Genomic DNA, 1,068,810 nt, shown 5'->3' on the forward strand with positions numbered 1-1,068,810 from the left:
TGCCCATTGCACACCAAGTCTCCACTTGGTTTTAATAATGAAGATAAGTTCTTAGAGCTGTATACTTCAGAGACGCTAGGATGATAGAATTCTAACATTTGTCATCAGCAAAACTCTACTTTTCTCTTAAGTCAATAAGAGTATTTATTCAGTTGTGCTTAGTAAGACTTGGAGCTTAGAAGTTGTAGTAGATACCTACTTTATTCTTTAGGATGTAGAAAGAAATGAAAAGTGGTCTTTTTTTTTTTTTTGAGCATCTATTCAATAACACTAGGCACTGTTTTCTGTACATTATTCCATTTAAACTTCTCAACAATTTTCCAAGGTAAGCACTATCAACCTCATTTACAGATGAGGAAGAATGAAGCTTTTATTCCATTTAAACATCTCAACAATTTTCCAAGGTAAGTACTATCAACCTCATTTACAGATGAGGAAGAATGAAGCTCAGAGAGGTTAAGTAATTGTCTCAAGTTCACAGATTTAAACCCAGGTGCCGTGACTTGAAAACCCATGCACTTTCTTATGAGGCTTTGAGGTCCCACTGATCTATCACCTAACTGCCATTTGACCTTAGGCCCGGAACATTCATTTCATCTCCTAGGCCTCAATTATTGCATCTGTAAAATGGGAATGATGCTACCTTTTTTTGGACAAATGGCAGCCTAATATTTTAAGAAACTCTTGTAACCCTATCAGGTCTGTCATATTAAATCCATTAGAGGAAAAAAAAAAAATCCATTAGAGGACATGTGACTATCATGAAACAAGTATTGTGTAACATAAGAAAGAATGTATCAAAGTGCTAAAATCTACCATACACACAAGGAATAATGCAGGAATTCACAGGAAGATCATGTGCATGTAACCTAATGTTTCCCGAGAATGCCTCTTGGAACAGAAGTGCGATAAACTGAAACTAAAAGGATGAATGAGATTTGCAAAGACAAAGGAGAGAGCAGAATGAACAAAGGAAAAATGAATTTGAAATGAGCATGATAGGGAAAAGAGCACTCCACATAATGATGAAAAAAACTTCCATTTATTGTGTGCTTATTATTAATATATAGCGAGAAGTGCGCCAAGCACTTTGTAAGCATTACTTTATTTAATCCTCACGCTAATCTTTTGAAGTTAGCTGTTTGAGAAACCCCATTTTACTGATGGGAAAACAAAGGATCAGAGAGGTGAAGTGATTTTCTCAGGGTGACACAGTTTCTAAGTGGTAGAACCAGAAGTCTGATTCCATGCTCTTGACTAACCAGGAAAGATGACAATGTGTTAAAGAGAGGTTATTCAGAAGACTCTGGAATATCATATGGCTTCTGTAGTCACTGAGATTATCAGTCTATATGGATTAATTTTCCCCACAAAATATTAATAAATGTGACACCCTAAAGATATCTTCCCTAAATTCCTATAATTTGTCCTACCCTTTGATGGACCAACAAATTCAACTTATTTGATTTGGGCTTTTCTGGATATTCATTGCATCATTGTATTTTTGTCATGTCAATAGATTTTGTTTTTGTTTGTTATATTCTGATGTCATAAAATCAAGGTGGTTTCTGTTACTTACTTTTCTTCCCTTTTGAAAGTTAGCCTTTCTTCCTCTTTTCAAAGTTAATATCTAGTAACTTTTTTACTTAGTAACTGGTCTGTTATCCCATGTCGAAAAACAACAGGGAGAGGTTGGCAGTGAATAAGCAGATTTATTTCTTTAATTCCATCTGATAGATGGTAACCAGATGAAACTCTTTACAGAGACACATTTCCCAAGGGTTCTTTAGGAGAAAATAGTTCTTTGAGATCTTTGTAGTCCAAATTTCTTTTAATTTCATTTAAGAGTGCCAAGTGTTGTTGTTATTGTTATAATTTCTAGATTTGTTCTTCATGTGTCTGTTGATATTTTTTTCTTTCTCTTTCTCCTAGGCTTTTAACTCTCAGTTCTTCTCTTTGAGCTCTTTGACTAATAGTTTTTTCTACACGTTAGTGTATCAGAGAATTTGGCTCTCTAGAGGCTTTGGTTCTATCATATATTTAGTCCTTGTGTTCTAAGATATTCAAGAATTTAACACTAGACCTCTAATATAGAAGTGATATCATATAAGAAGTCACTTTCTCACTGCACTGCACAAAACAGGACAATCAGATACAATGACTATGTGACTTCAAGGGTCAAGAAGTGATGGGCTTCAAATTAAGCCACCTTTAACCACTGGCCCTTTTGGGTTCAGAGAGAACTACTCTAGAGGACCACCATGCTTTCAAGCATCCACATCTGTTTTCACTCATCTGCAATGGCAAAAGCTCAGTCAACCTATCGGCCAACTTCAAGGCACAAATGTTCAAGGCATAACCTATCTCCCAGGCTTCAATGCTGGGGCCCCCAACACTTGGTGGGAATTTGTGCCCAGAATGTGCGGCAGTCTTGAAGATTTAATGGCCATCAACTGAAGTTGCTGTTACACGTTGCATTGACTTTCTCAGGACACCAATTATTAAAGACTAAAATGAATACCCAGCAAAGGATAAAGTCTTTCCAGAAGGGAAAACTCCGGATGTCGTGGCACTAGATGTGAAGATTACCATGCGGAAAGGAAGTAAGTTATGTTGAAGCGAAGAAGTGTTAGTTGCTCAGTCTTGTCTGACTCTTTGTGACCCCATGGACAGTAGCCCACCAGGCTCCTCTGTCCACCGAATTCTCCAAGCAAGAATACTGGAGTGGGTTGCCATTCCCTTCTCCAGGGAAGGTGTGTGTGTGTTGAAAGCTGGCTTTTAATAATAACCACCCTTGTCACTCTGAGGAGCATAAATGGACAGAGGAAGAAGGTGTGGTGAGGTGGTGGGGAAGTCTACTCCTATACCCTGTCCTTGTGTTCCCAACTCCCCATGGTGTCTCATGTGAAAATTCAGCCATGCAGCGCCCCTAACAGTGAGTCTTGATTAGGTGGGGGCAGCATAGAGCAAGCTTAGCCATATCCTGTCAACCTACCGGGTCTTGGAGAGGAACTCATATTGAAATACTTAGCCAAAGTATCTTAATATAACATAAATTCTTTGGAAAACCACATGGAGAATTATGCAGATAGTACTTTCTTTAAAAAATGACTGGCAGGTGGAGAGGAATTGTGCAGTGGTTTCCCATATGTGAACTGCTTCTCATTTCAGGTTGGAAATAAGACCAAACTTAACCATTGCAGCAGGGCTGAATAACAGTATGTCTATGTGCTCAGTCCTTTTGTCGATTTTTACCCAGATTCGCATTTGTCCAAAGAAATAGAAAGCTACACTTAAAACTGAAATTGCATAGTTCAAAGCAAGTTTGTAGATGTGTATTGAAAACCTAGTATGTGCAAGACAACCTGAAGATATAAGATTAGATGAAATATAGCTCTTGTTTCTATTGCCTCCCCAGGCATTGAAAATTGTCACAGTGAACATGTGACGGCCAACACATGGGATGAAGATTTGAAAATATAAATCAAGGTCAAGGTGGAAATCCCTTCCTGACCCCAAATCAATGACCAGCCCCAGCCTGAAAGTGGGAATGGTGGTGGCGGTGGTTTAGTCACTAATTCGTGTCTGACTCTTGTGACCCCAAGGACTGTAGCCCACCAAGCTCCTCAGTCCATGGGATTTCCTAGGCAAGACTACTGGAGTAGGTTGCCACTTCCTTCTCCAGGGCATCTTCCCAACCCAGGGATTGAACTCGTGTATCCTACTTGGCAGGCAGATTCTTTACTGTTGAGTCACCTGGGAAGCCCGAAAGTGAGAATAATATCCAGTATTAAATTCTCCGTGGTCTTAGTAAATTCTCCAGATTTCCACTCCTGGTTACTTGGCAGCCAATTTGTATCTGTTTAAGAAAAAGCCACTGGTTCAACAAATATTTCCAGCACCTTTTATGTTCCAGGGACTATTCAAGGTACCAGAGCTGTAGCAATAAATCCAAAAATGTTGCTTTAGAAATTGGTGTCACTATGTTCTCTCCCTGAAGATTATCAATCTGTTAATATCTACATTTTTAAACTGTTGGAACTGGTCTAAGTATGGAATAAATACCATAGTGACTCAGACTCAAGGAAATGTTTTCTAAAATCAGTTTCATCAAATTACTTCCTACTTCCATTTCTGGATCTGGTATCTCCTAAAATGTAAGAAAGTAGTTACTATTCATGATAAATCCTCTGCTTGTTATAAATGTGAAGTTTCACAAATAAGTAATACATGCTATATTTATCGAGGTGTCTACTGCTTAATTGCTCATTGTGACCAGATTTTTAAAGATTACTCTATTTTCTGCAGTTTATTAGACAGTAAGTCTTTGAGTAAGTTGAAGTTTAAGCGTGCAGCAAATTTATATTAGAATATAATTTATTTCTTTTAACACTTAAAAAAAATTTTTTTTTATTTTAAAATAAAGATCTACCGAAATTGAAAAAATAGTACTGGGAGTTCCTGTGTAGGTTTTCACTTAGTTTCTTTTAGTGAACTTTTTAACTTTTTTAATTTTTTATTTTGGGGAAGGATATAGCTGACTGAAAAACAATGTTATGATAGTTTCAGGCGAGCAGCGAAGGATCTCAGCCGTACGTGGATCCATTCTCTCCCAAACTCCCTCCCCATCCAGGCTGCCACATAACATTGAGCAGAGTTCCATGTGCTCTACAGTCGGTCCTTGTTAGTTATTATAGAATACGAGTGAAAGTGTTTTTCCCTATAGACTTTTTGACTGGGGAAGCAAAAGACAATGTTGATTAGTACATTTTTAGTACATAGCTGTGTTTCTGTAAGACATGTTTCTGCATGTCCCAGAGAGCCAGAAAACTTTGTTCTTTGCTTCCATTTGTGGGTTCTGTTTTTGTGGGGGTTTTTTTTTTTTGGAAAAATGCATAAAGGAATAAAATGTTCCTTGTTTAAAAAAAAAGCAGCAAAGTCACTGCTTTCATTGACCCTGCATTTTGGTAAAAACATCACCTCCAACATAGAAATTATAATAATGGATGTGTTTTCTATACAAAATTGACAGAGAGTATGTATTTTCTGCCAATATTTTTTAGGAAGAATTTTTGTTGAGTGACATCTAAACTGAACATAAAATTTCCTGATTTTCCCTCTGTGTGTCCCATGGACAACACCTGAGGTATACAAGTTAATAAGCTTCTGTTTGTTTTTCTCTTGTTAAAAAAATAAGCTCTTCTAAATAACATGGTTGCTGAAATATTAATCAGATGATCTAAGAAAAAATGGAAAATTTTACTTGAGCCAAATTTGAGGATTATAACCTGAGAAGAGCATCTCAAAAAACTCTGAGGATTGTTCCACCTGTTAGAAGTCAAGGCACAGTTATATAAGTATTTTGAGACTGAGGGCTATACGTTAAATGACATATCATTGATAGTTTACACAATCCAGATCTAAGTGGCATCATGGCCCCCTTACAAGCTCAAGAAGAAATGTTACCTTTTAAGGAGTTGCTTACTGATGCTGGGAGAAAGTTGCTCTTCTTGGTTGAGAGAGGGTGTTTCTGCCAACGGGGAGATCTAATTGTTGCATAATGCAGATACACAATGCACAGTGGCAGGGAGAGAGGAGGCCAAAGAGCAGAGAAAAATTTTTACATCTAAATCTTTCTTGTCTTGCCATAAAATATGAATTTCATTTCACAATATGTAAACTGGTTACTATTTAATTATACCATTATTTGAAAAATAAGGTACTTTAAAATTTAAGTGTAACTGTGCTATTAATTAATAGGCATATTTTAACTGACTATTTAAACATTTAAATACACTTAACATGCTGACAGTATCAAAACACTTTCATTAATTTGCTGTTATTTCTAAGATCCTGGGTCTTGCTGGAATGTGGTTTCTTGGCTTTCCCCTCCCGGCAAATGTAATCTCTTTAATAACTTTGTTTTGTCCTAAGAAGTAACAATCCCACATGTGTACCCTTGAAAAGGCCTCAAATATTTTTCACTTCATAATTTTGCTTCATTTGCAAGGTAGTTGGAACAGATCAGACATTTCCTAGCAACATCTTTTAGATATAAAAAATCTGGAATTTAACATTCCAATGAGAAAGTGCACCATTTGGAAAAGCAAGAAATTGATTAAGAACTTGCAGAGGTCTGCATTTACCAAAAGAATTAAAAAGAGAGTAATGTCAACAGTGCATTTGACGGTGGGGTTCCCAAGGTGGTGTGGTGTTGGTGGACAGCAAAATATTTGGGTACAGTCTGACCTTCACCATGACTCACTGTGCAAACTTAGATGAGTGACAAGTTCTCTACGTCCCCAATGCTCTCCAGTTTAAACCCACACCTGGCCTCCAAATAGTCTTCCCTCCTGAACAATGTGATGGAGTAGATTGGGTCTCTATGAGCAATCCTGTTTAGTTTAAAATAGAACCAGGTGGAACAATCCATCTTAGTGATAGCATTTTGACTGATGTTGACACTAATCTCAGGAATTTAGAACTGCCTGTTTACTTTGCAGTGCCAGAGGGCACTGGAATGATTTCCTTCCGAGTACCAAATGATTTTAACAGAAATTTAAAAATCACATTACCTCCCCTAGATCTATTCTGGATAATCAGAATTGGAATCTTGGCTAAATTGAAAATGATAATGCTGGGAAATTCACGGGACTGTAATCCTCTAGATGAAACAAGTGTGAGAGAATGAGCTAGTGGGTTATTTTCAAATAATTTCAAGATCACATCTCCCTAGTTTTGTAACTCATCTTTTCAGCCATGAAAACAAATAATTGCACAATATTTTCAGAACTTTAATTAGGCAATAAGACTAAAATCAAATGAATTTACTCTGCCTCCCTTTCATGTGTCCTTATATTTTGTAAGGCTGTATTTATTGGAAATCTTTTAAGTTCAGTGAAATTTTCAGATCCATCTTGTTAAATAATGGGTTATACGCTATTACAAAATGTTTTGCGTAAAAATTGCACTTGAGACTAACACTGGCAATTCTCCCCCATCAGACAGAAAGCACTTAACAAGACTGAATTTTTTGTGTGTTTATAAAATTTTTGAAGCTAAGGAAAGGCCTAAAGGTCAAAAGATACCAGATGAGGTTTTTTGTTGTTACTTGTGGGGGTTCGGTTTGGGGTTTGGCTTTTTTCTAGAAAGCTCACACAGTTAAAGGAAAATGCCCCAGCTGTAGTTTCCTAAACGCCATGAAGGCCAGCAGGTCAGAGTGTCAGGGTCTCACAGGCACAGGTGATGGATAGATTCTGACATTCTGTCCTGACAAGATACAAAGTCTCCCAACAATAATGAGGATGTGTAGGATAAGCAGTCTGATGCGGCTTTCTCAATTCATCCCACCCTCTCCTTCTCCCACTGTGTCTACAAGTCCGTTTTCTACAAGTAGCACTGACATATACTTTGCTGTGGTGTGTGTCCTTAGTCACTCAGCCATGTCCAACTCTTTGTGACTCCATCGACTGTAGCCCATCAGGCTCCTCTGTCCATGGGGTTCTCCAGGCAAGAATACCGGAGTGGGTTGCCATGCCCTTCTCCAGGGGATCTTCCCAACCCAGGGATCCAACCCAGGTCTCCCCCATTGCCAGTGGATTCTTTACTGTCTGAAACCACAAAATACTGGAGTGGGTAATCTATCCCTTCCTGAGGGCATCTTCCCAATCCAGGAATCAAACTGGGGTCTCCTGCATTGCAGGCGGATTCTTTACCAGCTGAGCTACCAGGGAAGCCCATGTGTGAAATAGATGGCCAGTGGGAAATTGCTATATGACACAGGAAGTTCAGACCAGTGCTCTGTGATGACCTAGAAGGGTGAGATGCAGTGTGGAGTGGGAGGGATGCTCAAGAAGGAGGGGATGTATGTATACATATAGCTGATTCACGTTGTTGCATGGAAGAAACCAACATAGTATTGTAAAGCAATTATCCTCCAATTAAAACTAAACTTTTAAGAAAAGGATAAACTTGCCATGTTTTCCTTTGGGCTGTTTGAGACTCGAATTGCCTAGGGTGTAAAAATGCTTCCTGACCTGCAGCCGACACAATACCTCCTGGGAACACAAGATTAACATTTATTTATTCTAATAGATGTTCTTTGGATCATCTGTCAAATTCACTTCCAAGGAAATTAAACCCCTTTTCCCATCCATTTGTAATTTGTGAAAATATATAAGATTTATACATGATGCAAGGTAGGTGTGTGTGTGTGTGTGTGTGTAAAGCTTATATTATTTTCTCCTTTTGAAATGTTCCGTTTTCCTCATGACCGGATAGAAATTCAATCTCGAATAAATTGCCTTTTTAATATGCCTGCTTATAATAGTAAGAAAGCCTCTGACTTAGTTTAACATTGACTCATGTGTTAAAAGAATGCCAAGCTTACAGGAACATTAAAATGAAGCGCAAGCCACCTCTTTCTGAATTATACATTATCATAACTTTTAATAAGAAATGCAGTAAAATAATAAAGCTAATTTATTTTAGGCTGCATTCCTGTTTAGTCATGAGGAAAATCCTAAAAGTTTACAGAGAAAATAATTGATTTCTATTTTTTGAATCCATAAAAATCACCTAGAGTCAAAGTGAGTTGTGTTAATGGTATGAAATAAACTGGGGTACTGGTCTAGATGTAACAAAATTGAATGCATATTTTTCACAGTTGCATTACCCTTCTTATTATCCGTACTAGTGAGATTTGATCGATTTAGGTTGGTGTCTCTCAATCCTGGCTACAATTTAGAATTCTCTGGTGAGCTTTCCAAAAAAATCAATGCATGGGGTCCTCCCCAGACAGAATTGAATCAGAATCTCTAGGGGTGAGGCTTGGGTATCAATACTCACAGCAGCTTCTTTTTTTTGTGGGAGCGCAGAGTGTGGCATGCAAGATCTCAGTTCCCTGACCAGGGATCAAACCTGCAGTAGAAGCACCGAATGCTAACCACTGGGCCACCAGGGAAGCCCCTGGTATCAGCACTCTTGAAAACATCCCATGTGGCTCTGACATGCAGATGAAGTTGAGAATCATTGATTTACAGAGAATCTGACCCTGGAAACAAATAATCGCATGGTCTATGGCCCAGAAGGTGCCATTGCAGATTCACTACCAGCAGGTAGCACTAGAGGAAAATAAAAACCCAGGCCAATGCCAGCCCTGGTTAATAAGCCTGACCCAGTGGGCCCCAAAAGGAATCTTTAAAGACTGGAGGACTTCTTGAAAGTTATTCTCAAGGTTGTGGTTTTCTTGTTTCTAAAACTTGTATTTCGGTCTGATATTTGGAAAGTTCAACACATTTATCCAAGGCAAAGATGTATGGAAGCCTAGAAAATGGAACAGGGAAGAAAAGAAATCACAGAATAAAAGATGTTTCTTTCTCAAGGACTTCTTCGCTTCCAAATAATGCAAAGTTATTGAGAGAAAGAGCTGTATCTGTCTATATTTATGTCTGTATTTATGTCCTACATGTTCGGGATTTGGAAAGAATCATGGAATTTAAAATTAAAGGTAGAGGAATCCTGATGCTATGACAATGAGGTCTTGAGCAAATTAACCTCTATAACCCCCAGTTTTCTCATTTGAAAAATATAACTTAGATGGAAAAACAACTGAAATGCAAACCACATACAAAATTTTCAAGTGTGCAAGTACTAATTGTTTTCTTTAAAGTTGGCTTTCAGGTATATTGGAATTTCAAGGTCAATCCCTCAGCAACCATTCTTTGAGAGTCTCCCATGTACAGAGCTCTATACTAGAGGCTTTACCTAATGATGACCCTGACTTGTTACCAAGTATGGTTAAGAATACTCATCATAGGAACTTCCCTGGTGGTCCAGTGGCTGAGACTCTGTGTTCCCAATGCAGGGGGCCTGGGTTCAATCCCCAGTCAGGGAGTTAGATCCCACACGCCACAACTAAGATTTTGCATGCCACAGCTAAAGATCATGTATGCTGCAACTAAAAGATCTTGGCGTGCCACAACTAAGACTCAGTGCAGTCAAATAAATAAATACTCTTTTTTTTTTTTTTTTTAAAGAGAAGACTTCCCTGATGATACAGTGGATAGGAATCCACCTGCCAATGCAGGGGACACAGGTCTGACCCTTGGTCCAGTAAGATTCCACATGTCACGCACAACTAAAGCCCAGGGAGCCACAACTACTGAACTTGCACTCTAGCACTTTAGAACCCTCAAGATGCAACTAATGAGCCCACATGCCACAACCACTGAGCCCATGCGCCTGGAGCCCCCAAAATAAGAAACCTATGCCCTGAAAAGAAGAATAGCCCAGCTCCCTGAAACGAGACAAAGCCAGTGTGCTGCAACAAAGACCAGTGTAACCAAAAAATAATGAATGAATTAAAGTATTTTTTAAAAAAGGATACTCATCACAAAAGTAGCCATTGTTCTAAATACTTGTACATGCCTTGACTTTTTCTTGTTGTCTCAAACTAGCTAATAAGGAGTTAAAAATTCAATTAAAGTTACTTAAGTGTGACTAAAATAGGGCATTCTCTTCTCAGCAACTGGAAAAGAGTGCTGGCTTCTGGAGAACAGCCGAGTTTTAAAATGTTTATATCCACATGTCCTCCTGCCCCAAAAGGCTTAATAAAGATTCTGGTTGGAATTAAATTTACAATATGGTGACTAGACATTTCATTTTTTACTGAGATGCAGTCTAATCCCCTCAGAGTATTGCATTTCATCTATGTAAATATCTACAATTTGCAGATGCCTGTCCCTCCTCTAATAAATTGCAAAAGACTGTTGATGATATTTGGCCTCCCAAGAGCTCACAGATTTGTTTACAAACTGTATCCAGTATTATTTTCAAGCTTTGCAATCAGAATTGTGAGCCTCAGCAGTCAGCTGCTTGGGCATTTCATAACACATAGCCTTGGACTGATAATTCAACACTTGTTTGAAGGCCTTAACCCATCAACTGCACTGTAGTTACTGAAGGTCAGATACCAAGATCTCGGTTTCTTATCCCTTCTCACCATCTCCTATACTTCTCATTCACAGTTTCTCCATAATACAGAAAGTGCTGGAATTGGATGGAGTATGGGAGGCCATTTGATATAACAGTTTCATCTTCTGAGTAAGGTTGAAACACTCCAGAAACTCCAAAGACATGTCCATAGTAACTCAGCAGCAAAATGAGAACTTGAACCTAGCACTCCTAACCTCTAGATTCATTGGATGAATTGGTAAGAAACATTAAATATCACACAGAAGATCGGGTGGTTTGAAAGGCTGCCAGAAATAAAAAAGCAATAAAAAGTGTGGAGTCATTCTATTCCCCTTAGCTCCCTGCAGGTCCCCTGAGATGGAATGACACTAGGTTGCCAGTCTTAGTGGAACACATGAAAGCAGAAATAGTGGCATTTGGAGGGATGTAAGGATGGACAGGGAGGCCTGGCGTGCTGTGGTTCATGGGGTCGCAAAGAGCAAAGACACGACTGAGCAACTGAACTGAACTGAACTGAAGGATGTGGAACAAAAGTGGAAGGAGTCTTCTATTCCAACCTATCTCCAGGAACTTTCCCAGCTTGTCCAGACCTGGTTCTTGAAAGAGCACAAACTGATAACCGAAGCTCTAAGTAAGGACTTTCAGGACATCTGCTTATATTGGTCTGGATTTAAGTAGGTGAGATGAGTGGGAAAGAGGTTTGTAAATAACAAAGCACCAGACAAGCAAAAAGGAGATTATTGTCCATCATTTATTTTAATCCAAAAAAGACATGACTTTCATTTGTACTGTCAACATATGGAATCACAAGAAAAAATACCAAGAATGTTACAAAACTCAGACTCAGCTTTTACAATGCAGAGTGGCCATACTTGTTCGCTTCATCACAGAAAAGCCTCAACTTGCTACAAGTGAAGTTCTCTGATGATACTCTCATTCTAAGTACAGAAGAAGCACATATCTTTTGTTGGATTCAATTCCACACATGCCTAATATTTCTAAGGCTGACAAAACACAAGAACATAAGGACAGCTTTTGTGAGTAACCTTGTGTAATATAATGATTTCAGGCATTCCAGGATCTGATGGTTACAAAATTAAATGTCAGTTTCAGCTCTTGTTACTTGATTCATGACAACAAATCAATGACACATTGTTACAACTCAGCCAATGAAAAGTCACCATACTTAGAACTTCCAGGTTTTCCCAATGGACTTTCTGTTTATAAACAGTCCCTTCCAACTTCCTCTTCTCCGCTATAAAAGAGTTTTCTCTCTTTTGTTTTACTAGACTTGCATGTGGTTCAAGATAGTTGCATGCCCTGAATTGCAAGTCTTTGCTGCTCCCAATAAACTTGTTTTGTTGATCAGATAAATAGCTGTTCTATTGTTTGAGGTTAACAAGAGTCAGTAGGGAAACAGTATTTGTTAAAACCTCTAAGGATTGTATAAAGATGGAAAACTTCATAATTTAGCAATATAAGCCTTTATAAATACAAAACAGAGAATTTTTTTCTATCTTATTCATCATTCCACAAAATGTTCATTTAATCTACACAGAGTGGATTACTGACAACCAAAAAACTTTAATTATTGACTTTTCTTCTTTTTTTATATATTTTTTTTCTGGCTTTTTTTTTGGACTGTTTTCTCCTTGGAATGTTCCATTTTTCAATCCCACTGTTGATTTTAAATGATCCTATTTTTGACAGAGTGACTTTGCTTTAAGTGTTTATAAAAATTTCTTTCTTCTATTCCTATCCATGAAAAACAGTTTAAGAGGTGGGTCATAACAGAACTGGGGCTCCCCTTGTGCTCAGGACAAAGAATCTGCCTGCCAAGCAGGAGACATGGTGCCTCCCTGGCTTGGGAAGATCTCCTGGAGAAGGAAGGGAATGGCCACCCACTCCAGTATTCTTGCCTGGACCATCCCATGGACAGAGGAGCCTAGCAGGCTACAGTCTATGGGATCGGGAAAGAGTCAGAGGCGACTTAGCAACTGAACAACAACAACAGCATTACAGAACACAACATGGAAAGCGTAGGCGCTTTTCTGGTTGTTGGTTGCTTGCTTGTGTCTTGGCTTATTCTCAGACAGCAGGTTTCCAGGGGTACCTGATGTTTTATCTAACACCATGAGGTGGGCTGTCTTCCCTCCCCTCCGTGTATCATTTCTGAGTATCTTCGGGAAGCTCCTGCGCACTGAGTTCACAGCAGAGAAAACCCAGAAACATGGGTTTGCATTTCAGGGATAAGCCAGCCACCTGGCCAGGCACTGGATCTCAATGTTTTTCTGCCTCAGATTATAGTACTATTCAGTCAGCTGCATTTCCTGGCTCTATAACATGCAGACTGTGGGTAATGAGCCATTGTGCCTGCCACGAAACAGGGAAGAATGCCTCCAGCATGGACAGTTGGCAGTAAATTGTGCTGGAAATTCACTGCAGGACAGTGTGCTGAGATCCCTAAAAAAAGCCACTTCCTCACTGAAACTTTGTTTTCGGGTGTGTCATCTTATTCCGTATACATAGTACGCATTATTCTTAAGCCCCCTGCAGATGAGCTTCCTAATTCGCTTTCTTTTTGAGACTTATGATGTTGGTATCTTTTATGATATCTGACTGTGTGTCATAGCAATGCAGCAAATGTTTTCTCTTTCAATATTTGTACACACATCTTTCTTTAGTGTTTCAGGACGCTTAGAGCTATGCAACACCCACATTTCTTGGCTGGTGATGCAAGTTCTAGACACTGTCAAATTTTATCCTTCACAGGGAGAAAAACAGAGCCCTGAGTCCTATGGATTAAGGCAGTGATTCACGAAATTTTGGTGACATTAAGAATCATCTGAGTCCTTCCTCCTTAACTATAAAAAAAAAAACAACCCTGCATATTATAAATTCCCAGGTCAACCCTGCTAGCCCCCTTGGAGATACAGATATTGGTCCAGAAATTTGTCTTTTTTTAAAATTAGGGCCCCAGGTGATTTTAAGAAATGCTCTGAGAAACCCTGGAATGGAGGAGAGCTGTCTTAGGTTTACTCACCTCCTTATTAAGCTCTTATCTGAGGGTTCTCTAAGCTCAGAAAGAAACCCATGAGGAGTGAAAAAGTCCTTCTGGGAGTGAACTGCACATTCTACAGTGGGAAGCTTCTGGAGGCCTCGGAAGAGATACAGGCAAATGCTTTGTTTCAAAAAATGGTCTCATTTCATCACCTGGTTGCCTTCTTCTTCTTCCTGTTCTCCCCTCCCCCTTCCTCCTCCCATTACCCTTCTTCCTCTTCTGTCTCCTCCTTCTCCCCCACCCTCCTCCCTTTCCTCATCTCCCCCGTCTCTCCTCTCCCTCCTCCTCCTCTCCTTCCTTCTTTTTTGGTGCATTTAGGCACTATATTCTTTTCTCCTTTCACTCTCCAACCCCTTTTTGCACAAGCTGTTGCTCAGTCTGTCAGGTGACTATTTTTAAGAAGATGGAGTAGGTAGAAATTATCAAATGCTAGCAGAACTGAAAGACTTCTGGGAAGCTAAAGAGCTGCTCTCCGCAGAATCTTGGCATTGGTTGGGAAAAAATTACCTTTCTTATTTTTAGGGTGAATCAGATAGGTGTGTAAAGTGGTGGAGAAATTCAGCAGCACTCCACTGCTCAGATCCTAGCAAGGGAGAATTCGCCACCCCACCCCACTTCACACAAACACACCCATTACCAGGAACAGGCAAACTCAGAGTCCAAGTTCCTACCAAATTCAAAGCCATCACACACAGGCGCTAAGACTGCCACAAAGAAAACCTCCAGGAACTGATTATCAAGATTAGTCACCAGGGTGACTCACAGCCTAAGAATGGGCAGAGCATTTGAAGTAGCCCTTGGGGAATTCGAGGGTAGCAAGGCTAATTTAAGAGGTTGCTAACACAGACAAAGCTATTTACAAGCAAGGCCTTTCATTCTTTTATCGGTGAAGCAAACCAGCTGCCTGGTTTGTCTTGACACTGTAATCTGACCAGTAAAAGGCAGTTGGTGAGCAACATCCTCTCTCATCAGGCCAGGATGTGGCAAAAATAAATTGTCTCCATGGACCCCTTTAGGGATAAACAACAGATAATGCTTAGTATCTTTTGATCATGTCACTGTTGGGAAGATAGGCATTGCCAAAATGGGTGAACAATTATGAGTGGGGTTTGAATCCTGGTGGGTTTGTATCTGTTTTACTTATGGTTGAAGAGCTGGCTCCGGAGACTGAGAGAAAGAGAGAGACAGAGACAGTGGAACTTTAAAAAGCTAGTCTTTTTTTTTTTCAAAAGCAGAATAGCTCTGTCCTCTAGTGCTCCAACTAGGGGCCAGGCCTCTCTCTTGGCTCGCCTCAAAGAGAATTAAGCCATCTTCCATCTGGGAAGAGAAAGGGGTAGAGAAGGGAATGGCTGCTCACTCCAGTATTCTTGCCTGGGAAATTTCACAGACACAGGAGCCTGGCAGGGTATAGTCCATGGGGTTGCAAAGGGTTGGACATGACTGAGCATTAGCTCATTAGTCATTATAGGTCTTACCAACTGCTTGTATGACACCTTGCTTATCAAAATGAATAATCCAAGTTTGCAGATTTGTGCTGCTCCCGTGTGCTCACTATTCCCTGAGAATGCAGAAGAATAAACACGCTCTTCTTACTCACTCTTTCATTTATTTACCGATGGACTGGTCTGTTGATATTGACTCCTGGTCTCATCTCATTTTTAAAGTGAACACAACCATTTTGGTTAATAACACTATAAGGGATCAGTTCTTCCATTGCTTTACCTCCAAGGTGGCAAATCTAAGTGGCAGGAAGTTCTGCTTTAATATACATTAAACAAAATAAATTGGTTGAAACCCTTTTCTCATCTGACAGACATATTTTAATATTATAGAATGTATATATTGTGATAAGCAGCTTGACCAAAACCATCATATCCAAGTCCTGGAAAAGCATGAAACACTGAACAAAACAACAACTGAGCTAACAGGACTTAGAATTATAGAGTCATGATCTAGAGATCTGTCAGCTCTCCCATTATAGTGGGGGAAACAGACCTCATTTCAGTAATTCAGGGAAGCGAATTAATTTGCCCAAGGTTACAAAGTTAGTGGCAGCTGCTGCTGCTAACTTGCTTCAGTTGTGTCCGACTCTGTGCAACCCCATAGAGGGCAGCCCACCAGGCTCCGCCATCCCTGGGATTCTCCAGGCAAGAACACGAGTGGGTAGTTAGTGGCAGAGCCAGGCGTAAATTATAGTCTCTGGACACTAAGCCAAAAGTTTTCATTACTATACCTCCTACAACAGCAATGTCTCTTCTCAAAAAAATTTGTAAATTGATTACATGTTGTATATGATGATAGGGGCTTCCCTGGGGGCTCAGATGGTAAAGAATCAGTCTGCAATGTAGGAGACCCAGGTTTGATCCCTGGGTTGGGAAGGTCTCCTGGAAAAGTGAATGCTACCCACTCTATTATTGCCTAGAAAATTTCAAGGACAGAGGAGCCTGGCAGGCTACAGTCCATGGGGTCACAAAGAGTAGGACATGACTAAGCAACTAATACTTCTACATGATGATGATACTGACTGTCTTTTTTGCAGAGCTAACACCTGAACCCTTTGAGAAACATGAAATGAAGATAGCATTCCTAGCTCACTTGGCTAATTCCACCATGTTTAATTAGAGATAGAAAAATTTCCCTCCTCCTTTGGTTGGTGGTCATGCCAGCCAAAAGGTTTTCATCATCTAAGAGCCATGAGGAATGAGGTTGCCTTACCCATTCACATTCATCTCTTAAAGGGACTCAAGACTTGCCATCCGTCTCTTGATCTGGGCTTCCCTGGTGGCTCAGATGGTAAAGCGTCTGCCTGCAGTGTGGGAGACCTGGGTTCGATCCCTGGGTTGGGAAGATCCCCTGGAGAAGAAAATGGCAACCCACTCCAGTACTCTTGCCTGGAAAATTCCATGGACTGAGGAGCCTGGTGGGCTACAGTCCATGGGGTTGCAAAGACTCGGACACAACTGAGCGACTTCACTTTCTTTCACTTTCACAGCAAGGACGACCATAGCTGTCAAGACCTTATTTACAGAGTTTTCCAAGTGTGAGGTCTAATCTCATCTCATACTCCCCCCACAAACTCCTGGATGTATCATTCTGAGGTTTCTCATTCATTCACAGACTTATTGAATAGCTGCTAAGGCCCGTATTTACCACTGAAGTTTACAGCACATACGTGGAGTCTGCCACCAATAACGTGCTGAGAAGTACCTGAGTAAATGTTTTGATGATAAAACAAGTGGCTTATAATTAGAGACATTTTGTTTGAACAGAGTACAAGCTACCACAAAACAATCAGGCCCTTAATATTCTTGTGTAATTTGCCAAATCACTTATTGCCTCCAAGAGTTATTATAAAGGGAAAATCACGAAATACAATGGAGGAAAGAGAGATTTCATATTGGTTAAGCAGAGGCAAGAAGTGTGGCTGGTTAATTATAAAGGAAAAGTAATACTATGACGGAGCTGTGTTAAAAGAGAAATAATGGCTTGAGGGAAGAAAGAAGAGGGTGGGGGAATGCCATATTAAGGAAATATCCATGTGCTGAGAATATCCTAGTAGACAAAATTTGGAAAAATACACAATCCAAACTTCAATCAATAATCAAAAACACAGCAGCAGCAGCATAATTTGTAATTTGTAAAGTTATAAGATCTATTATCTTTTTTTGAATCTTGAGTGTGTGTGTGTGTGTGTGTGTGTGTGTGTAGTTATACCAAGAAAGGTGAAAAGACACGCAGAAACTGTGAACGTGATCATAACGCAGGAAAAGCCAAGCATCTGGAGGACCGGTTTTGTAGGGTCACGTTCTGAACCAGCACAAACAAGGCGCTGTCAGCTCGCTGATAATGCACTGATTACAAATGTGACCAAGTGGAAAAACCTTCCTGCTGCCAAATTAGTCATTGGAAACTTGATAAGAAAGTGACAATTTAGCAGTGGGTGCAAGTTCAGTGAAGCATGAATGTTAAAAGGGGAAAACCCTAAAAAGGAGGAAAAGGTGGTAGCTCTGTCAGCCTCCTTAACACAAAAAAATGGTCCCCAGTCCCTATTTCCTCATATGTTTCTAAGCTCCCCAAGCAAACATCACTCACGGCCTCTTGGTTCTAAATACAACGGCCATTTTTCAGATCTGAACTGAATGCTCTATTGGCAGCACTCTTCACTTTATGTTGGTGACTCTCAAACCTATTTCTAGCCAAGATCTTCTAGCCCTGGAAAGTCAAATATTCCCCGACTGCCTTTATGTCCATCAACACCAGGAATCTTCAAGTTGCTCGCTGGTCGCCCTCTGCCCATGTTGCCCCTCACGAGACTGCTCAGCAAACAGCCCATCATTCACCGAGGTCATCTTGTCAGACTTCTGAGTTCATCCTTGATTCTTCCCTCTTCTTTGCATGCATGCATGCTCAGTGGCTTCAGTTGTGTCCGACTCTTTGCAACCCCAAGGGCTATAGCCTTCCAGGATCCTCTGTCCATGGGATTCTCCAGGTGAGAATACTGGAATGGGTTGTCATGCCCTCCTCCAGGAGATCTTCCAAACCCCAGGGATCAAACTCATCTCCCCTTTGTCTCCTGCACTGGCAAGCAGATTATTTACCACTGAGCCACTGCGGAAGTTCTCCACTTCTTTAGATCACAAATATTCACTGAGCATCAACATGTACCAGGAACCATGCTAGGTGGTCCCTGGAAAGGAGTAGTAACAAAGGTCCTTGACCTCACAGAGCTTATAGTCATGAACATGCTTCATTCTCACTGATGCTGCTAACCCTGTCCTGTTGTTCTTGAGTCAGCCCCCTTCTCTCTAACCCAACCATCCTTTTCCCACTTCAGGGATCCATCATTTCTTGCCTTGATTGCTTCAACTGCTTTCTAAATCGTTTCTCTGATTCTAGGCTTGCCTCTTCAAATCATTTCCACAGTACAGAGCGACGAACCTGCCTGAAGCCAATTTTATCCCACCATCTCTGCTTAACACACCCCAGTGGATCCTCACTGCTCTTCAGTTCAGTTCAGTTCAGTCGCTCAATCGTGTTCGACTCTTTGTGACCCCGAATCGCAGCATGCCAGGCCTCCCTGTCCAGCACCAACTCCTGGAGTTTACTCAAACTCACTGCTCTTAGGTAAGGGTAAAACTTCTCAAGAAATGGCTCATTAAGTGGCCTGTAGGACTCATAGGAAGGAAGATAACACGGTGTCTTTCAAACCTAAAGTCTTTAAATATTCATTCAACATTGTTAATCAGGAAAAGGTGGATTCTATTAATAAAACTTGACTACCCATTTTTATCTAAAGTTAGGAATTCGCCATATGCATTGACTATAACACAGCATCTTTTTTATGCATATGTGCCTCATATATATATACAGAAATAGATCTAGCTCTACATATTGATGTGTTATGCAACCTACTCTTTTTATTTTCATATTTTCATGTTATTAAACATTCTTCTACCACTGTGATGACCATACAGTATTTTATTGATTTGTTTATTTTTAAACTTGATCTTTTCCAAAGTGATAAGTGCACAAGTTAAAAAAATTAAATAGTATTAAAGGGTTTATAATAATAATTTTAAAAACCCAATAGCACCCTGTGCCAACAGTCCACCCTCCAGATCTGGTACCAAGAAGGAGCCACTTAAGAATGTTTCAGCTGTTGTTTTTCCTAACTGATCTCTATATTTCCAAATAATATGGGTATGCCACTTTGTATTGATTTATTTTATCTGTTGTGATCAAGTCAATAATTCAGCTCAAACATGTTACTCACTACTATGTGCCGGACACTGTTGCAGGCAATAAGCAAAACAGACAAGATTATTATATTCGTGAAACTTAATTCTAGGAGAAAGGCAATCAAAAAGCAAATAAGCAGGACTTCCCTGATGATCCAGTGGTTAAGAATCTGCCTGCCAATGCAGGGGACATGGGTTCCATCCCTGGTCCAGGAATATCCCATGCATGTTCCACAGGCCGTGGGGCAACTGAACCCATGCACCGCTGAGGCCTGCACCAGTGCTCTGCAACAAGAGAAGCCACTGCAATGAGAAGCCCTTTCTCTGCAACAAGTAGCCCCTGTTCACCACAACTAGAGAAAGCCCTAGTACAGCAACAGAGACTCAGTGCAGCAACAAATAAAAAATTAAAAATTTTTAAAAAAGGAAATGCTCCTCTAAAATGACATCTGAGGTGAGCCTGTATTCTGAAGATCTAGAGTAAGAAAGACTGGTATTAATTAGGATCTGGGTAAGGTGCGTGTAACAGACCCTATAACAACAGCTTAAACAAGTGAAGATTAGTTTTTGCCTTATATCGTAGCCTGAGGGTAGGCCAGCCGGTGGTCCAGGCTCCTTCTGTTTTCTTGCTTTTCATCTGTAAGGTCCAAGATATTTTCACTACATTCGTGTTCCACACCGCAAGGTGGAAGAAAGAGCAGGGTACATCCTTTCTCTGTAAGGACACAACTCAGAAATTTCCCATCTCTTCTGCTCACATTCTTTTAGCCAGAACTTAGTCACAGAGACACAGCTAGCTGCAAGAGAAACTTGAAATGTGGTTTCTATTCTGGGCAGCCATGTGCTGAGCTAAAATTCTATTCCTGTGGGAGAAGAGAATGGGTAACAGGGATCAACTTATTCTCCAACAAAAGAATATTTTACACACAGGAAAGATCAAGGGCAAAGGTTCTGAGGAGGGAAAGACCCTGACTTGTTTAAGGAAGAGAAAGAAGGCCAGTGTCACTAAACGATGGTTCAAGAGCTGGGGAGAGAGGCTGTGGGTTCCAGGGAGGCAGACAGGGACCAGAGGATGTGAGGATTTTTAAACCATGGTGAGGATTTCACTCTAAGTGCAATTGGAACCCATGGGAGGCTTTTCAGCAGGGAACTGATTTAACCATTCTCTCTCACATCCTCCTCTGTTCCATTCCTTAATAGTGTTATAAAACTGACTTTGATGAAATCATCATCACTGTTAACATCATCGTGCCTTTGTGCTTAGTTGCTTGGTCATGTCCGACTCTTTGCCACCCTCTGGACTATAGCCCACCAGGCTCTTCTGTCCATGGGATTCTTCAGACAAGAATACTGGAGGGGCTGCCATTTCCTCCTCCAGGGGATCTTCCTGACCCAGGGATTGAACCCACAACTCCTGTGTCTTCTGCATTGCAGGTGGATTCTTTACCCACTGAGCCATTGGTGAAGCCCATCATCATAATACGTAAATATTGTTCACTGCAGAACCAAGTAGTGTAACTGGGCTTCCATTTGATCTCTTGTATAGCTTTTGGTTTGCCTCATGCTAATAATATAATTTGGTTTTCACTTACTTAATTATACACATATGCACGCAAATACACAGTTTTAACTCATTCCAAAGTATCTATCATACCATCTGTCATCTATTCTGTCCAGCTGACTTTTTTCTGTCTTCCAGAAATTTCTTGTTGAAATCTTTCACCCACTGGTGGGATTATTCATTTTTTTGTTTTGTTTTGCTTTGTTTTTGTTGTTGTTTTAATTGGAATGTGGTTGTACAATGCTGTGTTAGTTTCTGCTGTAGAGCAAAGTGAATCAGCTACATGTATACATAGTATACATACAGCCCCACTGTTTTGGATTTAATTCCCATTTAGGTCACCAAGTGAGTAGAGTTCCCTGAACTATACAGCTGATTCTCCTTGGTTATATATTTTTTACAGAGTACTGTATATATGTCAATCCCAATCTTCCAATTGACCCCCACCATGGGATTATTCTTATGTAACCATTTCTTTCTAATACATTTACTACCATGTTAATGAATCTTGGGGTAGAGAGGAGGAAAATATCCATCAGTTTAACTGACATTCCACTCACATTTTAGCTCAAGAATTCTCTCCTTTTACAATAACTATTAACTAGGAAATATACCTTAAAAATAAGACTCCTCTTTTGACACTTTTGTGAGACTACAGAAAAGATTCTAAGTCTTCCAGTGTGTCTTTGTTTAATTGTTCCCTTGCATGTGTCTAGATGCTAGGGCCTCAGCTTTAATGGGGCCATACTCCTCCTCTGTCAACCTCCGACTTGGACACTATCTCTGCCCATACCATCTTATTTCCCAGATAATGTATTTTTACCTCTTAAAAGGCAGGTATCTCTCTTTTTGACTGCTTTTGAACTGCTCTGTTTATTGCCTGAACTTTTGTGGACATTTAAATATTTCTTGGATGTATGAATGCTGTTCACCTCTTCTTTGAGTGGAAACCTTTACTCACAACCAACTTTTTTTTTTTTTAATGGAACGCTTCACGAATTTGCATGTCATCCTTGCGCAGGGGCCATGCTAATCTTCTCTGTATCATTCCAATTTTTTTAGTATATGTGCTGCCAAAGCGAGCACTCACAACCAACTTTGATTTTTTTTTTCTTAAGGTATAATTGTCAGGCTGAGCTTTTATCTATTATCAGTATCCCAATTGTTGTTCAGTTGCTAAGTCATGTCTGGCTCCGAGATCCCATGGACCGTAGCACACCAGGCTTCTCGGTCCTCCACTATCTCCCAGAGTTTGCTCAAATTCATGTCCATTAAGTCAGTGAGCTATCTAACCATCTCATCCTCTGCTGCCCCCTTCTCCTTTTGCCTTCAATCTTTCCAGCATTAGGGTCTTTATCAATGAGCTGGCTGTTCACATTAGGTGGCCAAAGTATTGGAACTTCAGCTTCAGCATCAGTCCCTCCAATGAATATTCAAAGTTGATTTTCTTTAAGATTGATTGGTTTGGTCTTCTTGCCATTCAAGGGACTCTTAAGAGTCTCCTGTAGCACAACAATTCAAAAGCATCAATTCTTTGGCACTCAGTCTTCTTTATGGTCCAACTCTCACATCTGTACATGACTACTAGAAAAAACATAGCTGTTTAAAATCTACTTTAAATGCTACCTGGTCCCCGAAGACCTCCCTAAGGAATCCAAGCCCCTTCCCTTGCCCAACACAGTGTCTTACATATAATTAACATCCAGTAAATGTCTCCTGAATGAATAAACTAAGTCAACCAATGAGGATTCAAATGAACTTTTTCATGCTATGTGTTAAAAAATTTTCAAGTTTCTGCCATTAAATATTGAACAGCTGGAAAAGCCAGCATTGTTAACGTCAAGCACCATTCCTAGCCTAGACACAGACATGTAGCAAAAGGATATTTAACATTTTCCTCAATTGTTTATTTGGCACAGCAAGGGTAATGTAACCAAACCCATCTGTTTCCTCTTGTCTAGGGATTTCATATGGTGACAAAAAGAACTTTATGCTGACCTTCTCATGACTCCTGACTCATCTCACCTGTTCTTTGTCACAAACTTGTTAAAAATTTTAATACATATGAATAAATTACTAAGACATAACCTGGGATAAGTAAAGAGTTCTTATATAAATGTCAACAGCTTCAAAACGAAAAGATAAGTTTCTTGGCTGATTATCTATTCTCATGACAAGTGAATAGCTGAACTGTTTAAAACACTGTGCTTTTATTATGTCCTTAAAAAAAAACCTGGATGTTAACCAGGAATTATATAATTAGAGGGTTTAAGACTAAACAGGACCCAAGTAAGTTGTTTATTTCATTATCTAGCCTTCACAAAATATCTTAAATAGCATGCTGCAGTTTTAGAGTTTAAAAACTAGATAAAGATTTACATTTATGTATTCACATCAAGTTTTTGGCCACTTTTATAAACTGCATTGCTTATTCAATATGATCTGCTATTATCGACCACATATTTGAAAACTTCCTGTCTTCCTATCTCAAGTCTTCCTTTCCAACGTATAATTACGAAGATCATTTTGCTTCCTTTTCGCAAACTGAGGCAGGAAGTCTGTGTTACCTGCGTTGCATATAACCACTTTATGGTACTTGGAATGCTTTTATGCATTTTAAATTTATCTTGTTATTAATTCAAGTAATTCTCATTGGACCAACATTTTACACCTGTCTTTACTAAACATCATCTTCTTCTAGCAAGTCAAAGCCACAGTCTATAAAACTGACTATTTTACTTAGGCTTTACTAACACATTTTACAACAACCAGTTAAGTAAGCTTTCTGAACAGTGTACTCTTTCAAGATAGAGAAAAATTGCTCAACATCATTAGCCATTAGGGAAATAAAAAGCACAACCAGATACCACTTCATATCCACTGGTAGTAATCAAAAAGGCAGACAATAATAAGTGTTGGTGAGAATGTTGGAGAGGTTGGAATCCTCATAGATTCCCGGTGGGAATGTAAAATGGTGAAGCACTTTGAAAAACAATTTGGAGTTCCTCAAGAAATGTAAACGGAGTTGCCATATGACCCAGCAATTCCCTTCCAGTTACACACCCAAGAAAAAGATATAAAACCTTTCCCACAAAAACTTGGACAAAATGTTGGCTGCAGTTTGTTCATAATAGTCAAAAAGTAGATAACCCATATAGCCACTAGCTGATGATTGGATGAACAAAATGTATTTTCAAACACTGGAATATTATTTGGCCCTAAAAAGGAATGGCATACTAATACATGCTATAATATGGATGAACCTTGAAAATATTAAATAAAAAAGTCAAAAACAAAAGACCATGTATTATATTTCATTTATATGAAATGTCCAGAATAGGTAAATCTACAGAGACAGAAATATTAGTTGTTGCCTAGGAAGAGAGAATGGTGGTAGTGATTGGGTGGGGGGAGGGGAGCAGAGGCCTAGGGAGTTATTGCTAACAGGCATGGGAGTTCTTTGGGGGGTGATAATATAAAATTCATTGTGGCAATGGTTGAACAACTCTGTAAGTATACCAAAATCCATTGAATTGTACACTTTAAATGGGTAAATGATATGGTATGTGAATTATGACTCAATAAGGCTATTTAAAAAAAAAACAGAATTTAGCACTCTTCCCATGGATAAAAGATACTAATAAAAAAATTGGCTGATTTAACAAAACAAGGGTATTTGGCCTTTAATCCCCTTCCAGACACTGTTGCTTTTAGTTCATTTACAGTTTTATCTGCTTATCCTGTGTGATATGTAATCAGAGCCTGGAGCCTCGGAAGGAAGTCCACAACAGTTTTTCAAACAAACTTAAAAAAACAGTTTAATAACATTATCTGATAGTGTATTAAAGCATTGCTTTGAGCATTGCTTTATGATTTTAAGCTCCTTGCTTTCCACTTTGAAATAGCAGAAGGACTTATACAGATAATATAATTTGACTTTATGAAATTTCTTTTTTCATTGGAAAAGATCTATCATATTTAGGACAAAGTAAACAGTGTTCTTAGCTGTTTTTAAATCCCTATGTAATCTACAATAGCTTGATAAGGATTTTAAACCACAAAATGCAGCCCAAATAGAAGAACAGCACTTATATAAACCAAATTTGATTTAAATAAGCTTGTTAAAGACCTGTTCAATTGATCACTCATAAACTGTTTACATATTGTTTCTAAATTAGTTTCACGTGTATTCTATTTCATCAGCTAGCTCATATAACTCCAACCTACTCCAATCTCCTTTCTCAAGATATAAAGCCACATAAATTTATCTCTTAATAATTTTACATATATTAGCTTTCTTTTCCAGCCCCCTAAGGACATGCTAAGCTCCTCAAAGGCAAGGATTTTGTCTTAAATGTCAACATCTCTGATACCCCATAATTATAATGCTTCTCAAGGTTCAACGCTTAGCCCAGTTCTCCTGTCAAGCTGTATATATTGTTCATATATGTATTAATATATGTGTGTAGATATATCAATATCTATCTTTTACTTAATTTTCTATACATTAGTATATGCTGGTGACACCCAAACCCTCAAAAACTTTCAATTTTCTTCAGAATAACCTCCAAACTCCTTATTAGGGTTATCAGAGTTGTTTACCATCTTCCCCACCTATTATTTCTAGCCTGAGCTTCACATGCCAGCACACCAATTGCTCAAAGCTAATCTTCCACACCTGACATCTGCAGTTCCCACCTTTTTGGCACCAGGGTCTGGTTTTGTGGAAGAAAATTTTTCCACAGACTGAGGCAGGGGGAATGGTTTCAGGATGATTCAAGGGCATTACATTTATTGTGTGCTTTATTTCTATTATTATTATATCAGCTTCACCTTGGATCACTGGGTATTTGATCTGGGAGGTTGAGGACCTCTGCCTTACATTGTCATACTTCCAGGACCCACTGTCTCTTAGTTTTCTCTCCAGCCTATGAAAAGTCTGTTGATCTTTTAAGGGCTGTGTAAAAAGTCATCTTCTCTATGGACTCTTTCTTATCAGAATTAAGTTCTCCCTTTGAAGTGTTTGGTATTATATCAGTTATCATGACTGAACTTACCTGGTGCCTGAAGACATGTCTTTCTCTCCTAATACTACTTTTTGACATTGAAGACTATTTTATTTATATGTGAATTTATGGACAAAGAACATATTTGTATGCCTTTCACCTTATACAGTATAATCACTCAATAAATCTTTATTCAATTGAATTAGTCTCACTTTTCCCACGACACCAAAAACAGTGTGGGCACACAGCAGTTATCAATCAACAACAAATAATGTTGATTGATAGAATATAAGTTCTGAGAGGGAGGATTCAAATACTCAATGACTGATCTTAGTGACAAACTAAAGTGATAAAACTTGATAAAAAAAAAGTTTATTCTTTAAATTGATCATGTACTGAAGTAATAGACATTTTAATATACCAAAACAATCAACTGAATAGTTTCAATATATTTTTATTTTTAGTGGTTCTTCTGGAATCAAACTATTTTCACCTGAGGAAAGCACATAAAAGAGTTTTAGAAGTCAAATTCTTATAATATAGATGGATTTTTTTCACTGTTTATTCAAGATTCATTCAAGCATTTACCATGTGTTAGAACTATCTCTGGACCAGACTAGACACTGAAAAAGGTACTAGATTATAAAATGAGTAAGATATGAGCCCTGCCCTGAAAGTATTTATAATATCCCAGGTGAAGAATCACAAAGGAATCTGGGTTTTGGTGCTGGTATAATTACCTCTATATCAATGAATCTGGAAATTCTTAAAAATATACTCTTCTAAATTCAGATTACAGTATTTACAGATATTAAAAACAGTGTATATAAAAGTATATATATATAAATATTATATATTAAAAACAAAGCTACAGTGATATTCTATTTAGAAAGCCATTTTGGATTTATCAAAATAGCAAAAAAAAAAAAAAAAACACAATTAGGGGCTAGCAATCAGGGCTTAGAACTAGTGTGAGGCAAGAGAGATTTCCTAGTGTTGAGTTTAAGAAGATACTCTCAGGGTCATGCGAGCATGGGGTCAGCTTTAAAATTAAGACTTTCAACTTTTGCCTTTTAAAATCTTGTACTCTAGGCATCTCTGCTGCCTCACCCTAGCTCTGGCCCAGCTATGACTGTTCAACAAAAGAATAATTCTGTTATACTCGGTGTTGTATATTTGGTCTACTCCATAACAAGACTTTTATAAATTATTTGTGGCTTACCAAAAATAGAAATGTGAAATCATGAAGGACTGAGTTCCTAAGCAAAGACAGTATGTCTACTTTCTGGAGAAGGGGTAGATACTAATGGAAAGATGAAATGTAATTAGCATATGAAATGATTACCAAGCTAAAAGCTTCTATCTAGTCATGTTAGAATGAATTCTCTTACTAGATCATTCTATTATTATCTATAACCATTAACTTATAATTCTGCTGATTTCAAATAACTGCTTATTTGGAGTTTTTCTAGTATCAACTCCAAATGAACTGAATGAACAGGAATAAAACCACCAGAAAAGTTACAAGGCAATATCAATAGTCTTTCAAGACAGATAATTTTGGATATTAGCACTTGAAGCTCTCTGGTCCAGTACAGATGGTTGTCGTTGCTGTTGTTCAGTTGCTAAGTCGTGTCCCACTCTCTGCAACCCCATGAACAGCAGCACGCCAGGCCTCCCTGTCCCTCACTATCTCCCAGAGTACAGACGGTTATTCAGGATCAAATAAGTAAATTCTTGATGTATTTGGTTCACAGGAATATAACTCCATAACTGAAGAGAGCCAATAATTTAGTTTTTCTGAAAACCAGTTTCATATTTAAGGGACATGAAAAAATGCAGGGAAAGTGATAAATAACTTAGAAATAAAAGGCACTGACATCAAGTAGAAAAGGTTTTCCCATTAAATCAAAGTCATGAGAACTTGAAAACAACCTGTCACGTATCATTGTATCTGGTAACTGAATATTCAGCGTCAGATTAAGAGTATAAAGGAGCTTTCTGAAAAGTTCCAAATACATGTAATGTGTAGTAAAGCATTTTCCCCTGCATTGGCTTAATTCTATTTCTCCCTCTCTACTCCTGTTAAGGCTGTTCAAGAGCTGCTATCCATTTATGTTTTTTCTTTTGTTTTACTTTAAAACTGAAAATTTTAACCTACCAAATTAGGTTGTTGGGCTATTAGAACTAAGAATTTCATATACAGTTCTCAACAGAGCCTTGAAAAGTTTGGTTGTTGTGACTTATTTATAAAATAAATCCCATTTTTGGAATGGTCTCTAAATGAGGTTGTGCATATTCTGCAATAACAATAGCAAAACAAAATAATTCTAAGCTGCCATAAATGGACTATTGTGTAGAAAGATGTTTCTGCACTAGAAAATGAGACAGCTGAGGCTGCTCTTAAATAACATGCCTGGATTTCCAAAGTAAAACATTCAAAATCATGAAAAATCTTTTTGCCAATGAAAAATACAATTCTAGGAAAAAAATATTACTCAAATAATAAGTAATAACCTTAAATGACTATACTGTCTCTCCCATGTTAAAAATTCTTTATAGACTATAGTCTTTCTAATTATTAACTCTTAATAACTTATAAAAAGTTTAAAACACCAAGCCCAAACAAGTCAAAATATTTTAAATATGTAATTGAAGTCAACTGAGAACATACTTACACTGGATTTATTGCTACTGGGCCCTCAAAGCTTTTCCTCCCTTATTGTGATCTCTGTTAACAATTACCTCCATAACAAAGTAAAATTCAAGCTTATGAAAACAAACTTCATTGACAGTACCATCCTTCTGGTGACTAAAACTGTTAGGAAAATAATTTTCTATTAAAACATTCATTAAGAAATCCCTAAATTAATTTCATTGTTAGAGGCAATGCAAGAATTGTTGTTGTTGAGTCACTAATTCGTGTAGGACTCTTCTGACCCCATGGACTGTAGCATGCCAGGCTCCTCTATCCATGGGATTTCCCAGGCAGGAATACTGAAGTGGGTTGCCATTTCCTCTTCCAGAGGATATTCCCAATCCAGGGACTGAACCCACGTTTCCTGCATTGGCAGGTGGATTCTTTACTGCTGAGCCACCAGGGAAGCCCAGTGCAAAAAATGTATTTCCTTATTTAAACTCCATTAAAACATTTAAAACACGCATTACCCCAAATTTTCATTTTGGTTCGGCTACTTAATCTCTGTTGGAGCGATCAAGATTCATAAATAAATTACATAATCTCACTTAAAAAATTGCAGTCTAAATTTTTAGTTATCTGATGTCTTGAGCAAACAATCCAGATAAACATTATTCATGCAAGCTTTTCTCCATCCTTTATTGGGTAACTGTCTAGGCTCTCTGAGTCATCTTCAGAGTCAAACGTTTAATTACTGTCCCTGAAATTTTATAAAATTACATGAACATCCATTATAAATCCTAAAAAACAAATGACACTATAGCATATTTAAGATTAATTTATTTAAGTATGCATATTATATAAACTTTTTATCTCATAAAAATATGCCCCATATTAAATAATTTTAAAGATACATAATTACTTATATATAATGCTTTCAATCTAGTGCATTATCATGAATTCTTTGGCTTCTGAATCTGCCTTTGTTTCGCCTCCTACTGCTGGATGCAGAATACAATAGACTCCGTAAGAAGGGACAAAAAACAAAGATACTAGGCTGACCAGTTATCATGGATGATGCGAAGATGCTCTCCATAGTCAGCACCATGAACATACTACTCAAATGTAAATGAGAACGTAAGCAGAATGAGTGACCTTCATGAGGTTTTTCATATAAAGTGTACTTCATTATCACTCAAGATTTAACTACTAACAAGCGAGGTCTAAGTTATTTAACTATTTCTGAGCCCTTTGAGGTAATGTCAATATCCAGCTTCCAGTTTCCACTCTTGAAAATATTTCTCCATTGTGCGTCTAGATTTCAAGGTGCCCACATTCACAGTAGGTATGATTTTCTGAGGCCTCAGCCACTGAACAAAACGTTTCATCTCTAGGTAGCTGCTGTGTTCACTGTAAGGAATCCCTGCAACACAAAAGATAGTGCCTATTAAACATCAAACTAATAAAGAAAATTGCACACACCCAAAATAAAAGAGAAAAAGAAAGCAATCCGAGTATTTCTGCCAAAAACTCCTTGGTGCTTTTTTTTTCTGATAACAAAATTTGCTAGTATTTTTTACAAATTGTTTTTCCTTTGTTCAGTCGTTAAGTCGCACTCAACTCTGTGCGACTCCATGGACTGTAGCATGCCAGGATCCTCCATTCATGGGATTCTCCAGGCAAGAATACTGCAGTGGTTGCCATGCCCTGCTCCAGGGTATTTTCCCAGGTGAGGCATTGAACCCGTCTCCTGCCTTGGCAGGCTGATTCTTTACCACTGAGCTACCAGGGAAGCTGTCTTTTACAAATAATAAAGATTAAAATTATATAAACACTTTTGAACATTAAAAAATGCTCTTACTAAAAAAAAAAAAAATGCTATTACTTTTCTACGTGGGCTTCCCTGGTGTCTCAGATGGTAAAGAATCTGCCTGCCAATGCAGGAGACCTGGGTTCAATCCCTGGGTCTTTTCTACTTTTCTATGTAGATACTTAATAATATGCATTTCTATAGATTCTTATTTGTAAATAGATTTTTTCTTTTTAAACAATTCTTCCCCTAAGCACTTTGCCCAGCTACTGATTTCACAAAAATTCTGGAAGAAATATGAGTAAAACCTGAAGGGTAACAAGCAAAAGATTCTTGATTTCCAGAGCAAGCAAGCAGATTCCATCCCCAAACTTTGTACACATAAAAAGGAAAAAAAAAGATTAAGTATTCAAAATCTCATTATCTTCTTTACTGAAGATCAAATACCATAGAGAAAGGGTCCTGGTTACAGTAAACTAGGGTCCAAAAATGTCTTCATCGGCCATTATAGTCATAAGCCCATTTCTGAGGACAGAAATGGTTAACGTACTCCAAAGATGAAAAAACTAAAGTCAAGTCTGTAACTCTTGCTGTCACCGCATCCGTCACTGTCTTCCCATTCTCAGTGCCACCGCATCATTTAACCTTCCACAGCACAGTGGTACTACCCATCTCTCCTTTCTAGTATACTGGGTTGGCCAGAAAGTTCTACAATCTCCCCGACATGTCACTGATAACACACATGGACTCCTCTGTATCAGTCATTGTCTACTAGCTGTACTCCTTTATATGAGTTTACAATGTACTAAAGATACAGGTTTAGAAAGTGAGGAGCAATTTTCACCTGTTAAATTCTTAAAGATACTTTGGTGCCTCTTTTTTGTTGGATCTTAATTTTACTGCTTTTTTTTTTTTTTAAATGTAACTACAAATATTAAGAGTAAAAGCAAAATGAATATACCATATATTGAAATGTTTCCTTTGGTCTGGGGAATAATATCTGTTAGTCTAGCTAACTTGTTAGAATGCGTCCAACCTGTAGGCCGAAAAGCCAAAATCTGATTGTATTTCCCACCACACTTCTTCAAGTGATTCTGTAAACCCTGTTAAAAAAAAAACAAGATATTTATTTAACGGTCAGTGAAGATGGGTAATGTAGAATAAAACAGAATGATTAAAATGTTACATCGGCACAGTTTTAGGGAGTTTTCAGTTGGTGAGCATTGGAAAACCTAGTGCTGTGTTCCTCACCAGAAAATAAAAAACTGAAAAAAAAAAAAAAAATTTTTCCCCTTTACTTTTCTGAAGTTGTGTGTGTGTGTGTGAGAGAGTAGCTCAGTCGTTTCTGACTTTTTGCAACCCCTATTAGAGGTATGATACTAACACTGATACATGTGAGTCCATACTCTCCAAGCATTTACACCCATAGAGGACTGACGGATGGCTATAAAGACGGAAATAACTTCATAACCGCATTATGCTCAGCACAGACACACATTTGAAGACGCACAGTAGCTCTTTTCAAATGTTTACTCCTTTTCACCCTTTATACATGAACTAGAATAATTGCAAAACTTCTCATGCTGCTGTAATTAGAAATAAAATGCTAATACATTTTGAGTAGAATAGAACTTTCCAAGCTAAGGTTGTCAGTAATGAGGACATTAGGTAAGCTTCTTAGAAAATCAATGACCAAGGTTCAACCTTCGAAAGATAAGAAAACCCAGATAAAGGCAAAATGTCATGAGGGATATTAAAAAAAAAAAAGTCTAATACTTTTTGGCTAAAGACTAAAGCCAGAGTGTCAAAGGCTTAGTGTAAATTTATAATAACATCCTAGTTTTATTTAAAACAATAGAAAACCTAAACAGTATATAGTGTCATCTTGGATTTCCAAAAGTCTCCTGTTTCTTTTTTAACCATATATATAAACTACTGAATTTTAAAAAGATGCTGGCAGGAAGTTCTGAAAAAATCTTAAAGACAAGATCACTCATCTACCTATTCATTCCTTCAATAAGTATCTGTTCCAGGTGCTGAAGTTTGAGTGGTCAGTGAGACAGAGCCTTCACCTTCTGGAAGCCTACAGCATAAGGGGAAGACTTCAATGAACACCACTTTCTGAATCCTTTTCTTTTTTTTAATGGAAACAATGTGCTCTTTCTTTTAAAAACTCTTACCATCTATTACACCATCAGCACCTAGGAACCTTATATTGATCTCTTCAGAAAGGACTTACTTTTTAGTATAAACTCTTAGAAATGGAATAGCTAAGGATTTACCCATAATATCTCCTATAAGTGGATGAAGAGTGCGCTTTCTCTGAATCTCAGCATAGGAATACTACCTTCTTTAAAAGTATGCCTATTTGGTAGAAGATAAACATATCATTGTGTTTCATTAAAAAAAAATTTTTCTTCTTATTATCTAGAGGCTGATGATTTTATTGTGTTTATCAGACATTAATATTTCACTGGTGAATTAATAATAATCCTTTGATTTCTCTTTTATATCAAATAATGATCTTTTACTAATTTGTACACCTACCATTAAACAGTCACATATCTTACCAACTACTATCCCTCCTCCAAAAAAAGGTTTCAGTTATAGATATATAAGTTTTCATTACCATATCCCTGGCTCTGAAAATTTTCAGGTTTTTGTCTTGCTTAGTCTAGGATCTAGCTAATATAATACTGTTTGCTTAATTACTAATCCTCTTCTCTTCCTGGCCTCACAAAGAAAAGAAAATTACAGGAACCAGGTTTAGAGCAATTATACATGTAATATCATAAACTAAGAGTCCAACTTTCAAAAATAGGTTATCAAATTTATCCATTCTTATGTTTCTCTATAAAAACACTCGGGAGAACTGAATCAGAAGTAATTTCTGCTTTTCATGAGACAAATTAGAGTTACCACAAAAACATTATTAACCTGTGCCACAAACAAAAACATAGGACATCATCATCTAAGCCAAGCACATAGAAAAGACTACAACCACCACTAGGCATTCATTAACCACAACTGGAGGATTACTCTCAAGAGGAATTTTATTATGATTTAGTCGACATAAAGTCCCTGATCTATGACTTGTCTCTCTGTTTATTGGCAATTAGTTTGTGATAAAAATGCTACTAAAGTTATTTTTCAGTATGTAAATTAATCATCTATAACTAACGTTTTACCACATCCTATCAATCAGGTTAAAATCAGTGGTGGCAGTCAATTACGTTCTTACATATGAACCTGGGATGTTGAACTAGGTAACATGAGTGCTATTATTTATAGCAAGAGTCTCCAGCCTCTGGGAGCTAATGCTGGATGATCTGAGGTAGAGCTGATGTAGTAATAACAGAGATAAAAGTGCACAAGAAATGCAATGTGCTTGAATCATCCCCAAACCATTCCCCTCCCACCTCCCAGTCTGTGGAAAAACTGCCTTCCAGGAAACCAGTCTCTGGTGTCAAAAAGGTTGGGGATCCCTGATTTACAGTGTTTCTGAGTCTTTCAAGCCTGCCTCAGAAATGCTGACAATTGTATCATGTTTACATTTCCACAAAAATGTCATTATCTCTGATGCAATAAAACGATTTTGCCTAGTTTAAAAAATTGGCTTTAAGTACTAACTAAAATGTAGCTTTATGGTAACCATCTGCTTCCACTCCATCTGCGTTTTGAAGATATGAAATTGTAAAAAGAATGTCATCAATATCTGGTCACTTTAATGGAAGAAAGGAAAGGGCTACAGAAAAATACCAACATACAACAAATAATGGAAATAAGACAAAGATTTCAGATGTTCTTTTTTTTTTTTTTTCCTTCAAAGCAGGTAACGGCCAGTTTTGTTTTTTTTTTAAAGCATACAGTTCAGTGGTTGTTGGTATAGTCACAAAGTTACGTGACTATCACGCTGTCTAATTCTAGAACATTTTCATCAATACCTCCGCCCAGCCTCCAAAGAAAACACAGTTCTCATTAGCAGTTGCTCCCTATCCCCCCTCCCTCAAGCCCTGGAAACCACTAACCTACTTACTCTCTCCAGATTTACCTATTCCAGACATTACATATAAATGAAACCACAAAATATATAGCCTTTTGTGTCTGACTTCTTTCACTTGGCATGTTATTCATACAGTAGCATGAAACAGTAATTTATTCCTTTTTACAGCTGAATATTTCTGTTTTATGTACATATCACTTTTTTTTTTCTTTTTATCCATTCATCATTTAATGGACACTGGAGCTGTTTCCAGCTTTATGGCTACTATGAACTATGCTGCCATGAACATCTGTGTAGAAGTTTTTGTGTGGACATAATGTTTTAATTCTCCCAGGCATATACCTAGGACTGGAATTACTGATCATATACTCACTCCATGTTTAACTTTTAAAGACATTAACAAATTGTTTTCTAAAGTGGCTATACCACTTAACGGTCTTATTAGCAATACATGAGGTTCCAGTTTCTCCGTATCCTCATCAACAATTGGCACTATCTTTCTTACTACAGCTATCCCTGTGAGTGTAAAATGGTATCTCACTGTGGTTTTGATTTACAGCTCCCTGATGGCTAACAGTGCTGATCCTCCTTTTTCATGTGCTTCTTGGCTATCTGTATACCTTCTCATTCATTCCTTAGCCCTCTGCTGCCTCTGGCTTCCTCCAACATTACTTCACTGAAATGGTCCTTGTGAACGTCATCCTTTCCTTATATGACCTCTGCATAGCACATGGTACTCTTGAACATTCTTTCCTGAGAACTCTAGCCCCTTCACTTCCATAATATTCTGACTCCCCCACCTGTTTTGTCCCCTTAAATGGATCATTTGTTCAAATGAAACAAACTAAGCAAGAGATGAGACTAGGATAAAAATCATAAACATATGTTATACCCTCCTCAGGATATCAGTGTTTGTTTTTTGATTAAGCAACATGCTCATTAGCCTCCATGCAAACTGGATACCTCTCAAATTTAACATATGTCTGCAAAGCTGGCTTAACCACTAATGGACGACACTGTGACTTGATTATCCTTGACATTTTGATGAATTACAAACTCACGGAAACAGGTGCCAAAAGGGTTTTATCATAATCTCGTGAAAAGAAGAGCATTTCCTTACTCAAAGGACAGCACTAAAATACTAATTTTCCTTATACTATATCAGTGTTCTTATTAATGATAAAGTAATCAATACCTACTAAGCTATTTCAAAAGGCTCCATAAAATTGTTTCATAAATATTATAACAAAATTAAAAATATATTTTTTTGGTGTACATCATGTTCTTTATTGCTTTTAATACACAGGTTTGATGTATTCCTTTGCAAGGTGTCAAAATGTTAGTAAAAGGAATCAATCTTAGTATCTGAATAAATCTGACAAACAAACCCCCATAAATTACAGGGAGGTCACATCATATGTATCTTAATTTATACCTCAGAACTAACACTAGAACTTTCTTTTAAAATACACTTCTACTATTTCATTTAATCCTCACATATATATTTTCAACATATATCAATGGTATAGTGGCTTAATATTATACAGAATAGACCTGAAGAAAAGTAAGAATGCCTTAGAATTCTTCACTCATTTCCCCACTCATCCAGGAAGAAATGGAAAATAATCTTACAAACAGAAGGTTTGAACGACCAGAGAGATGCATATTTTTTTCTACTTTTGTTTCTTCGTTTCTTTCTTCCTTCCCTAGCTCCTAAACTCCTGGTGAGCGTGTGAATCATGCTATACAGCTGCACCAAAAAAACTTAAAAACATTTCAAATTCCACTTAAAAGATTTCCTAGGGCAAACTTTACTTTGACTCCATTGTAATTGAATTCCTCTAATGCAAGTAAAATGGGATTCTAGTTTACAATCATCATATTGCCTTTTCTAGTTCATCCTAAAGATGTATCTCTTGAATGCTTACCTTAAAATTAATTTGCATCATTGGAAGAAGGTGAACCAGTGAATTGCACATATCTGTAGTGATGAGGGAATTGACTTCTCGTATATTGAAGCACCGTAATGTGTTATATTTTTCTTTGGACATGCCTACTTTTGAACCTAGAACATCGGCAATGGCTACAGGAAAAGTTCAAAAATAGTAAGTTATAGTTCATGAAAAGATTAAATAACAACTTAATCAACTTTAAAACAAGAATTTACTAAACAGAAAGAAATTCAAAACATTCACACTTTTGCAATGATGTCTCAAAAAGGCTGAATAATTTTCTTGGTTAACCACGAGGAATAAACTGTGAGAAATTCAAGAACTTATTTTTAAAGAACTAGTCTTTCAAAATTGCAAAAGATAGATGGAAAGGGGTTGAGGGAGGGGGAAAAAATAAGTTTGCAGGAGTTAAAACCCTGACTTTATCATTTTACATCTTAATATTTGACATTATGGGACCATAGTTAAGAAGAAATAGAAAATACTTTGCAAAATAGTACCATACTATCTAGAAAAATTATAGTTGCATTTCCAGAAATCATTTAGGAACAAAATCTAAACCTGTTATCTAAAATAATTGACAGTTATCCAAAAATGCAGTGAAACAACTATGCACTAGTCATCTCTCAGTCTGCTAAAAAATTAATGTAGCATGGATTTTTGCTCTATAAACACTTTGCAGATATAAAGGCTACCATAAACACACTTATCAAATGTTTCCATTAAGTCTTTCAAAGTTTAAAGGAATTAAACTCTATCAAATTTTTCTTTGACTTCAAAGGTAATACTGAACTGTTTCAGGAAATAAACATCGAGCACAAGAACGATGCCTGCAAGGGCTTTATGCAAAAAGAATCTGATCCTTGTAATACAGTAATGTAAATTAGCTATAGCTATCACCCACCTAGGAAGATTTTCTCTTTTCCAATAGAGTAAGTGCCACAGACAACAAGAGCCCGTGGGTTTAGAGTTACAGTCTCAAAGGCGGTGTTGATGGCAAACTGGATAACCTCTTGCTGAGACGGAAAAGAGTATTCTGGGCTGCAATATCTGTAATATGTAAATACAGTCTTATTAAAAGAACAACAAGAAAGCCATAGCATTAAGTCAGATGCTATTTTAGAAAAGAAGCTTTATCAAAATTATATACAACAGCAGTATAGTATATTAACACCACTGCAGTTACCTCACCAGTGCCTGTGGTTAAAATATTTGTTAACAGCTATTGATTATTTATGATGGAATTACACATTTTCAATATACCTTTCTCATTATATTTCTTTTATCACTCTCAAATAAAGAAACTGCATTTTCTTCCTTCAAGAATATTTCTAGCTAGCTCTTTTAGCTATGAATTGTAAACCTTAATATCCTCTTTTTTTAACCCCAACCCATATCAAAGAAAATACTATTGATAGGGATTATCTTTATGGACTAAAGAATTCTGCTTTATCAAAAATATATATTTTTAACAATTGAAACTGAAAATGAATTTGATGAAGTAGCATTAAATCAAATAGTTAATATTCACATGGTTGTTATTCTTTCTTGAGCGATTCAGAAATATATATACTATTATAGGAATATAGCAGATCTAGTTGTGTCTACCTCAATATAATAACACCCAATGAAAAATACTACTATTAGTATTAACCCTAACACTACTAGTTATAGATATTTGACATGAAAGTTCAGCACTTTTCCACTAAAAAACTCATAAAGTATAAACATCAAAGAAATATACTCTTTGCTGGTCAGCTATGAGAGTAGACAAAAAACTCAGCCTTCTCTCCTGTAAGAACCCACAAAGAAATTCAGAATGGTATGTAGACTAAAGTAACAATAAAAACGTTTCTTTTAAAACATTATTTTCTTAATTCACCAGGTATTTAAGTACATATAAAAGGATGGAAAAATTAGCTATAGTGTTAGAAAACTGGATATGGAAAGATCATCTCTTACTAAAATATGCCATCCAAACTCAGGTCTTCTTGAGACAGACTGAAATAGTTAACATCATCTCTGAAAAACCAATAAGAGATATTTTAAGAATAATAAAAAGACAAGGGATTAGATCTGATAGAGTGCCTGAAGAACTATGGACAGAGGTTCATGACACTGTACAGGAGATAGGGATCAAGACCATCCCCAAGAAAAAGAAATGCAAAAACAGCAAAATGGCTGTCTGAGGAGGCCTTACAAATAGCTGTGAAAAGAAGAGAAGCGAAAAGCAAAGAGGAAAAGGAAAGGTATACCCATTTGAATGCAGAGTTCCAAAAAACAGCAAGGAGAGATAAAAACACTTCTCAGCGATCAATGCAAAGGAATAGAGGAAAACAATAGAATGGGAAAGACTAGAGATCTCTTCAAGAAGATAAGCGATACCAAGGGAATATTTCATGCAAAGATGGGCACAATAAAGGACAGAAATGGTATGGACCTAACAGAAGCAGAAAATATTAAGAAGTGGTGGCAAGAATACACAGAAGAACTATACAAAAAATATCTTCATGACCCAGATAACCACGATGGTATGATCACTCACCCAGAGCCAGACATCCTGGGAATGTGAAGTCAAGTAAGCCTTAGGAAGCATCACTATGAACAAAGCTAGTGGAGGTGATGGAATTCCAGTTGAGTTATTTCAAATCCTAAAAGATGATGCTGTGAAAGTGCTACACTCAATATGCCAGCAAATTTAGAAAACTCAGCAGTGGCCACAGGACTGGAAAAGGTCCATTTTCATTCTAATCCCAGAGAAAGGCAATGCCAAAGAATGCTCAAACTACCACACAATTGCACTCATCTCACACGCTAGTAAAGTAATGCTCAAAATTCTCCAAGCCAGGCTTCAGCAATATGTGAACCGTGAACTTCCAGATGTTCAAGCTGGTTTTAGAAAAGGCAGAGGAACCAGAGACCAAATTGCCAACATCTGTTGGATCATCGAAAAAGCACAAGAGTTCCAGAAAAACATCTATGTCTGCTTTATTGACTATGCCAAAGCCTTTGACTGTGTGGATCACAACAAACTGGAAAATTCTTCAAGAGATGGGAATACCAGACCACCTGACCTGCCTCTTGAGAAATCTCTATGCAGGTCAGGAAGCAAGTTAGAACTGGACATGGAACAACAGACTGGTTCCAAATAGGAAAAGGAGTACGTCAAGGTTATATATTGTCACCCTGCTTATTTAACTTATATGCAGAGTACATCATGAGAAATGCTGGGCTGGAGGAAGCACAAGCTGGAATCAAGGTTGCCGGGAAACATCAATAACCTCTGACATGCAGATGACACCACCTGTATGGCAGAAAGCGAAGAACTAAAGTGCCTCTTGATGAAAGTGAAAGAGGAGAGTGAAAAAGTTGGCTGAAAACTCAAAATTCAGAAAACTAAGATCATGCTATCTAGTCCCATCACGTTATGGCAACAGATGGGGAAACGATGGAAACAGTGAGAGACTTTATTTTTTTTGGCTCCAAAATCACTGCAGGTGGTGACTTCAGCCACAAAATTAAAAGACAGTTATTCCTTGGAAGAAAAGTTATGACCAACCTAGACAGCATATTAAGAAGCAGAGACAGAAACAAAACAAAACAAAACTAAACTAAAAAAGCAGAGACATTGCTTTGCCAACATAGGTCCGTCTAGTCAAAGCTATGGTTTTCCTAGTAGTCATGTATAGATGTGAGAGTTGAACTATAAAGAAATCTGAGCGCAGAAGAATTGATGCTTTTGAACTGTGGTGTTGGAGAAGACACTTGAGAGTCCCTTGGACAGCAAGGCGATCCAACCAGTGCATCCTAAAGGAAATCAGTCCTGAATGTTCATTGGAAGGACTGATGCTGAAATTCCAATATTTTGGCCACCTGATGCAAAGAACTGACTCATCTGAAAAGACCCTGATGCTGGGAAAGACTGAGGGTGGGAGGAGAAGGGGACGACAGAGGATGAGATGGTTGGATGGCCTCACCGACTCAATGGACATGAATTTGAGCAAGCTCCGGGAGTTGGTGATGGACAAGAAGGCCTGGCGTGCTGCAGTCCATGGGGTCGCAAAGAGTCAGACACGACTGAGTGACTGAACTGAAGTGAAAAAGACAATGGGGCTTCCCAGGTGGTGCTAGTAGTCAATAACCCCCATCCAAGGCAGGAGACATAAGAGATGTGGGTTCTATCCTGGTTCGGGAAGATCCCCCTGGAGGAGGAAATGGCAACCCACTCCAGCATTCTTGCCTGGAGAATCCTACTAGTCAGAGGAGGCTGGTGGGCTACTGTCCATGGAGTCACCAAGAGATAGACACAGCTGAAGCAACTTAGCATGCATGCAGTCAAAAAGACAATGGCTTTTACTATTATGTTGATAGCACTTAGTAATTCAAGACTCTTGCTTATAGATTACCTTTTGGAGAAAGGAAGAACGTAATTCTGAATATTCAGACACAGACCTCATTCTCTGTTTTCTTTTCTTCATAATCACACTTAATTGTTACACAGATACTTTAAAAGGATAACCTTAAAGGATGTTTTCCTAAAGTTTGCTCCCAAATTTCAAATTTTCCTTCCTTGTTTCAGCAACAAGATTCTCATATAAACCATATTTTCAAAGGGATATTACCAAAACCAAAAAAAAAATTGAGCTGGAGTCAATTAAGACATGCAATCCCAGATTTGTCCTTAGTAAGTGTATGTTTTTTCAACCATTTTTCTGATAAATACTTAAAATGATAATTGACAATAAGTCATCACTTTGATTACCTAAGCACAAGCTCAAATTACTCATAATACACAGGGAAATACTGTCAGTGGGAAAAAGAGGCAAACAAACAAAGCTCATCTTACGTTGTATCTAGGTAAAGCGTGTGGACTTTCTGGCCTGCAAGTAGAGAACGTTCCATGCTGGGGTCTGCCCTGAAGTCTCCCGTGTGTAGCATGACATGACCGTTAGGAAGATAAAAAAGGATCATGACAGCACCTGGACAGCTGAAGACAAACATTTCAGGGGAATATTATTTACACAGATCAAAGCATCTAAAGAAAGAGTTTTCATTTCAATATCAACAAGCTAACATACTTTATCAACTGACCATAATGATATAGCACTGTACTACAGAGAAGTGTAGCATTTTAACTTCAGGGAATTTATGTCACACACACAAAAAATTGGTGTGCAGGAAAAGGTTAATTCAGCAGACCAAGGCTGGTAAAACTCCACACATCCTCAAGAAAAGCCTGTCTTTAGGACTAGTCCTTGGCTGGCCCTTGGGAGATGAGTTTTGAGTCCTTGGAGCATTCTGCCTGCTAAGAGTGTTTTGGATGCCTCACCCATTGGGCCATGTGTTACTAGTTTGATCAGATAGTTACTAGCAGTGGTGAATACTTGTTTCTTGCGTTAGCTGACTGGAGGTCAGTCATATGGGTGCTAGAATTATATACCACTGACTTTCAATAAAGTCCCTGGATACTAAGGCTCAGTTGAGCTTCCCTGGTCAGTCACAGGTCCCGTGTGTTGTCAAGGGCTTCCCTGGTGGCTCAGATGGTAAAAAATCTGCCTGCAATGAAGGAGACCCTGGTTTGATCCCTGGGTCAGGAAGATCCCCTGGAGAAGGGAATGGCAACCCACTCCAGTATTCTTGCCTGGAAAATCCTATGGACAGAGGAGCCTGGCGGGCTACAGACCATGGGGTTGTAAACAGTCAGACACAGCTGAGCGATTAAACAACAGCAAGAATGCCGCTTTTCTAGAAGAGGGCACCTGGAAGCTTGGACCTGGTTTCTCCTAAGTTCACCCTCATTTGCCTTTTTCCTTCTGCTGATTTTAATGTGTCCGTTCACTGTGATCAGCTGTCACCACAAATAAAACAGCTTTTCCATGTCCTGTTAGTCCTTCCAGTGAACCGAGAGGTGGTCTTGTGGACCCCTGACACAAAGGGGTTTGGAAATTACCGCCAAAACACAGAGAACTTTTAAATTCTAGGAAAACACAGGAAATAATTACAAACTTCCCCTTCCTTCCCTGAACCCAAAATCCACACCTCAATGACTTCACTGGGCAATTCTATGAAACATTTAGGGAAGAAATAATAACAATTACTACATGACATATTTCAGAAAATAGAGGAGGAGGGAATACTTCATGAGGTCAGTATTACTCTGATATCAAAGTAAGATAAAAGTATTATTTAAAAAAACCTGTAGACCAATAGACATTGTAAAAAAGACAAAACTCCTTAACAAAATATTAGTATATCAAATCCACCTATGAATTTTCAAAAAGGGTAATACATGAAGACTAAGTGGGTTTATCTCAGTAATGTAAGGCTGGTTTAAATCCATCTTTGTCATTTACCACATTAACATTATAGAGGAGAAAAATTATATTATAATCTCAATAGATGCCAAAGAAACACATTCGACAAAATTCAACACCCATTCATCATCACAAACTTCCAGCAGAGGGGATTTTCCTCAAAACTGATAAAAGGCTATGAAATACCTATTGCTAACATCATACTTAATGAAGAAAGACTGAATACTTTCTTCTTAAGATCAAGAACATGGGAACATGTCTAGTCTCACCACTTACATTTGACAGTATCTGAAGGTCTAATCCAGTACAATAAATAAAAGAAAAAGTGCCACTCTAAATGGAAAGAAAGAAGTAAAATGAAATCATCTTTATTTGTAGACATATATGGAAAATTTTCAAGAATCTATTAATACAAAAAAACCTAAAACAACTAATGATCAGGTTTAGCAAGATCTCAGGATGCAAAGTCAAGAACAAAAATCAGTTGTCCATCAAGAACTGAATGGATAAAATAATTGTATTATGTCATTCAGCAGATACTACGCAGTAATAAAAAGGAACATGTAACAGCATGGATGAATCTCAAAAATAAAACATGTGACAGAAGTCAGATACAAAACAGGAGTTACTATATGATTTCATTCAGATGAATCCTTAGTAAAGACAAATCTAATCCACAGTCACAGAAAACAAGGTTTTCTGAATCCAAATTGGGATTTGGGATTGACTGGGAAGGAACACAAGGAAAACTCCTGTGGTAGGGAATATTTTCCATATTTTTATTGTGGTGGGAATTACATGGGTGTGTACTTTTGTCAAATTTCAACAAAGACTTAAAATAGGTCCATTTTATTTATGTAAATTATACCTCAACAAAGATCACCAAAAAAAAAAAAAATTCAGAACGGAGTTGTTATAATTGGTGATTAAATAAATAATCAGCAGCAAAGTTAGCAGATAAAATCTCACAGGCGATCTGAAAAAAAAAAAAAAAAAAAAAAGCACTGGCCTGGAATTTAGGAGACCTTGGTTTAGTCCTAGTTTTAATTCTCTAGGTATCTATGATCTCTAAGGTACATAAGGATAACATTCCACGGAAAGTGTAAAGACGCGTAGCTGACTGACAGTTGTATTTTGGCACTGTGAATCCTGACAGTACTTAACATTAAAAAAATGAGGCGAAAAAGAAAAATTTCTTTCAAGAAAAAAATCTTCCCAGTCTTTAGTATCAAAAACCTAAAGGATTTCTTAAAGGAAAAAGAAAAATCCTCTAGAATCTGAATGGAGTACCAGCTGTTAATTTATATAAGTGATATTAAAGAAAATGGCAAAAGGTTATCTCTTAAGGAACAGCAGCAATATGTTAAAAGATTAACAAAAAATAAGAGTCTCATATGTAAAGCACAGTAATTTAAACTGTATTAAAAAAGGGTTAGAAAACACTTAGATTAAACTCTACATTTAATCTTTGTTTCTGTATTGGGTACATTTTGTTTTTTCAAAAGAAGAAACACATTTTACTTGTTTTAAGAAATATCAAGCATAATAGTTTCAATAAAAAGTTCTTAAATAACCATGCAATATGTTTCCCTTTTGAATATTTAAAAACAGGTTGTCAGTAAGGTAACTTTAATACTTACTGATTGGCATCTAGCAAAATAACCTTGATACCATTCACTATACATTCAGTGTCTATTGGCAATGGATGGATATATTGTTCTTGTACGTGAAGTTTGCTCTTCAACAAATTGCCAGTTATCTGCAAAACAGGATGAGCTTATTGCTAATACATTAAAACACTAAATAAGTCTTTTATTTCATATCTACTTAAGAACTCAAGCATCTTAATAATTTCCTTGTTCTCTCACTTATATAAACTTACCAGAATGCCAGGAAGAACTTTCTAAAATGACTGCATCACAACTTTGCTTAAACACTATCACCGACTTCTCCCTCACCTATAAAAAGTCTATTACCCCATCACGAGACACAGAATCCTTCATGATTTGGCCCCTACCCAATTCTGCGGGTTTATCTACTGTTATTCCTTAGCTTGCTTTTAGCAACTGGAGTTCTTGGAATGGCTATACTTCTCAGTGTCTGTTCCTTTACACAAACTCTTCTCTACCTGGAAGGCTCTCTTCTCTTTCTTTTGCCTGGATCTGGAGTCAGACAGACCTGTGTTCAAATTCTGCATCTGTCATTACTAGCTCTGTGACTTGGAACATGCTATTTAACTGCTCCAAGCCTCAGTTGCTTCACTAATAAAAAGAGGATTATTCAAGAATACTTGAGGATTAAATCAAATTCTAGACAAAGTCCTTAGTAGTACACATTAAAATGCTCACCTTTTTATAATTAGCTCAAGGTGTCTCTTTCACCATGAAACTGTTTCTAACCTTAGCCTAGGACACAGTAAAGCCCCCGACTTCTCCCCACTTCTAGGCATTCTGTTCACTTTTCTACTACAAATAGAGAGCCCACGGGAGTACTGGTGAATGTGAATACTGTAAGCTCCCTGAAGTTAGGCATTTTGCATGAGTCTCTTTTTAGGCATTCAGTAAATATTTACTGAATGAACCGTATTTCAGTACATCATGAACTAGCTTATCTTTTGTCTCCATAAAATAAAGCATATTTTAAAACATCTACTGTAACTATGACAGTAACTCATTTGATTTTAGAGTCTCAATGTGGAGTCTGCTTTTTCATATATTTTCTAGAAAAATGATCTTACAATTTTAATTATTTTTTAACCAGACTGCTTAGAAATTCACTGCATTCCACAAATTCAGAATTTAGAATACTAGAACTTACCTCACTACAATAAATGGGAAACATGAAGTTTTTAGACAATCCAGCGTAATGATCAGAATGGAAATGAGTGAGAAAATAGGCAGTGCAACCTTCAACCCATCCATACTGAAAGGCATCGACTGTAAAGCCAGTTCCTACAATGAAAACACCGAAGCAGCTGCTTTAGCAAGAGTGATGTAAAAGTTACCCAATTTGCTTATATAGCAAACCCTCTTACACCTTTACATCTCATGTCCAACTTAACTTTACAATTTAATTTAAAAATCTATATCACATAAATTCACCAAAGGATGATCCTAGAGATGAAAATGAGTCTTGTAAGTCTACGCTTAATATACCCAGTATAGTCTTTTTTAAGAATAACTCCCCCCCCCCAAAAAAAATGCACTAAGCTACAAACCAGTTATTTGGCTAGCTGAATATTTTCATGATACTTACTAGGCACCTAAAAATCCTTTACTTCTGTGAAACAGCAAAAGGAGAATGCTATCTTTCTTCTAAAACATGAAATCTCAATGGGGGTGACACTGACCTGCTTCTGGCAGGAGAAAAATGGTTGATGACCCAAATGATCTCACTGGCCCTCCAAAGAGTCACAGAACAACAGGTAATAGATATCTGTAGTATTTGAATTTCATTGTGGGAGGTGGGGAGGAGAAAGGGAAATGAGGGGGAAAAAAGCCTAAAAAGGCTCCCTAGAGCAGCAATTACGAAAAAAAAAAGCTGTTCTAAAATATGCAGGTAAATAAGCATACCTCCTATATATATATAAATAAGCATATTTCCACAATTCTACAGAGGCCTATCCACACATGGCCCACTAGTTCTGGGCTCACTTTAAATATATAAATTTAATCAAAATAATTAATAAAAACAGAACTGGTGCTATGATGTGCATAAATACTTTTCTTTACACAAATATTTTGAGCAAATTATACATTTATAGTACCAAAAAAGCACATTAAAGAATCTTCCTGAAACCAAGTGCATTTTGGTTTCTTTTCAGAAGGGTACCTGGTTTCTTCAATAATAAAATTCATTTTACTACACATTTTTCTATTAGCTCTTCTATGAAGGCACAAGAAATTAAAAAATATGAAAAGATTATGAAACTAAGTTATGATATGGTTTTAAAATGTTTAGCATTTTTATGAAAATTTTATGAACATTTAAAATGTTTAGCATTATTATGACCTGTGTAATCCATGACATTTTCCTTCTTTGAACTTTTTACTTTGAACTTTTACTTTTACTTTGAACTCTGAACTTCTTTTGAACTTTGAACTTCCTTTTTTAGAACTTTGCATTTTTCTTAAGTTCTTAGAGGATGTCTGTTACTATGGTTACTTACAGAAATCCTTTCCTTCCTCTGTATTAAACTGGTCTATATTCATTTTTGTCAAATCTGTAATATCTTATCTAACTAGTACAGTATCTTGTATATGGTGGTGGTGGTAGTCACTCAGTTGTGTCCAACTCTTTGCGACTCCATGGACTGTAACCCACCATGCTCCTCCGTCCATGGAATTCTCCAGGCAAGAATACTGGAGTAGGTTGCCATTCCCTTCTCCAGGGGATCTTCCCAACCCAGGGATTCAACCTGGGTCTCCCACACTGAAAGCAGATTCTTTACTGTCTGAACCACCAGGAAAGCCCCATTTTGTATATAGAAAATGTTTAGTAGAAGTTTGCTGAACTAAATGGACCAAAAAAGATTAAATAGGCACACACACACAAAAAATCTCCTACAGGTTAATGAGGTATAAAAAATAAGGAAAATGCAAAAAATTGTTTCACAGGCACACAACATGAGCAATGAACATGAAGTTTAAAGAAGTTGCGTCTTTGTAGATACACTGAGCATTAATACTTCGACTTACCAGGTATTTTCTTATAGAATGGACATGTCCTTTTCCTTAATTCTCCTGCATTAGATGACTCTGAGATTTTCGTGTTCTCCCTCTGCACCCTGCGATGAGCTGATTTCATGAAGGCTTTGTCTTTACTTAAATTGACTGTTCCAGGCACTGTCTTTTTAAGGTGACCTGGATTCTTCTGATGTTCTCCTTCCTGCAATGAATCTGACTTTTTAAGTCTCTTTCTTTGGTGCTGTGACCTCTTATCAGAAAGCTCCACAGAGGGCTGACTTTCACTTAAATTCTTTGCCTCTAATTCTAAATCACTTAAAGATTTTTCTGCTTTCCTCTTGCGCTGCTGGGACCTCTTTTCATTAGGACTTACAGCTGTATTGAAGTTCATCCCTTCTAATGAACTTTCCTCCAGCAATTTCTCATCTTTCCTTTTGGGTGGCAGTCCAAAATACACACCTATATCCATCTGCTTCATTACCTTAGTAGAAGGCTGTGTTGCATTACACTTAGGGCCAGAGGGCAACATTTTCGAAGGCTTAGCAACAGTAGGTGCACTAGAAAATGTTTCTGAATTTAAAACTGGAACTTGATTGTCCAGCATACCATCTAATGTCTTTCTGCAGAAACATGCTGAGTTTGCGTTGTTCTTAGCATTGGAATTCTTATTTGATAACTCTCTGATTTTACTTTGGGTTGGGTGGACAGAATGACACCCTCCTCTCTGGTTTTCAAAAGGTTTTGGCATTTTACTCTTAAGTAATGGAAGACAGTTTTGATTGTAAACAGCTGATTCTTCAATCACCTGTTTCTCTTTATTTGATTGAGATGAATGAAATTCTGGCTCATTAGGTTTTGCTTTAGAGGCTTGGTAACTAGAAGAAGTAAACCTCTCTGCTAATGCAGGTGGAAGCAACATAAAATCATCATCAGTATATGCTGGATGACCACCTGAAACAATTCTCTTATTTTGGAAAGTAAGTTGAGACGAATCATTAAGAGAGTTGCATTCATACAATTCTTCATTGTATTTATCCTGTGTTAAGAAGCTATCCACTTCGGGGCAGGCCTCCGGGTCCTTCAGTAAGGGGTCATATAGTTTTTTAGACAAAGTGGAGCTGTTGTCATCTTCTTCTAGGCTGCCATCTTTAGAGCTTTCCATGAATAATAGTTCCTGTTGTGAATCATCCAGCTTATCATATGTATCGTAAGTTTCTTCATCACTTTGAAGTGGAGAATAGGAGATTTCACAGTTGCTAAAGTCATTTTCTGGCAATGGCAAATTTCTTTGTTCTGGGTTGTTTTGGTCTAATTCTTCAACAAGAGGCAAACCAACTCCTACCAGTTTGTCACTATTAACATGTCCTGTAAATTGTGCGACTTGTTGGGAAGTTTGGATATTTGTCAAAGAGGAAATCTTTTTATGGGTTTCAGTTGGAGACTGAGAACTTTTTAGACATTGTGTCACTAGCAAGGGATCAGTTGAAACATTTTTTAAGTTTTCTGTTTGTTTCTGATGTGAAGACCATCTTTTCTCAAGGCTACAAAGAAAGTCTGAATTAGTCTCACTGAAACTCCAACCTGATCCATGGGAAGGATCCTTGAGAGGACTATTACCAGCCCTGCTTTGAGCTAGCAGAAGGTGAGTGTATCTCTGGTAATGAGAAGGAATTGTTGAGGAACACTGAAGGCCATCAGGACACTCTGAAAATTTTAATAAAGAAAAAAGTATTACTGGATCAAAGCACAGACTAAGCTTTGACAGTATTAGCAATATAAATTAACAGGTAAGTGGTTTAACAGGTAAGTAATCAGCCCTACTTTGCAGCCTTAGGACAATAGCTATCTTTATACCAACAAAAAAAATCAACACACAATTATCAGTAATCAAGTATGGTTTTATAAGGTGCTAGTTACTATTTTTAAATCAAATATTCTTTTAAGTTTCTTTTCAAATACTCTTTTCTTGGAAAAAAAAAAGTTAAGACTAACACCTTTTTCTCCCCACTAAAAACTTTCACAAAGATGAGCTCCTCCAAAATGCATATCATGCTTGCACGAGAAATCGATCCCATCAGTTTCACTACCTCCCTATTGCTCAGGCAAAAAAAGAGTAGAGAAAGCTGGTATGTCTGTATCATAAGTTTAAAATTCCACAGACTAAAATTCTACTCCAATTTTTGTCTTATCAGGCAACACAGATGTATGACAATTGCAGTACCAAATTAGGTTCCATTACTTAGTATTCACACTGTATACAAAAACAATAATAGCAATCTTAATCAGAGCTGTCCATACACTAAACATTTTCGATTCTGTTGTAAGATTTGCAATTTAATTTGATAAATTGGTTAATAATAAGGCTTAAGTAATCTGGAAACTCCCCTGTCATACTATTATGATTGAGAAACAGTATGGAAACCATCTTGGCACAACCTCCCCCTTGTATGTCACTTTCCAGGCCTATCAAAAAATGACTCCCTCCACCTCCAAAGGGCCTGCCTTGTGGCTCAGCTGGTAAAGAATCCACCTGCAATGCAGGAGACCTGGGTCCCATCCCTGGGTTGGGAAGATTCCCTGGAGAAGGGAAAAGCTACCCACTCCAGTATTCTGGCCTGCAGAATTCCATGGACTGTATAGTCCAAGGGGTCGCAAAGAGTCAGACACGACTGAGCGACCTTCACTTTCACCTCCAAAAAGGATGTTACATTAAACTGGAAGACTTCACTGCTTAAAACTTAAAACTACCTCATAAAAGTATATGTTATAGAACTCAAGAACAATCCACCTGAGATTCTATTCAAAGGAGTTTATCAGTGAAAAGCAAAGAGAAAAATCTCTTTGAGGTAGCTTCATCTGTAAGACATTTCACCCTGAGGGGCTCATTATGGAACTTCGATTTCTGATTTTCAAGCCATTGAAAACCAAATTACTAGCATTTGTTGAGGCTTTCACTTATACAGGAAAGGCTAGTGCCAGTTTTGTTGTTGTTGTTATTTTGCATCTTTGCAGTACTTTAAAATGAGAACTAGGGGTTAATAATAAAATGTCTTTTGAATCATAGTTAACATGAAAGCCATATTGACTATTACTTTTATTTTACTGAATTTCAGTCCTTTGAGATTTAAAATTTTATATATGGTATATAACTTTATACAAAACAAATCAATAACAACTCATTCTCCATATACTATAAGTAGGATTTTCTACATTTTAAACATGACATTTACTATATAGTTTAAAAGATAACAAAAACGTAATATTACTTCAGTTCTCATTTGGCACAATTTTATTTACTAGAATCTTAATAACCTAACACTCTTTCCTAGTTCTTCTTTCTGTATATTAAGAAGAATGTACAGCATTCTTGACTTCAAGAATCCTGTGGACTACACTCATGATTCTCTAAAAGTCTGTTTCATAAAAGATAAAATGGGCAAATTGTTCAACTTTTAAGAACACTAAGTGCTCAGATGGTAAAGAATCTGCCTGCAATGAGGAAGAACCAGGTTCTATGCCTGGGTCAGGAAGATCTCCTGGCCAAGGAAATGGCAACCCACTCCAGTATTCTTGCCTGGGAAATCCCATGGACAGAGGAGCCTGGCAGGCTACATCCATGGGGTCACAGAGTTGGACATGACTGAGCCACTTCACTTCACCTCTATTGGATATCAATTGCTGTTGTTTAGTCACTAAGTTGAGAAGGGCATGGCAACCCACTCCAGTATTCTTGCCTGGAGAATCCCTATGGACAGAGGAGCCTGGAGGGCTGCAGTGTCTGGAGTCGCAAAGGTTCAGACATGACTGAGCGACTAAAAACACAATCGCTAAGTCATGTCTGACTCTTTGCGACCCCAGCGACTGTAGCCCCCCAGGCTCCTCTGTCCTTGGGATTTCCCAGGCAAGAATACCGGAGCAGATTGCCATTTCCTTCTCCAGATCTTTCCAACTCAGGGATTGAACCCATGTCTTCTGCACTGACAGGTGGATTTTTTACCACTATGCCACCTGGAAAGCCCATTAGATGTCAACACTACCTACCTTATGCAGGTGAAAGTAGCTTAATATGTGCTCAATTAACATTTACGAAAAATCACAGATGTTTTGGAACTCTTATGAAATAATAAAATGCATTAAAACTTTCTTTTTGGCCATGTGGCTTATAGGATCTTAGTTCTTGAACCAGGGATTGAACCCATTCCACCTGCAGTGGAAGAAAGGAGCCCAAACCACTTAGCGCCAGGGAATTCCCCATTCAAATGGTTTTTCAGGTTTGCAACACTCTCTACAGTTATACCAATGACTAGTATCTTTTTACCCTCACAAGAAGGGTAACAATGCATTATCTTGTTTCCTTCAAAGGTGAGTCATTCTTAGAGAATCTCATCTCACTTCCGGTTTACTATTTATCTTGTTTCCTTCTTTCCTTCCAGATTGGTAAGTCTGGCCTCATGCAGGTCTTGTTGACTATTTCGAGTCCACTGTCTTTTTTGGCATCTTACCTGTTCCGGAGACTGGTGTGGAATCCAAACACTCAAAAACATGCCATCGAGGTGTCTGACCTAGCAAGGAGGAAAAAGGCATCTGGCAGTTGGGACAGTACCCATCATAAACCGGTCGTGTCTTTGGAGACACGTGTTTGTCTTTGTGAGTCCTACAGCGCTTTTCTGGAGTGGCCTCCTTGTCTTGGCACTGTTGAATACCATCTCCGCAAGTGGAGTTCTGACTGGAAGCTACAGAAGTCTGACTGTCTGTTTCTCTAAGGCATGTTTCCGGGGTTTTGACCTTCTTTTTAGTTTCTACAGTCCTTTTTTTATTTCTGTTTCGTTTTAACTGGTGTTGTCCATCTGTTGCTTCTTCAACAGATTCTGGAATATTCTCAGAGCAATCATTTGGATATACTCGTTTTGGTTTTCTTCTGGATTTGTATTCCCAGATGTCTTCTTCCGAAAAAGCATCTTCTAACATGGCAAAATTATTCTGATCATTAAAAAAGCACTAATCTTAAGCAAACTGACAGTCTGTTTCTTGCTACAAAATTATTAAAGGGAATTATTCTGCTGAGGGAAAAAAAAGTAACAAAAAACTTACTAACTTGATGGGACTCTAAAGCTCTGGTAATGAATATATTGGCAAACTACAAGCCTTATACCTAAGAACACTTGCTGTTCCATTTACAGCACAGTAAAATTAACAGAGGTAGCATCTGAGTTTTCCATTGTGTATACTTCATTCAGGTCTCTTGGCTTTTTCCAGGACTTGATTCATAAAAATAAGAATCAGTAATACTTTGAATACCAAGCCCTAATGGAAATCATAGGTTTAACAGACTAATTTTAGAAGGAGCTTTGTAAAATCGTTATAAAGCTCCTGTCAATTCTTTTTCAGCTGGACAACTGTCCAAATCACAAATCCAACCACAGTCCCTAGGCAACTGACTCAGCAGGTGTTCCAAACACTTAAAGGCTACTTCAGCTTGCTAGTAACTCTAGTCACATCATAATTAAATGTGTGTGATTGGCAAAAAAAAAGTAATTGCCCTCATCGGTGACTCCAGGACATTCAACAACTTCAGTTTCCTAGGTCAGTCCAGTATCTTCCTCCAGCGGCAATGAATAAAGGCTGCACAATGAATAAACAAAATTCAAGTATGTGAAGTTGAACCTGCACCGAGGCCACCCACAAGCCTAACTTCAGAACACAGGGGTGATCTGCCTCCAAGTGATCAGCTTTCTTTCCCACCAGCCTCACCTGCCTGATGACACCCACCGGCTCGACCTCCAGTTTGGGCATTAGAGGCGGCAAGGCCAGTGGAGGGGGCCCTCATTCCTCTCCCCACCCCCAGGGTTGGGAGTGAGGGAGCTGCCCACACAGCCCGCTCCGCTAAAGCCATCGGTGCCCCCACCCCTCTTCTGAGGGCAGACGCCGGGCCCGCAGGGATCCCCGCAGGCGCCCACCTGTCACCCTCACCACCCCCACCCCGCCGCGAGTAGCTCCAGCTGCGTCCGCTCCCCCCGACACCCCTCGCCCGCCGGGTCACCGTGTTCGCTCCTGCGCTTTCATTGCACTGCCTGGTAATAAAACGCGGCCTTGGTGTGTAAGCCAAGCCATTGGCTAGTCCCTCCCAACTTAAAAAAGCCTACTCCTTTACCTTTCATGTCGTGGCGGGAACAGCTTCCCGCGACCAACGCTGTGTCGAATCGGCTGCTCCCGGTCTAAAAGGAGAACTTTGAAAAGAAAAAAAAAAAAGTTTGGGCCCTTTAAGTTCTACAGACTTATTTTGTTTTATTTTAGTTCTAAAAGCTGCTAATTTCCAAACTGAAGGTTGAGGAATTGTTCTCTCGGAGCCTCTAGAACGCCGGCCCAGGGGCCTTTCCCTTGTTGAATCTGGCGTTCTGAATGTCCAGGCTCCCCTAGGGCGGGAAGACTTAGGACGGGCGGGGTAGCTTGGGAAGGTAGTTTAATTACGTGCCTGGGAATTGCGCCGATTTACACTTTAGCTTTTGAACAAAGTGCCGTTAGCGTGGAGTGGGGCTGGTGGAAAGGGAGGCGAATGTGCGGTTTGGAAACGAAAGAACAATAAGCGCTTCCTCTCTCTTCACACGAAACCGTCCCGCGGGCTGGGCGGCCGCCCCTGGACCATCCGGAGAGAACATGGCGGCGCCCGGAGTCCGGAGCTGCAACCTCTCGGGCCTACTCCCGGCTCAGACCTCGCTGGAGTACGCCCTGCTCGACGCCGTGACCCAGGAGGAGAAGGACAGCCTGGTCTACCAGTATCTGCAGAAGGTGGACGGCTGGGAGCAGGACTTGTCGGTGCCGGAGTTTCCGGAAGGTGAGGGGCTGGCTTCGGGGTGGGGACCCCTCCGGAACCTCCCCTTTCTCGCGGAACGCGCCCTCCCCTGAAGCGGTGGGCGAGGCGGTTGTGCAGCCGCGCGGCGGAGAGACGCCTCGCCCAGCCGAGCCTCTGTCCCCAGGCGGCAGCGAACGAGGGTTTGTGAAGGGCGGGAACCTGCCTCTTCGTCTCTCTCCTCCGTCTCAGCCCGGGCCTTGGGTTAACTCAGTATACTGAGTTAAAATGTCGTGGCCCCCGTTGGCAGTGATTCCAGTGTCCACGCCACCCTGTCCTGTCATTCTGGTTGCCCATCATCATCATTATCTTTGTGCATCATCCAAGCTAACGGTTACGGATCACTTGTGGGCCACACAGAGTCCTAAACACAAAGTATTTGTTATTTAATCCTCTTTGGAAACCATCGAGGTGGTCTTACTGCGTGGGTGCTTAGTCGCTTTGCCCGTGTTCAACTCTTTGCAACCCCATGGACTGCAGCCTGCCAGGCTCCTCTGTCCATGGGGATTCTCCCGGCAAGAATACTGGAGTGGGCTGTCATGTCCTCCTCCAGGGGGTCTTCCCAATACAGGGATCTCCTGCATTGCAGGAGGATTCTGAGCCACCAGAGAATCCTCAGGTGGTCTTGTTAGCTGTTTTACAGTTGGGAAACTGAAGCACGGCAACAGAAACGTTTGCTTAGGGCCTCTCAACTAAGAAATGCCGAAGTTGGATTATACAGGCACTGCCTCCCACATCGGCTGGTTTCTTAACTGGGCCACCCTCCTCCTTTCAAAGTTGTGAAACTTGCAATTTTGAAAATCGGAATCAATTATGGCCTGTCTCCAGGTTTGAATCCTGTTGGCATCAATGTTGGGAGGGTGAGAGAACTGATATTCCCAGCAGTGCTATTTGTGAAGCTCATCTTGCTATGATCAAGGAAACTGAACTTTACCTTCTTTGGTTGGGCCTGGCATTGTTTTGCCTGGTGGTGTTGGCATGTCTCCTGTCATGACCCTGAAACCACATGTATAGTTAATTGGTTGGCTGAGGCAGGGTTCAGTGTCTCATGGGAGGCCTGTTGGAACCCTGCCTCTGACGACAGCCTCATGTCTTTCCCAGCCTTTTGCTCTGGCCTTCAGAAGTGCTTATTTTTTTCTGTTGTTAATCCTATACTGGACTTGAAGTATTGTAGAATTCTGTCAAAAGAATTTGGTGCAATAGTGCTTATCCTGTCCGAGAAACTTCAAAAGTTTATATACGTGTTGTTGCTGTTTGGTTGCTAATTCTTGGCCAACTCTTTGTGACCTTATGAACTGCAGCATGCCCGGCTTCCCTGTCCTTCACTATCTCCCAGAGTTTGCTCAGACTCATATCCGTTGAGTTGGTGATGCTGTCTAACCATCTCATCCTCTACCACCTGCTTCTCCTTTTGCCTTCACTCTTTCCCAGCATCAGGGTCTTTTCTAATATGAGTTGGCTTTTCGCATCAGATGGCCAAAGTATTGGAGCTTCAGCTTCAGTATCAGTCCTTTCAATGAATATTCAGGGTTGATTTCCTTTAAGACTGACTGACTGGTTTGATCTCTTTGCAGTCTAAGGGCCTCTCAAGAGTCTTCTACAGCCCCACAGTTCTGAAGCATCATTTCTCTCAGCCTTCTTTATGGTTCAACTCTCACATCCATACTTGAGTACTGGAAAAACCGTAGCTTTGACTGTACTGACCTTTGTTGACAAAGTGATGTCTTTGCTTTTAACACACTGTCTAGGTTTGTCATAGCGTTCCTTCCAGGGAGCCAGCATCTTTTAATTTCATGGCTTCAGTCACTCTCTGCAGTGATTTTGGAGCCCAAGAAAAGAAAATCTGTCACTGCTTTCACTTTCCCCCCTTCTATTTGCCATGAAGTGATGGGCCTGGATGCCATGATGTTAGTTTTCTGAATGTTGAGTTTTAGGCCAACTCTTTCACTCTCTTCTTTTACCCACATCAAGAGACTCTTTGGTTCCTCTTCATTTTCTGCCTTTAGAGTGGTATCATCTGCATGTCTGAGGTTGTTGGTACTTCTCTGAGCAATCTTGATTCCAGCTTGTGCTTCATCCAGCCCAGCATTTCAAAAGATGTACTCTGCATTTAAGATACGTAAACAGGATGAAAATATACAGTCTTGTCATACTCTTTTACCAATTTTGAACTCATAAGTTGTTCCATATGAAGTTCTAACTGTTGCTTCTTGACCTGCATACAGGTTTCTCAGGAGACAGGTAAGGTGGTCTAGTATTCCCATCTCTTTAAAAATTTTCCACAGTTTGTTTTGATCCATATAGTCAAAGACTTTCACATAGTCAGCGAAGCAGAAGTAAATGTTTTTCTGGAATTCCCTTGCTTTCTCTACAATCTAACAAATATTGGCAATTTGAACTCTGGTTCCTCTGCCTTTTCTAAACCGTGTTTATACATGTAGAAGTTCTTGGTTCATGTACGATTGTATGGTAGTTTGAACATTCTTTAGCACTGCTCTCCTTTGGAATTGGAATGAAAACTGATCTTTTCCAGTCCTATCGCCCCTACTGAGTTCCCAAATTTGCTGGCATATTGAGTGCAGCACTTTAACAGCATCATCGTTTAGAATTTTAAGAGGCTCAGCTGGAATTCTATCACCTCCACTGGCTTTGTTTGTAGTAATGCTTCCTAAGGCCCACTTGACTTCAGATTCCAAGATGTCTGGCTCTAGGTGAGTGACCACATCATCATGGTTTTCCCAATGAACATGAACAGTATAAAAAGCAAAAAAATTTGACACTGGAAGATGACCCCTCTGCCCCCCGTCAGAAGGTGTCCACTATGCTACTGGGAAAGAGCAGAAGGCAATTACTATTAGTTCCAGAAAGAATAAAGCAGCTGAGCCAAAGCAAAAACAGCACTCAGTTGTGGACCTGTCTGGTGGTGGAAGTAAAGTCCAGTGCTGTAAAGAACAATATCGCATAGGAACCTGGAATGTTAAGCCCATGAATCAAGGTAAATTGGAAGTGGTCAAACTCCAGGAGATGGCAAGAGTGAATGAACATCAACATTTTAGGAATCAGTGAACTAAAATGGACCGGAATGGGTGAATTTAATTCAGATGACCATTATATCTGCCACTGTGGGCAAGAATCCCTTAGAAGAAATGGGGTAGCCTTCATAGTCAACAAGAGAGTCCAAAATGCAGTACTTGAGTGCAGTCTCAAAAACGACAGAATGATCTTGGCTTGTTTCAAAGGCAAACCATTCAACATCACAGTAATACAAGTCTAGGCCCCAAACACTTACGCCAAAGATGAAGTTGACCGATTCTGTGAAGACCTACAAGACTAAAATTTAAAAAAGATGTCTTTTTCATCGTAGGGGATTGGAATGCAAAAGTAGGAAGTCAAGAGATACCTGGAGTAACAGATAAGTTTGGCTTTGAAATACAAAGTGAATCAGGGCAAAGGCTAATAGACTTTTGTCAAGAGAACACAGCAATCCTAGCAAACACCCTTTTCCAACAACAGAAGAGATGACTCTGCACAGACATCACCAAGTTGTTAGTACCAAAATCAGTTATATATAGTACAGTCATAAACCAGCATGCCAGCAACTAGGACTTTGCTCAGTGCTTTTATTTTCTTGTTGGTATTTACAATGAGTGTATTTTATTACCATGAGATTTGATCTCCATGACTCATACGTAATAAAAAAATACTCAGTCTTTGTTTTTAGCATAATTACTGAAGACAGATTACTGGATATGAGTTTTTTCTTGGTTTATCAATTATGGTAATGAAGAAGTCATGAACATAACTCTCTCAAAAACACTTCACTTTGTTCATTTCTTAAAAGAAACATGTTTTATGGGAAGCAGCATGGTATAAATGAAGGATTCAGACAGACCTGGAATTAAATCCCAGTTATTCCATTTGTTAGTTATATGATCTTGAGCAAGTTACTTAACTTCTCCAAGCCTTAATTTTCTCTCACTTACTTATAAAATGGAACCAGTATTTACTTTTCAGGTTTATTATGCAGTTTGGAAGTAATCTATCTAAAGTTCTTATTTCATATGAGAGCTCAGTAAATGTTAGCAGCTTTTAAAATTATATTCATTATTATTTTTATTATAAAATGCATTATTATTATTAAGTCTGCTAAGCACCTAGCACAATAACTGACATATATAATAATACTTTCCCTCCTTCCCTAATCTAAATTGCTTGATTATTTATAAAAAATATATTTGAGACTCAGATATTTTAAAATTAGGGGATGTGAAATACACATTAATTAGTTTGAAGTTTTATATGGTCATTTGATCAGGTATATAATTAACACTTGATTAAACTGGATAATTAAGACCTTACTGTACTCTGAAACCTCACTGTTGTGCTTAGTCTTTCGGTCATGTTTGACTCTTTGTGACCCTGTGGACTGTAGCCCACCAGGCTTCTCTGTCCATGGGGATTCTCCAGACAAGTATATTGCGGTGGGTTGCCATGCCCTGCTCTAGGGGATCTTCTCAACCCAGGAATCAAACCCAGGTCTCCCACATTGCAGGCAGATTATTTACTGTCTGAGCCACCAGGGAAGCCAAAACCCTCACTAGGCTGGACTATTGACAGAAATACTAGTTTGATTTGCAGGGTTTTTTTTTTTAGATTTTGTTTTGAGTAACTCCAGTTGCCGTTATTAGTTGTTAACTGTTATTATTCACTGGTTCCACCCGACTTTCGTTTTCAGTTTCTATAAACTATTTCCAAGCTTCAAGGTATAATTAATGGTTTTAGTAGGTACATTTATTTACTTAGATGCAACAAACTCATTATCTTTATTTCTTAAATTGGTAACAGAGATGCTGCTCTTTTAATCTACTTTTGTTTGACAAAATTTTTCTTCATAGTGTGTAAAGTTGTAAATCATGGTCTAGTAATTATAAATTCTGATTTATGAAAGCACAGATTAATGAGATTTTATTTTTCTTTCCTTTGGAGAGAAGGGAACATGCTCTTCATCAATATTAATATTGCTTTCATGAAATCTTTAACTGTGCTTTGCTTAACTTTTCATTTAAAATATTTTGTATTTAAGGTCTCATTTAAATCCAGAGCATTTTAGCTCTTTCTCTTATGAAATTGGCTTAGGTATTTTGTATGTTATCCTTTGCCGACAAAGGTCCATATAGTCAAAGCTATGGTTTTTCCAGTAGTCATATACAGATATGATAACTGAACCATAAAGAAGGCTGAGTGCTGAAGGATTGATGCTTTTAAACTGTGGTGTTGGAGAAGACTCTTGAGAGTCCCTGGACAACAAGGAGATCAAACCAGTCAATCCTAAAGGAAATCAACCCTGAATATTCATTGGAAGGACTGATGCTGAAGCTCACGCTCCAATACTTTGGTCACCTGATGCGAAGAGCTGACTCATTGGAAAAGATGCTGATATTAGGAGAAATAGAAGGCAGGAGAAGAAGGGTACAACAAAGGATGAGATGTTTGGATGGCATCAGGGACTCAAAGAACATGAGTTTGAGCAAGCTCTGGGAGATGGTGAAGGACAGAGAAGCCTTATGTACCGCAGTCCGTGGGGTTGCAAAGAGTCGGCCATGACTGAGATTGCACAACAGCGTGTTTATCCTTAAAGTTTAACACTGTTCCTTTTTGATATTTATTCTGTTCTTAAGGTTGACTTTCATTTTCAATAGCTCATTTGTACCTAATCATGTACTTAAGTCCTTTTAATATTGATTCTTCCTCCCATTCTTACCTAAATATGTTGATCTTCCTTTCACACACAGACTAATATGCTATTTCTGAGAGAATTTAGTAGCTTTTTCTTACTATATTTGCAGACTGCCTCATAATAGTAGCTTTCTATGTATTAACTCCCCTCTCCCTTCCTGTCCCCTATCTTTTCTTAAAAATAATAATGGTTCACATTTTAATGGAAAGTTTTAGATAAATCATCTTCATTGTTTCCTTTAATCATTACTTATTTTCTGTAAATTTCAGGATTAGAATGGCTGAATACAGAAGAACCTATTTCAGTCTACAAGGATCTATGTGGAAAAGTGGTCGTCCTTGATTTCTTCACCTACTGCTGCATAAACTGTATTCACCTGTTGCCTGATCTTCATGCATTAGAACACACATACTCTGATAAAGGTATCTGCTCTTTTTAATTGGTTTCTAACGGACTGTCCTGGCATAGTCGCTGGAGAGTGGCTGACTCATTTTGCTCATAGAAGAATGAACATTTGGCAAGACTTCAGGGATTCTGAAAGTAATTTCTAATCTGTGAATTAAGGACTCCGTGTACCTTTCTGTGAAGAGTTAAGTTTAATGATAATGGTTTGCCTTCCTAAAGAACCAGCATTTAGTATATAATTTTTCTTTAAAAATAAGGATATAGTTTACTTTTTTCATGATCAGGTATTTTAAAAATGTCTTTTTGTACATCTGGACTTACCTAAATTTGTTCTGTGAAAAAAAGAGAAAATAAAATGCATGACTAATTTTATACTCTTCTCACTGTGATAAAAAGGTTTAAAGTTCTTTTTAGGAAATATAACTAGGCTTCCTTTGATTTCAAATGACCTAAAACTACTACTGATATTTTAGAAGGCAGAATATTATAACAGATACTTTTTCTTTGACCCTGCTTTATTTATTTATAAAGGTTAAGGCTTTCCAGAGCACACTAGGAAATCCTTTTTTATGATATTACAAATTTTGAAATTTTAACAAGAGATTATGCTTAGTATTTTCTTTAAAACTTTGACATTTTTCAGATTTTGTTTTTTGTTTACTTCTTTCTATAAAAAGAACATGTGGAGTAAATGAAATAAAGGCTTCATTTGATTAGGCTTAAATTAATTGAAGCTGTCCTCTTTGCAGTGACTAAAAAGTGTTCACTGATCTTGTGAGAGTAAAAACGAGAGTAGAGTATGCATGTACAAAAATGAAGGGTATCTTGAAACTTAGTTATTTTAAAAAAAAGAAATATTGAATAAAATTTTCAGTGCAAGTGAAACTTCTGATGCCTGTTAATGACTGTTAATGAGATTTATAAAAAACTCAATTATTCCCAGTAATTAAATCATGTTTTTAAAAATTCATCCGTATTTAAGAAATAAGAGTATTTCATTGTCTCCTAGGTTTTAGATGCTTGTGTGTCTTGTTCAAGTCCATGTAATAAATGCATTTGTTGAGTATGTATCATGTGCAGTATACTCTAACTGCTAAGGAAATATGTAACAAAGTTGGATTAAACCAGTGGGGAAAGGAGTGACTCACTTTGCCTAAAAGCTTTGGAAGATGTTTCTCAGAGGAGACAATTAGGTTGAAACTTAAAAAATGAGCAGAAGTGTAGCTGAAAATGAAAATGGGGCAGGAGGGACACTCCTGGCTGAGGAAGTGACAGGTAAACAAGCAGGGAAGCAAAGAAGCACTAAAGTTGAAGGAGGAATGCTTGGTTTACATTTTATATTTCTGTTTGAGTTTTTCCCATATTAATGTATTACCTTTATGTAAAATGCTTTTATAAAAATTTTAAAAGAAAAAGATTAAGCATCTTAAAAATTATTTAAGTTAGATTTATAGCTAATATGAGAGGCAGTTAATTCCCCTGATCCATTTAATCAAATTAGGAAATTTTACAATAAAACAATTAAACAGTGATACTCTATTCATATAGTCAAAGATTAGAAATGTCCATGAAATGCTTTACTTACAATCCTCCTTCTAGGAAATTGCAAACATTTTCATCTCTCTTAGGTACCAAATGGAATGAGTAGATTTGGGGAGTGGAAAATAGTTTACTGTGGCAAGACTGTAGGGGCTCCTCGGAAAAGTGAAAGGAGAGGAAGGTAGATTAGGTTCAGACTCACTATGAAGAGCTTTGTATAACATTCTTAATAGTTAAGTTTATATAGACTTTTTCATCCATTGAAAATACAGAGATGTTTCAGGTTTTTATTTGCATAATAGGAGAATGACAATATGCTTTGTGTTTCAGGATGGCATTTACAGACTGGGCTAAAAATCCCAAAGTTAACCGTTTCCTACTTGAGATCACTGCTAATAAACTGTTCGGTTAACTCAGTTGTTTAACCTCTATCTGAAGCAAATTCAGTGGCTTCTTAGAATGGATCCTTATAATTTCTTTTCCAGTTTACTGAAAATATTTTACAACACTTTGTGACAAAAAATAATAACAATTTTTACATATAAATACACTTCTGAAAAGTAAAATACTTTGTAAGTGGTTTCAACATTGTAATTTCAAAGAAACATTACTTCAGTAATATGCTACTATATTAAAATTCTGGTAACTTAGAAATAAAATATTTTTATATTGATTAGAAGATAAGCTCAGTTCATATTCACAAAAGCAGGCATAATCAGAATTATCATATGAAAGTTCAATAAGATGGCACTAAATTAATTTGCTTTCTTGCTGCTAAGAGTCTTTTTAAAAATTTTTTTATTGGAATATAGTTCATTTACAATGTTGTGTTAGTTTCAGTTTTAGCAAAGTGAATCAGTTGTACACACACACACACACATATATATCCTTTTTCAGATTCTTTTCTCATAATAGATTGTTATTACAGAATATTGAGTAGAATTTACTGTGTTTTATAGTAGGTTCTTGTTATTTATTTTACATATATTAGTGTGTATATGTTGATTCTAGTCTCCTAATTTATCACGCTGCTGTGTCTTATCTCAGTACTGTCTGATATATTTATGAATGTATCTGCAGCCGTGTTATTTATGTCCTTGAAGAGGCATTCAGCAGCCTGTTTTTATTTCATGGAATTTCAGTTCATTTATCAGTAAGCCAGAAATGCTCAGCTGAGTAAGTAAGTGGATCTTAATTTAAAAACACTCTGAAAGAGGGCTGATTTCATACTCAGTCTCCTTCCTCTTAAACAGCTTTTAGAATCAGGTTTGTAATGGTGACCAGTATCACTTTCACAATAGCATACAAGAAATTATATATGTCAAAGATCTAAAGCAAAAGTAAAAAGATACTTAATAGTAGTGAATGGTTCTGATGTTCAAACAGTTTTTAAGAATGTAGCTGGGCCCTAAGCTTGTTATTAATTCATAATGAGTTAGCATATATTTGTATTAAATTGACAGGTACCTCTGGTTTTTTTTTCCCTTTTGTCCTTGAGGGTTTCTAATTTTTTTTTAATCTCTTTATACTGGATATGTTAATGGTATATTTTTATATAACATGCAAAATTAGCACAGTGGCTATCTAAGGAAAAGCACTGATTTTATAAGAAAACATCTAATAGGAAAATTTGGCATACTTTTAAATGTGCTTGCTAGGTGAATGTTAATATATAATTAAATCAGACTCTAGAAATCTAAATTCCATAATACTTCTGAGTAACCACTGGTATTCTCATTATGTAGTAGATGCTATTTTTCCATTTCATACTTTGTTAAAAATTAGAAGAATATATTTCTGATTTTACAGTGAAAGTAAACTTTTTTAAAAAAATTTATTTTTAGTTGAAGGATAATTGCTTTACAATATTGTGTTGGTTTCTGCCATATATCAACATGAATCAGCCATAGTTATACATATGTCCCCTCCCTCTTAAACCTCCTTCCCACCTCCCACCCCACCCTTCTCGGTTATCACAGAGCACCAGTTTGAGCTCCCCGAGTCACAGAACGAATTCCCAATGACTGTCTATTTTACATATGGTAATACATGTATTTCCATGCTACTCTCTCCATTCGTTCCACCCTCTCCTTCCCCCACTTTGTCCACAAGCCTGTTTTCTATATCTGCATCTCCACTGTTGGCCTGCAAACAGGTTCATCAGTACCATCATTCTAGATTCCACATATATGTGTTAATATACAATATTTGCTTTTTTCTTTCTGACTTCATTTTGTATAATAGGCTCTAGGTTCAGCCACCTCATTTGAACTGACTTAAATGCATTCCTTTTTATAGCTGAGTAATATTCCAATGTGTATATGTACCATACGTACCTCTTTATCCATTCATCTGTCAATCAACAGCTAGGTTGCTTTCATGTCCTAGCATTGTAAATAGTATTGCAGTGAACATTGGGGTACATGTGTCTTTTTCAATTAAGTTCCCTCAGGGTATATACCCAGTAGTGGGATTGCTGGGTCATATGGCAGTTTTATTCCTAGTTTTTAAAGGAATCTCCATACTCTTCTCCGTAGTGGCTGTATCAATTTGCTTTCCTACCAACAGTGCAAGAGGGTTCCCTTTTCTCCACACTCTCTCCAGCATTTATTGTTTGTAGACTTTTTGATGATGGCTATTCTGACTGGTGTGAGGTGATACTTCATTGTAGTTTTGATATGCATTTCTCTAATAATGAGCGATGTTGAACATCTTTTCATGTGTTTGTTAGCCATCTTGAGAATCCCTTGGACTGCAAGGAGATCAAACCAGTCAATCCTAAAGGAAATCAATCCTGAATATTCTTTGGAAGGACTGATGCTAAAGCTCCAATACTTTGGCCAACTGATGCGAAAAGCTGACTCGTTAGAAAAGACCCTGATGCTGGGCAGGTGGGGGGGGGGGGGCGGGGAATAGAAGGCAGGAGGAAGAGGGGGTGACAGAGGATGAGATGGATGGCATCACCAACTCAATGGACATGAGTTTGAGCTAACTCCAGGAGATGGTGAAGGGCAGGGAAGCCTGGTGTGCTGCAGTCCATGGGGTCACAAGGAGTCGGTGGAAATACCACTGAATACTGAACAACACAAAGTAGCCATCTGTATGTCTCCTTTGGGAAATGAAACCTTTTAATGAGTCATTATCTGATGATTTTACTCTGTCAGGGTTCCCAGAACCACCCCTAGGTCAATTCTTTAGGAGGACTCACAGGACTCAGCATGTAGTTGTACTCCTGGTGGCTACAATTTTTTACAACAAAAGGATACAAAGCAAAATCAGCCAAGGGAAAAGACACATAGGGCTGAATCCAGGGGAGACCAGGAGCAAGCTTCCAGAGTCCCCTCTTGGTGGAATCACATAGTGAAAGTGAAAGTTAAAGTCGCTCAAGTCGTGTCCCCATTGTGACCCAATGGACTGTAGCCTACCAGGCTCCTCCGTCCATGGGATTCTCCAGGCAATAATACTGGAGTGGGTTGCCATTTCCTTCTCCAGGAGATCTTCCCAACCCAGGGACTGAACCTGGGTCTCCCGCATTGCAGGCAGACGCTTTACCATCTGAGCCACCAGGGAAGCATAAGATGTGCTTAATTCCCCCAGCAAGGAGTTGTTAGGATAAGCTTGAGATGTTGCCAACCAGGAAAGGTCATTAGAGACAGCACCCGAGGTTTTTGTTGGGGGCTGGCCACAGAGGCATCTTCTGCCTGGCGCCATGTACCAAAATTCCAGACTCCCAGAAGGAAAGCAAGTGTTCAGCATAAACCATAGTGTTTGTACAAACAGTTTAGGTCTTGTGTGCTACTCTTATCAGTTCTGGAAATGATGGAACCCTCCCAAAATCCAGGCAAGGACCAGCCCTGTAGGCAGACCTTTGAAAGAATAGCACTGGGGCCTGCTGTGTTAACTCTTTTTTGTACACACTTCATATTTTCTTTTTACAGCAGCCCATATGTTTATTATTCTTTGTTCCTAAAGTATGATGAAAATATTGGTCAATTTATGGTAAACTTTCAGAGTGTTTAATGTGGACACAGGGAAATGTCAGTTTTTGAAATTTAAAAAACATTCAAATTTGCTTCTGGCCTCTGCTTTAATTTAGTATTCAGTGATTGTGATTTTTTTTCACCTCATGTTTTTAGTGCTCTTGGTATAAAACCTAAAATCCTCTCTCTCCATACCTTTCTTGCTTTCCCTCGGTCTTCTAACCTCCCGTGTCTGCCTTCATCCTTTCTTGTGTATGGATTCTCAGGCGCTAAGTTGTGTCCGACTTTTTGCGACCTCATGGACTGGAGCCTGCCAGGCTCCTCTGCATGGAATTTCCCAGGCAAGAATACTGGAGTGGGTTGCTACTTCCTACTCCATTGGATCCTTTCTTGCCTAGTACTAAAGTCACACTTATCTTTTAGACTTCAAGATGTGTCAGTTTACAGTTTTTGTAACATCTAAAACCCCTCAATTATTTTTAGTTTTTGCATTGAACTAAGTTATTATACTGCCTGTGATCAAACTATACTGTCTTTTGTATACTATATATACATAATATATGAGGCTTTTCGGTGCAGTGGTAAAGAATCTGCCCGCCAATACAGGAGGCACAAGTAATACGGGTTTGACCCCTTGGTCAGGAAGATCCCCTGGAATAGGAAACGGCAACCCACTCCAGTATTCTTGCCTGGAAAATTCCATGGATGGGGGAACCTTGTGGAGTACAGTTCATGGGGTGGCAAAGAGACGGACATAGCTGAGCAACTGAACACACACACACATTATATATATACTACTATATATAATTGTATCTATATGTCTATACATTTCACAAAAATAAGACCTTTAAAGTTTTTTAAATGATTTTAACACATTATTGACTGCTTCTGCAAAAATCCCCCAGTCACTGATGTGTTAAAAAACTTAACTTTATTACTAACATTTTAGAAGCTGTTACTTGTTATTTGGTTTCACCTTCCCCTTTTCCCTTTCTTCTTCCTCTCCCTCTCTTCTCACTTTCTTCCTTTTCCCTCTCTTTTCTTCCTTCCATATTTTAAATGCAGTAGTTTTGATCCATGTGTTGGCAAAAGATCTAAAAGGAAAGAGTCTTTTACATCCTGTTTTATTTTTGTGTATGATTAACAGAACAAGCAAACTATTTTAAGAAAAATCTCATAAAAATAAGAAAAAAAGAAAAGAAAAATCTCTGTATGCATACTTTAAGGTTGCTGACACTGAAAAACATGAGATGCAATTGTTTGGCAATTGTTCTTGTATATAGATCAGTATAGATACCCTATTTTGTCAATATAGTATGGCTTATTGCACACATAAAAGTTTCTTTAGCATTTATATCCTGCCCATTCATTACCTTCTTTGTACTAGGCACTGTGCTGGTAAATAATAAAACTGTGTATGGTCCCTAAATAATTAATAGGAATTATAGTCTAACAAGGGGAAAAGTTAAATAACCACATAGATATTTTTATAATTTCTGATCAGTGCTAAGAAGGAAATTACAGTCACCTGGAAGAATAGAAAGCTTTTTCTGTTTTATTGGATGTTGTGTTAGCTTCTTCTGTACAGTGAAGTGAATGAGCCACGTATCCCCACCCTCTTGGATCTCCTTTCCCCAACTCCCAAGCCCACCCATCTAGGTCATCACAGAATACCCAGCTGAGCTCCTGTGCTATCTATAGTAGCTAGATATCTAGCTACTAGTTCCTTTGCTGGATCTGGAGTTACCTGGGTGGGTAACTTAATTAGTGGAGAAGAATGGATCTGTGACAAGGCTGTTGTGTTCCCTGTGAGACATGATGATAGCTTGAAGTCGGTTTTAGGTAATAAGATCAATGGGACTTGATCATGGATTAACTATGGGTGATGATAGAGGGCTGGTTGGTTATGACAGAGATATCCTAGGTAGTTTTCTGGCTTGTATAATTGGACAGATGGTGGTGCCGTTCTGTGACAGGAAATGCTGTAGAAAGGACAAGTTTGGAGGGGAAGTTCATGAGTTTAGTTTGAAGTATCTCTGAGACTTGCACTTCATTCTTCATCTGACTTCCATTGTTTTTAAGAATGAAGATCTCAGTCCTTAATATGACTCACGAGCCTGTCTCTGTCTGTAGTTTTATTCTCATTTTGTCCAGTGCTCCCATTTATTCTGTGTGTTTAGTCACTGACCTTCTTCAGTCTCTTTTGCGTGTGTTACTTTCTCTCCCTGCAATCTCCTTCATTACTCTCTTCACATAGTTAACATCTTCTCATCTTTCAAATCTCATCTTACTCATCACTTCTTTGAAGAAGTATTGGGGTATATTGACCAGAAGGAAAAAAAGTAAACATTTTTTAAAGTAATATGGTATCAGTTCAGTTGCTCAGTCGTGTCCAGCTCTTTGCGACCCCATGGACTACAGCATGCCAGGCTTCCCTGTCCTTCACCCTCTCCCCAAGCTTGTTCAGACTCATGTCCTTTGAGTTGGTGATGCCATTCAACCATCTCATATATACATATATATATGATATACATTCAGTTCAGTTCAGTCGCTCAGTCGTGTCCGACTCTTTGCGACCCCGTGAACCGCAGCACGCCAATCCTCCCTGTCCATCACCAACTCCTGGAGTCTACCCAAACCCATGTCCATCGAATCAGCGATGCCATCCAACCATCTCATCCTCTGTCATCCCCTTCTCCTCCTGCCCTCAATCTTTCCCAGCATCAGGGTCTTTTCAAATGAGTCAGCTCTTCACATCAGGTGGCCAAAGGATTGCAATTTCAGCTTCAGCGTCAGTCCTTCCAATGAACACCCAGGACTGATCTCCTTTAGGATGGACTGGTTGGATCTCCTTGCAGTCCAAGGGACTCTCAAGAGTCTTCTCCAACACCACAGTTCAAAAGCATCAATTCTTCAGTGCTCAGCTTTCTTTATAGTCCAACTCTCACATCCACACATGACCACTGGAAAAAACCATAGCCTTGACTAGACGGACCTTTGTTGGCAAACTAATGTCTCTGGTTTTTAATACGCTATCTAGGTTGGTCACAACTTTTCTTCTAAGGAGTAAGCATCTTTTAATTTCATGGCAGCAATCACCATCTGCAGTGGTTTTGGAGCCCAGAAAAATAAAACCAGCCACTGTTTCCACTGTTTCCCCATCTATTTGCCATGAGGTGATGGGACCAGATGCCATGATCTTAGTTTTCCAAATGTTGAGCTTTAAGCCAACTTTTTCACTCTCCTCTTTAACTTTCATCAAGAGGCTTTTTACTTCCTTTTCATTTTCTGCCATAAGGGTGGTATCATCTGCATATCTGAGGTTATTGATATTTCTCCTGGCAATCTTGATTCCAGCTTGTGCTTGCTCCAGCCCAGCGTTTCTCATGATGTACTCTGCATAGAAGTTAAATATATTTGAACTCAACTCATGAGTTCTTATTTGTTTCTGTAAATCACCACTGTCATTATTTATTTTGATTTTCAGAGTTTTCCTATTTGACTAATAGGATCACCTTCAAGCTATTCTATCACCTGTGTCCTTTTGTCCTTATCATTCTCTGAGCACTTCTTGTCAATAACAAAATATTTCCAGGTTCGTCTTGTACTTTACCAGCTCCATGTCTAAATCAGCCATTTTCCCAAGAAGCCTCTGATTCCTTTTAGTATTGAATATTGAGAATGGTTTTGAGAAAATAAGATCTGGACACTAGATGTGCTTGTTGCTACTGGGGTGTCTTTCCTTCCAGTCCCTCTCACTAAATTTAAAAATTGTTTAAATTAGTTCCTCCCACTCCCCACCCCCCATGAGATTATGTTATTCATTTGAAGTGCAGCAAGATTCTTTTGTTTTTATTTGTATCTTTAGCCCCCCCCCCCCCATTTTTATTTGATATTGTTTGTTTTTCAGTATGCACAACTATGGGCTTCCCTGGTGGCTTAGACAGTAAAGAAACTGCCTGCAATGCAGGAGACCCAAGTCAGGAAGATTCCTTGGAAAAGGGAATGGCTACCCACTCCAGTATTCTTGCTTGGAGAACCCCATGGACAGAGGAGCCTGGGAGGCTACAGTCCATGGCATCACAAAGAGTTGGACACAACTGAGTGACTAACACATTCACTACTTCATGAAGAATTATAACTTGGTCTAAAAGTCAGAACCACACAGAAAATATAGTTCCATCTACCCATCTCTTCTGCTTATTCTTACCGTCTCATTCTTTTTGTCCTGCTCTTTTTATTTAAATTTTTTTAAAAAAATATTTTGTATTATTTTAAGTGACATACCACTGACATTTTTGTGCACTTTACTTTTTATCATGTAAGTTTTCCTGGCAGTCACTCCATATAAATTTATAGAAAACTCCCCAGTTATTTTTAATAGCTGCGTAGTAGTGTGTGCGCGTGTATATGTGTGTGCATGAGCACGTGCCATAACTTAGTCAGCTACTCTGCTGTCCTGTGTATTGACCCTTCGTGTTGTTCACTTGCTAAGTTGTGTCTGATTCTTTGCGACCCCAGGGGCTGCAGCGCACCAGGCTCTTAACATTGTTTCTAATAGAAACAGTGAATAATCTCGTGGATACATTTTTGTGCTGGTTAGTTAGTCTACCTATAGCTGTTGCCTGTATGTCTGATGGCTCAACCCGAAGTCATGAGGTCAGGCAGTTGAAAAGGAAAAATGGATATGAAGTAGGGGAGAACAAGGGCAAACTACAACCTACATGCCTGAACTGGAATCCCTTAAGGATGAGCTGCAGCCCACGTCAGCTTCCAACTTAAGTAATGAGGTGACCAGCAGAATATGTTTGTTCACTTCATCATGGAGCTAGCAGCTCAACCTGGCCCAGGAGTTGGACATGCTGAGGGAGGAGATTTGGCCGAGCTAGTGCAGCTGCCGGGGGCCCAGCCGCTCCCCCACAGCCCTCCAGGTGAGCCCGCGGATGAGGAGCGTGTGTAGACTGCAGCAGCGCCTGTGCCCTGCACCAGTCTTCCCACAGGAGAGGATCAGGCTGCGGCTGCTTCACACCTTCCAGTTCTCTCTCAAAGTATCTCGTGGTCCAGGACAACCCAGAACTAGACAGGGAATTAGACTACTGGACAACAGTTCCAACCTAGCTAAATCAGCAGAATACAACCCAAGAGTTGAAGAGTAATATAAAATCATATATTCTGACAGAATTAGAAAGAATGCAACTAAAGAAAAATGGAAATAAAAGGGAAAGTGGGAAACAGACTATTGATAATTGTATAGGTAATAAGTGGCAGTTAAAGGATACCATTTAAAAATGGTAGACCAGATCATAAAAGATTATAAAAATGGGAATTAATACTTTTATAATATGATAAAAAACATTAATAGAAAATAACCACTGGAACAAAAAAACCTTCCTAAAACCCCCAAAAAGTCTTTTAAAAAAAGGAAAATGGGCATACCAAATAGAGAAACACACTGTAACATAATATGCAGTAATTACAGTATAGAGAAATACAAAAGGTTTGATCAACAAACGATCACCTCAATAAATGTGATTAAGGTTAACTTTCCTACTGAAAGAAAATACCCATCAATTCCTATTTCCCGTCTTTCAGTTTTTTATATTTTTTTGTCAGGAGTGAATGCTGAATTAAATTTTTTTTTTAATCTCATGAATTTTTTGTTTATTACTTGCTTTCTTTTGATTTATTCTCTTTTCCTGGCCATGATTAGAAGCTTGATTATTTCAGACCCCTACCACCCCCACCTCCCATCCCTCTTCTCCAGAGAGGGGAAGGAGGCTGGAAATGGAGTTAATGATGGACCATGCCTCTGTGATGAAGCCTTTATAAAATTTCCAAGGGTATAGAGCTCAAAGAACTTAAGTTGGTGAACACAGGAGGAGCTGGGATAGTGGCAGACTGGGAGAGCACGTAGAAGCTCTGTACCCCTTCCCACATACCTAGCCTTATGTTCTCTCTTCCATCTGGATGTTTGGCTGTATGTTCTATCATACTCTTGTACAATAAACCAGTAAACCATAAGTGTTCCTCTGAGTTCTGTGAGTTCTTCTAGCAAATAATCTAATCCAAGGGAACGGTCATGGAAATCTGATTTGTAGCCAATTTGAACAGAAGTGTGGGTATCTTGGGGACCTGTGACTTGCTGTTGGCATCAGAAGTGGGAGGGCAGTCTTGTGAGTGACTGCCCCCATGTTAGAATTGAGAACACCCAAAAGTTGTTGCAAACAGTTGCCTAGTGTGGGGGGGGAAAACCCACCCATCTGGTGTCAGCAGTTTTTAAGTGGTGGTAGTGTAGGAGTAAAGGAGAAACATGCAAGAATAGTGGAGTTTTTCTGAAACAAAAGATAATTTTTTTGTTAATAATACCAGTTTTACTGTATTTTGGTTTAGAATGTAATCTCTATAATCCTTTCTTTGTGATCAGTATTTATAAATATCCCATGTACACTTGAGAGGAAGGTGTATTTTTTATTACTGGAGTGTGTCTGCTTTATCAAGTTGCTTCCTTTATTCCTTGGGGGTATTCCTAGTTGTTTTATCTTTGTTGTAAATGCTTTCACATTAAAAAATTTCTTCCTTTGTTTAATGCTGTGAGGATTGACATCTGCCTTGTCAGATATATCCCACTGCTGCTGCTGCTGCTAAGTCGTTTCAGTTGTGTCCGACTCTGTGCGCAATGGACAGTAGCCCACCAGGCTCCTCTGTCCACGGGATTCTCTAGGCAAGAATACTGGAGTGGGTTGCCATTTCCTTCTCCCAGATATATCCTACTTACCAGAATTACACCCTTCTGTTCCTATCCTTTCGTTTGCCCACATCTTTTCCCATATCTTTATTTTTTGCTTTTCTGGTTCACTATGTTTTTGATGTGTCTCTGATGTACAGAATGTGTCAGAATCTTTTTAATAGATGAATTAAACCCATTCACATTTATTTTTAAGTATTATGTATAGTTATGTGTTATTTTGTATATTAGGTTTTATTTGTTGTTTCTCAACATGATATGCTTTTTTTCTATTTTACATTACTAATTTCTTTTGATACATAGAAAATGTTATATTTCTCTTTTATTGGTTATTTTGTACTTATAACTTAATAATAATAATGAACATTTGTTGAGGTTTTACAGTTTTACAGTGTACTAGGTACTATGCTAAATATCTTATACAGATTATCTCTATATCCTCAAAGCTGACCTGTGAGGCAATTACTATTATTTTCCCATTCTAAAAATAAGAAAACTGATAACACAGAGAGATTTAGTGCCATGCCCCAGGTAACTCAGCAAGTAGTAAAGCCAGAATTTGAATTCAGGGAGCTTATTCTATTTTTTTAAGAACTTTATTGCTGCATATTTGACGTACAGTGTATTTTAAGTGTACAGGCCTTCCCACTCCTCCCCACTGCCCTTCTGCCTCGTTCTCCAAGGTGCCACTCTTCACTGTGTCTTTTTTTCTGCAGCTGCTTTCAAGACGTTTGTGGGTTTTTTTTTTAATCTTTGGTTTTCAGAACTTGATGATGTAGGTAGGCATGGTTTTCTTTCAGTTTATCTTCTTTAAGGTGTACTAACCTTCTTGAATTCTGTGCATTTATATCTTTAATCAAATTTTGGAAGCTCTGGTGTTATGTATTTTTTCTGCCCCAGTCTCTTGCTCCTCTCCTTCCAAGATTGCTGTGGCATGAATAGTAGATAGATCTTCTGAAACTGCTCCACAGGCTCGCTGGGGCCCATTCTCAATGCAAAGCTGTGAAAGGGGAAACAAAATACAGCTGGAAATGCGCCCTCCTGTAATTTGCTTTTCCAAGTTCTGACCCCTCTCTCAGTCTCCCTGCTTTTGTTTGCTGTTCTCAGCCATCAGACATATGTGTGTGTGTGTGTTTTGATTTGGAGTTGCTAGTTGTAATGGAAGGATGGGCTGTCTGGTACTTAGACCTCCCAATTTGTGTGGTTTTATTTTTTCTTCATACTGGTTTGTATAGTTTTTAATGAATATGTTGGGAGATTCTAATTTACATGGCTATTATTACCTCTATCACCTTGGTAGTCAATACTGAGTTTTTCTGTGAATCCAGCCTAACACTTCATACTTTTTTTTTTTCCGTGTTATTTTCTTGACATGCTGTATTGATTAGGTAAAAGAAATATTTTGTTTTTAGTTTTCAGCAGTTCTGCTGTCTATAATATGATCTGTTCTAAGAGCTATACAGTAGGAATTTTAAATAAATTAAGGACCTTATGGAAACATCTTGCTCCTATTCATTCTGTTAATCTATGATATAGTTAGATCAGAAAAATTTAAGAGGATAATGTGACAGTCAATACCAGAAGAAAGCAATCATAGTCTTTGTGAATTTTAAAGGAGCTTAAAATAGGTGGGAAAAGGTTACAAAATTTCAACATCTTTTTAATAAAATAAAAAATTATTTTAAAGCTTTATCTAGATAAAGGACACAGGGTTTTAGACTTAAAGTTGCTACGTGATTTTGATCATATGTGGTTTTTATGTAGTCATCAAGATTGAGTTTAGATTTAAATGTTAATTTTTTATTCTTGAGCTTAAATACAGTTGAAGATACTAATTTAGTCCTATCTTTTCTCTTTTTATCTGTTTATACGTATTAATGACCCCAACCCTAATATATGGATAGTGATAGTCAAATATTAATACTTAATATGTTCAACTTTTAATTTTTCTCATTTAGATGGTCTTCTGATTGTTGGTGTTCACTCGGCTAAGTTTCCAAATGAGAAAGTCCTGGATAACATTAGGAGTGCTGTTCTTCGATACAACATCACCCACCCTGTGGTTAATGATGCAGATGCCAGCCTTTGGCAAGAACTAGAAGTTTCCTGCTGGCCGACTCTGATCATACTTGGACCCCGTGGAAACATGTTGTTTTCTTTGATTGGAGAAGGACATAAAGAGAAATTATTTTTATATACTTCAATAGCTTTAAAGTATTACAAAGACAGGGGACAGATCAGAGCTAATGAAATTGGAATAAAACTCTATAAAGATTCCTTGCCGCCGTCACCATTGCTGTTTCCTGGCAAAATAACAGTGGACCATGTTTCTAATAGATTGGTAATAGCAGACACTGGACATCACAGAATTTTGGTCGTCTGGAAGAATGGACAAACTCAGTACAGCATTGGAGGTAAAGTTTGCTGATTATGATATATAATGTATTTTACATTATATATGTAAAAATTATTCAGAGAAATGTATTAAAATGGAAATTTATAAATAACTACAGAAGGGCAATATACATTGACTGTTAACTTCATCAGAAATTATTTTGTTAATTAATGTGGGGTATCTGAATTAATGTCTTCTCAGTTCCTCAAAAACAACCAAAACTACCCAAAAAAATTCCATTAAGATCAAAAGGAGAAAATCTTTTGTATAATTTTCAAGTATATCTGTATATCCCATCTTGTTTGTTCAAAAAACTGCCACTTTATCTTATGAAAATACTGTATACATTTTAGATTTGGGGCATTTTATATGGAAGTATTATGTTTCCCTTTCCATCAAAATATAGCCATATCTTTTTTAAGACCAAGATTATACCCTAAGCACTTGAGACTTAGGTTATAAAATAAATAACCTAGAACTTGTATAACATTATACTTTTCTCTCCTTCCATAAGAACTTAAGGATGCTTTTGAATCCATTGCCTTTGGTTGTAGCAAAATAAAAGTATCATATAGGCGTAGGTCATTTTCTTCCATATCTCCTTGGTCTGTATCTAAAAAGAGCTCTTATTGACATCTTACCTGATTAATAAAATCTACTAAGTACACTATTAATCCTGCTCATCCAGGCTGAAATGACATCCGACAACATATTAGTCAAAGAGAAAAGTAATTCATCTCTTTGCAGTCTTGATTTAGTCACACATGCACTGTTAGTACATAAAGAAGGATGCAAATAAACTAATCATACCCTAAGCCCTGGGGCTGTTATTATGCCAAGATAATATTCCCTTAGCTCTTGAATGCATTTGTTTGTTGTTTCTGTTGTGTGTGTTCTGTGTTGTTTATTTTGCTTTGGCAACTTTGTATCTTAATTTGTAACAGGCAGAGAATTGTTACTCAAAAACATGTGTTATAGCAAGTTACATTTAAATAATTAAAAGTTTTTTAATAGCTTCTCAAATTTTCAAAATAGTTTAGATGGATATTCTCCTTTGTTAAACAGAGAAACCAGCAGCAAACTACCTTTTCTATACATGTTTCTAGAAGTACTGTTATCTTGTGATAAATTTATAGTTATTCTGCAAGTTTTAAAAGAGCATTTTGTGGTCAGATGCACTCAGGAGATACTGATCAGATGTGCTTTAAAAGATTCTTGGTGGTGGTGGTCTCATTCTACTAGATCTTTTACTCTGCTAATGTGGCTCAAGAATATATGCGAAGGGGTTATGTAGTACATAGTACTCTCCAATCTGAAGTGACCACAGTACTCTCCCTTTTTTTCCCCCTCAGAGAGCTCTCATCATCAACAATAATAGTGTTATTAATAATAACAAACAACCAAAATATACCTGGCATTATTCTGAGCACTTTACCTGTATTAATGTACACAGTGCTATAAGTTAGATATATTATTAGTTCCATTTTACAAAAGAGAAACTTTTGTCACACAGAACTTGCCTAGATCAACAGCTAAGTAGAGCTGGGGTTTAAACCAAGTCTGTTAAGTTGGGATTCATGGGCTATTAAGGAATGCTTAAATGATCCTCATGACCTGTGAACCCCTTGAAATTGTTTGTGACATTTAATGCTGCTGCTGCTAAGGTGCTTCAGTCGTGTCTGACTCTGTACGACCCCATAGACAGCAGCCCACCAGGGTCCTCTGTCCCTGGGATTCTCCAGGCAAGAACACTAGAGTGGGTTGTCATTTCCTTCTGAAAGTGAAAAGTGAAAGTGAAGTCACTCAGTCATGTCCAACTCTTAGTGACCCCACGGACTGTAACCTACCAGGCTTCTCCATCCATGGGATTCTCCAGGCAAGAGTACTGGAGTGGGTTGCCATTTCCTTCTCCAGACATTTAATGGGCATGTATATTTTTGTAAGGGAAGGGCTCATAATTTTCACTGTTACTATCGAAGGAGTTTATGTTCCAAAATTGTTAAAAATCATTCATCTAGATGCTGAAAGATTTAAATTATTTTTAATTCTTTCTAGTCTAGGTAATAGATGCCTTTTGAATTAATTTCTTCTGATACACACTACTAAAGTATTTCAGTAACCATTATCTAGTAAGTCCTGTCACTTGCAAAACTTATTCCTGAGAAAAACAGGTATCTTGGGAAACAGTTGTTATTGTTCAGTGGCTCAGTCATGTCTGACTCTTTGTGACCCCATGGACTGCAGAAGTATCATTTATATTAAAATCCCAGCTTTAAATACAAGTTTTTATTTTGGGGTTTTTGTTTGCTTGTTTTACTTTGAGATAAGAAAAATTTTCTCTTGTGGTTGCTTTGTCTTTTAGGACCCAACCCTGGAAGAAAAGATGGAATCTTTTCAGAGTCAAGCTTTAACTCACCACAAGGTGTAGCCATAATGAATAATATCATATATGTGGCAGATACAGAAAATCACCTTATAAGAAAGGTAATTTTCCATTTTAAATAAAGTTTTAATACTTCTAATCAGAAAAACTTATATATACTTGCTACATATTTGACATGAGAGGGTGTTGCTTAAATATTTTAGATCATCCTCATTCAGTTTTTCTCAGAGGTACTTGCTTTAACCTTATTCTTATGTAACTTGTTTTTCTGTGGGTCAGCCTATTGTCACAGAGGGCAAATCCATCAAGTCCTTTTTTTAATCCTTTATTTCAAAGTCATGTGCCTAATCACCCTAAGGCTCCTCAATTTGAGGTATCTTCCTAATCAGTTTGTAAAGTGATGCTTTGTCCCTTTTCAGTTAAATTTTCTCAAATCTAGGAAAAAAACAAACACACATTTCTGCCTCCCTTCAGCCCTTATGTTTTCTCTGAGAATACTTATGTGTTAATTAGACTTAAATATTTTTTTAGTCTCATTATAGTAGCAATATATGATCTTTTTTTTTTTAAATGATGTAATACTTAAAGAGTTCAAAAGTCCCGAGTGATCTGTTTGGGCTCCCTAGTGGTAACCAACCATGGTTAAAATTTGTGTCTTCAGAAGTTTTCTACTCATACACAAATTAATTTTGTCTTTAGAGAATCTTCCTTTTTAAACAAATGGAATCATAATGTATATACATAATTTTTGCATTCTCCTTTAACTTTTTTCCCCATATTAGTCATATGAATATGACTGCATAGTATTACCTAGTTATTTTAAGCATTTCTTACAGATGAGTATTTTGGCTGTAATTTATCGTTCTTTAACGTGCCATCTATTTGGAAAATAAGTTCATCTAATCCATTCTGTCTGAACATACTATTTCAGGCACTTCCCTTGCTTTTCTATTTCTCTCTCTTGATATTTTTGCCTATTTATATTGACAAAATTGTCAACTAATATACTTAGTTGATAATTATACATAAAATAGGAAAAAACATGTAGAACATATAATGATAATAATCACTGTAATGTAAATCCCCACACAGGCATGAAATTTATTTTCTTTACTACTGAAATTCTAAGCACCTAAAACAGAGCCTGGCCCACAGTAGGTATATTTAATAGATATTTATTGAATGAATTTATGAGCAAGTAACATCTGTTGACTGAAGCATTTTCTAAAGTGTGTTTATCCTAATATGAAAAGATGTTACATGAGAAAGAGATTTTGTGGCTTTTTAAATTTAAAGCAGATTTGTTTTTTAAACATCTTAGAGAATTTCTTAGATTTTAATATGCCAATATATTGTGCATACATTAGTGGGGGTATAGATACGTGTGCAGTATTTCTAAACTTACTTGACCAAGAAGCCCTATTTGGCAGAACTTTTCATAGGACTGATAACTTAACATTGTGTACTTCGGGCAAACGTGGTTTTCTGTTGCTCCTTAAAGGTCAGTATTTCTTTATCATTATCTTTTTGGGTTCTGTGCTTCTAAAATTCATCAGAGTATCGTAGATATCGAAGAGAATAATGAGGTAATAAGGTATTTAGCCCACAAGGTAGAGGGAATACTTGTTCTTTTTTGACTACACGTTAATTTCTCTTGCTTTAGAACTTAGTGGGTTCTAAAGTATTGATAGCATAATCATCATAACAAATATAGGTTACTTGGAGTCATTTTTATATTATATGACAGTTTAATATCTTCAGAAAAAGGAAATGATGTAGAATTATTTCTCCCTCTCTTTTTAAATCTATAAAAATGTTTATTTTACGTTTTTAAGATCTCATTTGCGGAGGGTGGATCATACTCCTATGTTTATACCTCACGAACATCATTGTTCCATGTCAGCCTGTTTCTTGTTAGAAATAACTTACTTATTTGTAAACTCCTCCTCATCTACATTTCCATTTCCCCTGCCGTTCCCTGTGCATAACTATACCTATAGGCAGCCTTTTTGATGTGTTTAATGCACATCTTTTTATTTGTTTGTGACCTTATAAAACCTGTAGTATTTTATTTGTATGTAACCTTTATTTTTGGGGGCTCCAAAATCACTGCGGATGGTGACTGCAGCCATGAAATTAAAAGATGCTTACTCCTTGGAAGGAAAGTTATGACCAACCTAGATAGCGTATTAAAAAGCAGAGACATTACTTTGCCAACCAAGGTCCATCTGGTCAAGGCTATGGTTTTTCCAGTGGTCATGTATGGATGTGAGAGTTGGACTGTGAAGAAAGCTGAGCGCCGAAAAATTGATGCTTTTGAACTGTGGTGTTGGAGAAGACTCTTGAGAGTCCCTTGGACTGCAAGGAGATCAAACCAGTCCTTCCTAAAGGAGATCAGTCCTGGGTGTTCATTGGAAGGACTGATGCTGAAGCTGAAACTCCGATACTTTGGCCACCTCATGCGAAGAGTTGACTCATTGGAAAAGACCCTGATGCTGGGAGGGATTGGGGGCAGGAGGAGAAGGGGACGACAGAGGATGAGATGGCTGGATGGCATCACTGACATGATGGACATGGGTTTGGGTGGACTCCGGGAGTTGGTGATAGACAGGGAGGCCTGGTGTGCTGCAATTCATGGGGTCACAAAGAGTCGGACATGACTGAGCGACTGAACTGAACTGAACTGACCTTATAAAATCTGTAGTATTTTAAGAACTTTATTGTGATACATTTTCCATAGGATAAAGGTCACCCATTTCAAGTATATAATTTAGGAATTTTTAGTAAATTTAACAAGTTGTAAAACCATTATCATAAATCAGTTTTAGAACATTTTCATCTTCCTAGTAAGAACCCTCATACCTAGTTATAATTAATCCCCAATTTCCATCCCCCAGTTTCTATCTCTATAAATTTGCCTCTTTTGAGCATTTATGTAAATAGAATCATATAATGGATGGCTTCTTCTGTGTGTCTGGCTTCTTTCATTCTGTGTAATGTTTTTGAGGTTCACTGATGATGTAACATATCAGGAGTTCCTTTATACTGCTGAAGAGCATTCCATTGTGTGCATAAACCACATTTTATCCAGTAACCAGTTGTTGACATTTAGGGTGTTTCCAATTTTTGGCTATTACAGATAATTCACATAGAAGTTTTGTGTGGGCATACATTTTTATCTCTTTTGGGTGGTTGTTGTTGTTCAGTCATTCACTCTGACTCTTTGTGACCCCATGGACTGCAGCGCGCCAGGCTTCCCTGTCCTTCACCATCTCCTGGAGCTCACTCAAACTCATGTCCATTGAGTTGGTGATGCCATCCAACCATCTTGTCCTCTGTTGTCCCCTTCTCCTCCTGCCTTCAATCTTTCCCAGCATCAGGGCCTTTTCAAATGAGTCAGTTCTTTGCATCAGGTGGCCAAAGGATTGGAGCTTCAGCTTCAGCATCAGTCCTTCCAATGAATATTTAGGACTGATTTCCTTCAGGATGGACTGGTTGGATCTCCTTGCAGTCCAAGGGACTCTCAGTAGTCTTCTCCACTACCACAGTTCAAAAGCATCAGTTCTTCAACGCTCAGCCTTCTTCATGGTCCAACTGTCATATCCATACATGACTACTGGAAAAATCATACCTTCGACTAGATGGACCTTTGTCTCTGCTTTTTAATATGCTGTCTAGGTTGGTCATAGCTAAGGGTTCAACTTCATTCTTTTACATGTGGACATCTAGTTATCCCAGAACCGTTTATGGAAGAGACTGTTCTTTTTCCTTTGAATAGTCTTGGCAGCCTTTAGAAAATCAATTATTCATACTTGCATGGGTTTATATCCAGACTTTCACGTCTATTCCATTGGTCTGTTTATCTGTCTTTATGGTAATATCACACTGTTTTGATTGCCATAACTTAATAAGTTGTGAAATCAGAAAGTATGAGTCTTCCTGCTTACTTCTTTGTCAACATTTTTTGACTGTTTCTGAATCCCTCGCAATTCTCTAAGAATTTTAGGATCACCTTATCCATTTCTGCAAAAACTTCTGTTTCTTTCTCATGTGAATATATTGTTTGAAAAAAACACACAACAGTTTTATCTTTTCCCTTTTCATTTTTATACTTCATTACCTTTTATTATTATTGCCTTTAAGCATTATGGTAATAGTAGATATCTTGTCATGCTCATAGTCTTAAATAGAATGCATGTAATCTTTCTCCAGAAGTTTACATGCATTTTCTGTATCTTTGGGAGATAAAATATTTATGAACTTAAGAAATTTTTTCTTAGTTACTAAGAATTATTATATGATTTTATTAAATGCATTTTCCGTATTTATGGAAATAATTGTATAGCTTTTTGCCCTTAGTATATTGATGTGATGAATTATATTATTAGGTGTATTTGATGTTGAATCATCTTTTTATCCCTGGAGTAAAACTTACCTAATCATGATTTTTTAAAAGCCAAATTAGATTTGATTATCCAAAATTACATTCAGTGTTGTAAAATTCATATTCATAAATTCTGTATTTTCTTGTACTGTTCTCACCTGATTTTGGAATCAAGGTTATACTGATCTCATCAAAGGGAGTCTTTTTTTTTTTTCCTGTTTTTTTGGAATAATTTGTCTCACATAGGAATTAATGGTTTTTGAATATTTATTAAAACTCCTATAACATTACCTAGGCCCAGGCTTTCTCCAAAAGGAATTTTTAAACTATCCTATCAGTTTCTGTGAAAGGAAAGTGAAAGTGAAGTTGCTCAGTCGTGTCCGACTCTTTTCAACCCCATGGACTGTAGCCTACCACGCTCCTCCGTCCATGGGATTTTCCAGGCAAGAGTACTAGAGTGGGTTGCCATTTCCTTCTCCAGGGGATCTTCCCAACCCAGGGATCGAACCCAGGTCTCCCACATTGCAGGCAGACGCTTTACCGTCTGAGCCACTAGGGAAGTCTTAAATCAAGATCAATTTCGAGAACTCATCCCTGGCTACCTATTGTATTTTTACAGATTATATGTTGCAATAAAAATATAAAGTTACATTGATGAACATTATTTATAATTTCAGAAGATTATAGAGCAGCTACTAAAAATAATGCAAGAGGATATCACCAAAATAAATCAATGTAATTTACCATAATAACAGAATGAAATAGCCATCTGATGCTTTACTAGATTCAGAAAAACAGCGGAAAACATTTAATCATGTTAAAATTAATAAACTTGAAATGTAAATGAATGTCCGCAATAGGATAAATACCATCTACAAAAAGCCTACAGCTACAGTTAATGCAAAGTATTGTATACTTTCGCCTCATGGTTGGGAACAAGACAAGGCATGATCATGTTCATCATGCCTGTTAGACATTGTACTGAAAGTACTAGCCATTATAATGAGGCAAAAAAGGGGAATAGAAGGCATATAGGATAAAAAGGAAGAATAACAACTATTTGCCAGAGACATGTCATATACATAGAAGATTCTGAGAAATCTATGCAAAGTTACTGGAACTAGTAAGTGAATTTGGAAATGTTACAAACTACAAAGTCAATGTAAAAAGATCTATATTTTTATATACTAGTAACAAAGGTCCATCTGGTCAAGGCTATGGTTTTTCCAGTGGTCATGTATGGATGTGAGAGTTGGACTGTGAAGAAAGCTGAGCGCCAAAAAATTGATGCTTTTGAACTATGGTGTTGGAGAAGACTCTTGAGAGTCCCTTGGACTGCAAGGAGATCCAACCAGTCCATCCTAAAGGAGATCAGTCCTGGGTGTTCATTGGAAGGACTGATGCTGAAGCTGAAACTCCAGTTTCCTCGGTGTGTATGCCCAGCAGTGGGATTGCTGGCTCATATCGCAGTTCTATTTCCAGTTTTTTAAGGAATCTCCACACTGTTCTCCATAGTGGCTGTACTAGTTTGCATTCCCACCAACAGTGTAAGAGGGTTCCCTTTTCTCCACACCCTCTCCAGCATTTATTGCTTGTAGACTTTTGGACAGCAGCCATCCTGACTGGTGTGAAATGGTACCTCATTGTGGTTTTGATTTGCATTACTCTGATAATGAGTGATGTTGAGCATCTTTTCATGTGTTTGTTAGCCATCTGTATGTCTTCTTTGGAGAAATGTCTGTTTAGTTCTTTGGCCCATTTTTTGATTGGGTCTTTTATTTTCCTGGAATTGAGCTGCAGGAGTTGCTTGTATATTTTTGAGATTAATTCTTTGTCAGTTGCTTTGTTTGCTATTATTTTCTCCCATTCTGAAGGTTGTCTTTTCACCTTGCTTATGGTTTCCTTCGTTGTGCAAAAGCTTTTAAGTTTAATTAGGTCCCATTTGTTTATTTTTGCTTTTATTTCCAATACTCTGGGAGGAGGGTCATAGAGAATCCTGCTGTGATTTATGTCAGAGAGTGTTTTGCCTATGTTTTCCTCTGGGAGTTTTATAGTTTCTGGTCTTATGTTTAGATCTTTAATCCATTTTGAGTTTATTTTTGTGTATGGTGTTAGAAAGTGTTCTAGTTTCATTCTTTTATAAGTGGATGACCAGTTTTCCCAGCACCACTTGTTAAAAGAGATTGTCTTTTCTCCACTGTATATTCTTGCCTCCTTTGTCGAAGGTAAGGTGTCCATAGGTGCGTGGATTTATCTCTGGGCTTTCTGTTTTGTTCCATTGATCTATATTTCTGTCTTTGGAGTAAACTCTTGAGAGTCCCTTGGACTTCAAGGAGATCAAACCAGTCAATCCTAAAGAAAATCAGTCCTGAATATTCATTGGAAGGACTGATGCTGAAGCTGAAGCTCCAATCCTTTGGCCACCTGATGCAAAGAACTGACTCATTTGAAAAGACCCTAATGCTGGGAAAGATCGAAGGCAGGAGGAGAAGGGGACGGCCAAGGATGAGATGGTTTGTTGGTATCACTGACTCAAAGGACATGAGTTTGAGCAAGTTCCAGGAGGTGATGCTGGAGAGGGAGGCCTGGCGTGCTGCAGTCCGTGAGGTCACAAAGAGTCCAACATGACTGAGTAACTGAACTGAACTGAGAAAAATTAACTCAGTATTGGACTGCAAAACTCAGTATTAGTTTTTTATTTTATTTTATTTTATTTTATTTATTTATTTTTTTCAGTGGGTTTTGTCATACATTGATATGAATCAGCCATAGATTTACACGTATTCCCCATCCCGATCCCCCCTCCCACCTCCCTCTCCACCCGATTCCTCTGGGTCTTCCCAGTGCACCAGGCCCGAGCACTTGTCTCATGCATCCCACCTAGGCTGGTGATCCGTTTCACCATAGATAATATACATGCTGTTCTTTCGAAACATTCCACCCTCACCTTCCCCCACAGAGTTCAAAAGTCTGTTCTGTACTTCTGTGTCTCTTTTTCTGTTTTGCACATAGGGTTGTCGTTACCATCTTTCTAAATTCCATATATATGTGCTAGTATGCTGTAATGTTCTTTATCTTTCTGGCTTACTTCACTCTGTATAATGGGCTCTAGTTTCATCCATCTCATTAGAACTGGTTCAAATGAATTCTTTTTAACGGCTGAGTAATATTCCATGGTGTATATGTACCACAGCTTCCTTATCCATTCATCTGCTGATGGGCATCTAGGTTGCTTCCATGTCCTGGCTATTATAAACAGTGCTGCGATGAACATTGGGGTGCACGTGTCTCTTTCAGATCTGGTTTCCTCAGTGTGTATGCCCAGAAGTGGTATTGCTGGGTCATATGGCAGTTCTATTTCCAAAAACTCAGTATTAGAATTCATTTTGTCCTAAATTGATCTATAGACTTAATGCAGTCCCAATCTAAACACCCTCAGACTTTTTGGGTAGATATTAACAAAAGGGTTCTAAAATTTATGTGGAAATGTAAGCCAAGGATTATTACATCTAAAACAGTGTTGAAAAAGAACAAAGTTAAAAGACTCATACTACCTGATTTCAAGACCCTGTAATGCTATGCAGTATACTAATGCTATACTATATACTAATCAAGATAAGTGATAGTTTCATAAGGATAGATATGTAGATCAGTTAAAAAAAAAAAACAAAAACCAGCACCTAGGGGTAACCATACACCTATGTAATTACTTGATCTTCTAAAAAGCATCAAAGCAGTCAGTCGGAAGAAAGGAGAGTCATTTCTGCACATTGTACTTGAACAACTAAATACCCACATGGGGAAAAGATAAACATGACCCCTGCTTCACACACCATGTGCAAGCATCAGTTCAAGATGCATCACAGACCTAAATGTAAATGCTAAAACTATGAAGCTTTTAGAAGAAAATGTACAGGAATATCCTTGTGACTTGCATGTAGGCAAAGGTCTCTCAAAGACAGGACACAGTAACAAAGATCACAAAAGAAGAAAACCTGTAGATTCACATTTATCTAACTATAAAACTTCTGCTTATTATTAAAATTTACTGTTAAAGTGAAAAGCCGTGGGAATTCCCTGGCGGTCCAGTGGTTAGGACTCTGTGCTTTCACTTCTGAGGGCCCACTTCAGCTCCTAGTTGGGGAACTAAGACCCCACAAACCACATGGTGTGGCCACAAAATACTTAAAATAAGGTGAAAGGCCACAGTCTATCACAAAATAGTCACAAAAATTTACAAAAATACATCTATGAAGAGGATCAGTATCCGTGTAATATAAAGGTATCTATGACTGAAAAATGGGATGACAACCCAATAAAAAATGAGCCAAAGATTTTAACATTTTTAAAAAGAAGATATGACAGTAACCACAAGTACGTAGGAAAATGATCAACATTGTAAGTTGAGAAGGAAATGTGAGTTCCAACCACAATAAATATCACTGTATAGCCACTGTAATGATTAAAATTAAAAAGACTGGGAGATGGGAGGGAAGTTCAAAAGGGAGGGAATATATGTATATCTATGGCTGATTCATGTTGAGGTTTGACAGAAAACAACAAAATTCTGTAAAGTAATTATCCTTCAATAAAAAAATAAATTAAAGAAAAAACAAAACCCAGTGATACCAGAGGTTGGCGAGGATGTGGAGCAATTTGAACTCTCATACATTATTGGTAGCAATAGGAAATGATAGACCATTGGAGAAAACCTTCTGGAAGTTTTTATATCAAGCTGCTAATATACCTGCCCTATAACATAGCAGTTATTGTCCTGTGTACATACCCAAGAAAAGTGAAAGCATGTCCACAAAAAGGCTTATATAAGAACACTAATAGCATCCCTCCTTAAAGGCCCCCACGCTGGAAATAGTCCAGGTGTCCATCAATAAGAAAATGTATAAATGAGGGACTTGGTAGTCCAGTGGCTAAGACCCTGAGCTCCCAAGGCGGGCCCAGGTTCAATCCCTGGTCAGAAAGCTAGTTATCACATGCTGCAACTAAAGATCCCACATGCCTCAACTAAGACCCAGTGCAGCCAAATAAATAATAATACATTTTTTAAAAATATGTAAATAAGCTGTGATATATTCCTTTGATGGAATACTATTCAGCAATCAGAAGTAACATGATAAATTTCAAACACGTTAAATGAAAGAAGCCTTAGAAAAAGAGTTCATTACTGTATCATTTCATTTATCTGAAATCCTAGAATAGTTACAGCTAATCTATGATGGAAAAAAAAATTAATACTGTTTGCCCATGGGTTTGGGGATGGCTGGAAAGAGGTGTGAGGGAACTTTCTGGAGTGATGGTAACATTCTCTGTCTTTATGTACATTGGGACCACACAAGTTTATGTATCTATGAGAATTTATCAGGTGATACACTTAAGATTTGTACATTTTATTGTAAGTTTTGCCTCAAAAAAAGGAAAACGGAGCTCTGGAAAAATGAAGCGCTCAAGTTAAATTCTTTCAGCTTTTCTCTGTGTTTGAAAATTTTCCTAAGATGTTGAAAAGTCTCAGATGAAACCAGAGCATCTTTTTTTTCAGTAGAATGCGTTAGTTTTTTGGTTTTTTTTTTTTTCTTTTTTTTTTTTATTATTATTTTTTTTTCCAGTGGGTTTTGTCATACATTGATATGAATCAGCCATGGATTTACATGTATTCCCAATCCCGATCCCCCCTCCCACCTCCCTCTCCACCCGATTCCTCTGGATCTTCCCAGTGTTTTGAAGCAGAGACATGTAGTAGAGCTAGAAGTGGTTCAGATCCAAGATCCTGGACTTACTGGCTGTAGGGTATTGGGATCTTACTTAATGATCTGTGCCTCGGTTTCCTCTGAAATAATCAAAAGCACAGTTGTAGGGGTATATGAGTTTGGATGGATAGATGAGGTCAGTGCTTGCCACATGTTAAACTCTAAATGTGTCAATTACTAACCAAGCACAATTTAAATATGCATTTAATTTTAAGAAGTGTTTTTCTTGATGCTGCTTTACATTTTCAAATATCACCTTTTTAAAAAATATTTTATAGTTGAGTTCAATTCCAGTTTTGGTAGAGGCATGATGAAGGCGAGTGGGTAAGAGGAAAGTTGGGGAATGGATGGATAGAGAAATGAAGAGGACTAAGTTTTGTGCATTTTAATAACAAGATCACCATGTACTTGATAAGCTTTTTTTCTTAAGCTTTTTTTTAAAGTATTTATGTTGTACATGTTTCCTTTTTTATTTTACATACTAAAACCACTCAGTTTTTTAATATATAAGCTCACACATAGTATAAATAAAGCACATGTTTTCTATATGTTCTGTTGGAAATAGATGCATTGTATAAAACCTGTATTAATTTCTATAGATTGACCTAGAAGCTGAGATGGTGAGCACTGTGGCTGGCATTGGAATTCAAGGTACAGATAAAGAAGGTGGAGCTAAAGGAGATGAACAGCCCATTAGTTCCCCTTGGGATGTAGTTTTTGGAAGGTCAGGTATGTAAACTTGATATTAAATAAGTAAATTTTGCTGAGTTAAAATAAGATTTTTAAAATATTATAGGAACATTCATTTGGATTAATTGTTACTAGTTATTTTATGCTTTTATATCCATGACTTGGGATTTGTTAATTGCATAAAAGCAGAGCTACCAATAATATATAGAAGGTAGGATAACTATATCATTATATATAACATGTGACATTACATGCATATTTTATATACAAGATAGATTATATATTTCTCTAATGTTAAAGAATTTCATCTTAGTTGCAGTTTTCAATTAAGATAGTTCTGAATATTCTTAAATTGGAAGGATTATAGTTTCAAAATTTCAAAAGATTATTCATGCCGTATACTGTTTAACAGTGTCCTTTTTATTTACTGCCATGTGAAGAAACAAATCAAGAAATGACTGGGTTTTTTTTTAGATTATTAAAATTTTAATTTAATAATTATAGCTTATTTTGAGTAGTTAAAAAAATAATAATACTTATATATACTGGAATATTACTCAATCATAGAAAATAATGAAATCTTGTCATCTGGGACACCGTGGATGGATGTAGAAGGTGTTATACTATGTGAAGTATATCAGAGAAAGACAAACACTGTCTAATCTTGCCTATAATCAGAATTTATATTGTTTAAAAACTGGGTGTACTTTATCAGATGCTTTATTATGTTGGATTCATTTAGTAGAGTACTTATATATTTTTCTAGGCTAGAAATTTTTCGGTCCTACTTTATGGCATGGAATTTCTGGTTGTTTATCTCATATTGAGAGTGTACCCAAATTGCTTTCCAAGGAAAATATTGGCTCTGTTGACAAGTACTCCCTCAGCTTCCAACTGGAGTGATGTGCTGAGGCTTATATCTTTATTAGGCTCAGTTTTTAGAAAGGAAATGAGTGCTGCCTTAGCTCAGTAGATCATTAAAAGCATGCGTGCGTGCTAAGTTGCTTCAGTCATGTCCAACTCTGTACAACCCTATGAACTGCAGCCTGCCAGGCTCCTCTGTCCATGGGATTCTCCACACAAGAATACTAGTGAGGTTTGCTGTGCCCTCCTCCAGGGGATCTTCCTGACCAAGGGATTGAACCCACATCTCTTGTATTCCTGCATTGGCAGGCAGTTTCTTTACCAGTAGCGCCACCTGGGAAGCATCATTAAAAGCATATGACTCTGCATTTAACTTAACAGTTTAAAGAGATGGGAGCACGAGACCACCTTTTACCTGTCTCCTGAGAAATATGTATGCAGGTCAAGAAGCAACAGTTAGAACTGGACATGGAAGAACAGACTGGTTCCAAATTGGGAAAGGAGTACATCAAGGCTGTATATTGTCACCCTGCTTATTTAACATATGTGCAGGGTACATCATGCAAAATGCCGAACTGGAATCAAGATTGCCAGGAGAAACATCAGTAACCTCAGATACACAGATGACACTATCCTTATGGCAGAAAACGAAGAAGAACTAAAGAGCCTATTGATGAAACTGATGAAAGTGAAAGAGGAGAGTGAAAAAGTTCGCTTAAAACTCAACATCCAGTCCCATCACTTCATGGCAAATAGGTGGAGAAACAATGGAAACAGCGAAAGGCTTTATATGTTTGGGTTCCAAAATCACTGCAGATGGTGACTGCAGCCATGAAATTCAAAGACACTTGCTCCTTGGAAGAGAAGCTATGACCAACCTGGGCAGCATATTAAAAAGCAGAGACGTTACTTTGCCAACAAATGTCAAAGCTATGGTTTTTCCAGTGGTCATGTATGGATGTGAGAGTTGGACCATAAAGAAGGCTGAGTGCTGAAGAATTGATGCTTTTGAACTGTGGTGTTGGAGAAGACTCTTGAGAGTCCCTTGGACTGCAAGGAGATCCAACCAGTCCATCCTAATGGAAAGCAGTCCTGAGTATTCGTTGGAAGGACTGATGGCTGAAGCTAACGCTCCAATCCTTTGCCCACCTGATGCGAAGAACTGACTCATTTGAAAAGACCCTGATGCTGGGAAAGATCAAAGGCAGGAGGAGAAGGGGACAACAGAGGGTGAGATGGTTGGATGGCATCACTGACTCGATGGACATGAGTTTGAGCAAGCTCCAGGGGCTGATTATGGACGGGAAAGCCTGGCGTGCTGCGGTCCATGGTGTCACAAAGAGTCAGACACAATTGAGTGACTGAACTGAGCTGAACTTAAAGTGACCTCACTTCCAGATACTTGGCAAGAGGAATAATCTTGAATTTAAATAAGCTTAAATAAGCTCAACACCTTTCAAATGCTAAGAGTAAATGGTTTTCAAACACTGTAGGAATGTCCTGTAATCACAATGACTACAAGAGTTTTCTTTTTTTTTTTTAACCCCAAGAGTTTTTAACCCTGACTTAATATACCCAAGGCATTCGTGATTAGACTTTGTGAAGTACTTAAATTTCCCAGAAATTCTATTTAAGGTTTGGGGGAATTGGTCAGATTCTCATCAGAGTTCCAAAGTGGTATGTTACCCAAAATCATTTTTAGAACCACTGCTTTAAATCACTCTGAAATATAATCCTAGATTAATGTATTTTGTCAGGGTATGGGGAAATTGGATCATAGACTACTTCCTCTCCTTACAGTTGTTTTTACTAAACTATATTTTGGCATCATATCATATCATTCATTTAAAAATATTTTAACATATCAATGTATCTTACATTCATTTTTATTTATATGTTTCATATTTATATTTCATCAAAACACAGTCCTATGGGACTGTTAACTGTTTTTACTGTAAGGGCTTGCTGCTCATTTTAGTTATTATCTTAACCTCTCTGAATATCTACTAGAGAATTTCTTTTCTGTGTTATAAACAATTATACTTTTTTCTCAGTATCAAGTTTATTTTTAAGCTCCGGGATAATTTAAATATCTTAACTGATTATGTTTGCATTGTTATATTGATTTGTAGGAAACTTAGAGACAGATTTGTCTTTAACAAAGTATAATGGAAACATGACATTCATATTTTAATATTAGTATGGCTACATCTTTTTCTTCTTCTCTCTTTATTGCTTCAATTTTATTATTTTAGATTTATTTATCTTATTAGGGTTTCTTTCTTTGTGAACTACCTAAATACTTTGTAAAATAAAAGTAGAGGTGAATAAATCCAGTAGAATCCTTTATTGAAGTGATTGGCTATAAGTGATCCATAGAGAAAAAAAAAATTGTTAAATCTGAGAATCATAAAACTAAAAATGCTTTGTTTTAAGAACTATAAATATACATTGTGTCCCCTGACAGTCTTATGCCACTCAAAATGTATTATTTTGGTTTCCTTAAACCATGATGAGAGTTTTTGAAACACCTGCAAAATAAACTGAAGGCTGAAATTTTTAAAAGCTATTCTTCCCAGTTATCTTTCCACATCTGGTTCACTAATAATTTGACTTAGCTACTTGCCTTTATTGAGTCTTTCCAAAGTATTAACTTTGTTTTCAGAGAAATAGCTTCTCTTTTGCATTCAGTTGAATTGATTCATATATATTTAAGTTATATCATTGTAGAACTGGTTTAAGCAGATGTGGAATTAAATGTAATTTGACAGGGATTGTGGTTAAGAAAAATTGTTTTTGTAAACACTTAAGTTCTTTAGTACTTTAAAAATTATATAGAATATTTCTGAAATTCTACCATAGTTAGGAATATGAAAGAGGGTGGAATTACCAGAAGGAAAACATGAAAAATTGGTTGTATTTATTGTAATATCTTCATATATTAGCTGTTGTGCAGTACAAACAAGAGCCCACAGCTATACCTAGTAGCTTGGATGAATATCAGGAAATCTGTTGAGCAGAAAAATGTTCAGTTTTTGTAGAATGTTCAGTAGCAAGCAAGACTAATTATACAATGAGAGAGCCATTCAAACATGGTGATTTTTAAAAACTGAAGAATATAATAAAAAAACAAAGTTTTAGACTGATAGAGAGGAGGAGGATATATTCATAAAGGGATGCAGGAGGTTTTCAAATAATACTGCCTTTTGTTGAGCTGGTGGTATGCACATGGATATTTACTTACTATTAAACTTTATAATGAACACTTATCTATTCATATGCATATTTAAAGAAAAAGTAAATCTTAAAAGGAAATAAAATAGGTCAGGTAAAGAGAATGGAAAATAAAAGATAAATATACAGTTGTGTATATACTCCCCCAAGAGACTCAGATAATGAACAGCGTACTTAAAGAAGACATTAAGGAAAGGGATTTGAAATACCTCTGATTATTTTAAATATATATGTAGTATGTAAATGTGTGTGTTTGTATTTTTAATAGTACCTGAATATTTAATCCAATTATGCTGTTACAGTGATAGAAGCATGAAAATAATTAACGTTTATGCCAAAGTTTTTTCATCTTTATTTTTGATTATCACTCTAAATATGGTCAGAACTTTGTCATCCACTAAAAATAATTAAAAATAACTCCAAAAAAATCATTTTTCAGCAGAAACATTGCCATGTTTCTAATGTGCATATTAAGTCTGTACTGACTCTTACTCATACAAGACAATAACCCAAGAATTATTTTTTATCATAAAGAATTTTTTTTCAGTAACCCCTGCTAGTCTCTAAATAATTCAGACTTCACCTGATTTAAAATCACTTAAGGAAAGATAGTATGCCTGAATCCCATTAACCTTCCTTGGCCCTTTAATCAGCATTTCCCTAGATAGAAATTTAGCTGTACTTATTTGACCCTTAATGATTGAAATCCAACTATTTAGTATGCTTGTCTGGTAATTTACAGCTTAGATAATATGCTTCTCTGACTTCCATTAATATGCTCTAAAATAACATTTATCTTCTAATCAGGTGAAACAGAGTTTTTTTTGAGGAATAAATCTTATATAATGTGACTAGTGTGTTTTTATTTTAATAAAATAAAACAGTTGTATTTTTGTGTCTGAATATTATCACATTGACTTGGTGTTTATAAAGCACAAGCTCACTTCTGTAGTTCCTTCGTTCTGATCACAACACTAATCTGGATTTGGCCTCACTGCTGTGTGCTGCAGTGTTAGTCACTCAGTCCTGTCCAACCCTTTGTGACCCCAAGGGTTGTAGCCTGCCAGGCTCCTCTGTCAATAGGATTCTACAGGCAAGAATACTGGCTGCTGCTGCTGCTAAGTCACTCCAGTCATGTCCAACTCTGTGTGACCCCAGAGACGGCAGCCCACCAGGCTCCGCCGTCCCTGGGATTCTCCAGGCAAGAACACTGGAGTGGGTTGCCATTTCCTTCTCCAACGCATGAAAGCGAAAAGTGAAAGTGAAGTCACTCAGTCGTGTCCAACTCTTAGCGACCCTATGGACCGCAGCCTACCAGGCTTCTCCGTCCATGGGATTTTCCAGGCAAGAATACTGAAGTTGGGTGCCATTGCCTTCTTCAAGAATACTGGAGTGTGTAGCCGTTTTCTTCTCCAGGGGATCTTCCCAGTCCAGTCATCGAACCTGGGTCTTCTGCATTACAGGCAGATTCTTTACCTCCTGAGCCACCATGGAGTTGAACTCACTAAGGTATTAGTATTCCAGGTTTAGCTGTGTGAATACCAACAAATTATTTAACCCATTTCAATTTCAGTTTCTTTATAAAATAGAGATGATAATAGCAGGACTTGCTAATGTTGTCAAACGAAATAATCCATGTAAAGGGCTTATTATTAGCTCAGTGCCTTAAACTAGGAAGTGTTCTGAATGGTTATCCTTTTTACCACCACACCCCCCATCATTATCCTTATCAGTTGGTGTGTAGAATCATAAACTCCTGAAACCCAACCTGATACAGCCTCTGCTTCTGCGCTCTTTTTCATACCTCCAACTTCTAAAGGAAATAAGGACACAGAGACCAATAACAAACAGAGGCTCACACTAACATTACTTTGAAGCTTTGGCCTCTTACAGTCAAGCCTAGTTGAACTAGACTGGCCTGTTTGGAGAAGTTGGACACCTGATTTGATCTTTTACTCATGTATAAACCAGACAGTTCTTTGGCCAAGTTAGAGAGGCTTAAACTCATGTCGTCTTCTAATGATTACAGTTTTATTTCCAATCTTTACGCTTTTTGCTTCTTTTTCTTACTTGTATGAATAAGGACCTTCATATGATGCTAAATAAGTGTTGATAGCAGATCTCCTTGTCTCATTTCTATTCTCAGGGGGAATATCTTAGCTCGGGCTGCCATAACAAAATGCCACAGACTGGGTGGCTTAAAGAACAGAATTTTATTTTCTCACAGTTGTGGAGGCTAGAAGTCCAAGGTCAAGGTGCCAGCATGATTGGTTTCTGGTGAGAGCTCTCTTCTGGCTTTTAGAAGGTCATCTTCAAGTTTTGTCTTCACATGGCAGGGATAAAATAAGAATAATGAAGAGCTTTTGATCTAGTTTTAAAGTGATTAAGCAGAGACTGAGTCCCCAGAGCATATGGATGCCATTGTCACTCTTAATACAGTTTTTGTTTATAAAAGTATTTGACTATGAAAAATTAAATTGAAATAAACTATCTTCCTTTAGATTTCTATGATAGCAATTAACAGAGAAGGGGCAATATGTTAAATAGAGTTTTCTGTTGGATTGCCTGGGTTCAGATTCCAGTTCCTTCATTTACTAGCTCTGTGATCCTGGCAAGTTACATGACCTCTCTGAGCCTCAGTTTCTTCTGTAAAGGGCCTGTAAAAATGACCTAATAACACCACCTGTCTCCTGGGGCTTTGAGAAGATTTAGGTAATATTCTCTTAACATGCTTAGCATATAGCACCACAATTTGTTGATCATCATCATTATTTTTGTTGCTGTGAAAGACACTTGAAAATAATGCAAGTTAATGAAGAAAAATTTCTTCTGGACGTAACTAAAGTTAAAGAATGAAAAAATAAAATAATCTTACCAAGATATTTCTTTTAGCACAAGATATGTCTGAACAAATTATTTTAGTGAAAATGTCTCAACTACATGTAAAAGTAGCCTCAGAATTCAGTTTAAGTTAAAATAATTAAATATTTTAACAGTAGAATTAATTTGAGAAATGGAGCCTTGTCACATTGTAATAAGTTGTAATATCAGTTTTAAAAAACAAAATTACTTATTCATTTTAGAAAATAGGTATAATATATTGTACTCAGCTTTATTGCATGTCAGCTATATCTTTTTGAGAAAAGTTCATAGCAGTTAAACAGTAGGTTTTTAAATAGCAGTAGTGATGTGAGTCTAAGCCTAAAAGCTAATATATGGTGGAAATATACATTTCTTAAACTATTAAAAGGTACAATTCTTCCATGAGAAATTGTTCAGAGAACTATTCCTGTATTCCTGAAGAATGTAATTTAGGTTCTTGACTGCCAAAGTTTCTTTGGAGCATGTGCATCAAGCGATTTCTTGTCACATAAAATAAGAAATCAAATGTTTAAAAACATCATGCCCAGAGATGCAGAGGGACATTTTGCTACTGAGAATACTTTGGATTTCTGTGAATGTATATTTTTAAGTCTAAAGAAGTAAACCTTTCACGAGGAAAATGGAAAAATTTCCAAAACGACTTAAAACATTGCAAATGTTTTTGCTTCCTTCTATCAGCTGATTTATAAACATGCTATTGTCTCCCTTAATTTAAATTTCTGAAACAACTGGGGGTGTTTGTTAACCAGACACATATATGATAATTACTGTTTCTTTTCATAAAGGTTCAGAGGTCCAAAGAGATAACATTCTGTGGATAGCCATGGCAGGGACTCATCAGATATGGGCACTCTTGTTGGACTGTGGCAGATTACCAAAGAAAAAGTAAGTGGTAACATCTCTTTGGGTAAACATGGAGTTCACAGAGTTCCTTTTCTGAAAGTCTCCGTCCTTGTAACACCCTCTGTACTAGACAGGATATGCGGGGCTATGCTGCCATAATGAATAGCTCTGGTTTTCGGAGGCTTAAGACAAGGTTTGCTTGCAGGGGAAGCACTACTCTGCCACCCAAGCTGATGCAGCAGCCACCATCTGGAGCTTTGCCAGTTGTCCTGGCAGAGAGAGAGAGGTGGTGAGGTGTTCACCAGCTCCTAAAACTTCTCAGAAGTGACATATCACTTCTACTCACATTTCATCAGCCCAAGTATGTCTTAGGACCACACCCAAACTTGAGTAGCTTAGGAAGAGCAGTCTCACCAAGCATTCACAAAGAGAACTGGAAACATCTTTTAACACTTATTTCTAATCTCCCTGATCAGTTCAGATATTTGAAGACTGCATGGAAGAATGATTAATAGCTCCGGTTTTGTCGTCAGGCCTGATATTGAGCCTGGCTCTGCCACTTCTTATCTACATGAGCTTAGGAGAGTCACTTTAAGTTTCTAAGCCTCAGTTTTCCTTACTTATATCTACCTCATAGGTTTTGTTTTGAGAATTAATATATGTGAAAAGCTCAGCCTAGTGCCTGGCCTGTACAGTGAATGTAGGTAGCATTGCTGCCACTGTTAGGGGTATGAAGATGGAAAAGTAGTGTCTCTACAGAGTTTCTTGTATTTCTCCTGTAAAGCCTTTCCTCTTCCTCTAATACCCCAACCTTTCTCTTCCCCTCCCCTCCCATATCTCCCTTCTTCCCTCCCTCTCACCCTTCACCCCACCACCCTCCCCTCTTCTCTCTCTCACCTTCTGTATTTTTGTTTGCACTTATTTGTTTACATAGCTATTTTCTCCTACTAGTCTGCCTCTTTAAGGAAAGGACCTTTTCTCATTCACTTCTTGTCCTCTGCACCTAGCACAGTATCTGATACATGACAGGAGCTCAGTGAAGGTCTGCGGAAGTAAATGAATGAAATTCATAGACCATAAAGACTGTCAAATCACCGTAGAAAGTACATGCCAGTCACCTCAGTTACCTTTATCAGTAGAGAGGAGCAGTTGTATAGATAATCCAGAATATCGGATATCCTAAATTGTGTATGTGTTGCTTTGTAAGATGTTTAGCAGCATTTAATCATCTATTGAAAAATATTTATTAAGCGAACAAGGCACTATGCTTTGTAGTAGAGATGAAATGGCATATCTTTTACATAAATAAGAGGAACATCTGATATAAATAAAATTTAAGGTATCAAAGGAAGGCTTCCTGGAAGAAGCTACTAACTAAGAGCTTTTTAGCTACTAACTAAACCTGACAGAAGGGTAGGAAGGAGTTCAGAAGGGTGAAGGTTTTCTAGGCAAGAAATGACCCTTGTGATGTCAGTGGAAGCCAGATCCTGAAGTTCCTTGTGAATCTTTCTAAGAGATTTGAAAGTTATTCTGCATGACTTTATAGGGAGTTTTAAGTTGGGAAGTGATATGATAAGATTTGTGTTTTTGAAAACACTGGTAGCATTTGGAGTGTGGCAATACTACAGACCGGTACAAGGAGGAGGCCACTGCTGTTATCCAGGCCAGAGCTGACAGAAGCTGAATAAGTGAGGTAACCAACAGCATATAAGATGAGGAAAGAAGAAGTAGCAGAGATGACCAGACTGTGTTGTTCTAAATGATGACTGTTTTGGACCTAGACAGTCAAGAGTGGTCTAAATTTCACTAAGTAGAGTTGTCACTCTTTCACAATAGAAAAGTGTCCAGTCTGATCACACTGACTTGTATTATAATTTCAAGAATGCATTATTTGTCACTGACCTTAAAGTGGTAATAATTCCTGAGCTTTTAGAAGTTACTGTTTCTCCCCACTATTTCTAGCTTTTATTAAGAGAGCTCCTTTGTAAAATTGTTATAACTCCTTTGTTTGACATATTTGTTATTACATATAAATAGGCCTTGAATAAATGGCTGTATTTATACATTTTCTATCCCTTTGCTTCCACTCCTTGTTCCCTACCTACGTTAGCATTGGGATGATATTAACCAGTAAGTGACTGATGGTCATTTTAGACTTTTTTTGCATGTATTACAGTATTAGAAAATGATACAGTCTCTCTCATTGTTTTGTATCCCAAGTCAGCTTCTTCCCTCCCCTCAATACAGGACACTAGCATGTCTTCCTTACAGTTCCTCTGACATAAACTTAGAAAGCAAGGTATAAAACTTTCTCCACATTACAAAGAAATCATTACAATAGTCCTTTATATAGAATTTTCCCTAGTATACATAGGAAATGGATTTGTACAATTGATTAAAGCAGCCAAATCATATTATTACTTTAAAATGAGCACCCATCTTTCACAAATGATTCTTTTAATTCTTTTTGCTAGTCTCTTCTTATATTTTTTGTTGTTTAGTCACAAAGTCATGTACAACTCTTTTGCAACCCCATAGACTGTAGCCTGCCAGGCTCCTCTGTCCATGGAATTTTCTAGGCAAGAATACTGGAGTGGGTTGCCATTTCCTACTCCAGGGGATCTTCCCAGCCCAAGGATTGAATCCACGTCTCCTGGATGGCAGGTGGATTCTTTACCACTTCGCCACCAGGGAAGCCTGGTCTCTACTTATGTACAAGAAAATAAAACATTTTTAATGAAAATTTAAGCTCAGAACTATCAAGAGCTAGAAGAGATTACCTAGATCTTTTTAATTTCCTTTCAAAATCTAACATTGCATGAAGCTAAGAAGACACCAGCATATAAAGGTGGGATCTAGCTGTACCTACCTCTGATCATCTGGAGGAAAACTATCTCATCAGTGATGTGATCTTAATTCATGTATTTTTAACTTTGTCAGGGATCTGTTTAATCATTGAGAATATTTCACTTTTGTGTATGTTTTAAAAAAAAAGGTAGAAAGATCCCTATACAGTGGGTAAATAAGTTAATGATTAGAAAAACTACAATGAAAGCTTATTTGCACAATTTAACTAGGTCAAGATCAGCAAATTTTTTTTTAAATATATAATGCTATCACCATTGGCTTCATTATTTACATTCATTTGTTTAATAATTGGGCACAGTGTAACAGTGTTGACATTTCACCTGTGAATTTGTCTTCTTTAGCGAGTTAAAAGAAGGAACCTGCCTTCGGTTTGCTGGAAGTGGAAATGAAGAGAATCGAAATAATGCATACCCTCACAAGGCAGGCTTTGCCCAGCCCTCAGGTCTGTCTCTGGCCTCAGAGGATCCCTGGAGCTGCCTGTTTGTGGCAGATAGTGAGAGCAGCACAGTGAGAACCGTCTCGCTGAAAGATGGAGCAGTGAAGCACCTCGTGGGAGGAGAGAGAGATCCCATGGTAATGAAAAGCACTTTTTCACGGCGTGCCTGCTTAGCGAGCTTGCGATTTTCTGAATTGTAAAGTTAATAAGACGTAGGAAGGAGAAAATGCTTGAACTTATCCTTGTTAAAATGGAAGTCAAACCAAAGGAAATGTGACTATAAAGAAGCACAAGTAACAAAACCACCTAAGAAAAGTTAACCGATCTGATTCGATTCTGTATGAATGTCAAGGCTTCCGAGAGAAAGGAAGGATAAAATTGTGATTACTGAGCAAGGGGAAAATGAAGAGTAGATGTTTGGCAGGAGGGTGGAAAGAGCACCAGAGTAGTAGACCTGACCTGTCCAGATCAGGTGTGTCATTTTTGTGAATAAGATTCCTTAGAACCACAAATTAAGTCAGGTTCAGAATTCTGTCATTTTTTTTTTCTAGTTTCAGTCAAATGCCCAACCCTATTTATATGAAATCAGACTTTTCCCCCTTTAAGTAGCATGTACAGCCATCTGAATTTTCACTTTATACCCTAACAAAGTTCTGTGAAAATTTTAATACATGCTGCTTCTTTTCTTTTCAAAAAAAAGAATTTATTTGCTTTTGGTGATGTTGATGGAGTAGGAATCAATGCAAGGCTTCAGCACCCACTTGGAGTAACTTGGGACAAGAAAAGGAATTTACTGTACGTGGCAGACTCTTACAATCACAAGGTGAGTCTTGACAGAATTATATAATACCCTGCTTTTTACTTGTGGTATTTAAAATGCTGAAAGATCTGTGAGCCTCCTACAACTGCCACTCTAAAATGTAGAGAGAAATAACAGTCTTTGACAACTGTACATAAGCCTTTCTGTTCCTTTTTTGGTCCTTTCTTTGCAGAAATGATGTGATAGTACTCTGAGCTGGGGAAAGGACTAAACAAATTCCCAATGACAATAACCAAAAATTGGGAATTGCAAGCCACTAAAGCTGTTTAGTAACATCTTCAGTAAATAAGGAGAAGGCAGGTAACAGGGAGATTAATATGTCAGTTAACAAATGAACATTTTTGAGCCTTTGCATAGTTGCCGTGCCTGTTAGCAAATAATTCGTTTTCATCAACATTTCTGTTTTCTTTGTCTATTTTATTTTTACTATGCATTTTTAAAATAAAATCATTGGAACATAAATATTAGTATTGTGTGGTGAGAAGCTTATGAATTTAATGTAATTGAAACACAGGAATCACAGCGTCTAACGTAAGTAGCAAATCCTTAGCCGGTATTAGATGTTCCTAAGAAGGAAGTCAGTTCAACTGTGTCCCATTGTGAGGGAAAAGAATAACATTAAATAATTTTTTCAAAGGTTTCTTCTAGAAGACAGGATGTAACTGGGGATTTTATAGTGTTTAACTCTCAGGATGAAATATCTCCCCTTAGACTAATTTGAATGTTTGGCTGTTCAAGAAAATATGGAAGTGTCTGTTCTTTCTCTGATGTTTATTAAGAATACTAATGGCAATCAGGAATTCTTTGCCTTGCTTATTAATATGTTACTCTTCCACACCACAAATGTGAAACTGAGCTTCAGATAAATAAATTTTTGTTCTGTCCTTTTTAGATTAAAGTTGTGGATCCAAAAACAAAAAACTGTACAACATTAGCAGGAACTGGTAATGCAAGTAATATTATTGGTTCCAATTTTACCGACTCAACTTTTAATGAACCAGGAGGCTTGTGTGTTGGAGAGAATGGTCAATTATTATATGTGGCAGACACCAATAACCATCAAATTAAAGTGTTGGATTTAGAAACCAAAACAGTTTCCGTGGTAAGTTATCTTTAAGTTAAGGGGCATCATTTTAAGAAAGATTCTGAAATCCCTAGCAACAACAGAGGCACTTTTGGTTAGACCAACACTAGTGGTGAAAGTGAAACATATAGACAGAGTAGTGAGTGGGTGCCTCTTCCAAGGATATCCTGTTATTTTTAAAGTGAAAATTCCATCTGTGCCAAGAATGTTTGAGAAAAACACTAGAAGTTGGAGAGAATTTGATGAACTTTCAGAAAAGGGAAAAAAAAGGCGCATCTGTTTTTAAATGTATGGACATACTGATACACACAAACTATGTGGGTTGGATTGTTTAATCGAGTGTTTTTGTTTTTTTAATTTTTAAACAATCCTCAGACTAATGTGTAATCTTTGTTTCCTATGGTGAATCCATTACCAAATAATCTTTAAAGAAAGATCTTTAAAGGTCAGGACTTAAAAATAAGATGAGAGGAAACTTAAATAAGTTCTAATTTTAAAGATATGGACATGGTCTCTAATAAAATTTCAAGTTATCCCTTTCTATGTCACATTTGTCCAGAAAATGCAGGAGTTCTTTGTCTAAAATTCTAGCAATTTCCAAGATTTAAAATAAAAACACAGATTGCCATTATAAGTTCATTTCTCTTGACATAGATCTCTGATATGAGATGATTGACATCTTATAGTTGGCAGTGAAAATTATAAGAGGGTGTGTATTACATCCACTGCCTTTAAATTGATAAAGTTTTATTTTAATTTCCTGCTATCAATAAACATATTGAACAATTAATTCCATTCCATTTCATTCATAAATGTTGACAGTCTTTTGGCTAGGATGAAGTATTTTTTGAACCTACAAAATAATCATGAGGAAGTCTAAGTAAATGCATTCTGATTCAGAAGAAAATGACAATTAAGTTTCCTTGACATTGAACCTCACTTTTGTAATGAAGTCTGAAAATAAGCTCTCTCAGTCTACAGTACTAAAAAGTACTTGTGCTTTAGAAAACAGATTTTCTTGTTTTTAGTTCCCAGTCTTCACATCTGAAAATGCTGTGGTGGATGGTCCATGTCTAGCAGAAAAACCAAAGACCTTACCCAAACTACCTAAATCTGCTCCGGGCGTTAGACTTTCCCCCGTGGCTGCGTGTCCCGGACAGACTCTTCAGTTCAAGCTGAGACTAGACCTCCCATCAGGAACAAAGCTGACGGAGGGAGCGTCCAGTTGCTGGTTTCTGTCAGCTGAAGGTATGACAGTAACCTTTGCAAATGGAAATATTTCATGAATTTTTGATGTTTGATCTAGAAATTTTTCTCGTTTGTTACGTGATACTTTAACTGTACAGTTAGGCAGGATTTGAAGGGGGTCTTATAACACAAAAAGATCCAGATCTAACCCCACTTTAGCAGTTTTCTTTAGTCTTTGAGATTGATTCTCTCTCTTTATTAAGTAACTGTGTAACTCACCCAAAGTTAATCATAATTGCTGCCATTTGCTCCTAGGCAAGTTCATCACATGAGGCGGACTGTTGGGTCTTAGAATGATAGGTCCTTGAATATTAGAACTGAAAGGCATCAAAATACACCCTTTGTCCTAAGCCTCTTATAGATGAGGAGACTAGTGGCTCAGAGGGGTAAAATTATTTGCTTGAGGGCATATATTTAATTAGGTCAAAGGATGGAACTTGAACCCAGCTCTGCTAGTCCTTAGTTTAGTATCTTTTCCTTTGTGCTGTGTGTGTGCTCAGTCGCTCAATCCTGTTCGACCCTTTGCAGCCGCATGGACTATGGCCAGCCAGGCTCCTCTGTCCCTGGAATTTTCCAAGCAAGACTTTTGGAATGGGGTGCCATTTTCTCCTCTAGGGAATCTTCCCAACCCAGGGATCAAACTTGCATCTCTTGCATCTCCTTCATTGACAGGCAGATTCTTTACTGCTAACACCACTTGGGAAGCCCTTCCATTGTGCCCCTCCATCTCAAACTAGCTCTAGAGTTACTAGTGCTTGAAATGAACTTAATTTTCTAAAGACATAAAATTCAAGGCCACCAGTTACACATTTGGATGTTACAGAAGTTTCCAAATCTTACTCTTGGTTTCTGCACTTAACTCATCATTGTGTTGAGTTAACACATTGTGTTGTGGACCAACACCCATCCATAGGTTATACTTTGGTGGCTCTGTTCTGGCACATTGCAGCATAGAGATCAAGGAGGGGAAGAGGGACCCTCACAGGAGACTGAAGAATGAATAAGCAAGTACAGGCAAAACTCAGAGAGGGTAGTTTTCTAGAGCAGGTGTTTTAAGGAAAGAGTGATCAGCTGTGTCAAGTGCTGTTGATAGATGAGCTAAGATAAGGGCCAAGAATTGATCTTTGATTCAACATTATAGTTAATTTATATCCTCGACCAGAGCTATTTCAGAATGATGAAGGAGGTGCCTGATGAGAGCAGATTAGAAAAGAAGAAAGGAACTGGAGAAATCAAATGTAGATAGCTCTTTGAGGAATTTAGTTAAAAAGATAACGAGAAAGAGAGCAGTTGCTTGAAGGGGAAAGCAGAGTTGGGAGAGCAGTGTGTTTGCTGTTATTGATGGCAAAGATCAGTAGAGAAAAGATGATGTGTGGTAGCCGTGGATATCCTTTAGGAAGATTTGAGAGAGGATGGGCTCGAGTGCACAGGTGGAAAACTGGTCTTTGCCAGGAAAGTGGGCAGCATTTCCATGGTAAGGAGGGAAGGCTCCAGGTGTGACCCAGAGATCTGGATAGGAAGCTGTGGAGATGAATGCTTGCAGAAGTGTTTTTCTGCATGCTTGTTTTCTTAGTATTAATATGTTGGGAAATATCACTGTCAGCTGAGCGTGAGAAGGGGATGGGGAGAAAGTTTTGGAGGTTTGAAGAAAGAGGGTCCGAAGGGTGAAAGGGTGACTACATGAGGGAAATACAGTATGACTGCTGAACAGCTGAAAGGTTGCATTTGAGGCTTGCTGTCATGGATTGAAAGTTAGTCTGGTCCACATGGAAGTGGTTTTTCTCCAGCCAAGGTTATGCATGAGGGAGCAGCTCTGTGACAACCTAGCGGGTGGGGTGGGGGACTTGGGAGGGAGGTTCAAGAGGGAGGAAATACATGGGTACGGCTGATTCACATTGCACAGCACAGACCAACACATTGTGAAGCAGTTGTCCTCCAATTAAAATTAATTTTAAAAAGTGTAGTTACTAAGTAGTTTAATCAGAAGTTCTCTGAAGGCCTGATCCAGTATTAATTGTGATTACCACTATACCATTAAATCTCACAGATTCTAAAGAACTAGATTTCCCCCTTGAGTATGATTTTTTTTTTAATTTTTTATTCTTGTTTTTAATTGAAATAGCTTGACATATTCTAATTCAGTTCTTTGGATGTTTTATTATCTTTCACTTTTCCAGATAGTTTCTTGTCAAATACTTTAGAGCTTTCAATTGCTGTTCATTTTATTTCAGTAGTATCATTAAGAACTGACTTGTTCAGTTGCTTAGTCATGTCCAACTCTTTGTGACCTCATGGACTATAGCACACCAGGCTTCTCTGTCCTTCACTGTCTCCCAGAGTTTGCTCAGATTCATGTCCATTGAGACCAGTTATTAAGCCTGAATCTGTGTTTTCTTCTCTAGAGATTCCCAAAGTAGAACTTGAGCCCCATTAACTTGCTTGCTACAAGAAAATGAATGCCAAAGCCTTTGCTTAAAAGTATGCCATTCGAGTAGAAGAAAAAACATTGTTGGAGGAGGATGTGTAACTGAATACAAACAAATTACTATGATTAGAATTCAGGCAGAGCCTTTGTCCTCACTCTCTAATTTGCGATCTTTTAGCCTAAGAACAACACTTCTTGTTTGAGCCTATTCTCAAAGTATTCAGTTACTGTAAATTATGTTAAGACTTGGGTGTGTATCTGAATCAGTGTGAACTTATTTCATGAATTAACAAGTAATCAGTATACTACTTGTCTTATAGCAGTGCTTTCTAGCATCTCTAACAGAGTAGACAGTAATTTCAAAGTGAAATAGTTGTAGTCCATAAATGAATTCTGACTTCTTGTCTCTAGTGATCTTCCTCTGTCCTAGTCTCCCACGCTCTTTCACATGTTCTCACTCAGCTTTCAGTTTCCTGCCCTACTCCGCCTCTCTCATGCCCTCTCACACACTTTTCTTTTGTACATTACCCAGATCCAGGCTTTATGCCTTCTTACCTTGGTACATTCTCAGGGCAGCAGCTATTGTCCTGCAGCTGCCCGCTTGGAATCCACAGCAAGAGAGCAGAGAGCTCTTGGTAGGCTAGCCAGAAGACAATGTGTGTTGGCTCCGGAGGGACCAACTGAGCCTGTGAGAAGATCACCACCATCCACTCCATGCAGAGGAGAGTTCTGAGCCATGCAGCACTAGAGGATGTTTGGAGCTAGCCTTGTGGGCAGAAGAGAACTCAGACCCTGGCCATTCATTCCTCAGTTAGTTTAGAGCAAGTCCTCGACTGCCAGTTCAGCTGTTCGGCCTAGGTCCATTAGTCTGAAAGCATTGCATCACTGGGAGATCATGTTAATTTAATTTCTCTCTGTGAAATTAAACATTATTTTTAAGCAGGATATTGGTAAATTAACATGCTTATTTTAATTCTACTTTGTCAATTACACAAGTTAATGATATTAATATTGAGTTATTAGAATACAAAATATAGATAGTGTTAAAGGAAAATTAAATAATCTAGAGAGAAAATTCTTAATTACCTTAACACTTAGCCAAGGCATGGGTTCCATTTTTTTTTTTTTTTCTTTTTTTTTTTTTTTTTAAAACTTATTTAGCTGCACCAGGTCTTAGCCGTAGCACACAGATCTGTCCTTTCAGTACATGGGCTCTCTAGTTGTGGCATGTGGGATCTTTGTTCCCCTACCAGGGAATGAACCTGTGTCCCCTGCATTGCAGGGCAAATTCTCAACCACTGAACCACCAGGGAAGTCCCATGGGTTCCATTTTTATTGTATTGTTGTGCATTAGTTGCCAACTCATATCCAACTCTTTGTGACCCTATGGACGGTAGCCCGCCAGCCTCCTCTGTCCATGGGATTTTCCAAGCAATGGAAAATGGATTGCCATGACTGGAATGGGTTGCCATTTCCTTCTTCAGGGGATCTTCCTCACCCAAGGATCAAACCCGCATCTCCTGCACTGCAGGCAGAATCTTTACCTCTGAGCCACCAGAGAAACTTTTTTTTTTTTTTGTATAGGGACAAATAAACTTTCAAGCAAGAATTCTAATAATTTAAGTCTTTGAATATTATTTTGTAGGGTACATTTGTAAACCTGTGATTAAAGGACATTTTTTTCTTCTTGGCCTGTTACTTAGAGACCATAACACTGATTTTTAACTAAATTTTGGTGGGTCTAATCTTAAAGCTGCCAGCATTTATGGGAAGGTTTTAAGCCAATAAATTAATAAATAAATGGCAGTATAAAAGTCCCAAGGGCATGTTGTGCTTCACAAATCCTTCATGTGAAGTATCTGAAAATTGTCTACAGAAACACTTTTATTTCTAAACCTGGACATTAAAATAGCATAATTTATTATTTTCCTGTTTTCATTTAAAATATAAGAAGTTCCCCTACTAATCTGCTGTATAACAAAATCAAACATACTCCTCAGTCCAGAAATAAGCAAAGAAGGCCAGAGACTTTAAAAGGAATTATATTTAAAAGCTCTGCATTTAACTCTTTAGAGTCTCACCTTTCACATTTTCCTTACTCTTGATATATTTTTCTCAAATTTAATTTTTCAATCAACAGAATATTAGAAGCAATAAACTAAAGGAGAGATGAAGAGGACAGGTAGAGACAGGTGCTGTAGTCTGTCGACTCATCCTGAAGTCAAAACAGAAAGAGAAGCTAAAAAATAGACATAGAATTTCATCACTGCTCAGTAGATGGTCCAGTTTTTGTACAGATAGCCCTGAGTTGTTGGTAAGTCGTTAGATTATGTTCAGTGTATTCTATTTCAGATGGCAGGAAAGCATGCCCTGCATTTCCCAAATACTGGCTCTTAATAGCTAAGCCCCTCTAACGCTGTCAGCCTAGGTACGTGCTTCCTCAGGGTGACACACACGTTCCTTTGGGGAGAAGACACTGGGTGAATGAAGACATTTTAAAAACTTTAATACTAGAAGACAGATTTTTAGTGATTTTTAGATGTTTGTTGTATAGATGATTTATATATTTAAGTCTCAGAGGAGTCTTATGTATTAACATGAAGTAAACAAAGATCTGTTTTTTACATTGAGTCCATTGGAATAATGTATGCAGTGTTACTTGTTTCTGAAAAAAAAAATCAATTTTTTTTTTTATTACCCTTGGATAGTCAATAATTCATCACTGTCTTTACTGGAAAGTCATTGCAGAGTTGTACATATGTTTGTATTCCCTAGCTTGTTTTGTAGTTTGCATATTATATTTCTAGACACTTTTATCTGGTAAAAATTAACTATTTTCTGAAGTGTCTTATGTTTATTTCTAGGACTTACTAACAGGTTTCAGTTTTACATTTTCATTTTAATTTTACCACATTTTAAATCTATAACCATACTTGTAATATTCATCTTGATTTCAATAAAAATTAATTTATATTTATGTTTGCAGTGTTCAAAGAAAGAATTTTAATTTGATATCAGGATAACTAGACTAGGACTTCTTATATCTTGTGTCCCTCACACAGAGCACAATGCCTGGCATTTAGAGGCTTTCAGTAAATATTGTTAGTTGAGTAAATCTAGTGTTTGTAAAGTCTGTCTGATTTCCTACTCAACTTCTTATGCAGTCTTAATAATTTATCTCTTTATTTTCTAGGCAATGAATGGCTTCTTCAAGGACAGATACCATCTGGAGAGATAGAGAGCATTTCCAATCAACCAACAATCTCACTGCAGATTCCTGGAGATTGTTTATCACTTGAGGCCATTCTGTCTATCAGCGTGTTTCTCTATTACTGTAGCGCAGACAGTAGTGCCTGTATGATGAAGGGAATTTTGTTCAGCCAGCCTTTGCAAATAACTGAGACACAGCAAGACTGCATACCTCCAGTAGAACTCAAGTATATATTTTAGCAAGCTGACTAGCAACCCAGTGCTGCCTCTTCTTGATATCCCCACCATCACTGTAATTTATGAAAAGAAACTTTATTTCTGCCTCTGGGTACCCAGAAACCCATTGTTCAGTTCTAGCAACTGATATTAAAATAAAGCATGCTGCTTATTTAATTATTATAGACAAATTCCTTCATTCTGGCTGTGTACCAGCAAAGTCACTGACCATGATTCGAAACATGATTCTGTAATCTGGGCTGTTACTTGGCACAAGACTTAAGGCCGTGTTACAGGAAAGATAATTTTCAGTGAATACTGATAACAATAATGATACCAAATATTTTAACTAACTTTTTTACCTTTTATGAAGCAGCACATCAGAATGTGTAGATTTCACAGTAACTTTAAACAGTGCTTAAGATCCAGTCTGTGTGTTGGTATAAGGACACTTGCCATTCAAGGTGTAAGGTCTGTTTTAGGTCAAGAAAAAAAAATGTCTTTTCATCACAGTAGTAGCTTAAAGAGCATCTAGGTGGTAAAAATGTTCCTTGTTCTCTTCTGTGATTTTCTCATTTGAGATATATTTATGGTTATAAATTATTTGCTATTTTAGCATACCATTATTAATGGTATGTTAAATATTCTGTATATTTCTATATACAGAAAATATATTTCTATATTTCTGAAAGTTAGAGTCTCTAAGGACATATACAGACTCCTTTTAACGTTTTTCTGAATGAATAGTTTTAGTAATGAATGAACAGTCTTAGCAATGAATGACTCCTTAGAAATATTATGACTTTCAAGGAGAGAGGGACTTCAGAACACATTACTGCATGTGACACCACTTAATGGTAAAGAATTAATTGTTACCGCTAAGTCCGATGCAAATGGGTATGTATGTTGTATTAGAAATTTACATTTCAGTTGAAGCATTAAATGCAGATTTGCTAGGTTTGGGGTTTTTTTGGTTCCCATATTGAGAATTTAAATGATCATTGTTGTGATGTTTTTAAAAATAGCTGTTAAGCCTTCAAGGTGAAAATTTCAATATGAAGCACTTTTATGCTTTCATTATGTATAGTATATCTTAATATATTACTTTAAAATATTAAGGCTGAAACATACACTGACTTGATGATCCTGTTTTTGGTATGTTTTTTTCTAACCTTAAAAGAAATAGTCACCAGAAGATTTTGGAAAGGTTATTTTTTTCAATGATGCTTTCTCTTTATAACTATTTTAAAAGACTCTGCTTGTTTTTACTAAAACTGATTCCACATGTTTGTGGTTTAATCAGCTTACAAGATTTTAAAAACAACAGGTGAATCATACTTATTCAGTAAATATTTATAGACAATAATATAACATAATACACCTTCTCGCTTCAAAACCAGTGCACAATTTGAATTGTAATTTTTTAAGCATAATCATCTGCCCATATCTTTATATTCTTTTGAAATACAGTTTTGAACATACTATTTCAGATTACCTAAATATGAAGTAAGGGAATGCATAGATCATGACTAATTTGTAGCCTCCTAAAGCTATTTTTAAAGAGAAGAATAAATGTAAAGTTAAAAGAAATTCTGTTTAAAATTATTTATGTATATGCATATATATATATATATATATATAAGTACCTCATAAACCTTTCCTCTCCATAAAAAAAAATGTTCTGTAATAAAAGAATGTATAATATTGACATTCTCTTTTATGGAGAATAGGCCATAGTCATTTTTAAAATCTCATTTTATTATTATACTTCTCATTTCCAGCTGGACAGAATGAAAATAGTTTGGCTTAATTTTTTCCTATTTAAGGACATAAACAATTTCACTCTCTGAAGAAAACATATACACTTTTAACTCACTAATGCAGGAATGCTTGATAATTATTTTTGCAGTATTATGCATGAACTTACACACAGTATATATTTTCATGTACATTAAAATCCAAAAATATTTCTAGAATATATTAATGTTCATTTTGGCTGTATAGAGTTTTCTGTTTGTATTAAGCTTATACTCTTCTTGATTTTTAACTACAGTTCTATTGAACATTCTTATTCTTACCCATCCAGTAATCTACATTGTTTTTCACATTTAAAATATTATGTATACAGATTACATGATTTTTTGTAAATCATGTTAAGCAATATAGATAGGTTCTTAGAATTTATGACTAACATAATAAACCTCTTACATAAGAGAGAGCACTAGAAAGTGCATTTTTAAAAACTTTTGTGATTCCTGAGTCTGTTTTTAAATTTATGGCATGAAGAAAAGCAAAAGTTATGTTCAGTGATAGTTTGAAAAACGATTTTAGTGTTAGTCACCATAATCAAAATGCCAGTAATGTGGCATTACATACACTCAGACACAATACCTGGATCTTTGCCCTAAATTATTCTGCTTCTTTGTCACTGTTTTTTTCCAACATTCTTTACATCACTTCACAAATGGTAAAATTCTCTTTTCTGAACTTATACTCAGGATTGATATCTCTGAAAATAATTTTGGTTATCTTGGAAATGCTCAAGCAAATATTTAACCTGTCCACAAGGGAAGACTTTACAGTTTAATCACCCGTAAGTGTAACTTCGACAAAATTCAATGACTAAGCAACTTTCTCCTAAGCTATTGTAATAATATATTTACCTATAGTATTATCAGGCCTGCAGAAAGCTATAAATCTTAACACAGCCCCCCAAAAGCTTAGTATATGTAGATAAATGTACATGTCTATATACTTACACAGATACAAAGATCAACTAAATTTCTCGCATAGCCAGTATAGTCTGGAGATAGTACCACTGAGATAAGTTGCTCTCTGCTTGCTTTTTCATAGTTGGAAAATTTGGGAAGACATTAACATTACATACCTCTGTAATATAGTAATTTTCTACTTGCCTAACATTTAGTATTAGTTTATATCTGTCGATTAGAAACAGTCTAACCATTATATTTGACATAGGAACAGTCATCAAAAACTAAATTTCTTAACTCATGAATTGCATGAAAATATATGCAGAGGGACTGTGTCATGTGGTGGACTGTGAATGGTGGAATTGTGAATATTTTCAGCTTTTTCTGTTTTTTTTTAATTGTGGAGTTGTGAATATTTTCTACTTTTTCATTTTTTTTAATTGAGCAATGGGTTATTTAAAAAAAAAACAACTGGGAATATGCTTTTAAAGACTTAAAATGAACTGAACAGTAAGCACTATTTACATAATAACTTTTTCTGAAGTCACTTTTATCAAGAAAGATCAGAACTCAGTTTAGAGCTCTTTGATCTACCAGTTCTCTTCAGTTTGTGATTTGGTGGAGACAAAAATAATTGTGGCTTTTGCTGCTAGTATTTTTATTGTGTGATGTAGTATAGTGTTTATAAACACAGACTCTGCAGTCACTTGGATTCTGCCCTATAAAATGGGGTCACTATACCTGCCTTATGGGGTTGCTGTAAGGGCTCAGTGAAATAGTATTTGTATAGCAGTTAGTAGATAATGAAACTGCCAGTTATTGGTCATTAATAATAATGATAATAATTTATGACCATGAAACACATGGCTTCACACTTTCTTTGCAACTGCAGTTTCTAAAGGAAACTATTCCTCTACCAACTGTGTGGTATGTTAATACTCTCCGCAGTGCTGGGATTCAAGAAGAGAAATAGTTTTATAATAAATATATTACTGTTTTATAAACGATGTTATAAAGAAACAAACCTACAGTTTTAAGAAGTTTTTTAAGACCTGTAATGATGACTAATGAACTTCCTTTGAGAAAGTCCAGACATACCCTAAACCATGTTCCTGGAATATCCACTGATGGTGCTCTTCCAAGTGCCTTCATGCATTTTGCCTCACAAATCAGACAGGTAGATCTTCTGTCCATTTTACAGATGAGGAAGCAACTTAAAATGTTGGCTTCACGTCTCAAGTTCAGCACTCCCCGAATAATTGCCTGATGCTGGAGAGGTGCCCGGTGTAGGCAGTTGCTCAGCCAGTTTTGTTGAATGATTAAGAGTGACTAGTGGGTGATGGATCTTTTATTTGAACACAGATCTCCTAATTTCTAGCTCTACTCCTAGGCATAGAGTGAAAACAAACTGGGATTAAGAGTATTTATTTTTGTGAATGCTTTCTTAAGCCTTTGCAGTATTTGAATAAAGTTATAAGAATAATAGCTAAATCTATTCAGTGCTAACTATGTGCCCGGCACTTTTCTAAGTGCTTTCTGTGCATTAACTAGTTTAATCCTCACAACCACCTTAGGAGAGAGGTTCTAGTTTTCCTTATTTCTCTGATGAGGAAACTGAGACACAAAGAAGTGGTAAGCAATTAGACCAGCGTAATTGAGATCAGACATTTAGGACTGGCCCAACCTGGGTGCATCTACTCAACTACCATGCTTTTATGCCTGCCTTTAAAAGTGTTTGTTTGGTTTTTTTTAAAGCATAAATCTTCCATAGTTATATATAGTAACTAATCAACCCAAAGAACTTATAAAAGTCCTAGTAGTGATTGTTTTTGAAGTTTAAAGTAAATCCATTTAATTATATCAGCTTTTTGGACTTTTCATTATACATAGTTATCCTTCAGGGTTTGGAACAGTCTGTATCATTGTTTCTCTCAGAAGATTTTATGTACCATTCTTTCTGAAATTCAGATATTATCAAGAGTTTTTCTTGGCAGATGGATGTATTAAAGAATTAACTAGCCATTCAGTATTAGTTCCAACAATGCTATTTTAATTGGTCTTCAGAAGGTAATTATAAGACCTTGTCACAAGTATAACCGTATTCTTAGTACAGGACTGTCTCAAACCTTTGAAAGCTTGTTCATATTTAAGAAGATAACTGTTTTAGTGACCAAAGTGAGCTATAGAAACATAATACTCGGCCCGTCTGTTAACACACAGAATCATCAGCCTACTTGCTTAATAACTACTGCAGTATATAGACCTTACCCCACTCTGCCCCCCAGGACTCAAGATATATGCAATTCCATTCTAGTAAAGTTTTCACCAGGTCAACCTATTATTCCAGGTTTAGGTACTATTAAAAGGTCTGAAGTAGAATGCTGCCTACCACGGATTATGATTCATGAGCATCCAGTTACAAGAATGGAAATGTTTTTCATTTATCATCTGCTAATTTAAATATTACTAGAATTTGTTAATATTGTTATAAAATTCCAAATCAGAAATCTATAAGGAAATGTGCATCAACTTTAAGACATGGGAGTGTTATACTTTACAAGTAGAATTAACTGTTAATCACCAAGATTTCCTCCTTTTCTCTTCCAGTGGCACACAGTTTATTTAAATGAATTCACAGTAACCATAAATCATGATTTTGTTCTGAATATTTAAAAGTGTGTCCCCACCCCCCTCTTTTCCTTGCAGTAGGATAATAGAAAGCATGGCATTAAGAGCTAGAGGCTGGACTAGCCTCCTGTGTGTATTCCGTGCCCTGCACGCCTTGGCCCTTTTACTATTAGACTGCGGTCAGCCTGGCTGGTTTGGGCCAGGGCTGCCGGTCTGACCGCAGCCTGGGAAGAGCAGAGCAGGAGGCGGTGCGGCCGGCTTCTCTGACTGCATCCCCTGTGTTTCGCGGTGTGCGGATTCGGTTTAGTTTCTGTCAGAAGTTGGAGTTGGAAAGTGAGAACCCCAGATACCTGTGGACTGTCAGCCTGGCTGTAGTTATTCCTTGTTTGGGACGTCCCTTTTCCACACTGGCATGTCACTCTCAAGTGGACCAAAGGACATTTTATTCTGTTGAAAGCCCCGTGATCAAAAGGAAAGAATTGTAAGTACTTCCAAATCTACTTCCTGCCCTGTACCAACCATATCCTGAAAAGCCCTGAACAAGCTTGGTGAAGCACTAAACAGCCACATACTCGCAAGCATTTTTGGAACATGTCAGGGCATGGTATGAATTCCTTCCTCTTAAAGGAGCAACTTTCAGAGCTGGTGTTTTTCAGTAGTACAGAATTAAGCAAAATTGTCAGATTTTTTTATGAGTTAAAGGGACAGTGGAATTTATTACCTTTTGCTTTTAATATACTGGGTTACATATTTATGTTTGAAATGAGGCCTCATAATAGAGGGGGAAAAAAGCAATCCTCAAATTTGAATAGAACCAGTTTAAATAGTATTTTTGATTATCTAGTGTGCTATGCTCATAAAAACTATGTGTTAAGGTATATAGGGTAAAACAGTTGATAAATTATGGTAATGAAAGGTAAAAATAGACACATTAATTTCTGAAAATGAAGATGGGCTCAGTCTTGGAACTATCTTCTATTTTTAGATTTTTGTCATCATTATTCTTAGTCCCACCAGAAATGTGTTAACTCTGTGAGCATGTGCAGAATGGGCTACCTGTTGTGTTCATTACATGTTCAGATGCTAACAAGTGTGTGTGTGGAGTTGGAATGTACTTTCTCTGTGTGCCTCTGATGTTCATCACCCAAATTTACCTGTAGAAATACACAACCACATCCACTCCACACCTTAGGCTTCCCTGTCTTTGAAAACAGTGTCTGTAGAAGTTGCAATGAGGAACTATATAGTTCCACAAATGACAGATATAGTAGATTGGTTTTGTTGTGGTAAATTTTTTTTTCTAAAATTCTTCATATGTCCATTTCTAAAGAAGGAGAACAGTGTGCTACATGACTTTAAAATCAATTTTACTCTACTTGGAGGTATATGTTTCTAATTATGTTATACATAGGTTAATATTTTTTAAAGGTTTAAGTTTTCACTGTTAGGATGCATTGAGAGTCAGTTTAGAAATGCTTTAATTGCTGTCATCACTTTACATGTGGGTTATGGATTAATCAAAGTTTGCTGTGATACATATATATCACATACATACACATATACATACATATATACACACAATCACTTTCAAATTGTAACATTTCATAAATTTGTCAAGTTTTAAAAACTCAGACTCTTCCCCTCTTGTGTGTGTACTAAGTTGTGGTTTTATCTTTGAGAATAGTGTTGGTCTGCTGTGCTGACTTCACTTCTATCATTCCAAGAGTTTGATTATATCTAATTTTTCTTCAAAGATAAAGAATGCGATTGAAATCCAATTTACAGGATCATGTATTAGACTTAGTTGAGTTCTAAAAGAATTGACTTGGTCTGCATTTGTGAGCATTTCATGTAGATAGAGTAATATATTTTTGTACAACACTGTATTTCTACATTTATTTCAAGTCTGTTTTCAGTGACTTTTTCAAGTACATGTGTTAAGAGAAGATGGTTTGGAATGAGAGCACAGTGGCCTTCATTTCCAACTCAAAAGAAGTGTATAATACATGTGATTATAGAAAACCAGAATGTGTTTATACTGTACACTGAAACCTAATGCCTCTTTTCTAAAGCTTTGTACATTTTTTTTTCATGAAATAGATTAAATATTTTCCCTCTAAAGCTATGTTTCTCTTTTTTATGCTGTTTTAAGTATACCATGAGATCATTTTACTGCTTGGAATCCTATCATCCAGATTAAAAATGGTGCATAGTTTGGGTTGGAGGAGTCCGGGAGGTGAGATGAGGGTGACCAATAGATGTGAGTCTTATGATCCTAGCTTTTGTGTTAAGTGATTCAGGAGTTTTAGGGAGAGGGGTTAAAACCAGGGGTTATGGATAATACAACTGCATGTACTTCATTCCATTAAAAAAGAGAAGGCAGTGAGGCTGGTACAAACTTGCTGCACTGGAAGGGGGTCGGGAGGATGGGGATAATGTCAAGAGGGTAGGCAGCAGCCAAAATTGAGTGATGTGCATCCTCTAGCATTTCAAAGTTAAGCTAGAAGCCATTAAGGAATTTTTAACAGGGATTGTGATCTAGTTTGTTTTTAAAGATCTCTGTGCCTGCTGTGTGAAAAATGGATTATGAGAGATAAGGCCAAGAGAGAGGAAGCAGTTAGAAAGCTATTAGTCCAAGCAATAAAGAGTTAATTATGCAAGACAATATGGTCCTGGCGCAAAAACAAAAATACAGATCAGTGGAACAGAAGAGAAAACCCAGAGATAAATCCACACACCTGTGATCACCTAATCTATGACAAAGGAGGCCAGAATATACAATGGAGCAAAGATTGCTTCCTTCAATAAGTAGTGCTGGAAAAACTGGACAGCTATGTGTAAAAGAATGAAATTAGGACACTCCCTAACACCATACATAAAAATAAATTCAAAGTAGATTAAAGACCTATATATAAGGCCAGACACTATAAAATTCTTAGAGGAAAGCATAGAACACTCCTTGGACATAAATTGCAGCAAGATCTTTCTCTGACCCACCACCTAGAGTAATGAGAATAAAATAAATGGACATAATTAAACTTAAAAACTTCTGTACAGCAAAGGAAACCATACACAAGGCAAAAAGACAATCCTCAGAATGGGAGGAAATATTTGCAAACGAAACAACTGACAAAAGATGAGTTTCCGAAATATACAAACATCTCATGCAGCTTAATATCACAAAAACAATAAAAAAGAGTGGAAAGTCTAAATAGACATTTCTCCAAAAAAGATGTGCAGATGGCCAAGAAACACATGAAAAGATGCTCAATATCGCTTAAATGCAAATCAAAACTACAATGAGGTATCACCTCAAATCTGTCAGAACGACCATCAAAAATTCTACAAACATTAAATGTTGGAGAGAGTGTGGAGAAGAGGGAACTCTCTTGCACTGTTGGTGGGAATGTAAATTGATATACAGTCACTATGGAAAACAGTCTAAAGTTTCCTTTCAAAACTAAAAATAGAACTACCATGTGACCCAGCAATCACACTACTGGACATGTACCCAAGAGAAAACCATAATTCGAAAAGACATGCACCCCAGTGTTCATTACAGCACTAGTTTACAATAGCCAGGACATGGGAACAACCTAAATGTCCATCAACAGGGGTGGATGGATAAGATATGGTACATAAATACAAGGGCTTCCCCAGCAGCTCAGCAGTAAAGAATCTGCCTGCAACACAAGAGATGTGGGTTCTATCCCTGGGTGGGGAAGATACCCTGGAGAGGAAAATGGCAACCCACTCCAGTATTCTTGCTTGGGAAATTCCAAGGACAGAGGAGCCTGGTGGGCTATAGTCCATTGGGTTGCAAAAATCAAACACGACTCAGCAACTAATCAACAACAACATATATACAGTGGAATAGTAATATTAAACATAAAAAGGAATGAAATTGGGTCATTTGTAGAGATGTGGGTAGAGTTAGAGACTCAAAGTAAAGTCAGAGAAAAATATTGTATATTAACAGATATATGTGGAATCTGGACAGATTGGTATAGACAATCTTATTAACAAAGCAGAAATAGACATGCAGACGTCGAGAACAAACTTACGGATACAAAGTGGGGAAAGGGGGAATGGGATGAATTGGGAGGTTGGGACTGATGTATATACACTACTATGTATAAATAGACAGCTGAGAGCCTACTGTACCGCACGGGGAAGTCAGTGCTCTGCGGTGACCTAAATGGGAAGGAAATCCAGAAAAGCGGGGCTGTATGTATACGTAGAGCTGATCCTCTTTGTTATGCAGTAGAAACTAAAGCAACTATACCCCAATAGATATTTTAAAACTTTTTTAAAAAGCTAATTATGAATTGGCTTAGTATGGGAGAACTGGATAGTACTGACACTTGGAGGTAAACCCATGAGATTTGCTGGTAGACTTGACTTTTTTGCCCATGAAATTGGCAAGATTTAAGAAGACTTGGTGAGGTCACATGGAATTGGACACTTTTATAATGGCTTAAAGGAATATAAATTATACATCTCTTTCAAGGGCTATTTGGCAATGTCTATCAAAGTTTTAAATGCATAAATGTCTTGACCCAGTAGTTGCACTTACAGAAATTCATTCATTAGAGTACTTGCCTACATGGACAAAAGAATGTCAGCAACCATAATAGTGAAAAGCTTAAAACAACTTAAATGTCCATCAGCAGAATGTGGTAATGTAAATATCCTATTATGTTTTTTAACTACATATATTACCAAAAAGACAAAAACAAAAAACTATTGGTGAGGATGTAGAGAAAGGGAACCCCTGTGTGTGTCCTGTTGGTGAGGATGTAAACTGGTGCAGCCATCGTGAATCTTGGAAAACACTGTGTGCTGCCCTTAGTCGCTCAGTCATGTCTGACTCTTTGTGACCCCACGGACTGGAGCCCACCAGGCTCCTCTGTCCATGGGGATTCTCCAGGCAAGAATCCTGGAGTGGGTTGCCATGCCCTCCCAGGGGATCTTCCCAACCCAGGGATCAAACCCAGGTCTCCCGGCAGATTCTTAACTGTCTGAGCCACCAGGGAAGCCAAGAATATTGGAGTGGGTAGCCTACCCTTTCTCCAGGAGAACTTCCAGACCCAGGAATCAAACTGGTGTCTCCTGCATTGCAGGCAGATTCTTTACCAGCTGAGCTACCTGGGAAGCCCTGGAAAACAGTATGGAGGTTCCTAAAAAAAATAAAAATAGACCTATCATATGACATAGTAATTCCATTTCTGGGTATTTATCCAAAGAAATTTAAGTTCATTGCAGCATTATTTACAAGAGCCAAGATATGAGGGGAAAAAAAACCCCTGTGTCCATTTATGGATGAGTGGATTAAAAAATGTGATACATGTATGTGTGCATAGTATATGTATATATGTGTGTATGTATGAATATATACAATAGAATATTATTTAGCCATAAAAAAGGAGATCTTGCCATTTGCACCAACTTGAATGGACCTTGAGGGCATTATAATAAGCAAAATTAAACCAGACAGACAAATACCATATGATCTCACTTTCTTGTGAATCTAAGAACAACATAAAACACAAACCAAAAAACTGAGCTCATAGATGTAGAGAACGGATGGGTGGTTGGGAGGTGAGGAACAGGCAAAATGGGTAAAGAGTCAAAAGGTACTAAGTTCTACTTAAAAATAAACAACTATCTCCATAGAGGTACACATTTGTTTACACACACACAAATTACATAAATGGCCATTGCTATGTACAGTAATGCAAGATTATAAAAATGACCATGCATACAAGCTGAAACTGCAAAGCAATCTTGATAATCAATGGGAGAAAGTATTATTTTTCCATGATCTTTAAAACTATTTGTTAATTAAAATATTAAATATTTTCATGATTATAAATGTATGGGGGAAATTTAAAAATAAAGCTAATATTTATTTAGCACACTGTAATTTAAAACATTACAAATATTGAGAGTTAAAATTTTTATTTCTTCATTAAGAAAATTTACCAAGACTATTTGAACAGTGTTTGCTTTCTTCTCATCACAAATTTATGAGACAAAGCAGGTGTCCTTTCTCTGCCCTGGCAAATTGTCATGCTCCTTTCTAAGTTTGGATCAGTTACCAGCATTTTAATCTTTGTGCTTTAAGCGCTGTGTTATCTCTAAGAGTTCATTTAACGTGGTTTTTTTTTTTTTTTTGGCCAGTGTCACGTCCCCTGAGACAGCGAATTCTTTTCATTACATTCACTTTCCTCATTTATGTTAATAAGTTCACCCTCACTAAGTTTCTCTGTTTGTGTACCTAGAGTCCATCAAACATTCTCCTGGGCAGATATTTCCTCTGAAACTGTATTTACATTCCATTCAAATTTCACTTCCACTGTTTTCACTTTTCATTCCCTCACTGTACATTTTGTCTTTTAGGCCAATTCCCTCTTTTGATTTTCCACTTTTGTAAAATGTCACATGGCTCTGTGACTAGAAAACAAGAAGGCAACACAACTACATTATTTGCTGTCTGTACATGAACTAAAAACATGAACAGTGACCAGTCACTAATAGACTTTGAAGGTGACATTATGAATCACTGGTCACGGGATGCATCCGTTCATAGGTAAGTTACTCACAGTTAATATACCATGATACCTGAAGCTGAAAGTTGTGTTGTTGGGCAACTGGTGCTGTACCTGAAGCTGAAAGTTGTGTTGTTGGGCAACTGGTGCTATTTAAACTGTAGTCCCTAAAACTGCACACCAGAATTGTTCAAAGCAAGGGCTGCCTTGAATATAGAGAGAAACAAGAAATAGATAATAGAAGGGACACAATAATTTCCTAATAACTATACAGAGTTAAGACCCTGATGTTGGGAAAGATTGAAGGCAGGAGGAGAAGGGGACGACAGAGGATGAGATGGTTGGATGGTATCACCAAATCCATGCACATAAGTTTGAGCAAACTCGGAGATGGTGAAGGACAGGGAAGCCTGGCATTCTGCAGCCCATGGGGTCACAAAGAGTTGGACAGGACTGAGCGACTTAACATCAGCAACAAAATATAGAGTTAAATACAGGGGATAGGTAAGGACTGGTATTTACTGACCTGATATATTTTTCTATTGTTTGATCTTTTACAAATTAATATTTATAGCTTTGAGGGCAAACGAAAGTGGGAAAAAGATGATTTCTGTCTCCCAAAATCACATTCTGTCTCCCACAATCAGCATCCTGGTAAAGGTAACCAGAAGGACATTGAGAAGTATTAATAATATGAGAAACAGTGCTGAATAAGAAACTCTTTGTTGGGGTGTAGGGGTCAGGAAAGCCTGTGATGGTTATCTTGGAATATGTGAAGAGAAATCACGTAAAGTGAGAATGAATTTGTCACACAGCATAGTGGCATGTCTAAAACACTGAATTTGTGTCAACTGACCTGACACAATCACTGAATAACAGAATGGCCTTGAGCAAGTAACTTCACCTCTGGCATTGCTTCTTCATCTGTTAAACTGATTATTAATACCTCACAGAATTATTTTATGATAACATTAGAAAAGAACTTAGCCCAGTGACTAACAACTAGCCCATGCTCCAACATTGAGTCATTCATGTGCCAAGAGCACTGAGTTCTCTGCCCATGAATGTCTTCAGATAGAGGTTGTAAGATAGTTGGATCCAGTATTTATCACAGTGGGTGGTAAATGAGACCAGAAGACCTCAAATTCTGAATCACTCTAAAAGTCTGATTTGGAATACATATGGAAAATTCTGTTAACTTTTACTTCAAAATAATAACAATTCGTTATTTATGACTTAGGGCTTTATAACATTTTTTCGAATGAAATACACACACTACAAACCAACTCAAATACTAGTACATTTAAAGATATACAGATTTTTAATAGGATTCAGAAAATTATCTAAAACACTTATAGATAACACAATGCTATGTTGTTAGTATAAGTAATTTTGTATAACTTCCCTTTTGCTTTATGAATATGCCACAATAAATATTTTAAGTATTCTTTATGTACATAAAATCTTACTTAGAGTATTTTTAAAATCCATTAAAATGAAGGTTTACAGAAAGTCATGGGCTATACAATATACAGTAATTGTGCTTTAACAGATTTGTGACCTTGATCTTAACTGCTTTACAAAAAATATATTGCTTTTTATTTTGTGATTATTTTTTTTTTCATGACACATGGGATACATCGAGACATTGATGATGTTTTGTGCTCAATTCTTATCTAGTCAGCTGTTTAGGAGCAGACATAATCAAGGAACTTGGATACTGAAATGACAGGCAAATGGATTTCCAAGCTCCTGAAATCTGAAATTTGCCTTTCAGTAGGAGAAAAGTAAAGGCAAAGAAAAAGGAAAGATATACTCATTTGAATGCAGAGTTCCAAAGAACAGCGAGGAGAGATAAGAAAGCCTTCCTCAGTGATCAGTGCAAAGAAATAGAGGAAAACAATAGAATAGGAAAGACTAGAGATTTCTTCAAGAAAATGAGAGATACCAAGGGAACGTTTCATGCAAAGATGGGCACAATAAAGGACAGAAATGGTATGGACCTAACAGAAGCAGAAGATATTAAGAAGAGGTGGCAAGAATATACAGAAGAACTATACAAAAAAGATCTTCATGACCCAGATAATCACGATGGTGTGATCACTCACCTAGAGCCAGGCATCCTGGAATGCGAAGTCAAGTGGGCCTTAGGAAGCATCACTACGAACAAAGCTAGTGGAAGTGATGGAATTCCAGTTGAGCTATTTCAAATCCTAAAAGATGATGCTGTGAAAGTGCTACACTCAATATGCCAGCAAACCTGGAAAACTCAGCAGTGGCCAAAGGACTGGAAAAGATCAGTTTTCATTCCAATCCCAAAGAAAGGCAATGCCAAAGAATGCTCAAACTACCTCACAATTGTGCTCATCTCAAACTAGCACAGTAAAGCTCAAAATTCTCCAAGCCAGGCTTCAACAGTACGAGAACTGAGAACTTCCAGATGTACAAGCCGGATTTAGAAAAGGCAGAGGAACCAGAGATCAAATTGCCAACATCCACTGGATCATCAAAAAAGCACAAGCGTTCCAGAAAAACATCTACTTCTGCTTTATTGACTACACCCAAGCCTTTGACTGTGTGGATCACAACAAAATGTGGAAAATTCTTAAAGAGATGGGAATACCAGACCACCTGACCTGCCTCCTGAGAAATCTGTAGGCAGGTCAAGAAGCAATAGTTAGACCTGGACAAGGAACAACAGACTGGTTCCAAATCGGGAAAGGAGTACATCAAGGCTGTATATTGTCACCCTGCTTATTTAACTTATATGCAGAGAACATCATATGAAATGTTGGGCTGGATGAAGCACAAGCTGGAATCAAGATTGCTGGGAGAAATATCAATAACCTCAGATATGCAGATGACACCACCCTTATGGCAGAAAGTGAAGAAGAACTAAAGAGCCTCTTGATGAAAGTGAAAGAGCAGAGTGAAAAGTTGGCTTAAAACTCAACATTCAGAAAACTAAGATCATGGCACCTGGTCCCATCACTTCATGGCAAATAGATGAGGAAACGATGGAAACAGTGACAGACTATTTTGGGGGGCTCCCAAATCACTGCAGATGGTGACTGCAGCCATGAAATTAAAAAACGCTTGCTCCTTGGAAGAAAAGCTATGACCAACCTAGACAGCATATTAAAATGCAGAGACATTACTTTGCCAACAAAGGTCCATCTAGTCAAAGCTATGGTTTTTCCAGTAGTCATGGATGGATGTGAGAGTTGGACTAGAAAGAAAGCTGAGCACCAAAGAATTGATGCTTTTGAACTGTGGTGTTGGAGAAGACTCTTGAGAGTCCCTTGGACTGCAAGGAGATCCAATCAGTCCATCCTATAGGAAATCAGTCCTGAATATTCACTGGAAGAACTGATGCTGAAGCTGAAGCTCCAATACTTTGGCTACTTTGGCCACATGATGCAAGGAACGGACTCATTGGAAAAGACCCTGATGCTGGGAAAGATTGAAGGCGGGAGGAGAAGGGAACAACAGAGGATGAGATGGTTGGATGGCATCACTGACACGATGGACATGAGTTTGAGTAGGCTCCAGGAGTTGGTGATGGATGGGGAGGCCTGGCATGCTGCACTCTATGGGGTCTCAAAGAGTCAGACACAACTGAGCAACTGAACTAAACTGAACTGAGGTGAACAACACTCTGTCAGTATCCACGGGTGTGTCAGTGCAGCTATTTTCTAAGAGGGGATAAATCCCTCAAACTAAACAAACAGGATTGCTTCAAATCAGGTTTTAAATGGTTTGTTTCTCTTGTTTAGTTGCTAAATCATGTCTGACTCTTTTGCAACCCCATGGACTCAGCCTACCAGGCTTCTCTATCCATGGGATTTCCCAGACAATAATACTGAAGTGGGTTGCCATTTCCTTCTACAGGGGATCTTCCCGATTCAGGGTGGGAACCTGTGTCTCCTGCATTGCAGGCGATTCTTTGCCACTGAACCACCAAGGGAAGCCCTTTTAAATAATTAGGTTTTAGTGAACTAGGATGAGAATTTTTTTCACATTAATGAGTATTGTACTTCATTTTGCTATTCATCAAAGCACTTTAAGTTGACTTTCTTTTAGCTCAGATAGAATTTAGCTTTTTAGCTCTATGTGTTGAAAGTGAAATGGTTACTTGCTCAGTGTCCAGCTCTTTGCAACCCCATGGACTGCTGTAGCCTACCAGACTCCTCTGTCCATGGAATTCTCCAGGCAAGAATAGTGAAGTGGGTTGCCATTTCCTTCTCCAGGGGATCTTACCGACCCAGGGAGAGAACCCTGATCACCTGCATTTCAGACAAATTCTTTACCATCTGAGCCACCAGGGAGCTATAATACTCAGTATAAATATATATTGATTACTATATCTATCTATATATCTATATGAATATAATCATAACATACATATGAAATTACATATGTAATTCATAGTTTACATATAATTTTCGTGTATTTCACCAACTGTAGTTCCTAGTTTTTCCTTTTTGACTCAACAGTCAAATTCTAGTACCCTAGAACACAACTTTAATAAGTAGTCATTTTAACCATACTTTGCAAATGATCATTTAAATATATGTTCAGTATACTTTGTATTGCTAAGAGAAGTTGTCTAGCATCACTGTATCTGCTACTTCTTCCTCGTATTGAAGAAATTGCTGAACTGCCACTGGAAGAGTGGGAGGATCCCAAAGAAAGACCAAGTTCTATAAACTTGCCAACACGTGAGAACATGCATTTACCCTAAGATTTTTAGATTTTAACTTGCAAAGAGGCATCTCGTTAAATAATATCTATCTTTTTAACTTGAAATCATTCTATATTTGGCACTTCATTTGAAATGACACCACAACCAAGTGCCTTACTAGAGTAAGCAAGATATGGCTGATAAATATTTGAAGTATGATTTATCTCCTCATCCTGGAAAGGGAAAAACAATAGCTTACCCATGTTCCGGAAGCTGACATGCCCTAACAACCCAAGCACGGCTGGGGATCTCACAAGGCCGTTTACCCTGTGCTTCGGTCTGGGCAGCAACACAGCTAACAGCCTTGCCAGAAGTCAAGAAGGAAAGATAGCTGCTTTTATTTGTTTAACTTCCTGGTGAAGTGAAGTTGCTCAGTCATGTCTGACTCTTTGCGACCCCATGGACTGTAGCCTACCATGCTCCTCCGTCTGTGGGATTTTCCAGGCAAGAGTACTGGAGTGGGTTGCCATTTCCTTCTCCAGAGGATCTTACTGACCCAGGGATTGAACCCAGGTCTCCTGCATTGTAGGCAGACACTTTACCATCTGAGCCACCAGGGCAATCCTTAACTTCCTGGAGGAAGAACAAAATACTCATCTGTCTGGCCCAGAACATCATTTGGTTTAACTGCACTTTGTTATTAAAAACTTCGGTGACTCAAGTGGTAAAGAATCTGCCTGCAATGCAGGAGACCCAGGTTTGATCCCTGGGTCGGGAAGATTCCCAGGAGTAGGGAGTGGCTACGCACTCCAGTATTCTTGCCTGGAGAATCCCATGGACAAAGGAGCGTGGTGGGCTGTAATCCTGGGGTCTCAAAGAGTCAGACACAACTGAGCGCACACACATATTAAAAATTTTAAAATATTTGTATTTTGCTCTGACTGAATGTTGTAGGTAAAATGTACAACACTGATGCTATTTTAATAATTTATGTTAATAAAGTACCTCTGTCAAATTCTTCCATAATGAATGTGGTGATAGGGAAGCTGCATTTTACTTACTCAGGAGATCAATCATCTAAAGTTGAGGATCCAGTTTGTTTTAAAGTGCTATTCTACAAGCTTTATGGGCAGCACACTGTGCTTTTAACAACCTTATAAAGAGATTATTTGTGTCTAAGTTATGTGTCTTGCTCTCCATTGCAAGCATTCCACTTTTTTGTTAGTCAATGAACATGTCCTAAGCTCTTCACAACTTTAAACTTTACTTTTCAAAGGTAATTATTTCATATTTTAACATTTTCTCCAATTCAATGTTAATTCCCCACATATACATCTCCTATGAGGTCTTTGTATTCTATTTTCTGTCAGTCCTCCATAAACTGTTCACAGCCACCTAAAGTTACAAAGCCAAGACTTGAAGTGCATTGTGGCAAGGTTGGAGATTGGGCATACTTCTAGAATTTCATGTGAGGAGTCCTAAAGACCCTCTTTCCAGTGAACAACCTTAACTGGTGGAATTATCTATAAATAACCATCTCTGTAAATTGTCTAATTGCATACAGCAAAGGAAGAAATACTGAACCAAGAAAATCTACTTAAATGTCAAGAATCTCTGGCACTAGAGCTATGACCCATACTCTTGCAGCCTCTGCCCCAGATCAGTGTGATAGAAGGCTCAATCTGGCAGTCCAAGAAGACTGAACTGCCTCTCCCCAGTTCCCATAAAGAGCTGCAGTGGTTCTGCAGGTAGGCAGGCCGCCTGCATGTTTATCTCGCCTACCCCACTGGCCTCTGTTGAAATTCCAGGTGAGTGTAGCCAAGAGATCATGGACTCCCTTCCTTTACCCAGCCTCGTTTATACCGTGATGGCTCTATTCCAGGTATAGCAAGCCAAGAACCCTGGGGCCTGAGCACCTCATCCTACCTCACTCATTTGGCAGAGGTTCCACAGCATAATTCTCAAGCCAAGAAGACCAGAGGCTACCACCCCTGCCCACTGCCATGCTCATGAACCATGAGTGCCACTCCAAATACATAGGGCAGTATCCTTATTACCATCTCCAGAACAGTGGTACAAAGAAGCAGAAATGAAAGAGAGGTGTTACTACTGACCTTACAAATATAAAAATTAAAAAACAGGATTATGAATGAAAAATACAAACAATTCAACTTAGATAAAATGGACACATTTCCATAAATACAAAAATGACTGAAACTGACTCAAGAAGAAATAGAAAGTCTTAAAAGACTTAAGAAAATCAATAGATTGAATTATTAATTGCAAAACTGCTCACAAAAATTTCTCCAAGAATAGATGACTTCACTGGTAAATTCTCCCAAATGTTGAAAGAGGAATTAACATTAATTCTTCACAAACTCTTCCAAAAAATACCAGAATACTCCCCAGTTCATCCTATGAGCCTGATACCAAAAACAGAACAAAGACATCTATAAAGGAAATCTATAAACCAATATCTCTTTTGAATACAGATGCAAACATTCTCAATTAAAAATACAGACAAATTGAATGTAGCAAACAGGAATGGCACACGATGATTGTTGTATAATAAATGATCTGTCTGTTCTTTGCCCAGGGTTCCTGGCATGGAATTTCCAAAATCCTTGGAATTTCCTGAGTGATGAAGTACCTTTGTTATTTGTGAGCCCCTTGGATTACACCTAAGTTTGTGCCAATGAGTTGACTCACAGTGAACCCCTGCTTAGCATCAGGATGGAGACTGGTCATGCTGGAAAGAACCCTGTGATTAGAGAGTTGGAACTTTGAGCCACGTGATATCAACCTGACCTCCTGATCTCCAGGGGAGAGAGGGGAGGAAAGAGCTAGAGACAGGAGTTCACACGGCCAATGTTCAGTGCAGTGGTAACCTAATAAAAACTCTAGGCAGGACTGGTAGAGCTTCCTGGTTAGCAAAAGCATCAGTGTGCCTGAAGGGGGACATACACTGATTCCCTGGGGAGAAGGCATTGAAGCTCTGTGTTTGGGATCCTCCCAGACTCCACACTACCTGTATCTTCTTTTGCATGTTAACTATGGTGTTGTCCTGAGTTCTGTGGCTTATTCTGGTAAGTTACTGAACCCCTCTGGCTTGTAGTTGGTTGATCTGACATAGGGTCAATCTTGTTGTGGACCATACCCTTCAACTTGGGGTCTATATTAACTCTGTCTGGTTGACACATTTTATCTTTGAGCACTTTAAATATATTATTCCCCAACCTCAGGCCTCTATTGTTTCTGCTGAGAAGTCAGATGTTAATCTTATTGAGATGCCCTTGAATGTAACGAATTTGGTTTTTTTCTTGTTTTCAAGATTCTTTCTCTTGTCTTTCACCATTTTTACCATGATATGTCTATTTGTGAATCTCTCTGTATTTATCCTACTTGAAGTTCATTGAATTTCCTGAGTTGTGTACGTTATTCTTCATTTACTGTTTGTTCTTAGGATCATTTCCAGAAGTTTTAATGGCTGCTTTCTTATAATTTTAACTGGTTTCACCAGAGAGTGAGTCAGCTCTACACACCATCACTCCACAGGGTGACCTCCTCTCCCATCTTCTTGGGTTGTACTCCAGACAAGGACCATCTTTCCCTGCCTTGCACTCATGAGACTGTCAAACAGCAGCCATCTCCAAAGTCATCGTGAATCTTTTAAAAGATCAAAAAAGAAGGCCTTTACACAGAAGTTCATGAAGATGTTATATAGCACTTGTAGAAATTCCAAAACAGTCTCCTAAAGCCAAAAGCTCAAAGTGGCATTCAGTGGTTCAATGTGTGTGTGTGTGTGTGTGTGTGTGTGTGTGTGTGTAAGATTAGGACTTGAAGATAAGGATTTTACTTACTCTCTTAGTCTGTTTAATCTGCTTATAACAAAATATCATATACTGGGTAGCTTGTAAACAATATCAATTTCTCCAAGTTATGGAGTCTGGAAGTCCAAGGTTAGGGTCAACATGGTTGGGTTCCAGTGAAAGCCCTCTCCTAGTTTTCGGGTTGTCAATGTCTCACATGTCCTCATATGGTGCAATGGAGGGGCTAATTCTCTGGGTCTCTTTTATTAAAGCATTAATCCCTTTCACCAGGGCTCCACCATCATGACCTCAGCAACTTTCAACAGCTCCACCTCCTAATACTATCACCTTGGAGGTTAGTATTTCAACATTATGAATGGGGAGTGGTGGGAAAGACATAAACATGAAGACCACATCCCTACATCTCTAGTTTTATTCCTTTTACTGGATAAAATTCCTAAATTGATTGTCCTGAAGGTGTGTTCTAGGAAATCCAAGTCTGAAGAGTTTACATGTGAAAAGATTCCTTGCTTAATAATTTTCACTTTCCACGAAAATAATTCCACAGGAAGTTTGGCTTCCCATCTTGTCAGACCTCAGGAGTAAGACTCAAAGAATATATCTTATTGGAGAATGGTTAATAATACATCCATTACCCTAAAACCAAACATGAACCAGAAATATGATCCCACTATATGGATGGAAACTTGGAGATAGTGAAATGGTAACTGTCAGAATGTGACCTTATTTGATAAAGAAGTCTTTCCTAATGTTGTTAGTTAAGATGCAGTTATAATGTATTCAGTTCAGTTCAGTTCAGTCGCTCAGTCGTGTCCAACTCTGCGACCCCATGAATCGCAGCACGCCAGGCCTCCCTGTCCATCACCAACTCCTGGAGCTTACTCAAACTCATGTCCATTGAGTTGCTGATGCCATCCAGCCATCTCATCCTCTGTCATCCCCTTCTCCTCCTGCCCCCAATCCCTCCCAGCATCAGGGTCTTTTCCAATGAGTCAACTCTTCACATAAGGTGGCCAAAGTATTGGAGTTTCAGCTTCAGCATCAGTCCTTCCAATGAATACCCAGGACTGATCTCCTTCAGGATGGACTGGTTGGATCTCCTTGGAGTCCAAGGGACTCTCAAGAGTCTTCTTCAACACCATAGTTCAAAAGCATCAATTTTTTGGCACTCAGCTTTCTTCACAGTCCAACTCTCACATCCATACATGACCACTGGAAAAACCATAGCCTTGACTAGACGGACCTTTGTTAGCAAAGTAATGTCTCTGCTTTTTAATATGCTATCTAGGTTGGTCATAACTTTTAGGATGGCCCTAATCCAACAACCAGGGCTTCTCTCATAGCTCAGCTGGTAAAGAATCTGCCTGCAATGCAGGAGATACCGGTTTGATTCCTGGGTTGGGAAGATCCCCTGGAGAAGGGATAGGCTGACCACTCCAGTATTCTTGGGCTTCCCTGGTGGCTCAGATGGTAAAGAATCTGCCTGCAATGCCGGAGACCTGGGTTCGATTCCTGGGTTGGGAAGATCCCCTGGAAGAGGGCATGGGAATCCACTCCAGTATTCTTGCCTGGCTAGTCCCCATGGACAGAGGAGGCTGGTGGGGTATGGGCCATGAGGTCACAAAGAATCAATCACGACTGAGCAAGCAGGCAAGCACAGCACAATCCAACAACCAGTGTCCTTTTAGAAAGAAGGAGATTTGGACCCAGATGCATGAGAGAGACAGTGCGAAGACATAGAGATCCAGACTCATGCAGAGATAAGGCTACACAAAGACAGAGACTGGAGTGCTGTACCTACCAACTAAAGACCACGAAGAGCTGCCAGAAGCCCTCAGAGGCTAGGGAGGGAAGAATGAGGTAGATCATCCCCTGAACTCAGAGGAAGCATGGTCCTGTCAATACCTTGGACTGTCCGCACCTTGTCAACACCTGTCAACACCTTGAGTTTGGACTTACAGCCTCCAGAACTGGGAGAGAAAATTTTCTCTTGTTTTACACCACCAAGTTTGTGGGACTTTGCTATAGCAGCCTTAGGAAACTGATACAAATTAATTCTATACAAATATTTACTATTGTATAAAAAAATAACAACAAAGCAATATTGAATTCTAACAAGGTAGAATTCTTACTGGTTTAAATGTTACCTCAGAAATATAGTTAATCTAGAGGTGTCTCTACCCCATGGGCACTGTCAAATTACTATTACCAGTTGACGTTTAATTGTGTTCTCTAAAAGAATTGTGGGCATTTGTTTCTTGTGAGTTAAAAGCTCAAGAATTTGGAATAAAATCTATGGTCTCTGTCCAGGCCAGCTTAAGTTTTCAAAAATTTTATTAATAAAAGAAATCATTAAGCATTTTTGCAGACATTTCTGAAATTTTTTTCTTTTTTTCCAGCATATTGCCACTGCCAATTCAGCTTGTCCTCAAAATAAGGTCTTTTAATTAACTAATCCTTCAGAAACAACATATGGTGACCAGATTAAAGATTAACGTAAGGGCATAAAATTGGTTTTTGTTAAAGAATGATTAGCTCGCCTGATGTACCAGCATCAGTCTGGGTAGAAAACCTTCACTGATTTGTGGATGGTTTCTCAAGTTCATCGCTTTCTTTATTCACCAACATCCTACCCTTTGCTTCACCCAGTATATCAGCGTGCCCCTCATAACCACACATTCAACCCTGAGTCTCAGTACCAGTCTTTGCTTTTAAAATGCGATTGATTAAATAAGCCCTCTTTCTTTAAATTTGACTCACTCATTTATGTCATGAATGAAAATAAAAATAATTAAGAAAACAGTGAGAGTGTTACTCACTTCGTGGAAAGCAAGCCCACCCATCATGACAGCAAAGCCTGCATCGTGACACCCTTACTACGGATGTCACTGTAGCTGATCAGTTGATGGAAGGAAAGCAACTTACTCGGGGACTGATATAGGAAACAATATAGGAAACAATGTGTAAATTCTGCTTTTATGATGATTATGTAGCACTTGAAAAGGATATCTATACTTTGACAAGTTATGAGCAATTAAACCAGACGCATGACCAAACTAGTGGCCCATTGTCCAGCAAAAGGCTGCTCCCCGCATCTAGGAACCACAGAGATCTGTGTTGGATTTTCCAGTTCTTCTGGTTAGGGCCAGTGGACTCTGCTTTCAAACGGAGCGAGCACGACAGTGTCAAGCAAGCCCACGTCAGGAGGAAACAGCAGCACGTACTCCCACTGAGAGACAGCTGGCCGGCTTGCAGCATGGTGACAAGGACGTGCAGTTTGGAACTAAATATGGAAAGTCCTAAAACTCGCTGTGAAGACCTTCCATCACGCTGATGGAGACTGGCTAGGTTTTTTTGGCCATCTGGTTAATCGCTGCCAGCTTCAGTTAAAGGTGTTCCTTCTCCAAATGGAGATGCCTCCGTTTAACTATAGCTCCCACCAGCCTCATATAGGGGGGTGACCCTGAAAGTATCCCCCCAAGGAGACCCCCATGAGAGGTGGTGGCTGGGCTGCCTTGTGTCACCCTAGAGCATAGCAAGGCTGGGGGAGGGGTCTTTTTCCCTGGACTCATTTATCTGGGAAGAAAAACATGTCTTGCTTTGAGCCTTTTTCTAGGGCTCTATAGAGTGCCTTTATTGACCCCCAGAGTGGGAAGTGACACCCTGGGAGACCTGACGAGGATTCAGAAGTTCACAGGGCCATGGAGACCCACTAGCTGAGTCATCATATTCTCAGGGAAAATCAGACCCACGGAGCTTGTGACTTAACACAGTCCTACTGTTAGCGGCAGAACTGAGCTTAGAACCTAGGCATCTAGCAAGGCCATCACACTTAACACCATCATGGTCTTATTTACCATACTCCAGATGCCCCAAAGGCTGCTGAGACTCTCATAGTGGTATTTTCTCACTCTATACATCAGAAAACTTGGAAAAAATGATGCCCTTTCATCTCCTGTTTACTTTGTCTGAAGGGTGATAAAATATTTCCGTACCCGTAACAAAATGCTCTTGCTCCCCGTGAGATTATATCTGATATTTACTTAGGGTTTAAACCTGGGCACAACCAGGAGGTTCTGGCTGTCTGGCTTGGTCCTAGGAAGGGTAGCAGAGAGCAGAGACGTTTACAGATGCAAGTGTTTGCCTGATGAGTCATAAACTCTCAGTCCCATTCTCCTCTGAAATCCCTGGATACAAATTAATGTTCTTGACATCAGGTGCCCAGCCCTGGTATCAGTGACTATTTACAGTATGTCATCCTACCCTTCACAGCACCTCCAGGAAGTGAGGCTGTTATTATCCCCCATTTGCTGTCTGGAGCCTTGGAGTCACGCCCCCAACATCACCTGGGCAACACTGCCAAGCCAGGACTCAAACCTAGGTCTGTGCAACTCTGCAGCTGCTGATACAGATTCATAGTGGGCAACAAAACCCTTTTTGTTAAAACACTGTCAATTTAGCATCTGACACACTTTAGATAGGTAAATGAAAGTATAAAAAGATCTTAGGAGGTAGGTTAAATTTACATCCAAGAATAAACTCCAAAACACAAAGTCCATAAAAAGAACAAATGACATTAATTACAATTTTTTTTTTTGGCTGCACCACATGGCATGTTCCCCAACCAGGGATCAAGCCCCTGCCCCCTGCAGTGGAAGCACAGAGTGTAAACCATTGGGCCCCTAGGGAAGTCCCTAATTACAAATATTTATTACTCTTTCATTTGAGCAATTCTCCTAAAGACCTCCCTCTCCCAAGTGATTTTCTGTTTCTCTAGGTTGAGAATAAGGAAGCTGCATTTCCTTGATAATTACCTAATCCTGACTTTGTATGCATTCTTCAGGAGGACCTACACTTCTCACCTGAAAGATTGCTTTTCCTTGTTCAGGTACAAGAATAAGTTTTAAAGAGTAACAAATACGACAATTTATACATTCTTGGTGCCCAGAAATGAGAAGGTTTCAGAAAGAGGCTTACAGTAAAATTAGAGGATATTACAAAGCCACACCCAGCTCTCACAAAAAGTCCCTAATTGTCTTCACTGGTGCCTCAGATGGTAAAGAATCTGCCTGCAATGCAGGATACCCAGGTTCAATTCCTGGGTTGGGAAGATCACCTGGAGAAGGGACTGGCTACCCACTTGAATATTCTTGCCCACTCGAGTATTCTTGCCTGGAGAATTCCATGGATAGAGGAGCCTGGTGGGCTACAGTCCATGGGGTCCCAAAGAGTCAGACACGACTGAGCGACTAACAATGTTACCTTCAAGAAATAAACATCAGGATCCAGAAAAGCCCGATGTCTTCAGCGTCTATACCCGGCATATGTTTCTTTCTGTTTCCCATCCAAATCCGTTCTTTCTTTGATGTCCGTTTCCTTTGCATGTGCAGATATAATATAACTTAACTCCAGGCATCATCAGCCTGGCTTTGAAAACCACCGCCAATAATACTGCTCTAGTCTACCCTTAGCGGAGAAGGCAATGGCACCCCACTCCAGTACTCTTGCCTGGAAAATCCCATGGATGGAGGAGCCTGGTGGGCTGCAGTCCATGGGGTCGCTAAGAGTCGGACACAACTGAGCGACTTCACTTTCATGCATTGGAGAAGGAAATGGCAACCCACTCCAGTGTTCTTGCCTGGAGAATCCCAGGGATGGGGGAGCCTGGTGGGCTGCCGTCTATGGGGTCGCACAGAGTCGGACACGACTGAAGCGACTTAGCAGCAGCAGCGGCAGCAGTCTACCCTTAGGGTTATCCTTAGGGTTAGGGTTCTGGAAAGCGTTCTTACATATGAAATTGGTATCTGCAGCGCTTGTTCATAATCCTCATTACAATCACTCCTGGGAGCTTAAAAGGGTGGGATTGCTTTCTTTGGAGGAAAGGGTAAGCTGATTTTCATGATGCTGTTTTGGGGTCAGGGCATTCAAGCCATGTCTGAATGAGATGCCCTCATTTAACCTGGCTGCTTGAAGAAGGAAGGGGAAGTTCTCTGGAGAACTAGATAGAAATATGCCACTGGAGCAGTCTGAGAACTGCGCGGTTTCCTGCTGATGTACTTCTCATTCAGGGCAAGGCATGTCAGAGCCGTGGGCTAGTGAGAAAGTGGAAAGCACATGTTAAACCGGCAGAGTCCTGAAATCTTATTTCTGTTGAGGCATTGTCAAATAGAGTGCCTGGGAGATTCAGCTTTGGAAGCTGAAGGGAGGATGCAGGAATGTCCATGGGAAAGCCTGACAGCCACAGAGGAGCCCATGCACCAGTTCAATCACATGCCCCTCTTCATTGGGCATTGTTTCTGCAACAAATGTACAAGGTGGCGCTGTGTCCACCCCAGCCCTCGAAGCAACTAGATGCACAGGCCAGAGAGGAATCCATTTGGGATTTAGAGGCCCTGGCCAATGCCCACAGGACCTCAAAGAGGCAGCCCCCCAAAATGTGGAAAATTAGAACAGCTTCTGTTGATCGCTTCATGGCATATATAAAGGGAAAGGTAGAAACAGGGACAGATTTTATTTTCTTGAACTCTAAAATCACTGCAGATGGCGACTACAGCCATTTAATTAAAAGATGTTGGCTCCTTGGGAAAAAAGCTATGACAAACCTATGCAGCATATTAGAAAGCAAAGACATCACTTTGCCAACAAGGATTTATAAAGTCAAAGCTATGGTTTACCCAGTAGTCATGCACGGATGTGACAGCTGGACAATTAAGAAGGCTGAGTGCTGGAAAACTGATCCTTTTGAATTATGGTGCTGGATTTTGAATTATGGTGCTAGAGAAGACTCTTGAGAGTCCCTTGGACAGCAAGGAGAACAAGTCAGTTAATCCTAAAGGAAATCAACCCTAAATATGCATTGGAAGGACTGACGCTGAAGCTCCAATACTTTGGCCACCTGATGCGAAGAGCCAACTCATTGGAAAAGATCCTGATGCTGGGAAAGATTGAAAACAAAAGAAGGAGGTGACAGAAGATGAGATGGTTAGATAGCATCATCGACTCAATGGACACAAGTTTGAGCAAACTCCAAGAGATAGCGGAGGATAGAGAATCTTGGTGTGCTGAGGTCCAGAGGAGCCTCGAAGAGTCAGACATGACTTAGTGACTGAACAACAATTGCTGATCCCATCTACAGAACCCAGAAAGATCTGAATTGTTCTCCTTCATGTTGTGATGCAAATCCAAATGACCTAACAAGGAAAGCTTTAAATCTTTTTAAAGAAATCCTTAGAGCCCATCACCCTCTGGCATCATGATGTGAAATGAGACTAATAATAAGAATCATTTTAACAGGGCAGTACTTAAAGAAACCCAAGTGTGTATTCAGTGGCTGCCCTCTGGTCTATTCCAGGCAGTACCACAGGTTTGCATCTGAATGAGTGAAATTGATCACTTGATTCTTTTACCTTACCTGTTTCCTCCCTAGGTTAAAAGAACAGAGATGTCAAGACCGATTATCTATACAACACAGAACTTTCATTTTTTTTCTCTTCTAGGAATCCTCTGCAATATCATGAATCCTGGTGAAGCTTGCTACATTGCAGCTATGCAAAACTGTCATAAAATTATTTGGTCCTTGATTTGTTCCTCTTCAGTTAACTTAAAAAAAATCCCCACCCCCTAACATCTCCCACTTCAGCAAAGACTTTGACAACCCCTCATAAGCCTGCACATTTGGTGACAGATCTATGATTATATTTAAGCAGGCTTGTCAGGGGAAGCACATGCAAGGTTTTAGTTGTTGTTGCCGGATTTTGAAGAGTGCAGTGAACTCATTCATGTTCTAATGAGAGCCTTCTGCACTTCAGAAAGGAATGGAAAATGGGTGGGACTTTTCGAAGGTGATGGTTGTCATTAATACATAAAAACAAAATAAATAAACATACTAAGCTACACTAAAGGAAGTCTGTCTGGACCTAACCCTCATTGGAAACTAAGGCAGGGCAAGCTTAGCAGTCAAATCAGTAAGGGATTCATTGGGAGGTGGGGTTGGAGAGGGGGCTTGGAGGCAGGCAGTGAGGGTAACTGTCCTGGGACAGAAGGCTCCGGGTTTTGTTCTGGTGGCTCTGGAAGCAGTTGTCAGCAGACACAGCAGGAAAGTAGATGCCCTCTGATTACAGAGAAGGGCGAGACAACAATTAGACATGTCTGTGAATGGAACGGACAGGAAAAATCGTGTCGCCCCACAGCCGGAAGTGTTAAAGCAGAGGCTGAGTGATCACCTGGCTTGGCGAAGAGTGTGTGGAAAGTGTTTCTCCTTTGGGTGAGAGATGAAGCTAGATCACAAAAGACCAAAGGTGTCTTCCATCGCTAAAAGCATATGATTCCACGGAGACACAGACATAGAGAATGGGCTTATGGACGCAGCGGGGGAAGGAGAGGGTGGGATGAATTGAGAAAGTAGCTTTGACATATATACACTACCATGTGTGAAATAGACAGTTAGTGGGAAGCTGGTCTATAACGCAGGAAGTCCAGCCTGGCCCTCTGTGACAACCTAAAGGGGCAGCATGGTGGGGGGTAGGGTAGGAGGGAGGCTTAATAGGCAGGATAGTGGGGGTGGGTGGGAGGGAGGCTTACTAGGGAGGCTCAGTTATGACTGATTCATGATGCTATATGGCAGAAACCAACCCAACATTATAAAGCAATTATCCTCCAATTAAAAACAATGAAAGTGAATGAAAGCATAAGGTTCCACAGCTTTGGACAATACGTAATCCACTCTGGTCTCAGTTTCCATATCTGAAAAGTGAGAGCTTTGACACATAGTGAGAGCTTTTGACCACATAGCTATGACCACAACGTCCAAGGTCCTTCCCAGCCAGAGGTGAGATAAACGGATGGCCTGGTAGACTGGTTTATGTGGGAGGCCATGCCTGGCAGCCTCACTCTGTCTAACCCAGACGAGGTCCCTGAGCTTCTCTGAGATTTGCTCCGAGGTCTTTCTTGTAATCTCCAGTCAAACGGCAGATTGGGCAGACACAAGCTCACCACCGAGGGGGAAAGCAACAGGTCAGATGACCAAAGTCAAAACATTGTAAAGCAGGGAGTAAGAGGAAGGCCCAAGAGGGAGGGGATACATGTATACATATGGCTGATTCACGTTGTTGTAGAGCAGAAACCAACTCAACATTATAAAGCAATTTTACTCCAATAATCAAATAAAATTTAAGTTTAAAAAATCATTGATAAAACAGAGGTTTTCTGAACTTTGTTTCAGACAATATCAATGGCGAGGAACATTGGGACAACACCTTAGATTCCTTGTCATGGATTTAAGGGAGTCTCTCGGGCGGCCTGCGTTGATGGCGTATCTTATAGGGCAGTTTGTGGTCTGAAGAAGGAACGCCCCCAGCCCCAGCAGGTACAAGTCACCAGTCCTGTTTGTTCCCAGAAGGCACAACTCACCTACACCGGCGACTCTTGCCTTCTCAGCCACATTCGTGTTTGGTAAACAGTTGGTGCCCAAAAGATATTTAAATGAACAAAATAGGTTTTCTCAAGGGAAAATGTTTATAACAAGCCTATTCTAAGCTTGTGCATCCACTTCAGCTATGCATGCTATAGAGTGTATTTGAAAATTACCTTGACAACTGGAGTTGGATTCCAAGTAAGCAAAGTCTCTGGGGGGTGAGGGGGCCACTGTGACATCATAAGGACATGTGTCAGGGCTGCCAGGCTGGAGGAAGCTCTGATGCCTTGAGGCCATTCCCTGGCATGCTCCCTGGTTTCTGCTTACATTTTTCCATAATTGAGTGAATTTTTGCCTCTCAGGGAGCTATTTGTCCCTATACAAAGAGAAAAGGTGTTTGCACGCACCTAAAAAGCAATGCTGATGTATTTTTCTTTCTAAACTGTTAGGGAAAGAGAGAACTTATGTTGTGCTTAGTCACTCAGTTGTGTCCAACTCTTTGCAACCCCAGGGACTGTAGCCCTCCCGGCTCCTTTGTCCATGGGAATTCTTCAGGCAAGAATACTGGAGTGGGTTGCCATGCCCTCCTCCAGGACATCTTCCCAACCCAGGGATCGAATTCAGATCTCCCACATAGCAGGTGGATTCTTTACCAGCTGAGCCACCAAGGAAACCCTAGAGAGCAGGGTGCACTTTATCTATAAAACTGAAATGCAAAGACTTGGAAGACCCTTGCTTATAACAGTTCATCTCCATGCCCCGAGCCTGTGAGCGATCCAACAGAGCTGATGCCGGGCAAAGTGATGAAATGGCCAAAAGAATCTCTCCGATTCTCTTTCACTTCCTACAGTCTTCTCTCAGGACCTTCCCAGTCATCCCCAACACTTGTTCCAAGTCCCAGGGATAATATTCCACAAGCGTTCAGTTGGTGCCTATTTCTTGATATTTATAAGATTCTGTCCTATTCAACCCAATAGCCCAGTACTCCTGGACACACTTAAGCACCTTAAGCTCCATCCAGAGCAAGGCTTCAGGTGACTGATGCACATGTTCCTGATATTAACATATGGTGTAGGGTGTTACCCTTCCAGGGACATACACGTTGTAACAAGATTGAAGTTCAAAGATAGATAGAGAAAACTCTAGACTACATGACATGCGGCTTTTCCTAACCAATAGTTAAGAAACATGAACTGAAAAGATAATAATATACTTAAAATCAGAGCTACTTTGAAAAATTGAAATATCCATTCCACTAATTTTTCAAATTATATAGGTTAATAGAAGACCTTGTTGTCTAGTCATCATATCCTCTATTTCTTCTCCACTTCTTCAAATGATTTGATATATGGGGAGCTAGTCTGTATTTCATTGTAGGAGTCTTGCTGGAGGTCTAGCTACTTGCATACAAGTTTCCTCTCTCTGATGAGACTATAAGCTTGTTAGGCAAGATTCTTGCCCTAATAACCTCCACATCCATGGTTCATAGTGGAAGACTTATAGCAGTTTGCTCAACTGTTACATGATGGGTGGATGAATGGATGAAGGAAGACTGGTTACACCCACTGGAGCCCACAGCTTAAACTGCAGGTGCTATAGGAATGGAGACTGGATTTAAAAAGGGGACAGCAGAGAGGCAAGTACCACAAGAAACAGAACAGAGCCCTTGGTGCATCTGGTTCAGGGGTGGGACAGGAAAGGTTCTGAGAAGACTGAAGAGGGTCTCTGGGCCTTCACTACTCTGCCTGCCAAGTGAGTAGGTTTAGATCACTGTAAGGTCCCTTGCAGCCTGAGAACCTTTTGGATAACAGATTGTGAATTACTAGCCACTGGGCCCTGGTGGATGCAAATGGCCCAGCTTCTCTCACCAGAGGATGCACTGGAGAGTGGCAATCATTTCTGAGCATTATTTTAAGGACAACCTTTAAGCCTTAATCATAATTCTCATGATTATCTATTCGTCCTCCTTTGAAATTCTTGCAGTTCAAAGACTCTGCAAACATGAGCATGAGCCCCTCACGTGGCACTGAATCTGAAGAACATCCTCTCAGCCTCCCTCTCCTTTGCACAATGCTGCCGATTCCTCCGTGTGAACCTGCCAACGTGGATGCACAGAACGTGACCCACAGCCACTACCCCCCTCACAGCCACCTCTATTCCTGCTGAACCCTGCCCTCTGCTTCTTATTTTAAACTGGCATGATTACGAGGCAGCTGAGACAACCAAAAACTCTACACTCACATATACAATAGCTGCTGTGAACAAACTGCTCCAAGTACAACCAAGTTCAAGAACATGATGGGGACAAGGGCAGAGGGATTTTAATCTTTGGCCTATTACATGGAAGAAAGGAGACAATCTCATGTACCCATGCTTGGGTCCTGTGATGTTCACCATCTGAGATCACAGGCAATGAATCTATTCACTGTGTCCCCTCTCCTCCCCCAACCCTGGGCAAGGGCTGCTGGCCTGGAGTTAGAGAGGACAGGATGCCCCTCCCCAGAGAGGAACCAGGAGACTGAACTCTAGATGGAGCCTCCAGGGGCTTGATAAATCTTGACTCACTATCAGAAACCCCTTGGACTTACTGCAGACACTGGGGAGGTTTGGCTGGAATCTTTTTCCAAGGAGATAATACATGTACTGCTTCTAGGGTCTGCGGTATGAGAGGTACGTTGTTGCAATAGCAGCCTCCAAGGCCACCACCAGGCTGGCTAAACCAGAAGCCACAGAACTTTAGGTGATAGGTAGCTTCTAGGTCGGTCCCCAGTAATTCCTGCCTCCTGAAATTCAGATCCTGGTGTAATCCCCTCCCCTTGTGTAGTGGCTGGACCTGTGACTTCCTTCTAATGGATCTTGCAAGAGATGGGATGTGAATCCTGAGATTAGGTTATGAAGAGGCTCTGGTTTCTGTCTTGCTTACTCTCTTTTGCTTTCTTACGCCATCCCTGTGATGGAAGGCAGATCCACATTGTACGCTGCCCTACAAAGAGGCCCACATGGCAAGAAACTGAGGGTGGCCTCTCTCCAGCCTGTGAGAAATTGGAGCATCCTGCCAATACCACTTAGGAGGCCTTAGAAATAAATTCTCCCCAGTTAGCCTTGGGAGGGCTGCAACCAGGCCAACAGCTTGATTACAGCCTATGAGAGACCCTGAGCAGAGGACTATATCCAGATTCCTGACCTACAGAAATTATGAAATAAAAAATATTTATTTAAAGGCACTAATGTGGGGGTAACTTGTTATACACCCATAGATAACAAACTGCTGTGGACTGAATGTTCTTGTCTCCTCCCAAAATTCATGTTGAAACCTAAACCCCAATGAGATATATTTAGGAAGTGGCGCCTTTGGAGGTGATTAGGTCATAAGGGTGAAGCCCTCATGAATGAGATTAGTGCCTTTTTAAAAGAGACCCCATGTTACTCCTTCATCCCTCTACCACATGAGGACATAACCAAGAAGACTGTCATCTATGAACCAGAAGGCAGGCCTTCATCAGACATTGAATCTGCCAGTATTTTGTTCCTGGAATTCTAAAGCTCTAGAATTGTGAGAAATCTTTGTTTATAAGCCACCCAACCTATGATATTATGTTATAGCAGCCAGAACAGACTGAGTCATTAATGCAGCTTATTAAAGCAATTAAAAAAATGAGAAACAAGAGGAATGAGGTGGGGTAGTGTCCAAGTGAAATGAAAGACCACATAACTGAAACCCTCCCCAATGAAAGATCCATTTTTGCATATTAATTTTTTAAAATATAATTAAAAACTCTTTAAAAGGTGAATATAGAGGGAACATACCTCAATATAATAAAGGTCAGATATGACAAGTCCACAACTAATGTACTCAACAATGAAAAACTGAAAGCTCTTCCTTGAAGATCAAGAACAAGACAAAGATGCCCACTCTTGCCACTTTTATTCAACAAAGTATTGAAAGCCCTAGCCAGGGCAATTAGATAAGAAAAAGAAAGAAAATGCACCCAAATTGAAAAGGAAGAAGTAAAATTGTCTCTATTTTCAGATGGCATGTTACATACAGAAAACCATAAAAACTCTACAAAAAAAAAAGCTGGTTATAATAAATAAATAAGGTAAAATTGTAGTATACAAAATCAATTTTACAAAAATATAACCAGTCAATATACAAAAATCAGTTGCATTTCTATACACTATACAAAGAAATAAATTAAGAAACCAATCCCATTTAGAACTGCATCAAAAGAATAAAGCTCCCAGGAATAAATTTAACTAAGGAGGTGATCACTCTAGTATTGGGTTTTCCTGTGGCTTAGCTGATAAAAAATCTTCCTGCAATATGGGAGACCTGGGTTCAATACCTGGGTTTGGAAGATCCCCTGAAGAAGTGAAAGGCTACCCATTCCAGTATTTTGGCCTAAAGAATTCCATGGGCTGTATAGTCCATGGGGTTGCAAAGAGTAAACACAACTGAGTGACTGTCACTTCACTTCACTTCAAGGAGGTGAAACTATAAGACACTGGTGAAAGAAATCAAAGAAGACACAGATAAACAAATATATTCCATGCTCACAGATTGTAAGAATATTGTTAAAATGTCCATACTCCCCAAAGAAATCTACAGATTCAATACAATCCCTACCAAAATCCCAATGACACTTTTCACAGAAATAGAACAAACAATCTTAAAATTTGTATGGAACCACAAAAGGCTCCAAATAACCAAAGCAATCTTGAGAAAGAAGAACAAAGCTGGTGATATCATGTGTCCTGATTTCAAACTGTATTATAAAACTATAGACATCAAAACAGTATGATATTGGCATAAAAGACACATACACCAATGGAGCAGCATACAGAGAGCCCAGAAATAAACATACATACCTACACACACACACACACACACACACACACACACACACGATAGATTTATGACAAAGGACCCAAGAATATACAATGGGGGAAAGGACAGGACAGTGTCGTCAATAAAAAGTGCTGGGAAAACTGGACAGCCACATGCAGAAGAATGAAACTGGACCACGATCTTCCACCATACACAAAAATTAACTCAAAATCAGTTAAAGACTTTAATATAATACCTGAAACCATAAGGAAGAAAACATAGACTGTAAACTCTTTGGCATTGGTCTTGGAAATGGTTTTGCTTTTGGATTTGACACAAAAAGCAAAGGCAACAAAAGCAAAAGTAAACAAGTGGGACTATATCAAACTGAAAACAGATGAATGGATAAAGAAGATGCAATACTTAGATACAATGGAATGTTAATCAGCTATTAAAAAGAATGATGCTTTTAAACTGTGGTGTTGGAGAAGACTCTTGAGAGTCCCTTGGACTGCAAGGAGATCCAACCAGTCCATCCTAAAGGAAATCAGTCCTGAATATTCTTTGGAAGGACTGATGCTGAAGCTGAAATTCTAATACTTCGGCCACTTGATGCAAAGAACTGACTCATTGGAAAAGACCCTGATGCTGGGAAGGATTGAAGGCAGGAGGAAAAGGGGATGACAGAGGATGAGATGGTTGAATGGCATCACCAACTCTATGGACATGAGTTTGAGTAAGGTCCGGGAGCTGGTGATGGACAGGGAGGCCTGGCGTACTGCAGTTCATGGGGTCGCAAAGAGTCGGACACGACTGAGAGACTGAACTGAACTGAAAAAGAATGAGATAATGCCATTTGCAGGAACAAGGAAGTATCTAGAGATTGTCATGTTAAGCAAAGTCAGATAAAGACAAATATATATTGCTAACGTGGAATCTAAAAACAGGTTACAAATGAACTTATGTTTCTACAAAACAGAAATAGAATAACACATGTTGACTACAAACTTATGGTTGTAAGCGGGTAAGGTGAGAGGGATAAATTGAGAGATTGGGATTGATATACACACCACTATATACAAAGCAGGTAACTAATGATGACCCACAGGGAGCTCTACTCAATGCTCTGTAATGACCTGTATGGGAAAATGATCTAAAAAAGAGTGAATACATGTATATGTATAAATGATTCAGTTTGCAGGACACATGAAACTAATACAACACTGTAAATCAACTATAGTCCAATAACATTTTTTTTAAGAAGAAAAACGTTTTTTACTTCATTCCCTCCTCACCCAGCCCCTTTTTTTTGAAGGAGAGCAGCAAATGTTTGATGTGGAGTCAGATGCTGCTGCCAGAAACCAGTTTTTCCACAAGACAGTTCCCACATGGGAGTTGTCCTGCTTCTCCCCAGAGTCTCCAAAGCCAGGTTTCAGAGGCTGTTCTGACAGTCCGGACCTGGGCTGATGCCAGGAGTTCCAGGTCTGAAGCACCCCTTGGAGGAGTTTTAATGTTCTTGACAGACTATTAAAATACTCATGTCTTCATTTGGAGTTTCCATCTCTGTGTTTTAACTGAGTTCCATCCAGCTAAAAACGGAAAGAAAATACTTGATGTGTTCTTTACTGCAGGGTCCAGCCAGATACCAACCAAACTTTATTTTCAGTGGCACCAAATTCTGCACCATCTGTCCAACCTGGAGACTCTAAATGGCTCCCCAAGGCCATGAGACTCGTGTGGACTTGGGGTTTGGAAGAGGGCAGTTTGGTTCTGGCAAGTGCATGGCAGGCCACCTCCCAAGCCTGAAAACACCCATCGGAATGATTTTAAGTTCAAATGAACATCAGCTGGCTTTAGCCACAGTGCCCCATTTATATTATAAAATCATGCATTCTTAGAGCTAGAAAGAATCCTGGAGATCTTCTAGGACAACATCCTCATCCTAGGGCAGTAAGTTGAAGTGGGTCATCAAAGGAAACCTTCTGGTTGGTAACAGAGATGGGACTGGAACTCAGCCAGGCTCCTGACCCCCTAGCCCCAATCCAAAGTTGTATCTGCTCACTACAATTCGGCAGGGTTTCCAGGTAACCAAAACATGGAATAGACCCTGCCAGAGGCCCACCAATTTCAGTCTATATTTGCTATCACAGTGTTCCAACAGAACCTAGAGATTTTGACATTTCTTTCACGGGGTTGGATGTGTCTAGTAGGAGAAAGATGCTCTTTGACTTTTCCATATAAGTGATCTGTTTATTGAGTTTGCCCAGTTGAGTGTTCTATACTCCTTTACCAGATTCATGCCCGGTAAACGTTTCACAAACATCTAGCCTATTTCTGCTGCTTCTGTAGCCCCCAGAAAAGAGTCACAAGACAAACACCTTCCGGTCCCCTAAGGCAGGCCGAGGTTGAGTAGCAGATGAGAATTAGAATTTTCTGCTATTTGGTTCTGGTGGCTTCACTTAATGGAGCCATTGAACCAGAAATCAGGGGGACCTGGGGTTGAGTGTGGATCTGGTTCATCCCTGCATGGCTCCCTTGGAAAGCCTGTCTTAGCCTGGCTTGTAGAAGCCAGGAGGGATGTAAGCAGCTCTGCCCTGGGCTCTCAGTTTTGACTTGTGCCAACTGCCTGTTTCCTAGGTTGGCATCTGCGCTTTGCTCTTCTGTGCCCACGGTGTTGTCTACCAGGCTCCTTGCTCCGCTCTACCCTGCACACGCACTCATTCTTCCCCACAACCCTGTCCGTGACAGATGTCCTAAGAGCTGGTTCTGGACCCCCTGCCCTTATGTCCTGCCAACCTCTCGGAACGAGGAACAATCTTAGACTAGACCTTTCTGGTGCCAGAGCCTCACCTGGCTGGGTTAGAATGAAGCACGTGGTGGTTCAGAGTCTGTACATGTGTGTACATGCAGGTTCCCAACCTGATGTCCCACCAGGATTGGGAACCTCTAGGCTCATCCTCTTTCTGGCTTCCCTCCTGGTCTCAGCTAGCTTTGCCTAGCCCCCTCTACCCCTCCCATTCCTCCTTCAGCCCTTTGGATGGGTCTAATTCCAGATTAATCCCACCCTGTCTTATGGAAGCCAAGGGAGCCAGGCTGGACACCATGACTTAAAGAAATGCTGACGTACACAAATACGCAAGCACATGTATGATTTCTCTGGTTATTGGCGTGAGAGGCATGTAAGACAGGGCATGCAAAACTTGGCCACTAGAAAAACAAGGCTGCTGGGTCTCCTGAGGAGAGTTTGATTATTTATTAATGTCTTTAAAGTGATCTGAGTTTATATGGGAGTAGAAATGTACCCACTTAATGAAGGTGAAAACTGAGGATCTGAACATGGTGATGGGTCAGTCCTGTCTGCTGACTCAAGTGGATGTCACCGACGTGTGGAAACTCAGCCACAGGAAAGATACCAAAACAAGACTTTGAATTCTGAGGACATGTTTTTTAAGCCTGTGTGTATGTGCTCCAAGTTGCTTGCTCTTTGCAAGGAAAGTTATGACAAACCTAAACAGCATATTAGAAAGCAGAGACAAATGTCTGTATAGTCAAAGCTATGGTTTCTCCAGTATTCATGTACGGATATGAGAGTTGGAACATAAAGAAGGCTGAGTGTTGAAGAATCGATGCTTTTGAATTGTGGTGCTGGAGAAAACTCTTGACTCCCTTGGACAGCAAGGAGAGCAAACCAGTCAATTCTAAAGGAAATCAACCCTGAATATTCACTGGAATGGCTGAAGCCAAAGGTTCAATACTTCAGCCACTTAATGCGAAGAGCCAACTGGTTGGAAAAGACCCTGATTCTGGGAAAGATTGAATGTAAGAGAAGAGCACAGAAGAAGATGAGACGGTTAGACGGCATTACCGACTCAATAGACGTGAATCTGAGCAAACTCCGGGAGGTAGTGGAAGACAGGGGAGCCTGGCATGCTGAGTCCATGGGGCCACAAAGAGGCAGACATGACTTAGTGACTGAACAACAACAAATGTGATCCTTGTGAAAAGCACTAAATCTGGTGATATAACAAAATGGCCTTCGTTTCTATTTACATTTTGTTGATCAAAAATCTGGGTTAACCACTTGCCCCCCTGACAGTTTCCAAAAGTAAGTGCCTTCCTGATACAGCTCTCAAACGTGAATCTAGTCTGGGCGCTTGTCCTAAGCTCAGGACTTTGCCTTTCTTCTGTAGCCCTGAGAAAGGTCACACAGGGAGTGGAGTGGGAACATGCTGATGATCCTTGGGTGGAAAACGGTGCCGACTTAGCAGACAGAGCAGTGCACTGCCCCCCGAGACCCAGGAAGATGAAAGCTCCTAGTTGTTGGGACAGCACCCGGAGGCCGACTGTGCTGAGTATGTTATGCAACAATTAGCTTCAGGTCACCTTTTGAACTTTTGTTCTGTCCTGACCCCAATACTTCAGAGATGGAAGATTTGCAGTCAGTTCTGCAGTTATTTCAAAGGCAATTTCTCACATTATGTTTCACTAGTAAATTTTCACAATGATCATAAATTGTCTTCAGTGGGATCCCTCAGATGTGGACTCAGGAGAAGGTTCACGGGCAAGTGATTTACAATGGAGATGCTCCCAGGAGAAACTGGCCAGGGGCTGGGAGAAGCAGCTCCAGCAGCCCAGCGACCATCCTCCAAAGGCGGTCTCAGCCTGGAGCCTTTGGAAGGAAAACGCTAAGAAACTGGGGGATAGGCACACAGAACCAGTCAAAGGGTTCTAAGGAGGCCTGGGTACAGCACTGACAGTGTCTGCTACACCTGGTCTACCTTGCTTAGTCCTTAAACAACTCTAGGAGACAAGAGAAAATACAACCTCCATTTACGTCTGGAGTCCCCAACCTCAGATCTAATGCCTGATGATCTGAGGTGGAGCTGCAAATGTAATGCACTTGAATCATCCTGAAACCATCCTTCTGCCCCGGCCCTATGGAAAAAAATTGTCTTCCACAGGACAGGGCCCTGGTGCCATAAAGTTTAGGGACCACTGATTTACAGAATGTGGGCGCTAAGATAAAGAGAAGCTATGCCCAAGGTCACACAGTGTAGATAACTAGGCATATAGGACTCACCTGTCTGCGCTCTGCCTACCAGGCTCTTCCTTTTCTGCCACATGAGTGCTTGCCTTCCACAATGGTTTCCCACCTGGTCAAGATGATGCACGTCAATGTGATTAGGAAGTCAAAACAGCTGGAGACTACTTTTGGGTTTGTTGATGTTGATTATTCAGCTTTCTAGCCCCCTAAACTAGAAGAGATAATCAGAAATTGGAAGAAATTTTGTACTTATTAATCTCAACCTCCTCTGGGAAACAGACATCAGAATAGTGTTTCAATTTGCCACTCTCCTGGCATGCCTTGCTGCATCTCACTTTGTACCTATGCTCTTCTCATCTGTGAACCGTACCCACCCCCTCCCACCACTACTGAAGGCCCCACCTAAGCCAGTGAACAAGTCTTGCCAGATCCCCTAAACTCCCCCAGGGGCCTGACCTCCTTGGAATTTGGTTGTGTAGCCTGTTGGTGGCATCTTGTCCTGCTTACCTTGTAAAACGGGTTTGCTTCTTTTTGCCCAAAGAGAAGAGCTGCTTTTTAGGACTGGCCTCACATACAGTGTGGACTCCCAGGTGGTGCAGTGGTAAAGAATCCACCTGCCAAGGCAGGAGATGCAAGAGACGTGGGTTTGATCCTTGGGTCAGGACGATCCCCTGGAGTAGGAAAGGGCAGGCTGCTCCAGTATTCTTGTCTGGAGAATTTCATGGACAGAGGAGCCTGGTAGGCTACAGTCCAAGGGGTCACAAGGAGTCACACATGACTGAGCGCACACATACACTCTCACATCTGATGCCACTCTATATTCTCTGCTAAGTACAGCATGATGCTTCAGAAACAAATGTTTGAAGAGCTTTCAGTCATTCAACAATGCAAGCAGCAAGAGCAGCCTACCCAAATGAATCACAAGCCACAGGCTTGCAGACACTTCCTCTTGGTTTTCCTCATTGAAACCGAGAAGGACTGGAGAGAGTTTGGTTCAAGACCACTCCTTTTAGCGCTGACAAGAAAGGGGCAGGCTCTGAAGTCTACCTGCCTTCCTAAGTGGTTAACTGTGTGGCCTCAGGCAAACCCACTTCACTTTCCTCTGCCTCTGTTTCCCACTCTGTAAAATGGGGTTATTAATAGCACCTTTTTCATAGAATTATGGAGCTTGAGTTTCATGCATATAAAGACCTTTAAAGGGTACAGAGGAAGCACTTTAAATAGATTTATCTGTTATTATTACTATTACTGCTGTTATTTTATGAGTACAAAAGAATAAGGAGTTTGCCTAAACATTTCATATCTAGGAAGATTGCACTCAATCGTCAGCTCCTCACTGAAGCCTTCCCTGACCACCCTGTTTAAATAGGAATTTTTCTTCTTTGTATTCTTTGTCGCCCTTCCCTACTTATCACCTTTTAACCTACCCTGTAATTTACTCACTTTGCACATTAGCTGTTCTCCTCACTAGTGGAGAGGCCAAGGCTGGTTTTCTGCCCATTTTGCTCACAGCTGTGTCCTACCCCAGCCCTCCACCCCCTGAGCCTGGAACAGTGCCTAGCACACAGGAGGGGCACAATAAATATCTACTGAAAGATGAAGTGGCAAATCTGGGATTCAGTGTCCCCTTTGGTGGCTGTGGATACCTCCATATGCTGGTCTGGGTGGTGTGGCTTCTGGCAGACAGACCTCCCTCTGCAAACCCCCACCCCCAGCACCCACACATACAGTGACTCTTCAGAGGTAAAGCACAGAAAAGGTTCCATGTCTCTGCCCAGGTGCTACATGAATTAGAAGGCAGGACAGTTGGGCTGCCAGTCAGAACCATATCCCGGGCCCAGGTTGGCCTCTCTCTAGGCATGTGTACCTTGGGGAAGGGCCTTCTGTCTCTTGGGACCCTCCTCTGGGCATGGTAGTCTCCAGGCCTCTCTCAGTTTCCTCGATCTCAGTTTTAAGTCTTGCTTACTTGCAAAACGAAGAACACTTACATCTCCCTGACCTTCCTCGTTACACCTGGTTTTAAAATCAGCAAGGGCCACTCTGGGCACTGTTGTTCTCCATGCAGCCAGCCCTGGCGCCAGGGAGAGTGAAGAAGGAATTCATAGGGCCTGGACTCCATCTTAGGCCTGTTCATGCTGATCCTGCTCGGCCACCTCTCCAGTGGACTCAGCTCTGTGTTTGGTGCCTATGGAAACGACAATAGGATAAGACCCCCTCCAGACAGGGGAACCTTGAAGATCATATCCAGGTTACTCCTCACCTAAGAGAACACATACACTAATCACCCCTTCCTCCAGACCGGCCATAAGTTTTATGTACCGATTGGAGTGTAACCTCGGGCTTATTGATTATTGGCTAATTGTTTAACTGTCTAAGCACATGGCACATGAATGATGGGGTTATTGGGATTGTATTTACCCTTCCTTTGTTTATGTAAGTCTCAAGAAATTTGGGGTGGTGGGTTTGGACACATACACATGGGGTATAAAAGATTTTCACAAATGCTGGTCGGGGTCCTTGGCTAAGAGGAGACTCTGCCTTGGGCCCGGCAGTGTAATAAACTGCACTCCACTATCTGCATTGTCCTTCTGAGTGAGTTTGTTTCCCGGAAAGTGTGGCTACAACAAGAGGAAGGGAAATGAGTAGGCTACACTGGCTGCCCCGGCCAGCTCTCCCAGGACTGGCTCTTGTGCTACCCCAAGCAGCAGAGCCTGGACGCTTGCTGAATCCTTTGAAGCTGGGACTGTCGCTTGGGGCTGGGGCTGGGAGGTGGCAGCAGGCAAGTGTCTGCCTGGGCAAGCTTTTTGCTTTTTTTTTTTTTACCTTATTGCAGAGAATTTCCGCTTCCAATGGCATTCATCTTCCCCCGGAACTCCCTTCAGCTAAAAGAGAAAAGAAAAAGCAAACAAAAGAAACTCTCCCTGGACAAGGAGATTTTCTTTCTCTGACTGTGAGTCCCTGATAAGAAAAACCCTCTGCCAACTGCGGCATCCTGTTCTAGATCTGCCTTCTACTTCTCTCCTTGGCAAGGCCATTGTGTCTCTCTGTCTCCCAGACCCACTTTTTAATAACAACTTATACACATTGCCTGCTAGACAATGTGTTTTAAAAAGATAAAAATGACCACATTATCTTTTCTAATCTGAAACGCCTCTTTCACTTTAACAATGAAACCCGCAGGCCTGAACCCACCAGAGACTGAATTCTCCTGTATAGGGCAGAATCGCCATCCAATATGGAAGCTACCTGTCACATATGGCTTCCTAGGCACTGGAGATGTAGTGACTCCAAACGAAGATCGGTTGTAATTGTAGATATGTGCCAGATTCCAAAGGCTTAATATGACCACTATGTACAATATAGCAATAGTAAGTTTTATACTGATTACCTGTGGACACGATAATGGTAGGGATATATCGGGTTAAATAGATGACTGAAATTAATTTTTACTTTTTTAATGTGACCACTAGGAAATTTAAAATTATGTATACGGCTCACATTACATTTTATGGATTGTGCTTTTTCTTTTCTCTTTCAGCTGAAGGAAGTTCCTGGGGAAGATGAATGTCATTGGGAATGGAAATTTCTTATTTTCTTAGAATTACTTCTAGTCTCTACATTCTAGCAAAGAAGACTAATATTTTGCCCTGCGCATCTTCCTTGGATATTCAAATCCACATTTCCCAGACTGCAAGATGAAAAAGAACAATCCTTTATTTCTTGCTAGTTATTGGCTCCAAAAATCCCGAGAAGGGAGGTAAGCACAGGACTCCGCTCAGTTAGTCAAGTTAAAGGAGGATAAGTTCCCATTTTCCTCCATAAAGAAACTACGTAGTTTCTGCTGTGGACGACCATCATTTCCAACTGTACCTTTTACTCAGAAGAAAAACTTGTTATTTCAGAATCTTCTTTGTAAAACCACTGTTTTCCTAATTAATCAATTAGCAGAAAGTGCTTGGAAGGGCATTTGTGAGCAGCTGAGTTAGGGATAGCTCTGCTGGAAATCTTTAAGAATAAGTCATATGCTTGTTGCTGTGCCCTGCCTTAACCTGCATGTTGTAAGAGCAATTATAAGACTAGTGCTCAGGAGACACGAACGCCGACCCCAGCTCTTAGACTGGTAACTGCATGACTTTCAGAAAGCCGCTTCTCTAGCCTGCAGTTCTGTCATCCCTAAAGCTGGCAGGCGGCTTCTAAAGTTCCTTCTTCCTTTTGGACTAGATTTAAAATTCTAGACTTGAAAATAAAACACTTGATTTTTCAATATGCATCTTGAGTATGACAAGCTTAATGATAATGTCATATTCAAGATGCAATAACAAAAAATTGAATTTTTATAGTCATTTTTACATTATGCAGATGTGTCTGATTATCTTATCAAGATTCTTCCTCTTTTAAGTTTGGGATTATCAAATCTAAGGAGTAGAAGGACCTATAGCATGTTCATAATTATTTTATAGTAAAAACCACATCTGGTTTGTGCAAATCACCCCATTGTAGCAGTTTGGTAATAAATATTAAGAATGGCAAAACTCATCTCCTGTGATCCTTTCTTGGAATCCATCATAAGGAAATGATCAGGAATTTGAACAGAGATTTGTATGGGGACACAACACTGTGAATCAACTATACTCCAATATAAAATAAAAATGAATTTGAATTTAAAAAGAGAGTTAATGGAGAGTTAATAAGCAAGGCTACTTAACATATAACAGCAATAATAATAAAATCCGTACGTCCAGTAACAGGTGAACAGTAAAACTAGACAAAGTAAATCCATACAGTAGAATATTATTACAGCATTAAAAATTGGTTTACAGAGCTATTTCACAACATAAGAAAGTATTTTTTCTATTTTTAAAATTTGAAGAAAATTCTTCATCCTAACAATAGTTTTCTCCAAGTAGTGAAATTTATGAGTGACTTTTATTTTACATTTTTTTTCCAAATTCTTTAATAATTCTAATTACCATGATAATCAGAAAAATGATGACTTGAAAAAAAGAAGGCCATTGTATTTTCTAAGCCCAACAATGTCCTAGGCTTTATTTGATTCTGTGATGGATTTGCGGCTAAGCCAGAGTGCGTGGCAATCTACATGCTTTAGAACAAGACATAGAAGTGTTCAGCAAAGGCTTGGTTAATGACTGAATGAAGAACTGGAGAGAAAATATAAATCATGACGAGTTAAATAAAATAACTAACTTTTCAGGATTAATTTTTAAATGTATGGTATAAAAAACTGAGTTGAGAGGGAGAACAATCACAACGAACTTCAGCTGAAAAACAAGACCTTATGGAGGAAACCTGCATTAACTTACCGGGGCTGCCATACAAAAATACCACAGACCAGGTGGCTTACACAGTAGAAATGTATTTCTCACAGTTTGGGAGGCTAGAAGTCCAAGGTCAAGGTGTGGGCCGGTGTGGTCTCTCCACAGGCCTCGCTCCTTGGCTTGCATGGGGCTGCCTTCAGGCTGTGTCCTCACATGGCCTTTCCCGTGTGTGTGCATCCCTCCGGTCTGGGTCTAAATCTTCTCTTCTTATCAGGACCCCATTCATATTAGAATAGGCCCCACCCGAAGGGCCTCATTTTAACCTAATCATCTCTTTGAAGACTTTGTTTACAAACGCAGGTACTTTCTGAGGTCCTGGGGCTTAGGGTTCCTAAGAATTTGGGAGGACACAATTCTGCCCATGCAATCCCAATCCAAAGTGATTCCATGAACCTAAAACCTCCCAAGTGGTCCTAACTGGTCCCATTGGAGGAGCAGGGAATGGACTTAATTCTCTGGCACTTTCTGCCAACACTGTCCCGCTCCCCACCTGCCAGAGACGTGTCAGAATCTGAATCCGAGACACCAGTCAGAGACTTCAGTGGAGCCGAAGGTCCCTTTGGGAATGTTTTTGGAGGAAAAGTAAGGAACCGCATTAGAAGAGTAAGAATGCAGTAAATCCTTTTGTCCTTGGCCAAGAAATTAGATGTAACTCTGTAGATATCAGGGGATCACTGCTGCCCTGTGCTTAGCCAGTCATGTCCAGCTCTGCGACCCCATGGACTATAGCCTGCCAGGCTCCTCTGCCCATAGGATTCTCTAGGCAAGAACACTGAAGTGGGTTGCCATGCCCTCCTCCAGGGGAATCTTCCCAACCCAGGGATCAAACCTGGTTTCCCACGTTGCAGGCGGATTCTTTACCATCTGTGCTACCAGAGGATCACTAGACAAATATTAATAAAATAAACTTGTGTAACTTCCTTCTTTTTATTTGTTGTTTTTTTTTTTAATTCTAAAAATGACCATTCCACATGAGATTTCAGAGGTGTTGCTGGTTAATACGCAGCATTTAAATAGAGATAATCTTGGCAAACAAGTCTTGGGGTTAAAAGAAAAGATAGCCTTTGTTCCATTAAATAAAAATATCACACAATTGAACAAACACGACTCTGTTTCATTGTGCCCCCACAGCCAAAGCAGAACGTCAAGTCAATTATCTAGATAATCCTGTTTCATTTATGAAGCTTTTACTTCTGTTGGAGGATGCTTACCTAGTCCTATTACATTTTAGAAAATAATTAAATCCTGAGTCCTCTAAGTGCTAGAGGTAAAGTGGATATTCCTTCCAGAATTTTGTTTTCCGAGTTCCTGTATTGTGCAGGCTGTCTGATTTTTCCTTAACCTTTGACTTCCTCTGCTACCCTCTTGAGTTGCCAAATTCCCCACCAAGAGATCCCTAGAGGAAGGCAGTTACAAGAAAACTGTCAACTGGCTGTGATGGAGCCTGCTTTTCTTATTGAAATGGAGATTTAAGGTCAGGGAACCAAACAAAAACCAAAACAGAACAAGCTCATCAAAATGCAGTCCCCTAAATTGAGACTAACAGCATTTAATTCTTTATTTAAAAGAGAGATGGAAGAGAATGCTGCTGGCTTTCCAGAAAACAGGGCAGTTTCCCCTCCTGAGACAACATAGATTTCGTCATCTTCTATTATAAGATTCAGCCATATATTTCATTCCTACCCTTGTTGTCTTTTACCTTGTACTCTCTTAGTGACTTCTAATTTTTTTTTTTTTTTTATCTTTGCAAGCCACCTTAAATTGCTTTTAGAACAAGACACACATAGAGACACACTTATCCTAACAAATAATACTTGAAAGCGCTCATTGATCATGCCGCTGCTCAGGCTTTTTTCTTCTCTCCACTTTGTCTCCTGAAAGCCTGGCATGTGCAAAAGGAAACAGCCTGGGTCTTATCCTTCTATTCAAGTCTCTCCATATCCACTTCGGTTTGGTTCTAGGATCTTTGCCCCTTTCCCCATCCTCCTCAGATACCAAATCCAAGGATGCTAAAGTCCCTTATGTTAAATGGTGTGGTATTTGCATATAACTTCCATACATTCTTCTGTATATTTTAAATCATCTTTAAGTTACTTAGAATAACTAACAATGTAAGTGTTATGTAAATAGGTGTAAATATAATGGAAATGGAAATACAAGGTAAATAGTTGCTGTGCTGTGCTTAGTCGCTCAGCTCAGTCGTGTCCAACTCTTTGTGACCCCATTAACTGTAGTCTGCTAAGCTCCTCTGTCCATGGGCATTCTCCAGGCAAGAATACTGGAGTGGGTTACCATGCCCTCCTCCAGGGGAACTTCCAGACCCAGGAATCAAACTGGTGTCTCCTGCATTGCAGGCGGATTCTTTACCAGCTGAACTACCAGGGAAGCCCAAATTTCCTGCTGCTTGGCAAATTCAAGTTTTGCTTTTTGAACTTTCTGGAATTTTTTTTTTTTTTTGGCCACCTAGCAGCCTGTGGGATCTTATTCTGCAACCTGGGATCGAACGCATGGCTCCTGCAGTAGGAGCTCAGAGTCTTAAACACTGGCCTGCCAGGAAAGTTCCCATTTTTCTGAGTGTTTTTGATCCAAGGTTGGTTGACTCCACAGATGCAGAACCTGTGGATGTAGAACTCACAGACACAGAGGTGCAACTGCCTTCTCAACTGAGTGTTGGCAGAACTGAAGGACAGAGAACATCCCACAGAGGGTCCTTTACTGTGCCCCAAGATTGTCACCATGTGTTATGGAATGAGGGCTTCCCAGGTGGTGCTAGTGGTAAAAAATCCACCTGCCAGTGCAGGAGACAAGAGATGCGGGTTCAATTTCTGGGTTGGGAAGATCCCCTGGAGGAGGACACAGCAACCCACTCCAGTATTCTTGCCTGGAGAATCCCATGGACAGAGGAGCCTGGTAGGCTATAGTTCATGGAATCACAAAGAGTTGGACATGACTGAGCAACTTCACTTTCACTTTCCTGTCAACAAAAGAATGTCCCTTGTCATCTGGTTCTTCAAGAATTAAGTCATTAGCCACTGCCGTCACTGACCTTCAACACATCCTAAAAGGAATTCAGGGTGGAGATCAGGAATGAAGCACTCTGTGCTCTCGGAAAACTGGCAAAACAAGTATTCAAGGAGTTAGTTATTTCCAGGAGAAAATTTATGAATCCCAGTTCTTGCATCTTCCCATACATAAAAAGCACTAAAGCCATTAACTAAGATGTTGGTTTCTTATGACTAGCAGCAGCATCTACTAAGATGTATGCTTGATTGCACATCTTCCTTCTCCAAAGTCACATATATGCTGACCTCCCCCCTACCCCACCTCTTTGGAGAAGTTTCTCAGAGCTACCTGAGAGACTGTCTCCCAGGCTATAGTCCTCAGTAAGTCCCCCAACTAAAATGGAAACTGACACCTCTCACATTGAGTGTTTTTATTTCAGTCAATACTCCTTTGGGAGGAAAATAAGTTTAGATGATATCCTGAGAGTACAGTCCCCAAGGTGGATCAGTGCCCTTATAACCCTGGTGGTCCAGTGGTAAGAACTCCACATTTCATTGCAGGTGGCCCACGTCTGATTCCTGGTCAGGGATCTAAGATCCCACAAGCTGTGTGGCACTGCCAAGAAAAATGGAAGAAGAAGAGAAAGAGATAGCAGAGCTTCCTCTCTCCACCACAACAAGACACATCAAGAAGTGGGCAGTCTGCCAGTCAGGAGGAGGGCCCTCACTAAGAACTGAATCTGCTGGCACCTTGATCTTGGGCTTCCCAGCTTCCAGAACTGAGAGAAATAAGTGTGTATTGCTTAAGCCACCCAGTCTGTGGTCTTTTGTTATAGCAGCTGGAGCCCTGGCCAGACAATGAAAGTAAAGCAACAAACCTCCCAGCAGTCCTGCCATCAAGCCGCCTGGCAAGTCATGCCCATGGACCACAGTTGGCTCTGATGGGTTTCCATTACCTCCTAGGGAAGAGCCTAGGACTGGTGAAGACTTTTTGAGCCCTGAGGATCTCAGAGGCTTCATATCATTTCTTTCTCTCTTAGAAAAATTGGAAGCACCTGTCCTTAAACATCTGAGGCTCAAACTAGCATTTTTTATGCTCATAGGATTTGGTGGAGCTTCACAGGAAGTAAAATTTTCCTCTCGTGTGTTCCTGGGAACTGACCTTTTCTTTGACTGCTAATGTTGCAGTTTCCATAAAGTTTCACCATGTGCCATCTCTCTAAATTTACGGCTAATTTACTTTTTTTCTCCCCATCCCATTCAATGAAAGCCAGTTACAAAAAATTACACATTGCATTTTTCAGTCCAGGCGGGCGGTCCAGTTGACGACAATATGTTAATTACAGAACTTTGCGCTGTTCATCTAAATGAAGACTGATATGGTCTAATTGTCTGAATTGGTTGGAGGGTGGGTGCAATTCTAAAACCTGTGTCATTGCCAAAATAATCTGCTGCCTAATAAGCAAGCTGATTATGTTTCTCTGAAGCTATTTTGCATAGAGCACTATGGGGAGCCAGGGGTCCCACTCAACCACCTCTGACACTCTTAGTCCTCTCTGGCCTTCAGATTTCCGGCAGAACTTAGACTCTAGCTCATGGAGTCACAGGCCAGCCCCTTGGGTCCCCACTGCATCAAACCATTGTCAAAGTTCTCAAGGGCTCCTCTGGAAATCCCACAGGCTTAGTTAGGCTTAGATGAGGGGTCTGGGGGATTCACAGCCAACCCCACTGCTCCCTGAGTACTCATTCCAGTGCATTGGATCCCCTCTTTCTCACTTTTGTTCTGGCCTTGGTCAGTTCCCAGGGTCATGTCTTTTGGAAAGCTGTGTATGGGAAGGGCTCTATATCCACACATGGGCCCAGTGGTTCTCAATCTGGCAACACTGTACCCTCAGGAAGCTCATGGAAATGCATGAAGACCTTTCTGAGGATTGTTGAAACAATGGGTTGGAAGATTCTTCTAGCATTTTAGCACCTGGATCAGGGATGCTAAGTGTTCTGAAATGCATGGGGCATCCCTACATGCTGCCCCAAATGTTAGGAGTGACTCTCCTCCTAGAGAAACACTGCTCATCAAAACTAGGGCACAAGAACCCCATTCTAACAAAATGATATATTCTGGAGCCCCCTTTCTGCTTAAGTGAGAGCCTCTGTGGAGCCTGAGTGACTTGGGAAGAATCCTCCATTTGCCATCTGTGTCCTTCTGCCCAGACCATAAGCATCTTGACGGCTGATGCTATTTCTGATCCTTTGAATGGCATCTGCGACATAGTAGATTCCAATTAGGTCTGTTGAACTCCACGAACTGAATTGCATTTCACTATTTCATGAGAATATGAACAAGCATCCAAACACAGAAAGTCTGAGAAGGATAAAAACCCTGATTGGACAGGACAAAAATACTTTGCAAGGGACAGTGAATAGGAAGTATATTTACTGTTAGAAAGTGGGTTCACTATACCTTCCCCATGGCTTCTGTTTGTACCCCATCCCTGCCCCACCCTGGCCTGGCCAGGAAAAATTCAGTAAATATCCCAGACTCAACCTCTGGGTTTTATGCTAATCAAGTAGTGAATCAGAGCAAAGAGCAAGGTGACAAAGAAACAGCTGAGCTTTGGAAATGGGCAGAAGTTAACACCCCAGAAGGTAAAGGGGGATCTGAAAGGAGGGAAGGGTCAGGAGAGCCAGACTGTGGGCAGAGCCATGGTGGGAAGAGTTTGGACAGGGGAGGGGAGGGGATGGGACCAGCTCAACAAGGAGAATTTGGAAGCATGGTCATAGGGTCTTTAGGTTCTTCACACCAGTTTTATTTGTTTGTTGAGCTTTCTCTTACATGTGGGAAATCACAAAGTCAATAAATAGTTGACCATTATATAAGCATCTAGGGCTTCCCTGGTGGCTCAGTGGTAAAGAACCCTCCTGCCAAAATGCAGAAGATGCAAGTTCAATCTCTGGGTTGGGAAGATCCCCTGGAGGAGGAAATGGCAACCCACTCCAGTATTCTTGCCTGGGAAATCCCAAGGACAGAGGAGGCTTGCGGGCTACAGTCCATGGGGTTGCAAAGAGTTGGACATGACTGAAGTGACTTAGCAAAGATAGGTTACGAGGGTGGAGCACTACTGGTTTAGTTAAGGTTCCAGAAACAGAGCTTGAGACAGGAGTTTGAGGCAAGTGATTTATGGAGAGAGCGCCTCTCAGGAAAACCTCCGTGGGAGGGCAAGGAGGAGAACAGAGCAAGGATGGGTTTGATAAAGGTGAGCTGTGACCACAGCATTTCCATATGGCAGTCACGCTGTCCTGGGAGGCAAGGGGGCTGGCCCTGTGCCTCCTGCTGTGTTGGGGGGCAAACAGCTTGGAGATGAGGGCCCTGGTCTGGTGAAAGGATATGGCTGATTCTTTTGGAGGAATACCATACCTTCATGACTCATGTATGCAAACCACCCACAGGCTAGAGAGCTGAGATGGTTGTTCCCGGAAACAGGAGTAAACTATGGTCCAGTTATGAAGTGATTCCTCTAGCTAAGAGATGACCATGGTCCAGAACTTTCCAGTGTGAGAACTGAGGCTGAGAGGGTGAAGGCAACTGACATGGAGGGAACGTAGCTATTACCTGCTATATGGCAAAATATGGACACAGCAATTTTTGAAAAATGTTTATGTTTTAATTGGAAGATAATTGGTTTATAATGTTGTGTTGGTTTCTGCCATACAACAGTGTGAATCAGCCATAATTATATATACATATATCCCCTGCTTCTTAAGCCTCCTTCCCCCGCTCCCATCCCATTGCTCTAGGTTATCACAGAGCACCAGGCTGGGCTCCCTGTGTTATATAGCAGCTTCCCACTAGTTATCTATTTTATACGTGATAGTATATATATACGTCAATACTAGTTTCTCAATCCATCCTACCCATACCTTTCCCTACTGTGGACACAGCACTGTTTTGAGAAGAGAGGAAAAAAAAATCACTCAACACACAAGTTTACTGCTTGTAAAACCCAACATCACAAAATACCCTGATAAGAATTGACGCCAGAGAGGCATTTAAATAGTTAGCATCTTCTTCTGCAGTGGATGTAATTACCACTCTGCTTCGTACATCTGTGTTTGCTGTACCCTCCAAATGGAACAGGATGCCATTTCACTGATTTGGCAGATTCATCCACATGGCTTTTGAGCAGTTGGTCACTTTTCAGTCTGGTGGTGAATGCTTCCCCCACCCACTTGGGCATGCAGGCTGGCCCCTCCCACCCCAAGCTCCCAAATCCAAGAGAAAAAGAAGAGAAGTCAAGGAGAACTCAACACAGAATGGTTGGTTTTTCCATTGATTGTCTGCTTTCTGATCCTTCCAGAAAATGCAACTGGCTAGTTCAGTGGGCACTGGGGGAGCAGGGGCAGCTTAGCAACCCAGAAATGACAAATGCCAGTGACATACCCAGAGGGATAATATCTGCTCTTTGACCAGAGGGTAGGTCCCAGTGAGGTGTGGAAGGACACAGCTGAGTCCAGTGGCTGGATGGCACAGTCACTGCCATCCCAGGGAGATTGAATCTGATCTTCTGACCCAAAGAGTCATGTCATCTGGGTTTCCTCCTGGTTTCTTACACCATTTGTAATCATCAAGATAGCACTGATTTCAAGGAAGAAACTTTCTTATGGCTAGGCACTGTGTCAACTCATGATTTGCCCAGCTCAGAAATTCTAGAGTGATGAGACTGTCCTTCAGGGTGGGGTGCAGCCTTCCACCTCCTCCAGCCTGTGTACAGAGGAGACTTGCTCCCCAGAAATCAGCCTCTATGGGTGAGTTTGCATGGCTCAGGGCTGGCCAGGAAGATTCTAGAGCCCTTAATCACATGAATAAAGTGAAGTAAAGTCACTCAGTCATGTCCGACTCCTTTGCAACCCCATGGACTGTAGCCTACCAGGCTCCTCCGTCCATGGGATTCTCCAGGCAAGAATACTGGAGTAGGTTACCATTTCCTAAACAAGGCTTATCCTCTGCCAGAATTAACTGCCAACTCTATCCTAGAGCCCCAGTGAGTTTCTCCCCTCAACCTCCCTCCTGCCCCCTAAGCCTCCATCTGGAGTAGGAAGGTGAGTTATGAAGTATTGGATCTGTCAGGGATGCTGACATCGTCCAGTTTAGGGGGCCCACTTTCACGTTGTAGTCAACAAAGAAAAGTAACCCGTGAACACGAGTTGGCTCAGGTCAGAGCAGAGGGGACACTGACTCCAGGCTTACTGGCCTACCCCCATCCACCGACCCTGGAGCCCCCTGGAGTTCCCAGGGCCATTTGGAAACCACTGATCCCCAGCAACTCCTTTTGATGTGCATAAAGACAACCCTGGCTACCATGGACAATTATTTAGTCGCTAAGTCTTGTCCGACTCTTGCAACCTATGAACTATAGCCCTCCAGGCTCCTCTGTCCATGGGATTTCCCAGGCAAGAAAATTGGATTGGGTTGCGATTTCCTTCTCTAGAGGATCCTCCTGAACCAGGGATCAAACCTGGGTCTTCTGCATTGGCAGAAAGATTCTTTACCACTGAGCCACTAGGAGCCCAGTGAACTATTACATAGCCACAAAACAAGAAAATAAATGAAACGTTGCCATTTGCAACAACATGGATGGACCTGAAGGTTATCATGCTCTGTGAAATAAGTCAGAGAAAGACAATTACTGTATGTTATCACATATGTGGAATCTAAAAAAATAAAACAAACCAGTGAATATATTAATAATAAAACAGAAACAGACTCACAGATATAGAGAATTAGTGGTTACCAGTGGGGAGAAGGAAGAGGGGAAGGGTGAGATAGGGGTAGGGAACTAAGAGACAAAAACTGCAGTATATAAAATGAATAAGCTATAAGAATATATTGTACAGCACAGGAAATAGTATCAATATTTTATAATAACTTTAAATGGAGTATAAAGTATAAAAATTTTGAATCACTCTATTGTATACCTAAAACTAATGTAATATCATAAATCAACCATACATCAGTAACAATTTTTTAAAAGCACATCTAATTTTACACTTCGGGGGAAAAAAGAAAGAAAAGCAAATGCTGGCCTTAAAGGGAAACCTGTGTTTCCAAGTCTCAGGAGGTCTGCGGGGGAGATGGGCCTGGGTCCCTCCTGTGTCCCGACGCCTGTGGCGTGTCCCACGGGCCTGACCAGGCTCCTGCTGGGACTGTGTCCCTTCCCAGGTCAACCCCGCTCCTTGGTCGAGGCTCCACATGAAAAACCAGACTTGGTCTTCGTGGTTCACGTGCTCAGGCCCCTGACTCTCCAGCACCACAACCCCAATGCCGCCTGCCCCACACCCACTGTGTGTGTCCTGGGAGGGTGACACCCAGGCTGGGGCAGCCACTGTTTGCCTCGCCCAAGCAGAGGACGAGCGTGACTCTGTTTGATGTTGTTAAGGAAATAAAAAAAAATAAAACCGCAGGCTCCACAGTGAGGTTTTGGGTAAGACGGTGCAGCACCGTCTCCCAGGGTGGTGGGGCTTGGAGCCAGGGCCGGGCTGGGTGATGAGAACCGCGACTTGGGAGAGGGTGTGGTGGGGAGGAGGGGACAGGAAGACAGCAGCCATGTGATGAGGAGACAGAAAAGTGACAAAGGAATGACACTACTCTTCAGGGAGTCTGCGTGGCGCCCCAAAGGGCATTTCTCTTTTTTGAAAAATATTTATTTTTATTTACTTATATATCTGGCTGGGCTTCCCAGGTGGTTTAACTAGTAAAGAATCTGCCTGCAATGGGGGAGACCTGGGTTCAATCCCTGGGTTGAGAAGATCCCCTGGGAATATCCTCTGGAGAAGGGACCGGCTACCCATCCCAGTATTCTGGCCTGAAGAAATTCCAGGACTGTATAGTCCATGGGGTTGCACGGACGACTGAGCGACTTTCACTCTCATATATTTGGCTGCACTGGGTCTTAGCTGTCCCACAGAGGGTCTTGGATCGTCACTGCGGCATGCGGGATCTAGTTCCCCAATCAGGGGTTGAATCTGGGCCCCCTGCATTGGGAATGAACCACCAGGAAGCCCCCAAAGGGCCCTTCTTAACACCAGAAAGGATGCAGACTTAGCACCTCTGAGTCTCCTTTTGTCTCACTTCTCTTTCTGCTCTTGCTCTCTGTCTTTGCCCTCGGTCACTTGTTTCCATCTCCTGGCTTCTTTCACTCCCTCACTCTCTTTATCTGTGTTTACAGAAGCCCATTGCTCTGTGGGTTTCTTTTCCTTCTGTGCTTCCATTTCTCCATCTCTCTGCTTTCCCTTTGGCCATTTGCATGAACACACACACACACACACACGATACACACATGAACACGTACACAATCCCACACAGCTCACACTCTCCCAGACTCACACTCTCATGTCAATGCACACCCACACTCCCACCTCCCTGTCTAGGCTAAAGTGAGTAAACTCAGGAGAAGACCAACTGGATACTCACAGGCTTGTTGACACCTCTTCATATTAAGAGCGATTAGTAACAATAGGGGCGTCTTGGTTAATCAAATATCTGAGGTTCAGGACCAATAAGCTGGGAGGCCTTGTATATGAAACTTGTTCCAGCCACATCACCCCCTGGAAGGGAGCCTCTTGTCTCAGTCATTGGAGCAGGTGGTGACTCTATCAGCTGTAGACAGAGTGCTAAGAACTGGAACGTCTCATTTGCCTTTTGAAGATAGTTGTGGTTAGAGTTTGGAGGCCTGTGTTGGTTTAGATTTTCTGAGACTGACTTTAGAAAGGAAGTATTACTTTGAGGAAGGAGATCATAATCACGCTAGTTTGTCTGATTTGGCAGTTCTCCTCTTTTATATAAGACTCCTCAGGAGAGATGCAGGTTTTGCTATGTAAGTCAAAAGGAAGACAGTAGCTTCACCAGGTCAAAGAAAAGAGAGAGACCTAAGGAAATCTAAGTTTTCACCAGCCTTGCTACAGATCAAGAGGTTGATACCACTGCCAGTTCACCTCCTCTGGCCTCAGTTACCTATTCTCACCATGCCAACAGACCCCTAGGGATGGTACTACCAATGAAAGCATTTGTGCAGAAAATTATTTATCAGGGTTGAAGGGTAACAAACAGGAAACTGCAAAATATTTTTATTTCATTTTAATTCATGCAAGGCAAGCACATGATTTATGATTCCCTGTTGCATTGTAGTTTGGAGCCGATTATCATAAAGACAAGTAGCCTTTCAGATAGTGACTGTTGTACCTGAACAGAAAACCAGGAAATGTAATCTGATAAGAATAAAGAAAGTAGGATAGAATCTTTAAAACTGGGATCATTCCAGAAAATCCGCAACACATGGTAGCTTTCCAATACTGAGTGATCCTCAAGGGTGATGCCATTACATGGGATAATAGTTTATGTTCAAAGTAAGAAATCCCCCCACACATCACCAAAATGTTAAATAAAGTTTAACGCATTCTGTTTAAGTAGAAAAGAATATATATATGAATTCATATTTATATGAAGAAATATATATGATATATATGACTCATATGTATGATTCACAAAGGACTTAATCTTCCCAAAGATTAAAATGTTAAACTTGAACGTTTAACTCAAAATGTTAAAAATGAAACTTCCTAAAGGTTAAAAATGTTCATCTTACAAAATGTTTAAACTAAAAGATGTTTCAGGTCTTAAATGAGTAAACCCTCAGCTTTTTTAGAAAAACTCAATTGTCATCAGAACATATTTAGTAAGAGTCCAGATAGCTGAGACTTCTCTACACATAATTTATAATTGTCCAGCATCTAGTAGTTATGAAGAAGAGGTTGCTTTTCTATCTCTTGGGGGCATGCCAGCTGGAACTAGGGCATTAGGGTATTAGTTGTCTAGTATTAGTATAACAAGTTACAGCAAGCTTAGTCATTGAAAACCAGACACGCTTATTCTCTTACAGTTCTGTAGGTTATAGTGAGCTAAATTAAAGGTGTTGGCAGGACTGCTCTCATAGAGACTCTAGGGGAGAAAGTTTTTCTATGCCTTTTCCAGCTTCTAGAAACTGCCCACATCCCTTGTCTTATGACCCCCTTCCTCACTCTTCAAAGCCAGCAATGATGGAAAATTGAGTCCTTCTTGTGCTACGCTATGTCGCTTCAGTCATGTCCGACTCTTTGTGACCCTACGGACTTTAGCCCTCCAGGCTCCTCTGTCCATGGGATTCTCTAGGCAAGAATACTGGAGTGGGTTGCCGTGTCTCCCTCCAGGGGATCTTCCTGACCCAGGGATCAAACCCACAAGTAACCTGCATTGGCAGGATTCTTTACCACTAGCACTACCAGGGAAGCCCCTTGAGTCCTTCTTATATTACATCAATCTGACCCCTTCCTTCTGCAGTCACATCTCCCACGCCCCCCACCCCCCATAGCCAGGAGAGGGTCTCTGTTTTTGAGGATTCAGATGATTAGATTGGACTTGCTTGGATAATCCAGGAAAACCTCCCCAACTCAAAGTCTTAAACCTTAATTACATCAGGAAGTCCCTTTTGCCTAGTAAGATGACATGTTCACAAGTTCTGGGGATTTAGAAGTAAATATCCCTTGGGGGTGGGGGTAGTGGTGGGAGATAGAGACCAAGATTCTAGATGTGAAGTTAACAGGCCGGTTCAAGCTTAAGCAGTATCAGCAAATGATTGCAGGACTAGAGCGAGGCACGGAATTGCTCTGCAATTTTGCTTTCCCCTCCAGCCAAATAAGAAAAATAGGAGTTCTCCACCTCATGGGCCATTTCAGACAGCAATCTGAGTTTGTCCCACTTCGGAAGCATTATTCGAAATCCTGGGAAGAGGCTGCTTCCTGCAGACCCCAATGTGTGTTCGTGCCTATGCCTACATCTGCATCGTGTTTGACTCTTTGCGACCCCATAGACCCACCAGGCTCCTCTGTCCATGGGATTTTCCAGGTGAGAATACTACAATGGGTTGCTATTTCCTACTCCACAGGATCTTCCCGACCCAGGGGTCAAACCCACGTCTCCTGTATCTCCTGCTTTGGCAGGCAGATTCTTTACCACTGCAAAACCTAGGAAGCCTATTACATATTGGAGCAGAACATCAACAACCTGCTTCCAAGAAAATAGCTACTGGATCCAACGGTTGGATTTCAAGCACAGTTGTAAAGTGAACTGGTTTGCAGTTTAGGAGACTTGGGCTCCAGTGCAGTGACAATAAGGGGATGATGCTGGGGGGTGAGGAGAAAACAAAGATGATTGATTCCTTGAGTCCCTGGATTAAAGTGATCTATAATTTAGTGACAGGGTCAAGCACACCCATCACTCAGATGCAGGACAGGATGAAATAGGGGCTGCGACTCAGGAGGGATGTGCCACAGGGCCATGCGCATGGTCCATCCACAACATTCTGTGTCTCTGTTAAAGACGTAAAGAAACAGTTTTGTGGACAGTTCAGCCAAACTGAGAAGACCAAAGTCATTCCCTAAATTTTCTTGATTTCCTTCTAACAGTGCATTTTGGTTCTATCTTGCTTTAATTTATTTAATTGTAGAGACCTTTCGGAACTCTGAAAGGGTGCAGAGTAAATGTGGTGCTTCTTTTTTTTAATAACAGAGAGGTTTGTGAAATACCTTTTGTCTTTTTTCCCACTTTGGATTTTGACAGACTTTTTCTCTGCCTCCCAAGGATAAAGAGGCTACGGTGAGGCCTCCGTTGCTTGAGCTTTATGTTGGCAAACATGACTAATACCCAGCTATCCAGGTGTCTCCAAGTGCCTACTATGTTCTTAGCAGTGTTTGCGCATTCCACCATGTTGGAACAGGACTTTCAACATGGCACTGTGACAGGGATTTTGGTTTGGTTTTGACATATTCAAATTGATGTAATGATATAAAAGCAAAGGTATGGTGAACAGCCCATGGGCTGGAAGATGAGTGGGGGGAGAAGTAGGGGGAGGATGGGAATATCAACATCCCACCTTACAACAGAGACTCCAGAGGTGATGGGGATGACGCAAAAGGTGGAGATCTAGGAGGAGGAACTGAAGGTGGAGTGTTTGCCAGGGAGGGGAGGTGGTGACGAGGGGATGGTGGTCAAGATCGTATCGGGGAGCCACATCTGTACCCATCAGGGCAGGAAGTCAGCAGACAACGTCGAAAGCTGATAAACTAAGAAATTGTGGTATAAGCATTTTAGTTAAAGATAGGGAAGTCACCACCAGAAACAGAGAAATGAAAAGGAGGAAATGCAGTTAGCTCTGGGGAGCAGGACTGGGGTTGCAGAGGGTTGAGCAGAGGTCAGTTTTTACTCACCCTAAGAGCCCTTCTACCCCAGTTGATTTTCTAAAAGACGATGTGTATGTCTTGTCTGATAGGAACAAATTTGTTGAGCGGATTAATGCAGTGAAGAGCTCCCATTCAACTTCTACAATATTCTACTCTTTCGGGGAAGTTTAATTCTTTCTAAAAGAAACATATCACATATGTATTAGCTGCATATGTATAATATAGATATCAAAGGTCAAGTGCATCTATGTAAATCTTAATTACTACATTCATTTTTTTTTTACTCTTTGCCAACATTTTGTTATAAAAAAGTTTCAAGCATATGAAAAACTTCAGGAAATGTTTATGGTAAATATCCATATACCCACCACATACCCACAATTAGCATTTTATTATACTTGCCTTATCAGGTATCTGTCATCTATCCATTCTTCCATCTGTCAATGTATCTTAGTTTTTTGAGGCATCTATTATGCTGATATTTTATTGTGGTTAAAAAAAACACATGATAAAACTGATTGTCTTTAAGTGAACAGTTCAGTACTGTTAAGTATATTCACACTACTGTGGAATCGATCTCCAGAACTTTTTACATCTTGCAAAACTGGAATCCTATATTCATTGAACAACAGCTCTTCTTTCCCCTCTGCCCTGGCCCCGGGGAATCACCTTTTAATTTCTGTCTCTGGAACTTTGGCTACTCAACACATCTCATACAAGTAGAATCATACAATATTTGTCTTTTTGTGACTGGTTTATTTCATTTAACACAATGTCCTCAAGGTTCCTCCATGTTGTAGCATGTATCAGGAATTCCTTCCTCTTTAAGGCTGAATAATATTCCATTGTATGCATATGTAACACTTTGCTTATTCATTCATCTGCTGATGAATGGGTTACTCCCACCTCATGGCTGTTGTGAATACTGCTACTATGAACGTATGTGTGCAAATGTCTTTATGAGACCCTGCTTTCAACTGGGATATACCCAGAAGTAGCTTACTGGACATCTACCAACCTGGGGTGTTCATCTTTCAGTGTCATATCTTTTCACCTTTTCATACTGTTCATGGGGTTCTCAAAACAAGAATGCTGAAGTGTTTTGCCATTCACTTCTCCAGTGGACCACATTTTGTCAGAACTCTCCACCATGACCAGTCCATCTTGGGTGGCCCTACATGGCATGGCTCATAGTTTCATTGAGCTAGGCAAGGCTGTGGTCCATGTGATCAGTTTGATTAGTTAGCTGTGATTGTAGTTTTCATTCTGTCTGCCATCTAATGGATGAGGATTAAGAGGCTTGTGCAAGCTTCCTGATGGCAGGGACTGGCTGTGGGGAAAACTGGGTATTGTTCTGGTGGCAAGGCCATGATCAGTAAGTCTTTAATCCAATTTTCTGCTGGTGGATGGGGCTGTGTTCCCTTCCTGTAGTTTGGCCTGAGGCCAAACTATGGTAGGGGTAATGGCACCTCCTTCAGAAGAACTTATGTCAGCATAAGCCTCCTAGGAGTGTTGTAGACAGTGCCCTTGACCCCGCAGCAGGCCATTGTCAACACATGCCCCCACCAGAGACTCCCAAGAACACACAGGCAAGTCTGGCTCAGTCTCTTATGGGGTCACTTATCCTTTCTCCTGGGTCCTGGTGCACACAAGGTTTTGTTTGTGTTCTCCAAGAGTCGCTCTTTCCCCAGTGTTATGGAAGTTCTCTAATCAAATCCTGCTGACCTTCAAAGTCAGATTCCCTGGGGATAATCAGTCCCTTTGTCAGATTCCCAGGTTGGGAAGTCTCTTGTGGGACCTATAAATTTTGCAGCAGTGTGAGAACTTTGGTATAATTGTTCTCCAGTTTGTGAGTTGCCTGCCCGGCGGCTCTATGGTGGAGGTAATGGTGACCTCCTTCAAGAGGACTTATACACGCTGCACCTCCTAGGACTATTGTTGCCAGAGCCTCTGTCTTCACGGCGGGTCACTGCTGACTCATTCCTCCACAGGAGACCATCAAGCACTCAAAGGCAGGTATGGTTCAGTATTTTTGTGGGGGTCATTGCTCCTTCCCCTCAGTCCTGGTCCACACAAGGACTGTGGCTCAGATAATGAACTCCTTATTGCAAAATATGAACTTAAATTGAAGAAAGTAGGGAAAACCATTAGGCCATTCAGGTATGACATAAATCAAAACCTTTATGACTATACAGTGGAAGTGACAAATAGATTCAAGGAATTAGATCAGATAGAGTGCCTGAAGAACTATGGACAGAGGTTCATCACATTGTACAGGAGGCAGTGATCAAAACCATACCCAAGAAAAAGAAATGCGAAAAGCAAAATGGTTGTTTGACGAGGCCTTACAAAAAGCCGAGAGGAGAAAAGAAGAGAAAGGCAAGGGAGAAAAGGAAAAATATACCCATTTGAAAGCAGAGTTCCAAAGAATAGTAAGGAGAGATAAGAAAGTCTTCTTAAGTGATCAGTGCAAAGAAATAGAGGAAAATAAATGAATGGGAAAGACTAGAGGTCTCTTCAAGAAAATTAGAGATAGCAGGGGAACATTTCATGCAAAGATGGGCACAATAAAGGACAGAAATGGTATGTACCTAACAGAAGCAGAAGATATTAAGAGGTGGCAAGAATACACAGAAGAACTATACAAAAAAGATCTTAAAGACTTAGATAATCATGATGGTGTGATCACCCATCTAGAGCCAGATTTCCTGGAATGTGAAGTCATGTGGGCCTTAGGAAGCATCACTACAAACAAAGCTTGTAGAGGTCATAGAATTCCAGTTGAGCTATTTCAAACCCTAAAAGATGGTGCTTTGAAAGTGCTGCACTCAATATGCCAGAAAATTTGGCCACAGGACTGGAAAAAGTCAGTTTTCATTCCAATCCCATAGAAAAGCAATGCCAAAGAATGTTCAAACTGCCGCACAATTGCACTCATCTCACATGCAAGTAAAGTAATGTTTAAAATTCTCCAAGCTAGGCTTCAATAGTATGTGAATGAAGAATTTCCAGATGTACAAACTGGATTTAGAAAAAGCAAAGGAACCAGAGATCAAATTGCCAACATCTGTTGGATCATAGAAAAGCAAGAGAATTCCAGAAAAACATCTACTTCTGCTTTATTGATTACACCAAAGTCTTTGACTGTGTAGATCAAAACAAACTGTGGAAAATTCTTCAAGAGATGGGAATACCAGACCACCATATCTGTTTCCTGAAAAACCTGTATGCAGGTCAAGAAGCAACAGTTAGAACCAGACATGGAACAATGGACTGGTTACAAATTGGGAAAGGAGTACATCAAGGCTGTATATTGTCACTCTGCTTATTTAACTTCTGTGCAAAGTACATCATGCAAATGTCAGGCTGGATGAAGCACAAACTGGAATCAAGATTGTGGGGAGAAATATCAATAACCTCAGATATACAGAGGATACCACACCTTATGATAGAAGGAGAAGAGAAATTAAAGAGCCTCTTGATGAAGGTGAAAGAGGAGAGTGAAAAATCTGGCTTAAAACTCAACATTCAAGAAGCAAAGATCAAGGCATCTGGTCCCATCACTTCATGGCAAATAGATGGGGAAACAATGGAAACAGTGACAGACTTTATTTTCTTGGGCTCCAAAATCACTGTAGACAGTGACTCCAGTCATGAAATTAAAAGACATTTGCTCCTTGGAAGAAAAGTTATGACCAACATAGACAGCATATTAAACAACAGAGACATTACTTTGTCTACAAAGATCTGTATAGTCAAAGCTATGGTTTTTCCAGTAGTCATGTACAAATATAAGAGCTGGACAATAAAAAAGGCTGAGCACCGAAGAACTGATGCCTTCAAACAGGTGCTGGAGAAGACTCTTAAGAGTCCCTTGGACAGCAAGGAAATCAAACCAGTCAATCCTAAAGGAAATCAACTCTAAATATTCATTGGAAGGACTGAGGCTGAAGCTGAAGTTCCAATACTTTGGCCACCTGATGCGAAGAGCTGATTCATTGGAAAGGACCCTGATGCTGGGAAAGATTGAAGGCAGGAGTAGAAGGGGATGACAGAGGATGAGATGGTTGGATGGCATCACCGACTCAGTGGAAATGAATCTGAGCAAGCCTCAGGAGATGGTGAAGGGCAGGGAAGCCTGGCATGCTGCAATCCATGGGGTCACAAAGAGTCAGACACAACTGAACAATCCAGAAGTAGAATTGCTGGATCATGTGGTAGTTTTATTTTTAGTTTTTTTGAGGAACCTCTGTACTATTTCCATAGCAGCTGCCCCATTTTACAATCTCACCAAGGGTTCTGTTGATAATATCCTCACATCTTCATAGACACTTGTCATCCTCTGGGTGTTTTATGCTTATTTGTTTTGGATGTTAGCCATCCTAATGGATGTGAAGTGGTTACTACAATTAAAAGTTAACTTTTTCTAAGTAACTGAGAAAATAGTATCCTTAAAAGAAACTGCAATGCTAATGACAAGACAACGTTCAATAAATCTAAGTAAAAAATTTTCCTTAGAAATGGATGGTAAGTCAGGAAACTCGGAATTTTTTCATAGTAAGTTTTTTTTTCTAGTTGCTTCCTTGAGTCAGTGCATAGGCTGAGTTAAAAGGTTACAGGTTTGTCACTACCAGGGGTACTAAAGAAGAGTAAATACTATGTATTAACAGTTAAGATTATGGACCTAACTAAACCGAGGTTGTTTCATATCCTGAATTTTCCCATTTATTCTGATCCATGGGACTTCTTGAAGTTTCTACACCAGATTTAGGCTTTTTTCTTTGGTGAAAACATCTCTCAATTTGGAACTATGTTGGCTTTTGAGCCAGAGTTACCTTTGGGAACTGTTGACCCCTTAAAATTTCCTTCTATGGAAATGTCTAGCCCTCAGCTAGACAAACACGGTTCTCTCCTAGTTTCCTTTGTGTAGGTAGCTTGGTGATCATCTTTTTAATTAACTGCTGATGAGAGTGCAGTCTGGCCTTCATGATATTATCATCCTGGAGTTGCATTACAAAAGACTGATCTGGGACTAAACGTGATCTGGGTACCTGTGAAGCTGGTAAGAAGATTAGCAAACAGAAACCTTAAGAACAATTAATCCATTTCTACATAGCTGCATGGCTGTTGCTCTGCAAAACAATTCTGAAAATAGGTTTCTTGATCCGTTCTAGTTCTGTGCTTGCATTCGTGGCGGATTGAAAGGCTGAAGATGAGGAAGAGCATAGGAAAGCAGGTGGTTGACTGTGTGTTCAGTCTCAGTTATGTCCAACTCTTGAAACCCCATGGACTGTAGCCCACCAGGCTCCTCTGTCCATGGGCTTTTCCAGGCAAGAATCCTGGCGTGTGTTGCCATGTCCTCCTCCAGGGGATCTTCCTGGCCCAGGGATCAAACTTGCATCTCTTACATTGTAGGTAGATTCTTTACCACTGAGCCACCGGAGAAGTCTAAAAGCAGGTGGTTACTGGTTCCCAAATACTGTGTGAGACAGTCAACCCTGACACAGCCACAGCCAAGTAATCCCACTATAATTGCTCAGCCCTTGGCTAATCCCATTTGTAGATCCTGTTTACTTGGCAGGATGGTTCAGCCATCTAATTGGCATTTTCCAAGGATACTCCACCTCCTGAAGAGCCTCCTTTGGAATACCATATGCACTGTGATGCTTGATCAAGAAAGGTGTAGGTTTGATTACTAAATAAATTAACTAATTAATATTAGTCTGACATTAGAGCATTTGCCATGTTGTCCAGCTCTATGGACAGCATTTTAGCAGGCAAGATCTTATTAATGAATCCATTATTTAATTAATCAACAAATTAACCAGTAAAGGAATTAATTAATAAGGGAAATAATTAGTAAATAAGGGGTTAATTAATCCCATAATACAGGCACTCATTATTCTCATGTAGAAAAAGTGCAGCTCAGAAGGGTAAAATAACTTACCTAACGGAACTAGGATTTGAACCAGGTTTGTCTGAGTCTTGAGCAGACCTTTAATTACCACCTGAGTTACCTTTCTCTGTGTTCCTGCATTCTTAGAACTAGAGCTATCCCACTTCAGGGATCTAGTTCATTGCCAGTTTTGTGTTAGTCATAGCCCCCAGCCAGATAGTGAACTCTCCCTCCTATGGCCCACTGGGCACAGTTCTGGGCAAGTAGTAACTGCTAGGTGAATGCTCGGTGATTGATGAATGTGCTTCCATATGATCCCTGCATTTAAACTTCCTATAGCAGCTTCCCTGAACTGTCAGCTCGGCTGCACATATGGGGAGGAACCTGGGGTACAAACGAGAGTGTCTCCAGACAAGTGGTTCATTCTCCCCGGGGTTCTTTTTCCTCTTCTGCAATTTGCCTGTGTTAGCCCTATGATCTGGGGTTTCCTGTGCAGAGACATTACATTTGTAAATACAAATTATAATAAGATGTGGATGTCAGTTGGGGCCCTAAACTAGTAATAAGGGCCCAGAAATGAAAACAGAGTTACTATGTACCATCCTCTGAAAAGAATCATCAGCTATGGGGCCATTCACCCCCTCCAGCACAAGAAATGGCAAACCTTTCCTCCGTCCTCTTCACTCAGGGCACAAAAGGTCTTCGGTCTTTGGGGAGGCTGAGTGTTTGGGGAAGGTGATTCCTGTCCCTCTGATTGGGGAGAAGAGAAGAGTGCTTCTCTCTACTGTGGTCTGATCTAAGCTAGGTGATGGTTGACAATTATTGAGTTATTTTTTCCTTATATTGGTAGTTTTTAATAGTTTTACAATAGGGAGGAGCTAACAGTCTCTCACTCTACAATCCAGAAGTCTCAGCCAAATTCTAACATACATACCGTAATTTTATAAACAAGCCAGCATAGCAAAACAAAACAAAACACCATCCTCCAACCTGCGTGTGAACTTGATAAAGTCCCTACAATCTGTCCTTGGATTCTCTAGAGGCAAATGCAAGAATGTTCTACGGGCATGTTTCAACCAACTGTCTAGTCATCATCAAGATTCCTAAGGAGCTAGAAAATGAAGTGATCTTAGGCACAAAATGGCAACCTGGAAAGAACAGGCAGTTGAACTCTCTAGGTTTTTATACTCTATTTATGGCAACCATGTTTGTACACCATTCCTGTTGATTAATTCACATATCTTGAACATCACTCATTTCACAAGTATAAAAGTCATTTCTAAAAATCCCTCCACTAATTAATAAACCCTCTGGTGTTGACTAGAGATAAAAATATTTCTATCTGATAAAGTCCTGGCAGAAAGCAGCACATTCCAATGAGGTAATGGAGGAAAATTTAATGAAGGGACTATTGCAAAGGTGTGGTCAGGGTTAGGAAAAGCTAACAAAGGATGGAGAAGCACCCCAGGGCTTGCAATTGTGAGAGCCTTTGTTCCTCTTCTCCTAAGCCTGAAGGGACACAAGAAGAGGTTCCTGGAACCTGGAAGGAGTTTTATGTGGAGCAGAGGGTTACCAACAGCAACTGCAGAGTTCAGTAGAGGAACGTAACCATTGCCAATCTGTAGCCCAAAAGGACTTGTTTGGATTGTGGGTGAGGAGGAGGGGTAAGCACCCTAGTCTTTCCTTTCCAGCCTCCAATCTCCTGCTTATGCCTCCCACTAGCTGAACCCAACCAGAAGCCAAAGACCAGGGCACTGGGTTGATGAAGTTCTGAAAGGTCAGATCTTAGGACCCACTCACAGCAGTGCGGAGGACAGGAAGTGGATCTAGAGGTCATCGGGCATCTAGTGGAAGGCTTGCAGTAAACTTTAGAGTTTTCAAATGCAGACAACATCCCTAGAGTATGGGTTCTTCATTTCAGTTCAGTTCAGTCGCTCAGTCGTGTCTGACTCTTTGTGACCCCATGAATCGCAGCACGCCAGGCCTCCCTGTCCATCACCAACTCTCATAGATTACTCAAACTCATGTCCATCAAGTTGGTGATGCCATCCAGCCATCTCATCCTCTGTCGTCCCCTTCTCCTCCTGCCTCCAATCCCTCCCAGCATCAGGGTCTTTTCCAATGAGTCAGCTCTTCACATGAGGTAGCCAAAGTATTGGAGTTTCAAGTTCAGCGTCAGTCCTTCCAATGAACACCCAGGACTGATCTCCTTCAGGATAGACTGGTTGGATCTCCTTGCAGTCCAAGGGACTCTCAAGAGTCTTCTCTAACATCACAGTTCAAAAGCATCAATTCTTCAGTGCTCAGCTTTCTTCATAGTCCAATCCTCACATCCATCCATGACCACTGGAAAAACCATAGCCTTGACTAGATGGACCTTTGTTGGCAAAGTAATGTCTCTGCTTTTTAATATGCTATCTAGGTTGGTCATAACTTTCCTTCCAAGGAGTAAGTGTCTTTTAATTTCATGGCTGCAATCACCATCTGCAGTGATTTTGGAGCCCAGAAGAATAAACTCAACCACTGTTTCTCTATCTATTTCCCATGAAGAGATGGGACCAAATGCCATGATCTTAGTTTTCCAAATGTTGAGCTTTAAGCCAACTTTTTCACTCTCCTCTTTCACTTTCATCAAGAGGCTTTTTAGTTCCTCTTCACTTTCTGCCATAAGGGTGGTGTCATCTGCATATCTGAGGTTATTAATATTTCTCCCAGCAATCTTGATTCCAGCTTGTGCTTCCTCCAGCCCAGCGTTTCTCATGATGTACTCTGCATATAAGTTAAATAAGCAGGGTGACAATATACAGCCTTGACATACTCCTTTCCCTATTTGGAACCAGTCTGTTGTTCTCTTAGTGTACTCCAAATATCCACTAAGTTCCCTGAATTTAACACCAACACCCATGCATAGATCATACTGTGAATGGTATTTTAAAGTAAATTTTAGGGCTTCTCTGATGGCTTAAGGGTAAAGAATATGCCTGTCAATGTAGAAGACATGGGTTTGATCCCTGGTTCAGGAAGATCCCACATGTCAAGGGGCAGCTAAGCCTGTGTGCCATAACTATTGAGCCTGTGCTCTAGAGCCTGGAAACTGCAACTACTAAACCCATGTTCTGTAACTACTAAACCCACGTGCTGTAACTACTAAATCCACGTGCTGTAACTACTGAAGTCTGAGTGCCCTAGAACCTGTGCTTCGCAACAAGAGAAGTCACGCCCGTGAGAAACCCACACACCACAACTAGAGAGTAGCCCCCACTTGCTGCAACTAAAGAAAAGCCTGCAAAGCAACAAAGACCCAGCACAGCCAAAAATAAAGAAAAAATTTTAAACAAAGTAAATTACAGATAATTTAACACCTTCTCTGAACTCAAGGAAATCACTCTAGAGAACTGGAGATAACTGCAAAAGGGAAACCCTGGTGTTTCATCCTGTAATTGGATATCGGCGTAGGCTGCTGACTTGGTGACCTGTACAAGAACAGCCTACCTCCTAAATGCTGGAACCGTCTTCTAAAGGCTGGAACCATCTTCTAAAGGCATAGCTGAAGTGCCAGCTCAAAGGAAACCTTCAGAAAAGGGGAGGGGGCGTGCACCCTGCAGGACACAGTATGTTTATTAAATGACAGATTCCTGTGTGACACTGTGTCTCCAGTAGGAAGGATACATTTCAGAAACCATGGGCAAGAAGGAGCATGGCTCCCTCTACCAGCTCTCCCAGTGACTCAGGAAGCTTGTGGTTCTTGTCCCTGCAACTCTGGACTCTGCTTACTTGAATGTTCTAGTCTCCCAAAAGGGCCCACTCTTGGCAGGGCACACAGCTAGGGTCCCATTGAACTCTAGCTCATTACTGCCACCAGTGTATTTTGAACTCCTTGTGTCCAAGGATCGGCGGGTGAGGAGAGAAATCATTATACTGCAGGGGCTATTGACTTTGATAATCAGAAGGATGGAGGGACACGTTTGCATGTTTGTTGTTGTTGTTCAGTCACTAAGTCACATCCGACTCTGCAACCCCATGGACTGCAGCACACCAGGCTTCCCTGTCCTGCATTGTCTCTCAGAATTTGCTCAAACTCATGTCCACTGAGTTGATGATGCCATCCAAGCATCTCATCCCCTGTCTCCCCTTTCTCCTCCAGCCTTCAATCTTTCCCAGCATCAAGGTCTTTTCCAGTGAGTCTGTTCTTCGCATCAGGCGGCCAAAGGATTGGAACTTCAGCTTCAGCATCAGTCCTTCCAATGAATATTCAGGGTTGATTTCCTTTAGGACTGACTAGTTTGATGTCCTTGCAGTCCAAGGGGACTCTCAAGAGTCTTCTCCAGCACCACAGTTTGAAAGCATCAATTTTTCCACATTCAGCCTTCTTTATTGTCCAACTCTCGCATCCGTACAGTGTGAAAAGGGCAGGTTACCAAAACTTCGGATTCCTCTAGGAGTGCAGATTTGGCTCATACCACCAAATATGCCACCAGTACCTGTCAAGGTGAGAGCTGAGGGTGAGAGGAATTTAGAGTGGATAGTGGAAGAGGAAGAGGATGAGTGAAGCTGTGACTCCTAGCCCAATTGCACTGAGGTGGCTGCGAGAACACATGAGTAGACCTCCAAATACCAGGAGTGTAATTAACCAAGAGCCGCAGGTGCTGCCCCTGAAACCTGCTGCTGGCCTTGCCCAGAGATCACACATCCCTCGGCTGCTCCTGGATTCTCCTGGAATGATGTGATCAGGTTTCTGAGGCACTCCCCTTCCTAGGAGACACCAGACTGTTCTCTCAGCTGACTTCGGGAGGGGAGACCCCCACACAGACACACACAGCCTTGCTCACCCTTCCTTGGACTACATGGGCATCTAAGATGTTCCATTCAACCTTCCGCTCAGATCAGACCTGTGTGGTGGTCTTCCCTCATTCCCACCTCATCTTCCCACACTCATGTTTCCACTAATGAGGCCCTGACCTCTTTAATCCTGTCTTGGAATCCACTTACTGGATGACTGGAGTAACACAAAGCCTTGGGTAAAACACTTCTCCTTTCCACGTCTCCCTGTCCCTGTTGTGGAATGAGGATGGTGGCTCAGTGTTCCTGGAGTTCCGTCCTGCTTCTGGTTTAGCTGGTCTGGAGGCTGGTCCAGACTGACTTTCCAGCTGAGGCTGGGTGCTGCCCTCTGGACTGGCTCACTTTCTCAGGCCTCCTTCTGAAGATCCCAGACCCTGATCCAGAGCAGGGCTGTAACTTCAGACGTGTCCTATTCTTTGTGACCCTGTGAACTGTAGCCCACCAGGCTCCTCTGTCCATGAGATTCTCCAGACAAGAATGCTGGAGTGGGTTGCCATGCCCTTCTCCAGAGGATATTCCCAACCCAGGAATCGAACCCGTGCCTGTTATGTCTCCTGCACTGACAGGTGGGTTGTTTACCACTAGTGCCACCTGGGAAACTCTGATCCAGAGTGGAGTAAGTGCCTAAAAGCTCTTTTGTCTTGTTACAGGATCTGTGCAGAGATGGTGATCAGGCTCTTTTCTATCTCGCCTGCTTCAGTATTTGGCATGTGACTGCTCACAATGCCCTTGGACCACAAGTTAACCCACAGGTGTCAAGGATTATCCTGCATTATTAGAAAACTCTAAGTAGAACCTGTAAGTTTCATCCCTGGAGACACTTTCACCCTTATAAATGGACCTTCCAGTTCAAGGATTAATGTCCCCCCTGCCCCGAGATAAAGAACCAAAATAACTCTTGGGAAAATTGTGATTTTTGCTCAATTGGAGCCTTATTTTTTTTTCACCCTGGGAAATATAGACTATCCCCTTTTGCTGCCAGAACAAAGGGTAACTGGTTCTTTGGAGGAGAAAAGAGTTATGTTCAGCTCTATATCAAAATGTCTCCTAATCTTGAGATTCTATCTAGGACAGTCTATATTTTCAAGCTTCAGTTCAAGTTCATGTCCTTTGGTTGCCTCAAACTCAGCATTTGCCCTGCTTGCTGACGCAGGGGGAAACATGTGCTTTGCTCTCAAAAATAAAAAGGAAAAACAGAAGAAGAAAAAGAAAGTTCCCATCTCAAGGGTTGGGTTTATTCTGGATTAGTTACTGAATTCGGAAATGTTTTACCTCAGTTAACAAAAGGCAATCTGGATGTTCTTTCTCTGTGTGGCTCTGTCTGTCCGTATCTCTCTGTGTGTGTCTCACTCTATCTCTCTCTCCTCCTTCTGATTCAGTCCGTTGACTATACCTCCACTTGATCTGATTCTGCTTTAGTGGCTTTCTGCCTCAGCAGAGTTTGGTCTCATACCAATACAATCAGTGGCACTGGTAGAAAGCAGGCATTTCTCTTCAACTAAGGTGTAACTGATCAATGTGGCGGCGTGGGGCTTCCCAGGTGATGTTAGTGGTAAACAACTCACCTGCCAATGCAGGAGATGTAAGAAATGTGGGTTTGATCCCTGGATCAGGAAGATCCCCTGTAGTAGGAAATAGCAACCCCCTCCAGTATTCTTGCCTGGAAAATCCCATGGACAGAGGAGCTAGGCGGGTTATAGTCCTTGGGGTTGCAAAGAGTCGGACACAACCGAGCGACTAAGCACAACGACAAGGTGTAACTTCATCTTGGCTTTAGCACTGCCATCCACCAAACAGCTGTGAAGGAGCTGGGTAAGTTGTCGGTGATAAGATACCCAACAAAGGCAGAGGGGTGGAAGAGCAGCCCACCCCAGTGAGCGCTGCAAATATAGAAACAACAAAAACAAGTGGCAGGGACCTTGGTAGGTTTTCCAAATTCTAGCTCCTTCTGTTTTCTACTTAAGCCTTGAGCAAGATGCTGAAAACTGAGACCCTCTAGGTGGGGTGGACCCTTTCCATCTGAGGCAAGGAGAGGTCTCTAAAGCAGCTGGCATTCTCTTACTTTATCCCTTGTCTGTGTTTCTGCCTGCCTCCCCACTTCACACATGCCCACTACTGGTGGACTCTCAGTCAATAAGAGGGAGAATTATAAACCAGTGAGCTTTCTGTTTTGCTGTATAATGATCACGCTGAACCCTGTATCCAAATAAGCGAGGCTTGATTCAAAGCAGTCACCCTGGGGAACCCTCCATCCTGTATTTAAACAAAGCTATGGCTGCTCATGGGCTTCCCGGGTGGTATGGGAAGAATCCACCTGCCAAGCAGGAGACGCAGTTTCGATCCCTGGGTCAGGAAGATCCCCTGGAGAAGGAAATAGCAGCCCACTCCAGTATTCCTGCCTGGGAAATCCCATGGACAGAGGAACCTGTTGTGCTACAGTCTGTGGGGTCACAAAGAGTTGAACACAACTGAGGAACCATCAACAACAACAACAACAACATATGGCTCCTTACATTGCCTTACAAGGCAGTGGGCTATAATAACTTAAAGTTAAATCTCTTAGTAGTTTGCAAAGCTCAGATGGTCTCATGCTTTGAAGCTGGCACTGTTCTCATTGCTGTTTCATGTAAGGAATCATCCAATCCTGAGGTTACAATTTGAGTTACCATCAGGCAGTTATATACAAGCTGCCCTAATCCATTTCTGGTGAGAGAACAAATGTGTGTGGGCCGGGGAGGGGGGGGGAGTTGCGGGGGGGAGGGGAGGTGGCAGTAATTCGCTTCAATTGTGTCTGACTCTTTGCAACCCTATGGACTGTAGCCTGCCAGTTTCCTCTGTCCATGGAATTTCCAGGCAAGAATACCAGAGTGGGTTGCCATTTTCTTCTCCAGGGGATCTTCCTGACTCAGGGATCGAAAACGGCATCTCTTTAAGTCTCCGACATTGGCAGTTGGGTTCTTTACCACTAGCACCACCTGGGAAGCCAGAACAAGAACAACTGGAAGAAAATCCAGCCTGCCACTTCCTGCCTCTTTGCTGGGAGACAATTCTCCATGGATCTCTTCCATTTCTACATACCTTGCGAGCAGAAGCACTGCCTACCTTCATTCTGGATTTTTTTTTTCAAGGACTTAGAAGTGTAGTTTCTCCCTACAGAGCAAACAACATGTGGACTTACCACCTTGTATAAGGATGATAGCTCCTTGTCATACAAAAGACAAGAATGTTTACTGCCCAGTATAAAACTTTCCTAACTCAAAATTTTCCCTAAACTCAAAGTTTCTTTTCTAATACAACCCACTGTGTGTTCACATCGCTTATGGGAACTGGGGTGCAGGAAACTAACACAAAGTTGATACTCTGGCTACTGCCATTGTGGTGAGTAATAAAATGTCCTTTTCCTCTGACCCAGGAATCTTGTATCTTCTGCCAACATTCATGGAATTGTGACAAGCTAATTTATAGGTAAGACACCCTTCACAATTTTGGACATCCTCTACTCCCAGGAGATGGAAAATGCCAAACAGTGTAGGAAGAGGTGGGGAGTCCCAGAAGAGATGAAATAATGGGTCAATCCTTGTGTGGATTTAGAGGTTGGGTTGGTTTCCAGCAGCTACTGTGGCAAATACCACCAACTGATGGCTTTAAGCAACAGAAATTTGTTCTCTCAGTTCTGGAGGCCAGAAGTCTGAAATCAAGGTGTCAGCAGGGCTGTGCTCCTTCCAGCCGCTGTGGCTGTTGGCATTTCCTAGCTTGTGACTGCATCACTCTAATCTGGGACTCTTCTACTCTGTGTAGCTCTCCTCCTCCTGACCCTTACAAGAACACTTGTCATTGGGTTTAGAACCCACGTAGATAATCCAGGATGATCTCATCTTAAGATCCTGAGCTTAATTACATTTGCAAAATACCCTTTTCCCAAATAAGGTAATCTTCCTAGGTTCTGGAGATTAAAAAGTGGGCATATCTGTTGGGGATCCTCATTCAGCCCACCACAGGAGACCAAATTCCTATCACTTGGATGGTAAAAAAAAAAATCATAAGCCATTAATATAACTGAAAGTCCTGAACTGATATAGTTTTCTAAATACCTGGCAGAAGCAAACACAAATCTTCCTGGATAAAATGCATCCCTAGTATAGGGGGAGTCTTACAAATAATTTCCCAAGGAAAATGAGCAGATCATGGTTAAAAAAAAAAGTAAATAAATAACCAAGCACCACAAGAAAACAAGATAAAAAATTGCCTGCCACACTCATACTCCGTTCTTTGATAAATTGCCTTGCTCACAGACCCTGCTTCCTAGGAACCTATGTTTTGAACCTGTTGACACTGACTCCTAACCTTCACCTCCACTGATAACCTAAGTGGGCATCAGTACCAAGGACAGTCAGTCTTCTGGTTGGCTTATGACCTGCCTTAGTGTTAGTCACTCAGTCGTGTCCCACTCTTTGTGACCCCATGGACTGTAGCCTGCCAGGCTCCTCGGCCCATGGGATTCTCCAGGTAAGAATACTGGAGTGGGTTGTCATTCCCTTCTCCAGGGGATCTTCCCAACCCAGGGACTGAACATGTCTCCTGCATTGGCAGGCAGATTCTTAACCATCTGAGCCACCAGGAAAGCCCCAAATGACCTGGTACAAATAGATGACCTGGCTAATTGGTTTTCTCTTTCTTCCTCCCTTCCTCCTTCTCACAAATTTGAGCCAATAAATTAGGATAGAATTGGTAGGTTAGTGGTGAAAGCTAAAACCAAAAGGTTATGATGTAGAAGTTGAGAAGACCATGATGGGTCAGGTACAAAGTATTATGGGAGGTACAAAGAGTTATGGGAGAAAACACTGGGTCATCAGAGGAACCAGAGGAAACAATTGAAACCAGATCTGATACAAACAGATCCATTGAGTTAGCTGGTCATTGAAATAGTGGAACATACAATGAAGGTTCATTAACTCATTGAACAAAAATGCAAGATATACTTCCTTATTTTTTTTTTCAACTCTAGGCTGGTTTGAGAGAACGTAGCTCTGAATGAGAAGAAAAACTTCCTTATAGCCTAGCAAGAGTTCAGAGCTAAAAACAGAACAAAACAAAACAAAAAACCTCACACATTTCCAGTGAGTGGTATGAAAAGGAAGAAGCCCCCTATTGACATGCCTTGCAAGAATCTAGAATCACCTCCCATCTCCATTTTCTATGATGTCCAGCGCTCAGACATCCCTGTTCTTGGATCTCTGTGAAACTGAATCATAGGAATCCTTATATCTGAGCTCATCTAAGCAGGTCTCTGATGTGTGTGGTCAGGAATGACACCATGCCACAATCTCCTCTTCCATCCCTTAGCTCAGGAAGTAGTCAATAATTATTGACTTTGGGATCATTTTGCAGCAGTGCAAATTAACTACAGTCAAAAGCCCCCTCCTTGGAATCTTGGGAGCGGGTGATTTTACTGAGATGGGAAGGGAAGAACTCTGAGTTCCATCTGCTTGATTCACCAACTTCAACCCTGTTGCAAGATTCTAATGCTGCAGCGTCCCATCCATTCAGGACTCAGGTTACTACAAGTCCAAAGCTATCCTGTAGACTTTGGTATTCCTAGAAGATGCATTAAAAATGAGGATTTTCAGTGGCATGTTTGCCTTGTGCTCAAAGAGGGGGATGATGGGTTGAGAAGCGCTCCCAAGTAGAACATACCCAGTAACCACAGACAAGCAGTAGCATCTTGGAATGCAAGAGTGGAGGAGGCTTTTGGTGTCCCCTTTGGGTGCTAAGGCAGAGGCTGTGGTAGGACTGAGGCTGTTATTTCTAATCACATTTCTGCCCTTCTCTTTCTTCTGGAAACAAAAATTAGGGGAAAGGGATTGCCTCTTACCAGATACATGACCTAATTACCTTCAACCCCTACTCCTTCCCATCCTGTTTATGTGATTATGTCATTTAAAAAAACAATAATTGTATTATTTATTTATTTTTGGCTGTGCTGGGTCTTCAAGGGATTTTTTTTTTAACTGCAGCCAGCAGGGGCTACTCTTCATCGTAGGGCACAGGCTTCTCACTGAGGTGGCCTCTCTTGTTGCGGAGCATGCGCTCTAGGGCCCTTGGGCTTCAGTAGCTGCCGCACGAGGGCTCCGTGGTTGCGGTTCCCCGGCTCTAGAGCACAGGCTCAATAGCTGTGGTGCATGGGCTTAGTTGCTCCAGGGTATGTGGGATCTTCCAGACCAGGAATCAAATCCTTGTTTCCGGTATTGGCAGGCGGACTGTTTACCACTGAGCCACCAGGGAAGCCGCTATGATGTCGCTTCAATTTGACTTCAAAGAGTCAGGAAGGCTCTACTTGGTTCTGTCTATGGCTTCAGGAACACAGCACAGGGGAAGCCAAGGAGCCCTCTAAGTGGAGGGGCCCCGGAGTTCCTGGAAACTGACTTCCTCCTGGAGAGGTTTTTCCCCAAACACCTGTGTCCTCCCTGTGAGCCAGGAGCCCTGCAGGCACCCCAGGCTGCATGTTGACATAAGAGATTAGGTTACACTGGAATACCCTACTTAAGAATATTTTGATTGAAAGAACAAACTAAAAATTAATAATGATAATTACACTTCATTTCCTTCACCAAGTTCTATCATTTTTTTTGAAGGCGACTTGAGAACAAGAATCTCCCCTTTGTTTGCAAATGGAAATGAGATCTGAGGAGAGAGCACAAACCACGGGTCACAGCTTCTGGCATTTCCCTGTTTGCTGCCTTTATTGCTCTCAGAACAGAGTGCTCACATTTTTCTTTGTTTATGTCACAACTCCTTTATCAGTGGTTTCCTTTCAAAAAAAAAAAAATCACGTGATTTTTCTTTATCTATTTTTAAAGAGACCAGTAAATTTCTCCCCCCCACCCCCGAAATGTAGATGTCTTTTAAAAAAATTATTTTTATTTATATTAGCCATACTGTGCAGCATAGAGGATCTTAGTTCCCTGACCAGGGAACGAACCCACACCCCCTGCAGTGGAAGCCTGGAGTCTTAACCACTGGACCACCAGGGAAGCCCCGAGACCAGTAAATTTCTAAACCAGCTTGCAACTCGGCTGACTGTGGAACTTCCATTCTTGCTAGCCTGGCCCAAACTCAGGCTGGCTTCCAGGCCTCGCTCTTCCTCCCGTCACGCTGGGCGTTTCCACGTGGACAGGGGGCGAAGGGCCAGGCCCACAGGAAGCCACACAAACATTCTGACGCACCATCTTGTAAAATCTCCCAGTGACCCAGGTGGAATGAAAAGTCCAACCTTCATTCCAGCCTGTATGAAAGAGCCCCGTAGTCAGGGATGATGGCCCGCTGTGCCCTGGGCAGCCCCGCCGATGACCGGAAAAGATCCCCTCCTAGAAGAACAGCAGGAGTGGCCAGGGGAAGTGATGGTCTAGCCTCCTGGGTAATCACGGCTGGTGTCCCTCGCCTGCTGCCGGAAGTCCAAGAGGGAACCTTTTCCAACTCTGGCCACCAGGCCACATGGGGCCTGCAAAATCATTCCAACCCTCCCTGAAAGAACATAGAGCAGCCATTGTCATGTACAATTAGCCTGGGCAAAGCCCCAGAGAACGTGTCATTGGATGCCTTCCTGCTGTTCCTGCACAACAGCATGTGACAGAAATGGTTCCAGCTCCTGCCTTGGTCATCAGCATTTTCCCAGTTTTCACTATCCATCTCCTCCTTTTTAAAAGCTATTTGTTTGGGGGTGTGCTGGGTCTTTGTTGCTGTGCAGGCTACTCTTCGTTGTGGTGCACAGGCTTTTCATTGTGGCGGCTCCTCTTGTTGTAGAACCCAGGCTCTAGGGAGCATGGGCTTCAGTAGGTTGCAGCACATAGGCTGAGTAGTCGCAGCTCCAAGGCTCTGGAGTGCAGGGTCAGTAGTTGTGGTGCATGGGCTTAGTGGCCCCGAGGCATGTCAGATCTTCCTGAACCAGGGATCGAACCCATGACTCCTGCATTGGCAGGCCAATTCTTTACCACTGAGCCTCCAGGAATGCCCCATCTCCTGCTTTTAATTTCCTTCCTGTCCCAGATTCCTTGGTCACTGAATTTCCTCCCAGAGGCTGCCCAGGAGAGAGTTGTAGTCTCCTGGTGGCCATAGAGGGCAGAGAGAAGCCGAGGAAAGCATCCAATGGTCTTGTATCTGCCAAGGCTCCATGGAAACCACATCTCAGCTTCGGGTGAGCAAACTAATTTGGCTCCCCTTCCAGGCTTGGCCCTCTTCATCAAATGTCTACTTTGCCCAAGATCACCCTTCAGCCTGATAACACGGAATAAGGCCACTGTTTGATTGTCCCTGAGGCCTTTCATTCAAAGCCAAGTCTACTGACATTCTGCCTAACACCTCCCCCAAGGAAGACCGCAGCTTTCTCTTCGTGCCTCTGCAAAACACGGAGCTCCCTCATAGTCAATAGTTCTGATCTGTGAGAGCCTGCTAAAGTCGGGACATTTTTGTGGGCTTCTCATCAATTACTTCTTATTTTCCAGGCTGGATACTCCCTGTGGAGCAAAATTGAAAGCTGAATTGTGCTCAGAGACTCTCCTGGCAGTGAAAACACCAAAGTGCGAAGTGAAAAATCTATAATCTCCCCACCACCTTCTCCGATGAGTGGGCCTCACTGGCCACAGCAAGGATTCATTTGAATGCTGTCATCTCTTGGCATCTTGGGTTGAGTTTTCCAGGACACAAAGGCATGAGATGTTCCAGCATCTCGATCATTTTTATGGCCGGTGGGGAGGTAGACGAGAATAAATAATTGGATCCACTGTGCTGTGGAACAAATGAAATAGGAAAATGCTCACGGTCAAGTCCTGGTTCAAAGTGATTGGCTCTTAGATATGCAAGAAATTTGGCCTCCCTTAAAATATGCAATGAGGATGGAGCCTTCAGCAATGAGTCTTAAGAGTGAGTCTTTCACAGGCTTCAGGAAGCATTCAGTGCTTCCCACTACCACCTAGCACTCAAGAGACAGTGTCATCTGAAAATCTAAGTTACAAACTAGGGGCTGAGATTGGAAATAAAATATGTACACAAGTTATGCTATGATGAGGGGATTCCTGGGTATTTTTTTCCTTTTCTCTATTTTCTTAGGTTCCTGTATGCCATAAAAAAAAGACACAACCCCCTTTCCTTTTTAGAATGTCAGCCATGCAAACACCGAGTTAAAATTTGGGCATTCATTCTTGAGGCCTTTCTTTTCTTCTCCTTAAACTTCTCAATTCGTGCATCCTCTCTTCTCCATCTCCAACTTCTGGCCCTTAGCGCAGGCAGTTGGGGCCATCTCAGTGCTCTTTTGAGCACTGACATCCTCCCCTACTTGGCTTCCCCATGGCTGGACTCTCTCTTCATGCAGTCTACCCTCCAACGGCAGCCAGAGTGACTTTCTAAAATAGAAACCCTGTCATGTCACATTCCTGCTCAACCTCTTCCATAGCTCTTCGTTGCCTCCAGGAGACAATTTAAATTCCTTTCCATAACACCGGGGGCTCTTCAGAACCAAACCTGCCAAGCTCTTCCTTGCTCCTTCCCCAGCAGCTCTTCCCCCAGCCACTGCTTCTTCAGGCCCCGGGGTCACTCATTCCAGCCAAAAGCCTTTATTCCAGCCATTCCCTCTGCCTGAAATGCCCCCACCTCCCACCAACACAGCCTCCCAGGCTCCACAAAGCCCCAAGCATCCCACGCTTCCCCACCCAAGGAAACACTGCTCACCATGCCCATGGCCTTGACACTGACCCTGTCCATGTCATAGCACTGCACACGGGGCTTTGGAGCTGTGCCCCCTGCATTTGTCTCTCACTAGACTGTGGGCTCCAGAAGGGCAGGGACCTGGTTTGATTTATTTCTGGATCTTCAGCACGTGGCTTCTGCAGCGCCCAGAGCAGGGGAGATGTTCAGTAAATATGTTGATTTCAGAAAAGGAGGATTAAGTCAAGGAATTAAAATGTGGCTTCCTGCCATACTTGTCATATTATTTAGAACTGTATCATCTACTTCAGCGCAATGAAAAATAAAATTTAAAAGAAGGATCATCTAAAACTTCAAGGAGAGCCAAAATCCATCCAATGCCTATTGGCTCCCAGATTCTAGGCTTTTTCTCTTTCCCCCCTGGTCACCCCCTACAGCCCCCTTCCTGCCTTCCAACAAGTGTTTTTGTAAGGAAAACACAAAGAGGTACCTAGAGGAATTTTACTGTTTGAGTTTTAGTGTATTTTTGCTCAGGACCTCTGTGGCAAAATATTATGGGTGTCAACGCTGCCATATAGGAGAGTTCCTGTTTTGAAGAGTCTTCTGTTAGAGATTCTATTGCAATTACAGAAGCCCTAACCCAATCTCCTCTTCAGGCAACTACAGATCATTAACTACTTGATAGGAGGTAAGGAAAAACCCAAGCCAAAGTGGTAGAAGCCACTGTCCAATGAAGAGTAGCTAGACATGGAGATAAAATATCCCTGAAATTACAACACAAATCAGAAATAGAGTTTGTGTACATACCACTGTGTGGACCTGGGGCTTGTGTGTATATTAGTCCCTCAGTCATGTCTGACTCTTTGCGACCCTATGGACTGTAGCCCACCAGGCTACTCTGTCGAAGGGATTCTTCAGGCAGGAATACTGGAGTAGGTAGCTATTCCCTTCTCTTCTCAGGAGATCTTCCTGACCCAGGGGTTGAACACTGGTTTTCCGAATTGCAGGCAAATTCATCACCATCTGAGCCACCAGTGGACCTGGGGCAAGTCACACAAACGTTGAACATCTTAGTTCCCGCAGCGTAAAATGAGGAGGGATCAGAGTAGGTGTCCTATGAGGGTCTGTGCAATCGTTTCAGAGAACAGAAGCCTGGCACAGTATAAAGGTCAGAATCGGGCCACAGAGGGAGAAGACTAGGTTCAGCCTGGCACCGTCATGTTCAACTCTATGTCCTTGGTTGTCCTTGAGCAGATTCCTTAAGTTTTTTGAGCTTCAGTTTCCCCACCAGAAAAATGGGGCTTATAAAATGAAACATTCAGAGCTGTTCTGGAGGAATAGAAAGTAGCCCATGTGTAGGAAAGGATAGCTCAGATTATTATTGAGGTTTGAGACCGTAGGGCATAGTAATCAGGAACGCAAACCCATCTGGTTCAAATTCCAGTTCTGCTGGGTCACTCTGGACCTTGAGCAAGCTCCTCACTTTCTCTGGGCCTCGTTTCATCCTTCTACAAATGGAGACAACAGTTGTACGGACCTCAAACCGTTGTTGGGAGGGTTGTTTTTTTTTTTTTTTTTTTTTAAAAAAGCAATGTACATCCATAAATGTAGGGTAATCACTCAGGATCTGGCCGACAATACTTTCTTCACCCATCTCAGGGTCTGAGGTGTGCCCGTCCCCACCCCTCCACCCCTTCTCAGCTCATTTGCCCTGAGTTCAGAAGGGTTCTTCCTTCCCATCCCTCCAGGGAGAAGAGGGGAGAGGAAAACAAGATCACAGGTGACAGGGGAAGGGCCCAAGGTGACCTTGGAGGCATGGAGAAAGCTGGCCTGAAACTCATCTGCCCTTTGAGCCTGCCGCTCACCCCACCTCACCTCCCACCTCACCGCCCTTGTTTCCGAAGCTGAAAATAGACCGAACCGGTATGGCCACATTTCAGTGCCACTCAGAGAGCACCCCTAGGGTGTTTTCAAGCCAGCTCTGAGCTCCTCACTAGCCAGGCACTGGTCAGGAGTTATTCATTCACAACCGGGCTTCAGCAGGTGTGTGGGGAAATGCTTGCCTGCTCAGGCCTGGGAACTCTGCATGTTCCAAGGGGTCGGGCCAGTCAGAGTCTTTAACCAGGGCCTGTGGGACCCTGCCAGCTGTGGGGGGAGGGCTGTGGGGAGGGGCGAGGGATGGCAGGATCACATGGTGGGGTAAAATCTGCACTGGAAGTCAGGTGGTGGGTGGTCTAGATCCAATGCCACCCTTCATTCAAGGTGGTGACCTTTTGAATCGCCTCTCCTCTCTGGGCCTTTAACTGGCATCTGATCTTTCTCCATCTGTCAAACTGGCCGTTCTCCACTTCCCAGCGGCTTCATTCTCAGACCTTCCATGATGTCAAGATGGCTCCCAGGAGCTCCTAACCAGGAAACAGAGAAAGCTTCTCTTCCCCATTGCTGGCCAAACCAAAGTGCTGACTTTTTCCTAAAGATGCTTTGGTGCTCCCCATTTGTGGGGTCACGGCGAACCAGTCTCTGTTCAGGATCCCTTCAGGATGCCTCCCTCTGCCACAAAGCCTGCAAAGAGGAAACCTACATCCCCAGCCCCTCTCAGCTAGGGTTCTGCATGCAAATTAGGTGCCACTCATCAGATGTCCCAGCGTGAGATTCAGAAGGCAACAGTGAGATGGGTACCATTCTCTTGCTGCTTCAGCTGTGGCTCCTGGCCAAGTCCTAGGTAGAGTCTCCAGCTTTGTGGATGTCCAGACGTTTCTGAAGCCTGACTGCTGCCTCTGGGTGTATTTTTGAGTGGGATGGCAGGGTGGAAGTGGTGTTCCTCTCTCTCCACCTTGATCCCTAGTGGGCAAAAACCATCTTTCCCAGCCAGAGCTTTTCCAGTGATTTCTTGAGTGTCTATTTCCCAGCATTAAATATCTTTCTGTTTAAAACCTGCTGAGTCATCCCTGTTCCCTGTGTCTGACTCTTGACCAAGGCCCCATCCCCGGCCCAATCCCTGGACCAGAGGGAAAGGAACTTGCTGACGGTCTGAGCCTTGGGCACATTCCCACCCACAGAGTCTGGTTTAGTCATCTCTGCCAAGAGATACAAACTAAGAGGAATAATTTCCTGAAATTGCTATTATTTTAATACTGCTAAATTACTCTAATGATAATTAAATTATAATTATCAAGGGAAAGGGGGGATGGAGATGGGGCAACCAAAAACCACAAATGCCCATGATGCCTCCCAATCTAGATGTCAGGGGAAGGAGCCCTGGCAGACAAAAATGGAGTAGTGGAAGATGTCAAGATTCTGTCCAGGCCAAAATTGTGATGAGGAAGCCCAAGGTCCCCTCATCCCCCTTCCCATTCCCTGTGTCCAGCCCCTGACCCTCTGTGGTCCGCTTCTCGTCTGCAACAGAAGACCACCCTGGGTGCCTACACTCACCAAGAGCCAGGCTACCTGGGAGCTCACCCGGGACAGGTTGGCCCTCTATTGATGACTGGCAGGTGGAGGGAGATGAAAGACCAGTTCTCTTGCCTCAGGTGTGGACTGACTCTGCAGTATTGACACTGCAGGGCTCCCCCAGGGGACCTGGCTAAGGCTAGAACTTGACCTGAGAGCGCACCTGTACTTGACATTTCCTCTTTCTTGTCTTGCTCCCCCAGCCCCTGGGAAGATTTTTAATAAATCATTTGCATACATAGCCTTCTCTGGGCCTGCTTCTGGAGAAATCTGGATATATCAAAATAGCCAGAGGTGTACACAGCCAATGAGAACCCTGCCCTCTGCTCTGACCCACCTGGACGGTGACATCGTTAATAGCGGTGAGCCCCACCTCTGAGCTGGGACTCTGGATGCAAACTGGTTTCCTCTTTTTTAAAAAGGAAATCATTACATGGGGAAGTTTTATAATTCCTGCTTTGTCCTTAGATTAAAGCCATGCAAATCTAAGAGAGTATCAGTTAATCTTGGTTTTATTTTCACTGCTCCTTGATAACAAAAATTACTAAAGGTTACCAGAGGTGTTTACTTAAACCCCAAGTTCCTAAATAAATATTTGAGGAAAGAACTATTTTAAAGCTATTTTATTAGCTTAAAAAAAAAAAAAAGGAAAAAAACCACTGTGGTGGAAAGGGGCAAGCCATGGGGAGTAGCAGATGGCAGGATTACTGGGTGGAGGGGACACAGTGAGAGTCCTTTTCACTCTGCGGCTGCTAGACAAACTGAACCATCATGGGATCATGGGACCTCTCTGAATCCACTTACTCATCTGTTGAAATGACTGCCTCTTGGGTCCTGTCCAGTTCCAAAGTTCTATCTCTTCTAGGAAGGATGTCCACACCGATACAGAATTTTTAATACTGAATTTTATTTTTTCCTAGAAACCCAGAGGGCAGTAGAAGCAATTTATTTTATTAAGTGTCCTTTTACTTTTCTGAGAAGTAAGCAAATGCACTGTACTACAAGCAGATCTATAAAGACTAAAAGCTGACCTCACAGCTTCCAAGAACCATTCCTGATCTCGGCCAAGATGAACATTGGGAATTTCCTCCTAGAGCAAGTAGTTCAAGTATCCAAATCAGCAACATCTTTGTCTTGGGCTCCTGCGACCCACAGTCTTGGTACCTCCCAACGGGAGGGACCATTACTGGGGAGACAGACATATTGTAAGAAAGCCTCTGTTTGCCAAAAGAGAGAGGTGGGTAATTACAGTTCTAAGTCTTCATGTAGGTGGTCTCTTCAAATGACTTCATTTATTTGCTGCTTGATGTAAAAGAAGCCTCATTTATGTCAGTTCTTTTTCTCCCAGAGAGGTTAAGAGCTCAGTGCAATTAATGGACTACATATGTCACTGACTTTGATACAGTTCCAGGCAACTTAATGCTAAAGCAATGTGATGATTTTGTATCATAAAAAGCATTCATTTTTATTGAGAATGGAAGATCAACTAATCAGGTGTCCATTCAGAAAATAATGTAGCTGCTGAAAGGCATTTGTTGAGAAAGGGAGGAAGGAAGGAAGGATAGGAGGAAGGGAAAAAGGATGAGAAAGAGGGAGGAAAGAGTGAGAAGGAAAGATAGAAAGGCAGAAAACCAAATTGATAAATACTGTTCAATTTTTAACCCCAGCAGACTAGCCAGCTGTGTCCAATAGAAATACAACGGCAGAGACTATCTTCATGGATCACCAAATATCCCTCAGTTACAGTGTCTGGCATGAGGTGATTGTTCTATGAATATTAATGCAACAACACATGCATGAATAAACTCAAGTCATATTTATTATCTACAACATTATATTAAGCACTACATTAAATATTAAAGAAATGTAAATACTTTTTGAGTAAATGAATGAGCAAATGAAGGAATGAGATCATATCCAACATGCCCTTCTAATATATAATGGGAGGGGTGGTTCATAATTAGGAATTAGTATTTTCAGTATGCTGGAACAAAACCACTCTCACTAAAATATTTATTTAAAATCAACTAAACAGCCTGTTTTTTTGCCTAGAAAATTTTCATATTATTTTTTTTGTCATGGTTCTTTATAACTAGAGCTTAGGATCATTCTCTTTTACTGAGCATAGAGATGCTTATATAACAACAGATGGAGTCTTTGTTGACACATTTCATCATCCCTTCAGAATATCTGATAATCTGAAGAAGAAAAAGAGATAGCAACAAACATACACAAAATCATAAGAAATGCTTGTGTTCAAAATAATACTGTTCAGGAAAAAAAGAGAAATATAATGTAAGTCACATGTGTAATTTGAAAGTATCTAGTAATCATCTTAAAAAAGTAAAAACTCAAAAGAGCCCTCCAGTAAACTCATTTGTTGTCATCTCTATTTGGACAGCTTCTGCACCCAGGCTCCTAGGCAAGACCTGGCTCCTCCATTCAAAACACATATTCCCAGCTGCCAGAAAGACTTCTCCACCTAGCATCCCTCAGCACCTAAGACTAAATGTTCAAGACCAGCCCTAATCTCTCCTCTTACCCAAGCTAGCTTTCTTTCCTGACATCCCAGTTTTTGTCCATGTCAGCGTCACTAATGAACAAATATTTAATGAGCATTTACTCTGTGCCAGCTGCGGGGATACAGCAGTGGACAAGCCAGATGAAGATAAACAATCGAACATAATCAATAAGTAAAGTACATACTGTGTCAGAAAGCAATATTTGGTATGGAGAAGAACATAGTAAAATAAGGGGAACGGGGGGCCCAACAAGGAGGTGACATTGGGACAAAGCCTCAGAGGAGGAGAGAGAGTGAACCATGCACATATCCAGGGAGGAGTTTCCAAGCGAAGAGAGAAGTCCTCATGACTGAGTGTGTCCAGTATTTGATGTTTAGAGAAACCACAAAGGCTAGATCAGAGTGAATAAGGCAGGAGATAAGAAGGAAATAAAATCAGAAGGAGAGGAGAGTCTAGAGTGACAGGCTGCCTAGGCCATGGTGAGGGCTTTGGTCACCCAGGCTTGGAATGTAGGTCTGGTCTCTCTCCTCTGTCTCTCCATTCACCCAGTCTCCGGGGCTGACCCTCTTTTTTGTTGTTGTTTCATGTTTTATTTTGTGTGTGTGTGTGTGTGTTTAATTAACTTTTTAAGATTTTTATTGGAGTACAGTTGATTTACAATGTTGGGGAGGTGGACTCTCTTGATCCACCCCACTCTACATTTAATCCAGTCCCCACCACCCTACCCTTGGTAGGTTACTCTCCCTAAAGCACAGCTATGGTCATGTCCACCTGCACAGCCTTGCCCAAGCACCTCTGAAATAAGGTGCTTTAAAGCCTCAGGTGAATCATTTAGGGTCCCCTCCACAGTCAGCCATTCCCTGCTCACCCACACATGGCCACCCCTTGTTCCAGCTACACTGGATTCCTTGCAATTCCCTTTTTATGCTATGTGAATTCCCTAGCCCCTGTCATTCCCTCCATCTGAAACACACCGAGTTGCTCCTCAGTTCAGTGAGTAAACACAGTATCTTCCATGAAAGTGAAAGTCAAAGTCACTCAGTCATGTCTGACTCTTTGCAACCCCATGGACTATACAGTCCATGGAATTCTCCAGGCCAGCATACTGGAGTGGGTAGCCTTTGCCTTCTCCAGGGGATCTTCCCAACCCAGGGATCAAACCCAGGTCTCCCACATTGCAGTTGGATTCTTTACCAGCTGAGCCACAAAGGAAACCCATCTTCCTTAAACAGACTCACTCCCACCTGGTAATTTCTTTTTTGGATTCTTGTACCATTTTGCATTTGTCCTTGCTAGCATGTCTGCCACCTCTGCACTCGGGTCATAGCTATGCTTGGCTTATTTCCTCTCCTAAATTTGTCCAGGGAACTTGCCTTTTATCCTTGTGCAGATTTCCTAATTCCTAGGGCTATGCCTTCCACAGATGGGATACCATGCATCTGTTGACTATCCTAGTGGATGGATGAACAAATGAATTGCAGTAATATAGCTAGCTGCCAGGTTATATTGTTGAGTGAGGTTGGTAGAATTAAACATTGTCTTCCTTTCCTCTAATCTATGGGAACTTGAATAGGATTTGTACCCTGCTGTTGTGTGAAAATGTATAAATTTTAATTATGCTGAATTGGTTCAAAGTGCTTTTCAGGTCTACTACATCCTTTGACTTTTCTGTCTATCCATTCTATTAATTTTTGAGAGTTTGTTATTAAAACTCCAACTAAAAATCTTAAAGTATCTACTTAAAAAGATAATTGTTCATGATGATGTGTGGCAGAAACCAACACAATACCATAAAGCAATTATTCTTCAACTAGGAATGAATTTTTAAAAATAATTGTAATATATAGTGAACTACCAGTAAATTTGTTTTGTTTTTTCCAAGTCACCTGTAAATGTGTTATCATATTTCATGATTTAAAAAATAAAAAGAGAAATCTTTGTAATATCTATTTTATTATTCAAGTAAAATATTTATGTAATTTTTAAAAATCACTATAGTTCATGCTGGGTGGATCATGAATGATCAGGTAAGCAACTTAACTACTCTGAGCCTGTTTCCTCAGCTATAAGGAGGGGACAGGATTCTTACTTTATAGAGTATCAATGAGAATTCATATTCATATGAGATTATGTATGTAACATATCAGGTATCTAGCCTGGCACACAGTAGGTGCTCAGTTAAAGAAAGGATAATGATGATGGTGATGATGGTAACAATGGTGATGGTGATGGTGTAGTAGTGGTAACAATGATGGCAAAAATTATGACTTTCAACCAGCTAAAAGGTTCTGCCTGGGTGGTTGAGGGACCACAGCTCTCAAGGTCAGATAACTGACTTTTCCCTTCATCGGATGCTGTTTACAAAAGCAAAGGTCATCTAATATATTCAAAGAAGGCTTTAAGCATATCAGTTATGTATTCCCATATTTGAGACTTTGAAACAGATAAATTCCATATTGGGACTATAAATGATTAAAAAGAGAAAAACCCAGTTCATGTGGTGGTTAGCCATGATGAGCTGTGTAAAAATGGTTTATTGGATACACGTACAGTTTTTTTTTTTAAAGGAGCAAATCTTTCTTATAATAATTTTGTAGCTTTCATCTTTATATTATAAAATTATTCATGTTTATCATAGGAAATTTGCAAAAAAATCCAATAAGACAATAAAATAACTCAGAATTCCACTGTTCTATTTACAGACAAAAGCTGTGTACATTTTGACGTATATTTCTCTGATCTGCCTTATTTTTTCCTTTTAGAACTGAAGATTTGGGTGGCTTCTTTATCACTAACCAGTGATTTTATTTTCATGCCTTTTAAAAATAGAAATGAAAGGCTAGCAGACAGTTTTAGAAGAAATGAAAGTAAGGTATATAGAAGTTTTAAATGTAAAATAAAGACCAGTGGTTTCCCATGCAGCTAATTCCACGGGAGCCAGGCAAGGGCTTGATTCTCACTGAGGCCATCTCAACCTGCTTCTAATTTGGCTAATACCTAAATTCCTCGTCAGACCTTTATAGGAGAGCCCCCCCAGTCCACTGTACTGTCCAGATAACTGACTTTTCTCTTCATCGGATGCTGTTTAAAAAAGCAAAGGTCATCTAATATATTCATAGAAGGCTCTAAGCATATCAGTTATTTATTCCCATATTTGAGGCTTTGAAACATACAAATTTCATACTGGAACTACAAATGATTAAAAAGAGAAAAGCCCTCATGGGTGTGGCAGGCCTTTGGTCATGGGAGGAGGGCCCCCCCCCCGCCCCCGCCCCAGGCATAGTCTTCCTGGAAAGGGGGAGCTTAGAAAGCACTGAGGCAAAATGAAGTGGGTGCGACAGAAGATTTCAGGGCAGCCTAAGGAGGAAGAAGGCGGGCTGGGAGCAAGAGTCGTGGGAGAGAAGCTGGGAGCGATAAGACCAGTTCTGGGGAACAAAAGAGGATCCAGCAGCAGAGCGGGAGACCAAGAGCCTGAAAAGGAAAGTTGGGCATAGGTCAAGACTGTGAAATATTCTATCAGAACTCCACCCCGCCGCTCTTCAGCCTGCAGGAAAGTCGGCCAAGTGCCAGAATCTTGTGATAGCGTGTCTCACGGGAAGGGAGCTGCAGTCAGCTTTTTGGGTGGGTGAGGGAGAGAGGCCGAGACGAGAGACGGTCCAGGAGGGTGGCTGCTGAGTTAGGCAGGTCTGCACCGGGGAGGTCTCTGAGGCAGGAGCTGGTGAGCAGATTGCAAGGCTCCACCAGAGACCTACAGCAACCTTGGCGTGGATGCAAAATGGTTCCTGAATGTGTGGTGGGACTGAGAGCATCATATAATGAAAAGTTGGAAGGACGGACCCCAGAGGCTGGAAGATTTCAGAGACAACTTGTTGCCATCCCCTGGCTTGCGTAAGACTCATCTCCATTGACAGAGCCACCTCTGGCTTTCGGATAAGTGAAATTTTTAGCTTGTGGCAGCTACCAGCACATGACTGAGTTTTAGTTACAATGTTGTCAAACACCCCTGGAGATTCCTGGCCGAAAAGTGAAAACCGTCACTAGAAAATGACAAATGAACCGGAATAACCAGGGTTGGATGACCTCCACCAGCCGCCCAGGCTGCTTCCCATGATAACGAAGTCCTCCTCACGTAAGAGACAGAGGTCCCGGTTACCCCACTAGCCTTCTGTTCCGGAACCCACCCACTCCGGGGAGGACGGGTTCTTTTCAAAGAAACTTACCTGGGTTGGACTCTGGGTCCTCTGGTTCACTGCAGACTGGTGCGGTGAGGGAAAATAAATGACCCAAGTATTTGGAGAGAACTATTTCAGAGAAAAATTATACTTGAAAAAACAGATGGTTCCTTTGTTTCCAATAGTTGCCTATAAATTCTCTATTTTTCTGTTCTGCGGAATTGAAATTGATTGAAAAGGACATTCTTTTATCATGAGTCAGTTGACAAGAAAATTGAGAAAACAAAACAATGAATGCCAGCTTTTTTTTTTTTTTTCCTCTTTCTTTTCAGACAAGTCAGTCCAGAGGTTCAGATAAGAAAAGAGAAAGAAGGTCGTCAGCAGTGGTTTCTAGCACCTGTTGGTGGTCGCCTTTCTGAAGCTGCTGTGCAGATGCCTGGACACGCACTTCCATCCAGCTGCCGCACATCTGGAATTCTGGAGTTGTCCCTCTGGTGCTCCACAAAAAACAGCAAAAAACCAACTTTGGTTTTCGGACCCAATGTGGTTTCACAGACTTTTCCAGACTTGGGCTGTGGAAAATTGCCACTCTTGGCTTGAAATTCAGTTTAGCAAGTGGTGTGTTTCAGGGGAACTGGTGGATCTGAAGATTAATTTGTCTCTGCTGCCTCCTGGGGCTCCCCCATCAGCTGCTTGGCTCCCAGAACCACCAGCCTGAGTGTCGCAATGCACTCCAGGGGCGAGAAGGAATGCAGCACAAATGTCGTCAGGGAGGACAGCCCACTGTCTGGATATCTTCTGGTCTGTGCGTTTTCTCCTGTTTCCACCATCACGTATACAAAGAAGGTGATGGGAGACACTTGTGTCTTCCACTGGTCACAAAATGCCTCCTTGTCCTATAGACGTGGACGGGGTGTCTCTTTGGGGTAGCTGTGTCTTCCTTCGTCTCCCAGCCACGTGACCCCCCTGAGACGCTTCACACCAGGTCTGCAGATGAGCATGCAACAGGAGGTTGCAGAGAGGTAGGGAACCAGCTGACCAGCTACCTGAGCTTGAATCATTTCTCCAAATAACAGGCATATGAGAGAAACGGCGCTGGGCTCTAAATGTGGTGAACTGGCTGAGTAAAGAGCCCTCTTCCTGCTTTTAAGTAGTGCTGAGTCCCAGAGGATGTTCAGCTGTCCACACATGACTTTTAGAAATGGGATGGAATTTTGGGTGGGGGCAAGGAGAGCAGTGCATAGAATTAAATTATTGAATTTGGGGTTTCCCTGGTAGCTCAGATGGTAAAGAATCCACCAGAAATGTGGGAGACCTGGGTTCAACCCCTGGGTTGGGAAGAACCCCTGGAGGAGAGCATGGTAACCCACTCTAGTATTCTTGCCTGGAGAATCCCCATGGACAGAGAAGCCTGGAGGGCTGCAGTTCATGGGGTCAAAAAGCGTCGGACACGACTGAAGCGACTAAGCGCAGCACATATACGATGGTTGGCACATACACAATGGTTGTCTTTGTTCCAATGGACAATCCTGAGATCCAATCTTTGGCTGATCATTAAGGTGCTCTGGGGAAACAATAATAATAATATATATAATAATAATGTTATTAATATTAAATAATATATATTATTATAGAGTTAGCAAATGTTCCATGCAAAATGAGGGCTACAGATGGTGGATGTTCACTGTAGGCAAATTCAGGCAAGCTTTCATGGGGGTTATGGGTTTCCCAGTTGGCACAGCAGTAAAGAATCTGGGTGCCAGTGCAGGAGATATAAGAGGTGTGGGTTTGATCCCTGGGTGGGGAGGAGTCTCTGGAGAAGGGCATGGCAACCCACTCCAGTACTCTTGTCTGGAAAATCCCTTGGGCAGAGGACCCTGGCGGGCTACAGTCCACGCTCTCTCAAACAGACACAACTGAAGCAACTTAGCATATGCCCAGCACATGTAATAATACTAATAACCTTCCCAGGTATTCTTTCCATTTTTCTCAATTCTCCAATAAGACTCTGGACAGGAATAGTGGTGCATACTGTGTGGACATGACAGGAGGGAGGATGAGATGAACTGGGAGATTGGGACTGACATACTGCACTGCCGTGTGTAAAATGGATATCTAGTGGGACGCTGCTGGTAGCACAGGGAGCTCAGCTTGGTGCTCTGTGATGACCTAGGGGGTGGGGTGGGGGACGGGGTGGGAGGGGGTTCAAGAGCGAGGGGATATATGTATACATATGGCTGATTAATTTCATTGTACAGTAGAAACTAACACATTATAAGGCAATTATATTCTGATTTAAAAAAAAAAAAATAAGGGCAGATATGTGCCTATTGTAACCCCAGCATCAAGTTCAGGGTCCGCCCTGCAGAAGATCTCAAAATAACAATAATGTAGAAAGTTCCATTTATGTAAGGAACTGAGGACAAGTATCTTGCAGTAGGAAATGACAAGGACAGCGGTTCAGTTCAGAAAACACTTGCTGATGTCTTCCTGGGGTCATGGCTAAAAGCGACTGTCACAGAAAAGTGAAAGTCACTCAGTCGTTTTTGACTCTTTGCAACCCCATGGACTGTAGCCTGCCAGGCTCCTCTGTCCATGGAATTCTCCAGGCAAGAATACTGGAGTGGAGTGCCTTCTCCAGGGGATCTTCCCAATTCAGGGATCAAATCTGGGCCTCTTGCACTGCAGGCAGATTCTTTACCATCTAAGCCACCAGGGAACCCTCCTAAAAGGAATTCCTAATTCCAGAGGTAAAGGCCATTGTACTGGCCACTTGACTGTCTTCAGTGTGACCCATAGGCATGGATACAGGGAGTGGAGAAAATCTGAGAAGCCACAGGAATTGGGGCTGCAGAAGTATAGCCTATCCACGGGTTATGGAAAAGAAAATGTTGGTACACCAGAGCCAGCTGTTATATACCCAGCAAAATTGCAGGAATTTTGAGGGTTAGTTGTTAAAAGACTGGTACCTTGAGACTGGCTGTGATAAGAGTATTTACATCATGCAAATCAGCAAACACAACAAATCAGGTTCCTCCCATCCCATCCCATCCCATGCAGAAGAGCTGCTTTACCAGAACACGGCTGCAAACCTGACCATTTGTGCACATGCAAGAGCAAGTTCTTAGAAAAAGCTCCAAACTGACTGTGACCTTGACAGGACTTATTATACAAAACACCAACCTCTGCCAAAAGCAGCCCCTATGGTTCTTAGAGCAAAGGTTGGAAATTACCTGTAGCTGAGAATCCTGCTCACTTCTGGGTTCTTGTTACCTACATCTGCCTACCTGAAACCACTTAGAGTCACAGCATATAGGCACACATGTATAATCTGAATGTTGAATTTATAAACTTCTTTTATTATGAACCCACAGAGCACTGCATATGAATTAGATCAGCCATGGTTGCTACCGGTGATGGTGTTAAGTCACTTCCAGTCACGTCCTGTGACCCCATGGACTGTAGCCCGCCAGGCTCCTCTATCCATGGGATTCTCCAGGCAGGAATACTGGTGTGGGTTGCCATGTCCTCCTCCAAGGGATCTTCCCGACCCAGGGATCAAACTCTCATCTCTAACAGTCTCCTGCATTGGCAGGTGGGTTCTTTACAACTAGCACCACCTGGGAAGCCTTGTGGTTCCTATTAGTGGTTCCCCAACTTGAAACAAGCAGAACCAGAGTAACTACAGGTGGCCTAAGTCTCCTCACATGACACTCTTCTTGGACATTTGCTGCCGTTATTTGCTCTCCTCTGTAATTAATGTTTCTCTGGCTGGCATCCCTGGCATTCAATACTGTTGTACTCTGATCACACCCAAATCCAGCTACGATCTCTTCTCTGAGCTCCAGACACATCCAACTCTCTCCTTGACATCTCCACTGGGAAGTCCAATGGGCGTCTCAAACCTTAGGTTAGAGGTTAGATTGACTCATGTCACTTCTCTGCTCTGGCGGCTTCTCATCTCATGCCAAGTAGACATCCCCAAAGTGGTCTGATCTATGTGCCCAGCCAATCACTTTCCTGTTCTCTTTCCCTGCTCTCCCCACTGCCATGCTGGTCTCTTTGCTGTTTCTGAAACATGGCAGACAGGCTCAACCTTAGGAGAACTTGCTACTCCATCTGCCTGGAAAGTTCTTTCACCGGATGTCCACATGACTCTCCCTCACTTCCTCAAGTCTTTACCAAAGGCCCCATGTTAAACAAGACTCCTTATTTTAAATCACATCTTCACACTCCCTATCCCCTCACCAATCCCTATTTCCCACCGCTTCTCAACACACTATATCTTACTGACTTGCCTGTTTGCTGTTTTTTCTCTCCCACTAGGATGTAAGCTCCCTGAGGGCAAGGATTTTAGTCCAGTTTGTTCAGTGCTGTATTCCTAAGACTCAACACAGTGCCCAGCACATGGTAGGGGCTCAGTAAACACTTGCTGAATGAATAAATGAAAATCTTGGCCTCTCTCTTCAAACCTGCTCCTCTCCCAGTCTCCACTCTGCCAATGGGCCCCCACCATTTCACTCCATATTTCAGGTTAAAACCCTGAGCCACCCTCGTCTTCCACATCCAACCCACTAAAAAGTGCTGACAGCTTGACCCTCAAAATACATCTTGAGTCTGACAACTCACCCCCCCTTCTTTGCAAACATCATAGCCCAAACTATCCCCAGCTAGACAACAGTGATCACTTTCTACCTGGGCTTCCCACCTCCAGGCTTCCCACCTCCCATAGTCCTCATGCCCACCCCTTCACACACACATACTTTGCCAGCGTGATCTTTAAAAAATGTCCAATAGAACACCTGATTCCTCCACTGAGAACTCCCAAAGGCTTCTCACCACATTTAAAACACAATCCATTCTACCTGACCTAGCCACCGCTGACTTTTCCAGGCTCATCTCTGACACTCTCCCAATTATTCTCTTTCCTTCAACAGCAGGTCCTAAGGGCCTGCTCAGGTGTTTGGGACACATCGTGGTTGGAAAAATGCTCTCGTGTACCTTCTGTTCTACTGATGGGAAATAAACAGCAAGCAATAAGCATGGTAATAATAATAATAATAATAATTGAGTAGGGGTTTCCCTGATAGCCCAGTTGGTAAAGAATCTGCCTGCAATGCAGGAGACTCTGGTTCAATTCCTGGGTCAGGAAGATCTGCTGGAGAAGGGATAGGCTACCCACTCCAGTATTCTTGGGCTCCCCCTGTGGCTCAGCTGGTAAAGAATCTGCCCGCAATGCGGGAGACCTGGGTTTGATCCCTGGGTTGGGAAGATTCCCTGGAGAAGGGAAGGCTACCCACTCCAGTATTCTGGCCTGGAGAATTTCACAGACTGTATATTCCATGGGGTCGCAAAGAATCGGACATGACTGAGCGACTTTCACTTTCACTTTCATATAATAAGGCGGGCCTTCTCTGGTGGTTCAAATGGGAAAGAATCTGCCTGCAATGCAGGAGACCCAGGTTTGACCCCTGGGTCAGGAAGATCCCCCGAAGAAGGGAATGACTACCCACTCCAGTAGTCATGCCTGAAGAATCCCATGGACAGAGGATCCTGGCAGGCGTGTGGCAAAGAGTCAGACACAATTGAGCAACTGAACACACACACATATAAGGAGGTGATGAGTGGGAATTCCCTAGTAGTCCAGTAGTTGGGACTCTGCGCTTCCACTTCAAGGGCATGGGTTCAATCCCTGGTCAGGGAACTAAGATCCTGCATGCTGTAGAGTGAGGCAAAAGAAAAAAAAAAAAAAAAGAAGGTGATGAGTGCTATGGAAAGTAAAGAGACAGTAGAGAGGATTTAGAAGGGTTGTGTCTGGCCCAGCAGCAACTGGCTGCAGTGTTAGGTAGGTCTTCACTGATGGGACAGGACCTAAACAAAGATGAGGAAGACAAGCCATCCTGGTCATCTTGTGTTCCCAGCATGAGCTGGAGGTGGGTTGGTATTGTGTCAGCTCAGTTAAGCCGAATGTCTATTTCAGAAGAGCATAGTTGCATGCGTAGTTCCAGGTTAGCACGGCCCACAGTCATATGTGAGGTTCGGAAGGCAGAGATGAGGCTGTAGCGCTCTTCTTTTTCGCTAGGAAAGTAGTGCAGCCTACCAGATGCAGGTGCAGCTCGCTCCAGACGATGCTTCTCTGCCGGCTCCGCTTTGTTAGCCAGCGGCTAACAGTTACTACAGGATCTCTTCCTTCAGCAGCTCCAGCTCCTGGCCAGGGATGCACCTAGCCCTGTGACCAAGGGCGCTGAGGATGGAGGCTTAAAGGCGTTGAGACAACAGTCAGATTCCACCCCATCCTTCACTCCCTGCTGGTCCGCCCTTCCTTCACATCACATCATGCCATTCCCAACTGCCTGCCCCAATGACTTTAGGATGGGTCACAGGATATAGGAACAACCACCTCACATCAGCTAGTTACCCGCTGCCAGGATTCTGTGAGGCTAAATCCCTCAATAACAAATGAATGAACTAAAGAAGTTTTTATAGGATTTATTACAAGGATAATACACTTTATTATACTTATTGTTAATTTATACACAATGGCTGGCTCCTTATCTTTTAATCTATGCTCTTATGTTACCACCTTATAAAAATCTTACCTAAGTATCTAAGATAGAAGTTTCTGTACTCACTCCATATCCTCTCACCCATTCTTTTATGGCATGTATAACTCTGAACTTTTTCTTAGAAATTTATTAGATTACTTACTTACCATGGCTCACCCTATTCATCACTCTGTCTCCAGTGCCTAGAACCCAGACTGCATATGGTAGGAATTTTTTAAAAAATGATTGAATAAATGTGTCTGATGTCTTTTATTTTTGGTGTCTATCAACAAATTTCTGAATACCAAATTAAGCTGTAATGGTTTCACTGATAGGAGTTTTGGGGCTTTTCAGGTGGTTTTAGCAGTAAAGAACCTGCCTGCCAATGCGGGAGACATAAGAGACCCGGGTTTGATCCCGGGGTTGGAAAGATCCCCTGAAGGAGGGCATGGCAAACAACTGCAGTATTCTTGCCTGGAGAATCCCATGGACAGAGGAGCCTGGAAGACCATAGTCCATGGGGTCGCAAAGTGTCAGACATGACTGAAACGACTAAGCCCTCACGCACATAAACCTGAGGATTTGATACCTCTCTAGCAAGAAATTGAACTCAAAAGTGTCTCCCTAGCAAGAAAATACAGAATTAGAAGATTTTTAAAATTACAGTATACTAAAACAGGAAAATATTTTAAAACAAATATCTGTGTTTAGAATTTTAACCTCTAAAGCCAAAAATACTTCTGAATCAAAACTTCTTTTGCCAGTTCTTCAGTGGAATGCCATGCTGTGCTGTGCTGTGCTTAATTGCTCGGTCATATCCAACTCTTCGCGACCGCATGGACTGTAGCCCCCCAGGTTCCTCTCTCCATGGGGATTCTCCAGGCAAGAATACTGGAGTGGGTTGCCATGCCCTCCTCCAGGGGATCTTCCCAACCCAGGAATCAAACCCAGATCTCTGGCATTGCAGGCGGATTCTTAACTATCTGAGCCACCAGAGAAACCCTTCAATGGAACAGTGGTCCTAATTTTTGGCAAGTAACTCATTTTAATTGTTATTAATTATTCATTGTAGGCATTAGACTGATGTTTGCTCATCTTACTTTTCTCTCCTTTAGAGTCCCTACTCTTAGCATCCCACCTGGCTGTAGATCTTCTGCACCGAAGCTCCATGTAACAGAATTTGGTGCTTTCTTCCTGGGGTCAGTTGTGGCATAACTTCTCATTCCTTCTAAACATATTTGCATGTTCATTCATGCGTTAAACCAATATGAATTGATCATCTCCTATTTCTCAGAGGTTGTCTTAGTTTCAAGGTGACTGTCTTGCAGGAGTCCCTTCTTTTTCTGACCCAGAAATGTCATGCCATTGACCTGCAGCAGCAAGTGTTACCCTGCCTTGTTTTCCCAAACATTCTCCCTGAAATCATTTGGGGTGTAACACTTCCTGCTGCTATTCCTACAATTCTCCGCCACTGATTCTTATTTGTCCTTGGCTAAGTGCTCTTCCTTCCCATTTTTGTTCCAACCCTTTAAAGTCTGAGAGCATCAGAGGATGTCCTGTGCAGCCTCTGGTTTTACTAGCTCCCTTCCCTTTCCTTCTGAAAGAGGAGCACTTGCAATCGCAGATTCAGAGTGACATTTCTCAGAGTGTCCCAACCCTCTTGAGACAAGATTCATCTAAAAATCTCTGACTGTGATATCTGGGCTATCTCTCTTCTGACCTTTGGGAAGTCTGTTTCCCTGAAGTCTGGATTGTGTGTTTTTACTGCAAAACTTCCCCTGTCCTTGACTATCATGAGCTCAAAAATGGATATTGAACCAGGCAGTCAAAAATTTGAATCATGGGTTTACCCCTTATTGGCAATGTCACCTAACCAAGTCATGGAATTTGCCTGAACCAAAGTTTCCTAATCTGGACAAAAGATGACTACTCTAAGGATGGGATTTTCCAATAATATATATATATGTGCCCCATCCCGTGTGTTTTTCTTACATGTGCTGTTGACATCCCCTCATCTGGGCAGGCAAGAGAACACTATGCAACTTCTGAGACAAAGTCAAAACAGGTCAAAGAGCTGCTGCCTGGCTCTCCCAATCTCAGACCATGTGCTTTGGGAATAGGGTTGCCAAATTTAGCAAGTCTAAATATACAGGTATCCACTTAAATTTGAATTTTGGAAAAACAAAAAGTAATTTTTTAGTGTAAGTATATCCCAAATATTACAAAGGGCATATACTAAAAAGTTATTAATTGTTTCTATAAATTAAAAGTTTAACTGAATGTCCTATATTTTATACAGGAACCCCACTTTGGAGCCCAGAGGGGTCATGTAAGACGTTTGGCTGCCCGGAAGCTACAGCTCTCCCAGTTTCTTGGTGTTTGAGTGTTCCCAGTTCAGGCATCAGACATGTGTACAAAGAAGACTTCAGGATCATTCCTGCCACAGTTACAGTTTACCTGCAAACATGCAGATACCCCAAGACAAACCCCTAGATGAACCCAGCCAACCTTCAGAACAATAGGGATGATAATAATAGATGATTGTTATTGTTTAAAGCCACTAAATTTGGAGGTAGTTTGGTATACAGAAATAAATAAATGCCAAGACATAAAAGCAACCTAAATGTTCATCCATTGACAGAGGAATAGATAAAGAAGATCTGGTACATCTATACAACGGAATATGACCAAGCCATTAAAAAGGACAAAATAATTCCATTTGCAGCAAAAATGGATAGATCTAGAGAGACTGTCATGCTGAATGAAGTCAGATAGAGAAAAACAAATATCATATCACTTATATGTGGAGTCTAAAATAAAGGTACAAATGAACTTATTTACAAAACAGAAATAGAGTCACAGATGTAAAAAACAAGCTATGGTTACTGGGGGGAATGGGGAGGGGAGATAAATTGTAAGATCTGGATTGACATATACACACAACTGCATACAAAATAGATAGTAAGGACCTATTGTACAGCACAGGGAACTCAATACTAAGCAGAGACGTCACTTTGATGACAAAGGTTTGTACAGTCAAAGCTATGGTTCCAGTAGTCATGTATGGATGTGAGAGTTGGACAATAAAAAAGGCAGATAGCTGAAGAACTGATGCTTTTGAATTGTAGTGCTGGAGAAGACTCTTGAGAGTCACTTGGACTGCAAGGAGATCAGACCAGTTAATCCTGAAGGAAGTCAATCCTGACTATTCATTGGAAGGACTGATGCTGAAGTTCTAATACTTTGGCCACCTGATGCAAAGAACTGACTCTTTTGAAAAGACCCTGATGCTGGGAAAGATTGAAGGCAAAAAGAGAAGGGGGCAGCAGAGTTTGAGATGGTTAGAGAGTATCACTGAGTCAATGGACGTGAATTTGTGCAAACTCCAGGAGATAATGAAGGGCAGAGAAGCCTGGCATACTACAGTCCATGGGGGGGTCACAAAAAGTCAGACACAACTTAGCAACTAAACAACAAAACTTACCTCTATGGGAAAAGAATCCAAAAACGAATGGATGTATATACATGTGTAACTGATTCACATTACTATACACGTGAAACTAATACAACATCATAAATGAACTATACTCCAATAAAATTTTTTTTAAACCTTTTTTCACTTTATCCCCCCCCTCCTTTTTTACAGGAGAGCAGCAAATGTTTCATGTGAGGTCAGATGCTGCTAGAGACCAGTTTTTCCACAAGACAGTTCCCTTGTGGGAGTTCCTGGTCACTAGCTAGATAGCATTCCCCAAACCACTCTTGAAGCTGGGTGTGGCCTGTGACTGAGGTCTAGCCAACAGGATACAAGTGGATGATAAGTGTCACATCCAAGCTTGCCCTCCTCCAACAACACCCTGCCATGCATGTTATCATATGTTCTTCACCCTTCCACTGGCTTGATGCAGATAATTATGACAACCTTGGAAGCCATGCTGTATATACCATACAACGGATGGAGACTGGGTCTCTGAATCACCCCCTGGAGGAGAATTACCAGCCAATCAGGAACATTTGTCTTGGACTTTATGTAAATGAGAAATTCGCTTTTATTGCACTGAGTAATTATACACTTGGGGGATGTTTATCATAGCAGCTAGCAAAACTGTAAGGAAATACAATGCAAATCTCAAATATTTTAGGTAAGCACAGTCTATTTTGCAGACAGGCACACCAAGGGATCAAGAAGCTGATTGGGGCTTATGTGTCACTATGAACACAGAAGGTTTTATAAACATGCCTTGAAGAATAGTTCTTTTCAGGTTCTCCTGGCTCAGCCCAATTAAAGCCACTGCTGATGCAACAAACCCTTCTCTTAATTCATTACATAACTAGTATTAACAAAAACAACATGGTTTTAATATTTTCACTGTAGTCTAAACCTGAATAAGGAAATCACTTAATACCCTTTGACTTTGTCAAAACACAACTTTCTGGACACAACCATTCTTGTCATTAAACACTCTTTAATGTCCAAGAGAATCATGACCCTACGAGTGTATGCTCATCTCTGGACCTAAGATTAGAGTGACCAACCACTCCAGTTTACCTGAGACAGAGAGAATTCCTATTATATGGAACTTTCAGTTTTAAAATCAGGACAGTCTTAAACTAACTAAGAAGAGTTAATAACCCTACAGGATACTATTCTGCTAGAAGCAAGTCTACACATATGACTGGAAATCCAGATAGAAGAACAAAGAAAAGGGACTTTTTCCCTCCTTCTACCAGGAAGGGCATACTTTCAACTGAGGAAAAGATGTTTTCCTTTTAGGTACCACTGACTGGGAAAATTCCAGAAACTCTGACTCATCCAATGGTCATGCCCATGCCCTCACAAAGGCCAAGGGCCAATGCTGAAATGAGATCATTTGGGAATAACGTGTCCTCGACTTAGCTTGTGTTCTTTCTTACGCAGCAGGGCGGGTAGCTGACACTAAACGCTGGGAGAACAGTCCTGAAGCAGAATGCTAACACAGAGGGGAGGTGGGTGCTGAGGGCAGCAAGGAGGGGCTGGGAGAAGGAGGGGGACAGCACAGCGCTTGGCGGTGCAACCCAGCTCATCTGCTCCTCTGCCCTGGGGTTCCCACCACTCTGCTAACTCACAAACACTTGAGTCACGGTTCCCGGGATGTTGGGCTACTAACTCATTTGAGTGGTTCCCGTCACACAGTGCTGCCCACCTCCCCTGCAGGATCTTGAGACACATCTCTTTGACATGACCTTACAGGAGTGGATGAAGCTAACTCTCACCTGATTGCAGGTCAGGCCACATGAGAGGACGTGATGTGTCTCGCTTCTGTCTTTCCTATGCCACTCTCGCTATTTTGGTTACACCCCATACTTCCTATGCTATTATTTACCACAGGTTTTCCTTGATATGGCCTCCCTTTTTAAACTCAATTCTATCTTCAAAGGAAAGTGCATAATCACCAACATAAATAGCAATACTTTGGCCACCTGATGCGAAGAACTGACTCATTGGAAAAGACCCTGATGCTGGGAAAGATTGAAGGCAGGAGGAGAAGGAGACGACAGAGGATGAGATGGTTGGATGGCATCATCAGCTCGATGGATGTGAATTTGAGCAAGCTCAGAAGTTGGTGATGGATGGGGAAGTCTGGTGTGCTGCAGCCCATGGGGTCACAAAGAGTCAGACATGACTGAGTGACTAGACTGAACTGAACTGAACTGAACTGAACATAAACGGAAAACTGATATCACTTGACATAACTATAACATAAAAATTAAATACAATGAAAGCAAAGCAGTGTGGTTCAATTCCTACTTGATGTAATTTCTGATGGAAAGCTCCAGATCTCAAGCCTGCTCTCTCTGGATTAAAAAGGGACATCAACAGAAGTTAAGAGAAGTGCCTTAGATGGACTGGCATCACACTGAGGCTTTCTTCTTGGTTAACTGGAAGAGAATCCCTTTGAGTGAATAATTATACTCACATCTCTAATCTTAAAGGAAACCTCCCTGCTCATCCACCTCCAGCTGTTTCCCCATTTCACTGTTCTTTCTTGCATCTCAAATTCTCAAAGGAATGGTCCACACACCCACTGGATCCACCTTCTTTTCACTCCTTAACCCATCATAATCCAACTCTAACATTCGTCTCCCTGTCATCCCACTAAAATTGCATGAGTCAAGACCTCCACTTCTTACTCTGTCCCTCCCTCCCAAGGCATTCTTCTTGGCTTCCATGACACCCACATTCTTGGCTTACCTTCTACTCTGTGTCTGCCTCTTCTGAGTCTCCTTTGCAAGACCTTCTTCTATCCAACCTCTCACCATCTGCCAGGGCCTGGCCTCCAGCTCTCCTCTCCTCCCTCCACACGCTCTCCCAAGGGGCCTTAGTAATCCCACAGCTGTATCATTCACAGGCTCTAAACGCCTGAAATTGTCTCTCAGGCCTGAGACACACCTTTATCCTCTCCCTGGCATCCACAGATGCTCATTTGCAACCTCCATTTGGATGTCTTACAAGCATCTTCAACCTTATATATTTAAAATGAACTTGTGATTCCTCCCATTCCCTAGCCTTTTTCTTTTCAAAGGGCCCCACCATCTACCCTATGGCCTGAACTAGAAACCTGGAAGTAATTCTTGATTCTCTCTCTCCCTTTCTCACCCCTCTCAATTCTAGGCCTATGGCTACTCCCCAAATATATCCCACATCCTCTTCTCCCCATCAGCACTGTCACCTTCCTAACCCAAGCCAACATCATCTCATTTCCAGATTGTTGCAATGGCCTTCCATTTCCAATACTCCAGAGGCATCTTTAAACACATCACATCACTTCCTCCCTTGAAATCCATCTGTGCCTTCCCACTGAACATAGAATGAAACTCATACTCTTACTATCAAACCTACAGAGCTCTGCTAGACCCACCTCCACCCACCTCTCCAATCCTATCATATGTCTCTCTCTGGATTTCTCTCCTGCTCCTGCTGCTAAGTCGCTTCAGTCGTGTCTGACTCTGTGCAACCCCACAGACAGCAGCCCACCAGGCTCCTTCATCCCTGGGATTCTCCAGACAAGAACACTGGAGTGGGTTGCCATTTCCTTCTCCAATGCATCAAACTGAAAAGTGAAAGTAAAGTCGCTCAGTCGCGTCCGACTCTTAGCCACCCCATGGACTGCAGCCTATCAGGTTCCTCCGTCCATGGGATTTTCCAGGCAAGAGTACTGGAGTGGGTTGCCATTGTCTTCTCTGGATTTCTCTCCTACTACCTTGAAACTCCCACTGGCTTTCAATAAATGAACAACTTTGAATGAATGAATGGATGGATGGATGGATGGATGAATAAAACCAAGACTTACAGAAAAGTAAAGCTTGATACAAGGTTTACAGATAAAAAGTCGTTAGAAGAATTAAGGCTTTTTCAAAGAAATACATATAAAAATAAGAGTGTAAAAAAAAAAAAGAGTGTAATCCCAGAATTCATGAAAAGTATTTGTTTAAAGTTTCCTTAAAGGTGCCTGGGTGACACACATACCCATTTCTGAAAATTGCAGAACTCCTTATTTGAAAAAGTATTCACACTGCCCTACCTAAGGCGAGAATTCACACCTATCTTCAGTTTGTTCACAGACACACACACATAAACACACATACCTGAAAACATTGCCAAACTTCTTAGGAAGGAAAAATGAGAGGGATTTATGCCCATAAAGAGAAAGCTCTTTCTCATAAGTTATAAGGTAATCATGTATTGCATCTTTTAGGCATAGGCATAGTAAACAGGTGGTCCAAGACCTTACTTCAGACCACCACAAACTTACTCTAATTTTTCAAAAGCAGCTCAATATCTCATTGCCTCTAACTTTGTTTCTCCTTCCCTCAGACTGTTATTACAATTAGCAAGATAATTTCCAAGATGTATTATGTTATTTTGAAGAGAGGTATCACATAAGTAAATCCAAATTTTGCTGAAGTAGAGAAAACTTCAGTACTGCATTCATTTGGAGCAATGAGAGATTTGCATGTCCTAGGAGTGTCTGGATCAATTGCCTTAATAAGGTGAACCATGGATATAGTGAGATTCTAAAAGTTATCTACTTGAGTTATAAAAAAATATATGCTGGATCAAATATTTCAGAAAATATAATGTCATAATGGTAAGTTACTATAACTCAAAAGATTAAATATAGAGTTAGCTTATGACCTAGCACTTTTCCCTCCTAGATGTATACCAAGAGAACTGAAAACAAAACTTCAAAGATTTGTATGCCAATGTCCATAGCGGCATTATTCATAATAGTCAAAAAGTGGAAACATGTCAAAAGGCCCACATGTCCACCAACTAACAAATGGATAAACAAAATGTGATATATTCATATAATGGAATGTTTTGGCATAAAAAGAAATCAAATATTGATACATGCTATAAAATGGATGACTCTTGAAAACATTATGCCAAGTGCAAGAAGCCAAAAACAAAGGATCACATGATGTATTATTCCTATTTATATAAAACATATAGAATAAGTAAATCTATAAACATGGAAATAGACTGGTGGCTGCTTAAGGCTGAAGCTGTTGAGGGTGAGGGAAATTAAGGACTGATGGCTAAGGGATAAAGTGTTTCTTTTGGGAGTGATGAAAATATTCTATAATTGACTGTAGTGATGGTTGCATAACTGAATATGCTAAAAGACAAATGTGAATGTGTGAATGTGAAAGTCGCTCAGTCATGTCCAACTCTTTGCAATCCCATGGACTGTCCATGGAATTCTCTAGGCCAGAATACTGGAGTGGGTAGCCTTTCCCTTCTACAGGGGATCTTCCCAGCCCAGGAATCAAACCCAGGTCTCCAAACCAGGGATCGAACCCAGGTCTTCCGCATTGCAGGCAGATTCTTTACCAGCTGAGCTACAAGGGAAGCCCATAGAATAAAAACTAATTCAAAAAGACATTGGATAGCACACTTTGGATGAACCAGATGATACATGAATTATATCTCAAGAGTTATTAAAAGCAATAATCATATGCCATTTTCCCTAAATCATTTCTTCATCCCATTTTTAGAGGAGTATTGAGCTTGCTAATTTAGACTCAATAAATCAATATTGTCTCATTAAATGCTGTCATCTTTTTAGACATTTTTAATAGCATGAAAATCAGTTAACAAAAGCTGACTAAATAGTTGATGTTTATAACCTGACAGATTACACTCCAGAGACTTTCATTCATGTGTTCATTTGTAAATACCTTCATTGGCCAGCTTCTAGAATGGACTTTTTAATATTAGTCAAGGGGTTTGCCATTTCAAAGCTACACATTTTCTGTGCCTTTGGACTTTTCCCTGGTTGTGCCCTTCAGAAGACAGAGCACTACTTGTTACAGGAATTTCACAGCCTTTCCCCATTGTGTATCCTTTTAAGTTTTTTAACATTTAGATTTATTCCTCACTTATGGATAAAAATGTCACTTCGATTAAAAATAACGTTCTCATTACGGTGGTGTCCAATCACCATAGAAAGTGGTCTTGCTCTTGAACTTGCCTCTTGTCACCCTCTCAGTTACGGCTCTAAGACTGCTGATATGGTCTGAACTTGACCTTGAGACAATGACAGTCGCAGCATGCTGTTAGCTTAATGTCATGCCAGAGTTGTGACCAACAATAGCCATAATTGTGTCCAAACAGTCTTAATATTCAACAATGTCAAACAAGATTCTCAAGGGTGCATTGTGCTGGTGTAACTGAATTTGATGACTTTGGCTGCTCTTTTTAGCAAGTGTTCTAGATTAGTTTTTCTTCTAAGGTTTTGCTCTTTTTAAGTGTCGGAGTATCTTCTACAATCTTCTAGAGTCTCTGTTTTCAAAGTAGATAATCATTTTAATGGCCTGATTGCTTCCATTTTGGCTAAGGAAAGTGATTTGATTTCAAAGGCTTCAAAGAATATGGTGCTTTTGCCTAGACACGGTGGCTTTTTAAAAGGATGCCAAAGAATATACTGCTGCTGTTATTTTAAAATAAAACAAAACAAAACCACAATGTTCCTTAAAGGGTGTATTTCACTTCACGGTTATAAATTTTATTAACTTTGAGTAAACTTATTATCATTACACAATCCCACATTGACCCAGTAGTAAAAAAGGCACACATCTCACTAACTGTTTTAAATATTCCAAAAGAGAAGACGCTTAGGCCAGGGACAGGGCTTACAGGACTTATGAAACACAAAAGTATTAATTCCCACAGAACCATAAATACTGGGCTCATCAAAAATGCCAATAATAAGTGGTATAAAATGCCCCTTAGATTAAATTGCTGATTTAATTTTTCCTTTCCTTAATTGCAGTAATGCCTATGATGCTAACACCAGGAAGTATGTCATTAGCTTTGTTTTGTTTGTAGTTTACTTATTCCATAAATAGCCAGCTGGGAACATATTTTATTGGGGAAGAAGAGTAATCTATTCTTTTCCGCAAAACTCAAATCAAGATGAATTCAAAATTCCCCCAAATAACTGTTCGGTAGGTTATAAACAAGCACTGGAATTCCAAGCATGAATCGCTCATCTCTCTGGGTAAGCAAGCAGGAATTCAAGAGCCCTGGAGAACGGGGTCCACGTGGAACCCTGGAGCAGAAGGCAGCGCTGTAGCTCTAGGGGCCGAGCAGTGGACAGGTAGTGATAGCTTCAGAAATAGGAAAAGTGTCCACAGGACAGTGAGTGGTTAAACTCAGTCACAGATTCTAGCAGAATAAGCCAATGGCCATGCTTCCACCTCCAATCATTGACAAACACAACAAATGATGCACTGAGCTAAGGTCTCCGGGAGGAATACTGGGTAAGAAACCATTGCTCATCAATGCTCTTAATACACACAACAGCTGCAGACCCAAGCCAGAGTTCAAAGGCCAAGGGTCAATGGCCTGAGGGCCTTCAAAACTGTCCTGAGAGGACTATGTTGGTCTCCTCCTATGCACTAAAAGGAGCCCACCTCATTTTCTTTAAAAAAAAAAAAAAAAAAAAACTAACAAAGTTTAATTTTCCTAATACCAGGGTCGTTTAGTCACTAAGTCAAGTTCGACTCTTTTGCAACCCCATGGACTGTAGCCTGCCAGGCTCCTCTGTCCATGGTATTTCCCAGATAAGAATACCGGAGTGGATTGCCATTCCCTTTTCCAGGGGATCTTCCAGACTCAGGGATTGAACATGAGTCTCTTGCTTGCCAGGGAGATTTTTTACCACTGCACCACCTGGGAAGCCCTAAAAAATAATTTAAATTATGCCTTATAGAAAACCAAACCCTGAAAAGTATAAAGAAAAAGAAAACAAATAATCTATAATCTTTCTGCCCTGATCACTTTTAACATTTTAGTGTTTTTCTTTAAAATGGTTTTCTATACAGATATGGTCATAGGTTATAACAAAATACCATGATGAATATCCAGTTTTATATCCTGCTTTTTCACTTAGCATTATACTGTGAGCATTTTCTCACATCATTCAATAGCCTTAGAAATGTGATTTTTAATGGCTGCATATTATTCTATCATATGGATACACAAGAACTATTTCCCTACCTTAGACATTTAGATAGCTTTCAACTTTTCATTATTATCAATCACTCTGTGATGAACACTTCTCCTAACTTATTTTTAACAACCTAGGGAGAATCTTTATGTTCTGTGCAGGTAAAATTACTAACACGGTAAGGAAAAAATGACACCACATAGCTTGGAAGAAGTTTCAAAGATGGTCCATTAAAGACATTGACATGTGTGCTCCTGATGGAATAGTTCCACAAAACATGCACAAAATCAGACTTCAATTGCTCTCCAGTTTAGGACCTGAGCCTCCAACTGTTCTTGAAAAACACTTTGGTTTGCAACACAAGTCAGTCAACAACTATCTCCCTCCTATCAGGTGGCCAAGTCTCACCCACATGCAGCACCAAGAACTTTCTGATGAGGGAGAACCAGGTAGCATTTGCCGAACGCCCAGTGACCATAACAAAATGACGAAGGAGGGAAAGGAGACTGCTCTCCACTGCCCTTTACCTATTTACTCATTTGTTTGCTTTTATTGTGGCAAAACATATATAACATAAAGGACTTCCCCGATAGCTCAGTTGGTAAAGAATCTGTCTGCAATGCAGGAGACTCTGGTTGAATTCCTGGGTCAGGACGATCCGCTGGAGAAGGGATAGGCTACCCACTCCAGTATTCTTGGGCTTCCCTTGTGGCTCAGCTGGTAAAGAATCTGCCTGCAATGCGGGAGACCTGGGTTTGATCCCTGGGCTGGGAAGATCCCCTGGAGAAGGGAAAGGCCACCCTCTCCAGTATTCTGGCCTAGAGAATTCCATGGTTCCATGGGGTTGCAAAGAGTCGGACACGACTGAGCAACTTTCACTTTCACACATAACATAAAATTTACCATTTAATCATTTTTAATTCCAGGGGCATTAAGTACATTCACGTTGTCACACAACCATCATCATGATCCTCTTACAGATCAATTTCATCTTGCAAAACTTAAACTCTACTCTCATTAAACAGTAGCTTCCTATTCCCTTCTCCTCCAAGTCCTGGGCACCTGCTCTAGGCACCTCATATCAATGGAATCAGACAGTACTTTTCCTTTGGAGTCTGGCTCCTTTCACTTGACATAAGGTTTTCAAGGCTCACCCGCGTTGTCGGAATCTTATTCCACTGTATGGATAGATTGCATTTTGTTGATTTACCCCAAAATGCTGATGGACATCTAGATTGTTTTTACCTTTTGAGGATTATAAACAATGCTGCGATGATTCACATAATTGAATGTTTGTGTGTGAGCGTCTGCTTGAAACTCTGCTTTTGATTCTTTTGGGTACATAATTTGGAATGGAATTTCTGGGTCATATTGGTAATTCTATATTGACTTTTTCAGGAACCACCAAACTGTTTTCCACCACAATGCACCATTTCACATTCCTACCAAGAGCACACAAGTGTTCCCATTTCTTCACGTCTTCATCAACATTTGTTATTTTTTTCTTTCTTTTCCCAGTAGCCATTCTAATGGATGTAATGTGGGTTTCATGTGCATTTCCCTAATGAATAGTGACATTGAGCATCTTATCATGTGCTCATTGGTCATTGGTATATCTTCTTTGGAGAAATGCCTGTTCAAGTCTTTTGCCTATTTTTGAAAAGAGTTACTGGAAGAATCTGTAAAAAGCTGGGACAGGCAGACACCCAGCATCAGAGTGCTTTCCACATAGAGCATTTGATGGCAAGGAACAGATACAGATTCCCCAAAAGTCACCATTTAGCAGGGAGTTATTATGAGGCAAAGGGGACCCCTCTTGGGATCCTGGTACAGGAAGTTCAGTGGACCTCCTGGGCTGGGAAAGGCGTCAGACAACTACCCTGTTCCTCTGTCTCTCTGGGGATGCTGCAGTCCCGTCTCTGCCTCTGCCTGCTCATCCGCTTGTCCCTGTGTGAGGCACTTACCCTCTGCTTCCCACCCCCAGCCTACGTGGCTGACTTCCCAGGATACACGCCCAAGCTTCATCTTCACATGACCTTAGAGCTCCAGGGGCCCCCAGTCAACTCCAACTTCTCTATCCCCTCATTCAGCATTTCTCCTCTGGGGTCAGGAGCCCCTGCGGCCCAGTCAGCTTTGGCAAACACTGTCAGCTCAGCTCCTGCCTTCATGGAGGACTGTGGATGGAAAGTAACTCCAAGGAAGGGCACTTGGGGGTTGTGGCAATGGCCACACTTAGTACCCAGAGGAAAGTTTCAAAGTTTTTCAACAACTTGTATCACATCATTTATTTTGCCCATTTCTTAATCACCCAAGAGTATTCTACACTCGATATTATTTGCCTTCGCCTGATATACAGGTCTTTCAGGGAACGCAGCTATAATATTCCAAAGGCACACTTCAGGGTTGGTGTGATAGCATCACGTCCGATGCTGAGAACAATTAATAAGCCCGTGATGGCATTTCAGTTCCAGAGGCTGAATATTGATCTCAGCAAGGCAAACTTGCTCAGTCCAGAATATTTCTATATGAATGTGCTGTCAGCTGATCTCCCTGGTGTTAAATGCAAGCTATATTCTCTCTCCATCTTTTCATTTGCTTCAAAAGGGAAAATGGCAATTGTGTGTTACTTGAGAGTAGTTAGAACATGCAGAATTCAAGTAGGACAGGCTGTCAGAGCAGCTCCAGAGTCAGCCCAGGTGGGACCCAAATACTCTGGTGAAACAGGAGGTCTTAACATTACTTACAGGTTACCACCGACTAGTAGCAGCTAATAAGAGATGAGGTCTTGTAATTAGGACAAGATCCTATTACAGATGACTTCATCTGTTTGAAATGTAAACCAAAGGTAAGTTTGTGAGTGTTCTCACTGCTCATTCCTGCCCCTCCATCTTTGGATGGAGCCTCTGCTTAAAGGACTTCGCTGGTGGCTCAGATGGTAAAAGCTTCTGCCTACAGTGTGGAAGACCCGGGTTTAATCCCTGGGTCAGGAAAATCCTCTGGAGAAGGAAATAGCAGCCCACTCCAGTATTCTTGCCTGGAAAATGGACAGAGGAGCCTGGTAGGCTACAGTCAATGGGGTCGCAAAGAGTCGGACATGACTGAAGGACTAAACTTTCTTTCTGCTTAAAGGCTGTCCTTATTTGTCCCTGTGAAACCAGATACTTCCCGAAGGAGTGCTATGTGAGCTCAGTCATTCAGATTCAGTCATGTCTGACTCTGTGTAACCCCCTGGACTGGGGCCTACCAGGCTCCTTTCTCCGTGGTACTTTCCAGGCAAGAATACTAGAATAGGTTGCCATTTTCTTTTCCAGGGGATCTTCCTGATCCGGGGATTGAACCCATGTATCCTGCATTGATAGGCAGGTTCTTTACCACTGAGCCACCAGGGAAGGCCCTCCCCAAAGGAAAGGCCAGTCCTGTCTTTCTTTGTTAGATGAAGTCAGATCCAATCAAAACCCTTTTCCCGTTAGATAGCACCTTAGGAGGGAAAACTTGTGAAGGATAAAATGGAGGAGGTGGACAATCAGAGGATGAAAGCAATGCAGGACAGTACGTCTTGGCAGGTAACTTTGAAGGATGTTTCCCCGGCATCAGGGAGGAATAAGGTGGGAGGGCATACTGTATTTTTTATTAGCATGTGTTTAAAAAATGTAATAGACTTTATTTTTTTAGAGCAGTTTCAGGTTGGTAGAAAAATGGAGCAGACAGCTCAACACCACGAATCAGCAAAGAAATGCAAATCAAAACCACAATGAGATATCACCTCACACCCATTAGGATGGCTACTATCAAAAAATAAAAAAAAATAACAATTGTTGTCAAGAATGTTGAGAAATAGGAACACCTGTGCACTAATGGTAGGATTTCAAAATGGTGCAGCTGCTGTGGAAAATAATATGAAATCTCTCAAAAAATTAAAAACAGAACCACTATACTGCTAAGTCACTTCAGTCGTGTCCAACTCTGTGCGACCCCATAGACAGCAGCCCACCAGGCTCCCTGTCCCTGGGATTCTCTAGGCAATAACACTGGAGTGGGCTGCCATTTCCTTCTCCAATGCGTGAAAGTGAAGTTGCTCAGTAGCGTCCGACTCTAAGCAACCGCATGGACTGCAGCCTACCAGGCTCCTCCACCCATGGGATTTTCCAGGCAAGAGTACTGGAGTGGGGTGCCATTGTCTTCTCCAGAACTGGGATCATAGTAGAACCACTATATGATCCAGCAATTCTATTTATGGGTATATACCTAAATGGATTGAAAGCAAGGTCTCAAAAAGATATTTTCATACCTGTGTTCATAGCAGCATTATGCACAATAGCCAAGATGTGGAAGCAACCCAAATATCCATCAACAGATGAGTAGATAAACAAAATGTGGCAAGTACGTACAATGGAATATTATACAGCCTTGAAAAGGAAGGAAATCCTATCACAGGCTACAACATGGATGAACCTTGAGGGCATTATTATATGTGAAATAAGTTAGTCACAAAAAGACTACTATTGTATGATTCCACTTACATGAGGTAACTAAGGTAGACATTCATAGAAATAGAAAGTTGGGAAGAGGAAAAGGAGAATTATTATTTAGTAGGTATAAAACTACAGATATGCAAGATGAAAAAGTCCTGGAACTGTTTCAGAGCAATTTGAATATACTTACCACTACTGAACTATATACTTAAAAATGGTTAAGACAACGCATTTTTATTCCACATACATGTGTTAATATATAGGAGCCTAATGTATAGCATAAAGAGCTTAGCTTGGTGCTCTGTGATGATCTAGATGGATAGGATGGAGTTGAAGAGGGATGTTCAACAGGGAGGGAATAAGTGTGCACATATAGTTGATTAACTTTGTTGTACAGCAGAAACTAACACAACATTGAAAAGCAATTATTCTCCAATGAAAATATAAAAGAGGTGAAAAAAGATAATACATTTTTAATTTTTTTACCATAATTTTTAAATGAAGTTACCTAAGTAACTCAAACAGGTATATGTATACTAGTGTTCATAGCAGTATTATTCATAATAGCCAAGAGGTGAAAACAGCCCAAACGACCATCAGCTCATAAAAAGATAGAGAAAATGTGGTATAGCTATGCAATGGCATATTTATTAAGTCTTAAAAAGGAATGAAATTCTGACACATGCTGTAAAATGGATGAACCTTAAAAAATGAAGCTTAGTGAAAGAAACTAGACACAAAAGGACAGGTACTATCTGCTTTCACTTATATGAGGTGCCTAAAGTAGGGACAGAAAATAGATGGTGACTGCCAGGGGTTGGGGGCTGGGGGGAGCGGTAGTTGTGTTTAATGGGGACAGAGTTTCAGTTAAGCAGGATGACAAAGCTCTGGAGATGGATGGCGGTGATGGTTGCACAAAATTGTGAGTGTACTTAATGTCCTTGAACTGCCCATTTATAATAAATACAGTTAAAATGGCAAAATCTGTTATGCATGCTTGCATGCTTAGTCACTCAGTCATGTCTGACTCTTTGCAACTGCATGGACTGTAGCCCATGCTCCTCTGTCCATGGGATTTTCCAGGCAAGAACACGAGTGGGTTGCCATTTCCTCCTCCAGGGGATTGTCCCAACTCAGGGATCGAACCTGCATCTCCTGTGTCTGCTGCATTGGCAGACAGATTCTTTTGCCCACTGAGCCACTGGGGAATATATATATTGCCACAATTCTTTTAAATAGGAAAAGAAAAAAAAAATAGGAAAAGAATGAAGTTGCCTAACTTTTCTTCTTTTTTTCAGAAAGCTTAGCTGCCATAGGAAATGTGTCCCGGAGGAAAGCAGCTTAAGCTGGAGACTGTTGCCCTGTGGCTTTCTTAGAAATCATATGTAGAATCCAAGACTGATGGCAGATCTCACTGTCATTAAATTCCAGGTTGTGTGAGACATTTCATCAGAGAGAAGGAATAAGCAACTGGAAGCAAAGGGAAGATAAGCAAAGGCCTGCTTCCTTGACCAACTGGTAGCTCCCAGGATTCAAAGAGTCATAAAGATCACCTCACTTGATGCTCACAACAGCCCCATTTTACCTACTGGCAGATTGAGGCACAGGCACTTTGAAGTCAATTGCCCCAAGTCACACATATCTGAGAAGCAGGGTTAGGATCCAAACCCAGATGATCTGACGACAGAGGCTACATTCTTGACCACTTACTATTCTGCCCCAGAGGAGGTTAGGGGCCAAGAAAACAAAGACATGAATGCAAATAAGATACAAGAACATGAGGGTTTGCCCAGCCTTACCAGGGGCGAAGTTTAGCTCATTCAACTATGGTACCCAACTCTAGGACACGGTCACCATCTCTATTCCCAATCAAGATTCCTGGCGGGCGTGGGGGGTGGGTGGGCAGAGATTTAGACCAGTTTCCCCAAATCCCCCAGCCAGTGAACCCCATTCAGACTCACCAGTCCCAGTTATTGCTGTGGTTGGAAAATAGAGGTTTCCCCATATTTTGTCATTTCTCAGAGGCAGAATTGGTCCAGGTTGCTAGAGTTGTTTTCTAATTTTTTTTTTTTTTTTTTTTTAAATTTTAGATCCTGGTGGTTTAGTCACTAAGTCATGTCCATCTCTTGCTACCCCACGGACTGTAGCCTGCCAGGCTTCTCTGTCCATGGGATTCTCTAGGCAGGAATACTGGAGTAGGTTGTCATTTCCTTATCCAAGGTATCCTCCCAACCCAGGTACTGAACCCCGGTCTCCTGCATTGCAGGCAGATTCTTTACCAACTGAGCTATAGATTCTGACACTTCCTAACTGTGAGGTGCTTTGACCATTTCACCTCTTTCCCCCAAACCAAGAGACTAGTAAGCAACTAGGGCTGGAAGGGCTCAGCAGCTAGACTCAGGGAGAGATCGAAACGACCAGGGTCAAAAGTGACGGGCAGTTCCAGTCTGAGCCCTGAGTTCCTGAAACATGAGATTCTGCCTGGGGTGGAGGAAACTATGAAGCTGGAGGAAAATGTTGAAAATGGGAATCCACCAACGTGGAAGGAAATCTTTACTCAAGATTTTTAAACTTAAACACTGTGGGAAGCAGCGGCAGATGGGGGAACATATTGCAGGAATGGGGCTGTGTTAACTGCTGACACCGGGGAACTTGGACCAAGGAGAGGAAAATCATAGGCTCCAAAATCGCTCGAATGTGACTGGGGAAAATGTGAACTAATTTGTTGTGGTCAAGAGCAGTTAAACTTGTCACACACGCTAATGAGTTCAGGATACCCAAGGAAATGGACCACTAGCCAAACCCGATAGCAGCCAGAGTGGAGGGGCAACAGGGCTTCTCCCGAAGGCAGAACTCAGGAGCAGCAGCGCTCAGGGCTCTTTCCGGAGGGGTTATCTTGGATGGCTCTGGAAGGAGGTCACTCTGGTCAGCCCCGGTGGCTGGTGACGCTTCGATGCCTGGACAGAATCAGCCGTCAAGTCTGCTCCTGTCCCTTCCACACTCTTGATGCTCTCCTCTGCCTCCCACGGCCACCTTCCTGAGCCAGATGCCCATCCCCTCTCGCCTGCTGCCAGATGGAGTTCACACCTGGCACATGACTCCCCTACTTGGAAACCTCCAGAAGCTCCTCACCTGCTGTACAGAAAACCTCCAACTCCTCAGCTTACTCGCCCCTGCACTGATCCACCCAACCACCCGCCCACAGCCGCCAGGTCATTCTGTTTCCAGGTCGTGACTACGTTGTCATGACTTCCTCAGGACTGGGATTATGTCTGTACCAGACAGATTCTCCACTATGTTTGTTGCATCAGCACTGTCAATTTCACATGCTTTCAAGTCAGAAGATGTGAGCTGGAATTTTGGTTCTACCACTCAATGGCTTGGGTAAGTGAACTAACCTCACTGAGCCTCAGTTTCTATGTCAGAAAATGGGGGTCAGGGTGTCTACGTCATTGGCTCATTTTGAGAACCAAATGGGGCAAAATATGTAAAATGCTTAGTCAGTAATAAACAACCCACAATTTTTTTTATTTAGTCAACAATAAGCTCTCAACAGATGCTTTAAATTTTTTTCATTAATAACAAACTCTTCGTAAATGCTTTTTAGATAATTAGGTCTCCCCTGCATCTCTGACAGTCACCTGTGCTGCAGTGCTTGCCCCCCTCCAGCCTCAGGAAAGCAGAGAAGGACCACCGGATAACGGATTCAGGTGGCATTTATTAAAGGAGATGTTCTGTTACAGTGCCCAGTTTTAGTTAGCTCATAAGACAGACAGCTGAGAGAAAACAGGCTGGAGAAGGAATTTTTAAAGGATTGGACCAAGAGGAAAGACAAACAAGCCAAAGATAATTATTGATTCCGCAAAGAGAGAGAAATACAGCCGAAGTGTTCCATCTTCCAGGAAGGTCATCAAGTCTGTTCCATTCTTGTGAGTTCTAGCTTCCCTAAGAGAAGGATTATCAAATCCAAGGGCAGTAAATTTAGAATAAATGAGGGCACATGTGCTTTGTGAAGCTGGGCTGGTTCTACTAGCTGGGAAGGAAGCTGATCTTCTCCCCGCTGACCTCTGCTAAGCCCACAGAGGCTGGGCTTCTCCATTACCCAGGATGCACAGCTGGTATGGTTGTGGTCCAGGCTGTGGTGGAAACTAGAGTGACTAATGCTCTGAGCAGTGTTATGGCGCTGAGAAGGCCCTCGGTCCCTCCCTCTATATTCTCTCCACCCTCCCGCAACCATCCATCAGCTTCCACACAATTCTCCCCTTGCCTCTTCTACGTGGCAAGCAGTGTCCTCTCCTTCTTCATCCAAAAGTGTTAATATCTCACTGCAGCTTCTTAAAACTTGCAAGATGCAACCCATTAGTGTTGCTAAGATCAGTTCTGTGCATCGCCATCAACTACTTTTAAAAAATTAGACAGAAAGTGACACAGTGCATCACACATGCTAAAGTATTCTTTTATGACACTTTTATCTCAGATATGTATATAGGAGTTAGATGTACTTCATACTGTGGGTCCCAATCAAAAATGTTCAAAAATCGGACTTGGGCATCTGTTTTAGAACTGGCTATAATCTTCATGTTTGATTCCCGTTTTTATCTAGTTTAGCACCGAGCACCATGCCCTAACACAAAGGGGATGTCTACTAAACATTTGTGGAATAGGTAGGGATGAAAGAATCAGTTGTTGCTCAGTCACGAAGTCGTGTCCGACTCTTTGTGACTGCAGCACACTAGGCTATCCTGTCCTTCACTATCTCCCGGAGTTTGCTCAAATTCATGTCCATCAAGTTGGTGAGACTATCTAACCATCTCATCCTCTGCTGCCCTCTTCTCCTCTTGCCCTCTATCTTTCCCACCACCAGGGTCTTTTCCAATGAGTCGGCACCTTGATGTCATCAGGTGACCATAGCATTGGAGCTTCAGCATCAGTCCTTCCAATGAATATTCAGGGTTGATTTCCTTTAGGATTGACTGGTTTGATCTCCTTGCTGTCCAAAGAATGAATCAGAGCATGCATGAATAATGAAGTGCAAGTAGCTAGGACGAGGAAGTACTTGAAGGGTAAGAAAATAGGCAAGAGAAAAAAATGCAAGAGGGTTTTAGGGAAGTTTTTTCTTCCTTTTGGGGAAGAACTGGCTTATTTAAAGCTGCTAGGAGCTGGTTCATGAGGCATAACTTAAGGCTTTTTTCCTTTAAACTGGAGTCTTCATTGGACAAAATATTCATCTGATAACTTCCTACTTTCCAATGTGCCTGATGCTGTGTGGATGTACTACAAGAACACTTCAGAACAGATGCTGTGTTATGAATGACTCAAAATCAGGACTGGATCAAACTGCCATTTCAACATTAGTGTCATGTCCCATGTAAAGTGATCAGTGACCAAGTGATATCACAGCAAAACTTGAAAAAGATCCTAAAGTCCATCAGCAGATGGAGACTTCTAACAAACCGATCTCTCCATACAGTGGGATACTACTCAGAAATAAAAAAGAATAAATCACAGATACATGAAATAAGGCACAGTGTTATAAAGAATCTGCCTGCCAATGCAGGAGACATAGGAAATGAGGGTTTGATCCCTGGGTCAGGAAGATCCCTTGGAGTAGGAAATGACAACCTGCTTCAGTATTCTTGCCTGGAAAATTCCATGGACAGAGGAGCCTGGTAAGCTACAGTCCATGAGGTTGCAAAGAGTTGGACACGACTGAGTGACTGATCACCTACACGCACGCACACGAAACAAGACGAACCAACCTTAAAAGCATTATGATAACTGAAAGCAGCCAGACACAAAAGACAGCATATGGGATGATTCCATTTATCTGAAATTTCTAGACAAAAAGCAGATAAGAGATTGCCTGGGCCTAGGGTGCTGGTAGGGGAGCATGGGTTGACTGCAAATGGGCCCAAGGGGACCTTAGGGGCTGTTGGAAGTCTAAAACTGGATTCTATTATGGTTGCACAACTGTATACATTTATAAAGACTCATTGGATTGTGCACTTACAACAGGCAAATTATGCTATGTAAATTATACCTCCTGAAGCTGTTAGAAAAATCACAGGTGTTTTGAAAAGCCTCCCCAGCTGGGCCTAGTACAGGAGAAATTTTCCCTTATATTTCTCAGTTGTGGCTTTCTTTATTGGAAAAGGGCGTGGATGTCTCTTAAAGTCAGACTGTTACATAACCTGGCCACTTCCCCCTCTTCAGGGACTATGGACAGAATATCAGTGTCTGTCTGTCTGCCTGCTGGTCAGTTCTGTGGGACTTCAAGACAGCCCGACACCAACTGACAAATAGGGCCCCCCTGGTCCCATGCACTCAACAATGAGGATGCCAGGGAGGAAAGCAGGCCCCCGAAGCCCTCTCTGTACGGTGGAGCTTGACAGCAGACAGGATGTAGGGTTCTTTCTATGCTGTCCAAATCAGCAGCAATTGTAAAGAGAGAGGGGAAAAAAAAAACCACAACAGACCAATATAATGAAAGTACAGGCTTTTTCTTCCCCAGATATAACTCAACTCACATAGAAAGTACAAAGCAATTATAATATTTTCAACCTTATAACCTAAAATCATACAGCTATTCAAAGCTAATGATCAAAGCAGACAGCATTTTGAGGAATCAATTGCCATTTTCCTCCTCCCCTGTTCACAGAATGAAGGAATGTGTTTTTTACTCATCTTTCACGTCTTCCTGCTCTTCTTGCAAATGGTACCCTGGAACTGTGCTACGTGTATAACAAGTCCCAGATAAATACTTGTTGGTTTGATTGATTCTTTGTCTTCCTCGGTGACAATGGCTAGATTAGAATTGATGGGATGATTTTCCCCAGGGTGGAATGGAACACCATGTACACTGTGGTCTCAGTAATTTGATTGATGATCACATGTTCTACAATGATTACTTTCAAATCTCAAACCTCCAGAATCTTTCAAATCCAAACCAGAAGCTTTTTTTTTTTAAAGCTTAACATTATTTTAGCTCTCACCAGTGCTTGCCAAAACTGCAAACCAAATCCAACTAGGTGAAAGTTATTATAACTCACAATTATATGAAAATCAATTTCAGCTTTGCTAATGTTTAAAACAGACAAGCATGGCACTCAAGTTGTGTTTGTTTGTTTAAAACCGGAGTTTCCATGTGGTGGGAAATTCTAATTCAGAAAAGCCAAAGTCTACATGGCTAAGTCCTTGGCAAAACACACAAAACACAAACTAAAATGAACACTCAATCACAATTTGATATTGAACTAAGGATGGCATTTTGGGCCATTTCTTAACTTTTCCAAGTATTTCTTATAAAAAATACATTCCTAGCTGCCCCATACACACAGATAAAGGGAGATGGCTCCCATCCAGCCCACTCAGCGCTGAAAGTGACTCTGATTCTGAATCCTCTCCACTGGGATCGTCAGTGATGAAGCATGCAGTAAATAGCCCTGCCTCGCCTGAAGTGCCGACAGCCGGTGGGGGAGAGCTGGCTCTGTTAAAGACTTCAAGCCTCGGCGGTCACTCTCTGGAGGGGAAAACATGGACTCGAAAGACAAGGAAGAGCCACCTACCTGGTTCAGTCACTCCACCCAAATTGCCAACATTCAGGCTCAGAGTCCCTTGTTCTCAAATTAAACATGGCCAAGAGAACCTGTGGTTCATTTCCATTGTTTTCATTCAGTATTTACTGAAAGTCTACACTGGGCCCAGCCCATGGGTAACTCACTGAATTTTGAACATTTCTGCTTTTTGACTGTGCCTGACTCTCAATGCTTTGAAAGATTTTTGAGGAGTAGGACTGAGTCTTTCTGTCTTTGTAGCCTTGGCCTCTAGCCCAGGACCTGACAAAGAGTGTGCATTCAATTAATGCTGGTTGAATAGATGGATGGGTGATGGGTAGACGGACATGGACGGATGGGTGGGTAGGTAGGTAGGCGGGTAGGCGGATGGATGCTTTGATGGATGGATGATGGGTTGATGGATGGAAGGATGGATGGATGAACAGACAGACCAATCAGTCAATAAGCTTCCCCACTTTCAAGGTCCTACAGGTCAGGGTGTCCTGTATTTTAGCTGTTAAATAAATGCATGGTATTATCATTAAGTTCCAGACATTCATCTGTTTTGATGATAAGAAGGGTGAGAATAGACAGAAAAAGAGTTCTGTGATTCACTGATGCCACATGTGGAAAGCTCTTTGCCAAATGCACTGTTTATCACCTGAAAACTACTCTTCCTCATATCTTATTCCATTTATAGATTCTGACTCTAAAGCGTAAGATTTTATTTTTTGAATTAAAATGTGACAAGTGACCTTTCAGTTCCCAGAGTCTCTTCTCTGTAGGTCAGAAGTTACTGGCTGGAGTCCCGGCATCTCCCTTGAGCTTCTGCAGCCTCCTGCTGACCAAACCTCCTCATCCATCAAGCCAAATGACATCATATTCTTTATCACACATTTTTCTAACAGTGGACTTACATCAACATATGCACCCATTACCTTTGGTTTCCCACTATTTACAGGAATTTCAAGCAGTTAAGCAAGTTTTAATTCTACATAGTGAGTACTTTACAGGGGGTCTGATGATAAAGCAAATGAAAAATGTGTTGTTATTTGTTCAATGCACTGTCGATGATGGTATGGTTTTGTGGCATATTATATAATGTGACATTTAATCATTGATGAAAAGATATCTCTTAGAGGTACTGTATTCTGACTCAAAAATTATGAAAATAAATAATAAATACTATTTATTAAGTACTATACAGGGCTCTCACCCCTATTTGCTTGGTCATTTCACACCAGGGTTCTAGGGAATAAGGGATATTATTCTGATTCTGTTGGTGGAATAACTCAACTTCAGAAAAAATGAAAGGTACTGCTCAAAGACATATAGCCCCTGGCAAAGTAAGACTTACTCCTAGATCAGCCTGTGTTCTTTCTACTCCATCACCTGGCTTAGATACTATAGTTCTAAGAAAAACACATCTCTTTTGCTTGTTACACAGGACACCATGGTACTGCTCATATACTAAAACCATGTTCAGAGTTATTGTAGTTTTGAGTTATTAAAAAAAAGAAAAAACAAGATCAGATGTGTAGATTTCCTTTGACTTCAGTACAGTGTGACCTCAAAAAAAAAAAAAAAAAACCCCAAACCAAAAACCTTAATCTTTCAAGTACCGGTTTCCACAATATGCATATTCTCATGTACTCTGCAATGACTGGGTAGAATGAGTCTGGTTGATTACCTCCAGAGCGATAAGCCTTGGCCCAAATTACAAGGCTGGAGGGCCAGAGAGAGAGGACATTGCAAGCTTTGATAATCTTTGCCTATATGTGACTGCTCATACTGAGACTCTAGGACACAATGGCAGCACCTCCACTTGGTTTTTGCTTTACAGAATTTTTAACAACAGTGGCAAATTGGAGGTGACTGCCAGCTGGCTGAAATCTACAGCTAATCCGAAAGGTCATAAAAGCCCTTGTTTCACATATGCCATCCCTCCCCACTCGTTTGTAGGTGATTCAGCAGTGGTGACCCTGCCGGTCATGCCTGCTCTTGTCCCCAGTGTGTTGTGGTGATGCAGAGGGTGCTGAGATGGCTTTGGGGCTCAGTCTAAGGTCAGCCTTTCCCATGTGTCACTTCATGGCCCAATAGGCACCAAGCTTGTGGTTCAACCTCTGTCTTTGGCAGCACTCAAGGCCAAGGCAAACTGCCCAAGACAGACAACAAAAGGACACCTGGCTGCCCAACAGTTCAAGACACCGTGGCCAGCCACCAACCCCAGGGCTCACGTGCCCCCCACCCCCCTCCATACACAAACATAGAAACCCTTCCCAAGCCACCTTCTGCCCCTGCTCCATCACAGTCCCTAACCGCTCAGCCCCACACTTCTTTAGCCATTCACAAACTTTCATCTTAAGATGCAGCAAATAATTTCTTCCCTGATGAACTACCCCTTCTCTCCCTCACCCTCTAAAGCACGCTCTGAGGTAACTTCCTAATTCTCTTTGACAAGACAGTTTACTCCTGGTGAGGATTAAAGGTTATTTTTAACCTGAACCACACACAAGGAAATGATGCAAGAATTTCTTTGAGCTGGCTGAATGGTTCCTCTTTTTTTGGTCTTTGAATTAATATGATTTTGAGCTTTGTTTCTGGCTTTCATGAATTTATTTCATAATCCCAAGATAAAGTCCACGTCTTACAACTTAAAGAGTTGATGAGCAGGGATCCTTTGCCTAACGGACTGGCATTTTTCTTAGATGTAGACCTCGGTATTAATACTCAGAATGATTTCAAGTCATCACACACTCTCAGGAAGATCTCTCGGCTCCCCCAGAGATGTCTGACATCCTCTTTAATCCCTTTCCCAAAACCTCTCCAGTAGAAAGATAGTTAACTCTGTCACTGGGGCTATTTCCACATGTGTGTGTGCGTGCTCAGTCGTGTCCTACTCTTTGCAATCCCATGCACTGTAGCACGCCAGGCTCCTCTGTCCACGGAATTTTCCCAGCAAGAATACAGTAGTGGGTTGCCATTTCCTTCTCCTGGGAAGCCCATAGGCATTTCTTAATCCATTTTAAAATTAATTGTGCCTTTCAGTCCATACATTTATATCAAGGCTTCAGAAACTCAGCACTATTGAAATTTGGGGCCAGATCATTCTTTGTTGTAGGGCTGTTTAAACAAAACGGGATGGTTAACAACATCCCTGGCCAACACACTCCATGCCAGTAGTACTCCCTCCGAAGTGACGACACCCAAAACTATCTCTAGACATCGCCAAATGTCCTCCAGGGAGGCAAAAATGTCCCCAGTTGAGAAACACTGGCCTTCATGCTGTTTTAAATTACAAGCTCCTCTTGGACCGGAACTAACCTAATTTGTACAGACTTCACAACAGGAAGGTGCTCAGAGAGGCTGTTTAATGATGATCACTATCACTAAAAATGTAACAAGAATTTTTGGCTCACATCTAAAGAAAACGGAACATTTAAACAGATGATCAAGTAAACACTGGATGATTTGTCTTATTCAGCCTTCCGTTCAAATCAATAAGATTAAAACAATTAGCTCTCATGTATTAACCACACAGAGGAACTGAAAATCTGTAAGAAAAGGGTCCATCACCTCAGAGTGAAATTGCTCCCACAAGATAAGGTAAGAGGCAGGTAAACTGAAATCCCCCGCAACAGTAAATGACTGCAACCCTCAGAGTGAAGCCTGTGAGCCAGGACAAACATTCCTTTGCAATTACTGTTCTGTGAGGCAGGCAATGAGGGTGGCCCCCATTCCCTCAGCGGGATTGATCTGGCCATTGTAAAGTACTTCGAGTATCTTTCATGGGTGAGAAAGCAAAAGATAGATATGAACTGATATGTCATTATAACTGCTGCTGTTAGTCATCCATTCAAGGGGCATGAAACTGCTGGATTTGTAAAAGAAACGCTTCTAAATGATCTTTTAAGAGCCCTCTCTCTAGGCGAAAGAACAAAACCTTTATCAGTTAATCTGATGAATTACATCGGTTATTTTTAACTTCTATTCATAAGAGACAAAGCATGGAGGTCCTGCTTGTTCTCACATGCATTAGTTAACAATTCAATTAAACAAATATTTATTGAAACCACGAACAAGGCAATCTGATAGTCACCAGTCACTGCAGTGGAAATACTCAATGAGTTAAAAAACAAGGTTCTGCCCTCAGAGTGTTTACGATTTTGATGTCTATAACAATTGGTTGTATATTTGTATAATATCTCCGTACACACTTGACTTTGTATACTTTAAGTTCCAATACTATGAACTCTAGGAAAGGTTTAAAATATCCAGTGATGATTCAAAGGCCCAAGCAACCACAGATGATGAGCAATCAGGGCAAAAGTTTACAGAAACAAGGGTTTTGAAATTAGGGTGAGTGCTCCAAAGAACATTAATGGTGAGATTTTGTTCCTGATTATAAAATTAATGCATTTTTTTGTTTGTTTTTTTAAATACAGAAAACAAAGAAAAATCCAAGAAGAAAATGGTCTCGCATAAGCAGCAGCAGGTGTGGGACCTGGCATGAGGAAGGATAGCGGGAAATGTTGGGGAGCCTGAGAAATAATGGAGGAAGGTGGGGTGGGGACTTGAGTGCCAGACCTAATTAGGAGGGTAATGGGGAGCCATTGATGGTTGAATGTTCTGGGCATGGACTCCTTCTGTCCTCACCACAGTCCTCACCACAGTGAGATTGCAATGGTTCTGCTCAATTTTCAGATGGCGAGCAGGAGGATTTAAGACGTGCGGTTAACTTGCCCAAGGTTATACAGCTAGTAAGTGGGAGAGGTGGGCTCTCCAAAACTCCACACCCCTCATACCTAGTGGGAATCAAGTGGGACAAGACAGGTCTGTGCTTTAGAACATCAGGAGTCTACATGGAGAGAGAGAACAGACTGGTGCTGGCCGAGGGGGCGGGATGGAGTGGGAGATTGGAGTTAGCTGATGTAAACTGTTATATTAGGATGTGTAAACAAGTTCCTACCGTACAGCACAAGGAATTATATTCAATATTATGTGATAAACGATAATGGGAAAGAATATTTAAGAAGAATGTATATATATGGATAACTGATTCACTCTGCTGTCCAGCAGAACTTGACACAACATTGTAAATCAACAATACTTCAATTAAAAGAAAAGAACATCAAGAGTCTAGCCATAGCAGATACACCTTTGACCCAACGGAATGGATCAAAAAACTGTACAGACTCAGGGAAAAGATCCAGCTCACTTGACAGATGAAAGACCAATTTAGAGCCCAGAAAAGCCACCCAGAGCAGGTACAGCTCCCCTTACCCTCGGGAGCACAGCAAGTCACAACACTGCCAGGGTACCACCTGAATGCGGTCAGGATCCCTTCCGGTGCTGTGAGCATCTCCCTCTGCACTTTGCATTAGGAATCTGTGTCACTGACCCATTCCAACAGATATTCTGGACCACCTGGCTAAGAGCCAGCCTGCTCAGCAGGTGTGAGGGGATGAAACCCCCAGCACACATTCCTGAGACTATAGGATCCATTCCCAGGCTCCCCAAGCTCCTGGTAGACCCAGGCCTCATGCCAAGAAAGGACAAGATTTCAAAGGACGATTCATGAGTGTGAATAGGATTACGAGTGTCAGAAGCTACAGAAAGGGCACAAAGTGATCGGTTCTAACATCCAAGGAGTTTCCGAGAACCTCTGAGGAAGCACTTTTGAATGGTAGTGGCGGCAAAACTGGACTGCTCAGAACTACAGAGGGAAGGAACAATAGCAAAATAAACACATTAGATATGGTCTACTTCTTTGAGAAGTATATTGACAAGGAGGAGGAGAGAGATGAGAAGTGGTGGTAGGATGGGGAGGATTTAAGTCCAGAGGAGATAGGAACTTTTCTTTCTCAACAGCATTCAAACATGTTTTCTGTGATTTGCATGTGCCAGGCACTGTCCTAGACCCCAGAGATACAGCTATGAATATAAACCAGCAAAATTCCTACCTTCAGCAGTTTATGCTGGGATGAGGGAATAGGAAAGGGGATGGGTGGAAAGACACACCAAGTGTAAAAATAAACACACAAATATCAGTAAGGTACTTTTAGACGATGATGTGAAAATGTCAATGATACAGCAATGACGTAAGAGTTTGGTATAATGAGATGGAGCTTGGGGGAAGGGTGGTCAGACAGGGCTTCCATAACGGGGTGGGTGACATCTGAGCGGAAGCCTCAGTAGTGAGAAGGAACTGGCTGTGCGGGTCAGTCGACAGGGAGTTCAGAGGCCCTGTGGCAGGTACCAGTTTAAGGGACAGAAGGACCAGTGTGGTAAAACGCAGGAAGCAGGCAAGGGGCGAGAGGAGAGGCAGCAACAGACCGCCGACCACTTCAGGCCACGGAAGTGAGTTGGGGTTTAATTCTGATTGCAAGGTGAAACCACTGTGAGGGTTGAAGCAGGAAAGCTAAGTAATCATGTATGTATTTTTGAAAGATGACCTTGCCTACAGAGTGGAAAATGAATTCTAGGGGCAGGAGCAGAAATTGCTGGCATCTGTGCATGAGTCTGGATAGGAGATACTGCCACCGAGGGAGCAGCAGTGAGGAAGGTGAGAATCTTGTGGATGCGGGGTTGGTAACACTCACTGATGAACTGCCTGTGGGGAGAGCTGGGCAGAAAAGTATTGAGGATGAGTCCCAGGACCTTGGCCCCAGCATCTTGGCTGAATGTTGGTGCTCTTTCCTGAGATGGGAAGACAGGAGGAGGAGCTTGGGGAGAGCTGAGAATATTGGACAAGTCAACTTTGAGATGCCAGTATGCCAGGGGAGACCTGAAGGAGACAGCTAGGAGAAGTTAGGCCAGCAGTACAGATTTTGGAGTTATCAGAACACAGATTTTTTTAAAAAAGAAGTTGGATTAGTTAAAAATAGAGTTACCATGTGACCAAGCAATTCCGCTCTGGCTATAGACCCTGAAGAATTGAAAACAGGTGTTCAAAAAAACCTTGAAAACAAATATTCATAGCAGCACTATTTAAAATAGCCAAATGGTAGAAACTATACACATGTCCATCACCAGATGAACAGATAAACTAAATGTGGAATAACCATTCTATGGAATATTATTCAGCCATGAAAAAGAATGACGTGCTGATACGTGCTACACGGATGACCCTTGAAAATATTATGCTAAGTGAATGATTCTGTTCATTTGAAACATCCAGAAAAAACAGATCCACAGGCTTCCCAGGTGGCTCAGTGGTAAAGAATCTGCCTTCAATGCAGGAGACACAAGCTCAATCCCTAGGTTGGGAAGATCCCCCGGAGGAGGAAATGGCAACCCACTCCAGTATCTTGCCTGGAGAATCCCATGGACAGAGGACCCTAGCGGGGTTGAGAAGAGTCAGACATGACTGAGCACACACGCATACCAGAAGCCCACAGAGACATAAGGCAGATTCCTGGTTGCCATGGGCTGGAGGGAGGGGGGAGATGGGGAATGCCTGATTAATGGGGATGGCACTATTTGGGGAGGGGGTGATGGGAATGTTCTGGAATGAGATAGAAGTGATGACTGCACAACAATATGAATGTACCAAATGCCACTAAATTGCACACTTGAAAGGATAAAATGTACGTTAATGGTATTTTGCCACACTCAAAAAAAAAAAATAGGCAATGGGATTGGAGGAGACAATCAAAGGAGAGGGCGTTGATGGAAGAAAGGACCCCAGACTGAGCCCTGGAGCACGCCGCTATTTAGAGGCCAAGCAGAAGTTGGTTGGCCAAACACAGAGGTTCAAAAGGAGCCAACTGTGATACTGGAGGAAAACTACGGGAGTTGCTGTTTAGAACCCAAAAGAGAAAGTGCTTCCAGAAAGTACAGTGGCCATCTGTATCAAGAAATGTGGTTTGGGGAGAGGTTGCCAGATCCGCCTACACCCGAGTGCAGCCAGTGTGCACCACGCTCAGCACTGATGTGCTCTTTTCTGTCTTGCCAGCGCGGCGTGTTGTCAGAATGTTTGCCAGTCTGGGAGGTGAGAACTGGATCTCGGGGTAGTTTTCACTTGCGATTCCCTCACTGACAGTGAAGTTGAGCATTTTGCCAAATGTTCGAGGGCCATTTGACTTTTCTTTCTGGAGAGCTGTCTGTTCGTGGTCTTTGCCCATTTTTCTGTGGAGCTGTGAGTCTTTTATTTCTGATTTGTAGGAGCTGTGTAAATATCACAGAGTTTGGTCCTTTATAGCATCCCCTTTTCCTGAAACTCTCTTCTCTTTGTGTCCACAACAGGACTGTCTCCTAGGTCTTCTCCCACCTTCCAGGATCTCATCTCAACATGTGGGGTTTTATTCTCCCTCTGTGTGTGGGTTACTCTTCCCTTTGGTACATTTTACATGGTAGTCCTCCTCATCTTCACAGCCTCACTCCTCTGTGTATCTCTCTAGAGCAGCTCTTCCCTGCCTTCTCTCTCTCCATCAGGATTCTAACTACAACTACGTGCTAAAAAATGCCCAAATGTATTCTTCTTGTTCAGTTGCTCAGTCGTGTCCTGCTCTTTGCAACCCCATGGACTGCAGCATTCCAGGCTTCCCTGTCCTTCACTCTCTCCCAGAGTTTGCTCAAACTCATGTCCATGGAGTTGATGATACCATCCAACCATCTCATCCTGTTTCCCCCTTCTCCTCCTGCCCTCAATCTTTCCCAGCATTCGGGTCTTTTCCAGTGAATCAGCTCTTTGCAACAGGAGGCCAAAATATTGGAGCTTCAGCTTCAGCATTAGTCCTTCCAAAGAATATTCAGGGTTGATTTTTAGGACTGATTGGTTTGACCTCCTTACTGTCTAAAGGACTCTCAAGAGTCTTCTCCAGCACCACAGCTCAAAAGCATCAATTCTTCAGCACTCAGCCTTCCTTATGGTCCAACTCCCACATCCATACATGACTACTGGAAAAACCATAGCTTTGACCATATGGACCTTTGTCAGCAAAGTGATGTCTTTGCTTTTTTAATACACTGTCCAATGTATAGGGAATCAGATATTAAAATAGGATTTTTCTGATGCCCCCATCAGGGCTGAGACCCCAAAGCTGAGGGCAAGGATTGTAAGACAGCCATGCCTTCTAAATACAGGGGTTAGGCCATCCATGCAGACCCTGGGAAGGTGACCCAAAACACTGCACTGGGGCCTCGCCTCATTGTGAGGGTCTTTACTAGAGACTTGAGTGTGGCTCCTGGGTTTTCTGCAGAGTTGAGGGGCTGCTGTGGCTCTTGCCCACCCCCCTCAAACCAAGCAGGGGGCTTTAAGAGAGTCTACTGGAGAGTGTTGCCTGTGCTTTATGGAACTGGGGGAGACAGAGAGTTTGCACCTGACTCACGCTTGAAAAACTCTAATGGTGAGAGGCTGGGTTCTGGTCTGGGCCCTGAGTGAAGAAAGAGAGGGGACCAAGGTCATCTGTCACCAATGCTGCTTCAGGTGGCATGACCCCTAGTTAGTGGCCATTTTCTCCCTACTGGTCGCAGAAAGTTGGGGAAAAAATCTTGACGGCTTTAAAAGGGTGTAATTGTTGATTTGTGTGGGAAGTCAGGAGGCAGCCAATGTAACAGCAGAAGAGAAAAAATGCCAAATAGACAGAATTCAGTAAGTCATAGAGGACCAGCCCTAAGGTTCACGGAAAATATCCTTACAAATGAGGTTTTTACAAAAGACAAGAACAGGAAGAAAAAAAAAAAACCTCTTACGACATCGTGTAGCATTCACTTAAGACTTTTTGATATCAATTGAATTTGGACCTTAGTTTCAAAATAATAAGCTGTTTCAAAACAAGAGGAAAATAAAATGAGGTCTTATTTTTGAGCCGTAAAGAGGGCTCCCTTTGGAGTCACACAGACTTGGGTTGGAAGTCCTGCTTTGCTATTTAGTAGCTGTGAAACTTTGGGCAAATCACTCAACTTCTCCAAGCCTCAATTTACTCCATCAGAGGGAAAGTAATACCTGACAAGACCATTATGAGAAGTAAATGGGATTTTATAAATGATGCCCTCTGCAGAGTGTCTGGTGTTCAGTCATTGGTTTTGAGAGAGAATATGACATCCATCACTAATAATCAGGGAAATGCAAATCAAAACCACAGTAAAATACCACCTCACACCTGTTAGATGGCTGTTACAAAAAAGACAAGAGATAACAAGTGTTGGCAGGGACGTGGAGAAAAGGGAACCCTTGTGCACCATTGGTGGAAATGCAAAATGGCGTGGTCATTATGGAAAACAGTATGATGGCACTTCAGAAAGTTTAAAATTGAACTACCATGTGATCCAGCAATCCCACTCCTAGGTATACATCCAAAATAATTTAAATAAGTATCTTGAAGAGATATCTACCTACCTATGTTCTTTGCAGCATTATTCACATTAGCCAGGATGTGGAAATACTCTAAATGTCCAAATGAATGAAGAAAATTATAAACGTAGGCATATGTGTATGTCTATATATATGTCTATATAGAATGTATATATACATACACAGGGGCTTCCCAGGTGGCTCAGTGGTGAAGAATCCACCCACCAACGCAGGAGACTCAGGGGATGTAGCTTCAATCCCTGGGTCTTGAAGATCCTTTGGAGAGGAAATGGCAACCCACTCCAATATTCTTGCCTGGGAAATCCCACGGACAGAGGAGCCTTGGCCGGCTATAGTCCATGGGGTCACAAAGAGTAGGACACAGCTGAGTAACTGAGCGGGCATGCATACATATACACACAATAGAACATTACTAGGTCATTAAAAAAAAAAAAGGAATCTTGCCTCTTACAACAACATGAATAAACCTGGAGGCCATTACGACAGGTGAAATAAGCCAGACAGAGAAAGACAAATACTGTACGGTGTCATTTACATGTTGAATCAAAACAAACAAACAATCAAAACCAACTTCACAGAAACAAAGAATGGAGAAATGGTGGTTGCCAGGGGGCTGGAGGGAGGCAGAAACAGGGTGATACACAGGCTGCTGCTGCCGCTGCTGCTAAGTCTCTTCAGTCGTGTCCGACTCTGTGCGACCCCATAGATGGCAGCCCACCTGGCTCCTCCATCCCTGGGATTCTCCAGGCAAGAACACTGGAGTGGGTTGCCATTTCCTTCTCCAGAGCATGCATGCATGCTAAGTCGCTTTAGTCGTGTCCAACTCTGTGCGACCCCATGGATGGCAGCTCACCAGGCTCCTCTATCCACAGGATTCTCCAGGCAAGAATACTGGAGTGGGTTGCCATTGCCTTCTCCATAATACACATGAGAAGGTACAAATCTTCGGTTATGAGAACAGTTTCTAAGAATCTAATGTGCAACATGGTGGTTATAGTTAATGATATGGTATCACAGACTTGAAAGTTGCTGAGAGCAGATCTAGCATCCTTACTGTTCCCCCAACACATACATACAGAGTTATCTATGCTAACAATATGAGGTGATGATGTGTTAGTTATCTTGATCTTAGTGATCATTCTACAGCACATACGTATTCCAAATCATCACACTGTACACTTTAAATATGCACAACTGGATTTGTCAGTTACTCCTAAGTTGAAAAAAGAAAGAAACTCTCCAAAGATAAATTTCTTGAGGAATGGGTCCAAATCTTTCATATAGACTTACTACTCTACATTTCATACCAAGTGAATTTTTACAGCTGGATATTGCTATTAATATTATGACAACAATGATACTTCAATTAAAATTTTCAAGAATCTTTGTCAGTCAGAAGTGTTGGCACAGGTTTTACATGACCACAGAAAATATTTTCAATGAAAATAAAAAGAAACAAGAAAAAGGACAAACTAAAGAGAATGTGACATAAATCTGTTTCTATTGCACCACACTAGAAAGAATGCATATATTCTATGATTCTATTTCAATTCTTTAATTTTCATCATTCAGTTTGGTCCTTTCTGATGGATGCTACCTACTTTCAGGGAAGCATTATGAAATTTCCAAAGAAAATTCCCTGTTATGTTCTGAAGGAAACTGAGAGGAAAATAAACCAAACTGAAGTATGGAAACACAGCTTGGGAGTTCAGAAAAACTATTTGCTCATCATAAATCAGGTTAAAAATACAGTTGCACAAACAGATGACTAAATAATACTAAGATCCACAGAACTGAGCTTTTCTTTAAGTACCATCTTACAAAAGCTTGTTCTACTGAACTAACTTCACCATTAAACAAATATAGATGTGACATTTAAAAAGATACAGTTTCAAAAGAAAAAAAAAGATACAGTTTCATATACATCCAAATCCATGCTGGTTACCTTTTACTGTAGCACACACAGAGCAGATACACTGTAAGGAGGAGTTGGCATCACTGCATGGAGAATGCAGTGCTATGTTAGAAAGATTCTCAGAATTTCCTACTTGGGCATCCAGTTCTCATTCAGCTCTGGGGGCAGAGGTATTTAGGACAGCTGTGAGTCATTCTTAATACCAAATGGCAAGCAAGTTATCAGATTGAGTTTTTAGATGTTAATTAGGCGGGGATTTGTTTTTTGGGCATGAAGGTCAGGTTGATTTGGTCTGCGGGCATGTATAGATTAAGATATTATTAGCTTGATCATCAGTATCAACAAAGGCCAATTAGATATACAACTTAGGGACACATACAATCAGGCTCTTTGTGAACTTCAGATTCCATAATAAATCTAAATCGATATACTGAAGGCAGTTATTTCTTAGGTCAAACCTTGCTAGCCAGTATAGTAAGATCTGAATCACTCTCTCAGTCAAAATCTTTACTTCAAGGTCATAAAAATCCTGTTTTTCAATGGATTCCATATGAGTAAGTACCTGGTTTATCTCACCTCAAAGTTTAGCTTTGTTCTTCAGTTATAAAGCTTTGTTATATCTTGCCGACTCAGTTATTTGCTGTCTGTTACTTTAATTCTAGCTCAGGAGAAAATAACGGGCGTGTTGCAGCTATGAACAACTCTGAATGTGTCCACACAGTGTCAAAACAACCTGCTGAAAGTGGTTTATACAACAACCAAGTGGATTGGCTGGTTCTTCTCCTTGAATTTGAGTTACTAAAGTGAGTTTGAATTATTCTATTCCATTTGCAAGAGAACAGTAGTTTTTTGGTTTGTGTGTACATGCGTGCTCAGTTGTGTCTGACTCTGCCAACCCATGGACTGTACTCGAGAGGCTCCTCTGTCCATGGAATTTTCCAGGCAAGAATACTGGAGTGGTCCATGGCTGATTCAAACAAAAACAAACAAACAAAAAAAAAAAAACAAAAAAAAACAAAACAAAATAAAAAAAATAATAAAATAAAGTAATCAAACTCAAAAAAAAAAAAGAATACTGGAGTGGGTTGCCATCTCCTCCTCCAGGGTGTCTTCCTGACCCAGGAATTGAGCCCATGTCTCTTGTATCTCCTGTATTGGCAGGCTGATTGGCACCATTTATCACTGGTGCCTAATGAAAAGTATAAAGAAGCAGTATATCAGCTCCTTCCTACCTTAAGCATGTACCTAAAAGGCATACGGCATACATCCCCCCCCTCCCCATCTAAGAACCAGGCTACTCAGCAAACTGAGGCCTTGATCTGAGCACCATCAACCTGTGGCATTCACGACTTTGTGACAGCCTGCAACTCCACAACAAACTTGACAGTTTTCATCAGGGTCTGTGTACTATTTATTTGCAGAGCCGTTTTTAGTATGAGCTTTGAGAAGACATTATACTTGCCCTCTGTTCTAGTAGACATAACAAATAAAGCATGTATGAGATGCAGGCAATAGAAGCAATCAAGGCAAAATGAGGTCATGAAGGTGGTTCCTAATCTAATATGACAATGAGAAATTTGGACACAGAGACAGGCATAGAGGGGAAAACAGCCATCTCCAAGCCAAGGAGAGAAGCCTGGAGCAGGTCCTTTGCTCACAGCCCTCAGAAGAAGCCAACTTGGCCAACATCTTGATTTTGGACTCTTAGCAAACTAATGTATACCTCACTGATCTAGCACCATGGGAGGATAAAAATAGCCTATATCTATTCGCTTTCTAGATAACCAAAGTGTTCTAGAAAATAAGTTCCCCAATTTTCATACCACTATTGTTCAATAAAAATGTTTCTAAAACACACCTTCCATATTCTTAAACTGAGGATGATTTAATGTAATCTACAACTGTCTTTACCCATTTGAGCCAGTGGTAAAGAATCTGCCTGCTAATGCAGGAGATGCAAGAGACGTGGATTTGATCCCTGGGTCAGGAAGGAGGGCACAGCGGCTGTCTCCAGTAGTCTTACCTGGAGAATACCTTGGACAGAGATCTATAAGGTCGCAAAGAGTTGGACAGGACTGAAGCGACTTAGCATGCATGCACACAACTTTCTTAGTGACCCAGGTCTATCAGCGACTTCAAGTTGCAGAGCACAGAACACTGCTGGTCTCTGCGGTAAATGGCATCAGCTGTTCTCCTGTTTTCTCCTCTAGTGTAAAGTTCCCAGAAGCCCCCTTTGCTCCCTTCACCATCCTTGGGCCTTCACTTTAATTTGCTTCTCCTGATCTGTTATGAGAAAACAGAGACCAAACAAGATATTGAATCTGTTTTGGAAATAAAATTAATAGTTCCGAGTTAGAGTCTGAAAGACTCTCTGAGGGTTTAAGCCACATGGTCTTGGGAAAACCTTTTGTTGCCTGCTTCTTTCTTTACTCTCTGTTCTCGGGTGTGGGCTGGTTAGACCCCTAGTCCTCAGGAAAACCGAAATGTCTTCCATTGACACAAAACAAGTCACAAGAGAAGCTTCTGGTCTCCTTGAGATCTTATGAATTTATACCATAAAAAGAAGCATCTTGAATCAATTAGAGCTTAGGAAATAAGCCTCTCTATTAAGAGTCCAAGTGGGGCTTTGTTTGGTCATTGCTGTTGTCTCATATATTTGGAAGATGGTTTATATCGCAGGATGGAAATCTCTACAATGACCTTTCCATAACGTAAAATTAGTTTGAGAAATTCTAATTCCCCAAAAGGAATGATAATCAAGTTAAACAACCACAGAGGAATAAACTTGCCTTTGAAAGCAAAAGAGTACTTACCAAATTAGATTCTTTACTGCATCCTCTCACTTAAAAGGAAAATGCAATTATTCAATTTCCATGGACTAGCTGCCTCCTTTGTCACCCTTGGTTTTGGGCAGAATGAGGATTTTTCTGCCATGATCTTTCTCATTGGTGGCAGTGGAGGCAGGGGGGAGCGGGAGAATGGAAAAAAAGAAAAAGTAACATTTATTAAGTACTTAACAATGAGCCAAGCACTATACCAAAGGCTTTGTGTGTCTTATCAAACCCTCCAAACACCTTAGAGGTAAGTACAATTATTATTATTCCCACTTAACAGATGATGAAACAGAGCCTGAGATGTTCAGATAACTTGTTAACTTATCCAGCTACTAACTGGCAAAAACCTGGATTTTAACTCAGGCAGTGTGATTCCACAGGTTGCATGTTTAATCATGATGGTATACAGAGAGAGGTAAATGTCACAACTAATTACGAAAATTGGTCTCATCTTACTAAAATGCCACAATTTGGAATTATGTAATAAAAAGCCTGCAAAACAAAGATATATAAGCCAGGGATATTTTCAAAATCTCCCATCAAGACTGGTTATGCTATAACACACTGATTATTTTCTGTGAGGTGAAGTGTGGGTTTTTAGCTTGCTTAATAAATTACTTTAGTCTAAGTCAACTCCAAGGTGAGAACTTATGAAAACTATACATACAAGTATGCATGTGGGGGAATTTTTTAAACCAAGATTATTATCCTCAAGAGAGATCTATGAAAATGTACATAATTTCCATTAATTAGTAATGGGGGAGATGTCAAAATGCCTACAGTGTGACTGGCAGCAGAAGGAGGAAAGGTAAGGAGTGGGATGGAAACGGTGACAAGTTGGAGTAAAATCATCACTTTAGATATTTCCAGAATAAGAAAAAAATAAATTTTCAGGACTAAAATGTCAATAACATTTTAGTGCATTTTCCAGGCTTTTCCGAGAGCCCCAAGGTTCAACATGCCCATGACATAGCTACCTGGTTTGGAAAAGGTATTAGGGTGAGGAAATGACCCAACAAAGAGAGCTTGCTTTTTAATTTTCTGTTCCAAGCCCCCAAACAGCTTCATTTTGACTTTTCAATAAAATCCCCAAGGTTGTCACAAGCCTGGGGCCTTTGAATCTCAGTAAGAGTCTTCTGTGAATTTTTTTTTTTTTTTTACTAGTTACAGACTTAAAACAAAAAACCAAATCACTTAATTGCTTTGCTTTGCTTTTTGGATTTTTGGTTTTTTGTTTCTGTCTTCAGAGTTAGTATTCATGTGGCACTTTCGGAAATCCACATTGAAATGTACTAACAAAGTGACTTTAATTTGCGTGGATAAGTATGACTATTCTTTCAGATCTATTATATTTAAACTGAGTAAAAAATACAAATAAACATAGCATGATGGAATCTCTTCACTCATTCAGAGCTATTTATTTAGAAAACGACTCCATGACTTGCTCCAGGCCCCCAAATAGATCATACAATTTAATTACACTGACAAGTAGTAATAGGTGGGTCATAATCTGTGAAGGATGAAGGCTCTGGTAATTAAAGATTAGCTTGGGAGATCGGAAAATAAAAAACTCCCTTTCCCTTTCCTTCAAACCTTAAGCATGCCTCTCTCCTTCTGCTTCAGTGTCTTCATATTAAAACAGGAAGGGAAAAACTCAACCATTTCTCACCAGTGTGAAAAGTAATTTATATTTAGAAGAGGTCTACAAAGAAGGTCATTGCCCCCTTAACATTTAATTAAGGGATAATGCTCTGGAAACAGAAAGCTATCATGGGATAAAGATTTCTAACAGGTATTATTCAAGGAGCTGCAAAGATGAGACATTGTGAAAAATAAATGTCATGTCGAAGGTTTGATATTTATTTTCAAACCCTGACCGCAGCAGTTATCAAAACCAAAGTAGCGGGACTTCCCTGGTGGTCCAGTGGTTAAGAATCCGCCTGCCAGTGCAGGGGACACAGGTTCGATCCCTGGTCCAGAAGGATCTGTCCCACATGCCGCGGGACGACAAAGCCCGTCTGCCTAGAACCTGTGCTCCTCAACAAGAGAAGCCCCCACAATGAGAAGCCCATGCACCAAACGAAGAGAAGCCCCCACTCGCTGCAATTGGAGAAAGCCCACATGCAACAACAAAGACCCAGCACAGCCATAAATAAATAAAAAATTTTTAAAGTAGCAGCAATAGTGTCCAGTTAATGTGGAACTCTACCCTTCCAGAGCAAAGGACTTGTCATGCCTCTATTTATTGAATGGGTCTGGATAAGCATTTATATAGTATGTAAATAATGTCAGTTACCTACAAAAATATATATCCAATACAAAGAAGAGGAAAAATGTATGGAAAAAGATACCTGTTTGGTCTACTCAAAGTAGTGAGTGAAAAGAAAGCAAGGTAAATGATTTCATCTGCTACCCAAAGGAACGACAACCTATTTCTTTCATTGGTTCCCTTTGGCAGTTTCATGCAGTTGGATGGCCCAGATCCATCTTCCTTGGGTGAATGGAAAACACAAGGTCTTCTTTTATTTGAGAGAGTGTGCTATGTGTTGCGCTTAGTTGCTCAGTCATGTCCAAATCTTTGCGACTCCACGGACTGTAGCCCACCAGGCTCCTCTGTCCATGGGGATTCTCCAGACAAGAATACTGGAGTGGGTTGCTGTGCCCTCCTCCAGGGGATCTTCCCAACCCAGGGATCCAACCCAGGTCTCTCGCATTGCAGGTGGATTCTTCACTGTCTGAGCCACCAGGGAAGCCTGGTGTGTGTAGAGAGTGTACATAAGCTTTTGGGCTTCCCTAAAAGCTCAGTGGTAAAGAATCCGCCTGCCAATACAGGAGACGCAGGTTCAATCCCTGGGTGGAGAAGGTCCCCTGGAGAAGGAAGTGGCAACCCACTCCAGTATTCTTGCCTGGAACATCCCAGGGACAGGGGATCCTGGTGGGTTACAGTCCATGGGGTTGCCAAGAGTCTAACACAACTGAGAACGACCACCACATAAACTTTTAAGTGTTTCTTTTATTGCACAGGAATTTACAAAATACCACCTATCAACACATGACCCAAATAAATGGGCACTAAGGTGTTTAAAAGGTATCATTTCTACCCTTTAGAAACTTAAAATCAGGGCTTGGGGGATTCCTGTTGCTACAAACTTCTCAGCTTTTACAACATAATCATTTTATCAGGAGCTCAATAAGACTGTTAAAATAAAACCTAGGGTTTTCAACAATTAGCATAGCTTGTTATCATTACAAGCTCTAGACTTGGGCAAACTGAAGTACAGCTCTTAGCCAAATGCTTTCATGCATACAGATAACACTCTCATCGCCGCCAGCACTTCAAGGTAAGATCTTACATCTGAATAAGAACAGAAGTTATGAAAGTTGGCTAAACTTCATATTGAATTACCTTCCTTTTTTAAAAAGCTACTATTTATTGGCACTAATTGAGAAAAAAAAATTCTTTCTCTGCTGCTAATATTTCACCACTGAAATCCTTTAAAGGAATTTATGTCAGAGAATCACATAAACAAATACTTTTTTTAAGAGTAGTATACCTACTAAGGAGGGGCTTCTCAGGTGGCAATAGTGGTGAAGAACTAGCAGGAGACTCTGGTTCAATCCCTGGGTCAGGATGATTTCCTGGAGGAGGATATGGCAACCCACTCCAGTATTCTTGCCTAGAAAATCCCACGGACAGAGGAGCCTGGTGGGCTACAGTCCATGGGGTCACACAGAGTCGGACATGACAAAAGTGACTTAGCTCACATGCACGCATCTAATAAGGAAGGGGGGAAGACCAACATGGGGGGAAGACTTCTTTATAAAGGTTATTTCCCAAAGGTAAAGGCATTTAACAATTGCTCACTGTTACAGAGCCTCTGGGGCTTCCCGGGTGACGCAGTGGTAAGGAATCCATCTGCAATGCAGAAGACGCAAGATGCGAGTTCAATCCCCTGGGCTGGAAAGATCCCCTGGAGTAGAATATGGCAACCCACTCCAGTATTCTTGCTTGGGAAACCCCGTGGACAGAGGAGCCTGGCGGGCTACAGTCCATGGAGTTGAAAAGAGTTGGGCACAAACAAACCAAGCCTCTGGGTTGTATTAATATCCAGTGGGAGAAAGAAAGGAGTCAGTTGATACAGAGAAGCTTATATAGATGAATTGAATCTTCTCATACCAGCAAATCCTGACACCTTTCATGATCTGAAATATCATGATGATGGGATGAGACAGCATTTGATGCATTACAAATATACGGTGCTATATGAGATTTCAAGAAGCTTTCACATACATCATCTCATTTCATCCATTTGTAACCCTGTGAGTGAGCAAACAGTGAGTCCATTTTAAAGATGAAGCCAGTACTGAAGGTCAAACTTAAAAGTGACACCAGACACAAAATTGGATCTTCTGCCTAGCAGGTCTGAACACTTTCCAATACACCCAAATTTTGAAAAATATTATTATTGGCTCTTGCGCTGTTCAGTGTACTCTTTAGACATACCAGGAAGAAGAGGAAGAGGCAAAGAGGCAGGAAGTGGGAGAGAGGAGAACTTCTGAATTCTCCAAGTAGTCCCTGCTTTGCTGTGATTATACCACTGTCTTCTGTGCCTCTTCTTATCACAATGGATGCGATTGCTTGTCCCTGTGTAAACTGTGGCTTCAAAACCAGTGTATGACCTTAAGCCAGCCACAGGCGCAAACTGTTCTTTGCTTAGTGCTAAGAGAATGTTTCAGCAGTAACATTGCTTTATGTGAAAAGTTGTATATCTTTTCTCAGAAACAGCCACTAGAGCGCTGATCAATGATTTCTACCACCTGTTATCATCCTCAAGGCAAATTATGCTAACTTAACTGATTTGCTACACTTCTTGGGTTTTTACTTGGAAATTGCCCCCAGACTTCCTCTGGCCAACCTTCCAGAAGCTGCCCGGTGAGGCTACTCACTGTTGTTTTAATCTCATTTTCCAGCAAAGTCAACTGAAGAACAGAGACGTCTTCACCAAGTTTGTGACTTACGTCCATGGCTGTGTGGGACACCCATTAGCCGCTGCTGTACAGACTTATAAGGTGAACTAGAATTTGAAGCCAGATTCAAGTCACCAGCTTGAAATGCCTGGATACAGAGTATGGTCATTTACCATGAATGTTTATAAAGATTAGGTAGCGTTTTTATTATATGGACTTACATGATTCCTTTGGAGAAACTCTTAAGCTATGTCTGCCCCACTTTATTTATTACTAAGCATGATATAAATTTGGGCTTCCCTGGTGGCTCAGATGGTAAAGAATGTGGGAGACCTGGGTTCGATCCCTGGGTTGGGACGATCCCCTGGAGGAGGGCATGGCAACCCACTCCAGTATTCTTGCCTGGAGAATCTCCATGGACAGAGAAGCCTAGCAAGCTGCAGTCCATGGGGTCCCAAAGTTAGTCGGATATGACTGAGCGACTAAGCACAGCACAGCACATGATATAAATTTATTTATCTCATTAGCCTACCTTCTATTTGTAAAGCTTATATTTTGAAACATTTATATGAAAATATCAACTGGGGTATTTGTTGTTGGTGTTGAGTCACTAAGTCACGTCCAACTCTTTGCGACCCCATGGACTGCAGCACTCCAGGCGTCCCTGTCCTTCACTATCTCCTGGAGTTTGCTCAAACTCATACCCATTGAGTCAGTGATGCCATCCAACCATCTATAGGAGCATGAATTATTACTCTAAACTTGAAGCATGAGGAAAGATCATAACTCCAAAAACACTTGATTATTTCTCATACTAGTAAATATGAGAATATTTTAGTAAATCAAACATTGAATCTCTATGAATCAAAGCTTAATGCTAATTAATGTTAAGTAATATTAGTAAACATGGAAAATATAAAGATGTATAGGATGGCCTTGGCTCTCAGTGGGCTTACAATCCATGTGAGAAGAAAAGAGAAAAATTTTAAAGTGATAAAAATTAAATCACAATATAAGAGACATCAAAAGGCAACATACTTTTAATCAACACATGAAATGCAATTAGCAAAGTAACTACTATAAGTAGAGGAAAGAGAGATCATTTCTAGAAACAGTGGGCAGGGATGACTGTCATGTAAAAATATATCAGCCAGATCTTGAAAGCTGAATCCAATAAGACAGAGATGGAGGAGGGGATCCATGGTGGAAAGATTCCAGTGAGAAAGAGTACAGATGACAAAAATGGAAAAGAGTATAAATTAAAAAACTAACTTACAGAACTGCAAGCTAGGGTGACATGGGGAGTTCTAGTACGAAACAGTGCTGGAAAGGCTCTTTGTTGTTTTTTTTTTTGGAAAGGCTCTCTGAAACTGGACTGTGGAGGGCTTTGAAGGCCATGTTGAGGAGCTGAGGTTTCTGAACAGAGAAGCATCTTGGTCAAAGTAGCACTTTAGAAAAATTAATTTGGTTGTGGTATGCTAGATTTCCTTAATCTAGCTCACTTGGTGAAAAATCTGCCTGCAATTCAGGAGACCCCGATTCGATTCCTGTGTCAGGAAGATCCGCTGGAAAAGGGATCAGCTACCCATTTCAGTATTTTGGGGCTTCCCTTGTGGCTCAGCTGGTAAAGAATCCGCCTGCAATGTGGGAGACCTGGGTTTGATCCCTGGGTTGGGAAGATCCCCTGGAGAAGGGATCTCCAGTATTCTGGCCTGGAGAATCCCATGGACTATACAGTCCATGGGGTTGCAAAGAGTTGGACACGACTAAGCAACTTTTTCACTTTCACTCTAGATTAATTGGACCGGGGAGGACTGGAGGTGGGGAGATCAAGAAGAACCCAAAGCAAGTGCAGGAGTGAGAGGGAGGCAGTGGGATGGGAATGGGAGAGGTGGGAGCAAGAAATACTGAGGCAGAAGCCCACTCATTTTCAATGTGGTGATTAGCATATAGTGCTGCAGCTTTGTTCCTTTCTAAAGTATCATCAAATCTGTGGGTTCCCAAGAACTGAATCATTTTAACAGTTGGGAGTGGGGAATGGGGAAATGGAGGAGTTACTCATTTTAAATCTGCAGCATCTAATACCTGGATAAGTGTATAGGTTTTCTTCTTAATCTTATATCCTTCTCTCTCTCTCTCTTTAGTCGCCAAGTCGTGTCCAACTCTTGCAACCCCATGGACTGTAGCCTGCCAGGCTCCTCTGTTCATAGGATTCTCCAGGCAAGAATACTGGAGTGGGTTGCCATTTCCTTCTCCAGGGGATCTTCCTGACCCACAAATAGAATCTGGGTCTCCTGTATTGCAGATTCTTTACTGACTGAGCTATGAGGGAAGCCCTTGTATCCTTATCTAAGGACAAAAAAGATGTCAGCTCAAAAACTTTTTTTAAAAAGAGTGTCATGAAGTGTAGGGATTAAAGGAAATCCGAGAACATTTTATTTTAAAAGAAAGTGAACTCTAGTTGAATACGAACTATTTCAAATGTTTCCATCAGTACAACTGAAGGACAACCTCAAGAACCCCAGGAATCTCTTTATGCCTGCAGCCCTATGCTGGAATTCCTATCAAAATAACCTTCTGGTTTTGGATATTTGTGATTTAATGTATTTATTATCCAGAAATTCAAGGAAACTTGATTTATCTCTAAATAAGCAGGGGAAAAAATTCAGGAGAGTTTTTCAGCAATTCATATCTCATGTCCTGATATTTCTGGTGTGTTGGTGAGCTTCCCTGTGGCTCAGATGGTAAAGAATCTGCCTGTAATATAGGAGACCCAGGTTTGATCCCTGGGTCAGGAAGATCCCCTGGAAGAGAATGGCAACCCACTCCAGTATTCTTGTCTGGAGAATCCCATGGATAGAGGAGCCTGGTAGGTTACATAGTCCAAAGGGTCACAAAAAGTCAGACACAACTGAGCGACTAACACATGTGCATATATACACATAACAATACGTGTGTATTTGTACATATGGTAATGCTAGTGGCATCCAGGCTTCTGCACTGAATCTCTGCAGCCAAGTTCAGGCCTTATCGCTCACAGAAATGCAGTCCCTTTGCCCTTCAGGGGCCCTTAAACTTGGCACACAATATTCCGGTAACACCACTTGCCAGAAAGATGGCGCCCGATAGAAAGTGGCCTTCCCCACATTCCCTACATTTCATTGCATGACCCAGCATTCAGAATCCTGCCGCCTTAAATTCTGCTCTTTCCAACCCCTTGGCTATTTTGAGACTGACACTTGAGGGTGGGCACAGAACAAAGTCAGAAGGGGACACAGGTTTTCAGAGACTTGGGTAACTAGCGCTCTCCGGGCGCATACACTGAACTCAGGGTGCAGATCTCCAGCCCCCTCTTTCTAGCCGCTCCTTCCCTTGTTTCCCCTTCTCAAGCTCCCCAGCTGGCAGAACTAGGCTGACAAGTCCTAGGCCAGGGATGAAGAAACAAGTAATTCACCCACACCCACCCACTGATCCTCAAGTTTGGGCCTAAAGCAAATTTATATGTTTGGGTAAAGAAAAGTTGGGCTTCCCTAGTAGCTCAGTCAGTAAAGAACTCACCTGCAATGCAGGAGACCCGTCTTCAATCCTTGGATGGGGAAGATGCCCTGGAAAAGGAAATGGCAACCCACTCATAGTATTCTTGCCTGGAAAATCCCATGGGCAGAGGAGCCTGGTGGGCTACAGTCCATGGGGTCCCAAGAGTCAGACACAACTTAGCTACTAAACCACCACCAAGGCTTAAAACTGTTTGGCTTTATAAACTGAATGCACATTGCTGTTAGCTCTTGATTTAGGGAGCTCTCTCCAAGGTAAGAATATGAGTTTGTTCCTTTCAGATGCTATTCTTTTTATTCCAATGCTAGAAGGATGTGTGAGCCGTTATGTAACATTTTTGTGCACCCTTAAGTGGGTAATTAGAAGCTGTTTACTTCTCAGGATTCAATTAAAACCTTTTTATTTTCAAGGCTGAGTTGAGGACCTTACTGTGGTGGAATTAGACAGGGGGCTTGCACACCTTCGGCTACATTGTGTGTTGATGGTGACCCTCCTGTAGGTGGGTACCCATATATAGTCACACCACTGCAGAGCTATCGACTCACTAATTTTAAACGCATTCAGTTGCCAACCCAGAGCCTTTGATATAACTTTACATGCTATTGGATTTTAATCTTCTTGAGTATTTATATATTTTTTCTTCTCTCATCCCTCCAAAATTAATCCTAGAGTTTTGAGAATCTGGGAACTTGGGCAAAGGAGAAGGCAACGCAGCAGACCAAGAAATCTGAAATCTCAATTCACTACTGTGTCACCCAAAGTCAATGTATCTTTCTGTTTGCACTGACCCTGCTCAAGTCATACAATCATGTGAGCAACAGAACACAAAATCCAGGTGTTATTACTGAACGTGAAAAGTCTCAGAAGTAATTCAACGTGTCCTAGCTTCCGTGGCGGTGTCATTTACTCTAACCTGCCTATGTCCTTAAGCCTCTCTCTTTACATTACCGGCACACACTGTTGGATCTTACTCACACATCCATCAGCTGGGACCCGGGAGTGTGTATTTTTCCAACTGGTCCTCAGCATTAGCTGTCAGCTGCACAAACCTTCCCTTCCTTTCTGCATCTGCTGCCCTGGAACGACAGAAGCTTCTTGCAAGAATAGCTCCCCGAGAGCGTTCCTGACAGATGCGCGCTCTGCTCTAGCAAGGCGCTCGCTGGAAAGTTTCTTCTAACCGCTCACACCCGCCTCCGATCCGATCCCCGAGCTGGCAGGACGCGAGCTGGCTGGGACTCCTCTTGACAGAGGAAGGGTTTTACACACACCCTCCTAGGCTGCCCAATACAAGAAACAATCTTGCAGCCAGATTCCTCCACCCCCAGCGAACAGACTGTCCAAGGCGCTCTGGTGTTTCGAGAACACCGAAGTCACCTCCCCGCTAAAGGAAACGCGCGCTCTGCTCTGCAGGAAACCTGGGCACTGGAGGTAGATCGGATGGGTGGCGGCGGGTGGGGCAGGGGCGCAGGAGGAAACCAAACGCCGGAGGCAAACGGGGCGCCGGAGAGGAGAGATTGGGGGCCGCGGGAGGGGGCAGGGTGGAAGCCGGGCGCGATTGGGAGCCGAGGGGAACTGGGCACTGGAGCCAAGCGGGCTCTGGAAGGGACGCGCGGGTAGGAACCGCGAGCGCCGGGGAGGCGCTTGCTTGGCGATCTGCCCCGGACTCCCCAGAGCCGCAGAACCGCCGGTGGAGGCGGGGTGCGAGGAGTTGGCGGGGCGGGGTGGGGGTGGGGGGGAACCAGAGAGGGGCGTGCCTTCGCCCGGATTGGCTGCAAGAGCCTGACGCGAGGCCCCGGGGGTTGGCTCGGGGGAGTGGGAGCCGGGTGGGGTGGGTGCTGGGTGCCGGGGCTGCGGGCTCCGCGCGCTCAGAAACATGCTGAGGTCCCGGCAGCTGTTCCAGCAGCGACAGCGGCTCCAGCAGCAGCGGCGGCGGCGGCGGCGGCGACAGCGCACGGCTCCGGCGGGGAAGGCGCCCGGCGCCCATGCCTCCGGCCCCGCGCCGCGGCTGCGCTGACCTGGCCGCTACCTCCCTCCGCGCGCCCCGCCGCTCGGGCCTCTGGGGGGGTTCCCCAACCGCGGCCCAACTCCGCCACACCCCTCTCCCCCGGCCTCCGCAGCTCGGCATGGGCGCGGGGGCGCTCGCCCTGGGCGCCTCCGAGCCCTGCAACCTGTCATCGGCCGCGCCGGTCCCCGACGGCGCGGCCACGGCGGCGCGGCTGCTAGTTCCCGCGTCGCCGCCCGCCTCGCTGCTGACCTCGGCCAGCGAGGGACCCCCGCTGCTGTCGCAGCAGTGGACGGCCGGCATGGGCCTGCTGATGGCGTTCATCGTGCTGCTCATCGTGGCGGGCAACGTGCTGGTGATCGTGGCTATCGCCAAGACACCGCGGCTGCAGACGCTCACCAACCTCTTCATCATGTCGCTGGCCAGCGCCGATCTGGTCATGGGTCTGCTGGTGGTGCCATTTGGAGCCACCATCGTGGTGTGGGGCCGCTGGGAGTATGGCTCCTTCTTCTGCGAGCTGTGGACCTCGGTGGACGTGCTCTGCGTGACGGCCAGCATCGAGACCCTCTGTGTCATCGCCCTGGACCGCTACCTCGCCATCACGTCGCCCTTCCGCTACCAGAGCCTGCTGACCCGCGCGCGGGCGCGGGCCCTCGTGTGCACCGTGTGGGCCATCTCGGCGCTGGTGTCCTTTCTGCCCATCTTCATGCAGTGGTGGCGGGACAAGGACGCCAAGGCGAGCGGATGCTACAACGACCCCGAGTGCTGCGACTTCATCATCAACGAGGGCTACGCGATCACCTCGTCCGTCGTCTCCTTCTACGTGCCCCTGTGCATCATGGCCTTCGTGTACCTGCGGGTGTTCCGCGAGGCCCAGAAGCAGGTGAAGAAGATCGACAGCTGCGAGCGCCGCTTCCTCAGCGGCCCAGCGCGGCTGCCCTCGCCCGCGCCCTCGCCCGGGCCCCAGCTCCCTGCCGCCCCGGTGGCCAACGGGCGCGCCAACAAGCGGCGGCCCTCGCGCCTCGTGGCCCTGCGCGAGCAGAAGGCGCTCAAGACGCTGGGCATCATCATGGGCGTGTTCACACTCTGCTGGCTGCCCTTCTTCCTAGCCAACGTGGTGAAGGCCTTCCACCGCGACCTGGTGCCTGACCGCCTCTTCGTCTTCTTCAACTGGCTGGGCTACGCCAACTCGGCTTTCAACCCCATCATCTACTGCCGCAGCCCCGACTTCCGCAAGGCCTTCCAGCGCTTGCTCTGCTGCGCGCGCCGGGCCGCCTGCGGGAGCCACGCGGCCGCCGGGGACCCGCCGCGCGCCTCGGGCTGCCTGGCGGTGGCCCGGCCGTCGCCGTCTCCCGGGGCCGCCTCGGACGACGACGACGAAGAAGAAGACGACGTCGGGGCCGCGCCGCCCGTGCGCCTGCTGGAGCCCTGGGCCGGCTACAACGGCGGGGCGGCGGCGGACAGCGACTCCAGCCCGGACGAGCCAAGCCGCCCGGGCTGCGCCTCGGAATCCAAGGTGTAGGGCCGGGCGCCCCTCCCCGCCTTCCCCGGCTTCCACAGTCCGGGCGCGTGCTGTGCGCTCCAGGAGCAAGAGAACCCGGGCGCCCCTGGGAAAGAGATCTGTGTTTACTCAAGACCGAAAGCAGGTGAACTCGAAGCCCGCGAACCTCGACTGCATCATCCAAGGGCAAATAGGAAAGCCACGGACCGTCGCACAGAAAGGAAAGTTTGGGGAGAGGTGGGAGAAGTTTGGGGAGGGATGGGAGAGTGGCTTGCTGATTGTTCTTGGGGTTCTTTTTTCTGTTTGTGGTCCGGCCTTCTTTTGTGTGTGTGCGTGTGATGCATCTTTAGATTCCCTCCCCCCTCTGCCCCCCTCCGCCCCCGCCACGTGGTTTTAACACTTTCTGCGATGACTGGGAAGGGAAGGGAGAAGCGTTAGGAGGTAGAAGTCTCTCGACTTAGCTTCCATCCCATTCCCGGGAACAGGAGCGGTCAGCCAGAGAGAGGACAGAGAATGACACTTTATCAGGACGCTGTTTCCTTTTACTTTTCAGAGAAATTCCATTTTAATTTTTGAGGAATGATTTCTCCTGTTCTGAAAGCCGAGGGCAAGGATGGATGCAAAAATCGCGTTTCAGGAAGTTTTATGCTCTTCTTGGAACAAGCCTCACCTTGCTTCCCTTTCGTAGGGCAAGCGGGTTGTCCCTGAACGCCTCCTCGGTGGTCAGGCTGAGGGGTTCCTACCTCACTCACACTGTGCACATTGCACAGCCAGATAGAAAGACTTGTTTATATTAAACAGCTTATTTATGTATAAATATTAGTTGGAAGGACCAGGCGCTGAGCCTCTGTGACATGTGACTGTCCATTGAAGACAGGACAGAAAAAGGAAAAAGAAAAAAAGGAAACAATTCAGATTACTGCATATGTGGTATAAACAAAAAATCAAAACAAAAAAGCCGTGATTCAAAGTGGCATTTTTTTGCACAGTATTAGGAACTGTAAAGTCCACAGAAGATGTTATTTGCACAAAAAGAAATTAAATATTTTTTAAAGGGGGTGGGGTGGGGCAGATCTTAAAAACTAAAATAAAATTCAGATTCTATCTCTGTTGTCTGTTATGTTATTGAGCTAGCGATTTATTGGAAAAATACCTTTTTATACTCTTTTATCATGGTACTGTATCCATATTATAAAAAAATTATCTTAAGGATTTTTTTTTATTATTTTTTTATGTCCAAGGGCACATGTGAATCTGCTGGTGAAATTTAGCACTTGTGTGTAAATACTATTTCCTCTGTGTGCTTTACCAAGTATTTATACTCTGGTGCAACTAACTACTATGTGAGGAATTTGTCCATGTGCAATAAATACCAATGAAGCACAAAAAAAGATATGTACTGTGTGTCTTTAAGGGGGTCAGTGATAATGGAAAAGACAGTTTGTTTTGTTCGAAATATAGACTGGATTTCCCATAGAGCTCTTTTAATAGCTTTTCATGACTCAAGAGCATAGCAAAATGCCTCTAAACCAAATAAGGCGTGCACCTACTGAGAGCTGCAGACTTGCCCTAAATTTTCACAGCCGGTTTCAGAATATTCTAGACGACTTGGAGGTGTTTTCAAGATCCCATCTGCCACACTTGACTTAAGAAGTAACATTTGGGCTTGTGCATCTTCTTTAAAAAAAAAATTGAGTCAGGTAGCTCAGCTGCAATGTTGTACAGACAACGCAGGAAAGGAGACTAACCTGTGGAACCATCACTGCCTACTTGGAATTCGGTAAGTGGCATCCACCGCTGGTTTTTGTTTTCCAACAGAAAATTACAGCCTGCAGCACGTGCACATGTATCCAGTGACTGTTTAGAACGCAAAATGCTTTCATGGTTAAGTGAAAATTCATAAAAGAGCCTTTAAGTAAAGATTTTTCTCTTGTGTGATTAAATAGACCATTTCAGCAGAAGTTCTAGGTGGGCAGGTAACAGGGAGAAGTAAATCTGAAGTTTTAAATTTTCCTAACAAGATTATGACACCCTCAATGGATAGTTTTCCTAAAATTGGTTCCTAAGGAAAGTATACTGAAATTCTATCTTGGGATTAATTCTGCATTCTCCAAAATAACTTCAAGTATTTCTCTTTGTATTTTTAAACAAGCTTTTCATTTCATGATCGTATAGTAAGGAAACCAAAGTGACGAGTACAAAGTTCTGGCTTATACCTAGATGAAACATGAACAAACTCTTCTCTACCAAGGAAAGTCAAGACCAATTATCCTTTCTCTGCAATGAGATATTCTAAGGACCAGGAGAGAGAAGAGTCTTCTGAGAAAGGTTAATGTTGCCGATGTTTTAAGAGACCAGCGGAATGTTGTATGAACAGTAGCCATTTCAACAAAAGCTGCTATGAAGTTTAACCCCTATCTCCAGGAAAAAAAAAAGAGTGGGGGGGAGCTGGAACAGGAGATGGCAAGACTTACTTAAAAAAAGAAAGATAAATATTTGAAGAACTGTACTTTGGAGAAAGTAAAAATCAATTTTAGGATGACATCTCACTATCCTCTCCCCAAGGAAGAAATACAGTCCATTTCTATCCTCCCTTCCCCCAGGGTATGTAAGGCACATTTTGTTAGGGGTTTTGTTCCTCTTTATTTTAAATCACACAAGATTAATAGACAATGTCTGGTTTCATCAGAAGAAACAGTCAAATACCAGGTAATGCTTCACTTTCCTGTTTTGTCTAGATAAGTCTTTACATTAAATAAATTTTTCCAGCCCCAAACTTACATATAGATCTGTCAAACCTTAGGTCTCAAAATCACAAAAGTCCTATAAACTTTAATAACAAATATAAATATATATGTATATATATATACATATATATGTAACTGTTTAGTATACAGATCTAAACTCTTTAGTGAGTTAGAGGAAACCTCTGTAATTCTGGGGCCAACTTATATATTGTTTATATATGTTGTTGTTTAGTTGCTAAGCCGTGTCTGACTCTGCGACCCCACAGACTGTAGCCCACCAGGCTCTTCTGTCCATGGGATCTCCCAAGGCAAGAATATTGGAGTGAGTTGCCATTTCCTTCTCCAGGGAATCTTCTCGACCCAGGGACTGAACCCATATCTCCTGCATTGGCAGGCAGATTCTTTACCACTGAGCCACCCTACCAACCAATGTTGTTTTGAAGAAGACATTGACTTGTCGTAGAAATGTAGGAACCTGGGCTGCCAATCCCCATAGCTATGGCATTTGGAAGAGAAAATTGTCCATCCTGTTTAATCTGTTGAGATCATGCACAACAGAAGTGACAGGAGGGAATTAGTGAACAGGCAGAAAAAGCAACCTTACCCCCTAGGTTTGTGTGTAGCAGTCCCGAAGGCATAAATCTTAAAATTAAAACAGTGAGCATGTGACCAAGAGTCACTGATTTGCTGCATTTGAGATTATGCTTTGGTTGCACACTGTAAAGTTCTCCAGATATAACATGACGATATTCCAGCTTCTATAAATTCTCCCCCCAGTGTAGGAAAGTATACTTAGTATAGCAGATAGCTTCATCCTTTGGTGAACTTGCCAATGTAGAACTTTGCAAATAGAGCTTATTTTTTCAGTCCAGGCTTTCTTTGGAACTGGAATTATTAATAACTTCTAAGCGGCTATTGTGAAACCTTTCCTTGTTAAGCACATTTTCCTAGCTTATTTTAATTTCGCATTTTGTTGAACGTGCTGACTTCCTCTGGCAATATGTAAAATTGCCAGGCGGAAATTCTGCACTCAAAGCCTCAGGATGATATTAGCAGTCAAATTTTGAGCAGGAGTTTCTAAGCAAGGGTCAAAACAAAAATTATCCTATTAAGTTTTGCTGTCGTTTGTGAAAGACTTGAAAAAAAAGGTTTTTTTTAACAAAGCTGGATCTATTAGTCTCTGGAAGGAAAAAAATTTTAACCTTAGCTGTAATTCAAATTTAAACACATTGGCACAGATAATTTAGTTTTATTTGTACATTTCTGGTATAATGTGCTGAGAAATACTAATTCTTTTGACTCCCTGCCAATTTGCTACTAATCAAAATGGAGAAGATATGCACTGTTTGGATTATACCTAAAAATAGTTGTGCTGCAGTCACATCAGCAAATGGAATTAAATTAATTTCGCTTTCTTCTCCTGCACACACACCCTCCACATTATTTGAATTTCCATCTAGAATACTGCTTTTGAATCTCATAGTCTGTGAATGTGTCCCAAAGTGCACTGCTACATTGCAATTATTTTAAAGCAAATTCTATCAAACTACTTTTCAAGAAGTACACCTCTCCTGAAATTCCAATTTCTACCCTGCTCTCATTTAAAGAGTCTTTACTAAATAGTTCATATAATGTAATCAAAGAAGTATTAATACTATGAATAGATACTTTGTGGATTAATTTACCTTCCAATAGTCTTTTTAACATTTCATGGGAGGAGGGAGAGGGTTTCTGAATCAATAAGACTTAGGCATTTCATGGAGCAGTTAATAAGCTTTCAAATCTAATTGCTCTAATGTTAGACTGGAAAACAGCAGCTCCAAGGAGAAGCTGACACTATTCTGGCAATATTAGAGCATGATCTCAGCAGTCATTATAGCAGTACCCAAGAAAACATGGAAAGTCACTGTCTGCACCCCTTACAACTTTGTCTTCACTTTCACGTTGCCTTCATTCTGAATGCATCTCTATCTCCTGTACCTGAAGAGAGTTCTAGTCTTGGACCAACCATATACTCACCAGCCCGTCTCTTGAGCATGTCTTCATTTCCTCTTGAATGAACTAGAACCATCTGGAACATTTAGTTCTAGATAAATTGTCTTCCTACAAGCATTAAAATCTCATGAACGCTTTGTTAAAACTCTTGATTTTCAACATCTCTCAATACTTAGAATTGTTGTTTTGCTCTCTCTCAACATTCCCTGGCTCATAACTTTTATTAGTATCAGCAAGAGTACACTGTTTTCTTCCTGTTTATGACATAGAACTTACCTGTGATGCATTTTAAATGTCCGATGTTTGGATTTCTTCCTGAGAATTTCAGAGTTGCTCATAATTACGAGTAGAAAAAAATGTAAACTCTTGTCTGTACCTTTCCTATAATAAGTCTTCGTGTTGAGTTTAATATTTGGGATGTGGGGCTTTCTTAACAGACTTTATTTTCCTGTTTATCTCTATTTTTCAGTTAACTTATGACCTTGTCAGTTTTTCAGCATCCTGATTGCAAAAGATAACATGAGCTGTTCCACCTTCAATTATTTTGTAAATTAGTTTTCCTGATCATTATTAGGCTAGCTGATTTGAGGGAATTGTGGGTACATTTCTACCGTAGGAGCACAGAAGACTTGTTCCAGCAGACAGTCTAAAGACTGGCTGTTCTGGCTCCTCTGTATTTACTGCTGTGCCCAGTGACCTTGGGGAAGTTAGTTGGTTTCCCTGCTTCTCAAGTTCACTTCCCACAAAGCCTGACTAGTAGCCTTTGTTTGTAAATCCCTTTGAGATGCTCTGATAGAAGAAGTTCATAGATTTGCAAAGTCTATCATTTCTAATACTTCCTCCTGACCTTCTTTTCCCTTTCCCTGCAACCCCACCCACAAAATCCCGGTTTTTCTTTAAGTGAAAAGAACAACTAAGAATAGCAAAAATACACATAATACCCCATGCATCCAACAAACAGTCTTTCACTTATTATTTTACTTAAAAGTCCACAAAAACCACAACTGAATAAAATAATCTTCCCAAACATCGGATTAAAAAACCTGTTTGCTCTGTGCTAAGCAAAAGTGGCTGTTTAATGATTCTGAACCCACAGCCACTTTGAGAAAAGTAAGTCAATTTGGAAAGTTACTTAACTCTGCGATTTTGCATTGAGTCGTAAATGGTAAAAGCAACTGTCTAGATGGTTCTCCTTTTCCTGGAAGAGCAATTCAGAGATGAACAGTGCTGAGAGCAATGGCAGTTTGTGTTTTTTTCACCTCTTTTGTGACTTGCAGAGCATTGAATTTCTTTGTTCCCAACTTAATAAACAGTGACAAACCTACAGGAACTTCACTGACTTAAAATATCTGTTATGCTAACTATAGAAACTCACCTGCAATCTTGAGGTCCTAGTTAAAAATGCTTTTAAACAGTAAACATTAATGTCCCAATGACATTTTCTGCACTGCAGAGATTTTTTTTCTAAAGCCATTCAAGGTAATGGTTTAATAAAATGCTCTTTATAAGGAATTTCTTATGCTTCAATGATTCTATGGTCAATCTTGAAATAATGTGTGGGTTTTTTTTTTTCTTTAGAAAAGGCATAACTAAGTAAAATAAATTGAAGAAACTTTGGCATGGGAAGGACCTTGATAGGTAAACAACACCATACTATATATAAAACAGATAATCAACAAGGACCTACTGTATAGCACAGGGAACTCTACTCAGCATTCTGTAATAACCTATACAGGAAAAGAATCTAAAAAGAATGCTTATATGGATGTGTATGTGTGTGTGTGTTTGTGTAACTGAATCACTTTGCTATACACCTGAAAATAACACATTGTAAGGCAAATATACTACAATATAAAATAAAATTACCTTTTTCAGAAAATAAAAGATATGGTCAAAAAAACCCAAAACACCCCCATACTCAAGAATACCTAGAGATCAGTGGAGACCAAGACTGATGTGATTTAATTTGAAGTATGAAGACCTGGGGACTTCCCTGGTAACTCAGCTGGTAAAGAATCTGTCTTCAATGCAGGAGACCCTGGTTCCATTCTTGAGTCAGGAAGATCCCCTGTAGAAGAGAATGGCTACCCACTCTAGTATTCTCCCCTGGAGAATCCCATATACAGGGGAGCCTGGCGGACTACAGTCCGTGGGGTTGCGCAGAGTCGGACATGAGTGAGCAAGCAAGTAGCAGCAACAGCCACATAGAGACCTGGTTCATCGTTTTGTTGCCACTTCTATCAGTAAATAGAATCCCTTGTTGCTGCTAACCAGAATCCCTCTTACTGTTTTGACTCATGATTAATCTCAATGGAATCTGAAAACTGATAACTGAGCCACTATTTTCTGTATTAAAATCCTTCCAATGATATTAATTGAGGGCTTTCCTGGTAGCCCAAATGGTAAAAAATCTGCCTGCAATGCAGGAGACCTGGGTTTGATCCCTGGGTGGGAAGATCCCCTGGAGAAGGAAATGGCAACCCATTTCAGTATTCTGCCCAGAGACCCTATGAGAGGATCCTGGTAGGCTACAGTCCATTAATACATATGAACCTCAGGGCCTCCCCCTCGGCTTTCTGTGTGTGAGTTCCATTTCCTATTATAACCAACTTCAAATCCTTTCATTCCTCCTGTTGTTCAAATGGGAATCCCATTGCCTCCCAGTTACAGGGATTTTTCCTAGCTAGAGATTGGAATGAATTATGGCACACTGCAGCGTTCAGTGCAGCGCCAGACTTGGTGGCATCAACATGTCATCCTTCAGTAACTGTGCTGCTAATTTTTTTCAACATCACCAGGTCACAAAACTCCAAGGATCTGAAAAAATACTGTACCGAGTGACAAAGGGCAATATGAAAATTTTAAGTCCTTACAGTACTGCAAAAGCATTCTTGCAAGCACGGGACAATATACATTTTACTCAAACCAGGCAGCCAGTAGAACTCCCTCCCCAAACAGCAAACATTTACAAGTCTCTTCAAACTTTTGGAGTGTTAATATACCTATATGGAGAACTAATTTTTTTCACAATAGAGGTGCTCAGAAGACCCCTGGGCAACTTAACTATTTGAAGGATTTCTGTGATTAGTTTTTGAGTTGTGATTCATATGTTTACTTGTTCCTAAAAGATTGAGGGTATTATGTCCTCAGTGACTGTGCTGTATGGAGTACATCCCCTGAAAACACTGGGCCTAATCCCAGGGCAATCACACCCTGGCTAAGGGGATCAGACACTCACAAGTTAAAAGTGACAAAGAATGAGGCAGATGTGGCTACGTGACAGACACGCGGCCAAAAATAAGGGCTCTAGACCAGCTCTATCTAGTAGAAAACCATGCAAGCTGTAGAGTTCCGGTCCAAGATGGAGGAGTAGGACATGCACTCATTTCCTCCTGCAAGAGTACCAAAATCGCAATTAACCGTTGAACAACCATTGATAGGAGGATGCTGGAACTCACCAAAAAAAGATTCCCCATGTCCAAAGACAAAGAAGCAGCAACAAGATGGTAGGAGGGGTGCAATTCAGTTCAGTTCAGTTGCTCAGTTGTGTCCGACTCTTTGCAACTCCATGAACCACAGCACACCAGTCCTCCCTATCCATCACCAACTGCTGGAGTCTATCCAAACCCATGTCCATTGAGTCGGTGATGCCATCCAACCAGCTCATCCTCTGTCATCCCCTTCTCCTCCTGCCCTCAATCTTTCCCAGCATCAGGGTCTTTTCAAATGGGTCAGCTCTTCACATCAGGTGACCAAAGTATTGGAGTTTCAGCTTCAACATCAGTCCCTCCAATGAACACCCAGGACTGATCTCCTTTAGGATGGACTAGTTGGATCTCCTTGCAGTCCAAGGGACTCTCAAGAGTCTTCTCCAACACCACAGTTCAAAAGCATCAATACTCCTGCGCTCAGCATTCTTTATAGTCCAACTCTCACATCCATACATGACTACTGGGAAAACCATAGCCTTGACTAGACGGATCTTTGTTGACAAAGTAATGTCTCTGCTTTTTAATATGCTGTCTAAGTTGGAGGGACGCAAACATAATAAAATCAAATCCCGTATCTGCCGAGTGGGTGACGCACAAACTGGAGAACAGTAATACCAAAGAAGCTCTCCCACAGTTGTGAAGATTCTGAGCTTTGCGTCAGGCTTCCCAGCCTGGGGATCCTGCAAAGGGACTGGGACCCCCAGGGAATCTGACTTTGAAGGCCACTGGGGTTTGATTATGGGAATTCCATAGGACTGGAAGACACAGAGACTCTTGGAGAGCGCAAACAATGCAAGCTGTGTAATTGATTTTGTATACACTTTATTTGAAACTTTTTATTTTATACTTGGAGTATACTATACTGGAGTATACGCAATTAACAAAGTTGTGATGGTTTCAGATACACAGCAAAGTGACCCAGCCATACATTTACATGCATCTATCCTCCCCCAAACTCCCCTCCCATCCAGGCTGCCACATAAAATAGAGCAGAGTTCCCTGGGCTCTATTTTTTTAGAGTGAAAAATAAACAGGTGAAGCTAGCATTATCATTTCAACATGGAATTAATATAAAACCGTATGAATAGATGCTTTCTTTTATACTAAATCTTTGAAATCTCACGTTCATCTTACACTCGTAGACTTCTCGGTTGAGACTGACCACATTTCAGGAGCTGAATAGCCATATACGGCTTGTGGCTACTGCCCTGATATTTCAGCTCTAGAGTTCAGAGCAGGGAGTGGATGGATAGGGTGGCATAAACTAGAATCTTGGTGATGTAGTAGATCTTGGATAAGGTGATTAAATGTTGTGAACAGCCATTCCACAAGAAGCCACAAGGGGAAGAAAACTGCTTAAACAACAGCACAGAGGTGTAGATAGTTGAGATGAATTTTTAGCCAATTGCAGACAGTATATGCATTGGTGAAGCAATTAGAAGATGAAATTGGAAAAGTAATTCCAGAGCAGATCAGAATATTAATGCAAAAGTATTGATCTCTAAACTTCCCTGAAGCCTGCAGATTGATGAGCAAGAGTGTCGTGACTCAAGCAGTAGTTGAGAGAGACTGACCTGGCATCAGCGGCAGGACAGCTGGATCTCACATCTTAAACTTCAAAATTCTGAGTTAAGTAAATTCAATAACCATATTTTATAAATCAAAAGACTAATATTTATATAATCTCATGTAGTAAATATGAGCTCATTATTAAATTGACTTTCTGGTTTTCATACATCAACCCCAGGGGCTGACTCAGAGAAATGCATCGTTAACAAGCATATTTCTTTTGGTTTTTTTTCCTTTTGTGTGGTACACAGGCTCTTCCTTATATCTCATGGGTTTAATTGCCCTGTGGCATGTGGGAATCTTAGTTCCCTGACCAGGGATCAAACTTATGTTCTCTGCATTGGAAGGTGGATCCTTAACCACTGGACCACCAGGGAAGTCCCCCAAGCAAGTTTCTGAGAGCATAAGGCTGAGGGCCCGGTAAATGCCAGAAGGTTCTGCCCTCCTTTGGAGGTAAGGTATATGAGCTCAGGTAATTTTTTTCGAGAAAACAGGTAACCAGTCTTGATCAAGTCTAGGAGTCTGACTCCTAAGTCCATCTGTTCTTCATGTCACCAAACCACATGTGTGTTCCCAATAAGACTGGAAGCTCCCTTAGGATAAAGGCCCTTTGACTCTCTAATACCCAACACATTGCCGGGCACAAGGTATGAACTCTGAATTTTCATTGACTGGATTTAGCTGGAGGCAGAGAACCAAGGTCTCTGACTTCATTTCCTTTGAAATTCAGATTTTTTAAAAAAAACTTTTATTTTCAGTACACTAAGTTTACTCATGAAAACATTCTAAAAATATACAATTTTTCATTTTTAACAAAGTATAATAAAACATAAAACCCCCCAAAACAGAATACTTGACATTTACAATTCAAAAATCAAATTAGCAGAATATTAAATATTTACAAAGCTATATCTTTTAAAAGTATTTATAAAGTTACATGCAATTTTGTAGACTTGACATAAAAGAATGACTCATTCAAAAGTGGGAGAATTTTTCTTCATTCCTAAAAAGAAAATACGTCCAGTAGAAGTTGTGAAGATTCTTGAGGACACAGGGTCTTTGGTACTGAGACTGAAATGCAGATTTTCACCATCAGACAAAAATAATAATTTTTCTAAGAAAGGTGCTAAGCCTCAAATTGCAACATACATGGGGCATTCTTTGCTAATGTTACAGGACACAATGAGATTATTTCCCAAATATTTCCAAGAAATGGATTTATTTCTAGAAATGGCACATAGATTACTGGAATGTATTTCAGCAACATAAATTCAATGAATGTGAAGGTGGTATACCCTTTATGAAAATATCCATCATTATTCTTTAAAAATAGGCATTTCACTAAAATTGTTAAATAAGAACTATATGTTCTAGGCTCTAGGTTCAGTTGTCAATGTATAAAATACTTGATTTATCTGTTGTATATTGTATTCTATTTTAAATGGAGTTTTTTCCTTTCTAACTGAAAGATTTATAGCCATTTATCTTACTAGGCTTTACAAGGAAAAAACCTCTTTCCCCACCCCAAGTTTTATTCCCAGACCCTCATCAGTCAACATAGCTAAGAGAATCAAATTCTGTTTCACTGACTTATAGATTTAAGTCTTAAATTTTATTTCTGCATTCCTGTCCTGTAAGAAATAATATATCTATTAAAAATGTATTTGGAGTAAACAAACATCAGAGCCCTCTCAAAGTTTGTATTTCCCATGTAAGTCTTTTCCAGTTGAATCAGATTCATAATCATTATCTTCCTATCTTAACACAAGAAAGAGTTCATGTTGAATCTTTAGCTGATTTGAGAGAAATTATATGGATTCTTGTCTTTTGACAATGCATTAGGAATTTGCTGGTATACATTTTTTAATGTATGTGTGTACTCAACACTGTAGAGTTCATTTTAAATAGCATTTCATTTTCATTACCTGGCCCAGATTATTGTTTGTAACTTGCACCTGAAAAATTGGGGGGGAGGGCAGTAATGTGGAGTCAGATATGAGGAACACACCCAGGGGGGCCATGACCTTCCAGCATTTACAGGTCCTCAGCCTTGAACACTCAGAGACATATTTGGTAAGAATGCATTTCTCTGGATCATCTCCTGAGATTATGTTTAACATCAGAGAGCCATAAACCTATTACACTCCCTTGAGCATGATCAGATCTGCTGTCTATACCCAGGGAAGAAAATTATAATCACAAGCTTGCTTAGCAAGCATGAGGTCAGAATGAGGAAATCTGGTTGCAAAACTTAACATTAAGGGCGTCTGGCTAAGATTTATCCGTACATTCACTTCTACCATGCACTGGAATACCAGAAGTCTGCTGGCTTTAAGACCAACTCTCTTTTGTCCCCCAGATAGGGCATGGATGGGCACTGACAACAGTTGACTCCCTCTCTCTCTTTTTTCTATCACCAGTAGCCACTGCACTCCTCCTTGCTGCAGTAGATGCCTTCTTCCTTTATAGAAGTTAGGACAGGTAAGCAGGTCATTGTCAAGTCTTGTTGATTTAGCTCTTTCTTTATAAGGACAGCATATCTCCACCCTTATCCATTTTTGAGGATTAATGGAGGGTGGGAGTGGGGAGAATATTTTGCTGACTTCCCTACAACACTGAAATTAAAGCATATTCCCCATAGAAAGACTCCTGGTTCCATGTTCACATTATGGGAACCCAGGGTTGTTGTTTTATTCAATTTTTAAAATTTCTATACAATTTTTAAGGGCTCCTTTCCATTCACAGTAATTACAAAATATCAGCTATATTCCCTGTATTGTAAAATACATCCTTCAGCCTATCTTACACACAGTACTATGTGCCTCTTTCCCTCCCCGCTGGTAACCACTAGTTTACTTTCTATATGTGTTAGTCGGCTTCTGTTTTGTTGTATTCAACAGTTGTATTTTTTTAGATTCGACATAGAAGAGATATACAGAATATGTCTTCCTCTGTTTTATTTCACTTAGTATAATGTCCTCCAAGCCCATTCACATTGCTGCAAATGGCAAGTTTTCATTCTATTCTTTGGCTGAAGAGCTTTCCATTACGTATATATATCCTACCTCTTTGTCGATTCATCTGTTGAGGGACACTTAGGTTGCTTCCGTATCTTGGCTATTGTAAATCATGCTGCTGTGAATGTTGAGGTGCAGGTATATTTTCAAATTAGTATTTTTGTTTACTCAAATATATACTGAGGAGTGGAATTGCTGGGTCATACGGTACTTCTCTTTTTAGTTTTCTGTGATACATTCATACTGTTTTCCATAGTGGTTGCACCAAATTGCATTCCCACACACACTGTATGAGGGGAACCCAGGTATTTGATTCTCTTAATCTTGCTAACAAAGATAACATTATTTCTATTTCACTCAATGATATGATTGATCTCTTTCTTTAAATACATTAGATATAGGTCCATCTAGCCAGTCAAGCTTTCTCTCTCTGATTTGCATATTAGATGAATTTGAACTCTAACTGCACGTTCCTGATCCATATGGTAGAAACCTCTTAGCTACATTTGACTCTGAAAATGCTCCTTTCTTAGGTCATCTTAGCCTGGAACTCTAAACAGATGTGTAGAGAGAAAATGGTGGAGAGAAAATGGTGATTTTTGCATTGGCACTAAGGGATTAGAGTCATGACCTAACTCATTTTAGATTATAATTTTAGAGCATGGAAGATGCAAACTTTGCAGTTTGCCTGGAAGATGATTATATTGTTAGACTTTTTGTTTTCAACCAATGCAATAATACATTGTCATTTGATTAGACTACTATGCACCAGGCATAGTAGGTAAATATGGAGCAAGACAGACACACAGGCCTCAAAATGAAGCAGCTAGTCTATATCATGTTTCTCCCATATACAGCTTCAAAGCATTAGTAGAGACAGGGTGAACAAGCACTTTTTTAAAGTTCTTTCTCAAAGATCAGAAATAACTTACTGTGTGCTAGTCCAATTTGGAGAGATGAGTACTTTGTTCTTCTTTTAAGAGTGACCACACAGATACCAACACACAAACTTACAAAAGATTTTTTAGGCAAAATATATGGTCCAGGTCCACAAACTTTAACCCGGGGTCCCATGGGGGCAGATGTGTTTTGGAATTCAGAATTTGTGGGCTTCTAAGAAGACAATACGGTGCATAGACTACATATCACAGAACGTCCTGAGCAGGGTGCAGGTCAGCATTCCATTATCAAACATGAATGTCTCTGCAGTGAAATGTATGATTATTCATACTGAGTAGATAAATAATAACTATAAATAGTCTCATGCCACTTCAGGTCAGATCTTGCTGCCAAATGAGTTCAAGTCAGGTCACGTTTACTCTCAAGTGAGTTACAGAAAAATCCCCATCTTCAGAACTCTCTAGATTTGGGGAATAAGAGTGGACCTGTATTATGGACTGTTCTTTTGTAAAATGTCATCTACTTATTAGGAAGGCAAGGAAACATTTAAACCTACCAAATAGGTTAAATCAATTAATTTACAAGTAGTATTATCCAGCAAATAGTGTCCAATGAGGAATAAAGACAGTTATTTGAATAAAAACAGGTATTTAAAAAATGGCAATTACAGGGAGATTTGATATAATAGGCTACATCCTGTTACCAGACTTTCAGAATGGTGGAAGTCTTAATAGTGACTGGTGGGCAACATTTTTGGAAACAATTAATAAGAGCCAATATGTTACACAGCCAGCCCACTGCTTGTGGAAGGTAACATAGCAGCTATGAAAATATTCTTGATTAGTACAAGGCTAATTTCAGAGAATCTCAGGATTGGCATCACTTTAAAATAACTGTAGTCCAACTACCTCTTAGAGCAAAGAGTCTTCTTATCCTTAGCTCACCAAGCCCTTAAAGATTACAAAAGAAAAAAAAGGGGGGGGGGTTATGATCTTCACCCCAGAAAGATGCACACACAGAATGTGTCACAATCTTTTCCAAGGGTTCTATCGATCCTGAGATAAGAATCCCTGCCTTAGATGCTTGCCATATTTGAAAAGAAAGCTAATGTTTTATAATTTCACAGCAGTCTTAGTACCCTGGAGAGCCTCTATATTTTAAGTTGCTCATAAATTGACTGTGGTCATATGTGTTAGTGGCTTCCGTGACATTTATCTCAACTTACGATTTTCTATGCAATATTTATAAGATAAATAGTTTTGAACTCCCTGTGACCCTTTATTGTAAAGGTTGAAAAGAGGAAGCATGATGACAATTTTTTGGCTTTTCTTTTTATGTTTTTTATATCCCATAGCATGCATAACTCAGAGGGAGGAGAAGAAAAAGAAATCCCCTAAGGAAAAGATGTAATTTTCCTACTAATAAACTTATCAAGCATCAATTTTCAATTTGACATTAACTGGGATAGGAAATGGCGTAAATTTTCTAAGTGTGAAGCTGTCACGGAAGAAAGGAATCGGTCTCTGGCATCCGATCATAATTTCTATTTGTCAGTACTAGGCACACCATTTGTTTTCTTTGACGTTTTTAGGCATCCCATAGGAGAGGATTCTGCATATGTTGCAGCAAACACTTCTATCTATGTAGTTATCCAAACAGTTCATTGAGAGCATCCTTCTCAATTTTAGCATCTCAAAGACTCTGACTCACCAACACCAGTACCCAGGCACATCCACAGAAGGAGTGCATGAACTCCACAATCACATAGAAAAGACGGATTTATCTTTATGCAAGAAATTAAGAAAGCAATGGTTCCTGCCAGACATGAACAGAAAAACTGCCCTGCAACCTCTTTCCAGCTAGTCTGGTGAAATTGAACATAAACTGTTCTAAGGGCAAGGTGGATCTTAGCTGAAATCTCACCCTGTTACTAGGCATCTTCCAATAGCTTGCCACACCATCCTCATGTCCATCCAAGGACTCTGCAAGGGAAAAACCAGGCAGGTCAACAAGATCACAGCAAAGTCAGATGACAGGCTCCTCGCCCTTCCTACACGTAATCACATCATCAGGCTCAGCCCAAGGACCGGGGAAAGTGATGCAAAACCATCCTTAAGTCAAGTGGTCAAGGGGTGTGGAGGGTTTCCCTTCCCATTGTTATCCTTGAGGACCACTGCTTCACCTCTCCAGTAGGAGAAAAACTCTGAGTCATAATAATTCTTCCTGTACTATTTAGTGTCAAAGACACACCACGAACATTACAAAAGATGGAATCTGATGTATCTTGAAAACTTCATGCTCACTTAAAGAATCAGACACAAACGCCATATATTCCATGCTTCCATTTGTATGAAATGTCCAGAATAAGCCATTCCATAAAGACAGCATGTAGATGAATGGTTGCCAGAGGCTGGGAGGAGGGGTCATAGAGAACATTTAATGGATGTGTAGTTTCCTTTGGGATGATGAAAATGTTCTGGAACTTAAGAGTGATGATGATTACCTCTTTTAATATGTGCTAAATATAACTGAATTTTGAGTTTTCAAATGGTTCAAATGGTGATTTTATGGTATGTGTCTTTTACCACAATAAAGAGAAATTTGAAAGGGTCCTTTTCTTGCAATTTCATTTCTGTAGACAAAAACATATAAGGTAAAGATTGGGGAAGATACTTCAACAAAAGACAAAACGGAGCAAATTTATTCTAGCTTCAAAAACAAATTTATTTTTATCAAATAGTTAAATTCATTTTTTTAAATTTTTATTCTAGCTTCAAAAATAGTCATTTATTTTTGTCAAATTTTTATCAAATTTATTTTTGGAAGCAAGCAAGGAAGAATCTTAGTCTTCGTGAGCCAATGCAATTCCCTCATCTCACAATGCTAAGGGGGCTTCCCAGGTGGTGCTAATGGTAAAGAATTCACCTGCCAGTGCAGATGTAAGAGACGAAGGTTCGATCCCTGGAAGAGGGCACAGCAACCCACTCTGGTACTCTTGCCTGGAGAATCCCATGGGCAAAGGAGCCTGGTAGGTTACAGTCCATAGGGTTGCAAAGAGTTGGGTATGATTGAAGTGGCTTAGCATGCATCGTGCTAAGAAGTTAAGGCTTTTGTAGTAACCTGGCCTTGGGAGCAGACATCCAGCTTTGAATCTGGTTCTGCCAGATTCTGGCCTACCGGCCTACATGGAGGAATGCCATCATGACAAATCTTAATTTCTCAGAAGAGAAAGTCAAAATGAATATTTATAGGATTTTAGGATCCGGTCTCAAGTGACTTGGCTTCCCTGGTAGCTCAGCAGGTAAAGAATCTGCTTGCCAATGCAGGAGACACAGGAGACTCAGGTTCAATCCCTGGGCTGGGAAGATCCCCTGGAAGAGGAAATGGCAACTCATTCTAGTATCCGTGCCTGAAAAATCCCATGGACAAAGGAGCCTGGTGGGCTACAGTCCATGGGGGTAACAAAGAGTCAGACAAGACTGAACGACTGAGCACACACTCACTCGAGCAACTTACAGCCAGTCTTCCAATGTGGAGCTGACCGAGATTGGGTAGAGTTCACAGCATCAGATGAGCAGTGAAGACAGCAGGGCAAGGAGACTGAAACAAACCTTCCCTAACTATTGTCTGGATAGCCGGCTGTTTACCTGTTGCTTTGGATAAATTGATCTGCGGGAAGCAAAGTGTGAAGTTATTGGTTTACAGCCTTGTTGTTCTTGAGGGCAGGGTTCCTGGAACAAACAAGCAAGTCATGTCGACTTGCGTCGTCTCAGTTTCAGGCTCTTAGAGTTCTGTCATGTGTGATGTAGGGGGTCTCAGAGGCTTTGTAGTTATATGTCAAGCACATAACCAGCACCTACATTCAATAAATCATTTATTTGCTCCCCAAATCTCACCACCACTCCTACTAAACACTCCTAGATGATGAATCTCAGCCAGAACTAGAACCAAGTCTTCCACCTTGCATTCTAGAACCCTCACCATGATTGAGTTGGGTTCCACTTCTCTTGGCATAAGCAAGTTAATTCAACCACAGTAAAAAGCTCCAAATCTTTTTGCCACACTGAATGAAGAAGCCACAGAGCAAAATGGCTACGATGCCTGGGTCCTAGGCTGTCTGTCACTGAATCTGTGACCCTAGGCTAATTATTCGCCTCTTCAAGCCTCACTTCCTCAGCTGGAGAATAAGGATGGTTATGCTTAGCACTCAGTACCTATTCAGCTAATTTTTTTAATTAATAAATCCATACTCCCAAATTCTAGTTTCAATTTTCTAAGGTTTGACAGAGAAGACTTTCATTTTGTTTTGCACATATTCCTGATCTTCTGGGAGGACCTGGGTGTGGCTCTCAGGATGCTGAGAAAGCAGTCTTTCCAGTGGCATCCGGAGACTGGCCTACTCAGAGAATGACACAGAACCCCTTGGGACATGAGGGACCCACAGAGTTTAAACCGAAAAAAGTTCACATTGTTTAAATGGGCAGCCCCAAAGTTTGATGATCTGGTTTTGTTGTTCTTCAGTTGCTCAGTGTCCAACTCTTTGTGACCCCATGGACTACAGTTTATCAGGTTTCCCTGTCCTTCACCATCTCCAAAAGTTTGCTCAAACTCATGTCCATTAAGTCAGTAATGCCATCCAACCATCTCATCTTCTGTCACCCCCGTCTCCTCCTGCCCTCAGTCTTTCCCAGCATCAGGGTCTTTCCAATGAGTCGGCTCTTTACACCGGGTGGCCAAGGTTTTGGAGCTTCAGCTTCAGTATCAGTCCTTCCAGTGATGACTTTCATTAAGCTTAAATTCTCTTTCTGAATACTGCCTCTTCTCCTTTCCTGTGACTTTCAACACCCTTCATGAGCAAAACTGTTGACATTTTAATTTTTTTGGCCACACTCTGTGGCCTGTGGGATTTTAGTTCCCCAACCAGGGATTGAACTGGGTCCTTGGCAGTGAAAGCACAGAGTCCTAACCACTAGACCACCAGAGAATTCCCCACTGACATTTTTAGCTGCTACTTCTCAACATGATTTACTGCCTACAGGTCAAGTACAATGGTTTTTGTTTCAGTATTTATTTATATAAACTTGCAGTCTGTCTGACCTGTAGAATTAACCACATCCATATGGCAGGTTAAATCTCTGACACAAGAGTATTGTAAATAATTCCTATTCTGGACACTTCCAATGGAGGCATTAGAAAAGAAGGCCACCAAACTAGGTACTGGGACTGCTATGGGTTCTAATGCCCTCTGCCCCCGGTAAGTTTGGGGGAATAGTTTTATATCTTTTAACCACAATGTTGAATCTGAAAAAGGCTGCTGGTTGAATAAGGTAACAGCTAAGATCTTTTCCTATCTCTGATGGGCTGTAACTACCTATTTTAACCAGGTATGTTTTCCTGAAAGTTCATGATCTCCTTGAAGGCAAACCCAATAACATTCTCATGGGTTTTATAAGAGATTCATAAGTTAACAGATTAATTTATATCTTTCTGTCCAGAAACATTTATTGCACTCTAACTAGAAGCCAGGTATCACCGCAGTTAATGGAAATAGACAGTTGCTAATCCTGACCCCCAAGGAGAGCTCACAGCCTGGTGGATGAGCAGCCAGTGGAAGCCCCAAATTGAATTATGCAGGGTTTACTCTGAGGCCCCCAAAGAGGGAACAGACTGGAAAATAGACTGGGACAAATAGGGAGAGCGTCTCCCACAAGCTATCAAGGGAGCTGGAACTTGGTTGATTCTGTAGTTTTTGCCAAGATGAAAAGGGCATTCCAAGCAGAGGAGAGAATTTTCCAAAGGCACAGATGCGAGAAAGAATAGGCTGGATTCTGAAGACAGCAAGAACATTTGCATGGCTGGAGCATAAGCCTGCCAAGGCTAGTGCAGTGGGAAAGAGGCTCTGGATAAACAGGCAAAGGCTAGACAGGGAAAGAGTTTATAGTTCTTACCAGGAATTTTGGAGTTCATTCTGAAGGGCAGAGAGAGTCATTGAAGGTATTAAGTAAAAGAAGCCCCAAGTTAAATTTGAGTTCCATCACACGTACAGAACAAGAACAGGAGGAATGGACCTGTGAATAGAACTGGAAAGGGGGAGGTGGGTGAAATGAGTCAAGATGATGAGAGAAGGCCATAAATTACAGAAAAGGTGGCCAGACCAGTAGCAGATTTTGCTGGGGGGGACGCTCAAGGAAACAGAGTCAGATGTGTAGTTGGAGGTTCTTGAGTCTGATTTGGACACACGGGGTGAGAGGTTCACTAAGGCTGGATACAGAGATGTGGGAATTGTTGGAGAACCTCTGGGGAGAAGTTAAAAGTGAAAACCTTCTAATACTGTAAACAAAAATACAACAAAATAAGTAAGGAAACAATGGTAGGGAAGGCAGAAACAATTTCTACAGTTTTCCTTAGGCTATTTCCTATGTCTTCACAGACATTAGCATTTCTTCTTTATAGCCAATTCTGACATTAAATAATAGCAAGTAAGAGAAGTACAGGTTCAAAACAAGATTACAGAACAGACCAGACATAAGCAACACACTTCGGGTGTCACTGTCTCCCGTCACCCCAGATGGGACCATCCAGTTACAGAAAAATCAGGGTGCTCACTGACTCTACATTATGGTGAATTATACAATTATACAATTACTTCACTATCTATCAGAAAGTAATAATAATAGAAATAAAGTATACAATAAATGTAAAAAAAAGGAAAAGGAAAGTTTCTAAAATTATTAAATATATATACATATGCATGCAAATGTGTGTTTGGCATTTGCATATGTGTCTCCTACCTCAGTCTAAGGAAAGATGGTACATCAGCTTTAAGCCAGGTGAGTTGCCCAAGAATAGCTAGGAAAAAATTATATTCACTTCTTTCTATTTTAGTTTGTTGTCCAATGTATGTAGGACTTTGCCCTCCATCACTGAAAGAATGTGTTTGGCTGAAAGAATGATACCCAAGGACTTGGTATCAGGCAGACAGCATATTTCTTACTTTAGAAGTGGCACTGCTAGAATAAAGAGCCTGAGAACCGGAACTGTTGCCAGAAATAGCCGGGTCAATTCACCCACTTCCAAGAAGGTCATCCAGCTTCAGAACAGGGTGCAGGCAGATTGAAGCAGAGTCTTGGCACTGCCACGGCTTCATCAGTCAGTTGCAAAACTCAGGGCTCTTAGTTCCCTTGATTGAGAGAGCACTGGTGTTGACCGGGCATTTGCTGTTTCTCTGTTTTCCCAGCTGTGTCACTGTTCTCAAATGACCTCCCCTAAGAAGTCAGCCTCCCTTCTGTCTTTAACAGCTACCTGTTGAGAATCCTATTTTTAATGAACAATTAGAACCCCAGAGCTGTCATCTGTCAGGTTTTAAATGTTTGTTAAAAAGAGAGTCCCAGACACGTAGTCATTAGACGACAGAAAACCATAAACAATAGCAAAAGCCAGTGACAGCAGGAGATGTTAATTATCTGAATTCATTACTACACCTCAGCTGCGAAAGGGAGGGCCAGACTCAGAAGCAAATCATAAGGAAATGGAGGGTTGTGGTCCTTAACGGAAGCAGTCCTACTGGCCCATGAGAAACTATTAATACATCCCTGGGGACATCCTGTTCATATTAGTAACTGTAGCTATGCTTTAGTGGAGGGGACGCTTAGACTAAGAATTGGAAAAATAGGGTAGTATCTCAAGAACAGTATGTAACTCGGGAGAACGCTTTGAAATAATAAGTGATTTTTCCTTAGTGTTTCTTATTTTATGTAACACTGCACTAGATGCTCCTATGGATCACATTGCTTGGTCTGAAAGAAGACTGTGATGCAGGTCCTGTGTCAGTCCAGTTTACTGATGAGGAAACTGAGGCTTCGTGAGGTCAAATGACTTTGCCCAAGAATCTAGAGCGGGGGAGTGGCTGCCAGAGCTCTGGGAGTCCAAGCACTTTTCTCCAGAGCCCTCTCTCTCTTTTTCACATGACTGCCCTACCTAGAACACCAAAATGCCCTTTCATGGATACTAAAATGGGCACACCACCTCCCACCCCACTGGGCTCTTATTCATGCTGCACTTTATCAGATGGGTGGAGACTTGGGTTTCCACCAAGTGACGGCCTCTCCCAGTCCTCTTCAGCTGGGGAGCGGAGGTTGGCGTTTATTCCATGGCCCCATTCGCCCTACCTCAACATGGTACCATGATGACCTGGGTCATCACAGACACTCAAGTTGTCCAAAGATACAAATCCAAGGGCACATTTACACTTCTTTATTAAAGATCACATTTTTAATTTTAGTAGCTTCTTTTGTTTCATCCAATTTCCTTTCTCAGGCCAAGACTTTTTTTTTTTTTTCTGTTCTCATGCACAATGGGATATGTGCTTTTCTTTCTGAGCTATACCCTATGTAACTCACGTCCATGGTCTTGCCCCCACAGTATTTTTCTACCATTTCCCTGATTTTTAGAAATTGAAACCTCCATATCCGTGGAACGATAGGACAGAATAGACTATTGAATTCAGTTGAGCAGAAGACCTTTAAATAGCAGCCCCTGGTACACCGCACTGCATGTCATTAACAACCACTGCAGGGGTGGGGTGGGGAGGGGGTGGAGGCAATAAAGTCCTGACTAACTGACAATCACTCAAAAATTAATACAAAGCACCTCTGAAATTCAAATTGTTAAGTGTTTTTTGAAACCTATCTATATGCCTGTGCTGAATACAACATACAAAAACATTTCTAAAGAACTTATTGTCTGATTACACTCAAATGAATAATTAGAGGAAAATGTGATACATAATCAAGTGCTAAAATATGCAGAAGGTGATTCAATTGATCAAAGTCTATTGTGCAATCACATTTCAGATACACATCTACAATACAAAGTGAGCCATCATTTTCTTGGTTAAAAATTATACAGACGTTCATAATTTTCTATGGGAAGATTTGAGGTCAGGCTAAAGACAGCAGGCTAAACATCAGTTTTAGCTTAATGTCTTTCTTCCTGGTATTTAGGCTTTCCTTTTATTTGAACTTCATTTTAATATCCTTGAATTATTTAATAAGAAATGCAGTCACTATAACCACAAACAGGGTTTTTCATTGCATATCAAAATTATTTTCTCATTACCTACTTGCTCCTTAGAAGTTGTTTTAAAAATATACTCTCTAAGATAATACTTTTCTTAAGATTTTATTTTGGGGATCTAAGTAACGATAGCCCTTTCCCCCTCCATCTCCTGAAATTCATCTGCTGGGAACCCTGATGCCACAGAAAGGATTCTCAAGCTCTCTGAGAGAAAATACCTGGTAAACTTTACAGCCAACATCAGACTGGGGAAGAGAAGACAAGCGCGGCTGGGAGAGGACCATACACAGAGGCCTTCTAAATTCCTTTTTCAGTTTCTAGTGCTACAGATAAGTTTTTCCATGAAGCAGTCCAACCCCTGTTCCTGTAAGACCTGGTGTTTTTTTTTTTTTCAATAAGTCGGTAAACCAACTGGAACTTCTGTCAAGTCTAGTGACTCTGTATAAATGGGTGCAAATATAACTTGATGTGTTAATTTCTTTCTAGAAAACAATTTATATTCATTGAATCATGGAATCCCATAGCTAAAAGGACCTTAACATTCACCCAGTCCAAACACCCATCTCATGCTAGAATTGCTCATTTCTAAAGAAGTCTGTTTTCCAGAGCAGCTGAGCTGAAGTCCCAGAATCAGATGTCCTGCTCATCTCTGTCCCGTTAAGGCAGTTCAGTGTGAACATCATCTCATTGGTGATTATTTTTGCTGAGTGGTATGGATAGATCTCGAGGGATAGGTTTAGAATGAATTGCTAACAGGTTGAACTAGAAATTGATTTTTTTTTTTTGTTCACCCCAATGGCTAAGGTACTCCACTGTATTTCTATTTTTCTTTTCTTTACAGAAATATCTGTGCTTCTGAAAATTCTGGCATGATTGTCATTTTATTATAAATCTCCTCTAAATAGACGCCATTTTGAAAAATCTATCAGTCACCCAAGAAACAGGATGAGTAGTTTGAAATTGAAGGCCTGCAAAACTGACCAGAACAGAATAAATACATGAACTGGCAGAGACACAAGAGATGAAAAACCCAAGGACAGTAGCTGAGAGAGTGTCCTAGTGGACACATGCTCACAACATGGGGACAGCTCAATCGATGGATTGTGGGGAGAGGAGACCCGAGTTTCTGAGGACTGTTTAGTAGAGAGTCTTGCCAGACAGGAAGCTCTAACCTGTCCAGTGACCAAGAGAATTGACAGAGTCCTGACTTCATCTCCAGACACAGGAGCCAAAAAAAGAAAACTGATGTTAGACTATAGGCCTGACTAGCAAATTCAGCTGAAAAGAGATAAGTTGACTAAATGGGATAGAATTACTTGTAATAACCTCGGTGTATTTAGTCTGTATTCCCAACATTTATATGATAGTGCAGTAAAAAATTTTACTACAAATGGTTATGTTGATTATGCCAACATGGGCTTCCCAGCTGGTGCTAGTGGTAAAAGACCCACCTGCCAATGCAGGAGATGCAAGAGACTCCGGTTTGATCCCTGGGTTGGGAAGATCCCTTGGAGAAGGAAATGGCAACCCACTGGAATATTCTTTCCTGGGAAATCCCATGGACAGAGGAACCTGGCGGGTTACCGTCCACAGGGTCACAAACAGTCGGATATGACTGTGCACACACACCTCACACCTCTTGTCAACATAGAGAAGGGATTCCAGGAGGGGGAAAGGAGTACAAGAGCAAAGAAAGAAAACTGGTCCATGGAGGGGCAACCAGCAGAAAGCACTGTTAGTAACAGCAGCCCCGGAGGTTTCTATCTCATTGTTATCCAAAAATCAAACAGAAGGACCTTAGGCAAAGGGTCAGATTTGATTTTTCTATCACTGGAGTTTATATTTGTTTCCATCTCCACAACAGCTGCTTCATTTACGGTTGACAAATCTATAATTGAGTTCAATTGAACTCAACTGAGCTTTTTCCATTTCCTTAAATGTTTACACTTTATTAAACAGGAGGATAAAGAAAATGGGAAAGTATAGATATTTGGCAGCAGACATCTATATAGCACCAGCTACTAGAATTTATTAATACTAATCCTGGTCCATTTCCAAGTGCTTTTAAAAATACCAAAAAAAATAAAATAAATTGAAGCCGTTTGGTTTCCAAATCAACACCATTCTCCCCTCTCCTTCCCCAGAGGCAAGATCTATCATGAATTTAATAGGCATTTATTCCCAAGGATTCGTGCCTGTACCATGCATAGATACATCATAGAATATTATCTAGTTACATTTTGAATATTACAGGCATTATATTATTGGTATTAACCTACAGTTTGCTATTTTCCAGCCAACGTTTTTGGGATCCAGCATTTTACATCTTACAAAGTCTCAGTGACCACTAGTTTAGAGAACTATTTAAAAAAGAAAAGAAAAAAGAATGATTCCCATAGGCAAATGTTCCTATTAGACAATAATGAAGGATTAAAGCAATGATTATTTTGAACAAAAGACATTAAAATCACTCAATTGCACCTCCAAGGGTATCATGAGGGTCTTTGATCTATCAAAATTAAAAAGCACAACATTAAAAAAAAATTGCAATGAGTACTAATCAGACCAGATACTTTTCAAATTTCATGAAGCTGTTTTATTCAAATAAAAGTGCTTTGAAGATGAAAAGAGCATGTTTTTCCTCCCAGAATTAAATCACTCTGTCCCTCATCCCACAAAGTTTATTAAAGTGGGAAAAAGTAAATGCTTATGTTCTTCCCTTTTTCAGTTTACTTGTGTTAGAGCTTGCTTCAATTTTCTATCCTGATTTCTTGTCACAGTTTGTAATTTCCCTGCACTGATAGATATTCTTTTCCTACCCCATAAATTATGCAGAGTAGTGGACTGGAGGGAGGGTTCTTGAACCTTACTTTCCTTGTGGTTTTCTCTCATTATTTCATTGCAAGGCAATAGTTTTTGAAAGACCTCATGCTAGCGAATGGCAATTGACATAACAGAGCATAACAACTCTTTTGGAGTCTGAAGGTCTGTGATGTAAATACCCAAGTTTGTTTTTAAAAGGTTTTCATAATCCATTGTATAAATATACATACTTACATAATTTCCAAAACATGTTCTTTGAAGCCGCAATCCTTCCAGTGCTATTATCTGTTAGTAGCTAGTGAGTGTGGGATCTGCATGCTTGAATTCCAATGTATCACTTTATCATTTTCAAATTTCATGAGAGTTGGAACTAAGAGGACAGACGTACCCCATCTGGCTTTAGGAAAACATCCTCAGCATGTCTTTCATGCTGGAAGGAAGAAGACTCCTGGGTTTTGATAAACTTGACCTCTGTAGAATTACACCAGAGGGAACTGAAATAAGATACTTGTCGGCATTCAAACTCATCCTTCTAAGTAACATTCTGCAATTCCTCCTGGGGTCCACTTTTTGTTTTGCCCCATGCTGCTGACCAAGGCCATGGGGGTTTCAGTGGAAGTCAACAAAGACAATACATGGCCTGTTGGAAATCCGAGGGGTATTTCCTATGTATGAGAGGTTTCGCGTGGACTTGGTCTATCCTGGCTTGGGGACAGAGCTACTTAGAGAGAGATGGAGAGGCCTGGTACCAGTTTCAATTGAGTTTTTCTGATTTTTGCTTACTGGGGAAAACGCCTTGTTGGACTGCACCGCACAGGCCGGTAAGCCTTGTAGTTGCCTAGCCATGAGAGCAAAGAAAGAGCCTGTAGAAAGCAACAGAGACGTCATTTATTTTTGGGCAGGGGGATCTTACATAAAACATCCTGGAGCCACACCCCACTGCGTGCAGCAGACGGCAGGCAGGATGAGGCAGCAGTCTGCTACGCTGGGGGAGAAGGAGGCTCCCGTTTATAGGTGAACGGACTACAGATGAGCTCGTCAGTCACCAGGGACTAATTAAGCCCTATAATTAAGAGCGTTGGATAGTCATGTGAATGAATCGGGACCTGGTTGGTGAGGGGGACGGACAGAGAACCAGAGTGGCCCAACCATTGTCTGAACACAATCCCATGGGTGTTTCCAGCCTCATCTGGCCACCTGTACCTGAAACCAAAGAGCAAAGATAGCTGGAGGTCCTTTGGACCAAGCCCTCTACTAGGCCTTGACTGGACCTTTTACCAGCCCCTCTATATGTTCCTCCCAAGAATCCTTTTGGATTTTTGGTTTCACCAACCAAGATTGGTCATTGGTATCTTCCAGACATTCCAATACCACAGAATTCTTGACCCTTGGTGGACTTCATTTTTTACTATAATGAAATTACTTTGGGTACGTAGCATTATCTTTTCTATAGCTTCTCTTATTGCTGTTTGCTTTCCTGATACTTTCTTTGCTTTTTCATCTTTAAGAAGATAGATGGAGAGCAGTAAGAATAAGGGAAAGAGTCTCAAACACAGGGACCAGATGCTGGTTATCTCCGAGTGAGCTCCGCCTCACTCGGCCCTTCCCTGACTGTCAGTTCAGCTCTCATTTCAGCTCCAGATGGTCCCCTTAACCTTGAAGACAGCTTTCTGGGAGAACTCTTTAGTCTTACACCTAAAATCATTATTCTTGGCAGTTCAGTGGAGGACACAGGCTAAACTATTCCCTCTGGGGAACTGTAATCTCAGCCCTAAAGTTGGCTTAGTGGGGCTGGAAACATACTCTCTTATCTCAAGATGAGTAAGTTTACCAGTTAAAATTCTTGATTTCTCATGTGCATAACTTTCTCACACTGAGGTGATTAAGAGGAATGCTGGATAGTCTCCTTCTGTCCCTCTAGATCCACTTTGCACTGCTTCTCCCAGGCAAATCTGGCCCAAAAAAAACCCATGTAGGCAAAAACATATCTTTAAACCAGAAAAGGAACAGACCATTCAGTGCTTTAAACCATCACCATCATCATCACTGTAAAACATTTATCAGACACCTGCTTCAGACCCCCAAAATACAAGGAAGTGTAAGTTGTAGCTTCTGCCTCCAGAGATGTCTCTAACAGCATGTGACTCCAGGACTTGCATATATTTGCATAGGATGGAAAAATAAATAGGTTTAAGGAAAATGATATGGGCGAAAACCGCTCAACCATGCAGGCAATAAATACTGCGGGAGTTTAGGAAACGGGGAGAAGACTGCGCTGACTATATTTTAAAAATGATCTCAGTGAAGAGGTGGGACTTGGGAAATACAGTTTTGAGATGATGAGAGAGAAGGGCATTCTTTCTTCCAAGGAAAAATGTGTGAACAAAGACATAAAACAGAAAGGAGACAGACCTGCTTGAGGTCCTTTCATGGCCAGAGCTTGGTACTGAAGTTTTGTTTTACCTACCTTCAGGACAGGGCCGGCCTCTTTTCTAGGTGTGCTACAACCTGTCCTGGCCATTCGATGTACCTGGGGGATACTACAGCAGTGTCTGGGCCTTTGCTATGGAAGCAACATTTTGCTGTTTGTGTCCTACTTGGTTTGCTGAAAATGGTGGGAGTTTTCAGCTGAGAAAAGATTGAGAACTGTATTTATTTCAGCTTACTTAATTCTGTTAACCCTGGCACACTTTTTCATGCTTTACAATTAATACACGTAGTAGAACGTATGAATTACAGGAAGGAAGTTGAAACATTTTAGTAGATAGACCTTTGAGTTTTGATAAACGCATGCAGCTGGGTAACCACAACCACAATCAAGACATCAAAGAGTTCCACCACCCAAAAAAATTCCCCTGGGCCCTTTGTAGGCAACTGTCTCTTTCATATCCAACCTCTGAAAACCACGATCTATTTTCTGTCCCTGCAATTTTGTGTTTCCCCAGTGAAAGTCGCTCAGTTGTGTCCAACTCTTTGTGACCCCAAGTACTGTATAGTCCATGGAATTCTCCAGGCCAGAATACTGGAGTGGGTAGCCATTCTGTTCTCTAGGGGATCCTCCCAACCTAGGGATCAAATCCTCCTGTATTGTAGGAGGATTCTTTACCAGCTGAGCCACAAGGGGATGTCTATAAATAGAATCACATATTCTGTGGCTTTAGAACCTGGCTTCTCTCAATTAACATAATGTGTTTGCAATTCGTCCATGTCATTGCATATTTCAGTAGTTTATTATTTTTTGTTCCTGAATAGTGTTCCACTGCACAGATATTCCAGAACGCTTACCATACAAAAGTTGAAGAATATCCGAGTTGCTTCTACTTTTTTTGGCAATTACAAATAAAGCTGCTATCAACATTCACAAACAAGTTTTTCTGTGAATGTACGTTTTCACTTTACTTGCATAAATACTTCAGAGTGAAACCCCTGGATCATACAATAAGTACATGTTTAGGTTTTTGGCTGCTGTCATTAAGCAAGTCCTCGTAGGAACAATGAGTGTTTGTGTAGGGGAAAAAAGTCTGAAAATTACCTTATGTTCCCTTGACTTTTCCACATTTTTAAAATGTAATTTAACATAGTTTGGAGGGGAATAGCTAAAGAGCTCTATCTTGTCAATAAAGTTACATAATAAGGGATAATAGCAACTCAGCATTTATCAATACTCCTCAACGTTTCACTTTTTCTCTAGTTTTTTTTTTTTTTTTTTAGTTTTATTAGTTGTTAGTATACTTAGTTTCATAAGAAACTGCCAAACTATTTTCCAAAGTGGCTGCACTATTTTGCATTCCCACTGGCTCCCAGTTGCCCTGCACCCTTGCTAGTATGTGGTATTGTCATTTTTTTTAAATAACCATAGCCATTCTTATAGGTGTGGGGTGATAGCTTCCGTTTGTACTTCCCTAATGACTAATGATGCTGAGCATCATCACGCTGGGGAGGTTTTAGTCCTACCGCAACTACGAGCAACTGCACCAGTGCTCAGTGGCTCTGGGGGACCCTTGGCAATGTCTGGAGATGTTTTCAGGTGTCCAACAGGAGAGTGCTAGTAGCATCTAGGGTAGAGAGGGGTAGAGGCCAGAGATGCTGTTACACCTCCTGCAATGCACAAGACAGCCCCCAACAAAACGTCATACATCTCAAAATGTCAGTAGTGCCCAGGCTGAGAAACTCTGCACTAGAGGGTTGTCAGGTTCAAACACAGGCCACTCTGAAGATTGGGGGAGGTCTTCATGCTACACTGTTGTTGTTGTTTAGCTGCTTAGCTGTGTTTGACTCTTCATGACCCCATGGACTGTAGCCCACCAGGTTCCTCTGGTCATTGGATTTCCCAGGCAAGAATACTGGAGTGGGTTGCCATTCCCTCCTTTGGGGAATTTCCCCACCCAGGGGTGGAAACTGAGGCAGGTGGATTCTTTACCACTGAGCCACCAGGGAAACCTTCATGCTATATTACATTTACACCAAATTAAATAGACTGAGAAAACAATTTTCACTTGATTTTAAATCCTTATTTTTTTTTCAGTCTGCCCTAGGGTTCACAGCATCATACCCTCAGCTTGATACTTCCCATGATAAGCTCCCTCAGGTTTAGATGCACGCTCTTGCTAACTTGTGTATCTGGCCTTTTCTGACCTGAATAAATGTCAAATCACTGAGTTTTTTTCTTTGTGTCTGAGTTCCTTCTAATGGTGAGACTTTGTATTATCAAACTTTAGCTCAAAGTAAGTTACTTTTGCATCATAAATCCTTGAAAACGGTTACAATTTATTGCCAAAAGGCAACTCACCTACTCTCTGTGCATCTCAGTTCCCCTGATGTGAAATAAGAGAATCAGAGGGGCAGCTGATTGCCAAGGCCCTTTTGATGGTCTCCTGTGCTTTGATTCCTATCAAGACTGTTGGGTGCTACTGCCATCTAGAAGCATGATGAAATCATTCATGTACCATTTCTTGGCACCAAAGGTATACAACTGTTTGGGAGCCCATGCCTCCAATCACCCCATTCCAAATTTTTAAAAATAATTAACAGATAAACAAAGCTATATGATTTACCCAGCAAGAGTAGATTCCAGCCATTTAAAAAAATTTTTGTATTGGAAGGTAGTTCATACTGCTATGTCAGTGTCTACTGTATAGCAAAGTGAATCAGCCACATGTATGCATATATCCCCTAGTCTTTGGATTTCCTTACCACTGAGCACCGCAGAGAACTGAGTAGAGTTTACTGTGCTATCTAGTAGGTCCTCATCAGTTATCTATTCTAAAAATGACTGGAATTGAGATACCAGGATTCCAGTCATTTTTAGATTGGGGTTTTTATTTCAGGTCAGAAGTAAAGCCATTTCCAGTCCATGCTTGGGAGCCCTTAGGTTATTCCTCAGAATGTGTGTATAAAGAGCAGTGAGGCAAAAGGGCAAGCTGTCACCTACGTGCTATAGCCAAAGACGGCTCTGGAATTTTTATCTCACTTTCCTTGCCACTAATGCAAAGCAATAACTTCATTCAGCAAGTCCGTATTGCGTGTCGACTGTATTCTCAAAGCTGTGCCCGAGACTTAGGTAGGTACCAAAGAAGATCAGCATATGGGACATTTCCTCCCAGAGTGTCCCTCGACACGGGGAAGGGCTAGCCCATCACCCGCCCTAAATCGTTAGCCAGCCATACAAAGCCAGGACTATCAGCTCCTTGGAGGCTTGTGCCCTACAGAAGACACTTGCTTGTGAACTTTTTTCAAAATTTTTTGATGAAGTAATGGAGCACCAACCAGTGCTTCTTACAGTAAAGGACCCTTCTAAAAATTTCCAGCCCACTGGATACCAGTCGATTGGAGACCCATGCCTTGGTAAAACACAATAAAAGCACGTGTGGCCATCACAACAATGCCCGGTTGTTACCCAATTTTCTAAAAGCTTCATCCTAATTTCTGTGGTTATCTCATTGTAGAGTAGCAAAATAAACAGAAACACCCACAGACCAGCCCTAGTCTGCAGACCACATTCTGGTAATAAAAGAAAAAGGAAAAAGAGGATAGATTGTGCCTAAAGTGATAGCGAAGCCAGAATCTATGATTCACACTGATTTTACCCACCTTGATGCAAGTAAGAAATTGAAACAGAAAGACTCCCCATCCTCAAACCCCACCTGGACTTGACTTTACTTCCCAGAACCTCTTTCTCCCAAATCTAATTTTCTTGTCTTTTAAAAAATCCTTATTCATGTATTTTGGCTGTACTGGGTCTTAGTTGCAGCACATGGGCTCTTCATTATGGCACGTGGGCTTCTCTCTAGTTCTGGCATGCAGGCTCTAGAGCACACAGGCTCAGTCGTTGTGGACCACAAGGCTTGGTTGTGGAGCACAGGCTTGGTTGCCCCAAAGCTTGTGGGATCTTAGTTCCCCAGCCAGGAATCAAGCCAGTGTCCGCTGCATTGGAAGGTGGATCCTTAACCACTGGACCACCAGGTAAGTCCCCCAAATCTGTTTTCTGTTCAAGCATTGGATGGGGGGGAGGGGGGTGGGGTGGCGGGGAACCAAGGCAGGAAAGGAAGAAAGGCAGATGTGGACTGGCACCACTACCCAACCTGAGTGATTGACAGAGGGTGTTCCCAGCAGCCCTCTCAGGCTCTCCTCTTGAGCTCATTAGGTCACTTTGGGCTTCTCACACGTCCCTGATTAGTCACTGGGCAGTACCCATCACGCTCTGAAGACATTCAAGCCACTGACCTACCACCTAATGGTTCTCTCATTAGTTTTTCTAGCTCTCTAAAGCATACAGTCACAGCGATCAAAGACTCCTCTCCTCCCTGTCCCTCCCACCCATGGCCCTGGCCAGCGGCAGTCACCATAAGGCAGCCTTGACTTTCCTCCCCTCTCAGGCTGTCCAACTGCAAGCCAGCGACCCAGAGAGGAAACTCCGCCTCCCACGAGCAGACCTGGGCATTCTGCTCCCTGCGGAAAGCATTTTATTTTAAGAACCAGAGCAAACTGTCATGGCAATAAGTCTGCTACAACTCAAGATGAAACTTCATCCCCAAAGTGCCTGCGGAAAAAACAACTGGGAGAAGAGCTCCGTATTCTTAGTTTGATGGCCAGCCAGGTTTGGATCAGGCCGCGTCTCCACCAAAATGCTGAGAAAAAATGACGTGTGAAAATTCCCCTGTCTGCCTCAATACTTTTGTGGATGGTGCTGAATATTTTGCAGGACGTGGTAGCAGAGAAACACTCTGTTATGCGAACCATTGTTGAAACCGTGCTCTTAAAAGAATAGGAAAAGGAGATGCTCGGCAGACTTCTCGGGTCTCTGATGCAATGTTTAAAGCAATCATACCAAAGCTGCATTTTTTTAGTCACTCAAGACGACAGAAAATTAATCTGACCCAGAAACCAAGTTGTGGTATAGAGGAACCAAACTTCGTGCGTCTTGACACTTTGACATAAAACTGAGTAAACAATATTAAAGTTGAATGATATTATTTTGAGAAACAGTGACTGGAATTGCCTCTCAGCAGTACTTCCCACCTCAGCCTCTTCCGCCTTCAATCTCCTCTGCATATGAAATTCATCTTCCTAAAATACTCCTCTCACATCCCTCTTTTAGTCATGAATCTACAATGGCAGCCAATAATTTATCTCAGAGTCAGTGCCTTGTAAAGCAGAAGGAATCTCAGCCATTTCATCCAGACTCCTTATTTGCAAAGCGATGAAGTCAGGGTCCAGAAAAGGTGATGGACTCTGGTTGCTCAGCTAATAATTGACAGAAATAAGAAGCTAGAGCTCTGAATCCAAGGCATGGTTGTTTTTGTTTGTTTGTTTTTTGCCTTAATTCCTCTGATAAACCTTCAAAGCACAACTTGATCCAACATTTAACAGAGCATCGTTTCTCAGCCGGAGTCCCCAGTTCTACCTCATCGGACCTTCAGCAGGAAGGTCCTCTCCCTCCTACCCTATACTCCCCAGCCTCTACTCCTTTCCTGGTTCCTCTCCTCCTCTTTGGCTATATGTGTGGTGATTGAGCATTCAGTCACATTGTCTTGTTCATTCAGTGCTTTTTGGGTTTCTTCTTCATTAGCATCATGGAGTCAGAGGACATTAGAGGTGGAAGGTACCTAGAAGTCATCCAGTTCAGTCTCAACCTATACCCCATTGCTGACTAGCTCTCCCAGACCACTACCAAGAAGGACAAAATTAATACCTGACCCCCACTTGCCCATTCTAAGTGATACAGCATGACTTGTCAGAGTTTTTCCTTTTGCTGAGACTAAAATCTCCTTCCACCAATCTCCACTAAAATTGACTTTATGGCTGTTCATCAGGATGACGCAGAGTGAACTGAATCTCTCTTCCATACATTATCTGTTCAGATATTTAAAGACAATTTTTGTGCATCCTCCCTTTCCTTGATCCCGTCCCTTCCCCAGGAATCTCACTTGCAACCCAAATAGTTCATTCATCACATTCTCCCCATGACATGGTTTTGAATATGCCACTCACAAGGCTCTTAAATCATGATTTTAAAAAGTTAAACACAATACCAAAAAAATAAAATCCAACATCAGAAAATAGTCTGCTGATGGCCCAGTCACCTCCTTTGTTCTAAAATCATACCTCGGCCATTGTGTCCTGCAACCTGACTCAGTTTCTGAATGCCGTATCACACTGTGGATCCACCATGAGCTTGTTAAAAGCAAAACTTATCATCATCAGGGTATATCTTCTCTTTCTAGACTATGTGCGATTACATTTTCAGATCTTTGCAGAGTGTTACATCTATTCTCCTTAAAATAATTCCTTCCTTCTTTCATTGAACAAGTCATGATTGAATTCCTTGGCACCTGTGAGAAACAAAAAAGAATCAGTCAGTAGTCCTTCATCAAAAAGGGCTCATAGGGACCTTCATGATGGTCCAGTGGTTAAGACTCCATGTTCCCAATGCAGGGGGCCTAGGTTCAATCCCTGGTCAGGGAACTAGACCCCACACATCGCAACTAAGACCTAGTGTAGCCAAATAAAGAAATAAAAATATTTTTTAAGAGTGCTTATAGTAGTTGAGGTTGTATATGCATATGCTTGGTCATTTCAGTTGTGTTTGACTCTTTGCAACCCTATGGACTATAGCCCACCAGGTTCTTCTGTCCATGGGATTCTCTAGTCAAGAATACTGTAGTGGGTTGTCATTTCCTCCTCCAGGGGAATCTTCCCAGCCCAGGGATTGAATCCATGTCTCCTGTATTGCAGATGGATTCTTTACTCACTGAGCCACTTGGGAAACCCAGGTAAGATTCAGTTCAGTTCAGTTCAGTCGCTCAGTCGAGTCTGACTCTTTGCAACCCCATGAACCGCAGTATGCCAGGCCTCCCTGTCCATCACCAACTCTGAGTTCACCCAAACCCATGTCCATCGAGTCGGTGATGCCATCCAACCATCTCATCCTCTGTAGTCCCCTTCTCCTCCTGCCCTCAATCTTTCCCAACATCAGGGTCTTTTCAGATGAGTCAGCTCTTCACATCAGGTGGCCGAAGTATTAGAGTTTCAGCTTCAGCATCAGTCCCTCCAATGAACACCCAGGACTGATCTCCTTTAGGATGGACTGGTTGGATCTCCTTGCAGTCCAAGGGACTCTCAAGAGTCTTCTCCAACACCACAGTTCAAAAGCATCAATTCTTCAATGCTCAGCTTTCTTTATAGTCCAACTCTCACATCCATACATGACCACTGGAAAAACCATAGCCTTGACTAGGCGGACTTTTGTTTAGGTAAAATTGAATGATGTCGATAAGTTCTGTTCTCTCTCTGATTGTATCAAAAGGTCAAAAATGTGTTTTCAACAATTGAAGGAGAGAATTTTACCCAGTTCTCTATCTGCATTCTTCTCTCCAGTGAAGTGGTTTGAAGGCTTTCGGAAGAAACCTGGGTAAAGGGCTCATGTCACAGGAGCCCCAGGGCTACTGGGCTGAGTTTCTTCTCATTCCAGGAGCAGAGTAGGTTCTGCTGGAATGAGTCACAGTCCTAGATGCTACCAATGAACTTGCAGTGTGTTCCTCCCTTCACTGGGAGAGGAAAATCACTCTTAACGCATAGTACTGCAGCTGAATATTTTCATGAAAATTTTCATGAGAAAAAATGGGGTTTGTAATTTCAAAGGATAGTCTTGGGAACTCCCAAACAAGTAGTTTGTCTTTCTGGCCCCCTGTTTGCACAGCCAATTATTTAAATAATTTGTTAATGATTACATTTATAATGATCAATAAGTCTAATTGAAAAATGAAAGAGATTCTATGTTAACTAGAGCCCTTCTTCTCAGATTTACTTAATGAATCATATCTTTCTTATCTCTTCTTCATGGAGAGGCCAACCTGGCTGTAACTCATGTTTCTCAAATATGGGCGCCCCTATTTGTACCCAGAGAAATGCAGTGCACCCACTGATCTGTCTAAACCTCTGAGGAAGGTTAACCTTTTTTCCTTTCCTGTACCTTGACCACAGCGGAAGAAGCAGCAGTCATGTGAGGAAGTTTACTGTGCAGGTGCTACTTCAAAGCATCTTTCAACAGCCACTACGGCATCAAGGACAAGCCCTAGGACAGGCTTGCCCAGGGTACGACTGAATGGCATCGCCGATGGAGTCCCTTCCTTTGGGGCATCCCAGGCTGCCATCTGGGTGTCTGTCCTTCCTTAGCCTGAGGCTTCAGGGGCACATCAGACTTTTCTCTGACTCTACACCAAAGGCTTGAGCTTATAGTTGAACTCTGTACTCTGGAGGTTCAACAGAAAACCTCCTCAATAATGGTGTCTCTGATTGATATCTGCAATATCTTACTATCTATTTATTCAGTAATGAGTCGATCAAGAAGCAACTGCCTATTTTGAATGATCCAGTTTGCTAGATATAGTAAGCTACCAGAGAAACATAATGTTTCTGGTCAAGCAGATGTGTGTTCTACATATTAGAAAACTAAAGTCAAATCAAGAAAGGTAAGAGGGGACATGGAAGCAGCCTAGATGTCCATCGACCAGTGAATGGATACAGAAATTGTGGTACATATACACAATGGAATATTACTCGGCTATAAAAAAGAATGCATTCAAGTCAGTCCTAATGAGGTGGATGAACCTAGAGCCTATTATATAGAGTGAAGTAAGTCAGAAAAAGACAAATATTGTGTGTTAATGCATGTGTATGGAATCTAGAAAGATGGCACTGAGGAACCTACTTGCAGGGCCGCAAAGGAGGGTGGCGCTAGTGGTAGAGAAACTGCCTGTCACTGCAGGAGACACAGAGACCTGGGTTCAGTCCCTGGGTTGGGAAGATTCCCTGGAGGAGGGCATGGCAACCCACTCCAGTATTCTTGCCTGGGAATGCCCAGGAACAGAGGAGCCTGATGGGCTATGGTCCATAGGGTTACAAAGAGTTGGACATGACTGACGTGACTTAGCACACACGCACAATGGAGGTGCAGACATAGAGAACAGACTTGAGGACACAGAGGGGGAAGGAGAGGGTGGGATGAACTGAGAGAATAGTATGGAAGCATATACATTACCATATGATAGCAAGTGGAAATTTGCTGGGTGACAGAGCTCTGTGACCACCTAGAGCCGTGGGGCGGGGTGGGAGGTGAGAAGGGGGTTCAGGAGGAGGAGACCTATGTACACCTGTGGCTGATTCATGTTGATGTATGACAGGAAGCAGTACAACATTGTAAAGCAATTATTTAAAAAAATTTAAAAAAAAGAAAGACAAGAGGATAAAACTCTACACTGAATGCACATAGAAACAAATGAACCCCACTGAATTTCAAAGGAATAACAAAATAGTGCTGAAGAGGCATGGGGGCAGGGAGAACGAATCCAAGAGAAGGGAAAAAAAATTGCCAATAAAGCTTGAAATTTTTTCAGTAGGTTTGTTTCGTAAGGTGACATGGCTGTGTCAATGAGTGTCATAGAATTGAGCAAGTGAGTAAATGTGCTGATACTGGGGGAGCTGAAGTCATTCCTGTGGAGGGAGGGATGTGCAAATGTGAACTGGAGGAAAACAAGGAAGCACCCGATAAGACCGGTCTGGAATCAGGTGTCAGTGCAACTGACGAGGTCTGCTCTTAACCTCTGAACTTGTTTTGAGTCTTTGATCTCTTGCCTCTGTCTCTGCCCATCCTTTTCCCATCACAAAGAATTCTCTTTCTATCACTTCAGTGTATTCAAGCCATGCCCTTTCTCCACCATGTCTTCTGTCTCTCTCTCACTGTTTGGGAGTGATTTCCTCTTCTCTGAACTTCCATGTTTCCATAACTGAAATTTGTGAAAAGCACATTAATGTCTACCTTAGAACAAATTATTTATGGGTGTATAATCTTACACCCATAAGGAGAGTGAAAAAGTTGGCTTAAAGCTCAACATTCAGAACACTAAGATCATGGCATCCGGTCCCATCACTTCATGGCAAATAGATGGGGAAACAGTGGAAAAAGTGACTGACTTTATTGTTTTGCTCTCCAAAATCACTGCAGATGGTGATTGCAGCCATGAAATTAAGACACTCCTTGGAAGGAAAGTTAAGACCAACCTAGACAGCATCTTAAGTAGCAGAGACATTACTTTGTCATCAAAGGTCTGTCTAGTCAAGGCTTTGGTTTTTCCAGTGGTCATGTATGGATGTGAGAGTTGGACTATAAAGAAAGCTGAGCACCGAAGAATTGATGCTTTTGAACTGTGGTGTTGGAGAAGACTCTTGAGAGTCCCTTGGACTGCAAGGAGATCCAACCAGTCCATCCTAAAGGAGATCAGTCCTGGGTGTTCATTGGAAGGACTGATGCTGAAGCTGAAACTCCAATACTTTGGCCACCTGATGCGAAGAGCTGACTCATCTGAAAAGACCCTGATGTTGGGAAAGATTGAGGGCAGGAGGAGAAGGGGACTACAGAGGATGAGATGGTTGGATGGCATCACCGACTCGATGGACATGGGTTTGGGTGAACTCTGAGAGTTGGTGATGGACAGGGAGGCCTGGCATACTGCGGTTCATGGGGTCGCAAAGAGTCAGACTCGACTGAGCAACTGAACTGAACTGAACTGGTGGATAGAAGATGAGATCTCCAATCTAGAGGTAAACATGAGTCACCAGGAGACGAGACACCCAACTCTCACTGTCCGAAGCTATTCTTCTTTCTCTCCTTCTGTACTTCTTTAAATAAAAGCTGTAGGAGAATTCATTTATTGATCACATTGTGTATGCAGAGCAAGGTACTAGGTGTAAACTGTAAGGAGACATTTGACAGGTATATCAGTTAAATACTAACACATAATAAGGGAATGGCCATTCAGTCCAGTACTCCTGCCTGGAGAACTCCATGAACAGAGGAGCCTGGCAGGCTACAGTCCCTGAGGTCACAAAGAGTTGGATATGACTAACAGATACACATAGTAAACCACATAAGACTTAGAGCTTAAAACAACAACCGTTCTCTTTATTCTATGGGTCAGCAGTTTGGGCTGGTTCCCTGGCAGCTCAGTTGGTAAATAATCCACCTGCAATACAGGAGACCCCGGTTCAGTTCCTGGGTCAAGAAGATCCTCTGGAGAAGGGATAAGCTACCCACTCCAGTATTCTTGGGCTTCTCTTATGGCTCTGCCGGTAAAGAATCCTCCTGCAATGCGGGAGACCTGGGTTTGATCCTTGGGTTGGGAAGATCCCCTGGAGAAGGGAAGGGCTACCCACTCCAGTATTCTGGCCTGGAGAATTCCGTGGACTGTATAGTCCATGGGGTCGCAAAGAGTCAGACACAACTGAGCAGCTTTCACTTTCACTTTTAGCTAGTGGTTCTTATGCTGGGCTTGCCTAGAGTCCCTTGTTCAGTTGAAACCACACACCTGGCAACTCAGCTGGGACTGAGTGGTCTAATGTGCCCTCACATGCAATGTCTAGAGGTTGGTGTTAGCTGTCAACTGGGTCATGTGTCTCTAACAGGCAGGCAACATTCCAATAAGGTAAACCTCAGGATAAATTTTTCAGGCTTCTTATATCCTGTTTGTGGATATCCCACTTGACCAAAGCAAGTCATTTAGTCAAAACCAGAGTCACCAGGGGAGGAGCCTCCCAAGGGCATGGAGGTGGGATTCTCTGAGGACAACTGTCATGCTGATCTACCACACTTGGTCTTGCAAGGCCATGGCTGTATGCTTTACCATCAAACCACAGTCAAGGCTTCTTTGGGCTACTCAAGGCTCCAAGCTAGGGCTCTTTCCCCAGCCCATACTCTCTCTGTCCTCCCCAGTCTAGCTCCTATTTCCTGGTTAATGTGCCATTCATGCCAGGCTGTGGTGGACTCGGATCTACACAACATAAAAGACCTCCTAGGCTCCTAGGCTTTGAGCCCATCACTACTTCAATCCTGACCCACAGTTCCTCTTGGTTTTATTTGTGTTTTAACTAGCTTAACTCTACAGAAAAACAAAATATACACCTGGTAAAATAAACCAAATAGTACATACGAATAAAATTGAAAAGAAGGGATCCTTCAAGCCTATCTACATAAACTACACTCCTCGATTGTTCTTCTGAAGTCATTCCAGCACTATCTGAGCTCCCAAGTCCGTTTCATTTCCCACTCAGGACTTCAAAGCCACAAGAATTCTCTGGCTCTGCCAAAGTGGGCAGGGATCAAGGAGGTTTTCCAGCCTCTGCAGATGACCTGCAATCTCCTGGCCCATCTCTCCCAGCTGGCTGTTAAGCTCACATTTGTTAACTTCAGAGCTCTGGAGCAGAGTCTCCTCCACTACCCAGCGGCTTATTCCCGAGGGGCTGGTAACAAGACTTGGGTTCTGATACAGCACTGAGCGGTGCTTCTGTGTCCACATGACAGGCATGCATTACTTGATGGGAAAGCTTGAGCAACAGCTGGGGAGGGTGTTTTAAGGTGCTCCATGGAGGAGTATCACAGCGCCCAGGATACCTCTTCATCTCACATTCCACGTAAGAATTGATTTTCCCCCATCAAATAAAAGTTAAGCCATCCCATTGGCAAACCATATGCACACTCTGAAGAACTAAACATTGCACCCTGGAGCAGGCAGACATGGAAAAGTGAACCGAGAGCACACACCCGTGAAAGGGAGCAAGGACAAGCCGGTGGACTCAACACCAGCCTAGATGGTAAGACTGCGCCAGAAAACAACCAAAACAACCACAACAAAACCCTGTGAACAAGAGCATCAGCAGAAACTGAAACTAAAATGATGACTCTGGTTCTCATCCCAGGGTGGGGCCTACAGAAAAGCAGTAGCCATGCCTGGACATAGGCAGAAGAGGAAGCCAGACCAGAGGGAAAAAAAGCACTGTTTTCTCAGTCACGCTAATCTGAGATTTTTCACCTACCTCCCCATGCCCAGGAAATTAATACACTAATCATCTACTCCAGAAGTTCAGAATATGTATTTCCATGAAATGCTTATGCACAATATAAATTATTCTTCAATTAGCTGCCCTAAACTGCAATTCTCATTTAATAACAGTGACTTCTAGTTATTCTTATCAGATCTTTTTAATTGTATACCTCAAATCCTGGATTAGAGAACTCTTGTAGGTTTTGTTAGAGGAGAATGTGTGGTCTGTGCAGACTCTCTCTAAATACTACTGTCAAAATGCTGGTGGCCAGAGTGGCAGGGCCCAGACAAGCCTTGCTCTTTGCTGAATCTTAATTTCATGAAGCTTATTTCCACCTGTTCTTGGGCTACATCGTACTTCTTCATAAGATCTGAATTCACTCTTTCTGTTCAGATCTTCATTCTCCTAGACCGGCTCTTTTCAGAGTAGCCTTTTGTTTCCATTCCACCTTCTTCTATTCCCCAATCACTTTTTGAAATAATATTTATTGTTATTAAACTTGCCCCATCATCTTTTTTATTTTTCCTCTGGGTTCTGGGAGAGTTTTCTAACCTTATCTTCCCCTTCCTTGATTTACATTTCTGTGGCATCCAGTGCCTCCGCTGGGGTTTGTAATTTGGCAATCACATTTTTCATCTCTGGCCTGCCTCTCCTGCTCTCAGATATCTCCTCCTCAAATTTGCTTTGACTGTTTTCCCAGCAGCCATGTCCTCTTGGATCTTACTGAGAGCACAAATCAGATTTTTTTTTTTTTTTGCACATTTCATAGTTTATTTCGCACATTTGCTTGATTCCTCGGACGGGTTCCCTTCAGAAATGTGGAGTCCCGCCAGGTCTCATGCATTCTGTCTGAGTCAAGCCTTCCAGAGACAGAAAAGGGTGGGGAGCTGAGATACAATCATTACAAACGATGCAGTCACCTGTTTGAATTTTTCACACAAGAGATTGGCTCTAGCTTCACTTTGTTAGGTCAGACTGGGTCCGGCTGCTTCAGCAGAGAGACAACGTAAGTTGGGGGAAAAAGCAGGGGAAAAGGCAGCACCCTAGGCTCCTGGGCAGAGGACTTCCCCCACATGCCAGAGACCCCTTCTCACGTTTATGATGACACAGATGTCCTGCCTGAGGCAGCTGTGCTCTGAGCAAGCAGCTCCGTGTTCCCTGACTCTGCCTGAGACCATAGTCCATTCCTAGAGCTGGAGCTGGAAACGACTGCGCCCCAAAGATGCTAAAGAGCTGGTGGACCTGGTGTTTCTCCCCCTCCCTTCTCTGCCCCCACCATCCCACACCCACTCTCCTGCCCTCACCCTTAGATTTAGTGGATCCTGGTTGGGGGAGGGGGCGGCACGTCTAAGCCTCTTCCACTTCCCAGGTAAGTAGTTCCTTTATACATATATTTAATAAGAGAGTGGAATTGTGTTTACCAGAATTCCTCTTTAGGAGAGCACGGTATTTGGAAGAAATAAGTTGATCAGTTGCTTGATAGAGGGGATGAGACTCCAAAGGCATATTTGTATTACTAAGGATGATTTTACTACTAAAGATGATTGTTGAATTGTGGACCCTGAGACAGGGAGAGGAATTTGGCTCCTGAGAAGCCAAAAAGAGAGAAAGAAAGAGGTGGAAAGAGAGGAAAAGGAGAAGGGGAAGTCATAGAGGTGGCAGAAATCCACGGACTGTGCAGTGCCCCCGGGCCCGTGACCTTTACATCTTCAGTTAAAGAGTTCCTCAATGTCACCACTGTTGACCCTGGGGGCTGGGTCATGCTTTGTCTTGGCGGGGTGGGGGAGGCGCATCCCTGGTCTCTACCCAGTAGATGCCACTAGCGCGTCTCCTCCAGCTGTGACAACCAGAGATGTCTCCAGACACTACCAAATGTCTCCTGGGGGTGCAAAATAGTCCACAGTGGAGGACAACTTGAGTTAAGACAATAAACTCATGAAGTGCCTGGGCTGAGTGAATTCTTTGTGGAATGGGTCGAGGGGTTTGAGTTTCTGATCAGGCTGAAACGGGGGCCAAGCCAGGGCAGCAGTGTGAGGGTCAGAGGGGTCAGAGGCAGAGGGGACCGTGAGAACAGAAGCCCCAGGAATTCGTGGATGTGGTGGGTCAGGCTTTGAAGTTTCACGAACTGTGGTCTCTGGAGGGTAGTCTCCTGATGTCTGCAGTACAGACTTGGTCCCTCATCCTTGAATCTGGCCAGATGTAAGCTGTAGATGACAGAGAATCCTCCCTGTTCCTGGCATGTGGCAGTCAGTCACCCTTAGTTTCCAGCTCTAAGACAGGCTGTTTCCGTTTCTTTGGTGGGAATCCAGGAGCCAGCTAGAGGTCACCCCACCCAGAAGCTGTCCTATTAACCTAGTCTCTGTACCTGCTTTAAGTCTTTTGCATCAAGCAGAAGCACCAGTGGGTACGTTTATGTTGACACAAAGAAAGACAGGCATTTCTGACAGGCACATCCTAAGACCGCAGGACAGTTTTTTTCAAGCTCAAGGGGAGTAATACTTTCAGAAGTTTCCTGATGTATCCTGGAAACTGGCATGGCCAGTTGCTTTTTTTGTTTTTGATTTTTTTGCCTAGGTTGATCGATGCTTCACCATTTCCCATGAGCACCTGCTTTCTTCCCCCATGTGAGTGCTTGGACTAGTTTATTTTATGTGGTGTCCACCTGCTTTTCTATAGCAAGCACCAAGATCCTTAGAAGCTTCCAAAATCCTTTCCTTCTCTCTTCTCCTACCAATTTCCTAAACATGAAATGGTGCTTTATCTGTTAATTCAACTCAATCAGCAAATATATGCTGAGGAGTTGGAACAGAATGATCTCCCGGAAACATGGACACCATTTATTAAGCAATTTTCATGTGCCCTCTGCCCTGGTAGTTCAGACAATAAAGAACCTGCCTGCAATGCACGAGACCCAACTTCAATCCCTGGGTTAGAAAGAGCCCCTAGAGAAAGGAATGGCTATCCACTCTGGAGAAGGAAATGGCAACCCACTCCAGTATTCTTGCCTGGAGAGTCCCATGGACAGAGGAGCCTGGTGGGCTATAGTCCATGGTGTTACAAAGAGTTGGACACGACTGAAGTGATTTAGCATGCACCGATGTCCTTGCCCAGAGAATTCTATGGACTGAGGAGTCTGGCGGGCTATAGCCCATGGGTCACAAAGAGTTAGACACAACTGAGTGACAAACACACTCTGATTCTTTAGGGAATTAATCTAATAGCAAAATCCCATTTTAAAGATAAAGAAACTGAAGTTCTTCTGTATAGCCCAGGGAACTCTACTCATTACTCTGTAGTAACCTGAGAGAAGAATTTGAAAAAGGATAGATGCATGTATATGTTTAACTGATCACTTTGCTGTACACCAGAAATAAGACAACACTGTCAATCAACCATACTCCAATATAAAATAATTTTGTAATTAAAATTACAAAATTTTTAAAAATTTAAAAGAAACAGGTTCACAGAGGTTAAGTAACTTGCCTGTTGTCGTAGTACTAGCGACTTAACAATTCAACTGCACTTAACAAATCTTTCTGTTTTTACAGTATTATAAAATGACATAAAAGAGGAGACTATCAGATATAATTTTGTGGGTTTGGGGCACAGCATAAATTTATGAAAGGAGAGTTTGCTTTTTTAAAAATGAGGTTATTTTCACAATATTTAATGAGTTGAAAAATTTCCAAAGAGATTAACTTGTGGTTCCTTTGGATAGCAAATATAATATTTAATGTGATAATACTGAAAAGCAATTTCATAAATAACATAGCTAATTAGTTAGCAATGTCCAAATACTTAATGTTATAAATCAAAGTGTTAACCTGTTAACTAAAATACACTATAGCTTTCTATTTTGACAAAAAGGACTCAATATAACAAAATACAATGTACATGTGAATTTACATTATTCTTACAGCTAAAATAATTATTTTCAAAATTCATGCTTTCAGACAGATTCCTAAAGGTGGAATTTGGAGTCAAAGGTAATATACATAATCTCAAGGCTCATAGTACACATTGCCCAAGTTCCTTATTTTAAAATCTTTGCTATGTTGGTAGGTGAAAACAAGCTATCTTTTAATCTTATTGTGCATTCTTTCTTTATCTTTAAGACTGAAATTTCTTTCATGTTTTTTGAGTACCTGCACTTCCGTTCATGTCCTTTGTCTACTTTTTGATGCACTTTTTTCTTAACATTTTGTGAAGTTTGCTTATAAAATAAGGCTATGTACCCTTTATCACAGCATTAAATTATTTTTGTCATTTGCCTCTTTGGTTGCTTATTATTGCTTTAGACACTTAAGAACTTCTTTTATTTTGTTGGAAAAATCTCATTTTTTTCAAAATAGTTAATTGTATTGATGCAGCATGTAGAAAGTGCTCAATTCTGATATTTCCTTCTGATTTTAAAAAGCTTCGTGTTTTACTTTCAAGCTAATCCACCTGTGATGTATTCTTATCTATCAGGTGAGGCTGTAATTTTAATCTTTTACAAAATTTCCACCATTTTTTGACTAATCCAAATCTTTCTCCATTGGCCCCTTTATGATCTACTAGGTACTTAAATATTCTGGGGTGTCTTTAGGTTGACTGTTGTGTTCTGTCTAGCCACTTATCAATTCTTTTGCCCACAGCATAGAGTTTTTAAACTACTTTTCAGAGCTCCTTAGGTTTCCCAGATGGCTCTAGTCATAAGGAATCTACCTGCCAATGCAGAAGACACAGGAGATGCAGGTTCAATCCCTGGGTCAGAAAGATCCCATGGTATAGAAAGTGGCAACCCACTCCAGTACTCTTGCCTGGAGAATCGCATGGACAGAGGAGCCTGGCAGGCTACTGTCCATGGGGCCGCACGGAATCAGACATGACTGAGTGACTCACCACATACAGATCTCCTTTAATATTTAAGACTTCTTCTCTGCTCATTATGCTTTCTCCAAACCTTCTTAACTCGATGGTTGTGTTTATTTTTCCACATGAAGTTTAATTGGTACGTCTTTTTTTTTTTTTTTTTAAAGAGAAGCAACACCTTATTGCTATTTACATAGAGGTTGGTTGGGATAGTTAACCTGCAGCTCTCCCAGACTGCCTCTTGGGTCTTTTGCTCCACCTTTGCCTAGAATCCTTCCCCCGACTCCTACCCCACGTCATCACCTAAACAACTCCAGGCACTGGTTTAACTGCCCAGTTGTTCATCTGTCTCTTTCACGTCACCCTCCTCCTGCTCACACCCCCACCAAGCTGTGAACCTCTTAGGAGCAGAGGTGAGATCTGATTCTAGTCCTCTGTCCCAGAGTCTGACTTTCAGCAAAAGATGTTTAAATAAAAAATCAAGGTAGAGTCAAGTGGAGGTGAATGTGTGAGGTGAGTTTCAGCCTCGATATGGAGGAGGCTCAGGGTGCTCAGCTGGGCCTTCCTGATTTCAGAAGCCCCCTGAGGCCCCACCTTAATCTCCAGGGTCTTATCAAGACTCCTCTCACATCTATGCCTCACTCCAACCTTCTGCCGAACTGCTGTCACACAGCCCACGTCAGAGAGATATTCTGAGATGATTTCTGCTAAAGGCCCAAGTCAAAGACTTATGGAACTGAATTTTAATGCTGGCAGTACAAAGTGTGAATAAACATTGCCATGCTTTATTGCTCTAAATCTGCTGCTAAATTCCTTGTTTCTCTTTGAGTTAGAAGCCCAATAAACAACTCCTGCAATGTTCCAATAACTACTTTGTCATTTCAGATACTCTGAATGATTCATAGAGTCTTCCTGCCGATTCCAACCACAGAAGTACTTTCTGTCTAAAGCATTAAGCCTGAAAATCTATAACTCACAGGGTCCTCGGAACAATCGGGAAAATAAGAGGCAGTGAAAGTGATACCTGGAGCTGGAAGTGGCCACAACAAGGCTTGGAGAGCAGCATTTTTCTACTTGATGAGCAGAAACACAGGTGAGGGTTGCATACCTATTTTCATCCTTATGTCGCTTCCAGTTTCTAAGATGTAGGGAAGGTCTTGCTCTTGCAAGGGAATGACTGTCTCATTGGCAACTGCACTGTGGGGCTTGAAATAGGAAGGGAGCCATGTTCCTCTCTAATTACATCTTCAACCGAATAGGCTTCGTTTGCCCTGGGTAAACAATCATCACCCCTTCTAAATCTGCACTCACACCCTGTATTAGAAAAGTAGAAGGACCTCAGATATAGGTAGGCGTGCTGAGTTTTCAAATCTGTGCTAAGATTTTATGAACAGGATCCTCCATGCTCTGGCTCTATACATACGCGGAGGAGCTGGGCCCTGCCTGAGTGGTAGGATTGAGAACACTGCTTACATTTATCGCCCAAGCCCACACACCCACGCCCAACTGTCACAGAGCCTGAAATTCCTACCATTAGAGTTGCTACTTTTGGTTGAGGCAGAGGGCTTCAAGAAAACCCTTGTTCAAGTATAAATATACCAGGCAAGAATTGTTCCACCACACTCAGCTGCAAGCAGCATCTCATTTCTTTATTTTTCTATTGCAAATAAAACAGGGTTGGATGGCTTTGAAAGAATAGAATATGGAAATGGAAATAGCGGTTTGACAGCAGTTAAAGTTTGCAGATACCGCCTTCAACAGGTGATGAGAGCTGACCTGACTGGTGATGGTCTGTGGGTGTCAGAGTCCCTCTGATATGGTGTAATGGGATGAAAAGGGCAAGTCCCCAAGTTCAATAGCCCCAGTCTAACGTGAGAAAAACATGTGAAACCCAGGGGCATTCTATAGGATAGCTGGCCAGCCCCCCTGAAAGCTGTCAAGGTCATGAAAAACTAGGGAAGACTGAGAAACTGCCATAGATTAGAGAGGAGACTGAGGAGGCCTTGGTTTAGATCCTGGAACAGAAAGAGAACATTAGTGGAAAAAACTAGTTACATCCAAATGAAGTTTCGAGTTTATTTAATATAGTGTACCAATGATGGTGTCTGAGTTTTAACAATGTACCACAGAAAAGTCACAGTGCCTACCCCTCACTCAATTTGCCTCAGTTTGGGGCAAATTGAGTGAAGGGTAGACAGGAACTCTCTGAACTATCTCTGCAACATTTCTGTACATTTAAACTTTCCCCAAATAAGATATTTTAAGGATCAGGGAGAAGTCCAGAATCCATTTTATTCTTTGGACCTCCTACCACCAGTCTTGCGTTGTAAGGGACCCAGGGAACTTAGTAGGGCTATAAATGATTCTCGAAGTGTAAACGTAAGGGCAGTAATAGCTGATCCCCTTATGGGTGCAGTCCACGGCCATCTGTTCACTGCTGTGCATGCGTTGGAAGCCAGCCTCACTAGCTCCATGAGTCCAGGCCAGCCTGGTCCAGGAAGTGGGCGGCGGTTAATGGTGAGTGCTCCACCCCTCACCTGCCAGGCCGGGCACCAGGGGGCACTTGCCTTGGCTGTTAGAGCATCTGACATCAGTACCTGATGGGCAGGTAACTAGCCTTTATCCAAGGTGTCCGCTTTCACGAGGTAGTGCCTGCAAGTTATGGTGGGTCTTCATGATTTCAGAACCTCCCTTCTTGCCTCTGGCCTCCACCCCCTGCGCCCTCCCCTTCAACCCACAGAGCCCTCATCATTCCAATGGATCCTATCTCCTGCAGGAATCTAGACTGTTGAAAACACAGGCATCTAACGTTCCCCTGAGATGACAGAAGTCCAGGCACCCAGGACAGAGTATCTGGCCCCTCTCTTGGGAGAAGAGGGGAAAAATGATTCTCATTTTTGCCTTATGAGCTTACAGCTGGGCAAAATAGGCATAGATAGTTCTGAGCTAGTTATTCTACCAGGTTAAATGTTCAATATATAGCCTCGTACCACCAACCTGTGAGGGGTGACACATAACCCAGTCATGGGGAGAAGTAGCACCAGGCCCTGTACCATACTCCAACCCCCAAAGGGAGATGGAGAACAAAAAAGGATGGAGCAGTCCTTTCCATAAGTGACCCAGCAACCTTTGTCAAGAGTGTCAACAGCAGTAGCCAATAGAGAGTAGAAGGGGATCTTTGGGGCTTCCCCAGTGGCTTAGCAGGTAAAGAATCCACCTGCAATGTAAGAGATGCATTCAGTTCCTGGGTCAGGGAGATCCCCTGGAGAAGGGCATGGCAACCCACTCCAATATTCTCGCCTGGAGAATCTCCTGGACATAGGAGCCTGGTGGGCTACAGTCCACAGGGTCACAAACAGTCAGATGCGACTGAAATGACTTAGCACGCATGCAGGGGTCCTTCACTGTCTGGGGGGCTTCCAAGGTGACCACTCTGCATAAAAATAAGCCTGGCTGTCCCTACAGGAAAAGAGCCTCGCACTGCAGGTGAGAATTTTCTTTGCTGATATGAGTCTAGATTACACTGCCGCTTGAGGCTTCATACCTGTCCCTCCTTTAGACGTGCACCAACTTGCTCTAACAGGCCAAGCAGTCAAATAAACAGGAGTGCCTGCCAGCCCCACAGCAGAACAAGAAGAGGGCTCAGTTAGCAAGGGGAGTGGACCACCTCTTCAAACATTATTGACCATCAAGCTGAAGCCCCAGGTGTCATTCTCAACAGAAAGACTCCAATCTGAGCAAAAGCAAGAGGGGTACCTACAGCAAGGGATGTGGGCATAGTTTCAGAGCATGAGCCCCCTCCCATTGGCTCAAGTTGAGTTTCCCAAAAAAGATGGGGGGAGATCCTCATACAGGTCTTTGGAGCGGGAAGAGCAGTCTGAGAACCAGAGGATCCTAGTTCAGGTTTGGGGGTGTGCTGTGATGACCACTACAGCCAGTTTAATAACAGAGGACCTAGCAGTTTGTTCAGTGTGAGATCTGGTCCAGGACAAACTGTAGCCTCTTTGCCCAAAGTGAAGTCAGTGGAACATCCCTGAAGACAGTCCCAGAATTGATGTCAGGGATTGTGGCTGATTACACAGTCTCCAAGCTTTATTCTCCGGCCCCTGGAATTCTAGACATCATCTAGCACACTTTAATAAATGCTTTTTCTGCTTTGAGGGGCCAGACTTATTCCCTTGCTATTTTCCATTAAAACCTTAATTTAAAAAATAAACAAACAAAAACCTTAATCAACACATGTTAACTCCTCTTATTCCAAATTGACATAGATAAATGTCCCACAGAGAAGATTCCCTGGAGCCTGGAAACAGTAAAGCAGTACATTAAATGGACTTGATGGACTCTTTTAGCAAAAGGGACTAAAAATGTGTTTTTGTTTCCTCCTCCCATAATGCATATAAAATAACCCCTTCTCACATTACTTTCTGCACCTCAGAGACTCAGAAACCACTAGGAAGCAAAGGAGGGCTTGTGAGTTAATTATAACAGCTTCTGCAGGATTCGGCTTGTGGTTTTCCTCTTACAATGAAATGTGAAGCATGGGGGAGGTGAGCTCTGCTGCCTGTTGCTGCTAATGTTTTTAACCAAGGATCTAAGGCTGTTTGATATTCTTGGCTTCCTCATTCCCATTTCCAGTCCTGTTTTGGAAATAAAGCAAGATTGAAGTCCGAAGGCGTTTCAGAACCACAAAATGGTCTGTTGGCCCAAGGCAAAAAGTTAATTTCTGAGGTCCCCTTCTTCCCGTTTTTTTCAAGGTTTCTTTTGTCATATAGCATGGGCTTTCTGATGCTTTCTTGAGCATCTTCTTAGTGTAGTGAGCCATGCATCAGTCTCATAAGCTGATGCCCTTTTGTTCTTTCCTCCTTAGTGCTTACTGTGAGTCTCCTTTCTGCCTCAGTTTATTGCAACATCTATTTTGTGGCTGTGGACTTCTCTCTTCTTGGAACTCCTCCTGGACAGTGAGAGTTCAGATTCAGGACTGGGCACCAGAAGACTTTGCCGGTGGTCCATGGCTAAGACTCTGCGCTCCCAGTGCAGGGGGCCCAGCTTTGATCACTGGTCAGGAAACTAGATCCCTCATGCCACAGCTAAGACCCAATGGAGCCAAATAAATACATAATTAAAAAAAAAAAGAAATCATAGAAAAATGCAAAGGAATGAAAAAGAATATGTAGGTATGCATACAGTAAGGATATAAAAAAAATCAGAAAAATACTATAAACATGTTTAGGCTTATACATTTCAACACAGATAATATAAACAATTTTTCTAGAAAATGTTGTTTAAAATACCAGTTTGAGCCAGGAAGATATAAAGAACCTAAATAAAAGAATAATCATCAAAAAAACAAAAGAAATCAAAGCTGTCCCCACTTTGCTCTTGGATTCCTGAGGAGGGTGTGGCTCTTTTTCCCTTCCTGCCCATACCCCATCAGGTGACTAGAACCCAACAAAAACGGGGTGCCCGTGGCTGAGATCAGAGCTTGATTATATGCTCTTCATTTAACTTCAAAGTTTTAAAATTCAAGAAAGAGATCCAGGGTGCATGATCTTGTTTTACTCTCTATGAATTTGTGCCATGCTTCTGCACAGCTTGGGAAGTCCAAACGGTAAAAAATACCTGTGCCGTGTACTTTACTTAAGGACAAGTGCAAACTCTTCTGGCTTCTGTACACTCCTGTGTTTGTGTGTGTGTGTGTGTGTGTGTGTGTGTGTGTAACTGACCCTTATTTTCCATAGAACCCAGCTTTGCCTCACTGTTGCAGACATTCAGTCTCTAAGAGTGACAGAATCTGAATTTTTCCACCCTGAGTTTAACCTATCTGGTTCCATTCCCCACCCCAGGGTGACCTCTTCTGAGTTCTGAGCCTCCAGATCCTGAGCAGCCTCCTGTGATTGAGGAAGGAAGAGTCAGGGGAAGTTGTTGAAGGCAAGAGATATTTTTAGCAGAGGTACCCATAAGCTGCACAGGAAGACAAATTAGAAGTCTTCTCCTGCTTAACGACATTTCCTACAAAATTCATCTAGTCAACATGCCATTCTGCATCATCTGTAGATAATGGATCACAGTGACCCAGTGTCCAGCAGAGTAGGTGTGAAATCAATGGTGAGGAATAAATGAATGGAAACATGATTGGCATATAAGCTCAAAGGGCCAAGAAAGCATGATATTTAGTAGCACCTTTGCCAATGCATCTTTCCCTGGAAAACTTGTCCTCCAAAGCTCGGGTATATATAGAGGACACAACTTTTATATTGGTCCATAAGACCTCCAGTCCTAAGCTGCTTATCTCACCCTTGTAAGATAATAACTTTCCCATCTGATGCCCTTCAAAGTCACTTTTTTACTTACTTCATCTCATTTGAGCTTCGACACAGGAAAGGAGGGGCAGTCTTACTCCAGTTTTCCCAGTGAGGAAACTGGTACTCTATTATGGGCTGAGTTGAAAGTAAAAAGTGAAAATCACTCAATTGTGTCTGACTCTTTGAGACCCCATGGACTGGAACCCACCAGGTTCCTATGTCCACGGAATTCTCCAGGCCAGAATACTGGAGTGGGTAGCCTTTCCCTTCTCCAGGGAATCTTCCCATCCCAGGAATCGAACAGGGTCTCCTGCATTGCAGGCGGATTCTTTACCAACTGAGCTATCAGGCAACGGGCTGAACTGTGTCCCCCCAAACTCATGTGTGGAAGCCTTACCCCCCAGGTCCTCAGAATGTGACTCTACTGGGGACAGTGTCAGTAGACAGTAGACTCCACTGGGGACCATTAAAGAGATAATTAAGGGATTTCCCTGGTGGTCCAGTGGTTAAGAAACTGCCTGCCAGCACCAGGGATACAGGTCTGATCCCTGGTCCAGGAAGTCTCCATATGTTGTGCGGCAAGTAAGCTGCAGTGTTACAGCTACTGAGCCCTTGCACCCTGGAGCCTGTGCTCTGCAAAGAGAGAAGCCACTGCAATGAGAAGCCTGCGCACTGCAACTAGAGAATAGCCCCCATTTGGCACAACTAGAGAAATCCTGCGTAGCAACAAGACCCAGTGCAGACAAAAGGAATCAATTTAGAAAAGAGGTAATTAAACTAAAATGGGGTTGTTAGGGTGGTCCTAATCTGATTGTGTCCTTGTAATAAAAGGATATTAGGGCACAGAAAGAAGACATCAGAATATCATGGGAGCGCAGAGATGACTGGGTGAGGACATGGCAAGAAGGCAGCCTTCTACAAGCCAAGGAGCGAGACCTGAGGAAGAAGAAAACCTACCAACACCTTGATCTTTGACGTCTAGCCTCTGGGACTGTGAGAAAATACATGCTTGTTGTTTAAGTCACCCAGTCTGCGGTCTTTTGTTATGGCAGCCATAACAGACTAGCGCAGGCTCAAAGACATTAACATCCTGTAAGAGACAGAATGAACTTCAGTCCACATGCCCCAATTCGAAAATTCTTTATCAAATAAAACAATTGACTTAAGGGGAAAACCCTTGCTTCATGGCTGCTAATGAGTCATGGGTCTCTAATTTACTCACTGCTTTCTCAGTGTTTAATTCCCTGAGGGACTGTACACACACAGACACCCATTCCAATGTTCCTTTCATTTCAGGTGACTTTTCGTTCAGTTAGTATTTAGAGTTAAAATCCAATTACTATTTAGTAGTGCTGGAAAATAACTCAGGATCCTCCCCACCCCCGCCCCGTTTCCCCCACAGGAAAGCTAAAACATCCCTCCCATATTCCCTATTTATTCAATATTTACATTTCCTACTTGAGCAACACACAGAGAATCACAAAGATCTTAAGAAAAAATAGACTTCTTCACGTAGGCATAATTCCAATTAAAGCAGCCCTTGGACATGTGGACACGGTGGGGAAGGGGAGGGTGAAAGGAATTGGGAGACTAGGATTGACACATACACAGTACTATATGTAAAACAGATAGCTAGTGGGAAGCTGCTATATAGCACAGTTGGCTCTGTGCTCTGTGATGACCTAGAGAGGAGGGATGGGGGTGGGGGGTGAGTAGGGAGGAGGTCCAAGAAGGAAGGGAAATATGTATACATATAGCTGATTCACTGCATGCTACAGCAGAAACTAACACAAAATTGTAAAGCAATTATACTCCAATAATAATAGTAATAAACCAGCTCTTGGATCTTGACTTGTCTTCTTTGGGGAAAAGTGGAGTACACAGCTCCTCCCCTCAGGCCAGAAGTGGCTGGTCACTGCGAAGGGGCCAGCGTTTTAACTCTATGTCAACACCTTCCCCGTCTCCAGTTTACTTTCTCAGAATTAGAGCAGAGCAGAACTCTTTGCAGTTGTGTGTGCTAAGTCACTTCAGTCGGGTTCAACTCTGTGCAACCCCATGGACTGTAGCCTGCCAGGCTCCTCTGTCCATGGGATTTATAGGATTTCCCAGGCAAAAAAACTGGAGTGGGTTGCCATTTCCTTCTCCAGGGGATCTTGCTGACCCAGGGACCGAATCTGTGTCTCTTACATATCCTGCATTGGCAGGTATGTTCTCTGCATCTGCCTGCGAAGCCCCCTCTGCATTCTGAAATGGAACTGAAACCTGGGTGTGAGCAGTGATTTCATTAGAAACCCATTTCCCCTTTTCCTCCCAGCCTCCGGAGGAACGCTCACCGTCTCACATGGGTCTGACCTCTGGGGTTGGCTTTCTGAAGCCAAGAGGCCCCCTCAGTCCCTAAGACAGCTCTGTAGCAGGTGGCCCAGGTAAGTAAGTGAGTGCAAGTCACTCAGTTGTGTCCGACTCTTTGCGACCCCATGGACTATACAGTCCATGGAATTCTCCAAGCCAGAATACTGGAGTGGGTAGCCTTTCCCTTCTCCAGGGGATCTTCCCAACTCAGGGATCGAACCCAGGTCTCCTGCATTGCAGGAGGATTCTTTACCAGCTGAGCCACAAGGGAAGCCCAAGGTGGCCCAGGAGACAAGCTCTATTCTGGGCAGGACACACCCCCTCCCGAAAGGGCTAGAAATGCCCTTGTTACGCTGGGGTGGGAGGAAGGACACAGCTGACTTTCCCAGCAGGCAGAGATCAGGCGCGACCTGGTTAAAATAGTAACTGCTGAAAGTGACAACGACATAATCCATGCGTGCAGCAGTCACCATCTGAGTTCTCCAGCCACGTTCTGGCTGAGGACTGCCCTGGATCATTTTGTATCCTGCCCGGCTCTGGGACTAAAACCTAAGTGCTTTGAGAATTTGCATTCCTGTTCTTTAAGGTAAGTGCTAAACATTACCTGGTGTGCTGCAGTCCTTGGGGTCGCAAAGAGTCGCACATGACTTAGCGACTGAACAACAAAAACATTAACTGGATTCCTTAAAAATGTGCCTCTGTCTTCAGTATCATCATCTTTGTAGCTTTCGGGATGATCATTAGATTGTTATCAATATATGCACAACTGTCAAAGATGCCAATCATGCCAATAAAGGCCAATCTCAAAATCTCTGATCTTCATGAGGAGTGGGGAAGTTGGCATCCCACCCAGACTGTGACGTAAGGATGACAACGGGGTTTGGGAGATGGGTGAATTTCTAGACCTGGTAGGCTCTAAGTGACGCAGCTCCTCCCTCTCTTCCAGTGGCCTTTGAAGTCAAGGCAAAACTAAACCTACTGGTCCCCAAGCATCATAAAATGAGGCATAGGAATCCCCAGGCAGCGGGTGATTGTCCATCTAAACAGCCACCATGGAGGATGTACTGCTGGTTCCCGATGCAGCACAACAGTCCTTTATTCAAGACTTCATTAAGGAAAACTGTATTTTACACTCCCCATTAAAACCAGTTTGGAAATGTCTAAGAATACTTCAGTATTATGACCAAAGCTCAAGAAACACACCCGCTACTAAAGCAAATATGATCCTACATTAAATGAAAGTAGCTCCCTGAAAAAAAAAATTCCCTGCATGTTAAGCTGGTAACCACTTAGAAGGAGAAAGACGAAATGAGTGTGGTTGTCCTTCCTAGAGTGAAAACCACTGAGAAGGTTACTGGCAGCAGGGATCAGCCTCCCCGTGGGCTGCGAGGGACCCCATGCAAAAGGAGGAGAAACCGGCCTTACTCCCCAGATTGGGGGGTGGGGCTGGGCGCGCGGGCACTGCTGGAGGTGGGGCTGGGGCTCTGGAAAGAAAAGAAGGCCTGGGCCAAGGTTCCAGCAGTGGGAAATCCTCAAGTGAGGAGGATTGGGGAGTGAACGGGGACTCGCAGCGGTGAGCAAAGTGTTCGGAAGCCCCTAAGGGGGGCAGTTTCCAGCTCGCTCCCCACCCCCAGGGCATCTTTCAAAGCCCTGTCCAGACATCCGCCAACAGAAGAGCCAGCTTAGAAATGAGGCTGCCCGAGGCGTCTCCCCTCTACAAAGCCTTCCTCTCCACCTCCAGCCGCCCCTGACCATGGGCGGGTGCTCTGCTCCCGCCCTGGGCTTCCTTCGATTCACAGATGGCTGCGCTCTCAATAACCCTTGATAGACAGCGAGAGGAGGGGAACCTCCAGCCCCCGGCTTGGCCCAAGTGGGCAAGGGCAGTAGGCTTCCTTCAAAGAAGGGAATGATTGTCTTGACTTAACTTGGAAGCCCCTGAACTTCATGTGTCCTTAATTTGAAAGCTGTATTTCTCCCCTACTTTCTTCCCAAAGCCGAGAAACAAATCCTTTTGCTGGAAAGCTCCAGCCCCAGAGGGAGCCTATGGCCACTGCGGCCATCACTCTTAGGAGGAAGGGCTCAATGGGTAGAAAAAATGCTCTGGTGACATCTCAGCAGACACCAGAAGCTAGGAGCTCCTCAGCAAGAAAGCACCACCTAAGCGGGAGGTGGAGGCCCTGAACAGATCCCAGACTTGGGCTTTAATTGATGGTGGCTTAGGGCACAGGCGGGCTTCCCAGGTGGTGCTAGTGCTAAAGAACCCGCCTGCCAATGCAGGGGATGTGAGAGTCGTGGGTTTGATCCCTGGGTGGGGACGATCCCCTGGAGAAGGGAATGGCTATCCACTGCAGTATTCTTGCCTAGAGAATCCCATGGACAGAGGAGCCTGGTGGGCTACAGTCCATGGGGTCGCAGGGTCGGACACGGCAGAAGCAGTCCACGTAGCACAAGTGGGGCACAGACAGAGGAGAGTGGGCTGCACCAGAGGACACTCTCAGGAGCCATCTCCAGTCCAGCTCCCGTCACCTGGATGAGGTGTCCTTTCACACGATGAGGTCTCCGTCCTATCTCTCTATCACATGGTCTGCTGCCATCTCAGCTAGCCCGGTGCCAATCCCCAGTCACATCTGTCATGTAGAAATAGAAGAGGAGGACTTGATTCTTAAGCCAAGGTCCTCAGCTAGCTACCTTTGGTTTTTCTCCAGACATTGGAACAATTAATTGAACGGTTATGATAGGAGAAAGTTTCATTACTCTTAGCAATCTATGTTGAATATAATAAAATTCTGAGTCATAAAGCAGAGCCCGCTGGATTTTTTCTTCATGGGGTGGTGACGTGACATTAAAGCTGCAGGTTCTCCAAGAGGGCATTTCTTCTCTGCTTACAATGCTGCTTGATCAACCCCATCCTGAACTCTCTCCAGATAGAATATAATTGAGCCAGCACTCAGAAATAAAAACAGTGCTTTCTAGCTCAGACTGAGAACCTTATTTTTAAAGGAAGAAAAAGAAAAGAAAGAAAATTTTAAAAAAGAGAAGACCCATTGATGAACTATTCAAGTTGAAACTGAATTAGCCTCTCAAACGTTGGAGTGTTAGAAACTATGCTCAGTAGCCAAAATGAACGATTTCTGAGATTAGGAAGTTAAAGGTTTTCATAGCGGTAGTGTTGTTGGCTCCTCCTGGGAGTGGGCAGGTTGAGAAGTGGATCTGACCACAGGAAGGGAGCGAGACAGCTGGGCAGTGTGTTGGGCTCATTCTCTCTAACAAGTGTCTGCAGAGCGCTGCAGGAATGTTGCTTTTCTTCCAAATGTCCAGCTCTCGGAGACTCGACAATTTTTCAAAGGTTGGAAAACTTTTGGTATTTTCTTTTTAGGGATCTGGGCAACACACACACACTATGTTATGCTAGTACCAGCCATCCAGGGCCACAGACTCCTCTGGGAGGTGACTAGGTGGAACCACAGGGACTAAAAGTCCAAGTTACAGGAAAGGTCTCTCAGGTTTCTCCAGACAGGGCTCCCTCCAGGTGACCAGGAAAGAGAGACACGTGCTTTTCCTAGTCTGTGATGATCGGCTGGTTTCATAACGTTCCTCTGCCACCTAGTGGCAGAGTCTACATGTAAATTCCACAGAACTTTCTAGGGATTCCCATGTCAGGGAGGATTATCCGCAAGACTTTTATGAATTAACTTTATGTTTTACTCAGTTTTCAAAACAGCCTTCCTGGGGCTTATCAGAGAGGCGATCAATGAGAATTGACTTTGGGTCTATGTTGCCATGTGGGGTGATGACCACTTTACCGTGTGGACCCTTTGCCTGAGAACTTGTAGCAAGTGACAGCTTTTTCCATCATAATAATGTGATCCACAGCACAAAAGCTACATACACACGTGCATGCACGCACACATGCACACACATACACACACACACACACACAATCCTTGCTCTCTTCATCACTAGAGACCAGGAGGTCCACCATAATTCCTTGACTAGCCTTTTAAAAGAATCCCCAAAGCAATACATATGGTAGAGGCTCCTGCTGCTGCTGCTAAGTCGCTTCAGACTCAAGCAACTTGGCGGCAGCAGGAGCCTCTAGCATGTGTATTGCGTTGGGGATTCTTTTATAAGGATCAGGCCAATCTTTAATGACATCATGCCATCTACATGCCTGCAGTCTTTGCCTGGTGCCTATGACCTTGCACTGTTCTAAGCCTGGAAGAGCCATGTCCACTTCTGGTGTTCTGAACTCCTAACCAATGCAATGGCTAGCGTTTATTCAGTGCTCACACTGTGTGACAGAGTACATAGTGCAGACTCGTCATCTCATTTAATCTCACAGTAATGCTGTAAAGAAGGTACCTACCCTCACCATCATTGTACCTACGAGGAAACTGAAGCATGAAAAGGTATAGAGGTTGTTTGACATAAAACAAAAAAATTCTGTAAAGCAATTATCCTTCAATTTAAAAATAAATAAATTGCTAAAAAATGATATAGAGGTTTGACCAACTGATCCAACCCATGTGGTCAGATTCCAAAATGTACATTCTTTTGCTATTTTGGCAAAACTGCCTTCATGTTCCTATCATATCTCCACTGTTGGGCTTTTCGATGATATGAAACATAGAATTTTTCAAATTAATCAAATTGCTTGATTAATAGTCCAAGCTCATCACTGTGCACAAATATAAGGTCTCAGCAGGAGACATGAGAGACCTGGGTTCGATCCCTGGGTCAGGAAGATCCCCTAGAGGAGGGCATGGCAACCCACTCCAGTACTCTTGCCTGGAGAATCTCATGGACAGAGGAGCCTGGAGGGCTATGATCCATTTGATCACAAGGAGTTGGACACGACTGAAGGTACTTAGTATGTGGCATAAAAAACCACAGCCTGATTCCAGGAGGTGGGTGCTGTATTGGCAATGCATATCACATTGTATCAAGGACTTCTTAGCACTGAAGCAGAGGCCTAGCATGTGAAAGATTTGTAGCATATTTCAGACTAGCAAATCTCAGGGAAGATTTCCCAGAGCCATTTCAAAGGAAGACCTTGTAGATGATGTGAAGGAATGAAATGAGCCCAGATCCAAAGTCAGACACCGAGGCCTCTTATGCAGTCAAATGAATTCAGAACCTATGTTCATCAATCGCTAAAAATCATTCTTTTGACAAAGCTAAAAAGGAAAATAAACATTGAAATTTAAAATCTCAAAGAAAATGTGACAGCAGAAAAAAACATGCTTCTGTTTACACACTTTCAGGCAAGCATAGATGTCTTTTAGTGCTTTGACATGAATGAAATCATTCAGTCAGTCTTGGGCTTTTCAATTTTTAAAGCCACTTGAGGTTTTAAGGCCAAGCGTTGCTAACTCTGTTAGATGGCCTTGTCACCTCAGGGCGCTCCTAGATCTTTCAAAACTAGTTTTCATTTAGAGAAAGGGCACTCTGCTGAGGATAGAGCAATGCGAAGGGTCAGAATTAGTAATATTAAAGGGAACAGACTCCAGAAAAACTGACAGTCATGTCATTCGAGGTTGTTTAAAGTTTTTTTTTCAATTTGCCTTTTGAACAATGGTGTACAGGGCAGTAATTGATTGCACCCATATGATTAATTCTGTCTATCTCTACTTGTGTATTTCTACCTTCTCTGCGTCTATTACAACAGGCATTTGATTCATGCCAATTATAAGATTAATTAATAATCTTGTTAATATCTTATATTAATTAATAATAATGATATTAATTATTTTAATTAAATTTAAGAACATTTTTATTAAATTAAATTTAAGTTTAATTTAATATTTAAATAATAATTGATGAGTAATAATATATTAATTAATATGAGAAATGTCAATAAGGGAATCCAGTGGTTAGGACTCCGTGCTTTCACTGCTGGGACCTAGGCTCGATCCCTGGGTGGGGAACTAAGATCCTGCAAGCTACAAGCCCAAAACACAGAAAAAGAGAGTAAAGACATGTCAGTAAGTCAGAAACGGGCACCCAGCTGTACTTGGCCTTGAAATCTTGGGTCTGTTTGGTCCATATCTTTATTTTACAACATATGATACAATTTTACATATTGAAACCCTTTCCCATCCAATAACGCTGAACTCCAACTGTTTTTACCTTGGCTGTTGGCAAATCAATCAACCAAAGTAGTTAACACAAAAAAAATTTTTAATACATTGTTGGATTTTTAGCAAAATGTCTGTCTGGCAAGGAAACTTTTCAGTACAGAAAATAAATATTTTTAGAATATAAATACATATTTATAAGTAGAAGATATATTTTAAAATAAAAGGTGAGGGATTCCCTGGCAATTCAGTGGGTAGGACTCAGGCTTTCACTGCCAGGTTCCATTCCTGGTTGTAAAACTAAGATCCCACAAGCCATGCAGCATGGCCAAATATATGTATAATTTGAAGCAGTCCCAAGACAGTGTTGTTTTCTACTACATATTAAAATGCAGTGACAAAGCTCTGCTTCCTTTCAACTAAAATGTGGCCAGATACCAAAGGCAGTCCACAGTCAGACACTGCTTTGTCTTTCCTGAAGTCAGTGTCTTCTTGCATATCCTGCTAGAGAAAGTTGGCAAAGAGTGTGTACCTTTCCTAGATATACTACCCCATTGGCAAGAAATACATGCCATTTTTGTAAATTATAACAATCCAAGAATGCCATACTCTTTCTCAATGACCTGCAGAGCAAATTGTACCTTGGGCTCCACAAATTAATCTGAATTATCCAAGGAAAATGTGACCAGTACAGAGGCCTATTGAGATCTTGTTTATATGCCTGTATTAATTTTTCTTTGACATTGTGTAATTTGGTTTTGCAACTGCTTAGATAAATAGTAGTTAAGAGAACACTGAATAATTTATAATTCATTCACTTATTTGTTAAGTGGTAACTGCATTCTTTCAGTGCTGGGCTATGCTAGGGCTGAGGATTCTGGCAACTAGGACTCTGGTGTCCTTGCTGAGAGCAAAAATTCTACAGTCATGTGGTCTGAATACCACCAGTTTCCCGAAAAGTAATTTATAATAATTTCCAGACTTATTTTTCCAAATGAAATGTCTATTATCTAAAGCCTACATTGGGTGTTGGGCTTCCCTGGTGTCTCAGTGGTAAAGATTCCGCCTGCAATGCAGGAGATGCGGGATAGAGTCCAGGGTGGGGAAGATCCCCTGGAGGAAGGCATGGCAACCCACTCCAGTATTCTTGCCTGGAGAATCCCATGGACAGAGGAGCCTGGAGGGTTATGGTCCATTGGGTCACAAAGAGTCGGACAGAACTGTAGTGACTGAGTACGCACATTGGGTGTTAGGTTCCTCCTCCAGACTTTTAGGAGTCAGGCATGAGGAAAGAACATCACAGCTTTGAGGAGCCATACAAATGGCCAGTGGGTACATGAAAAGGTGCTCAACCTCACTGATCATCGGGGAAATGCAAATCAAAACAACAATGAGCTATCAACTCACACCTGTTAGAAGGGCTTTTATGAAAAGGAGAAGTGTTGGCAAGGAGGTACTGCATGAAAGGGACCCATTTTACACTGTTGGTGAGCATGTAAATTGGTGCAGCTACTATGGAAAACAGCATGGAGGTTCCTTAAAAAATTAAAAGTAGACTTACCATAGGATCCAGCAATCTCATTTCCAGGTCCATAGCCAATGGAAATGAAATCGGCATTCCATGTTCACTGCAGCATTATTCACAAAGCCGAGATATGGAAGTAACCTAAATATCCGTCAACAGATGAATGGATTTAAAAATGTAGCATTTATATTCGATGGAGTATTATTCAGCATTAAAAATCCTTTTGTTGTTCACCTGAAATTATCACAACATTGTTAATCGGCTATATGCCAATACAAAATAAAAAGCTTAAGTAAATTAAAAAAATAAAAAAAAAAAGAAGGAAATCCTTTTCAGGTCATCTGACATACTTCACTCTCACTTTCAGCAGTAGTCTGGGTCTAGTCAGGAGCGAGAAACAATGCAGTAGGTTAAGCAAAATTTAAATACAAAGAATGACTAACTACGAGAAAAGAGTTACTATAAGATATGAGGAAATTCGATATGGTACCTTTGGCTGATGTAGAGAACCCAAGAAAACACAAACTCGGCAGGGTTCAGACCTCTTTGCAGAAGGTGTGGTCCAGCCCATTGCGCAGCAGAGGTGTTTGCGACTCTCTGGACCGCATGTAACTGTGTGTAGCCCCACAGGGGCTTTGCCTGCTATGCTGAGAAGGCTATGGAAAGGTCATCAGGTGCTGCAGAGTTGCAGAGGGATGGCTGGGGCAGGCTCACTAGATGTCCTCTCACTCACGAGGCTGATACTCAGCACCTTCCAGCAATTTCTAGAAGTTTCTTCCTCCTGTAATGTGCTTCCGTTGCCCTCTGCTAAGGAAGCTTAACACCATGCTCACTTTGAAGGAGGCATGGTTAAAGGAATTCTCCTGTTGGTCACAGGGCAGATATTTCACAGCACATTTGGACCTGAGAGGCAATAATTCAATAACCCACATACTTTCCATCTTCAGAGCTTCCTTAGCTCATTCGGGGCTCGGAACCGAATATGTAGAGCCATTAGTTATTGCTACTAACTGTGACTCAGGCACTATCAGGGTCTTCAGTGCCTCCAGGGCCAGGAAAAGCCTGGCAAGGTGTGACCTCAGGCAGATCACTTCCTTCCATGGGCCTTTCCCCTCATCTTATATGGCTAGAGTGGATCTGTGGTTTTCAAAGACCAGACCCCACTGAGGGGAGAAAAATAAATAGAGCTTTTCACAAAACTAAACTCATGCAATGTAAAAGTTAAATCTTTCAGCCTCTTTTAAAAAGTGTTAATGCTTCCTGTTTCATGAAATCATGGTAATAAATGGCAATTCTTTTTGATCCTCGCTTAGCAGCATAAAAGTTTGCAAGCTCAGAATTTTGTTTCTGAAATGTTATTAGCCTGTGGGACCTGAAAGTCTGTTCATCCTGGGCCTAGATGCTCTCTCAAGCCGTCCTCCATCTCTGACAGCTGTGGTCCACATGGCCCTGTGGTCTTTGCTTCCCATCATCCAACTCTAAAATGGGCAGAAGAAAATCTAGAAAAGGTGTTTGCTCCAGCAGCACATGTAATAAATTTGGGTCCATCACAGAATTCATGTGGCCCCTACACAGTGATGACTCACGAATAAGTAAAGCATTTCATATTTTTAAGATATTTTGTAAACCCCAGGGCAACCACTAAGACATTTTACAAAGAGGATTAACGCCCAAGCCAATAATGGAGATATAATTGAATCATACAAAATAATCCAAAGGCAGGCAGAAAATCTAGAAAAGGATGGAGAATTTATTTTACATGTGCATCTGGCTTAGCTTAAGGATTGAATCTTAGTGGCTGCAAACACAGCCCGAGTTCTATCAAAATACACATTGAGGGACTTCCCTGGTGGTCCAGTGGTTAAGCATTCACCTTGCAGGAGACACAGTTTCCATCCCTGGTCAAGGAACTAAGATCCCACTTCCCAGCCAAGCCTGTGAGCAGCAACTACGAAGCCTGACAACCAGAGAAAAGGAAAAGCCCTCACTCTGCAACAAAGACCCAGCACAGCCTAAATATTAATTTAAAAATAAAATGGAAAATGTTTAAACATATACACCCTGAGTCAGGAGCAGTGCTTGAGTTATCTACATTGCTTTGAAAAGCACTACAGCACCTAAATGAAATATTGATGATGGAGCTTTCTTAAACTTGGAGAATGAGTGCCAACCTTGTGTCAGGGGGGACACGTGGTTAGTTGCCAGCACCTGTCTGCCTTCCTGTCCTCAACAGCACACCATTGCCCTGGTTAAACCCCCTGACCCAAGGACTAAAGGAGGCAAGTGTTGCCAACACCTTCCTTTGGCTGGTATTAGTAAAATCCCAAGCCCTGTGGTGCTTTTCTCCCTTTTCTTCCTTTTTCCTAGCAAAGGTGAAACACCCACAGGACGTCCACAGTAGAACCTGGCCCTTAGCACAGAGTCTGTGTGACCATGTCAAACACATCTTAATTTTAAAGGTCCAGCCATCTAAACATTCTCTCTGTGGACACCTCAGTGGCTGTGCATGAGAGGATGGGGTTGGCTGGAAAATGAATAAGTGCAAAGGCACCTGCATCCTTCTCATTATTTATTCTCATCCTGCAGCCACTGCACCTGCCATCCCATCTTCAGAAATGGCATCAGGCTGCAGGTATCTCCAGGTAGCATGAGGTCTGAATCTAGACTTGAATTCTAGATCTTCTCAGAGAGTGCTATTCAAATGAACACGGGCAATACATCACCTTCTCTTACCTCTTTCCAACTATATGAGAAAGCTGAACAATCTCCTTCAGGAGAATTAGAAAATTGAACAATAGGATCTTTCTAGATAATAAGTATGCGTGTGTATGTATATAATCTCCACTCCTGCCCCCTTCCTCCTATGGTGCCTGGCATGTGATATGATTCTTAGAATACAATTTTAAAAGCCACCTATAGCAAAAGATTGGTCAAAAGAAAATTTGGCCTTGGAGTATGGAATGAAGCAGGGCAAAGGCTAATAGAGTTTTGCCAAGAGAAAGCACTGGTCATAGCAAACGCCCTCTTCCAACAACATGAGAGAAGACTCTATACATGGACATCACCAGATGGTCAACACCAAAATCAAATTGATTATATTCTTTGCAGCCAAAGATGGAGAAGCTCTATACAGTCAGCAAAAACAAGACCAGGAGCTGACTATGGCTCAGATCATGAACTCCTTATTGCCAAATTCAGTCTTAAATTGAAGAAAGTAGGGAAAACCACTAGACCATTCAGGTATGACCTAAATCAAATCCCTTATGATTATAAAGTGGAAGTGAGAAATAGATTTAAGGGACTAGATCTGATAGAGTGCCTGATGAACTATGGATGGAGGAGGTTTGTGACATTGTACAGGAGACAGGGATCAAGACCATCCCTATGGAAAACAAATGTAAAGCAAAATGGCTATCTGAGGAGGCCTTACAAATACCTGTGAAAAGAAGAGAAGCGAAAAGCAAAGGAGAAAAGGAAAGATATTCCCATTTGAATGCAGAGTTCCAAAGAATAGCAAGGAGAGATAAGAAAGCCTTCCTCAGCGATCAATGCAAAGAAATAGAGGAAAACAACAGAATGGGAAAGACTAGAGATCTCAACAAGAAAATTCGAGATACCAAGGGAACATTTCATGCAAAGATGGGTTCGATAAATGATAGAAATGGTAGGGACCTAACAGAAGCAGAAGATATTAAGAAGAGGTGGCAAGAATACACAGAAGAACTGTACAAAATGATCTTCAAGACCCAGATAATCATGATGGTGTGATCACTCACCTACAGCCAGACATCCTGGAATGTGAAGTCAAGTGGGCCTTAGGAAGCATCACTACGAACAAAGCTAGTGGAGGTGATGGAATTCCAGTTGAGCTATTTCAAATCCTGAGAGATGATGCTGTGAAAGTGCTGCACTCAATATGTCAGCAAATTTGGAAAACTCAGCAGTGGCCACAGGACTGGAAAAGGTCACTTTTCATTCCAGTCCCTAAGAAAGGCAATGCCAAAGAATGCTCAAACTACTGCACAATTGCACTCATCTCACACGCTAGTAAAGAAATGCTCAAAATTCTCCAAGCCAGGCTACAACAGAAGGTGAACCGTGAAGTTCCAGATGTTCAAGCTGGTTTTAGAAAAGACAGAGGAACCAGAGATCAAATTGCCAACATTCGCTGGATCATCGAAAAAGCAAGAGAGTTCCAGAAAAACATCTATTTCTGCTTTATTGACTATGCCAAAGCCTTTGACTGTGTAGATCACAAGAAACTGTGGAAAATTCTGAAAGAGATGGGAATACCAGACCACCTGACTTGCCTCTTGAGAAACCTATATGCAGGTCAGGAAGCAAGAGTTAGAACTGGACATGGAACAACAGACTGATTCCAAATAGGAAAAGGAGTATGTCAAGGCTGTATATTGTCACCCTGCTTATTTAACTTATATGCAGATTACATCATGAGAAACGCTGGGCTGGAAGAAGCACAAGCTGGAATCAAAATTGCCGGGAGAAATATCAATAACCTCAGATATGCAGATGACACCACCCTTATGGCAGAAAGTGAAGAGGAACTAAAAAGCCTCAATGAAAGTGAAAGAGAGTGAAAAAGTTGGTTTAAAGCTCAACATTCAGAAAATTAAGATCATGGCATCTGGTCCCATCACTTCATGGCAAATAGATGGGGAAACAGTGGCTGACTTTATTTTGGGGGGCTCCAAAATCACTGCAGATGGTGATTGCAGCCATGAAATTAAAAGACACTTACTCCTTGGAAGGAAAGTTATGACCAACCTAGATAGCATATTAAAAAGCAGAGACATTACTTTGCCAACAAAGGTCCATCTAGTCAAAGCTATGGTTTTTCCAGTAGTCATGTATGGATGTGAGAGTTGGACTGTGAAGAAAGCTGAGCGCCAAAGAACTGATGCTTTTGAACTGTGGTGTTGAAGGCTCTTGAGAGTCCCTTGGACTGCAAGGAGATCCAACCAGTCCATCCTAAAGGAGATCAGTCCTGGGTGTTCATTGGAAGGACTGATGCTGAAGCTGAAACTCCAGTACTTTGGCCACCTCATGCGAAGAGTTGACTCATTGGAAAAGACCCTGATGCTGGGAGGGATTGGGGGCAAGAGGAGAAGGGGACGACAGAGGATGAGATGGCTGGATGGCATCACTGACTTGATGGACATGAGTTTGAGTAAACTCCTGGAATTGGTGATGGACAGGGAGGCCTGGCGTGCTGCGATTCATGGGGTTGCAAAGAGTTGGATATGACTGAGCAACTGAACTGAACTGAACTGATAGCAAAAGAGCACACACTCAATGAAAAATATCTTGGAAACAAGAATTTAAAGTGAAATATCAAAGTATACTGGGGACTTCCCTGGTGGTATACATGCAGTCCATGTCCAGTGGATAAGAATCCACCTGTCAATGCAGGAGACATGGGCTCGATCCCTGGTCCAGGAAGGTTCTACATGCCTTCTGAAGGCTGCATGGCTCTAGATCTGGGGAGTCACAACTAATGAGCCCCTGTGCTGCAATTACTGGAGCCCATGTGCTTAGAGCCATGCTCCCCAACAAGGAAGCCACCTCTATAAGAAACCTGTGCACTCCAACTAGAGAGTAGCCCCCACTCTCTGAAACTAGAGAAAGCCCACATACAGCAATGGAGACCCAGCACACGCACAAATAAACAAATAAATAATACAGCAGTGTGTACATGGCAATCTCAGGGAAGCACTTACATTAAAAAATCTTTTTAAAAGAAAATGTAGCACGCCTCAGGGGAAGCCACTGTTGAGTCTATGCATCTAATCAGAACTTTGCCTTTACATACACACAGTTGTATATTTAACAGTGCTTTTTCACTCTGTGGTAAAGGCTATTCTATTAAATCAACGATCTTTATAATACACTTACATATGCACCCTTCAACATTTTAATAATAGTATTTGCAAAAACAGGAATTGCCCCTTTCTTTTTAAAGATTTAGCTTATCTGTCCACATCTCAGAGCTTCACAGTTTACACAGTTCTTCCGCATTCAGTGCCAAATTTAATCCTCAGAACAGCTCTGCAAAGTGCGTTTTATCATCCCCATTTTACAGGTGAGAAAACTGAAGCTCAAAGAGGTTAAGTTATGTGTTTAAGGTTTCACAATCAGTGGCAGGGCAGGGTCATGCAAGTCCATGTCCACATCATTTTACAGCCCTCAGCGTTCTCCAGCTGCCTTAGATGAACATGGGGCTGGAAAGGGAGGCTCCATTACAGTCACCAACAAGGCAGCAAGAAAAGATATACCCATAGGTAATTCAGAAGCTTAAGGAACCCAAAGTGTTGAAAAGATTATAGTATCATCCATTAATTGAGTCCTCTGCAAAACCATTACTGAGATTACAGAGAACAAAATGACTGATTTTTTACTTCTCTGATTGCAGTTAGAGGAAGAGCTTAGTCAAAAGACAATCAGAAAGAGGAAGAAAAGAGGGGCGCCAAGTCTCCAGCTAAGAGTCTGCTAAATCACCCGAGCTCGCACATCCATCTTCTGTAACAGTTGATTGGTCTTTTTGTTTAAACCATATTAATACAAAGAAAAAGAGTCTAATTATGACTTCAACCCACTCATGGATGTATTTGTGCTTTAACTGTGTTCCTTATCATTTCAAAAGGAAAACACACATTCTTAACATGCAAAAGCAGTATAGTACATCATATTTATTTCTGACCAGAGACACTAGGTCCTAAATGCTATTGGGCTAAGTAAGTTCAGCATTGGGTAAACCCCTAGAACACTTAAGAGCACCTCACGGGACAAACCATGCTCATATAGGAAACTACTTTTCTTATGCTGACAAGTGTCCAGAACCAATCAGAGGGGTTTTTAACTTCATTGTGGGAGGGATCATGCAACCAGCTGTATCAGAATGTGAGACTTAGGGCCCTCAAGCCACCTCTTGCAGATCTCACCTTCACTTGAATTTGGTCCTTACCTCTACCCTACCCACCCCCAAACCTGATAAGGTCTCTGCTTCTCATTCCCACCACTCTATGACACCTATTGATCTGTTAATGAGCATTTAAGGCAGAAATTAATCTAGAAAAACATTTCAGTATACTCTGAGTAATTCTTTCTTAGGATTGACTGGCTTTTTTTTTTTTTAGAGGGGAAGTTTTAATAGAATCAACTTTAAATTATATAATACATGAATTTATCCTTTTAAAAAGGGCTTCCCTGATAGCTCCATTGGTAAAGAATCCACCTGCAATGCGGGAGATCCCAGTCTGATTCCTGGGTCAGGAAGATTTGCTGGAGAAATGGTAGGCTACCCATGCCTGCATTCTTGGGCTTCCCTTGTGGCACAGCTGGTCAAGAGTCCACCTGCGATGCGGGAGACCTGAGTTTGATCGCTGGGTTGGAAGATCCCCTGGAGAAGGGAAAGGCTACCCACTCCAGTATACTGGCTTAGAGAACTCCATGGACATCCAAGGGGTCTCAAAGAGTCAGACACGACAGACTTTCACTTTCATCCATTAAAAAACTGGAACAGTCCTTAAACCTGGCACCCTCTCCTTCATTCCCCCTCAACACACAATCAGACAAAGTGATTTCTTCTAGTGTTTAGTGTTTTCTATTCAGTGTGTTAACTCTCTGGAAATTCTCTCCTTTTAAAAAATAATACATGTATGTTAAGCTGTACATCTCTGGTTGAACTTACAATTACAAAAATGTACAAAATGACATCAGGAATCACTATGGAACATCCTCTATAAACAGCCACATTATATGGGCTCTGCCTCCTGTGGCATACCATCCATAGCACAGGCAAACCTATGTATGGTACAGAGCACTTCCACCATCAAAATAGTAATTTGACAAGGAATTGAATGTGACAAGGAATCTTGCTGAACTTTCTCGTTTTTCCCTTTCATCTCTTCCTCACTTGACTGACTTGTAAAAAAAGCCTACCCAAGCAGAATTTGAAGGAAGTGATGAAGGTTGGAAACTCAAGAGACAGCCAAACCAGCTCTGGGCAGGTAGTGTTCGGGTTGTTGTTTTGGGTGTGTGTTAAGTTGTGTGTGTGGGAGATGGGAGTGTGGACAGAGAAAAAAGGAAAAATTCTCTTCTGCTTTATCCTAAAGTTGTTACTGAAATGAAACTACATTATGCCTGTAGAGTGCCATCTTTAAAAATCATCAGCAACATTTGCGCTTTAGAGGACGGACTTTGCAAACAAGTGACTCAGACTGACTTCTGAGACTTTAGGACACCTTCGTGAGACTGTAAATTTGGGTCATCGAATTTCTCAGGAGGTATCTGCGGCTTGAGTGTGTGGAGCACCATTCTGCCTTGAAGCTTCCAAGCAACTGCTTTAACTTTTTTTTTTGAAAGTTTGTGCCTTGGACAAAGAACTAAACAGACATTTCTCCAAAGAAGACATACAGATGGCTAATAAACACATGAAAAGATGCTCAACATCACTCATTATCAGAGAAATGCAAATCAAAACCACAATGAGGTACCATTACACGCCAGTCAGGATGGCTGCTATCCAAAAGTCTACAAGCAATAAATGCTGGAGAGGGTGTGGAGAAAAGGGAACCCTCTTACACTGTTGGTGGGAATGCAAACTAGTACAGCCACTATGGAGAACAGTGTGGAGATTTCTTAAAATACTGGAAATAGAACTGCCATATGACCCAGCAATCCCACTTCTGGGCATACACACTGAGGAAACCAGACCTGAAAGAGACACGTGCACCCTAATGTTCATCGCAGCACTGTTTATAATAGCCAGGACATGGAAGCAACCTAGATGCCCATCAGCAGACGAATGGATAAGGAAGCTGTGGTACATATACACCATGGAATATTACTCAGCTGTTAAAAAGAATTCATTTGAATCAGTTCTAATGAGATGGATGAAACTGGAGCCCATTATACAGAGTGAAGTAAGCCAGAAAGATAAAGATCATTACAGCATACTAACACAAATATATGGAATTTAGAAAGATGGTAATGATAACCCTATACACAAAACAGAAAAGGAGACACAGATGTACAGAACAGACTTTTGGACTCTGTGGGAGAAGGCGAGGGTGGGATGTTTCGAGAGAACAGCATGTATATTATCTATAGGGAAACAGATCACCAGCCCAGGTGGGATGCATGAGATAAGTGCTCGGGCCTGGTGCACTGGGAAGACCCAGAGGAATCGGGTGGAGAGGGAGGTGGGAGGGGGGATCGGGATGGGGAACACATGTAACTCCATGGCTGAATCATGTCAGTGTATGACAAAACCCACTGCAGTGTTGTGAAGTAATTAGCCTCCAACTAATAAAAATAAATGAAAAAAAAAAAGAAAGTTGGTGCCTTGGAGCTTAGAAAGCATTTAACCACATAAAAGTAAAGAAAAAATGTAGTAACAAACACACAAAGACTTCTTGCCCATAAATTTTGATGAGAGTTAGTCACTGTTTCAAAATAACCATTTCTATAAGAAAGTGGATTCTGGATTCCAATTAGGAAGCAAGAGACTCTTCTTGACCTGCCAGTCCCAAGCAGGTTTTCCCTCCAGTCTTTCCAGGCTTGCCCCAAATAACACAAAAACATAAAATTCAGGGAGAAACTGGTTCAGAGTCCAAAGCAACAGCCTTCTTTAGCATGAACTCCTAGGGAGTTGGGTTTTGGCGGTGGAGTGGGGGGGGGGGGGGGGGGGGGGAGTTGGGATCTATTGGGAGCTCTGGTGGGAAGAGCTCAAAGTTTCTGTCGAGTTGGCGGGCAGACTAGATCAACGGCAGCAGGGGTAGTGGGCGTTTGGTCAGACTTCATAAAAAATAACCTGTCTAAGAAATACCATGGCAGGCTTAACTGCTTTGGGACAAGAAACATGTAAGGATGCTGAGAACACATCTTGCCCTTGGGTCTTTAATTATTAAAAATAAAAACACAGTGAAATGGATGATATGGAAAGCCATTCCAGTATTTAGTTTCCAAGTAAATGTAACTAGAAGTTGACTATCAACAGGTAACTCTTTATTTCAGTGAATGCTAAAATTTCAATGAACTCTTTTTGCACTGGGTTAAATGGCAGAGACTCCTCTTTCAGATACAACATCCTACCTCTCCCCCTTTTTTCCTGAAGTGCAATTATGGGTAGACCATCTGACTGGCTAGCAGCATGGCCTTTGAACAATTTAAAAGGCTGAAAATCCCTCAGAAATAGAGTATGACTTAAGTGGGTGCTTCTTTTAAAAAATTATAATCAAGTCTCCTAACTGTAATTTAGGAATTAATAGTGCATCTCTGCAAGGGCAGGGACATCTGAGTCTGGTCACACTGTTCTCAGCATTAGCCCTGGTCAGCCAGAGGCATCCTCCCAAGTTGCTGGTCCTCTTGAAGAAGTGTGCCCTCGTCGTACACTCACGGACTGAAGCAGAATTTATTAAGAAAAAGCAGGACTTCCCTGGTGGCACAGTGGATAAGGATTCGCCTGCTAGCACAGAGGACACACGTTCCATCCCCGGTCCGGGAAGATGCCACAGGCGGAGAAGCAACTAAGCCGGTGCACCAGAGCTAAGCCAGCATACCGCAACTGCCAGAGCCGGCGCTCTGCAGCGAGAAGCCGCCACCGCGAGGCCGCGCACCGCAGTGAAGAGGAGGCCCTGCTCACTGCAACTAGAGAAGGCCCGCATGCAGCAATGAGGACCTGTGCAGCCAAAATATAAATTTTTTAAAAAGAAATCATTTAAAAAAAAAAAAGCAGTCTTGGATTTAAGTTCATTGGAAGGGCCTTTCATAACTGCAGGTCACACTGACCAGTTAAGAACCATAAGCTAGTCTCTTCCAAAAACTCAACTCTTTTTATATACTCCTTTCTCTTGCAAAAAAAATGTATAAGCTGCTGAAAACAGATTATGAAGTAAGTCAGCAAAGCTTCCTCAATCCTATTAATTGTACCTTTATTTTAAGGATCCTGATTTCAGGGGATTCCTTCCAATACTGAACTCTCTAAGGAAAGTGGCATAATCTGTGTGTACCTGAACTGTTATGAGAAATGGAAAACAACACACTGTATGTGAAATATCCATCATACAGGTTACCTGCATGAAGCTAATGCCATTTCAGTATCTTTTTATTGAACCTATTAGATCTTTATTATTAAACCTAGATAATTTGGGCAAGTAAGTTCCATAGTTTTGTGGAAAATCTGAATTTATTACTGCCTTGTCAAGTTCAACAAGAAATTTTCACATAGGCAGCCATTTACAAAAGGCCAGATTTTGCTATCAGTAATTTAGATAAAAATTTAAAATACAACGTGGCATTCAATTTGTTTACTATTGTTCACTGACTTGTAATTAGTAGAACAAAGACAAAAATAGAAAGCAAAAATTCTTATTAATATGGTTTAAAAAAGAACATTCAAGCAATTTGAATCAGTCTTGTGAAGTCTGGAGAATCAGTCTGTTAGTAGTGGTGTGTGTAAATAATCAAGGATGCCAGTAAAACACAACTTGGTAAACAGGCATTTCCTATTTAATAAGTACAATATATACATAAAATTCTCTTGAAAAGCTTCATTTTATACAGAAAGATATTTACAAAATGAACAGTGTAATCAAACTAAAGATTATCTGTACAATGCACACATATATATATATATATGAACTTTGGAAGATAAACAAGTTTCATCATAGTCAAAATGGATAGCCATATGCATTTTAAAAAAGAATTTCATTTCCGAAGAAAAATACATCTTTAATATACAATTATATTTTTCATTTATTTTCCTGAAAAATTCTATTTGGATTCTCTTTTGATTATCTTCTCATGTTCAATCTTGAAAATTTTCAGGTTTCTAGTGCCACCAACCGGTATTAAACATGAACAATCTTAGTGTCAAGAAAGAAATCTTTTGTTTTAAAAAGGTTATTGGAAGACAGACCACTGAATCCAGCATTCATAAGGCAAATTAACCATATGGAATAACATGATTGATAAACATAAAAATATTTTCATTGGGGAACATATACAACATTTACAGTATTAATGGTTTCTAGTGCTTTTTTTCTTCCACTGGAAAATTCTGGTCTGAAATTATATGTAAAAATCTTTAGAAAATAATATACTGCAAAACAATTTAGAAACAAATATGACACCATGATTAGATTCATCTTTATGAGCATCAAGTGGACATTAATAATTTACTAAAATGGCAAAAATTAAGTGCCATTTTATGGTCTTTCGATTTTTTTTCCCCCTTCTTAAAACAATAATTAAACATCAAACTGTGAAAAAAGTTAGGAAATGTGCAGAACCACCACAAAAACAACAATCTGCTCTCAATGTACCTAAGCAAGGATTCGTTTCCTAAAGCTTCATGCGAGTGAGACTTCTGGATCACCTACTTGCACAAGTGCATTAACCTTCTACTGACAAGGGCTGGTTGGGGGCTGTAGAGACTCAAAGAGCAGCTCCTACTGCTTCCCAGCGGTTTTCACTAGACCATAAGCTCCATGCGGACACGAATTGCTCTGTCTAGTCTGTCTACAGTATAATGTTGACACCCTGTATGGTGCCTGGCAATAAAGGGGTTTTCAATAAATGTGTTTATTTAAATAACATTTGTTGGTAGCCTGGCAAAGTTTAATTTCAAGATAAATTGCTTTAAATGGTATGGATAGAAAGCTTAAAAAACAAACAAACAAAGTAAAGTTTAAACTCATTCTACTGTTCAAATCCACCATTTTCAATCCTTAGAGCTTAACAGGCTAAAGTCTGAAGTGGTATGGGAAAAAGGCAGTCACAGTAAGTATTCACTTTAAAATTAAAACCTAGTAAAGTGCATATGTATGTATACATACACACAAAAATAATTTTCTCCTCAAAGAAATCAAAATAGTGCTAACAAAAACAGCCTTTGATGTGTTTAATTAATAATAAACAGACAAACCAAAATTTCTCCCAGAAGTCAAGTTTATCGTTTATCCACACCATTTTCCTTTTCTGGACACCCCATTCTTCTTTCCATATATTGCCCTCTAAATGCTTAATCAGGATCTTTGGGTCAGTCTAGAGAGAGATCTGATAAATGCACATTGCCGTACACACTTTTGCTCAGTCATGATCTATATACAAAAGGATATAGCAGAAACTAAAGAACAAAAGGAAAATAAATCATTTTTTTCAAAATTCCCACAGTTCCTTACATTTATGGGGGGAACAATAGTAAGTCAATATATGGTTTATAATTGCATTCTTCTAAAACTGTTTAACCATTAAACGTCTTTAAATGAATGCTGGCACAAATGTCAATATTGGAATGCTTCATTTTCATATGCAATATATGTACGCAAAAATCTGTGCGTGTATGTACATATATATTTTAAAAGTGTACAGACATAGAATACTGTAGATCTGACCACTATTTGGTCTCCATTAACATATTTTGTGTCTTGGAAGGAAAAAACAAATACTGTAGTGTATGAACCTATATCACATAAGAAGCTGTAAAAATTTAGTTACATTAACTAAATAGTCTTTGGGAGCATCAATACTATTATCAAAAACAACTAGGAAAATACTTCAGATGTGATTGCACTTACCCTCATTTCTTTATTTTAATAAATTATTACTGGTAAAGGAGAGCAAGACACATTATGGTAAGACCAAAACTTTTACAGTTATTTTAAATATAAAGCGTTTCTGAACTTATATTTCCATTTTGAAGTGAAAAGATTTTGTTTTTGGATGAAACCTATTAACTCAATATATAGAAAAAAATAAGATGCTACAATGAATCATCTAACCTTTAGTAAATGATCTTTTTACACAATGGTAAGTTGATTAAAAAAAAATTAAAAGACATTAAAGGGACATTGCCATCAAAAGCCCAGCCCAACTGGTAAAGCCATACAATTCTTTAAAGGCTTTTCATTCATCACCTCAATACTTACTTCTCTTGAGAGGAAAAGAAGGACGCAAAAATTCAAAATAAAAATGAAGCTTGCTGCAACATCTGTGTATGTGCCAAGGTATCGTTACAGAAATGATCTGAATATAACGAAATGTAGAAAATCACAGTGAGAAATTACAAGAGCCGAGAAAAAAATTCAGTGACAGAAATACCGATACTGTGACCAGCAACACTTGAGTGCGTATCTTCAATAAATATTTTAAGAATCCAACTGGACACATAAATTTGGCTCTAAAACTCCTTTGGTTACAGAGATATAATTATTTTGTGTTTTAAATAAATATACTGAAACACAGCACATTTAGGGACTGTAAGATCACACCACTATAACATATAATTAAACTAACAGTAAAGAATGGTACACAGATAAAATGGTTAACAGTGCCCTATGCTGGATTCTCTTGGGAACTGGTTCTTCGTAAGTATTTTATATTTATCTTTATACTTGATGTCAGTAAAACTAAAGTATTTCTGTTTCAAAGAATTCATTATTCATCTCTTGGTTCTAATGACTAATGCACTTCACATTTTAAAATACAACTTAAGTCCACAGGAATTTTCTAAATGAGCAAATTATTTCAAATCATAGTTTATGTAACTAGAGATTTTAAAAAACTTAATAATTAACTCAAATCTGAAAAAATTGTTCCTAGCACAAATAAGGAAGCCTGATAGAAGCATACAGTGCCCAATCACTGCTAGGTACCAACAGCTAGCTTTCCTATTAGCTTCCATGAAGATCAAAGGGTTTAAGAACTCATTGGTGTCCCTAACACACAAGCAGATGTTATATCAGAATGTCAAAACAAAAGTTTTTCTCATTTCTTTAGTTTTATTCATGTTGGAGAAATAGCATATTACTGAATGATTAACACCTGTTCTTTCATGCATAATTTTGGAAAGTGAAATCATTTTTTTTTTACATTATATATTTTAAAGGGAAGAAATACGGAGAAGAAGTTTTCAAAAGCCCTTGTTGTAATGTTCAGCACTTCATATGACTACCAGCAAATTAAATTCTGTTGTTCAGATTCAATGACAGGCTGTCACTGTACAAGAACAAGTTTCCTCAGCGCTTACATTCTTACAGTATACACAGCAATGCATTTGTGTTGTAAAAAGGTACTTTTTTATACACATGAAGCAAAACAAACTTTGTACTAGCTGCCACACAAAGCAGGGAGAAGTTTCCGACAGTCCTGGGCAGCGGCACCTGCTCCTTGTGTGGCTTTTGTCTGTTCACTGAGGAAGAGCTTTGTGTTGGGTTTTCTTCATCCTCTGTTCTAGTTCATGCTGGTGTTTAATCAGACGTTCTATTTCTATTCCAAGTGTTTGCAGATTTTCCTTTAGCAGTTGGAAAAAGGGGGAAAAGAAAACAGAACTACTAAGTGTAATAAGTAAAAAGATTCGATTTGAACTATTTTTCCCTAAATTTTGAACTAAAGAGTGATAAACAGTCATATCTGCCATGTGAGATAAACTTTGCACATGGATGTTTTCAGTGTAGCAATCCTGTGTACTTCAGAGTCATACTTAAATCTTTTCACTGAAGCTATAGCAAATTTTAGTGCATAAACGTATTATCAGATTAAAAAAATTATTTCTTAAACCCATTACTAACCATTAAGGCCCAAACAGCACAAACAGAATAGCTGGGTCAGATAACAGCTGCAAAAAATAAAATATAGCTGGAAAATACATTAGAAAATAAATACCTCAATCTTAATGCCTCAGTAATCAATTATAACTATTGTAATATATGTCAAAGACTTTCCATGGCAAAGTAAACCTCTCATTTAGGGAGTCTATCCAATAGTTATACTAATTTTTTTTTTTTTTTTGCTATTTCTTTCTTTCCTTGTTAATTTTAAAAATTACATTTTTCAAAAAGAGAAAAACATAAAATTTCATCTATGGAAACAATGGTTACCCTTCATTACAGAAATAGTCCATCCATGTGTTAGACTGAATAAGAGAGGTATACCATTTCTGCCATGTTTCTTGGTTGGTAAGTGAATGAGAAATATAAATACCTTCAAAGTAATATTTTTCAGCAATGTATCCTCCAAAACAGCCTGTAGTTTCCGGTTGATCTCCAAAGAGAGTTCCAATGTTAACCCACTATCGGCTGGATGGGACGTGTACAAAGATGCCATGATGCCACCGCGCCTACTTAAATGCACTTTGTTAAAATCAGATGCCTCTGAAGAAAGTGTGCCTGATTCTTCTCGTAAAATGTAACTCTGAATTATTCTGTAAAATAAAGCACTATGACAGTTACGTCCCTGCAGAATTTACAAATACTGCAATTTTCAAGAGTGAACTAATCCTAAGTGTAAAGATGATGCATAAAATAATTACATATTAGGTTAATAACAGAACTATATTAGAACATAGGGGACAAAAAAAAAAAAGAACTATATTAGAACATAGGGGCCTCAGGTGGCACTAGTGGTAAAGAACCAGCCTGCCAATGAGACATAAAAGACTCAGGTTCATTCCCTGCGTTGGGAAGATCCTCTGGAGAAGGGCATGGCAACCCACTCCAGTATTCTTGCCTAGAGAATCCTATGGACAGAGGAGCCTGGCAGGCTACATACAGTCTATAGGGTCACAGAGTCGGACATGACTGAAGCAACTTAGCAAGTATTTGAAAATAAGGGAATTTTTCTTATTCAGATGGCTTCTCAAATGATCCCATTTTTGTTATAACATGGTATTTAGATTTAAGATATATAAACATGGCTCTATTTTTTTCCTTATGTAAATCAAAATATGTGAACAATTTATTGTTCCAGTTTTAGTTAACATTTTCTATTTTCTTGCCACTAAACTTAAAACTTGTGTTGTCCTCTTTTTCTTTTAAAAGTCATGGGCAAGGATGTCCCTGGTGGTCCAATGGCTAAGATTCAATGCTCCCAATGTAGGGGACACAGGTTCAATCCTTGGTAGGTAAACTAGATCCCACACACTGCAACAGAAACCCAGCACAGACAAACATAAATAAATAAAAATAAATGTGTGGTAAAAAAAGAAGAATGGCTTTGGTAACTTAAAAAAATTTTTTTAAAAATAAAAGTCATGAGCAAATTTTTCCCTAAATCTGCTCAACAGGAACGATAATCCACAACCCCATCATCTCTTAGAACCACCATCTTGAAAATAAGAAGCTAAGCAGAGCTCAATCTATTTTTAAGTTCAAAGTTATTCTAGTATCAAAAAAATTAACACCTACTGAACTCTATATCACCTTAAAAGGAAAAACCTATGCTTTCTTTCATTTCTGTATTCCCAAAACCTAGAACAAAAATAAGTGACCAATAAAAGATTGAGAACTATATGATCATAGTTTTAAAAAAAAATTTTAAAAGAAAGGCTCTTGATACAATTAATTTTGAACTCAGGAACTTTTTGTTGTATGAATAATGGTATTTTGAACACGGATCCCAGTACCATAATAATACACACTTTGGGACTTCCCTGGTGGTTCAGTGGTTAAGAATCCTCCTGCCAATTATAGAGGACCTAGGTTCAATCCCTGGTCTGAGAGGATTTCACGTGCCAAGGGGCAACTAAGCCCATGTGCCACAATACTGAGGCCTGCGCGCCCTAGAGCCTGTGGTCTGCAACGAGAGAAGCGCCCGCAATGAGAAGCCAAAGGGCCACAGCCAGAGCAGCCGCGGCTCACCACAACGAGAGGGAGCTGGCACACAGCAATAAACCCAGCACAGCCACAAGCAAACAAGAATGCAAAAGACACACACTTTGTTTTCTTCCTGATTTCTTCCACCAGCTGTTTGATGTGATCCTCCATAAATTCTATCTTCTCATTTTTCCGGGCATGTGCCTTTTGCAGCCTTACTATCCTCTCAATCAGCATGGCCTTGTCTACTTCTGGGAAGTTATCTACAGCTACTGACGACCCAGTATTTTCCGGAGATCGATCTTCTGCACTGCTTCGAGCATTGAGGGACCCTTAAGATAAAAAAAAAAAAAAAAAAAAATTTAACTTATTGTACTTAGTCTGGAGTCAACTCTAATCTCAGGCATTATTTCTTCTACTATCATTTTCAAATATTCAATCTAACAGTTGGGCACAGAACTCAAGTCATATCTGACCTGAGTTCTTGTTTTTGAATAGACTGATGATAGAAAAAAGGGTCTAGTATGTTTCTAAAAAACAGAAATGGGAAGTGGCAATAGAGAAATGAGAAACTCAAGATACCAAAATTAAACGGAGACACACAGAAAGAGAAAAAAGTCACAAGACAGAATATAACCAGTAGGTTAAGCTCTGGAGCTAGTCCTCCTAGTAGCTTTGTGACTTTGGACTCTGTATCACAGTCACATCATTTAAAACTGGGAACCATAATATGATTTTCCCTGGTGGACTGCTATCCTCATTTAAATGAGTTAATATGTCCGAAGAGCTTAGAGCAGCATACAGTAAGCAATAAGTAAATGGTAGCTATTATTTTACCAATATCCGTTGAGAAGAATTTCTAATCTTTTTTAATCCTACAAAGACATATTTTTTTCAAATCCCATTTTGTAGATTTAAGTTAAGTAATATTATCTTATCCAAGGTTATACACTAGTAAATGGTAGAACTGGGATCTAAATACCTATGTGTAATTTCAAACCCATTTCTTTCTACTATACAATTTTTCCACTATTGTAAGAGTTGATGATGTTTTTTCCCTACTGTGCAACTCCTGGGAGGCAGTGAAAATGTCATGGCATGCAGCTTCTACAGTCTGAGTTCTGTCACTGTGGATTTGGTGAAAGTCAGGACTGATCTCCTTTAGGATGGACTGGTTGGATCTCTCCTTGCAGTCCAAGGGACTCTCAAGAGTCTTCTCCAACACCACAGTTCAAAAGCATCAATTCTTCGGCGCTCAGCTTCCTTTATAGTCTAAATCTCACATTCATACATGACTACTGGAAAAACCATAGCTTTGACTAGACAGACCTTTGTTGGCAAAGTAATGTCTCTGCTTTTTAATATGCTGTCTAAGCTGGTCATTAACTTTTCTTCCAAGGAGCAAATGTCTTTTAATTTCATGGCTGCAGTCAACCAGTCCATCCTAAAGGAAATCAGTCCTGAGTATTCACTGGAAGGACTGATGCTGAAGCTGAAACTCCAATACTTTGGCCACCTGATGCAAAGAACTGACTCATTGGAAAAGACCCTGAAGCTGGGAAAGAGTAAAGATGGGAGGAGAAGGGGACAACAGAGATGAGATGACTGCATGGCATCACCGACTCAATGGACATGAGTCTGAGTAAATTCTGGGAGTTGGTGATGGACAGGGAGGCCTGGTGTGCTGTAGTCCATGGGGTTGCAAAGAGTCGGACACAACTGAGTGACTGAACTGAACCAATGGAACCACTCTGAATTTTAAGTTTCCCCATTTATAAAATGGGAATTACAACACTTACCTCACATGACTATTCTGTGAGTAGATAACATGTTTAAAGCATTCAGCATGGTTCCTAGCATTCCAAATAAAATAAATATGCTGATATTTTGCTAATTATCATTTTCACAATGCCATCAATCAATTTTATAAATTATTAATTTTTGCTTTAAACTAGAGGCATATTGTGGAAAAACAAATGGCAACCCACTCCAGTATTCTTGCCTGGAAAATCCAGTATTCTTGCCTTGAGAATCCCATAGACAGACTGGAGGGGCTGCAGTCCATGGGGTTGCAAAAAGAGTTGGACACGACTGAGCGACTCAACAACAAGAGGCATATTTACCATGAAAAAGCAAAAAGATTTAGAAATACATACATATATATGTATATATAATCTGAAATATAATGATGACCCCATCTCATTAGGTCTCAGGTGTTAAAAGCAATATAAAATTAAAAGAAAATGGAAGACATGCTATACCATATCTCTCTATAGAGATGGATACAAATCTGAACTGAAAAATGGAAGAAGAAATTGTTGCATAGAATGAAAAAGCAGATAAGGAAAAGGAGGTAAGAAGACGGATGGTATAGAACCCCATGACAAACTTAAAATCCTGTGTAAAAACGTTTTAACTGGAAATATTTTTTACAATGTAATTGTGTATGACCTCTGCCTTTCATAATTCAAAATTATAGAAAAACATATCGATACCTTGTAAAACAAAAAATGCTATTTCTTTTTATTCTTGATCACTGAAAAACAACTATAAAAGCATTAGTTTTTTTACCTGATGAACTAGAACGACTTCCCATGCTGCTGACTTCTTTATCACAGCTTCCATTCTCAACCTGTTCTAACTTTCTTCGTGCTGCAGGAAAAGAAATGGATTACTTGTGACAACGATCATGACCATCTGCCCCCACTATCTCTGACTTTAATTTGGCCTAAAAATCACTTAGGCCAAAATGGCATAGGCAACAAAAGAAATTTCTTGAATACATACAACAGGAGGTCTGTAGGTTCACTGACATAAAATGACATCTAGAAATGCACAGGTCAAATACAAAATACATGGAAATAACATTATGACAACTGATACTGACATCATTTAGGCACACAGAACCTAACTTCTGGAGTCCTGAAAGATTTAAAAGAGTTCCACAGTACCAGAAAATCACCCCAAATTTCCCTTCAATTACATCTATGAAAACTAAATTCTTCTGGCAAGTATCTGAATATATTTCTATTAAGTAAATGCTAAGTCTCTTTCATCATATTACTGTATGTCACCCTATTTTAATACAAATAAAACAGTGGGGAGTAGTAGAGAACAGGATGTCAGAATATCTCTTATTCATCTGCATACCCAATCACACAGCAGACTCCAATAACTGCCTAAATTTTTAAATGACAGAAATCTGAGTTCTAGTTCTAGCTGTCAATTGTTGTGTTTGGGAAATTTATAGCTTTTCTGGATCTCAGTTTCCCCTAAAATTAAGGGTTAGGATTCAACAATCTCTAAGTTAGAGGTCATCAAGGTGGGTGCAGGTACCCTAGATGCTGTACGTAACAATTCATAGACAAGTGTAGGCAGAAAATACTAGCACTCTACTTATATTTAATCTGATCTTCTTAAATTTAGATTTTTCATGTTTTTCTAATGTGCATAAAATAGAGTAATACATGCTTACAATTTACAAATTGGAGAACAAATACTTAAACACTTTTCATTGACAGTAATATGTGATTAACAAAGTCTAGACATTGCTGTCCTAGAAAGGCACTTTCCCAATTCTTATATTCTGTGATTCTGTGAATAAATGTATTTTAGAATAGAACATGCTTTAAACTATTTATGAAATAACAAGGTCAGTCACTTGGTTTATGAACATTAAAAAGAACCTACAGCTCTACCCAGTGTGGGAGAAACTAATGTAAAATATATTTTTTCTATAAATCCTTCAACAAAAACAAACAAGAACATTCAAGATCTAAGTGCAGAAGAATTTTATACCTTGCTGAAGTTGTTTGGTAAGATCCTTGACACTAGAGGCATGTTTACGTCTTTGAGTCACTAATTCATCTTTTAATTCTTCAACCTGGGTACTCAGTGCTTTAACTTCAGTTTGTCTACAAGTGAGTTCAGCTTGCAGAGCCTGGACTTCCTCTTTTCGCAGTTCTTCTTCTTTTAACAATCTACTTTCCTAAATATTAAAATAAGATAAAAATACTGATTTTTATGTTTTAATTATTGCTCAGAGTTTAAAACCTTAAAAATACAAGGTCTTTGGTAGTAAATTCTTCTATCATCACTCCTTACCAGGTTGTTTATTGTGTTCCTCAAATTTCTTATGCAATAAAGTGGGGTTGGGGGAGAAGGGGAGGAGTGATATATTAATGCATCTGCCACCCCACACAAGCAAAACAACATGCGATACAGGTCTCTGTAGTTTTGGACTAAAGTCTTAACTTAAGTCCTCCTCACAACGTGGAAATATTAAACCATTTTTAAGCTATAAAAATACAGAAATTTAAAGTCCTTTTAAGAAATACATGGTAATTCCAGTTAGGAATGACAAAAATCCTGGTTTTCTTACTTTCAAGTGTGAAATATTTCTTCATAACAATGTTAGGGAGAAATTTTATTAAAAAATACGTAAGTTGAAAGGAAAAACTGACATTTCTCATAGCATTTGAATTTATCAGAAAGTCTGTGCTCGTCCCACCAAATAAAGCTTAATCATCTACCATTAGGTTTACATCTTTAGGGAAACTTAATTTGTGCTTCTTGCTGTGTTGCCTTAAAAGTTGAATGTACACTAATACTTACCAAATTCATATTTGTCTGTTTCATGTGTTCACATTGGCTTTGTAACTGACTTTCACTACAGGAAAGTTTATCAAACTGTGATTGCAAAGAATTGGATTCAGATTGAAGCTGTGCATTCTTACTAGTGAGCTTTTCTGTAAACAGTAGTAGCTCAGATTCTCTTTTCCTACTGCCTTCGATGTCTTTTTGTAGGTCATTAATCAAAGAATTAAGACTTTCCACTTCTTCCTTCAAATTTTCAATTTCTTGTTTACCTCTAAAAAACAAAGTTTATATTTAAGAAAAAAAAAATTAACTATTAAAGGACATTAAGGGTTTGAGAATTTTCATTGACTGAAATGCTTTATAAAGGTACTTTTATTCATTCATCCAAATACTTATTTGGATCACCACGAACGCCTAATATACGCTAGGAACTAAGAGCTCACTAAGAGCTATAAGCAAGACTGATCCAACTCCTGCTTTCGAAGAGCTTTTAATCAAGCACTGTGAAAAAAACATTTTTGATGATGAAACCACAGAGTGTAAGTGATTAAAATAATACTTAAAGGGTTAGCAAACCTTACCTATAAAAGACCCCGAGAGTAAACAATATAGGTTTCTGGGGCACATGGCCTTTGTTGCAACTGTTTTAACTAAGCCACTGTAGTGTGAAAGCAGCCACACAATACATAAAGGAATGAGAGTGGCTGTGTATCCAAAAAAAAGTTTCTCTACAAAAAGAGGCAGTGAGCTGGAATTGCCTTGTGGGTCACAGAGTGCAGATTCCTGGGTAAGAGCAGAAGTAGGAGTGAGCAGAAGACAACACAGTCCAGGCCAAGGAAACAGTATGTGCAACGCTGGGAAGGGAACGAGAGAATGACATCTTGTTGATACTAACAGACAGATATTAAATACTGATGAGGATAAAGACTGTACTATATCATAGCACTTACATAGGGCTCCACACCTAGGAAAACAGTTAATCAACGCTTGTTAACCAACTACTGCTGAAATACAGCATGAAAAAGGAGAATGCACAGAAGGAGAAGCAATGTTACTAACGATCATCCAAGCCATGTTAAGGCATCTGAACTCACTAGGCAATCCTTGAGGTAATGGGAAATCACTGAAAGGTCTGAGACTTCCTTTTTAAAAAAGATTATGTTAACTACACTGTAGTAAACTGACTAAAAGGGAAGTAGGTAAACAACAACAACAACAGCAAACAGTTTAGAAGCCATGGCAGTTTTCTAGATGAGAGCGGATAATGGCTTAGATGATGGTAGTAGCAATGGGGGTGTAAAAAGTAATATCTTGAAAGATATTAATGAGTTAGCATCAAAAATATTTTGTGACTGGTGACGTGTGAGGGAAAGGATAGAAGAGCCAAGGGTAACCCCCAGGTTCCTGGATTGGAAAATCGCTCGGATGTCACACTCATCACTCATCTCAGCAACATCAGAGAAACGTATTTGCAGGCAAGACAGATGAACCAGTTTAGGACATGTTTAAAAGTTTAAGATGTCTTTGACACTTGCATGTCTGGAGCTCAGCAAAAAGGGTTAAAGACAATAACTTGAAGGTTCTGCAACACATTACAGGAAGAGTTAGGATCACCCAGGGGTATAATAAAATAAGAATAAAAGACCGCTTTATGACAGAAAGAGAAGGCTGCAGAGCACACACAAAAAAGACTGGCCAGAAAGTTGGGGAGGAACACCAGGACAGCACAATGAAATGAAGCCAAAGGAATGGAGCACTTCAAGAAAGTAAGGGGCTTAGTGTGTGCATACTGGAAACTCAAGCATGGCTTAATCTGGGAAGTATCTACTATATTTAAGGATGCATTAGCAGTCTGCAATGGTACGTTGGGGAAGCTTGAATAAAATGGAGAGAAATAGAAGAGCAAAGGATGCAAAGAAATGGAGGAGGGCTGCAGATGATTCTATAAATCATCTTTTATTCTGTAAATAAAAGGACAAGGGTGATCATAGGGTTTTTGAAGTTTTTAAGATGTAGTAACATTTAAATGCAGACAGAAGAGGGAGTCAGTAAAAAGGACGAGGTAAGAGATAAAGGAAAAAGAAGGAAAAAAAAAAAAAAAAGAAAAAGAAGGAATCAAGAAAGACCCTGAGAAGGCAGAAGAGCATGGGATCCACAGTAGAAGTAGAGACCACAATTTGGTTCAGAAATAGGAACATTTCCTTCACAAAACCAGAAGCAAAAGAAAAATGAGTGCAGATGCAAGTTCACAGGACTGACAGCAAGAGGTGGAGAGAACTGTCACCCGACAGCCCCCTTTCTTCTGCCAAGAGTGAAGCGCGAGGAGAGAGGAAAGATCACTGTGAAAGCGGTGTGGTTTGGGACATGCTAAGAAGATGGGGGAGAAGATTCTAAGGACATATGGTAGGACTCAGGGTGCAGTAACAGTCCCAGCTGAGGTTGCTAACCATGAATCTATAGCAGCATCAATCTGGATGACAGTGAAGATCTCTTCAGCAGCACTCAGCAGCCTGGGTGTTGGTAGGGTATAAAAAAGAAGATACTTGGATCCAGTCTGAATCTAGGCTCTGTCAGGTAAAGTCCTAAGTAGAACTCAGTTAACTGGTGTTAAAAGAAGCCAAGGAATAATGTTACCTCCTGATTGCAAGCTACACACATGCAAAGATAGAGATACAAATCTACCTTTTAGAAGAAAAACTACTGTGTGTAAGTAACAGAATTTGAAAGGTAAGGAATGGATCAAAAAAACCCACAATCCATTCTGTCTTATAAATAACTACTGCCAATGTTTACGTATGAATATAAACTTTGATTTTTAGAAGCAGTGTTGGGAACCTCAAAAATAACCTGAAACAGTTCAAATGAAGATAGGAATTAAAAAATTTTTTTTTGCCTAGTAAAATATAAGATTATTCTTATTTATTGTAATGACTGCACTTAAAAACAGCAACTTAGATAGAATCAAAAAGCCTGTTGATTAGCACAAACAGAAGTTGCTCATTTTATACCTTTGATGCTGCTCCTGTATCTGATCTGCAACTTTCACTTTGTCCAACAAACTCTGAATTTCAGCTTTTTGGCGATTAATAATCTCTTTATATTTTGATAATTCATCTTCTGTCCTCAATCGTTCATCTTCTAGACATTTTACCTATCAAATAATCATATGCAAGTTAAACTACAAAACGATATTTTCTTATTCCTTATTAGCCATTTCAGATAGTGGTTATGTGTTAATAATCTAAGCTGAATTGTGAAGCAGTATTAATTAACATGAAGAAAACACAGCAAGAAGTTAACACTCCTGTGTTTCAGTCTCAGATTTCTCATGATTTAGTCATGGCAGTTTTAGCTTTCTGTTTTACCTCCATTTCTCATCTGAAGAGGATATACCTTCCCTACCTACCTCAAAGTACTGGCATAAAGAAAAAGTAGAAGGGCACATGAAAGACACTTTAAAAATTAAGTGATCATAAATTCAAGATGGTTACCTAAAAGCCTATTTCTAAGTAAATGAAAGATACACAATGATAACATATTTGACACTTATATTAAAAGGGATATTATTCTTGTAATATAAGGACCCTAAACACTGGAAAAGATATAGGAGACTGTTAAAAATTAAACCTGTATACAAGATTATTAGATATATTCAAGAGAAATGTACAGTCTTTCTAGTATTTTCTGACACAGTTCTAAAGCCCACGTATCTTCCCAATTAATTTGCTAGTAAGACTGCCTTTAGATCAGAGGTCCAAGGATAAGTTACAGATAGAGCAAATGTGCTGTGAAACAGGAATGTTTGGCAAACACTTTAAAGGGACTGAAATGGAAGACATTTTTATTTCTCTAAGAGTCAATTTTGTTGCTAGGGAATTGACACACTACTTTTTGATTTTAGATTATTTCTATATAAATATCCTTTCCCCAACATTTAAAAATCAGAATGAGTACTAAATTAAAGTTGTTTACCCGTCCTCTAGAGTCACGACTAAAGACTGAATTACCTTTGTTCTCAGTGTCCTTAGCTCATCCATGCCCTCCTTAAATGTCCTCTTCAGATCTTCTAGTTCCTTTATTTTGGCATGATGCATCTTTTTAAAAGTTTAAAAGAAACCACAAATCATTATATGCTAACCCAGATCTAACATTTATTGCCTGCTCCTTCTAAAAGACCTTAAAAGTAGATGGCAATAAGCACTTGTCTCTCTCCTTCAATAGTACACCATCTAAGGTATACAAATACAGAGCTACTCACTTCTAACTGGTCAGATTTTTCCTGCATTTGTTTTTCAAGTTCTCCTTTTGTGACTCTAAGCTTGGCATCAAGCTCATTTGATTTAATTTCTTCTGACTCCTAAGGGAAAAGAAACGACAAAAGTATGGCAAGTTTTAAAGTTTCATGCTTTGAAATGTCAAGATGGCTTTTGCAATTAAGTTTACTAATCATAAAATACATAGCTCATGCATCTAAAATTGATGACTGAATTCAAAAATTTTAAATGTATCAATTTTGCACCAAGAGAAGAGCACATTTAATATACATATTATACACAGCAGGCTTTTTTTTTTTTCCTAAGTTATACATTTCTTTGTACTCGTCTTCCTTCTAAAGTTTTATAGTGTTTTTATTTGTCTAAAAACTTTTCTAGTAAGATTTCTATTTAAGCTGCAAGTATTTTAACATAGGAAATAGCCTGCATTTAATTTAGTTGCCCTAGAAAATCTACTCCACACTTCAAATACTAGAGATACAAAAATTTATGAAACAAAAGAGTATTAACATTTGGTAAAACTTGTTCTAACTTGTTATAAAGAAATCTATTCAAAACTTTAGCATACCTGATATGTTTTTATCATATCTTGACAATTTTTCCTAATCTGATCGGCTTCTTCCTTTGCTTGAGTTAATTTTGTTGTTGTTTCTTTGAGTTTATCTTTGGTTTCCTGCATTGACAAAAAGACAGTGTGAGATAATAGAAAATATATATTGGTCTCTGCCCCCAGTTCCTAACAGAGCTCCTGAAACCCCTCACAGCCTGGGCCCGGGCCTGGCATCTGAAGTGACAGGTTGGGAAGTTTTGTGGGACTGACACTGTCTCTGGATGGACAGTGTCAAAGTGAGTTCAACTGTAGGCCACTCGGCTGGTGTCACACACAACTGCTTGTTGTGGGGGAAAGCTTCCACACACTGGTAACCAGATGAGTCAGCAGTGAAGTGTTTTGTATAAAAGTAAAGGGGACGCACAAGAAGAAACACACAGGAGGGGAGAACTGGATTTTTCCCTATGCTGGAGGAAAACTTTTTTTTTTTTCAATTTACAGACTAGCAACAAGGCTGGCACAGTGATGTTATGAATGGTGACAACAGTGACCAGAGTAGAGAAAGTTCTTGTCTTAGCACTGCTACTGGAGCCAGAAACAATTCCAGTAATCACACTTTGTGCTTCTGACAAAAAACTAATGTGGCCTACACAGGTGATTGATCAAGTCATTAAATAAAGTTAAATTTGATAGTTTTCAGCAAATCACTAGAAGTTACTGACCTGAAAAGACAAAAATGCAAAATGTTTAAGCAGTTCTTTGAGACCCACATGAAAGACGATTTTTTGTTTTATGGCCAAGGTATCCATTCAAAACTTTTATTACAGATTCATGCTGCAATTTGGTTTCTCTTCCTAACCACTCTATTAGAACAGCCATTCTGATGGTTTCCATGGAAGACTTTCTCATCAGATCCAACTGCCTTTTCTAATTTCTTATTCCTGATGTACCTATTCCAGTTCTGATCACTCCTGACTCTTTCTTTTAATAGCCTTCCTCTGTCTATAAGGCAGTATATTTCTCTTTTTTTTCCCCACTTCTTGCCTTCTCTGTCTTCTTAACTCGCTAGACTTCCTGTGTTGATTGTCCAAGTACAGTCCTACCCTTCAGCTTCAACATTCTCCTTCAGATCACCCATACAGTGCCATAATTTGTGCTATCATGTGGATTTCAAATGAAAATTTAGGTATCATCTTCTCCTAGTAGGTTCCCTTCAGAAAGGGATAGGAGCTGCTATTCTGCCTTCCCACAGAGAGAATCCAGGGAACCCTGACACTGTAACAAATGGTACTTTGTACTGTAGCTTATTACATGCTTCCCTATTGAGAAGACAGCTTCTGGGTAACACCTAGCTCAGTATTCACATATGAACTGTTCATGCAATAAATGTTGAATTAATGAAGGAATAACTAACATGAATCTTCTGTTCTAGTTAGGCTGGTTTTCCCAAACACCAAATCTCCCTTTTCTCCTTATCTTGTTGTTCCTCCACTTGGAATGCCTTTCCCTTCATCTCTCTCTTTTTTTTTTCCTCTTCATCTCTTGATATAAATTCCATCTACACTTCAGATACCACTTCTTATATGTCACTTTGTTTTCAGATAAATTTACTACCCAATTAAGTGTCTAGTTACATACTTTCAGTTGCAGGTCTTTTAATAATAATTTGGCTTATATTAAAATAGTGACTTTTAAAATATAAACATTTGAAGGTTTTTTAATATACTGTTTTTTAAAATATGAGAATATCAGCTCAACAAGAATATGGAGAGATAAAGGAACTTTATCTGTACCCACCCCCCACACACACTTCCTATATCATCAATAACTATACCAGAGCTTGACACATAGAGGTACTCACTCCATTCATTCAGAACACAGCAACCGAGACATTCCAATGTGTCAAATACAATTTTAAACGGTTTATAGCCTGGTGTGAACCCTAAGGATTCCTGCTCCTACTCCTGGCAGTTATCAACAGTTCCCTAACACTCATCTGCTGATCAGCAATTAGCTCAGAAACCCACCACTCTCTAACCTTTGACCACTGTCAACACAGACACCCAAGATGGAAGGGTCATGCTGGCGAGTCCTGACAAAACGTGGTCCACGGGAGAAGGGAATGGCAAACCACATCAGTATTCTTGCCGTGAGAACCCCATGAACAGTATGAAAAGGCAAAAAGATAGGACATTGGAAGATGAACTCCCCAGGTTGCTAGGTACCTAATATGTTACTGGAGATCAGTGGAGAAATAAGTCCAGAAAGAATGAACGGGTGAAGCCAAAGCAAAAACACCACCCAGTTGTGGATGTGATTGGTGATAGAAGTCAAGTCTGATGCTAAAAAGAGCAATACTGCATAGGAACCTGGAATGTTAGGGCCATGAATCAAGGTAAATTGGAAGTGGTCAAACAGGAGATGGCAAGAGTGAACATTGACATTTTAGGAATCAGAGAACTAAAATGGACTGGAATGGGTGAATTTAACTCAGATGACCATTGTATTTACTACTGTGGGCAGAATCCCTTAGAAGAAATGGAGTAGCCCTCACAGTCAACAAGAGAGTCCGAAATGGAGTACTTGGATGCAATCTCAAAAACGACACAATGATTTCTGTTTGTTTCCAAGGCAAACGATTCAGCATCACAGTAATCCAAATCTATGCCCTGACCAGTAACGCTGAAGAAGTTGAACTTGAACGGTTCTCTGAAGACCTACAAGATCTTCTAGAACCAACACCCAAAAAAGATGTCCTTTTCATGATAGGGGACTGGAATTGCAGAAGTAGGAAGTCAAGACATACCTGGAGTAACAGGCAAATTTGGCCTTGGAGTACAGAATGAAGCAGGGCAAAGGCTAATAAGAGTTCTGCCAAGAGAACGCACTGGCCATAACAAACACCCTCTGCCAATAACACAAAAGAAGACTCTACATGTGGACCTCACCAGATGGTCAATATTGAAAACAGATTGATTATATTCTTTGCAACCAAAAATGGAGACGCTCTATAAAAAGATCTTAATGACCCAGATAACCATGATGGTGTGATCACTCACCTAGAGCCAGACATCCTGGAGTGTGAAGTCAAGCGAGCCTTAGGAACCATCACTATGAACGAAGCTAGTGGAGGTGACAGAATTCCAGTTGAGCTATTTCAAATCCTAAAAGATGATGCTATGAAAGTGCTGCACTCAATATGCCAGCAAATTTGGAAAACTCAGCAATGGCCACAGGACTGGAAAAGGTCACTTTTCATTCCAATCCCTAAGAAAGGCAATGCCAAAGAATGCTCAAACTACTGCACAATTGCACTCATCTCACACGCTAGTAAAGTAATGCTCAAAATTCTTCAAGCCAGGCTTCAGCAATATGTGAACCGTGAACTTCCAGATGTTCAAGTTGGAATTAGAAGAGGCAGAGGAACCAGAGATCAAACTGCTAACATCCGCTGGATCATCGAAAAGGCAAGAGAGTTCCAGAAAAACACCTATTTCTGCTTTATTGACTATGCCAAAGCCTTTGACTGTGTAGATCACAAGAAACTGTGGAAAATTCTGAAAGAGATGGGAATACCAGACCACCTGACTTGCCTCTTGAGAAACCTGTATGCAGGTCAGGAAGCAACAGTTAGAACTGGACATGGAACAACAGATTGATTCCAAATAGAAAAAGGAGTACGTCAAGGCTGTATATTGTCACCCTGCTTATTTAATTTATATGCAGATTACATCATGAGAAACGCTGGGCTGGAAGAAGCACAAGCTGGAATCAAGATGGCTGGGAGAAATATCAGTAACCTCAGACATGCAGATGACACCACCCTTATGGCAGAAAGTGTGGAAGAACTAAAGAGCCTCTTGATGAAAGTGAAAGAGGAGAGTGAAAAAGTTGGCTTAAAGCTCAATATTCAGAAAAGTAAGATCATGGCATCCGGTCCCATCACTTCATGGCAAATAGATGGGGAAACAGTGAGAGACTTTTATTTTGGGGGGCTCCAAAATCACTGAAGATGGTGACTGCAGCCATGAAATTAAAAGATGCTTACTCCTTGGAAGGAAAGTTATGACCAACCTAGACAGCATAATAAAAAGCAGAGACATTACTTTGTCAACAAAAGTCCGTCTAGTCAAGTCTATGGTTTTTCCAGTGGTCATGTATGGATGCGAAAGTTGGACTATAAGGAAAGCTGAATGCCAAAGAATTGATGCTTTTGAACTGTGGCATTGGAGAAGACTCTTGAGAGTCCCTTGGACTGCAAGGAGATCCAACCAGTCCATCCTAAAGGAGATCAGTCCTGGGTGTTCACTGGAAGAACTGATGTTGAAGCCAAAACTCCAGTACTTTGGCCACCTCATGCGAAGAGCTGACTCATTTGAAAAGACCCTGATGCTAGGAAAGATTGAGGGCAGAAGGAGCAGGGTACAGCAGAGGATGAGAAGGTTGGATGGCATCACCGACTCAATGGACATGAGTTTAGGTAGGCTCCGGTAATTGGTGATGGACAGGGAGGCCTGGCATGCTGCGGTTCATGGGCTCACGAAGAGTTGGACACCAACTGAGCAACTGAACTGAACTGAATCACCAAATATTTTGGCTCAAGCTATCCTACAGGAGTCCCTAAAATAAGCTCTATGCCTGATTAATAACTATTACTCTGTTTGTTCTTAAAACTGATTCTAATAGTTTTCCACTGTGTGACGGTACTTACCTTATGTGAATCCATTTCTGCTTTTAATTTGTTTTGTGCCCATTTTACTTTAATGATGTGAGAGCTGATATCTTCCTTTAATTTGTCTATTTCTCTGATGAGTCTAGTAGCTTCACCTTCCTAAAACAATATCACTGGGTCATATTTTTCACTTAAACAATCAACAATCATTTGTGTGTCTTTCATACCTCAAGATAATCAATGCAATCCAGGGGCCAGCACGTTATGGCTTACAAGCGATAAAACTAATTTAAAGTTTAAATCACAAGAGGAAAGTAAAATCCTAAAACCAATGAACAGATATAAGATGATTAACATTTATACTTTAACCAACTATTATGTTTTGTGAGTATAAGCATACCTCTGGTGCTTCCCAAATGGCTGACATAAGGTGAAATATAAATTAAATTGGTTTTGCCAGAATTCCTGAGAACAATGACATTTCTGAACTAAAACTTAGTAGAAAATAACACTGATTATCAGGAAATGATAACCTGCTGGACACAAAACTATGCCATGAGGTTGTTAGTTAAAAGCAAGGACTCTGAATAGCTCAGTAATTAAATCTCTTTAAACAGCATCTAAAAACATGTTCTTCTGCAGGAAAAATATAAATCCTATTCTATGAGCGTTACATTAAAATTCTGGTCAAATTATACCTCTAGCTCAAAAACTAGGCTTCCCTGGTAGCTCAGCTGTTAAAGAAATCTGCCTGCAATGCAGGAGACCCCAGTTCGACTCCTGGGTTGGGAAGATCCCCTGGAGAAGGGACAGGCTACCCACTCCAGTATTCCTGGGCTCCCCTGGTGGCTCAGTTGGTAAAGAATCCGCAGCAACGAGGGAGACCTGGGGTCGATCCCTGGGATGGGAAGATCCCCTGGAGAAGGGAACAGCTACCTACTCTAGTCTTCTGGCCTAGAGGAGTCCATGTACTGTACAGTCCATGGGGTCGCAAAGAGTCGAACATGACTGAGTGACTTTCACTTTCATGTGTATCTTTTACGAAAGTAAAATCTTCCTTTGAAGCACAAAGTCATTTCTACAGAATGTAGATTTTAAAAGAAAGTTTTAAAAAAGATCTAATAAACAACATGTGTCAGTTTCTCGTATTTTCACAGGAAAAACATTTTGCAGCTAGCTAACAACATACTGGAATTATTAAAACATTCACCTTCTTCAAAGGTAAACTAACAAAAACAGCTTTATATTTAACAGTGGTTGAACCATGTTAATTTATGATTATTTAATTAAATAAGGAAAAGCAAAGAGAATAAGCTTCAGGTAAGGTACAATATCAAAAGTGATACCTTTGCTTCATACAGCTGGTGTAATCGTCCTTTCTCCTGAGAAAGTTGCTTAATTTTGTTAGCGTTTTTCTCACATTCTTTATTTGCATCTCTAAGTTTTTTTTCAAGTATCTCTTTTTCCTTTCGAAGGTCTAAAGATTCCTTCTCACCTCTTACATACTTCATTACCATTGCTTCTTTTTCCTGGCGTGCCTCTTCACATTTCTTGTTGGCCTTTGAAAAAAGTATCTAGCGTTAATAAAACATGTTTTTTAAAGTAAAAATAAACTAAAATAAATAATATTTTCCCAAAATATCACCAATTTATTTTTTGATTTTTGCACATTTTGGGGACCTGTGTCATGAAATCATAAAAAAGAAGTGATACAATGAACAAATTCATATCACTAACATTTGCTTCTTCCCTTTCCTATTTCTTTTCCTTTAGCTAATACAGATGCTATATTCTGTTTATGCCTTCAGATCACTTTTCCACTCTTTCCTAGCCTCACCTGTGCTCTGGGAAAATGACCATCAGGGACCATATTAACAAGTTTCTTTGTCCTCATATAAAGAAAAGGTTTGGAAGAAGACATGTTTTACAGTTTGAATTGTTATTGTGTACCATTTATTATCATTCTGTTTTTATTTTAAAATATAATCGTAATTCTAATAGTTATTTTAATGAAACTATGTTTGGGGGTTCACTAAAGCTATCTTCTTCTTAATGTCTTATCCTCTATATTTCTCTTTAATTAGTATAAAAGTTTGAGAACTGATAGTATAAGCGTTAAGCATGTAACATTCTTGCTGCTCAGGGTCAGCATATTGTAAAGAATCACAGAAATAAAAGTTGAAGTTTTTTGTAGTTAACATACATTTATGTAATGCTTTAGCATTTTAAAAATCCTATTCCTAATACACACTAATGTCTAAAATTATCTAACAGGGTTAAGTAAACAAAAAGTCAACAGAAAGTTAATAATAATGATGATCTGAAAAATACCTGTTCCATCCGATGGGCCATCTCTTTGTGTAATTGCTGAATTGCATTTTTGGCTGCAATGTCTTGAGCTAATACTTTATCTTTAGAAGCCTGAACTTCTTTATTAAGTTCCTCTATTCTTGTTTCTAACTGTAAAGAAAATTATTTCCAGATTATTTTTATAGCTATAACAAACAGACCACTAACATTTCAAATAAATATAAATTATATATATATGAGCATAAAGAATTCAAGACTATACTTCAGCCATAGATATAACAAATAAACATTAATGATGTTCCAATATATCATTAGAATTAAGTCAGTATAAATCTGAAGCAGACTCTGAGAAGACAGATGGTAAGCTCTAAAGTAATTATCAATGAAATAACTCAAAAAATAGTTAAAATATCATGAAAAAAATTTAAATGTTACATATTTACTTAATGCAATATAAGGCAGTAAGTGAGGAATAGGGAAACAAAATAGGAACACAGCAGAAAAGACATAAAGAAACTGTAGACATAAAATACTCAAAAATGGTAGACATAAATCTATAAACCTAACCCACAACCCTAATCTTAACACTGTAAAAGCTACATCTTGATAGAAATCTTGAAAAAATTACACTTAGAAGCTAGATATTACATGATTCTACTTATATGAAGGAAAAGGAAACATATATGATTCCATTAATATGAAATATTCAGAACTGGCAAATACAGAGAGAGACAGAAAGTAGACTAGTTGTCCCCTAGGGCTGAGGGAAGACAACCGACAGGGGCTGGAGGGAAATGAGGGGTGACTATTAATGGGCTTGTAGTTTTTTCATGTGATAAAAATTTCTAAAATTGTGACAAAATGTACAACTAAAAATCACCAAACTGTATACTAAAATGAGTGAATTATGTGGTATGTGAATTATACATCAATGAAACTGCTATAAAAACCCTACTAGTTAGCTTACATATAGTACACATGTACTAATTTTCCGTATGACAACACTGTCCAACAGCAATACAAGCCCAATTTTTTGGTAGCAACATTTTAAAAAGTAAAAAGAAACAGGTGAAATAAATGTTTTATTAAACCCAATGTATATAGAATATCATTTCAACATGTAGTCAACATTAAAAAACTGAGCCATTTTACCCCTTTTTGTACTAAGTCTTTAAAGGGCATATTTCACACTTACATCACCTCTTAATTTGGACTAGCCACCTTTTACATGCCCAATATCACGATGGTCAGTGGCAGCCATATTAAGCGGTACAGATTCAAAGATAAAATTAGGAAAGAAAACTCTGCTATACTGGCTAGCAAAAGAAAGGTGAATCAAATTTTCTCCTTTGACAGGGCACAACCACTAACAATCTCAGGAAAAGAACAGCTCTGGTTAGCCTCCATCTGTTTATTCTGAAGTTTCCGGTCATCAGCAGTGATCTGTCTACCAAAATTCATATTCAGCCCCACACTTTAAAATTAAGGCACCTTCACTTTAAAATTCTAAGTTTGGTCTACATGTGGTAGACCACACACACACATACAAATCAGGATTAAACTTTCCTGATAAAGTATAATTTCATTAAGTATAACAAAGTATAAGTAAGTGAAACTTGGTTTAACGTTTCATTACAGTATTACCAGCTGTTTACTTTTATTTTCATTATACAGCTTTCTGTGAAAGATGAGGCAAAAACAAAGACTTTTAAGGCTACCATGTTTCTAACCTTTTCCATGGAAGAAAAATGAAAGTGAAAGTCGCTCAGTCATGTCTGACTCTTTGCAACCCCATGGACTACAGTCCATGGAATTCTCCTGGCCAGAGTACTGGAGTTGTAGCCTTTCCCTTCTCCAGAGGATCTTCCCAACCCAGGGATTGAATCCAGGTCTCCCACAATGCAGACAGATTCTTTACCAGCTGAGCAACAAGGGAAGCCCAAGAATACTGGAGTAGGTGGCCTATCCCTTCCCCAACAGATCTTCCTAACCCAGAAATTGAACTGGGGTCTCCTTCATTGCAAACAATTCTTTACCAGCTGAGCTACTAGGGAAATAAAAAAAAAAAAAAAAGCAGCTCAAAAAGATAAAGAGCAGCTGAGCTACCAGTCTAGAATATGCACCTTGCTGATCCAAGCATCATAGCACATTTTTAAAAAAAGAAAGGAAAGGAAAGGCTTGGAGAAACTAGCTAACCAGATAAAATCTGAAATAAAAGAGTCAGCCTTCAGTATAGTTTACAAAATACTAAGAACAGAACTGCATTAAACTATAAATTTAAAAGGGCTTCCCAGGTGGCACTAGTGGTAAAGAATTTGCTTGCCAATGCGGGAGATACAAGAGACACAGATTCGATCTCTGTGTCGGGAAGATCCACTGGAGGAGGAAATGGCAACCCACTCCAGTATTCTTGCCTCAAGAATCCCATGGACAGCGGAGCCTGGTGGGCTATACTATATGGAATCACACAGAGTGGGACACAACTGAAGCAACTTAGCACGCATGTACGCATAAGCTGTAAAGCCTTCTAAAGCCAGATACAAATGTTTAGGTATATACTGCTTCTTCTGAAACAATCTATTTGACTGCCAAACAAACTGTCTTTCCTTCTCAGATATCTATTATACGTAGAATACTGCCACACATATCATATAAAAATATTAATTTACACAAAACATAAAGATAAGGCTAGGATTCCCATTTCATAAAAGAGAATGCTTCATATACCAAGCAATCTTATGCATTTAAAGTATGATGTAATTTACAGAACTTCAACTTATATACAAATTTTCAGGGATGTATTTAAGAACAGACTTCCAAGATCTTTGTCTTTTTACCTGTTTAATTGTGTTCATATGCTGCTTCTCTGTTTCGGTTCTTTTTTTAAGTTCTTCTCTTAAATTGTCTTTTTCTGAACAAATGTCTAAGATGAGTTCCTGATGCTTCTTATTTTCTTTAATTAACCTAAATATAAAAAGGCCAGTATAAATAAAACATAATTAAAAATGTGGAAAATAATCTGTTTGCAGACTGAGGTGGAGACACTTATGATTAATAAGCAAATATTTCCAAGTAATTCTTTTGTAATGATATAGTCTACTTTTCTTGGACTCCAAAATCACTGCAGATGGTGACTACAGCCAAGAAATTTAAGACACTTGCTCCTTGGAAGAAAAGCTATGACAAACCTAGACAGCCTATTAAAAAGCAAAGATATCACTTTGCCGACAAAGGTCCATATACTCAAAGCTATGGTTTTTCCAGTAGTCATGTATGGTTGTGAGAGTTGGGCCATAAAGAAGGCTGAGAACCAAAAAATTGATGCTCTCAAACTGTGCTGGAGAAGACTCTTGACAGTCCCTTGGAGAGCAAGGAGATTAAACCAATCAATCCTAAAGGAAATCAACCCTGAATATTCACTGGAAGGACTAATGTTGAAGCTCTAATACTTTGGCCACCTGATGTGAAGAGCCAACTCACCGGAAAAGACCCTGATGCTAGGAATGACTGAGGGCAGGAGGAGAAGGGGGCAACAGAGGATGAGATGGTTGGATGGCATCATCAAGTTGATGGACATGAGTTTGAGCAAGCTCCAGGAGCCGGTGATGGACAGGGAAGCCTGGAGTGCTGCAGTCCATAGGCTCGCAAAGAGTCGGACACGACTGAGCAACTAACACACATAGTTAGTAAGTGGGTGAAGATTAGATTTGGACCTAGGTCTAATTCCTTGCCATCTTCTACTTTGAAGATCCCTCAGTTACTCAACAAATGTTGACTGAGTACCTACTATGTATCTATACTAGTCTATATGTTGGGGGTACGTCAGTGAACTGTCTTTGAACTCGTGATGCTCACATTCTAAGAGAGAAATTAAACAATAAATAGATGTATAATGAAATGTCAAGTTGTGGTTAAGTTCTATTAAGAAAACTAAAAAAGGACAAGAGGACAGGGAAAATGACTTGAACTATGACTATACTTCCGGTAATCAGGACAGACCTCTCTGATAGTACAGGAATGCAGTGAGCAGGTACATTGTGAAAATGTTTGGGAACAGAAGACTGTGTAGCATACAAGCTTCTTCAAGCCTTTTATGGCACAGTGATTTAACTCAGATTATATGATAAAGATGAACACTCAATTTGTTGCAGGAAACAACTAGAAACATGAGAATCCTGACTATAGTTTATAAAGTAAACATTTTAGGGAGAGAGAAGAACAGCAAGCCCTGAAATTATTATTCTTATATGCCAAGTGCACATCCTATACACAAATAATTGTTCCTAATTAAAAATCTGGTTGGGACATTGGATAATAATACTGATGTTAGAAAACAGGGAAATGAAAAAAAAGGGGGGCGAATGGATGTATTAAACAAAGACATTTGCAAATAGATGCATTCATGAAAATTTAAGCCAAAGCAACTAAAAGGTAGTTTTCTTTACAGGAAATTGAATGAAAGTGAAAGAAAAAAAGACAAGTTATTTTAGAGCTAACTAAAAGCATTTTACTTGAAATTTTAAATATTACCTGCACAATAAAAACTTGGGATTTAAAATAATAATATTTTAACCCTTTAATGTGCTCAAAACAATCCTATCAGGTAAGTATTGTCCCCTTCATACAGATGAAAAATCTGTCTCAGAGACGTTGATTTAATTAAGGAAACAAAGCCTGCAAGTGGCAGTGGGGACCTTCCAACTTTCTCATTATACCCCAGTCTACCACGCTGCCCCTGTCCTGACATGATACAGCACAAAAGAAGTTAACTTTCTACTGTATTCCCAATGTTTTTAGATAAATTTAATAACATGTAACCTGTTCATTTCTGATAAGCACATTAAAAAAAAATCCACTTAAGCCAGACTAAATGGGTTCAGATTTTAACTTTGTCACTTAGTAACTTGTGACCCTGAGCAAGTTAGTTCCTTAATTTCTCTGTGCTTCAGGTACCTTATCTGTAAGATGGGAATAATAACTGTTCATACCGCATAGGGTTGTTTTGTGAGGATTCCATGCATTAATACATGGAAAGTGCCAGGCACACGAAGTCTTCTGGCTATTATTATCAAATCTATAACATCTTATCATTTACAAAAGAAACATGAAAGTGGTCAAGACTCAAAATCTAAGGAAAGTAGAAAGAAGTATCAGGAATAATCTCAAAGGGAAAGTTTAAAAGATTAAAGTATAGATAGCAGGAAATAAGGAAGTTACCCAGAAAGGCAAGAATGGCAGAAAAACTGAAGGTCCAAGCATAAAATCATAGTTTTTTTCATAACAGCAGCATTCCAGTCAAGTTATCAGCAGCAGTAGCTGCCATTAGTTTTCAGGCAGTGTTAAGAAAGTATCAAGAGATATCTGGAGTCTCAGCAGATATTTGTACACTCAGGTTCACAGCAGCATTATTCATGACAGTCAAAAGGTAGAAGCAACCCAAACGTCCACTGATGGATGAACAGATAAACAATAAACAACATACCTACAGTGGAATATTATTCAACCCTAAAAAGGAAAGAAACTCTATCACATACTACAGTTTGGATGAACCTTGAGGACATTCGCTAAGTGAAACAAGCCGGTCACAAAAAGGCAAATACTGTACAATTTCATTTACTTGAAGCATCAAGAGCAGTCAAACTCTTAGAAACAGAAAGCACAATAGTGGTGGTCACCAGGGTCTAGGGCGGGGGAAATAGGGAGTTGTTTGATGGATATAGAGAGCTTCAAATCAGTAAAATGAAAAGCTATGGTGCTGGTTGCATACTCTGTGAATATATTTAATACTACCAAACTGCACATTTAAAAATGGTTAAGGTGGCAAATGTTATGTGTATTTTATCACAATTTAAAAATGAAAAATAGGAAAAAAAGGCTCTGGATGCTGGTATTAAAATTCACTGGATAAACCAATTGCCTCCTCCCCTTTCTCTACACATGCCCCTCCCATTCCAAAAAACTTTTAAAGTGTCACTTTTTAAAAAAGAGAATCAGTCGATATTAATGAAGGCTAGCAAGTTTTATTGTCCTTTATAAGGGTTATAAGAGTATCTAAATATACGCACCACTTACACATATAAATATAAAATAAAAACACGGGGTGCTATAACACCAGGAAAAGATAAAATGAAATTTAAAATAGAAATAGAAATTAACTATTAAATTATTATTTAGAAATTAATTAAAATAGAAATAGAAATTAACTCCACAAATTGAAGAGAAGTCAAAAATTAACTATATTCTTATTTACTGAATGATAATACAGTTATTAAAATAGAAATTAACTCCACAAATTGAAGAAAAGTCAAAAATTAACTATATTCTTATTTACTGAATGATAATACACCAATTCTTCTGTTCTCTAAATTTTAATTTTTTAAACCAATAAATTTACAGTGGGGATTTTAAGAAAAATTTTTTAATTTCATGACATCTCATTCCTTTTGAATTTATCTTAGTTCTGACAATGTAATGCTTTACATTCTCTTAAAACTGAAAAATTTGAGCTGTCTTTACAAACATTTCTAGATCTTTAATGAACTTACACTTTAATAAAATATTTATTTTCTTTAACTTAATAAAGACTTCTATGTAAAACAAATTTTGAATCATATTCAAAACAGTGCCTTTATAGATATATATATTTCTATATATGCTAACATATTTAACATAGGTATATTATATATAACACTCATAAAAACACTATTTACCTATTATTTCTAAAATAATGAAAATATCACATCCTAAAAAAAAAGTTACATATTAACTAGGCAAACTTGACATTTGCTCAGTAACTTTACTTATGTGCATGGCTCTACTGTGGAAATAAAAGTAAATAAAATGATACTTTAAAGAATTTAATCTTTAATCCTCATGTAAAAAAATAACCTGGAAGAATAAAAAACTTACTTTTTTATGGTGTGCTCCTGTTGCAAATACTTATCTTGCACACACTTTTCAAACATAATTAATGCATTTTCTCCCTTATTCATTCCATTTGGTACTCGGTGATCTTTTGCAAACTCAGTAGATAAGAGCTCAGATTCTATTTCTTCCAACAAATCCTCTGATGTTGAAACATTCTTTATTTTTGAAATAAGTTTCTTGGTGCAGTCTGTATCATAAGGACTTTCTGAATAAGTCTTTTGATTACCTGCTTCTATAAATGTAGATGACCTTAATTCCGCCAATATTTGTGTCACTGCTTGTTCTGCTTCACTTGTTTTCAAAACTTGCTGTGTAAAATCTCCACCAGGAAAACTAGTTATTTGTTCAGAATTTTCTGGGCCTGTGTCTGTTTTAGCACAGGAATCCTTACCCCCACCATGATCTGGAATATAATTTTCCTGTGTTTCAATTTGATTACTGTGTTCATTAGGCTGACATAAAGTTTTATCAAAGTTTAATGACAACAGTTTGGACTCATTTTCTAAGCTGCTGCTTTCATCACCAGAAAAGGAGTTGCATGAGTCTTCCTTTGTTTCCGATGTTTTCTCAATATCTTGATCAGAGGAAATGGAGGCTATGTGCTCTGTCTCTGACATGCTGACTGGCACCGATTCACTGTGTACTTCAAATCCGTTCCTGATCTTCGTTTTACATCTAAGAAAGTCAAAACACACATTTTAAAAAAGGTTTTTTAAAACCAAGACCCCATATATAGTTGCATACATTTCATGATGTGGAAAAACTAAGGTTACACATTTTAATTCTTTAAAAATTCCTTCCTTGGAGGGGAAAAAATAAAAATAAAACAGCTGATCCAAATGAGTCACCACAGGTCAGGTAGCACACAGGTTCACTCTCTTCTCCTTCGATCCTATCACTTCACTTCAGCTGCAGTTTGACCTCATAAGATGTTGGGTACAGAATGAAACTAATAATGAGATTAGTGCCCAAGAATTATTAATAGAATTCCTTCAGCTCCACAAGGGGAAAAAAAGACTATGTAAAGAACTCATAACAAACTATTGCAGAAATCAGACAGCAATGAAAACACTAGGCAAGAAATTACAAATCAAGGTAATAAAACAATGTACATTAACAATGATATTTACTGCAAAAGGAAAACTAGACAATAAAACACAGCTACCTACATGCCTAGACACATATAGCTGAGCTGAAAGAAGTCAAGGTGTAAAGGATTCCTGACAGGAATTCATGTTTCACGCTGGGATACAAGAAGTATCATAGTGATTTCCAAACATTCTCATCAAGAACACATAATGTTCAGCACAACTCAAATGGACCCCACATGCACTGCATCGCTCATTAAAGAAACATTTACAAACCTAATTCAACAATGTTAGCTTAAGTTTTTAAGCTGTTTAACAGTTTTTAAGCTGTTTAAACAGTTTTTAAGCTGTTTATGAGGGTTACTAAGCTAGCTATTTTCTGAAAATTAGTCAACTTCAACTTATCCTGAGACAGAAAAATACAGAACATCCCAACAATCTTAATGAAGAATTCTAAGAAAGGAAAAGAAGATGAAACTGCCTGTTAAATATCCTGGCATCAAGTAATTAGACATTAGCCTTAACACTATAAATTACCTACTTGTACAACATACTTCCAAACAACCAAACAAATTATCATTATTATCTCGCTGCATGTATGTTACAACTAAGACAAAGTCCACACTAGCAATAAAGGTTTGGTTTAGGCAATATAAATAAATGCAGTAAGTTAATAAAAAGCCTTATGAGTAAGGTGTATTACAAATCAAGGACAAAGTAAAATAATTCTCAAACAGGGACATTAGTATTATGTGGCTTCCTCATTTGAAAGGAAGCCACTACCTTCCTCAAAATAATTAATTTTAAGATATAACTTACAAATGTGTTGCTGCTGAATTTGAAATCTTAATTTGGAAATCAATCTAAAAAGTGCTTTCAAACATCATAACTAGTCACAACTAGTCAATGTTATGTGATATCTATTGAAGTCGAACTCAGAGCTGACCAAATGTAATGGACAAAGATAAAGAATCTATTTAAAAGAGAATGAGTCTATGAAGGCATTGTGACTCTCCAGCATAGATTGACCAGAAGAAACTTTCATTTGATAACTCTATGGCTCTTGTCTGCGTGCCATGCTTTGTCAACAGAAAAGCATTATGCAAACAATGGTTATCTTCTTATCCAGCTTTCACATTCCCCAGGGTTCAGTCCACAACTTTATTTTCCCTCCTAGAATTCATCCAATATGATTACTGAAACCACAAACTCATAGTTGATGCCCACTTTGTTTTCGTTCCTGTGCTCTTGAATTATAGATAACAAATTATCTCTTTGTTTTCACTCTATATCTATAATAATCTCAAATGAATAGTGGCATTTCCAATGGGTCAATTAAAAAAATGGCTAAATCTAGAATCACAACAGCAGCTTCCAAGATTGAGAACCCCTAATCTTCTATTTCTGTCACTGCTACCGTTGTTCCTAGTCTAACTCTTTCTTTCCTTTAGCCTCATATTCTCTTACTGATTTCATGTTTCCTGCAGTTACACCCTCATTTCCACTGTCACTGTCCCCTACCTGCAACTCAACCCAGGCCTGATAACTTCCTACCTGGAACATTTGAGTTGTTGGCTTCTCAGTCTCACTCCATCCTCCCTCCAGTTCTCCTTCCTGAAACTCCAAGTCAAGGAGCAAGGAGGCTGATATAAGGGCGGATGACCTGAGACAGCACCAGGTAAGCGTCATCCCACCCAGAGAAGGCGTTAAGTGTACACCACGTTGGCTCTGCCACAGAGAACAGGAGCTGCACTACAAAGTGAGTCCTCAATGGCACAGGGTCAAGGGAGTTACAAAACGGCCCCTTCTCCCCAAAATACCACACACCCCACCTCCAGAGAGATCACCATCGAACACAACCAGATGAATCAGAGTAAAGGCAGAGCTACTGCTTCCCTCTTCCAAGTTTCAGATAGTGCGAACTCTGCCTCCACTGGCTGGTATTCCCCCAGCTCCAAAAGGGCTAGTTAAGCAGAAGGAGAGGGGACAAATTTTAGAGCCAAATTACATCTCTTCTTTAATCCAAGCAGCTGGGAACTAACAGTTTCAACATTTCTTCACAGAGAAGAAAGAGTTTATGATTAACATGTTTTTGTTGCCTGCTTTTGTAAGCAAGTGAAACCTGTCTTAATTCCTGGAATAAGTTTTTTTCTAGTCATCAAAAGTGGCAGAAGAGTTTTGACACCAAAGCAAGACATTATTAAAGGACTGTACCTCAGAGGGAAGTGGAGGGGATGTGAGCATTTCACGTTTATACCTCAGAGTTACAGCTGTATTATTTTTCCAATCTTCTCTCTCAACACAATCTTAAAATCCTAGTACTTCACTATAGTACCTTACCAGCCCTTGCCCAGACTACTTTAGATTCCTCCAAACAATGTGCACATTAACATTTTCATGGCTTTGCTCTCTTCTAGACTGGTCTGCCCTTCAGTCTAGTGGCAGCAGTTTAGTCCCTAAGTTGTGTCCAATTCTTGTGACCCCATGGACTGTAGCCCACCAAGCTCCTTTGTCCATGGGATTCCCCAAGCAAGAGTTCTAGAGCCGGTTGCTACTTCCTTCTCCAGGGGATCTTTCCCACCCAGGGACTGAATCGCTTCTCCTGCATTGCAGGAAGATTTTTTATTGCTGAGCTACCAAGGCAGGCCCTCCCTTCAGCCTATCCAGACCCTAATTATACTTAAAGGACAGACTCTAAGGTCATGTCTCCTCCGAATTTTCCCTAATGGCAAGCACAAAAAATAACCTCTCATGTAAATGAAAACATACTGTATTTATACTCATCAGGTACACAGTCATAGCCTTCCTTGTGACATTTCTCAACAGCCTTTTAAATGATCTCTGTACTCACAAGGAAGAGGAATCTCACTCTGAACTGAATCAAACTTCTTAAATCTCAAGCAATATAACAGTAATAGTAAATAGATAAACAAATCCAACAAATACATTCTCTACTACATTTACAGTCATTCTTGCAAACGCTGTTCAATGGTTCTCAGTGAGGGTGGAACTGAGTTTACATAATGAGCTGGGGGTGCTGAAGGCATTTAGAGGGTGGAAACCAGGTTGTATGAAGACTTGCTGTGTGCAAGACAGCACAGAACAATAAAAATGTCTCATTCTGCTGGTTATTCATCTAGGTAATAAATGAACAAACACACACCTGTCCCTATAAATACCTCAGCTTAGATTCTGTTTTACATATCATCCTTCTGCATATTAAAGAAGGCTGTAGCTCAGACAGTCAAGAATCTGCCTGCAATGCAGGAGACCTGGGTTCAATCCCTGGGTCAGGAAGATACCCTGGAGAAGGAAATAGCAACCCACTCCAATATTCTTGCCTGGAGAATTCCATGGACAGAGGAGCCCGGCAGGCTACAATACATGGGGTCACAAAGAGTCGGACACGACTACGCGACTAACACAAACGTAGTTCAATGTCAAAAGACAAGTACTTTCTATATTGTTTCTCAGAAATATGCCCATGATCTTTGGAAAAAGTATCCATATAAACTGGCATCTGATAACCACTTAGTCTGCAAACTCAGTTTTTTAATGTTCAAATGAATACTGATGGGGGCAAAAGGAAAGGCATTAAAGAAGATTTGTGTGTCTATATGTAAAAAGCCATCACCAAGAGTAAGGAACTACACAAGAAAGATGCAGGGAGGGGCCGCCATCATGTGCTTGACTGTTCACAACTAAGCAGGGGAAAAAACAGTCAGCTGAGTCCGCCTGTGGGCCTCCAGCTGGCAATGCTGATGCAGGCCAATCTGGCTGCGGTACAAACTTTTTCTTGGGGGTGGGGGTAAAGGAGCAGATATCATTAAAGCTACCAATGATGGAGTAGCCTAAGAGTATATTAAAGGGGTAGGATGCAAAACTATACATTTGTACATAAGATTGCTTTAATTAAGAAGTGCTTGTATAAATCAATTTCACACTCATATATAGACATAGTGACTACAATTGCTAATTACAATCTCTATTGCTGAGGTAAGAAAAAGCACAGGTTATCTGACTTCTTAGCAATTCTTACTCATTAGGGGAAGACACTATATTTAAATTTAGCCAAGTCACAAAATTCCTCTTAATTCAAGGGCTTTTTCCCCCCACCAGGGTTGTTTCTGTTTCTGACACAGTACTACAGGACCAATTCGCACTTCAAAACTGTTTCAGCAGAGTGAGAAGTGGTTTCGCTCTTACTGGAGCTCATCAGCTGTAGGCAACTGGTCAAGAAACACTCTTCACTTGCCTTAAAGCCAATCATTATCCACCACAGATTTTATTTCTTATAGAATCAGCAACTGTACAAAATTATTTCTATATAAGAACCTTATAAACAAAAACTCTGTTTTTAACAACTTTTAATACTATTTCTTGTTTGCCAGAAATTAGCAGTATAGCCCCACCTCCCACTCCCTCTGGGAAGAGGCCTGGGTCCTGCTGTTCCTTAGCTCTGTGAACATCAACTAGAAAAGAGTTTAGGCAAGGCAAGTGTAAGACCCCTGATGGAGCTTAAGGGGTGTAGGATAGGTAAGTGGTATTGTCAATAGCCAACAGTGATCTAGGAGGTTTTAGTCTTCTCCTGGGTGGGGGGGTGACTCAAATGGAAGCTTTTGTCAGAATTATTCCATTTATAGAGAGAAGTTGAGAAAAAAGCTCCTTTGGTGTATGTCCCCCCTTTTCTAGCACATTCAACCAAGCGAGAGCCATTGGGACCCCACTGTGGAGAGGCCAGGCTGATTCCCTACTTCCAGTGAAGGCAGTGGGAGCTGCAACACTCCTATAGCAATGAGCACACCTAGAACTCACAGCTTGATTTAATACTAGCCTCCCCTGAAAGAAACAAGGACTCCTTGGAGAAATGTCCAGGGTTTAGAAAGGGAAAGTACAAATGAGCCTGGAACATCGTCATGCTTGAAAGTAAGGAAGTATTTCAAAGAATAATGGAGGCACAGGAACCAGCTTAAAGGCACTACCAAATGCCAAATCTCCTGGCCAGCCTCTAACCTACCTCCAGACTCTATGAATCTGTTTATTCTAGGAAACGCATGTAAATGGACTCACACAGTGTTTGTTCTTCCATGTCTGGCTTCTTCCAATTAACATAATGAATTCAAGCCCCATCCATGTTGTAGCATATAGCAGAACTTCATTCCTTTTTACAGTAGGGCTAATATTCTTTTGTATTTATATACCACATGGTGTTTATTCATTCATCTGTTGATGGACACTTGGGTTGTTCCCACCCAGTGTCCACTGTTGTGAACACTGGCACACAAGTCTTAGTTCTTGCTTTCAGCTTTTAGATACACACCAAGGATTTGCTGGATTCCACTTGCTTTTTAATTCCTGTTTCACTTTGTTTTGAAAGTTTCTCTTATAGATAGCATAAAATCTATCAAGTTTGTCTTAAAGAAATGTAATACCTTTACATTAATTGTTGTAACATTTATTTAGTATATTATATTCATCACCTAAAGATGATTAAAAGCTCTTTTTTCTGATAAGGGAAAAAAAGTTAATTAGCAGTATAAACAAACAAAAGAACTTAAGCTTATTCAATAAATGCAAATACAAACTAATTCAAATCCACAGACATCTGGTAATAGATTATCAAACATACAAACCTCATACAAAAGTGCCAAACCAGAAATACATTTCTAAACTAGATGTTAACTCATTTATTCACCACATATGTATTGAATACATATTATGTTCAGCATTGTCCTATGTGTTGGGAACAAAGCAGTGAATAAAATAGACATCTCTTCCGGAGTTTACCTTCTGGTGTAGTGAACTAACACACAAAATCTGTTAAATCTTTTACTCTTTGTTTACAGTATTTTAACTGGAAAGTCAGTGTTCCATGAGAAGCTACATAAGATACGAGTGTTTAACTCCAACAGAAACATGTGACTCAGTTCAGCATAAATGTTATCTATAACAAACTACAAATTTTAAACTTACAAATTGTACCATTTGAGTCTCAAATAATAGCAGCTGTAGCTTCTCAAGTAATGTCCATTAAGATAAGCAAGTTGAGCTTGTGATGGCACTCCTGTTTTTCAATATAATAGTTTACTGTCCTTTGAAAAAAGAGTAAGTACATCAAAGGGTCTTTGTATTCCCCAAATACACTTTGAAAGCAGAATAAACAAAATGATAACTTCTCTTTCTGATCAGTTCTAATAATGTTCTAATAAAGCAATTAAAATCAGAAGCAATCAAAATCATCATCCACAGTCCAACATAAACTGATCACAACCCCCAAGTGTCTGACTTTTGATAGATATGAACTACAAAATATAAATACTTTCCTGGATAAAGTTTTAAAACACAGAATAATGAACAGAAAAGAACCCATACAAGAGACATAAAAACTTCGTTTCACGTAATGAAAATATCTGACACTGTCGTTTATACACGGCGAATCAAATACTACTCTTAAAAGATTAAAACCTGAGCTGGTTATTTCAAAGAACTCTAGACTAGTTCTATCAAAAGGAAGATTTATTTGTAAAGTAGTCACACTGTAAACGAGCTTTTGGGTAAAATTCAACTTGAATACACTGCGTTTCCGTTATGTGAAACACATCACTAGCTCTTTGTCCGTTAGTTTAAAGAGTGTATCATATGAGGCCAAGGTCAATTATCCCCGTAGGGGTTTGTTTAGCTTTACACCCAGGGGTCAGGGCATTCAGAATTTTACAGTATGTATACTGTAACACACACAGAAAAAGACGGTGGAAAGACTCAGGGCAATAGATGCAGCAGGACACTCACCCCCACAAATAGTACCAATACGGTAACAAGAGAAATTACGGTCCATCAAGACTTCAGGAAAAAGATGGTAAGTAGCCACATCGTATATCACATTACAAGTTATATGTCATATTATCAGTTTGGTATTTTAGATCCATGGAATTTTATATATCTCTTACAGTAACTTTTAAATCAGAAAAGTTATTAGCATAGAAATCTCATTTTGAAGTTCCTTGTATAGAGTTCACTAAACAAACTTTAAGGAGTCTACAAAAACATGGAAAGTATTTTCAGCTAATTTCCCCACAAAAATCTAAAAAAAAAAACAAACCAAAAACCAGGAGGGCAGGATTGACCTACAGTTTCCTTTTCAAAATGGAACCAGCTAATATCATAAACAAAAAAAAGATAAGTTTTAAGTCTGCCTTATATTAACAAGTTCTGGTTAATGTTTATATTTTGAAGTCACCTTTGGCCTGCGCTTGGTTAATTTGGTACAGTGCAGTTTATAAAAAAAATTAAATTATTCATTAGCTATGACATGATCATCTCTGAAGTATGTGAATAGTTCATGTTTCTTAATGACAGGCAACTATACTCACAATCCAATTGATACTTTGCTGGGTCTGATTTGTACTTTCTATCTATTGCCCCTTCATGCCAGTACTTTTTCTTTTGTTTACTTCTTAGCCCAGATAAGATTTTTAAAATCTCAGTAGCTGAGAAATAAAGTTCAAAGGTGGCTTCTGAAATAATATGATAAGATTACAGGGTTACTTGCAAATTTAAATTATCTATGCTCCCATCCTAAAGGAAATCAGTCCTGAATACTCATTGGAAGAACGGATGCTGAAGCTGAAATTCCAATACTTTGGCCACCTGATGCAAAGAACTTACTCATTTGCAAAGACCCTGATGCTGGGAAAGATTGAAGGTGGGAGAAGGGGACGACAGAGGACAACATGGTTGGAAGGCATCACCGACTCAATGGACATGAGTTTGAGTAAGCTCCGGTAGTTAGTGATGGACAGGGAAGCCTGGGGTGCCGCAGTTCATGGGGTCGCAAGGAGTTGGACACGACTGAGCAACTGAACTGAACTGAAACTCCCAAAGCTGCCCCGAAATGACACTGAACATAATATTCCCAACACAGTAAGCCCAGTAACATGTTTGTAAGAAATTCAAGAATCAGCTTTAATTATTTAAAACTAGAGCTAAGAGGTAAAAGAAAAATCTAAACTTTGTGAAAGAAACATAACTTCAGGTTAAGGAGTCTTTAACGTGAAACTGTTAGATGAATTTGAAAAACTAGTACAGATTATTAGTCATTCTTCAAAGGAAAAGATGATTTTTCTAAATCTCTAAATAAAGGCTGCATCAACCTATCATCTCTTCTAAAGAGTAGACTTCTAGGAAGTTAGTATGTATTTGTAAATAGATGGTTTTAAGGAGAATATACTAAGCAATCCTCATTAGCTACGCTGTCACTGAATAGCATCAAAGAAAAACTCTTTAGTTTATGGTTGAAGGGACTAAAAGGTTAAAGGCCGGTTACTGTGTTCCACCACTCCTTTTCAGTTAGCAATAAACAAGACTGTGAAATACCAAAGATACTCTATGGAATCTCCACTGTTTAAAAGGAACCTCTGAGTTTATATGCAGGTATTATGAATAAGAAAAGGTCTTAAAAAGAATAAAACCAATATAAATGCAAGCCAGGCATTTCCAGGTAGAATCTTTAGTGATTTAACATGCCCGGCTATTACAATGTAACAAGGGGTTTTAATTTTTTTTACTGCTAAGTTGGTGAATCACTCAGTATCTTCCACTGAATTTAAAATAATAGGAAAGGACCAAAAAGGAAGGAAAAAAGAGAAAAAGGAAAAGCCAATCATCACTGTTTTCTATTTGTGCAATGATGGATAAAGAATTTGAAAGTAGCTGAATAGAGAAGATACACAAGCAGATGGTCGGTTTTACTATCAACATCTCTCGCACCTTAATCTTTCCCACACTCTGCAAATATGAAGGTGTAGTTAGCAGTACGGAAGGCTACACCCACAACAAGCATACCTAAACACTTAGTTTTTTGGTGTGTTTTTTTGTTTGTTTTTGAGCGACTACCAGCATACCTCTTGAAACACTTTCACTGATTTGCCACATATTGTCCTCAGAAAAACTCCCAACCTATCATTTTAGAAGAAATTTAAAAAGGTAGGCACGAAAGGTAGATTACACAGGTACACACAGAGAAAACTGCCAAATGCCTGGGGCTGCCCGGTATTACCATACTACATAATTCTCCGAGGTAACAAGATTATCAAGTCGAAGATAATCCAGATGTTTCAAATCCAGGCCTCTTTCCTCTAAACAAAATCAAGATGTAAAAATTAGCTAAAGTTCTTCCATTATTAACAGGCGATCAATAATTATACCTGCACTGTTTCCCAAGATTGCTACGAGGGGACATGTAGAAGGGGGTTTACCATTTTACAGGTTTGACAGACACATAAATTTGAAATCTGATCCTTAGCAACCAAGATTTATCAAATGCCTTGATGTCCTGGGGTGGGGGGGGCAATATAAATACCAAGAAGGATTTCGCTCATAACCACGATCCCAAAGAATCGTCTCTAAAATTACTTAAAATCACAGTAATGGAAGTGTTTAGAAGAGGGTTTAAAAAGTAACTACAGTAAACATGAAAACCAACACAGTCAACTTGGAGAGGAAAGGAGAAAGAGGCGACTGAGTCTGTGAGCGGTGGCCGAGCAAGTGGGGCTTAGCTGCTGTTCACACGGGGAGACCCGGTCGGCGGCCTAAGCGCTGCCGCTCTCTAGGGACCTCTCAGGCGGCGCGGCCCCCGGCGACCCCTCCGCCGCCTCCTGCCCGGGTGGCCCGGGACTGACGGCCGGGAGGCAGAGAGGAGGGAACTCCTTCCTCCAGCGCTCACCTAACTCTCTCCAGAAGCCAGGCCGGGGAGCCGCCCCTGGACGTGCAGGACGGCGCAGGAGGTGGGAAGCCCGCCGCGCCGCCACCGTGGCTCCCCGGTCCTCCCCAGGCGCCCCTTTACGGTACTTACCCCACTGATCCAAGCCTCAGGCCACACCCCTAAAGAAGCCGCTGGAACTACCGCTCAAGGATCAACTTCTTCATAGAGGGGCCCCGCAGACCTGGAAGTGCGGGGGCGGTGGGGACAGCGGTGGGAACAGGGCCAACAGCACACTACCTCCTCCGCGGCTGCCCCAAGCCGCCGCGGAGCTGACACATCAACAAAGATGGCGGCGACGCCGAAGCCGGCCCGGCTACAGCTGAGGGGGCGGGGCTCCCCGGAGGAGCCAATCAAAGAGACGAAGGCGTCGTGACGCAACGCACCTTGGGCCTAGGGAACCTGCCTGCAGTGGGCGGGGCCGACGCTCCGCTGTCTCCAGCCCGGCGATCGTCCGGCCCGGGCGCTTCTTCTTCGGAGCTCCACACCCTTTGGCCACCCTGGCTAGCCGGCGGTCCTACCTCGCTAGTCCGGCTCTACCTCTCACGCCCCTCCCCGACCCAGGTAGGTTATTGCTTCCTGTAGGACGCGCTCGTTGGAGCTGATCCTTTTTCACCCTTTGTCCCCTAGTCATCTTACTCAGGGACATGAAGAGAATTTGAAATTGTGACCTCCCAGCTCTGATGCGTTAGTCTTGCACCTGACGTGGGCGGAGTCCGCAGGAGCTGCCTACCTGCCCCTCAGACAGTTCATCTCTGGGAGAGGCTGTGGGGGTTTCCATAACACCGCATTCATGCCCACCGCTTGGCACCTACTGCCATTGTTTAATAATAAACTGTGGGTGCGTTCCTCTCCAGTACCCGACTGTGAGCCTTGAGCACGGGAAGTGTCATCACCCCAGCATGCAAAGTGGGTTTGGCACGCCAGTGCTGCTCAATAATTAGCTGTATGTATATACATATATATAGTGTACTGGGGCGGAAATGTGTACTGAATACAGTTGCCTAATCGCGTCTGAGAAGGTGAGCAGTTTCAGTCTGGAGGTATTGCAGACTTGCTCTGCCCACTTTGGTGTTGCTCTTTGATTTAAGGCTTCTTACTGCAAACTCATGACTGAAAGAACAAAACCCCCAAAACAAACAAAAAGTATCACTTGAAAAACATTCAACACTGTGTAACTCTATTCCTCTTTCCAACAGGAAATGGCACCTCCCTCCTTAAATGAAGATACTGGCTAAAACACATTATGCAGTTAAAGTGTGACAGTAAAGAAATGACTTGACTTTTAAGCAATAAATTTACCAAACATTCCTGTTGTTTAGTCACTCAGTCGCGTCCAACTCTGTGATCCCATGGACTGAGGCCCAAGCCCAGCAGGCTTCTCTGTCCATGGGATTTCCCAGCAAGAGTACTGGAGTGTTTCACCAAGCATTCCTATTGAGATGTTATTCCAAGGGGAAAAATATAAAAGAAACGTTAAGCTTTTTCAGTATGTTTATTGGCAGTAATATTGACAGTGTTATTTCTGAACTATATTAGTATAAAGCACATATGTAATCCTTGGAACCAAGATTTTCAGTATTGGGGAAAGGAAATACAAATATAAAAATCAAAGAAATTAAGTATAAAAACACTGCAATCCCATATTTGAATTTAGAAACATCAGTATGAATTACTAAATTTGAAATTAGAAATATTGGCATGAACTCATGATACATTTCATTTCCGTTAAAAAGAAAAAAAGCCTGTCTACTGAAAAGGCCTAGAATAATGATCAACTCAATGGACACCCCTATTGTCTACTCATCTCTAAATGTAATTTCCCACTAAAAGTAACCTAGGTTCCTCTTGGAACTCAAGGGCTAAATCTACAAGGCAAGAAATGTACAAGAAAATTTAGGATATTTTGGTTGTACCAGAAAGTAAAGATCAAAGGAGTTGTGTCAAAAAAATTTGAGCCAATTTAAAGGTGTTCCCCATAGAGAGAAGACAATTTTAGCATTTAAAGGTAACAGCAAATGAGACAAATCTACCAGTTTAAAAATTAATGAGTGTGTTGATTTTTTTTTAATGGTATTGGTCACCTTTGGAGGATGCCAATAAATCATCACATTTTGAAAACTAATAAAAGAATCAAACATCCGCCTTTTGTGTTACAAACTGAATCTCAAATAGTTGATGTGAGAAAGTTCTTCTTTATGGACTTTCAGGTAACAAATGCAGAGAAAAAGATTATCATCATTTTGGAAACACTTCCCTGGTAACTCAAAGGGTAAAGAATCTGCCTGCAATGCAGGAGACCTGGGTTCAATCCCTGGATCAGGAAGATCCCCTGGAGATGGGAATGGCAACCCATTCTAGTGTTCTTGCCTGGAAAATTGCATGGGCAGATGAGCCTGGGGGGGCTACGGTCCATGGGGTCACAAAGAGTGGGACACTGAGTGACTAATACTTCCACTTCCAATGAAATAATGTATCTAGATAATGATCACCAGTGAATCCAGAATCCTATGGAAAGCTGGCTGGAAACGTTAGAGTGTATATCGCCCGAAGAGAAATGATTAGATATTAAGTGTCTTCGGAGTGAAGCAATAGAGGAACACAACAGAGGAACACAACAATACCTGGGAGGTATTCTTGCCAGAGAGAATGTAATCAACAGAATTGTGAGAAAACTGTCATTCCTTCAATATATAAGTTGCAAGAAGATGAAAAGATTAAAAGAGAAATCTCTTTTTAAAATACATCACTGAATACAAATATAGGATCTGATTTGACCATACCTATTAAAAGTCATTCGAGACTATCTCAGAAATTTTAAATACTAACTTTATGATATTATGAAATTATTTTTAAAGATGGGATAAATTTAGGTGATGTTTTTCAGAAGTTAAAATCTTTTAAAGATACATACTTAAATATACATGGATGTAAAGATACAATATACCAGAAAGAAAGAACATGCTTCAAAAAATAAAAACAGTCCCACATTGATGGGGGTATGTCAAAGAAGAACAAAACATAACTGAAAGAGTTGCCAGTAGCCAAAGTTGGAACAATTTGAGCAAGGAAATAAAGGAGTGTTGGATTATAACCCAGAGCATAAAGTGAATATCTGGGTCTCTATTGATGTATGTATGATTGAATATGATTGAATCATCTGTTTCTGCTTTATTGACTATGCCAAGGCTTTGACTATGTGGATCACAACAAACTGTGGAAAATTCTTAAAGAGATGGGAATACCAGACCACCTGACCTGCTTACTGAAAAATCTGTATACCGGTCAAGAAGCAACAGTTAGAACTGGACATGGAACAACAGACTGGTTCCAAATCGGGAAAGGAGTATGTCAAGGCTGTACATTGTCACCCTGCTTATTTAACTTATATGCAGAGTACATCATGAGAAACGCCGGGCTGAACGAAGCACAAGCTGGAATCAAGATTGCCAGGAGAAGTATCAATAACCTTAGATATGCAGATGACACCACCCTTATGGCAGAAAGTGAAGAACTAAAGAGCCTCTTGATGAAAGTGAAAGAGGAGAGTGGAAAAGTTGGCTTAAAACTCAACATTCAGAAAACTAAGATCATGGCATCCAGTCCCATCACTTCATGGCAAATAGATGGGGAAACAGTAAGAGAGTTTATTTTTGGGGGCTCCCAAATCACTGCAGATGGTGACTGCAGCCATGAAATTAAAAGATGCTTGCTCCTTGGAAGGAAAGCTATGATCAACCTAGACAGCATAATAAAAAGCAGAGACATTACTTTGCCCACAAAGGTCTGTCTAGTCAAAGCTATGGTTTTTCCAGTAGTCATGTATGCATGTGAGAGTTGGACTATAAAGCAAGCTGAGCGCCAAAGAATTTATACTTTTGAACTGGGGTGTTGGAGAAGACTCTTGAGAGTCCCTTGGACTGCAAGGATATCCAACCAGTCCATCCTAAAGAAAATCAACCCTGAGTATTCATTGGAAGGACTGATGCTGAAGCTGAAACTCCAATACTTTGACCACCTGATGTGAAGAACTGACTCACTAAAAAAGACCCTGATGCTGGGAAAGATGAAGGCGGGAGGAGAAGGGGACAACAGAGGATGAGATGGTTGGATGGCATCACTGACTCGATGGACATGAGTTTGAGTAGGCTCTGGGAGTTGGTGATGGACAGGGAAGCCTGGAGTGCTGCAGTCCATGGAATCACAAAGAGTGGGACACGACTGAGTGACTGAACTGACTGATGATTGAATATATTAGTAAGTTGAAGAGGAGAGACAAATCTCCCATGCAAAAATATTTCAAATGATTTCTGTAGGTATTCTACTTTTAAGGAAGGGGAGCATAATTCCCTTTGTTTAGGTGTAGACTGCACAAAATGACTTCTGCCAAAGTGTTCAGGACATAAAGGACGGGAAAAAAGAATAACTTTATAGTAGAGAAACCTGACAAATACTAGCCAGGTGATCACAAAAAATAGCAACTGTCATGTTCAAAGAATGCTTGATGTGATGCTATAGAAATAACACTTTACCTCTGTAGTCATTCTAATAACTACCCTCTTATTATCAGAAAACATCAGACAAATTCCATCAGTGGGCCATCCTACAAAAATGTCTCACCAATACCCCTGGAGGCCATGAAGACCATCAAAACCAGGGACTGAAAACTGCTTGAGAAGACAAGACAACTAAATTATATATGTTATCCTGAATGGGACCCGGGCTGCGAAAAAGGACAATAGGTAAAAACTTAAACATTCTCAATAAACCATGGACTTTAATAATGCATGAATATTGGATCCTTGTGCTTAGTTGCCTCAAACTCTTTGCAACCCCATGGACTGTAGCTGGCCAGGCTACTCTGTCCATGGGATTCTCCAGCAGAATACTGGGATGGGTTGTCACTTTCCTTCTCCAGGGGATCTTCCCAACCCAGGGATGGAACCCAGGTCTCCCACATTGCAGGCAGTTTCTTTACCCTCTGAGCTACCAGGGAAGTCCTAGTGGATCCTTAATTGTAACAAATGTATTCTACTAGTATGTTAATAATAGGGGAAACAATGTAACTTATGTGGGAATTCTCCATAGTCTTCTGAATCCACTTATGCTTCTAAAACTGTTTTAAAAATAAAGATCTATTAAAAAGAGATAGATTTAAGGGACTGATAGAGTGCCTGATGAACCATGGATGGAGGTTCATGACATTGTACAGGAGACAGGAATCAAGACCATCCCCATGAAAAAGGAATGCAAAAAAGCAACATGGCTGTCTGAGGAGGCTTTCCAAATAGCTGTGAAAAGAAGGGAAGAGAAAAGCAAAGGAGAAAAGGAAAGATATACCCATTTGAATGCAGAATTCCAAAGAATAGCAAGGAGAGATAAGAAAGCCTTCCTCAGCGATCAATGCAAAGAAATGGAGGAAAACAACAGAATGGGAAAGACTAGAGATCTCATCAACAAAATTAGAGATACCAAGGGAACATTTCAGAGATGGCTGGATGGTACCATCGACTCGATGGGCATGAGTCTGAGTAAACTCCAGGAGTTGGTGACGGACAGGGAGGTCTGGCGTGCTGCAATTCACGGGGTCTCAAAGAGTCGGACACGACTGAGCAACTGAACTGAACTGAACTGAAGGGAACATTTCATGCAAAGATGGGCTCAATAAAGGACAGAAATGGTATGGACCTAACAGAAGCAGAAGATATTAAGAAGAGGTGGCAAGAATACACAGAAGAACTGTACAAAAAAGATCTTCATAACCCAGATAATCACGAGGGTGTGATCACTCACCTAGAGCTAGACACCCTGGAATGTGAAGTCAACTGGGCCTTAGGAAGTATCACTAAGAACAAAGCTAGTGGAGGTGATGGAATTCCACTTGAGCTATTTCAAATCCTGAAAGATGACACTGTGAAAGTGCTGCATTCAATATGCCAGCAAATTTGGAAAACTCAGCAATGGCCACAGGACTGGAAAAGGTCACTTTTCATTCCAATCCCAAAGAAAGGCAATGCCAAAGAATGCTCAAACTACTGCACAATTGCACTCATCTCACACGCTAGTAAAGTAATGCTCAAAATTCTTCAAGCCAGGCTTCAGCAATACATGAACTGTGAACTTCCAGATGTTCAAGCTGGTTTTAGAAAAAGCAGAGGAACCAGAGGTCAAATTGCCAACATTTGCTGGATCATCGAAAAAGCAAGAGAGTTCCAGAAAAACATCTATTTCTGCTTTATTGACTATGCCAAAGCCTTTGACTGTGTGGAACACAATAAACTGTGGAAAATTCTGAAAGAGATGGGAATACCAGTCCACCTGACCTGCCTCTTGAGAAACCTGTATGCAGGTCAGGAAGCAACAGTTAGAACTGGACATGGAACAATAGACCGGTTCCAAATAGGAAAAGGAGTATGTCAAGGCTGTATATTGTCACCCTGCTTATTTAACTTATATGCAGATTACATCATGAGAAATGCTGGGCTGGAGGAAGCACAAGCTGGAATCAACATGGCTGGGAGAAAGATCAAAAACATCAGATATGCAGATAACACCACCCTTATGACAGAAAGTGGAGAAGAACTAAAGAGCCTCTTGATGAAAGTGAAAGAGGAGAGTGAAAAAGTTGGCTAAAAGCTCAGCATTCAAAAAGTAAGATCATGGCATCTGGTCCCATCACTTCATGGCAAATAGATGGGGAAACAGTGGAAACAGTGACTGACTTTATTTTTCTGGGCTCCAAAATCACTGCAGATGGTGACTGCAGCCATGAAATTAAAAGACACTTACTCCTTGGAAGGAAAGTTATGACCAACCTAGACAGCATATTAAATACCAAAGGCATTACTTTTCCAGCAAAGGTCCAAATAGTCAAGGCTATGGTTTTTCCAGTGGTCATGTATGGATGCGAAAGTTGGACTATAAAGAAAGCTGAATGCCAAAGAATTGATGCTTTTGAACTGTGGTGTTGGAGAAGACTCTTGAGAGTCCCTTGGACTGTAAGGAGATCCAACCAGTCCATCCTAAAGGAGATCAGTCCTGGGTGTTCATTGGAAGGACTGATGTTGAAGCCAAAACTCCAATCCTTTGGCCAGCTGATGCGAAGAGCTGACTCATTTGAAAAGACCCTGATGCTGGGAAAGATTGAGGGCAGGAGGATAAGGGGACAACAGAGGATGAGATGGTTGGATGGCATCACCCACTCGATGGACATGGGTTTGGGTGGACTCCAGGAGTTGGTGATGGACAAGGAGGCCTGACCTGCTGCAGTTCATGGGGTCACAAAGAGTTGGACAGAACTGAGTTGACTGAACTGATTAAAAAGAGAACAGTATACAAGTAGGAATTTGCTTCAATCACCAGAGATTGTTGCATCAGTGGGATACTGACTGATGCAGACAAGACAGACCTTAAATAGATACTATTGGAACTAGGTGATGGGTACATACAAGTAACATTTTTCTGAATTTTTTGTTAAAGTCATGGTTTAAAAAACAAGTTCGCAAGCGTTTTTCTTTGAGCAACATCAACTATAATGAAGTGCTCTCAGGGCAAACTGTGATCACGTGTACCTACTTTCCGCAAGCTCACCGAAGCAGGGATTGATTTGAAAAACCTTTTTTAAGACTTTAAGTGCTTAATATGACCCAAGTGACCTTTGAGGAGGCAAGGTCTGCATCTTTGCCTTTGGAGTTTCCAGAGACTCCTTTCTAGAAGCTGGAAAAATAGGTACCTTATGTATCCGCAGAGGATCGCCCTGAGACTTTGTAGCCGCCCTCACAAAGCTGCACCACCAGGGCCGAAGCACGCCTCCGCATGCACGCGGAGGGTGCACGTGGACGCAGCGCAAGCACTTGGGCGCGGACTGCGCAGGCGCCACGCTGGCGCCAGGAGGGCCGGCCGGGCACCCAGAGCGAGGTGAGCTCGGGGTGCGCAACTGGGAGGCAGGGCTCCTGACACGGGCAGAAGCCGCCACCCCTAGGAGGCTTCAGAGGCAGATCGGATCCACAGCCCTTTTGCCTTTTTCCAGGTCAGGGTTCCCATGCGCACGGGGGAGCGAAAGGGGCTGCATGAGGGCTGCGGGGCTTCGGTCGTTGGGGGCCGGACGTTGGGCGCTGGACGTTGGGGTCGGGCGTTGAGGTCGGGCGTTGAGCGGGTCCCAGGGGCCTGGAGGTGGAGAGAGTATCGAAGGTTTGGAGAGGTCCTGGGAGCTTGGGCGGGGAAGGCACGTCTGGGGTGGGAGGTTTTGGTGGGGGAAGATCCCGTGTTGGGGGGAGGGGCGAGAGATGTGAGAGTTGAGCTTTGGACGTAAGGGGGACTTGGAGCCGGTTTGGAAAATAGTTCATAACTTCCAGGCATGACTCTCCAGGGTGCAAACCTCCACTTGCATCCCCTTCAAGTACCCCTTCCCCCTTCTAGGAGAATCTGACTTGTGGATTCAGTGCTTTCATTTAACTCAAAGCTAGAGTGCAAAGAATATTTTTTAGATTTTACCCCCTGCCCCCTTCCTACCTCCTGTAAAAGGTAGGAAGGTGCATTGCAGCATTTGCTTAGATATAGGTGAGGCAAGCCTGGTTCGTTTAACACGTGTCTGTAGCGTGTGTGCGGTGTGCAGCCTTCTCTTGGTACTCAGGCCCTGCTATAAATGTGCTTGCCTTTTTGGCCTCTGGAATTAAGGAGCATGCCTCTGGTTGCCTTGTTGAGCCATCCGGGTATAGAATGCACAATTGCAAGGCCTAGGAACATGACCTGAATTTTTTCATCTCAATTGTGTAAGGGCCCTGGTCCTTGTGGGTTTGGAGAGTTACTAAACCTTCCCAGGTCTCCTTTCCTTCTCTGTGGGAATAAAGAAATAGGACTACTTGAATTCTCAAATTATTTTGCTCTTCAGTGTGCAAACTAATTCCACATGAGTGGAAGAAAGTCTTTGAGTGTGGGAGTGGTACAGAAGTAAAGTAAAAATAGCAGCTGCCTCTTAAGGGTTTAGTAGGCATCTGCCAAGGTGCTAGGTGGTTGACATACAGCCTCACGTTTAATCCTCATGATTAGATGTTATGAGGAAGTTACTGCTGCTGGCTAGATTTTACAGTCACTGAATCCTAGAAAGATGAAGTGATTTGCCTGAGCTAGCATACTGAATGAGGAAGATGAAACTGCTCAGACTTATATCTGACAGACTTTAAAGCTCATGTTCCTGTGGAACCGTTGAGATTCAGAGCTCGAAAAGTTGAATGTTTCCTTTGGGTAGCCATTCTCTCTGAATGCAAGGGGTTATCGGGAAGACAAAAGCAAACAGAGGAGGGGAAAAATGAGTTATCTACTGCATGCACTTTGGGTATTTAGCTCCCTCATGGCTCAGACCTTAAAGAATCCGCCCACAGTGCTTCCATCCCTGGGTTAGGAAGATCCCCTGGAGGAGGGCATGGCAACCCACTCCAGTATTCTTGCCTGGAGAATCCCTATGGACAGAGGAGTCTGGCAGGCTGCAGTCCATGGGTTCGCAAAGGGTCGGAAACGACTGAGCGATTAAGCACAGCACACTGTGAATTTACTCTCACCTCTTGGCTATGGTCTCCTGAAAAGAGAGGAGAGACCTCATGTCACCGTTTGTAGTGTATCCTGGGATGCTCCTGGCTTCATAGGGGAGGGGTTGCTGAATTCTAAGGGAATAAAAGAAAGTTTTTACCCTTGAAGGTATGTCCAGTCTTACTGAGATCAGTTCGTGAAGCATAGAGCTAAAGGACAACACAAAACCAAGGCCTTATGTTTGCCTATAGAACTGCAGAAGTTAGTTACTTTCATTCCACTGCTGTGTTTTTACATCATCCTTAAAGAAATTTGGGGATCTTTCTAATTAACCTCTTGTGTTGGCTAAGGAAACAACAAAACTATTTATTGTGGATTTGAGAATGATTATAAATTTGTTTTATTCATCACCAGTAGCATGTAAAAAAATAGTGGATTTTATATGGAGGAACTACTTACTTTAAAACTGGGTGAGGTTAGGCCGTCCTCGAGGTATTACGACCCGCAGAGCAATATCTATACCTCTATGTATTGGAAGTTTGCAACCCAAGGTTGGGAAGTACAGCATTATGGTATAGAGCCCATTGACTCCATATTCAGTTATGCCCCAGTGATTGAACCAGGATGAAGCCAAGTGAAGACACATGCACATTCTCAGTGTTTCATAATGTTGAAACTCAGCTTTAAAAGCCTGTTGTGTATCCCAGTTGTGGTGGTTACATAAATCTTTATATGTGTTAAAATTCATAGAACTTATAAATCAGAAGAAAAAAGGCAGTTGCGTGGTATGATAATTATACATTACAAAAAAAAATTGAGTTCCAAAAGATTTTAGATGGCTCCGTATGTGTGCTCACAGTAGTCCTGCTTCCTCCAAAAACTAGAGCATGGGTGAAAGTAGTTTACAGAGTCAAGGATAGCACAATTCTCCTGTTGACCATTTGTCAGCCCACATCTCGAATCCTGTGCTTTTAGGAGAGTCCTGTCTGTGTTTGGGTTGTGGATGAACTAGAGAAAGTGCTAAATTGTGGGAGGTCTGGCCGATCCTCAGCTGGTGAAGGACCTGGAGGAAAGTGGACGTGATGCCCATTTCAGATGTTTGGAAGGTTGGGGTCACAGGGCAGCAACAGGAGTCAGTAGTCAGTTGGAGAAGAGAATCATTTTAAAGAGACACGTGCATTACAATTGGCTGTCCAAAATTAAAGGATGTTAGAAGCCTCTAGTTATAGGACAGGTCCAGATGTCTGTTTGCCCTGGGGGTTGTAATGAAAATTCCTAAATTGGATGAGGCAAGTGAACCTAAATTCTAACCTAAAGATTCCACCATAGGTGGAGCTTCTTTTAAGCTTAAATCCTTTTTGTTTGCTGCTTCAATGTGGAAGACCTGGGTTCGATCCTGGGTTGGGAAGATCCCCTGGAGAAGAGAAAGGCTACCCACTCCAGTATTCTTGCCTGGAGAATTCCATGGACTGTATAGTCCATGGGGTTGCAAAGAGTCGGACACGACTGAGCAACTTCCACTAAGCAGACTAAACTTTACATTAGGTCTAAGACTGATTCTGTTATCCTTCCTAAAGTCAATATTTATTAATTTTTGGACTTTGGAAGAGTTAAGACATGAATTATTGCTATTAAATTTCAGTAAACTCATACTATGATGTAATTCTCTATTTAGGATGGTCAGATGACATTTTCGGACAGTGAATTTAACTGTCCTGTCCAAGTTGTCAGGAAAACAGTGCAATAGGGCATGCTAGATAGTTTTTGTCGTACAAGTATCTTTTGAATGCCTCTTTATACCAAACACCACAGTAGGTGCTATAGGAAATTAGAAGGGTTTTTGTTGTTGTTAGTTTTTTAGTAAGACATGGTTCCAGCACCAACTTAAAATAACTGTCTTTAGGTAACTGTACAGGGTAGTAAGGCGTTGTGGACTGACTGTCAGCCTTACCGAATAAAGAGAAAGGTAGGAAGGCTGTTTTAGGAGTTAAAGACTGTGTGTTGAGGGTCCTGGTGGTGTCTTGAAAAGCTGTCTGTACCCTAGTTTTGTGGTTTAAGTATTACTGTGATTTTTTTACTTGGTTTAAAATTAACCACACTTTAGGAAAAAGGTTTAATTGAACATGCAGTGATATTTTAACCCTTAAAATACTTTTTTTATATAAAATTAACTCATCCTTTAATATAATTTGGAAAATGAAAACAATAGTGAAAAAGATTTTCTTGTCAACTTACCCACCCCAGACCACTGTTATTTAAAATTTAATGTATTTCAGTCTTCTTTTTCACATGGAGTTTTGTTCTTTTTTATTTTGCAGTTGTTATACTAAATAACTCAGTGTTTTTCTGATTTTTTGTTTGCTGTTCTAACAGGTATTTTCCAGTGTTTCTGAAAACTAAAATTCCAAATGGGAGTGTAATATCCTATTAGAGTAGGATCCTATTAGAATAGTAGAGGCATCACAGTTAACTTTCTCTTTTGTCTATTTATTTTTTCTTTGTTTTTATATTTTAAATGGATATTTGTACGTACTGTATTTTTTTGATATTTACAATTATTTCAGTGGGATGATTTCTAGAAGTAGACTTGTCTGGTGTGTGGCTATGGACATTTTTAAGAATATATATTATGTATATATTCATGTATGTATATGTGCATATATATATGTACACATATATGCAAGAGAACAAAGTGCATATATCAATCTCCAAATTATTGCCCAGACAGAACATATTCATTTATATATTCCTGTCATCACTGAGTGTTTTAATTACATGTATGCTGCGTAGGAGGTAATACATAGTTATTCCCATTTGGATTTTTTTGTTACATGTGAGATTGAATGTCCCCCCCCCCGCCGCCCCCGAATGTTAATCAAGTAATCTTCATCCTCTAAGTGTTTCGTTCACGCCTCTTGCGCGTTTATTTTATTGGCATCTGTATCCTTTGGGCTGTAAATAAGGGAAAACCCAAAGGTTTATTTTTCTGATGCCACAGCAGGTCTGTGCATAGGCTGATCCGGGCTAGAGTCAGAGCCTTTGCCAGGGACAACAGACTGGTTATTTTCTACTCTAGAGTCCTGAAGTTGTGCTGCTTGATTATGCTTACTGCTTCCTCATTGTGATGTGGGTGGTTCATCTTCAGGCCTCAGGTCTGTGTGGCTGGAAGAAAAGAGTGAAAGACGCTGCTAGCCGAATCTGTCCCTATTCATCAGAAAAGGACAGGGCTTCCTGAGAAGCTCAACTCAGAAGAACTCTGATGATGGCCAATGCTGTCTCTAACTCAGGCTGGCAAATCAGAGGTGAAAGGTGGTGTTTGGGCCAGTCACCCACAGTGTCTCCATGTTTCTTTACTGTTTATCCCACTTTTTAAAGGTATCCAATTTGTCATCTTTGAGTTAATACTTATTTCCTGATCTCTTTACTGTTTTTTGTAAGCTTTTAATTGTTGTTATAGTCAGGCTTGCCATCATTTCCTTTGTAATATTTTACTACTTTTAAACTAAAACAGGGATTTCCCTGGTAGTTCAGTGATTAAGACCTTTTGCTCCCAATGCAAGGGGAACAAGTTTGATCCCTCGTTGGGGAACTAAGATCCCACATGCCTCGGGGCAACCGGAAAGAAAAACAACTAAAACCAAACCCTTCATCTTCCACTGTGGGTTTTGCATGCTGATTTTCAGGGAAGTAAAATCTGAGGTGGAGATTAGTATAGTGTGGTGAGTGAACGTGGCTTGTATGATACTAGTTTCTTTTGGAGGTAGATGAAGTAGACTTGATAGTCCGTTATATCTCAGTGTTGGAAAAAATGAATATTGTTGGTTGCATTGGTCCCTACTAGATCAAGTTCACTGTGGTAGTAAAATGCATCTTATCACTGATTGTTTTCTATCCCTTGACTAGTATGTTTCTAAAGCTGCTGTGTCCTTTTGGAGATTGAATTTCTCTTCTAATCAGTTTTTACTTTATATTGATACATCTCAAGGCGATGTCATTGTGAGTTAGAGATTCCTGGCTGCTCTCTCTCCTGGGAGTGTTTCTTTTATCAATATAAAATATCTCCCGTTATCTGAATATTTTCTACCTTAGGTTCTTTTAACTGCTATTAATCATTAGCAGACCAACTTTATTTTGATTATCTGCATAGCACATGTTATAGTCCTTTTATTTTCAAGCTTGCCATATATTTTGTTTAATGTATGTCTTTTGTGCTTATTATCTATCTGGATATTTTTCTCCCTGGGTCTATCTCTCTTTTTCTCTTTTAATTGAGACTTAATCATTGATACTTTGGTTGCTTGGGCTTGGTGTGGTCATTTTATTTGGTGTTTTCTCTTTATCATACTCGAATTACCCCCTGGCTTGAATTTTGAAGTTGCACATTGTTTCTGTCCTTGTGGTAGCTGCCCTAATGATTTAACTGGATGTTCTTTATATTTCTTGCAGAGTCTAGTTACTCACTGCTCATATCCTCACCCAGTATCCCCTGGAGCTGCTTTTTCCTTTTGTAGTTTCGCAGTATTTCTCTCTCACTGCATCCAGCATTGTAGTTCTCATTCTGATCCTTCAGTTTAGTGTGCTTTTTGCTACAGGTAGGCTTTCCCTGACACCTGCCTTCCCGCATAGCTGCCCATCTGCAGGCCTTCTGTTAGGCATCGTCCCAGGACCTGGTCCGCTGAGAGTTCCCTCACCTTGACATCTGCTTGTGTGTATCTTTTCTTTTAAAATTTCATGATCTTTCCTGTGTTGTCACTCAGTGGACATGAATTTGGGCAAACTCTGGGAGATAGTGGAGGACGGAGAAACCTGGCGGGCTACCATCCATGTGGTCGAAAAGAGCCAGATCCGACTTAGCAACTGAACAACAACAACAAGACCTGATTTAAAACAGAGATAGCAGTTTTAGGACACCAGGGGGGAGTATTTTTCTGCTTTTTCTTTATCTTCTATTTTAAACAATGTTACCCACCCCAGTATTCTTGGGCTTCCCTTATGGCTCAGCTGGTAAAGAATCTTGCCTACAATGCGGATTGCAGTGCGGAGACCTGGGTTTGATCCCTGGGTTGGGAAGATCCCCTGGAGAAGGGAAAGGCTACCCACTCCAGTATTCTGGCCTGGAGAATTCCATGGACTGTATAGTTCATGTGGTCGCAAGGAGTCGGACACAACTGAGCGACTTGAACGTAAAATGTAATGTAAATAACATTTAGCTGTTACTCATACCAGTTTTGGCTATCTATGGCCTTTTGGTTTTTTTTTTCCTCTTTCTGAGCTGTTTTGGAAAGATAGGCAGACGTTTTGCCTGCAGGCTGAAGACAGAGCTATAGGTCAGTATTTCAAAACTATAGGTCAGTGTTTCTCCACTTTTTTTTTAACTTCCCCTGAGCACTTAGTATTCTCAAGGAGTAATAGAAAAACAAGAAGCCAGCCTAATGTCTGGATAGAGATTTCTCAGAGGCTCTCTGCAACAATATGTGTACCTTACTTGCAGCCAAGCGCTCACACAGATAAATCTTCAAAAGCAACAGATCCAAGTTACAATTTATGAAGCCCAAATGGAGATTATGAAATAGAGGACTTGGGAGGGTGGGGCAGGGAACAAACCAAACAGAAATCAGCTGAGGCAAATTGTGAAGGAGGGCTAGGAAGCAAAGAGTTGACCAGGGGGATGAGAGCAAGGCCATTCTGGGGACCAGGTTCAAGGTCATAGCAGAGCAACAAGCAGGAGAGGGTAGAGAGGTTCTGAAAGGCCCAACAGGCAGATGATGACCCGATTTAAACACTACCCTCTGTTACACTTCACCACTGAGTTGTAGGCTCTAGGTCAGAAATACATTAGAAAAAAAACCAAAACTGAGTCAGTAAGTGTTAGTCACCCAGTCGTGCCCGACTCTCTGCGACCCCATGGACTGCAGCCCACCAGGCTCTTCTCTTCATGAGATTTTCCAGGCAGGGATACTGGAGTGGCTTGCCATTTCCTTCTCCAGGGGATCATCCAGACCCAGGGATCGAACCCAGATCTCCTGCACTGAAGGCAGAGTCTTTACCGACTGAGCTCATAGTCCTTTTCTATCCCTGTTGTTTCCAGAAGCTTTTTAAAATAAGGAATGATGCGAAACTGAGGTGTAATGCTTAATGTCTCTTGAATTGTCCATTGTTGAATTTTGTTTAACTTGGAGTTTGTACTTAAATGGTAAAGAATCATTCTTTTCTTGTGCCTGTAGAACAGGCTTTGGTACTGAAACCGTTCACCTCAGGTTGGGACTTGAACCCATGTGGCTGGGACTCAAACTCAGTCAAAACCCGGCTTGGGACTTGAACCCACATGGCTGGGACTTGAACCCAGCCAAAACCCACGGTACCTGGTTTCAGGACCTAATGAAGCTCGGGTTCTTGACATCTCATCGCAGAAAGAATTCAGTGAGAGACAAAGGGATAGGTAAGAAGTGGATTTATTCAGATACAGAGAGGTGCACACTCCATAGAGTATGGGCCATTGCAGAGGAAGAGTGCAGCTGAAAATCGGCGTGGTTAGTTTTTATAGGCTGGGTAATTTCATATGCTAATGAGTGGAGGATTATTGTATCCTTTTTTGGGAAGGGGCGGAGACTTCCAGGCTTTGGGCCACCACCCACTCCTTGGTCTTTGAACAGTGCAGTGGAACTGTCCTGGCACTTGTGGGGGTGTCATTTCCCTTGCTGATGGAGAATCAAGGTCTAGTCTTGTCTGCCAGCTTGGTCCCATTTGATTCTAATCAGTGTTGTGTCCTTGGGCTATATTATTCTTTCAAAAGTTGTGCCCTGCCCCTTTCCCTCCTTTTACAGTATCACAGTTAGTTACATCTGCTTTGGAGTCACTTATGAGAAGGAGCTGTTGCATAAAAAAGAAACCACCTGGGCCTGCAGTGCTTCTATTTTTGGAATTAAAAGTTGCCTTTTAAATACATTTCTTCCTTTAGACTTCTGTGACTGTTAAACTGCCGCTTAATATGATGTCAAGAAATATTTTGGTGGCGTCTACCTGTAAAATGACAGAGCCATTTAATTTTGAGAAAAATGAAAGCAAGCTTCCATCACACGAGTCTTTAAGAAGCCCTGGAGGACATCCTAACCATCCTAATTTCAGGTTGAAAAGCCCAGAAAATGGAAATAAAAAGAACAATTTTTTGCTTTGTGAGCAAACCAAACAGTTTTTGGCTAGTCAGGAAGACAGTTCACTATCTTCACACCCTAACGGTGTCAGTGGAGAAATGGCTGGATCCAAGGAAGAAAGGAAGACATTGCCAACAGGTGAGTACAAACTGCAGGTTTAATACTCACTTGATTCTGATGGTTTCTTAGACTTACTGAAAGTATCTGTAACTACACACCAGGGGCCGATTAGCAACAACCAAATGGCTGACTTATAGTATTTGCATGTAAATGTTAATTTAGAAAGGAAAACCAGATGCCAAGTAGCTACTTTGGTTACATTAATCACAGAAGGATTCTTGAGAAAATATCTACAAATGAACTTCTCTCCCCAACCCCCACCCAATTCAGAGATACACTAGAAATGTAGAAAGGAAACACTGGCTTTTTATGAATGTTCTAAAGATTGGCCTTAGTCTAGAAATACTGTGCAAATTTTGTGCATATAATAGTTCACAGAGATGTATCTAAGACAATATTTTGTTTCATTTGATTTTTTAAAAAAATCATTCCTTTAGTCTTAGTGCTAAAAATCTACTTTATAAGGAGGCTGGGGCCTGGTGGAATTTAGCCCCTGTGAATGTATGTCAGGTATGACCTTATAATATGGTGATGTAGTTCTCAGAGTTTGGCCCTTGGGCCTCTGAAAAAGTGAAAGTGTTAGTTGCTCAGTTGTGTCCCACTCTTGGCAACCCCATGGACTGTAGCCCTCCAGGCTCCTCTGTCCATGGAATTCTCCAGGCAAGAATACTGGAGCAGGTAGCCATTGCCTTCTCCTGGGGATCCTCCTGATCCACAATTGAAACCACGCCTCCTGCACTGCAGGCAGATTCTTTACCATCAGAGGCACCAGGGAAGCCCATGGGCCTCTCTGACTGCTGCTGCTAAGTCGCTTCAGTCATGTCTGACTCTGTGCGACCCCATAGACAGCAGCCCACCAGGCTCCCCCATTCCTGGGATTCTCCAGGCAAGAATACTGGAGTGGGCTGCCATTTCCTTCTCCAATGCATGAAAGTGAAAAGTGAAAGTGAAGTCGCTCAGTCGTGTCTGACTCATCAAGACCCCATGGACTGCAGCCTACCAGGCTCTTTCGTCCATGGGATTTTCCAGGCAAGAGTGCTGGAGTGGGTTGCCATTGCAATGTTCATAGCAGCACTATTCACAGAAGCCAGTCACTTGAGACCAGATCCTAAAATCCTATAAACAGTCATTTTTACTTTCTCTTCTGAAAAATTAAGATTTGTCAAGATGGCATTCCTCCGTGTAGACTGGTAGGCCAGAATCTGGCAGAACCAGATTCAAAGCTGGATGCCTCCTCCCAAGGCCAGGTTACCACAAAAACCTTAACTTCTTAGCACTATGCATGCTAAGTCATTTCAGTCATACCCAACTCTTTGCAACCCAATGGACTGCAGCCTACCAGTCTCCTCCGTCCATGGGATTTTCCAGGCAAGAGTACTGGAATGGGTTGCCGTTGCTTTCTCCATGGGCCTCTGGGGTCACAAGTATTTTCCTAATAATATTAAAACATTATTTGCTCTTCTTCACCATCCTGACGTTATGCAGGTGGTGCAGAAGCAGAGGTGGGTAGCCTCTAATACCTCATTAGCTCACCTTTAGCAGGGGTACCAGCCTGGGTTAGGGATCATTGGTTTTCATTTGCATTTAAGACAGAGCAAGCCAGAAATACCAGTTTTACGTAAGAATGCCCTTGATAAGGCAATACAAATTTATTAATAAGTTTTGACCCTTGTGTATTTTTAGTATTCTGTGTAACAAAATGAGAATTACCCCTAACTTTTGCTGCTTACCGAAGTATGAAAAGCATGTGTGCAGTTGTTTGAATTGTAGCTGAATGGACACTTTTTTAGAATTTTTTTTTTTAATTTTTCATTTTTGCTTGAAAAGAATGAAAAACTGTGGTCATTCAGACTTAGATAACTGGCAGTCATTTTCTTAAAAATGGGCAAAGTGAGCCTGTCACTTCACAGGAAACAGCTGACAGTATTTTGTTGCTAATGATGAAATACAATTTGAGGAAACATGTATCTGCCACTGTGAACTGGAGAGCTTCCCAGTACTTAGAAGATTTTTCTGCTGAGGTGCATGGTGATATTAACACTTAAGATTTTTTAATATTGTCTGATGAAATATGTCAACATTTGTAAGATCTGCATAACTCAAAGAGTTTCTTAGTCTTTTCCAAAAATCCAATGTGTAATGTTTTGTAGTCATGCATGGATAAAAATCCATCTAAAGGGCAAGATAAATCAGTGGATTCTAATGTAACAGATGAAAAGTTTATTGATATAGGTTTAGATTCCATATTGCAACTAACCCTTAAACTACCACTTGAGTTTTGGTGTGAATTAAAGGAAAATATTCACAGTTATCTGAGAAGGTCGTGAAATACTATTCCTATTTGTAACCATATATGTGTGTGAGGCCAGATTTTCTTCAGGGACTTCAATTAAAGCAACATATAACAACAGATTGGATTCAAAAGCAGATATGAGAATCCAGCTATCATTGGTGAAGCCAAACATTAAAGAGATGTGAAAAAATATAAAATGATGCCACTCTTCAGTTTTTTTTTTTCCTTTGGAAAATGCAGTTTTTTAAAAAAATCATGGCAACATGTAATACATTTGTTATTTTTAATAAATATTTTTAAATGTTTAGTTTTAATTTCTACTTCTTAATTTGTTTCTTTTTTTTTTGACTGTGCCATGTGGCGTGTAGGACTTAACCAGGGATTGAACTCAGGCCCTCAGCAGTGAGAACATGGAGTCCTAACCACTGGGCTGCCAGGGAATTCCCAGTTTTAATTTCTAATAATTCTAAATATTGATAGATATAAACCATGTAGACAAAAGCTCTTTGAGGTCCTCAGTAATTTATAAGAGGGTAAATGAGTCTGCAGTTCAGAAAGCCTGGTAACTGTTTCCTTTGTGAATGGAGAAAAGTTCACAGTGAGTGGGGTGTACTAGTAGAAGAAATTGCAGCAAATCCTTATTTTCCATTAGGAAAAGTAGGATGTTGCTTATTTGTAGTATGGCTTTAAGGCTATGATGGTATAGCTCTATTTGGATATTACCTAATTATGTTATTGTTCATTTTCAGGAATAAGGTAAATATTTGATTTTTATTTGGCATTATGTTTTCTATCCCCAGGTAACTCTGTGTCACCATTAAATGTTGGAAATAATTCACCACCCAGAGAAGTAAATAGTGTAAGTTAATGTGGATTTTCTTCTCTTTTGTGTTTCTGGATAAAAGATTCTAAACATGTTTTTGTATTAGTAAAGAATTACTCAGTTTGCAGGTAATATTCAAGGTCACACTGTTTTATCTTTAGCCTAGTATCTTTTTAAAAAATAACCTTTTTGTATTTAGGTAATTACAAGTTGTAAGAAATAATAGAGATCCTTTGTAGCCTTTACCCAGTGCTCCCTGTGGCCACATACTGCAGAGCTGCAGTGTAATATTACAACCAGGATAAAAAAACAATACAGTCAAAATACAGAATATTTCTATCACTCCAAGGATCCCTTCTGCACCTTTTTGAGGTCACATCCATTTCCCTCCTGCCCCCGGTACCCCCTTCTTAACCTCTGGCAACTATTAATCTAATCCATATTTCAAAAATGTCATTTCAAGGATAGGATGTTATACAGTGTTACACAGTTTGTGCCTTTTGGGATTGAATTTTTTTCACGCAGTGTGATTCTCTGAAGATTCACTGCGACTGTTGTTGGTATCAGTAGAGTACTGCTTTTATATTGCTGAGGTCTGTTTAATTCTGGGCTGTTTCCAGTTTCTGCCTATTATAAGTACTACTGTTATAAACATTCTTGTGCAGAGTTTTTTGTGAACATAAGGTTTTTGTTTTTGCCTTAGAATAAGTGCCTGGGAGTGCAGTGTCTGGGGCATATAGTAGTTGCATATTTAGGTTTTTAAGAAGCTGCCAAAGTGTTCTGCAGAGTGGCTCTACCATTTTACGTTCCCATCGAGAATATATAAGTGACCCAGATGCTCTGCATCCAGCATCCTCTCCAGTGTTTGCTAGTGTTAGTATTTTTAGTTTGCCTGTTTCCACATTTGTCTACTGACGGCTCACTGTGATCTTAATTTGTTTCCCTGATGGCTAAGGATAAACATCTTTCATTGTGCTTATTTGCCATCTGTGTGTCTTTTTTGGTGAAATGTTCTTCATGTCTTTTGTCCATTTTCTAATTTGAATTGTTTTTTGTCCTACTGAGTTTTGAAAGTTCTTTATGTATTCCAGATTCTAATCCTTTGTCAAATATATGATTTCTAAATATTTTCTCCCAGTTCCTGACTTGTCTTTTCATTCTCTTAACAAGGTATTTAACAGAGCAAAAGTTTTTAACTAAATCCTGGTCAATTTTTCATTTTATGGAGTATTTTGGTGTCATGTCTAAGAACTCTTTGCTGGTTTAGCTCCAGAAACTTTGGGATTTTTTTTTTCCCCCCAAAGAAGTTTATAGTTTTGTATTTAAATGTGTGGTCCATTTTGAGTTAATTCTAACAGACTTAGGTTGAGGGTAAATTTTTTTGGCTAGGGATGTCCAGTTGCTCCAGCAGCATTTGTTGAAAATGTTCTCTTTCCTCCACTGAATTGCTCTTGCCCTTTTGTCAAAGTTAGCTAGACTAATTTGTGTGGGTCTGTTCTGGATTCGCTGTTCTTTCCTGCTGATCTCTCCCTGCATCAATCAGTACCACACAGTACTGGAGCTGTGATAGATAGATAGTCATGAAGTTGGGTACAGTGATCCCTCCCATTTTCTCTTTTTCATCTTTCAAAATAGTTTTATCCGTCTTGTTTTTTTTCTTTCCAGTTTACATTTTGGAGTACTCTTGTTTGTAACTGAAAAAATCTTGCTGGAATTTTGATAGAATTGCATTAAACCTGTGTATCAGTTTGAGAATTAGTGCCTGCTTTGCTGTGTTGGGGCTTCCTTTGTGGCTCAGCTCGTAAAGAATCTGCCTGCAATCTAGACAGCATGTTTAAAAGCAAAGACGTTACTTTGCCAACAAAGGTCTGTCTAGTCAAAGCTATGGTTTTTCCAGTAGTCATGTATGGATGTGAGAGTTGGACTATAAAGAAAGCTGAGTGCAGAAGAATTGATGCTTTTGAACTGTGGTGTTGGAGAAGACTCTTGAAAGTCCCTTGGATAGCAAGGAGATCCAGCCAGTCCATCCGAAAGGAAGTCAGTCCTGAATACTCATGGGAAGGACGGATGGTGAGCTGAAACTCCAATCCTTTGGCCACCTGATGCGAAGAGCTGACTCATTTGAAAAGATCCTGATGCTAGGAAAGATTGAAGGCGAGAAGAGAAGGGGACGGCAGGGGATGAGATGGTTGGATGGCATCACTGACTCAATGGACATGGGTTTGAATAAACTCCGGGAGTTGGTGGTGGCCAGGGAAGTCTAGCATGCTGCAGTCCATGGGGTCGCAAAGAGTTGGACACGACTGAGCAACTGAACTGAATTGAATTTGCTGGGTTGAATCTTCTAATTAACGCAGTCTGTCTTCCAATTCATTTAAATGTTCTTTGATTTCTTTCACTGTGGTTTTCAGTTTATAAGCTGTGCATGTTTTCTTAGATATACACCTAAGTGGGGTTTTTTTATTTAAGTAAATTCTGTTATACACTTTATTTCCATGTGTCTTCATTTTCATTGCTAATATGTAAAAATATGGTTGATCTTGCATGTTTATCTTGTATCCTGTGACCATCCAGGAGTCACTTATTCTAGGAATTTTTTGGTAGATTGCTTGGGATTTTCTACATAGATAATTATATTATCTGCAAATAAAAGACAGTTTTATTTCTTCCTTTTTAAAATATATGCTTTTTATTTCCTTTTCTTGCCTTATTGTGTGAGCTAAAACTCTAGCACTGTGTTAATAGTGATGAGAATGGATATCTTTGGTTCGAAGCTTACAGGGAAAGCATTGAGTCTTTGCACTGTTGAGAATGTTAGCTATACCATTTTTGTAGATGATCTTTATCAGGTCGATGAAGCTTTCTCTCTTCCTATTTTGCTGAGAGCTTTCTTTTTATCATGAATAGATATTGAATTTTTTAAATGCTTTTCCTTTATTCATTGATACTGTTGTGATTCTTTTCCCCTTTAACTTGTTAATTTGGTAGATTACATTGATTTTTTTTTTAACTTGTATCTCTGGAATAAATGCCACTTGGTCATGCTGTATAATTATTTTTTATATATTACTGAATTATACCTAGTGTTGCTTTGAATAAGGATTTTTGTATCCATTCTCATGAGTTTTGTCTGTAATTTTCTCTTTTTTATTGTTTTTGTATAGTGAATGTCAAGGTAATGCTAGTATTTTGGGGTATAGATTGTTTAGTGTAAATTCTTTAAACATTTGGTAGTATTCTCCAATAATAAAAGCTATTTGGGCTTGAAGATTTCTTTTTTGGGAGTTTTAAAATTATTCATTTTCTTTAATATTTATAGGGTTATTCAAATTATCTATTTCATATTATTATAATTTTTGATTTTTCAGGAATTGGTCCATTTTGCCACATTGTGCAATTTATGTAGAGTTGTTTGAAGTGTTCCATTATCATCTTTGTATCTTCATGGTCTGTAGTAATATATACCTATTTCATTCCTGATATTGATAATTTCTGCCTTTGTTTTCTCAATTGTTAGCCTTGCTGGAGATTTATCAATTTTGTTAATCTTTTCAATGAACCAGGTCTTGTTTGATTGATTTTTTCCTCCCAGTTTTATTTTTAATTTCATTGATTTCTACTTTTATCTTTATTGTTTCCTTCCTTCTGCTTGTTTTGGGCATGTTTTATTCTTATTGTTTAGGTTCTCGAGATGAGAACTTACAGTATTAATTTAAGACTTTCCTCTTTTCTAATGTGTCACTTTAGTGCTATAAATTTCTGTATTAGCGATACATGCGTTATTTAGAAGTGTATTGTCTAGTTTCCAAATATGTGGAGCTTATCTATTCTCATTCTGTTACTGATTTCTAATGTGAGTCCATTGTAGCCGAAGAACACCATTGTCTGTATGATTTATGGCCCAGAATGTGCTCAGCTGGACAAGGATGGGAGTTAAGCTGCCCAATGTCCTTACCACCCTCCCCCAACCCCACCATCTCCTCTCTACTTCCGTGGGGTGGATGGAGGACTGGAGATGGGAGGATCTGGAGAGGCTCTACTCATTCCCGTTGAATGGTGGTGGAAAATCCTGACTATCTACCAGGCTTCCTCTTAACCACCCCGGTGGTGGTGGTGATGGGGGTAAGAGGGACGCTTATTACTGCCAGGAGAAAGTCATGGCCTCTACAGGGAGACCCCACAGGGATGAAGTACTGGATCCCTGCTCTGTTGGCCTTCTCCATATCCCCGGGTAGAGAGAGGGGTACCCCCTGTGCCCTGGTGTGGGTGGAGGTCTAGGCTCCCCAGTCTACCTTTGCTGGTGCGAGTGGGACCATAGTTTTTTTCTGTGGTGATTGTCTAGAGCAGTTACTGATGGAGGTTTTCTGTCTTGCTGGGCTGCCTCTTTCTTGGTCTTTTGGCCAGAGAGAGAGCGAGCAGGCTTTTTGTCGGGGCTTTTATTGTCTGTGCCTCTCCAGTACCCCATCTGGGTCCTTCTTTGGGCCCCAGGGTACCTCGTCTGTCTTCTGCCTTCCTTCAGAGTTGCTGTGTGTTTGTCCATGTAAGTCCAAGGTGTTCAGTTGTAATTAATGGTAGGAGTAAGGAAAAGCACATCTACTTAATCTTCTCAGAAGTGAAATCCCAAATCTATATTTAACAAATAAAAGAAAACAGAATATTCTTACCAAGTTTTAATACTGCTCTTCTCTTTTCTTCATAGAAGCCTAGCAATCATGTGCCTCCTGCAAAGTCAAAGAGAGTACACAAGTTGGTTGAGAATTCCTTGTCCATAAATAATCCAGCACTCTTCAACTCCTTAGGACCTCCTCTTCGATCAACAACTTGCCATCGTTGCGGTCTGTTTGGTAAACATATTGCTCTCAGATGCCTGTTGAATTGGGCTTCCCTGATAGCTCAGTTGGTAAAGAATCTGCCCGCAATGCGGGAGACCTGGGTTTGATCCCTGAGTTGGAAAGATCCCTTGGAGAAGGGAAAGGCTACCCACTCCGGGAGACCTGGATTTGATCCCTGGGTTGGGAAGATCCCTTGGAGAAGGGAAAGGCTACCCACTCCGGGAGACCTGGATTTGATCCCTGGGTTGGGAAGATCCCTTGGAAAAGGGAAAGGCTACCCACTCCGGTATTGCTTGTTGAATTTTTCCTTTTCACATTTGAAAAATATTTTTATGTAAAACCTAAACAGATGAGTGTATATACTTCATATGCCCATTTCTGAGCTTCAGCAGCTGCCAACATTGTACCATTCTTGTACATCCATATCTTCCCACTCTTACTGCTGCTTTGCTTGATTATTTTTATACTTTTTTTTGAGATATCCAATAGAATATAATATGCACTGAAGTGCACAAACTGATAGCCCTGTCAAAATGAAGATTTCCATTTCTGCAGAAAGTTCTCTCCTGTCCCTTCCCAGTCATATACCTTCCCCACCTGAGGCAACCACTGTGGTGTGTTGACCGTCATTTAATTTTTCCAGTTACAGAATTTCTCGTAAATGGAATCATACAGTATGGACTCTGTGTGTGTGAAGCTTTTTCCGTTTAGAGAATATTCCTGAGTTGAATCCATGTTGTCGCATGTACAGTTAATTTGTTTGTTTGTTGCTGAGTAGTATTTCACTGTGTGATACCACAGTTTGTGTATCTGTTCTGTTGAACATTTTGCTTGTGTCCAGCTTTGGGCTATTATGAATATAGCTCTCCCCGTTTTTGCATAAATCTTTGTGTGGACATAGGTTCTCGTTTCTTCTTGGTACAGACCTAGGGAGTGGGATTGCTGAGTCAAAGCCAGATGTAGGCTTCACTTTATAAGAAAGAGTCAAACCATTTTCCAAAGAGTTGTCCCATTTTGCATTCCCTCTGTTGTTGAGTTCTGATTGCTCTACCTCTTGTGTCAACATCTGGTGTTTCCAGTCCTTTTAATTTTAGCTCTTCTTGTGGGTGTGTGTGGTGGTATCTCTCTGTGGTTTTAATTTTCATTTCCCCTCAGGTCAGTGATCTCGAGCAGTTTTCCTGTGCTTACTGTCTGCTTGGATGTTAGCCCCCTTTTTCCTATTTCTTTTAGAGCAGAGGCATTCGCGGTCAGCCTAGGTTTGTGGTTTTGTTTTTTTGTGGTTTTTGTTTTGTTTTTTAGTAACTTGTTTTCCTCCGTCTGGATACCGACAGCATTTTTTCTTTCCAGTTCATTTCAGAAACTTCCTGGGTTTTTCTAGGTGTGGTTGTCCCATTGGTTTTTGCTCTGTGCCTTCTTAAGAGCACAAGATGAACCCCATCAGACTCTGCTTGTGCACTGTCTGATCCCACCCCCCAGATTTTCTGTCCCCTTTGATTGTTCCTTTTCCAGCACGTGTTCTGGGTTCTACTTTAGCAAAGTCAGTGGTGTTTCCAGTCTGTCCTCCTGGTTTTCATCTCGGCACTCCCCTTTTTCTGCAGTTCAAGAGAGCTTTAAACGTTCAGTCTTAACCCGGAATCATGAACAGCATGATCCTCTTCACATAGTCTCCTCGATAGGCTTGATAGAGTGGCATTTGATATGTCTGGTCTTTGAATCTGTCTTGCTCTTGGTGACAGATATTTGCAATAACACACTGGCGGTGTCACGGGCTGTCTTCTATAGGGTCGCTGAGGTGCTCACAGTGCAAGCAGACGTACTACTGCTCCAACATATGCCAGAGAAGGGACTGGGCAGCCCACAAAATCGTGTGCAAACCTGTCCAGCAAAAGTAAGTGTGAGTCTTAAACATTTCGTTAGAGGATATTTTAAAATATGGGTTTTTTTTTTTTTTTTTTTTGGTAGTATAGGATCAAATCAGGTAAGCAGGCAGAAGTATGTAAATGTTGCTCCTTGTTACTTTTTTTTACTGAAGTATAACAAAACGTACAAATCTGAAGTGAACAGCTATATAATTTTTGATCCTCAGAACTCTGTTTTAGGTAACATAGGGATTATTTCCATTTTGCAGATAGGAACACTGAGGCTTGGAGAATGGGATTGTCTCCCTTTGATTAGGCGGCTTTTGGCAAAAGCACACCTTTTGTGTGCATAGAGCAGACCATTGCATAGCCAGCATGGGTAGTATTACCTTGTTACTACTGTGATTCTCTCTGGAAGAGGCTGTTTTGCTCTTTCTGGGTTTTGTGGAGAATTTAACATAGCTGCGGCCCCTACCACAATTATGTTACCATTAATTAGTTCTGTGCCATATATTTTATAATTGGTTGCTTTATTTCAGTTTCCACAAACTTGAAGATTATAAATCACCTTTTGAAACAAAGAACATGGAAGTGAAAGATGAGGTATGATATATTTATACTCTTTCTTTGCCCTAAGAGCAAGTTTTTAATGATGCCCATTATTTCAAAATAAGAGGACTGAAGCTAAATAAAATATTTATGACTTATTTCTCCATTTCACCAGTGTTCTTTTTTTTTTTTTCTGTGAAATAAATCTACACCCTAGTGATCTTCAGTGACTGTAAGGGGTCTACAAGAATTGTTTATGCCCAGCTGTTTTTTTTTTTTTCCCTAAAAAGGACTTGAGATGCTGTGTCTGGCTGTAGGCGGATGGCTGAGAGTCCTTTGTTTTTTTAGTCCCTGTGTGCATGGCTCTCTAGCTTTGTGTGCTGGATTCTGATAGGGCCCTGTTATCTAAAGGAACATTTTTTTCCTGTTAATATCTTTCTTCCATGTAGGTAAGTATGTGAAGTAAATCATTTGTAATCTGGAAAGTATCACTGAATCCAATCCATATAGATAAATTTTAGTCTTCTCTAGCTGGTCCTGGCTTCTACTTTCAAAAAGAAAACCCATCCCTATAAAAATGTTAACAAGGGAAAACTTAAAACACTGCCTCCTCCCCCTTCTCCCCCCCCTCCCCTTTTTTAAAATAAACTCAACATTGTTATCACCATCATGGCCTGATTCTTGGGGGATCCCAGTACTGTGTACTCTGCCTGTGGGCAGTTTTGTTTTAATGACTCTTGAAGATGTGTGTTATTTCTCTATGCTTTTTTTCAAACCTGAGCTGTTTTGACCTTGATTCTAGCAAATACTGGCCATAGTTTTTAAAAGGGTGCTTGTAAAGTAACTCACTAACGTGTTTTGTTTTGTTTTCAAACCAGAGTGACTGTCCTCTCACAGTTACTAAAGAAAGAGCTATTTGTGCTGATAAAATAATGTTTTCTGATTTGAGAAGCCTGCAACTCAGGAAGACCATGGAAATAAAGGTATTTGCTATTTAATTTCCACAGACAAGAGATCCAAAGCACTACAGATTTTTTTCCCTTGTTTCCCGTGTTTAATTTGAATTTATAAGATAGCTCCAAAATAGTACTGAAATTGATACAAATTGCAGAAACTATCTCTAACACTTTTTGTATCTTGTTACAGAGCTTTATAGAATTAACATTTGCTGTATTTCTCAGCAAATTACTGCAACTTTTTTGTCTTTGAAAGGGTACAGTTACTGAATTCAAACACCCAGGTGACTTCTATGTGCAGTTATATTCTTCGGAAGTTTTAGAATACATGAACCAACTCTCTGCGAGCTTAAAGGAAACTTATGCAAATAAGGCACACGAAGAAGATTATGTTCCTGTGAAGGGGGAAATTTGTGTGGCCAAGTACACTGTTGATCAGGTAACCCCTAATGAAATGAATTATTAAATAAGACATTTTAATTTACTTTGGTTCTGTCAGCTCATCACCAGAGCTCTTAATGATGCGTTAGATGGCTTGAGGCGAGGTTCTGGTCACACCGCCGTTTCCCTTCCTCAATCAGAAGTCCAGGTCTGTTTGCTCACTTCCTTGATGCCCCAGGCCTCTCCAGCTCTACACGTAGGCTCCTCAGTTGCTGGGTGGGTAGGAGGGATTACGAGTCCTAGAGCTTGTGTTTACTTGTGTAGCCAAGTCTGCTGGACTAGGATAGCCTGGGGATTGTGCAGGTTAAAAGCATCTAAAATGGACAGATTGGGGGAATTCTGAGCCAGATTCTTAGGAAGTTAACTTGTTAATGGAGCATCTCAGAACAAAACAGTAACCTTTCCTTAGCAAGTTCTGTAGATTGATTGAGAGTTTTTAAACCTAAGGTTGTGAAATGCTGTTTTGAAGCAGAACACTGTTATATTTCACTTTCAGACCTGGAACAGAGTAATAATTCAAGACATTGATCTGCTGCAGAAGGTGGCACAAGTCTTATATATTGATTATGGAAATGAAGAAATAATCCCAGTAAACAGAATTCACCAACTAAACAGGAAAATTGACTTGTTTCCGCCTTGTGTGAGTCTCTTTTACTTTCTGAATTCCTACTAGTGTCCCAAAAAAGATGTTTTTAATGTTTTGATAAACACAGTATTTGCATGTTCTTTTACCATGGTTATTCTGAAAAAGTACCAATTGATATGTCTTTTACTATGTAGAGAAATAGTAATGGACTTTCTTGGCTCCACTTTATTAGGCCTTACTTAAAGTACTGCCACAGACTTCCCTGGTGGCTCAGACGGTAAAACGTATGCCTACAATGTGGGAGACCCGGGTTCGATCCCTCGGTCAGGAAGATCCCCTGGAGAAGGAAATGGCAACCCACTCCAGTACTCTTGCCTGGAAAATCCCATGGACAGAGGGTCCTGGTAGGCTACAGTTCATGGGGTCGCTAAGAGTCGGACACGACTGAGCGACTTCACTTTCACTCACAGGTGAGGAACTTGGCATTTTTAGGGACACTTTATCAGTCTACTCTTTAGAAATAATCATTGTTATATTTATTACATTATTTGAAAGTGACTGGAATTTATGTGTAATTGAGGGATAATTACTGTCTTTTCATGGATTTCTCAAGCTTCAAGACCCAAAAGGTAAAATGTTGTGGATAGACTATCAAGAGGGACAAATAGTTTTTCATAGGATTGTTTATCAGGTTAGTACTTGAAGATTTTTGATAAATCTTCAGCATGAAATACATGGTTCTTAAAAAAATCTTCACATAATTAGAAAAAAGTCATTTTCAAATACTAATCTCTAGTACCTTGTATAAAATCTTTCAGGCCATAAGATGCTTTGTGGCCAGTGTTATCCCAGCAGAGGGGAATTGGAGCAATGATTGTATCAAAACTATTAAATCGCTGTTAATGGAGCAGTACTGCTCTTTAAAGATAGTGGACATCTTAAAAGAGGAAGGGGTTACCTTTGCTGTGGATGTTATGATGACAAGTTCAGGTAAGATCTGAGTCTTTCTTTTTTTTTTTTTTTTTTTTGACTCTTTCTTTTTAAGTGGAGCACTTAATGTTACTCAGAGAAGAAATAGAAACATGAAGTGAGACCAAGTAAGCCCTGGTCTGGAGTCATTTAGATTGTGATGGAAATTACAGCCTTGGCTCTGCTGTTGCAGTTGGCAGTTTGTCAGAGACAAAGCATGAGTTTATAGAATTGAGTGTATTAAGAGCTAGATCTAGATGTAGTATGGAGACACTGTATTATCTTTTTTATACAACTATTATAATATTTATTCCTAATTTCTACTCATTTACTGGGAAAATTCAGGAATTTCTCTCTGAATTTGACCATCCTCACCATCAGTGCTTTTTCTTTGAACAGCCTTCACAGAACTGGATTTGGTTAGCATTATTGTTGTTTAATCGCTAAGTCATGTCTGACTCTTCTGCGACCCCATGGACCGTAGCCCACCAGGCTCCTCTGCTGGGTCAGGGAAGATCTCCTAGAGAAGGAAATGGCAACCCACTCCAGTATTCTTGCCTGGAAAATCCCAGGGACTGAGGAGCCTGGCGGGCTATAGTCCATAGGGTCACAAAGAATCTGCCATGACTTGGTAACTAAACAACAACAAGAATTTAAGTTGTAGAAATGGAAGCAGTTTCAGATCCTGTTCTTCCTTTATGGCTTTGTACATATTTTAAAAGTGACTTTTTATATTCCCTTTATGTGCTTTTAAGTGCCTCTTGATTTCCAAAGTATTATTACTCTTCTACTGTTTTAAGACCCATGGTTGGTTGGTTTTTGGTAGAAAATTCAGTTCACCTTTTTGTGAAATTAAGTATAAAATCTGTATGTTTTGTTTCTTTGCTGTGTGTGTTTCATGTTACGACTTGAGCTTTTGGATACTGTTGATATTTCTCAGCCATACTTTAAATCTGAGATGCAGTAGTCTTATGTCTTAAATTTATTTTTTTCTTGTAAATGGTGATTATTCTAAGCATGCCAGTGAGGTGGTAGCTAAATCTTTGATGTTAGTCGTAATTTCTAAGTGAAATATTTTTATTAAATTTTTTGTCAAGTAACGATTGGGTTTTTGCCTCAATTTTTAAAGCTGAGCATTAATAAACTATGTTTTTCAACTAGAAGCTGAACTAGGAAAAAGTTGGCCAGTGTGCGAATACTTATAATCTCCAAATCATGTGACTAGGATGCATTTGTTTTGTGTTTATTCTCTTCCTCTAATACTTGGTGCATCTAAATGAAAATATGTTTTCTGAATCACTTTTAGGAAAATTCTTAGACCACGTACTTATAGAAATGGGATATGGTGTGAAACCTAAGGGACAGAATTCTAAGAAGCAAAGTACAGATTCAGGTGAGTATACAGATTAATACTGAGCGGTATAGTGATTTTAGTTATTGAAGAATATATTCTCTACTAAATGAAAAAGGCACAACTATCACACTGTCAGATTTAATGGAAATGATAACCATTCTGTAAACTTTATAGAAGGCAAATGATAATTTTGAATTTAGTAGTGTATTATTTCCTTATTTCTAATCAGCCTTCCCTCATGTTTTCCTTCCTCTCTTACCAGCTAATTCTCCATTTGATAATTACCAGAGATTACGAAATACCAAACATCACGACACTTTTGAGTTGAGGGATTTTTAGCTAACATTTCCGTACTTTGATTTGTTTTTCCTCCTTCCTTCTCGTTCTGGCAGCAATAAATAGGGCTATAGCATTCTCTTCTGGTAGGGCTGTATTTCTTTTTAAATTTTCCACTTATTTAATTGTGTAATTTTCATTTAATCTAATAGGAAAACCAACAAGTTTTGCTGTCAGCATTTTATTTTCTCTTTGCCTAGCCTTAATTTATTGCTTTTTGTAGTCTGCTTTCTCCTTTTTTTTTTTTTTTTTGCTCTTTTTCCAATTACTTTACATGTAGATGCACTTATTTTCTATTTCTCATTCTCTCAGAGATGATTGCCAGATTAATGATGCTGTGATGGGACACAGCCTGTCACAGAGAAACTTTAGTCCTTCTTAAATCTACTTTATCTCTCAGCTCCCATCTCTTATCCTGTATAATTGGTTGTTAGATCTTTATTAGTTCTTCTTCCTGAATAGCATTTGTATATCTCTTTATTTTTGCTTTCTTTTTTAAAAATCTTTTTTTTTTTCCTCCTGCCATTTTTCTGGCTCAGGAGTCCTCATCATTCATGGATCATTGCAACAGCCTCCCAATTTATCTCTTGTCTCCTGTCTGTATTTTTATAGTACTGCCTATATGAATCCCGGAAACATAAATCTTGGTGTGACAGCCCTGCTAAAAAGCTGTCAGTTTTTTGCCATCTGGAGGCGAAAACCCGATACTTCATGGTCTGAAAGTAGTCACAGTTGAAACCATAAATGATGGTGGTGTCTTAGGGAGAGTGTAAAGTAAGGGAAATGAACCTGGGCTTAACAATACCAAGGGAGAAGCTGTGATGGGAGAGGAGGAAAGAGAACGTGGAGAATGTTGCCAGAATAACAGAAGAGTCGGTCTTCTGAGCAGGAGTCATCAGCAGTAACAGATGCTGCCAAGGGGTCCAGGGGAGGGAACAAAAGCCGCCCAGCAGAATCCCTGTAGGCAGTGCAGGCCCAGAGAGAAGGGGGTTGTCAGATGACTGCTCACAGAAGCACGGGGTGTGTACTGGGGCCCTGGGGAGGGCACCTGACCACATTTGGAGGGAAGCCTCTCGCAGGAACGTCATACTGAGCAGGAAAGACTCAAGTTGTTGGGAGATCTGGGAGTATGTTCTGGAAAAAGGACCAGCATGTAGTGAGGCCTAGAGGTGTGAAAGAGCACGGGGCGGCCTGAAAAACCGGGAAATGGGATTAACGAAACCAGAATGGCTTACCTCTGTTTTCTGATAAGGTGATCTTGAAGATGTCAGAACAATGACCGCTGAAAACAAAATTGTCGTGGACAGAAGTGACCTCATCCCCAAAGTGTTGACTCTGAATGTAGGGGATGAGTTTTGTGGTGTGGTTGCCCACGTCCAGACTCCAGAAGACTTCTTTTGTCAACAGCTACAAAGTGGGCGTAAGTAAATCTTGATCAGTGCTGTCAGTGTAACATACTCCATCTGTCCAGAGACTCCACCTGCAGGTGTGCAGGTAACATGGAGACTTGCACTTCTGTGGTTTAAGATGTGGTCTTTGTCTCCAGGTAAGCTTGCTGAGCTTCAGAGGTCGCTCAGCGAGTACTGCAGCCAAGTACCTCCGCGCTCGAATTTCTATCCCACCATTGGTGACATCTGCTGTGCTCAGTTCTCCGGTAAGGAGAAGGGAGTGGTGGTTTCTACTTACAGTTAGGTACCAACAAGTGAAAGTTTTGAGGGCAGGAGGAGAAAGGGATGACAGGGGATGAGACGGTTGGATGGCATCACTGACTCGATGCATTTGAGCAAGCTCCGCAGAGTTGGTAATGGACAGGGAAGCCTGGCGTGCTTCAGTCCATGGGGTCGCAGAGAGTCGGACGCGACGGGAGCGACGAAACTGAACTGAACTAACAAATGAAACAGAGTCTTGGGTTTGCATTAGATGGCTGCATTTGAAGTTTGTCCTGCACCAATTATGTTTTAAAATATATCCAATTAAGGAGAATCAAAGTGCATGAGGGAGGAAGCCTGTGAACAGGCTTTGAGGGTGTGGTGGTGCAGGAGGTTTTTATCTTATCAACTCTTTAGTTTAGGAGACTGATACAGATACTTGTTTATGTCATTTGGGAATGCGGAACTGCCCAGGGTCGTGTCTTGGCCAGTTTTCTTTAGACCAGGAAGAGGGTTTGGAGGTTCAGCCTCTGTAGCTCCTCAGATGATGACCCTGTGATGACCGGGTTCAGTCATCTGCTGAAGGGCAGTCCGGTGGCCCTCCCGAAAGGGGAGATACAAGCGAGCCTGCAGTAAATCTGTGGCTTGGTTGATGGAGTCTGGTTGACTCATACTGTCAGGTATTCTATAATTGATCAAGACTTCATGGATTTACCCACATGACCAGGACATCTTCCCAGTCCTAATGAGTTAGCTGTCTACTAGGGAGCCAAAGCATGGAAGTAAATAGCGACAGCAGCATGCAACTAGCGTGGCCTGGTAAGGGCTGAATAAAAGTGACATTTTAGGAGTTGAAAGCTTCTGATAGGCAAAAGTAGCAGTGTTGAATAAGCATACATTGTTCAGCAAAGCTTGATGTTACATGAAAAGAGAGTCTACCTTAAATGACCACCTAAATTGAGGAGGGAAGGTTTTTGTTTATATCTACATCAGAAAAAACATTTCCAATGAGTCTCTTCCGTTTTCAGAGGATGACCAGTGGTACCGTGCCTCTGTTCTGGCTTATGCTTCTGAGGAATCTGTGCTGGTCGGATATGTGGACTATGGAAACTTTGAGATCCTTAGCTTGACAAGACTTTGCCCCATAACTCCCAAGTTGCTGGAATTGCCAATGCAAGCTATAAAGTGTGTGCTGGCAGGTATGTAATTTTTATGGTTCTCATATTCTTAAAATACTGAAATCTAAAGTAAGAGCATTGGAATTGAAATTAAACTAGTGATCAAGGAATATGTTTAGATACAACTTACCTTAATGCAAAAATAATCTTAATAAACCTTTGGGAAATACAGGTGACTCTTGTGCTGTCTCTGCTGTGCTTAGTTGCTCAGTCGTGTTTGTGTCCGACTCTTTGGGACCTGATGGACTGTAGGCCACCAGGCTCCTCTGTCCATGGGATTCTCCAGGCAAGAATATTGCAGTGGGTTGCCATGCCCTCCTCCAGGGGATCTTCCCAACCCAGGGACTGAACCCAGGTCTCCCGCATTGCAGGTGGATTCTTTACCATCTGAACCACCAGGGAAGCCCTTGCTATCTATAATAAAATAAAATTGAATATACCTGTGTTTATGAAATTGATTATTCTTTCCTTATTTATAGATCTTGCATTTTAATATAATCACCACAGTCTGTTAGTTGCGTGTATTAGGGGAAAACCTGCTTTTAAATTCTACTGTTCATGGAAGTTTTCGGGTCAGAATACTGGAGTAGGTTGCCATTTCCTTCTCTGGGGATCTTCTTGACCCAGGGATCTCAGGCGGTAAAGAATCTGCCTGTAATATGGGAAACTTGGGTTCGATCCCTGGGTTAGGAATATTTCTCTGGAGAAGGAAATGGCAACCCACTCCACTGTTCTTGCCTGAAGAATTCCACGGACAAAGGGGCCTGGTGGGCCACAGTCTGTAGGGTGGTAAAGAGTTGGACGTGACTGAGCGACTTTTGCTTTCACTGCTTTTAAAAACAATAAGAACATGAATGATTGTATGCTTAGAAACTACTGTACATGTAATGTGTCCCTCTAGGAGCAGGAGCTTCTTTCCAACTTAAAAGATTGGCTTCTACAACTTTGATTCAAAGTACCATAATTTAATTAGTATCTGCTTATCAGAAGGATATTTCCAAGTTTTTGCTACTAGCAGTGTTCTCTTAACTACATTTCACAACTTACCCAAGATGGTTTTGTTAGGAAAAGGTACAGGCTGCTACGTATAAATTAAATAAGCTGTATGGATACATAGTACAGGACAGAAAATGTAGCCAGTATTTTATAACTTTGAGTGGAGTATAAAAATACTGAATTACTGTGTTGTACACCTGAAATTAATGCAATACTGTAAATCAAATATACCTAAATTTAAAAATTAATTTTTTAGGTTAAAGCGTCTGCCTGCAATGCGGGAGACTTGGGTTCGATCCCTGGGTCGGGAAGATCCCCTGGAGAAGGAAATGGCAACCCACTCCAGTATTCTTGCCTGGAGAATCCCATGGACAGAGGAGCCTGGTGGGCTACAGTCCACGGTATCGCAAAGAGTCGGACACAACTGAGTGACTTCACTTTCTTTCTTTCTTTCCTTGGGATAGGTTGTAAAATATAGTCATATTGCAGAATGCCTCCTTAGGTGGAATGGAGGTGTCGGAGGTCTACTGCTTTTCGTGTCTGTGTACCTGTTTTGATAGTTCTCTGGAAAAGGTGGAACTGCTGTACACACCTGCCAAAAATGTAGGAGGGAGTCAGCTCCTTCACTCAAATAGATACTTCTGTGTTATTTCATCTTGGCCAATTTTGATAAACTAAAACATTTTAGTCTTGTTTCATTACAAGTGAGATCGGAGGTTTTCTCGTAAGTTACTTGGCTCTTAGTTTTATGAAATGACTATGCACAATGTCAGGGTTGTTGATTCTGTGGCCCTTTCAGTAGATACTACAGATGTTTCGTACATCATCAGTGTTAGTGACTGGGGTTTCTTCCTGGATTGTTCTATACTTTTGTTTATGATTTTCTTAACCTTATTGAGCTATAATTTATATACCATAAAAGTCACTGTTTCAGGTGTATAATTCAATGATTTTTAGTAAATTTATCAAGTTGCACCACCATCTCCATAACCCAGTTTTGGAACGTTTCCATCACCCCCACTGAGATCTCTTATGCCCATTTGCAGTTAATCCTAGCTTCCCAGGCAACCACTAAGCTACTTTCTGTCTTCTAGGTTTGCTTCTTTGGACATTTCATATCGATGGATTTATGACAGTTTGTTTACATAGAAACATAGAAGTTTTTTATAGACTTTGTAATTTTTTTTCATTTTCATGTCTAGAAAATCCTTCTCTAATGAATTTTTTGGTTCCAGTGTTTGTCATAGATTCCTTACAGTTAACTTTGTGGAAATTAGGAGCTAGATTTCTGGATGGTAGCGATAAGAAGTATTTGAACATTCTTTTAAAAATTCTTTGTTAGGAGTAAAGCCATCATTAGGAATTTGGACTCCAGAAGCTGTCTGTCTGATGAAGAAAATTGTACAGAACAAAATGGTCACAGTGAACGTGGTGGACAAGTTGGAAACCAGTTCCCTGGTGGAACTTATAGATCGGTCTGTGACGCCCCACATCAGTGTCACCAAAGCGCTCCTCAATGCAGGCTTTGCCGTGGAGGACAAGGGGCTAGTGACAGATAAGCCCAGTGACGTGAAAGAAGCCAGTGGTAAGTAAATGGTCCACCAGGTAATGTCCATGTTGGAGTTCAGATGGCTCTGTGAATGTGTGGGTTCTCGTACTTTTAAAAAGAATTGATGTTGAGTACGTTTTGTCTTTTTAAATCAACTATTCATCCAGAGACTGTGTTTGGGTCACTGGCAGCTGAAGATTGATCAGAAATGTGACTTTGAAATTTGAAATTCAGTGAGATAGTAATGGTTAATTCTGAGATTAATTAACTTTCCTGTAAAGTCACTAAGAAAGTCATTGGAAGTTCTGTTCTTCGAAAACTGGTTCTTCCTGCCTTTGACCCACCACTCTGGCCATTTGTTTAGCAAAATGTCCATTTATTTTCACAGTTCCCTTGAGTATAGAAGCAAAAGTCAATCCACTGGAGTGGACATGGGTTGAACTTGCTGTTGATCAAACAGTAGATGTTGTGGTCTGTGTGATTGATAGTCCTGGAGAATTTTACTGCCATGTGCTTAAAGGGGATGATGGTAAGTTGACTCTTACCTACTTATGTTACATCGTCATAGATAATAAATCAAGAAAAGTTTGTGGTTGGGTGATGATACTGTTCCCTCTTCAGTAAGGGCCAAGTGGGTGTTTGTATTTCCAAGAAAGATAAGAATCCTGGAGTGAGTTGCCATTCCCTTCTCCAGGGGATTTTCCCGACCCAGGGATTGAACCTGGATCTCCTGCATTGCAGGCAGACTGTTTACCATCTGAACTACCAGGGAAGCCCCCTGGCTATACTTGGTTGCCTGTTATTCTGTTGTAAGCCATGATTTCTGTTTTCAATAGTGTCTCTTTTTAAACCAATTTAGGTTTCACAGAATGTCTCCTAAATTTATTTTTGAAAAAACTGAATTGTTGACTTCATACTTTAAGTATAACGTACACATAGAGAAGTGCACAGATAAGAGTGATGTGTGTGCTTGGGCCCTGGAGAGGGTGCCCTTGAGGTCACACAGGCCACTTCCCTCCTCAGTGTATGCAAGTGCCCTCTCCCACACCATTTCCAACAGTGTGTCCTTACATTTTCTTACTTCGACTAATCTGAAAGGTGACAGTTCTAACTTGATGCAGTTTAATTTCCATTTCTGTGAATGGGTCTTTGCCACATGTTTAAAAGATATTTTCCTTTTACTTTGTATAGTGTTCGGATGGCTTTTTAAAGTTCTCCATGGCCCGTCTTTCTAAGCACATCTCTGGTGTTTTTCTTCAGTGGCTCACCTTTCCACTCTCCTCTGCCAGACCACTCCCACCGAGTGTTTTTGGCTGCTTAATTTGGTCCTGTGCCTCAGAGCCGTTTCTTTTTCTGGAATGCCCTCTCCTTTCAGATTTCCCTATGAGACCTTTAGTGCACAGAGCCCACCTCTCTGAATTTCCTTCGCAGACACTGTCTGCACCACCCACTTAGTGGTGGTTCGTATATACTCCTTCAGGATAGCTTGTATGTGACTTCCTTTCTGTGCAGGCTTGTCCGCCGTTTCCCGGTATACACGCAAAAGCCCATGCTGTAGCCTACTGACAATGATGCCATCATTGTGGCTCCCTGCCCGGTAAATTGTTGGTATGGGGTTTACCGAGAATATTAACTGTTAACTAAATAATGACTGACTTGCCCAAGTTCTTAATAAGGAAAAGGGAAAGGCATTTGGCGTACTTTATAATTGTCTGGCGATGTACCTGGATTTTTATCATCAAAACACTTTCCAGCTTTAAAGGAAAGTCTGCTACTCAGCATGTTTTAAAAATGTTAAATGCCGTATGTATGTTGTGCTTTCAGCCCTAAAGGAGCTCAATGATTTGAACAACTTACTAGCAGAATATTGCCAGCAGAAGTTGCCTAATGATTTTAAGGCAGAAATAGGGCAACCTTGTTGTGCTTGCTTTGTAGGTAAGTTGCAGTTGGCACAGTCTTGACTATATTAGAATCTTTTATTTCTTGACATCCAAACCTCATTTTTAGTGTGTATTTTCTTCCTGTTGTTTAGGCAGATATTTTTCATAATCAAAATTATATGAATGCTTAAGATCTTGTGTTTTCTCCCTTCTCTCTCTGTAACAAGGAGCCTCCAAATGATACTTTCTTACTTAACTTTGTCAAGCGCTTTTCTTTGCAGAATTTCTGATAGTAGTGAAAGGGAGACCTGTTCACTGCAGATTCATTGTTTTTTCTGGTTACCCTTTGCATGTTTATCTTGAAAATGTATTTGATGAAATCCCTTAATTTCATTGCATGCTTTTCTGTTTATTTTTTATATTTTTTACCAAGTAACAGGTAAAACAGTCTCATTAGCAATAAGAGAATTATGTCCTCCAGTTTGACAAATATGTTCAAGCTTATTAAGTCTTTTCTTAATATTCTGCTTACTAAAAAAAAAATATTCTTACTGGTTAGGTTATGAATGAAATCTTTATAGTAGATGTAGAAGTGTGATGCTATAAAAACTTTGGAGATAATTCTAAGAATGAATTTTGAGAATTCTTCTAGAGATTTCTGAATTAAAAGCTAAAGGTACCATCTGGAAAAAGAACAAATTTATTAGCTACTTTAGACAAAGGATGGTCTTTTTCAAAATAAAAATTTCAAATCTCAATAGAAGGGAAATACTCCATGTTATAAACTTTGTATTAAATCTAGGTGACGGTAATTGGTACCGTGCTTTGGTCAAGGAAATCTTACCAAGTGGAAACTTTAAAGTACATTTTGTAGATTATGGAAACATTGAAGAAGTCACTGCAGATGAACTTCAAATGATCCCATCCAAGTTTTTAAAACTTCCATTTCAAGGGATACAGTGCTGGTTAGTAGGTATGATGCAAAATGAGAAATTTTGTCAATTGTCTTCTAATACTTAGATTACAAAAAGTTCTCTGTTAATATATCTCTAATTTTAATATTTTGTGTAAGCTATTTTGTTTCAAAGAGCCTCAAGTATTTCAGCCTTTTGTTTTAGCAATTTTGCTTCTAATAATGCATCCTCCCAAAACAGTCTTATGAGTTCGCCAAGTTCACCTACATGGAAATTCATTACACTACTGTTAATCGTGGCAAAACAATCTAAATAGCCAGAAATAGAGCCTTGGTTAAATGAGGATCCGTATAGTGGGTAGTGAAAGTGTTAGGTACTCAGTCATGTCTGATTCTTTGTGACCCCATGAACTGTAGCCTGCCAGGCTCCTCTGTCCTTGGAATTCTCCAGACAAAAATACAGGAGTAGGTCTCCATTCCCTTCTCCAGGGGATCTTCCCAACCCAGGGATCAAACCCAGGTCTCTTGCATTGCAGGCAGATGCTTTACCATCTGAGTCGCCAGGGAAGCCCATAGTGGGCAGTGGTGATGTCTATTTCATAAGGATGTTGTGAGGATTGTTGAGTGAATGTTTAGACCGGGGCCTGGCACTCAGAAAGTTCCATTAATTGTTTGTTCTTATTACACATTCATTAAAATGTTAAATATGTGTTGTTGACATGAAGAGCAGTTCATGAATTAAGTGAAGGAAGCCAGTTATAAAAGAGATGCAGGGTGGTATTGTGATTAAGAGAACAGATTAGCACCACCTCTGCTGCCTGCTAGCCGTGAGATCTTAGGTAAACTGGTTAAGCTCTGTGCTTCCTTTCTCTCATCTGGAGAACTATTGTACCTTCCTCAAAAAGACATTAAGAATAAAAGAGATATAAAGTAAAAAGCACTGAATACCGCCTAATGTAATTTTTTAACTATAAAATTTTTATAATTTTATATTATTTTTATAAGTTTTTTAGTATTACAAAATTTCTTTATAAAAGAATCATGAATGTGTATGCATGTGAGTATTTCCACATGCATGTAAAGATTATGGAAGGTTGCATACAAAAACGTTAATAGTAGTCATGTATGGATGCATTAGATGCTTTTTATTTTTCCTTTCGCCTGTCTGGTTTCTTTTTACTTATTTTACACTGAGTATGATTTGGATTATTATTTTTCAATTACCATGTTTTATGTCAGTGCTTCTTAAAGTGTGATCCCCTCCCACCCTACAACCAGTGAGTAGTATCAGTATGAGAACTTGTTAAAAGCACAAATTCTCAGTCCCCACCCAAGACCTGCTACTAAATTGGAAACTCTAGGGTGGGGCCCCCAAATCTGTGTTCACCAGCCCTCTAGGTAATTCAAATACACAGCCACATTTGAGAATCACTTAGAAAATTTAGGGTGTAAGTCAAAGTTATCCTAGAAAAATAATTTTTGGTTTCAAATTTAAGATGACATTTTAAAATTATCATTGGAAAATTATGTGAAAGTATGTTTTGTTTAAATCAGAATGATTGGTACTGATGATTGTGTATATAACAATGATGGCTTCTAGAAACAGTAATTCTGTTTTTGCCTGTTGGGAAGAATGCCAGGTGAAGATAAGTTAGGGAGGAAAGTCATGACAGACCCTGAGTCTCCTAAAACCCCAGTAGTGTTTTTGCAGATGCATTATCTGCAACACAGGCACAGAGGATGTAGATGTATAATTGACTATTGAGAAAAGATATTAAAAACCACTGACCTGAAAGGTAAACTTGGCAAGGGGAGTCCTGGATGTTATTGAGGCAGAAAATGTGGCTTTGGGGCACAGAATTCTTGTTAATGCTGTTCTTATTTGTTAGGTATACAGCCTAGAAACAAACACTGGAGTAAAGAAGCCATAGCAAGATTTCAGACGTGTGTTGCCAGGATAAAACTCCAAGCCCAAGTGGTTGAAATCACTGAAAACGGAGTGGGGATTGAACTCACTGATCTTTCCACTTCTTATCCCAGAGTCATTAGCGATATTCTGATTGATGAACACCTGGTTTTAAAAGCTGGTTCACCACATATAGACTTAGTGAAAACCAGACCTGTTGATAAGCATGACCTTCAGATTGATACCCTGGGGCTTCAAGGTAACATTTTTAAACTGTTATTTAAATTTGTGTTCTCCTTTGCTATTATAGGCTATGAAAATTGTGCTATTTCAAGTGACAGAATTTTCCTGTAGAAATACCGTTTGTGGAAAGAGATTAGTAATAGATAATTAAAATCAGTTTAATGTTTATTGAATTCAACATCACGGTAATCAGTTTAATGTTTATTCATTCAATATCATGGTAGTCCAGCTCTATGCCCCAACCAGTAATGATGAAGAAGCCGAAGTTGAACGGTCTATGAAGACCTACAAGACCTTCTAGAACTAACACCAAAAAAAGATGTCCTTTTCATTATAGGGGACTGGAATGCAAAAGTAGGAAGTCAGGAAACACCTGGAGTAACAGGCAAATTTGGCGTTGGAGTACAGAATGAAACAGGACAAAGTCTAACAGAGTTTTGCCAAGAGAACGCACTGGTCATAGTAAACACCCTCTTCTGAGAACACAAGAGAGGACTCTACACATGACATCACCAGAGGGTCAACACCGAAATCAGACTGATTATATTCTTTGCAGACAAAGATGGAGAAGCTCCATACAGTCAGCAAAAACGAGACTAGGAGCTGACTGTGGCTCAGATCATGGACAATTTATTGCCAAATTCAGACTTAAATTGAAGAAAGTAGGGAAAACCACTAGACCATTCAGGTATGACCTAAATCAAATCCCTTACGATTATACAGTGGATGTGAGAAGTAGATTCAAGGGATTAGATTTGATAGAGCGCCTAATGAACTATGGACGGAGATTCGTGACATTGTATAGGAGACAGAGATCAAGACCATCCCCAAGAAAAAGAAATGCAAAAAACCAAAATGGCTATCTGAGGAGGCCTTACAAATAGCTGTGAAAAGAAGAGAAGCAAAAAGCAAAGGAGAAAAGGAAATAAATACCCGTTTGAATGCAGAGTTCCAGATAACAGCAAGGAGAGATAAGAAAGCCTTTCTCTGTGATCAATGCAAAGAAATGGAGGAAAATAAAAGAATGGGAAAGACTAAGAGATCTCGTCAAGAAAATTAAGAGATACCAAGGGAACATTTCATGCAAAGATGGGCTCAATAAAGGACAGAAATGGTATGGACCTAACAGAAGCAGGAGACATTAAGAAGAGGTGGCCAAAAAACACAGAACTATACAGAAAAGATCTTCATGACCCAGATAACCACGATGGTGTGATCACTCACCTAGAGCCAAACATCCTGGAGTGTGAAGTCAAGTGGGCCCTAGGAAGCGTCACTATGAGCAAAGCTAGTGGAGGTGATGAAATTCCAGTTGCTGCTGCTGCTGCTGCCGCTAAGTCACCTCAGTCGTGTCCGACTCTGTGCGACTCCACAGACGGCAGCCCACCAGGCTCCCCCATCCCTGGGATTCTCCAGGCAAGAACACCGGAGTGGGTTGCCATTTCCTTCTCCAGTGCATGAAAGTGAAAAGTGAAAGTGAAGTCACTCAGTCGTGTCTGACTCTTTGCGACCCCATGGACTGCAGCCCACCAGGCTCCTCCATCCATGGGATTTTCCAGGCAAGAGTACTGGAGTGGGGTGCCATTGCCTTCTCTGAATTCCAGTTGAGGTATTCTAAATCCTGAAAGACAATGCTGTGAAAGTGCTGCATTCATTATACCAGCAAATTTGGAAAACTCAGCAGTGACCACAGGACTGGAAAAGGTCAATTTTCATACCAGTCCCAAAGAAAGGCAATGCCAAAGAATGTTCAGACTACCTCACAATTGGACTCATCTCACATGCTAGCAAAGTAATGCTCAAAATTCTCCAAGCGAGGCTTCAACAGTACGTTAACTGTGAACTTCCAGATGTTCAAGCTGGTTTTAGAAAAGGCAGAGGAACCAGAGGTCAAATTGCCAACGTCTGTTGGATTATGGAAAAATCAAGAGAGTTCCAGGAAAACATCTACTTCTGCTTTATTGACTATGCCAAAGTCTTTGACAGTGTGGATCACCACAAACTGTGGAAAATTCTGAAAGAGATGGGAATACCAGACCACCTGACTTGCCTCTTGAGAAATCTGTATGTAGGTCAGGAAGCAACAGTTAGAGCTGGACATGGAACAACAGACTGGTTCCAAATAGAGAAAGGAGTACGTCAAGGCTGTATATTATCACCCTGCTTATTTAACTTATATGCAAGGTACATCATGAGAAATGCTGGGCTGGATGAAGCACAAGCTGGAATCAAGATTGCCGGGAGAAATATCAATAACCTCAGATATGCAGATGACACCACCCTTATGGCAGAAAGAAGCGAAGAAGAACTAAAGAGCCTCTTGATATGAAAGAGCAGAGTGAAAAAGTTGGCTTAAAACTCAGCATTCAGAAAACTGAGATCATGGCATCTGGTCCTATCACTTCATGGCAAATGGATGGGGAAACAGTAGAAACAGTGACATACTTTATTTTGGGGGGCTCCAAAGTCACTGCAGATGGTGACTGCAGTCATGAAATTAAAAGATGCTTGCTCCTTGGAAGAATAGTTATGACCAACCTAGACAGCATATTAAAAGCAGAGACATTATTCTGCCAACAAAGGTCTGTCTAGTCAAAGCTATGGTTTTTCTAGTAGTCATGTATGGATGTGACAGTTGGACTATAAAGAAAGCTGAGCACCAAAGAATTGATGCTTTTAAACTGTGGTGTTGGAGAGGACTCTTGAGAGTCCCTTGGACTGCAAGGAGATCCAACAAGTCCATCCTAAAGGAAATCAGCCCTGAATATTCATTGGAAGGACTGATGTTGAAGCTGAAACTCCAATACTTTGGCCACTTGATACGAAGAACTGACTCATTTGAAAAGACCCTGATCCTGGGAAAGATTGAAGGTGGAAGGAGAAGGGGACGACAGAGGGTTATGTTAGATGGCATGGTTATGGTTAGATGGCATCACCGACTCAATGGACATGAGTTTGAGTAAACTCTGTTAGTTGGTGATGGACAGGGAGGCCTGGCATGCTGCAGTCCATGGGATCGCAAAGAGACGGACGCAACTGAACTGAACTGAATGTTTGTTGAAACAGGGTTTTATTGAACACTATACTCATTTTTAATGTAGTTACTTGTCAGGTAAACAAACATACATCATACAGTTATGTATCCCTTAAAGTTTGAGTAAATGTTAATAATTAAATGTACTATAGAAATAAAAATAGACTATATGAGTGTCATAGTTTAAGGATTCTTGTTATATAGGTTGAGCTTTTTTGTAATGCACACCAAAGTCCCTCATATTAAACAAACTCTTTTGTGAAAATACAGATTTTCATTTTGGGACTTTGGGAGTGTTGATATTCAGTAGAATACTAAGTTTTATCTGTTTCATGAGAGGACTGTATTTCATGTATTTTCAGCCATCTCTTCAGCTAATCAGTGGAGTACAATAGAGTTGCCAGTTAATAAAACTGTACAAGCATGCATTTTAGAAATCGCAAATCCAAACTTGTTTTATGCTCTACCAAATGAAATGGCAGGTAAGAAATAAAAGTTTGAGACACATTTATGCTAGTCTTTTAATTGTAGAATGAACTTACCTGAACTCCTTAGGAAGCGACGGGGAGAAGTGATGGTTTCCTTTCCACTCAGTGTTTTAATTGATCATAATAATATGTAAGGAAAATTTGATTTTAAAAACAGATGTGAACATGCCCTGCATTCAGTCTCTACTCTGCCTGGTCTCGATCATCTGCAGCTTTTTATAACAAGGCAGTGTCCTTGATTGCTGTATAATTTATTGTTTAAAAGTAGGTACTGTCTGTATGGAATTATACTTACTAACTTAACCTTCTACGAGCATTAAGAGAATTTCAACCGAATTCTGTTTTAGATATGTTGAAAGAGTACTTTGAAATCACTCTTTGAATTCACTCAGTGTTACTGAGTCCTAGGAACTTAGAGAACTGTTTGACAGTGCTTCTAATTGTGAAGAAGAGTAGCATATAAATGTTGACTTTAATTTTCCTTTTTTGTTTCATGAAAGATTACAATTCAGTCATCTCATCAGTGTATTTGAGTTTATTCTTATAGTTCAGAAGCTGAGTTAGTACAATACAAGTTGGCTATTCAGAAGAATTTGCAGATACTTAAAAATGAACCTTTTTTTTTTTTAAGTGACCAACCCAAGAATTGTGGTGATACCAATAACTGCTCTTAAATTTATTCTCCGTTTTAGGAACAATCATCTTTAAACTGTATAGTAGGAAGCATGGGCTCAGGGTTATTCCATCCTGGCAGCTACATGCGGTGTGATGAATTGGAAGTACTTTGTTTCATTTTATTACCTATAACACACTGACAAGTATACGGAACAATTGTAAGGCTGTAGCCTAACATCATAGGTTTTTGTAGAACGAGCACACTGGACAAGCCACCCTGATCAACACATTATCCCACTGGTGGCTTCCTTCTTGCCCCTTCCCAATACTGCGTCCCTTCCCCACAGTGTACCCCCTAGTGGTTTTATCTGTTTTTAAAACAGAAATGTATATTTTAAAATATACAGGGTCTTTGGAGTTTAGATTTAATTTTCCTTCTTATATACTTTTATAAATATTAGCACTGAAAGTTTCTTCACAGAATTTTTTTTAATTTATTTTTTTCCATTTATTTTTATTAGTTGGAGGCTAATTACTTTACAATATTGTAGTGGTTTTTGCCACACATTGACATGAATCAGCCATGGATTTACATGTGTTCCCCATCCTGAACCCCCCTCCCACCTCCCTCCCCATCCCATCCCTCTGGGTCTTCCCAGTGCACCAGCCCCAAGCACTTGTCTCATGCATCCAGCTTGGACTGGCGATCTGTTTCACACTTGATAATATACATGTTTCAATACTATTCTCTCAGATCATCCCACCCTCGCCTTCTCCCATAGAGTCCAAAAGTCTGTTCTATACATCTGTGTCTCTTTTTCTGTCTTGCATACAGGGTTATCGTTCCCATCTTTCTAAATTCCATATATATGCGTTAGTATACTGTATTGGTGTTTATCTTTTGGGCTTACTTCACTCTGTATAATGGGCTTCAGTTTCATCCACCTCATTAGAACTGCCATATGACCCAGCAATCCCACTCCTGGTCATACACACCGAGGAAACCAGATCTGAGAGACACGTGTACCCCAATGTTCATCACAGCACTGTTTATAATAGCCAGGACATGGAAGCAACCTAGATGCCCATCAGCAGACAAATGGATGAGAAAGCTGTGGTACATATACACAATGGAATATTACTCAGCCATTAAAAAGAATTCATTTGAATCAGTTCTAATGAGGTGTTTTTTTTAAATATATATTTTAGGAGATCAGGAAAAACTGAGTGTATTGACGGCCGAATTGTTAGAATATTGCAATGCTCAGAAAAGCCGATCGCCCTATACACCGAAAATTGGAGATGCATGTTGTGCCAGATACACAAGTAAGATTCTTTCTGTTAGGCGGAACAGTGTGCATTTAAAACATTAGACTTACAGTTTTTAAAAGTATTTAATTTTCTATGACAACTGGCTCTACAGTTTCCCCCTCTTTTCTTCCTGGTAGAAATGTGCCATAATTTTTGGTTAGATAAGTATTCTGTGTTATGTTACTAGGGTTGCATAAAAGCAATTCACAGCCCAGCCATGTAGTCACTATAAATACTTCTGCAGCCTTTTTTTGTTACTTGTGTCCTGTATACTTTCAGTAATGATCTCCAGTCCTCTGCACTGGTATGAATTCTCTCCAAGAGTACTTTATGTACTTGATCCACTTTTGTCATAATCGTAGGCAGCCCTGGCCTTTTTACCAGCTCCTATCTAGACTGCTTGTCTTTGGGACCTGAGCTGTCCTCCTGGAAGTTTCGTGTCACCATCACGCCAGCCCTCTGTTGCTTGGATTTCTCTCTCACCCGCTCCTTGATGCCAGATTATCTCCCTCCCTCATCTTAACTTGCTTTCTGGATCCCTTACTTTTGACTTACTCTTAATATTTGGGTATATCTCATCCTCTGGAAGCTGAGAAAAGGTACATATAAAATTAAGTTAATTAAGGGTAAGGATGTTACCCTTCATGTTTGAAAAAGTATCCTACTCTAAACTTGATAGCTTACCTATAGATAGAATTCCAGGTTGGAAATCATCTTCCTCTTAAATTTTTGAAGGCATTGCTTTTATATTGTCTTTTAGCTGCAGGTGTTGCTGGTGGAGAGGTAGATGGCGTTGAGCTTCTCCAGACTTTGTACATATTTTTTTTCCTTCTTTCTGGAACTTGTGGTAATCTCTTCATCCCGAATTTTGAATTTTTATGATGTGACTTAGCGTTGGTTTTCTTTCTTTCTTTTTTTGGCTGCTCCACACAGCTTGTGGAATCTTAGTTCACCAACCAGGGATTGAACCAGGGCCCCGTCAGTGAAAGTGTAGAGTCTTAACCAGGGACTTCCCCCAGCACTGGTTTTTCTTTTCACTGTTGTACTGAGTGAGCACTCACCGGGTGGGCCCGTTAGTCTTGAAATTTATGGGCTTTAGTTTTGAAATTTTTCCCTGAATTTTTTGTATTCCTTTCTTTCATTTTCTGCTCTTTTATGAACTTCCAAGTATTCTAATGTTAGGCTTAAACTCTTCTGCTGAATTTCCTCTGCTGTTTCATCTTTTTTATTCTGTTCAAGAGGTTTCCTCGGTTTTCTCTTCCGGCCTTTCTTATCTCATTTTTAATATCACATTTTTTTGTTTCAGTAGTTTTTATGTTTCTCAGGTGTGTGGTTTTAACACTTCCTTGTACTTGTTTTAAGGATGGAAGGTCATTTCTCTGAGGATGGTCATATTCTTTTAATTTTCATGGTTTCCTCTGTCCTTGGCCTCTGTTTCCTTGATATCCCGTTTGGTTGGTCTGGTCTTCTCTTTCTTCTTCTGTTTGGTCATCCTTTGCTGTTTGTCTTTATAAGGTGAGGCACTAAGAAGCTAATTGGAAGTTCCTTTGAGTGGGGGCAGAGCTTGTCTGTGGGGTGACCTGGCTCTGCTGTTTCACTGGGAAGTCTTCATGCTGGTGTCTTCAAGTGCTTTTGCTTGAGATGGTTGTCTCCTGCCTGAAGTGTGGACTGGCCTGACAGGGATCTCTGCTGTGCCTCATGTTCCCCAGTCCATAGTCTCTCTGGTCCGTCCTCTCTGAAGAAGAAACTAGTCTTCTGTCCTTGGGTAGGAGACATTACCTAGAAAGGGGGACCTTTCTAAGTGTTATTAAAACATGTAAACACAAAGCTAATCATAAAGCTTCAGCACCTTTAAAAATAGTTATTGTGTGTAAATGTGTTTATAAACTAAAGTTTATTCACATGTCTTGGGGAAGGAACTCTGCTTCCACATTCAGTCACCATCTCAGTTTCATCTTTACTCCTACTTTTGAATGAGTAGCACCAATTATTGAGCCTTGATTACTTGGGGATTTGAAATGCAAACTGGGATGCTTCTTGGCTTTCTTACAGCAGCTTCAGTTGAACTCTGCTAAGTTATTTCCATTCATGTATCTGCTTTCCAGCTTCCCAACGTTACATTGTCATCTCTCTTGTTCGCCATCCTTGTGGTTTTAGCCTTTTTTCTGTTCAATCCTGTAACTGTCTTTTCAGTAGAATCTGCAAGAAGTAGAGGTGATGCTTGTGTTTAATCTAGAATCCTTGGCATGAAATCAGAAAATCTTGGTGTGAATTTCCAAGTGATGTCAATGCAACTGTGAATAACCATCTTAGGGGAGGAGGGCCTCATTGAATGGACTGCATTCCATTTTCAGGTGATGATTGCTGGTACCGTGCCATTGTGCTGGGGACATCAGATGCCAATGTGAAAGTGCTCTATGCGGACTACGGAAACACTGAAACTCTGCCTCTCTGCAGAGTGCAGCCCATCTCTGCCAGCCACCTGGAGCTTCCTTTCCAAGTTATCAGATGTTCCCTTGATGGTAGACAATTAAGTCACTTTCCAGTATGGGTGTCTGTGGGATTTTTTTTTTTTCTTTCTTCTATAACGTTAAGTCTGAAACAAATGGGTGTCTTAAGTAACTGCCCAGATTTCTAAATATCAAGCAGAGTTTACCAAAAAAAAAAAAAAAACCAACTCATGTCTTTTATTCTTTCTTTGATTCTCACACAAATTATATTCAGTCATTCCATCTTTGGTTTTACAGATGAGTGTCAGAGAGTCAAGGCTCAGATTCTGGTTGGTCTCAGGTTGCACGCCTAGAAAGTGGCAGAGCCAGGACCAGCTGGGGTCACTGCTCTGACCTCTCTTGTGGGGGTCTTTCTGCCTTGTTGCAGACTAGAGATGTTCTCATGACACTGTTTTGGCCTACCTTACTATTTGTACTCTTATCTATATCTGCATATTTATTCAACCCTTCAGTTGGAATTTGAACAAAAGGAACCAAAATGCTGAAGTAGCTTTTTATTCTTACTCCTAATTTCTTTACCTAGAGGTTCCACCAGATAATAACGGACTGCCTCACCGTCTACTTTGGTTTTGACTCAGAAAGTTAGAAAATTCTCTTTATCATTGTTTGCATCTCCCATTAGAACAGAAGTCCACATAGGCAGACATTTGTCAGTGTTCTGGCTTATAGACCTAAATTAAGTGTTTGACAGGGCTTCCCTGATGGCTCAGCTGGTATAGAATCTGCCTGCAATGCAGGAGACCCTGGTTCGATTCCTGGGTCCGGAAGATCCCCTGAAGAAGGGACAGGCTACCCGCTCTAGTATTCTTGGGCTTTTCTTGTGGCTCGGCTGGTGAAGAATACGCCTGCAATGTGGGAGATCTGAGTTCGACCCCTGAGTTGGGAAGATCCCCTGGAGAAGGGAAAGGCTACCCACTCGAGTACTCTGGCCTGGAGAATTTCCATGGACTGTATAGTCCATGGGGGTCGCAGAGTAGGAAACGACTGAGCGATTTTCACTTCACTAGTGCTTGACACATAATAAGGATTGAGGAATATTTATCAGGTTTGATTTTTTCGAATGCAGCAGCTTTTTACATTACAGCATATGTAACTAAAGCTAGCTAAAATCAGTGAGCCTTTTATTATCCTTAGACAATTAAGTTAAATATTATCTTTTAGGAACTTGTTGATTAGTACTCAGTTTTTTTCCAGGACTAATGGAGTTGAATGGAAGATGTTCTCACCTAATGATAGAGCTACTGAAGAATTTCATGTTGAATCAGAATGTAATGATTTCTGTAAAAGGAGTTATCAAGAATGTTCACACGGTGTCAGTTGAGAAGTGTTCCGAGAATGGTACTATCAATATAGCTGATAAGCTGGTGATGTATGGTCTGGCAAAAAACATCACATCTAAAAATCCAAGTGCTCTAAATAAAGGTATTGTTTTTTCAAGTTTAATTAATAACAGATGTAAGTGTAACCAGAAACAGATGTCATCAGTTTAGTAGGTCTGATCCTTCTTTATTCTCATGGCTATGTTTGTTCCCTTTGTCGTCCTCTTCTATGAATCCGGCAGTGGGGTACTGACTCATGTTGCTACCTCAGAGGAGCCTGGAAAGAAGCCGACCTCCCAGTCCAGATTTTCCTTATATCAGGCTCGGAAACCTTGTCCATAGCATTAATGCTCCAAGGTTTAAAAAAGTCAAGCATTCAGTTACTTCCTACTTCCTTTTGGTCCTGATCAAAGTGAGAAGAACTCATATACTTGAGACTGGGTCTTACTAGTCATTTCATAAGATGATTAGTCAGGCCTGATCTCCACCAAAAAGAGATACACTGTGCAGGCTAGGCAAGACCCAAAACCCTGGACGGGTGAGGGCGCTCATTTGGTAGAACACAGGACACAGTAGTAGGCAGCATTAAAGCCCTGATGAAAAGTTTAATCCATCTAGTCCTTTGGGGTTGGAAAGGATCTGCCCCACAGGGTAGGCTTGTGTATGTTCAAACTCCAGGTTTGTTTTTTTTCCTGTTACTTATTGCTAAGAGGTCTAACAGCCTTTTGCATTTGCTTTCAGAAACGGCAAACAGGATGAACTGCTGCTGCACGAAGCTACAGAAACAAGTGGGTAAATTTCCCTAAAGTGAAATTGTACTCCCAACATTTTAAGGAATGAAATAACACTATTTTCTTTCTCACCCTCAGGTTGAAAAGCATGAGCAAATTCTTCTCTTCCTTTTAAACAATCCAACCAATCAAAATAAGTTTATTGAAATGAAAAAATTGTTAAAAAGTAAGTTAAATTTGATGTTTTTTTCTCTTACGCAACCCCCAACAGGACATCTCCAGTCGTTTTGTCAAGGCAGAGCACGTGTTTGGAGGCTGTGCTTTACTCTGTGGTCTAATGATCAGAGGGCTGGCTATAATGATTCTGCTGTCTTCCTAGGTTTTTTTTGGTAGCCTCCCTTTGACACTGCTTCTGGAACTGAGTCCAGGGCCATCCTGTCCTTACTGTTGCTTGACATAGAGAAAGCTCTTGATGGTATGTGCAGGGACATGTAAAAATTGTCGTGAGGTCAAGCTTAGCCTGAAATTCTTTTTGTGTCTAGAGTGAAATTAACACTTTCTTGTACACACTTCTATGAAGATGGCTAATACTTTTTGTGAAGAAGTTCTGAGGAGTCAAGAAAATGGGCTGCACTGATAGATTTCATTTCAGAACAAAGCATATTCTTCCTTCTTTAGCTACGGTGACTCTAGTGGTTAAAGATGCTATCAGTGGGTTTTATTTATTTTTTCTTTTTAATTGAAGGATAATTGGTTTACAACATTGTGTTGGTTTGTGCATCAACATGAATCTGCCATCAGTCATAGGTAAACCCACAGTGGGTTTTAAATAGTGGTTCCCTTGCTGCGGCTTCTTATTTTTTCTGCCTGGGATCCTGTGATCTAAGATAACCCTTGGAAAGTGTTCTGTGATCAGTAACCAATTAGGACTTCTGGTCAAAATGAAGTTGTCCTTCTTGCCACTTTGAATTGATAGAATTTCAGCTAAAAGCAAAAGAACTTTGACTTAATTCCTGTACTCTGGCGGGCTCAAGTGACCATTGCAAGTAGCTCCCGAGGTCCTCCTGCGCTCTGGGGCTCTGTGAGTGTAGCAGCTCTTCAGGAGGTACCTACTGGGATCACATGTATTTTCCATTTGTTAACGCACAGTTGTTTTGTTTCTGTTTCTGAGAAAGTATGACTAAGTTCTAAGCTAACTATCATTCATGCAGGATCATCAGTTTTGATTCTCATGATTTATTTTGAGATGATTTATTTACTTCAGAAGTTTTGGGTTACTCTTAAAATAAATGCTAACTTGCAATTCCAACTTTCAATCCTTTCTAATACGTTGTTTTTATACTGACAGCTGTTTTGTGTTCAGTTCAGTTCAGTCGCTCAGTCGTGTCCGACTCTTTGCGACCCCTTGAATTGCAGCACGCCAGGCCTCCCTGTCCATCACCAGCTCCCGGAGTTTACTCAAACTCCTGTCCATCGAGTCTGTGATGCCATCCAGCCATCTCATCCTCTGTCGTCCCCTTCTCCTCCTGCCCCCAGTCCCTCCCAGCATCAGGGTCTTTTCCAATGAGTCAAGTCTTTGCATGAGGTGGCCAAAGTATTGGAGTTGCAACTTCAGCATCAGTCCTTCCAATGAAACCCAGGATTGCTGTTCTGTGTACTTGAGTTTAAAGTCTGAAATTTGATGATACTTTAAATTTCATAGATTGGGGAATGTGCAATGACATGAACTTCTGGCATTTAGTCCTAGCGCCAAGTCATCATATTTTTAATCAAGTTGATTAACTTGTATGTGCTTTTATCTTTTTATCTGTGAAATAAGTTCTTTTTTCCCCATAGGAGTATTGAGTGTTGCATATACAATCTCAGATGAAACCAGTGTTTTCTGTTTCGAAATATATTGAAGACATTATGTTAAAAAACAACAACAACACATCACTTCGTTTAAAGCATAGTGGTTGAACTGGTTTCTCCTTTACTGTAGGAGTAAATACACATTTTTGACTACCTTCGAATACTGTGCCATGCCCTGAATTTGAGTAGTGCATTAGTTAAAAATCACTTTTACATCTGGTCACACATTTAATTTTCACAATATCTAGAAGATTAAAAGAAAGTAAGCCTCATTTTATAGATGAGGAAGTGAAAGCTCCAGGAGGTTAAATGGTTGCCCCGAAACCACACACAGAGACAGGAAAGGAGGTCTTCTGACTCGCAGCCGAGTTCTCCGTGCTGCCCTTTGCTGCTCACCTGTAGCTGTGCTGCAGGGCCATTTAGATTAGATCAGCTCTGAAGGGCACGAAACTACAAGGTTATGGGATGAGGAAAATTACCATACATGGCTCCTTAAGCATCCTTCATTGTCATGAAAGTATAGTTGAATGATTCTTTAAGTTATTTTTCCTAGAGATGGAGAAAATGTGCTTAGTTTCATTGTTTCATCATTTCTGGAGAAATGTTTAATTTGTTAGTAGTTCAGTTCAGTCACTCAGTCGTGTCTGACTCTTTGAGACCCCATGGACTGCAGCACCCCAGGCTCCCCTGTCCATCATCAACTCCCACAGCTTGCTCAAACTCATGTCCATTGAGCTAGTGATGCCATCCAACCATCTCATCCTCTGTCATCCCCTTCTCCTCCTGCCTTTAGTCTTTCTCAGCATCTGGGTCTTTTCCAAGGAGTCCGTTCTATTCATCAAGTGGCCAAAGTATTAGAGTTTCAGCTTCAGCCTCAGGCCTTCCAGTGAATATTCAGGACTGATCTCCTTTAGGATGGACTGGTTGGATCTCCTTGCTATCCAAGGGACTCTTCAAGAGTCTTCTCCAACACCACAGTTCAAAAGCATCAATTCTTTGGTGGTCAGCTTTCTTTATGGTCCAGCTCTCACATCCATACATGACTACTGGAAAAACCATAGCTTTGACTAGACGGACCTTTGTTGGCAAAGTGATGTGTCTGCTTTTTAATATGCTGTCTAGGTTGGTCATAGCTTTTCTTCCAAGGAGTAAACATCTTTTAATTTCATGGCTGCAGTCACCATCTGCAGTGATTTTGGAGCCCCCAAAATAAAATCTGTCACTATTTCCTTTGTTTCATCATCTATTTGCCAGGAAGTGATGGGACCAGATGCCATGATCTTCATTTCATGAATGCTGAGTTTTAAGCCAGCCTTTTCACTCTCCTCTTTCACTTTTCATCAAGAGGCTCTTTAGTTCCTCTTTGCTTTCTGCCACAAGGGTCACCGCATATTTGAGGTTATTGATATTTCTCCCTGCAGTCTTGATTCCAGCTTGTGCTTCATCCAGCCTAGCATTTTGCATGGTGTAGTCTGCATATAAGTTAAATAGGGTAACATTATACAGCTTTGACGTATTCCTTTCCTGATTTGGAACCAGTCCATTGTTCCATGTCTGGTTCTAAGTGTTGCTTCTTGCCCTGCATATGGGTTTCTCAGGAGACAGGTAAAGTTGTCTGGTATTCCTACCTCTTGAAGAATTTTTCATGGTTTGTTGTGATCCACACAGTCAAAGGCTTTGGTGTAGTCAATAAAGCAGAATTAGATTAGATGTTTTACTAGAAATCCCTTGCTTTTTTTTATTATCCAGCAGATGTTGGCAATTTGATCTCTGGTTCCTCTGCCTTTTCTAAACCCAGCTTGAACATCTGGAACTTCACAGTTCATGTACTGCTGAAGCCTGCCTCGCTTGGAGAATTTTGAGCATTACTTTGCTAGCATGTGAGATGAGTGCAATTGTGTGGTAGTTTTAGCATTCTTTGGGATTGCCTTTCTTTGGGATTGGAATGAAAAATGACCTTTTCCAGTCCTGTGGCCACTGCTGAGTTTTCCAAATTTGCTGGCATATTGAGTGCAGCACTTTCACAGCATCATCTTTTAGGATTTGCAATAGCTCATCTGGAATTCCATCACCTCCACTAGCTTTGTTCTTAGTGATGCTTCCTAAGCATCACTTGACTTCACATTTCAGGATGGATGTCTGGCTCTAGGTGAGTGATCACATCATTGTGGTTATCTTGGTCATGATCTTTTCTGTATAGTTCTTCTGTGTATTCTTGCCACCTCTTAATATCTTCTGCTTCTGTTAGGTCCATACCATTTCTGTCCTTTATTGTGCCCATCTTTGCATGAAATGTTCCCTTGGTATATTAATTTTCTTGAAGAGATCTCTGGTCTTTCTCATTCTGTTGTTTTTCTCTATTTCTTTGCATTGATCACTGAAGAAGGCTTTTTTATCTCTCCTTGCTATTCTTTGGAACTCTGCATTCAGATGGGTTTATCTATCCTTTTCTCCTTTGCCTTTAGCTTCTCTTCTTTTCTCAGCTATTTGTAAGGCCTTCTCAGACACCCATTTTGCCTTTTTGCATTTCTTTTTCTTGGGGATGGTCTTGATCACTGTGCTTCCTATACAGTGTCATGAACCTCCATCCATAGTTCTTCAGGCACTCTGTCTATCAGATCTAATCCCTTGAACTTATTTGTCACTTCCACTGTATAATCGTAAGGGATTTGATTTAGGTCATACCTGAATGGTCTGTCTAGTGGTTTCCCTACTTTCTTCAATTTAAGCCTGAATTTTGCAGTAAGGAAAAGGGAGAAGGGAATGGCAAACCACTTCAATATTCTTGCCTTGAGAATCCCCTGAACAGTATGAAAAGGCAAAAAGATATGACATTGAAAGATGAACTCCCCGGGTTGGTAGGTGCCCAATATCATACTGGAGAAGAGTGGAGAAATAACTCCAGAAAGAATGAAGAGATGGAGCCAAAATGAAAACAACACCCAGTTATGGATGTGACTGGTGATGAAAGTAAAGTCCGATACTGCAAAGAACAATATTGCATAGGAACCTGGAATGTTAGGCCCATGAATTAAGGTAAATTGGAAGTGGTCAGACAGGAGATGGCAAGAGTGAACATGAACATTTTAGGAATCAGTGAACTAAAATGGACTGGAATGGGCAAATTTTATCCAGATATCTACTACTGTGGGCAAGAATCCCTTAGAAGAATTGATTATATTCTTTGTAGCTGAAGATGGAGAAGCTGTATACAGTCAGCAAAAACAAGGAGCTGACTGTGGCTCAGATCATGAACTCCTGATTGCAAAAATTTGTTAGTAGCTTAATTGTAAAATTGCTGAACTAAGAGTGATACACTTAGAAGAACATAAAACTCTGGTCCTGAGTTGAGAAGATTCTCCTGAAGGAGAACGGCAACTCGCCAGTATTCTAGCTTGGAAAATCCCATGGACAGAGGAGCCTGGCGTGCTATAGCCCACGGGGTCACAAAGAGTCAAACACGACTGAGCATGCATTCATATGTCATGTATATATAATTGTAAAATTGCTGAACTAGGAATGGTGTGGTTATGAGAACATAGAACTGTAATCTCTTCATCAAAGAGATAAGTATTTCAACATACAGGTTAGTATAAAATATTTTTTATATTTGGAGGGGAGCATATCTGTGAAGGAGAGTACAAACAGCTATACTTAACATAAAGCCCTGTTATTGCAGTGGTGAATTTTTTTAACTGGCAGATCTGACTTAAAGAAATGTGGAATTTCAGATTAAAAGTGAGTATTTGGTTTTCTTGTACTTGAGATAGAAATTAAGAACCACAGTGACTGGGTTTTTTATATGAGGCATACTGAGAATTGATTTTTGTCTTGCAGAAACAGCCTCTCTTGAAGATCAACTCTTATGAGACTGGAAACAGAGAAGGCTAGATTTAGGAGAGAAAATACCACATCTTGTGTTTTTGTTTATTGGAAACTTTTTCTTTAATGACCTTTTATGTCTGCATTTTTGTTTGCTTACCATTCTTCTGTCTAGGTTGGGTAGGTGTTTTTTTTTCCCCCTCTAAATGCATCCTCTCAGTAAGTCTCGCATGAAAGTACATGGGAGCATCAGGAAGGGATACATAAGGGATACTGTCTAGTCTGCATAGAGCTTTTCATTACTTAAAGGTGCTGAAGAAAATATGGCTCCAGGTTAATACTGCATCATTTGAGTTGTTGGACACACAAGTTTTATTTTTTGGACTTCTGTCTGTATGTTTGATGTGTTTCATAATAAAATACACCCTGCTCTCCCTGTCACAGCCTGTCTCTTCCACATAATACAAGTTCTCTGGTTTGTTGTTGCTCAGGCCCCTGCCCTTCTTTTCCTCTCCACTCTGAGGTCATCAGTTTCTCTCTCCCCATCCTCACTCGGATCACTTTTCTTTCAGCCCTTGGGCACAGTCTGCCTTTGGGCTCTCACCCACTCTGACCAGGAAGGCACTTTCTGCTCCTGCCATCCACAGGTACCTTTCCGAATCTGTGGCCACTTGGATTTTTAGTGTAGTGGAATTTACATTTTCTGAAGCACAAATTCCTGGAGCACAGTTAACAGCTTAATGTAAAAAGCCAAGTTAGAGTATATATTTTTCTTGAAGTATAGACATCTTAAACTCTGTAAACTCACATGTGTGGAATTATGGGCCAGCCAGGAATTATGGGCCAGCCAGCCTTCCTGCCAGCCCAGAAGTTTCTGTTTGGGAATTTTTCCACGATTTAAGTATCAGACTGTGAAAGCCTAAGAAGATGTCACCAACTCAAAGAAAAAACTTGACTTTGTTTTTTTGTTTGTTTGTTTGTTCTTTTAAAATGTACCTTTGCTGGTAATGTGTGTCAGCTAGGTTAAATGGAGTTTCACCTCATGTAAAAAGTTGTTTAAACATTGATATGCTTCTATTAGATAAAAATTTAAGCTGCTGTGCCCAATAAAATCCTTCTACTTCACAGCCAGATTTCCCTTGTGTTCTTATCACCAGCAGCATTTTGCTAATTTCCTTTTCTTACTGGCACATACTAGGAGCACTGGGTGCTTGGTTTGTTCATAGTCTGTTCAGTTCCATCCACAGTGCGAATGCAGATGAAATCTATGGAATCACAGAACTGTTGTTTTTATTAAGGGAAGTTAGGGAGATGTCACAGAACACAGTAAGGAAAGCGTAAGTCAAAGTTCATCAGATCCCAAAGTTTTATCCTATGGTACAGACTGGAAATTGGGATAGAAACAGTCTAAATTAAATGCAGTTTAATATTGATGATTCAGCTAGTCTCACCCTAGATGGATTGAATATCTCCTGGATTGATTCAACATATTTCCATGCTGGACCACCAGGTCTTGTTTTCAATCTTTCACATTCACATATTTATTGAGCTCCAGCTGTGTGCCTGGCACTGAGGTTAGTGATGTATTTATCATCCAGCAGGGCCATGTATGGTCTGTCACATGCACCAACCCCAGTCTTGGGGTTTCCTCAGATCACCTAGTTCACTCATAGATAAGTACTCTAGAGCTGAGACCAGATAAACAAATAGTTTTTATTCCTTGGCAGAGGCCTTGTTTATTGAGACAAATCAGATCCGTTTTGCAAGAGAAGAGATTCTTAACCATGCATGGATTAAGAATAGTGGGGGGAGTAAGGGAAGAAGACATACTTGGTATGCCTTTTATTTTGGTGGAATGTGTTTTTCTAGGACTGCTGGAAATGTGAAAGTTTCAAGATTGTGAACGAGGGTGAGGGATAGTCTAAATTTGAGCTCTCTTGCTCCAGTGAACCTGAGGATCATTCTCAGCAGAGCCCTAAACTGCCAAATTGTAGAGGAGGAATAAAGTCACTGTGATGCCTGCCACTCTGAGGCTGCCAGCCCAGGGCAATAAACTGAGTGTGTAACTGGTGGCCTTATCGCCAGCACAGCTGTAGCTGCCCAGGTTTGGCAAATTGAGCTCAGAATTCTAGGATTAGCCCAATAACTCTAATACTTTGGCCACCTGATGCAAAGAACTGACTCCTTGAAAAAGATGCTGATGCTGGGAAAGATTGAAGACAGGAAGGGGACGACAGAGAATGGGGACGACAGAGAATGGGGACGACAGAGAATGGGGACGACAGAGGATGAGATGGTTGGATGGCATCACTAACTCGATGAACCAGAGTTTGAGCAAGCTCTGGGAGTGGTTGATGGACAGGGAAGCCTGGCGTGCTGCAGTCCATGGGGTCCCAAAGAGTCAGACACGACTGAGTGACTGAACTGACCTCAGCACCTCAGGGTGAAAAGAAAGCATATGAAAGTGACAGGCTGGGCAGCTAAAGCCTTACATGAAACTAATTCTAGGTTATGTGAAAGCTACTGCCAAGATTTGAGAGGCTTCCTAGGGAAGTTAGACCGCTTGCCTACAGGGTGGCTTGAACAATGTTCAGGCATAGAAAAAGGGTAAGAACTTCTCTGGGTGGGACTTCTACCACTGTCATCCTGAGCAGATGGGCAGAAGTCTTGCCGAATCTGAGTCTTCCTTTAATCCCAGCAAGCAAAAACCATCGTACAACTCCTAACTGCACGATTGGAACCACAGGCTGCCCTCCAGTTCCTCTTATTTGGAAAAACAAAGCCACAGACAGCAGCCTTGAGGAACGTGGGTTTAATGAGTCAGCTCTGCTTGGCTGCGAGTCTTGCCTACAGAACTACCCACATTGGTGAGGGTCCCAGGGCTCACTTGTGGGCTAATCCTTCAGTTGCTCAGTTGTGTCTGACTCTTTGCGACCCCATGGACTGCAGCATGCCAGGCTTCCCTGTTCTTTACCCTCTCCTGGAGCTTGCTCAGACATGTCCAGAGGATGAGATGGTTGGATGGCATCACCAACTTTGATGGACATGAGTTTGAGCAAGCTCCAGGAGTTGGTGATGGACAGGGAAGTCTGGTGTACTGCAGTCCAAGGGTTGGCAAAGAGTCAGACATGACTGAGCTACTGACTGAACTGAACTGAGGAAATGGGATGGTCTGTGAGGTTGATTATAGGTCAGGCAGGGCCTACTTCACTACCTCCAAGGGTGTACCCAGATTCCTCTGAAAATGCATTCAATGAATACTTACATTAGGGCATGCACATGTGTGTGAAAACTAAAGATGCAGAATTTGAGAGCATTCAGTTCAATCATTTGTGTCCGACTCTGCAACCCCATGGACTGCAGCACGCCAGGCTTCCCTGTCCATCACCCACTCCCGGAGCTTGCTCAGACTCCTGTCCATGAAGTCGGTGATGCCATCCAACCATCTCACCCTCTGTCATCCCCTTCTCTTCCTGCCTTCAATCTTTCCTAGCATCAGGGTGTTTTCCAAGGAGTCCTTTCTTCACATCACATGGCCAAAGTATTGGAGCTTCAGCGTCAGTCCTTCTGTTTTCCAAGGAGTCACTTCTTCACATCACATGGCCAAAGTATCGGAGCTTCAGCTTCAGTCCTTCTGTTTTCCAAGGAGTCACTTCTTCACATCACATGGCCAAAGTATTGGAGCTTCAGCGTCAGTCCTTCCAGTGAATATTCAGGACTGATTTCCTATAGGATTAACTGGTTTGATCTCCTTGCAGTCCAAGGGACTCTCAAGAGTCCTCTCCAATACCACAGTTTAAAAGCATCTTCGGCGCTCAGCTTTCTTTATAGTCCCAACTCTCACATCCATACTTGACTACTGGAAAAACTATAACTTTGACTAGATGGACCTTTGTTGACAAAGTAATGTCTCTGCTTTTTAATATGCTACCTAGGTTGGTCACTGCTTTTCTTCCAAGTAGCACGCATCTTTTAATTTCATGGCATTGACTTAGTGCTTCTGTGGTATTGGATGTAGACTGAATGACTAAATGTTACCCAAGCCTTTGCCTTTGTAGACATACCGTGCTTACTTGTTGCAGCCAGAAGGTATCACATTTTCTAAAAGCAAATCCAGCTATACCTTCTGCATAATTTTTCTAACTGTCTTAAGGACTTGAGATACTTTTGCCCTAAGAACAACAGTTGGTGCCTGCCCCAAACCTAAGGGTCTTCAGCTGTGAGATGGCAGTATTTCTGTTCCTTATGCCCCCTGGCCACACCTTTGTTTCCTGTTGCTGCCATGAGCTCCACAGTTTTTCGCTCCAGCTTAATTTGTTGCCTATGGACTACTTGAGAACCAAGCCTTTCGTTTCCTCTGAGATGGTTTCCTTGCCATTTAATATGCATTGTTTCCTATTCTTTTATTTTTTAACAAGAGAGTTCTGGGAAAGATACAAGTTTTGTGGCTCTGTTACGAATCCTCCTCGGGGTTTTTAAATATGTGCTTCACCCTGCTTCATCATTTGGGGGACGGCATGCAAAGAATTTGAATTCGGCTTCTGTAAGTCTGGGAACTACCATGCCCATCAACTTTTAATTTTGTAGTCCAGGAACCTTAACACTTAAAAATTAAGCATTTTATCTCTATCAGAAAGCCAGGAGGGAGGAAAGCTGGATGGGGAATCCCATACCTCCTCATCTCTAAAGGGACATCTCCCTCTGCACATTGCTGAGAGCTGAAGTCTGCCTTTATCTCTTCATGGAATTCAGAGTTGTCTTCATGCCTTGTGTGTTTACATGCCCTACAAGGCAGATCACAAATTAATTCACATTTTGCTTTCTTGGGCTTCCCTGGTGGCTCAGCTGGTACAGAATCCGCCTGCAATGTGGGAGACCTGGGCTCGTTCCCTGGGTCGGGAAGATTCCCTATAGAAGGGAAAGGGTACCCAATATTCTGGCCTGGAGAATTCCATGGACTGTATGGTCCACGAGGTCACAAAGAGTCGGACATGACTGAGCAACTTTCACTGTGTATAATTTCCGGGCACTGGGCCCACAAAGATGAATCTGCCAAGTCCTTGGAAACAAGGGGCTCACAAGCCCTTTGGGATGAAGATCTTTCATGGTAACTATTTTTTAAATTTCCACAAAGGGATTGCCGTGGATGACAAAAGTAGTTGCCCAGCTTCTCTCTGTATTAAAAGCTTCTACCCCTGCTAGTCAACCACTCAGCACCCTCCATAGCTTGGGCCGCTAGCTTTTCTGCTTCCTTCCCACACATGCCTGGTGGAAAGGTACAGGTGATTAAAGTTTGACTGAAGGAGTTTGAAGCAACTAATATTGTTACCCAAAGTGGGGGTCCAGCTGCTCGCCACTCTGAAGCCAATAAAGAGGCAAAGTTGCTGGAAAAGAAATTTGCTTTATTTTCAGTGCCGACAACCTGAGAGGAGGGCAGACTCCTGTCCAAAGGCTGATTTCCCCCGCAAGGTAAAGGGAAGGGACTACATGCAAAAACAGCTCTGACAGTCATTTTGAAATTGGTCATGCGGTGGTTTGATCAGTGTCATCTTGATTTAAGTATAATTATTCTTTAGTGCCAGGGTCGGTTTGTTTCCATTGCTTTAAGGCTAGCTCTCAGAATTGTAGCAGCTTAAGTCATGGCTGCATGTCTTCATGTGGTTAACTTCTTCCACCTGGTGGGGATTTTAGTCTCTATAAGATAGTTCAGAGGATATGGCTCAGAATATTATCTATAGCCCTTGAAAAGGAACTAAAAATCCTTGATTATGCTTAATGACCAAATCTTGTTTGACTGTTTTCCTTTGTTTCTGCCTCTTCTCACTTCTCTGATTAAATTTATTCTTTGGCTGAAGTTTTCTTACAGACAAAAGACTGGCTGAGGTCATAGTCCCCTAGGACCACAGGGTCCTGCTCTTTTTTGGTGTCTCCACCAGTATTTATAGTTTCAGCTTTTTTACTTCTTAATCATGGAATGAAAATGTGAAATACTTCCAACCACACATATAAAGCTGTCAGGACATCCAGAATTAAAATGTAGCTTCTGTGTGTATGTATATATATATGTATATATATATCATACAATTAGAATTGTATATAATTCTTGCAGTTTACTCCAGGGAGTTACTGGGTTAAACACAAATATCTAAAGATTAAAATTAAAAGTTGATAGGTTAAGCACACTAGAACATTAAAAGTGGATAAAAGCCACAGAAAGATGTCAAAAAGGGACAAAGAAAATCTGGCTATGATACACTATACATGGAATGCTGCTGCTATTTAGTCATGAAGTCATGTTGGACTCTTGTGACCTCAAGGACAGTAGCCTGCCAGGCTCCTCTGTCCATGGGATTTCCCAGGCAAGAATGGTGGTGTGGGTTCCCATTTCCTTTGCCAGGGGATCTTCCTGACCCAGGAATCGAACCCCAGTCTCTTACTTCTCCCGCATTGGCTGGCAGGTCCTTTACCACTGAGCCACCAGGGAAGCCCATGCATGGAACGAGCTAACAATAAAGTTTTGGGTAGACTCATGCTGGAAGAAGAAACACCATAATGTTAACAGGATTATCTCTGGGTGGTGGAGTAGGTGTGGTTTGCTTCACCGCATTTTCTTTTCTTTTTCTTTTTTTTTGTAATGAGCATACGTTATGCAATGACACTTTTTTTGATGAAGTATGGAAACTATAGATTATGCAATGAGACTTTTGTTTTTTGAGTGCTTACTATGCACAAGGCGGTGTGCCCGACTGAGCTACTTTTGCTTTATGGTATTTGATTAAAAAAAAAAAAAAATCAAGGCACCTTTCAGATTTCAATGAGGATGCTGGCCAAAAGGCCCAATTATTATCGTCCAACGGCAGCAACAGAACACACAGGTAAACAAAGGGCAACTGCCATGACAAATAGAAACGATGCCAAAGTCAACATTTTCGCAAGGGTCGAAGCAATAAAATCCTGTGGAGTCCAGGGCGGATGGCACAGTGCTCCCTGCCGCACCGCTCGGGGGCTGGGAAACCAGAGCAGAAGTAAGAACCTTTGTTTGTCTCCCGAACTTGGCCAACGCGTTGCTTAAAAACGCGAGGGGCGGCTGCGGGCTGCCTTTCCAGCAACGTGATGCACCGCGCTCGGGAGAGCGTCCCTAGCGGGGTCGGCCGGCGCCGCGCCCCCGCCTCCCCTCGGTACGGAACACAGGTGTCCCACGTGGCTCCCGCCCGTGCGCCCTCCCCGGGCTTAGCAGCGCCCCCTGGCCCGGGCCGGATCCCGCCGCGCTCCTAGCCGTGAGTCCAGCCGGCGTGGTTTCCTCGTCGCTGGAACCCCCTTCCTTCCCGGCGCTCGCACCGGAGGAGACGCCCCGCCCCCGGGCGCCCCTGCCCCGCGTGCAGAGACGGTGTCCCGCTTGGATGCGGCGTCGGCGCGGCGGGTTCGGTTCGTCATTGTCTGCGCTCCACCCGAACACGGCGGCGGGGCCTGCACGCCTCTCCGGGAAGTCGGCGTCCTGGGCAGAACGCACCTGGCGCGCCCCTCCTCGGGGCACCCCTCCTTCGGTCCCGGGGCGAGCCGGCGGGGGTCTTGGGAGCCAGCGCGCTGAGGGCCCGGCAGCAGCCCCTCCGGTGGGTTCCCCGGGGACGCCAAGCGGAGCGGCTTGGACCGCAGGTAAAGGGGACGGGCGTTCGGTGACTGTGAGTGGAGGAGGGAACCTCGTATTACACCTGGCCGACTTAGCAGAGTCGCGGAACCCCTAACCTGGCTCGCCTTTTGAATAAAGGCTTTGGGGACAAGCCGATCCCTCCTTCCCCCCGCACCTCCTCCCATTTTACAGAACAGATGCAGGTGTTAAAGTCACTCTTGCGTGGTTTTTCCAAGCAGCCCAGTGGCCCCTGCGAGGTCTCTGCATGCAGAGCCTGAGGGGGCCCGTGGCCCCGAGAAACTCGCCCTTGGCCTTTGGGAAGTCTAAGGGATTTATTCTCCATGGTGATTCACCTGCTTGGACACCAAGCCCCCCACCAACCCCACTCTGGCCAGCTGGTCCAGCCCGGCTTTCTGCACTTCTCCAGGTCAGACCCCAGGGTGTCAGAATTGCACCTTAAAAGCTTGCCAGGGGGCATGGGTTTAAAAATTTGGTGGACACTCAGGCAGAAGAGAGGAGAGGAGGGCACCTTGCTTCCCTTCCACTGTGGAATCAGTGGCTGTCCTGCTGAGAAGGGCCTTTCCATGGGGACGCTATGAAGTGTTTAGTATCTTGGAATTAAATAAAACATGTACAATTTTCAATTTAGGTGGTCCTTTAAAAACAACCCCTCTAGAACCTCTTAAGTGTTTTATAAATTAAAGTCTAAAAATTCAAGGTCTATTTTGCTTTCTCTGTGACATTATATTAAGAAATGTGCAGTTATTGAGAGGAGTCAGAAAAGAAGGAAACCGAAAACTCAGCGCTGCAGCTGGCAAAGGCCGTGGGAGTTAATTTGTAAATGCTGCTGGCTTTCAGTAGCTTGTAGCGGTTCTCTTCCTTCGATTGATGGGATACAAAGCTTTACTGGATTGTTCTTTGTGTGGGATATGGCCCTTACTCTTCTTTGTAGAAATCCAGCTCAGAGACATCTCTTGATGTATTAAGGATTTCCCAGTCTGGATCCCCAAGCAAATCCCGGAGGTCCACGGGGATTCCATCCTCCTTCATCATACCTGTCTCTTTGAAAACCATCCATGACATTTTTCTTTAAATCCGGTTTTTTGGTCCACCACCCAGAGCTTAGAATAGCTGTTTCCCTTCCGCCTCACTAGGCTCAGGCTCTTGAAATGAATTAGAGTCAGATGCCCATGTTTTTACAGATGAGGAGACTGAGACTTAAAAAGGGTGGAAGACTGCCCGAGGGAGAACGGGAGAGCCTGCCAGGAACCCTGGCTCCTGGGTCTGTAATGAGCACAGTCACTAATTGGCAAGTGATGACATTGAGGATAAACCATTGGTGCAAATGTAAAAGCCCTTTGTTAAGAATGTGCCCACCAGGTGCGTATCTTATGGAGTTGTTTTCACCGCATCCCCACCACCTGGGAGAGTGCTGGGCGCAAGGCAGATGCTTAATAGTTGTTATTGAATAAGTTAAATTTCACGTCACTGTATCAGTGGAAGGGTCAACACCGTGAGTGTGTTAAAACAGTGATTCCCACACTTTGAGCAGTAAGGAAAAAAAAACAGTTTTAATTGAGAGGACTGTAACAGAATTGCTAATTTTTAATTTTATCCCACAAGGATGTTTTTTAAAAATGCGATAAACCCCTCACATCATCTACAAAGCTATTGGAGGCCTCTTGTGGGCCCTGAATAAGAGAGGGTCTAGGCCATGTGAGATACCCCTGCTTCAGTATCCCAAGCCATCAACCCAAAACAGCTGAACACACTCAAAGGCCCTTCTTTTAGTTCACCCTTTCATCTTCTAAACAGCTCCAGCTGCTTACTATCCCACCACAAAACCACCTGCTGGGGTTCCCCGATTGTGATCCTTCAATTCCTCACTTCTCTTCCTGATCCTGGGTCCCTTCTCTTAACTAGATTTCCTGATCTCCACTTGGGCACCTCTGCCCTTGCCCAGAGGACTTTGGCACTGTTGGCTCATGGGATCCTGGCAATAACCTTTCCAGGTAAATAGGGTGTGTAATGTAACCCGCATTTTTGAAAGAAGAAAATTGAGTGACTAAAGTGAAAGAACGTATTTGGGAGGTTGATGCTCAGGTCTCCTGACGTCAGATTGGTGCCCTTTGCACACCAACTGTGTGCTGCATGCTTCTTGTCACGTCTGGGCTGCCCACATCTGAAGAACTGGGCCTGACGCCAAACTTGTGATTTACCAGCTCTTTGACCTTGGGCCCCAACTTCTCCAAGACCATATTCACAAGTGTGAAAGTAGAATTGATCGTGTCTACCCTATAGGGTATATGAATGTAGTCCTATGACGTTAACATGTGAAATGCAGTGATAATCTTTTGACACCATATGTTCAAAAAGTCTTTTACCATTATGGGGGACTTTCACACTATTTCACTGGATCTTTACAACACTGTCAGTTATGAAACAGATGAATGAGGTGGGAAGTTGGTGTTTGCAGAATTACCCACCTGGTTAGAAGCAGAGCTAGTCTGGAATTCTATCTTTGGAGTTCCAGTCCTGTGGATGCACTTTCCAGAATCCTATGACAGTGAATTTGGTGGCTCAGATGGTAAAGAATCTGCCTGCAGAACAGGAGACCCATTCAGTCCCTGAGTCAGGAAGATTCCCTGAAGAAAGGAATGGCTACCCACTCCAGTATTCTTATCTGGAGAATTCCATGAACAGAAGAGCCTGGCGGGCTACAGTCTGTGGGGTCTTAAAGAGTTGGACACAACTGAGTGACTGATACACATACTGACAGTTTCAATAAAGGATTTTCAAATACTATCAAAATAAGCATCAAAATCTCTTGGCAGGTACAATGTGTGGGAAGCCTGTGGTTTATGCCCAATCTGCCTCTTCTCCCCAGCCATCTAGGGACCCAAAGGGCACAGTTTGTCCCTTGTGGCTGATTTCTGGTTGCCAGACTGTTGGGTTCTGAAAATTTGTGATTTTATTAGAGAAAGCATACAGTGCCCAGAACAACTTGTAAAATGCTCTTCATGCCTTATCGGACTAGAAATGTGTCAACCACTTCCCCTGACTGTCTGGGTCTGAGCCAAGTATTTTGCCAAGTGAACAAGGAAGATGTCTGTTACAGCAAAAGACCACAGGCTTCCTGGCTGACTTACCTCCAATTTGAAAGTCTTTCTTTTCTGCTGTGGACTGTTTTTGTAAAGGGTTCAGATTTCCATTCTGCTGATGGAGAGGAGACTGCCAAGGGCTAATCTAATATTTGAGGTTGGAATTGCATTTTGTAAGGAGGTGGAAGTGCTCTCCTTTTTCACCCTGCCCTTGTTTCACTTCCGATCTTAGAGGAGAAGGTGGGCATTGTCCTGCAAAACCGCCTTTAGCTATTGCTCGGTCTGGCCCTTCTTTTTCAAAAGTAGCCTTGTTTGGCCTTTGCTTTCTTTCTGTCTCTTGGGAAATGCAATCTCCGGGTGGCACAGAGTGTGATGTTTTGCGGTGCCCTGCAGCAAACCTCACACATCTGCTGTTCCTCGTGCTGATGTTGCTGCAAGGAATCAGGATTTGAAAATAACAATCAGATAAGAAGACTAGGGAGTCGGGGAGGGATCCAGGTCCATGTGTGAGAACCCCAGAAGCCAGGAATGACGTGTGAGGTTAGCATGAGTAATGGAATAGAAAGGAGCAAATGTGATGAGCCAGGAGTTTTGTAATGGAAGAGGCTTGACGAGGTGAACCTGGGAGTGGAGTTTCTGTTTCTGCCCCTGGGTTGCAGACCACTCCCGTCTGCTTAGTACAAGACTGCAGAAAGCTCTCGAAATCTACTCAAGTTATGTGCTCGGGAGTGGGAGTTGCTGGCAGCTGATGGAAGACTGCCAACAGGTGAGATTCAGGGTGGCAGGTTTTTAATTAGGCTCTGTTCCTCTGTCCTGATTCCCCATAATCAGGACGGTGACAGATGGAAGAGAACACAGGGAGGCCAGGAGGAGTAGGATCCACTTATTAACTGTCTCACCTTGGGCAGAATACTTGGCTTCTCCCTGTCTCAGCTTTCCCATCTGTCAAATGGGGGCTTGCTATGAGCATTAGGAGAGAGAAGATACCTAAGTATGGAGCCTGGTGTGTGTTAATCTCTGTCATGGCCAACTCTTTGTGACCCCATGGATTGTAGCCCGCTAAGTTCCTCTGTCCATGGAATTCTCTAGGCAAGAATACTGGAATGGGTAGCCATTCCCTTCTCCAGGGGATCTTCCCGAACCAGGGATCGAACCCAGGTTTCCTGCATTGCAGGCAGATTCTTTTCCGTCTGAGTCACCAGGGAAGCCCACAGAGTCCTGGGTGCTTTAGTGAGTAAATAATGCTCACTAGATGGGAGCAGCTGTTTTTTTTTGTTTTTTGTTTTTTGTTTTTTTACTGTGGAATCCATCCTTTCAAGTCTTAGATGTAGGGTTGTATTTAGAATGTTGAGTTAGTATTGAAAGAAAGTGTTGGCTGTGTGAGGAGGGGGGATTGAGCTGAATATTTGAGATGATTGGGTGGGAATAGATAGAGTACTATTAATTCCGTGTCGTCATTGAAACAACGTTACATTCATTTATCTTGGTATAAAAAAGGATACCGTGAGTGCAGTGAGCACAGATTCATCAGGAAGTATCCCTCTAGCCCCCCTGCCTGAAGCATTATGATGCTGATTTCCAGCAAGCATGTGTCTCACCTACTACGTGCCAGGCACATGCAGAGACTGAGACGCAGTGCCTAGTCCCTGAGCCATTTGCCACTCAGCAGGCAGGTTCAGCGTGGGCTGTGTGACCATGGGGATTGCGGTGGAGGCACGGGGGTCAGTGGGGGAGGTGATGCCGAGGTCTCAGGGTCAGCACCACCTGAACCTGGCACTCACAAGGAGGCAGTTGGTTTCTTATATTGATTTCCAGATTGCCAATCTAAACTTTGTTTTAATGAGCAGAACCTTGGGAGGCTCTGGAAAAACATTCACCTGGGCAAGCAGAGGCGCATGGTGGAGCCAGATGGATCTGCCTAGGTTTGTCCCCTAGTACAGGGAGGGGCCCGTGTTCACGAACACCATGCTCTGCAGCAGGAAACTTCTGTGTTCCCTTTTGCCTTATCCTCCTGGGAGGCCGCTAGAATCCTAGTTTTGTAAAAAAAAAAAAAAAAAAATCAACAGGCGTGAGTCTCAGAGTCCTGCGTGTGCCCATGGTCGGAAGCTGTGATCCCAGAAAATCTTGAGCCTCAGGACTGGATGGCACAGGGATGCCCTTTCCTTCTCCTCCGAGCTGGCCCTTGTCCCCAGGCCTCACCCCTGCCTGGCTCCCAGGCGGCAGGTATGGACTTGCCCTGCGGCTGTTGTGTGGGGTAAGAGGAAAGAGAACAGGAGGCATGTCCGCGCCCCCACTGGTCAGCATCCTCTCCGGCCACCTCTCTCCCGACCATGCCTGGGAAGCTCCCGCCCTCCTCCCTACTGTAGTGCCTCGTCTCCGGTTCCCACCTAGATGAGGTGAGGCTGGGAAGCCTCTCAGTTACTTGAAGCACAGAGACTCTCAGCTGGTTAGGCAATTCCATTTAGTATGCTTCAGAAAAGTTTTGAAATCCAGAGAGCTGAATAAACAGTGGAGTAAGGTCTGACGGTCATAGGTCCATGGCGGAGAGGAGATCAAGAGGGGATTTTCTTTCTTTTCTTTTTTTGTTTTTTTTTTTAACCAGAAGACATCTTAGCAGCCTCTGGTCCACCCTCCTCATTTTCAGGTGAGGAACTGTGGCCGCTTTCAGGGTCGCAGAGCATCAGATGAGACGTGGGACCTGTGGATCCAGGGTGCACACTCTCTGTCACCGGGGGCAGAGGTAGCTCCCGAGTCACGGTGTACCAGCTCAGGGTGCATGGAGTTCGGGGGCATGGCCCATGGACCTCGAGCTGACTCGGCTCTAGGAGTAGCATGGTTAGAAGAAAGCCCGTTGGACGGGGACCTGGAGACTCAGGATTCCTCCCTTCTGAGCCTCAGGGACGCCTTCCCATTCACTTCTGGGGTGTGTGTGCTTATTCACTGAGTCCCCTCCTTAGGTTGACACCAGAGCGCGCCCCCTGAGGGTAGGAGTGCAGGCCCCCGGGGTATGGGGGGCATGGTCAGCACTTCAAGAAAGCACCACCCTCCCCACCCCACCACCCTGCTTATTCATATTTCCTGCAGTTCCAGTGAGGTCTTCACGCACACCAGCTGGGTCATTTTTAACTTTTCTGCAAATCACAAGAATCTGCATTTCCTGGGTGACTTCGATGTTCAAGGCAGCCCTTGCTCTCAGCCTGGTTGGCAAATCCTCTGAATTCAGAATCCAGCTGTGTTTTGTTCTTGCGTCAGCCAGGTGTGTTTTCAGTGCCTGGACAGAGGTGGTTGGGGTGCATCAGACAAGTAACACATTCATTTTAGCGCAGATTAAGTTAGAGGCACATGGCTGAGTCACCAAAGATGACCAGGAGACTCCTACCTGGTGTTTTGGAGAAGTGGTGTCCCTAATGGAGGTGGGGAGGGGCGGTCCTAAGGGCCAAGATCCATGAATGCAATCTTGGGCCCTCTGCCTTGCTATCCGCATTTGTGTATGTGTGTATATATATATTTGGCTTTGATGGATCTTTGTTGCTTTGTGTGGGCTTTCTCTAGTTGTGGGGAGCAGGGGCTATTCTTGTTTTGGAGACAGGCTCGAGGCTGCGTGGGGTTCAGTAGTTGCAGCACACGGGCTCAGTAGTTGTGGCTTAGTTACCCCGAGGCATGTGGAATCTTCATGGACCCGGGCTGGAATCCTTGTCCCCTGCATTGGCAGGCGGATTCTTAACCACTGGACCACCAGGGAAGTCCCTGTCCATGTTCTTAGGTGCAGGAGCATGGCCCTCTTTGAGGATGTCAGGTTGACTTTGGAGAGCGTCAGGTTGACTTTGGAGAGCGTCAGGTTGAAGTGAGTTTTCTCTGTCCATGGAATTCTCCAGGCAAGAATACTGGAGTGGATTGCCATTCTTTTCTCCAGGAGATCTTCCTGACCCAGGGATTGAGCCTGGGTCTCCTGCACTGCAGGCAGATTCTTTATCGACTGAACTACCAGGGAAGGGGAAGATGTTAAGGCTGTCCTTTAAAATCAGTCATTGGAGTAAAGTCTTCCATGGCTTTTGGGATCTGAGTCTTCTCCAGACTACTGTAGTTATCATGCAAGCAGCAGTCTCTAGGGTCATATCTGTGACCCGGGAAAGGCTGAGCCCTTGTTGTCTTGTTTGGGAGTATGACTTGGGAGAGCTGACAGAACTGATTGCTGATCCTTTTTTTTTTTTAAATTTTCCTTTTCCTGACCCTCTAGTCATATCAACATGCCCTCTTTCCTGTTGCTGGAAGCCATCTGCATTGTCCTGTTTGCTGGAGGTGAGTGTTCTTGGTGTGGGGAGAGGTGGGTGAGGTGTTGAGGGGTTTGATGCACCTCACATCTGGTGGATTTTGACTTCTAAAGGACTCTTGAGTGCATACATGTTTCTCCACTCCTGGCCACCTGCCTAGTCTAAGCCCCATCTTCTGGTGCTTGGACCACTGAAGTAGCCTCCTGACTCATCTCCCTGGATTCACCCGGTGCCCCTCCATCCTGTTCTTCACACATTTCAAAACACAAATCTGGTCATATCTGGACCCCTCTCCATTCCCACTGCCTACCTGAAACGTTTAAGTGATATTCCATTGCTCTGAAGACGGCCTGCCTGATCTGACCTTGTACCACATGGTGTCCCCTCTGGAGCTCCTTCCCTCCTCCTCTTTGCTGCAGCCCACACTCCTTCCAGGCCAGCCCAACACCCTTGCTCCCTCCCACCCTGGGGTTCTCAGTTATGGTGGCCGGTCTGCCTGTATCAAGGACTCACCCAGTACCTCTACCCTGCTAAACTCCTACTCATCCTCCAACACCCAGCTCAGTTCCTCTTGGATCCCCAGGTCAGGTCAGATCCCCGTACTAAAACCCCGTGTCCCATTGGGTCTCTCTGTTGTGTTGCATTAATACAGATATGAGTTTATTTCTGTGTGAATTTTTAAAAATGAGCTTTCGTCTTCTCCGCTGGACACAGGCTGTGTAGTCTTGGCACCTAGCACTGGCCTTGGCACATAATCTGTGCTCAAGAAGTAGATTAATGAATGGATAATGGAGCAAATCGGTTTTCTATTTTCTTCCCACATGGCCCTCCCACATTCTAGACTCTTTGAAATACAAGATGGTAGAAAGGAATAGGTGTGTTTTGTGGGTTGGCTGATGAGTAAGAATGAGCGGGCTGGGTGGCTGGCTGCCTGAGGCTCGCCCAGGGTCCTCTTGCAGTCTCGGAGGCTCTCTTGCAGCTCCTCCCTGGTCTGTTTTCTGTGAGTAGGGGTATCCTCACTATTCATTGGCTACTGTCACCATCTGCTTGTTTTCTGGAACCTCAGGGAGATAGAGGCTGGAAGGAAGGACATGGTTGTCCAGTTCGCCCATCCCCTCTCTTGAAGCCATGTGTGTGATCAATGTCACACAGTAGCTTCATGACCAAGGGACTGGGATGAAATGAGACATGTTTGGGGACATGCGGTCCCTGGGGGCCCAGGCACAGTAAAGCTTCTGTTTTAACTCACTTCGGAAGATCACCATCGCTTGTCCAGTTTACAGAGCACTGGATCTGACACCCCTCGGTTGTACCAAAGAGACAGGGAAGGCTCAGAGAGGCTAAGTGATTTGCCTGAGGCTGCACAGCTTTCAGGAGCAGGACTGGGATGAAAACCCAAACCTGAGTCTCCCCACCCTGTCCAGGAAGGCAGTCCTCAGAGGTGAAGGCTGACTTGGTTGGGAGAGGAAGCCGTAGTCACATGTTCACTGACTCTCTGTTCCGGGGGGACGTCTGCAGAGTCCTGAGGTAGTTTCACAGCGGCACCATGGGATGCCACTGGGTACCCGCTCCCTGGAAGGAGGTCTCACCTGACGCCTGGCACCTGCCAGGACTGCTGAGCACATGATATGGTTATATAAGCTGAGTCACATCTGTAGTGAGTGGTCCTTGGTCACAGAGCTCCTCCTCCCATCTCCCATCCAGGGGTGGTGGCTGGTCAGTCTCCAACTGGAGAATGTGCTGGTAAAACATTTAAAAAGACCTTAGGGATTCCTCAGGGACCTCCCTGAGGTCCAGACAGTAAAGAATCTGCCTGCAATGCAGGAGACCCTGGTTCAATCCCTGGGTTGGGAAGATCCCCTGGAGAAGGGAATGGCAACTCAGTCCAGTATTCTTGCCTGGAGAATTCCATGGACAGAGGAGCCTGATGGGCTACAGTCCGTGGGGTCATAAAGAGTTGGACATGACTGAGCTACTGACACTTTCACTTTAAGGATTCCTCAACTCCTGGACCTTTTGTCAGTGATTCATGGGCTCATTCAGGAGAGCTTGGTGCTTTCCTGCTTTGACTTCAGGGTCAAAGGAGGTAAGCGTTTTTAATTCATTTGGCCAAACTGTGCGCAGAAGGCTGGGCTGGGCTCTGTGGAGATAGGTGAACGTGTTTCTGCCCCCGGGGAGCTTCAGGGGGCACAGGGCTCATGGGAGCAGCACCTCACTGTAGGGTGGGCTGTAGCAGGGTCCGGCCAAGTTGGCAAGATCTTGAGGATGTCTGAACGCAGTGACATAGAAAGCCTCCATTTTCTGGGAGACAAGTCTGCTGAATTACTGAGTGATTTTTGAGTTCTTTTGTTTTGGGATTTTAGGGGGAAGTGTTGCCTCTGTCCCAACATCTGCCAAGTTTCAGGGAAGTGGAGGATTTTTCTCTTTAACGCAGTCTACTGTCTGTGTTGTAGCTTATGTCTTGTTTCTGCCTCTGGGAAAATGGCGGTGGTGGGCTCTCTTAGACCTCATGACAGACATGTATTTGTCTGACAGCTTTTGACTATGGAGCTAATACTGGTTCAGCATCTTGCCCTAGAACCGTCTCCTCTAGTAGAGATTGAGGGGAGGGCACATAAGGTGAGCAGGAACTCAAAAGAGAGGGTTGGGGTGGAAGTAGACACTGGTTCAGCCTGTTATTTAGGAACCAGTGAGAAGAGAGGAGGCACAGAAGGTGGAACGGGGACCAGCCATGGGGGTGGTTGACTAATGAACTCCAGCGGGTACCGCCAACTAGAGGTACCCCTCCCCCCGGAACCTGACCTCATCTTTTGGTGTCCTCTTCCTCGTCACCGTCCTGGCAGTGGCAAATCCCCCTGAGCCCAACTTCCCTGTGTTATGTGATTCCTACCGCACCCCTACCTCCTTCCCAGCCTGATTCCATCTCCTTTGCCTCTTTCCCCAGCAGCCTCCCCCCCACCTCATATTCCTTCATCTGCCCCTGGCCTGGCCTGGTCTGCTCCTAGGTTCTGCACACCCTCACTTTGTGCCTTATGTGCTTATCTACAGGACGTGGACATATATAAGCATCTGCATGTCTGCTTTGTCTGACAGTGGGCATGCTTGTTTAGCTTTTCAAATAACCCCTCCAAGTGGCAGCTCATTGTCTTCAGGATTTTCATTGTGGTTGGTTTGCTGTTCAGCGCCTGGCATGTTACCTGCCCTCAGAGTTTATTTTGTAAATTATTATTGACTGCTCACATGCCATTGCTACAATCTTACTGGGTATCACATAGAAGAAAAAGGTGTATCCACAAGCTTCCTACCCAAAACTTTTTAGCCTTTGTTCATGTTAATTGCATTGAATGATTGTATCAGTGTTATTCTGAGTCCTGTCTCTATGGGTACTTGTCATCGCCTTCATTCCTCTGAAACAAATAACATTTTCCCTTCCCTAAAATTGTTTTTCCTTTGGATCAGTTCCCAGGTGTGATGCTATGTAGCCTAACCCCTTTTATTCATTTGGCTAAACTGTTTTCCAAAAAGGTCGTGCCAATTTACTGTGCCACTATTGGAAAAGGTTGTCCTGATTTAATCTTTCCAGTTACATTTAAATCTAAACCTTGATCATCTAAATTTCACGTTTAAAAGGGTACCCCATGGTTTGAGTTACAGCATTTTGTCAGCTATTTGAAAATTTTCCCTGTGCTTTTCTAGGAATTCCCTTCCTTCTGTGAATTGTCTGTTCATGTTCAAGGTTAATTTTTATGGCAAGATGCTGCACCCCAGAGGGGCACCCAGTTCTTATGCCTAACCAGGGGCAAAACTCATCAGAATCAAGGCTCTCTGTATCCCCTGGGTAGATATTTTTAATTTTTCTCTTCAAAATACCCAAATTTAAATGCAGAGGTGCCTGATAAAGTTGGAGTAATTGGAGAGGGCATTATTTGTGTTATCCACCTGGTAATTTTTAAGATACAATATCAAACTCTTCCACGTTCCTGTTTTCTCTATTGTTACCTGTTCATTCTGGTCACATAACGTGGAGACTAAGACTCCTCCCCTTTCTGCCTTGTAATGTGTGCTTATGTTTTCTCTCCCAGTGCCCCCATCCCTCCTTCTTCAGGAAGTCCACGTGAGCAAGGAGATTATTGGGAAGATTTCAGTCGCCAGCAAAAGTAAGCCCATGTTTTTCTCGACCCTCCAAACCCTCCCACTCTGGCCTCTACGTAACAGACCCAAGGGAAATCTTTTGGCTTCAGACATTTTCTTTCCCATCCCTGTCTTCTTTCACACTGTGGCCAGAGTGATTTCCCCCAAACAGAGGCCTGACCAAGTTCCTCTCCTGGGTGAAAAACCTAGGAAGATCCCGACTGCTGAGTTTCTTGGCCCTTGCTTCAAGGTTCTTCTGTTGTATGACCACCGTCTACCCAACCAGCCTCATCGGCTGCTGTATTTCTTCCTCTTTCTCTCTGCTTGGCACTCCCTCCACACACTCAAGCCTGCCCTCCTGCTTGCAGGGACTCTCCGGCCGCCTTCCCTCCCTCTCTGGTGAAATCCCCCTAGCTGGGTGGCACCGTCTCACTGGTGCTCCTCTGACTCCCACTCTCTCCTCTTCATGGTGAGGTGACAGGGTGTAGACTCTGACACCCTGGGTTGGACTCCTGGCTACACCACTTCCTGGTACTTTGACCTCAGGAAAGTTCCCTGAATTGCCCTGTACCCTGCTCTGTTTATCTTGCCAATGGGAATACAAACTGTAAATCTATTTAGGGGTGGGAGTGGGGGGGCTAGGAAGCTGCTAGCTAAAGGGTACAGAGTTTCCTTTTGAGGAGATGAAAGATGTTCTAAGATTGACTGTGATGGTAGAATATCTCTTTGAATATACCAAAAGCCATTGATGAGATTGTTGGATGGCATCATTGACTTGAGTTTGAGTTTGAGCAAACTCTGGGAGATGGTGAAGGACAGGGAAGCCTGGCGTGCTGCAGTCCATGGGGTCACAAAGAGTCAAACACAACTGAGCAACTGAGCAACAAAAAAAGGCCACTGAAGTGTATAGTTCAAATGTTGACTTGTATGTGAGTGACATCTCAAGATAACTGTGAAAAAAATAAAAAAAAAATTATAGTCTATCTCAAGGTGGTTATGAGAATTAAATAAATTAGTGCATTTAAAGTGTTTAAAGCAGAGTACCCAGCCTATAGGAACGATGTGGTTAGGCTTGTGATTACTTAGACATACATCCTTACGTCCCAGGGTGCCTGACTGTGTCCCAGGCTAGATTGTGAACCCAGAGGGTGGGATCCAAGGCTCTTGGGTATCTCTCCATGGCTCCAGCGGCCCCTTTTCTCAGATGGCTTAGTTAGTGTTGTTGAATTAGCCTCTTCCATTATCACACAGACTTTCATCAGTGTTGGGCCCATGGTAGGTCCATGCTCCCCACGGCAGGGGAGCATTGCCTGTGGCCCAGAATCGTCTCCAGTGTTATCTCCCCCACTGTACTAAGAGGAGCTTGACCCACTGCAAGATTGTTTCCACCTCCACTCTGCTCTGGGAGGAAGATCTTCTCAGGACCAGACCACAGGGAAGCTGGCTGTCACTCATGTTGTCCCACTCTCCCCTAGTGATGTGGTGCTCGGCTGCAGTGGACATCCTGTTTCTGATGGATGGCTCTCACAGTGTCGGGAAAGGGAGCTTTGAAAGGTCCAAGCACTTTGCCATCACGGTCTGTGATGCTCTGGACATCAACCCCAGGAAGGTGAGTGCAAGTCTCATTGTCTTTGTATTAGGGTGTCTGGCTGCAAGAGACAGAAAGCCCGTTTTAAGTGGAAGAGTGCATTTCCTGGCTTGTAGAACCAGGAAGACCAAGGGGATGAATCCTGGTTGCAGGCACAGTGGAATCCCAGGCCTCAATCGCTCTTTTTCTCCTCCTCTCCATTTTGCTTTCCTTATTTGGCTTCCTCCCCAGGCAGGTTCTCCTTACTCAGCAGAGTTGCCCTACACAGTCCTTCCAGCTAGTCATCCCCAGAAAAAGAATGCGGACTTCTTTCCCTGTGGAGCTGGCGGAAGTCCTCAGGAGGGCTCTGATTGGGCAGATGTAGGTCACATGACAATCCCTTTGCCAATCACAGAAGTCAGAGGGAAGCGCTTGTCTGGCCATGGCCGAGTCACGTGCTTATCCTTCTTCTTGGGGTGGGGATGAACACTGGGATTTCCTGCTAGAAAGAGAGGTTGTGCTTGTGGAACTGCGGGAAAAGGAAAGCATGCTGCAGGCAAAAACTACAACTATTTCTGAAGACTAAGGTCTTAATACAAATCAGCTCCTACCCTTTGTGTTTGCTTGAAGGGAGCAGATCCTGCCTGGTGAATTCAGCCAGTATCTTCATTTCTTGTTCTTCCTGGTTCCAGATAGGAAGTCTTAAATGTCAGCAGACTGTGCTAGCTGTGGCTTTTGTTGCTAAAAAATGTCATTTGGGAACAGCTCAACAGAAAAATGGAGAAGGAAATGGCAACCCACTCCAGTACTCTTGCCTGGAAAACCCCATGGATGGAGGACCCTGGTAGGCTACAGTCCATGGGGTTGCAAAGAATCGGACATGACTGAGCGACTTCACTTCACTTCAACAGAAAAATGGACAATAAACAAAGACAGTTCCCAGAAAATGAAACACAGATGGCCCTCTGACATAGGAAAAGATGCCCAACCTCATTCAATGAAATAGCAAATCTCTGACTGATACACTATTTTCTATTTAACTGGATTACCAAAATCTTAAGTTTGGTCCCATGCTTCATTAGCAAGCCTGTAGGAAACTGGTGTTCTCATGCTGGTGGGAATGTGCAGCCTCATTATGGAAGAATTTAACAGGGTCCATCCAAATGACAAAGGCTGGGACTCTTTGACTTAGTAATTTATCCTATAGACTCCCACAGGTACAAAATAACTCACATGAGGTTATTCATTGCAGTCTTGTTTGTAAAAGATTTCAGGCAACCCAAAGGCCCGCTCACAGGGGTAAATCCTTTATGGTGTCTTCATATAATGAAACACAGGGCTGCTGTCAAAAGTGAATGAGAAAAAATCTTTGATGTGGAAAAACACCAACACAAATGGAGTATAAAAGTAAGGTGCAGATGGTATGTATGATATGTTACTCTTTATGAAAAATGGAGATGAAAAGAGCCTGTATTTATATTTGTTTATATGTGCATGAAGAAACTCTGGGGGTGTTTGTAAGAGGCAAAGAGCTGTGGTTTCCCATTGAGGGAGGGAGTGGGAACTGAGCAGATGGGGCACAAGTCCAGGGGGAGGCCCATTGGTATAAATGTTTTTATACTTTTGAATCGTGTGAACTGACTCAAAAATCAAGTAAAAATTTAAGAAGGGAATTTTGGTTTGGAAAGCTGTAATTACATGAATGAGAGACTAGTCACATACAGGTGGAGGAAGGAAGTGGTTTTCCAAGATGACATTCCTGGATTAATCCTAGAAAAACCTCCAGGATTTAGGAGCAAAAGGGGCTTTTAATGAGAGCCAGATTTCTTCCAGAAATGATATGTCATTTGTGAGGAGTGAGCACCTTACCCTGGACTTCCGGCTGTCTTGCATGGTTGTAGCTGACATCATTCTGTCTAGATACCGACAGCTGGAAGTTCCAAGTGTAAGGTCAACCCATCATGGACTCTCAGAGGGTTAAGGCCAGAGGCTGCTGAGTCTCTGCCCTCCTCCCCACGGGGCCCTGCTTTTTAAAGGAAGTGATTCTTTGGGGTGCAGGTGGGGGATTGCTAGTTTTTTCATGGAGGCAGAGCCATAAAGATCAAACACTGTTGACCTTGAAATGGATGCAGTATGTCCTGAAATGGGTGGTCTGGAGATCCCAGTAGATGACAAGTTGGAAGAGAAGAACTTCATGGATTATTAGAGAAAGTTTTATAGATGAAGATACAGGCTCAGAAAGGCTAAGTGACTGCCTAGGGTCACACAGCAATCTTAGAGGAGAGCTCTCAGCATGGAAGAACTGGGGGCTCTTGAGCCTCAGCCCAGGACTTCACATTCTGGTCTCACAGTCACAGAGGCCGTGGACAGCTGGTGACATGGTGGGGTGTGTCTGTGTCTGTACATGGAAGTGGTGGGTACTGATGGAATTCAGCATCCTCAAAGAGAGCGTAAGGAAACTGGAACCAAAGAAACAGTATGGGTGGTACTTCTGCAAGCAACTCTCCCAACCCACAGGTGCCCAGAATTCAGGGAATTTAATGTTGCCAAGCCACATCTAGAATATGGCATTTTTAAGGTGGCAATGAAGTCGCTAAGTAGCATCGCTCTTTGCGACCCCATTTATTGTAGCCTGCTGGGCTCCTCTGTCCATGAGATTTCCCAGGCAAGAATACTGGAGTGGGTTGCCGTTCCCTTCTCCAGGGGACCTTCCAGACCCAGGGATCAAACCCACATTTCCTGCATTGCAGGCAGATTCTTTACCACTGAGCCACCAGGGAAGACCTAATTTTTTTTAAGGTTAGATATTGGCGAACTAGACAGTACCCACAACAAGGAGACAGGATAGTGAGAGGCCTGGACATTTTTGTATGAGGGAACCTGACTGTCACTTTCACTGGAAGGAGGGTGACTAGTGGCTCTGTTTTATTAACAGGACAAAGTCTGGGTGTTGAGGGAGCCGTATTTGGGTTTGACATGAGAAAACTTTCTCATAGCAAGACTTGTTGAGCTAAGGAGTTGGTGTCTTTTTCGCAAGCAAATGAGCACCTCTACCTCCAAGCTGCTTGGTGGAATTGCTAGTTGAAGAAAGATTTTTGCATTAGGGTGGTTTCAGATGCTTCAGTCTGACCTGTGGCTTCAGGTTTGTTGTGTTTGCAGCTGCATTTGAGGTGTCATCGTCTTGTTATTGGGCTTCCCATGTGGCACTAGTGGTAAAGAACCCGCCTGTCAATGCAGGAGACTGAAGAGAGGCAGGTTTGATCCTGGGGTCAGGAAGATCCCCTGGAGGAGAGCATGGCAGCCCACTCCAGTATTCTTGCCTGGAGAATCCCATGGACAGAGGAACCTGGTGGGCTACAGTCCGTGGGGCCAGAGAGAATTGGATACAACTGAAGCAGCTTAGCACAGCATGGCATGTCTTGTTATCTCCCTGTATTGAGTACAAGGAATTTGACTTGCACTTTATTTTACTTTCTGGGAAGAAATTTTCAAGTAGTTATCAATTAAAGCTTTTTATGGAGGTTCTGTATTGAGTTGGATTTAAGGTGTTTGAAGTCCTCCTCTCAACACTTGAGCTGAGAAGTTCACTTCCTGACTCTAATATAATGACTTCAGCAGTGATTACAGTGTGGTGAGAAATCAGGGCGGGCTTGCTTCTGAGCATACAGTAAACTGAAGATAAAAGGTAGCTATTTTGCTCCCAAACCGCCAATTAAATTAAATGCCTTGACTACTGACTCAAGCTGTTTCTATCTTGTTTTGAAGTTGGTTCCTTCCTGTTTAAGTAAATACACCCAGCTGTTGGTCTCAAGGGAGTCTTTTTTTTTTTTTTAACCAATTCATTCACATGGTTCAAAACAAAGACATTCAATGAAAAGTATCCCTCCCAGTCACGTATTTTCTATTTGCCCTGTCCTCCCTACCCCCACCCCTGCTGTCTTGAGCATCCTTACAGAATTGCTTCATGCAGATAGAAGCACTATGAATATATATTCTAATTTTTGCCATTTTTTACACAAAGGGTAGCATGCTATACAGTTTTATCTCTCACCTCTTTCTCCTCACATTATCTTGAAAGTCTTTCCTATCTAGGTAGATAGATAATATAGGTATTAATAAGGCATATATCATTTTTATGTGTTTCCCAGGTGGCTCAGTGGTAAAGAATCTGCCTGCTGATGCAGGAGATGTGGGTTTGATCCCTGGGTAGGAAAGATCCCCTGGAGGAGGAAATAGCAACCCACTCCAGTATTCTTGCCTGGGAAATCCCATGGACAGAGGAGCCTGGCGGACTACAGTCCATGGAGCTGCAAAGAGTCAGACACAACTGAGTGAGCATGCATGAGCATGCGTTTTTACAGCTGATTAATGTTCCATCATGAGAATTTACCAAGGTTTAATTAACCAGTATGTGTGTGTTAGTTGCTCAGTTGTGTCTGTATTTCCTCTTCTGTGATCTCTGTTCATATTCTTGGCCTATTTTTCTGTTGGATTGTTGATCTTTCACATATCAGTTGCTAGATACCCTTTATGTATTGGTGAAAGTAACTTTTTGTCTCTGATGTGAGTAGCAAATAACTTTTCATTTGTCTTTATTTTTTGGTTGCATTATGACATTTTTTGCCCTGTAGAAGTTGTCTTCATAGAGTCAGATTTATCATTTTTTTCCTTTACAGCTTATGGACTACAAGTCATACTGATGTCTTTGTTACTTTGCAATTACAGAAGAATTCTCCCCAAGTTTTCTTCTAGAACTTTTATGGTTACACTTTTCACACTTCACTGGTGAATCCATTTGCAAGCTTTGCTCTATTCTTTTGCAGATGGCTGTCCTGTTGTCCCAGTATAGCTTACTGATGGCACCATCTTTTCCCAAAGGTTTGAGATGCCCTAATGGTTTATCACATGCTAAATTCGAGAGAAAAAGGGTCACTTCTCAGAAACTCCTTCCTGAGGTTCTCTACTACTCTGCTTTCCCATGTGCATCCTACATGCCCACCCAAGACTTGTCTAACCCGAACCCAAGACTTGTATTTCTTCCTGCTTAAGATGCCCGGCAACTCCTACTCAGAACTTCTGGTGGGAGGAAAGTTGATGGGCTGTGCTCCCTGCAAGCAGATGCAGCTGGCCAAGTGCTTTGATCGGCTCCCAAGCACCAGGCCTGCTAAGGGATCAGCAGTGAAGGAATTCACATAGCAAGAAAAAGTCAGCATCGTTGTTTAAATATGAATCACTTGGCCCATCTGCTATCTTGGCCAGAATTCATTGTGAGATGAGTAACTGAAAATGTAATTTCTCCAGGACTTGAGAGAGCCAGAAACTAGGTGCAGGGGTTAGGCTCTCAAGAGGAAACTTAAATGTTTAAACCCTTCTCTAATCTTGACTCGCTAATCTTAAGAGTTCAGAGAATGACTTTACTCACAGTTTCCCTCCTGTTTTGCAAGGTGTTCTGAATGAGGCCTTCTGAATGAGGATGCAGAATCAGGAATCACTGGTGGCTCTCGCTTCCTCTGCTACAGAGGAACTTCACCTCCAGTGGTGATTGTCTCACATTAGGGAGTTGCTTGGCCCCCAGTCTTAACTCTGGCTTGGAGATCTGGCCTTCTCCTCGTTTAGCAGGAGGAGGCCTGGAAGGGTGCCCCCTCCTCAACCAAGGATGGGTGTGTGGTGGCTGTGGTTAGTGATGGGCCACCAGTTGATGGTGGCTATGATTAACTTCTGGTTGGGCGTTTTGCTGGAAGCCTGTGCTGGCTGCTGAGGAGACAGTCGCTATAACAGGCTTAGTGAAGATCACAGGCCCCAAGTCCAATGGCCGTGTTCCTTTCTTTCTGGCCCTGGGGCAGGTCTGTATCCTCTCTTTTAGTTTCTCCGGCAGTAATTATGGGTATGAATAGGGCCTCTGTGGATTAAATGAAATGTATTGAGAAGGCTTAAAAGAGTGCCTACACCTGGGCTTAGTGTGAGCAGAGACCCTGAAGTGCTCACAACTCCACCCAGAGAGCTGTTGAAATGAGGGTCGAATTGGTGGTGGTCAGTGCAGAGCACAGGCACGTTTGAGCGTCTCCTTCGAAGTTCTCCTCCCTGTCTTTGGAACTTTCTTGCAGGGAGATCACAGAAATACCAGCACTGGTATTTGCCAGTGGGCAGGAGGCAGACTCGTTAGCCTTTCTCGTCCCTTCTCCCAGGGATGTTTGTGACCTGACCCCGCGCTCAGCCCCTGGGCCCTCTTTCTCCCACTGCAGGTCAGGGTGGGAGCCATCCAGTTCAGTTCTGCCCCTCGTCTGGAATTCCCCTTGGATGCGTTTTCAACCCAACAGGAAGTGAAGGCAGAAATCAAGAGGATGGTTTTCAAGTAAGTACAATCAGATACTGCTGCAATTAGAGCAATGCTAACTGCTCTCAGAATTGCCCTTGAAGGGTTGCACCTGCTCTTGACCCCACAGAGAGAGAGAGGGCTGTGGCCCGGCTTCTAGAAGCCCAGGGGTGCACAGCGGGTAATAAGAATTCCCTGCCCAAAGCTGCCCCTTATTATATAATGTCCAAGGTGGGAACTTAAATGCAAGTTAAAAAAAAAAGAGAAGTTTTGCTTCTGTTGTGTGTGGTTGTCAGCTAGGGGAAAGGTCCAGTAGGGTGGAGACAGATTAAGAGCATGAGGTGGTGGGAAGAATCCTGGGTCCTTCTCCCAGTTCTCTCCCTGGTGACCACTCAGCCAGGATGACTCACCACGCTTCTTGGAGCCTCATTTTTGTGACCTAAAAAGAGCACTCCTCTGTTACGGAAAGCACTTTAAGAATGATGACCCGCTCTTTATGTGCTCATACACATTCTATAAATATATATATGTAGTGGGTCATGGGCTTCCCAGGTGGTGCCAGTGGTAAAGAACCCGCCTATCAATGCAGGAGACATAAGAGACGCAGGTTCGATCCCTGGGTTGGGAAGATCCCCTGGAGGAAAGCATGGAAACCCACTCCAGCATTCTTTCCTGGAGAATGCCCTGGACAGAGGAGCCTGGTGGGCTACAGTCCATAGGGTTGCAAAGAGTCGGACACGACTGAAGTGACTTAGCATGCACACACACGAGGTAGGTCATGATTTTAGTCACATTACAAGTCAGCTGATGTGTGTATATGTACATACATATATGTTATATTTTATGTATACATGTATACATTTTATGTATACATAAAATATGTATATTTTAAAATATGCATATTTTATGTATACATAAAATATGTATATTTTATGTATGTGTATTATCCATATATGGCTATATGGATATAAACGTGTGTTATACACACACACATGTATATGTATACACATATTCAATGTTTTTCATAAGCCCTCACAGAAGAATGCCTTTATTGGCCACTTGGTACTCTGATCTCTGAATATTCTTTGGTCTCTGCTGTCCTTGCCCTCGTGTCTACTGAAATCTTATTCAAGTCCATAGTCCCAGCCAGGTACACCTGTCACCTCCACTTGCAAAGGCCCTGAGCTCTGAGGTCCGTTCATCAGCCTCAGGCCTGTAAGTCCCCAGTGCTCTCAATAAGCCAGAATCCACACACTGGGAACAGACCTCCAGGAAGCCTACAGGTCCCAGAGACCTCCAGTGACTCTTATTTTAAAATTTATTTTATATTGGACTATAGTTGATTTGCAATGTCATGTTAGTTTCAGGTATACAACAAAGTGATTCAGTTATACATATATCTATTATTTTTCAGATTCTGTTCTCATTTAGGTTATTATAGAATATTGAGCAGAGTTCCCTATGCTATACAGTAGGTCTTTGTTGATTATATATTTTAAATACTTTGTTATTTTATATTTTAAATTTCTTCAGAGAAATGCCCCTTTTAGGTCTTCTGCCCATTTTTTATATTGGATTGTTTGTTTGTTTACTTTGAGCTGCATGAGCTTTTTAAAATTTTGGCAATTAATGCCTTGTTTGTTGCATTGTTTGCAAATATTTGCTCCCATTCTATGAGTTATCTTTTCATTTTCTTTATGGTTTCCTTTGCTATGGAAAAGCTTTTGAGTTTAATTAGGTCCCATTTATTTATATTTGTTTTATGTGGGTCTAAAAAGATATGGCTGAGATTTACACCAAAGAGTGTTCTATGTTTTCCTCTAAGAGTTTTATAGTATTCAGTGTTCCATTTAGGTCTTTAATCCATTTTGAGTTTATTTTTGTGTACAGTGTTAGAGAATGTTCTAATTCCATGTAGCTTTCAAGGAATTTAGAAAGCTTTCATGAAATTTTCATGTAGCTTCATGTAGCTTCATGTACATGTAATTTCTTTTGCATGTAGCTGTCCAGTTTTCTCAGCACCATTTATTGAAAAGACTGTCTCGTCTCCATTGTATAGTCTTGCCTCCTTTGACATTGATAAATTGACCATAGATTTATTTTTGGGCTTTCTATTCTGTTCCATTGATCTATATTTCTGTTTTTGTGCCAGTACCATACTCTTTTGATTACTGTAGCTTTGTAGTATAGTCTGAAGTCAGGGAGCCTGACTCCTCTAATTTCATTTTTCTTTCTCAAGATTGTTTTGGCTATTTGGGGTCTTTTGTGTCTCCATACATATTTTTTTTTGTTCTAGTTCTGTGAAAAATGCCATCAGTAATTTGAATTGCATTGAATATGTAGATTGCCTTGGGTAATATAGTCATTTTGATTATATTGGTTCTTGATTAATATTGATCCTATTGATTCTTCCAATCCAAGGACATGTTATATCTTTCCATCTATTTGTGTCAATTTTTTTTCTTTCATCAGTGTCTTATAGTTTACAGAGTCCAAGTCTTTTGCCTCCTTAGGTAGGTTTGTCCCTAAGTATTTTATTAATTTTGATGTGATGGTAAATGGGATTGTTTCTTTAATTTCTGTTTCCTCATCTGTCACTGTTAGTGTATAGAAATGCAATAGTTTCTGTGTATTAATTCTGCAACTTTGCAAATTCATTGATGAGTTCTAGTAGTTTTCTGGTAGCATCTTTAGAATTTTCTATGTATAGTATCATATCATCTGCAAACAGTGACAGTTTTATTCTTCTTTTCCAATTTGGATTCCTTTTATTTCTTTTTCTTCTCTGATTGCCATGGCTAGAACTTCCAAAACTATGTTGAATAAAAGTGGTGAAAGTGGACATCCTTGTCTTGTCCCTGACCTTAGAGGAAATGCTTTCAGTTTTTTACCATTGAATAAGATGTTGGCTGTAAGTTTGTCATATACAGCCTTTATTATATTGAGGTAAGTGTCCTCTGTGCCCACTTTCTGGAGAGTTTTCATCATAAATGGGTGTTAAATTTTGTCAAAAACTTTTTCTACATCTGTTGAGATAATATGGTTTTTATTTTTCAATTTGTTAATGTGGTGCATCACACTGATTGACTTGAGAATATTGAAAATCCTTACATCCCTGCAATAAATCCCACTTGATCATGGTATATGGTCCTTTTAATGTATTGCTGGATTCAGTTTGCTGTGGAGGATTTTGGTGCCTATGTTCATCACTGATATTGGCCTATAATTTTCTTTTTTTGTGGTATCTTTGCTTGGTTTTGGTATCAGCGGGATAGTGGCCTCATAGAATGAGTTTGGGAGTGTTTCTTCCTCTGAAATTTTTTTTGGCTGAGTTTCAGAAAGATAGGTGTTAACTCTTCTCTAAATGTTTGATAGAATTCACCTGTGAAGTTGTCTGGTCCTGGACTTTTGTTTGTTGGGAGTTTTTAAACCATGGTTTCAATTTCATTACTTGTTATTTGTCTGTTCATATTTTCTATTTCTTTATGACTCGGTCTTGGGAGATCTTTCTAAGAATGTGTTTATTTCTTCTAGATTGTCCATTTTATTGGCATGTAGCTGCTTGTGTGTGTCTCTTACAAGCCTTTGTGTTCTGTGGCATCAGTTGTAACTTCTCCCTTTTTCATTTCTAATTTTATCAGTTTGAGCCCACTCCCTTTTTTTTTTTCCTTGATGAGTCTGGCTAAATGTTTATCAATTTTCTTTTCAAAGAAACAACTTTTAGTTTCTTGGTCTTTTCTATTGGTTTCTTTGTCTCAATTTCTCATTTATTTCTGCTCTGATCTTTATGATTTCTTTCCCTCTACTAACTTTGGGTTTTGTTAGTTCTTTTCTCTCTAGTTGCTTTAGGTGTAAGGTTAGATTGTTTATTTGGGATTTTTCTTGTTTCCTGAGGTAAGATTATATTGCTATAAACTTCTTTCTTAGAACTGCTTTTGCTGTGTCCCATAGGTTTCCTTTGTCTCTGGGTATTTTTTAATTTCCTCTTTTATTTCTTTAAGGATCCATTTTTTTGTTTGATGGTATATTGTTTAGCCTCCATGTGTTTATGTTTTTTTTACAGTTTTTTTTCCTTGTAGTTGATTTCTAATCTCATAGCATTGTGGATGGAAAAAATGCTTGATATGATTTAAGAAAATTTACCAAGGCTTACTTTGTGGCCCAGCATGTGATCAATCCTGGAGAATATTCCATATGCAGTTGAAAATAATATGTATTCTGCTGCTTTTGGATATAATTCTCTATAAGTATCAATTAAGTCCATTTGGCCTAATGTGTCATTTCAGGCCTGTGTTTCCTTATTGATTTTCTGTCTGGATGATGTGGTGTCCATTGATGAAAGTGGGGTATTAAAGTCCCCCATTATTTTTGGCACTGTCCATTTCTCCTTTTATAGGAGTTAGTATTATATATTGAGGTGTTCCTATGTTGGGTACATATATATTTACAATTCTTTTATCTTCTTCTTGGGTGGATCCCTTGATTATTATGTAGTGTCCTTCTATGTCTCTTACAGTGGTCTTTATTTTAAAGTCCATTTTGTCTGATATGAGTTTTTCTACTGTAGCTTTCTTTTGATTACCATTTGCATGAAATACTTTTTTCCATCCCTGGGTTTCAGTCTGTATGTATCCCTAGATCTGAAGTGGGTCTCTTGTAGACAGCATACATATAGGCCTTGGTTTTGTATCCCTTCAGCCTGTTTGTGTCTAATGTTTGGAGCATTTAATCTATTTTATATTTAAAGTAATTACCCCCGCCTCTGCTGGAAACCCTCCAATACCACCAGATAGGTCTGGCCCAGGCTCTTAGGAGGTCACAGATTTTGTCCCTGGGATCTGGTATGAAACCTTGTGTGCACCCTCCAAGAGTGGAGTTTCTGTTTCCCCAGTTCTGTGGCAGTCTGCTATTAAACGCTGCTGGCCTTCAAAGCCAGATACTCTCGAGTCTCCTCCTCCTGATGCCAAACCTGCAGGCTGGGGAGTCTGACATGCAGCTCAGAACTTTCACTCCAGTGGGAGAGCCTCCATAGTATAATTATTTTTCAGTTTGTGGGTCGCTCACCCAGTGGGTATGGGATTTGATTTTATCATGATTGCACTTTTCCTACCATCTTGCTGTGGCTTCTTCTTTGTCTTTGGATGTAGAGTATCTTTTTTAGTAGGTTTCAGAGTTTTTTGTTGTTGTTGATGGACTTGGACTCAAATGACTCAGCCCTGCTCTCGTGAAAAGTTATGCCAGTTGCAGTGACTGGTGCCAAAAGGCACTTTATAGAGGTCACTCTGTACCTCTTCCAGCCCCTTATTTTATGGAGGAGGATACTGAGGTTGAGACGGAGCAGGCGACTTGGCCAGGACCACAGGATTACACTGCCCATCCAGTAGGCCCCATGGAACTGTCCTTTCTCACCTTTGCCTGCCCTCTCCTCAGCCTCTAGCTCCTAACACGTAGTTGAGCCTCTTGTTAGCTGTGTTCATAGCTAAGGGCTGTCATTCATGACCCATGACATGCAGAGACGCATTGAGAATGTGCCAGATGAAGACACTGGCATGGAGAAAGGTGCCTCTTCACGTGTCTGAACAAGGTCAGCTCTTTGGGGATGTGCACAGTCAGCATTTGGGTATCCCAGGACGACTGTAAGACAGCAAACCAGGACCGGAGGCAGTAACTGGATTTTTGGCGAAGGTTGCAGGGTCACTGAGGACATTGAATGTTGAGACACTCTTATTAATCAGGACAGAGGAATGTTGGCTGACCGGGAGTGATGACCTCCCCAGGGCACTTTACCCTTTTTCTTCAGTGGAGTTTGAAATTCTGGACTGATGAACACAGCTCTGCCCCAAACCCAGAACACTTGCCTTTCCAGACCAAGGCAGTCCCCTAAAAGCGTGTCTTGAAATGGCTAAGAAACCACTGTGACAATCACCTTATTGCTATTTTGTGATAACTTTGGGAAATATTACAAGCAAACCTTCCAACGTTGTACCTTGTGATAACCTAAAATCAGAAAAAACACAGCCAGAAATTGACCTCCAAATGCTTAGAACTCTGGCCAGGGGGACTGTGCAAGTCTGTTCCATCATCTGATTAATTTCATAATTACACAACTCTGAGTTTTCTGTGACTGAATTTTTTTTTTTACCCCGTCTGTAGCTTTATTAGCATTGTAGTATGTTTAAATAGCTTTACAGAAATAGCACTCACCACATTACTTTCGCACAAAGCCTTTTATAGCAGCTGTGGCTTATTTCAAGCTACATTAACATTTAAACATAGTTTTTAAAATAGTTAAAATTATAAAAAATTTTTTTTACTTAATATTTTTGGTGTGTATTTTTTTCATAAAATTGCATTATTTCCCATGTTGAGCCCTTTTAATGGTTACATAATAAACCAGTGAATTTGGCTATTACAATGTAGTAAATCAGTCGCTAAAACAGGGCTACCCAACCCCTGGGCCATGAACGATTACTGGTCCATAGCCTGTTAGGAGCTGGACCACACAGCAGGAGGTGAGCGGCAGTCGTAGTTACAGCCACTCCCCATCACTCACATTACCACCTCAGCTCCACCTCCTGTCAGATCAGCAGCGGCATGAGCTTCTCACAGGAGAGTGAGCCCTACTGTGAACTGCGCATGTGAGGCATCTGGGTTGCATTCTCCTTATGAGAATCATCGCAGAACTATCCCCCCACGAGCGTCAGTTCATGGAAAAATTGTCTTCCACAAAATGGGTCCCTGGTGCCAAAAAGGTTGGGAACCACTGTCCTGAAAGAACACATTTAGCTTGATTCCAGGATTTTTATCCACTGCTGAAACCAACAACAACAAAAACTCCTGTGATCAACATCCCTGTGCCTACAGTGAGTGTTCTTATGAATTATTTTTCAAAGTCTGTTCCACGCACTACCTGCATCAGAATCACGGCAGGTGGGGGAAGGTAGGCAGGTTTAAAATGCAGGTTCTCAGGCCTGGTTGCACATCCACCAGTTTGGACTCTGGAAGGATGGAATCTGAGAATCCACATTATTAAGTCGCCTGAGGGACTTTCGTGCTCACTAGAATTTGAGATGAACTCAAAAGATAAACTTATTGGAATAGAGTGCTGGGTGGTCATTATAATGACCATTGATAGAGTGCTTACTAGGTACCAGGAGGCACTGGGAACAGCATTTAACCCTCAAACAGTACTGTTACTTTCCTTATGTTAGCAAGTTTAACAGGAATCTCAGGCTAAGTAACTTTGCTGAGTTTAGCTGGTCAGTATACCACAGGACTTAGTATCTGTGTCCCTGTTCTTGTTCAGCCTGTGGGTTGCTCTCATAAATAGCAGTCTATCTGTGAACCTTCACTTTCTACCTAGTTTCATCCCATTGGAGAGAAATTAGAGAAACGTTAGATTCTGGACTCAGACCTCTAGTTCTGGAGCCAGATGCTGAGCTGAGAACAGACTCGGTGAGGAACGCTCCAAGAAATAAGGAAAGTGGAGGCAGCAGGGTTTCTTCTCTCTTTCTGGGGGTCAGAAGCCATTAGGAATCTCACCTGAGCTTGGTCGGCTGGAGTCAGCAGGTCAGGTGCAGAGGTGGAGAGGGTGGTTGGCACGGGCATTTGTGTGCTGAGCGATGTGGAGGGTGGACACCCCAGAGGCCAGCGGAGTAGTGACCCGGGCCCTCCCGTCCTTGAAATTTAATTTATCTCTGGCCACAGGCTGGTGACTCTGAAGAGGGGGCCCAGACCCACTCTGAAAATCTGGTTGAAAAGGAAAGACAAAGTGTGACACTGGGGGGGGTGGCTGAAGGCAGGCCTGTATGAGAAATGAGAATGGATTTCTGGAGAACGAGTGCTTTTTTCCTGATCCCAAAGCGTTGAACCCATAGGAGAAGAAGTGACGGGCGGAGGGGTGACAGAAGAAGGGCATATTTTCAGGAGAGAAAGCTGAGGCTGGCTGAGAAAGGAAGGCTGCAGGGTCACAGCCAGAGGCTCATGGGAATCCCCGTCAGGGGAAGCCACAGGGAGCGCCTGGCCTTCAGTGAGGAGTGTTTTGTGACCGTTTGGACAGTAGTACAGAGCCAGGGTCAGCAAACCTTTTCATCAGAGACCGTACAGTAAATATTTTAATGCTCTGCTGGCCACGTGGTCTGTGTAGATAGTACATAAATGAATGGGCACCCGTTTTCTGTGCCCATTTGCCCTGAAGCTTTAAATTGCCGACCCCCTCAAAGGAATGACTTTGGAATCAGCCTGACTGTGTTTAAACTGCAGTTCTGACCTCCACTAGCTGGGTCGAGGCAGGTTGTATAATGCGATGGTAAGAACTTGAACTCTGGAAGTTCTTAGTTCAAGTCCTGCCTCTTCCCCCCATGAAATGTGTCACTTTAGCTAAGGCCCTTCTCTGAACTCTCCTGTCTCAGAGCTATGGTGAGAATTACATGAGCCAAGCACCTTTATACACATGTTTAGTGGTGCTTGGCACATGGTAGGTGGACAGTAAATATTAGCAGTTAGTATTGCTGATCTCTGAGCAGGGGATTCCTCATCTATTACCATCCACTGAAAGGGTTTGCCCAAAATTATAGTAAGTCTTTATTTTCTGCTTAGGTGACACCCAGAGCTGGCAGTCCACCCTCTGCAGATGTAGGCATGAGTCTCCTACGGTGAGATTTAGTAGGGATTCTGTGCTGGGTTTCCAAGCTCAGCCAACAGTCTCCATAACTCCGCTGTGAGGAATGCAGAATCTTAGCCTCCTGATGAGATGGGACCATAGTCACCTGCCCTGCTCTGAAAGTAGTCAAATGGTTCAGCCTTCCAATGCCCAGCCCTGAACCTGGAAGTGAGACACAGAGGCTTGATCTTGAAAATGACCCTTGCATCAAAGCCCTGCCATTCATGCTCAGAAATCCTTACCAAGCTCAGTTACCTGCTTTCCCAAGGACATGTTGAGCTGTAACAAGAAGGGAATGGTTCAGGGATGGGGAGATAGGAGGTGGGTGTTAGACAAATGATGAGAATCGCACCCTGGAGCCACCATGGAGAAAGAACGCAAATGAATACCTGAATAACATTATTATATAATATAACACATGTGCAGGCTGAGTGCTAAGTCCAGGGGAAAAATTCATTCTTCTTCATCACTGTGGTTTACATGTTTCTCTCTCTGCCTTTTCTCCTAACATATGCATTTAACACTGTGTATGTGCTCAGTTGTGTCTGACTCTTTGCGGCCCCATGGAGTATAGCCCACCAGGCTCCTCTGTCTGTGGAATTCTCCAGGCAAGAATACTGGAGGGGGTTGCCATTTCCTTCTCCAGGGGGATCTTCCCAATCCACGGATGCATCTCCTGCATTGGCAGGCGGATTCTTTACCACTGATGCCACCTGGGAAACTCCATCACTGTGGTTTAGATGATGAGAGAGTAAAGATCATGTGGGAATTGTCCCTTTGAGCCTCTGCTGGGAGAAGGTGGCTGTTGTCTCAGGTTCTCATTCCAACTTCACCCCTGGATCGCTGACTCTTTCTCCTTTTTTTTTTTCCTTCTGGGTGAGCTCAGAGGAGGGCGCACAGAGACAAGCCTTGCTCTGAAATACCTTCTGCGCAAAGGATTCCCGGGGGGCAGAAATGCCTCTGTGCCCCAGGTCCTCATCATCGTCACCGACGGGAGGTCCCAAGGGCATGTGGCCCTGCCCGCCAAGCAGCTCAAGCAGAGGGGCGTCACTGTTTTCACCGTGGGCATCCGCTTCCCGAGGTAAGAGATTTTCGTTGTGCTGGGTCAGCCCTCTGGGAGCTGGGAAAACCATCCTGGATTTTCAGGGACCCGTCTTTTCCTCACTTTGCTGCATTGTTGCTGGCACACAGGGAAATCCAACTCTTTGGAAGTCTGAGAGTTTGCGTTGTCTTTAGTCTGAATACTTGGTTTCAAGTGTCAGAAACTTGACTCCAATGTATCTGGGCAGAAATGGAAATTCAGGGACGTGTATAACTGCACCAGTGGGTCAGGGGTCTCTCGGAATCAGCAGGAGTTAAGGATTTCGCTGCCTTTTAGAGTCTGTCTGTCCCCCATCCAATTGTCTCTGCTATTCTCTCAGCCGGGCTTTCTCGGGAAGCTGGGACTATGGGTGCAAGCAGCGCCCCAGGCCCTATCTTCCCAGCTCCATCCTGGAGACAAAAGACTCATTTCCCCAGTTTCAAGTTGAATAATCCAAGCAAGTGTTCTGATGAGCCTGAGGCTGGTCTGTGTCTGGCTTCCCTCTTCAACCATGTTTCTCCAGGTGCTGAAATCTGCCTTCCTGGTGGGAGGAGGGGGGTATATTCTCAGCCCTAAAAATGGAGGTGACCTCTATGAACGTCTAGTTGTTGTGGGTATCAAGTGAAGTGACTCTGGTCCTGGCACTGTGCCTGTACACAGACATCTCTGTTAATTTTAGTACTGTCATTCCAGAACCAACTCCCTACCCCCAGGACACCACAGTCCATGGATGTTCACGTCCTTTATTTAGCCCTCCCATATCTGTAGATCATAAACATAGCACAGGAGCCACAGTTAGTTGAATTTGTAGATGTGGAACCTAGGGATCTGGAAGGCCCACTGTACTTTTCTTAGTCTCTCAATAAATATAGGTTGTCTTCCTCGTGCCAGACACTATTCTAGGTTCTCAGGATACAGAGACAATAATATTATACAAAGTCCTTGCCTTCATGAAACTCCATTCTAGGAAAGGAACTAGACAACAAACAAGTAAGTGAATAAATAAATAACAATTTCAGATGGAAATAAAATGCAGAGAAGAAAAATAAAGTAGGTAAGAGGTTACAGAATGATGGGAGTAGGGAGGATAGCTATTTTTTGGCGGGGAGGGCACGCCATGCAGCTATTGGGATTTTAGTTTCCCAACCAGGGATTGAACCAGCAGTGAGAGCGCTGAGTCCTAACCACTGGACTGTCAGGGGATTCCCAAGATGGTAGAGCTATTTTAGATAGGAGGAGTCTGGCAAGGCTCCCTTAAGGAGTTGATTTTTGAGCAGAAACTTAAGTGAGGAACAAGCCTTCCAAGTAACAAAAAAGAGCAAGCGAGGCAGGCAGATGGCAAGTGCAAAGGCCCTGAGGCAGCAGCTAGCTGAGTGTCTTTTAGAAACAGCAAGACAGCCAGAGAGCAGCTGGAGATCAACCAGCAAGGGGTGAACTACAAGAAATAAGGTAGAAGAGGTGGGCAGGAGTCGGGGCTACAGACTTTGTGAGTTATTGTAGAGACTGAGGTTTGTAATGAGTAGTGTGGGAAGTCCGTGGAGGGTTTTGAGCAGGAGAATTACATGAACTGGCTTACATTTTTAGGAGATCACACTGACTGCCAGGAAGATAATAGACTGACTGGACCGAGGGAGAGGCAATGATGGGGCAGCGGGGAATCTAGGAGCCGGTGGAGCAGCTCACATGCAATTTAATGGTGGTTTGTCATAGGGCAGCAGCTGTGATCTGCAGAGGAATGGCTGGATCTAGGATGTGTTTGGAAGGCAGAGCACTGGAGTGACTGGTGTGTTGGGTGTGGGTGTATGAGAGAAGAATAGAAGGTTTTGGCTTGAGCCCCAGCATGAATGGTGATGTTACTTACTGACATGAGAAAGACTGGGAAAGGAAATTGAATTCTGTTACAGACAGGGCAGGTCTAAGACTCATATTGGCCATCTCAGTAGAGAGGATGAGTGGGGAGTTGGATGGAAGAGTCTGGCACATAGGAGAAAGGACAGGCATTGAGATGGAAACTGAAGACAGTGTTTAAAGCCTAAATAAGATCACCGGGAGCTGAGTGTCGAGTGAGAGGACCTCCGAGGACCAGCGGGTGCAGGTCAGAAAGAGGAAGAAGATAGGAGACTGAGGTTGCGGGTACCGTGGGGCTGTCCCGATTGTGCTGTGTCCTGGTGCAGTGATGACAGCCACCACCACCGCTGTTGTTGTCATTGTAACTTGGTAGTAAACACAAGCTGCCTTATGGCTGGCTCTTTTTGTGTTCTCAGATATAAGGAACATAAACTCCTTGAGAGAGGAGAAAGGGTGTTACTTTATGGCTCCCTGCCCACCCTCCTGCCGAGTAGAGTGTCTTACACATAATAGTTGCCCAAGATCTATTGCCGAGGATGGAACAGAATGGAAATGAGAATTTCACCCACAAGGTGGAAATACTGGCCCATTCTGGGGCTTTCTTCTCCAGCTGCTAGCTGAAGGAGTGCTTCTCAAACTATATGTGGTGAAGGTCCAGTTGTTTTTTTTTTTCCCTAATTGATCATGCCATGATGCTTAAAAAAAAATTACAATAAAAATGAATTACCAGAAAAATGAAATAAAAACAAAGTTAAAATAGAAGCTCAAATTCTTATTAATTGACCCAACAGACTAAAAATGGCTCTGTCAAGCTGTGATACGATTAGCTTATAAATGCCTGGTATCTATGCTTTTGAGATTCTGAATCAGGGTGAGAAGTTTGGGGACCTGCGCTGGCCCATAGACCATACTTTGAGCATGTCTGGTGTAGAGAAATTAAGAAGCCAGTTGCTCAGGAGAGGGGGTATCACTCAGGTTTGAAAGCCCAAGTTTTGCAGACACAGGCAGCCTCTGAGGAAGCCTGCTGGGCTCCCAGGCCCACCTAACCCCTTCCCCCACTCCTAGTAGAAGGCCGTACACTGTTGACCGGGGGTTCTCCAGGTGTGTTCCTTGGACCAGCAGCATCAGCAGCATCTAGAGCTTGTTAGAAACCCACGCACTCGGGCCGCACCTCATTGAATCCAAAACTCTGGGGCGAGGAGCCTCGGTCTCTGCTTTTTCTGGTCCTCGGTGATTCGGATACCACCAAAGTCTGAAAACCTCTGTAGAGAGATTAAAGACTGATGCCGCTCAAACTCTTCCATCCCCACCCGCCTTTAGTGTAGTTAAAACCCATTCTCTGAGGATTCTCAACTCTGGCTGGGTATCTGGATTACCCAGGGAGCTTTTAGGAAGGTCTCTTTGGGGGCTGGGAGAGCTAAGGGTGGGGCCTGGCAGAACTGCCCACTCAAAGCTACTGTGAGTCTAGAACTAAGAAGCCCCTCCTTCGTGCCAGGTGCTGTCCTAGGTACTGGATGAAACGGCTGTCTTCTGTGCCTTTAGAGGAGAATCGGAGTTTTACATGAGGCGGTTTAGAGATCCATGAAGGTTTTGCTGTATTGCCAAGCCTTGGTCTATTTTGATGAATTTTTTTGATGGGCAAGATTCTAAATGTGTTGCCAACTGCTTTGTCTTCTTAAAAATAGGTTTTTCCCCAACATCCTTTAACCCTTCTTCATGCACTAAGGTCATCATCCCACCTATCATTTCTGTTCCGGGCACTAACAGTACCCTCTGGTTGTTGAACTATGCCAGTTCCCATGTCTACATGGCCTCACATTGCTGGCCTCTGAGTTCTTATGGGCATGGTTTATAATCATCAGGATTTTTTTTTTTTTTCCTATTACTAGTTGTTCCTGTGTGTGCTTCTCTTGGCATCACCTAGAACCACGAACCACTTTCCTTCATTTCCTTTATGGTTAAATTTTTCTCATCAGCTATAAGTTATAAAACCAGATGACTAGATCTGTTAGGACCGAGTCTCAAACAAGAGCTGACAGTTCGAGTGGGAGGTTCTCCTCTGAGGAAATTGGTGGGTTGCCGGAGCATGCACACATTACTACCCACAGCTCAGCATCCTCAGTCTTTCTGTGGTTCACTTCTAGACCTTCCCTGCATCCTAGACGGATGAGGTTGCAGCTAGGTGGCTCCTGCCTCGGTGGGTGGTGGTGCTGTCCACACAGAGCCCAGGGTCTAGGAGATGGGTGGGCAGGAGGTGGGTGAGCGCGGGGCGACGGGCCGTTGTGACTTCTCTGCTGGGGCCGGGACTCAGGTGGGAGGAGCTGCACTCGCTGGCCAGCGAGCCAAGGGAGCGGCACGTGCTGATGGCCGAGCAGGTGGAGGACGCCGCCAACGGCCTCTTCAGCACCCTCAGCGGCTCCACCATCTGCACCACCACCTCTCCAGGTGAGTAAGGGCCTCCCAGCTGGGAAGGAGTGGCCTTGCCCATATAGAAGTGGGATGCCAGGGTGGGGAGGGTTCCCCAAGGCCAGAGGTCAGGACACAGGAGGCTCCCCAGGGAAGCAGCAGAAGAGGGACAGTACCTAGCAGCTTCGGCCCTGGGACACTCGGCTTTGTTCAGCCTCTCCGTGTCAGGCCCTGTGGGGGTTTTGGCTGGGAATCCTGAGATTGTCTTTGAGGGATTGAGAGGCTCAGGGCTTGGGACCCAGATATGGGGGGTCCCCTGTGCCTGTCCACTGCTTGGGAGGAGGAAGGAGCCAGCTCCCCACACTGTCAGCACAGGGAGGCTTCATCTGGGGGTGAGATCCCTGTATGCGTAGTCAGCTTTGTCAGAGTCCTTCCGGGAGCTGGAGTGACGTAGGTAGAATGAAAGGTACATGTGTGTACAGGATGGAAGAGCTGTGAGGAGTGGGACCTGTGCAGAGGAGATGCTCAGAGACTGGCTGGCCCTCTGCTGTGTGCTCTGTGAGGGCAGGGGTGGGTGGGACCGCGGGGAATGATGCTTAACTCTGTCTTCCCTGTCTTGGGCATGCATGGTGGACACAGACTGCAAGGTCCAGCCTCACCCCTGTGAGCGCAAGACGCTGGAGACGGTCAGGGAGCTTGCTGGCCTCGCCCCATGCTGGAGAGGATCTCGGAGTGCTGACGCTGTGCTGGCTGCCCTCTGTCCCTTCTCCAGGTTTGTCCTCACGGTTTGGAGTCCGAGCCCAAGGGCTCGACCTGGGCAGGGTTGGCCAGGGCCTCACGGGCTGCGGGGAGAACGGCTTTCTGGGGCCTTGGCCGTGGAGCCTGTGATGCGGATCGGAGGAGACCAGGGAGGGAGCCAGGGACAGGGTTTCAGGGACACAGGCAGGGGCGCACGTACTCAGCATCAGAGTCTTGTAGACCCACCAGTCAGGCACCCAGGGTGAGTGAGCGGGGCAGGTCACAGCCATTCTGGAAGGCTGGCGGGTCAGCCAAAAACTGGTTGGATAGGGCAGTGGTGTGGACGTGGGTTAGTGGTCTGGTAACTTGGTTCCTCTGAGCACCAGTTTCCACCTTTATGGGGGCTGAGCAAACCAAGAGGCTTAAATAAGATCCTTGCATGAACTCCAGTTGTAGATGCCATGGGGGAGGCTGGATTCTTCAGCACAGGAGCTCAGGTATTCGAGAGCACCCACTGCCCAGCTGTCAGCCACTGCCCTGCAGACTCCCCAGACTGTCCCTTGGCACTTTTTCTGGATCACCTCCAGTATGGCCCCTGGTTAGCAATTTGTGATCCGGCCCACCCCTCCTTTCTAGAGAGCCAGGGTAGCGTTCGAACCAGCTGCATCTTGCCCCTTGGCCTGGCCTCTGCGATGAGATCAGAGCATGTACACGGCAATGAGATGGAACAGCTGAGAAGCTGCAAGGGCCATGCTGGGCCGATGCCGAGTCCAAACGCCGCCCCGGCAGGGAAGAGCCATTCCCCCGACATGGATCAGAGGAAGTGAGGCCTGGGGCCCTGTCATAGGCCATTAGAGACTCTCTTCTGAACCTGAGCTTTCAAGTGAATGGAGGTAGTTCTTTGTTCTCTGGTGAACATGTTTAAGTGCCCCTCTGAGCAGGACAGTGTGTGACAAGGAGGCGGACACAGTCACTGCCCCCAGTGCTCTTGGTCCAGAGAGAGCCTCCCAAGTGCTGGAATGGGGCTTGATTCCTCGCACATCGTGGAGAAGGGGCCGCTTGAACAGTCTTTATATATATATACACATACATATAAAATTATAAAGTCTTTATATATATATAGTTTTATTTTATTTATTTATGGCTGCACTGGGTCTTTGTTGCTGTGTGTGAACTTTCTCTCAGAGGATTTGTCTGGAGCATGCAGGAATTAATACATCAAGGCTTCTAGAATAATGCATATAGTAGGTTTTTCATCAATCCCTTCATTCAGGAGATCTTCACGGAGGCCCTCCTGAGCTCTCAGCACTGGCCCAGGTCCTAGGGAATCTGTATGAGCATCTCAGAAACAAATCAGCCCCCATGAACAAGAGGCAGCAGTGAACAAAGTAAATAGCTAGAGGAACTCTTAGGTGATGCCAAGTGCCTACTGGGGAAAGAATGCGGGGTGGGGGAGACAGAGTGGGGTAACTAGGTGGTTGGGGTAGGGTAGCGCTTTTAATTACAGTAGGCAGGGAAGACAGAGAATGTGGCATCTTGAGTCCAGAGCGGAGGGAGGTGGCAGGTGGTGGGGTGGGCGGCAAGCTGAGTACAGGTCCAGGCAAAGGCCTGTAGACAGTGTCTGCCCAGTAGCACGGGCTCCCAGTGCTGGGCTGGGTAGGGAGGGCAGGGCCCGTGGAACTTTCTGGGCTTGGATGTGTGGTTTTATGAGGTTGTCACTGGGAGTAGACACAGAAGGGAAGAAGAGTTCTCTTTAATGAGCTGGTGGCTTGGCAGAGTTTGACTTCAGCAACCCCTTGAGTTCAGAATTGACTTGGCTTTTATCCTAAGTGGATGTTTTGCCTCGGGTAAGCTCCTGCCCTAGCGATGAGCCCTATTAGCCACCCCCCAGCTGGGCAACACTGGGGTGGGATTTCACTGGGAGAAGGCTTTTTGGGAAAGTTTTAGAGAACTTTATGGCCAAGGCCCTGAGAGAATCTCCTGAGATGAGGCCACTGTGGAGCTGCTGCCAGGCAACAGGAGGGCTTCCTACCTGAGGGACAAGGATCCCCTCTTGCCTTGGCTGGCGTGTGACCCCACAGACTCAGGAGAGCTGGGGCGGGGGAGGCCCAGAGGGCAACATGCATGGGCTTTGGAGTCCAAGACGGAGTTCAGATCCCAGCTCTGCTGTGTTTTGATAAGTGTGACTTTGGGCCCCTTAATTCAGCCCTCTGAGCCCTCTTCTCCATCTGAAAGAGGTTACTGTCTCTTCAAGTAGCCGAGGAATTGATGTAATGATGGGGACGGATGAAGCATGGAAGCCAGTGCAGGAATGGTGCCTTGTGTGGTCTGAAGGTTGGCAACCAAACAGGCCTCAGGGGCCATTGAGACCAGCCAGTGGTTTGCACATCCTCCTGAGCTACAATAGAGGCTTGTATGGACAATTGTCCTGCAGACCAGAAAAAGCACATTTGGGTTGGGGGCAGGGCTGTGGCACTGGGGGAGCCGTGAACAGCCCCGTTCCCTCTCCACTGAGGCTCCAAGGAACACAGTTGAAAACTACCCAATAGGTTACTACACAGAAGTGGGGACTGAGGACCAGAGAAGGAAAGAAACTTGCCTGGGGTCACACAACTAGAATCCAGTTGCCTAATCCCAGTATTTCCTGCCCCCCAACTCATTGTGCTGGCCCCAGAAAGTAATTTATAATAGAAAGCTGTTTACGTAGCTCAGAGTATTGAACACAGACATCTCTAACTTCTGACAGGATAGCCAGCTTACATTATCTCCTTTTTTTTTAAATTGTCTTTGATTAGTTTAAAACATTTCCTACTCCATGTGCAGACAAAAGTTGGGGTGGAATCAGGGGAAAAAACAGGTTTCTTGAGTCACTTCTGCATGGCATCTTACGTCAGCTCTTAGTGTTTTAAATAACCTTTCCTGTTAAACCTCTGATCTGTACCGTTTGATGTCTTGGGTCGTAGCTGGAAGAGAGTGTTCTTCACCCACCCCACCACCTGCTACAGGACCACCTGCCCAGGTACAGTCTGCCTCTTTGATTCTCCTGTTCTTTCTGGCCCCGGGACAAGGCTGGCTCCCGAAGGGGCATTTGTACTCCTGGGGCACTGAGTAGGATTGGACCCAGCTCCAGGGCAGAGGCATGGGCATTTCAGAGGCAGAGCAACATGCTCGTGTGATCCTCAAGGCTTCCCTTATTCAGTGGTATCTTTTCACTGAGAATGGAGTGAAGCTTTGGAATTACTTCCTTAACCGGGACTCTGCATTGACAAGAGGCAGAGCGGGGCATGCACTGACCCCCTAACTTTGCAAACAGAAAACCTCATATCTAGCACCAAACCCAGAGCAAGATACCTGAGCCTTACTTTCTTCCTCTCTAAAATGAGGGCAATGTTTGCCCCATGTCTGGACTCCCCATCTCCCTACTCTGGATGGTAGAGGGTACCATACATGGACTCCTAGGGAAGATTCAGTAGATGATGTCCACCCACGTGCTTCATCAGCTACAAAGTCCCCAGCAAACAGGAGGACTCATCAACCCCGTTAAGATCATTTGGCCTGGCTCCCCAGTGGGCCCTCCCTACTCATCACTCCGGGGTCTAGAGCATCTCACAGATGCAGGAGCGATGGAGGTCGGTTGTCTTGGCATCGGTGCTTGTGTGGATTTGCTGCTTCTGATGAGGTCAGGTACCCGGCCCCTGAAGAGCCAGAGGCTTGTGTGCAGGCAGGAGGGTACTTCTTACCTGGGGTTAGGTGACCCGCTGGGCATCTTGTTTTAAAGTTCCAAGGTGGCTGGCCTCTGACAGCTGGCAGGAACTGAAAGTCTGGTTGTTTCCACTCAGAAATAAAAGGTCAGGGACTTATGGTTTTGAAACCAGAATAACTTGAGTCCCAGCTCTGCCACTTTCCAAGTAGCTAACCTTCAGCGTGTGACTTCTGTTTGTTGAGTTTCAGCTTCCTGTCTGTGACATGGGGGTTCATAGTACTTGCTTTATTTGGTTGTATCAGTGAAATGAGATCATGCATGTGTAACCGTCAGCTTAGTTCAGTTCAGTCTCTCAGTCGTGTCCGATTCTTTGTGACCCTATGGACTGCAGCACGCCAGGCCTCCCTGTCCATCACCAACTCCCAGAGCCTACTCAAACTCATGCCCATTGGGTCGGTGATGCCATCCAACATCTCATCCTCTGTTGTCCCCTTCTCCTTCAATCTTTCCCAGCATCAGGGTCTTTTCCAAGGAGTCAGTTCTTCGCATTAGGTGGCCAAAGTATTGGAGTTTCACCTTTAGCATCAGTCCTCCCGATGAATATTCAGGGTTGACTTCCTTTAGGATGAACTGGTTGGATCTCCTTGCAGTCCAAGGGACTCTCAAGAGTCTTCTCCAACACCACAGTTCGAAAGCATCAATTCTTCGACGCTCAGCTTTCTTTATAGTCCAACTGTCACGTCCTTACATGACTGCTGGAAAAACCATAGCTTTGACTAGATGGATCTTTGTTAGTACTGTCTCTGCTTTTTAATATGCTGTCTAGGTTGGTCATAACTTTTCTTCCAAGGAGCAAGCGTCTTTTAATTTCATAGTACGTGATCCCATAATAACTGCTCATTTAAAGGCCACTGTTGGCGCTGTTAATGAACCCCCAGTCATTTCCATGAAACTCCTGCTGATAGAACCGCAGGCCTGGGTGCCCAAAGTTACTCTCAATTCCTACCTTTCAAAAGTATACACTTTAATTACAATCATGTGACCACTAAGTAATATATTAACATTTTTAAGGTATTGGGGGTTTGGACTCCTACATATGAATATTCACTGGAAGGACTGAATGAATAAATCTTCATAGTTTTAAAGTTTTAAAACTTCATAGTTTTAAAAATCCTTCAACTTCACCATCCTTCACCATCTTCAGCTGGAGCTGAAGCTCCAATACTTTGGCCATGTGATGCTAAGAGCAGACTCATTGGAAAAGGCCCTGATGCTGGAAAAGATTGCAGGCAGGAGGAGGAGGAGGCGACAGAGGATGAGATGGATGGATGGCATCATTGACTCAACAGACATGAGTTTGAACAAACTCTGGGAGATAGTGAAGGACAGGGAAGCCTGGTGTGCTGCAGTTCATGGGGTTGCAAGAGTCAGACATGACTTGGTGACTGAATGACAACATATGAATGGGGAGAGGAGACGTAATTCAGTCTGTAACATGTGCTCCCAGCATCAGAGCCAGATCCCACTGGCAGATCCACGGTGAGCCTGTACTTCACACAGAGCCTTAACTGAGCCCACCACTGAGTATCTGTTATTTCCCGCACCTTAAGCCCTCATTTGCTGTTCTTTTCGGTCTTTGGCTACAGGTGTTGAGACCAATTTCCTAGTGCATCCCGGGAAAGGAAGGGGCTGGGCCCTGGTGGGGCAGGGTGGCCAAAGCCCTTCCATCGCTGGGCAGATGTGCCAGGCTGTTAACAGGTATCTCTCTGGTAGGCCCCTGTGACTCACAGCCCTGCCAGAATGGAGGCACATGTGTTCCAGAAGGACCAGACAGGTACCGCTGCCTCTGCCCGCCAGCCTTTGGAGGGGAAGCCAACTGTGGTACGTGTGCCCGGGACATCCCAGACTCCAGTTTTTGGGAACAGTGGAGTCCGGGCCCCTGCTCTTCGTCCGCCACCCCATTAGCCACTAGGCAGGAACTGGCCTAGGAGTTAGTGCCACCGGCATTTCAGGTACACCACTGAGCTGATGTCTCAGGTGATACCCGGAGGGCTCCAGGGTATAACTCGGGTGGTGGAGGTTTGGGTATGACACGGCCGCTAGCTTCTTAGCTTTAGAAGGGCTTGATCTGTGGGCATCAGCGAGCCCAGCTGTAGGCTGGAGCCAGCCCATCAGGTTCATGGTTCTGGGTTCATGGTCCCTTCACCCCTCTTCCAGAAGAGTAATGAGAAGCCTCAACCCCTCTTGATTTTAAAACTGTGAAGATTATAATTGACTTTTACTGCCCTGTGGTTATGGGAATTTGAAATAAGATTCTGTACGTGAAGTGCTCAGCACAATGCTTGACACAGAGGATGGGACTTGTTAAATAATAACTTTTTAAAAACTGTCGTGCTAGGTCAATTGGAGACTTATCTGGGAAAAAGTATATCTTGATTCCCCCACCTCACAAAGTTATACAAAAATCAATTCCAGATGGATCGTTGATTTAAGTGTAGAGAGAAAAGTTGTGAAGTTTCTGGAAGAAAAACATAGGAGCCTATTGTCATGATTTGGGGGTAGACAAAGATTTCTCCAACAGGACCCAGGAAGCACTAACCATAGTGGGGGAAGACTATAGATTCTATTTTTCTTTTGAAAAAGAGGAGAGCGAGCGAGACCCTGGGTGGGAGCCGGGGAGCCCTGTCTAACTCGGTGATGGGCTCTGGTCACTAGCCTTTGGAGCCTCAATGTCATGGCTCCATCCCTCTCCTAGGAGGGCGGTGGCTCAGCCTCATGTGGGGTTGGGCATCCCAGGTGGGATGGTTGCCCACGTGCTCCCTAAGGTGATGGTGGCTGTGTCCCGGCAGCTCTGAATCTGAGCCTGAAGTGCAGAGTGGATGTCCTGTTCCTACTGGCCAGCTCAGCGGACGCCAGCCCGGAGGGCTTCCAGCAGGCCAAGGCCTTTGTGAAGCGGTTTGTGCGGGCGGCGCTGACCGGAGACTCCCGGGCGCGCGTGGGGGTGGCCCGCTACGGCGCGGAGCTGACCGTGGCCGTGCCCGTGGGCGAGTACCAGGACGTGCCGGACCTGGTCCGGAGCCTCGACAGCCTTCCCTTCGACGGCGGTGCCACCCTGACGGGCCGGGCCCTGCGGCAGGCGGCGGAGCGTGGTTTCGGGAGTGCCCCCGGGACAGGCCTGGACCGGCCTAGGCGGGCGGTGGTCCTGATGACCGAGGCGCGCTCCCAGGACCAGGTGGCCGGCCCGGCGGGCTTCGCGAGGGCCCGGGAGCTGCTCCTGCTGGGCATGGGCAGCGAGGACGTGCGGGCGGAACTGGAGGTGATCACTGGCGGCCCAGAGCGCGTGCTGACCTACACCGGCCCGCAGGACCTATTCGACCAGATTCCAAAGCTGCAGGGCAAGCTCTGCAACAGGCCGCGCCCAGGTAGGGAACACCCCACACCCGTGCCAGCTGCGGGCCAGCCTCAGCTGACCTTGGGGCCAACTGGCCAGTGTAGAACCTTCCACCTTTCGGTAGGGACTTAACCAGGGTCTCTGATGTGGGCTGGAGCCACAGCCCTGCTTTTTTTATATACTAGCCTTGTGATGAGTATCTTCTCAGTTTTGCTGTCGTTCAGTCGCTAAGTCATGTCTGACTCTTTGCAACCCCCTGGATCCTCTGTCCTCCACCATCTCCCAGAGTTTGCTCAAATTCATGTCCCCTGAGTTATGATGCTGTCTAGCCATCTCATTTTACTGGTCACCACAATCCGGCAAATAGTAGCACCTCCTAAGGGGCTTTTATGAGGATTACGTAGGGCAAGCAAGATGCACACTAGTACAGAGTAAGCTCAGAGTGTGCACTCAGAATTGTAGGTATTGCTGTTTATTCATTTTTATTGTTATAGTTAATAAGGAGCTGTCAATCTACTAAGTGTAACTCTAGAATGGCAGCTTCCCAGTTTCTTGTTGGCAAGAAAGAAATGCATTCCCAGTACACACATATGCCTGCAGAGGCATAAACGTCTAGAACAAGCCAAGCCTTTCATGAAATGCTACTTGTCATTTCTTTTTTTTTTTAATTTTTATTTATTTATTTTTTTGTCATACATTGATATGAATCAGCCATAGATTTACACGTATTCCCCATCCCGATCCCCCCTCCCACCTCCCTCTCCGCCCGATTCCTCTGGGTCTTCCCAGTGCACCAGGCCCGAGCATTTGTCTCATGCATCCCACCTGGGCTGGTGATCTGTTTCACCATAAATAGTATACATGCTGTTCTTTTGAAATATCCCACCCTCACATTCTCCCACAGAGTTCAAAAGTCTGTTCTGTATTTCTGTGTCTCTTTTTCCGTTTTGCATATAGGGTTATCGTTACCTTCTTTCTAAATTCCATATATATGTGTTAGTATGCTGTAATGTTCTTTATCTTTCTGGCTTACTTCACTCTGTATAAGGGGCTCCAGTTTCATCCATCTCATTAGGACTGATTCAAATGAATTCTTTTTAATGGCTGAGTAATATTCCATGGTGTATATGTACCACAGCTTCCTTATCCATTCATCTGCTGATGGGCATCTAGGTTGCTTCCATGTCCTGGCTATTATAAACAGTGCTGCGATGAACATTGGGGTGCACGTGTCTCTTTCAGATCTGGTTTCCTCAGTGTGTATGCCCAGAAGTGGGATGGCTGGGTCAAATGGCAGTTCTATTTCCAGTTTTTTAAGAAATCTCCACACTGTTCTCCATAGCGGCTGTACTAGTTTGCATTCCCACCAACAGTGTAAGAGGGTTCCCTTTTCTCCACACCCTCTCCAGCATTTATTGCTTGTAGACTTTTGGATAGCAGCCATCCTGACTGGCGAGTAATGGTACCTCATTGTGGTTTTGATTTGCATTTCTCTAATAATGAGTGATGTTGAGCATCTTTTCATGTGTTTGTTAGCCATCTGTATGTCTTCTTTGGAGAAATGTCTGTTTAGTTCTTTGGCCCATTTTTTGATTGGGTCATTTATTTTTCTGGAATTGAGCTTCAGGAGTTGCTTGTATATTTTTGAGATTAATCCTTTGTCTGTTTCTTCATTTGCTATTATTTTCTCCCAATCTGAGGGCTGTCTTTTCACCTTACTTATAGTTTCCTTTGTAGTGCAAAAGCTTTTAAGTTTCATTAGGTCCCATTTGTTTAGTTTTGCTTTTATTTCCAATATTCTGGGAGGTGGGTCAGAGACCATAGCAAAAATCAACAAAGCTAAAAGCTGGTTTTTTGAAAAAATAAACAAAATTGACAAGCCATTAGCAAGACTCATTAAGAAACAAAGAGAGAAGAACCAAATTAACAAAATTAGAAATGAAAATGGAGAGATCACAACAGACAACACTGAAATACAAAGGACCATAAGAGACTACTACCAGCAGCTCTATGCCAATAAAATGGACAACTTGGATGAAATGGACAAATTCTTAGAAAAGTATAACTTTCCAAAACTAAACCAGGAAGAAATAGAAGATCTTAACAGACCCATCACAAGCAAGGAAATCGAAACTGTAATCAAAAATCTTCCAGCAAACAAAAGCCCAGGGCCAGATGGCTTCACAGCTGAATTCTACCAAAAATTTAGAGAAGAGCTAACACCTATCTTACTCAAAGTCTTCCAGAAAATTGCAGATGAAGGTAAGCTTCCAGACTCATTCTATGAGGCCACCATCACCCTAATTCCAAAACCAGACAAAGATGCCACAAAAAAAAGAAAACTACAGGCCAATATCACTGATGAACATAGATGCAAAAATCCTTAACAAAATTCTAGCAAACAGAATCCAACAACATATTAAAAAAAATCATACACCATGACCAAGTGGGCTTTATCCCAGGAATGCAAGGATTCTTTAATATCCGCAAATCAATCAATGTAATACACCACATTAACAAATTGAAAGATAAAAATCATATGATTATCTCAATAGATGCAGAGAAAGCCTTTGACAAAATTCAACACTCATTTATGATTAAAACTCTCCAAAAAGCAGGAATAGAAGGAACATACCTCAACATAATAAAAGCTATATATGACAAACCCACAGCAAGCATCACCCTCAATGGTGAAAAATTGAAAGCATTTCCCCTGAAATCAGGAACAAGACAAGGGTGCCCACTCTCACCGCTACTATTCAACATAGTGTTGGAAGTTTTGGCCACAGCAATCAGAGCAGAAAAAGAAGTAAAAGGAATCCAGATAGGAAAAGAAGAAGTGAAACTCTCACTGTTTGCAGATGACATGATCCTCTACATAGAAAACCCTAAAGACTCTACCAGAAAATTACTAGAGCTAATCAATGAATATAGTAAAGTTGCAGGATATAAAATTAACACACAGAAATCCCTTGCATTCCTATATACTAACAATGAAAAAACAGAGAAATTAAAGAAACAATACCATTCACCATTGCAACAAAAAGAATAAAATACTTAGGAGTATATCTACCTAAAGAAACAAAAGACCTATACATAGAAAACTATAAAACACTGATGAAAGAAATCAAAGAGGACACAAACAGATGGAGAAACATACCGTGTTCATGGATTGGAAGAATCAATATTGTCAAAATGGCTATTCTACCTAAAGCAATCTATAGATTCAATGCAATCCCTATCAAGTTACCAACGGTATTTTTCACAGAACTAGACCAAAGAATTTCACAATTTGTATGGAAATACAAAAAACCTCGAATAGCCAAAGTAATCTTGAGAAAGAAGAATGGAACTGGAGGAATCAACCTGCCTGACTTCAGACTCTACTACAAAGCCACAGTCATCAAGACAGTATGGTACTGGCACAAAGACAGAAATATAGATCAATGGAACAGAATAGAAAGCCCAGAGATAAATCCACGGACCTATGGACACCTTATCTTTGACAAAGGAGGCAAGGACATACAATGGAAAAAAGACAACCTCTTTAACAAGTGGTGCTGGGATAACTGGTCAACCACTTGCAAAAGAATGAAACTAGAACACTTTCTAACACCATACACAAAAATAAACTCAAAATGGATTAAAGATCTAAATTTAAGACCAGAAACTATAAAACTCCTAGAGGAGAACATAGGCAAAAATACTTGTCATTTCTACCTGAGATGTGCTCTGACTTCATTCTGTTCTATGACCCATGTTGATTTCCATGACCCGCCACTAGAGGGTGCCCTGGAGAACACAACCTGGGAGTAGATATCCCCGTCAGGGGTGGGGGCCTGGCCCATGTCCAGAGACAGGAGTAGGTGAAACACACCCTCCACAGGGCTCTGGACTTCTCCTCTAAAGAAGCTGCATGTGGATTTCAGCTTCTCAGCCTCAAGTGTCACTCTCACCAGTGGTGAGACATTCCCTCCTGCTGGGGGAAGGTCAGGGCTCTGCCCACCTCCACTGTGCCCCGCCAGTCTTATCTTCCCTTGGCAGCCAGAGGATTTTTTAAAAAATAGTTTTAGAGTTCACCTGTGTTCCATACCTGGTGTCCCTCTTGTAAGATGTTAACCAGGGACAGTTATCACAATTAATGAACTAACATTGATGTTGTTCAGTCGCTCAGTTGTGTCCAACCCTTTGCAACCTCATGGACTGTAGCACGCCAGGCTTCCCTGTCCTTCCCCATCTCCTGGAGTTTGCTTGGTCTCATGTCCATTGAGTCAGTGATGCCATCCAACCATCTCATCCTCTGTCACCCCCTTCTCCTCCTGCCTTCAATCTTTCCCAGCATCCATGTCTTTTCTAATGAGTAGGCTCTTGCCATCAGGTGGCCAAAGTATTGGAACTTCAACTTCAGTATCAGTCCTTCCAATGACTATTCAGGACTCATTTTCTTTAGGATTGATTGGTTTGATCACTTTGCTGTCCAAGGGACTCTCAAGAGTCTTCTCCAGCACCACAATTCAAAAGCATCAATTCTTTGGTGCTCAGCCTTCTTTATGGTCCAACTCACACATCTGTACATGACTACTGGAAAAACTGCAGCTTTGATTATCTGGACCTTTGTCGGCAAAGTGATATCTCTGCTTTTTAATATGTCTGGGTTTGTCATAGCTTTCCTTCCAAGGAGCATCTTTTAATTTCATGGCTGCAGTCACTTGTCTGCTGGAGCCCAAGAAAATAAAATCTGTCACTGTTTCCACTTTTCCCCTTCTATTTGCCATGAAGTGCCATGATCTTAGTTTGTTGATTGTTGAGTTTTAAGCCAGCTTTTTCACTCTCCTCTTTCAGTTTCTCTTTGCTTTCTGCCATTAGAGTGGTATCAGAATATATGAGGTTGTTGCTATTTCTCCCAGCAATTCCAGTTTGTGATTCATCCAGCCTGGCATTTCCCATGATGTACTCTAGTAGCATATAGGTTAAATAAGCAGGGTGACAATATATAGCTTTGATGTACTCCTTTCCCAATTTGGAACCAGTCAGTTGTTCCATGTCTGGTTCTAACTGTTGCTTCTTGACCTGAATACAGGTTTCTCAGCAGGCAGGTAGAGTGGTCTGGTATTCCCATCTCTTTAAGAATTTTCCACAGTTTGTTGTGATCCACATAGTCAAAGGCTTTAGTGTAGTCAGTAAAGCAGATGTTTTTCTGGAATTCCCCAGCTTTCTCTATGATCCAGCGAATGTTGGCAATTTGATATCTGGTTCCTCTGCCTTTTCTAAACCCAGCTTGTACATCTGGAAGTTCTCAGTTCATGTACTGCTGAAGACTAGCCTGAAGGATGTTGAGTATTACCTTGCTAGCATGCAAAATGAGTGCAACTGTACAGTACAGTGAGTGTACCTGAATATGCTTTGCATTGCCTTTATTTGGGATTGGAATGAAAACTGACCTTTTCCAGTCCTGTGGCCACTGAGTTTTCCAAATTTGCTGCTATATTGAGTGCAGCACTTTAACAGCATCATCTTTTAGGATGTGAAATAGCTCAGCTGGAATTCCATCACTTCCACTAGTTTTATTGGTAGTAATGCTTCCTAAGGCCCACTTCACCTCACACACCAGGATATCTGGCTCTAGGTGAGTGCCCACACCATCGTGGTTATCCAGGTCATTAAGACCTTTTTTTGTACAGTTTTTCTGTGTATTCTTGCCACCTCTTCTTAATCTCTTTGCTTCTGTTAGCTCCTTGCTATTTCTGTCCTTTATTGTACCCGTCTTTGCATGAAATGTTCCCTTGGTATCTCCAGTATTTTTGAAAAGGTCTCTAGTCTTTCTCAGTCTACTGTTTATTTCTCTGCATTGTTTACTTAAGAAGGCCTTCTAATCTCTCTTTGCTATTCTCTGGAACTCTGCATTCAGTTGGGTATATCTTTCTCTTTCTCATTTGCTTTTTGCTTCTCTTCTTTTCTCAGCTATTTCTGAAGCCTCCTCAGACAACCATTTTGCCTTTTTGCATTTCTTTTTCCTGGGGATGGTTTTGGTCACTGCCTCGGGTACAAAGATACGAACCTCTGTCCATAGTTCGTCATTATTTATTACAGTCTGCACTTTATTCCAACTTCCTTAGTTGTTACCTAATGTCTTTTTTCTGTTCCAAGGATCCCATCCAGGATACATTTTACATTTTGTCTTCCTGTCTTCTTGGACTCCTCTTGGCTTTGACAGTTTCTCGGACTCTTCTTATGCTCGAGTGGTTTGTAAAAACCAATGAATCAGATCCTCTTACTGCATACTTTACTCCTGGTGGGCTACAGTCCGTGGGGTCACAAGAATCAGACACAACTTAGCGAATAAACCACCAGTACCATACAGTGCATGGCACCTGGAGGCATAGATCGAGCCCCAGAGCCCCATGGCTTACATACAGCAGTTGTTTTTTCCTCTCCCATCACAGTTCAGAGGTGAGCGGCCTGGGCCAGCAGGATGGTTCAGCTGTCTGCTAACTCCAGGGGCTGCTGTTTCTCAGACAGCAGGAAGAGGGCAGAGGGAAAGTGGAAGACAAGTAGCTTCCTTTTGGGGACATAACTTGGAAATTGCAGTTACTTTCCATTACATTCCAGCGGATAGAACTATCACATGGCCACACACAGCTGCCAGCGGGGAGGCTAGGAGTATGGTCCAGCTGCCCCTTCGTGCATCCTGCTTTTCTTCCAGGGGAGGGTAGAGGCCGGATGCTGCGGTGGAGACCGGCTGACCTGGGCTCTGCTCACCCCAGAACAGTGCCCCACCCCGGCTACCCCCTGAGGGCCGCTGTGCTTGTTCTACAGGCTGCCAGGCCCAGTCGCTGGACCTGGTCTTCATGCTGGACGCCTCGGTCTCAGTGGGGCCTGAGAACTTCGCCCAGATGCAGAGCTTCGTGAGAAGCTGCGCCCTCCGGTTTGACGTGAACCCCGACGTGACGCAGATCGGCCTGGTGGTGTACGGCGGCCGCGTCCAGACAGCCTTCGGGCTGGACACCCACCTCAGCCGCGCTGCAGTGCTGCGGGCCCTGAGCCAGGCCCCCTACCTGGGGGGGGTGGGCTCGGCAGGCACGGCCTTGCTGCACATCTATGACAAGGTGATGACGGTCCAGGGGGGCGCCCGGCCTGGCGTCCCCAAAGCGGTGGTGGTGGTCACGGGTGGGAGTGGGGTGGAGGACGCGGCTGTCCCAGCCCAGAAGCTGAGGGACAACGGCGTCTCCGTCTTGGTGGTGGGTGTGGGGCCTGTCCTGAGGGAGGCATTGCGGAGGCTCGCGGGTCCCCGCGATGCCCTGATCCACGTGGCAGCCTACGCAGACCTGAGCCACCACCAGGATGCACTCATCGAGTGGATGTGCAGAGGTGAGTGGGGGAATCTGCAACTTCGGGGTCGCCTCCGAAGGACAGACCTCAGTCAGAGCCTTCATGGACGTCCTTATGGGAACAGCAGCTCCTCCCAATTACTGGGGACTTTTCCATGTGCCGGGCTCTGTGCTAAATCCCATAGTCACATGTAACCCTGCGGGAGGCACACACAACTGTCCCCATTTAAGGTGCAGAGAATTTTAGACAAGCATCTCTCCCCAAACTTAATGTATGCGCCCCACCTAAAAGGAAGAGATTTGTCAGGATATCCACCAAGACCCCAGGATGGCACTGACCTTGGTAGGAACAGACACAGCCAGGCTAGCCTGACTCGAAGCCTCCTTCTACCAGGAACATTCTCCGCGCCTTTTAAAAAGCCTGTGGCTTTTTAAGCCTGAGAGTGTAATAATAACAACAGTAAGCGCTGCTGTGTGCTCAGCCCATCTTAAAGAAAGCGGCTGTTTGCCTGCAGGCAAGCTGAATGGAGGCTGGATCTTTGATCGGCCATGTAGTTTGGGGCCCACGTAGTGCTCACCTGTGGCTCAAGGGCCCACAGAGCCACTGTGATGTGTAAGACCCTGCTCTGGTGGCCTCACCTTTGTCCTGGGTGAGCGTAGGGTCCGCAGGGCCGACCCAGGCTGGGTCTGCTGACATGTCCTCCCTTGCAGAAGCCAAGCAGCCAGTTAACCTCTGCAAACCCAGCCCATGCATGAACGAGGGCGCCTGTGTCCTGCACAATGGGAGTTACCGCTGCGAGTGCCAGGGTGGCTGGGAGGGCCCCCACTGCGAGAACCGTGAGTGTGGCATCAGCTCCCACGTAGGGGCTGGTGGGGGGTGGTCTCTGTCCTCCTGTTCCCCAGGACTGTAGCCAAAGGAAGTTCTAGGGCATCGACGGAAGGAGTCAGTCATTTGGTCATTCATACATGAAACATTTAGTGGGTGCCCCCTACATCCCAGGTGCCATGCTGGGTGAGAGGAACAGAGCAGGAAACAAGACATTGAGAATCTCTGCCCTCCAGAGAGTTCTAGTCGAGTGAGGGAGACACAACCAGTAAGTAACAGCCTGTGGTGTATTAGATGGTGCTGAGCACCGAAGAATTGATGCTTTTGAACTGTGGCATTGGAGAAGGCTCTTGAGAGTCCCTTGAACTGCAAGGAGATCCAACCAGTCCATCCTAAAGGAGATCAGTCCTGGGTGTTCATTGGAAGGACTGATGCTGAAGTGCCAGTACTTTGGCCACCTGATGCGAAGAACTGACTCATTGGAAAAGACCCTGATGCTGGGAAAGATTGAAGACAGGAGAAGGGGACGACAGAGGATGAGATGGTTGAATGGCATCACTGACTCAATAGACATGACTTTGAGTAAGCTCAGTGAGTTGGTGATAGACAGGGAAGCCTGGTGTGCTGCAGTCCGTGGGGTCGCAAAGAGTCAAACACGACTGAACTGAACACACTCTGATGAAAATCCAAGGAGACTTGGGGAGGAAGCACAGCGGACACAGAGTAACCAGAAGGCAGGCAGAGGATGTGGGCACAGGTTTGAGTGGGTGGGCGGATGGGGCAGTGGAAGTTGGTGGGAGTTCTTTTTGTAAGTGTCTCTCTTTGCTCAACTGAGAGTGAGGACGTGGAGGAGGTGCTGGAGGTTTGAGGAGAGAAGAGAATTAGTAACCATCTAGGAGAGAAGGAGACTAGAGTAAGGACATAGAAAAAGGATTGTTGCGCAGCCTCCTAGCTCCCTGTGGCTGCTGTTCATGAATTTAAAGGTAGAAAAGCCAGCAGCAGCCAGTGGACGATTCCCATTGGAGCCCTGTGTTTGCCGGCCCTGGCAGAGGTGGTTTTCCTAATACGGGGAGAACTGTGAGGGGCACTTTCTGCTTGGCTTAGCCTAAGCACAAGGCACGATGGGGCCCATAAGGTTGCTGGTTGGTTAAGAAGACGACTCAGACACTTGTCATCCTCAAAGTTCACTTCTTTCCTAGGGGCCTTGAGAGGAGATGCCCTCAAGGCACATGGCTCCAGCCGGGAGCCTGCAGGAGGGCAGCCGCTGCGCCCGTCCCAGCTGGGCCTGCCGAGAAGGCGTGGGCCCCCTGGGCGCTGAAAGGGAGCCCACCCTCAGCAGAGCACCGGTCCTGAGGGCTCTGCCTCCAGCCCCCTCTGGAGCCCTCCTGCCCCAGGGAGAAGAGAAGGCTCAGCTGCAGACAGAGCTGCCCAGGGACATGGTAGCAGGTGGTTACCCCCCTCACGACCACAGAGACCGCCTCACATGTTTTGCTGACCTGATTGTGCACTGCCGAGCTGGTGTCGTCTGCCGCGTGTCCCCCGAGGAGCAGCAGAGGAATCTGGAGACTTCTGGTGGCCTGTTTGAAGCTCACGTTGCCCACGATGATGGCTCAACAGGACATTGCTGGGACAGTTATGCCCAAGAAGGCAGTGATGACAGACCCCTGACTTGATGATGGCATTTCAAGATGGACAAAGGGTGGACCTTTAAACACATCTTTCCCCGAAGATGCCCCAGATGGATTCGTTCTTTAGTTTGAGGAGGGGCTTGAGTGGCATTTGTGACTTGTTCTGGTGACGGGATCCCTGTGTGGGACTTAGAAAGGCCTCGGTCTGGAAGGAGACTAACTGACCAGCTATTTGCCTGAGGGGGGAGGGGCTGAGTGTGCAAACAGCTCGGGACTCCAGGGACCACCCGAGCTGATCAGCACTCCCTTCGAGAGACTTCTTAGTGTTTACTTAGGAGGGTTCATTGTGGGGTGTTTCTTGAGTGCTTGTCTTACTCTCCCTTTGGGGTGCAAAAAGGAGCAGAATTCTTAAACTCAATCAATATAGAACAAAGAGATTTGAAGGGGTTGGCTTTTTTAGATATAGATCTTACACTGCCTTGGTTTTAGTACCTGGTTTTAAAAGGAATATTTCAAGAAGGGATGTTGGTTGTGTTTAACAGGAGCATTTGTCCCAACATGGCAAAAAGGCTTAGATGGAATATTCTCTGGCGAACTGGATATTTGCTTATCCCACAGTCCTTAACAAATCAATTCTCTCCCCAGGCGGTGGAGTTGGGAGTTGGTTTTCTGTAGAAGCCTTTGCAGAACTCTGATTTAAATCCAGACACTTTATCATAGTTTTTATCTTTAATGTAAATACCTTAATGTGATGTTTTATGGGCAAACATTCAAGGCTACTTTGAATTAAATACTGCTTTAGCTTTAAGAACTTCAGGATTTCTGGTGCCAAGAAAAGTACTTGGAAGGTCATCACCATGGTTTTATTAGATGTTAAAAACAAGTCCAGTGTGCCAAGCACTGTGCATGACAATCATTTCCATTCAAGGGCTATTTCCATTTCCATTCCAGTCGCCGCCTTCTGCCAAGGCAAAAGCAATATCAGAGCAGCGTCACATGCCCACCTGGCAGGTGCTGACAGCTGATGTCAGAGAATTCCGTTGTCTTTACGTTAACAGCAGCTTAATCATTTCATAATGTAGGTTCTTGTCTGGCTCAGGGTTGATATTTGGATGTCCCATTTGAACTGGACTTAAAACCCCACAAAACTGGGCCCTGGGCCTAGCCTACATATTAAAAACCTTACTGTTGCTATTTTTAGGTTTTAGCCCTTGGGGGGAAAAGATTTCTTTTTTAACCTTTTCTAGTGAAGGTACCGCTGAAGAATTTAACCCTTTTTGGGTCCTAGTAGCGCAAGAGGGAATTCCTGACAAAATAACCTTAAGTGATCTTTTCCCAGCCGACCCTTTTTCTTTCTTTCTAAAGGAACTGGCTTTTATTTTAATTACATGATATACAAACATGTTCTCCTTGTAAAAACTTAGACAGTGCTGATAGATCATAAATCTTTTATTTTCACCACGTGATCCTTATTCCAGGCAGCTGCTCTAGTTTTAATAGTTGACTGATTCTCTTGCTTTTCTAGAAAGATAGCATTTACAAGTAATGACAGTTTTGTCTCTCCTTTTGAAATTTTATACTACTTTTTCTTGTCATTTTGCATTGTCTAGGACCTCCAGAATGATGTTTTAACAAGTAGCGGAATGTAACTGGTTCTTGACTTGACGTTTTTATCATTGTCACTCTCTGCATTACTTGATAAGGAATGCTTTCTTCTATTCCTGGATTACAGAGTGTTTATTAGGAGTATTGAGATTTATGGTTTGCTTTTCTGCTCCCTTTGAGATGTTTTTTCACATTTGATTGCTATGATACATTACCTACTTGTGTTTTCAGTTGTTGAACCACCTTTGATTTCTTGGATACATGCTATCTGGTCGCTATGTCTCGTTCTTTAAACACTGCTGAATTTCATTTGCCAATATTTTAAAGTTTTTTTTCAATCTATGTTCAAAAATGAGGTTGTCTTTTATAATATATTGGAATGTTTTCCTTTTATGTGTTGGAATTTTGGTATCAGAGCTGTGCTTTCTAAAATGAAAAATATTAATATATAGTCCTCAAACTTTCAAGCTGCTATATTCATAGTATTTTCTTGTAATTCAAAAGGGCTGTCAGTATCGGTACTTAAGGCCTCTTTTTTTTCAGTTCTGTCATTTAGTATTGCTGTAGGCTGTCTTTTTAATGAGTCAGAAATTTGGTTTTGCCATTTTTAAAACCAGCATGTTTATGCTGTGAACTTTCTTAATTATTACTGCTACTAAGGCAACATTTCAAGTATTGGTATGATTTTTACTCCCCTAAGAATTATTTAGGAGTGTGTTTAATTCAGTCACTTTTATATATGATCAACTTCCAAAGATGTTTCCCATGTGTTAATTATAATACTAAAATCTTTCAGCCTTACCTCTGCTACTTGATGTAAGGAGGCTTAAAGTCTCTCGCTAGGATCCCACCTTATAGTCCTGTGTTTTTACTCACATAGTCTGAAGTCCAGTGTATAAATAACCGCAACGTTTCCCCCAGAAGTAGAAATCTACCAGGCCTTGCCGCATTGTCCCATGAAATACAAGAAAACCCAAAACACGATGAGCATTTTATTAAAAAAAAAAATCTAACTCACCACTTGGGACACCAAGTGTTCATGACAAAGGAAATAAATGCCCTGGGAATAGAAAGACAATAAGAAGACAGACTCAAAAGACCTTTAGTTCCCAGGAGCCAGTGTTAAAGAACTCTGATTCAGAACCCCCAGAAATGAGGCAGAGATGATAGATGAAATGTTTTTAACCTGTGTTAACAATGCCATCAGAAGAGAACAGGCAACATAAACGAGAGCACTGTCAATTTTAAGAAAAGAGACCACATGAAACAAAATTTGCCCCCCCTTTTTTTTTCTTGGAAAGGGCCTGGACATCAAGCACGACTTAAAAAACAGGGACTAAGAGAGCATTGTATTAAATAACTCTTCTCTTAAAAATGGTATTTCCATGGGACTGAACCTGTAAACACAGGATAATCTTGTTTCTATGGTAATGTAAAAAGTCAGTTAAATCTCAAAAGACACTTTTCACTGTTCTAAATTACAGGATTTTAAACATGTTTTTACCCTATATAATACAGCATCATTTAAAATTTTTATTTAAAAGCCATTGGTTCAGGCCCACTTTAGCTTGAAGAGAATCTTTAATTTACCAGGAACAGTGCCTCGGCTTGGTCCCAAATATTTTCCCAATTACCATTTCTTAAAAAAAAAACCCATAGATGGTTTTTACACAGTTGAAGACAAGGACGGTTTAACCCCTGACACTGCTAAGTATCAGACAGGAGATGATGGTCAGGAGTTGAGATATATTCTCACCAAAGCCCTGTGATCAGTGAGACAAGGCCCCGCTACCTTGATTTCTCCTCCACACTAGAAACTTTTCATTTAAAAAGTCTGATAAAACAATTGATGAACATTTCAAGGAAGAGACACAGAATACCCCTAACTACAGCAGTGTCCTGTTTACAACCAATAGACTTGGGTCTCAAAAAGAGTCTGTATTATTTCCTTTGGCCCTGCGCAGGGACAGAGCCTCCTCTCAGCCGAAGTATTCCATTCACAGAACCCCAGTTCTTCCTTTTGCTTGTAAACAGACTCACCCTTCCACAGAGTTGCTGCTTGAACGAAGATGGTAACGAAGCAGGATTGTCACCAAGGTCCACGTGGACAGGAGAGCCTTTAGATGAAGTTCGTTCCCTAACTGGCCCCTTTCTTCTCCCATTCCTGGGGTACCATTCAAACACCAGCATCCCGCCCCCCAAGAGAAGAAAGTTAGTCATCCTCCCTAGCCAACCGACTTACTCACAGAAGAAGCTGGGAAGAGAGACGGCAATTAAGGTTCAACCCCCGTGTGTTCCCTGTTGCTTGGAGCACCTGTTCAGGGATTCTGAGGCCATGGAGCAACAGAGAGCAGCTGAGTGACGTCTGCCTCGGTGCTCATGTGCTTACATGGATTTAATACTCAGGCGTTGGTACAGGTGCCTCACAACACCTCCCGCAGGTAATAAGCAGGACTGCAGTGAGAGCTGCTTGTGGTAAGGAGCAGAATTTGCCAACAACACAGGCAGCTCTAGGCACGCTCTTTACTGTACAAATGAGTCAAGGGTTCATAACGCTCTTCAACCAGCCCTCAGTGACAAATCTGCTCTCGTTTGCCCCTCACCGCCAGCTGCCTGGGTGGCTTCCGGCAAACCCGTCACCCGCCTGAATCTGCTGCTTTCGTTCTCCTGACAGACGCCCTTCAGAATCGCTGAGGTTCTTTTTAAATTGGAAAGCTCTCCAGCCCCACTCTATCTCTGCGCTTCTCCTCTCCCCCACCGGAATCTACTGCTAATCACGCGGTGGGCAGTGCCCAGCGTTTGCATGCCCTCAGGCGGACTTGCAAGGACACCTTTCTGGCTGGTCAAGGCCAAAGACACAGCCGAGTCCCAGCCCCCCACCTCTCCCCGCAGAGCCTGCACTCAGAGGAGGGAAGTGCCGCCCGGGTCAGAAGGGTCCCCCACCCCAACCTTGGTGACAGTCCTGTCCTCCGGGGGGCCCTGAAAGCGCACAGGAGTGACTGCTTACCTTGGCTTTCTGGAGGACGGTGCCTTTGCCCGTGACCATGACCGACAGAGGCCTGTTCTTGAGCGCGGTTGCAGAGTTGACCGGGGTACAGTCGGGGGCAGGAGTCGGGGTGGCCGCTTTGGGCTGTGGTGTCGGAGGAGAGCGAGGGCTGAGTTAAGGGGGGAAGGAGGCATGGTTCATCCCCGCGCTTGGTCCACGAGGACGGGGCACCTGGACTTACCCGGGGGCTCACGTTCTCCAGGTGGGTGGTGTCCACGGTGGTGCCCAGCGTCACGGGCCCGGCCTCGGCCTTCTTGAGGCTGTCCTTCACCTCCACGATGCTGAGCTCCAGGTCCACACGCCTGCGCTCCTCCACCCTGCACTCCTCGTCCATCTCCTTGAGCTTCTGCTCCAGGCTGGCCACCGCCCCCTTGTCTGCAGAGAGAAGTTAGCAGCCTTTGGGGAACAGCCTTTCAGCTGGAAGTCGCGCCGGGGGCAGGATGGATTCATACACACACCTTGCCGAAACACGACCCCCAAGGGGCTGTGGACCACTGCTCTGGCTCAGACCCTCACAGCAGGGACAGGCCTCTTGGTGGGTGGCGGACAGGCTCAAAGCCCAGGAGCCCAGGCCCTGTGTCTCCATTCTGCAAAGGCTGGGGAGGCCCCGGGAGCAGAGCTCTGCCTTCACAAGAGGGCCTGAATCTGAGGCCTAACGTCCCTCCTGGTAGGTGCTTAGGGACTCTTGTTTCAATACCTGCCATGGCGACAGCAACCTCAAAGGGAGAAAGCTTTATTAGTGACCTCTGGAGGACGGTTGGGCTGTTTCAGCTTGCCCCTCATGGTTCCTTCAATCCTCCTGGCACATGCTGCTTCCCTGGGCTTAATGGAGCTATGGTCCTCAACCCTGCCACCTTCTCAGCCCTGTCTTACCCCCTCTTCACCCTGGTGTTCTCAGACTGTTTCTGTAGCACCAAGAAATGACGACTCAACCAAGAGTCCATGCTAGGAGCTCCCTGCAGAGGAAAGGATGTTCATGTCCGTACCACATGTTCAGTACGGAATCCTGAGCACCGAGTGACTGCCCGTGAGTATGGGCGATGGAAATGTTCTCGACTTGACTCTGGTGATGGCTGCACAACTCTGTGAATATACTGAAAACCATGTGCAAATAGGTCATCGTATGGCCTATGAATTCTTATCAGTGAAGATGTAATCTTTTTTAAAAAGTGGGTCACATCATGCCCCCCTTGACTTTCTTCTACCAATCATGTTTATAAGATTCTCGTGGATCAACTGCTTATGTTGGTTAGTGTGAGTCTAATGGGCTTCACTGATAGCTCAATTGGTAAAGAATCTGCCTGCAGTGCAGGAGACCCCAATTCGATTCCTGGGTCAGGAAGATCCACTGGAGAAAGGAAAGGCTACCCACTCCAGTATTCTTGCACTTTCCTTGTGTCTCAGCTGGTAAAGAATCCGCCTGCAATGCAGGAGACCTGGGTTTGATCCCTAGGTTGGGAAGATCCCCTGGAGAAGGGAAAGACTACCCACTCCAGTATTCTGGCCTGGAGAATTCCATGGACTATAGTCTATGGGGTCTCATTGAGTCGGACACGACTGAGCGACTTTCACTTTCACAGCTTAAATATTAAATGTGCACAGAGTTACTCTCTGAAAATGAAGTCAAATACTGCTAAAAGGTCTTACGAGGGACAAGCCGCTAGGGAACAGCTGAAGGATGATATGAGGCTGACTTGGAAAATAATCTATAAGGATGCCGATTTCTTTAAAATGAACACAGACTTAAGGCGCTTGTAAAGAGATGGCCAGATGAAGCGTTCAGTTCAGTTCAGTTCAGTCGCTCAGTCGTGTCCGACTCTTTGTGACCCCATGAATCGCAGCACACCAGGCCTCCCTGTCCATCACAAACTCCCAGAGTTTACTCCAACTCATGCCCATCGAGTCGGTGATGCCATTCAGCCATCTCATCCTCTGTCGTCCCCTTCTCCTCCTGCCCCCAATCCCTCCCAGCATCAGGGTCTTTTCCAATGAGTCAACTCCCCGCATGAGGTGGCCAAAGCATTGGAGTTTCAGCTTCAGCATCAGTCCTTCCAATGAACACATAAGAGGTGTGGTTAATGCGGGAACCATGACCCGGGGCTCCCGTCAGCCAGCCCAGAGGGGCAGGGAAAGACCTTGGCATTACTGCAGAAGATGGGCCAAGAAATAGACATTTGTCTTAAATGAGAATGACACATTTCAGGTCTAGACACATAATTTTTAGAGATTTCCTGCTTTTTCAACTACGTCCTGATCCAGGACAGTGACCTTTCAGATAGGCTGGAAGGGGAGGACTTTGCAGGGAGTGCCCACTTGTGCCAAAGGTTGAGGGGGCTGCAGGCCATGTGCAGACCTGGATTCGCACCGCCCGCCCCGGAAAGCCCCGGCCCCTCCAGGGGCCATCCCCTTGGAGGAGGGGGTGCCTACCTGTGCACTTTAACAGGGTCTCCTTCAGCTCCCGTTTCTCCCTCCGGAGCTGAGCCAGGTGCCCTCGGATCTCTTCCTTCTTCTTCTCAAGCCTCTCCTTCTCCTCCGTGTACCGCTTCACCTCGGCCTCTGTCCGGTTCTTGCCAAGTTTGATCTCTGCAGACCCAGAGCGAGGGGAACCCCTGCGTCAGTCAGGCTGGCCCCTGAGGGCAGTCCCACCCCACTCTGCAGGCTCGGACAGAACCCAGCACTCTGGAAGTAGATTAGAGGTGGATGCCAGGCCAGCCTAGCAGGGGCAGAAAAGGAAACCGAGCCTACCCCTTCTTTGCTATGAGACACTGGGCAAGTCTTCTAACTCTCTGGGCCTTTCTTTCCTCATCTGAAAGGGAGGCAATCGGACTAACCTCTCCAAGTAAAAGTGTTAGTCGCTTAGTCATGTCCAACTCTTTGCACCCCCGTGGACTATATCCCACCAGGCTCCTCTGTCCATGGAATTCTCCAGGCAAAAATACTGGAGTGGGTTGCCATTTCCTACTCCAGAGGATCTTCCCAACCCAGGGATTGAACCCGAGTCTCCTGCGTTACAGGCAGACTCTTTACCATCTAAGCCCCCAGGGAAGCCCCCAAGCTCCTTCCAAAAGCTTCGACTCTTATCTAGACAGGCACCTGCACTGGTTGCCTTCAGCCTGTCCTTCACAGGTGGGCTGGACCCGGCTGGGGCGACAGCCGCCGCCTCAGGGCCGCTCGGTGGGAAGGAGGTCTTCTGCTGTCCAGCCTGGAGTTTGACCTCTGTGCCTGCCAGGGAGGGCTCCTCAGGTTCCTGACTCTCCTGCTGCATCTGGGTTGGGAGAAAGCGAATAGGATTCAGCCGGCCAAGGGGCAGCCCCCACCCTGCCCCGAGAAGGTGAGGCTGGCTCACCCCCTGGGGGACCCCCGTACCTGCAACTCGGGGTTCTCTGGAGACTGTATGAGGGGCTCATCGGGGGCAGGGTCCGAGTCTTCAGGGAGAGGGAGCGTGTCGGCCGGGGGGTCCTGGGGGGGCGGCGTGGGTGAGGGGGCCCGGGCCAGTGCCCCACTGTCGCTGTGTAGGAAGGACTTGATGGGCGTGAGGTCCAGGTACACGCGGTCGGGGTCAGGCTCACCCGGAGCATCTGTTGCAGGGGTGGCTTCCTCGGGGGCTTCCCCCTGCGTGGGAAAGAATCGGAGGGCTCTTTCCACTGCCTCGGGTCCCTGAGCCCTGGAGGGGACGCCAGCCCTGCTGCAGAGCTCCTGTCTCTTCCCTGTGCCCAAGTTCACCAGGCCTCCTTCCCGAGGAGCCTCCTGCGGAGCTGGAGTTAGAAGGCCCGGGCTCGCCTCCTGGGTCAGCCATTCAGGAGGTGGGAGACCCAGGGCACAGTGCTTCATCTCCCTGACGTGACTTCCTCATCTGGAGAGAAGAGACCAGGAGTCCCTCCCTCTTAGGTGGCTGGGATGAAGTGAGATCGCCCACAGATGCTCTTAGCACAGAGGTCCATGCCCCATGACCAGAGCCAGGTGTCAGGGTGATGATTCCACCTCCGCCACCAATCTGAGCCTCAAAGGCTAATGGTGTCTGGACAGCTATGTCTAAGCAACAAGATTTGAACATTTCCTCATACCACAGTTGAGAAATAATCCCAAAAGGAATTAAAGACCTCAATGTAAGACTGGAAACCGCAAAACTCCTAGAAGAGAACAGAACACTCTTTGACAGAAATCGTGCAGTATTTTGGGGGGGTCTGTCTAATAAGGCAAAAGAAATAAAAGCAAAAATAAACGGGACCTAGTTAAAAAATTATTGCACAGCAGAGGAAACCATCAACAAGATAAAAAGACGATCTATGGAATGTGAGAAAATATTTTCAAATGATATGACCCACAAGGGGTTAATATTCAAAATATATAAATAGCTCATATATCTCTATATATAAAAAAAAAAAACAATTAAAAAATGGGTGGAAGACCAAAGTAAACATTTTTTCCAAAGAAGACAGACAGATGGCCAACAGACAACATGAAAATGTGCTCGACATCACTAATTATTAGAGAAATGCAACAGAAACAAAATGAGAAACTACCTCACACCTATCAGAATAGCTGTCTTCAAAAAGCCTACAAATAACAAGTGTTGACAAGGATGTGGATAAAAAGGAAAGCTTGTTCACTGATGGTGGGAATGTAAACTGTTGCAGTCACTATGGATAACAGTCAAGAGGTGCCTCGAAACACTAAAAATAGAACTACCATATGACCCAGGAATTCCATACCATGGAGAAAGCAAAAACACAAACTTGGAAAGATACATGAGTGCATAGCAGAGTTCATAGCAGCACTATTTACAGTAACCAAGATGGAAGCAACCCTAGTGTCCATCAACAGATGAACGGATAAAGATGTGTGCATGTATACATACACACACAATGGAACATTACTCAACCATAAAAGAGGATGGAATTCTGTCATTTGCAGCAATGTGGATGGACCTAGAGAATATTATGCCCAGTGAAATAAAGTCAGATAGAGAAGGACAAATACTGTATGGTATCACTTAGGTGTGGAATCTAAAAACTAGTACAAATGAATAACATATAGCAAAACAGACATGCTGATACAGAAAAGAACCTAGTCGTTACCAGTAGGAAGAGGGGAGGGGGAAGGGGCAAGAGAAGGGTATGTGGCTAAGACATACAAATCACTATGTATAAAATAGATGAGCAATAAGAATGTTGTGTAGTATGGGGAATTATAGCCATTATTTTGTAATAACTTTCACTGGCATATAATCTATAAAAATACTAACCGTGCTGTATATCTGAAACGTATATAATATTGCAAATCAACTATACTTCAGTTTCCTAGAAAAGGCCAATAGTGTCGCTGTTCTCCATCCCAACACCACACTGTCCACCCCAGCACGGACCAGAGTGGTTAACTAGCTCTTTTATCTAGACAAGTCCCTAGGCCAGGCAGATGGTACCAACCCAGCAGATAAAAGAGAACCTCACTGCACTCCGCTTTCTCCACTGATGGCCCCACAGGTGACTTGGAGTCCATTCCTCTCGGGGGCCATCTAAGAACCTCTGGCATTCAGGCTTTGGGTCTTGGCAGGAAGGGGATGGACAGCCCCAGGCCGCCACCCAGCCAGCATCCTCACCATGGTTGTCAGCTCTGACACCTCCACATCATCATACAGCAGCTCCTGGCGATCCTGGCTGGGCAGGCCGTCGATGTAAGTGTTCGGCTCTGAGAACTTTCTCTGCATCAGTCTGGAAGACACAGTGAGAGAGGATTCAGGATGGGGTAGGGTTAAAAGCCACCAGTCTCAAAGATTTCAAAACAATGAGAGGTGCAGTGAAATCCACAGGCTGCGCAGGAGACCTGGGAACAAGCCCTGATCTCCTTGTAAAATGAATTCATTTATTTAGGGGTATCTCCTCCTTCTCTCCCCAGGGTCTTCTTATTAGAACTCCTTGTTCCAAATGTCTCTTCTTGAAAAACAATCTTCCCTTGCCCCGTACCCCTCCTCTTTGACATGACTGAGCGACTAAGCACAGTACAGCCGTCTTCTCACCCAGATTCCACCCTTTCATGACCTCCTTCCAACAACAAAATCCTCTGTCATTTCATCTTCACGGTACACTTGGGCCAGCACCAACAGACAATTGCCCCATTTTGGCTGTTTGCGTCCACTCATGCAGGAAGGAGATCCAACCAGTCCATCCTAAAGGAAATCAATCCTGAATATTCATTGGAAGGACTGCTGCTGAAGCTCCAATACTTTGGCCACCTGATGTGAAGAGCAGACTCATTTGAAAAGACCCTGATGCTGGGAAAGATGGAAGGCAGGAGGAGAAGGGGCCAGCAGAGGATGAGGTGGTTGGACGGCATCACTGACTCAATGGATATGAGACTGAGCAAACTCCAGGAGACAGTGAAGGACCAGGAAGCCTGGGGTGCTGCAGTCCATGGGGTCACAAAGAGTTGGACACAACTGAGCAACAGACAACAGCAATGCTTCCTCTACCCATGCCCCCAAGACCACTTCTCCCCGAGACCCAGTTTGCTCACCCAGGAGGCAGAAGTACCCGTTGTCGGCTTACACCAGCGTGTGCTGGGACTCAGCAAGGGAGCCATGCAGAGGTGCTGCCTCTACAGCAAGGAAAGTGAAGGCCAGGAGAGGCGCCCACTCTGCCTTCAGGAGCTGAACAGTGTCTAATTAGAGCCAGGCATGCGGTGGCTGCCCCCGGGCCAGTGGCCTGGCTTGGCTCCTTGCTGGGCCTCCCTGAGGGTGCTCCCTGGCCCTGGTCTTCCTGCTGCTGGGGGGAACAGGGCCCACCCAGGGTCCCCAGCTGCTCGAGGGACCACCAGAGGCCAGTGTAGGCCTTCTGTAGAAGCATGGCTAGGAGTGAGAGGTCCCCGAATACTCACAGCAGAGAGGTTTTGGCAGCACTCACGATACAGGAAACCCTATCGGCATCCACATAGTCATAGGTGAATTCTTCTGGGTCTGTCTTGGAGCCCGACTCAGAGAGCAGGAGGCCTAGCCAGTGGCCCATTTCCTCGGAAGACTTGGCCTGGGAGGAAGCCGAGAGGGACATGAGCAGGGCTGGAGCGTGCTGCCTGGCGCCCAGACCTCCTCACCTCTTCCCCGATGCCCACCCTGCTGGGCAAGGCCTCTGAGAACCTGAGGCCATGTTCCTCATTTTCGCTGCTAGAGTCCAGCCCCCAGGAACCCCAAATAATATTTCCTGCTTCTAGTGATACCCTGGTGCCATCTCAGTGACACTGTGGGCATTTGTCCCCAGTATCACATGTAATGTTTATCAAGATGTATTTCTCGAGGGCTTCCCCAATGGCTCAGCAGGTAAAGAATCTGCCTGCAATGCATGAGACACAGGCAGGAGACGCGGGTTGAATCTCTGGGTGGGAAAGATCCCCTGGAGAATGGAATGGCAACTCACTCCAGTATTCTTGCCTGGGAAATCCCATGGAGAGAGGAGCTTGGCAGGCTACAGTCCAAAGGGTTGCAGAGAGTCGGACATGACTAAGCGATGAATCATGCACACACCATCACATGTAATGTTTATAAACATGTATTTCTAGAAGGCTAATGGACTAGGAGAGGACTGTTAAAATGTATGCATTTTAGGTTGACACCTCTATTTTATGAATTATCACAGTTTACAACCCTAATGCATATATACAAGGCTACCTGGGTCCCTGCTAAGAAATAACAACATTCAAATTTATTTTTGTTTATGGTTTTAATAATCAAACTGTCTTATACATCTTAATGCCAGGTCAGCCACCTCTGGCAAATCATGAACTAAATCCCAGTGAAGTCGGCGCCTGGTTTTCTCCAGGGGACAACACATTCCAATCAAACATGTACACTGAGTATTTTCTATTAAAATGCCAGCATGGTTTCTGGGCTTTATAATGAGAAAGAACTGGGAATCCCATAAATGCTGCAGGTTTACTTTCATGAGAAAAAAGAACCACCCTGCTGGCTTTACCCAACACAGCTCTGCCACCTTCCTGCTCTGTGTTCATGATGAGAAGGGCAGCTGAAAGTGCAGTCTGACATTGGTTTCCTTTTCCCACTCATTTTCAAGTGGATTTCTCAATACAGCTTTTCACAGGCTGCCTCTAGTTCCTGCTGCCACCACTGCCGCCCAGGGCGATGGGTCTCATTTTATCCCTTCCTGTCCCCCACCCAGCAGATGGAGGACACATCTTGGAATCCAAATCTGAACACGACACCCTCCCTTGAAACCCTTCAGGGTTTTTGTTGTCCAGTCACTCCGTCGTGTCTGACTCTTCGCAATCCCCTGGACTGCAGCGCGCCAGGCTTCCCTGTCCTTCACCATCTCCTGGAGCTTGCTCAAACTCATGTCCATCGAGTCGGCGATGCCATCCAGCCATCTCATCCTCTGTTTCCCCCTTTTCCTCCTGCCTTCGATCTTTCCCAGCATCAGGGTCTTTTCCAATGAGTTGGCTCTTTGATCAGGTAACCGAAGTATTGAAGCTGCAGCTTCAGTCCTTCCAATGAATATTCAGGATTGATTCCCTTTATGATGGACTGGTTGGATCTCCTTGCAGTCCAAGGGACTCTCAAGAGTCTTCTCCAGCACCACAATTCAAAAGCATCAGTTCTTCGGTGTTCAACTTTCTTTATGGTCCAGCTCTCACATCCATGCATGAGTACAGGGTCTACCACTGCTCTTAAGATCAGCCCCCATCCCCTCCCACAGGCTTTCTCTACACAGCCCCCACCCACCCAGCATTCAAACTCCCATACATATTCACAGCTCCTGTCCCACTGCTCAGTGATTACCAGGTTACCATTACTAGTCATTACTTAGCGATTACTAGGTCAGCAGGAGCTAGAGGCAGCCCGTGAAAAGTGACAAAGTGGATACTGAATAACATCTCACTCTTGTTCTTGAGGGTAAGTCCCATGCCAGGGAACACATCTGTCTCGTTCACCATATCATGGTACTGAATAGGTTATCTGTCAATAGGATGGCTGGATGCAGGAATGAATACAGGCTTGTCCTTGGGACGCAATTGCCCCTTTTAGCCACAAGAGGGCAGTATTGGAGCAAATTCAGGATGAAGACCCCTGGAGCTAGGATTAGGTGAACAGGAATGAACTGGGGTGTGTGCTTAAGTGCGTATAAAGCACCCTGGCTTGGGCCTGCCCAGCTCATGGCAAGGCATTATGTCACCTCTTTTTTTTGTAAATGCAACATGACATCAAACAGAGGGTGGGGAGTGAGAATAATGCAATTGTATCACAAACCTTATTCTTCCCCCAAGATAAACCCTAACCGTCTGCATTTTTATGTACTGGGTCCCATCTGGTGATACACAAACGAAATCACAAACCCGCTTTGAGTCCCCAGAAAGTTTTTCCAGCAACTTAGGGAGTTATAAATACTCCTTCTACCCTAAGTGCAGGAAATAGCTCATTGTCCCGTTCCTATAACACAACCACCCTGAGGTCAGAAAGGGAATGGAAATTTTTAAAAAACGCAAACAATCTCAGGCAAAGCAAGTAAAAATAAAGTGCAGCTGAGTTGAATCTCCCGTGGTCCTGACCGTGACCTCCGCCCTGGCTGTGTCTGCCTACCCACCCCCCACAGCCCCGGCCAGCGGTACCTCGAGCTTGGCCAGCTCCTCGCCGTTGTGGAGAATGCGGAAGGAGTAGAGGTGGTCCGGGCTCGGGTCCGGCACCACCTCACAGCCCAGCAGGCTGAGGGGCTGCTGGGCCGCCTTGCTCCGGTTCCGGTCCTGGTAGAAGTACAGGTGACTGTCCCTGACGGAGCACCAGCGTGACTTCCACTGGCTGTTGACCAGCACGTTCAGGTAGCCTGCAGGCAGGGACACGGCTGAGGGGGTGTCGGTGGCCGAGGGCGCCCAGGACTGCCCTTGCCTGCCTCTGGACCTCCAGAAACGCTCCTCTTAAATCTCAGCCCTAAGACTTGCCAAGCTTTGCCCGAGAGAACTTCTTAACCTCGTAGAGGCTGTGAACCTGAGTCTTTCTGCTTCCTTTGTGTGAGGGGCTAGACCCCTTGAAGGAGGGGAGCACACAGCCCTACTGGTTTTTGGAAAAGGCGTGTCCAGAGGGCAGTGAACTGTGTCTTGGGCTAGACCAGGCCAGGGGGTGTGGGTGTGTGGGGGTGTGGGTGGGTGTGTGTGTGTGGGGGGGTGTGGGTTTGGGTGTGTGTGGGGGGTGTGGGTTTGGGTGTGTGTGTGGGGGTGTGGGTGTGGGGGTGTGTGTGCTGAACCGAGGCTCCCCAGCCCGGCCTCATCTCCCGGCTCTAAGCCCGTGACCTGCAGCAGCCCTCCCCCAGCTCTGCCGGCCCAGGCCACCTGCAGGAAGCCCCCTTCCAGCCATGATCCATCCCCTCACCTCCACAGCCTTAGCTTCCTAAGTGCCCCTGACACCTTGCCATCCCTGGGTCACTCGGTTTTAGCCTGCAGAGGCCTCCTCCCCTTGGCCAAGTCCTCCTCATCCTCCCAGGGGCGGCTGGCCCTGGCCCTGTCGGTTTCTGCACACCTCACCACCGCCACCAGCTCTGCTAGCCTCAGAACACTTGAGAACTGGAACAGTGACACTCTGCTTCCATGTCAGCTTCCCAACTGGACACAGAGCCTGTCAAGGGCATGAACCTGCCATGTCCATCTCGAGCATCCAGGTCTGTGCCCGTGGCTCCTCCACTAGGGAGCCCTCCTTTCTCCGCCAGCACCCAGGGCCTCCCAGCGCTGGGGTACACCCATCCTTCAGGCCTTTCTTGCTTTTAGATGGTTGCATGTGTTGGGTTCAGCTTCCTCCCCAACTTACATGAATGTTTATGGAGCTGACACCATGTGCCAAAGCACAGCCTTGTCCCCAGGGCTGGAAAGACCAGTAAAAGTCCAGCCTTCAGGACCCTTTCCCACCTGCAGGCAGTGAGCCGACGTCTGTCTGTGCTGCTCATCTTCCCAGAGGCACTGGTTTGCAGCGTGGATGCCTTCTCCATCTTAAGGGAGCAGCATCTGCTCTGACCCTTAGCCGGGATGACCCAGGCCCACGCACCAGAGTCAAAGTGCATGGCCACCTCTGCACCCGGCCCAGTGCTGGGCTCTAGTGGGGGTCATGAATTTCCCAGAGCCACGTGACCATCCCGTCACAGCAGCAACGTGGAAGAATGTGAACCTGAGACCTCGGAACACTGGCTCATTCAGGCAGGCGCCTCGCTCGCCCATCACAGTTCTCTGGGCCAGAGAGAGGCAGGGAGCTGAGTTGCCAAGCCCTGGGAAGGAGTCTGTGTTCTCCCTGGCCCTTCCCCAGCCACAGGGGACAGGAGCATGCTTCCCTGCTGAGTAACGTCCAGCAATAGCCCAGCTGCGTCTCCCAAAGTGACTCACTGGGACCAGGCTCCCAGGCCCAACACCGTGCCCTCTCAGGCTGCAAAGGCTGGCCGGGCTGGTACCCAGGGCCCTGGCTGGAGGATCAGCCAGCTCCAAAGAGAAGACCCGTCTTCTGCTGCCTGCCTGTCTCGCCAGCCCACCCTGCCAACCACGAAGCACGGAGCTGAACTGGGACTCAGGAAAAGAGCCCAGGGCTGGGACACGGGTTTTGTGAAGAGGAGGGAAAGGCCCGAGGATGGACAGTGGTGGCCTTCTGGCCCCGGGGGTAAGCACAGCAACGAGCCTCAGGCTGGAAGCCAGGGTATTTCTGGGCAAGTCTCTTATCTCTCCTGTCTTTCTCTCTCTCTCTCTCCCTTGGCCTCAGTTTGCCTAAGGTCGAGGCAGAGCAGTAGCGATGACCTCGAGGGTCTCCCTGCACCCACACCCACACCCTCTACCAGTAGCACAGGTTCTGTCGCCCCTAGAGGGTCTTCCTGCGGCCCTCCCAGTCTCCGCTCCTGCCTGCGGGGCCAGCCCAGCCCGTTCAGCTCGTGCCCGCCCTTCAAGGCTCAGGTTGAGGAAGCCGTCTCTGACCACAGAGTAAGAGAGGCTCTTTCTGTCCCTGAGCTCTTGGCGCTCCTAAGACCTCACAGTGTGTGCTTCTGGGTATGAAGCCGTCCTCTCTCCTGAGCTGGAAGCTCTCAGGACCGTGTCTTCTGTCTCCTTGGTCCCCCTTCCCTAACACCGCGCCTACCATGCTCCATCCATATTGATCAATGAACACAGTCTTAAAGACCATTATGAGAACAGCCATCAATTACCCTTCACTTCCATACAGGAGCCAGCACTGCAGCAAGAGAGCCTGGGGAGTCATAAAGAGCTCCCTGCAGCGAAGATCAACAGAAACTGTGAGCCGTGGGCTCACCCGCCAGGGAGGGGTTACAGCAAAACCCCAAAGCCCTGCCTCCGCTGTCTGAGCTGCCTTCCCGGAGACCAGCCGCAGCCCTGGGGGAACAGCCGGCCCTCTGGTCCTGGAGGCGGCTGCAAGTCTTACTGGATGTCTCGAGGGACCTGTCCGGAGGCTCCAGCGAGGTAGATTTCTTCCTGCCCAGGTTCATCAGGTTGCTCAGTTTGAGACCAGCAGAACATTTCTTCTTGACTATCAAGATGAGAGGAAAAGTCATCAGCCTTGCACACAGCCTACCGACGTGGTCTCATGAAAGACAGAAAAAATAGCAGAACTGTTCCCTTGCTGTCTGTTCCTCACTGTGGACGCATGTGCGCGCGCACACACACACACACACACACACACACACATCTGTTCTTCACAGATGCACACCCACACGCACACATCTGTGCTCAAGGCCAGAGTCCACAGGTCAAAGTCGGGTATCTCTAGAATCACACCCTCAAGAGGAGCCCACCAACCTCTCTTATAGAATATGTCAGTGCTGAAGAATCTTTACATACTGAACTGGCTCAGAGAGATCTGAACCAGGGTTAGCAAGCAAGATATGAAAGAATATTCTGCCCCAGCAGCTCATGACACTCGCGTCAGTTTGGGCCACTCTCTTTTTCCAGTATCTATCAGCTGTATATTTAGCAGTTTAGAAATTGGAGGCATGCTGCAATTAGCTGTTAAGACCCCGTAGGCTTGAGCCAGATGGCCAAGCCTCACAGACTGGGATACCACCCTTCTCCCTGCCCTAGGCCGAGAGCCAAAGTGTTTGTACCGTCTTTGGTCTCTGGGACTTCAGGGTGACCATCTACGGGGCTTCCACACTCCGAGGCTGACAGGTACTTCTCCGTTATATCTGGCTGTGGAAGAGAGAGACACAAGTGGGTGATCCTGTCTGGAAATGGTTACCTTGGAGACCACAATGGAAGGGAAATAATAGATGGCTCTTGGGTGTAGGCTAGGGGTGACCTTGGAGTCCCAGTCACTGGTGGCACATAGCCAGGCTTCCCTGGGGCTCCCTGGAGACCTGCCTTTGCCCTCCCTTCTGAGCTTCCCTGCCGCATCCCAGAGCACCCTCCCCTTCTTCAAGCCTCCCACATATCCTCGTTCACGAGTTCTCAGGGTGACTGCTCGACTGATGTGACAGTGGCCCTCATAGGGGGAGAGCAGGTAGCCAGCCTCAGGGGTGCATGAGAGTCAGCACTGCAACTGGAGCTGACTGTCAGGCCCCTGGGACGCACCCCCAGCAGGAGGGTGTGAGGATGTCTTCTGAGAACTGACTGTGCTACCCACACGTCAGGCTTTGGAGAAGGGCTGGTTTGTGTGCACAGGGTCAGACCATGATTCAAATCCCACTTAGAACACTCTCTAATCAGGTGGGACCTCTCTGAAGTCCATCCTGCATGATTATAAGATAGGGAGACTGTGCATTCCCAGGGCTGTTGTGAGACTACAGACAGTCCCCTAGAGCAGACACTCAGCATATTCCAATCAGGCTTCTCCTAGAACCACTGACTCCAGACTTCTGGAAGACAAACCCAGGGATTCCCAACCACAGCACCTTCACCAGAGGCCAAGGACTGCGGGACCTGGCCAGGGCATCTGCACTCCAGGTCTGTAGGGAGAACTCTTAGTTCTCATCCCAACATGAAGAAATCCCCAGGTATGCTCGGACTTTTCTTATCAGTGACCAAAAAATGAATAAGACAAGGAAAACATCAGGCCCTCTTCTATCACTCTAGAAGGCTGTGGGTTCTCCTGCCTGGGGGTGGCCCATGCCCACCTGCTTGCCACAGGTGGAGACCCCAAGATGAGAAACAGGGACCCTCAGCTCTGTGCACACCAGGCTTCAGGTGCCCACCTGCAGATACCTGGGGACATGGAGTGTGACCCCTTGGTGACAGCACCCCCCCACCCCGGGCCAGCACCCAGCCCAACTTTACTGACTTTGGCACCAAAGCAGGGGCCCCACAGCTCCAAGCAAATGAGCAGCAGGACTCTTTGGTTGGAGTCCACACCTACATGGTTTCCCAGCCCCTGAAGATCTACCAGGGAGTAAGTGGGAAGGAAGAGCCTAGAAAAATAAATCTCCCTGCCCAAGAAGGGAGGCAAGTGACTTCCGTCCCAATAAATTTTCCCCCAAGCAAGATAATGTTATAAAGTCTCTATCATCCTCATCAGTTTCCCTGCCAAGCTGAAGCTACTGCCCTCAGCCAAGCATGGTATGTTTCTTATCAATCCGGCTGAAGTACAAAAGCAAAGCTCCCAATTTTCCATCTGTAATTTTATGCAGGAAAAAAAACAAAAAACCAGAATCAAACTCTCTTCTGGGCCCTGATGGAACTGAACCCTCTCGCCCCATCCTGGGCAGGGGCAGAGGCTTTGGGCTTTCCCAGTAGCCAAGTCAGTAGAGAATCTGCCTGCAACGCAGGAGACGGGTTCGATCCCTGGGTTGGGAAGATGTCCTGGGGAAGAAAATTGCAACCCATTCCAGTATTCTTGACTGGGGAATTCCCACAGAGAAGCCTGGTAGGCTACAGTCCATGGGGTCACAACAGTCGGACATTAACTTAGCAACTGAACCACACCGGGCAGAGGCTTACCTTCGGACAGCTTAGGCGCTGGGCATCTGGGGTGAACTGGTTTCCCTCACAAGCTCCTTCGGAAGGCAGGCCGCTCACCTCCTGAATGACCTGAAGGAAGAAGGGCCTTTAGAGCTGCACTCACAGCCAGACCACAGCTGGAGCCCCCCCTAGGTCGGGGGAGGGCGGGTGCGCCCCCTAGGTCAGCCACCCCAGGCGGGTGGGGGTGAGAGAGAGAGGTTGCAGAATTTCCAAGGAGCAGAGCACCTGGTCTCCACCCCTGCACCCAGCCCACCTATGGCTTCGGGTCCCAGCTGGGTGAAGGGGGTTCCCTGGCCCTAGGTCCAGCAGGCCCCATGCATTCTGGTGGGGCACCAGGGACCGGTGGGTGGGGTTTGCAGCAGAACCCAAGCAGGCCCAGAGTAGCCGCCCTCAGTTCCACAAGCCCCTCTCGTCCCATCCTGGGCGGGGGTGGCTGCTCCTTGTGGAGGTAAAAGCGACATTTGCCAGACGGTCCTCTGGCTCCTGGGGGCCGTGGCGCTCACTGTGGAGGGCCTGCGTGATGCCTTGGTCCAACCCCAGTTCCCAGACTTGCCTGTCATTGTCTATACTGCCCGCTTTGGGAGGAGCCTTTTCACGGGCCAGCAATGCCTCCCTGGAGGCCAGAAGACAAGTGGATTTCAGCTGGAGCCCAAGTCCAGGTGGCTGCCAAGGCCGCGGACCTGGCCACTGAGCCCTATGATCCATCTCCCCAAGACGGATCACTCCCACTTAGGACAGGGGAAGCCCTGCAGACTTGAAGGATGGTAGACTCTCTACCCTGACCGCAGTCATCCCTTGGAAAAATCGGGGGAGCCGGGGCTGCAGGAACCCCTGGGGGCTGCAGAGGGGAGTGGGTCCGCTTCCTGGCGGCTCGGCGCCTCCCTCACCCTGAGCCACTGCTCCGCCTGGTCCCTGCTCTGCAGGCCCAGCACGATCACGTCGGCGTTCAGCGGTGTGATCTTCAGCTTGTGCTCCTTCTTCCGCACTTGCTTCTCCTTGTGCACCACGCTGCTGCCCAGCAAGCTGACGTCCAGCTGGGGACTGTGGTCCTTGGAGGATTTGTAACACTGCAAGAGAGGAGAGGCGCGACGCTGTCGGCTGGGTTCTGCAGAGGAGGCGGCGCTGCTGGGCGGGGCAGGGCCCGCTGAGAGCTGGACCAGAAGGCCGGACTCCTTTGTGCAAGTGCAGAACCGTGACCTCAAACATCAGCAGAGTGTGTTGTCAGCATCAGAACCACCAGGCAGCTCATCTGTGTCTCCCTCAAGCCTCCCCCTCCAACTCTCCAGAGACACTCCAGGGCCCTGCTTACCCAAGCTGCTCTAATCTCCCTGCAGATCTGGGCTGGCTCCTATTTTAGGAGTCCTCTGTGGGCAATCCCCACCTCCCCAGGGTGGAAGGCACTTTCCCCAGCTCTCTGCTTCTCTTTCTGGCTCAGCTTTCCCAGTAAGGGGTCCAAGGGGGATGAAGGCCAAGTTTATCATTCACTTAGATGATGTGTGAGCAAAGAAAGGAAGCGACTCTCTTCCCTAACAGGGAAAATGTACTACCCTCCGTTTCTCACTTGTAAAATGGGGGTTCTTATGAAGCTGCTTAACAGGACTACCTGAAAACATCTGCACACAGCAGGGCAGGTTTTAACTAGTAAAAAGGGGGTGTTTGTAATAACTCCATGGAACCTCAAATTGGGGCATAAAACCAAGTTTTAATTTAAAATAACAAGAAACAGGGCTGTGGTCAGAATACCATCTTCTGATGCCCTTAGGGGTCTTATGATCAGTTATTCAGAATATTCCAGCTTCTGAGCAGAGATGCCTATAGTTCTCACGCTGCACACTGGGGGTTCGGTGCTGGGTGGGGGAGCCCTAACTGGGCAGCAGGCTCTGCCCCAAACCTCCAGAGGCTGAGATGTGAGGAAGGAGGAGCCCACAGACCAGGGGACCAAAAGATCCCTGGAAAAATATCTAGGGAATAGTATTGGGGGAGGTGGGGGTAGGTTATCACAGATCCCTTTAAAAGTCTGCTGACAACTACTAGACCTTTCTAGTTAAGAAAAAAGCATGTTCATCCATGCTCATAAGGTTCTGCATACAGTTTCAGGTTGGGGAGAAGTAGAAGTATTACTTCCTGATGTAATAGGCTCTGAGTGCCTGGCATCCGGGACCACCTTCATCCTGCTCCCAGGAGAGGAGAGGGGAGAGGAGAAGGGAGAGGAGAGGAGGGCACTCACCAGGAGCCTGGTGTCCTTGATGACACACAGCTGCTTGGCCCACTGGCCCAGCCACTTCTTGCGCCACAGGAAGGCACAGATGCGGGCGTCGCGCATCAGCTCGATGCTGGCCTCGGGTGAGGGCCACTGGTAGGGGGCCGACTTGCCCTTGCTGCTCTCCTCCTCGTCGTAGGACTCGTAGGAGCTGCTCACGGCCTCTCCGTCCTCTGCAAAGGAAGACCTCGCTGTCACGGCCCTGCCGGGCAAGGGATGCTCCTAAACTGGCTTTGCTCCTTTGGGAGGGCGGGCAGCGGGCAGGAACAGCCCGTGGGCCCCAGACCAGCCTCCCCACCCCGCCCCGTGCCCTGGAACCAGCCCGCCGCCACCGACTGCAGGCCCAGGGAGACTTTCTGGCCCCGGAACCGCTGAGCGGAGTGTCTTGGATGCTGCCTCTGGTCACCGACACAGAAAGCGTGAAACCAGGTGTCTCCCCTTTCCTCCACAAATCCTGTCATCTCAGACCCCACGGAAACCTCTGACCAGACACTGTCCTCGGACGTGGGCTCTTGAGAAGACCAGTGCTGGCCTCGGGGCCTCCACTTCCTCAACTGAAGGATGAAGGGGCGGGTGAACTCTTTCTTGGCTCTTCTGGTGTGTGTGCATGCGTGATGCTCTATCATTCTAAGGCCCCGGGAAGAGGGGGTCGCCATCTGAGCCCGGAGGTGGGCAAGCCTCCAGCGGTCGCCCCCCCACTCTCCGGCCAGGCCTGCCCTGTCCCTCTCCTGTCCTGGGAGCAGCGAGAAGCTATGACTCTTGGAGGCAAAAGCGCAGTAACCCACAGCAGGAGCAGGCCCTCCTGGCCACCCTCCCTATCCTAAGGTCACAGAAACAGCCCTCCTGGAGAATCCACTCTTATCCTCCATAGACTGTTCTCTCTCCCCAGAGAATGCCTCCCAGCATGAACCCAGCCCCTCCTGCTCATCTCCACCTGATACCCTTCCTTTCTGGCAATGAGCCACCCTTACGGTTTTATTCTCTTTAAAAGAATCCCCCAGTTCACCACATCTCTCACCACATCTCACCCAATCCTGTACCCACTCCACGTGCCTCAGTTTCTGCCCCCACCACCTTGCCAGAGGTGCTCTGTTCTCTGGACCTCACTGCCCTCTTCAAGGCCAACAGAAACTAGGTGCAGAAAAAAATATCAAACCTCAAAATGCAAGACATGGAGAAAAGAGAACCTCAGGATTCAGGTCCAGCAACCCCTGGCTCAGCTCAGGAATCCTGCTTATCATAATCCTGCTTATCATAGCCCTGCTCCAGCCTCTGCTTCAACTCCCCCATGGACGGGGAGCTCACTACCCCCTGGTTGCTGGACAATTGCTTCCATTACTGAGCAGCTCTAACAGAAAGTCACATCTACTTCCCTATGACTTCCATAGACATGTTCTATCCCCTCAAGTCAGAGTGAATGGAACCTCTCTTTCATCTCCACATTACCCACCAGGAAAGAGACAGCCCATGGGTCCCCCGTCTTCCCTTCTCCAGAAGCCTCTGGTACACCCTGCATAGCTAGGTTCCTGCATACTAAGAAAACAGAACCACCTCTGAACTAGAAATATAGGAAAATGGAATGAGGCCATGGCCACAGTTATTCTAGCTACAATGCCAATAAAAATGTGCTTTATTTTGCTTTAATATTTCTAAAAATAACACTTTGACTGCTTTAATATCAGTTTTCTTTACAAGCAGTGTGATACTACTCCCCTTCCTGACAATAAAAAAGTCACAGAATTCACAATTTTACACCTATTAAATAAGCAGACTGAAAATAGTGATGCTACCTGGTAGGGGACCCTGACCTCATGTATGGCTGGTGGCGACCTAAATTAACACCAGCCTCTCAGGAAACAACCCATCAGCCTGTTTTTTCAAGAGCCATAAAAACATCCATCCCCTCTGACCCAATAATCCCAGTCTTGGGAGTTTATCCGAGGAAACTAGTTTTTCAAAAAGGAAGGAAGGCGGGCAGGGGGTAGGTTACATGCATTAAGATATTCATGCAAGTACTTCTGAACAGTCAGCAGAAGGAGGCTGGGGGAAAGCATGATTTCATCCAGGGTACCATGCAACCGTAATCAGTGAAAGCTCTTGCAAGCTAAGCTGCAACTTGAGAAAACTCCTTAAGATGGCCAAGTGAGAAAGCGCAGTTACAATCATCTAGGCAAAGACAACAGTACTGAAAGGCCACACGGAGAATTCAGTGATCTAATGGTGGGGTGATTCTATAAAAAAGAAATCCCCCTTGTCAGCACTGCATTAGCTGCACAATAAATGAAAGAAGAAAGATGCAGCCGTTGGGGTATCTCTCTCAGAGGGTCAGTGGGTGAGGCTACAGAGTATATAGTGTGAAGAAGCTAGCCAGACCCCACCCTCCTCCCTGCCCCCGGCTGTTTTGTGCTCCTGGGGTTGCCCCACCTGTTCCATGGAGAATTCTAATGTCTGCCCATTGGCCTCCAGGGGGGAATGGGATGATACGTGGAACGGCTCGGAGGAAATTTTAGGGCAAATGTATTGACCATTTTATTTATCCCTAAGAGCGATCATGGCACAACCATAAATGAAGGATATTGTTAAACAGACACTTGGCTGCCAGAGGTCGCAGGGTAAGCAGGAGGGAAAGGCAGGACGCTCAGATAATTTCAGCCCCCTTTTGGCTGCCCCTGCTGGGTACCGCAGCCACTGCGTCCTGTGGCGTGTCCTCGGGAACAGAGGGCGGCACGGCCCTGCCACGCTCTGCGTCCTCGAGCCATCCTTGCAGATGCCACAAGCAGGGGTCTGCGGAGGGGTGACACAGGGCATCTTCATGCAGGACCCGCGCAGGAGGACGGGAAGAGGGCGGCGGCCACCCTCGGGCATGCGCCCCGCCTCCGCGAGCAGCAGGCACGGGGGTCACCGGCATTCCCGCTCTGGGACGAGCAGTACCCAAGGTTATGGTGGCGTAAACGACTCCTTCAGGCACCTGCACCCATCTGGGGACTCCACAGGGCGGGTATCTGCCGGGATGGCCTGCGGCATTTCCGGAAGCACAGCAAGAGACAAGAGGAAGAGAGCGAAGATGAAGAGTGGGGCAGGTCCAGAGGCAGAGACACAAAGAGATGCAACGTGGCTGCCCGTCCATCAGAAGCCAGCGCGTTCCCGTCAGAGGTGTGGGCTTGTCGGGCGAGGCCCCAGCCTGGCCAAGGACATCGTTTCCTAGCTCCTTCCCATCCAGAGACGTGATTGCCTGTCACCAATGGAATGTAGAGAGAAGCCCTGGGTATCCTTCTGGCTGGTGCCTTAAGAAGCACACAGAGGTCCCCCACCCTCTTTGCAGAGGCTTCTGTGGCCTCAGAGGGTGGCCAAGCCGATGCTGGAAGGAGCCTGCTGACCAGTAATGCCCACGCCGAACTGTCCAAGAATGAGAATCAGATTTGCACTGGGCGACTATAAACTGCCAGCGGCGTGCTGTTCGTTACAGCAGCTGCCATTACCCCAGCAGGAGGCACTGTCCGTGCAGCAGCTATGCTCATGGCAGGGCACTTACTAAACCTGGGTTCAGAGAGGGGCACCTGACCCAGGGGAGCCGCGAGGGCACAGTGCTGACAAAGCAGGCCAAGAAGCCGCCCCCTGGTCTTCTGCAGGAAGTCAGCAAAATTGCTGATGCCAAAGAACTAGAGCAAGGGGCTGGAGTCCAGCGGTCGCTTCTCTTGTTGTGATCAGGTGTCCCACGGGTCAAACAGGTGTGGTGGACAATAGGCTGGAACCGAGGACAGCCCAGCTTTTAATGCAGGGGAAGGTCCCCCAGGTCATCCTCAGTCCTTGTGCTGGCAGGAGAGAAAAGGCAATTGGGCATCTTCCCACCGCCCCTACTTGCTGACCTTGAGATGACCCCCCTCTCCTCCTAGTCCCGGATAAAACCAATATGAATTTCCAGTTGAGAGACAAACACCGAGATCCTTCTGACCACTTGTTTGTGTCGAGATGAAGTGTCTGCTCCACAGACAGGCCCCCGGGAGTGTCTGGGAGGCAGGCCCCGGCTGGCAGGGGCCACACCCCAGAGAGACCAGCTTCAGAGGCATGGAGGTGCTCACCGGGGTGAGTCAGGGCCCCCACCTTCCAGACACACCCAGACAGCCCTGCCGCGCCCACAGCTCCGGCCTGAAATCACAGTCCAGAGGTGACTTGGCAACACCTCACAAGTTAAGTGACGTCTGCCCACAGAGCCAGCCTCTTAGAATAAAATTCCTTGCGTCCAGAGAGGCCCTCGCCTCCCACACAGTTCCTGGGACTGCAGACAGTAGGTGAGGCATGAAAAAAGAAGACAAAGATCCCATGTGCTCCAGGGGACTGGTCCCATCTCATCCCCGACACCAACAAGGCCCCCCCTTAGGCCAAGTTCATTCCCCCCACCAGGGACGTTGACTTCCCATATCTGCAAATTGCCTTATGCTTTCAAAGACCTTTCATTTACAAAAAAATGAAAGAGAAGGAGGTAATAAAGGGAGAGAGTGAGGGGACCAGAATCTAGCTACCCCAGAGAGCAGGGTCACAACCATCTCTCCCAGCACCTTCAAGGTGTTCCTGCATTATAGAACCCCCACAACAAAAGCATTTCTGATCCAGCCTCATCAGGCTGAGAATCACTGGCTAAGGACCAGAGCACTCCAGCGTGAGCCCTGCCCCCAGAGCAAAGATGGTCTTTTTAATATTTATATTAGGTCTACCACAAAGTAACCCTCTAAAGGCTAGAGAAAAGTCTATTCAGAGAAAAGCTAAGGTCTTTACCAGGGTCTACAGCTGCCTTCTGTGTCCGCATCCCCTATCCATCTCACCCAACCCTACCTGCTCTCGCCACGCTGGCCTCCAAACATGCTAAGGGCCCTCCCACCTCAGGGCCTTTGCATGTGCTGTACACTGTTCTTCCTGCAGGTACCAACCCCACCCACTTGCCACTCTGCTCAGAGAGGCCCTCCCTAAGTGAGAATAACATCCCTATCCTGCTTCAACTCAGCCCTTGCCACTTTCAGTCCTGACAAGTTATCACCACCTGACATATCCTACGTCTATATGTTGCCTGTCTTCTCTCCCCGAATCTAAGTGCTGTGACTGCTGAGTCGTGCTGAGTTCCCACTCCTAGAAGCATTCACAGTGGGAGCCCAGGGACTATCAGTCCGGTGAAAGAACCTTGAAAGTGGGCTCTGCCTCAGCCTGACCACATTTCCATGGCTTCCGGGAACTTGTGCCACTCGGCCAATGCACCTCTCCTCTGTCACATTTCTGTGCTGAATCTGCAACATCCAGGCAGGACCACAGAAAGCATCAGACGCAGTAAACCACTGGGGACCAACCTAAGCCCCGCCCTGCAGGCGGGCTGGGTCTGCTGTAGGTCTCAGCTCCCCATCAGACCACTGCTCAAATGCTCTGTGGCCAGCTCTTGACTTGAGCCACACTCTCTGGCAGGAGCATCCCAGGCCCCACTGTGTTTCCAGCCAGGCTGAGCGTGCTGGTCACCAGGAGGGGAGCTGGCGCCAGCATCTGTGCAGGAAGTGGTCAGCCCCCTCCCAGCCCTGTCCCCAGGATGTACCATTGAGGGATGTGTCATATGGCTCAGCCTCTTCATAGTAACCCTCTGGAGACTCGATCTTCGGGACAGAGAGCTGTTTACTTTCTGGAATCTGTGGCATGAACAAATAAAACAAATATTTTCAGATACGATACACTGGGAACAACTTGGAATCATCCCTTTGGGTGGAAGGAGGGGAATCAGGAGAAAAAAATGCCCAGCTTGAACATCAACCAAGTTGGGAGGGAAAAGAGAGATTACAGCGACCCCCGTCAGCCACCCTGTCCACAGTGTTTGGTTTGCATCAGCCAAAGGGCTATGGGCATGTCAGGTAACCTCACCAAACCTCAGCATTCTCCCCTGGAAAATGAGGCTCTGATGCCCACCACACACACAGTACACACAGTGTAATACACTTGCAGGTCCAGATGGCATCAGGCTGTCATGGTAGCTATGATGGCTTCTACATAGAATATACTTTCTACAAAGACCAGAGCTCATCAGGGGCACGCAGAGGAAGAACATTAGGCTTCTAACCCCCAAACGTCTCCCATAATGATTCAATCATTGGCTCAGCAGATATTGGATGGCTCCCGCAGACTAGCTGAGAGGCGCAAGCAGATGGTTGGGAGTCAGTTTAGATAAACACTTAACTGGACAATGAATGCTCACAGCTCCTGGTAGTGACTGAAAGTCACTCAGTCATGTCTGACTCTTTGTGACCCATGGGTGATACAGTCCACAGGATCTCCAAGCCAGAATACTGGAGTGGGTAGCCTTCCCCTTCTCCAGAGGATCGTCCCAACTCAGGGATCAATCCCAGGTCTCCTGCGTTGCAGGCAGATTCTTTACCAACTAAGCTATCAGGGAAGCCCATGGCTCCTGATAGACAAGGTCAAATCTCCGTGGGAGCCTGGAGGGTGTGAGGAACATTTAGGACCTAGGAAGGATGCTCAGAGGTCAAGACAACCCTGAAATTCTTATATGACATGAGGGTGAATGAGCATAATTTGAGTAGGATTTAAAAAAACATATGCAATTGTGGAGATGCACAGAGCCTGAAATTGTTCTCTACCCCTCCATTATTCCATCTGTAAGATGGGCACCAGACTATGAGGGTAAGATCATAAGCAATAGCCGGGGAGAAAAAGACAGGCAAGATTTCTCTGGTGGTCCAGTGGTTAAGAATCCACCTGCCAATGCAGGGAACATAGGTTTGATGCCGCAGAGCAACTAAGCCATGCATCACAACATGAGCCCATGCTCTGCAATAAGAGAAGCCACCGCAGCTAGAGAGTAGCCTCCACTCGCCACAGCTAGAGAAAGCCTGCCTGCAGCAATGAAAGCCCAGCACAGCCAAAAATAACAAAAAATTAATTAAAAAAAAAAGAAGTAGATTGTGGTGTGAATATTAGTACACACAGCTCATCAGCGGGTAAGCATCCATCCACATGGGTCTCCAATGTCTGTCTGAATCACAAAGTCCCTACAGAGGGCCGAGGGAACCTTCATGAGTTGAGAACAGACATGGCAAAAGCTGGAGTGCATCCCCACTCCTGGTTGTCAGAGGTCCTCGCGCTGGGCGTTCCACATGGGGAACCCGTGGGCTGTTGGGGATTTGCTGCCCTACCCAGAAGAGGGCCAAGCAGGTAGGGTATGGGGAAATCTAGAAATCTTTGCCTTGGAAAATGAGCTTCTTTGGGGGACCTATGACAGAGAGCTTCCCCAGTCCTGGCCCTGGCAATGGTGGGAGAACAGTCAGCCTGGCCTCGAGTCCCTGTGGGACAGTACTCAGCAGGGGCCGCAAGGGCAGCTGATCCCAGCTTCCCTAGGGGTAGAGTGATGCTCCTGAGGTTGCTGCCCCCAAACCAGGCTCCCAGAGCCAAGTCTTCTGTGGTTTGGCTAATGGATCTATCTATATGGCCTCTAGAGTGAAACTAAGCGGGTTTGAATCCAGGCTTTAGGAGTCCACAGCCTTAACCACGGATGTGTGACAGCCTTTCTATGCCTCACTTACCCTCTCCATAAAACAAGAGCGTGTCCTGAGGATTCAAGGAGACAAGTGTGAGTGAGTTTCCATAGGGCTGGTGTGCTAAGGTCACTTCAGTCATTTCTGACTCTTTGTGACCCCATGGACTGTAGCCTGCCAGGCTCCTCTGTCCATGGGATTTTCCAGGCAAGAATACTAGAGTCGGTTGCCATCTGCTTCTCCAGGGGATCTTCCCGACCCAGGGATCGAACCTGGGTCTCCCTTGTTGCAGGCAACTTCTTTACCATTTGAGCCACCAAGGAAGCCACATCAAATACGAGGAGGCTCTTGCCATCAATGTCTGGGGCCTCCCAGCCCCAGACAGGAGTGCTGTCCGACAAGCTGAGACACATCCGCATGAAGAGGACCGGCAGAGGCCAGGTCACCACCTGGCTCCCACACCACATCCTTCTGATGCCATCTGGCCCGACACCAAGAGAGCTGACATAAATCCCAGGGGCAGGCTCTGAACAGCTTTCAGCCCAGCAGGTGTACCACACAGCATGCAGGAAGGAGCAGAAAAATCTGCTCATTTCCTAAGAAGCCCAGCTGCGTTCTGGGCTGGCAGGTGCGGCTGTGGGGCAAGGGGGGCGGGCTCCTCCCTGGGGCGGGGGTCGCGCACACAGTGGACACAGGTGGTAGCTGCTCGTGGCTGACCCTTCACCTTTGCTGCCCCAGGCATTCCCGGCCCCTTGGTCAGCCAGAGGAAGGGCTGACTGTGAAAGCCAGCTGTGGTTCTCTGAGAGCCGACAGCCTGGGGTCAGGAGGGAAAAGCGTTTCCCTTCCCCTGGGCCCCAGCAAGGTCTCCGCAGATGGGTGCTGGGACTCAGGCTCCCTGAGGAGGCCAGGCCTCCAGCTCCATCCTCCAAGAAGCCCTTCTCCCCTTGAGGGGGTGTGGGGACCCTTCTCGTGGTGAGAAGGTGGGTCCCATCTGGAGAGAAGCTCTGAGCACCCAAGATCTGGCTCTGGTCTGGAGTCCCACGATTAAAACAGGACAGAAGTGGGGGGCAAGCCCTCCGGCAGGAACTCCTGATGGCTATTATCCCCACAGGGGCCTGCCCTCTTGTCCAGGAGTGGAGCACCAGGGGGTGTTTCTTGAGGGTCTCCCAAACCTCTCACTGTACAAAATCATCTGTAAGTGGATCAGTACAGACAGGCATATAGGGTGGAGGCAGGAGTCTGACCTTCAGACTCCTGGGTTTGAATCCTGACACTAGCTCATCTGAGCTGTGTGACTTTGGGCAACTGACTTGACCTCTCTGGGCCTCAGATCCTCTGCTGCAAAACGGGGAAGGTGGAAACAACCATCACATGGTATCTTTGTAAGGATTAAACAGTACTCAGCATTATTAAGTAACAAATACTAGTTTTCACTAACCTTCAGAATAAAATATAATAATGTCAATCAAAGGGGGAAAAGTTGCCGTGTGCATGTTTGGTGGAGGAAGACCAGGAGCTCTCTGAGAGGATACTGAGGAGGCGTTTGAGCATGACCTGGCTTATACTACACTCTCCCTCCTTAAAGAACAGGACAGTCTCTGTCCCCAGCGCTGCCAGGGCCAAAGATAAGCGTCCAGGTAAAGTTTAAGGATAAAACAATTCCAACAATTCAGAAGAGAGTCACATAATTACACAGACCCAACAGTCTATTATCAGAGGTCAAAGGAGCAAGAGATCCTAAATGCCAGGAATTAAGAATAAAGGAAAATTCTTTTAATTATCATCATGATGACGTAGATGGTGCACATTCAATGAGGATGCCGAGGAGATGTGACTTGGGAACCTGAAATAATGTTCTCACAGTTCACAGGAAGGGCCGGGGAAGAAAGCCACCCCACTCAGGGGGATGTGCCAGAGGTTGGCAAACTTTTCCTATAAAGAGCGAAAAAGGGATTTGCAGGCCACTGGGGCTATGCAACCCTGCTATTGGTGCGCAGTGAAGTGAAGTGAAAGTCGCTCAGTCGTGTCCGACTCTTTGCGGCTCCATGGACTGTAGCCGGCCGGGCTCCTCTGTCCATGGAATTCTCCAGGCAAGAATACTGGAGTGGGTTGCCACTTCCTTCTCCAGGGGATCTTCCCAACCCAGGGATCGAACATGGGATTTCCCAGGCAAGGATACTGGAGTGGGCTGCCATTTCCTTCTCCATTGTAGTGCAGAGGAAACCATAAATAATACACAGATGAATAAGCTTGGCTGAATTCCGACAAAATGTTATTTACCAAAGCAGGTGGTGCAGGATTTGGTCACAGGCTTGGCTTCCCACATGGCTCAGTGGGTAAAGAATCTGCCTGCAACACAGAAGGCCTGGGTTCGATCCCTGAGTCAGGAAGATTCCTGGAGAGAGGAAAGGCAACCCACTCCAGTATTCTTGCCTGGAGAATCCCATGGACAGAGGAGCCTGGCGGGCTACCGTCCATGGGGTCACAAAGAGTCAGACACAACTGAGTGACCAAGCACGCACGTATTTCACCAATTCTGATTTAGATGAGACACAGAGGGGCGGCCCCAGGTGACCTGAGGCGTTCTTGCAGTTCTGAACAACCCACCCCAGGGTGCACTGTGGCAGGTTCGGGGTGGGGGCGAGGGATGCAGTCCTGGCTCCCCAGACAGACAATGGTGATGCCGTCGGTGGCGTCAGCTGCTCCCCTCACAGAAGCCCAGCACCGACGCGTGTGCAGGCCTCAGAGGGGAGGGGTGGAGACGGCCGCGCTGGCCAGGAGCGGAACGGTGCCAGCAAACATCTGTTTCTTCTACAGCAACCACAGCACCTGGCCGGGCTGACCGCGGCCTGGATGTGCCAAGGCCGCCTGAGTCACTGGCCACACCCAGACCCCTGGCTGCCCCCTCCGGTACTGGACGGGCTGAGCCTGGGGCAGAGGCCATGCTCCTGGCCAGCCCTGGGCATTGAGGACCCCAGGCAGATACCCAGCTTCTGCCACAGCCACTGGCGAGCCCAGGGACTGGTTGTCCAGGCAGGCAAACCATGGCGGTGCCCTGAAGCTCCAGGGTTGGGGCAGGAAGAGACACAGCTCTCTCTGGCTGAGGAAGAGTGATTCCAGGGTCACCCAGGCTCTGGCGGCCACGCTCCCTCCTTCCTCCCAAACTACTTGCTGCTCTGTTTCTCCTCTTCCTTGTGAGAGCCAGAAGACACAGCTGTTCCCCGCTCCGCCCTGACGGCACTCCCCTGGGGGCCCTGGATGAAGTCTTCAGCCGGACTGGATCAGAGCGGAGGCCGGAGGGGAGCAGGCAGGTGCATGCGGGCGGGGTGGGGACCCTGGGTTCTGCCCCCTCCTCCCTCACTCCACACCTGGAAGGCTCCTGGGGTGGAGGTGGGTGATGGAGACAGGACTAGGAGGGACCCAGGAAAGGTCCTCCTTGGCGGAGAAATTCCACAAGGTGGGGAGCCTGTCAAGGTTACTGGCTCTGCTGGAAGTCACCCCAGGGCCTGGACTGTGTCCACAGGAACTGTCACCGTGTGTCTGAAAGGTCACTCCAGGACTGTGGGACTCTCAGGTGGTGGGATCTTCCCCGCTCCAGCACCAGGCTCCTCTTGAGCCTCTCCTGGCCCCGACGGCCGGCGGACACAGCTGACGCCGGCAGACCGCACTCCAGGGGCCGGCCTCTGCCCTGGCCTTGCTTGATGGCCCTGCATCTCCCACCCCCAAGCCCTTGGGGCCTCTGTGCCCAGGTCACAGGAGGCTGGCAAGCGAGTAGGACAAGCCAGCCAGAGTCCCGGGCCGTGGGACTCTGTGACCTGATCAGTGTATAGCCACACCCCAGCCCCAGACCCCGAGTACCAGGTCCAGCGCCATGTTCCTCAAACACAGGCTTGCAGAGGGAGTCAGTGCCTGGGAGGCTCCGCCCCATGCACGCCCCTGACGCCTGGTATGGGTCCATAGGCATCTGCCCTATGTGGGGCCAGCAGCGGCGCCTCCACCGTACAGAGGCCAAAGGCACCCTGGTCAGAATTAGCCATGAACTCAGGCTAGGAAAGTTCCAGTGCTGGCTCGGAGCAGACACCTCCCCTCCCCACATCCAGCGAGCAGAGCTCAGTGAGTAAGTGAAAGTCGCTCAGTCGTGTCCGATTTTTTGCGACCCCATGGACTATACAGTCTGTGGAATTCTCCAGACCAGACTACTGGAGTGGGTAGCCTTTCCCTTCTCCAGGGGATCTTTCCAACCCAGGGATTGAACCCAGGTCTCCCACATTGCAGGAGGATTCTTTACCAACTGAGCCACAAGGGAAGCCCAAGAATACTGGAGTGGGTAGCCTATCCCCTTTCCAGTGGATCTTCCCGACCCAGGAATTGAACCAGGGTCTCCTGCATTGCAGGTGGATTCTTTACCAACTGGGCTATCAGGGAAGCCTACAGAGCTTAGGGTGCACCCGAAAACCACAGCACCTCCCACCTGCTTAAAACCAGCAGCAACTGGATGGAAGCTGAGAGGCCAGGCTCCGTTCCCAAGTCCTGGGGTCGAAACAAGGGGGGACTGCAGCTGGAAGGGACATAACTTGCACCTCTACTTGACTGGGAAGACGAGCTAAGGTCCGGGAGGCTGCAGAGTGGCCCAGAAACCAAGAACCTGCTTGCAGTCCTGGTCCTGCTACCTCCTTGTTCTCAGTCTCAGAGTCTCTGTTTCTCGGCAGGTGATGGGAGGACCACGTTTGGCTGGGCCGGGCGGGCAGGGGCTCACAGCACAGCACTCACTCACATCATCGGCATACGCCCAGGACCGAGGCTCAGTCCATCAGGTCTCCCTCGGCCTGGGAGGAAGGGTCCCCACCAGCTGTCACCCAGATGTGGGATGCAGCCCAGGCACTCCTGACCTGCCCTACCAGCTGGGAGGGCGGCAGGGAGAACCACGCTACCTCCAGGAAGGCATGAAAGAAGAGGGCGTCCAGTCTGGCGTCAGGACCCCCTCAGTGGTGACCTGAGCCCACAGACCCGGCGATGGATGGCTTGGTGTGAGCTCAGTCACCGTGGAGTCCCATGTTCTGAGAAATCCTTCCCAGCTCACACCTTTCCCAGGAAGCTGCCCCAACCAGATCCTGGAGCGGAAAGAACTCGGGTTCATCTCCTGCCTCTTCAAGGCTGCGACACTGGGACATTATAAACCTCCTGACTCCTAGTTCCTCTCCCAGAAAGTGTAAATACTACCACTCACCTCGCTGAACACCAGCGTGGTCTGCCAGGCCAAAGAATAGAGATCTTAGTTGAGAGATGCTCACATGCCCTTCATTTAAACAACAAGAAACCAAGGGCCTTAAATAACTTGCTTAAGGTCACGGAGCTTAGTACTGGCAGAGCTAGAGCTGGGATTGGAGCCCAGGTCTGGAGGAGTCCGAAATTCCACGCATCCATCCATCCATGAACAAATACACGTGTGGCCTACTGTGTGCAGACACAGGACATGAAGCAGTGGATGAGACATGGCCCCAGCCTCGGGGAGCTTACATCTGCTCTGGGAGGCAAATAATAAACATGGAGCGGCTAACTAGGTGGTAAGGCAGACAGTAATGGGGGCAGGCACCAAGGTGGGATGTCTCACCTGCGGGCAGGCCAGGGGGAGTCTGTCTAAGACTGTCTGAGACTAAGGAGGGGCAACCTTTGAAGAGTCAGGGCCCAAGAAGTGCAAAGACCCTGCGGCAGGACTGACCACAGGGCACAACCCAGGAAGAGAGGGGAGGCCAGTGATGAGCAGATGCAGTGAGGCTGGAGACGCAGCTGGGCCAGACAGGGTGAGCCCTAGGGCCGTGTGAAGGAGTGTGGATGTTTTGTCCTAAGTTCAGTGGGAGCTCTTGGTGGGTTTCAAGCAGGAAGTGGTGTGATGTGATTTACGTTTCCAAAAGATCACTGTGGCCGGAGCTGGTGACCACAGCGTGGCCCCGCTCAGGGGGTGCTGGAAAAGAATCTGACAGGTCACCTCGGACACACGGTGACCCTCATCTCCCACTGCCATTCATCTCTGCACTGAGCAAATGAGATCACCTGCAGGCTGACTTGTCTCTGTCTCTCCTGGTGCCTTACCCCAGGCCCCATACACAGTCGTTTTTCAGTCGCTAAGTCATGTCTGACTCTCTGCGACCCCATGGACTGCAGCACGCCTGGCTACCCTGTTCTTCACCATTTCCCGGAGCTTGCTCAGACTCATGTCCATTGAGTTGGTGATGCCATCCAACCATCTCATCCTCTGTCATCCCCTTCTCCTCCTGCCCCCCATATAATGGATGCTCCAAAAATGCCAGATGCTTGGTGGACTGCTATCTGGAGGACCCACTGGACATTCACAGCGTCACATCAGGGAAATTAGGGGTCCCAGACCCACACTTACCATCTTGGGGGGCGGGAGGTCTGGGAGACTCTTCTGAGGGGCCGAGGAGGGCTGGGGGGGCTCACCGTTGGTCAGCGGGTTCTGCTCCTCGGGCGCTGTGGGCAGCAAGCAGGAGAGGGTTTCTGTGAGGGGCACCCAGCCTCCCAGCAGAGTCTCATTACCCAGGAATGTCTGGTCACATGAGCCCCGAGTTCTATTTGAGCAGGTGTTAATTACCCAGGCAGGCAGTCCCTGGAGCCAGTGCTGTTTTTCCTCCAAGAATAGGGTAGACTGGCCCCGGGCAGATTCCTCAGAAGAAACTAGTTTGAGGTTTCTGGCAGGTTCCGCACCCTCTCCTCCACCTGCCCCGTGTCCAAAATGATCTGGCCACAGAGCTCCGGCACCGGAGGGCTGCCTGTGGGCACTATATTGAGCGGCTCTCAGCACCGAGCCTGTGATTACGTCTGTCCGCCCCCCAGTTTCCCCGGCAGGCAGGCTGACAACCTTAGGCACATGCGCTGCTTTCATGCAGGGGACCTCTGCTGAGTCCACGCTTGGCAGTGGGGCAGGAGGTGGAAGCCACATGGGTAACTGGACCACCAACCGTCTGTGCGCTTTTAGGACAAAAGACGCCAAAGGCTCTTCTGAGCCCATTTCAGCCGGGACAGACAGGCCCAGGCAGATTTGACCCTGGGGCTTTTCAGGCTGAGGTCTTGAAGCCAAGGCTTTACCAGACTGAATGCTTTGGGGTGCTGTGTTCCCACCTCTTGCTGAGCCTCTGCATTTGAGTTAGGGCTTGAGAGTTGGGAGATGGGGCCTCTAATCCCCTGGGCTCTGCAACTAGGCAGCTGTGCAAACGTCGGACCTCCCTGGGATCCTGCTGGACCCAGTCCTGGGGATTTTCATAGAAAAGCAGAGAGCAGAACAGAGCAGGGGAGTAAGACACCACGGAAGACGATATGTCCTTCCAATGGAAGATAAAATGTTCTGCCAAGAGATCACCTTTGAACAAAACCTTCAAATATTAAGGCAACTGCTGACAGCACCATTTCCTCCCCATCACTCCTATCTCCCCCCCAACACACACACTCATAAAACCCAGACTTTATCAAAAGTCATAAAGCCGGGGCCGTGGGATCAGCACCATACACAGCTGCTTTCTTAGAACATCTGAATTATAACTTCCTATTTCTGGGGTGATGCTGGGAAACGCTGAGAGATCTTAGGGACAGATGCCTTATCCAAGAAGGGGACATGAGACCTTTAAGAGGCAAGGAGGTGGCCTGGTTGGTGAAACTTCCCCAAAATACATCAACCCAGAATACCATCAACTAAAATAGGACTTCCCAAAATAACCCCACCAGGCCTGTCTGTGGTGCTGGCTGGGAGGAAGGAGGGGTGGTGTGGGACCAAAGCTTAAACCTGCCCCGTTCCTGAGAGCCAGCCAGTCCATGGCAGTAATCCCATACCTTTGTCTTGGGACTCGGCATTCTGTTGCTTGTGGACGGTCACTTTGTTCATATAAATGTATTCCTCATCAGAACCTGCAGGAGGGGGATGGAAGACAGAGGCTCCAGGTGACTTCATGAAGGAAAAGGGCTTCTAGAGAGAAACAACCCCCCCCCGACTCCCACCCCCACCCTCGAGACACTGTCATCAGCCTGGATTCCAGTAAAAGCATACAACATTTTCAGTTGATTGGAAGAGTCCATTATAGAAAGAGTTGACAGATTTCCAGAAAAAGAAATGCCTAGTTTGCTGACTCAAGTTTTCTGTCCTGGGAAAAGGGGAAAGGACAGAAAGGTGCAGAAGGGTAGCTTTGGGAATAGAAGTCTTACGTGGAAAAGCACCCGGAGCTTAAGGATCTGCCTCATATTCCACCAAGCAGAGATTTCTCTGGTTTTTCCTAGCCTTTCATTAAATTGTGAAACATTTCCTATCAGTCATTCTCAACCTAGTCTGAATTACACACATGGGCTGATCAGAGCAATGTCTATATAAGATGGGTCACATTGAGGATCTGGAAGTTTAGCTTCCAGGCCTCCAGGTGGAGTGCTGCTGTGGGGGCCTGCACTCTCTTTTTGGGGGGGTTAGTGTGCTGGGATGCGGGCCGGCAGCACCCGCAGCTGCCTGCTCTACCTTCAGCAGCACAGCCCTTCCCTTCCTTTAAAAACATTTCTGCACAAGTTGTCACCTTCCCCCTGCACATCTGGGCAGAGAAAGGCTTGTCTTCTAATACAGTTCCCAATGCCCCAAGGACCCTTTCTTCAGAAGCCTGCAGAGGAGGCTCATCCCAGTGTTTTTCCTCTTAGCAATCCTCCTGCATTTCTTTGCAGTTCTTAATTTGCATTTCCTAGAAACTTGTGGCTGATAAATTCCAGTGGCTGGAGACGGTGCTACTGAGCCAAGGAGCCCAATCCACACCCCTGGCAAAGGAGACGGTTCAGCCAGTTCCCCACCACAGACCACTCGGACTCCAGCCAACAGGCCTGCCTCCACAGAGTCCTGGAGAACCCAGAGAAACTGGAGGAGGACACGGCTGGATGGAGCTTCCTCCATCGGCTGTGGGACCGCCACCCTGGTGCCCAGCCCTGCCAGGGCCAGTCAGCAATGTCATCCCTATACCAAGAGCTGCAGCAGCTAATGGGACGGAACTACGAGGTCTAAATGCAGTTATCCACAGCTTGCATACTTCCACTAAAGGGCTGCATCTGTACCTTCTCCAGAACCTGGCATAGGGAAAAGCACTCTGCAGGGGGAGGCAGGAGATAGGGTGGGGGATGAGGGCGGTCCTCAGCCAAACTCTGCCATCAATAGTAATTCTGAGCAAAACACCAACCTGTGTGCCTTGGTTTTCTTGTCCGAGTAGTATGGAAAACAATCGTGATGAAATACTGCCTATTTCTGGGGCTTCCCAGGTGACTCAGTGGTAAAGAATCTGCCTGCCAATGCAGGAGATTTGGGTTTGATCCCTGGGTTGGAAAGACCCCCTGTAAAAGGAATGGCAACCCACTCCAGTATTCTTGCCTGGGTAATCCTATGTTCAGAGGAGTCTACAGTCCATGGGGTCGCAGAGAGCCGGACACGACTAAGCACACATACATACATACATACATACACATTTCCTATTTCTACCTAACTGAAGTTCTCAAGAGTACAAAACTCAAATATTAGGCAATCTGAAAGAGTAAGGTAACCTTATAACTAAGATTTTAAATGACAGCTTAGGATGTCCCTGGTGGTCCAGTGGTTAAGAATCCACCTGCCAATGCAGGGCACCCAGTTTGATTACTGGTCCACCAACAGCTCATATGCCACAGGGCAACTAAGCCCATGGACCCCAACTACTTTAGTCTGTGTGCCTAGAGCCTATGCTCCACAATAAGAAGCCACTGCAGTGAGAAGCCCATACACCACAACTAGAGAGCAGCCCCTGCTCATCACTAGAGAAAGCCCGCATGTAGCAACAAAGACTTAGCACAAAGAAAGGAAAAAAAGACCATCTAAATTATGGCAAATAACTCAGAGGCTCAATAATAGGAAAACGGTGAAAAATTCATAGTACATCAACATGGGTAATAGCTGGTCACCTTTAAAAATAAATGGATTACTGGAGACTGTGTAAATGGGCCGCACATTGTAGAAGTGATTTTAGAGGATTTATTTAAGTGTTCCTGGTCTTTAACCCAGCATTTTCCTTGTCAGAAATCAATATTTTGAACTGAAAAATATTCAAGTATTTTAAAGATAAACTCCAGTATGAAAACAAATTTTATTTGAGGGTGTTCATTGCCATGTTATATAAGAATTTTTTTTTTTTAAAGAACAAAACTTACATGCTCACTAACAAGGAGCTAGTTGAACTAATTGAATACTTCTCATCCATCAGCGGACACTAACCACCTCTGAAAAATAACAAAGCAGCTCTGTCTGCTGTTTATAAAGATAACCAAAAATTAAAGGATCATGTTTCAAAAAAGAAAAAAAGAAAAGAAAAAGTACACAAACTGTCAACCCAGGGCAATGTGCAAAGGCAGCAATACTAAACATAAAAATAACACAGAGCAGAGTGTAGAGGCAAACCACAAAATACACGAAAATATTCTGATGACACCAAAAAGGTCACACAAGGAATCAAAGCAATGTAAATAGGGTTTAATGTTCATTTCACATTCATTTCTCTTTTCAAATTGTTGACTAAGTCCACACTCCTTTCCAAAAAAAGGCAAAATATTGTTGATTATTGCTTTAACTGTGAGATTTTGAGCAGGTGATTCCTCCCCAAGATGGCCATTTGTAAACTGCAGATTAAACTGGCTCTGGTCCATGTCACAAGGCTGCGTGTCCCTCCTTGGACACTGCAGGCTCTGCTTGACTAAGTATTGATCTCAGTGTTGCTAATCTCCCAGAATCCAGTAAGTAAGTAACACACTCCCAGGACCGTCTGCAATCCTGTGAACTTGGCCCTGGAAAGGGGAGGCTGATGAGCTGTTCCAGGTCCGGGAGGCAGTCTTGGGGTTAGGGAATTTCTATCATTCTCTCATTTACTTTCAGAAGTGCACTGAGCCCCAGCACTGTACGAGGTGCTGAGGACCCAGCAGAGAACAAAACAGACATTGTCTTTGGCTTCATGAACCCACCGGGGCAGGGGCAGGCTGGAGGGAGGGAGACCTGGATGGATAGTTGCACAGGTGTGTGGGGAGGGAGGACACTAGAGGTAGGGAGGAAAGGAGAGCTCACAGTGCTCTGACCAAGTGTGTGGATCCAGGGAAAACCACCTTTGTCTGAACAGGGTGGTGGTGGGGGGTAGGGAGAAGGGGCCCAGACCCTCTCCGTTACAGTTAGATAGACTAAATGTTCAAATCACGTCCCATCACAAGGGCAGCCCCTGAAATGTTCCCAGAGTCTCGAGCAGGGTATTGGGGAGCCCTCAGGCTTAGGACAGGAAAAGATATCGGGATCCCAATAAAGAGACCTCAATCCATGCCTTCATCTCACCACTGAGACAAAGGAAGAAGAGAGTAGAAAATTGAATACTATTTATCCATGAAAGATCAGAGAACAGACAACTCAATGCGAAAAGTACAGACAGAGACACACAGACACACTCATAGTATGCCCCGAAAGGTGTGGAAGTAAACAACAGCTCAGCCAGTGGAGATCACAGGTTATCTTGAAATGATCAGCCTGCCTCCACCTACAAGTCCAGGCAGGCTGAGTTCATTTTCCAGAAGACACACAGTGAGGCAGGTCTGGGGAGCTGAGAGGAAAAAAAAAGAATGCTTTCAGTTTAAGGGACTGTGCATTCTATCCTGTGGGGCACAGTAATTAACCAGGGGCAGACTGGACCGTGAAGAGGGGAGGGTAGCATCAGGGTTAGGTCGGCTGGCCCAGGCCTATGCTGGGCTCTGCCACACGTGGCCATGGAGACGCAGACTTAGAGACCAGACTTGTGGACACAGTGGAGGAAGGAGAGGGTGGGATGAATTGACAGAGCAGCATGGAAACTCATACACTCCCACAGGTGAAACAGATACCAAATGGGGATTTGCTCTATGACTCAGGGAGCTCAAACCAGTGCTCTGTGACAACCTAGAGGGGCGGGATGGGGTGGGAGGTGGGAGGGGGGTTCAAGAGGGAGGAGACGACGTGTATCTGTGGCTGATTCATGTTGATGGATGGAAGAAACCAACACAATCCTCCAAAGCAATTACCCTTCAATTAAAGACAAACAAATATTTTTTAAAAAGGGGGAAAAAAATGTCAGCTGCAATTGTAACCACTCTGCCATGTGAGAAGATGCTAAGAGAACCAGAAGGGGAAACTTATCAATAGTGGCTACTCACCCATGGGCATTGACTTGGGTGTTTGCATGCTAAGTCACTTCAGTTGTGTTCGACTCTTTGAGACCCTATGGACTGTAGCCCACCAGGCTCCTCTGCCCATGGGATTCTCCAGGCAAGAACACTGGAGTGGGTTGCCATGCCCTCCTCCAAGGGATCTTCTCAACCCAGGGATCGAAGCTGTGTCGCTTATGTCTCCTGCATTGCAGGCAGATTCTCTACCACTAGCACCACCTGAACAGAAGTGACAGTCGAAGGTCCCAGTATGGCTTTGCATGTTTATCTGTAGTCTGGGTGCACTCTGGGGGCGACTCACACTGGGGAGCCCCCTGACCTGCTGTCGGCAGCTCCTGCAGCCCATCATGCTACAGAGACCAAGGGTGGGGAGGGCCTGATTTTGTAAGAGCCGAACATACAAAGATTAAGGATGAAACAGAGGTCACCTACAGGAAGTCACACTAAACCAAAAAGGGACTCTTGCACCAGGGGCTCTGATGGAGTGGTGAGAACCAGGAACCAGGGGTCAGACGCCACCACGGGGGTGTTTTTCAATTCCCAACAGAGGTGTTCTTTATCATCAAACATTCTCAAGTTGGAGCACATCTAAATGGTCTGGGAGTGTGCTCTTTAAAGGGTTCCACCAGTGAGTCCCTCTGCGGAGTGACTCATTCCTCTCTAACTCACCTGCTTTGTAACATGCATTTCCCATCCATTCGTCCCACCTTTGATGTAATGCTGATCAGCACTCAAGGCAGGTCAGCAGACACTCACTACAAAGCCAGGAGGAGCCTGGGAACCAGGGGGTGGCCTGCAGAGCTCAAAGGCAATGAAGGGGCTCCAAGAAAATGCCTTTGATGAAAGGCTAAGGGAGCCAGATTATGCCGACAGAAGAGAAGGCTGCCAGGCATATAACAACATGCTTTGGCTTTTATAACTTCTCTGATATTCAGACAATAGGAACTAATTCCACAGGGAACAAAGGAAAGGAAAAGGGACTTTGAAATGTTGCCCAGGGGATGCAGGCTGGATGTCAGGGAGGAGTTCCTGACTGTGATGGTCAGAGCAGGTGCACCTCTCTCCCTGGCACGGATCTGAGCTGCTCCTACTGCGAGGCAGATGGATTTGATGCCCTCTTACGATCCTAAAATATCACTTTCAGTTCTCAAACATCCGATATAAAAATAAACTTGACTAAACTGTTATGACTTCACAAGAAGGCTCTTTAAAAAAAAAAAAATTGTGCTAGAAATGAAACCATATGTCTACAAGAAGACTTGTACAAGACTGTTCAAAGCAGTCTTATTATTCCTAACAGCCCATATCTGCGAATAAACCAAATGTCCATCAACAAATGAATTGGATAAACAGGTTGCAGTATATTCACGGAATGGAAAACCAATCAGGAATAAAAGGAACTACTGATGCAACCCATGGCATGGCACAATCTCCTGAGTGAAAGGGGCCCAACCCAAAGGACAAACCATCCAATTTCATTTATATGAAAATCCAGAAAGGGCATCACTAATCAATGGTGGAAGAAATCTGAACAATGGTTGCCTTGGGGTGGGTGGGGATGAATTCTTGCCCTTGAAAGACAGAAATGCTCCCGAGACAACAGAAATGTTCCATGTCTTGTTTTGGGTGCTGGGTGCACAAGTGTATGAGCTTCCCAGGTGACGCTAGTGGTAAATAACCCACCTGCCAATGCAGGAGATATGAGAGACTCAGGTTCAATCCTTGAGTCAGGAATATCCTCTGGAGGAGGGCATGGCAACCCACTCCAGTATTCTTGCCTGGAGAATTCCATGGACAGAGGAGCCTGGTGGGCTACAATCCATAGGGTTGCAAAGAGTCGGACACTACATTCTCAATTAAAACCACTGAAGAGAAAATTAAAGTGATAAGAATAAAGTAGTACTGCTTATAATATTCTTTACTACTCTTGTAGTCTGTAGATTGAATTTGCCCTCCTCTATTAAAAATTTTCATAGAGGACTTAGCATGCACAAACACATGAGTATATAGTTGTCAAAACTCACTGAACTGACTACTCAAGATCTGTGTACTTGACTGGATAAAGAATCTAGCTTGATTAAAAACATAGAAAAGATAATTAACTCAGGGTTCTTTGATTTGTTGTTGTTTAGTCACTAAGTCATATCTGACTCTTTGTGACCCCACGGACTGTAGCCTGCCAGACTCCTCTGTCCATGGGATTCTTCAGGCAAGAATATTGGAGTGGGTTGCCATTCCCTTCTCCAGGGGATCTTCCCAACCCAGGGATCAAACCCGCATCTCCTGCACTGGCAGGCGGACTCTTTACCACTGAGCCACCAGGAAAGCCCTGTGATATACAGTCTTAAAGCAATGTCTTCCAGTTTTCCTTTGGGCTGTATGACTCTGGACAAGCTAGTTAGACTTTCGAGGCCTCGGTCTCCTCATCTGCAATAACAGCACCGACCTCAGAGGAGTGTTTTGAAGATGAAGCCTCGTTAACACATGTGCAGGTGGGGAGATCTCAACAAAGCACTAGCTATTATTATAAAACTAGTTTATTTTCCCTTCTCTACTTTCAACCATAGGAAAAATACTTTGAAAACACTGCTTAAAACCTCTTTGTGGGCTACCATGTTGAGAGTTCGTGGGGCTACCACACACGTCCCATCACTTCTGTGCTACTGTTACCACCTGCCGTGTCCTGGTAAAAATGCATAAATTAAGTCCTAACCCTGAGCAGCTCAGAATGTGACTATATTTGGAGAAAGGCTATTCAAAGAGACAATTAAGATTAAATGAGGCTGCTGGGGTGGGCTCTGTTCCCATATGAATGGTGTCGTTACGGGAGAGGAGATTTGCACAGTGACGTGCACGCACCGGAAGACGGTGTGAACACTCGGGGAGAAGAGGACCATCCGTACACCAAGGAGACCAGCCTCAGAAGGAACCAACCCTGCCAACACCTTGATCACAGATTTTTAGCCTCCAGGACTGTAAGAAAATGAGTTCCTGTTGTTTAACGCAGTCTGGGGGCCGTTCTCACAGCAGCTCTAACATGCAGACGACCATCTCCCCGTTTCCGCGGGGACCCTTCCCCAAGGCCCCGACCACACTCACTGCTGCTCTTGGTGTACAAGCGGAGAAGCTCGGCCAGGCCGCTCTTCTTCACCACGGCCGTGCTGCTCAGGTTCTCCTGGTCAAGAATCCTGAGGAAGTCATCCAGCTCCGTCAGCAGCTGCTCCAGGGCTGGAGACAGAAAGCAGGAGACACTCTTAAAGCAGCTGCCTTCTCCCCAAAGGCCCCACTCAGATACACCTCTGATCCCATAGCATCCCATGATGGACCCTCTGGTCTCAAGGGGAGGCATGTGGGGTGAGGTCAGGCAGCACACAGGGGACCCAGGCAATAGGTATGATTCCCAGCGCCAGGGTGGTGGGGACAGGCCAACACGCCCTTGGCTTTGGGATGGACAACCTCAGCCAAAGCTACAGGGCCACCATCTGCTGGAGTGACAGTGGTCAAGGTGGCCTGACAAAGCCCCTCAGGCCATGAGAGTCTGGAAACAGGACTTTCTTCCTCAATTAAAGAACAGCTCAGGGTCTGGGGAACTTGAACACAGATCAAGCCCACAACCATCAAAAGAAATGCTGTGGTTGACCCAGTTGTTAAACCTTTCCCCAAGGATGGGGAAACACTGTCACTCCAGGGAGATGAAACAGTGATTATGCTGTCCCTGCAGGACTATAGACAATCCATCAAAAGCCACGCTTGGACAAACAAAACCTTTCTCCAAGATTCTTCAGTGACTGAGAATCAATGTCACGAGCCCAGCATCACTCCCAAGTTGGTTAAGGGCTGCGGTGCCTCGGGATCCACAGCCCTTATTTGTGGTGTCTAATAGGTGTCTCTCCAGTGTCACTATTACAGATTCCTTGCCTGGAGAATCCCAGGGAAGGGAGAGCCTGGTGGGCTGCCGTCTATGGGGCCACACAAGGTCGGACATGACTGAAGAGACTCAGCAGAGTAGAAATAGGCGTCTCTCAAGTGCCACTGTTACAGAAGCACTTGTTGACTTCTAGCTGGAAGCACCTTGCAGAAACTATTAGTGCAGTGGGCAACAGCGTAGGTGCAGGACCTTCACCACATCATTACTGTTATTGTTGTTATTGTTAATGACCTAAATCTCAACTAAGAACAGAATGTCAGACACTTCCCTGAAGGTCCAGTGACTGAGACTCCATGCTCCCGACACAGGGGACCCGGGATCGACCCCTGGTCAGGGAACCAGATCCCACATGCAGCAACTAGGAGTTCTCATGCTACAGTGAAGATCAAAGATCCTAAGTGCCGCAACTAAGTCCCAGTGTAGCCAAGTAAATAAATAAAAACAAATATATATAAAAAGAGAACAGGATGCAGCATTCACGGGTGGGGTCCTCATCTTGGCTCTCTCCCTGCCCAGCTGGCTCTCCTGAATGTGCTCATTAATGGCAGTCGTTTTGAGGGTCTAAACAGTGCTTTCCAAACCTGTCTACATTGGAATCACCTGGAGAGATTTTCAAACTCCTGATGCCCAAGCCACACCCAGGTGGATGATATCCAAGCCTCTGGGAGTGAGACCAAGGGGTCAGTAGTTCTCAGACTTCCTCAGGTGATTCTGATATGCAGCTATTTTATTTTTCAGCAATAAACCTGACATACTTTTAATTAAACTATCCCTTCAATTTTAAAAAATGCAAAGAAAATGAACATGTTTAAAAATGCCCTTATTTACAAGTTAGTACACTTTTTACTTTGACATTCAGGCTTTCGTAGACAGCTTTCAGCATTATTACTTTTTGAACTATTAAATTATTTTCATTCTTCCCTGTCACAGGGAGTTAACAGTGATGGACTTAAGACACATTTTTTTCCCCTTTTTTTTCCCCCCTCTTTTTCTCTAACCAGAAGCTTGGAAGACCACAAGGAAGAAAAAAAAAAAAGATCTGTTATACATGATAAAGTTGTCAAGAAATGTCTTATTCCTAGAAAAGAAACTTTTCATCTGTTGAGCTTTTGAAACTGTGAGCTTTTGAAGCTGAGAAGCATGGGTCTGAACACAAGGCCAGGGGCCACACCTGTGGGCTCTGCTTCCAAGGCAGCAACCAAGTGGCCTAGGCCTGCCCTCCACCACCTACTGTGGGAACTCCGAGCAGTCGCTCAACCTCCAGGCTTGTTCCCTCCTCTGTACCGTGGAGAAGAGCAGGTGGGCCCCACCCATCTCACAAGGTTGGTGTAAAAGACAAAACCTGTGAAGCTCTCCACAGCTTCACTTGTGAAATGCTACGCTAACCACACGAAGAGCTCTGTCATCTCCTCCCATCCTGTGGCATCATTAGTTATTTCTTCTTCTCCACCTTAGAGTGCTCATCTCTAAGCTCCGCTTTAGAGAAAAACACAAAACCTTGCCCCTAACACTCCCTACCACGGAAGGGGGTGGAAGGAAAGGAAGGTCACTGCCTCAGAGCAGCCTTGCTTGACCACCTTCTTCAAACTAGCTATTTATTATCATTTTCTAACTCAACATCTAGGCCTTCATAGCCTTAGTAGTAGGGCTACTTCTTAGTAATAAGAATATACCTCATTTTTAAGATTTGTAAATGAGTAACATCAATAACAAATGAAATAATAGTTTTTATTTACTTGCTCATTTTTAACATGCATCTTTGTCTTTCTCACCCTGGTCTAGTCTGTTAGCTCAATGAGAATCAGAACCACATCCATCCTAATCCTTGGCACTTCACACTGTTACAGGTGTTGAATGAATGTTTATGGAAAGAATGAATAAATAAATGAGTAAATTCGGCACCTACTAGCTCACAGCAACTCTAGGAGGTAAGCAACATTATGCCCATTTTGCAAATGTAGACCTCAAGGCCCAGAGAAGACCCATAATGTCCCACACGGCCGGTGGCAGAGAGCTGGGTTTGCTGTCTGTCTCCAAGACTGAGCTCCTGGCAACACCCCAACTGATAGCTCCATGTAGGGCCTTCTTCCAGAATCCTTCAAAGGCCTGGATCCCCAGAACTGGACCAGAACCCGAGACTACCTGCTAACCACCCCCCTGACCATTAATGAAGCCCTCACGCTCCCCTAGTTCTAACGGAGCACTCAATGGCCTGTTTTGGTTCAAACACCCCTTTGACTCTCAGTGGGGCAGTAGCCTCTGACTTCATTCCTGAAAAACCAAACTCCCTGGAATGAATATTGCTGTTGACTGGGAGAGAGCTGGAGGAAGCAAAAGGGGATGAGGATGTTTATTTCAGAGAAGAGAGACAAAAGTCTGGACACATGTGATCATCAGATCAAACAGCCTGCTCACTCAGATAAGTGGGTGGATGGAAGATGCCCTCATCTCTGCCAGAGACAAGATGAGTAGATGCTGAGTGATAGGCAAGGCGAGATGAGAAAGAAGCCACATTGGGTAGCTCTGCTTGGCAAAGAACCATGGACCAACAGCAGAGCCTCCTGCCCCGTCCTTCGGTATTGGGAAGAGCACCCTGAGAAGTCTCCAAGAGGCCAGTGGCTTTTGCCCAGTTTTACTTAAAACTGATCAAAATCTTTATGGAGTGAATTTTGAAAGAGCACCAGCAAAAGTTCCCTGAGCTCACTGGATTAGTAAGTCCCCTACCTACAAACGAGTTCCATTCCAAGAGCGTGTTCATAAGTCCAGTTTGTTCATTAAGTCCAACTAACACAATCAGCTCTATAGTACTGTAACAGATGTATCATACTTTTCCCACAAATAATACACAAGAAAAACAAAAATTAACACACTTTGAATCTTACATTTTGCATCTTGAAAAGTCCAGTAGTACAGCACAACCTTATGGAAGAAAGTGAAGAAGAACTAAAGAGCCTCTTGATGCAAGTGAAAGAGGAGAATGAAAAGTTGGCCTAAAGCTCAACATTCAGGAAACTAAGATCATGGCATCCCGTCCCATCACTTCATGGCAAATAGATGGGGAAACAGTGGAAACAGTGGCTGACTTTATTTTTCTGGGCTCCAAAATCACTGCAGACGGTGATTGCAGCCATGAAATTAAAAGACACTCCTTGGAAGGAAAGTTATGACCAACCTAGACAGCATATTAAAAAGCAGAGACCTTACTTTGTCAACAAAGGTCCATCTAGTCAAGGCTATGGTTTTTCCAGTGGTCATGTATGATGTAAGAGTTGGACTATAAAGAAAGCTGAGCGCCGAAGAATGGATGCTTTTCAACTGTGGTGTTGGAGAAGACTCTTGAGTGTCCCTTGGACTGCAAGGAGATCCAAACAGTCAATCCTAAAGGAGATCAGTCCTGGGTGTTCATTGGAAGGACTGATGTTGAAGCTGAAACTCCAATACTTTGGCCACCTGATGCGAAGAGCTGACACATTGGGAAAGACCCTGATGCTGGGAAAGATTGAGGGCAGGAGGAGAAGAGGACGACAGAGAATGAGATGGTTGGATGGCATCATCAACTCAATGGACATGGATTTGGGTGGACTCCAGGAGTTGGTGATGGACAGGGAGGTCGGGCGTGCTGCAGTTCATGGGGTCGCAAAGAGTCGGACATGACTGAGCGGCTGAACGGAACTGAATGGCACAACCGCTGGCATACAGGGGCTGGCAGTGAGTGAACAAGCAAGAAGAGTTACTGACTGGAGGAGGGAAAGGATGTGGGAGATGGTAGAACTGAAGGATTTTCAACAATAGGAGACGGAGGGCAAGCTGCAATTTCACTCATGCCTGATGTTGATGGCACAGGTTCTGGTTTCTCACGGGATTCAATTCTATCTACTCTCTGGGAAAAAAATGATCCAGCAACATCTGGGTAGCAGCTCCTTTTTCCTCGTCATAGAAGACATGGTAGCACTGGATTGCATTCTGGACGGCTGCTGCAACCTTCATGTACTGTCCTATGCCTCGAAAACTAACGGTGCCTCCTCAAGTGCTTCCCCTTGCCATTTACTGCATCGTGAATCTCTTTGGTTCTTCAGTTACTTCTTCCTCTTGTTTCTCTTAATCCTTTCTCTGGGCCTCTATTTCCAGTAGGTGTTCAATGCACATTCGCATCTTTGAAAGTTCACAACTTGAAGGTTCAAATGTAGGGGACTCACTGTACCAGGTGAGACCCTAGAGTGTGCCCAGCATTCAGCAAGGCCCTCAGCCTAAACTTACTGGGAAACTGGAAAGGCAATCAGGACTATGTGGTTCTGGTCTCTTGCAAGCTTGTTGGCAGAGCAAGACCAGCTCAGGTGAAGTGATCAACAGACCAAGCTACATCACCAAAAATTCAAGAATCAAGCAGGTGATATCAGTTCACATGTGATAGGAGGTCAGACAAGAGGCTGAAGGCTGGAAGGTTTCTAGGAAGAGGCCATAGTAAAGTAAGGCTTTGTGTTGTTTTTTGTTCGGTTTGGTTTGATTTTGAACAGCTATTCATGAGTTTCCTATTGGCTGCAGAAACTCACAGGCTAAAAAGCACTGAGTTTCAAGAAGGCAAACTCGGGAAAACAAAGGCTAAATGACACTGCTCCTTGAACTCAGCTGCAGTGGATAAGGAAAATTGAAAGAACCTTGAGAAACAATTAGGATCTCAAGCCACATTTTTCCCGACCTTCTGACCTCTGCCGGGCTGTTACTCCTGCTACCCCTGCTAACAAAGAAAAAAAGCCCAAGAACTGAAAGTGTCTCTTGCTTCCACATCCTCAGCTATTCCCAAAAGCTGCCTGATTCCTGGAAAACAGCCTTTGTTTATTTCTTATGTGAGCAAATACATACCAAGCTGAAGGATGAAAAGCATCGTGCCTGGCTCTGGGGAGACAAAGATGCTTGGAAATGGGGGTGCCAGTGAATACACCGGGTAAAACAGAAGTGATCCAGGGACACCTCCAAGGATCAGGGATGCACCAAGAAAAGAAACAAACTCAGGAGTTCTCAGAGGGAGGAATTTATAAGCTGGTCATTGAGGATGAATAGGAGCTCGCCAGAAAGAGGCAAAGGCATTCAAGGAAAAGGGAATGAGATGCTCAGACGACTCAGGTACCAAAAGCACATGGGCATCTGAGAAACCATGAGTAGTGCTGTGTGTCAGGGCGCCCAGAGCAGACGGGCACAGTGAGTGGGCTTCAAAGGGGAGTAGGGGGGCTCTGTGGCCAGACCTGCAGAATCAGATCAGGTGGGCAGATCATAAGGGCTTTATCTACTTTGCTAAGGAGTTTGTGCCTTTTCCGGCAGGGCCTCTGGGCAACGCAGTGGAGGAGGCCATATAATACTATTCTCCAAGCTGGCTAGAAGTAAAGTAACTCTGCCAACTGTGGGGAGGACAATGGAAGGGAACTGGGGACAGGGAGGGGAAGCAGGGAGGCCAGCGAGATGACTGCGTTAGCACAGATGACAATGATCACGGTGTGTCCTAATCACAGCAGTTGGGACAGTGCAGGGTGCTACACCCCCCACCACCTCCAATTCTCCCGAGCACTCTGCAAGTATGGAGCGGGGGAGTGCGCTCCTGAGGCTGGATTACAACCTAACTCATCACATCCACATTCAGCAGTGGCACTGGGGCTCCAGTCCAAGTACTGGCTGTCTGCAGACTGTCCCCAGGGGAAGTCAGAGAGGTTCCCTGGATCATGGCTTCTGCTTCCCACTCCTCCGTACTTTACAGGGTAGCAGGGGACAGGATGAAAGGGCTGGACTTGAGACAGGTGACGGGTAGCGGCTGTGGGTCTCGGTGATCATTCCATTAGACGTGGAGACTATGAGCGAAGGTGCCCGAGGGTGGCCGAGGGATGCGGAATGCCACCGGACGCACAGGCCTGAGGACCCTGCAGTCAACCCGGCATCTGTGGTCCCTGCCCCTGGGGAACTGATGGGCCAGGCCGATGGGAAAGATGGGGAACACTGAGAAAGCAGAAGCTTCCTTTCTTGTGAAAAGAGCTGAGCTAGGTGAAAGGTAAGCTCTGGGGTTGAAGAAAGACAGGACCAGAAGCCGCAGGAGTCACAAAGTCCAGAGGTCATCTCCCTTCCTCTTTGGATCCATGACATCCTTCAAGATCTGTCTAGGTCCCTTGTCCACAAAGCCGCCCATGACTGAGCTCCCTGGCCAGCTCTGCCTCCCCACATCCCTCACTGTCAAAGTCAAGTTGTTCACGGTCGTCTCGGTTTGTGCCAGGTCTACATTCCGGGCTAGGCCCGAGCCCAGTTCTGGTCAAGGGTCAGCCTCTGGAAGTCTGGGCCTCTGACAAGGTGCTAAACACAGAAGAGGCCAGGGATGCTTCTGAGATCATACCCTCCAAGGTCCAGCCACAGGCTCCCCCGATCCCAAAGCAAAGCGTTCTGATGAAAACTTTTACAAGCCAAACAAGCAGAAGGTGAAGCAGCAACTGTCTTTTTCTGGAAAAACGAAAATCCTCTTTGGATGGATTTCAGTAAGCCAAAGCAAAGGTATTCATGTACCTGCTTTCCTCAAAGCCAAGTGGCGTGAAGCAACCTTTGGAAAAACAGGGGAAACCAAGAGCTCAGGACCTTGAAAACAGCAACTGATAAAAGCAAGGGCCCAATCTTGCGCCAACCCCAGTGACATTTTAAAGCCCTCAGAGCTCAGAGGAATGCGGCCCTTTCATTGCGACCCTGGAACGTGCTCAGCTCCCTTCCCCCACCCCCATCCCCCCCCCCCCCCAAACTGCTCATTTTGGTCTCTTCCTGGTCCTTCAGCAGAGGGAGGGGAAAATAAGCGTGTTGTTCACTGTGGAAACTGTAGGCCCTTGTGCAGGCTTTGCATCCTGGCTCTGTTCAAGTTCAGAGCTGTCTGCTCACGGTCTGACAGCTCATCAATAAGATTCTTGTTCAGGACTCGCAAGGCCCACGCGGAGCTGGACGGGTCAACTGCGCGATTCACTGCCCTCGGCCCAGCCAGGCTCTGTCTCCAGAAGACCTCCTCCCCTGGTTCCGCTCATTCTGAGGCAGTCCCGCTTTGTGGTCACTAGGTTCCCAAACATACATGTCTTCCCAACATGCCAAAAAAGCTGCTCCTCGTGGTTCCCCTGCTGTTTTATGCACGTATTTTTATTTATTCAGCTGCATTTGCTGAAGACCCACAATTCAGGGTGATTTTTCATCCAAACATAAAACTAAGCAGAACTCTTCTTTAAGTATAAAGACATGCATTCCCCTCCGTATCCCATTAGTTCCCAACATGAGCCACTATAGACATATTATCTGCATGAACCCCACTGCTGGAGACCAACTGAAGTCATGAAGCTGGTGACAGTTTCTGTGATATGCAAGGGCCTCAGGTGGGTTGCCATGGAGACCAGAAAATGCCAGCAGATTTCTTCTGATCCTAGAGAATCCTCAAGTTCTCAAGAATGAACTTTTGGGGCTTCCCTTGTGGCTCAGTGATAAAGCATCTGCCTGCCAGTGTGGGAGACAAGGGTTCAATCCCTGGTCCGGGAAGAGCCTGCGTGTCGTGGAGCATCTACGCCCGTGTGCCACAATTACTAAGCCTGTGCTCTGAAGCCCAGGAGCTGCAACTCCTGAGCCCATGTACCTCAACCCCTGAAGCCCTCTTGCCCCAGCCCCCATGCTCTGCAACAAGAGAAGCCACTGCAATGAGAAGCCCGCACACTGCAGCAAAGAGTAGCCCCTGCTCCCCACAACGAGAGAAAAAGCCTGTGCAGCAACAAAGACCAAAACATACATACAGCCAAAAACACATACATTTATCTTTAAAAATAATTATAAAAAAGAAAGAGAATGAACTTTTGGAAAACATGCCCCTTTGCTCCACCTAAAAGGAGATTCCCTCCCCCCAGCCCTTTAAGGAGGTCAAAGCCTCCTTTTTTTTACAAGAGCCAAATGCCAAGTCAACCTTTACCAAGTACCCGATGTACTGGTGGGTATGTGCCAGGCATTGTTGACAGGAAGTGGGTTTCTTTTTTTTTATGGTGGTAATACAATATAACTTCAGGTTTATTTACTTTAGCCACTTTAAAGTTCACAATTTGGTGTCTCAATACCATGCAAATATCACCACCGCTATCTAGTTCCTGAACTTTTTCATCACAAATTCATTAGGCACTGGCTCTCCATTCTTTCCTCCCCCAGATTTATGGCAACCACAATTCTGCTTTCTGTCTCTACGGATTTGCCCATTCTGGATAATTCATGTAAATGCAATTATATAGTATGTGACTTTCTGAGCCTAACTTCTTTCATGATTCATCACGATTTTAAGATCCATCCAAGCTATAGCATGTAGAGTATTTCATTACTTCTTATGGCTCAGCAATGTTCCCTTGTATGGATATACCACCTTCTGTTTAACCCTTCATTATTAATGAGGAAGTGAGATCTTATTACACAAAAAAACTTTTTAATTGGGCTATCATTTCTGTACACAGTAACGTCCTCTGTTTTTACTGCATACTTCTATTGTTTTGACAAACACACTCAGCTGTGGCAATTCTCACCACAGTCAAGATGCAGAATATTTCCATCACCCAAAAAGTTCCTTTGTGCCCTTTTGCAGGTGACTCCTTCCTCACTCCCAGGCCCTGGCAACCTGCAGGAGGCTCTCAAGACTGCATGGGACTCCCAAGACTGGAGAATGATGATCCTTTTACTGAACAGAAGGCATCTCAGATTTGTCCACTGTTGTACATGTATGAGAACTCTGTTCCTTTTGATTGCTGTGTAGTACTCCACCCTACAGTTGCAGGAAGCCCATATGTCTCCATAAATTCAAAGGTATCTTCTTTGCTGGGTGCTTTAACACAGACACTGCTGGTCTCTGTGTCCTCACACCAGTTTTTCATGCTCTTGAAGGCACCCTTTTGCTGACTTTCAAGGGCATGACTTGAACACCAAATGGATGACCACTCAGGGCATACAAGCAAAAGGCATACAAAAGACAAAGCAGTGATTCTTACCAAAGGCCGCACACTGGAATCACCTGGGGAGTTAAAAAAAAAAATATTCCTGATGCCTGGTCCATCCCCAGAGCTTCTTCTGTAATTGCTCTGAGTGTGGTCTGGGCCTTAGGAGTTCTCAAAACTTTCCAGATGATTCTACTATGCAGCCAAGGAGATGAACCACAGAGATAAAGGTGTGATGGTTGCTTCATGAAAAGTCTTTTAAATTTAGAAAACTATGTATAAGAGTCCTTAAAAACAAATCTCCATAGTGCTGCTATATAACTCCATTCTGATTTCACAGGGAGAACTTTCTAGGTTCATGCTTATTACATAAAGTTGTTGTTCAGTCACTAAGTCATATTTGACTCTTTGCGACCCCATGGACTGCAGCACGTTAGGCTTCCTTGTTCCTCACTATCTCCCAGAGTTTGTTCAAACTCATGTCCATTGAGTCAGTGATGCCATCCAACCATCTCATCCTCTGTTGCCCCCTTCTCCTCTTGCCCTCGATCTTTCCCAGCATCAGGGTCTTTTCCAATGAGTCGGCTCTTCACATCAGGTGGCCAAAGTACTGGAGCTTCAGCTTCAGCATCAGTCCTTCCAATGAGTATTGAGGGTTGATTTCCTTTAGGATTGACTGGTTTGATCTCCTTGCAGTCCATGGGACTCTCAAGAGTCTTCTCCAGCACCACAATTAGAAAGCATCATTTCTTTGGCATTCACCCTTCTTTATAGTCCAACTCTTACATCCATACATGACTGGAAAAACCATAGCTTTGACTATGCAGACCTCTGTCGGCAAAGTGTATATAAAGTTAGATACACTTGAAAGTGTTTTTTTTTTTTTTCTTCTAACATCTTTTCCCCTCTGGACAGTGAGGAAGGGAAGTGTGGAAGACAAGAACCAAGAAGTCTTCGTGTTTACACATCACAGAACTCAGTTCTTTGTCCTGCTTGAACAAGTGGGAGTTCTTATCACTGACAATCAGCACCCAGAAGATTTGCAGGCTACCCTCCTCCGTGGGCTATCATTGATCCTGTCTGCTTGGACCTCAGGAGAGTAGCCAGAAATGTAAATAACTTTCTCCAGGATAAATACTCCAGGAGTCTTTATCTCCATCTCCAAGAAACAGCGAGGGGGAGACGGCTGTGCTCCATTTACCAGGGCTATGACTGCATTGCTCCGTGCTGAGCCTGACCTTCAAGGTCAGTCTGTCATCCTTTTTTTTTTTTTCTTTTTGCAAGATCTGCCTTTTCTCACCTATCTCGGAGTCTCATCACTTAAACACTTTCTCCAAGAAAAGGCTGCTCTCTGCACTCCCAGATCAGCTGCGTGGGCTTGAAGAGAGTGGACAGAGGCTCTGCTGCGGCTTGCACTCCTGGAAAAACAACTTGAGCTGCTCACTGGTGACCTCTCAGATGGAACAAACCTCCCCAAGAGCAGAATTCCAACCCCAGCGACGGAGCCAGCTGGAACTGGAGCCGCTTAGATATGGCCCCTCAGAAATTCACACAGTAACCGCTAAAGACATCAAACTAAGCACAGCAAGGCAGAGAGGCCAAGGACCTGCCAAGGGCCACTTTCCCTCTGCTTCAACCTGCCCAGAAGCACCACCTGGCCACCCAATCCAAAGCAGAGGGGCTATGACTTGGCGATTCTCCCATCTCTAATTTTCTATTTGTCCCATGAATGCAAATCCTTAGTCCCCAGTGAGGCTGAAAGCTCTGAGTAGGTAGGGACCACATCTTCTGGTTTGGTTTCCCCCACTATGAATGACAACCCACTCCAGTATTCTTGCCTGGGAGATCCCATGGACAGAGGAGCCTGGCGGGCTACAGTCCATGGAGTCGAACAGAGTCGGACATGATTGAGCAACTGACACACCACGCTTAAACAGTGCTTTGCTCAAAAGTCGATGCTTGGAAAACATCTGCTGAGCATAAGGCTTTCAGAGGCACAGACAGACACCCACCCCCCAGTGAAGGCTCCTCCTGAATTACCTTGCACTGAAAGTATCTGGGCTGGTTTGTCCAGTAGGACTGGGCAGAGGGCTCACCAGTTACAGACCACAATTCAGGTCCTCGCAGTTAACAGCTCTGGAAGGACCACCCAGAGGCAGCCCCTAGCAGCGGACCTATCTCACAACTGGATAACATTCTGCTGGGAGAACGTTCTCCACGGCGCAGGTGGGAAGGGCATGGAGGTGGCTGCTCCCCCAGAGACCAGGAACCTAGGGCTGAAGGAGCTCGACCCCCAGGTCACTCCAGCAGTTCAGGGGTACAGGAGGGCAGGGGCGGGGCAAGCCAGGTTCTAGCAGCCATCAGGGTCCAGGCCAGACAAAGAGGCTTTGGGGCCCAGGGGGCCTTTGTTCCCCTGGCTCAGTTAGGACATTCCTTAAATGCAATCTGCCAGAAGAGTGGCTTCATTCAGACTCAGTTATGCGGGTGGGAGGCGCAGAGGTTCAGCTGGGTGGCTCCCTGCATGGCAAGACCCACAACAACTGGTACAAACCATTTCAGTCTCTGAACAAGGGGTCACTCAAGTTCACTTTGGAAGTATGGGAACTACAGTGTCTAACAGAGAAGAAAAAAAAAAAAAAAGGCTGGGAAATAACAGTGGTTATCGCTCGGTGGAGGGGTTCTGGGAAATTTTTCATTCCTTCTTTATATCCTTCCCTGTTCATCAACATAAAAGAGCAGTGAGTTATTACACGGAGAGAAGATGCTGCCCAGGGGCTGCTCTGCTTTCGGTTTTGGCTGCAAATTAAGGTTTGGACTTATTCACTGTTGGACAAAAAGAACAGAAACTACAAATGTATGGAAAGAAAAAATAATCACCGTCCTGTTCAGATTTCCTGTTTCTTTCCAGCTTTTGGCAACAGGAATGACACGTATCGGGCTGATACACTAGTGGGGCCTCTTGATCCTGTTCAGGCCTCCACCAGCAAGGTCAAAATCAGCCACAGCAGTCCCATACCACCACCACCTTGACCTTGGGATCAGTCAGCAGTAGGCTGCCCCAGCCTGATCCAGTGCCCCCTGCCCTACATAGTCAAGAGCCCTTCCTTGGGGCTCCAAGGAACTGAGCTAGAGGACAAAGGTCTCCCAGCCCCCCAGCCTCTCTACCTGGCCTGGACCCTGGTGGCTACTGGACCTAAAAATCCTCACATTCCCTGTGAACTGCTGGAATGTCCTGGGAAGCTGGGGCAGAGGTCGGGGGGCGGTGCTCATGTACCTTTTGGAAATGACCCTGATGCTCGGAGAAATTGAAGGCAAGAGGAGAAGGGGATGACAGAGGATGAGATGGTTAGATAGCACCACCGGCTCAATGGACATGAATTTGAGAAAACTCCAGGAGATGGTTGGAGAAGGAAATGGCAACCCACTCCAGTATTTTTTTTATTTATTTTTTAATTGAAGGATAATTACAGAGTTTTGTTGTTTTCTGTCAAACCTCAACAATGAATCAGTCATAGGTATACATATATCCCCTCTCTTTTGAACCTCCCTCTCATCTCCCTGCCCATCCCACCCCTCTCGGTTGACACAGAGCCCCTGTTTGAGTTTCCTGAGCCATACAGCAAATTCCTGCTGGCTATCTATTTTACACATGGTAATGTAAGTTTCCACGTTACTCTCTCTCTCACCCTCTCCTCCCCTCTTCCCATGTCCATAAGTCTATTCTGTTTCTCCATTGCTGCCCTGCAAATAAATTCTTCAGTACCATTTTTCTAGATTCCATATATATGTGTTAGTATGTGATATTTATTTTTCTCTGACTTACTTCACTCTGTATAATAGGCTCTAGGTTCATCCACTGCATTAGAACTGACTCAAGTGTGTTCCTTTTTGTGGCTGAGTAATATTCCATTGTGTATATGTACCACAACTTCTTCATCCATTCATCTGTCAATGGACATCTAGGTTGCTTCCATGTTCTAGCTATTGTAAATACTGCTGCAATCAACAGTGGGATACATGTGTCTTTTTCAATTTTGGTTTCCTCAGGGTATATGCCTAGGAGTGGGATTGCTGGGTCATGTGGTGGTTTTATTCCTAGTGTTTTAAGGAATCTCCATACCGTCTTCCATAGTGACTGTATCAATTTACATTCCTACCAACTGTGCAAAAGTGTTCCCTTTTCTCCACACCCTCTCCAGCATTTATTGTTTGTAGACTTTTTTTTGATAGCCATTCTGACCAGTGTGAAGTGATATCTCATTGTAGTTTTGATTGGCATTTCTCTAATACCACTCCAGTATTCTTGCCTGGAGAATTCCATGGACAAAGGAGCCTGGCAGGCTACAGTCCATAGGGTTGCAAAAAGTCAGACATGACTGAACAGCTACCAGTCACTCATTCGCCAGGAGGTAGTGGAGGACAGAGGAGCCTCCACTATTTGCTTCATGGGACTGCAGAAAGTTGGACATGACTGAAAGACTGAACAACATATACCTTTCACCCTCAGTTCTTGGTCCAGAGAAAGCAGTGTCCTCCATGCCCTTCCCACCTGTACCAGGTTCCAAATTTACACTGCTTAATCCTAATTCCAAATCATGGCTCAGCCTTGGGTTGGTTTCACCACATACAGGCTGTGTGGCATTTGGAGAGCTTAACTGAGCTCTCTGTGCTTCAGTTTCTCATTTGTAAAATGGGATTAGTAACAGTATCTACATTTCATAGGATTGGTAGAAAGATCACAAAATAACCCCATTAAGTACACATACTAAGGTAAATGTTAGTTGCTGTATGTATATATATGTAAAGTAGCTCAGTCGTGTCCAACTCTTTGCAACCCCATGGACTGTAGCGCGCCAGGCTCCTCTGTCCACGGAATTCTTCAGGCAAGAATACTGGAGTGGGTTGCCACGTCCTCCTCCAGGGGATCTTCCCAACCCAGGGGTTGAACCCTGGTCTCCTACAATGCTGGCAGATTCCTTACCGTCTGAGCCACTGTTAAGTAAATCCTAAATCCCTCCTATAAAATGGATATGGAAGACCCTCCATAAACACTCACTCACTCACATACACACATAAACACACTGTAAGTTTAGTAGAACAGTTTCAAAAAAGTGATCAGAAATATCCTTGTTTGTTTTTGCAGGACTACTAAGCTATGTCCTGGCAGAAAGGCAGCAGGGGTAACTGAGGTGGAATTTGGGTTGAACCTCTCTGGAGAACCATATTTCTCGAAACACATAATGCTGAAAATAAATAAGTGAGGGTTTTCCAAGCTTTCCATAGCTCCCCAGTCCAGCTTAAACTGACACCAGAATCCTATGTGCAGAAGAAGAGTGAGTGGTAGGCTGTGAATGGAGAGGTGGCTACCAGGTCCTGGGCTTGTTTTCCACCCTGTCTAACCCCAGCCTGGGCAACACCACGTTGAGAGCAACCCAGGTAACATTCCTATGGGAAGAGAGCATAACACCCCTGAAGACACTGCTCAGTAGGGACAACCCAAGAGTGTGTACAGTGGATCTTACCTACAGTTTTCCTCCCTTCCCAGCATCCACTTGCCCTTCTCATTTGTACCCAAGTTCTCTTTGGGAAACCCTTTTACCCAATTGTATTTGTGTATTATGTAGAAGTAGAAGCCCCACCCCTGACTCCATGGCAGCCACACGACCTTGGAGTTAGCCAATCAGAGTGTTTCCTTCCCTTAGCCACAGTGATTGGCTTAGATGGCTTCCTGATGAGAGCCAAACCAATGGGCATCAGCCCTAGGACTCTTCCTGGAACTATTTCTTGATCTCTGAGCTGCCAGGATGTCAGTCTGGGGCCATCTTGGCCATTTCCAGGAAGAGCCTCCCAAGGAAGGAAAACAGAGCCTAGATATTCTGACCATTCAGCCCCGACTCTAACTAGCCTTCTCCTCTACCACTCAGTTATGGACAACCAGGACATCCCATTTTTTGATTAAGCCAGATTGAGCTGGGTTCTCCCTCTTGCAAAGGGAGAGTCAACTACCACAGCATATTTTTTTTTTGAGCCTGGAATCTGGGCCGGCAGTCTGCATATATAGTTTCAGTTCATCCTGCTGGGTAGGCATTATCATCCCCATTTCACAGAGGGGAGACCTGAGGCCAAAGGAGGGTCACACTGTAAATGTTAGGGCTCAGAATCAACAGATCCTTCTGACCTCATACCTAGAGTTTATTCCATTATCCAAGTCTACTTTACATTGGTAAAGATTTGCTTATTACTCCAGAGAGTAGAAATAAAAAACATTCTAATGAAAGCAAAGTGTGGGGAAAATATCCAGTAAGAAAAGTACCTTGAACAGCGTGGGATAAAACGTCACCAAGGCTTGGGCTGAGGGCAGAGACCCATGGACAGAGAGCAGTGAACACAAACTTCTGCCCACCTCAGGAATAAGATGGGAAGGAAAACTGAAAGGGAAATTCCAAAGGCCCAGCGGGTAAAGGAGAGCAGGGCATGGCATCCAGGGGTGGGGAAGGACCTGAAAAAAAGACTTTCACTTATTCCAGGCAACACTGATGGATTTCAAGACAGCCAAGCCCTCCAGGGCAGTCTGATAGGGGAAACAATGGTGGCAGCTGCAACTCTTGGCTCAGGGAGCAGAAGAGCTGGGAAAGAGCTTGCCATCCCCAAACCGACTCCCCAGTGCCAGGGTCAGACCAGAAGGATGGAACAGAAATGGGGAGGGTGTGGTTGTTCAGTTGTGGGAGAGCACAAGAAACAGGTCCGCCTAAAATGGTCCTTACTACTACGAGGCGTGGGGAAGCAAAAGTCTTCACACAGAGGATCGATTTTAATAAAGCTGGCAGGTCTGAATGGCTTTCCAGCTAGACTAGTCCTGCTTCTGCTGGTTAGAACATCTCCAATGGACGAGAACTGATAATCAGGCAGAGACCATATCTAATCCCATATGCGAACCCCATCAACAAGGAATCAGTTCCCAGCCTTGTAAAAGTTAGCAGTCAATAATGAATGGAAGCTAATGGAGAACAGTATGGAGATTCCTTAAAAAACTATAAATAGAGGTACCATATGACCTGGCAATACTATTCCTGGGCATATATCCAGAGAAAAACATGGTTCAAAAGAATACATGGACTTCAACATTCATTGCAGCACTGTGTACAATAGCCAAGACAAGGAAGCAACCTAAATGTCCATTGACAGAGGAATGGATAAAGAAGATATGATACATATATACAAGGAATATTACTCAGCCATAAAAAAGAATGCAATAATGCCATTGTGGCATCATGGATGGACACAGAAATTACCACACTGAGTCAATCAAGTCAGAGAAGGAGAAGTATCAAATGATATTGCTTACATGGGGAATCGAAAGCAAAATGATACAAATGAACTTATTTACAGAATGGAAACAGACTAAACAGACTCACAGACTTAGAGAACAAACTTATGGTTGCCAGGGGGAAGGATGGGAGTAAGGGATAATTAGAGTTTGGGATAAACATGTACACACTGCTAGATATAAAATGAAAAACCAACGAAGCCCTACTATATAGTACAGAGAACTCTGCTCAATGTTATGTAGCAGCCTGGATGAGAGGGGAATTTGGGGAAGAATGCCTACATGTGTATGTACAGCTAAGAGCTTTGATCGTCCACCTAAAACTACCACAACATTGTTAAATGGCTATACTCTGATATAACAAGTTTAAAACTAATAATGAATGAAAGTTAATTATTTTGCTCAATTTACTATTCTTTCCCCCTTCTTTCAGTAGTGGGAGGACCTATTCCATATGGTTCAGATTTGGCTGACCACACCAGAGCCATAGGAGGTGCGGATGTAGCTGAGGACTGGCCATTCTTTACACCCCAGTGATAGGTTCAAGCAAGGATAGAATTTTCCCTAGGATTTGCTCAACTGGCTGTGAGAGAAAGAGGTCTTTCCTGTCTTCAGAAAATAAACCATGAGAATATGTACTTAAAGTTGCCGTCAACCCCGTCACCTCCCACCCTTTCCAGTCTGAGGATGAAGCCAGTGCTCGAAGGGGAAAAAAGCTGGTACCTGGAGAAAAAGAGCCCTATCCACATTGCTGGAGTCCCTAGGTCCAGCCATGCCTAAAGATACCTCTGAACTTGCCAACTACACAAACCTTTCTCACATAAACGGGATTAGTCACCAATGATCAAAAAATCCTTATTCATGTGTTAAGTAAAGTTTGAACAAATGGGGCTTCATGTAAACCACCTCTTTTATGAGGCGTACCTCGATTTCCCAAAGCCATAAAATGGCCCAGTAGTAATCTTAATTTCCTGCCCCCTTTGACAGGCCCAAGCACAAAGCTAGGTCATTTTCTTGGATGACCAATATGGTACCCAAACCACCAGGAAAACAGCTGACAATGGCCCGCAGACACTGAAGCTGTGATGGTTCATTTAAACCACAAGCAGTAGCAGTCTAGGGACAGATGGACAGGGTTGAGGGGGGTCGCCTCTCTGCCAGGAGCCCATCTCTTCTCTTTCCTAATGACCATGTCCTTGTGCTGCTCTTCACAGTCCCCAATACAGGGCCTTCAGCAGTGCTCTTCAAACTGGACACGGCCCTTTAGTGGGCTGTGCTGTCAACTCAGCAAGTAACCAGCAGCTTGAAAAATAAAATGTAGTAGGAGATATCAGAATGCATAGCAACTAGAAAAGGAGTGTAATCTTCCATAAAACCTTTGTTTTTAGATGTATGTCCTGGCATACAATGTAAAATACATTTCTTATGATGGTTAAAATCAAAAGATTTGAAAAATTCGACTACTAGCCCATGATCTCTTATCTGAAACCCAAAAAACCAGCAGTGTTTGGAAAGTCAGTACATTTCAAATTCTAGAAAAGGATCATGGTATACAACCTACCAGCAAGGTCTGGGGAGACAAGAATAAAACGCATTAGTATTTCTACAGCAATATACACAAACACTCACGCTAAGCTGGCTGAGTGGTAAAGAATCCACCTGCCAAGCAGGAGACACGGGTTTGACCCCTGGGTCGGGAGGATCCCCTGGAGAAGGGAATGACAACCCACTCCAGTATTTTTGCCTGGGAAATCCCATGGACAGAGGAGCCTGGTAGGCTACAGTCCATGGGGTCACAAAGAGTCAGACACAACTGAAGTGACTAAACAATATCTTAATCCTTACTACTTCCTAACACATGCATCCAGTAGGTTAAGTGGGCTAGATAGACCAGATATCCCCTGACATCACATCACATGCCTCCAAATTAACCAATGCCAACCTTACACACACACACACACAAAAAAAAACTTCTGGCTTTCTCAGTTTGGGGATTTGGGAATTGAGGAGATAACACTGTGGACCTATCTAGGGATTCGCAGGTCCTTTGCCCTTCTTCTGCCTCAAAACTGACTTCTAATTTTCCAATTTTTTAAAAAGACCTCATGGGTAATGCAAACCCACACTAGGCTTTTAATGAATTAATGCAAAACTTGCAAGGTCTAAGAAATTCATGGGGCTATGGACAGGTGGGCCTTTTAATGATCCTCCTCAAGTTCACTTTGCCTCTGAGTGGGGCTCACTCATGACTCATGGTCTCAAATGGTACTGTTCAGTTCTCAGGCCACTAGCCACATGTGGCTACTGAGCACGTGAAATGTGGTTTGTCTGCACTGAGATGTGCTGTAAATATAAAGATAAAACTTCAAAGGCTTAGCGCCTCTCCCACAAAAGAGAATGTAAACTGCATCAACAGTTGTTTTTTTTTTTCACTCTATTGACTTCATATAGAACTGATGGTTGTATTTTGGCTGTATGAGTTAAATAAGACACATTCTTAAAATTAATTTCACCTGTTTTTAAAATTTAAACATTTTAAGCGTGCTTTAAAATTATATATGTGTTTTGCTCTATATTTCTATTGGACAGCACTGGTCTAAAATATCTATTGTAAACTCAAAGCATTTTATTTTTTTAATTTATTTTTTAGAAGATTTTAAAAATATTTATCATTATTTATTTATTTGGTTGGGCCAGGTCTTAGCATGCAAACTCTTAGTTGCAGCATGTGAAATCTGGTTCTCCAGCTAAAGATTGAACCTGGACCCTTGACACTAGGAGCATGGAGTCTTAACCACTGGACCACCAGGGAAGCTCCTTAGAGCATTATAAATGTAAGGAAAAAAGCTGTCCTTTCTAATGGCAAGGAACAAAGGTTCAGAGAGAAAGGGACTGTGCTAAGGTCATATGGTTAGTTTGTAGAAAGCTGTATTTCCTGTATCTGCCCAAAGCTTTCTAAACCTAAGTTCAAGTAGTTTCATATCCTAGAAAAGCACAAGGGTCATTCTTAAATGAGAGTCCCATGGGAGCAGCACAGATGCCTCAGATGAGGGACCAGATTCTAAGAGTGTTGCTCATGTTTCCCAGAAGTGAGAAGGGGCAGGGAGGGGAAGTTCTCTCCTCAGGAAAATGGCTGTGACCCGGATGAAAAAGATTTGGTTCCTTGGTCCAGGCTGGTTTTTGTTTACATGAACAAGAGTCAGTCATTCATCACAGAAATGTTCTGAATTAAACCCTTGAAGACCCTCTGTATAAACAACATAAAGGTATCACAGAGTTTTGAGTTGGATCATTGTTTTTTGTTTTGACAAAATTTGTCATAGCAAACTGCTGCTGTGCCATTTCTGACTCTTCCAGACCATTTCAGTTTGGGAGAACGCTTTTTAAAGTTTACATTTGGCTCTTTTCTTCCAATCTCCCTTTGCCTCCCTGGCCCATCTCACAGGGATTCCTCGTCCCTTATCTCCCTGTGGCCATGTCTCCAACACTGTGGGCACCAGCCTTGGGCACTCTGGAACCGTCTTTAGCCACATCTTTTCTCTGCCAGGGCCGAGCTCTCAAATGCAACATCCATGCACACCACACTCTCTCGGAACTACTATCCCCTTGACCTTCAAAGCAGGCTTTAAGAGCCCTCCCCACAAAGCATGGTCAGCATTTCGGCCCCCAGTGTACCCTGGACCTGTCCTTCATGCCAACTGTCTAGCAAGTGTTTCCTGAATGCCGGCTGTACATCAGTGGTCCCTTTAACAATGTCAGCTCCTACCCTCGGCCAGGACCATGCAAAACTATGATAGGGGAGAAAAACAGGCAAATGTCTATTTCAGTTGACATATATTCCTTGAAATCATAAAATAAGAATGCACATGGCAACTCAGTTTGCAGGTAATGTAGTTGTGCTTCCTTTATTGTCTTCCCTCAACCATGGTGCTACTTAATTGAGGCTGCTTCTTGTAACCAGTGACATCTCAGACAATCATCTCTCAGTCAGCACCTCCCCTTCGACCACAGTGACTTTCCATTCACTCAGAGTAGGGGTTATTTGTATCATGTTAAGTTTCTTTGGACCAGTTCCTTTCTAAGTGTTTTCAAGCCTCCTAAATGCTAAAATTGTGTCTGTTTAAAATCTCAAACCAGATCTCTATAGTGCAAGCTTCAGAGTTTACCAGCATGCCCTGCTGCAGCTGGTAAGTCTCTGGTTAGGGACCTGTTAGGCACCAGTTAGGCTCACACTCCCATGAGCAGGAGTTAACAAATTGGATGACTACAGTAGGTGAAGAATCCCCCTCTTCCAGCCCGTGGCTCTGAAAGCCCCTGTCCTTCCCATTCAGAACTGGTTGTTGGGACCCATCCAGCATCTCCAGAACAATCCTAGCTCTGAATCCCAAACTTGGTTCAGGAGTTGCTTACTCAGAAGTAAGGCTTAATTTTTAAAACCTGGGAATAAAGATGCCTTCTTTTGCCTTACCACTGTTCTGAGTGTAATTTGGTGGAAAGTCAAACAAAAATACAATGAACTCTGGATTCAGCAACCAGGATTAAGAGATTCTATGATGGACAGTTTTCTACTGAAACTTCAACAAGGAAGACAGAATTACAGTTAAATAAGTAACACAAAAGGCCAGTCATAATAAGCCAGTAAAAGAGAAAGAATATAAACCAAAAGAGGAAAACTGCTTTTATTATGAATAAAGTCAGCCACATGACTGACAAGTTTCACCACACTGAGCTCTTATAATAAACCTATACAGGAGACACAACTATCCCAGAGATGAAGACACAGACTCAGAGAGATTATGTAACCTGCCCAGAATCACACACACACACACACAGCTAGTAAATTCAGATCTGAATGCAAATCACTCTCACCTCTCCCACCATAACCCTGGCTGGCCTCCCCTGCAATTTCTTCTCTCATATCCAGACAGTCCAACTTACAAAGAAGAAGAAGAAATTCACAATCATTTGAAACTAGCACTTTGGGACTTTCCTGGTGGTCCAGATGGCTAAGACTCTGCACTCCCAGTACAGGGGCCCTGGGTTTGAAATCCCACATGCCACAACTAAGACCTGGCACAGCCAAATAAACAAATAAAATATTCACAAAGTAAACAGTACCTAGCAGAGCTGGCATACCTAAGAGAACATTACTGCCTAGATTCACATATACATACAGAAGATCTCTGCTAGTCCACTTCAACCCTCCTTATTCATCCAAGCTGCCAATGACCACATCATATCCCATGAGAACAGTAACACAGTAAAAAAGAATAGTAAAACACTCAGGAAATATATTTAACTAGGCGCTGAGACCACTATTACTAAAGCTTCTGATGTATGATATTGACTTATTCAAATACCTGACAAGTTTACCAGTAGATCTTGCATGGTGATTATTTTGCTAATGCAATATCTGTTAGTGGCCAGATTACACATAGTATTGACTTTATTACTGGGTTTTAAATGACTCCTGGTTTTAAGAAGACTAAATACCTTATAACCAAGTTAGCTAACAACTACAACAAGAAATCTACCACTCAAATGTATTTTGTGAGCCATGTGTATAAACATGCCTTTCACTAGTTAACACAGCAACTGGGAAATGAAAAGTGGTGGGAAGGAGGCCTAATGAACATCCATGGACCAATCCTACTGAAGGTATTCATCCAAGTCCTCTGGAAGCTAATTGACTTTCCTTGCCCCCTGCATAGCAAGTCTACTCAGTCAGAGTGGGTTCATGGGGAGAGTTATATCTGTTAATAAAAAGGGAAAGAGTTTGGCGAGCAAATACAGTTTTAATCAAAGCCTTCCTCTGCCTATTAGAAACAGGTTTCAAGCAAGAGACCTGTAGATGTGGTCAAAGAAACCCAGACACCCCCCCCTGCACTGTAATAACACATCTCACCCATCTTTTCTTTCACTCATTTAAAACAGAGAAACAGACACAGTCAGGACAAGAAGCAAAGGAAGGCAACGGACATTTACAAGACTAAGAAAACATCCTATCTTATGAGCCACTGTTTTGATTTCTGCCTAGGCTCCTACAGTCTTTTGTTTACATTGAACATACCTTTGCCAAGGACATTACAAGGGGTCATATCTATGACACTGCCACCTTACTAGAGCTAAGAATGAACATATGCCATAGAAATTAAGTGTAAGGTTAATTTTAGAAGTCAACTTGACTGAGCCACAAGCCTCTATAATCACAGGAACCAATTCCTTATAATAAATCTCTTCCAATAGATGAATGTATAGATGGAGGGAGAGAGGGAGAGAGATCTTCTTGGTTCTGTTCCTCTGCAGAACCCTAATACAAAGAGCCTTTGCAAACTAAGGAGATGTCCCATTCAAGTTGAAAGACATTTTGAAAAGAGAAAGGAAAATTTCACACGGTTGAGAATTAAAACACTCACCGCCATAGTCCAGAAACCTCAAACCTCCTAGGCACTTTCCCAACCCAAATTTATTCCAACAAGCATGGTTCAAAATGCACAGATCTGGACAGTCTCTTGGGTACTGAGGCTCAGAAGTTCTTAGAACTTTTGAGCATGCATTTTCTTTTCCAAGCAAAATTTCACAGCAGTACAGCAATTCTCTCCATTTGCATATATTCTATTCCTGTGAAATCATGGGACCAAGAGTCAGGAAATGAACCCTGGCAGAAAATGGTGGACAAGCTTCTGCCTGGGAAGGTTTGGGGCTCTGAGATGTCTCAACTGATCCCAGTTGAGAAATAACAGTGAGACAATCAAGATTATTCCCAAACTCCTGGCATCCAACTTTTAATACAAACTTAATTTTTTTTTGCCCCTAAGAAAAGCACTCCCATCTGTCAGGTGACATCTGAGAAGAGAGGCTCTGCTGCAAAGACTGTGCAAAGTGAAGGAACACCTCAACTTTACTTGGGCAACTAAGAGGTCATACATCATAGCGGGATGTTGTCTCAAGGTGACCTTGTCCTTAATCTTCTCATAGCTGCATTTCTTCAGGCATTCATCTATTCACCAAATATTTATGGAGCACCTAATACATGTTAAGAGCTTTGCTGGGGCTCAGCAGTAAAGAATCTGCCTGCAATGCAGGAGACAATGTTAGAGACATGGGTTCGATCCCTGGGTCAGGAAGATCCCCTGGAGGAGGGCATGGCAACCCACTCCAGTATTCTTGCCTGGAGAATCCCATGAACAGAGGAGCCTGGTGGGCTACAGTCCACAGGGTCACAAAGAGTCAGACATGACTGAAGCAACTTAGCACACACACAAATATGTATTAGACCTTTAGATTCAACCACTAAATAAACTGTGTATGGCCCTCTTGGAGTACCCATCAATACCCTTTGGTATAAATTCTTTTGCTCTAGTTACGTTAGCTTTCAGCAACTTTTAGATGAACATCATTACAAAATTCCTGCTATTCTTTTTTCCCCTACCCCTGTATTATCCCTCTCTCTCCCAGTCCCCACTGGTAACCACTAGTTTATTCTCTATATCTGCTAAAATTTTTTGTTTTATTCACTATTTGTTGTCTTTTTTAGATTTCACATGAGTGATACCATACAGTATGCCCTTTATCTGACTTATTTCACTTAGCACAATGTCCTCCAAATCCATCCACGTTGCTGCAAGTGGCAAAATTTCATTCTTTTTTTTATGACTAATATTCCAGGGTAAAAAATTCCTGATATTCTTATGCCCCAATATTCTTCTGTGGTTCTCCGTGCATGAATGAGTGGCAGAAAACCCATGTTTTTTCTATGGCCATTCTACTACGGTAGTTGTTCATTTCTCTCCCTCTTATGATGAAGGATGACTCCAGTTTAGTGGAAAGAGCTAGGCTAGAATTCAGTGGCTGCACGAACAAGCTGTTTGAACTTCAACAAGTTTGACAACTTTTCCAAACTTCAGTTTTCCCACCTACAAAAGTGGGAAGAAAGTGTACCTATTTCACAGAGTTAGTGTGGGGATTCAGTGAAGTAACATGTGAAAACCACCAGACACAAAACATTACTCAATAAAGGTTATTATTACCCCCTGCAGTGGGTTGAATAGAAGCCCCCAGAAAGATACATCCAAGTCCTAACTCCTGGTATGCATGAATGTGACTTTATTTGGAACTGGGTCTTTACTAATGTAATTAAATTACAGATCTCAAAATAAGATTATCCCGGATTTCAGATGGGCTCTAAATCCAATGACTGATATCACTGAAGAAAAGAGAGGGAGCTCTCGGACTTCCCTGCTGGTCCAGTGGTTAAGACTTTGCCTTCCAAGGCAGGGGCTGCGAGTTCAATCCCTAGTCAGGGAGCTAAGAGCCCTCTCAGCCAAAAAACCAAGACATAAAACAGAAACAATATTGTAACAAATTCAATAAAGATTTTTAAAATGGTCCACATCAAACAAATTTTTTTAAAAGAGAGGGAGCTTTAAGATACAGAAACACAGGGAAGAAGGCCACGTGAAGGCAGAGACAGACACCGCAGTGGTACCCACAGCCAAGGAATGCCAGGCCCCACCCAGAATAAGAAGAGGCAAGAAAAAATTCTCCCCTAGGGGAGAGGGGCCATGGCCCTGCTGACATCTTGATTTCTGATTTCTGTCCTCCAAAATAGTGAGAGAATAAGAATCTGGCATTTTAAGCCACCTAGTTTGTGGTCATTTGTTGCTGCAATCCTAGGTGACTCAGAGAGTAAAGAATCCCCCTGCAGTGCAGGAGACCTGGGTTCGATCCCTGGGTTGGGAACCCCTGCAGAAGGGAATGGCTACCCACTCCAGTATTCTTGCCTGGAGAATTCCATGGACAGAGGAGCCTGGCGGGCTACAGTCCCTGGGGTTGCAAAGAGTTCGACACTACTCAGCCACTCACACATCCACGCACAGGTAACTTACACACTAGCCTTCAACTCATGGAACTAGAGCAGAATACTCATTCACAGCTTGTGAAACAAATAAAGAGCTCGGTAAGGAACAGACTTACGAAAGATTTAGCCTGGTTGGAAAGCTCTGGTCTTCCGCTCAATTAGAAGAATCTGATTAGATTTAAAATTAAGCAGGTAAAAACCTCTGAATTTGAAAACATCCACTCTGGCAAAACAGCGCCCTCCACTTTGGCTATAAACAACAGTAAACAACTTTCACAAAAAGCTGAGCAGGTGGTGGGCCCAGGGCTTCTAGAAGGCGGGCTACTGGCAGGTGCGGACAGGACAGCTGCGCGGAGCCCAGGGGAGAAGAACACACCCAGGACGCCCTCTGCCAGGCTCTGCCCCCCACTTGATGGTGCTGGGGTCTGAGCTGCTCATGTCCTCGGAGCTGTCTTGCAGGAGTAAGTGCTGGACACAGGAGCAGAGAACTGGGAAAACGGGAAGTCGGGGTGAGGCCATCCCTGGAAGAAACGCCAGAATCAGAGATTCCAACAGTGGCTCTTGGAAGGTTCTCTTGAGCCCACTGGCTTCCCATCCTAGCGAAAGCTGCAGCATGTATGCCGTGAGGCCAGAGTCAGGCCAGCTACCCCATTCCAGAGTCAGCATCCTGAGCCCCCAGCAGCCCCATCGCCCAGGAACCAGGCTGAGCCCCTGCTCTGGTTCTGAGTCTGGGTCCTTCCTGTCCCTTCCGATGAGTCCCTGGCCAGCACTGACAAATGACACTTGTGTCATTTCATTTCATCTGCCACCGTCGTATAGATTTTGTTAACCAATCTTAACGTTGCGGACACTGAAGAAAGTAACTTTCCTAAGGTCCCAGAGGTCACTCATGATAGAATCAAAATCCAAGCTCGGATCTTTGTCCTGACACCCGGTTTCATCCACACTGAGGTTGGCGGGGGGTGGCAGGGGCTTCCCTGATCAAGCCAGAGGATGTTTTCCTCCACCACTCAGACTGCTCTGTTCAAATCACTAAAATAACCGCACTGTCATATGACAGCTGTCTTACCACGGCGTTCTGCTCACATTTTATTTAATCCTCACGACAACCCTGCATGGAATCTATTATTAGCCCCACTTTACAGAGGGGGAGACAAAGGTCTCCAAGCCACATTCTCAAAGCCACACAGCTGATGTGACGCAGATGGGGTTAGAGCCAGGGCCCCAGAGTACACGCTCTTTCCCCACCCAGAGCCCTGGTCGAGCCACTGACTTGATGAGGAAGCTGTAGTAATGATCAGCAGTTGAAGCTGTGGGACTGATGAAGTGAGAGCCACTCTGTCCCTTAACACTTTGAGTCCCCTTCTCCCTTGCCGACCTTCTCCTGTGCAGGCTATAGTCTTGATTAAAAAAAAAAAAAGTCAAGAAAGCCACAGCTGTGACACCTGCTGAGGGTTTGCCTCTGGGCTCCTGCTACCCAGGCCAAGGGGGGAACCTGGCATTGCCCTTCCCATGGGCATGACCCCTGGGGTCTGTATTAGGTCCCAGGGCTGCCATGACAAAATACCATGGAATGATGATTTCAATCAACAGGAATGTCTTCTCTCCCAGCCCTGGAGGCTGGAGTTCCACATCAGGTGTTGACAGGATCACGCTCCCCATGATGTACCCGGGGAAAAACACTTCCTTGATGCTTTTTAGCTTCTGGCGGTTGCTGGCAAGCCTCAGCATTCCTTGGCTGCAGCTGCATCGGTCTGACCTGTGCCTCTGCCATCCTCCCTGTGTGTCTGGATCCTAAACCACCCTCTTTTTTATAAGGACATTTCATCCTTATTGGAGAAGGGCCCATCCTAATCCAGTAAGGCCACTGAATCTTAACTGAATTGCATCAGCAAAGACCATGTTTCTGAATAAGGCCAATTCTGGGGGTTAGGATTCGAACATAACTTTTGGGGGAATCCACAACAGGGCCCATGGAAGCCCAAACAAGCTTCTCTGAGCCCTCTCACCTGTGGCCCCAGCACTGAACAAGGCCCTTACTTCTCAGGGGGCTATATGGGGACAGGATGAGGGGGGGCGCCCTTTGGGTCTTCCTGCTCCCCCTTGGACCATGAGTTTTGCTTTCTTAACAATATTCACGCCCCAGACCAAATATGTCAGACTCTCTCTCGTTGGGCCCAAGCACCTGGAGGCTCCCCAGCTGATTCACACGAGCAGACGGGATTAAGAATGCGAGTCCGAGGGAGTTAAGTGTACTAAACCTCGAGAAGGGTGTTAGGTCATATACAGCCAATACCTGACACTCCTCTGTAGTGTGTTCTGGGGTTTCCAGACTCCTTCTATCATCATACTCCTGAGCTGCCAAGGCTTGTTAAGGCCTGCCTCCCCTCCCCAACTTCCCCGCGCGGTCCCCCAGCCTATAATATTCATGAGGAATACTCCTCCACGTCTGTCTTGGTCACTGCTTACTCACAGTGCCAAATTTGGTGGCTGGCACATAGTAGTTACTCAATACAAGTCTTTTACATGAACGATGAGCAAATGAATGAATCCATGAGTGAACAAATAAACACAAGCGCTATGAAGGGCACCTTAGAAGGAGGCAAAGCCATGTTAGGAGCTGAGTTGAAACCCACCTCCCACCCAAGAGTACATAACCTGGAAGCAGGGGGACAAACCCACCCACTCACCACCCCACAACTCAAGAACATGTCAAGTCCACATGATTGCTATTCTAGAGGGGAGGAAAGAAGAGTGACAAGTGATCAGAGTGGGCGTGAACCGAGAGGGTAAAATGGTGTCTGGACTGGGCTGGGTGGTGGGGGCTTGGACAAATGGAGATGGGGCCAAGGCAGCATTCGAGGAGGTGATGAGAGAGGTAAGATGGGAGCTTTGGGGGCTGCGTGAGGAAGAGTGGCTGGAGCACATGCTTCTGGCAGGCCAACAGTGAGATGAGATTCTCATGGGGTGAGACTTACCAGCCAGGTGGAGGTGTGTTTACCTTGCTGCCCAGATAAAGCATCCTATTGGTAATGGGAACTCATAAATGACTTGGAGCAGAGGAATAAGGATGAAAACAGACTCACACAAGAGTTAGCTGGGTGTGGTGCATGGAACCCAGCAATTTGAGGCCCACCTCTGTTCCAGCCACAAGCTCAAGTTCACAGCTCAGACAGAGGCTGGGCATTAGGGGTTGTCTGACAAACCCTACGTCCTCTCCAGAAACTCCTAACAATTCTTGTTTTACAAGCCCAATGACTTGAAAGCAGAACTTCAACACCCAGCGCTCTCAATAGGAAAGAATTCCCTCCTCCCTTTCTCTGTATACATATTTATTAAATCATTGGGATCATTTTGGCAAAGAAAGCAACTAACTTGTCCGAGCCCTGTTTGACTCACAGTAACATACAATACAGTGTAATAGACTTAAAATGTGCAGAAGTGTTGAGACATGTGCATTGTTCTCTTCCATTCCTAAGCTAACAATTCAGGAACCCCCTCTAAGCATACCCCTATGGTCCTGCCAGGGAATCCATTTCATATGAGTTTGTTGGTTTGTTTTTTTTTTTTTTTTTTGGCCACACTGTACAGGCATGTGGAATCTTAGTTCCTCCACCAAGGATTGAGCCCATTCCCCTTGCTCTGGAAGCATGGAGTCTTAACCACTGGACCACCAAGGAAGCCCCATATGAGTATTTTTGGTCCTTCTTGGGCACCAACCCGACAGTAAATGTAATTGAGACTAGTCACAGGTAGCCCTCTTGAGAGTCCCTTGGACTGCAAGGAGATCCAACCAGTCCATCCTAAAGGAAATCAGTCCTCAATATTCATTGGAAGGACTATTCACTGGATGCTGAAGCTGAAACTCCAATACTTTGACCACTTGATGCGAAGAACTGACTCACTGGAAAAGACCCTGATGACGGGAAAGATTGAAAGCAGGAGGAAAAGGGGACGACAGAGGATGAGGTGGATGGATGGCATCACTGACTCTATGGACATGAGTTTGAGTAAGCTCCAGGAGTTGGTGATGGACAGGGAAGCCTCGCATGCTGCAGTCCATGGGGTTGCAAAGAGTCAGACATGACTGACTGACAGGTAGCCACCCATATGATCCAGAAGAGGCTTAAAACAGTTTGATAAATTATTACCAAAATGAAAATTTAAATCATCATAGACAGCTTTGAAACAAATAATATATAGGGCCCAGTTTGAGAAACATAATCTTAATGCAAGGCAGAAAACCACTTCCAATAGCTTCCGAGGAACTAGTCCCCACCCACCACTTCAGTCCCTACAGAGCTCATGACCCTCACAAGGCCTTTCCAGCCAAGTCTGTCCAAACCCAGTTACTACAGTCAGTTTAAGGGGCACCTTTGCCTTTAGCATCCTTGAGATGCCCATCATGCATTTGTAACTACCTGTATCTTTGGGGCTTAGACTGACAATAAAGATGTTCCCAGCATGACTATTTAGTGAGCAGATTCATTAATTACAGAAAAGAGCTGTGAGTCTCAGTTACCAGTAACAAGATTCTGTCTCTGAACAAAAGGGAAAGATGCTGAGATACTTGTGAAAGACGCCAACTGAGGCAGGGTTGTGAAGAGGCAGCCCTGGTCGGGATTCTGTTGGGAGAATGCACACAGCCTTCCAGCAGGGAGGGCTACGTAGGGACCTCAAAACCAAAGGGCAAAGTGATGATGGATGGAAGGCAAGCAAGAATCATGGCCTTTATTTTGTTGTTGTTGCTGCTTTTGAATATTTACTTACTCATTTGGCTGCACCAGGTTCATTGTGGTATGTGAACTCTTAATTACAGCATGTGGGATTGAGTTCCCTGACCAGGGATTGAACCCAGGGTTCCTGCACTGGGAGCATGGAGTCTTAGCCACTGGACCAGCAGGGAAGTCCCAAGAACCACTGCCTTTGAACAGGTCACTTATTTGTGCCCAGTATGCTTCCTATAGGGTTTCTGAAAATGGAAACAGAAAACCAAAACCCAAGCCAAAAAAGGGGGGAAAGAAAATATACCCCAAATGTAGGCTAACATTGTAAAGAATAGGAAATATAAGCTTTGCCTTTCGAGGTAGTCCAAAGAGGTAAAGGAGGGGAGGCAATTATTCTTATCTGGACACATACCAGTCTTTTGGCTTTTTCTCGGTACTGCATTATAAGGGGATGCTTCACCTTTGACAGATCAAGGCTCCTCCAGTGTTTTCTCATACTATTAACATTTATCGGCAGGGCCGAGCTGCTGAGCTAAGATGGCCGGGCCACCACATGCCCATGAGCACAGCCCCTGATGTGTGGGAGGGACAGCCCACACGTCACCTTCTGGCTGAACCAAAGGGAAAACAGAGCTTTGGGTGACTTCCCATCTCTTCTGTGTAACGGGAGTCTTCTTGACAAAAAGCGAGAAGACAAATAGCCTTCTGGAAATGCTCCGTCTGTGCCAGGGCAAAACAGCATCAGCTGTTTGCAGACACATTCTGGGACTTAGACTCCTATCAGGCTGACCTTGTGTTCTCTGAGGACGTGTCATGGAGAGCAAACTTCAGGGAGCATCCCATCTCCAAAATGCCAAGGGAAAAATGACTCGGTGATTTGGTCCATCTGTCTAGGGCTGCCGCCTCCATCTCACACCCCTGCCCGATTTAACCCCAGGGCAGCCCAGTGCCGTCCGGTACTAAAGGGACAGGATGTGGTTGTGGGCAAGAGCTAAATGTGAAAAGGCTTGTTTGCAGAGCAGCCAGGAACTGACCAATAATGAGCCCCAGTCCCCAAAGCTGCTGATAACAGAAGGCCAGAGGCCACACTAGAATGTAACCTCCAGTAAATCACTGTTAATTGCCAGGGAGAGGGGAATGGAGGCTCTACTTGAACTTGCAAGTTGATTTCAGGTCGTTCCACAGCCTTTCTGGTGGCTCCTGGCAAGGAGGCAGAGGCAGGCAGAGGGGCTGCGGAGAAAGACTGCTCTTCACCCTTTTCTAACTGTGTCCTTTTTAGCAGCAGTCATTGCAAATGCACACACCCACGGGAAGGCACGCACACTTGCTACCAACAGAAAGCTTACTTCTTCCCACCCTTGCAGGCCAGGCTGCAGCATGGCTTTTGGAATAATCAACTACATGGACACATTAAGGTACTCTGCTGCACGCAGGGTACAGAGACCAGAAGCCAGAATCACAGACGTGGGATTCCACAAGTGGATGAGAGCCAAGCCGGTGCTGCATGGCCCTAGTGGTGGAGGAGATAAGAGGCTCCACCTGCCTCATGGGGTAGACGGCTCGGAAAAAGGATGCCACTATTTAATAAGTACAGCACCAGCACATTAGGGAAAATCCTATCTTTCATGAAAACTGATTATGACCAGCAACTACACGTCTTCCTTGTGACTCTGGTTTCCTTGGCTGGGTGTGGAAACTTATTGTTGATTTTTAACAACTTTTAATGAAAATTTTAAATAAAATTTATTTCTAATGAAAGTTTTCAAACATATAAAGTAGGAATAGTAAAATGAACTCCCCGTGAACCCACGATTGGGTTTCATCATCTTCCAACAGTTCTAAGCATTTTGGCATTCTTATTTCATCTCCTGTTCCACTTATTCTTGCTGAAGTATCAAAAACAAATCTGTCCAAAATACATTTAAGTTCTGCAATATGCATAAATACCCCAGCATATCTCTATCAGGTAAAATCTTTTTACATTCAACACCAATGATCATACAGATGAATGAATAAAAAAGATGTGATACATATATACAATGGAATATTACTCAGCTATTAAAAAGAATGAGATAATGTCATATGTAACAACATGGATAGACTTGGGGATTACCCTACTAAGTAAGAGAAAGACATATTATGTGATCTTTAAAAAGTGATACAAATGAACTCACATACAAAAAAGAAAAAGACTCACTGACTTATGAATTCACTGAGAATGAACTTATGGTTACCAGTGGGGAAAAGTAATGGGGAAGGACAGACTGGGGCTTGGGGTTGACGTGTACACATTACCATTACTATATTTAAAATAAATAACCACGTGCACCCCAATGTTCATCACAGCACTGTTTATAATAGCCAGGACATGGAAGCAACCTAGATGTCCATCAGCAGACGAATGGATAAGGAAGCTGTGGTACATATACACCATGGAATATTACTCAGCCATTAAAAAGAATTCATTTGAATCAGTCCTAATGAGATGGATGAAACTGGAGCCCATTATACACAGTGAAGTAAGCCAGAAAGATAAAGAACATTACAGCATACTAACACATATATATGGAATTTAGAAAGATGGTAACGATAACCCTATATGCAAAACAGAAAAAGAGACACAGATGTACAGAACAGACTTTTGGACTCTGTGGGAGAAGGTGAGGGTGGGATGTTTCAAAAGAACAGCATGTATACTATCTATGGTGAAACAGATCACCAGCCCAGGTGGGATGCATGAGACAAGTGCTCGGGCCTGGTGCACTGGGAAGACCCAGAGGAATCGGGTGGAGAGGGAGGTGGGAGGGGGGATCGGGATGGGGAATACGTGTAAATCTATGGCTGATTCATATCAATGTATGACAAAACCCACTGAAATGTTGTGAAGTAATTAGCCTCCAACTAATAAAAAATAAATAAATAAATAAATAAATAACCAACAAGGACCTACTGTATAGCATAAGTAACTCTGCTCAACACTCTACAATAACCTAAATGGGGAAAGAATTTGGAAAAGAATAGATACATGTACAACTGAATTATTCTGCTGTACATCTTAAACATGACATTGTTCCACTACAGTCTGATATAAAATAAAAATTAAAAAAATAACAGTGATCATACCCAACATATGAACATGACTATTTCTTACTCATTTTGGCACTTCTTGCCCAGATGCAGGATGCAGAAGGTCATAATGGGAGGAATTGAAACGCTCTGTCCTCTTTTGGCACCACCAAGCAGGGTGACCTCAGGCAAGCTGATCAACCTTTCTGACCCATAGTTTCCATGCCACTAATAGAAAATCAGAGGGGTGGGTCTCTCAGGTTTTATCCAAACTCCAAATATAGCTGTTCTCAGATATCCGAGCATCCTATAATACTGCCTAGAATCCACTTTCACACTTTTATTTGAACAGTACAGTATATGTGTGTGCAAGTAAGTTAGCCTAAATCCACACCCTGGGGTGGGTGGGGCTCATGATTAAAGTACCCTAAACAGATTACACACACCAGAGGTTTTGGCTAGCTGAAAGACCCCAATCACAAATCTGTACCCCAGAGGCAGCTAGACAAGGCTTTACTTACTTTGAAGGATGCTGAAACTGTTTCACTGCTGACATGAGTGGTGCTCCCACAAACAGAGTAGCTAGAAACTCTGTTTCAGAGCCTCCACCCTCACATGAATCGGGCCTGAGACAACAGTCAGTGCAGTATTCGCTCACTACGGATGGACCACGAGGGGACCTAATTCTGCCACAAGCATTTTCTCGAAGCTGCCTTCAGCGAAGTGCCTGGTGGGCAGAACCAGTCAACACAAGGAAGCTGGGGCTTCATCAGGCCCATAGAACAGATTAAGGCTCTTATTGTATTTTCTGGCTCACAGATATTTGGGGTGCAGCCGAGTTTAGTCTGATGCTTGGCTCATCTTTACATAGCAGCAGGGACTGAAACTGTGGGGGAGGAGACCTAGGTCCCCTTCTATATCTTAACCACTGGACGTCACCCCGTTTGTTAAAAGCACCCACGGTGTGGCTCTCTTCCCACCTCTAAACTTTTATTTGCAATATTTCCCTTTATTTGAATTCCCCCCACCCCCACCTCCATAAATCCTTTCCATCTGTTAAAGCCCAGTGCAAGTCCTGCTTCCTCCAAAGGGCCTTCTCCAGCCAACAAGACCCAGGCAGCAGTCAGGCAACAATAAACTAACCTCTACATTTCCCATGACCGTGAGATATATCTGGGGGCTGCAGGAATGCTTCAAGTTAACTCACTCCGGCAGGCTGTTGTCTGCGGGGCCTCCCACAGGGTCGACAGTGAGGAGATTGGCTGGTGAAGGCCAAGTTGGGGGCTCAGCCCTGCTCTCTCATCTCTCCCCACCTGCCACTGGGCAAAGCCGCTAAAATAACGCTGAATGCTGTCCTCGGTCCGCCTGTCGACACGCTCAGGCCTCAAGGGAGAAAGCCAGGTGGGTTTGTGCCGAGGAAGGAGAGAGGGGAAGAAGAGGCAGAGCCTTGGCCGCCATCTTGGAAAGAAGAAAGTCAGCTCAGCTGGGAATAGGCAGATCATAAAATTAAAGGCTTCTGGTGTGGGCAGCTGTAAATGCTGATGCTGAAGAAAGCAGACCAGCAGAGCAAGACCCCTCATCAGTCCAAAAAAAAGATGATTTACCAAGGTCAGAATTTGGGCCATGGAAAATTCCCTGTGTTTATGCCACATTTTTCTTAAACATCCCAAGAGCAGAGGGAAGCTTAAAGCTTATCTTTCTGTTGGGGCGGGGGGAAAGGCCATTATACAGTTCATAAACCTAGTGAATTAAATAGGATTCCAGTGTGCGGGTAATATGGATGAGTTCTACTGTATTGAACGGCCTGTCCCCACGAGAATCACTCCATTAACTTCTCCCCAGCAAGTCACATCCTGTAGAGACAATAGCAACAAAGGTCTCTTTCCCTAAACTTGGATGAAACAACAAAATTCCTGAGTAATTTGTTCCAAATCGAAGCTTCTCCTTGGACTTGGAAAGGGATGCTGCTGTTAAGACTGGTTTTGTGGAGAATCTCAGGACAGTTGGAGAGTTTAACCCTGAGAATGATCACTGGTCTTTCTCCTTGGTCCCCGGGCAAGTCACCTGGGCAGGCCTGGAGCCACCTTGGAAGCCCTCCTTCCAGCCCAGAAGCCCCAGGCACCATGATTCATGCCAACAGGTTCCCAGATTTTCCCTCTGTAAACACCAAGTCCAGCGCTGGACTGTCTTGCCATTGTTTGGCCCAGAATTTATGGCTCAGATAAAGGAAGCTGCATGGGGCTGGGTGGGGTGAGAGGGGCAGGGCTTGCCACGAGTGAAATAACCCAGTATTTTCTTTTGCTTTTTTCTCCATATCTCAGTGTCCAGAGCAGGCTGAGGGTGACCAGCTCCGGAAGCTTCCATGATGCCAAATACCTTCTCAATGACTTCTTTTGTGTACTTTCTTCTGTTTTTATTAAACTTTAACTGGAAAAATGGAATGTATGCAGGCACATGGTAAAAATATACTCATTTGTTTATTTATTTATTCATATCAAACAGCAGCACAAACGTAGACGATGAAAAGCTTCCCTCCCAACTCAGAACCCCCAACACTAGCCCCTTCACTGGAAACTACTATCAATGGACTATGTGTCTTACCAGAGACTTCTGATGCATACTAGTCTATATAAAAAACATACATAAAAAAATACAGGGAAAACTCTCTTATATTAGTAAGCTTAGACTACCGATGGCATTCTGAACCTTGCTAGTTTCACTTGTCAATGCCCCTTGGAGACCCACTTTGGGCAACACATGGATGTGTCTTGTTTTTCTGAACAGCTGCATGTACTCTGCTGAATGGATGCAATGTATGTTTAAAATACAATCTCTTTGCTTATAAAATACTAGTTATTATTTTGCAAACCTAAACTGCACGAAATGCACGGTAAGGAGGAAAATGTCATTAACTCTTCCTGCCCCTCTTTTTTTAAACCTTTCATTATAATATTTCAAAGTCCCCCTGGTTGCCCCGAATGATGACATTCTAGGACATACACGTGGTGGCCAACAGAGAGGACAGAGACTTGGAAGACAAAGGCCAGAGCCCCAGAGCTCTGCCTCCATACCCTGCTGTTAGTCTTGGAAGTCCCCAAGCCTTTGTTACCATGGTTACCTGTCAAGGCACACTGCTGCCCCCCTCCCCCACCACCACCCTTCTCCCAAGGCCAAACAGCAAGATAACTTTGCCTTTCTCTGCTTGTAAAATCAGCCATACCTGGGTCCACAGTGGACAGCAGATTGACTGGGACCCCAAGATCACACCTGCCTAGATACAGAGGGTAGGAGGCCTGCCCCCGGGGGGCTTCCGTCTAGCATCAAAGAGAAACACCACAGATCCGTCGGTTCAAACCATCTCACAAACTCTACACGTCAAATCCCCTCCCACTCCTCAGGCTGTGGCTTCAGTATTTCGGGCTGGGGAGGACATTTTATTGATTATTTCATAGACCTTAACATGCCCACCCCTTACATCTCCTAGGCAACATGACCCCAAACATCCTAGCTCAAGTCATAAATTTGAAACGCCTGCACATTATCATTGGATTTTTCTGAAACTTGGTCATTCAAGCAGAAAGGGAAAAAGTGTTTCTGGAAACTCTCTCTGTGAAACAAACAGTACAGCTGGCCAACCCTCTGGCACGGAACCATTCTGCCCAGGGCACCAGGCCTGCCCATGAGGACAGGTCTCACGTGGGGAGCTGCAGACATGCAGCTGCCCCGGGAGGGTCTTCACAGACACCCAGCTGAGGGACGGAGAACCCAGTGTGTCCTGGAAGACTCTCTGAGAGGCTCCCCTTCCCCAGCCTTGGCCTCAACATAAAGGCCGGCGCTGCAAGCCTTGGCTCTGTGGGGCCCGTCTCGCTGGTTGGGGAGTAGCAGGGTTTGCTCCAGATTCGTTCCCAGATTTGTCTTTCGCTGCTCAGCACTTACACAGGAGCTGCCAGAGTCCTGAACTCACCCCCTCGCTGGATGATTCTAGAAGGAAAAAAAAAAAAAAAAAATCCTGCAGCTGTTTCAATTTCTCCATCCTTGGAAAGACCTTCCAACTAGGAGCTGGAAGGGGCCCAGGGCTGATGTTGCATTCTGAAGAAACTGTTTCCTAGACAGATTTTAGAGAACTAGGTTTGTGGGATGATGGTGCTGGATATTCCATCCCTCCCAGCCAAGGAGTGGCCCATGGGAACCGGCGTGCCCCACGGCAGTGGTGAGAAGGGAGTTTGTCACCAGGCTAGATGCTACCTGGTCTGATATTATTTCAGCTTTGTTAGTGAGCTGACCTAGACACTGATGCATTAGGGGGGTTACTGCCTCCTCTCCAGATCCTCTAGGACTGGGGTCAGCAAACGGTGACCCACGGGCTGGACTGAGCCCACCCCCTGTTTCTGTACAGCCCTCATGCTAAGAAAGTATTTCACATTTTTCAATGGTTGAAAGAATATTCAAAGAAGATGATTTTGTGACACCTGAAAATCATACAAAATTTGAACTTCAGTGACCATAAATAAAGTTTTGTTAGAATGCAGCCACGCCCATTTGTTTACAGTCTGTGGCTGCTTTCACACCACAGTGGCAGAGTTGAGTCACCGCTGCACAGACCGTATGGCTACAAATCCTGCAATATTTACTATCTGCTTTTTACAGAAAAGTCTTCTGGTCCCTTCATTCTATAGCACACCGCTAGGAAAAAATCAAGGATATTATGTAGGTACTACTCTAACGAGAGAAAGCACAAATTTCCTATTGGCAAAATTCAAAATACAGTAATTGAGTAACCGTTTTATAATACAGGTCAAACGCGAGTGAAAATCTTTTTATGGGTGGGGGATATTGTGCTCACTGGGGGCTCAGAGTAAGAGTTTCCTTTCACCAGATTGATTGCAAATGTGCATCTGTAAAAACCTTTCTTAGCTTGAAGGCCACTGGCCAGTACAAAAAGGAAGAAGACTTCAATTTTCTGATTTCTTATTTCAGTTCCATGAGAGTCTAATTGGGAACAAATATTAAACATTTGAAACTGGATTTGGGACAACAAAATATTACACGGTCAATTATATTGGTCCCTTCTATCCTTCCCTTACAAAAGTCAGCCTCTTAAAGGAACCACATACATTAAAACTTGTTTGTGAGACTGTGAGATCTGCCAGAGGAAGGGTCGTGTTTATTTATAAGCACTCTGACTTGTGACATAAACCTACATATACGGAGGTAGGGTAGGGGTGGTGAGTGCAATACAGAGACGTATGAAATGCTAGCTACATGTAAGGACTTCTAAATAAGAGAAGAGAAGGAAAAAATAACAGTTAAGTAATAGAACTAAACTCTGACACCAACACCGCTGCTACGGTAGCACGTGACTGGGCTGCCAATGAAGGAGACACAAGAGATGAGGGTTCGATCCCTGGGTGGGGAAGATCCCCTGGAGTAGGAAACAGCAACCCACTCCAGTATTCTTGCCTGGGAAACTCCATGGACAGAGGAGCTTGGCAGCCTACAGTACAGGGGTTGCAAAGAGTCGGACACGACTGAGCATACAGTATTCAGTATTCATTTACTATAAATGCATTTTCTCCTGCAGGGGGAGGGAGTGTTCAGGTTCCTTTACCCAGAACTGAGGAACCTCTACAATCAACGCCCCTTTTGAAAGAGGATCACGGCAATTGCTGATCAAAACCCACAAGGAAGATCACTCTGAAACAGTCACAGGGACTGAAACGACGCTCCCAACTCAAACCCTGATAAAGCAGTCGTTGAATGTGTTATATCCAGCACTGTCGACACTCAATTAAAAACACACATAATGACCTCAGCCCTATCCAAGGGATAGAAATACTGAAGATGTAAAAATAGAGAAACATGGGAAGAATAAAAGACCACCCAGGCAGAATCAGCCAGAGCCTGAGAAATCACTGGAGCTTCTGGGCCTCCCTAGAAGTCACCACCCACAGAGCCTTGAGCCAGGAGGAGCAGGAAGGAGATGATGGGGAAAGTCCAGGGGAATGGGCCCAGCACAGCCTTCCCCTGCCTTTCTGATGCAGGAGAAAAGGGCACTCTGCTGGGTGCCTTCAAGCATCACCAACGATATTATACAAGCAAGGTCATAATATACAGAGAAAACATTGCCTTTGGCCCACAGCTTGCTAATTCACACTTACCCCTTCTCTCCTGCCCCTGGCTTCCCTAGTCAAAGTGCACCTCTGAACAACCAAATGTGGGATGTCGTAAACTTCACCTTGACTAGCACACAAAGAGTTATCACTCAAGTTCAGTACATGGAATATTTTACCAGATTATTGAAAAGCCCAGCAGAGATGTTCCTTTTTCATGACTTTTCAGAGAAGTCAGTCTCAAGGTTAGGATCAAAGGTGGCCACAAACCATGATCTGTAAACTAAATGACTGGAGTCCAATCAAGGACAATTCTGTGCTTCTTGAAAAGAAGCCATCACTGTGCTCATGTGCAGGACATGAACACTTGTGGACCATCTGCTGTATCATAGACATTGTACCATATACAATGTGTATTCATTAAGGAGTATCCCTTTGCCATCCATGGTCAGTGCTGTCTACAGAACCAAGATCTTGGCAAAATAGCAGTTAATGGAATAGAATGGTTATGAGTTTCCCCCCGTGTGATGATGGAATTATTCAATCACTATTTATTGAGCTTCTATTCTCCTCTAATCATTGAAAAAGCAAGAGAGTTCCAGAAAAAAAAATCTACTTCTGCTTTATTGACTATGCCAAAGCTTTTGACTGTGTGAATCACAAGAAACTGTGGAAAATTCTTCAAGAGATGGGAATACCAGACCACCTGACCTGCCTCCTGAGAAATCTGTATACAGGTCAAGAAGCAACAGTTAGAACTGGACATGGGACAACAGACTGGTTCCAAATCAGGAAAGGAGTACGTCAAGGCTGTATGTTGCCACCCAGCTTATTTAACTTATATGCAGAGTACATCAAGCAAAGTGCCAGGCTGGATGAAACAAAAGCTGGAATCAATATTGCTGTGAGAAATATCAATAACCTCAGATATGCAGATGACACCACGCTTATGGCAGAAAGCAAAGAACTAAAGAGCCTCTTGATGAAAGTGAAAGAGGAGAGTGAAAAAGTTGGCTTAAAACTCAACATTCAGAATACTAAGATCATGCATCCAGCCCCATCACTTCATGGCAAATAGATAGGGAAACAATGGAAACAGTGAAAGACTTTATTTTGGGGGGATCCAAAATCACTGCAGATGGTGACTGCAGCCATGAAATTAAAAGACACTTGCTCCTTGGAAGAAAAGTTAAGACCAACCTAGACAGCATATTAAAAAAACAGAGACATTACTTTGCCAACAAAGGTCCATCTAGTCAAAGCTATGGTTTTTCTAGTAGTCATGTATGGATGTGAGAGTTGGACTATAAAGAAAGCTAAGCACCAAAGAATTGATGCTTTTGAACTGTGGTGTTGGAGAAGACTCTTGAGAGTCCCCTTGGACAGCAAGGAGATCCAACCAGTCCATCCTAAAGGAAATCAGTCCTGAATATTCACTGGAAGCACTGATACTGAAGTTGAAACTCCAATACTTTGGGCCACCTGATGTGAAGAACTGACTCACTAAAAAAGACCCTGATGCTGGGAAAGACTGAGGCAGAAGGAGAAGAGGACGATGGGGGATGAGATGGTTGGATGGCATCACTGACTCGATGGACATGAGTTTGAGTAAGCTCTGGGAGGTGATGATGAACAGGGAAGCCTGGCATGCTATAGTCCATGGGGTTGCAAAGACATGACTGAGAGACTGAACCGAATTGAGATACAAAAAAAAAGTGCAAGATTTTAAGGCATTTCTATTTTTAAGAATAAGGCATTTCTACCCTCAAAAGCCTTCACTTCAACTCAGCAAGATAGTGATTTATTGGCCTGAAAGGCTTAGGGACCGAGCATCACGCAAGTGGGCTCTATTTCAAAGGGACACTGAGAGTCCTCCCCGAGTCTGGGGGTGCCTGGGAGGGCTCATATGTGTTTTCTGCAACATTTCTCAGCAGTTGCTTCCCAAGAAACTAAACCATGGTTCTTCTGGGTCTCTGCTGGTGCCACACCTCCAGGTACTGTGAACCTATTTGCCAGGAACCGTCTCGGGCAAGGAGGGCTGTCACAGCGGAAGCAGAGCCTGAGTCAGGGGAAAGGGCCTTCAGAACGAGGATTCAAGTCACCAGGTGTCCCACCGCCTGCCAGGAGATTGCCCTGTTTGCAAAGAACATGAAGGAGAATTCTTCTTTCCATTACTCATGGCATTCACAAGGCAAGTTGCTTATGATTCTTTCTTATTTGAATGCTAAACATGTTTCCAAAATAAGCACTAGCTTTGTATTGACACAGAAATGGACTGGACTTTTCAGTCAGTAAGGTACAAAAGCATTTCATACTACTGAAGCTTGTACCTTTGTTAATCCTTACCAGTCCATAACCTTGTAGACACCTAGATGGAACAAGGAAAAGGTGGGATGTGAAAGTCGCTCAGTTGTGCCTGACTCTCTGTGACCCCATGGACTATACAGTCCATGGAATTCTCCAGGCCAGAATACTTTCCCTTCTCCAGGGGATCTTCCCAACCCAGGGACCGAACCTAGGTCTCCCACATTGCAGGTGGATTCTTTACCAGCTGAGCTATGAGGAAAGCCCAAGAATACTGGAGTGGGTAGCCTATCCCTTCTTCGATCTTCCTGACCCAGGAATCGAACTGGGGTCTCCTGCATTGCATGCAGACTCTTAACCAGCTGAGCTACTAGGGAAGCCCACAGAAAAAGCAGGAACACCACACACAGAAAAGGTGGGAACACGCACTAAAATCATAGCCCTTCCCAGGGCAAACTGAGAAGCTTTCTATGAACAAATATTAAAAGTGCTGCCACTGTCTTCATTATCACTAGAGGCCAGGAGATTTAAAATCTAAATGAATATCTTTTAATACAAGAACTATAATTTCTACATGAGAAAGGTAGAGTCTTTCTTGATTTGTTGTTGTTCAGTCACCCAGTTGTGTCCGACTCTTTGCAACCCCATGGACTGCAGCATACCAGGCCTCCCTGTCCCTCATCATTTCCCGAAGTTTGCCAAAGTTCATTGCTTCAGTGATGCCATCCAGCCATCTCATCCTCTGACGTCCCCTTCTCCTCCTGCCCTCAATCTTTCCCAGTATCAGGGACTTTTCTAATGAGTTTCTGTTTGCATCAGATGACCAAAATTACTGGAGCTTCAGCATCAGTCCTTCCAGTGAGTATTCAGGGTTGATCTCCCTTAAGATTGACTGGTTTGATCTCCTTGCTGTCCAAGGGACTTTCAGGAGTCTTCTCCAGCACCACAGTTTGAAGGCATCAATTCTTTGGCATTCTGCCTTCTTTACTATCCAGCTCTTGCAACCATATGTGACCACTGAGAAGACCATAGCCTTGACTATATAGACCTTTGTCAGCAGAGTAATGTGTCTGCTTTTCAACACACTGTCTAGGTTTGTCATCGCTTTCCTGCCAAGAAGCAATCATGTTCAGATTTCATGGCTGCAGTCACCATCTGCAGTGATTCTGGAGTCCAAGAAGAGGAAATCTGTTACTGCTTCTACCTTTTCCCCTTCTATTTGCCATGTAGTAATGGGGCCAGATGCCATGATCTTAGTTTTTTAAATATTTAGTCTTAAGTTGACTCTTTCACTCTCCTCCTTCACCCTCATCAAGAGGCTCTTTAGTTCCTCTTTGCTTTCTGCTATTAGAGAAGTATCATCTGCATATCTGAGGGTTTTGATATTTCTCCCACCTATCTTGATTCTGGCCTGTAACTCATCCAGCCCAGCATTTCTCATGATGTGCTAGGCGTATAGGTTAAAAAAACAGGGTAACAGCAGACAGCCCTGTCATACTCCTTTCTTGATCTTGAACCAATCAGTTGTTCCATACTGGGTTCTAACTGTTGCTTCTTGACCTGCATACAGGTTTCTCACGTGACAAGTAAGATGGTCTGGTGTTCCCATCTCTCTAAGAGCTTTCTACAGCTTGTCAAGATCTACACAGTCAAACGCATAGTCGATGAAACAGAGAGAGATGTTTTTCTGAAATTCCCTTGTTGTTTCTATAATCTAGAAAATGTTGGCAATTTGAGAGTCTTTCTCCATAAAGCAGTGTTATTTTGCTTTCCCTGCAAATGTACCACCTTCCAGACTGTCAGAGACCTCTGCTTCTAAAATGGTGCCTGAAATTAATAAGCCCCCCAAAACCAAAGCTAAGGGTCTGGAAGAGAAGTAATGACTCCCACTTCCCCGTTTCCCAAGATCCACAGTCTAAGAAGTTCCCCGAGGAAACCCATGGAGGAACATTGCAGGCCTGCAGGGATGTTCTAGCCACCACGGAAGACCAAGAACACATCACTGGTCATCACTAAGGGGGGTCAGGGCCAGTAAGCCCCAGACCCACCAATCCTGAGGAAGCACCTGCCCCTCGCATGGCTTGGACCAAGACATGCAGCAGATGGAGAAGCAGCGACATGAACTACGCCAGAAATACACACATCACCTACACCAGCTCCTCTGCCATGGTGATGTCGGACACAAAGTCAGCACAACCAGCATCCTCAAATCCAGGTCACCCTGACCCAGCCTAAATATCTTCTTTTCCCATGATAAAAAGCAAAGGATAAGTCACCCATCACCCAGCAGAACTGTTAAAACTTTGGAAGAGTTTTCCCATAAAACAAAGGTCTTTAGGGGATGTTAGGAAGATGGAGGAAGAGACAGACATTTTTTCCTTTAGTGGAAGTTCTGAAATACTGAGGCAACTTGGATTGCATTTTTATTGCCACTTCCAGACAAAATCCTCCTGAGATTTGTTCTCCATGGGTTTACCCCACATTCCAACAAGTGAATGCTTCCAGGGTGGTCACATGGTCCTCTCTTAATCCCATAACCCTCCGAACTCCGAGTGTTTGATGAAGTCTGAGGAAGTGAAAGTTAAATAGGTCTTTTCCTTGAGTAAATCAGTTCCCTTGCCTTACAATTCCCCAGAGAGTGGAAATCAGCCAAGGTCAGGACAGTGAGTCTGCCTGGGAAGAGATGATTTCATTGGTTGGGACTTTATGGGGCTTGTATGTTTTATATGGCAAATACTCTGCTATCTTTTTGCAAGGGGGGAAAAAACAAAACAAAAACTCTATCCCTGGCAGGGATCTTGAGTCACACAATCTGGGGAGAGAATGTAGCTAACATCCAACCTTATTTCCCTACTGTCTGGAGTCTCAGTGGCAATTTAGTATTGAGGAATGATACGGTTTTATATCCAAGAGGCTTGCATTCCAAAGTGTGGGAGCTCTCTTCTGAAGGCTCATTTACTCTGGTCATTCCATAATGAGGAAGCAGACACTGGCCCCAGGGAAGACCCTGAGTGAATTCACACCCACTGCCTTGGAATGCCTCTCCATTGACAAGGCACCCAAGAGCACCTGACCCAGAACTTTTTGAAGACAACCCTGTATGTCCCTGGTTCAATCCCCGGGTCAGAAAGATCCCCTGTGGTAGGAAATGGAAACCCACTCTGGTATTTCTGCCTGGAAAATTCCATGAACAGAGGAGCCTGATGAGGTGCCATCCCCATGGGGTCACGACTTAGCATACACACACACACAAACACTGTCTGTCCCAAAGCCTTGGTTTCCTCATGTCTCTAATGGGAATGCAAAGCTCTATCTACCCTCACAGAATTGTAAAGTCAAATAAGATAATTCACCTAACAACATTTGTTAGAGGCATGGCAATGAGAACTCTTATTTCCTACAAGCTTCTTGGTGGCAGGAGCAATGTTGGATTTGATTTGCACAAACTCTAACTCTGTATTGCATATAGATCAGGGTTTAATAAATGCCGGTGATGATGAGTGGGTCTTTTAAAAAATTAAGAGTGAAGGAATATGTCACAAAGCTAAAGCAGTGTGGCAATGACATGTGAATGGACAAACAGATCAACCAAAAAGACAAAAGTGCACAGAATGTGTGTGTGCTAAGTCACTTCAGTTGTGTCTGACTGTGTGTGACCCCATGGACGGTAGCCTGCCAGGCTCCTCTGTCCGTGGGATTCTCCAGGCAAGAATATGCTAGTGGGAAAGAATCTGCCTGCCAATGCAGGAGACATAAGAGACACAGGTTTGATCCCTGGGTCGAGAAGATCCCTGGAGAAGGGCATGGCAACCCACTGCAGTATTCTTGGCCTGGAGAATCCCCTGGAGAGCTATGGACATTGCGGGGAAAAAAATAGATAAGTGAAAAACACTGTTCATACACGAGGGTAGCCATCTGGAAAAACAGACATTTAGATCTCTATGTCATAACTTATGAAGAATTTCAAATTGTACAAAAACTTAGTACATGAAAAATATGATCACAAAAGTATTAGGAGAAAATACGACTGATGGAAATGTAAAATGTTTAGTCACTTTGAAAAACAGTCTGGCAGTTCCTCAAATGAGTAAACATAAAGTTACCTTATAAGCCAGAAGTTCTACTACTAGGTATATACTCAAGAGAAACAAAAACATATCATAAAAATTTATATATAAATACTTATAGCAACATTATTCATAATAGCCAAAAAGCGGAATGTTCATCAACAGATTAATAGATAAACAAGGTATGTTACAGCTATCCATAGACATACAATGGAATATTTGGTTATGAAAAGGAATGAAGTATTGATAATAATACAACTCAAACTTTAAAAACATGCCAAGTTAAAGAAGCCAGTCACAAGAGTCTACATATTATGTGATTCTACTCATGTGAGAATCCAGCATAGGAAAGTAGATTAGTAGTTACTTACAGCTGGGGGTAGGAGCAGGGAGAGAACGGAGGAAAGTGGGTGTCAGCCTAAGCATAAGGGAATTTTTTATTTCTTATCAGATGATGAAATGTTCTAAAATTGTGGTGATGGTTGCACATATCTATGAATATGCAAAAAACCCACTGAATTGTATACTTTAAATGGTAAGTTGTATGGTATGCAAATGACATCTTGATAAGGCTGTTTTGAAAAAGAAGGAAAAAAATTTTTTAAAGTAGAATTCTAAGGGAAGACTTTCTAAGTATGAGCAAAATCCATTAAAGGAGATAAATTTGACCACACACATACAAAAAGTTCTACTTTAGAAAAATAAACATAAAAGCAAGTCAAAAGACAAGAAACTGGGCAGTGGGGAAGAGGGTGCAAATTTGCAGCTTGTATCCAAAGGGTTAATTCTCTTACCATATAAAAAGTGACTACAAAATGAATTAAAAGCCCAACAACCCAAGAGAGAAATGAGCACACGCACACATACGTGAATGGCTTGTAAACATACAAAAGGATGCTCAACTTTCCTTATAAAAAGAGAGAGATATCATAGAGAGCGAGCTTTGGCCACTCTGATAGGCGAAGGTGAAAAAGTGTAATAATATATCGTGCTGATGAGGGTGTAAGAAAACAGACACTCTGACACTTTGCTGATGAGTATAAAAAGGACACAACTTCACAAGAGGGTGTTTACCTAGTCAAACTGTAAATGCATATATCCTTCAACCCAGCAATTCTGCTTCCGAGACTTCAACCTGAGATGAAATCCTTGATGTATGTGAAATGACCTGCGTGCAAGTAAGTTCATGGACACTGTTTGTTAGAGCAAAAGATTGGGAAAGAACTTAAATGCTCAAGAATGATAAATTATGCTGTCCCCATATAAAGGAAACACATGGCAGCATTAGAAAGAAATCAGCAGATCTATCAGGAAAGAACTCCAAGAAACACCCTTAACTGAAATGAGAATGTGAACAGTGGGCACGCCACATTTGTGGGAAACGGGGACGTTATACTTACATGTGTGTGTTGGTCACTCAGTCGTGTCCGACTCTTCGCAACCCCGTGGACTGTAACCCACCAGGCTCCTCTGTCCACGGAATTCTCCAGGCAAGAATACTGGAGTGGGTTGCCATTTCCTTCTCCAGGAGATCTTCCCCACCCAGGAATTGAAACAAGGTCTCCTGCATCGCAGGTAGGTTCTTGACTGTCCCAGCCACCCGGGAAGCCCAAGAACATTGGAGCGGGTAACCTCTCCCTTCTCCAGGGGAACTTCCTGAACCAGTAATCAAACTGGGGTCTCCCGCATTGCAGGCAGATTCTTTACCAGCTGAGCAACCAGGGAAGCCTGTATACCTACATAGCTGCTTCTATATATGCACTCTTTTTTTTTGAAGGATATATAAAACTGAAGCAGTGCTTGCTTCCAGGAAGGGAAAGTGAGTAAACAGGAGTAAGAGGGAAGTTTACTTTTTACTCTATCCTTTTTACTCTATTCAGCAGCCATGAATCCCATCCTTCTCTCTCTTTCTTGCTGCCTCCAGCCTCCCAAGCTCCATGGCTGTTAGGAGGCTTCCTTTGCTGAATCAATGGCATCTTGTCTTGCTTTTTAAGACACCGTGGGAGTGGGGGTGGGGGACTTCCCTGGTGGTTCAGTGGTTTAGACTCCACACTCCCAATGCAGGGGACCTGGGTTTGATCCCTGATCAGGGAACTAGATCCCACAAGTTACAACTAAAGATCTCACATGACACAACAAAAATTCTTCATGCTGCAACTGAAACCCGGTGCAACCAAAAAACCAAACAAAACCACAGGGGAAGAAGGAGAGAAAAAAGGACAGGGCCAAGGGGAAGTGAGAGAGGGTAAGAGTAGAGGGAAGGAAAGGAGGGAAGAAACGGACAGTTAGGATTACTTCAGAGAGAAAGAAAAATATTTGGCTAAATATATCCTTGACAGATAATATCATTGAGGATGGAATTCTAGGGATTTTCAGATTATAAATTTCTGCTACATACGCATATTTGATAATAACATGTATGACTTTTGCCACAAAAAAACAGACATAAAATTACTACATGAACTCCTTACAGAGCAAAATAACAGTTTGAAAAATGTAGCTGCTATTTACACTATTTTAAAGTAACTTCATCAGAAAAAAATGAAAATAACAAAAAGGGAAAGAAAGACTGAGTTTGCCTAGTTGGGCCCTTTTATCTCTGGCTTGGAATGCTGATCTTTTATCTTTGCTCTGGAAAGTCAGCAGAGATGCAAGTGCAGAGGGGAGATTGGAGGCAGAACTTGGTGGAAGGGGGTCTTGTGGACGCCCAGCCTGAGGCTGGCAGTGCTGAGATACCCACTCCCAGCCCCAAGGCCAGAAGTCCTCACTGGTTCTACCTAAGTCTCTTCCCCACCTTCTCCTTCTCCATCATCCCTTCTAATCTGGCTATAGGAGCAATGAAGCAGACAGATTCTGGCAAGGAACCAGGATCAGGGTCTTTTTGAATGAGTCAGCTGTTTGCATCAGGTGGGCAAAGTATTGGAGCTTCAGCATCAGTTCTTCCAACGAATATTCAGTGTTGATTTCCTTTAGGACGTTCTAGAAGGCAGTACTGGAGAGGTGGACTCCTTCACAATGATGCGGGGCCTTTCTCAGCAGCCATGAATCCCATCCTTCTCTCTCTTTCTTGCTGCCTCCAGCCTCCCAAGCTCCATGGCTGTTAGGAGGCTTCCTTTGCTGAATCAATGGCATCTTGTCTGTGGTCTTGACCCAGCTCCAAGTGATGAACCAACTTTATTGGGAGTGTCTGCTGAGGGCTCTCTGAGAAGGGCCATTGTTCCCCCTACACTTGTCCAAAGCCTCCATTTAGGGACGGCTGTGAGCATGGATGGAGGACATTCATCACCGGGAACATTTGCCAACAAATGAGAGACAGCTGTTGGGCTCCAAGGGCGTGTGGCTGAATGTTGCCTGTGGTGAGATTTATTTTTCCAAATGAGAATAGCCCCACTTATCTTTTCTCCTTTCAAATTCTAAGATATGGGGGAAATGCTCACCTTCTCCCTTACAGGTCGTAATCCATGGCCATCCCACTAATCAAAGTGTGCAGGGCATCCTGGGAGCACGTTAGCAAACAGACAGTGTGCATGCCGCACCCACAGCTGCCTCCAGGCCCACAGGGAGAGGTGGCCGGGGACCATGCCTTGCCTCTCCTGACCCTCCATGTGCCCACAGCAGGCCGGGGTCCGCACACTCAGCAAGGACTCCTGAAGGCTGGTTGGAACGAGGCAGATGAGAAACTGGGCAGAAACTCCTGGGAATTACCAGGGACAAAGCAAATGCCCACTTACGTGCCAAACACTCTGCTGTGCATCTTAGGGGCTATAAAATTAGCTACGGAGACATGGCAGGGATACGAGGAACAGAGACCACATAAGCCAGCCCAGGGGAGTGCTGACTGGGTCCCACTGGAGCCTGAAACAGCTAGAACCAGATGTGATCAGTGCAAGCTGGCTTCCCGAGGCAGGGGTTGGTGGATGAGGTGGGTGGGAGTACGAGAGGGAGGAGGGATGGGAGCACACATCCCCTGTCATAAAGAACAGCAGAAGCACAGGTCTGGCCAGGCCGGCTAAGGATACAAGAGGGAGTCAGGACACCCAGAAGCCAGGCACACAGAGGAGTCTGCTTTTAGAAAAGACTATTTCATCAGCCAGGGTTCTCTGTAGAGACAGCCAAGCTTCAGCTGTGAGCAATGTTGGGGAATCCTCCTCCCCATCCCAAAGGGATAGACCAAGATGCAGCCGGGAGATGCAACACCCCATTTAACAACAGATTTCAATACGGATGCAGCTGGTTTGAAGCCATCTGAGGATGGAGACCATGTCCAGCTTGATCAAGCTACACCAGGAAACAGAATGCATTCTGGAGTCTGATGGAGCTGGGTTTGGATCCTGCTGGACTGACAATGAGGTTTTGCTTGGGCTGCATCTGGCTTCAATTTCCTCCATCCACAGAATAAGGACAATAATGTTTACTGCTGGATTCCTGCCGCCCCGCCCCCACACCCAGTTCTGATTCTGCGCGCCTGGAATAAGATGAAAGTGTCTGATGGAAAAGCTCTGGGAAGCCTCTTATTAACATTCTCAGCTCAGCCTAACTCAGGGAAGCAAGTCTCTGCATTCCAGGGGACTTCTCCCCCAGCAAAGCAATGCCAAGAATGTCATGGAGGATTCAAAGATGCTTCTCCTATCACAACTCTCCCGGGCATGTGGCTTCCCCAGGGAGGCTACAGGTACCTGTTGGAGGGTGCAGCAGTGGCAGGTGGCAGGTTCTCACTGCCACCTCCCAGGAGGATTTAGGGATTAAATGAGATGGTGAGAACAAAATGCCCAGGGGAGAGAGGCTACCGCTGAGCCTGTGAACACAGCCACTACCAGATGCAGGCAGTGGGACTTACACTGGGCTGAGAGTCTGAAAAGTCACCTTCCAGTAGAAACAGCTTCTTGGTCGGTAGCTGTGTAACACTTAAGGCTCAGGCCCTCAGTTACCCCATGGAGAGAACCACTCTCAAGATTTCTGACACATCTCACTGGGATATCCATGAAAGGTAAAAATGGAACATCCACTGAAATAAGAAGATACTGGTATTAATCATTGTTTTTCATAATCACTATAACCACTCTTGTTAGTCGCTCAGTTGTGTCCGACTCTTTGAGACCCCGTGGACTGTAGCCCACCAGGCTCCTCTGTCCATGGGATTCTCTAGGCAAGAATAATGGGAGTGGGGATTTTCTTCTCCAGGGGATCTTCCCAACCCAGGGATCAAACCTGGGTTTTCTCACATTACAGGCAGATTCTTTACCATCTGAGCCACCAGGGAAGTTTTCATAATCACTATAATCACTCTTGATGCTCCACTTAAAAATCAAGAAGGTGGCAGTAGCTGGAGGAGCAGGGAGAGTGAAGAAAGTCAGAATTGATGGACAGGGGAGCACCCCTCCCTGAGGGAAGCAGTGCTAGAAGTCAGGAGAGGTCAGGCGTGTGTATCCTTAGCAGCCCAGCCCTACACAGGGAGCAGCTGCCAGGAGGCCCGAGGCTCCCTGGGCCCAGCAGGACCCCATTGCCAGGCCAGCAAGCAGCAACCTGGGATGAGTGTCTCTGAGCAAATGTTCTCAAGGGGTTGCAACTGGTATTCAGGCTATGCGGACACCGGTTGCCCATGACTGCAGAGGGCTTGTCACCCTCATCTCACAGATGGCTCTCACCCCGGAAGGGTTCACTGCCTACAGGACTGACATGAACTTCACCAGCTCTTACTGAGACTTCACTGCTGACTGTGATTCCACATCTCACCATCCCTCTCAGCAGTCAATCTCAAGCACGTTCCCACCATGACCAAGAAAGCCCACCTTTTGGCCAGGGTTGAGAACTAGTCAGGCACAACTAGCAATGCCTAAGGAAGCACCATGGACTTCCCTTTGCCTGTTATGCAATTCCCAGTCCAGCACTGAAAAAAGTCACCTTTAGTATATGTTCAGTGTTTTCTAGATTTCAGGACACTCTCATGCATGCTTTTCATTCGACTTCCCAGCAAGCCTGGGATGGGAGTAGAGTGGTGATTATCATAAATGGGGTCCCAGAATCAGACATGACTTAGTGATTCAACAACAACAAAATTGAGGCCGGGGTGACAGAGGAGTAAAGAGGCACAATGTTCTCATACCAATGGGTTCAGAACCAGGAAATGGCTCGTCTACAAAAATCAGCTTGCCCCTCCCCAATACTAATGGTTGACATTTCTGAAAGCAAAGGTTTCAGGCATCAGAAATAAACATGGAAGACCCATGGCAAATTCAACCCAGTGTCTTGTTCCACCACCACCTACCACCTATAACTAGCATGGTGGGGCTCTGACCATGTGCTGTACCTACAGAGAAGTACAAGATTTCACTCAGTTCTTATAAACCTCTAAGGAAGAGGGTAATCAGTCCCCTTCAGATAAAGAAAGGAGGGCTCAGAGAGGGCAAGTAACTGCTCGACACTGCAAGTGTGCAAGCTGGATACGAACCAGGTCAGCATAAACCTGCCATTTTCAACTGTGACTATATTTGCTGCAATTGGCACAGGGCAGAAATAAAGCATCCAAGGCCTCTTAGAGGGAGAAGCAATACAGAGATGTTGGGTCAAATGGAGATCAAACAGCTGCTTTCCTTCCGTGGCTTTGCCTGGTGGGAAGGATGCGAGATCACCAATTGTGAACCTCAGGCACCTGTCCTATACCTGCTACCAATGGGCTGTGTACCTGTGGACTTTCTCTGTGCCCAATCCCCACCTCAGAGTCCCCTTCACTGAAGTGTGGAACACTGGAATAGGTCTGTAGCACCTCAATCTCTTCAGAGAAGTATGAAGAATATTCTTTTAGGATGTGCTTGAATTTTTGCTGTGGAATAGAAGACTGGTGATAACCTACCCATTTGTAAGAGGCAGTGGGTGACTGGGAAGCTAAATTTGGACCACTTGTGAAGCGCTCTCAGGATACAACCCAAACTGCCAGCTCTTCAACCTCATCCCTCTCCACCATCCCTGTTGCTGATGGTCTGCTCCCAGGCCCCATCCCCTAAATCCATATCATACAAGGTCTTGATGATCACAGGACCTTTGCACCTACTGTTCTCTTTGCCTGGAACTCCCAACCCTCTTCTCCACATAGCAGCTTCCCTCTCATTTAGATCTCAACCCAAATGTCATCTCAGAGAGATTCTCTGTGATCACCCCTGGCAGATGTTGGGACCACTCCCTCCCCCCTGCCAATTACTTTCACAACATTCTGTTTTTCATGTTACTTACTACTATTTTTTTTTTTTTCAGTTTCAGTACTTTTTTTTTCATTTATTTTTATTATTTGGAGGCTAATTACTTTACAATATTGTAGTGGGTTTTGTCATACATTGACATGAATCAGCCATGGATTTACATGTATTCCTCATCCCAATCCCCCCTCCCACCTCCCTCTCTACCCAATCCCTCTGGGTCTTCCCAGTGTACCAGGCCCGAGCACTTGTCTCATGCATCCCACCTGGGCTGGTGATCTGTTTCACCATAGATAATATACATGTTTCGATGCTGTTCTCTCGAAACATCCCACCCTCGCCTTCTCCCACAGAGTCCAAAAGTCTGTTCTGTACATCTGTGTCTCTTTTTCTGTTTTGCATATGGGGTTATCATTACCATCTTTCTAAATTCCATATATATGTGTTAGTATGCTGTAATGTTCTTTATCTTTCTGGCTTACTTCACTCTGTATAATAGACTCCAGTTTCATCCATCTCATTAGAACTGATTCAAATGAATTCTTTTTAATGACTGAGTAATATTCCATGGTGTATATGTACCACAGCTTCCTTATCCATTCATCTGCTGATGGGCATCTAGGTTGCTTCCATGTCCTGGCTATTATCAACAGTGCTGCGATGAACATTGGGGTGCATGTGTCTCTTTCAGATCTGGTACCCTCGGTGTGTATGCCCAGAAGTGGGGTTGCTGGGTCATATGGCAATTCTATTTCCAGTTTTTTAAGAAATCTCCACACTGTTCTCCATAGCGGCTGTACTAGTTTGCATTCCCACCAACAGTGTAAGAGGGTTCCCTTTTCTCCACACCCTCTCCAGCATTTATTGCTTGTAGACTTTTGGATAGCAGCCATCCTGACTGGCGTGTAATGGTACCTCATTGTGGTTTTGATTTGCATTTCTCTGGTGATGAGTGATGTTGAGCATCTTTTCATTACTTACTACTATTTGAAAGTATCCTTTTTTATTGCCTTTTTGTTGGTTTTTTTTTTTTTTTTTTTTTTTTTGGCCCTGCTATGCAGCATGTGGGGTCTTAGTTCCTCAACCAGGGATCAAACCCGTTCCCCCTGCAGTGGAAGCATGAAGTCTTAACCACTGAACCACCAGGAAGTCCTGAAAGTACCCTTTTTTAGAACTGTGCTTGCTTGCTCATGGTCTGCCTTCCTCTAGAATGTAAGGTCCATTAGGACAGCAGCCTCATTAACACTGTGTCCAGCTTTAATCTCAGCATCCTGATGACACCTAACACACAACGAAGCTCACAAAGTGCCCACAGTGTGAACACCTGGAAATCCGCCCATTGCGTGTGTGTGCTCAGTCCTGTTCACTCTTCACAACCCCACAGACTCTTCTAGGCCCACTAGGCTCTTCTCTCCATGAAATTTTCCAGGCAAGAATACTGGAGTGAGTTCCCATTTCCTTCTGCAGAGGATCTTCCTGACGCAGGGATCTAACCCAATCTCCTGAGTCTCCTGCATTGGCAGGCAGATTCTTTTCCTCTGAGCCACCAGGGAAGCTCAGACCCTGGGGGCTGATGCTTGAACTTGAAAGAACAGAAATGATGATCTGCATCGTTCCTTCACTGAGGCACACACATTCCAGTGAACCTGGGAACAAGCAATGCAGGTCTAGAGACTGGGGTGGTTGTAGTGGGTGACAACTGGACTTGGTCAATAAATGGAAGGTCAGATGAAGCACAGGTTGAAAAATGACATCAGTGCAAGAGAAAGAATGATGGGAAAGCAATCAAACCAGCAGAGGCCAAATTAGGGATCTGTCCCTTGTCTGAAAACCTGAAGCCTTGGTTCTTGGCTTTTACACATAGTTGAATTTGCAGCCCCCTCCTCTCCAACTGAGCCACAACCAAAAGAGTCAGTTCTTCTGCCCACACTCACAAGACCCCAGGCAGCTCCAGGTTCTGCCTCCTGGGCCCAGGCAGCCTTGCAGAGCACACTTTGGGCAGAGCAGAATTGCGCAGTGGTCTCCCTGGTCCAAGCACAGTCAGTAAAGAATCTGCCTGCGATATAGGAGTCCGGGGTTCAATCCCTGGGTCAGGAAGATCCCGTGGAGAAGGAAATGGCAACCCCCTCCAGTATTCTTGTCTGGGGAATTCCATGGACAGAGGAGCCTGGTGGGCTTCAGTCCACAGGGCCACAAGAGTTGGACACAACTTAGCAACTAAACTACCACCTCCTTGGTCCAAATGGCTCTTTACCACACACATCTTTGGATCTCAAAAAGACTTGAAAGACAAATAGATCTATTTCAAGTAGATATAGAGATGGAACAAAAAATTTCAGGGCCAACTTTGTCCAGGTCAAGGAGACCCCAGACCTGTTGTGGAAGAAGCAATTGCTCTCATTTGAATGCACTGATTTTGAGTGAATATTTCCATCTCCTTGGTGGACAGAAGCAAAAATGAACTGCTGTACAGAGTCTAGCAACTTTGTGTCCAGTAAACCACGTACTGGAAAAATCCAATTCTAATGCCTTCAAGAGTCAATCTGATAAACCTGTGGACATCAGCTCTAGGCTGTGACCTGTATGTACTTATTAGCAATCTGAACCCAAAGATGACTCCAGGTGCTCAGAGTGGCCAGAGGTGGGAGTGAAAAATAAGAGCTATTAAAAGCCAGCTCTACCATCCCAGGCTTATCTGAAGCAGGGTTATAAGCATCCCTGTCCCTCATGACCATATAGGCTGCTAATCACTGCTACAGGTCTTTGGTGTGTATCATTAAGGTGGTCCGTTATCACAACTTCACAAGCAAAGAGTCTTGGACAGCCCAACAATTAATAAGCAAGAAATGGCCTCCCATTAACTCTTCTGCACGGCAGTGAGATGAGTACCCGCCCCCTCCACTTCTCCATAGCACACTGCTTGCACTCCTGGCTGTTGCCATCACTACGCCAATTCTGGCATCAACAGCAGATGACAAGCAAACTCTTACCAATGTCCCTTCATCCCCATATCCCATTACCCACCACCCAACAGAGATGATGGTCTGTTGGGTCAGCCAAAAAGTTCATTTGGGTTTTTCCAGCCCATCTTACAGAAAAATCTGAACAAACTTTTGGGCCAACCCAATACTGTATACTTTTTTGTTTGTATGTGTTTCTGCTCCATATGTACTGCTCTATGAAATTTTATAGCCTGAAATGCTGCAACTGTCAAGTGTGCTATTCTGCTTCTTACCTTCCCGTCAGCACTATCTATGCCTCAAAGAGCCCTCTATTTTTCTGGATGGACATCTAATTCATTGCTTCTACTGCTGCATAATTTTCCAGAATGTACATCTGCTATCATCATTCACCCAGACACCAAGACCACTTCCCGCTCCTCATCACCGCAAATAACACTGCAAAGGTCATTTTCAACCCTGCCTAGAGTGGGCCCATGCAGAAAGTTCTGAGTGTTCTGAGAACCCTCCGCCTCCTGGGTGGCTGTTCTGGCTGGTTTGACTCTGATAAGTAAAGGAGCCCAAGTGAGCATTCCTTCAGGTGCTCATTAACATTTTGGAGGCTCCATCACCAGTAAACTCCCATTTACACCCTTTATTCACCTTCTTTTCTGCTGAAATTTTTGCCTTTTTCTGGCTGATGTGCATCACTTCCTTGTATATTCTAATTGTTAACCCCCTGAAGCTTTTAGATTATAAATATCTTTCTTTCCTTTCATCTGCCTATTACCTTTATCAGGATGCCCACTAATGACCAGAAGGCCTTCACTTCGATGCAATCAAACTTAGAAAACTTGAGGACGACAACCATTTCTCAATCACGCAATCCCATACATGAGCACTGACAATACATCACCCATGCAGTTAGGCACTGTGACACAAAGAGAAATGATGGCTTTTGACCTTTGATCTTTCAGTCTCCTGGGCACACAGACTTTCTATCAACTGTAATATGGACCCAATGACTGTGGCAGGTCATGTAAGGTGCAGTAAGGGGTTAAAGGCTTCAGGGGGTCAGGGTCAAGGTCAAGGCTGAGTGACCCTTGCAGATAAGCCTGGCTGGCAGTCTTGAGGGGAGAACATTCCGGGTCAAAGGAACAGCATTTGCCAAGGTCCAATTTGGGAAAGCACAAAGAATCCAGAATGGCTGAGACTTAGAACAAGGTGAGAAATAGCCATAGGAACTGCACAAATAGGCATGGCCGACTACAGAAGGAGCTCGGATTTTTTCCAGCAGCACACATCTTCCCACTCTACTCAGAGAGTTGCTTTAGACACTGCCTGCATTCAAGAAAGAGGGTGTGGGTCAGGGATCCTAAGAAATCTGGGCTCACCTTAGCTACAGAGCAAGGTGTTGAAGTCTAAGAGAAACCCAGAGACATAATATTCTAGACGGAAAAGGTTCATTAGCATTCAAGTTAAGCTACCAAGGTTGCTAAGAGACACCCATTGGACAGGTCTAGATTATCCTGAATGAAATGAAGACTTCCCTTCCTGGCCTCAGCCAGAAGCTGCTCCGGCTGCAGCTCTTGCCTTGACAAAAGTTCTCAGCCACAGAATTCCCCAACTGCCAAGTGTACTTGTGCCGGAAATGTACCGAAGAAAGTCATTAGTGACACAGCGGAATCTCACCCAGGACCCCATCAGGACCTCTGCCAGCCAGCTGTTTCCTCCTGAAGCTAAACCATTTTTACACCCAGTAATGGTGATGTTTTAAGGGGGAAAAGAAAGCCATTTGTAGACAATAGTTCGCTCCAAGCTGTTTGACTGGTCTTATTATTTCCAGCCAGAGAAGAAATCTATAAGCATAGATAAAGGCACAGAGGAAAGCCGTGCAAGATTCAGGGAGGGGTTAAGGCCTAGGGGTGGGGGAGGGGTCAAGGTGTCAAGGCTGAGTGAGCCAAGATGGATAAGCGTGGCATCTGGACGTTACTCTGCCCAGCAGAACGTGTCCTCTTTGCACTCTCACTTTCTTCCAACCTGCCTCAGCCTCCTGGGGGGCAGAAAAATAAATCTTGTTGTAGGACATCAATCTTATTCTTTAAAGGCATTGCTGCTGCTGCTGCTAAGTTGCTTCAGTCATGTCCGCCTCTGTGCGACCCCATAGATGGCAGCCCACCAGGCTCCTCCATCCCCAGGATTCTCCAGGCAAGAACACTGGAGTGGGTTGCCATTTCCTTTTCCAATGCATGAAAGTGAAAAGTGAAAGTGAAATCGCTCAGTCGTGTCCGACTCTTCACGACCCCATGGACTGCAGCCTACCAGGCTCCTCCGCCCATGGGATTTTCCAGGCAAGAGTACTGGAGTGGGGTGCCACTTCCATCTCCAGTTTAAAGGCACCAGGTAAATAGCTTTAGTAAATTTCAAGAAAATGGGGCTGATCGTCATCTGACATCTCTTCCCCAAGACACACACACACACACACACTCACACAACCAAATCATGCCTGATGCCAGTGAAATGAATGAGCTTATCAGCTTCTCCCCCCAGTTGATACGTATGTTAAGAGCTGCAAGGGTGCAAAGAGGGGGGAAGCCAGACCCCCAACATTAGTGCCCCCCCACATTCTCCAACAGACCTAAGGTGTCCTCTAACACAGCCCCTGCTCTGACTTCCAATTGTCCTTCTAGGGCCAGGGAGGTAACCAAGTGCCCAAAGCCGCCTACACACACTTTAGAGGCCTCCTGCTTAGAACAAGAGGCTCCTGCCTGCCAGTTGCCAAGCCTGCTTCAGGAGTCCAGCTGCACTTGAGAAACGAGGCTGAAACTGACCTGAAACTTGCCCTGGTTAGTGGGGCCCCGGTTTTCACACATAGAATGGGGGCCTTTATCTCTGCTCCTCTCATCCACAGCATCACGTCAGTGCCTCCCTGCAGACTTGGGGCCCTCACCTCAGGGTCAGATGAGTAGAAATCCTACTCACTTATGAAAGAGCCCCTCCCCCAGCCTCTTTCAATCCTGAGTGGAGACCTGGGGGGTGAAGGCATGGGAGGGAGTCTTGCTTCCAGAGGATTTGATCTCAAAAGCAACAGACTCAATTCTCCCTCGGAGAACAAGACGACCTTCCCCACTCTCAAGGGAATTGGTGCGTGGCCAGCCGGGAGCAACACCTGGATCCCATAACTCCTCTCAGAGGTTCGCTCCCAGCCTGAACTGTTTACAATTACATACACCAAACCAGCATCAGATGGGCGGGAGATGGATGCTTGCCCATGGGGAAGCCAGGAGGTCAATGGGAAAAAATTATTTTAGTTCAATGCTGAGCCTTCATGTTTGGAACATTTATCCAAACTGTGGTGATGTTCCCATGCTCTCCCTGTGCGGATGCCAGGCCCTGCTCTGATGTTCATTTTCAGGGAGCCTGGGATGGCAGTGGGAGGAGCCCCACCCAGGGCTGAGACTGTTTCTTCCACCCCTCGAAGGTTAGCAGGTCACGGGGCTGTTTAAGGACCCACAGAGAGAGGGTGAGAACTCTCCCGGGAACCCTAGTCATCATGACCAGTCACGTTAACTTGCACCAGGTCAGGTGGGATGGGTCAGCAAGTGGCTGGACCACTAGGGCTGGGAAAGGGGGCCTTCTCTGCTGCAGGCAGGGTGCAGCGACACTCTCTAGGGCCTGATGAAGCAGTTAGGGACTGCACGGAACAGATTTCACTCAGGCCTCCTCTTCCTAGAAGGAATGAGATGCTCCTTGATGGGCTGGGAACGTGCCCCACTTCCCATCCTGCCTCTGAGGTCATCAGCTCCCCCCTCCACCCCCAGCGAAGCCTGGGATTCAAGCCTTGGCTGCTAGAAATGAGAGCAGAGACCTGGGACCAAGCCAAAGCTCTCTTTCTGGGGCTTTCTGACCTTAGGCTCACGGGGAAGATCCCTTTTCTAAAGATACAGGAGACTTGAACAGAACTCATAGAGGGAAAAAAAAAAGTGAAAAAGTCAAGAGAAAGAGAATAAAAAGAGTGAAAGAAGAGAGTGGGGGTGATGGGGAGAAAAATAGAGGGAGAGGGGCAGAGAAGGTTGAATGTACAGGAGCAGGTGTGAGGCTGTGTGCACCCAGGAGGGGTCCTGCAGGGCCAAAGGCTCTCACACTGGCCTGTGATGGTGTTGTCCTCAACCCGACCTGCCTGGCCACAGTCTAACTTTCAGGGCATCTGGGATGTTACTGACTGGGACCAGGGAAAGACTTCCACTGTCTCCAGTGAGACACGAGTCTCAGCCCAGCTCTGGTACCGCGGGACTCTCAGGAAACCCTCAAGGGCTCCAGACACCCCACTATCACTGAACCTAGGCAACCACACTGGACTGGCAGACACACCATGACCCTCAGCCACAGCTCCAGCAAAATCCCTCACAGAGACCCCCATCTCCGAAACATGCCAAAAGACATGCCATCCAACTCTGCCCTGACGGTCACGGGCCAGCTGCGCTGCATCAGGCATTTAAGTCATAGGCTGTCTGACACTTGGTGCTTCTGCCCAAGCTGTGCCACACCACCACCCTTCATTTCCTTCCACTGGTGCAGGAAACTGTCAAGCAGAAGCCACGGTGGGGGGTGGCTCTGCTGATGGAAGTATCTAGTGGTGGTGACCATCTTCACTGTGTCCAAAAAAAAGTGCTAGAAGGGGATACCACAAAAGGTCCAACAATGCAAAGGGCAGTAGGGTGGTGATCATCTCAGGCTCATAAGAAATCCGGGATTATAAATGGGAATATTTGCCCCCAAGGAGACCCAAGAGCATGAAGAGGAAGACAGGATGTCCCCGGCAAACCCTCCACCCAATAGGTCCTAGCCCTGCTATGAGGGACATCCAGCACCCTCCGAGTTCCTTCCTAAAGGCCCGTATTTGAATTTTAGTAAATCAGCTCAATATGTTCTAGGACTTTGGGTATTAAATAAAAGAAGTCAGTGAAGTCTCCAAACAATAAGCTCATTCAACACAATCTTTTTTCTCCCCCATCTGGGGACTTGAATACAGTTAACATGAATAAATCCTGTTGTGTAAAAACTGGGAGAGAGGAAGGGGGGTATGGAGGATGGAAGGAAGTGGCAGGATTCCTATTTGTTGGTCTAAGAGAAAGGCTAAGACAGAACCCCCAAAAATGCCAGCATGCCAAGTTAGCCCAGGGAGACGGTGGTAACACTTTGCAGTTCAGGTAAGGAAGTATCTGGAAATTCCCCACCCATGCATTCCCAGTTTCTCTGCAGAGCTCAGACTAATACTCATGTTTGCACTCAACCTAGAAGTGAGCCCTTGGGCAGCCGCAAAGCTCACCACAAGCCAGGCCTGACAACGTATCAGGGAAGATTCACTGCAAATATGCACAAGTATTTCCTGCCTCTTTCCCACTCTCGCTAGTGTCCTCCAACATAGTTGAGACCATTAGGACGAAGGACTACAATTATTCGATTATTATTCTGTTTATTATTCAGGAATTCTTCCTAAATACCCCTAAGAACAGGTGGAACAGCTTCTGTGGGTAATTAGTGTCCTGGACACACTTATGATTAAGAAGAGTTGCGTGTGTGAAATTCTACAGCGTGATTCATGGTTGAAAGTCATCTGGGCCCACACGGTCCTCCTGGATGAAGGTTCTACAGCCTTCCAACCCGCTGTACTTAACAAAAAGGAGAAGACACAGAGTCAGCTACCGGGGTCATAGAGCCAGACACCGTCCACCTGAAAAGCAAGCCAATTCGACTTGGGGTTTGAGTTTTTAAGAAATGGGAAACCACTAAGCTCTTCGGATTCCATTAGGGCCACCAGATTAATACTTCCTTATTTTTGTGGGATTCCATACCCCGCCTCCTGGGCTGGTGAGCAAGGACTAGTGCTGGTTATGCCTCACAAGGTTTTTCCCTGCTTGGAAACAAGAGTTGTTGTTGTTCAGTCGCTAAGTCTTGTTGGAAACAAGACGGCTTGTTTCCAACAAGGGGTTATCTTTCTAACCCCTTACCTGGCACGAGGCTAGGTGCGTTAATTTGCTAAATTGTGCATTCTCCCTCCTCAGAATCAATCCTATCTAGCATAGACACGCAGGACTGCCAAAAACAAAAGGTTGGCCGGGAAATAATTATGGTGCAGACTTGGGTACTCAATTCCAATTCAATAACTTTATTGGTGAAAAAAAAAAACAAACTTGGAGCAGAAAGGCTGCCAAAGTTAATACATTAGAGCCATGTGTGTGTAGCAGAAGAGTTCCCAGGGTGGGAACCCGGAGCGAAGGCTTCAATATTCCATGACCTTCCTGGGCACATCTGTTGCCTGGGTTTTTCCTTTTCTCTCAATAGAAGAAGAGCTTCCACCATCACCCTGGTTGTGCCTCACAGATAAGTCTCTTGCATGGAAGTTACCATCAAGTAGTCATTTTGTACCAGAATTCTTCACCTTCTGCTGCACCTCCAGATGGCTGCAGGCACGACCACACCAAGACCTCAGATTCTATTTACAACCCATGACAGCTAACCACATGCTCAATGGATTCTTCATCTTATACCACAGTGTCATAAATGGCTAGGGTTTGTTTTAAGTCAGCTTTCTGGAGGTATAATTTACACAAAGGGCGAAAACAAAACTGCCCTGTTGACTGCACAGTTCTAGAACTATAGAACCATCACTGCCATACAGATTCAAGAAATGAAGATTTCTATCATTTTAGAAATTTCCTTCAAGCTCCTTTGTGGTGAAGCCTTTGTCCCAGCCCTAGCAACTACTGACCTGTTTTCCTTTCGGACAGTTTGGCCTTTTCCAGAAAGTCACACAAATGGAATCACACAGTGTGTAGGCTTTTCAAGTCTGGCTTCTCTTTCTTAGGACACTGGTGGTATCATGCAGCTACAAACTAAGTTACTAAGTGCTGGTTTTTAAGCTCTGGACTTTTGCTTTTTATCAAAGAGATGAAATAACTGGCTCTGTTCATCTTTGCCGTGGAGTAACCACGTTTGGTTGAGCCTTTTAACAAAGCTGAGGCTTGGGAACAAGGTGACCTGACCCACCAACTCCAGTCTGTCCGAGACTGAGGGATTTCCTGGGACGTGGCACTTTCAGTGGCAAAACCCGTAAAGTCCTGGGTAAACTGCGACAGCTGGTCACCCTCCTTGGGAAAGCCACCTCCAAGGGCAGGAATGCATATGGCCCCACTCAGATTCCTCCTGGGAGCAGAAGGTTGCTCTCTCAGAGCTGAGAGCCAACCATCCTTCCCCCACTGAATCAGGAGCAGGCAGTCAATTGGCAATATGCTGGGACCGATCTGACCACACTCAATAGGCCTGTTGCTGTCTTTGAAGTCCAAGGGAGGGGCTCAAGGAAGTGAGAGAAGAGCTCAGGGATGTGTTTAGGAAAAAAACAGCACAGGGCTTCTGTTGCTGTCAGCACCACTTCCCCCTCGCCCTCTCCGGCCGATATTTAAGGCCAGCAGAGAGACAGGACATGAGAATATGCTGGGCTCATCTGGTTTATAACCAGTACAGTGCGTCCATGGTAATGCAATGCATGTTCTTGACTTTTTCTATGCATTCTCCTTACTCCTCCCTTTGAGTGGAGTTTTTCATTAGTTTGAGACCAAGGGCTTCCCTGGTGGCTCAGATGGTAAAGAATCTGCCTGCAATTTGGGAGACGCAGGTTCGATCCTGGGTCAGGATGATTCCCTGGAGGAAGGCATGGCAACCTACTCCAGTGCTCTTGCCTGGAGAATTCCATGAACAGAGGAGCCTGGTAGGCTACAGTCCAGGGGGTCACAAAGAGTCAGACACCACTGAGCGACTTTCACTTTCAGGGAGAAGGTGAGAGTCAAGCGACAGAAAATTAGTAAAGAGCTTGAAGTTCTTGTTAGAATGCAAGGGCCTCTCCTATATAAACTTAGTGAGACAGCAGAGGAATTCCTTGCCCTTCCAGCTGACCTCGAGGGAATTACATAGCTGCTCTGAGAAGCCAGGCTGCCTGGGAACAGACTAAGCATCCCTAGCTCAGATTTTCCAGAAGCATGAGGGGCACAGCTGGTACCAAATTAACTGTGAGGACCACCCAGCGCCCCCAAATAAGGCAGGAACTGGAGGGGTCAGAACCATGTCAGAGGTTTCCGGGTATCTGCTCCCTTGAATTAATATAAAATTGCCCCTTACAAGTTATTCCACCAAGCAGCAGTTAGTAATCTTTATCCTCATTCGTACGGATGAGGAAGCAAGGCTAAGAGGGATTAATTGACTTGCCCAAGGTCGCACAGTGAGTTAGTGGCCAAGGCCAGATTAGAACCCTGAGCCCCGGAGTGCCCAGGCCCGTGCCCAGCTCCCCAGCACCCCTCAGAAATCGGTCCAGAGCATGGGCAGAGCCAGGTCTGTGCCCTCGGGAGCCCTGGAGGCCGGGTGAGCTGCTGCAGGGGGCACAGACAGGCTCATACTCACAAGCAGAAGCCTGCAGCATCCTTCTCTGCACCACCAGACAGCAACACCCCTGTGCTGGAACAGACAGAAACAGGCTCAAGTCGAGAAAGCCACGGGCGGCCACTGTGGGCCTGCAAGCTCCACGTCTGGAATCTGGCTTTGAGATCACGCCTCATTTCCCTTGGTGCCCAGGGCTCCTGTGGCCTGGAATTCATTCCTTCGCTCATTCCCCCGTCATGTCCCAGACACTTACTATGTCACCTGGCGGCGTACTAGGGCTGAGAGGGAGCCATCCTTGGAGGAGAGAGACAGCCGTGTTTTGAATGGGTTTCCAGGCAGACAGACATAGAGACATATAATGATAAGACAATGTGACTTGAATTCAACAAATAGTTTCTGAGCACTTGTGATGTGCTGTACCTAAAATAGTGAGGGAACACAGAGCAACTCAGGGAAGGCTTCCTGGAAGGGGCGGCATGTGGGCCTGAAGACAGAAGAGTTTCCCTGAGTGGCTTAATCACTTCCTGGCTAAGAGGACACTGATAAGGAAAGAGCCTGAGATTGTTCTGAGCTCTTCTTTCTCAATAAGCCCTTGCTGTTATTAGAACAGGAATGTACCCTTTAGAAACTCATTTCTCGGGGATCTCTTATCTGGGTTCTGACTTTCTGAGTTAATCTCTTTCATCTCAGTGGACCTGTCTCTCAAATAGGAGCGAATAATCCCACGTCTTAGAGAGGCTCCAGGCTTCGGAGACACGTTCACACAAAAGTCCTTGAGCCACAAATTCCTCGCACAGCTGATAGCATCCTCTTTCCCACCAAGGCTGCCGTGCTCCTCTCTCAACAGGAAATTGGTTTTATTTATAAGAATCACAATCCTAAACTGACGTTTACTGGGCTACCCACATTCCCTCTCTCACTTCCCTCCCCTCCCCAGGGCACATTCACCCTCCAGAGATTCCTCAGCGACCACAGAGCAAGCACTGAAGAGTGCTCGGAAAACCGGATGGGCAAATGCTGGAGACTGTTTCCTAGAAGGGGATGCTGAGGCCTGGGGAGTGACTCACCCAGCCAAGCAGGACCCGTGGGGCTCCAGGTTCCCAAAGAGCTGCCTCTTCCTTGCATCCTGACTGTTCTCCCTCCCATTTCCGTCTGGGCTCTGGGAAGAAGTGCCATCTTCCCTCAGCTTGGGGAAAGCCTCCCATCTCTGGATGACAGAAGTCTTTAGAGAAACGCTTCCCATCATTAAAGGGATTTGGAAGAAAACTGGCACAGCTTCCTCAGCTTTGAAGCTCCTTGGCCCTTCTTGCCCTTTAATGGGGCTTTGGAACCAGCCCAGTTCCGAGAGCTCTCGCCCCTTCTGTAAAGGGCAGGGGTCCCAGAGCAGAATTCCCCCCACCACTCCTGGCCTTTCAGCACCAAAGGTGACCTCTCAGGATTTGTTTCAGACCACTTCATTGCCAAAGCATCGAGGGCTCCCACACAAAGAGCTTCAAAGTCAGGAGGGTTCAAGGTCAAGTACAATCATGAGCAAACCCTGAGCTTAGGATTCGGAAGCATCACATCGGAGATTGTTCTTCAGTAGCTTTCCCACAGCCTTTCAAAGCCTTTAAAAGCTTTGAGCAATTATGTTAGATTTCTGCACCATCACAAGATTTGGTTAAACCACACCATGTAAGTATGGAAGAGGTATCTGCTTCACTCCACACTTGCTCTTAATTTTCCAGGTGAGGAAAGTGTTATATACTTTTTTTCAAAGGCTCTCGTTGTTTTGGCTACACCTTAGAACACACCACCTAAGCTGAACCCTTAAGCCAATTAAATCAGAATGTTGTGTGTGTGTGTGTGTGTGTGTATGCATGTGCACATTCAGTGTCTGACTCTGCAATCCCATGGACCATAGCGCACCAGGTACTTCTGTCAATGGAATTTTTCAGGCAAGAATACTGGAGGGGATTGCCATTTCCTTCTCCCAGAATGTCTTGGATGGGGGTCATATTTTTTAAGGCTCCCTGAATATCTGCAACATGTGTCTAAAGTTAAGACCCTTTGCCTTAAGTAGAAATTCAACTGGAAAAACCTGAGCTCCTCGACAAGGAAGAACAACAAATTCAGATGATGCTTCTGAAGGTGAAACGAACACTATCAATCTGTTCATCCTTTTTAATTAGATTTCCTTTTTCAGACCTTCCCTGGCCACAGATCACATGATTCCCACATGAGCTTTCAAGTAGTTTTACTGGCTTGACTCTTTACAGCTCATCTCTATCTTCCAGTGCCCAAGAATTAAGTGCCCTCTCCTGGCAATCAGGTGATCTGACTCACAAAGAACACAGGAAAGGGATGATACACTTTTGACCAATTACTGTGATCCAAATTAAAGTGACTATCTCAACTGTGCATGTATGGCTCCAAGTGTGATGCAATTTCAGGAAGCTTTGGCATGGACTTCCAAGTGCAATCCACAGATAGTAGGTCAGTCACATTTGGCCCTGGACACGCTCACCAGCTGGAAGAGCAGTAGGAACCGGAATCCTTGACCACATGGTGCGAGTTCAGCCAATGGGCTCACCCACAGGGACACAAGGATGCTCTTATGAGGTTCATAAATATGTAAACACCCAAGGATGGGAACCATCTCAAAGTACCCCGTAGGGCTTAGCACAGCTTAGACAATACCAAAGAAATTCACATGCAAAATACAGCAATTCTACCATCACTTTCGAGGACAACTCTTAAAAAAGCTCTACCTCTCTGAGGAAGACACCCCCACACACTTCTTCCTCTACCACCTTGGTTTTGCTTAGGAGAACCATGGCTGTCTAGCAGAATGACTTAGAAAGGATGAGGAAAAAGCCTGGAAGTATTTCTGCATTATACACCAGGTGATATTCCAATGGCTCTTTACCTCCAGACATCTCTTTACATCTTAAGAAACAATGGAAAAATCAGCCCAGAGCCTAAAAATGATAGGCTAGTTTTGGAGATACACAATAAGTAACATGCAGACTGGGGAATATGGAAAACAGTTTCTCCTGCACTGACTGATTTGTGAGATTTACAAATAAGAGAAAACATTTTGAGATTCTGGAGATGGTGATGAAGCAATTTACCTATTCTTAAAAGTATTACAAACAATTCTTTACAATTTTTACAAATGTTCTGAGACTCCAAGTACATCTTGCACTTCAATTTAATTTTGCTGTTAAAACCACCCTGTGCATAGTCATTTCATAATTATTCAATCTTACCTTTGAAAGAAAAAGGTCCTCAATCTCTGACAGGCAAGAGGAGACTCAGATACTAGAGGTTGCACTGGTTAATGGAAGATTGGAACCAACATACTTAAATTTACTTTGTTTGCAGTAATGCTTCCTAACGCCCATTTGACTTCACAATCCAGGATGTCTGGCTCTAGATAAGTGACCAAACCATCGTGGTTAGCATGGTCATTAAGACCTTTATGTACAGTTCTTCTGTGTATTCTTGCCACCTCTTCTTGATCTCTTCTGATTCTGTTAGGTCCATACCATTTCTGTCCTTTACTGAGCCCATCTTTGCATGAAATGTTCTCTTGGTATCTCTAGTTTTCTTGAAGAGATCTCTAGTCTTTCCTATTCTATTGTTTTCCTCTACTTCCTTGCATTGTTCATTTAAGAAGGCCTTCTTATCTCTCCTTGCTATTCTCTGGAACTCTGCATTCAGTTGGGTATATCTTTCCCTATCTCCCCTGCCCTTGCTTCTCTTCTTTCCTCAGCTATTTGTAAAGTCTCCTTGGACAATCACTTTGCCTTCTTGCATTTTTTTCTTTGGGATGGTTTTGGTCACTGCCTCCTGTACAATGTTATAATCCTCTGTCCATAATTCTTCAGGCACTCTGTCTATCAGAGCTAATCCCTTGACTCAATTCGTTACCTCCACTGTATAATAATAATAAGGGATTTAAGTCATACCTGAATGGACTAGTGGTTTTCTCTACTTTCTTCAATTGAAGTCTAAATTTTGCAATAAGGAGCTGATGATCTGAGTCACAGTCAGTTCCAGGCCTTGTTTTTGCTGACTATATAGAGCTTCTCCATCTTCTACTGCGAAGAATATAATCAATCTGATTTTGGTACTGACCATTTTGTGATGTCCATGTAGAGAGTCATCTCTTGTGTTGTTGGAAAAGCATGTTTGCTATGACCAGTGCGTTCTCTTGACAAAATTCTGTTAACCTTTGCCATGCTTCATTTTGTACTCCAAGGCCAAACTTGCCTGTTACTCCCAGTATCTCTTGACTTTCTACATTAGCATTCCAATCCCTTATGATGAAAAAGACATCTTTTTCTGGTGTTAGTTCTAGAAGGTCTTGTAGGTCTTCATAGAACCAGTCAACTTCAGCTTCTTCAGTATCAGTAATTGGAGCACAGACTTGGATTACTGTGATGCTGAATGGTTTGCCTTGGAAAGGAACCAAGATCATTTTATCGTTTTTGAGATTTTTTGTTTGCATTACTGCAAACAAAGCTAGTGGAGGTAATGGAATTACAGCTGAGCTATTTCAAATCCTAAAAAATGATGTTGTTAAAGTGCCACACTCAATAGGTCAGCAAATTTGGAAAAACTCAGCAGTGGCTACAGGACTGGAAAAGGTCAGTTTTCATTTCAATCCCAAAGAAGGGCAGTGCCAAAAAATGTTCAAACTACTGTAAAAGTGCACTCATTTCACATGCTAGTAAGGTCATGCTCAAAATCCTTTAAGATAGGCTTCAGTAGTACATGAAATGAGAACTTCCAGATGTACAAAGTGGGTTTAGGAAAGGCAGAAGAACCAGAGATCAAATGCCAACATTCGCTGGATCACAGAGAATGCAAAGAAATTCCAGAAAAATACCTACCCCTGCTTCATTGACTACATAAAAGCTTATGACTGTGTGGATCACAACAAAGTCTTAAAGAGGTAGGAATACCAGATCACCTTACCTGTCTCCTGAGAAACCTGTATGTGGGTCAAGAAGCAACTGTTAGAACCTTACATGGAACAACTGACTGGTTCAAAATTGGGAAAGAAGTATGACAAGGCTGTATATGGTGACCCTGTTTGTTTAACTTACATGCAGATTACATCATGCAAAATACAGAGCTGAATAAATCACAAGCTGGAATCAATATTGCTCAGAGAAATAAGAACCTCAGATATGCAGATGACACCACTGTAAGGGCAGAAAGTGAAGGGGGAACTAAAGAGCCTCTTGATGAGGGGGAAAGAGGAAAGTGAAAAAGCCGGCTGAAAACTCAACATTTAAAAAACTAAGATAATGGTATCCTGTCCCATCACTTCATGGCAAGTAAAAGGGGAAAACTGGAAGCAGTGATAGATTTTATTTCCTTGGGCTCCAAAATCACTGCGGACAGTCACTGCCACCATGAAATTAAGACACTTGCTCCTTGGGAAAAAAGCTATGTCAAATCTAGACAATGTATTAAAAAGCAAAGACATCATTTTGCTGACAAAGGTCCACATTGTCTAAGCTATGGCTTTTCCAGTAGTCATGTAACAATGTGAGAGTCAGACCATGAAGAAGGTTGAGCGCCAAAGAACTGATGCTTTCAAATTGTGGTGCGGGAGAATACTTTTGAGAGTCCCTTGCCCCTTGAACTGCAAGGAGATCAATCTAATCAATCCTATAGGAAATCAACTCTGAATGTTCATTGAAAGAACTGATGCTGAAGCTCCAACACTTTGGCCACCTGATGCGAGGAGCCAACTCATTGGTAAAAACCCTGATGTCAGGAAAGATTGAAGGCAACAGAAGAATTGGACAACAGAGGATGAGGTGGTTGGATGGCATCTCTGATGCAATGGACATTAATTTGAGCAAACTCTGGGAGATAGTGAAGGACAGGGAAGCCTGGCATGCTGCAGTCCATGGGGTCACAAAGAGTTGGACGGGACTTAACAACTGAACAACAACAACAAAACTTAATTTTGCACAGGTCAACCTTTCAATTCAGAGACTGTTCAACATACAACTCAGCTTTTTCAGTGAATGGGGATTTCTACAATCTCTGGCAAGGCGGGGCAGGGAAATTCCCAGATTCCTTAGCTGAAAGGTGCAGTAAACAGATTAGTAGCATTCACTAGAGAACCTTGGAGAATTTTCTCCAGAATCAAACACTAAATGAGCCCCCTGCAACCCAGATAATTCTCAAGTGTATTCCCTTATCACTGGCTGTGCTTGATTTACTGCAAAATGAGGAAACCGATGCATGCGTTACCCAAAACATAAACACTCTGAACTGGCAACTAAAATTTCCTTCAGCTGGCATAAACCATTCAGGGATCTTTGAGGGTGGGAGGATTTTAAACTCCCAAGAGAAAAAGATAACTAAAAAGACTTCCTCAGGTTAAGGGCCAAGTCAAAAGCTATTAAGACAAAAACCTTCTGATAATCACTGGGCGTTTGGAAAGACCCAAACTGTTATCATTTGCCCTAAACTCGGAAGGATTAACATCCTGATTTGAGAGAAAGTAGCTTGCAACTTGGACCTTCCATCAGGAGCAGACACAATTCAGGAAGGGCAGACTCTTGAGCTGGAAGGGTTCCTCAGAGAGACAGCTCAAGGATCGAATTCCCTGTGAGGGTCCCTCCCAGAGGGCGGAGGGGGCCCAGTGGGGCAGGGAGCAGCAAACTGCCATTTTAGGAGGAGAGGGGCTGTGGCCTCAAGTGTTCAGAGACTACAGAAGGACGCATTCAGCCATCCAGGCACAAAACTGACGTGATCTCAGCAGAATTTGAGACAAAAAAAAAAAAAACACCCGGTTAGAAATGTGAGAGAGGCTCCAGGGAGGGTTCACAGGGGAAAAAAAAAAAAAAAAAGGAAGGTTGCCAGCGAAGTTAACCCTGTCTCCCCAGCTGTCTTCTGTGCTCTTGGCAAAGACCCTTCCTCACCTATAACCAGCTGACACAGATGAGAAAAAAACCATGAGAAAAATCAAAAGATCCAAGTTAGTTTAGAGAACCACAGCTGAGCCCTAAAATTTATGTCAGTTCAGAAATGAGAAACCACTGAGAGAGAGATTCCTTGGGAATCTGAGCGTTTTTCTATATTACTCTTTCCCAGGAGAAAATAAATACAGAAACAGTACTTCCTTTTGCAGGTTTGGTAGAGAGAGACCAAGAAAATGCAAGAAGTTTCCCCAAAGGAAAGGAGTTGGGCGAAGGGGGTCCCCCACAGCGTCACGATTAACGGGCAGCTCTTTAACCTTTTCCAGAACCAAAAGATGTGCCGTGCGCCATCGGAGGCTTCTAGACTCCAGCCTCCCCCCACCGCCCCGGGGGTGGGGTGGGCAGGGGCTCTGAGTTCGGGTGCCAGCCGGGCACAATCAACACAACCCAGGCCGGCCAGCCGCCCAGGAGGGTTTGGCCGAGATACCCGGGCCCAGGCCAACTCCGAAACTTGCTCCGCTGCGCCGGAGCTAAGCCTTCGGGCTGGGACGCGCTCCACCTGCCGGGCACCCTACTTGGCCCCGAATCCCTGCACCCCGCCCCTGCCTGAGGAAAAGGCAGTTACCGGAGCACCCGCACGATTGGGGTGGCCCGACCAAGCCGGGAGCCGAGCTGCGCGCCCACCCCACCCCACCCCACTGCCCAAGCGCATCCCCTCGCAAGCTTTTTTTCGGGGTCTGCAAGAAGCCCTCCACTCTGACTGGCGCCCGCTTCAGAAAACCCGACTACCTGCCCTTTCGCCCCCCAAGCAGCCCCTCACTCTTCCGACCTCACTCGGGAACTCCTCGGTCCCTGGCATCTTTCCGGGGTGCCCGGGGCTTAGAAGGTGGGTCTCCATGTGCACCCCCGGCCCTCCAACAGGTGAGAAGCCTCGTCACGCCGACCCCCCGCCCTCCGCGCCTGGGAGGATCAAAAGATCTTCGGCACAGGTCCGGGCTGGGCGAGGGTAGCCGGCCTGGCTCACCTGAGCCCCGGAGGAACGCGAGGCGCACCCGGTGACGGCCCCCGCTACTCTCGACCCTGCTTTCTAGCGCCGTGCGGGGCGGGAAGGGGTTGGGGGCGCTCCGCCCCGGGACCCCGCGTCCTCACCTTTGAACCGCTCCATCGGGGCCGCGGCGTGCGCTCCTCGCGGCTCGGCTCGGGCGGCGCTGCGCTCTCGGCGCTCGGCTCCAAGCCCAGGGCCGCCGCGCTGGCCCCTCCCCGTGAGGTCACGCTCACGCCCGGACCTCCTGGCGCGGTTGCCGCGCCCGGCCCCGGACCCGGTCCCCGCCCGGCGCGTCGCCCCCGCGGGGGAACTCCGCTGCCGGCCCCGGCCGACTGTCAGCTATCGAGTCCGCTCGCGCCCGGAGCCCCGCTCCCGCGCCAGCTGCTTCACGTCCGGGCTCCGAGACTTGACCAAACCCTGGGGGAGGCCCCCGGGAGGGGCGGGCTCGGGCGGCTCATGGGAGCTCTTCTTCCAACCACCAGGCTGCGAACCCACTACCAGGAGGTGGAGACTGAGGTCTGAGTTGGGAGGCTGAGCGGTACCTAGAACACCCCCCATCCCCCGTTTGACCCCTGGGTCCGCGCACTTTTGTCCTTGGCATTTCTCGAGGTGGGACATGGGGAGGGGGGTAGGGGCATCCGAGTCCGTCCCCAGTTCTTCAGGACTTGCTGCTACTCTCTCGCAGAATTTCTGGGCAGCCGATCGCAAAGACGTCTACTTGCTGTCTTCTACCCCAGTCCAGGTTCCCTGGGCGCCTTGTGCCAGGTTCGCCCAGGACTAGAATTTATAGAGCCGCCTAGATAAATCCCGGAGAGCAGCGTTCCTGGACAGGCTAAGCGCGGACCGCCCCGAGGGGCAGCATCTATTCCTTAGGAGCCCAGTCTTGGCTCTAACTCCACGACTGCTGCCAGGAAGCCGCACACTTCCCGTCTTTTACCTTCCTTTTTTTGACCATTGGTCCCTCCATCAACAGGCCCATGTCCTCCCCACCGGCCCCTGAGGAAGATCCATGTATTCCTTTAAACTTCCATTTTCACTTTAAAATTCAATCACAGTTTGTACCGAACGCCTGGTTTTGCAACAAGTCTCCCCCAACTTCCTCGAAGGAACACTTAAGGAAGATTTGTTGCTGCTGCCGCTGTTTTCCAAAAGACTTCCTAATTCCTTCTTGGAACAGCAGAGTTAGCCCTGATGTGTCGAGACCTTCTGCCCCAGCAGTCTTAGAAATGTTTTTCTGGGTTCCATTAGCAGCTCAAATTCTCCATGGCATCCGTGGAGCTATCCTCGCAGGCCAGGCATGGGACGCTAAGGGCTGTACATGCATAGCCTTTCATTTTTGCTATAAGCCTGTGATCTGAGTAGTAGTTTTATTTCTACCATGTAGGTGAAGAAATTGAGGCTTACAGAGGTTAAACAGCTTGCCCAAAGTCACACAGCTAAAAGAGAGTCCAGCGGACATTAAGCCCAGGTGGTCTGCTTCTACATGTTTACCCACAAAACTTTCCTGGTGCTTGACGAAGTACCAGGCTGTCTGTCACTGTCTTGGGAAGTCTTAGATCAGGGAATAAAAACGGCCCAGCCAGGTAAGGGCTCTGGTTAGACCCAAGCACAAGGGATTCTGGGAATCCAATGGAGGGCCCTGATTCCGCCTGGAGAAGCCTCCTAAACCTTCTAGAAGAGGAAATGTCTGAGCTGAGTCTTAAAAGATGAGTTAGAGCTAGTTTGGTGACAGGAGAGGCAGAGTGACTGCAGCCTTCCAGGGAGAAAGCGGGGAGCCATTTTAAGGGTCCAATAGTTGTGTGCTGCTGAAGCCAAAAGGAAGACCCCAGGAGTGGAGAAGGTGAGGCTAGAGGGGTGGGCACAGGCCTGCTCCAGGATCCAGAACACGGAGTGATCTCAAAGTTAAGAGGATTGGGTAGCCCTGAAAAGTGAAGGTGTCCGAGATTTCCTGGGCAGCTGAGTGGAGGGTGGAGTGTAGGAAGCCGTCGTACCAGCCAGGTGAGAAGTCACTGGGGTGGTAGAGACCTGAATGAGAGGACCGGGGCAGAAACAGGCAGAAGTTCAAGGCCAGGGCTCTGTGCCTGAGTGCAGGGCTTGAGGGAGATGGAAAGGCCAAGGCAGACCCTGCAGTTTCAGCAACTTAGGTAGCCAGGGGGCAAGTGTCCCTACTCCATCAGTCAGTTCAGTCGCTCAGTCGTGTCTGACTCTTTGCAACCCCATGGACTGCAGCACACCAGGCTTCCCTGTCCATCACCAACTCCCGGAGCTTGCTCAAACTCATGTCCATTGAGTCGGTGAGGCCATCCAACAATCTCATCCTCTGTCATCCCCTTCTCCTCCTGTCTTCAATCTCTCCCAGCATCAGGGTCTTTTCCAATGAGTCAGTTCTTTGTATCAGGTGTCCAAAGTGTTGGAGCTTCAGCATCAGTCCTTCCAATGAATATTCAGGGTTGATTTCCTTTAGGATGGACTAGTTGGATCTCCTTGCTGTCCAAGGGACTCTCAAGTGTCTTCTCCAACACCACAGTTCAAAACCATCAATTATTCAGTGCTCAGCTTTCTTTATGGTTCAACTCTCACATCCATACATGACTACTGGAAAAAACACAGCTTTGACTATACGGACCTTTGTCAGTAAAGTAATGTCTCTGCTTTTTAATATGCTATCTAGGTTTGTTATAACTTTTCTTCCAAGGAGGAAGCATCTTTTAATTTCATGACTGCAGTTGCCATCTGCAGTGGTTTTGGAGCCCCAGAAAATAAAGTCAGTCAGTCAGTCCTCAGCTATTTATTAGCTGAGCCCCTGTCCGGTCCCAGCTGCTACCAGGCGCTACAGAGAGCAGAGGCCAGGTAGCAGAGGGACTGCTGTTGGGAGTGTGGGGTGGGGCTGGGGACAACAAGTGGGAAGAGAGATGAGCATCCTCGAATCAGATGCAGATAAGTGTTAGCAAATTGGGGTGTTGGGGGCAGAAAGTGAAGGGCCCCCAGCAACTCCGAGTAGGCCTAGAGACCCAGGTCTGAGCCCTCAAAGTCACTCCCATACATTATTTCAGTTCTCTCAGCCACTCTTCCAGGTGGACTGGGCTCATGGGGGTTCAGAAAACAGGAAGCATGTGGGCATCTCGGGGAACAAGGGACAGGAAATAGTGTTCAGGGGGCCTCGGGGAAGCAGGGACTGGGAACTGGGTCAAGATGGGGGGGCCTCTTGTTTTTTTATGTTCTCCCTCCTCCCTCCCTTTCTTCATCTTGCAGATGGCCAGGCATGGTGCCCACCTTCCCATGTACAGTGTCCAGAGACAACTGGACATTTCTGGGTTTCCTTTCAAGTTCTCCAGGGTGATCTGGTTGTGCAGCTTGGCAATATGAGACCAGCCTCAAGTCTGCTGACCGCTCACTCCTGACCAGATTTCAACTCCAGCTGTCAGCTGGGGCCAGTAGGTTAGAGGGTCCAGCCCCCCTCCTCCGTCAGGCCTTTGTCACCGCTGACCCTCCCAGAGGGGAGAGGCTGACTCTAGCTGAGGTCACTAAATACAAAAGGTAGGATTCAAGTATCTCCATCCTATGAATGAGAGGATTTTGGGGCCTCACCCAAGTCACCAAGTGAGGTAATCTCTTTTTCAGAACTCAGATTCAGAATTCAGGTTTCCTGGTTCCAAACTCTGTGCTGTGTCACACCCCAGCCTGGCTTTCCCAGGGTTCTAACAGGGCCTCACCCCAGTCAGTCCTCTGGTGGCCAGCTCCGTTAGCACGTCCTGTAATGGCACCGTCCTCTCAAAAAGCTTCGGGGGGCTCCATATCTCTCACGCCTGCTCCCTCTCCCCATTCCCCCCACACCACCACCCAGCTCCAGCCCTTTAATTGCCTCTTCTTAAATCCTCTCTAGTTTATCTACGGAGACTTGGGAAATCCCAGAGCCTCTAGACAAACAGAAATCAATCAGAAATGTAAGCAGAATGAATTTAAAATGGGACTTCACCACCCTTTTCAAGAATGAAACTGAAACACTACTTCAAACCATCAGTAGCAATCAGAGCTTTGGAAGGCTCAGCACTGCATCCCCCTCTTTCCAAGTTGCATGTGTGTGTGGCTCAATTGTGTCCAACTGTTTGTAACCCAATGGATTGTAGCCCACCAGGTTCCTTTGTCCATGAGATTCTCTAGGCAATAATACTGGAGTGGGTAGCCATTCCCTTCTCCAGGGGATCTTCCTAACTCATGGATTGAACCCAGGTCTCCTATATTGCAGGGAGATTCTTTACTGTCTGAGTCACCAGAGAACATTCAAGTCCTGGATGCAGTTTAACCCCATGTCTTTAGTCCCTTTGCAACTTCCATAAAGGAGCCACCCCATTCAAATTCTAATTCATTGAGTTTTTGGCCTCTAGGATCAGAGGATCTGGTTTCCTGCACCTTCTCAACCTTCTGAGGGCTCTGACCAACCCCACCCCAGATAGACCACAGGATCCCTAATGGGCTGTTCTGTTGCAGGCAGTCCTGAAACCAAATTGAGTACCTCCAATCTGGAGGGTAGGTAGTGGGTGGGTGTTCCCACCAAGTTCAGCAGGGCTGGGGGTGGACTGGGGCCTCTGGGTGCGGGTGGAAGAGTCTGGAATCAGCTAGAAGGGCTGATTCTCCCCTAATTCCTAAACCAGTTCTCGGCACCAGCAAGGTTTCTTCAATCATGAAGTGCTGAGGCAATTGCCAGCTGAGGCAATGAGGAGGGGAGCCCAGCTTTATAAAATTATCCTATTTAATTCTCACAGCCACCCAGGCAGCATATACATTTCCCCATATTTCACACATGGTGACCTTGGAACTTGCCCAAGGTCACCACTGGGCAGGACCCAAGCCAGTCCCATTTGAGCACCATCTCTGACCCAGCTACCTAGGAGTATAACTGCTGGGTGATTTGTTAATTCCATGCTTAACTCTCTGAGGAACTAACCAAAATGTTTTTGCAGAGGCTCCACCATTTCACATTCACACCAGCAAGGCATAGGGGTTCCCGTTTCTCCACACCCTCATCAACACTTTTTATTTTCCATTTTTAAAAATTATTCCCATCCTAGTAGGTTTCATTGTATTTTTAAGACTCTGGAGTCAACATGCCATGAAGATAACATTTCTTCTTAAATCCGAGTGGTTGCTACAAGAGTGTATTTTATTTTATATAGTGAGGACCACTGGCTGGGGTCAACCCTCTCATAGTTTTGTTGATGCATTTGAAGAAGCCGAGGCCTAGAATTTTGAAGTAGAAAGTGTTTGTTCAATATTCAGGTGACTGATCCTCCTGGCCAGCATGTTTGAAATACTCCAGAATTTAAAATAAATAAATAACAATAAATATTTGGGTGGCTCAGAGGGTAAAGAATCTGCCTACAATGCAAGAGACCTGGGTTCAATCCCTAGGTCAGGAAGATCACCTGGAGAAGGGAATGGCAACCCACTCTAGTATTCTTGCCTGGAAAATTCCATGGAGAGAGCCTGGCGGACTACAGTCCACGGGGTCACTAAGAGTTGGATGTGACTGAGTGGCCAACAACCAACACTTTCAAAGAAATAAAGACAGCCAAGGCTTCGAGGGAGGGGGCAAGGAGAGGGGGGTGGACACATGCATCCTTGCTCTGTCTTTTCCTCTCCCCATGCTGTCTTTCCTAATGCTTGCCCCAGCCTATCTCCAGGCCCTTCTGTCTCCTAACTTCTGCCCAGATTCCCAGTCCATTGATGCAGAACATTTCAGGGCTGTTTGGAAACGGGGAATCACCAGCAAATCCAGCATTCAGGATGCCAGAACCCAGAGCGGTGCCAGTAGCAACCAAAGCAGACCAGCGGCTGGCAGGTGCACCAGCACCCAAGCTCAGTGTCCAGCGAGAGTCCTTCCTCCAGCTGCTTGTGCTCGGGCTCAGAGGCCCCTTCTCCCCGGGTAGTCCCAACACCGTGTCACCCGAAGTCATACAGAACCCCCGAAATGTGCCTGAATTATGGTGCCTGGGCAGTGGTCAGCGTCTTGATCTTGGTTTCACTTCTTGAGTTTTTTTTTTTCCCGCTGACTCTTCCTGTGATTGCTAAGATAATCATTTCTCAGATGAGGCTTGGGCAGAAATGCAGCTGAACTAGAACTGACAGCCTTGCAGGTTCCTCAGAGTCCCCAGATAAGGACACCTTGCAGAGGAATCATTCATTTGCGCCTGGAAGCTGAGAGTACTTCCTGCTTCCTTCCCCAAGCTCCCGTCCCCCTGCAGAGCCCCAGCTGGTCCTTCCAGACCCAGCCCAGAGGCCTTTCTCCTTCATCAAGGCTTCCCAGAACATTTTGAAAGGCCTGAAGGATTGAAAGGATTCTTGAAATCCTGTTAACACTTTCCCACTTCCAAGATCCATTTCTCATTTACTATCAGAAAACAACCACCATCTTTTTAGATCTTAAGCTCTCCAAATAGCCTACAGGATCTTGTGAGCAGGAATTCAGTAAAAGCCCCTTGATTGCCAGCCTATCAGGACTGGCAAGTCTCAGGTGCCTAGGTTTATAGACTGGCTGTGGGTCCACAGACCCTGCCATAAGCCCGCAGCCACTTGTCTGCAATAGGTGCTTTCCCAGCACTATGCTGCCAACAGGCTCAGCTCCCCAAGGCCTCTTGGGGCTGCCTGTGCCCACGCTGGGCCAGAACAGCTCAGCCTCTTAATCCTTCTCCATCTAGCAAGGCTGAGCTTCAAATTCTCATCACTACATTCCAGAATCCACTCCCTCCGGGCTGACCTGCCTGGTGACTCTCTTCTTCCCACTCCTTGGTGCACTCTTTTTGGATCCCTTTCCAATGGCTGGATGAAAGGAGTGGAATTTTATGTCTTTTGCCCTAAAGTCACTGACTGGGGTAAGGGATAAAATATAAAACCTGCTATTGTTAACTGTGGGCTTCTCTGGTGGCTCTCAGTGGTAAAGAATCTGCCTGCCAATGCAGGAGATGTGGGTTCCTTCCCTGGGTTGGGATGATACCCTGGAGGGATGGGCGGATAGCAACCCACTGCAGTATTGTTGTCTGGAGAATTCCATGGGCAGAGGAGCCTGGTGGGCTACAGTCCATGGGTGTCACAAATTGGACATGACTTAGCAACTGAGCACTCATACATAGGGTAAAAGGGATGGAAATGGGAAGTAGTTACTGAGTGATTGCCTCAATCTTACAGAAACAAGATTTCATTTATATTGAAGATAAAATGGGCATGCACTGATGGAGCTCCTGCTAGGCAGCCCTGGGAGAGGCAGGAGGGTTAGAAGGCTGTCTGGGGGGCACAGGCGCATCTCTGTGACCCTGATCCAGGAGCCTTCCCCAGCAGGTCCTCTGTGCTGCTGCCAGCTCACCAATATGCCTACCCTTAGACACACAGCATGGTTTTCCTTTAAAAGTGTCCGTTGAGTTCAGTCCCCCCAGTCTCAAGTTCAGTAAGGGATGTGCCGAGAGAATGACTGACCTGGAGCCACAAGAGCAGGACTGGGGCTGGACTCTGAATCCCCTGATTCCCAGGCCGGGGCTCTTTCCGCAGCAACCACTGTGCTGAGGGTAGAAGCAGGTCTGAACCCAGTTCCTCCAGGAGGGAAAATGCTGCCACATCTGACCAAGGCCCCTGGTCCTGTTCTGCTCAGACAGTCTTTCAAGAGCCCCAGACACCAGGCTCTTCACTGTGGGTACAGCCTAGCACATAGACTTATCCACAAGTCATCATGAAAGAGTGAAGCATTTTCCACAGGCGTGATCGTATCCCTGAGGGGACAAAAATTTGTTCTTGGGAGGGGCAAGAAAAATCTCATGATATATAAACATACATACATAGCATATAAACAGATACACAGTATGTCTATGGCATTAAAATTTCACAGGTGAGTAAAATCTCAGCCACCAATTAAAACATGTTTGGGGCTTTTCCCCATACCACCAAACAATGCTCTGATATCAGCTGGGTACCCTATGATTCGACTCAATTCTGACACCATCTACCTGGAGATAGCATCAACTCCAAAAGGTTAAGGGTTCAGTCCTACGAGACTGCGCTCCAAGCCCTTCCCCGCCCCTAATCCCCACAGCTTCTGATGCCAATCCCAAATTCAGTTTATCACTATGCTTCCGATCAATTGCCTATATACTGGTAACGCCCAAGACTTTCTTTTCAGGTTTGATTAATTTACCAGAGTGGCTTACAGAACTCAGAAATACATTTTACTTCCTAGATTACCAGTTTATAATAAAAGGATACAACTCAAGAATGGCCAGATGGAAGAGATGCAGAGGGCAAGGTCTGGGGGAAGGGCACAGAGCTGCATGCCTCTCCCAGCTCATCGCTATCTCCAAATCTCCAGGTATTCATGAAAGCTGGAAGTTCTCCGAATCATTTTCTTTGGGGTTGTTATGGTGTCTTCATTACATGGGTATTGTTAATTAAATCACTGGCCACCAGTGACTGATTCAACCTTCATCGCCTTCTCCCCTTCCTGGGGGGTGGCATGGGGGTCAGGGGGTTGGGACTGAAAGTTCTAACCCTTAAGTCACATGGTTGGTTCTCCTGGCAACCTGTCCCCATCCTTAGGAGCACTCCAAAATCACCTCATTGACATAAACATGGGTGTGATGAAAGGGGGTTGTTATGAATATCCAGACACCTTTATCACGCTTATCACTTAGGAAAGTTCAAGGGTTTTAGAAATTTCTAAATAGCTATAAATTTATTGTCATAAATCACAATATCACAAATAGAACCTAGGAGAAAATGTCTATAAAGACTCCTAGACAGGAAGTTCCCTGGTGGCCCAGTGGCTAAGAGGGCCTGGGTGTGATCCCTGGTCAGGGAACTAAGATCCCACATGCCACAACTAAATATCCCGAGTGTAATTTAGACCTGATGCAGCCAAACAACTAAATAATTTTTTTTAAAGGCTCATGAACAGAGGCGATGAAGAAAGAAAGGTGAAAAACACCAGAACATAGGCTCTAGAGTCAAGGTTAGACTCTCCCCTCTACCTGTTTCTAGCTGATGACCTTGGGCAACATACTCAACTTTTCTGTACGCCAGTTTATCCCTTAGGTCAGATCAAGATAAAAATTGTATTCACCTCACAGGTTGGCTGTGAGGATTCCATGAGATAGACAATACACATAAGGCACTTAATTCCATGTCTGAGACGTATGTTCACAACAGGTGTTAGATGCAACAATGATCAAGATGGCTGGAAGGGAGGGAGTCTTCCCCCCACATGATAAGAGTCACTCCTGCCTCCTGTGGGCTCCCTTGATGGCCCAGTGGGTAAAGAATCTGCCTGCAGTGCAGGAGACACAGGAGACTCGGGTTCGACCCCTGGGTCGGGAAGATCCCCTGGAGGAGGACATAGCAACCCACTCCAGTATTCTTGCTGGAAAAATCCCATGGACAGAGGAGCCTAGCAGGTTACAGTCCAACGAGTCGGGTGCAATTAAGCACACGTGCCTCCTATGGCAGAGAAAACAAAGCTCTGGAAGGTTTCAGAAATCCCTCTACAGGAAGAAGGGTCCTGCTTGGTACCAGGGATTAGAACTGGTGCTAAGATTTCATTCAACCATTCATCCACTCACCCACCCACTCAGGTCTCTGCTCTCCATCTCTACTTCCCTGTGTCTGACACTAACCATGGCACCTGGGGCTTTATTGGATGATAAACTGCACAAAGGGACTTATAGCCTCAAAGGGGACCAGAAACTCCATCTTCACTGGCAAAAAAAGTCTCATCTACTAAGTGAGTGCTTCTTAGATGGTAACATATATAGGAATCACCTGGGGATCTTGGTAACATTCAGCATCTGATGTGGAAGATGTGGAGTGGGACCAGAGAATCTGCCTTTGTGACAACCTCCCAGGCAATGGGGATGCCCTGATCCAGCACTACAAACTGAGGAGCCAAACAGTCACGAGGCTTTCCTTTCCCACAGTTAACCAAACCGAGGAAATGATGCTTCCCTTTCTCTGCTGATGGTTGCCTACTATTTTATCATGGGCCCATGATAAAAGCATCTAGAAGATTTCATGCTGGTACATTCTAGAGAAGACTCTTGAGAGTCCCTTGGACAGCAAGGAGATCAAACCAGTCAATCCTAAGGGAAATCAACCCTGAATACTCATTGGAACGACTGATGCTGAAGCTTCAATACTTTGGCCACCTGATGGGAAGAGTCGACTCACTGGATAAGCCCCTGATGCTGGGAAAGATTGAAGGCAGGAGTAGAGGATGACAGAGGATAAGATGGTTAGATGGCATCATTGACTCAATGGACATGCATCTGAGCAAACTCCAGGAGATGGTGAAGGACAGGGAAGCCTGGAGGGCTGCAGCCCTAGGGTTGCAAAGAGTTGGATAAAACTCAGTGACTGAATGAACAACAACAACGAATTCTGGAACAAAATCTTCAAGGCGAGTCCATTCTGCACCTGGGGTCACAACTGGTTTCTGAGGATTCTGAACGTTGAGTTACAATGAGCTCGCTTCAGTGCTCCTGCTGGATCACACACTTGTACTTGTTTTTCTTTCAGGATCAAAATACTCTGGGGGAGGGAGAAGAGAAGAGGGTGAGGAGGAGAAAGGGGAGGGAGAAGAAAAGGCTGGCCAGGAGGAGACAGCCTGGAGAAAGAGAGAGGAGGATCCTGGCCAGGCACTTCCAACTTCCCTTTTGTTTGGAAACAGCCTCAGGTAGCCAGCATTTCTCCTGGCAGAAACAACTGAGAGAATGTAAATGGGTATAGAGGAGGCTCCACCAGGACAGAGCACTTGAAACCAGGCCACTAAAATCAGCTGGTGTCTGGGGACCTCGTTCTGTCACTTGATTAGAATTTTTAGTGTAATTCAAGTAATGTTTACGGACGGTCCCAGAGCAGAAGGGCCTGGGGTGTGGGGTTTGGAGCCAAGAACAGGCAGGTCCCAGATGGCAAGGAACAACAATCATTTTTCTTTTTTTAAAAAAAGCACTCGAGGAGCAGTTTTCTCAGAAAAAGAGTAACCTGTTAACACATAACGGTGAGAGTCCAGTCTCTCAACTTGGACTGTTGAGAGAAGGCAGCTGCACGTGTGTGTGACCTACGGATGGTCTCTTGGGTCGGCCCCACCCACCTCGGGGCTCTTGGTAGGATTCACATCCTCCCACACACAAATACTCTCACAATTCAAACAACACGTGGGGGCATCAAAGTGCTCAGGGTCTTAGAATCCATGGTCTCCCCAACAGATGGGCCACCTCCAACAGGGTTGTAAGAGTGGGAGAGCTGAAATTTCCCCACCCCACCCCCAACCGCCAAGTGGCTAAGACTGTGTTCCCAATGCAGGGGGTCTGGGGTCAATCCCTGGTTCAGACACAGACCCTGCATGCCTCAACTAAGATACAGCACAGCTAAATAAATAAGTAAAAATAAATATTAAAAAAAAAAAAAGATAAGTGGGAGAACTTGGGAGGCTGTGATAAAGATTTTCCTGAGCTGGGTCATAGCTTGACTCAGTCCTTCAGACTGAAGGGCTGGTATGACTGAATTATCCCAGGTCCATCGCTGATGATCAGTGTGACATTGGGCATTCATCATCTGTAAAATGGGGATAATAATAATACCTACTTCATAGACATGTTGTAAGGATGCTCCAGGATGAAGCACAGAAAAAACAGCGTAATATCTGCTATTGAGTGAATGTTCAAAAACGGGTTGTGGGTGCATTTATCTAGGGCTTAAGTCTTGGAGTGGGGTGGGTGGAGGAGAGAGGTAAAGGAAAGAGCTAAGAGCTTAGAAAGTAGTTTTTCTCCCAGTGCTTTCCTTCATGTGCATAGAAGCAATTCAACACCCTCATCCTAAGCCATAAATGTATATCCTTCCTGCTCAAACTTCTTGCCCACTGTCCACTAGGGAAAAAGCTAACATAGCCACTTCAGAACCTCTAATGACAGAGCTCTGGAAACACGATGCTCTTTTTTTTTTTTTTCAGTTGTTGCATGCAAACTCTTAGTTGCAACATGTGGGATCTAGTTGTCTGACCAGGGATTGAACCTGGGCCTGCTGCACTGGGAGCATGTAGTCTTCAGCCACTGGACCACCAGGGAAGATCCCTGCCCTCCCTCTTGATTTCCACTTTCTCCAATCTCCCATCCTTATGCATCTCCAGTCAACACTTGGTTGAATCTCATTCTTCTCCAAAATCGATTGCATCTTTCTCCACTATATAGCTTTTGGTTTTTACAATAAAACTCTGTTTACATTTTTTCAAATTAACTGCCCCTCTTTGTCATTGAATGTATTTTTAATTGCTGTATTGAATTCCAAGTAATTGAAATGTCATAATTTTTATAATTATCCTCCCATAGAGGGATATTGGAGTGATTACTAGATTTCAATGTTCTAAACAGAACATCAAAAAACATCTTAATACATATTATCTTTCTTCCTTTTAAAAACATTTTTATTGAGATATAATTGACATACTGTGCAAATCACCCATTTAAAGGGTACCATTTAATGCTTTTTACTATATTAATAGAGTGGTGCAACTGTTCATGGGGTCGCAAAGAGTTGGACACAGCTAGGGACTGAACAATAACAACCATCACCACAGTTAATTTTAGAACATCTTGATCACCCTAAGAGGAAATCTTACACCTATTAGTCGTCACCCCATTCTCCCCGTTCCCTCAGCATTCGGCAATCACTAATCTATCTTCTGAATCGATAGATCTGCTTGTTCTGGAAATAAATGGAATTATTTAATATCCCCAAAGGCATTCCACTCCACTGCCTTTTCTGCCTGGCTTCTTTCAGTTGGCATAATGTTTTCAAGGTTCATCCATGTTATAGTATGTATCAGAAGTTGTTCCTTTATATTTTCAAGTAATAGTCCATTGTATGGCTATATCACATTTTATTTATGAATTCATCAGTTGCTGGACAATGACTTGTCTCCACTTTGCGTCTATTATAAATAGTGCTGCCGTAAATATTCATGTCCACTGCTTTGTATGCACGCGGGTTTTCATTCCTATTGGGTGCACTGCATAGCTACGCCCTTACTCAGCTGTTGCCCTTGTGGTTCAGCCCTTGTTCATACGTTGAGCTCACACACTCCTCTCCACCCCAAACCTGCTCCTCTTCCTAAGCACACTACAGGTTCCACCACCTCTCCTGTTGCACAACCCAGAAACTCAGCCATCGTCCTGTATGCCGCTCTCAACTCTTCCACCCTCCTCCCCACTGCAGCCCACATCCAGCCCAGTTGCAACTCAAATAGAAGCATGGCCCCAAGAATGCTTTGCAAATGCTCTATAATCAGTCAGGCCATTAATTCTTTACACACTCATACCCCTCTGTTTATTTTTGTCGAGTTACTGCATTAATGTCTATTTGATCACTATCTCAAGGGCTCAGCATAGTGCCTCCTGCCTACTTTATAGCAAAACTGCAAGCCAGTTTGGGTATGTATCACATTCCTTTTATAACATCTCACAGATCCCAATACACTAGTACTGCAATAAAAATGTGTTGACTTGAATTGCTTTTTTTTTTTCACAAATTTTTATAGAAAAGTCAACATTTTTGGTGTGCAGTTCCATGAGTTTTGGAAAATGCATAGTCACAAAATCACCACCACAATTAGGACACAGAACATTTCATCATGTCCCCAAATTTCCATGTATTGCTTTATAGTTAACACTCCCCCTTCCCTATTCCCCGGAAACCTCTGATTTGTGGTTTTCTATTCCTATAGTTTTGCCTTTTCCAGGATATCTTATAAATCTAATCATATATCTGTGTCTTTTTGATTCTGGCTTCTCTTCCACTCAATGCCTTTGCACTTCACCCATGTTACTGTAAGAGCTCATTCCTTTTTATTGTCAAGTACTATTCCATGGTATGGAAGAACTACAGTTTATCTGTTCCCCAGTTAAAGAACATCTGGGATGTTTCCAGCTTTAGGCAGTTTGAATCATGGTAGTATAAACATTCATGGACAGGTTTCATGGGAGCCAATGTTCTGGTTTTACTTGGATGAAGACCTAGGAGATGGACTGCGCTATCACATGACCAGTGTATGTTTAACTTTCAAGAAACTGTCCAATTGTTTTCCAGAGCAGTTGTATCATTCTGTATCCCCACCAACAGTGTGTGAGAGTCCAGTTATCCTGCATTCTTGCCAGCATTTGGTGAGAATTTTTATGTTGCCTGGATTCCAGTACTTTAGCAGATAGTGATTTGCAAACAGTTTTTTTCCCCACCTGAGGCTGGTTGTTTCATTCTTTCTCCAGGGGATCTTCCTGACCCAGGGATCAAACCCGAATCTCTTGGGTCTCCTGCATTGGCAGGTGGATTCTTTACCACTTGTGCCACCCTAGGAAGCCCTTTCGAAGAGCCTAAGTTCTTTATTTTAATGAAGACCAATTTATCACTTTTAATATTGTATGAATCATGCTTTTGGTATCATATCTAAGAAGTCTTTGCCGAACTCAAAGTCATGAACAATTTCCCTTATGTTTTCTTCTAGGAAATGCATAGGTTTAGGTTTTACATTTAGGTCTTTGGTCTACTTTATTTTTTTTATCTCCTGAACTTTTTCATCTGCTTTAGGTCCTAAATCTAATCTATGATATACTTGTCCATATTGCTTTCCACCCTTCAAGATCCTTGAGGGATTGTGTTTTCTAAAACATCAATATTTGTGTGACCCCGAGAATAAGGTCTCCTTAAATTGTGAGCCCTCGGCACCTCACCTGGCTCCCTCTAGTACCCACCCCTTATTTTATTCATGTTCATATCTTCCATAACACCAAGCATCATGTCTTTCACGTTAGGTACTGAATAGATGTTACTGAAATTAAAAAGTGAGATAAAAGAATAATTTGAGGCTGCTTATCCCATTGAGAATGAAGAATTAGCACAACTAGGAAAAAGCATTTCTTGACGATGCCCTGTATAGCACCTACTGTGCCCTAGATGCTGGAATGCCTCCTGCTGGCCCAGAACTTCCAGAGAGTTACTTCATCCTAAGCGGCCTTCTTACAGCAATGCATATCACATCACCCAGGAAGCAGAAATACAGAGTATATACCTAACCAAAGTGCTCTGGTGGGATGTTTTCAAAATCTGAAACACATCCAAGTAAGAAGTGTGCTCAGTCGTGCAGTCGTGTCCAACCCTTACCCCATGGACTGTAGCCCAACAGGCTCCTCTGTCCAAGAAATTTTCTAGGCAAGAATACTGCAGTGGGTTGCCATTTCCTTCTCCAGGGGATCTTCCAGACCCAGGGATCAAACCAGTGTCTCTTGCCTCTCCTGCATTGGCAGGAAGATTCTTTACCACTGCGCCACCTGGGAAGCCCAAGTAAAAAGCATGCTAGAGAAATAACACGTGAGCCCCCGGAATGGCAGACATTCTAGCTTGAGGTCAGGTAGAGGTCAGATGTGAAAAGTTAAGGGTCAAACTTGCAGGACTACTTCTCTCTCTCATCTTCCCTCTATTTCCCCCTCCCCCACAAGCTAGAGTTTTCATGAAAAACCCACTTTGTGGCTCCCTGAGCAGGGAGAAGTTACGCGGACTTTCTCCATTCAAGGCTTGCAAACTCAGAGACTGGAGGAAAAATTCAGTTTGTCTGGAAGATGACTTCCTTTCTCAGGCCGTTACAACAAAAATACCATGAACTGGGTTCTTTACAACAGAATTGTGTTTCTCACAGCCCTGGAGGCTGGCGGTCTGAGGTTGGGGTACCAACAAGGGGTATATGAGGGCCACATTCAGTTTGCAGACTTCTCCTTCTGTCCTCACAAGGCAGAAGGGGCTGAGGGGTCTTCCTGGAGCCTCTTTTATGAGGACATTAATCTCATGACAGCTCTGCCCTCATCACCTCATCACCCCCCTGCAAGACCTCATCTCCTGATTCCATCACCTCGGGCAATAGGATTTCAACACTGGAATTCTAGGGGGATTCATGCAGACCAAGCACCAACCTGTTTTAGAAAGTTTTACAGGGGGTCCCTCACCCCCCTGTCAGCAGCAACACAAGAGGCACCCTAGGGCCTCAGAGCAGCAGACCTAGAAGTGTGTGAGGACTGTGCTTAGAGAGGGGACATGGCAAGTGTGCTGCGAGCGGCCAGTAGATGCTGGACCAGTCCATTCTCACCTCTCGAAAGATCTGAAACAGCGTTGAAGCTTTGACAGAACATTTTGTCCCAGACTGCAAAAAAAAAGAAAAAAAAAATTTTTTTTAATACTGTGCTGTTGTTTATCTTTTTCAATTATATAGGTTGAGAAATGCGGAGCATAAAGCTTAGTGATTTGAACTTAAGCACTTTCTAGGGGCAGGAAAAGACTCATTAAAATAAACTTTATGACCTTGGCATTCTGTACCATTTCAAAGTAACCAATTACAGAAAATGGAAATGAGATGTCAAGATTTCGATTTTAGTTTCAAAGCAAATGCAGTCCCTTCCAAGTGATTAATAATTAAAATAAACTTCATGGTTCTAGAGAACAGCCTAATTTGGGCAATGCTTTTAAAAATTATAATTTGTAAACCACCAGCCCCAGAATCACATGAGAGTTTTGTTAATAATCTGCCTCCCTCCCTCCCTCTCTCTCTCTCTCTCACACACACACACACACACACACACACACACATTACTAGGTCCTCTATTAAACCTATCTGGTGGTGAGGGACCTGGGAGTTTGCATTTTTAATAAACTCCTGGGATCTAGACATTTTCAATCAGGTTGTAAGTCACTAATGTAGACTCTGTGTGACCCCATAGACGGCAGCCCACCAGGCTCCCCCCGTCTCTGGGATTCTCCAAGCAAGAACACTGGAGTGGGTTGCCATTTCCTTCTCCAATGCTTGAAAGTGAAAAGTGAAAGTGAAGGCGCTCAGTCGTGTCTGACTCTTAGCGACCCCATGGAATGCAGCCTACCAGGCTCCTCGGTCCATGGGATTTTCCAGGTAAGAGTACTGGAGTGGGTTGCCATTTCCTTCTCCAAATGTAGATAACACCCAATACTAAATACTAATTTAGTAACAATAATAATATTTTCTCTAACCTTTATTATGGTGTTAATAGGGGCCTAAGAGATGGTTAGATACCATCACCAACTCAATGGACATAAATATGAGCAAACTCCAGGAAACGGTGAAGGACAGGGAAGCCTGGTGTGCTGCAGTCGATGGGGTCACAAAGAGCAGAACAGGACTTAGCAACTGAACAACAAATGGGCCTGTGTTATCTCATGTGTAATCGTTGAGTGTACCTCATGCATAATCCTCTCAGCAACTCCTGGGATAATCAGCATCTTCCCTCTCATTACAGGGATGCAGAAACTGAGGCAGAAGTAGCTTGTCCAGGTCATGCTGCTGGGTAGTGGCTCTGGATTGAAGCAGTCAGCACCCCGAGCTTCTGACAGTCACAGGGAGAGGTGAACTCACAGGCCCCTCTGCCCCTGCACACTGGCAGATGGACGTTTATGTCAATATCCTCTCTGCTTCTAGCCTAGCCCAGGGCCAGGCTCTAAAGAGCAAAGTCCCTTTAGGGAGGAGGAGATGCCACCTGATTGGCCAGCTCGGTTCTGCCCAGGGACGCCCAAGGTGGGCTGTGCCTGCTTCAGGCCTTACCTCCTGAAAACATTCTAACCAGGTTGGGCCATTGATGCCTGCCTGGTCAGCCAATTGATAGCCAGGCAAATGTTGAACTTTTTTTCTAGAAAAAAAAAATCCAATCCTTATCTGCCTCTCTGGTGTTAGAGAAGGAGGCCTTGTGTCTCCACACCTGGGCAGGGGCATCACAGTGCCCTGGGGACCTAGGTCAGCACGATGGAGGTATCTGGTTTAGATCCTTGCTTGTTCCACCTTGCTGAGGAGTTAGAGACCTTTTTTCACTGATAAAAATGCAATATTAACTTCCTAGGGCTGCCATAACAAATGAGCAGAAACTGGACGGCTCAGGATGACAGCAATTCATTCTCTCATCATTGCAGAATACAGAAGTTCAAAATCAAGGTGAAGGCAGGACCATGACCCTGCTTGAGGTGCTAGATGAGGAAACTTCTTTGCCTCTTTCAGATGGATAACTCCTGAGCGTATGTTGGTTGCTGTTTAGTCACTCAGTCATGTCTGACTCTTTGGTGACCCCATGGACTAAAACCCTCGAGGCTCCTCTGTCCATGGAATTCTCCAGGCAAGAATACTGGAGTGGGTTGCCATGACCGTCTTCAGGGGATCTTCCCAACCCAGGGATCAAACCCGTATCTCCTGCACTGCGGGTGGATTCTTTACCACTGAGTCACCAGCGAAGCCCAACACAACTCTAATCTTTGCCTTTGCCTTCATATGGCCTTTGTCTCTGTGTGTATCTCTGTCTTCTCCTTTTGAGTGTCATATACAATAAGATTTAGGGCCCACCTGAATACTAGGATGCTCTTACTCCCAGATCCTTGCCTGAATCACATCTTCAAAGACCGTAATTCCAAATAAGGGAATATTCTAAGGTTCTGGGTGGACCTATCTTTTGAGGGACAGTTTTTCAACTCACTATAGATGCTTTACATATAAGGATTCAAAAATAAAAAACAACCATGCTTATGTTAAAGAAAAGTTTTCAGACATAACTCTTGGTTTCCCTGTTCTTATTCTCCCTCCAGCCAGGCCTAAAGATAGTTCCCAAATTTCCCTGGAGAAACTATCTCCATAGAAAACTCAAGACTAGCATTTTTTACATGCACCCTACCAGCAAACAATGCAGGAGACTGCCTGCAGTGCAGGAGACCTGGGTTCAATCCCTGGGTAGGGAAGATCCCCTGGAGAAGGAAATGGCAACTCACCCCAGTATTCTTGCCTGGAGAATTCCATGGACAGAGGAGCCTCGTGGGCTATAGTCCATGAGGTCTCAAGAGTCAGACACGACTTAGCGACTAAACCACCACCACCAGCAAACAATAGATTGAAAGAACAGTGAGCACACAATGGGGAAAAAATAAGCTGTTTGGTAGAATAATGGGATTTCAAGGGCATGCTTTCAACCTTCAGAGGTTTCTCAAGTGGAGAAATGGAGGAGGAGAGATGCCAGTGGATTGTTTTTCCTTTAAGAGACTGGGCACCTGACCCGTTCTCGCTCATCTCACGCTTCTTCAAAGAGAGACCATCTCCTTCATCTCCTTGCAAAGAAGCTGACATTTGGACAGATTCTGAGTCAGAGAGCTGGACGCCCTGCTGTGTGAAGGACCGGGCCAGTGATTTCTAAGGAGTCCTCTTCACAAGGACTCTTCACGAGGACAGACTTCCCAGGCCCTGGGCTGATTTCTGGTCCCAGGCACTATGGTGACAGTGAGTGACAAGGTCTGCTGATGGATGTTTGATGAGTCACGGGCCAGTTCCACTCGAAACCTGAGGCCACCAAGTGTGGGTCAGGGCTTCCCAACCTTGGTGGATCATCAGAATCACCTGGAAGCTTTTTTTTTTTTTTTAATTCTTTATTTATTTTGACTGCACTGGGTCTTAGTTGAGGCAGGAGAGATGGTGCTCCCTGACCAGAGACGGAACCCAGGCCCCCCTGCATTGGGAACAAGGAGTCTTAACCACTGGACCACCAGGGAAGTCCCACACCTGGGAGCTTCGACATTTTCCTTTAGGTGACAGCTTCCCCTCAGCTCCTTCCCCAGACCTACAGAATCAGAATCTCCCTGTGGACTGACGCGTGAGCTTTTCTGTTAGCCCTGGGCCCACACCATGGCTCTCCCCCAGTTTTCAGGTGCGTTTGGACAAGTCGGCCATTCTCCAATGTGTGCATCGAGGGCAGTGGCAGCGCCCCGGGCTGCCTGTGGGTGTCAGAGGCGGTGCCTATAAAAGTGCCGCTTCTACAGTGGAAGCCGTTTGACTCAAATAATCATTAATAAGGGACTTCCCTAGTTGTCCAGTGGCTAAGGCTCCACACTCCCAATGCAGGGGACCTGCGTTCAATCCCTGGTCAGACTAGACCCACATGCCGCAAGTAAGAGTTCACATGCTGCAACTAAAGATTCTTCGTGCCACAAGATCTGGTGCAGCCAAATAAAAATAAAATAAAATTCAAAAAATTGTAAAATGATTAATAAATGCTAGCAATTACCCTGAGTTGTCTGAAACACCTTATTTTTATGTGGAGGAAGAAGTATTTGTTCTATTTATTAAAAAAACAAAAAAGAAAAAGAAACACAGGGTAATCCAGCAGGCTTTGACTCCTATCTGATGGGAATGTAACTGCTCGCAACATTTCCTAACTTTTCATTATGAAGCATATGTTTAGGGACAATAGCAGGAATTCAAGAACCTACATTTTCTGTGCCAGCATGTGCCCAGTTGAGAGCAAAAGATTGTTATTTCTGGCCAGGTTCCACCTTGCAGAGAAAGGTTGGGATTGGTCTGTGCAAAGATGGTCCTTTTGGCAAACCTTAGAAGCCAAGTGGGCTTCCCAGAGGTGCTAGTGGTAAAGAACTCGCCTGCCAATGCAGGAGACCTAAGAGACAAGGGTTCGATCCCTGGGTCGGAAAGATCCCCTAGAGTAGGAAATGGCAGTCCACTCCAGTATTCCTGCCTGGAGAATCCTATGGACAGAGGAGCCTGGTAGGCTACAGTCCACAGTCTCGCAGAGTCGGACACAACTGAAGTGACTCAGCAGGCACACACAGAAGCCATATGCCAATGAGGAGACCTCAGAGAGCCTTGACAGCCTTAGGAGGAATATGCCTGTTTGACTTGATGGGAAGGGCTAGAGTCCCACCCACTTCTTAGTGCCTTTCCCAGTCAGGGTTTTACCTTTCACAGATGAAATCATCTACACAAAGTACTGAGTCCAGAGGCTGTCCAAGAACATCAGCTGCCGCCATCAGACCATCACCATTCATCCTCTTCTTAGGCCATCTGGACTCACATACCCTCCAGTCTGGTTCTCAAGCTTTGCTTCTGAAAGCCAGGAGGCTCTGCCCTGCCTCGAGGCCTTCTGGAACATCCCAGGATGTTCTGGGAGGGCCCACAAGTAAAACACACTCAGGACAAAGCAGAAACAGTCTCTGCTTTAGAGGGAGGTTTTCCCAAGCCAACTTTTCTTTTTATCTGATGGGAAAGGTTGAGTTTACAGGCAGCAGTGGTGGGGAGGGGTGGGCGGGGGGGTGGCGGACAGCACAAGTAAATACAGAAAAACCTCTCCAGGGGCTGCTATTGTGCTTAGCACAATGACAGGCCCTGAAGAGCGTTTTTTTAACCAGTTGAGATTGGAAACTGAAAGAAATGTGGTCAGATTACACCCTCCTCCGGAGCCCTGACTTGCTACAGGCCTCCCCTGTGTGCTGTAGGATAGAATGGGCATTCCTTTAGTCCTGGCTGCTGCAGGGGAGAAGGGAATTTAGGGTGTGGAGGCAGGTCTGCAAATTTGGGGCTGAGGAGCTTTGGGCACTAGTCCTCTGACCACCCTGGGCATTCTCAAAAGCTGTTAGCACAAGTTCCCACCCTTCCCAGGGCTTTCCGGCCAACAATGGGCTGTGTCCAGCAGGGCAGGGCTTGTGACACACCCAGGCAAGGCTGTTTGATCCTGAAGGGAGGTGGAGCGAGCCCCCCTTCCAGCAACGGGGGTTGGGGGTGAGGGGTGGGGGCGGGAGTTAAGTAGGACCGATGGCTTTCTCAGGCCCCAAGGAAACTCTAAGGACTGGCAGCTCAGCCTCTGTTGCCTTTGGTTGCTTTGAAGTGAGTCATACAATTGGAAAGATCTTTCTGGAACCAAAGTCATCTTTCATGGGAATGAGTTTCAACTCATCTGCAGCTGGTGTTTCTATCCCTCGAGTAAGCTGGAAAAATCCACCCAGAAAACACTGGAGTCCAGCAGCTTTAAAACCCCTTGGGAAAAGCTGCACACCCCCACCCCTGCCACCCCACCCCCGGCCCTGCAAGCTGGCACCTTTGGATGCTTCCACTGTGGGTGGTCTGGCTCCTGCAGTACCTGTGGGGGCACCTGAGCCCTTCTCTGCATGATACTTGCTTAGATTTTGAGCTTGGAACTGGGGAGATGGGGTCTGAATCCCATAGGCTGATCGTGTATAAGGCACTTGGTTTCCTTGTGTCTGTTTCATGGAAAGCAGAAGCAATGCAAGGGGCTCTATGAAATAGAGCATGTAAGATGCTTAGCTCAGAATGGGCACACAGTGAGTCCTCACTACATGGCAGCAGCTTCATAAATAAAAGCTAATATTTGTGACTTCCCTGGTGGCCCCGTGGTTAAGACTCCATGCTTCCACTGCAGAGGGCCCAGATCCCTGGTCAGGGAACCAGATCTCACATGCTGTAAATAAGCTTGAATGCGTAACAAAGATCAAAGATCCCACGTGCTGCAACTAAGACCCAGCACAGCCAAATAATTAATTTAAAAAAAGAAGCTAATGTTTGAGTGCTCATTGCACATCGTGCCTAGTCCTATTCTACTTGATTCCCACAATAGCTCTTTGAGATAGGTATTATTATTATTGAAGGCAAGAGGGGACGGCAGAAGATGAGATGGCTGGATGGTATCATCGCCTCGATGGACATGGGTTTGAGCAAAGTCCGGGAGATGGTGAAGGACAGAGAAGCCTGGAGTGCTGAAGTCCATGGGGTCACAAAGAATTGAACATGAATTAGTGACTGAATTACAGCAAATTATTATGATTACTCCTATTTTATAGAAGTTAAAAGTGAGGCTTAGAGAAGTTAGACAAATTGTCACTAGTTACACAGCTAATTAGTGGTGAGGCTGGAACTCAACCCCAGGAAGTTTTATGCTATAGCCCACACCCAACTACCATGTAATACATTATTACTATTAATTAGCACATCTTCAGGGGTTCTCAATCTTAAATGATTACTGGACAAAGAGAATGCTGTTATTGAGGCATACAATACATGTGTGGGCTTGTTTTAATGTTGGAGAATTCATATAAAGACCAGAGATGAAAAAAAGCCCAGAACAAAAACTAAAATTCTTGAATGATCAAACTATTTAAAGTAGTAGTAGAACGCTGGTGGGACTGTAAATCAATGCAGCTACCATGGGGAACAGTATGGGGCTCCTTAAGAAACTAAACATAGGGCTACCATATTATTCTACAGTCCCATTCCTGGGCATATATCTGAAGGAAACTATAATTCAAAAAGATAGGGACTTCCCTGGAGCTCCAGCAGTTAAGACTCTGAGCTCCCAATTCAGGGAGCTCTGGTTGATCCCTGATGGGAAACTGGATCCTGAATGCCACAACTAAGAACCCACATGCCACACTGAAGATCCCACATGCCACAACTAAAACCCAGCGCAGCCAAATTAAAAAAGAGATGCACGCACCCCAATGTTCATGCTGCTACTGCTGCTAAGTCACTTTAGTCATGTCCAACTCTGTGCGACCCCATAGACGGCAGCCCACCAGGCTCCACTGTCCCTGGGATTCTCCAGGCAAGAACACTGGAGTGGGTTGCCATTTCCTTCTCCAATGCATGAAAGTGAAAAGTAAAAGTGAAGTCGCTCAGTCGTGTCTGACTCTTAGCGACCCCATGGACTGCAGCCTACCAGGCTCTTTCCTCCATGGGATTTTCCAGGCAAGAGTACTGGAGTGGGGTGCCATTGCAATGTTCATAGCAGCACTATTCACAGTAGCCAAGATACGAAAGCATCGTAAATGGCCATGAATGGACGAATGGATAAAGAAGTTGCAGTATAGGACTTCCCTGGTGGTCCAGTGGTCAGGCATTCACCTGTCAATGAAGAGGACACAAGGTTGGTCCTGGTCTGGGGAGATCCCACACACTGCGGGGCAACCAAGCCTGTATGCCACAACCAAGCCCAAGCTCTAAGGCCTGCGTGCCGCAAATGCTGAAGACCACGCACGCTTCTAGAGCCAGTGCTCCACAGCGTGAGAAACCGCCTCCATGAGAAACCTGCAGCCTGCAATGAAGAGTAGCCCCAGCTCGCCACAACTGGAGAAAACCTGAGCAGCAACAAAGCCTCAGCACAGCCAGTAAATAAACACATAAATAATAAAATAAGAAACTGCGGTGTGTGTATATATACGCTGCAATTTTTAAAATATTTATTTATTATACAATGGAATATTATTGTATATTCAGCCACAGAAACTCAGCCACAGAAACGAATGAAATAACGCCATCTGCAGTGACATGGATGGACCTAGAGATTAGCACACTAAGAAAGCCAAAGACAAATATTATATGATACTATTTATAATGTGGAATCTAAAAAAATGATCCCAATGAACTGATGTACAAAATGGAAACAGATCCCCAGACACAGAAAACAAAACTTATGGTTACCATGGGGGAAAGGGGAGGAGGGACAAACATATACACACTCCTATATGGATAACCAACAAAGACCTATTGTACAGCACAGGGAACTCCACTCAATATTTTGTAATAACCTAGAAGAGAAAAGAATCTAAAAAAAAGATATATTTGTACACATAACTGAATCACTTTACTGTAACCTGAAACTAGTAACATTGTCAAGTAAGTATACTTCAATAGAAATGAAACAAAATAATAGCAGACCCTGTCCAAGTACCAGAAACCCTCATTACACAATATCATCTGTAAACATAGTACTTTTCTGTTTCTGAACATTCTACTTCATCTGGCTTCACAACCCCACAAGACAGCCAGAGAAGGTATTCATTCCCAATTTACTCATGAGGAAACTGAGGTTCAGGGAACTTTTGGGATGTTTCAAGTCTAAGTGGCTAATTATCCTTAATAAAGATTACTCAAGCTTCCTGATCAATGAAGACATGCTAGCGCCTGTACTGTGCTCAACAGGTGTTAGGATTCAGCAACCATTTTTTGTGTGTGAATTTATAACTTTCTCTAGTAAAAGCCAGAGACACAACTGACAAAACACTGCTCTTCTTCACTGTGAAAGAATACATTTTTGTTATTTAGTATAGCTGCTGCAACAACTATTTTTACAAACACAGAAACCAAAAATAGTTAATTTTTAATTTCAGGTTAATATTAGAATACAAGGCTCAATATTAGACACTAATTTCATGTACATGACACTTTTTAAAAGTTGAAGTGAATTTTCAAACTGATTTCAATGTCACTTCTGAAAAGTCTTTGAAATTGACACTACAGAATTAATAAAATGGTCATTTCCTTTTAGAAGTTGTCATGTCTAGTAAAGATCTTGATGGGTCTTATTATTTTTATCAATTTTGCAGACGAGCAAACTGAGGCCTAAAGAGGTTAAATGACTGGCCCCGAGACACACAGCTAGTGAGTACCCTCCAGAAAAGAAAAAAGAATGCTTCGCTTCAGTCGTGTCCGACTCTTTGTGACCCTATGGACTGTAGCCCACCAGGCTCCTCTGTCTCTGGGATTCTCCAGGCAAGAATACTGGAGTGGGTTGCCATTTTCTTCTCCAGGGGATCTTCCTGACCCAGGGGATCAAACCGGCGACTCTAATGTCTCCTGCATTGGCAGGTGGGTTCTTTACCACTATGCCACCTGGGAAGCCCTGAGCACTATGTCTAATTGTGCCTTGGTGGGGGTACTGAAGGGGACTGGCCAGTCTCACACTGAGAGGCTCCTCTGCGTAGTGCACCCCCCGAAGACGTAGAACGTGGGGGACGTAGTCTGCTTTCAGAAGGTCACGGGTGGTGAGACACAGAAGCAGCACAGGATCCGCGGTGGGACAGACCTGGAGAATCCCAGCTCTGCAGCTCCCTGAGGGATTAGGCATGTTTAATTAGCCTCCGAGCTCTGGTTTCCTCACCTGTTACAGAGGAGCTACAATCATCTGCTCCTAGGGCTGTCCTGAGGGATCCAGTTAAGAGGAAGCCTAACACGAAGCACTCAGTATGGAGACCATCTCACTGCAGTTCAGCTGAAGAGCAGAAACAGAGGCAAAACTAGCAATATTAGGCAACAGTTGAAAAGCACCAAACGTGATGTTCACCCATAGGCATGCAAAGAATTTACTCGGGCAGGTTGGGCTGGGCCTATCAAGGCAGGCTCCGAGAGAGGGTGTGAACTCGGGCTGGTCTTTGATTTAGGGCCAATGGAGCCCATGGGAAACTCACACGGCAACTCCAAAGAGCTGTGGGCAACTAATTTCAGATAGTCAACACTGCCATTACCTTCTGTCCGTGGAGCCAGGTCCTCACGTCTTTCCACTGCCTAGAAGAGCTGGACCTCGTACAGAACACTTGCCCTTAGCAAAGCTGCAGAGGTGGAGAGAGTATGATGCGTTCAGGGAACTCACAGTGCTTTTGGAAGAGCTGGAGGGCGAGATTCAAGGTGGGAGGGGTGGCCGAGCAGTGGGCGGGGCGTCGTGGGCCGGACATTGTGGGCGGGGCGACCGCACAGTGGGTGGGGAATTGTGGGTGGGGCTACCTGCAGTGGGCGGGGCCAGGGCTTGTCAGGAAAAGTCTAGGATTCCCAGTACCAGCTTGAGCTCCGCTGTGGGCGGGCAACGGTGACCTATCAGTGAGTCAACCTCCGACGCAGTGGTGATCCACGGCTGCCCATGCCACAGGGCACTCAAGATCATCTCAAGATTGAGATGATCATCTCTGTGGGAACCACGACCCAACCCGAGTGGTGATGCTGTTGTGGGCTGTGGCAATAGTGAGCAGAGCACAGACCCTGAGCCCAGGCCTTCCGACCCGTTTTTCACAGTAGCCAACTAACCTACCAACTGCCTTGAGAATAACCCATTTCCGGCTTCCAGGTGAGGATCCACATGAATGTTAGGGCGACGGGCCCCTGGGCCTGTGTTACAGACTGGGGACTGCATATTTGTGTGCTCCTCAAAGCCTTAGATTGACGTCTTAACACCCACAGGAACGGTATTAGGAGGCAGGGCCTCTGGGAGGTAAATCCATCACAAGGGTAGAGCCCACCTGGTGGAATTAGTTCTAAGAAGAGATGTCAGAGAGATTACTTCCTGTCTGCTCTTAGCATGTGAAGATGCAACCAGAGGATGGCTGTTTACAAAACCAAGAGGGTCCTGGCCCGACCTTGGATCAGCCACCACCTTGGTCTTGGACTTCCAGACTCCACAATGGTGAGAAATAACTGCTGGTCAAGCCACCCTGTGTCTGGTGGTCTGTTACAGCAGCCCACGTGGAGTAAGACACCAGTATCCCGAATCTTGCCAGTGAAGATAACAATCGAAATCCTTTTCTTTGATAATGCAGTGGAGGTCAAAGATGTTTTGAAGAATGTTTCCTTCCCACTGCAGTCTAACTTCTTAGCAACGTGGTCAACTCATAGCAGATCAGAAGCACTTGTCCTCCAACCTCAAATCCCCAGCCTTGCTTCAATGATGAGACCACTGCTGCTCCATGACTCAAGCAAAACTAAACAACAGCCAGACCAGCATAGAGCAGCAGCTCTATTACCTTCTTTTTTTCTCTTTAGTTGACGTTGTCAATATGGTCTGGGTTATTGAGCAAACATTCCTGTAATATACCACTATTTCAGGCATTTTCCCCTCTAACCTGTCTGCCTAGATGATAAAATTGCACTCCCAGGACTCTGATTCTGATTTTGTTTTGGTCTTGAGAAATTGGAATGGCACTTTCTAAAAAAATTTCTAGGTCAAAGGATATTTATTTAATGGCTGCATTGGGTCTTTGTCGCTGCACTAGCTTTCTCTAGTTGCAGCAAGCAGGGGCTGCTTTCCAGTTGTGGTGTGAGGGATTCCCACTGCGGTGGCTTCTCTTGTTGCAGAGCACGGGCTTAGGTGTCTTGGCATGTCGGATCTTCCCGGACCAGGGACTGAACCCATGTCCCCTGCACTGGCAGATGGATTCCTAACCACTGGATCACCAGGGAAGTCCTTTGGCACTTTTTCAAATGGGACAGACCTTTAAAGGGAGCGAGGGAACCAGAAAGAAAACACGGCGTGGAGGCAGTTACGAATAAAGCACACACTTTATTCACTGAGTTGTGAGGACAACAGTGAGGCCAGACAGCGGCGGGGGGAGGCAGGTGCTAATTTCAACAGGAGCGTGGAGCAGGTCAGCATCACAAGCACAGCAGCTCGGGCCCAGGGCCACCCCCGCCTCTGTGCACTGCCACGTGGCACTCAGGACACCGACAGACACCCACATACTTTCACGGGGGACACGATACATCTTTTAAACAACAGTTCTTCCAAACGTTTGCTTTCCTATTTCGCGAAGGGGAGGGGAGGTAGGAAGAACAGTATGCCTTTCAACACTTGCAAAAAAATAATTCCATTAAACCCAACTTCAAAATGAAAGAACTGCAAAAGCTTCGATGCAGGATTGTCGGCAACTCACAGAAACCACACACATTTATTACTGGACAGGTCTGTACAGAACACCCCAAAAGAACACCAATCCCTTGGACACTCCTCTTTCGTAAGAGCAAAGAAACATACACATATACAATCACTAAGTAGCTCCCTACCTTTCTGAATGTCAGTGGATGCAGGCTTCTCCTCTACCTTTGCCAAACGGGCTCAGAAAGCGACTCAGGGCTTGGGAGAGACTCTTTGGGGAAGAACTTTATTTAATGAGAGCAATTGCCACTCCATTACACTAAGCATCAGAAAAGATTGGGTTTAATTTTGCTGTGTACAAGCAGATTGTTTAGAAAGCTTTTCAGCTTAAACTGACCACTTCCCCCTTTCGAGTCTGCCACAAATGAAACTTGTCCCAAATGAAAAACACAAAGATTCACATGCAAAGTGTGTCAGTCCATCTCCCCACTGCTTCTTGCAAACAGAAAGTGATTTTTTTTTTTCAATACCAAAGTTTCTCTTTCATTAAAACATAATTGGGAGGGGTATCCGGGAGGGAGGAGACATGGTTGTACCTATGGCTGGTTCTTGTTGATGTATGACAGAAAACCACAAAATTCTGTAAAGCAATTATCCTTTAAAAAAAAAAAAGCATAATTGGGTAGTTTCCTTAATGCACTTCAGCACTATAAGGTGTCATTACAAATCTCAAGCCTGAAATAATCTGTTTTCTTTTTTAATAGAATGTACTTCAAAAGGGAGTACTAATGAGTTTTAGGGCATCCTGACAAACACTTGTTTTATCAAAGGGAAATAATCTTAATAAGCCAGATAAAATCAAGTCTGGCCTAGGAAGTACAGATTAAACAGTGACCGGAAATACAGACAAGATGATTTGTAAAAACAGAGCTTCCTGCAGAGGACATAGAAGGGTTGATAGCACAAAGTTCATCTTCCTTCCACCGTCTTTCCCAGCGGTCAGAGAGAGGGCTCTGGGAGCCTACAGACAGGACGGTCCCCTGCCCCTTCAACACGCAGGAGAATGCTAACAGCAAGTTTGCCTTAAAGAGTTTTTAGAAAAACCTACCTAGTCAAAAGTGAATTTGAATTTTTCAACTTGCAAAAGCATATATATTTTATATAATCATCTGAGCAGTTCTTTAGAAAAAGGTGTTTGCTTTAAAGTGTAAAGAAATTAGGTGAAAGTTTAACATTTCCAGCAAGACTTTTCCCAGTGGAGCTGATTGACATCGCAGATGGAGGGGATGGAAGTTGAAAAAGGCATAGTTCCAGCCTCACCCTGGAAGAGGAAGCTCAGCTTGGACACTACAGAACTAGGAGAAGAGGGGAGACTAAGAGGACATGACAAGGAAAAACTATTTTTTTTTCTTTGCACCTTATTACCCATTGACACTAGCTTTTCTGTTCAAGGTTTCTGAGAACAGGAGGTTTCTCTTTTGTGATTAAAGAAGTCACATTAAGAACATTCAGTAATGAACCCAAACCAAGAGATAGACACCCAGCAAGATGGACAAGTTTCCAAATGCTCTTTGTGTTTCGACATAAATCACACCCAAAGACTAAATGGTATCCTGGTTTTTCCGGAAGAAACTCTAAAGGAAGCGCTGACTTTCATGTAACTATAGAGGCCTCTTCATGCAATCAGCCTATGCTTCAAGAATCACTAGTCAGTCCAATGCTCAAAAATGTAGCCCTTTCTGTATGCACCAGGGAAGCTTGCCATGCATATACTTCCTTTTTCTAGAGTAAACAATTCTTATTAATTTGACAGTGTTAAGAACTGGAATTTTTTATGCAGGGCGGGATTCAAGCAGAGAACTCTCATTTCCTGTGCAGTGACCTGGACGTTCTGGGGACAAGCATGCTGAGCCCAGTTCAACGCAACAGATAGGGTGTTGTAGCCCACTGATTTGATTTGATTTGGCAGTTGGGAGAACCAGGTTGTGCCGTGACCCACCACTCAGCCTGGAGCTTTCTGCTGGGGAGCCCCCACTTCAGAGAGCGGCACTGCTCTACTTACAGACAGGAAGCTATTGGCATTTCTGGCAAGGCAGTTTTGCATGGTATAGTTTAAATTAGCTAATACATTTGATATGGAAAGACGCTTTCCCCTTCACCCAAGGAGGATGCTGAACTGAATTCAATAGTAACAAGAAAAGTAAAGTTTCATTAGTGAGGGCAAATTTAGGGCTCAGTTCTGTAACAATCATTGTGGTTTTTCTTACACTGACATTTGATCTGCAAGTATGTGGGTTATAACTCACTCGCCAATGAAAAACACTGAGGGTCCTTCTTATCGCCATCATGAAAATCTCTCTCCTCTAGCTGAGCCCTAGGACCCATTCGGCCATCTTTGTTATTGGTCAAGGCAGGGAAACACTGGGACTTCATCGTGGCCCCCACCCTCAGACTTTGCCAAAGTAAAGGACCAGGACACACAGGTCTTGTGCCCAGGCTGCCCATGCAGGAGAGGTGAGAGAGAAGATGGCACAGGTGGTGTACTGAATGAAGCAAAACGCAGCAAACCAAACAGATGAAGGGACAGAACTGAAGGGGCTGCAGTCTGCCTTCAGTCCAAGGAGGAGCTGGTTTCCTCATGTTAACCTCATCAGAGCCGTGTGCTAAATACATTAGTAGGTCCAACACACGTTCACACACACACACAGTCCTCAAACATTCAGTGTCTAGCAAAGGTCAGGCAGTTTGAGATTCCTTTGGGGAAAGCACAGAATACTATAAAGCAACTGTCATGTTCATTATGTTATCCAGCCATGAGAGTGTGTCACAAGTTAGGTCTCCAGCACAAGGTCAGAAAGAATATTCTTGCTTTTTGCCACTGGTATCAGCTACTAACTCATTCTAATATTTGGTGCCAGCAGGAAGAACTTCTGAGCTTTTATAATTAGTGGCATACATAGGTTCTCTCCTTTGGCTTTAAAATAGAGTTTACAAATTCTTAAACAGAGCCCCAAAGCATGAGAATTAATGTGACAACCTCCTATGCTTTCTCCTTTGGCTTTAAGTAAGAGTTTAAATTCTTAAGCAGCCCTCCAAAGCATGCAAATAAATGTGACAACCTCCTACGTGTAACTGACATCACCTTTAAGTCTCAGCCAGAAGCTTTCAGGAACCATGGTGGTGTCTTAAATGCAAGTTTGGGTGGAATCCTTGGCTCCAATGTGAATCTTGTGTTGCTGAGTTTGAGGACTCTGGTGGGAAGTTCTGCTGTTGTCTCCTCCCAGCCTGATCCAAAGCCTCGGTCTTCAGTCTGATGCTGACTTGAGCTACATCTGTCATGGAATATGCTGGCTTCTAACCGCCAGCATCTTTTCATGAGGGACCTGCTGGCCAGGATGCAGTTAGTCTCACTCTTGACCTTTGAGTCACATGCACCTGTGCAAATGTCCCTTAGAAACTGCAGCTGGGTAGGACAAACCTTCGAGCAGGAATGAAATTTAAAAGCACATGCAGGCTCCCCAGACTGTCATGGTTGAGTGAAAACATGAAAACACACACACACAAACACACACATACACGTATCAGGAAGTCAACAGAGCTAGGCAAGAAAGCTGAAAAGACCAAATTAAATCAGTTGGAGGCCATCGCCCTTGAGTTGCAGAGCTTTCAAAGAGAAAAACATGCCTTTCCTTAGCCTACTACTGAAAAGACCTTAAAGAACTCAAAATCAGTGAGGGCTTGGTGTGATATATAGGATGCTGGATAGAGAGAAGAGGAAGCTGGGTTGGAAAACTTGCATTGGGAAGACACAGAATTTTTTTTCTTTTTTTTTTTTTTGGTCAAAAGGGCTATGGCCTTTGGAGCAAACTCATCTAACAGTATCTAACTGGGCCAATCAGGAGACAATCTTTCCCTTTCCTTTCTTTGTAAGAGTGGAGGGCTGGGGGCTCCTTGTTCTTGTCCTTGGTGGGGAGGAACACACTGCCTGAAGTAGAAAAGGGTTAAAGGAGAATTTTCATCCATTCCTTTTTCCTCTCTATTTTTTTTTTTTTTAGCAACAGCTAAGTAACTTGCCAAGTTGGGTCCTAGCAAACAGTAGGGAACAAGGAGCTTGTTAAAAATGCCTTCGGTGGCTGTTGAAACAGAGCTCCAGGGAAGCCCGACCCTGCTGTCCATCCCGCTGAGGCCCGGGCAGCGCTGCAGGAGGCCAGTGAGGAAAGGGGCAAAGGCTGCTGCCACGTGGACCTGCCCCCCGGGCTCTTGCTTCTCAGCCAAGGCGCTACAAGATAAATATATTCATACTTTGGAGTTATTACAACTGCTTGCCCATGCGGCATCTTAAGGGCACTTGCTGGCTCTTATTCATACAGTCGCACTACTGTTGGATAACAGTTGAAAGAAAATGAAAGAAGTAGCTCCTGTTGTGGACACAAGGTGATGGAAAAAGGTCACAGGTGAATGCTAATGTCGAGCGTGGAAACACAGACATTTCTACCCCACTGCTTCTGGGCGAGTGTGGCCGTGGGCTGGCCCCATATTTGGCTCATGGGTGTTATAATCAGATTTTTCCCTTTTGGCTGTTGCTGAGGGACTGTAGTTTGCAAATGCTCCAATCAAGTTTGGGCCTTAATTCAACATCCTATGTGTCCCCGCCGTGGTCAGTCCTTTTCCTAAGGGCTGTCTACATGTGGGACTCAGAAGAGTTTTGCTTTTTTCTTCATGTCGTTGCGTCTCCAAAGAGGTAACTTGTCAAACTCCTGGATGGACATTCCGAAGATTTCCCGAAACACTTCTGGGGCTAAGTGGCGCTGTGATGGGAGAAAAGAACAGTGGTCAGTCCTGCTGGCCACATGGGTGGCCTCGAGAGTTGTTCCTCAGTTAACAAGCAATTGTTTTGAAGAGCAAGGCAAAGTGACGGAAAAGGAGTTTATCTCTGAGGCTTCCTAGCAGGCACTGGACCCAGCAGTGGTAAGGACCCAGTTCCTTACCTGGATGGGCCAGGTGAGGTACCCCTCCTACCGAACAGCAGAGCTAGTGGAGTACTATTGATGATTACCATAACACCGAAAGGGGATGGGGCACAGAAACCTAATTCATTATGCCAGAGGCGACTCTGTTTCTGGTCATTGGAAGGCTGAGTAGATGTGGAGAAAATGGACCAGAGCAATGAGAAAGTCAGAGAGAGACATCCAGGGTGGTCCTTTGGGAGCCCTGGGGCTTTTTCCTGACTCAGCAACAGGAGTTCATGTGGATGCTTGGTCTACTGATAATGATGATGTATGTATTCAGTTGTGTCTGACTCTTTGTGACACCATGGTGCTGTAACCTGCCAGACTCTTCTGTCCATGGGGTTTTCCAGGCAAGAATACTGGAGTGGGTAGCCATTTCCTTCTCCAGGGGCATCTTCCCGACCCAGGGATCGAACCCATGGCCCCTGCTGCATCTCCTGCATTGCAGGCGGATTCTTTACCACTGAGCCACCAGCAAAGCCCTGGTCTATGGACTTCAATCTCTTGTGCTGTCTAGAAAAGTTCTCTTAGGAGAGTGGATCCAGCCTTTCTCCTCTGTGCTAGCCTGAGCTCACATACAAAGGTACAGCCTTTTGTTAGGGAAAATTAACGATTCTTTATGAGACTGGTAGCCCGAGTTTTTCTTAATTAAAACCATTCAGATGGAAAAGTACAAAGATCAGTCTCCCATGTCTAAGGAGGGCGGCTTAGGTATGTGTACCCTGCTCAGCCTTCATCCAGGAATGTGGAAACAGTCAAGAGAGAAACTTGTCTAGTACACACCTCTGTATCAAATGCTCCCTCCCTAATCTCAGCAGACACAATTCAGGCTCAGGGAAAGATAAGGATTTGGGTGTGTCTGAAATGTGGTGGAGACCCCATTCTACATCGCCCACTAAATTCTGGCAACTTTACATTTCTAAGGAAAGTGAACATGAAAGTCGCTCAGGTGTGTCCAACTCTTTGCAACCCTATGGACTGGACAGTCCATGGAAGTCTCCAGGCCAGAATACTGGAGTGGGTAGCCTTTTCCTTCTCCAGGGGATCTTCCTAACCCAAGGCTCAAACCCAGGTCTCCCGCACTGAAGGTGAATTCTTTACAGCTGAGCCACCAGGGAAGCCCAAATTTCTAAGGAAAATGACTAAAATCATCCTGCACTTCTTGGGCTGTTCTTTTGTATTTAACCACACATTTTTATGCTGATCTCCTAAATACAAATCTGGGTTTTCATCCAAAGTTAGTTTTATCTAGGTTGATCCTTTCTCATTTTTGCCTTAACTGGAACAATTCTTGGGGGAGAGTCACAGGAAATGCACAGGAATACACAGTTGGGACAAGTTTTGTTTTGTTTTTTACCTCCAGCCTGGTTCTGTCCACATCTCTTAGGATTTTGTTGCGCCCCCTGTTGGTTACCATCAGCATTTCATATGGAAATATCTGCGAAGAAAAACACCTCGTATAGAACACAGCTGTCCCTTTTAATAACAAACAGAAGCTACCTAAAACCTCGGACTCCCAAGACAGAGCTTCTGAGACACTATGATTAAAGCATTGGAGCGATGGTGTTCCTCGCTTGAGCTTCCAGTGGACAGGGGCAGGTTCTTACACATTCCCAATCCCCACTGGTGTCCCCTGTGGCATTGGGCCTCTGGAGGGCATGGCTGGGTGAAAGGATCCCACTTACTATGTACTGGGTATGAAGGTAAAGATTAGAAGAGAACTGAAATGACAGGTACACGTTTGTATATGGCAGGACACCTTTGCTGGGCTCAACAATCTTGTTCCGTGACCAGCTCATGAAACCAGCGAGCCGTGCAGCCCCAGCAGCGGTGACTTAGTGGGTGACTTTCTGAAATAACTCTCAGTTATGGTCACCAGGGGGCACACCCCTTGGACACCTCTAGAGTCACAGAATGTTCTAGAGCTGGGGCGACCAATGATCCCAGTTTTCTGGGGACTGTGGAGGATCCCAGGATGCAAGACTTTCAGTGCTATAACCAGGAGAGTCCCGGGCAAGTTGGGGCACATTGGTCATCTTATCTGGAGTGGATTGCAGCTGCTCCACGTGGCACTAGGCAGGCTCTGCTGTGCTTATGGCAGGGGCTGAGTGGGTACCAAGGTCGCAGGAGGGAAGTGCTGGCACTTCATTGTGAACACAGCACCAAACCCAGTGAGGGTTCAATCCTGCTAGCTTGGTGTGGCAAACCAAGGGAATAGAAGGATGCTTTATGATATAGCTTGACTAATGGACTAGGCTGGAGCCAGGTGGGTCTCAGCCCTGAAAAAGATAGAAAATCAAGTCTTTTGGGGGTTATGTCCCCGTTTCATCTCCAGGGGGGAGGAAAGAGAAGAAGGGCCACACTTGCCTTTGGTTCCAACATGTTGGGCATGGAGACCCCCCGGTCCATCCTCATTCCAGGCATGTGGCCATCTGGGAGGGTCTGCAACAGAGAAGCAGATTTCAGGAGGAGCCCATGGCAGCAGGGGGAGCTGGGGGAGACCTCGGCGGGCTCCCAGACCTCCCTGTCTGGGTCTCAAATCCTCACTGCCATTTTACAGCTGTGACATCTTAATTACCATGGAGTTTTCAAAATGAGCTCCTTGCTGAACAAAAACAAGGATACTGGGAATACTGCCCTCTTATAATCCAGTTGATGAAAGATCTTGGCTTAATAACTATTCACTAATCCCTGAATGTAGGCTGCATGCATGAAAGTATACGGTACAGCAAAGAATTGCCAAGTCTATGACTTTTTTTAATTTTAATTTTAGTTTGCTTTGCACTTTTCCCCTTTTCTCACTCTCCATCATCATTTTAGGTTTAGGGTCTAAGGGAAAAAGGAAAACTACACACAGTAGCTTTCTCATATTGGCCAAGGCAGGGGTTTCATTTGTGACCACAAAGAGGAGAGGGCCTCAAGGAGTGAGTGGTTATGATTAAAAGAAAAAACAACTGTATATGTGTGGACCCTTGATACTGGTCCACTTCCACCCTGGAGAAGACTCTTCAAGGCAGAGCAAGAGAGTCCTTGACATCCAGCCTGGTGCATGCCATGTCTGCAAGGCCTGCAGGACTGGCTTGATCTGGGCACCAAGCATGCCTGCTGCTCAAGGCTCCTCACATCTGTGGACTAATGATGAGATGGATCAACCAAAATCAGGGTCTTCCTCAACAGAAACTCTTCTCTGGAGTAGCAGAAGAGCACGTCTGGATTGGAAAAAGGCTGTTTTGCCCATGTAGTCAACTTGAAAAAGACTGGTCCATACCTGGTAGTCTGGAAAGGAAAGACAAAGAAAATCTCAGAAGGGGCAGGACCACAGAACAATACAGAAACATAAACAGAGATTACATCCTATTGCAATTCTCCAAACGTGCCCCCATGAGCCACGCTCTCCCCCAGCTCCGGGTCTCTGCCCCTACTGCCTGGTTGCTCCCTAAACCCAGGAAATGCCTGTCCCAGTTTTAGTTATCAGTTTAAATACTCTTTCTCATGGAAGCTGACACCCTGAAGATGTGGCTCCCTTTTCTTTGCATGTCCAATCATAGCATTTATCTCAGAGTTTCTCTTTCCCTGTCTCTACCACACGCATTCTGAAGACAGACCCACAGCTTGCTTATCACTTTACTTCCAGTGCTCAGCACATAGTAGGGCCAATGAATTCCTTCCTATAAACTGGGCCTCACCTCGCACTCCCCCGCTGACATCCCCGTAGCTGTTGTACTGAGCGAAGTCTGTAGAAACAGGCTGAAATGAGGGAAAACACCATGAGAAAATCTGCTTCACAGTACTCATTTTGGGGTCAGGTGAAAAGGGAAAGGATTTATAAAATCCTAAGAAGTCCTCCCAAGTTGTGTTGCTGGACCCCCATTACTTTTCCTACATATTTCTTCTATGAAATCCTTGTGTTTTGCTGTATGCTCTTTGCTACTGCTCAGACCCTTGATAAGCAAGTATCTCTTGCTGATAAATAAAAACACATTTCTCTGCATCAGAGCTACACAGTTAGACTTGTTCTATGCTTTGTGGAGAGCAAGGTTGCAACAAACCTTCCTGTATCTTTTTACAGCAGAGATAGTGGCTCCAATATATAATTACTTTGTACTTGATTGTAGAAATTTGCCACACAATCCAGTTTTCCCACAAGCTTCTACAGGCTATTTTTTTTTTAATGTTAATAGTATATTTTACTGAAACCAGGGCTTCCAAAATATTATCATTCTAATATGCAATCAATATAAAAACTATTGGTGGAATTTACTTGTAAGAAGGTTTTTGTACTTCTGATATGTTTTGTCCTTACAGCATATCTTAATCCAGATGTTAAATTGTCATGGGATATACTTATCTCATAAAATACAAAGTTGAAAACATATACTCATATGCATAAGTTGTTCCAAACATACTTAAAATTGGCCAATAACTTAATAAACCACCAAAAAGAATAATTTGCATAGGCTATTGCTTTATCTAAAGTCAATTTCCCTTTCTCTCAAAAGAAATATTTTATCTTGCCTGTAACTCAAAGTGATTTACCAGGACCAGAGAGATTACAATTTTCATTATATTCCAACGCTGAGATCATATTCTGATATATTCAGACAATACGTCAACATTCCAACTAGGACTGAAGAGAGAAGAAACTCAGAAACGAGTCATTAAGAAATCTTACCCGGTGAAGCCCATTTCTTCCATAGCCTGGGAGAGATGAGGTTTTGGACGATAGAGCATGTGAAGCTGAATAAGAGAAAGATTTTTAAAAAGCAATTGTTAGGAACTGAAAGTGTAATTCTCTCATGAAATTGCCGGTGTATCTTCTACTCTGCAGAACAGAAGATTTAGACAAGAAAAAAAAAAAAAACCCTCTTCTCGTCTGTCTCCTGCATCAGCAGGTGAGTTCTTTAACACTAAAACCACGTGAGAAGCCCCATATTGGGCTCAAATGTTGACAAAACACCACCAGATTTGGGTGATACACGGAATGGGTGGGCAGTGACATTATCAAGGAGGGGTTGGGAAGAAAGACATGCTTGGCATGCTTTACCTCTGACTCCTCAACACAATCCTAATAATGCTGATATTATTTCCATTTTACAGGAGAAGAAATAGGGACCAAGAGAAGTTAAGTACTTGCCCGAGGTTGCTCAGCTTGTAAAGATCTGAGCAATGATTTGAACCCAGGGCTACTGTGATGCATAGACCCAAGCCGTGGTTGGTATGACAGTGATAACTGATCTGGAGGCCAACATGAAAGTTGCCAGGATCTACTGGCCAGCCACTGCTGGACTCCTGGAAGGGCTGCGATAAGGTGTCCCACTGATCAGCAGCATAAATGCATCATGCTGCTGGGTTTTGGAGGGAGCAGACCTGGGCTTGAATTCTGGCTCTGTGACTTAGCACCGCTGCATCTTTGGGCCTGGTATTCCACCTTTTAAGGTCTTCCCTTCTTGACCCATGCAGATGCAGCGCCATTTACTCTTAGAGAACAGATCTGCAGAATTGGAAGGATTTACTCTAAAGATTAGAAAACTACCTAATCTAAGATCAATACCAGGCAGGCATCTATGAGAGGCAGGAGGGCAGTCCAACTAAGAGTGTGGGCTCTGGGGATATAACACTCGGACTCCTAATCTTAGTTTTGTAGTTATCAGCAATGTGACACTGAGCAAGTAACTAAAACTTCCTTTATGTGTTTCCTGATCTAAAAATTGAGAATGATAACATCATGTACTTCTTGGTAGGTTGTGACAATTAAATGAAGTAATGTTTAGCAGAAGTATTTGCATAGGAAAATACTGAACACATATTTAAAGGAACCCTCAGGAGAGAAAATAATGCACTAGTTTAGAACATCAGAGAAGAAATTTTACAGCTTGAAAGAGATTTGGCTTATGATAAGTATAAGCAGGGGAAAATTACTGATAGACTATTTCAGTCCAGCAGATGAGTAATCTCTTTCAAAAGTAGCAAAAACATCCCTGTCAGCCCTCAGCTCTTACACTGAATATATTAGAAAATATAGAAAATATTTAGAAAGTAGTGTTCATGCTCTCTACAGTTAAAAAGCATTCTGTCCTCAGACTTCTCTGGGACTCCAGTGGTTGAGACTCTGCACTCCCAAGGCAGGAGACATGGGTTTGATCCCTGTTCGGGGAACTAAGATCCTGCATGTTGCAGGGTGTGGACAAAAACTTAAAAAAAAAAAAGCATTCTGTTCTCTATAAGAATTTCCTTTTGGCCACTTCCCCTTGAGATGGATTGAGATGTATGTTCTAGAAGGTAGACTCAGCACAAGGAAGTTGACCCCTCCTGGTTCGTGACACCCTCCAAGGGTTCCCCCCATTTCTAGCAAGAAGGAAATACACATTTATGGAAGAGCCGTGGCAGGCTCTTAAGCTGAGTTGAACACAGATTCCATGACAAAGGATTGTCATGCTTCCTTTCCGGGAGCAGCCCTGCCCCTCCTGGAACAGTCAAGATAGGTTCCCCACAGGCAGGTGGCCGGCGCCCGGCTCAGGGAAGGCAGTGGGTCTGCTGCTCACCTGAGTTGATGGGGGAATCATAGCGACTGGCGGCCAGGGAGGCCCTCTCGCGGCTCTCCCTCTCCTTCTCCATCTCTTCTTTCAGGATCAACTGGCCGAGGCCCGAGTTGAGCTATTCATGGAGGAAAAGAAAGATGAAAGAGGAGCCTGCAGTCACTTTCAGGGAGCTGCAGTTTCTTTTCAGTGGGTCCTGCAAGAAGTTCCTGACTCTGAAGAGGCCTGAAGCATATTGTCCCCAAGCCTGGGAGTTCCCCTAAAAGTCATCCAGGTTTTGGATCTTGAACCCCACTTGGCCCCTTCAACGTCAAGGCTCGGCTGCCCTCAGCCAGGCTCCACATCAGAAGAGTGTTCTCCTTTCTCTGCCCCCGCCAAAGTGCCAGCAGGGAAACTCAAGAGGCAGTGTGTGAGGGTGTACGTATTTTTGATGTGGGAAGGGAAGCTTGGGGATAGCAGCCTTTAAAAAGAAATTATACTGACTTGTTTAAAAAATAGGGAAAAAATAATGCATGCTCATTGTACAGATTCTAGAAAATCTGGAGGGGAAAAAAGAACAGGCCATAATCCACCAGAGATAAACATTATTGCCATCTTGATCTACCCCTATCCAGTCTTTCTCTATGCAGTCTTTTGTATGTATAACATACAAAACTGGGATCACATAATACATGCAACTTTGTATCCCCATACAACTAGTATATGTGCATTCCCCAGATGATTAAGTATCTTTGGAAAATAATAATTTACAATTTCTCAGCTTCCCCAACCCCCGGCTACAACTGACTATCCTTCTTTTGGTCTTCTGGGATGCTGCAGGCCTATGCTAGAGACAGAGGCTATCATGAGGGTGCTTTGGTGAGAGTCCATTTTATCCCTCTCTCCTGGTCCAGATACACACACAAGGCCTTATGAGTCCAAGGAAAGACTTGGAGAAATGCTCTGTTCCAAGAGAATTCCTTCAGCACAGCCTGCGTATGGGAAAGAAGGTATTGTACAGCCTCGAAGTACACTTGGGCTGAGCCTGGCCTTTCAGCATCCTTTCAACACAGGTACCACACCCACACGCCCCACACAGAGTCTCGTTCTCCTTGTAGAAGCCCTAACATTTATTCCATTCCCATCTGACCTCCAGCTTCCATATGCTCTCTTCCAGAACCCACTAAATGTTCTGCCTTAAGAGTCTCCATGTGCCCATCTCGTCTCTCCTACTGGACAGCAAGAGGTCTGGGACTACCTCTTGCTCATCTTGCCCACAGTCATCATTCCATAACAAGGAACCGCAGAACTGAACCAAAGGCTTCAGCAAAGTCGTTTAAGGGACAAACCTTCATTAATTGCTCCTCTTGAAGCTGCCGGCGTCTCAGAAGCTCTTCATCCTCTTCCTCTCGGCCGCTAGATCTGCGCCTCGTGTCAGCTCCTAGTTCCACAGTAAACACAACTTCTCACATTAGCCCCAGGGAAGGGGGGTTGGGTCTCAAGGGATTAGGGCACCTGTGCTGAACTTGTCAGGTGAGCAAAGTCAGCAGTGGTCATCAGCATTCGTGAACAACACAAGGGAAAAAAAAAAAGAGCCTGCTACCAATTCAGCACCCCTGACTGGCTTCTTGAGACAGGGAGCCCTATTTGACAAGACAGTGCAATGTGTGATTCAGTAAGGTGAGAATTCTGGCCTGGCAACAAATCTGATCTGCTCACTTAGACCTTGGTTTGCCCTTATGATCGGGTCTAAGTCATCCCATTGGCCACTGGCCAGAGCGTCCATAGTAGGTGGGAGGGGCATTGGCAGTTATTATTTTGATGTCCCTGGGGTCAGTGTTCAAACACAGAAGAATCCAAATTCATCTAACTACCATCAAATAGGTAAGATAGTCACTTTCCTGTGATGAGTTTAAAAATCTTATAGTTTTCCCTTTTTCTGAATATTTAGGTTTGTTACCACACTGTCACCCTGCCTCCTACCTTCAATAAATTCATTAAGAAGCATGCTTTATTTTTTCTTTTAAGAGATGGGTCTCTAATGTTTCCTTGCCTCAGTCTCTTGGAAGATGGTCCAAAAAAGTTTTATAAGAATGGATCCATAAAAGGGTTACTGCAGCTATGAAGTTACTTCAGTACAATATAGCAGATAATGTACAAATTTTAAGCTTCCTGGAAACAAAGAACTGGGGTAGAAAGGAGGAATCTGTCTGAATGGTTGGAAAAGTAAGATAATTACTGTTTTCCTACGTTGCCTGGGTTAATCTGGCTGTGGGAGGAAACAGGAAAGCTTGCTAATCTAATCAAAATAAACTTTAATAGTTTCAGTCTTCATCATTTTGATTAATGGGCCAGAAGTTTTCTTCATTTTGGAAACTCAAAGAGCTTTCAACTATTTACTGATGACAGTTGATAACAATAAAATGTTAATTCTTCCTCAAAGTTTAGCTGTTTAATGTCCCCACTAAGCAACATGACTGAACCAGGAATCTCAGTAGCCCCAAGAACTGCCTGAAGGATGTGGACCAGCAGAAAAAAGCTGATGATTGTTTCAGTTTTTAAATGGCAATGTGAATTTTCTCTCTTTAATTTACACAAATAAAAGTCTGCAAGAACTAGCAATAGATACATCTTAAGCCAACATAATGTATAAAATACATGTGAATAATGAACCAAGGAGGTAGACTTTTCCTTCAACCATTTCTATAACTATCAATTGCTTTAAAGTCCACATATATTGCTTGTAAAAATTATTCTAAAAGTAACTTGATAAAAAAAATAGGATGAGGAAAATGTGGGAGTTTTGGAAAATTGAAGGCCTTTTAGATTGTCAACAGAAACATGATAATATAGTCATATCTTTGTAAAGTTGACTAAATTTTCAGTAGTAGCATGTATTTTGGTGGTATCATTTTTTAGGGTCAAGTGATGTAACTAATGACAAAACAGTAAAGCCAGAGACACAACTCAAAAGCATAAATGTGTGGTTCAAAGCAAAGAATGAAACAGCTCAAAAGTGACATTAGCACAGAAGTCATGGAAATGACAGATGTGAAATCATGTAACTTTGCAGAACACGTGCTACTCCATGACAGCCCTTCTTAGTAATGGAGAATGTGATCAGGCAAGAAAACTGAAAGTGCTTCAGTGTTTCGACTGGTTGTTAAGAACTGTAATTACAACTCAGAAATCGTCTGAAACAAATTTAATTCAAAGACGTCACGCTTCTGTGGACACTCAGTAAATTCACTCACTATAACTACAGAGAACAAAGTTCAAGGCAGGAGGCTTTGATTCAACTACATTGAAAAGAGTTACTGATTTTACAACAACCACTGAGAGTCCACACAAAACACCTGTTTTAGACCAGTTCTGCCCCTTGTTGGGTTTGGTTAGCATAAGACTCTGGTGGTTGGGTTTTTGTAACTTGGAAGTATTCTACACACATGTTAATACTACATTAGTTCTTTTCACTCTTCTACCTCTTGGTCAGACTTTTCTTAAAATCTTTACACATTTCCTTGCATATTCTTTAAGCATTTCATTTTGAAATCTCCTAGCAATCCGTCCATTTGGCTTAGCTGCAACAGTGGCATACCTACGGCGGGAAGTGAGGGGGGACCAGGCCAGTGGTCCGTCTCAATCTTTGGAATCTCGCTGGGGTCTGGAGCCTGGGCTGCTGGGAACTTGGAAAACTTGATGATGTCTTCTGAAGATTTGCTCTGGGCTGCCAAGGCAGCTGCATCTAGATGGGAATCAGGGGCAGCTTAGCTCTCAGTCTGCAAGGCCACGGTGGTACAACCCTCTGACATCGCTTTCTTGTGCTCTGGCCAAAATGTCAACTCCAGATAGCTGCTTATCACCACCATCAATCACCCAGTCACTAACAGTGCCTAGGTGACAACTCATCTGCCTTGTGTTCTGCCAGAAGCAGAGCTTCAATCCACATCTATTCTGCATCTGAAAAAACCTTGTTCTAGAGCTGTGCTGTCCAATACTAGCTTGAGCTACATGTGGCTATCTACATTTAAATTAATGCAATTAAATAAACCAAAATGATTATCAGTTCCTCAGCTACACTAGCCACATTTTATGTGATCAACCTGTGATTAGTGGTCACTGTATTGGACGACATAATTAAAGAACATTTCCCATCATCACAGAACGTTCTATTGGACAATAGTCTTCTAGAGCAATTAGAAACTTGAATTAGTAATTTGAAATTAAGAAGGTAAGTGAAATGCATGACACTGTCCTTTGACTGTAGGTGTTAATTGTAAGAGAATTGGCTATGGATCTTTGTGGCTTTTTAGCCATAAAAATATTGATCCAATTCATTTTAATCCTTGCATATTATATATGTGTCCTTGAGTCCCAAGTGAAACGGCAGCAGGAAAGTTCACTATCAGTTTGCAGGAATTAGCCTTGAGACTTAGGCTTGCCATACCCATTTGGTCATTCTGTTCAAGGGTCTGCATATACAAGTGAGTCATCCAACTTTAAAACAACAAAGTCAGATGAGGAGCAGCATTAGCTCACAGTGCGCTTAATGGCTGTGCTTATAGGAGGGTCTCTGGCTTAGAGCCCCAAATGTAATCACAGAAACAAGCCAGGTTAAATGGTCAGTTTCTGACGCTGGCTAATTTTGCAAACTGATCTGGGATGTTACTAAACATTTCTAAATATATTAATAATATGTGTTTATATACTATAGATAAAACTTGGCCCCCTCCTGGAGCTTATAGATTTTAAAATCTGGAAGTAACTTTTTGAATCTTCAGCTCCAATTCCTCATTTTTAAAGTAACCTCTGAGTTTCAATTTGGTTAAGTAACTTGATTGAGGTTGCCATATATAAAAAAGGGGTAAATTCTCAGTCAGGGATGGAACAGTGTTTTTCTGAATCTCTAACCTCATGAGGAAAAAAGATAAAATCAGCTTGAAAAACACTGCCTTGTATATCCTCTTCTTAAAGAAGGATAATAGGTATCAGCATGTTAGAGACTGAAAAGTGTGACTTTATTTAAATTTAGCATTTTCGAAATGCACAGAGCACAGAAACCAATTTTTGGTGTGGGGTGACATCTTTTTCTATCACACAGAACTGCTCTCTTGCAGAAGGTCCTCTGGATGTACCATTCTGCTTGTGCTACTCTTAATTCTGAGGGACTGATAGAAAATAAAGCATAGATTAGTCAAAGTCAATGTCACAAAAAGAAGTCAGTTCCCTCCAAATAAATAACCTAACATTATCCAATCTCTTTAAATCTTATTTGATTATTTTTGTCTGGAGAGGCAGGGTCTTAGAGATTTTAGTATTTAAAGAAAAAGTCTCTAAATTGATAAATCAAACTGGAAATCTTATTCTTAAATTAAAAAAAAAAAAAAGCCAGACTTCAAACAGTACTTACGGATTAGAATTGGTGAAGTCAGTAAACATTCACATGTTAATGAGTGGGTGAGAAGACATTAAACCATAAAAAAGCAAACAAAAACAATGTTAACAAACTTAAAAAAGCAAGCACAAGGTGTAAACTCCTAAAAAAGAAAAATACAGATGAAGGAAAAAAAACCTAGTCCTAAGTACTAGAGCCATTACAATACCTACATTCTCTTTTTTTCCCCTACAATGCTGGCCTGAACTTTTTTCTTCCTTTTTGCATTTCAACTTTATTTGCTTTTCATGTCATCCTAAGCCTTCAGGATGCATTAATGTCAACTGGATTCTAAAGGCAGCCTTCAAATTTCCAGGCACAATTTGGGTACAATTTTCTGAAATCACCCAAAGTCTTGGCTTTGAATAGGTAGAAACCTATTCATGAAGATTTACAGCAGCGGAATCTAAAGAGACCTTAAAATGGTGGAGGGAATAGTGATTTGCAAAGAGTAATACGATTTCCTGGGTTTAAAAATGCTATATTTCCAGAACAGGAAAACACAGTTCTAGATCCACGTCAGTGGTTCTTAGTTTGCAAGAATTTCAGAGACAAGCTGGCCTTATGCACTGGCTTTTGCAGATGAGAAGACTGAGGGACAGAAATTCCATCTGTGATATCTCAGAATGGTTTATGTGACGAGCTGGAACCAAGACATGTGTCTCAGCGTGAGGCTGGTCCACTCTACCACAGGGCGCAGATGTCTGCATGCCCCATCAGAAACTGGGGAACCGGACAGTCAGGCTGATGGGGGCTTGGTCAAATTAATTAACTCATTTTCTTTTTTCTTTTTTGGCTGTGAAGCTTGTGGGATCTTAGTTCCCCAACCAGGGACTGAGTCCATGCCCCCTGGAGCAGAAGCGTGGAATCCTAAACACTGGAACACCAGGGAGTTCCCTTGGTCAGATGAATTTTTTAGGTAGCTAGTGTTCACTAGTTTTAATTAGTTAAACTGCAAGCTCATCAAAATTATCAGAGCAGTTGGTTAAACTCTTTGATGCCCACTGCCCCCCCCACCCAAAAAAAAAGTCTTGTGAGGGTGTTTGTGAATGACTGTGTGACCATACTTCCCCTCCTGTATGAGAGAAATGATACATGTTGATGGGCTCAGAAAAAAGCTAGGTGTTTTCTATCTAGGAAAACCAACTTTACAGTATTTGCATCTTAGCAGACCGTAAAGGCATAACATGCTGGACACCCCAGTTTGATTCTCAAAAGCAACAGCAGGTGAGCGTTTCAGAGGACAGCAAAGAGTTGAGCCGACGTTGCTACTTAAAAGCTACGTGGAGGAAAGTGGGTTTTACCATGCTGTTTGTAGATGGGTGGTTTTCGGTAAATGTTGATCCCTTGATCTGTGGAAATGAAAAGCAAACATGAGTGATTATGGGAACCTGTTCAGCGATGGGAAAAACAGATCAACCCAGAGGCAAACCGAACTGAAGACTCTTGAACAAAAATAACCCAGGAGGTTGACTTTTGTATTACAAAGATTGAGGTTACTAAAGAAGAAATTACAGAAATAAGTGAATTACTATAGACATGTGACATGGAATCCTTTGTAATACATCTTTGGATATAGAGAGATGTCACTCACTCATGAGCCATTTATTTCAAATACACACTTCAGTAAAAGTGGAGTTAAAACTGGGAGAAATGCAAGCAGCGGAGATACTGTGATGGTGAGGAAGACATAACCAGTTTGGGGAAAATCCCCAAATTGCTACTGTCTAGAAATTGAGCGCCCAGTAGAGACCAGCAGCTCAATTTACTTTTCAACTAATGAGCGGAACAGTGGAAAGCGATGAAGTAAAATTAAGAGTACCTTTTTGTAAAACACAGAAACAGGTTTTACGTGCAAGGCTAATCTGATGTAATTGACAAGATGTTGGACAAAATCCTAACGTGCATAGGCCAAATTTAAAAAAAAAAAAGGAAAAGAGATGCCAAATATTATTCACATTTTAATACAGAGCCCCATTTGATTATACAACCATTTCACTTTGACTGCAAATACTCGGGAGGTTTCAAAAGGTTTCCCCAGAACCTTGGGTACTGGATTCTTGTGAAAAAGCCACAAAAGTACAACACTGATTTTCAAGGTTTGATGAAACTTTTTCTTTTTTAAAAAGGCAGTCATATCTCAGTGGTATGAATCCTATTGAACTTTGTTTATTAAGTTTTTAAGTTTATCAAGTTTTTCTCAAAAGAGAAAAATACAGATTCCAAATATGTGTGCTAACATTAATATAGCGGTCATTTATTAGACTACTTTCAGTAGCTAAAAGAAGCAAAACAATGTACTTCTGATGGAAAAATAATATCATGACCTCTGATGGCCAGTCTTGCCTTCACAAATTGAGCTGACCTGAAACATGAAGATACTGATATGTGTTCTGACTTTTCCAGTTCCTGTCAGCAAATTACTGTTTGTACCATGACACTAAGCTTAGAGTGCCAAGCCTAAATTGCAAGATCTTTCTGTGGGCTATGGAGGGTTAGTTAATTATATATCGCAGAAAGACCCTCCAAATGACCCAATTTTACAGCTCTCTGAAAAGCCCACAGAAAGAATCTCCGCGCTGAAGACAAACAGATAAAATAAAAGCACTTTCAAGAACACTGTGGGCCAATCTCTACAACGAGAAGATAACTAGATTGCCACCGTGATAGTCAATGACAGTAAACCACAGAGTGGTAGCTTAGAAGGTTCAAATGTAAGTGTAAAATTAAAATTTTAGTCGAAACAAAATAAAGCGATTCAACCCTCCTTCCTCCACCTTCTGCCTCCCACCCTACCTTAAACATTTTAGAGAAAACGGAAACTTTCAAACAATCCTGGCATTTCCCATACAAAGCTTCTGAGAGGCCCTCTAGGTCAGACACTGCAATTTAGGGGTTATCAGCTGTGTGCATCTCAATGAACAGAGCGTGAGAGATGGAGACGAGACAGAAGCGACAAGGCTACATTCTACACCGTGACAGGACACCAAGACATAGACCGCGTCAGCTCCTACCTGGAACATGGAAATGTTTAGGGGCCTGAGCGTAAGTTGGAGTGAGAGGGCGGCTGTCTGGCCGGTAAGGGAGAGGGGAGTTCCGGCCGCTGGACGGCTCATTGCCTCCAATGAGAAGAATGGAGAAAACAAAATGAGAGAAGGGAGAGCAAGAAGGAAAACAAAGCAAGCATAATAAAAATTCAAAACAACAAACCGGAAGGAGGTACATCAAAAAGGAGAAATCAAAGCAACAAACTCAATTCATCAATTTGGCTCACAAAGGTGACTGGAATAAGATCGAATTTTTCCAAAAGAGAGACTCAAGTTCAAGTGGAACTAGGTTAAAAGCAGCTAGCGGTTAGATGCATCATTCCAATGGCATGCGGTTGAAGGCTGTGAGCTGGCAGCGAACTGATTAGATGGAAAGTACATTGAGGGGGATGGAAAGTCACTTGCTAATGATTTAGGGTCAATATCAGATGGCGACATCCCAAGCATGTCAAGGGGTGGGATATGCAAATCCAAATACAATCACTTCCAGGCATGATGGCAGAGGCTGGCAATCGGAATCTACTTCTTTGAATGGAAGGCTGAGACTGGGAACCTGTGTAGTCAACCCAGTCCTTTCCCAGGGCGACACAAAGTGCCTTTATTGCAGCCTACATTTCTGTTGCCTCACTTTGAAATGTACATGATAGAGTCAGATCCCTTTCTTCCAGGTACTTTGGGACACTCTCCCCACGTTTCTCTTAAAGACACAGCTTCACCCAGTCTAAAAGTTCAATCGGTGAGACATTTACTGAGCACCTACTGTGGCTGGGCAATGAGCTTCAGCTGAAGCTGAGGAGGTGAAGGAGACGTGCTGCCTGGTCGCAAGGGGCTCAGGGTCTACCTAAGGAAACAGACTTACAACAAACGAGTATATGTAATGCCATACGGGTGCTGACTCAGGGGTATATGAAAAATTCAAGGCACTCAGATGAAGGTGCCATTGATTTTTCAGAAAGGCCGTGGAAAGACACCAGAATTGAGATGGTCTCATTAGGTGGGTGGGTGGCTAGAGGGGTGAGAAGGTCCAGAATCTAGGGAGCTAGAACATCGTGGGGAAGGAAGGGCCACAGTACATGGGAGCAAGAGGACAGGCCCCTGTGGCTGGGCAGCACAGGGTTCTTGGAGGAGGGGGTAAGGAGGAGGCTGGAAGGGGCTGCTGGGCGTGGCTGCAAAAGCCTAGAGACCCACTCCCATAGCCACCGCCACTCTCTCTGATGAGCGCTGCAGGGGGAACTGAGACTTGTGCAAAATCAGAAAGAGGTCAGCTCTTACTCTCCTGTCTTCCTTCCACATGACTGAGCAAACATCCATCCCAAGAAAACACCAAAAAATGTAGGACTATCAAAAGTTAATGAACTACTAACATAATTATCAAGTGTTAGTTGCTCAGTCATGTCCTACTGGGTGACCTCATAGACTGTAGCCCACCAGGATCCTCTGTCTATGGGGATTCTCCAGGCAAGAATACTGGAGTGGATTGCCATTTCCTCCTCTGAGGGATCTTCCCAACTTAGGGACTGAACCCAAGTCTCCTGTGTTGTAGGCAGATTCTTTACCATCTGAGCCACCAGGGAAGCCCCGTAATTATTGGGTTGGTCAAAAAGTTCATTTCGGTTTTTCCCATAAGATTTTATGGAAAAACCCCAAAATGAACTTTTTGGCCAATGCAACACTTTTATGATTGAGTTGTAAGGGTTCTTTGCATATTCTGGATACAAGACTCTTATCAGACACACAATTTGCAAATGTTTTCTTCCATTCTGTGGTTATCTTTTAATTTCTTGATAGTGTCCTTTGAAGCACAAAAGTTTTAAATTTTGATAAAGTCCAATTTATCTATCAATTAAGGCTAACAATTTTAAATAAATCAGATCTTCAGAAAATAGAGCAGGAATAAATTTCTTTTTTTTTTTTTACTTTATCTTAAATTTTAAAAACTGAGATATAACTGACATATAACAGTGTACTAGTTTTAGGTGTATAAGAACCAATTTCTTCAGGTAAGTTAAATGGTTTTAAATGTGGCCAGCAACACATGAGAGATGTCAATTGCTGCATTTCAGAATAATATGTTTAATAGATTTTAGTTTTTCAAAATGTGTAGTTTTAGATAAGCAGAGTACAGATCTGTACCAAATGGGCAGTAAGATATTCCAAATGTGATATCTGAATTTGTTACTGTCTCAAATTTAGATTCCAGGTTTTTGGTTATCATGTTTTAAAACTTTTGCCCCCCTTATTTTCCCTAAGAGTCAGTTTACTATCTAACTCCCAATATATTATATTAAGTCAGATATTAGCTTTTAGAAATTATGGAGCTTCACTCCAAATTACTGACATATTAAAAAGCTCATTTAAAGAAAATGTTGTCTCATTTACTATCACTCTCCTAAGGAGAAATAACCATGTCTGAAAAAAATGAGTATGGAAAACACAGGTAGAGGCAAGCAAGGGAAGGAAGGATATATACATTTAGTAGGAAATCTGGCTTTAAACCTAAGGGTGAATCAGAACTAAGTCTTTTTCATATTTATGTGTTCAGCACAACGCCTGGCCAAGACTAAGTGCTGAATAAATATCTGTGAATAACGACTGAAGTAGACCAACTAAATAATTCTATAGCAACGAATGACCTAATTTAGTGAGTACCACTCCAGGGTCAATCCCACCTTTCTGTTAATTAAAGGCAATCAGATGCTAGGACACAACAATGGGATCACAATAGCATCTTTTTTTTTTTTTTTCAATAGGTTTCCCCAGAGTTGATCCTCAATAACCCCAACTGAATTGTTCCACTTCAGAAGAATCCTTTATTCTTACACACATTAGAAAATACTCACAAGACTAATCCCTAATTGAAAAACAGAATAATTCTTGTGGGCTATTCCCAAAGGAAGATGTAGAGAGACTCAACTTCCTTGCTTTGAGTGTTTTTTTTTTTTTTTTTTGAAGACTCTGCATATCCTGAACACGGGTGCCACTGCTTTAAACCTGCATTGCTCTCTGGCCTTAACCCTGCACCTCTAGCCTTCCTGCACCTGCAGAACATCAGATTTTCTGGGGCGTATGTTCTCACAGGTTTTGGTCACAATATCCAAACAGATGAAACTCCCTTAAGTCTGTTCTGATAGTTAAGAGCCAGAGTCATGCACACACAAAAAGAGATGCATCTACGGGATGCCGAGATTTAAAGTCACTAGAATTAGCATTTGCCCATGAATTAAGTTTCTATTATTAAGATGCTCTGCTGGCAAGTGGCAGGAGAAGCCCATAACTTCCACGGTTGACGGCTCTCAAAGTCTACGGGGTGTGTGTGTGTGCTCAGTCATGTCACTCTGTTGCAAGCCTTGGACTGTAGCCGACCAGGCTCCCCTGACCATGGAATTTTCCAGGCAAGAATACTGGAGTGAGTTGCTACTTCCTTCTCCACAGGGTCTTCTCGACCCAGGGATCAAACTCGCGTCTCTTGAGTCTCCTGCACTGGCAGGTGGATTCTTTACCACAGTGCCACCCGGGAAGCCCTCAAAAGCTATGGTGCGACTATCTCAATTCCCAAAGGTGAATTTTGGCTGAATGCTGTCTCCAGCTGGGTGGAGGTTTTTCTGGCAGCATATCTCCAGCAACCATTGCCCTTTTTAGTGGATTAAAAAAAAAAAAAAAAACCAACAACAAAAAAAACCCAACAACACTATGTTGAAGTCTGTGTAAGTAGATTTAACTTTATAATCATTTAAAGCCTCCCATAGTGACATCTTAAAACACTAGGTAAACAGACACTCAGCAACATAGCCATCTAAGTGCTCCTGGACAGTATGATTTCTACATGTCACATGGCTTGTCGGGAATAAGGTCTTGGAATATACAACATTGCCAGGTACCAAATTCTCAGTCCTTAAAAGATGAAAGGCATTAACAATTTTGGCATTTTTAAAAGAAAGAAATTCTCAAGATGAGGCCTTTTCTAAATCAAACACTCTATCTGCAAATGATAAAACATTTCACTCTGTCCTGAATGGAAATAAATGGTGAAGGCCCCCAAAGGTTATTTTTGTGTGCACTTCATTACTCAGGCATAAGGGATATATAGGGCATCAGATGAAATAATCATATATGGAAGGTATCAACATCAACCAGCCTGGAGTTAACGCTGTTTAAAGATAATAGTATATATATCATACTCATAGCCATTTTGTTCTTTAAATAAGTCCTTGTATTGGTTAAGTTGTTAGCGATCTTAGCTATTGGGATGAGGAGCTACCATGTATATAGATTTATATTTTCCTGGTCTTCATTTTTAGCTCTTTCCATGTCAGTTTAATGTGTCAATTTTTCAGTCCTTGAGAGATCATTCACTGGCAGGATTCCCACTGTGCTTAACAAATTCAGACGCTCTGTCCTACTTTCATTCTTCTTTCTGGAACACTGAGAGCCTCAGTGACAAATCCTAAGACAAGTCAATCTAAACGGCAATGCTTGCGTCTGCTGCAAGAGTCTGCTGGCGCACCGCTTAGCTCCTGAACTCTAAGTGCTTACGTCCTAAAATATAAAAGCCGAGGGGACCTTAAAAATTGGCAGCTTCTAGAATTTCATGACAGAGTTTCAAGATTGTTGGTTCTTGTCTAAAGCTTCAGGAAGTGTTAGGGTTTCCTTCAGCAAGTGTCAAATACATATTTGCATCATAGCAACTCATATCTATGGCAAAACAGGGAAGATTCCTTTCAATGAGATTTAATATATGTAGCTCTCCTGTTTGCAAGCCTGACACAGAAAGTAATGTCTAATAGCATTTCAAAGAGAAAGGAAGAGAAACTCTGCAAACACAGTACAAAGCCCAAGTGAAAGTGAAAGTCGCTCAGTTGTGTCCGATTCTTGGCCACCCCATGGACTATACAGTCCATGGAATTCTCCAGGCCAGAATACTCGAGTGGGTAGCCTTTCCCTTTCCCAGGGGATCTTCCCAAATCAGGGATTAAAGGCAGGTCTCTAGCATTGCAGGCAGATTGTTTACCAGCTGAGCCACAAGGGAAGCTCACAAAGCCCCAAACAAGGTGAAAAGAGTTTCTCCAAATAGGCAAGCACTTGTCCAGACGGCCCAACAACAACACACTGATATAAAATGAAACTGCAAGGAAGGTCAGAGAACAGAAATAAAAACACAATGAGAAACAAGAAGGGCATTACAGAAAGGAGAGGGGGAAGCCAATGAAATGGAGAGATAGCTGCTGACGTGCATCTCGGCTCTACACCCATGCAGGCGTCCTCGGCTCAGTGGACCCTGGGGGCCTGGGCCACATAAGTCTGAAATGAGGGCTAAGAATTAAACTAGGGCAGTGGAACGAGGGCTTATGGCTGCCAGAGTGGCAAGAGGACTTCTGCTTTCAGCTACACCTTCCTGAGATGGACATACTACCCTAGAGTCCTCAAGCTCCTTGGGTTGTATTTGTTTTAAAAATAATTTCCTGGAGATTACAAAATAAGCTCCAAGATACAGAGTGAATGTTCAAATGAAGAGCCATGCAACCCCCTGGAAGATTTTGCTCCTTTAAAGATATCTTAGATATGTTTCTCCATGGTCATAAGTTCCTCTGTGCTGGAGAGGACTTCCATGTAGATACATGTGTTTCAGAATAAGAAAGATGTAATTCCTTAGAGAATCTGCATTTAGCTATTCAACTAGACTAAACTTTAAAGCAATATCTTTAACATACAAATTCTGAATGATTGTTTTTGCAGCATAGCAAAAAACTGACTTTATAACTAAGCATATACTGTTATGTACTTCATATTTTATATCTGAAATATATAAACTATTTCATCTGAACAAACTGTAGACATATACCCAGTAAAAAGAAAATGGGAAAGAGACTATTAGATATTTTTAAAGTATAAGTGTGAGAAAAGCCAAGGCTTTTTAGGATTTAAACCTATACTATTTGACTGTGTACTTTGAATTCAGACTGAAAACAGAAAAGACTGCATATCTGTATTTTTAATAAAGCACCATTTAGGTACATTGAGGTACTGAAATTTTAATAGCTAGTTGGTGTTTCTATTGAAAAGTACACATTTGTTAACTTTGTAATTTAAATGACTCAAGTAACTGTTTTAGCCTCCATAAGAATGAAAATTTCTAGTTAAAAAGGGATGGAAAGTAAAAATTTGCTTTAAGAATTATTCTTCAAGTATATTTATGTTGAAACACATCCCTCTAATAGGAATGAAGGTTGAGAAGGCTTGGGGTCTCTCTAGTCCTGGTGCTGCCACTTCCAAGCTGAGGGTCCTTGGCCGGGTCACTTAACCAGGGCCTCAGCTGTTCATCTACCCCCACGCCTCCCGCCTGCTACTTTAATCACTGTGAGGATACTGTGAGGAGTGATGTAACCGGAAGTGTTCAAAGAGCATCACGCTGGGAGGGAAATCACAGATGCACAGATCGGAATGCTCACTATGAGGAGGCGTTGTGTGCTCAGTCACGACCAGCTCTTTGTGACCCCATCGACTGTAGCCCACCAGGCTCCTCTGTCCATGGGATTTTTCAGGCGAGAATACTGGAATGGGTTGCCATTTCCTTCTCCAGGGGATCTTCCTGACCCAGGGACTGAACTTGCATCTCCTGCATTAGCATGCAAATTTTTTTACCACCGTGCCACCTAGGAAGCCCGCCTATAATACACCAGGGCATTTCACCTTGCCAACTACAAACTGGCACTTGCCATCTACCTCTACAAGGATTAAACCATGAGCTGCTGCATCTGTTGACCTTCAACACCCCCTGAAAGGAGTTCAGGGTGGAGAACAGAAATAAGGCTCTCTGTGCTCTGGGAAAAACTGGTACAAATAATCTGTCAAGAATTTTAGAAAGTGCTGTGCCTGCTGAAAAAGACAGATGTCTTTGCTAAAGGCAAGTGGTGTGTGTCTTCAACAGGCATATCAACAATGTTATTTTTACAGCCTAGAAAATGCAAAAAATAGCATGCTCACAAAGTAACTGCTTATTGATGGGGCAGGAAATTTATATTTTAGGACTCAACTAAGTTGGACTCAACTCAATTGATGCTTTTGAACTGTGGTGTTGGAGAAGCCTCTTGAGAGGCCCTTGGACTGAAAGGAGATCAAACCAGACAATCCCAAAGGAAATCAGTCCTGAGTATTCATTGGAAGGACTGATGCTGAAGCTCAAACTCCAATACTTTGGCCATCTGATGCGAAGAACTGACTCATTTGAAAAGACCCTGATGCTGGGAAAGATTGAAGGCAGGAGGAGAAGGGGACAACAGAGGACAAGATGGTTGGATGGCATCACCCAACTTGATAGACATGAGTTTGAGCAAGCTCCTGGAGCTGGTGATGACAGGTAAGCCTGGCATGCTGCGGTCCATGGAGTTGCAGAGTTGGACATGACTGAGTGACTGAACTGAACTGACTGAACAACTGAGTCCTAAAAATCCAAATGAGTAAAAAGGTTGGGTAGACTGCAAACAAAATTCAGTTAAAGAGCACAACATTTAGGCTGTTCGAGAAAGTGTTAGTGATGTGACATCTTGGAGCTCAGGGTTAGAATCCTTCAGGTCTGTCTTAAGACCCATGACAACATCTGTGCTTGCCTGCAACTCTCTCCTTCAGCTCTTGGGTTGGCCAAAAAATTTGTTTGGTTGTTTCCATAACAGTTTATGAAAAATCCAAATGGACTTTTTGGCTAACCCAATATTCTTTTCAGTTACTTTGGTTCAAATCAAGGCTACGGAAGAAGTCAGCATCCTTTCAGGAGCTCCGACATATTTTAAATTATGGCCCCTTCATGATTGCTCTGTGGCTCCTGGCTCCCCCACCAAGTAAGGAGAACTGAGAACTTCAATTGAGGACTGCTACCGAGGCACAATGAGAACAATGGGAACGACACAGAGGGGAGGGCAGAGATGGGCAGGAACAGAAAACAGAAGGCAAAGCCCCTCTTCTCCATCATGCAGACATCAGGACAAGTCAAAGGAGGATCACCCTAAGAGTTGGCTCAAGGAGAGAAATCTCAGTTACGTGGCCCTAGGTCTTTCGTACTGTCCAAACATCTTAATGTTGTTACGTGGCTTATCATCATGAAGACAACTTTGGAACCCTTGTTGCTGAATACCGTTGGGTTTTGCTGAGCCATATCACATATTGAAACCAGGAAACTTCCCCAGATATATATTCTATTTTGCTTCTAACACAGAGAAAAGCAAAATAATAATATATATATTTTTTCCTAAGCAGGAGAGAAGCAATCTTAAGGTCTCCAACGTACTTCCTGTTACTTCGTCTAAAGCCCTTAGAAATGACACATTTCTCCCAAGGAGAGATGCTATGCCAGTTCTAAGACACGGCCGGGTGTGAAGTCATGACGCACGCAGGCATGCTGAGAGGTCCAAAGCTGGGGGCTGACTCTTGGAGATGCACCTTATTAGCCTTCCCAGGGCGCTAATAAATCTCCGCTTTGCAGGGTGCTGCCTGGAGAAGCCTGCCTCCTTACCTTTCACATGGGGAAGGAAGTGGTGTCGGAATGGGGAGTTGGGGCGGGAGTCGCTGTGGGCGGAGCTGAGGCTGCTGGTGCGCAGGAAGGACCTCTGCACACCAGGAGACACCAGCTCTGTGCCAGGCCCGGGGCGGGGCGGGGTGGAGACAGAAAGAAGAGCAGAAATTAACACAGGAGCAGGGACGCCGCCATCGTTCCAAGGGAGGGAAAGGGGAAAAAAAACACACAAAATAAAGAACATTAATCAGGAGTCTGAAAACGGAGGAAGGAACAGGGGTTAAGAAGGCGCCTGCGAGGGGTTAGGCACAGTGGGGAGAGTCTGCCAACAGGTTCAGGTCAGTTCAGAGTCACTCTCCGAGGATAAATGGCTTTCGTGGGAGGGAACGGCCACCAGGACATTCTGGGCGGATGACACCTGCGACCGCTGAGTCGGGACGGGGCATGCCACTTAGACTCAACCATGGCTGTTTTTAAAAAGGCAACTGACAAAACAGAATGCTCTGACATGTATGTTTAAAAGTGACAGTTGTTTCAAGAACCTTGCAAAGAACTATTGCGCTGGCCAAAAAAGTTTATTTGGGTTTTATCCTAAGATGACAAACTCAAATGAACTTTTTGGCCAACCCAATACCAATATGTCAGGGTCAGATTCTCTTCTTTTTTCTTTCTAAGTGGCAAACTTCTCCTACTAGGAAGTTTAATTTTATTTTCCACTTGTCTGTGTCCCCTGGGGTGCAAAGAGCTACCCATGATGCTGAGAATTGGGTAGTGGAGGCACTGATGAGCTGGAAACTTAGTTATGGACCATTAAGCTAAACCAGACCAAGGGGTGTGCATGACTCTCTGGCATCTAGAACTTACGGAGAGGATACTTCGAGGTGCTCCGTGTTGACCATGACTGTGCTAGCAGAGTCATGAAAAATCTTGAAAAAATAATCTTAACAACTGGCATCACACAGGTCCATAATGTATCATGAAGGGGGAGAAGAAGTGCTTAGGACGCACAAAATGTTCTGAAGGTTCTTGGCATCAGAACGATGATGGGAACACAGGAACACTTTCTACTGCCCCATGAGGACATGGCCTTTTTGGGAAACTAGGTCCCTGACTGACCACTCCCTGGCTATCCAGTTGTCTCTTGGACAGCTTCCCGGCAACCGCATATCATTCTGACAAGGTCACGGCTGCAGCCTCAGTGACCTCAGGGTATGCCCACATGTAGGGATGGTGGCATAAAGGATTTCTCATCTCCCAGGCAGATAAGGGCTTAAATCCAAACCCAGGAATAAAATGGATATAAATGTATATGGCAAATAAAAGGAATTCCTTTCCTGAAAATTTTCCTTTAATGGAACTCAACAAATACTGAGTAAATATTTAGGAGCCTAGAGAAAACTATATATTATTGAAGGATCCAAGAGTAAAAATTTAATCCTCTACAAGCACTAAATTTCTGGCTTTAAATTGAAGATTGCAGCCTTTTTATACTCGGTTCATTCCTTTGGTTTTATTTTATACAATAAGTTCCCATATGAATGGGCTTATGAGCCTGCACAAAAGCAAGAGACTTAAAATGAAGTCTTTGTAGACATGCATCATCACCAAGTTTGTTTAAAAAGCCAAAATCTTCCTTGGTGAATTTATTTCTTCTGTGAATTTATTTATCTATCTTCTGTGATAAGATCTTTATTCTTTTTCTACTCCACATAGTAGACATAGTGTCCACATAGTAGACACTCACTAATATGAAAATATGAAAATTTTGCAGAGATAAAGGTCAAATGAAGATCATTACTCGTAATAGTCTCCATCATAGTTCATCTCTAGTGCTTTTATGTCTTCCAAGTCTGATTCAAAATTTTAGGTTGGAAGGCACCTTAAAATTTACCAAATACAATCCTGGGTTTATATATGAGATTTCCTTCTAGCGGGTTCTTAACCAAGCATCCATAGTAATACCATGTGCCTGGGGAAACATAACAAACCCATCAATAAATGACTAACACTGGATTTTAGATGATGCTGGTAAGCCTAAAAGGCACATCACCACATATTTTGGAGATCTCCATTTTAAGTCTCAGAGTGCTAAGATTATCTTCAAGTCTTAAAAAAATAAATTCCTTTACTTTTTGTTGTCTACTGTCAAAATGTAATGATTCAGTAAATCATAATGAATATAATCATAAAATGTGTCTTGTTTTAAGAAAAGAAATAACACAAACTGTAATGGGATAGGAATTTTTGATTTTTTTTTTTTTTTCTGGGAGAGGGGGAAGATAGATTTGGCAAGCAGCCAGATTTTTAAATACACTACCAGTGGTGGGGAAAACAATCACACAGAAACACAGAGATTATCCAGAGTGAATCCCGGGAAGAGGTGCCCTTACCGGGTCTGTGAAAATGCTGAGGAGAGCGCGACGTGGTTGGAGTGTAGCTGTGACGGCTGTACACCGGGGAGTTGATGGAGCCCTGGCTTGTGGACCGGTGGATCATCCGGTCCCGCCCATCCTGGTACCCCTGGAGGAAAGTGAGAGATGGTGGGAGCACAACACACAGTCAGGCTGTCAGGCTCAAGTGAAGTCAAGCGGCACCGGAGTCCCCCAGAACTGTCGCATCGACCCGTTCACGTACACATTTTAGGGACATGTTCCTCAAACAGGTATGCAAACGAACATTCCATGGGTAACGCCTTTTGTTCAAAACCTGTAGTCCTTGCCTTTACCAAGGTTTTAAGATGGTAAAGTGATAAACTCCAATGTTGACAGAGGTCTGGGAAAAGAGGGAATAATTCCAACAACCACATTTACATGGTGCCTTTCAGTTTTACAAAGTGCATTCACATAGTTTGTATCATTAGACCTGCATCAGAAGGAAGGTAGAACATGTGGTATTCCCTCCCTTCTCTACAAATGCAGGATGTTCCAGAAGGTTCCATGCAGCTAAGAGACCTGTGGGCAGGTGGAACCTGTTTCAGAAACAGCCTCCTGACTCTAATCTCATCCCTGGATCCAACCACCTACCCACACCATCTATGATATTGACCTGGGGACATTTTAAGTAGATTTTCCTGGAGAATAAGCTTGTGGTGGCCTCAAATCCAATAATTCTATCTCTAAGAAGCAAATCCTAAAAATATATTTTTTAATGATCTTTAAGTGGAAAAATTTCCTCAGATATTTATAATGTCACCATTTATAAAGACAAAGCTTTGTATTATGTGCTCAACAAATGGGTACAGTTAAGCTATGGCATATCAATTTAATACAGGAGTATCACACCATGTCCAAATCTAAAGAATACTGTATGTATAAAGTTAAAAAAAATCATAAACACAACCATAACATAAAAGAATTAGATGAGTACAAAGAATGTTTTATACTTTAGGAATTTGTTGTCCTATGAAGTTTTTACTAGCACAATAAAAATGAAAGTTTGAAAAAGGGCATGAAAAAGATCTAAATTAAAATCTCAATAACTATGGATGTATGAAATGCAAGAGCAAAAAAGCTTTGGTTTGATCCTAGTTGGTTCTGACAATAAATTGAAACAACAACAAAACAGAATTTCCACAGTAATGTGCCTCAGTCTCACAAGTGGTCAGTAACAGAAACAAATGCTTCATAACTTCAGTTGTAAATTCGCATAGAAATCATTCATTGCACTTGGTATAAGCCATCACAATACTACAGAGATTGTACCATCTCAAATTATAGTGATTACCTAAGGCCAGTCCAGTTTTATATAGATTATCCAGAAAGTTACTGGACTTTAAGACAAGACTACTGACTTTATTATTATTACTATTCGTAGATGGGGGCAGACCTAAGCCCTGAGGAGTTTGCTCATTGGATGCATAAAGAAATGCAGAATAAGAAGAAGCATGCTGGAACAAACAATCCCTTTCTTATTATCTGTAACAGCTTACATGAAAGAAAGTGCTGGGTTGGACCTGGGTACTGAACCATGCTCAGATTTTAGTTGGTCTGAGCTTAAGCCGCTAGTTTCAAAGCTACCCGCTGAGAGAAAAATTACATAGGAGCAATAGGAAGTGCTTCTATGGCTTCTGGTCACCACATAGGTAAGTCAATGTGGATGAGGGCAAAACCAAGACTTTCTGGGACTGGGGTATAGTGTGAAGGTGTTCTTTCATTTTGTAAATCAATATCACCAGCTCTCTGAAGAACACTTAATAACATGGGTTGGGAGTATAAATCATTTGGGAGCTGTGTCTTTGGTGTTGGATGCTACAGAAGAGAAGAGCATGACTGGGTTGACACAGGATCCATAGCTTGCTATGGAACAATCACTGACAGCTCTATGTGATCCAGACACTCAGGAGATTATTCCCAAGGGAACAGACAGGCTGGTGAACTTGATAAAAGCCACTATACAGTCTGTCTACCCTGAGAAGGGGGACAAGACTATTGATTTTAAACCAAGAGGGCTGGTCTTCCAAGAAGATGGCTCTGCTGATAGAAACACCACGGCCACAGTTGGCCAATTCAGATAATCCAGTAGGTTGGGAATCAGATCAATTAATTATGGTTGATGAGAGAGAGCCCAATATAGGGGAAAGTGGCTCCACTCCCTGCAAACACTTTCCTACCATTCAGAGGTGCAGTGTACAGCTGGTTTTATTCCCTTGTCTCCACTTAAAAAGAAATATACTTCTGTGTCTTAGAGTTATATCTTACAGTAAGGAGTGCTACATTCATCATAATCTTGCGCAGTTTTTCTGTTCTTTTGTTTAATATCCTTTTGCAAAAATGTGAGTCTAGGAAAGGTCCAAGTAATTCTCCAATTCCACCCATTAAAATTTTCAAAAATAGCACTTACTTCCGCTGATGGAGTAGGAGACAAAGTCCTTGGAGACTGGAAGAATAAAAGAGAAATTCACAATGTTAACTCGTTTTAATTAGAGTTGCTTATCAGACTCATCTGGAAACATTATTCAAACTACACACGCCAGCACCCTTGCCTGTCCTCCATCTTCTGATTCAGTGGTTGAGAGTCGGGCTCAGACAGGTACATAATGACAAAGCCCTTGGGGGACTGGGACGCACGTGTCTGCCTGATAACCACGGGTTTTGACAAATATGCTGTAATGCTTTTAGGTAATTAGTGAGAGAAATTGGAACGATTCCCTCTCTATATTCATGGTTTACCACCATGAGTTACAGTGTCTACTGAAAGACAGAATTTGGTAAGCACAGTTGCTGACTAAGTTATAACCACAGTAATTAATCACGTAATATGTTATGGTGACCTCCTCGGTGGCATCTTCCCCAGGAGGCCTTGTTAACCTCATCACCACTCACCTTCTGGCTTCCATCTCTCTAGGATTCCTCGAGGCAGTCAGCAGACCAAGCCCTCTCTCACCTCAGGGCCTTTGCACTTGCTTTGTCCTCTGCCAGCAGTGCTTTCCACTCAGACACCTGCAGGGCTCACTCCCCATCTTCAGCAAGGCCTCTGCTCAAATGCATTACCACCCAGTACTTTCTGCGATCCTCCCACTTAAAGCAGCAACCCAGCACCCCCCGACCCCCGTGTACTTTCTCCTTACTCTGCTTCATTTTCGATCAAAGCAATATCACCCTGTAATATTATGTTCTGTATCCGTCTGTCTATTATCTCTCTCCCACTTTCCATGAGGGCAAGAAATCCATTCATTTACAACTAAGTGTTCCCAGCGACTGGAGCAGCTCCTGGCACATATTAGGTACCCAAAGAATATTTCCTAAATGAATGAATGAAATGTTCACAATCAAAAATGCAAAAAAACTTTCAAATAGAAATGAAATGCAAACAAAGTGTTCTGAAGAGCACGGCCAGTGGTGGATTTCTCAGTTTCAGAATTTGCCCTTCTTTCCCAAGTGTACAAGAAGTCGCTGGCCATCTGTACTCCAGACTTCCTCGAGCCCCGTGGTCTGGTCTGATCTGCTTTCTGGAAGCACAGATGGCTATACAGAACTCCAAGCTTATTTCTCCAGTGTTTCTAAAATGGCAGTATATGGATTCTATGGAAGAAGTGCTAATAATTGAAAGGATAACAAAATAGCTTGCAAACTTGTCTAAGCTGCAAGCTTCAAGGGTTGGAGACGAGTTCATGAACACATCTGATTTCTGGTTGGAGGGTATCCACCTAGTCCAGACTCTATGCTCAGAGAAACCCATAGGCCATCATTCTAGGTTATTGTTGCGTACTTATTATGTGCCAGAATCTAAATATTTCACTTAATCCTTACAGAAAACCTCTATGGTAGGTGTTCCTATTATCTTGAGTTGACAGATAAGGAGGTGGAAATATGCAATTTTTCCAAAGTCATACAGAGAGTAAATATCAGAGTCTGGTTCCAAACACAAATGTTCACTTCAAAGCTCAAACATCTGGGCCCATAACACCATAAAGCAAATCGCCTCCCCTTGCTTGTATGGCTTGAACATTAGGCAATTCTCGTTCACTTCCTGTAGGACCAGCTTCTGTGCACTCTGTTCAGGAACACTCCTTTGCCCCTTATCCTCTGTGAAACTCTGCCCTGCAAAGGCAACTGAACCACCCAAGCCAATCGATCAACCTGCTCTTCAGTCAAACACTCTCCTAACTGAGCTATTCCAGCTAGCTCGTCAACCTGCACTTCAAAGGCTGCAGATGCAGTTACAGCATGTGACCACTAGGTGGCACTACATGAAAACAGACACCACTTCCCACCCAAGGGATCATTTCAACCAGCAGCTATGCTCTGGAATACAAACCCAGATTGGAAAAATTAAAAAAATTAAAGATATATGTATATATATGTAAATATATACACACATATGTATGTATATACATAGATTCTGTCATTATCTGCTTTACAGACAAAGAAGTTAGGATTATAAAGAGTGTCTCACAGTCAAAGTCACACAACAGAAGTGCAGTCTCTGGGTTAAGCCCAGGTAACTTGATTCCAGAAGCCCATCTCATACCACTGCACTGTACCGTGACCCTATGCTTTCTTTTCTTGCATATACTAATTATCTTATGATGCTGGAAACCACAGTTGTTAAAATTTAGGGGGTGTGCTCTCTCTCCTCACGATCCCCATGAATATATTTCAGCTCGCCCCAAGGCTACCCCCTCACCCCAGAGGACCCTTCCCCCTGACCCCTCCGCTCACAGACTCTCCCCGATTTCAGCTCCCTTCCCAGCATGTTGGCTCCTCTCCCTCCAACTTGGTCCTGATGCTCACTCGTCCTGCACTGTTGTTTCCTAAGGCTGGTCTGCTCCCCCACCTCTCCACACCTCCCAAGGGGAGGGGATGGTGCAATGGGCTTCTGACTGCCTCAAAGCACCTGCTACAGAAGCCTGCCAACAGTGAGCAATGAGAAGGACTCTCTGACTTGTCTCGATTCCAATCAGTAGTTTTTATACATGTGGCAAGAGAGAAAGAAGTTGTGCTATTCACGACTTCTGGGAATTTATTACCTCTCCCAGGCTCTGCCTCTCCTGTTTGTCATCATAGCCCGAAGAGTAGAAAGGCTCATAGGTAATAAGATCTGGACGTTCAATGTCATAAATGGCCTTGACCTTGGGAATGGCTGCTAAATCCTTGTAATCCAGGATTTCATTGTCCACTTTTGCCTGCCAAAGTTAAACAGAAAGAAAAATCATTCTGCCATCTTATCTTTGAGGAACTGCGGTTAGTGCGTCTCATGTCTTGTTTAAAAAGTGAAAATCTTAAAAATAAACAAATCCAAAAATACTTTGCTTAGCATGGTCACACTGTTTATAAAGTTGCCTGTTTAAGACTCACAGACATAGAGAACAGAATTGTGATTGCCTAGAGGGAGGGAGATTGGGGTGGGAAGAATTAGGAATTTGAGACTAACAGATGCAAAATTTCATATGTAGAATGGATAAACAAAAGGTCTTACTGTACAGTATAGGAAACTATATTCAATATCCTGTGATAAACCATAATGGCAAAGAATATGAAAAGTAATATGTGTACATATGTATAACTAAATTATTTTACTGTACAGTAGAAATAGATACAACATTGTACATCAACTATATGTTAATAAAATAAATTTAAAAAATAAAGTTGCCCATTTATACCAGATACTCATGTTTTCAAAAAAAAGTCACCAAAAGCTTGGGAAAAAGTGTAAGTAGAATTCATCAAATAGAGAAGAATGCAAACATTCAGGATTTCCTAAATTTATGACAGAGAAGGGAAAGCTCAAACAGATGGTCAAAAAATCCTCCCAGATGGCTAAAAACAAGAACTGCATATTTAATAAACTAAATATTTAAAGACCTTTGTGGCAGAATTTAAGGACACTCAGTACCGGGATTATAAAACGTATACTTAATCTCCAAATATCTATATGCAAGTTAGGTGCAACCATTTTTCAAGTCCTGTATCACATTACTGCATTTTATAGGGTTATCTACTCAATCACTCTATATGGATGGTCACATCCACAGAAACAGTCGATCGCCTGGAGGAAAATGGGATTGAGATGGCTGATCTACAAGAATGAAAATTGGACCGCATAACAGAAATAGAAAGCATTTTGAATTATTCGCTTTCAGATTATCCAGTCCACATTTACCATCTGCTACCTTACCTGGCCCGGAAGTATCTCTTCCAGAAGCGGATACTTACATAGATAGTATGACCCGGGGAACCAGGGATGCTGGAGCCTGGTCGAGAGTAAATGCTTTCGGAGGAAGTCCTGGTAGGCTGTGAAAGAAAGAGTGACATGTAAGATTTCAGACCGTGGCTTCCGAATCATGACTGGCTGAAGTCCCTACCCTTGCCTAAAGACTTAAGCTGGTTAAAGAGAAGGACTTGTAACTTCTCTGAGTAAGGGAAAATATAACCGAGGAAGAAAGGTCAATGAGAACAAACTGCGCAGTCAGCCTTGAAAGTGCACTTGGGGGCTGCTTTTTCTCTCCTTGTCCCCGACAACACCATCGAGCGCATTCCATCTCCACAGCCAGCAGCCTAGCGCCATCCAGTCCCCACCTGTGCTCGCCTGGACTCCTGCCCTGGCCTCCGCTTTGGGGTTCCTGCCTTCAACCATCCTCAAATCCACTGGGCACCCGGGGGCCACAGAGACCTGTGAAGAATACAGTCTGAATGGTCACTACCCTTCTTTTGGCGTCAGCATCTGCAAAGAATGGAGCCACCACTCCCAGGGCCTCGGGATCTCGTCCCTGCCTGCCTTTCCTGCATCACTCGCTGCCCGTCGTCACTCACAGGACAGGGACATGTCCCTGCCTCCGGGTTCTTAGCCCTGCTGCTTCCTCGGCCTGAGAAGCGTGCCCTCATCCCCCATTTCACTTGTGTTTTCCTTCCCTCCTTCAGTCTTGGCTTAAATATCACCTTCTCAAAGAAGCCTTGCCCATTCTCTTCCTCCAGAGTTGGTGATCTTGCTACTTTCTCTCATGGCATTAACCCTGCTTTCTCCTTCATGAATAAAATAAATAATGCTGTACTTGTTGGTTTCATCATCATGTCGATCTCGCTCGTTACCTTTAGTTATGACCTCTGCCCTCAGAGGGCTTCTTTTCTTACCACTGTATGTGCCCGCTGTTTTGCACAGGTACAGAGTAGGCATAAATATTTGTTGTGGGAATGAGAATTTACTATTTGCAAACAACTACTCCGTTTGTGGATACTTGATTCATGTTAATTACATGATCTGAGCTTAACCACATGGAAGGTCACTGAGTTAAGGTCCATGGTCGGCCACCAGGGAAAGTATAATAGAGTAGACTTTGTAACACAGACTTAGAGAACCCTGAGAGGGAGGGATGATGACAGGAGAGGGGGGAAAATGCATGAATTGGAGTTAATCCCCCCCCCCCCACCTCTCTTGGTACATTCTGGAAAGCTCTGCAAAGACACCAAAGGCCTGGTCTTGGAAGGCTTCTTCCTTCCATGCAGCTATTTCTTGGAGAGGACGATTTATAGATCTGTGTAAGGAATACTGTTTCTGCTGCAATTTTGTATCCTGATGTGAGTATAACAAAGTCCCCACGACCCCCTCTAAAAAAGAGGATATTGTAACACTATGGACCTCACATCTGAAACAAGGAAAGCAAACCTGCCTGATCATCTGGAGGCAGGCCATGCTAGGACCTGCTTTGACGGTAAGAATCCACTGAAGGGGTGGGATCCATTGTTCTCACCAGGGTCCCTGGTATCTCTGAGACACAAGGGTGGCAGGGGTGGAGGAAGTGCACGGGGCACAGTGGAGGTGAGCCAGGCTCGACCCTTCTGGCCCTCCCTCCTTGTACAAGCACTTTCCTCCTCGAGTGACAATTTTCTAATCACAGGAGTATCTCAAGATGATAGAATCCCCACATCTGAATATATTACAAAAGAAAGGATTCATGAAATAACAGGACTCCCCAAATCCCACTCCTGGATCCATTTCCCAATCAAAACATACAAGGGACACCACCAAAGTGCAGCCCTCCTATAAAAAGAGATGCAACTGCTTCAGAAAGCTGAGCCAGTAACGCTCTCTGTGGGATAACTGGGCTTCCCTGCTGGCTCAGTGGTAAAGAAACTGCCGGCAATGCAGGAGCCCCAGGTTCAATCCCTGGGTTGGAAAGATCCCCTGGAGAAGAAAACGGTAACCCACTCCAGTATTCTTGCCTGGAGAATTCCATGGACAGAGAAGACAATTATTCACTACAGGCAGTCCTTCAGCTTCAAGTGGCCAGGATTCTAACACTTGCCAAACTCAATATAGTAATGAAGCCTCTTAGGCAACAACATGAGATTAATTGTACTGAACATTTCTTACCCGCTTACTCTGTGGCAGGCCCTGTGCTGAGCACTCCCCAAGCGTGCTCTCATTTAATCTTCTCAATAACCCCAGGAAGGAGATTCTGCTAACATCCCTGTTTTCTGAATGACGGGAAAGTCGCACAGGTGGGCAAGTGTCAGGATTTGAAACTAGACGCTTTAAAGGCAAGCTTGAACTCTTAATCCCTGCGCTAAATTTTCTGCCCACACTGGAGGGCGAGTGTGGCCATTTACTTTTCATCAACATGGCTTTGGGACAAATGAGGTGAAAGTAAAAGAAAAATATGGAGATGAACTAGCAGGAGAGAGTGCATGCTAACTGAAAATGTTTTGACTGCCACTTAGAAGCTTCTAAGAAGCCTGTAATAGCTCACTGTTGGGGTGGGGTAGGAGAGGGTGTTCCCCAGGAGAGTCAGATGTTTGGGGTTGCTGGTGTTGCTATGACAAAGGCTTGTTTTCATTAACAAGCAGTGAGGACACTGTGTGAATAGCCAAAGTGCACGCTGAGCTTCGGGGTCTCTCCCACGTTCCTCATCTTTATTTCTGCCAAAATGTGGGTCAGGTATCCCGTGTGTGTTTCCTGTTAACAATGGACCTGGGGGTGGCTGTGAAGTGCTTCTTTCTCTGATGTATGGTGCACACGGATAGGAACACAGCTGGGGAAGAAGGCGCGCAGGGATCAGGAAAGGGCCCTGAGTGCTCCCTTCCAGAGATGAAGAAATACTCGGCTGGAAAAGATCTCTTGGCTGAACCAGCCTGTCCCTGGCTCAGTCTCTCTCTCTCTCCATTCTTCACAGGATTGAGCATCCTGTGAGTGACACAGGCTTTCTCTGAAGCATTTATCCTACTCATTTACTGTTTTAACATTGTTGGGCTAAAGGTATTAACATCCCAAAATTCTTCTCAAGTTCCATTGTTTTCAGATTGAAGTCACCTCCAATTTGCATGCAACTGCCCTGGCTTCTCTGATTGCAAAATAAAGATTTGAGAGTTTCATAGACAGTTTTTTAAGTCAAGCCAACATTCAACAAATCCATCGCTGCTCTGGCTCTTTTTTGAGATCACTGTGCCCAGTGTATCTTCAGACCACTTGATGCATTTCAGAAACAGTTACAATGTGTTGGAGGTTCAGAACCTGCTGTCTTTCACTGCATGTGCCACTGTTTGTTTTAGCTTCATTCTGACCTCCTAACCTTACTGTCGATTTTACTTCCACAGACACCTTGCTTAAGGGTTGAGTTATGCCCTTGCTTGCCTATTTTCATACAGTGGTCCTAATTTGTTTTCCTGTTTAAAATGAAATAATGGAATAAAATACAACTCTGTATAGCATAATCTAGGAGGGTTAGAAGGCTGGCTTTGGAGTCTAATACCTTGATGCATATATTGGCTCTATTGGTTGTGTGACATTATACGAGTGTCTTTCATCGCGTCTCGGCCTTTTGGCTAAGATCAAGTGTAGACGAGTGTCTTTCTTCCCCTTTCCTTTCCTTTCTCACTCTCTCATTGTTTTCCCTTTAATTTCCTTAGGCTTCAACTTCTCCAAGTATAGAATGGAGGAGAGGGTACATACAACACCTTCTTCCTAGGGATAAATGAGACAATACATATAAAGCTTCAAGCACCTTGCCCCACACATGACAAAGACCCAGCATCTTCCAGACAACTGACGTTAGACTGGAGTTCTTTGCCAGCATCTCAAATAATGAAGGGCAGGACTCACTCTGTTCTGCTCCTCATGACTGGATGGTCATTTTGGATGTGAGCTCCACCGACCAGACTTCCCTCGCGTTCTCACCCTTGGAGACCTTTCCATCAGAACTCAGGTATGTGAACTGTCTCTGGGGATGGGGCAGTGGTCCCACCCAGAGCTGACAAATGTCCTTCCCTTTCTGGAGAACTCCATGGAACGACTCTGTACCTTCCCAAGACAATGACTTCTCCGGCTGACATCTCAGCTCTAGTTACTATCACCCTTCCATGATGGATGGCAGAGAGCTTGCTCAGGCCTGTCTGATCCGCCAGGAAAGCTCCTGGTCTGCTCCCTCGGGAACTGTGCTCCGAGTTAAATGGTCCACGGAGATGGTCCACTTATGCCACAGTTCCTAATGGCCCCCATGGTGGTGTATTTGCTCAACCAGCAGAGGTCAGCGGTCTCTCTCTTGTGAAGATAAAAAAACTTACTCCTAAAAGTGGGACTATTATTTTTGAGTTTGAATCTTGAATATTTAGAATTTTACATTTCAATTTCTAAACATCTAGACTTCTAAACATGTTGCATTTTCTCTGTGTTTTAAAGTGTTAATTTAAAAAGAGCCAATTCCTAATATTACATCATATGACAAAAGAAACCCAAATGGTTTAAGACCTAAATGCAAATGTAATTTGAGAGTAGTTTAAAACAAGAAAGAAAAGAAACATGCTGAATTTTAAATGAACATCTTGTTTATCATTGAAGTCCCCCTTTTCTTCTAGCTGTGTTTCCCCCCTAATTAATACACAACTTGCTAATAGTGTTTGATGGCCTTCAACATCAAAAGGCACAGAGCTGTCTTCTGACATGACAGCTCATATCCACACACTCAAAATTAAGGCTCATCTTAACCTCAAAAGCAACAGCTTCCTGACATGTTTTCCCTCTTTCAAATCCCACTGACAGTTTCTTCTTTATCATTAACTTAATTCTAGTGTCACCTCTTCGGGTGGTAACAAAGTTACAGATAATCCATATTTCCACAGACGATCTTTACGTGCAATTATTTCATCTAAATTACTGTTTCTTCCCATTCAGATAACCAAGTTCACAACAGTGATTCACCAAATTAAATCAAGAACCCAAATGAGTCAACAGGCTTTGTCTCTGGAATTCTCTATAAGAGCTGTGATAGACACAATTACCCTCTTGCCTATATTATAAATGAAGATAATTCCAAATATTTATCCCCAAAGATTTTCCCACTTCTGTTCTATAGAGGGGAAAAAAAAAACCCTATAGACCTATGATGAAGCTGTTAAAGCATATGCAATCTACTTATTCTCACTTTTTCTTTCATGCCTTACAGAAAAATACAATTTGAAAGCACAGTTGGAAAAATTCAGTTTTTTCTTTTGATGCCATCTTTGGGGGGTGGGAAGGTAGAGGAAAGCATGGGAAAAGCAAGGTAGATATAAGAAGGATTATAAACAGTCTGTGATCTTTCAAAGGACTTTGCCAACAAGATTAGCCTTTAATCCTCATTTTGGCAACAAGAGAAAAGGATTCTCCAGTAAGAACCTTCTAGTTGTATGTGGCTCATGCAAGAAAAACACTTTCATAAAGAAAGTGTCTAATTTTACGTTTATTTCTCCAGTACACCTTCACATACCTACTTTCAGTTTCAAAAAGCCTTTTTATTTTTCCTTGAAGGAAAAAAAGTAATCAACAAAGAGAGGTCTCACCAGACTAGTAGTTCATTTCAACAGGAAAGAGAAAAAAATGACATTTGACCACTAATCGTAGATGCTTTAAAAATGCACATCTTTTTGTTTTCTGTGCAAAACTTTAAAAAAACTCTCTAACTACATTTCACTCGCTATTTCCCTTACCCCTTGACTTTGTCCACCTGTCCACACTTCAGAAGGCATAATCACAGGGTGAAAATTACACTGAAGAAATTCCCCAGCTCTCATCCATCTTAAAATGTTTACCATTAAAAACACTTACCGGAGCTTTGCCAGGAAATTAACCAGAGAAATGACATTTTCGCTTATTTCCAATTGTGGGCCGCCCCACACATCTGGTCCCTTCTTAGAAGGGGAGAGCTGGAGAGCCCTCTTGCCCCAGACCTCCCCTCACCCCGCAGGAGCTGGGGAGTAACAACTATGCTCACCTAGTCTGCATTCATCCGAAGCCATGCTCTAAGAAGGGAGAGAACTACAGGCAACTGGACCCCAGATCAGAGAGGTCGTATGAGCACCTACAGGACCACTACCCATATAAGGCAGCTGACACCTTATACGAAGTGCTGCTAAGGTTGACAGTACCTGCCTTGGGTTTTTGTCGAAGTTCACCAGACAAGGAGGTGATAACAGCTGCAGAAGAAGGAATATTTTTAACAAATCTGCACATATTAAATACTCACTGCTAAGTCAAAAGAGGAGCTCCTTTCAGTTTTTTGTTTGTTTTTGCTTTTATTTTTGGCTTAGTTTTGGCTTCCCCACCAGCTTGCAGGATCTTAGTTCCCCGATCAGGGATCGAACCTGTGCCCTGAGTAGTGAAAGCACAGTATCTTCTCTGGAACCAGGTGTGCAATCGCCATTAGCCTTTACTATGGTCAAGAGTCCTCCTTGCCTGTGCGGGATAAATCTTAACACCTATACATTCTGATGAATTGTAAAGACACACCAAAAGGAATAAATATCTGAAAAGAGAGAAAGCTGGGAATAAAGTGGTATGTCTGGTGGCAACATTAATAAAACAGTAACCATCAGCATTATTTCCTTGTTCTAGATATACTTACAGCCTCTAATTAGCTCCTTTGCAGAAATAGACACACAGTATTTGTTTGGTATATTATGGGTTTGCAAGTGCATATGTTATAATACAGTGAATGTTAGTTTCAGAAGAGAAAAAAAACTCATGCCCAATTTGGATGGCAGCCATTCATGCGTTAGCCTCCAAAGGCACAGCACAGAAGCCCCATTTTAGAATGAAAGCAAGTGATCCACTCCAGATTTCTACAAACTTGGTCCTGGGAATATCGTGTGGTTTGTTTATAATGAATTACCGACCTTTACCTATAGACAAAATTTGCTTTTCTTATAAAACTCTTCCAAGTAAGCAAAACCAAAATATATTTTTCTTAGGTCATTCTATTGGGCTGGCCAAAAAGTTTGTTTGGGTTTTTTTCCATAACATCTTGTGGAAAAACTTGAATGAACTTTTTGGCCAAATTAGTAATTTTTTCCCTCACCATTTTCTTTTACCTGTAACTCAACAAGAAGAAATAAGCGGAGATTTCAGAAAATAAAAAATAAAATGATTTTCCTCCGCAATAAAACCAGGCTTATTTCCAGGGCATGAAGTGCTGAAAGTCCCTGCAAGGGGTACAGTTTATCTAACACTAAAGGTGCTTGATATTATCCGGTGAAATGAACTGCTGTAATCAACAGTATTTAAAAGATCAAAATATCTGGGTGGCTTGAGAATTGCTTTGGCATTTTCAGGCTTCTCGAAGGTTTTGGTAAGTCTTGATGGCCAACAGGTGAAGCAAGAGCTTGTCAAATGGCCCATTTTCTCTGCCAGGTCCCAAGTGATTTATACCTTTCTGTGACAGGGTTACAGTTAACTTTATTAATATTTAAGACTCGATAATGGGAATTAGATCCATGTTTAACAACAGGATAGAAGAGAGAAGGATTTCCAAAATAAACCTCTTTCTCTCTTTCTTTTCTTTTTCTCTCTCTTCACCAGCCGACCACTTCTCAAGATGCCCACATCTCTTAAATTTAACGGTCTGGAGAAGACCAAAAATATTTCACAGTTGATGGTATTTTTCTTTTTTTTTTTTTTTTTTCCAGTGGGTTTTGTCATACATTGATATGAATCAGCCATGGATTTACATGTATTCCCAATCCCGATCCCCCCTCCCTCTCCACCCGATTCCTCTGGGTCTTCCCAGTGCACCAGGCCGGAGCACTTGTCTCATGCATCCCACCTGGGCTGGTGATCTGTTTCACCATAGATAGTATACATGCTGTTCTTTTGAAATATCCTACCCTCACATTCTCCCACAATGTTCAAAAGTCTGTTCTGTATTTCTGTGTCTCTTCTTCTGTTTTGCATATAGGGTTATCGTTATCACCTTTCTAAATTCCATATATATCTGTTAGTATGCTGTAATGTTCTTTATCTTTCTGGCTTACTTCACTCTGTATAATGGGCTCCAGCTTCATCCATCTCATTAGGACTGGTTCAAATGAATTCTTTTTAATGGCTGAGTAATATTCCATGGTGTATATATACCACAGCTTCCTTATCCATTCATCTGCTGATGGGCATCTAGGTTGCTTCCATGTCCTGGCTATTATAAACAGTGCTGCGATGAACATTGGGGTGCACGTGTCTCTTTCAGATCTGGTTTCCTCAGTGTGTATGCCCAGAAGTGGGATTGCTGGGTGGTATTTTTCTTAAAGTCATGAAAGTGAATCACTTGGCAATAGCCTCAGGCTAACAAAATAAAACACTATTTGAGTTATAAAGCATACTTTCGGGGGAAAAACCAAAAGCTATTGAAAAAGCAATTTCTTGCCAAGTAGGTACTAATTCTAAGTACTCACTTGCAATGGGAATAATTTCTGGCCATTCCTCTGGATTCAGGACACTCTATGTTAACTGTATGTGAAACTCTGCTGCTTGAGCCAAAGGTGTAAGATAGATGAATATTATATGACAAATATAAGTTGAATGTAACCCAGCATCACAGGCCAAAGCAATACACTCGGGGCCTGGAATCTACAGTTAAGTGTTGCTCCTTTTGACCTGCAACACCTTGGACTGACTTCACTCTGTAGGTAGAGAAACTTCAGGGGTTGATGTCTAAAAGGTTTCTTTCCCCTCTGAAACTGTACTGCTAACTATCTTTCAAATCATTTAAAGAAAGAAGGTGCAGCTTTAATGAAAGCAGACCCAAACCCAGGCTCTCCTGGGCCATAGTGCAATTCTGGCAGGCGGAGAAAACAGGCACAGGCATCAAGCCCAGACTAAAGAGCTGTGTTGCAACCCTGAGTGTCAACACAGCTACACAATGGGTTTCATCTGGACAGAGCTGGCACCATGGAAAGTCACTTGTAACTTAACAGGCCAAGGTTTCAACTGATTCTAAGAAACCCCGAAAGAAGGTCAAGCGTGCGCAGGGAACACAGTCTCCTGCCTCACTGCTCATCTGGAGAGCTGGCTGAGGACTCTCCCAGGTTCCAGAGGATGCTCTGGAAAGACGGTGCCGCCCTTACACCCTGTCTCCTCCTTAGACACCATCAGACTTGGCCAGTATTTCATGCTCTCCTCTTCGTGTCTTCCCAGGTCTCTCTCTCACTCTTCCCTTGTAGGACAGTGGAAAGAACATGGCTTACGGGATCAGAGAGACCCGAGCTCTGATCTCAGCTCTTCCACTTACCGCTGGGAGAACTCTGGGGGAGTTAGTTCACTATGATGGTCTCAGTCTTTCCATCTGTAAGATGGAAATCAGGACAGCTACTTGGCAGGGATTCTAAGGACGGCCATTGAGAGTATATGTCAGTTCCTTGCCTCTGCAGAGCTGTAGCTAGTCTTATTTGTTTTCTTTTCCACTTCGCCACTCCTTCCTCGAGCCAAACCTCTCCTTCCCCAAATACTGCATTTCCCCGACTCCACGCTTCTGTTGCTCTTTTCATCAGGCCCACCCCTTTCTCATCACATCTCTATGGGTTCAAATCCCATCCAGCCTCCAAAACTCAACTTAAAGACCACTTCTCCCAGGAAGCACCCCTTGAGCCCCTTCCCCTCACCTGACCTGCCTTGATCTTTACGATCCATACGCTGTAATATGTTTCAATATCTTTTAATAATTATGTACCTGTCTTTTCTTCCTTACTGTACCTGGGTACTTGGCAAATATTTGTTCAGCGAACAAATGTGTGAGCACAGGATGGAAACAGTGGTTTCCAATGTGCTCGTTGTCCTGAAGACAATGCGTCAGTCACCACGCTAAATGAAAACATTGCCTAGAGCAGGAAACAGCCGGAATCAGAATGTGAGATGCACTCCGTGGGGTGAGAAAAAGCATCTGCCTCTACGGGAGCCCAGAAGTTATGTGGGGAAAGCAGCGAGGGGAGGAAAAGCGACAGAAGCCTGGGGCCCAGCACAGTGGCCCCGAGCCTCGGCTCAGACACAGTGCCAACCTGCAGACACGGGGACCGTCCTACGCGTCGAATCAGACTTTTGGGATAAAAGAAATCAGACGGAGACCGACGGGTGTTTGGTGGCTGCCGTGAAACATGAAAAAGGGAAGAGTGAAGAAAGAAACAGCCTCGATTCAGAAACACTATCCAAAAAAAACCTTTAGGAAAACTAATTTGATAAGTGATAAGTGACATCGGGTTTTCCCTGGTGGCTCAGTGGTAAAGAACCCGCCTGCCAATGGAGGAGACTGGGTTGGGAAGGTCCCCTGGAGGAGGATATGGCAACCCACTGCAGTATTCGTGCCTGGGAAACCCCACGGACAGAGGAGCCTGGTGGGCTACAGTGCATGGGGTCGCAAAGAGCTGGACACAACTGAGCAACTAAACGACAACAACAACGATGTGGAATTACTTTAGTCGGGGGTAGGGCGTGTGTATTTTTAAGGTCCATGTTGAAAGCATAGTAACTGGTCTTCATTTGCTTTCTTTTTGGCCATGCCACGTGGCTTATAGGATCTTAGTTCTCCAGTCAGCGATTGAATCTAATCAGCGATTGAATCCATGCCTTCGGCAGTAAAAGTGCCGAGTCCTAACAACAGGACTTCCAGGGAATTCCCTAACTGGTCTTCACATTACGGTATATTTACCTATGTTCCAAGCTTCCCCCCTCCCCATCGTTCCTTTCCATTTATTTTGGCCAAAATATTCTTACATATGAAGAGTTAGAAGCCAATGAAGCCATTGACAGATGTTCTTGAGACTCTGTTATTACAAACACCCCACAAGTTCTTGAAATCTGGAGAATGTGGATTACTCAGTGGGGTTGTTGAAAGATCCTTAAAACATTTTCATTTTGCTATGGTAACTGCACTGATGTGACACCGGGAAAAAGGCCTGAAAATCCTGGCTCAAGGCTGTCCTCCATAGACACACCCTTAAGAGAGCACAAGAGTTGTTCCTTCTTCAAAATCTAGCCTCTTTTAAAACCCACCAGCGTCAACATGTACCCCACTTGGGGTGTGTCAGAACCTCGTCTCCTTAGAGGTACATCATCCTTACTACTGGGTGAGTGAGCTGGGGGCCAGCCTGACCTCCCAAGTGGTAAACGCTAGCTTTAGGAGAAGAAAGTTTCACTAAAGAAAGAAAAAACTACAGCCCCTCTTGGCCAGAATGAGTGGAAGTATCTCACTAGTTGTTTTCATAATCTTATCCAAAGAGTTCCATCAAGATGCGATCGAGAGGGTTTTTTTTTTTTTTAATCATATTAGTAACACAATCTGCAAACTCAAGCAATCGTTACTGAGAAAAGACACATTCCATTCAGTCTGGGTTAGCATTCCTCTCTTTGTCTCCCAGAAGACTTCATCAGGGATGAAATAAAAATGATTATTCAACAACTGAGGGCAAGACTGTCAAGATAGTGCAGACCACTAGCCACTTGGGTGGTTTGGGGATGGCATCTGCAAGTTATACACTCAATTTTACATTCCTATGATTAAAGTGACAATAAGTACTATCTTTAAGGTGTCAGTATTTTATAACGATAACCCACTTCAAAGCATCCACAAGTCATCAAAAATCCCAGAGTTTGGCAACTTCCAGTGTGCACCTGTCTGACTGACAGATGAGAGGGTTAGGTACACATGCTCAAGCTGAAGTTCTATGTCGAAACAGGGATCAAATCATCCTAATATTGGTGAACAAGTTCCTCTCCAGTTTGTCTGGTCTTTACTCCATCATTTTGAGAAAAAAGTGATTTTTTCCCCCTCCACTTAAAGTCTGCTCATATTAACTGAATTTTAAGACATCCATTTTTATTCAGAGTCATAGGCAAGGGACAAGTTTCTAAGTTATGCAAATGACAAAATATCTCCATCTGATCTTACAGATGCCAGTTGGAAAAAAAAAAAAGCAAATGAAATAGACCTTCTAGGCAGATAAGAGCTTCACTGAGAATGAAGAAAAGATATTGAAAAATGAAAATAAGAGCTGTCATTCCCAGGGGTGGCAGGCCAAAAAAAAAGGGGGCGGGGTAGTTCCTGATAATCATTTCTCTGAAGCCAAGTCACTCCTTCACAATTGACACGTTAGTGATCAGGCCACATTGATGGAGCAGCTGTGTCACTGCTGGGGATCACATATATAGCTTCTTGTGCCTGCTAATGGCAGATCAAGAAGAAATGATTCCACATTCTAGAATATTGTTGTTCAGTTGCTAAGTCGTGTCCGACTCTTTGTGACCCCATGAATTGCAGCATACCAGGCTTCCCTGTCTTTCACTATCTCCCGCAGTTTGCTCAAACTCATGTCCATTGAGTTGGTCATGCTACCTAACCATCTCATCTATAGCATGGCTTCCAAAATAAATCTCGGCCTTTCTTTTCCCTGAAACACCAGGTGGTGTAGCCCAGCTATTTCGAAGGGGACCACTAAGGTAGTTAAATGGAGGGACTGTGGACTGGGGTCTAGTCAGACTACTGCTCTGAAAAATACTTCACGGCCCAAGTGAAAAACTGGGGGCATCTGAGAAAGAAACAGATTATGATCACGGCCTTGCAACTGTGTACAGCTCTTTGCTTCTGAAACAGGTAGAATATCTTCTCCTGGTGGTGATCTGAGAACAAAGTAAGATGACTTAAACCAAAGGAAAGAAAGGAAAAACAGGTTAGAGATAAGAGTCTATCCTCTATGTGATCCATGTTCCAGGGAGTTTTGAAAATATTTTGATGTTACCTAAGGTTTCAGTTACAAAAACAATCAAGAACATTTGTTCCCATTGACTCATCTGAGCTCGTCATGGTTTTCCCCAAAAGTTTTTGTCTAACAAATCATCAGCTTTTGGAGATGGAGGCTACTTGCTGAAGTTGGATTTGAGGTGAATGAAATGCAGCAAGAGCTGAGCAATGGCCGCAGAATTTGGACTGAGGGATGTGATGGATGAAGTACAAAAAAACTCTGGTGAGGAGGTCATCAGATGTTGGACCTAGAACTTGACTTTTCCCCTTGAATGCTTTCCTAAGAAACTGATTCATGAAGCAAGGTTTATTTTGTCTAACACAAGCATTTGAAACAAGAATCACTATCAACGGAAGGTAGGAGGAAACCTTTTTCTAGCCAAATGGCCTTTCTACTTGGTCTGTGATCGAAGGGGAAAAAAAAGTCATAAGAAGCAATTTCACCCAAACTGCAGTCCCAAGAATCAGTGACCACAAACACAATGGTCAGCAAGTACACCTGGCATCACAGTGCCAAAGCTTTCCTTACCCGCAGCTTTTCCTCCGTCTTGGTTGATTGCTTACAGTCGGGATGCCAAACGGTAGAACCTGGAAAGACAATACACATCTGAGAATAAAGGAAATGGAAAGCAGCCACAGTCCTAATATACAGAACTTCTGAGAGAGGCCCTGTGCCTAAGTGAATCATGATAGCTCAAATTCCAGGTGAGTTTTCTGCATCTAATCTGAGCTTGTTCTGTAACAGTCATAATCCTAGACCACAGAGACCACTCATTTGGCACAAGAGTGTTTTGATGAAAGAGACATTTAGTTCTCAACTGGGCAGTGGTTTTTTCTTTTTTTTTCAAATGCTATCATTATCCTTTGGGGACTTTCCTGGTGGCTCAGATGGTAAAGAATCTGCCTGCAATGTGGGAGACTGGGGTTCAATCCCTGGGTTGGGAAGATCCCCTGGAGAAGGTCAGGCTACCCACTCCAGTATACTTGCCTGGAGAATTCCAGGGGCAGAGGAGCCTGGCAGGCTACAGTCCATGGGATTGCAAAGAGTCGGACATGACCTAGCAACTAAGTTTCACTTTTCACCTTCATTATCCTTTAAAAGTAATGTCTGTGTACTTACCAATATCTACTTTTTTTTTTTTTTTTTACCAATATCTACTTTTAATTTCAGAAATTTAAGCCATAAGCCATGTTTACATAACATCAAAACAACCAACCAATTTAGATGAGGGCAATAAAGTCAAACCAGATCATCTATATCCAGAAGCAAAACTCACCAAATTTTTTTTTGTTGCTTCAATTATACAGTTACCTACACAGACACAGGAAATCGATCCAACTAGCAGAAAGTTTGAAACTTACATTACAAATCCACAAGTTTTCCTTTAACTTTTTTTTTTTTCTTTTTCTTTTTTTTTCCCTTTAACTTTTAACCTTTTAGTTAACTTTAAAAGGTCTTCACTTTTAAACTAGTGAAGTTACTACTAAAGTGTTGTTTTCTGGTCCTGGGTCAATGCCTCACTTCATAGGAATTTAAGGCGCTTTCTTGGATGGTACCAGTATCACAGAACTAAGCAAAACACTTATATCCAATAGAAAGCTCTTTTCTTATAAGAATTCAGTGCCTGCCTATGTGATTTTTTTTTTTTTCCCTAGGTATACAATGTATGTAATTCATGGCTAAGGTCTATATGTAAGTCCTATGTTCACGCAAGAATGTGTTCAAATGTGGGAATGGTGGAAGAATCTGAAGAGGGACTTTAAAAGACTTAAGCAAATAGTTACTAAGTTGAAAGCAATTTTTTTGCCTAAACTTGTAAATTTATTCCACTTTCAAAATGATAGCCAATGCCAATGATGCTCATTTGGCACATTCTTCTCAGTTCTGGTCACTAAACTATATCCTGAGTTAAGATGAAAATAATGTAGCTTTCAGGTTTAAAATGGCTACCTTTAAATTGTTAAAAGTCATGAGGTTGTCTGTGCAGGACAATGTCAATGATATAAATTTAATAAGAGTCTCTGTATGAATATTTTATGTTTTACATTTCACTGTTGAACTCTTTCTCTCCTGGAAAGCTATCAAATTAAAATAACTCTTGAATTATTTTACACCACTGAGCTAAAAATACTATTAAATTGATGACAGTGTAAATACATTTTATATCAGAATAATACTTTAATCCCTATTTAGCAGTCATTTCTATCTCGCTTAACCCAGGGCCAAAAAATCAAACCAAAGCCAGACAGACACATAGTCCACTTAGCACTGGCTTTTACTCTGAGGCTGGCTTCAAAGCACAGAAATCCTCTTAATGTGGAGAGCTGGGGGGAGGTAGGGTGGGCAACAGGGCTGGAAGCAGGAGCAGGGTGCACTGTAGAGGTTCTACTGAATGGACATCCTGGCCCAGAACACTAGGGGTGTACAAGGCATGGAACTGTCCTCCAGAGGTCAGACACACAGGGAATGTGAGCCAGAGAGAACATGAGATGCTGGGGAAGATGAAACTGCTCATTGTTCAAGGATGTGCCGAGAGCACAGACAAAGAACCCCAAAGCCCAACTCCAGGAGAGATTTACAACGATGCTCGAATTCAGAACGTAGCCCAGATTACCAGGGTTGTTTATCTGTAGCATGAATGTGCTGTACTCACGTACAGCCTGAAATCACCCTCTTTACTCAGCTTGCAGAACTATGTGAACATACAGAGGTGCACCCAGAGCCCTGAGTCTCAGTTCTCAGCAGACACTCTTGGGGTGACGGACACTCTTGGGTCTTTGATGGTGAGTGGTGTAACTGACACATTCAGATCTAAAACACAGGCTAGAGACCAAGTGAAGAATAAATCTGCTCCATGCTGAACATGTAAAGTGACACCTGTCTATTGCTCCCAAGGATTCACAGTTTATCCTGGGGGAAAACGTGTCATATAAAGCCCATATGAGGCCACAGATTTGGGGCTTGTCACTTGCCTTCATCAGGCCCTTTAAAATTCAGTGAGATTTTCTACTGTAATTTTTTCAGAGAAATCATTCTAAAGCTAAAAAGGATGTCTGGGTTGTCAATTTCTCATACAGCTAGCGTTCTTTAAGGGGAGAGTAGCCAAAGCTTTGATCTAATATTCAAGAATCGTTTCTGGAGACTTTTCTTAGTTTCGTAAAAACAAAAATCAAGAGCAAAGCAAACCATTCATTAAAACTACACATAGTGTTACGTGCAGAGATGAAGAAATGACATGCAAAGGCCGATGAGAACCAGTAATTAGCAAACTGAACAAGCAATAGCTCTTATATTCTTGCTAATTTTGCTGATCAGCCCTTGTCTATTTAATGACTCTTTCCTGCTAAAAATAGTAAAATGCTCACACAGATGGTACTGTTTGACTGGAGGAGACTCCTTCCCTAAAACTCTCGGAAAAGCTTCAGAATTTTAGAGGAGATAAAAGCTAATCATAGCTGTACTCTGGGAAAATTTCTCAAAATTATTTTCATTAAAAAAAATTGAATGGCCCTCTGGTAATGAGCACTTCCTTGGCACCAGAAACTTCTCAATTTCTCTGTCAGGAACTTTGGGTGTGTTCTCTCTCACTTCTGTCCTTCTCTCTTTCACTATGACAGCTATCTCATCTTCATGGGATGAAGTACATCTGTGATGTAATTCACCAAGTATGAGATTTTCTTCTTCCTAAAAGCCTGGATAAGAGCATACTGGGAGGCCCCCCAAAATCCTTCTCCCAGGATAGTGAAGTGAGAAAAAACCAAGTATTATAACCATCCAGTATGTAACATTTCTAGACATTCATTTCCTCTTTTGATCTTTTGTTTCCCAAGCATATTCCTGGGGGTTGGGTGGGAGGCCTAGCTGATCTTTCCTCTTGCCTTATCTCCATGGCATCAAACATCAAGTTCAATCCATTCATCCATAAGCAATCCATTTGTTTGTTAACAGCCTCAGGGGCTCACTGCCAGCATGTCAATTGCCTGGCTGATTAATACTAACTGATGAGGTCACACTTGGCTACATCCATTTGGGATCTGGGTAGCCTTGCAGCTAATGAAATGCCTCCTTCTCCTAAAAACAAACAAACATAGCATGGTTTTCTCTCCCCGGGTGGGGAGAGGTTATCGCATTCCCCAGACCACCTTACCTTGAAGATACATTTCCTCTCCTTCTGTGAACATCTGGTTGCATCTGCTGCATCGTGCACAACTCGGGTGGTAATGTTTGTCACCCGCCTGCAAGAGAAGAGGTAGGAAACGTTCAGTCTATTGCTGGGCACTGTTCCCAGCCTCTTCTGTGGACATGGCAATTTGAGGGAAAGAGAAAAAGCTAAGGCAGGAAAGATACTTGTCCGACTGACCAAACTTCTCATTCAATAGCCCTAGAAGCTAAAGCCGATGGCATTGGCCCCATGAGGGGCTCAGAGATCAGTGCTCGTGTTTGCCACGTGGGGCTGCCTCGCCTCTTAGGGTTTCTGGCATCCAGTTGTATCTTGGCTTAGGCTCTCCTGGAGAGTTGCCAATTACACACCACGTGCCTGACATGAGTCCACTCCATCTCCCCAAAAAGTTCACCTCAAAAACATTAACATCCAAATTGATGTTGGAGGCCAATGTTGGTTTGTACTAAAGCCATAGAAAGAAAGGATCCTATTTAGCAGGTCCTTACTTTTCTAGCTAAACGGTATGAAAATAATATAATCTACCCTGCTTACATCAAGATGAGAAAACCACAGTAAAAGATATCATCCACTGCTTTTTAATTTCGGAAAGAGCCCAAACCTGCTTCTCTGCTGCTTATAATAATCTTCCGCCAATGCCTCATTTTAATTGCTTTCTGAAGAAGGCATTTTAGTGAGGCGGCTCTGCATTATTCATGGACATGTCACTTTCTTAAATATGACAGATGCCATCATAGGAGGTGTTGACTTCCCCAAAGCGAAATGTCACTGGACGCAGGGACAATTCTCTAGACAGGTGCCAAGTTACATTAGAGTCATGCTCCAAATACATGCCTGACAAAATGAAATCCTTTCGTTCATAGTTTCAGCAAAAAGTCTCACCACCTAAAAATTATCAAATGTACTCTGCAATTAAATCATGTCATCAGTCAACCGTGAAAACACTTCTTTTGCATTAACTGTGCGCAAGGCAGTGCTGAGAGCCTAGAGTTAGAAATGGCTTCACCCTGTGCCTGCGTGAAATCTCCACAGGAAGTCAGAGGTCAGGTGGTGATTCCCTTCTCACACCCCCCTGTACAAACTATGAAACCACTTGGTCACTGGAGTGTGAAATGGTGGTCAGCGACTCAAGATAACCCAGTGGGGAAAAAAAGTTGAAGTTATTTAAAACTAGAAGCCAGGAATGAAATCTTTTCAGTGGTGCCTGCCAGAAAGTTCCAGAAGTGGAATTTTGTTCTTATCCATACAGCATTATTTATTTATCTGGGGGGGAGGGGTATAGGATATGTTAACACAAAGTGGCTCTTTGCCTTAGGCCAGCCAGGGTCCAATGCGAGCGAAGCAAAGAAGAGAGCAAATATTACTCAGTGCTAACCACTGTTGAGTCAGCTGGGAGATTAATGCTGGGAGATCAAAACTGGGAGGTCCCAGGCAGTGAGGACCATCTCTGAATTCTCAAGGAAAATGTAGAGGAAACAATGAAGGCCCCTTGACAGGAGTCTGGTGTAGTCTGCAGTGAAAGGCACCCCCCTCAGTAAGCTAGCAATAGAAATTTCTGCACGATGATAAACTGGATCCACCATATTTAGTGCTTCAATGTTAGAGACATTCTCATTAAAGATAGGAAGCAGGCAGAGATGTACACTTTCACCAATGTTTTTCTTCACTGTTTTTCCTAGCCAATGTGATAGATCAAGAACAAGAAATAAGCACAAAGGTCACTAATAAAAGAGTTCAGTCAAGTAGCTAGGTAAAAATTTAACACATATGTAAAAACCAAAAGTTTTTCTATTCATTAGCAATACAAATTAAGTCTAGGTGATGACAAAACAGGTTCCCATTTGTAAACAAATGTTTCAATGCAAGATCTACACAAGGAAAACAGTCGAATTTAACTGATGGAAGACTTAAATAGAGACATGTGGTATTTATGGAAGGAAAAAATAAATATCGTGAAGTTGCCAAATTATCTAAAATGAGCCTATGAATGCAACAAGTTCTCAATCAAAATACAAACAGGAGTTTCTTTTATGTAAACTGACAAGCCAATTTTATAAGTTTACATGGAAGACAAAAATGCAGAAAAATATAAAAGATTATTATCCAAAATACACAACAAGCATCTACAATGAAAACTAAATGGCAATACAGGCAAAAGGCAACTTCTGGAGGAAATGTAGATTACCCTGAAAGTAAAGAATTAGCTCAACCCCATCAGGAATCATGGAAACACAATTTAGAAAAAGAGTATTGTTCTTCAAAAAACTGGCAAAGATGAAAAGAAGACTAAGGTGAGGGACCTCACTGGTGGTCCAGTGGCTGAGAATCCACCTGCCAATGCAGGGGACACAGGTTCAATCCCTGGTTTGAGAAGATTCCACGTGCTATGGGGCAACTAAGCCTGTGCGCGGCAACCACGGCAGCCCATGTGTTCCAGAGCCCACGCTCTTCAACAAGGGAAGCCACCGCGATGAAAAGCCTGTGCAACCCAGCTAGAGAGTAGCCCACACTCGCTGCAACTAGAGAAAGTCTGCGCGTAGCAACAAAACCCCAGTGTAGCCAAAAATAAATAAATAATTCAATTAAAAAAAGACTAATGTGAATCAGGCCCTCTCACATACTGTCAGTGAGCAAAATTCTTTTTGGAAAGCAATACTTATTTAAATTTAATGTGTGCGCACTACTCCCTGATGAACAATTCCACTTGGTAAAGCCACTCTACAGAAATTCTCACACCTGTGTCCAAAAGTATTAAGGATATTTGGTGTTGGATTATTTACAACGGCAAAGAACAAGGAAACAGAAGCCTTGATAAGAAAGTGGTGAAACAAAATATTGACTCATATGCAGCCACTAAAAGGATGAAGTAAACCTACATATACTTACATGGAAAGAGTTCAAACTAATATTAGTAAGAGGAAAAACTCAAACAGAAAAACAATACCTATGATACGGCCACATACAGTTGTGGTCAAAAGTGTGGAGATACTGGGTAAGCCTGACTGGACTGAAATCCAGTTTCAGCACTATGTGGTCCTATGAAGGTGACACTCTCTCTAACCTTAACTTCCACACGTGTAAAATGGGTAAAATAATAGCATTTATCTCATGGAGCCGATGAGAGAGGACTAGTATATTTCCTGGCATGCCCCACCTTTGCCAACACTGACCACCAGTCCTATAAGTCAGGCACTGTTACGATTGTTTAAGCCTAAGAAGACACACACACACACATATATATTTATTTACATTGATTTTATATGTGTGTCCTGTCCAGAGAGAAGGTGGGGACAATGCATGCCAATTAGTTTTCTGTGGTTCCTTGTGGAGAAAGAGGAAAAGAGTAGAGGTGGGAACCTAACAACTTTCTTTATATGTTTCTGTATTGCTTTGATCTTTTACAAGAATTCATTTTTATGTTCCTGTGTAATAAGGAAATAAAAACCAAGAAGAAAAGAGTCCATTGTCTCTTGGAGTCATTATGTGATCTTGGGCAAACCACAGACTCTTGGAAAATCGACTGTAGAGATGATGAAGTTGATAGAGACGCGACAATAAAAGTGAACATTTTTATTGTGATGATTCTGTGTCAGTCACTGTTCTCCATACTTCATAAACATTCAGGCATCTGTTTCACAAGAACCTCTTGAGGTTATTATTTCCTACTCACCAGATAAGAAAGCTGAGGCTTAGAGAGGTTTAGTAAACTTGTCTCTGGTCACACAACTAGAAAGTGGTAAGGGGCATGGTGTGAACCCAGGTGGTCTGACTCTGGAGCGTGAGTCCCTAACTAGTATCATAGCTAGTCACCATAGAGTACCTCACTGCTGTATCTACCTCACAGGGATGCTGGGTGAACGATCAAATGACATTTTGACAATGCTGTGATGTACTGCATACAACAATAATAGGAAAACAACATAATAAGCCTCTGAACAGAGGTGGTTCCAGGACCACACACATAAAGAAGCCTTGCTAATGCAGTCTGGGGTGCTGATAAAAGGCTCTATGGATGCCACCCTTTCCCAGGGACAGGCACGGGGGGGTAGCTATCACATGACCTATCACACAGGATGGGTGGGAGGTTCGGCCAGGGCCCCTGCGGCAGGGCTCTGCTCTGCAAGTCATGAGTAAAAGCACAGCTGAGAAACACTGCCAACGTAACTCCAGGGGCATCGGTCTTGACCTGTGTACTTGCTTCATCCCATGATGCTCAACCTGTCAAGAAATACAGTGAGCCAGGATCGAAGGGCAGTTACACAGCTGTTCAAAAGTCTGTGCCGCAGTGCAAGCTTGGGGGTGGGGTGGGGGAGGGCACAGGGTCTAGGGCTCAAGATAAGGGAGCCCCCCCACCCCCACATGTGTTTCACTTCTTCTTACATGACAGTTCTCAGACAAGCCCTATGTCAGGGCCAGGAAAAGTACCAGAGTTGAACACAGACAGGGTTATATGCAAACTTAACAAAAAAAAAAAAAAAAAAACCACAGATGTAGCTGAATCCAAAACATTTAAATCAGAGTCATTTTTAGAAGAAGGAAAAGTATTTCAGATAATGAGCAAAATGAGTCTAAACAGCACTCACAGAAGAATGAAGAGGAACACACATTCATGTGGAGAGGAAGCTGTTGACTGCAAACTTTTAAAGCAGTGTGGGCTTTGTTGTGACAGGTGACTCCATAAATGATGGTTACCAAGTACCTGACCCCAGGCTCACATCCTCCAACTCCAGCTCTGCCCCAGCCTGACAGACCAGATGTGTCTTTGGGACTTCCTACAGTCCTGTGGTGAATGGGGACTCTCCATCCATCTCTGTAGTTAAAAAACTACAACCTTATTTCTTTATTGTCATGCATTCAAGATGCATATGTTAAAAAGTCCACATTCGGACTGGCACTAATCTCCATGGACCATAAATGATTTGTATATTTAGTTAAGTTTTATAAAAGCACCTGCATACACAAAGTGCTAGAAACTGCTTGCCTTTAATAGCGCTGATTAAGTCACGCTTCTCTAAATTGAAGTATAAACTTTATCATACAGGCAAGAATTCCATCTGGGGAAACACCATCTGCTACAAGGCAGAATTCAATGCAAGGCACCAAATTTGTGAAACTGACTGTAAGAGCAGAGAGGAGCTCAGAGCTCCTCATGGACACTGGGTTCAGGAAAAGGGCTACAAGATTCAGAATTAGGAGACTGGGGTATCATTTCTTTAGTTCTTATTCATGAGACCTCAATTATATCACTACTTACCGTCTCCAAGGCCCTGGCCCTTCCTCTGTAGAAAGTGAAGGGCTGGACTAGACAATTTCAAGTCCCACCCTGCTGTAAGATTCTATGATTCTGTGTAAAATCGCACCCCTCTCCAAGCTCATATGGCAGTGTTAACAGAAAAGCAATTTGGGTAGAGAAAGGACATTCTTGATGGCAGAGATTGGAAATGAACCAAAGACCCCATAGTGTCTGAAAGCCAGGAGGAGTTCTGGTACCCTAAGCCCTGTGCTGGGATAACAGACCACTGTGGGTAGAAAAGAGAACTGTGATTACAGACCCCATCCTTGGACAGATAATTCTCTTAGCTCCGGGGTGGCTAACTGTCCTTTTCAGTTTCTCTCCCTCCCCCCCCACCCCCCACCGTTTCTCTTGTAGTACTTTACTCCTGATACAGCTCAGGAGATATGGAACAGGGTCCTTGAAGTCAGCCTTCAGCCATTTATAGCTCAGACCACGCCTCCTTCCCCAAAGGACTTCCGGATGCTTATCAGAGAAGGCTGTGATCTGAAAACAATGAAACAAAAGCCTCAGAGGAAAAGAAAAATCAAAAGGTTTCACTCTCAGGCCAACATGTTGGCTGGGATGCGAGCTTCTCAGTAGACGAGGACAAAAGAGAAAATGGGCCACTTTGGTCTCACTGGGTTAAAAAATGGCCACATACAATTGTCACTAGAGAGGCAAGGTTTCCTGATTCTAAATTAGTCACAAGCTGTGAACCTCAACCATGGGCTATGGTTCCATACGGGCTTGCTCTGTTTTAGGAGTGGTTCCCAGTGAGACCTGTCACTCAGCCCTGTGTTCTTTTACAACCTTGCTCTTCGAACAATGAAAAAGCTCAGAGAAATGAAAACTCAGAGCAAACAATTTCTCCAAAGCTCCCAGTGCTTCCACAAAGCAGAGCTGGGCTGTGAGTCCTGACTGCCTGACTCCAGGCCTCCTCTTGCATAAACTGCTTCCAAAAAGCCCCAACGGAATTCTCACAGGGGGAACCTCAGTTCTGGAGCAGCTAGCCAACTTCCACACTGATTTCACTGATGGCTGGAAACATCCAAGTAGTTTTTCTTCTATAAAGCCTTGGGAAAAACGGAGAGTGTAGACTAAAGGTCACTGAATGAAGTCATTTTCATAGAAGTTAAACTATCAAGGTCTAGGGTGGTATACCTTTTTAAAAAAGATCTAACTTGATTCAGAGATGGTGTTCAGAATACCCAAAAGAAAAAACAAATTGCTTTCCTGTCCCTGCATGCTAAGTCACTTCAGTTGTGCCTGACTCTCTGCGACTCTATGGACCATAGCCTGCCAGGCTCCTCTGTCCATGGGATTCTCCAGGCAAGAATACTGGAGTGAGTTGCCATTTCCTCCTCCAGGGAATCTTCCTGACCCAGGGATCAAACCTGTGTCTCTTACAGCTCCTGCGGTGGCAGGCAGGTTCTTTACCACCAGCGCCACTTGGGAAGCCCCTGAGACTGTTGCAAATATGGTTCTGGTTGATGATGCTTTCAGATTAAGGACACACAAACACTTGGAGGTCAGTGTGTTGGCCTAGATCAAGGGTTTCCTAACTTTACTGCACATAAGCAACAACCAAGAGACTTTTAAAAAATGGGTTCAATGGCCCTAGGGTGGGGCACAGAGATCAGCTTCTTCTTTTTATTTTGTAAGCACTGACATAAGTTTATACAGATCATCATGAACTGGGGAAACCTGATGGTAGATGAAGAAGCCAAAGGTAGTAACAAGGACGTTGCTTCCCTGGCAGGTGTATGGGTGGGGACAGAGGCAGAACCACACTAGTTCCCGGTATTGCTCCTGTAGAAAGGCAAGGCGGGGCTGACTCAGCCTTCTTTGCATTTGCTGCTTTTTCCCTTGAAGTGGGAGAGGTTTCCAATGCAACCGGACTAGCTTGATCTCGAAGACACTACTCACCTGTTCCGGAAGGCTGTTTTTCCTGATTCAGCATGCTGGTTGGGCAGGATAATGAGGGTGTGCCTTGGCCCAAAGTTTGGATCCTGGGCAAAGATGAATAAATCAGTCTGCCCAGGCAGCTTGCATGAAGCCCAGAGGCCTCTCTGTAAGTCTGCAAAGCCACTCTGCACAGAGACTAGCATCCTGCCGCCCTACTCCCCACCAACTACAGCCCCAACAGTGGTCCCTGCTCCAAGTACCAGGGGAAGGTTCCCCAGAGAAGATGCACAGAATGGTGTGAAGAGATATCCACAAGTGCACTCCAATGCTCTGGTTACCTCTGACCAGCTCAAAATATAAAAGAATAAAAAGGCTGCAACATCCCAGTGGAAATACATATTGGCTTTTTGCAAATGATTGCTTCGGTCTTTATCTCCTTCTAGATAGCTCCTTGGAAGATCTTATCTCCTTCAAGGAGATCAAAGCAGTCAATCCTAAAGGAAATCAGTCCTGAATACTCATTGGAAGGACTGATACTGAAGTGGAATCTCCAATACTTTGGCCACCTGATGCCAAGAACTGACTCATTGGAAAAGGCCTTGATGCTGGGTAAGATTGAAGGCAGGAGGAGAAGTGGGCGACCAAGGATGACATGGTTGGATGGCATCACTGATTCGATGGACATGAGTTTGAGTAAGCTCCAGGAGCTGGATGGACAGGGAAGCCTGGTGTACTGCAGCCTATGGGATTGCAAAGAGTCGGATACAACCAAGTGACTGAACTGAACTATCTCCTTCTAAGGAACTCAGTACAAAAATTTCTAAGTAGTCTTTGCAGTTTAACAGTGCAAGATAAATGTTATCTTTAGATGTGTATATTCCTGTAAGATCTAACCAGTCTCTTTAAATTGATCAACAGGTTCAGTGTAATTGCTACCAAAATCCCAGCCAGATTATTTGTACATTGGGAAGCTGATCCTAAAATGTACATGGTGATGCAAAGGACCTTGGAGAGTTAACAATGTTGGAAAAAGAACAGGATAATGGTAGATTTCAAAACTTATAAAGCTACAAGTAATCAAGATGGCATGGTATCAGCACTGGGATAGACATAAAAGTCAATGTAACAGAAGAGACAATTCCAAAGTAAACCCACATATTTATGGTCAACTGATTTCCAATAAAGTACCATGGCACTTTGATAGGGAAGGGATGGTTTTTTCTAATAAATATTGATGGAACAATTGAATATATATGTCCCATCAAATCCCTACCTTACATCATACACAAAAATTAGCTTCTACTGGATTACAGACCTACATATAAAAGCTAAAACTATAAAACCACTAGACAAAAACATGAAATCCTTGTGACTGTGGGTCAGGCAAAGATTTCTTAGACATTATACGAAAGCACAATTATTAATCAGATGTTGTCAAGATTAAAACCTTTTTCACTTCAAAAGACATCAAGAAAATGGAAAGACCTGCCACAGACTGGAAGAAATTTCTGCAAATCATATTTCTAAAACAGGAATAGCATCCAGAATATATAAAGAACTACTAAAGTGCAATAATAAGAGGCTGAGCAACTCAGTTAAAAAGTGGGCAAAAGATTTAAATAACACTTCACCAAAGAAGATAGATGAGTGTGACACATGAAAATATTTTAAACATCATCTGTCAAGCTAATAAAATTAAAGCCTCAATGAGATACTACAAGGCAATGAGCCAACGAAAAAGCAATGGCTATAATGGAAAAGACTGACTATCGCACATGTTAGGAGGATATGAAGAAAGTGGGATCCTCACTGATGGCAAGGGGAGAGTGAAAAACAGTACAGCTTCTTTGGAAACTTCTTTGGCAGTTTCTCAAATAGCTGCACATAAATCTACCAAGTGATCCAGAACTTCCACTCCTAGGTTTCCAACTAAAAGAAATGGTAACTTATGTCCACACAAATTCTTATATGCAAAAGTTCACAGCGGTGTTCTTCATAACAGTCCCAAACTGGAAATAATCTAAATGACTCTCCACTAAAACAGATAAACAAAATGTGGAACATTCACAAAACAGAATACTGCAAAGTTACTGCTTTTAACTAAAAGAGACAAACTGCTGATGCATGCAACAACATAGATGACCCTCAATAACATGATGCTCAGTGAAAGAAGCCAGACAGGGAAGACTACATATTGCATGATTCCATTTTCTATGAAATCTCCAGAAAAGGCAATAAGAGAGACATGAAGTAGATTGGTGGTTGCTGGGAAGGGGGATGGAATAAGACTGTGAGCAAGATTGATTGCAAAGTCAAACTGAGGTGACGAAAAAGTTATAAAACTGCACTGTGGTGATGGCTGCAAAAATGCTTAAATGTAATAAAAATAAGCTGTATACTCACAATGGGTGAATTGTATGGTATGTAAACTATTCTTTAATAAAGAGACCAGACAATTAAAAAACAAAGAAAACATTGATGGGTGGGGTAAAGACCTAATGGGAAGACCCACTATTCACTTCAATGAATGAATGCATTCATTCCTTTTGGGGGGGTCCAGATTCCTTTGGAAAGTTATTGAAAAAATAAAGATTTTTTTTTTTTTTTTTTTTGCAGAAGAAAATATACCGGTATATGTGTGCAGTGTTGAACTGACAGCAGTTGTCCAAAGACTTGAACATTTTCAAAAGGATTAGAAAACAATGGTCTAATCTGCTAATCAAATCGTCATTTCTCTTTCTTCAGAGGGATCACTATTCTTCTGTACAAGAAGAGAGACAGAACTGCAGAGAGATTGAGGAACTTGCCCAGGACTGCACGAGAAGTCAGAATAAAAACCTGGGCTATAACACTGACCTTAGTGTCGCTATTGGATCTCTCTCGGGCTGGTTCTTTGGCTATGTACTTTCATGCACAGTATTTAATTGCAGTTTTCTCTAAAATTTTGAAATGGGTGACATCGTTCTTGTTTTATAGTGATGAAACCAAGACTCAGAGGCCAAATGACTTGCTGGGTCAAAATCAAGGTCACACAGCTAAGTGTCATGACTAGGAAACATCCCAGGTCCTTGGACACGAGTTCAATTCTCTTGTACCAATATTGCCACATCACAGATACACTGCTTCTCTTGTTTCAGAAATCCTAGGCAACTAGAAAAATAACACATGTATGACACAAAAAGTTGGTCAAGATGATTGAGACTGTTTTGTTAACATGTGTTGTAGAAATTTTGCCAAATTTCAAGGCAGAGCAAATAACAACACTGAAGGCGAAACATAAATCGGAAACACAAGGATCTCCGCATTTGAAACTGACCTCGTCTCCCTGGTATTCCTGGAGCCCTGGGCTTGGACTGTCCCACGTGTCCCACTTTGCCTCCTACTGTTATGGCGGGGCTATCTGTCCCATCCCACTGCCCACCCATGAAGTGGAAGGAGATGGGCTCTGGAGCCGAGAGAACCCAGGGTCTGCATTCCAACTTTGCAAACGATGTGGCCTTGGGCTCTTTTGGGGATTTATTTCTCCATCTGTAAAAACTGGTATAAGAAAACCTGCTATGGAGGATTGTTATGAAAATTAAACATGCCTATGTGCTAAATCACTTCAGTTGTGTCCAACTCTTTGTGACCCCATGGACTGTAGCCCGCCAGGCTCCTATGTCCATGGGATTTTCCAGGCAAGAATACTGGAGTGGGTGGCCATGCTCTGCTCCAGGGGATCTTCCTGCCCCAGGGATCAAACCCACATCTGTGGCTCCTGCATTGCAGACCCATCCTTTACCACTGAGCCACTGGGAAGCCCAAAGGCAAGTTCAGTTCATACCAAAGGAAGTATCTGGTACCCAGTGCAGGGGAGCTTGCTGCTTCTCTTTCACGTTAGATTCTACACCCCTTTACAGATGTGGTCTACACCCATGTCATCAGAACTCTAGGATCTCTCTTGCTTTCCATAGAGCAAGTTCTCTAGGAATGGCAGGTGAATTAATAGGCAACAGAAGCCCTTATTCCCAAACCCCTAGATGGATGAACAACTGTCTCCTGAATAATTATGGCCAAAATAGAAGTAAGGGGTGAACTTCTGTGCCCCAGCTGTCATGTCGGTACTTACTTGTTTCCAGACACTACGCTAAGCAGCTCACAAACCACATCCCACCTGACTCCCTGCAATCCCGTGAGGTAGGTATTATGTCATTTAACAGATGAGGAAATTAAAGCTTCGAAAGATCAAGAAATTACCCAAGGTTACTCAGTTAGCAAGGGATGGAATCGTAGTCTGAACTCTGGTCTGTCCAAGCCCAGACTGCACTCAACACCACCAGGTCCTCCAGCCACCCACTGCTTAGCAGCTCCATTCATGAGGGGAGACCCTCGCTGAGACCAACCCTAAAGAGGCGTATTTCCTATGACTGTGCAGCATTATCTTCCAGCTTTTCATTTTTTTAAGAATAAATATAAAGGTTTCTTGTACCAAATCAAAGTCTTCATATTTTACAGTTTGCTAAGTCTCAAGGAAGACTACACCATTTAAGACCTTAACAAAGATCTTACTTTCACGATCCCTCCCACCTCCAACTATTCAAATTGTGTGTTCAAATGTTATAAAACAAAACAAAAAACCCAAACCACGGATAACACCAAGTCCTTCAAAGACAACTCTCCCAAAGTTACTTCTTGACGTAGGTGATCTTCGTGGCATGGGCAGTGTGATCCTAAAGGCTTGTGAAGCAGCCCTGGCAGCTCCAGCCTGCCTGTCATTTTCAAATCTAGGAACAGCCATATCATGTGTCCCAGGTACTAAGTGTACTTCCTTAAAACCAGGAACTGACTGATCCAAGTGGCATGGATTAAAATCATCTCACTAGTCTCTCTGATAAGTTATTAAGGAATACAGCACAGTTTAGAGGTTAACCAGGGACCCGAGGATTTGGGGTTGAATTTCCTTGGATATTAGCTGAACTTGGAATTCCCTGACCAAGTGTTTTGTTTGTGTCATTACAGTCTCTCTTACAGTTTGGCTTTTCTTTTGTCAGCAAAAATACCACGCATTTTACATATTATATCACAGCATTCTCCCTTACAAGGTAGGCAAAAAGTCCTGAATGCACTTTCTTCCCTCCTTCTTTGGAGCAAGAAAGAGGTATGCTGTATTTTTCTTCTTTTAAGTATACTTCTTTGTTGACGTAGAACATATACTGAGAAAAACACACAAATCATACATTTCCAGCTCAGTGAATTGTCATAAATGTGACACAACCTATAACTAGCACCCAAACCAGGTAAGAGAACATTATCTGTACCCAGAAGCCCCTCCATGCCTTTTTCCAGCAACTGACTTCTAATCACTACGTCAACTTCTAACTTTTACCTCTCTTTGAAATTTACACAAGTGGAAGCAGATATGACTGGTTTCTCTTAGTAGACAAGGGCTTCCCTGGTGGCTTGGATGGTAAAGAATCTGCTTGCTATGGGAGAGACCCAGGTTCGATCCTTGGGTCAGGAAGATTCCCCTGGAGAAGAAAATGGCAACCCAGTCCAGTATTCTTGCCTGGAGAATTCCATGGACAGAGGAGCTTGGCAGGCTACAGTCCAGAGAGGTTGCAAGGAGTTGGACACGACTGAGCGACTAACGTTTTCACTTTTCTCTTAATCAACACCATGAGAATTATTCACAATGCTGTATGTCCTTGTACTTCACCACGTCTCATGACTGTACAGTATTCTGTTGGGTAATTATACTACTTCTTATTATCCATTTCATTCTTTTTTTTTTGGTCACACCCTGTGGCTTGTGGGATCTTAGTTCCCCAACCAGGGATCAAACCCAGGCCCACAGTGGTGAAAGCACAGAATCCTAACTACTGGACCACCAGGGAATTTCCTATCCATTCCACTATTGATGACCAGGCTGGTAGCTTTTAAATGTTGGCTGTTTTGAACTGTGTTGCTATGAAAATTCCTGCCTATGTCTTTTTGGTGAATTACATACACATTTCAGTTGTACGTATACATAAAAGTAGATATATGACAAGGTCATTGGGAACGTTTATGTTCAGATTGAGGCCTGCCAAACAGTTATCCCAAATGGCTTTTGCCTTTTATTACAATTTTAATCTGAGAGGAATTTGAAGGAATTAAATAAGAAGAATCAAATTAAGAGTGCTTTACTGACTAGATTCCCAAAGTGTTTTTCTAACCTCTGTGAAGTGAATGATTTTTTTTTTTAATAAAATGGTTTCTCAGTAAAAGCTCTGCAGTTTAATCTCATCAGGTATCCATTATTCTGGGACCTCCAGAGTGCCACTGAAAAATTTCCAATTCTCCTTTTATCCTCGTCTTTCTGTTGATAGAATCCTTTGAACTGATGGAGAGACGTGGATGAAATGCAAATAGCCCTCATGTTTAATTCTGAAATTGACTCAGAATCAGCAGGTGATGGCTGACACTACCTAGATCTCTCTGCATAAGTCTTTGTCATGAAGCTTCAAAAGTGACTTCTAGTTAGGACCAAGGTCCACTGGAAAAGGTCAAAAAAGAATCAGGATTGGAAGGTTGAGGACTTTGGTGGCCACTAAAAGATTTCACTTTTCCTCTTGTGATTGAGCTTAAACATTTCATATCAACTGTTTTTTACTGTTATCTTTTGCATTTGTTTTGTAATTGAATGTTAGTATCTTCCCATTTAATCCATCCAGTGATTTGGGGGCACACTTCTGCCTATATATGGGCTAAGAAAAGTCTTCAAGGTTATAGAACTAGGGCTCAATCAAGAGTTTTAGTTAAGTTCATTCTCCCTTTCCCCCACATCCAGCTACATGTCAAGGGTCAGAAAGAGTAGAAATTACTTTGGTGACTTGGACAGCTTAAAAATAATAAGCATTGTCTTTCCTTCTTCCATAAATTCTCATGAGGGAGTACAGCAGCTAACCACCCAGGAAAGATCCAAGGGAATCTTTGAAGACTATCCCTTGTACAACAATAACTCACTTTGGGCAATAACTGTAGAAACTGTAGACAAGAAAAGGATCTTCCGTTCCTGGGGTTTCATCAGAAGTCAGTTGGGTAGGGTCCATTGGCTTGTTTTAGACATTGGGTTGCCCCAGTTCCTGAATGTGCAATGTCAGGCCTGGTGAAAGGTGGACCTTTGAGAAATCTGTCCAGTTGAACCCTCCACTGAACTTTCAGAATGACTGGATGCACTGGGACCTAATTGTTCATTTCCCCCAATACTATGCACTTTCTGAAAAGGTTAAAATGGTGGAAAAGCACTGATTCTGCCTAGTGTACAGGACTGCTATGTAAGTAAAAGAGATGTTAATTACAATAAATTCACCTTGAGTAATATGATACAGGGAGACAATGAACTAGGTTGCAAAACCCCAGCTGAATCTAGGCCATAGACCTGAGAAAGACAGACTTGGAATCCAAAGAGATATTCCTGCGAATACTGAGAAGAATACCAGGTCAGCTGTTGCTTTGCAGGTGGTAACAACTATTAGCATAATTCCAGGGAAGGAACAATAAGAAACTCTTCATGCTTCTGGTTTAATGCAACCTGTTTTTCAAACACAGACACCATCCTACAGTCCATGTCAAAGGTTTGACATCTTTTCCTTTCTTAACACCAGGAGATAAATATTTGCCGTCAAGTTCAACATTCTTGAAAGTTAATCCCAATAGGATAATTCTCTCTTGTGCAAGGGCAAACACTTAACGGTTTCTTATTACTCATGATCTCATTCCTGGTCTCCTTACCAACCCAAGAGCATGTTGGAGTCAGAAATGCACAATAAGAGCAATCCAAGGGTCTTGTCACTGCCAGATGCTCCAGGGGAAGCAAGGATCAATATATGTCCTGGCAGCCAAATAGCACAAGTACATGCTCAGGAGAGAGGGGATGGGAAAGAGCATGCAGCTCCCCTTTATTTATTACCTTAGTAATGACTTTGTAACTTGTAGGAAACATATAGAAAGCAGGGCTTTTTAAAATTAAAAATATTTAAGCTTGTTAAACAGTGTACAGGAAATGTCTTCCAACTCCATAAGATTCCAGTTCGTCAGCTGCTTTTCTTCATCAAGTTGCTATCTCTAAAGTAAATTCCAGTTCTGTGATTTTCACCCTTCTCCAGAAATTACAAACATTTCTCCATCCCATCCTTTTTCCTTCCTTGATATTTCTAGTTTAACATAACTCATAAAGGACTTCACGAGAGTCGGAAAAGACACAGGGCCTTGTACATAGCCCTTGCCTTGCCATGGGGTCTTGGGTGATCCTAACAAGTTATTTCCACTAAAACCATGCCTCTGAGTTATCACCTCTTTTAGAGATGGGTCAGCTCTGGGTTGTCTACAGCCCACTATCAGACTAAAAATATTTTTTCTTCCCCAGGGTTAGAGAAGTCGTCAGGGTGGGAACCAATACCAAAGCAGTCAGAAAAACACAGCTTGCTTTTAAAAACATCCTTGTCTGATTTCCTCTCCCATTGTGGCTGGACTTTACCTCCTTTAACAAACAACTAAGCCTTTCAGCCCAGAATCTGTAAGGCCCAGCCTCTTACCATTTCCCTGGGAGTGGAGGGGAGGGGTGCTCTGACCATCACTGAGTATCAGGGCTAACAGTCAGTAGGAAAAACAGAGGGTAAATTAAATTCTAAGACGGAGGGGGAGATGTATGAAAGCACACAGGAGCCTAGGTTTAACAAGACCCAAATCAAAATCCATTTCAAGCAAAGCGAATGCCCTTGGATGACAACCAAAACGTTTCTGTATCCTGCAGAGAGAAATGCAATTCACATTCCATACTCTACACCCTGGGTGGGTGCCTGCCCCGTCCCTGGTCCTTTGGATTCCTCTAGAAGGGCAAGCCTCGAGGCTGGAGCCAGGATAAGCAGGCGGTGCTGGGCGCCCTGCCAGTCGTACCTGCCGCCCCTCCCACCCACCACATCGGGTCACAGAGGGTCCTGGCAGAGGGGAGCCAGTGACCTTGACGGGGCTGGACGCTGGGACCCAAGAGACAGCCTGAGCCACAGACATCAAAGCGACTCTGTGCGGTCACACAGTCTAATCTTCCGAGTATCAGACTGTGCAACCTGAGCCCATGTTAAGCCTGTACTTTTCCCCAGGGCAGCAGACCAGCCTGAGTTCTGAGGTCGAGTCATCCAAGTGCTCCTTAGCAAAGCCCACTGAACTCAGTCACAGCCAGCTGGCTCCTTTGACAAGAGACAGACAGACAGACAGACAGGAAAAGCCCAGCTGCCAAGGCAATGTGGCCACACTACAGAGAAATGCTGGTCAGTTCTCCTTCCTCACCACGGAGCAGCTGGATCAGAGGTCCTTTACTGAGTGAAGGATGTCTAAATGCCAGGTGCATTTTTATTGAACACCACATGGATCACAGTCCTCCCCGGACAAGAAGTCCTTAAAGTCATCCCATTACCTACCAATGAAAGGAGATCCAACTGATCCATCCTAAAAGAGAGCAGTCCTGAGTGTTCATTGGAAGGACTGATGTTGAAGCTGAAACTCCAAAACTTTGGCCACCTGATGCGAAGAGCTGACTCGTTGGAAAAGACCCTAATACTGGGAAAGATTGAAGGCGGGAGAAGGGGACAGAGGATGAGATGTTTGGATGGCATCACCAACTCAATGGAGATGAGTTTGAGTAAACTCCAGGAGTTGGTGATACACAGGGAGGCCTGGCGTGCTCAGCAGTCCATGGGGTTGCAAAGAGTCGGACACGACTGAGAGACTGAACTGAACTAATGAAAGGTGAATTCCTACCCCTGGCATTCAACAGCCTCCACTATGTGGTCTCAACCTACCTGTTCAGCTTTAAAAAATTACAGGGGCCCCTCGAGAGAGAGAGGTGGAATAGGTGTGAGAGGACTAGGGCACCAGCAGTTTTAACCAGCTCCCCTTGTGATTCTCCACTGCAGCCCAGACTGAGAACTGCCAGCCTAGAGTGAGTCTTTTCCAACTCTCCAGATTTAGGCATTCATTCCCTTTGACCTGTGTTTATCTCTTGTCCCAAATATATACTCCTTAAATGTTGATATAAAGTAGGCACCATTTATCCAAAGCAATAAATAACTGCTGTTTCCTCAACAAGTTTTCCCACTACTTTTCACTTCTCAGAAAAAAGAACACTGTCTTACTCATTTTTGTATTTCCAGAGTCTCACAGGTGTTGAGCAGATAGGTATTTTTCATAAAAATAGTCTGCTTTATATTAAAAAAAAATACAATGCTCCAAGCACTAGGCCAAAAGCTGCCTTCTCTAGGGATCTTTTTTTTATCATTTTTACCTGGGTAGTACCCAGGCCTCATCTGTACTTAAATAAATAGCATTTACTTATCCCATTCATGTAGTGCCTCAAGTTTGTAGATATTTATGTGTTTTCAAACTTCCACTTTTAGATTTTATGAAGGCAGAGACTGTGTCTCTTATCATTGCATATTATAATGATAATCATATACTCAGCTAGTAAGTATAAGCATTAAATGCTAAATTCTTGTTTAAAGAATGAATTATATATCAAACTAGTAGACCCAAAATGTGTTAGTAAGTACAGTGCTGAAAAAAATGATAATGCTGTAGAGCAAGGACAGAATACATTTCTGAGAGCAAACTTACATTAGGATTTTATTCTATCCTATGTTTTCCTTTTTAAAATTTTTTTAATCCTTCATCTCCTTCTAGAAGAGTCCTGTTTTCTGAAATTTTGCTCCTAGTACATTTCCTGGCAAAGAGGAATTCTACTTCTTTCAGTATAAAACAAATAGGTTACCTGCCAAAAATACTCCCAACTCTCAACAGAAAAACCAACTGTCTAGATTCCCCAGTATCATAAAGTTTAAAGGCCTCCCTTTCCTAAGGGACCAAACAGTTGTCCCTCTGCCACTCTCTCCAAGGTGAACACGGTGGCATCACTTCCTTATCAACAAGCTATCTTAGGTGCACAGATGCGCTCTCAGCATCCTCCTGGACAGACTGGTCCAGGCGTGCCCCATCCAAGGCAAACCAACGGCCTTCTGTCCAACTCGGGCAGGAAAGCTGCTCCCACTTCCTCGCTGCAGGCCAGCCATGATGAGCACAAGATGAATTCGGTTTGTAAACCTTGCAGGGGTACTTATTCAAAAAATAATGAGTCTATTAAAGGCTGGAGCCAGAACAAAATGCTGTTTTCTCCTATGCCTAAAGCAGGCCCGAATTAGTTTCTGGAGAAAGGAAATATGTTCTGCCCCAATGTAATGCACACATGCTGATCACCTGGTATAAAGTGACGTCAGGTTGTGTCTTCCAGGGCCAGGGGCCTGCCTGCATGAGGCCAAGAGCTTTTAGGCAGCAGCCTAGTTCATTTCTGCATGCCCAGTTTGTGCAAATAGTAAGTGCTCAAGAAACATTCACTCAATCAAAGACTGTGCCCTGGGATCAAGGGGAGGGGACAGTGGTTAATGATGATTCAAGGAGTCAGAGAAGATGTCACTGAATATGGCCCTGTAAATGGAGATTAGAAAGATAAGCAGAATCTCCTTTTCATTTTTACATGTACCAACACTCAAGACTTTTCCCATCACTCACATTGTAGCCAAGAACATATCCACCTAGAGCACTCCATTCACCTGCCCTTTTCCCCAGCACACAAAAGCAAATCCAGAGAACCAGATGTTTCTTTACCTTGAGTTACTTTTCTATGTAATGGCCATGTACTGGGTTGGCCAAAAAGTTCATTTGGGCCTTTCCATAGCATCTTTTGGACAACCCCAAAAGAACTTTTTGGGCAATCCAACATAATGATCAGCTGAAATTTCATTTCTTACCTCTTATACATTTAACTGAAAGATGGGATAAATTTAGAGAACAAAAATCAAGGAGGGACTAGAACGAGAAGAGACAAGAATATTGGTTCTTCACTGCAGAAAAGCACTGATCTTAGAAAAATGTGTTTCAAACATCCCAACCACGTGACAGAATAGCTCAGAACAGGAAGAAACTAGCTTTACTTCAGTGACAGCCAGGATTCTACCACCTCTTAAATCAAGCAAAAATAATTATCGTTCACACACATGTTCTCACACACACACACACACACACACACACACACACAAAGCCACTGGCAGGCAACATCCGACAGTAATGATTTCACACTCAATTTATCCAGAGCTGGCTTATACCACATCACAGCAATTTCACCGGGTCAACTTGCTTTAGTTCACCTCTTCCTAAAGTAATGACCACCAATAAAATTCCAACTCAGCCTGCAGCACTAGTAGGCTTAGAGTCCATGTGACTGTAAAGTCCTTCACTAATTCTGGTGACTGGTGAGAGCAAAGGGCGTCCCTCATTAACCAGAAATGAAAGAACAGCTAAATGGTTCTTAGCATTCCTGTCTAGTCCAGACAGTGCAGACATAAATGATTTTTTTCACGAAAGGTGATGAACTCAGTGCTACCAAAAATATATCCTTTACCAAAGAGATGGTAGGGATTCGTACCATGGCAGTCTAGTCAGAATCTAATTGGCTACTGAGATCTGCCAAGTTTAGGTCATGTTTCAAATTTCCAAGACAGGGAGATTCTTGAAAATGTCATCACAAGGCCTGAAAAGTTTTCTAACACTGAATCTCCTGCATTGCAGGCAGATTCTTTACTGTCTGGGCCACCAGAGAAGCCCTCTTTCAAACACTGCTATCCCTCAAATGACGGTACTGTGCCTGGCCTCTAGGCTGTATGGGTGTCTTCTTGGAGCACCCACAGATTAATTATCTCAAGTGGTTTGCTCGATGCTACACAAGAGACTCGGAGAATAGAAAGTTATTTTCCAATATTAGTTAGAAGCAAACGTAACTAAGGCATGAAACAGACATTCTGAATTATGAGCTGTTTGGATAATTTATGCAGTCATTCCCTTGAATTATTTTTATAGTTGAACTAGAATCCTACCTTCTCAGCAGAGAGTGCATAAAAACATGTACAAAAAGGCATTCAAAGTACAGGAAACAGGCTTCCCTTGGGCCATTTAGTGGAGTTTAAAATTATTTATACACTAGTGAATTTGAGCAAATTCTGGGAGACAGTGGAGGACAGAGGAGCCTGGCGTGCTGCAGTTCATGGGGTCACAAAGAGCTGGGCAAGACTTAGTGACTGAACAACGACAACAACACTAGTGTGACCCTGTTTAGAAGTTTAAAAGCATTAGTTTGAAAGCTAAAATAAGAAGCACCGAGCACGTGTCCTTGATAGCTACCACCAACACGTCCTTAGGGACTGAAGATTCAATCAAGAGTCTCCATGTGCTTTTTGCCTGAATGCAAACACACTGGCCTTTCAGAGAAACGAAAAATCTCAAGCACATCTGAGAACATTGCCCAGGGCCTGAAAGTGGGTTAGTCCAGATGACCGCGCAGTGGATGTAAAAGAGCAAACTCGTGCGTGAGATGTCATCAATAGCAAGACAAGACCAGGGTCATTTAAGAGTAACACGTGGCTGAGGCTACTCCACACTCATGATCCCCTAGTGAGTGTGTCAAGGCCACCCCACTCTGGGGAGCCTCACCCTCCCCGAGTCCAGTCACAGGAACTGCCATCGTCTCCACGACCGGCCACCGGCCACGGCGAACGATCCAGGCTGGACAGGAGACCGTGCCACGGCACTAGCACCTTCCCCAGGGTTTCCTGATGTGAGCAGGGGAGAGAAAAGTCCTCTTCCACTGAGGCTGAGATGCTCGGAGCCCCTGCAGCTGTGCCCGGTTCACGCAGGGAGAGGAGGCTGGTGAGCACAAACGCGCCTGCCGAGACAAGCTGGCAGCCCGGAGGACACCGACTGCATCCGAGGCCCCGCTTGGGTCCCTCCAGCCCCACGAACCTGGTCCTGCTTCAGCTGCTGTTAGAGGTTGAATTGTGTCCCCTAAGAAGATATGTTACAATTCTGATCCTCAACATCTCTGAATGTGTTCCGGTTCGGAAATGAGGTTGTTGCAGATGTAATTAGTTAAAATGAGGTCAGACCAGAGCTAGGTTGGCTCTTAATCCTGGATGGCTGGTGTTCTCATGAGAGGAGGAAAGGGAAACACACCCGTTTAATATGCCAGGTCACAAGGAGGCAGAGACTACAATTATGCTGCCCCTTCCCGATGGCTCAGAGGTAAAGAATCTGCCTGCAAAGCAGGAGACACAAGTTCAATCCCTAGGTTGGGAAGATCCCCTGGAGAAGGAAATGGCAACTTCACTCCAGTAATCTTGCCTGGAAAATCCCATGTACAGAGGAGCCTGGTGGACTACAGTCCGTGGGATTGAAAGAGCTGGACACGACTTAGTGACTAAACTACTAACCACAGCCAAGCCAAGGAGTGCCCAGGGCTGCCAGAATCTGGACCAGGCAAAAGGACCCTTCTCAGAGGTCTCAGAGAGTGCCTGGCCCTGCCAACACCTTGACTGCAGACTTCTAGCCTCTAGAACTCTGAGAGACTAAACATCTGCTGTTTTAAAGCCTCCCGCTTTGTAGTACTTTGTGACCACAGCCTTAGGGCATTAATACCACTGGTTTGAGGTGAGTTTCTGTCACTTTTGACCAAAGGTGCTGTCTCTGAAAGTCAAATGGACTGGCCTTCTTTCAGTTTTAGAAATTAAGACCTTTTTGTATCCAAATGCCTTGAGCAACACAAATAAGTGCTGTTTCCTCGAACTATTAAAAACAGATGGCCTACCCAGCCACAATCCTTTAGTTTTACATTAATACAACTTCCTCCCAAAAAAGTATACAAATAGATGGTGTTGGTAATCTGGATCTCACGCTGGATGCAGTCAAAGTTTGAAACTCTAACTCTAAGAGCTGGTTAATCTCAGAGCAAGGCCACCATTCAGCTGGCACCAACAGAACTAAAAACCTTTGGGAATTACAAAAGAGCATTTCCCTTCTGCTTCCTTTTCAATTAAAATATCGGATATGCAAACACTTTTCTCATTAGCCTCTTATTTTGCTGAAATCGGCAAGAAAATTCCTAGAAGCCTTGCAGTTCTGTGATTTCTACGACTCATCTTAGACTTGCAAAGAACTCTGAACAGATGCCATTCCTGGGGCTGCCAAGGTTCCCCTCAAAGAGCAGGGCTGCTGATTATGACAAGAATGAGGCAGGAGGGAAAACCTGAGGAGGAAGAACACTGGTGCTTAGACAGAGGACTTGGAGTGGGCTAAACTGAGACCCCTGCAAAGCATGTCTTCAGAATGTTTGTGCTTGGAATAGCGCTTTTTGCAAATAGAATTAAGGTAAGGATCTTGAGATGAGGTCATCCTGGGTTGGGGTGGGCCCTAAACCCAATGACAAGTCCTTAAAAGAGAAGAGAAGGGGAAACAGACCCAGAGACACAAAGAGGAAGGCCATGGGAAGATGGCAAAGATTGGAGTGATGTGTCCACAAGCCAAGGAATGTTTGGGATTACCAGCCACCATACCTGGGATGGGGCTTCCCAGGTGGCACTAGTGGTAAAGAACCTGCCTGCCAATGCAGGAGATCTAAGAGGTGCAGGTTTGATCCCTGAGTGGGAAAGATCCCCTGGAGAAGAGCATGGCGACCCACTCCAGTCTTCCTGCCTGGAGAATCCCAAGGACAGATGAGCCTGGCGGGCTATGGTCCATACAGTTGCAAAGAGTCAGCCATGACTGAAGTGATTTAGCAGCAGCATACCTGGGATGGGTTCTTTGTCAGAGCCACACAGCCTTCTTGTGTTTTCTAGGTCTCAATGTCCGTAACATTAAGAAGATCAGACCAGATCAAATCTATGGCACTTTCCTGCTATGATATTTCTAGGAGTCTTGAGCAGGAATTACCTTTAATACAGAAAAGCAGGTAGAGAAGAAATCTTTCTGACTGGCGCCAGGCCAGGTCCAAGAACCAGCCAACTAAGAGGCAGCCCATGTCAGTGTGAGTTCAGATTAGGCAAGGCCCCAATTACCAAGTGGCTCTGGGCTGGAAGTAGCATATGTGACCTCAGTCAGAAATTCTTTTCCAATATTCTCATTGCAAAGTCAGTTAAATTCAAACCATGAGACACAGTTATTATGAGCACACCCAAGACCATTACGGGGCTTGAGAGTTGTGGTAAAAAGTCAAACACAACTCCAGTTTTGCTCAGGAACGGTTAAAGGGCCAGGAGTGGCTATGATGAATGGAGAAGCTGGGTACCATGTTGGGGTACACAACAGGGCACCTCTGGTGGTCTCATCCCCAGTGCTCGACAGACTTTTGATGTATCACATCAGTACATAGCACATGGACACCATCTTCCTGATTATCCTCCCATCAAGGAAAACGGGAACCAGCTGGGTTGGCCCCAAGTCTGGGTGAAACTTGGTTATGTGCCAAGGAAAGCTTTGACAGACCAGCCTGACAAGGCTGCAGGCTCTGCCCTGTTAGAGCTGTCATCAGGGCTTGTTGTGTGCTAGAAAGCTGAAGAGGCCAGACGATGAGGGACCTGCACCCAACACACCAACGCAGGCTGCCAGGTCCCCACCTGAACGCTCACATTACCGGGCACACCACAGAGGTGGACACTCTGGGCCTGAGTGCAGAAATCTACTTCCACATCAACTCTATGAAAACTCAGCAGTTTTCTCATCTTAGGAGGGGCTTAGAGAATTACATTTATGTGTCAGCAAAGGCTTCTGATCTTGGCTTTCAACTCCAGCAACGAAACATCCTGTAGTCAACCAAAAAGACTGGCGGCAACCATTTTTACATATTTTTAATGTAACCAAGTGCTTCCAAGTGCCTTCCCCTCCACTTGGTTAAGGCTTCCCTGGTGGCTCAGTTGGTAAAGAATCCACCTGAAATGCAAGAGACTGCCTGCAATGCAGGAGACCTGGGTTCAATCCCTGGGTTGGGAAGATCCCTGGGAGAGGCAACTGCAACCCATTCCAGTATTCTTGCCTGGAGAATTCCATGGACAGAGGAGCCTGGAAGGCTATAGTCCATGAGGTCACAAGAATTAGGCACAACTTAGCAACTAAACCACCACTACTTGGTTATGCTGAAAATATGGAAGAAAGGCTGACACGTTTTATAATTTGAGGCTTTTACCTAGTCTTTCTCACTTAAAATGTTTACATATGGCTGCTGTGGTGATTTTTTTTTTTTTTTTTTTTAGTAGAAGCTTTATGCTTTAAGGAAAATCAAAGTAACACTGGGAGCTGAAGACAGGAAAAGTGATTCCTCGGGCTGCCCAGGAACCACCTTGGTTAAAGTTCATTGTGACTCAACAATAGCTGAACTTTTTACTAATGGATTTGCTTACATGAAAAAAATGAGATTTTAAAGAACAATTAAGCCCTGTTTGTTAAAAAAAAAAAAAAGTGACTTAAGATATACAAGCTGGTTGTCCTTAGAGATGAGCTTAGAGACTCGTTTTTATAATGTTTATATACTATTGCAAGTAATATTATAAATAATGTTTATAGTATGCTATAAGTAATGTTTATGAGCTCAAAGAATAAGGAAGAGAGGGAGAAGGTGGGGTGAGGTCTTAGGTTTCATTCATTTGGCAAAAGCTGATGGCGGGCCTGTGAGTTAGGCGCCAGACACCTGAGGAGTAGACAGGCCACAGAACCTGGGTTTTGGAGACGGACATCCTGGATTCAAACCTGGGCTCTGCCAGTAACCATTGAATGCCATTGGGTGGCTGCTCTGAGCCTCGGTTTCCTTTTTTGAAATACAAAGGTGAGAGTTAATACACAGCAATGCACACTGACGAAAGGACTTTAATGAGAAATGTTTATAAAGTGCCAAGGCAGTAAGAGCTTTCAACAACTACAGCCCACACCACCCTTTGTTAGATATTCCTGCCCCGATGCCTACCCTGCAGAAGTGTGCGTGCATGAAGGGTGGCTAATTCCAAAAGAAGGGATTACATCAGGTGACACTGTTGGTGTAATGTGCCAGGTCAGGAGAGTGTGGGGGAGAAAATCATGCAAGACCACTGTGCTGGGGAGCCAGGGGGTACCACAGAAGAACACTTGGTTAGATTTAAAGGGAGTGAGAGATTACTAAGCAGATAGTCCCCAATGCCTCCCTCCCTTGCTCTTCATTTATTCATTCATCTAGCCATCCACCATCCATTTATCATCTACATACCTTCCACGAGATACCATTTCATTTTACTTTACCAAAGTACAGTTGATTGACAATGTTGTGTTAACATCTGGTACACAGCCAACTGATTGCTATGCTAAAGTCGCTTCAGTTGGGTCCAACTCTGCGACACTATGGACTGTAGCCCACCAGGTTCCTCTGTCCGTGGGATTCTCCAGACAAGAATACTGGCATGGGATGCCATGCTCTCCTCCAGGGGATCTTCCCAACCCAGAGACTGAACCACGTCTTTTATGTCTCCTGCACTGGCAGGCAGGTTCTTTACCACTAGTGCCATTCTTCTTCAGATTCTTTTCCATTATAGGTTATTACAAGATATTGAATCTATTTCCCTGTGCTATGGGCTTCCCAGGTGGTTCAGTGATAAAGAATGTACCTGCCAATACAGGAGACACGGGTTCGATCCCTTGGTCAGGAAGATCCCCTGGAGGAGGAAATGGCAACCCACTCTGGTATTCTTGCCTGGAGAACCCCATGGACAGAGAGCCTGGTGGGCTACAGCTTATGGGGTCACAAAAAGTAGGACATGACTGACTGAGCATGCGTGCCCTGTGCTATGCAGTAGGACCTTGGTATTCATCTATTTTATATCAGGTAGGGTGTATCTGTTAATCCCAAGCTCTTCATGTATCCCTCCCCTCCCCTTTCCCCTACGGGAACTATAAGTTTGTTTCCTGTGTCTGTGCGTCTGTTTCTGTTTGTAGATCCAATTGCAGATCCTATTTTAGGTTCTGGAAACATGACAACACCTATCTGGCCATGGGTGACAGACAATGACATGTACACAAAGAAGAATTTCAGATCATGGCGGGGAAAGTGCCATGCAGGGCCAGGGGATCCAAGATAACCCTGGGGAAGAATGTTCCAGGCAGAGGGAACGGTGAGTGCAGAGACTCTGAGATGGCAGGAGAGAGTGCCTAAGGGACAGAAAGCAAGTTAGTGAGCTGAAGTGAATGTGGGAAGAGATGAAGGTGAGCAAGGGAACAAGAGCTTAACTGCAGAGGGCTGACTAAGCCAAGATAAGGTTTTACAGTAGGTTTTTACAGTTCTGAGGTTAAAAGTAAAAACAAAAAACCCACTCAGGCACATATTTTTTTCCTTATGCTTTAAAACTCTTTAAAAAAACACAAAGAAAGACTGGAAATCTGCACCACCACCACCCCCTTGACCAGGCCCAGTCCTTTGGCCCTAAACTTAGTTTTATAAGAACCGACACCTTTAATCTGTTGCCAGAACCAGATACACTTTGCATCCTAAACAAGTTGCCAAAACAAAGCAGAACGCTGGGCTAAAACTCTCTGTTAGAGGATGTTTTAAACTGTTCAAAACACACTTCTCTACCTTTTCAAGTGTGTTTATTTGGACAAGGTATACGGATATAAGCACGGATGCAAGGAGCCAGCTGCGGAGCCCCAAGACAAACCAACACAATTATTATCTAGCAGGAGGGAGAGATAAAAGCAGTCTGAAGTGTAAGCAAGCATTTCTGCTTCATCTAATGTTTATGGGCCAAAAATGACCTCCGTGTGAACCAGCAATGCTGAGAAGGACACAGACACGTATTTGCCAAAGATATTCTGGACTTGGTGAACAAGAAAAGCAGTGGGGTTTGTCTCCTCTTTTACTAGGGCCCCCTCCCTGCAAGGTCACAACTTAAGCCTGGGCAGCTTAAGACGGTGGTTAGACTCATTCTTGCCCATATAGACGCATACCAGAGGTTCTGCTTTAGAAAAGGGAGCAGGGCAATGTTATGTGGTTGCCAGGAAGGGAAGGGAAAATGGATACACATGTATGTATGGCTGAGTCTCTCTGCTGTGCACCTAAAACTATCACAACATTGTTAACCAGCAATAAGTGGAGTCGCTCAGTCATGTCTGACTCTTTGTGACCCCATGAACCGTAGCCTACCAGGATCCTCAGTCCATGGGATTTTTCAGGCAAGAATACTGGAGTAGGTTGCCATTTCCTTCTCCAGGAGATCTTCCCAACCCAGGGATCGAACCCGGGTCGCCTGCATTGTAGGCAGATGCTTTACCGTCTGAGCTACCAGGGAATACTCCAATATAAAATAAAAAGTTTAAAAAAAAAAAAAAAAAAGAAAACAAAGCTGGGGACAGTCCTTGAATCTCAGTATTAAGAATATCTTGGGCTCTTTTACCTACCACCATTGCATCTTTACATCCTACATATCCAGGCACATTTCAAGTTATTTGCCTCACCTGGACACCCCACAGCCTGATACCTGATTCAAGAAATGTGGGCTCTTTTAAGTAGCATCATTCTGACTTCCCAGTAGATATTTCTAACTCTCTAAGACTTCATGCTCCAACACATAGAGCATATAAGGCTTTTTTTTTTTTTTCCATTTGTGATCTACATGCTCATTTGACTGGATAATTTTCTTGAAAACAAAGAGAATAGGAATGCATTGCCTTTGGATCAAGTCCGAGGGATAGTAATCTCTTTCTCTTACCAAAGCCACAAGGCAGCTTTAGCAGGTAGGGCTTCAAATATAAGAGCAGAAGTCTAATTTCTGGGCTTCATGAAAAAAAATTTATAAAGGTCTCCCCTTTAATTTTACAACCCCCAGAACCACTTTTCCTAAATCCTTAGGAAAGACTTCCTGGTAGTCCTTCAAACAGTAAAGGCTGCTTGGATGGGGACTGGATTTCTCCTTTTGAAAAAAATACACAGAACAGACTACATGGACAGGACCCAGGTTGTAGACATGTGAGTTTTTTGCAGACCAAGCTCCCAGGTGGTCTTTTAAGGAGAATCACTGACATTCATTTGTTTATTCATCATCTACTGAGCAGACAACATTGGTAGGCCCTGTTCTGTTAATACATCCTGGTGATAAAACGGACCTAATACTAGCGTTCTCTGTATTCACAGATCTTAGGTCTAGTGAATGAGGGGGTGGATTTTCAAATAAGGAGATGCTTTCAAGAGAGTACAAGGTGCTGGTTACATAGGTACCTCCAGGTAGAGGTAAATGAAGATTTTGTTTCATACTGAAACACAGAAAACACCATGGGCCATTCCAACCCCATCACCAAGAATGACTCCAACAAGCAGAGGTGTTTCCTGATAAGCTCAACCAATGTCAGGCTCCACCCTTACCCCAACTGGGGGGACCCCGAGGGAGGTTCCCTACCAGAGTGGCCTGTGGCAGCTACCTTGTAATGTATTATGGTGTTTAGAGCATCTCATGATGTTCTTAGAGTAATGCCAACAAAATGTGACATTATCACTCGTGTACCAAAGCTGTTTAATAAAGGTATACTTATAAAATTTAAAGCTATAATTGGAACATAAGTCCACCAAAAAAAAGTGAAGTAGAACTAAGCAAAATTGGCTATTTCAGAAGTTTTGTCCCAGTATTTGTTACAATTTCATTCATGTTTGTAATCTGTTAATTTCTGAGAGCAAACAACAATAGCATATGCAAAAGGTGTAAGAAAACTTTTAAATGGAAAACATTCCAGCCATTGCCTTCTTTTGTTATCTGTGAATTGGAAAAAGGCTGTGACTATTTCATTTCATTGACAAAAGGAGACCCAACTTTCAGACAACCATAAAGTTTGAGACTCGCTGGTGCAGAGGGGAAAGAACAAAAGAAAAGGAAGCACTACAGGTTCCAGAAGAAACACCAGATAGGTGTGCCCAGATTTACATAAAGCTCACATATCAAAAAACCCCTGTATTTACAGACCTGATAAGTTCTGGGTAATTATTTGCCTTATAAAATGTGCTATGAGGTTCTTTTTTTTTTTTTAATAGTGCATTCCTGGGATGCACTTTTAGAGAAGTTTGATCAGGAATTGTATCAGACATACATATTTTTGTTGTTGTTTAGTCGCTAAGTTGTGTCCTACTCTGCGACCCCATGAACTGCAGCATGCCAGGCTTCCCTGTCCTTCACCATCTCCCGGAGTTTGCTGAAACTCCTGTCATTTGAATCAGTGATGTCATCCAACATCTCATCCTCTGTCACTCCCTTCTCCTCCTGCCTTCAGTCTTTCCTAGCATTAGGGTCTTTTCCAATGAGTCAGCTCTTTGCATCAGGTGGCCAAAGTACTGGAGTTTGTGTGTGTGTTAGTTGCTCAGTCATGTCTGACTCTTTACAATCCCATGGACTGTAGCCCCTATGGCTGATTCACGTTGATGTATAGCAGAAACCAACACAAGATTGTAAAGCAATTACCCTTCAATTAAAAATGAATAAATTTTAAAAATAAGGCCCACAAAGGCCCATGAGGCGAGAGGCTGGGAGCAGAAGGATATATACCCAGAACAGTGCTTACCCCAGCTCCCTGACCCAGCCCAGGATGTGACTTCAAACAAAAAGAAAACAAAGACCAAAATGCAGGACAAAATATTTGTTCTGTTCCTGTTCTTTTGATAAACACCCTCCCTTGGGGTCATGCCTCCCTGTCATGGTCCTCCCAGTGGGTCTCAAAAGTGGTTACTTAATGGTTCTCAATTGGGGGGTGATTGTGCCCCGCACAGAACATTTGGCAATGTCTGGAGACATTTTCAGTTGTTGAGCTGGGGACAGAATTGCTACCATCATGTAGAGGTTGGGTACCAGGGACGCTGCTAAACACTGGACTCTTCCCCACAGCAAAGAATCATCCTATCCAACATATCCGTGGTGCTGACTTGAGAAACCTGGTACATATGGGGTAAAATCATGATCGTCCCTCTAGACAGCTGGTATGAGTCCTGAGTATTTTGGACTTTTCCGTAAATTAGGCTTCCCTGGTGGCTCAGTGGTAAAGAACCCGCCTGCCAATGCAGGATACATGGGTTCGATTCCTGGGTCGGGAACATCCCCTGGAGGAGGAAATGGCAACTCACTCCAGTATTCTTGCCTGGAGAAGCCCATGGACAGGGGAGCCTGGCGGGCTACAGCCCATGGGGTCACAAAGAGTCCGACACGACTTAGCAACTGAACAACAACAACAATCCTTTTAAATTAACTACTATTTATTTAGAGAGGAAATCTTGCAGACCTCTGCTGTCATGATATGATATTCCCTGAACCAGTTGGATAAGCCACTGATACAAGGGTTAAACTCACTGACACAGGAAAATGCTGTAGGAACCCACCTGAAAACACTAGGTCGAAATGGGCATTCACAGTTTGTTTCAAAGAGGCTGGGGCCAGGGCTCACACTTAGTCTTAAACAGCCTTCTCAGAAGTAATTTATACCAATGAGCCGTAGCAAATTCACCTCTTCTGTAAGTCCATCATGACTCAACAAGCCTTTTGATCCATTGTAGAATGGCAACAGTATTTTAATTAGTTATTTTCACTTACTTGTCAGAACCTGTTTGGATAATCTAAATAACTTCACATCCTCTTAACATACCTCCTGAGACTGTCTCAGAGAAAACAGGCTCAATTTTCTCTTAAATCCCCAATCCCAGTTAAGGGATAGAGGAGGCTGCCATGGCAACCCCACTCCTGCTGACTTTTTGGCTAGACTCACTTTTTTTTTTTTAACCTTTCCCAAATCATAAATACATTTCTTTCATGGTTAAGAAAATTTTTCTTGTCTCCTTCTTGCGCACTTTAAAACATCTTTTTTTTTTCCTCAAAAATAAACTTTGGAGCATGGTTTGACTAATAACTGGGTTTTCAGAAAAACTGTTTGCATTAGAATAAGGCTAGAATCTCTAGATTTCTCACATTTCCTGCCCAAAGATGGTAAAGTGAGACCACAATCAGGCTCTTTCACCTGTAACAAAATGTGAATAATACACAAATGTTTTACTTCCTCATATTCATTCATGGGAAGCTTCTTAAGAAAAAAAATACACATCTATAGTAACAGATAAATTGATTCAATTCCTCTCACTCCTTTGACCACCAGATCCTCTAACTATGATTCTTAAATTCTTTCATCTCAAATATAAATTTCATGGAGCTCTACAACTACAGACAATCAAACAAAACACTCTGGAAACCACTCTCCTTTCTACCTTGGGGGTAGCAGCCTGAAAAAACACAAACATTGTTTAAATGGTCAATAAACTATTCCTCTCATTCAAATAACCCGCCTTTTCCTGCTCTTTATTACTAGATTGATTTTTTTTTTTTAAAGCTCCGTAGTTTATTTTGCATCACAAGCAAAAAGTTTAAGCAAAATGTCCTTCAGACCACTGCAAGTGGTCTCTGGGGCCAGCATCCTGCCCATCCCATCTGGAGGACCCTGGGGATCTCCGATGTCGCCCAGGAAGCCGGGCATTTCACGTCTGCCCTGCAAAGCCAAGGATGCCTCCAGCAATATCGCTTTACCTCAAGTCCGGGCTCCTTTTCTTCTACTTCGGTTCCTGGCTGTTCTGAGCAGGGACCTCCTCTGGGCTTCAAACCCACAACACTGCCAAGAGGCTTGTAAACGCCAGACCTCAGCCCGCGAGACCGGGGCTCCCTGCCCGCCTGGGGGACAGGAGCGAGCTCCCCTCTGAAGCGAGACTAGAAACCTGTGTGTCTCCGGAGACGCACACCGGAAAAAAGAACAGACTAGTGCAGGCGTTCCCACCCTCCCTCTCCCGCTGCACTTAACTAGTTAAACACACACAGCCTCCACTAACGGACCAGTCCATGTGTCTGAAAAAGGAGGGGGGGAGGTTTTCTTTTTTTTTTTTTTAACTGCAGGTGGGGAACGTACCATTCCTACACATTCACCCACATTTGTCTGCACCACTGATCAGACAGTGATTGTCCCTGAGGCAGAGGCTTGCACTGAAACTAGAGTCTTGGGCTTTTTAAGTTTCTTTCTTAGATTTGAGAGGATGGAAAGATACACAACCATCAAAGAGCCTCCTCTCCTAAGTCACTGCATCAGAGACACACAGTATGCACCCTTTACACAAGTGTAATAAAACACAGTGCAACTTGAGTTTGGCTTTCACTTGCTATTCAGAATTTTTGTATTTCAGAATGTTCATGTTTTTTCGGAGAATTGTGATGCCCGCCCCCAAACTTCGCTTATCAAGCTTCCACGATTCATGTTGTTGGTACATTTCATCTTGTGTTCCCCATTGCAGCAAAAATTACTAGTACCTACGTTCCAGGTACTTTACACACCTCACCTCACTGTCCACTAAACCTACAGAAATCCCAGGTGAACCCAGCTCTGCATATTGGTAAACGAACAGATGGAGCCCGAAGCCTTCTACCAGGCTAGCCCAGCCCCTTTTCTGAAGCCTTTCTTTAGGAGTAAGGCAAGACTCTGTTACAACTCTTGTCATTTTTAACAAGACTTAAGTGATTTAGGGGAATTTTTCATAGAGATTATTTGCTCGTAAAGATCAGCTAATAAAAAGACTTTGCATGGAATCTAAATTGGTTTGGAAACAATCCCAAACATTGCTGAAGAAATGTAAAGATTTCAGCAATAAAACGGTGCTTCTAAAATGAAGAGGAAGCTACTGGGTTACACATTATAACTACAGGGGATTAGCTAAATTTCTAGTGCATTTTCCTTCCAAGAAGTCTTCAGGAATGCGCTTTCTCCACACCCTTGTCAGGCCAGTTTCTGTAAATTTGATCTGTAGCCCCCTGGCCCTACCAGAATCACCAGAGCATGCTAACATACAGATTTCCAGCCCCAGCTTGGACCCCTAGAATCACTGGGTGAGGTCTGGTCATCCATACTTTAAACAAGATATCCAGGTGATTTCAGAACGTTGTCTCTTGTTTGGGATATTAGTAGGCAGTCCACTGTTTGTCAGAGGAGGGAAGGAGTCCTTCCTTACAAAGGAAAAAGGGAAACCCAGCCAGTCCCCCAGGCACAGGGCTAGAAATACTGAAACCTAAGAACTGGGGTCACTGCCTTCCAGACTTCATCCTCATCTACTCTCCCATATTTGGAGTATCAGCTCCTCTTTCAGGCTTTATTTCTTTAGGCATCTCTACATCTTCTGGGATGGAGAGAAAGAGGATGGTTGGTTCATCTGCAAATTTACCAACCAGATATCCAATTGAAAAAGGTCCCCCCCTCCAAAAAAAGAAAAAGGTCCAAAATCACCAGCAGATAGAGTCAAAAGTTTCAAGAAGCCTGCCTGATTGGGTAGCCCTTAATGAGCAATAATGAGGTAACTTTCCTGTCAACCTGACTAGTCTACATTCACATGGATGTGATTATGGGAAAGAAAGTGAAGAATAAAGAACTGAAATGTGAGCAGAGGTGTCTACTGGATGGAAATGTTCTAAGACTGGATTGTGATGATGGTTGCACAACTCTGTGAATTTACTAAAGATGGTTGAATCACTTCACCAGGGTGAACTGTAAGGGATGTAAATAAACGTGTTACTAATCAAAGCGGCAGTTGGTTAACACCTGTTCCAAAGAGACTCAGTTTATATCACGGAGCTGATATTGGAGCATTTACAATTGTAGAGGCTAGGATGCCTCTTCCTCGTCATCCCAGATACTGTGTAGGGTCCCATCTAGACAGATGTGCTGGGCATTATACAAAGCAGTTACAGAGGAAAGACAAAAACTTCAGGAGTCTACATACCGCACTCAGGTGGATATAATAAACAACACGGACAGGAGAAAGACTGTGGGCATTTATTTCCCATTTGAGGGAAAACAAACTGGTAATTAGTAAGACAGTGAGGAATTTATGCCCAAAGAGTATGCAAAGGCCACGACAAAAATTAATGACGGGAAAAACAAGCATTCATCAACAAATCTTTATTTCATAGCTGCTAGATGCTTTAAATGGAGTAGGACATGGCAACCCACTCCAGTATTAAAAAGGAATACAAAATACTTGCTGAAATGGCAAGTTGAATGAAATGGCAGGTTGAATTTATGGGCATGCAGATGTCAGTAGTTAAATGATCTAAGAAAATTTCAAAAGAAAGCAACAGCATGAGTATCAACTTGTGCACCTTAAATAATCACAGACTTAACTCCATCAGAGAGTAAATGATGGGGGTGAGCCTGACTCCATTCAGACAGGAAGTTGTGCGCTAATTTAATGTACTGAGTGTGTGAGTCGCTCAGTCGTGTCCGGCTCTTTGCAACCCCATGGACTGTAGTCCACCAGGCTCCTCTGTCCATGGGATTCTCCAGGCAAGAATACTGGAGTGGGTTGCCATTTCCTTCTCCAAGGCATCTTCCTGACCCAGGGATTGAACCCAGGTAATCTGCATTGCAGGCAGATTCTCTCTACCATCTGAGCCACAGGAAAGCCCAATTTAATGTACTAAGCTTTTACAAAAACCTGTTTCTTTATAAAGGAAGAAAATGGGAAAAAAATTCTTGAAGCACTGTATGTTAGACACTGTCCGTTAGACACAGGTGACTCATTTATAATCTGATTTAAGCCTTTAAGACGTAAAGATTATCCATATTTTACACATGAGCATGCTGAGGTTCAGAGAGTTTAAGCAACTGGCTACCCACTGCTTGGCTCTAAGTGTAGGTACTATAGTCAAATCCTGGTGTGTCTGGCAGTGTTAGTTCTTTCTACTAACCACTCTTCCCTCTCTCACCTTGCCTAAAGCCACTTCAAGCTCCAGAATTCCTCATCCTATGTTTCCAAGATGCCTGCAGCTTTGCGTTTACCTGCAGGGCCATGAAAACTTTTAGGTGGTATATAAGCAGTTTTCATTTGCAAGCCCAGTCCAAAAGTGTCCTTTTGGGCAAGGGATTAGTGAACCAGTTCATTTCCGCCAGGCTGGAGAGGCACCAGCCCTCACTGTCACTCCTTCTGGCAAACTCCAAGCAGGTCCATCTGCTGGAATTGGCACAGCATCCCTCACAAGACAGGAAGCCGTGAGGTCCAGGAAGAAAGACGTTCAGGTGGAAAACAAGAGAGGAGGAAGCCTGTTCCTAGTAGGACAGGCAGAAGGGCAGCATCACTGCCTGGGCCAAGGGGGCCCAAGGAGCCCATCTCCCCTGGAGCACTCTCCATCTCCCAGACCATGTGGAATGTCTCACATCCTCACCTAGAGGAACAGAAGTTGTCCTAGTGACCTGAAGATGACGCCATGCTTCTTTCTTTCTCTCTCTCTTCCTCTCCCTTCCCCTCTCTCTCTTTAGCTGCTCAGGGTCTTAGTTGCAAGTACCCAGGATATTTAGTTGCAGCATGTGGGATCTAGTTCCCTGACCAGGGATTGAACCCGGACTCCCTGCACCTGGATCACAGGGTCTTAGGCACTTGACTACCAGGGAAACTCCAATAGTTCCATGCTTCAATGTCTAACAGTCCCCCACCTCCAGTTGTACATTTGCTACAAGAGACTAAGTGGACAAAATATAAGGACACAATAGGACCAAGGTAACTCAATATACCACCTTTTGTCTGAGTTTTCATGAATCCAGAAGCTAGAGGTGATTTCTTGAGACCTGAAGGGTTGTCACAATCCTCCCCACCCTACCCCACCCCACCCCTCCTAGAGACAAAACCTGAATTTCAGGTGAGGGGCTTGATCTGGGCAGAGAAAGCCCATCTACCATCAGCCCGGTGGGCAGATCCAAGAGGGTTACAGGCATTTTCTAATAGGGATGACCTTTCAGATGGAGAAATGGATTCAGGTGAACCCACAGAAGTCAATGTACTTCATAATTAAAATAACGCTAGTCATCGATGGAAAAGATATAGTATTTTAATTTTTCAAGCTTACATCCTGACTGATTACAAAAATGATTTGAAGTGGAAAACGGCACACAATAAGGATGCAATTAAACCAAATGGTAGCATGAAAACAAAAGAAACAAACAAGGGAGGGAAAAAAAGTGACCCAAGACATCAGTCACAAGAGCAAATGGAGATAAACTGCTTGCTCTCACCTGCCTGCACCTGCTCATTCCTCAAGATCCAAAGCTGACTTCTAACAATTGACAAGATCTCTTTTAAACCCCAGGGCATTTATGATGTGTGCCTCTGTAGTACTAGGCCCTCACACGACTATGGGCCCCTATCTTGTACTGAGATATGTTGTCAAAGATTGAACTCTCTGCTCCGCCAAGAAAAGGTCATGACAATTACCTTGGAATTCAGCGAAGGTCCCCTCTGCAGGGCAGGTGAAGCACCTGGAATCGATCCCTTAGAAGAAGGGGTATAGTTTTCCCTTTTAGGTTTATCGTGGTGAAGGAGATACGAACAGAGCCAGGGATGGAACAGGTGGGGAACAGCAGGAAGGGAAAGGACAGATGCTCTGAGTCCATGAGAACACAGACACATAAGCCTTCTGAGGCTTAGGATGTGCTGGGTCCTGGAGAAGAGAATGGACAACTCTGAGGGGTCATCACATCTGTGCTCAGAACAGTGGCCAGCCCAGGGACCCATCCCATCACTGAACTTGCTGGCCACCTGTCTAGGCAGGCTGCTTCTCTGCTGTTGGGTCCTAGCTTTTTTTCTTTTTTTAATTGGAGTATAATTACTTTACAATGTTGTGTTATTAGTTTCCACTGTACAACGAAGTGAATCAGCTGTATGTATACATCTATCCCCTCCTTCTTAGACCTCCTGCTCCCGCTCCCCAAGCCCACCCATCTAGGTCATCACAGAGCACCCAGCTGAGTTCCCTGTGCTACACAGCAGGCTCCCACTAGTGTCGTAGCTATTTCTCAAGTTCAATAACACCACTAAAGACTAAAGATGCTGCAATAGCTTTGGGTACTCACGGGCCCTAGGGGTGCCCTGGGCCCTGATTCCTAATTTTGGACTCAGACACCCTATTACTTTTAGAAATGTATGCCTTATCTATCTGAGAATGAGTCCTGAATCTCACATCTTCTGTGGCCCCTGGGGCAGGGCCACCAGCACGTGTTCAGTACTTCTTGCTGATTCTCAGGAAGAGTCATGTTCCCCGACTTGGTTCAGCTGTCACCCCACCCCCCACACTTCACCAGCAAGAAGCTAAACTCTCTGAAGTGGAATAACACTGAAAAACAAAACATCTTTTTAACTTAAAATACAAACTCTTTTCAAAATGTCATTTCCGGAGAAAAAAGCCCTTCCGTTTGTGCTGGCAGAAATGGGGTGACTTTTTAAAATAAATATCGAACCTTTACTGCCTGTGAACAGTCTTCTGTTACCCGAGCAACATATTTCCTCTCATCATTAATGTAGGACAAAGTGGATAACTTTGGGTGAATCAGAGAAATTTTCCTCCAACCATTTGTCATGTCAGCATGCTTCCTGGGCTCTACTGGGCTGATTCCTAATCTATTAATGATGCAGGGAATAAAATATTAGCACCAGGTTATTATCTGCAAATAGGATATAGTGACCAATGCATCACAAACCATACTTCGAACTTAAACTTGAGTTTCCTTTCCCACGCTGGGGAGATTATATGTTAATCAGGTCACACACTATGATCAAGGGCACAGTTCTGTGCAATGACAACCTATGAGCATGCGAGGGCATGAAAGTTTAAAGCCCACAAAGGAAAGCAGCTCACAGACAATCTGGCATGAAGACATTTATTGACTTGAATCTCTATTCTTGTCCCTTGCATGTGTGTGTGCTAAGTCACTTCAGTCATGTCTGACTCTTTGAGACCCCATGGACTGTAGCCAGCCAGGCTCCTCTGTCCATGGGATTCTCCAGGGAAGAATACTGGAGTGGGTAGCCATTCCCTTCTCCAGGGGATCTTCCTGACCCAGGAATCAGACCTGGGTCTCCTGCATTGCAGGCAGATTCTTGACTGTCTGAGCCCCAAGGGAAGCCCATTCTTGTTCTTTACCCACTCACTAATAAGTGAAACTATCAAAGACTGGAAGAAAGGAGAGGGAGAAAGGAGAAGGGACTAACCTGGCTACTAATTATGCTAAAGATTTTCATGCCTTTATTTTCAAATCCTGCAGCTCTATGAAGTAGCAATTAGCAGCCTCATCTTACAGATAAGGAAACTGAGAAATACTGGATCCCAACTCTCTATCACCTTGTATATCTCTGCATAGATGGACAGATGTATGTGTATGTATATCTATCTGTCTACTTACCTACCTACCTACACTGAGATATCCACACGCCATAAAATTCACCTTTTTTTTTTTAAGTGTACAATTCAGTAGTTTTTAGTATTGACTGATTCACAGACTTGTGCAACCATCACTACTATCTAATTCAAGAACATTTCATCACCTCCAAACAAAACTCCATACCCATTGACAGTTATTTCCTTCTCCCACCAGACCCTGGCAACCACCAGTAGACTTTCTGTCTCTACAGATTTGCATGTTCTAGGAATCATCTAATTGGTGATCTTTTGTGACTAGCTTCTTTCATTTAGGATATTTTCAAGGTTCGTCCATTCTGTAGCAGGTATCAGGACCTTGTCCCTTTTTATTGCTAAACAATATTCCATTGTATGAATATAGTACATCTTGCTTAACTCATATTTAAGACGAAGCCATTGCTGCAGTTTATTGTTAATTTCTATTTTAAATTAGGAAAAGTGACCAGTGTGTGCCTATATAGGAATGGCCTCAAAGCTCTTCTTGACTCTCCATGGAACTCTGGGGCATCTTCAACCAGAGCTCTGTAAAGAACGTGTGTTCCCTCACCTGAGACAGTGCCATCCACCTACAATTGTCTCCATGGCCCAAGTCAGGTGCCCTTGTGGAGCCTCCAGCTGAGTATAGAGGGCAAGAAAGAATGAGGCAGGACTATGTAGAAACGCCACAGACTCTGCACAGGGTCCCCAACCTTTGGCAACATTTTACACAGGTATAAAGGAAACCAAAGAAGCAACAAATGTTAACTGCCCTAAAAATAGATATAGCAAGGCCACTCATTAGATGACTTTCTTCATCTCCCCAGGAATGGTAAATATTGGTCCTTCTGTAAGTTATTTCAGGAGGCAATTTAATTACTTGTTCTCTGCAATGATTACTGCCACATGGATCATGAATCAGTGTGTGTATGTGGGTGTGCATGTATGTACACATGTGTTTCTATCTTCTGAGAACTGAGACTTCTAATCATGGTTCTGTTTCCAGCCAGCCTCCAGGCCTCTAGCGCAGCAGCCTCATCTGCAGATGGAGGTCAGTGGTAACTGCTTTCATCACTTTACAGGCCTATCGTGAGGATCAAATATTTAGGAGATCATTTGTAGATGTTAAATATTTTTATTATGCAAAAACTTGCTATTGTGGTGGTTCACTCTTCACCAGGGCAGAGACCATCTGACTCAAAACTTCTAATATTACTTAGTTCTTTTCCCTTCCGTGATCCAGAAAAATATTTCGGTCCACAATTAAGGGGAAGGAGGTACAAATTCCTGGGACCACAGTAGGAATGAGAAGAATGCAATTAGTTTTCTGCCTGAACATGGTTTATTAGCCTTGCTTGCATTTAAGGACATGCACAGAACAAGAAAGGAGGGACTTCACCGTTCAGTCTGTCTTTGCAAATTATATGTTCAACGGTGACAAAGAGACTGTCTGCCATGCAAGTGCCCTGAAGCAGCTTATGTTTCCTCTCATTAGATAACAGGTGAGCCCAGACCAAGAACTACTCATTTCAGAACATGCTTAAAATACAGCAAAAGGAAGGAAGCGGATGGGACCTCCAGTTTGTAATGTAAATTAGTTTCACAGGAACATCATAAACATTTGTCCTTGGGCTTTATGAAAAAGGAGTTTTAGTTGAAATGTAAACAAAGTAAAAACAAAACAAGATAAAACAAAGCCACTATTTTTAATCCTTCAGGGAATCAAGGGCAAAGATTTGCTGAATCACGTGGTGAGTACATTTGCTACACTTCAGGGGATCCAGCAGGAAGGGTCTAAAGCCAGCCTAAGTCCTGTCCTTTCGTCCATCACTTCCAAGTTAACAGATAAAGACAGTGCTGCCCGTGGGTGGGGATGGAAAGGCACAAAGGATTGGCCACAGGCCACGTGTCAGGGTCTCTTATGTCTGAGACATTCAAATTGTAACAGACCCTGTCACACATTCTTCCCAGGAGAGCACAAGTGGCACAGTAAACACCCCACCCCAGCACAATGCGGGCCACCAGCCCTTCTGGAAAGACAGGAGGATTGATTTCCTGGGTGTGGTGACCTGAGGAAGAAGGCCAGGGAGAGACTCGGAGCCCTGCCCTCCTCCCCTGGGAAGAATGCAGACACACCACTCTCCTTTTGTCTCTGGGGTCTGAGCAACAGGAGGCTCCGGTGAAGATGGCCAGGTGCCTGCTCAGGGTGGCCCTGTCTGCAGAGCCAGCCAATCCTGAGCGAAGCAGTCTTGAAGGAATGCGAGAGAGCTTGGTAAACACTGAGCTCCCTGGGGGCGGGAGTTGTGCAAGAGGACAGACAGACTAAGAGAACTCAAGACCACCCTCGGTCTGCAGACGGAACAGCCCTGGGCAGGGAGGGGGTGGACAGGCTCTTTTCCTTTACCCTCCAGACTTCTGTGTCCAGTTTGACATTCGCTTTTTTTTTTCCTGTATTGCATTCATTTTGCAATGATTTTGTTGCTGCTTTCTTTCTTGGGAAAGTTGGCAGGTAACAACCTGAACCCAGGAAATGAAGTTTGTCGGAGTCAGAGATCTCCTAGGACCATCCAACAAAAAGATGGAAGGAAATTCACACCAAAGGGATGCCCCTAATGTCTACTGACATCTGTGACCTAAGTCTGAAGGCTCACGTCGAGTCCTGTTACCTCTGGGCTGCTAAGGCAGAAGGGAGCAGGGTGGGTGTAGGGAAGGGAAGTAAGGACTGGGAGGAGGAAGGTTGCTCTGAGAAGAGTTTAGAGATGCAGATGGAGATAGAAGGCTGTTGGCTGTATCTCAGGCAAATCTGCTTTTGGACTTCTTTGTTAGGAGGCAGGTTGTAAGCATCTTCAGAACGCGCCTGAATTTATAGGTTAATTAGCATAGGCTCTAAAAGATGTGCTACTTATAGCAAGATGACCCTCAAAAACAGAACTGAAAGCAAGCTAATGAGAAAACTGCAGTTTGAGTGTATGCTATATGCTGAGTGTTCTAGAAAATCTCTCCAGAAAAAAAGAACTGCTGGCTCTGACCCCTTAGATCCAAGACTATATCTAAGACAAGGAGAATTATAGAATTCAGATCCTTAGAACCAAAGGAAATTTAGAGGTCAAGTGGCCCAAGTCTTGGATTTACATATATATTTTAACATTTGTATATTAAAGAAAAAATCAAAGACATTGATTTGCCCAAGGTCACACAGCTGTGAATTCCAGAACCAAAAGTAGATCCCTGATTTCCTATCACTGAAGCCCTTTTCATTAAAACACATGAAGGCTCTCCTCCCCATCCCCTCAAGCCCACATCCTGGGAAGAGTTTATCCCAGCAATCCCACTACTGGGCACATGAGAAAACCATAATTCAAAAAGACACATGTACCCCAGTGTTCATAGCAGCACTATTTACAACAGCCAGGACAGGGAAGTAAGCTAAATATCCATCAACAGAGGAATGGGTAAAGGAGATGTCATACATATATACAATGAATTATTACTCAGCCATTACAAAGGAATCAAATAGGGTCATTTGTAGAGACATGGATAGACCTAGAGTCTGTCATAAGCGTGAAATAAGTCAGAAAGAGAAAAACAAATATCATATATTAATGCACATATAGGGAACCTAGAAAAACGGTACTGACAAACCTATCTGCAGGGCAGGAACAGAGACACAGGCATAGATAACGGACTTGTGGATACGCTGGGGGAAGGAGACGGTGTGATGAATTGAGAGAGTGGCACTGACATATATACACTACCGTGTGGAGGACAGATAGCTAGGGGGAAGCTGCTGTACTCACAGGGAGCTATAGTGCTCGGTGCTCTGTGAGGACCTGCAGGGGTGCAAGCGGGAGGCGGGAGGCAGGCTCAGGAGGGAGCAGATATGTGTAAACATAGAGCTGATTCACGTTGTTGTACAGCAGAAACTAACTGTAAGACAATTATATTCCAAAAAAGAAAAAATAACAACAGAGGGAGACAGAATGCTAGAACAGGGGAGGGAAGGGGGCAGACACGGGACAGGTTCTTTTCCTTTACCTTCCACACTTCTACATCCGGAAGTCCTTTTACCTATACGTGAAGATAGTCTCAAAGAGGCAAAATGACCTGTCCCAAATTCCTCAGGAGTTACTGACATAGCTGAGCCTGGAGCTCCTTGATCATTGTTCCAGGACCTTCCTCCTTCTTAAAGCTCCTTCAGGTGTCTGGTGGCATCTCGGATGAAACACGTCCAGAGAAGCGGTCTCAGGACATCTCTGATGCTCAGCGAGGGTTCCATTAAAACCACATCAGAGCTTCAGCCCTCACTGGGGTGAGACCTGTGTAAGTTTCCACATTGACTGAAATGGTGCCCCCCTCCCTCCCACCAAAGATATATCCACACAAAATCTCTGGAACCTTGGCATGTCTGAAAAAAGGGTCTTTGTAGATGTAATTAAGCTAAGGATCCTGGGATGAAGGAATCATCTTGGAAGATCCGGTGTGTGTGAAGTCTCTTCAGTCGTGTCAGACTCTTTGCGACCCTATGGACTGTAGCCTGCCAGGCTACTCTGCCCATGGGACTCTCCAGGCAAGAATACTGGAATGGGTTGCCGTGCCCTCTCCAGGGGATCCTCCTGACCCAGAGATCAAACCTGCATCTTTTACATCTCCTGCATCGGCAGATGGGGTCTTTATCACCAGTGCCACCTGGAATGCTGCTGCTGCTAAGCTGCTTCAGTCGTGTCCGACTCTGTGCGACCCCATGGACCGCAGCCTACCAGGCTCCTCCACCCATGGGATTTTCCAGGCAAGAGTAGTAGAGTGGGGTGCCATTGCCTCCTCTGACCTGGGATGCTGATGAACCTTAAATCCAATGGCAAGGGACCTTCAAAGAGAAAGGCAGAGGAGGTCTGACACAGAGGGAAGAGAGAGCACAGAGGGGAAGGCTCTGTGCAGAGACCAAGGCAGAGATCAGGGTTACGGAGCCACAGCCACCAGAGTCTGGAAGAGACAAAGAAAGATCCTCCCCTAGAGCCTTGGCAGGGAGCCCTGCCAACACTTCAACTGTGGACTTCTGGCCCCAGAACTGTGAAAGAAAGTTTCTGTGGTTCTAAGCCACCACTGTTATAGAAGACACAGGGAACTCACGATACATTCACAATCTCTACGGGTAAAATCAATCAGAAACAACAGCAACAACAAAACCAAACAGACTGGAAAGGCATACTGTGGTATGCCCATACAATGGAATATTATTCAGCCGGAAAAAGGAGGGGAAAAGTTTCACACACTATCACATGGATGAAACTTGCAGACATTATACTAAGTGAAAAGGTGAAAGTTGTTCAGTTGTATCTGACTCTTTACAGTCCATGGAGTTCTCCAGGCCAGTATACGGGAGAGGGTAGCTATTCCCTTCTCCAGGGGATCTCCCCAACCCAGGGATCAAACCCAGGTCTCCCACATGCGCAGGCAGATTCTTTACCAGCTGAACCACCAGGGAAGCCCAAGTGAAAAAGGGCCATCTCAAAAAGAAAAAAAAAACACCAAACCCACAAATACTGTGTGATTCCATCTATATGAGATACTCAGAGTAGTCAAATTCAGAGATAAAGTGGAATGGTCACTGCCAAGTGCTGTGGGGAGAGGGGGATGGGGTGTTACTGTTTAATAAGCACAGATTTCAGTTTTATAAGACATAAAGGGCTACAGAGCTGGATGCTGGTGACAGTTCCACAACATTGTAAATCTACGTAATACATGGAACTGTACACTGAGACATGGCTAAGATGGTACATTTTATGTTATGTGGTATGTGCTCAGTTGTGTCCAACTCTTTGCAACTCCATGGACTGCAGTCCACCAACGGTCCTCTGTCCATGGGATTCTCCAGGCAAGAATACTGGAGTGGGTTGCTATTTCCTACTCCAGGTATATTATGTGGATTTCACTGTAATGTTAAAAATGGGGAATACACAAACCAAAACAAGGATTATAGTATTTACAACAAATCAGACCCATCCTGCTGCACCTACAGTGGATCAGAGAATAAAGGCAGAGGGAGGAGCTCAGGGTTTTCTGCTGGGAGCTGGGCCAGGCTGACTCACGAGCTGTCACATGTCGGCGTGCTCACAGTGCAGGATGTTTTTCTAGATCACACACCCATCTGGGGGGGACAGCACGCCCACTGGGTGGGTCTTGACTCTGCCTGGAACCCCACTGAAAACTGCTCCCAGAAGCCCCACTTCTGTGGTTCTGTGTGGAAAGGGTGCAAGGTTTCACCCCCACCATCAGCCCTCATGGAGGCCTGAAGCCAACGTGGTAAGGGGCCCTCACAGCCCCTACAAGCATCGAAGTACTCAGCCTCCAGGGGAAAAAGCGGAGCGAGCAGATGTGTCTTCAACCCAGCATGTTCTTGGATCCAGTTTTCTCTTAGAGATTCCTTCCCACAGCTGTTGAACTAAATCTGAAGGTAATGAACACCCTCCCCCCTCAGTCCTTTGGTCTCGCCAACTCTTTTTTGGGGGGACACAGTCCCACATGTGGCCTGAGACAGCTGCCTCCAACCACACTCTCTACAACCGTGGGGGCTCCAAGCTGGGGGCTGCATTCACTGTCTTCCTGCCCCTTTAGCTACAGCCAAACATCTGGGAAATAGTTCTGGTGTTTTATTTATTTGTTACTGAATTAGAATCAACATACAATATTATATTAGTTTCAGGAGTACAGCATAGTGATTTGGTATTTTCATGCATGGATCACTCCAGTAAGTCTAAACCCCATCATACTGCTGTTTTAAGATGAAATTTCCTAACTGCTCCCACCTCAATAGGTTTATTTCAGTCCCATGTAAGCAGATCAAACTTGGGAAGCTCAAAGGAAATTCTGTTGAGTCTCTCACAGGGCTCCTTGCTCTGTGGAGGGATGAGGGACACATTCAGAGGACAGACAAGGACCACTGCACTTGTGTCTTGGGATGGGATTTCTAGACTTCAAGCGACACTCTGGATGCGTCACGCCCATCTTCTCCAATAGCTTTCTTAAGGACGTGCATGACCTTGGGCCCCAAACTCAGCCTTGAAGTATCCTTGGACTTGCAATAAAAGCCTTACTGGAAGGGCCATGAAAAATCCCCCTTACCCCAACCATGTGTGGGTGGTGGGTGTCCACTTCTCAGGTGTCACTCCAGCCAATGGCCCCACTGTTTGCTGTCCAAAGCTCTCCCCTACGTGACCTCCCTTTTCCATCCATTAATGTTTTTCATTTGAGGTGAAATTCACATAACATCAAATACACCATTTGAAAGGGAACAATTCCATGACATCTAGGATATTCACAAGGTCATGCAACCACTTCCTCTATTTCTGAAGCAGATTCATCACCCTAAGTGGAAACCAATAAGCAGTTACTCCCCACTCTCTCCTTGCCCTCAAGTCCAGGTAACTGCTTTCTCTATGGATCTATCCTGGATATTTCATCTAAATAGAATCCTACAGTATGTGGTCTTCTGTGGCCACTTCTACCACTTGGCATAATGTTTTCAAGGTATATGCATGCTGTAGCATGTGTCAGAATTCCTTCCTAAGGCTGAGGGACAGTCTACTGTCTCTAAATACTATACTGTGTTTATCCATCCATCCATGTACTCGTGGGTTGTTTTCCCTTCTGCCTGGTGTGAGCAGAGCTGCTGTGAACAGGGGGGCACACTCATTTGCGGACTCCCTCCCATTCTTCACACAGCAGTCTGATCCTATCACATGACGCTCCAGCTACAATCACTTCAATACTTCCCACCATCCTTTACCATCAGGAGGTAAAGGCAAACTCCTGACTGATTTCTGAGGTCCTCACACTTGGGCCCCTCCCTTCCTCCAGCATCCTCTCTCTCACCCAGACTCCTGCCCAAACGACCTTATTTTTTGGGTACGCTGTACTTGTCCTTGCTGCTGAGCCTCTGCCATTGCTGTTCCTCTTCCCGAAACACTGTTCCTCTGGGTCAGAGGCAATTGCACTGACGACCTGTGTCTCAAATCTAAATAGCTGGACTAGGTCCAGCACAGAGCCAGCACGGCCACCTGCCCTGCATTTCATGGGCAGGAAGGCATCACGGGGCTTGCTGTGGGATTAGGAAGACTACACCCACAAAAGATGCCCAGGGACACCTAGGGGGCCCCTCAGATTCATGTCCTGGGTCCCCGGACCACACCCTGCTGGGAAGTTTGAATGTGGTGATGTGGATATAGTGACCTGGTGTCTACAGCAGCAATGTGACAAGTTGCCCAGTCACCCTCCCAGGACTCCATTGGGTGTCCTGACTCAGCTCTGCTCAGCACACATCCTCACCTTGAGACTTGGGGTGGGTGTGAGGCAATCTTTACTTTTCCTGTGTGTGTGTGTGCTCAGTCGTGTCCAACTCTTTGTGACCATGTGTACTGTAGCCCTCCAGGCTCCTCTGTCCATGGAATTCTCTAGGTAAGAATACTGGAGTGGATTGCCATTTCCTCCTTCAGGGGATCTTCCTGACCCAGGAATCGAACCCACATCTCTTGCATCTCCTGCACTAGCAGGCGGATTCTTTACCACTGAGCCACCTGGGAAGCCCTTACTTTTTCCATGAGAGTGGGTTAACACCTCACAGGCCTGTGGGCAGGCAGGCAGTGACTCTCTGACCTCTGGCCCCAAATCTACTGATGGCGCCAACTCAGTAGCTCAGCTCCGCCCAGAGGCAGAAGCTGGCGGGGCGATTGCTGAGAAAGCAGGAACCAAGTTTCCTGGTGCAAGACAGTCAGTCACACCTGAACTTGACAGGCTTCTGTCAGCCTGGGCCACAGGACATTCTGGGTCACACAGGATGTGGTTTTCTTAGGGTGAGGAAGCCTACGCCCTCACCTCTAACGACTTTCTTCTCTTAACTTCCATTCGGAGCCTCTGTTCCCTGAGTCTGTATGCTCCCATGTGTACACGCATGAGCACACACATATGTGCACACACAGATATGCGGGCACATATACACACATTTGTACACACAGACACATGTGGCTCGAACACAGTCTTCATTTCCTCTTTTCTAACTTCTAAATAAAAGAACAGTTTAATATAACTGTTCCTCCTACATAATTCCTCAGACTCTTTTTTATTCTTTTTTCCCTCATATTCTCTATCCTTCCAGTTTCCAGCATGAAGTATCTGACACTGCCTGAGAAGACAGTGTTACACAGATGTTTTCTAAGTGATCTGTCACCTGCAACTACTTTCTTTCCCCCGCACGTGAGAAAAAGATGGAAAAAAAGAGACCCTCATGTGTTTCTGAGAGCCGTGAGGACCATGACGGTGGCTCTGAGGGGAGCCCATGTGTGACTTACCTCCAGAACTTTCCCTGTGATGAACTGGTGGCAGGCTTCACATTTTACCCCGAAGAGCCCCTGGTAGTCCTTTTCACAATACGGAGCACCGTCCCTGCAGGACAAAGTGAACTCAGCTTCCGAGGGCAGGAAAGGCGCCCAGACCCCATCTCTCTCCGCCCAGTTGCACAGAAGGGGAGCATAAGTTATTTCTCGCTCAACCACCATTCACCTGCCTGCAGGAGACCTGGTGAGGCAGGGTCAAAACTCACAAGAGCAAACTCTCCAGAGAGAGCGCTGAGGTTCTCCAAGCCACGTGGAAGTAACAGCCAAATGGCTGTCGCTGCTCATTCCTCCACTGCCTCAGACCTCACTAGCAAAAAACATGGCGCCCCTCTCTTGCAGCACCAGGCCTGACGGGCTTCAGCTGTATCCCATGCTCCTCTTCCTCGTCTCCTCTCCCACACCTCCTTGATTCACACACCGGAGCCTCCTAAGAGCCTGGAGACACCTTCTCCTTGACCCTGAGGGAGCCTGGGGTCCCAGGGCCTTGCAACCATCCTCCTGCAACCACCTTCATTTACCTCTTGCATGCGTGCTAAGTCGCTTCAGTTGTGTCCGACTCTTTGCGACCCTTTGGACTGTAGCCCGCCAGGCTCCTCTGTCTGTGGGATTCTCCAGGCAAGAGTACTGGAGTGGGTTGCCATGCCCTCCTCCAGGCGATCATCCCCACCCAAGGATCGAACCTGCATCTCTTATGTCTCCTGCATTGGCAGGCGGGGTCTTTACCACTAGCACTACCTGGGAAGCCCCTCACTTACCTCATGACAGTTAAAATATCATGTTTTAGGTGTGCCATCGCATGGGAGAGTTAAAACGTCTCCAGACAGCCCGGTTACCTGGCACTGCACAGGCATCAGTGTTAAAGGCAGAGCAGTTCTCTTTGGCTGTGCCTCAGAATCACCTGAGGAGAAGGCAATGGCACCCCACTCCAGTGTTCTTGCCTGGAGAATCCTAGGGACGGGGGAGCCTTGTGGGCTGCCGTCTATGCGGTCGCACAGAGTCGGACACAACTGAAGCGACTTAGCAGCAGCAGCAGCAGCAGAATCACCTGTGTAGTTTCTGCCTCCCGAAACCAGGGTTTGCTGTAGATCTGCAGAATTAGATTTCTAGGGGGTGGGGCCCAAGCTACTTATTTTGTTTCACTACATATATTCATACATTAAATTCATTAAAAAAAATTTTTTTAATAGATGCTGGTTGGAGAACATTTTTAAAGTGGATAGGGGAAAATTTTCCCTTACTGCCTGTCGGCCCTCCCCCCACCGCATGCTCATTCTTTCCTCAATTTAAAAGGTAACCACTGTAACTAGCTTTTCAAGGTCACATTAAACAAAACCCCAAAACGTCACCTGCTCTAGTTCCTATCTACCCCAGCCTCTAACTCTAAGGGACCTACTTCCTGGTGGTCCTAATGGGCTCAGTGCCCAGACGCTGAGCGTTTTTTTGGGGGGGTGGGGGGCAGGGGAGGGCCGATGAATATGGCTGAGACCTGGAAGGAGGATAAAGGTTTACTATCAGTAGTTTCAAATGGGGGCGGGAGGGGGGGGGGGGAACCAGGGAAAATAAAATTACTAAATGCTTAATTGGTTGCAACATATAGCCTACCATTATGTCAGCTTCGTTAATTGTTACATTAGGCAACGATGAACGTTTCATTAAATTTATAGCAGGCAACAACAGAAGAATAAAATTCCTTTCCAAAGTTTCATAGCAAAAAGTTCGTATGCATTGTGGAACGTGAAGGTCTTTCATTATGTCTGATGGGCTGGGCTGGGGTGTATTCCGCGAACGCAGGGCAGCCCGCGATGCCCCACCCCTGCTGAAGGACCCATCCGCGCCTGCGCCCCAGGCTTACTTGCTGATGTACTCGCCGGTGAGGACTTTCCCGCAGGACTTGCACTTAAAGCAACCCAAGTGCCACTGCTTTTCCAGCGCCAGCAGGGCCTGTCCATTCTTGATGTCTCGTCCGCAGCCAGCACAATCTGGAAAAGAGCAGCCGCCGGCGCTTACTCCACGTTTGTTAAATCCATAGTTTTGCTAATCGAAGCAGGTGGGCCGCTTTGAACCCCAGCATGCACCCACCACACACTCAATAACTATTTACTTAAGCACCATTTTATTCCGCGTTCTCGCCCTGCACGAAATCCTCCCCAGGAGACTCGCATCCTCCCTTAGCGTGGGAACATCATGAGCCTCAGCAGATCCAAGGGCCTGGATGTCCTTCATCTGTTTATTTCCTTGGGGGTGATTTAAATAGCCTCTGAGCTCCAGCTGGCCCAGAGAATATTTAATTATAGCGTCTTGGCTGTGATTTTAAGAAGGCGCTCATCAGCCTCTATTAATTGAGGGCACCTGTGAGTAGCTAAGTACCAGCCACCCCCCACCCCTTGCTGCCTGTCTCCCTAATACTATATGTGCGACTTCTGGAACAATGCTCATAAGTCTCATTTTTGTAAACAGGACTCTACTTCCTTATTAACCTAAACCAGCCTTTCCAAAATTTGTGATCATCAATTCAATGGCTCTTAATTCCTCAGCTTTAAATTCTCAGTGGCAGGATCCTGTGAAGAAGATAAAGAAGAAAGTATTTCTTCACAGTAAAGAGTGTAGGCCCTGGAATGGGACACCCTGGTTCTTAATCCCAGCTCGTGGTTGGCTAACCACGTGACCCAGGCTAGTTCCCCCCTTTTCTAAGCCTTGGGGTCCTCATATGAAAGCCAGGATGTTATTAGTGCCTGTCTCAAGTTCTCTGATGAGGATTCAATGGAATAAAAGACTCAGGTCTCTATGAAAGTTTGCTATTATTATAGTTGTTGTTATTCTGATTATTAGAAACATCATTATTGGGGAAGCTGAGTATTTAAAAGAACCCAGAAGAATGTATAGGCATACACCATTATATTGTGCTTTAAAGATAATACATTTTTTCTTTTTTTTAATATTTCAAGATTTGTGGCAATGCTACCTCAATCAAGTCTATTGGCACCATCTTTTCAAAAACCTTTGCTCTCTTCATGTCTCTGTGTCACATTTTTGGTAATTCTCCCAATTTTTCAAACTTTTTCATTATTATTATATCTGTTATGGTGATCTGTGATCTGTGATCAGTCATATTTGATTTACTACTATGACTCACTGAAGGCTCAGATGGTAGCATTTTTTCAGCAATATTTTCTAATTCAGGTGTGTACATTGCTGTTTTAGACATAATGCTATTGCACACTCAGCAGACTACAACATAGACTAAATATAACTTGCCTATGCACTGGGAAAGCAAAAAAATTGTGTGGCTCATTTAACTGCTGTATTTGCCTTACTGTGGTGGTCTGGAACCAATCCACTGAGCATGCAATATCTCTGAGGCCTGCATGTAAATTGGGCAACCTTTCTGGAAAGCAATTTAAATGTCTAAAGACATTTAAAATCAATATACCCAAGAAAGGGAAAGAAAGCATTGCTGGCAGGTTGCCCGTGATATCCCCAATTGATCACAAAAATCATTCAGAGAATAAAGAAATGTGCAGACAGGGCCTCTCGGTACCCAAAGTGATGCAACATCCCCCTCTTCTGACCACAGCTGTGGCTGCTGCTTCTGTGCTAATGATGACACTTCTAGCCCAGCTTGAATTCTCTCTTCTTCTAGAAAAACTTTCCTATAGCACCCGGCACAAGCCCAAGTCCCATAAAAATTCCTCCAAATGTCACCCAGCAGTGGCTCACAATTATTCTGGTTTTCTTCCTTGCTGAAGTTTAAGTACACTTGACTTTTATTTTTTGACTACAGGTGTGTTTCTGGTGACATTTGGTCACTTGGTATTTACATAATCTTTAGATCCAGCAATCTCATGACTAAAATTTCACTCTGCAAATAAATTTTGAAAAGAATGTGCATGCAAATGTATGTGTGTCTATCTCCTGAAAAATATATATTCACCCCCTACTGCATTTTTGTAACAATAAAACTGAAAACAACCTATGTGGACATTAACCAGAACGTGGTTAAACTAATTATAGTATAGTCATTAATGGGATACTACACACTGTTAAAAAGAACAAGGTAGATTTGTGTGCAGACACGGAAAGATGTCCAAAATAGACTGGATTAAAAAATAAGCTGTAAAACAGTATGGACAACATAAGCTCATTTTTCTAAATCATGAGAATGTAAAAAGAATTGAGCAAATAAATATTTAAAAAGTTAAAAGTATACTATACAAGTTATGGGTATTGAAGATTAGAATTTTGTAAGTATAGCCCATTACAAGCTAGTGATTATTGTATGGTCGCAAAGCATTATTAATTTTTTTTTTTAATCTGGAATTGACATGATGCCCAGCATCTTTCAGAGGGAATCACACATCTGGTAGTTTACTATAAAGATAAAAATGGAAGACCATGATATTTGCTCGAATGCAATTTCTAAAGGATAAGAGCACAAGGTGAATATAAGATGAATGAATTGGTAGGTTTTAATTTAAGTGAACTGAAAATTTTTTTCATTCTTCTGATTAGATTATGCCCACTAGGTGGCAGTAAAGATTTAAAATAAAAGGCAAGATGCTGGTTGGTTGACTTTTTCAAGTAGAAAACAAACTTTAGAGATAGCTTTTCATTTCTACAGCAGAAGACAGAGGAGCTCAGGCAGGTGGACGGGGCTCTTCATATCTCCCCTTCGAAGCACTGGGGTCCAGGGAGATCAAAGGTGGGGAGACAGAGAGAGGGCAAGCTTTAGAATTAGGAAGACTTGGGCACTAAGTAGGAAAAGTTACTCTCTCTGAATCCTCATTTCTTCATCTCTGAAATGCAGACCCACTTCTCAGGTTGCTGGGAGGAAGAAGAAAAACCTTGCATTGTGAAGTGCTTCATATAACACTTAGAACACGTGATACCTGTTGGTTGTTCCACATAATTCTCCTTTCCTTGGTAGGGGCTGAACTAGGACTAGAAACCAGGTTTCTTGACTCTGTCTTGCACTTTTTCTAAGCATATTAATGTCCAGATACCCCAGACCTCTAACAGCAGCAGAGACACAATCTTAGCACAGAAATGACCTCTCTGATTATTCTGCACCCAATGGCTTTGGTAAACCAGGCATATTGTGAGGGCTTCATAGACATACTCTTCTGGAGTTATTCTCCACAATCTATTATTCTTCACAGTAATGGAGACAAAATCCTGGCCAGTTAGCTCAGTTAGAGCGTGGTGCTAATAACGCCAAAGTCACAGGTTTGATCCCCATATGGATCATAAAGAAGGCTGAGCACTGAAGAATTAACACTTTTGAACTGTGGGGCTGGAGAAGACTCTTGAGAGTCCTTTGGTCAATGAAGATCAAACCAGTCAATCCTAAAGGAAATCAACCCTGAATATTCATTAGAAGGACTGATGCTGAAACTGAAGCACCAATGCCTATGGCTACCTAATGCGAAACGTTGACTCATTGGAAAAGACCCTGATGCTGGGAAGGACTGAGGACAGGAGGAGAAGGGAGTGACAGAGGATGAGATGGTTGGATGGCATCCCAACTAGAGGACATGAGTTAGAGCAAACTCTGGGAGATAGTGAAGGATAGGGAAGCCTGGCATGCTGCATTCCATGGGGTTGAAGAGTCAGACACGACGTAGAGACCGAACAACAATGGAGTCAAAGTGCCTTGCAGTTTGGAAGCCTCTGACCTCACAGATGCTGTCCTGAATCTCTCAGATCCTCCATGCCCTGCAGTGCTCTGGGGAGGGCACATATTCTACAGCTGATCTTTTCTAAAAATATTTATTTATTTGGCTGTGTCGAGTCTTAGTTGTAGCATGTGGAATCTCAGTACTTGTGGTGCACAGGCTTGGTTGCTCCAAGGCATGTGGGATCTTATTTCCCTGACCAGGGATTGAACCTGAGTCCCCTGCATTGCAAGGCAGATTCTTAACCACTGGTCCCCTGGGCAAATCCCATCTATAAATGATCTTGATCATGTTTCACAGAGAAGCATTTACCAAATGTGAACACCTAAGAGCCAGCCATCTGGTGAAATTGGGCTGGAAGGAGAGGCTGGGGATGAGCCTTCTTCATCCCAAACCGCAAGACATAAATCAAGCAAATCAACAAAGATGGCCTTCTGGCCCAGAACACTGGCCCAGCTGATTCAAAATATTCTACTGTATTCCACAGAGGTTACACATTCGTTCCTCTCTGGACAAAACTGTATTCTCTCCTTAAACCTGACATCACACTGGGGAAAATAGAAAAGATGCAGAGATAAAAAGATTCATGCTGATGGTTCACGCCTCCCATGCTCATTCCAACCAAGCTCTTTTATAAAGAACAAAATGTCCTCCTCTCTATCTTCATGTTTTTCAGCTGTTGAGAAAATTGTTTCCACGTCACTGGAGCAGCTGCTGATAAATATAGAAAGTCGGTTGATTGGCACTGGAATTATTGCCAAAGTCAGAAGTAGGTGAATATGAGGCAGCATCAAGGAAATCAAGCCCTCCAGTAACTTGCTGGTCCTTCCATGGGGACACACAACGGCCAAATGTGAAAACAGAAGAAAGCTATAATAAGAAGGGGATGACAGAGGATGAGATGGTTGGATGGCATCATCAACTCAATGGACATGGTTTGAGCAAGCTCCGAGAGTTGGTGATGGATAGGGAAGCCTAACATGCTGCAGTCCATGGGGTTGCAAAAAGTCGGACAAAACTGAGTGACTGAACAACATAATAACCTTAAACACTCCGCCCGAAGCATTTCATTCTTGGCACCAGAAGCCAAGAGAAAAACAGGGATTTGGCTACTTACGGCCAAGTTAAACTAACATCCAAGTACACACCTGGCTTCATATTTATACCATTTTGTTCAAAGTCAATAAATATCCTCGAGAATAGGGATCCTGTCTGTCTCCTTTAATATATCTCTCTTTGCTTGGCATAGGGCCATGGACACCTGGGCTTCAAGAGTATTTAAGATGAAGAAGGTGACAAATGGCTCTCTGGAAGGTGACCTGTGTCCCCAAGCTAAGAAAGGTGTCATCAGTTGGGCTGCCTTGAAAGTCCTGTCAGATACCTATGTTCTTTTTGAGAACAATTTCAGCCTTTCTAGAGTTTCCTGTTTGGGAAGGGTAAGAGCTAAAAAGATGTCTTACTCTATGAAGACAGCTCTAGGAACAGAAGGCTGAGGAATGAAGCTACAGAAAAAGGAATATCGTGGGACCTGAATTCCCGATCATCCCCACCTTCCCGGGCTTCTGTCAAGTCCAGAATCATCAGTGGAGATAGAAGCTGCCACTCACAGTGGCTACCCATCTAGGACTAAAGCTTCTAAAATATGGAATGGGGCTTTCCCCAGAGTCTTGAAAATTTTGGCTATTGTTTTAGAGCTGAAAACAATGATGATAAATATTCTATCTCCTAGAGCAGGTTGCTAGCAATACCCTGGCTGGACTTGGCAAAGGATAGTAGAATCTACCTGATGACTCAACCCCTACTGCCTCCCTACCTCTGAAATTATTTTATTAACATTTTTTTATTATTTATTTACATACATATTTATTTTTACAATAATTAAATATATTTTATTATTTATTAATTATTAACATTTATTAACATTAAATTATTATTTATTAACATATAACTAGCATCCTTTAAAAAGATGACTCAACCCCTACTGCCTCCCTACCTCTGAAATTATTTTATTAACATTTTTTATTATTTATTTACATACATATTTATTTTTACAATAATAAAATAAATATATTTTATTATTTATTAATTATTAACATTTATTAACATTAAATTATTATTTATTAACATATAACTAGCATCCTTTAAAAAGATGACTCAACCCCTACTGCCTCCCTACCGCCTCCCTACCTCTGAAATTATTTTATTAACATTTTTTATTATTTATTTACATACATATTTATTTTTACAATAATAAAATAAATATATTTTATTATTTATTAATTATTAACATTTATTAACATTAAATTATTATTTATTAACATATAACTAGCATCCTTTAAAAAGAAAGAAATTCAAAAAGGCAGAGAAGAGAGCAGGCAGGGAGCTATCTACACAGCAGGCGTGGGATATTCGCTCCCCTATATTGTGAGAGGGATTAAAGGACCCTGGGAGAAGGGGGGACTGGCTCCCTGCTCCCCACCTAGATGTTGACTAAGTGGGGGTGCTCAGGCCCTGTGGGTGCTTCTACAGAAGCATGAGAAGCTTGGTGTTAGTCTTGGGACAAACTGACTGGACTGTCCTGGAGCTTGGTGGTGTTCAGGAACAAAGAGCCTGGAGCCTGTGGGAGTCTGGAAGATTTGGAAGTTAGGAAGCTGGCTGGACACCTTCCTAAAGGCAGGCGAAGGAGAGACAGAAGGCAGAGAGGCCTGCATCGCCACTGTTTGGCTCACTGAGGATGCCCATGTGTCCTGTGGCTGGCGCCCACATCCAAGCATCGTGAATGAAGCCCCCTGAGAAAGCTACCTGCTGAGCACGGGAGATTCCACTAGTTAAGAGGCCATGAGGAGCAGGGGCTTCCCAGGTGGCGCTAGTGGTAAAGAACCCACCTGCTTGTGCTGGAGACATAAGAGACGTGGGTTCGATCCACGACTGGCGAAGATCCCCTGGAGAAGGGCATGGCAACTCACTCCAGCATTCTTGCCTGGAGAATCCCATGGACAGAGGAGCCTGGCAGGCTACAGTCCATAAGGTTGAAAAGAGTCAGACATGACTGAAGCGAGTCAGCACTCATGAGGAGTAGGACCTGAGGCTGGGGAGGATGGAGGGGGTTTGTTGAAAAAGCTTAGCCAGAAATTGCACACTTCTGTCGAGGAATTCAAGATGAGCCCTATTTTTTTTTTTAAATGTCTCCAGCCAGTGTTAGTTGAAAGTCAAGTATGACGATGCCAGTATAACATCTTGTCCCCTATACCTGTCATTTACCTCCCCTCTGCCCGGACCCTCAAGAAGCCACAAGCAGGACAGGAAGGAGGTAATAAAAAGGCGTGGAAGAGGCTGTACTCCTTATTGCAGGTCTCCTATTTGGATCTGATCTGAACTGGGAAAAGGGTACAGATCTGATATGGATATGAGAATAAAGGCTTGACTGTACTGGACTTTTAAGAGCTGAAAGTGAGTAGAAAGCTATGGAACTGCCTAAGATATTATTAAGGGTGAGAAAGGGAGCTCTCACCCTTATTAGAGGAGAATAAAAGTAGCAATAAAAAAAATAAGACCATTGTTTTGTCCCACGAGTGTTCTGACCATTCTATACGCTGATTGTGCAACTCACAGGGATGAAGAACGTCTGGGCAGAGACCTGGGGTCCAATTCCAGCTCTGGCACAGAACCAAGGGGCCCTGCACAAGCTAGGTAACGCGGGCTTCAGCTTCTTCATTTGTAAAACGGGCAGATGAACAGTACTTACCTTCCGGGGCTGTTGTGAGGGTGGACAGAACATGTGTAGTCTGCAAGCACAGTGCTGGGCACATGGTAAACAATCCATGTCTATCCTTACACCTGCAGTAACCTCATAAAACCAACACTGCATCTTTCCCTTAACAAACAACTGAAGTAAGTTAGAGAAGGAGAAATATCGTATGACATCCCTTCTAATGTGGAATCTAAAAGGAAATGATACGAATGAACTTACTTACAAAACAGAGAGACTCAATGACATAGAGAATGAATTTATGGTTGCTGGTGGGAGGGATGGGGTGAAGGGATAGTTAGGGAGTTTGGGATAGACATGTATAATCTGTCATATTTAAAATGGATAATCAACAAGGACCTACTATATAGCATGTGAAACTGCTCACTGTTATGTGGCAGCCTGGATATGCCAGGCGTTTGGGGGAGAATGGACACATGTCTATGTGTGGCTGAGTCCCCTCACTGTCCACCTGAGACTACCACAACATTGTTAATCAGCTCTACCCCAACACAGAGTAAAAAGTTCAAGAAGTAAAATAATAAACAAAAACCAAATAACCAAGACCCACTGTGAGCCTCTGGAAAAGGCATTTTGGTTTCTCTCATTCTACAGTTATCATCTTGCCATTAACATTACTATTGTTGTTATCATTGTTCACCCCTTAACTTTTAAAAGATCTTGCATACTTTGCATGAGTCCTGCCTTAGGGCTTCCACTAACCTAGAAGGACAGTCGCTATCCGCACTTCACAGTTCACAGAACATCTGAGATCCAGAGAGACTTTGAAGACATTTGATGCAAAAGCTTCATTTGGCACACAGGAAAGTAAGGCCCGGGGTGGACCAATGCTTTGTACAAGGTCACACAGATACAGAGTGCCCCATTAACTGCAGAGTGGAAATCTTTATTCTCAAATGCTCTTGAATGTGAACCCAGGCCTTCACAGCTTACAGGGATTTTCTGGGCTTAAAGTTATAATCATGCATTTGTTCCCCTGGTTATTGCCTCTTTTGCTGTCAACTGGCAAAAACATCTATCATGGAGCTGAAGCATGACTTTCACTTGTGGGTACAGAGAACTATTGTGAAAACAATGTAAACTATAAAGACCCTGATGCTGGGGAAGATTGAGGGCAGGAGGAGAAGGGGGCAACAGAGGATGAGCTGGTTGGATGGTATCACTGACTTAATGGACATGAGTTTGAGCAAACTCCGGGAGATGGTGAAGCACAGGGAAGCCTGGTGTGCTGCAGTCCGTGGGGTCGCAAAGAGTCGGACATGACTGAATGACTGAAAACAACAAATGCAAATCATAGAAGGGGCTAGAGAGAGACTTTACTCATTTAATTGATGTTTGCTGAGATGCTGAGAAGTTATGTGATAGAGATTTTAAGTCAATTCAGAGTATTTCCTTCCTCTATTGTAAAGTCTTTAAAATTAAGAATAAAAAAAATCACATTTCAGGATTAATATTGTTGCCTATATACGTTCCAGAAAATTTAAGCTTTCCCTGGAATCCCTCTTTAAAAATGATAATAAAAAAGAAACTCTGGTTGTCATCAACAGAGATGAGCATATAAGTTCATGGCTATACACGTGGATGAAGAATAAATAGACACCAAATCATTTCAGATTTAGGTCATTATTAATAGATAGTAGATAAGACTTTGGAAACCCTATAAAATATTCACGTGGAGTCCTTTTAATAGACTGTTAACTAGGGGCACTTTATCCCTGGCCAGAAGTCAGTATAAGGCACTTTAAGGAGAACAAACAAGCAAAATCCCCAATTTAAGTTCTGGGGTTTGGCTCATGTGACTCCTGAATTTAAAGACATCGTATCTTGTCATTCAATGGCTCCTACAGGATGTGAATTTCCCATGACCCTGTGTGATAAAGTGGTGAATATGCAGAATGCCAGAGAGCAGTCCTTCTCTCCAAAAGAGAGAGAAACTGGAGACAAGGGAAGAGGGATGCAAACATAGGTCAGATGCTGTGAGGTTAACAAGCTGCCTTTGACACAAGCTTTCAACACATCTGATGAGCCTCTGACATGTGGATCCCTCCATGGGAATAACTGCAGGAGGCACGTAGTGGTTGCCTGCTTTATACAGGACAGATATTTTTATTTTGCCAAGGTTTCCATCTTTTCCTAGGGTTGAAATGTCAACTGCCATCTGTCCTCACCCTTGAACTGACCACATGCTCCTATGTTACTGGCCTGGCCCTTTTTTGTAGCCTATGAATTAAAAAAAAAAAATCCAGACTTTTTAATGCTATTTTCTTCATAAGACTTGGCTTACAATTTTAGCATCTTTAAGGTATAAGGGGTTTGGTGTTTGGGTGTTTGAAAACCTTCCTTTGATTAAAAAGACCACGTCATTTAGTAGTGATAAGAGCATCCTTCTAGCAAGTAGACATTGTTGAATGCTGACCTCTGAACTTCACCTGTCCTGGTCAGTGTTGTCAGGTTCCAACCAGACATCTATGAGTCAGCAACTATTGACTGGCCACAGTCCATGTCAAGTCACTGACACGAATCGGCAGTTTTCTTTCCTAGTGTCTCACGGCAAATACCATGGGTATGAGGTCACCAAAAGAAAGGACACATAGAGGGCAAAATGCAAATGTGTTATGCCAAGCACTTATAAGAATTACTTTCTGGGACTTCCCTGGTGGTCCAGTGGTTAAGATTTTACCTTCCAACGCAAGGGACTCAGGTTGATCCCTGGTCAGGAAGCTAAGATCCTACATGCCTTAAACCAAAACATAAAAATAGAAGCAATATTGTAACACATTCAATAAAGATTTTTAAAAGGGCCCATATTAAAAAAAAAAAAGGGATTAATTTTAAAAGTACTTTTTCACTTCTGAAATTCTATACTGCATTGGCCAAAAAGTAATTCGTGGGGTCATAAGAAAATACCAGTTGGGGCTGACAGGGGGCCAGGAATTGAAACATTCATATTTATTTATATTCAAATACATTGGTACAGTGTATTTGCCATGGCTCTAAATAATTTATATTCTCAAATTCACTAAAAACAAGGCAGAATTACTTTAAAATGTTATGTGTTGCCTGAATATGTAACCTTGAACCAAACTTTGCACAGTCACCCATGACCTTGCTTAGGTCAATCGCTTCCTTTGCTATCTTGATGGCCATGATGGAAACGTCAGAAGCCAGAGCAGCCTTTGACCTGCTATTTTAGGAGAAGGTTCTTGTTCTCTTGGGAAAACAATACTGCACAACAAACAAGTTTTCAAGGGCCACAACAGCAGCACATTATCAGCCTCATTGAGAAAGCTGTAGGCAGGCCCGGGAACAGCTATTTTCTGAGACCTCTATTACCTAATATTTGGCAATCAATCCCATATTTCCTCCTTTTAAAGTGTATCTCAGGACTTCTTAGGTGGTGCTTCAGTTCAGTTCAGTTCAGTTCAGTTCAGTTGCTCAGTCGCGTCCAGCTAGCTCTTTGCAACCCCATGGACTGCAGCACGCCAGGCGTCCCTGTCAGCAACTCCTGGAGTTTATTCAAACTCATGTCCACTGAGTCGGTGATGCCATCCGACTATCTCATGCTCTGTCATCCCCTTCTCCTGCCTGCAATCTTTCCCAGCATCAGGGTCTTTTTAAATGAGTCAGTTCTTCCCATCAGGTGGCCAAAGCATTGGAGTTACAGCTTCAGCATCAGTTCTTCTAATGAATATTCAGGGCTGATTTCTTTCAGGATGGACTGGTTTGATCTTCTTGCAGTCCAAGGTACACTCAAGAGTCTTCCCCAACATCACAGTTCAAAAGCATCAATTCTTTGGCACTCAGCTTTCTTTATAGTCCAGCTCTCACATCCATACATGACTACTGGAAAAACCATAACTTTGACTAGATGGAACTTTGTTGGCAAAGTAATGTCTCTGTTTTTTAACATGCTGTCTAGGTCAGTCATAACTTTTCTTCCAAGGAGCAAGCATCTTTTAATTTCATGGCTGCAGTCACCATCCACAGTGATTTTTGAGCACCCCAAAATAAAGTCAGCCACTGTTTCCACTGTTTCCCCATCTATTTGCCATGAAGTGATGGGACCAGATGCCATGATCTTAGTTTTCTGAACGTTGCGTTTTAAGCCAACATTTTACTCTCTTCTTTCACTTTCAGTAAGAGGCTCTTTAGTTCTTCTTTGCTTTCTGCCATAAGGGTGGTATCGTCTCCATATCTGAGGTTATTGATATTTCTCCCAGCAATCTTGATTCCAGCTTGTGCTTCATCCAGCCCAGCATTTTTCATGATGTACTCTGCATATAAGTTAAATAAGCAGGGTGACAATATACAGCCTTGATGTACTCCTTTCCCAACTTGGAACCAGTCTGTTGTTCCATGTCCAGTTCTGACTGTTGCTTCTTGACCTGCATACAGATTTCTCAGGAAGCAGCTAGGTGGTCTGGTATTCCTATCTCTTGAAGAATTTTCCATAGTTCGTTGTGATCCACACAGTCAAAGGCTTTGGCATAGTCAGTAAAGCAGAAATAGATGTTTTTCTGGAACTCACTTGCTTTTTTGATGATCCAACGGATGTTGGCAATTTGATCTCTGGCTCCACTGCCTTTTCGAAATCCAGGTTGAACATCTGGAAGTCACGTATTGCTGAAGCCTGGCTTGGAGAATGTTGAGCACTACTTTGCTAGCGTGTGAGATGAGTGCAATTGTGCAGTAGTTTGAGCTTTCTTTGGCATTGCCTTTCTTTGGGATTGGAATGAAAACTAACCTTTTTCGGTCCTGTGGCCACTGCTGAGCTTTCCAAATTTGCTGGCATACTGAATGCAGCACTTTCACAGCATCATCTTTTAGGATTTGAAATAGCTCAATTGGATTTCCATCACCTCCACTAGCTTTGTTTGTAGTGATGCTTCCTAACGCCCACTTGACTTCACATTCCAGGATGTCTGGCTCTAGGTGAGTGATCACACCATCGTGATTATCTGGGTCATGGAAGATCTTTTTTGTATAGTTCTTCTGTGTATTCTTGCCACCTCTTCTTAATATCTTCTGCTTCTGTTAGGTCCATACCATTTCTGTCCTTTATTGTGTCCATCTTTGCATGAAAATTTCCCTTGGTATCCTAGGTGGCGCTAGTGGAAAAGAATCCACCTGCCTACGCAGGAGATACAAGAAAATACAGGTTTGATCACTGGGTCAGAATACAAAAACCCACATGTGTATGATTCCATTTATATGAAATGTCCAGAATAGGTAAAGAGAGAAATAGAAAGCAGATTGGCAGTTCCTAGGGGCTAGAAGGGGTGAGTACGGAGCAACTGTTTAATGGGTACAGAGTTTTCTTCTGGGGTGATGATAATGTTCTGGAACTATACAGAGGTGATGGTTGGATGATGTTGTGAATGTACTTAACATTTACTTTAAAATGGTTAATTTTATGTTACATGAATTTCAATTAAAAAAAATCTGTACCAACAAGTTTTGTCCTTGCACTTAATTAAGCTGTAAACTTTAACCTGGTGAGGAGTTTTATGATAAATCTTTAACTGGCTATGGTCAGACAGCATACAGGACTCTTGCCAAAGAGGAAATCATACTTGAGTTTTACGTCAGTTTCTCAGATCCAGTACTCATTAGCCAACATCAGCTCATTGACTCTATTCCAAAGATAGGAAGAAGAAAAGAGGGGGTAGAATGTCAGTTTCAGTCCTTTCATCATGTGACCAGTCACTTAATACACACACAACTGAGGGTCACAGCAAGGGCAAATTGCAAGGAGACTTCAGTCTGGAATGGGCCTTTTAGTTTTTAAATTTAACATTATGCTATTTTTGAGGTGCTTTTGTTTTAAACAGGTAGTACATACACATGATTAATTTTTTTTTCATACAATAAAAATAATTCCTTTCCTTCTGCATCTTCCAGCGACTCCTGCATTTCTTCTGGAAAAAAGTACTAAGAGTAATTCCTCAGTATCCTTCTGAGAACAGACTATAGGAATATACAACTATAGTTATACACAACAATCCTTTGAACAGCTAAATCATTACTGCTGCTGAAAAATTAAACTGGGGAATAACCACTCTTCCAATCATTAAAGTTCTAGTTTTATTGATGAGCTGTCAGAAGATGTGGGTCTTATTACATAAAAGTCATATCTAATGAAATGAAAATAGCAAATAACACAATACCAGTAACTTTCCAACCCCTGAAACATTTTTTGTACCCATGTTCACTTTTTGTCCTAAGTTGGACCCATTTCCTATAAGTCAGGAACTTTTCTTCTTTTCTTGCAACTGAGATAATCCAGGTTCTGGTTAAGTGAAAACATAATGTCACTGTGGGATCTTTATGTCTGACTCCTAATTCTAAGAGATTTCAGTCTGAAAAATCTAAACATTAATGCTCTGTTTTGCAATATACCTCATCCTTCTGCAATGAATCTCTGACAGCTATGTAAATGGCAAACTCTCAATAATACAATCCACACCCAATAGAGCAATATTGGAACTTCCTTGCCAGGTTAGACTCAGTCCCTCTAGGCCATGGGCTGGAACTCACAGCTCCCGGAGAGGTGAGGCCTGTCTCAACCTCACACTCAAAGCTGGGAAATACATCCCCTGACACTCCTACTTAAAAAAACCCAAAGGCATGATGCTGTCATCAGCCAAATTATCTAAAGCAATAACTCCTTTCCCTTTTATAAAATAAGAGGAAAAATTTGTAAACAAGATGAGAAGATGAACGTTTAAACCTGCCAATACACCTTGTCCTCATGCACCCAAGCTGTACTATGTAATTTTTACAAAACCACAAGAGCCATGTCACCATCGTCATTCAAGTAGCATTCAGGACTCAACATTCTGAACCTGGGAGCTGAGATTTACTGCCTCAGAGGCTCTCCTGGGATGGCATCAATTTACCCGCTAAATAAACATTCATGTACTTGCTACATGCACAGTGCTATTCATAGGGACAAAAAACAAAAAACAAAAAACAGTCCTTGTCATTAGGTAGCTCATAACTGGGTTGGAGAGATAAACATAGAAAGAACCAGTGGGGCTGTATAGGAATAACTGCCTCAGTAGAAATGCACAGCAGTTTTGGCCAGGACACATGTGAGCTAGCCCTGCAGCCAGGGGCCTAAGCAAATTCAAAGCTTTCAGCCTCATGTGTGAGACACTCAAAAAAACAAATGATTTCTGACAAGAAGACACATGAACAAAATGCTACGGGAAGAATTTATTAGAAATTATACACGTGTCTATAGCATTTAGAGCTAAATCCAGAAGCATGTCCACCAAAATGTTAATAGAGGTGATCTCACTGTGATGGGGTTTCAGGTGATTTTTAATCTCCTTTTTTGTACTTTTCTGTAATATTTGTATTGTTTTACAATGAATATTTAAACCCATTCAAAAAGAGAGGATTGTTATTAGCTCTGCTCAGAGATAAAGAGAGCTTTGATTCAATTTCCAGAATATTTGTCTAGGGCTTTATGTGCTAGACCTTGTAGAAAAGAGAAAAACAGCAGGGTCCTTATCTTTAATGAGTTCATTATCTTGGTGGTGGAGGTAGGCACACATCTAAATAGTTAAAATGCAACAGACCACACATCAGTGTTGATTTCTTAACTATGACAAACATGTCATACGAATACATGATGCTGGCTGTGTAATGAAGAATTTGGCTGGTGCCTGAAACACAATAGGTGCTCAAAGAAATGTTCATTGAATAAATGAGTAACATCCATATCTTTCTTTGACATCATCTTTTCATTCATCTTTCTCATCATTTCTCATAGCCACTGCCACAATCAACGGTCTCCTGATCACTGATGCCAAATCGCTGATTTTGCAAACCACTATTGCCATCACTGGGGCTTCCCTAGTGGCTCAGCATTAAAAAATCCACCTGCAATGCAGGAGGAGGCTTGGAGACAAGGATATGATCCTTGGGTCAAGAAGATCCCCTGGAGAAGGAAATGGTAACCCACTCTGGTAATCTTGACTGGAAAACCCCATGGAAAAAGGAGCCTGGTGAGCTACAGTCTATGGGGTCACAGAAGAGTTGGAAACGACTGAGTGACTAAACAACAATAGCCATCACCACCTTAATCTTTCTGGAACGTGGCTTTCCTCTGGTCATCTTCCAGGTTAAACCAAGCTCCACATTGCCAAGCTCCTCAAGGCCTACAGAGGCCTGGCCCCCTCGCTCTAACTTTCCAGCTTCTCTTCTCAGGAGGTGGAAGAACAAAATCTTTGTCTGGGTCCCCCATGTGCTGTTTTAACAAGTACCCTCCCCACATTAAGACTGTTCATCCCTGTAGTATCTTATTTAATTCTCATAACAACCTTTAAGAGTAACGATAATCCAATTTTCAGATGAGAACCTGAAGGTTCTGAGACATCCAGTAACTTGCCCATGACTCCATGTTTAGGAGAAGGTAAGACCAGGAGTCAAAGCCAGGCTTTGGAATACAGAGGCCACATTCTAAACTGTTAGGTTATGCACTCTATTTCTGTTCCTTTCTGATTCTAAATTATCTCTAAGCTCAAGTTCTAGTCTCATAACTTCCTTAAGGAACAATGGTCAACATCTGGATGAGCTTATTAGGTGTCATGTATCTTTTAAGTACTTTCATTTACATAAATCCCCACAACACCCAATGAGAAAGGAACCATTATTGTTTCCTATTTTATAGGCAAAGAAATGCAGGTAGAGATTGAATTCTCAAGGTTACACAGCATTGTAGAACTGGGATAAACACTATCAATCTGTCCAGAACCCATACTCTTTAGCAGTGCCCTGCCAAGCCTCCTCTGCCATCCTATCCTCCAGCAACAAAGTGTCTCAAGAAAGGGGGGCTGATCTGCTTTGGAGACTCTGCTGTAAGACATATCACATGAGTCAAAATCCAACAATCCATGGATTGTTTGTATGCATGTGTTCCTGCCTTCACTGGTTTTCCATATTGGTAGAAAATATCAGATGAACAGAAAAGACAGCCACCGTGAACACCAAAGTGAAAAAAACAGCACAGTCACAAAAAATTGAGACTGTCCTACACAAAAATTCATAAGTCATCGCCTAAATAGTAAGTTCTTGTTTTATAAATATTCAGTACTTTTATCTGTTTACTTATTTAATCATACAAGGTAGGTCCCTATCGCCATCCCATTTTACAAATGAGAATCTGAAGGATGCAGAGCTAAGGAGAGGACTAGAGCCAGAGCATGACCCAGGCAGTCAGACACCAGTATCAGATCATCACCACTCCACCTACAGTCTCAGCAGACAATCTCACTCAACCTGCAGATGCTTTTAAGAGAAAGAACACAGACAGAAGAAAAATTATACTGCAACTATTAAAAGCTATTGCACCAAATAGAAAAGTAACATAATTGAAAAATTCATCCTCCCCTTTGAAAACATGTGCGTGACTGTTTATCTGAAAAGATTTCAATTCAGTCCGAGTATAGCATTGCTCCAATACCTGTGGGAGTTCCACTTGCAGCTGGAACAATGACAGTGCTCTACAGGGTGGGGAAAGGAGAGGAAGATGGCTTTGGATGTATATGTGTGTGGGTGTTCATCGCATCAATCTGCCAAACCCACACACAATCAGACACTAGTCAGACACCCTCTGAAATGGAAAGGGTGATTGTAGACAGCAGCCCACTTCTGTTCGGATGCCTGAAATAGACCAGAGCTGTGCAGGAAGCAACATCCAAACCCAATTCCCTGCCCTCTAGATTGTCACACGCTGACTCTCCCTCACATGGCTCCTTAACCCATGAGAACCTGTCCCTCAATTACTAGCAGACATGAAGAATGGAGCGGAGTTAGGCTTTATAGGAGTGTCAATAACCTTCTGGAAGACTGTCATGCTCTCTGGACATACATTTTCATTTCTAAAGTATGGATCAGCTAGACATGGGCAACTGATTTTTTTTTTCTTAATAGTAAAAGCAGTCTAACGAATGTTCATCATAACCCTGTCAGGCAACGTTTACTGTTATCTCCATGATATATGTTTGTTGCTTATTGCATTAGACTGTATGAAGCAAAAGTTTTAACTAATTCAAGGGCAATCATCTTTCAATGAAGGTAGTGTGTTTCTATGAATCACTTGCTGATGGTTTTCATTCACCAAACCTTGCTACACCAGGGTGGCGACTGTGTCACATAGAAAGCGCATAGCCCTTGGAGGCAGACACTTGGGTAAATCTGCAGACAAGTCAGACCATCGCTCCAAGACTCAGCACCTCATCTTTGGAAGTCAGAGAGTGATACCTACACTGTGAGATAATTATCAGGGATGGTAACGTGGCATCTGGAGCCTGGATTCATATCCCAGCATCACCACTGTGTGATCTTGGGCAAATTATTTAACCTCTGACGAAGTTGAAGTTGAATGGTTCTATGAAGACCTACAAGACCTTCTAGAACTAACACCCCAAAATGATGTCCTTTTCATTATATGCAACTAGAATGCAAAAGTAGGAAGTCAAGAAATACCTGGGGTAACAGGCAAATTTGGCCTTGGAGTACAGAATGAAGCAAGGCAAAGGCTAATAGAGTTTTGCCAAGAGAACGCACTGGTCATAGCAAACACCCTCTTCCAATAACACAAGAGAAGACTCTACACATGGACATCACCAGATGGTCAATACCAAAATCAGATTGATTATATTCATTATGGCCAAAGATGCAGAAACTCTATACAGTCAGCAAAAACAAGACCGGGAGCTGACTGTAGCTCAGATCATGAACAACTTATTGCCAAATCCAGATTTAAATTGAAGAAAGTAGGGAAAACCACTAGACCATTCAGGTATGACCTAAATCAAATCCCTTACAATTATACAGTGGATGTGAGAAATAGATTCAAGGGATTAGATCTGATAGAGTGCCTGAAGAATTATGGATGGAGGTTCCTGACATTGTATAGGAGGCAGGGATCAAGACCATCCCCAAGAAAAAGAAATGCAAAAAGGCAAAATGGTTGTCTGAGGAGGCCTTACAAATAGCTGTGAATAGAAGAGAAGTGAAAGGCAAAGGACAGGAAAGATATACCCATTTGAATGCAGAGTTCCAAAGAATAGCAAGGAGACATAAGAAAGCCTTCCTCAGTGATCAATGCAAAGAAATAGAGGAAAGCAATAGAATGGGAAAGCCTACAGATCTCTTCAAGAAAATTAGAGATACCAAGGGAGCATTTCATGCGAAGATGGGCACAATAAAGGACAGAAATGGTATGGACCTAACAGAAGCAGAAGATATTAAGAAGAGGTGGCAAGAATACACAGAAGAACTATACAAAAAAGATCTTCATGACCCAAATAATCATGATGGTGTGATCACTCACCTAGAGCCAGACATCCTGGAATGTGAAGTCAAGTGGGCGTTAGGAAGCATCACTACGAACAAAGCTAGTGGAGGTGATGGAAATCCAATTAAGCTATTTCAAATCCTAAAAGATGATGCTGTGAAAGTGTTGCATTCAGTATGCCAGCAAATTTGGAAAACTCAGCAGTGGCCACGGGACTGGAAAAGGTTAGTTTTCATTCCAATCCCAAAGAAAGGCAATGCAAAGAAAGCTCAAACTACTGCACAATTGCACTCATCTCACACACTAGCAAAGTAGTGCTCAACATTCTCCAAGCCAGGCTTCAGCAATACGTGAACTTCCAGATGTTCAAGCTGGATTTCGAAAAAGGAGAGGAACCAGAGATCAAATTGCCAACATCCGTTGGGTCATCAAAAAAGCAAGAGAGTTCCAGAAAAACATGACTTCTGCTTTACTGACTATGCCAAAGCCTTTGACTGTGTGGATCACAACAAACTATGGAAAATTCTTAAAGAGATGGGAATTTCTTAAAGAGATGGGAAGAGACCAGACCACCTGAACTGCCTCCTGAGAAATCTGTATGCAGGTCAGGAAGCAACAGTTAGAACTGGGCATGGAGCAACACACTGGTTCCAAATCGGGAAAGAGTACATCAAGGCTGTATATTGTCACCCTGCTTATTTAACTTATACGCAGAGTACATCATGAGAAACACTGGGCTGGATGAAGCACAAGCTGAAATCAGGATTGCCAGGAGACATATCAATAACCTCAGATATGCAGATGACACCACACTCATGGCAGAAAGCGAGGAAGAACTAAAGATGATGAAAGTGAAAGAGGAGAGTAAAAAAGTTGGCTTAAAACTCAACGTTCAGAAAACTAAGATCATGGCATCTGGTCCCATCACTTCATGGCAAATAGATGGGGAAACAGTGGAAACAGTGAGAGACTTTATTTTTTGGGTCTCCAAATTCACTGCAGATGGTGACTGCAGCCTTGAAATTACAAGACGCTTGCTCCTTGGAAGAAAAATTATCACCAACCTAGACAGCATATTAAAAAGCAGAGACATTACTTTGCCAACAAAGATCCATCTAGTCAAAGCTATGGTTTTTCCAGCAGTCATGTATGGATGTGAGAGTTGGACCATAAAGAACGCTGAACGCCGAAGAACTGATGCTTTTGAACTGTGGTGTTGAAGAAGACTCTTGAAAGTTCCTTGGACAGAAAGAAGATCCAACCAGTCCATCCTAAAGGAAATCAGTCCTGAATATTCATTGGAAGGACTGATGATGAAGCTGAAACTTCAATACTTTGGCTACCTGATGTGGAGAACTGACTCATTGGAAAAGACCCTAATGCTGGGAAAGATTGAAGGCAGGAGGAGAAGGGGACCACAGAGGATGAGATGGTTGGATGGCATCACTGACTCAATGGACATGAGTTTGAGTAAATTCCGGGAGTTGGTGATGGACAGGGAGGCCTGGCGTGCTGCAGTCCATGGGGTCACAAAGAATCAGACACGACTGAGCGACTGAACCGAACTGTCGCCCTTTGTTTCTTCATCTGTGAAAAGCAGATAGCTTTAGTGCCAACCTTTAGGGTGGTCATGAGAATTAAATAAGTTCAAATTTGTAGACCAGTTATGCAATGCCTGATCACATGAGTACTATGTGAATGTTTGAAGAAGACAATAAGATAAATAAAAAAGAGAAGAATTATTATAATGTGGAAGGAAGCAGTAAGCAGGGTGCCCAAGACATCGTAGGCATCCCACTGGGAGTTCTCCCTAAATTAGAGCAATACAGACATGGCGGCTCCTGCCCGTTTACAGAGTAAGCACAAATGGAGGCTGTTTTGTGTAAATTCTCATCACATTATTGACTTGTCTTCTGTTGATCACTCTTTACTTCTTCTCTCCCTCTCTCACTGTCTTCGCCTCCTATTCCGTGATGATGGAAAACCAGCCACAGAATGTGGAATAAAATTCCAGTTCAGAAGTGCAAACATTTTTGAAAGAACATTTCAAAGCAAAAAGAAGACCTTGGGTCTCTAATTAATTTTATCACCACTGTGAACATATCAAAGAAGGGTTTCATTTTTCGTGCTTTCCTTTAGGAAGCTTTACCAAGTTAAGAAAATTTTTAAAAAATAAGAATCAAAGTAACCTCAATATAGTTTTAAAGTATAGGGCATTTCTTAAAGAATTGCAAAGAACAAACAAGTGTTCTCTAATTATGCTCCAATGAATTTTAGAAACTTGCTGAAAATTCCCTTGCTCTTGTATTTGTTTGCCTGTCTCCTTTGGGTATTTTGCATGTGTGTATCCATATATAAGAGTTCTCTTTTTGACAGACACCCACACCCACATGCCCCAGAAATGCTATTTGAGTACTTATCTAAATAGATGAGTACTTATTGAAAATAAAAATGTTCTGACCAAAACAGCAGCACAGAGAAAAGGATTTCATCCACTGAGAGCAAAGGAGAAAAAATAAATTTAAAAAATAGGATTTGGACCAGTAATTTGTATATATGCAATAAATGTCAAATCTAACATTAGAAATGTAATGAATTTGAGTATGATACATTTTTGCAGTTAGAATTTTAATTGCTTTTTTATGTGCATAATGACTATTCATATAAAAGAAAATAAAGATAAAGCAAAACAATGTTTATTAAAAATCAGAATAACCATTTTAGTGCAGTTATGATTAGAAATATGTTCCCAAATTACCTGAAGGAAAAGGACCAAAAGCCTTCAAAAATATCTTGGCTCTATTTCTTAAACTGAACAATGAGGAGTCTTAGATGAAACAAAGACAGCCCCAAACCAGGAGTCAGGAGACCTGCCTCTAACAAGCTACCTATGATTGGGTAACTTGTGTGACTTTGGGCCCGAATTTCCTCACCTATCAAGAAATACAGTTGGACTAAAGGACTCCACGGAATCTGAGGACACAGTCATTCCTATTCTAAGTCTATGGATATGATCCTCTGTTATAGCTGTCATCTGATTCTGGGACTCATGCAAGTCTCTTTTTCTTTGCTTTTCTTAAAGTTTTTTTTTTTTTTTTTTTTTAATGTGGACCATTTTTAAAGCTTTTATTGAATTTGTAACAATATTGCTTGTTTTTATGTTTAGTTTTTTGGCTATGAGGCATGTGGAATCTTAGCTCCCTGAACAGGGATTGAACCTGCACCCCCTGCATTGGAAGGTGAAGTGTTACCACTGCACCACCAGGGAAGTCCCAATCCTTTTTTCCTTAACTATACTGAAGAATTCCTTCAATGTTTATGGTAACATACTTTCAAAGCAAGCCTTCTCAATCAAGGGGGTTGGGGTGCCTGTTCTCACACCAGGTCACCTTCCCAATGACGTTCACAGGGCAGAGTAGGTAAGAAGAGTGAAGGACCTGAGACTCTGTTAGGGGCCTAGGATTGTGCCCTGTTTAGCAGCCCGTATCCTACCCAGCTGCTGTTATTTAACAAGAGGGCAGGTAAATTCACATGCTAAGGATCTGATCATGTGTATTGAATAAGATGCACTAATACATTTCTTTCTTTTTTCCCAATGGTCAAAATCCAATTTCTATGCAAATGCTTTTGGGTCATAACATTCTTATTTTTAACAAGTATAAATCTTCTACTTTAACAGGAAGATTTGGAATCGCTGTTATAAATGACACAAAACTCCTCCAGAGCAGAAGTGGCTTATCTCATTCTTAGGTGCTGAGACTGGCAGGGCTTCAAGGCATTTGTTCTCCAAGGACGGGCACAATCCAGGGAAACGGAGGCAAATCTCTAGTCCATGTCTTAACGCCCCAGGAAGGAGAGGGAAGGAGAGCTTGGTGCGCCGAGTTCAGAATCCCTCTCAGTTCATCGTAAATTGACCTATTCAATGTTATTTATTAGAAGAAATACTTCAATTGGCCACTGTTTTTATTTGGAGGGAAGCTGGCTTTCTTTGGATTCCTATAGGTCAGACAAGCCCTTGTTATTAAAAACCACAAGTCCCATGGTGTATGGACAGCCTGTCCCCATATTTCTTCAGATCTCCCCTTGGGTGACAAGAGAGGTTTCTCAGATTGCCCCATACAAACATAGACCCATTGCCCTGCTTTTTCTCCCTATGTTAACCTTCTGTGCATATTTGATATTTTTGTACATGCATTTATTGTCTATCTACCCCACTAAAAAACAAACTTCCTAAGGATGTTGAGTATGTTTTGTTCACTCTACATTTCCAGTGCGAACAACATGCATTGTAGGTGCTCAGAAAATTATCCATGTGATGAATAAATGTCAGAAACCCTTCAGGTGGGAGACTTCCCCAACAGTCCAGTGATTAAGACTCTGCCTTCCAATGCAGGGGGAGTGGGTTTGATCCCTGGTCAGGCGTGTGGCCAAAAAAATAAAAATAAAAATATAGGTAACCAACAAGGACTTACTGTAAATAAATAAATAATTAATTTTAAAAGGGAAAAAAAAATCCTCCAAGGGAATAAAGAATAGTTAAGGATAGTAAGAAAGAATTTAAGAGTAAGCATAAACCACCACATTCGCCCAAGGCAGAATGGGGATAACTTTTTAACACACAGCAGTATCGGTCACATCATCACCAAATGCTCTCACAGTTTAACGTCCATGCCCAGAGAGAGGCACTTCTGATGTAACACTTTATGATTCTTTTTCCTTCATTTACCATCAAAATGCACAGTTGAATGTCCAATTCTCTTTCTTTTCTTTTGAAAGAAGGGAGACACCTCTCTCTGCCTTGCCTTTAGTGAAGGCTTCTCCACACATCACATTTTACAATGAAAATGCCTTAAATAGGCCTACTCTTGACTCCGGCTACCAGAGTTTCTCAGAAAGGAAGGTATCTCCCTAAGCTGCCTTTGCGGCATGAAGGAACTCATGTCAACAGGTGGCTGGGGCACTTACTGCCAGAGCAGGAGGCTTCTTTAGGGCTGGAAGACATCGGCTGTGCGCAGAGCTGGCAAAGGCAGTCTCTCCCATTGAACGTGACTCGGTCTCCGGGTGGAAACGGGCGCCTGGAAAGACATTGCCCTCAAGGTTATTGTGGTAATTTTATCCCTTTCCCTCACTCCTTCTGCTTTGCTGCCCTCCAGTGCCAATTCATTACTTGGAGGAGCACCAGCCAAAATGTCTGCAATGCAGTCTGAATCAAGCCCGCCAGCTGGATCCAGTCCAAACAAACAAACGTGCCTCATTTTAAGAGGAAAGGAGAATGCAGAGCTTCTACAGGCAACCAGACAGTAAAATGAAACATTTACCTCCACTCCTTAGTGGAGGGATGTTCCAGCAAGTCACCTAGCAGGGCACACACAGTAAAATTTTCCATTTCCAAATTGAAATACTGCCATGAAGAAATGCTTGAAATGTTATGAATTCCTATTCAAGCTTAAGGTGCCTCCAGTTCTCAAAGAGAACTGGTCATACAGGGCAAACATTCCCTAGACCTATATGATATGATGCTGAATTAGACATTATCTTGCAATGGGAAAACTGAATACCTCCCATTGCTAGGGACTCAGTCCCTTATAAACCTGGATTAAATATGAACATGCTATAAATATCTGTTTAAAAATTAGTATTCACTTCCTTTCAGAGATTATTTCCTTTCACATTAGTGAAAGTGAAAGTTGCTCAGTCTTGTCAGACTCTTTGTGACCCCATAGACTATACAGTCCATGGAATTCTCCAGGCCAGAATACTGGAGTGGGTAGCCTTTCCCTTCTCCAGGGGATCTTCCCAACCCAGGAATCGAACTGGGATCTCCTGCATAGCAGGCGGATTCTTTACCAACTGTGCTATCATATCTGCTTAAAAATTAGTATTCGCTTCCTTTCAGAGACTATTTCCTTTCACATTAGACATTCATCAATAAATAACAGCACATTTTTTTCAAAAACATCGCCTTCTGCATGTATGTTTCTTCTCCTCCCAGCAGGCAGATGGCTTTAAAAAAGTAACTCATTAATTAATAGCCATATGACAGTTTCCATGCCTGCTCACTTGCCACTGGCCAATTTGCCAGTGATCTTCAACATGAATTTTCATATGTGTGATTCTGTCAATTAGGAAATTTAAAATTCATAAGCCAAACATCCCCACCCATCTGAGTCAGAAGCAGGCTCAAATTCAGGCTTCTGGACATGAATTTTATGTTCACAGGTACTTTAAGTTGCCCTTCATCACCTAACAGTTGGTGATTCACCGTCCTGCACACGCAGGCAGTAAATCTGGGTTTAAAACAACTCCACAAATGTACTTGGTGCCAGTCATCGAGGAGAGTTTTAAACCACACCCCCAAACTTTAGAAGTGCTGGGTTTAGGCGGTCTCCTGGTGCTGTGTTATTTTCCATCACTCAGATAAAACCCAGAGAGGGTAATGGACCAACTAGAGACCATGCCACAGGCAGAGGTGGGTGGTGTCTACCAGCCCAGAACTTGCTCTCTCTTCAACAATCAAGGTCACACGCTGGTGGGTGCCAGCCAGCCTATCAATTCACATTCATCAGTTAAAGCCAAATAAACCTCCAGCCTCCTCTGTAACAAGGCCATCAGGAAGTGAAGGGTCTGTCAACATAATAAGCACAGTTTCTTTGCCTCTGATCAGGGCCAGGGCCAGGAGGAGGCCAGTGAGGCACTCAGGATACAGCATCTAAGGAGGTCCCCACTCTCAGGAGGACCGCATGACCTGGGAGTGAGCACCCCCTTTAAAGTGTGTGCCCAGACACCTCCCTGGCCTCACCCTAGTCCAGACCCTGTGTCTGATTTAGGCTTATATTTCTAGACTTCAACCCCACAAAGGTCCACTATGGAACAAACTAGAGTCCAGTTCTCAATAAGGGGCAAGGTGCTCTGAATTTTGAATTCTGTTATTTCATAAATGACCCCTTTCATTTCCCTAAGTCCTCGGCCTACATGGGTTCACTTCCTTCTGTTATTTGCATGAATGTTTGTGATAGAAAGAGAATTGGATTTAAGAGTCTGAACATGTGAGTTCAAATATTGGCCTTGTGATGTGAAGGACTGGGAAAATCCCTTAGACTTGGTGTCTCAAAGTCACTCGTAAGTAGGGGATAGGAATTTCTGATTGACCTCACAGAATTGTTGAAAGGGTTAGATTAATTTCTACATGAATGCAATTTGTAAGCTGTAAAGCTGGCCTCCCTTTCAGGAAGAATTGGTGTCATTAGGCGGCACCAGCAGCTTAGAGCATCAGTAACAGGCACCTCTCTGTTGGATAGAGATGATGAATAGAGATGATGAATGTTTGTCCATCGTTACCAACCTGAAGCAATGATCTCTCGAGGCCAGGATCAGGAAGGCTCCTAGAGTTTACCTGGGCCAGGGCCTTCTAACCTGTTATTCTTTATTTTTAATTGGAGGATAATTGCTCCACGATTTTGTGCTGGCCTCTGCCACAGAATCATGCCAATCAGCCACAAGCATACATATGTCCCCTTCCTCTTGAACCTGCCCCCACGGGCACCCCATCCACCCCTCTAGGCTGTCACAGAGAACCCCATTGAGCTCCTTGTGTTACACATAGAAATGGATATTTTAAAAAAGACCCTTCCTAAGCTCCAACCTGGTGATCTGTGACAACCTAGAGGGGTGGGGTGAGCTGGAGTTGGGGGTAGGAGGGGGGTTCAAGAGGGAGGGGACATGTGTGTACTTATGCCAGATTTGAGTTGCTGTATAACAGAAACCAACATAACATTGTAAAGCAATCATCCTCTAATTAAGAAAAGAAAAAAAGAGACCCTCCTGTGGGGATTCCAGTGACGACCCAGGTTTGGGGAATCACTTTTATTTAGTCCACAGCCTCTCATCTTACAGACAAGACAACTGCCGTAGAAGAGTTAGCTCACAGAGGTCTCAAACCAGTCCAGGAAAGAGGACCAGAAACAGGGCTTCCTGAATGCCAGCCCAGGGTTCTCAACCAGACTGTGGGCGGCAGCTTGAAAAGAGAGAGGTCAAAAGGACACTTTGCTGTTGATTAAATACAGAAAAAATTCAGCTCATTAACCCAGAATTTTAAAATTATGACTTAAAAATATATAATTGAGAAATGACCTAATAGTTACAAAAAGTTACTAAAATAATTTGATTATGAATATTTCATCTAAATCTTATTATGATTCATCCATGAGTATTATCCTGTTAATTAATTGTATAAAATCAAATTTACCCTTCTAGAGTTTACATTTCTCTGGCCTAAAAACAGGAAATGCTGAAAAATAAAATGAATTGAACTACAGTTTTTACAAAGGCATAGCAAAATTGAACACATATGAATAACATGATACCAAAAGGCATGGAATTACTCTATAAGTATGGGTCAACTAACTAAATTCCCTCTTCTCTCTGATTGACCATTTTAATCAAGCTGCTTTGTGCAATAAAGATTTAACCTTGATTGATGATAGGTGCCTAGAGAGGAGGGGTTGACAGCTTTTCCCCTGAAAGAGCAGATTGTAAGTATTTTTTTAGACTGTGCAGATCATAAGGTTTCTATCTCAACTACTCAACTCTACCACTGTCGCTTGGAAGCAGTCATAGACAATATATAAACAAATGGGCATGGCTGTGTTCCAATAAAACTTTATTTACAAAACAGGTCTAATTTGATCCTTGAGGCCGTTAGCTCTCCCTGGCTATAGAGCAAATGAGATAATTTTACACACCCACACCCACACACGTAAGAGCTGATACTTCCAAATAAGCTTCATCTTTCCAAGTATTTATGCCATCTCCTCCCATGTTTCCACTGCTCGAAATGTCTCAAGACCTGGAGCTGCTTTCAGATTCGGCTCCCAGCCACTTAAACTCAGTCACACTATTTAGTGGAGGACATTCCATATAAAGCTTCCTAACTAAATTGCTTTTTAACTAAGCCTGATAATACAGTAGGAAAACAAGAACATCTAAAGGTACGTCAGAAAAAAATATATAAAGACAAATATACAGCATCACTTATTATGTGGAATCTAAAAAAAAAATGATACAAATGAATTTATTTACAAAAACAGAAATAGGCTCAGAGACATACAGAACAAATATGGTTATCAAAGGGGAAAGGAGAGGGGAAGGATAAATTAGGAGTTTGTGATTAGCAGATACAAACTACTATATATAAAGTAAATAAACACAAAGGTTTACTGTACAGCACAGGGAACTATATTCAATATCTTATAATAATCTGTAATGGAAGAGAACATGAAAAATAATGCATATAATATGAATAATATATATAGTATATATACAACATAAATAATACATATATTATATATATATACATATATATGAAGAAAGTGTGTTAGTCACTCAGTCATGTCCAACTCTTTGTGACCCCATGGACTATGTGTAGCCTGCCAGGCTTCTCAGTCCATGGAATTCTCCAGGCACGAATACTGTGGTGGGTTGCCATTTCCTTCTCCAGGGCATCTTCCTGACCCAGGGATTGAACCTGGGCCTCCTGCATTGCAGGCAGATTCTTTACCACCTGAGCCACCAGATAAATAATATATATATAATATATATATAACTGATTCATTTTGTTGTACACCCGAAACTAACACATTATAAATCAACTATACATCAGTAAAACTAATTTTTTTAAAGGAAAAATATTTCAAGACTAAGTACAACTCAAGACCAAAGTGCACATTCCAAGCTCTGAGAGCAGAATCCAACACTTCCCTGTTGGCAGAAGCCAAACTTACTTGCAGATCGTGCAGGCAAAGCAGTTGGGATGGTAGGTCTTGCCCAGGGCGGTCACCACTTCTCCTTCCACGAACTCCCCGCAGCCATGGCATCGAGTGCCATACATCCTCTGGTAGTCCAGGGTGCAGAGATACTCCCCGTTCTTTATGAAGAAGCCCCCTTGGGCCAGGTCACAGCCGCACACTGTGGACAGACAAGTTCACATCTGGTCACAAGCTGCCAAGCTACTGGGCAGCATCGCCTTCTGCCACATGCTGCTAACTTACTCTATGATCTCAGCAGTATGGGGTTCGGGGTGGGGAAGACTGGTACAAAGAGCTATTTATTGTTGGGCTCCAAGTTCTCTCTTGCCCCCCTCCCTCTTTGTTTCCCTTCCCTTCGGGAGCTATGCAATATCTCATGCAAGTAAAATCCATTGGCTGGGTCTCAACAGCCTTTGCGATACATCTCAGATTCAGAGATAATCAGTCTTTGATGGAAAGATACCTTTGGGTCATGCTGTCTCTAATAGGAACAAAACTGTCTCTGGCAGTGCTACTTAGGAAAGATAGACACGGCTTGCCCACACAACTGCTTGGTTTGGCCTAAACTGTTACTGAGCTGAGTAATAAATTCCCACTCTACCAAAAGCAGGAGCTGAAATGTCCAGTGTCTATTTTTTTCACACTCTGGAAATACTTTCCCATAGTCGTAAAACATTCAGGCGTTTAATTTTCTCTTGGTGCAGCAAATAGGATAAGTCCATTATTTATATATTAAAGAGAGAGATAAAAGTGAACAAGTCAAAGAGGAAAGAAAAGGGAACGTGTCCAAGATAAACCTGTCATTCCGGACATCAGCACATGCAAAAAAGAGACTGCTTTGCCGTGTCTGGATTTTGGCATCTCTTCCAAACCTGCGCAGCTGTGGAGCATGGAGATGGTGTGAAAAAGTATGTCCTGAGACGCCAGGTCTGCATGTTCAGACAAGACCAGAGCAGGACTCAGCAGCTTGTCCAAAAATAAAGCCAAAGGCGGCTCCTGAGAGTAAAGACTTTCCATTGACAAATGACCGGGAAGTAACATCAAAGCTGGAAATCTCTGTTCTTAACCTCTGTATTCCCAGGGTTGGTTGACTCCTATACAATTCAGATCCTGAGGCAAAGAATCCAGGATTCATCTTGATTATTCCTGCCAGCAGCTGGAATAGGCTTTTATCTGGGGTAAGGATGAACTGAATTCAGTCACTAAATAGTTTTCCTAAGGACCTGCTAGAACATATCCAGGGTTCCTCTGGTAAGTTCTCATGACCCATGAAAGCACCTAGATGAACTAGTGTTGAGCACAGTAAGACTCTGATGGATTCGGATAGAATCTTACACTCCCACCCCAGCTCGCAGTCTCTACTAATTGCAACTACTGAAGATATTCAAGGTGACACAGAAGCTACAACAAGCTTTCCACTGTGGGTTCATCTGTCTGTTTAGGTCCACACTCCACAGCTGTGACCTTCTTCTTTGCAGTTTATAATCAAGTAACCCAAGATGATGGCCTGAGTCCATCATGCTGAAAATGACCATATAAGCTCTGCTGTGATCACATTACCTGGAAGCCAGCTTGTTCACCACCTGCTGCCTCCCTAACCTGCCAGTGCCCCCACTGTTTTCATTCCTGCCTTTTCCTACAATATGAGTCCTGTGGGTCAAGGCAACTGAAGTTAGGACTAACCTTGCTCTAATTGCAAATTCCTTCAACAACGATAAACACAATCCTGAGAGTCACAGGACACCTTAGAGATTTTTCTTCAATATCTTTCTATGTATTTTTTAATTTTCACACAAGACTACAAGGCACTTTATGGATAAGAGTCTTCAGCTTTACTTCTTTTGATTTGTAGAAACCTCTAACCACAGAATTTAACGTAAGGCTGGGAACCAATTTTTTAATTAAACTGAATCCACTTCAACTTTGGCAGATTCCTACCAACTTCACTCCTTAGTGGCATGAAGTAGTTCCTATGACTCAGTTGCTCTTCCAAACTCGGGTCTTTGTCAAAACCATGACAGGTGACAAAATAATGCATTTGGACTGCTAATAATTTCCTTATATTATTTTCCTTGCTAATAAAAGTTTCTCCTCCAATCTCCTAAGGTAGACAGAATGTAAAAGTTCACAGATCCTTTATAAAAAGCTTTGGCGGCAACAGGGTCATCCTTATGCTCATGCAGATTGTAGGGATGGCTTCAAAGCTAATTCTAAATGTTTTAGAAATCCCTGCACTCACCGCTTCCTTAGGGTATCTTTGCAGGCTTTCTAGTTCACATGGTTTTGTGAAATTGACACATGCTCTCCTTTAATAATAAAGTCTTAGTTTATATGATCATAAAATAGCCTTAAAAGTGATTTTGTAATTACTGTTGAGAGATGCCAAACTACAATCAAACTGTGCCCTTTGCGATTTGATTTGGCTTGGTCTTTAAATTCAAGGCAGTGGCTCAAATGTGCTTACCAAACTGTACCATTGTTTCTGGTGGTTTATACCCGAGGAAACTAGCATTTGAAAACAGACTCACAGAGGCAAGGGTCATGAAAGGCACACACAGCGGGTAGTGGGAGGGAAGGTCTGTACTGCTCAGACCTAAAAGTACTTAACAACACATACATTTCCAAAGAATGGACTAGTTGGGATGTAATCTCAGACCTTTCCCTCTTTCTCTTCTCCGGGTATACTCGCCTATTCCTCTTCCTCCTTCTCCTCCTCTGGTCACAACTTCTCAGTCTCCTTGGCCACACCCTTACAGGCAGGTAACTCCCATGGACATTACCTTTTTCCTCTAAAATATAAGGCCTCCCTGGAAACAGAGGGCTTCCCAGGTGGCACTAGTGGTAAAGAACCCACCTGTCAATGCAGGAGACCTAAGAGATGCAAGTTCGATCCCTGTGTCTGGAAGATCCCCTGGAGGAGGGCAATGGCAACCCACTCCAGTGTTCTTGCCTAGAGAATCCCAAGGACAGAGGAGCCTGGTGGGCTACAGGCCATGGGGTCACAAAGAGTAGGATACAACTTAAGTGACTTAGCATGCACACACACTTTAGAAACAGATCTCATCCACTCTTAGAGTTTCAACTATGACTGTGCAAAGGATTCTCAAATCAGAGGCTATCTGTGACATCTTCCCCAACCAGGGCATACACCTATCTGAACATAGCATCATCCAAATAAACTCTATTCTCTCAGCTTCCCTGCCATTTCTTCTAAAACTCTCTGCTATTCCCTCTTTTAATAAAATGCCATCACTATGCATTCTCCCACTCTTAAACCCAAATTTTCAACTAGCCACTAAATCCAATGTGTTTTCCCAGGAAAACATTTCTTTGATCCATTCCCTCCTCTGCCTTCTTACCACCTCTACTCAGATCCTGGTCTTTAGTATCTCTTGTACTAAAACAGTTTTATTATAATAGTGTTTGTACTGGCAGGAAAAAAAAAAAAAAACTGGGAATAACTCAACTTTCCATCAGTAGAGCAAGTGTTGGATAAATTATGATATATCCAGGCTATGAAGCTTTTTTTTTTTTTAAGGAATAGGTTAGATCAATATTTGTAACCTAGAGGTCTGTCCATGATAAACTGTTAAAAGAGAAAATTTCACAAAGAACTTCAACAACCCCATTTTTCAAAAGTCTACTTACGTTTTTACAAACAAGGAAAAGTGAGTTAACGCAAACATAGGATTATTGATGGGTTATCTCAGCAGGATGAATAACTATTCACTTTTTATTCACATACCTATGTGTCAGCTCACTTTTAAAAATTATTTAATTTTGCTAAAACACACATAACATAGAATGGACCATCTTAACCATTTTTAAGTGGACAGTTCAGTGACATTTAGCACATTCACCTACTTGCAGCAGCCATCATCACCATGTATCCACAGGACATCTTTCATCCTGCAAAACTGAAACTCTAGACCCATAAAACATTAATTCCCTATTCTCCCTCCCTCCCCCAAGCCCCTGGAAACTGCCACTCTAGCTTCTGTCTCTATGAATTTGACTGCCCTTGGTGTCTCATATAAGGAGAAACTCACTTTATAATATGTTAAGAAAAATTATCAAAAACATGTCCGCGAGGTGAAGGAAAGAAGCAGGTTTCTCCAGTGTCATGCTAGAATTTTAATAGCTCACACAGAATTATTTCATGACCCAAGGCACTGGATCTGTGTTTGACAAGATCTTTACCTGGGTTCAATCCCTGGGTTGGAAAGATCCCCTGGAGAAGGGAGAGGCTACCCACTCCAGTATTCTGGCCTGGAGAATTTCAAGGACTGTATAGTCCATGGGGTCACAAAGAGTTGGACACGACTGAGTGACTTTCACTTTCATTTTACTACTAATTAAAAGCCCAGACTTTGAAAGTTAACTGTAACTTGTAGGTTCTTGTCCAGTAGATGTGCAGATGATTTCAGTCCAGGTTTACTATCCTGTTCCCTGTTAAGACCGCTAATCAGTTTTATATTTAACCCTGACATCTTATCCTACATTCTTTCTTTTTCTTTTCTCTTTTGGCCACATCACACGGCATATGGGACCTTAGTTCCCCCAGGGATCGAACCCACATACCCTGCATTGGAAGAACAGATTTTTAATCACTGAATCGCTAGAGAAGTCCCTGACATCCTTTCTTGAACACCTTTAAGCCCATTCCTGTGGTTCTCCTTTGAGTTGGCTTTACATTCTGCTAGTTCCCTCATTCATGAGTTGACTAAATCTCTGGTTAATGTTCATTCTATATTGGTGTGAGAGTCATATATTTAACTTTTTGAAAATTACACTTTGACAAAGTGTAATTAACCAAATATTAGCCAAAAATATCTAAAGGTGAATCATATAAAAATTTTAAAAGGTGGGAGGGATGCGTCCCTGGTGGCTCAGTGATAAAGAATCCTCCGGCTAATGCAAGAGACACAGGTTCAATCCCTGATCCAGGAAGATTCCACACGCCGAGGAGCAGCTAAGCCCATGTGCCACAACTGTTGAGACTGGGAACCATAGCTCCTGAAGCCTGCATGCCCTAGAGCCTGTGCTCCTCAACAAGAGAAGACACTGCAATGGGAAGCCTGAACACCGCAACAAGTAGCCCATGCAGCAGTGAAGACCCAGCATGGCCAAAAATAAATTAAAAAAAATTTTTTTAAACTAGAGTTTAAAAATAAAAGTCACTGTAAAAAATGTTTTTAAAGTTCAATCTGTTTATATTAATGACTTAGCAAATACTTTTAACTGGTGACACGAAGCAAAATTTCAAAACTTCCCTCTCAAATGACCACACAATCCCAATTAGGTCGATCTTCAGTAGGCTATACTTAGGTTTTCACCTTTGGATCTCTATTTGTCTCTCCTTTGATTAAAAGTTAACATATGCCCAGGGGAAAGAAGAGATTCCTTTCATTAAAAAAAAAAAAAAAAGAGCTGCCAGTGAAAGAGAATTAATTGCTTTCTTCTTGATGATCAATTATTTAAAACATGTCCCACTCAAGGCCTGCCTGAATCTTGCCTCCTCTGTTATCAATAAAGCACGGCCACAAACAGTCATACATCTTGTACAAGTTACACTCCTGAATGGATTCTCTACATACCAATGAATACCATTAACTAGTTAAGTAGAACATGTACATCAAAGCAATTTAATATAAAAGTTGTGAAATTAATAACAGCATATTTTAAAATCTTACATGTTAAAAAAAAAGTTAACAGGTGCTTGCCTGTGTTGTAAAAATACCACAGAACAGGAAGGGCCCAAAGTACAGAGGTGTCAGATTAAGGGTGAAAACAGTGTAGTATTTTAGTGGCACAAACAGGGTTGTAGTAGCAATTATTTCTTCAACTTTCTAAAAACAGAAGTTATGTTTTAGATTGCAACAAAACTCATTTCAGAGACATTCCATCTGTCAACTAGTTCATACTGCCGGAAATTTAGGAGCATAGGTAATACTTCAAACTCTGCCCAAAGGTTGCTTGGAGGTAAAACACGAGACATATTCTTCCTCTAGATCAGGAGATTGGACATCTCTGCTGGTCTCATTGTGGTTTTAATCAAGTCAACGGAGCGAGAGAGGGAGGGATGTCAAGTCAATGTGGTCAACGTTTTCAAGTTAGCTTTGAGCAACGTAAAATTCTTGCTGGGGGCCAGGAGCCTAAGGTGGGTTCTTTCTTGTCTTTTGTAGGGCAGATGCTGGCTTTGTGGTCTGGCACTTTGCCAGCTGGTCAGCTCATCACAGGGCATCACAACTCTTCTGAACCTGCCCCAGGGAAGTGGAGGCCGTACACAGCAGGATCTGGGTTTTACCTGCTCATTTCAGGCATTAAGGACCATGTGCTTGCTGCCCCTGCCTTCCTTCCTTCCCTCTTCCCTCTCTCTCTCTCTTCTTTCTTATTTTTTACATTATCTTTTTAAATTTTTTCTTTCAGGTTTATTGATACAATTCATACACTCTACTATGTAAGTTTAAGGCGTACAGCATAGAGATTTGACTGACATACATCATGAAATGTCTATCACAATAAGTTTAGTGAACATCCTGTATCTCATATAGATAAAAAACTAAAGAAATAGACATTTTTTTCTTGTGATGAGAACTCTTTACTCTTTTAACAACTTTCATATACAACACACAGCCATGTTGATTATATTTATCATGTTATATGTTACATCATTGGGCTTCCCTTGTTATTCAGCAGTAAAGAATCCACCTGCTAATGAAGGAGATGTGGGTTTGATCCCTGGGTTGGGAAGATCCCCTGGAGAAGGAAATGGCAACCCACTCCAGCATTCTTGCCTGGGAAATCCCATGGACAGAGGAGCCTGGCTGCGGCTACAATCCATGGGGTCGCACAGAGTTGGACGTGACTTAGTAACTGAGCAGGCATGCACGCACACACACTGCATCACTAGTATTTATCTTATAACTGAGAGTTTACACCTTTTGAGTGCCTTCATCCAACTCCCCCCGGACCCCTCCCCTCACCTCTGGTAACCACAAACCTGATCTCTTTCTCTATGAATGTGTTTGTTTTTGAAGTACAACTGACTTACAACACTATCTTAGTTCCTGGTACACTGTGATTCGATATTTCTATACATTTCAAAGCAATCATCACAGTAAGTCTAGTTACAATCTGTCACCACACAAAGATATTACATAATTTTGGACTATATTCCCCACACTGTACATTTCATACTGGTGACTCATTTATTTCACATCTGAAAGTTTGTAACTCAATCTCCTTCACCTATTTATCTTCTCCCCTTCAACCCTCCCCACTAGCAACCACCTGTTTGTTCTCTGTATCTATTTATGACTATTTGTTTTGTTATTTGCTATTTGTTCATTTGTTTTGTTTTTAGATTCCATGTAAAAGTGAAGTCATGCAATATTTGTTTTCTCTGACTTATTTTGCTTAGCATAATGCTCTCAAAGTCCATCCATATGGTTGCAAATGGTAAGATTTCCATCTTTTTATGACCAAGTAATATTCCACTGTACATATATATATCACATCTTCCTTATCCATTTACCTATTAATGGGCATTTAGGTTACTTCTATATCTTGGCTATTGTAAACACTGCTGCAATGAAAATAAGTATGTATATCTTTTCTTTTTTTAATAGACGTATAGTTGATTTACAACATTAAAGTATTAATTATCGCTATACAGCAAAGAGATTCAGTTATGGGTTCAAGTATCTTTTCTAATTAATATGTTTGTTTCCTCAGATAAATACCCAGGAACAGGCTTACTGGATCTATGGTAGATCTATTGTTAATTTTTGGAGGAACCTCCATATTATTTTCCATAGTAGTCACACAATTTACGTTCCCATCAACAGTGTAGGAGGGTTCCCTTTCTCCACATCCTAAAAGGGCTCTGTGCTCTAGAAGTTCTACTTGACAGGTGAAAACCCTGCTCTGCCTCACCTGGGCCAGCACTGCCTCCCCCTAGGCTGCCCTGTTTAGGAGCAGGGGAGTTGGACAGACATAAGGTACAGAATTCTCAGACTCCTCATGGGTGGATTTGCACCATACTCTTCCTCCATCTTCTACTCAAGCTAAATTTTTAAAAAAGATTATTTCACCTAAGATGCTACTCTGTTCATCTCCTCAAACCCTTTCTTCAAAGAAAATCCAATGGTAGACTTTGCCATAGCGTCCTCTCAAGCCACCTCCAATTCTACCTTACACTGTGGGGTCTCACTGAATCAGACTTTGCCCTGAAATCCAGAGCAGTGCTTTTGAAAGTACCATGCACTGTAGCTCCAAAGTATGACATGCTGTAGCCCAGAGCTCAAAATAGCTGAACAGAGACTCATAAACAATAATAAGAGGGGGCAGCTTCCACCAAAAATAACTATTAGCTAATGTATCATCCTGGAAGCAAATACTAAGCCTCAAAACATATTTAAAGAGCTTTTCACACTCATTTCTAAATGTGCATGAAAATCTATGATTTTTCTGGGAAAGAAGATAGTTAGAAGTCCAACCAGATGATAAAATGAGACCCCAAGGTCAGGCATTTGAGGGGTGGTATTAATTCAGAGCTTGAATTTACAATAATAACCAAAGAGACTTGATTGAAAAGGAATCAATAGGACCTTCTTTTATTAATAAAATCTTTGACTACATAGTAAGTTTGTTTTTAATGCTTGTTATGGAAATTCATGTGCAAATGACATGAATTATAACCAGCTCAAGTAACAAATATATCACCCAGAATAATATCTCTCACTCAATGTACTATTTTGTTTTGGTTTGGGCCCATAACACAAGTATCAAAGTCTTCTCTGATAGCATAGACTACTTAATAAGCAGGAAGTACCATGTATAAATGCTGAAAATGTACACAAGGAAGAAATGAAAGGCTGGCCAGACTTAATAGGACCTTGCTTATCCCAGGTAAAACTACCTCAAGTAGGCCACCCATTGGAATTCTGGGCCCACAGGTAAATTTTCAGGTCTATATTCCGTCCTTTCCCTTTCCCTGTTTCAGTCCCCTGAAACAGTTGGGTCATGAATATTTGCCTTTTACAAGCTTTCAGACCCCAAGGACATAGCCTCAGTGACAGTTCTGTGTGTCTATAAGCTAACCCTATAGGAAACAGAAAAAGGTACAGATGCATCGCTATTTTTACCAGCAACCACAATAAGTAATTAGCATGGGGTTTATTAACCCTCTTAACGGACGCTTTTCCTCTGGCTTCTCCCACTCAATCTATCCTGCTCACATCCTCCAAATTAACATGGTAAACGCCCTCCTTCTTCACTCTGCAAACACTTCGACCTTGCATCAAAGACTCTGGCATCTACCAAACATTCATCTGACTCTTCCTGACCACCAGTGCTTTATTCCAGCCAAACTGACCCTCCCAACCCCCATGTCCAATAGACACCTCCTCCCACCTCCTATCAATGCCCATGACAACCCCAACCAACCTCTCTGGCCCCACTCAGATTCGACCTTGTGATGAAGCTGCTGGCTTCTTCCAGTCCTGTCTTGCTCTGCTTTCTCAAGGCTCTGAACAATGATTAACATTTGATTCTTAATCTGTGTTACCTTATACTGCCACCAGGATTTTCTCCTTATCTCAATTGCAAGCTTATTGAAGGCAAAACCCACTTCTTATCACAATACTTAGAGAGATGGAAACTTATTATCGTCCCTTTCCACTTATTCATACCCCTTTAAACCAGGGTGGCATCCGGACCGTGTGGGTGGAGCCAAGTTGCTCTGGCACAGCATAAAGAGAGCCAGTAATCCTGCCTTTGCTTCTGAAAGTACCTAACTGGCATCAAGATAGTGGTACCACGGTAGCAACTCCACCCTCTCTCAACTTCTTCAGTCTCCTAAGACTCTGAACTCCCTTCACAACTGAAATTGACTACAACTCAACAACTCTAGAGATCATTTTAATTCGCAAGTGTAGGGTCAGACTATGCTCTGCTTTGTGCTCAGGAATAATCAAAAAGGTCTTGATCACAGAGAATAAGACTGCAACTGGTTAAGTGCTCCATGATTTGAGGTGCATGACAAGAAACTAGAATGAAATTACAGGGTTAGCGACAAGAGTAATCTTGTCTCTAAGAGAGAACATCTTGGGGGGAGGGGAAGTAGATGGAATTGGGATTATACCAAAGAAAATGAGGGCAGGGTAATAATGGTCTTTAAGTGTATGGCAGGTTATTTTAAGGAAATCAATAATCAGCTCTTTTCCATCTAAAGGAGAAATGGGGAGGGAACGTTTGCTTTACATGTATCAAGAGATGTAGGTTAGATAAGCTTATAGCTATCACTATTGAGGTGATTACAAATGAGAACAAGCTCCTGAAAGACACTATCTTACATCTATGATTAAAAATATCTATGGCAGGTGAGGTGAGGTGTTAGTCACTCTTTGCATGTCTGACTCTTTGCGACCCCATGGACTGTGGCCTGCCAGGCTCCTCTGTCCATGGAGTTCCCCGGGCAAGAATACTGGAGTGGGTTGCCATGCTCGTCTCCAGGGGATCTTCCCGACCCAGGGATTGAACCTGGGTCTCCTGCATTGCAGGCAGTTGTTGAGCCACCAGGGAAGCTATTTATGGTAGAATAAATGGCTTTTCCACTCAAGACAGAAGGGGACTTACCCTTTTGAATATAAACAGGTGATAATGTGACTTTCCTGACCTGTACACCTACATCAAATCACAGGGGTTACAGTGCAATGAAAAAAAGCATCAAATTTATCATTTTACCAACACCTAAAGTTCCATTTTGGAAATAAGATATAAACATAAAGAGCTAGTTCTTATAGCATATACATTATATAATACAATTTTACTTTAAAAAACTCTAAACACAGAAAACTCTTTTTTTTTCCCAATTATTTTTATTAGTTGGAGGCTAATTACTTTACAATATTGTAGTGGTTTTTGCCATACAATGACATGAATCAGCCATGGATTTACATGTGTTCCCCATCCTGAACCCCCCACCTACCTCCCTCCCCATCCCATCCCTCTGAGTTATCCCAGTGCACCAGCTCTGAGCACTTGTCTCATGCATCCAACCTGGACTGGTGATCTGTTTCACACTTGATAATATACATGTTTCGATGCTGTTCTCTCAGATCATCCCACCCTCACCTTCTCCCATAGAGTCCAAAAGTCTGTTCTATACATCTAAACACAGAAAACTCTTAATCTGTATATCCAACTCACCTACCCCTCAATTTTCATTCATTTTACTCCACAAAATCCTTGCATTTTATAAACACCCATATTCTATGTAGAATGATCCTGATCTGGTAAACATCCTATAAACCCTAGGATGACAAAACTGGTATGCTTTTTCCCAAGCCCTTTCACAGAACCCAATCTTTAATTCTTGAAAGGTACATTGTAATTCATTGACATAAGTAGAAGCTGTAACCTGAATTTTCTAATAGCTTTAGATAAACATTAAAAATAATTTTGATGTTCATGGGCTACCTTCATGGATTGAATGTTACAGAGGACAACGGACTTTTAGAAGCTGTCAAAACATAGCATTTTCGACACCCTCTAACTATTACAGTCTAACACACGGTTAAGACTCACATTGCAAAGTGGCAACAGTCTCTATTAAGACATAATTCTGTACAAGGATTTCTGCCAATGCTATTTGGAGAGACGAGCTCACATGATCTGATTTTTAAAAATTTCCACAGACATTATCCAATGTTCAGAAATCTTTTTAAAACTATGTGGCTATAAATAACATATAACACTAGTTCCATTTTTGAAATGAAATAAAGTTACTCTAATGAATGTTTAAATAGCCATCTTTCAAATGACAATAGGAATGTTATGGCTCCACTCATTTCTGGCAGGAAACTTGCTTGCCCAAAGGAAGGCCAGTGTCAACTCCAGCTACATCCCTGTCTCTACCACCTTGAATAAGGCAGCCCGGACCCCTGACCACAACTAGCGTGTGTCCTCTTTTCAGTCCTGGTAAGATTTACTATGATTTTATTGAGCATCTGTGCTTTATCATATCTTTCCCCCTTTTTGGTAACATCCCCAGACCATTCAGCTCTACATGTTCTCTGCAGCCTCAGACTCGCTGCACCTGTGCTCTGGACCACTCATCTGCACCCATCCTGCTACTAGCTGTGGCTCCTCCTGTAAGCACATGCTTGCCAGCAGATCACATGCTCTTCAGGGGTAGATACCTTTCAAGCCTCCATAGCCTACCATGGTGAATGGAGAGATGACAGATGCTCTATAAACATTTCACATGGTAAACATTTGAAGGTCACCAATTGTCCATATTCCCAGGTTGATTTATGCAAAAGCATTAAGTGACTTTTAGTAAGAAAAGTATGAAAATCTGCTCTTAGGAATAATGAAGTCTGGTTTAGTTGACTTTTTGTACAAGGAAAAATTAAGTCGTTATTATATTTTCATCCTTTATAGAGTAGAAGGGAAGATTGAGCTGCCCTCTCTTCCCAGAGAGGTGGAGTGGAGGTGGGGTAGGGAATCATTTCCTGACCACCTGTCCATCTCCCCCGACAAACACACCGAGAGATCCTTCTGTTACAAGCTCATTTTCTCTAGGGCAGATCTTTTCATTTTCCCTTTATTGCACCAATGACAGTTGGTAAGTCATAGTTTTATGATTACTTCAGTGTCTGATTAATATCCGGTCTTAATGCATTCAGGCTGCTGTAACAAAATACCACAGACTGGGTGGTTTATAAACAATAGAAATTTATTTTTCACAGTTCTAGATATTGTGAAGTCTAAGATGAAGTTGCCAGCTGATTCAGTGTCTGGTGAGCGCCTAATTCTTGGTCCAGATGAGATCAGGTACATTGAGGGTGGTATGGTTGCAGACCCGCTTCTTGGTTCAGAGAGCAGTCTTCTCACTGGATTCTCTTGTGGCACAAGGGATGAGGGAGCTTCAGGGGTCTTTTAAAAAGGCACTAACCCCATTCATGAGGGCTCCACCCTCATGACATATCACCTCCCAAAGCCCATACTTCCTAATACCATTAGGGATTGGGTTTCAAAATATGAATTTGGGGGGAACATAAGCAAACAGTCTATGATATATCTCTATGAAGGCAGAGATCATGTCTAACTTATACGTATAGCTTGATTGCGTATGACTTATTCTTGAGTACCATGGCACTTCAAAAAAAATATTTGTTGAATAAACAAATGTTACCATTTATCCTCAGAATTTATAGCACACCCTATAGGTTAGCCAGGGTTTTCATTATTCATAATCATTTGACTTCAGTCTTCTGCTTTGCACTTGTGGATGCTGATGAACTGTGCAACAGGAAATTCTAGACCCTTGCTTCTTTTGCCCCATTCAGAATTTCATAAGACATATCTCATGCTCTATAAACATTGACTTTTTCCATCTCCATATTACTAGTCAGGTATGTTTAGAACATAAATTTTTATATCTGCTTTTTAGTGGAGCAATTCATACCTAAATTCTATATTTAATGAAGCTGCTCTAAAGAAAAACCCAATTCCTGGGAACTTCATAGGCTGTGAAGGACCATGACCAGAGAATCCTTATCTGGATGGCTCCCAATAGGCTACTAATATACTCCTCTCCCTGCCCATCATCACACCCCCAATTCTAAGCCCATGTGCAACAAAGCAGTGGTCATCAAATTTGGTGAGCTGATTGAAAATGCTAGACCCTGATCACCGACATGCTGATCGTGGAGCTTGGGTGAGACCAGAAAATGGAATCATTCACCAGCATCAGAGCTACTCTGGTAGGTGCTTCTTGAACCACACTTAATCAACTCTGCCCTAAATGCTTTTATAACTTTAATGCCTCTCCAGGTAGCTGCATACCATACACATATCTCCTGATAATTAATGCATCACAAGAGATTCTCCCTACTTCTCACTAAAGGTTCAATGAATAAAGAGAAACTCAGAGTTTTAGAAGCTTCCAGGCACAGCAGAAAGGCAATTACTGGCTCTTAGGTCCACTGTAAACACTCTTTCCTGGAGGGAAAGTAGGACCCACTCAGTTGCCCTGCACGGGCTATTCGAGGCAGATGATGGGACCCCAGTGGGGACCTACAGGGAAAGGCTAAGGACAAATTTGAATCACAGAAGGACACCTGAAGTCACCTCACAAATGTCACTTCCATCATGGAGAAAGGTGACTCAAATCTCTCTGCTTCGGTTTAATGTGGATTAGAAGGTTTTAGGGTACTTATCTCATTTAGGAATTGGTTGATCTTATCAACCAAGGAAGAATTCCAAAAGGAATCCTACTTTTTCCCTCTAGCTTTCACTCAGTAGATAATACCTCTCTGGTGTGTGTGCTTAGTCACTCAGTTATGTCTGACTCTTTGCGACCCCAAGGACTGTAGCCTGAGAGGCTCCTCTGTCCATGGGGATTCTCCAGCCAAGAATACTGGAGTGGGTTGCCATGCTATCCTCCAGGGGATCTTCCCAACCCAGATATCGAACCCAGGTCTCCTGCATTGCAGGTGGATTCTTTACTGTCTAAGCCACCAAGGAAGCCCAATACCTTTCTGCTGCTGCTGCCACTAAGTCACTTCAGTCGTGTCCGACTCTGTGCGACCCCATAGATGGCAGCCCACCAGGCTCCCCCATCCCTGGGATTCTCCAGGCAAGAACACTGGAGTGGGTTGCCATTTCCTTCTCCAACGAGTGAAAGTGAAAAGTTAAAGTGAAGTCACTCAGTCGTGTCCGACTCTTCGCTACCCCATGGACTGCAGCCTACCAGGCTCCTCCATCCATGGGATTTTCCAGGCAAGAGTACTGGAGTGGATTGCCATTGCCTTCTCCAATACCTTTCTAGACACTATCAAATCCCTTCTCAGATTAAATGAAAGAAAAAGAAATGACCAAGGTAGAGTCAATTCTTATAGGATACTTTTTCAAATTGCAACCAAAATATACTAATTCAACCTAATTAGTGGCAGGCAAATCTCACCATGGAAGTTTAAAAGTTGAACTACATTTACCTAAGTGCAGTTTTTTTTTTTTCTTGAAGGCAAAAGAAGAAGGGAGAGACAGAGGATTAGATAGTTAGAGAGCATCACCAATTCAATGGACATGAACCTGAGCAAACTCCAGGAGATCGCGAAGGACAGGGAAGCCTGGCTTGCTACAGTCCATGGGGTCGCAAAGATTTGGACACGACTTAGTGACTGAACAAGTTTTTCTTATTCAGTAAATGGCATGATTATAATATGGTATAATATTTGAGTCCCAAGACCACACTAAAACAGCCTCATCACTTCAGATGCAATCCAAGCCCACTACCAGAATCAGTGTTTCCCAAACTTTTCCAGTTTCACTCATGTTACCACCTTCACTATTTTTTTTTTGTCATGGTTTTTGAACTATCTATTCTGTTTCCAATTGTTGTTATTTAGTCACTAAGTCACGTCTGACTCCTTTGTGACAAAACAACGTTCCAGAAAAACGATGTTCCAGAAGGATTTAGGTGATGATGGCAATTGTTGTTTGGCTGCTCAAACCCATAGACTGTAGCCTGCCAGGCCCTTTCTGTCCATGAGATTTCCCAGGCAAGAATACTGGAGTGGGTTGCCATTTCCTTTTCCAGGGGATCGTCCTGACTCAGGCAAAGAACCTGCATCTCCTGCATTGGCATCCGGTTCTATACCAATGAGCCACCAGATAAGCCCATGCCTTTAAAAAAATCAGCTCTCTCTTAATAACTATAATTATTTTCAAAGGCAAAATCCATAAATCAAAACTTTCAGGGCCACTTTCCCTCTATATAAAGCATCTATAAAAATAAATAATTAAATAATGCAATTCAATTTGAGCTTTGATATCATTTCCTGAACAAGGCCCTGGGGCTGACAGCTATTCTCTCTTTGTTACAAAGATCTTCCGCTTCATGAAATTAGAAGGTTGAAAAAAGGAATGAAGAAAGAATAGTTCTTCACTGTGTGAGAAATGCTGTGTCTGAGAACCAAAAATAATTTTCTCCTTCCCACACTTAAAAAGACATTGATTGAAGTCAAGCCTGGGTGACCCGGACTTAATAATTTGGAAATAATAATCTGTAATTAGTATCAGTCAATGATAAACATTTCATTCACTCATTCAACAATTATTATTGAGTGCTTAATGTAAGCTAGGCTTTTTTCCAAAGGCTGCTATACAAACCCTGTTGGTGCCTAGCAGAGGGAGACAGGCAACAAATAAATGCTACATAACTTAAACTGTATATAAATACATATATATGTAAACATACACAGATACATGTATACACATCTATACATGACAGATAGTGTCAAAGATGATCTCAATGATAAGTGACATTTGAGAAGAGACCCCAAGTAAGTGGAGGAGGACACCAGGCACATACCTAGATAAAAAGCTCATCAAGCAAAAGAAATAGTAAGTGGAAAGGTCTGGAGGCTGTTCAACGCTCAGTTTGTTTAAGAATGATCAAGCAGGCCAGGGTCACTCAGCAGAGTGAGCCAGAGAGAAAGTGGTGGGAGATGAGGACAGGGAGTAAAGTGGGGAGGGGCTTTGGAGGTCACATTAAGGTTTCTGGACTTCGTTCTGAAAGATGAAGGAACTCTTTGGAAAAGGTGACAGGATCTGGCTTTATTTTTAAGGATCACCTTGGCTACTGCATTAAGAATAATCTACAGTAGGGGTAAAGGCAGATGCTGGGAGGCCGGACACCATTATTAATCCAGGCAAGACATGGTGGCAGCTTGGAGCAGGAGCATTATGTTTGGGATGGTGTAAACGGCCAGATTTTTTATATACTATGAAGATACGGCTGAAGAGATTTGTTGGTCGAATATTTGTGCCATGTGAAAGAAAAAGAGCAGTCAAAATAACTCTAAAGTTTTAAGGCTAAGCAACTGGGAAGATCCCCTGGAGGAGGGCATGGCAACCCACTCCAGTATTCTTGCCTGGAGAATCCCATGGACAGAAGAGCCTGGCAGGCTACAGTCCATAGGGTCGCAAAGAATCGGGCACCACTGAAGCAATTTAGCATGCACGCAACTGGGAGGAAGGTCTTGACAATGATTAAAGGGAAAAGACTGGAGAAGGAGTGGGGATGGTGCTAGTAACCAAATAATCCATTACTAGTTAGGTTTGAGAGGCCAACCGGAGATGCTGAGAAGGCTTCTGAAGACACCAGTCTGAACCACAGGGCAAAACTTTGGAGTTGGTCATTTTCAGGACACGAATGGTACTTCTAAACCATGAGACTGGATGAAGTCACCAGAAAGCAGACATACAGATGAGTTCTGAGCATGTGGTACCCCAAGGTTTCAGGGTCAGGATGTGAAAAGAACCAGCAATAGGACGGGTTCAATGCTTGTTTTAAAAATGTTTGAGGAACATTTCAGTTTTCTCCCCTGCTCTTTGATATAAACATTCCCATAAACTTTGCTATACAAATCATTTTTCTTAGAAGATGTGCTCTTCCTTGATTAAGCTAGGTGAAATTCAGCATTCCCTTTCTCAAAATATAAGCTATCATTGGACTTCCCTGGTGGTTCAGTGGTTGAGAATCTGCCCATCAAGCAGAGGACACAGGTTCAATCCCTGGTCCAGAAGGATCCTACATGCCACGGGGCAACTAAGCCCATGTGCCACAGCCACTGAGTCCAAGCTCTAGAGCCCTCAAGCCGCAAAAAGAGAAGCCACTGCAATGAGTAGCCCTAGCACCACAACTAGAGAGTGGCCCCAATTGTCCCAACTAGAGAAAGAGCACACACCCAGCGACAAAGACCCAGGGAAGCCAAAAATAAAATTTTTTAAAATATATTTTTATATTACCTGCAAGCTGGCAAGTTAGCCTGCCCTGGTTTCATGGATGCTGGCAGAAGACATGAAACTCCTGGGTTAGAGCAAAAGACTTTTTGACTCAGGGCAGGTAACATGAGCTGCATATTTGTTATGCATTCCTTATGACCATGCCACATCGCTCAGAGGCAAGAGAAGCAGGTCACCAGGATGCTCTACATGCAGTGGGTTTGTGTCCCACCAAAGAACCTGACTACGCTAAAGGCTTTCACTGTGTGGATCACAACAAACTGTGGAAAATTCTTAAAGAGATGGGAATACCAGACCACCTTATCTGCCTCCTGAGAAACCTGTATGCAGGTCAAGAAGCAACAGTTAGAACTGGACATGAAACAACAAACTGGTTCCAAATTGGGAATATACGTCAAGGCTCTATATTGTCACCCTGCTTATTTAACTTATATTCAGGGTACATCACGAGAAATACTGGGCTGCATGAAGCACAAGCTGGAATCAAGATTGCTGGGAGAAATATCAACAACCTCAGATATGCAGATGACACCACCCTTATGGTGGTGAGAGGGACAGAAAGGGAAGAGGAACTAAAGAGCCTCTTGAAGAAAGTGAAAGAGGAGAGTGAAAAAGTTGGCTTAAAACTCAACATTCAGAAAACTAAGATCATGGCATCCAGTTCTATCACTTCATGGCAAACAGATGGGAAGACAATGGAAACAGTGACAGACTTTATTTTATTGGGCTCCAAAATTATTGTGGATGGTAACTGCAGCCATGAAATTAAAAGACACTTGCACCTTGGAAGAAAAGCTAGGACACACCTAGGCAGCATATTAAAAAGTAGAGACATTACTTCGCTGACAAAGGTCCGTCTAGTCAAAGCTATGGTTTTTCCAGTAGTCATGTCTGGATATGAGAGTTGGACCATAAAGAAGGCTGAGTGCTGAAGAATTGATGCTTTTGAACTGTGGTGCTGGAGAAGATTCTTGAAGAGTCCCTTGGACTTCAAGGAGATCCAACCAGTCCATCCTAAAGGAAATCAGTCCTGAATATTTATTGGGAGGCCTGATGCTGAAGCTCCAATACTTGGCCACTTGATTCGAAGAGCTGACTCATTGGAAATGATTCTGATGATGGGAAAGATTGAGGGCATGAGGAAAAGGGGGCAACAGAGGGTGAGATGGTTGGATGACATCATTTACTCAATGGATATGAGCTTAAGCAAACTCCGGGAGATAGGGAAGGACAGGGAAGTCTGGTGTGCTGCAGTCCATGGCGTCGCAATGAGTCGGACACGACTGAGCAACTAAACAACAAAAGGAACCTAAAGTTTAGAAAATCCCAGTCTTTTATAATGAGCTGTAAGCAAATCAATCCAACCTTTGTTCCAGAGGCAGATATTATCTTTATTACACTAGACAGCAAACAAATCCATCCTCTAGTCCAGAGGGAAATACTGTCTCTGTCTTCTGAGAATATTCACTACACAAACATCCTTGAAAGATAATGCAGATCAAAAAGTGCCCACACTAATGAGAGACCCATGGATAATCACCTCCCAACAAAAGTCAAAGTTGTGAAGCAGCATATTTTGAAGAATTTCTGAGTCCTTATACTATTTCACTTTGGAATTCAAAGTCTTAAATATTTTTTAAAAAATATAAATTATATTTATTTAACTAGGTAACACTTTAACGTGGCACAAAATTCAAAAGATAATCTATACAGGATTATTCTTTTATCAGCATAAGATGGCATCAAAGTGGTTTCTCATTTGCTGTGAGAAGGGAGTACATTTGTATCAGACTCATTTTCTTGCATCCTGTTTATTCTGCCTTCTACTCAATTTCCAAATGAGTCAGATTCTCTAAATAGATATTAAAAGTCGGAGCTCCGCACTTACGGAATATAAGAAACTGTCTCCATTTTACTAGAGCTTTATCAATATCCACCTGAACCCCAAATAACCCACATGCAGTGGGTTGTATCCAGTGGGTTAAGTGAAAGCTAAGGGTCTAAACAGCAGCGACATCTCACCCAAGTGCTGCCTGACAGTAGCCGTTAGCACAGGTTCTCTGATCTGTTCCATCTGCCAGACAGAGACGCCTTGCTCTGTAATCAATGACAGATAGATTTACTTACACTCTTTTCAGCAGATAATGTTGCTGTCTAGTAAGCATGTGAGGGTATATATCATAGTAAGCACTTGATAAATCTTGCTGGCTAGCTATGCCATTAGAAGCACTTACAAATATTCAAGTTCCAAAGAAATACATGGTTACTGTTCATTCACTTGTTCGGTCATCTTTCACCTAACTGGGCACCTAATGCATCAGGCATTGTTTTAGGTACCAGGTACAGAGTGATAAACAAGATAAAAATCCCTGCCCTCAAGGGGAGCTTACTCATGAATAAAATATGCTAAATAATAATATATGTTAAGGAAAAAAGGTACAGTGGAAAGAGATGTGATATCTGGAGAAGCTAACATCTTATACAGGATAGTCCAGGAAAAGCTTAATGAAAACAGAATATTTGGCTAGACAGCCCTTGTCAAGCCTCTGGTCCCTGGTCTTTTCTAAATGCTCTAGAACATTCTGACAGAAAAATGGATCTAAGGCATTATCCTGAAGAAAATGCTCAAGATAGAAAACAATAATTATAATGAACAACATAATGTATCGATATGATAAGCTATATAATTATAATTAACTTAAATATATCAATTACTAAATATTAAATATATAATTATTAAACATTAAATTCCTACTACTTAAATAAGTTTCTTATTCTCTTATAGAGCATGTATTACAATCATGATATAGACAAGGTGATAGATTAAAAAATGGTCATATCATTGAAACAAAATCTGAATGAACATATAGCAGTAAAAAAACAAAAGCCTCCTTTAAGTTAGTGGAATGGTTGCTGCTAATAGGCAAGAGTGAAAAACAAAGCTGCTGAGTCCTGGAGATAAAAGAGCAGCTCCATCGGAAGCCGGCAGCCATATTTTATACCCACTGAGTTATTATAAATTCTTTAAATAGCAGAAGCTTTGGGGATCTCCTTTTCTTTTAATTATAGAATCCACCCAGTAATTAAACCACTTTTCTCATCTCATTACCAGATGGGTACATTTTCCAAGATTACAAATGGAAATCAGGTTCTACTTCCTTCAGATGCTGGCTTTGTTATTACTCAGTTCCTGTCCTTTCCCAGGGGAATTCCACACACAATCGTATAGCTTTAGCCATTATCTGGATGCCGAACACTTTCAATCCTTCTTCCCAACACAGACCAGTATCTCTTGAGTGGCTAAGCCTATGAGACGTTGTATAGATCAGGTATGCTCAGCCTCAATGTATTACCTAAACTGAACTCTCTCCCCCATAATAACCTATCTAGGGCTATATTTTCTTATTTGGTGGCAACTTTATGTTCACCTAGGCAGTCCAACTGGAACTCTGGATCTCTCTTCATTCCTCACATCCAATCAGTCATAAAATCCTAGCAACCTTAACTGGGTTAAGGTTAAACATCTTGGGTTTAGGTTAAGGGTAAGGTAAGGTTAAGGTTAAGTTGGTTAAATGTCTCTTAAATCTGTCCCTGAGTCCCTACCCCACTTGGTTCTATGTTCCTTACATTATTTCCACCTGGTCCACCATTATATCCACCCCCTTTCTGGATCTATCTGCCTGCCTCCAGTCTACATCCTGTATTTCTCTCCATCACAGCATTTATTATTCAGTATCCTGTGTGCATGCGCTCAGTCGCTCAGTCATGTCTGACTCTTTGCGACCCCATGGACTGTAACCCTCCAGGCTCCTCTGTCCCTGGAATTTTCCAGGTAAGAATACCTGAGTGGGTTGCCATTTCCTACTCCAGAGGATCTTCCTGACCCAGGGACTGAACCCAGGTCTCCTGCATTGCAGGCAGATTCTTTACCATCTGAGTCAGTATGTATCTCTTCAAATACCCGACGAGTTCCTTGACATATGGAGTATGTATTCCATTAACATTTACAAATTGGATATATAACTCTTGGACCATTAGATTCCAAGATGCCAGACATCTTAGGAAGTAACAGAGGTTCACCAACAAAACTCCTGCTCACCAATTCTGATCTTGCTACAGCTAAACCTACGAAGTCCTGGACAGTTTATTGGTTTAAGTTTGTGCTATGAACTCTAATTCCTCCACTGCAACCCTTTCCCACCTTCATACTTATCTAGCTCCCCTGTAAGATGTTCAGTGTCCTCTTTCTTCCTCCTGTCTCAATATCCAAAAGAATCCATCTCTTCTTTTTATTTCCACAGAAATTTGTATCTTAGGGCTTTCTTTCTAACTGTGGAAAGTCACCTCTGGTCCCATTCAAGGGCTTTGGGACAAGGTTACTTTGAAGTCAGAGTCCTCATCACAGTTGAAAAGAAACATAAAGGACAGATAAATAAAGAGGTCCTACCATATAGCACAGGGAACCATACTCAATATCCTGTGATAAACCAGAATGGAAAAGAATATAACAAATAATGTATAACTGAATCATTTAGCTGTACAGCAGATATTAACATCACATTGCAAATCAACTATGTCATGTCTGAAAGGGACCCTTGAGAGTTCCTTGGACAGCAGGGAAATCAAACCAGTCAATTCTAAAAGAAATCAGTCCTGAATATTCATTGGAAGGACTGATTCTGAAGCTGAAACTCCAATACATTGGCCACCTGATGCACAGAACTGACTCATTGGAAAAGACACCAATGCTGGGAAAGATTGAAGGCAGGAGGAGAAGGGGGCGACCGAGGATGAGATGGCTGGATGGCATCACCAACTCAATGGACATGACTTTGAGCAAACGTCGGGATATGGTGAAGGACAGGGACCTGACCTGCTGCAGTCCATGGGGTTGCAAAAAGTCAGACACAACTTAGCAACTGAACAACATGTCATGTCATGTCTGTGTCTCAGTCACAAAGTCATGTCAGACTCTTTTGCAACCCCATGGACTGTAGTCTGCCAGGCTCCCTTGTCCATGGAATTTTCCAGGCAATCAAATGTACTTCAATAATATTTTAAAATTTTTTTCAATTTTTTAAAAAAACTATAAAGTACAAAACACAAAACTTCATCTCATTGCTCTTTCACAGTCTTCCCTCTCAGGATGAGGAAGCTCAGTGAACACCCAAAGGCCTGTGTACCCCTGGTCTTGGAGCTGGGGCAAGCTCAGTATTCCCCTTAACTTCAATCTATTCCTGAATTAGAGAAGGCGAACAACTTCAGGACTTGGGAGCACATTCAATTATCAACTGGTGACCTGATAGGGAGTTAAGGAGATGGGGCTGCCTCCAAGACAAGCACTGACCATGACTTGCCACATCGTCAGGAAGCCAGAGGTGCCTTACCTTTGCAGGTGAAACATTTGATATGGAAATGCTTGGTCTGGACCCGAAGCACTTCCCCCTTGCACGGCTCTCCACATTTATGACAATGAATGACAGGCTTCTCTGATGGGTGGTGAGGGTCCTGAGGGTGGGCCACTGAAAGAAAAACACAAAAGATCCATGTGAGTAGAAAGCATTCCTACAAAAGGAGTCATTGTGGGTGGGCATAAATATGCCCATAATTTTAGTATCAAATGGGCCACATATTGATTCAATCAGCACCAATGGAGCCCCTGCCGCCATGTCATAATCATGGGGATACACGAAGCAAAAAGAGAGTTGTGGCTGTAACAGTCCACTGTTGGGGAAAATACTGTGCTTGTTTATCTGGGAGCCAGGACTCTTCACTCTTCTTCCCAAACATCTCGATGACTATGTATTAAATTATTGAGTCATTAAGTACATAATCTTGCTTGGTTCAATATGGTGTGATATGTGCCTATCTTGATTTAGAAAATGCCTTTCAGCCAGGAGTTCACTGCAGACTGTAAGTCCCCTGAAGATGAGGACTGGTTATTAATAAAGTTCACATATTGTTTCTCCCCACTGGGACTCCTCTTCCCTTCCCCCAGCTCCTCAGAACATAGCAGAGCACTCGTGAACCAAAGTGGCTCAGTCAACGTTTATTTCCTTCTTAGTTAGCAGGTGCTGGCTAGTTCCTTGTCTACCAGACAGTCATTCCTCACTTCATTTGGCAACTCATTGAACCCACTGAAGGTCTATTATGAGCCTCCCACTGTGTGCACTGGAGAAGGAAATGGCAACCCACTCCAGTATTTTTGCCTGAAAAATCTCATGGACAGAGGAGGCTGGTGAACTAAAGTCCACGGGGTCACAAAGAGTTGAACATGACTAAGGTGACTTAGTACGCATTGTGTGCATGGTTTCTGGTACACACACTGCAGGTAGTCATTAAAGAAAAAATCAATTTGAAACTATGTGGATGCCTCTGAACCTCAGACTCCTCTCCTGTAAAATAAGGGGGATTGGATCTGAGGCTCTTTCTAGGCTCTAAAATCATATGATGGGGTTTACAGGGATTATTCTTTCAGTTTCCAGAGTGTAGCCTTCAGAGAATGGAAGTTATTGTGACCGCCCTGCCCCAGGATAGGATTACAGGCTCCCCTGACAAAGTACCAAGAGAGAAGACAGCAAGAGGACGCCTGTGACTTGACGCTACCCAAGGGTCTTCACTGAACTTGCAGTTTGTTCAGCCAGAAAACGCAGAGAGACATTTTTAGCTATTAAATTCCTTTTCTGATTTGGGTCCTCAGAAGGAGGTATCATGCGACATATAAAAATGTATTGCATAAGTACCGACATGAGCGTGATAGGGGATAAGAACAGTGAGCCTAAAATTAATCAACCAACACAAAGAACAAAGGTCATTTTTTTTTCAAACAGTAAAACCCGGTTGGACGTGGTGAGAAAGGGGGGTGTGGGCAGGTATTGCTGAAATTGAACTTCGAAATCACCTCCTAGCAAGGAGCTCTCTGTACACGCCAAGTATAATAGTGCATTGTTTCTCTAGGACCATGTAACGTTCACATTTCACCTGGAAAGAGCTTGAACAAGACAGTCCAAATAGTCCATTACTAGCTAGTTTCTCAGGAACAAGGTTCTTCTTGTGAGCCTGAGACTAGGAGCAGGTGTAGTTTCAGTTTCAACACCTGATCTGAATTTTCTGCACTGGACCCTGAAGTGTTTGGCAAAGGTGCCAACATCATGATACCCCTGCATTTCCCTATCGGCCTGCTGGGATCTCTCTTGGAAACCTATATTCACAACAGAAGTCAGCACTGCCTGAAGGAATTAATAAGGGACATGCTTCCAAGGTCTCTAAACAACCACTGACTTCTAAAGTGATGTGCAATACAGCCAAAAATCGATTAACCTGGGCATTAAAAAAAAGTTTCCCATAACACTGTCTGCTTTCTGCAAGGTTTTTCATGTGTTTGTTTAAAATTCTTGCTTCCAGTACAAATGGAGGAAAATAATATTTATTTAGCATCTGTATCTAAGTACCAGGCTTCCCTATTGGTGAGGTGTTTACACATAAGTCATTTTATTCCATCCTCACCACCCCTCTCTCAGTAAGGTGGGTAATACTGTTCCCATTTGACAGATGAGGAAACCAAGCCTCAGAGAAGCTGAGCAGCCTGCTCAAAGAACAGTAAGTGGAGGCTCAAAGATCTACACCCAGGCCTTTCCGACTCCCGAGCTCATGTTCTTCCTGGGCCATTTGTCTAAATCAGAAATTATTATAAGCCCAGCAATGACTGTTATAAATTGGGCAATAATTTATTTAGGTGGGCTCAAGAGCTGTTCCAAAGCCACAACTAGGACTTGGCTTGTAAAGGCTTATACACTGTGTGCAGTAAAATATTGCTAGCTGGGCATGGTACCCAGATGGTGATCCTCAAGATAGTGCTGCGGATCCCCTTTAACAGAACCCCCTGTGTCATGTATTAAAAATGTAGAATCCTACATGCACCCCAGTGTTCGTTGCAGCACTATTTATAATAGGTGGGACATGGAAACAACCCATGTCAATCAACAGATGAATGGATAAAGATGTGGTACACATATACAATGGAATATTACTCAGCCACTAGAAAGAATGAAATAATGCCATTTGCAGCATCATGAATGGACTTGGAGATTATCATATTAAGTGAAAGAAGTCAGACAGAGAAAGAGAAATAATGTATGGTATCCCTTACATGTGGAATCTAAAAAGAAATGATACAAATGACCTCAGAGAACCAAGTTATGATTCCCAGCAGGGAAGGATGGGGGAAAGGGATAGTTTGGGATGGACATGTACACACTGCTATATTTAAAATGGATAACGTATAAAGTCCTGCCTCTCAGGTGGCTCAGTGGTAAAGAATCCACCTGCAATGCACGAGACTCGGGTTCCATTCCTGAGTTAGGAAGATCCCTTGGAGAAGGAATTGGCAACCCACTCCAGTATTCTTGCCTGGGAAATCCCATGGACAGAGGAGCCTGGTGGGTTACAGTCCCTGGGGTCTCAAAAGAGTCAGATATATTTAGTGACTACGACAACAAGGTCCTACCGTAAGGCACAGGGAATTCTGCTCAATGTTATATGACAGCTGGGATGGGAGGGGAGTTTGGGGAAGAATGTATACATGTATATGTGTGGCTGAGTGCCTTTGCTGTCCATGTGAAACCATCATAACATTGTTAATCAGCTATTACCAATATAAAATAAAAAGTTAAAAAATAAATAAAAATAAAAATGCAGGTTCCTCAACTCCACTGAACTAGGCGTTAAAGTCAGGAGACCTATCATTTTAGTAAGTTCCTCAAGTGATTCTACATACTACAGTTTCAGAACGATTGTCCCCATAGAATTCAGACAATATTGTGAAGCAAGTTACAGAGGAGAGTTAGAGTGGAAAAAATTAACCCACAAGACCATCCATCTCAGAAACAATATTAGAACACAGTGGATCTCTTGACCAAAGGGAGAATGCATTTTTGGATGAGAAACTGCACTGCGGTTTCTCTTGACACTTGAATTTTTTATAACTAAGCAAGCTGGCTATGCTGAGTAATGATGAGGGAAGGAAAATATCACTTCACTTCTTGGCTCTCCCCTTTGTCTCCACAAAGGTGCCAGGGCAAAGGCTGGCACCAGTCATGAAGTCAGAATTGGGATCAGCATCTGCATTTTGCAAGCATTTCCCTTTGGAAATATATATTACACTGCAAAATCCTCCATGCCCAGAGATGACCTCTGTTTTCACCCAGAGATGAGTGGAGACTTTATCATTTTACTTACTGTTCCATCATGCATCAGCCTAGGCAGACACATTTCAGAACCACCTACTTGTGAAGAAATGGGCTTTGCTTGTTAGAGGACAGACTCCAAAGACCAAAAGAGACTCAGTATTGATTTCATCCCAACCCAAATCAGGATAGAGAAAAGAATGTCTCTCCTTTTTCAAGCGCAATAAAGAGGCTTTACATAACTTCCTTTGGCAGTTTGGTTAATACCAAATGTATGTTCTTTGGCTCAATTCTACATTTTTGAAATATGCTGAGTCAGCTGCAATATAAAAATGACATTAATTCTGTACTCCTCTTATTTGCCAGCTGGCCCTGTTCCTACTTTTTCCTTGATTGCTTCATCTTTCAGAGCCTGGGTGGTCCCTCCTCATTCTACTGATAGGGAAAATGAGGAGCCAAGAGCTTACATTCCTTGCCCAAAGTCAGCCCCGAATTATCGGCAGAGGTACACTTAGCACTTGGACTTCCCAGGTCTTTCTACTGTACCAAGTAGTCAGTGGTTCATCCTGGAATTTGGGCAGACATGGTTAAAATTTTCCATGGCTCATCAGTTCGTTGCTACAATAAGAATAATACAATGGAAAACCTGAAGCATGGTTGCATATCTCCTTCACAGTGAGGAAATGTGTATCAAGAGCCGAGAGTCTGTTTGTCTGAAAAGGCAAAGGGATTCCTCCACTCCAGTTTGGAGGGATTCTGGAGACTCGGTTAAGGCAATCTATTGCAAGCCTAACGTGAGTTTCACACTGCCTTTCAAAGTCAAGCAAAGCAGGTTAGCCTTATCCCTGAGACTCGAGTGTAGAACAGGAACCACAGTTCCATTAGAATGTTACTTTGGAAACGCCTACTGGCGATTACAGGCAATGAGACTGGGACAGGAAGTGGAGATCACTAAGGAAAACTGTCACCTGCAGTGTCCTCAAACAGAGGAAATTACGGCCATGAGAGGAAAGCTAAAATGATTAGGTGGAGTCCTTCCTAATATTCCAGAACCAGCTTCACCTCATTTAAATTCCTCCTATCTGGGGGACAGACCATAAAACTAGACCACTAGAATCAGAACATCTGAGAAAGCATATTAGAAATAAAAATCTCTTTAGTGGGTGACTATCGTGAGCCTACATGACAGCATTCATATGCATTATAATTGCCCTGGGCTGTTTGAACTATTCATATCTGTCAAGATGGCGGAGTAGAAGGGTGTGTGCTCATCTTTTCCTGCAAGAACTCCAAAATTGCTGAAAAACCATCCACAGGAGAATGTTGGATCCCACCAATAAAAGATACCACTTTACTCTGCCCACAAAGGTACGTATGGTCAAAGCTATGGTTTTTCCAGTAGTCATTTATGGATGTGAGAGTTGGACCATAAAGAAAGCTGAGCACCAAAGAATTGATGCTTTTGAACTGTTGTGTTGGAGAAGACTCTTGAGAGTCCCTTAGACTGCAAGGAGATTCAACCAGTCAATACTAAAGGAAATCAGTCCTGAATATTCACTGGGAGGATTGATACTAAAGCTGAAGCTTCAATACTTTGGCCACGTGATGCTGACTCATTAGAAAAGACCCTGATGCTGGGAAAGGTTGAAGACAGGTGGAGAAGGGGATAACAGAGGACAAGATGGTTGGAAGGCATCACCAACTCAACTTGACATGAGTTTGAGCAAGCTCCAGGAACTGGTGATGGACAGAGAAGTCTGGCATGCTGCAATCCATGGGGCTGCAAGGAGTTGGACATGACTGAGCAGCTGAACTGAACTGATTTGAACTATTCAGAGTCTCCCAGGTAATATATTCCGCTCCCAAGTGCCCGTCCCTCTAATTAGCAGCATCACTCTCTCCACCAGCCTTTGAAACCACACCTGGCTTGATGGTTTTCAAAACCCTTCCATCTGCATTATCTTAAGTCACTCTCACAAGAGCCTTATGAGGTAAGAAGAACAGTAACAGTCAAGCCCATTTTTAAAACAGGCAGACTGAGACTCAGAGGGACAAAATAACTCACCCAAGGTGACACAGTCATGAAACAGAGAGTTGGCAATAAACCAACGCAGTGCTCTTTACATCCAAACAATCCCCTAATCACTGGTGCTTGGAACCTCTCAGTCATCCTGATCCCACCCTCTCATTCATCCCCCATGAAATTTTATCCACCCTCCCATCCTCTAGTCATCCCTTCGCTCACCACATGAATCCTGCCTTCAACCCCTTTCTGAAGATTGCTGAGAGTTCCCAGCACCCTGGCTCTTTCTTCTTCAATGTGGCCTTGGAAGTGCAGGTCACTCAAAGAGGTGGACATCACTCCCCACTCCTTAAGCTCAGGCTGGGCCTGGTGACTTCATTCCAGAGGGGACAGTATGGAAGGCAGGTGGGAGAGAACCTTCACAGTGAACAAATCTGACAGGCACTACCTCACCCGGGTGATCAAGGTCAACATCAACAATCAACATCATGTTGACAGTGTGTACCTCTGATATGATGTGATGACAATTGGCACTTTGCCCCCATGACCTTCTCTCCCAAAAACTTCATAACCCTAGTCTAATCATGAGAAAATCCCCAAAATGAGGGACTTTGCACAAAAATCTGATTAGTACTCTTCACAATCATCAAGATCATCAAAAACAAGAAGGAAAGTCACATTGTCACAGCCAGGAGGAGCCAAAAATGATACGATGATTTAAATCGTATTTATTCGTATTTAACGATGGTTAAATGCAGTATGGTGTCCTGGATGGAATCCCAGAACAGGAAAAAGACATGAGAAAAAAACCAAGTAAATATAAATAAAATACAGACTTAAGTTAACAACATGTCAATCTTGGTTCATTAACTATTACAAAAGAATTATGTTAATGCAAGATGTTACTCACATGGAAAACTAGTATATGGAAACTATTATTTTCTCAAATTTTCTGTCAGTCTAAGACTGCTCTAAAAAGAAAATTTATTAAAATAAAAACAAAATAACTTCCATTATTTCTCTTAGTCCCAATCCATCAAATCTAAAGTTCTTGGTACTATTTCAGAGATCTTCAGTAACATGACCTGTGATAGCTATTTAGATATTTAAGAAGGAACTACATTTGTTAAGTACTTCTCACTGTGTTGATTGGTTCTGAACTCAGGCCAACCTGAAAGATGAACACTAAAGTCCTCTGCTGTCCATTTGTACAAATATACAAAGCCTCCTTTGATGAGGCCTCCTGAATACTTCCTGATCTTCATCTTCCTTGCCTTCACTCACATCATATGCCTCACTTAGAATAACTTCTCCTCTCCTCATCTGCTTGCTCCTTGGAAGAAAAGCTATGACCAACCTAGACAGCATATTAAAAAGCAGAGACATTATTTTGTCAAAAAAGGTCCATCTAGTCTAAGCTATGGTTTTTCCAGTAGTCATGTATGGATGTGAGAGTTGGACCATAAAGAAAGCTGCTCACTGAAGAATTAACGCTTTTGAACTGTGGTGTTGGAGAATAATCTTGAGAGTCCCTTGGACAGCAAGGAGATCAAACCATTCAACCCTAAAGGAAATCAACCATGACTATTCATTGAAAGAACTGATGCTGAAGCTCCAATACTTTGGCCACCTGATGCGAAAAGCTAACTCATTAGAAAAGACCCTGATGCTGAGAAAGATTGAAGGCAGGAGGAGAAGGGGGCAACAGAGGATGTGATGGCTGGATGGCATCACCGACTCAATGGACATGAGTTTGAGCAAGCTTCAGGAGATGGTGAAGGACAGGGAAGCCTGGCATGCTGCAGTCCATGGGGTCACAAAGAATGGGACATGACTGAATGACTAAACAACTCCTCATCCACTCAAATCCAATGTGACGCACAAGGCCTAGTCCACATCCTGGCTCTTATCTGAAGCTATCACTGTAGTTTATATTCATAAAATATTTCATTCTCTTCCAAATCCTAAAGCACTAAATACCTGCACTATCGTCCAGCACTTAATTGTCTCTTGTTTTGTGTTTGCTTTTGTTTCACAATGCATCAGTTCTGACCCTAAAAAATCCCAAGTTCAGTGTTCAATTTCTCCATATGTCTGGGATTCTTCTGATATCAAATAAACTAAGTTGTTCTCTCTGTGCCCAGTTGAATTCTTAGATCAGGGAAAACAAGGTTACCATTCAATACCACTAGTGAGGTACCTCCCCCATGAAGCTAGAGACTCCTAAACATATGACATCTCAAGGTCACTCTGTAACACTATTCTATTATTGCAACAAGAACAATTTATTGAACACTTACTATGTCTGAGGTCCTGTCATCAGTGTTTTATCCCTGTAATCACAGATAATCTTACAACTGCCTTTCAGGGGGAGTTGTTTCATTATTCCTGTTTTGCAGAGCGGAATACCAAAGCAAGGAGTTCAAAACTTTGTTCAAGAGCACACAGCAAGGAAGTCTTCTGATTCCAAAGCCCAGGCTCTGAAGCACTGGGTAGGGGGTTTCCACAGGAAAGTCTTGTGCAGCCTAGATGGAAACCATGCTGGTGTGATGTACTAGTTTCTGATTATACAGTTCAGAAATGCTGAATACCCAGCTGCATGAGAATCCCAAAGGTAACATCTGCTAGTAAATAAGCAGATGGAAAATAGCAATTCAAATACCAAAAGAAGTTATTTCAGGCTGCAGCGATTTACGGGAAAAGAACACTTGCAGGGGAAGGGGAACAGATTGAGGAAAAGCAACCCGACTTCAGGAGGACACTGCCTGCAGCCTCCACTCTTGAGCAGAGGTCTGGGCTGGAAAATTGTCTCCGGTTAGGACTGGTCTGGATTTGTAATCACACAATGATATTCCGCTGGTAAGCTTGGTTTCTGCCTAAAGACAGGAATCTTGTTCTCCTGGGAGTCTACATTTCAGAGAGACTGCTTCACTACTAAGAATACTTTCTAAGCTTCTACTGCATTGTTGCTGTTTAGTCTCTAATTCGTGAAGTCGCTCAGTCGTGTATGCTCTTTGTGACCCCATGGACTGTAGCCTACCAGGCCCCTCCGTCCATGAAATTTTCCAGGCAAAAGTACTGGAGTGTGTTGCCATTTCCTTCTCCAGGGGATCTTCCCGACCCAGGGATCGAACCTGGGTCTCCAGAATCGCAGGCAGACGCTTTACCATCTGAGCCACCAGTCGCATCCAACTCTTTTGTGACCCCATGGACTGTAGCCCACCAGGCTCCTCTGTTCATGGGACTTCCCAGGCAAGAGTACTGGAGTGGGTTGCCATTTCCTTCTCCAAGGAATCTTCCTGACCCAGGGATCAAATCTGCTTTTCCTGCATTGGCAGGTGGATTTTTTTTTAACCACTAAGCCACCAGGGAAGCCCTTCTACCCCATCAGTTCCCACTTAATTATAAACACGTATCACGCAGATGTGTTCTCCCCCTCCTACCACTTCTCTCTGCCTCCTACTCCCTTTCTTTATGCTAGAGTGGCACTATTATTGAGCCTAGGAATCAAGAAACTCAAGAGTTTAAATAAATGCATAGAGTGCTTAATTCACAGTTTACCTAAAAGTTCATTTCCTGCTGTGGCAAGTGGTAGTTACAGGAAGCTACCCACTGTTACTGTGTTGTTAGTTACCCAAAATGATCCTTCCCTTGAATTGGCTTCCGTGACCTAATTTTCTCCCACCATGTTAGTCTGGTAATCAGGATTATTATTTGGCTCAAAGCACAGGGCTGCCTTAGCACAAACACTCCCAGCAAGCAGTCGGACGGCTCTAACTTTCTGCCACTTTGGGCTTTCCACTTGTAAGAGGTCCCAGTATCTGCCGTTTCTTTTCTGAGCCAATGCCATAGGCCTCTGCTATTCCTCCCAACATAAAAGACACCGTCAGCCATGGGGCAGCTGGGATCCTGATTATAGAAACAGCCCAGGCTCTAATCCAGTTAATCTGATTCTCCCAAGGCAAAGAGGTGCTAGGATTATAAAAATTCAGCTAGGAAATTTCCTCCGTGTAAATCATAGGATGCTTCTACCCTGCCAGGCTACTGCTGCCTTTTACGTATAAAGGTTAATCTTAGAAAGGGTTTAACATCAGCTTGGGTGTCTTATCCTCCTGCTTCTAAAAGAGTGACTCCCTCGACACACCTTTCGGTTGAGATGACTCACCGAGGCAACACCCTTCTTTGACCTCTCCTAGTCCATCTCAGACAGCACTGAGTGATTTAACTTTGGAGCCCAGTCATGGGTATAAAGCTCCACCTCTCCTCTTGAACAGCAATTAGAAAGGACTGTGGGTTAGGAGTGAGGAGACTCCCAGTCCTGCATCTCCTGCCATGTGCCTCCACTTCCCCCAGGCCACACAAAAGGGCTTAAGAATACCTCACAGGGTGGAAATGGAGACAACGGGAGGTCATCTTCTCATGGGCGCCCCCACAGTGCCGGCCTGACACATCGATGCCCGAGTCAGCTGAATGTGGAGAGAGGCAGTCACTAATCCCTATGAGCAGGAATTTCTAAAGTATAATAAAAATCCCTGCTGAAATGTGATACAGCCTTTTAAGGTCACCCAGGGCTCTCAAATTGTCCCTGCACCAGCAATTCCATTTAGAAATGGATTAAGTCGAAAAATTGGGCTGTGACTTCAGCCTGAAGCCTGCTGCCAGAACACCACATCTTTCTGGACTGCTGGAAGAGCCACCTCTGTGCTGACTCTGAGGCTGGGAGGGATGCTGGTCCCCCTGGGGCCATTGAGGGTACTCAGATGAAGACTGAGGGTCACAGGCTATCAGCATTTAGGCCTCGGGTCCTGGGATGGGGTTTAACTTCAGGCCTGAAACCACCATGGCCTTCTCCAAATCCAGACACTTGAGAGGTGTTTAAAAAAACAAAGAACCAAGAAGTTGATTCAGGACCAGGATGCTTCCCAACCATGTTTGCCTTTTTGATTTTGGGCTGCTTCTACTTATTAATGCACTCGGAATTACTAATTAGTTAAACTATTTAAACAGCCACTACGGAGAACAGCAGGGAGATTCCTTAAAAAACTAGGAATAAAACTACCAGGTGGCCCAGCATTCCCACTACCGGGCACATATCCCGAGAAAACCCTGATTGAAAAAGACACTTGTACCCCATTGTTCATTGCAGCACTATTTACAATAGCTGGAACATGGAAGCAATCTTGATGTCCAGAGACAGAGGAATGGATAAAGAAGCTGTCATACATATATACGATGGAATATTACTCAGCCATAAAAAGGAACATATTTGAGTCAGTTCTAATGATGATGAACCTAGAGCCTGTTATACAGAGTGAAGTAAGTCAGAAAGAGAAAAATAAATATCACATATTAACGCATATATATGGAGTCTAGAAAGATGGTCCTGATGAACTTATTTGCAGGGCAGCAGTGGAAACACACACATAGAGAACAGGCATGCGGACACAGCTGGGCAAGGGGCGGGTGGGACAAATTGAGAGAGTAGCATGGAAACACACACATTACCACATGTAAAACAGATAACCAGTGGGGATTTGCTCTACGACTCAGGGAGCTCTAACTGGTGCTCTGTGACAACCTAGAGGGGTAGGATGGGGTGGGAGGCGGGAGGAAGGTTCAAGAGGGAGGCGACATATGTATACCTGTGACTGATTCATGTTGATGTATGGCAGAGACCAATACAATATTGTAAAGCAATTATTATCCAATTAAAAATAAATAATTTTTTTAAAAAAATTTTTTAAAATAGTATTTTAGACAAACTAATGAACATAGTTAATGTGTGTATGCCAAGATTAACCTCAGTGAGCGCTGACCAATACAATATTGTAAAGCAATTATTATCCAATTAAAAATAAATAATTTTTAAAAAAATTTTTTAAAAATAGTATTTTAGACAAACTAATGAACATAGTTAATGTGTGTATGCCAAGATTAACCTCAGTGAGCGCTGACCAATACAATATTGTAAAGCAATTATTATCCAATTAAAAATAAATAATTTTTTAAAAAAAATTTTTTAAAATAGTATTTTAGACAAACTAATGAACATAGTTAATGTGTGTATGCTAAGATTAACCTCAGTGAGTGCTCAAGCACCGAGAGTGGTGAGCTGCTTTGGCTCCTGCCTGCTGCAGATAGCTGGCTGCACAAGGCTCTGCCCAACTGTGTGCTCAGCAACTTCATCTTAGTAGCCTGACGTCAGCCATGGGGAGGGTATTTACACCAGGGAAATCAGCAGACTTAACCAATCAGGGCTTTGCCCTGTGCCTACTCCCAGAGTCCGCTGTTACACATTTACTAACACAGCACTGTGCCAGAGGCTTGCCTGCTAGGAAACAGCAACATGAGGCTTTAATTCACACGGCGGTAAATTTCAGAAACAAGATTTGAATCCTCTCCGAAGCGGCCTTCCCGCTCCTGCTCTGTGTGAATAAACACACACCGTCACCTCTCCCCGGGTCTCTCTGGAATCTGCACACCCAAGGGAAAGAGGAAAGCGAAGGACCTGAGTTCACAGCATCCAACATGCAGAGTCACACACGATCTTACAAACGCTGGGACTGCTCTTTAGGTATTTAGGCTCCTTCCAGAAATGAAGTTCTGACTTGTTAAGGCTTTCTGTATGACATAACTCCGCCCAGTGTTACCTTTGCAAGAAAAGGCAAACACACAGAATCTATACATGTCACCTTGCCAGGTATTTTCCTAGTCACCCAGGTGATAGAAAACCTGACCCTGGGTGGTTTGATCATTCTCATTTAACTTCAGGGACTCATCCGCAGGAGTGGGAGAAAAGAGATTATTTCCTGAAGTTTAGCAAAGCTCAGACCTAGTAAAATCTATCACTGGGAAAGAAAGAAATATATTTGAAGTTCAACATGGAACCAGGGGAGAGGACAGAGAGACATTAAATAAATACCTCCATTGAAACTCCTAAATTCCAACACTTGGGAAATAACTTCTTATCTACAGTCAACAAATAATGACCATGTGAGCACTGCTGTGTGTGCTGTGTTGTCCCAGGCCTTCTGGGGAACTGTGGAGACAGACCACCCAGGCCCCGCCCCGCCAGTGATGTGCACAGCACACAGGAAGTGCTCCCTGGGGGAGCTGATCAATGCAGAGAGAAAACACTGTCCTGGGAGGGTAGGACAGCCTTTTGTCCTAGGCTAGGACTTCGGAGGGCTTCCCTGGTGGCTCAGCTGGTAAAGGATCTGCCTGCAGTGCTGGAGACCTGGGTTTGATCTCTGGGTTGGGAAGATCCCCTGGAGAAGGGAAGGGCAACCCTCTCCAGAATTCTGGCCTGGAGAATTTCAGGGACTGTATAGTCTATGGGGTTGCAAAGAGTCGGACACGGCTGAGGACTTCTGAAGAGAGAAGCATGCAGTAGGCTGGGGACAAATAGCTGGAGAAAGTTTCAGGGAGGAGGGAGGGGAATTTGAGACCATAGTGTGGGCAGAAGGTGAATAGTGGCAAGGGAGGATGTTTTAAGGGGAGGGAGGGTGGGAGCCAGGCCTGGAGGTGGGAGAGCCACAGCTTATTGGGCAGCCTTCTGACCCAGAGGTTTCATGGGCAAAAGCAATGTAAGGTGAAAGTGACAGCCCTTCTTCCAAGATATTCATGTAAATCCCAGAAACTGGCCTCAAAGAGTTTACAGTTTAGTAGGTAGGGTAGGTAGAGGAAGGTGAAGGAAAGGGGAGACAGACAGACAAGGAGACAGAGAGATGGAGAAAGAGAAAGAATGGAAATGGAAATACAAGGTAGAGAGTAAATCATGTGCTGCAATAAAAGTGAGGAAAAAAAAAAATTGTGTGCTGCAATAAAAGTGAGAAACCAGAAAAAAAATTCAAGATTAAAGTATCCTCTCAGCTGGACCCTTAAGAAAGGGTAGGAGGCAGGATTTAAGTGAGTGGGAAGGAAAAGTAAGGCATGGTAGACAACGGAGGGGTGGGATGGGGTATGTTTGGGGACCATCAGGACACCTGGTTTGGCTTAAACATAGTGAGCAAAGAGCAACATGGAATAGAAGATAGTGAACAAGGTTCGTCCTGGACATCCTTGCAGGGTAAGCTAAGGACCAGACTCTGCAGCTTCCTCACCTTCCCGGGAAGGAGGTCTTGAGATGAGTGATAGTATCAGAGTACACTTAGCCTATTTCTTAGGTGCTGAGTTAGGACCATCTCGCAGCTCATGGTGCAAACGAATTGGGAGCCATGTGCTATGACAAGATGGCTCTCAGGGAGGGGTCCCCTCCAGCCATGAGATGACCACAACCTGGATTCTGGTCGGACAGACCTCATGTGACTCCAGGCTCCACCCCTCTTAGCTCTGTGATCTTGAAACAAGTTACTTTTCTTCCCCAAGCCTTACTTTCCTCATCTGTAAAATGGGGATAAATTCTATTCAGACACTTATGAGAATAAATGAGTTAATGTCTGTAAAGCGCCCGGCACTTTTCCCAACAGACAGTGAGCATGCACCAAAGGGAAGCCATGATGGTCCCCACAGTGTTTCAGTGAGGGAATATGGTGAGCTGTAGTTTAAGGTCCTTGATCATAAATAGATAACCATGTGCTCCACCTGAAACACAAATAATGCTGAATTTCCAACTCTGCTCTTTTATGACTTTTAGCAACAGACACATGCTCTTCTGCTGGGTAACACCCAGTGAATATTCAGTGCGCTTAATGAATCTTATAACTTTCTGTATCATCATTTCAGTTAACTTATAAAAACAAAATAGCAGATTTTGTTTTATCAGCATATAATTCACATATCCTAAAATCTAACAGCATATAATTCACATATCCTAAAATCTACCCATTTAAAGTGCACAACTCAATGTCTTTAGGAACATTCACAGTATTATGTGACCATAACCATAAGTTGTAATTTTGGTATTTTCTGGTACATTTTTATCACCCCGAAAAGAGACCCCACACCCATTAGCAGTCACGCCCCATCCCTACTCTGCTTGTGCATGCGTGCTAAGTCACTTCAGTTGTGTCTGACTATTTGTGATGCTATGACTATAGCCTGCCAGGCTCCTCTGTCCATGGGATTCTCCAGGCATTAATACTGGAGTGGGTTGCCATGCCCTTCTCCAGGGAATCTTCCTGACCCAGGGATGGAACCCACGTCTCTTATGTCTGTTGCACTGGCAGGCAGGTTCTTTACCAGTATTGCCACCTGGGAAGCCCTTCCCCTGTTCAAACCTGGACAACCACCAATCTATTTTCTGTCTCTACCTATTTTAAATAGTAGGTCTGACTTGCATCTGTTAGTCTCAGCTTCTCAACATTAGTACAGTAATCAGAAGGAAAAACTGTACAGGCACAAACAAGGATTTTCCAACACCCTCCACACACCCCACCCCTTACTAATGCATGGAATCCTCTCTGCTAAAGTATATCTTTGTTTTCCACCAACACATCCCCACTCTGACAAGTGTCCTCATTATCACTTCATTTCTGCTGCCTTCTTGAGAACGAGCCCATTAGAAGAAAAAAAAAAAATTGAATGAGATACCATCAGACCCAGCTCACTCTCATGTGGGAGTTTTCACAAACACAACTTGCCTAGGGGTATGTCAACACTGGAGATTTGCCAGAAAACTAGAAACAAGAGGATGTACGTCTGAGTAATTTCTGAGTAATTGGTTCCTCACCAAGTAGGGTGCTACGAGGGGTTTAGGGGACAGTTGGGAAGAACGCACAGAGTTTATGTCTTCAAACAGTGTGGGCTTTTGACTCATGCATTCAATTCCTTTGCTACAGAGCAACTAGAGTGATCTTTTAAGGGCATAATTCAAGCAGATCATACCACCAACTAAGGCCTCCAGGCAGCTTCTGCTGCGTTATCCAAGACGCCCTAGAGTAGCCCACAGATCCCGTCCACCGGTCTGGTCTCTTCTCACGCCCTCTTCACACTGCTGCCCAAGCTCCAGTTCCTGCTGCTTCAAGATCTCCTCCTGCCCTCTGCTTTCCCAGAAGGCTCGTCCCCCAGGTATTTGCAGACTGGCTCCTGCTCTTCCCATCTCATCCTAAAGCAGCTCCCATGACAACCTTCCGAGAGCTCTCCTGGGACCACCCAGGTAGAATCAATCTGCCTACTCCCCCCATCTCTGTTTACTTGCTTTAAACTTAGCACCATCTATACATTCTCTTTCTTTCTTTCTTTCTTTTCTGTCCTCTATTACAAGGTTACTGTCACTGTCTTCCACAGTTCCTGGCACAAGGTCTGTGCTCTATAAATGTGGGATCAGTGTGTTCTTTCCCTTAACACTAGCCTGGTTTTCTGTCTCTTTTCCATAGTAACAGCCTTTGGGTGACATAGAAATTTGGTTAAATGCCTTGTGTTTGCCAACAGTCTCTATCAATTAGTCTCTATCAATTTTGAAGATGTCAATAAACCCAACTAATGACATAAGATACAAGACTTGCTTAAATTTCTGACTCAGGAAAACAAAAACAAAAGCTGAAGGAATGAACTTACTGGTGGGCCAGTTTCAAATCCACTGTGGCCAAGCTTCTCTCTGAATGAGAACCACACAAAGGAGCGCAATTTCCAATAGAACTGACCTGAGGCAGGAGCGGAGGTGGCATCAGAGCCTTGGAAAGGCTAAACAAGGGCACTGTCCCCAGAGCATGACATGACATGACATGACATGATGATGGGAGGAGCCAGCAGGGGCTGCTGCAGAGTGGGTGGACAGCTTCCTCGGCAAGAATCCTGGGCACACCCGGCTTCTAGCCTCCAACTTTTCAGAACAACTGTTCTTACAAAATCCACACATCCCTGCACCAAATTATTATCAGACATCTTGTTTCATTCCACAGGGTGAAGATGAACTAGGATTGGCAGCTCACTTGCCCAGGGGGCTTGGGACTCAAGAACCCAGTCGGGGGAGGTCCTTAGTGATGTTTTATGCCAGGACAGTAGGGATGACTGGCCACGGGAAGCCACGCGTGTGGTCCAGAGCAGGGTCTCATGACAAAAAGGTACACAGTCTTACTCTGCTTAAGGTGAACTTCAAAGAGACTGTCCAGCAGGAATGGGTGGTTCCTCAACTCACCCATTCAGCTTTGTTCACTTGCCTGCATCCCCAAACTAATCTGCTCACTGAACTCCATCCCAGGGAACATGGTGGCCCCTTCACACACAACTTTACTCAGTCCAGAGGGACAATAATAACAAAGGCGGCAAGAGCAAACGATTACGGAGCTCTTTCTGTGAGCTTCCCTGGTGGCTTAGATGCTAAAGAATCTGCCCTCAATGTGGGAGACCCGGGTTTGATTCATGGGTCAGGCGGATCCTCTGTAGTAGGAAATGGCAACCCATTCCAGTATTCTTGCCTGGAGAATTCCATGGAGAGAGGAGCCTGGTGGACTATAGTCCATGGATTGCAAAAAATCAGACACAACTGAACAACTAACACTCTCACTTGTTAGGTGACAAGCATTATTTTATTTTAAGATTTCTTGATGTGGACCAGTTTGTAAGTCTTTATTGGATCTGTTACATTATTACTTCTGTTTTCTTTTTCTTTTTTTGGCTGTGAGGCATGTGGGATCTTAGTTCCCCAATCAGGGATCAAACCCACACGCCCTGCATTGGAAAGTGAAGTCTCCCAACCACTGGACCACAGGGAAGTCCCCCTGGGCATTCCTTTAAATGGCTTATAAATATTAACTGAATCAATCCTCACAACAACCCTATGAAGTTGGTACTACTGATATCCTTATTTTCTGATGAGGAAACTGAGGCATGGGGGAGCAGGGGAGGATTCAGTGACTTGCTCCAGGTCACACAATAAGTTAACCGTGGAGTCAGGATCCGAACCCTGGGCAGTCTGACTGCAGAGCTCCTGCTTCCAGGCAAGCTTAAAATATCCCAAAGGCTTTGGGGATAATCTTACAAAGTTATCAAGGTAAATGCAGCAATTGTACTGCAAGGGACAAACGAGAAAGAGATGAATGTATTCAGGGAAGGGCTTCACCAGTTCAGCTCCAAACCTGTGTGTGTCTCCTGAAAACCCCAGCTGCAGGCAGATTGACTGCCTCTCTGCTCAGTTACAAGTTTAGTTCTCATTGCCTACATTTTAGGTTTCTTTTTCTCTGCAAGGAATATTGGGTCATTCCCTTTGGCTCTGGGCTATGCCCCTACCCTACTATTCTCTACAGATCAAGTGATCTTCAATTAACATTTCTGAGCTTTTTACATATGTTATCTCATTGAAATGAATCTTGACAATAAAGATATGAGATGGGTAGTATGAGTTTTCTCCCATATGTTTTGCTTTATATCAAAGTTTAAGGTATTAAGAAGGCTTATATGCATGAAAAGTTCAGAGACTGCCTGATGGTAACTGCCTGCCTTACCTCTCCTCCCAACCACTCGGTGCCCACCATAAGCAGATATGTTCAACTTTTGGTGTTTTTCTTGGACTTCATCACCACATTTCTTGGTCTTACAAAAGTCTTACTGCTATTCTTACTGCTACATTCTTATACCAACTCAGCCACTACTTGCTAATGTCTTGTTCTTACTAATATGGCAAAACCACAGTTAATTTTCAATTTAATTTTAATTTTCAATTTAAATTTCAATTTAATTTTAATTTTCAATTAACTGTGGTCAGTGCTTACACATTGAGAATGTCATTATCATTGTACTAGAACTTCCAGTGCAATCTGTGAATACAGTGCCTTTCTTGTACCTTTTTTTTTTCTCCTAGACTTCATCATTTCCATGGGTAAAGAATCTGCCTGCAGTGCAGGAGACACAGGAGATGTGGGTTTGATCCCTGGGTCAGGAAGATCCTCTAGAGAAGGAAATGGCAACCCACTCCAATATTCTTGCCTGAAAAATCCCATGGACAGAGGAGCCTGGCAGGCTACAGTCCATAGCGTCTCAAAGAGTCAGACACGACTGAGTGACTGAGCATACAGCTCACACTAGCCTAGTTTCTGATGAACAATCCATCACAGGCTTTTTTTTTTCTTTTGCAAATCTAACCAATAATTCTTTGCAGTGCTCAAACTTCTCAGATAACTTATCAAACCTCCACACTCGAAGAGAAAAGTGGGTGTTCTCTGCTATTTTCACTGAAGAAAGAAACAGAATCATACTCAGGTGAAGAGCTTGGCTCTACATCCTCTGGAAAGTGGGGAGTCGTGATTCAACTTATACCAACCCCAGCATTCGCTCCCAGGCATCACTGCCTCTGGGGAAGGAAGACGTGCAGGCCGTGGGCTGCACAACTCCAGAGGGGGCCGCTTGCCCATGTGAGGATGAGAATGGAGGGAGGCGACACGCAGGTCCTGTAAAAACAAGGGGACTTTCCATCTCATTTTCAAACCTGCACCTGATGGTCTGACAGTGCACAGGTAATATTGTATCGGATACTCTCTGGCCTAGCAGACTGCTGTTCCCTGCTGCAATGACAGATCACCTCTCAGATATCCCAAGAGAGGGGTGCATGTGTGCTAAGTCGTTCACTCGTGTCTGACTCTTTGAGACCCTATGGACTGTAGCCCGCCAGGCTCTTTTGTCCATGGGATTCTCCAGGCAAGAATACTAGAATGGGTTGTCATGCCCTCCTCCAGGGGATCTTCCTGACCCAAGGATCAAACCCACATCTCTTATGTCTCCTGCATTGGCAGGTGGGTATATTTTACCACTATCACCACCTGGGAAGCTCCAAGAGAGGGGTGGTCTCTTTCCAAAGCTCCCTACATTTTAATGCTTCTTGAGGTGCTCTGATAGGTCCATACTGAATGCTATATAAACACATGATGTCCAATCAATGGAGGCGAATAGCTGTTGCATTGATGATGGGTGACATGGTACCTCACAGACTGCCCAAGTCCTGAACTTGTTCCCCTCTCCCTGGCTGTGATGTACAAGCAATGGGACCAGGTGAGCATGGTCACAGAAGAGAGGTGATGTGGAATCATAGGGGGAAATTCTTCTAAATGAAAAATTCATTCCAGAAATATCAGGTAGATGCTAGTGAGTCCTGAATGGGGGCTTCCTTTGGACTTTCTGCTGAACTTCAACAATGTAGCATTTTACTCTGAATTTAATAGCTGGGTCAGTTCTTAACTGTATCAAGCGCCCCAGAAGATGACACCAAATTTTGGTCAACTTCTGTTTAGGATAAAATGACCACTAAAAGACCTAATCTTTTAGACCACTAAAAGATTCTGAAATCATCCTGTCAAAACTTTTTTAGTTGTAAGTGAAGAAATTCAAGGTAATCAAAATGTATCTATTAAGCACTATTTTAAGTGTCAAGAATGGAAACATGTTTGCCCCTGAAAGTACCTTATTCTGTTTTTATCCAATAGTAATTTGATGCAGATGTTCTAAACCAATGGTTTTCAAATTTCCAGTCTTGACCCAATGACCCAAAATGAATCATGACCAACTTGTGTGCTCAGTCACTCAGTGTCTGCCTCTTTGCAACCCCATGGACTTTAGCCTGCCAGGCTCCTCTGTCCATGGGATTTCCCCGGCAAGAATACTACAGTGGGTTTTCATTTCCTCCTCCAGGGGATCTTCCCGACCCAGCGATTGAACCCAGATCTCTTACTGTCTCCTGCATTGGCAGGTGAATTCTTTACCACTGAGCCACATAATAAGAAAATAGAAGAGACTAGAAAAGAGCAGAGAGTAAGTGTTAAGTATTGTTTCACATGACTTTTTCATTAGCCATCTACATGTGTAAGTGCACAAGTCTTTAGTCTTTTTGTGTGAAAATGTGTTTCTTATTGTGGGTAGGCTTGGTGAGCACAGACCACAATCAGACCACAATCAGACCACAATCAGAAGGTCCTTTGGCTGAGTCCTGCCCACAGATATGTTTTGTTTGGCCTACATGAAGATTTTTTTAAGAAAAAGTTGAATCACTTGCCAACTTTAAGCATCTGGAGATTTTTACATAAAAACCCCTATTTCTAGTCACTCTTGGAAACTGGAAGGTCTGGCCCCGTGGCCCACATCCCTCCGTTCCTAGTTTTGTGTGAACCAGGATAGAGCAGTAGAGTGGCTTTTCCTCTCTAGAGGGCCCTACTGTCCCGTCTGTCCCCATCTCCACTCATCTAGGTCATCTGCCTGATTCTTAGAGGCATCTGAATGTACAACCTCTGGTTCTGTCCATCCTCAACTCAACCTGACCTGCAAAGCCCTCCATTTACCCTCCCCCTTGGTTACTGCAGTACCTCCTGACTAATGGTAGTTCCTGCCAAACCCAGCTGGCTGCATTTCCTTCACTGCTTCTGTTTTGCCAATTGGAAATCTTTCTCTCATTTCCCCTTTATTCATTTGTTGCACTCCTGTTCATCCTTCAAAGCCTAGCCTTCCATGACCTCCCAGGAGAATTAACCACCCCCCTGCACTGCAGTCCCACATTAAAGAGTTCTCTGTTGCATACATTTCACATTGTATCCTAATTATTTATTTTTGTGTTAATGTCCCTTGTTAGAATGTGAGTGCTTTTAGGTCAAGAATTGCATTTTGTTTCTGTACCCAGATTGCCAGTCTCTTATTAGGCTCTGAATAAACACTTAAGAATATCCATCTCTCTACCCATACACATCCTCCATCCACTTGTCAGTTCATTCAACATTCACTGAATACTTACCATGGAGCAGACAATGTATAATGGGTTTGAATTGAATTAAACACCATCCCTAACCGGAAGAAATTAACAGAACGCTTCAAAAAGAAAAGAAAGTGAAGTCACTCAGTTGTGTCCGACTCTTTGCGACCCTGTGGACTGTAATCTACCAGGCTCCTCTGTCTATGAGATTTTCCAGGCAAGAATACTGGAGTGGGTTGCCATTTCCTTCTCCAGGAGATCTTTCTGACCCAGGGATTGAACCCAGGTCTCCCACATTGTGGGCAGACACGTTACTGTCTGAGCCATCAGGGGAGTCCCTGAAGAACTCTTCAAGACCAATCTTAAATGGTCCCTTTTCTGTAAAGCCTTTTCTGATTCGTTTGAAACACTAACTCTTCCTTCCTTTGAACCTCAGTAGGATACCTTGATACTCCTCCTGATCACTTTGTGTGGCTTCTGTTTTCAATCAGCACCCCTCCCACCACTGGCTAATTCATTAACCTGCTGAAGGCAGGACCTTTTCCATGTATTAGGTTACCCTCGAAATGCCTTGCAGAGAGTAGACCTTTATAAATTTGTGATGAGTTCAAGACACCGGTTGCTATGGCTCACTGCTTCAGGCTGGGTTCTTCACACATGGCAGGACTGGAAGCATCTTCTAGCTGAGCAGGAACAGCATCATTGAACCTAGTCCAGCAGATACCATTCCCACGGTCAGCCCCAAAACTGAGCCCCAGTAGCTGTCCAGACAGGGCTCCCCCAGATGGTGCACAGCAATCCAGCAACACTCCTCCAGCCCCACATGCCACTTGGGGGACCTTCCACAGACCAGGGGACCCACAGCCCCTGCCATTTTTCTGAGGGGTATAGCCCTCTCTCTCATGTCCCTCCAGATACTCCAGTGTGAAATAACCTTGCTATCTTTTTCTACCATTCTCTGCTTCTTTTAATTTTTCTTAAATTTCTCCCTTCACAGTGTTTTAAATAGCATTGTGAATACAGATTGTTGAACAATCTGTAGTTGAACAACAGAATATAGAACAACAATAAGAATATAGACCAATACAATGGTCTATATTAAAACTGCTTGAGGTTTTAATAACACATTTTAGCTCCTCAGAAACTAAACAGTTGCAGCTTTTGTGAGCCAAGATAGCTCCTGAAACTGTCTCTAACCAAAGGATTCCAAAGAGGTCTATGAACCCCAGTAAAAGTGCTCAACCCTTCAGAATTAGGAGTGATGGTTACAAAATGGTATATTTGTGCCTTGACTCCCCCAAGCCAAGCTGAGCCCCAACTCACTCCCAGGAAAAAGTGCCCTGTAACTGCCCCAACTCCCACCCTGCCCACCCCCTGCACATCCAGTGTCATATACGGACAGCAGTTTCCTGGTCACTCAAGGCTCACCGAAGGTCTCCATTTTATGAACTGAAGCTTCATCCTATGCTGCAAGAGAGTCAAAATGAAAACAGTGCTCTTGACTTTGCCATCTGCATTATAAGCAAGTTAAAACTGGCAAGAGAGAGCAGAGAGGCTACTTATATAAAAGTTCTCTCTTCTCTGCCTAGAACACGGATCATTTTAAGGACAAGAAACCAGGATAGTGTCCAAGTATGGTCCCTGAACCATGAGCATCAACATCACTTGGGAATTGCTAGAAGCGCAAAACCTCAGGCCCTTCCTCAGATTTACTAAATCAGAACTCTGGGACCACGGTCCAGAAATCCCCACTCTGACCAAACTCCAGGTGGCCCTGATGTCTGCTAACATTTGAGAATCACTGCCCTAGACAGTAATTTCTCTGAAAGCTTAAGAAAGCCAGCATCTTCACGGTTAAGTCTAAGTATTCAAAAAAGTCAGCCTGTTTGATTGAAATGGGACACAGAAACTCACCCCTGGTGCCCTCCAAGGCACAGTGGACCATAATAGCATTAATCATGTCACTGTGAACACAAATACAATGTTTCAGAGAAAAGAGGTCATGCCTACAAATATTCACCCTCCCCCACTGCTAACAAAATTTGCCCTTGACTACACAGCTCCTGCCAGTTTGGGATAAACATACCTCTCGGTATGAGTCACCATCAGACCAACACACAATGAAATAGGAAGCTGGGCTGGTTTCTACTGTGGTATGCCCAGAGCAGGCTCAACCACAATGGGAAGAAATCCTGCACCACTCACCCATCACTGAACCTTCTGAAAAGTCCTCTGACGCTCTAATGCTGGCTCAGGAAAACACTCAGTGTTTTGGCTTTGGCATATGAGATGCCAGCACTATGAGGACCCTCCTGCTTGCCTCCCAGGGGCAGTGAATATGATGATGACATCAAGGGGCTCCCTCCTCACAGAGAATCACTGCCAAGATTTTGCTTTTAGTGGGTTGGGTCTCACTTAGGACATCTTTTCTGCAGGACTTTGGAAAGTTAATTTCTTGTTCTTTAAAAGAGTTTCTGTGAAGCAGTACTGGTTGTTTCACCCTCTCTGGTCACCCAACCAGGTCATCAGAGAAGCAAGAGGCAGGACCACTTCTAAGTGACCCAATCAGCTGAAGATGGCTCTCAAGAGCTCTGGGTAAATTTAAGTCAATGTATTCCTTCTCTCTGGATAAGTGAAAGGCTACCCACTCCAGTATTCTGGCTTGGAGAACTCCATGGACTGTTATAGTCCATGGGGTTGCAGAGAGTCGGACACAACTGAGCGACTCACTTCACTTCCTTCCTTCTCTCAGATGTCTTTCCATAGTCAGCTTTAACTCTAATTGTGGAAACAAAATCTTTTCCCTCTCTTTCTCTCTGAACAAGCATTTCTTTAGACATTAATGAGTAGGTGGCAGAGGGTAAAGATTTGTTGTGATTTTTTAAAATGTGAAGTTCTTTCCCTTAGCCTTAGAAATCCCATCATCTAGACAGCCCTTTAGTCCTGAAGACAAGTGGGGCAGAGTCAGACTTCCTGGTGAGAGTAGTACTATTTCATTTATAAAACAGTAAGAGAAATTCACTCTTGGGTTTTTTTTTTTTTCCCTCTCCAGTGGAATATGGTGACAAAACTGGATCTCCGCTCCCTCTAAAGACGCAAAGTTCACAACTGAGATGTTTGTGTAAGCCAGTAATCCAGAAAATGTATTCTGAAGCTTGTAGCATCGTGGTGTCTCTTTAAATCAATAGTTTCCCTTTAGACTTTACTTAGGAAATGTTCTTGTCATTGGTGTCCCCTTGAAAAACTTGGAGCTTTTCAAGTTAAGGAAAAATGAACAACCTAGACAGTTCTAGGAGCAGGTCAGGGTGGGATACGAAACAGCCACCTGGAAAGCAGGGTTGAGAAACTGACTCTAGGAGGAGCTAGTCTATACCAATAGGGGGCCTGGGAGGTGACTCGAATGGATGATGAATTATCACACTGCAGAGAGCAATCTGTTCTCAGACTTCCCCGAGGATGGAAGAGAAATGGGTTTCGATTACATTAGGCAGTGTGCACGCTCCTGAGTGGGGAGTGTTTGTGTGGGTGTGGGTGTTTGGGAGGAGTGGGATGGGGCGGAAGGACAGACACCGTTAGAGGCAGCAACACTTGGCAATTCTAAAGGTTGTTTCATAAGACAGTATATGAAGTCAGCAACTCCTGAGGGAGAGATGAACACTCTTTCTTAAGTCGTACAGGTGATAGATTGTTGTTTAATTTCTCTGGTGTTGACTTAGGTGCTCAGAGTAATTTGAGAAGAATTTACAGAAGGAATGGGCCTTTGAAAACCATTGTAAGGAAGCAGAACTTGAGTTAGGTCATGGGCAAATATGTAAAAGGAGACAATATGTATTTCTCACGGGGCAGGAGGGGCAGAATGACACCATGATGGAGATGGAAAATATATCCATGATTATTCAAATAGAAAAAATGGGGGGGGGGTTGGAGCATAGGTACAATTAGTGCAGATTCTGCAGCCAGAACGGCCTGAGTAGAAAATCAGCTCTTCTACTTTTTGGCTAAGTGATCTCTGGCAAGTGTCTAAACTCCCATGAATCTCCTCTTTCTCATTTACTGAAAGGGAGGAGTGCCACTGACCCTAATGGGCTCAGAGATTAGAGGTGATGTATATAAAGCTGTCAATGCAAAGTTACTTCAATAACTGGCAGGTTTAATAATAATATTAAAAATAAAACAAGATTGGCTTAGATGGGGGAAGGGAGGAGGTAATTTAAGGACTTAGAGAGAATCCTCAATGATTAGCAGGAAGTGTTGAAGTTTACCTTGTCACTCATTTAGGTTTTTCACCTGGAAATATGATGACATCAGCATTCTAAGAGGATGGCTTTGGTGCCCGTCTGTAGGGCACATTTGAGTCCCAGCACACCACTGTTCTTAGAAGCTGCTAAGAAACAAGGTTGCCCCATGTGCGTGTGTCTGTGTCCCATACTCTGTGAGTTTGCGTGTCCCATACTGTGTGTGTGTGCGTGTGTGTGCGTGCGTGTGTGTGCGTGCGCGTCCCATACACTGGGATGTCAGGTGGACGGTGAACATCTCTCCATCAAGGATGAACTAGAATGAGTTTCACTGGGTCCTAGTCTACTTAAAAGAGCTTCCCTGGTGGCTCAGATGGTAAAGAATCTGCTTACAATGCAGGAGATCTGGGTTCAATCCCTGGGTTGGGAAGATCTCCCAGAGAAAGAAATGGCAACCCACTCCAGTATTCTTGCCTGGAGAATTCCATGCATGGAGGAGCCTGGCAGGCTACAGTCCATGATCACAAAGAGTTGGACACAACTGAGCAACTAACACTTTTCACTTTTCACTACCTTAAAAGCAAGCTGGGTCATCCAACAGTGGCAGAAAACTTCTGGGAAAAAAAAAACAAACAAAAAATGATGTGCTCAACTGTAGAATTGTTTTCCGTGATGTGCCTCCCTCACTGCTGAATTTTTATCCTTCTTACATGAAGGATAAAACCTTTTCCAAACCCTAAGCTCCCTTATTATTTAAACAAACGAGTGTTTACATAACTTAATCTCTAATATTTGCTTATACTTGTTTTCTCTAACCCTAAGAAATAATAAATCCCCTTCATGTTTATTTTTAAAACTTGCACTAGGACACACATAAGCTAGAATTAAAGTTTTTAATGAGTAGACTAGGCCACTGGAGTTGGGTAGATGAAAGTGTATTCAGGAAGACAGATATTGACTGATAAACCCACAAAAATCTCTCCTGTCTCTTTGTTACAGGACACAGCAAGGTTAAGATGCTCTTGAATGCAAAACAGAGAAACAACTATTTCATGAAGATTCCCAGATCAACAAGGGTCTGTGACTAGAAGTGGGTGGGTGCCTGGTTGGGAGAGCAGAAGAGAATGAGGGTCAAAGTCGGTTGGCCAATGTCATCCCACACTTGCAGACCTGTGATCTGCCAGCAGGCTTTCTTTTGATCAGTGTCATGGAAACTTTATCCAGCAGAGAAAATGGCAGCACAAACCAGCGTGACCTAAACCATCTCCAAGTGATGAGCAACGGGGAACCTACGTCACTCCTTCAGAAGACATCCCGGGTTCCTCAGGATGGATGCTACCATGACGCAAGTTCACTCCAGGCTGATTTGTGTCTGCCCCAAGAGGAAGGAAGAAGCTGGAACTCTCTGGAAGCAAGAGGAAGCAGAGCGTACTGGAAAAGTCTCAGGATCAGGAGGCCACAGGTTCCAGATCTAGCTCTGACAGTGGGCCAAGCTGCTTCAACTCTGAGAATCTATGACGTGCAGGTGTCAAGCTATGAACTAGAAAATTAAAGATAGAGACACAGGGTTGCTTCTGAGAGGTTTCCTCTCTAGAGATGGAGCCAGTGGGTGATAAATGCAGACACTGAGCCATGTCCTCCTTTGATGGAACACAGAGGACGAGTCTCCTCTACGTTCTCCATCCACCCACGAGTATAATAAACCTGAACTTAGTCCAGTTACCTGCTGCATGATTTTGAGCAATTCACTAACCCTTTCTGAAGCCCAGTTTTCCCAGGTCTAGGATGAGTGCCTGGACTGCAAGCGCTCCTGTGCCCTTCTGGCTTTAGAAGCTTTAATGAAATTCCTTTCTTTCCATGGAGGCCCTTGTTTTCCCACCAAAAACCCTGCCTTTCCCTGCTGTTGACTGAGGTCAATGCAATCAGGGAGCTGGGAGGCAGAAGTGGAGACTGACATGGACCTCAAAATAGAAAAGGAACAGCCTTTAATCAGTGGCTAAGGGCTTAGATAATACTAGTATGTGACCTCTTGGTGGCCTGTCCAAAGTGTTCTAGTCAGAAAGTGGTTACTGACTTGGAAAGCAAATGTGAACCCAGGCAATCCAAGCTTTGGGAAGTCTCTAATGACTTAAGAAGAGTTGCTATTTGGGGACTACTGACCTATAAAACATTCACCACGAACAGCAAGTCCAGGGCTTCCATGGGCCCCTGGGGGATGGAATTGGGAAGTGACCTTTGCAATCCCCTTTCCCATCATTCATAAATTACTCATATTGGTGAAACAAACTCAAAACCATTAGCAGTAGAGATCAGAGTCAGGTTGTTTCAGCTGTTGGGGAGGTAAAAATGAAGAGACCTGACCTTGATTAAATGTCAATGTCTTTATTTAGGGTTCCTGGTAGCACCCCAAAAAGAGAGGAAATATTATTAGAAGCACCTTTATTCTCACTAAATCATTTCATTCAATTACCCCTTAGTTGGTGTAAAACCAAAGCTAAACCCTGTGATTTATGAAAGATACATAGGCACAGAATGGACTGACCAGAAGCTGTTTCTCTTTGTGCTAAGGTGCGGCCCTAACATGGTTAGCTGTCATGATCCTATTCCTCCATCCATCCACTAGTATAATAAACCTGAATTGAGTTTCCAACAATAGGGATCAGTTTGAGTTCAGCATGTTCACCTCACATTTATTCCCTGTAGGGGCTTTAAGAGAAAGTAGACAAAGATAAATCACGGAAATGTTGAAGACAGCGCCCAAAGAGCAGACATCTGTGTTTATGGAGAAAAGTATGTCCACAGTCAGGAAATGTGGCAGAATACATCCAAGCTTACCAAAAAGCAAAATTCAGTGGTGGTTACTCACACTCTCAAATCATGTAGTGAAGGTCCTGAAGACGTATTATTAAGAAAAAAAAATCGAGTCACAAAAAAATGACCAGAGAATGATCCTTTTTTAATACTTCTGTCTATCTATCTTTTTCCTTCTATAAGTTCTCGAAGGATACATACTATTAACAATTTTGCCTCAAGAGAAAAGGGGGAATTAAAGTGAACCGGATAGGGGCAAGGGGATTTCATCTTTCACTCTCTAATCTCCTGTGACACTGCACTTCCTTAACATAAGACATATTTATATGTTACTTGGATAACTAAAATCAAATACTGTTGTGCTCTTTTACATTTCCCAGACAAATGAATAAGTTAAATAACTATTCAATTCTGAAAAGTTTAACTTCCATTTCGGACCACGCCCAGTGCATAAATACTGTACACCTGTGCAGAGCGTGACCATCCTCTCCCTTTTCACATTCTTAAGACATGATTTGCCGCCCTTGACGAGTAACCCATCTTTTAAGGTGTTTGGAGGAGTGATTAGGGATGCCGCTGAAATGACAGGTTATTAGAGAGGCACACCTGGAACCTTAAAGACCGACCGCTTGGAACTTGGAGCTAAGCTTGGGCAGGTCCCAACACAGCCTAGACCTGGTAGAAGGGCCCTTTCATTACACATCTTTATTAATATTGATTTGGGTGGGGGTAAGTGAGGAAGAGTGAAGGCTAGGATGAAGGCAGGAAGGCAAGTCTCAAACACAACCAAAAATTCCAAATGCAATAGCAATCAAAAGAGACACACGCCCTGGGAGCTCGGCTGTGCAAACACTCCAGAAATAGGAATGCTCTTGGGACGCCCGGTTGCTAAATGAAAGGTTCTTAATGAAGTAAGTCTCTGCTCTATGCAAACCCGGACTTCACAATACAGATTCTCACACCCAGAACATGTCTGCCTGGCTTTCCATTGATCGTCTCCCATTAGGTGGCCCAGCCCTGCAACGCCAGTGCAACTTCTGCAGCCATGCACAGGGATCGATATTTATAATTACCTTTCTCCTTCACCATGGTAACCGGTGCCTTTGGTGAGCAGCGCGAGAGGAAACAGGAACAAAGTCTAGGAGCCGGAGCGCCGCTGGGCAGACAGATCGGCTGCTGCAGAGGCTGCGAGGAAGCGCCCGGCCATCCACTCGCCGAGTCCGGGCTTCTTTCTAAAATCCCGCCCCCATCTCGAGGGCCGAGCTCGGGTGCCGCCCCAGCGATCGCCGCCAAGTGGTGGCCGCGCCCTGCTCGGGGACGCTGCCCTTCGGCCGGCGCAGCCACTCGTTACAGCTGCTGCTGTAACAAATGCAAAATTCCAGTGTCCTAAGCTCTGGTCACTGACACCACGTAGCATTCCTCGCGCCGGCAGAACGGGCATCAAAATGATCCCCGAGCACCGGCCCCCTCCCGGGGTCTGATAAATGATTGCCAGGAAGGGGTGGGTGGGCCGACGAGGGGCAGCCAGCGACTGTTCCAGTAAGTCAAACTAGTCAATTGTTAGCTTATTAGTTTCCTATGACTGCTGCTTTCTCAGATTCAGCTTCTCTCAAGACTAACTGAATCAATAAAATTAGCCTTAGTAGAAAAATAATGGGAGCGACGACTTCAAGTTCATGTCCTTCAACTTTTAAGGTCCTGGAGGCTCAATGATAATGAAAAATGAATAATGATGGTTGACTTCCCTTGTCCCCCTTTACCTGAAATGTGGAGCAGCGGGGAGAGGAGGGTGACAGACTGGGACAATGAGAGGGAGCCTGGGAAGAGGCTTTTTTCAGGATTCAGTCCCTCATCCAGGATCAAATCCAGGATCAAAGTAAAACTCTGACTTATCCTGTTAGGTAGGGTCTTGACTTTCCCCTTCTCCCCAATTATTTCGCGTTTTCTAGACAAGCCCTCTTGGTTCCCTATGTGTGAGGGAGGAGCCCTCCCAGCCCACAAAGCGAAGGGTAAACAGTCACACCCACGTCCCTCACCAGCCTAACCCTGATCCTGGCTTTCAATTTCTGACCCGCGGGAGCACAGGTCTGTCTGCAGGGAGCAGGTGACTTCCAGGGGGTGGAGTCACCAAGCCGCCCCCCCACCCCTTTGCAGCACCTGTCTCCCAAACCCAGATCATTCACAGGCTCCCCACCGTGTGGGAGAGATGTGATGAGCAAGAGACACAAAGGCAGATGCTGCTGCTCTGGGAGAACAGCAGATGGACCATGCATCTTTCAGAACCAGAACGCACAGCCAGGATTAGACTGTTTTACTGCAAATATTGTACCGTGTTGGGTCTAAGAGAGCCGCGGTAACAGAAAGGAATGAAGTCAGGCAACCTGCCTCATCGTTGCCTCCGAGTTTGTTTAGAGCTGAGATGACACCGGGCGGGGCTGGTTTTCTGCAGGGTTACAGTGGCAAGATCAAGCGGCTGTGACATTCCTACATCTGTGATTCAGGGCTTTACTATTTAAAGCCTGGGCATCTCCGCCTGTAAGAAAGGGCGAAGGCCCCTCCACCCCTGGGTCGTCTTTCCTATGACACAAACTTCTCCCACAGCCCTCCCTTGCCCCCATCGCGGCCCCACAGGGTCATGTTTTTCCTAAGTCAGCGGCCAGCTGGAGAGTAAGCACTGAAGCGCCTTTAAGCGGCTTCTCTAACCTCCATTCATAAAGAAGAGTCTAGCATGAGAGCAGGGTGAACTCAGGGATGGGCGGGACTCAGGAGCAGGAAGAGAAGCCCTTTTCAACCCCCCAAATGTTCACGGCCAGCGCTGCACAGTCTCCTTGCCCCATCCCTAACGCCCCCAGAGCCCTCGTCGAGGAGACGCTGACAAGCAAAATGAAACTCAGCGAGCTAGAATTAGTTTGGCACTGTGAGCCTCACAGGTGAACTTATTTTGTTATATTTTGGCTGCATAAATAGATTAGCATCTCACGGAGGCACTTCTCCCCAAGGCTTTCATGTCAATCGGTGCAAAGCTAAGGGAACAGAACTAACTCTGTCTTTCTCTCCCCCTCTCCCTCCCTCTCTTCCTAATGGAATTTGACAGTAAGACACCGTTGGGTTTCTAGCCCAAACCAAAGCATCATATAAATATTCCAGATACTATGAATGCAGTGAGTTCAATTTCTCTTTTATTCAGGTGACCGTTTTTAATCCTGAGATTTTAGTTTATTAACCAAACTGATCCCTTATTGCGGCTCTGAGCCTACCTGTCTACCTTTGTGGTTGAACTGCTCAGAAAGCCCAGCTGAGGGAGAATCTCCAGGAGCTTTGGGGACTAAGCCAGCAGAGTAACAGCTGGTGCCTATTCATTTTCAGAGGAGCCTTTTCCAAAGGAAAATACTACACAGTGGTTCAGAGAGATTTCTCCCCCCTCCCTTCTTGTATTTTCCATGGAAAGAATTTTCCTGTACCACAGTCAAAGTGAATGAGTCACCAGCATTTAGTTGCTAAATAACAGTCATATAGCTAAGGTCCCCCCCAACCCCCCAACAGTCAGACACTGCTACTTTGGGATAAAAGCCTCCACACTATACTTTTAAGATAACCAAAGAGGATATTACTACAGTTATTTTTGGAATGTGGCAGAGTAAAACCAAATTGTTTTTGTCTCCTTGCCCTCAGGGCCAAATAGTTAAGAGCTTTGAGAACAGAAGCAAAGCACAGATATTTTGTGCTTTATAGTTAGTTCAAGCTACTAGAAGTGCAGCAAAATAAATGAAAAAAGTTAAAAACTATACAGCTCATAAGACAACAGGACTTTTTATTATTATTTCTGGAGAAGATTTCCAAAGAACTTATCTCAATCTCATTCCACTCAGATGAGATAAGACTTCATAATGTAGACACCAACCCATGGGTTCATCTGTTGTTTTATTCTCTCAAACTGACTTGCCGCTGCCTTGTCATTCACCCATGGACTGAAGTCAGGGTTGTCCACAAGTGACCGAAGGACAGAAACCATTTCGTTGGAGAGAAAAGCTTTGTGAGCACACAGCTACTCTTGGCAAAAGTTCAAGAGTACATCACTTCCACAGTGCCTGCCTGCACGCTGTCGCTTCAGTTGTGTCTGACTCTTTGCATGGCTGTGGACTGTATGTCGCCCGCCAGGCTCTTCTGTCCTAGGGATTCTCCAGGCAAGAATGCTGGAGCGGGTTGCCATTTCCTTCTCCAGGGGATCTTTCCAATGCAGGGATCGAACCCACATCTCTTATGTCTCCTGTATTGACAGGTGGGTTCTTAACCACTAGCACCACCTGGGAAGCCCGTGCCAATTAAGAGGTAGTTGTGAAGATGAGAAAATAAGCAACTGGATGGCGTCCACGCCCTCACTGCTCTCTTCTCTACAGAGTCATGGGTTTCCAGTGGCTTATGCATCCACAAGGCAGGAATTTCCAGACCCCTCCATTGTGGTCCCCAGGAGCCCAGGCTTCCAGATACCCCTCAAAAGCTTTGGACTCATTGGCAAAAGAGTGCTCAAAATTCTTTCTAGCAGCATCTGGCTGAAAGAAAACTTGAGAATGAGTTTGTTATTTGCTTTCTACTTAATGTTTACATCTACCAATCTCACTGCAGACATTTATGGGGCATCGACGGTACACCAGGTCCTGGCCTGGTTATACCATAGCAGGAAGAGAGAGATCACTGCTCAGGAGTCGCTTACCATCAAGTGAAGGAGATGCTTATGCACAAGGACTCAACATGCTAGGAAGGTGCTAAGACAGAAGCCGGTACCCAGGACGCAGGGCAGTGCTGAGTCCAATTTGGGGGGTCAGCGGAGGCTCCTAAGAGGAATGAAGGGGCAAGACAGGGCTGCCAAATGAACAGAGGGGGGAAGATCATTCCAAGTGGAGTCACAGGGAAAGAAGGTATCAAGATCAGTGTTCACAAGGATTAGGGAGAGCCTCAAGCTAAGGCCTCAGTGGCAGGTCATGGAAGGTTCAGAAGGCCATGCTAAGGAATTTGAACCTTTGAAGGGATGTGATGAGAGCCTCAGACCTGAGCTACCTATTTCTTTACAGATTAGGTTCAAAAGACCATGGGTACATTTCAAAGTCTGCCACGATGTGTGTCCAATCATACTGCCTCCTTCCTACAAATTGGATTGTGTTGGTGTAGGCATGTCCAGTGTTTACCAGATTGTGCCCAGGTTGTCCCTATGTTCATTCATTTTTTTAAGAAAGAGCCGACTCATTGGAAAAGACTTTGATGTTGAGAAAGATTGACGGCAGGAAGAGAAGGGGGCAACAGAGGATGAGATGGTTGGATGGCATCACCAACTCCATGGACATGAGTTTGAGCAAACTCCAGGGGATATGAAGGACAGGGAAGCCTAGCACACTGCAATCAGGGGGTCACAAAGACTTGGACATGACTTAATGACTCAACAACAACAAATATTTCCCCGAAAACTAGAATAAAATGACAGTCACACAAATAGCTTTTTGAGTAGCACAAACCATTTGGGATTGACTTATCCTCCTGTAATAATGGCTTGATGTCCACAATGAGGCTGTGAGGGTTTCATACTTTTCCAGACTCCTGAGAGCACAGTCTGCAGACCTTCAGGAAGAAAAACACTAGGGGTGCTTTAAATGCATACACCTGCTCCCATCTAAGGTATGAAGATTCAGATTTTCTGGATAAGACTTGAGCTGCACCACCAGCTCCTTAAGTAATGAAGGACCACTGATTGGCCTAGCATACTGGCCTGTATCATCGAAAGTGACTGAGCATGTAATTCACAAACATAGCTATAGCCCATGCTGCCCCATCTAAAAAGCAACCCCCATCTTCTCAGTGGGCTGAAATAATAACTGTCATGACATTCGCTGTAATCTTCATGAAAATTTATTGGTAGTGATGATTCCAAAGTTTCCTACAGTCTGACACAAATTCCTAAATGTCTGATCCCTCTTGATCCTACCCTTAGGTCTTCAATGGAGAATTCTTAGGATTTTTTCCATGTGACTATCACAGAATTGATGCCCAGCAAAGTTCTTTTCCATGAGTTCTTCAAGTAGAATAATTTTACATTTGTATCCAAAATTTCTCTGTGGTCTTTCTCAGAAGTCAATTCTGAGTTTGGATCTAAGCAACAGATTGCAGCTTAAGAAAAATCACTAATGCATGTTAGTCACTCAGTTGTGTCTGACTCTTTGCAACACTATGGACAATAGCCCGCCAGGCTTCTCTGTCCATGGGATTCTCCAAGCAAGAATACTGGAGTGGATTGCCATTTCCTTCTTCAGGAGATCTTCCCAATCTAGGGATCAAACCTTGGTCTCCTGCATTGCAGGCAGATTTTTAAGCATCTGATCCACCAGGGAAGTGTATTTAAAACTGTCCATAAATAATCCACTATAGATATTAACTGCAGCAGGAATGTAAAAATCAGTCACTTTCCAACAAGTGTACTGAAAATGATTACTGGAATTCAAAGGATCTTTTGATAGTACAGAGAGTTTCATGGATTTTAGCCTAATTTCAGGCACATGAAAAGCTCACAAGAAGTACAAAAATAGCCCTGAAGTAGTTGGGGAAAAGCCTGTTTTTCCCCCGAACAATTTACTAGTGAGTTGGCAAAAAAGTTTGTTCGGGTTTTCTATACCTTCTTATGGAAAAACCAAAGTGAACTTCTTGGCCAATCCAATATTATTAGCTTTTTCTTTTCCCCTAATATTTTCTAGGTAGAAATACAGTACTGGGAAAGAAAACTGGTCACTTACTATCATCTGAAGCTGGGATGCATTTCCAAGCAACACCCTCTTCTTCCTGGTACTTCACGTCACCAGTGGGGCTTCCCAGGTGGCACAGAGGTAAAGAATCCACCTGCCAATGCAGGGGATGCAGTTTTTGATCCCTGGGTCAAAAAGATCCACTGGAGTAGGAAATGGCAACCCACTCTAGTATTCTTGCCTGGAAAATTCCGTGGATAGAGGAGCCTGGCAGACTATAGTCCCTGGGGTTACCAAGAGTTGGACACGACTGAGAGGCTGAGCATTGCACACGCATGACATGAGTGCTTCAAATATGATGACACTGCAGTGAAGCATTTATGTGTCTATTTTTGCAAAAGGTGAGCTCTCTGAGGGACGAGATCACATGTGAATATCTGAATTCACATAGTGACAGACACAAAGTAGGCACACAACATTTGATGAATTCTAAGGAACAAATGTCACTGACTTACCACAGTAGGTCAAAATGCTGGCTAAGTGTTCATTTTTATATCAAAAAGACTGGTTTTGAAATCCCATTCAAGTAAATTAAAAGTAAATTCAGCCTCATACATAAATCAATTTAGTGGCTGCTTGAAAGTAATTGCCAAGATGCAAACCAGTAATTCACTTTGGGAGAAACAAGTTGAAAGGAACTTAACCAGGTAGCATTTTATGAAATCTCCTTTATAACTACTCCTAAATACCACCTTTCCCCCTCTTTTAACACATTTATTATTGATGTTAAATTATAGTAATTCCCAAAGTCAACCCCCAGGAAACAGTTATCTATGCCAAGCTTACTTCATACTAATTTTCTTTTCTTTCTTTTTTTACAACTTAATTTTTTATTGGTGTATAATTGCCTTACGATGTTGTGTGTTAGTTTCTGGTCTACAACAGTGTGAATCAGCTGTAAGTTAATTACCACTTTCGTTGTCATTTACAGGAAGCAGACTTCCTGGTGGCTCAGATGGTAAAGCATCTGTCTACAATGTGGGAGACCCAGGTTTGATCCCTGGGTCGGGAAGATCCCCTGGAGAAGGAAATGGCACCCCACTCCAGTACTCTTGCCTGGAAAATCCCATGGACAGAGGAGCCTGGTGGGCTACAGTCCATGGGGTCGCAAGGAGTCGGACACGACTGAGTGGCTCCACTTTATTATGTGTCAGCCACCATTCTGGTCTCTTTACAATCATTTATCACCTCATTTAATCCTCTTATTTTCTTTACACTCGAGGAAACAGGGTTGTCAGAATCCAAAGCCACGGGCTCTGCCTTTGCTTTGTTGGGTCTTCGTTTCCACAGAGGTCACAAGAGAGTCATCCTTTCCCTATGCCCAGACACACACACACACACACACACACACACACACACACACACTTTTTTTAGTCAAGATGCACTCAATGTCTATCAACTTCTTTGGCATTTCTACAAGAAAATGATGTTGCATTTTGCCTCTGTAAAATGATCTTCTCTCCTGATACCTTATCCTTTGTTGGTGTTTGGACTTCTTATGATAGAGTCTGCAGGTGAATGGCATCATCTTGGCCTCTTGGGCTCATCTTTGGCTGGGCAGGGAAAGACGTTGTACTCAGATCCACATTCTCGGGTCTTTTAGGAAGCAGTTCCGTCATCCACCCTCTCTGATCATCCTCAAGAAATAGCATTCCTGCATGCATGCTCAGTTGCTCAGTCATGTCCTATTCTTTGTGACCCTATGGACTATAGCCTGCCAGGCTTCTCTGTCCATGGGATTTTCCAAGCAAGAATACTAGGGTGGGTTGCCACCGCAGCATGCCCTAGAATGTGCATTCATCCAAAAAGTAAAATAAAAACAGTTGAGCTAGTCAAGTGCAAAATTCCCACACTTCTGGAAAGAATGAAATACATATGCCTCTACAATCTATGAAATATAAATTGTGCAGTTTCAATGATTCCACAAATGAGTTCAGTGCTCTTATATTTGCATTCAAAATGAGCAGGGTATAGCTTAAACACGAAAGGTCAAAATTCTTGTCAACAATGTAAAATTTTACTTTATTTAGGACAATATTAGGTAGAATAGAAAACACTTTGACAAGGTGAGAAAGAGTCTGTGGAATAATGGAAAAAAACTTTATGTTGTAGAACTTTTAATGGCAGGGTTTCCCAGATGACACAATGGTAAAGAATCCACCTTCCAATGCAGGAGATGTAAGAGATGTGGGTTCGATCCCTGGGTTGGGAAGATTCCCCTAGAGGAGAAAATGGCAACCCACTCCAGCATTCTTACCTGGAAAATCCCACAGATAGAGGCGCCTTGGGGGCTACTTGCCCTCACCATTCCTCATCTATCCCCTCTTTTGAGTGGGCACTGGGCAATATGACTTCATGCCTTGGCCATGGCTCACTGGATCATAAGTGGACACTGGATGAGGCAGGGGGACCCACACCTCAGCTGGCCAAGCACTTGCAAGGTATATCCTATCTTAAGAAAGAGGATCTGGGTCAATTAGGTTTTCACTTCTGAGGATCTGAACTCTGAGTCATATAGAAAAGTCCCAGGCAGAAGCCAGTATTGTATTAAGAGATAAAGTATGACCAAGCAGCAACAGGCTTCCCAGAGATACCAAGATCCTGAGGAGTTAAAGAGGAAGCCAATGGGGAGGAAAGAGACTGGGACTGAACCTATTGTCCTGGGGCAGCCTAGAATCCTATGCTTCCTGAGGCCTGGCTGCTCAGGACTTCCTGGGTTCCTGAGCCCTCCCTATGTTCTTACACACATGCATTCCTCCTTCTTTTATTTTTTATTGGGATCATTTTTAAAGTTTCTATTGAATTTGTTACAATACTGTTTCTGTTTTACACTTTGGTGTTTGGGCCACAAGGCATATAGGATCTCAGCTCCCTGACCAGGGATCAAACCTACACCCCTTGCATTGGAAGGCGAAGTCTTAACCACTGGACCACCAGGGAAGTCCCCGATTCCTCCTTCTTTTGAATGCTGGTGTCTCCTTGGCTTTCGCTTCTAAACATCAAATCTGATTCCTGGAAACATCACAGTGAGTGAGTTAACGCCCCTGGAAGCAGCTTTCCATCAGTGACTGATGGGGAGATGGTAGACAAATACCCCAGCTTCCTTGTCCCTTGGCTGGGACATCCCTGGGGTGTATCTGCACTGTCTACCAGAGTTCCCAATCAATTAAGCCTTGGCTACCCACACTGGTAGCCAGCTTGATAATTCACCTTTCCCTGGCTTCACTCCCCTGTTATTGCTTCCCGAGATCATCTTTCAAATATATGGTTTGTCCTTGAATCCGTGTCTCCAGGTCTGATTGGAGGGTGGGGGGGAGTTTCAACACAAAACAGAATCTAGGTTATCTATACTTTTATGCTTAAAAAGAAAGAAAAATTAGTCTTGATCCACTGGTTACTTTCTAGTCCTTTGCTTTAGATGGTAGAGACAGATTCTAGAACAATACCCTGAAGAGACCAAATTTGCTCATCAGACAGAATGCATGATTTTTTTCTCAAGAGAACCAGTGATTAATTAGATCATTTTTTGTACAAACACAATGAATTTATATGCACACACACTGTGCTCAAGTGCTTCTTCCTTTAAACATGTAAACAAGGCTACTAAGATTAATTCTGGTTACAGGGATCAGAACTAAGAACTGCCTCATAAATCAATATGCCCCTAAGTGCCTTTTAAGCCTGTAGGTATATTTTAGGGGGAAGGATGTGATTTATGAAATTTATCAAGCTCTGTAGGAATGAGTCATTTTATAATATTATTCTACTGTATTTCCATATATACTTGGGCTTTCATTTTAAAAATTTAAATAGTTTCACATTGCTACAATTCCACCAAAGACTGTGCTAGTACTATATGCCATATGCCACATTGGCTGTATTTCTGAAAGCAGTATAGAAGGTAGTTTTATTCCTTTCCTCCCCTCTCACCATCCCCCAGCAAGATAGAAACGCCCTGCATATGCATAGGATTTGTTGGGGTTTGGGGAGATTGGAGGGGGGACAGGAAGGGAAATATTTAGAATTTAAATTTCCCTTGGTACTGGATCTGGATCCCACAATATATTTTTCCCGTCCTGAACAAAACATACTAAGAGTGCTGAGCATTTACCAACATGCTTCATTGACTATTGGGCTTCCCTTGTGGCTCAGCTGGTGAAGAATCTGCCTGCAATGCCAGAGACCAGGGTTCAATCCCCAGGTTGGAAAGATCCCCTAGAGAAGGGAAAGGCTACCCTCTGCAGTAATCTGGCCTGGAGAATTCTATGGACTGTATAGTCCATGGGGTTGCAAAGAGTCGGAACTCGACTGAGTGACTTTAACTTTCATTGACTATTAAATTTACGCATGGAAAAAAGTAAGGAGGCTATAAAAACAGTATGAAGTCAGAGCATCATACAATTGAAGGCAAAGTGGGCAAAATTCTTTGAAGAACGAAAAGAAGTTACCACTGATTCACTAATTATGCTAAAAATATTTACTGAACATCTACAATACACAAAACTTCATAAAGCTTCATAAAGTTGACAGTGAAATATAGATCAAAGATGCCTAGATTAAGCCCTCATTGAGCTTACAGTCTAGTAAGACAAGTAGCACAAGTACTGAAATAACTTAAAAAGGAGGTAGAAAGGGATGGGAATCAGAAATACTGAGAAAATGCTATAAAGTTTTGAAAAATACTTGCCATTTAGCAAAAAAGATAAGAGAAAGTTTCAAGTATTAATAGAATGTGGTCCTCCCAAAATATAGGAGGAGTTACAGAAAGTTGGTTGAGCTCTGCATCTTTTCACCAGTTGCTATGGATAGAAAATGAACTGGACTACTCCTGGTATCCAGATAAAAGAGGAAACCAAGAAATTTGTTGAAAGTACCTATTTGCATTCTCTTTAAACTCTTAAAATAGATCAACTGAACCATGATCTATGCAAGATCAAGTTCAGTTGAAGTATTACTAAAAAAAAGTAACATCACATAGTATTTCTACCAGTGATAATATTGCAGCAATGGATGACCTCAGCAATAGGGCAGTTATTTACTAAGTAGCCAGTACCCCTGCCACTGGTTTCTTTCTTGGTTTCCTCTTTTATCTGGATACCAGGAGTAGTCCTGGTATCCAGGGCTAGCTACCAAGTGCAGCCCTTGCAGATTTGGAGCCTCGCTTCAAGGACAAGTCTGGCCCAAGGAAAAGGTAACAGATGAACCTATGCAGCTGCATACTAGGATCACATGATAGCATTTCAGGGAAAACAGTGATAGGAAACAGAACTGGGAATTGTCCTGCACAAAGAGCAAATGCTAAATAGCCTAGAATATTCTAGTGAAGTCAAAAATGACCTGACAGCATGATCTGGGGCGAGCCAGGCAGAAAGGGAGAAAGCTGGTTGCTGGCAGTGGCTCTAACTATTTTAATTTAATAACTATTTTAACCATTTTATTTTAATTTTCTTCCCATCTTTATCTCTGGGGGCCTCTTTTGTGTCATGAGAATTCTCCCTTTCCACTGCACCACATGCAAACCTCTGTGAGTGGGATTTTTCTGGGCACTGTGAGTCAGAACATCTCTGACATCCTCTGATTCATTTCAGTTGCTATCTATGGCTACAGAACTTGGAGGAGGAAAGATCTTTTAACAGTAACCAAACAAAATTTAGAGGCTATCCTAAGGCACCTGCAGAGGAATAACAAAACCAGCTAACTAATGTCATCGAGTAATGAGCCCATCTTCCTTTACCTAATGTGTTTGCAGACCTTTGAGTTATAGGGATAGGATCTTACCTGGTGGCCCAGTAGCTAAGACTCTGTGTTCCCAATGCAGGGGGACCAGGGTTCTATCCCTGGTCAAGGAACTAGATCCCACATGCTGCAACTAAGAGTTCCTGTGCCACAACTAAAGATCCTATATGCCACAATTAAGACACAGCACAGCCAAATACGTAAGTAAACATTAAAAAAATTGTAGGGATATACAAGGTTTTGAAGATTAAGGTACAGGGTACAAACAGGTATGAATGTAAAAATGAGATTTTTCACTAGAGAAAACTGGTTATTTCATATTTGGGGGAAAATTCTGACTTAATTTGAAATTATGTTAAGGGCAATTTTAATCAAAATAGTGTTTTCCCACTGGGGAAAAACAGTCTGACAGTTCCTCAAAAAGTTAAACACAGAGTTAACAGGGACTTCCCTGGCGGTCCAGTGGTTAAGACTCTCTGCTCCCAGTGCAGGCTGCACGGGTTTGATCCCTGGTCAGGGAACTAAGATCCTGCATTTCACATGACATGGATCAACATGGATCCAAACAAGCAACAACAACAACAACAACAGCGATAACATATGACCCAGCAATTCCACTCGTGCGTATTCTAAGAAAAGGGAAAACATACGTCTTATGTCCATACAAAAAGTTGCATACATGTGTTCATACCAGCATTATTCATAATACCCGAGAGCAGAAACAACCCAATGTCCATCAGCTGATGAATAAATACAGTGTGGTATATCCATACAATGGAATGTTGCTCATCCACAAAAAGGAATGAAGTAGTGATACATGCTACAACATCAGTGAACTGTGAAAACATTATGCTAAGCGAAAGCAGCCACAGTACAAAAGGTCACTTGCTATGTAATTCCAATTATAAGAAATGTCCAGAATAGGCAAATCCAGAGAGACAGAAAATAGACCAGGAGTTCCCAAGGGCTGGAGAGCGTTGGTAACAGGGGTGACTGCTAATGGTTACAGGGTCATTTTTTGGGGCGATGAAATTAGGTGGTGGTGATGTTTGTACAACTTTGTGAATATACTAAATACCGCAGAATTGTACATGATATAATGGTATATTTTTATGGCATGTGAATTACATCAATTTTTAAATGTATGAAATATGTTTATTCACCAAGCACAGAATATATTATATACTACAGAAACAAAGCCCGCTAAAACCATTTTCTTGCAAATAAGAACTTGGCAAAGAGAGATACACAGACAGACAGATAGAACCAAGCATGTTGTTGTTCAGTCGCTAAGTCGTGTACAATTCTTTGTGACCCCATGGATTGTAGCCCACCAGGTTCCTCTGTCCATACAATTTCCCAGGCAAGGATACTGGAGTGGGTTGCCAAGCATAAGAGTGCATAAAGGTGTAAATACTTTTCCATAAATGGGCATTTGTGTGATACTCCCCAAAGAAGGGACGTCTTGAGAAGATTCAAAGGAAAGTTTCACCTGAGGTGAATCTCAAACTAAACTAAGACAATTTTTGGTAACCCATTGGTCTTCTCTTTTGTAGTGTTAAGCAGAGAGAAAGAAGGCCAGTTCTTCACTTAATTCCACCGCTAATTATCTAACAGACCTGGCGAAAGTCATTTCACTTCTCTGGACCTCAGTCTCCCACTCCCGGAAGGAAGATGTTGATGTCAAACTTTTATTTCCATATTTAGGAAACATCTAGAATTCTAAGGCATACCATAGTCCTTCTAGAGTTCTGACATATTAGTTTGAAGGGTCCATGAATTCTGATTCTACAGAGGATTTCTCCAACGTGTTAAGTGTGGTACCTTCTGGAAGTACAGAAAGAAATCACCACTCTCCTGGCTACATCAAGAACAGTAAGCAGACTATGCAGCTGCCTTCCTATTTGGCTGCCTTCATTATGCATCCAAGGGTCATTCCAGATTCATGGCTGATTTACCAAGGTAACAGGCATCTACAATGATAAACACTGGGTCCTACCCCAGATTCACTAGGATCAAATGATGCTTAATCAGGGGTTTCTATGAAGGCAGGCCACTCTTAGGAAGAATCAAAAAAATTTTTAAGCCAGGAAAAAATATCTGAATACTAAACAATAAAACAGATTTTCTTATTCTCTGACTTCAAATAAAATCAGTTTTTAAGTATATATAATTAAAACTAATGGGAGCATTTCAGCATATTCAGTTACTCAAGGAAGCAAATTAGATGGGAACATTTTCCTGTGAAAATAAGTTACTCATCCACATTCCTAGACCTAAAAACTAAATAAATAGAATCAAAGAAACACATCAAAACATTAAGGCTAGACCAAGCAGAGAGAGGCAGTGAATAAAGTGAAAAATGTCTTCTATCTTTATTCTTTTTAATCTCATTTCATTGGGATATTTTCTTTCTACTTATACTCTGGGTATGTCTATTTTGCAGCTCAAATCCTACTTTCTATTTCCCTGGCCACCCCCAGGTCCAGGTTATCTTGCCTTGCTTGGAAAACTAATTGCATTTGTTACCTAAGACTTTATTTTGCTTCTCCCACATTTTGAGCAGGAGAGAAGAGGAAAGAGGGAAAAAGTTCTTGAGAAGCTACTAATGCTAGTTTATCCTCTTCTTTCATATTTCTATTTTATTTTAGTCCTCACACCATTACAGCTATGTAGGTAGTATTATCCACATTTGACAAGGGATAAAACTAAGGCTCAAAAACATCAAGTATTGCGTCCAAGTCACAACATCTAAAACAAGCGGTGCTGGACTTTGAACTGGCAGGGTGGCCTGACCCCACAGCCCCGGAACTTGCAGTCACTGCACCAAACTGCTTCTTCTGGCCTCAGCTACTTGAAGGGAGGGGATAATTTTATGCCCGCTGTATTCTAACATAGTGATTTGATTTCTACAAGCATCAATTTATTCCTTTACTCATATACTTAACAGTCTTTTTCCATGCCAGGTACTATCATAGAGTAAAAATAGAAATGCGGCTCCCTCCACACTCTCAGAGAGGACCTCACAGTCTGCTAAATAAGACAGGCCTATAAACAGGCAGCTCTAACAGAGCTCTCACAGAGTTTACGCCTGGGATACTGTACATCCCAGAGAGGATGAGGCAAGAGGTAAGACAAGCCTTCCCAGAGGAGGAACAGCTTAAAGCAAACTCCACCTGAGAGTCAGAGGAACCAGGAAGGCTACACTAGGCAGCAGAACATAACACAGTGAGACCCAAGGTGAAAATTTTGGCCCTTGAGACGTCTGTGACAAAGACATCTGCTGTGAGTGTTGTTGGGGGTGGGGTAATGGTTGAACGTGGTAGAAAGGCAGGCTCTGACCATCAAGGGCTTGAAACTCTGATTCTGGGAAATATGATTAAACTAATGGAACAAGAGCTTTGGGAAGTTAACAGGGGTTATAGATAACTATAAATTAACAAAAAAATGCTGGCTGTCTAACACTTTGCATGCATGCTAAGTCGCTTCAGTCAAGTCCGACTCTGCAACCCCATGGACTGTGTCGCCTGCCATGCTCCTCTGTCCATGGGATCCTCCAGGCAAGAATACTGGAGTGGATTGTCATTTCCCCCTCCAGGGGATCTTCCCAACCCAGGGATGGAACCTGCATTACAGACAGAACTCCTGCAGCCCGGGTGTTACAGACAGACTCTTAACTGCTGAGCCAGTGGGGAAGCCCTGTCTAATGATTTACCACAGATTAACAGCTGAAAACCTAATCTCTCCTTCCATGCCCACGCAAGATTTAGAAGAAACCGCTCATTATCCTTTCCCACCTCAAGAGACTAGGGAACCACTTCCCATCAACAAACGACGAGGCCCTGGTGGCCGGGTGTGATGGAGGGACTGAGCCCATGACTGAGGGCATCGCCTTGCCAACGCCAGGTTCCTGTCACTGCCCGTGTCCAGACAGCCACTCGTGTAGCTGGCAGCGAGGACAGCAGGGCTGACGGGAGGAACCAGATACTGCTCCTTGTCACATCTTATGGGAAACATCATTTTTCATGGCCAGAAGTCAAACACCTCTCTCAGATTCAAGGTGGGGTGGGTACGGGTCTTCACCATTGAGTCAGATTTGCCAAGTATTTAAAACATTTTTCCCAAAGACCATCTCAATAACACCAGGAAGAGGCAATAGAAAAGCCCCACGGAGCTTTGGGAGGAACACTCCTCAAACTGTGGACAACAAAGTCCCTTTTTAGCCTTTGACAGTGCCCGAGATCTTCCCCTGGCCCTTTGAAATCAATGTCTGATCCATGGGGACGACAGCAAATGGGATGAAAGGGACATGAAAAGAAAGTCAGAGAACCACATGAGTTACCTGCCACGAACATATAACAGAACAGGAAACGACAATGTATTAATCGCTTATGATGTTCTCTCAGTTACACGGTCAATCTCAGTATACTGGAGTGGGTAGCCTTTCCCTTCTCCAGGGGATCTTCCCAACTCAGGGAGAGAACGAAGGTCTTCTGCATTGCAGGCAGATTCTTTACCAGCTGAGCCACAAGGGAAGCCCTTTAGGGAGACAGACCATTCCAAATGAAGACAATCCCTAAGAGCGGTACAGAAGATAATAGGGGGGACATAGCAGGTCCCTGATCCAGAGCAAAATCCCCTTCTATTTTAGGGGATATGAACTGCTTTACCAGGGAGGGGACTGTTTTGGTCAATTCTGTTTTGGTCACTGGTATTCAGTCCAGAACTTTCTGCTTTGGGATGTAGACTCAGCTGACAACATAATCATTGAATCCTTTCATTATAACCTTAGGGCTTTTGATAATGGTGCTAGTCTCTTCTTGTTTGTTTGCTGAGAAGGTAATTGCCCTAAATATTCCTCTTTCATTTGTAGTGGACCCAAAAGCTCAGGAGGTCAGAGAAAAACACAGGTTCAGAAACTTACTCTAAGTTCCCACTGGAAGGTGAGGAAAAATGAACTAGGAAAAAGAAATGCTTGCTAAATTTCCTGGAAAAGTCACTTTATTTGATAAGAGTATCTTCATATCTGAGTTATTAAAGTACTTCATCAGCACCATTATTTACAAAATTTAACTGTGCCAATGATTAGCAATTTCTATGGACGACCTGACCTTAAGCTCCCAGGTTGAGGCTTTACAGGAGCATGGTTTAAGACCATGAACCTGTGTGTCAGGCCAACCTGAGTCCAAATCTAGCTCTTTCACTTAGTACCTACGTGACTTTTAGCACGTTTCTTAACTGCATATGCCTCACTCTCCTCATCTGTAAAATGAAAGTAGTACTTACTTTGTTGAGTTTTTAAGAATGTTAAATGGGGAAAGTTATAAAGCACTTGGCACAATGTCGGACACTAGCAGGCCCTCAATGAATGACCCTGGTTCTAGAATGGTATGGCAGCCATGATCAGAGATACAATCAGATCCACATGTAGAAGCTATTTTTCACGTTCACTGTGTCTACACATCCAGGTTCTTGCCAATTCCTTTCCTGTTCTGAAATGGGGAAAACAGTTCCTTCTCTAGTGACTTCCGGGGGTTGTTTTGAGCATGACAAAGGAGAGAGACACATAGGTGGAGCCCGAACAGCTCAAAACAGGAGGGAGTACCAGACAAAAACAGGAAGTTGCGGCATCTTGAGGTCCTTCTGGCAGCTGCAGGAGCCTCTGCCAAATATCCCTGAGTGTCCTGTCAGGAGCCGCCCCTGAGCATTGTGGGGTTTTGCACACAGGAACACATAAAACTACAGGAGGAGGGGCTTCCTTCAAGCACCTGTCCTAAACAGGATACTCCAAACTCACATAGTGGCTTCCTGGGAACCCCACTTCCTGTGCTGTGTATATACTCCTGGGCCCCAGCACCACTGGAAACTGGACTTCTACTGGTTTCCAGCCATGGAAGACAAACAATAGAAACCATTGCTTTCAAAATAAAGAGTGATTTTATTGTACTTTTACTATAGTTAAAATTTAGTGGGAGCTTGTGTGTGTCACTATAGCAAACACCTCTGATGTGCATGTTCTCATTTAATCCTTATAATCAATGCTGCCCTTAGACTCAAGCAAGCACAGGCCCTGGCCCTAAACCATACCTTCCTCAGAAATGTCTAATTCCCCATCATGAAGCTGCAGAACCAACACTGGAACTGGAATTATTATTATATAAACAATAAACATCTTTATGTTTAAAAAAAACTAAGTCCCTAGAGAATGAACTTATGGTTGCTGGGTTTGAGGGGAAAATGGAGGAAAGGAACAGTTAGGGAGTTTGGAACAGACACATATGCACTGCCAAATTTAAAATGGATAACCAAAAAGAACCTACTGTATAGCACATGGAACTCTGCTCAATGTTATGTGGCAACCTGGATGGGATGGGAGTTTGGGGGACAATATATAAATGTATATGTATGGTTTAGTCCTTTTACTGTTCATCTGAAACTATCACTGCATTGTTATAGGCTATATCCCAATACAGGGGCTTCCTTGGTGGTTCGGCTGGTAAAGAACTTGCCTGCCAATGCAGGAGACACAAGAGACACGGGTTTGATCCTTTCCCTTGGAAAGATTCCCTGGAGAAGGAAATAGCAACCCACTCCAGTATTCTTGCCTGGGAAGATCCATGGACAGAGGAGCCCAGTAGGCAACAGTCCATAGGGTCACAAAGCGTTGGACATGACTGAATGCACATGCACACACATACCCCAATACAAAATAAAAAGTTTTTTAAATATAAAGAGATAGGAGGAAAAATGTATCTAAGTCTCTTCCTGGTGCCTGGGACCAGCTGGGGCCAGCACTACTATCCAGGCAGGGCAGTCCAGCCTCCTCTTTGGAGCTCTCTCTGATGATCCTCTGTGTCCCTCCCATGCTGGGCAGGGGGTTGACCAGATGTCTAGAGGCACTCTAGCCAACCAGAGCTATGGAGTCAGCTCAATTCCAGGAGGGGAATTTGGTGAACAATCACTCTCTGAGGCTGGCATGGTGTTTCTTTACCATGATTGAGCAGGGTTGGACTGCTGACCCATTGACTTGGGGGTGACTAAAATTGTTTATATAAACAGGGTCTCCACAAAAACTATTTGCCCAGGAACTCATATGCCCTGGGGATGGACCTGCTCATAGCAATCATGTGAAGTGCACATTCCGCTGCATACCTTACAGATGGGGAAACTGTCACTTGGAGACATTAATTTCCCAAAAACAACACATTGAATAAGTTGAAGAGTTGAAACTCAAATTCTGAAATGTCCAATCCCAAAGCCACACACTGAACTAATTCCCCAGATTTCTTTATCTGCCCCCAATAGGATACCAATACCCTAGAGAAGGTTAGATTTTCCTTTATCCAGGCTCTCTTTGATACTTTTTATTCTGTTGTTCCCCTGTGATTGAAACTACTGACAAGCTATTGTCCAGCACACTCTCCTTTAGCCACAGGTTACCTGGTCTCCTCCTGACTTCCTGCCTTCTCTACTGGCAGACCTTATCTCTTTCATGAGCATCAACAGCTCATTCCAGAAACATTTTATTTGAATCTCTTTTAGTAGAGTCACTGAACAGAAGCACCAAATTCATTCGTAATTGTTAGCTCCAGAGGAAAGCTACATGTTTTGTTTTTACCCCTAATTGATGAATTAACCTTTCTAATTCAATAAAGGGACTGTAGGTATCCACCAGCATGGGAATCCAATATTTAAGAGAGGTGCCCTAAACTAGTGCAATATGCATGGTCAGCTGGCTCTGAACCAATTTCTCCTAGATTGGCCTGTAAGAGACCTGAGGGCAGAAGTCATGGTTTCCCTATCCCTACTCCTTGCTTCCCTGAAAAGGATGAGCCTGGAGTAGTGAAATCAAGACTGTTAAAGAGTGAGAGAGTCAAAGAGCTGTCAGTATCTGTCAGATCAGTATCCTATCCTGCCTTAACACTGACTTCTTAGCCAGCCTCTCGGTGAATTGCATGATGTATGAACTGTATCTCAATTTGTTGTTGTTCAGTCACTCAATCGTGTCTGACTCTTTGCAACCCCATGGACTGTAGCACGCCAGGCTTCCCTGTCCTTCACTATCTTCAGGAGTTTACTCAAACTCATGTCCATTGAGTCAATGATGCCATCCAACCATCTCATCCTCTGTTGTCCCTTTATCGTCCTGCCTTCAATCTTTCCCAGCATCAGGGTCTTTTCCAATGAGTCAGTTCTTCACATCAGGTGGCCCAAGTATTGGAGCTTCAGCTTCAGCATCAATCCTTCCAGTGAATATTCAGGACTGATTTCCTTTAGGATGGACTGGTTTGATCTCCTTGCAGTCCAAGGGACTCTCAAGAGTCTTTTCCAACACCACAGTTCAAAAGCATCAATTCTTCAGTGCTCAGTCTTCTTTATGGTTCAACTCTCACATCCATAGATGACTACTGGAAAAACCATAGCTTTGACTAGACAGACCTTTGTCAGCAAAGCAATGCCTCTGATTTTTAATATACTGTCTAGGTTTGTCATAGCTTTCCTTCCAAGGAACAAGAATCTCAATAAAGCTCAATAAAGCATCTCAATATCTCAATAAAGCTGTTCAAAAATTAATTGAAAACAGAACACCCTAGTATTGGTTAACTTCCTTCCCTGACCTAGCCTTAATCCAATCCTACCATCCTCTCTAGCAAAGAATTATCAGGTATATATTCTGTTTTCTTGCTCTTTGAGGTCATCTTGACATGTTTATAGGGACCATGTCTAATAGCCTTCTGCTTCCTATACAAATTCTAGTAATGATTTTGACAAGGAGTGAGCACTTGGGTAGGTGTCATCTTCTCAATAAAGAAATCATAATTTCCAAGTCTGAGAACTCTTAAGTGTAATAACTCTTGTCCTCAGACTGGGCTTTCTCAACTTCTTTCCCAGGCCGATGGATGAGCGACCACTTTCTAATAAGCTTCACTGAAAAGAAGCCTCAACAAGTTCTCTCAACATTTTGCATCCTTTCTTTTTCTTTTATACCTAAGGCAGTTAACATAATTTAGACCTCAACTTCACTTAGGTCCTATTTTACTAGTAGTAATCTGTTGCCTTGACTATTTCTTTTCCATTCATTCTGTATTATATGAAAGAAAATCATCTCTCAATAAAGAGATTTCTTTTCCAACTCTTTGAAACCTGATGGACTGTGTAGCCTGCCAGTCTCCTCTGCCCATGGAATTCTCCAGGCAAGAATACTGCAGCAGGTTACTATTTCCTATTCCAAGGGATCTTTCCAACCCAAGGGATTGAACCCACATCTCTCACATCTCTTACCTTGGCAGCTGGATTCTTTACCACTGTGCCACCTGGGAAGCCCCCTTTTCCATCACACTTCCTGTTATAGACTGTTATTAGTACAAAGAGCTGAGTCATTGGAAAAGACCCTGATGCTGGGAAAGACTGAGGGCAGGAGGAGAAGGGGACGACAGAGGATGAGATGGTTGGATGGTACCGCTGACTCAGTGGACATGAGTTTGAGCAAATTCCAGGAGCTAGTGAAGGACAGGGAAGCCTGGCATGCTGCAGTTCATGGGGTCACAAAGACTCGGACATGACTGAGTAACTGAACTACAACAAACTACCAAGTTTGGAAAGAGACATATTTATTACTGAGATCATAAAATCACCGACGAAAATACCCTCAGAATTTAGTTCCATGACTGTACTTATGTTACACTCTCCATTCTTCCCACCCTCACCCCATTAATTATATATCCAGGATAGTGTTCCTTTTGAAGAATACATAATGGAAGAATGGTTCTAGACCGTACTGTATTACTTATGCCAAACACAAAACAAAGAGCTGTGTCCAGAGTGGACTCTTTTACTTACCAAGAGGATCAAGATTGCTCAACAAGTGCTCAAACGTGCATCGGACATCAGGAGGCAGATACAGCAAATGAGTGATAGTGGCCCGCCTGTGAGCGGGGGCGGGGCTCCCAGGGAAACTCACATCCTCGACAACCAGTCTCCTTTTGTACGAGCCCCTGCTGCTGGTTTTCTCCGACGAGGTGGCTTTGCCTTTCCCCGAGTTGCACAATTTCCCCAGAGACTTTAAACCAAGGAAACAAGGCATCTTGGCACAGATTGCAAAGAAATGAGAAATAGATACCAGGCTCCCAAGAAGCTGTGCTTCTCCACCACTCTCCTGACTCCTTATTGTTTCTTTCCTCTCACTGCCCAGCAAAGAAGATTAAGGAAGATGTATTTAAGTGATTACCTTCAAGGGCTTAGGTACAGCTCTGTATACACAGATGATCAGGTTAAAAAAAAAAAAATGACTACCAGGAACTCAAGACTATGTTAGTCTGAGACACGAATGAATATTTAAAAATCGGATTAATATCCAGAGCAAGAGAAAGGCCATAGCTTCAATAGCAAAAAGGATTCACCCACAGACATTCCTAGGATATTCAATATCATCTGGTAAGAGTGCTGCGAATAGGTATATCTATTGATATGAATCTAAAAATACATATCAGAAAAAATTCAGGATAATAACTCCAAGTTCTCTCGTGTTTCAGCTCTCATGGAGGAGAGAGCTCAGGAAAAGTTCTTCAGCTGCAACTAATAGCCAAGCTAGCTCCAGGCCACAGTAAATAATCCTTCTCATTTTCTACAGGGAAACTCCTCCCCTCCCCCTGGTGTCATGAAAATCCTTCAGCCTCCTTCCATTAATCCAGTGGTAATAATATCCTTTTTTTTTTGTTTGTTTGTTTGTTTTTTTTTGGTAATAATATTCTTAACATTGTTTCACATGTTTTCTGCTACTGCAGAATCTCTAGCAGAATCACATGATGAGAGAAAATTACCATGAGGGTGGCTGCATGAATTAATAAAGTTATAAGCGAGCAGCAGCAAAATGCAATTAGGCTGCTGATTACAAAGCAGCAAAGGTACAAACCCTGATAATGAGTATTTACCCTTGACATCACTCAGTCGGGTTAATAAGCACATGTGACCTTCCATACCACACAAGAGTCACAAGTCAGCATGAATAAAACCACACTCCTCCTGTTGTTGGGATATTATATTCTAATAGCATTTTCTTTTCAATAAAACCCTTACACACTTTAAACAGGATAGAATTATAGAGCTGGAAGGGTCTTCAAAGATAAGCTATTCCAATGGTTCACAAATATCACTGCACGCAAGAATTTTCTCTAGAACTTCTGAAAAATACAGAGACTGGGGCACCAGCTCAGACCTCTAAATGAGATTCTTTGCAGGCGAGGCCCAGTATTACTCAAAATTCCCCAGATCAGGACCGACATTCAGAAAACAGGGATCTTCTCCAGCCCTTTAATTTTAAGGTGCAGAAGGTAAGCCTTAAGGATGCTAACTGGCTTTCCCAGGACAACACAGCACACCCAGGATGGAGTCAGGTCTCCTGACTCCTAAGCTATAACTGTTTCTATCACCGGCATCAGGTCTTTCCATAAAGCTATAGAGGGATGAAGCAGAGAAAAGAATTATTTGCTTCTTTTATTGAGGAGAGTGAAAAAGCTGCCTTGAAACTCAACATTAAAAAAAAAAAAAGATCATGGCATCTGGACCCATCACTTCATGGCAAAGATATGAGGAAAAAGTGGAAGCATTGGCAGATTTTATTTTCTTGGGCTCCAAAATCACACAGCAGATGGTGACTGCAGCCACAAAATTAAAAGACGCTTGCTCCTTGGAAGGAAACCTATGACAAACCTAGACAGTATAATAAATAGTAGAGACATTACTTTGCTGACAAAGGTCCATATACTCAAAGCTATGGTTTTTCCAGTAGTTAGGCATGGATGTGAGAGTTGGACCATAAAGAAGGCTGAGTGCTAAAGAACTGATGTTTTCAAGTTGTGGTGTTGGAGAAGACTCTGAGAGTTCCTTGTACAGCAAGGAGATCAAACCAGTCAATCCTAAAGGAAATCAACCCTGAATATTCATTGGAAAGACTGATGCTGAAGCTGAAGTTCCAATACTTTGGCCACCTGATGCAAAGAACCGACTCACTGGAAAAGCTCCTGATGCTGGGAAAGATTGGAAAGGAGAAGGGGGCGCTCGGAAAGTGAGATGGTTAGATAGCATCATCAACTCAATGGATATGAATTACAGCAAACTCCAGGCGATGGTGGAGGATAGAGGAGCCTGGCGTGCTGCAGTCCATGGGATCTCAAAAAGTTGGACACAACTTAGCAACTGAATAACAATCTTTAATGCAGGATTTGGCAACAGAGTTCAAGAACCAGAGAATTCAAATTTGCTAGAATGATTCTAAGCCAATGGGAAGCACAGTGGGAGTAGAGATACAGACTGCCCCAGAGGCATCCAGATTGGGCTGGAGATATAGAGGGTGGAAGTGTGGAAGTTTCTGGTACCGTAGTCACATGGTGAAATTTCTCTTCTCAAATTTGGAGAATTAAGACCTATATCAACATTGCCCCCAGAAAAAAATCCTTCCAAGGTCTTCCTCTAAAAACAGTATTCAAAGTAGGTAAAACTGGGTGTGCTTCCCTGCTGGCTCAGCGGTAAAGAATCCACCTGTAATGCAGGAGATGTGGATTCAATCCCTGGGTTGGGAAGATCCCCTGGAGAAGGAAATGGCTGGCTACCCATTCCAGTATTCTTGGGCTTCCCTGGAGGCTCAGACAGTAAAGAATCCACCTGCAATACAGAAGACCTGGGTTTGATCCCTGAGTAGGGAAGATCCCCTGGAGGAGGAAATGGCAACCCCCTCCAGTATTCTTGCCTGGAGAATCCCATGGACAGGGTCTCCTGGAGGATTACAGTCCATGGGGTCACAAAGAATCAGACACGACTGAGTGACTAAATGACAACAAAACAAGCTGTATTTGTTCTATTTCTTGCTTGTTTATTTCAAAGAGCCTTAGGATGTACAATTAAGATATTTTATCAAATGTTTCCCAAGTGTGGTTCCTAAACCAATCTGTTTAAAACACAGATGCCTGAGGCCCTGTAGACTTACTAGGTTCTTTTATGTTTTTCTAATAAACATACTAGTGTCAGAACCTCGGCCCTAAACCATTAATTCCTTCTTCCTGTGGTTAGTTTCCTAAAGGACTGTTCTTCGCAAACTGAGAACCTGAGAAGATCTATCTGCTTACATGTTTGTTCACACGGTCCATTTGTGAAGCATGTATACACGCTTATATAGAGAAGCCAGACATAGTCACTCAAAACATAGGCTCTAGGATACACTAATGATTCACAAACATAGACTTTAGACAGATTATTATTATTATTATTTTTAATCCAGCATCTCTCGATGGCAAAAGCATAACTATTTTATAACAAAGCTGTCCTGCCTTCTTGGTCCCTAAATTTGTCAAGCATTGCCCACTAAGACGAATTCTGTAGCACTGACTTCATCTCAATGCTTAGCTGTTGTACCAGCAGAATCTAGTCAGGCCACTCCTAAATTTTTGGACAAATTTATAGATCCATATATGTAGTTAAAAAGCGGCTATGTTCTGACAGACTATACAAGGGGGAAAAAATTAAATTCTTCTTCAATAAAAGGATTATATATAAGAAGTTTTATCTACTTAATGAATTTTAGATCAGGATGAATCATAAAGAAGGCTGATGAGAATACCAGAGGTTTGTTTGCTCTTAAAGACAGTCTGATTACATGTAAATGTGAGGTGCTGACTTATTTTTCAGGTGGTGGAGAGAGAAGAATTCAGATGCTGGCTGCTTGGGGGTTGGGGCCAGCAATGACAGTGGGCACCCAGGAGCTACATTCTACTTTGTCCAGTGCCTAGAGTTCTTAGCTTAACCTCTTCCATGTAGCTCATTGTAAACACCCAGCAGAGGCCACACCTCCAATATTAAAAATATTTTTTTCATTGCAACCCACCTGACAGCCAAGAAAACATAATATAGAGAAGATCCTTAAAGAAGCACCAGTGGACCTATGTCTTCCATTGCTGTACCAACATCAGCCTCTTGCCACAGTTCATGTCAAATTACAGTCATGGCATTTACAAAGGAGTGGAGTGGTTTCTGGGACAGTTCATGTGGCTATAAAAGAAGGTATCACAAGGCACTACACTGCGAAGCTAATATTAACTACGAATGCATACTTTGTTTGGGTGGCCTGCATATCTTATCAGACAGGCATTCCCCTCACTGCTAGCAACAGTTCCACTGCATCTAAACAAGCCTTTCTTTCTATGATAAGCAATGAAAAGAAACTGTCAGTGGCAGAATTAACCAAGAGCCTCAACCCAGCCCTGAGAGACCCTGGGCATTCTGCCTTTATACACTGTAGAACCTCAATAATGAGATGAACCCCAACCTCAAAGCCAAGCACTTTGGGGGTTACACAGTGCTTAGAGGACAGATGCCTTAACCATTCCTCTTAATTCACCAGTCACAGGTCAATCCCTGCAGCAATTCTCTGCAAATTCTGACTTTATTCCATGTAATGATTTAAGTCTTTATATTTTTCCAGACAAATGTCTCTCCTCCATCTTTAAATCATCTGCTAAGATTTATCTGCTTTTTGATAAGAAAAAAAAATTTTAAGAGAGAAAATTATCACCTTCAAAATGCTAATTCTTAGGTCACCACAAAGCATTGGGAAGGAAATCTAAAGCAGAGAGTTTATATGTAAACATGTAGCTGATTCAGCAGCAATTAACACAACATTGTAAAGCAACTCTACTCCAATAAAAATTTTAAAAGTGCCAATTTTTTAAATGCTGATTTTTATGGGATTTAGTTTTACCATGAATTACAGCCTGTGGTTTCATCAGTGACAAGGAGGTCACTTGCTTTTCAGTTTGGGGTTTTGTTTTAATCAGAAGTGAGCAAACACAAGAGCTCAACAAGTCCACTTAAAACACCTGCAGAAGCTCGCAGTCTTCAGGATGGTCTTTGCTGCTGAGCAGAACAGAGTAGGCAGACAAACAGCAATGTTTTAAGCAGGAGTACTCAGGAGAAGGGGCACCATCGAACTTCTAGACGGTGATGTCTCGACCCACTGGAGGGTCTCTCGCTCCAATAGCTACACCTGTTCCCTGCAACCAGCAAGTCTAGTTCTCCTGTTGGCCTGCAACGTCGACCCTGTGCATCTCCTCCACAAAGCCCCATGCCTAAGGGGTCTTACCCATCCCTCCAAAGCAGGCCGTGATTTTCTGAGCATACTGGCACAGACTCCTGTCTGGGTAGGGCTCCTCTGGAAGACCTGCTTCGTCCATCACTCTGCAAGCAGCGGCCTCTCTTCCTGTAATGCCACCCGTCCAAGACCTGCTCAAAACGGAACACGCAGCCAAGCCCCCTCTTCCATATCGTCTCCATTAATAATTCAGATACTACATCAAATCTGCTGAGCATTCAGGATTGAGAGCACCAAGGCACTCTGTGGACTGAAGCATAATTAGTTTAACAGACAGCAAGTGTCTCAGATTACCCTCTGACAACACGCTCCATAGACAAGATTTCCAAACAGCCATGAGAGGCAGGCTTGGAATGCCGTCACGGAAGCAGCACAGACGGGGATCGGCTTGGGAAGGGTCACACGCCTCCCTGGAGCTCAAAGTCCATATGGCTGCTGCACAAATCTGTTTCATAGAACCAGAGCACTACGTTAGTGACCACAGGTCACAGCCCACCAGACTGGGGTCTCCTTCAACTGCCAAAACTTCTCCTGCCCTGAATACACCCCATTCTCCCCAACCTTTAATAATTTCTCTTCTTCTCTTTTCCCGACATACCTCAACCTTCTCCCACCTGATCTTTCTGAAAATCCACCTGTGCTTAAAAATGCAGCTCAACTGCTACCTTCTCCATCAAGGTTTCCCAAATTCCCACCAGCTAGAATTTCTTCCTGTCTTTGCTTCAAAAGCAGCTCTACCGTGGCATTTTTTATACCCTGCTCTATAATACAATTACCTGTGGACTGTCTTATTATTCCTGTTAGCTGCTAAGCTTCTGGAGGACAGGAGTTTTGCCTCTGTCCTCCTCTTTCCTTCACATAGGACTCTACACACACTAACTGCTCCATACATGCTTAGTCACTTCGGGAGTGTCCGACTCTTTGTGACCCCATGGACTGTAGCCTGCCAGGCTCCTCTGTCCATGGGATTTTCCAGGCAAGAATACTGGAGTGGGTCGCCATTTCCTTCTCCAGGGGATCAAACCCAGGGACTGAACCTGCGTCTCTTACATCTCCTGCATTGGCAGACAGGTTCTTACCACTAGTCCCACTAGCTGCTTGGGATCCTATAAATAGAACTGGACAATTCCTGATAAGAAATCACTGTGACATATGAGTGTACCATACTTGGATGGAAGGCAGACATCTAGGATAAAACACACCGTGGTCATTAGTAAGCACTTTAGTGGTCTGAGAACTCCTGTTTCTGCATGTGAGGCTGCAGGATATGGTTATTTTCCTGCTGGTCAGAGCTTACCTAAGTGCCACTGGACTGGGACGCACTAGGCCACAGGCACATGCCTCAGACCAGCTGTGGCCACAGGAAGCTGTCCCAGTGGTTGGTCATTAGGAGACAGGCTGTCCTTGCCGGTGGGATAAATAGCTGAGCATAGGACCGAGAAACCTCAGTGTCAGCACTTCTCCGCGGCCCCACTGACGGAGGCGCTGGCCCTGGAGCAGGTGTGCAGTGCCTGCCTGTTTCTGCATCCCCGCCAGGGCCCTCCCAGGAGGAAAGCTGCAGAGGGGAGTGAGCCGGTGACATGGTTTGAAGTATTCATAATTCATCCATCCCGACACAGAGTAGCTCCGACTCACTCTGGCAAACCTCATGTTCACTATCAAGTTACTAGAAAATGTCAGTCTATTCCACCCAAACAGTCTATTTCCTGACTACGTTGCAATCAGTGCCTCTTGCTCACCACATTTTTTCTAAAGATCATTCACCTCTGGACTTCAACTTTGACTTCCAAGAGGAACTCCCTGGAGTTCATGGTCACAAGACAGACATAAGACAGACACATAAGGAATATAACAGGAGACCTGCTGGTACAAAGCAATGTCAAGCTTTTCTGCCTCCTTTGTTTAAGGCAGCTATCTTCATTCCACAAACATGTACTGAATGCCTCCAATAGGACACGCCAGGTGTTAGCTGCCTTAATGATGAACACCACAGGGGCCTTCAGAGAGCATGTAAGGCGATGTGGGCATGTATATGCCTAACTACCCTGCAACTTGGTAAATCCACCCCAGTGTACGTGAAAAAATGAAAATTATTTTAGTTGCTCAGTAGTGTCTGATTCTTTGAGACCCCACGGGCTGTGGAGCCCACCAGGCTCCGCTGTCCATGGGATTCTCCAGGTAAAAATACTGGAGTGGATTGCCATTCCATTCTCCAGGAAATCTGCCTGAGCCAATACAGTTAGTGAAATAAAAGCTGGAGGAGGGGTTTGGTTTAGAGATTTGAAATGTGGTTAGCAGTACCTTTTAATTTTCTGTCTTAAAAGAATATGTTTCAGAAAGAGAAGTGATTTATGGTTCAGAGTTTACATGGACAACTTTATGCATTTCTGTTACATTCCAACAATAACACACACACAAAGGCTTTCCCTCTAGGAGTCCACAGGGCGTGTGTGTCAAGTCTGTTCCCTCGTCATGCACTCAATGCCATGCTCTGAGGTTATGAAAGTGCCTGAGAAGGAAAGATTGAGTCAGCCTGGTGCTTTGGGATTCTGGAGAATAGGATGTTCAATCTGAAACCAACTTATGGCTGCTGGAGGGAAGGGACAGTTAGGGAGCTGGGGGTGGACATGTATCCGCTGCTATATTTAAAATGCATCACCAACAAGATCCTACTGTATAGCACATGGAACTCTGCTCCATGTTATGTGGCAGCCAGGATGGGAGCAGGGTTTAGAGGACAATGAATACATCTATATGTGTGGCTGAGTCCTTTCACTATTAACCTAAAACTATCACTACATTGTTAATCAGATATACCCCAATACAAAATACAAAGATCAAAATTTAAAAAAAAAAAAGAAGGAGATTATAATGAGACAGATAAGAACAATCCAGATAGAATGCTCCAGAGAAAAGCTTTATTCAAGTCATACAAGTTGATGGAAAGAAGTTCAGGGAACACAGGTAGGGTCTTAGAAGGTAGAACCTATCCATCCACATATAAACAGCTTTTTTCAGAGAAGTAACACGGCTAGCACAAGACCTATCTGCCAAACCCTGCTCACTGCCATTCTCTAGTGTCAGAACTCTAAGAAAACTCCTAGAACATACCCACAAATGTGCTTCACCCTGACTCATTCTTGCACTGCCTCTCTCAGCTCTTGCTTTTCTCCAAGTCTTTTTTAACCACAGTTTTGTTCATCACGGCAGTAGTCCTGTGAGGTCCAAGGATGGCAAGCTCTCCAAGGAGCCCCTCCAGCTCAGACTGACAAACTGGGACCCGGAAGTGGAATTCCACTTCTTGAGATTAAACTCACAGTCGCCACTAGAGATCTAAAAAGAACCCATGTTGCTCAAAGGCCAGTCTGAGACCGTAAGAGCAATGAAAGATGCCATTGGCTACTTTGAAGTTCAGGGCTGTAAAAGATTTTACAGCACAGTGGCTATGATCAGGCAAGTATTTTTCTAACAAAGGAGAATTTTGTTCTTTCCATGATGTGGACTGATGTGGTGCCTATCTACTGCACCCTTAGAAGGGACAATTTATTGGATACAAAATTGGGAGTCTTTGACATGAAAGATGCCTTCAGGCAGAATCATGGTCCAGGCATCATTTCATGCACTTGTCAAAACAGGGTATACAATACCTAAGAGATAATTTATTGTGGTATAGAAAGAAAATTCTCTCTATATAAATATATACATAACATCTTACTCTTTAATGTTTTAGAATATATATATGCTTTAGACTATACATAATATTAACATAGATCAAAATAGTATTATTTATTATTAAATAATAAACATAAATAGGTAAGTTTTTTTCACTGCTAAGGATGCAGAATCAAGAGAGTTTGGAGACCAGGGGTTACGCTATGAAAACAAATCATAAGGAAACCTACAAGAACTCAGCCAGAGGTAGGTACTAAATAATGGATGAAACCAGAGCTAAAAATAAACAAAGGAGAACAACGTGATGGGTAAATGCATGGTCTCTGGAATAAGAAAACATCACTCAGATCCTGGCTCTGCTACTTCTGCTGGGCAACCTCAGGTAAGTTCGTCACTTATTTAAACCCTGGTTGCCTTGTGTGTAAAATGGATATAATACTAGTATTTCCCTTGTGTATCTGCTAAAGCCTGTAGTAGTCTCTAATACTTAGGAGGGGTTCTACACACGTTAATTCAAAGGCTACACATTCAAATACAGGAATGAAAATAGACATTAAAACAACAATTGAGGCAGTAGGTTGGTCCTGAGATATTATACTTGTGATACTTGTAACAAGATACTTGTAACAATACTTGTGTGTAAAGTATGTCATCTACCAAAAAAGGAGCCACCACTCAGATCCAGGCAATTGCTGCTGTTTTAGAATGCCAACCAAGGATTGCCAGGTGTTCAGATTTTTATGTGAACTCCCCCAATTTCAAACATTTGCAAGTAATTAAGAAAAAAAAAAAAAAACTATCTGTATATCCCTGACACTGCCAAAAAAGAGAAAAAATAATAGCACATGTTCACAGGCTTGTGGCAGCCTATGGTTACCAGTCTGGGATCCATGTTTTAGTTATTACAAGCCTATGATGTAAACCCTCCTACTCACCAAACTTAAAACAAACAATTGTAATCGATTTCAGGTACTAGAGGAAGGCAATGGGGCGGAAGACTTTTAGAAGCATCGGAAGGTTTCACATACCAAATTCATACTTTCTTGTTTGCAGAATTGGATTTTAATTATGGAATTTCTGTTATGAACCACCACAAAAACAGCCATTATCCCCAGACTACTGAGTGTATGATGCCAACAGCACTACTTCCAGAGCAAACCTGACCACACTTTTTCCTTGCCACAAATGCAAGGGCGTGTCTTTTCTCTGTTACATTGCTTTCTTTATACCTACATTATATATCTATTTATCTCTAATCACTAGTAGGATACTACTATGCATTTTACTCTGTATTTTTCCCCTTAATTTTTTGTATCTTTCATGAAATTAAGATTTATCTACAGTGAAAAGTACCAATCAATAAGTTTTGACAAATGCTTTTGCCCATGTAACCCATATCTCTGTCAAGACAGAGAACACATCCATCTCTCCAGAAAATCCCCTGCGCTCTGCCCCAGTCACTCTCCACCCCCACATCAGAACAACCACCGTTCTGCCTTCTGTCAGCACTCTCCTCAATCGAGAGCTTCACATAAATACAACTATCCAGTACCCTTTTTCCCCCAGCTTCTTTTGATCAGCATGCTTTTGAGATTCATCCATATTTCCCCAAAATTACATTTTACCTCTCACATTTCCCCCAGTGCAAAAATCATAGCTTCTCTCCAGTATGCTATAAATCATCATCTGACGTTATTATCCCAGGAGTGCTACGCATGCTAAGTTGCTTCAGTCATGTCCAACTCTGCGACCCTATGGACTGTAGCCCACCAGGCTCCTCTGTCCATGGGATTCTCTAGGCAAGAATACTGGAGTGGGTTGCATACCCTCCTCCAAGGCATCTTCCCCATCCAGGGATTGAACCCACATCTCTTATGTCTCCTGCATTGGCAGGCGACTTCTTTACCATTAGTGCCACCTGGGAAGCCCCTATTATCCCACAGTAAAACCAGTTCATGAACTTTTGGAAATGGGAAAAAATGCAAAACCTACTTTTGGAGTCTCAAAACATGCTTGTGTTGATATCATGTCATTGATTGGGGCAGGCCACAATCCGGGGGCCACCTACACGGACAGTGTTAGAGGATGGGAGAACTACAGGCTATGCCAAATTGGAAGTGGCAGTGCTTGAGGGAGAGAACCTCTTCCAAGAGCTGCCTGTCTCTGCAAATACTGAATCAGAAAAGGAAGTGGGAATAGGGAAGTAGTCAATTATGCAAGAGCATTTAGGAGGACAAAGAGAAGGGAAAGGACCCAGTCCAGGCTGAGATGGGAAGAGAGATAGATAAGTCTGAAAAGCAAAGAGCAAGTTAAGTGAGACAAGGTTATTAGTAGATAAGGAAAACAAGATCCTTCTGCAATCTTCCCACAAATATAGGTGTCCCGCTGAGCCACTGCTCTCTTGCATGGATTCATACACCCAGTCACTCTGAGGATGTGCACTGTTCACAGGCAGTGACTTCAAAGGACAAGTGGCCAGAATAAAAGGAGGTGGATGCTTAGTAAGGGGAAAGTAGCTCTGTCATGTCAGGGGTTTGGTTAGAACCCCCAAAGATTAGAACTTGAGTGACTGGGAAAAAGTAGAGCCATTGAGAAAAGAGACATGGGGAAGAGAATGAGTTTGGGTGGAAAAGGTGATAATGAACTAATTTCAGATGTAATAAGGAGTTTAAGATGTCATCAGAGCATCCATGGAGTAGTGACCAGTAGAAAACTGCGCATGCTGCTGTGGCTCCCAGGGGAGAAGTCAAAGCCAGAGATGTAGCTTTGGCAGCATCCACCAAAGTGAGGGTTGAGGCCATGGGAATGAATGAAAGAAAAGAACTCACTGGACCGTGAACTTCTTGAGAGCAAAAGTGGTCTCTCTCATTTCTGTGTCTGTTTCAGGGGAGATGCTTCACAGATATTTATGGACCTTAAAATGAATACTTCATGGAAGTTACCTGGGAAAAATATTAAAGTTACCCATATATATTCAATTTACTGAAACTGACCCTCTGCACATAAATGCTCAAAACCTCTCAGCTCATTGCATTAACTAAATGATTCAACTCAGCAGTACTTCCCAGCATTCCAATTAAAGTCACATACATTTCATTGACTAAAATTTCCAGTAAGAGCATAATGCTATTGCTTACCCTGCCAAGAAAAGAAGAGAAGCAGTTTAAAAAAAAAATACTTGCAAAAGACTTCAATCCATCTTTCAATTCATCAGAGAGAATTTGAAAATGTAGTAATTAAACTCATGTAAGAGGATAAGGTTTGCAGAGAACAGATTCAGAAAAACATTGGATTCTAAAGAATATGACCCCTTCTACAATCCACTTCATGATTATAAATGTGTACCCATCAGTAAAAATGTGCACGGAAAAACCTACACGTGGCATAGACCATGATCCTTAAAAAGGCAATTAAATCAGCACTTATTGAGCATTTCTTTGCACACAGCCCGGCAATAGGTATAAAATAGAAAAACAGAGTGCTTTGCTTTTCATTTTTTGATGGAAACCAAAGTACTCTTTAAAAGATTTCAATATAGGAGCTCGCAAGACATAGCAAACAAAAATAGCCTACACCAGAATGAAGTGAGTGGTGGATGTCTTCAGCAGATGGATCATTTGGAGCTGTGTGTGTGTGCACACGCATTTCTGGGGTTCTTTTATTTATTTATTTTTCCAGAGGAGAGAATGCCTTGGCACAATTAATTTTTAAACTCACAATGGCATATGGAGAAGCAGGGGGGAGGGGAGGGTGGGGAAGGGCAGGAAGTCTCAAGATAGAGAACAGAGCAAATGGTAATGCCGGAAGATGTTAAAGGATAGGAAATGAGCTTTTTAGGAATAAGAATTACAAATATGGCTTAAAAGATCAACATGTTAAGCATTGAAAATAAAGCAGTTATACACTTGAAAGTCTGAAAGTGAAAAGTGTCTGAATCTTTGCAACGCCATGGACTATACAGTCCATGGAATTCTCCAGGCCAGAATACTAAGGTGGGTAGCTATTCTCTTCTCTAGGGAATCTTCCCAAACCAAGGATCAAACTCAGGCCTCCTGCATAGAAGGTGGATTCTTTACTAGCTGAACCACCACAGAATCCATGAAGAGGCTAGAAACACGGTCAGCCAACATAGACTGAGGAACACAGGCCAAAGGCAACATCACACAAGGTTAGCTGTCCAACCCCACTCCTGCTTCCCACTGTAACCTTCCCTAAATGCTGTCTCAGCCCCTCTGAGGTCTTCATGAAGCTTTCTTTAGGTCTACAACTCCTGAATTTGCCTGTCTCTAAATTGCTATTTTCCTTCCCAAAATATCAAAACGGATTTATGATTGAGGTTCAAGTTATCTCAAATATCTCCTTAGTTATACTTTTTACCACTTCAACTTTTCTGTTATAGAAGGAATATACTTCATTAGAGAAAATTTGGAAGACAGACACTGAAAACTATTACTAATACAGTTTTACCATTTGGAAATCACTAATTCTCCAGTATACTTTCTTTTAATTTTCTTCCTATGATTTTATGCCAGATCATATTTCATATGCAACTTATAACTTTGGCTTATCAAAACTTTCCCCCATGTCATTCAGATTTATTACTATGATTTTTAATGTTAAAATTTTAATTGAAATTTGTCTTACATGCAGTAACATTCACAAATTTCAAGCATACAGCTCAGTCAGTGAATTTTTTCATGTGTCCATGTAACCACCTCCAAGATCAAGATCTAGATCTGTGCCTCTCTCTGTGTGTGAAAATAACAGTAAGAAAAGAAATTAACCAGAGAAAAGAGACCATCTCAAGAAAATGTAAAGTATATAACAAATGAAAAGACAATGTAAGAACCGGAAATCCCACTGCTGGGCTATACCCTGAGAAAACTATAATTCAAGAAGACACGTGTACCCCAGTCTTCATTGCAGCACTATTTACAATAGCCAGGACATGGGAGCAACCTAGATGTCCACTGACAGGGAATGCATAAAGATGTGGAACATATATAGAGTGAAATACTACTCAGCCATAAAAAGGAATGAAATTGAGTCAGTTGCAGTGATGTGGATGAACCTGGAGTCTATCATAGAGAGTGAAGTCAGAAAGAGAAAAACAAATATTGCATATTAATGCATATATATGGAATCTAGGAAAATGGTACTGAGGAACCAATTTGTAGGGCAGAAATATGAATGCCGATGTAGAGTATGGACTCATGGACACACTGGGGGAAGGTGAGGATGAGACAAATTGAAAGAGTAGCATTGCCATATATATACTACCACGTGTGAAAGAGATAGCTAGTGGGAAGCTGCTGGATAAGACAGGGAGCTCAGCTCAGCGCTCTGTGATGACCTAGAGGGGTGGGATGGGAGGGTGGGAGTTCCAGAGGGAGCAGATAGATGTATACATATAACTGACTCACGCCATTGTACAGCAGAAACTAACACAATATCATAAAGAAATTATACTCCAATTAAAACAAGACAATGTAAGATAATAATAAATAACAGTGAGGGTGGATTTATATGATTATGCTACCTTGGAAAAATGGCATTTTTCCAAGAAACTCAGGGGATTTCAAATGATGTTCTTAAAACAATTTGTTTTAATTTTATTGCTACCCTCAGGTACAATAGTCATAAAAGCTGATGATAAATGAATAAACAGGTATTAAAGATTCTAAGCAAAAGTCTTCATTTTCTAATAGTATTCTGGGCTTTTTTCTATCTTCAAATATGAGGGGAGCATGAAGATTGCTAAGGGAAATCTAAGCGAAATACAACTGAGATGGAAAAATATTCACTTGAATCCTGCATATTATTTCCTTTTTTAAAAAAACAAAAAAACCTTTGTTTTTATTTTAATTATTTATTTATTTGGCTGCGCTGGGTCTTAGTTGTGGCTTGCAAATGCTTAGTTGTGACTTAGTTTGATCCTGACCGGGATCAAACCCTGGCCACCTGCTTTGGGAGCTCTGTGCCTTAGCCACTGGACTACCTGGAAAGTTCCTGCAAACTGTTTCTTAAAAGTTAAAAATAAATCATTCATATTAATCCCTCTGGTTCCTTTATACAAATCTAGGTCACATTAGTCAAATGCAACATTTCAGGGGCATAACATCAAATCACTTTAATTAGGTATTTCATTTTATTTTCAAATGCTTTCTTCCTCATCTACGAAGTAAGCAAAAATATTAGCATTCTTAATAAACATATTTCCAAACAGGCATTCAGAAGTAGAAATCATCTGTAGCAAATAATACTTTTGAAGAGTGATGAGTTTTCACTCTGACTGAACCACATTAACCTGTTGTAAAATCTACCTTACTTGCTGCTTGGAAGAAAAAAGACGCTTGCTCCTTGGAAGAAAAGCTATGACAAACCTAAACAGCACATTTAAAAGCAGAACTATTACTCTGCCAACAAAGGTCCGTCTAGTCAAAGCTATGGTTTTTCCAGTAGCCATATATGGATGTGAGAGTTGGACCATAAAGACAGCTGAGCACTGAAGAACTGATACTTTTGAACCGTGGTGTTGAAGAAGACTCTTGAGAGTCTCTTGGACTGCAAGGAGATCCAATCAATCAATCCTAAAGGAAATCAGTCCTGAATATTAGTTGGAAAGACTGATGCTGAAGCTGAAACTTTAATACCTTGGCTACCTGATGCGAAGAACTGACTCAATGGAAAAGACCCTGAGGCTAGGAAAGATTGGAGGCAGGAGGAAAAAGGGACAACAGAGGATGAGATGGTTGGATGGCATTACTGACTCAATGGACATGAGTTTGAGCAAGTTCCGGGAGTTGGTGATGGACAGGGAAGCCTGGCATGCTGCAGTCCATGGGATCGCAAAGAGTCGGACATGACTGAGTGACTGAACTGAACTGAACTGAAAATCTACCTGTTGAATGACCACGAGTTTTTTCTTACTTAATATCTAAAACAACTTTGTTGAGCTAAATTAATCTTCACTGCCTTGGAAACTATTACTCCTTTTTCAACAAGTCTTCCACAACTGATCCTTTCTTATTTCTTTCAATACTCCAGTCCAATGGTCTTTAAACTAATGCCTGAAGTCTGGTTTTCTATTATAAATAAAGATTTACTGGGACACAGTCATGTCTATCCATTTGCGTATTGACTATGGCTACTTCTGTGTTATAACTATAGTTGAATAGCTGCAACAGAGACCACTCAGCTGACAAAAGCTAAAATATTTACTATCTTGTCCTCCACAGCAAAAGTTTGCTTTAGGCTAGTCACATACAAAGTGTTCAAATCTTCTATTACTTAGCGTTTTGCTCTATAACCACCTCATTCATTAATTTCATCTGTATATCATTTTCTCAAGTATGGCTAGTAAAGTCCTTGAGGGTTAGAATTCTCTTTTCTTAAATCCAAATGAAAGCCTGGCAAGGTTAGCTGGACATAAGACTTTTCTTTCTGTGAGTCTCAATAAGTGTCCATTCATGCCAGGGCTGCTGCTACTGCATAGAAGCCCAGTTAGGTTGCCTCAGGGGCCCTAATTTATCTTCCTCCCTTGTATCAAGCCTTCTGCCATGTTATTTTGCAGTGCCCTCCCACTTTGACCATGTAACTTGCTCCAGCCTACAGAATAAAGAGGACAAAAGTGACCACGTGCTGGTTCCGAGCTTAGGCTCAAAGAGATCAAGCATTTCTCTATTTGCTCTTTGTCCTTCTGCTTCAGTGTGATGAGGACATGATTGGGATAGTCTGCTGGTCCCAAGAGGAGGATGAGCAATGCATAGAGCAGAGCTACTGCCAAACATGTTAGCCTGCCAAACCGCCCCCTGATTCAGCAGAAAGCAGGTGACCCCCTGCCAACCCTGCAGACTCATGGAAAATGATGGATGATTACCGCTTTAAGTTTCCGAATTTTGGAATGGCTTATGAAGCAACAATAACTAATTGATACAAGAGTATCCTGTCTGATCACACTTATAGCTAATACTTATTATTCCTTGGAATCTTAAAAGCAGGAAAGAAAAAGTTGCAGTATTTTTGATTTTTAGTGGCATGGTTTTCATGGGACCACACTAATAAAGGTATATATGATGCCCCTTTTTAGCCAAATAGGAAAAGCAATCAACTACTCAACCAGAATTTAGTGACTATAAAGAACTCAAGTAACTCAACAACAAAAACAAATGAATGGATTAAAAAATAAACAGAGGATCTGGATAGACATTCTTCCAAAGAAGACATATAAATGATCAACAGGAAAATGAATCGCTAATCATCAGGGAAATGCAAATCAAAACCAGGAGATATCAATTTACACTCATTAGAAGGGCTATTATCAAAAGACAAGAAATAATAAGTGTCGGAGAGGCTGTAGAGAAAAGGAAACCCTCATACACTGTTGATAGGAATGTAAATTGGTACAGCCACTATAGAAAACAGAATGGAGATTTCTCAAAAAATTAAAAATAGAATTATCATATGATCAAAACTATTCCACTTCTGGGCATTTTCCAGAAATATCAAAACACTAATTCAAAATGATATATGCATCCCTATATTTATCCCAGGATTATTTTTAATAGTCAAGATATGGAAACAACGTAAGTGCCCATTGACAGATGAATGGATAGAAAAGATGTGGCATGGTGGTGCTAGTGGTAAAGAATATGTCTGTCAATGCTAGAAATGGAAGAGATGTGAGTTCGATCCCTGGGTTGGGAAGATCCCCTGGAGAAGGGAATGGCAACCCACTCTAGTGTTATGGTCTGTAAAATTCCATGGACAGAGAAGCCAGGCAGGCTCTAGTCCATGGGGTTGCAAAGAGTTGGACGTGACTGAGCACACACACATATATGCCATACTATAGTGTATTTGGAAGTCAAATTATAATTTTGTACATGTGAAACTTATACAATGTTATTTATCAATGTCATCTCAATTAAAAGAATTTAGTGAGCACACACCATGTATTCTTTACTGAGATTTCTGAAAGATATAAAAATCACAGTTTCTAGTATCAATGAACTCATAATTCTCTTGAAGGAGATTAAATAAAATATGAGATAATTAGAGTATAAGATATTAACTGAGTGGGAAAATCTACAGAAACTTTGAGCTTCTGGTTCAACACGGTGCTGAGAACATGTGTTTATCTCTGTGCCTTCACAGAACCCCAAAAAGAACAAGAGAGGAACAACATCAGCAGACAGATGTTTGGAAGCTTCCAGTTTAGAAGCTGGAGAGTGAATGGGATGACATAAGAAAAGAAGGAGGAGAAGCTGAAACTTAGCCTGGAGTGGGGACAACTCTGGGGGCAAGCCAGGAAAGGCTGGTGTTGGAGGTACCAAGTGCCACTGAAGGCTGGGATGAAGGATGAGGATGAGATGAACAAGATGAGGTGAGCAGGAAGGTGTGATGGTGTCTTTATCGGAAAGAGTCAACGTCTACATCCGCTCCATTTCTTCTCTCTGCAGGAGACTGACCCTCACTGATAAAGATGAAAAATAAAACGGTAAAAAATCCCACCTCAAAGAGCCACATTCTGTTAATAGAAATGTTAGTTTTGATCACATCAGGAAGTCAGGCCAGAAAAACTCCAGAATCCTTGCCTCTTACTCCTTGGTCTCCCATTCTTGACAGAAGATACTATTCGACTTTCAAAACTAGGAACATGCACTACTTTGGTGAAAATAAAATGAATAAATAAAACCGATAATAGTAGTTACTGCCTAGGTTTGTCTTTCATAAAGTATTTGAAATTTTGACAGTGAAAGCTTACACTTGTATGATGTGTATAATTTAAAATAAATAAAACACACACATAAAAATAAAATAACCAAACTAGAATCAGGGCCTATGGATTCCAAAGCACTATTTAACAATAAAAATAATTGGGAAGCAGCTGAATTATTCAGTTGGAGCCATAATTGCTAATGCTAGAACCCATTCATTATTACAAATTAGACACCATGCCTTGGGTTTTATAAACATCCTCATTTAATCTCACAATCTCATAAAGCAGGTTGCCCTATTAACTCCATTTTACAGATGCAGAAACTGAGGTTTAGAGAAATGCAGACACTTTCCCACGGTTACTTGGCTGCTGCTGCTGCTGCTAAGTCACTTCAGTCATGTCTGACTGTGCGACCCCCATAGACGGCAGCCCACCAGGCTCCCCTGTCCCTGGGATTCTCCAGGCAAGAACACTGGAGTGGGTTCCTATTTCCTTCTCCAATACATGAAAGTGAAAAGTGAAAGTGAAGTCGCTCACCCCATGACTGTGACCCCATGGACTGCAGCCTACCAGGCTCCTCCATCCATGAGATTTTCCAGGCAAGAGTACTGGAGTGGGTTGCCATTGTCTTCTCTGGGTTACTTGACTAGTAGGAATCAAAGCCATGATGTGAACCAAATCTCCCTGTTTCTAGAGCTCAAGAACTTAACATTGTGTCTAGAAGGAAAACAGTTTCCTTCTACAAGTCCAAAATCATATACTTACATTATAGTTACATTAGGAAAAAATAACTCTGAAATTCACCAAAGAAGAGTCATTTTAGTAAGAGGAAAATAAATCCCCAATCCTTGGGCGGGGGGCGGGGGGCACAGAGATGATTCCTGAGGACCAGAGGCATGCTGATCGATGCTGGAGCCATGGTGAGAGGTGACCTGTGGTCAGATTGCGCCCTGAGGAAATCAGTGGGGTCATTTATATCCCAAGGAGCCCTTGGGGCTGTCCTAGCTATCATCCTAACCACTTTAGGTGACTACATCTTTTTTAAAAAAATTGAAATATACTTGATTTATATAGATGTGTTACTTTCAGGTGTACAACAAAGTGATTCAGTTACAAACATATATTTCTTCAGATTTTTTTCAATTATAGGTTAAGATAATGAAAACAGTTCCCTGTGCTATACAGTAAATCCTTGTTAGTTTATCTACTTTATATATAGTAGTGTGTATACGTTAATCTCATATTCCTAATTTGTCCCTCCTGATGCTTCCCCCTCTGGTAACCATAAGTTTGTTTTCTATGTCTATGAGTGTGGTTTTGTTTTGTAAATAAATTCATTCTGTATCATTTTTTAGATTCTACATATCAGTGATATCATATGGTATTTGTCTTTTTCTTTCTGCCTTATTTCACTTAGTATGATAATATCTGCATTTATGTTCAGTCACGTCCTACTCTTTGTGACCCCATGGACTGTAGCCCACCAGGCTCCTCTGTCTATAGAATTTTCCAGGCAAGAATACTGAGGTGGGTTGCCATTTCCTACTCCAGGGGATCTTCCCAACCCAGGGATCGAACCTGCGTCTCTTGCATCTCCTGTACTGGCAGGCAGATATTTTACCACTGCACCATCTGGGAAGCCCATGATAATCTCTAGGTCCACTCATATTGCTGCAAATGGCAAAACTTCATTCTTTTTAATGGCTGAGTAATACTTCAGTGTGTGAGTGTGTGTGTGTGTGTGTGTGTGTGTATCAGTTCAGTCACTCAGTCATGTCCAATTCTTTGTGACCCCATGGACTGCAGTACGCCAGGCTTCCCTGTCCATCACCAGCTCCCAGAGCTTGTTCAAACTCACGTCCATCGAGTCAGTGATGCCATCCCACCACCTCATTCTCTGTCTTCTTTATCCATTTATCTATTGATGGACACTTAGGTTGCTTCCAGGCTTTGGCAACTGTAAATAGTGATGCTATGAATGCTGGGTGCCAGCATCTTTTCAAATGAGAGTTCTCATCATTTCCAGAGAGTTCTCATCATTTCCAGATATATGCCCAGGAGTGGGAGTGCTGGCTCATATGGTAGTGGTATTTTTAGTTTTTTAAGGACCCTCCATACTGTTTTTCATACTGGCTATGCTAATTTACATCCCTTAGGTAACTACATCGTCTTACATTTTATATTCCAATACCGATATTCTTCACCTGGCCCTGGTCCTTACTAACTTCTCATGTTGGTTAGCTGCCCAGCACACCTTTGGCACACATCTGCCAGTGGTACTTCCAAGACTTCAAATTCTAAATGACAGAGATTTGTTCTGAACAATACCTAGCACAGTGCCTGCCACCTGCTGAAAGATGTCTAGTAAATTAATGATGACAAGCAGAAGGCTAATGGGCCACTCTAACGCCAAGTGACAAGAGGGCTCTAGGACACATCTGCAGATCCTACCTGATGAAACTGCCAATTAGCGACAGACTGTTACAGTGAGGGTGCCTTCAAAGTCAAAAAAGTAAGTCAAGACATGGGTGAGGCCAGGAGCCTCCAAAGTGAAGTGACTCATGAAATCCATGAATCTGGATGTGCATTTGAACTATGCAGTGTATATGAAAAATAGACAAAATGGACTATTTAAACCATTTAAAAATAGTCCATGGAGGGACTTTCCTGGTGGTCCAGTGGTAAGACTCCAAGCTCCCAATGTAGAGGGTGCAGGTTCAATCCCTGGGTGGGGAGCTAAGATCCCCCATCCCAACAGGGCATGGCCAAAAAATAAAAATATAAATGAATAAATACTTTACAATTAAAAAACAACATAAAAATAATCCATAGAGATGTGTTCCCATTAAATAATACCACTCTGCTAACACCCTGAGATTTTCCCAGGAGCACTGTGTGCCATACTTCACCTTGTATTTCTGCCACTTCCATTCATGCCTCACGTGAGGAATGGGTCCCCTGCAAAGTATTATAAAGAAAAGTAATACCAGGCTCGGGGAGTTTCTATTCCACTCAGACCTTTGAGGTTTGAGGTATGATCACAAGCCCAGGGAGCCTGTGAACAGTGACTGCGGGGGAGCTGGGACTCAGACAGAAATCCTCAGGGCACTGATTATCACTGAAAGCTTTATACAAACTCAACACTCAGAGCTCCTGGGCCTGCTCCCACTGCTCAGGCACATCTCTGGCAAAGTCATGCTCTAATGGACCCACTGGCTACCGACCTTGACAGAGCTTATTCATTAGGGCAGCTATTGACTACCTCTTAAAGCAGAAAATGGGCTTCCCTGTTGGCTCAGATGGTAAAGAATCTGCCTGCAATGCAGGAGGCCTGGGTTCAGTCCTTAGGTTGGGAAGATACCCTGGAGAAGGGAATGACTACCCACTCCAGTATTCTTGCCTGGAGAATTTCATGGACAGAGGAGCCTGGTGGGCTACAGTCCATGGGGGTTGCAAAGAGTCAAATACAACTAAGCGACTAACACTTTCACTTGACGCAGTAAAACCTCCCAGCACTCCATTGTCTCACAGGGAATCTAAAGGGAGTGCCAGTCAACACACTGCCTTTCCACACCCCCCCTCCCCTTTTTGGAAATGCACTGCATTTAGAGATGTCTTGTTACATCTCTATATTCTGAATTAATATCCTGACTCTGACCCCAGCCTTTGAAGTATGTTTGGTTATGGAGAAGTCTGTGTCAGCAGTCAGATTTTAATATAAAAGAGAGGCTGGGTGGCTTAGATGCCCAAATGACTGTTAATTGTATGCAAACACTAGCTCTCAGCATATCCCTTAGTGCAGAAGATAGTAAATCGCTGTATCAAAGTCTTAATATCAACAGTCCTCTTAGTAGTTAATGCTTTCAAGATGTGCCAGGAGAGGCCAGGGTGCTGCACTCATTAAAGTGGGATGGATGAGGAGTTGAAAATCTGGTTGTTTTAAAGCATCGGAACCCAGCTACCAGGTAAGATACCAAATTTAAGCATAGTCAAACATGTTTATTAGATATCCTTTCAAAACACCCTTCTACTTTCTAAAAATGTCACTAAAAATATTGTTAATATTCCCTATGGAGAGTACTTTTAAAACAAAGCAGAGTAGTGAAACTCCTTGTTAGGAACATAATGTGTGCCTCTTTTTAAGCCTCAGAATAATTTGCCAACTTCCAATTTAATTATGACTGAGATTCAAGTCAACTGTTGAGGGTTCTGGGGATACACTCTCTGTAGAGTCCAGCCAGTAGCAAGTGGAAAGATTCCAAATGCATTAAAAATATACCATGGAAAGGAGGGGAGCAGGAAAAATGGAAAAAAGAAAAAATGAAATTCTTTTAAAAGAAAAATTTCTTTTTCTTTCTGGTGACCACTAAAAATATAATCTGACATGACTTATTCTGCTATAAACTTAGTCTGTTTATAATCTCTCTGTCATGAAAGATTTTCCAAAACCTTCCCTATCTTTCCTGGAAATCAAAATTAAAACCTACCCTTTTTACAGTGCAAGGAAAACAGAGGGTTCAAATTTATTCAAATAGAGAAATACAGACATCTTGAGACAGTCTAGTTTTATCTCTAAGACCCGTTTCAGTTAAGAAAAGCCATCGAATCATAGTTTCCAACTCTAAATATTGGTACTCTGTTAATACTAATTAATATGTACAGTATTATCATTAACATTTAGATTCTATCTTCAAAGAAAGCCCAGAGAGTGCCAAAGAATCCAGAGGCCTTTTGTAAACATCAGGTGATGTTACACTTTAGAATGAACTGGGGAAGAAAAAGCTGTGACTAAGTTGTTGGCTTACTGCCCACCCAGGGCCATTGTCAGCTTTCAGTTTAATTATTCTGATGTTTGTCAACTTTTGCCTTCCCAGTAAATGTTGAAGGCAGATCATTAAAGAACATGATGCCACATTTCCAGATTTTTCAGTCAGCATTGTCTTTCTAAATAATGTTCATTTACAGGAGGAAATTTTATGGCACAGAAAGCCCTCATGAATTATTCATCAGTTACAGAGTATGCCAACATTCAATTCCTTTGTACCTCTCAGTGAGTGTGCACATGTGAAGTGGGGCATGCCTTGGCTGCCTAGTCCTACAGGAAGGCAAACTTGAGCTCACCGGAGGTCCTGGTAAACAGAGGAGAGCGGAGTCTTCACAAGTAAAGGTGGGAGGTACAAAGCGTTTCTGCCTTACATGGGATTGATTACCTGATAGTCTACTCTCCAGAAACCAAAAGAAGTTACGATCACTTATTCTAAGGGCTAGCATCAAAAGAATCAGCATGAATTGATAGGGTCTGCTGGTTTCAATACAGCAGCCAGAAAGATCGCCTTGGGATGCCTCGAGGCTGTGGCATTGGCTGTGGGTCCCTGGGGATGCTAAGCAGGGGAGCTGGGTCCCTCCTGAAGCCATTCTCCCCAGGGTACCAACTGTCTCATAAAGCACAAATGTAGGGGAAGCATCCTAGGGACAGCATCCCTATGAAAATGGAGTATTTCCTGTCACATCAGTAAATGAGGACATCACAGTCATCAGTGAGTACAGCCCTCCAATGTAAGCTGGTGAGCCCTAAGGGCACTCAGCAAGGAGAATACCTGCCGTCTAGCAGCCATCAGACTGCAGCCACTCCCTACAGTGAGCCCCAAGGAAGCTCAGGATGTGAAAAACACAGGCTACTGGCCCCAGATAGCTGAGGAGCATATGAAAGGAATGATTTCAGTGAGCCCAGACTCTTGTGCCTTTCCATACAAATAAAGGTGCTAAATTCCTTAAGCTGGGATATCTAGTTTTCTTTAATTAACAATAATTTTTCATGTTCAGACTACCTGTCTTTTGCTGCAAAACTTCTATATAACTTGGTTCCTCCCCTTGCCTCCTCTCGCAGGGTTACTTGAGATGCTGCTTCCTAGTATTGAAGTCTTAAAAATTTCCACTGAATAAAACATAACTCTCAGCTTTTAGGTTGTGAATATTTTTTAAGCCCACACCTAGCTCAAACAAAGTGTCCAGTGTGCCCAATCTATGCAGACAAAAACAACATAACATAAGGAGATGGAAGAATTCACCTCAAAGCTATGTTAATACAGACATACTGGCATGGAGATGGGGGATATGAGGGAAAGAGTACATAAGCAGAAATGCAGATTCTCACTCACAGTCACTGAGGACTCCCAATGTCCTCCAACAGACCAACCTACCCAAATTTAATATAATGGAGCCGGACTCCTGCTACATAATAGTCATGTCCATTTTTTAAAATCCCATTCTAACGATATTTATAAATGTTTAAAGTGTAGTAAAGAATAATATGTATAAATATGCTTAAATAGTGGTAAAGAACCCACCTGCAACAGTAAGGAATCTGCCTGCCAATGCAGGAGACATAAAAGACTCAGGTTCGATCCCTGGGTCAGGAAGATCAAGGAAATGGCAACCCACTCCAGTAATCTTACCTGGAGAATCTCATGGACAGAGGAGCCTGGAGGGCTATAGTCCACAGGGTTGCCAAGAGTCGGACACGACTGAAACAACTTAGTCCAGCACATAAGTATGTTAGTATATAACATATGCATATTATACAAGCATGTGTTTGTATTAACCTCAAGGGTTAATATAATAAGTGCACAACTATTTTAACCAATGGATAAGTCCCTGCAGCTCTCCTCATCTTTAAATGCACAGCCCACCCCAGATAGCACACATGCCAAATTTACAAAAAAGACAGCCAAACCTCGGTGGTCTTCGAGGATGTGATGAGGGTCCATGAGCTCAATGGGTTCCCAGGTCACGTGTACAAAGCTCTAAGGCTTCAGGTTTTCTTCCCAAGGTGGCTGACAAACGGAAGCGCTGCATCCACTCCTCACAGGAGAGGCCTGGGCCCTGGTTCTCCTTCCACGAGTCTGTGGGCTGAGCTGGACTCCAGGGAGGGTGTGCCACCCCGAGGGTGTGTCACAGCAGCTCAGGAAGAATGAGGAGTTTCCTGGAGTCTAGCTCCTTCCTCCAGCACAGCGTCCTCATCTCCTGACCCTCCCCACTCTGTCTCCTGCTAATACTAAAGACCACTCCAAACAGCACATCAGTTCACTGACATCACAGCTGCAGAACACCATCCTTGTTGCAAAGACATTATTAAAACATGCCCGGAACGTTCCACGGGTTTTCTGCCACTCTGCACTATTCAGAATCCAGACTTATATCACTGTGATTGCACAATAACTCAAACACAGGAGACAAAGAAAGAAAAGGATCGATTTTCCCAAGCCTTCTGCCTCCTCTTTTCACTTAATGAATTATCATCTCACCAGATGGGCTTTTAGTACTTTTTTTTTTTTTTTTTTGTACGAGGATTTAACAAAAATACTCCAACTTGGGGAGGCTCCTTTTACTATCAGCCTGGCTGTTCATCATGGCTTTGGATGTTGTTCCCAGACAAAATGCTGGTCTGAGGCCAGTCATGGACTTTGAGTCCTTTTGTATTAGGTAAAGGCTGTCTGAAAACAATGGCCCCATCCGGTGAGGTTCAGGAAAGAGGCATTTTTTTCCTTTAGTAGTCAGTAATGCCCTGATGCACGGCTGGATTACCCGCCACCCAGAGTCCAATTTTTCTCCCAGTTATTTTTGAACACCAAGGCTTTTGCAAATTAGAAATGTTATGAAGACAGTTTAAATGGGAAAAGATACTTAGGACAAATATCCCCAGCATCAGATGCATTTATAGGCTGAGACGTAGAAGGAAACTAGCATAATTATTTTCAATGTAAGAGCAGATCATTTAATTCCTGCAAGAGACACAAACTCCAGCACCCATTCTGAAATAGTAATTTAACATAAGGCACATAATCTATCCATTGAAAGGAATGACTACATGATCACATTGTTTAAATATAAAGCTTGATTAATTGAACATTCTCAGCTTACTTTTTTCTCCGTCTAGGTGGGTTTTTTGATTTGTTTTGAAATGGCTTTGGGTCATACTCTGGGGTCACCCCACCCTCCCTTCCTTGAGTCCAGGCCACTGCCTGGAACTCTGCGCCCCTGATAACATCCTCCTGACTTGGCCAAAGCACCAGGCGCCAGGCAAAAGATCACAACTGGACCACTCGTTGATAAAATGCTTGGCATATTGCAGAGCTGTCATATGTTAGCTGCTGCCAAAAGGCCAGTTGCATTTATTGAAATCTTCTGATTACGCCTAATGCCCAGCATGCTCAAGACTGACTTCAGAGTTTAGCCCTAATGCTTTTTGTGTTAGTGTCTCAGGATTGTTACCATAAGGATAGAACAGAAGTCTTTTATAGTTGCATCTTTTTTCTTATTAGTTTTCATTTCAATTCTAATGAAAGCTAGCTTTTCCTATTTCTGTGAAATCTCATATTATAATCCCTAACTGATTTTAAATGAAAGGGAGGAGAAGAAGCCACGCATAGTGCTGTAGCACTTTTCTGAAGCTAAAACAGGATTCTAGCTACTTGCCTGGTTCCCTGCCTTTTATACGGCAGGACAGCCCCAAGAGGAGTTGGGACATGATTCAACGTGGAAACTTTGACTTTTTGAAGAGTTAGCCAATAAAGTAGTTCCTTCCTGGTCGTGGGCCTCCAAATTTGACTTCTGTTAGCTGAATCAGAGATACTCTGACAGTTTATCAGAATGCAGACACCTATTGCTTATAAACTGTTTATACAACTGTCTTCCAATTAAAAGGCAATGGTACACCTACAAAGTCATTCTAAAATCAGAGACACTGCTGTGTGTTCTTTACCTTAATAACTCAGTCACCTGAGGAAGCTGCAGCAGAAATCTTTCCCAAATGATGCTCTTCAGAAGTCTTCCCAGGAAACCAAAATTAATCAATAAAAAAACTAACTTAAATTACATATTCACCTATATTTGAGAAATGCTTCATTAAGCATTGTTCAACAGGGAGCTTCTCAGAGACGTTGATAAGCATGTGTGCCTTGTAACGCTTTGAGGGAAAAATAAGGTAAGATGCATTTTCTAAATGTATTTGATGAGAGAATGCCCAACCCCAACACTAAGATTAACTGACCACAAAACTGAGTTTGGAAACTGCACTAAGGAAGCAGAGGGCTAGCAAGGAATGTAGAGATCAGAGAGCAATCTTAGAGCCAGAGGAATTCAGGAACTTGCCAAGGCCACACAGAATGTACAAGGAGAATTCTGACCAGCAACATTCAGTCCTGTTATCTGGATGGCTACCATAGGCCTCAGTGTCTGGTTCTGTTTGCAAATCAAGTCTGGTCCCCAGTGATGCTAAGCTTGGAACATAGATACTGCGTGTTCCTAGGCAAACAACACATCTTAAGGCAAATTATGTTAAAACACCGGGCCTAGGAGATGCCGCCTACCATAATACAATTTCACGACAGAGCTGAGAGTAAAAAATAGCAGATATCAATAACAAAACACCCACAGGGCCCTGGCCTCATCTTTTAAACTAAGCATGAGAGACAGAAACTTGAAGCAAATTTAATTCCCTAAGAAGAATGATTCTATTGGGAAAGATGGAAACTAAATTTCTCAAAAGGTCATATTCAATAAGGAAGAAGACCCCTCTAGACCCTAATAAGAAAAGCACATCAAAGAAAAAAGTTAAGACTGATTTGTCATTTCTCTTGAACTTGGGTTCCAATGTTATTTGGTTATAAGCCCAGATAATTGCCCCAACCCAAGCTCAGCTACGTGACTCCATGGGAAAGAACAATGTCAAGAACTAAAAGAGGCCCCCTGGTCCCCAGGCAGGCCCTCGGGTGGCAGTAAGGTGGCACGGAGGCCGCGAAGAGAGGGCGATGAGGCCACCACGCGAAGGTGAGTGGTCCAGGACCGACTGGGCGACCACCGCCATGAGCGGCTCCTCGAGCGCCCCAAACCTGGGCAGCAGGATCAGCCTCATCTCCAAGGCGCAGATCTGCTATTGAGGGCATCCTCTACACCATCAACACGGACAATACCACCGTGGCGCTCGCCAAAGTGAGGTCCTTTGGTACTGAAGACCGTCCCACAGAAAGGCCTGCCCCCCCAGAGAGGAGATGGATGAGTACATCATCTTCCAGGGAAGTGATCTCAAAGATATTACTGTGTGTGAACCTCCAAAAGCTCAGCACACACTCCCTCAGGATCCTGCTGTCCTTCAATCTTCCCTGGGCTCAGGTTGGGCTCCCCCTTCCAGCCACAGGTGCCTTACAGCCCTAGGGATGCCACCCTACTGCCAACTGGTGGCCAGCTCCCTGCTTAACCAGCAGGATGCCGGCCTCCTTGGGTTTAGGAGCCAGCTTTCCGTCTGTCTCAGTCAGCAAGAGCCCCATGGTGGGGCAGGCCGTCCAGCCTGGATCTCTTGATAACTTGAACTCCAAGAAGCTGTTACCTGGCGAGGGCTCCGCAGGCATGCAGCTCAATGGGCGCCCGGCCCCACCTGGCCGCAAGGCCACCACCGATGGAGCTCAGAGGCAGCTGGGCAAACTCAAGGGCAGGTGAACAACAGAGAACAGAAGACCTCAGAGGAAGCGCTCAGCGAACAGATGAAAAAGTCGTCCAACTAATATCAAGGAAAATACAATCAAGTTTGAAGGCGACTTTGATTTTGAGAGGGCAAACGTCCAGTTCAGCCGAGACGAGCTGGACAAGGAATTTAAGAGGAAACTGAATTTTAAAGACGACAAAGCTGAGAAAGGGGAAGAGAAGGACCTGGATGTGGTGACCTAGAGTGACGGAGCGCCTGCTGAGGAGGACCTCTTGGGGCCCCACTGCTACTATGACAAGTCCAAGTCCTTTGACAACATCTCCCCTGAACTCAAGACCAGTTCCAGCCAGACGACGTGGGCTGAGGAGAGGAAGCTCAACACGGAGACCTTCGGGGTGTCAGGGACGTTCCTCCGAGGCTGTAGTTTCTAGGGTGGATTTCGAGGGGGCAGGGGCAGCGGTGCAACCCACCGTAACCCGACTTCCCACAGAGCCGGGACCGGCAGGGTGTAAGGAGGTGGCCGAAGTTTCTTGCTGAAGCAGTACAGGAGCCAGGCCGTGTCTATGAGGCTGATGGAGAACTCTGCACTTACTGGGGGAGACACGGTCACTTCATTTACTGAGTTTGGAAAGATCCACACTACCACTTACATTTTGAACTTGGACATGGTCTGAGGTGTCCCAGCCTGTTTTTCCTTTTTAGTTACGTACAGCCTGATTCTAAGGTTTGGTGTTCTGTAGAAAGATTCTAGAGTGGAAGTGTGATCCTCCTTTGTGACCTTTCTTGGACAGCTTTGACTTTGAAGGTGGAAACAAATTTCATTTGGCAAATGAGAAAAAAAAAAAAAAAGAACTAAAAGAACTTGCAGCTCACCACCACTTAAACAGAAAGCAATCTGATGGTGGCTTCATCTGGATATGTATGGTCTTTACGACATACAATGATCTCTGTGCTACTCGAGCCAGTTTCTGCCGGTGATTTCCAAGTGGATCCCCTGTCATTATTTTTGTGACTGGAAATGAAATTTTATAGACTTTACGAAGATAATAATGACGTCTATAACATATGGATATGATATATCACAGCTTCATAACCTGCAAATAGAACAGCCTTATTATCATTCACGGCTCACACTTACAGGGACTCACTCTTTGCAGGTATTGAACAAAGAATCTCTCATTGATTTCTAATAACCCTCTGGGGGCAGGTACCATTACCATCTCTATCAGAGAGATGAGGCAGCTGCAACAGAGAGAAGTAAAAGATACTGTCCAAGGTCATTCCACTAATAAGTGATGCAACTGGGACCTGGACACAAGCAGTCTGAGTCACAGACCATGGCCAGGATTCTAAAACTCCCTCAAGAATATTAAACAGCTAAGGCAAATCATTAAATCAGAGAAGGTGTCAAGGCCATCTCCATGCCTGAGATAATAGTGGGGGTAATCCAAAACATGAATCTAGCAGTATAAAAAGTAAGACTATATTGAAGTCTGCTACTGCTTTTTGCAAAAAGCCTAAATACGGAAGACTATATGGGAGAAAGGGGAGGCTCGTACTACTGATTTCAGAAGAATCATTTTTCTGAGTCACATGATGTTTTCATGAGATTCTCCACCATTCGACTCCTTCACAAAGAGACCTAGTCAATGGCTAGTACCTGTCTCTGCAAAGGCTGCAGTGAAGGGACCACCATCATGGCAAACTGCTCCCCCAATCTCATGCCCACTGTGTAGAGCAGTGTTCCATCCGCAGACTGGAGTTGCCATCTGACACTTACTTTAGACCCCACTTCTTTTTAACTTTTTATTTTGTATTAGTTTACAGCCAATTAACAATGTTGTAGCAGTTACAGGCGAACAGTGCAGGGATTCAGCCATACTTATACACGAATCCATTCTCCCCCAACCTTCTCTCCTCTCATCTAGGCTGCCACATAGCATTGAGCAGAGTTTCATGTGCTATAAGTAAATCCTTGTTACAGGTTATCCATTTTTACATGTCCATCCCAAATTCCTTAACTATCCCTTTCTCCCATTCTTCCGTCCAGCAACCACAAGTTCATTTTTTTAAGTCTGTGATAGACCCAACTCCTTTCTTGTTCTGGCCCTATTGTAACTCACCAGTAATCCTAGGCCAATCACCAAACTAACTTCTAAATCTGTTCAATGGGCGAATAATACCTGCTCTATCTACATCAGAAGAGTTAAGAGATAACAGGGCCACCTAAAATTTCTATCAACTCTTTTTCTTTTCTTTTTCTTTCTTCTCTTCTTTTTATTTTTCCCTTCCTTCCTGCCTTCATTTTTTCCTTTCTTTTCCTTTCCTCTTTTTTTGGCCACTACTTGCCAAAAAGGACTTTAAATGAAATTTCAATAAACTGGACTCCCCACATCAAGCAATAAGCTGGACAGAAACAGGGTAGCTGGTACATGGAAACCCATCACCTGAACTTAAGCTTATCCTCATCACTGCTGGATGCTGACCCTTAATATTTGCCACCAGCACCCCAAAACTGGGCGAATATTTTTCAAGCAGTTATTTTGTACCAGGGACTAAGATAAGCATTCTTAAGTGCTGTGTTTCCTCATAACAGCCTTAGTAGGTAACTGCTTGGAAGAAGGGTATTATCAACCTTTCTTTAACATATGCAAAGACTAAGCTTAGAGAGAAAGCATTTTTTTCTCAAAGTTGCAGCTTGTGGTCAGGGGAACAGGGACTTGAACTCAGGTCCACCTGTTCATTACTGTGTTAGAGTGAGGTGTGATCAAGAGGCTAAACCACAATATCCTTAAGCCTTCTCCACATCACTCTGTGTGCAATTAAGCAGTATCAATGCTGTTATTTGTGTGAACCTTTTCAAATAAAGAGGAACTAATTCAGAGCAGAATGTGTTTAGTGGTTGTCATCAGACAGCTTCTACATCACCTTTTCCACATCCAAGAAGCGGACAGCCATGGATTTGCTATTTCCCTCCTCTCCTGCTTTTGTCTGTTTCATCTGCCCTCACTCTCAGTCTTACCCAGCCTACGGGACTAGCCTATAGGGGATTAAAAAATATTCCTTACTCTCTGCCAAAATAATAGGCATTTCTCTTTCCTGTCTCATTTGATACAAATAAACTGCAGGAAATGGGGTCTTCCAGTCTTTCTGGGCCTTTGAAAAAGTTGCAATGATACAGTCTAAAATGAAAAAAAAAAAAATTACTGCAGAATGAGGAGATTCTACTTTTGTCTCATTATAGGAGCACCAAACATTAAGTTAAATCATGAGTGACCATAGTCTGGATTTTTATAATTTTCACATTAATTATCATTTGTCTCACAAGTGACATATGATCATAGTGATGGCAAAACATTCCACTTGTAGCTTCACCCCTAGAGAAAGAAGGCTATTTATTGACTGTGCTATACATAGCAGGCTACATTTTATATGGGATTTTTTGTTATTAGAGGGTAGGAAAATTGATAAATACCTAGAATACTTGCCCTGGAGATGTTACCACATCATTCCGTATCACCTGCATCTTTCAGAGTGTACCACTAGCAACCAGTTTGAAAGCTGTATTCTCTTTGGAAGCTTTATTCAAAGTTAGTGAGAAGAGAATATGCCACATCTTGATGAGAATGAGAATACTACTTCAAACCACTCTCTCTGATTCAAATCTCCAGTATAATTTGGGAAACTGTAAATTCAACTTAACATTCTGTACTACCCTGTCTAGTTAACAATTCACCGACAGTAAAACATTCATATCTAATCTTTAAGGAAAGTGATCATTTATTTATGGTCTCATGGAAGCCAATAATTCCAAGACTTTTCTACTGACGTTTTTTTAAGATTTTTTTTGATGGAGACTATTTTTAAAGTCTTCATTGAATTTTTTACTGTTTTATGCTTCTGTTTTATGTTTTAGTGTTTTGGCCAAGAGTCATGTGGGATCATAGCTCCCTGACCAGGGATTGAATCCACACTCGCCGTATCGAAAGGCAAAGTCTTAACCACTGGGCCACCAGAGAAGTCCTGCCATTGACATTTGAAAATCTTAATGGTTTGTTTCTGCCCACTTTCAATTTTCATCTCTTCTAAAATCATTTGTTTACTTCGGCAAAGGGAGTTGGACTAGTTTGTAACTACATACATCACACCTCTATAAACCTAGTCAAAAATCAAAAACCAAAAGAAAATAAAAATCTTTCTACTCTGTTCCAAATGAAAGAGGATAAATCTAGTTTAAGGTATGTTTAATGACAGAGCAAAAACAAAACAAAACAAAACAACATGCATTTAAATATTTCAAAATAAATCAACAGTGAGGATGCCTACTTAAACCTTTTTAGGTTTCTTAATAACCACTTCTGCTTTGAGAATGAAATGGCTGGTGACATCACCGATGCAATGGACATGAACTTGGGCAAACTTCAGGAGATGGTAAGGGACAGAGAGGCCTGGCGTGCTATAGTCCATGGGGTCGCAAAGAGCTGGACACAACTAGGAGATTGCACAAGAACATAATGATCAACCATTGGGGTCAAAGATAAAATTGCCTTTAGCAGTCAAATGCTTCTCCCCAATGGTAGCTTTCTGATACTCCAAGCCCTGTCCCCCTGAGAACACAGGCACAGACTGTACGGAAGCTAGAGGGAGCCTTCAGATCATCGTTAGTCCAATTATGTTCAAGTTCATACACAGAATAATGAGGCTTCTTGGGGACTGGTGAGGGATTAGAAAAAATAGGGCTGACTCTGGCTCTGCCCCAACTTCCACCAGAGAAATTTCAGCTCATCTAATTTATTTCCTGGGCTTCCAGATGAACTTTTGTTTGAAAAAGGATTTCATAGCTAAAAACATATGCTTTGAAAAAGTCTCATTCTGTCCATTTCTTTCACATTAGGAAGGAGGTAAATAAAGACCATGAAAATCTATGACTGATCCCAGGTTGCAGAATAAGTGACTGGCCTAGCCAGGGTTACGGCCAACCATGGGCTCTGAGTCATGTTCTCCAGAGTAAGCACTGTCCCCAGGTTGCAGAGGACACAGCTCCTAACAGACACGTCCCTGTCCTCATTCAGGAACGTGCCCGGGTCTGTCCGTTACCACTCTTCCGGGAACTGCCCGCAGTTCTGGGGACAGGCTCACAGATGAAGTAGTGATCTTACTCTTGTTCTCAACATTTTTTAAATGCTGAGAGGCCAGGGACAGGAAAGCAGCCATAACACTGCTAATTTAAGATGAAAAATAAAACCTTTCTGAAGTTGAGTGCAAATCCATAGAAAACAATGTTTGCTTGATAAAATTTGAATTTACCCTCAAATTAGGATGGAAGCAGGATCCATCCGGCTTGCTGTGATCTTCATTCTTAAAATCTTGTTATTTAGCCAGACACAGCTGAGCTCCCTGCGTGGGGTCCAGCTCCAGGGCCGCCCTAGTACTCATCAGGATAACAGCCTCAGCCTGGGAGTGCATCCTGGATAAATATCACCGTCACCGGCTCTGGGAAGGTGGGCTCCACTTTTTGTAAAATGTGATGAAACCATACGATGAGCAACAAAAACTGATAAATTAGACTGAACTATTCCAGCTATCCCTAGAGCCTCTGATTTACAAAGGCATCCTTCAAATAACATTACATTACATCTTTCATCACTCAGTTGTGTCTGACTCTTTCTGACCCCATGGACTATGGCCCACCAAGGGGCTTCTCAGTCCATGGAATTCTCCAGGCAAGAAGACTGGAGTGGGTTGCCATTCCCTTCTCCAGTATTTAAATAGACTCCTAAAATAATCCTAGTTGCCATGCACTAGGTAAGTATTGAAACAAATTATCTTACCTATATGTACCCCAGCTTTCTCACCTATAAAATGGAGATAATTAAAGCACCTGCCCTATGAGGTGTCGTAAGAATTTCAGTAAACAGTTCCTGGTGTATATAGTAACCTCTACATAAACATTAGTCATTGTCATTGTTGTTACTCTTATTTTGTTTTTTAAAAAAAATTAAGTGTTAGCAAGGCCAGGGATGGGAAAGAGGAGCCCTGCCAATTTAAGATTAAAAATGAAATTGTTCCGAAGTTGAATGTAAAGCAATAGAAAATAATAATTGTTTGATAGAAGAATTGAAATTGGAATTGACAGATTGGGGTGATAGTTCCACTGCTTTTCTGCTCAAACCTGACCTGGAGCGCAGCTTCACCATCACCTGGGAACTGGTTAGAAATGCAGAATCTATCTCAGCATCGAACTCTGCTCCCACTTACTGGATTAGAATCTGCCTTCTAACAAGATGTCTAGGGAATTTATGAGCATGTTAAAGTTAGAGAAAGGCTACTTTATGGCACATACTAAGGTTTCAGCACTTGCATGTTAAAGGAATAGGACCCCATTCTGTAGTTATATCTCCACGTGAATAGCAAAAGTGTTAATTGCTCAGTTACGCCCAACTCTTTTGCGACCCCACTGACTGCAGCCCACCAGGCTCCTCTGTCCATGGAATTCTCCAGGCAAGAATACCAGAGTGGGTAGCCATTCCCTTTCCAGGAGATCTTCCCAACCCAGGGATCGAACCCAGGTCTCCCACATTGCAGGCAGGTTCTTTATGAATGAGCCACCTGGGAAGCCCATTCCTTCTCTTAAATCCTATACCTCCCATGTTAGACAGTTTCAACCAACCTAAGTCTTAAGGTAGATGCTCCTTTCATGAGACAGAATAATAATATGTCAGGAGGGCATCAGAGCAGTGAAATCACCTCTTGTTAGTAATGTCATCATCAACAGCTAACACTTATTGAGCTCTTAAAATATGCAAGGATTAATGCAAGGTGGTTTCTATATGTTCTCAGTGAACACTCACAATACTCTTTCAAATATTACTGTGTCCATTTTATAGATGAGGAAACTGAGGTTCAAAGAGGCTACATCACTTTCTTTTGTCCAAGTTGAATGGGGGGAAAAGGTCTTTCTGGAATTTACTCTCTTTCTCAAAATTGATGCCTAGAACATCATAATCAAGTGGAGTGGGAAGCTGTAATTATCTCTCTTTTTAGGTAAAGAAAACTGAGACACAGAGAGGGTGAATGCATGATGTAAAGTCCACAACCTGAAACTTAGGTCAGAACGAGGTCCATGAGGACACTAGTTTTTCAGATTAAAAGTTCTGCTGCCAGAAATGCCAACAACAATATAATGGCATTGAAGAGACAGGGGAAATAAATAAAATTTAAAGAAAGGTTTCCATACATGAAGCTCTGTACAGTCGAACCAAGGAACTTCCAATTTTAATATCTGAAGTCAAGGTCTTACTGGGGTGTCAGCCTCTTTGGCAAACCAGCACGTCCAGATTTTTATTGCTGTGGCTTGCGTCAACTAAGCCCTTATCAGCACATCTCAGCTAACATCCTACACAGTGTTATTCTTGCACACCTGTGAAATTCTCCTAATTACAGTCTCTCTGATTTCTTTCACCAGCTCTCTGTCCAAGTTTGATATCCAAAGAGTTCAGAATTCAGCAAGACTAGTCAAAACCATTCTTAGACAGTAGTCACGTCCTAAAAGTCAAATACACAGGTTCAGAATCAAGTGATCGGGACCACTTACCCAGGCCCCAGTGAATGCCTGCTTCCTCTGGCCCTGAGGGCAGCAGGGAAAGAATCAGGATTTATTGACTAAACATTTTAGAGAAGGAAATGACAACCCGTTCCAGTATTTTTGCCTGGAAAATCCCATGGATGGAGGAATCTGGTAGGCTACAGTCCATTGGGTCACAAAGAGTCAGTCACAACTGAGCGACTTCACTTTCTTTCTATATTAGTTTCTGAGAGCTGTCACCAAAAAAAATAAAAAAAAAATACCACAAACTAGGCTGATTTCAACAATAGAGATTTATTTTCTCATGGTTCTGGAGGCTGTAAGTTCAAGCTCAAGGTGTTGGCAGGTTTGATGTTGAGGCTTCTCTCCTTGGCCTGCAGACAGCCACCCTTCCCCTGTGCCCCAACAGGGTCAGCTGTGTGTGCGGATGTCTTGCTCATGTCTTTCTTTCTCTGTGTCCCAGTGTCCTCTTCTTATGAGGACACCAGTCATATTAGATGAGGGCCCACCTTAACAACCTCATTTTAATTAAATGACTTTTTTTTTTTTTTGCTGTTCTGGTCTTCGTTGCTTTGTGAGGGCTCTCTCATTGAACTGAGTCATTGGGAAAGACCCTAATGCTGGGAAAGATTGAAGGCAGGAGCAGAAGGGAATGACAGAGGATGAGATGGTTAGATGGCATCACCAACTCAATGGATGTGAGTTTGGGCAAACTCCAGGAGATACTGAAGGACAGGGAAGCCTGGTGTGCTGCAGTCCATGGGGTTGCAAAGAGTCAGACACGACTTAGCCACTGAACTGAGCTGAATTGAGGGCTCTCTCTAGTTGCAGCAAGCAAGCAGGGTCCTCCCTAGCCATGGGACGTGGGTTTCTCATTGCGGTACCTTCTCTTACTACAGCTCCCAGGCTCTAGAGCACATGCTTCAGTAGTGGTGATGGGCTTAGCTGCCCCACGGCATGTGGGACCTTCCAGGACCACAAATTGAACCTGTGTCCCCTATGTTGGCAGGAGGATTCTTAACCACTAGACACCAGAGAAGTCCCTAATGACATCTTCAAAGGCCCTATCTCCAAGTTCATGTACATTCTCAGGTCCTGTGGGGGGTGAGGGGAGGGCGTCACAGTATGAATATGGGGAGCACAGAATTCAGTTCACAGCTGATCATGAATAGATCTTTTCCTCCACTGTCACTAAGCCCTAGAGCCGGGCTAAGGCCTTCTCAACCAGTTTGGGTTCAATAGGAAGCAAGAACCTGCAATAATCTGAATCTCTCACACCCATGACCCAGACCACTCTGGAGGGAGACTGAAGAGGAGGGATTTCCAGACGAGACCTTTTCTTTTCAGTCTATGCAGCCTAGGTTCTTCCCTGCCCCTGCTAATCACGAGTTCAGGTGAGGTCACTCTGAGCTGGCTTTTTAACAAAATTTAGATGGTGCTTCTAAAACTGGCCTGAGTCAGGGACATGAACAATGACTACAGTACTCAAAAGTTCGAACTGGAAAGAACTGGAATCTGGCCTCCTGCGAGGCCTCTTGTGCCCGGAGGCACATGCTCCTGAGCGGTGAGGTGCTGAGTCCTGGGAGCTGGCACTGGACTTCCCAGACAGCTGCCCTGTGCAGCAGGACCGCCCGGAGGCGAGAGCCAGCCCCGGCCAGCCCACTCAGCCCCCCGAGGCAGCACCAGGAGATGGCAGAGAGTAGGAGGAAGGCAGGGCAGCACAGAGCAAACTCATCAGGAGGTGCAGGCTTCACACAGCGGGTGCGCAAACGCTCCAAACAACGAATCAGACATTAAGTTCCAGGGCATCTACACCATGAGACCGTAGGAACAGAACAAGACTGAAAAGTGAGAGTGCCATTTGCTATGAAGATGAAAACCCACACATCGTTAGTCTAATAAACCTCATTAATGTAGACTGCCCTAATATTCAATTTTAGTAATTCAGCTATTCCTGACATCATTAATTTTTAAACTTAGATCTGAAAACCTTTCCATGTTGATATAAAATTCCATATTCTTTCTAGGGGTTTTAAAGGTTGTTTTGCCATTTCATTTGGTATATGATACAGACTTGAAAGTAAACATTATGTTAGATCAGTATATTACTAAATGTATTGAAGATTTTATTGTAGAGATCTCTTGCATAGAGGCAATGCAGAATATGAAACTAGAGAGGAAAATGACACCAGCAAGAAAACACAGGGAAAAATTAATTCTGAAATAGAAATTTCCTTCTTAATCCTCTATCAATTTATGAATACCTATGAAGAAACAACTAAGAGTCACTAGACTTTTAGTGCATTTGAGGAAAAGCACAGCACAAAATAGCACCAAGATGAAAATATAGCCACATAATTCTAGAGGATATACATAATTCATACAACAGACGAGGACCCAAATAAAAATTCAAATTCAATTCATATCCTCTGAGGTATTTGAGAACACACTGTATCCATGAAATAAAAATGGGAAAAGATTAGAGGAGAAAAAGAGAGTTTGGGGAAATTAAAAATGATTGTGACAATAAAAAGAAATTCAATAGGCAGGCGAGGGGAAAACTTTCAGAAGATTTCCAAGAACATAGAACAAAATATAAAAGAGATTGAAAATATGAAAGAAGAATTAAGAGAGATGAAAGATACCCAGTATTCATTTAATAGAAATCTCAGAAAGATAATACAGAGAAGAGGGGGGAAAATAACACAAGAAAATTCCCCAGACCCAAAGAAAGACACAGGTCTTCATACTGCATGGGCAAACCAGGTTCCGAAAAGGATGAAGAAGAAAGACAAAATAGCAAGATATATCTTGGTAGAACTTCAAACCTTTGAAGATATAAAGATCTTTAGAGCTCTCTGAGTCCAAATCAGGTTACCAAGAAAGGAAAAGGACTCAAGCTGCTGTCAGACTTGGCAGACATTCTGGATTTCAGAAGACAGTGAAACAAAGCCTTTAAAGCTTTGGGGAAAACATGACTTTGAATCTGGATATGTATACCAGGTCAATTAAGCACATGAGCAAAATAAGGCATTTTCAGATATGCAAGGATCCCTCTCGTGTATCCTTACTGAAAAAAAGTTTGACTCCAAAGGAAAAATTTATCCTCAAATATAAAACTATAGATTTCAAGAAAATGCAAAATTAGTTTAAGAATAAAATGATGGTGGTGTTGGTAGGCCAAGGGAGGGCAATGGAACCCCACAATGACAGCTATGCAATAGATCTAGCAACATGGTTAGAACAGAGTCAGAAGTCCAAGAAAACATCTCCAAGAAAGTAGATCTCATTCAACAAGTTAGTGTGATTAAGAAAATGGAGAATTTTAGTGATGATATTCATTTTGCTTAGCAAGAATAACACAGAATTAAGATTAAAAGCCTTGTGTAGATTAAACATCTGCATAAAAAATCATGGTGCAACTAAAGTAACATAATTTTGAGCAAAAAAAAGGATTATGGAAAAGGAACCTTTGATGATGCTTAAACATCCTCTTAGAGCAAAACAGAATTAGTGCCCCAAAGAATTCCTTCTCTACAGGTCCAATCACATACCTGCTTTGCAGTGAAGAATATTTACATACTTTCAATGTTATAAATGCTTTCTATTGGTTTTTCAGAGTTCCAAATCAACTTATAATAAGTAGGAAAGCCTGAAAGTTAGAAGATTTACAGTACTATAAACCTTGACAATGTAAAAGTAAGGTATAGAGGAGAGTAGTGAGAAGGCAGAAAAAGTGGGTAAGAGAAGAAAAGTGAGGTGAAGGACTGGGAATTTCCTCCTTTCACATCATAAGGAGTCAGGAGATAATATCTAAGCTCAGATAAAAAATAGGGGCTTCCCTGGTGGCTCAGAGGTTAAAGTGTCTGCCTGCAATGTGGGAGACCCGGGTTTGATCCCTAGGTCGGGAAGATCCCCTGGAGAAGGAAATGGCAACCCACTCCAGTATTCTTGCCTGGAGAATCCCACGGATGGAGGAGCCTGGTGGGCTACAGTCCACAGGGTCGTAAAGAAACTCAGATAAAATATAGCAGTATATAGTTTAGAGTTACAAAGACAATCAACAGTAGAATTAAAACTGATAAAACTCTGCTGCTGCTGCTGCTCCTGCTAAGTCGCTTCAGTTGTATCCGACTCTGTGCGACCCCATAGATGGCAGCCCACCAGGCTCCCCCGTCCCTGGGATTCTCCAGGCAAGAACACTGGAGTGGGTTGCCATTTCTTTCTCCAATGCATGAAAGTGAAAAGTGAAAGTGAAGTCGCTCAGTCGTGTCTGACTCTATGCGACCCCACGGACTGCAGCCTACCAGGCTCCTCTGTCCATGGGATTTTCCAGGTAAGAATACTGGAGTGGGTGTCCATTGCCTTCTCCAGATAAAACTCTAGAAGTGAGTAATAAGGTTCCTAGTTTAAGAGACATTGTTGAAAGAAATGCAAATGCTAACGCATTACTTAGAATTATGCTTCCCTGCTGGCTCAGACAGTAAAGAATCGACCTGCAATGCAGAAGACCTGGGTTTGATCCCCGGGTTGGGAAGATCCCCTGGAGGCGGGCATGGCAACCCACTCCAGGATTCTTGCCTGGAGAATCCCCATGGACAGAAGAGCCTGGTGGGCTACAGTCCATGGAGTCACAAAGAGTCAGACATGACTGAGCGACTAAACACAGCACATTATTTAGACTTATAGTAGTACTCATTAGAAGTAAAAAATAAATTTTAAAAAGAGTTATATCTGTTATAAAAGGGCAATACAAGAAGTCCTTGTGGTAATGAAACTGCTTTATATCTTGGTTGAATCAATGTCCAAACACTGCCTGTGATAGTGTACCGTGAAACCGCAAGGTGTCCCACAGTTCAATGACAGAATTAAGCAAAAATTTGTTTTAGTGATTATATTCTTAATTCTACCAAACAATCCTACAAAGTTAATACATTTTTTTCTTTTTCCAGCTTTACTGACATTTATTGACAAATAAAACTGTAAATGTAAAACTTACATGATCAATAGATTTTCTACAAAGGTCCCAAGGCAATGCAACCAGGAAAGAAGACTTTTCAACAACTGAAACAACTGGCTATCCATGTGGGAAAAAATTAAACCTCAACCGCTCCCTCACAGTTCACACAAATTTATTTTGAGTTGAATGGCAGATGTAAATCTAAATCCAAACCTATAAAGCTTTTAGAAGAAAATATAGAATACCTTTCTTCCCTTGGGTCAGGCAAAGATTTCTTGAATAGATAGGATACAAAAAAAACACAAACCATAAAAACTGATCAATTAAACTTCATTGAAATTAAAAATTCTGTTTTTTAAAAGGGACTGTGAAAATAACTAGGCAAATCTCAGGCTAGGGAAAAAAACACTTGCAAAACATAAAGTAGACAAAGAACTTGTATTCAGAATATATTTTTAGAAAGTACTACAACTCAATAAGGAGACAACACGATTTAATAGTGGGGGAAAAAACTTGACCAGCACTTCACAAAGAAAGATATGTAAATACCCATTAAGCACATGAAAAAGTTCTTAAATAATTAGTTATCAGGGAAATACAAACTAAAACCACAATAGGATGCCTCTTTACCAAATTAAAATACTAAACGTTGATGATGATGTAAAACAACCAAAACTCTAATAGGTTGCTAGTGAGAATATAACTTGGTAAAACAACTTCAGAAAAAAGGTTGTCATTTTCTGATAAAGTTAAACATACACCTCCCCTTGGCCCAGCAATTCCACATCTAGATCCTTATTCAAAGGAAATGAAAAAAAAATCCACAAAAAGACTTTTTGGAGTATTTTAATAGCAGATTTAATCATATTAGTGAAAAATCATATTAAAAAGTCAAATCTCCATTGATAGCATGAATAAACAAATTGTGGTATAGCTGTATAATGAAATACTATATTTAGCAATAAAATGGAATGACTACTTCTACATACAAGGACATGGGTGAATCACACAGATCTTATGCTGAGCAAAAAATGCTTTATACAAAAAGAGTACAAATCCTTTACCTGAAGTTCTACAAGGGGCAAATCTATTTAGAACTATGGTTGTCTAGGGGTAAGAGAATCACTGACAGAAGACACAACAGAATACCTGGGGATGTGGAAATGTTCAATATTGTGATAGAAATGATATGGATATATCCATTTTAATAAAAAAAATAAATAATAAAAAATCTTATAGGTAAGATCTGCACATTTCAATGTATGCCAATTACACCTTTAAAAAGTAACTTAAAAAGTAATAGAGGGGGTGGAAATTTAGATCAAACAAGAATGGCAGAGTGTTGCTAACTGAAACTGGGTGATGGACATATGAGGTTCATTATACTATTTTGTTTATTTTTTATTACAGAAATCTTCAAAAACATGCTGAGGAACAAAGGTACAATGAATTTTAACTTTGTATATGGCAATATGATCAGATAGATGCTTAGAATTCTAATATTTAGGCTTAAACATTCAAATTTTACTACTTTTATTATTTTATTATTAAATTTTTTTAATGGTAAGCTAAAAAGATAAGATTTCAGCCTGTTATTTCCAAGCTTTTCTCTCTTAATACCACATTATAAGTGAGGAAAATCTTTACTGCTAGTAAGCAAAAAATGAACTGCAGATAATCATTAATTAATTATCATTCTAAAACATTGACTTCTTATTATTTTATTATTAAATTTTTTTAATGGTAAGCTAAAAGGATAAGATTTCAGCCTGTTATTTCCAAGCTTTTCTCTCTTAATACCACATTATAAGTGAGGAAAATCTTTACTGCTAGTAAGCAAAAAAATGAATTGCAGATAATCATTAACTAATTATCATTCTAAAACATTGAATTTTGAAACATAGGTAATCCAGTGATTTACAGCAGAATTTTACTTAGATGAGTGAAATGCATGAACATGGTGAAGATCATAGAGTTTGCAGAATTTTAAAAGGTGTTCATTACAAAAGTGATTCACTTGTATTTTATCATCAATGTTTTCCACGTTTCTTATCTTTACCCAAAAGTCTATCGTGACTATACATTAAAGAATATATGAGTAAGAATAAAAACACTTCATAATGATAAAACATTTAATATCCCTAGAAGTTTTCATATAAATAAGAAGTCAACTCCACCAATTAAAATTCACTTTCACTTACTAGGCACTTAGCAACTCTCAAGTCATTTGTTCTTAAAAATAATATTTAATTACCTGTTGATTTTTAATAGAAATTATATAGATACCATTGCTTTTAAATATATGGATTACATGAGTAGCTAAATAAACTAATTTAGATATTTGTAAACACTAACAGAGAAACTTTATGATATATAATTTATGCTGAATGAAACAATAGTTATCCACAGAATAGCCTTTGTGAAATATAGTACTCTGAGTTTACAAACTTAGAAATAAAATAAAATTATCTATGCTCCTTCTGTTCGTCCTTCATACTCCCTCCCTCACAGACATACTTTCTACCCAATGATCAAAAGAATTTTACTTGCCTTCAATGCTCAGCTTAAAGACCACATCTCCCTTGAAGCTATCCCTTCCAATCTCTGACTACATTCATCATACTACCTTCTGCTGCTACATCAGGTTGCCTAACCTCTTTGCCTTATAGAATTGCTTATTTATATGTGTGTCTTCTAGTAGGTCTGTGTTTTAATTGGTAGTGGATGAAGTGGCAGGTATTATTGTACCCATTTTACAGATGAGAAACCAAGGACTGATCAAGATGAAAAAACTTTCCCTAAGGTTCCATCACCTACAATGGCAGCCTCAGGATCCTAGTATACACTGTCTGTCTCTCAAGCTTAAAGACTGCAAGAAACTGTCCTTTGAAACTCCTATGCCACTTAGGGTTTAATCATCTTTTTTGCCTCCAAAGTACCTGGTCTGTGCTTTACACATTACACATGCTATAAGTGCTAGTTGAATTTGATCTTAATTTACATTATGTACTGTGAGAATAGACTTTATTTTTTGGGCTCCAAAATCACTGCAGATGGTGACTGCAGCCATGAAATTAAAAGATGCTTGCTCCTTGGAAGAAAAGCTGTGACCAATCTAGACAGCATATTAAAAAGCAGAGACATTACTTTGCCAACAAAGGTCTGTCTAGCCAAAGCTATGGTTTTTCCAGTAGTCATGTATGGATGTGAGAGTTAGACTATAAAGAAAGCTGAGCATCAAAGAATTGACACTTTTGAACTGTGGTGTTGGAGAAGACTCTTGAGAGTCTCCTGGGCTGCAAGGAGATCCAACCAGTCAACCCTAAAGGAGATCAGTCCTGAACATTCATTAGAAGGACTGATGCTGAAGCTGAAACTCCATACTTTGGCCAATACTTTGGCCACCTGATGTGAAGAACTGACTCATTGGAAAAGACCCTGATGCTGGAAAAGACGGAAGGCAGGAGGAGAAGCAGACAACAGAGGATGAGATGGTTGGATGACTTCACTGACTCAATGGACATGAGTTTGAGCAAGCTCTGTGAGTTGGTGATGGACAGGGAGGCCTGGCGTGCTGCAGTCCATGGGGTCGCAAAGAGTCGGACACGACTGAGTGACTGAATTGAACTGAACTGTGAGAATACGGTATTGAACTAAAGGAGTTTTATCAGTTCACTCATTCGAACAGAACGCAGAGGTTCCAAGAAGAGGGGCATGTCCACCGCTGCCCTCTGCTGGAGAGCCAGTTCTCGCACAAGAGTTGCATGCCTTTTCACTAGAGTGAGTCTGACTCCTTTTCAGTGTATCCGCTAAATCCTTACCCCTAGAAGAATCTGTGGATTTTCTTTGTAGAAATAGTAAGCACGGTGTACACTCACAAGCCCAGGAATGCCATTAAAAAATATTTGACTTTTGCTCCCATGAAACATAAATGTCTTCTTGGTGTGGTTAGCATCAGCAAGGACCGACTTTTGAATGACAGGAATTCTATCTGTGAGCCTCAATTCAGGCTGCCATATGCCACCTGTACTTGGCATTTCTGTGGTTTGGTTTCTGCAGTTCTCAGTGATTTAAACAATTTCTCTCTTTCCCTGTTTCTCCCTGCCACACACACTCTACCGCTCATAACATTGCATCTCTGCAGTACCTTGGAGTAACAAGAGCTTAAATCATGGCAACATAAACTGTAAAAAAGTACCTTAGAGTTCTTCTCAGTAGAATATTTTCATGAGCGGGGATTATCTGTAAATCTGCTTTGGCCAGCTACTAAACTAGAATTTAGATTATGCATTACCTATTGGCAGAGCTGTCCTAATGCCCAGTTTCAGGCTTTCCTTTAAACTGCTTCTAGCTCATTTACTTTTCATACCATTTTCAATAAAGTGATTCATAGGCAAAGCCTGCCTTTGGTCATTCTGAAAAGCAAAAAAGAGAGTAGCTTAACAAGCAGGCAAATCAGCCTCTCCCTTGCTGAGTGGGGGCCAGTGTCTTTTTTTTTCTGGCATGCCTGGGAATGTGAAAGTACACTTTGTTAACGGCTATTTCCACAAAGAGAATCCACAGATTGTTTGCAAGGATAACGATTTAGTGGATCATTGACCCTAATAAGGAGTCAAGTCCAATTTCAGTGAATTCTGGTTCTCAAAGACACACTCATGAATAGTTCATCTGCTGAAGTGGAAAAGCTGCTTTATAATTCCTTTCATGTATACCAGTCTTAAGACTTTTTCAAAAAACTGCGTAATTGTGCCAAAAATTTGCACCCTCACCAAAATACTTCAAACAATATGAAATACTTAAACAAGCAAGGCAATAAGAAACAAAAGTTTGACATTGCCTTTCTTTTTAATTAGTGTCAGGTCTAGTTCTTAAACTAAACACGTGCAGAGTCAGCTCAGAATCAGCTGAGAAGTATGTGGTTCATACCATGACCTCCAAGGAGAGATGTACTTACACCACTGCAGATAAAGGGGTATGCGTGCGCATGCTTAAGACTTCTAGGTAAGAACACGGGGAATTTTTTTAAATGCTAAAACAAGACAGGCAGAATTCTGACTTGACTAGAGCCAAGCAGTCTGAGATGTGTTTTAAAGCAGTTACCACACAAACTATAAAATAAAATGAACACAATTTATTGGTAAATAAATTGACTTTAAATTAGGGACTTCCCTGGTGGCTCAGTGGTAAAGAATCCACCTGCAGGGGAACCACAGAAGACGCAGGTTCGATCCCTGGGTGGGGAAGATCCCCTGGAGAAGAAAATGGCAACCCCCTCCAGTATTCTTGCCTGGAGATTTCCATGGACAGAGGAGCCTGGCGGGCTATAGTCCATGGGATCACACAGAGTCCGACATGACTGAGCAACTGAGCATGTAAATTAGGGTACAAAGCCAACAAGTGTACCTGCTGGACATCATCTTACATTCCAAAGTCAGATGTTAATGCCCAGGGTCCCTGAGGGGATGGGTCACCGCCAGGAAGGGTATATATTAAGAGGGTAAGACAGACTTCAAATAGCTGAAATGGAGGAAATATTCTTTAAAAAATTTAAAAAGGAAATATTCTTTAAAAAAAAAAAACTTTTCTTTTTTGCAGAGGTTGAACCTGTTGAATAAGGATGATAGAAAAGGGGGAGAACTAGAGATGGTTTGGGAAAAGCAAATACAGAAGACAGACAGAAAGAAAATGGAAGAAGTCATTCAACAAAAATTTACTCAGACCCTGGATGAGAAAGTCTGGGTACAAGACAGGCACAGAAACAAAAGTAACCTTTTTAAGACTTAGTGCCAAGATAAAGCAGAAGTGAAGCCACTGTATCTTCTAAAGACAATTATTTAAGACATCATTGTAATTTATGCAGGGAACCTTAACACCAGCAAGTATAACACAAAGTTTGAAATTTTATGAAATGTTTTATGTGCAGAAATCTTCAGTGCAAGGCCAAGGTTGTGGGTAGAGGGGTGGTGGTGTAGATCAAATTATTTGCTAATATATTTCACCGGGTATTACCCTGAAACCTCTAATACAAGGCAGTCATCATTCTTACCATGAAGAATTGGATCCATTTAAAAATCACCAAGTCAAATTCAAACCTTCAAAACTGAATCTCAAGTACAAGACTACACTCCTTCTTGATGTCACCCTCAGAATCTGAAAATCAATCAACCAAAATCTGTTGAGTATCTACTACGTACAAAATAACAATCTATAATTAGATAAGGGGATGGAAAACGACATACAAGTAAGTTCAGCAAATTCAAAGGGTTAGGAAAACTTTGGGAATTGAATTGATTTAGATACAAGACACTTCTAGGAAAGACCTGATCCTTTTTCTTTCCAAGATTTATTCTGTCATCCAAGTTACATAAACTGCATTGTATTAGTAGCATCAGTACCAGATGACTGTCAGAGTTTTCTGGTACACCCTTATCCATGGATAATCCTAACTATGAGTTATTATTACCGCCAATGTTTACTGGTGAAAAGTTGACAAGTCGATGCATGTTCCAATATGCTGGAGCCGCCAACAACAGGCAGCGACAAATCCCAAGGGCTCCTTTTCACAGGAGGAGTACACCAAGTGTGGCTTGTCGTCTAAAGGAGGAAAAAACTATCCTCTTTCTAGATGGCAATGTGATGATGCTTGAGGCTAGAGACAGCCAACACAGGTGCTCAGTTACGATAGGGAGAGGTAAGGTTATAAGAGATAACCTTTGGGGGGAATATTTTGTGAAAAGCAGAGAACTTGCTTTGTTGTTTAACTTGCCATGTCCCCAAGGGGGTTGCGTTATCCTATTAACTCAATTACTATAAAGAGAATGGCCTACTCCTCTGATTCATTATGTTTCAGAGTTTAGTTCAACTTAAAAAAAAAAAAATTAAAAACCCTGCCCAATCCTGTGGGAAGCCAAAACAACCTCTCCCTGGACATCCAATAAGTCGGTAAGGGACCAGTAATAAATTCTCAGTCACACAGAGCAGCACTGCCAGTAGAAATACAATGCGAACCACATGTGTCATTTAAATTTGTTCAGTGACTACATTACAAAAGTAAAAGGAGCTTCCCTGGTGGCTCAGTGGTAAAGAATCTGCCTATCAATTCAGGAGACATGGGTTCAATCCCAGGTCCAGGAAGATTCCACATGCCACAGAGCAATTAAGCCGGTGCACCACATCTACTGAGCTTACTCTCTAGAACCCAGGAACCACAACTACTGAAGCCTGCGTGCCCTAGAGTCCATACTCTGCAACATGAGAAGCCATGGCAATGAGGAGTCCACGCACCACTACTAGAGAACAGCCCTCACTCTCTGCAACTAAAGAAAAACCCATGTAGCAACAAAGACCCAGCACAGCCAGAAATAAATAAATAAACAAAATTATTTTTTAATGTAAAAGGAAACAAGTGAAATTAATTGTGACAGTTATTTTATTTAAACCAATATATCAAAATACATTTAGCCCAATATACTACCCCTTCAACAGAGCTCAAGAGCCATGTGTGGTCAGTGGCTACCGTCTGGACAGTGAAGTCAGAGGCCATAATATCCCACAGAGTTTTCACTGTTTTACTAAACTATTTTGCTAATTGCTACTTTTCAAAGCCTATTTTGGTGGCAGGTCTTTTATCATCAGCGGTGAAGGCAAAATATGGACAACTCAAAAAAGTCTTAGTGATGGGAAATCTCATTAAAAGCTTCTTAACCATATGGAAAACAGCATTTTAATAGAGGAACCACCACGGGAAGGATGCAAGGGTAAAGTGCACGCTGAGCTATCTCTAGATAAAGTGGTCCAGCTATTGGCACACATTCTAAAACAAAACCACCCCAACAGGCACTGGCCCAGGACTGTCACGTGACCATCAAGTAGCTACACCCTCTGAAGCCACCACAAAATTTCTTGGTCTAACAGGGAGCGTTACCCTGAAAGTGCTTTCTCCTACATGTCATGTCCTCTCTCCGGGTACCCTCTGCCACAAATGGCTCCTTGTCAAGCATGAGGCAATATGGAGAGATCCTCCTTTCATGGGACCCCAAAACTACATGCAACTGGTAATTGGAGGCAGCAGCGACGCACATGAAAATAAATAGTGTCTTTCTGGAGAAGGAGGAGGTCAAGAAAGGGCAGAGGAAAAAGTAGAACGAAACAAAAGTGAATGAGTTAATTTAAAAAAGAAGTACTTAGTCTCCCTCAACATTTGAAGAAAGGTGGGAGAGAGGGAGGAATGGAAGGAGGGGAGGAGAAGGAACAAAGGAAGGAACAAAATAAAGGAATAAAATCTACCTATCCTAAAAGTCTCCCCTAGTTAGCGATAAAACCCAGCGTCAGCGTCTTAATGCTTGAGTGGGGCAGCAGACAAGTTTCCCAATGTAATTCACAGGAGTGGCTTTACCAGAACCTAATGACACTTAAGCTACAAAGACTCTCACTTGCAGGGACCTTTCAAAGCCCTGGGAAGAACCCTCATATTTTTGGCCGTAAGTCTGTTAAATTTCTGCACATGCATGCGCACACATCCACAAAGATATTTCAATCAGAATCTTTGAAGACTCCTCTCTTCTTTTCATTTTGACTTCCCTCCTTGCAGGTCAGTGTTGAAGTGGCACAGAGTATATTTTAAAAATCTGGCTAAGGAGAAGTTAAGCAACATTTAGTTTGGGGCTTTGTGGAATATATTGGTGGGGTTCACAGTCACCTCTGTGTATTGTTACATAGTTGCCTGCTAAATTGTTACATTATTGCTAGCTAAATGCAATTGCTAGCTATTGCAGTGTAAAATTGACTACCATGGACACTCCTATCACGTACAACACTGACTCAGAGTCATGACATAAAGACGTGAGACCAGAAGTCATGTGATAAGAATGTGTCTCACAGCATCCAACACAAGAATTATGTGGGCACTAGAGGAGAAACAAGGTTTAAAATGTACAAAGGTCTATGGAAAAAACCTTCCAACCACCAGACATGTAAAATCAGAAACAGAGATTCAGTTCTCATCAACACCAAAGTTCTCTCCTACCATAAATATACTTGATAATGAAACAGATATAATTACCAATGCACCATACATTTTCAAGTAGACACTATGTGAAATCAAAATTATCAAAATTCTGATATTTATAGATCCAAAACTATAGCAGCAAGTGTAACTGTGCAAAATTGCTTGTTTCATGTATTCCTGCTAGCAATACAAAAAGCAAATTTTAATAAGCTATGCTAAAAAGAAAAGCATTTTTCTTTTCCCTATACAGAAAATATTATAAAGTTGTTGTTAAGTGAAGAAGCAATCAAAGAGTATGCCATCTAAAATGTAGGGGGAGAAGTATTACAAAGTTATGTCATAATATGCTTACTACTTAACTGCCTGTCACTCTGTATTGCATGATATTTGATAACTGTCACTTTTAAGAAAGAAATTTGACATGTCTTGTGATTTTTTTCTCTTCCTAAACGTTCATCCTTATCCCTAACTTTGTAGTCATAATTTTTCATTATTTTACCTAAGGAGGACTCCTAAAATAATACAAGCTTCAGGTTCCATAAAACCTTAGCAAAAAATAACTGGACATACTACCATCTTCACCATGTGCATTCACACATACACGGGGATGCATGCGCGCACACACACACACACACACACACACACACACACATTTACTTGAGCAAGAACTGCCATGTTGACCCAGGTCAAGGATACCCACTGGACTTCCCATCCATTCCTCTCACTGGTTCAACTGCCAACAGATCTATCCAGAAGCGGAGTCACGTACAGAGCTTTGTCAACTATCAGAATTGTATTAACATGCAATCTTGACAGAATACACACTTTGGCTTTCCAGAAAGAAATATGTGGATCCATATTTGCATGCCAAGTATCTGAATTTCACTATTTCACTAGAATAAGTGAGCCTCTGAAATATTTGCTCACCTTTCACTCATTCCTTAAAATTCTAAAGACATTCTGACATGTCCCACTTAAAGTTGATCTAATAGCTCATACTTGCAGGAAAGTAGGTCTGAAAAGGGCCAGCCAATGATTATGATAATATTCAAGCTATTCCTATTTCATTTGGTGTCTGTAGTCCCTATAAGGTATCTCTTTCTGCCACAAGGCACCATGTATTCACTTGCCACAGAACAACTTGTAACAGAAGTCATCTCACTTCCAGTTGTCACAAGCAAGGCAATGAATACTGCTGTCCACCCTCTCCTTAGAAATTGGTTTCACTGAGAGTTTTGCAAAATTTTCTTTTGCTGATTGCCTTGCTTGCAGTCACCCCATTTCAAGTAACCATGAGCACTTCTGTTGAGATATAATGGGTTTTTATAGGAACTGGGTATATTCCCTATCTTTTAATGTTCAATTTACATGGTGACAATGTTGTAACCATTGAAGAAGCCACAAGGAAAGCTTAGGGTAGACTCGAGTTTCACAGTTACACATACCACTCTTGGGATCAGGAAAGGCCAGGGTCTTGGCAGGAAACAGGTAGAATATTCAAACCGGATCATTCGAAAAGAGTTGCACAAAGTGGGTATTTACAAAGGTATGGGAAGGGTTGAGATAAACCTGCAAAGAACATGCACCATGTGAGGCTAGCTAGTTGTAGAGCTATTATTACGTATCCTCAGCCAACAGAGGTGAGGAGTAGAGAAGATACTAGAACCTGAAGTGGTTGGCTGAGTGGGGAGGGCTACCTGGCAGGAGCTCTGGCCATTAATAGAGGGACAGACAGCCAACGGTGACCTGGCAGGGAAGGAGTCAGGGGAACAAACCCGACCACATTCTCCTCCCACTCTCAGATCTCCTGCCAGAGCCCCTCAGAGGCTGGACCCAACTCCAAGCAGAGGTCAAATGAGTCATTGATGCAGCTGTAGAGGTGAGCCTAGAGCACAGAACAAGAGCGAAGGGTAGAGAGAGTGGAGTCCAAGGAACATCAGAAGGATTTTCAGAGTGTCCTTGAGAATGAAAGGAAAAATCTCATTACAAAGCGTACTAATGCTATAGTTACACATTACAGTGGTTCCTTCCTAAGACCTAAAAATTACACCATAGAGGTATACAGTGGTTTTCAAACCACCATGTGTGTGTGCTAAGTCACTTCAGTTGTGTCCGACTGTTTGAGACCCCCTAGACTGTAGCCTGCCAGGCTCATCTGTCCATGGGATTCTCCAGGCAAGAATACTGGAGCGGGTTGCCATGCCCTTCTCCAGAGCATCTTCCCAATCCAGGGATTGAACCTGTGTCTCTTCTGTCTCCTTCATTCACAGGCATGTTCTTTACCACTAGTGCCACTTGGGAAGTCCCAAACCACCATAATAAATGCATAAGGTAGGAAATTAAAAAACAGAAAGACTACAGTGTATTATGGGCTACATGCAGACTGACTACATTTAGCCAAAGCTACCTTCTATTTGCCAGGCTCCCCAGGGCCATGCTGGCTCTCTTGGTTGAGTTTTCCAGTTTACTGTCAACACATGGCTGAGACACACATGCTAAGTGGATAAAAGTTAAGTAGATGACAGCTCACACTCAGATGCCACTACTGTAAAATCTTAGTGATATGTGGAACAAGCTGGTACGGGCTGGTCAATGACACAGGAATATTTGGGGCTTCTTAGGGCTAAGTTGAATCTGCTCAACAAAATTGTCATTGATTTTATATGGGGTTTTGTTTGTTTTTCTCTAAGTCGTGTCCTACTCTTCTGTGACCCCATGGGCTGTAGCCCGCCAGGCCCCCTGTCCATGGGATTTCCCAGATAAGAATAGTGGAGTGGGTTGCCATTTCCCCCTCCAGGAGATTTTCTCAACCCAGAGATTGAACCTGAATCTCCTGCATTGGCAGGAAGATTCTGTACCACTGAGCCACCTGGGAAGACTCAGGATTTACTATGAAAGAGGGCACACTCGTATAAGAAAATGCCTGGGAAGGAGGAAGCCAATTCCTACTGTGCTGGCCTCTTTCTGGGGCACATGTGTTACTTGCCAAGAATGGCAGAAGGGCAGGTTTCCGTTCTGGAACTATTGGGTTGGCCAAAAATTTCGTTCAGATTTTTGCATAAGATGGTACAGAAAAACCTGAGTGAATCATTTGGACAGCCCAGTAACACAGGCTAATCCCCTTCATATGGAAAGCCCAAGATCCCATTAAAATCCCTGCATTTTGGGAGATGTTACAAAACTGTTATTCTGTTAGGAAGCAACAAGGGAGCGAGGTCCCCAAGGGACAGTGATTTTTAAGTACACAATAATACGATCTGGCAGTAAACCACACATCCAAAGAAATAAACACTGAGCACAAGATGAAGGGACAGGGAAAAGAGAAAACAGGCCTTGTCAAGAGGCCAAACCTCAATGTTTTTCTTACCCAATGAAGGGGATTACAAGGCTCCTAACCCCACATTTCCTACCACTGGCATTTACTTAAAGTACAGCCTTTTCATTTGTGTTAGTCTTTTTTTGGTAACACTAAAGAACTTTTAGCCAGCTACATTCAACAGGATTGCTTCCCTATAAGGGGCAGCTTTTAAGAAAACATCCTCCTTTCGATAAAAGAATAATAAAAGAAGTGAGGAATTCACACCCATCTTTCTCTCAGTGCAAAGAGAGTAAGTAGTAAATATCACTGTTACAGAAAACATGTGTCTTTGTACTTAAAAAATACACACAGAGGATGGAGTGACAGCTAAAAACCGGCTCAACTGAGACCAAAATGAGATACTGACTTGGACCTACTCTGTGTTAACTGCGTTCTGAAGGCGCTGTGTGCACAGGGCCCGCACACTGACTTGAACTCGAAAATCATCTCCCAGAAACACCTAGAAAAGAACCTCAATAAATATATCAGACCTCACCAACATTTTACTTTCTGGAACATTCTTCCCCAAACAGCATCCTCTGAAGTGGCCCCCTCTGATGCTATTTAGCCTGGGGTTGAGTGCCTTCTCTTCCTGTTTATTCATCACAGGACTGGAGCTGGTTTTTTAATTAGCTTCATCTAGATGGTGAAATCGGCCATTTGGAACCTCCGACTTCACATCTCACTTTACAGATGAGAAAAAACTAAAGGTCACCGAAGTAAATTAATTGGTGACCAGTCAGTCCTGAAGGAAATCAACCCTGGATATTCATTGGAAGGATTGATGCTGAGGCTCCAACACCTTGGCCACCTGGTGCGAAGAGCTGACTCATTGGAAAAGACCCTGATGCTGGGAAAGATTGAGGGCAAAAGGAGACGGCAGAGCAGAGGACGAGATGGTTAGAGAGCAGCATGGGCTCCATGGACGTGAATCTGAGCAAACTCCAGGAGACAGTGGAGGACAGGGAAGCCTGGCGTGCTGCAGTCCTTGGGGTGGCAAAGAACTGAACACGACTTAGTCAACAACAACAACAAAAACGACTCACTGCAGATGAGACAGCTAATCAAACTGAGCCTGGGATGGAGGTCTTTGGACGTGGAGCCCGGGGGCTCTTTGTGCTGTCACACTTCTGGGTCTCCAGTCAAATGAAGCCTTTCAAAACTGGACTGTCAACCACCAGCACGGACAGAAGCCAGTGCTCCTGACACCTCAAGTGGAAGGCTGCACTTGAAAAAGCTTTGGGAACTCTGGAGGGCTGACGTCCTTGTGACTAATGTTAGTGAAAGATCCCCAAATCAGACCTGAACGCATCCAGGCATGGCTCATGATGAGCTGTCCTTCGACTGCAACCGAGAAGGCAGAGCCACAGAAGACTGTAAACGATCCCTCTCGTATCTTGGGCTCACACACGCTCAGAATGGGTTGGGTTGGTTTGTTTTGCTGCAGCTTGCACACAAGTCCAGAACAGATTATTTCATGTAAACTATTTACAGATTCGGAAAACTAAGGAATTCTGTTGCACAGCAGGAGATTCATTTCCCTCCTGGAGTGTACCAGTATATTTTCTTATGACACTCAGTAGAATTCCATGTTTTAGAAATACAACAACGTGTCCACTCACATGTTGACATTTACATTGTTTACAATGTTTGTTGTTACAATGTTACAATGATGTTTACAGATTGTTTACATTGTGGGGCTATTTTGAATAAAGCAGCTATAAATATTTACATGCAAATCTTCTGGTGGACATATATTCTTTTTTTAAATTTTTTAATTGAAGGATAACTGCTTTACAGGATTTTGCTGTTTTCTGTCATCTATCAACAGTCATTAGATACACCCATGTCCCTTCCCTCCTGGACCTCCCTACCATCTTCCTCCCCATCACACCCTTCAGCCCATCACAGAGCCCCTGTTTGAGTCCTGGGTCATACAGTAAATTCCCATTGGCCATCTATTTTATATATGGTATTGTAAACTTGGACATATATTCTTATTTCTCTCGGAATGGGATTCTGGGGCTTAAGGTGAGAGAATGTATAAACTGTTAAGGACCTGCTAAACTCAATACCAACATAGTTTGTGAATCATTTTCAAAATAAAAGTTTCTCGTTTTCAAAAAATAAGAAAACTAAGGAAAAGCCTTAAGATAATTATCCATTCACTGTAATAAGAAGTAAATAAACTGACCCCACATTATGTCATTATATGTAGAAGGACTGTCATCCTTCTGATTTAAAAAAAAAAAAAAAACTTCATATTTTTTCAAAAAAACACTTTGTATTCTCTTTCTCTTCTTCCTTCCCACCTCCTTTTCTATTCTTTTTATGCCATGAGGACAGAAGTGATCTCAACATCGACTTTTGCATATTCTTAAATAAAGAAGGAAAAGAAAAGAAAAACACAAAGCTCAAAGCTGATACTACATCTAAACTTTCAACACTTTGAAAAGTTACTTGTGTTTAATATAATATTGTTCTTAATAAACTTACTAGCTTTCATGGAAGCATGGACTTTCTTATTTGATGCAGGGAAAATAACGCAAAAATATTTCCCAGACAGGCTGCGGGCCAAGGGAGTTGGAAGAGAGAGCCAAGAAAGAAAATTCCAGGCATCTTAGTTGCTCTACTTAGGGAGCATTGCCCTTTCCTCCTAATTAGCTAGCCAAACACCATTCGTTTTCACAAACACACCTAGGATTAGTATTCAACCCTCTTCCTTCAATTCTTTCCCAGCAAAAAATCAGCTGCAAGAAAGGGACAAGCCTGGGAATTCAGGAATCTTCTGCTTCTTTCCTAGTAAGAACACATTTAGTAAAACAAAACAAAAACCAAGTTACATTCCTGAAAAGACACGTATTTCCTCCTAACACCTCCTCCCTGATAAGCGACCCAGGCTAACCTTGAGGCTGACTTGCTCTTTTTTCCCTTAGCCCAGTGGATAAACCTGCTCATGCTCACACACAAGTCAGGACACACAAGGAGGACAAAGTGCAGAGGGGTGCTTCCTGACCTCAGCTCTCACCGTGGCCTTTCCTTTCTAGAAGAAAGCTACAGTAACATTTATTTTTATTAAATGTTTTATTTTGTATTGGAGTATATCCTATTAACAATATTGGGATGGTTTCAGGTGGTCAGCAAAGGGCCTCAGCCATATATGCATCCATTCTCCCCAAATGCCCCTCCTATCCAGGCTGCCACATAACATTGAGCAGAGTTCCCTATGAATAACATTTAAATCCTGGAGTTTGGGGGCTATTGAAGGTTAAAATTGAAGTTCATCCATCCCAAAGAAAACATTTCTTCTGAAGAATAATTTTCAATTTTCAACTAAATAGACTTCGGAATTCTTTCATTTGCATACTAAGAAAAAGGAAAATGTGAACAGAAATATTGCACTGATCAAAAAATTAGTTCAGATTTCCCCATAAGATGTTAAGGAAAAACCCGAACCAATTTTTTGACCAACTCAAAACAATGTGGAAAAAAGCATAAATACAATGAGCATTACCCTTGAAATTCGTCTTAAGAGTTAAGTACACGGGACAGAGCAGTCACATTCGATTCCCATCGTGATGAGAAGCCACCATCATGGAGCCAGATCACAAAAGTTCCGACTTCTCCCTCTATTTACCAACCAGAACAATCAAGGATTTCTACAAAAGGGTGGTGTAAGGACAAAGCAGAAAAGCTCTCTGGTCCTATTGGAAACGCATGTTCCATCCACCCCTGGAGTCACTCTTTCCTGTCTCAGGTTATCTGCTGGAGTCCTCCAGACCAGGGGAAGAGCTCTCCAATAAGCAGAGAAAGGCTTCCCTGGTGGCGCTAGTGGTAAAGAAGCCACCTGCCAATGGAGGAGACATAAGAGATGCAGGATCGATCCCTGGCTCAGGAAGATCCCCTGGAGGAGGGTGTGGCAATCCACTCCAGTATTCTTGCCTGGAGAATCCCTTGGACAGAGGAGCCTGATGGGCGACAGTCCACTGGGTCACAAAGGGTCCGACAGGGCTGAAGCAACTCAGCACGCAGCAAGCAGAGAAAACATAGACTCTTTCATCATCATCTGCCATGTCCCTCCACATAAAGAAAGTGATCCTTTCATCATTTATGCCCAGAATTAAAACCATTTCTCCAGCTCTGGCTGACAATCTTTAGTTAGAGTAACTAAGTAAAGTAGGTATGTATATATATGTGTGTGTGTGTATGTATGTGCAAATTCTGATGGTTTTCCATAGATAGGAGTCCAAAATTAGTAGAGAGAAAGAAAGAAGAAGAAGAAAACACTTCCCCACAGCACCCAAAAGAAAAAAGAAACAAAGTCAATGTAAATATATTTGTCAGTTTCTTATGTAGGGACCACCACCTCCTGAACTTATAAGGGATGTTTTCTTAAGTATAATCACTTGACTTCCTATTGATGGACTTCATCTTGAACATACATGCTATTAAGATCATGTAAACGTGACACACCAGAAATCCTCCTATTTCAACGATGTCAATGATTTGGGAATCCAGGGTAAAATTAAGTCCTTTAAAGCTCTAAGAACAAATGATCCTCTATCTGAGTGGATCTCCAAGGCTGAGTTCATTACACACTAGCTGCTTCTGCAGATGCCAGATACATATAAATTTCTTCTGTACTTGCTTGCACTGCTTGAAACTGCTCATCACAGGTGCAGCAGGAAAATACAGGGGAAATGGTGAGCTTCATTAAGGAAAGCTGCCATGTGGACATGGAGCTGTCATGGAAGTCATAGTTACCATGAAGCAAAGTGTATGCTGGTACCAGATTTCTGCTCACATCACTGCTGCAAGCTCACCAGCTAATGCCAAAGCATCACAGTATCTCATCCATTCAACTGATGTCTGCTGAACTCCTACTACTGGGGAGTAGGACACTGGGGCTGGGGACACTATGGCAAGTGAGAGGCCTCATCTATGAATACCTCACCAAGGGGTTAATTCTTGCCATTAGTGTTTGTTAGGAGCAAGTGAACTGCTCTGCGTGGATACCTTTATCTACTGATCTGAAGAGACTCAGAGAATCTAACAGCTGGAAGGGATGTTTGAGGTCCTAAGAAATATACAAAATCAAGAAAGTTGATATCCTGCAGAGAGTGTGTCGGACTCTAGATGAATCAGCTAGAATTCCTCAACCTCAACATCACTGACATTTGGAGTACAATAATTCTTTTGTCGTGAGGATGTCTATGCCTTGTAGGATATAAAGCAACAAACATCCCTGGCCTCTGCCTCCTGAATGCCAGCAGCATCTGCCCCCCAGTATGACAACCAAAAATGTCTTCAGGACTCCCAAGTGGTACAGTGGGTAAGAATCTGCCTGCCAATCAAGGGATACAGGTTTGATCCCTGGGCTGGGAAGATTCCATGTGCCTCGGGCAACTGAAGCCTGTGCTCTGCAAAAAGAGAAGCCACTGCAATGAGAAGCCCAAGCATAGCAACCAGAGAGTATCCCCCACTCATGGCAACTAGGGAAAGTCCACACACAGCAACGAAGACCCAGTGCAACCAAAAATAAAAATAAATTTTCAAAAAATGTCTTCAGACATTGTCAAATGTATTCTGGAGGATAAAACTGCCTCCAGTTGAGGACCACTGAAACAGATACCACGAATAAATCTTCAAACTAGGATTTTTTCCTTCCAGTTTTATTGAGATATAATTGACACACAGCACCATATAAGTTTAAGGTGTAATGAACTGACTTCTAACTAGAATTTTATGATATTTAAAGAAGGCAGGATGATGGAAAGAGGGGAAATCAGTAGACACATAGTATTCCTTTGAATAAAACTTCCAAATAATCAATAGATGACCCCAGAGTCAAGTGATTTACGCCCCACCCTTAACACACACACACATACACACATACATCACACATACTTCTTTCTCCTATTTTACAATAGGAAACGCAATATGGAAACACCTTTATTATCACCTGCTATATGATTCTAAAAGAAATCACATGGTAGCTCCATTTTGTAAGAAAATTTTCCTTTTCCTGAAGCTACTGGTAATGAGGACACAGAATGAAGCATTCTCTCCTGGTTCAGGCTGGATGATTAATTACTTCTGTGGAACAGCAATGTAGCAGCCTGTCTGCCAAGTGTCCCTGGGACCCATAATTAACCCAGAAGGTCCTCCAGGGGGAACAGACAAGAAGCCAATGGAATATAATTAAATCCCTTGCAGCTTTAAAGGTGCTCAAGACCTAGATTCTTAAACCAAACACACTCTTGGTCTGGAATCACCAGTTCTCCTCCCATTTTGCCCATGATCTTCCAACTAATCTAGCTCTGTGTTAACCAATATTATGTGATGTCAAGTTACTGAAAAAACAAGGTATAGAATAGGTGTGTCTGGGCTGCTCTCATTTGAGTAAACAACAAGATGCATAGGCATGTACATGCAAGAAAAATTTGTGGAAGGAAACAAAAAGAAACTTAACATTGGCTACCTCTGCAGAGTGTAAGTGGGCTCATTTCATTGAATATCCTCACATGCTGCTTGAATTTTTTGTTCACATGTGTATGCTATATAATAATGACCAGCCATCAGGTGGCAAACTTGGCAAGAAAAGCCTGGAAACATAATGAAAGGTAGGAAACATAATGAGAAGCCAATAGATCCTACACCTCCCCCTCAAAGGACATTGATTTCCTTGCTTTAAATGGCAGGATTTATGTTTGCTCTAGTTTCACAGGGGCTGAAAATTAACTACATAGGCCCTCTCCATAAAAAAGTCCAGTAAACATTTTTTGACTACCTATGATGCCCAAGATACTGCACAGGGCAGTTTACATCAATGATCTCAGCTGAACCTTAAATAACCCTGAGAAGTAGAATCTCTGCTTTCACATGAGCTGCAGGATGTTGCCCAAGGTCACTGAGACAGTGAAAGGGCCATATGAGGCTCGAACTCGAAGCCCAGTCCTGTCCTTACTCTTCACACCCATCTTCAGAGCCCTGGGTGAAGTGACCTGTCAAGGTCACTGACCTCACTTAGAGGATTGTGAGAGATTAGTGGTCTCATCGCTGGTGTCAGGCTCATAGGATAATGCTAGGTACGGCAGCAATAAGGATGTCCATCCTTATATCCGAGTGTGTGTGGTATGGAAGGCCACAAGAAGCGGAAAAGAGACATTTGTGTCTGTTAGACTCTTCTGAAAACCCATTGCGCTGGCTGCTCTGGCTGAAGTCTGGGCCTTCTGGTGGCCTCTCTGAACAACTCATTTTTTGATGGTTAGATGTTTTCGGGACCTCCATTCTTTAATCAAACATACCTGCCTTTTCTTCCATTCCTTTAGAATAATTCTCAATAATGAATCCTATAAACTGCACCTTAAAGACCTTTCTTTAGTAACATGTTTTCATAGGACTTCTTGGAACCTCAAAGGGCACTTTGTTCAGCGAGCAAGAATTCAGAGACATCTTTAGGAAAGAACGGCTTCCAGTAGCCTTTGAATTACAATACTTATCCATCATTAAATTTCCTCATTTATCCCCTTTCTCCCAGGGTCATTATGGATGTAGCAAGACCAGGGAAAACTCAAATGAAAAACAGCAAGCATGAAAATTTCAATCTTAAAACAAGAAACCAAATCTACTTTCCATACAACATGAGCCATGAAACATCGTCCCTCCCACCCCATCTCGGGCATTTGCCTACTATTTACCTTCAATCTTCACAACTTCAGCCATATAAACAAACCAACAAGGACAATTAATAGTGTGCCTCAATGAAAACTTTTCCCAGCAGTGGCTAAAAACCCAAACACAGAATGTCTGAGACCCCAGTCCCTACTCTGAGCCAGAGTCAGCCTGCCCGATGAATCTGGCTCCCACTGAATGTCAGTTATTCTATAAGAGGCTGCTCTGCGAAGTGATGGGAAATTGTGTTCAGCTAAGATAAGGAGGGTGGCCACACTATTTATTAATAGATCAAGTAGCTTTTCCAGGTCTGATTTGGTGGTAATGGGGATTAACTGTGCTCTTTTCCAAACACGTTCTTGGCTTGATCCCTTCTGGGACAGCTTCCTTAGTTAGCAGGGACTCCCTCACAGGTGACCTTCACTTCTCAGGACTGAAGGCAGCACAGGAAAATCTCCTGGACCTCAAGAATAAGCTCTTTTACATTCTTGGGAGGACAGTTTGTGGACTCCTTCCAGCCCTGGGGCCCCACTGAGCACTTACTCCTAAGCAGATGCCCAGAGATGGCCCCCGGCTTTATACAAACAGATCAGTCTGGAGGACGTCCTTGACAAATAGGCAGGTGGGCCCGGAGGATAACTAAGTGCTCTTAAAGGACCATTTTAAAGCTTAAAATCAGATCTCAAGGTTAGGTCACATTTTTTGTGTGTGATAAAATTCCAGAGATCTAAACTTCTAAATCTATCCAATAGCCTAATTAAGAAATAAAAAAGAGCTGTCATTTACTCCCAGTTCATATTTACACACAAGCACACACACATTTTAGGGCTTCCCAAGTGGCACAGTGGTAAAGAATCTGCCTGCCAAGCAGAAGATGCAGGAGACGTGAGTTTGATCCCTGGGTTGGGAAGATCCCCGGAGGAGGAAATGGTAACCCACTCCAGTATTCTTCCCTGGGAAATCCCATGGACAGAGAAGCCTGGTGGGCTATAGTCAATGGAGTTTCAAAGAGTCAGACATGACAGTGTCTGAGTGCACACACACTCTAAGGCACAAGTGGAAGAGGAAATTTTGCTTTCCTGGCATTTCTTTTACCCCAGATGATTTTGCTTACCGGGATCCCACTGGTGCCAAAGACGCTTTGTCCTTGCCTGGGCAGATGCAGAGCCGAAGGAGCAGAGAGGAAGAGTGGCCTGCCACTGGCTGGCCAGAAGACGCAGGGGAAGTGGGGGCAGCTGCTGGGTTAGTCCTTTTCCCCCAGCAAAATCCCACTCGTGCTTCAGACCCAGCTCAAGCTGAGCTTAACCTCTCCTTCTGTAATCATAGCCTGCGATGCACATACCTTGCCATAGCACTGAGCACATTGTACCGTAATGATTATTTACATGGCTGTCTCGCCAGCAGACCATGAACTCCTACCTAAGCTATTGTGCCTAGCACCTATCACCGTGCGTAGCCCCAGAGCTGCAGTAATAATGAAAATCCACCCTAGTGAGATTTTCTCATTCAGTCCTTTCTAAGCATCTGACCGGATTTGGGTGAGGAAGACAGAAGTGACAGATTCAAAGGGTGGGGATACCCAGGGGTGGCAGGCTCAGGAGAGGACCAGAGCCCCACTGGGCGGGGGACAGCTATGCCAGGAGGGATGCACAATGATAAGGACAGGCCCCTGTAAAAATATTCAGACTATCTAAGAGAGCAAACTGTAGCTTGGCCGAATGTGGGGGTCCTGGGAAATGGAATAAGGGGCAGGTAAACTTTAGTGACTGAAACGGAAGCAACTGAGAGCTCAGGTTGAGACCTGGGAGGGTAAGCTGGATGGGATTATTCCAGCGGATCAAGCCAGGCCAGCACGAAAGGACTGCAGAGAAAGGTCAGTGTGCATATAGACCTTTTCAAAACTTTGAAAAAAACCATCAATCTATCCTTGGCTGACTCTCGCCCATCTTCCTCCTTACCACCCACCTACCATGGAGACAGCCTTTCTTGCCCTTTTAGCCCGTCTGACAAGCCCACATAAATTGTGTAGAGACGAATTTGTGTTTCACTGAAAAACTACGCATTGTCTATATACAACACACACTTAAGGGTTATCTGATTTTAGCCCACATTGTCTTTGAATTCTTTGCATCTCTTTGTTTATAGATTAAACTGAGAGATGCCATCACTGTAGAGTCTGGTAGAGGTTCAATTGTCTTCCTTCCCAATGCGTGCAAAAATCAGTTTGCTTCCATTTACATATTTGTCTCAAAATTCCAGATCTAGAAATGTATGTGGTTTCAATTCTCTTTTGAACTGGTTATAGCATCTGCATGGTTCCTTTGTTGATTAATGAGTAAAACAAAACTGTCGACATGTGCTCATTTTGATATCTGTAGGAGAGCCAAGGTTTTATCTTTTTCTGAAAAGATTACCTTTTAACAATTCTGATTACCTCTTGTCCAAACTTTCAATCACTTTTTAAAAGGAAGACCCCTCATTTCACAACTGGAAGGCTACTGATGGTATTTAAGTTGCATGTTCTTTATTAGTGTGCAGCAGAGAGCCCTTAAAAAGAGACTCCTCATGGCTCCCAGTTCTTACTAGCTGTGTGACTTGAGTACGTTACTTGATTTCTTCGGGCTCAATTTCTTCATCTGTAAAACACAGTCACTGTTAGCATCCAGGGAAAATGTATACAACAGTACAAGCCTACATGGAAAGCACCTCAATAGGAACTATCATCACTGTCATTATCATTTGTATGGAAGCACGGAATTCTTTTGCGTATCTGTGTTAATCCCAAGCTTCCTAATTTATTCCCACCCCCAGCTCCCCTCCCCGCCTTTCCCTTTTAGTAATCACAAATTTGTTTTCTATGTCTGTGAGTCTATTTCTGTTTTGCAAATAAGTTTACTCATATCATTTTTTTAGATTCTACATATAAGTGATATCATATGATATCTGGAGAAGGAAATGGCAACCCACTCCAGTACTCTTGCCTAGAGAATCCTGTGCACAGAGGAGCCTGGAGGGCTGCTGTCCATAGGGTCGCACAGAGTCAGACATGACTGAAGCGACTTAGCATGCATGTATGCATGCATTGAAGAAGGAAATGGCAACCCAGTCCAGTATTGTTCCTGGAGAATCCCAGGGTCAGAGGAGCCTGGTGGGCTGCCGTCTATGGGGCCGCACAGAGTCGGACACGACTGAAGTGACTTAGCAGCAGCAGCAGCAGCATGTGATATCTGTCTTTCTCACTCTGACTTACTTAGTATGATAATCTATGATAATTCCATCGTTGATAATAGTATGATTATCAATTCCATAGTATGGTAATTCCATTTTGTTGGAAACAGCAAATTTTTGTTCTTCTTTATGGCTGAGTACTATTCCATTGTGTGTATGTAAGCATGTATGTATACATGTGTATAAATATATGCACAATAAATACATATACCACATCTTCTTTATCTGTTCATCTCTTGAAGGGCACTTAGGTTGCTTCTGTGTCTACATTATAGTAAATAGGGCTGCTATGAACATTGGGTGCATGTATCTTTTTTAATTAGAGTTTTTATCTTTTCCAGATATATGCCCATAGTGGAATTGCTGGATCATATAATAACTAGATTTTTAGTTTTTTAAGGAATTTCCATACTGTTTTCCATAGTGGCTGCACCATTTCACATTCTCATCAACAGTGTAGCAGGGTTTCCTTTTATCCACACCCTCTGCAGCATTTATTAATTGTAGACTTTTTGATGCTGGTCATTCTGACCAGTGATACTTCACTGTAGGTCTGATTTACATTTCTCTAATAATCAGCGATGTTGAGTACCTTTTCATGTGCCTCTTGGCCATCTGTTTGTTTTCTTTGGAGAAATGTCTATTTAAAGTCTTCAGTCCATTTTTTGATTCAGTTGTTTGTTATGGTGGTGTTTTTTTGGTTTTTTTGTTTTGTTTTGTTTTTTTCATGGAGCTGTATAAGCTCTTTGTATATTTTGGAAATTAAGCCCTTGTCAGCTGCACCATTTGCAAATATTTTCTCTCATTCTATGAGTTGTCTTTTCATTTTGTTGACAGTTTCCTTTGCTGGGCAAAAGCTTGTAAGTTTGATTAGGTCCTATTTATTTATTTTTACTTTTATTTCTTTCACCTTGGGAGACTGACCTAGGAAAATACTGCTACGATTTATGTCAGAAAATGTTTTGTCTATGTTCTCTTCTAGGAGTTTTATGGTGTCTTATCTTACACTGAAGTCTTTAAGTCAGGAATTCTTAAAACTGGAGAAACTCAGTTCCCCTCCTGCTTTTAACTACAGACAAAACAAAGTGTCTATTGCCTTAGCAATAGACACTCCCTAGCACTAGGCCTGACCTTTTCCCTTCCATATCCCTTCTCTTACCCATCCTTTTCTAGAAGCTACACTGAAAGGCATTTATTTTGTACTGGCCTTTCCAAGGCCTTCCAAGGTAAAGAGCATTCCCACCCTAATAACAGAACAGGGCTTGGGGAGCTCTAAGAAGTCTTGTCTTCCTCCCCTGAGCACAGCAGACATACTTCACGAAGACATCCTCGGGCTAGGCCCTCACCTGGACTGTCTAACCCTAAGCAGAGATTCAAGGTGCCAGTGAGGGCAGTCACCTGACCCAGCCCACCGGGTATCAGCCACCAAATCCCCAGGGTCTGCGAGTTAATGAGCCTGTGTGTTCTCTTAGAGCAAAGAGAAGCATATTCTGTTAAAAACATGCCCCACATTTTCACATATTTAGATGCACCACAAGTAAAATTAGGTTTCTCTTTTTCCTCTCCACTCCCAGGCACACAAAATAACTCAATACTATTTTTTTGAAAAAAGATGAAATCTTCCTCAACTAGCATCAGGCCTTTACTCCAAAATTAGCATCTGGGAATATATTTTTAAACTCTCCAGCATTAAAACTGAAGAACTTGAAAAGCACATAGCTGGTGAACTCACAAACTGCCCCACTAGCAATTTACCCTACAGACGGTTAGTTTGTATTAGTCATTCGGTCGTGTCCCACTCCTTGCCACCCCGTGGACTGTAGCCCGCCAGGCTCCTCTGTCCATGGAATTCTCCAGGCAAGAATACTCCAGTGGGTTTCCATTCCTTTTTCCAGGGGATTTTCTCAATCCAGGGGAGACCCAGGTTCAACCCCTGGGTCAGGAAGATCCCCTGGAGAAGGGAATAGCAACCCACTCCAGTGTTCTTGCCAGGAGAATTCCATGGACAGAGGAGCCTGGCGGACTACAGTCCATGGGGTCACAAAGAGTGGGACACAACTGAGTGACTAACACCCTATAGATACATCAGAACACATGGGTCAAAGATACATGTATGAAGATGTTTCCTGTAGCATAACATGGGAAAAAGCCAAACTGAAACAGAAATCAAAAAAAGCCTAAATACCCATTAATAGAGACTATGGCCCTAGATTTAAAAAAAAAAAATGCAGACCAAGGACTTCCCTGGTGGTCCAGTGGCTAAGATTCCATGCTCCCATTGCAGGGGCCCAGGCTTGATCCTTGGTCAGGGAACTAGATCCCACATGCCATAACAAAGACCCTGCACAGCCAAATAAAAAAAAAAATAAAGTATTTTTTAAAATGCAGACCACCCATATGATAAATGGGATACTGCCCTTAATAAGGACTCCACATGCTCAGGTGTGACAAAACCTCCATATAGATTATCAAGTGTAAAAATCTAAAGGGCAAGATGGTGTATAGAGAATGACCCTATAGGAGAAATGAAGTGCATTTCTTCTGGAAGAATACAAAGACACTTTCTTGGGAGGGATGTTTTGCGTGTCAGAAAAGGGAGAAGTCTCAGCTCTCAGCATGTACTGGGCAGATGGAAGTCCTACATGTTATCACTTTTCTTGTCTATAAATGTCCACAGACACTATCTGGATTGTAAGAATTGAATTCATTTTCTTTTCATGCATTTCTACATTGAATTGTTATTTTTTTACAGCTCCAAGGAATACGAGTGTGTGATCTATAAAAAGTTTTAGGGATAGGCATAGAGATTTGTTGCTGTTACAAAATGAAATGAAACAGCTGCTGTAAGTATGTGGGAAAGCTATTTTCTGCAGTTTTCATAAAACTGCTTCATTTTGCCAGTGGGCAAAAAGGTTTTGTGACTTACACCAACACTGTCTACCTTGCAGAAACAATGTTAAACATGAATTCATATAAATAATAGCAATAAAGCAACCCCTCCAGATTCTCCAGAATCTCAAAAATGTCATCCTCAAAGACATTCACCTCCCCTTGGGAGGCTGACATGCCTCAGGACATAAACAAATCGATAGGCCCATTTCATCTACTTGTCATCTTCTCTGAAGAGAATCTGCTAGCATACTGAGATAAATATATGGTGTCACCCACCACAGAAAGCTAACAAATATTTTTAAAGTTTTCCCTAAGAAAGAATAGTTTCACCTTAGGAACAAGATAAAATTTCAGGTGACAATTCAGAAGCTTCTATTTGTGTTCTGATACAAGATCAAGAAAGCAGAATACAGAATTGTAGGACACACAGCAAAAGAAAAATATCTTTCCTCTACCCGTCTCAGGCTCTTGGTTAGGTCTCTAACAAAAGACAGAGTAACAAAGGAAAACCAGGCAGATTTACTTAACGTCAGTGTGTGTGACACAGGAGCCATCCTAAGAAAATGAAGACCTGAAGAAATGGCCAAACCTCAGCGTGGTTTTGTTTTAACTTACTGAAGTATAGTTGATTTAAAATGTGTTAATTTCTCCTGTGCAGCAAAGCAATTCAGTTATACACACACACACACACACACACACACACACACACACACACAGAGTCTCTTTTTTTTTGCATGCGGGATCTTAGTTCCCTGAGCAGGAATGGAATTCATGTCTCCTGCAGTCGAAGCATGGAGTTCTAACCACTGGACCACTGGGAATTCCCTATTCATTCATACTCTTTTCCACTATGGCTTATCACAGAATCTAGAATACGGTTCCATGTGCTACCCTTGTTTAAATCTGAGGGTTTTTTATGCTAGTTTGCTTTTCAGTTGAGATATAATTGACGTATTAGTTTCCGGTATACAACACAATGAATCAACATTCATATATGCTATGAAACGATCACTGCAGTAAGTCTAGTTAACATCCATCACCACAGTCACAATTTTTTTCTTGCCATAAGAACATTTAAAAACTACTCTCAGCGGCTTTCAAATATACAAAAAGTATTATGAGCTAGAGTCACCATGTTGTATATTACACCCTCAGGACCTGTTTTAAAACTGGAAGTTTGTACTTTTTGACCCTTTCATCCTACCCACTACCCCCTAGTCCCCGCCTCTGGTGATCACCTATCTGTTCTTTGAACCAGAGTTTGGTGTTCTCGCGAGGTTTAATGAAGACTGGGAAATGTGTTATGGGAAATGTGTGTGAACTAACTGTGGGAAACAGATAGATTTGTAAAACTGTGATAGAGAATCAGTTATCCAGAATTTATAAACACCTACAAGTCAATAATACTAATTTTAAAAAGGCAAAAGAATCCATTGGAAACTGGGCTTCCCCAGTGGCTCAGCGATAAAGGATCCGCCTGCCAATGCAGGAACCACAGAAGGTGCAGGTTCGATCCCTGGGTTGGGAAGATCCCCTGGAGGAAGGCATGGCAACCCACTCCAGTATTCTTACCTGGAGTGTATCCCGTGGACAGAGGAGCTTGGTGGGCTACAGTCCACTGGGTGGCAAAGAGTCAGACATGGCTGAAATAACTTGGCACGCGCACACAAGGATATTGATAGGCAACTTAATGATTGAGGAAAAACAAATGATTTTATATAAATGTATAAAAAGGTGCTATTTATACTCATCAGTAATCAGAAAAATACAAACCTGACAATGGCAAGCACTGACAAATTAGTAAAGAAATGGGAATGCTCTTACACTGCTGGTAATATACCTTGGAGAGCAAATTTTTAATAAAATGGAAGATGCACAAACCCAAAGCCCCAACAGCTCCTCTTCTGTTTATGCACCCTGTATCAGGAGGACACATAAGAATGTTTATTGCATAATTGCTATAATAGCAAGAAACTAGGGGGCACCTAAATACTCATCAATACTAGGAAAGGATAAATCGATATAGTCATAAATACTTGCCATAGATCCCCTGGAGAAGGTAATGGCAACCCACTCCAGCATTCTTGCCTGGAGAATCCCATGAACAGTGGAGCCTGGTGGGCTACAGTCCATGGGGTCACAATGAGTTGGACACGAAGTGACTTGGCATGCGTAAGTCACAAAATGCCTTATAAGGCAGGGGGGAATAAATGAATGAACTATAGGAACCTGTATCACATGAATTAATCTCAAAGATATAATGGTGAGCCAAAAAAAAAAAAAGCAAGTAGTACATAATGCTTTTATATAAAGATGGAAAGAAGCAAAGTGGTGCTGTATGTTACTCATTTACATATATACGTGGGAATACTCTAAAAGCAGTGATAACAATTCATGATAGCAATTATCTCTGGGAAGAGGAGATGAAAGAGATTGAGGAGGGTTGCATAGGGGCATCCAGCTATATTTATGACATTTTATTTCTTAAAAAAGCAAGTATAGCAAAATTGTAGAAGTCTATATATCTGTGTGCATATTATGTTTTCCTCTATTCTTCTCACTTTTCAAAGTGTTCCGAAAGTAATGTTTCCAACCTGCAGTTAAGAGTCCGATCATTCATTCATTCAACAATTAATTACTGAGCCCGCGCAAGCACTGGTTCTAGGCACTGCAACACTGTCATTTACTCTGTGTAGGCACTGCGCTCAGCACCTTTAATGTTTTAGCTCCTTTTATCATCATTCCAGGCTTCCCAGGTGGCGCTAGTGGCAAAGAACCTGCCTACCAATGCCAATGCAGGAGATGTAAGAGACACAGGTTTGACCCCTGGGTCGGGAAGAGCCCCTGGAGAAGGAAATGACAACCCACTCCAGTATTCTTGCCTGGAGAATCCCATGGACAGAGGAGCCTGGTGGGCTACAGTCCATAGGGTCATCATCACTCCATTCACTTGCTTCTATGTCTTTATTTTGCCAATGAATAAAATGAGGTTTAGGAAGAGTATTTGACCAAGTTCTTGCAGCTAAGAAGTGGCAGAGCACAAAACCAGGATGATTCCAAAGTCAGTGTTCTTTCCAGGGTACTCACTGTATGCCTCCAGAGGTTTCAATTTATAGATACACCCTGAGCTCCAAAACACACTGGGACATTCCATTCAATACGGCACCACCACCCTGGTCTCAAAGCTGATCATACCATCAAACTCTGGGACAGTATCAAGGCCCCAGGGAAATTAGGACCTTTTTAAAAACAGTAAGGGTTTCTGGTCTAATATGTCCAGAGCTAGTTATCTATGGTATGAAAACACCTGAAAAAAAAAACCAATCTTGAAGTAGTTTTCACAGTCTGATTCCCAAATTGAAACAGAAACTGTGACTGCTTTTAAGTTGTCTGACTTTGAATGTCCATAGTTGCTCTCAGGACAGAGAGCCCAGGAAAGTTTCTGGCATAGCTAAGGAATGGAGTCTGTACTTAAATCTAGGGTATTTCTTAAACTTAGGCCTGAGAAAATAATACTGCACTACAGTGTTATGAGAAATAGAGAAAAGTCAGCATTTCGGTGGAACAGATGTTTCTATTCCAAACTCTTTTCTGATCCTTTTGCCTCATGGTCTACTTTCTACCAGTAAAAAGCCACATTATTTGGCATGGTCAGTACAATTATTGGGTAAAAGTAAATCAAATTAAAAATAACAATTTCCTCATTCTTTTAGCCGCTTCAGTAGAATATAAACACTTTGAGAACAGAGGTATTATTATATCAGTAAACATTCATACAAATATATCAGCCTCATTCAATGGTCTTTCATTTTTCATTCAAAAACTGTTTTACTGTTCATACGGCTGGGTGATGTTTCTTTTCCCAAATAATGTGTATATAAAGAATGTAGGAAAATGTGAAATATAAATAGCCAGAGCACTGTTTCCTTTACTGAAGTGCAAAATTCCACCTAGAGTGAAATGGATGAGTAGGCTAAGGTCAGTTACCATGATAAAATACTGAGCCATCAAACTAATAACATTATGAATTATGTAAACTGAACTGTAAGTTAATTGGAGTTAGGTTCATAGCCCATCAATAGCAAGTATATGAATCTTTATAGGATAATAGGAGTTTTATTCCTAGGTCCACTTTATATCTATATGCTTGTTTCAATTTTCTCATCCACTTTGCTTTTGAAATATAAATACCACAATTCACTCTTGTAAAGTATACCCTTGGACTTTCCTGGTGGTCCAGAGGTAAAGAATCTGCCTGCCAATGTAAGGGACACAGGTTCAGTCTCTTGTCTGGGAAGATTCCACCTGCCATGGGCCAACTAAGCCTGCACACAACAAGAGAGTAGCCACCATCTGTCTCAACTAGAGAAAACCCATGCACAGTAATGAAGCCCCGGTGCAGCCAAAAGTTAATTAATTAATTAATTTTTTTAAGTATACACCTCATTGGTCTTTAGCACATTCAAAAATTTGTACAACCATCACCACTATCTAACTCCAGAATATGTTCATTACCCAAAAAGAAATTCTGTATACACTAGCAGTCACTCCCCATTGCCTCTTGCCCACCACCTCCAGTCCCTGGAAACCATTCATCTATTTCTGTTTCCATGAATTTACCTATCCAGATTACTTCATACATACGGAATTATACAAAACGTGACTTTCTATGTCTGGGTTCTTTGACTTAGCATGTTTTCAAGGTTCATCCATGTAGTATATATCAGTGCTTCATTATTTTAAATGCTGAAAAATATCCCATTGTATGGATATACTACATTTTATTTATCAGTGCACCAGCCGATGCACATTTAGGTTGCTTGCATTTTTGACTATGAATAATGCTGCCATAAGCATTCATGTACAGGATTTTGCATTGACATCTGTTTTCAATCCTCTTGGTTCTATAGCTCAGAGTGAAATTTCTAGGTCATATGGTAATTCTATGTTGAACTTTTTCATAAACTGCCAAACTGTTCTCCAAAATGACTGTACATTTTACGTTCTTACTAGCAATGTATTAAAGTTCCAATTTTTCTACATCCTCACCAACACTTCTTACCTTTTTTTTATTATAACCATCCTAAGGGATGTGAAGTGGTGTCTGATAATTTTGATTTTTATTTCCCTAATGACTAATGATTTTGAGCACATTTTCATGCACTTATTGTCTATTTACATATCTTCTTTGGAGAAAGATATACTCAAACCCTTTGTACATTTTTTAATTAGGTTGTATATTTTTGCTTAGTTGTAAGAGTTCTTTATTTTGACTAATAAATCCTTATCAGATATATGATTTGCATATATCTTCTTCCATTTTATTAGTGGTATTGTCACTTTCTCGATAAAGTCCTTTGAAACACAGATAATTTTAATTTTGATGAAGTCTATTTTATTTATTTTTATTTGGTTGCTTATGCTTATTGGAATATCTAAGAAATCATTCCCTAATCCAAGGTCATGAAGATGTACACATTTGACTTCTTCTGTCTCACCTACTTTAAATTATGCTGCCTTGGCATATTTTATATATCACTATAAACTGCCATAAATTAGTTCTAGAAAGAAAGCTAGGTATTAATAAATTAATTTCTTAAAAATTTATAGTCATTAAAATGACTAGCTAAGCTGATTCCTTTCATACTCGGAAATCCCATAACAAATACACAAACAAAAAACTAAAAATTTGAAACTCAAACTACGAAAGTGAATTTTTTACATTGACCTGAAATTGAAATTCAGATTATATAACCTAGTTTAATGTTCAGATTCCCTAGTCTATAGTATTGTGTTCATTTAGTATAAATACAGTAATTAAGAATATGCTAGAATCATTGATTCTATATTATGAATCCTAAAACTGGACAGGACCATAAAGAAGGCTGAATACTGAAGAACTGATGCTTTCAAACTGTGGTGCTGGAGAGTATTTTTGAGAGTCCCTTGGACAGCAAGAAGATCAAACCAGTCAATCCTAAAGGAAATCAATCCTGAATATTCATCAGAAGGACTGATACTGAAGCTGAAGCTCCAATACTTTGGCCACCTGATGCGAAGAGCCGACTCATTGAAAAAGACCCTGATTCTGGGAAAGATTGAGGGCAAGATGAGAAGGGGACAACAGAGGATGAGATGGTTGGATGGCATCATCAACTCAATGGACATGAGTTTGAGCAAACTCCAAGAGATAGTGAAGAACAGGGAAGCCTGGCATGTTGCATTCCATGGAGTCACAAGAGTCTGACACAACTTAGCAACTGAACAACAAAATTAGGATCATAGCATGGAGGACCACGAGTGTAAGCTTATAGAGTTTGGACTTTGCTACATAAACAAAACCATTGAGGAGGTTTTTGAACAAGTGAGTGACACAATCTCAGTGGTGTTTAAGGAAGATTTGGTAGGGTGCCAGGTAGTGTGTGAATTAGACAAGTGATGGGATGAGGGTGGGGAATAGAGGAAAGAGCCCTAAACAGGGACAACAGGGGAAATTGTAACTATTCTGAATTCTTTGACTGAATGGTCTAGCACCACCAACCTGGTCCAAAAAAACTGCCCTTTAGGAAAAAAATACTGTAACCCACAGCTCATGTAGCTTGATCATATGTAATTCAGCCACTGTAACAAAGTACCCCAAGCGAAAACATGCCCTTTGAAGATCTAATGTTTAGACTCTGGAATTAATTTAACCAGCCAAACTAAACAATTTAAAAGTCAGCCTTCTTGTAGCATGCTGGGCTAAAGTTATTTATTTATGTGGCGAATTGAACCCTGCTGAGGAAAGACTTAGAGATGTCACACCCCATTTTCTTCAGAACCCAAAGAACAAAAGTGATGCGTGGGAAAACTGATTTACGACATCCAAATTCAGTCTCCTTATAATTAGGTAAAAGACTCATTTGTCCCCAGTAAGAAACAGACCAGTTATTTCTGCCCAACACTACCTGTGTCAGAAACAGACTCCCTGCTGTTATCATATGCAAGTAAAACATGTTTGGCGTCTCATTCTTCCTTTGTATTTCCATCACTAACTCCCTATTTCAGGACCTTGAGACTTTAATAGGTGGACTCAGACACCCTAACCGTTTCTTCTGGCCTCTGATCTTTGCCCAATTCCCTCCCAACTAATTTAATTCTTCCTGTACCTGGCTCCCCATCAACTCTTCCAAAACTACCACTGAGATTGTGTCATTCTCTTGTTTAAAAAGCTTCCAAACGGTTTTCTGTTTACACAGCAAAGTCCAAACCGCATAACCTTACATTCATCGTTCTCCACAATATGCTCCTAACCTACTTTCCAGCCTTATCTATGATGATTCACTCTCTCAAATCACTATTCTAGTCAAACTGGTCTTCTTCAGTTTCTCTCCAAAATTCCCTGTAGTCTCCCCAGCTCTCACACTCTGCTCCCCTCATCCTTCCTGAAAGGCCCTCCTCACACCTCAGTTTTCCAAAATCCATCCAATCCACTGAGATTCAGCCCAACTTCCCATGGGAGGAAGTCTTCCCTGACCACTGGACACATAATGGGTAATGTCATTTCCTGTCCATGACTTCACTTATCATGGCATCAAATCCTCAATAGATTACCTTACATGGATTGTTGAGTTTTCAAAAGGTTAAGACTTCTTTCCTACTGATGGGTAAGTTTCCTGAAGGTAAGCTCTCTTCAGTATATCTTTCATCAAGTAAAAACAGTAAATACCTAATGATTATGAAATATACTCAAAAGGTTAAGAAAGTTCTTGCCTGGGATAGTTTTTAAGTGAAGACGAACCGTCTACACTAGTTGGAGAAAGGATTTCAAGCAGTTCACAAGACTGCCTTAAAGGAAGCAAGTTAGCAAGTACAACTTTGAAATCTCTTTTCCCCTACCATGTACACAACTTCCCTGAGGGCTCAGCAGTAAAGAATCTGCCTGCCAATGCAGGAGACATGGATTTGAACCCTGGGTCAAGAAGTTCCCTTGGGGGAGGAAATGGCAACCCACTGCAGTATTCTTGCTTGGGAAAGCTACAGTCCATAGGGTCTCAAAGAGTGGGACATGACTTGGTGACTATACAACACCGTGTATACAATGCAGTTGTAGGTACTGCAGAGGTTTTCAAAAGTAAGATGGATCCTTGAATCTCTGCCTTTGAGAGGTTCAAAATGTAGGAAGTTCACTCAAGTCCTCCAGTCACTTCCTATTATGTTTCAGGGAAAGGGAATGGTATGAAGAGAGGGAAGCAGGCTTCTACTTGGAATAATGCTGAAGGGTCTCAGTAAACACCAATGATTTCCCCAGGGAGCTAAGATGATTTATTTTGTTATCTGCAGAGGCAGTAAAGCACTGTCAGTAATTTCTTCTGGACACAGATAAACAAAACAAAACAAATTTCCACTTTCAATATGTTCCAGGGATTTGGATCCAGTTGGAATCCCATTTATTTTTTTCATTTGTATTTTTATTATATTCAGAAATATAAATGATTGGTCTTGGGATGGAAAAGTGTTTTCGTGAAACTGCTGTTGTGGTCAAGTCCAAGTTGTATTTGCAAAGTGGGAAGTAGAATCCAATAGACAAATATTACAACATAGTGTGTGTGTCTCTGTCCATATGGGGACTAGGTGTAGGAATGTGAATGAGTAATCACAAATCTCTATAGTACTCTCAAAATATCTAACAGCACATCCTTTACCAATGGAAAGCCAGTAGATCTCCCTGCCATGTCGCGTGTGGAGCAGTGAGGCATTGAAGCCTGTTGGCAAAGGAACGGTTTTAGATTATGTACCTACAGAGAGAGCTAGGGTTTCTGCAAAAGAGATTGTGACAGGTGGTGGTTTTTTCTAGAACCATTTCCATAATCCTCAACTGCACCCCCAGGAACCAGGAGGCACTGGTTTTGAAATCCACTATTATACCATCTGTCATCTGTGAGGAGGAGCCTGACGCCGAGATAGGAGATAAAGTACAGATACTGTTGGTATTAAGCAACGACCTCATCAATCAGAATGTAATAAGTGGGCCATAGTGAGTTAATTCTCATTGCCATTTGGGGTTTGATTATCAAGCCAAACAAAACAGACCACTAGATGAGTGTGTTGGCTGACTAATTTGTGTAAAAAACAACAACTTTAAGGTTGTTTCAGTCCCTTTTAAGTCCCTGCTTAAGAAGTAATAAAACTGATAATTATTTATTGTAATAACTTTGTGTGGTGACAGATGGTAACTAGACTTGCGGTCATCATTTTGTAATGTATAAAAATATCAAATCACTCTGCTATACATCGGTAACCAATATAATATTATAAGTCAATTATGCTTCCAAAAAAAGTTGACAATGACATATACTCCTTAACCATTTTTAAATAATAAAGGAGACATTTGTGCTGGGAAAAATATAAGCAGTGTATCCAGTGCCAGCTACCTAAACCTGAATCCACGAAGCACATTGAGATTAGCAGTACGCATGCCAGGGTTGACTATAAAAACATAACAATGCTCTGAAACCTAGTGACCCACATGCAGCTAGAAATATAACTTTACCACTTGGGGTGTTTAAAAAGCCAATGCAACGCAATGATTTTAATGTAATGCTTAAAATATATTTATCTGAAATAGTTTCAAACAATGATGTTGGTGAAAATTCTAGTAACGCTGAAAAATGAAAGTGTATTGGCATGTTCCAGATTCCTCTGTGGGACTGTGGCAGCTAGCATCAGCAAGAAATAAAACAGGCACAAAATAGATAGTGCCTGCTCAATTTGGAAAAACCTTTTTTTCAAATCTTCTGATCTGTTGAATTCCAGGCACTGTTCTGCCTTGACCTTTGAAACTTGCATCATTCTTAGTGCTTCCTGACTTCTTGGTTTCAACACAATGGCAGTTATAATTCTAAATCCCCCTATCAGGAATCCTAGGCCTGTTCATATCTTGCTTCATGCTTATCCAAATTGAAGGAAAATTCTAACCTTGTTTTATCAACAGGTACAAATATCACTAAGAAGGCTTTTTTTTTTAAGAATTTTTACCACCACTTCAAAACATTAAAATAAAGTTCAAAGCCACCCAATAAAGAAACCTCTAAACTTGTTGCAACACAGCACAAAGAACATTCAGATAGGTCTGAATAATTATGGTCTTCAGAGACAGTGGCTAAAAATTGAATGATTTCACACTTGCGTATCCATGCAATAAAATACTTTGCATTTATAAAGTTAGTATACTTCTCATATCTAACATTTCTTCAACATTAGTTCAGCCTCAGGACCATTCTAGCAAAAAAACCTGCCATTATATAAAGAAGATGTGGTGGATATATACAATGGAATATTCCTCAGTCATTAAAAAAGAATAAAATAATACCATTTGTAGCAACATGGATGGACCTAGAGATTATCTAAGTGAAGTAAGTCAGACGAGGAACAAATATCATATCACTTCTATACGAAATCTAAAAAAAAAGTGACACAAATGAACTTATTTACAAAATAGAAACAGATTCACAAACATATAAAACAAACTTATAGTAACAAAGGTAAAGGGGGAAGAGGGATAAGGTAGGAGTTGGGGATCAATAGATACAGACTACTATATATACACACAATAGATAGCCAACAAGGACCCACTGTATAGTATAGGGAACTATATTCTGTAACTTGTCATAATCTATAATGGAAGAGAATGTGAAAAGGAAATTATATGTATGTATATTTATACAATATTGTAAATCAACTATACTTCAATTTAAAAAATTAAAAATTAAAATTTTTTAAAGGTGCCATTATAGCCATTCATTCTAGGTAACAGATATATGGGTTTTCATGCTACCATTTTATCCACTTTTGTAGATATTAAAATAGATTACAATTAAGTTGTACCATCTTTTGATTTTACTAAAAACAACTAAATTATTCACTTTAAAAAGGTAAATTTTATGGTATGTGAATTATATCCCAATAAGATAAAAATGCAAGCATTATGCTTTCCAAATTGGAGATGGGAGAAATTTGAAACAGCTAGGGAAACAATCATTTGTTCAAAGCCAAATAAGATGTCCTTGGAAAAAGGTGCAAATGTGGGCAAAAGCTAATGCAGTAGTTTATCCCCTCCAGTCATTAAATAAAAGAGAGAATAATTACAAAATCCTTTTATTCTCTTGGCTTAAGAAGGGAAATGGCAGAGGTAATAGCCAACAGCTTTTGATGACTTTACCTGAATAGATATGGGTCTTCTTTAATCCAATTACACTTTACTAGCTGTGTTTTACCTCAAAACTGAAAAGGGGTAAAAAATGACAATTTCAGGCATAAACTCTGAGCTGGATCTATAAGGGACAGAAACTGAAGTACAGCTGGGAAAATGAGGATTTCTGGATGACAAAGGAAAGGATGGTCAGTTTGTTATTTTTTAATGGAGTGGTCATGATGAGCAAGAACATACTTTGTTTAAGACAAACAAGAGAAATAATCCTCTTCAAATGATCGTACGATTAAGAAGCTAAAAGATCTTTGTAACATGGGGAAAATATTAATGTCTTTTCTCTAATCACAAAAGAGAACGGCTCCTACAGGTGCCTATTCTCCAGAATGGGCAGAGAAGCTACAATAAAGGCATTACCTGGAAAAATAATTTTAAGGTGATGTGATTGTGAGTAATTGTGGAATGTAAGAAAAGAGAATCCATTTGACCTTAATGCTTTGAACATTCTCCTTAAAGAAGCACAACTCTGATTCTATGGCACTGCATTTCTTTCTCTAATATTTAGAATAAGCCAACAGACAAAGCAGGGCAAGTTTATAATAACATCAGAATGTAAGTGTCAAATTGTGATAATAAAGAAACAGTGTGGAACTGATGGAACTCAGGGACTGGAGTGAAGGTGAGGTTGACAGTAATTAGGGACCTTAGTTTCTCAGCTTACATCTTAGTGAGTCCATTGAGTCCATAGATTCCAGAGCTGATAGAGCAAGAAGTTGGGGTAAAAGTATAATTTTTTAAATTAAAGACTTATGTTATAATAAAAATAATAAAACGTTGTGTGGGACAAACAACTAGGCAGAGATATAGTAAGGATACTACATCTTTTGTCTTTCCTAGTGAGAAGTCTAACAGTAATGGATGGAGAAAGAGCAATGTAGTTTTTACATACATTATATATATATATATATATATGTATATATATATATATTGTATATATGCATATAATATAATTCCATTCAGTACTGGTTGATTTTCTTTCTTTTTATATTATACATGCATTGCTTTTACCGTGTTTTCTTGATTCTTGAAATCCAGGTCAAGGGGAAAATAATCTGCTTAACAAATAGGCACAGTAAAGACATTTTGGCTGACATGAATGCACTGGATTGGCAATTTCCCACTTCAGATGGTCAAATGCCAGGTCAGCTGGCATTCAGGCAATGTCAGGTCCTTGCTTCAACACTAGCAAATCAACTGAATACAGCTACTGGAGTTAAAGGAAGCTCAACCAAGATCTTGTCTGGTTAGTGCACATTTCTACTGGCAAATTATCAAGTAACAAGATGGCATAAAAGCACGGATCTTTAATCCACTGGATGAACTCCCTATCTTCAGCTAGGATACGGAGAGTCATTTCTGAAATAAAAACAAACCTATCAGGACCAATTTTTTTTAAAGTCTTAAACTGAATATACAATATCCAATTATAGGACACTGAGAAAGAATGGTCATCAAAACAATTTGTGTTTCTAGGCAATCATTGGAGACTCTCCCACAATGTAGTAGATGGTTGAATACATATTTCCACAGTTCTTCACTAAGTCTGGCACATGTTAGTATAGGTACCTCAAAATTTTATTAATACCCATTTCATTAGTTATTAGTAAGAATTCCTTTTAAGAACAGATTTGTTGTTTTTCATACATGTAGTACATACATGTACTGCAAAACAGGAATATTAACACAGACAGTCATAGATCTTTAGCAGAAGTTTTACCCCTTGCTTACATTCTCTTAGGGAAATTTGTTGCCTCTTTGCTTGGGACTGTATGGAAAGAAGTAGTCCTAGGGGACTTCCACTACTTCCCGGAAGTCTTTCTTATTCTACCAAGGAGGAAATCTGGGCATCATTAAATCCCAACTACTACACATCCTCCAAGGGGTGAGTGTTAAAAAATGGAAATTTGAGGGTATGGAAAGGAACAGCTGGGGGCTTCCCTGATAGCTCAGTTGGTAAAGAATCCGCCTGCAACGTGGGAGACCCCAGTTCGATCCCTGGGTTGGGGAGATTCTCCGGAGAAGGGAAAGGTTACCCACTCCAGTATTCTGGACTAGAGAATTCCATGGACTGTATAGTCCATGGGGTTGCAAAGAGTCAGACACAACTGAGCGACTTTCACTTCACTTCAAAGGAGTGGCTGAAGCCTCAACTTTAAAGGTACAGGCAAATAAATACTGTACCAATTGGAAGTAGTCACTTAGAGCTGATATGCAAACCAATCTTTGAAATAAAAAGTTCTGCTTTTCTGAGGTGAAGTATATATAGACTGAAAATCAATGGTGATGAGGTCTTAGCACTTTGGAAACCACTTGTTAACAGTGATTCACAGCTTGCGAGTCATTATAAAGAATTCTATTAGACAACAGCTTTGATAGCCTTATTCTTAGAAACAAGCCATTAAAACAGTGAAAGTGTACTAGATTTAAAATCAAAAGACCTGCCAAAAACTGGGAAGGTATATGTATCACATATGTCAGGAAAATGGTTAAATGGCTAAATGGTTCTTTAGAAAAAAAAGTGGAGGGACATTCTCCTATCCACACCCCTCAACCTCCCATCATAAAAAATCAGGCAATTCTCAAAAAGCAGTATATGGGCAAAGGTCAGAATCGTTCCTAACCAAAAGCATGTAAGTTTGAATAAGATTCTTTTTCTTCCTCACAAATAACTGACAGAGATTATTTGAAGTTAAAACCCAGAAACTGTGGGGACAATATTACAAACTGTTAGAAGAAGATTAAAATGATACAGCCTTTCAGGAAACCATATGTTCACATGTCTTCAGATTCATTCACTGGAATATTATGAGGTCATGAAGAGAATCCTGGAGAAGTTTTATAGCCACAGAAAGTTGTTTATGCAAAACTATAACAAAAGAAAAATTACCTTTTTGTCAAATACGTGAAACAAAATCTTGTGGACTTTCACAACTCTGGACTTTCTATATTTAACAAGAATGTTTAGGGTTACTGGTAGGACAAAGTAGATGGCTTCTACCCTTTTTTGTTTCTTTTTTTAATAATTTTACTTCTTTATTTTAGGCTGTGCTGGGTCTTTGCTGCTGTGTGGCCCTTTTCTCTAGTTGCGGTGACGGGGCTTCTCATTATGGCGGCTTCTCTGGTTGAGGAGCATGGGCTCTGGGGCGCGAGGGCCTCAGTCGCTGTGGCACGCGGGATCAGCAGTTGTGGCTCCCGGCCTCCAGAGCACAGGCTCATTAGTTGCGGCACATGGGCTTAGTTGTGCTCCAAGGTATGAGGGATCTTCCCAGATCAGGGATCAAATCCGTGTCTCCTGCATTGGCAGGCGGATTTTTTTTTACCACTGAGCCACCAGGGAAGTCCGCTTCTACCCTTAAGTCTCACAGATCTCACAGATTTTGCTAACTTTGGTAGTAAGCTAGCCTATCTCAAACTGATTCTCACCTTAGGAAACAGAAATGGTCTAAGACAAAATAAAACAGTACTTAATTTTTATATTTGGCATTATTTTCTAAACGGCTTTACTAACAGTTCTTTGAAAGCCCTTGAAAAATGTTATGGCTGTGTTTATTTTATTTTAAATATTATACAATCAGTTAATTGCAAAGTGTCACTCAGACTATTGTTGTTTAGTCACTCAGTTGCTTCTGACTCTTTGAAACCCTATGGACTGTAGCAAGCCAGGCTCCTCTGTCCATGGGATTTCCCAGGCAAGAATACTGGAGTGGGTTGCCATTTCCTTCTCCGGATACTCCCAAGCCAGGGATCGAACCCATGTCTCCTGCATTGGCAACTGGATTCTTTACCACTGAGCCACCAGGGTAGCTTACTCAGCCTTACTCAGACTATAACTATAGTTATAGTAGCTTAAACAGATTAAGATATACCTCAAAGATTATGAATGCACTAATTTGTATAAATATCTTAGAATACTGCTTTGCACACAGTACCTCAACAAACCTTAGTTTTTTAATTATTAGCATTACCACTACTACCACTAAGAAGTAATGTATTTAAATTATTATTGTTGCTATTATTATATGTGAGGATATAAGCAGTAGCACTAATGTGAATAAATCAGAGTTAAAGCAACTAGGAAAAGCAACTTCAAGGTAATTTTGCTGAAAAATGAAGATTTAGAATGGCTTTGAGAATTTAAAATTTCTTTTCTATTGATGTAGATTTGGGTGCAATGAAACCTAGGTAGCATTAGGGTTATACCAAGTGTCCTGACTGTCTGCATAGAAATATCCTCAGAGCAAGTGACTCAATTAGCTATTAAAGGTGTCATATATTTTAGAACTCAGAAAAACTAAAGGTCAGCAGTAGAACCACTTGTACTTTTTGAAGTTCAAATTGCCAAATTCAGATACACTGCCAGATTTCTTGCATAAATTAGATATAACCATCTCAGATCTTTCTGTGAAATAATAATTTTTAAACTCAATTTTAATTCAGTACAAATGGTAAGATAATACATTTTTAGTTCTTTAGTTCTTTGTTTTCTCTTGACACTTTTTTTTCTTCTCAAAGCATGAGAAAATTTTAAATCTCTAAAAATCGAGTGAGTACTTTTCAAAGATATTCTAGGGAAGTAACTGTTAGTCAATAACACACTTGGGCTTCCCAGGTGGTGCTAGTGGTAAAGAATCCGTCTGCCAATCATTGGCAGGAGAGACAAGAGACTCGAGTTCGATCCCAGGGTCAGGAAGATCCCCTGGAGAAGGAAATGGTAACCCACTCCAGTATTCTTGCCTGGAAAATTGCATGGACAGAGGAGCCTGGCGGGCTATAGTCCCCAGGGCCGCAAAAAGTCGGAGACAACTAAGCACGTGAGCACAGCACAGGAATACACTCGAAAAACAGAAACCCCAAAGCTTGTGTCCAAGACCAGGGCTGGGGGCTTCCCTGGGGGCTAAGCGGTAAAGAGCCCACCTTCCGATGCAGGAGACGTGGGTTCGCGCCCTGATCTGGGAAGATGCCACATGCTGTGGGGCCACTGAGCCCCTGTGTCACAATTACTGAGCTTGTGCTCTGCAACAAGAGAAGCCACCGCAATGAGAAGCCCGAGCACTGCCGCCAGCGAGCAACCCCCACTTGCCGCAACTAGAGAAAAGCCCGTGCAGCGACGAAGACCAAGCACGGCCAGAAATAAATAAATAAGTGAAATGGGGGGGAAAAAAAAGATCAGGGCTGGCTGAGCAAGCCTGCAGCTGTTTCTGCCTTCTGTTCCCCCATCATGGACCCTTATTTGTGGGGGCTGATATGCAGCAAAGAGGATGGATCCTGGGAGATGGGATACAGAATGGCCTTGTCTCTTAGCTCTGCCACATAGGCAGGGTCTGACGTCTATAAAAAGAGGGGCTAATGCCCAAGAAGAAAAGACTGCTTTCTGTAGGGACCTTATAAACTATTTTTTAGAACCCTAACACATAAATCGGGTTTCTCTGGGGACCCAAGTGACAAAGTGAGACGAGCACTTGAGGAAAAGACCCTTCTCATGCCCCTCCTAGCAACCTAGGTTGACCGCTTGGGAGACCAAAGCTTTGTCTAGGATCACAGCTCTGTTGATGTTATATCATGGGCCTTGTGATGGTCACTGACGAGGGAAGAAGGCAGTAATCATCACAGTGAAGGCCCTGTGCCTTGGAGTCAGATGAGATTCCAACCAAAGGAAAATCAAAGTTTCCCTTCTACCTCACTGGCCATCTATTCTCAGGCTCGGTTTCCATCTCTTCCTCCCCTGTTTAACCTCTAAACCTCAGATCAGTGTTCCCCAATTGTCTGGGGAAAAGGGTCAGGTGTTTTTGTGTTAATTTCCAATCCCCTGCAGAACGATATTATTGTAAAATGCAATAACAACATATTACCAAAACAACGGAATCAAAGGCATACAGAGTACAAGCTACTAATCAGGCGTTTGCTGTAACTAAAAGTTCCTGAAACTTACTGTTCTGTTTTTATCTCACTGGGACCAGTAACAGGGCATGGGCAGGCACCACACTCAAAGGTGGACCACCTTTGAGTAGCATTGCTTCATCATCTACATCTCTTCCTAGGTAATGTCCCTAAGCTTTACACTGACAAATCCCCAGTGGAAAGTGTGTGCCTTAACTGTCCCCTGGAATAGACTCAGATGTCCAGCTGCCTGCTTGTCCACCCCTCTTGAACGTTTCAGAGGCATCTCAAATTAACATGTGCTAACAGAACCCATGATGTTATTCCCACTCCAACACCTGTTCCCTCCACTCCCCCCGCCATCTCCCTAAACAGAACCACAGCCCTCCCTCTCCTCCAAGGTGCTCTCCCTCCCTCACTGTCTGACCCCACTCCATCAGTAATTCCTGTCAATCCCTCCTCTAAAATAGTCTGTGAGTTTGCCCACTCGTAATCCCTTCACTGCTCCACCCTCCTCCAAGCCACCATCCTTTCCCCCTACATCCCTGCAGAGGCATCCCAGTTTCTCTTTCTGATGTCTCTCCTGCCGACTCACAACTCACCATCTACAAAGCAGCAGAAGGGAAGTTTTAAAATGTGAATCTGATCCATCATGCCCCTGCTTAAAATCCTCCAGTGGGTGTTGGTTACTGTCAGAATAAAACTAGGATGATTTGAGAGAAGAGCGCTGAAACATGTATATTACCATATGTAAAATAGATGATCAGTGCAAGTTTGATGCATGAAGCAGGGCACTAAAGCGGGTGCCCTCGAACACCCAGAGGGATGGGGTGGGGAGGAAGATGGGGGGGGGCTCAGGATGGGAGATACATGTACACCCGTGGCTGATTCATGTTGATGTATGGCAAAACCCACCACAATAAAGTAATTAGCCTCCAATTAAAATAAATTAAGTAATTAAAAAAAAAAAAACTAAACCATTACTACAGCACACGAGACTCTACCTGGCCGGGGCTTGGTCTCCCCTCCAGCTTTCTCTCTGATTTCATTCCCACTGGTAACTATATGTCAGCCACACAGACTTTCTTTCTGTTCCTGAAACAATCCAAGCTCCTTTTGGCTTCAGGATTTTTACCTTTGCTGTTCCTTGTGCCAGTAACACTCGTTCTCCAGATCTGCAGGTGGCTGGCTCCCTTCCACTCTGATCTCAGCTCAAATATTACTTCTCTAAACGGCTTCCTGGGCACCCCCCAAGATGCCCACCCACACTCCAGCCATTCTGATTTCACACAACCCTGGTTTACTACCATCAGAGCCTATTTGAAACAATCTTTTTTATTTCTTGTTTTGTTTATTGTCTATCTCCACCTCCCCCAAAGGATTACAAACCTGAGAACAGGGAGCCCTGAGTGCAGCCTAGCACTTCAACAGCACCTTGGTTGGTTTGCAAAAAAAATTGTAAAAGGCAATAAAAACGCACTCCCGAAACAATGAAAGCAAAGGCATGCAGTATACAAACGAGTGAGCAGGGGTTTGCTGTCATGGCTATAAAAGTTTCTAAAACGTACTCTCAATTCGGTTTTTATCTCACTGGGCCCAGGAACAGGGTGCGAGAAGGCACCACGCTCAAAGGTGAATTACCTTTGAGCAGCAATTTGTTGAATCAATTAATGAGTGAGTCTGAATAATGCCATTTAAGATCCATGTCTTTTAATCTCTGTTTCTTTGTCGGTAAAACGGGTGTATAGTCCCATCAGGTGGCTGGGAGAATTCATTCATTCATAAATGAGGATATGCGTATTGAACACCGGACACCGGGCCTGGCAGTAGCAATCTGTGAATGGTGGTTAAAAAGTAAATGTGTGCAGTGGCCAATAATAAGGAGCTTACACTGGAACATGGTAAGCTCATTCGCAGCACATATGACATCCCTCCTGGGCTCTGCCAGAAAAGGTGAGGAGAGACTTTCAGGGAGGAAAATGCTGAGGTCTTCCAGTTTTTTAGTTGAAGGCCACTGAGCCAGCAAAATGTGGATACTCACAAGGATACGCCCTCATTTGTACTCGCTGACTGGTCGGCCCTAGGGAACTTGGGGTGCATTTGCATTTATACACCTTCTACACCAAAACACTAACTGAGACTTGCAGATTTCAGAATAGAACCTGGAAATTTCATTTAATTTTATATTTAGAAGGAACCTTTGCCTGTCAACCCAGCATTTGTCTCAAATAAGTCTGTACAAAACTATGACTCCAGTTTTAGAATCGTTTTCAAAGGAAGCGGGTGATAAACAATCATGCTCTTCTGTGTAACATCTAAATTATACTAAATTACGGAGAAAATAGGACATGTGTACTCTAAGCTCAGCATCCCATCACTACGTCTAAACCAAGAGTGACAAATTCACTCTTCAGCTGTATTACTAACATTTTCCTCCTCAACCCACCTGATCCTACATACCTCTAAAAGTAAATCTGACCACAGGCCAGCCTATTTGATTCAGTGACACTCCAGCCTTAAAAGGATCTGTTTTTCCTTTGTGCTTTGATGTATTTTTATTTCCATCTTGTAAATCTGTGTTTAATCACCAATTTTTGTTGACTGAATAGGGTGTTAGACCAGATTAGAAGTCCCTAGCTAATGTGGTTCCTAAAAATACATCAAGGATATCAGACAAGGGATGATGACTATAAACCAAAAATTCCCTGAAGGGCTGAAGCTTCTCCTATTTACCGCATCATTTGATAACTAGGGAGTTACAGTAGCTCCAGTAGCACTCAAGGAAATGGGCACGCACCGGGGCAAGCTACGGTGTCGACAACAACAAACTGTGGAAAATTCTTCAAGAGATGGGAATACCAGACACCTGACCTGCCTCCTGAGAAATCTGTATGCCGGTCAAGAAGCAACAGTTAGAACTGGACAGGGAACAACAGACTGGTTCCAAATCTGGAAAGGAGTACGTCAAGGCTGCATATTGTCACCCTGCTTATTTAACTTACATGCAGAGTACATCACGTGAATGCCAGGCTGGATGAACCACAAGCTGGAATCAAGATTGCTGGGAGAAATACCAATAACCTCAGATACGCAGATGACACCACCCTTATGACAGAAAGTGAAGAAGAACTAAAGAGCCTCTTGACGAAAGTGAAAGAGGAGAGTGAAAATTTTGGCTTAAAACTCAACATTCAGAAAACTAAGACCACGGCATCCGGTCCCATCACCTCATGGCAAATAGATGGGGAAACAATGGAAACAGTGAGAGACTTCTTTGGGGGGGGCTCCAAAATCACTGCAGATGGGTGACTGCAGCCATGAAATTAAAAGACACTTGCTCCTTGGAAGAAAAGCTATGACCAACCTAGACAGCATATTAAAAAGCAGAGACATTACTTTGCCAACAAAGGTCTGTCTAGTCCAAGCTATGGTTTTTCCAGTAGTCATGTATGGATGTGAGAGTTGGACTCTAAGGAAAGCTGAGTGCCAAAGAATTGATACTTTTGAACTGTGGTATTAGAGAAGACTCTTTAGAGTCCCTTGGACTGCAAGGAGATCAAACCAGTCAATCCTAAAGTAAAGGAAATAAGTCCTGAGTATTCATTAGAAGGACTGATGCTGAAGCTGAAACTCCAATCATTTGGCCACCTGATGCAAAGAGCTGACTCATTTGAAAAGACCCTGTGATGCTGGGAAAGATTGAAGGCAGGTGGAGAAGGGGACGACAGAGGATGAGACGGTTGGATGGCATCACCAACTCAATGGACGTGAGTTTGAGCAAGCTCCGAGAGTTGGTGATGGACAGGGAAGCCTGGTGTGCTGCAGTCCATGGGGTCGCAAAGAGTCACACACAACTGAACTGAAAGAAAAGAGGGGCTTCCCAAGTGGTGCTAGTGGTAAAGAATCCTCCTGCCAACACAGGAGAGGCAAGAGATGCTGGTTCGATCCTAGGGTCAGGAAGATCCCATGGAATAGGAAATGGTACCCCATTCCAATATTTTTGCCTGGAAAAGTCCATGGGCAGAGGAGCCTGATGGGCTACAATCCATGGGGCCATAAAGTGTTGGACACAAATGAGCACTAGTACTAGCAATAAATCAAAGAAAAGAGAATGTTGAATTATGAGCATTTGTAGGAATTGTCATTGCAGGGCTTATTATTTCAACAAATTGCATTTTGGCCTCCCAATCCTGGCAGTTAAACAGTCCAGTTCAATTAGATGGACTACTCAGAGAGCCAGACACTGACCTTCTTGTTGTTTAACCTACAAGCACATCAGAAAGAGGGAAACACTGACTCCAGTGGGTCATGAAAGGTTAGCACTTGACCTTTTAAACCAGAAGATATTTTATGAAATTTGAAGATGGGTATAATGCAACAGAACTGTTTACCAAATGGGTGTATTCTAAGGAGAAGGCAGAAGAAATTACCTAAACTCTTCCGCTGCTATCAGTTTCCTGAAAAGAGAACTGAAGTCTAGACTAAGGCATCAATTTATCATTGACTTCATGGTATGAATTTTTAGAAAGAAGCGTAGTTTAATCACAAATGCTTTATGATCCGATTGTAAGAAGGAACATTTTCTGTTAAATAGATTTGTCCCTTGAGATTAGGTCCAAGAAGAAACTTGGTGCTGCAGTCAAATATTATTTAAGGGTTAATTATCCAATCTGGGGATTGTTCAGACTGTAAATTCTCTCTCATCTCTCTTACAGGCCCCCAGTTCCATGCTCCTATATGCTACTTAGTTCCTGCTTAAACCTATCTTTATAGTTTAAAAACATACTTTTTCCTCATGCTTCCTCCTCCAAACCAAAGCTCCTTTTCTGCCCAATGTTGGCTGATTTAAATCAAGTCAAGAGAAAAACAATAAAATTAAACTAACTCCTTTATAAGACCTTTCCATAACACTGCATTTTCAAAGAGGATATTGGTTAACCAACCCAATCTGGGATCAATATAGCTTCAGGCAACACAGCAAGGTGAAAGTAAAAAAGAGATATCTTCAACCTTCTAAATCAAGCCCACTAACATAAAGCTGCTTCCCTCATGGCATTACTAGAATAACAGTGACTAGCATTTTGGGGGCGGAGAAGGCAATGGCACCCCACTCCAGTACTCTTGCCTGGAAAATTCCATGGACGGAGGAGCCTGGTGGGCTGCAGTCCATGTGGTCGCGAAGAGTCAGACATGACTGAGCAACTTCACTTTCACTTTTCACTTTTATGCATTGGAGAAGGAAATGGCAACCCACTCCAGTGTTCTTGCCTGGAGAATCCCAGGGATGGGGTCGCACAGAGTCGGACACGACTGAAGTGACTTAGCAGCAGTAGTCGCAGCATTTTTGGGGGAAAGGTTGATATGGCTATTGTAATCAGAATCACATCTCTCACAGTATGTTAACTTGGACTAATACAATGATAATAATTTTAAAATAATAATAATAAGAGAAGTGAGAGAAGGAACTCATACTTATCCAGCACTTTCCATACGTTAGGCTGCTGACATGGGTTAGCTCACTCCATGTATATATTTACTTCCCTAACTCTCTGGCATGGTTATTACTATCACCCTCTTAAAGAAGGAAAACCTGAAGTTTGGAAGATTTAAGGATGTCTTGAAATTCACCAGTAAAAAGCAGAGGCAAAATCAGAACACATAAAGGCCTACTTTTTTTTATACTCATCATTTCACAAGAAATATGTATTAAGCTCCTACTGGGTACATGGCACCATGCTAAAATTCTTTAAATGAGCAACACATAGTGCAGTCAAGCAGTGTTAGTCTCAGCCAGTTCAGTCGCTCAGTCATGTCCGACTTTTTGCAACCCCATGAACCGCAGCACGCCAGGCCTCCCTGTCCATCACCAACTCCCGAACTTCACTCAAACTCATGACCATCGAGTCGGTGATGCCATCCAGCCATCTCATCCTCTGTCGTCCCCTTCTCCTCCTGCCCCCAATCCCTCCCAGCATCAGGATCTTTTCCAATGAGTCAACTCTTCGCATGAGGTGGCCAAAGTATTGGAGTTTCAGCTTCAGCATCAGTCTTTCCAATGAACACCCAGGACTGATCTCCTTTAGGATGGACTGGTTGGATCTCCTTGCAGTCCAAGGGACTCTCAAGAGTCTTCTCCAACACCATAGTCCAAAAGCATCAATTTTTCGGCGCTCAGCTTTCTTCACAGTCCAACTCTCACATCCATACATGACCACTAGAAAAACCATAGCCTTGACCAGATGGACCTTTGTTGGCAAAGTAATGTCTCCTTTTCAATATGCTATCTAGGTTGGTCATAACTTTCCTTCCAAGGAGTAAGCGTCTTTTAATTTCATGGCTGCAGTCACCATCTGCAGTGATTTTGGAGCCCCAAAAAATAAAGTCTGACACTGTTTCCACTGTCTCCCCATCTATTTCCCATGAGGTGATGGGACCAGATGCCATGATCTTAGTTTTCTGAATGTTGAGCTTTAAGCCAACTTTTTCACTCTCCTCTTTCACTTTCATCAAGAGGCTTTTTAGTTCCTCTTCACTTTCTGCCATAAGGGGGGTGTCATCTGCATATCTGAGGTTATTGATATTTCTCCCGGCAATCTTAATTCCAGCTTGTGCTTCCTCCAGCCCAGCGTTTCTCATGATGTACTCCACATATAAGTTAAATAAGCAGGGTGACAATATACAGCCTTGACGTACTCCGTTTCCTATTTGGAACCAGTCTGTTGTTCCATGTCCAGTTCTAACAGTTGCTTCCTGACCTGCATACAGTCTCTCAGTCATGTCCAACTCTTTGTGACCCCATGGACTGTAGCCCACCAAGCTCGTCTGTGCATGGAATTCTCCAGAGAATACTGGAATGGGTTGCCATTCCCTTCTCCAGGGAATCTTCCTGACCCAGGCCTAAACCCAGGTCTCCTGCATTGCAGGCAGATTCTTTACCATCTGAGCCACCAGTCAAGAAGACCAGGGTTCAAACCTCAGCTCTGCCATTATTAGTTGCACAGTCTTGGGCAAATTGCTTAATTTCCCTGAGTTTCACTCTCCTCATTTTTAAAAGAGGGAAATTAATAAATCTCAAAGAGTTTCTCTTAGTATGAAATACTATGTTGTTTGCAAATAGTCATTGCCACTATTGAGAGTTTGCTGTGTGCCAAGCTCTGTCCTAAATATTTTTTCTGTATGAACACAGGAAATTCTCTTAACAACCTTATAAGAAACTTGCCACTGGTGAGGAAACACGTACAGACAGGTGAGGGCCCTTTTCCAGGGTTACATGACTGTAAGTGGCAGTGCTGGGCTTCGAACCCAGGCAATCTGCTTCTACGCTCGTCTCAATTACAATTCTGTATGCCTCTCACTGCCTGGCACAAAGAAAGGATTCAATAAATAGCAGCTTTAAAAATGTTTCTTTTCTAAGTACAAGAAATGCAATTAAAACAAGCACTTCAATCTCCATAATGCAGAGACCGTTACACAAGATGAGAGACTCCAAAAGAGCAGAACTCTCTCTCACACACACACAAGAAAAATCTTCATAGCATATCAGATGGGGCTTATAAAGTAGACACAATTTTATCAGAAATTGCTGAAGAAAAGGGTATTCCAGGTGGAAATAGAGTCAAAAGTATAGTGGTATTTGGAAAAGATGAATAGTCTAGCTTGATCTAAGGAAAGGTTTCAAAGACTAGAAAAGTGAAGTGGGCCATCCAGTTCATGAAAGTGAAAGGTTAATTGCTCAGCCACGTCAGACTCTTTGGGACCCCATGGACTGCAGCCCGCCAGGCTCCTCTGTCCATGGAAATCTCCAGGCAAGAATATTGGAGTTGGTTGCCATTCCCTTCTTCAGGGGATCTTCCTGAACTTGGATCTCCTGCATTCCAGGGAGATTCTTTACCCTCTGAGCCATCTGAGGGTAACCAGTTCATGAGGAGCCTTGAATACCAAATTAAAGTAATCTGAAGGCAATTCAAGAGTCAACAGTAGCAGGTGGGGTGGGAGGCAGGGAAATTATGAAAGCTTTTGCAATCATGCAATCAAGCTGTAGAAAATTAATTAATTTGGAAGTCATTTCTGCTTTGTGTGCCTGTCTCTTCAGTCCACTCAATGTGTGTGCATGTCCAATGAATTCATCTCTTCTCTCCAAAAAAATTAAAACATCCTGGTACTTGTCACAAAGGAGCCTTGAATGAAGTGCCAGAAGAATATGAAGGTAATTCAAGAGACAATGGGGGGTCATGGAAGCTTTTTGAGAAGGGAGCCAGGCAATCAAGACCAAGCCATAGAAAATTAATTTAGCAGTGATACATAGAAAAAGTAGAAAGGGGATGTGAGTGGGCTTGATAACAGCTGTCCATAAGTACAAATGACCTAGTTCACAATTTTAATTGCTTTCTTTTTTAGAAACTTGTATTGAAGTATAATTGATTTACAATGCTATGTTTAATTTCTGCTATACAGCAAAGTAATTTAGTTATACATATATTCTTTTCCATTATGGTTTATGACAGGATGTTGAATATAGTTCTTGTGCTGTACCATAGGACCTTATTGTTTATCTACCCTATATATAATAGTTTGCATCTGCTAATCCCAAACTCCCAATCCTTCCCCCCACCCCCATTGCTTTAATATATTCTTGAAATTTAAGAAGAGCATTACCCGCAATTGCTTAAAAGGTTTTAACCAGGACATGATCTGACTTGAGTGGCTGAATTGCCAAAATGATGGGAAAAAATTACAAACCGTGTGAAGTCCCGTGCTTAAGAAATTCTCATTTTAATGGAAATCATGAACAAAGTTTGGAAAATCGGGCTGACCCTATTTTTAGCTATCATTAATCTTTACTAGTTTTCAGTTCTTAAGAAGCATAGTAGTAAACAAACATGACATTCGATACTGTCTCTGGTTGCCCAGCTTACAAAAATGCAATCTACACAAAACATACCCAGAAGGAAAAGTGAAGTTCAATTCTGTATATTTCTACTGTCAGATATGCATAGACAGACACAAAACAACAATGAAAACGTTATCTGTGTGTGTTTTAATACAGCTCCGGGCCTTCAGAAATTGTATCTGCTGTGCGTACCTGTCTCTTATTCTGTTCAGGGTGTGTGTCCAATAAATTTATCTCTTCCCTCCATTTTGTCTGCTTTCCAAAAAATAAAATAAAATATCCTGGTGAATATCATAAAAGATCAGGCAAGGATGGCAGCTGAGATTTTTGACAGCAGTCACTTCTGCACATAATCTCTGTCCCAGGGGGACCTGCTTCTAGCTCGAATTGCATGCTGTTCTTATGACTGCCTAATGACTTAATAGATGTACCATCCCAAAATTCATGGGTATACTTGAGAATATAATGATTTATCATCAGACATCTTGATTTCTAAGCTTGGTCACACCCTTTATGAGGTGGTTATCTGGCTTTACAGCTTTTCCTTTCTGAAACCACAGAAGGAAGGGTTTGCCTTCCTCCCCTGGCTATTCTTCTGGACTGTATGAAGTGCTCTAAGCCAAATGCAAGGCAATGACCATTACGCATTGGCTCCATTTGCTTCTTTCTTGTTCCAACAATGTCAGTGATCTGTGGTACAGGATATATGCTTTGTTTGCTCGCTACAAAGGTAACAGTAGCCAGAGGTAAGTTTTATTCATATAGTTATTAACAAATGAAAACAATAAACACACACAGGGCAGGACTAAGGTGAGGGGAGTGAGGTGATTAGGGTGCAAAAATTAGGAGGCATCATGCTAAGGGTCAAGTCTTACTCCCTTCACCCTAGTCCTGGCCCTACACACACACACACACACACACACACACACACACACACCCCACAAAGCCCAGAGATGACCAAATACTGCACAAATAAGCAAGCCAAAGCCACTGGTCAGGGTTTTATGTTTTCTTTAAAGGTATGTTTGGTTCAGATCAACATTTAACTGAGTGTGTTTGTCTGCTCAAAAAACTCAATGATGCCCATCTCACTCAAAGTCCTTCTGTTGGTTCACAAGACAGCACATGACTGGTCCCCCAAACTGCTCTCTGACCTCTCTCTTCTACTAACCTCACTGTGTCCGAAAAACTCCAAGCATGTTCCTGACTCAGGGTTCCGGTCACTGGTCCTTCCACCTAGAATTCTCTTACTCTAGGTATTATCTTCTCCTCCTTCTGTTTAAATGTCATCTCAAAGAAGCCTTCCTTGATCAAGCTCAACCTGCACTCTCCATTTTCTGCCCCTTCGTCATTTTCTCTAGAGCATTCATCACCACCTGATATGCTAAATGTTGTACTTATATTTCACAAATATAATTTTTACATAAATAAAATAACAAAGTGTATGCTCTCTAGAAAGCACCTACTAGGAAGGAATTTCTTTATATCTTTTTATATACTGCTGCATCTACTGCTCCTAAGACAGCAGGTGCTTAATAAATATTTCCAGAATGAAAGTACTAGATGACAGACAGAGTGTTAACTAAAATGTTGCTCCTGCTATTCAGATGGTAACAGTATCCATGAATTTTGTTTCTCAAGTAAAGTCAAGCCTATCAAATTATCTACATTAGGGTCCTCATCAGTGTGGTGATGTACCCAACATTTTTAAATCATTTCCAAAACTTTTTTTTAAAGAAGACATACAGATGGCTAACAAACACATGAAAAGATGCTCAACATCACTCATCATCAGAGAAATGCAAATCAAAACCACAATGAGGTACCATTACACACCAGTCAGGATGGCTGCTATCCAAAAGTCTATAAGCAATAAATGCTGGAGAGGGTGTGGAGAAAAGGGAACCCTCTTACACTGTTGGTGGGAATGCAAACTAGTACAGCCACTATGGAGAACAGTGTGGAGATTTCTTAAAAAACTGGAAATAGAACTGCCATATGACCCAGCAATCCCACTCCTGGGCATACACACCAAGGAAACCAGATCTGAAAGAGACACGTGCACCCCAATGTTCATCACAGCACTGTTTATAATAGCCAGGACATGGAAGCAACCTAGATGCCCATCAGCAGACGAATGGATAAGGAAGCTGTGGTACCTATACACCATGGAATATTACTCAGCCATTAAAAAGAATTCATTTGAATCAGTTCTAATGAGATGGATGAAACTGGAGCCCATTATACAGAGTGAAGTAAGCCAGAAAGATAAAGAACATTACAGCATACTAACACATATATATGGAATTTAGAAAGATGGTAATGATAACCCTATATGCAAAACAGAATAAGAGACACAGATGTACAGAACAGACTTTTGGACTCTGTGGGAGAAGGCGAGGGTGGGATGTTTCAAGAGAACAGCATCGAAACATGTATATTATCTATAGTGAAACAGATCACCAGCCCAGGTTGGATGCATGAGACAAGTGCTCGGGCCTGGTGCACTGGGAAGACCCAGACGGATTGGGTAGAGAGGGAGGTGGGAGGGGGAATTGGGATGGGGAATACATGTAAATCCATGGCTGATTCATGTCAATGTATGACAAGACCCACTGCGGTATTGTAAGGTGATTAGCCTCCAACTAATGGAAATAAATGAAAATAAAATAAAATAAAAGTCTGAATAATTTAAAAAAAAACTTCTTTTTTTTAATTGAAGTATAGTTGATTTAGAACATGATATTAGATATTAGATAGTGATTCACTATCTATTCACTATAGACTATAATCTATAATCGCTATAGATTATACCCCATTAAATCTTATTACAAGATAGTGACTATAATTCCCTGTGCTATACAACATATACTTGTTGCTTATCTATTTGATACATGAAAATGAAAGTGTCAATTGCTCAGTTGGTTCCAACTCTTTGCAATCCCATGCACTGCAGCCCACCAAGCTCCTCTGTCCATGGAATTCTCCAAGCAAGAATGCTGAAGTGTGTAGCCATTCCCTTCTCTAGGGGATCTTCTCAACCCAGGGATTGAACCCAGGCCTTCTGCATTGTGGGCAAGTTCTTTACCATCTGAGCCACCAGGGAAGCCCATGTGATACATAGCTATTTGTATTTCTTAAACCCATGCCCCTATTATGCCCTTTCTCCCTTCCCTTGCCCTTCTGGTAACCATTGGTTTGCTTTCTATATCTGTGAGTCTGTTTCTGCTTTGCTTTATACATTCATTTGTATTATTTTTTAGATCCTACATATAAGTGTTATCATAAAGCTTTTGTCCTTCTCTATCTGGCTTATTTCCATATCATAATATTTTCTAGCTCCATTCATGCTGTTGTAAATGACAGAATCTCATGCTTTTTATGGCTGAGTAATATTCCAGTGTACATTTTATATATGTATACATATATATATATATATATATATAAAACACATCTACTTTATCCATTCATCTGTTGATGAACACTCGAGTTGCTCCATATCTTGGCTACTGTAAATAATGCTGCTATGAACACTGGGATGCGTGTATTTTTTCAAATTAGTGTTTTCATTTTTTGTATATATTAGAAATGGATATAGTGGAATTGCTGGATCATATGGTACTTCTATTTTTAGTTTTCTCTCTGTACTGTTTCCCATAATGACTGAACCAATTTACATTCCCACCAACAGTATGCCAGGGTTCCCTTTTCTCCACATCCTCTCCAACATTAGACCAAAACTCCTTTAGAGAAGCAAATTTAAACACTCTACTTAGGAAGTGCATTTACATCTATAGTCTAATTTAGGCAGAATAAAAAACTCAAATGATGACTAGGAAATAAATCTGAAAAAAAAGGTTAAGAAAGTAAAAAATGTTGTTGATATTATTCTCAACAAAGTCGAAGCCAGATAGAACACATCCCTTCTGCCAAAGCTTTATAGCATCAATATTCATAACATCCAAAAGCATTCTACTATATTTTAAACACATATTACATACAACAACAATTTCCTAGAAAACATTTTTCCTCTAGCATTCTATTAATGAAATATATTTCCACTGAATGTCATTCCTGTTTTATGACCTAGACAATAACACAGTCAAAATTTTTTTTCAAAATAAAACTTGTCCTGACATTAAAGTCATATGTTATTAATTACATTTAGCATCCCAACTTCAGTTTTCTGTGGAATATTTTCTTCTGTAATGAATAATACCAAAGTAGAAATCACTGTGTATTCTAAAAACAGCCAATTAGTGTGTAAGAGTCTTTCCCCCTGACTTCCTTTTCTTAATCGAGAAAGATGTTGCATAATTTGATCATCATGCGTCTAAAGACAGAAGTGGTTGATGGAGAAGCTACCTTAACGACCAAACTCATTCAAAAAAAGAAAATTGAAATAGCCCCTGATGTGTCACTGTACAGTCAAAGAGCCACGTCGGGGAAGCAGGAGCTGCTCTGAACACATACTCTAGTAGGAAACCCCCGCTTCTCAAACTTGCATTTCTGCTTTTGTTGATTTGTTGCTGTTGTGCAGCCGCTAAGGTGTGTCTGACTCTTTGTGACCCCAGCCAGGGACTGTAGCATGCCAGGCTCCCCTGTCCTCCACTCACTTCCAGAGTTTGCTCAAAGTTCACATCCACTGAGTCAGTGATGCTATCTAACCATCTCATCCTCTGCCATCCCCTTCTCCTTTTGCCTTTAATCTTTTCCAGCATCAGGGTCTTTTCCAATGAGTCAGCTGCATTTCCTCTTTACCAATAAATATTTGGTAATTTTTGTTTGATTGATTGGTACCAGAAATAAGAAAAAGAGGCAAGGAAAAAAAGAAGATACTGATATTTTTCTAGTTCTTTCTACTCCATACAAAAGTTGGTATTTAAATTCCCTTGTAAGTTAGATATGATATTCTCATATTAAGCCTTATCAGTCAATGTTCCCAAATAAATTCATCCAACCAACCTAATGAATCACATATCACCATTTCAAAGAGTAAAGAAAGCCTTCTGTTAGTTTTAGACTTCGGCTCCTTGATCAGAATATGCTATCAGCATCATTAAAAACATTTTACAGCAACCAAACTTTAAAAAAACAATGCTCTCCTTTCACTAGCAAAGTTTTCTCTCTTTTTTTTGTTGGCTTCAGAACACCAAACCCACCACAGGCTTCCTGGAAATTCTATCAGCTCTCCTAGGAAATCAGCAGTCACAGCTTGCAATGGCAAGAGCCGCCTAAAATTTTAATGCCATGACTTGAGATGGCAGCCAGCCCCTTCCCAACCCGTTTGCCCAAGTAGCCTTACATAAGACGCTGCTAATCTCTGCTCCTGCCTGCTGAAACTCCAGCCAAGAGTGAAGCCTCACAGGAATTTAATCAAAGCAAAACTGAATCATCTGATCTGGAAATTCATTTCTGATTTCAAGACTTGGTAGCAGAAGAGTCTTCTGAGGTCATATAGGGAATAGGCGGGAACAGGAAACAGGGGCTTCGAGGTGAGGGTCTGTTGTATGGTGTGCCCATGACCAGACAGCTGGAGACGCAGAGCTGCAATACAACGCCAATCTCTCAGCTCCTCATCCAACTCTTCCCACCAGAATATACTGTCTCCTGTGGACAGCCTGCCAATTTGATTATCTGTAAGTGGGGCGATTTGGACTCGGTCTTAAAGAGAATTAATTTTCAGGTTTAATTTTTTAACCGAGGGTAACGAGTGATCATGAATAAGGATAAATGATCCAGCCTCTGTGAAATGTATCAGCACCGGACTGTTTTGTGAATCTGTTATCCTAAAATCCATGGATCATTCAGGAGAAAACGAATCCTGCAACAGGCAACAAGGTTGGCTTTAGATGAAGTAAGGAAAAAATATATATTCTTTTTTTTTCCTCTAGGCTAGAAGTGGTCTGTCCCTTTATATAAATAAAGGAGATGTCTGTAACATTTTCTAGTGCTGGAGAAACAGGCTGTTCCTACTGGGTGGAGACTGAACCAGCACAAGGCAAGAGATACACATAGGAGAGAGCCCAGAGGAAGTCAACCACACAGGGGACCACGCTCCCTCGCCACTTTCTCTGAACCATCAGTAAAGCCTCGTTAAAAGTTATAGCCAGCACCTGTGGCTATCTCTAAAAGAATCCCCCTGCGGTGCAGAAGACCCAAGTTCGATCCCTGGGTCAGGAAGATCTCCCGGAGAAGGAAGTGGCAACCCACTCCAGTATGCTTGCCTGGAAAAATCCCACGGATAGAGGAGACTGGCAGGCTACAGTCCACAGGGTTGCAAGAATCAGACACAACTTAGCAACTAAACCATAACATGCTCTAAAAATCTCAGTAAGATATATGCACAAAGATGCTCAATGCAGCAGCATGTATAAAAGCCAACAAGCAAAATACCTATCAAAAAGGACTATCAAATCAGGTGTGGTACAACCATCTGCATGAACACTGTGCAGTCACTAAAAAAAAAATGAGCTGTATCAGTAGATACCAAGGTAGAGCAACTTCAATAAATTATGTGAAAAAAGGCAAACTGGGTTTTTGTTTTTAAGTAAATAGGCAAGCAGATCATTGTTTTATAGGTAATAGGTTGATTTTAATATCCTAGTACACACAAAACTTTTCTTAAGAAGAAAATCTCAAGAAACTGGTAATGATGGTTACTTCAGAGGATGAGGACCTTTCCATTCTCATTTATGCTATTTAGATTGTTATTTTAAATCTACACATATGCGTGTGTTGTTGATGCAGTTCAGCCACTAAGTTGTGTCCAAGTCTTTGCAACCCCATGGACTGCAGCATGCCAGGCTTCCCCGTCTGTCCTTCACTGTCTTCCAGAGTTTGCTCAAATTCATGTCCATGGAGTTAGTGATACTATTTAACCATCTCCTCCTCTGCTGCCCTCTTCTATTGTTGCCTTCAGTCTTTCCCAACATCAGAGTCTTCTCCAGCGAGTTTACTCTTCCCATCAGGTGGCCAAAGTATTAGAGCTTCAGCTTCAGCATCAATCCTTGCAAGGAATGTTCATGGTTGATTTCCTTTAGGATTGACTGGTTTGATCTCTTTTCAGTCAAAAGAGTTTCCCTGGACAGTGATGCTATAGCTCTTAGGATTATGAAAGAAGCTTTTACCTTTTTAGTTTTCAGTTAGTTTTCTAAATTACACCTCGATCTCAGTTACACTCTGGCAAAGCATCTCTGGCCATGCTTAGCTCAAACCAGTTCAAGGAGATTATGGCCAGACTGGATGGGGGAGGAAGAGGTGACCAGAAGCCCCAGCAAAACAGCAGTGCTCAAGGCCGTTGTCTACACTGTTGTCTACACCAAGGTAGCAGGGTTGCAGCCAAGCTTGCTGTCCAAACATAAGACACGTGAGACAATACCTTAGGAAACTCTTGGAAATAGCTGAAGGACACTTTGAAGGGGACTAATCTGTAGTGAAAGGTACAGTGGGCAACACAATAACACACCCAATCTATACCCCAGCATCTTTGCACATCCCAGAGCATCATGACAGGTGGGAATGAGGAGTGTAGGTATAAGAGAGTAAAGCGGGGAGAGGGTCAGGGTCCCTGGGGTACACATTACCTTGCAGGAATATGAAACGCAGGGGCAAGAGGGGTGAAGCTGCCCATCAGAGCAACCACATCAGAGTCTAGCTTCGCTGCTCCCAGAACTCAGCCCACTGAAGAACACAAAGGATGGAGTTAGAATGTGCACGTCAAACACTCCTTTTCAAGTAGGAAAAACTATGTCCTTGATCAGGTTTAAGAGCAGAGGCATAAGAGGAAATGAACTTTCAAGTCATGTCCAACTTAAGGGTTCAACCAAAAGGACTGAGAAATTCCTCTATCCCCCTTCATATCTCACCAGATCTCACCAGACTGTGGATCTCATGGACGGCAACCCTTCTTCTCCCAACCTCTCAGTAACTCTTCACTAAATATCTACTCAGCTTACAGCTCTGGGGTGGAGCTAGGATCTGGGAATGCACTTACAACACTCAATCTCTGGCTTCCTAGAATTCAAAGCCTAGGAGAGGATGCTGGGACCCTGAAGCTGGGAAAGACAGAGGGCAAAAGGAGAAGGGGGTTAACAGAGGATGAGGTGGTTAGATGGCATCACTGATTCAATGGACATGAACTTGGGCAAACTCGAGGAGATAGTGAAGGACAGGGATGCTTGGTGTGCTGCAGTCCATGGGGTCGCAAAGAGTCGAGTGAACAACTTGGCGAGTGAACAACAACAAGAGAGGATAGAGCCATTCAGACAACTCTGCACAGGTTAGTATCACTGGATTAGACACTAAAATGAAACAGTCTGGGGCAAGGAAGTGTAACTGTTAGAGGAAGAGTAGGGTGTACCACCAAGTTCAAAATGTGCTTATTAGCAGAGAAACCAGGGCAAAAGGATGCCTCCCGAGCAAGCGCTGATTTAATCAAAGGGATTCAGAGAAACAGGCCGGCTAATCTCCAAGAACCACTAACAGGAGGCTCACTTAAGTCAGATGTTCAGAACACCCGCAAGGTAAATATTCTTTATCACGTTAGGCAGCTTGGCTCTGGGAGGAGAAAAGGCCGAGATAAATGAGTTCATTAGACGGCCGGTTCTAGCCTGGCTCTGAACGCTCCCCTGCCCCCTTTTCAGGAGGAGCACAGCCGTCCCACCGTGTCCCCTCTTCTCCGTGGTAAGGGTGAGCCAGTGTCCTGGGTAGCCTAGGATTAACCTTAAAGTAGACGACCACTTAGTGTCCTTCCTACAACTGTCACTCGCCTAAGGAATGTCAATGCTCTGAAAAGCAGGAAGAGTGGGAGCAGCCATGGCCTTCCGATTCTGGTTACCAAACCGATGTCCAACATGGCCTCTGCGAGGCAGGGGCTCTGCCGTCCGCGTCGCTGCACCCCTACACTTGGTATTGAAAACCCTCTCTCTGTGTTTGGGGAGCGAGGGGTGACGACCATTCTCAGAATCTGTCTAGCCTGCTTTGTGCCGAAAGTAAAACTTCAGAGAGGTCCTCAGGTGAACCCCAACACTGACACTGTCCAAGCGCTTGCCACGCTCTCTAAAAGGCCCCAGGACTACCCCCCACCCCCACCTTGCCGGCCTCAGCCTCTTCTCCGGCCACTTCTGCAGTCTGGACTTCCTCAGTGTAGATGGCCAGGTCAATTCAGCCCTGCAGGGGCCATGTGATACAAGGCAGAGGCAGGGTGAGGTATTTTTAACCACACAGAACTCTTTCATATTTTTATGTAGTTAAATGTATCTACCTTTTCTTTAAGGATGTTTAAGCCTTGTATCCTGTAGAAAAGATCAAGAATCTTCTAACATCCTCCAGCTATAAATTCACCTGTGTTTTCTTCTAGGACCACCTATTGTTTCATTTATTTTACACTTAATGATTTAATACAATAAGAATTGTGTGTGCCTGTATGTAAGAATTAAGGGGCCCAGATTTCTTTTTTCTAAATAGCCAGTTGTACCCATATCATTTATTGAATCTTTCTTCTCACAATGATCTTAAAATGCCACTTTACTCTAACTAAATTGCATATATACATTCACTGTACTCTATAATCTTTTTCCACTATTCTAATTTCTCTCCAGTACTTAACTGTTTTAATTATTGTAGTTTCATATTACATCTTAATAGCTGGTAGGGTAGATTCCCTTAATTACACCTCTTTTTCAGAATTTCCTAAGTGGTACAGTGCTAAAGAACCCACCTGCCAATGTAGGAGACATGGGTTCGATCCCTGGGTCCGGCAGATCCCCTGGAGGAGGAAGTGGCAACACACTCCAGAATTCTTGTTGGGAAAATCTCACAGACAGAGGAGTCTGGCGAGCTACAGTCCATGGGGTCACAAAGAGTCAGACACGACTGAGCACACACAGGCATCTTGTAAATGAATAATAGTATCACTTTGCCAGGTCTCTAAAAAAAGATTCTGTAGGCATTTTAATCAGGATTTCATTTCTTTTACAGAGAGATTTAGGGAAAATGAACATGCTTACAATATGGTATCTTGTTATCCAAGAGCACAGTAGGTCTCTTCAGTGACTTAAATCTTTACATCTCTTCTCAGGGTAGTCTTTCAGTTTCCTGATGTTGCTCCTTTATGTTACATTTCATTTCAAATGTCTTAATGTTTCATATGCTTAACTACTATTTTTAAAATTCTAAAAGCATGCTGTTTCCTATGTTTGAAATGCTTTTCCAGCACCTCTCCCATTTGGCACTCATTGGTTAAGGCCCCATTTCAGCATCACTTGGCTTGTCAAGTCTACTTTGGCCCCACCTCCAGTCAGGATGGAGCCAGCTCCCTCCTCTGTGTTCCTGCGGCACCTTACACGTCCCACCATCACCACTGGTCACACTGTGTTGAACGTTCTGTTCAGTTCAGTTCAGTTCAGTCGCTGAGTCATGTCCAACTCTTTGCGACCCCATGGACTGCAGCATGCCAGGCTTCCCTGTCCATCACCAACTCCCGGAACTTGCACAAACTCATGCCCATTGAGTCAGTGAAGCCATCCAACCATCTCATCCTCTGTCGCCCCCTTCTCCTGCCTTCAATATCTCCCAGCAACAGGGTCTTTTCTAATGAGTTGGTGACACATGCCTTTAACCTCATTGGGAGCTCTGTTGGTGGAGGAGCCAATTATTACCCCCAAGTCTGGCTTATCACAAGCACTCAATGATCAGATCAAATGAATGAATGAATGAATGCCATAATATGCTTCTTCATATTTCAGTAGCATTTTTGCAATGCTAACAGTGATAACACTAATAAATAGTAGAATTTGGGATAATGTGACTGATGGTTTTTTCCCCCCTTAAACATAAGCCATGTTTTAAAATGCAGAAAATTATATAATGAGAAATCATAATTAGGAGGTAAAAACTAGATACATTATTTTTCTGGCATGTATTTCAGCCTAATGTAAAGAGGCAGCATTGTGGTGGATAATACACACTCTGGCATGAACAAGACCTGAATTTAAATCCTGGATCAACCACTTATCAGCTAGATGGTATCAGGCAAGTTCTTTGCTTCTCTAGGCCTCATTTTCTGTCTCTATAAAATGGACATAATAAATATCCTCAGAATCCTAACAGACATCTCAAATTTAAATGTCCAAAATGCTTGGTTCCCCCATCCCACAAATCTGCTTGTTCAACACTCTTCCCCATTCTATCCTTCCAGGGGCTGAGAAAAGAGAGGTACCCACAATTCTCCCCCTTCTTTTACTCCCATCCACAAGTCCAAAAAGCACTTTCTTAGAAAGATTTACAGAATCCACTGACTTCTCACCAGCTGCTTTCCTACCACCTGGTCTGAGTCATTATCTTCTCCTGTTCTGACCATTACAATAAGCTCCTAACTGGTCTTCCTGCATCTATCTTTATTCACTGTAATCTATTCTCTATATTGTTGACCAAGTGATCTGTTTAAACTATATCAAATCATGTCACAACTTTGCTCAGAACTATCCAAAGACCTCCTACCTCACTCAGTCTCACTCAGAGGAACTCTAGCCTTCACATGGCCTGCAAAGACCAATCTGACATACCACCCCCTCCCTAACTCTCTGACTTCATCTCTCCCCTTCAGACCCTGATCCAGCTACACTGGCCTCCCTTGGTCCAAGGACACACACACAACATAGACCTCAACACCTTTGCACTGCTCATCTCACTGCCTAGAAAACCCTTTCACCAGAATTTGCATGACCTCTCACTTCCTTCAGGTCTGCTCACCCACCACTTTATCAAAGATGCCTTCCATTGTCATCCCAAGTAAAATAGCACCTGCCTTGTCTTTCATCTCCCCAACTTCTTCTCTCCTCCTTACTCTTCTTTTTATTTCTTCATGGCACTTTATTACCACTTGTCCCATTACAGGTTTATTTGGTAAGGGACTATCCCACTCCAACACCTGGAATAACTTGGGCACTTAGTAGGTGTTCAGCTAATACTTACAGAAAGATCAGAAAAATGAATACATTATTTACAACTCCACTTCTCCAGTTTATGTAAAGTGTCTAACCACCAAACAGATTCTCCTAAAATAAACAGCAGTTAAGGAACTGATGAAAAAACTAAACCATTACTGGTGTTCATGCTCATTTCTCACCTGAATGCTTAAATGAATCAAAATAAAGATTCCCTTGTTCTACACGGAACAAGAACAACAACAACAACAAAACCTCTCCCTAGAAGCCATTAGAGACTGCCAACCTAAACTTCTTTTCTCCATTTTTTAAACTTTTTAAAATGATGGCTTTCCTCCCCACCCTCCTCTCCCCAGACTCTGGGACTCCGCTCCTTCTGTTCATTCCTATTTGGAGCTAAAAGCCAGAAATAGCTGTTTACTTCATTGTCCTCATTTCCCTTCATTGTTACCAGTCAGTTCTCTGACGGCTACCCTGTTGTGGATGTGTTTTTTTAAATGAATTCTCAATAAGTTGAGAAAGAAAAGCATGGGTAAAGACCTTAGACATGGTTTAAGCAAAATGTATTAGAGGGTATTTTCTTTAGGAAAAACTATCTATAAATTCACTCCAATGTGATTACATATATACCATCAAATATTATTCTCATATGCAATAAAGTTAAAGAGCTGGCAAAAAGAATACACGGCACAGAATAAATCACTTTGATTTATTAAGATGTGATGACAATAATTATGCATGTAGAGCTCTTCCTCATGCAGGCCTAAAGAAGAAATTTTCTAACAAAGAACCAAAATCATATGACCTCTAATCAATCAGCAAGTAATTTGGAGGTGCTTGACCCACAATTTTCTGCTTCCATTTTTATCCTAATGTAGAACTGAATAATACAAAAGATTTCATGGGTACATCTACTAAATAAGAACTTGCCCACCCAGTAATTATAAAACAAAATACAGATAATTTCTTTATACTGGAAAATACATATTAGATAAATTTTCCAATAAAATAATAGAATGTACTGGGGAAACAGACCTTAAATACATTGACTGAGAGCCATCAAATAGGTAGTGAGTCCAAGAACAACCACAGGTAGACTTGACTACAGATTTTAAAGATGCTTTGAGATTGCACTAACTAAAGAAACAGAGCCACTAATGTTACTATTTTTTAAAGATTATTTTTTAAGTGAACCATTTTTAAAGTTTTTAATTGAAATTGTTACAATATTTCTTTCATTTTATGCTTTGGTTTTTGGCCATGAGGCATGTGGGATCTTAGCTTCCCAATCAGGGATCGAACCTACACCCCCTGCATTGGAAGGTGAAGGCTCAACCACTGAACCAACCAGGGAAGTCCCCAGAGCCACTCAATTTTAAATGACTATAGAGGACGAAAGGCACTAAACATTTCCTTCTCTAGATAATTTATCTCAGTAGAAGAAAACTATCGTGTGAATTACTCCAAAAATTTCTAAAAATTCATTTGGGTTTAACTTCATATCAAATGTTATTGTTAGTCTATAATGGTAATTACGGACTTCCCTGGTAGCTCAGCTGGTAAACAATCCACCTGCAATGCAAGAGACCCTGGTTTGATTCCTGGGTCAGGAAGTTCCACTGGAGAAGGGACAGGCTACACACTCCAGTATTCTTGGGCTTCCCTGGTGGCTCAGATGGTAAAGAATCCACCTGCAATGCAGGAGACCTGGGTTGGGAAGATCCCCTGGAGAAGGGCATGGCAACCCACTCCAGTATTCTTGTCTGAAGAACCCCCATGGACAGAGGAGTCTGGTGGGCTACAGTCCATGGGGTCACAGAGAGTCGGACACCACTGAGTGACTAGAACAATGGTAATTATACCTGAGCATACCAACTTCCCATGAGAGAAAACTGCTCAGAAATGTGCTGGAATGATGGGGAGGAAATGACCAGTCTAGGACTTAAGTTAAATTTTCATGTAGCTAATATACAACATAGCTAACACTATATACAGATAATCAGATACTGACAAAAATTCTATCCTTTGAGACTGAGGAATATGCTGACACCAAAACGCATACTGGCTGGAAACTTTACTAGTTAGGAAGGGCACAGTCCCAATTTGCAGGAGATAGCCCCACTCTATACCTGTTGTCCCAGTATTCCATCAGGTTTAGAATTTCTCTTAGACAGGAGTATCCCATTTGGATGATAACTTATGTGATACACATACATTAGACCAACCGTTAGCAACAAATATCGATCAGCCTTATTTGTTCCAACCTCATTCAATCACAAATTCTAACACCTTGTAATATTTCTCTCCCTCAAAATCATGACAGTCCTCACTCCAGAGTGCTCAATAAATATTTGTTAAATGAATTCATTAATTTATTAGCATCATCAGTTCAGGAATAGATTTAGAATAAATCTGGCTGCTCTAGAAAAGAGGTTCAATAAACATTAACTGATTAAATATCAGTGGAGAAGGTTGAATGAGCATGAGTTAACCCATCACACTGCCTCTTGCTTGCTGCCAAGAAATTTTCAGATAAATAGCTGGCATTTCTGTTCTTGGGGGAAGGGAGAGGAAAAAAGGTATGTATTTTCTTAATTGTGGAATCCTGTGTATATCTAACACAAATTTCAACTCCACTAGTTTCTACTTCATTTTCAATAAAGAAAAATGTGATAATTCAACTGACACTAGCAAATCTGTTATACTCAAATCTGCTATCTCTATTTTCAGTTTTTAATAGTCTTGTTTAATCTATATCCATCCCCTATTGCTCTCATGTTCTCTCTCCCTTTATCTCCTTCCCTCCTTCTCCATCTCCCCCTCCCACTCCCCCACTCTTTACTCCACAGCCATTTCCTCTCCAGTTTGTAAGCAAATTGGTTTTCTCCTCCGGCTGCTGTCTGTGACAGAATGATGATGTTTGTGCTCTAAATCATGAGGTATTTACTAAGGCAGCAAAGAGCATTCCCTAACTTGTAGGGGAGGAAACATGAGCTAAAATTGGAAGGGCCCCAGGAGAAGCTAAGGGAAACAAAGGGGTTGCTCTATCCACGGGGTAGAGTCATAGGGACATTCTCAACCCTGCCACACTTTCACCAAGATGGGCTGCAGGTGGGGACCACAAAGCTTCAAAACACATCGAGAAATCTGCAGGGAAAATGAAGAAAATAGCTGCTTTTTGGCATGAGCTGTTATAGGTGATTAGTGCTACACATTTAGAGAGAGAACGACCCCACCAACAACCCCACCACACTAGGACAATGTAGGCAACATGTCAACTCCTAGTGACATCATAAAATTTGATAAATATAGACATACAGCTGTTCATTTGATGATGTTTATTATCAACTCTAAGGAGGCTCAATAAATGTCTATGGGATGGATGGATGGATGGATGGATGGATGGGTGGATGGATGGATGGGTGGATGGATGGATATTCCTAGAGACTGCTGCTTTACCAGGGTGAAATACTGATCACTCACATTCTTTTTCATTTGGCTACTGAACAATCAGAAACCAGGGATTAAGCAGATAATGGCACCACACAATTCAGGATTTAAAAAGTAGTCCCTTGTGAATGGAGCAACAAAATGCCTAGTTGTATCGAATGATCAGTACTACCTATGCTAATAGACACTAACGGTGGATTAAGTTAGAGAAGAACGTGAATCCACAGGCTCATAAAAAAAGAAATATTTCTCCCATAAAAGATGATGAAGACTAATTTACCATCTCAAAGAGATTATTTCATAAATTTTACAAAATTTCATCTTCCATTTTAAAGGGCACTCAGAATTAGTGCTGTTTTGTTCCTCTCTAGAACTGAGGGAACTAGTAATGTGCATGTAAAAATAGGATCACTTAATAATATACACTTCCTGGTCCTGGAAGATGCCACATGCTGTGGAGCAACTAAGCCCGCCCATGTGCCACAACTACTGAACCTGTGCTCGAGAGCCCTTGAGCTGCAACTACTGAGCCCACAGCCACAGCTGAACCCCATGCATCCTAGAACCCATGCTCCAACAACAAAGAGAAGCCACCGCAATGAGAGGCCCACACACGGCAACTAGAGAGTAGTCCCTGCTCACTGCAACTAGAGAAAGCCCATGTGCAGCAATGAAGACCCAGTGCAGCCAAAAAAATAATTTTAAAAAACAAAGCTAATCTTCTCATGTAAAAAAAAAAATCTATTTATTTAATTGGAACTCATTTATTTTAAGTGCAGAAAATAGTGTATTGTTTTTTTTAATATCAAAATTTATAATGGCTAACCGTGAATTTCAAATATATTTTCCTTTTATTTCAGTCTGATAAATTGCTTGAGAGTTCTGGAACGCAAAGAAAGGAAAAGCTCTAGCTAATTCAGGCCAGAAAAACAGCTCCCCTGTAACACCAAACAAGCCCTCTTAGTGCATTAATCATTGCAACATCACCATGGAAGAAATAAAGGTAGAGTGATGCAACTAGAGGTATAACAGAGAGAGACTTAGAGGAAGAAGTAAGAGAAAGAAGAAATGCAATGGAAGTCTCCACTTTATGGATTAGCAGATTCATGTTTGTTGAGCCTACTGTAGCCTGGAAGCTGAAGAAGACATCAGCAAAGACGAGCACAGCTCTGATTCCTGGAGTCCCACCGTGCCCCAGGCCTATGGAAAAGCCACTGTCCAGCAGAGGGCTTGGCTAGCATGCATACTCAGTCATGCCCGACTCTTTGCGACCCCATGGACTGTAGCCCACCAGGTTCCTCTGTCCGTGGGATTTCCCAGGCAAGAATACTGGAGTGGGCAGGCCTGACCTCCTCTCTGCCTTTCAGCCGGGGCTGCCTGGGTCTCAGCTTACTCTGCAGCCAGAGCTGTTCATGCCCAAATTAAGACATTTGAGGCCAACCATGCCCAACCATCTCTCTCATTCCTGCAGTCACAGTCGTGGACAGGACAGAGGACTCAGCCTCCCTTATTTCCTCTTCCCCTCACTCCCCCTGCCCCGTGCTTCTTCCCTCCTCCTGCACACCCTTCATCCACTACTGACTTCCTTCCACTGTGCTCCCTGGAACCACACTTGTGTAAACGAAAACGTCTACCTCCTCAACCTTTCCACAAAGTGTGCCGCACCTCCTCACTCAACTGAGACCTGGCTCCCCTCTCCCTAGCAAGCATGCCATCCTGCACCTATGTGCTTTCCAGGTTGATACACATAGAACTGTTTCCTTCATGCTTGAGTCTCTCTGGAAAGACCTTCCCTCCACCCCATCCTTTTTCATCTGGTTATAGCCATTCTCCAAGAAAGATCCCTGCTTTCTTCAGGAAGCCTCACCTGATCTCATGGTCCTCACTCTCCATGGCTGCGTTTGATGTCACTCCTTTGTTATCATCAGAACTCTCTCTCCAGCCCACTTTCTCTCTTTCTCTCTCACACTCAGCACATCCTTTTATAAATAGTGTGTATGTATTTGTCTCCCCCACAGAACTGTGAGCTCCTTGAGGGAACATGCTGTGTCCTAGTCACTGACTGCTGGCACATAACATCTGTTTGTTGAATAAATGAAAGCAGATCTACATCCTTGACTTGAATAAATGAATGAATAAATGAAATGAACATTTTTTATTTATTTGACTTTCCTCTCAATGCTGGGAAAGATTGAGGGCAAGAGGAGAAGGGGGTGACAGAGGATGAGATGATTAGATAGCATCACTGACTCAATAAACATGAGTTTGAGCACTCTGGGAGCTGGTGATGGACAAGGAAGCCTGGCATGCTGAGGTCCATGGGGTTGCAAAGAGTAGGCCATGACTTGGCAACTGAACAACAACTCAATCTTTTAAAGTTATATCTACTTGTTCTCAAACAACACAAAGATGTGTTCAAAGGAAAGCCAACTATCTCCCCTCCTTATCCTTGACTTTTTTTAACCACTGTTAAATGCTTGGTGTATACTGCTCTATGATTTTCTCTATGCTCCTGGCACACACTCATATGCATAGTTAGAGATTTTTCACAAAATATAGAACTGAGATCATACATTATATAGTTATATATATATATAAAATCATAAAACTGCTCTTTTCACTTATAATGTATTATAAGCATCACTTCAGACCAACACAAATGGATCTAACTCACTCTTTCTAACAGTTGCATAACAGTCTACAGTATGGATGAACCATGGTTTAGTCATTCATTCTCCAATGAGTGAGCATCCAGGTTGCTCCTGGTTTTATTTAAGTTCTGAAAACAGAGATAGCAAGACTGATCTAACATTGCTAGAGCATACATACTGTGAGTTACTTCTCTGGCAGTGCTACGGACTCTTCCTCACACACTTGGATCTATTTTCTCAAGACTAAAGCTTCTGCAAAACTAATAGGCTCATGAGCAATCTCTTCTGTGTATAGTGCCTGTTGTCTGCCATGTGTCTTATACTGAATAAGTATTTCATATTTATTGAACTAAACCAAAATCTAATCAGATAGAAAATGCCAGAAAGGATACCCAAGAGGCAATGATAGCCATGCATAAGTCTGAGGATTTTATAGGGAGTAAAAATAGTGAATTTTCATTATTAACATAGTTCTGCTTGAAAATTTTACTAAAATACTTTATAATTTAAATATTTAATATATCCATTCATACATTGATATATCTTGATTATACTAATATATTGATAATTTTATATTACTTTTATAACTCAAAAACAGTTTTTTTTCAAAACTTACTGGATGATACAAAACCCGGAGTTAAAAGGAACAAGCTTCAATTCAATAGCCCCCAAGTTGGCTGGTACACAAGAATCAACTGAAGTTTGTTAAAAAATTCAGATTTCCAGGCCTGTCTCTGAATATTCCAATTCAGTGGATCTGAAGCAGAACCCTGGTAAGAGCATGTTTAACAATACTCCAGATGATTCTTTGATCCTGTTCTAATCTAATGATTTTAAGAATTACCTGGAGAGCTTTTCACATAGTTTATGGATGTTTGGGCTCTACCTCTAGACTTTACAAGCCATTAGACCTGGAATGAGGCCCGAGAATCCACACTTTTAAAAAGGTTACCTGGATAATTCTACCCAAGTTCAGAAACACTATTCTAAGTGCTACAATTTTCTCCAGTTTGTCAATTCAAAAATGAAGATATGATAGCTCCATTTTTGGTCTCTAGTAGCAAAAATATGACACCAAGTTAAAACTTTTTGATGATAATATTCTAAAAGACCACATGATGGGGAATGTCTTAGCTGGCCTCCCATGGAATTTAAGACTATCTTTCGCTAGTTTAAATTAATGAATCAAATTTTAGTACTCACCTTATATCTTAAAGAGAAAATGAATTTAAAATATTTTCACTCTAAAATATTTTAATAAAATTACTTATTTTTAGGTTCAATCAGTTTCAGTGTTTTCAATTAAAAAAAAACTTCTACCCTTACCATAACCTATAAGTCTAGATATTAGAAATAAGCTAATATATTTTTTAAATTAATAAGATTTATCTTTCCCACTATCTAAAGACCTTCCTAATGATAAGTTAGATATTTAAGTGGACATAACAAAACCATAAAAGTTTATCTCTACTTTCAGGATTAGAAATGAGAGTAGATACTGAATTACAAAAGCATAGTGAAGTTCAGTTCTGAAAATATCTTTCATAAAAAATAAATGGTAAACAGACATTTTTCCACATGAGCTTAATTCAGTAGCTACTATGCTAGACCTTCTACTAATCAGAAGTCAGACAGATCTGGCTAGAAAACAGGATCCTCCATCAACCAACCGTTTGAGCTCAGGCAAATTACACAATCTCTCAAAACCTCAGTTCATTTCACCTTGAAACGGAGAGGTAATAACAGTATCTCTTGATTCACTGTTTGTGAGGATTAACTGATAAAATACTTGTGAAGCACCTGACACATACTAAGGATGCAGTTACTAGTACTTATCATGTTTTTTCCTCCCCCTGCAATATGAGTCAGACTTCAAACTGTTAAGTACAAGATAATCAACATGGAGTTTGAAGCAGAAACAAGACTATTGAGTGAAAGATTTGTGTCCAACTCCAGATCATCATGTTTGAAACCAGGTTCAAAAACAAAATCATGAACCAGGACTCAAGCCAGAGCTCTAGCCTCTGAAATCACTGAGGCCATCTTCATTGTATATTTTCGGATAAACCACAGAGAGCTTGTAACAGATGGGACCAGAGACAAGGTGAAACTGCGGGGTGGGGGGGGGGGGGGGCGGGGGTGGTTACCTAATGAACTTGATGCTCTTTCTAGGACATACCAAGGTTTGCGGTAGTGACTTGGCTCTTACGGTGTGCGATGTTTTGTGTACTAAGGGCTCTGAGTGGTGCAAACTGCATCAGAGATGGGCTCTGATCACAGAGAGTTTTACAACCTATGAGAACTAATCACATCTTCCTTGTACTTAGGACAGAACTCAGGACCAAAAGCTTCTGTCTTAGAACACAATTCAGTGATCATACAGCTGGAATCACTTTGAAGATCCCGCATACACCCAGTCCCCAATAATCATATTTGCTCCACCCTCTTTTTTCTTTCTCTAACACACACAAATTTTTCGACATCACTAGGCAGGTAATTTCTCAGGGTCCCATATCACCTCTGTGGCCTGAAATCTACAAATTTAAATTCTATCACTCCACCCAGCTGGTACCGCCACATTTCCAGGTAAGGAACCAACCAACCAGATTGCCAGACCAGCAAAGACCAGTGTGTTCAAAAAGGAGTTTAAATATCCTGGATAGAATTTATTTTATACATTATATGCCCCAGAATGAACCTTGAAAAGCAGCACTGAATTAAGCAACACATGTTATTAAACACCTAAACTCCCCTCAAAAAGCAGGGTTAACCCTTCAGTGTCAAAAAAAAAAAATTACTCTGCAACTCCTCTTAAAGCTTCAGGGTATCAAAAGGGGTGATAATTCTTGCTTTGCAAATATACTTTCTAAACATAATCAATATTTTCCTTAAAGGCTTATGGCAAAGCGACCGAGTCACTTCGTTTTCATTGCTGGCAAGCTGCACAATGACTTGATCTCTTTAATATTTCACTCATAGTAGCAGCCACTGAACTATGACTAACCCACTCTCTCAGCATCACCACTGGCTCCAGATGGTAAGGAAGGAATACATTCCCTTCACTCTCGCCTGAAAAGCAATTCTGATTTTTTTTTTTCTTCTTTCGCCCAGTTTCACCTGCCGTAATCGTTTCACTCCAGGAAGAAACTCCCTGGGGGTGAGGGGAGATGCATGCACAGAGGAGCACAGGTAGGGAATTTACTTTTTTTAAAATAGGGTGTAAGCACTGCAGCTTTAAATCTTACTGCATTAAGCCCTGGATTCCTTCCATAATCAAGCTGCAAAATGGTAACAAGAAAGGAGGGGAAAAAAAAAAAAAAGCCTCTTCCTCCCTCCGGGCCAGCCCTCCAGGCCGCTGCGGACAGCGGCGAGCCCATCCCCCAAGCCCTCCCAGCCCAGACGTGCAGCTGGTACAGGTGAGCCGGACACCGACCTTGGCCCTCAGGCTTCGCCCACATCCGCGGATCAAGGTCAAGGGCGAGGGCTTCCTTCCACCCCCGCTTCACTCTCCCCCTCCCCAAAATCCGCCCCCCTCCCCAGTCGCCCGCAGCCCAGAGCCCAGGGATCCGAAGCCAAAGTTTCAGGCCGGGTTGGGGCCAGCGCGGCTCTCGCAGCCCGCAGCCCTCCTGCACCTGCCGGGCCCGGTTGCAGGGAAGGCGGGGGGTCCGTGGACGGCGCCCACCTGGTCCCCCACTCACCCCTGGCGGACATGGTTCAAGCAGCAGGAGCCGGAGCCGGGAGGGCGGCGGACACAGCCGGCAGGGCGTGGGGAGGAAAATTTCTCCGAGACGCACGAGGCGCACCCGCGGCCGCTCGCGAGGGGAGGCGGCTGGCCGCGCGGGGACGCCTCCCGCAGGACACCTGGGCGCCGCGCGGCCGGCGGGCGGGGACGCGGCGGCCGCGGGGACCCGCGGGGCGCGGCAGCGCTGACAGCCCGCGGCCGAGCTGGGCGGGGCCCGCCTCCCCGCCTCCCCGGCCGGCCCGGCCCGCCCGGTCCAGCGGCCGCGGGGACGCGCCGCCCGCCCCGCTGCGCCGCCAGCCCGAGCTTTTGTCCCCGAGCGAGCGAGGTGCGGCGGCGTGCGGAGGGGGCTGCGGCTCCCCTCCCCGCCCCGAGCCCTTAGGAAAATAATAGTGGTAATAATAGCAGTGTTGCTCTTCCAGTGCCCTTCCAGCCTCCCGCTTCGGTCTTTGAGAAAGCAATCAGCAAAGAGCTGCTCTGTTCCCTCCGCTAAGTGATGCCCCGGACCGGAGGGGAAGACCACGGTAGCCCGAGGGGCTTGGCCCTCGGTAGGAGTAAGGCCTTGGGCGGTCGCCCGCTAGTCAAAGCAAAATTAGCCATCAGTGAGCCCCTTAGAAGTCCGCGTGGGATGGGCGGACTTTTTCTTCCTGGGACCCTTGAGAGACGGGCTGACCTAGCGCAGGGGCTTGAGTCAACTGACACTCAAGGAAGATCTGTACTAAACATCTGCTTGACTAAACACATCTAAACACATCTGCTTTGTTGTGTCAACTCTGAAGTGTCAGGGCTGGCCTGGGCTGGGCTGTTTTAGTCGCTAAGGGCTGAAGAGTAGGGTGAAACAAATGCACTTTTTCTATTTATCAGAGTAAAACTGAAAAAATAAATAATAAAAGAACAATATCCTACTACCTGGAGGTTTATCGACTAGAGAGCTTGATATTGGTAAGCAGCCTTACAACAGCCACCAGATCCAGAAGTTCTGAACTGAAGAAGTGGCTTTCTAAGCCTTGAGGAGAATGGGCCCAGCAGCTTATTAATTAGACCTCTAAGACTGATGGAAGAATTCCAAGTTTCAGGAATTCACACTCACTCCCTTATCTCTCTCTTCCTGGGTAAGCTCTCACAAAAGATATTCTAGGTATTTTCTATGGAGACACTTCCCAAACCTATCCCATAATGGGAATTGTGTAATAGGTCTGATAATTCAGAAATGTTCCGAGAATAGTTGAACAAAATATCTCTACAGAAAAAAATGATTGATGGATAATTAAGCATCAATGAAAAAAATAACCAAAATTAACCAAGCAAATAACCATGTGGGGAGAGAAATAGTAGGAAAAAGATAAGTAATGAGAGTAGAAATTCCCAAGTTCAGCTACCAACTGCAAAAATTAATCTATTACTTATCCATCTTGACAACATTCCTTTCACTATCTTCTAGAAGGCGAATTTGCCAATAAACCACAATTCAGTTGCCTCAGTTTCAAAACAACTCCTTTCCCAGCATCCTCGGTCTACTGTGAACCCTTCCCACCCAAAGGAGATTCCATGAAAGCCACTGCTGTCCCAACATCCAGCCTCCACCCACTTCAGTTTGTTTCGCTTATTGCCTTGAGAACAGATTTCCTAAAACACTATTTACAGTATGACATCTTCATACTTCAAAATTTCCAGTGAATCCCCACCAATCTTCAGATACTGCTGCTGCTAAGTCACTTCAGTCATGTCCAACTCTGCGACCCCATAGATGGCAGCCCACCAGGCTCCCCTCTCCCTGGGATTCTCCAGGCAAGAATGCTGGAGTGGGTTGCCATTTCCTTCTCCAATGCCTGAAAGGGAAAAGGGAAAGTGAATTCGCTCAGTCATGTCAGACTCTTCGCGACCCCATGGAGTATAGCCTACCAGGCTCCTCCATCCATGGGATTTTCCAGGCAAGAGTACTGGAGTGGGGTGCCAGTGCCCTCTCCAATCTTCAGATAAAGCCTCAACATTTTCAGACTATCTTCATCCACACAGTTAATCCATTCAACAAAATCTTATTGAACATAAACTATATACCAGTCTCTATGGTAGGTTGCTGTTGGTACTGGACTGTCCCCAGTATCGCATGGATCAGGTTTTGCTCAGTCACCAAGTCGTGTCCAATTCTTTGTGACCCCATGGACTGCAGCATGCCAGGCTTCCCTGTCCTCCACTATCTCCCGGAGTTTGCTCAAGTTCGTGTCCATTGAATTGGTAATGCTGTCTAACCATCTCATCCTCTGCCACCCTCTTCTCCTTTTGCCTTGGTAAGTATCAGACATGATGATGAACAAGATAGATGTTTTCCATGTCTATATGGAGCTTAAGGTCTATGAATGTTGTGAGGCCTTCCGCAGTCTGTACCTCTCCAGCATCATCTCTAGCTACTCCTCTAAGCAAATGCTTTGTTACAGACAGAACAGCGTCCCCTGTTTCTCCACACCATAATATCCACTCTCCCTCTTCCTCGTGGCTCATTCCCACTGCTCTTCCCAAATGCCCTCCTCCTCACCACAGTTAATTCATACACTGCCTCCTCATGAAAAGCTCTCCAGCTACCTCAACTCACATGGATCTCTGCGTTCTCTCAACTTGTGTTTTCGGAACCACCTATTTTTACTGAAGACACAGCTTTGTGTTGCCACTTAATGGTTTTCTTGTATGTGTTTCCTGCCTTTCTGGCTGATTTTCAGGTCCTTAAAATGCGACTTAGATTGTCTTTTTGAATTTTTTCTGGAAGTATATTGCAGAGCGTATATTATATCAGACTCCATACTAGTTAGATATGGAGGTTCCAGAATTGTGTGAGGTTCTACACAAATTGTAATTGATGGCCAACCTTTTTCTCTAACTGCCACATAGCTCTCATCCTTTATAACCTCACTCCAGAATTACAGGTACAATGCAAAAGCCTAATAATGAACAGAGCTTACTCTTGTCCCTAGGATACTTATAATAGACTACACAGATGCTTATAAAATACACTCCTATATTTAACTCTAAGTCTGGAATAAGGTAACTTACATAAAACTGTTAGGCACACACTAGTCCTTAGTACCTGATTGATTGGCAGTTTGGAAAATGTTAAGTTTATTATCAAAGATTATTTTTGGCTAAAGAAAGGTTTCTCCCAACAAGGACCTATTGTATAGCACATGGAACTCTGCCCAGTGTTATGTGGCAGCCTGGATGGGAGGGGGTTTTGGGGGAGAATGTGTATGTAGGGCTGAGTCCCTTTGCTCTTCACCTGAAACTACAACAACGTTGTTAATCGGCTATACCCCAATACAAAATAAAAAGTTTAAAGTTTGAAAAAAAAAAGAAAGGTTTCTCTATGAATTTTACTTTAGTCTTCTTCAGCTTAAATATCAATTTGCATTTTAAAATATATATGATTTGCTTATGTTTTGGAGTTATGATTAAAATGCCTCTTAGGGTCAAACACATCATTCTATAATCTATTCCTATAATCTTACAAGTCTAAAACTAATTCTTCCAACTACACAGGAACCAAATTCCTGTTTGTAACCTGAACAGCCTAACAAATTCCTCATCTAAGATAACTGAGAATACTTTTGAAATCATCATAAAAGCAAACTGTGAGATGCAAGAATTCTAAGAGAAATGTTAAATGCCACTTTTTAAAGTCAGAAACTAAAGTATAATCTATTGGTTGAAACTATAAATAGCAGTTTTATATAGACCAATGGGAAGAAACACATTCCAGTCTGTGTTTGAAAAAAGATGTTACTATATGACTCTTGCCAAAAATACTCTTTCAACTTCTAATAGAAGGAAAGTTAATGTGCATTATTGGTGTTTTCTATTCATTATTGACTTTTAAAGTGATTGAATATGGATTCATACTCACACACCTTTCAACTGCGGATTTATCATCACTTCAATTCTGCTTTCTGTATACATTCAAGTATTAAAAAGGCAGAGGGTGGCAGAGGGGAGCAAAATCTGAGCTACTCAATAATTTTTCAGCAAATACTTTTGTAATACCTACTATGTAAGAGACAATGAAAAAGACATGGCAAACCAGTTAGATTAGTTCCTTGTCTTCATGATAGTTATGTTCTAGTAGGAGAAAATTAAACCATGTACAAGCTGGAGAAGCTAAACTTGAGACTCATCACAAAGCCAAGTCACTAAAGGGATCACCAGTATTCCTGGCTCCCTAGAGAAATGAACAAAAATTCTATTCTGATAAAATTTGACAGATGATCAACCAAAAATGAGGCCACAATCAAAGATTACTAAATATACAAGAAAACATGCCACTCTGAATGAGAGTCATCAAAAATAACAAATAGCATATATAAAGTACTTCAGATATTGTTAACTCCTGGATAACAAATATAAAATGAGATGAAATATATAAAATAAGATAATAAAATATACACATCACAGAAAAAAAAAGCCAACAACATATTACCAAAAATGACCAAGTAAATTTCTTAAAAATCAAAATTTTAAACATCAACTGTTAAAAAATTGTTTTAATTCAATGGATAGGTAAAACAGAAATTCTTCTCTTGGAACCAGAGAAGAAATGAAAGGTAGATATTTTTTAATTGCAAAGAATACAGCTGTTGACATGCCTGAACATGCATGAATGTGGTCTCAGGTAAACTGTAGCCTTCTATAGGCTGAACCATGAAGGGGTCTAGAACATAAGTCACACTGGGCTTCCCCTGCGACTCAGTGGTCAAGAACCTGCCTGTCAATGCAAGAGATGCAGGTTTGATTCCTGGGTCAGGAAGATCCTCTGGAAAAGGAAATGGCAACCCACACCAGTACTCTTGCCTGGGAAATTCCATGGACAGAAGAACCTGGTGGGCTATAGTTAACGGGGTCACGAAAGAGTTGGACATGACTTAGTGACTAAACAACAATAAATGCAACTGTGAAATAGTAGGAGATGGAAATATTTTTGTAAAAAAGAAGCTAAGTTATATAAAAGAAATTTTTAATTAGATCTTTGAATGAATGGTAAGTATTTACTTGGCTAATAACTGAACGTGGAAGAATTGAGGCTTTTGAACTCTGGTGTTGGCGAAGACTCTTGAGAGTCCCTTGGACTCCAAGGATATCAAACCAATCAATCCTAAAGGAAACCAGTCCTGAATATTCATTGGAAGGGCTGATGCCGAAGCTCAAACTCCAATACTTTGGCCACCTGATGCAAACAACTGACTCACTGGAAAAGACTCTGATTCTATGAAAGATTGAAGGCAGGAGGAGAAGGGGACGACAGAGGATGAGATGATTAGATGGCATTACCGACCCGATGGACATGAGTTTGAGCAAGCTCCGAGAGTTGGTAATGGGTAGGGAAGCCTGGCATGCTGCAATCCACAGGGTCGCAAATAGTTGCGACCTCAGTTGAACATGACCGAGTGACTGAACTGAACTGATCCCTCTATGTCACCACTAGAGTCCTACTTTTCATCTCAGGAGCTTCTGAGCTAATGTGTGGAGCCACCAAACTAATTATCCACCACTTCCATTCTGGAACCTGTATTTAGTTCCTCTCAGCCTCCTAACTGTTCCCACATCTAAAAATTTAAGTGATTTCACATTTAAAATGAAAGTGGAGGATTGATATCACTTGGGAGGTTTAATGTCAGTTAACTTCTTGGGAAAGATCTACTGAATGGTTTCTATTCTATCCTTTAGTAAATAGAAAAATGCTTTAATTATCATTATGTGGAAGCCCTAATATAATGAAACTTAATTCAAAGCAGAGGCTTAGAGGCTGGTCATGTAGCATACTGGAAAAGCTACACAGCATTTGGCAGTAACTTGGGGAAACAGAGAAAAACTGGACTGAAAGAGGAGGAAAAAAGTCAGAAACAGAGGAATGAGTAATTGAGACCAGATCCAGCCCAGAATGGGAACTTGTAAGGTTCTCTAATACAGGGCCAGTAGCAGGGTTTGGTAGAACGAAGTAGAGATCTTAAGTATTTTAGATGTAGGCTTCTTTATTAGAAGAAATCAAGACAGAGTTAAGATCAGATTCTAGCTCCTTCAGGAGTCAGGCAAAAATTGTGCCCAACAGTGCCCAGCCAAGGAACAAGTGCCTTCGAAAGAAAAAGAAGGAAGGAAATGGAGGATGGAGGGGAGGAGGAAGGAAGGGAAGGAGGGAGGGAAGGAGAAACACAAGGTATTCAAGAGGCCTGAAAAGAACCTATCTGGATGGTCAATGGAGTGTTTGAGAGATGGGGAGTGGCAACTGGTTAATTCCACTCATCAAGGACTACTCATCAGCTGCTGGTTGGTGTCTCTTTAGTTCAGGAGAGAGGTCAGGCAGCCAAACAGTAAACAACTGGATATTCAAAGACAGGCCAGAGAGGATACATTAGCCAGAGGACATTTTCACTGTCCTGCTTCACTTATGATGAATCTATGAGAGTACTTTCTATTGGCGCATAATTGCTTTACAATGTTAATTTCTGCTGTACAACAGCATCGATCAGCTCTATGTGTACATATATCCCCTCTCCCTTGGGCCTCCCTCCCACTCCATCCCCATCCAGCCCATCTAGGTCCTCAGAGAGCACTGAGCTGAGCTCCCTGCGCTATACGGCAGGTCCCCACTAGCTCCCTGCTTTACACGGTGGTAGTGTATATATGTCAGTCCTAATCTCCCTATTCATCCCACCCTCCCCTTCTGCTGTGTCTGCATGTCCGTTCTCTACGTCTGAAGACACACCTTTTACAGACCCTCTCAGTCATTATTTCGATGTGTTAAACCACAGCAGAAGGAACCTCCAGCTCAGCAATAGCACTGCGGCTTATGTTATTGAACTGTTCCATCTGTCTCCATGCTGTGAACTTAGGGAACTCTTAAATGACATGAATGAAAATGATCTGGCCTATGGTTTGTGATAAACTCTAAACCTGATGTTTATAATGGCCTTAAAAATGTCCCCAGTCACTGAGATCCAGTGTTATATGCTAGAATACTTAGAATAAAAGCTACCGGTACAAGCAAGATTCCTAATTTACAGCAGAAGCCTCTTACTAATAAAGTCATAGCAATTTAAACTCTGTATGAGATTACATGGATTCTATGATTTGATTACAGAGTCAAGTCAATGGAGTACAAAAGTAAATATCATCTTAAAGAAGTATAAAGCTTCAGTTTACACAACCTGGAATAGGTGATCTTTATGCCACACAATGGCAAAACCCCAAATTATATAAATAATATTAATGGAGTATGAGGCCACACTACTCAAAGAGTGCTAAAGAATGTCGAAAGGATGTAAAACTGGCCATAGAGAGTTGGACTCTTAAGAAAGCTGAGCACTGAAGAATTGATGCTTTTGAACTGTGGTGTTGCAGAAGACTCTTGAGAGTCCCCTGGACTGCAAGGAGATCAAACCAATCAATCCTAAAGGAAATCAGTCCTGAATATTCATTGAGGAACTGACGCTGAAGCTGAAACTCCAATAATTTGGCCACCTGATGTGAAGAACTGACTCCTTGGAAAAGACCCTGGTGCTGGGAAAGATTGAAGGCAGAAGGGGAAGGGGACACCAGAGGATGAGATGGTTGGATGGCATTACCAACTCGATGGACATGAGTTTGAGCAAGCTCCAGGAGCTGGTGATGACAGGAATGCCTGGCATGCCGCAGTTCATGAGGTCGCAGAGTCGGACATGACTGGGCAACTGAACTGAACTGATGAGATGGTGAAAAACACATCCATAATTGGTATAGGTAAAACATTTGTGGTCAGAGACTTGCCTGGCATACAGTGGTTGAGACTCCCCAATACCACTGAAGCGGGGAGCAGGTTCAATCCCTGGTTGGGGAACTAACATCCCACATGCTGTGTAGCAGAACCAAAATAAACAAATAAATACAATAAACAAAGATACCTACATTTTTAAAAGATTGTGATCATTATAAGGTACATAGGTTGTTTTTTCCCCCAGCAATTTAAAGATGCCATTTCATCATCTTTTTCCATAGTTCCTGTTAAAAAAGATTACAACCACTCTTACTTGTTCCTTGAAAGTAAAATGTCTTTTCACTTGTCTATTTTTAAGATTTGCTTTTACCTTTGGTTTTCATCAGTTTGTCTGTGAGATGCCTATGTGTGTGATTTTCATTTATTTAAGCCTGGTTGGAGTTCAGTAGTCACCTTAAAAAAATATTTGTATTAATGTTTCCACAAATTTCTTCTGCTCCATACTCTATTCTCTCTCTCTCTCTCTTTCAAGTAATAAATAAGTTAAGACTGTTTTTAGACCATTTGTATTCAGCATGTCTTATCTTTTATGTGCTGTTCTTTTTCTTCTGTAATATTTCTCTATATACTTCAATTTCGATAATTTCTGTTGACCATCTGAAGTTCACTAGCTCTGACTATTCTGTGTTCTGTCAAACTCACCCAAAGTATTTCTAACTTCAGAGACTATATTTTTATTTCTAGAATATGCACTTGATTCTTTTTTTATAGATTCTAATTCTCTGTTTGACTTTATCCTTTCATCCATTTTCCCATATTTTCTTTAATATTAATCATGTGTTTTATTTAAAATTTTTGTCAGTTACCTGTGATATATAATCATCTGTGGTTTTGCTTGTACTGTCTGTTTTTTCTCTTGATTATTGGACACATTGTCCTTCTCTTTATACATTTTGTCATTTCTATTGTATGCCAGACATTGTATATAAGAATTCAGAGGCTGCAAATGTGTCATCTTCCATCAAGTAGGCAGATCACCTCAGCACAAACAGGGATCTCTCCCCTTCCCTATTTCCCAGGTGTGGCCCTCCTGACTCTTGATTGACAGCCTGCTGGGTCTCTATATCTCCATTTCTTCAGAGTCATTTCTACCTGTTAGAGTTTAGCTCTTTTTGAGTTTAGCTCTTTGCCTCTGACCCCATGCAGTTTCAATATTTAGCAAATTTCTTGAAGAAGTAACCGGCGATATATTTATGCCAGGACCTCTCCTTAGAGTGGGACTTTGTCTCCTAAGTACTGTGAAACTTTTATTTCAGAGAGATATTTCACTCAGCCTTTTAGAAGCTCCTAGTGACAACCCACTCCAGTACTCTTGCCTGGAAAATCCCATGGATGGAGGAGCCTGGTAGGCTGCAGTCCATGAGGTCGCTAAGAGTCGGACATTACTGGGCAACTTCACTTTTACTTTTCAATTTCATGCATTGGAGAAAGAAATGGCAACTCACTCCAGTGTTCTTGCCTGGAGAATCCCAGGGACGGGGGAGCCTGGTGGGCTGCCATCTATGGGGTCGCACAGAGTCGGACACAACTGAAGCGACTTAGCAGCAGCAGCAGCTAAGTCTCCTAGCATCTTGAATCACCCAAGAATTAACAAATGGTCATTTGTGTTTGGTCCTATATGAGTTGACAATCTGTCAAGCCAGCCCCACACAACCACCAAAAATTCTGCTTATATCTCTTTTCCCTAGAGGGGTCCCTCTTCCTGGGCCAAGCCTGATTCTTAGTCCTCATTCAGAACTGGCAAATATCTCCAGGGAAGAAAATGGCCAGAGACTGTCAGTTCATCTAGGAAGGTCTCTTCTCTGTCTGGAATTTCAGTTCATAGAGTCTTGTTTCCACAACTCTCTGATAACCTTTTAAACTATGACTTTTGTAAATTATCCTTTTTTCTCCTAAATGTTGCAGCAAGAGCACTGCCATGCCATGACCTATTACATTCCACATAGAAGCAGAAGTCAGACATGGACCCATAATATTTTTTTTTCAAAAGGTTGTTTCTCAAAGTTGAGACCTGTTACATACAATCCCCTGATCTGTCAAGGCAGGTTATCTTTAGTAAGCTTTCCCCTATAGTCTTGCTTTCTGCTCTTATTACATCATCAATACTATATGACTAATGTCGTCTTTGGTGTTACTATCTTTCCAAATTTGTTACTCTTTACTTCCTCCAACCTTTTTTTTTTTTTGCCTTCCCCTCTATTTGCTACCAAACACACACACACACACACACACACACACACACACACACACACACTACATTTCAGCAATGCTGACCTCCTAGTAGTCCCCTCACATATATCAGGATGCTTCCTCTGCCTGGAATGCCCATTCCTTCCTTGTTGTCATAGCTAACTCTTCTCCATCTTTCCGGTGTCCTCACCTTTTGAGGAGCTTTCCTCATCCCGATCTACCCCTTTTCTCTCTAGCTATATGTATCGTTTCTATCAGAGCACCATATTGTGCTGAAATGATCTGTGCATTGATTTGATTCTTCCCTCCACCACACCTTCCATCACACAATTCCTTAAGAGCAGAAAATTTACCGCACTGGTCTTTTCGCTTCCAGCATTCCAGTGTTTGATATTAATGTTGGTTGGACTGTACACTCCAATTTGCCATCTTGCATTTTGTTCCAGGATGACTAGGTAATAGCAAGACCATTAGAAGCTTCATCCCCAGGGCTTTTTGATATGGATTTTTTAAAGTACATTTCCTGAGGCCCCACTAGTGCCAAAATATGAATAAAAGCAATAATTTTTCTGACAGAAGTGGGATTACCCATGATTCCTTCTTCCCTTAATCAATAACACTAGCTAACACTTATATAACTTATTCTATGAACCAAACACTTTACATATACCATCTTCTTTCATCTTTACAGCCATTTTCTGAGATGGGTACTATTGTTACTCTGGTGTTACAGGGGAGAAAACTGAAGCACAGAAGTGTTAAATAAGTGGCAAGCTACAACCTGGATATAGGTTGTCTGGTTCCAGGGACCATGAAATTAAGCACTCTACTCTACCACACATCTTCTTGCTTCCTTTGTCTCTTTCTCTTAAATGTCTAACTATATAAGCAGTACATTGATACACATGGTAAAAAATTCAGAAACAAAGCAAAAGCCCAACTTAATCTAACTTCCACCCATATCCAACTTTCTTCCCCAGGGGTAATCATTTCTATTTGTTTGATGGGTAGGCTTCCAAACCTCTTTTCTTTGCTTACGTACATGTATACATCATATATGTGTGTGTACATGTACACAGAGAAACATTTTTCTAAAGATAACTGTCTTCATTTAACAGTTTGTCTTAAAGGAAGGGGAGTTTGGGAGAATGGATACATGTATATGTATGGTCAGGTCCCTTTGCTATCCACCTGAAGCTGTCACAACATTGTTAATTGACTATGCATGCTAAGTCGATTCAGTCGTGTCCAACTCTTGGCGACCCTGTGGACTGTAGCCTGCCAGACTGCTCTGTCCATGGGATTTTCCCAGCAACAATACTGGAGTAGATTGTCACGTCCTCCCCTAGGGGATCTTCCTGACCCAGGGTTTGAACTCAGATCTAAGTCTCCTGCATTGGTAGGCGGTTTCTTTACCACTCACGCCACCTGCTGTGGTTCAGTTGCTCAGTCATGTCCAACTCTTTGCGACCCCAAGGTCTACAGCACCCCAGTCTTCCCTGTCCTTCCCCATCTCCTGGAACTTGCTCAAACTCGCGTCCATTGAGTCAGTGATGCCATCCAAGCATCTTGTCCTCTGCCATCCCCTTCTCCTCCCGCCTTCAGTCTTTCCCAGCATCAGAGTCTTTTTCCAATGAGTGAGCTCTTCGCATCAGGTGGCATCTGGGAAGCCCAGAAATGGGAGTTCTGTGCTTAGTTGCTGAGTAGTGTCCAACTCTGCAATCCTGTGGACTGTAGCCCACCAGGTTCCTCTGTCCCTGGGGATTCTCCAGGTGAGAATACTGGAGTGGGTAGCCTTTCCCTTCTCCAGGGGATCTTCCCAACCCAGGGATTGAACCAAGGTCTCCCACGTTGCAGGCAGATTCCTTACCATCTGAGACATCAGAGAAGCAATGGGCAGTGCCACCTGGGAAGCCCATTAATCAGCTATACACTAATATTTTTTAAAAAAAGGTTTTTTTCTTTAAAAAATAGCAATTTGTCTTAAGGATACTTCCATAAATATGTGTGTGTGTGTGTGTGTATATATATATATATATATATAGAGAGAGAGAGAGAGAGAGAGAGAGATCTATTTTATTCTTTGGATGCTGCATAGTATGGGTATATAGCATTATACTTCAGTTAACCATGTTTCCTTTATTGGTCATTTATGTTGTCTTTTATTTCACCATTACAAATGATGCTACACTGAGTATCATTGAGCATGTCTCTATGATTATTTGTAAATATACGTCTAGGAAAGACACTTAGAAATAAAATTGCTGGAGACGAAGGTTGTGTCAATTTTTTTAACAGTGACTCACGAGCTGAGGCTGTGACTTCTTTTCTTTGTCATTCACAGATTTAAAAGGTTGAGGCTGTTATATTTCCAGGAAATCAATTTTGTATTTAAGCACTTGAACACACAAAGGAAAACCAAGATCTTCTCTCTTCACCACTTCATCTTCAGAAAGGAGAAGTTTTGATATAATTTGTAGAACAGAGTCCTTGAGAATACACAATGGGATTCCCAACAAAAAAGGTGACAGGCCAGAAGGAAGTGAAACTTTCTGTGGGGGATAAAATGAAATGGGTCAAAGCTTCGCTTCTCTCTTGAGTCTCTCTTTTCTGTATGCTGTTACCTACGAGGGGGAAGGGGGTTCCTGGGAATGTCCCTTCATACCCGAAAGGTGCACTGGATAGTGTAAGATTCAGGGTCAAGACACGGTGAAGAGTTCAGGAGCACTTTGCTTTAATACCTTAAGGAAAGCGAAAGCCGTTCAGCCATATCCTGCTCTTTGCGACGCCATGGACTGGGGTGGGATTCTCCAGGCCACAGTACTGAAGTGGGTAGCCTTTCCCTTCTCCAGGGGATTCTTACTAACCCAGGGATTGAACCCAGGTCTCCTGCATCACAGACGGATTCTTTACCGTCTGGGCCACCAGGGAAGCCCAAGAATACTGGAGTGGGTAGCCTATCCCTTCTGCAAGGGATCTTCCCAACCCAAGAATCGAACTGGAGTCTCTTGCATTCCAGACAGATTCTTAACCAGTTGAGCTACCAGGGAGGACCAGCGAACAGAGAGGATGAGGACTAAAGATACAGCTAGAAATCCTATGTAATTGCCTGGGTGTCTCTTGGACATACACCCCTCCTGCTTTCAGAAAAGTCACAGTGGCTGTGTCTAATGGTTCTTAGTGCATCAGAACTATGTTGCATGAGACAGCTAACAAGCATTTGAATATATTTCTTTCCTTAAATGATTTTAAAGTTTAACGCAGGTACTAGCGTTACTTCCTATGCGTTGTTTGTATCACCTAAAATGTTATTTATTTGTTATTTATAATGTTATTTTAAATCTTATCTTACTTGAATGTATTCCTTAGAATAGCAAGTTGATGTTGCTCTCTGAGCCACCCACCCCCTCTCTCTTTTTTTAATGATAAAATGCAGCTCTATCCTTTCTCTTTCACTGGAAGTTCTAACGATAAATAAGCTGTATTTTTAATATCAGATTAAAGTTTCAGAACTCTCTGATATCAAACTCAGTGACAAATTTAAAATCATACAACCAGAATATTATTAGCATCACAGTCTAACCTATTAAATTGTTGAAGTCCAAATGCACTCTTTCCATATGTGTTTGATCAGGAAAAAACAAAGGGCATGTATTGCTTAATAGTTTTAGTGGTGCTTTTTTTTTTTTATCTTATTTGGATTAGTGGAAATATTTCAACTCCTATTCCAGCTCTTCGTTTTACTAGTACATACTCAGTAATTCAAAGCATAAGTGCTAGAGATGTTCTGCTTAAGTAAAACTACCTATCTGTGAAACTAGAAAGTGAAAAGATACTGGGTTTTAATACTGCCACCTTCAGGGCACAAATCTTAATTCTGGAACTCTGGAATCCTAAAAGTTAAATTAAATTTTAAAATAGTTGCTGCCTTCCCCGCAAAGAGTTGCCATTTATTTAACACATTCTCTGTACTACAACTTATGCTGAGAAATTTTAAGTACTTTTTTTGCTATTTATTCCTATACGATACATCCTTATTTTTAGATTCATTCTTCATTCAACCAGGAAATAAACAGGGAACTGAGACAAAGAACAATGAAAAAGTAGACTTAAGTTGATTTGATAATTAAAGGAACAGAAAGACCTAACCACAAAACGGAAAGGAAAAGGTCATTTCAGAGAAGGGGTGCCTATACAAAAGCTTTATATGGGGAAAAAATCTTGTCATATTCAAGGACCAAAAAAGCCGGCCACTGTGGATTTGAGCAGAACATAAACAAGCTTGAATGATCACACTTCAAACTGGACAGATTAGCAGAAACCAGATCAAAAACCTGAAATCTGATTTTTAAGCTGAATATAGTGAAAGACTGTTTAAGGGTTTTAAACAGGGAAATGCTGTGACCTGATTTACAATGCATCAATTTTTGTAGCTACATGGAGATGGATTGGAGAGAAGGAAGAATTAATGTTCAGAGAGTAGTTTGGGGGCTGTCATAGTAATTGAGTTGAGAGATGATGGCAGCACAAAATGTGATGGCCACAGAAATGGAGAATAAAAATAATAGTCAAAAGGTATTTCGGAAGCATAATTGATAGGATTTGCTGCCGGGTTAGATACAAGGATGAAGGACAAGGAAGAACCATGGGTGATGCTTCTGTGTTTGGCTTTGGTAATCAAGTAGCCAATGGTTCCATTTACAGAAAGGCAGAATGTTGGGATGGAGGAGATAAGAAAGGGAAAGGTTTGTGGACTTAAAACTGGAACTTTGTTTTGGCTGTGAGTCTGAGATGTCTCTGAGTTTAAAGTTTTGAACAAGTTTAAATAAGTATTTTGATGTTTGACTTTGGTTCTTGGGGCAGGGCGGGCTGCAGACACGAATCTGAAATCAGCATAATGGTAGTATTTAAATACCTGAAAATTAGTAAGATTATTTTTGAGGCCAGTATATAAAAGGAAGAAGAGAAGGCCCAGGACTGAGGAAGAGCCAGCAAAGCAGTAGACGGAGGCGCTACAATGGGAGAAAAACAAGAGTGTATGGGATTGCCTTTTAAAAAAGGCGGGGAAGGGGGTAGTTCTGTAAAGGGAAAACACACCTTTACCCAGCAGTGTGTTGGTAAATGTTTGACAAATGGCTATTAGGGGGTGGGAGGGCTCTAAGTTGTGGCATTTTCTGATTTCTATGATGCAAATATTCTCACCAGGCCTAATTTCAATCTACCAACATGTCTTCACTGAGCTTGGAGTCGGAAAAAGAATTCACATAATTAGCTGCCAAGTACCATTACCATCAGGCTCCAGGACAGCACTGGTGCTGAGAGGGAGTGTGAGATAAAGATTGGAAAATATACATTGAATTTGACAATGTGCAGGTCATTAGTGACCTTAATAAGAGTCATTTTTGGACTGTGGGGACAGAAGCCAGATTGAAGTGGGTTGAATAGTATAATAAAGGCAAGAAAGGAAAGACAATATACAACTTCCCTGATGAAACAGATGGTAGCTAGAGAGAGGAGTCAAGATTTAAAAAAAAAAAAAATTAAAACAACGTTACTAGGATTTTTGCCCTAAAATACATCAAAAAAGTACAAATGGCAGGGATCAGATTTGAACCCAATTTTGTTTGACCCTAAAGCTTATGCCTTGTTCAGAGTTTCCTGAATGATAGAGAAAAAATTTTCGTAATCCATCTAAACATAGAATTATAGATGATTTTTCTTTTTATACTTTTCTAGATTTTTCAACTTTTCATTAGAAGAATTTTAAGAGAATAAATTACTTTCATAATCATAAAAATATTTACATAAATATAATGGATTTTATATTTACCATGTAACACTGGAATACAGCAAAGTATATGAAAATCATTAGCTAGTCAAGTTCAACATAAATAATTACCAAACAGTGCCACCTAGTGCAAAGTTTACTTCTCAGATAAATATTTGAACTTCCTTTCCATTTTACAGCTTATAAATCAATGCACATTTAAATTTCTGTGAACTAAACTACCTTAACATGCTACCTTCAGAACTCACAATTTAATAGATTCTAACTCTTAGGTGGTTTCACAATATTACATACAGGAAAGGTCTTTGTCCTGCTTTCTGTGGTGGTAAGTATACAGTCATGGCTCAAAAGACAGTAAATGGTGGTAGGAATCAGATAGTGGTATAACTTTTCTGTAAAAAATCAAAGGCTCATATGACCCAGCAATCCCACTTCTGGGCATACACACTGAGGAAACCAGATCTGAAAGAGACATGTGCACCCCAATGTTCATCGCAGCACTGTTTATAATAGCCAGAACATGGAAGCAACCTAGATGCCCATCAGCAGACGAATGGATAAGGAAGCTGTGGTACATATACACCATGGAATATTACTCAGCCGTTAAAAAGAATTCATTTGAATCAGTTCTAATGAGATGGATGAAACTGGAGCCCATTATACAGAGTGAAGTAAGCCAGAAAGATAAAGAACATTACTAACACATATATATGGAATTTAGAAAGATGGTAACGATAACCTTATATGCAAAACAGAAAAAGAGACACAGATGTACAGAATAGACTTTTGGACTCTGTGGGAGAAGGCGAGGGTGGGATGTTTCGAGAGAACAGCATGTATATTATCTATGGTGAAACAGATCACCAGCCCAGGTGGGATGCATGAGACAAGTGCTCGGGCCTGGTGCACTGGGAGGACCCAGGGGAATCGGGTGGGGGGGGAGGGGGGAGGGGGGATCGGGATGGGGAATACATGTAACTCCATGGCTGATTCATGTCAATGTATGACAAAACCCACTGCAATGTTGCAAAGTAATTAGCCTCCAACTAATAAAAATAATTGAAAAAAAAAATCGAAGGCTCTTATATTGAAATTTAAAAGAAATTGAGGACTTTATTGAATTTTGTGGGGGTGCTTTCCTTCCATTTATAAGAAAACAAATCTTTGTGATGAGAATAAGCCTCCTTAGTAGAATGGGTGTAGATTAGGGGTATGGGGATAGATGCAACTGATAATTGAGGTTCCATTTTTACACAATTCTATATTAAATCATTTATGTGTAAATACAATTTTAAGGTTATAGCTGTATCTTTGGATTATAGTATTATACTATTATAATGATAATAGCTTTGAATGAATACAAAATTTCATGCCAATGGAAATAGTTTTCTTAAGAGCATAAATACAATTAATATATTTTCCTTCTTTATGCCTACATTTAATAGAATTATATTTAGTTTTTCTACATTATAAAAAGAGAGACTCAACTGCTATTTTGAAAGAGAGAAACGTATGTTATAGACAGATAGTTTAATTGCATATTAGAAAATTCAGAGTATTTATATTAATACTACTTAAACTATAGAGTATGGTCTAAAACAAAAAGAAACATACAATTAACCTTACAAGTAGTAAGAAGTAGTCTGTTAGAAAATACAAGGAAAAAAATTACATTTACAATATCATCAAAGGCTACAAATTCTCAGAATACCTTTGGAAGTATAAAGGCACTGTAGTCCACTAGAATTGGACCACATAGAGTTTCAATCCATTTGATGGTGGGTGTGGGAAAGATGAGGACTCAATTACACTTAGTTTTAAGTACCTTGAAAACTCTCTTTTGTGAAAACTTTATTCTCTCCGTATTTTTAAATAACTTTTTAAATATATGGATAAAATAGAGTATTAAATTTGGATTTGCTCAGCAGCTCCCATAAAATCATTTGATCACACTGCCACCTACAGGGGGTGAGAAAGCAGAGTGGCACTAAAAGGGTTTTGTCACTTACCATGTATCAGGCTTTGTGGCTGCTATGAAGCACAGGGAACTCAGCGATAACCTAGAGGGGTGGGATGGGTGGGGGGAGACTCAAAAGGGAGGGCATATATGCATACATATAGCTGATTCACTTTGTTGTACAACAGAAACTAACACAACATTAAAGCAATTATATTCCAATAATAAAATAAAATACAAAATAAAAATGCTAGGGTTGCTAAATAAAATACAGAATGCTCACTCAGATTTGATTTCAGTTAAAGCCAATACTTTTTGTAGCATATGTATGTCCAAAATATTGTATATGACATACCTATACAAAAAATGATTCCTTTTTTATCTGAAATATACATTTAACTAGGCATCCTATAGTTATGTTTGCTATATCTGGCAAGCCTTAAAAATGGAGATAATAATGTTGACCATATCCTGCTGCTTAAAAGGTTTCAATCATCCTTCATTGACCTCAGGAGAATGGAGGAGCATCTTAACACAGCATAGTAAGAACATTCATGTCTCTCTCTACTCCCATCTTGCTCCTCCCTGCCTTAGCGCCAACGTCCAGTCAACATCAAGAATATTCCCTTTGCTTAGACATTTCTTTTGGCCTCGGTACAGAGGTTACTGGTTTGCGTACCTTTTAATATTGTTTATGATAATTTGGGTTTTCCTTGATGGCTCAGCGGGTGAAGAATCTGCCTGCAATCGACCTGGGTTTGATTCCTGGGTTGGGAAGATCCCCTGGAGGAGGACACAGCAACCCACTCCAGTATTCTTGCCTGGAGAATCCCCATGGACAGAGGAGCCTGGCGGGCTATAGACCAAAGGTTCACCAGGAGTTTGACATGCCTGAGTGACTGACACTTTCACTTCACTCTGATAGTTTTATTACATAGTTACATCTTACCGCTGGACTTAAAGTGAGTGTAAAAATTACAATAGCAGATTATAATTAAATTATTATTTCAAAGAGAAAAGACAAAAAAAGAACTCATAACTCACATAAAAACATTACTTTGCAAAGACACACTGGAAAATATTTTGTTTCCATAGAATTTTGTGTTCTTATTTAGATGATGAAAGAAAAATCCTAGAGAACTTGAATTGTATGTGTGTGTGTATCTGATTATACAATTTGCAAGGCAGCATGCAATATGAAAATGTGGAACTTTGTGTTCAAAAAATTATTAATAATTTCAAGATGGTACAGCACAGCATTAACCTGGGAACCTCTTAAGAATAGGATCCTGACTCCACAGTTTGCGTGCTCTGTATAAACATTTTTTTTTCACCAACCAAATTGATTTAGACTTTAAGTTTCTCTGAGAGAAGTTCCTTTTGTTAAAAATAGAAGTATATGAGTGACTTAAAATTCATATTTTGACGTCTTACTCGGTGGACCTACTGAACGATCAAGAAGAAAATAAAGCTAATGATATGGATTTTGCAGGCAACTCAAGGCCTGGCTTCCTGGCTGCATAAAGGGCTCATGGATTGGCTTTAGGAATTCACAAACTCTCTAATTACAATCAAAATTGTGTGTGTGTGTGTTTGCATATGTATTTTTCAGAGGAGAGCTTTCACCTTATTCTCAAAGGTATCAATAGTTCCCAAACGCTTAAAACTACTGTTGTATAAAATCATTCCTCTTTTTTTTGACTTTGTTTCTCTGCCCAGCTATGCTCTGCTTAAAGAAGCCTCAGCAGGCAATTCATTTTAAAAAACATTAAATACAAGAAGTTGTGCAGATTTTTAAAACTACTTCTATTTCAAAATATTAAAGAGAAAACAAATAGGAGGAACAAACAAGTACATGAGGCTCCCAGTCAGAGAAATGAAATCTGAACGGATCTTATATCCTAGCTGCTGCTAATACTATGCACGCTCAGTCGTATCCAACACTCCGTGACCCAATGGACTGCAGCCCACCAGGCAACTCTGTCCATGGGATTTTCCAGGCAAGATTGGAGTGGGTTGCCATTTCCTCCTCCAGGGGATCTTCCCAGCCCAAGGATCGAACCCACATCTCTCACGTCTCCTGCATTGCAGGAGAATTGTTTCCCACTGAGTCACCAGGGAACTCATCCTAGCTGCTACCATCAGAAAAGCTGAGAGAGTAAAATCCATCATTAATTACAATATTTCTTACGTAATGATATATAACATTTATTGAACACAAACATGTCAGTCACCGTCTCAATAATCATTTACAAGTATTACACCATTCAATCCTCTTCACAACTCGATAATCCCCAGTATAGAAATGAGAAATCAGAAGCAAGAAGAAGTTGAGAAGCTTGCCTGAGGACACACAGTGAATGAAGGAGACAGGTTTTGAATTGACCACAAAGCCCATACTCTTACAAGCTTTATTTTCCTCTTTGTTATTTAGTAGATGCACTTAGAAAGCTATTAATACTTCATAGAATTTTCACTTAACATATACCAAGATTACAGAAGTGGAAAACTGAAAGTGGACCCCTCCAGAACACTTTCTCACTGGGCTCCCCGGACACCACCCCTCTGGGGGTCTCCACCTGCCTGCGTGGCGGCTCCTTCTTCAGTCTCTTTTGTGGGATGATCCTCTCCTCTGTTAGGCCTCCAACCTCTTCTTTTCTCCATCTATATACACTCCTTAGGTAAAACCAGTGCTTTTGGTTTTACCAAAAGCAAAACTGGTCTCATGCTTTTAACCGCTATCCATATGTTGATAATTTTCAAAGTTACATTTCCGGTTTGGAACACTCCTCCGAAATCTGGGTTCATCTATTCAGCTGCTTTCTCAATATCCCCATTTGAGGGTCAACTCAACATCTCAAAGTAAACATGGCCAAAATGAACTTCTGATCCCCCTCCTTCAAGATCTCCACGGTCTTCTCTGCCCCAGTAAATGGCAAGCCGTTTCTCCTGATACTCAGAACAAAAAACCTTGGAGGCAGCTTTGCTTGTCTCCTCTCCCGCCCTCACACTCCATATCTAATCTATGGCCAAAGGGGTCAGCTTAACCTTCAACTATGTCCAGATGAATACACAGCCAAAATCCATCTACTTTCAGAACCCAAGCCACCATGATCTTTCATACCTAGATCACAGCAAAAGTCTCTGTGATGGCCATCTCAGATTTCCCAGTCAATGACTGATGGCCCCAGCTAATGCACTCTGAAATCCATCAGTGTTCACCCTGAGGCCATATTTCCCAAGGAAGGACCGTTTCCAGCTAATAAGAGCACAACAGAAAACATAGGGGAATGCCCACTCCTGGGAGACGGAGGACTTCTACAAGGGGTGACTTTGACTCAAGGGTTCTCCATCGGCCTTGCCAAACCTTCGCAGACATGCAGTGCAGTTTCAGACTCTTCCATCTAACCTTCTTGCCCTCCTTCTGTCCTCGACCTGGATCAGATCTGCCTTGCGTCCTGAATGCTCTGCTTGCTCTGACATCCCTTTTCTTTTCCTATCACAGGTGTTTCCTTAAAAAATCTCCTACATATCTAATCCCATCTTGGCTTCTCAGGGTACCTGCACTAATACAGTCTCCAGATTTTGGTCGTCTTATTTCCACAGTTACAATGACAATTCATCCCGTAGTCTCTTGACACAGTAGCAAGAAGTGATTACATTATAATCAAACTCTTCGCCTTGGTCTGTGGACTTCACGAGGTCTGGCCTTTGCTTTTTCGGGGATCTCATTCCCTCTTTGCTGACTCTGCTACGGTCACACAAGTCTCCTGGTCATTTTTTGTCCCACTGGTTAGGTTTACTTGCCTTTGCACTTGTCTTCCCATCTGGAATGCTTTTGCTCCAGACAACATATTTTGATTGTTGTTCCCATACACATCTGTCACTTTCTATCCTCTTATCCTGCTTTATTTTTTCTTCATAGCATTTAATCACCATTTCACACATTATATATTTGTTATATATATTTATATATTATATATATTTTTATATATTTATATATATTTGTTATATATATATATTATATATTTGCTTATTAGTTCTTCCTTCGTTATAAAAACAGACACTTTGTATGTTTCAGTCACTCACATATTCCCCACACAAACAAAAGTACCTGGCACATAATAAGTACTCAATGGATTTTGTTGAATGAATAAATTCTTACTAAAATCCATGTTTAATATCATAAAAATTAAAGGAATTTACAAACATAAGTTTGATTAGGAACATATGAATTTTCTGAAGAACAAGAACACAACTAGAAAAATTAGTACCAGCAGTGATTAGAGACACATATTTTTGTGTCCTTATTTTTTTCACTGATTATAAAAAATGATGAATTTTTACAAAATTCAAAATACATCTTAATCATTAACCTATTAAAAAATATGAAATAGTGGTTTTGCTCAAGCAAGTTCAAGCCACACTTAATTACCTAACTTGTAACCAGGAAAGTGCTAAAATGTCAAGGGAGTGAAAATTGTGTTTCTACAACTCTCCAGAGACTAAGTGATACTGGGATATAGCTGGCAAATCTATTTTATTCAAGCACAGTGAGAAAAAAATACAGGAAAGCATTCGAGACTCTCCAGACTGCTGAGAATATATGACAGCAAATTAACTTGCTGACTGTAATGAGGAGTAATTGGAAATACATTTGAATTTTTGTGAGATTTAATGAAACTGAAGCCTTGAACACACGAGGTTTTTTTAAACCCATGTTCTGGTGAAACTTAAATCTAATTTTCTACTCTGCCCCCATCTTTCTTAGCTATATTCTTAAGAAAGAAAAACATAAAGTAATGATATAAGCATATTTTTAAAAATTGAATTTCAAACTCTAAGTCAAATGGTCACACAAAATTTCTCTGACATGACAGTCCTGTGCATGCAAATGGAAGGCTCTGGAAATAGCCTGGAAATAGAAGCCACAAAATACCTTTTTGGCAAGCTGCTCTTCTATGACTGTGACATTTAGAGACAGAAGAGAAAAATACAGACACTAGACCCTGAATCACTGCACAGGAAGGGCAGAAATATTGAATTATTTAAATAAAATAACTAATACTGGTTTCTCCATTTACTCATGTCAAGTGATTAAAAGAAGCCAAGTAGAAACTACCTTTTAGTGGTTTTGCCACTAAGCCATTGCACAAACTTTGAGGAGTCCTTTTAATCTTTTCATAAATTATGGTGAAAAATTATGGCACGCTTTGGAAATGCTTCTGTGTTATAATCTACATTGAGGACAAAGAAAACTTTACCTTAATGAATCTTCTCCTGCATTCCATGAGGAAGCGCAGCTCAGTTTTTATTTTATTTTGCCTAAAAAGGAGCAGAACCATGATCCATGAAACATTTTTAGTTAGTGATTAACCGCTCCTGAGTACATGTGTTTCAGTACTAAAAATAGCCCAAGATACACCAGAATGCAGCATGACCTACGAGAACACTGAATTCAGAGCAAGGCGCCCCGTGTTCCCATTTTAAATTGGCCACTACCTAGTTTTGCGCCTTTGGGTGTGTGCTAAGTCGCTTCAGTCGTGTCAGACTCTTTTTGACCCCATGGACTATAGCCTGCCAGGCTCCTCTGTCCATGGGATTCTCCAGGCAAGAATACTGGAGTGGGTTGCATTTCCTCCTTCAGGGGATCTTTCTGGCCAGGGATTGAACTCATGTCTCTGACATCTCCTGCATTGGCATGGGGGTTCTTTACCACTAGTGCCCCTTGGGAAGCCCCGTGCCTTTGGGTAAGTTATCCAGATTCTCAGTATTATCTCTCTCTTGCTGCTTGACAGACTACATCAAACCTAATGGTTTAAAACAGCAAACACGTATTATCTCCCAGTTTTTGTAGACTAAGGATTCAGGAGTGACTTAATTGGTTCTGGCTCAGGTGTTTTTCATGATGTTGAAATCAAGATGTCAGCTGGAGCTGCAATCATCTAAGATTTGATGGGGGCTAAAGGATCAGCTTCTGAACTTGCTCACACGGGTGTTGGCGAGAGGCTCTGATCCTCACCATGTGGGTGTTTGCACGGTGTTGCTCATGATAAGGCAACTGGCTTCCCCCAGAGTGAGTGATCCAAGAGTTAAGAGATTAGCCACAGATTCCCCTGGTGGTTTAGTGGTTAAGACTTTGCCTTCCACTGCAGGGGGTTGGGTTCCATCCCTGACTGGGGAGCTGAGATCCCACATGCCCTGTGACCAAACAACCAGAACATAAGAGAAGAGAAGCAATATTGTAACAAATTCAATAAAGACTAACAGTAGTCTACATTAATATATATACATATTCTTAAGAAAACAGAAGAGTAGCTACAGAGGCTAGAATACTCTTGCGAACCTAACCTCAGAAGTGAAAACCCATCTCGCCTCTGTTACATTGTACTATCCATGTGCACTAGCCCTGGTGCCCGGTGGGAGAGGTCCACACAAGACGGGGCTCCCTGGGGAGTGTCTTGGAGGCTGGCCACCATGCACTCTGACCTCAGTTTCTTCATCTATGAAGTGAGATCTTTTAACTATACAAACTTTAATGTCCATGACCTCCTCTTTCCTCAATGCCTCCCAAACACAACCTTCAGACCTTGCCTTTCACTCTCAAGTAGCTATTCCTTTTAGCTTTAAGCCACATGGTTATACCAAGCTTCCTCCCTCCATGTTGCTATCATTTATAGACTTCCTGGCCACTGCCGCCCTCATCCTTCCCATCACAGTGACTTAGCACCTGCTTACTGTTGTCCTTCTCGCTCTAAGTCCTGCCACCATCCCAAGACTTCCACATCCCCATGGGTGACCCATCCTCCACCACGGCCTTCAGTTCCTCAACCTCCTCATCTCCAGTGTCCTTCCCACCCAGCCCCATTCAGACACCACTGCACACTAACACCTTAGACTTGTCATCACCAAAATTGTTCCACTCGGTGAAAGTGTTAGTCTTTCCGTCGTGTCTGACTCTTTTTGGCCCCGTGGCTCCTCTGTTCATTGAATTCTCCAGGCAAGAATACTGGAGTGGGTAACCATTGCCTTCTCCAGGGGATCTTTTGGACCCAGGGATCAAACCCAGGTCCCCCACACTGCAGGCACATTCTTTACCCCTGAGCCACCAGGGAACTTGGTAAATAAATCCAGTCATCTCACTCTCTCACTGTAATTTTCTATTTTTTCAACTCTCTAATCAACAAGTCCTGAGATGAGTACCCAGACCTGGTTGGAACTTTCAGGAAACTCTCACATCTACTTTTCCTGTATTGGATCTCTCTTGTCTTCATTTCCACTTCGAATTAGATTTTAAAGTCCATCCCTTGAATCCCTCTCTGCATAGATTCCTCACCTCCTTTGTCTTAGGCTTTCTTTCACATCTGCCTTGGAAACGCCTTAGCTTTGAGTGATTTTAACTGACAATCTTATATCTTTGCTACTACCTATGACCAGGTTAATGAAGGCTGCTGGAAAAAATAAAATAACAATATAGACCAGATAATGGTCATGTTCACACTGGTTTCCAACATCGTTCATTAGTTCTATAACGAGTGGTTCCCAAGCCAATTCCCTCTCTTCCCAGTCCCCACTGAGGCTATTTCAAATATTCTCCACTTTTCTCAAAACTTCAAGTCCACCACCACCGCCACCCTCCATCTCTTCTGTCATTCCCATTTGCTTTTTTACTTCCCAACAGAAATGCTAGATATCCTGCAATATGCAGGCTATCCCCATAAAAGAAAGAATTGTCTTTTGTCCCATAAAACTTTTGAATTTCTGGATGGATATTCATGCAGATGAAAAATTTGTTTACCACTAATTGAACATTTAGTATGTAATAAAATTTCCAGGCATGCACTAATTTGTAAGTTAAGGGAAAGTGGAACATTTTGGGGAACATCACTAATAGTGGCTCACTACACTGAAAGATCACATTATTCTTGGCAACACTATTTGTTATTTGCTTCACTAGTAGAGCATGCATGACTAGATGTATAGACGTAATCTTTATACTGGTTCCACATAGGGATATAAACATCTATTTTATCATGTCCTCTCTGTAACTGAGTGCTCTGCATTTATGTGTTAAAACACACAGGTCCAAAGTCACCCTCTTAAACTCCACTTTTCAGTCTGTATCTAGGTCTGTAAACTAGTTCCTCTTTTGAGGGTAACAAATAGATGGGAAAACAATGGAAACAGCGACAGACTTTATTTTGGGGGGTTCCAAAATCACTGCAGATGGTGATTGCAGCCATGAAATTAAAAGACGCTTACTTCTTGGAAGAAAAGTTATGACCAACCTAGACAGCATATTAAAAAGCAAAGACATTACTTTGCCAACAAAGGTCCATCTAGTCAAAGCTTTGGTTTTTCCAGTAGTCATGTATGTATGTGAGAGTTGGACTATAAAGAAAGCTGAGCTCTGAAGAATTGATGCTTTTGAACTGTGGTGTTGGAGAAGACTCCTGAGAGTCTCTTGGACAGCAAGGAGATCCAACCAGTCCATCCTAGAGGAAATCAGTCCCAAATATTCATTGGAAGGACCAGTGCTGAAGCTGAAACTCCAATATTTTGGCCACCTAATGTGAAGAACTGACTCATTGGAAAAGATCCTGATGCTGGGAAAGATTGAGGGCAGGAGGAGAAGGGGACGACAGAGGATAAGATGGTAGGATGGCATCACCAACTCAATAGACACGAGTTTGAGGTAAGCTCTGGGAGTTGGTGATGGACAGGGAGGCCTGGCGTGCTGCATTGCATGGGGGCCCAAATAGCTGGACACGACTGAGGGCCTGAAATGAACTGAACTGATTCAGTTTTGCCAGCAGGGGGTGCTAGAGGGAGAGGTGAAGTGGAAGAAAGCAGCAGAACTGCCTCTTGCCCTTCTGTGTCCCTGTCATTGTTATTATACCACGGCAACTGGGCAGCACTTCCCTCTGGTGGCAGCAGTTAGTTCTAGTCTTTTTAAGACCCAAAATTGGCGTTATAGTGCCCGCTCTGAGGTACTGATATGAGCAAAGCAGCACCTTCATCTCAGGGGCCCAAGTCCGAGCTCTGTGGGGCCTATCTTCTAAGCCTCTGATTTTTGAAAGCACCAACCTTCTCCCTTTGTTCCACTAGCAGGTCGTTATTTCTGGGCCTCAACGTTTGCCCCGAGCAATACATTTTTTACATTAAATTCTCTGCTGAAGTGACTGGTGTGATCCCTGTCTTACTAGCTGCACCCTAACAAGTGCAGTACCCGGTGGCAGAGTGGTTCCAGGAAAAAGAGCCTCAAAGATGGGATTTGGGGTTGTTTGGTTATGTCCTTAACTTTGAAAGCAGTGCTGAGATCTTTGCTAATACAAAATGGGAATCAAGCAGTCTGGTCATGCAGGTCTTCATGATTAACTAAGATATAGAAATTTTAGATATTCATAAATAACTACAAATATCTCCTGTAGTTGATCATAAAGAAGTGTCTACTGAAACAAGTAGCCTGGAGGACCAAGTGGCTTGTGCCCTGGGCTGCTATGATAATAATGAAAAGTGTGATATCTGCGTGGTCACTGGCTGTTTCTGACTGCACTAGAGTGCTTACAGAAAGAAAACAGCTAGATCAAGGTTTTCGGGGTTTCCCTAGCAGTCTAGTGGTTAGGACTCTGGTGTTTTCACAGCTGGTGCCCAGTTTCAATCCTTGGTTGGGGAACTAAGATCCCACAATTCTCACAGTGTGGCCAAAAAATACCTCAAGGTTTTAAACTTTCATCTCAAGTCACAAAGAACTAGAAAGCATCTAGATTAACCCTAAGCTAATTTGCAATTTCTTATAGCTACAGGGCCAAACTCACTGAAAATCATACCCCAGATTTAGTTGTTTGGGGTGGGGGACAAAAACAAAAAACAAACCTTAAATTGAATTCATAGACTTGCGTGTCTCATGGTAAAGTTACAGCGCTGTGAGGAGTGGACCTGAGACGTGGAGTGGGGACCTCAGGTGGAACTGAACAAAGATGACAACTTAGAATGCTCTGCTCTCTCTGAGCCTTTCTTGCCAGCACTAACAGCCTCTCCTCTTGTGTCTGAGGAGACTAGATTTGCTTATAGATCCTACGTAAGCTTACCTAAGGAAGTTGCCTTGTGAAGAGTCATATCCTTCTCAAGACCCACCTGACCACCCCTGAGTGAGTCTAGACTCGGATCTCAGGGTCCTCCTGATAGAGCAGTGAATGGCTTCCTAAGGACAGTTAGAAAAACAGTGGGAATATAACATTCTGTCCAAAGAAAACCCAGAGACAAAAGCACTGAGAAAACAAAAATAGCTTGCAATGGAGATTTTTAGAAACAACATTAACAAAAAAATACAATAGATTTTTTAAAATCCCACAAAGTTACCAATGTTACTGAGTTTATAGTTCATTTTGTCCATGATGGAAAAATAGCAATTTTCTAATATTATCATATTCACAAAGGCAGTGACATCTTTTCTCAGGCTACAAAAGTACTACAAAAAGTCAAGGACAAAGTTGGTTGTTTTCGTTAGGGAGTGAGAAATTTCCTGGGAAAAAAACTGCTTAAGATTTCATTTATTTGTGAGAACCAGAATTACATGGGAACATTCTTTGTTTATCTCAGAGTAGAAACCATTTTCCCTTCTATTATCTTAGCTTTTAACAACCGTTCTCCAATAAAAGGAACCAGGGTGAAATATTTGATTTGACAGCTAAGACAGGGAGAGTACAAAATAAAGCAGGAACATCTTTTAGCAGAAAGCAAGAAAATGCTCTAAGAATGATGGTAACAAACTAAAAAGATACAGAAACCAGATTGGAGAGGTTCCATCTGGCCAAAAACTGAGCATCAAATAGCAATTTTTTTTTAAAGAAAAGAAAAAAAAAATAGCAATGGATTATAACCCACTGATTGAAATTTAGGCAACTGTGAGTTCATCAGTTCAGTTCAGTTCAGTCACTCAGTTGTATCCGACTCTTTGCGACCCCATGAACTGCAGCACACTAGGCCTCCCTGTCCATCACCAACTCCTGGAGCTTACCCAAACTCATGTCCATTGAGTCGGAGATGCCATCAAGCCATCTCATCCTCTGTCGTCCCCTTCTCCTCCTGCCCTCAATCTTTCCCAGCAACAGGGTCTTTTCAAATGAGTCAGCTCTTTGCATCAGGTGGCCAAAGTATTGGAGTTTCAGCTTCAACATCAGTCCTTCCAATGAACACCCAGGATTGATCTCCCTTAGAATGGACTGGTTGGATCTCCTTGCAGTCCAAGGGACTCTCAAGAGTCTTCCCCAACACCACAGTTCAAAAGCATCAAATCTTCAGAGCTCAGCTTTCTTTATAGTCCAACTCTCACGTCCATACATGACTACTGGAAAAACCATAGCCTTGACTAGATGGACCTTTGTTGACAAAGTAATGTCTCTGCTTTTTAATATGCTGTCTAGGTTTGTCATAGCTTTCCTTCCAAGGAGTAAGCTCTCTTTTAATTTCATGGCTGCAGTCACCATCTGCAGTGATTTTGGAGCCCCCCAAAATAAAGTCAGCCACTGCTTCTACTGTTTCCCCATCTATTTGCCATGAAGTGATGGGACTGGATGCCATGATCTTAGTTTTCTGAATGTTGAGCTTTAAGCCAACTTTTTCACTCTTCTCTTTCACTTTCATCAAGAGGTTCTTTAGTTCTTCTTCACTTTCTGCCATAAGTGGGGTATCATCTGCATATCTGAGGTTATTGATATTTCTCCCGGCAGTCTTGATTCCAGCTTGTGCTTCATCCAGCCCAACGTTTCTCATGATGTACTCTGCATATGAGTTAAAAAAGAGCAGGGTGACAATATACAGCCTTGACATACTCCTTTTCCTATTTGGAACCAGTCTGTTGTTCCATGTCCAGTTCTAACTGTTGCTTCCTGATCTGCATACAGGTTTCTCAAGAGGCAGGACTGGTGGTCTGGTATTCCCATCTCTTTCAGAATTTTCCACAGTTTATTGTGATCCACACAATTAAAGGCTTTGGCATAGTCAATAAAGCAGAAATAGATGTTTTTCTGGAACTCTCTTGCTTTTTCGATGATCCAGCGGATGTTGGCAATTTAATCTCTGGTTCCTCTGCCTTTTCTAAAACCAGCTTGAACACCTGAAAGTTCACGGTTCATGTATTGCTGAAGCCTGGCTTGGAGAATTTTTAGCATTACTTTAGTAACATGTGAGATGAGTGCAATTGTGCAGTAGTTTGAGCAGTCTTTGGCATTTCCTTTCTTTGGGATTAGAATGAAAACTGACCTTTTCCAGTCCTGTGGCCACTGCTGAGTTTTCCAAATTTGCTGGCATATTGAGTGCAGCATTTTCACAAGATCATCTTTTAGGATTTGAAATAGGTCAACTGGAACTCCATCACCTCCACTAGCTTTGTTTGTAGTGATGCTTCCTAAGGCCCACCTGACTTCACATTCCAGGATGTCTGGCTCTAGGTGAATGATCACACACCATCGTGATTAACTGGTCGTGAAGATCTTTTTTGTGTAGTTCTTCTGTGTATTCCTGCCACCTCTTCTTAATATCTTCTGCTTCTGTCAGGTCCATACCATTTCTGTCCTTTATTGAGCCCACCTTTGCATGAAATGTTCCCTTGGTATCTCTAATTTTCTTGAAGAGATCTCTAGTCTTTCCCATTCTATTGTTTTCCTCTGTTTCTTTGCGCTGATCGCTAAGAAAGGCTTTCTTATCTCTCCTTGCTATTCTTTGGAACTCTGCATTCAAATGGGCACAGGCGGCACAGGAGTGGCGGGCGGTGGAGAGGAGAGACCCCACATCCAAGTTCAGGAACAGTGGCCGGGAGGAGCTGCTGGAGCAGCCATAAAGAGATAACCGCATGTCCAAGGAGCGGCTAGTGGCAGAGGAGACACCCCAAGGTCATGTCCAAGGTCAGTGGCCCTGAGGACACGCACCACGTCCAAGGTAAGGAGCAGCGGCTGCGCTTTGCCGGAGCAGCCGTGAAGAGATACCCCACGTCCAAGGTATGAGAAACCCAAGTAGGACAGTAGGCACTGAGAGAGGGCATCAGAGGGCAAATAGACTGAAATCACAATCACAGAAAACTAGCCAATCTCATCACATGGACCACAGCCTTGTTTAACTCAATGAAACTAGGCCATGCCGTGTGGGGCCACCCAAGACGGATGGGTCATGGTGGAGAGTTCTGACAAAACGTGGTCCACTGGAGAGGGGAATGGCAAACCACTTCAGTATTCTTGCCTTGAGAACCCCATTAACAGTATGAAAAGGCAAAAAGGTAGGATACTGAAAGATGAATTCCCCAGATTGGAAGGTGCCAATATGCTACTGGAGATCAGTGGAGAAATAACTCCAGAAAGAATGAAGGGATGGAGCCAAAGTAAAAACAACACCCAGTTGTGATAGAAGAAAGGTCCGATGCTGTAAGAGCAATATTGCATAGGAACCTGGAATGTTAGGTCCATGAATCAAGGCAAATTGGAAGTGGTCAAACAGGAGATGGCAAGAGTGAACATAGATATTCTAGGAATCAGCAAACTAAAAAAGACTGGAATGGGTGAATTTAACTCAGATGACCATTACATCTACTGCTGTGGGCAGGAATCCCTTAGAAGAAATGGAGTAGCCATCATGGTCAACAAAAGAGTCCGAAATGCAGTACTTAGATGCAATCTCAAAAACGACAGAATGATCTCTGTTCATTTCCAAGGCAAACCATTCAATATCACGGTAATCCAAGTCTATGCCCTGACCAATAACGCTGAAGAAGCTGAAGTTGAACAGTTCTATGAAGACCTACAAGACCTTGTAGAACTAACACCCAAAAAAGATTTCCTTTTCATTATAGGGGTCTGGAATGCAAAAGTAGGAAGTCAAGAAACACCAGGAGTAACAGGTAGATTTGGCCTTGGAGTACGGAATGAAGCAGGGCAAAGGCTAACAGAGTTTTTCCAAGAGAACACACTGGTCATAGCAAACACCTTCTTCCAACAACACAAGAGAAGACTCTACACATGGACATCGCCAGATAGCCAACACAGAAATCAAATTGATTATATTCTTTGCAGCCAAAGATGGAGAAGCTCTATACAGTCAGCAAAAACAAGACCGGAAGCTGACTGTGGCTCAGATCATGAACTCCTTATTGCCAAATTCAGACTTAAATTGAAGAAAGTGGGGTAAACCACTAAACCATTCAGGTATGACCTAAATCAAATCCCTTATGACTATACAGTGGAAGTGAGAAATAGATTTAAGGGACTAGATCTTATAGACAGAGTGCCTGATGAACTATGGACAGAGGTTCGTGACATTACATAGGAGACAGGGTTCAAGACCATCCCCAAGAAAAAGAAATGCAAAAAAGCAAAATGGCTGTCTGAGGAGGCGTTACAAATAGCTGTGAAAAGAAGAGAAGCGAAGAGCAAAGGAGAAAAGGAAAGATATGCCCATAGGAATGCAGAGTTCCAAAGAATAGCAAGGAGAGATAAGAAAGCCTTTTCTCAGTGATCAGTGCAAAGAAATAGAGGAAAACAATAGAATGGGAAAGACTAGAGATCTCTTCAAGAAAATTAGAGATACCAAGGGAAATTTTCATGCAAAGGGGAGTTCATAGTGATACAATTAAATAAATAAATAAATAAAGTTTGATGAAGAACAAGATTTTTACAAACAGGAGAAGACTAATTTAACAGTAAAGTTTGGTATCACCACCTTAACCAAAAGATCAAAGTGACATCATTTGGTAATGGAACAAATTGAAAATATGTGTCACCTAATGGGACATATGGGAACAAAATATCTCTCTGTGATATTCCTTCCAGAAAAGCATACCTGAATATAATCATGAACAAACATCAGAAATTCAAGTTAAGGGCCTGAATCTTCAAAACTGTCAGGTCAAAAAGACAATAAAAGACCAAGGAACTCTTCCAGGCTGAAGGAGGATAAAGAGGCAATCCAACATACCACATGATTCTAAATAGGATTCTTTTACTATGAAGGACAGTCAGACAGAGGAAGACAAATATCATATGATGTCCCTTATATGTGGAATTAATTTGGTTCCAAATTGGGAAAGGAAACATCAAGGCTGTATATTGTCACCCTGCTTATTTAACTCATATGCAGAGTATATCATGAGAAACACTCGGCTGGATGAAGCACAAGCTGGAATCAAGATTGCCGGGAGAAATATCAATAACCTCAGATTCACAGTTGACACCGCCGTTATGGCAGAGAGTGAAGAGGAACTAAAGAGCCTCTTGATGAAAGTGAAAGACGAAAGTGACAAAAGCTGGCTTAAAACTCAACATTCAAAAAACTAAGATCATGACATTCAATCCCATCACTCCATGGCAAGTAGATGGAGAAACAATGGAAACAGTGAGAGACTTTATTTTCTTGGGCTCCAAAATCACTGCAGATTGTGACTGCAGCCATGAAATTAAAAGACGCTTACTCCTTGGAAGAAAAACTATGACCAACCTAGACAGCATATTAAAAAGCAGAGACATTACTTTACCAACAAAGGTCCGTCTAGTCAAAGCTATGGTTTGTGCAGTACTCATGTGTGGATGTGAGAGCTGGACTATAAAGAAAGTAGAGCACCAAAGAATTGATGCTTTTAAACTGTGTTGTTGGAGAAGACTCTTGAGAGTCCCTTGGACAGCAAGGAGATCCAACCAGTCAATCCTAAAAGAAATTAGTCCTGAATATTCATTGGAAAGACTGATGTTTTGAAGCTGAAACTCCAATACTTTGGCCACCTGATGTGAAGAACTGACTCATTTGAAAGGACCCTGATGCTGGAAAGACTGAAGGCGGGAGGAGAAGAGGACTAGAGAGAATGAGATGGTTGGATGGCATCACTGACTCAATTGACATGAGTTTGAGCAAGCTCTGGAAGTTGGTGATGGAGAGAAGCCTGGCACGCTGCAGTCCATGGGGTCGCAAAGAGTCGGACAAGACTGAGTGACTGAACTGAACTGAACTGATATGTGGAATTTTAAAAAAAAAGATACAAATGAACTTAATTTACAAAACAGAAATAGTCTCACAGACTTAGAAAACAAACTCATGGAGGGGGAAAGGGATAGACTGTGGAACTGGTATGTACACACTGCTAGATTATCAAAAGGCTGACTTGTTGGTTAGTTGGCTTCCCAGGTGGTGTGGTGGTAAAGAATCTGCCTGTCAGTGCAGAAGATGCAAGAGACATGAGTTCGATCCTTGGGTTAGGAAGATACTCCTGGAATAGGAAATAGTAACCCACTCCAGTATTCTTGCCTGGAAAATTCCATGGACAGAGGAGCCTGGTGGGCTATAGTCTATGGGATTGCAAAGAGTCAGACATGACCTGGTGACTGAGCACATACACACACACCCAACAATGACCTAGTGTATAGCACAGAGAACTCTGCCCAATATTCTGTAATAACCTAAATGGGAAAAGAATTTGAAAAAGAATAGATACATGTATATTTAGAACTGAATCACTTGGCAGTACACCTGAAACTAAAAAGAAAAAAATTATTAATCAACTGCATTCCAATATAAAATTTTAAAAAATTTTTAATAGTTTTTTTTTTTTTTTAAACAAGGACAAGATTGAGACAGCTGGTCAAGTTTGGAGTGGGGTCTGTGGATTAGATGACAGTAATGTGTTCATTTAAATATCTAGATTTCTGGTTATTATAGAGGGTTGAAAGGTTTTTTGGTTCCCCAAAAGGTATACCCAGGTCCTAATTCCTGAATCCTGTGAATGTGACTTATTTGAAAAAGAGTCTTTGCAAATGTAATTAAGTTAAGGATCTCGAGATAAGATCTTCTGGATTACCTGGATGGGTCCTAAATCATGTGTCCTCAGACAAGACACACAAGGAGAAGACACAAAGAGAAGAACTCCATGTGAAGATGGATGCGGGAATTGGAGTGATGTAGCCATAGCTCCAGGAGTTGGTGATGGACAAGGAGGCCTGGCGTGCTGCAGTCCATGGGGTCACAAAGAGTGGGACATGACTGAGCGACTGAACTGAGCCATAAAACCAAGGAATCCGTGGAGCCATGAAGAACTGTAAAAAGCCAAAGAGGAAGATTATCTTGGAGCCTCCGGAGGAAGCACAGCTCTGCTGACACCTTGATTTCAGACTTCCGGCCTCCCGACCCTGAGAAAATAAATTTCTGTTGCTTTAAGCCTTACAGTTTATGGTAATCTGTTATGACAGCCCTCGGGAATGGATACATTGTATTGTGGTTCTGTTGAAGAATGCTCTGTGTGTAGGAAAGACACACTAAAGTATTTGTCAGTGATGGGCATCATAGCAGCAACCTAACCTCATACTTAAAAACCCTCATTTTTTATGGAACTGTACTTGAACCTTTATTGTACTTTTGAGATTGTTTCAAAATTTTTTCATTGTTAAAATTAAAAAAAAAAAAAAAAACTTCTAGAGCGCTTGACAGATCGTGGAGGCTAGCAGGCTGGCAACTCCTGAGGAAATCTCAAGGTGCCCTGGAGGTGACACAGATTCTGAAAGATACGGGAATTCAGAGTATGAATAATAAAGAGTCATAAGTCAAATGTTGGCGTCTGCCTTCCAGTGTGTGCCTCTAATTTTGGATGAAGCAAAATTTCATTCAAGCCCTCTTCAGAAAACTACTCTTGAGGCAGATGGTATGAGACCAGAAATCCAGTCTTGTGGAGACTGGTCTCTTCCCCAGGGTATTCTTCACTGGGTATTTCTTATGGTAGGCGGTTCTCCATGGAGTTTCAACATTCCGAGGGCTATCTTTTCAAGGATGTTTGTGCATCACATGGTGTTTCTTTCTCTTGAGTCAGAGGGCAGATTTGTTTATTGACCAGGAGAGCCTAGATAGAAAAACCCCAGAGGCATTCCAAGATAGAGAAGTTCCCTCTCCTAGGAAAGATTTGCTTATATTCCAGGATAATAAAGATAGACTCTCTTTCCAGAAAGGAGGATGGGCAGGCTGGTTAGCAGTCCCTTCTAAGACTGAGGGATTCCTGCACTCAGCATTTCTCAGCTGACACACGAACTTGTGTGGGTGGTATCTCCCTGGGTCTGCGCTACATTGCCTCCCTGGGGACTCAGGAGGCAAGGGGAGCTGATGTAAAGCATGAATTTTATGTTTCTGATGGGAAGTGAGGAATAAGCTTTTTAAATCCAGCTGGGCTTACTTCCTTCTCAGCCAAACCTATGGAAGTTCAGAATGAGGTAAAACCGGTCCATGGTGTTAAAAGTCAGAATAGTGGTGGCTCATGCAAGGGTTAGTGACCAGATGGGCATTTAGAAGCTTCTGAAGAAGTGTTTTTTTTTTTTAAAAAAAAGAAGAAGAAGATTTTTTTAAAATTTTTTAATTTATTTACTTTTTTATTTTTTGACTGCACAGGGTCTTCGTTGCTGCATGCAGGCTTTCTCTAGCTGCAGTGAGTGGCGGCTACTCTCCAGTTGCGGTGTGCAGGCTTCTCGTTGTAGTGCCTTCTCTTGTTGCAGAGCACAGACTCAGCAGTTGTGGCTCCTGGGCTCCAGGACACAGGCTCAATACTTGTGGCACACAGGCTTAGTTGCCCTGTGACAAGTGGGCTCCTACCAGACTGGGGATCAAACCAGCGTCTCCTGCATTACAAGGCGGATTCTTTACCCCTGGACCACCAGGGAAGCCCTGAGCTCTCCTTTCTTGGTCTGCCCAGTGGTTCACTAGATGAAAATTCATTAGGATGTACACATATGACTTCTCTGTGTTTATAATAGTTGCATTACCATTTTTACGTTAAGGAAAGGGGCCCTTTGAACTTGACAGCATTGAGAATTACTGCTGTAGGTTAGCTAACCTCTGGCTACTTCCCTAATTACACATTCAACTATTTTTTTTTCTCCTCAAATGCCTACCTAATGCAGCTACCCCAGCCTTCCTCAGATATGCCAAACTCTTTCTCATATAAGAAGATATTTGCACTTGATGTTATCCCTGCCAGAACCACTCTCCTATTTCCATAGCTAATTCCCTTGCTTCAACATTATGGCACCTCCACAGGGAAGACTTCCTGGGCCACTTTATTTAAAATAGTGTTAGTTGTTCAGTCGTGTCTGATTCTTTGCAACCCCATGGACTGTACGCTGCCAGGCTCCTCTGTCCATGAGATTTCCCAGGCAAGAATACTGGAGTGGGTTTGGGTTGCCATTTCCTTCTCCAGGGATTGAACTCATATCTCCTATTTCTCCTGCATTGCAGGCAGATTCTTTACCTCTGAGTCACCTGGGAAGCCCCATGTAGTACTGTAATGCATATTTATTGAGAAAAATCCACATTTAATTGGATCCTCGAAGTTCAAAGCCACACTGAAGTTTAAACCTAAGCGAGAGTCAAATTGTAGATATGTTTAAAAATCCCACGTATGATTTTCTTCCTTTCAACTGATGGGTTTAGCCCACTGACATTAATTATAATTAATAGACCTATTTTATGTTTTCTATTTTTCATACTTTTTTTTACATATTTTGCTTCTTTCCTGCATTTCACTGGATTCAGAAAATTTTTGTGCTGAATTTGAAAGTTATATTCTGATTTTTGTTTCCCAACTTTCTTTCCCAACAACTAGGTGTGATTATGTAAGCCAATAGAATATAAGAAGTGTGGAACTTTCAGGGAAACAAATTGTCCAAAAGAAGGAGGTAACCCTTTTTCTCTTTGTTTCTTCCTGTAACTGCCCTAAAATGAGGGCAAAGAGTCAGACACAACTGAACAACTAACACTATTTTCAATAAAGTGGCCCAGGAATTCTTCCCTGTGGACTATGAGACCATGAAGTGATCTTGCATATGGCAGAACTAGATGGAGTGCAGAAAGTTAAGAGTCCCGACAGCCTACCAGACAAACATTTTTACTTGAAAAAGAAAAAAATCTTTAAAAGTCACTATTATTTAAAAAATTTTTTTTAATTTTTTTTTTTTTTTTTTTTGGTCACATGCAGCTGGACCTAATGGGCACTGCTCATTTCCAAAAATGGCTCCCTTGATTATAATTCTCCAGCCTACAGGGTGAAGGTATCTCTCTTACTCTAGACCCAATTCGTGGCACTTGGCCTCCCCTTCCAGATTTCCTCTACTTGAACTCCCAGGCACAGCTTTTGAGGTTTTCCTCAAAAGTAGACCCCAAGACAAAGACTTGACTGTAAGTAATTTATCAATAGTTCGGATCCCAGGAAAGTGAGAAGGTGGGGAAAATAAGAAAGAAGAAGGAAAAGTATGAGAGCTATTGAAGTCGCCACTGTGGTCCGTGGGTACTTGATCCCACCAGGACCTCCTGAGAATCGCTTCCTACCCGAGAGATAGGACACTGGAGTGTTAATCCACCAGATTCCCTCCCCCACTGGCTGACAGTCATCCCAATGGGTTCTAACTCTACTGCAGTCTCTCCCACACAGAGATTTCCATGGCAGCAGTTCTGAAGGGGGCTGCATGGGACTGAGGTGAGAGGCTGTCCCCGCGAGGTGAGTCTGAGCGTGCATAGATCTGCAGTGAGAAGAGGACCAGCGGATCGTGACACTGGACACCAGCAGTATCTGCTATACTTGCCACGGAGTTTTCCCAGTTTTTAGGTAAGGGTCTAAGATCTATCAGCTTCTCTCTTGTTTCTGTGGCAGCTGTAGGGCTGCGTTCAGGAGATGAAGTCAATATAGCCTATGCTACTTTAATCTTGAACCAGCCACCTAATTTTGAAACTCATTTCATCCTGAACTTCTTCACAATGTAATTTCCTATCCCTTTAATTGCTTTTTTCAATGAATTCCTCTTCTATCTCCCAATCCTTAAATCCAGGGAGTCCTCCAGTTTATATCCATTCTGGCTTTTCTGTTTGTTTGTTTGTTTAATATAGTCCCAGGTGGCGCTAGTGGTAAAGAACCCGCCTGCCAATGCAGGTAGATGTAAGAGACAGGGGTTTGATCCCTGGGTTAGGAAGATCCCCTGGAGGAGGGCATGGCAACCCACTCCAGTATTCTTGCCTATAGAATCCCACGGACAGAGGAGCCTGGCGGGCTATAGTCCATAGGGTGGCACAGAGTCAGACATGACTGAAGCTACTTAGCACACTTAATGTACTATCTCATGGGGTGAAGGGATAGTTAGGGACTTTGGGAAGGTCAGGTTCACACTGCTATACTTAAAGCGGATGACCAACAAAAACTTATGGTGTAGCACACGGAACTCTCCTCAATGTTATGTGGCAGCCTGGATAGGAGCAGGGCTTGGGGGAGAAGGGATGCATGTATGTGTATGGCTGAGTCCCTTTACTGCTCACCTGAAACCATCACAGCATTGTTAATTGGCTATACCCCAATACAAGATGTTTTTGTTGTTAAAAGCATACATAAAAATAAAATTTTAAAAATATATATACTATCTCACTAAACTACCTCATTAAGATAACTTATTGTAGTATCTTAATTACCATCTCTAAGAAATGACACTTAGATCTTTGTTTCCAGTCCAGATTTCTCTCTTGACCTCCTACTCCAAATTTATCATTATCAAATATATCTTCACACAGATATAATCAAATCTAACATGTTTTAAAAAAAAACAAAACTCATTATCTTTCTACATTTCAATATTCTGTATCTCAATGAATGGCATCTTCACCTAACTTCATCCAAGCTAGAAATGTCAACATCTTTGACTACTTTTTCTTCCTCATTCTTTGTAGTTAATCACTTGCAAAATGTGGTGGATCTTGCTTCATCTTTCAAGTCTACCACCTCCTTCCTATTTCCCACAGTTATTACCTCTTATAATTTCTTGTCTGAACTTTAAATACACACACACACACACACACACCCCCCCCAAAAAATGTGTTCTTGCTTTTAGTTTCTTCCTTTGCCAAACAAACTTTGGTCATATCAGTTACACCAGCATACAGTTTAGTCAAGACGTTTTACAAGGTTTGTTATGAAAGTCCCAGTCTTTCCTCCAAAACTCCCAATTTCCTGCTTCACAGAGGCAACCTCTTTCAACACTTTGGATGGCCTCTTGTTTTTTACTTCCTTTCTTTAAATAACATGCTTATAGTGTTACTTCTTGATATTTAAGTTTTAAACAATATCCAATGTTTCCTGATGACAGATGATAGAGATTAAGTTTTCCTTCTCACACACACACACACCACCCCCACTCTACATCCTTTCATCTTCCCTAAATACAGCAGTAATACTGTAATTTTTAATTAGATCAGTGTTTACATGATTATAGTTACATAAGCACTGTTTATAGTTGAGCCATGTGTGTACTATGATTACACATTTCTACACAATATTTTTCCTGGTGTTAATAATGATCTAGCTTCTCCCCCACCACCCCCTTTGCTTAGGTTTCTTTGTATTTATTACTAATTCATTATCACTCTCCTCCTAACTGATAAATCTGCTCAAACACATAGGTAGTCCATCCACCAGTTTCATCTTTTTGAGGATATCTCTTGTTTTTTTTTAATTGACGTATAGCTGATTTATAACATTTTATTAGTTTCTCATGTACAGCGTAGCAATTCAGTAGTTTTACAGATTATACTTCGTTAAACGTTATTATAAGATAATAGCTATAATTCCCAATGCTATACAATATATCTTTGTTGCTTATTTTAGACATAGTAGCTTGTACTTCTTAATCCCACACTCCTAATTTACCCCTTCCCCCTTCCACCCCCCGCCTTTGGTAAGCACTAGTTTGTCTTTTTTATCAGGTCTTTTTCTGTAGAAAATCGCTTCTGACTTGCTCCAGTTTGGAGAGGTTGGTTGCTAGCTTGTCTTGATGTATGGTCGTCATCCTGAGATTCTGTTTTACTATCACCCTGGCCATTTCCTTCACTGCTTCTGATGGTGGATTTTTGTTAGCTGATTCCTTTATCTTTTGCTCCTTTGGTTTACCCCCTGAGTTCTGATGGAATTCATCTTTTAAAGCTTCCTGAGAAAGAGAGCAAGGTAGGAAAATTTTCAACACCTTGTACATCTGAAATGACTTATTTTACCCTCACTCTTGATTGACAGTTTCTTGGTATAGAATTGTAGATTGAAATTGTTTTACCTGGGAATTTTGAAGGCATTGCTCCAAAGCCTTCTGACATCCCATGTTGTTGTTGAAAGTATCATGCCATTGAGATTTTTGATTATTTGCACAAACTTGTTTTCTTTTTTCTCTCATTGGAAGTTTCATAGGAGCTTTCTTTGAACCCACTGTTTTGAAATTTCACAATAATGTCCTCTACAGTGAATCTATTTCCATTCATTGTTCTGGTATTTAGTGGACCCTCTCAATCCAGAGACAAATGTCTTTCAAATATGTAAAATTATATCAAATTATTAATATAGTTGATTATTTCTTCCCTCTATGCTTTCCACTTATTCAGATGTTGGATCCATTGGACTGACCTTCTAATTTAAAAAACAAATTTCCCTGCTATTTTCCATTCTTTTTTTGCTCTAGTCTAAGCTTGCTAAGCTTTTTTCAAGCTTATTTTCTACCCTTTTTATGTTGTTTTTAAAAAATTTCTATCTTAGTCTTGATTTCTAAGAGTCTCTTTTTTGTTCCCTCAATGCTGTTTTTTAAAAATAGCATACCATTCTTATTTTATACACGCAATATTAAGGAGGATATTAAAATAGTTGTTTTATGGAAGTCTTCTCCCCATCTTTCCCTGTCTGTTCAATGTAAGCAACTCCGTTTCTTCCAAGTTTTCTTTTTGGTCCTCGTTTTCCTTTGGGCTCTAACTTGAATATTGCAAGCTCTCCTAGAATTGTTGATGATCCTAGACTGTGTGTTCCTATTTAAGAGAGGTGCACGAAGAATCTGACTGAAGCTCTGAGCATCTGGGCAGAGCTTGTCAACTGGGGGCTGTCGTGTAAAGTTGTCTGGGTTTCCTCTGCAGGATCGTTGGGTCTGTTCTCTTGGACGAAACAGATTCTCCAGAAAGGACCTTTCTACCTTCTACCTGGAGGAATCAGCCTGATGACTATATTCTGAGCCAAGAGGATGACGGTTGGGAACATGTGTCTCGACATTCACAAGGTTTATTTTCACTTTATCCTCCTTTTTCTTTTTTTCTTCTCTCAGTATGGAGCCCCTCCCTTTCAAGGAAGAAGTCTCTCATGTTATTTCAGGGTGGGAAAGGGGCAGTCAGGCAGGCTTGTGGAGTGGAGGTGCATCTGTCCAATTCTAAATCAGCTTTCAAGCCATCCTGTTATTTTCAGTCCCACTTTTACCTCTACTTCCAGAGGTACTTAATGTTACCATTTCATGAGCCATTGAGAGGTTCTGTGAATGTATTAACACATCACTTTGGTTCTTGTTTTTTACCTTGGGATCCAGCTTTCTTATGTCAGTCATATCAGTTATGGCCTTTACAGCTACTTTCCAGTTCTCAAATTTTTATTGCTGTTTCTTAATGTATTTGTACTATTTGGGCTTGTAAAAAAAAAAAAAAAATCCCTCTACTATAATTTTAGTGACATTTGGGAAGGGAATGTCCAGAATTTTGGAAGAAGATGTCCTCCAACTCTGTTTCTTCAACTCCATTCCAATTGAGTTTCAATTTTATAGATTTTTGTGTGTGTGTCCTTGCTGATTAAACTTCATTCGTAAAAGAACTTAACAAATTTATTCACCCCGAGGAAGTGTAATGAATTAGAGTTTAATGTATTATCTCTTCCCAAAGTGTTTTAATTTAAGCAGGGACTAAATTTTTTATTTGTCTTAAGTCAAAGGAATAAAGAAATAAGAGTTTTAACTTTTTTTTTTTTTTGGCTGTTCTGGGTCTTTGTTGCAGTGTGCAGGCTTCTCTAGTTGGCATGCCGGCTTAGTTGCCCTGCAGCATGTGGGATCTTAGTTCCTTCACCAGGGATGGAACCCCTGTCTCCTGCATTGGAAGGCAGGATGCTTAACCGCTGGACCACCAGAGGAGTTCCTAAAGTTCTAATTGAGTGATTCCAGGCACCCATATCTAAGTGTTTTGGAGACCCAGAGAAGCCTTTGTTATGCTTTCTTAAATCATAAGCTACTCTGTTGAGGTAGGTCCAGTTCTGCCCATGAATAAAGGTTTGTGATAATGTTAGTGTCATTCTAGGATAAGAATAAGTAAGAGTAAATGCTCAGTTATAGTTCTATCCCACTTGCATGCTGTGGAACCTACATATCAAATAGATGAATCGTCATCGTAAATACTGATACTAATCTAGAGCAAAACATACACATTTTATTGTACTGACGATAAGTATACAAAGACAGGCATCTTCAAATACAAACAACTCTAAGTAGGCCTGCTTTAAATAGACCTCTTCATACAATTAGTGGTTGTGAGGTATTATGAAAATACAAAATACCATATAAATGTATGACAATCAGGTCAGGAAAATAATTATAGTTAATAATGTGACTAACCATCTTAACTGTTGAGTAATAATAATAATAATAAACAGCATGTACTCTTGGTTGAAGAAGACACAATTAGCTAGAATTTGATAAGGAGCATGTTGTGATTTTCAGCAAATGACAGAATTTGCCTCCAGCATTCTGGAGGCTACTGTACAGGGAATTAAGGTCAAATTTACCTGATATCCAAGGACAGAGGTAAAAAAACAGGGGAGAAAAGAAGACAAGACTAGTAAAAGTCTCCTTAAATCTTGATTTTGATTTCTGGCCCTATTATTTTATTAAATGCTACTATTACTAATAGTGAAAAAGAGTGAAAAAGTTGGCTTAAAACTCAACATTCAGAAAACTAAGATCACAACATCTGGTCCCATCACTTCATGGAAAATAGATAGGGAAACAGTGGAAACAGTGACAGACTTTATTTTTGGGGGGCTCCAAAATCACTGCAGATGGTGACTGCAGCCATGAAATTAAAAGACACTTACTCCCTGGAAGAAAAGCTATGACCAACCTAGACAGCATATTAAAAAGCAGAGACATTACGTTGTCAACAAAGGTTAGTCTATCAAGGCTGTGGTTTTTTCCAGTAGTCGTGTATGGATGTGAGAATTGGACTACAAAGAAAATTGAGTACCAAAGAATTGATGCTTTTGAACTGTGGTGTTGGAGAAGACTCTTGAGAATCCCTTGGACTGCAAGGAGATCCAACCAGTCCATCCTAAAGGAAAAGTCTTGAATATGCATTGGAAGGACTGATGCTGAAGCTGAAACTCCAATACTTTAGCCACCTGATGTGAAGAACTGACTCATTTGAAAAGACCCTGATGCTGAAAAGATTGAAGGCCAGAGGAGAAGGGGACAACAGAGGATGAGATGGTTGGATAGCATGACCAACTCAATGGACATGAGTTTGAGTAAACTCCGGGAGTTGGTGATGGACAGGGAGGCCTTGCATGCTGCAGTCCATGGGGCTGCAAAGAGTCAGGCACTACTGACAACAACAACAATAACAAATGTCCATGCATTGCTTACTGTAGACTGGGCATGTTAAACTACTTGACGTATATTAAGAAATTTTCATACAATCTCATGAAGGTAGGTATTACCACACCACCTCACCCTTCAGCCTGAATTTTACAGATGAGTAAACCAAAGCACAAAGAGGTTAAACAAGGTGCCGCAGTGAGTGGCAGAACTGAGATTATAAATCTAGCCTACCCAGTTCCAGAGACTGGCCCTAAACACCATTCTGCACTGCTGCTATCTTTCTGCCTTTCCTGTGCTCAACTAATTCAATTATAAATACATATTTTCAGCATGGGCTGTCCAACACTGACTCCACCCTCATCAAGAATTTAATGGTCCTTTTGATAAAATGCCAATCCTAGCAAAAACAAAGTTCTCCAGGATATGAACATTTTCATAATTTGTATCAATGCAACCTAAACTTTAGCAGCCCGAGTCGTATTTCTTTAAGGTTTGCAGAATATACTGTTGCATACTATTTTAAAGAAGGCTCCATCCAAGTGCTTACATTGTAGCTCCACTTATCTGTCCTATGCACTTCCTGGAATCCCTTTCGAGTCTTTTCCCTCACTGATGTTTCCCAGAATCAAGTGAGAACTGAATAGAAAATGCTATACTGAATGCATTTTCTATCAAATGTTCCAAATAACTGAATCATCTTACCATTCGTCAATCTAGGGCTTCCTGTTTTAATGTTGAATAAATAAATAACAACAACAATAATAATAAAGTTTTACGGTTAGCAAAGCCATTTCATCTGCTTTCGCTGATTTGTTCTCAGCATCTAAACCCACCGTTCCTGTTTGCCTTAGTATTGTGCTTTTTCTTGCCGGTCTTGCAAATCTGCCCTTAAAAGACGAACCTCTGAATTTTATATACATAGATGGCTTCATTTTCCTACAAAATTGGCATTTACTTCCACTGGAGAAACAAGTCGCAGTGAGAACAGCTGTATTTTTAAAACGTAAGCATAACAGTGTGTCGGCGGGAGACGGTGGCGGCAGCGCCCAGGCCCGACTCCGGGCCCCAGGCGGGCCGCGGCCTCTGGGTGCTTCTCCCGCCCCCGCGGCGTCCGGTGGCCCAGCCGCAGGGTCGGCCTGGCCAGGCGGGGGCCTCCCCGGGCCGCGGCGGCGCCCCCTGCAGGCTGCGGCGGGCAGAGCGGGCGGAAGGAACCCGAGCCGAGCTGCCACCGTGTCCGAGCCGGAGCCGGAGCCGAAGCCGGAGCCACGGCCGCCGGAGCGTTGCGGGGCCCAGAGTCCGCGCGGAACGCCCTCCTCGTCGCCCGCCACGTCGCCGCGCCCGCCGGAGCCGCCCGCCGCCCGCGCACACCTGAAGCGGCCGGGCCGGGCCCGCCTCGGCCCTCTGCTCGTCCTCCCCGCCCCGCACCGGCCTTCACTCTGGAGCGGCCCCGGCAGCCGCAGCAGGGGCGGCGGCGGCGGATCGAGGAGCTCTCCAGGTCGTCCCGGGAGAAGCTGCTGCAGTCCCGGGACAGGATGTTCTCCAAGTTCACCTCCATCCTGCAGCACGCCGTGGAGGCGGTAAGGCCGCGGGGCTGCGGGCGCACGACAGGCCGGGGATGGCGGCGGCCTACGTTCCCCGCCGCCGGCCCCGGGCAGAGAGAGACCGGCGTCCCCGGCCCCGCGGAGGGGCGAGGCCCGGGGCGGGCGCAGCGCGGTCGTCGGGGCGCGGGGGGCCGCAGGCCTGGCTCTGAGCGGACCCCCTGCTCTCCTTCCTGCTCTGAGCCGGCGTGGAGCCCTTTCCCTCGCTCTAAGAGGGCAAGCGGGAGTCCCCGGGAGGACCGAGCCCTCTCGGCCCGGATTGGGGGTCGTCCGATTCCTCTGGTGGGGCCAGGGGAGTCGGGGAGCACCTGGCAGGGTCTTGGGGCGCTCCTCCGGGCTCCCTGACCGTTAACCTTCGCAAAAAAGTAGCCAGCGTTGCCCGAGACAAAAGAAACGGCCTAACGCTATTTGGGTTGGTTTTGTTTTGTTTGGGGTGGGGGTGGGGGGGCAGGACGGGGTGCTTTGGCCGGGGGGCGCGGCTCCGGCAGGGAGGCAGCCCACCCGACCCGGTTTCATAATCTAGCCAGCTTTTGCTCGGGCAGGCCCGGCGGCCGAACTCAGCTGCATCTTGATCGGTGTGAAATGCATTTGGAAGGTCTGATCGAGTGTGCTTTAGACAGTTTCCAAGCCCTCACTCAGCACCAGGACCATCTGTTTCCTTTCTTCTCTTCCTTTCCTGGACGCTGTTCGTCTTTCCTGCAACTGTACCCCGCTTTGAGGATTTCAGACACTAGCATAGGGAGACAGCACTCAAATCTCCTAACAGTACCAAAAGAGAAGTAACTCCTAAGAACATGTCTTCCTGCTGATTCAGTGATAAGGGGTCGCGTTGCTTTACTTCGGTTGTTTTACTTTAGGCTGGCAGAATTGCCCAAATCGAAAAAGGCACCCTGTCAAGTTCATAACAAGTGCAGTTTTGCTAGACGTGCTACTTGGCTAGTTTTAAAAATGTCATTCTTTTTCTGTGTTCAGTTTTTGGGTGACATAGCACATTCAGATCTACATAACTTTAAGGGCGGAAAACACACAATTGCAATAGAACAGTTTTTATGGCCAGATAAAAAGAAAATGGATTTTTAAAACTCAGTAGTGGAAAACTTTTGTACAGTTCTTAAGTGCTGTGTGGGAAATGTTTAAGAGTCGTTTTAGATCTGCTACAGGTTCATGAGAAAAGGAATGTATCAAATCAGGCAAGACAGGGTTTTCCATGAATGAAGAGCAGTATTACACTTGAGGGAGATGACAGTCTTAGACTCTCAGGCCACTTCTAATTTTTCTTTCTTGCTTATACACCAGCTACAGCACCTTACTTTTAGAATTAAATTAAAATTTATAAGTGATATTTACATTTTATATTATTCCTTAACTTAAAATGTCAAGAGTCATTTACTTTTTTGACACTGAATACAGCTTCATACTGAGATAATTTGGAATAAGAATTTATTACATCATTTATATTCTATACTAATTCAGGCTGATATTTACAGAAATAAGTACTTAGAAAAGGAAAGATGGCTTTCAGTGCTCTCCCAGTAAAGACTCGTTTTTGTCCTAAGGCCTGTGTTTTCTGTCTGCATTATCTCCTTATAATTGTGTATGTTACCATCTCCCAAATTATCCATGTAAATTGTCTGACTCTGCCTCTGTAATATCCAGGTTGTCTGCTTTGCTGAGGTTAGTGAGAAAAAGAGTGGATTATATTCACCTGCCCCTGGGAGTTAATACACTGCATTTAGAAAAGTAATTTGTTTTTATTTACTTAGCATTAATGTTTTCAATTATGATACTTACCAGTTTACCTTGATAGGCAGTTAAATGTGATGAAAATTTTTTGGTGTACTTTTTTTTTCCTTTTCCCTTTTCCCATTCTCTTGGAAATGAACCCATATGTAATGCTGAATAAGCCATCTTTGTGTTATTTGAAGAATATCTTTTTTTTCCCTAGCCCAAGATTGGTTTCCATTTATTCAGTTCCGTTTCTTTATTTGCTTGACTTTTTTTCTATGGCCTAATCTTACCATTCCTCAGTTCATTTCATTAGCTTTTCTCTATCCTACTTTTAATTTGCATGCCCAATTAGTATTTTCTGATATAGTAATTGCAATTATGATTATCAGGGTTCTACAGAGAAGGGAGATAATCCTGTAGACAGATGCTGACATGACCTTTTTTCAGTTGTGTCATTGTATGAATCTCTATAATGTTTTCTCAACCATTTTGGTATTATTATTTCCTGGGTTTTTTGATTCAATTGGATCCACCTTCAAATGTGTTTTTTAGGGTCAACCAGATACATATTCATTTAAATACGGTTTAGGTGTAGAGTTTTCCTTATTGTTTAATTAATGGTTTCTTCTCACTTCCTGTTAACTACTTAAAAGGATGAAATAACTAAGATATTTTCAAAGATCAGTACTTGAAGATGTGTTATTAATCTGGTAGGCCGCATTTTGAGTTTAGGAGAGAAATTCACACCTTGAGCAAAAACAAAAACTGTAATGTAACTCTTGCCTCCTTTTTCAGAAATGACCATTTTCCTTCAGTGTAGAAATGACTGGCTAGTAAGAGTCAGGAAATTAGTTAGTTGCCACAAGTCTGAAATCAGGCCTCTCATGTAGTTAGTTCTGAGGTGGATCATTTTAGCCCAGCTTCTCCAAAGGATAAATAAAACACCTTCCATTAGTACAACTCATCAGTATTTGTTGAGGGCCTTAGTCTGTGTGAGGTAGTCTGCCAGGGACTGATATCTTGTAATTCCAGTCAGTTCCATCCTTGACGGCAGATTTATTCCAGGAGGATAAAAGGGCAGTGTCAGGAAAGAATGTTTTATCTGTCTTAACTAGTTAATTCAAGGTAAGTCATCTTTCAGAATTTGGATGCATTATTATTTTCTTGTAAAATTATAGTTAAGATTTAATGATGATTGTTGAGACTAGCAATTCCTTAAAAATCTACTCTGCAGTAGGAATTAAAATGTCAAATGAAACGTAGGTGGTGTTTTCTTAAGTGTATTCTTTTCCGACAGGTGCTCTTTAACTATCATCCTTTAGTCATGCGGCATACATTTTAGGAGCTCGTCAAGAAAGCATAGTGTAAGTTCACGGTGAGGCTGCATTGATACGCAAAACAGATGCACAGGCTTCTGAAGTATAAGCCATGCACAAGCTTGTGACCTGGCCCCTAGAGCCAGACAGAGCTTGCCTAGGCTTGCCTCTGCCCCCTGCTTCTTCACCGGACAACTCACTTAGTCTTTGTATGTTTCAGTTCCTCATTTTTGTTGTTCAGTCAGCGAGTCCTGTCCTACTCTTTGTGATCCCCTGGGCTGCAGCACAGCTGGCTTCCCTCATAGTAAAATGGAAGTAATTAGACATATTTGATAGAATGGTGAAAATTAGAATGACAAGTACTTAATGCAGTGACTGGCACATAGTAAGTGCTTAATAAATGTTAAACATTATTGTTATTATTTGGATAATTGTTCTGTTAATGAGTTCTGTAGGAGGAGGGGAGCAAGCACTTAGGATTGGAAGGCTCCCTGGAGGAAGAGAGACTTGAGCCGGACTTACTGAGGCAGAGGAGATAGGAGATGGGGGCGTCAGAAAACTGCCTGGAGGAAGAAGCAGTTTAAAGAGTGGGGCATGGAATGTTGATGATACCTGTGAGGCTGCAGGCGTGCCTCTGAGAACCCTAGTTCTCATCTGAGTTATCAGTTAGGTGGGTCCTTTTGTGTGATAGGTATCTGGGGGAAAGACCTCCAAGTTTTTAATTACCAGTGTTGCAGGTCAATGAATGGCTCAAAGTCTTGACAAGAGTTTGTTTGGGAAAAGTCGGAGCTTATTGTGAGAATTTAAGACCACACGTGAGTGTAAACTTTGGCACCGTGCCTGGCACATAAAAGTGAAAGAAAAGTGAAGTCGCTCAGTTGTGTCCGACTCTTTGCAACCCCGTGGGCTGTAGCCTACCAGGCTCCTCCGTCCATGGAATTTTCCAGGCAAGAGTACTGGAATGGGTTGCCATACTCCAGGGGATCTTCCCGACCCAGTGATCGAACCCGGGTCTCCCGCATTGCAGGCAGACACTTTACCCTCTGAGCCCCCAGGGAAGCCCTGGCACATAACTACTCATAAATGGCAGCAGCTGCCCTGTGTTCACTCAGTAAACGTTACTCAGCGCTTACTATGCGCCATCACTGACTTGGAAACTGGGGGTTCGGAGATGAACAAGATGATATAATCTTTGTAAACTCGCTGAGTTCACAATCTAGCGGAGGAGATGGCTAACTCAACAGTCACCAACACGGGCTCAGGGCTGGGAGAGGGAGCCGGCAGCCAGGGAGACGGTGCCGCAAGCCTGTGTGGAAAGGACTGTGCCCTCGGCAGGAAATCTGGCCAGATTTCTCCAGGAAAGTGATAGACCCTGGAAATTCCCTTGGAAAAACTAAACAAAGCATAATATTTACCCTTCAGAAACACAGTACATTTTTTTTGAAACACCAAATTTCATTTGTGTTTGTCCCAACTGTTAATACAGAATTAATTGATTAATAACACTTAATACTGCATAAAGCTAGTGTGTTAAAAGGTCTATAACACAAGAGAAATTCTATATATTTTGAGGAAGATTCTACAAATAAGTAGCTGATTAAAACTGACTTTTTAATCTAAAAGTTTCAGGGAGATTATTTTCCCAAATTAATTCTTTCTTTCTTATGTCTCTAATTTTTTTCTCAGTCTCCCACGAGTTTTCTCTTTCCATGTTCCTGAAGTGTAGTAACCCCAAAGATTTTTAACTCCATTGTTAAGGATCTTAAAGTCTTTAAAATTTTTTCATAGCCTTCTATTTGGAAATGAGATGACTATTTACATTCTCTTAATGCAGTACTATTCAGAGTGGTGTGAATAGGCACGTATGAAAAAGCTGGCAGAAGATGTTGATGATTGCAGAAAATTTTTCAGGTCCATTTGTTTCCCGATTATGTTTCATCTTCTGGATTGAAATACTTAGGATATCTTGACCAATGTTTATAATTTACTCAGTAGTTTGGAAATTGTTTTGAAAGGTTTTGAACTTTGAGGTCTTGACGGGAGAACCAATCAAAATGGAACAAGTAGAAGTTCAGAAGTAACATGACCTCTTAGGTCATCTGTTTAGATGAATCTGTGAAAATGGAAGATTACACTGCCATGGTTGAGGTTCTCAAAATGGAAACCTATTTGCTATTAATGAAAACTGGGTCAGCTGTACTTTCTGATGAAAATTTATTGACAGTGCTAGGACTGGGAGAGCATTCTCTCTCTGTCATTCATTTTAAAGAAAATAAAATATTGTAAAGGTGCATCCAAATCTTTTTCTATCCGTTTAATACCCATTTAAAATACTTGTAAGTTTGCAATGAGATGGTCGAAGGGATATAATTTTGGCCTTAAAACTTTTGAAGTAAATTTCAAAATCAAAATGTGAGACACTTTTGACTTTGTGGAATTTAAATTGGTAGTGTCTTGTTCACATGGTCATTTTGCTAAAAATATGCACTGCCTAATCTAGGCTTAAAAAGAAAAGATTTACTTCTGTATGTCACTGAAAATAGAGAACAATTTTAATCTGATTACAGGGTTGACTTTGGTATATGTTTTAGTAGTGGTGATGTGTAACTAGTTACATAGCAGCTTTTTACTGTTTTGCATTTCAAAGTCCTAGGTACAAAGATCCCTGGTTATCAATAATTTCATTTTACTGATACTTTAGTAATAGAATATTGTGTGTTTTTATTTAACTCTGTTACTTTTGAAGTCATATATAGTTACTACTTTCAGGGAAGGAGAAAAAAACCCAATATTATAATTACTAATAACACTGATAAATGTGTTTTTCCTCTTTTTTAATAAATCATTTTACTTTCTTGGATTTGACATTGTTTTTGTTTCTCCTTGATATTTGACATACAGAATCAGATTAAAGCTCATTCCTTATTAATATGCTGCTTTTGCATCGTTAGTAGAAAAATACAGTTATACTTAATAAGAAACTTTTTTTTTTTATTAGTTGGAGGCTAATTACTTCACAACATTTCAGTGGATTTTGTCATACATTGATATGAATCAGCCATAGAATAAGAAACTTTTAATGCCGTTTTCTTAATTGTTGTGGCTTTTTGTTTGTGTTTGTGTAGCTTGCACCTTCTCTTCCTTTACAAGAAGATTTTGTTTACCACTGGAAGGCAATTACCCATTACTATATAGAGACGTCAGGTAAGAAACCATGCTGATATTAATTAAACAGAAAATTGATGAAATATTAAAATACATACAAACTACTCTTCAAAGTTATTTTGCATGAAACTTATCAGCAATTAATTTTAATTCCTCTCATTCAAAAATACATCTGTTGAACACCTACTATGTGTAAGTGTTATTCTGGGCACTGGGCAGTATGCCACTCAAATAGACAAATATATCTGTCCTAACAGAGCTTGTATATTGATGGTTGTTGTTTAGTTGCTAAACTGTGCTTGACTTTTTGCAACTCCATGGACTATAGCCTGCCAGGCTCCACCGTCCATGAAATTTTCCAGGCAAGAATACTGGAGTGGGTTGCCATTTCCTTCTCCAGGGGATCTTCGTGACCCATGGATGGAACCCTGCATCTCCTGCATTGACAGGCCGATTCTTTACGAGGGAGCCACTCGGGAAGCCCAGATATATTGATTGTATTAATCACTCTGTCATGTCTGACTCTTGCGACACCACGGACTGTAGCTTGCCAGGCTCCTCTGTCCATGGGATTCTCCAGACAAGAACACTGGAGTGGGTTGCCATTCCCTTCTCCAGGATATATTGATTAGGAGGAAGCAAACAATAGACAGGTACGCATACTGTGTCAGATGATAAGTGCTAAGGAGAAAATGAAGCGGGCTGAAAGGGATGGAAGTGTTTGGGGAGTGGGGACAGAGCCGTCAGAGAGAGCCGGCTCTTTAAGATTAGAGAAATCCTCATTACCCCAGGTGACTTCTGAGCCGAATCTGAAGGAAGGAGGGAGCAAGCCTGGAGGTATCCAAGGGAAAAGGTCCAGGAGAGCACGGAGTGCACAGACCCCGAGGCTGCAGGGTGTAGCGCTTGGCGGGCACCGGGAACCACAGGAAGTGTGGCTGGAGCAAAGTGAACAAGGAGAGAAACGGGAGGAGACGACGTCAACGGGGGAGGGTGCAGGTTCACCCAAGGCCTTCTAAGCTGTTGCGAGGGCTTTGGCTTTTACTCTAAGGTGGGGAGCCTTTAAAGGGTTTTGAGCAGAGGTGTAACGTAATCGGCTTTAAAGAGATCACTTTGGCTTCTGCAAGACACTTAGATTGCAAGTGTGCAGAGGTGGAGTTGGTAGAACAGTTGGGGGACTGTCGCAGCGGTCTGAGCTGTGTCGTGGCTCAGGACGTTGTGAGAAGTGATTGTATCCGGGTGTGTTTTGAAGAACGTTGTTGATGGATTGAATATTGGGTCTGAAAGAAGAAGAATCAAGGATAACGCCAAGTGTTGGGGCTTAGGCAGTTGGAATAATAGAAGGAGCACTCATTGAGAATGGGGAGACTACAGGAGGAGCAGGTTTGTGAGAGCATGTTGGACTTGTTTAGTTTGAGACACCCATTTTATGTGCAGCTGGATATTGTCAAGCAGACAGTAAGAAAGAGGGATCTGGGGTTTAGGGTGGAGCCATAAGCTAGACACGGAATTGAGAGTCATCAACGTGTAAGTAGGATTTAAAGCCATGAGCCTGGCTGAGATCTCCCGGGGATAGCTACAGACAGATGGAAGAAGAGAAGTATTCGGGAACTCAGCCCTCTTACTCAGGGTTCAGCGATTGGGACAATGAGAGTGATAGCAAGCAAAGGAGACTGTGCTTTTGCCAGTGATGCGCCAGACTGCCAAGAGAGAATGGTGGCCTCGAGCTGGAAGCGGAGAGAAGGATCGGAGTGGCTAATGATGTCAAGCTGAGGAAGACTAGGAATGGGTAATTGGATTCAGCCATGAGGAGCTCAGCAGTGGTCTTGATAAGAGCCCTTTTAATAGCAGGGAAGAGAGAGGAGACCTGACTGGAGGAAGTGTAAGAGACAATGGACAGAGAACAGATTTGGATAGTGTGTGAAGACCGCTGTCTTGAGGAGTGTTAGTGGAAAGGAGAGCTGAGAGACAGATCAGCAGCCACAGGGAGAGGTGGCCTTGTGGGGCGGGGGTTAATTTTCTTTTTTTTTAAGATAGAAGTTACTGCCATTTGTACCTGGGTAAGAATGAGCTAGTAGAGAAGGAAAGGTGGGCACGAGAGTCATAGGAGATAATTTCTGAGCCTTATCCCTAAGTTGGCAAGTGGGTTATGGGATCCTCGTGCATTAGTGAAGGCTTAGCCTTCGAAGGCTTGTGGACAGCTCATCCATACAATTAAGACAGAAAAAAACATGGGTGTCAACGCAGGAAAGGAGTGGACATGGTGTGGACGTCTTTGGAAGTTATCTTCTTTGTGCTTCAGTCTCTCTTAGTGAATAGGCTGAAGAGTAAATATGGGGAAATGTGAATAAATTAGGTCAAAGTTTGGCAAAATTTTTCTATAAAGGGTCAGACGGTAAATATCTTAGGCTTTGTAGGCCATACAGTCTCTGTTGCAATATTCAATTCTGTTGTTATAGTGCAAAAGCAACCTTCCACAATACATTAAAAGAAGAGCATTCCTTTGTTCCAGTACAGCTTTGTTAAAGCAAATGGCAAGGCTGGGTTTGTTCCATGAGCTGAAGTCTGGCAGCCTCTGAAATAGGAAATAGAGTAGTAGCCTTGCTCCATAGCCCTGTGGGCTCCCTTAAGGAATATAGAGGTAAACGCTAGTGGATGTGCAGATTGAACATATATTTTTTTAACTGAAAGAATACATGAAGAAAAAAAAAGAATAGTTGATTTGGCAAGCTGGTGGGTCATAGATAATTCTTTAAAAGTAAGAAATTCCTCATTTTTATGTAATAAGTGATAATCAAACTATCTATATATGCACCTTTAAGTGTAAAGTGTAATTTTGACCTTAATTTGGATGTTTAGATGGCAGATCTATAGAAAAGTTTTTTGACAGGAGCAATCTTTTCAAAAAATGACTGTTCTTAGCCCTTGTGAGTTTTTCACTCCTCCATAGTCTTAAGGAAATGCTCTAAAGGAAGGCCTGTAGGTTCTTGCAGTAAATGATTTTTTTTGCAATCTTGTGGCAAAAGCAAGTGTATATGTTACAATAAAGTATGGGACAAAAAAGTGGATCAGGCACAGAGAGAGAAGGAAGAAGGGAGAAAACTAGGAGGCAGTGTCTGACCCTGGGCTTGAAAGGATGAGCAGTAAGTTTTGAGGTAGACAAGGAGGGCAAAGGCATTTCAGCAGAAGAAATAGCTTATGCAAAGGCACTGGGGTCTAAACATGGCTTGGGATGGTGAGAGTAGTCAGCAGAAACTAGATCTTCTGGGGAGCTCGGGTTTTAATCCTGTCAAGTTGAACTTATAGTTCATTTATTTCTCAAAAAAAAAAAAAGGTCTTTTTGACTGTTTTTTCCATAAATATGTGTAATCAAACCATGCTTAAATATTCATTCTTTCCTGGAATGTTTATATAAAATCTGCAGTTAAACAGGTGAAATTTACTTTTAAAAAGTAAATTTCAAAAAAAAAAAAAATTACACACCATCTTTTCGACATCATAAGTTAACATTCCTTGAATTCTTACTGTGTGCTAAAGCACTGGGCTTCATACACATTATTTCGTCGAAATCATACAGTAGCACTTACTGGTATTGATTAGCTCCATTTTACAGATGTTGGTACTGAGGCTTAAGTAGTTTGCCCAGGTCACCAGCTAAAAGCAACAGAGCCAAGACTTGAATCCAGATTGTCCAAGTCCAGGTCTCATGCTCTTAATAACTATCCCATACTCAATCAAATTTGATATGTCCTCCTGGGAAACAAAAGTGACTCTTCTCTTTCCCTTGTTTTCTCCATAAGGCTTTAGTATTATGGTTTAGTCTGTGTGTGTATGTATATACACACATGTGTAAGTGTACAGACAAAGCTTTGTGTCATCAGATACGTAGCATACCAGGATTGTATTGTACAAACTATAGCAGTACTAAGTAAAGAACAGTAGAGACATAAAAAAACTTGTCATTCCCTAACACACCTTATATTTAAACATTTTATAACAGTAATTTATATGAGTAATTTAACCCTTATATAATAAGTTTAGGTTGGTAAAACCATGTGTTTTTACTATGTTAAAAGTATTCATGAATTTTTACTTTAAAAAAATCAGTATTTTGTAAGAATTTTCCTGAGAAGCAGCTTTTACTTTGGGAACAGATATCTGCTGATGAGATGTCAGAAATTTTCAGTAGAGGGTTTTTCTTTGGGCTTTTCATGTTTTCAGATCTGGAGATGAATTGGGGGCAATTCGAGTCTTGACTTCCCATTGTTAGAAAGCAATATTCATGCTAAGTCACTTCAGTCGTGTCTGACTCTTTGCAACTCTGTGGACTGTAGCCCACCAGGCTCCTCTGCCCATGGCAAGACTATTGGAGTGGATTGCCATGCCCTTCTCCAGGGGCTTTTCCTGACCCAGGGATCAAACCCATGTCTCTTAAGTCTCCTGCATTGGCAGGCAGGTTCTTTACCACTAGTGCCACCGGGGAAGCCCACAAAGCAATGTAGTAGTGATCAAAACCAAGCCTGTCCTCTCCGCATACGCTACCTTATTCAACTTAACATTGAAGGTCAACCTATTTTTATATAAAGAGACCTAAAGTTTAGAGATGGCAAGAATACACAGAACTATACAAAAAAGATCTTTACCACCCAGATGATCACGATGGTGTGATCACTCACCTAGAGCCAGACATCCTGGAATGTGAAGTCAGGTGGGCCTTAGGAAGCATCACTACAAACAAAGCTAGTGGAGGTGATGGAATTCCAGTTGACCTATTTCAAAACCTAAAAGATGATGCTGTGAAAGTGCTGCACTCAATATGCCAGCAAATTTGGAAAACTCAGCAGTGGCCACAGGACTGGAAAAGGTCCATTTTCATTCCAATCCCAAAGAAAGGCAATGCCAAAGAATGCTCAAACTACTGCACAATTGCACTCATCTCACATGTTACTAAAGTAATGCTAAAAATTCTCCAAGCCAGGCTTCAGCAATACATGAACCGTGAACTTTCAGGTGTTCAAGCTGGTTTTAGAAAAGGCAGAGGAACCAGAGATCAAATTGCCAACATCCGCTGGATCATCGAAAAAGCAAGAGAGTTCCAAAAAAACATCTATTTCTGTTTTATTGACTATGCCAAAGCCTTTGACTATATGGATCACAACAAACTGGAGAATTCTTAGAGACGGGAATACCAGACCACCAGTCAGTCCTGCCTCTTGAGAAACCTGTATGCAGGTCAGGAAGCAACAGTTAGAACCAAACACGGAACAACAGACTGGTTCCAAATAGGAAAAGGAGTACGTCAAGGCTGTATATTGTCACCCTGCTTATTTAACTTGCTTGCAGAGTACATCATGAGAAACGTTGGGCTAGATGAAGCACAAGCTGGAATCAAGATTTCTGGGAGAAATATCAATAACCTCAGATATGCAGATGACAACAACCCTTATGGCAGAAAACAAAGAAGGACTAAAGAGCTTCTTGATGAAAGTGAAAGAGGAAAAGTGAAAAAGTTGGTGTAAAGCTCAACATTCAGAAAACTAAGATCATGGCATCCGGTCCCATCACTTCATGGCAAATAGATGGAGAAACAGTGGAAACAGTGGCAGACTTTATTTTGGGGGGCTCCAAAATCACTGCAGATGGTGACTGCAGTCATGAAATTACAAGACACTTACTCCTTGGAAGGAAAGTTATGACCCACCTAGACAGCATATTAAAAAACAGAGACATTACTTTGCCAACGAAGGTCATTCTATTCAAGGCTATGGTTTTTCCAATACTCATGTATGGATGTGAGAGTTGGACTATAAAGAAAACTGATATTCTACTCTTGGTTCCCTCCAGAGTGTTTTTGATCTCATTCATTGCATTATTCATTTTTAATTGACTCTTTTTTATTTCTTCTAGGTCTTTATTAAACATTTCTTGCATCTTTTCAATCTTTGTCTCCAGGCTATTTATCTGTAACTCCATTTTGTTTTCAAGATTTTGGATCATTTTTATTATCATTATTCTAAATTCTTTTTCAGGTAGATTCCCTATCTCCTCCTCTTTTGTTTGACTTGGTGGACATTTTTCATGTTCCTTTACCTGTTGGGTATTTCTCTGCCTTTTCATCTTGTTTAGATTGCTGTGTCTGGACTGGGCTTTTTGTATTCTGGAGGTCAGTGGTTCCTTTTTATTGTGGAGGTGCGAAAGAACAGCATGTATATTATCTATGGTGAAACAGGTCACCAGCCCAGGTGGGATGCATGAGACAAGTGCTCGAGCCTGGTGCACTGGGAAGACCCAGAGGAGTCGGGTGGAGAGGGAGGTGGGAGGGGGGATTGGGATGGGGAATACGTGTAAATCTATTGCTGATTCATGTCAATGTATGACAAAACCCACTGAAAAAATAAATAAATTTAAAAAAAAAGAAAACTGAGTGCTGAAGGTTTGATGCTTTTGAACTGTGGTGTTAGAGAAGACTTTTGAGAGTCCCTCGGACTGCAAAGAGATCCAACCAGTCCATCCTAAAGGAGATGAGTCCTGAGTGTTCATTGGAAGGACTGATGTTGAAGCTGAAACTCCAATACTTTGACCACCTGATGCAAAGAGCTGACTCATTGGAAAAGACCCTGATACTGGGAAAGATTGAAGGCGGGAGGAGAAGGGGACACAGAGGATGAGATGGTTGGATGGCATCACTGACTCAATGGACATGAGTTTGAGTAAAGTCTGGGAATTGGTGATGGAAATGGAGGCCTGACGTGCTGCAGTCCATGGGGTGCAGAGTTGGACAGAACTGAGTGACTGAACTGAACTGAAGGTTTAGATCTTCTGAACTGGCTAATTGAAATAACATTTTTAAAATTATAAATACATAAAAGTTCTGATGTTATTTGTATTATTTTCTGATCATGTTTCCATTTCCATACCCCATAAATGGTTCCTTTTCTGAATTATTATGCCTGAGTATTAACTTTAGAATATCTTTCAGAATATAGATTGTGTTTGAATAAGATATAAACCTCACCCAAGTGTGAACAATTCAAACTTTTCTCTGAATAAAAACAGGGAAATACAAAGAGTATTTTAGATGCAAATGTACGGTTTAAAAATGTTTGAATATTTGATGAATATCTTTATTGTTTAGATGATAAAGCCCCGGTGACAGATACAAATATTCCATCTCATCTGGAACAGATGTTAGTTATCTTAGTACAAGAAGAAAATGAACGGGAATTTGGAGAGACGGGACCATGTATGGAATATTTACTTCATCACAAGATCTTGGAAACATTATATACCTTAGGGAAAGCTGATGTAAGTTCCTAATCCACATGATGTTCTTAGGCAAGTACATGTAATATATGTTTTCATGTCTTAGAGATAAAGAAGCTGCCAAGCACTAAATTTAACTGTAGAGGTGTATATTAAGCATGGAAGGATTCAAGTCAGTACATGAAAAAAACAGAAAATTGTTTGTCCTGTATGAGTATGACTTTCCATAGAGATAGCAAAGCTCCCAAATCCTCTAGACAACTGGTACTTAGGCTGCTTAGAATTACAATGTAAACATTTACAAAAATCTACTCAAGTGCAAATGCTCAGAAGCAAAGGAAATGAGAAGGATCCCATTGAATAATGGGTTACAAAAATTATTTTTCATAATCCTGAAAGAAAGAAAATGTCACTGATCATTCTGACATTAACACTTCTGATGAGTGGAACCAATTGAAGTAAGTCTCTTTGGTGAATCTTCCTCCTCTTTAAAAACAAAGAGGTGATCACCACGGGGCCTCCCCCAGCTCTAAAAATTGGTGCGTCTGTTCTGTGAGTTTCTGTAGTATATGTGAAAATCAAGTAAAAAAGCCTCAAACAGATGTTTAAACACCAAATAGAATTATGAAGTCATTTTGAAGACGATTTCCTTTTAATTAAGTCTGTAATTCTCCAATTCATTTTTAGGTTAGATTCATTCAGTTTATATTTTCTAGCTAAATATTTACTCACTAGTATCTTCCAATTCATTCCCTTCTTCCCTCCTTTTTCCTGTCCTTTGTAGAGAGAGATTATGCAACATTATATTGAGCAAATATTAATCAATTTCTGAGCAAATGTTAGTAATTATACTACTGGGAAATTTATTTTGATATTGGTGATTATAAATATTGTGTTTTATGTGAATAATTTAAGGTATTTACTATCTTCACATACTATTGTGCTTAAGATTATAGCTTATGCTATTATGCTACTTCCATATAATGTGTCTATGGTGATGTTTTGGAAATATTTTGTGACTATTTTAAATCTGAGTCAACATAAGCAGGTTAATTTTAGAACATATAACCTTGCTAACTCATACTCTTGATTTACAGCACGCATGATAGTCAGGTTTATCTGCCTTTCAGCAAATATTTAAAACAATTGGCATGTTATCAAAACTTATTTATTAAATATTTGTTGCCTATAATAATCATAATGTAAATAATTTTGCAACTAATTTAAAATCACATTGTTAGAATAAATCACAGCCATTTATACATAGGATTCCTTTATTTACACACATGTGTTAGACTTTAGTTACTCCTCCATATATATGATGAAAGGTTATTGATTACCTGTCATAAATGTAAGTGATAAGATGGTGCCTTTGCCTGGGCCAGGGCCTTTCTTTTACCCTAGCATTTAGAATATTAACAGCTTGGCGTTACCTGAACCAAACTCCAGTTACCATGGCATATTGTCACCATGCTGTTTGTGATTACATGAGCCTGTGGTCTCACACACTCTTATAAATTTTATTTATAGAATACCAGTCAGTAATAATTTGATTGAGAATTTTATTTAGACAAAGTCACTAACTGTCTAATTGCATTGATTTTTGAAGGTGTAATATATTCACATACATTGTGTCTGATTTTTTTCAAGTTTTCGAGTAAAAAAGTTTGCATTGTCTGTTTTTTTTCTTGTTTGCTTTTTTCCTGTACCCAGTGTCCTCCAGGAATGAAGCAACAAGTCTTGGTGTTCTATACCAAACTTTTGGGGAAAATCCGGCAGCCGCTGCTTCCACACATTAACGTGCACAGGCCAGTGCAGGTAGTTTGTTCCCTTTACATAAAACTATTTGGTTCACTGCTTTTCGCATAGAAATAATTTTATATGATTTTTTCTAAGGGTAAAAATAACATGCAAAGTAGCAAACGTTGATACTTGAGCTTTCTTGATGCATGACATTGTATTAAATGCACTTCTTGTCTCTATATTTCTCTCTTAAAATTTTATACATTAATTTTACCATTGACTTACTTCCATGACATCTCAAGAAGTTTATTAAAACCTCACTAATTTTTTAGAGTAACATATTTGAAAAACTTATTACTAGCAGATTTATTTTGATATAGGTGATTGCAAATAGTGTTCTTTCTGAAAAATGCAGTGTATTTGCATTATTTGAAAATTTAAAATATCCTGAAGGTGAATGAATGGCTGTTTAGATGTTTATTAAAAAAAATAGCCTAAGTTTAAAATTTTGTTTTAAATTTTTTGACAGAAGTTAATTCGATTGTGTGGTGAAGTCCTTGCAACGCCAACAGAAAATGAAGAAATTCAGTTTCTCTGCATTGTGTGTGCAAAGCTGAAACAAGATCCCTATTTGGTTAATTTTTTCCTGGAGGTATAGTTTACTTCTTGTCAACCTTCAAAGTATGTGTATATTAAAATTATCATAAGAATTGAATTCTCTAAATATTATTAGAAGGAATTACATTTTGTGAGTAACAGATAGCCTATTTTACTTCCCCAGAATTATTTTCATTTAAGAGCACTGTTTTATTTTAACCCAAAATCTCCTGAGAAAAACTACTCTCAAAGAATGTGACTGAACGGCATGTAGGGAGCAGAAGAGGGGCTGGACAAACACAAAGCTACAGCTTAGGAGCACAGGTTGAAGGGCAAATCTGGAAGAGGGAAGTCACGGGAAGTTTTAAGCTATCATATTTTCAGCCAGGCTTGCTCAAGCGTGGTGTGTGGGTAACCTGACCTAGGGTAAGAGTGGCGTGTGCAGATTTGGGCAAGATGCGAAACATCACGAGTCACCTCCCCACCCTGGTGTAGCATTGGGATTGCTCTGCTAATTGGTACTGTCTTTTCCTAGCCATAGTCACCAAATTGTGGTTTACTTAAATCAGTTAATATTTGGATTTTATTTCCAGTTTTAAATTAGAAAATAACTCTTCTGTTTTTCCTGCTTTCATTTATTCTTTTTTAGCAGTAGTCATTTAGAAATATATTAGGGAAAATGTCAGGGTTTTTTAGTTTTTTAAAAAAAGGGTTTTTTTTATCTTTTTTTTTTTTTTAAGATTGAAGTGTGTTATACACTGGACAACTCAGTCTCTCTGATTCTGTGAGTTTGACAGACACATACAGTTTTATAACCATCACTACAATCAAGATAGACAGCAACTCCATCGCCTTACCTCATGTCCCTTCCTGGTCATCCTGTTTCTACCTCTGCCCCTAGCAATCACTGATCTGTTTTCATCCCAAGTTTTCTCTTTTTCAAAAAGTCATAAAAATATAGTCAGCCTTTGAGTCTGGTTTTTCTTTATTTCACTTCCATGCATTTGAGAGTCTTCTGTGAGTTTGGAAACAAACAGATACTATTTTATACTACTGAGTGGTATTCTGTTGTACAGATTGTACTGCAGTTGTTTAGCCATTTGCCAGTTGAGGGATTTATGGGCCAGTTTGAGACAATTACGAATGAGGCCATCGTAAACATTCACAGATTTTTGTGTGGACTTAGGTTTCCATTTCACTTGGGGAAATACCTAAGAGTAGGATTTCTGGATCATGTAGTAGTAAGTGAATATTTGCAAAACTCTTTCCAAGTGGGTTTATCATTTTGCAGCCCAGGGGCAACGTATGAGAGCTATTGTTCCATGTCCTTGTCAGACTGGGTATTGTCAAGTTTTTTCCTATTGTTTTGTTTTTAAAATTTTTAGCTGTTCTAATAGATGGGTTCATTTTTTATTTCATTTTATTGAGTAAGTAAGTTAGGCTATTATTCTGCACTGTTACTGGAGGTAGGTAAGCACCTACCTTACCAAGCTGCAAAATTGCATGGATTTAAATTTCTAGGTTAGTGTTAAGGACTATGAATACCTGCTTTTCATGACATATATTTTGAAAATTTGCTTCAAAATGGCTATAATAGCCTTGTGATATAAATATATCAAATATCTTGATTTGGCTCAATGTGAGATTTTTCTTCTTAAAGTTCGTTTTTACTTAAGTTTTCTTAGGTAACCTAAATTACTTTAGATGCGTAGATTTTTTTCCATGCTTAAGCTTTAAGGAGATTTTCTCAGAATCTCTGATACTTGTTTCAGAAGTACACAGCCATAGATCAGAAACTGAAAATTTGCAGGCATATGTATGCCTGCCTGTCTTCAGAGACACGTTTACATGTAGACCTCAGTATAACACCACCCTTCTGAATTAGTGTCATGTCTGCTGTAATCCCGCATTTTTATAACACCTACTTCTCCAAAGCCTGAGGTGGTAGGGGACTCTATTTTCTGAACTGACTAGACTATTCGTATGCTTTTAATATTAATTTTAATGCTTTTAATGTCAGTTATTACAGTCTCCCTGGCATTAGAGTCATTTATGTGCATTTTATTTTCTCTTCCTGGTCAGTAAGCTCCTTGAGGACAAGGATTCTATTTTATTAATCTTTGGGTCCTCATAGCTTCTCTGGTATCTAGCACAATGCATAATAACTGTTTAATTAACACTTATTGAATGAATGAATCTTTTGAGATGTGCAGCTTTATTACTAGTGTGATAGTAATAGAGCTTCCCTTGTGGCTCAGCTGGTAAAGAATCCGCCTGCATTGTGGGAGACCTGGGTTCGATCCCTGGGTTGGGAAGATTTCCTGGAGAAGAGAAAGGCTACACACTCCAGTATTCTGGCATAGAGAATTCCATGGACTGTGTAGTCACAGGGTTGCAAAGAGTCAGGCACAACTGAGTGACTTTCACTTTCACTAGTAGAAGTACTTTGCATTTCTCAAGCATATATCCCTTGAAATCTAATCTCTCACTTCATTTACATCAGCCAGTAGATGCGTTTGCTATGAGTTAAATGCAGATGGTAGATAAGTTAGTAACATTCTTTTCTGTAAAGGAGTTGGTAGTCTGGTGATGAGGGAAGACTTATGTTCAAATACTGTAATCTAAGGTAGAGTGAGGCGAGTATCGTAAGAAAGATACAGAGTAAATGCCTCTAAAACTTAGAGGATGAAGAGATTACATCTGCCTTCGTCATTAGGAGGGAACATGGAAGAGGTTGTCCTTGAAATGAGCCTTGACATGTTTAGATAAGAATGGGCGAGCACAAGCAAAGGAGTGAAGATAGGACAGTCTGTGGTGTGGTTCACGTAGTTTAATTAGGCTATGTGGCAAGAAAAGGGACCCAGACAGATAGATTAGAATTGTCAAAGGCTTTGAATTCGTGCTTGCTTGCAGAGCTTTTTTAAAATGCAATCCCTTGGTTTCACTTCCAGATACTTTCATTCTGCATTTCTATCAAGCCCCACAGAAAACCGTGAGCCAGCAGTCCTGAGTTGAGAAACACTAGTTTAGGGAGTGAGTGCTGAAAGTGAAAGTGTTAGTTGCTTAGTCACGTCCGACTCTTCGTGACCCCAGGATTGTTCTTCCTCTTGCCATTCTTATCCAAGATGCTACTCCCAACAACAGTATTAACATTTTAGATGGAATAAAATATTTGACATTCATAAAAACTATGATATGCAGTTGACTTCATAGGACATTGGGAAGTTGTTTGGAGTATTCATTTAGTTCCATAGGATTGTTTTCTTCTAATATATGTGCTGTGAGCTCAATTTCTCAATAAGATTGGTCTAAACTATACTTTTAATAGCAATAAAAGTGATTTATAATATCTGTCATGTAATTTTGGAAGTGGAACTTTGACTTTATCCAGCATTTAATGCACTTCTCTGATGAAGCACTCTGATAGGTCCTGCAGAGAAGCTGATTTATGATGAATTCTAAATTGTGTGTGTGATTTGATTTTTTTGCTCTTACGTTTAAATGGAAATCAAGAAACCTTTGCCTGGAAACTAATGATTTACTTCAATTTAGGTTCTTTTTGTGTTTGGCTGTGTACCATGTAGGGAGGGGTTCACAATATTTCAAGCAAATCTTCGTTTTTATCCTCAAAAATACTAACAAGAATGTCCTCAGGGTATTATATTTACAGAGCGAGGTATAAGGAAAAGTCTTAGAAAAATCATCTTAGAAACTAATTTTAGAAGAAACAGCATTAGGGCTATTTATTTTTAGTAGGCCAGTGATGAGAAAACAATTAACAGCAACTGAAACTTCCTGAATCTTATGTTTTCCTCACTAGCATCAGTTGTTTTCAGTAGCAGTCAAATAGTTATTACTAATGTTGTTCATTGTTTACTGTCAGTGTAAGACATTTTGTAGATCCTATTCTGAAGATTATGATAAACGCCTATGCAATTTTAAGACATCTAAAGCACAGTTTGTTTAAGTTTGGGTATTTTCATTCATCATAACACTTTTATCTGTTGTGACAGTGGCCAGATATTGAGTGTTAATTACAGAAAAACACATTAAAATATGATTTCTTTTCTATAAGGCTTTTGACGTGAATCTTACAAAGCATGTATTCCTTTTCAGAACAAGTTTAAATCACTGGCTTCCCAAGGAGGCCCAAATGCAATTTCAGAAGATGTATTAAAAAGTCAAGATTCCTTGTCGACAGATACAGGCCAGTCCTGTCAGCCAGAGGAACCGTCGGGTGCTTCTGGAACGGAGCACACAGACTCAGAAGATGAGCCTTCTCACCAGATGGGTGACCTGTCCACGAGCTTGGAAAATCTCAGTGTCACTGCGCTGCCAGAGGCCACCGTTGTTCGTCCAAACCAGGATTACAACCTAGTGAATTCTTTGTTAAATCTTACTAGAAGTCCTGTGAGTCATCTTTTCTTTTTCTCCCCCTAACATAATCACCGTTAAATGCCTAGAGAAAAAAAATCTATTTTTATTTTGGCATAAAACGTTAATCCGTTTAAGGTGAATTTTGCCAAACAACCTGAAGTATGTCTGATGCAGGCACTGTAAGGATGCGTGTTTTTTCCCTCAGGATGGCCGAATAGCCGTGAAAGCCTGCGAGGGCTTGATGCTGTTAGTGAGCTTGCCGGAGCCGGCGGCCGCCAAGTGCCTCACGCAGAGCACGTGCTTGTGCGAACTGCTCACCGACAGGCTGGCCTCCCTGTACAAGGCCCTACCTCAGTCAGTGGACCCCTTGGATATTGAAACAGTGGAAGCGATTAACTGGGGGTAAGAGCCGCCACTGTTTGTGTTTTCCTATGAAAGTGACCTCTTAAACATACACTTTTAAATCCATTTGCATTTTGCAGTGATAGACCTTTTCAGGTTTGAAAAATATAACATTGCTAGTCATGATTAAACCAGATTGTTGTTTTGAGGCTTGCTTTATGTTATCAAGAACGAATTGGCGTGGTAACAGTCTAGGTGTCACATAGTTAAGCTATTCTTTCCCTTTGTCTCTTGTAGTGATCAGTTAATACCTTAAGATTGGTAACTTTATCTGACTGTATTTAAAAAAAAAAAAAACTTGTGTGGAACCTCACCTCCCACCTCTCTCACCTATTTCCCCCAGTGTTAGGGCTACCCTCTTGATTCTCATATGAACGTAGGATTACTGCAGAACATTTATAAGTTATTAAAAGTGTGAAAGTAGCTCAGTTGTGTCCCAATTCTTTGTGACCCCATGGATTATACAGTCCATGGAATTCTCCAGGCCAGAATACTGGAGTGGGTAACCTATCCCTTCCCCAGTGGATCTTCCCAACCCAGGAATCTAACCAGGGTCTCCTTGATTGCAGGTGATTCTTTACCCGCTGAGCCACAAGGGAAGCCCATTAAAAGTGTAAAGCAGCATAAATAAAATTACTTGTAACCCCACCACCTCTAAGAAGCCTAACATTTTTGATATCGGAACCTGTTACTCTTTGTGCATTTTTAACCCTTCTTTGGTTTTTACTTGTTTTTTCCCACTCTGTATTCTGTCAACATCTGTAGGCCAGACCCACTTCTGAACTTCACTACTGGGTAGTGTTTTAAGGAAGGAAGAGAAGCAGATCAGTCGTTTCCTTTTGCTGTCCCTCCTTTATGTTCCTTTCCTTTCATCCTAGAGGCTGAGAACTTCCAACTTTCCGTTCTTGTTACTCAGTCACATTTAAGGTAGAAACATGAGGAGGTATCTCGGTGCTTTCTCTGCTGTAGCTCCATTCTCCACTTACTGAGCGAAAATTATTCACAAGTTTTATCTAAAAGGTTTTCTCTTATCTTTGGCTTTCATGTATAAAACCCTCTTCTGATTGTCATCCAGTCTCACCTGCCTAAATGTGTCATCCCGTGTGTTCATCCACGGGCCTTCATCTCCCCGTATGCACTGAATTGGACTAATGCTTTTGAATAACTCTGTGTTCTTCTGTGTCCTATAGCTTGGACTCATATAGTCATAAAGAAGATGCTTCAGCATTTCCTGGAAAAAGAGCCTTAATTTCATTTCTCTCCTGGTTTGACTATTGTGATCAACTCATAAAGGAAGCACAAAAGGTTTGAATACTTTTGTTGTTTAATTGATAACTTAAAAATGTAGATAACTACTGAGTGAAATTTGAATACTCAGTCTATATCCCTAAATATGTCTTAATTATCTTAGGATAGATAGCATAGTTAGTAAAATAAATAAAATGAAATAGCAAACTCTCCAAAACTATATATATGTGTGTTTGTGCGTGTGTATGTGTGTATGTGTATTACAGCTCTGGAATAAATCACAGTTAAAATTCTGTCCTTAGGTTTCTTTAAGTATTATAGCACAACCCCTTACAAGGTAACATTGGCTTCCCTGCATGTCTCCTCTTTGGGGAGATGTTAATACAATAAGTGGTTGGGATAATATTTTATTTATGTTTGTCTTTGTTCTTGGAAATTTAGATAACATGTAAAGGAACCAGTAGCTATCATCTTATCTAGGTTTATATGCCATCAACAAGATAGGCAATAGGCAAGTTTGTTTTTCTACATTAAATTAGATGGAGAGTGCAAATTGATTTAGTGGTGTTATAAATTAATCTCTCTCATTTAAAAATATGATACTTAATACTATGTTCTAGACTGCTGCTGTTGCTCTTGCCAAAGCTGTTCATGAAAGATTTTTTATTGGTGTTATGGAACCTCAGCTAATGCAAACGTGAGTGGCCTCTTTGCTGCTGTTTAGTTGCTAAGTCATGTCCTACTCTTTGTGACCCCCATGGGCAGTAGCCCGCCAGGCTCCTCTGTCCATGGAATTGCCCAGGCAAGAATACTACAGTGGGTTGCTATTTCCTTCTCCAGGGGATCTTCCCAACCCAGGGATCAAACCCATGTCTCCTGCATTTCAGGCAGATCCTTTACCTCTGAGCTACTAGGGACGCCCATGAGTGGCCTGTTTACTTTTTTAAAAAAATCACTGTGTTCTTGTTATTCTTGCCCCCTAATTACCTGTTTGTTATGCAGTTCTGAGATGGGTATTCTGACATCAACTGCTCTGCTCCATCGCATTGTTCGGCAAGTAACCTCCGACATTTTGCTTCAAGAAATGGTGTTTTTCATCCTTGGAGAACAGAGGGAACCAGAAACTCTGGCAGAAATTAGCAGACATCCTTTAAGACATAGGTTAATTGAACACTGTGATCACATATCTGATGAGGTGAGCTGTACAAGGATTTAGAATTGGACTTAGGTTCTTTGACATACTGACTTTGATGTACTTGTCATGTTTTGAATACAGCCTTATTTTATGTGGCTTTTTATTTTGAAAGTTGAAATCATGAAAAACAGTTTAAGTATTTTTCAGTTACCTTTTATCATTTTGGGTTTCAGATCAGCATAATGACATTAAGAATGTTTGAACATCTTTTACAAAAACCCAATGAGCACATTCTTTACAATTTGGTCCTAAGAAATCTTGAAGAAAGAAACTATACAGAATATAAACCTGTGTGCCCAGAAGATAAAGATGTAGTGGAGAATGGATTAATAGCAGGAGCAGTGTAAGTTTCTGTCCAGCTCTGAATTTAGTGTTTCATATTAAGTCATAATTTTCTCCCCTCTTAATTTCTCTTCTCTTCCTTCTTCTCTTAAAGTATTTTTAAAAATACTTTAACAGTTTAAAAGTTTTTTTAAAAATAAAATTTAGATGTCCTGATATTGTCCCTCCAAATCACAAGCAGCAGTATCTATTCTCTAAACTAACAAAGTCAATATAACCTTGAGTTTAATGTTAGTAAAAAATATTAATTTCTCTGTACAATAGACGTACATTCATTATTCCTTAATTCTTTTATGAGCAAAATTATGTAGAGGTTTCTGAGAACATAGCATAGAATCTTTTGGTTTAGAAAATATAATAAAATTTTTTTATGCATCATTAAATTAAACTTAGAGATCTGGAAGAAGATCCCTTATTTACTGACATTTCACCAGATAACACTTTGTCAAATCAAGAGTGGCTTAGCTCCTCACCTCCCGCTACTCCAGACCACCCCAAAAACGATGGGAAAACTGAAGTCCACAAAATTGTAAATAGGTGAGTTGCTGTATGTATTTGACTTACATCTCTTTCACTTCTTTTTACAACATATAACAGCTCTGCTCTTTGATCATTGTAGAGATATGTCATGAACTCAGTCTTCCCTTTTTTAAAGATTATGTCAACTTTTTGAAATGCTTATGTAGCTAGTGAACAGCCTAGAGGCAACAATCGATATAAAAGAGGAAAGGAAAAAAACTCTAGCGTAGTAGTGACTAAACTAATCTTCAGGGTACTCGCCTTTCGTTTTTTTTTTTTTAATGTGAACAATTTTAAGTAATTCTCAGTTGGAACAACACTGAAAATTTCCAGTTCGATGGATTGAACTCACTAGCCATGTACTCACATGTGCTAAGCGGAGGGCTGTTTCTTTTCATTAGTTTGTGTTTTTATATATATTTTTAAACTAAATTAATTCATTTTATTTATTTTTGGCTGTGCCGGGTCACTGTTGCCTCGCTCAGGCTCAGGCTTTCCCTAGTTGCGGAGAGCAGGGTCCGTTCTTTGCGGTGTGTGGGTTTCCCGTGTTGCGGAGCACAGGCTGTAGGTGTGCGAACTTCAGTGGTTGCAGCACATGGGCTCACTAGTTGTAGCGCAGGAACTAACTCCGTGGCGTGTGGACTCTTCAGGATCAGGGATCAAACCCCTGTCCCCTGCGCTGGCAGGTGGATTCTTATCCACTGCACCTCCAGAGAAGTCCTCTATAAAGGGTTTTTTTTTTAAGTGTCTTTTCCCCAGTAATTTTCTTCCTTTGCAATCCTATCAGGTGCTGCGAGGTGGCTTTAGAGAAAACCACACATAGTGCAAGATGCATAGTTAGGGTGCCTGAGAATCTAAGGTTCTGTTACTTAAAAGCCAGTTTCCTGAGACTAACAAACATCAGGGCTCTCTGTCATTGCCCTGTAATGTAGAAAGAGTCAAGTCATCTTCTGCTTGATTTCTACTTTAAGTGGAATGAGTAATTTTTAAAGAAAACCTTTAAAATAATGACAGTATTTAACCAGTAAATTGTAGGACTGATTCAAGATAAATACTTTGCAAGTTTCCATCTGCATTAATACTTGGCTAAATTGAAGATACTGCTAGATATTTTAATATACATAGAGATATTGAGTTGTGAGAGTATTTGTGTTACTGATTATGGCTGTTTTTCCTTTAAGTTTTCTCTGTCTGGTCCCAGATGAAGCAAAATCGTCCTACCACGTGGAGGGCACTGGATACGACACCTACCTCCGAGACGCTCACAGGCAGGTAGGTGAAGTGATCTGATGTGAGATCTAATAAGATGCACAGACACAGCCCTCGTCACATGGGCCACAGTTATTTCTCCAGAGGTTCCCCTGAATTCCACTCTTCACCGCTTGCGCTTTCTGTCAGTGACCTGACTGCCTTTCACTGAGTATGTGTCTCTGTCCCAAAATTTCTCTGTGCTTCCTCCCCACCCCCCCACCCCTTTTCTTTCTTTTCTTTCTGTCCTTGAAGTTATTTCTCCCCTAGATCCTTCTCCCTGCTGATCTAAACCGTGACTTTTAAATGATTCTAGCATTACTCCCAACCCACAGCTGTTTCCTTCCCTCTTCCCCACTGTTCTCACGCCTCTGTAATTCCCAAGGCCTGCCTCTTCATCCTCTGCATCCCAGCTTTCCCCCTCCCTGAAACCACTTTCTCAAACGTCTCCTCTTAGTTATTAAATGGGCTTTTCCCAATCATCTTTTCCCTCTGCAGCATTGTGTGTGTGTGTGTGCTCAGTCTCTCTAGCCCATGGACTGTAGTCCACCAGGCTTCTCTGTCCATGGAGTTTCCCAGGCAAGAATACTAGAGTGGGTAGCCATTTCCTTCTGCAAAGAATCTTCCTGACCCAGTGATTTGAACCCATATCTCCTGCTCTGCAGGCAGATTCTTTACTGCTGAGTCACCAGGGAAGCCCCCTGTAGCATTTTACATTTTACCAGATTCCAAAGTTTTGAAATGCCTCACATGAGAAAAATATGCATTTAATTTTCATTTAAATCTTTTGGGTGGAAGTGTGCTTTTATTGATAATTAACTTGCATGCCCTTACAGTTAATTCATGATACTTTAAGCCTAAATTCAAGTCCCCACTACTATGTGAATAAATAGAGTACCAGGGTACCAAATACATTCATGTAACAATAAAATAGAGACAATGAAAGCAACCCCAACCTCAGTAGTACTGATTGGATTTTTAAACTACTGTGATTCTCTCTGAAAAGTTGTATTTCCATATTCTGACAACAGAATTGTTTTAGGAATATTTGAAATGAGACAAAAAGAATAGAAAAAATTTAGATTTATTTTCTAGCTCAGAAATTCAAAAATTTTAATATAAAAATGCTTTATTAAATATTGGGATGTGATTTTATAAAGAAAATTGTCTATTGAAAGAAATAGTTTAAAACTCACAAGATATTGAAGAAGTTGGGTTTTTAATCATTTTAAATATGTTTTTCTTTTAAAAGTTGAAGCTAATGCTTTGTAGTAAGAATATATTTTAATCTCAGCTAATTTGTAAACTACAGATATCAAAAGTAATTTTGCTTTATTTAATAAGGAGGATGTGAAAAGGGAAAGAATATGGAAGAAAACTATGCTCCAAATTTCTTTTTTTAAATTCAAGTAAATTACCTGCCAGGGAAGACTTTTAAATTTTCTTTTTATTATAAGAGATATTCTTGTGCTTACAAAAATCCATATTGTGGTAATCCTTACTGATAAAATGCATAGTAAGGGCCAGTTTCCACTTACTTTTAACCTGTCATGGACCAATGCCTTTGTAAAATATAAAAACGAAATGCCAGAAAAATGGAAAAAACACTAAATACAAGCCCCAGTTATTTTACTAGATTGAACAGACATAAAATTTACTCAGTGAAATTGAAAAGTTTCTAAACCGGCTCTCCGTTTTTGCACTCATCTCATTTCGATGGAGGTGAGCAGTTTTCAGACCTCACTTGCAGCAGCCTGTTTCTTCTTAACAGTCCCAGCAATGTGCCTGGGTAAACACGTGGTAGCAAAGTCAAGTCTGCCTTCTCAGATGACATGCGTCTGTTCACCTATTATATTTCATCTGTTTTGTACATTACATGTGACATTTGAGAATAGATTGGGAAATGTGGCTAAGACTGACTTTGCTTTCTAAATATTCTAAATCTGTGATGAGAATAAGGAAAGGGTTGAAGTCCTCCAAAGGGAAGAGCATATGCTTATGCTTGCCCCAGCAGTGCGAGGGGCACTTTGGTTAAGTGAGAATCTGCCTGCTTTCTCACCAGGGTGTCATCTATGCCATCTTCTCCGTCTCCTGTGGTACCTGACACTTAGCAGGCACTCTGCATTCGAGCGGATTGCTACGCCTATTCAGGGAAATTGTTCTATTTAATCTCAATCTGTTTTTGCTCAGTTCTTCTTTAATGATCCAATTGCTATCTCCGCAGTTCCGGGACTACTGTGCTATCTGCTTAAGATGGGAGTGGCCTGGCTCTCCAAAAGCACTGGAAAGGTGCAATTTAGAAGCAGCTTTCTTTGAAGGTCATTTTTTGAAAGTCTTATTTGACAGGATGGGAAGAATTCTTGATCAGGTAATAAGTTTTAAAGTATTAGTTTTGTATTATTTTCTTACCGTTCACTGTGGGTTCTGTTTACATCTTCAGTAGTTTTATTGTTTTCTTTTTTCCACCAGATGACTTTTGCCAACAGTTGGTGGGTTTCTGATGCATTCATTATGTTAAAATTTTTATCTGGCCTGACAAGTGTTACAGATTTGTGTGTTTACTTCTCATTGTGGACCATTGTCTTATTAACAGTAATTTTAACATCTTTTGGCAGTGACTAGAGTGCTTTCCTAGAAAGCCTTTTGGTTAGTACAGGTACAGTGAAACTTGTTAGGTTTAATACAGAAGACCTTAAACGTCATTTCAAACCAAATCTTGAGTGCTCTGGTCTCACTAAAATTACAGAACAGTATTAGATGAACCTGCTTCTTCAGAGAAAGAACTTGTGAATGATATTCATTTTCATAAGGGGAAATGAATATAAAAAGTTAACTTACTTATTTCAAGGGAAGTAAAAATGCAGCTGGTATGTTGCTGTGTCTTTCTGACTGTCAGAACTGAACTTGAGGTTAGAGAATCCCTCCCTCCCTCTCTCCCTGACATATAGAGTGATGATAGAGCTTTGAAATGTTTTATATGTTGATATGGACACTTGAAATGAAACTACGTGGCACTAAACGTACCTCAGCATGAAAACTGAGTTAACCAATTTAGAATTAATTTGAAATCCTATATTAAAGAACTTGGGTTTTTTTTTAGCATTTTAGTTAAATATTTATATGAGCATAGGGAGTTACAAAAGAAATGTATTGTACAATCAGGCTGTCTTCAATAACCAGAAAGCCAAATAAAGAAATGATAATTAAGAAGTATTTCACTGGGTTGACTTCAGCCAGCACTGTTTCTGATAATAATCAATAAAGACAGAGTGTCAAGTCCTTTTTTTCTTTTAAAAACAATACTAAACATACTATAGTTTTCAAAAATTAAGGCTGTGACAACACACCAGTGTCATGAATACCTGATGTCATAACTTCTCAATTATACGTGCAGAAATTAGCTACTTTATTATTAATTACCCATAATAATGTTTAATCCCAGCCTGGTTAGCCTGATACTGTTAGGGGTATCTATGTACTATGAACATACACGCAAGCATCATCTTTAGCAAAAGCAGTTAGAAAAGAGAAAATGAAATTAAACCAAGCACGTTAGACCCACCAGAACTTATGATTATTTCTGCGATCTGATTATAATGTTCTTATCTGAAAAGGCTTGGGAAGTCAAGGTTTTTACCCAAGACTTTTAAAGAAGGCTTGAGGCTAGGCTGCAGAGTTCACTCACTTAAGTCACATCAACTGAAACTAAGGATTTCTTTTAATGTGCTAACAACATGTACTGAATTTCTGCTGTTTCATTTTTTGTTTATTGATATTTAATACTTAACAACCAAAGTATTCGGGTTCAGTCCCTGATTTGGGAAGATCCCCTAGAGAAGGGAATGACAACCCACTCCAGTGTTCTTGCCTGGAAAATCCCATGGACAGAGGAGCCTGGTAGGCCCATGGGGTCACAGAGTCAGACAGGACTGAAGGGACTTTCACTTTCACTGTAGGTGTTATGCTGTATACATCATGGCTATTTAACCCCCCCCAACCCCCAGCTAGTGGGGAGGTTTACAATAAATCTCCCAGGGTATTGTGTCTTTGTGCTGGTTCTATAGGCTTAGTTTGAATCTGATTAAACAGAACACCCAGGAGACATCAACAATCAGTATCAAGTCAGTAATCTTTAGAAATTTTGACCAAAAGCACTCAAAAGGAATCTAAATATTAAAAAGTAGTTTCTGAATTGAGTGGAAAGATCCCCTTGGAATCTCCATCACACTTGAGCATTTTTCCCTTCCGTTTGTAGAGCACTGGCACAAAGGATACACTGGAGACAATATCCTGAAATGTTTGCAGTTCTTTTTCTTTCACCAGATAGCTCTTCACAGTGCAACAACAGTTCAGACACAGTGTCCCACTCATTCTTCCTGGAACCCTGAGATAGGCGGGACAGCTCCCTGTACTATTGTATAAATGACGAATCCTTAGTTTTATTTAATGTGACTTAGTGAGTGAACTGTGGAGCCTAGCCTCAAGCCTTCCATCTTTAAAAACCTTGACTTCCCAAGCCTTTTCAGATAAGAACATTATAATCAGATCGCAGAGATAATCATAAATTCTGGTGGGTCTAATGTGCTTGGTTTAATTTCATTTTCTCTTTTCTAACTGCTTTTGCTAAAGATGATGTTTGCGTGTGTGTTCATAGTACATAGAAACCCCTAATAGTATCAGGCTAACCAGGCTGGGATTAAACATTATTATGAATAATTAATAATAAAGTAGCTAATTTCTGCATGTATAATTGAGAAGTTATGACATCAGGTATTCATGACACTGGTGTGTTGTCACAGCCTTAATTTTTGAAAAATATAGTGTGTTTAGTATTGTTTTTAACTGTAGTGATTTTTAAAAGATAGTAAAATGCTAAGGTTCACAGCAGAATGTAAAGAATACCAGGAAAAATGTGGGAAAACCTAAGTTCAAAGGGAAAAATTTGAATTTGGGCAACTCAAGTAGCTGTTTCTCACATTTACTTATTGTTTAAGTGAAGCTGACATTACTTGATTTGCTTAAAAGGACAATGGGGGGAAAAAGTAATTTAAATTGCTTTTAAAAATATAAAATCTTGTTAAATGAAAGTGTTATAAGAAATTTCAGAGACTACCAAGTCGTTGAGATTTATAAATTCTTATAATTTTGGCCATCTACATATTTGGCCTTTAGTAAAAGAGTTGAGATTGAGTTAGCAGGTGACATCTAAGTCAAAGTTCATTGTCCTAAAATTCAGACCTTGTATTTAGGGTGAGCTCATTAAAAAATGGGTCAAGTCCATTTAACATGTCAGAAAAATCTGGTTAACTTTGATTTCAGGTGAACACTCTATAAAAGTACAACATAATCAAAATAATAGATGCAAACAGCTAGTATTAAGAATCCCCAAAAAAGCCAGCTTGTTTTAAAGTTATTACCAATATGAAGTAGAGACCATTTCAGAGTATGATGAAACAGTTACTATCTAGCTGAATTTCATTTTCATTTTCACAACATTAAAATATAATCTGAGTCAGCCTTAAGTTTCTTAAACAACCAAAGATATAGCTTCTTGTTTCAAAAAGCTTAAAACCAAAGTAACACCGTATAGAGAAAATTAAGTAGTAATATATCATTGTTAAAAGCCAAATTTTGTCAGTTTATTTACGTAAAGCACCTATAAATGGCGGAATTTAGTGACCTGAAAATCTGAACTACCTGAAATGAAGTCACATACAATACTGTACTTAAGTTGTATTTTAAATGATTTTGTCCACATTTTTTACCAAATGTATTCTTCTTAAAGATTTTTTAAAGTGTTTCCTTTGTGCCCAAAATGCAGTTTAATGTGAATTCATTGTTTTGAATTGAATCTTGGAGAAGGCTATTCTGTCGCCAATATTATCAAGTAGGAAAAGATGCCCTTCGGTCTGTCCTATAATGGGAGTGGTATCTCCTTTCATTTATCTTGTGTAAGACTATATTTTAAATAAGAGTGACTTAGGGGAAGTTTTACTTCTTTCAGAAAATCTGTGTTCATGAATCTAGTAGTAAGCAAAAAAGACTGAAATTGGACTTTAGCATAGGACTTGAATTTTTATTCGTATAACAGTATCTTTGATATCTTCTGGCACATGCTCAAGCATTGGTCATCGTTTGAATGCCAAATATTTGCTTCTTAGTTGGTATTCATTATGATCAAGGGCTTAAGGGCTACTCAATGAATGAGGGTAAGTAAACCATTCTGATTAACCATTTCTGGTGAATATTACCTTGGTCCTGAATCACTTCTCCCTTCCTCCTGCTGCATCATCTCTTTCTCATTCGTCCAGTCACTGAGGTTCTTTCCAACCTTCTCACTGAAGTCAGTTTTGTTTCAGCCACTCACTTGCCTCTGACTGCTTAGAAGAAGAAAACTGGAAGGGATGAGAGACTGCTTAGAAGAAGAAAACTGGAAGGGATGAGAGATTTCTGTTGAAAGTTCTAGGCACAATAATAGCAACTCTTTTTGCATATCATGTTTTGATTGCAAAACATGCAAAACATTGCATCTTGTTTTGATTTTGACACATACAATGTAAAGCACCTCCAAGCTGCTTTCTATGAGGAATAAACAGATTAAGTATAAAAAACTAGTAAAATTGTAACACTGTAATACAAAGCGTGTCTGAGGAGCCTTACACAGGTATATATATAGTCATTGTTTTGGAAGAGTTAATGCTCTTGCCCAGTAAAGGCGGTGATCCTTCTGCAATCGTGATTTTTTATCTTCTAGTTCACTGTTACGGCTTGTGGGTAGTTATCTCTACACCTCAAGTACTTTTACTCTGTTGACAATGTTCTGTGACGTATATGACTTTATTGTATATATGCTTTTGATAATTGGCAGCAGTTGAATAATTTAAAACAAGGATTATCATTTCTAAAATCAGATTACTTAAAAGATTTTAATACCTTCCCTTTTATCTTTTGTCTAATGTTTAACATCTCTTCTATTGTTTGTAGTGTATAAGTCTTTTTGGGTTTTGATGACCTCTTGAACTATCTTACTAACTTAAAAAACCTGCAAAAAGCAGAGACATTCTGACAGTGTTATATGTTTATTTTTCCTATATGTTTATGTGCCCGCTTTTCTGGTTTTAGTTTTAGGACTGTGATGTATGCACTTTGAGACAGTAAGAGCTAGAGTTAATTTAGTTACAGATACTATCATTGTAGAAGAGCATATTGAGAAGGATTAAGATGGTAGATTGTCCCTTCTTGAAAAGACAAATTGAAATGGTAAATTCAGTGCTCAGGTATATACATAAAGATAATGTCAAATATCTTTCTGCTTTCTCCCTCTCTGTAGCCATATGATGTCAACTTACAAGTGACGTCGGTGCTATCTAGACTTTCTCTCTTCCCTCATCCACACATACATGAGTACCTCTTGGACCCTTATGTGAACCTTGCTTCTGGCTGTAGATCTCTATTCTCTGTGATCGTCAGGGTGAGTTGTCAGTTTTGTTCTATTCTCCAGGATTGATCAACCTGACCAATTAACATCTTAATAACATTCTGTGTAATTAGTGTCATGTAATGAAAAATTAAAAGAGCCAACTCATTAGAAAAGACTCTGAAGCTGGGAAAGATTGAAGGCAAGAGGAGAAGGGGACAACAGAGGATGAGATGGGTGGATAGCATCACCGACTCAATGGACATGAGCTTGAGCAAGTTCCGGGAGATGGTGAAGGACAGGGAAGCCTGGTGTGCTGCAGTCCATGGGGTCGCAAAGAGTCAGACATGACTGAGCCACTAAACAACAACAATGAAAAATATCATGTATTTTCAGTTTAGAATTATTTTACTGCAGAATGTGGAGAAAAAAGGAAGAATCATTCTCTTAAATGATACATGTAACTTTTGTATTTTAAGGGATAGCTGTGGGTCCTTTGTCAAAGATTGTTACATGAATAGTGAAAAGTGGCAGTCTTCATTTAGTAATAGGAAATGGAATTTTTTTTTTTTATCCTGAAAATCCCCCATGGAGTTGTTCAGGAACTGAGCCCCTTTTGTTCCTGTGATGCAGGTTGTTGGAGACCTCATGGTTCGAATCCAGCGTATTCAAGACTTTACTCCCAAGCTTCTATTAGTCAGAAAGCGATTACTTGGTCTGGAACCTGAAGGCCCTGTGTAAGTCAGTGTTTCTCACGTTGTTTGTCTAAAGCTTTTGCCATTGTTTGATGATCTGCTGATATCCTGAATTGATTGATTGCCTGCTTTCCCTTCCCAGGATTGACCACATCACCTTGCTGGAGGGTGTGATTGTGCTGGAAGAGTTCTGTAAGGAGCTGGCGGCCATTGCCTTTGTGAAATACCACGCAGCCTCCACGCCCTAAACAGCATCTTTCAAGTAACCAAGGGAACAGAACTATCATGTACATTTCATCAAAAAAGCCTCCGTTCCACCCAGCCACGTGACAATAAAAAGCCTTTTTAAATGAAGCATTGCTCTAAACTGGACAGAACCGCTCAGAACCCACTGAGTGGACACTCAGTACAGTGTTGTGTGATGTTTTCACTGGCTTTATCATAATGGTTCTGTATATAAAGTTGCACGTCCTTGAATCCAGGATACAATCAAAGGAACTTCAGGAAATAAGCATTTCTAATGCCTGTGTGAAAAGCTGCAAAATTTCTGATGTTATGACTTTGATGATATTTCTGTTAATCTAATATCCTTTTAGGTAGCAAGGCCTTTTGACATTCTTTGGGACTCAAGTGCTTACATTCTTTTGAATTAATAAGTAGCAAAAAAAAAAAAAACCAAAACCCTAATTTTGTAACTTTTTAAGGTCAGAATTCTTATCAAACAAAATATTTAAAAAAAACTGTAAATGAGAAAAAAATACAATTTAGGAACTATCAAATGAATTAATAATAGAAGATAAAAATGTGTAGAGCACCATTAACTTTCTTCAGCTTTTCTAAGAATAACAGTTTAATATGATAAATTCTTGATTAATATATATATATTTTTTAAAGAAACGTTCTTTTACTCTTTTGTGCACATAGCCAGGTTAGTGATTGATTTTCATGTAGGGGTCCCAGTTAATTTAAACTTTGTCATTTTTGCAACAACATTGAATTTGTGCTCACCATTGGTATTGTTTACTAAAATAGTATTTTCTAAGCTGACTAACATGTATTGGGTTGAGACCCTTTTCTTTTTTTCTATCTCTCCGTCCCTCTCTGAAACTTGCTTTATAATTTGATTTTCGTATTGAAACGCATTGTAGTATAGGTGGCAGCAATCAAAATGCCAATGGCCTCCTGAATGTTTACAGTTTTTTTTCTCAGTCTTTTGTTTTAAATCATTCTAAAGAGATTTAAAAGCAAACCAGCCAATCTGTCCTGTTTACATATGAAAGAATTGGGTAAGGTGATATCTGTGTGGGCACGTGTGTAGGAAGGAGTGGTGTGGGTATTTGGCTGAGCTGTGCATGGCCCGCTTGTCCTTGGTTTACACAGGGGTGTTTGCTGATCCACTTTCTGTGCTTCCTTTAAGTGATGCTTATCACTCAGATATAGTTTTGAGCTTTCTTGGGTTTTTGTTTTGTTTTTTCAGTTGATGTGTTAAGCAGCAGCACTTTGCTCCTTTCCTTCCCATTTACTGACGTTTGTGGGAGCAGCAGTCTAGCGAGCCTTCCAGCAGGAAAGGAACCGAACTGCCCCTTGAGAGAACTTGTTTTGTTTGGCGTATTTGCATCTCTACATCCTACAGCATGTGTGTAGAAGCATATTTTACACCTACTGCTAATTTTGTTGTATTTGTTTTTCTGATTTATTTTGTAGTTTGTTTTTGCTATTTATTAAGAACAGAATGTCCAAAAAAATATGACTGTTCTTGGCTCTAGAATGCTTACACTGTTAAAACGACAAAAAAGCTAAATTTCTAAATTCAATGCAAATCTTTGTTAGCTCACTCTAGGAGATTTATTAAGTGAAACAATGAAGAAATAAGTGGGAGATAGTTACTTTGTGCATGTTTTTTCTTTAAATGATTTTTAACCGTGGGAAGGCATATTATTCTTTTTGCTGTATTTATTGATTCAAGGAACACTGCAACATCTTTATTTTTAGATGTAGTTGTAGTCTACTTTGATGTAGGTGTATTTAAAATAGAACATTAAGAGGTATTAGATATTTCTTAATGTTTTCATAGAGTTCAATAAGTGTAATGGCAATGTTACCTCGAAAGCCAAATACTATTTTATCTTTGATTTCACAATGGGACCTTTCGGCTAATCCATGAAACCAAGCTCAGAAAAGCTTTAACTCCTATTTGTGTGTGTGTGTGTCTGTATGCTGCTGCTTAAAAGATAATTATTTTCCTAAATTATTATAATGACTTTGATTTGTAATCAGCTAAAACTTAAGGTATAGTTTGTTTATCTTTTAAAAGTTGGTTTCTGTCTTTCTTTTCTTTTTCTTATTTAGTTCAGACCTAAAGCCAGCAGAAGTTCTCACAGTGAGTTTGATTTCTTAGTGAAACATTGTCCTACATAACTAGCCATATTCAGAAGTTGACTTTTCTGTTCCTTAGCATGTGCAAAACAGTGACTGTTGCACACAGTTGGGTGGGCAGAACCACCCTAGGGATCGCTTGCCATAGCAAGTTCCAAACTGAATTTTAGTCTTGCTTCACATTGGTGTATGGGTATAACATTCTTTTTTAAACTTTATCTCTTAACAGTATAGTCTTTGGCTTTTTTTTTCCTTTAGTAATGAGCCACATTCTTTACTTGATAGAACTCAAGATTTGTCCTTAGCCAGCCAATTATCATTGTAGTACTCACATTCTAACTCTGTAATGTTCTCATAATGTATCTGTCTGTGCAATATATAAGCTGTGAGTGAATTCATAGCTTTTTGGTTTAATTGTACATTATTGTATGTGTATATCTGTATATATATCTGTGTATATATCTATGAGGACCAAAATCCTTAGCTTGCTTACACTGTTGCTAGTGTAAAGATTATTACACTTAATTTTACGGGGCACAAATTATGGAATTACTTCATAATTCTTGGTAACATATTTCCATAAATTATTGCATTAATATACAATTACCATTTAATTATGAAGTTTATAAGTATTGACAGAAGTTACAGTGAATTGCTAAAACCACAATTTATATGGTAATTATATTTTGGATTGTACAATTAATCAAAATATGCATGTCATTGTGACACTTGATGTGTTAAAACATGGTAGGTAATCATATTTCTGGGCCCTGTAAAATAGTGTTACTATAATATCTGTTTTGCCTCCTGCCTTGTTTACATTAAACAAAGGATATTTGGTAAATTTTTCTATTGAACATTGTATAGGTTACTGACAGTGTTATGATGGCCTGGAATTCTAGGTCAGTCATCTCTGAAGAAACTCTTCAGATGGTGATTGTGTACCTACTATCTCTTCAGTGGAGGTTGTAATCAAATTTTTGTGCTAACAATGCATGCAGGACTAAGAGGGATAATTAAAAATAAATAATGTAATTTAAACAAAATATTGTCTTATATTTTTGTAGAATTCTAATTGGTAACATTTCATTCACTGATAAATATAAAACAATAATTCATAATATACAAAAGGGTATGACATGTAACAGTCAATGGTTCACTATAGCATTGATTCCACAGAGAGAACAAAAAGGAATATATCAGAATATTTGTGGAGGGAGAATGTATAGCTTAAAAAAAAAAATCCCCCTGGGTGAGATTTATATTTTCCACCCCCATCCTTCATAATCACTTCCCTAAAGAAAGGATTATTTATGCAATCTAAGAAATGTAATTCATTGTAAGCATTATTTCTTAGTAGATTTATAACATATAAGAACTCTTCTCTTTAACTGACATTTAAAACAATTTGACTCTAAGCTTATTCCATTCACTTAAGTATTTGCCAAGACCCTTAATTGGAAACTGAAAGAAACATGTAATACATAGCCCAATGGGAAAAAAGAGAAAAATCTAATTATTAGTCCCACCTACCCATGGTTCTTTTTAGCCAGTGTTTCTCAAAATAGTTTTAAAAGGAAATAAGGTAACAGGCTTAAGGATGCAGGTGAGGTAAGGTTTAGGCATTGAAGAATCAGAGTTACCTCCTGATTATGAGCTTCTTCAAAAGACACCTGCATTTTAGGAATGCATCAGCAGATTCCTAGTTCAAAATCCTGGTTCTGAATTTTGCAATGTTCCATCTAAAATACTAGTTATCTCAAGGGAATTTAAAGAAATAAACATAAAATTGTTAGGATTGAAATTTTTGTTAGAGTAAAACCTTTCAATAAAAGCTGTTATCTGTTCATCTCAAAAAAAAAAAAAAGAAAAATTGCAAAAACACTGCATGACAGTTCGATGCTGAAGTTTCCATGGAAGAAATAGAACAGATTTTGGTTGGTCTAAAGCCAATTAGGAAAGTTGTTGCCTGTAAACCTCGCCTCATAGGAGACTGCTTTTTAAATTCACTGGAACTAGACCCCACTACCCACGTTAGAGAAATTAAGCCTGTTTCATACACTCTTCCAGTTTGACTGTTGTGTGCATTAGATGTTTTTATTTAGTAGCATTTCTAAAAATGTATCAGAAATAGGATGCTGCTGCTGCTGCTGCTAAGTCGCTTCAGTCGTGTCCAACTCTGTGTGACCCCATAGATGGCAGCCCACCAGGCTCCCCCGTCCCTGGGATTCTCCAGGCAAGAACACTGGAGTGGGTTGCCATTTCCTCCTCCAATGCAAGAAAGTGAAAAGTGAAAATGAAGTTGCTCAGTCATGTCCGACTCTCAGCGACCCCATGGACTGCAGCCTACCAGGCTCCTCCGTCCATGGGATTTTCCAGGCAAGAGTACTGGAGTGGGGTGCCATTGCCTTATAGGATACCTACATGTAATTTAAAACCAAACCAAAACAATAATTTGGTTTATTCAACAAATACTGGCAGCTTCCTATGAACCAAGTTTTAAGATAGTAGGAAAACAAATACAAAGAAGCTTTTCTGCCCTCAAAAAGTCACAGTCCTGGTTCAGTGTTTTTACAAAAATAAAGTACACACAGGAACACGGATAGAGAAATGGCACCCAAGCATTGTGAGAGCAGGGGGAGAAGGAAGTGATGCTGCAGATCATCAAAAGCGAAAAACCTCAACCTCGAGTCTTGACTGAGTTATATTCATACCTGTAAGTACAGATAGGCCAGATATTCTCAGAAGTTATAATGATAAAGTCAACTCAGTAATTAACAGACAGCTCTTGTGTATCCTGTGTTTACATGACTGTTTCCTTTCACCGTCTTCATTCTGAGATTGCTATAAGGCACCAGCCCAAGTAATTGTTTCTTGTGCTTTAGTCACTAAGCCGTGTCCAATTCTTTCGACCCCATGGACTGTAGTGCGCCCGGCTCCTCCTCTGTTCATGGGATTTTCCAGGCAAGAATACTGGAATGGGTTGCCATTTTCTTCTCCAGGGTATCCTCTGGACCCAGGAATTGAACCTGGATCTCCTGCACTGCAGGTGGATTTTTTAACCAACTGAGTTATGAGGAAAGCCCCCATTGTACCAGGGGGCCCATATTTTCTCAATTGTTGAATAGTAATTAGCAGTTCTGATTTGACTTCTCTCTTTATAGAACTATTATTTATATAGAGAGAAGGCAAAAAAGTCAACTGAAATACTAAAACCAAAAGATTTAAGCCTAAAAGATAATCTGAACATTCAGGGTGAGATTTGGTTGAATAAATTTGTAGTACAAAACCTTTCTCCTGGCTTGAATTCAGAGCTCCCTTGGCCACATATCTTTATTCTCTGCTGGGCTGGGACACAGGTCAAAGCATATCCAATTGAGAGAGAACCAAATGGGCTGATGTAAACAGAACAGGTGAATTCAGAAACCACATGCTGGATGTGTGTGGAGACAGACTCTGTAAACCTTCACTAGGTTCTCATAACACCATCTGTTCCTGAAATTGAAGGCCAGGTCAGTCTGGCAGGCAGGTGGACAGGCAAGGGGTCACACCTGCCAAGACAAGATGAGGAGACCTGACTTGTACTTCCCTTCCCGTTCTCAGTCTTCTTAAGGTGCGTGTGTATACTCAGTCGTGTCCGACTCATTGCGACCCCACGGACTGTGGCCCGCTAGGCTCCTCTACCCAAGGGATTTTCCAGGCAAGGATACTGGAGTGGGTTGCCATTTCCTTCTCCAGGGGATCTTCCCGAACCAGGGATCAAACTCATGTCTCTTGCATCTCCTGCATAGGCAGGTGGATTGTTAACCATTGAGCACCAGGGAAACCCAATATTCAGGTTAGAGGATCTAAATAAGTCAAGGATACATCCTGGGTCTAACAGGATTTTTTTCAAAGCACAGTTTTCGGTTGACAACTATAATAAGAATTGCTAACTTGAAGAGCTATCTGCAGCTCAGGAAAAAAGAAAAAGGAAAAAGAGCAAGTGACACACGCAACCTGTGAGATTAGAGGAGACAAAGAAAAACCATCTTCAAGTCTGTTACTGCCTCAGGCCTGTCATTTATGAGAATCATAAAATCAACTTCATCATAATGCAGAAAGATGAGGTGGCATGCACATTCGCTATAGTCTGGATAATGTTATATTTCAAAGCCCTGAAGATGAGATTCATTTATGTAATAACATGAGCAATGTATGCTTCATTCCACTCACAAATAGAATAGCATGTAGGGTTTTAATTGATTAGACTTCCCAAGAGACCCATGTACAGGTGATTCCTAGAGGGAAACAAACTAGTCATTCTTCAAATATTATTCTTCTGTGTTTAAAACACACTGTCCTTCTTAAATCTCTTTATCCTATTGCTCTTATCAACAGAGTAGCAAGTTGCAGAGCATTTCATTATTTTGTGATTTTGTTGGCTTCTTCAATTATTAGAGTGTCCTGCAATCATCATATCAATTCCACTTTAGAGATGATTAGCAAATAGAATATCTTCTTTTTGAGTCAAATTGGTGTTGAGTTCCAACAGAAATGGAAGTTGAGAAGAAAACATCTCCTTTTAGGATATAAACATTACCCCCAATAGTCCATGTACCTTGGACTCTTTGACAGTAAACAGGTTCTGTTTTACGAAGAACTGCATTTTCCTTAAAAAGACCCAACGTGATGCAGTTTCAAGGAAGCCTTTCCCTGAAAATACTCTCAGCAAGAGCACACGACTCATTGGAATTTGGGTTCCAAACCACATCCCCAAAAGAATAAAAGCTGTAAATGTGAATGTGCATAGCAATTTCTGGGTGTTTTTCTTTGGAATTTGACATTGAAATAAAATTTGCACCATTCTTAGTGGTTGGAGTCTTTTCATGCACAGCTTCTAATATAATTGATATTCATTAAGTTCTGAGTATTTCAAAGAAAAGGCTGATATATATCTTGCCAAGTAGTGTTTTGCTCATTTATTATCATTTTTATTTCAGTAGGAAGAAAAAGACCAGGGAAGTGTAATTACTTTGACACAGATAATTCTGGGCTGAGCATTTTAATATCAACCCTGTTTTAAGGCCGTTATGAAAAGTTCTTCGTCCTTATGATACAACATGCCATTTTCATACTTTCTGATACAAGACTATTGTATTCTGGCCCTTCCTCCAGGGAGCTGTGTGACCAGTCACTCAACTGATGCCATGAGGCCTTAAAACTGAAATCCTCACTATCAGCCTTTTTTTGGATAAGAAAGACATTCAGTTCAGTTCAGTCAGTCAGTTATGTCTGACTCTCAGCGACCCCATGGACTGCATCACACCAGGCATTGGGTAGATATAAATGCTAAGTTTTCTGCTGTTTCTGAGGTTATTTTTAGAAAGACCTTGCAAATTTCTCATACCCTGCATTACATTTTTTAAAAAAAATCTGCGAACTCTTCAGAAATCCCCACATCACCATGAAAGCTGAGCTGATCCCTGTCTCTTAAAATGATTTTTTTTTTTAAAGAAAAAGGTATTTTACAGAAGCAGTTAAGCTACCTTCAGCATTTCTATTCATCAAGACCACTGACATCAAGAGTCTATACCCCTTATATCAAAGGCAGGGCTCTGCTCTCCTGATGTGACTTTCCAAAATGATCCTGCTTAGAGTGGAAAGAATCTTCTAGCTAAATACGTAAAACACTATAACTGAGCTCTGTGTTTGTAAATATGAAGATCTGAGGTCTAAAATGGATTGTGCTGTGTCTCAGGATTATAGTAACATCAGTGGTGATGCTCAGCCAGTAGTTACTGATACCCTATCTAGCTTTCCCTGGAGAAGGAAATGGCAGCCCACTAGAGTGGGTTCTTGACTGGAAAATCCCATGGACGGAGGAGCCTGGCAGGCTACAGTCCACGGTAGCCTGAGTCAGACATGACTGAGTGACTTCACTTTTGCTTTCACTTATATCTGGCTTTGGCAAAGGGAGGGGAGTCCAGGAAAGTGTGTGTCTTTGAGAGATTTGCTTTTTAAAGTAGAGCGGATGAGGCGAGCTCTGTGCAGATGATGAAGACTTGTTCCTTCATTTTCAAATCCACTCTTCTCTATTCTTTAGGATCCTAAACTGGGATTCCACAGATTATATTTTACCTTTACTAGCTGACTTTCTACTAGATTTTGTCAATCAAGGGTTCAAGAAGGAGACAGGGAAACCAGAGGGGAGAAGGAACTTCTTTGAGTTTATTTGCTGTTCCAGACATACTTGTTCAGAATTGGGTTCTCAGCAGTTGGTTTTGGCCTCTGTATTATATCAGCCCTGGAGGAGGGCATGGCAACCTACTCCGGTATTGTTGCCTGGAGAGTCCCATGGACATAGGAACCCCGGGGGGCTACAGTCCATGGGGTTGTGAAGTTGGACAGACTGAAGCGACTTAGTATGCATGCATTACTTACGCTCTCCCAGAAGCAGGTTCTTCACGCTTTCCAGAGGCAGCAACAGCAGCATAGCAATGCCCTCTCTCAGAGGGCTGAGCCCTGGCTTCCCAGGGCCCACCCTGGGTTATTACTTCCGGAGGACCACAGAGAATTACCCTTCTTCCTCACCCAGCCCTCCACCATTAGTGTAATGAATTCCCATATTAAATTCCTTCTGCTGACATCTCTATAGTATGGTTTCTATTAGGGCTTCCCTGGTGGTTCAGATGGTAAAGAATCCACCTGCAATGCAGGAGACCCCAGTTCAATCTCTGAGTCGGTAAGTGGGAAGATCCCTTGGAGAAGGGAATGGCTATCCATTCCAGTATTATTGCCTGGAGAATTCCATGGTTTCTGTTGTCCTGACAGAACCCATCTCGATGGCAGTATCTTCCTGTCTGAGCCTCAGCCTCAAGAGGACAGCCCCACAGACGTTTCCGATGACACGGATGCTCTGCTCATATTTCTCCATACCTTAGTGAGAAGATGGCCATCTAGACCCCATCTGGAGATATGATTGGGTACTCATGGCCCATGTAAATCTACATTCCTGTCTCCCTAAGCTTTTGCATGCCTTTTCTACATTATACTAGGAAATTCTGGCATCTCAACTCATTGGATATAGGCCACCATTGAGCCACCAAGTAAGTCCAAGGATACTGAGGTGCGTTGCCATTCCCTTCTCCAGGGGATCTTCTTAACCCAGGGAATGAACCAGGGTCTTCTGCATTGAAGGCAGATTCTATACCATCTGAGCTACCAGAGAAGCCCCACCAATGAGTACACACATCATTAAATCAACCAAGAACACAGCTACAACCACGTCCAGCTGGGTGAGCTGACATTAAATCTAGACTCCAATAAATACACCCATACATTTGGCCTGATTTAATGATATATTTTTATCTTCCCTTGACTCTGTTCCCACAATAAATTACTCCTGACCTCTTTCCACACTGCTGTCTTTGGAGGTGAGTTGCAATGCAGAGTCTACACGTAAGAACTGGGGAGTTACATGCTATCTTGTCGAGTGTCTATATAAATTATTTGCAGTTCTCTAAGGAAAATCTATGTCCCCTCCCCCACTGATTTACTTATTCAATCCCGTATATTGATTTCTACTCATGAATATTTATTTTCTACTTCAGGTTATAAGCCGATACTGCTTCTTTGACTTGTCTGCTCAAATTACCCCAGTTGCCCCACTGACACCGCCATCAATGTAGGGGCTTCTTTTGGTTGGTTTTTGAGCATTTCCTTACTTTTTGGCATTGCAAGGTGCTCCAGGCTCATCGCCTGTGTTTTCTGACCTAATCCTAGAATTAGTTTGTTCAAGCAGCACCAGGGACATTTAAAAAAAAAGAGCGAATTCTGCAGCAGTGCATTGACTTGACATGCAACTTTGGGTCCAAATAGCCTAAGAAAGGCTATTGGACTAAACGTGTGGTATTCATAAAACCCTTCCAACCTGAGCATTCTTGAAACAGACCAGAGGACACTGATATACTATCTGATTCAGAACGGATGACAGAGTGAGAAGAACAGTAGGACTTATAGACAAGAGGGTCCGTGTTAACAGAAGGGAAACCTCCACAGTCACCAATATTGTTAGCTCGAACATGGCCCCACAGAAGTTTTCAATTTTAGACTTTCATGTTATTTCCAAAGGAATCATATACTGACAGGATTGAAAGAAGTTTTTCAAAACACAGATTTACACTGTGTCCATGGATTATTACTTTATGCAGATCTGATAATTAGCTGGTAACTTATTAGATATTTTGTTAGAAATATTAACTTGCTAATGACAAGCACTAACAACCCACAAGAATTTTTAAAGCCCAATTTTGGCATTTCTTCATTCTAAAGAAGGCTGAGCACTGAAGAACTGATGCTTTTGAACTGTGGTGCTGGAGAAGACTCTTGAGAGTCCCTTGGACTGCAAGGAGATCAAACACTCATTGGAAGGACTGATGCTGAAGCTGAAGCTCCAATACTTTGGTCACCTGATGGGAAGAGCCGACTCAGTAGAGAAGACACTGATGCTGGGGAAGACTGAGGGCAGGAGGAGAAGGGGACGACAGAGGATGAGATGGTTGGATGGCATCACCGAGTCGATGGACTTGAGTTTGAGCAAGCTCCAGGAGATGGTGAAGGACCAGGGAAGCCTGGCGTGCTGCAGTCACAAAGAGTCAGACACAACTTAAAGACTGAACAACAACACATTCTAAAAATACTTGGAAGACTCAAAGAGTGGAGAGAACCTAGACCTCTCTGGGCCACAGAGGCTCTTGGGTAGATACATTTTCCTCTGACAGAACTGGTTTGCTTAAATCTGTACAGATGAGAACACAATTATTCTAACCAACCCACATGGGTTGCGTATACTTCTAAGTGCTCTGGAAAGGGCAGCATTTGTGTATCTTAACCTGTATCTTGAAAGCCTTCCTGTCTCTGAAGCTTTCTTGCATTAAACATGAGACACTGCTAAGTGCTGTTGCCACAAGGAATTGCAGGCAGCTCTTCCCAGCCCGGGGTGATCTCACCTCAGTGGGAAGATGCTGGGGAGGAGGGCTCAGGGCCAGCGAGGACGTGCATGCTGTCGGAAGAAGGCTGGTGTGGGTTTTGATTACAGAGGGATTGGATTTTGATGTTTTTCTTTACTCAAGCGATTGATTGTTCCCCTTGATATCCTGTGGGGAGTGTGTGACATGCTGGGAGGACACGCCGGGGATTTCTGAGGGAAGATAAAAACCTTCCTTTAATGTGGAAAAGAAACAGGAAGACAGAAGAGAGGAACATGAGAAGATCCAGAAGGAAGGAAGAAGCTCAAGGAGAAAGGACTCCAGGAGGGCGAGGGGAGACCCCAGCCCCATCTTACGGCTGATCAGTGCTTGGCTCTTCAAGTCCACTGCCCCCGTGACTTCTGTAGTCCTCTGGTCTGCCTGGTCTCTGGGTCCTGCCTCCTCTTCCTCCTTCTACCTTTTCTTCCTCCCTCCCTGCATCCCTACCTCACCCCCAAGCTTCCCTTCACCACCTGGCGTAGATGTGGCACCATCCAAGCTCTGGGACCACAGCTGTCCTCAAGGAGACCAGAAGGTCCCCACGGAGCTTGCAGGCCTGGCATATCTCTCTGTGCTTGGCCGTGTCGACTCTGTTCGGCCGCATGGACTGTAGCCTGCCAGGCCCCGCTTTTGGTCCTTGGCATTCTCCAGGCAAGGATACTGGAGGGGATTGCCAGGCCCTCCTCCAGGGAATCTTCCCAACCCAGGGATCGAACCCATGTATCTTATGTAACCGGCATTGGCAGGTGGCTTCTTTACCGCTAGTGCCACCTGCCTCTGAAGCCCTAGCATATCTCAGGTCCGGCTCTGACATTTGGCGTTGCACCTAGGAATGCAGAATTTGACTTATTCTCACAGCTTGTTCCTGTGAGCAGCTCCCTGCCAACTCCCTCCTACCTGGCATCACCATCCATGCTCCATCATTGCCTGGCTATGAGGCTTCAAGCACCCAACACTACCACCCTGAGCCTCAGTTTCCTCATCTGTAAAATGGGAACAGCACCATTACCTCGGAGGGCTGATGTAAGGACCGGAGGAGGGAATGACGTCATAGCACTGGGCCTGGGGCCAGATGGGCACCAGGCGAACAGTAGGCCCTTCTCCGCTTCTCAGACCGCTCAGATTCCTGGACTGATCGAATCAGACTGGTGGAAGCTTTCACAGGAACTTTCTGGACAAGTTTCCCAGGTGGCTTTGATGTGCAATGAAGCTTTCTGCATCGGGGTTAGTCTTTCCCCAGCTGCCAGCTCCAGGACCCAGGTCTGAGGAGCCGCCCGTTGTGTCCCTCACCACCCTCGTGACACTTCCTCTCCTCAGCCGTCCTCTCCCCGTCCCCCCTCAGACTTCTGCCCCTACACAAGGGGAATATTAAACCGAATATTCTGAAGAGTTTGTTTTGCCCAATATTTACACTTTCCCTCTTCCCCTGACTATGTTGATGGCATTTTCCACCCCTGTAAATTTACTCCAACATTCTGAGTGGGTTCAGCATTCCCAGGGTCAATAAAGCAACTCTGCAGCTTTTGTCGGCAACTGTTGTCACTCCTGATAGCAAAGAATCAGATTGGAAACCTTGTCCCAGGTTTACTGTTCCAAGTCCAGCTGCTGACACGTCAGGAAGGGGCACACACTGTTACTAATTCAAGGGAGCTTTCAGAGGGCAGCCCCACGCCCAGCCCGGCAGTGGCTGAAAGAGAGGCCAACTCCATGGGAGGCTCTGCCAGGCAAGGTTCAGAGCCGACTTTGGAACTGTTATTAAAGAAACAATGGGAATGAAGAGAGAGAGAGACAAACAATGGGAAGGAAGCGTGAACCCAGGCCCGGCTAAACACTTACCAAGTGTTGCCACAGGAGGGCGATGTCGCCAAACAGTCTCTCTGGCCACCAGCAATGGCAGGGCCCAGGGGATGGAATCTGGCTGGAGTTTCCAGTTCCTTCAGTCAGTAGGGCATTTGAAAACTGTGATGCTCCTCCTGGAATACTAATAAATATGTATATATTAAACTCAGACAACAAAATAAATGAAAGTAGAATTTTGCATTCAACCAGATATACTAGGTCAGTGGTCCTCAATCCTGCTTGAAGATCAGAATCACTTAAAGAGATTTAAAAACTGTAACTGTCTGGGCTCCAGAAGAAACTGATTAAGTCAGAGTTTCTGAAAAATGGAGCCGTGGTATTTGCATATATTTAAAACTCCCCAGTGAGTCTAATGTTCATTCTGAGAGATTCTAATTGGGACATTGGTGGCAGGCATCAAGGGAATATTTTAGAGAGAAAATTTTAATTTTGGAAAATTCTATCATGTTTTCTCCAACAAACTGGAAAAATCATGATATCAAAATTGATATTTGATTTCAGAGGTAGAACTCCTTACCTCTCGCAGAAGGACTCCTCTGGAAGGGATCAATGGTTGAGAACTTCTGCATAAAATCACCTTGCCTGCCTATGGAAGCCTATCTTCAATAACGCCCTTCCAGAGTGCAAATTATTTTCTCCAAGATCAAAATATCTAGGATTCTGACAAAACTGACGTTAAAGGAGCTTTAATTTTTTAAAGAAAAGGGAAAAGAAAACTTACATTGACTTTTCTTACCCCTGTATATAGACTTTTCTTGAAAAGCCAGAAAGTTATAAAAATCATCTACAAGCCCTCTTTTGCTATTGACACTTTAATGTATTTCCAGTATTTTATGATTCCATGTATATTTTTAATCTGTGAGATCTACATAATTTTGTTTCATCCTTTTTACCCTAATATTATGGTATGTACATTTTTCATGCTTTAAGAAAATTCTTTGGAAGTCTTATGAATAGCTAAAATAACACCATATGAATACCCTTCAAATTACGAAGGGACAGAGAAACATGAGGATATGTGCTTTATGCCCACACCCCAAAGCTGTTGTTGTTGTTTAGTTGCTAAGTCAGGTCCGACTCTTTGTGACCCTATGGACAGTAGCCCTCCAGACTCCTCTGTCCATGGGATTTCCCAGGCAAGGATAGTGGAGCAAGTTATCATTTCCTTCTCCAGAGGATCTTCCTGACCCAGGGACTGAATCTACATCTCCTGCTAGACAGGCAGATTCTTTACTGCAGAGCCACCTGGGAAGCTCTATCCCCCACTGCAGGCCTTGGTATGCTTCTAGTAGAAAGTAGCTGCATGTTGTTAGAGGTTTACATAGTCTCTTTCTAAGAGGCCTGGGGACACCAGCTGGAATCTCGGGCCCAATAACATTCACTGGAAAGGGACTCATTAACCAAGCTTGGGTTGGGAGTCCTTAGCTAATTCAGTCAACGGTGGCATAGGATGATTGAGGTGAGTTCACACTGTGAGAGACGCGGCTGGGAGTTCCCAGCTGTAACCCTGCAGGTGGTGGAATCAGGATCAGCCTAGGAGAGCAGAGACTGGGCTGGTGGCCCATGGGTGTTTTCCACAATCTGTCCTTCCTTAACTTTCTCTCTGAGAGGAGCTGTGTGAGAGTCCAAGGACTGTACTCAAAGGAGCTTAGAATCCAAATGAGGAAACGGTATGCATGAAACAAGAAGTAAAACAACAGTAATACCTGCTTATTGTTCCTGAGCAGACACTTTGTGCCATCTTGTATACATCAATTATTACATCATATACGCTTCAGAATCATTCAACTCTATTGGCTAGAAGAGATAAGGCTTCCTCGGTGGCTCAGGAGTAAAGAATCCACAACACAGGAGATGCAGAGATGAGGGTTTGATCCCTGGGTCAGGAAGATCCCCAGGAGAAGGAAATGGTGATCCAGTCCAGTATTCTTGCCCATCCCATGGACAGAGGAGGCTGGCAGGCTATAATCCATGGGATAGCAAGAGTCGACACAAGACTGAGTGACAAAAAAAAACAAAACAAAACAAAAAAAAATACAAAAAACCAGGATGGAAGGGATAAGGTAATGGTTATTAAAGGTAGACCAGAATTTGAACTCAGGCAGCCAAAGCCCTCACTATTGCCACAATGCCAAGCAATCTTGGGTAGCCCATAATTATGTAGTGACCTGACCTTAATGTAGGATCAAACTACTGAAAGACTCTTATAAAGTTGGATATTGTCTTAAGAAGTCTCAAAAAGCTCTCCAGCAAACCCCTTAGTCCCCATTTTACCTCCTTCCCTTGGGACTTGGCTTAGGCAAGCCCCAAAATTGGAATAGAGAAAGGAACTGATCTCATATATAAAATGTAGAGTTATACCAGAGCCAGACTAAACCATATATGAATAAATCCATCTAGAATGCTAACAGACATACATACATACACACACAGGGGCACTTTTTTTTTTTTCCAAGAAAGGCAGTGATACAAGAGAAATGGTCTCTGTAACAGAGCATTCTGTAGCAGTTCCCAAAGACCTGTGTGTATTCTCACTATATCAGAATCACCAGAAGTACTTGTTTAAAATACAAGTATTTAGGCCCTGCACAAGATTTACTGAATCTCTGAAAAGGGACCTTTCCCCTCCCCCCAATAGCAACAGATGGCTACTCAGCTACCTTACAAGGAGAAGTGGGCATGGTTCACTGCAAGATTTTGGTTTTTCCTAGTAAACGTTTGTCTGTTTACTGAAAACAATTTTCTTAAGATGCAATTCACATACCATACAATTTACCCATTTAAAGTGTACAGTTCAGTGACTTCCATATGAGCTGTGCTTTCATCTCCCTAATCAATGTAAGAACATTTTTGTTAACTCTCAAAGAGACCCTCCTTCCCATAGCCATCACCCCAACTGCCCCACCCCTACTCCCAGCCTTAGACAACCACAAATCTGCTTTCTGGCTCTATGGATTTGTCTACTCTGGACGTTTTGTGTAAGTGGAATCGGACAGCATGTGTAACTGAGGAACCTTGGCAAGTTTGGGGCCAGAGCAGGTTTGCTGCAGGCAGCAGAGGAGTCTTCCCCACTTAATACGTGAGTGTCTCCTCTAAATAGGTGTTGTGCTTTTGTTCAGTCGTTCAGTTATGTCTGACTCTTTGCAACCCATTTGGACTGAAGTCTGCTAGGCTCCTCTGTCCATGGAGTTATCCAAGCAAGAATACTGGAGTGGGCTGCCATTTCCTACTCCAAGGGATCTTCCTGGCTCAGTGATGGAACACGCGTCTCCTGCATTGCAGGCGGATCCTTTACTGCTGAGCCATCAGGGAAGCCCAGATAGGTGGTGAGTATGTATTTAAAGAACATTTGCTTGAAGAAGGTCAAACGGTCAGTCTTCCCAGGACCCCTGCAGGTGCAGCCCTGGATCACAAGTAGTCACCAGGGCCCTCTATGCACCGAACATGGAGGGAAAGCTCCCGCCCACTTTCCCAGGCCCAGCTGGGCAACTGAATACCTGAAGGGTTTTAAACACAGAATCCGGGGTCCTTTCTCTGGGATTCAGGTATCTGTAGGGGCTTTCCAGGTGGCACTAGTGGTAAAGAACCTGTCTGCCAATGCAGGAGACATAAGAGACACAGGTTTGATCCCTGGGTTGGGAAGATTCCCTGGAGGAGGGCATGGCAACCCACTCCAGTTTTTCTTGCCTGGAGAATCCCATGGGCCAAGGAGCCTGGCAGGCTATGGTCCATAGAGCTGCAAAAAGTTGGACATGACTGAAACGACTTAGCACGCATGCACACCAGGTATCTGTAATTGAAGAAAGCACTCTGGTGACTCTGAGTGAAGAGCGTGCGACAAGCATTCAGGAAGCACTAGAAAAGGCTCTGCTTCAGAGACAAGATAAAAGCCTCCTCTTCTTCCTTTTTTGCCAAAGCTGCAACAGGGGCTTGGCTTCTGCACAAGGCCAGCTCCATTACTATAGGGAAATTCCATTCTTCCAGAGACGGGGAGAAACTTTCAAGTGTAAAAATAACAGAAATGCCCGGAAACAATTTTAAACTCCTGAGAGGCCGGACATCGCTGATCTGAAGGAGAATGACTCAGGGACTTCAGACAATCACGGTGCCCTAACCGATGTGGGCGTTTAGTGAAGCAAACACGCCTGCAAGCTCTCCTCAGCCTCCAGCTCTCCCTCCTGGGCCTGAAAGCTCATTTTCTCAGTGAGCAGAAATACTTTCGTAGCCCAGTCCCTTTTTAAAACCTTGATTTACAGAAGCCTTCCTGCAAATAGACACAGGTTGATTACAGGGTCACAGCCTCTGGAGAACTTTCCAAAAGCCTTCCAGGGTAAGGCAGAGAAACTGGAACAACGCTTGGGAAAGAAATTTCTGTTGGGACTTCCTTGGTGGTCCAGTGGTTAAGATCTCGCCTTCTAATGCAGGGGGTGCAGGTTCAATCCCTGGTCAGGGAACTAAGATTCCATGTTCCCTGACTAAGAAGCCAAAAACAAACAAACAAAAAAAAACAAACCCATAAAACAGAAGAAATATTATAACAACTTCAATAAAGAGTAAAAACAGTCCACATTAAAAATAAATTGGAAAACAGAATCTTTGTTGCTTGCCTATCATTTGCCCACGAGCTGAGATGCTGTTTAGTATGTGTCTCCTCACCATCACCCCATAAGGTACACAGGGATTTTTAAGCTTCTTTTTGCAGATAGAGAGAGGAGATTCAGAGAAGTTGAGAGATTTGCCCGAGATTACCCTGAAGGCTTTGTTCTGGGTCTTTGCCCTAGATCTCCAAGCTCCTGGGCTTACCACGTTGCCTCCCCCAATAAATATTTTAGAGAAGCCTGCCAGGATGTAAGAGACTTCAGAGACTTTTGTCCCTACTGTTTAGCCACAGAAGCTGGGTTTACAGAGCCACTAATTCAGCCTGACAGGTAGGTCCTCGTTGTCTGCCGAGCCTCAGAAATGAGGAAGAACTGCACGTTTCAAGGATGGCTAGTCTGGTGGTTCTCCCTGAATGCCCATTCTAGGGCATCTCAGAGCTCTGCTAGACACACACACACACACACACACACACACACACACACACACACACACACATGCAGAGTTCTCGCTTCCTCTCCCTCCCTCCTGGGAAAACCAAACATGACCTGGTTTATTTGTAGGTTTACTTAGCCCAGGTGGCCAATCTATTTCAAAGACAGTCAAGACCTAGTTATTAAATCATACTTGTGAGCATGTGCATGGGCAAGTGTGTGTGTGTCTGTGTATGTAATTTGCTTGCTTGTCATCTCTTTGCTTTAATGAGGCCGCATGCAGTCCTTCCTGTTTGGCCTGACACGAGCAGTGAGCTTGGGCTTGCTGACCCGAATCAGCACTGTGTGTGGCCGTGTGCACATGTCAGCTCACCAGGGAGCCGAGCAGATGCTCAGAGCCCGAAAGCCTTCAGCAGGAACCTCAGGGAGGCACCTCTAAGTGAAGGAGGAGGCATTTCAGTTCCTTTCACAGGACAAGAGCAGGTCTCCTGGTTGAAGAATCTAGTCTGTGCCGCAGGCTTTGCTGGCATTATCTCCTCCTCCTATAACCCCACGTGGTGCGTACTCCATCATGCAGATGGGGACTCAGGCTCAGAGGAGACAGATATTAAATAAACTCTTGCAAACATAGTTGTGGCTGTTCAGTCACTAAGTTATATCTGACTCTCTGCGACCCATGAACTGCAGCACACCAGGCTTCCCTGTCCTTCACCATCTCCTGGATCTTGCTCAAATAATTCATGTCCGTTGAGTCAGTGATGCCATCCAACCATCTCATCCTCTCTTGCCCCCTTCTCCTCTTGCCCTCACTCTTTCCCAGCATCTGGATCTTTTCCAGTGAGTCAGCTCTTTGCATCAGGTAGCCAAAATATTGAAGCTTCAGCTTCCATCCAGTCCTTGCAATGAATATTCAGCATTGATTTTCTTTAGGACTGACTGGTTTGATCTCCTTGCAGTCTGAGGGACTCTCAAGAGTCTTCTTCAGCACCACAGTGTGAAAGCATCAATTCTTCGGTGCTCAGAACTAATGGTCCAACTCTCACATCTGAACATGACTGCCAGAAAAACCATAGCTTTAACTAAATGGACCTCGTCAGCAAAGGGCTGTATCTGGTTTTTAATATGCTGTTTCGGTTTGTCATAGCTTTTCTTCTAAGGAGCAAGTAAGGATCACAAAAGACATGCCAGGAGGAGCTGTGGTGGTGTTAGTGTTTAGAAGGAAGATTTGGTCTGCAGGTCAGGAGACGCCTCCTGAGGAAGTCATGCTAAAGTCTGAGCCAGAAGGATACAGGGACACAGGGGTAGTGTGGGATGGGGAGGAAAGTGCAGTCCAGGAGAAGGACCAGGTGGTGTGAAAGGCTTACAACAGAGTGGAGCATTGGAGTCACTTAAAAAGGTCAGGGTCATATGACTGGGGACAAAGTAAGGAGGAGAGATGAGAGATTGGGAAGGAAAGCAGGAGCCAGACTGGGGAAGGTTTTGGAGGCTAAGGATGTTGGGTCATTTTGTGATATGACAGGGTTCAATTATTCCTATAGATGACACCTACAATTGCAGGACGTTCTATCACATTCTTCCTATGGGGAAATATTCCAAGTTGCACAAATGAATTTTCTAAGGGACTTCTGGAGCACAACCAACTAACTGATAAGACATGTGGGGCTCTACCAGTTGTTTCAATCCTTATTTTTCATATCTTTGTATCTTCCCATCTACTTCATAAATTCCTTGAATTCAAAGATATCATGCATTTTAGAGCATTCCTCCCCCAACACACACCTTTATGGCCCTAATTATTTGCTATCAGAAGAAACAATTTTTGCTTATGCCTTTATTTGAGAGTAAAAAAGATAGGGCATCCAATTGGTTTGTACTGAAGGAATATAAATGCAATGTTCCATTCCAGTTTAAAATGATACACAATAGATTTTCTTATATCACAGATTAAATCATGCTTCCCTCAGAACAGGTGTGATGAGACAGCAGTTTCCATCCTTCACACAGAAAGATCCATTTGATTTTGGTTCCATTATGTCCCGTGTAATACATCCATCTCACAATGTGATCTTCCAAAAATGAGTTAATGTCCTGCCACATCCGTGAGGTGGCAGTGGGGACTGAATTGGATACATCAGGTTGCAAGTGTCAGAAACTCAACTTGAATTAGTTTAAGAAAATGGCTGACTGATGGGAAGGTTCACGATGCGATGAGGAGGGCCAAGGAGTAGAACCTTAGTAAAGATGGTGCCTCCCACTTGGTTAGGATCGTTCCGTCTCAAGAGAAAGGAGCTATTCCCTGGGCAAAATGTTAATGGTAGGCACCTACTGTTTAAACTTTGAAACTTGTTCAATAATGTCATAAGATACAGTTATTGTGATTAAAAAAAAAAGAAGAAGAAGATTATGGCTTTTGAGGGTCAGGAAAAACTAATTTGAACCACTAATCTGCAACTGATTAGTGCTGAGACCTTAGCAAAGAGCATAACTCTCTGAACCTGTTTTTCTTCAGCTGAAAAAAGAAGACCATTTAAGCATTTAATGAGAATGTGTCTAAAAGAACACAGTACAGTGCCAGACACTTACTAAGCCCTTAGATGTTAGCCCGTTCTCTCTTCATTCATTAAGGAAAAAGGATTAAACACCTGCATTAAATGACTCAGCATCTGTAAAGTACAAGAACAGTACCTGACGCATAGCAAGAACTCGGGAAGTGTAGCTGCAATTATCATCATTTGGCTGATGGTTTCCATTTCACTGTAAGAATATCCTTAAATGAATGCTTTCCCATCCTGCCTACCTTCCTAGGGAAACAAACATGAAAAGATGGTGACTTTTTTCTCTATGCTCTTTTTATCTTAATGCTAGGAATTGTTCTTGCTCTGCCGTACCCAATAGACTTTGGACACTTAGTCAATATTAATTCATGATGTTGGTGTTTGGTGTGCCAGCTCTTTGACACGAAGAATTTTTGTGCCAACAAAGCAAGGTAGAATTAAGCAGCTGTGCTGTAAGCTTGTCTCAGATGTAATCACCATTTGCTTTGTTCATATTCCTCATGCTGTTTACGCCACTCAGTTAGGCCAGTTTCGTTGCCTTTACCGTTTGTATTGATGTAGCCTCAAGTCCCTCCAGGGATAAACCTTCCCCTGCCTTTTTTTTCCTTCTGTATCTGTGTCTTGTAGTAACAAGACCAGCTTGCGTGCATATTAAATTGCTTCAGTCATGTCTGACTCTTCACAATTCCCGGGACTGTAGCCCACCAGGCTCCTCTGTCCATAGGATTCTACAGGCAAGAATACTGGAGTGGGTTGCCACGCCCTCCTTCAGGGGATCATCCTGACCCAGGGATCGAACCACATCTCATGTCTCCTGCATTGGCAGGTGGGTTCTTTACCACTCGCGCCACCTGGGAAGCCCCAGCAAGACCAATGTCTCCCTCAGCTGGGGGCCGAATACAACCTGCGGCAAAGAATATAGCGGAAGTACCAGGTCTTACTATCATGCTGCATTAAGCCTCCTGGGGCTTCATCTGCCCTTATGGGTTTTGAAGAAAACCTTCCTAGCAACATAAAAGGATGGCATGGATGTGGTTCCATAAAAGAGGCTTCTTGAATTGAAGACCACAGTCTTCTTGATGGCAGTGGCATTGTATAAAGCATCTTAGCGCCTCTTCCAATGATCAAATATTAATAACAACCATAATAGGAGGGACAGCCAACACTTAGTAAGTGCTTGCAGGTACGAGACGTTATTCTAAGCAGATGTGTAGAATAATGTCTCAATTATTTAATTTTTATTATTGTTAATTAATTAGTTAATTAATTAATTTTGTTCTCAGTTATTTAATTCTCAAAACTACTCCGAGGGATGGTTACTATTATTAGTCTCATTTTATGGATGAGGAAACTGGACACCAAGAGTTTAAGTAACTCACTGACGGTCAGCCAGCTATTACTGGGGTGGTCCTGACTTGCCAACATCAGCCAGATGCTTCAGAGTTGGTGTTAGTAAGTGCTCAGTAAACACTTACTAGCTGCTTTTTAATTTTGTTTTTGTTTGTAAAGTGTCCTTTTAAGTGTTCTCTTTAAAAATAAAAAAAAGAAAAGAAATATTTATTGAATGTCTACAGTAGTCCAAACAAAGCATTAGGTGTTAGCATATGCATTCCCTCATTTACTTTTTGAATAACCCTACGAAGTAGATGCTGTTTTCTGTTTTTACACCTGGGGTCTCCAAGGATGGGAGAAGTAAAGAATTGTCTTAAGACTGTACAGTTAGTAAGTGGAAAGATGGGATTTGCATCTTCATAAATCTGTTTGACCTGAAGGCCATAATTCCATGCATTTCCTATAGCTGCCAGCTTTCTACCACAGATGGAAACCACAGAGTCGTTTTCTGTTCTTTTGAGGTATATTTACCAGATGAAGTAGATACTTTTATATATGTGCACATTTGCCATGATTGTTATATGGTACGAATATTGACCAAACACCCACGGGCACCACAATACTCAAAAAGCAGCTCCTTTCCAAGATGGAGCACAACTGCAACCATAAATAATAAGACCAATAATTGCAATATTTTTCATTTTTACATTATAATTTCATTAATAATAGGCACCTTACAATTTTATGGTGCTTACTATGTGCCTGATATTGTTCCAAGCATTTCACATGCATTAAATCATTGACTCCTCACTCAAAACCTATGAAGTAGGTCTGTTATTACTTCTGTTCTATAATGGGAAACTGAGGCACAGAGAGTCAAGCACCCGGCCCAGAGTCACCCTGTTAGGAAGTGATGGAACCAGACCTAAGCCTAGGTAGTGGGGCTCCAAAGTCTGGGCTTTCAGCTATACCAGTGCCCTGAGTTGCCTCTCAGTAATTATTGCAGAAATGGTATCAATAGTTCCATTCATCTCCTCATACCTGAAGCAATGGGGTTAATAAGAGAATTGATCATGTGTATTACATGACCTAATATGTGTATTGAATTTGCTAAATATATATTTATCAAACATTTACATATATGTGACACAGTATGGAGGATGTAGCACCTGACCCCGAAGAGCTGAAATAAACAAGTCAGCAAATATATCAATATAACAAGTGATAAAGGACTGCAATAGAGCTGTGGCAGCCGTGGCCACTTTCCATCTCTTTGCCACCCGACTCTAAGTCAAACCTGATGCCCAGGAGACTGACCCAGGCTTTCTTGCCCTCTGATTTCTGCTTAGGTACAACACCTGGAGTCCTGGAGTGAGGGAGGAAATAGAGAGAAGTTAGGATACTATTCACCAGCACCTCGGCCTTGCCGAGCCTCAGTTCTAGCAGAGATTATGATTCTTCCAGGGCTTTAATTTCTGTTGGTGACTCCTCTGCGGCCCCAGCTCTCGCAAGGATGTCCCACTCCCTCCCCTTGCTTTTTTAGGCTCTGTGGCGGGATTGGCTCCAAGATGCTTCATCATCCCTTGTGGGTTCTCTTGACTCTTGAGTGTATGTCTGTTTCCTGACTGATATACATGTAAGCAGAGGAGGTTGTGGGGGAGTGTCAGGAAGGATGTCTCACCTAGACTTGGGCAGACAGGGGAGGCTGCTAAAAGGAAGTGAAATCTAAGATGACTTCCAAAGGATGAGCAGGAATTATCCAGATGGGGAAAGGAGAATGGGCAAGGGAATGCTCAGAGGAAAGCAAAGCAGCTCGTTCTCAAATGCCATAAAGGAACGCTTGTTCTATGCCTGGACTTGCACGTGTGCATGCTCAGTTGCTCCGTCGTGTCTGACTCTTTGCGACCCCATGGACTGCAGTCCACCTTCTTAGCAAAATACACTGCAATTAGTGGCAAAAACTTAAAAAGAAAAATAACACTCAGTACTGATGAGGAGCCGTGAGACAGGTGCTTTCTTATACTGTGTCTCTAATCCTGTTCTTTGGTGGTTATAGATGTCAAGCACCACCTTTGCTGGCTTCTTGTCCGTTTTGTACCAAAGAATGTCATTCTCTACTGGTTATCTCCATAACTCTTTGTGGGTCAAGCCCCCTTGTCTGCCCCTTCTATAGAGCTAGTCTTTACAGTAATCATGGCCTGGCTTCTGGTGGGTAAACACTACTACCTAGTCTAAGTTATTTTGAGGCCCATCATCCCTACGGATATTAACAAGCCCAACTTTGAGGTCATCTTTTCAGCCATCAGAGAAGTGTCATCACTGAACTTGCTGAAATTCTGGCTCCTCTCACCAGCACACTCCCAAAGATCTTTAGTAAATGGCATGTCATTGGGCTCTCTGAGGATCAGAATGTTCTGATGAGTCTTCCAGCCTCATATTAAATATGCATTTCGACAGGCTTACTCCCCTCAGCTAGCAGTCTTTCTCCAGCATCTGTCAGGGCAACCCAGGCATTTCCACTTTCCTAAGAGTTGGCCATTGCTTTTGCCACGCTCCCAAGAGCTCAGAAGAGCATTGAGTTCTTCTTCCAAAGCTTTTGAACTCAAAGGCACTGAGTTCAGAGAGCTTCCAGTTTATAGATTTATGGTTTTGACTTCCTGGACAATGTCATGTAAACTGAAAAGTGGATGCTTTACATTCTAAACACTTTCTGGAGTGAAAAAATCTTCAGACTTGACTTTGAGACTTAGTTCCTTTTAGGCCAGAGATTTGTCTATTCTAGGAATGAAGGACCTAAGAACCTTTCCCCTGATGTCCCAGACCTCTGCATATTTTTCTGATTCTCTTGATTGCCTATACTCCTGCAATTACTTGGGCAGCTGGATCCTGGGTAAGACCTTGGATTGTGTGAGTCCATCTTCACAATCCAGTGCTTACATGATACAAAGTCATGTAAACTATGAATACTGACTGGATATTTTAAAACATTAAAGAATTATTGTAGCACTTTTTGATGTGGTATTGTATTTTTTGATGTGGTATTGTTATGCTTTAAAACATATACACATACAGCAATATTTACAGACAAAACTATTTTATGTCTCAGATTCATTTAAAAATAATCAGGAGTGTAAGAGAGTACAAAAGTATAGAAAACATAAAATGGGTCATGATAATCATTCGAATGGAGTATAGAGTTCACAGAAGTTCTTTACACTATTCTGTCTAGTATTGAATACAGAATATGAAAAACATGAAATTTTCCATAAAAGAGATTCTTTTAAACACTAAAAATTTAAAGGAAATCATAAGATACCTGAAATGCAACAAGGGTGGATATGTTTCATGTAAAGATTTTAACAACCGTATATGAAAATGCAAGCCCACCTGTGGGAAAAAGAGCACAATTTATGAACAAAAGAGTTAATAGAAGAAAAAAACCAAAATTTTAATAAAAATGTAAATAGCTGTTAACCCCTTCTCAGTGAAATACAAATTGGTATAATATTAATTATTTCAATTAATTGGCAAAGAGCATGAAAAAATATCAAAACAGAGTACTTCCGGGAATTCCCTGGTGGTCCAGTGGTTAGGACTCTGCGCTTTCAGTGCCTGAGTTGCATCCCTGGTCAGGGATCTAAGATCCCACAAGCCGGGAGGTGTAGCCAAAAAAGGAAGTACTTCCGACGGTACAGAAAAATAGACATGTGTACAATACTATACTGTTGGTGGCATCCTAAAATTTTTAATCTTTCTGGAAATTATTTTTGCACCTTGTTTATCAAAAGTCTTAAAACTCTAACCTGCTAATTGACCCAGAAATTCAATTTTTATGACTCTGTCTTAAAACAATAAACATAGTTATGTGCAAACATTTAGGTACAGGTATATGCAATGTTATTGCTTATGATAGCATTTAAAATAATATAATAATAAGCATAACAAAATAAGAAAAGAAAAAAGAAAGCAGGTGCACAGGCAGGCCTGGACAGAAAGAAAGAGGAAAGGAGATTTGAAGACTCAACAAAAGAAAAAAGTTAAATAAACTGTATTATGTACAGATATAGATACACACATTATTATTCACCCATTAAAAGAGGCTGTGTGATGACAAGGAAAGACACAACTAATTAGGTGAAGAAAGCAAACTGAAAAAAGTGCTATCAGCATTTATTTGTATTTTTTGTGTAAATTTAAAGAAACAGAAAATGGACTAGAAAGATATGCTCTAAACATTAAACAATGATTATATGGTGGTTAGGAGGGTGGCTTATAGATGGTTTTAATTTTCTTTTTTTAATGCATTTATATTTCCTAAATGTCCTGTAATGAACCTGTATTACTACTATAAAATTTTTCTTTTAACTCTTCCATTGTATCAACAATCATTATAGGAATCTGTCCTAAGAAAATACCCAGAGATACACTCAAAGAGTTCTGAGGATGATCACTGCAGCATTAATAGTAATAGTCAGAAAATTGTAAATAATCCAATTACCCCACAGGGCTTCCCTGATAGCTCAGTTGATAAAGAATCTACCAGCAATGGAGGAGACCCTGGTTGGATTCCTGGGTGGGGAAGATCTGCTGGGGAAGGGACAGGCTACTCACTCCAGTATTCTTGGGCTTCCCTTGTGGCTCAGCTGGTAAAGAATCCACCTGCAATTCGGGAGACCTGGTTTCAATCCCTGGGTTGGGAAGACCCCCTGGGGAAGGGAAAGGCTACCTACTCCAGTATTCTAGCCTGGAGAATTCCATAGACTGTATAGTCCATCGGGTCGCAAAGAGTCGGACATGACTGAGCGACTTTCACTTCCACTTTAGAGAATGATTAAATAAATTACGGTAAATTGAAAATAAAAATTTTTCATATTCTTAGGAAAATACAGGTTGTTCTGCAATCTTGGTAACAAGTACCACAACTGGGATTGAGGCCTTTTCTATTCCCTAGCTTGCTTTGGTGAACATGCTTTGGCAAACCAACCAATAAAAGACAGTCTCTTACATCCCCAAAGTCAGCCAATCAAGAATGAAGTTAGTCCAATATGCTTTTCAATGCCAGCCAATCAGCAGAAGTCTTACTAGAATAATCACATTTCTTGAGCAGAGGTCAATCTACTTTTTTCCTTGAAAAACTGCCAATCTTGAACTCCATACTCCCCAAAACCCTGCATGTGATGATCAGTGTGTTCTGCTTAGTGAGACTGGTTAATCAGCCTATTGCTCCCCTTCTACAGTCAGCAATAGATTCAGCTTCTGGGGTACGCAATAGTGTGTGTATGTGTGTTTGTGTACACACCACAAGAACATACATAAATATAAATCTATTATGAGATATCATGCATTTATTAAAATGTTTATCTTCAAATACTATGTAATAGCAAGATGTTTAAAATACATAATATGAGAAAACTGAATACTGAACTATTCAGTATTGTATGATCCTAATCAGAGGTACCTGAATATTCATTGCAAGGGCTGAAGCTGAAGCACCAATACTTTGGCCATGTGATGTGAAGAGCGCACTCATTGGAAAAGACCCTGATGCTGGGAAAGATTGAAGGCAGGAGGAGGGGTTGACAGAGGATGAGATGGTTGGAGGGCATCTCCAACTCAATGGACACGAGTTTGAGCAAGCTCTGGGAGTTGGTGAAGGACAGGGAAGCCTGGTATGCTGCAGTCCATGGGGTCACAAAGAGTGAGAGGCAACTGAGCAACTGAACAACAAGAACCAATCAGATAGAGGGAGGAGGGGGGGGGCAAGAGAGAAAGAAACGGGGAAGAAAATGCACAAAATTGTTAAAAGTAGTTCCATCTGGATTTTGAGACTATAGGTGATTTTTATCTTTTTATTTATTTTCAAAAAGAAAAACCCTGTAATAACCATTTATCACTTTGATAATGAGGGGGGAAGACTGTTTCTAAAAAACATCTTGCTTTAGCATTAACCAGTTATTTTAAATGCCATCTGAGAATAAAAATAAATGAAAAATAAATAAATAAATGCCATCTGAGATCCCCTGTGAGTCTTCTTGTCTTTCACTGATGAAGTAAGTCATGATATGACTCCAAAGACTGACATTCAATACATGTTTATTGTGAACCGGACACCAGGTTAGGCCCTCAGATGGTATAAGAGAGTTGTCCCACTTTAGTGATGTAACAATCCCCTGAAAAACAGGTGGAAAAGGACACGTTCATCAGTGGCATTGAGCTTCTGAAATTGTGCTTTTCCCTTCAGACATGTTCAAGTGCTTATTATTAGCAAGCACCATCAGTGTAAGAAGTAAAGGCAAGCAGCAAATTATAGGGAATTCCTTGTGGTCCAGTGGCTAAGACTTCATGCTCCCAAAGCAGAGGGCCCAGGTTCAATCCCTGATCAGGAAACTAGATACTACAGGCCAAAACTAAGGGTTCATATGTGGCAACTAAAGATTCTGCATGCCACCATTAAGACCAGGAACAGCCAAATAAATAAGTAAAAGTAAATATAAATAAATAAATTAAAGAAATCACTCCTTGGTATCTAAAAATATGCAGGAGTACTGAGAACAAGCAAGAGTAAGAAGCTGGGGTAACACAGGCAACAACTAAGACCCAGCACAGCCAAATAAATATATATATATATTTTTAAAGCAAAGTACAGGTGTTCATGGCAGGACTATAAATAATGATCTATGAAATGTGGGACAATGGAAAAATAGGAGCAACCAGGACTAGATGTTAGAGGGCAGAAAATAAATTTTAAATCTCCTACTATCTTTTCCCTTATTTTGGGGAGAGAGAAGCTTTAAGTTGTGTCACTGTTTTAATTGCATTTAATTAAGCCATATTTCTAGTGCTGAGGATGTGGAAAGATGCCCTGGAGCCTGCTGGGTCTCCACTTCCTAATTCTGTGCAGCAGCTCTTAAATGGATAAGAAATGATGATTGAATATTGTGAACCGGCACAATAGTTAATTTCGTATGAATGGGCAGTGGGAGGGGAATGTGTTTGTCTTGGGTTCCTTAGAAAGGTTTCATGATCAAACACTGAATGAGGATTTTCTCCATTTTCTGCCTGCTGACAATGCATCACTGATAGCTTGACTTAATGAGGTTCTTAGATTTAATAAAATAGAAAAAGGCAGTGAGCCATTTCCCAAAATGACTTGAAAAAAATATTTGGCAAAAATAATTGAGATTCAGAGATTACTGGTACAAAGAACTCTGTCAGTTTCTTCCGGCAGACTATGCTCACTTGCTCTGTGTTCTCTGCTGATTTTAGAATTTACCCCATTTGCTGCCCAAGGTAGCAGCAACTCCCCTTAACAGAGACCATTCTTCATAAACTATGAGGTGCTAAGGAATTAATCAAAATTTTCAGTGGGTAAGCAGTAAATGGAGAATCATACAATCCTTAATAATGATACCTTTGTGAAGTCTGCCAAATTTACACAGTGCTTTTATAGACCGTTAGCTAATGCATTCAATTCTCATTCTAATCCTGGAAGTATCACCCCAGCTTTACAGCTGAGGAAACTGAGGCTTAGAACAGTTAGTCAGTTGCCCCAGGTCTCACAGTGAGTAAATGCTGGAGTTCAGACCCAGGTCTTGGGGTTGATCCAGTCTAGCTGAACCACCACCTTTAAAAGAGCAGAAAAGAATATTCGAATCTGAGGTTTGAGGATCAGGAACATTGCTTCTTGTTAATAGATGCCATGAGACACACCAGTCAACCTCCCTGAACCATGGTTTTCTCACTGGAAAAACAGACAATCATGCCAGTGGTCAATTTATTATTGTCTCTCAGCTTCAAATCCACGCTTCTCTGCCATGCTTTGTGATACTGCAGTTTACTGGAATATGGGTCTGCCATCTGGCCATTTTGGGATTCTTATGCCACTAAGTCAATAGGCAGATAATGATGTGACTCTAATGACTAGAATAACTGATCCCAATCACCCAGGGGAAATTAAGTTGCTGCTACACAAAAGGAGCGAGAAAGACTATGTCTGGAACACAGAGGACTCTCAATAGAGTTCCTCTTAGTACTTTCACGCCAATATTAAAGGTTAATAAGAAAATTAGAGAAGCAAAAAATTAAAGCAGGATGATGGAGGACTCAGACTCTTGGGGAATGAAAATTTAGGTCATTGCACCAGTGGTCAGCAGGGCGGCATGCCTTCTGGAAGCTCTAGGGGACAATCTGCTTCTTGGCCTTTTCCAGTTACTAAAAACTGTGAGTATTTGTTGACTCAGGATTCCCAGGTGGTGCTAGTGGTAAAGAACCCGCTTGCCAATGCAGGAGAAATGAGACGTGGGTTCGATCCCTGGGTTGGAAAGATCCCCTGGACAAGGGCCTGGCAACCCACTCCAGTATTCTTACCTGGAAATCCCATGAACAGAGGAACCTGGTGAGCTACAGTCCATAGTATCGCAAAGAATGGGTCTGAAGCAACTTACACACACATACACACACTCATTGACTCATGGCCCTCTTCTAGAAATGTCATCACTCTAACCTCTGCTTTCGTCATCTATTATCTTTTTAGACTCTGGCTTTCCTTTTATAAGGACCTTTGTAATTACATTAGTCTCACCCAGATTATCCAAGATAATCTCCTCATCTCAAACTCCTTAGCTTAATCACATCTGCAAAATCCCTTGGCCATGTAAGGTAGCAAATTCAGATTCCAAGGTTTAGGACATGGACATCTTTAGGGAAGCCACTACTTAGCATACGATTGACCCAGTGTATTCATTCACTAAAACAGACAAGCCTGTGGTGCCTGCCCAAATAATATTGTAATAATAATAATGCGAATCTTGAAGTCACCCATTTGAAGGAAATGATTGTCTTCTAACCAAAAGTATCTCGAATTCAGGTGCTTTTCATTCTTTATCTTGGGTGAAGAACACTAGGATTTCAAGAATACTTGCTTCCTCTGCGGAAATGAAATTGTTCATCATTTTCTTAAAACATACTCACTTTAAGTTTTACACTGCCCACATGTGGAAAAGTAAAATAAAGATAAGAAAAAGAAAAAATAGAAAAGTTTGAGCAAGATGCGGAGTAGAAGGTAGGCAAAAATTCAGAGGCAGCTTCTTAGCATAACTTCAGAAAGGGAGAAAAATGAAAGAAAGAAAAAAGCAAAGCATATAAAAAAGATTTGCCATTCTCATAAGATGGAACTCAACTGAGAGGAAGGTGTAAACTCTGACTCAAAGGACACTGAAGCCAAGGGAAGGCGTCTTTCTTTTGACCATGTTTCAAAACAATGCAAACCAAAGCAAGGAAGTGTCTCTTGGAGTAAACGGCAGAGGGATTGATTTTAACATTACTTTTAAATCATAACATCCCACAATTGTAAAGCATTTTGGGTAGTCATCCGGTAGTATACCAGGAACTTTGTTGGAGGAAAAATCCAGGAAAACACTTAATGAGAAGCACTAATAAATTCATGTCTCTGTTGTATTGAAGCTGTCTATCCTCCTTACTAATTGAGTTTTCATCCTAGGAAAGAATTATCTATGAAAGGTGAGCATTTGAATAGTCTATCCTGAAAGTCTAGCAAAAAATATGACATTTTATAAGTTTCATAAAAGTCAGATGTAAAGCGATGCCTGCCTGGGAGTGGGCTAAAAGATTTTCTGCAACTTTGATGATTATGATCTTTAAAAACTACCTATTTATTTCTCTAGGCAGGTTGTGTTTTTCTCAAAAGGTAGAGGCTTGAGTTCAATATACATTTTCCACATTATGTCAGGGTTCTTTATTCTCTAACGGAAATTGAATCACTTCTGAGTGAATTATCTGAAAATCAATTTGCCTAATGTCAGTTTACAGAAATTCAATTCATCCAATGACGATTTACCAAATGAACAAATCTCCAAATGTATTGAATTTACTGATTTATTAAAAAACAGTTTCTAAAAATTATTTCAATATTATTTTTGACTTTTCAAACATTAAAGAGTATCCCAAACAGAAGAAAAGTAGATTGCACAAATCTGCCATGTATTAAATGCTAAAAATTTTATTTCTCACCAGGAGATTTTTCCAGTAGTCATGTATGGATGTGAGAGTTGGACCATAAAGAAGGCTGAGTGCTGAAGAATTTATGCTTCTGAACTGTGGTGTTGGAGAAGACGCTTGAGAGTCCCTTGGACTGCAAGGAGATCCAACCAGTCCATCCTAAAGGAAATCAGTTCTGAATATTCATCGGAAGGACTGATGCTGAAGCTGAAGCTCCAATACTTTGGCCACCTAATGTGAAGAGCCAAATCACTGGAAAAGACCCTGATGCTGGGAAAGATTGAAGGCAGGAGGAGAAGGGGGTGACAGAGGATGAGATGATTGGATGGCATCACTGACTTAATGGCCATGAGTCTGAGCAAACTCTGGGAGATGGTGAAGGTCAGGGAGGACTGGCATGCTGCAGTCCAGGGGTCGCAAAGGGTCAGACGCAACTGAGCGCCTGAACAACAACTGCAACAAACCAGAAGATTTGCTATACACTGATTCTGTAGCAGTTTGCAGAAAGACTCAATGTGAAAAGGGCAAATTATTTAGCTGAGTGGAAAGAATGTCTGGAAGGGCCTAGCATAATGTACGGTAGGATTAATACTTCAAACTTGGGTTACGTTAACCATAAACATGAAATTGTAAAGGAAGAATTTTTTTTAAAAAAAGGTTTAAAAATCCTTAAAAGTCTAAGTCAAGAAATGAACCAGAAAGGCAATCACATCACATAAGAAATTCAAGCTACAAATAGCTGAAAGTAACAAACATTAATTTGTTACTTGGAAAGATAAAGTGTCTTAAAAGTGCTAAAATATTAGAAAAGCACAGGTAATTCCCTGGCGATCCAGTGGTTAGGACTCTGTCCTTTCACTGTTGAGGTCTGAGGTCAGGGAACTAAGGCAAAAAAAATAAAGGCACAGCCAAAAAATAAAAATAAAATATTAGGAAAACAGAAAATTCTATTCTTAAAATGACATTTGAAAGAAGTTAGAAATCAGTGCAGACATAAAAATTCCTAAGTAAAATGTTAAGGTGTCAGTTACAGTTGATATTTGATAGAAAATATATTTGTAGAAGACTAAACCACTCTATAATCCAGAGTGGTTGGCTATCTGATCGTTCCTAAATGTGCTGCTATGAGACAAAACAGAAAACCAGGCACCTAAAAACTTGACAGGAATCTTCAGATGCTGTTAAAACAGTTACATTCAAGTTGAGTTGCTTCAAAACTGGGCTGGTAAAATCCACTATGCTCTAGATAATCATAATGATTATGTGAAGTGAAGAAGTGAAGTTGCTCAGTCATGCCCGACTCTTTGTGACCCCATGGACTGTAGCCTACCAGGATCCTCAGTCCATGGGATCTTCCAGGCAAGAATACTGGAGTGGGTTGCCATTTCCTTTTCCAGGGGATCTTCCCGACCCAGGGATCGAACCTGGGTCTCCCGCATTGTAGGCAGACGCTTTACCATCTGAGCTACCAGGGGAGCCCTTATAAAAACAAGGTTTTTGTTAATGGTAAATTTATTGAACAAGTCACCTTTCAGTTGGACCGTGTCACTCACATGATTGAAATCCCAGTGGCTCCTCATTGCCTTAGAAAAATCCAGACTCTTGACGTTAATGTTCCAGATATCTCTCAGTAAAGTTCCTGCTTACTTCTCTGTTCTCACCTGACTTCCATCAGGCATGCTGACAGCTTCTGTTCTAAAATTCTACTTCTCTTATTTCTGACTTCATGATCTTTGCTCTCCATAGTCCCTCTGCCTGAAATACTCTTCTTTCACTTGTCATGACTGTCTCCTTCTCTTGTCTTTGCTCGCTCTTTCTCTGTCTTCCTCTCCAGAATGTAAACTCTATGAAAATTAAAATTATATTTTAAACCAAGCATAATTTCCTGACACACAGTAGATACAAAGTAAATATTTGTTGAATAAAACAAATATTTGAGGATTTATTAAATTAAAATTTATTAATTTATTAAATTAAATTAATTTATCTTTTAAGACAGACCTCTTTTTAAAAATTTATTTATTTTAATTGGAGGCTAATTACTTTTTAATTTAAAAAAATCACTTGACTGTGTCTTTTAGCAATGTGAAAATAGAGCAAAGAACTTCTTTTGGAATGAAGATATTTGAGACAATGACTCTTCTGCCAGTTAGCCTTACCCCACATCCAAATGAATGGAAGGCTTCCTTTCCACTTGAGGAACATTTCTCCACCTAGTAGGAAGGTGCTTGACTCCAGAGTGTATTGACTACAAGGAATGAAGGATCTGAAAGCTTGTCTATGAAGAGTCCATGTAAGAGTGACTCATCTAGTAAGAGCAGTCATTGAAGACAAACCCATGAAAGTATAGATGCACGGATCAGCATAAATCAACCAATGGCCAATACAGGAATTTGTATCTGCTTGTATATTTCAATACCTTCTTTGGGAGGCTTAGCTCCAAAGCAAACTTTAAAGACAACAATATTAATTCCTGAAACTGCTCCAGAGGAAGAGATGCAAGAGTTCCATTACTTCTGCAACCTGTGTGCCCCGGGCAACCCCTGTGACTTTTCACTTCCCACTGAACTCTTGTTATTGAAAAAAAGCTGATTAGAAGTCAGAGGAGGTTAAAGTTCCCTCAAAGACAGGCTTTCAAACAGAAAATTGGGGAAAGTTTTCCAAGTTTGACGATAAGAAGAGTTTTGATAGCTGTTAAGGTGACCTCAAGTTCACCTTCAAGCAAAATTTTGAGGAAACTGGTATAAGCCTCAATCTATTTTTACTCAATGAAGTAAAGGAAAAAGGGAAAGACTCTAGACATTGTCTTGCCCGTTCTGGGTAAATCAACAAGGAGGCTGCTCTATTTTGAAGGCTTGTGTGGACTTAATGATCCTCAAATCCTGAGTTCAGAATTCAAAATTTATATGTATGTAATTACTGCAAATCTCACTCCAAAGCACTAGTTCAAAATAAGTCAATGAAAATGCATGTGGAATGCTGATACAAATTATCATACATATTATCATCATCTATTCAAATATTTATCTTTTCTGGGGACTCTATGCCTGTGGGGATTGGTAATGAGATACTGAGCCTTTTGCTGTTAATATTGTTTCAAATTGAGCCCAGCTTTACAAGGAAAAAAAACATTGTTGTCATCTCAGTTTTCACTGGCTGCTCTCTGTGGAGAAGCAGGAGGATGTGGTCTGAACTGACTGGGGCAAAATTGCAAGTCAAGGTTGGCTTTCACTCTCATTTCCTCAGGATCTTCCTTTTATCGCCACCCCACTCCCTGCTGCCACCCTGCCTCACCATTCCTGAGAGTTCACAGTGCGCTGTCCTAACAAGGGAGCCCTTGCCAGAACCTCCATCTTCCTTGTCTCCCTCCTTCCATCAAAATATGCTCTCTGTTATTTTTTATTTTGTTTTTTAAATAATGCTTAACAGAAGAAATCAAGACCTAGCAATGAGTACCAGGCCACCTCTTAGCACAGCAAGACTTATCATACCAGGCCACTTGGATGTCAGGAGCTCCTAGTTAGCTAGCTATTATCTATAGCTATCTATTTTTCTATAGTTCTATCTATATCTATATATGTATCATTATAATTTGTGAATATATAAAGTCTTAGATATATATGTATATATATATAATCTTATACATATACATGTATGTATATATGTACATTTTTTAGTATCTACATGATACATGATGCAAATATGATAT

General features: G+C 42.4%; 9 protein-coding genes, 1 long non-coding RNA gene, 1 other non-coding gene and 1 pseudogene across 39 annotated transcripts; 7 read left to right on the plus strand and 5 right to left on the minus strand.

Annotated features, from left to right (window-relative positions):
* Positions 1-22,310: 22,310 nt before the first annotated feature.
* Positions 22,311-22,420, minus strand: LOC122709710. Its single transcript, XR_006345684.1, has one exon. It is a non-coding gene; the product is annotated as a U6 spliceosomal RNA (small nuclear RNA).
* A 7,250-nt stretch (positions 22,421-29,670) lies between these two features.
* Positions 29,671-54,170, minus strand: DCLRE1A (DNA cross-link repair 1A). Its single transcript, XM_043925210.1, has 10 exons — positions 53,894-54,170; positions 52,245-53,364; positions 47,755-49,446; positions 45,875-46,008; positions 44,698-44,816; positions 41,590-41,730; positions 37,648-37,793; positions 36,720-36,874; positions 31,750-31,891; positions 29,671-30,401 (listed from the first exon to the last, which is right to left on the minus strand). The coding sequence occupies exons 2-10, from the start codon at positions 52,708-52,710 to the stop codon at positions 30,241-30,243; spliced, it is 3,156 nt and encodes a 1,051-aa protein (XP_043781145.1). The 5' UTR covers positions 52,711-53,364; positions 53,894-54,170; the 3' UTR covers positions 29,671-30,240.
* Positions 54,171-54,177: 7 nt separating this feature from the next.
* Positions 54,178-116,204, plus strand: NHLRC2 (NHL repeat containing 2). Its single transcript, XM_043925211.1, has 11 exons — positions 54,178-54,574; positions 60,596-60,748; positions 74,954-75,409; positions 77,753-77,874; positions 88,519-88,648; positions 96,376-96,475; positions 99,643-99,874; positions 100,438-100,560; positions 101,450-101,659; positions 102,670-102,889; positions 108,508-116,204. Exons 1-11 carry the CDS (start codon positions 54,397-54,399, stop codon positions 108,762-108,764), a joined length of 2,181 nt encoding a protein of 726 aa, XP_043781146.1. The 5' UTR covers positions 54,178-54,396; the 3' UTR covers positions 108,765-116,204.
* An 83,295-nt stretch (positions 116,205-199,499) lies between these two features.
* LOC122709388 lies at positions 199,500-207,651 on the plus strand. Its single transcript, XR_006345502.1, has 3 exons — positions 199,500-199,631; positions 206,270-206,353; positions 207,454-207,651. It is a non-coding gene; the product is annotated as an uncharacterized LOC122709388 (long non-coding RNA).
* A 46,451-nt stretch (positions 207,652-254,102) lies between these two features.
* ADRB1 (adrenoceptor beta 1) lies at positions 254,103-257,158 on the plus strand. Its single transcript, XM_043926707.1, has one exon. The coding sequence runs from the start codon at positions 254,247-254,249 to the stop codon at positions 255,786-255,788; it is 1,542 nt and encodes a 513-aa protein (XP_043782642.1). The 5' UTR covers positions 254,103-254,246; the 3' UTR covers positions 255,789-257,158.
* Positions 257,159-329,376: 72,218 nt separating this feature from the next.
* CCDC186 (coiled-coil domain containing 186) lies at positions 329,377-369,958 on the minus strand. The gene is made up of 16 exons (XM_043925764.1): positions 369,752-369,958; positions 358,796-359,488; positions 354,724-354,850; positions 351,908-352,036; positions 350,923-351,135; positions 349,616-349,735; positions 344,923-345,027; positions 344,339-344,437; positions 344,088-344,174; positions 343,089-343,231; positions 340,096-340,351; positions 339,280-339,469; positions 338,053-338,133; positions 335,603-335,813; positions 333,872-334,091; positions 329,377-333,182 (listed from the first exon to the last, which is right to left on the minus strand). Exons 2-16 carry the CDS (start codon positions 359,428-359,430, stop codon positions 333,078-333,080), a joined length of 2,721 nt encoding a protein of 906 aa, XP_043781699.1. The 5' UTR covers positions 359,431-359,488; positions 369,752-369,958; the 3' UTR covers positions 329,377-333,077.
* Positions 369,959-377,473: 7,515 nt separating this feature from the next.
* On the plus strand, positions 377,474-428,574 carry TDRD1 (tudor domain containing 1). Its single transcript, XM_043924769.1, has 26 exons — positions 377,474-377,575; positions 386,142-386,472; positions 389,548-389,606; positions 394,270-394,414; positions 396,185-396,290; positions 396,801-396,864; positions 397,689-397,793; positions 398,023-398,205; positions 398,704-398,847; positions 399,612-399,783; positions 401,069-401,155; positions 402,705-402,872; positions 402,999-403,106; positions 404,130-404,300; positions 406,618-406,860; positions 407,213-407,353; positions 408,649-408,759; positions 409,507-409,677; positions 411,507-411,782; positions 415,163-415,282; positions 417,113-417,229; positions 419,569-419,736; positions 420,919-421,146; positions 421,785-421,831; positions 421,913-422,000; positions 427,463-428,574. Exons 1-26 carry the CDS (start codon positions 377,474-377,476, stop codon positions 427,492-427,494), a joined length of 3,687 nt encoding a protein of 1,228 aa, XP_043780704.1. The 3' UTR covers positions 427,495-428,574.
* A 6,129-nt stretch (positions 428,575-434,703) lies between these two features.
* On the plus strand, positions 434,704-486,724 carry VWA2 (von Willebrand factor A domain containing 2). Of its 3 annotated transcripts, XM_043925422.1 has the most exons (16): positions 434,704-435,100; positions 436,998-437,086; positions 441,260-441,431; positions 442,413-442,474; positions 446,529-446,603; positions 448,053-448,186; positions 454,387-454,496; positions 464,006-464,200; positions 468,360-468,493; positions 469,094-469,226; positions 472,156-472,211; positions 474,669-474,776; positions 475,745-476,317; positions 483,103-483,654; positions 484,326-484,451; positions 485,640-486,724. In XM_043925422.1, exons 3-16 carry the CDS (start codon positions 441,346-441,348, stop codon positions 485,756-485,758), a joined length of 2,463 nt encoding a protein of 820 aa, XP_043781357.1. In that variant the 5' UTR covers positions 434,704-435,100; positions 436,998-437,086; positions 441,260-441,345; the 3' UTR covers positions 485,759-486,724. The 3 variants fall into 3 exon arrangements, with proteins under 3 accessions (XP_043781357.1, XP_043781358.1, XP_043781359.1); XM_043925423.1 differs by lacking the exon at positions 441,260-441,431; XM_043925424.1 differs by lacking the exons at positions 436,998-437,086; positions 441,260-441,431.
* A 1,928-nt stretch (positions 486,725-488,652) lies between these two features.
* AFAP1L2 (actin filament associated protein 1 like 2) lies at positions 488,653-619,717 on the minus strand. 4 transcript variants are annotated; one of them, XM_043925417.1, is made up of 21 exons: positions 603,645-603,814; positions 595,585-595,638; positions 530,755-530,883; positions 523,267-523,341; positions 521,819-521,913; positions 513,477-513,567; positions 510,836-510,919; positions 507,872-508,077; positions 506,532-506,711; positions 505,624-505,713; positions 503,796-503,880; positions 503,117-503,221; positions 500,329-500,540; positions 497,593-497,738; positions 496,319-496,430; positions 494,086-494,331; positions 493,813-493,984; positions 493,147-493,302; positions 490,901-491,094; positions 490,681-490,803; positions 488,653-489,837 (listed from the first exon to the last, which is right to left on the minus strand). In XM_043925417.1, exons 1-21 carry the CDS (start codon positions 603,658-603,660, stop codon positions 489,811-489,813), a joined length of 2,598 nt encoding a protein of 865 aa, XP_043781352.1. In that variant the 5' UTR covers positions 603,661-603,814; the 3' UTR covers positions 488,653-489,810. The 4 variants fall into 4 exon arrangements, with proteins under 4 accessions (XP_043781352.1, XP_043781354.1, XP_043781355.1 ...); XM_043925419.1 differs by lacking the exons at positions 595,585-595,638; positions 603,645-603,814 and adding an exon at positions 619,697-619,717; XM_043925420.1 differs by lacking the exon at positions 595,585-595,638 and having other exon boundaries at positions 603,645-603,811.
* An 11,768-nt stretch (positions 619,718-631,485) lies between these two features.
* On the minus strand, positions 631,486-954,050 carry ABLIM1 (actin binding LIM protein 1). Of its 23 annotated transcripts, none has more exons than XM_043927043.1 (25): positions 953,886-954,050; positions 787,416-787,550; positions 764,182-764,365; positions 759,368-759,477; positions 735,503-735,629; positions 733,606-733,699; positions 685,937-686,024; positions 682,318-682,376; positions 679,054-679,137; positions 668,980-669,057; positions 667,794-667,949; positions 665,165-665,200; positions 662,716-662,845; positions 660,326-660,442; positions 651,790-651,894; positions 650,080-650,127; positions 646,940-647,086; positions 644,691-644,782; positions 643,369-643,480; positions 641,499-641,563; positions 640,513-640,573; positions 640,095-640,102; positions 639,194-639,268; positions 638,184-638,264; positions 631,486-636,625 (listed from the first exon to the last, which is right to left on the minus strand). In XM_043927043.1, the coding sequence occupies exons 1-25, from the start codon at positions 953,896-953,898 to the stop codon at positions 636,512-636,514; spliced, it is 2,319 nt and encodes a 772-aa protein (XP_043782978.1). In that variant the 5' UTR covers positions 953,899-954,050; the 3' UTR covers positions 631,486-636,511. The 23 variants fall into 23 exon arrangements, with proteins under 23 accessions (XP_043782978.1, XP_043782973.1, XP_043782966.1 ...); XM_043927038.1 differs by lacking the exon at positions 953,886-954,050 and adding an exon at positions 863,673-863,994; XM_043927031.1 differs by lacking the exon at positions 953,886-954,050 and adding an exon at positions 838,251-838,527 and having other exon boundaries at positions 646,940-647,080.
* LOC122709564 lies at positions 866,803-868,005 on the plus strand (annotated as a pseudogene).
* Positions 954,051-999,256: 45,206 nt separating the features above from the next.
* On the plus strand, positions 999,257-1,036,345 carry FHIP2A (FHF complex subunit HOOK interacting protein 2A). Of its 2 annotated transcripts, XM_043925583.1 has the most exons (17): positions 999,257-999,650; positions 1,005,841-1,005,919; positions 1,013,013-1,013,182; positions 1,014,854-1,014,958; positions 1,015,413-1,015,535; positions 1,019,597-1,019,890; positions 1,020,063-1,020,259; positions 1,021,450-1,021,564; positions 1,022,128-1,022,204; positions 1,022,510-1,022,702; positions 1,022,876-1,023,045; positions 1,023,438-1,023,581; positions 1,024,745-1,024,835; positions 1,027,036-1,027,179; positions 1,032,142-1,032,282; positions 1,032,862-1,032,965; positions 1,033,066-1,036,345. In XM_043925583.1, the coding sequence occupies exons 1-17, from the start codon at positions 999,606-999,608 to the stop codon at positions 1,033,169-1,033,171; spliced, it is 2,298 nt and encodes a 765-aa protein (XP_043781518.1). In that variant the 5' UTR covers positions 999,257-999,605; the 3' UTR covers positions 1,033,172-1,036,345. The 2 variants fall into 2 exon arrangements, with proteins under 2 accessions (XP_043781518.1, XP_043781519.1); XM_043925584.1 differs by lacking the exons at positions 999,257-999,650; positions 1,005,841-1,005,919 and adding an exon at positions 1,005,975-1,006,533.
* The last annotated feature ends 32,465 nt before the right edge of the window (positions 1,036,346-1,068,810 follow it).

Source organism: Cervus elaphus, chromosome 15 (assembly GCF_910594005.1).
Source record: "Cervus elaphus chromosome 15, mCerEla1.1, whole genome shotgun sequence".
Taxonomy (NCBI): domain Eukaryota; kingdom Metazoa; phylum Chordata; class Mammalia; order Artiodactyla; family Cervidae; genus Cervus; species Cervus elaphus.

Bases quoted from the DNA above. Each gene is read 5' to 3' on its own strand.
- VWA2 (XM_043925422.1), top strand. From the start codon at position 441,346: ATGTTCAAGGCAGCCCTTGCTCTCAGCCTGGTTGGCAAATCCTCTGAA. The intron at 441,432-442,412 runs GTGTGTTTTCAG...CTGACCCTCTAG, and splicing joins TTTGTTCTTGCGTCAGCCAG to TCATATCAACATGCCCTCTT. The intron at 468,494-469,093 runs GTGAGTAAGGGC...TGGTGGACACAG, and splicing joins CTGCACCACCACCTCTCCAG to ACTGCAAGGTCCAGCCTCAC.
- TDRD1 (XM_043924769.1), top strand. From the start codon at position 377,474: ATGCACGCGGAGGGTGCACGTGGACGCAGCGCAAGCACTTGGGCGCGG. The intron at 386,473-389,547 runs GTGAGTACAAAC...TTCTATCCCCAG, and splicing joins AAGGAAGACATTGCCAACAG to GTAACTCTGTGTCACCATTA. The intron at 415,283-417,112 runs GTAAGAAATAAA...TATATATTTTAG, and splicing joins TCTACCAAATGAAATGGCAG to GAGATCAGGAAAAACTGAGT.
- ADRB1 (XM_043926707.1), top strand. From the start codon at position 254,247: ATGCCTCCGGCCCCGCGCCGCGGCTGCGCTGACCTGGCCGCTACCTCC.
- FHIP2A (XM_043925583.1), top strand. From the start codon at position 999,606: ATGTTCTCCAAGTTCACCTCCATCCTGCAGCACGCCGTGGAGGCG. The intron at 1,022,205-1,022,509 runs GTGAGTGGCCTC...TTTGTTATGCAG, and splicing joins GAACCTCAGCTAATGCAAAC to TTCTGAGATGGGTATTCTGA. The intron at 1,023,046-1,023,437 runs GTAAGTTTCTGT...AATTAAACTTAG, and splicing joins GGATTAATAGCAGGAGCAGT to AGATCTGGAAGAAGATCCCT.
- CCDC186 (XM_043925764.1), bottom strand. From the start codon at position 359,430: ATGTCAGAGACAGAGCACATAGCCTCCATTTCCTCTGATCAAGATATT. The intron at 349,736-350,922 runs GTATCACTTTTG...ATATTGTTTTAG, and splicing joins ACCAGCTGTATGAAGCAAAG to GAAGGTGAAGCTACTAGACT. The intron at 338,134-339,279 runs GTATAAAATTCT...CTTTTCCTGCAG, and splicing joins TACCAAACAACTTCAGCAAG to CACGAAGAAAGTTAGAACAG.
- DCLRE1A (XM_043925210.1), bottom strand. From the start codon at position 52,710: ATGTTAGAAGATGCTTTTTCGGAAGAAGACATCTGGGAATACAAATCC. The intron at 41,731-44,697 runs GTAAGTATTAAA...GTTTGTCTTCAG, and splicing joins ATTTTGCTAGATGCCAATCA to CTGTCCAGGTGCTGTCATGA. The intron at 30,402-31,749 runs GTATATTCATTT...TTTGTGTTGCAG, and splicing joins AGGAAACATTTCAATATATG to GGATTCCTTACAGTGAACAC.
- NHLRC2 (XM_043925211.1), top strand. From the start codon at position 54,397: ATGGCGGCGCCCGGAGTCCGGAGCTGCAACCTCTCGGGCCTACTCCCG. The intron at 75,410-77,752 runs GTAAAGTTTGCT...TTTGTCTTTTAG, and splicing joins AACTCAGTACAGCATTGGAG to GACCCAACCCTGGAAGAAAA. The intron at 96,476-99,642 runs GTAAGTGGTAAC...TGTCTTCTTTAG, and splicing joins GGCAGATTACCAAAGAAAAA to CGAGTTAAAAGAAGGAACCT.
- ABLIM1 (XM_043927030.1), bottom strand. From the start codon at position 838,494: ATGCCTTGTTTCCTTGGTTTAAAGTCTCTGGGGAAATTGTGCAACTCG. The intron at 764,366-787,415 runs GTAAGGCACCTC...GTCTGTCCACAG, and splicing joins CAAATGTTTCACCTGCAAAG to TGTGCGGCTGTGACCTGGCC. The intron at 644,783-646,939 runs GTATGCCACTGT...CTGTGGAACTAG, and splicing joins CCCCTCACTTCCCGCCGTAG to GAGCTGACACGAGGCGCAGA.
- AFAP1L2 (XM_043925417.1), bottom strand. The intron at 500,541-503,116 runs GTAAGACTTGCA...CCCTGCCTGCAG, and splicing joins CAGGTCCCTCGAGACATCCA to GCTACCTGAACGTGCTGGTC. The intron at 493,985-494,085 runs GTACGGGGGTCC...CTCCCAACCCAG, and splicing joins CAGAGAACCCCGAGTTGCAG to ATGCAGCAGGAGAGTCAGGA.